General features: G+C 37.7%; 7 protein-coding genes, 2 long non-coding RNA genes and 1 pseudogene across 29 annotated transcripts; 5 read left to right on the top strand and 5 right to left on the bottom strand.

Moving 5' to 3' along the window:
* The first annotated feature begins 4,886 nt into the window (after positions 1-4,886).
* Positions 4,887-268,980, top strand: ATP8B4 (ATPase phospholipid transporting 8B4 (putative)). 7 transcript variants are annotated; one of them, XM_045449777.1, is made up of 28 exons: positions 4,887-4,950; positions 25,547-25,615; positions 56,225-56,283; positions 83,612-83,725; positions 86,916-87,014; positions 91,115-91,176; positions 140,869-140,941; positions 152,018-152,088; positions 155,518-155,600; positions 165,131-165,289; positions 172,077-172,165; positions 174,742-174,938; positions 180,983-181,191; positions 184,905-184,948; positions 190,587-190,752; positions 197,450-197,638; positions 203,291-203,406; positions 206,396-206,560; positions 207,527-207,638; positions 209,858-209,963; positions 225,420-225,564; positions 228,380-228,563; positions 229,158-229,381; positions 249,570-249,653; positions 252,382-252,627; positions 263,255-263,393; positions 266,501-266,631; positions 268,251-268,980. In XM_045449777.1, exons 2-28 carry the CDS (start codon positions 25,588-25,590, stop codon positions 268,530-268,532), a joined length of 3,576 nt encoding a protein of 1,191 aa, XP_045305733.1. In that variant the 5' UTR covers positions 4,887-4,950; positions 25,547-25,587; the 3' UTR covers positions 268,533-268,980. The 7 variants fall into 7 exon arrangements, with proteins under 7 accessions (XP_045305733.1, XP_045305736.1, XP_045305735.1 ...); XM_045449780.1 differs by lacking the exons at positions 4,887-4,950; positions 266,501-266,631; positions 268,251-268,980 and adding exons at positions 12,700-13,729; positions 257,286-257,313; positions 263,034-263,088 and having other exon boundaries at positions 263,255-263,367; XM_045449775.1 differs by lacking the exon at positions 4,887-4,950 and adding an exon at positions 13,143-13,729.
* A 399-nt stretch (positions 268,981-269,379) lies between these two features.
* Positions 269,380-295,027, bottom strand: LOC123583041. Its single transcript, XR_006704713.1, has 5 exons — positions 293,883-295,027; positions 293,097-293,165; positions 291,981-292,169; positions 287,980-288,243; positions 269,380-269,657 (listed from the first exon to the last, which is right to left on the bottom strand). It is a non-coding gene; the product is annotated as an uncharacterized LOC123583041 (long non-coding RNA).
* Positions 295,028-365,614: 70,587 nt separating this feature from the next.
* On the bottom strand, positions 365,615-433,012 carry LOC123583050. Its single transcript, XR_006704719.1, has 6 exons — positions 432,673-433,012; positions 431,775-431,845; positions 373,115-373,337; positions 372,414-372,505; positions 368,406-368,553; positions 365,615-365,753 (listed from the first exon to the last, which is right to left on the bottom strand). It is a non-coding gene; the product is annotated as an uncharacterized LOC123583050 (long non-coding RNA).
* A 13,328-nt stretch (positions 433,013-446,340) lies between these two features.
* Positions 446,341-465,646, bottom strand: DTWD1 (DTW domain containing 1). Of its 2 annotated transcripts, none has more exons than XM_045449793.1 (5): positions 465,533-465,646; positions 461,500-461,818; positions 456,950-457,093; positions 455,755-456,001; positions 446,341-446,657 (listed from the first exon to the last, which is right to left on the bottom strand). In XM_045449793.1, exons 2-5 carry the CDS (start codon positions 461,761-461,763, stop codon positions 446,410-446,412), a joined length of 903 nt encoding a protein of 300 aa, XP_045305749.1. In that variant the 5' UTR covers positions 461,764-461,818; positions 465,533-465,646; the 3' UTR covers positions 446,341-446,409. The 2 variants fall into 2 exon arrangements, with proteins under 2 accessions (XP_045305749.1, XP_045305750.1); XM_045449794.1 differs by having other exon boundaries at positions 465,416-465,629.
* A 90-nt stretch (positions 465,647-465,736) lies between these two features.
* On the top strand, positions 465,737-661,492 carry FAM227B (family with sequence similarity 227 member B). 8 transcript variants are annotated; one of them, XM_045449782.1, is made up of 17 exons: positions 465,740-465,929; positions 469,654-469,791; positions 472,865-472,918; positions 481,203-481,434; positions 482,785-482,852; positions 488,609-488,644; positions 489,340-489,444; positions 493,343-493,441; positions 499,668-499,769; positions 504,535-504,661; positions 518,862-518,999; positions 627,648-627,745; positions 631,717-631,877; positions 654,039-654,116; positions 654,951-655,025; positions 658,488-658,557; positions 661,355-661,492. In XM_045449782.1, the coding sequence occupies exons 2-17, from the start codon at positions 469,744-469,746 to the stop codon at positions 661,472-661,474; spliced, it is 1,611 nt and encodes a 536-aa protein (XP_045305738.1). In that variant the 5' UTR covers positions 465,740-465,929; positions 469,654-469,743; the 3' UTR covers positions 661,475-661,492. The 8 variants fall into 8 exon arrangements, 6 of the variants coding, with proteins under 6 accessions (XP_045305742.1, XP_045305743.1, XP_045305738.1 ...); XM_045449783.1 differs by having other exon boundaries at positions 465,740-465,920; XM_045449784.1 differs by lacking the exon at positions 489,340-489,444.
* FGF7 (fibroblast growth factor 7) lies at positions 537,425-594,974 on the bottom strand. Of its 2 annotated transcripts, none has more exons than XM_045449795.1 (4): positions 594,666-594,974; positions 593,527-593,903; positions 539,644-539,747; positions 537,425-538,552 (listed from the first exon to the last, which is right to left on the bottom strand). In XM_045449795.1, exons 2-4 carry the CDS (start codon positions 593,810-593,812, stop codon positions 538,358-538,360), a joined length of 585 nt encoding a protein of 194 aa, XP_045305751.1. In that variant the 5' UTR covers positions 593,813-593,903; positions 594,666-594,974; the 3' UTR covers positions 537,425-538,357. The 2 variants fall into 2 exon arrangements, with proteins under 2 accessions (XP_045305751.1, XP_045305752.1); XM_045449796.1 differs by having other exon boundaries at positions 593,527-593,765; positions 594,666-594,949.
* GALK2 (galactokinase 2) lies at positions 656,077-802,100 on the bottom strand. 3 transcript variants are annotated; one of them, XM_045449790.1, is made up of 10 exons: positions 792,406-792,605; positions 775,599-775,687; positions 770,536-770,659; positions 760,681-760,771; positions 757,529-757,675; positions 712,448-712,546; positions 710,829-710,981; positions 701,448-701,658; positions 672,043-672,244; positions 656,077-656,711 (listed from the first exon to the last, which is right to left on the bottom strand). In XM_045449790.1, the coding sequence occupies exons 1-10, from the start codon at positions 792,456-792,458 to the stop codon at positions 656,591-656,593; spliced, it is 1,290 nt and encodes a 429-aa protein (XP_045305746.1). In that variant the 5' UTR covers positions 792,459-792,605; the 3' UTR covers positions 656,077-656,590. The 3 variants fall into 3 exon arrangements, with proteins under 3 accessions (XP_045305746.1, XP_045305745.1, XP_045305744.1); XM_045449789.1 differs by lacking the exons at positions 656,077-656,711; positions 792,406-792,605 and adding exons at positions 661,331-662,055; positions 801,878-802,100; XM_045449788.1 differs by lacking the exon at positions 656,077-656,711 and adding an exon at positions 661,331-662,055 and having other exon boundaries at positions 792,406-792,624.
* Positions 800,780-800,927, top strand: LOC123584746 (annotated as a pseudogene).
* Positions 802,101-802,241: 141 nt separating the features above from the next.
* On the top strand, positions 802,242-833,610 carry COPS2 (COP9 signalosome subunit 2). Of its 3 annotated transcripts, none has more exons than XM_045449792.1 (13): positions 802,242-802,382; positions 814,136-814,249; positions 814,915-814,992; positions 819,582-819,707; positions 822,189-822,278; positions 822,411-822,488; positions 824,704-824,878; positions 825,563-825,741; positions 825,851-825,903; positions 828,500-828,597; positions 829,945-830,027; positions 830,552-830,610; positions 831,492-833,610. In XM_045449792.1, the coding sequence occupies exons 1-13, from the start codon at positions 802,329-802,331 to the stop codon at positions 831,634-831,636; spliced, it is 1,332 nt and encodes a 443-aa protein (XP_045305748.1). In that variant the 5' UTR covers positions 802,242-802,328; the 3' UTR covers positions 831,637-833,610. The 3 variants fall into 3 exon arrangements, 2 of the variants coding, with proteins under 2 accessions (XP_045305748.1, XP_045305747.1); XM_045449791.1 differs by having other exon boundaries at positions 802,252-802,382; positions 822,168-822,278; XR_006704717.1 differs by lacking the exons at positions 830,552-830,610; positions 831,492-833,610 and adding an exon at positions 829,117-829,228 and having other exon boundaries at positions 802,252-802,382; positions 822,168-822,278.
* A 62,367-nt stretch (positions 833,611-895,977) lies between these two features.
* SECISBP2L (SECIS binding protein 2 like) lies at positions 895,978-962,136 on the top strand. 2 transcript variants are annotated; one of them, XM_045449797.1, is made up of 18 exons: positions 895,978-896,220; positions 904,887-905,065; positions 907,121-907,445; positions 909,070-909,205; positions 914,036-914,265; positions 914,545-914,569; positions 914,977-915,092; positions 921,261-921,395; positions 923,074-923,154; positions 923,660-923,827; positions 923,955-924,096; positions 931,771-931,940; positions 932,863-932,995; positions 934,592-934,754; positions 947,199-947,419; positions 948,494-948,648; positions 950,391-950,610; positions 957,813-962,136. In XM_045449797.1, the coding sequence occupies exons 1-18, from the start codon at positions 896,197-896,199 to the stop codon at positions 958,496-958,498; spliced, it is 3,309 nt and encodes a 1,102-aa protein (XP_045305753.1). In that variant the 5' UTR covers positions 895,978-896,196; the 3' UTR covers positions 958,499-962,136. The 2 variants fall into 2 exon arrangements, with proteins under 2 accessions (XP_045305753.1, XP_045305754.1); XM_045449798.1 differs by lacking the exon at positions 921,261-921,395 and having other exon boundaries at positions 896,025-896,220.
* Positions 962,137-967,883: the final 5,747 nt, after the last annotated feature.

The raw sequence follows: 967,883 nt of genomic DNA on the forward strand, positions 1-967,883 counted from the left end.
GTTAGTCACATAGAGTCAAGAATCAGACTGCCAGGGTTCAAATTCCAGTTCGGACACCTAGTTCTACAACTTTATGGAATTTGCTTAACATTGGTTTCTCCAATTTTTTATTTACAAAAGGGCTTCTCAGAAAGAACTGAGTTGCTCTATGTAAAGCACTTAGAACATAGTGATGTTTGGCTATTAGGAGTTCTTGACTATCATTATTATTTTGGAATGTTAGACATTGTTAGTCTGGCTCTTACAGATGAAGAAGCCAAGACCCAAAGAGGTTGAGCAACTTGTAAGATTATCTAGATGTTCCTCAGAGCCTGGGTAACCTCATCATGGGGGTTGCATGCTCCTACATTCTGTGCTCTGCCCAGTGTGGGGCATTGAGTTGCCACCTTCAGGTATTAGAGGCCCAGACAAGCAGACAGGTGGAGATTACAGTAAGGTAAGTAATGTGCCATGATGCAGAAATGCAGCATCTTTTAGGAGCTCGGAGGAGTTCCAGATTTCTTAGATAATCTCCAAAGGGGGTTCCAAGGGAAATGATCATGCAGCTAAGACCTTAAAGATGCTGTCTTAGTCTATTTGGGCTGCTGTTATAAACTACCGTAGCCTGGGTAGTTTATAAACAACAGAACTTTATTTGTCAACAGTTCTGGAGGCCACAAGTCTGAGATCGGGTGCCAGCATGGTTGAATTCTGGGGGGGCCCTCTTCCAGGTTATAGACTGCTGTCATTTAATTATGTCCTTACATAGTAGAAAGCAGAAGGGGAAGGAAGCTCTGCAGTGAGTCTTTTAAGGGCACTAATCCTGTCAATAAGGGCCTTACCCTTATGATCTCTTTTAATGCTAATTACCTCCTGAAGCCCCACCTCCTAATACCATCACCTGGAGAGGCTGTGTGTGTGTGTGGGGGGGGGGGGGCGCGGAGGGGTTGTGGTGTGTTGGGGGGAGGTAAGGGTTTTAGCATATGAATTTTAGAGAGATGCATTGAGTCCATAACAGATGTAGAAGATTTAGCCATGTAAAAGGAGGTGGGGGAAAAGTGTTTGGGTAGTGGGTACAAAGGCCCCAATGTGCACATAATGTATGTAGAGAAACAAAAAATGTCCAGTCTTGCCAAAGAGTGGCAACCTCTAACTTACTTTGTAGCAAATGAAAATTTTCCTGTACTGTATGTACCCTGTAATTTCAATACTGGCTGTTTATTAAAACCTCCTATTATATTTGTACTGGGTTTAATAGTGTGCCCCCAAATTCATGTTTACCCAGAATCTTAGAATGTGGACTTACATGTAAACAGAATCTTTTCAGGTGTGATTAATTAAATTAAAATGAGATACTGAAATGGGTGGGGGGTGCAAAATTCAGTGACTGGTATCCTTATAAGGAAGCTATGTGAAGATACAAAGATATAGAGGAGACACAACAACATGTGACATGGAGGCAGACTGGAATGATGCATTGGTAAACCAAGGATTGTCAAGGATTGTCAGCAACTATCAGAAGCTAGAGGGAGGTATGAAACAGATTCTCCCTCAGTAAGTCCAGGACCCAATATTGCCAATACCTGGATTTCAGACTTTTAGCATCCAGAACCGTGAGGGGGAAAACTTTTCTATTGTTTTAAGCCACCTAGTTTGTAATAATTTGTTGTTGCAGTCCGAGCAAAGAAATATAGCATTCGTGTTATGAATTTGACTTTTCCAGGTGACAAGAAAAAGGCATACATAGATTGTCTTCAGTGATGGAAATGAGTATAGTAGGCCACAGTTTACTCACTCTATTACATGCATGAAAAAATGTGGCTGTTTAATTTTTTACAAAGGATCTGTTCTTTCTCACTAACCCACATGGCATGATGGGTGAGTCGGGAAAAATAATCTCTAACAAACATTGAAATAGCTAAATAATATACTGTAATATTTCCCAGTTCAAATAAGCTCTTTTTGAATATTTAGTCTTTTTAGGACCTTTGCGTATCCTTCTCCTCCCCCTGATTCTCCCCAAGGCATCTGGGTAAATGGAGGATTCATTTGGCTCTGTGACAGTGAGGGATGTTGGAGCCTTGTGTCTATGCTGGGTTTTTCTGGTTTTTCTTTGCTCAGAGTGCTCTCTTCATCTTGACCTGGGCCTTGTTCTTTGTCAGCCACAAGGAAGCAAGAACACAGCCTCAAGTGTCTGTAGTTACCTTCTTCCTCCACTGCTCTCCTCTTGATTACAGCCTTGCTAGATTTCATGCCATGGTAGACAAGGGAACCCTTTAGAGCTAGAGGAAACAGGCCACTAACCCAGAATTCCTAGGTGCCTTCCATCTTTCTGAATGCTTCTATAGTCAGCACCCTCTGAAGCTTAGGTCCCAAGCTAGGAAAAACCAGGATTCTGGTGTCTATCTCCATTGTTCCCCTTTTCTCCCTGTTTCTGGCATCACTTAACCCCATGTCTCATCCTCCTTTTCTGGGAAGATATTTATGCCCCATCCCCTTGACAGACTGTATACAAGATGAAACACTAGCTTACCAATAAGGGAAGAGCTGAAAAACCTCTTCCTTACCCAATGATGCATAAGAACATGGCAATGCACCAGACATAGTTTTATTATCCACTCAGCCACTGTAGATCCCAAGCCTTGAGGTTGGAGCATGTTCTACCTAAAGGTGGCTCAGCATGAGTGGGGATGTGTCCAGAACTGGAATGATGCACACTTTGTCATTGTTCATCTGGAATTAATATTTACTCAAAGCCTTTAATGGTATCTATTACTTTCCATTAGTTATAGGATACCTCTAGAGGGCAGGATGACTCTGAAGCTACCTCAGACAGTTTTGCCTCCCTCTCACCATCTTGTGCTTTCACCCCCTGTACCATGTCCCAGTGTAGTTTTCCAGTTTCATAGTAGGGAGGATTTTCTTCCAACCTACAGTACAGTACAGCTGCAGCACCTTATGCAGTAAAGAATGCATTCAGGTTGCTTTTCTCACAGGTGGTGTGCCCAAGGCAGCACTTAAGGCATTCAGAACTCATTTCCTTCCTAAACTTTGCCTGGTCTCTGATTTGCTATAAACTCATAAACTTCACTGATGTACTGACGTGATGATGAACTCACTTTTGCTCTCTACATTCATGAATGCTGCAGGATGTGTGTTTGTGACTCACTCCTGCTATTTGGAATGGAAACTCGGGTCATAGTAAAGGGCCCCCACTCTCTTAGGTGGTATAGAGTAGTTGCCAAGGGGAGGAGATAAAAATTAGCAGTGGTATTTTTTCTCATGGACTGTTAGATTGTGGAACTAACCAGATCCTTCGTATTCAACTGTTAGGATTCAGCTTCAAATCCTGAGGTTTTCCTCTGATACTCCACAACCATATAGAAATGAGTATGTCTTCTCCTGTAGTTCCAAGGCATATTTAGACAGGGGGTACCTCTATTAGAGGTTTTACCACACTGTATTGTAGAATTCATTTCCCTTCCACTAGAAAAGTTCTTGCTAGGGCAGAGACCAGATCTTGGTTATCTTGGGATCCCAATGCCTTGCAGAGGGATTGCTACAGAACTGGGGCTTGGAAAATGGTGATGAATGTATGAAATGTCCCTGAAATAGTACTGATTAAGAGCCTGAACTCCTGCACTTTCCAGAAGACACATAGGGGTAGGGAGTTTTCACACTTATTGATGCACAGGACAGACTAACGGGTAAAGAGATAAAGGTAAGAGCTTCTTTAAAGCCATGTGGCCCTGCTCCTTCCTTCTGGGATGACAGTCTGTTAAGGAGAAAGTGGGGTTGGAGTAAGTGTTAGAAGATCCTAAGTGTTTGGCTACTCCTGTGTCTTGAAGGTTCTAAGATGGCAAGAGCCACTGGAGACCTGAAACTGATGCAGATCAACTCCTTTCTGGTAAATGCCTCTTTTTTGTCATAAAGACTTCTTAAGATAACAGTCTTTAAAAAAAAAAAAAAAAAAAAGTAGAGCCCCCAAATATTTCCTGGGCACTTGTTATATGCAAAGAAGACACTGTGCTTTCTTGATAGCAAGAGAAATATCATTTAGGGGAGTGTTGCTTTCACTGGTGGCAACAGCCAGTGCCAGGATCCATTTTTGGCTGTGGCGCATTCGTCATTTGGAAGTGAACTGTTAGAATGACTTTTATAACCAGGGATACCAGTTGTCTGGCTTGGAGTTAGGCTGTCTGGTTTAGAGCTGGGTCATCTAGTTCTGGAACACATGGTTCAGAATGCATTTGAAAGGGCAAGTTAAACGCAAATCACCTGGTTTGGGTGTGGTGGCTTGGATAACAAACTTTCTGGATCCTACTGTTCTGCTTTGTGTTTGAATGTCAGGACTGAAAGTGCTGTTCAGGAGAGCCCTTGTGGAATAGTCCAAATTGCTGGGAGGAGCTGTTCCCCAGAGGTGACTTTTAGCACCTAGGATTTTAGATATCTTTTTTTTTTTTTTAATTTTTGAAATCCTACTTGCTTAATTTTAATGTAGTGGTAAGTTTATATTATTTTTAATTTACTTTTAATTTTTGAAATTTTAACAGAGCAGGAAACTGCTCTATTCCTAAATCTACATCCTTATCCAGGGCTTAACTTCTAAAGAAATGTCTGTCTTCTTGCATTTTCTGATTTTCTTTCTGTTCTTTTTGTGAGATAGTTGAGTAATAACTAAAACTCAGTGGTGAGTCTTTTCATCTAGGATGGAAAGTCCCACATAGGAAATGGTACCACTAGCAATGGGTCAGTCGTTTATGTTGGCCAATGTAAGGAAACCTACTTTCTTACACAAAAGGTTAACTAACCAAGAGGAAGTAATTGTTGGGGAGGATGGGGGGAGGAGGAGTTGAGTTACCTTTTCCTGATGAAATTCAGCCCAACACACTATGGGAAGTGCCATAGAGTACATAAAACCATAAGAGGTTGAAAATTCTACTTTGTTTTTAGATACTAAGGACCAAGAAGGTATGTATGATTTCAAGGTTTGGTGAAACTGTTTCTGAATGGAAAGTGAGTAGGTTTCAGTTACTGAAGAGGGGAGGGTATGGTGGGCAGGAACATTTTTAATGTCTTCTGTCACTGGGTGAAACTTGCCTGGAACAGTGGTTTTTAAATAATCCTCTGGGCTGGAGGAAGGAAATACTAAAACTGCCACTTATCCTTATTGATTTCATCCTTTAAAACTGTCTATTTCTTGTGCTGCTTTATGGTGTATAGAAAGGATATTCCTGGGGACCACTGTCCCAGAGACAAGAGGAGAAGGCAGATGGTTGTATCAGGATGGAAAGAACTGGAGAGGTGGAATAGCTCAGAATGTGGAGGTCTTCCTTCTTTTCTGATAAAAGAAATGTGGTAGTCATTTGGGAAGATTCTGGAGAAAGGACATTGACCTTTGTTGACCAATGACTGTACGACAGGCATTGGGTTATGTATTATTTATTGTTGTTAAATCACTGCACATGTAACTTACATATACATGCATTCTTTTATTAATTTATTATTCATTTAGTGAATATCTCATTTAATCCTCACAAATAGCTTGAGAAGCAGATTTTAATTTTTCCAGTTTTACAACCAGGAAGCTAAAGTTGTGGGTTTTTTTTATTGAAATGTAGTTGACATATAATACTATTAGTTTTGGATGTATAGCATAGTGATTCTCCATTTATTATATTAAATGATTACCACAGTAAGTCAAGTTATCATCTGTTACCATATAATGTGTAGTAACATCTGTTACTACAGATGTGTAGTATCATCTGTTACCATATAATAGTGTAGTAACACTATTATTGACTGTATTCTGTCTCTTATAAATAAATCACATTTCCGTGATTTATTTATTATCTATCTGGAAGAGTGTACTTCTTAATCCCCTTTGCTTTTTTTGTGCATACTCCCAGCTTATTTTTTGCATTTATGAATCTGTGTTTTGTTTTGCCTGTTCATTTTTGTTTTTTAGATTCCACATATAATTGAAATCATACAGTATTTGTATTTCTCCAACTTATAATAACCTCTAGGTCTATCCATGTTGTTGCAAATGGAAAGATTTCATTCCTTTTTATGGCTGAGTAGTAATCCACTGTGTGCAGGTGTGCACGCACACACACACGTTTATACATTCAACTATTGATGGATACTTAGGTTGCTCAGGAAGCTAAAGTTTAAAGCAATTAAGTAACTTTTACATCATATGATTTATACCCCTGCAATTCTCATGCCTTATGGCATAGGTTTATAATATACACTCCAGGGCTTCTATCAAAGAGATGCTCCTTCAGTATGTTCAAGTTGGTTTCTAGTCTGCTAGTAGCAGTTGGATTGCTCAAGAAAGTATTTACAGAATCAGGGAATACTTGGTTGTAGTTTTCTTTTCTTTTTTTTTTTTAATTTTTTTTTTCAACGTTTATTTATTTTTGGGACAGAGAGAGACAGAGCATGAACGGGGGAGGGGCAGAGAGAGAGGGAGACACAGAATCGGAAACAGGCTCCAGGCTCTGAGCCATCGGCCCAGAGCCCGACGCGGGGCTCGAACTCACGGACCGCGAGATCGTGACCTGGCTGAAGTCGGACGCTTAACCGACTGCGCCACCCAGGCGCCCCTATTTTCTTTTTTATTGTATATGTCCAAATCATAATTTTAGGCCAGAGATACTTCTCTGCCATTCAGGTTGACACCAAGCCTTGGTTTGACATTTCAGTTAGCTCAACCTTCCTTTCCTGGCATTAAAAGCAAGCAAGCAAGCAAACAAACCTGAGACTCTTGGAATGGCTATATTTCAGGGAATTGATTAAATCTTAACTAGTTCATTTCATTGGGATTAGATTGAATTGACACAAAGTGGTTCAATCTACTTCCTGGTGGTCCCATTCTCAGTAGCAGAGACCTGTTGTTCTCCCCTTTGATTGGAGAATCCCCTCATCTCCATGTCTGACTCCTGCTGGCACGTAAGTGTCTCCTGATTAGGAACCACATTTTGTTTATCCTTCTGTGTCCCACAAAGTGCCTAGCAAAGTATCTGCACTTGTCGAATGAAAATATTGGATGCCCTGATCCCAGTTGCTATGGGTGGTTTATCTGTTGACGTAAAATGGTGACTTGTTGGCTTTCTTAGCTATCTTGGCAGTAGAGCTAGATGTTTTGACAGACATACGATGCTATTTATTCTGTTAAGAGAAGATAGCATGACTATTTGCATGGCTTCGTATTCTTAAGTATAAAAATTTCCATCTCTTAATTTTGATGAAAGGTGTGCAAAGTTGGAGGACAAGGTAAGAGGGTGAATAAATTAGGAAAAATTTTTCTCTTGAGTGCTCAGATATTTAATCAAAATTCCTTTAACATAATTCATTGGATTGTTGTGAGGACAAATTGAGGTGATCATTGAGAAAAATCTTTGGAGACTCTAGATTATAGACAGGGACATTTCTAAAAGGTAAGATTTTAAAGCAAAATAAGGTTTTTAAAAAACAACTTCTGGTGTTTTGACAATGTATATGCTGTGTAATGAAGATTAAAAATTAAGTTCTAGTCCTCTAATATTATCTAGTGGTAATATATAACATTTACCATTTTAACCATGTTTAAGTTTACAGTTCAGTGATATTAAGTACATTCACAATGCTGTGTAACCATCACCACCATCCATCTCTGGAATTTTTTTATGATCCCAATCTGAAACTCTACCTAGTAAATGTCTTCCCATTTACCCTCCTCCCAGCCCTAGTAACCTCTATTCTTTGCCTATGCTAGGTACCTCCTACAAGTGGAGTTATTACAATATTTTCCTTTTATGTCTGGCTTATTTCACTTAGCATAATGTTTTCAAAGTTTATTTATGTTGCAACATGAATGAGAATTGGATTCCTTTTTAAGACTGTAGTATTCCATACCATATTTTGTTTATTCCTTTACCCATCGATGGACACTTGGGTTGTTTTTCACTTTTGGGTATTGTGGATAATGCTGCTATGAATGTTGGTGTACAAGTATCTGTTTGAGTCTCTGGCTTCTTTTCTTTTGGGTATGTATCTAGGAGTGGAAAACAGATCTTTTAAACTTCATTTCTCCTGACACTTTTGAGATTATCCAGAGCAAGTCTCTCTCCTCTGTTCATGCCCTAAAGAGTGAGCAATTGCTTCTTCATCTTCAGTGTGCTTCAGGCCTCCATGTTTTCCCCTAGGCTCCTCTTCCTCCTCTGAAATTGATACTTCTAGATGTAGCTACAAAGGAGTCTGAAATCTGATGCTAACCACTGTAACAAGCTCTATTCAAATTAGGCCCACCAACTGGCACTACTTTGGGGACTGACAAATTAAGGTGAGCTAAGAAAAATTAAACTGTAAGTTCCATTATAAATGGAAATCTAGTAGAAATAAAAAGTGTCATACCGAAAACTATACTTGAGACTTGAGATTCAGTTCATTTGATAAATTACTATCTGCTGAGCACTGTTGATAGACAACAGGGAATGAGTTCAGAGCTCTGTTATCAAGCAGCTCAAATTCTAGAGGAGGATGCATACATATTTAGGAAGCTACAGAAACTAAACAACAATGCTACTACTATTCATTTGTTTATTCAACATTGCTCAAGCACCTGCTATGCGCTGTTCTAGGCCCTGGGTATACATCAAGTCAAAGACAAAGTCTCTGTTCTCCTACAGCTGACTTTCTGGTTGGGGAAACCGGACAGTAAACAAGGAAATACACAGTATAATAGCTATGTGTTTTTCCTATGGAGAAAAATAAAGCACGATAAGGGATCGAGAGTGACTGGCGTGTGTGGGTGGTTTTACGTAGGCTGACCAAGGCAGGCCTTTCAGAATTTGTGACTTTGAGCCCAGATCTGAATGAAGTGAGGGAGACAGTCAAGGGGATGTGTAGGTGATAAGGCAGCCTGGCAGGGGAGTAGCAGCATCTGCTATAATGTTAGATTTCAGAGATGATAAAGAGCTTTGGGACTTAAAAGTTTTTTTTTTTAATTTTGAGAGAGAGAGAGCGAGAAGGCAGATACAGCGAGAAGGCAGAGAGAGAGAGCGAGAAGGCAGAGAGAGAGAGCGAGAAGGCAGAGAGAGAGCAAGAAGGCAGAGAGAGCGAGAGAGAGCGAGCGAGAGGGCCCAGAGAGAGAGCGAGAGCAAGAGGGCCGAGAGAGCGAGCGAGAGCGAGAAGGCAGAGAGAGCGAGAGAGAACGAGAAGGCAGAAATAGAGCGAGCGAGAGGGCAGAGAGAGTGAGCGAGAGCGAGAAGGCAGAGAGAGCGAGAGAACGAGAAGGCAGAAATAGAGCAAGTGAGAGCGAGAAGGCAGAGAGAGAGAGTGAGAAGGCAGAGAGAGAGTGAGAAGGCAGAGAGAGTGCGAGAGAGAGCGAGAAGGCAGAGCGAGCGAGAGCGAGAGGGCAGAGAGAGAGCGAACGAGAGGGCAGAGCGAGAGCGAGAAGGCAGAGAGAGAGCGAGAGCGAGAAGGCAGAGCGAGCGAGCGAGAAGGCAGAGAGTGAGAGAGAGAAGGCAGAGAGTGAGAGAAAGAGAAGGCAGAGAGAGCGAGAAGGCAGAGCGAGCGAGAGCGAGAGGGCAGAGCGAGCGAGAGGGCAGAGCGAGCGAGAGGGCAGAGCGAGCGAGAGGGCAGAGCGAGAGCAAGAAGGCAGAGAGAGAGCGAGAGCGAGAAGGCAGAGAGAGCGAGAAGGCAGAGAGTGAGAGAGAGAAGGCAGAGAGCGAGAAGTCAGAGAACAAGAGCAAGCGAGAAGGAAGAGCAAGAGTGAGAAGGCAGAGATCGAGCGAGAGCGAGAAGGTAGAGAGAGCGAGAGCGAGAAGGCAGATAGAGCGAGCGAGAAGGCAGAGAGCCAGAGAGAAAGAGCGAGAGTGAATCCCAAGCAGGCTCTGCACCATCAGCACAGAACCTGACACAGGGCTCAGACCCACAAACCATGATGTTGTGACCTGAGCTGAAATCAAGAGTGGGATGTTTGACTGAGCCACCCAGGCACCCCAGAGCGTTGGGACTTAAAGTAATGGGACAAATAAATCTGATGTTCTGTGATTTTAGGCACATAATTTTGTGACACCGTAAAATCAGTTTTAAAGCACCCAAAGATTGTTCTGCAAGGGAGTATTTAATGGCAAGATACTTGTGTTTTAAAATAAATGAATGAATGAACATTTCAAAATGATATGAAATCATTGCTGGGGATCCCCCTGCCTCTGTTCATGCTGTATGCATCATGAGAATCTCTGTGTATGAGATGAGCATGAAGTAGTCATTCTTTGGCCTTACTGTGAGTATGGTAAGCCCTTTTTCTATCCCAACTTTGTTCTCCCATTAGGATTCCTCATTCATTAAGGGTTGTTAATTAGGAAAAAATTTGATCAAATAAATTCTGACTAGTTAGTACATGAAGAACTAGAGAATTTTAAGCCAATTTAGAGCTTTTAGAAGCATTTAACAAGAATATACCAAGGAAGCTAAAGAGATCCTTAGTCTCGAAATTTCAGGGACAATGACAGGGCACATGAATTTTTTTTTTTTTTTTTTTTTTTTTTGCTGGTGTCAGAAACTTGGGCAAATGGAACAAAATCACAACACATAGCTCCTTAATGTGGCAGTCTCTTTTTTATAATGCAGGTTTGTGTGCCTGTGTGCATGTTCATATGTGTGAATGATGGGAGGGGAAGGGTGAGAGAGGGGTTGCAAAACTGAAGACGCAGTCCTTATACTCCTCACCTCAAGGTGGTAGACGAGATAGCACATTGCATAATAAGTGCCAGTGTATGATATCCAACCTAGTCTCTAGTAGTGTCCAAGAGGGAGGGACCAGAGATGCTAGGAAAGTCAGAAAATGCTCTGGGGAGGGCTGTGGAGCATGTGATATGGTCCTTGAAGGACAGGTTTAGAAGTGAGAAGATGAAGGGAAAGGTTTCCCAGGAGGAGAGAGTGGTCTGGGCAGAGATGCCATGGTGGGGATGTGCAGTTGATGTTTAGGTAAAGGAGAGGGGTCCTGATACATTAGGACAGAGGATCTGGTTTGGAGATTGTAGGGTTAAATTTGGAAAGATAAACAGAAAGCCAAGAAGAAAAGGAGAGCTCTGTGCTTTCCTTCTTTTATAAGTTGCTTTTGACTCATTAACTTATCAGGTGATAGGGAGGATCATCCCTTGCTCCTTCATTGGTCTGCTGTTAGGGGAACAACCATATATCTTAAGATGCTCCCTGTAAACAAAAACACTGTCTTCTAAGAGCTCCATTTTTATTGGTGGGCATACAAGCTCCTTGTAAAAAAATGTAAGCAGTACTTTTGGGGTACCTGGGTGGCTCATTCAGTTAAGCATTCAACTCTTGATTTTGGCTCAGGCCATCATCTCACAGTTCATGGGATCGAGCCCCACGTTGGGCTCCATGCTGATAGCACTGAGCCTGCTCAGAGGTCTCTCCCTCTCTCTCTGTCCTTCCCCTGCTTGTGTGCACACACACTCTCTCTCAAGGTAAATAAATGAACTTTAAAAGAATTAAAAAAAATGTAAGCAGTACTTTTGTAAGAAACAATGACATAGTTCCACCAGGACCCACCAGCCCCTCCACCCCCATGCCATTTTTCGGAAGTAACTACCATTAAATGCTTCTTCTTGTTTATCCTTCCTGATTTATTAGGTCAACAAATATTTATTGAATTCCTATTATGGGCATAGGGTATACAACAGTGAATGGAAGTCCCTGCTCTCAAGGAGCTTCTATTTTATTGGGAAGAAACAGGCAGTAAACAGCAAGCACATTTAAAATATTTTAGCAAATATTTTTCTCCTGTGCATACTCTTGCAACTTGCTCTTTCCGCTTGACTGTGTCTCTTGGACATCTTTCCATGTCAGTGTAAAGAGGCCTATCTCTTTAACTGGTACTCACTAATATTTATTGAGCATCTGCTGTGCCTCAGGCACTGTCTTGGTCACAGCAATTCCCTACAGTAAGTACTATAATTTTCACCTTACTACAGGTGAGGGACCAAGGCCAAGAGAGGTTTGGGAACTTGCTCAAAGTCACCTGGCTAGTCGCTGGTGGAGGCAGACCTGAGCCCAGACCATCTGATGGTTCACTCCAGTTCTTCTCCCCCTTGATGGCTGCATAGTACTCCATTGTATGGATGTTCCTTCACTTATTTGGCCAGTCCTCTATTTTTAAGCCATTTTTAGTTTTTTCCTATCACAGATAGTGCTATAATGAACATTTTACACTCTTGTTTACATGTGTTTATGATCATCTGTAAGTTTAATTCCTAAGAGATGGAAAAATACACATTTCTGTATTTGATAGACACTACTTAGTTTCCCTTTAAAATTATTTTACCAACTTCTCCACCAACATTGTAGGAGAAGGTGCTGATTTCTTTATAGCTTATTGAACAAAGGGAGTTGCCAAGGGTATAGGAGTTGCTAATACAGTAGGTTAAAAAAAATGGTATAGAAATTACACTTAAAAACCTTTTTTATTTTTTATTTATTTTTTAAATGTTTGTTTATTTTTCAGACAGTGGTGGGGGAAGGGCAGAGAGACAGGAGGGGTCAGAGGATCCAAAGTGGGCTCTGTGCTGTCATCAGAGAGCCCAAGGTGGGGCTTGAACCCACAAACCATGAGATCATGACCTGAGCTGAAGTTGGACGCTCAACTGACTGAGCCACCCAGGTGTCCCAAAACATTTTTTAAAAAGTCTTTCATTTTAAATATCTTGAAGAAATGATTACTTCCTCTTATAGGCTGTTCTTGGTTCTTTTTATCATGCAAGGGAGAAAGCCACCACTCTTGTTTCAAGAAATCTGCAGTTTCTTGTGACTAGGGGTGGGAGGAGGGCTTGGCAGGGAACAGTCAGTCCTTCCTTTTTCTCTGATCTGGCTCTCTCTGGAGGCCTGAGGGCTCAGTACCAGGATTGGCCAGGAGAGTGGATTGATATGTACAGGGAATCAACTTGCTCTGGTTATAGAGACATTAAAATATATTTGGTTTCAGTATTTAACTGAAAATCTGATGCAACTTCTAGAGAACCCATAAATGGCTTGAGACACACTTAAGACATAATCCTTTCTTTTAAAAATAGACCAAAATATTTTGTTTTCATCTAATCCCATCTTAAAAACAGGAGCCCCCTTAAAGTGATTCTAAACTAAAAAGTTTGACTCCATTTCGTATGTGCATTTGTTCTTTGGCATCCTCAGGGTTAATTGTTTGCTTTACTCAGAGTTGAAATTGAGGATGTTTGGAAAGAAATGTCTTCATTCTTTGTATTAAATGTTGGTTGAGTGTGCTTAGCTTTCATCCATGTGAGAGTGAAACTCCCCTTGCAATGATTTTTTAAAAAATGCTAATTCCTTCATCTCTGGGAAAAACAGGTAGGAGCTCTAAAGATGTTTGCTAATTTCCTTCACTTGAGGGCTCATAGAAGTTTGGTAAGCAGAAGTGATAACTGTGACTTCTTCCGTTGTCCGCTTCCATCCTACTGAACACTTGGTTCCCACAGAGGAAGCCATCCTGCTGAAGTCAGCCTCTAGGGAGCTTCCTTTTGTTTCTTCAAGATTAACCAGTTCTGCCCTGGCAGCAGTATCAGGCAACTCTGGAAGGAGAGGCTCTTCTGGGCTTTTGGTATTTTTCCAAGGAGTGTTTTTTCTCCCCCAATTCCTCACTGGTAGTGAAGCTGCTTTCCTACAACTCTGCCTTCTTCAGATGAGATGCTGATTCTGATCTGCCATCTAGCAGCTTCCGGTAGCGGTAAGTGGTCAAGAGTGTTTTTCCGGGAGTTGATCTCAGGTTCTCAAGAATGTCCTCTAGAGACCCAGTTTGTTTTCTGTGTAATTGCTAGAGCCTTCAGAATAGTTTTGCTTTTCTCACTGTTCTCATTGCATGGTCATGGAATGGGTACCTGTTTGATCTCCCTGCACCCTCCCTTTTGGGAGAGAGGGTTAGGTCCAGGCTGAGGTGAGTTTGTGGGGAGCATTCAAGGGTTGGTGAAGCCAAGAGGAGAGTTAGCTCAGGGCTGACTAGGGCTTTCTGTTTCTGTTTTCTAGGTTGCTCTTTTGATCTTTTCATCTTCTGGTGTGGTTGAGGTTTAGCAAAAGTCTTCATTTTTCTCTAACTAAAAATACTTTAGAAACTAGTTGGGTGTGAGAAATAGGACATCTGCTTTATTTCCCTTTTCAAATTTTTATTCAGTTAGCATCACCTATTAAATGGCTAATGGGAGTAGCATTAGTGTCCATTTCTTCTTGGCTTATGGGTGTTTGTCACTTCCTTTGGGAGTAGTTGGTTTCATTTTTTTCAAGGGGTTTGTATCTAGTTCTCCTATTCAAGGTATTGTTTATTCTATGACCAATTCATGCTTTAAACATGAACAGTTTACTAAAATACTCTCTGAGGCTGGAGTGGTATGTTTTTAGTGCTGAGATTTGTCTGAACTGAGAAATCGATACTTCTAGCTGTTTGGCTGACAGATGTGAGAGTTTCTCAGGTCCCTGGTTAATAATTTGCTGTTTTGAAAATAAAGGAAACTGGTGAGAAACAATAGTTGGGGGGCTGAAGGCTTATTAGAAAGGAAATGAAGAAATATAGGATCATATGTGGAATTAACAACATCTCTCTTCATGAATGGCTACCTTTGTTCAGGTGTTGTTCTGTGCTAGTCTTTGCATTTACTGAAATGTAAATTCAGAGTGATTTTTAAAAACCTATATTTATCTGTCTTGTGCTTTTATATTGTTCCATCATGCATGCATCTTCAAAAATGAGGGATCAAGTAATTTTTGTGCCCCTGGGGGATTTTTTGTGCACAGGAGGATTTTATTTTGTTTTTACATGGTAAATTGGAAATTTCCATTTAGTAGGAAAAGACTTCACTTTTTGTTTCAAGGTAAATTATAATTGTAGCTTTCCTAGAAATAAAACTTCTTAATGGGTGCATTCTAGATGCTTGCATTGCATGTACAAGAATTAGATGCTGGTATTTGTTTTCAGGATTTCTTACAAAAAGGTGTCAAAGAGGGGCCCTGGGTCGCTCAGTCGATTGAGCGTCCGACTTCAGCTCAGGTCATGATCTCACAGCTCGTGAGTTCGAGCCCCGTGTCAGGCTCTGTGCTGACAGCTCAGAGCCTGGAGCCTGCTTCAAATTCTGACTTCCTCTCTGCCCCAACCCACTTGCATCCTGTCTGTCTCTCTCAAAAATAAACATTAAAAAAAAAAGGTGTCAAAGAAAATAGTAACCTGCAAGTGTTCCACATACCTATATATAGACTTACTTGACTTTTTAGCAATATTAAATATTTTTCAAATAGTAATTTCTGATTAAATAGTAAATGCAAATACTAAATATATTGGTCATTGCATTTTTGGAGATTTTTTTCCCCTTTCTTTCCTTTCTCCTTTTCTTTAGTCAGCTCGAGCTTGTCGAGCACCTGCTCTATGTCAGGCTCTGTGCTGGATGTCTAGAGAAGATGCCACAGTAGGAAAGGCTGAGCATTTTATTTTGATATACCCTTCTCTGACTCTTCTTTTCAAGTTGAGTGTTCCCTAGGACCTGTCCTTGTCCTTGTATTGACTCATCCTCATCCTCTGTCCTCTCCTCACTTCTTTTTATTCTTGTTTTGAGTGAGATCATTCATTTCCCATGACTTCAATGCTTTCATGTATGTTGATGATTCCATGTCTACAAATCTGTCTTTTGTCTTTAATGCTGAGGATGTTTTCAAAGATAAAGAGGAATTTCAAGCCTAATGTGTTCAAACTGAATGTATTTTTCTCCCATCCCAATTCCTGCTCCTTTGTTTTCTCTTCCTTCTCTTTTCCCTGCTGTACTAATGGCACCTCTGTCCCCTCATTGTCCTGAGCCAAAAACCCTAGAAGTCATCTGAGGTTCTTCTTTGTCCTGTATGCCAACATAGGGGCCATTTATAAACTCTGTCAATTCAATTGCAGAAACATTTCTAGAATCTGGCTCCACTTGCCTATTGTTACTGCTTCTCCACCTCTCTCCATGCCAGGCCATGCTGTGAGCATAACCTTCCTAAAAGTGCCAACAGCATGCACTTGCATAGGGAGAACCAAGAGAGTAATGACAGTGGACAAGGGAGTCCGAATTATAACCATGTCATTCTCTAAAAATCTCTTCTTCCTCCCCATTACCTGCAGGATTAACCATGGGTCTTGAACATAGCCCTGTTCTGTGTCACCTGACCTATCAAATGGGGATGATGATAGTCCCCACCTATACAATTTTGGCGAGGACAAAATGAGATGATACATGGCAAGTACTTAGCACAAGATCAAGTACCCAGTGAATAGTAATGATGATGGCAATGATGAAGGTGATCACTTCTTTCAGAATCCATCTCTAATCTACCTTTCCAGCTCCATCACCCTAAAATCTCATTGCCATGACTGTCACCACTTCCCCAACCTTCTCTTCCCTTTCACAGTACTGGATCTTTTCACATGCTATTCCTTTGCCCTCTTTACCTCATTTTGCTGAGCAAACTCTTTCCTTTTCAAAAAGATTCAACTCAGAATTACTCTCTGTGAGGTCTTAGCTGACTGCACAAAACAGGCTTGGTGGCTCCCTTTCCTCTGCCTCCATGGTGCTCAGTCCTTCCTTCCATCACAGCCCAGAACTTGCCATTCTAATGGTCTGTGTATCTGTTTTCATCTTCCCCAGACTACAGGCTTTGGAAGGGATAGAGGTAGGAACTAATGATCCTTACCTCCATCTACTGAGCCCCGGTTTGACATAGAATAGGCACCCATAAGTGTTTGGTGATTGAATACCCATAGGGATGACTCTCAAATTTGATAGGAGGTTTTCTACTTGTGGAGAGTTAAACATACAGTTAAGAAAAAAAAAAGCTTTCCCTCTCTTGAGTACTAACTTTGTAGCAGGAGGCACTGTGCTAAATTCTTTACCGGCATGCCTAGTGATCCAGTGAGTTACTCTAACTGTCCCTGTTTACAGATGAGAACACCAGGCTTAGAAGAGAGGGAACTTGCTGGAGGCTTTGAAGCTGGCAGGACCAGGCTCTGGCTGTCTGACTTGCAAACTGGTGGAAGGAAAGAGAAGTGAGAGGGGAAGGAAGATGACTAAGCCAAAGCAGGCATGTTTGTTAGAGAAAGGCAGCATGAGAAGGGCAGAAATGCACTAGAGAAGGCAGCAAGAGCAGGCTAGGAAAGGAGAAAGGAAAGTGAAAAAGAAACAAGGAGAGCAAGGGAAAAAATGAACAGGGGATAAACAAGAGGAGGAAGGGAAGCAGGATTCCCACTGCTTCAGAATTTTGTGGCCAGGGAACAGCTGCATGCCTAATGGAACATAAACAGACTGCAGTGTTGACATGACAACTCACAACAAAATGTAATCTACATTATACAAGAAATAGAATAATTTATTGTTAGGCCATGGTAATTAGATGTAATTGCTAAGCAGTTTAGAAATTTGGCTGTACAGCCATCACTTACACACACACACACACACACACACACACACACAGAGGCATGCACACACACTCACTGGCTTAAATTGTGTTCACTTTTGTCCAGTGTGGACACTTGGCAAGTGACTGTGGCTGTTGGCAGCTGTCACTGACACTAAATATGATCAAAACATTATCTACACCTCCCACCCACTATCACACTCAAAGCTGTACCCATGTAGGAAAGAAGCACAGTCTTACTCCTTATCCTTCGCTGATGTCCCCTCCCAAGGCTGGGATTTCCCTGTTGCACCAAGATTTCCCTTTCCTGAGTCTTCTCCCTGTGCTTCTGCCTCACCTCCCTTATCCCTCAGGGGCCTGGTCCCAGGGGATATTCCTGGGCTGGTAGGCAGGGTTGCCAGCAGATATGACCCCAAGGTCACCTTGTCCAGGGGTGGGAGAATTCACTGCGGCTTTGCTTTTTTGCCTTTGGGGACCTGGAGGCAGAGAAAGGAAAGGGAAAATGGTAGGACCAGAGAAGATGGAGGGCAGCAGGAGGAGGGAAAGGGCTAGTGCCCTAATTCTGCCCTCCTAGCTTCCCATCCTCAGATGCCACTATTGTTCAGGCAAGAGGGCTTTTCAAGGTTTTCCTGTGCCCACCCTGGTGCTGGTCAGTCCCCCTCCCTTCCACTCTTGGTTGGGTTAGTCCTCAGAGACCAGGTGAATTGGGTTGGGAAATAAGTGACTGAGTGAAAAACCTGAACGAAAGTTAGGGAAACAGGAAAGGGAAGCTGGGAGACTGAAAGAGGGAAAAAGGGAGGTAGTAGTAGAAGAACAGACAAATGGGAGGAGGGGAGGGAACATGTTTTATGGAGTGAACCGTATATGCGTATAGATTTAACCTCACAACAGCTCTAGGAGGAAGGCATTATTGTCTCTATTTTACAGATTCAAAGGTTTAGTCTTAGGAAGGGTAAGTGACTTGGTCAAAGTAACACTAGATACAAAGTAGCTGAGCTGGGATTGGAATCCTATTATCCTAAAAGTCTCTTCCATATAGTACAGTGTTTCCAAAGAAGACGAGAAAGTGGAGTTGGGGAGGGCAGAAGGAAAGCTCACCAGAAGACAATGGAGAATAGAGGGAGAAGAGGACAGGAGGTCCTCACAAGGGGTGAGGTCTGGGATTGGGCTTGTTGAAGCCGTATGGGTCCTTTCTCCCTTGGCTCCGTGTCCTGAGAACTGGAGAGAACCCACTGTGCTCAAAGGAGGTAGAGGATTCCCCTGGGGGGCACTCTGGTTCCTCTCAAGACCCTGAGATGAAGACAGGCAGGGATGGGCTCATCTGGGCAGTGCTCTGGGTAAGGAAGGAGAAGCTGCGAGGAATCTGCCCCATCTTGTTCTCCTGGTTTCCAGTGCTCCTGTCTTTTCCTCAACTGCCTTGGCTCCTTTCTTTTCCCTTTATTTTTCTATCTCCTCCAATTCCTTTGCATTTCTGTCATTCTACCTTGTATTCTCTGTTCTTTCTTTCTTTCTTTCTTTCTTTCTTTCTTTCTTTCTTTCTTTCTTTTTCTTGAAAGAGAGGGGGAGCGGGGGGGGGGGGGGGTGGAGAAGGGCAGAGAGAGAGAACCCTAAGCAGGCTTTGTGCTGTCAGCACGGAGCCTGATGGCGGGCTCCATCTCACATGACCTGAGCCAAAGTTGGATGTTTAACCGACTGAGCCACCCAGGTACCCCTCTGTCTCGAGTTTTCAATCTTTCTCTTCCCACTGTTTTCCCTCTCCTCAGTTTATTCACAGGGCTGTTCCCTCCCACCACAAACACATCTTTTCTTTAAAGATTTCTTATCCATTCACACTTATCTGCTTTGTTTTATTGTAGAATGTCCTGAAAGAAGTTAGACTCACTGTGCTCATTTAATCCTAATGTTTATGTAGATACTTTGACAGAGAAAGTTCAGAGGGTGCCTTCAAGATAACTAATATCTAATGAGCCTTTTCATCATGTGCCCCCTTCCCAACAGTCCAACCAGTAGGTTCTGAGGCTTACAGAGTATATTTGCCCTGCATTCTGTAATGAGTTAGTGGAAAAAGCAGGGATCCAAGGTTAGCCTGTTTGACTCCAAAGGACAAGCTTCCAACCACCACATCCTGCTGCCCCTTAAGCAGGTCAGTGGTCTGGCTATTCCCTTGGAGGCCTCTTGATGAGTTTATTGCATTCAGAACGGGTTGTTTGTCCTGTAGGTTTTTGACCACAACTGAACAGCATACCAAAACCAGATTTATCTTTCTGAGTTACACTAATACTAGCTCAGGAGACTGGTAATATAAAATAAGAATGACAATTGAGAACGTGTAGTATAACTGTCAGGAGGACCAGAATGTTCATTTCAGCATGCATGACTAGTGTACTCTTTCCCTGTAGGCAGACTTCTGTGGGAAAGCAAGTTATTATCAGCAGGTGGCTTGGTGATCATGGAATTGGAGCATGGGGAATTAACTGTAATAACTTGATTGTTGAATGACCTCATATCATTAAAGGGAATCTCCATTTGAATCCTTTGTTTAAAATGTTGAGTCACCTGCACTCAAGTGTACCCATTTTCACTATAAGTAGAGACCTTGTGGAATCATATTATGGACAGGATGCTCTCCTTTGCATACAGCTGTTGAAGTAGCATTCCTAACTTGGATGTCTTGTTATTGCCCTCAGTCTCAAGGTGTTTGAAACCAACTCTTTATTTTCCCTGAACAAACTAGAGTCGTCTTTGGACTTTGTTATGTTTCCATTAGAAGAGTTATTTTCTGTAACCAAGATTCAAAACCTGAACTGGAAATGTAAAAAAAAAAATCCTTTATGCAAGTATAACTTTAAATGTTTTCAAAAAAAAAAGAGTAGGCATTGCCTTTTAAAATTAATTAATATAAATAAAAACCCTTGGCTATTACTTAGCTGTTAGCTACTCCTTCCTCTGTCTTCCTCTTTTCCCATCTCTCTTTTTTGTAACCCCCTCCCCCCCATCACTTTCACACAAGGAAACCACCATTTTAATTACTTGCATAAGATGAAACCAAGAATTAAATAAGACCTACCAGCAGCTTTCCTTTTTCCATTTCCTCTATTTTGGGGTGACATCAAAAGCAAGGAATGTATGCATGTAAATGAATACTATTTGCTTCAGTACTTGGAAATGGTTGAATTTCAGAATCCTGAGTTCCTACTTCTAGAGCTAGATTTCACATTAGCAAACCTTTTCTCCCACCTGTTTGGTTTATTTCCTTAGACCTTAATTGCTCCAAAAGTTCAACAAAGATGACTTTCTTTCCTCTGACATCTTTTAGAACTGGAGTGTCAGCTGGGTATTTTGGTGAGTTGATAAATGTCCAAGAATGACAGCACTAAATTTCACTTCCTGAAAGTTAAACTAGCATCTGGTGTATTAGTGTGAATCCTCCATTAAGTGTGCCTGGAATTGGTGCTGTTAGAAGGAAAATATTGGATTGGAGGCAATATGGGCCTGAAGGTCAGTTCTTAACTTTTCATTATAACTTTATGTCTTAGGGAGTGAGAACACTTGAAGAAGGTCATTAATAAGAAATAACTTTCACAAATCATATGGAAATATTAATTCATACAGTAGTGATCATATTATCATTGTGGATGAATTATTCAGTAGAGAATATTTTCTACGAGAGCCAAAACAGCTAAAATTTACAAAATAAATTTATTCAGTACCTTTACAATAAAAGGTTTTGAAGACATTTTGGAAGGTGATATTAGAGAAGTTAAAAATGAAATAGCTGGGGCGCCTGGGTGGCGCAGTCGGTTAAGCGTCCGACTTCAGCCAGGTCACGATCTCGCGGTCCGTGAGTTCGAGCCCCGCATCGGGCTCTGGGCTGATGGCTCAGAGCCTGGAGCCTGTTTCTGATTCTGTGTCTCCCTCTCTCTCTGCCCCTCCCCTGTTCATGCTCTGTCTCTCTCTGTCCCAAAAATAAATAAACGTTGAAAAAAAAAAATGAAAAAAAAAAAAAAGAAATAGCTTCCATTTGCAACTACGTGGATAGAACTAGAGGGTATTATGCTAAGTGAAATTAGTCAGAGAAAGACAAATACTGTATGACTTCGCTCAAATGAGGACTTTAAGACACAGAACAGATGAACACAAGGGAAGTGAAGCAAAAATGATATAAAAACAGGGAGGGGGACAAAACATAAGAGACTCAAATATGGAAAACAAACAGAGGGTTACTAGAGGGGTTGTGGGAGGGTAGATGGGCTAAATAGGTATGGTGCATCAAGGAATCTACCCCCAAAATCATTGTTGCACTATCTGCTAACTAACTTGGATGTAAATTAAAAAAATAATAATAAAAAAATAAAGTAACGGAAGAAAAACAAAATCAGACAAAAAAAATGAAATATCTGTATGGCTTAGAGGTACTTTTAGGAAGAATATGGTATTGCTTTATGTTTGCTTGATTAGGAGCTTTTAAAATGAGAAGTATGTACAGAAGGTTCTAAAAGAAGAGAGGGGAGGGGTGATATCACATATATATATTTTTTAGTTACCTTTATATTATATATTCATCTTTTGAAATGGGTATCTGTTAGTATTAATCCCTCAAAGCACTGTAGCAAATCATTAAGAAGAAAAAATAAGCTGGCCAGTGGCCAGTACTCTTATTAACTTCCTGAGAGATTGAATTTCTTTCTTCTGCTTGCATTCTAATTGCCACCTGTCAGGGTGTAGAGTCCCTTTTGCCATCTAGCTTAAAGAATCATTATTCCTTTCACCTGCTCCAGGGACTCTGAGCCCATGAAACACAACACATTTGATGTAGTCCCTAGAGAGAATTTTAAAGCCCTAACAAGTTAGCTTAGAACTTGCAGATGAGCCTTAACCAGCTGGCCAGATGGGGCCACCAGATCCAGATATCATTGTCACAGAATCCATGAGTTCAAGACATGAGCTGAGATCAAGACTCAGACACTTGGGGCGCCTGGGTGGCGCAGTCGGTTAGGCGTCCGACTTCAGCCAGGTCACGATCTCGCCGTCCGTGGGTTCGAGCCCTGCATCAGGCTCTGGGCTGATGGCTCAGAGCCTGGAGCCTGTTTCCGATTCTGTGTCTCCCTCTCTCTCTGCCCCTCCCCCGTTCATGCTCTGTCTCTCTCTGTCCCAAAAATGAATAAACGTTGGAAAAAAAAAAAAAATTAAAAAAAAAAAAAAAGACTCAGACACTTAACTCACTGAGCTATCCAGGCACCCCTGTTGTGACTATTTTTTAGAACAAAGATATTCATTCTTCAATGAAAACCCACTTTTTCATTCTTCAGTGAAAACCTATTATTTCTTGTAGGAAGGCCCTACCTCAAAACGTCCTTTCAGTGCCTTTCTTTCTCTCTCTCTCTCTCTCTCTCTCTCTCTCTCTTTCGAGTGCTTCCTTTTGTTCTCTTCCCTAAGCTTTGCTAATTTCTCTTCTTTCTTGTGTTCTTCAGTTTGCCTGCAACACTATTCCTATTGCTAAGCAAATATTGTTCATCCGTTGACAATTTTCCTAGGCTGGAGATGGGGGTATAAAAGAGGATGGGGGTCTGGCCAGAAAGAAGAAGTTGATGACAAGAAAGGCATGGTGGCCCCCAGCTTGGGTAGGCCTAAGACATTCTAGAACATGGGGCTGGGTCCTGGGAAGGGATAGTTGCTAAAAGGGAAGTGTCTTTGAACATTGAGTAATGTATAGAATTGTGAAATCACTATGTGGTATACTTGAAACTAATATAATGTATGTTAATTATACTTGAATAAAAAAATTAGACAAGGGAAGCGCCTTCTTGTGTCTGAAAGCCCTTGGTCCATTCCTAATAGAAATTGAAGACATCATTCATTCTTTCATTTATCAAATATTTATTAAGCATTACTATATGCCAGTCAAGCATTAGAGGCTAGAAATAGAACTGTGGACCTGACAGATGAAGTCCCTGCCCTACTGGAGTTTGTGGACTGAGGATATAGCCAATAAAATGTAATAGGAGATTATGTTCTAGAGTGATAGGGGCTCTGAAATGGGAACTTTTAGATTACATGAGAGCACATAGAGGTGCTTCTATCTCTGATTTGGGGGATCAGAGAGGCCTCATAGAGGAAGTGATGTATGAATTGATATTGGAAATATAAGTAGGAGTTAGTCTGGTTAAGAGATTGGATGGAGTTAGGTGGCTATAGGCAAAGGGAAGAGCATGTGCTGGGCTCCTAGCTGGAAATAAGCTGAACTGGGTATTTCTGGAGTATAAACATGAGGGGATGCAAGGAGGAGAGGGGGCTATGAGGAGAAATCAGGCTAGAAAAATGAACAGGGACATCCATGGATGTGGAACATCCAAGGAGTCATGTTAGAATTTGGCCTTTCTTTTCTTTTTTTTAAATGTGTATTTATTTTGAGAGAGAAAGAGCGAGCACACGAGTGAGCATGTGCACACTAGTGAGTGGGGGAGGGGCAGAGATAGAGGGAGAGAATCCCAAGCAGGGTCTGCACTGTCAGCATGGAGCCCTATGTGGTACTCTATCACATGAACTGTGAGATCATTTCCTGAGCCGAAACCAAGAGTCAGATGCTTAACCCACTGAGCCACCCAGGCTCCCCTTGGTCTTTTTTTTCCCCCTAAGGCCATCGGGAAGTGATTGGGGGTTTTTGTCAGGGCTGTCACAGGTGTCATTTATCTTTTATATCAATGATTGTGCTTCCTTGTGGACCCTGGCCTGTAGGTGGCTAAGGCTGGAGCAGGGAAACCTGTTCTGAGCAATGCAGGGAAAAGCAATCACTGGTCAGCAGTCTTTCCTAGAGGCAACCAGATGCCTGAGGCTGTGGTGGGGTATGTGGCAAGGAGGTAGCAGAGGGCTCATCTAGGGCAGCACAGTTGGTAGAAGGTCTGGGGGGAGAAACAGAAGAGTTAGTGATTTACATTTAATATTTAAGGACTTATCCCTGCTAGCAGCACCTGGCAGCAGTTGCCCTATTTTCTTAGTAGATTCACCATTTTAGTATCTAGTCCCTAGAAAAGCAGTAGGTCTCACAAAATGCCAGTGGTCCTATTTGTCAGGCACATTCAAGACTAGGTGTGCCCTCAGCAGGCTGCTGCTTTTCCTGGAGGGGGGTAGATGGGAACTTGTGGATCTGGGGGCATGACAGGAAGAAATATTGATGGTTTCAGGCTTTTTAGACTCTGAGAGATATGTATTAGAGCAATAGGCATTGATGAATTTCTTCTGCATCCCCCTGTCTTGTAACTGCTAAGCCATAAGCATTATTGTTCCTCTCCTCTGATCTCTATATGACTGACCAACTTCTTCATGTGTGTTTATTGCATCCTGCCACACTACTTCATTGAGCAGGAATCAAGGAAGTTGTTTCTCTTTGAAACCGAAAGAACATATATTCAGTACCTCTGCCTACCTGGTCATGTCTTTGAAATGTTTCCTTGGGTTCATTTTCATTTCCACAGTCTACTGGGTTCTAAATGTTTGAAATCCTTTTTTTTCCCCTTTCTATATTCATTCTAAATATTTAATAGAGTTTGCCATATGAAGGAAATTAGAACACATGTAGGGAAAAATTGAAAGATGATAACGACATTATTCTGGCTTTTTTTAGGTAACTACCTGGGGAAGACTATGCACAGAATAAATTGAGGAACATTTTTGAATTGCATTTTGTTTCCCTTGAGCCTGGCCAATAATTTAGGTTCCTATGTAGCTCCCACAATTTAGCAGTGATTCCCAGTGCTAGCTGTGGGAAGGAGTCATCTAATGACATTTGAATAAAAAGTAGATGCTGTAGCTTTACCCCTGTTATGTTCTGATTCATAGGGTTTGAGATAAATTAGAAAATTTGGCTTAATTTTAATGCCCAATTGAATGGCACATTTGGGCTTACCTTATGTTGTTTCATATAGTGTCTATGATACGAGTAGATTATTTTTGTGTAGAATTATTATCTACATAAGATAAATGGAATCTGTTATTCGTGATTTTGTCAGTGATTCCTAGTCATCTATATTTGACAAGGAAGAAAGTTAAAAAGTGTGAACTTATGGTTAATGGGCATTTTTACAAATACTAATGTTGTGTACTTTTCTTGTTTTCTACATAGATCAACTGTTGAACCCTGGTGAAAAATAATCAGCTGCAATAATGTTCTGCAGTAAAAAGAAATCACTTGGTAAGTGTTGAGCTCTTCAGATGACACAAAGTGAATCTGACTTTTAATTTTAATTTTATTATTTTACTTTTTAAACTCATTTCATTTTGTTTTGTAGAGGTGTAATTTATATAAAAAAATAGACAAATCTTAAGTATTCAGTTTGATGAGTTTTGACGATTGTGTATACACCTGTCTGTACTACCCTAAAACTAGATACAGAAAATTTCTATCACCCCATAAAGTTCCCTTGTGTTCTTAAAAAATATTTATTTATTTATTTTAAAGTTTATTTATTCATTTTGAGACAGAGTGATAGAGTGAGTGGGGGAGGGGCAGAAAGAGAGGGCTGGAGAGAGATTCCCCCGCAGGCTTCATACTGTCAGCCAGTGCAGAGCCCGATGCAAGGCTCGAAACCAAGAACCATGAGATCATGTCTTGAGCCAAACTCAAGAGCTGGATGCTTAACTGACTGAGTCACCCAGGTGCCCCCAAATTATTTATTTATTGATCGATTAAAAAAATTTTTTTAAATGTTTATGTATTATTGAGAGACAGAGAGAGACAGAGCATGAATGTGGGAGGGGCAGAGAGAGGAGGAGACACAGAATCCGAAGCAGGCTCCAGGCTCTGAGCTGTCAGCACAGACAGAGCCCGATGCGGGGCTCAAACTCAAACTGCGAGATCATGACCTGAGCTGAAGTTGAATGCTCAATCAACTGAGCCCCCCAGGTGCCCCCCAAATTATTTATTTTTAACTGAAATATAGTTGGCATACAATATTATATTAGTTTCAGGTGTGCAGCATAGTAATTTGACATTTATATATATTACAAAATATTCATTGTGGTAAGTGTAATTACCATCTGTCACCATGCAAAATTATTATGATATTACTTACCATTTTCCCTATGTAACAATTTATATTTCTGTGACTTATTTTATAATTGGAAGTTTGTACTTTTTTTTTTTTATATATATATATTTTTTCAACGTTTATTTATTTTTGGGACAGAGAGAGACAGAGCATGAACGGGGGAGGGGCAGAGAGAGAGGGAGACACAGAATCAGAAACAGGCTCCAGGCTCTGAGCCATCAGCCCAGAGCCTGACGCGGGGCTCGAACTCACGGACCGCGAGATCGTGACCTGACTGAAGTCGGACGCTTAACCGAGGCGCCACCCAGGTGCCCCTCTATTTTTTTTTTAATGTTTATTTTTGAGAGAGAGAGAGAGAGCATGGGGGGGGGGGCGGTACAGAGAGAAATCCAAAGTGGGCTCCGCCCTGATGCAGAGAGCCCAATGCAGAGCTCAAACCCATGAACTGTGAAATCATGATCTGAGCCAAAGTCAGATGCTCAACCAACTGAGCCATCCAGGCACCCCTGGTATTTCTATTTTTAATCTTTTGAGGAAACTCTATATTGTTTTTCATAGTGGTTGTACCAATTGACCTTTCCACAAATAGTACATGAGGGTTCTCTGTTCTCCACATCCTCACCACCACTTCTTATTTCTTGTCTGTTTGATTCTACTATTCTGACAGATGTGAAGTGCTATCTCATTGTGGTTTTGATTTGCATTTCCCTGATGCTTAGTGATATTGAGCATCTTTTCATGTGTCTGTTGGCCATCTGTATGTCTTTAGAAAAATGTCTGTTCAAGTCCTCTTCCCATTTTTACTTGGATTTTTTTTTATCTCAAGTTGTATGAATTCTTTAAATATTTTGGATGTTAACCCCTTACCAATATATCATTGACAAATATCTTCTCCCACTCAGTAGGTTGCCTTTTTGTTTTGTTGATGGTTTTCTTCACTGTGCAAAAGCCTTTTAGTTTGATATAGTCCCAATTGTTTATTGTCAGCTGCAAATAGTGACAATTTTACTTCTTCTTTACCAATTTGAGTGCCTTTAATTTATTTTTCTTATTTGATTGCTGTGGCTAGGACTTCCAGTACTGTGTTGAATAAAAGTGGCAAGATTGGACATCCTTGTCTTGCTCCTGGTCTTAGAGGAAACATTTTTAGCTTTTCACCACTGAGGATGATGTTAGCTGTGGGTTTGTCGTACATGGCCCTTATTATGTTGAGATATGTGCCCTCTATATCCACTTTGCTGAAGTTTTTTTTTTATCATGAATGTTAAATTTTGTTGAATGCTTTTTCTGTAACTGTTGAGATGATCATTTGATTTTATCCTTCATTTTTGTTGATGTGGTGTATCACACTGATTGATTTGTGGCTACTGAATCATCCTTGCATCCCTGGAAAATCTTCTAACAACAAGGACATTCTTGTCTACAAGATTGTCACAACACCCAAAAAGTATAACTTTAATTAATGACATAGATTCTGTTTTTCAATTTCTCCATTTGTCCCTAAAACATATTATCTTTCAGAGCTGGTTTTTATTTTTGGTATAGTATCTAATGGATGTTCACACATTGTGTTTGGCTTTTAGTCCCTTTGTTTTCTTCTAAATTTAGAACAGTTTTTCATTGTATAGAATTTTGGAAAAGTCCAGTCCAACTCCTAAACATATTTGGTTTGTACATTTTTGGCACAAATACCATATAGATAATTTGTTTTTTAGTGGACAACTAGTGTTTTTTATGAGGAATGCAACTTTCTGATCATCCTCACATAGAATTTCATTTTACCGACCAATAGTCATTTGTGTGTAATGAGGCTAAATGTTTTGGCCACACATCTGGGTCTGTATCTTCTCTGGCGCAGATTTTTGGAGAAAGCTGACACCATCCTTTGCATCATCATGATTGGGAATGATGCATCTTTGGGTTATATCATTTCGTATAGATTTGGTCATAGGTTGGAGAGCTATTATAACCTAAAGTATTCATTTGCTATGTAGTCAGTTAAGAAACATTTTTGAGCCCCTATGATAGGCTAGGAAGTGCCACTCTTTCTTGACTTTAAGTTGGTTTTTTACAATTCAGTAAAATACATGTATCTTTACACAGTTGTTTACAGTAGCAATGATAACTTAAGAATTGTTAAACATTACTACAAGTAGTAAATTTGCCAGAGGATCACAGACTAGAGACCTTCTAATCAGCCCGGGGTGGTCAGAGGAAAAAAATCATACAGAAGTGGTATTTTACCTCAATGATATATTTAATGTCTGCAACATTTAGTAAAAATGTATTTGCATTTATGTAAATTTTCACAACATCATCAGGAAGCTTGGGCCATTGGTGATGTATATGAAAATATAACAAGCCCAAACATGGTATTGTGGGGAAACAAAAATTTTGTCATGTATGCTTTATTGTTTATTATCATCATATTCATATAAATCTCATATTCTTTAAGATGTAAAGAATTCCAGCTAATTGAGTCTATTTTCTGTTCTTTTTTTCCTTTTTTTCGTGTTTGTTTATTTTTGAGAGAGAGAGAGAGAGAGTGTGACTGGGGAAGAGGTAGAGAGAGAGAGATAGGGAGACATAGAATCTGAAGATCTGAAGCAGGGTCCAGGGTCTGAGCTGTCAGCACAGAGCCTGATGCAGGGCTCGAACTCAGAGACTGTGAGATCACGACCCAAGCTGAAGTCGGACGCTTAAGCGACTGAGCTACCCAGGTGCCCCTATTTTCTGTTCTTTTTAAAAATTTTAATTCCAGTATAGTTAACATATAGTTTTATATTTGTTTCATGTATACAGTATAGTGATTCAACAATTGGATACATTACTCAGTGCTCATCCTAAGTGTACTCTATCTCCTTCGTCTCTTTCACCCATTCTTCCCCCCTCCCCTCAGGTAACCTTCAGTTCTGTCTAGTTAAAGTCTGTTTTTGGTTTGTCTTTTTCTTTGTTCATTTAAATTTGTTTCTTAAATTCCACATATGAGTGAAATTACCAGGTGTTTATCTTTCTCTGGTTTATTTTACTTAGGATTATACTTTCTGGTTCTACCCACGTCACTGCAAATGGCAGGATACCATTCTTTTTTATGGCTGAATAATATTCACACACACACACACACACACACACACACACACACACACACGCCATTTCTTCTTTATCCATTCATCTACCAAAGAACACTTGGGCTGCTTCCATAATTTGCCTATTGTAAATATTGCTGCAATAAACAAAGGGGTGCATATATCCCTTCAAATTAGTGTTTTTGTATTCTTTAGTTAAATACCCAATAGTGTAGTTACTGGGTCATAGGGTAATTCTATTTTTAATATTTTGAAGAACCTCCATATTGTTTTCCTCAGTGGCTACACAAGTTTGCATTCCCACCAAACCCACATGAGGTTTCCTTTTCTCCACCCTTGTTGTTTCTTGTGTTTTTGATGTTAGTCATTCTGACAGGTGTGAGGCGCTATCTAATTGTGGTTTTGATTTGGATTTCCCTGATGATGAGTGATGTTGAGCATCTTTTCATGTGTCTGTTGGCCATCTGTATGTCTTCTTTGGAGAAATGTCTGTTCATGTCTTCTGACCATTTTTTAATTGGATTATTTTCATGTTGAGTTGCATAAATTCTTTATATATTTTGGATACTAACCCTTTATCAGATATGTCATTTGTGAATCTCTTCCTCCATTCAGTTGGTTGTCACTTAGTTTTGTTGATTGTTTCCTTTGCTATGCAGAAGGTTTCTATTTTGATGTAGTCCCAATAGTTAATTTTTGCTTTTGTCTCCCTTGCTTCAGGAGACATATCTAGAAAAATATTGCTACAGCTAATGTCCAGGAAATTACTGCCTGTGCTCTCTTCTTGGATTTTTATGGTTTCAGGCCTCACATTTAGGTCCTTGCTCCATTTTGAGTTTATTTTGTGTATGGTGTGAGAAAGCGGTTCCAGTTTCTTTTTTTTTTTTTTGCATGTAGTGTCCAGTTTTCCTAACACCATTTATCGAACATTTTGCCATTTATATTCTTGCCTCCTTTGTTGAAAATTGATTGACCATATAATTGTGCATAGATCTGTTCCATTGATCTATGTGTCTATGTTTTTTTAAAATAAAGTTTATTTGTTTGAGAGAGACAGAGAGAGTGCAAATGGGGGAGGGGCAGACAGAGAGGGAGAATCCCAAGCAGGCTCTGCACTGTCGGAGCAGAACAAGAAATGCGGCTTGAACTCCTGAAACTGAGATCATGGCCTGAGCCAAAATCAAGAGTTAGATGCTTAACTGACTGAGCCACTCTATGTGTCTATTTTTTGTGCCAGTACCATACTGTTTTGAGTATTATAGCCTTGTGGTATATATTGAAATCTGGGATTGTGATACCTCCAGTTTTTTTCTTTTTCAAGACTGCTTTGGCCACTTAGGGACATTCCATACAAATTTTAGGATTGGGTGTTCTAGTTCTGGGAAAAATGCTGTTGGTATTTTGATAGAAATTGTATTAAATGTATAGATTTCTTTGGGTGCTATGGACATTTTAACAATATTTGTTCCTCCAAAACATGAGCTTAGAAAATTTTTTCATTTGTTTGTGTTGTCTTTAATTTCTTTCATCAACTTTTTATAGTTTTCAGAGTACAGATATTTCACCTCCTTGCTTAAGTTTATTCTTAGGTATTTTATTGTATTTGGTGCAATTATAAATGGGACTGTTTTCTTCATTTTTCTATATGCTACTTCATTTGTAGTGTATGGAAATGCTACAGATTTCTGCATGTTGATTTTGTATCCTACAATTTTACTGAATTCATTTATTTATGAATTCTAGTAGTTCTTTCTGGTAGTTTTTTGGTAGAGCCTTTAAAGGTTTTCTACATACAGTATCATGTCATCTACAAATCGTGGAAGTTTTACTTCTTTACCAATTTGGATAGTTTTGTTTCATGTCTTACTGTTGTGACTAGGACTTGTAGTACTATGTTGAATAAAAGTGAAGACAGCGGACCTCCTTGTCTTCTTCCTGATCTTGGACAAAAGCTCTCAGTTTTTCACCATCAAGTATGATGTTAGCTGTGGGTTTTTATTACATTGAGGTATGTTTCCTCTAAACCTAACTTGTTGAGAGGTTTTTTATTTGATTTATTAATCATGAATGGATGCTATACTTTGTCAAATGCTTTTTCTGCATCTATTATAATGATTGTATAATGATTGTTTCTATCCTTTCTTTTACTAATGTGATGTATCACAGTGATTGCTTTGTGGATATTGAACCACCTTTGCATTCTGGGAATAAATCTACTTTATCATGGTGTACAATTTTTCAAATGTATTGTTAAATTTGGTTTGCTAGTATTTTGTTGAGGATTTTTGCATCTATGTTCATCAGAGATGAACTTGTAGTTCATGTACAAGCCATGTAGATGGCTTGTAGTTCTCTTTTTTTGTGGTGTCTTTATCTGGTTTTGGTATCAGGGTAATGCTGGCCTCATAGAATGAATTTGGAAACTTTCCTTCCTCTTCTATTTTATGGAATAGTTTGAGAAGAATAGGTACTAACTCCTCTTTAAATGTTAGGTAGAATTCACCTGTGAAACTGTCTGATCCTAGACTTTTGTTTTTTGGGAATTTTTTGACAACTGATTCAATTGTGTTATTGGTAATTGGTCTATTCAAATTTTCTGTTTCTTCGTGATTCAGTTTCGGGAGGTTATATGTTTCTAGGAATGTATCCATTTCTTCTAAGTTGTCCAATTTGTTGGACTCTAATTTTTTCATAATATTCTCTGATAATCTTTTGTATTTCTGTGGTGTCAGTTTTATCGATCTTTTCGAAGAACCAACTCCTGGTTTTGATGTGTTCTGTTGTTTTTTTTTTTTTTTAGTTTCTATTTTGTTTTTCTTCTTTAATCTTTACTATTTCTTTCTTTCTACTTCTTTCTATTTTTAGCTCCTTTAGGTGTGAGGTTAGGTTGTTTAGTTGAGATTTCTTGCTCCTTAAGCAGACCTGTATTGCTGTAAGCATCCCTCTGAGAACAGATTTGCTGCATCCCAAAGATTTTGGACCATTGTGTTTTCATTTACATTTGTTTCCCTGTATTTTTTGATATCCTCTTTGATTGTTGACTCATTCATTGTTCAGTAGCATGTTATTTACCTCCAGGTATTCTCTTATCAGATTTTTTTTTTCTGGTTAAGTTCTAGTTTCATAGTGTTGTGGTTGGAAAAGATGCATGGTTTGATTGCAATCTTTTTGAATTTCTTGAATCTTTTTTTAAAAAAATAAACGTTTATTCATTTTTGAGAGAGTGACAGTGAGAGCAGGGAAGGAACAGAGATGGGAGGTGGGGGCAGAGGTTCTGAAGTGGGCTCTGCTCTGGCAGCAGCAAACCTGATGCAGGGCTTGAACTCGTGAACCATGAGATCATGACCTGAGCTGAAGTTGGATGCTCAACTGACTTAGCCACCCAGGTGCCCTGAGTCTTGATTTGTGCCTAATATGTGATCTATCTGGAGAATGTTCTATGTGGACTTGACAAGAATGTATATTGTACTGTTTTAGGATGGAATGTTCTGAATATATGTTAGATACATGTGGTCCAGTGTATCATTCAAAGCCATTCTTTCCTTGTTGATTTTCTGCTTGCATCATCTGTCCATTGGTGTAAGTGGGGTGTTAAAATCCCCTAATATTGTTGTATTACTGTTGATTAGTTCCTTTATGTTTGTTATTAGCTGCTTTATGTATTTGGGTACACCTGTGTCAGGTACATAAATATTTACAATTGTTATATCTTCTTGTTGGATTGTTTTATGATTGTATAGTGTCCTCCTTTGTCTCTTATTACAGTCTTTGTTTTAAAGTTTATTTTGTCTGATATAAGTATTGCTACCTTTGCTTTCTTTTCACTTCATCTGCATGATAAATGCTTCTCCATTCCTTCACTTTGAATCTACAGGTGCCTTTAGGTCTGAAATGAGTCTCTTGTAGGTGGCATATAGATGGGGCTTGCTTTTTTTTTTTTTTTTAAATTCATTCTGTCATCCTGTTTCTTTTGATTAGAACATTTAGTCTACCTAAATTCAAAGTAGTCATTGATATGTATGTGCTTATTTGCCATTTTGTTAGTATGGTGGTTTTTGTAGTTTTTCTCTGTTCCTTTCTTGTCTTGCTGTCTTCTCTCATGGTTTACTAGCTTTCTTTAGTGATACACTTGGATTCCTTTCTCTTATTGTTTGCATATATATTATCAGTATTTTATTTGTGGTTACTGTTAGGTTATATGTGACATTTTAGGCATATAGTGGTCTATATTAAGTTGATGTTCACTTCAGTTTGAATCCATTCGTTAGTGTTCTCCCTCCCCAGGTTTCAGGTATATGGTGTCATACTTTATATCCTTTTATTTTGTGATCTCTTGACTGATTTTTAAAAATACAGGGGCGCCTGGGTGGCGCAGTCGGTTAAGCGTCTGACTTCAGCCAGGTCACGATCTCGCGGTCCGTGAGTTCGAGTCCCGCGTCGGGCTCTGGGCTGATGGCTCAGAGCCTGGAGCCTGTTTCCGATTCTGTGTCTCCCTCTCTCTCTGCCCCTCCCCCGTTCATGCTCTGTCTCTCTCTGTCCCAAAAATAAATAAACGTTGAAAAAAAAAATTAAAAAAAAAAATACACCTATTTTTTATTTCTTTTGGGCTTCCTACTTTTCTTATTCGTACTTATGGTTTTTCCTTTCCACTCAAGCAAAGGGCTGGTTTAGTGGTCATGAACTCCTTTAATTTTTGTTTGTCTGAGAAACTCTTTATCTCTCCTTCTATTCTGAATGATAGCCTTGTTGGATAGAGTATTTTTAGCTGCAGTTTTTTCTTCCATCACTTTGAATATATCATTTCACTCCCTTCTGGCCTGCAAAGTTACTGCCAAAAAATCATCTGATAGTCTTATGGGGTTTCCCTTGTAAGTAATTTTACTTTTCTCTTGCTGCTTTTCAAATTTTTTCATTGTCACTACTTGTTGCCATTTTAATTTCTATGAGTTTTGGTGTGCATCTTCTTGGGTCGATTTTTGTTGGTGGCTCTCTGTGCTTCCTGCATCTGGAATTCTGTTTCCTCCCCAAGATTTGAGAACTTTCCAGGTATTATTTCTTGAAATGAATTTTCTGCCCCCTTGCCTCTTTTCTCCTTCTGGGGTCCCTATAATGCAAATGTTATTATGCTTGATGGTGTTGCTGAGTTCCCTAAGTCTATTTTCATTTTTTTTTAAGTTATTTTTCTTCTTGGGGGCACCTAGGTGGCTAGCTGTTTGAGCATCTGACTCTTGATTTCAGCTCAGGTTATGATTCCAGGGTTGTGGGATTGAGACCTGTGTTGGGCTCCATGCTGAGCATGGAAACTGCTTAAGATTCTCTCTCTCTCCCTCTATCCTTCTCCCTCACTTGTGCTCTCTCTCTAAAATAAAGAAAAATGAATTTTTCTCTCTCCTATTCAGCTGGATTATTTTCCATTACTCTGTCTTCCAGGTCATGATCCAGTCTTCTGTTTCCTGTAGTCTACTGTTCATTCCCCATCTAGTGTATTTTTGGTTTGATTTACTGTATTTTTAATTTCAGTTATTGAGTTCTGTATCTCTGGTTCCTTTTAATGTTCTTTATATCTTTGTTGGAGGTCTCACTGAGGTCTTTCAGTCTTTCTTGGGTCTAGTGAGTATCTTTCTGACCACTACTTTAAATTCTCTATCAGGCATTTTACTTACCTTCATTTTGTTTAGGTCTCTTGCTGTGATTCTGTCCTCTTGTTTCATTTGGAGCATATCCTCTATCTCCTCATTTTGTGTAATTGTGTCTGTTTCTGTGTGTTTCTATGTATAGAGGCATCATGAAGAAGAGGTCTGTAGTGCCCTGCAATGCAGTGTCCCTTCTTCACCAGCAGCTGGTGCTTCAGAGGTATCTCCTATGTGTGTTGTGTGCACCATGCTGTTGTAGCCTAGCTACATTTGCTTCCATTCCGGTTGGGCTTGAGTCAGATCAGGCATTTTCTACAGATACAGTAGCACCGAACTGCAGGGTGCTTTTCCTGTGTTGTCCCCTTAGAAGCTTTTGTTGGTAGACAGGGCCTGCAGTCAGACCTCATGTCTTTGCCCAGCCCACTGCTGGGGCCACAGTTGGATGGGGGTGTGTGGTTATCTTCCCCTCTCCCTGGGGCAGGAGTCCCTTTGGAGTGGTGCTGGCCGCTGTTGGGGATGCTTGCATACTGCCAGGTTTGTGGCACCATTTTGGGTAGGCTCTGGCCAAGGGCATATTGGAGGGGGTGGATCCACATAAGTACTGGGGGCGGGCACTGATGTTAACAAAGTTTGTGCCTGCGTCGTGTTTGAGAGAGAACCTGGAAGTGAGGTCTGGACCCTGGAGAATGCTGGGGAAGGGCACAGCTATTAGCAAGCTAGATAGCCAGTGTTGGTGCTGTGCTGGTTCCTGTAGGTCTCTGTCTAGACTGAGGGGCAGGGGAGGGAAATGGTGCCCACTGTCTTCTTTATTCCTTGAGGCATCTCCCAAGGACCCCTGTTTCTCCAGTATATGCTCTGAGATTATAAATAAGTAGCCCTCCTGTAAACTCCAGGCATTTTTCAAACAGGTGCTTCTGTGCTTCATGCATGTCCTCGGGAATGTTTGTTGCGCTGTTTTAGGGTAGGGACTCAGTTCCATATTGTCCTCCCTCCTGACTCTCCCAGAGTAGAACAGGCTGACTTTTCAAGTTCCAGGTGTTAAATTCTGATGGTTAAAATAATTTGCAAAATTACACCCCTCTGGTTTTCATTGCCAAATGTTATGGGGATTCTCTGGGCCTGGGGTGCCCGTTGTGAGGGTCTGTTCCATTCCAATCTCAGCACCTGTGGAGTCACTCCTTCCATGGAAAGGCCCATGGGTCTGTTGAGATCCTGACTCTGTCTCCCCACTTCTACCCTCTTTGATGTGTCCTCTTTATATTTAGCTGTGGAGAGTTTGTTGTGCCAGACTTCTGGTGGTTTCTGGGTTATTTAAACTGATGTGGCTGTTATCTAGTTTGTATCCCTGAGACAAGATGAGCTTAGGGTTCTCCTCCTGAACCGTCTTCCCTGGAAGTTCTCTGTTCTTGATAATTCACCCTTTCCATATAGCTTATATGGGAGGCCCAAGACAAATCATTTTAAAGCCTATGAAGAGCATTATTCTTGTGTAAAATTCTTAATTGAGATTTCATGTAGTTTGGTAACATAGGAAGGAAAAGAAGTAGGTAATAAAGGCTTTCTTTAAACTAGCTAAAGCTTTTCTTGTTTCCAAAGAACCAAGGAGGTTGTGGAGCCAGCACGCATTAGTCCACAGGGAAGCCCTTGCTAAGTATGTTTATGGGGTGTGACAAGTCACATTCTTTCTTTCTTTTTTTTTTTTTTTAATTTTTTTTAACGTTTATTTATTTTTGAGACAGAGAGAAACAGAGCATGAACGGGGGAGGGTCAGAGAGAGAGAGGGAGACACAGAATCGGAAACAGGCTCCAGGCTCTGAGCTGTCAGCACAGAGCCCGACGCGGGGCTTGAACTCACCAACCGTGAGATCATAACCTGAGCCGAAGTCGGACGCTTAACCGACTGAGCCACCCAGGCGCCCCCACGTTATTTCTTTCATTGACATTTTGTTGGCCCATTCCTCCACAAAATATTAAAAACTGTAGTTTACAATTGTGTGTGTATAAAGACAAGTATAATGTATTACTGCTATATTCATTTTTTTCTTCTAATTTTAAAATAAATTAAAATTTAAACATTTTTATGTGTCCCTAAAAGTATTGTGGGCCCTAGGCAATGCATCTCTTGTGCTTACAAAGGAGGTATTTTTTTTTTTTTTTGGTTGAAATTTATCCTCCTGCTTCTCAGGCATTATTGTGATCATATACTATTTATCAGGTAGTGGGTTGGTCCTGCGGTAGAGGATTGATTATAAAGATAAAGAAGACATGGAAACTACCTGGTGGCACCGTATCAATGCATATAGAAGTACATGTATATATTTTAATATATGTGTTTAAAGAGTGTTATTTCTGCTTGCGTTTATCCCTTATGGAACAATGATAAATCCAAAAGTTCTTTCTTAAGTACTTTTGCAGTTATACTTGTGAAGGTAATAGTTGTTGTTTGAGCTTGGTTTTTGTTTAATATAATAATTTGAAGAAAATGAAATTTTTTTCAAAATCATCTATTTTCTTAGTTTAACTGAAAATGAGGCCATTAGAATGAAGTGATAATCAGTACTAACCAATGATACACTAAGAACAGTGCTGGTTTTGCAAAAACTCTCATAACTTTGGGGTTAGGATTTTCTAATGAATTTTCCTGTATGTTTTAATAACATTTTGGTGTCCAGAGGAAACAGGACATGGGAAATTTTATTTGGTACCACTAGAGATGAGGGGGAAATTCCCAATTCCTTCCATTTCACTTTAGTAAAATTCTATGCAAAAGATGATAGAATTAATCCAGAGACTAAATCTTTGCTGCTCATCCTAAGTATTTCAGGGCATAAGCTTTCCATTCATAGGTTCATCAGTTTTTTAACTGGAAGAGAAGGAGGAGCAGCGTTAGTGTTCCTAGTCCTATTTACATTCTAGATTTTTATGTCTTGCTTAATTTTCTTTGAAATAGAAGTCTTTTTTTCTCCATAGAGAGTACACTATGTACTTAAAATTTTGCCTTTATAGTCACTGTGCACAGTTGCAAATAGAAAGTGTAGAAAAGAAATGTCTTCTGGCTCTCATACACTTTGCAAAATTGTGTGCTGCTCTAAGTTTTTTCAATTGTGGTATTGTGTAGGCTTTGAGCAATCTGATGTTTTATTACTCAGGATGTGGACTAGCTTGGGCTGCTGTTAAAGAACCACTAGTCACTGGAGACTATCTAAAGAGGGCTGATCCTCAACAACATCCTTTATCACTTCTCAGTGGGTTTGGGGGGTGGTGGCTATTTTCTCCTTGAATGCTCTTTTTTCCTGGTCTTCATGATTCTTGTGGAAATTCTTGCTTCTCAGCGTGCTATGACCCTGTCTCCTTCACTGGACCTCAGTGGTGGAAATTTCCCCTGGTTCAGTCTTCTATACTTTTCTCTATGTATAATGTGTTCCTCAGAGTACTCCTCTTCTTCTGCTTATTTCTTTGGAGATGACTCTTAAATCTACAGTGCCTATCATGACATCTTGCCTAATGTTATACTTTATTCCCAATTGCTACTGTCTTTGATCTAATAATTCTATTGATATAGCTTTAAGTTGTACAGAATGATAAAACTTGGGAATTAAAAGGATCTTCAGTCATCTTGTCCACATTGTCTTCTAACCTGACAATCTATTCCTATAGTGTTGCTGATTTTTTTTTTCCCCTTGAATATTTACTCTAATAGTAGTTCAGGCATGTAATTTAGAAGATACATCATTCTCTGGGCAGTAAATTCTACATGTTAACTAGAATTTCACATCCTTGTTAAGTGTACTTTCTGTTCTGTAGTTTGGAATAACAGAATATTTATTCTGCCGTTTACATTAAAGATCATCAAATGTTTAAAGGTCTTTTTCATATCAGTGCCCTCACAGACACATGGAGAATGATGTTTCACCAAATATCCAGGCATCCCATTGCCCAGTCAAGTTGACATATTAAAATTAACCAGCACACGGGACGCCTAGGTGGCGCAGTTGGTTAAGCGTCCGACTTCAGCCAGGTCATGATCTCGCGGTCCGTGAGTTCGAGCCCCGCGTCGGGCTCTGGGCTGATGGCTCAGAGCCTGGAGCCTGTTTCCAATTCGGTGTCTCCCTCTCTCTGTCCCTCCCCCGTTCATGCTCTGTCTCTCTCTGTCCCAAAAATAAATAAACGTTGAAAAAAAAATAAAAAAAATAAAATTAACCAGCACAAATCGCTTCTTGGCCTTTTGGCTAAGATCAAGTGTAAAATTAACCAGCACAGCCATATTTTAGTGTATCGTTATTCTTAAATTTGTCTCGTTCTCCTTTTAGTTTGGTCAGTTTTTGCTCTATATATTTCTAGGTTACATTATTAGATGTATACAAATTTAGAGTTACATATTCCTGGAAGAATAATCTATTATTATGGAATGTCCCTATTTATCTTCAGTAATTCTTAGTGTATTAAAGTCCACTTTATCTGAGATTAATGTAGTGATACCAGATTTCCTCTGATTAATGTTTACATGTTATATATTTTTTCTTTTCACTTTCAGTGCTTTAATGTTCTTAAATTTAAGACGCAGCATATAGTGTTTTTAAAAAATAGTTTGACAGAGGTATCTGGGTGGCTCAGTTGGTTAAGCATCCAACTCTTTTTTTTTTTTTAATGTCTTATTTATTTTTGAGAGAGACAGACAGAGTGCGAGTGGGGGAGGGGCAGAGAGAGAGGCAGTCACAGAATCTGAAGCAAGCTCCAAGCTGTCAACACAGAGCCCAATGTGGGGCTCAAACTCATGAACCACAAGATCATGACCTGAGCTGAAGTAGGACACTTAACCCACTGAGCCACCCAGGCGCCTCAGCATCCAACTGGTTTCTGGTTCAGGTCATGATCTCATGGTTTGTGAATTAGATAGAGCCCTGCACAGAGCTCAGTGTTGACAGCATGGAGCCTGCTTGGGATTCTCTTTGCTTGTCCCCTGCTCGTTCTCATTCTCTTTCTCTCTCAAAAAAAATAAACATTAAAAAAAAATAGTTTGACAAATTTTGACTTTTAAATTAAGTATTTAGTTCATTTGTGGTTAATATAATTACTGATATATTTGTTTAAATCAATTATCTTACTATTTTGTTATTCTACATTTCTTTTCTCTTTTTTGTTGCCTGCCTTTGCATTTGCAATATTTCTATTATTCCATTTCCAAGCATCTATTAGCTTGTTACTTATCATTCCTGTAATATTCTTTTTGTGGTTATTCTTAAGATTGCAACATATCTATTTAATTAACTTATAGTACTTTTATCATTTTGTGAGCCATTTAAGAATTTAGAACATTTTACCTCTTTACCTACTTTTTGTGTTACTGATATCATGTATTTAATTCTTTGTATATTTTAAAATCAACAAGACAGCAGTAACAAATAACGTCTGTTGTTGTCAATATGGTCATTTTTTGCTTAGGTTTACTTACAATTTTTCAGTTTTTTTTTCATTTTCCTGCGTTTCTGTGATTCTGTCCAGAATAATTTTCCTTTCGCCTAAAGAATTCCTTTTGTTTATTTATTTTTTAAATGTGGAACTACTGGTAGTGAATTCAGTCACTTTTTATTAGGAAAAAAATCCTTATTTTGCATTTATATTTGGATGAATATTTCTACTGGGCATAGAACTCTAGGTTGGTAGTCTTTTCTTCTGGCACTTTAAAGGTATTGCTCCATTACATTCAAACCTCCACTCATTCTTTTAAAAAGTAAGCTGATATTCTTATGACTCTTTTGTTGGGATGATAGGTCTTTTCTTCTGGCTACTTCAAAAATTGTCTTTTTGTCTTTCAGTATTTTTATTATTCTGTGCCTAGGTATGGTTTGCTTTGTGTTTATCTAGTTTGGAATTCACAGAGATTCTCAGATTTTCAGCTTGATTTCTTTTGGAGTTTTGGAAAATTCTCATCTGAGTATCAAAAATTGTTATTACTGGGGCGCCTGGGTGGCGCAGTCGGTTAAGCGTCCGACTTCAGCCAGGTCACGATCTCGCGGTCCGTGAGTTCGAGCCCCGCGTCGGGCTCTGGGCTGATGGCTCAGAGCCTGGAGCCTGTTTCCGATTCTGTGTCTCCCTCTCTCTCTGCCCCTCCCCTGTTCATGCTCTGTCTCTCTCTGTCCCAAAAATAAATAAAAACGTTGAAAAAAAAAATTAAAAAAAAAATTGTTATTACTCCCTATTCTCTCAATTCTTGTTTGTGAAAGTCCAGTTATACATATGGTAGACCTTTTGCCAGATATCTTATGTGTTTATGCTTTTGCTGATATTTTCAACTTTTTTCTCCCTTCCATGTTTAGTTTTTATATTTTTAATGACTAGTTTACAATTATTCCTCGCTGCTGCTGTGTCTAATTTGCTGTTAAACTCACACTGAATGCTTAATTTACATTGTTATATTTTTAAATTCTTGAGTTTTTGTTTCTTTTATTGTACCATTTCGTTTTCTAGGGAAATTATTCATTTTATCATCCACTTTAATGTACATGTTAACCACAATTATTTTAAAGTCGACCTCTGATAGTTCTAATATCTAGATCGCCTGTCGGTTGGTTTCTATTTTCTACTTTTTTCTCTGTTTCCAATAGTTTGCTATTGTCCCCTGCCATGCTTCGTAATTTATTATTAAAGTATAGGCCTTACATATGAAAAAATTATAGAGGATCTGGATAATGTTATCTTCCTCAAGGAGAATTTATTTTTGTTTTCACACACACTTAGAGAAGGAACAGATTATCTAGTCATGAACTGAAATACTTTGAGGCTGTATTTCAATATTTATAAGGTCTAGTCTATTTTTGTTCTTACTCCTAGAATGCAGTCCTTCAGAAGTCAACTGGAGACCTAGAGTGTTACCAAGGCTTCTCCCAGCTAGATTCTGAGCTTTAATTATTGTTTTATCTCACCTCTGGGAAGCTGAGGAATTAGCAATCCCTTAAGGGGAAAGGTACAGAATATCAGGTTTACATCAATACATTGTTCTTTTCTGCTGGTTCTTGGCCCTTCAAGTTTTGTCTGATTTTGTTGTTCTATATTTTCCAACATTTTGTATATTTCATCAAGCTGTTATAGTTGTTCTTAACAGATGGGTTGATCCTGACACAAGTTACTCCGTTATAGTGGGAAGCTGAAAAACACATTTTTAATAATGTCTTATAAGTTTACCAGAAGACTACATTAAATATTACTATTCTATAGTAGTTATATGCATATTTGAATATATCAGGAAGATCTATGAGTAAGGAATAAGCAAATGAATAGTGAGGTTGGATAAGGAAACAATGGTTAATGAATATGTTAATCAGTATCCTCTGTTAGAATAGGGTTAAGCTTTAGCCATGACACGTACACAAAAGTAAGTCTACTGTGAACTACCTCATTACAGGAGTAATAAAATTATAAATACTACTTAGAATCATATGTCATACATACTTAGTGGGTTTAGAACATATTTATAAATGCATTTGCTCCACTTCTCCATTTCTTTATTACTTAGCATTCCCAAGTGTGTAATATTCTAATTGTTATACTTTGGTTTTGTAAAAGAAAAATCCTTAATTTTATCCTTAGAATTATAATAATTTATTTTAAAGAATGCTTTTTTAGCCCTTCCATAGACCCACACGTTAGATACTTATTCGGTTCAGTGTTTGAGTCAATGTTTGGCATATGGTAAGCCCTTAATGAATGGTAGCTATCATAGTTATTATTTTGAGTAGTTTTTGTAAGTGCTATTTGAATTATAGTCTCCTGGTGGACCTCATTCTTATGTAATATTGTGTTTGCTATTAATTCAAACAGAATTTCCTAATTTAAAGGAAATTATAATTTTTATTTCTGGGCTTAACTTTGAAATCTGGACTCTTTTGATGGTGAAATAAAATCTTAAAGCTTATGAAGTAATTCCCAACATAGTGTTTTCTGTAAAGAAAAGTACCCTTATTACCTGAAATTGTGTACTGTGAATTGTAAATTTATCTTCATATGAATAAGCTAATTAAAACATCATGTTTCAGGGCTTTTGGCTGAAATGATCTTGGTTGACTATGTTGGTGGTTGTTGTCTTATGATAATCAGAACTTTGGTAGTTCTTTGACTTAGTTATCCGTCCATCTATCCAGCCTTTTCACAAGTATTTATTGAACATCCATTATGTGCCAGACGTTATTTCAGGAGTTTCAGATACAGCTGTGAACAAAACAGGTTTTAAAAAGGAAAAAAACCTTCGGTCTGTGTGGAGCTTACATTTCTGTGGGGGGAGAGGAAGAAAGCTGGTCAGCAAAATCAGTGACAAAGTAAATTATCTTGTACATTTGAGGGGCTTCAATTTTATGAGACTGACATGCTGCCTCTTGCACTAAGGAGGCAGGTAGGGGGATGCAGTTTTAAAAGGGGTAATCAGGGAAGGCTGAATTGAGGAAGACCTATTTGAGCAAAGATTTGAAGGAAGTGAGAGAGGAGCCATGTAGATATCTGGAAGAAGCATTCTAGGTAGAAGGAATAGCAAGTGCAAAGGCTTTGAGATGGGTGTGTTCCTAGTTGTGTTCAAGGAATAACAAAGACCACTGTGGCTGGAGTTGAATGAACAATGGGGAGGGTTGTCAGGGCTAGACCCAGGTTTTTTGTTTTTTTGTTTTGTTTTTTTAGGCCTAAATGAATACAAAATACAAAATTAGGTATAATAGAGAATATTTATTTACAGTAACAATAAATCCCTATAAATTACAATTTTCAATTTTGAAAATTTGAAAATCCCACGCATACCACAAAATCCAGAAAAGTAACCTAATGTCTTCATTAATTCACTGTCCAATGCAACTTTATAGTACTTTTTTCCTATATTTTTGTCCCCCTATTTTTGATTGCCTCTTGTAGGACCATTATTAATTACATAATTTTCTATAGAAACATTAGAAAGATAATTCAGTTTTTCCTCTAGTTAAAGTTATGATGGTTTAGAATAGCTTTTCAGCTTGATGGCTTCATATATGAGCTGCTACAAATGTACTTGCCATGTGTAGTCCTGCTACATATGGGCTTGTGTTCTATAAGCACAGAAATTGTAATAAATTTTAATTTATTTTATTCCATCCCATAGAAAAAAATACATGGTATGCTTATTATATATGGTGTCAAAAATACTAGATACTTGAAAATTCCTAATACTACTACTAGGAGATAAATTCTCTTTTGATTAGGAGTTGATGAAAATGAAATCTTTCACATACAATTTTACATGTGTGATAGCTGCAAGAATTCTGCACAGGCTGACTTCTGGGTCTGTATTGCAAACCTGTCTCCTCCATGATCCACATAATTCTGCTGCTAGGTACTGTAGGACACGGTCATATTGCTGTGTGACCTTGGGCCCTGCATCTTCATGTTAGACACTGGGTGAGTCCCCACGGAAGCAGGAATATTCCTGAGCACCATTCCTACCCTGGGGGACCACCACTGACTTAACTCTGTACAGAATTGACGGTGAATCACATCAATATACTCCAGTAAACACAAACTCAATGCATTTCCAACTTGACAGCCTCTTATCTGGATCCTACTGCCATCTGACATAAGGCAAAGTATGATGGGGGAAATTAGACTGGAAGAGACAATGATCATAGCCTTTGTGGCTAAAATATTTTATTTTTGCAAATCAAAATAAAAAACCGCACCTTTATTTTTATTTATTTTTTAATTTAAAAATTACTTTTGGGGTGCCTGGGTGGCTCAGTGGATTGAGTGTCCGACTTTGGCTCAGGTCATGATCTCATGGCTTGTGAGTTTGAGCCCCGTGTCGAGCTCTGTGCTGACAGCTCAGAGCCTGAAGCCTGCTTCAGATTCTGTGTCTCCCTCTCTCTCTGCCCCTCCCCTGCTCATGCTCTGTCTCTCTCTCTCAAAAATAAACAAACATTCAAAAAAAATTAAAAATTAATTTTATTCCAGTTTTATTAGGAAATAATTGACTTACACCACTGTGTAAGTTTAAGACATACAGCATGATGGTTTGAGTTACATGTATTGTGAAAGGATTACCACAGTAGGCTTGGCTAACATCCATCTTGTCATGTAGAGACAATAAAAAGAAAGAAGAAAAGAAGAAAGGGAGAAAATTTTTCTTGTGATAAGAGCTCTCAGGATCTACTCTCTTAACAGCTTTACTGTATATCATCCAGCAGTGTTAGTTACAGTCATCATGTCGTACATTACATCCTTAGTACTTACTTATAACCAAAAGTGCCTCCCCACCACCCTGCCCCACCCTATAACCACAAATATTCTGATGTTTTTCTATGAGTTTGTTTAGGTTCCACATATAAATGAGATGATACAGTATTTGTCTTTCTCAGTCTGAGTTATTTCACTCAGCATAATGCCTTCAAGGCCCATCCACATTGTGGGAAATGGTAAGATTTTCTGAGCAAACACGTTTCTAGAATTACTCCCAGGGTCTGAGAATGGAAAGTGCAGGTGAGGTGAGCTGTAGCTCAAGCTTCTTTAGTTTCATGGTTATTGGCCTTTGGTGGTGGTAACGGGATGGTCATGTGAAGACCAAGCAGGGCTCTGAAGGCCATTGTAAGAACTTACTTTTCTCTTGCATTGGATGTTGGACGTTTTGAGCAGAAGAAGATGATTCTTGTGCCAGGCATATTAATGCTGCCAAAGATGTCCATGTCTTAATCCTTGGAACCTGTGAATAGGTTACCTTACATGGTAAAAGAAACTTTGCAGATGTGATTAAGGATCTTGAGATGGGATGATTGTCTTGGTTTATACCCACTGTAGGCCCACTGTTATCACAAGGGTCCTTGTAAGAGGGAGGCAGGAGAGTCAGAGAAAGAGATGTGACAGTGGAAGTTATAGGTCAGAGTAACGTGGCCCCAAGCCAAGAAATGTGAGCATCTTCTAGAAGCTGTAAAAGGCAAGGAGCAGCTTCTCCCCAGAGCTTTTAGAAGGAGCTCAGTCCTTATGAAACACCTTGATTTTAGCCCTGTAAGCTCCATCTTCAGACTTCTGGCCTACAGAATAATGAGCTAATAAGCTAACGTGTTGTTTTAAGCAACTGAGTTTGTGGTGATTACTCAGAACAACAATAGGAAAGTAATACAATTGTAAAAGGATTACTGTGGTTGCCCTATTGAAAATAGATTATAGGGGCAGGGTTAGAAGTAGGGAGGGCCTAGGGGAGGCTATTACAGGAGTAGAAGAAGAGAGGAGGAGTGACTTGGACCAGAGTGTGGATGGGGGCGGGGTGGGGGTGGGGTTTGGGGAGGAGTGTGAGAAGTGGGCAGATTTCTTTTTTGCCCAAAGTTCTGGTCCCATTGTATCTCTTTTATAATATGTGTATCTGAATGCTTCACTCATAGGTAAATAAAGCAAAGTTCCTAATTTTTCTTTTGGCCTTGTCACATGTGGTCCATTATTCTGTTAGAAGGGACAGTGGGCAGGAACTGGGGATGTCCTCTTGAAAAGTCCATATTTTATCTTTTTTTTTTTTAAATTTTTTTTTTTTCAACGTTTATTTATTTTTGGGACAGAGAGAGACAGAGCATGAACAGGGGAGGGGCAGAGAGAGAGGGAGACACAGAATCGGAAACAGGCTCCAGGCTCTGGGCCATCAGCCCAGAGCCCGACGCGGGGCTCGAACTCACGGACCGCGAGATCGTGACCTGGCTGAAGTCGGACGCTTAACCGACTGCGCCACCCAGGCGCCCCAGTCCATATTTTATCTTACGTGGCAGACTGCCTCTACCAAATTTCTTCTCTTTCCAGTAAATGACTACAGCTCAGTTTGGATAAGGTGCTTGGCTAAACAACCTGCCATACTCCACAGTGTGTATCTAGCTGCATAAGTTCTCTTCAGACCTGCTTGGGACAGGTGGTGATGCCTTTTCACTATGCATCTGGCCTTGACTTTCTTTTTTTTTCTGGTTTCCATGGTTCCTTGGGCCTCTCCTGTGCTTCCTTGCTGTGTGGGTATTCATGGGCATGTTCACCCTTTGAAAGCTGTTGCTGTCTTACTTGCTTTTCCTTCACTGTATACAGTAGAACCTTGCTCAAAGGACCTCAATAAATATTTCTGGAAGAAATCACTGTTTTGGCTCCAGCAGATTTTAATTGCCACATGGATTCAGGGATCTGAGGCACAGAAACCAGTAAGTACTAAAGAAGTCCAATTTATAAGCCCCATGCATCTCAAAGTAACAAACATAAGCCTTGCAAAACACGGCTTCCTGTTTAACCCCTCAGATACCAAACAGATAAGAGACATCTTTACATTTTCTTCTTGTGTGTCTTTCTTTTCTACCTGGGGTTCTTTCCTCTCACTTGGTGACAGGTGGCTTGCTTTCCTTGGATGGCCAGAATGTGTCTCACAGGGGAAAACTAAATGTCCTTCAGCTTCATTTAGGCTCCTCTGATTCTTGGGATAGATCCTGATTTGTGTGTGTGTGTGTGTGTGTGTGTGTGTGTGTGTGTGTAAGGGGATGCTGTAGGAAGATACAGCTCTTTTTCATCTTTATAGAAAACATTTTGATCATGGCCCAGTCCATAAAAATGCATTTGTTTCATTTGCTATACATAATAAAATTGTAAAAGAGTGGAAATAAAAACTAACAGTTTAGCACTGGGCCCATATGGGACAGGTTGCACAGAAAGCAGTAAGTTTCAAACAGCGGTTTGGGAGCATATTCTCAGCAAGGACTGCCCAAAGGCTCCAAGGAGAAGGCAGGTAGGTTCTTGAGGTTGGCCTCCACCAGGAAGCAGAGAGAAGCCTAGAAGCAGTGGAATGGAGGAGGTCACAGGGCTGCAAGGTTAATTGGGAGGGAGTGTGTGTTTGAAGTATACTCTGCAGCAAGGCATTCACTGAGAGAGTTCTCGTCTTCCTCTCCTTGACCTCTGGGTGTAGTCACATGGCCATTTGTGGTTTCCCAGCCAGCTCTGAACAGTATCATCTGCCATCTTCTTATACTCAGAATCTCTTCCAAACAGCTTTGACAAGAAAGGCAGCTCAGTGTTTGAATACTGACTGTACTGCCTACTCTTGCTGGGCCTTTGTTTACCTCACTTGTAAAGTGGAATTAATAATAGCATGTACCTAGTAACATTGTTTTGAGGAATAATGAAATAATGCATGCAAAATAGTTCATAAAGTATCTAGCTTTTACCAGTGCTCAATATGTTAGCTGTTATGTTGTAATAATTGCTAAATCTCCAGTTGTGAATCTGTACTTACAGAAAGCAATGTACCATGGGCTCACATGAAGATGTATCAATTTTTACTTGTAACTTGTGTAATACAATTCATGTAATGGTGGAAGAAGAATGAATTGGTTAAAATTTTTTATATTTTTTTGTGAAGCTATAAGTAAGCCATGGGAGGAATAGAGCTTCCAATAAATCAAATTTTCCAAATATCTGGACCTGATGAGCAAGTTGGCTCAGCCAAGAGGAAAACAAACCCAAGGCCTTTTAGTATTTGTTTGAATCCCCTAACTCTGTTTCCAAGCTCTTTTGTGAGGACAAGAATAAAAAAAAAATTGTGGGAAGATTTTTCTTTTTTTGCCTCAATTCTCTTCAGTTTGCTGTTCAAATGTCAATAAGTCCCAGCAGCCACAGGTCACCACTGGGTTTCAATAGGAAACCCCAATTTAGGGCACATATTTTTCAATTGTATCAGAATGTGCTTTTGGAGTCAAATCAGGAAATCTTGGAGGGTGGGGAACTCTTTTCTTTAATGCTCTCCCCACTTATTGTTCTTTCCTCATGTCTTTAATGAATTGCTTTGGCTCCCAACCACACAGACCAGATTGTTAAGAATGAAAGAAAATTCAGAAAGGAAAAGCTTAAGTTATTGATTTAGCTTGAGGGCATTTTTCTGAGACTTCTGGCCCAACACAAAAAACCAACAACAACCCCAAGCACCAAACGACACTCCATGTTTGGAGACATTCTTCAGCTTTTGGATTGGGACCAACCTTGTTGAGGAGGTATCAGTTCCTGTCATCAGGGTTTTGTACAGAGACCCCAATTTTTTTGTGGTGCTTCATCATTTCATATTTTTGGGGATCTAAAGCCAATTGCCTGAAGATTGTTTCCCAAACCACATTTGGTGAAGGACAAAATGCTCTGGAGTTAATTGAAGAAAGACCATTGTGTTCACTAATTAGGAATTTGTAGTTGCTGTGATCGCTTATGGGTCAAATGGAAGCATTCTAAATCTTCCCCCTTACTCTTGGTCTTTTAACAGAGCTACTGCTTTCACTAACTAGTCTTAAATACTAATATATTAGGCATTGTTCATAGACAAACTAAGGGGGAGAAAAAGGCTTAAATGAATGTCTTCTCCTGCCGGCTAGAAGTGGAAGTTGAATCTCTCTGTTTTTGTGTGTGTGTGTGTGTGTGTTTTTTAATGTTTACTTATTTTTGAAGGAGAGAGAGAGCGTGAGTGGGGAAGGGCAGAGAGAGGGAGACACAGAATCTGAAGCAGGCTTCAGGCTCTGAGCTGTCAGCACAGTCTGATGTGGGGCTCGAACCCACAAGCTGTGAGATCATGACCTGAGCCAAAGTCAGACGCTTAACTGACTGAGCCACCCAGGCACCCCAGAAGTTGAATCCTTTATAACTTAATCGAATATGAGGGAAAAGAGCCTAGATTAGGAGTTGGGTGTTGCCTCCAACAACCTAGGGAAGAATCAACAGGCATTTGCCAGTTTTCATTAAGAATATCTGGACGTTACTTCAGATCCTCTTAAGAAATAATAATATAAGCAACTTTAAGACTGACTAGCCAAGCTTGGATGATTTCTTTTTCTCACCTATTCGCTTTTTTTTTTTTTTTTTTTTTTAGAAAGAAAGCAACACAAAGTGGCATTATTTTTCTGAGGAACCACAGATAAGGAGAAGTCATGACTTAAAACATGCTCACACACACAGTTGGAGGAAGATCTCAGGCCTCTGGCTTAAAGATCCAAGGCACTGTTAGGAAATTCATTTTTATGCATCCCCACAGTCTTGGTGACAAAGAACAATTTCCAGCGGGGTTAAAAATTTCCAGCAGGGTTGTGTTATGTCCTTCTCATCTTTTAAGCTTGTGTTTTAGTGATCAGATAACTGGTGCATCTTTTCCTTCCAAATGGAAAGACAAGCCTATGCACATACATAAGTGGGTATAGTTTTACTATCTGAAACCTATAATCTGCCCAATCAGATAATTATTTCAGGGAGGCATGGGGTAGACTGCAGGGCAATTATTTTGAAATTGAGGTAATTGGTAAAACATTTTTGGTAAATGTTTCCTAACATTTAACTGATTTATAAATGAGCACTTCACAAAGTAAATGCTGTATCCTTATTTAGTTCTCTTGGATAAGGTAACAGGAAGCAATGGCTCAAAGATAAGCATTCTATGACTGCTTCATTGATTCTTTATTTGAATGAGACAGGCATTAGATTATACTGGCCTTTATGAGTTTTGGAGAATGAAGGCTATTTCCATTATCATATGAAGTAGGACTTCACAGGTTTAATTACCTTTTTTTTTTTTTTCTATACCTATGCTTCTGTATTCTGAAGCAGATTCAAAACCGGTGTCTAAGATAATTCTGCCTCTGCTAATGGATTTTCTCTTTGCTTGCTGAAATGATGAAGGATAGCTTCCTATCTAGGCAAACGTCTTTGTTAGGATCCTCAGCTGTCACAAAAGGATGCTACACTTTTACCAGCTTGATTTTGGGTCTTAAGAATCTGTACTCAGCTAGTAACAGCACAGTAGTTCTTCAGGTATTTTTCAAGAATTTCAGTCTGAAACTCATAGTCATTTAGCATGTAGCTAAGTGCAGTGGAGAGAAATATGTTTAGGATGATTTCTGGAGGGACATGTAGTTTATCTATTCATATAAATATCCTAAAATACATTCCTGAATTTGATCAGCTCAGCAGAGACTGAGTACAGAGACCCTAGTATTTGGCCCTCTGAATTGTGTTTGGAAGGACATGCCTGCAATTGTTACAAAATACAGCTCTAAAAAACTCATTTTATGTTCTTTGTATCAAACAATGACTTCTTTATGAGGATTTGTTAGAGATATTATTGTTTGAGCCAAGAACTAATATATAATTGTACTTTTCCTGAATAACTGGTTTATTTTTACCATACAGGCAGTGAAATAAATGGAAATAGACCAGCTTTTCCTTTTTCTGTAGAATTTGTTGCCCACTTAGAACAGGTATGTAGGTGATCATGTCAGGTAGTTTTATTTTCCTTCTTCACTATAGTTGATTATCATCTTTGCTTCTATATCTTCTCTCACTTGACTTTATTTTTAATACTTAAACTATTTTCCTTTTGTACATTCTTGAGTTATTTTGGAGATGTATTTGTACATAAACACTTGTATGTCAGAAAGTGTTCTTATTGCCCCTTCACACTTGATTATTTGGCTGGGTGTAGAATTCTAAGCTCAAACATATTTTTCCTTAAAGCTAGAAGGCATCACTCTAATGTCTTCTATCATCCTTGTTATTGATGAGAAATTTCATGTTAGTCTGATTCTTGTGTCTATAAGGCCTAGCTATTTTTTTTCCTCTTCTGAAATTTTAAAATATTTTCTATTTGTCTTTGGAGCTCAAAATTTTTTGCATATCTGTCCCTCCATTTTCATTCATCCTCTTTGAAGAGTTATATCTTAGACTGGTGCAGGGAAATTTTCTTCTGCTTAGTTGATTATTTCTACTTATCCATTGTTTATGTTCTCGTCTCCTAAGTGTTCTTTGCACATCTTCCTCCTCTTTGTCATTTTACTATATATTTGAAGAGTTTTCTTCAATTTATTTTTCATTCTGTCTATCCTACTATACAGTTTCCCATTAAATAATTTTTAATTTCCGGGAACTCTTTCTTATTTTCTGCTATCTTTATTCCTATCAGCTTGTTTTTGCTTCATGGGTGCTATGTCTTCTTGAATATTTTCAAGCTACTAATTAGCATAAAAAACATTTTCCCCACCTGTTTTTAGCATTATCTCTTCCTCTTGCGTCCTTCCCTTTTGTGCTATTGATTTTTTCTCAGATGTCTGGTGACTTACGGTTGCTGGTTTGTGTTTACAAATGAAGGACTAACTAGATACATGAGGGCAGTTGTAAAACCCTTTCTCCCTGCCAGCCCTCTTCTCTAAATTGGAGGGTTGGTGATGTAGCCAGCTCACAGGGAGGTTTTTCTGCATGTCTCAGTTTGTTCTGGCTACGATAGTAGAATACCATAGACTGGGTTGTTTACAAACAACAGAAATTTATTTATTATGGTCTAGAGGCTTGGGAAGTCCAAGATCAAGGTGCCCGTGGTTTTGGTGTCTGGTGAGAACCTGCTTCCTGGTTCACAGATGGCTGTGTTCTTGCCATGTCCTCATAGGATGCAAGGGGCAAGGGACTCTCTGGGGCCTCGTTTATAAAATCACTAATCCCATTCATGAGGGCTCTACCCTCATAATCTAACCACCTCCCAAAGGCCCTCAAATACCATCACATTAGGAATGTTTAACATGTGAATTTTCTGGGGTCACAGGCATTCAGTCCATAGTCTGGCAAATCCCACAGCTGCCTTTGTAAGGCAGGGTTTACTAGGACCTGAGTCTCCTGTAGCTGATGTGGAGGTTCAGAGCTGCTTCTCTTAGGTCTGAACACCCACTCTTGGTTTCCTTCCCAGGCATGTTGCCTACTCTCGTTAGTGGGCAAAGTTGGAGGGTGTGAGTGAGGGGCCCACCTAGCTCAATTTTTCTTTAATGTTCTGGTGATGCTCAAAAACTAGACTGAACAGATAATTTATCTTCCAAACTAGGACACTTTTGAGAGTGAAAGGTGATCCTATTAGTTACTTTGCCAAGACAATGGGCATAAACTGGGACTGTCACCCTATGTATAACACATTTTCGACCTTTGTATTTATTGACTGAATTTGGAACTTCTCTGGGGCTTCACTGGGAATTTTTAAAATTTTGAACCCCTTCTAGCCTCCACTTGTTTTCCAAAACTGTTACATTTTTATTCTTCAAAAAAGAAAAAAAAAGAAAAAAAAAGAAGACCTATTGCTGCTATTTCAGTGAGGCCTGAGTGGGAAGAGTGGTAGAAGGACATATTTAGTTTGCTATCTTTACCTGGAAGCTCTTTGAACTGCAGTTTAACATAAGCTGGCTCACTATATTTTATACATCCTTCTGTATCACTTTACACCTTTTTGGAACCACAAAAGTTCAGTGATAATGGTTATGTAGCAGTGAGCTTATCCTAGTAAATCATTCATCTCCTAGTGGGTACTTTTCTTTCAGTATTCTCACAGCTGGAAGATTCCTGAAATGCCTATGGAATATTGGGCATTAAGTCATTGAACCTCTGAACAATGATTGGGAGTTGCTTATTGAGGATTAATTTTCAGCTTCCTCTTCTTACATGATGTGACATATTGCCAAAAGAGGTTTACATCCCCTCACCCACGGTCATAGCACATGAAAGAATGTCAGTTCTTGGCCTAGCAGAGTTAGGTTAAAGGCACAAAGCTATAGGGATGTAGAACCAAAGTCGGGATTTTGTAGAGCTTAGTGAAGGGATGGAAAATAGTATGCCAGAGTTTATTCATAAAGACTCAGTTCAGAAAGATAGTACTTAGTAGAAGTACAGAAGCAAAGATAAAGATTTAATAATAATGATTTAGAAGCCAAAAGAAGACTTCCTGGCTCTAACAAAATCTCACGGGACAAGAGCAAGAGCAAGTCCAAGTTCTCGTGGACACGGAGAAGAACATTCAAACTTTCCTAGCTCAGAAATTACTCTTCTGGCCCCTTGGGGAAAGGGCTATTCTCAGTCCTTGGGGAGGGTGGTTACAGGGAGACACTGGACAGGAGTCAAGATTCTGGTGTTTGGAGTGACTAAAATTAGGTGCATAACTATAGAATTCTATCCCTGGATGTGCTCCTTATAGTGTGAAATTTAAAAATGATGACCATCTGAATGTGTGTGAGGTCAACTAAAGGCAATTAATGTACAAATTAGCATATCTAATTTTTGACTTACAGCTAAAGTTAATATTAACTTACAAGCAGGATGCCAGGTGGGCCAGGTTAACTTTCATCCTCCTAATAACATCCATTGTTTTCCTGTCAGCAGTTTTACCATGCCTGGGTGAAGGTAGGGATGTTTAAACAAATCATCCAGCTTTTTAAGCTTTAAGTCCCTCACCCTCCAAAATCCCATTTTGGGCTTTGATCTTTTTGCTCTTTGTTAGGGAAGCAATAAGAAGGGTAGGATGATGCTTTGATAGCCAGGGTTTGAAATGTTTCCTGCAGGGGATGATTGGTTAAGAGGTTGCCTCCTGGTGAATTCAGGATTTCAGAGTTACATATGTTAGGGACAAGCCCACTCAGGTGTCATCAGCTGTGGACATCAGTCCAATATTGTTATTATCAGAAACTAGGTGAGCTAGCCTTGAAAACAGGAATAGTCACAGGGAACTGACTTAATTACATAGGTAAGAAGAAAGCCATGTAGGTGGATGTCAAACAGACCTTTCACAAAAGGTAGAGAATCAACCATAACCAAAGACAGGGTGTCATTTGTCAGAAGCAGTCTTCAGATATAAACGTAGCATCATATTTTGAGACTTGAGACAATGGGGCTGTAGAGACAGATTCCTCTTGGACTTTGGGGAAAAAGTTGTCAGTTCTTACAAATCGTGGTACCTGGCCTAGGGAGGGTAGTGGTGATAAAATAGGTTCCTTTCTTCCTCCCCGCTTCTCTTCATTTCCCTCATCTTTGTCACCTTAATTCTACTTTCAGCTCTTCCTCTCTTTGCTTTCCCCTTGCTCTTCCTTCCCCCATCCCTAATATATGCCTCTAAGTTACTTTCCACCCTCCAGTCTCCTTTATCTCTGTGGTTAACTACCTTCTCCAAACTCAGACTCTTATTACTGTCCCTGTAGTTTTTACCACCTGTCACTTACCCAGGTGGAGAGCTGTGGGATTAAGAGGGTCCCAGGTGAAATGGTGAAGTCACTTATCTTGAATGTTCTGCATTGACATCTGGTGTTCATTTTGCTGGTCTCCATTCCATAGCTTTCATTAGTCCATCATCACCCTTTTGTCAACTCTGAATTTAGTAAAATGGAGCAAGAACTTGCTACTTTTACTACAAAAACATGCTCTACTGGTGTTTCAGGGGCACTGTTTTTCCTTTGCCAGTGCAAATTTTAATTTCTGCACCATCATAATCTTTGAGTTTGTCGTTTTATTTTATTTTATTTTTTTAATTGTACTGGTGTTTGCATTTTTTTCCCAGAAGATATTTTGGCTACTTCCAGCAAAGGGCAAGTTTCAGTCTCCTGGTGATGTGCAGTTCCTCTGAATATGCCTGGGTGGTTCAGTCAGTTAAGCACCCAACTCTCATGGTTCGTGGGTCTGAGCCCTGCGTTGGGCTCTGTGCTCACAACATGGAGCCTGTTTGGGATTCTCTGTCTCTCTCCCCTGATCATGCACTCTCTTGATCTCAAAAAAAAAAAAAAAAAAAAAAATCATTTTTTGCTCAGTGACCAGAAGGTCAGTGACCTCCATGGCCACTTCAGTATGGTTTTGTTTGGCTATACAGTATTTTGTGACTTGGTAGCAAAAAAAAAGAAAAAAAAATCTCAGTGTGGCATTTGACTTTCAACAGCATTCTCCTTTAGGAACTACTCGGAGTTAAGAGAAAGGGTCTTTGTGGAGCTAAAGGGATGTAGAAATTGGAGACACATAATGTTTTGTTTTATGGCTGGCATCAGAATTACAATGAGACAAATTTCAGCTTTCCATTTTGGGACTTTCCAACACATGTTCCAACATTTAGGCTGGAAAAAACCAATGCCCTTCAAATTTCAAAGGAAAGAATTCTTGCAACCTTGACTACAATCAAAGTAACCTAAGTGATGTTAGTTTAATGAGTTATATGTTTCTTTGGGTCAAAAATTTGATTTCATACCTGATTTCTCCTTCTCTTTAGAAGTAGAACGGATAGTGAAAGCCAATGACCGTGAACATAATGAAAAGTTCCAGTACGCAGTGAGTAAAACATTCATGGCACATGCATGCTGGGATGAGTTTTACCTTAAGGAGAGTTGGATTTATGCCTTCTCGAACTTTACGACTTCACCAAAAACTTTCTTTGTTTTGGCCCATTTTAGTTTCAAGGTGCTATATGTTTCCATGAATACAGGTTTTAGTAATGTTTATACACTTATTTTTGTCATGCCGTAAGAGTGGTTGGTATGTTCTTTGGTATAGGAAGAAGACAAAATTTCTTTCTCACGAATTGATAGTTAATTTTGGTGTCTATTTGGCCACAAGAATACATAGGGCCACTAGAATAAATAGGCCTCTGTGGTAATAGTGATAGAAGTGATGGTATTGGCTGATGGGTGATGAATGGCTTTTGGGGGATTTTCTCTAGCTCAGGCTCAGTGTGGAAAAGTATGTGTAGGACAAAGTTCTGAAGTCTGGAATGATTGTGTTTATCAAACGAGAAGTGGAAATGATTAGTTAAAATGTGCAGGCTTTAAGCTTGTACTGAACTACTTGAAAAAAATGTTTTTCAAGAGGATTTTTTTCACTTATGTTAGAAATATTTGTCTGTTAAGTCACTAGCACTGCTCTAGGAACTTTGGATACACTGATGAACAACTTCATGCATTACAAGATAGGACCTCATAAAGATCTTCTCATCTATCTATGATTCAACCTAAGTTGTTACATGGAGTCTTTTATAAGCTCTAAGAAAGATAATTGGTAGAAGTGATTTTGTAGGTGACATTTGGCCTATAAGATTGAGTGCAGCAACACCTTTCATGAAGGAAGGTCTCAATTCAAAGAGGGTTTTGATAACTATGAAGGCAGGGCGATATTTGGCATTGCTTATTTAGGCACTAGCCAGAAGACAGAGTTTTGCACAATGGATAATTTTTAGCATTTTGTTCTTATTGGTAGGTTTTTCCCATACATGGAGATGGATGCGTTGGGCTAAGCTTGGTACTATTAAATATTCAACAAGGGTAGCTAACAACTCCACTTTTCTCATGCTGTGCGAATTGTGTAATTATATTTTGTTGTTCAGTGGCAGTTGTTCTACACGGAATCAGTACCCTGGCTCTATGACAGAGTTCTCATTGTAAAATAATATATTTGCACCCTGATTTTATTCATCAGTCTTGTAAGTTTGGTTAACATAAGTCTGCCTTTTAGAGAAGGAATCCTTCTCAGGAGGCTGATGAACATGTTGCTTAGCCTGAGAGAATGAGGCTTTAATTCCTATTGGTGATTTAAAAAATTTTTTTTAATGTTTATTTATTTATTATTATTATTTTTTAATACGAAATTTATTGTCAAATTGGTTTCCATACAATACCCAGTGCTCATCCCAACAGGTGCCCTCCTCACTGCCCATCATCCACTTTCCCTCCTATTGGTGATTTATGTCACTCTCTCTGGCTTCTTGACATCTAGTTATTTGGCACCTCTGGTCATCACCAAACTTGGCTCTATACCTTTACATCCATTCTATAGCTAGTCCTTTAACTGTAGAGGATGACTCCTGAAAGCCTTAACCATCAAACCTCAAATCAGAAGAGTAGACATGTGTATGTTTTAAGACCTTGTGGACACACCTGGGTGGCTCAGTTGGTTAAGCTCTGACTTTGGCTCAGGTCATGGTCTTGTGGTTCATGAGTTTGAGCCCCATGTTGGGCTCTGTGCTGATAGCTCATAGCCTGGAGCTGGCTTCAGATTCTCTGTCTCCCTCTCTCTACCCGTCTTCTGCTTGTGCTCTCTATCTCTCTCTCTGTCTCTGTCTCAAAAATAAATAAAAAAATAAAAAAAAACCCTTGGGGAAAACAGTAATAAGTAATCCACTGTGAAGTAATTATGCATTTCAGTATTTACTTGTTTTCCAGTGTGTAGCAAGTATTTTCATTCTGTGAGTAGTAACTCTATTAGGAAAGCCATATTTTATTTGCCTTTTGTGAGATGATAGTTTTTTCTACTTACAGTTATTTTTACTTAATTTATGAAATATTTCAAACTTATGGAACAGTATAGGAAACAATGACACCTGTGTGCCCACCACCTAGATTAAATAGATGTTAACAATTTTTGCCATGATTGTTTCAGATCTTTTAAGAGTAATATCACACTAATGACACAGAGATGGTTTTCTCTTGAGCTTACATGATAATGAAAAAAAGCACTTAGATGTGTGGCTACAGCTCTGTGTTCTCTTGGGCTTCCTAACAACAACAAAACAGTAGAACAATATTCTATGACTGTAGCATATCAAATAAGGCAGCTCAGTCTCTGAGTTAAAACTTTCCAAGGAAAGAACAAAACTCATTAGGAGCTGGAGAAACCAAGAAGGACAAGAGTCGAGAGAGGGAAGCTGCAGAGGAGAGATGAGCACAGGTATCCCTAGTCTATCAATCACTACTGTGGCTCAGAGAGGATGAGGCAGGCCCACCTAAAATGGGCGTGGGTCCCCACTGTACACGGCTTGATTTGGGAACTCCGAACAGGATGGCTGACCATACAGTGAACTGTGGGACCATTCTGAGCCCATCTATTCAGGTACAAATTGGGGATGATACAAGTACTTATTTCAGTTAATGTAAGGATTGAAGTAGAGTAACACACAATGACCCTATGAGCTAGTCTGTGTAGAGATGGGATCTGAATCTGATTCAGCCTGATATTCAGATTCACACAGATTCAGCCTGATATTAAGGCTTTTAAACTACTTACTATATGGAATATGTTTGTAAGAACGATGAAAGCCTGGGGCTTTTTGCTCAACCTCGCTTTGAAGGATATTGCCCCAAATGGAAAAGGATTTGAAGAGACCTCTGTAGATCTTAGGGAGGAGAATGCTTATAATTGGAAAAGCAGTATTCCCACTTAAAGGCTGAAAAGGAGATGGGAATAAATTGAAACTATTTCTGAAAAAGAAAAAGGGAGAACTGGTGAAGTCCCACCCAAATGTAGTGTAAAGAGTGTTTTTAGGATAAGATAGGCCATGGTTTGAATGCTTTCTCTCATTTGCTAACTTGTGATCTCAATTCGTTTATTTCTCTGAAAATCAGTTATTTCATATGTGAAATAAGGAATTTTCCTCATAAGACTATTGTTTTTAATTAGAGTGCAAGCAGGGGAGAGGGGCAGAGAGGGGAGAGAGAAAGAGAGAATCTTAAACAGGTACCATGCTCAGTGTGGAGCCAGATATAGGGCTCCATCCCATGACCCTGGGATCATGACCTGAGCTGAAATCAAGACTAGGATGCTCAATCCACTGAGCCACCCAGGTGCCCCTCATAGGATTATTTATTAAAGATTTAATTAGATAATTTATATAAAATATTTGACAATAGTAAGACTAGCATACATGTATACATACATACATATCTCATAGTTGCCATGTACCAGGACCTGCACTAAATATTTTATATGGATTTTGTCTCAAATCTAACTTGGTGGTGGGCAAGTATTCACAATAAATTACAGATTTCCTATAAGCATTAAATAAAGTAAGATATCGATAATAACAGTGTTAGGAAGATACTGAAAAATGGGCTAAAGTCGTAAAACTTTGGTAGCAAGTATCACCCCCCAAATTAGCAAATCTGTGATACTAAAGGTATAGAAGTTGCTGCTGATGCAGTAGTAGAGAAACAAATGCAGCGACAGCAAGAAGACTACAGTATAAAGACTGTGGTGGTAGAGACCCCCACCCTGTCCCACCAAATAAGCTCTGTGTAAATGATAATAATTCAATGAGATATTTATTGATTACCTACTCTGTGCAAAGCATTTGGTGACTTAAGGAAATTTTCCTGACACTCTCAGCATGGATATTGACAGGTAGATACATGACCAACTGTGATAGTAATAGCAATAAAGATAGTGACAATAGTAATAGCTCACACACACATAGTGCTTACCATGTGAAAAGTGTGGCTCTAAGCACTCTACTATACTAAACTTACTGATCTTAGCCACAGTTCAATGAATAAGAGCATATTTATTATCTTTTATCACCTCACTTTTGTGTGTAAAAACATTGAGGGATGGAGATCTCACTCAAGTGACTTGCTCAAGGTTGCACAGCTAGGTAGTGGCTCCTATTCTTATAGCTTGGTGTCCAGGGGCTTTGTACATTGCTGATCATCTACAAAACCCAGCCAGATGAAGTGGATCTCCATTTCCAGAGCTAATAGGTGGCACAGCTGGAATTCTAATTCAGATTGGCCAGATTCCAAAGCCTGTTTTTCCCATGATACCTACCATACTGCTCTTCTGACCAACCTGAAAAACAAACAGCACCAACAAAGGGACAAAATCTTCCAAATCCTCTCTCCTTTCCTCATATACCTATTTGTAAAATATTTATACTCTGGGGACAAAGACAGTTAAAGGAGATACAAAATTTTACAAATGTGAGTCTAAGAATGACCTTAAATCTTACTCTTAGCATTTGTAAATGAGCACTTAGGAGAAAAATTTACACAAAGCTCAGATAAATGGTGTGATTTCCATAAACACTAAGCCTGGCTGAGCAAATATTTCTCTTTGAAGGCTGAAGGAAGATATTTCAATACCTAGAGAACCTTAATTTGTCAACAAAGCCTAAAGCTTCAAACCACATTATAGGACAAAACACAGGCTTAAAAAATGATCAAAAGTGCTTTTAAGAGCTAAAGGGTTTAGAACATTAACAAAAGACAAGGTTAATGATTCTAGGTGAAATTAATTGGTAAATTAGACATGAGATTGTGGAAACTGGAAGGTAGAAAACATAAAATTACAAGAGGGATTTTGGACTGCCAAGATGTGTACAGCAAAGTAGGATTGGAGACTCTAGGGAGAGCCAGCCAAGTGCTAGAATTATTATTCTCATTAGAAAGGAGTTCAAAGTTTTCCTGGTTAATAATAGAAAAGAATAATGCAAGTAAGGAAAACAGTTGTTGTATTAAAATATGTTAATGTTAAAAATGTTAGAAAACTTGGTAAAGCCAGCCACACATCCAGACTCATTATCCCTATTAAAAGAAGCTCAAAGTGAATAGTAGAAGTTGTGAAAACAGTTGTAGTCGTATTAATATGTGTTGATGTCAAGAAATGTCAGAAAAAGCGTTAGATTAATTATGGTTATTTTCTGATTTTGTTTAAAACTAAATGATGTTGGAAAACGTTGGTATTCCTACTGGTTCTTATTCTCTCCCTTTTCCATGTAGGCATACACCATCCTCATTCAATTCTCTGGAACTTTAACAGAATTGAGAAGGGGTATGAACTCATTTGAGTGATGCAACTGTCTTGCCTCAAACTCAGAAACTTCAGTAAAGCTGCACGTTTAATATCCAAATGCCTTTTATGCACAAATGTAGACGCGAAGTTTCTAAAGGATTTTTTTTTCTTGAGCTAAAATATCCTGTTTAGGAAGTGTACACAGGCTTATATAGGTTGGTGAAAATGTAACCAAATCATTTTGCCTGCTTATAAAGAAAGTCTTACATCCAAAAATTGCAATTCTGATATCTTGATTTATTCCTAAAATCTTAAAATGTCTTGTTGATATCATGGTTGTTGGATGGAATTTGCTGTTGGTCTTGTGATTTTTGTGCTTAGAACAATGACATTTGGGGTTTTCCAAAGAGTGTGGCAATTTGGCTGACTCAGCAGTTAGTACTACAGTGACATCACGACGTCACCAAGACTCCCTTCAAAACAGCTTCTAATTTCTTCATCCATTTATACAGGGTTTTATATGTTTGTACTTCTCTTTTCTCTTAGAATAGGTGGTTGAGAGTGGAGTAGAAAAATGTGGTTGGTTCACCATTATTCTGGGTATGTGAGCTTGAATGAGGTTACTGGACCTCTGTAGACCTCAGTAAAACTTCATGTTCCTGTGTGTATGGGTGAATTGAACGTCCACTGTCCCCTTTTTTATAGAAATAAAAATGATATTCAAAATTCAATATATACACAATTTGCCCACTCTAAGTCTAAAAACATGTGTGTTTGTTGAGTTATTTACTTTTCAAAGATTTGAGGCAGTGTGCAAAAAGAATGTAAAGCTCAAAGGGATATAGGGCACCTGCGTGGCTCAGTCAGTTAAGTGTCTGACTTCAGCTCAGTTATGATCTCAGAGTTAATGAGTTCGAGCCCTGCGTCGGGCTCTGTGCTGACAGCTCAGAACCTGGAGCCTGCTTCAGATTCTGTGTCTCCCTCTCTGCCCCTCCTGACTCACACTATGTCTGTCTGTCTCTCTCTCAAAAATAAATAAAGATTAAAACAAATTAAAAAAACTTGAAGGGATAAACATACACAAGGAAACTAGTATGAAATAAATAAGTCATAGAGATAAAAAGTATTGCCTAGGGAATTTGGTCAATGGCATTGTAATAGCATTGTATGGTGACAGATGGGAGCTTCACTGTGGTAAGCATCGCATAATGTACAGACTTGCCAAATCACTGTGCTGTACTCCTGAAGCTAATGTAACATGGTGTGTCAACTATACTTCAATTTAAAAAAATGAGGAAAAAGACGAGCAGGCTATTTTTAGTGGGCCCCAAAGTGCATGCTACAAGGCCTTATCTGTTTAGAATGTGTTGCCTGCTACGGGGTTTGCTAAAACAGGGGCTATATATTCTGCTTTCTACCTGAGCATAAATGATCTACTCAAGAAGGGAAGACTAACCCATGAGAACAAACTTGATAATAGGTAATAAGGAAAAGGTAATGCTAAATCCTAATTGTGTGATATGGCTTGTGAGTTTTTGAGGAAGTCTTGTCAGAGGAAATGGGAAGTGATATGAGCCTTGTTTGTCTGTTGTTTTACCACCTACATTAAGAAGGGGGGGAAATGGGCAAAGTCCTGTAGTTAGACCCAATTGGGCATGAGGGGTGTGTCATAGGAAATTATCATTCAGGTAGGTGAGATAAGATTGTTTAAGAAAACTTGAATATGAGGTAACAGGCTCCCAGGAGCTAAGGAGTCACAAAGTGAAAAGGGATTTTCTTTGCCTTCCAGATAAAATAGAGTAGGTATCCAAATGGAGATGCCCAGGTGATACAGAATGTAACTGGGTGAGCTTATAACTGTAGAGTAGGGATATTAGTTGGAAGAAGATGCTTCGAGCTAGGAGAAAAAATAGAACTTGTTGAGGAGTGATGGCTGACTTGTGGGGTGTGGAGGGAGAAACCCACATTTAGTTAGAAAAGGGAAAGGAGGGAGCCCAAGAAGGAGTAGGAGCAGCAAAGATTGAGGAGAACAAAGAGAGGACAGTGAGATGAAAGCCAGGGGAAAGGAGCCTCTCAGGAAAGGGGGGAGTGGGGTTGCGTAATCATTCTAATGCTAGGTGCTCATCAGGTTAAGAGCTAATGAAAAACATCTTTATTTTATTTTTAAAAAGATCTTTAATTTGAGTGTAGTTGCCACACAATGTTAAATTAGTTTCAGGCATACAACATAGTGATTTGACAGATCTATATGCTATACTATGTTGACCACAACATATCTGTTCACCATACAGTGTTCATCACAATACTACTGACTATATTCCCTGTGCTGTACCTTTTATTCCTGTGACTTAATCATTCCATAACTGGAAGCCTGTACTTCACTCCCCTTCATCCATTTTGCCCATCTTCCCCCTACCTTCCCTGCAACCATCACTTTGTTCTCCATAGGTCTAATTCTGCTTTGGGTTTGTTCATTTATTTCATTTGTTTTGTTTTTTAGATTATGTATATGAGTGAGATCATATGGTATTTGTCTTTCTCCGTTGAACTTACTTAGCATGATACCTTCTAGGTCCCTCCATGTTGTAAATGGCAAGATCCTTTTTATGCCTGTGTGATATTCAATTGTATATATATCACATCTTCCTTATCTGTGTGTCCATAAACAGGCTGCTTCCATACCTTAGCTATTGTAAATAATGCTGCAGTAAACATAGGGGCACATACAGATTTTTGGATTTGTATTTTCATATTCTTTGGGTAAATACCTAGTAGTGAAATTATTGGGTCATATGGCATTTCTGTTTTTAATTTTTTGAGGAACCACCATATGGTAAGAAAAACATCTTTAAATCAGAAGGGAGCAATTGGAGGACCTGAAGAAAATACCTTTATTATTATTTTTTTAAAGATAGTATTTGAGAGTCAGAGGCAGGAAAAAAATGCAAAAGTAGGGAGCATGGTATAGCCCACCATTAAGAACTTGCAACAAAAAGGAAGGAAATCGTATATAAGCTTTCAGGCTTAGTGAAATTAAGTACATTTTTGAATCAATCTCACATATTTTGGCTATCCAAATGCATGGGAAGGTAAAACTCTAAATATTTTTTTAGGGAGAGGGGAGACTCTTAAAATATAAATATGTTGAGACACATCTGAGTCCTGCTTTAATCTTCAGCCTGATGAGAAATTTGGGTTTCTCTTTCTTTTCTTCATGAGCAGCATAGCAGCAGCACCGGTATGTTGTAGATCGTCACCAATAGGCCTGATTATCAGAGCAATTTATGCACCAACCGAAGAGTACAGATGATGACAAGCAGTGTGACAAGTTGGAATTAGTTGTGGAAAGTGCCAGTAACTTGCATGTGTTATGGATTTCTGGTTGTTGGTTGTTGTGTTTTGTATTAGGGCATTCCCATAGCAACAGTGGATTTTTAACAAACATTGCAAATGTCTTCTATTTTGTGTGCTGTTAATACATGTAAATTATTCTATGTTCTATATGACAGAAGTGTTTCCTTTATAAATAATTTACGTGGAGGAAAAAAGGTAATGTTTGGGCTTTACTTCATTTTCTTTCTGGATTTAAGAGTTTAAAAGTAGAAACATTTTATCTCTTTCACATCTGATTTATTTAAATAGTCTTATTCTTTGGCTAAGCATTTGTCTGATTCCTTGTTTCTTTTATTTGGTTGGTCTGTTTTAATCTTTTGTTTTAGACTCTGAATTCATACTTCTAAATGTTCTAAAATGGCGCATTAAGGTAGTTAAAGAATCCAGTTAAACTCTACAACTCTGAAGTGTTTGTTACGTACCTGTTGCATGTTTGAGATAATTTTAGTGTCTTCATAAACTTGTTCCGTTTCATCTGTGTGTGAAGTAAACTTCAAGGAAAGCCACACAGATTTTATTTAAATTTTAATTTCTTCATTGCAGTGACATGAAATTGAAAAGGTTCCAAGCAATGTGTAATTGCAGTTAGAAGAATTAAAATAAGCTAATTTTGGTGTTAGAATCTTAGAGCTCCATTATTGCCTGGCTATTGCCAGGCAAAGAAATGAAAAGATGGAGCAGGAAGAGAAGTAACTTCCTGTGTGGAGTGAGCAACACAAATGCAGTTTCCTTTGTTGGCAAATGGTTTATGAAAGTAATCCATAAATCAATCATGTGGATAAAATTTGGCAAGAGTAGTAACAGTTGAGAAGTTAACGGAAAAACCACCAACGCTAACGGTTTCAAAGTGATTTTTATCTTGTTTTGTAGTTTTCTTTACTGGACCAAATAGTTTGGTTCTGTGAATCATACTATGAAAAGATGGCAATTACCATATTTTACATTTTATAGTCGGAAAATTAATCATTTGTGTTAATGTTTCAAATTCATGTCCACAATTATGAAACCAGTGGTCAGATTACTATTGTATTTTGAATCTGGCTTTTTCTGCAGTTTCTTACAAAGGTAAGCTATTTAAGCATGAATGTCAGACTTGAAAATATATTAAATATGATGCTAGGAGTTGGTTAGGAGCTATATATGTATGTGTGTAAATGTATGTGTGTTGCATGAATGTGTGCATGTAAGTAAGGTTTTAGTTGTAACTATGTGTGTGCATCTTTGTAAGAATGTTCTGGCTTGACTAGAGAAAGCCTGTTCTTTAAGGAATTGAGCAGAGGACAGCAATCAGATTCCTATATACAGATCAGTAGTATAAACCTCTGGCTGTTGGTATACCTGTCTTGACTTCTCTAGAAGCCCTAAGTGTTCTGGGTTTCATTCATGCTCCTGGGTTGTCCAGCTTGCTGTGAAACAAGGTCATGTCATTATGGCTGTGGCTATCCAGGTGCATTTTGGATAGGTTGAGGGTGGTGACATCCAGGGAAGAAAAGTTGTTTTATACAAATGATAAAACATGACTCACTTTTCAGGTACTGTAAGGAAGTTAGCTTAAGTGCATTAGAGAGTCTCAATTGTGGAGTTATCCTTTAAAGTTTTCCCATTCACTTCTCTTTCTAGAATTCTCACTGACTGCATATCTAGTCTTTATATCACTCTACAAGAGGGGAACTCACCACCTCTCTTCAGTGGGGAAGGGTGTGGAGTGTGGGGGGCCCACCTGGCTTAATTTTTCTTTAATTATTCTGATAATGCTCCAAAACTAGGGAGAATAGATAATTTCTGTTCCAAACTAGGGCACTTGTGAGAATGAAAGGGGATCCTATTAGTTATTTTGCCAAGACAGTGGGCATAAACTGGGACTGTCACTCTATCTATAACACATTTTCAACCTTTGTATTTAATGACTGAATTTGGAACTTCTCTGGTGCTCTGTTTTTGGATAGTTTTGATCATTAAACAGTTTTTCCTTCACTTGAGCCAAATTGATTTTCTCTTGCTTTATTATCTATTGGTTTATCTTCTGAGGCCAAAACAGAGCCAACATGTCTTCTGGTTCACATGACAAACCTGATAATGTTTTTAAAATTCTAAACCTGGGTTCATTGAGTAGACTTATCTCCAGGACAGTCATCTGCAGTTTCCTCTTTTTTTTTCTCCCAAAGATCTTCAGCTTTTCTATAATCCCTTAAAGTGGGTTGTTCCAAAGTCAAACACCATATTCTAGAAGTTATTTGAGTAGCTCGAAGTAGGAGAAGAATTATTAATGCAATCTAAGATTGCACTGGCTTTTTGGTGATGATTAACTTATCTTAATCTCATACTGATCTCATTTTCATCATTAATTACAAAGACTGTCACATTTCTCTCTTTATCTTGCTTGTCATAGAATTTGGCAAACAACAGATAGGATTTCCTCTGTCATAAACTATTCCTTTCATTATTGTGTCATATGAAGACTTAGGAGCATGTCTTCTACATCTTCACTGATGTCTAATTGAATGGGCCAATTGAATCAGGAGCTCTGGAAGTAGAGTCCAAGCATTAGTATATTTTTTTAAGCTTTCCAGGTAATTCTAATGAGCCAACAGGATTGAGAATCACTGTTATAAGTAAGTAATAAAAATATTGAGTATAACACATTTGAGACAGAACCATGTACCTTATCACTGGACACTTCCCTGTAGTTGCCATTGGACCATTAAACATTATGAATTGCTGACTTAACGAGTTTCCAGTTTCTATAATTAACTGTCCTTACCACCAACCTAATTTCTAGGCAGATTATTGCTTTCTATCTTAATAAGCAGAAAACTTTTTTTTTTTTTTTTAAAGCTGTTACAGTGCTGGCTTAAATGGCTTCTATATGGAAGCAGAAGGATGGAATAAATAATTGAACTTTAAAGATTCCTTTCCAAGTCGTGTTTCTATGATTCTTGCAAACCACTTAGTTCCATGTTGTGATATTTTAAATACTCTTGTAGACCAAATGCCACAAAAACGCCATTGTTCTGGGCAAGACATTTTTGAGGTTAGAAGCACAAATGGGATGAACTTCATAATGTTTTGCAGAGACAGCATTGTTCAGACAATTCTAGGCGAGAAAATAAGCTCAAGAAATATTGGATTTTTTTTCCTTCTCCTTTGCTCTCTGATATGGGAAAGTTAATAAACTGTTTGAAGATGTTGTGCTAAAAATGTGAAAAGTCTCTATGCTAGTGCCTATCTTATTTTGCAAAAGTAGTTCTCTAGGTTTTGTACTGGAAATTACTGTATCATTTTGTGTTTTTTCCAGTTGGGCTTATCAGCCTTGTGTTGAGTAATTAGTAGGTGTTTGTCACTTTGTTAAGTACTTTAGAGACTTAAAAAAGTATAAAATAAGTCTTAGTCCTTTAAGAGTTTGCTATCCCCTTGGGATTTTATATACGCGAATGAAATAACAGTATAAGGCATTGTAATACTAAGTATGAAAATATGTGGTGTTAGACTTACAATTAGCATTTTTACTATATCTGGGTAAGGAAGACAATTTTCTAAGAGATGAATATTTTCTTGAAGTTCATATTGTTAATAATGTCTTTTTAAAAAAATTACAAAAGAATGGTAAAGTACAGTGTTGCATTTATATAAAAAAAAGGTCTGACCTGATTTGGAAACCTACTAATTTGCATTGTACTTCAGACCCTGTCTAGATTTGGGGAACCATTTGGCCACTCAAAAAGTCAAGTGTCAGTCACCTTTAAGCCCATCTCAGCCTAAACTGACTGAAGAAAATGATCAACTCATTCAAAAGTACTCCTGGGGTATATTGAAATTAAATTTTTTTGAGTATGAAAGGTAGTTGATTTTTTGTTTAATTCAAATGTGAATTATATATTTAATATATAATAAATGAAATATTGATTTTAAGTGTACTTAAGATACTTCAAGTATATATACAGGTCATATATATACATATATGACGTGTATATATGTCTATATATGACGTATATATATATATATATCATAATTAACTGTCCTTACTATATATATACATATATGATTACTTAAAATCAATACTTCGGGGCGCCTGGGTGGCGCAGTCGGTTAAGCGTCCGACTTCAGCCAGGTCACGATCTCGCGGTCCGTGAGTTCGAGCCCCGCGTCGGGCTCTGGGCTGATGGCTCAGAGCCTGGAGCCTGTTTCCGATTCTGTGTCTCCCTCTCTCTCTGCCCCTCCCCCGTTCATGCTCTGTCTCTCTCTGTCCCAAAAATAAATAAACGTTGAAAAAAAAAAATCAAAAAAAAATCAATACTTCAAATATTTTAACATAGGGAGTAATTCTGAATTTGTTTTATGAACAAATAATTACAGATAATTTCCTGAAGCCATAAAGGCCTATATGCTATTGTCTGTGCAAATGATCAGTATTTTGCACTTCAGCATTAAAAAAAAAAAAAAAAGGGTTTCTTGCACCTGCATTTCTTCTCCTCACTCTGCCATGCTCCCCCTTGCTTTCATATACCTATGGAATTTCTTCCACGGTCCCATGTTTTCCAACTTAATGCTTGGTCTGATCTTTTATTTGCAAGAGCTTAAATTGAAAGTGTGTCCTGAGAAACTTAACAGAAGATCATGGGGGAGGGGAAGGAAAAAAAAAAAAGAGAGGGAGGGAGCCAAACCATAAGAGATTCTTAAAAACTGAGAATAAACTGAGGGTTGATGGTTGATGCGGGGGGGGGGGGGGGGGGAAGTGGGAGGGTAGGGATGGGAGGGTGCGTAATGGGTATTGCGTAATGAGTATTGAGCACCTGTTGGGATGAGCACTGGGTGTTGTATGGAAACCAATTTGACAATAAATTTCATATTAAAAGAAAAAAAGGAAAGTGTGAAAAATCTCCATTTTTTTCCCCGATGATTTTTTTTTCATTCAATGTATTTTTCTTGAAGGATTGAAGGAGAAGTCCAGAAGAATATTTTCAGCTCAGTCAAAAGGACGCTTTGTCTTTATAGTCTAAGTCCTGGTGTAAGGCATTTATCTGTGATGATGCAGCTGCATGGTCTGCTGGTGAAATCAAGTATCTCTGAAGGTTCATAATCTATAGTGCACAAATGGGACTGTTTTGGATTTGTACTAATGTAAATTATTTACATAGCCTTTTGAAAAAAGTGCATGCAACCTATCTTATATCTCAGAAATTTGTCTTTATCAGTATTCTGAGAGGTTATTTAATACTTTGCTTCTTGAAGTGTGTTCCACAGACCTCAGACCAGGAGCTTATTAGATATGCAGAACTTCCCCGCCCCCCAACAAACTATTGAGTCAGAATCTGTATTTTAACCAAATTCCCAAAGGATTCATATACACATTTGGGTTTCAGAAGGACTGGACCAATCCTCTATTTTTATCTTAGGAGTGCCCTGAAGATTTTGAAAAAAGCAAACAGGTGAGGAGGGAAAAGACATTTAATTATCAAGCATAATGCTAATGCTTTAAATGTGTTTTCTTAATCTTCATAACTCTGCGTGGTAGGTATTATTACCCATATTTTATAGATGGGGACACTGAAGATTGGAGGGACTAGGAAATAATGTTCCAAGGTTACTTAGTTGGTAAAACGTTTCAGTTCACAGAATCCAAGCCCTCACTTTTTCCTAATAGTCAATTATTTCTTAAGACAGTTGGCATTCACCAAGTACTTATTAACTGGATTAATATTCTTTATGGCAAATATGACTTAGATTTTTTGGGAAAGTGTTTTCAAGAAGCTCTTGAGGCTTTCCTGAAATAAGACTTACAAGGAGAGTCATCTTAATCGATAAATTTTAAGTTGGAGGTTTGATTTATTTTCTTCCATATGTAACTCCTTTCTTTAAGGCACGCCTGCCTCCTTAACTGTATCCCTTCCCTTTTCCGTTCCCTCCTCCCTTCCTTGTTCTCTGCCTCCTCTTTCTCCTTTGCAATAGCTCCTGTCAAAATAGCTGCCTCTGTCATGAGTAAGAAGGCACACACTGAAAAGTATTTGATATCATGATTTTGCTGCAGAAACCTGGCATTTTTCAATAGCATTTTCAGGGAAACAGTGGGGCTTGTTCATAAATGCAAAACCCAGTTTGAATTCACGGTGTGGATAGTGTACAATGTTGGTGATACAGGCTGTGATAAGTCCCTTCCTCAAGATTATGCTCATGGTAAGTGAAGTGCTTTCAGGAGCAGCTATTTATGGATGGACTATCCCATTCCTTCTACTTTCCAGCTTCCCTCCCCATATCTGACTTCCCATCTCTACCTAGTTGCCTGGCACTTTGCTATTTCCAAGATATTTCCTATCAGTAAGGAGATCTTCTTCACATTGAAGAATTAGAAATTAATGTGTCTTACCTTGGGTATCAAGTCAAAATGGAAGGCAACAGCCAGAGAACATGTTTGACACAAAGATTTGGCCTATAATACATGGTCATATAATAGGTGTGTACAGTTTTTTGGTAGAGGGGTTCTCTGAATCATTGCTATAGTTGGCCCCTTATTTGTTCATTTATTTATATATTTATTTAACAACCATAGTTATTAAAAATTAAAAGTATTATTTGTTTCTATAATTTATTTTTTACAATTCACATCCAAGTTAGTTAGCATTTGGTGCAACAATAATCTCAGGAGTAGATTGCTTAAGCCCCTTACCCATTTAGCCCATCCCCCCTCCCACAACTCCTCCAGCAACCCTCTGTTTGTTCTCCATATTTAAGAGTCTCTTATGTTTTGTCTCCCTCCCTGTTCTTATATTATTTTTGCTTCCCTTCCCTTATGTTCATCTGTTTTGTATTTTAAAGTCCTCATATGAGTGAAGTCATATGATATTTGTCTTTCTCTGACTACTAATTTTGCTTAGCCTAATACCCTCTAGTTCTACCCACATAGTTGCAATGGCAACATTTCATTCTTTTTTTTTTTTTTTCCAACGTTTATTTATTTTTTTGGGGACAGAGAGAGACAGAGCATGAACGGGGGAGGGGCAGAGAGAGAGGGAGACACAGAATCAGAAACAGGCTCCAGGCTCTGAGCCATCAGCCCAGAGCCTGACGCGGGGCTCGAACTCACGGACCGCGAGATCGTGACCTGGCTGAAGTCGGATGCTTAACCGACTGCGCCACCCAGGCGCCCCAGCATTTCATTCTTTTTGATTTCCGAGTAATACTCCATTGTGTGTATGTGTGTGTGGGGTGTACACACACACCACATCTTCTTTATCCATTCATCCATTGATAGGACACTCGGGTTCTTTCCATACTTTTGCTATTGTTGGTAGTGCTGCTATAAACATTGGGGTGCATGTGTCCCTTCAAAACAGCATACCTGTATCCCTTGGATAAATACCTAGTAGTACAATTGCTGGGTCATAGAGTAGTTCTATTTTTAATTTTTAGAGGAACCTCCATACTGTTCTCAAGAGTTGCTGTGCCAGTTTGCTTTCCCACCAGCAGTGCAAAAGAGATCCTCTTTCTCTGCATCCTTGCCAGCATCTGTTGTTGCCTGAGTTGTTAATGTTAGCCATTCTGACAGGTGTGAGGTGGTATCTCATTGTGGTTTTGATTTGTATTTCCCTGATGATGAGTGATGTTGAGCGTTTTTTCATGTGTCGGTTGGCCATCGGATGTCTTCCTTGGAGAAGTGTCTATTCATGTCTTTTGCCCATTTCTTCACTGGATGATTTGTTTTTTTGGGTATTGAGTTTGATAAGTTCTTTATGGATTTTGGATACTACCCCTTTATGTAATATGTCATTTGCAAATATCTTCTCCCATCCCGTCGGTTCCCTTTTAGTTTTGCTGATTGTTTCCTGCATTGTGCCGAAGCTTTATATTTTGATGAGGTCCCAATAGTTCATTTTTAAAAATTAAAAGTATTATTAAAAACTAAATTATAAAGGGCAACGATTACTGAGGAACTGCTGTGTGCCTGGCATGGGGGTGAGAACCATAGAAGTCAACAAGACTCAGTAGTATTTTTCCTCAAGGAGCTCACAGTCCAGTTGGGGCTCTTCTTCAGGTCTGGGATCAGTTAATTTCCTAGGAGCCCAGGGAGGGGGTGCTGTGGGCCATGACTGGCTTGGCCTAAGCAGGTGTTTTTAGCCTTCCTGAGTGTCAATTTCCTTACTGAGGATATAGGCAAAATCCCCCTGGAAAGGACTATTGTGGGAAGAGAATGTCTAAAATGGTTTGACATCCTTTGTTGTTATAAATAAGATAATAACCATTTGAGAAAACCAGTTTCTCATAAAATCCTCAGGCCACATGTCAGGCCCCTCGGTTTCCCCTCCTCCACACTCTTCAAATCCTTTGTCTTATTTATATCACCACAGGTGACCCTGAGTGGAGGGACACAGAGCACAGGCTTCTCTTCCCATGAAATACCTCCTGATACTATTCTGCAAAATGCAACAATCTCTCTGGCTTTTTTCTCCCCCAAACTGATATACTTACATAGGAGTCAGGATGAACTTTGTTTTTGAACCCTTACCCCAGATGGAGTGAATCAGGAGGAGGAATGTATCAGAGGAATGCACTGGGGAAAAGGAATGAGAAGGAAGTAGAATGAGATGGTGGAGAAGGTGTAGGTGATGCAACCAGGAGCTCCTCATTCACTCACTCACTCACTCGTTCACTCACTCACTCACTCACTCACTCATTCACTCATTCATTCCTTTATTCAGGAAACAGGGGAGAGGATCTGGTCTGCTTTGGCCACTCACTGTTATTCCTAGCTGGCCTCACTAGGATGGGGTGGATCATTAACTATTAAATAAACAAATCCCCACTATAACTCACCCTGGATCCTAATACTTAGAATTGTTCTTGTGAGAAGCAGCTCAGCAACTTAGACCATCTGTCTTAGTGAGTTTTGATTGGAGACTCACATTTGAAGCCACTGTGTATTTTCTCTGCCCACATCATGGTAGCTCTTGCTCTGCTAGGCACTCACATGAGCTTCTTATTGAATCTCTGTGTCAGATCCTGCAGAAGACAACTGCCTATGTTTATGTATGTCTCTAGGGAGCCCTGTTTCCAGTTCCCTGAAGCAAATTTAGTCTTTGTTTAACTCAGACCATTCTAAGTGAAACTTCCAAATTTGGTGAAAATTCACTAAACTCTTTGTAGATGATGTCATCACAAAAAATAAAAGATCAACACTTCAATTTATTTATAAATTACTATTGTTGTTACTGTGTTTTAATGACAGAAGATGCTTTTGAAGCCTCTTTCTTTTTCCCATTCCATGTAGAGAATTTTCTTTTTCTGTGTCCCAACCAGTTCTTGATCCTTCCCTTTCAAAACCTCTACTCTCAATTAAAAACTACTCAACAAACAAAAATCACAAAGGCAGGTGATGTGGTTTTTCTAAACTTAGATTTATTGCCCAGCACCCTGAAGAGGGTGGGAATTCAGAGATGCACTTACTTACTCATTTGATCCCCAGGGGTTCAGGAGAAGATTGCATGGTGTTATTTGTGTAGCAACCTATTGTAAGAGGTAGAGTCCTAGAAAGGATTAGACTACTTGTAGTGTGTTATTAAAACCCCTCAGCCCTTTGGGAAATTCATTATGGGTGTCTCCTCATTAACTGGACTTTTCCATTGTGCTTTTGTTATTATCATAAATGCTGAGGTCTTGCCTGAAATTTGGCCTAGTTCCCAGACGGCATAGCAGTGTGAACATGGTCTAATTTTTAGTCCTCATAAACAAAGCAGCTCATATACACTACGTTGTCCAAAGACACTCTGGTGGTTCAGGAAATGGACCTGAGCAAGCCAGCTTCATTTCAGCGCAAATAAATGCCCACTCTGGTCCTCCAAGGCCTCTACAGCCCTAGAATGAGATGGGCCAATAGGTCAAAGCTGAGGACCTACTCCCTGTAGATGTTAGATCTATATGGAGGAGGCACAGAAGAGCTTTGGTAAGCAGAAACAGGCAAACAAATCATTAGGGATGCCCAGTGAACGTCCCACTGAAATACAACTTTTGATTTCTTTCCTCTTGTTTATGGCTTCCTTTTGTTTTATATCTTAGCTCTCTGGAGAAGGCATATACTAGGTCTCTCTCTGTCTCTATATAATTCTAATAGTATTTTTGCTTTTTTTCAGATGTCACAAAAGAAAAGTTTTATTTGGACCTAGTTAAAAGCCTTTATATGTTCTATGCATCTAAACACCCTGGAGGAAAAAAAAATTAGTGTGATTAAATTAATCTCAGAGGGAAATTTAATTTGTTCCCCTGGTAATGGTCCAAAATTAGTTCTTTGTAGACAAATTACTATTCATAGGCCATTTACTAGTTCTACAACAGTCTTGCAGAAGCTGGAACACTACATTAAATTCTGAGGGTAGAAAAGAAAACAAGGTTTATGATACTGCCAGGCAGATTTGCTCTGGGGGGAGACTGAGGCCTGAAAGCTTGCCTAGCCACTGTCTATGTTTGTGAAGTCTAGAGGGGAAATGGAGCTCCCTAGACAAGCCTGATGATGCTGTCCCTGAGTTGAAGGGACTGAGAGTGACTGCTCTAGGTGGTTGAGTTCATGTGCACCTTCCACTGTCTCAGTTTTGAGAGGTTCTTTGCTTTACCAAAGAATATTATAGGAAGGTTAGTGGATTTATTAATCAAGAGGGAGTCCAGATATTGCTTGTTTCTGACTAATTTCCCAGGAAAAACATACCATTTGGGAGAACACATGACTCTACCAAAGAGCTTTTATGGGCAGCCCTTGTAATTGCTCTAGGCCTCAGTTTCTTCTTCTGTAAAATGGTGCTGAAGTCGCAACAGCTCATTAAATTTTTTGGAGATTATCTGAGATGATGTATGTACAGTGCTTGGCACAGTGCTTAGCCTGTGTAGGGAGACACTACATGTTAGCTGGTGTCATTGCATGAAACGGAGACATCATTACACACAAAGTCATACTTTCTTCATTTTGCATCCACTTCTTGGTGACACATGGGCCACACTCATTTTCCCTGATTATAACAGTGTTTAGTCTAACAGTTTTCAAACTTTTTGAGCATGTTCCCTACTTATAAAAATAAGACTGTCCTGTGCCTATTGATAGATGAATGGATAAAGATGATGAAATACTAGTCAGCCTTCAAAAAGAATGAGGTCTTGCCATTTGCAACAACATGGATGGACCTAGAAGGTATTATTATATTAAGTCAGATAAGTCAGAGGAAGACAAATAAAACTTAGATGTGGAAGGTAAAAAACAAAACAAATGAACAAACAAAAACCAGCACCAGACTTCTAAATACAGAGAACAAGCTGGTGGTTGCCAGATGGGAGGGTAATGGTAGGATGGTGGAAATAGGCAAAGAGGATTAAGAAGTACAAACTTTAAGTTATAAAATAAGTAAGTTGCAGAGATACAGCATTTGGGAATATAGGTAATAATACTGTAATAATGTATGATTACACTTACTCATGGCGAACATTGAGTAATGTATGGGATTGTCAAATCACTATGTTGTACACCTGAGACTAATTTAACATTGTGTGTCAACTATACTTTATTAAAAAAAAGTAGATCCAAATATGTTGCCCAGATCAAATACCTAGCTAGAAAAAAAGAAAACCTTCCCAATATACGTATATTTACCTTGTGTTTGTATGTATATATCCATATATACTTACATTACATATATATATATATATATATATATATATACACAGACATATATATACACATTACATTATATATATATATAAATGTAAGTATGTATGCTTGTGTATATAAAGAGTTAAGACGATCTGTACATTAAACATTAATAACCGCAACTTTAAATTTCTTTGTTAAAACATACACAGAAGTTACTATTTTTTTTAATAGCCTGAAGGACTGTTGGGTGTCCCTTGGAGGACAGATGCCACAGTGGTCTCATCAGACAGGATAATCCTGAAGTTGCCTTAACCTGAAATGTCAAATGTGCAGGCTTCCTAAGGGAGTCTTGGTAGGCAAGGTGTTCCTGTATTGTTACTCACTTGATAGCATTGATCATTTTCTTTAACCGTGTCATCAGTGTACAAGTTTGTCTGTGTATTCCTGCCTCTCTTCCCATGACTAGAATGCAAACTTCCTCCGGGAAGGTTGGGACTTTGTCTATTCATATCTGCAGTCCTGGCTCAATGACAGTGCCTGTCACATGAAAGGCCCTTGGTCGTATGAATGAAGGAATGCTGGGGACAATGTGCCCTCCCCACCAATGCCTTATTCCTATTGGGGATCCCAGGCTCAGAGGAACATTATGAAGATGGTGGTGGTGGTGATGACAGTGCGGTTTATTGATGGCTGTCTGTAAGGCCTCTTCTGTGGCTTGAGCCGCAGTCAGCAGTGTTCACAGAGGAGCACTATCATCTTGCCCTGCCTCCCAAACTTGAGGGCTATACACTCCTCGATGGGCACCGTTTGACTAACACTGAGGAGTTGTGGTTCTGCCTGGGGTCGGTGAGGCGCCACACACCCCATCTCCAGGCTTATGTGCCCCATGTGTGAGTTCTTTTGGGACCTTTGCATAACCAAGGGTGTGTCACGTATTTCCTGAGTGGTGCAAATGTGTTTAGGCCACTTCCTTTTTTATGCAAGTGTCCTGTGTACGCCATCACATTTTGGGTTTTATTTTATGGTTTAGAGATAATTTCTCTTTAAGAGTCAGGACTGTTTCTCCTTCTGAAGTGAATATTGTACCATCTTTCTCTGCCTCCTCTTATGGCAAGAATGTTAGGCTCTTTCCCCCCCTCAAGCTCCCTGACTGTTACTTTTTACAGCTGTCACGACATAACAATGTTTCATCAAATGTGGGAAGATCTGAGAGGGCTGAAACTGTGGTGCTCGTTGCGAAAGCTCCTGGGGTTTGGCCTGTGGGATCACAGACGCAGGCAACGTCCTGGGACAACCACCAGATGCATTTTGGCTTGGCCTTCTGTGACTCATTCCTTAAGGCAAATATAGAGATGAAAGTACACTATTATATAAAAATGTAAACTGATCTTGTATATATTATTAATGTTCTTAACTGGTATTTGGTTGATTGGGCGTAAAAGAGAAATTAAGTCAAAGTGACTTAGGTAATAAAATAAGTGAATAGATAAAAAACTGAGAAGTCCTGAAATAGGGCAAGCTAGCCTCAGGAGAGGCTTGGTCTAGTTTCTTTCTCTGCATTTCTTGGCCCTGAATCTTCAGTGTAGATTTTATTTCTGGCAGCCTCCCCACTCAGGGTCCCAAGATGCTGTCAGTGATTCTTAGGGCTCTTTGCTTCCAGGTTGGAATTCAGTAGGAAAGAGAAAGCCAACAATTCTAGCAAATTCCCAGAATTGACATGGTTCACGTGCTAATCCCTGAACTCAAGATTGTAATTAGGAAGATGGGCCATGTATTTGGTTTAAGCTATTCTGGGTTATCGATGAGAATTGAATCTATCCTGACCACAAGACTAAGAAATTTGCAGCACTGTTAGCTCAGGGGAAGGGAAAAATAGTCAAATGTCTGTTACACCTAGCATTAAAATAAGACTGGATTTGTAGCACTAAGTTTGTTTTTTGATATTTGATTTTTATGACTGATGTGTCCCACATTCCCCAAATATTAGGCTTAGTTTCCATTTTTGGTTGTGGTGTCCATAAGTGTTTCTGGCTTTCTGCCTTTTGGGCATATGGTGACTTGTTCTGATCAATGAGTTTGAGCCTTTGGGATGAAGCATACATTTATAGGTAAGAAACCCTTCAGAGCATTCTCTTTTCCTCTGGAACTGTAATTGCAAGTGTCTGAGATGGTGGCTGGTCCATTGTGAGTAACTATGATGAAACGGTCTCCCTGCTGGCTCATGTTGAATAATTAGCACGAGCAAGAAATAAACCTTTATTATTTTAAGCCATGAAGACTCTGGAGTTGTTTGTTACTATGGCATTGACTTTCCTAAAACCATTTGGATTATTTGGGGACCTTTCACAGAAATCTTATATTTGTATAATTCTTTCAAAGTAAAACTCAAAAATGCTTTCACATCTATGATCTCATTTAATCTCCACAATAGTCCTACAAATATGTAGGTGAGAAATCTTATTAGCTTCATATTTCCAGTGGAAGAATTTAAGTAAACTCCCCAAATGCTCTGTTTACTAATTTAGCAGTGTTTGTTATTTTCTATTTGCTTTGTTTTCTTAAGCAATATGATTACACAATAAAATCTCATTATAAAAAATAATGCCTCTCATTTTGCTAATATTGAGTTTGATGTTCCACCTCTGAAGAATTTATCATTTTTACTTTACTTTTTCCTGTACCAAATAGTTAATGTGAAAATGTAAAGGACTTTGGCTAGTGCTGCTTCTGTCAGAAAGCTAAACAAAAAGAGTGGTTATTTATACTATTTACTTGCATTGAACTTTGTCAGGGACCAAGAGGATCACTCTTGAGGGGGTCTGAAAGAGAACACGGGAAACTGTAATCATACATCAGGCAATAGATAACCAGAGCTCCTACAGCAGGGGTTGACTCAAGAGGAAAAGGTACATATACAGTGTTATTTTCCTTGGTAAGAAAGTGGCAGCAGACCAGAAATTCAGAGTGGAGGCGAGAGCAGGGGATGATTGATCTGAAAGCAGAAGAGAGATCTGCTTTGCCCTGAATTGGGGAAGTACACTGCTGAGGAGTGGGCTCTAGAAGCAGAGTACCTGGGTTCAAATCCTGGTTCCATCACTTGTCTGTTATATAACCTTGCTTATACATATTACTTAATCTCTCCAAGCCTGGGATTCCTCTTCTATAGAGTAAGGATAATAGTGCCTATTGCATAAAGGTTTTGTGAAGATAAAATAAGCTGTAAAATTTAAAGTTTTTAGAATAGTATACATAGGAAGAGCTTGATAAATACCAGCTGCTCTTTTATATTATTATTATTATTATTATTATTATTATTATTATTATTCATTGTCAACCTTTTTTGTCACCCTCTGTTTTAAGCCACCCATCATCTCTCACCTGGACTAATTAAAAAACCTTCTCATGGTCTTCTCTCATCTATTCTTGTGTCATTTCCAACTTGTGCTCCAGTCTAGCTACTGTGATCTTTTAAAATTAGAAGTTTCAGGTTACTCCTTTGTTTAAAGCCATTCAGTAGTTCCCTCTTCACTTAAAATTTTAGTCTTTATGATAAACACCAAACTTTTAGTATGTATTTCATGGAACTTCTCTCTCTAGCCTCAGTTTGTGCTGACCTCTTTAAATTTTTTTTTTCCAACGTTTTTATTTATTTTTGGGACAGAGAGAGACAGAGCATGAACGGGGGAGGGGCAGAGAGAGAGGGAGACACAGAATCAGAAACAGGCTCCAGGCTCTGAGCCATCAGCCCAGAGCCTGACGCGGGGCTCGAACTCACGGACCGCGAGATCGTGACCTGGCTGAAGTCGGACGTTTAACCGACTGCACCACCCAGGCGCCCCATGTGCTGACCTCTTTAGTACAGCCTCATAGCCCCCTTTTTAGACCCCCAAGTGAGCCATCTTTTGCCTACTTCAGGGCCCTTGTGTTAATATATTTTAGAGGAGCGATGTTTTTTCCCCCCCTCATCCTGATGTTGTCTTCCTGGTGGAGGGATCTCTACTGTGGCAACACTTTTCTCTCCACCCCTTTACTCACTCTATGGTGGAGTTACTTATTCAATGTGGCAATCTTGCAGGGTTCTCTGGGCCTTCCCAGCTCAGCTCTGTCCTCTTCCTCTTGGAAGCAAGCTTCCTATAGAGAACTGATGTTCTCTGATATTCCTCTAGGAGTAGAACCTTTCCCACTACATGGGAGGCCTCCTGTGGTCCAGGATTGCCTATGACATCTTGGGGTCAGTTAACTAGCCCACCTGGTTAACAAACTAAACCCATGACTTCAATCCTGGTTTCAACCAGCACTAAAGATTCTATATGGATTCTCCAGATGTATTCCCTTTTTTCTTGTTTTCCTCTTCTTCCTCCTTGCTTCTGTATTGGGATGTTTCTAGTGGTCCATGTTGGAAAAGTCGTGCTAAGAGGATAGAGGTAAAGATCTTCTGTGCTATATAATGGCATGAATTGTAGTAAAATTTGACTGTAAGCCAATAGGTTGATCAGTGAAGTGACTGAATATTTAAGGTCTTATCAATACCTACATCCTTGGACAAGCAGTAGAAATAGAACCACTTTTTTTTTCCCTTTTGATTGAAAAAGAAAGGTAAATGTGTCCAGAGATCTTCCAGGAGGGGGAGCACTCGTTCTTTGTTCCCAATCGTAGCTCTGAGGGTTTGCATCATCTGTGACTAAGTCACAACAGAGCCAGAAGAACAACACAATCATTGCTATATGTCAAGTTAAACAAATAGAAGAAAATCGTCACAGTCCCCATTTGGCATTATCACTTTATCCCACACAATTGTCTTTTTACCTATGTGGAATTCAGTTTTGTAGAATATTTTCTTTATAATTCCTGTCATGGTTTTGAGCTTCCCAGCAGATGTTCCATCTGTCCTTTTACAAGATACAGACTTAACCTCATTTTAGTTTCAACTTAGAAGAAAATATAAAACAGTTAAGTATATGTGATTTTTTTTTTGTTAACTGCTTTTTCTCCTTAGCTTTCCTCCTCCCTATTCTTTTCTCCAAGTCCCTTCCTCAGAAACCTGTTACATGATTAGCAGCTCTCACAGCCTTTCTTCCAGCCCACACCTTGAGTTGATAGCTCACTGCAAAATAGTCATCATCAGCTTACAGAAGAGTTTGCAGGACATGACTGTGCATCAGACCAACTAAGCTGGGAATTCTCCGCTTGGCACCTCTCTTACTCTCCCACAGCTTCTTGCACAGAGCTAGACACACTGATTCCTGGTAAATTTGAAAAATGGCTATTTAACAGGGGACCATATTTTCTTTAAACAGGTAGCAGTGATTACTAGGAGCCAGTGTAGTTTGACTTAAAACCAGTCACACAGGCTGAGTTTTAAAATACAAGCGGATGAAAAAGCTTATTTTTTTTAATTAAAAATGTTTTTCTGTGTCTGTGGGTTTTTTTTGTTTTTTTGGGGGGAGTCTTTAGTCTTGTCCTTTATAATGTGTTAGTCTAGGGGTATCTGGGTGGCTCAGTCAGTTGAGCCTCTGACTTTGGATCAGGTCATGATCTCATGGTTCATGGGTTCGAGCCCCGTGTTGGACTCTGTGCTGACAGGTCAGAGCCTGGAGCCTGCTTCCGATTCTGTGTTTCCTCCTCTCTTTGCCCCTTCCATGCTCATTTTCTGTCTGTGTCTCTTAATAATAAATAAATGTTAAAAAAATTATAGTGTATTAGTCCATACAGCTTTGGAAGAATAGCTAAAAATTGAAATTGTTTTAATTCTTTTTAATGTTTATTTATTTTTGAGAGAGAGATGGAGACAGACTGTAAAGTGGGGGAGGAGCAGAGAGAGAGAGAGAGAGGGAGACACAGAATCCAAAGCAGGCCTTAGTCTCTAAGCTGTCAGCACAGAGCCCGATGTGGGGTTTGAACTCACGAAGAGCAAGATCATGACCTGAGCAAAGTTGGCTGCTTAACTGACTGAGCCACCCAGGTGCCCCTGAAATTTTTTGATGACACAAAGCTAGGAGGAATATTTAATAGTTTGATAGTATATTTAAAATTATTTTTTTCATTAGATTAGTATAATAGGAATATATCAAAGATGTCAATATTTGAGAAAATCAATGGTAAATGTTTAGGAAGGGAGTATCTGATTTCATAGTGATTTATGAAGAAATGATCTACATATTTTAGCTCATCAAAACTCAATGAATAAACAGTGAGCTACAACTGCCAAAATGCTGATGAAATTTTAAGGCATGTTAATACGATATTCCAGAACACAGAACATCAAAGTTTCTACTGTACTTGGATTGGTTGTGTTTGGTTTTGGGCGACATGTTTTAAGAGAGATGCAGAGAGGCTGGGATAGATCTAGAAGAAACTGATCAGGAAGAGATGCCGATAAAATAAGTCATGGAATGGCTGAGGGGTTTGAGAATGTCTGGATCAGAGTAAAGATGATTTGGGGGAATCCTAGGAGTGGTCTTCAAATATTTGAAGGTTTCCAACATTTAAAGGGCTTAGACTTTGTCTGGGGGACCTGGGGGATGGAATTTGGCACCTGGTAAAAAGTTACGGAGAGGCAGATTTGGGTTTCTCATAATAAAGACCTTTCTATCAATTCCAGTTCTGAAATAGACTGCTTTGTGAGGTGGTCAGTTTTCCATCACAGAAGACTTTTAAAGACCTGACTAGGATTCCCCTTGTCAGAATTATGTAAAGAATGGGAAGGTGGACCAGATGATCTCTCAAGTTTATTCAGACTTCACGGCTCTAAGTACAAGCTCAGTGTTGCATACAGTAGGTGCTCAAGCAATATTTGCCAAATGAATGAATACATAAGAGTAAAAAATTTCAAAGGCAGACTCGTACTTGATACATTTTTAAGTCATGGTTTATTTTATGGCATTGGACAGTAATTTCAACTATATCAGGAGAGTGTCATTTTCGGAAAAATGAACACCTTGGGCCACATAGAACTTAAAATTTTCTCGGTGATTAGTTTATGTGTCTCATTCTGGGATAATTCATGTTCATCCTTGTAAGTTTTAGAGCTATTTCTGATAAATGAGCAATGCCTTGCCCCTATCTAACATGATGCTATTTTTTTTTTTTCAGGATAATTGTATCCACACATCCAAGTACAACATTCTTACCTTTTTGCCAATTAATTTATTTGAACAGTTCCAAAGAGTGGCAAATGCCTATTTCCTTTTCCTTCTGATTTTACAGGTAATGTTTAGGTTGTATTTCTTAATCATCAGTTTGTTAGAAGTATTCATATAATTTGAAAAAGTTAATTCACTTAGCTAAATGTTCATGATTAGGTAAAACCCTTCTTATCAGATTTTGAATGTTATTATTGCTGTTTCTCTTTACAAGTGTGGGAGGGTCAGGAATGGGTAAAAACTAGTACATTCATCATGTTAAACACTGAGGTCATTTTAGAATGCAGCCTTGCACTTTATTTGAACCACACCAGAGCCTAATAATTACTGTTCATAGCCTTCCTCCTTTCTTTATCTCCCTCTTGTGTTGACAGTATGGGTGTTATCAGAGTTGAGGCAGCCTAGCTGAGTAGTAGTCAGTGGAAGCTAACTGGGACAATTTCATTTGCATCTAAGAACAATAACCTATTTGTGTGTGTGTGTGTGTGTGTGTGTAAAATATGTTATATCTTGTCTCACTGTAGAGTGACTATTTTTTGCAATTTTGAGAGGTTAATTGGTAGTTAATAAACTTTCTTTTTCCTCTCAGCTGACTAAAACTTGGGCTTAAAGAAAATTTTAGCTTTTACTGATATTTTAGCAAAGAAAAGAAGGCATAAATCAAACAATACACATACATATAAACAGTTCATGATAGCCAGTTATTTACCTAGTATTTATTTTAGAGTAATTTAATCAGACCAAAGTGGTACATTCAGAATGTGCTGGGCTCTGTGTTAATTTTAGGAGGTAAAAAGATGGGTTAGGTGTGTGCAGTCAAGATTAATAACTTTGAGTACTATTTTTACTTAATCGAATAACTATATTAAGGACCTTTGGCTGTAAGTGGCAGAAACCTAAATTCGTTTAAGCAAAATAGGAATATATTTAGGAATATTTCTCATTTTGTGTACGACTGGATACATGGGCAGACTATTTCAATAGGATGTGACTGTTCTTAAAAAAATTTTTTTTTAATGTTTATTTAATTTTGAGAGAGAGAGATTGAAAGAGCCCGAGCACACAAGTTGGGGAGTAGAGAGAGAGGGAGACACAAAATCCAAAGCAGGTTCCAGGTTCTGGGCTGTCAGCACAGAACCCAATGCAGGCTCCAACTCACAAACTGAGAGATCATGACCTGAGCCTGAGGTCAGCTGCTTAACTGACTGAGCCACCCAGGTGCCCCAAGATGTGACTTTTCTTTCCTCCATGTTGGCTTTACTTTCAGGCAGGCCCTCTCTACCAGGTGGTCTCTGAAAGCTTTAGACTTTTATTCTCCCGGCTCCAACTCCAACGTGAAAGAGAGATAGGGAGACGGAGAGAGAAAGAGAATGAATCATTTTTTTTGGTTGTTTCAGCAAATCTTGGGATTAGCTCTCACTGGACTATGCTGAGTTACATCGCTAGCCATAAATAAATCATGGTGGCTTAAGAATTTGTAGCAATGGTTGACTTGCTCTAGATCACATGCCAAAATGTGGAGCCAGAATGGAATGAGTCTGCCAACATTGTATGGACTGAAAGTGGAAGAGGGGGAGTGAGATAGTTCCCTAAGGTGTACTTGAGAAGAACTGAATGCTGAATAGGTACAACAAAACAAAACAACAACAACAACTCCAGAGTGAATGTATACCTTACAGTTTACTGAAAAGACTTTGGAATCCAAGATTTATTTTGTTGCCCCCTATGAATTTGCTTTTGGTTTCTTTATATAACTCTTTACATCATTCCAGACTTTTGAGCTCATTGCTCTAATGGCTTTCTTATGTATAGTCAAAGGCTCTTGCTCACAGAATTTTATGTCTGGAAGGAGCCTTTGGGATGATTTAGTCCAGCCTTCTTTTTTTTTTTTTTGATCAAGAAATGAGACCCAGAAAGGTTAAGTGATATGTAAAGCTTTTACAATGAGTCAGTGATAGAATTAGGACTACAATCTAGCTTTTCTGCCACTCAGGCTGATGTTTTTATTGGTATCACAGAGGCTTTTGAGTTTTTTTTTTTCCTTTTTAAAAAATTTTATGTGGAAGCTATTGTATAAAATTGATTTAATTTAGAGCTGTTTTTGTTAGGGCCTGATCTCCATACACTGACCATATCCACTCTTTTCCTATCTTATGACTCTTAAGCACTTCCATACTGAACCCCATTTGAAAACTCTCTTTCTAAGAGAGTCATGTGAACTGTCACTATGTCACTATGTCTCTGTCATGTGGGTGGCTTTGGAAGTATAGGTACAAGGCTTTGGAGGCCAATAGATGAAAGTTCAAATTTTAGCAGTGTATGTTCCTGACCCAGTTGGGTGACCTCTCAGATACTTATTTATAAGATGGGAAAATGATACTTAGGACTGCTGCATTTCCTGACTCTAGGGAATTATTCACAATGTATTCTATGTTGTACCCTGGAGGTGCTATTTACATGGAATACAAATTCTGTGGGTATCTGCAAAACAACTTTCGTACATAATCTAATTCAATGAACTTTTCTGAATGTCAAATGACATAATTTATGAAAAGTACTTGCTTGGTGCAGGGTAGATGGCTCAAAGAATCTCTTTTGGAATTGGTGAGAAGTTAGTAAAAACTTGTTAAAAGTTGAGATGAGAAGCTGAGAATAGAGAAGTGACATTTGTCATACTGGGGAAAGATCATTATCTGAAGGATTTCAAGAAGCTTACTTCTCAACTTGCTATAAAAATTTTATTTTTTGTCAAGTAGTCTGAAAATTCATTCAGTGATACTTCCGTGTGTCTTATAAGTTAATGAAAGTACTTAAATTATTGTAAGTTATTCTACATTTGTACAAATAACTGAGTACAATCTTACTACTTTCTGTGTGTCAGATATAATGACAAAATTTGGAAGATGTATTTTCTTTTTTTTTTTTTTTTTTTTAAAGAGAAGTCTCATTAACATGCATGGAGTCATGGTAACTTTCTTTTTTTTTTTTTTTTTTTTTTTTTTTTTCGTTTATTTATTTTTGGGACAGAGAGAGACAGATCATGAACGGGGGAGGGGCAGAGAGAGAGGGAGACACAGAATCGGAAACAGGCTCCAGGCTCTGAGCCATCAGCCCAGAGCCCGACGCGGGGCTCGAACTCACGGACCGCGAGATCGTGACCTGGCTGAAGTCGGACGCTTAACCGACTGCGCCACCCAGGCGCCCCTGTATTTTCTAACTTAAAAGCCCTAAACTATTTGAAATGTTTGTTTCAGCTGATTCCAGAAATCTCTTCCTTGACCTGGTTTACCACCATGGTGCCTTTGGTCCTGGTGATAAGTATGACAGCTGTCAAAGATGCCACAGATGACTATGTGAGTATTTACTTTTGAGCATTCTTGAGTTCTCAATTTCAATTGTGACCTCTCAGAAATAAAAAATAGAGATCTATTTGAAATTTTTGAATGGAGCTCTTCTGCTTAATATTACATAAAACTCTTTTGCTATTTGTTCAGTGACTAATACAGATGTCATAGAACCAGAGCCTGTTTAAGTTAAAAGCAAGAGGACTTGAAAAATTAGACTTACTCCCTCATTTTACAGATGAGGAAACCAAGGTTTCTAAAGAACCAGTGATATGTTAATGATCAGACAGGCAATTAATGGTAAGATCAGAATTAGAACACAAACCTCCTTCTACCCAGTGAAGTATTATTTATCTTATATGTCTTTCTCTAAGTTTTGAGAATTGGTAGATATTTGGTGCTCTCACATCCTCTGCTCATTATACCAGGAGTTGCAAAGTCAAATCACTTCAAAAGTCAGGCAACTAATGTAAATAGTGAAATATAAAGCAGTAGAGACTTTTGAAGTCTGCATAAGCCAAGGGAGGTCATTCAAATTCAAAGATTTAAAAACAGTCTCAAGGAAGCCAAATGTTCTAAATTTAGAGAAGTTATATTCTCACCCTCGGTGATTGTATGTGTGCTAGCCTTAATAACTGTCTATATGCCAATGACTTACATATTTTTATTCCTAGTCTAGGCCTCTCCTGTGAACTCATACCCATATTTCCTGTTGTCTATTTTTAACTTATATATGTCTTTAAAGTGAGTGTCTTGTAGATAGCATATAGTTAGGTAATGATTTTTTATGCAATCTGAAAATCTCTTAATTGGAATGTTTAACCCATTTATATTTAATGTGATTAGACTTAAATCTATTATCTTGCTACTGTTTTCTGTATGCCTCATTGATTCTTTGTTCCATTTTTCCTCTTTTAGATTATTTTTGTGATTTTTTCTTATCTTTATTATTAGCTTTATAGGCTTATATGGTGGTTGTTCTAGGGTTTAACTTATAGTCTACCTGGGGCAGTGTGGCTTTTGAACCCTTATTCATACCACTCTGTGCTAAGGGGTGTGTCTTTGTATACCATGTATCTGTACGATATATAAGATATGACTCTCTCTCTTTTTTTTTTAAGAATTATTTATTTGTTTTTGAGAGAGAGAGAGAAAGGGCATGAGCAGGGGAGGGGCAGAGAGAGGGAGAGAGAGAGAATCCCAAGCAGGTTCTGCATGTGCTTGATTGACTGAGCCACCCAGGCAACCCTGACTCTCTTCATTTTTAGTGAAGTGCCTCATGTATTTCATGGTTAACATTGTGACTGTAACCTTTGAGGCAGGATTTTTAACTAACACACAGGACCTGTTCATACTAATGAATCATGTCACTTAAAAGTGGTCAGCTTGGAATTTATTCATTCCTATAAGGTTGCCATTGTTCAAAGTACTTTGAAGCTCACTGTAAAGAATTGTCTTCATGGCCAGTGTACAAGGTACAGAAGAAAGCCAATCTCATGATTTTGTGTTCACCCAGCTTTGGAAACAAATGCTATCTCTCAAGCCCCTAAAAAACGTATTCACCCTACCTGCTTTCTAAGAGAAGCTTTTATATATTTCCAAACATAAAGCATCCCTTCATGTCTTTAAATAGCTCCATCTTCAAAGAATAGAGGACATTCTAAAGAATGGACTGTAATCTCCAAGAAATTCTAGGAGAGGAAATTTTAACCATGATTTGAGTAATGGCAACTTTGGAGTAAATGTGTGTCTTCTCCACAATAGCTGATCTTTCTGGGAAATAATATTTATTTATATGCTTAAGTGTCTACATGTTGGGGTAAATGTCTTATTCATTATAGTCACATTTCATAGAAGAATAAAACGGTAGAGTAGAAAGAACATGGGCTTTAAAGAAAGACTCCTTAACCTGTTACTTACTGTAACTGTAACTTACTGTTCTAACAGTATGAAATGAGGGAAACCACTTCTCTGGACCCTTCCTTGTCTGTATAATGTTGTTAATGATACCAGAACTGTTGGAAGGACAATGTGAGATGCTATGTATAAAGCATGTGGCACAGAGCCTGTCTTGCAGTGGGGATACAATCAGTGCTAGTACTCTGCTCCCTTCCTGTCCTGGGAAATTCCCCTTTAAGCCTTTCTACTACCATTTCTAGTCCTACCAGACTCCAATACCAAGACTTCTTGGCAAAACCTGAGCTGAAGTGAGAGTGACTTATTTTAAGGCCCAGGGAATAGGCTCCTCAGCTTGCAGGGGGGTGAACTGTTTGGCCCTTTTCTGTGATTCCCAACTAGTCAATTTTGGGGATTGTTTTCAGGTTTGATACAGATGTGACTAAATTCTAAGTCTCCTTTTGTCTTTATTGCAGTTAATGCTTGCATATGCTTTTATTTTTGTGATGATATGTCTGGGTCCAATAACCAGATATATTTATCAGTCAGGGTCTTGACAGAAAAGAGACGTCACCCTGAAATGAGAAAGATTGGAGAAAGATTAATAATGAAGGCACTATTTACAAAAGGGCAGGGGCGCCTGGGTGGCGCAGTCGGTTAAGCGTCCGACTTCAGCCAGGTCACGATCTCGCGGTCCGTGAGTTCGAGCCCCGCGTCGGGCTCTGGGCTGATGGCTCAGAGCCTGGAGCCTGTTTCCGATTCTGTGTCTCCCTCTCTCTCTGCCCCTCCCCCGTTCATGCTCTGTCTCTCTCTGTCCCAAAAATAAATAAAAAAAACTTTGAAAAAAAAAATTTAAAAAAAAAAAAAAAGGGCAAAAGAAAAGTGGTCAAAGAAAAGCACATAGTGTAGCAGTATGGATGGCAATACTACTTCTTGGTCTGAAGGGGCAATGGGAGGAAGCAATTACCTGTATCTGAGGGCTGCTCATGGCACCTGGGGCTCTCTGTAACTCAGCTTGAATGAGGCCAGGCAGAAAAATACCCATTTCACTCTCCTCTGGCTACTCTGATCTTCTGCCACCTTTGGCCAAACCCAACCAGGAGCCAGAGGGTAAGGATCTTATGGGTCAGCTTCCCATGACAGAGGGCAGAGTGGAGAAGGATGGGGTGTGAATACAGAGGAGCAAACAGAATATCCAGCACCCACATCAAATGATATACTCAGAAAAAATAATATTTCTGCTGGTGATAAATTTGCATGCCAATGATGGGTTGATTTAATTTGCTCTTCTATTGATTTTGTAAATTTTTTCATGTTAACAAATGTTAAATATCTTGTTTTTCCTGATAATATACATTAACTTACACCTGGAAATCAGTGTAATTGCATGCACTGGGCATGGCAGAATAGATTGGGATGGGTTTGGGAAAGATATTGAAAAAGAGAAGGGATGGTTGGAGCATTTTAGATGTTGTGATATTGGTACAATGTTTTGAATTTTTTAAATGAAAACACTAATTTTGATGATAGTCTTATCTGAATGACTGCTAATTTATGAGTTTAGTAGAGGGTTCATAATATTTGGACTCTTCTAAGCAATGTAAGATGTTTACATTACTAGAATATACAATAAGAAATAGTATCACTTGGGCATAAAAAACAAATCCATACCAAATGTTGTTCAGTATTGTATTTTGAGTTTTGTTTTAAATGCTCAGTATTTCATAATATTACTGTTAGCAATTAGAATTTCTGGAGAATAAGAATACATGTTATTACAAGTAATTTCTTGGCTTCAAAGAAATCCATAAAACAGAATGACTGATGTTCCAATAAAGTATTGAGCACATATGTAAGAAAAATGGAAGCCTCTATTCCTTACTGAGGACTTCAAAATGTATAGTTTTCTAGAACCATGTGGCAGAGTAAAGGGAATACTGTCTTCTTAGAAGCACCTAAAAATGTGTGGGAATTAGAAGAGCATGTGGCTACACTTGTTGCATTGGTAGCATCCAGAGTAAGGGTTAGTGAGAAGGGTATTGATTAAGATTTAGAACACATGGAGCTGGGTTCATGGTAAGTATAAACTGGATAATTTTGGATCGATGGTGAAATTGTCCAAACAGATGAACTCAAAAGTATTTTCACTGTTCCTATTTGTGCTGACAAAGCATGATTTAATATATTTTTTTCACAAATATTTTGACTTTCAGTTTCGCCATAAGAGTGATAATCAAGTGAATAATCGGCTATCTGAAGTGCTCATCGACAGCAAGTAAGAAAGACATTTTTGGGTTATTTTTAAGATTTTGGGGACCATAAAATGATCTTGACAATTGGTGGTTTTCTCTCTTAATTAAGTATCTGTTACTTTTCCCTTTCAATTTGTTAAAAACTGCAGTGTAAGTCCATTTTATCTTCATGGCTTATTTTAATGTTCAGCTGGTGCTTGTGCTACCTACTCAACATCAAATCCCTATGGAGTTTGTTTTGTGGACACAGGCAAATCATTAACACTTTTCATCTCTGGATCTAATACTGCTTAGACTTGACACTTCTGTAATGTCTTGTATGTCATAGACGTTTTATAAGGATTTGAATGATTTAATCTGGTAATTTCTGGGGAATATTGCTAGAAAGACTTTGACTCATTACTGTATTAAATGAATCTTGAATTTACTTGATAGTTAAATTTATAATGGACTATTCACCATAACGGATTTTTTATTCCTTTTAAATTGATAAATACTTATGGGAATGGTTCTTGGATTTGAAATGCTTTAAAACATGTATTTACACACTAATAACAGCAAAAACACCTCCATAAAACTTAGCAAAATTTCAAACCTTCATTGCATGGTTTCTTAGTCTTTGTCCCTTTTTTTTGCTAATAATAACATGTGACAAAGGAAACTGGCTATGATATACTTCGTTCTGGTAGTCAGTCACATCTGCCAGTGCTTTTGAATCATTTGGATACTGTGAGGACAGTTTTTTTAAAGGAATATCATAAAATGAAGTAATCATATGAGATGGGAAATTCCAAGAAATGATAAAGATACCAAGAGGGACTAGGTATAATCTAGACAATAATTGGTAGGATTGAAGTAATTAATCTCCATAACTAAATTATTGACTGATCACTAATAACATAATGAATACATATAGTTTTTTCTGTATTTGCTTGTTTTAGAAAATAGTGTTAATGTACAATGAAGGAAAAGGATCTTAATATAAAATTATAGTGGTTAGAGACTGAGCCTCTGAAGGGGTGATTCTGGTGGGACACAGTTAAGCCATAAAGATGCCTGGAACCATGTGGTTCATTTCCAATGTTAGCAGGTTTTGGATTGTTGCCACTGGAGCATGGTGTTTAAAAGCATGAGTTTTGCACTCTGAGAGACATTAAATATGAGTTTAGTACTGACCCTAAACAATTCTGTGGTCTACAGCAAATTCTTAAGAGGTGGTGAATCTTTTTTTTTTTTTTTTAATATATGAAATTTATTGTCAAGAGGTGGTGAATCTTTGTAAGCTAATGCAATATGTGGCTTTTAGCCACTGTTGCATATTTTGACTTTCTCAAGCCTTGCAGTTCTGACTGGATATTTGATCTGACAATATGATATAACTAATTCCCCAAGGAACATTTGATAACAAATCTTACTCCTTTGAAGTATCACCTCATATAAAGTATGTTTAAAATGTACAATTACATAATGAATTTGAAATAATGGCCCTACCATATCTTTAATGTCCCCCCAAATTACCAGTTAAATCTTGTGGCAGTACCTTGGGGCATTAATTAGAGGCCAAGGGATTTATCTAGGAACTTAGATATTCAGAAACTCGATGATTGTATGTCTCCCACACATGCTATCTATCATTATCATTATTGTTAGAAGTAGTATTAGTGTTACTTTCTTGTGGTTTCATTTAGCTTTCTGTTGATTCCTCATGAAGTAACATCTCTTTGTAGTTCAATATGGTGTGATGTTTTAGTATGTATTGTTGCTGATCATGTAAAATTGACAGGAGAAGCATATATCATTGAGTATGGAGTGTTCCTTAAGATTCAGTAAAAAATCAGGACAGATTTTCCATTTAGAAGATGGCCCTTTACCGTGAAATCCTCTAGGGCAGGGGTCATCTCTTGATCACATCTGTGTCCCTTGAACCTAGCACAATGTATATTGAATTTTCAAACTGAGCGGTAACAAGTATTCTTGCTGAGAGAGCAATATGCCAGAGTAGCTTGATCTATCTAATGTTGCTCAGTTGCATCACTGGCCAATTCCAGTGGCTGGGGTGGTGGTTTTTGTACAATATGCTCACGCTACAGAAACTGGCTTTCCATTTTTTGGATTTTGAAAAATTGGAAAGATCAAATGGGCTCAGATCTGAGACAGTCAAGCTTCAAGTCCTCCTTTGAAGCTGGTGGTTGTAGAGGATACTGTTGGGGCTCTGCACAGACCCTCACTGTCTTCTGTACTCATCCCCAGCTTCTATTTGCATTGCTTGTAAGCACTTGCACCTGCTGTTTTCTTCCAGAGCACTGCCCTTGAACTGCTGGAGTCAGTGACTGGTGGGTGAAGGAGTGTGAAAGAGCAGCACCCCTGGCTCAATTAGACAAGCTCTGAGGTTAATTTGTACTCTCAACCACTCCTTTAGATCAGACAGAGGATGGGACTTGGCATGCAGTCACACCCTGTGTGTTTTTTTTCCCTTTCCCTGTGTTGTGTCTCATGTCCCTTACCAGTTTCTCCTGGAAGTACTTTGCTAATGAGACACTTGCATGTGAATCCTTATCTCAGGATCTGCTTCCAGGGAACCTGATGTGAGACAGTAGTTAATGCATACTAGATCCCATTGCAGTGTTAATGGAAAATGTTAAGAAAGTGCTTTTGGGTCTATTCTTGGCACCTGTGGGTTGTGATCCCGTAATAAAGTAAGATTCCTGGAGGGGAACAGGGGAGTACAAGTGTTGCTGGAGGTGAGTGTCAGAGTGGGGTGTATGCCAGGTCCATGTGGCTACCTTTGTGTGCTGCTGGCAGAAGGTCTGGAACTACTGTACCGTTTGCTGATGGCATGTATGAATACCAATAGCTATCTTCGTGTTTCTCCAGAGAAGGTTTCAAGCAGTGCTAAAATCTTTAACCACTATAGAAGCAAATGGGCAGGTGAGGGGCAATGATAGGTCTTGGACTTGTGGTCTTTGCACTAGGGCAGGAGCCATCATTGGCTTGTCTTGGAAAGAGGGGAGGCATGGTTAGCCTCAGGCTGGAGATTTTTAAGGGGAAGGAGGTGGGAAGAAAGCCCTAGTCAGGAAACCTGGATTCATGTGTGAGTTTGAGCAATTAATTTTTCTTCTGGGCTTCTTCCTGCTATGCTCAGAAGTGAGGAAGTTGGACAGGTACATTCAGATTCAGTATGTATTTATTGAGCAACTACCCTGTGTGAGCTCCAGTTCTTCCAAGTTTAACTTTCATAAAAAAACCCAAAGTGTGTGTAACAGTGCTCCATTTTAGAGATGAAGTGATTAACCCTGAGAGGGAGTGACTTGTCCAGGGTCCCATGGCAAGTAAGAGCCTAAATTAGACTTCTACTCATTCATGAAGAGGTATGTAAGTGTGGACTTTGTGGTATAATCCTGTCTTCACTATTGATTTTGTATTTGAAGGGCTTTGTATACAATTACAGGAATATAACATAGTTACATAATATATATGTAGTTTATCTGTATGTAATATACATTTGTATTATATACATTACTCCTCTAACATTGTTAGGATTGTGTGAGCTGTAATGCTAAGCACTGTAAACCTGGGTCAAAAAATAAATAGAGCAATAAAACCCTTTCTTTTATAAACTTCTTTTTCAATTTCACTTTTTTTATGTTGTTACTCATATTCTTTTTAAATCAGGACCAATCTTCTTCTTTTTTTTTTTTTTTTCTGATTTGAGGGTGCTTTATTCTATACCATGTGCTTTCTTCTTTTTTTTTCAATATATGAAATTTATTGTCAAATTGGTTTCCATACAACAGCCAGTGCTCATCCCAAAAGGTGCCCTCCTCAATACCCATCACCCACCCTCCCCTCCCTCCCACCCCCATCAACCCTCAGTTTGTTCTCAGTTTTTAACAGTCTCTTATGCTTTGGCTCTCTCCCACTCTAACCTCTTTTTTTTTTTTTTTCCTTCCCCTCCCCCATGGGTTTCTGTTAAGTTTCTCAGGATCCACATAAAAGTGAAAACATATGGTATCTATCTTTGTGTGGATTATTTCACTTCGCATCACACTCTCCAGTTCCATCCACATTGCTACAAAGGGCCATATTTCATTCTTTCTCATTGCCCTGTAGTACTCCGTTGTGTATATAAACCACAATTTCTTTATCCATTCATCAGTTGATGGACATTTAGGCTCTATCCACAATTTGGCTATTGTTGAGAGTGCTGCTATAAACATTGGGGTACAAGTGCCCCTATGCATCAGTACTCCTGTATCCCTTGGATAAAATCCTAGCAGTGCTATTGCTGGGTCTATTTTTAATTTTTTGAGGAACCTCCACACTGTTTTCCAGAGTGGCTGCACCAATTTGCATTCCCACCAGCAGTGCAAGAGGGTTCCTGTTTCTCCACATCCTCTCCAGCATCTATCATCTCCTGATTTGTTCATTTTGGCCACTCTGACTGGCGTGAGGTGATATCTGAGTGTGGTTTTGATTTGTATTTCCCTGATGAGGAGTGACGTTGAGCATCTTTTCATGTGCCTGTTGTCCATCTGGATGTCTTCTTTAGAGAAGTGTCTATTCATGTTTTCTGCCCATTTCTTCACTGGGTTATTTGTTTTTCAGGTGTGGAGTTTGGTGAGCTCTTTATAGATTTTGGATACTAGCCCTTTGTCCGATATGTCATTTGCAAATATCTTTTCCCATTCCGTTGGTTGCCTTTTAGTTTTGTTGGTTGTTTCTTTTGCTGTGCAGAAGCTTTTTATCTTCATAAGGTCCCAGTTATTCATTTTTGTTTTTAATTCCCTTGCCTTTGGGGATGTGTCAAGTAAGAGATTGCTACGGCTGAGGTCAGAGAGGTCTTTTCCTGCTTTCTCCTCTAGGGTTTTGATGGTTTCCTGTCTCACATTCAGGTCCTTTATCCATTTTGAGTTTATTTTTGTGAATGGTGTGAGAAAGTGGTCTAGTTTCAACCTTCTGCATGTTGCTGTCCAGTTCTCCCAGCACCATTTGTTAAAGAGACTGTCTTTTTTCCATTGGGTGTTCTTTCCTGCTTTGTCAAAGATGAGTTGGCCATATGTTTGTGGATCTAGTTCTGGGGTTTCTATTCTATTCCATTGGTCTATGTGTCTGTTTTTGTGAATATACCATGCTGTCTTGATGATGACAGCTTTGTAGTAGAGGCTAACATCTGTGATTGTGATGCCTCCTGCTTTGGTCTTCTCTTCAAAATTACTTTGGCTATTCGGGGCCTTTTGTGGTTCCATATGAATTTTCGGATTGCTTGTTCTAGTTTCGAGAAGAATGCTGGTGCAATTTTGATTGGAATTGCATTGAATGTGTAGATAGCTGTGGGTAGTATTGACATTTTGACAATATTTATTCTTCCAATCCATGAGCAGGAAATGTCTTTCCATTTCTTTATATCTTCTTCAGTTACCTTCATAAGCTTTCTATAGTTTTCAGCATACAGATCTTTTACATCTTTGGTTAGATTTATTCCTAGGTATTTTATGTTTCTTGGTGCAATTGTGAATGCGATCAGTTTTTTATTTGTCTTTCTGTTGCTTCATTGTTAGTGTATAAGAATGCAACTGATTTCTGTACATTGATTTTGTATCCTGCGACTTTGCTGAATTCATGTATCAGTTCTGGCAGACTTTTGTCTGCTAGACATAAAGCAGACTTTATGTCTACTAGACATAGTATCATGTCATCTGCAAAAAGCAAAAGCTTGACTTCATCTTTGCCAATTTTGATGCCTTTGATTTCCTTTTGTTGTCTGATTGCTGATGCTAGAACTTCTAACATTATGTTAAACAACAGCGGTAAGAGTGGGCATCCCTGTCATGTTCCTGATCTCAGGGAAAAAGCTCTCAGTTTTTCCCCGTTGAGGATGATGTTAGCTGTGGGCTTTTCATAAATGGCTTTTATGATCTTTAAGTATGTTCCTTCTATCCCGACTTTCTCAAGGGTTTTTATTAAGAAAGGGTGCTGAATTTTGTTAAAGGCCTTTTCTGCATCGATTGACAGGATCATATGGTTCTTATCTTTTCTTTTATTAATGTGATATATCACATTGATTGATTTGCGAATGTTGAACCAGCCCTGCATCCCAGGAATGAATCCCACTTGATCATGGTGAATAATTCTTTTTATATGCTGTTGAATTCGATTTGCTAGTATCTTATTGAGAATTTTTGCATCCATATTTATCAGGGATATTGGCCTGTAGTTCTCTTTTTTTAATGGGTCTCTGTCTGGTTTAGGAATCCAAGTAATGCTGGCTTCATAGAATGAGTCTGGAAGTTTTCCTTCCCTTTCTATTTCTTGGAATAGCTTGAGAAGGATAGGTATTATCTCTGCTTTAAACGTCTGGTAGAACTCCCCTGGGAAGCCATCTGGTCCTGGACTCTTATTTGTTGGGAGATTTTTGATAACATGTTCAATTTCTTCGCTGGTTATGGGTCTGTTCAAGCTTTCTATTTCCTTCTGATTGAGTTTTGGAAGAGTGTGGGTGTTTAGGAATTTGTCCATTTCTTCGAAGTTGCCCAGTTTGTTAGCATATAATTTTTCATAGTATTCCCTGATAATTGTTTGTATCTCTGAGGGATTGGTTGTCATAATTCCATTTTCATTCATGATGTTATCTATTTGGGTCATCTCCCTTTTCTTTTTGAGAAGCCTGGCTAGAGGTTTATCAATTTTGTTTATTTTTTCAAAAAACCAACTCTTGGTTTCGTTGATCTGCTCTACAGTTTTTTTAGATTCTATATTGTTTATTTCTGCTCTGATCTTTATTATTTCTCTTATTCTACTGGGTTTAGGCTGCCTTTGCTGTTCTGCTTCTATTTCCTTTAGGGTGCTGTTAGATTTTGTATTTGGGATTTTTCTTGTTTCTTGAGATAGGCCTGAATTGCAATGTATTTTCCTCTCATGACTGCCTTCGCTGCATCCCAAAGCGTTTGGATTGTTGTATTTTCATTTTCGTTTGTTTCCATATATTTTTTGATTTATTTTCTAATTGCCTGGTTGACCCACTCATTCTTTAGTAGGGTGTTCTTTAACCTCCATGCTTTTGGAGGTTTTCCAGACTTTTTCCTATGGTTGATTTCAAGCTTCATAGCATTGTGGTCTGAAAGTATGCATGGTATAATTTCAATTCTTGTATACTTAGGAAGGGCTGTTTTGTGACCCAGTATATGATCTATCTTGGAGAATGTTCCATGTGCACTCGAGAAGAAAGTATATTCTGTTGCTTTGGGATGCAGAGTTCTAAATATATCTGTCAAGTCCATCTGATGCAATGTATCATTCAGGGCCCTTGTTTCTTTATTGACCGTGTGTCTAGATGATCTATCCATTATTGTAAGTGGAGTATTAAAGTCCCCTGCAATTACCACGTTCTTATCAATAAGGTTGCTTATGTTTATGAGTAATTGTTTTATACATTTGGGGGCTCCCGTATTCGGCGCATAGACATTTATAACTGTTAGCTCTTCCTGATGGATAGAGCCTGTAATTATTATATAATGCCCTTCTTCATCTCTTGTTACAGCCTTTAATTTAAAGTCTAGTTTGTCTGATATAAGTATGGCTACTCCAGCTTTCTTTTGGCTTCCAGTAGCTTGATAAATAGTTCTCCATCCCCTCACTCTCAATCTAAAGGTGTTCTCAGGTCTAAAATGAGTCTCTTGTAGACAGCAAATAGATGTGTCTTGTTTTTTTATCCATTCTGATACCCTATGTCTTTTGGTTGGCGCATTTAGTCCATTTGCTTTTAGTGTTATTATAGAAAGATACGGGTTTAGAGTCATTGTGATGTCTGTATGTTTTATCCTTGTAGTGATGTCTCTGGTACTTTGTCTCACAGGATTCCCCTTAGGATCTCTTGTAGGGCTGGTTTAGTGGTGACGAATTCCTTCAGTTTTTGTTTGTTTGGGAAGACCTTTATCTCTCCTTCTATTTTAAATGACAGACTTGCTGGATAAAGGATTCTCAGCTGCATATTTTTTCTGTTCATCACGTTGAAGATCTCGTGCCAATCCTTTCTGGTCTGCCAAGTTTCAAAAGAGAGATTAGTCACGAGTCTTATAGGTCTCCCTTTATGTGTTAGGGCACGTTTATCCCTTGCTGCTTTCAGAATTTTCTCTTTATCCTTGTATTTTTCCAGTTTCACTATGATATGTCGTGCAGAAGATCAATTCAAGTTATGTCTGAAGGGAGTTCTCTGTGCCTCTTGGATTTCAATGCCTTTTTCCTTCCCCAGTTCAGGGAAGTTCTCAGTTATTATTTCTTCAAGTACACCTTCAGCACCTTTCCCTCTCTCTTCCTCCTCTGGGATACCAATTATGCGTATATTATTTCTTTTTAGTGTATCACTTAGTTCTCTCTAATTTTCTCCTCATACTCCTGGGTTTTTTTATCTCTCTTTTTCTCAGCTTCCTCTTTTTCCATAATTTTATCTTCTAGTTCACCTATTCTCTCCTCTGCCTCTTCAATCCAAGCCGTGGTCATTTCCATTTTATTTTGCATGTTGTTTAAAGCGTTTTTCAGCTCCTCCTGACTGTTCCTTAGTCCCTTGATCTCTGTTGCAAGAGATTCTCTGCTGTCCTCTATACTGTTTTCAAGCCCAGGGATTAATTTTATGACTATTATTTTAAATTCACTTTCTGTCACATTATTTAAATCCTTTTTGATCAGTTCATTAGCTGTTGTTATTTCCTGGAGATTCTTTTGAGGGGAATTCTTCCGTTTGGTCATTTTGGATAGCCCCTGGAGTGGTGCAGACCTGCAGGGCACTTCCCCTGTCCTGAGGTGTATAACTGGAGTTGGTGGGCGGGGCCGCAGTCAGACCTGATGTCTGCCCTCAGCCCACTGCTGGGGCCACAGTCAGACTGGTGTGTGCCTTCTCTTCCCCTCTCCTAGGGGTGGGATTCACTGTGAGGTGGTGTGGTCCATCTGGGCTACTTGCACACTGCCAGGCTTGTGGTGCTGGGGATCTGGTGTATTAGTTGGGGTGGGTAGGCAAGGTGCACGGGGGCAGGAGGGGCAGGCTTAGCTCGCTTCTCCTTAGGTGATCCACTTCAGGAGGGGCCCTGTGGCAGTGGGAGGGAGTCAGACCCACTGCCGGAGGGGTGGCTCCGCAGAAGCACAGTTTTGGGTGTTTGCGCGGGGCAAGCAAGTTCCCTAGCAGGAACTGGTTCCCTTTGGGATTTTTGTCTGGGGGATGGGCGAGGGAGATGGCGCTGGCGAGCGCCTTTGTTCCGAGCCAAACTGAGCTCTGTCTTCCAGGGGCTCAGCAACTCTCCCTCCCTTTGTCCTCCAGCCTTCCCGCTTTCCGAGCAGAGCTGTTGACTTATGACCTCCCAGATCCTAAGTCCTGCTTGCTGTCAGAACACACTCTGTCCGGCCCCTCCGCTTTTGCAAGCCAGACTCGGGGGCTCTGCTTGGCCAGTGGGGTGGGCCACCCCTCCACCCTGGCTCCCTCCTGCCAGTCCATGCAGCGCGCACCGCCTCTCCACCCTTCCTATTCTCTTCCGTGGGCCTCTCGTCTGCGCTTGGCTCCAGAGACTCCGTTCTGCTAATCCTCTGGTGGTTTTCTGGGTTATTTAGGCAGGTGTAGGTGGAATCTAAGTGATCAGCAGGATGCGAGGTGAGCCCAGCGTCCTCCTACGCCGCCATCTTCCGACGATCCTAGGACCAATCTTCTATATCTGCAATCTCTTATAATATGTAAAATGCTTAAGAAATTCATGTTGTATTAGCCTTTGACAAAATTTGCTGACTTTGGTTTTAAAACTAAGTAGGGGTGGCATGATTCCATATTGTAGAAATGATTGTGATTGCTAAATATAAGTGCATATTTTTGCCCCAAGCCATGAAATACAGTAGCCCTCCTTTCTCTGCACTTGCACTTTCCATGGTTTTGGTTACCCATGCTCAACCATGGTCTGGAAGCAGGTGACCTAATTTCTGACATATCACTAGAAGGTCAGTAGTAGCCTAGTGCTACATTACAGTGCCTGCATTATTCACCTCACTTCATCTCATCTTGTGGGCATTTTGTCATCTCACATCATCACAAGAAGAAGGGTGAGTGTGGTATAATAGGATATTTTGAGAGAGAGAGATCACATTCACATAACTTTATATTGTTAGAATTGTTCTATTTTATTACTAGTTAATGCTATTAATCTCTTACTGTGTCTAATTTGGAAATTAAACTTTATCATAGGTTTGTGTGTATAGGAAAAAATATAGTATAGGGTTCGGTACTATCTGCAGTTTGAAGCATCCACTAGGGTTCTTGGAATGTGTCCCCTGCAGATAAGGGGGGACTCCTGTACCATTTGCTGATGGCATGTATGAATACCAATAGCTATCTTCGTGTTTCTTGAGATGGTGCCTCAAATTATGCTAATATCCTCGACTACTGTGGGAGCAACTGGCAAGTGAGGGGCAGTGAGAGGGAGTGTGATAGTCCCTGCAGAGGTCATCCTACTTGATGCCCCTCAACCTGGGCTGCACATTGCATCAGTGCCCCAGCAACTCCAGAGTAATTAAATAAGGGTCTTGGAGATGATACCCTGGTGTTTTTTAAGTTTCCATGATGATTCTATGCAGATAGAGTTGAGAACTTCTAATCAAATCCATTGCTAGTCCATATATGAATCTCTATGTCTGTATTTGTCTAATTTGAAAAGACATCCAAGGAAGGGAATTCCATTAATTTTGAAAATGGTAAGCATGGTTTTTCCACATAATAAATATCCTTACAAAGAAATATTGTAAATGATTCTTGACAGAATATAAAATTCTGTAATGCTTATTTATGTGTGTTTTGTCCTCTCTGTGGAATCATTGTATTACTTTCACATATTTATGCAACTTCCAATTTTTATAGTTCTGTCCCATCAGTGTTTCTAGTCATAGGGATTTTGGACAAGGTGAAGAGTATACAGATTGACTGCTACTCAGTTAGGCAGCCACTAGCCACATGTGGCTACTGAACACTGGCAATGTGGCAGGTGCAAATAAGATGTGCTGTTAAGTATAAAGTATATACCAGATTTTGCAGACTTAGTACCAAAAAGGGAATGTAAGATGCATCATTAATAATTTTTTTACATCGGGGGGGGGGGTACCTGAGGGGGCTCAGTTGCTTAAGTGTCCGACTTCAACTCAGGTCATGATCTCACAGTTCGTGAGTGTGAGCTCTGCACTGGGCTCTGCACTGACAGTGTGGCGTCTGCTTGGGATTCTCTCTCTCTCTCTCTCTGCCACTCCCCCACTCGCTCATCCACTTTTTTTTCTCTCTGAAAAGTAAATAAATAAACTTAAAAAATAATGTTTATATTGGTTCCATTTTGAAATATTTTCTATATATTGGTTAAATAAAATATATTATTAAAATGAAATTTACCTGTTTTTTAAATGTCATTTTTCTTTCATTTTTTATTTTAATTCCAATGTAGTTAACAGTGTTATATTAATTTCAGGTGTATAATACACTGATTCAACACTGCCATACAACAACCAGTGTTCATCAAGATGAGGGTACTCTTAATCTCCTTCATCTATTTTACCTATCCTGTCATTGACCTCCCCACTGGTAACCATCTGTTTGTTCTCTGCAGTTAAGAGTCTATTTTCCTTTTTTCTTTTTTTCTTTTTGTTGGTTCCTTTGTCTCTTTCTTGGTTCGTTTGTTTTGTTGCTTAAATTCCACATATGAGTGAAGTAATATGGTATTTGTCTTTCTCTTATGGCTCATTTCAGTTCGCAGTATACTCTAGATCCATCTATGGTGTTGCAAGTGGCAAGATTTCATTCTTTTTTTATGGCTGTGTAATATTCCATTGTATATATCTACATATATATATATTCTTCTTTATCCATTCATGTATTGATGAACACTTGGGCTCTTCCATAATTTAGCTATTGTAAATAATGCTACAGTAAACATATGGGTACATATACCCCTTTGAATTAACTGTTTTTGTATTCTTTGGGTAAATACTCAATAGTGTGATTACTGGATTATAGGGTAGTTCTATTTTTAATTTAAAAAAATTTTTAACTGTTTACTTATTTTTGAGAGTGTCAGCAGGGGAGGGGCAGAGAGAGAGAAGGAGGCACAGAATCTGAAGCAGGCTCCAGGCTCTGAGCCTTTAGCCCAGTGCCCAACACAGGGCTTGAACCCACAAATCACAAGATCATAACCTGAGCCGAAGTCAGACGCTTAACTGACTGAGCCATCTAGGCACCCCTATTTTTAATTTTTTGAGGAACCTCTGTATTGTCTTCCTCAGTGGTTACACCAGTTTGCGTTCTCACCAACAGTGCAGGATGGTTCCTTTTCCTCCACATCCTCTCCAACACTTGTTGTTTCTTGTGTTTTTGATTTTAGCCATTAAGACAGGTATGAGGTGATATTTCATTGTGGTTTTGATTAGCATTTCACTGATGATGAGTGATGTTGAACATCTTTTCATGTGTCTGTTGGCCATCTTAATGTCTTCTTTGGAGAAATGTCTGCTTGTGTCTTCTGCCCGTTTTTGATTGGATTATTTGTGTTTGTGTGTGTGTGTGTGTGTGTGTGTGTGTGTGTGTGTGTGTAGTTGTATAAGTTCTTCATATATTTTGGATAGTAACCTTTTATCTGACATATCATTTGCAAATATTTTCTCTCATTCAGTAGGCTGTCTTTCAGTTTTGTTGATTCTTTGCTTTGCTGTGCAGAAGCTGTTTATTTTGATGTACTCCAAATAGTTAAATTTTGCTTTTGTTTCCCTTGCTTCAGGATACATATGTAGAAAAATGTTTTTATGCTGATGGCGGAGAAATTACTGCTTGTGCTCTCTTCTAGGATTTTTATGATTTCAGGCCTCGCTTTTTGGTACTTCATCCATTTTGAGTTTATTTTGGTGAATGGCATCAGAAAATGGGTCAGTTTCATTCTTTTGCATGTAGCTGTCCAGTTTTCCCATTACCATTTGTTGAAGAGACTTGTCTTTTTCCCATTGCATACTCTGGCCTCCTTTGTTAATTAATTGAACATAAAATTGGGGGTTTGGGCCTCTGTTCTGTTCCATTGATCTATATGTCTATTTTTGTGCCAATACCATACTATTTTGATTACAAGAGCTTTGTAAGATGACTTGAAATCTGGGATTGTGATACCTCCAGTTTTATTTTTCTTTTTCAAGATTGCTTTGGCTATTGGGGGTCTTTTGTGGTTCCATACAAAGTTTTGGATTGTTTGTTCTAGTTCTGTGGAAAATGCTGTTGGTATTTTGATATGGATTGCATTAAATCTGTAGATTGTTTGGGGTAGTATAGACATTTTAACATTATTTGTTCTTCCAGCCCATGAGAATATAATGTCTTTCCATTTGTTTGTGTCCTCTTCAATTTCTTTCATCAGTGTTTTATACTTTTCAGAGTACAGGTCTTTCACTTCCTAGATATTTTATTATTTTGGTGTCATTTTAAATGGGGCTGTTTTCTTAATTTCTCTTTATGCTGCTTCATTATTAGTGTATTAAAAAGCAACAGATTTCTGTAAAGTGATTTTGTATCCTGTGACTCTACTGAATTCATTTATCGGTTCTACTAGTTTTCTGGTGGAATCTTTAGGGTTTTCTACCTAAGGTATCAGATACCTGTAAATATCAAGTACCTGCAAATAGTGGAAGTTGTATTTCTCTGCTACCATTTCAGATTCCTTTTATTCATTTTTTTGTTGTCAGACTGCTATGGCTAGGGTTTGCAGTACTATGTGGAATAAAAATGGTGAGAATGGACATCCTTGTCTTGTTCCTGACTTAGGAGGAAAGCTCTCAGTTTAAACATTTTTTGAATGTGGCTACTAGAAATTTAAAATTACTTACATGGCTCACATTTTTGGCTGGTATTCTATTTCTACTGGATGACATTGCTCTATATAACACGTTTAGGTATGTGTGAGAGAACTGAGCAGAGAAGAAAATGAAGTCTGTGCTACAAGCCTAGTCTCCTGATTCTCAGGCCCAGATTTTCTGTGCAATCTTCCAGGCTGCCAGCATTGTTGTTTGTGTCACTATAAACAAATAGGGTCAATGTCATTTTTGTTAATATTTAATTTCCCTGACATCTTCTGAACTTACACTTGTGCATTAGAGCAATGTGAGTTCAGGTGCTGCAATGCAATTACCTTTGAGTCTGGATGTTTCCTTGACACCACTAGATTTTAAATGGCTTCTGACTATAAACTTTCTGTATAACACGTTTCATTTATACTTTCCTGAGCATCAATAAATATTGCTTAAATCTATCAAGCTCTTTTATGGAACCATTCCCATCAACCTTATTCATCTTTTTTCTTATTTTTGGAAACTTTTTTGAATTGATCCCTTTTCCATAAGACTGAGTTTTTGCAATATATTTATAAAACTCACAAAAGATGATTATATGAACACATTATTTCCTATGTGAGGTAATGAGAACTTGAAGCACTCTTACTCAGTTCACTGATGACAACCTTTATCAGAGAATCCTGGATTTAAGTGTGAGTAAGACTAGGTTGAGCATACTGACTGAACCCTGGGAGGTTTCAGTTCCATCAAACATGATGGTTTCCTGAGTCAAACCATCACCACCTAAGTTCCAAGTTTATTTCTTATTAATCACAGCACAGCATGAAAAAACCCCACAAAATATTCTGCTTTAAAAAATGTATTAGTGACATATGTAAATCCGCAAACAGCAATAATTTAAAACAGTTTAAGTTTTATATTACAATTGCTAGCTATATAGCACTCATATATTATATGTATGCATCAGTTCTGAACTACAGAGCTCCTAGAGGGAAATTTGGGCAGTGATTCAGAAGTGTGGCTAGTAGATCCTTCAGGAAGCTCTGAAGGAACTCTTCCCATCTTCCTTGTCCTGCCAGATTAAACGTATATGGACATATGGTCAAAAAAATCTATCATTTGCTGCTGAATTCTTGGGAAAAAACTTAGGAGAGGGAGACTTCGTGTATGGTATTCCCCTCTGCTAGATTTGATTCCAAATGTCAGTCTTGGGTAAAAGTGGATTATTGTTCTTAGTAAATATGCTTTCTTTCTCTCCTTGAGCACCTGCAACAAAAAATACCAAAGGTCATTGAATTTAATGAGCCTGAAGCTGACACATACTTAGCTTGTCTGTGTGTTTCTTGTAAGTGGGGGAGTAGGAGTACTTGAGGGCCTGGGGTTCTGTTGATCACGTGGAAGCACCAGTACCTGCACTGAGTTACCTCCTCTTTATCTGGATTTGTAGGCTTACAATCAGAGTGGAGACTTTTGTGGTTAAATGCAGGCAGAATACAAACTCTGAGTTTATCTCCACCTCATCCAGATAATTTATATGTTATGATGGTACCATTGGGTCTATGGGACAGCTATTTAGGGTGTATATGAAGAGACCCACATATTTAAGAGGAAAATTTGAGGTGAAAATCTTGATTCTTTTTTCTTTTTATTATTTTTTTAATATGAAATTTATTGTCAAATTGGTTTCCATACAACACCCAGTGCTCATCCCAACAGGTCCCCTCCTCAATACCTATCACCCACTCTCCCCTCCCTCCCACCACCCATCAACCCTTAGTTTATTCTCAGTTTTTAAGAGTTTCTCATGTTTTGGCTCCCTCCCTCTCTAACCTTTTTTTTTTCCTTCTCCTCTCCCATGGTCTTCTGCTAAGTTTCTCAGGATCCATATATGAGTGAAAACATACGGTATGTGTCTTTCTCTGTGTGACTTATTTCACTTAGCATCACACTCTCCAGTTCCATCCACGTTGCTACAAAAGGCCAAATTTCATTCTTTCTCATTGCCATGTAGTATTCCATTGTGTATATAAGCCACAGTTTCTTTACCCACTCATCAGTTGATGGACATTTAGGCTCTATCCATAATTTGGCTATTGTTGAAAGTGTTGCTATAAACATTGGGGTACAAGTGCCCCTATGCATCAGAACTCCTGTATCCCTTGGGTGAATTCCTAGCAGTGCTATTGCTGGGTCATAGGGTAGATCTTTTAATTTTTTGAGGAACCTCCACACTGTTTTCCAGAGTGGCTGCACCAGTTTGCATTCCCACCAACAGTGCAAGAGGGTTCCTGTTTCTCCACAACTTCTCCAGCATCTATCATCTCCTGATTGTTCATTTTAGCCATTCTGACTGGTGTGAGGTGGTATCTGAGTGTGGTTTGATTTGTATTTCCTTGATAAGGAGTGACGTTGAGCATCTTTTCATGTGCCTGTTGTCCATCTGGTTGTCTTCTTTAGAGAAGTGTCTATTCATGTTTTTTGCCCATTTCTTCACTGGGTGAAGAAATTTATTCACTGGTATTTGTTTTTTGGGTGTGGAGTTTGGTGAGTTCTTTATAGATTTTGGATACTAGCCCTTTGTCTGATATGTCATTTACAAATATCTTTTCCCATTCCGTTGGTTGCCTTTTAGTTTTGTTGGTTGTTTCCTTTGCTGTGCAGAAGCTTTTTATCTTCATAAGGTCCCAGTAGTTCATTTTTGCTTTTAATTCCCTTGCCTTTGGGGATGTGTCAAGTAAGAAATTGCTACGGCTGAGGTCAGAGAGGTCTTTTCCTGCTTTCTCCTCTAGGGTTTTGTTGGTTTCCTGTATCACATTCAGGTCCTTTATCCACTTTGAGTTTATTTTTGTGAATGGTGTGAGAAAGTGGTCTAGTTTCATCCTTCTGCATGTTGCTGTCCAGTTCCCCCAGCACGATTTGTTAAAGAGACTGTCTTTTTTCCATTGGATATTCTTTCCTGCTTTGTCAAAGATGAGTTGGCCATATGTTTGTGGATCTAGTTCTGGGGTTTCTATTCTATTCCATTGGTCTATGTGTCTGTTTTTGTGAATATACCATGCTGTCTTGATGATGACAGCTTTGTAGTAGAGACTAACATCTGGGATTGTGATGCCTCCTGCTTTGGTCTTTTTCTTCAAAATTACTTTGGCTATTTGGGGCCTTTTGGGTTCCATACAAATTTTAGGATTGCTTGTTCTAGCTTTGAGAAGAATGCTGGTGAAATTTTGTTTGGGATTTCATTGAATGTGTAGATTGCTTTGAGCAGTATTGATATTTTAAAACTATTTATTCTTCCAATCCATGAGCACGGAATGTTGTTCTATTTCTTTATATCTTCTTTAATTTCTTTCATAAGTTTTCTATAATTTTCAGCATACAGATCTTTTACATCTTTGGTTAGGTTTATTCCTAGGTATTTTATGCTTCTTAGTGCAATTGTGAATGGGAACAGTTTCTTTATTTGTCTTTCTGTTGCTTCATTGTTAGTGTATAAGAATGCAACTGATTTCTGTACATTGATTTTGTATTCTGTGACTTTGCTGAATTCATGTATCAGTTCTAGCAGACTTTGGTGGAGTCTCTCGGGTTTTCCATGTATGATATCATGTCATCTGCAAAAAGCAAAAGCTTGACTTCATCTTTGCCAATTTTGATGCCTTTGATTTCCTTTTGTTGTCTCATTGCTGATGCTAGAACTTCCAACACTATGTTAAACAACAGCGGTGAGAGTGGACATCCCTGTTGTGTTCCTGATCTCGGGGGGAAAGCTCTCAGTTTTTCCCCATTGAGGGTGATATTAGCTTTGGGCTTTTCATAAATGGCTTTTATGATGTTTAAGTATGTTTTTTCTATCCCGACTTTCTCGAGGGTTTTTATCAAGAAAGGGTGCTGAATTTTGTAAAATGCTTTTTCTGCATCTATTGACAGGATCTTTATGGTTCTTTTCTTTTATTAATGTGATGTATCACATTGATTGATTTGCGAATGTTGAACCAGTCTTGCATCCCAGGAATGAATCCCACCTGATCATGGTGAATAATTCTTTTCATATGCTGTTGAATTCGATTTGCTAGTGTCTTACTGAGAATTTTTGCATACATATTCATTAGGGATATTGGCCCGTAGTTCTCTTTTTTTGCCTGGTCTCTGTCTGGCTTAGGAATCCAAGGAATGCTGGCTTCATAGAATGAGTCTGGAAGTTTTCATTCCCTTTCTTTTTTTTGGAACAGCTTGAGAGGTATAGGTGTTATCTCTGCTTTAAATATCTGGTAGAATCCCCCTGGGAAGCCATCTGGTCCTGGACTCTTATTTGTTGGGAGATTTTTGATAACATGTTCAATTTCTTCGCTGGTTATGGGTCTGTTCAAGTTTTCTATTTCTTCCTGTTTGAGTTTTGGAAGTGTGTGGGTGCTTAGGAATTTGTCCATTTCTTCGAAGTTGTCCAGTTTGTTGGCATATAATTTTTCATAGTATTCCCTGATAATTTTTTGTATTTCTGAGGGATTGGTTGTAATAATTCCATTTTCATTCATGATGTTATCTGTTTGGGTCATCTCCATTTTCTTTTTGAGAAGCCTGGCTAGAGGTTTATCAATTTTGTTTATGTTTTCAAAAAACCAACTGTTGGTGTCATTGATCTGCTCTACAGTTTTTTTTTAGATTCTATATTGTTTATTTCTCCTCTGATTTTTATTATTTCTCTTCTTCTGCTGGGTTTGGGGTGTATTTGCTGCTCTACTTCTATTTCCTTTAGGTGTGCTGTTAGATTTTGTATTTGGGGTTTTTCTTGTTTCTTGAGATAGGCCTGGATTGCAATGTATTTTCCTCTCAGGACTGCCTTCGCTGCGTCCCAAAGCGTTTGGATTGTTGTATTTTCATTTTCGTTTGTTTCCATATATTTTTTGATTTCTTCTCTAATTGCCTGGTTGACCTATTCATTGTTTAGTAGGGTGTTCTTTAACCTCCCTGCTTTTGGAGGTTTTCCAGACTTTTTCCTGTGGTTGATTTCAAGCTTCATAGCATTGTGGTCTGAAAGTATGCATGGTATAATTTCAATTCTTGTATACTTAGGAAGGGCTGTTTTGTGACCCAGTATGTGATCTATCTTGGAGAATGTTCCATGTGCAGTCGAGAAGAAAGTATATTCTGTTGCTTTGGGATGCAGAGTTCTAAATATATCTGTCAAGTCCATCTGATGCAATGTATCATTCAGGGCCCTTGTTTCTTTATTGACCGTGTGTCTAGATGATGTATCCATTATTGTAAGTGGAGTGTTAAAGTCCCCTGCAATTACCACATTCTTATCAATAAGGTTGCTTATGTTTGTGAGTAATTGTTTTATATATTTGGGGGCTCCCGTATTCGGCGCATAGGCATTTATAATTGTTAGCTCTTCATGATGGATAGAGCCTGTAATTATTATATAATGCCCTTCTTCATCTCTTGTTACAGCCTGTAATTTAAAGTCTAGTTTGTGTAAGTATGGCTACCCCAGCTTTCTTTTGACTTCCAGTAGCGTGATAGATAGTTCTCCATCCCCTCACTTTCAATCTGAAGGTGTCCTCAGGTCTAAAATGAGTCTCTTGTAGATAGCAAATAGACTGGTCTTGTTTTTTTATCCATTCTGACACCCTGTGTCTTTTGGTTGGAGCATTTAGTCCCTTTACATTCAATGTTATTATAGAAAGATATGGGTTTAGAGTCATTGTGATGTCTGTAGGTTTCATGCATGTATTGACGTCTCTGGTACTTTGTGGTCTTTGCAACATTTCACTCACAGAGTCCCCCTTAGGATCTCTTGTAGGGCTGGTTTAGTGGTGACGAATTCCTTCAGTTTTTGTTTGTTTGGGAAGACCTTTATCTCTCCTTCTATTCTAAATGACAGACTTGCTGGATAAAGGATTCTCAGCTGCATATTTTTTCTGTTCATCACATTGTAGGTCTCCTGCCATTCCTTTCTGGCCTGCCAAGTTTCAGTAGATAGGTCTGCCACTAGTCTTATGGGTCTCCCTTTGTAGGTGAGAGCCTGTTTATCCCTAGCTGCTTTCAGAATTTTCTCTTTATCCTTGTATTTTCCTGTTTCACTATGATAGGTCATGCAGATCTAGTGCAGATAGATAGTGAGGATAGATAGATCATGCAGATAGTGCAGAAGATCGATTCAAGTTACGTCTGAAGGGAGTTCTCTGTGCCTCTTGGATTTCAATGCCTGTTTCCTTCCCCAGATCAGGGAAGTTCTCAAGTATAATTTGTTCAAGTACACCTTCAGCCCCTTTCTCGCTCTCTTCCTCTTCTGGAATTTCTATTATACAGATATTGTTCCATTTGATTGCATCACTTAGTTCTAATTCTCCCCTCATACTCCTGGATTTTTTTATCTTTCTTTTTCTCAGACTCCTCTGTTTCCATAATTTTATCTTTTAACTCACCTATTCTCTCCTCTGCCTCTTCAATCCGAGCTGTGGCTGCCTCCATTTTATTTTGCACCTCATTTATAGCATTTTTTTTTTAGCTCCTCATGACTGTTTCTTAGTTCCCTGATCTCTGTAGCAATGGATTCTCTGCTGTCCTCTATACTTTTTTCAAGCCCAGCGATTAATTTTATGACTATTATTCTAAATTCTTGTTCCGTTATATTGCTTAAAACGTTTTTGATCAATTCGTTAGGTGTCGCTACTTCCTGGAGTTTCTTTTGAGGAGAATTCTTCCATTTCGTCCTTTTGTGTAGACCCTGGGGTGGCTCTAAACTTCAGGGCACTTCGCCTGTGCTGTCCAGAGTAACTTGTGTTGGTGGGCAGAACCACAGTCAGACCCGATGTCTGCCCCCAGCCCACCGCTAGATCCACAATCAGACGAATGTGTACTTTATCTTCCCCTCTCCCAGGGGCACGACTCACTGTGGAGTGGTGTGGCCCCTATCTAGGCTACTTGCACACTGCCAGGCTTGTGGTGCTGCTTCTATGGGATCTGGCGTATTAGCCGGGGTGGATCCACAAGGTGCACAGGAGTGGGAAGGGCAGGCTCAGCTCACTTTGCTGTTGGTGGGAAGGGCAGGCTCAGCTCACTTTGCTGTTGGTGGTCCCCTGCGGGAGGGGCCCTGCAGCACCGAGAGGGAGGCAGGCAGATTCGTCAGAGGGATGGATCCACAGAAGCACAGCATTGGGTGTTTGCGCGGTGCAAGCAAGTTCGGTGATGGGAACTGGTTCCGTTTGGGATTTCAGCTGGGGGTGAGAGAGGGAGATGGCGCTGGCCAGCGCCTTTTTCCCCGCCAAGCTCTGAGCTTTGTTCCCTGCTGAGCTCTGTCTTCCGGGGCTCAACACCTCTCCCTCCCGTTGTCCTCTAGCCCTCCTTCTCTCTGAGCAGAGCTGTGGACTTATAATATTCCAGATGTTAAGTCCTGCTGGCTGTCAGAACACACTCCGTCTGGCCCCTCCGCTTTTGCAAGCCAGACTCGGGGGCTCTGCCTTGCTGGGCGGGCTGCCCCTCCACTGCCCCGGCTCCCTCCCGCCAGTCCATGTAGGGTGCACCGCCTTTCCGCCCTTCCCTCTTCCGTGGGCCTCTTGTCTACGCTTGGCTCCAGAGAATCCGTTCTGCTAGTCTTCTGGCAGTTTTCTGGGTTATTTAGGCAGATGTGGGTGGAATCTAAGTGATCGGCAGGATGCGGTGAGCCCAGTGTCCTCCTATGCCACCATCTTCCCTATGTTCCTCGATTCTTCTTTTTTTAAACAATGTTAATAAAGTACACCATTGTGGGATTAAATAACAATGAGTTCAAAAGCAAGGTAATAGGAGTAGTCTTGGTAATTTTTGGACTCTGTGGAAATGAATAAAAAAATTAACTTAATTTTTAGCTCATGCTACTAATTCTAAGTACAAGTGTTTCAAAAATAGTTTCACCCTCAATAAATTTCAGTTTCTTAAGTCTTGGATTGATAATTTTTTGGGTAGTTTCTGCATGTCAGCTTTGCAGATGGAAGGATCCATTTACCAAAGGGCTGGTTTCTGTATGTGAGCTGTGACATTGTTATAGTTCTTATAAATGATCTTCCATCGTAATCAATTATTATATTGCATGAATATAATTTTTTAAAGTGGTGGATTTCTAATTGGTGACCATTTCCCTAAATGAGGATCATCTTGAAATAATAGGAAATTATAACACTTTCAAAACTCTGCACATGGGCTTTTCAGTGGCATCTCCTAATTTCTTTTTTAAAGTTGATATAACCCAGATGTTAGCTGCTCCCTTTTCCTTCTCTTAAAGCTCCCTCAAAGACACCCCTCCCCCATAAAGCATTAGAGAACAAGGTAGAGTTGACTGAAGATTTGAGTCGGGGTGGGGGTGGTGGTGGTGATATAAATTAGCAGGTTTATTTTATATACCCCACAGCAAACAACGTGAAATCCTATTTTAACATTTTCTTCACCAAGTTCTCTTTCTCTCCTGCTGGCCTTTGTTATGTCTACTCCCCCCCCACCTCCCAATTCAGCGTTCAGTGTAGTTGGCTCCAGTCTTTTCTCTCAGTGTCCGGGCCCCTCATATCTATCTTCTTTTTATTACTCAGAATAGTTTGGTTCTTCCTTGGCTCTTCTGAACTCAAACCTGTTACAGCTGCTTACCAAAACAGCAGGCTCTTCTTGTAACTAGGACCCACTTACCTTAGATAATAATGGAAGTAAAAAATACACCAAACTCTATGTAACACGTGATTCTCTCTCTTTTTAAAAATAGGTTTATGCATCTCTTCTCGGTTGTCATAGGATTTCTTTTGAAAAAACAAATGCAAACCTAAGCCACACAGGCCTTTGAATTGTTAAAACATTAACTTCAATAAAATAAAGCTTTCTTAAGATCTTAAAATCTTAGGGGCATCTGGGTGGCTCATTCGGTTAAGCGTCTGAGTTTGGCTCAGGTCATGATCTCACGGTTTGTGGGTTTGAGCCCCACGTCTGGCTCTGTGCTGATAGCCTGGAGCCTGCTTTGGATTCTGTGTCTGTCTCTCTCTCTGCCCCTCCCACACTCGTGCTCTATCTCTGTCTCTCAAAAATAAATAAATATTAAAAAATTAGAAAAAAATCTTAAAAATATGAAAGCTAAATGAAATCATAGTGTTATAGTGAATAAATCTGGTTTCCAACAGAGCACACAGGTTGTCTATACCAAGCCAAATGAATATATTGAATAACACTGTTGGTTGACTACTTATCATTTATTAGCTATAATAAGGGTATAAATAAAATATAGAAACTATTCTTGATTCCATCATCCATATTAGAGCAAACTATAGTGTGCTTGGGAAGGCACTTTATCGCCACCCTTTCCTTCCCCATCTTTGCTTTTTCCTCTCTATTCCTATATACAACATTCATTTTAAAAATAATTGAGATTATATTATATCCTATTGTTGTGGTTTGAATGGTGCCCCCTCCCCAGTATGTCCATTGGAACCTGTGAACATGATCTATTTAGAAAAAGGGTCTTTGCAAATATAATTAAGTTAATGATCTTGAGATGAGATCATGCTGGTAATCCAGTCACAAATGTCTTCCTAAGGGAAGAGAAGGGCAAAAGATAAACAGAAAAGAAGATAATGTGAAGATGGAGGCAGAGATGGGAGTTTTACAGCCCCAAGTCAAAGAATGTGCAAAGCTGCCAGGAGCTGGGACAGAGGCTGGAACAGCTCCTTTCCTAGAGCCTCCAGAAGGAGCACTGCCCGGCTGGCACTGTGATTTGGGACTTGTAGTCTGTAGAACTGTGAGAGAATAAAGTTTTTCTACTTAAAGCCATCTAGCTTGTGGTAGTTAGTCTGTTATAGGTAATCCTCCTAGGAGAATAATGGTCAGTTGTTTTTAGCTTTTAGTTGAGACGTTCAATATTTGATCATTTGTACATTCTTCCACTCAGTACATATTTATTAAATGCCTATTATGTGTCAGGCAGAATGCTATACGCTGGGCATGCAGAGTTAAATAAGACATAATTTCTGCTTCAAGTATGATGTCATCATCCATACATAGTTGCAATAATTTTATCTCTACAATTGCCATGATGCTCTCATATTTCATTGTTTATACTGATGGGTATGATGGGTGGAAAAATGACTCATTAGGATGTCCAGCTCTCAGAAATTTTCATCAGTACACAAGTTCTGTAGACAAACCAATGCCAGGTGGTAGAAAACCTTAGTAGGATTTGGGAAGCTGGTTGGAAATGTTGCCTTGAAGCTGTAACTCAAGGGAATGTTGGGCCACCTTTAAACTTGAGTAGCATTCTCAAAAACTAAGATCTATTTCCTTATTTAATATCAGGAATTTAAAAAATTCTCTCTACTTGTTGATCTTTGGTAAAAATTAGATGTGCGATAAAGAAGAAAAAATAAAAGAGGGGCAAAGAGCATAGAAAGGAAAAGTAGTGATATCTAAGATTCAAAGACTCAAAAGAATCTGTGATATTTGTGGGCTGAAAGAATGATATTGTCAGCAACATAGGGAAAGAAAACTGTCGCAGTGGCTTTGTGTACCAGTTAGAGATAAGGAAGAAAGAGAAAGTGTAATTGAGATTGTGATGGTGAACAGAAGGAAGGAAATGGACTCTAATGATGGGGAAAGAGTAGATTTTGAAGATGTGAAGAAAGTTGATAGTATTTTTTAATGGGAAATACATGGTATAATGAATATGCTTTCTGTAAGCTTTGGAAAAGAAGTAGCATTCTTGCACAGTAAATACCTATTGGATTCTTTTTTTACAGAAGTATAATTAACATACAGTGTTATATTAGTTTATATTATTCATCATTAATAATGATTAACAATTCTATACATTACTCAGTGTTCATCATGATAAGGGTACTCTTAATCCCTTTCATCTATTTCACCTAATCCCTACCTTCCCTGTGGCAACCACCAGTTTATTCTCCATATTTAAGGGTTTGTCCCTTTTTTTCTTCAGTTGTTTTGTTTCTTAAATTCCATATATGAGTGAAATCATATCATGTTTGTCTTTGATTTATTTCACTTAGCATAATTGCCTCTAGGTCCATCCATGTTGTTGCAAATGGCAAGATCTCATTCTTTTTTATGACTGAGTAATACTCCATGGTACATAAGTACTGCATCTTTTTTGGATTTTAAATGTGCCTAGAAATCCACTGTTAAAACCATCGTGGGGGAGTTCTAGGGGAAAAGAAGAAAAGTGCAGCATTGAGAAATGGAATTGAGGGTAGAGTGGGCTTCCTGGAGAACACATGAACATTAGTGAAGATTGAAGGAGCTATGTTGGCAACAGGGGATGCATTTTATTCAGATAACCTGGTTTGATCTGTGTCAATCAGCATGTGCTGGGGCTTCATCAGGGACATGAAGTAGAAGTTTTATAGTGGCAGTAAGAGTAGTGGCAGGGATCCATGTTCAACACTCATCTGTTCATTCACCCATATTTATGTAACACTTCTCTGTACCAGCCACTGTGCTGGATACTAGGGTACAGGGATTATGAGGACTCATGTTCCTTCCGTCAAGGAGTCTGAAGTCCAGGGGCAGGGGTGGACAAATAAAAAGACAACTTTTACAGAAATAGGTGCCATGGTAAAATGAAGTATGAGATGCTTTGGGAGCACACACAAGTCTTATGAGGCTGATAGGAGGGACATCATTATCTCAGAAGTCAGAGAAGAATGGGCCCATAGGAAGTATAAGTTATTGAAAAGTGAATTGAATGGTGGAGTGAGAAGGAGGAAAGTAGAGGAGAATTAGGGAAAGGTGCTATTTTTAATTAATAGTTCATGGAATTCTTATACTTAATGAAGTTTGAGTACCATTGGGCCAGGTATTTCAAGGTCCCTCCCAGCTCCCAAACACTATGACTCTGTGATTCTTTCAGTGTTGTCATGATAGCTAGGAGCCAAAGAAGAGAAGTCAGTGAGCGGCTCTACAGGATAACAAGATCTAACAAAATGCAAGGTTGGAAGTGTATGGGTGGATATCATGGTAATAATAATGATGATGATGATGGTGGTAGTGGTGATGATAGAACCGAGGAGTCAGATAGAAGAGAGTAAGTTACAGAATGGATTGGGGAAAGAAGAGAGAAACTTTATAGGATCTTCCAGCAATGAGGATATTGTATGCTGGATGGAAGAAATTGTAAAGAAATTAACAAAAGCGTCAGGAGATAATTCAGAGCATGAGGCTGCATAGTTAATGCCCTGACCATATATTCCCACAAATCATGTGCACATGTCTGTCGCATATAGTGTCATAATGGTCTCCTTACCTTTCACTTACTTGTCTACATTTGTTGATGCTTATTATATACCAGGTACTGTGTTAGGTGCTGGAAATGCAGTGAATCCAAACAGACATGATCTCTGCAATCATGGAGCTTAGTGTCTGGGAGAGGGGAGGTAGACTTAATAAAATAATCATGCTAAGTAGAATATAATTACATACTGAGGCAAATGCTGATAAGGAAAAGATTATGGTTCTGAAAAAAGGATTGTGGGGGAAGGAGTGGGCAGAGGCGAGGCAGTTTAGGAATGGGTTCCTTCAGGAAATAGTAAATTTGAGCTAGGAACTTAATGATGATTAGCATTTCATCAACTATTAGTCAGGCAAGGGGAGTGATGGGATGGGAGAGAGAACTATAAACAGAGGGGACAGCATGTGCAAAGGCCCTGGGGAGGGAAGGAGGATGGTAATTATCAGGGACTGAAGCACAGAGAGTATGGCTGAGAGAAGAGCAGGGTGAGGCTGGAAAAACAGTCAGAGGCCAGACCCTGCAGGACTTGAAGACCATGTTAAGAGTTTGGGTCTTTTCCCTAAGAACAAAGGGAATACATGGAAGAGTTTAACTCTGGCAAAAATCATGCCTATTTCATGGAGGAAAGCCAGTGGAGAAGGGCCAGGAAAGATAGGGAGGAGGGTGGTTGCCTATCATTATACTTGTTTATCTATTCTTATACTCCTGTGAATTACCGGAGCCTGAGACCATCTCTGTGTTCCCATCAACTAACTTAACAATGTCCTGCTGGTATTCAATGCTCAATAATTATATGATGTATAAGCCAGATGCATTTATGTTAGTTAAATGAATCATTTCAAAGATCAGATTTTCTTTTAGTTATTTCCCTCTTCTTCTCCCACTCTTTCTTCCCTCCAACTAATATGGTGCAAGGGGAAGTATCCACATATTGCATGTTCTCTGTACATCATTGTCTGCTGTCATTGCCACTTAACAATGCTGTCTGCTATGGGATCATCGAATACCAAACCTTTCTTTAATCTAGGTGCTCGGTGTTACTAGGAGTCTCCCAGACATCACTGTACCTAACATGCAGGAGACTGTGCCTGACATTAAAGAAAGAGGATTAAATTTCATCTGGGGCTCATTTCTGAATTAGTAGAGTTCATTGAAGCAGTGCTTACTGTTTTTGTTTGTTTGTTTTGTTTTGTTTTGTTTTGTTTGCAGCCTTCCCCAGGTGTAGCATGTCAGAAAAGCAAAAATGTGGTAACCTGGGTGCCCAAGACTCTTGGATCTTGGACAGAGAAGCAGAGATGAGTTTCTTTGTGTCTGCTTCAGATGCTTCCCTCCAGCAGGACTTTCTGAATTGCCTGGCTAATGAATACTGTTAACCCAGCTTGCTTCATCTGGTTACCTTGTCCCTTTCCAGGCATTTGTGTTCAGACATACTTTCCCTCTTCACACTGCTAAATTTAAGGCTTAATTTTCAAGTCAAATGCTCATATGGCTGACTGCCTGAGAAGTCACATGTGGAGAGCTCATAGACCCAGGCAGGGAGTTGTGCCTTCACTTCTGGGGAGTGAGTCTGGAAACCATATGAACTGTAAATAGTTTTAAAATGTAAAAAAGTAAAGCTTTATGCCAAAAGAGGAGAGCTGAGGGTTTTTTGTTTTTTTCTCTGTAGACCCAGTTATTAGATATCTGTTGGAAATTACTGACCTCTATCATACAGTCTGTTGACTGTCTTTATCAGCTGGGGCTGGACCAGCCAGATTTAACCCCCTTGGGGACTCAGCTCTGCCAACACTTACTTTATTAGAAGTAGATTTTGAGGTCATAACAATGTACCATAAGTTAAGTTGTCAGGTATATAATTTTAATGGAAATTGTGTTATTTCACTTAATATTTCCTTATAAAACTTGGGTGATAGAAATAGGTTAATTTTTTTTTAATTTTAAAAAATTTAATTTTCTAGTGAGGGCAAAAAAAAGAATAAATAAGAAAAGGGTCATGCTTCCTTTATTTGCTCCCCATCAGGTGACATCACCTCCCACTTTGAGAAATATTGCCTATCATATGTCCTGTTTGTTGGGCTTTCTCTCTCTTCTTCACCTCATCCTTCATTATATAAAGTAGTTCTGTAAGACTTTTTTCTTCCTTTTTTTTTTTGCCTTTGTCCTCATTTCTTGGGGGTGCCAAAGCACAGAGATGTTGTCAATCTTTCTTATGTGTAGGTTACCTAGACACCCTTTCATTTGGAATTGGCAAATCTCTTTAGATTCTCCTTTTTATCCCCTCTGTATTCCAAATTTAATTTTTTCTCTGTATCTCTTTATCATTCTTTCTCTAGGGGTAAAGAATAAAGAACAATGAAGTTGAGATACAAAGTGGTAGGAAAAGAATATTCAATATAGGCCCTTTTAAGTAGAGGACATTTTAGAATATTAGATGTCTTCTAGAAATTATAGCAGGGTTTATACAAATAAATGTGCAGAGGACCACAGCACACATGCTTAGAATTGTCATGAAGATTTGCTGATGTTCAGTGTCAAATCTGGTACTGAAAATGATGAACTAATGTAAGTTTTATTTAAATGGTACCTGATTATTGGTCACCATCTCTGACATGAGATCTCCCAATTAACCAAGTCAAAATATAATTTCCGGCAGTGGCTCTTATGATTAGGAAAGAAGTTCAGAAGAGAGAAGACTGCTTACACACATATTTAAATAAGTTTTTGCAGATAACAAATAAAAACATAAGGCCTGAAATCTCTTGATAGCTGGGAAGCATAGAGGACTTGGCAGGGAGTGAGGCCAGCCTGTCATTGCTCTGAAGGAGAAAAACTTTATCCTGAGTGCATTGGAGTACACAATGGAATACACTGGAGTCTGCTCCAGGCGAAAAGGCATCATCTAGCCATATGCAGGAATCAGAAAATTCTAGAGACTTTGGTACTTATGTAATGGTAGAGAGAAATAAAGGGCTTGTATTAGAAGGACCTTCTCATCTTCCCTTACCTCTAAAATGTGAGAAGTGGAGACACCATTTGGTACATCAATCCTCAACCCAAAGCTCTCAGCTGTTCCAGGGACTTAGAAAATTATGGTCCATAGAGCATGGGGTAGTGGATGTGTAAGGGCCTTCACCAAAAGCCAAATTTACCTTAGGCCTTCAGGGTCCAGAAATAGTGGATTCATTTGGAAGCCCTAGCTCATGTGTCAGGTTGGGGCAGAGAAGAGTGTTGCAGTTCTGTTTATGCTCAAAACCTAATGGCTTGAATTGGAAACACTTATGGGGCTCAACAATCTTGTTGAAGGCAGCTGAATTATTATTCTGGTACTCTTAAAGCCAGACACATGGCTGTTGTGAACCAAAGAAGAATGCATAGGTTTGCCTTAGTTCCCCAAATACTGAGTACCTTCAATGTACCAAAGATAATTAACATGCCATTGCTTGTTGTATGGATTCACAATTTGTGGAGGAGGGACATTAATAAGTGAATGGTTTCAATATGATATGTATGATGATGGGGGTGTTATGGACTGCCATGGAAGTACTGAAGACAGGTACTTAGCCTAGTCTAGGGGTCAGAGGAGACTTCCTTTGAAAAGCTGAGTATTTAACTAAAATTAATTAAAAATGTATAGAATCTAGGGTGACTGGGTGGCTCAGTTGGTTAAGTGTCTGACTTCAGCTCAGGTCATGATCTTGTGGTTCATGAGTTTGAGCCCTGCTTTGGGCTGTGTGCTGACAGCTCAGAGCCTGGAGCCTACTTCGGATTCTGTGTCTTCCACTCTGTCTCTGCCCCTTCCCCGATTTGCACTCCATCTCTCTCTCTCTCTCTCTCTCTCTCTCTCTCTCTCTCTCTCTCTCAAAAATAAACATTAAAAAATGTAAGAAATCTAAAATAGGGGTGCCTGGGTGGCTTGGTCGGTTAAGCGTCCGACTTCGGCTCAGGTCATGATCTCATGGTCCGTGAGTTTGAGCCCCGCGTCGGGCTCTGTGCTGACAGCTCAGAGCCTGGAGCCGGTTTCAGATTCTGTGTCTCCCTCTCTCTCTGCCCCTCCCCTGTTCATGCTATGTCTCTCTCTCTCTCAAAAATAAATAAACGTTAAAGATTAAAAAAAAAAAAGAAATCTAAAATAGTAAAAATTTCTATTTTTTAGAGAAAAGTATTATCCCTTACTGTTGTATTTGTTTGGTGTTTGCAAATATGCACATATACAAAAACCCATGCAACATATACAATTTGTATTCTACTCTTATTGGCATGACAACTCCTATATGGCATTAAAAGTTTTTTTAAAAAACATTTTTAATAGCTGAATAATAGATGCATTGATTATTCCCCTGTTGTTAGTTTCTAATTTTCTTGGTTTAATAACTCAGAGAAACATCTTTGAACATAAATTTCATATGCATTTCTATTTCTTTAGTCTATATTTCTAGGGAACTACATTGCCTTTTTAAAAAGATGCTTAATGCATATTGTTAAATTACCTCCAAGGAAGTTTGAGCCCATTTATCCTCCATTTGAACAAATGAGTGTTTTTTCCACAATATCATCGCAACTTTGAGTATTATTTTTTAGAAAATCTAGGCCAACTGGATAAGAATAAACAGGTATCTTGCTGTTTTAAAAATTCATTGGTTTCTACGGAAGGTGATTATTTTTTTAATATTTAGTAACTGTATTTTTCCTTTCAGTGACTTACCTATTTATATTTATTGCCTATTTTTGGTATATAGTATTATTTTGTGTTTTCTGTTTGAGAATATAGTTTATTTTTTAAATATTTATTTATTTTTAAATATAATTTATTGTCAAATTGGTTTCCATACAACACCCAGTGCTCATCCCAAAAAGTGTCCTCCCTAATGCCGCTAACCCATTGAGCTTATCCCACCACCACAGCCACTCCAGCAACCCTCAGTTTGTATTTAAGAGTCTCTTATGTTTTGTCCCCTTCCTTGTTTTTATATTATTTTTGCTTCCCTTCGCTTATGTTCATTTGTTTTGTATCTTAAATTCTCCATATGAGTGAAGTCGTATGGTATTTGTCTTTCTCTACTGGCTAATTTCACTTAGCATAATAAACTCTAGTTGCATCCACGTAGTTGCAAATGGCAAGGTTTTATTCTTTTTGATTGCTGAGTAATACTCCATTGTATGTATATATATGTGTGTGTGTGTGTGTGTATACACACACACACACACACACAACGCACACACAACACACACAAACACCAAGTCTTCTTTATCCACTTGTCCATCAATGGACATTTGGACTTTTCCATACTTTGGCTATTGTCAATAGTGCAGCTGTAAACCTTGGGGTGCATGTGCCCCTTTGAAACAGCACACCTGTATCCCTTGCATAAATATGTAGTAGTACAATTGCTGGGTTGTAGGGTAGTTCTATTTTTAATTTTTAGAAGAACCTCCATACTGTTTTGCAGAGTGGCTGCACCAGTTTGCATTCCCACTAGCAGTGCGAAAGAGATCTTTCTCCACAGCCTTGCCAACATCTGTTCTTGCCTGAGTTGTTTATTTTAGCCATTCTGATAGGTGTGAGGTGGTATCTCATTGTGGTGTTGATTTGTATTTCTCTGATGATGAGTGATGTTGAGCATTTTTTATGTGTCAGTTGGCCATCTGGATGTTTTCATTGGAGAGGTGTCTATTCATGTCTTTGTCCATTTCTTCACTGGATGATTTGTTTTTTGGGTGTTGAGTTTGATAAGTTCTTCATAGATTTTGGATACTAACCCTTTATCTGATATGTCGTTTGCAAATATCTTCTCCCATTCTGTCGGTTGCCTTTTAGTTTTGCTGATTGTTTCCTTCACTGTGCAGAAGCTTTTTATTTTGATGAGGTCCCAATAATTCATGTTTGCTTTTGTTTCCCTTGCCTTCAGAGACATGTCGAGTAAGGAGTTGCTGAAGCCACGGTCAAAGAGGTTTTTGCCTGCTTTCTCCTCGAGGATTTTGATGGCTTCCTGTCTTAAGTTTAGGTTTTTCATCCATTTTGAGTTTATTTTTGTGTATGGTGTAAGAAAATGGTGCAGGTTCATTCTTCTGCATGTTGCTGTCCAGTTTTCCCAGCACCACTTGCTGGAGAGACTGTCTTTATTCCATTGGATATTCTTTGCTGCTTTGTCAAAGATTAGTTGGCCATACGTTTGTGGGTCCATTTCTGGGTTCTCTATTCTGTTCCATTGATCTGAGTGTCTATTTTTGTGCCAGTACCATACTGTCTTGATGATTACAGCTTTGTAATAACAGCTTGAAGTCCGGGATTGTGACGACTTCTGCTTCGGTTTTCTTTTTCAAGATTGCTTTGGCTATTCAGGGTCTTTTCTGGTTCCATACAAGTTGTAGGATTGTTTGCTCTAGCTCTGTGAAGAATGCTGGTGTTATTTTGATAGGGATTGCATTGAATATGTAGATTGCTTTGGGTAGTATTGACATTTTACAATATTTGTTCTTCCTATCCAGGAGCGTGGAATATTTTTCCATTTTGTGTGTGGGTCTTCTTCAGTTTCTTTCATAAGCTCTCTATAGTTTTCAGTGTATAGATTTTTCATCTCTTTGGTTAGATTTATTCCTAGGTATTTTATGGCTTTTGGTGCAGTTGTAAATGGGATCGATTCCTTGATTTCTCTTTCTGTTTCATTATTGGTGTATAGGAATGCAGCCGATTTCTATGCATTGATTTTATATCCTGTGACTTTGCTGAGTTCATGGATCAGTTCTAGCCATTTTTTAGTGGAATCTTTTGGGTTTTCCATATAGAGTATCATGTCTTCTGCGAAGAGTAAAAGTTTGACCTCCTCCTGGCTGATTTGGATGCATTTTATTTCTTTGTGTTGTCTGTTTGCCGAGGCTAAGATTTCCAATACTTTGTTAAATAGTAATTGTGAGATTGCACATCCTTGTCTTGTTCCTGACTGTAGGGGAAAGGCTCTCAATTTTTCTCCATTGAGGATGATATTAGCTGTAGGCCTTTCATATATGGCCTCATGATGTTGGTGTATGTTCTATCTATCCCTACTTTGTTGAGGGTTTGTTTTTTTTTTTATGAAGAAAGGATGCTGTATTTTGTCAAATGCTTTCTCTGCATCTGTTGAAAGGATCATGTGGTTCTTGTCTTTTATTGATGTGATGAATCACATTGATTGTTTTATGGATATTGAACCAGCCCTGCATCCCAGGTATAAATCTCACTTGGTCGTGGTGAATATTTGTTTTAATGTATTGTTGGATCTGGTTGGCTAATACCTTGTTGAGGATTTTTGCGTCCATGTTCATCGGGGAAATTGGTCTATAGTTCTCCTTTTTAGTGGGATCTCTGGTTTTGGAATCGAGGTAATGCTGGCTTCATAGAAAGAGTTTGGAAGTTTTCCTTCCATTTCAAGTTTTTTGGAACAGCTTCAAGAGAATAGGTGTAACTCTTCCTTAAATGTTTGTTAGAATTCCCCTGGAAAGCTGTCTGGCCCTGGACTCTCGTTTTTCGGCAGATTTTTTATTAATAATTCAATTTCCTTACTGGTTATGGGTGTGTTAAAATTTTCTATTTCTTCCTGTTTCAGTTTTGTTTGTTTATATGTTTCTAGGAATTTGTCCATTTTTTCCAGATTGCCCATTTTATTGGCATATACTTGCTCATAATATTCTCTTATTATTGTTTGTATTTCTGCTGTGTTGGTTGTGATCTCTCCTCTTTCATTCTTGATTTTATTTATTTGGGTCCTTTACTTTTTGTTTTTGATCAAACTGGCTAGTGGTTTATCAATTTTGCTAATTCTTTGAAAGAACTAGCTTCTGGTTTCACTGATTTGTTTTTTGGTTTTTTTTTTTTTTTTTTTTTTTTTTGGTTTTGTTAGCATTGATTTCTGCTCTAATCTTCATTATTTCCTGTCTTCTGATGGGTTTGGGTTTTACTTGTTGTTCTTTTTCCAGATCTTTAAGGCGTAAAGTTAGGTTGTGTATCTGAGACCTTTCTTCCTTCTTTAGGAAGGCCTGAGTTATTATATACTTTCCTGTTATGACTGCCTTTGCTGCATCCCAGAGTTTTTGGGCTGTGGTGTTGTCATTTTCATTGGCTTCCATATACTTTTTAATTTCCTCTTTAATTTTTTGATTAGCCCATTCATTCTTTAGTAGGATGTTCTTTAGTCTCCAAGTATCTGTTATCTTTCAAAAGATATTCTTGTTAAAAACTCCTTAGTAACTCTCCTACCCATTTCTTACCATGAAAGCACCTATTGCCATCATGTTTTTTTTTTTCCAATTTGCCTCTCTACCATTGCCTATAATCACACAAAACTACTTGCCTTTCTTAAATCTGCATTTTGCTTTTTCTCTTCTTTTTTTTTTTTTTAATTCAACGGGGTTTAGCTCCTGTGTTAATCATTTCTGGAAATCTCTCCAATATCCATGTCAGGCAGGTAGGCAATGAGTATTCCTTTTGTCCTCCAACAGGCTAGAGTTAACCAAGAATTTTAATACTTAGTTCACTTTAGGCTTCCCATTGGCTGTGAGCCTCTTCAGACCAGGAACTACACAGTGTTTATGCCCACTGCCTGATGTATAGTAGCTGCTCAGTATTTGTTAAAGTCAGAGATCCATTTATTCTTCCAACCAGCAACATACATTCATGACATAGATAATGATAAGGAATTGGAAATTCAAAGATGTGAAAAAAGTTGGCATCCCTTTGGGATGCACATATTGCTGTATAGCCATCTGAAATACAAGTCGAAAGTTAACATTTTGAGGAAAATGAATAAGGCTATTATTCTCTAAGCTGTTATCGTTTGCCTGAAATGATTCATCCTTTCCTTGCCCTCTTTCTATATCTTGCAGTTACCTCTGCTAGGGCTACTTTCTTAGGGCCTCCCCAACAGGTGTAGCCATCTGGAACTATTACTCACTTCAGCCCCAGAGCTACATATGCTAAGTATGCAGCATGAATGGCCATGTAAAAAGCTAGTCCATTCAAGTATTCATTCAATAAATATATATGGAGCCAGCACTGTCCTAAATATTGGGGATACAGAAATGAGCAAGACAGAAAAATCCCTGCCCTAAGGGGCCTACTATAAGTGGAGAAGACAAATGATAAAATATCAGCAAATAATATGATTTCAGGTGGTTGTAACAAAGAAAATAAAAAGGATAATATAATAGAGATTAAAAATGAGGAAGTGATTTCAAATAAGGTGGCCTGAGAAGACCTCTTGGGTAGATGAGATTTGAGAGTGAGAAAGCCATGCCAAAATCTTCGGTAAAAGGAACAAATATAAAAGCTTCAAAGTGAAATGAACTTGATACTAAGATATACACCGTGGCTAAAGTTTTGCGATAAAGGTAAGTTCTGAGGGGTTTGCAAGAGCCAATTCTTGGATGTCATGTTGGGGAATTCTAATCTTATACTCAATGTAATGAGAAGCTATTGGAGGGTTTTAGGCGAGAATAGCATGAATGACAAAAAGATTTTCCTGGCTGCTGTGTGGACAGTGGACTGCAGAAAGGGGCAAGAACAAAATTAGGATAACAAATTAGGAGTTTCTTACTGTTGTCCAGGTGAGATGATTCCACAGACGTGGTGGTAGCAATGCAGGATATAAAAAATAGAAATCTTAGGGATTTTCAAACACATGAAAATAGTACAGTATAATGAATTATTATCTATGTATTAATCAGCTGCAGTTACCAACTTTCTTCTATTTTTGTATCCATTCTCACCTTTTATTTTCTGGGATATTTTAAAAGCAAATCCTGTTATGTCACATCACATTACCAGTAAATACTTTAGCATTTGTCTTGAAAAGATAGGGCCTAAAACATATTTAACCATGATACTCTCTTAATATCATCTAATATCCAAAGGTTGGAAACCAATTTGACAATAAATTTCATATTAAAAAAAAAAAACAAAACAAAGGTTGAAGTGTATTTTGAGGGTAGAGCCAATAAAGTGCTGCCGTTTTGGGTGTGTGTGAAGAGAGAAATCAGAAGTCCATGGTTCTTGGCTGAGGTTCCAGGATGAGGAAGACTGGGAAGGAACATGCTATTGTGATAATGTTTTGTTTTGTTTTTTGACTGGACTGGGAGACTAGAATCCTATTGAGATTTTAGTCATTCTGAAGAGGTATAGAATGGGTAGTTGAAACTTAGTGGAGAGGTCTGAAAATCTATGTGAAAGTCATCTGGCCACTTAGGGTGAGAGTCCAGATACTAGATAGTAAAGGGAGAAGTTCTGGGATGCTTTAAGAATTGAAAATGTAGGGGCGCCTGGGTGGCGCAGTCGGTTAAGCGTCCGACTTCAGCCAGGTCACGATCTCGCGGTCCGTGAGTTCGAGCCCCGCGTCAGGCTCTGGGCTGATGGCTCAGAGCCTGGAGCCTGTTTCCGATTCTGTGTCTCCCTCTCTCTCTGCCCCTCCCCCGTTCATGCTCTGTCTCTCTCTGTCCCAAGAATAAATAAACGTTGAAAAAAAAAAAAAAAGAATTGAAAATGTAATAAGGGTGGAAAAGGCTGGGTGAAGATTTGAGAAAAAATGTCTGAAGAAGTAAGAGCACAATCAAGGAAATGTGGTGCTCTGGATTTAAAACAAATAAAGTGTTTGAAGCTGGAGGGTGTAGCTAATGCTGAGTAAAGTAAGGCTGAGAACTGATCCTTGGATTTAGCAGTATGAAGAGAAGCTGAAGTTGGAGGGATGGAGACAGAATCCTAATTGGAGAAAGCATGGGCAGTCACAAAGTGGAGGTATTGAATATAGATTGCTCTTTTGAAGACTTGAAGTAAAAATCAGATTGTACCATCCTTATAAGGAGATACTTCATAATAATAAAAAGTAGTCACAGTACTTTATATATAATTTTATAGTTTACAAAATGCTTTCATAAATGTGTCTTACATGACATTCATAGATATCTTGATAGGTGTTGAAATGTCAGATGAGTTTATCCTATTTTAAAGACCTTAGTCTTAGGAATAAGAAGCATTCTGAGGGTTGGCTGAACTAATTAATGTAGATCATAGTGGGGAATTGGAATTTGGGTCAACCTCTTGGCCAAGTCACATGGCTGATGCGTGGGGAACTTGGACCCAAGTCCATGTCTTCTGATTCTTTTTTTTTTTTCAATATATGAAATTTATTGTCAAATTGGTTTCCATACAACACCCAGTGCTCATCCCAAAAGGTGCCCTCCTCAATACCCATCACCCACCCTCCATCAACCCTCAGTTTGTTCTCAGTTTTTAACAGTTTCTTATGCTTTGGCTCTCTCCCACTCTAACCTCTTTTTTTTTTTCCTTCCCCTCCCCCATGGGTTTCGGTTAAGTTTCTCAGAATCCATATAAGAGTGAAACCATATGGTATCTGTCTTTCTCTGAATGGCTTATTTCACTTAGCGTAACACTCTCCAGTTGCATCCACGTTGCTACAAAGGGCCATATTTCATTCTTTCTCATTGCCACGTAGTACTCCATTGTGTATATAAACCACAATTTCTTTATCCATTCATCAGTTGATGGACATTTAGGCTCTTTCCATAATTTGGCTATTGTTGAGAGTGCTGCTATAAACATTGGGGTACAAGTGCCCCTATGCATCAGTACTCCTGTGTCCCTTGGATAAATTCCTAGCAGTGCTATTGCTGGGTCTATTTTTAATTTTTTGAGGAACCTCCACACTGTTTTCCAGAGTGGCTGCACCAATTTGCATTCCCACCAACAGTGCAAGAGGGTTCCCGTTTCTCCACATCCTCTCTAGCACCTGTAGTCTCCTGATTTGTTCATTTTGGCCACTCTGACTGGCGTGAGGTGATATCTGAGTGTGGTTTTGATTTGTATTTCCCTGATGAGGAGCGACGTTGAACATCTTTTCATGTGCCTGTTGGCCATCCAGATGTCTTCTTTAGAGAAGTGTCTATTCATGTTTTCTGCCCATTTCTTCACTAGGTTATTTGTTTTTTGGGTGTGGAGTTTGGTGAGCTCTTTATAGATTTTGGATACTAGCCCTTTGTCCGATATGTCATTTGCAAATACCTTTTCCTATTCCGTTGGTTGCCTTTTAGTTTTGTTGGTTGTTTCCTTTGCTGTGCAGAAGCTTTTTATCTTCATAAGGTCCCAGTAATTCATTTTTGCTTTTAATTCCCTTGCCTTTGGGGATGTGTCAAGTAAGAAATTGCTACGGCTGAGGTCAGAGAGGTCTTTTCCTGCTTTCTCCTCTAGGGTTTTGATGGTTTCCTGTCTCACATTCAGGTCCTTTATCCACTTTGAGTTTATTTTTGTGAATGGTGTGAGAAAGTGGTCTAGTTTCAACCTTCTGCATGTTGCTGTCCAGTTCTCCCAGCACCATTTGTTAAAGAGACTGTCTTTTTTCCATTGGGTGTTCTTTCCTGCTTTGTCAAAGATGAGTTGGCCATATGTTTGTGGATCTAGTTCTGGGGTTTCTATTCTATTCCATTGGTCTATGTGTCTGTTTTTGTGAATATACCATGCTGTCTTGATGATGACAGCTTTGTAGTAGAGGCTAACATCTGTGATTGTGATGCCTCCTGCTTTGGTCTTCTTCTTCAAAATTACTTTGGCTATTCGGGGCCTTTTGTGGTTCCATATGAATTTTCGGATTGCTTGTTCTAGTTTCGAGAAGAATGCTGGTGCAATTTTGATTGGGATTGCATTGAATGTGTAGATAGCTTTGGGTAGTATTGACATGAGCACGGAATCCATGAGCACGGAATGTTTTTCCATTTCTTTATATCTTCTTCAGTTACCTTCATAAGCTTTCTATAATTTTCAGCATACAGATCTTTTACATCTTTGGTTAGATTTATTCCTAGGTATTTTATGCTTCTTGGTGCAATTGTGAATGGGATCAGTTCTCCATGTCTTCTGATTCTAATGACACAGACTTTCTACTGTGTTACATTGTTCCTTTCATAAATAGGAGGTCATGATTCTCCCTTTTAAGAATGTCATCTTCAAAGGATAGGGTCTTTACTATAAAGTGCCCAAGTGTTTGTTTAAACAATTCTTTAGGATTTGTCATTCATGAATTTGAAACATTACCTTGAATTTGTCTCTCTTCCTAATGGTCTGGGGTACAAAACTGATGACCTAATGAAAAGAAGTATTCTAGTAATTGGGAGCAATAAAATTTATCCTGATCTTGACAGGAATATGAATGACATAATGGTTGAATCCTCAAAAAGTAGAGATATTTTACTCATGACCATGAGTAAATCCTGACTGAAATCTGTTGGCATGATGTTAAGTCATGAAAAGTCAAGTCTAGAGGGACCAGAATAATACAGTCCAGGCATATAGTTTTCTGATGAGCTCACTATATAAGGGGACAAATCTGGGAATATCTTGAGGAATGAAAGTTGATATATACTTTATTAGACAATTTCTCTGGTCTGTCAGTTTTCTTGCTGGGCTTTGATGACAGCTGTATGGCAAACAGTCTCCTACTGAGATCATTGTTCTGGAGTACAGGTATTCTTCATTCCTGACTAAAACAATATCCACATGCTCCAGGTATCAGAAGGCAAAGATAATTTAACTAGTGTTATTTAAGGGCTAGAGTTATATTTCCCACTAGTCTGTAGATTCCTTGATAACCATGGTTTGTATCTAGTTCCACTTGTAGCTCTGACACTCAGCCCCTGACTCAGAGTATTCATTTTGCAGATATGGGGCAGTTTTGAATTCATTAATGAAGGGAGATGATACTTCACATGCTACTGAGTGGTGATCTAATTAAGAATTTTACCTACATCCATCCTATTGCTGAGAAACTCAAAATGATAAACATTACTAACTACTTAAAAACTTTCTTAAAAAGTGTATAGGACTTACTGTGACTATAATTCTAGTAAGTAAATAAACTCATGATCTTCCACTAATATCCATAGTAGTGCTTTGTGCCACAAAATCAGGATTACTATTTCCAGAAATACTAGGTTCTCTGACAAGAGCAAATAAAATCACACTAGAGACACCACTGCTTTATCCTCGTTGGTATGGCATGTGTTATTTCTTGGCATGTTAACCAGCTAATATTTCTTTTCTGGCTTAATAGACATTTGGTTCTTTCTTAACCTTTCTCTATATAGGAAAATTGATTAAGAATAGCAATGAGGGGGGCACTTGAGTGGCTTAGTTGGTTGAACATCTGACTCTTGGTTTCAGCTCAGGTCATGATCTCATGTTAGTGAGTTTGAGCCCTGTGTCAGGCTCCATGCTGACAGTGCAGAGCCTTCTTGGGTTTCTCTTGCTGTTTCTCTGTGCTTACACACACTCTCTCTAAAATAAACAAACTTTAAAAAAATAGCAACGTGAGGGGTGCCTGGGTGGCTCAGTCAGTTAAGTGTCTGACTCTTGATCTCGGCTCAGGTCATGATCTCATGTTTCGTGAGACTGAGTTCCACATCGGGCTCTGTGCTGACAGCACAGAGCTTGCTTGGGATTCTCTCTTTCCCCCCTCTCTGCCCCTCCTTTGCTCACGTGCATGCTCTCTTTCTCTCTAAATAAATAAACATTAAAGTTTTTTTTTTTTTTTTTAATAATAGCAATGGAAAGCATAATACAGGCTTTTAATCCTGGAACCAAGATATTCAGGCATCATTCTCCTCCATTGGGAACTGTCTTTTTTTGGGGGTGTTTTCAAAAAGAGTTGCTGTTATTCACTACTGATCTGGGTCGGAGCACATTCTCTGATTTCTCAAAATAAGGTGTGGCAATTTAGATGAAGAGAATGGTTGATCTACTCAGACTAAGGTAATAGCTTGTTTTTTTTTTTTTTTTTTTTTCCACCAAAATGTGTTCTTCATATGAGGAATATTTTAGGAATGGTGATTTTTTTTCCCTATAGACACTCTAAGATATTTGGGTAGTAAGTGGTTATCAGTACAGTATTTTTTAATAGCAAACTACTAAAAATTTATCTTTCAACTTCATTTACTAATCATTGCAGTGAATTGGGCAACCCAAAGTTTTACAGACTTTTCCTCCAAAAGTTATAAGATGGAGTAGGGAACACAAAGACTCATGGCAGTTGCTCATATTGACTTTACAGAATTGAAATTGGAATTGTTAGAAATTGAAATAGTTTAGAATGGAAAAGTAATATAATTGCAAGAGCATGTCAATAGTAAAATTGGGAAGTGGGCTCTCAGTTTGCTCTGCTGTGCCACCAATAGCCCCCTTCCAGACCGCAGAGCACATTTCCCCAGCTATCAGGAGTGCTGCCTACATACAACTCTCAACTGTCAGGCCCCTCTGGGAATTCCCATTGGCTGAGGAGAACTGTTTTGTTCAAGGTCACCCCTTCTTGCTGAAGTCACACTTCATCCATTGAGTGAACAATGCCAAGGTATAATCTGGCCCCCTTGATCCAGCTCTGAAGCTCCAGAGCTCCCCATGAAGTTGGCTAAACCTTTGTTGTGACTGTATCAATAGTCCAACTCCTCCCTCTGCCCAACTGTCTCCCTCACTCTCTCCCAGGTGTCAGTGCCAAGAGAACTTGCTTATAAACTTCTTGCACACAGATCTCCTTCTGAAGCTGCTGCCCAGAAATCAGACTAGACCTAAACAGCTCTGTTTTCTCCATGGCCAATCTAAGGCATTTCCTTCAGCATTCATATGTGAGAGAAGATTGTAATCATCTTCCTTGAAACAGTTTTCGTCTGACTTTCTTGTGGTCTCATCATCTCTTAGGCATCTGTTAATAGAATCCTACTAAGAATTTACAGAAGACAGGATCTTAGGAGGCTGATTCAGGACAAGTTTCAGTTTAGGGAAATGATCAAAGAGAATACACTTTCTGTACAACTCTCAGTAGGCTTATTGTTCAGGTGAAACTTAGTGAATTGATTATTTTCTTTTGAGAATAGGAAGGCTAAATTGTGTGTCTGTTTCTGCATCCACATAATGCACAATAGAAGCTGCAAAGATTTATATAAATTAGGCAGAACATCTATAAAATTGATCACTTTTTCTCAGCAAATCACTGAACTGATTTATCCATGCTGAAGGACTATATCTTTTATCATCTCTCCTTCCTCCCACCCTTCCCCCTGGGCAAATTGGTATGCAAGCCTCTTCAGCAGCTGATCTCAGACCTCCCTGTGTGGCTCTGCCTCAGCATAAGCACTGTGTGAATAAGAGGAAAAGAAGGGAAACATCTGCATTTTTCAAAATAAATAGATTCCAAAGATACAAATATTAGGCTTCTTCTCAATGTAATGAGATCCTGTTCACCAGTCTGTTATAGGATCAGGGCCAAGCTTTATGTCTTACTCTCCTGTGGCTCTGACAGCAGTGTGAGCAGGGGAGTGGCAGAGAGAGAGAGGGAGACACAGAATCTGAAGCAGACTCCAGGCCATGAGCTGTCAGCACAGAGCCTGACGCAGGGCTCGAACCCACGAACCATGAGATCATGACCTGACCCCAAGTCGGACACTCAACCGACTGAGCCACCCAGGCACCCCTGTACTATTGTTCTTGATCAACTCTCTTCTGCTCTTTAGGGTCCATCCTCTTTCTAAATAGGCAAGATGTAGTAATCATTGAAAATGAGGTAAAAAAGAATAATAAATATAGATATATTAGGAACATGGGCTTTGTAGTTAGATAGACTCAGGTTCCAGTCCTGGCTCTGCCACTTACATATGGCCTTGGAAGAGTTTTCTTATAATTTTTTCCTCCCCAATTGACCTTTAAAATACCAATCTATGTAATGCCAAAAATTCAAATTGTACACAAAAGTATACCATAAAGTGAAGTCTCCCTTCATTCCAATTTTCCTCTTCATTTTCTTTCTCTAGTGGCAATCACTGAATGATTTCTTGCATTTCTTTTAAGAAATTTTCCATGGGGGCGCCTGGGTGGCGCAGTCGGTTAAGCGTCCGACTTCAGCCAGGTCACGATCTCGCGGTCCGTGAGTTCGAGCCCCGCGTCGGGCTCTGGGCTGATGGCTCAGAGCCTGGAGCCTGTTTCCGATTCTGTGTCTCCCTCTCTCTCTGCCCCTCCCCCGTTCATGCTCTGTCTCTCTCTGTCCCAAAAATAAATAAACGTTGAAAAAAAATTTAAAAAAAAAAAAAAAAAGAAATTTTCCATGTATTTAAGAATAGAGGTTATGTAGGTATATCCTTGCTTCAAACCAGTTAGAATCTTACCATGCATATGTAGTGTCCTGAACGTGCTTATTTTTAACCTAATAATGTAACTTAGAGGATATTTTATATTACACATGCAACCTGTCTTCTCAGTGGCTGAATTGTATTCCTTCCACTGAGTAGATGGGCCATAATTAAATACATGTACCGTGGCACATCTGTCTAATCCTTATTGATGGGCATTGATAGTTTATAACATAATACTGCAGTAAACATCATTGTACCTCCATCTTTGAACACCTGTATGATCAGTTGCTTAAAGTGAAATGCCTACTTCTAAGTGTGTGGGCATTACAATGTTTGATGTTACAAAATAAGGCAAATGTCTCTATTTCTCTGACCCTCAGTTTTGTATTCTATAAAATGGGAGTAGCAATAGTACCTATCTCATAGGGTTGTTGTCAGGATTAAATGAGGGAAGAAGATACACAAGTAGTGTTTCCAGATGTAATACATTAAAATACAGGATGTCCAGTTAAATTTGAAGTTCAGATAAACAATGATAATATTTTAGTATACATATGTTCCAAATATTGTAGGAGGTATACTTATATGAAAAAATTACTTGTTTATCTGAAATTCAAATTTAGTTGGGTGTCATTTATTTTTATTTGGAAGCCTTGTATATGAAGGCATCAGCACAGTCCTTGGAATACAGTAAGCACTAAATAAATACTGGTTGCTATAATTCTAATTAGACATTTAGGGAAATGCTATCATTCAGCAAATGTTGTATTTTTTAAATGTTTATTTGTCTTGAGAAGAGAGAGAAAATTCTGTCAGGGGCCCATGTCCGCAAGCTATTTTGGGATCAGCTGTTTTTATACACAGTGGTATATACTATTGCTCTTGATTAAATCCTTTCAGCTCTTGAGGGTCCATCCTCTTTCTAAATAGGCAAGATGTAGTAATCATTTAAAATGAAGTAAAAAAGAATAATAAATATAGATATATTAGGAACATGGGCTTTGTAGTTAGATAGACTCAGTTTCCAGTCCTGGTTGGATTGTGCGTGTGCGCATGTGTGCATGAGTGGGGGAAGGGCAGAGAGCGGGGCAGAGAGAGAATCCTAAGCAGGGTCTTTACTGTCAGTGCAGAGACCCAAGCAGGGCTCAATCTTACCAACTGTGAGGTCATGACTTGAGTTGAAATCAAAAGTTGAACCGACTCACCCCCCCCCCCCCCCCCCCCCAGGTATCTCAGTCAACAAATATTTCTTGAGTTCCTGCTGTGAGTTAGGCATTATGCTGGGTCCTGGGCATACACTGGTGAATAAAACAAGGTCTGTGTGGGTAGAAGAATGTTTTTGTGTGTTACAGGTCTGATGTGGGCTTGAGGTTAAAGAAGGAACCAAAATCATTGATGTGGATTGACTGGTTAATTAGGGGAGGTCAATTATATTGACCTTCTTAATTATCTTATCTCTCTGGTACCCCAACATGTCTTCTGTAACTTTGAGGAAATTCTCTTTTCGGGCTCTAATGGGCAATCAGAAATATTAAAGTATGGAGAAGATGACAGGAACATTGAGGAGCCTGTTGAAGATCTCCTTATGTCCCTTAAGCTTCAGCAGTCAGCTTAAGATATTTTGCTCAAAGCAAATGCTTGATTTCTAGCCTCTAGAGCCGATAGTTCAACAACAGGGAATATGGTAGGTACTGTCTCACTCTTGGAATTGTGTTTTCTCAAGAAGTTTCTCAGCATAGCCTAGCTAGTAGCTCTGTATGTCACATTAGGAGGAAGCAGATTCAGAACCGTTTATTAGTTACTAAATACAGTTGCTATCTCACTATCTTTTCTCAGAGCTCAGATTATCTGATGTTCTGAGAATAGGTATATAGTTAGTGGGTGTATTTAAAAAAAATTCCTTCCTCAAAGTAATTCTAGTTGCCATTCAGTGGCAGTTTAACTTCATATGTTTTGTGGTGACTTTGGAATTGAAATTTTATGAATTTTTTTCTTTAATTTTGGCTTATATTTAGCAATCAGCTTGTGAGTTTACTAAGGTAAAGTCTATACCATTATCACATCTATTTTACAAAAGCCTGATTCAAAGATGCATTAATTAGATTATGTCATTTCAAAATGTGAGATAATTATGTAATGATATGGAAAATGGAAGCTTATTTAAAAATCTTGGAATTTCTGGATTCAGTGCAATTAAATGAATTAACTTGCTCTCAGAATATTCATATATTTTAATTCCTTTATGAGAGCAGAAGGGCTTTCCCTGACAAAGGTAATGGCCAAGTCTGTGGACCCACATATCTTCCTTGCAGCCCATGAGGCCATCCTGTGTCCCCCTCACAGAGCTGTGATGCAAGCTTGCTCCAAACACGAGCCCCAAGAACAGCTGCACCACACATGGAGAGCCAGGAGAGTGTCTGTTTTCATTGTTTCAGGGTGATGACGAAATGCAATCACTATACAAGCTAACATCTTAGAAGAAGTTTAGAAATATTTTGAAGATGAGCTTTAAATTAAATCTTCCGGTCTGCCCCTCTGGTCTTGTTGGTATGTCTTTGATGTGTCATCAGTGGTGGTTGTAGTAGGTAGGACAAGAAAAATGGTGGGATTTAACATATAGATAATTTAAATTTATTTTCAGGTCTTTATAAGTTTATACTTGGCCAGTAAGTTTGGATACTGTAAGTTTCAGTAAGTTTGGATAGCTAAGACCCTGAGTGTTCACTGAAACATATCTCTGATATCCTAGTTAATTGTAGTTATAATTATCTGCCAAGATAGAATAGGAAATAATATTAAAAATAATATTAAACCCCTCCCTCCTTGATTGTACTATACACTTACCAGATTTTTCGACATATACATTCAAATAAAGGGTTTAACCAAGATACCACACATAGCCTGTTGTTTAATATCCCATGCCCTTTTCTCACAAAACTCTAATTGGATCTGTAGAGTATTACTTTTCCTCCCTAAAATAATCCATTTTCTTCTTCTTCCTTTTATTCTTCACTTACTTTCTGTTAACTGTTTTAAGTCATAAGATGACTTTCTGTCATAAGCTCACTTGGTAAGGATTATGCTGTCTTCTTGGCAGGGTGCTGTCCACAAATCTGACACATAGGTCTGTGTGTCTGTTGTTGGGGTTATTGATGAAATAAGCATCGGACACTGCTTGTTGTTTCTTGCCAGGTTGCTAATTAGTTTGGGATAATATTTCTTTCAAGGAAATTTCTCCCATGATTATGTACCTTGCCAACAATATTTTGCTTCAAGTTCAGAAAAATTTTGTGTCAACCTGCATTTTTGCCTGGTGAAGGTTTTTTATAGCCCATGGCCTGCAGAAATGATACTGTGTCCTGTGGAATTTGCACATATACATACCAGAAAGTTTTTAAGGTCTCAAATACTGTTAAATATAGACTTTGGAAGCAAAATATTTGGAATGCTCCTTTTTAGGGGAGAACTTTCCATTGGGGTAAGTAGAGAAAGGTAGGTGGTCAAGGTAGAGCAGGTGTTGGAAGATATCTGGAATAACAAAGGGGACTTCTGGGAAGAGGAGCTCAGAGAGACTGATAGATATATGTTTTGGGCACAGGGCACCCAGGGCACACAGGTGGCAAGAGAGAAAAAGAGGACTTGGGTGAGATAAAGGATGCTGGGTTCATATGTGGTGTTCAGGTTTTTTCTGCTTTCTTTGCCTGTCAGATGACATTGGTAGATTAATATTCAGATCTTAGCAAGATATTAGTAAATACTTAATCTGAGTGTTTTTCTACTTTTGGGACTATTTAGTATGTGAGAAAGTAGAGGTTAAAATATAGGTAGGGGTGCAGGTAGGTGTGAGGGGGAAAGGCATAAGCACCTGACATGAGGGAAGATATTTTGCTCTGCTTTATCTTTCTCCATATGGTTTTGGTAAAGTTTCATGTTTATCATATCAGTGATTCTTTGCATACTCTGGGGTTCTGCAAATTTGTTTTTTAACTTTTTAATAAAATTTTTTTAACATTTACTTTTGAGAGAGGCAGAGCATGAGCGGGGGAGGGGGGGAGAGAGAGAGAGAGAGAGAGAGAGATACAGATACACAGAATCCGAAGCAGGCTCCAGGTTCTGAGCTGCTTATTAGCACAGAGCTGGACGTGGGCCTTGAACTCATGAACTATGAAACCATGACCTGAGATGAAGTTGGACGTTCAACCAACTGAGCCACTCAGGTGCCCCTTAATAAAAAAAAAATTTTGAATGTTTATTCATTTTTCAGAGACAGAGTGAAGTGTGGGGTTGGGACAGAGAGAGAGGAAGACACAGAATCTGAAGCAGGCTCCAGGCTCTGAGCTGTCAGCACACAGCCTGATGTGGGGCTCGAACTCACAAACACTGAGATCATGGCCTGAGACAAAGTCAGATGCTCAATCAACTGAGCCACCCAGATGCCTCTGCAAATTTTTTTCTTAGAGAGATTTTGTTCTAGTATTTTTCCAAGTGTCGCAGTTAATTCAAGTAATTCCCATAGATACCACCACACTTATAATAATTTCTTTCTAATTGCTTTAGTTCTATAGAGAGAACTAAATAAATGTAAGATACTATAATATTTAATACCTGAATATAAGGTACTTCTATAAATATAAGAACTAAATGTAATAAGATACTGAACTTGAGAAAAGCAAGTTAGAATTAAAAAAAAAAAAAAAAAAAACAACTCAGGTTTTGGTTTGTTCTCCCAAATAGTGGCTTTTGCTATCTATCTGTTCATACTTAACTATCAAAGATGCATTTTGAAATGTGTAAGATATCCTATAGAGCTCCCTTTTTACTTTGGTTGATTATCTATTTGGGTGGAAGAGTTAGGGTACAGTCCTTCCTAGAGCTTTAGTAGATAGGACGGAGGAATAAGAGTTTGGAAATGAAACTTCATAGCATCTGAGCTTCCCCTCAAAGCAGATGCACTTTCAGTAGACACTTCAGGGCAATTCAGTAGCAGTGCATTTTCCATAAATAAAGACGTGGTCTCCATCTCAGTCCATTCACATAAGCTTTTATCTGAGATACTGTCCCCTGAGAAATGCCACTCATGCTCCAAAGGAGGTAGTATCCAGGAGAAATAAATCAGCACATAATCCATACCTGTAAAAATAAATAAAATGAGATTTAGAAGGACTTCGTGTGTTCTCCATTGTTCTTGAAGTAGATAAAGTGCAGAAAAGTATGGTATTGGAAAAACGATTGAATTCTGGCTAGAGATGAAAATGCTCCAATTGAAAACTTTCCAGAACAACATGTACTTGGATCCGTATTAAAGAAAAATTCTTTGAGTGTTTAAGCCAAATGACCCAGCAGGGTTGATAGTGTGAGGCATATTTCACAGTTGTATAAATATTTAAAACTGTTTTCCAGCCTATAAAACAAGTAAATTAGGTTGTTTTTTAAAATACCACACAATGAAATTAACCTGCCCAGCTTAACTTGTTGGGGAACCTGCCCTTCTCATCCCAGCCTTCTCTCTTAAAAGGGGATTGCTGGGAAAGAAGTGTGGAGAAGGCTTTCAACTTGGAAAACAAAGCTGGTTTATGTTTCAGAGAATTTCAGATGGAGTGATTAGCATCATGGTATACTGCCACAGGTGTTCTGTTTCCAGATGGCCTGTCTTCCTAATGTGTCACAAGGGGCCAAACCAACTAGATTCAATAGCTTTTTATCATAAGTCCTTTTGAACGTGGTGAAGGGTAGATTAGGGGCTCCATTATATACATAAGCCTAAAAGAAAGCAGTGCAGCCTCTTGGCTAGGTGGTTCTCAATTCTGAGCTATTGCTCCTGGCTATGAAAGTGCCACCAAGCCTGTTCTTCAGCCACAGGCTTATGGATGATGGGTAGGTGTTCTTTCTCATTCAGTCTCACAAGGCTGCTTTGATCCCCCATTGTTGTTCATGCCCTTTCCAAAATTTTTATTCTTTTCCTCTTACTTGCATTGTAGCTATTGCCTTGGACCACTTTTTTTTTTGCCTCCAGTTAAACAGAATTCTGAGACAATGGCAGTGATGTTTTATTTCTATATTTATTAATGTAGAGTCTGAGAAGAATGCTAATGACTAAATTTATTGCTACCCGCTCTTCACCCCTGCCCCCAGCCCAACCAGCTGATGTTTTGGCCAAGGAAATGCAAGCAAGAGTTAATAGCTGGTATACAAAGCTGGCACCATGGGGGTGGTGACACCATGGAGCACACAGCCAAGGGTTAGGCATCTTGCGTTTAATCCTAGGGATACCCCCAACTCACTGGGTATCCTTGAGCAAATCACTTGACCTCTCTGGGCTTTAGTTCCCACATCACTCAGGTAAAAGACTTAGTTATATAAGGTCCTTTGAATTTTGCATTGTAGAAAAGTCTTCTGTTATATGATGTTTCATTGTAAATACATTTCCTTGATTCTTCTTTGTTAATTAAAAAATTTGTTTTGTTTTTGTTCTTAGACTGCAGAATGAAAAATGGATGAATGTCAAAGTGGGAGACATCGTTAAATTAGAAAATAACCAGTTTGTTGCTGTGAGTATTTAGTACAATTTAAAGAATTTATCTCCGGTTAAAATAGCATATGTACTGAAGTATTTACATTGGAAAATTTGGTAAATCTGTACTAATTAATAATAATAAAAGAATACCAGAATGTATTACTAAAAAGTCTCAATTATAAAATGTTGAAAAAGACATATTAATTAATTACTTTGATAGCCTGAGTGATTATCTCTTTGTCTATTTCCTTTGTGATCTTTTTTCTTTTTTTGAGAGAGAGAGAGAGAGAGGAGAGGAGTGGCAGAGGGAGAGGGTAAGGGAGAGAGGGAATCTTCAAGCAGGCTCTATGCCCAACGTGGAGCCCAACACAGGGCTTGATCCTAGGAACTCTGAGATCATGACCTGAGCCGAAATCAAGAGTCGTATGCTTAACCAACTGAGCCACCCAGACGCCCTCCTTTGTGATATTTTAAATCAATAGACATAGAAGATTTTAAACGAAGCTACCATTTCAAAAAGATTTAATTATAATCAAAAAGATTTTAAAATGCTCCAGTACTTTAAGAAGTTTTTTCTCACATATTTTGAATACTATCCCTTAATAATAGGATTATTACTGTTAATTTGCTATATAGTTGAAGAAGATAACCAGAGGACAAAAAAATGTATGCTTTTTCCTGAATAATCACAATAAAAAATTTCTATTGGTCTGAACTAATAAAATGCTATTTATGACATTTTTCTTTGCCTATCAAATGTACTATAATTTATATTCTCAAGCTTCCTGTGTTACAATTTCCTTTATAAAATTCAAGGGGTCACTTCAATGACTAAAATATGTGTGATGAACTGTAGCTCACATTAAATGAAGGGCAAGAAAACTAATCAGATGAGAGATTGAAAGTTCAAGTTATTGTAGTCTTTATGTCAAATACATATTAGTTATGAAAATTTGTGTTCAGTACAGTTTTATGTATCAAGTTGTGTCCTTCATTAAATCTGAGGCATTTTCCCATAGGAAAAAAGAGTGACCCCAAGATCTCTTTATAAGAATAACTCAGTTGTGGGGCACTTGGGTGGCTCAGTCAGTTGAACATCAAACTCCAGCGCAGGTCATGATCTCGCCTTTCCTGAGTTTGAGCCCTGCATCAGGCTGTCTGCTGTCAGCGCAGAGCCCCTTAGGATCCTCTGTCCCTCTCTCTCTCTCTGCCACTCCCTTTCTTAACCCCCCCCCCCCCCCCCCGCTCAAAAATAAATGTTAAAAAAAAATAAGAATAACTCAGTTGAGACTCCTAAAGATTCACTTTCAGAAATAGTCTTCTTTCATTAATGCACTGTCTGCGTATACTGATCCTCTGGAACAGCCTATGTTAAGAAGACTACTCAGTGGTCAGACCATTTACAAAAGAGCTCACCCGCTAAATGGAGAAGTGTTTATGTCCCTGACAACATCGATTCTTTGGAAAATAGCCGAGAACCAAAAATAAGTACAAAGGGGTTGGCACAGCCAAAAGAGAGGTTTCAAAGTCCACATACTGTGGCCTAGGCTCCTTATACGTAGGACGGTATGCCAGGTTCTCACAGTTTACAATTGACACTTGATCAACATGGGTTTGAACTGCGTGGGTCACCCCCCTGTCCCTGCCCTTACTGGTAGGTTTTTTCTGTGTGTGTATGTGTGTGTGTGTGTGTGTGTGTGTGTGTGTACATATATACATATATATATATATGTATATATGTACACACACATACATATATATATATATGCACTATATTTATATTTTTCCCTATATATACACACTATACAGTACTACAAATGTATTTTCTCCTCATGATTTTCTTAACATTTTCTTTTCTCTAGCTTACTTTATGGTAAGCATATAGTGTATAATACATATAACTACCAAAATATGTATTAATTGACTGTTAATGTTATCATTAAGGCTTTTGGTTGATAGGGTATTAATAGTTAAGTTTTTTGGGAGTCAAAAGTTACACTGCATGGATTTTTGACTGAATGGGGGTTGGCACCCCTAGCCCCATGTTGTTAGATTAGACGCAACTCAAATTAGCTTATCCAGCTTATTTTCCAGCTCATTAAAGATTAGCAGCAATACACTAGGGAGTGGCATCTGCTGGTTCTAACCTGTGGGAAAGATGCAGACAGATACAGGTATCTCTTGTTATCTGAAAGTAGAGCGGTCCTGTGAAACCTTCAATAAGCCAATATAGCACAAATCAAAGACTCTTACCCTTAATTCATATGGAAAACTTTCTTGAGTATTCCCAGGCCCCCAAAATAATCTCTCTTAGGCCTTTCTGATACCTTAGGACACATCTTGCTAATGATGCACAAAATAAGTCAAGATAAAGCACAAATGCTCACAGACAGTTCAAAGCTTTGGAGGCTAGACACCGAGATGCTGGGGATAGTTCTGGGAGAAGGAGCTTGGTGGGGACTCTCTTGCTCTCAGGTGCACACTACTTCTGTAAGGGTTCACTACAAACTTGTATGCTACTTTTGCTTTTCCTTCTTTTCATAAAGGTAAAAATCCTTTTCATATTTCTTTTGGTTAGTGAAAACAAGTACTGATATAGTTCTTTCATGAAGTGGTGTAATGAAAACTTTCAAAAAGTTGGGGATACCTGTGTAGTGTAAGGGCACTGAAAGGAATTGGGTTAGAACTGAGTCTGCTCCATTCCTTCAGTGACAGCACTATATCTTCTCTGCCTAGGGTTTCTTCATGTGTCAATCAAGGTGCCAGGCCACTATATCATCCCAAAGATCCCTTCCAGTCCTGTGTGCTGATTCTCTGTCTGAACCGAGATGACTACAGGATTCTTGAAGGCAAAGAGCACATTGGTCTGGCTGGTCTCTCACACCTAGTGCCATGTTGGGTCATGGTGGGCAGACAGCAAGTGATGGCTGAATGAATAAATGTCAGTCTTTTGTAAGAGAGAAGACAGAGGGGAAAATGGATATAAACTTTGGAAATTCAGAGTGTTCTGGCTCAATGGGATACTAATATACATCTGTGTGCTCTAAGAAAAGGTCACATATATTCAGGATTCTTTGCTTAAGAAGAAAAGTCTTCATGTAATTTAATTTAGTTCTGAGTTCAATTAAAATGATTACAGTGAAAAAGTTTTGGTGCAACTAGATGGTTAACCTTCACTTTTTAAAAACACTGGCATATGTGGAATTCTAAGATGTGTGCATTCAAAAAAATGTTTGGCAACTACTTTGTCCCAGGAATGGCACTAGATTATAATGGAATTAGAAAAAATTAAAGTGTGCTACACATGTAACTATTATTTTATTTACAATTGAATATTTCAGTGGCAATGCTAGACATATTTCCACTTCATGTATTCATAAAAACAGTGTATTTAAAGAGCCCCCTGTATGTGCTCTAACAAGGATAAATATTAGACTGAAATCACTTGTTCACTAATCTATATTCTAGTGTGTTCATTTATCACATTCTTTGGGGTGAATCCAAGAAAGGCAGAAATCAAACATATGTCCCAAATCTCCTAACTCTATAGGACCTCCTGGGTAACTTATCTGTGCTCCAACTTGCCCTCTGGCCTTGATATTCTAATTTGTATTTCCCCTCATCTTTATTCTTCATTTAGTTATATTTTCTACGTTATGGTACATGTGCTTGCTTTGCTTCTGCAAAACTGTCTATGGAATGATGCATGGAAGGCAAGTGTAAGTGCACACATCAGGTGAAAGAAGACCAGTTCAATAGGTGTTTCATTAGCCTTGGTTTAAAATGAATCACACATTTAGACAAATTTCCGTGAAGTCAGTGATCCATGTGTCCCAGCACTGTCCAGTAGAACTTCCTGCAGTGAGAGGTGCCTGGGTGGCTCCGTTGATTAAGCATTTGAGTCTTGATTTCAGCTCAGGTCGTGATCTTGAAGTTTGTGGGTTTCAGCCCCTCAGCAGGCTCTGTGCTGACAATGCAGAGCCTGCTTGGGATTCTCCCTCTCTCTCCCCTCCCCCACTCCCTCTCTCTCTCCCTTTCTCTCTGTCTCAAAATAAATAAACTTTAAAAAAAAAAAAAAAAGAACTTTCTGCAGTGACGGAAGTGTATATTTGTGCTGTCCAGTGTGACAGCCAACAGCCCCATGTGGACACTGAGTGCATAAAATGTGACTAGTGCAACTGAGGAACTGAATTTAAAATTTTATTTAATTTCAATTAAAAAAATTTTTAAATGTTTGTTTGAGAGAGCTTGAGTGGGGGAGGGGCAGAGAGAGAGAGGGAGACACAGAATCTGAAGCAGGCTCTGGGCTCGAACTTGTGGACCATGAGATCATGACCTGAGCCAAAGTTGGACGCCCAACCAACTGAGCCACCCAGGTGCCCCTAAAATTTTATTAAATTTTAATTAATTTTGATTTTTAAAAACATTTAGATTTAGATAGCTATATGTGACTTGGGGCTGCTTGATTGGATGGCACAGATGTGGCCTTTTTATTGTGGCTACATGATGGGATGGGAATGCTTATTCTCCACTCTTCTCTACATCCAGTTCTTTACATTTTCACTTGGAGGGGCAGCACCAGAATAATCTTTTGAGCTTTTTGTACTACCTTGCCCACATCCCTCTCCCAGGAGTGACTTCTGTGATTTCTGGGTTTGAGGGCAGGGAGTGGTGCCCATGACCCAGAGCCTCCTTCCTTCCCCTTCTCTTTGGTCTCTGCCTGTGTTCACAGTACATTCAGCCCTGCTCTTTCATTCCAACAATTTTACAAAAGCAAATCCTTGTGGTGGAGGTGCTTGGAAGGTCCAGGTAGTTTAGAGCTCCCTTTATCTACAGCTAGGTGAACCTAACAGGGATCAAGTATTAGCAAGCCCATTTGGCCCACAGACCTATAGCCTGGTCTCCAGCAGCTTTATTAATAACAAGGATGATGTGTTTATCTCCATTGATCTTGGTCTGATTCCTATAATTATAGTTCTATTGGTTTAATCTTTGGATAAGTGAAGAAAGGAGTTCTTCAAATGCCAAAACTCTGTAGTGTCTGTTGATTATCTCACTTTGTTTCAGAATTTTTCTATGTCTGTCTAGCTACTTGGCATCTACAAAACTTTTTCTAAGGGCCAATGTTTTTATGGGTGAACTGCTGTAATAATTTAGAAGTATGAATATACCTCCTGCTCCCTGAGGATTAGCTCATTTAATCTTTACATTAGCTCAAGGAAGGCAGGTTGTTCTATAATTGTTCCCATTTTACAGATGAGAAAACAGTGCCATCAAATAGCTTGCCAATAGGAGAGCTAGAGTTAAACACAGGCCATCTGGACTTTAACTCCACTCCTAATTGCTACCATATGCTGGCTCCTTACCCCATTAAAAGTCATCCCAACTGCCTTGAACCTGGGTTTCCTAAGTTAGGGTCTTCAGGCTTGGGTGCTGGAAGTGAAGTGACCACAGAATGTTGTACCTAATTCTGATGCATAACCTCTAGTTGTTCATACTTAGAATTCTAAATTAATTTATGTCAGCTTATTCTATTTTAAGCAAGGAAAGGAGCTTGCCTGTGATGGCTAATTAGCTGGCATATTCAGAAGCTACCTTTGTTTTCCAGACAAGGAACCCTCACTACTCACTTAAAAAGAAATTTTAAAACATGTTTGGGCTGAACTTCCAGAGCTCCTAGTTTAATTTTGGGACCAGGAGGGGAAAATGTAGAGTGTGATTCACTTACTGCAATGAGATTGGCTTGCATGAGAAGAACCAAGTAAATGGTCAGACAAACACACTGCAAAGGTCTTTATTAGTGCCGGAACTTGGACCCTGGGAGCCAGGCACACCTTCCTCCTTTACTTGACAGCAGTAACCTTGTTTTTTTTTCATTTTCCTACCTGGTGGTAGAAATAAACCCCTTACTGGACATGACCATATTTGAACATTTGAACGAGTGTCCTCTCTTCCTCTACTGTCCCCATCCCCCCAGAAGAAGGGCATTCATTTTTTAGGTGTTTACAACAGTAAAGGTTTTGTTTTAAAACAAAAGCATTCGTCTGCTACCTGAATTGGAAATATCACCTTTAGAAATTAACTAGAAAGATGAATCTGACCTCAACTCCAGTACTGACCAAGGGTGGGCTTTGGCTCTCTCACCCATCAGGGCATCTCATATCATTTTTTGCAGCACCTTAGTCCCTTCCAGAGAGGCCATGTGGTGGTCTCATTGCCCTCTTTGTTATTTAAAATTTTATAGCTTCAAGCCAGAATTACTTGCTTCACACTAATTGTTGTAAATAAGCCCTCTTTCACTTTTAAAAATATGTGAGACAGTAGAAAGTTGAAAATTTCCAGAGGAAGATTTTTTAAAACATTTGTGTAAGCTGCACTGAAAAAGAAGCTTCTTGCTAAAGTATAGAGAGGTAGCATGCCATTTTCTACATTAGAAAAAAATACATGATCAGTGTTCTGTTTATAAGCAATTATTCATTTGTGGGGGGGGAGGTGAAATATACAAGGTAAGGATTTTTTTTGACTAAAGAAAGTAAAAATTAGTAAAGTAAGTAAAAGCTATGATCATTATTATTCTCCTTTCCTCCTTTCTTCCATCCTTTTCTTATTCTTCTCAAATAGTTAATTATTAAAAACATGTTTTAGATGTATCTAATACATGTTAGTAGACACTCAACATGCATTTGTTTGATCTGAAATTTAAACTTTAAATAAAAATATCACCTACAATCTTACACATTTTCATTTTTACAACTCCATCCTGATTCTTGTCTGTATCAAACCTATTTTCCTATAAGTATACTCATACTGCATGAGCCATGTTGGATTTTTATTTTGGGACTACAAAAGTAAAAGATAATATTGTAGATAGTAAAGAAGATAAAGAGCTCCATGTACCAGAATGACTTAATAGGGAGATTCAGATAGGACATTCCAATTAATTCTACAAATTTATCTTTTCATCAGGTTATGGGGTTAATATCCCACTATTCTTAACCATTGTGGTTTTGGTTTTTAAACACCAACAAAACAAAACAAAACACTTTCTGTTTGTCCTGGTCCAGTGATTTTGTAGCCACCCAGAGGAAAGAGTATACATCTGGGAACAGAGTTATAAATTCTAGTTCTAGCTCTGCCCTTTAAACTGTGGCATGAGCAGGGCATTAAATCCCTTAGGGCCTTTTAGAAGTGACAAAGCTCTCACCATGACTTGGTAAAGGCTATGGATGTTACATGAATTAATTTAGTTCATCTACTGCTTGTGGGGCCAGAGATAAATTTCCCAGATTTCTTATTCACACAACAGGAACATTATTATCTTCTCACAGGATTGTTGAAAGAATAAAGTGACAGAATTGTGGAGAGTGTTTTATAAACTCTTAAAGAATTGTACAGCTTTTAGGTGTTCTCATTGCTTGAGATTTTGCTTTATTCTGAATTCTTCAATTCAGCAAACATTAATTATGCCTAATCAATCTATGAGGACAGTGTTGTTGGTTATGAGAACTCAAAGGTGTTCAGTGGATTCTTAAGTTTCCTCTGATTGAAGTATTTGTTTAAGGTTTCTATGAAGCAATTGCTTGGGCTTTTTGTTGTATGTGGAAGGTGGAGGAAAGGGCATTGTGTTGGAAAACACTGCTTCATCCTTGGGGGACATAGTTGAACTTCTCTTGGCAGGACATGGGGAAAAGTCACCAATAATTGAGAGTAGAAAGTACAAATGCTATCTGAGGAAGATGTTTTTGGTAGGAATTAACGACTATTTTCCTGGCACATTTGTGAGTTCCAATAAATGTGCTTTTGTTTCCTTGTTGTTGTTGTTTTTTTCTTTTTAATGTCTATTTATTTTTGAGAGAGAGAGAGAGAGAGAGAGACAGAATATGAGTGGGGGAGGGGTAGAGAGAGAAGGAGACACAGAATGTGAAGCAGGCCTCAGGCTCCAAGCTGTCAGTACAGAGCCTGACATGGGGCTTGAACTCACAAACTGGGAGATCATGACCTGAGTGGAAGTCAGATGCTCAGCTGACTGAGCCATGCAGACGCCCCTCTTTCTCTGTTCTTAACTCCTGCTCATGTCTCTGCCTGGGGAGACCTCCCATTATTCCATCCAGAATCTTCCATAAAGCCATTCGTTGGCTACCAACCTGATGTACTCTACCTCATTTGCACTCCCCCCATAGCACTTTGGTAATAAGACCTTTAGAACCTGTATTGTATTCTGCCTTTACTAAACTATAAAATCCTTGAAGGAAAGAGGTTTTTATTCATTTTAGTATTCTAACCTTAAATTGCCCAGATTCATGTGTCACTTGTGGCCTCAAACAAGTTACTGAACCTCTCTGGGCCTCACTTTGCTCATCTGTGAAGTGGGAATAACAACAGGACCTACACTACAGGATTTCTGTGGGAGTTAGCTCTCACTGAACACTGGTGTTACAAACCCCTGCAACTCAAGCACAAGTTTCTGGATCCACTAAGAATTGGGTACCCTGGCAGATAATGAACAGGTCAGCTTCAGGAGGCCTGGTCTGGGACTCAGAGTCATGGCCTGGTTGGGCTCTAAGACCTCCCTTATGTTCCTCCACATCTGGCCCAGAACCTCTGACAAAAGCATGATGACCAGGGACTGACAGGGCTGTTATTGCATCTCTCTTCTCCTTTTCTTTTCAGAATTCTTACTGAGTGCACCTGGAAATAGTGCTGCATGATTGTGAGTGGGCAGACCACTTATTTCTCTGCATGCCCCCTCTTGGTCCTGCCCCTTCACATTTCCTTCTCAACTATAATGAATTTAAAAACTTCAAGGGAGCAAAAAGGAACGCCAAAGCTCAGTCAGTGGGGCAGGGAGAATAGGGATGAATGAAGGGCATGCAGAGATCAGGGAATAGGGAAGCAGGAGCAAGGTTCAGAAGTCATCAAAGAAAAAGATGACAACAGAAGGGACAGGAAGAGTGGGGAAGGTTGAAGGTAGGAAGGTAATTGTCCCAGCTTCCCAGGAGGTAGTCAGGGCAGGTGTTTGCTTAGAACCTGTGGGCTTTCTAATTCTCAGTCACAGCCTTTAGGAAGTTGAGTTACTGTTCAGGAGAGAATCCACTTGCCAAATGGTGGTGCCTCAGTCACATGTTCTGAGCCAGCTGTGGATGACTCCTCCCTTTGTCTAACAAAAATATAAGTATTAAGCTGCTAAACTCAATATTAAATAGGAATGTTGAATCAGACTTACTGTACAGTTTAGAAGAGAAGTTGCTCTAGATATAAATCAAGATCTTTCTCTGTACTTCATAACTATTTTCAGTCATAGATGATGATCGAGAATTCTGGATTTTGTATAAAATGATTCTATTAAGCTCAAGGGAGGAGAGGCATAGGCCCAAAGAACATGAAGTTATACTGCTATCATATTCACTAATATTTAAATTGTGAGAAGTAAGACCAAGGTAAATTTTCAAAAACATTTTTTTCTCTTTAAAAACATAGTGGGTAATTTTGGCTCAAGAATGGTGTACAACTCTTTACATATTCTCTCTATGGTGGGTTTGCTGTAGAAACGTTGTGATTAGTCAGAAAATAATTTTTGCCTCCTCAGGCCTCTGTGACTCTTGTATTAGAGCTGAAGAGGAGTCTTGATAATATAAACCCATTTATAGGTTTAGGGGCTTGTCACTGAGTTGTTTCTTAATTCTGTTTTGTCACAATTGAAACAAAACTGAACATGCACATGTATACTCACACACAGACATCCCTTGCCTATATTTGAGTTGGAAATCTAAAAGCTTGAGGCAATGAAATGAGTGGGTGGATTATAAATTTAATCTCCAGGACTTGGGGTGCTTGGGTGGCTCAGTACGTTAAACATCTGACTCTTGATTTTCTCTCAGGTCATGATCCCATAGTTTGTGGGATCGAGTCCCATTTTGGCTCCAAGCTGATAGTGTGGAGCCTGGTTGGGATTCTCTTTCTCTTTCTTTCTTTCTTTCTTTCTTTCTTTCTTTCTTTCTTTCTTTCTTTCTTTGTGCCCTTCCCCTCCCTTCCCTTCCCTCCCCTCCCTTCCCTTCCCTCCCCTCCCTTCCTTTCCCTCCCCTCCCCTCCCCTCCCCTCCCCTCCCCTCCCCTCCCCTCCCTCCAAACAAACATTAAAAAACCCAAACCTCCAGGACTTGAGAATGAGACAATTCTAATAATTGAAAAAACAAAGGTAAGAAAATTGCACAGATTTGGAATGCCAATTGTACATTCAAACAGTGCAACACGCTTGTTAGGCTAATGTGTCAAAGTAATTGTTAGAATTTTAGTGAATTCATTTTAGATCTTCAATTCTTTCAGAATTTCATAAAAACCCTTATTTTAAAAATGAAATTTGAAATGAACGATTCCCCAGTATAGGAAGCAGCCAGAATTCTAAAACCGAATTGTGAAAGGTCATTTTTAAAGCTCAAATGGACAGCTGAACAGAATGATTTATTTCTGTGAAAGACCAACTACTTAGTTTCTGAATGTTGTCTGCTGTCACTTAGAGCATTTTCTATTCTGTCTTGCCTCTTGCTTAGCCCCTGTTTTATATTATCTTTTCCCTTCTTTATACCCATCATCTTTTTCTTTTTTTTATGTTTTTATTTTTTTTCTTTTTTAAAAATTTCCGTGCCTGCCTTATTTTTTCTGTGATTTTCAATTTCTTCCTACTTTACTTCTGTCTTTTCCCCATCAGCTTTGCCTACCCCCTACTCTTAAAGGATAATACTAGGGAATTAAAATGATCTTACTTATTGGGGAAAATTGTATATTTTCCATTAGTAATTATCAAGACAAGAAAGTAGAATTTTATATATATTTTTGCAAACAAAAAAGGAAATGAAGTGGCTATAAATTTATATGATACCCCCTAGCCCTTGCTTATATTCTGATATTCAATGGGTATGCTCAACAGGAACAGAGAAGTAGAGGGAAGGTTGTATTTGAGGCATGTAGCAGAAAAGTGGAACAGGATTTTACCTCTCTCATTTTTTTTCCTAAGGCACTCCTGGCTCATTAGTAAGTAGTGGAGGGATGATCCAACATAGAAGCCTTTCAACCACTCTTCCCTTCTCAAGTGTTCTTGATTTTTTTTAAAATAGGCTGATCTGCTTCTCCTATCAAGTAGTGAACCACATGGCCTCTGTTATATTGAAACTGCTGAGCTTGATGGGTAAGTTATTAAAGAATAATGAATTAGATTGATTTTTAATTTAACAGTAATAACTTTAGGAACAGGACTTAACCTAAATCTTATTTTTCATTTAATTTTCTTGGAACAACTAGGAATATAACTTGCAAATTCTATTTGTTAATTACTTTGTGGATCTGTAGAAAGCTCTTTTCTCTTGAATTTATTTTCTTTGAGAAACAGTGAGTTAAATAGATCTATGTCTATTTGGCCTGGGTGGTCCTACCCTTGATTTAGGCAGTAGCTAAAATAGTGCTGAGAGGGAAATTTATGGCACTAGATGCATACACTTGAAAAGAAAAATAGAATCTCAAATCAATAATGCAATATCCCATCCCAAGAACCTCTAAAATAACAGTATAAACCCAAAGCAAACAGAAGGAAGCAGATGAAGACAAGAGCAGAAATCAGTGAACTTGAAAGCAGAAAACAAAAAGAAAAATCAATGAAACAAAGACAGAGCTGATTCTTTGAATACATCAATAAATTTGATAAACCTTAGGAACACTGAAAAAGAAAAAAAAAAAGACACAAAATAGCAATATCATGAATGAACCAGGGGATATTATGACAGATCATGAAGATGCCAGAAGGTTGAGAAAATCCTCCAAGCAGTTTTATACATACATATTTAACAACTTAGATGAAAAAGACTGCTTCATCACAACCCAAAGTACCACAACAAACTCAATGTGAAATAGACAATTTGAGTAGCCCTGTAACTTTTAAGGAAATTGAATTCAAATGTAAAACATAAAGCTATAAAACTTTTAGAGAATACCATAGGAGAAAATCTTCAAGATCTAGAGCTAGTCAAAGAGGTCTTAGACTTGACACAAAAAACATATAATTCATAAAAGGAAAATTGGATAAATCAGACTTCCTCAAATTAAAAATTGTAACTGTGCAAAAGGCCTTGTTACCAGGATGAAAAAAACAAACTACGGACTAGGACAAAATATTTGCAAACTGTCTGTCTGACAAAATATTTTTATCTTGAATATTTGAAAAATGCTGAAAACTCAATATTAAGAAAACAATCTAATTAGTAAATTAGCAAATGATATGAAGGGACATTTCACCAGAGATGACATACAGATGGCCAATAAGCACATAAAAAGATGTTCAACATCATTAGTCCTTTGGGACATTAAAATTAAAACCACAATGAGATGTCAGTACATACCTATCAGAATGGCTAAAATTAAAAATAGTGACAGCTCCAAATGCTGGCAAGGATTTAGAGAAACATGATCACTCACATATTGCTGATGGGAATGTAAAATACTATAATCACTCTGGAAAATAGTTTGGCAGTTTCTTAAAAAGCTAAACATGCAACTACCAGACAACCCAGTAATTTCACTCCTGTACATTTATACCATGGAAATAAAGACTTAAGGTACACAAAAACTTGTACACAAATGTTTATGGCAGCTTTATGTGTAACATCCAAAAATTAGAAACAACGTAGATATCCTTCAACAGGTTGAACAAACTGTGGTATATCCATACCGTAGAACACTATTGAGCAATAAAAAGGAATGCTATTGATGCATTCAACAACATGGATAAATCTTCAGAGACTTATGATGAGTAAAAAAGCCAATCCCGAAAGGTCACATCCCAAAGGCCCATTTATGTAGCATTCTTGAATTGGCAAAATGATAGAAAGGGACCACTGATTAGTGGTTGCAGGTGTTAAAAATGGGTTAGAGGAGGCAGGGAAGTGTGTGTGGCTACACATGATGTCAGTGTTCCCCATCTTGACTGTATCGGTGTCCATTGTGATATTGTGACATCGTGATATAGTTTTGCAAAATGTTTCTGTTGGGGAAACTAAGGAAAGGGTATACAGGATCTTTGTGTATTATTTCTTATGCTGAAAGTCATTTTGAAGTTTGAAGCCAAGATACTGAGGCATAGGAAGAAGACTATGGCATGACACAACACTATTAATTAGGAGTCTTGGGGATTACTTTTCCCTTTTAGTTTACACATCTGAAGATGGACGTGAGATGCTGGAGAGAATTCTGAGGAAGTAGCTTAAAAAGATGAGAAACCTTGATGAATGACACGTTGTGTAGAGCTAGGTTAAGGAACGATGGCTGTCTTGCTTAACTGGTGCCACTGCCTAATATAAGTTTGCTTAAACGATGGGCACATTGGCCCTTTAGCCTCAATGCCACTATCTCACTCTTGTTCTTCAAGCCTAGCTCAATTTCTACCTCATTTTGAAGTTCTTCTTGAGTATCTCAACCCCTACTCATTTCTGCCTCTTAGGAGTTGATAGATTTGGCAAAGACTGTGCCATGAGATTAGTTTTAAACAAGGTAACTGCAATTATATATCCAACTTAGTGTCTCCTACAGAAAGCTATTTCACCAAGGAGGTACTCCTTGAATTGGTTTCATGCTGTCATATCATTGTGAAACTCCTTTATGGGAATTTTAGATTAAATGCCCTCTCAAGTACCTACTTCTTGATTCTCTGAATTCAGTTATTTCATGGTTTGTCATTCCAAATGGTGATATTTGCTCTTTACCTACCACTTCTTTCCCAAAAGAGAACAGTAACCCTTGTGGGGCAGCACTGAATCTCATGGGTGACTATGGTATGTATTCAATCAGTATTTGCGGACTGAGTGAACTCACTACTAAACATTTCCACAAAAGAACTCTGACCGATGATGTTAAGCTACAGGAGAAGAAAACTAGGTTGAACTCAGTGAGAAAACCAGCATGTCAAGCCCTTACATGCGAGATGTGAGTAATGGCCATACAATCTTCACAACTGGTCATTTCATGAGGACCACAGGGCCATCTGTCCAATGTATCTGTGGTTCCGCCTGAAAGAAGATGACCAGCTCACTACGACCTGCTGAGTTCCTGTCTGGTTGTATGATTCCAGACTTCTGGGATTTTGGGCTTGATTCTCCACAGGGCAGAAAGCTATATTCCCCTTCCCATTTAAATTGCAGCTACTGTGAAATTAGCCATGACCATCTTTTACAAGTAAAATTCTCATGTAGATAGTAGACTCCAGAGTGATACTGGCCTCCTTTATTTGGCAACTGTGTTCCCATTCCTAATGTGTTTTGTAACTCATGCATGATGTCTGAGTAGGTTCGAATGAAACCATATTTATTATGTACTCTGTTCTTTCAAATAACAAAACAGATTACTGTGTTGTTATGCAGATGTGCCATGGGTGGAATGCCAACTCTCGGGAGCATGCAAAGCCCTGTCCACTTTACTGAGACATTGTGAGAGGTGTGAATGACATTTGAAGGGAATTTCTTGAATCTCTTATGTTGGGTTTTGCATGTGCTGCACCCGCCTGATTACTTTATGTAAGATGCTATTGGGCTGTTCCATGTAAAAATTCATGTTGTGTCAATTAATTTCATAGGGAAACGAACCTGAAAGTCCGCCATGCGCTATCAGTTACCTCAGAACTTGGAGCAGATATTAGCAGACTTGCAAAGTTTGATGGTAAGTGTTTAAAACAGACAAACAAAAATCACAAAACCAAAAAGTAATGTAATGAAATAATTATCTGAAATTTAATTCATGTTTCTTTTTACTTGGTGGAAGGACATAAAATTCTGCAGGTATCAAAGCCTGTAATCTCATGCAAAAGAGTAAAAATGTTTACCAAGGGGAGAATGGCTTTATTAGTTCATTGTTCATTTCATCCTTGTTTCCTCTTCTGTAGACCTCATTTCCTCTAGTCCCACAATACCCTTCCCTTGCCTGACCTTGGCCTCCCTGGGGCCCTGTGCAGATTTGCTGTGGATGAACACAAGCCATACTTGTACTTCTAGCTCTAGGTCTAACCATTCATCTATTCTTTGGCTCCATGACAAAGACCAAATACTAGACTGCAAAGTTTGCCAAGAAAATAATCCAGCCTCATATATTTCTGTATCTTGCATAGTGCCTGGCGTAATGTCTTAAAGGTAGTAGGTGTTCAGGAAGAAAATTCTGATTTATTAGTAAGTCAGTCAGCTGTTGCTCTTTGAGACCATGGTTTCCTTATCACAACTTTCACACCACTCAACCCAGTCCCTTCTTCTCAGCATGGGAAAACATCTCCTCTGCCTGTTCTGTTCCACCTATGTCTTGTTATTTTCTGTTAAAGTTGTCACAGGGAAACAAAATCCTTCAAGAGTAAAAAGAAAGAACCATTAACAGTAGGGCTGTAGGCACCAGAATAGGCTATGGGAGAATCTTTGGGTTCAGTGGTCTCTTGCTTTACACATTTGTATGTCTGTCCTTGAACACAAATATTTCCATATAGATTGGTTTTATTTATTAATGAATCTTTGAGTTTGAGACTGTCTTCCAAATATTTTCTTTGGAGTCTGTTTAAAGGAAAATGTGGTCAGGCGTCCTAGCATGATCCTATGAGGTAAAGCACTGGTGAATTTTAAATTGTCAAATTTCCCCAGTGCACCGCTTAGAGTTTATATTGCCTGTACTTTGCATTTGCTTATAAACTCTGTCTAGAGGCTGTTAATATTTTCATCTCTATTAAATGTGTGCTGTTATAATAAATGTTTGTAGAAAAAAATATTCCTCCAGTTTGAGATTTAAGTCAGGGGAATAGCCAGGAAACTTCAAATGGCCCAAGAAATATTTTGATTGGAGTAAAACAAATTATACATTTTCTACTAAGTAATTTTTTCAATGAAAATTTACTGTTCTTTGAATCCAAGGAAAGTAAATTCTTTTCATGAATCAAAATACTTGCTTAAAATATTTCATAGAATATTTATGGAGTCCTAAAAGGGCAACCTAAATATAATTTACCATTACTCATTTCTTTCCTGGCAGAATTGTACCTTTATTCCTCTATCAATCTATGAGGAGGCAAAAATTCATGCCTTTTAGTCTTCTTTACCATAAAAAAGCAGAAAATTAATGTTATAATTTCCCAGTTCACTTTTTTCATATTGTGATTCAGTTCAGACACTAAGAAATCTTAGTGGTGTAAACAGTAAAAGTTTATTTCTTGCGCATGTCACATTCTGATGTAGGTCAGGCAGCCTTTTCCATCTTATAGCCATGGTGCCTAGACTAATGGCCTCTAAGGTCACCACACTAAAGCAAGGACACACTGACTTTTAACTTCTTCTTCCTTTCACATTTTATTGACCAGTGTGAGTCACCTGGATCTGGCCCAAATGCAAGGGAGGCTGGGAAATAACAAGCAGATAGATACATTGGTTGAGTGCTGACTGTCTTTACCATACCTCCAAGAACTCTGATCATAGGTCAAGGCCAGGATAGTGCATCAAGGGCCAGGCTGGATTAGGTTGATTTCTTATATGCAACTGTAGGAATGGGGCCAAGAGTCCTCCTTCTCAGTCAAAGTATGACTCCTCTTACTCTCTATCTCTTCTACCCTGTTTGGCTTTTTCTTTTTCTCATAGCACATATCACCATCTGGCATACTCTATAACTTATTTATTTTCTGTTTATTATTTATCGTTCATTTCTACTTGCTGCAGTGTAAGCCACATGGGGTCTTTGTTTTGCTCACTGTTATATGCCGAGTTCCTAGAACAATGCCTTGCACATAATAGGTGCTAGATAAACACTTGTTCAGTGCATGAATAAATGGTTGCAAATGCCAGAAATGGGGGGCAGGATCAACATGAGGCCCCAGAAAGACAGGGGAAGGCAAAGGAAGGGCCTAAGGTCAAGTGATTGGGAATGGTGAGTGGAAGAATGGGGTGAGGTAGGGGGCGCCTGGGTGTCGCAGTCGGTTAAGTGTCCGACTTCAGCCAGGTCACGATCTCGCGGTCCGTGAGTTCGAGCCCCGCGTCAGGCTCTGGGCTGATGGCTCAGAGCCTGGAGCCTGTTTCCGATTCTGTGTCTCCCTCTCTCTCTGCCCCTCCCCCGTTCATGCTCTGTCTCTCTCTGTCCCAAAAATAAATAAACGTTGAAAAAAAAAATAAATTAAAAAAAAAAGAATGGGGTGAGGTAGAAACTTCCTGATGGCAACTTGAAGGATGAAGCAAGAGTGCTGGGTATCCTGCTCCTGGAGGGCAGGTGGCTGAGAGAGGGCTTATCTGGTGTGGTGATTTTATAAGGTCTTCATCTCAGAATATTTTTTCAAACAAAATTTAACACATAGGCACCACATTTAAGTCAATACAAGTGGTGCTGCTCAGGCTGAAGCCAGAAGACATTTCCTCACCTAAAATAGTATCTTTCATATAGCTGGGGTATCCTGAAAGGTTAAGGGACTTGCCTCTTTATGAAAACAGTTTTTAAAAATATTTCATACAATTTGTTTTTAAAGTACATTAATAATTATTACATACTAGATGTGGCTTGAATTTGCTTCATGGAGATAAGTAACTCACCAAATCTTTAACACAATTGTTTTCTCAAAGGCAACACAGACCTCTCTCTCTATTTAGAAATCATTTATACTTAAACTGTGGTCACTTTTCAGTTTAGAACTGAACTAAGGACCAGATTTCTGTTGAGTTTACTCTTTTGTTCTTAAACTTTGTGTTGAACTTCAATCTACCTTAAAGTTTAAGGCGATATTTTGAATTGAACTTTATTAAAATATGATTTACTATTTCCAAGAAAACATCTTGGAATAACTAGAGGGATTAAGGAGAAATAAACTAGACACAATATACAAATTATATTTTCCCTGTTAGCAGCCAAATTTAAAGACCAGAAAGGTGATGCAAGATGTGGTATGGAAAGTCTTTGAAAGTGTTGGGATAGTTAATAAACACGAAATCCTTCCCATTAAAGCTCTTGCTTTCTTAAAGCCTTCAACTTTTCCTCCACTACATTCTTTCCAAACCCTAGTTTAGACATGTTCATTTCAGTCTCTCCCTGCCTCTGACACACACATTCGAACCCTCTATACTATAAGCACACATTTCTCTACCCATTTCTCTCTTCCCTTCCTTCCATTTCTTACTAATCTGTTTCCATCTTCCTCTTCCACCCTTTGTGTTAGCTTACATGTGCTATCTCCCAGCATACATTATCTCATTTTCTGTAATTCTTCACCTCTTATGTTTTCATTGCTCTCTCCATATTAATTAAGTAATGAAATCCATTTATTAAGCATCTCCTAGGCACAAGATGCAGTAGGAAGTGTGTAGGATTAGAAGATATCTCCACATGTATTATCTAGTTTCCTTTGGTACCTTTTCTCCTTCATTCCTTTCTTAGCCCCTCCCCTTTTTTTGTCTTTATTCACCGTTGTCATAATGGTTATCACTAGATTTCAGGTTTTCCTCTGATGACTAGAAAAACCTTCCTTGAGTCGTGGGAATTGAAACCACATATTGCATCCTTTAGTTTAAGCTAAAAGCATGATATCAACATAGTGTACATTTGGAAGTGCCCTGCCTAGCTGTGGCATGGTCTAATAGATGACACAGACATGTGAGGCACGCCCTTTCCCATGCTCTCTGTCTGTGCTAAGTATATCTTTTAGCTTGTGACTTCTGGGCAAATCTGGGTATGGTGTTATTTTTGCTTCTAGTTACTGTGTGGTTTTTCTTCTGAGACTTTGCCAAAATACTTTCTCTAGCACCAAACTACAGTTCTTTTGTTTTTGAATCGTAAGTGCACATCTTCCAAGTATTTGAAGACCTGAGTTTCCCACTCATATTCCTAGAGAAGTCCTCATGGGGGACACCAAGACTCAAAACTGAGATGGCTAGGGCCTTAGGATATCCCTCATAAGTCTTTCTGCCTCCTCACTTTTGCACCTAAACCCGAGGACAGTGTCTTGCTAGTAACCTCCTTAGGCATGGCATGAAACTTTATTCATTCTTTCATTCATTCACTCAGTCATCTGTCCATTTACTCAGTAAAAATATATTTAACACAATGATCAGGGGCTTGCTAAGCCTGCAGATACAGTGGTTAATAAATCAGACCTAGGCCTTGCTTTCACAGAGCTGATAGCCCGGCAGGGAAGACAGACTTTTGAACAAGTGCTCATTCCCAAAGAATGAGCCAAATTTAGTTGGCAAAGGTCCTACAGTTCTCAGGCCTTAAGCATATTGTTGACACATGAACACACTCACTATATACCAGGCATTGTGCTAAGTAACTGTACACATTATCTTATTAAATCCTTATAGCCTTGAGAGGAAGAGATTATTACTGCCTCCAATTTATGGGCAAGGAATTTGAGATTCAGAAAAATTGAATAATTTTCCCAATGGCACATGGTTACTAAGTGGAGGAGCCAGAATATGAGCCCAAGACTGCTGGCAAAGCCTATTTTATGGAAGGCCAGAAGAGGCTGTGAACTACAAGCAGAAAGTCAGCATTGGAGAAGTTGGGGAATTAGCATGACAACCTAGCTCCTGATCAGGATAAGAAATAAATTTTAAGGGGCGCCTGGGTGGCGCAGTCGGTTAAGCGTCCGACTTCAGCCAGGTCACGATCTCGCGGTGAGTTCGAGCCCTGCGTCGGGCTCTGGGCTGATGGCTCAGAGCCTGAAGCCTGTTTCCGATTCTGTGTCTCCCTCTCTCTCTGCCCCTCCCCCATTCATGCTCTGTCTCTCTCTGTCCCAAAAATAAATAAATGTTGAAAAAAAAATTAAAAAAAAAAAATAAATAAATTTTAAGAATACTCTAAATTGAAAGGCACAAAATTAATTACCAGAGATCAAGTATACCTAGGACTCAGATGACATCATAATATTTTTAAAAAGCAGCAATGTTCTCAATGATCTTGAATGTCAGGATCCCTGACAAGAGTTTATAGAAGAGTTGGCTAAATATAGAGACCAGTACATGCAAGACAGTGTTTTGGGTTTTGGTAGGTAAATCTATTTATTTAAAAAATTTTTATATAAATGTTTTTATACATTTCTAACATCAGAAAATAATTGATAAATAGTCTGTTGAATTTTGTAAGGAAAAATAAATAAGTTGATCTAATATAACAAGTCTAAAAATAGAGCAGGCCTTGATTTTTCATGTTAAAGTTTTACGGGAATTGAAAAGCTTTTTATAAGTAAGTAGCTGGAGATAGTTTTCAGTTATACATTTATAAACTGGACATTTTAATGCCTTGGGGAAAGTGCTGGATATAAATTGTGCAAATGTGTTTAAGAATTTGTTGCATATCGTTACTGACTGGACTGAGATCTGTTTTTTTTGCAGTTTATGACAAGTTTACATATTTTGTATGACTGTTAATACTGAGTTCTGAACCAGGGAAAGGTTGACTCTTTATTTCAGGAATCTTGGTGTATTTTATGGTCCTTTATAGAGAATAGCATGTGTGTAATTAAAATACACAAAAACAAGCATCTCTTTTTGGTTAAAAAAAGGCTTGGTTAGCATCTTATGACTTTTTACTTACCAGATAGTTTCCCATTCACCTGGACAGATGCACAGCCAAAAAGCATAGCTGATATGATTGTAGGAGACATATATTCCATCTAAAGGCAAGAAGAATAGCTTCCCTTTTTACTGCTGGTATTGATATGACTATTATGGTAGTGATGATGGGTGGCTGAGGCTTGAAGGTTGAAGAATGAAGAGGCTTTAGAAAATAGGAAGGTGACACTCTTCTTTCTAAGAAAAAAAATATTTATCACATCATCAGGGCAACAATTAATGGTCAGTCTCCTAAACTCTGAGAAACTCTTGGCTGGAGAAACTCTTTAACAGCAATGATGATGTCTTAGTAGATAATTTGTCTTATTTAAGAGTTGCAGTGCAGATAATCAAGAAATAATGCTAATAATAATATACATCATGAAAGCCAACTTCTCTGGAGAATCATGGAATATTGGGTATTGACTTCCATTTTCATGATAAACTATAGATTTCCACTTGGAGGTAAATGCTTTAGGTAAAGAAAGTTATTAGGTTGGTTATTAACCAATAACCCAGATGACTAAATTTAGAGTCCTGAGGAAGGGTGAGAATAAAATCTTGTGGATTTTGTCTAGGATGGACCTAGAACATTTCTGTGTGACTGTGTACTGGGTGAATTGCTCTCTGCTTTCATATCTGTTCTCCTCAGAGGGGAAAACATAAAACTAGCTAGTCTGATTATATTTCTATCTCCTCATTGACATGATCTTTGTCCCAGTTGTTTCATTGCGCATTAAAGATGACTTTGTGCCCTAAACATGCTTATAGTGAATAACTATCTGAGAAAAAAATACTATTTTTCCTAAATTGTTTTCTCATTCATTGTCTGACTGTTTACTGCCTCCAACTCTTTTCCAGTACTATTAGCAAAAGGAAGAAGGGTCCTAAAGTTTTTCCTTAGTCTTTATTATGCTTTATGGCTAGGGTACCTATTTGTTTGCTTCTGATGTGCTTTAAGGTTCCCCCTTTCCCCCCCTAGAGTTCTCAGATATGTTTGTATCTTGTTAGAGTTAGGTCAACCTAAGCCCATGATGGTGGCTAGCCTCCTAGGTCTTCCACTCCCCTTTTATCATTATCACCATGGAAATAAATCCACTTCTTTCATTCATCTTAAATCTACTCTAGCACCCATCTCAATTCCCACCTTCTCTTTGGAAACCATAGGAATTTTTTTTCCATCTCTACAACAAATATGCACTAAGATCTTATTATGTAGGCAGTATGGTAGGCTATGGGGATACGACGTGAATACAGTGCTCTCTTCAGAGGAAACTATTTACCCTTTTTTGGAAAAGGGAAGAAAAAGTTTGGAAGCTTTTGTTTTATGCTTACAAGGCTAAGAAAGGAGAAGCTGAGTACTTCTGAAGACAAAAAAAAAAAAAGAAAAAAAGAAAATGTACTTTGGCTTTGTTCCCACCACTTTGTTTTGACCAGGCTCTGTATTTAGTACTTAAATCAGTAGGACCACACTCTTTGAGAAAGGCTGAATTGGGGGTTGGCCTCCAAGAACCAAGGCAGAACCCCTTGGCCTTACTGCCTGTTCCTGTCTAGAACCACACCCTTGGTGTCAGGCCAGAAGTTGGAAGAGCCTTGGGGCCAGGGAGGAGTGAGCCAACATGTTCAAGGCTGTATTTGTCTCCATGTCAGTCTTTGCTTGCGACAATAAAAATGATCAAATGAGCCTGTTTTTTATATTTCTATTGGCAGGGACTGTGTATCATGTTGTTTTTGCCCAAAACACATTTTTATTTATTTATGTTTTTTTGGTGGCCAACTTTGAAGACTTGAGAAATTGAGTCTTGGGTCAAGAAACTGGAATAAGCTTTAAGGGTTGCTATCAACCCAATATTTTATGCAAGTTTTGCTGGCGATACTCAATTCAAAGTTCTACAAAATTTAGGAATGAAAATTATTGGTCAAGAGGAAAAGACTTTGAATTCTTAGAATTTAGAAAAAGTCCCCTCTTCCACAACATAATTGTCCAAACAACTTGGGCCAGTTGAAATCAACTTTAATTTACTTTTTAATATCAGTGATAGGCCATAATGGGAGCAACCAGAATTTAGCCACTTCCCTTTGTATAAAAAATGACTTTGTGCAGGTTATTTAACCTCACCCACATCATCCTGCCAGTACTCTCGATAAGTGGTGGATGTCCAGGAAGCCGCCAGCGAATGCCCAAGTGGGGGCTATTTAGGTAGCACTTTTGTTATAACTGGGGAAAGGAAAAAGGAGTTTGGAAAAAGCAGTCCTTAGGCCCCGAGGCCCTCTCTCCTTTCTGTTTTTTGTTTATTTTTTTTCTTTTTCATGCAAGATCCAATGTTAGTAATCTGGTTGGTCAGGAGTCATCAGGCCATGTGAAAACTGGCTGCTGTCACCTCTAAGAGTTTTAAAAGCAAAAGCTATCATCATAGGAAGGAAGGGTGTCTGTGTAAGAAGCCTCTAGGTTCAGGTGCTGGGTGAGTGGTGTGACAGAGAACTACAGAGGCTCTGTAGGCTGGGCTGGTCTCCTTTCTCTCCAGTCAGTGCTGAAGACTTCCTTTTGTATTTTCCAAATGCCACTTTGTATGTTCCCTTTGGCTTTGATTAAACACGTGTATTTTTATTGTTCTCAAGAGGTGCTAATCTCACTGCCGACTTGGGTTTGAGCCCTGTTTGGATCTCCCCACCACCTCTCTTTTTAATTCCTTCCCCCTTTTTGCCTTCTCTCCCTCTGTCTTTCAAGTCTTGGTACTCATTACTTATTGAAGTTTAACCCCAGCAGTTTGCAGTGCAAATGCATTTAATCTAATAGTTGTATTTTGTGAAAAGGTCCATACAAGATTATTTCTGGTTTCTTTTTCTGTCAAAAGAACCCCCACCCTGAAAGTGTATTTTCTTACTGAAATAATGGAACGAATTGATTTATTGATTTGGAATGGGCATACCCTTGGTTTGGAATAGGCGTGGAAGTAAAAAAAAAAAAAAAAAACTGGAAACATATTCTGGTCAGGTTGGGACAAGTTATATGGTGGCTTTAAGAGGCCTCAGAACTCTGCATCTAGTCAAGATAAGAAGCCTAGAACAGCTGAAAAGAATCAGATGCATTCTCAGGCACATGTGGCAAACAAGGCCCAGGTTTCTTGGTGAGGGGATATAGTAGGACCCCCGAAATTCTGAGCCTAGAAAGGCCTGATTGACTTTGGTTGTGAAACTGGAAGTATGCCATCTTAACCTCTGTAAAAGTTCACAGTAAAAAGAGTGTAAGAAAGACTTTTAGGACAGTCCCTGCTTTATCTTTTCAGAAATCATTGTTAAAAACTACAAGTACAGGTAAATGATTTTTATTTAAGGAAAAAAAAAACCCATGGATCTCAAGGTTTCTATTGTTATTTGAACAATGCGGAAAGCTGTGTTAAAAACACTTAGTAGATTTCCATCTTTGTATTCATCGCCCCCCCCCCACCTCGCCCCCTGCCCCCGTCAAGCTTGTTTTTTCTAGTACAATCTTGTGTACATAACATTGCACTGTCTAAAAAAAGGAAAAATATCCTGTGTATTAGAAGCAGGGTGGTAACACAGTACTGTGGACTTCCAAACAGAGTTTGAGGTGAGTCATAAACAAGTTTTGTTTTTGTTTTTGTTTTTTTACAGGGACTGTTGTCTGTGAGGCGCCTAACAACAAATTAGATAAATTCACAGGAGTTCTCTCTTGGAAGGACAGCAAGCACTCCCTCAACAATGAGAAGATAATCCTTAGGGGCTGCATCCTGAGAAACACCAGCTGGTGTTTCGGAATGGTTATATTTGCAGGTACAGATGACTGCCCGGAGTTGGCTATGGGGGAGTCCTTCCTGAGGTATGCATGGGCAGTCTGCATCTCTCCAGGTTGGATGAGCATGGTGCATCTGTTCCACACAAGGTGCTGCTCTGGGTTGACGGCAGAGGACAGCATCACTGCTCTGGAAATAGTCTGGGTGGCCCCCCTGTGTGAGCAGCCACTGACATCATGATCTTATTCTTAAGGGGTGCTTGGGCCCTCATTGCTTGGTGGGTGCTAGATCCCCAATGTTTAATTTCTCTTTCTTTATCTTCACCTCAGTCATGCCCATCCTTGTGTGTATTAATCAACTTTAAAGTGGGGGAAGTAGATGAAACAAATCCCCCCACCCCTCTCTGCTGTTAATTTTGTAGTTTGCAAAGGTCAGGTAATCCTTTTGGAAAAGGTTTCTTGGAGATACTACAATCATTTCTGTTTATACTCTGTAGCTTCTTCTATTATTTGTCAGCAGGCAGTGGGTCCTGGAAAGACTACATGATGGAGGCAGTGAGGGAGGGAAAGTGCCTCTTACTCTTCCTGCTGGCCACTTTCTGCATCTCTACTTTATCTCTACAGGCCCAAGGTGGCATTCTCCTGCTAAGGGAGCTTACAGTAGCTCCACTACATAAAGCCACTCAAATTGTACTCATGGCATCAATTGCCAGCCCTGGATTTTTAAAGATCCTGTTTATTATGACACCGAAATAAGACGTGTTTTTGGGCCTGTTGACTATGTGCAATCAAAATTGGAATGTTTTTCTTAACTGACTTTCCTCAACAACAACAAATGTTTATTAAAGACTCAAAAGTGTTCCAAACCTGGAAAAGGCCTCCCAATTCCTCCTAAATACTTTCAGCTGTGGGTTTTAGTAAGGCTCTTGCTGCTTGGGGTATTGCCATTGTACGGACTTGAGAAATCCCTAGAAATATGGCAGTATATGTTCTTTTATCTGGGGATGAATCTGCTTTCATAATTCTCTCATCAGATGCTTTCATTCATTAGTCAGGGGAATAAACCTGTGACCACATATTTTCTTATTTGCATCTCTCTTGCATTGAAAAAAGAGGCTTATATATCAACCTTCCTTTATCTTCCCACACAATGAAGGGGAGACTTCTTGAAGGTCCTTTCATGGGAAGGACCCTTCTGGTCTGCTTCCTGTCATAATAGAAATTGAGGAGCTTTAACCTAGGAATGGGCTATAGCCCAACATTTTGTTTGCATTTTTGTGAAGTTGTTTGGAATGACTGAGCTATGGTTCAGCTACAGCGTGTTATGCTAGGACAGCTGCTGTGAGCCACTCAGAAGCCAAGTTTTCCTCCATAAGGTTTGCTCTGTGGGAAAATGTGCATACCTAGGAGAAAGAGGGGTAGTAAGTTGAACAGGTCTCCCTCCAAGCAGGTATAATAAAGAGCTCACAGAATTTGGACTGGACAGAGCTGGGTTCAGATTTGTTTACCAGCTGTAGGATGTTAAGCCTTGGTTACTTAAACTTCCTAAGCTTTAGTTCCTTCAGCTGTAACATGGGGATAGTGAATACATTAGAGTCACTCTAAAGGCTCAGCGAGACAATGCATATGGAAGAGGATGCTTGATAAATGTTAGTTTTCTTCCTTCCCTGCTTCTTCCTTCTAGCTTCAATTCCAAATGCACTGCCTGCTCCATAGACTGAGACTTGGGAGTGGGTACTGCCCTTTGGATCTTGGCAGGCAGAAGTAGGGAATATCCTCTTCTTTTGTGATATGGACTGGATGTTCACTGGACCTTCATGAGGCAGATATTTGTAAAGCAGAGAATGCCTGCATTGACTTGAGTCTGGGTGCAAATGTTAAGAGGAAGCTTAACTAGAATAGTGACAGGCTGGGAATGGTTGGTTTCATCAATGTCAGATTTGAACAGATGAGTCTTTCATAACCCTGAATCTTAAGATATCTAATTTGGGGAATGAGTTCCAGCTGAACACTTAGATCTTATGAAAGTTATCCAAAGTGAATTATTAACTATTCTTTCTTTATTACCCTGGTTGCACCTATCACTAGGGATCGTGTAAGGAATATAGTTGATGCAGACGTGGTTTGCTTTACAAGTCTATAATTTATGAGGGTTTAATATGCATTAACAGCTAGGTCATGCCTTTCTGTTAATAGTTTTTCTTTCACTCAAGAGAGGAGGAAGTCTTGTTTCTGAGTTGTAGGAGTCTTAGTCATTTAAGGAATCCATAGGAGTCAGCACCATTTGGTGCATAGTAGATTTTTGCATTGGATGTCTTCCATTTGCTCCTCCAGATCTACTCTCACCTTTCCCACTCTTCTTTCTGCCTTGGGAGGCTGACTTGTATGGTTTCCCCTAATAGGTTTCCTTGAATTTTGGCTTCTAGTTAAGGAAGGATCTCTGGGAAGAGATCAAAGGGAGAAAGAACACTGAGGTCAAGGTATTTATTTCCCCAAACTTCCTCCCTGTGTAGTCACTTCAGCCTGACTGGGACCCTCAGCATAAAGTTTCTCTTTCTTAAGGCTGCAAACTCTATATTGTCCTTTAGGGTCCAGTTACCACTCCCTCCCCTCACTCACCCTTCCCCCCTGGCTTAGAGGAACCTCTTCATTGTTACTAAGTCTTTGGTTACTGCATTAACCTTTTGCTTACTCTATACCCCTTCCCACGCTTTTGTAAAGAGTCCCTTTATAAAAAAATTTTTCCCCAATTATCCTTGTTCAGTGCGTCATCTATTTCCTGTTTGGAATCTGAATGAGTCAGTCTTAAATACAACATTGATTGAATGAGTCAGTGAATTAACAAATTAATGGAGTATTTCATATAGTTTTAAAAATAGTGGTTAAGATCAAGAGCTTCTAAGTTAGATATATCTGGTTTTGAACTCTGGTTCTGATCCTTACTAGACAAGAAATGTGAGGCAAGTTACTTAAATACTTCATTATTAGTGAAATAAGGATAATAATACCTCATTCATTAGATTGTTTTGTTTTGTTTTGGTTATTTATTTATTTATTTAACTTCTTTCTTTCTTTCTTTCTTTCTTTCTTTCTTTCTTTCGTGAGTGAATGGCAGAGGGGCAGAGAGGGAAAGAGAGAGAGAGAGAGAGAGAGAGAGAGAGAGAGAGAGAGAGAATATTCCAAGGCTCAGTCTCACGAACCTGAGATCAAGGCCTGAGCTGAAATCAAGAGCCAGATGGTTAACCTACTGAGTCATCTAGGTGCCCCATTGGATTGTTTTAAGCATTAGCTGAGATAATAGATGAAAAGCACATATACATATTGCCTAAAACATAGCAGGTACTTAAAAATTAATTAATTAAATAGTTATTCATTGAGTGCCTACTATGTGGCAGGCACTGTACTTTTTCGTTTATGATTGAGAATGTAAGGGACCCCTGGGTGGCTCAGCAGTTAAGTGTCTGACTCTTGATTTTGGCTCAGGACATAATCTCACAGTTCATGAGGTTGAGCCCCTCATCAGGCTCTGCGCTGACAGTGCCCAGAGCCTGCTTGAGTTTCTCTCTCCCTCTCTGCCCCTCCCCTGCTTGTATGTGTGTGTGCATGCATGTGCTCTCTCAAAATAAATAACTAAACATTTAAAAAAAGAGTGTGAACAAAAACAAATGCAGTCCATTCACTTGTGGTTTTGACTCTGGTAGAAGAAAGAGACCTTAATCTCAGATAATTGTAGTAATGAATATATAATCTCAAACTGAGATAAGTGCTCTGAAAGAAAAGAACATAGAGTCATAACAGTATATAATGGAGGAATATGAAGAAGAAAGAGCAAGCTAGCTAAAAGTCACATTGTGGACAAAGGCCCCGTGGTAGGACTAAGGATGGTGAGGTAAAACTAACAAACAAACAAACAAAAAAGAAAAAACAAAATTTAAGAAGGCCAGTGTGGAGTATGGAGAACATGGAGGATAAAGATAGACATGTGACTGGAGATATGGATAGGAGCTGGACCAGACAGGACCTTGTGATCTGTATCTAGAATTTTGGTCTTTATCCTAAGAGGATTGGGAAGCCATTGCAAGTTTTTCAAAGAGATGGCGTGTGTGTGTGTGTGTGTGTGTGTGTGTGTGTGTGTGTGTGTTAAATTTGAAAAGCTAATTATTGCCTACAGTATTTGTAAAGTTGGTAAATAGCAAGTCCTTATAAGAGTGTATGATTGGGGTTGGGGAGGAAAAAAATATTAGAATTGGGGGAAGAGTGGATGCAGGGTGACACAGTTACTAGGCTTTTACTATAGTCCATTTGAGAGATGATGGTACTCTGGGCTAGAGTGGAAGTCATGGGCATAGACTAGACTCCTAGGCTTCCCTCAGCTTTCACAACTGGATGGATAGCAGTGCCATTCACTGATATAAGGAACTCTGAGGGATATCACAAGCTGGGCTGGACCAGGGCTGCCCGAGGGGCCTTAGAAGAATCTAGTGAAGATGCCATATAGACAAATATATGGGTTTACAGCTCAGAGGAGCAGTGTGAGCTGGAAATTTACATTTGGTCTGCAAATGATCATTGGAGCTGTGGTCTTAGATGAGATGGCTCAGGGAAAGTAGATTGAGAAAGAAGATGGGCTCTGTCTGAGTCTTAAAGAATCCCAAGGTTTGGTGGCTGTATAGAAAAGAGTGAGCATCACGGAAGACAAAGGAGTGAACAAAGAGGTAGGAGGAAAAACAGGACAGCACTGTGACACAGAGGTTAAGAGAAGAGTGTGTTTCAAAAGGTTGGAATAGTCAACAATGTCAAGGGCTGCTGACAGGTACAGAAAAGGCACGGAGGATATTGAAAACACTAGATCTGAAACTAGGTTGAGTAATTAGTAGGAGATGAGGAAACAGGGGCTGTTGAGTACAGAAAATTCTTTCAAGATCTGTGACTATGAGGGAAGAAGAGATGTGTAAATCAGCATCTGTAGATATATTTCAATAAGTGCTTAAAAACCCATTAGGTATAGTCTCTGCTATTCTGTGTGTGTGCCCAAGAAATGTAAATTTTTAGCACAAAACTGGCTCTGTCAGCATTTCATCTTTTACTAATCACAAATTTTATTTGCTCATTGTGATCTTTACTGTACAAGAAATACTTCCCACCCTCAGTGTCCATATGATTTCAATAAACTATTCTGAGAAAGTGTGGGTGGTCTCCTTTACACAACAGTAGTTGGGAATAGGACACTGGGGTACGATTTCAAATTCAAAACTGAATTTTATGGGACCCCAATCTTTGCTGCCATTTGTCTTTTAAGTAAAAGAAAGTCTTCTAAGGATGTGCCCATTCTTCCCTGACTTCTAGGATGGCATAATATTTTATGTGTGCCTCTGTTTGTTCTTTCAGTTCCACTTTTCTGCTATATTAAATGGCTACATGGATTGATGATAATAATGAGAAGAACACGTGAAGAGGAACACTAGAGAAATCAATATAATTAAAGCTTCTTTACTTCCATTTAGGATCTTCTTTTTATGCAAGGAATGCCCTTAGCAATATATTCTAATATGTTCCTTTGTTAATCATCTAGTTATCTACTTCTAAAGCAGTTAGTAAGATTCTTAGAATTACTTAAGAAGGCACTTAGTAAATATATCATGAGATAGTGTATTTACCTGAAATAAATATAACATAAGATTTAAGACTATTCTTGCCCTTACAAAAAGTGTGTATCATATGCACAGTGTGCAATATATAATAATAGTTTAACTTGATGATGTATTATTTGGAGTTATTCTCGTTTCTCCAAAAGGCACCACAAATCTTTTTGGGAAACAGATCCTGAACTTGATTTCACTCTCTTTTTTTTAAGTCTATTTGTTTATTTTGAGAGAGAGTGGGGGAAAAGCGAGGGAGGGGCAGAGAGAGAGAGGGAGACAGAGAATCACAAGCAGGCTCCATGCTCTCAGCATGGAGCCTGAAGTGGGGCTTGAACTCAGGAACTGTGAGATCATGACCTGAGCTGAAATCAAGAGTCAGATGCTCAACGCACTGAGTCACCAGGTGCCCCTATAATTTGATTTCTTATTTTAACTTTCCATTTTTGATCTCAGTGTTCTGAATTGTGTTTATTACTGCATTCTTTTTAACATTCCAAATCATTCCTTACTTGGATTGACTTTGTTATGTTTCATTGCTTCAACTACATGCACATCCATACACAGCTTTTTGAAAAATAGCATTTCTCAAACTTTTTATCCACAAGTTCTGTCTGGATTTATCCTATTTGAGGGAGACCAGTTATCTTGCAGTCTCCACGGTTGTTGTTAAGCAACCAGTTGAGAATTATACAAAGCTTAATTGGCCTCTGTTCTTTTTTCTTTCCAAATTAAAATTTTGTATTTATTCATATTAATTAAATTTGCAAATAAAAATTTAACCTTATATTGACTAAAATTATGGGCTAGGTGTGTAAGAGACCTAAAGATGATTCAGACCTAGATCCTGTTATAAGAAAAGGAGATGCATAGCTTGATTGCAAGGTGGGAAGCAAAACTTACTCTCTCCATCCACATAACCATCACTTCCCCGTTCATACCTCTTAGGAGACTCACTCATTAACCTAAAGATCAGGCAGAAAAGTTGATGGTAGCCAGTAGTGTTCTACCATCAGCCATCAAGATCAGAGTTCTCAATGTTTTTTGGTCCCTGTTCTTAATAAAAGTTAAATTATTTTGAAAAAAATACTGTTCTCCTTTCAGGAACATTTGACATGATAAATAATAATAATAATAATAATAAATCATCAAATCATTTTAAAGTTTTTATTTAATTTTGTTTTTGCAGGTCCTGACACTAAATTAATGCAGAACAGTGGTAAGACAAAGTTTAAGAGGACAAGCATTGATAGACTGATGAATACTCTAGTACTATGGGTAAGGCACTAAAACAAAATTAGGCAAATCACTATCATTGGTATCTTAATATATTTGTTACATTTGGTTGGGAATTCTTTCAGAAATACTTATTTTTTTTTGTGGAATTTTATTTGGATATTTTGCATTTGGGGCCCAGTTACATTGCCTTATACTTTCTAGATTATGATATCTCAACCATCAGTAGAGTTTCTCATGAGAAGTAGATCAGTGCTTATGGAGGTCTTCATGGTCTTGCAAGTTCTCCATATTCCAAGTACCTGCATTTGTTTTTAAAAAATAAAACATAATTTTTAAGTTACTTGGGTCTTTTTGTTGTCTTACCTTTGCTCATGTCCTCTCCACATAGCTTATGGATGGAGCTGGCTTCATGGGTGTGCGATCTTTGTAGTTCTACAGGTTCCCCACTCAGAAGGGCCTCATACTTGGATGATTGATCTGCTGTTGCCACGTGGAAATTACCAACAATCCAAAGGTTATCAATAACCTTTGAACAAGGGGTCCTGCCTTTTCATTTTGCACTGAACTCCCCAATTTGTGTAGCTCGTTCTGCTTATGAATCTTCTAAGGCCCAGGTCATAGTTCTCCTCCTCCATGAAAGCTTCTAAACCTCCTTAGCCCAGGATTATCTCTTTCCTCTGAATTTTTTTCTCTTCTGTGCTTTTGAAATGATTTTCTTTTTCATCCATTTACCAAAAACAGTCTAGTATTCTTTGCATTTTACCCTTTTGTCAGTAGATCTTGTGTGCTACCTGATGCTAGGCACCTGATTGTTCTCTGACTTTTTGTGTAATATTGTTTTGCATCGTTGTATTGGAATTAAGTTGAAGGACATTGACTTTAAATATGAAGACAGTGGCTTTGAACTACGCCCCCCTCCATAGACTCACAAACAATTACAAAGAATTTGAGTTCAATAAATATTTGCATAACTGATATGTGATAGTGGGACTCTGAATAAGGAAAGAAGGAAGTGAATTCTTTTTGGGCACAAAATATTGACCTTGCTTTGGTATCATCCTCAGACTTGGGCTTTCTTCCTATTAAACTCATCCCCTTGGGGCAGAGTCTCAGGGGCCAAGGGAACATGTTTAGCTTGTGCCCCCTCCTAGAATTGTCTATTTAAATGGCCTTGAGCCCACTTCTAGGGCTTGCGTGGGGATTGTATATGTATCTACCACACATACACAAATATGTATTTACAGAGTAAAATTACTGATTGTGAAGGAGAGACTGTTCCAACTTTTCATATTAGAACATTGAATGCCTCATTAGATTATTAGAAGCTGATTCCATCCTAAGAGCATTTAATGCCAAATAGTACCAATTTTAATGCCCTTAAAGTAATTTACTTCAATTAATTGGTAGTATTATTGAAAGAAAAGAGGATACCATGATACAGGTATCAGGTAGGGTTTCAGGAATTCACAACTCTACTTTTCTCTAATACATGGCTTTCTAATGCACTTTAAATCGGGTTTTCCCCATACTCTTTCTACATAAATGTCTTATATGTCTATCTTGTTCATGAATAAAGAAGAAAGCAGTCCTAGAATGCCTGAATATTCCTTTTTTAGAGGAAGAAGGAAATAGCAGGTTAAATACATTCCTGTTCCCTAGCTTCACACTCCCCTCCCATCAGTGGCTGATCTCTGCTCCTAACACCGAATGAACTTGGTAGAGCAAAGTTCTCAAAGCCCCATATTCAGCTCAGATCTTACGTATTCATTTATTCATTGATTTGGTGTCTTTCCTTTCCAAGGCTGGCATTTGGGCTCATAAGGAACTGACCTTGCTCTCTTTCTGAAAGTTGCTATACCTCCAAAATGTCTGCTCTACCTAATACTGATACTAATCACAATGTAAGAGTTTAACAGTTTTCAGGTTGATTCTCACTTTTTTTTTTAATCTCCAAAGGAAAACATATATGGCATGCAGTATTTTAATTAATCTTTCTTTTCCTTGTTAGCCTTAAGTAAGGATTGTGCAGCTAGATCTGTAGCCAAGAGAGTTGACTGGCTTCAGGTTGTTCTTTAGCACTGACGTTTTCTTCCTTTTGCTTTTATGCCTTAGGCGACTGTATAACTTATCATTCAAACAGGACACTTTTGCAAGTGAAAGGAGGGAACGCAATTAATATTCTGCCTGGATAACAGATACAAACTGGGGCTGACCAGGGCAAATCAGGACATACTGCCTTCCTAAGCCATCTAAATATATGCCCTTGTCACAAATCAAGGTTGTGAAGTTACTGGCTTTTGACCATGGACAAGTTATATAATCTTTCAGTGCTTCTGTTTTACTTTGTTCTGGTTTTGACCAGCAAAGTGTGACTAAAGATTGTCCCTATCTCAGAAAATCACTGGAAGAATTAAGTGAGAAAATGCATGTAAAATATTTAGTCAAGTAAAACATAAAAATATTAAACTTGTACGATTATTGATAAGTATAAAGAGCTTCGCATGACCTGCTTTTCAAATGACAATTTCTTGGAGTTAGGAGTGTAACTGGATTGTGTTGATGTGACTAGTTTTGTGTTCAAATTAACCTTAACCAGACTTCCATTCTCATTTCAGATTTTTGGGTTTCTGGTATGCATGGGAGTTATTCTCGCAATTGGAAATTCAATCTGGGAGAATCAAGTTGGGGACCAATTCAGAACTTTCCTCTTTTGGAATGAAGGAGAGAAGAACTCTGTGTTCTCGGGATTCTTAACATTCTGGTCATATATTATTATTCTCAATACAGTTGTGCCCATTTCATTATATGTGAGGTAAGACGAGAGTTTATACTTTAGAAAAGCCACTTTGTCAAAAGACTTTGTTCTGCATCATCATGTTGTGCCTAATCATTTTTGTTTGTTTTAAAATTACCACAGTGAGGTAGATGTCTTGCTCTAACTGCTTATGATCTGCTACAGCTGTTACAAATGAGGCAACTAAGCTGTTTAATCTGCTTCACTTTTGTATTTTCAAATTATAAATGCATTTCATTTTCTTCTTGATTTGATCTGGTTTCTTAGGAATGTTTTTCTTTGGAATAAATGGACTACAATATAATCTCATGCAACCTGATCAGTTAGAATTGAGTTGATATTGGGTAAGAAATGGAAGACTATTTGATGAGATCTGTTGAGATGATGCTTCCCTGCTACTAGTCTGGCTCCAGATACCTGGATTCAGATTCTGTTCCACCACTCACTAGCTCCATAACCTTGGGCAAGTTATTTCACCTTCCAGTGTCTTGGTTTCCTCATTTTAAAAGTAAAGAAGACAATATTCTACTTAATAGGATTGTATAAAGAGTAAACAAACTGTAAAGCTCTTAAAAGAATGTCTGACACATTGTAAAAGCTTAATGAATGTTAATTTTTCCTATTATTAGTAACTATAGTATAAAGAAGTTGAAATATAGTGGGTGGTACTTGTCCATTGTTAAATAAGAAGTCTGACTCCTAGCTCTCACTGCAACAGGATCTATCATTTCTAGATTTGGACCCACGAATTAGAACTAAAATGATCTCTCTCCCCATACACACACACACACACACACACACACACACACACACACACCTCTATATGTATGTATATATGTACATTTTTGTGTGTGTGTATGTGTGTGTATTTGATAAGGCTTAGGAGTTGGCCCTAGAGTGTATAACTGAGATTTTTTAAAAAATGTTTATTCATTTATTTTGAGAGTTAGAGAGGGGCATGTGCAGAGAGAGAGAATCCCAAGCAGACTTTGTGCTTTCAGTGCAGAGCCCGATGCGGGGCTCAAACTCAAGAATCATGAGATCATGACCTGAGCCGAAATCAAGAGTTAGACACTTAACTGACTGAGCCACCCAGGCGCCCCAATCCTAATCCTACCAAGACTGAGACAGATAATCCTAAAGACACTGGAGCCAAGATGAGACTTGGTTGTTTGACATTCCTCATCACCAGTATTTTAACAATACAAGAAATTACCAGCTCTAAATCCCCACTAATTTTTACAAGCTTCTTTTTCTCTCTTTCCAAAATCCTAACTATGATGAAGCAAGGGAAGTTCAATGCACAAAATCCACCCTTGTTTTGGATAGCAGTCAGGAAACTGAAATGTCAACTTGTGGGAAATTGACTTGAAGTAGTGGCATGTGGCCACAACACCACAAATTGCTCTGGGCCTTCTGGAGCTGTGGTCAGAGCAGGCTCTATTTAAACTGTATCCTACTGGCTCATCTTTGATTCTGAGGACCTCTTATGCTTGTATCCAATTATAAAGTCTGTAGTAAATCCTGCTTTTTGCCAGAAGAGCTATGGTCAGCTTTTATAGCTTTCCTTTTATGTCCTAAATGAACAATAAATGCTCATAGTGGCTTACCATCTGCACATGTGCAGTTTCATATGTCCTCATGAAGGAAGTATATTCTGTGTATGCTCTTTCTTTGAAGTGTGTTGGCATTTTTCATTTAATAATTTGAAATATTGGTGTTTTAGAGGTCAAGGCTAAATTCCCAGGTTAGCGTTGCTTTTTCTTTCTAATGTGTCCCCTGCAGTGGTGGAAAGGAAACCCAGTTGGAATAGTCCAAACCCAGGTTATCGTCTTGGCATGTGTGACCTTGAAGAAAGCTCTTGGCTTCTCTGTGCCTTAGTTTGCCAATGAACTGCTCAGGAAAATGGCGGGACTAAAATAATTGGTTTCTTACTTCCTTTCTGCTCCAAATAATACTGCCTTATCCTAGATAACATTTTGTATTTTATGTAAAGTGTCTCCATATACTTTATTTTATTTATGTCTCCCAACAACCTTATGAAGTAGTTATTGCCCAACTTCTTTCATAAATGAGATGATTTGCTTGGGATCATGGGGCTGGTTAAGGACAGAACCAAGATCCAAACCCAAGTCTTGTGACACTTGGTACACTGGTTTTCTTCTCTCCCTAAGCTGTGTCTGGTTTATTACTCAGCAAAGACCCCAAGAGAAAGTAAAAAGAGCCTAGAGTTCTGTACCTGTTGGTAAGGCATAATAATTGTGAAGGTAAATGTGAGCTTGCCTCTCATCATACAAGAGCAGTGATTCTGATCTCAATGTGGAGGGAGAAAGCATTCGAAAGAATGTCAGGATGCTCAATCCTAAAGACTGAGATCTACAAAAACAGCATATTTCTGTTTGGAGAGAAGGCCTTCTATAAAAGCTTTCCTTAGGCTTTTGAATGGATATGAAGAATAAATTAGTGCCATAGGTCACTTGAGGATGAAAGTGCTGAATTTACTTTGATCGGTTAACAATTCCACGTGAGCAAAGGATGTTGATGTTGGTAGGCTATTTCTGTGCTGTCAGTTTGTTTATCTGTAGTGTTAAAACATACCCAGCTACAGTTTTTTAAATACATCATCCTAAGAAATGCAGCCACATACTCCCAAGGAATTAAATTTTGGAAGTTATTCCCAAAGCAGTAGGAATTCATTTCTATGTTGCCTGTTTTGCCACAGAATGGGTGGAATCTTAAGCCCTGCTCTTTGAGCATTCAGGCAGAAAACACTAAGCGCTTGATTATGCTAATTCTGAACATTTGTCTCCTTTTTTCTGCTATTATAAGACAAAGAGCTGAATGTTCCACTATGACTGTCCTGAATCCTCTTTCCCAAACAAAAAAGACACCCTTCCTCTCTACAGACTATTTTAAGATCCAAGAATTCAAATTAATTTACAATACTTCCATTGGTTTGTATTATAATACAGAAGGATCACATGTTGTTTCATTCATATTGCTTTGAATTTTCAGGAAGCTATCTTACTTTTAGAAAGATCAAAGCTTCAAATTGTTTGTACAGTTACTTGCATAATGCCATTTTTAGAGTCAGGTCTACATTGGCTTTACCAATGTCTGAAGTCTAGTCTTGGCTCTGTGGTTAGTTATTTGTGTGACCTTGGGTTAGTCACTTGACTTCTAGGTCTTAATGCCCTTACTAGTGAAATTAGGGAATAGAAGATCAGGATTCATTCATTCATCTGCTTATGACAGATAAAGCACTGTTCCTGGTCCACTCTAAGTGCTAATGCTTTTTGAGTGAATGGAATAAAGAAAACAAAGGTAAAGTAGAAAAGCTAGCAGAGAATTTACAGGGAAGTATGTGTGTGCGGTGGTGGATATGTATGGGTCAGCTATAACAGTAAGTTACATAAACGAATACAGAAAATGCCTTATTTATTTTTCTTTTGTATGGTTCTACAGAATCATAGAGTAATTTTTAGTTTAAGTGAAAAAAAGTGTTGCCATTTAAATAGTTAGGAAATGAACTAACACCATACCACTTTCAGAGAGGGAAATGTTAGAAGCATAGAATTTAATGCCTAGAAAGGATTTTTCTATCATCTTTTGTCTTCAAGGAGACAAATGTTAGGAGTTAGTGTAATCAGTCACTGTTAATTTTCTCACTTGACAGATGAGAACACCAAGGCTCAATTCCCATTAAGTTCAGAAATAAGCCATGGGTCACTGCTATTGTCATTACTCTGTGATACTGGTCTGGATGTCCTTGCTAATGTTCTAAGCCATGGAGCTGAAATATCAAGGAACAAAGGAAGACATGAACCTGAAACTGAAATAACCCTATTAGAAGGGACGAGCATAGACAATGTGATTATAAACCTAGAAAATCCAAAAGAATAATTCTGCGAAGATCTTAGTAAGATAATTCAGCTCAATGTCTGATTTTTGTGGCATAAGCAAAGTTTTTTAACATTAGGTAAAGCTTTTAACATTAAAAAAAAAAACCTTTTCATTAGGCTAACAATAATTTAAACAGATAGATGTAATGTCCAGTAGCAAATCTATCCAGCTGTAATGTGGACCTATGTGAAAGACAAAGCAAATGAAAACTAAAACTCCTTATCAATAGAGGTACTTTTCAAAATTCAATTACTGGAAAGACTTACCCTTCTCTTTGAAGTTGCGCTTGTATATTACAATGAGTTATTTCCAAGTAATTAAAAGTTTAACATAGACTTAATACAAATCTTAAAGAAGTTTTATGAGAAGGTGGGGGTGTGGATGCTAAAATGTGTTGAACATATCAGCAAGAATAAATGAGTGGTTCCAGCCAAGAACTTTTTGAAAAGAGAAGTATTCTCTTACACCCTCTCAGGTATCGCCAATGTTTATAAAGCTGTAATTATGAAAATAAGAGATGTATTAAGTGACATATTAAGGAATAAAATTGAAATCCCTAAAGTAGATTCTAGTGAGAAAAATAATTTATATGTGACATGGAAGCACATTGGAAGCATCCTAATGCAATAAGGGAAAAGGACTTGTTTTTTTTAATAAATGGTGATAAAAAAGCTTTATGTTTGTAAAAATTGAAATTAGCACATCATATGTACATCATCTTTATAAAAATTCCAATTGTGATAAAGAATTAGATGTGGAAAATTCGGCAAAGAACTACTAGAAAAATATAGATGTCTGTATATATAATCTTGGCATAGGGAGAACATATCCAACAAAACTCCCAAAACAGAAACTGAACTGATAAATTTGATGAGTTAAAAAGACAACTTCTTTGTGTCAAAAATAGTGGAAACAAAATACAAATGATAAGTTGGTAACATTTGTATCATGTATATATGTCATGCATAGTAAATGCTAATTTTCAGTAATCTTATTGTAGAAACTTACATTGCTAACCTTTTTGGAAATTGATTTAACCTTACATATGACAGAGATTTTAAAAGACATACCTTTGGCTATAGAAATAACATTTGTAGAGTTGGAAAGTCATAAATTGCCGCTAGATCATGAGACAATGCTCTTTTCCTGGTAAATAGGCAAACTAATATAATAACAATGATAATATTGAGATTTACTCAGTATCTATTATGGTTTGCTTAGTGCTTTACAGAGATACTGCCACCTTTTTTAGCAAATTGAAGCCACATCAAACGATATATTAGAAAGTCCTCAACAATACATTTCTTTAGATCAGATATCTGACAAATATCTTTTAAAAAATTTTTTTAATGTTTATTTTTGAGAGAGAGAGAGAGGAAGAAAAAGAGGAAGGGAATGAGTGGGGGAGGAGCAGAGAACGAGGGAGACACAGAATCTGAAGCAGGCTCCAGGCTCTGAGCTGTCAGTACAGAGCCCGATGTGGGGCCCAAACCCATGAACCGTGAGATCATGACCTGAGCCGAAGTCAGATGCTTAACCAACTGAGCCACCCAGATGGCTGGACAAACATCTTTAATAATAGTTTGTACGAAGATATAAAAGAAATGCTAACTTAACAGGCTATACAAGAAATCTCCACTAGGCCTGTTTAATATAAATGGTGAACCATGGAATATTCCCCAAGACTTTATGCAAAGTCTATATTTTCGTGGTGCTGCAAGAAAATGACTTAGGAAATTTTATGAACAGACTCTGCTGAGATTCTTCTGAAGGTCACTAGGACCTGGAGACAGAGCATCCACATTTTTTTTCTTAATTCTGAAGACTTTGACAGACTTATTTTTTTATTTTTCAAAATTTTTAAGTTTGTTTACTTAATTTGAGAGAGAGCCAGAGAGAGTGAGCTGGGGAGGGGCAGAGAGAGAGGGAGAGAGAGAATCCCATGCAGGCTCTGTGCTGTCAGTGTATAGCCACATGCGAGGCTTCAACCCTGAGCTGTGAAATCAGGACCTGAGCCGAAATCCAGAGTCAGCAGCTTAACTGACTGAGCCACCCAGGTGCTCCTTGACAGACTTCTTACTTTGGCAACATTTTGCATGTTCTGAAACTGATGGAGCTTTTCTTTCTTTTTCTTTTTTCCCCATTTTAATGGATGAAAGTATGGAAGTCATTCGTCTGGGACACAGTTATTTTATAAACTGGGATCGGAAGATGTATTACCCTGAAAAAGCAACACCTGCTGAAGCTCGGACGACCACTCTCAATGAGGAACTGGGCCAGATTGAATACATTTTCTCTGACAAAACAGGCACCCTCACTGAAAACATCATGACTTTTAAAAAATGTTCTATTAATGGGAAAATCTATGGTAAGGGAAGCAGTTCTTCGTACTGATATTGTTTTTTTTTTTTAATGTTTACTTATTTTTGAGAGAGAGAGAGCAGGGGAGAGGCAGAGAGAGAGGGAGACAGAGGATCTGAAGTGGGCTGTGTGCTGACAGCAGAGAGCCCAGCGCAGGGCTTGAACTCACAAACTGTGAGATCATGACATGAGCTGATAGATGCTTAACCAACTGATCCACCCAGGCACCCCTTAAAACATAATTTTTTTTAATTTCCCTTAAAAACATAAGCAGCCCTATTTTAAAAACCAAACCATTTATCGCTGACTTTATCATTAATATGGGCACCACCAGCATCTAACATAGTGCTTGGCATATAATAAACAGTCACTAAATATTTGTTCAATGAATGTTGAATAATTTAGATGAAACTTTGGATTTGTTACCTTTCTTGGGTATAGATGGGGGTTAGATGTGATACCGTCTGAGGTTCCTTTTTGTGCTCCCACTGTGTGATTGTGCTTTGTGCTGCTTAATAGGCCAATATCCCCGAGAGGGCAAGTTCTCGGTAACTTGATTTATCTCTGTAAAAGGAGTATTTCATATTTGCTTCCTCACAGCTCTGGAATTGATGTTAGGGCCTGTGTTTGGGAGAACTTAAAATTCATTCCTAAGAATTCACACTGCACAGGGCTACTTTTGAGTGGGCAGATAAACTATTTCATCAACATCCAGTTCCTATTTTGTATACATCTGTCAGGATACCTGCTCTGTACCAGGATTTTCAGGCATTCTATTTGTATGTGATTTGAGCCAGTTAGCAGACAGTTTCCTCTGCTGAAAGCATGAGGTGCAGCAGAAGCCTTTTGTTGGGTGCCTCTGGATTCCTAATCTCATTTCACTGGACTCTGAGTGTCCAGTTTTTCAGTCCAGAAATCTCAAGAAGAAAAATCCAAGAAAGAGAGGGAAAACTTCCCTTTATCTCCTGATGAGCAACTTCACACATTGCCAAACACTTTAAAGTAAGATTTGAACTTGAACAAAATTAAGAAATACAAGAAGTTGATTTTTATGCTGTCCTACCTATTGACCTCCCTTTGCTACCCCTACCCCTCTAATCCCCTCTCCTCTGCTCCACCTCCCCCTTTTCTGAGAGAGAACCAGATGATTTTCAACCTGGACTTCCATAAGCCCTCAGTTACATTATACATTTCTCATATCACTGTTATAATAAATGGTAAGTAGGGGCGCCCAGGTGGCTCAGTCAGTTAAGTGACCTACTTTGGCTCAGGTCATGATCTCTCAGTTTGTGAATTCAAACCCCACGTCAGGCTCTGTGCTGACAGCTCAGAGCCTGGAGCCTGCTTCGGATTCTGTGTCTCCCTCTCCTCTTCATGCTCTGTCTCTGTCTCTCTCTCAAAAATAAATAAACGTTAAAAATTTTTTTTTTTTTTTAATTTTTTTTTTTTCAACGTTTATTTATTTTTGGGACAGAGAGAGACAGAGCATGAACGGGGGAGGGGCAGAGAGAGAGGGAGACACAGAATCGGAAACAGGCTCCAGGCTCTGAGCCATCAGCCCAGAGCCTGACGCGGGGCTCGAACTCCCGGACCGCGAGATCGTGACCTGGCTGAAGTCGGACGCTTAACCGACTGCGCCACCCAGGCGCCCCTAAAAAATTTTTTTTAAATGATAAGTAAAATAGAAACTTTCCCTAAAAATTTTCTTTTGACATTATTTTCAGAGGCTTTCTAAGAATAATGACTTAACCCAAAGAGTAGTTTAAATGGGAAAATTTTAGAGTATTGGAGATATTTTTAATTTGGAGGACGTTTGGGATTCTTTTGGTATGGTATATATTGATAATAACATAATAATGATAATATCACTTCCAGGAAATGATCCTAAGAAAATCAGATATGTGGACCAAGATTTATTTGTATAGATACAAATATTGCCTCAGGGTTATTTTTAGGGAAGGCCCTTGATTTTCACAAAGTATATATATCCCAAGATCTTGCAAGTCTTGAAATTTACAAATCCCATGATAGCTTGTAGTTTCCCTTATAAAATGCAGGAAAGTAACCGAAATATTAACTAACCCCTTTAGACCCTTAATTTATATCCCATTATCATTTATAATGCATTTATGATGCCACTAAGATATATTCTTACTAAAGCACTCACAAAATGTTTAAGAATCATGTCCTCTTGTTTCCTATGAGCTTGTGTTATTTATATTCTAGATCCAGGCCTTGGGAAAACTTGGTATTCCATTCAGGTTTATCTAAATCTTCTATTTTCTAGCTCAGAACTTTTATTTTCTTCAATTTCTTTAACTTTTCTTCACTTCCATTACCATCTTTATAAGCATGCTTCCTTTTGGAGGACAATTTTACACAAAGGCCCAGCTTTGTTTTGTCTTTATCTTTTATGAGTTACTGCCTATGGTATACTGACTGGAACATAACCACAGTGCATTTGAGATTTAAATTCCAGGAGCTTGGTGAGGTTCATTCACTAGCTCAGGGGCTCCGCCCACACAGCAGTCACAACATGGTCTGAATTTAGACACTGTGCTCCAGATAAACAGCAAATAACAGTTCATCAAGGGCTTTTTTTGTTCATAGCATTGTGTAGTGAAAAGAGAGAGACTTGGGTTCAAAATCACACTATAGTGACTTTTTCACCCCAGTTTAGTAATGTCAGGTGGATTTCTGTTCTTCAGTTCCTTCACCAATAAATGGTGCAAGTTTGTGATGATACAAATGCCTGGCGAAGGATTGATGCAAGGAACTCTTGTTATCATTACAAGAAATACAGTCTTGGCAAATACCATTACATCTTCAAATGCCAAGCAGAAATTAGAAAAATCTTAAAAGCTTCCACATAGGGGAAAGCTAAAGTAAATTATACTCCGTAGCTAGTATACAACCATTCAAAATTAGGTTCACAAAGAACTTTTAATGACCAGAGAAATTCTGACACTTGGGTTAAAAACAGCAGGAACAAGATATTTTTCAACAATCTGAGAAATATATGTATACACACACACATAATCAACATGAAAAAAGTTCTATAAATACTGATTATCTTTATGGGATAGAACTATTAGTGATTTTTATTTCCTACTATAAACATCTTGAGTTTTTCCAATATATCTATAATAGGCATATATTGGCTTTATACTAAAAAGTTATTTTTTCAATATTTGGTACATAGGTGGCTATGTTTTACTGCAGAAGGCATTGACATTGTTTAACTCTTACATGCCAATTTGACCTTGATATTACACAAATGTATCTGGCCCAAACCAAGACAGACAAAGATGTACTCACTAAGCTCAAGCGTTGATGAGAATTGGTCTGTCTAGGATATCATTTTGGATTCCCCAATAGTGAGGATGAAGTAGAAAACAAAAATTTGCCTCTTGCAAACATCAGAGATAAAATGTAGCAACAGAAGGATAAAAATACAGAAGAATATGATTTATGAGCTTCATATTTTGTTTTTAATGCATACTCTATTTTAGTTCTATCTTGGGCAAATATGAGTATTTCTCTGGGTTAATCACCATGTCTAGGATTACAGTTTGAAAAAATTCCTAAAAAGTCTACGTTTGAGCTCATAATGCCATCTGGTAATGGTGCTTTAATAAATAAGTGTATTTTTTAAAACCAATGTGTAAATCTAGTTTCTATTTCATTTATTTTTAATTCTCAAGGTTTTTTTTTTGGCAGGTGAAGCTGATGATGACATGGGTCAGAAGACAGACATGACTAAGGTGTGGAGGTGATAAATTTCATTCTTTTAATTTCAAATTGTAGATACTTTTTTTAAAAACATGAGTCCCTGGAGGACTGATTTTCACTATGACAAGTTGATATATTTAATACATAACACTAAAAAAAATAGCTTCATATGGTTTAGAATTCCTTCTATTGAGGTACCTCAACCACAGAGTTCTCTGTTTTTTGATTGTTAGAGATATTTATGTATATATGAGGAAGTATTTTCTCTATTTTTTACATAGGTTGTAGCTTACTATCTGTACCATTCTTAATTTTCTTTCTCAGCAGTGTATTTGAGATCTTACTAGATCAGTGGGGGAAAAAAAAGTACTGTCTTATTTTTTCCAATGGCTAAATAGTATTCTGTTATATTGTTCCATGTCTCATGGTAAGGAGACACCAATGGAAATTCAGGATATTTCCAATATTCTGCTAGTAAAAAAATTGCAACAGAAATAACAGTGTGTGCTTATGTTACTTTGCATGGATTGTATGCTAACAAGTTACATTTCTAGAAATGGAATTGTTAAATCCAAAGTATGTCCATTCATAATTGATAAATATTGCCATTGTCTTCTTTAAAATTTTTTACCAGTTTATCCTGCTACAAGCAATGTACAAGAGTGCTCTCCCCCACCCTTACCAATACAGTGTTTTGTCATTTTTTGATGTTTGCAAGACATGTAAAATGATATATCAATATGATTCTAGCTTTAATTTCTCTTATGAGTGAGGTTGGATATCTTTTTTATATTTTTAATAGTTTACTGTATTTAATTTTTACCCATTTTTCTTTTTTTTTAAATGCTTATTTTTCAGAGAGAGAGAGCACAAGCAGGGGAGGGGCAGAGAGAGGGAAACACAAAATCCAAAGCAGGCTTCAAGCTCAGAGCTGTCAGCATACAGCCTGATGCAGGGCTCGAACCCATGAACTGTGTGAGATCATGACCTGAGCCAAAGGCAGATGCTTTCTTTCTTTCTTTTTAATTTTTTAATGTTTATTTAATTTTGAGGTGGGGGCAGAGAGAGAGGCGGGGGGTGGGTAGGGTGGGGGGAGGTACAGAATTTGAAGCACGTTCCAGGCTCTGAGCTATCAGCACAGAGTCTGACTGGGGGCTCGAACCCTGAGATCTCAGGATCGAACCCTGAGATCATGACCTGAGTTGAAGTCAAATGCTTAACCAACTGAGCTACCAGGCACCCCTTACCCATTTTTCTACTGGATTATCATCCATCCCTGGTTTTTGTAAATAAATGTCACTTGTCATGTTAAATTGTTTTTTTCAGTGTGCTTCTAGATTCTGTTTGCTAATGCTTTATTTAGGTACATGCCTTGGATTTGTAAGACACATCAGTCCTCAAGGTTTTGGGGACGTAATGTTTGAGTTGCTATCAATGTTAAATTTACTTTAGAAAAAGAATAATTTTTAAAAATTTTTCCTTAGTTTTTTATTCTGTGGGACAGTTTATATAACATAAAAATGATCTGTGTCTTACAGATGAGCAAGGAGTCTCTTAGGATCCTTTTAATTTTTTCTTTGTGGCTATTTTCTTTTATTTTTTAATTTCTTTAATGTTTATTTATTTTTGAGAGTGAGAGAGATAGAGTGTGAGCAGGGAGGGGCAGGGAGAGAGAGAGGGAGACGTAGAATCTGAAGTAGGCTCCAGGCTCTGAGCTCTCAGCACAGAGCTTGTCCTGGGGCTCCAATCCATGAGCTGTGAGATCATGACCTGAACTGTAGTCAGACACTTAATCGACTGAGTCACCCAGATGCCCCTCTCTGTGGCTATTTTAAAAAAATCATCTTTTATTTTTGATTGTCTTTTTCCTTTCCTATCTTGATTACATTGGAAAGTTGCCCCTTCTCCCTCCCCCCCCCACCCAAAAGTATAGCCTTTGGTTTTATTTATTATTTGTATATATTTTCCTGTGTTTTAATCAGTAAGCTCTGCTTTTATCTTTATTAATACCACCTTTCTTCATTCTTAAAGTTTCTTTTGTTCTTTTTCCAACTTCATACTTGGATGCTTAGCTTATTTTTTCCTTTTTTTATACAAATGTCTATGGTTCTTAATTTTTCTCTGAATACTTCTTCAATTTTATCACATAGATTTGGCCTGTAGTTTATTAAACTTTTTATTTTTGTCCTATCAATTTGAATATCCACATTGAAACGTTTTTAAGCAAGAGTTTTAAAATTCCCAAGTGATAGAGGCCTTCCCCCTAACCTCATTGTACTTTTAATAAAGAATAGATTTGTATTGATTCTGCTTTTTGGAATTTATTGGGGTTGTCTTTGTGGCTCAATAAAGTAAATTGTCAATGTTCCAGGCTTCTTAAAAGGAAAGCATATGTATATTCTGCTTTCAAGGTATATAAACTTACCTATGTGTCATTCAGTTCTACCTTGTAAATTACATTATTTAACTCTTGTTACATTATTTATCTTTTATCTGTTAGCATGAAAGAGGTTAATTAGATATTTTGAAAATCTCTTTCTATATATAGCTCTTACATAGCTTGAAATCTTTTCTTTTCTTTTTTAATGTTTATTTTATTTTTTAGAGACAAAGCGTGAGCCAGGGGAGGGGCAGAGAGAGAGGGAGACAGATAATCCGAAGTAGGCTCCAGGCTCTGAGCTGTCAGCACAGAGCCTGATGCGGGGCTCGAACCCACAAACTGTGAGATCATGACCTGAGCCCAAGTCGAACACCTAACTGACTTAGCCACCCAGGCTCCCCTTGAAATCTTTGCTTTAGAAGTATTGATGCTACTTGGGGGTGAATTGATATTTATATTGGTTATTTATTTATTTTTTTTATGAATTACACAACTTAACATCAAAACTGCTTTTCTTTGACTCATTTAATTCTTCTTGGCCTGAATTCAACCTTATTTGATATTAATGTCTTGACTCCTGGTTTGTTTTCATTTGCATTTTCCCACCTTTTATTTTCTGTGTTTCTGAATAACTTTATATGTGTCTCTTGTGTACAGCATAGGATTGGAGTTTGTTTTGCACTCCAATCTTTTAATAATGGAGTTTGGCCCATCTACATTGGGCTATATACTGTCTTAGTTATAACATTTTAGGTTCTGTACTTTGTGTCTAACAATAATATACCTTGTGTTTAATAACTCTTTATATGGATTCTTTATTCTGTATGTGTGCATTTCTTTTAATGTTTAGAAACATTAGGAAAGCATTTCATTGTTTTTCTACTTCATACCTTCAAGAGTTTATATAATACTCTTTTTTTTTCATAATACTCTTAATACTTTTTTTAAGGCAGTGTCTGTTAATTTCCTAATATGAACAACAGTGAAGTTATATTTCTGCCTCTTTCCCTCGTATTTTTCTACTATTTTTATAGAAACTTATTAATCTTAAATATATATAGATTTTTATAAGTTGATTTGAATCTTTAAATGATAGATATCATCTGACCTTCAAATAATAAAATGAGGAAATTTGAATCTTACCATTTTTTAGCTGTCTTTTTGTCTTGCATAGTCAAGGTACACAATATAAACATTTTGTTTTAGCATCTTAATCTCTCTATTTCTTCTTTATTTAGTCCCTTAAAGGGATTAGGCACTCACCCCTAACTAGGCCTTTACTAATGATTTTTTCCAGTTATCTCTTACTGGGATGAGGTTCATCCTTTAGTTTCAAGAAGGGTTCATAACAAATATGTGTGCCAATTTTATACTTGAATGACAGCTTGATTGACTCTAATTTCTTTGAGTCACAGTTTCTTCCCTGGGAGTTTCAGGGAAGTCTAAGGTCAGTGTGTATTTTACTCCTTACCAGTGAGTTGATAATTTTTTCCACTAATGCAGTTCTTAAAATTTATCACATGAACAAAACAATCTGTGATTAAGTAAGTCTATGATTCTGGGATAAACACAACTGAGTGTCCTGTATGCAGGACTTGGTATACATATACTTGGGTGTAATATAAAACATTCTATAGTCTCTAAGAAAAGGATATATTAAAAGTATTTCCCCATCAACTATTTTTAGCAAAAACATTATCACAGGACTAGTGTCTTGAGTAATAAACTTTTATTTATTTATTTTTTTATTTTTATTTTTTTTTTTTTCAACGTTTATTTATTTTTTGGGACAGAGAGACAGAGCATGAACGGGGGAGGGGCAGAGAGAGAGGGAGACACAGAATCGGAAACAGGCTCCAGGCTCTGAGCCATCAGCCCAGAGCGTGATGCGGGGCTCGAACTCACGGACCGCGAGATCGTGACCTGGCTGAAGTCGGATGCTTAACCGACTGCGCCACCCAGGCGCCCCGAGTAATAAACTTTTAGAAGTACATTGTGTGTTTTCCGGAAGTCAGTGAATTAACAGGGATATTAGTTACCATTGAATCATCGTCCACTGTTTTGTTGTACCCTATTTCTTTTATCATGTTTTTCTTTTTTTACTCAACATACTTTTAAGTGTATACTAAACTGTGATTAACAATACTCATGATGTTGCAAGGGAGATCTCTAGAACTTTTTCATCTTGAGTGACTGAAACCTGTACTCATTCAACAGCAATTTCCCATTTCCACATACCTTCAGCTCCTGGAAACAGCCATTCTACTTTCTGTTTCTGTGGGTTTTACTATTTTGATACCTCATATGAGCGGAATCATGCAGGAATTGTCCTTCTGTGACTGACCTATTTCACTTCACGTTGTGCCTTCAAGGTTCACTCATGTTGTGCATAAAGACAGGATCATGGCTGGATGATAATCCATTGTATGTGTATACCACATATTATTTATTCATTCATTTTTTTTTTTTTCAACGTTTATTTATTTTTGGGACAGAGAGAGACAGAGCATGAACGGGGGAGGGGCAGAGAGAGAGGGAGACACAGAATCGGAAACAGGCTCCAGGCTCTGAGCCATCAGCCCAGAGCCTGACGCGGGGCTCGAACTCACGGACCGTGAGATCGTGACCTGGCTGAAGTCGGACGCTTAACCGACTGCGCCACCCAGGCGCCCCTCATTCATTTTTTGATGGATGTTTATGTTGTTTCTACCTCTTGGCTATGGTAAATAATGCTGCAGTGAACATGGGAGTGCAAATATCTCTTCAAGATCCCAGTTTTAATCCTATCATTATATTATGCAAGTACTTCCAGAGGGGTCTCAGAAAGCACTCTGTAATGAAATACATTAATATTTTTGTGTTGGAAAATATTAATTCATACTAAGTGGACTAAAAAAGTCTATAATTAGACACATACCTTTCTAGGTTAGATTTTGCTGCCAAAATGAGTTCAAGTCAGGTCAGGTTTTGCCACTGAGTAGGTTTTGAAAAAACAGCATTTTCAGGGCTTCTTTGTATTTTGGAATTGCAATAAGTATTTTGAGGATCTGTACACCCATTGGATATTTTTTCCTTATCCTTTTGGAAGGTTTACTGCTTTGGTGCTTGGCTCTGAAATGAGAAGATAATATTTAACAGTAATGAGGAAACAGAAAGCCATTGTAGTGCCAGATGTTTGAGGCTGAAAAATCATACAAGCACTAAAAATATATAGAGGAAGCGTTTTTGAATTTTAAAAGCTTATTATTGAAAAGAGGTATATAGTTTTTTTTTCTATTGTTCTTCTACAGAAAAATGAACCTGTGGATTTCGCAGTCAATCCCCAAGCAGATAGAACATGTCAGTTCTCTGACCACCGTCTGATGGAATCCATTAAACTGGGGGATTCCAAAGTGTATGAATTTCTTAGGGTACTTGCTCTTTGCCACACCGTCATGTCGGAGGAAAATAGTGCAGGTAAGTACAAAGTGTGTTTCAGTGGTGAACCTTGTTTACAAGTTTGATTTCTTTCTGCTGCCAGTGATTGAGTAAAAATTACCACCCAAGTAATTTCAGTTTAAAAGTGAAATATATAAAGACTGTCGACTGTATATATGTATGTCATATATATGTGTGTATACATGTTTTCTCTCTCTATTCTTTATTTTTGTTTTCTTTGTTGGGATTACGTTCAAGCCTTAGTTGCGTCCTTGGTATGCTGGGCTAACCCATTCCCCCAGTTTTAATTGCTGTGAGGATTCATATTGTTACATTTATGACTTAAACTGATCTTTATAATTCTGAAGGCAGTAATTAATTACATTTTTATCTGAGGATATCACGGTGCCTTTAAGTACGTTTATTTTACCTTTGCCTTTGAGTTTATTTCATGTCCTGGACTATTTTAATAGCAATCTGCTTTTATTTTAATGTTACATACTTTCTTAGATCTCTTTAAGGATCTTAATTATTCTTGATTTGAAATTTTCTTTTGTTTCCTTTATGAGGTTTCATATTATAGAATGTTGTTTTTTGAATTCTGTGTCTACCTTTAATGTTCTCAAACATTTGATAACTTTTGGTTGCCTGTTGGTGAATGTAGGTTCTGATTACTGTGGCCAGTCTCCCAATACCGTGTGGAAGACGTAGAATGTATGGCTGGCCTTCTGGGTGTGGACTTCCTCCTTCCAGGAATTTATATGGCATCTGGGGTTAGCTGTCTTACTTTTTCAGATCTAGTGCTAGGAATCTGCTAATATGCTCACTTGAGAGAGAGTTGTACTTAAGGTCTGGCCTGGAAGAAAACATCACTCATCCGGGTTCTTTTCTTTCATTTTCTTTCTCTTATCCTTGTGGACTTCTGGAGTGATTCGGGCTCTTCTTAGTTTTGGTCTCCAGTTGCAGAACTCAAATCTTTGAGGTTTCCAGAAACGGATTATGCACTTTGTGTAGCGTAACATGGGAAGGTTTTATTCTGGAGGCAATGGTCACTGAAGCCTGTTCACAGTAAGCTGGGAGATGGAGGAGCTCAATGGGCTGGAGTGCTGAGTACACTTCCTCAACTAACTTTACTAATGATGCCCCTAAGAGCACTTCTCTTTTCATTTGTTAACTCTGACTTTGGAAACTCTTTTGGGGATTTCTCTTATTCTGTATTCATTTCCTTTTGCAAATGCTTTGTGCTGCATTTTTCTCTTCTTCATTGATCAAATCTACTTTTTATCTTGCAGACATTCCTCAAATTTCTAGTTTACTAATAGTATTCATTCTTCTTTTCTAGTATGATTTACATTTTTTTTCACAAGGTGATATAATTAAATGCAGTAAAACACACGGATCTTAAGTGTTTTGTCTGATGAGTTTTGACAATTATATGTACCCATGTAACCTCTACCCCCAACAGGGTATAAATCTTTTCTACCACTCTAGAGAGATTACTCATATCACCCCAACAGGGTAAAAATATTTTCTATTACTCTAGAAAGATTACTCATATCCCTTTCCAGTCCATATTCCCAACCCCCTTGCTCAGCCAACCACTGCTGTGATTCCTATTATCAAAGATGAATTTTGCCTGTTTTTGTACTTCATAAAAATGGAATCATACAATTTGTATTCTTTTGTGTCTGACTTCTTTCATGCCATGTAATGATTTTGTTATTCATCCATGTTGATGTATCAGTAAATAGTTCATTCTTTTTTTTTTTAAGTTTATTTATTTATTTTTGAGAGAGAGACAGAGAGACAGAGAGAGTGAGTGTGGGAGTGGGGGAGGTACAGAGAGAGGGAGACAAAGGATCCAAAGCAGGTTCCTTGCTGACAGCAGAGTCTGTTGTGGGGCTCAGACTCACACACTGTGAGATCATGACCTCAGTTGAAGTCAGACACTTAACTGACTAAGCCATCCAAGCGCCCCAATAGTTCATTCTTTTATTGCTGAGTAATATTACATTATGTGAGTGTACCATAATTTTCTTTTCTAGTCCTCTGTTCATGGACATTTGGGTTGTTTCCAGCTTTGGGCTATTATGAATAAAGCTGCCATAAACATTTTTATGTCTTAAAAAAAAACATTTAATTTGTATTTGGTAAACACTTAGGTATGAAAATTGCCAGATCATAGTATAAGTATATGTTTAACTTTATAAGAACTGCCCAAACATTTTTCTTCAAATGGTTGCATTATTTTACATTCCCACCATCAGTGTATGAGAGCTGTAGTACCTTTACATTCGAACCAACATTTAGTGTGGTCTTTCTTAAATTTTACCCATTCTTGTGGATATTGGCTAACATCCTGCCATATAAAGGTATTTTGAAGTAAAGAGAGGAAGATGTATATATCTTTAAATTACTTCTATCTCTTGCTTTACGATATCAAATTCTAAGTGCAGGCTTATGTCACTGAGTAAGGGGGGATTATTTTGCTCTCCTTTTAAAGATTTATTTACAGTATAGATAGCTTAAATCCATGTATGTTAAAGTACCTTGGAAAACAAACTTTTTTTTATATAAACATTAATTATGGAAAAGAATAGAACCAAATCTAACGAACTTAAAGTTTATAATTGTATAATTTATAGTTGAAGCTATTGCTTTTATTTCAAAGGTGTACTGTTTCATGATGAAGTCATTTGGAGAAGTTGACATTCTCATTCCCTTCTCCAGGATGAAAATGCAGAGGCAGGAAAAGTGGAAAATACAAGTGTTTTAATAGGATTTTTCTTCTATTTTAGTGTATGGCAATTCAAAAGATAAAAGTTTTAGAATTTTTTTTCTTACTGCCTCATTATATCAATCCTTTAAAATTTATTGAGGTTTGCTTTATGGTCTGGTATATGTTCAGTTTCAGTAAATGTTTCATGTGTGCTTGAAATGAATGTGTATTCTGTGGTTATTAGGCACTGAGTTCTAAATATATCCATTAGATAATGTTTGTTAATTGTATTGTTCAATTTTCTACCTCTCTTTGGATTATTTTGACTACTCAATTACACAATTTTCACATATTTGCCTTAAAGTTTATTTTGGCTTATATGAATGTAGTTATAGGTATTTTGCTTTTGTTAGTATTTGCATTATTTATCTTTTTTCCACTGTTTCCTGCCAATCTATCTTTTTCTTTGTGTTTTAGGCACATCTTTCATGAATGAGATAATTTTTGACATTTAAAAAGAATAGTTTGATAGAACTAAAGGTTAAGCAGAACATTTAGTCCATTATCTTTCTTGAGTATTGATATATGTAGATTTTAAGTATTTAATATATAATTATTGATACATTTAGTTTATTTCTACCATCTTATTTTGTACTTTACATTTGCCCCAACTTTTGTCTTAGTCTCTCTCTCTCTTTTTTTTTTTCCCCTCTTATGGATTTAGTCCATTTTTACTTCTGCTTTGGAATCCTTATTTGTATTTTAGTGGTTAGCCTAGAAATTTTAGCATAATGAACTTATCAAAGCCTAAGCCTTCTTTTAAACCAAAGACTTTAGAACCCTTCAATACTAATCAACCCTGTCCTGACTTATACAGTATTCTTGTCATGTATTTTCTTTCTTAATCCCCCAAGAGGTTACTTTTATTGTTTTTATAGTCAGTGTTTGCTTAGATCTATCCTACATACTTACTCACTTCTGTGCTCTTTAATGCTTGTCCCAACTCTGATCTTCTGTTGACATAAAGTGTATTCTTGAGAATTTCTTTTAGGAGAGAACCTCCTGCTAATAAACTCTCAAAAACTTAGGAAAAACAACTTCATCTGTTCTTATTCTTGAACATTTTGCTATGTGCAGAAATTTAAGGTGACAGTTTTCTTTTAACACCTTGAAGGTATTCCACTGTGTCCTGCTGCTATTTCCATTACTGTATAGTTAGTTCCTAGTCCAATTGTGGAGTGAAGGTCATCAGTCTTATCTCCCTGGCTACTTTTAAGATTTCTTCTTCCATATTATCACTATAGGTGTGGATTGAAAAATATATTACTTGGAACTCATTGAGATTCTTGAATCTGTAGAATGTCATTTTTTACCATGACATGGTATTTGCTTGGCCATGTATTTCTTCCAGCTTTGCCTCTGACTCATTTTCCCTCTCAGTTAGATCTTCAGTGTCAGATATTTTCATTCTCTTCTCTATGTGTTTTAATACGTCTCTCATTTCTTCTCTTTCCCTATCTCTTGGGGATATATTATCATAGTTCCTCCATTTTTTTTTCACAGTACACTGCTTCTTTCCCTAGCAATATCTAATATGCAGTTTTTAATTTTTAATTTCTACAAGGTCTTTGATTCTTTTTCAAATCTGCCTAATTTTATGCCTTTTTAAAAATTTTTTGAAATCTATCAAGTATTTGAGTGTGCTATTTCTAATACCTCCAACATCTGAAGTTTTTGAAGATCTTAGATTATTTCTGTTAGTTCTGATTATGTCTTATTTATTGTGATTTAATGATTTTTCACTGTGAGATGATCATTTTACTTGGAACTTTATTTGTAGAAATTCTTTGGGTCCTGAGATGAAGGCTAGTTCTTCCATAAAGGACTTGTAGTGTTCTAATGTAGGAACATACTAAACTAAATTTCCAGTTTGATTTTTTTCAAGTCACTCAAGTATTATGAATTTAGGATGCAAATATGTGTGAAAGTCAGTCTTTGGTCTTAAAGTTTCAGCAGAAAAAATTTTTCTTTCCACTTATAGGTAGATAATTTTTCCTTACAGGCACTCTTGAAGGAGGCACTGATTTCCAATTCTCCTCTATACCAGGAGAGTAGTCTTTTGAAGGCCCAGGCATTTTTTTTTTAAGTTTATTTATCTATTTTGAAAGAGACAGTGCAAGTGGTGGGTGGGGGGGGAGGGGGGGCGGCAGAAAGAGAGAGGGAGAAAGAGAGAATCCTAAGCAGGCTCCATGCTGCCAATGCAGAGCCTGAGGCAGGGCTCAAACTCACAAAACCACAAGGTCATGACCAGAGCCAAAACCAAGAGTCAGATGCTTAACTGACTGACCCGTTCAGGCACCCTTGGAGGCCCGGTTTTAAGAGGTGGTCTCCCATTAAACTTCTTACCTGGGCTACGTCTTCTCTAACTCAAGCTCTCAGAGGCTAGAAACCAATGATCAATGATCAGAAAAAGTCTTCAAGGAAAAAGCTGGCTACAGTAATACCTTTATTCCATCTGTATTTTTTCTCTTCATCTTTGGCCTAAATAGTTCTTATTTTCTTGCCAGTACATCTTTTATGGATGTATTTAAAATTATTAAAATGTTTTATACAGAATCTGTAGTTGTTTGTAGCAGGGAAGTTGGTCCTGGCACCCAGTTTACTATGTTGAAGAAGTGAAAGTTAAATAGTTTCATAGGTAGATAAAGTAACTGCTATAATTTTTTCCCTTTTGAATTTCAAAATTAATTTATGCCTACTGTATCAAGTGAAACCACACTACAAAATTTATAAAGGCAGAGGTAATAATTTCATCCATGAAGTATTCTAATCTCACCCCTACAGGAGTAACCAATTGGTAACATTTGGTGTCATCATTTCACCCATATATATATATATATGTATATATATATATATAAATATATATAAATTAATATTAATAAATATTTATTTATAAATATAAATTAGTATAAAATATAAATATAATATAAATATAAATTAATTTATTAATAAATTATATTAATATATATAGATTAATATATGCAGTAGATGGGTAGTTATTTGTTTTACATGAAAAGGAATCACAGTATATAAATATGCAACTCATTTTCTTAACAATTGATCTTGTACATCGCCTGAAGTCAGTAGATAGGGATATAGCTTTGCCTATTTTTTCAAATGTATTTTTATAAACAAAGACAATATAATTTTATATAGAATGTCTTTGTATATGCTCTATTTTTATAGTTTATTGTTTTTGTTTTGGTTTGGTTTGATTTTTTTTTTTTTTTTTTTTTTTTTTTTTTTTCATTTCATTCTTTTTCTCTCTTTTCCCCTCTTCCTCCCAGCCTGATACATACACATCAGGCGCCAAGAATGAGCACAGTGGTTTGATTTCTTACATTTCAAGCGGTTTCTTGTATGCATTATAATAAACTGGTCATTAGTAGCAGACTGAAGTGGAACTTGGAATACCTGCTTTATCACTCTTTGGCTGTGTGATCTTGCAAAAAATCATATAAACTCTTCAGTCATAGGTCATTGGTATAAAATGGAAATAATAATTTTTTAATAATCCCTACCTCAAAGGCTTATCATGAGGATTTTGAGCATTAATACATATTAAGTGTTTTAGTTTGTGAAACTTTCACTACACACGTCTAGTCACTGAAAATACAAAACCATGGCCTCTGACCTGAGGAACTTTCAGCATCGTGGAGGGTCAGACACATAGATGGATATTTTTGTATAAGATGGCAGGGGCTCTGATGGTATGTGTGGTGTCCTGTAGTATCTCACAGTATAGGCACTTGGTCTGGCTGGTTGGCATGTAGAAAAGTTCTGACTTCTGGAGCTAACACTTGAGTTGGGTGTTATAGGATGAGTTGGAGTTAGCACTGGCATTCTGTGAATATTAGCGATTATTCTCAATATCAATACATTTGTTTCTTTTACTTTTTTTGTTTAATACAATCTATTTTGGCTGTAGTTTAATACGATAGTTTCTTTTCCTTTTAGGGCAGCTGATTTACCAAGTTCAGTCACCTGATGAAGGGGCTTTGGTGACTGCTGCAAGAAATTTGGGGTTCATTTTTAAGTCTCGAACCTCAGAGACAATAACAATAGAAGAATTGGGAACACTGGTTACTTACCAACTTCTTGCCTTCTTGGACTTCAACAATATCAGAAAAAGGATGTCTGTCATAGGTATGACTGGTAGCTGAGATTATGTTTGATGTTTTGATAGTACTCATCACATTGATGCTTCTTAAGCATTATTTCATTCCTAGTTACATACTGAGAATTGTGGTATTTTTGTAACTTGATAAACTTTCATTTTCAACTGAGCCTCAACAGTGCACTAGTAAGTATAACTAATGGGTAGCAAGTGCTTATTGAATCCAGCACTATTGTAGATTGTCTACATGAATTAACTGATTTAATTATTTCAGCAACCGTGTAAGGTAGGTACTATTATTTTAATGCCCATTTTAAAGATAACAAAACTCAGACACACAGAACTAATAGATCCTCAATTACTACTCATTGTGTTTTCTAGAGATGTTTCCCAGGCTTTTACCACTACTTGCCTGTATTATTGCAATATCTTTAAAACTATTTCCCCTTAAAATAATGCTCTGTGCTGATACCAAGGTATTCTTTCCAAAATATTGACCTGATTTTGCCATCACCTACATAAAAAACCTTGGTAGCTTTCTAGAATTTAGAGGGTAACATTCTTGCATGGCATTCAAGATTATTTGCAATCTGATTTCAGTCTATTTATCTTCTACTTCCTCAAACTTCCCCAGCCTTACTAGATCTTGCATTCCAGGCGTGCGTTGTACGCTTTCACCCTTTGTGTGTGCTGTTTCCCCTACCTAAGACTCTTTTTCCCTAATTCTTTTCTTGGAAACTTCTACTCACCTGGAAATGTCCAATTTAAATGCCACCTGTTGTTTTAATTCTTCTACTCTCCAAATAACTGCATTCTCCTCTGTTCTTCAGAGCACCTTGTTCATAACACCAGTGTGATACCAGCACCATGATACCCATGACCTTCCCAGTTGTTAGAGTATGTGCTAGAGGGCAGTGCTGTGTTTTAGCCATCTTACCCAGCCCAAGGGCCAGCATAGAGCTTGGTACATAGTAGGTTTTCTATAAATGTTTGTTAAGTAAAATTTAAGCCAATACTTGGTAACTTATGAATATCCTGGTCATATTAAATCAATTTCTACTGTGGAAAACGTGCGTGTACATGGTTGGGTTTTTGGCCTCTAACTACTGGAAAGTAGCTGTGGTAGAATGCTCTCAGCAGGTAAAAACCAAACATCATCTGGGGATGTTTATGTTTATTTTTTTGACAACAGGCTGTAGGCAGTCATCGTCAGTGCTGCCAATGAGCACATACGCTGCTCTAGGCGTTGGCCTAACCATATATCAGCAGAAACTCTCTTCTATTTACAGCTTCAGGGGAGGTGTTACTAATGTTGGGTTGGCCTAGAACTGGCTTCTCTTTGCTATGAGGGTGTTGACAAAAATGTAAAATTGCTACACAGGGAAATTCTTGGCTTTTGCCCAGCATCAGTCACCACTATGGGCTGAGGAGAAATCACAGCCTAACCACAAACTTCAGATGTTTGACTTAATGGATCCCATATGAAGCAAGGTAATGTTCCACCACCGAATGCATGGAGGCTTATGGGCTTTATTTAGGTTCTGTTTGGTTTTTAATCAGAAGGAATTTGAAAGAGGGGCTCCACTAGGGTAGAAAAGTCTCTGATAACAAGGCAAAGAATAAAACAGTGCTAGTCTCATGATTGTCACATGGTTTGGTCTGTGGGGACAACACCCTGATGTGAAGACTCAGATATTTGCTGCTGCTGCTGCTGCTGCTGCTGCTGCTGCTTTCTCTTCTCCTTCTCCTCCTCCTTCTCTTTCTCCTTCTCCTCCTCTTCCCCCTCTTCCCCCTCTTCCTCTTTCTTCCTCTTCCTCCTCTGCTTCCTCTTCCTCTTCTTCTGTTTCCTCTTTCTCCTCCTTCCTTTTTTTGGAGGAGGGGTGCTATCATTCATTGAATCATGAATGTATAGTTTCAATACTAGTACTACTTTCACTCTGGGGCAAGAGCCCTGGTTTAATTCAGTTACTTAAATAAAAATAGATTTCTGTATAGAATTTTGTCAGAGGATATAGAATCTACTATACTGATAAACATATAAATCTTACTGTACAATTTTGGAAGGACCAATTCTAATAAAAACACAGAGATAAAATTCAAAGATATTAATAGAGGCAAGTGGCACGTAAACATTAAAGAAAAATAAATTAGTCTAGCTCCTTGAAAAGGTCTTGCAAGATCTTTAGTAAGACCTGTTCAACTGTAAACTTTTTAGAGATGATCAAAGTATAAATCACACTGCCATATGACAGGCATTTTTCTATATGTATATATGAATAGGCATCCAACTGAGATATGGCAAAGTAGAATTATTCATCATCATTCACAAAGTTGCTATTACATTTACTCTTATAGCATAAACCTGGAAACCATTTGTGACTTTTTTCTTTTTATGTCACAAAGGCATAGCTGCTTTCAATGAATTTTGCATAACTATAATTCAACTCAATTAAGCAAATATTTAGTAAGTGCCTACCATGTCCCAGGGACTTGAAGCTAAGGGAGAATGTGAAACTGAAAAGTGTTCTGTGTGATTACACCCAGGAGAAGATGGTGAAGCAGGGTACGAAATAGGCTGAAAAAGGAAAGGTCTTGATGATTCCAGTTTCTGCCATGTTTAAGAGTCCATACTTGATCCAAAGGCAGAGGGAAGCTATTGCAGGGTTGTATGCAGTTGTGTGAAGATAATTCCAGATAGATTACAGAGGAGTTTGAAGAAAAGCGGGATTGCAATAAGTGGAACATTTAGGTTAATGTGATAATATAAGCAAGAGATAAGGTGATGAAGAGAAATCCATGGCTGCAATTGGATGTATGGGTGGTAGAAGAGAAGGAGTTTGAATGATGGCTGGATATCTGGTTTGGGAGACTTAGTGAAGGGTGAAACTGGTTATTGGGGCAGAGACATAGGAGAGATACCTAGTTGTTGGAGGAAGATAATGTGTGCAGTTTGAATTTAGTGTGGCTGAGCATATCCAAAAGGAGGTATCTAGCTGGTGGTTGGATGTACATATTCAAAGGGAGTGCTGGAGATGGATTTGGGCAGGATATACACATTTAAAATCAATCATCCTGTCAATGTACCCTGAAGCCTTAGAAATGAATGTGACTGCATGAAGAGTGGGAGGGAATTAGATCCTGGGAAAGTCTTTGAGGCACAACAATGTATAAAGGACCGGTAAGAGGAGAAGAATCTATAACTAAAAATCTATGACTTTTGTCCAGACTCTGCCCATATGTTATCTCGACCACTTAAAACTGTTGTGTTCTTTAAATAGATTTTAAAAAGGCTAACTTCTGAATTGAGTGAGATATGATTAGCCTTGGGATTTCCTAGCAGAGATGACTAGGAGCCTTGAATGAAGAGAAAAAACTTGTTGATCTGCAAAAGGAAAGGTTTAGTGAGTAAAATTAAGCAGGATTCCATGAAATTGGATTCACACAGATTCTAAGGGGTTAATGCTTGATTAAGAAACATGAAGGAAGTGTGAACTGTTTACTGAATGAGAAGAATATAGCTTGGAAAGGACCTCAGGAGTTAGATTGTTTAAATGTCTCCTTTTCACGTGTAGAAACTGAGACAAAGAGATGGTAAGAGATTTGAACAAATCATAATTGGTTTGTGATTTCCTAGACCAGTGGTTCTCCATGTGTGGTCTGGGGAACCCTAAGAAACTTTGGGAGGTTTTCAGAGGATGCACAAGGACAAAAACATTTTCATAATAATACTAATGGTATTTGTCTTTTTTATTCTTTTTCTCATGAGTATACTGTGGAGTTTTACAAAAGCCTCATGATGTGTGATATCACAACAGATTGAACTACAGAAGCGGATATGGGAATCTAACCATTTTTTAAACCAGACCTGTAATCATGTAAAACAATGCCATTCCCAAAACTAATTTTTTTTGTTATGGAAAATATAATTATTTTTCATAGAAATGTTACCTATGTTAATGTCATATGCTTATTATCATAATTATTATAATAGTCATATTATTATTATGGTAATATAATTAGTGTTCTAAGACCATTGCTATAATAAAATTTCTCAACTTTAATTTATAATATGGTAAATATTATTGGATCTAACCCGCTTAAAAAGGCCTAGAGTTCTCACAAAGTTTTAAGAGTGCATAGGGCTTCTGAGACCAAAAAGCTTGAGAACTGATGTCCTAGCCTAGACTATAAAAAACAGTCATAGGGAAGTCATACTGGTAAAAGTTGAAGGCACATAATTTGCCTTTATAGCTCTGGTGATGGAAGGGAGAAAATATGGGAGAAATTATTAAATTGGATTGCTGTAGAAGAAAAGCAAGAGAGGCTTCCGTAGAATTAAATGTTTTTCCCCCACTTGAACAATTAGATAAATTATATATGCTTTCCACCACCCTCCAACTCTTTCCACAATGGGGGCAATTAGAGCCAGGGCACAAGAAAAACTGCATGAGTTCTGGCATCTAGGAGAGCTGATCAACAGTCTTAGGAGAGAAGACGAGTCCTCGATAAGTCAACACAAAAGAGTTCCCAAGGTGCATTATACATATTCAAACCCAGGAGGAAACTAGACTAGATTAAGTCTTAGCTAAGAGTAGTAAAAGGTTAGAAGGGAAATTGATTCACTGTACTTTGTTATTTATATTTCTTTAAATCAAGTTCTAAATTTTATATTCTATTCATAGTCAATATTCATGTTCATCTGTTTTGAGGCATTCTGTTTTTAGAGAAAAGGTGTAATCGAATGGAAAGCATGCAGTAGTCTTTGACTTGATGAAACTTGTGATGGTCAGTGTTCAGACCATGGAACTGTGATCCAGAAAGTTGTTTCAAACTGTAGGTGGTTACTTGGGAGAAATATATTGTCATGTCATGTCATTCATTCAACAAGTAATTAAGTATATAGTATGTGCCAAGCTGTAAAACCATGCCTACAAATGTAGGCCAAGTATTCTGTGGTTTCAAAAAAGATTTTTCTGAAGCAACATGAGGCACAGCCAGGGGAAGGCTTAAGGACTGGAGATGAGGGGATCCTCATCAGGGCTGTCATTCTCAAACCTGGAGCGGGGCAGACTTCCACTTAAAAGAAGGTAGAAAATAATTTTGAAAGCCCCCTGTGAGGCATGCTTGCAGCCTGGATTGTGACCCCAAAATCAACCACCAAGAATGAAAGGGCATTCCCAGGGAGTAAAGAGGATAAAGAAAAACATCAGCAAAGACTGAGAACTAATGCATAAACCATGGCTTTGAATGACTAGAATTCCATGTGGATATCATTTGGTATAATACTAAAAACTGATTCCTATGGTAGGTCTTGAGTTTTTGCAACAGGAGACAGGCAAGCAAAGCTCTCAATTCTGTTCAATCCAGAAGGCTTAATTTGAATTTATCAACTCTTCGAAACAGTAGGTAAGAAAAATATTAAGGTTGTATACATCAGAATAAAAACACTTGTTTCTGAGTTTGGGAAATCAAAGGATTCCAGTAGATGGAATATTTCTAAGTTAATAGAGCAGGAATAAAGCCAATTGACTTAGATAGTGACCTTCTAATTAAAGACACTGAGTATTTTACTACTAGCTAAAACGTTATGCCCATTTCCAAATTTCGTGGCTGGAGTCCTAGGAAAGTCTAGTTTTGACGGATTTCATTGATTATCTACTATGCAAAATTTTTCTTTTCAGTTAGAAACCCAGAAGGACAGATAAAGCTTTATTCCAAAGGAGCAGACACTATTCTGTTTGAAAAACTTCATCCATCCAATGAAGACCTTCTGACTTTGACGACAGACCATCTCAGTGTAAGTGCCTCTGTCTCAAGGTTAGCACAATGGCCCTTTGGCCATTTCCTGTGATTAGGTCTTATTTTAAAAATATAAGCTAAATGATGTGACTTTTGAAATAGAAAGCACAGGAAAATGTGCCAGTGAATATCTGGAAACTGGCACATGTACCCCTGTCCTGCTGAAAGTCTGATCAGTCTTACCACAGACAGGTTAACACACAGCAGCTGTGAAGTAGCTGCTGCATGTAGCCTCCTGAACTCTGGCCAGGCAAAGGCTCAGGACACACCTGCTCTAACTCCCCTGCAGTTTGAGGCTTTTTCCCTGGAGACTGGACGGGTTCTGGGAAGAGGAGCAGGACAGTTGCTTTCCCTTGGGTTCTAATGTGTCTGACACCAAAGGAATCCTTTATGATTACCCCTAGCGAATAGTTTAGGATTGTGCTTAGATGCTTGAGGGGAAAATCGTAGCCAGCTTTCTCCTCCAGGGGTCCTTCTGATTAGGTCATAAATTATATTGAGTCACCTATGTTCTCTAGGTTGAAGCTACCAAATGCATACATTCTGAGACTATGCATAGTATCTTTATAAAAGCTTTCTGAAGGGAGCAGGAGTAATCTTTGGCGCATATATATATATATATATATATGCAAAAGAGTAAGAGTCTGATTTAATGTGAACATTAACCTGGTTTAAACCTGAGATTCAGGTGTCTTTCTGATATTTGTTTGAGGTTCCATTTAACCGAATATGAACTTTAAGGGCAGCTGGTCAAAACTCTCATATCCTCTCCTTTAAAAAATTATTGAGGATTCATGTTCTTTGTCAAGCCCTGTATTTAATACAGAACATTCCCTGGATCTTTAAAAAACAAACAAACAAACAAACAAACAAACAAAGCAAAACAAAAATTACTTTGCCTGACTTTAAGTTTAAAGAATGATGGTTTAGTAATATTGGTTACAAACATAGCTATTGTTTTTGTCTTTTGAATAGAGCATTCTTGATTTTCTTTTAATCTCTTCCAGAAGGCTGACATGGTCTTTTTAAATTTTTTTTTTTTCTGAAAACAACATTGGAATCATAAGTATCTGATTTTTGCCATTGCTCAAACACCACAGGCCTTGGATTTCATACATTCTCCTTTCATACTGAAGTATAGGAAGCCTAATTTGGTCTTTTTACATTTCGATGCACAAGAGTTTTTTTCCAGGTAGCATCGATTTGACTTGCTCTTTGCTTCATTTACTTTATTTGTTTTGGCTTTAAATTCTGAGGTTTTCAGTTTATATTTAATAATTGATTTTGAATTGTTTAATGGTAGGAAACGACCTTGCTCAAATGCTCATTTAGGATTAAACTTGTGATTCATGCACTAATTAAATAACTTAAATCATCTGTCCCCTTTTGTAATGCCGTCTTAGAGTTAATTCACTGTTGTGCAGAACAGAGAGGAGAGCACTGGTAATGCTCAGTGCGGTTGCAAGTTAAAGGCAAAGAAGCGTTTCTGTGAATTAAGAGGACAAAAGATTGTTACAAGGAAGTAACTAGATTTTCAGATCAGTAGGGGACCCAGTGGTGGTCTTGCAAAATGTGACTGCAATGTCCAGAGTGCTACCAATTGCCTACAAGATAAATTTGGATAATTTTTTTCTCATGGTCTCTGTGGACGAAACCACATCGTTGTCATATGCACTGAATTTTCTTTTCATTTACCTAATTAGGGTGTGTCATGGTTTAACTTGTGCCTGATCACAGACCTACGTCTTTTCTATAAGCCAGAACACAGCAGAGAAGATATGCTCGGTGGCACTGTCCAAAGGAGCAGAAATGCTATAAAAACACTTGCAGTGTGGAGGCCCATAAAATGACCACTGGAGGCCTAGACAAAGTGGGAGGTTTCCAGCATTTCCACAAAGCAATCTACATATGTTTCTAGCTATTGTGACTATGTGAGACACGTAAGCAACTACCAGTCTCCTGTTTTTATTTATTTATTTTTCCTATTAGAAGGATAAAACATCAGAGGTATCACTTGAGATTGTCAGTTTACTGAGACACTAAACGAAAAGTATGGTTCTTCAATTAATTGACCAATTATTACACACTAACTCCATAGAAATCAGCGTCTCAAAAATAATGATTTTTAAAAATAACATGACTTGATGTTGTTTTTACAATTTCTAAGAATTTTCATTATTAAAATAAAACTTTCATATAGCAGAAAATGAGAAAATTTATAGACGATCTGGAATGATGAGTAAAAGTTAGCCTCCACTTCTAGTCCTACTTCCCAGAAGTAAACATTTGTATTAACTTTTGGTCTTACTCTCCCATTTTCCCCTAGAGGTTATTATTACAGCCTAATAAGCTTTGACTTCTGTTGCCTGACCAGCATTTATTTATTCATCTGTACTTTTTCTTATGGAAGACTTCAAGCATAAACAGAAGTAGAACTCAGTTAATTTTAGACACAGCTGTATTGTTAAGGGGAACATGACAAGAGTATTGAGATGTCATGCTGCCATATTTTGAGAGAGCTCCTACTTTTGATTTAAGACCTATGGTTCCTCTGAGAAGCCTTTCCTCTCCACCAGAAGTCGACTGCCATGAGCCATGAAACAGGCTAGGTCTCTTATTGCCAAGAGTGCTTCTTCATGTAGGGGATAGGTTGGAACCAATATATGTTGCTTCAAATGGATATCTCAAGTAATGGGTGTGGTTGATCACTTCTCAGCTAGGACACTTAAACAGGTATTTAAGCTGTCTTTAGGGAGAAGACATCTCCCCTGAGTGTTTTAACCACATAGAAATAAAATATAATATATAAACATTCTATCCCATTTCCAAGGAGATTAAAAAGTTGGAGGTCAGCGTGGCCAAATAATGCTCTTGGGACAAAATTAATTTAAGTGAAAGACTTCTTACCCATTATTGTTGTTGTTCTTGTTGTTATTGCCATGATTATTATTCTGTGATGGTTACTAAATTTGTTTCTGCTCCGGCAGGAATTTGCAGGGGAAGGTCTTCGAACTTTGGCTATCGCATACAGAGATCTGGATGACAAGTACTTTAAAGAATGGCATAAGATGCTTGAAGATGCAAATACTCTTATAGATGAGAGAGATGAACGGGTAGCTGGGCTATATGAAGAAATTGAAAGGGATTTGATGGTATGCATTTAGAAGCATGATGGTTTGTGTTTACAGAAGGGATAGTATATGTTTAGAGATCTAGCATGGGAGTAATTCATTGCTAAATCATCTTGCACACAGCTGATGTCCCCCTTTCAAACACTGAGTCATACTATATATATTGGCTTCAAGTTTTCCATGTATGGCCCTAGATAGCCTAGAGGATTAATTCTATTAGCAGTAGGTTATACAATTGTCCCCTCAAAGTAGAAGATAGTAGCATCTTTATTCTTTGTCAGCCTCTGGTATGTACTTGATAATATGTTGGGGTTTTTTTTCTCCCTGCTTTATGATCTACCTTTTTAGAGCAGGAAAACTTGCCATGAAGAGTGGCTATAGCTCTAAACCATCCTAGGCCATGAGGTTCTGATGATATCTGTGCTTCCCAGAGTATGAGCTTTAGAAACTGCTCCTCCCTGAGGCCCCAGTTGGCCATTATGCTCATCTATCATGAGTTACTAAGGAGCATGTTATGTTCATCTCTGGGTAAAATATTCTACAAGAATCTTCACTTTTTAGTTTATGGCATCTGTTGGTTTGTTAATTTAGGACAATGACTCTACTTTTTGGTGATCCTTACTATGAGATTAGGGCTCTCCTTTGGACCTTTCCATGTTGACATAAGTGGGGAAGCATCTGGGGAGTTCTTCAGTTCTTAGAAGCCCAAATGGCTTCTGATGGTTTACGCTAATATGTTATCTGAGCAGATCAGATCTCTCATGTGAATTCTAACTTCCAGGATCCCTGCCATTAATTGGTGTGCCTCCTTTTGAGGTCCTTCCCAACCCATCTCTGCACATAATAAGATGCTTACTGTGTCAGTGCATCATAACTTCCATTTTCAGTTCATGTTCCCTGACCTCTAAACTCTGTGATTAAAAGCCATACATATTGTGGATGTTGTTTGCCTGCATTAACATATGGTATTCTCTATTTTTAATAAAGCTACTAGGTGCTACTGCTGTAGAAGATAAGTTACAAGAGGGTGTTATTGAAACGATTACAAATTTATCGCTAGCCAATATTAAGATCTGGGTCCTAACAGGAGACAAACAAGGTAATTTGAAAATGGATGATGATGATGATGTCTTGAAAAGAGGGGGGATTAATTTCTTTTTTTCAATGTTTATTTATTTTTGAGACAGAATGAGAGTGTGAGTGAACAGGGGAGGGACAGAGAGAAAGAGAGAGAGAGAGAGAGAGAGAGAGAGAGAGAGGATCCAAAGTGATCTCTGAGCTGACAGCAGAGAGCCCGGATCTCACGAACTGGGAGATCATGACTTGAGCCAAAGTTGGATGCTTAACCAACTGAGCCATCCAGGCGCCCTGGATGGTGGAAGGGAGGGTGGGGGAGAGCAATAATTTCTATGGTAAAATTTAAACCAGAAAGCCTAATGAATTAGATATTTTTCCAGTCCTTCAAATAGTAAGGAGTAGAAATACAAAAAGGAAAGCTAATACATTACAAAAATTTATTATTTAAAAACAAAAGAAAACAAACTAACAAATTATCTTCTGTAGTATACCCTGGGGTCATTTGAGTTTCAGTACAATTGCTTCTTAAATATAATAGTTTCACCTGTAGGCAACAATGGCATTAAATAATGTTTAGCTATTGTTTCACATGGGTACTTCCTCCCCCAGTTAGGACAGAGAGTGGCGCAGCACTGGAGCAGCACATTGGATACCTCAGGGCTGCTTGGTTAGTTTCTTGATGTTTGGGAGGTTTGGGGAGACTCGGGGAAACAGCTGTTTGTCAACTCGTGTGGAAATATTTTGACATTTTAACAATCAACACAGGTGTACCAGTGCAAGCTGGCTAAATTCCAGGACTGCCCACGTAGTGGTACAATGAGAGCTGACCCACTTTCAGACATGACAAAACACCAAGTCAACAGAGAAAGAGTCATTATGTTCAGAGTACTCTGTTTCCTAAGAATGAAAAGGGATCAATACGTTTTAGATCTATTGCTAGCAGTAATGGTTAAAACAAAAGTCATTTTATGCTTGGTCATCTGTAAATCAGAAATATTTAGTTACTTGGCACACATATGTTTTCAAGATTTTCTCTACTTGTTACATATTTTTTTAGGACATTGGAGGATTTGTAGATAGGATAAATCAGTTCTCTATATGTTCATCCAAATCACTGATTATAAAAAACAAACATTAGAGAATTGAGCTCTGTGGTGTGTTAATAGAGACTTCTTAGAGTTTGGTGTTGATCAGTAGGTACATTCATAACTATTCACTTATGAATATCCACAGGTTTACTCTCATTGAGCTTTCATTTCTATGGCTTATACAAAGAATATGCTAAGATTTTATCAATTGCCTTGAGACTTAAGAAAAATGTAATTGTTCTACAGAATTAACTAGAGCTGGGGCGCCTGGGTGGCTCAGTCAGTTAAGCATCTGACTTTGGTTCAGGTCATGATCTCACTGCTTGTGAGTTCATGCCCTGCATTGGGCTCTGTGCTGACAGCTCAGAGCCTGGACCCTGCTTCTGGTTCTGTGTCTCCCTCTCTCTGCCCCTTCCCCACTTGTACTCTGTCTCTGTCTGTCTCAAAAATAAATAAACATAAAAAAAAAGAAAAGAACTAGAGCCTAATGACTCAATAGAATTAGAAACAAATGACCCTATCGAAGATGGAAGGGTTACCTAATTATCCTAGGGTCCAGTTCTGCGGAAGGAGAGGAAGGACTGCTCAACATTATGTAGTTCTCCAGTTACCTAGTAGCAGCATTCCTGGGTGGTCTTTGAGGTGATCTCACATTCCAAAGTTTTATTTACTTAATGGGGAAATGGCAATATTGCGTGTGGGAGAACTATAAAGCTATCATAAGAGCATTTTTGCTGTTCAAATGAACATTTTGTGAGTTTTTTTCAATGTGTCTACCCCATCAGATTGAATAATTGCTAAAGTAAGTATGTCAGCTCTTTCAGAGGCAGTATTTGGGACTTTAGGGAAAAAAAATATTTCGCTGTATCACAGGATCTTAGGGTATTTTCTTAAGTACTAATTTTGGGAATCAAGAAGTTTTTTCAAAAACTAGATGAGAAGGCTGAGAATTTATAGATGTTGCTACTTCTCCATGGATTTAGCAAGTGGTGAATTTGGTCATGGAACCTGGGTCTTTGAATTTAGCTCTGGGTTTCTTGTGTTTTATTACTCATTGTGGTGTCTCTGACATTAAGGGCAATGCCGCAAAACTGTTATGGAAAAGTACTTAGGTTATTAATTAATATTCTAACTGAACATTATTTTGTATTAGAAACTGCCATCAATATTGGTTATGCCTGCAACATGCTGACTGATGATATGAATGATGTGTTCATTATATCAGGGAACACGGCAGTGGAAGTCAGAGAAGAACTCAGGTAAGCGTTGAAGGAAGGAGGAAAGGAAGACAGGGAGTGAGGGAGGGAGAAAGGGAAGGTCAGATAGTTGAGAAAGTAGAAAGGTCTTTTATAGTTTCTGCGGCCTTAGTTCAGTATAGAGCTCTTTCTGCATGTTTCCTAAACTCCTATTCATTTTGATGACAAACTGAGATAAGTTTGACATCAGTAGTGAAATGTCATCTTAAGGCCTCCAACATTTTCCACATATTTTTAGAAAAGGATTTCAAATCATTTACTTTGGGTTGTCCTTTAGAAATAGCTCTTGTATGATGAGTGATCAGATTCAATGAGGGCATTTGTTAAAAATAGCAATTCACTAGCTTCTTCATTCTGGCTCCCAAATTAAGAACCTCCAGGGGATGGAGTATGGGGATTTGTATTTTCATAAGGACCTAGATGAAATTATGATTGGATAAATTTGGAAAACACCACTGTAGGAGATGGTATGTAAAGTTGGAATAGAGTCTTTCAGCATTAAAGAAAGTAGATATTTCGACATAGTTACTATTAAACCCAAATATATAATGCTTATGAGATATAGAATACTGTGAAATTTTTAGAAGAACATTTTAAGAAGAACATTTTAAAAGTGTGCATAATTATTTTCTAAGAACTTTAAAAAATGCTGTCCTATAACAATTTTTGCTTGTTAATGCTTGAAGTAGCATCTTTAAGCTCAGCGCATCCTGGGTCTGGCCAAGCAGACTATTGAATTAGAGACAAACTGCTTGTATCTTGCTGCATTCTAGAAGGGGATAACCTTCCCTCAACACAACAGTGGAGCACTATGGTTTCCTTAATGTGTCTCCATCGTTACACTTTTGTTCATGAACCTTGGGGAAAAAAAGGAAGTCTTTTTTTTTTTCTTTTTAATTCGAGTTAGTTAACATATAGTGTAGTATTGGTTTCCAGAGTAGAATTTAGTGATTTATCACTTACATATATAACACCCAATGTTCAGCACAAGTGTCCTACTTAAATCCCATCACCCATTTAGCCCATTCTCTGCACCCACCTCACCTTTAGCAACCCATGGTTTGTTCTCTATATTTAAGTCTCTTATGGTTTGCCTCCCTCTCTGTTTTTATCTGATTTTATTTTTCCTTCCCTTCCTCTATGTTCTTTTTTGTTTCCTAAATTCCATGAAATCATATGATACTGTCTTTCTCCAACTGACTTATTTTGCTTAGCATAATGCACTCTAGTTCCATCCACATTGTTGCAAATGGCAAGATTCCATTATTTTAATCACCAAGTAATACTCCAGTGCATGTGTGTGTGTGTGTGTGTGTGTGTGTATACCACATCTTCTTTACCCATTCATCAGTGAATGGACATTTTGGCTCATTCCATAGTTTGGCTATTGTTGATAATGCTGTCAACATTGGGGTGCATGTGCCCCTTCAAATCAACATTTTTGTATCCTTTGGATAAATACCTACTAGTGAAATTGCTGGGCTGTAGGGTAGTTCTATCTCTATCTTTTTGGGGAACCTTCACACTGTTTTCAGAGTGGCTGCACCAGTTTGCATTCCACAAACAGTGCAAGAGGTTTCCCCTTTCCCCACAACCTTGCCAACATCTGTTATTTCCTGAGTTGTTAATTTTAGCCATTCTGACAGGTATGAGGTGGTATCTCAATGTGGTTTTGATTTGTATTTCCCTGATGATGAGTGACTTTGAACATCTTTTCATGTGCCTGTTAGCCATCTGGATGTCTTCTTTGGAGAAGTGTCTGTTCATGTCTTCTGCCCATTTCTTCCCTGGATGATTTGTTTTTTGGGTGTTGAGTTTGATAAGTTCTTTATAGATTTTGGATACTAACCCTTTATCCAATATGTCATGTGCAAATATCTTCTCCCATTCTGTCAGTTGCCTTTTATTTATATTGATTCCTTTACTGTGCAGAAACTTTTTATCTTGATAAGATCCCAAAAGTTCATGTTTGTTTTTATTTCCCTTGCCTTTGCAGACATGTCAAGTAAGAAGTTGTTGTGGCTGAGGTCAAAGAGGTTGTTGCCTGTGTTCTCGTCTAGGATTTTGATGGTTTCCTGTTTCACATATAGGTGTTTCATCCATTTTGAATTAATTTTTGTGTATAGTGTAAGAAAGTGGTCCAGTTTCATTCTTCTGCATGTTGCTGTCCAGTTCTCCCAGCACCATTTGCTAAAGAGACTGTCTTTTTTCCACTGGATATTCTTTCCTACTTTGTTGAAGATTAGTTGGCCATATATTTGTGGGTTCATTTCTGGGTTCTCTGTTTTATTCCATGGGTCTATGTGTCTGTTTAGTACCAATACCATATTGTCTTGATGGTTACAGCTTTGTAATACAGGCTAAAGTTCGAGATTGTGATGCCTCCAGCTTTGGTTTCTTTTTTCAACATTACTTTGGCTATTTGGGGTCTTTTGTGGTTCATACAAATTTTAGAATTTTGTGAAGAATGCTGGTACCATTTTGGTTGGGATTGCATTGAATGTGTGGATTGCTTTGGGTATTATTGATATTTTAATAATATTTGTTCTTCCAATCCATGAGCATGGAATGTGTTTCCATTTCTTTGTGTCTTCAATTTCTTTCATAAGCTTTATATAGTTTTCAGTGAATGGATCTTTGACCTGTTTGATTAGGTTTATTCCTAGGTATTTATGGTTCTTGGTACAATTGTAAATGGTATCTATTCCTTGATATCTCTTTCTGTTGCTTCATTATTGGTGTGTAGAAATGCAGTTGATTTCTGTACATTGGTTTTATATCCTACAACTTTGCTGAATTCATGTATCAGCTGTAGTCATTTTTTTGGTGGAATCTCCCAGGTTTTCCATGTAGAGTATCATGTCAAATGCAAAGAATGAAAGTTTGACTTCTTCCTTGCCAATTTGGATGCCTTTTATTCTTTTTGTTGTCTGATTGCTGAGGCTAGGACTTTGAGTACTATGTTGAACAACAGTGGTGAGAATGGACATCCCTGTCATGTTCCTGAGCTCAGGGGGAAAGCTCTCAGTTTTTCCCCATTGAGGATGATATTAGCTCTGGGCCTTTCATATATGGCTTTTATGATGTTAAGGTATGTTCCTTCTATCCTCACTCTCTTGAGGGTTTAAAAGAAAGGATGCTGTATTTTTGTCAAATGCTTTTTCTGCATCTATTGACAGGATCATATGGTTCTTATCCTTTCTTCCATTAATGTATCATGTTTATTGATTTGCAAATATTGGACCAGCCCTACAGCCCACGAATGAATCCCACTTGATCCTGGTGAATAATTCTTTTAATATACTGTTGAATTTTATTTGCTAGCATCTTGCTGAGACTTTTTGCATCCATGTTCATCAGGGATATTGGCCTGTAGTTCTTCTTTTTAGTTGGGCCTTTGTCTGGTTTTGGAATCAAGGTAATGCTGGCTTCATAGAATGAGTCTGGAAGCTTTCCTTCCATTTCTATTTTTTGAACAGCTTGAGAAGAATAGGTATTAACTCTGCTTTAAATGTCTGGTAGAATTTCCCTGGGAAGCCATTTGGCCCAGGACTCTTATTTTTTGGGAGATTTTTGTTAAGTGATTCAATTTCTTCACTGCTTATGGGCCTGTTCAAACTTTCTGTTTCTTTCCATTTGAGTTTTGGTAGAGTGTGAGTGTCTAGGAATTTGTCCATTTCTTCCATGTTGTCCAGTTTGTTGGCATATAATTTTTCATAGTATCCTCTAATAATTGTTTGTATTTCTGTGGTATTGGTTGTGATCTTTCTTCTTTCATTCATTATTTCATCTATTTGGGTCCTCTCTCTTTTCTTTTTGAGAAGTCTTGCTAGAGGTTTGTCAATTTTGTTTATTCTTTCAAAAAACCAGCTCTTAGATTCATTGATCTGTTCTACTGTTTCTTTGGATTCTATATTGTTTATTTCTTCTCTGGTCTTTATTATTTCTCTTCTGCTACTGGCCTTGGGTTTTCTTTGCTGCTGCCTTTCTAGTTCCTTTAGGTGTGAGGTTAGTTTCTGTATTTGGGAAACTTTCTTGCTTCTTGAGATAGTCCTGAATTGCAATGTATTTTCCTCTTAGGTCTTCCTTCACTGCATCCCAAAGGGTTTGGACTTGTCATGGTTTCATTTTCATTTGCTTCCATATATTTTTCAATTTCTTTTTTAATTTCCTGGTTGAACCATTCTTTATTTAGTATGATGTTCTTTAACCTCCGTGTATTTGGGGGCTTTCCATTTTTTTTCTTGTGGTTAATTTCAAATTTCATAGCATTGAGATCTGAAAACATGCATGATATGATCTCAACCCTTTTATATTTGTTGAGAGATGTTTTGTGACCCAGTATGTGATCTATTTTGGAGAATGGTCCATGAGAAGAATGTGTGTTCTGCTGCTTTTGGATGAAAAGTTCTGAATGTATCTGATAAGTCCATCTGGTCCAATTTATCATTCAGAGTCATGGTTTCCTTATTAATTTTCTGCCTATATGATCTGTCCATTGTTGTAAGTGGAGTATTAAAGTACCCTACTATCATGATATTATTATCTATACATTTATTTATGTTTGTGATTGATTTGTATATTTGGGTTCTTTCACATTGGGGGCATAAACATTTGCAATTGTTAGATCTTCTTGATGGATAGACCCCTTAATTATGATATAATGGCCTTCTTCATCTCTTGTTACAGTTTGTAACTGCAAAGTCCAGTTTGTAAAATCCAGTTTGTCTAAGTATGACTACTCCGACTTTCTTTTGCTGTCTGGCAGCATGATAGATGGTTTTCCATTCCTTCACTTTCAAACTGCAGGTGATCTCAGGTCTAAAATGAGTTTCTTGTAGGCAGCATATAGATGGATCATGTTTTTTTGTCCATTCTGATACCCTGTGTCTTTTGATTGGGGCATTTAATCCATTTACATACAGAGTGACTATTGAAAGATATGGATTTGGGGCACCTGGGTGTCTCATTTGGTTAAGTGTCTGACTTCATTCAGCTCAGGTCATGATCTCATGGTTTGTGAGTTTGAGCCCCGCGTCGGGCTCTGTGCTGACAGCTCAGAGCCTGGAGCCTGCTTCAGATTCTGTGTCTCCCTCTTTCTCTCTCTGCCCCTGCTCATGCTCTATCTCTCTCTGTCTCAAAAATAAATAATAAAAACATTAAAAAAATTAAAAAAAAAAAGATATGGATTTAGGGTCATTGTGTTACTGTATGTGTTGTGCTTGTGGTGATGTCTCTGGTCTTTTGTAGTCTTTACTGCTTTCCACTCAGAGTCCCCCTTAGCATCTCCTACAGGGCTGGTTTAGTGGTCATGAACTCCTTTAGTTTTTGTTTGTCTGGTAAAGCCTTTATCTCTCCTTCTATTCTGAATGACAGCCTTGCTGGATAAAGGATTCTTGGTTGCATATTTTTCTTATTCAGTACATTGAATATTTCCTGCCACTCCCTTCTGGCCTGCCAACTCTCAGTGGACAGGTCTGCTACTACTTTTATGTGTCTCTTGTTGTAGGTTAAGGCCCATTTGTCCCTAGCTGCTTTGAGAAATATCTTTGTATTCTGCAAGTTTCACTGTGATATGTCATGGTATTGACTTGTTTTTGTTTTGAAGGGAGTTCTCTGTGCCTCTTGGACTTGGATGCCTATTTCCTTCCCCAGATTTGGAAAGTTCTCACCTGTAATTTGTTCAAATAAACCTTCTGCCCCTTTCTGTCTCTTCTTCTGGAGCTCCTATAATATTGATATTATTTTGTTTCATTGAATCACTTAGGTCTCTAATTCTCCCCTCATGGTCTAGTAATTTCTTTTCCCTCTTTTTTTCAGCGTCATCATTTCCCATAATTTTATCTTCTATTTCACCTATTCTCCCCTGTGTTTCTCCTGTCCTCACTGTCACTGCACCTAGTTTATTTTGCATGTCATTTACAACATTTCTTAATTCATCATGACTGTTTCTTAGGTCTTTGATCTCTGCAGCAATAGATTCTCTGCTGTCTTCTATGCTTGTTTCAGACCCAACTATTAGTCTTATGACTTATTTTAAATTCTTCTTCAGATATATTGTTGGTATCTATTTTGAACAATTCTCTGGCTGTCATTTCTTCCTGGAATTTCTTTTGGGGAGAATTCTTCTGTATCATCATTTTGACTAGGCTTCTGTCTTTAATATGTTTTAATGGCTTGTTATGTGTCCTACACCTGTATTAAAAAGTGGTCATATGCTGTCCATGGCCTGGCACTTCAGGGAGTGTTTTTGGAGAGTGTTGAACGCGCTTCATTGTTATGTGTTTGGCTGCTGTATCCCACTGGTCAGTCTTCTACAAAGCTCCTCCTAATTCATTGTTTAGCCCTTCCATCAGGTGTGCTTTGATTTGTTCATTGACATAACCCTGGAAAAAAAGAAAGGGCCGGGAATCTGATCCCATTCAAAGAGAAAAATGAAAGGGTGTGGGGGGGGGGGGAAGCAGAGAATCAAAGAAATTATAAGGCTTAATCCAAAGAGAGAGAAAGAAAAATAAAGGAGATCTAGAAAAGGTGTAAAAATAGTAGAGTAAAAATACCTGATTAAACCGACAAAACAGAGAAAGAAAGAAAAAAACGTATATATATAATAAGAAATGACTAAAAATCATATCAGAAAGGATGAGCCTGTTTCCAAAGGAAAAAGAAGATGGTAGAAAGAATAAGAAAAGAGAAGAAAAGAAATGAAAAGAGAGGGAAAAAAAAAAAAAAGAAACAGACTAACATTCAAAACAGCAGGACAGTTGTCTGTTGGTGCCTGGGACCGGTGGCTGTACTGGTCTGGAGGAGAGGCCTTCTGGTTGGCACAGTGTCAGTCTTCCTCTAGTAGATGAGCAATTTCCAGGCACAGAGGGTTGGGGTTTGGTGTGAACAGGTCCCGCCTCCATTGGGGGCCTGTTTTCCTATTCTCTGAAACCCCACTGTGTTGGTGATGGGGAGAAAAATTGGCGACATCCCAATCTCTCCTCCCCAGACAGGTGTCTGAAACCATGTTGTTCAGGTTGTCCTCCCAGAGCAGTGTGGGCGGCTGGCTTGTCCTGCTCTACAGTTTCCTGTGTCTCCTAGGCACTCAGCTGGGATTTAAAACCCGATATCTTAGGGGATCCTGAGCCATGCAGACCTGGTTCTGGGGTAGTGCCGCTCCGCCTTGCCGATATGGCTGGTGCCTGTACTGTCTTTTGTACTTTGGGGATCAATATACCCTCTTCCCACAGTACTTAAGGGAGGAGACGGTTCTCTCCCAGGGCACCCCTGAGATCACTACCACACCCTGGGGCTGGCTCCCCTCCCCTCAAGCTCACACACATAGTGGTGGCTTTGGTTGGGAAAAAGTCACACACTTTTGAAAACTGTGATCTTTAGCTTCTAAAGCTGTTTGCAAAGGAGAAACTGGCTCTGTCTGTATTCCTTCTTCCCCAGTCTGTGGTCTAGAGGGGTTTTTCTCTTGTCCTAACACAATATTGCATCCACAGCTTCTCTTTCTCTCCCTTTTGTCTCTCCATAGAAGGGGATCCCTCCCCTCTGTGCCCAGGCTTTTTATCTCCCTTAATTTGCAGACATGCACCTCTGTCCTGCCAAGCTGTTTCCCTCCACCTGTGGAGATTTTTCTGTCACTCCACAGATAGATTTCCTGGGTGTTCAAAGTATTCTAACCTCAACATCACTGTCTTTGAGGGATGAGGGAGATCCCGGTCCCCCTAATTCTCTGCTGCCTTAACTCCTCCCATGTTCTAGTTTTCAGTGTACAAATTTTTACCTCTTTGGTTAGGTTTATTGCTAGGTGCCTTACGGTTCTTGGTGCAATTGTGTAGATGGGATCAATTCCTTGATTTCTCTTTCTGATGCTTCATTATTGGTGTATAGAAATGCAACAGATTTGTGTACATTGATTTTATATCCTACAACTTTGCTGAATTCATGTATCAACTCTAGCCATTTTTTGGTGAAGTCTTTCAGGTTTTCCATGTAGACTATCATGTCATCTGTGAAGAGTGAAAGATTGACTTATTCCTTGCCAATTTGGATGCCTTTCATTTCTTTTTGTTGTCTGATTGCTGAGGCTAGGACTTCCAGTATTCTGTTAAACAACAGTGGTAAGAGTGGACATCCCTGTCATGTTCCTAACCTTAGCGGAAAAGCTCTCACTTTTTCCCTATTGAGGATGATACTAACTGTAGGTCTTTCGTATATGGCTGTTATGATGTTGAAATATATTCCTCCTCTCCCTACTTTGAAAAGAAAGGAAATCTTAACTGTTAGCACCACCAATTGCTACTTGTAGATTAAATTTTCTGACTTCTATACTGTTTTACCCATGGTAGGAAACTGCTGTACATGCTGGTAGAAGCTATGACTGAAGACTGCATGTCTTTGCCAAATAAATTGGTAAATCTAATTATTATGGACATAATGTTATTATTGGTATTTTTATATAACTTTAATGATAGATTCTATGGAGTTTTTTGGGGGAAATATTAATAATTTGTTTAATAATTAATAACTAAGTTTTTTATTTTAAGAAAATCTTTCTCTTTAAATGACCTTTTGTTTGGGGACTTTAACTTTTGCTGAAGGAAGATGTATATGAGCAGATCTAGATTCTGATGAGCCTAGTGCTAAATGCTTTAAGAAAGTGCCTGAGGCACTATTATAAGCTGGATACATGTATTACATTTCATTCCCAAAGCAACCCAGTGGTAGGAATTATAATTATCCTTACTTTACAGATCAGAAAGTTGAAGCATAGATAAGCTCAATACATGCCTGAAGTTTCACACGTGGCCAGTGGTTCAGCTGGTATTTGAATCTAGCGTGGTCCCAGATCCTGTGCACTGAATCACTTGCCATGTGTCTCCCTAAACTTTTACCTTGGATGTGTTCTTACTCCCTTTAAATGACTGATATAAAAAATGTAGCTGTTGAGGCATCTTACTGCTTCATTTAAGGTCATACACCAGTGTGAATAAATTCCAGAGAGTGACAGCAGGTGTAAGAGGAAGGATATGGGCTTTGTGTTAGAGGGACCCAAGTTTGAATCTCAGATTTGTACTCAACTGGCAGACTGATTGATTTTCAGGATGCTGTTCAACCTCTCTTTGATTGGTTTCCTCATTTGTAAATGGTAAAATATGCAAATATCTACTCTGTAGATTATTTTATTTGGGAGATTCAAAGAGATAAGAATGTAAAGATTTATGGCCATTCAGTGAAAATGCTTCTTGCCTTCCCCCCCCCCCCAAACTTGGTCCCTTCCCTTTTTTCTCTTTTCTTCAGCTGTTGTTCCACAACAGGGACTCCCTTTATTAACATTTCCCCAATAGACTCTGTGGAGTCTCTATTAAAATTATATAAAAAATACTATCAGTGTTTGTCCATGTTAAATAGAATAACACAAAACTTAAAAAAAAAAAAAGTGGTGAGTCTAGGTGCACTTGAGTGCCTCAGTTGGTTAAGCAACCAACCTCGGCTCAGGTCATGATCTCGTGGTTTGTGAGTTTGAGCCCCGCATCAGGCTCTCTGCTGTAAGCACAGAGCCTGCTTCAGATCCTCTGTCTCCCGCTCTCTCTGCCCCTCCCCAGATCTCTCTCTCTCTCTCTCTCCTAAAAATAACTAAACATTAAAAAAAAAAACTTACAGGTGGAGAGTCCATACATTCTTATCATAGAGCAATCTGTATTTTTTATTAACCTTCTTAATATATTGAAGACCACACATTGCTCCCTTACAACCTTTATGGATGTCCTTCTTTGATTGGTTACATTGGATAAAGATATTGTAGGTTGATAGAACAGCACACACAAAGGCATAGAAACATGAAAGAAATTATGTTCTATTCTAGAGAAAATATTCCAAGTTGTAGCTAGAGAGTATGATAGAACTTAGAGGTGGGGACCATTTTTTCAGAGACAGATTGATGATAGATTGACAAGTGAAAGTGGCTATCCTTTATCCTGAAGTTATTGGGTGAATGTGGGTGGCTTCTAAGCAGATGAGTGACAAGCCCAATTCTACGTTTTAGAAATAACATTCTAGTGACTGGATAGATGGAGTATGTTTGATGGGAAAATGAATGTTATGGGGAGATGCATCGGGAGGCTGTTGGAACACCCAAGTTTAGAGATGATGAGGGTTGAACTTAAGGCAGTGAGGCTGTTAACAGTAGATGAGGAGAGTGTGAAGTCAAACTGACAGCTCTTTTTGGAGGTAGAATGGTTAGGACTCAATTTCTAGCTTGTCTGACTTTCATAGCCCAGAATACACTCAACTGTGCAAGAACAGAAACTCTTTAAATTTTATAAAACTGAACTTGAACTCCTTTTCTGCCTGGTGACAGAATTAAACTAGGTACTTTTGGGTAAGGTGTAAGATGCACAGTTGCCTTACCTGTTACTGATCCTCAGCATCTACCCTACTGGCATCTAGCACTTCCCACTTCTGTGTCTGTCTGGTCTCCAGACTCTCTGGGTTGATGGCTGTCCCTCTTGGCTGACTTCCACATGCTTCTGGGGAAACAGGGCAAGTGTGGCTACTCTTCATCTCTGTATCCAAGAAGACTTGTGCTTTCACATGGCTACCTCTGTTCCTGAAATCCCTTTACTCTTGTATCTTCTTTGTTACCATACTTCAGCAGCAACTATTCCATACTCAGTTTCCCAAAAACTCATTAGAGGATTCCATTACCCACACACTCCTCCATCCACCAACAATCCAGGTTATGAGTTTTCTTTCTTTTAGTGACTCTCACCAGCATCTAAGCTCCTCTTCATAGTCTATTTCCTCTAGACTTGGATGGGCTTTCTACTCTATTGCTTATGGCAACATTTTATGCCCTGATTCCTTTAAGGATTAGTCTTAAGATACATGGAGAACTTTTTTTCTTCCCTCTCAAAACCCCATAGTGAAATTCAAGATCAATGCTGCTATCAGTTTCAAGAGTCTATTTTGGTACCTAAAAAGCAAGGTCATGACTCTTTTTTGTTCCCTCTGTATTTGACTGAGATCTCCTGAGGCAAGGTATGTTTCTGAGTAAATAGTATCATCTATGGTAGTGGTGGTGATTACAGAAGGGGTAGGGAACCAAAGTTAATATCTCAAGATTTTATCAAAGTACCTATGACTGACTAAGTAGATGGGATAACTGTCATTATATGGAAGGAATGTGCAGAAATATTAATTCTCATAAACTGTTGTTGGGAGTGTACGTTGGTAGAAACTTACCAGAGGGCAAACTCGCAACATATTTCAAAATTACATATATACACTTTTCATCCAATGATCACTACTTCTAGGAATTGTCCTTAAACAAGTGTAAAAATGTTTGAATATGTATATAAAGAAATATTGGTTGCTTTACCAATTATAATAGAAAATTAGAAAATGCTCAAGTACCCAGCCACAAGGGATTTTGTTAATTACTATGACATATTTAAGCAATGGAATACTATGCAGTTAACAAAAGTGATTATGTGTCTACTGACATTGAAAAATGTCCATAATAAACTTAAGTGAAAAATGAGATAACAAAGTATCATATATATGATTCCTTTTTTCCAAAGAATGTATTTGTATATATGTATGTGAGTTCAGTGAGAGTTGATGTAAAAACACCCCAAAAAGGTATGTCAAAAGAACAGGATCTAAATGATAGTAGCTATTAGAAGGAAATGAACTAAGTGATTATATTTAAACCTATTAAATGTGTTGAGATTATTTCATAAACATGGATATATAATTTTTATGCATATCATGCATGTAGCTTGTTTCAAATTTAGTGTTATGAAACTGTCTTAGACACTTTGGCTTCTGTGTTAATTTTGCCACCATAACTGTTTTACTATTAAAGGTATGCCCAGAAATCTACAATTAAATGCTGCTATGGCTCCTCAGAAGATTACTGCATTGATTATATTTTGCCAATACATAGATATGTCTTCTGGCCAAAGGAAGACAGACTAAGAATGTAATTTTGCTTGGGCTGACAGGCCAACTCACTCCATGTTTCATTTTTGTTGTATTGATCACGTCTTGTTGGAAAAATTCATGTCCTATAACTAATTAAACCATAACATGTCTCCACTGCTTCTGAAGAATACCCCAGTGATGTATCTAGGAACTGACATTTTTTCTTTAATCAGCAAAATATGCGTTACACGTTTTTGGGCACTACCTGGTAGAAAGTTATCTGTATGAGTGAGCAGAGTTCTCAAATGCAAATGGCTCCAGAACCAGACAGATAATATTAGTTGCGTGATCTGGGCTGTATATAAGACATTAGGGAGTGGTGGAGCCTTGGGTGAATGTGAAGTCAGGTTGTCCATAAACTCATACAGAATTTTAGAAACACTGTGCAAGCCAAACAAAATGCATTTTGTTCCTCATTTCAAACTTCTCGTCACCCAGGCAAAATATTTTAGTAGGTTAAGTTTCTATCATAAATTTTAGAGTACTAACAGATCTTGGTGATGTTCTAGTACACACTGGTGCAGTTGCCCCTGTTTTCGTAGCTGGTGACAACCAGTCTGATTGGCTGTCCCGTTCCCCTGATTGCTAATAAATATGGGTTTAGGGGTTGGGTGTCTTAGAGATCACATGGGTAGTAAGGGATGGAACTGGGGCTTGAAATCAAAATTTCATGTACTTCCTCCCTTTGTCTACTCTTGGCAGCGTGGTCCCATCTCTTAACTGCTCCTCTGGCACTGTTTTTGTCCCATCCTAGAGGAAGCCTGTGGCCTACTCTGTATGTAAATCAGCTTAGTGTGGGAGACTGAGAACTGAGAGCTAGGAATTTGAAGACTTAGGTTCTTGACTGGGTCTGTAACTGACTTGTCAAGTAGTTGGAGGTCAGATCACCCAACTGTGGGCACATGAGATGTCAGAGGGTGACCCTGGGCCTGAACCCAGCTCTCCAGGCTCCAAGATCAGTGCTCTTCTATCAAAGTCAGGGTTGTCTTCTTTTAAACATGGTGCCATGTTTCCTTAACAGGTCCAGGTAATGTTTGAAAACAGAGTGCCTTACAAGCACTAACAAATGATCCTTTTCCCTACCATCTCTTTTTATAGAGTGCAGAGTGCATGGAAGCCAACATGGGCCTAACTGTGCTCTGCTATGTTTACGGTGGCACAGGGCTGTGAATGCCACATTTGCCTCAGCTGTTAATGCGTGTCTTCATGCCAGGATTATAATAGACTGCCCTTCCTTACAAAGCTTGGGGAAAAACAGGCACTCTTTTGTTTTAGCATTTGTTATTTGTGCTCTGTGGTTAAACATTGTGTGTTATGCCCACAAAAACCTATAGTTCCTGTTCAAGGAAAGGAGTCATGAGTAGTTTTCCCCCTCCTCCTAATTTATTTATTTTATTTATTTTTTTTGAGAACCAGCTGGTATTTTAAGAGCTAGGTTCCGGGAAGAAAAAGAAATGATAGCTATAGAGCATGGGCAAAAGTCTGAAAATGCGTGAGCCCAGTCTGGTGAGGAGGGTTGTTGGCCCATGTGGAGGGAACACAGTGGGAATTTAAACTGAACTGAAAAAACTGTCCCTTTTCTGCCTGGAGATGTTAAGACAGTTTAGGGGGGGAAAAATCCTAAGTAAATAGAATTTCAGCCAATACTTTCATGAACTTCACCCTTCTTTGGAATGTTTTTATTCTCCGGGGGGGAAACAGAGATTGAGTCATTTATACAGCGAGTGAGAACTTTACTAAAAAGGAAACCTCAGGAGATGTTTGCCCTTTGGTGCTTTCTTAAGACCCAATTTATGAGCTCTGCAACATTGTCAGAAAAATGCTCGCTTCTGAGCTTGTTTTTCTAGCTTTCCTTCATTATATGGGACAGTAAATTTTCATGACTGTTTAGGAGGATTCCCTGACATGGTCATCTGATGTAAAGTCTGATTTTCCCACTTAACAACATTGTTTTTTCATGTCTGTTCTCCACCCCACCCCCTCACCTTAACTCTCTAAATTTCACACTTAGCACTATTACTTTATAAATATTTTTCTTTGATTCTACAGACTGATTGCTAAATGCATGATATCATTCTTAGAGCCAGAGACATGTAATCTCTGGGTTCCTTGGGTTCCTAAATGCAGGCTGTGATTTTGGTGTTGGACAGCAGAAGGAGATGTTGAGCCAGAAGATAAGGGTGTTTTTGTATGTGTTGTGTTGTGTGTGTGTTTTTTTTTTTTTTAACTTCGCATATAAACAATTAGTGTTGAATTTTCAAATAATTAGAAAGCTAAGGGCTAAAACAGTTGTTTTTGTGCAGTCAACATTGCCTTCTTTTTACAACATAAAGATATTTTAATAAATGTTTTCTACCTACGATGAGCCTTTGGGGAACCATTTCATTGTGCTGTAAGCCAAAACATCCATTTTTTTTGCCTCTCCCCATTTTCTCCAGGGGCCTCATTTTGTATATACAAGTGGTGGCCCAGTGTATTCATAGCTGGCTTTGGCACTCATCTTGAGGGAGCATCTGCCACATGGCTCTCTGGTTATGGCTGAAAGTTCTGGAGTCATGTCAGCTTGCCCTATGTTACTTCAAAACCTGTCATCCAAATATCCTTGGAGAGGAAATTTCCCTTCCATTAAAGGCATTCCCTTCCCTGTCCATTTTGAAGAGAAGAGTAAAATGCATCTTCTAAGTATGTTAAGTGACCATACAATCTTTTTCTTAAATAGCAGAGATGGATGAGTGTGAGCAGGATTAATCTACTGCTAATTAGATCTAGGGCACTGGGGTGAGTTTCCATTTAGAACAACCCTCTATCCTTGCTGTCTATATTTTCTTTCTCAGAGATTTATTCTATTGTTTGAATCAATGAATCAATTCATTGAAACAATCAATTCATTGTTGAATCAATGAATCAATTTTCACTTAAAACAGTCCATTATATTCTAATAACATTTAGTTTTATTGTCACATTTTTTTTAAAAATGTGCTTCTTGAAAGACTTGTTTTAAGCCAGATTATATGACAATTTTCTGCAAATTAATGAATTTATTTTATATATTAATGCCCTAGAATTGCTATAAGATCTCTGCAGGAGATCTTTAGTCTTTCCCTTTATATTATTTAACAATATTTCATGCCAGACCAGTGGTTTTTAAGTCTTTGAAGCACAGACAACCTTATATACCAAATGTATCCAGATTATCTAGTTGAAGCACAGCTCAAGATGGTAATTTAGATTTTAGGTAATTTTAAATGTTCAAAATGATTCTGTTTTCATTGTGTTTACACTCCTACTTCCTGGAATTTGCAAATTTGCGATGGCCTTCCAATCACAAAGAACTATCCAACTTGCTTCCTGTAATGGAATCTTATGCCATAGTCTATCTAACTGGTGATGAGCTGAATTTACCTGCAGGCCAGTCTCTTGTCAGAGTAATAGGTATGCTCCGTATACTTGTTATGATTTGTTTCCCCCTTCTCCTTCAAGAAAAGCAAAGGAAAATTTGTTTGAACAAAACAGAAGTTTTTCCAACGGCCATGTAGTTTTTGAAAAACAGCAGCTGGAGTTGGACTCAGTTGTAGAAGAAACCATAACAGGAGATTATGCCTTAATCATCAATGGCCACAGTTTGGTGAGTTTGCTTAAGGCTCTTGTTCTTTCTTTTCCTTTATTCCAATAATTGTCTCTTTTGTGCTGTCGTAATGAGATCTCCTTTTGTGTTTTCCAAACAAATGACACTACTAGAAACGAGGGTATACACGATGATTTCCTGTTTGCAAGGGGAAAGGAAGTTTCTGATACATATTTCATACATTATTGCTTGAACCACCACAGTGAAAGGGAGGTTCCAAAGAAATACTGTATTCACAGAATATCCATCTTATGTGAGTGACTGTAAACCATTAGCAGTATTGTTTAAGTGCTTTTCTATGGAGAGTGTCACAGCTCACTGTTATTTAATTAAAATAACGCAACTGTTGGATGTATTGCAATTACTGTTTTGCTGATGTTTGTGATTTGGCAGAGCACAACCTGATCTTCATATAATTACCACACCAAATTACTGCCATTAAGATACCTCTGGTGGTTTTTCTAAATAGCAGTATTTTACAGCAATGCCAAACAATTTGCTTTGATTAGGAAATCTGGTTCTTGTCGTAATAGAATAAACTTGCATTGTGCTTTTAATGTAGTTCAGGTTCCAAATCTTGAACAAATATCAAAACACTCCTCTGAGTTTCTAATTTAGAAGACAAAAGCTCTGATTGCACTCCAGTGAAATTATCATTTATATGCCCAAAGAGCTAATCTCACATCTTTCCCCAGCTTTGATGATCATTTTTCACTTTTGGAGTTTGGAAAATAAATGTATCTTCTTGTAGACAGTTTCTTAGAGGACAAAAGAAGTTGGATATGGCTATATTTTATTTTCCCCCTTGTGATCAGCTGTCTGTTAGCTTTTAGTGCTTAGAGCATTATCCAGCTGGATTCCAGACGTAATGATGTGTTGCCTTCTACACCATGGAAAGTTACAGAGCTCAGCTGCAGGCCAAGCTCAGTTGAAAGTTTGTCCAGATGACACGAACTTCTCCCTTGCACAAATGAGCAGCAACTGAAAATTATAAGCCTGTCAACTGGGGCTTGGAGCTGGTGGCCTCCAGGCTGAACTTCCCAAGGACTACACTATGGAAAGGTCCCTAATGAGTGGTGCTTTGACTTTCCCTCAGGCTCAAAGAAGCCAGTGTGTGGTGGGTTAGACTACCCAGGTGATAAAATATACTGTTCTTCCTTTGTCTCTAAATCTGTTGAAAGGAAGAGCTAAGATAGATGCTCTTCAAGAACCGTTTCAGCTTCAAAGCTTGAAGCTTATGAAACCATGAAATGTCATTTTTCATTTAAGGAGAATTGACCACATTTCTGCTGGTATGGTCAGAAGCTTTTTTCTTTTTCTTTTTTTTTTTTTTTTTTTTTTTTTTTTTTAAGTAAATCATGATTCTAGTTTGCTTAAATCTTGATGCTTTGTGGAATGTAATTGGGTTCTTCCTTCTCAGAGTCTGACTCTAGGTTTTCACTTGTTGATAGTAAAGAAGAAAAAGAAAGAGAAAAGGAGACCATTCTGGGCAAGAAAACCAGTTACATGCTTTCTCTTTCAGAAAAAGAAAGCTAACTCACAGATTCCCTTAGGAGTCATAGGCCTTGACGTAAGAATTTTCTACATCAGAGTCATGTTTTATATTTATTCACCCATCCTTTCATTGATATCATGAACATTTATTAAGCATGCTCAAGTCAAGATGCTAGAGCTTGAGGATAAGGATGTGAATAGAACTCGGTTCTTGTTTTAGGGATTGCCATCTAGCAGGAGAGCTAATCTCAAGTGGTATGACAAATACTATATAGAGAAATGAACACAAAGCTGTGAGAGCATAGAGACAGACACATTTAGTTCCTTGTGTGAAAGTCAGGGAAGACTTCCTGGAGGAAGTGATGCTTTCAGGCACAGGAGCAACAAGTACAAAGGCACAGAGGCAAGAAAGACGCTGTCATGTTACGGAAACAAGCACTTTGGCATGATGGGAGTACAGAGTAAACTTAAAGATGGTGGTAGAAGCCAGAACTCAAAAGAAACATAGAGGCCAGATTGTGACAGGCTGTGAATATCTTGCTAGAGATTCATTCAGAGATACTGATGACTCAAAGTTGAGGTGGATTCCTGTTTCCTCTCAATGTGTTTACTAAATAACGTACAATGAGATGTTTTCTAGAAAACAAATCACACAGTTAACTGCAAAGGATTATGCTCTCCTTTCCAGTCATTTCTTGGCATACATAAAGGCTGTGGTTATTTGGAGAAGAGCAAGGCTGGAGTTGGTTGGGAACCCTGCCTGAGACACAGGTTGCATGCCACCCTTTTGCACAGGCTTCTCTTGGTTTCAATCACTTTGTTTTTCAAGGACTAATCTCCAGGTCATCTGCTTTTCATTTGCCCAACCATTAATAACCACAACAACAAACACTAAATATACAAAACAACAATGCAAAGGAAACAAAACTTCCATCACTTAGAACAAAGAAGTCATCATCGTTATGTAGTTCTTTCTAAACCTGGTGAGATGGTGGGTAGGCTCAGTCTTTTGCTTTTCTCTCTTTTAGTGGATTCTGGAGATTTTCTGGCATTTGATTATATCTCACCAATGTAGCGTGATAATGTGTTAAGGAGGACACACCAGGGCATTGTGTCTTTTTTTTTTTTTCATTATAAAATTCCTTGGCACTTAGTAGGAGTTTTGTATTCATCTTTAGTTAGTTGTTCATGTGATTCTGGGTCAACAATGACTTGTTGAAACTTAGTTAAACTGTTTAGAAAATATATCAGTTGAGAAACAAGACATCTCTCATTAATTATTTCTTGTTCTAATCTGGATTTTTTTTTTTTAATAACATAGGCCCATGCCCTAGAAAGTGGTATCAAGGGTGATCTCCTAGAACTTGCCTGCATGTGTAAGACTGTGGTTTGCTGCCGAGTCACCCCACTCCAGAAAGCCCAAGTAGTAGAGCTGGTGAAGAAGTACAGAAATGCTGTCACTTTGGCCATAGGTGATGGAGCCAATGATGTCAGCATGATCAAAAGTAAGGGTATTATTCAGTATGGTCTGCTGTATAGTGGGAGTCCTTGGGTTCAGCATTTGGCAAGATTTTATGGAGGTTGCACTGTAATTTAATTTTCCCACTAGTTCTAAAATGAATACTTTATGGATCCAATGCATTCAGCATTACTAGCATTCATTAAAAACAACAACAACAACTTTGTCTTTAATTAAAAGAAAAAGGCTAAAACAGGATATTAATCACCTTATATTGTGTGTTTTTACACTAGAAAAGGATATTGATTTAGGCTAGAAAAGGATATTGATCACCTTATATTGTATAATAACTAGCTATGGTGTAAGGAATGAACACTGGATCCACAGTCCCAACACTTGGGTTTAATCCCAGTTTAGCCACTTACAAACTGTAAAACTTCATGCAAATGACTGAACTTTTTGTGCCACTTTCCTCTTTTGCAACATTAAGATAAATACCTAACTAATGAGTGTTTCATGAGATAATATAGGTGAAAAAAATATAAGTGCTATATCTGTAAGATTTTTGTAGGTAAATAATGACATAAAAGAGATTGTATCTTTGTTCAGGGAATGAAAATGTTCCTCTTTTCCTTTGTAGGTGCTCACATTGGTGTTGGCATCAGCGGTCAGGAAGGAATGCAGGCAGTCTTAGCCAGTGACTATTCATTCGCACAATTTAGATACCTCCAAAGGCTTCTCCTTGTTCATGGAAGGTGGTCCTATTTCCGAATGTGCAAATTCTTATGCTATTTTTTCTATAAGAATTTTGCATTCACACTTGTGCATTTCTGGTTTGGTTTCTTCTGCGGCTTCTCAGCCCAGGTTGGTAAAAAAAAAAAAAAAAAAAAAGCACTTTTCTTTCTTTTATTAGATCCCTCTGAATTGCAAATGACTGTTCTTCATGGCTCTTTATTGATAGAGAGCATTTTTGTATATGTCTAATACAAATCACAATATGACACATAGGTAATATAGTTGACTTGAGGTTTAAACACAAAACAATATACATTTATCTGGAATTTTATTTATTTGTTATATATATGTATATGTAACCAATGAGTACTCCTTCTTGAGCATTTTAATTTTTATTGAAATATTTTGGTATGATCGCTGATAAACTTGATGTGGAGCTTTAATTCAGAACAGAAGACTAAGAAACACTAACAAGAAATGTTGATGTATCTCTTTTGGGAAGATGGTCACTCACCCAACACATTGACTGTATGTGGGCTGAGAGCAAATAAGTTTTATATTAGGGAGAAATAATTGATACCTTGACATCAAGGCTGTTTGACAGCACTTCATCAGATAAAAATTGATAAAATAGATACTGTTTGTAACAAAGAAGAAAAATTAGCAATTGATAAATTAGGAATTAGGATTCTATTTTTCTATCTGTTCATATCCATTTTATATTTTTATTATTTTTTAATGGTTATTTATGTATTTTGAGAGAGACAAAGAGAGAACACAAGCAAGGGAGGGGCCAAGATAAGGAGAGAGAATCCTAAGCAGGGTTTGGGTTGCCCATGCAGAGACCGATGCAGGGCTCCATCTTACGAACCATGTGATCATGACCCGAGCCAAAATCAAGAGTTGGGTGCTTAACCGACTGAGGCACCCTTGTGCCTCTACTCATATCCATTTTAAAAGATAGTTATTTAGGGGTGCCAAACAGGTGCCTATATAAATAGTGGTTTCATACATTTTTCCCTTTATCTGTGAGGTTGAGATTTCTTAAAATGAGGCACACCTATACCCATTCCTAATGTTCTCTTTTAAGGATAATATACCCAGAACTAAAAGCAGACTATGTTAATATTTTTGTTGATATTTTTTGTAATCTCCAGACATTGAAGTAAAGCAAAATCTTGATTTTAGTTTTTCAAAAATTTAGTGCTCAGTTTTCTTAGCCTTAGTTCAGAGAAGGCTGGAGAGGGACTTACTTGCTCATAATCTCACCTTGTCCAACAAAAACAAATGTGAGAATGTGGCCTGTGCCTTCCTAGGCTGGGGACTTCTCCTCCACATAAAAATGAAGCAAGACTATTTGCTAAGCCGTGCTTCCAAGAGATCCAGCTTTCATAGTGCAAAGGTTTGGGGGCTTTTGAAAAATCACTGAACTATGGAGGGACGCCTGTACTCTCATTTAGGCCTCTTAGGATACAGAAGAGTGGTCAGTGATTTGTGTTTATAGACACATGGAGCTTGGATAGCAAGTTTACTTGCCAGAGTTTTCTTTGTTAAACTGTGAAGTTGGAAACTAATGTTCAGTGACTTTTAACCTCTACATTTAGGTGATTTTCTGCTCTGCTTTCAAGATCTGATAAAACTTGTCAGAGTCAGACGTTAAGCAACTAGATTTTCAATCCTGTCACCAGTATTTACCTTTTGAAAGAGAACAGCAAGAGAGAACAATGATTGTTCTAAAAACCTGAGTATCTGATGATTAAAGCCAGTTGTAAGACACCCCGCTGGTCTATGATTAGGTTTCTTAAATGTTTGGTTCAACTTAGCATATTTCTTGTCTGTCTTCCTTCCTTCCCTCCTTCCTTCCCTTCCTTCCCTCCCTCCCCTTCTTTCCCTCCCTCCCTTCCTCCTTTCCTTTCCTTTCCTTTCCTTTCCTTTCCTTTCCTTTCTTTCTTTTTTCTTTTTCTTTCTTTCTTTCTTTCTTTCTTTCTTTCTTTCTTTCTTTCTTTCTTTCTTTCTTTCTTTCTTTCCTTCCTTCCTTCCTTCCTTCCTTCCTTCCTTCCTTCCTTCCTTCCACCAAAATCTCTAGTTAATTGCACAATCTTTACTTGACCATGGTCAGTTCTGACTGACCCTCTGTGTGCTTTCCTGTGCTGGTTAGTTGGGCTGGACCAGGAGCTATCAAACTTGAACATGCATGGGAATCACTTGAAGGGCTTTTAAAGCACAGCTCCTTGGGCCCCACCCAAGTTTCTGATTCAGTAGGTCTGAGGTAAAGCCCAAGAATTTGCATTTCTGACAGTTTCACTGGGAGATGCTGATGTTGCAGGTGGGGGACCATATTTTGAGAACCACAAGACTGGCCAATATAGAAGAAAGTCCAAAGGTATGTTTCCTTGAACTCAGAGCCCGGAATGAACTCCAGTCTGCTGAATTTTTGTTTAGTCTATGTTAGACTCCATTCACCTTTCCTGAGGAGGAGGGGCCAGTTTAGCAAACAACTTATCACCAAAATAGAATTTTTCCAGAGGGCTTATAATCTCTTTACCCATCCTACAAAAGCCTTCGCCCCTGAGGTTATACATGCACTAATACAGGGTCAGGAAAAAAGGGGGGGGGGGTCTGTTTCAGGTCAGAGAGTTGCTTTTCTCAGTTTACCTAAGCTATTGTGTTTTATCCAGCTTACCATAAGTTTCATGAGGAAAGGAAGCACGTCTGAATCATCTGTACCATCCATAATCTTGAATGGAACCTGGCATATAGAAGCATCTGGCCATTTCATGTTGTTGGGTGTTTCTAGAACCTTTTGTGTGCTTGAGGTAGATGCAGCAAGGAGAGTCATTCAGATATGCCTCCAGTCACTCCTTCAGGTTGCTGCTTCCTCTCCCTGAACCCAGGGCTGCCTCTGCAGGCTCTACGTCTGGTCCATGTAAATGTATACAGTCTGACCAGCATGGTGGGAGAGGGGCTTGTGTCTTAAGATCTCAGTGTGATTATGGCATTGATTTCAGAATGCAGAATGATGTGTGTGTGTGTGTGTTGTACTGGGTTAATATGAAGTTAATTGGGCCACAAATGATGTATTTCTTAATTATTTGTATATTGCTTCATTATAGGAAAAGCAGTGGATTTCCAGGTTTATTTTGTTTTGCGTAGGTTTTGGTTGATTTAAATAGAGCAGGGAAAATCCTCTTTAGGCAGAGGAGCAATCACCTCATAAAACCACTTGAGCTGCTGAGGAAGAATCCTGGACAGCTATCTATTTTGCCCTCATTTTTGTGATGATTTGATCAAATTGGGACCCAGGCTTAGACTTATTGAATAAGATCCATTGGTCCCACTATTTCAAACTTTCATTCATTGGATGACTATTTACTAAGTCACTGGTATGTGTCAGACTGTGGTTGTCTGCTGGTGCTTGTATCCCAGGCATGGTGAAGGATGTCTAAGAGGTGCATTCTTAGTGGACATGGCAAAGTGTGATCTCACAAATTTTATTAATTGTCCACACAGTGGAGAATTCAAGGTTCTATTTTCAGACTTGTCAGAGAAGTAGATAGGCTTGTCATGAGAGTGGCAAGTAGTAATTTGTAACCTTCTGTTGGAGAGGAAAAGGCAGCAAGTCAGTGACAATGCTCGTATAATGGCGTCAACACTATGGTGTCATCTTCTAGGTGGAATCATATTGTCGACACTAACAAGTAGAGATAAAAGCAAATTGCAATTATAGTTAACACTTAAGTAGCACTTAGTATGTACCAGGCATTGTTTAAATTTTTTGCCTGTATTAGCTCAATATTTGCAATAACCCTATGAAGTAGGTTATATAATCATGGTCTATATCAGTTATTTTTAAAATACTTTAAAAAAGTTTAATTGTGATTAAAAACACATAACATAAAATTTAAAACACATCTTAACCATTTTTAAGTATAGAATTCAATGGTGTTAAGTACATTCACAACAGTACATTGTGCAACAGATCTCCTGAAATTTTTCATCTTGTAAAACTGACACTCTATACCCATTGAAAAACAACTGCCCATTTTTCCCTCCCTCCAGCCACTGGAAACCTCTATTATACTTTGTGTTTCTATGAGTTTGACTGGAAAATGTGAAATGATCCATGTTTTGGTTCACTGATTCTTTCTTCTGCTTGGTTGAGTCTGTTATTGATGTCCTCCATTAAATTCTTCAGGTCAGTCTATATTCTTCAGGCTAGGATTTCTGTTTGTTTGATTATTTCTCTTTCTTTGTTGAACTTCTCATTTTATTCATGCATTGTTTTCTTAATTTCATTTAATTGTGTGTTCTTATAGTTCGCTGACCATCTTTAAGAGGATCATTCTGAATTTTTTTTAGTTCATAGATCTCCATTTCTTTACATTCAGTTATTGGAGCTTTATTAGTTTCCTTTGGTAGTGTTATTTACCTAATTTTCATGACCTTGATTCTTTGAGTTGGTATCTGCACATTTGAGCAGGTAGTCTCCATTTCCATACTTTACAGGTTTGCTTTAGCAAGGAAAGACAGCTCAGCTCCATTGGGGTACCAGATGGGTCAACTGGCAGCATCTGTGGGCAGGTGGGGCTTCCTCCAAGTCTCTAGTCACTTCTGTGCTCTGAGGTCAGAGGGACTGTCCCTTGCTGGGCTCTTTGATTGGGCAGCGCTACAGGCTAGGATCTGGAATTGTTCATGTTTGAATGAGGTCTCAGGCTATGCTCCCTGACCAGATGGTACTATTGGCTAGATCCTGTGTTCATGCAACATTGTAGGCAAGGCTTTGTGATTGGGTGGGGCCTCGGCCTATGCCTTGTGATTCGGTGGGCCCACAGAGTGTGCTCCCAAATTGGGCTGGGTAACTGTTTGGTCTCCCTGATCAGATAGGACTGCAGGCTGTGCCCAGGATTGGGTGGGGTCACTGGCTCGGCTCCCTGGCAGGATAGGGCTGAAGGCTGTGTTCAGAAGTTGAGCAGTTCTGCAGGCTGAACTCTGCTAAGGGTGGGCTTGTAGGCTGGGTTCCCTGGCTGGGTGATACCAAGGACTGGGCTTTGAGGCTTCCTAGGGTCACTATTCAGGGTCCCTGGTTATATGGGGCCATGGTGAACTGTCAGGGGGAAAGGCTGCTGGCTTGGGTTCCTGCATAAACAGGGCTGTAGGATGGGCCTCAGGGATATCTGGGGTCTCTGGTTGGGTGGGGCTGGGGGCTGTACTCAGCAGTTGGGTGGAGCTGTGAATTTTCTTCCCTGCCTAGGTGGGATCATAGACTGGGCTCCATGGCAAATACAGCTCATTGGCTGGGTATTCAAATCAGACAGAACTGCCAACCAAGCTCCTCGACTAGACATAGCCACAGACTTGGCTCTGCCCTTGGCAGAATCCCCAGCAGGGATCTCTGCTCCAGTGCTGCTGCAAGTAGGAATGAGGTCCATTAATATCTGAGTGCTGGTTATCATAAGCCTCACCTCCCATCTCCATCTCCATCTGATCCATTACTGATTCCCCCAGTAATCCCCACGAGGCAAGACCTGAGTGGGACTATTAGGAAGTGTCGTGCAATGCTGGGGGAGCTGGATGTCCTCCTTAGGTTGTCTTTTTCCCACTGGAGAAACCATAGGCCCAAGGGGCTGTCTTGGTAAGGCACTGTGCTAGCCTTGTGGAGGGGGGTGTGGTCACTGTGGAGTTGCTCCTCTTGCCCATCTAATGTGGTGTGCTTTCGCTTCAGGTCCTGGTTCTGGGATTTTCACAATGGTGTCTTGTCTGTATGTAGGTGATTGTTGGTATTCTTGTCAGGGAGATTGAAGGTGGGGAGGATTTGCATTGCCATCTTGATGACATCACTCCTGAAATCCCTTTTTTTTCCAGAGAGCATTTTTGTGGCTTCTGCCAGTTCTCTGGGGATACTGCATACCTGAGACCTTTTTCTCTGTTCCAGGACTTTTTGAATTTGAATTGCAAACTCTGATGAATATCATTTGTGGTTCAAATTTTCAGAAGAAACTTTTTGTCTCTTCCTTTAGCTAGTGCCAAGGTTGACATAGGCAGCCCCTTTTAGTGTGAAGATTTGTTCTTCCTTCACTTTCACACTAAAGATTCAGGCCTTTGCTGCCTTTGTTTTATAAGAATGTTAATTCCCCATGTGGTCTAATCTTGGCATCAGTAATGATGCCACAATAAATAGTATGTTAAGAGTCAGATTTTGGGGCGCCTGGGTGGCTCAGTCAGTTGAGCATCTGACTTTGGCTCAGGTCATGATCTCACAGCTCGTGAGTTCAAGCCCTGCGTCGGGCTCTGTGCTGACAGCTCGGAGCCTGAAGCCTGCTTCGGATTCTGTGCCTCCCTCTCTCTGCCCCAACCCACTCGCATTCTGTCTCTGTCTCTCCCCAAAATAAATAAACATTAAATATATATATATAAGAGTCACTGAGATTTGGTATTATTACCCAAACTCATTTGGCATGGAACCCCATTTTTCCAAGCAATTTGCATATTGTCCTCAGAACAGATGCCATACAGAATCCACTTTGGGAAATTCTGGAATATATATCTCTATGGCAATGGTTGCAAAACCAGACATCACCCTGCTACTTATCCTGGTTCCATTGTTTTGGAGTCAGGAAGATGTATGGAGGACAAAATGATTCTAAGAATATTATCCCCATTGGAATAAACTATTTATATGTTTCTCCCTTTTAAAAACTTCCATTTTTTAAATTAACTCTAGTCTACTGGACAAAACAGCCTTCTTTTGTATGCTAAAATGGGGTGTTTACATTTAAACTTCTGTAGTCTTTTCCAGTATTCTTGGTTTTTTTCTGATTATAAAAATCATTACATGTGAATATATATCAACTTTTATATATTGGAGACCATACTCTTTGTATCTTTCTCATTCAAAAAAGAAACAAAAACAAAACAAAAAACCAAAACCTGGGGCACCTGGGTGGTTTAGTTGGTTGAGCATCTGGCTCTTGGTTTCAGCTTAGGTCATGATCTCATGGTTTCATGGGTTCAAGCCCAGCATTGGGCTCTGCTCACAGCATGGAGCTTGCTTAAGATTACTTCTCTCCCTCTGTCTCTGCCCCTCCCTCACTCATGCTGTCTCTCAAAATAAATAAACTTCAAAAAACAAACAAGAAGACTTATCACATTTTGAGAAACACTTCTGGTTTTACATTCTTTAAAAAAAATGTTATTTTTGTTAATGGCATTCTGAAACATGGACTTACTATAAATCATTTGACAATTCTGATTTATGAACATTTAAGTTGTTTCTATTTTAAGTTCAATAATTCACTCCTTCCCCATAGCTGTGAGTCACACAACAATGTCAAATTGCTAATAGGAGTATTTGTTTACCATCTTGGAAGAGAAAACATAATGATGAATAGGACAAGTATCCTACCCACCTGGAACTCATTTTCTCATCCAGGGAATAAAGAAATGGATGAATAGGTCCAACAGAAAACTATAATGGAAGTTAACATGAGAACATGGGAAAAGGAGAAATGTGTGAGGATCTGGCTTGGTAAATCTCAAGTGAGCCTATGAATATTTTCAAAATTCAGTGGAGGTCTGAAGGTGTTAAGTCTTGCTACCTGCGGGGATTTAGGGACTAGCTTGTATAAAGGTGTGAGTCAGTAGAGGAATAGGAGAAAAGCCCTTCCCTCATAACTGAACGCTTTCCAACTGACCTGAAGAGTAGTTGAATTTGAAATCTCTTTTCAATTTCTAAAATTCCATTTAAAACCAACTCATTTAGAAACACTTTAAAAACCACATGGCATTGGTGTGTGTGGGCATCTTAACAGTAGTATGTATAGCAAGACATGTCTTGTAGAAAAGGTGTCATGCCACTATGACGATGAGGCCTGTGCTGTTTCCCAGCCCCACCCGCATGTGTGTGCCCTGGTGTGCTAGCAATCTGGGGACTGGCTGTGAGGGTGACATGGATATGGAACTGGGAACGGTAGGGACTGTTGTCTTTACCATTCCCTGTCTTTCTCTAGAAGGTCCTGATTAGCAACAGTCTTAACTGAAAAATCTTTTGGCTTTTTTTCTTTGCCCTGTTTTCCCAAAGACAATATGCTGCAAATGAGGCAACTGAAAATAAAACAACATATTTGGGAGAGACACTAGTCTACAGAAAATGAGAATTTTTAAATAGGGGACATTTTTGCAATGATGCTTCTTTCCCCCAGTTGAAATCATGTAGTTGGCTCCAGGCTTCAAAGCCATGCATTGGGTGATACAGCTTTAGTAGCCCCTACACCTATTAGATAAACACTTCCAGTCTGTCAGTGAAAGCCATCTGAGATCTTCCCACCTCTGCCATCTCTCTCTTATGTGGCTTCAGTGGAATTGAAAGATCCACGGTGAAATGGAGCCAATAGTAATAAAAATTCAGGAGCCTGCCAGATTTCAGAATAGCAGGCATGAGTTTAGAGGCCCTTTCTTGGGAGGCCCGACCCCCAGTCGCTTGTCTGTCCAGTCCTGACAGGAGTGAGGCTCACACACACATCCTCTGACACACCAGTCTAGAGTCTTTGAATTTTCATTCATTTAACAAGAATAAACTGAGGGCCAGTTGAGGGCCAAGTGCTCTCCAAGGATACCAGAATGAACCAGAGGGATGCAGTTCCTACCCTTAGGGAACTTACAGTTTGGAAATGATTTTATTTTCATAAATGTGAAACTGATGTTGAATAACTCCATAGTCACTTTTGATGGAAAATTAGAATTTTTCTACAAGACTTTTTTTGAATTAAATTTGTCATGGATGAGCCACATCTTTGGGGCCAACCCTGTCTAATCCCAATATGATTCATAAGCACTTCAGTACTCCTTTCCCGCACCTCTCAATAGATTGCTTTGAAGTAAGCCACTCTGCAGCTGAAAACATCGATCAAATGTAAACAGATTGTGCTTTCTTAGACACAGTGTTGACTTCTAAAAACACCAGTTTAATTTCTTAATGAAGTGACATGTGCTCTTTCTTGACTACGTTGGCCTGTCTCTGGGGGCCTGGTGAATTTTATCCAAGATCTTATTCTCTGAAGATAGCTCCAAGAGATTCCCATCAATGTCCCATCCTGGTAGGTGGGCTGGGGCAGATGTGTAAGCCAATCCAGCTGTGGTGTGCAAAGCTCCAAGGGGCTGGGGGTGGGACCATTGATTGCCTGTTGGATGGTGGTAGCCTTAGGACATCTCAGATGGATGTTGATGTGATACAGGCTGGTTTGTACTTGGTTTGTGGACTTTCCCCTGGTTAATTTCAGTGCCTGCCTCTGTTGTGGTTGCTTTGGGACACATGGGGAAAGAATCTGCTTGGGAAGGACTACACTCCTTTCACTTGCCTTGCTGGGTGGACTTTCTTTGGGGAAACAGCTGGGACACAGAACAAAAAGTGTCTGTTTTGTTGAAATCTAGAATCTTTACTCTGTCAGGGAATGTTACAGATATTGAGTCCAGCCCCTCCTTTTACAGAGGAGGAGCCTGAGCCCTGCAAGATCTGAGGATCAGTGGTGTGTAAGGCTGGGACTGGACTCCACATCTTCTGACTCTCTCTTCAGTGTTCTCTCTACTCTGTTTGATAAGTGGGCTAATTGTCATAGACTTGGAAGAGAGAATGGCCATAAACTCTTTCCTTCAAAAAATGTTTTCACCGAACCCCTAGTCAGGCAAATTGTTTGCTTTATTTGATATCTAAAGGAGAAATATCTAACAACACTCAGTACAATGTGACTATGAAGAGAAAATCCGCTCTTATTGAGAGAGAGAGCTAATGTCTTGAGTGGTGTCTCCCAGAGCTTAGGCCCTTAGAAAGGGCTGACTGCCTTCTGGAATCATCTAGAAGCTTGAGGTAATTTTTTTTTTTTCTTTTGCCAGCAAACACTTCTACCAAACTGCCTCTGAGAGAGAATTTAAATATAATCTATCCTGGTGAGATTTCCAACAAAGTGTCTGGATCAGAGGAGTTTGGATAAAGGTCAGAGAAAACTCTAAACTGAATCACGGACCCTTTTTTAACAACATGCATTATCCCAATCTGTTATCAAAGCCTGTGTGGCTTTCATGGAATCCACTGTGGGCCTGTCTACACCACTTATATGAGTAACTTATTTTAAAAGCACCCTATACCTCAGGATTTTTAAGAAAGATGAACCATCCCCCACCAGGGACAGAACAAAAAATAAAAACCACCCCACCATTGGTTGAAGTCCTATTTAGGAAATTCACGTCTGCAACTATGCAACTACTGGCACCGGTACTCAAGGGGTGATATTATCTGATGATGATTTATCATTGTCAGTGAGATACAGAGCTGTGTATGTTTTTTTTTATTCTGCTGTGATATGGAAACAATTATCTTGTCAAATCAAGAAAAACTTTCGTTCTGTCAAACAATATAAGAAAACTCAAAAAATTTGAAAGTGAAATTTTAGAGTGCGACTAATCTCCAGGCTTTGATGACTTCATGGTTGTGGTTACCTGTGAGTCCATCTCAACCTGGCATGGTGGTTCCTTTCCCCTTTGCCTTCCAGATGTGCTCTGTGGAAAACCTGGGGAGGGGTGGGTGCTTAGGCTGGGGCCATTCTTCCTGGCTTCTGCTAGTGGGTTTCTGTTAATTACACAAATCAGTAACAGATGTGCTGAGACTGAGCACCTCATACTTATTCCTCAATGTGTTTTCTTTAAATGAAAAATATTTTTTAAGGCCAAAAAGAAAAATATCATTATATAGTTTTCCTCTACAACACACAGCAAAAGGCAGAGGGGAGGTACATGGTAGTCTATCCTGTCATTTGAACAAGGAGCTAAGCCAATGGTCTCAGAGTAGAAAGCCCTTGGTAGGTGTTTAAGAGCCTTATTAAGGTATATTTAAATGTGGTTTTCTATAAATTACAGATTGTGTATTCCTCAAGCTGTTAGATTGTAATTTGTAGCTGGAGTATTTTTACTCTATATAAAATGGTTGATAAGGTTGATAAATTGCTTCCACAAAGAAGGGAGCAAGGAGAAGCTTTCCTTAAGGAAAACAGGAAAGTTGGAAAAATGGAGAACTCTTATCTCCCCTTTTTTTTTTCTGATCTGTGAAGAGATACATGTTTCCAAACAGACTAGTGGTATCTCACAGAAGCATGGCTTTTATCTCTTATTCAGAGTATTGGACATGGGAAAAGAAAATTTGGAAGTAGAGGGCGGGTATGGCTGCCTCTAGGAGTCCAAGAGCCCTAGGACAGATACTTTTACACAGAACTTTTGTTTATAATTTGAGTCACCCAAAATCAGAGTGCTGCCGCCATTTGACTGGTCTAGTCTCAGACCAGAATGCTTCCCACATCAGAGGCTCCAAAGTAGCCATTTTCCCTCCTTTCTCTACTTCCTCCATCTCTTGGGGGCATCTGGGCAACCTACGTGTGTGAGCATGTGTGTTTGAGATGGAAGTGGTGGAGATAGGTGGTAGAGGGCTTGAGCATGTCTTGAAGGGGAGAAGCCCGGATGAGTTCCATGTGGGTTGTCATCTGGGCTAGTGTGTCCCACCCAGCTAGTCCTAGTCACCAGAGGGGGACTTAAAAACTTTCTGAGGTTATCTAAGGACCTTAAGGAGAAGAGGAACGTATTTACTAGGATAACTATTTAAGTAGTTAGAGATCTGTTACAAGAAGCGAAGAAGTCTATTGTAGAAGAAATACTGCTTGTGACTTTAATTTTTGTGGCAGCCCCTAAAGCCTAAACTGTGTTAAGCCAGTGCACATCACCCAGGAAGGTGTTGTTTTGTTTTGTTTTGTTTTAGTTTTTTTTTAATGTTTGTTTATTTTTGAGACAGAGTGTGAGCAGGGAAGGGGAAGAGAGAGAGGGAGACACAGAATCTGAAGTAGGCTCCAGGCTCCAAATCTGTCAGAATGGAGCCTGATGCAGGGTCAAACACATGAACCGTGAGATCATGACCTGAGCTGAAGTCACATGCCCAACCAACTGAGCCACCCAGGTACCCCTGGAAGGTGTTTTTATTTTTTTTTTAGGTGAATGACTCAGGTTAACACATTTTGGTAGAGCCTGAGGCAAAACTAGAGCTGAAGAGTGATTGATATAATTAAGTTTTCATAAGGAAGATGCTTATCAAGATAATTCATTTCCTTTAAATCTTGTCCTAATTTTCTATTGATTTCATTAATATAGTAGTTTATTATAAAAATAAATGTGGCTGTAGCAATAAAGAATTGTATTTTCATAATTATAATTAGTGGAGAAACATACCTTTTTCTTTATTCATTAAACCTACCACTCAAAGCTTGGAACCTTGAATGCTCCTCCCTCCTTCCCTTCTCCTTTCCTCCTCTTCCTCCCTTTCTCCTCCCCTCCCTCCTTTCCATATATGATAAAGGTGTTCACTAACTGAGCACTCTCTGTCAGGTGCTGCTGTACTGGCATTTGTTCATTTGGTTGAATATTAAAGGCCTCCCTCAAATCCCCACTTTATAACTTAGGAACCTAAGACTCAGAGAGACTGAGTATGTTACTGAAGGACACACAGTTCTGTTGTCTGATTCCAATGCCCTTACACTTAACACACCAGCATCCTTGTGTTGCATATTTGCCACGTGCCAGGCACTGATGTAGGTTCTTGGGCCCCCACAGATGAATAAATCCTATAACATGATCCCAAGGAGCTTTCAGCCTAGTAGGATGGGACTAGAAATCAGTGCATAGGGCCTCCTGTGTGGCTCAGTTGGTTGAGCATCAAACTCTTGATTTTGGCTCAGGTCATAATCCCAAGGTCGTGGGATCAAGCCCCACATCACTCAGTGTGGAGCCTGCTTGGGATTCTCTCTCTCTCTCTCTCTCTCTCTCTCTCTCTCTCTCCCTCCCTCTCTCCCCCTCTGCCCCTCTCCCCCACTTATACATGCCCTCTATCTCACATAAATAATTGCAAGTTGAATTATGAAGCAGTGAGATGTGTGTCATGGGACCACCAAGGAGTGGCCTGGAACCCAAGCCTAGAGGGTAGGAGTGGGCAGGGCTCAGAAAGGCTCCCTGGAAGATGTGTTCCTGGGCCAACCCTTCCAGATCAATCATAGTGAAGCAGTTGAGGAATAAGAAGATGGGCATCCTAGGAGGGAGGACATCAGGAGGAAAGTCACAGAGGTAAAGGGCTGGGCAGAAACACAAGCTGTGTGTAATGGTTAAGTCAGTGGGATTTGGGGCTTAAATTGATGTGCGGTGTTGGAGAGAAGGAGAAATAGCAGATTTTTGGCTGGGGCTCTGGGACGAATGTAGCAGTGTCAGAAACAGATACAGGGAACATAGGAAGAGGGCCTGGTTAAGGTGGTGTGAGAATGAGTTCAGGTCTGGACATACTGAGTTTGAGGAGCTGTGCCACATCCTTGGGTCAACATTTAGTGGCAAGTTAAATATGTAACGTTTCAAAAAGTTGTAATTAACTCAGCAAATATTTATAGAGACCTACCATTGACAATATTCTAGGCACTGGCGTTACAGATGTAAATAAGTCTCTGTTGCATGGAGATTATATCCTAGTGGGATAAAGACAGATAATAAAGAAGTAAATCAGTAAGAAAATTTCAGAATTGTCATTGAAAAAAGAATGGGGTCATGTAAAAAGTCTCATGGAGTTCAACCTGAGCGTTCAGAGGAAACTTTCATATGGATACTCTGGGGTTAAAGTATTCCAGGCAAAGGGCATAGCAAGTGCAAATCTCCTGAGGTAGGCAGGAATGAACCCAGTCCTAGAGAAAGGTAATCAGTGAAGCTGAGGCTGAGGGAGGGGAGGGGGTGTGGTGAGTGAGGCTGAAGAGGAAGGCAGCCATGGGATCAGGAAATGCTTTAGGCATCTGGGAAGAGTCTGGATTCCATCTCATGTGAAATGGGAAGCCATTGGAGGGTTTGGGCCTGGGTAAATGCTAACGTTATCATTTGAGATGACAAAAACCAGCATACGAATTGTATTTCTTGTATACTCTCAACCAAATAAAGCAGTGTGAGGAACCGGCCTTTAAGGAAACTTGCCAAAGGATACCATGGATAGAGAGAAGTGGCTTCATGTGGTGGTCAGTGTTGTGAAGGCTGAAGTCAGAGTCCCAGGGTAGGAACATGGTCCTGGCACTTGCTCTGCCAGCAGTTCTCAAACCTTTGTGATCTGAGGACTGGATCTATCAATATTCATCATATTAGAAATTAAAAAGGAGAAAACATTTAAACATTCCTTTTAATTCATTAAAAAAATGAACCTATGACATGTTTACCTAAATGACATATTTTAATGAAAAAAAAAAAAGATTGTATTTTCCAAAACAAAAAACAAGTTAGTGAGAAGAGTCATTTTTTATACTTCATTTCTTACTATTGGCACTGCAGGAGGCAGCTGGGTTCTCATATCTGCTTCTGTGTTCAGTTGGTTATGATATCACAAGTCATGTACACTCATGGGAGAATGACAGTGAAAATGAAATATACATAACTGCTTAGTATCATTGTGAAAATAGTCCTGACATGTGGATCTCCTAAAAGTTCCCTAGGCTACACTTTGAAAATCTTTGTGTTGGGGGATGACGTTGGACAGTCTCCTAACCTTGATGAGCCTTAGTTTCCCCATCTTTAAATTGAGGTCTGCTAATAGTACCAATCCCATAGGGTCATTGTGAGGACTTAACGAGTCAGTATATGTTGAACGCTTAAAATAGTGCCTGGTACATAGCAGGTGCTCAGTAAGTATCAGCTAATTTTATTTTTGTTACTGTGATTCTGAGTGGCAGTAAAAAATCTTCCAAGAAATTGCAAAAACTCATTTAAATTTTATTTTTACTGACCCTTCCCTTCCTGTCCTCTCTTGTTCCAATTATTAAATGAGGTTTCAAATCTGATTACCAGCTTGCAAATGCCACTGCCAAATAACTATAGGTTTTAATGCTAACCTGTTTGCAGTAATGATGGCACTTTGTGCCATAATTTCCCAGATTCTTTCTTTCTTCCTAATACCTGAAATCATCTCCTCTCAGCTAGTGGAAGCTGAATGGTGGAGGAGGTGGAGGAAGAGGTGATTTTACAGCATCAGTTTCTGCCTGGGGCTATAAGACTTCAGTTTGACTGCTTCTCCCCTCTTACATTTTCCACTGTAATCATAACATGAATTGATATATCGGGGAATGAAATTCAGATGTCATCATCAAATAGTTGATTTGTGTCAGGGTTTTTGTTTTGTTGTTGTTGTTGTTTGTTTGTTTCTTGATAGGGGCAAGCAAAATTGTCAATCTTGGTTTCACAATGGAATTACCTGGGAAATTTTTTTAAAACTACCAATGCCTAGATCATCCCACCCCTCAAAGACAGTGAATGAACTGGCCTGGGGTGTGATATGGGCATCAGGATTTTTAAAATCCTCCCAGTGTCCAAAGTATCACCAGGTAATGACTAAAACAAAAGGCCACATATTTCCTTTTTTATGGTAAAATATAATGAATCCGCAGAGTGTGTAATACTCAAATGACAGCTTAACAAATTGTTGTAGGATGAACACCCATGTAGCCATCATCCATTTCAAGAAACAGAACTTTGCCAAACCTCCAAGGCTCCCCTTGCTTTTTCTCAGTTATACTCTTTTTTCAACTCTTTAGAGATAACCATTACCTTGACATTTTATCATCACTTTGTTGCTTTGTTTTAAAATTTTCCCATATGAGCATGAATCCTTAAACAATACAGAGTAGACTGACACATTTTTGAATTTTATTAATATGGAACCATACTTTGGCTGGCTTCTTTTGCTCAACCTTCTGTATTTTTAAAATTCATTTGTATTTTTTTAAGCTTATTTATTTATTTTGAGAGAGAGTGCGCGTGCGCACCAGAGAGATTCCTAAGCAGGCTCCACATTGTCAGCATGGAGCCTGACATAGGGCTCAAACCCACAAACTGTGAGATTATGACCTGAGCTGAAACCTGAGCTGACGCTTAACCAACTGAGCCATCCAGGTGCCCCTTGTGGTGTGTGTGTGTGTGTGTGTGTGTGTGTGTGTGTGTGAGAGAGAGAGAGAGAGAGAGAGATAGGTGTAGTTCCTTGCTTTTCACTATTCTATAGTATTCCATTATATCAACATACCACGATGTCTTTCTCCATTCCACTCCTGATGAATGTTTTGGTTGTTTCTGGTTTGGGGCTATTATGACCCGCGCTGCTATGAGCATTTTCTTGTCTCTCCTGGTACACGAAGACAGATATTCTGAACGTGTATCTAGAAGTAGAATTGTTGCTCATCCGAAGAAAGCGAAGAGAGGCCAAGCAACAGTTCTGGTGGACTTTCAGGGTAGATAGGAGTTGGTGTGTGGGACCCTGTTAACATTCCCGCTCTGGGCTGGGTGCCTGGAAGTGTGTACTGCTCTGAGCCACAGGCCCTGGGAGTGTTGATGGTCTGTCTATAGGAGGCAGCTGAGAAGCTCATCATCATTTGTTTCTGGTTGTTGCCTAGGACTAGAAGGACAAGTTTCATGCCCATCAAGGGTAGAGATCTTCATGAAACACATTGCACTCTGGTCTGGGACCCAAGAGAAGCCTCTTGACAATAGGGTCACAGGCTGCCCTATGACAGGACAGCTGGCTGGTCCCCCAAACATCAAGCCTTCTATCCTCAGCATCTGCTAGAAGGAAACAAACAGTCTCTGGAGAAAGAGAACATTTTCCTAGACCTTAAAGTAGTTCTTAAGTTCTGATTCTCTCCCTGATCTTAACAGGCAGTTTCCTTCTGTATTGTTAGTTCATTGATGCTTTGATAGAGATGTGCTTTGCTTTCTTTTTTCTCAACTTTTTTTCATTATCTTCAGTGGGCAGTTTGTTATAAATCAATTGTATGGCACATGCCCTCATCCTATACGAACACTGAACACCGTAAACCCAGGCTTGTTTCGGAGACCTCTGCTAAAATACCCTGAGGGTTAGGGTATTGATGATGAGCTAGCTCTTCCATTTTTTTCTCCAGGGAATGATGATGAGCTAGCTCTTCCATTCTTTTCTCATGGTTGTCTGAAGCTCTGGGCTACTGCCCTGCCATTCTGCAGGTTTTCTTTTGCCACATTGAGTCTGCGATCCTCCAGATGGCTGTTGGTGTTCTGTGTTACTTTGCTCCAAGCGTGGACATAGGCTGGGGTATGCTAGAACTGGTCCATATTGGTTCATAAAGATAATTGTTTAGTTTTGAGAAATTATGTGAGCCAGTGTTTAAACACAGCTATTACTAAAAATTGAATTATATAAACTTAACAGAGGACCATGGGGGAAGGGAAGGGGAAAAAAAGAGTTTCAGAGAGGGAGCTAAACCTAAGAGACTCTTGAATGCAGAGAACAAACTGAGGGTTGATGGGAGGAGTGGGAGAGGTGGGAAATGGGTTATGGGCGTTGAGGAGGGCACTGTTGGGATGAGCACTGGGTGTTATAAGCCGCAAATCACAGGAATCTACCCTCCAAACCAAGAGCAAACTATACACTGTATGTTAGCTAACTTGATGGTAAATTTTAAAAATAAATAAATAAATAATATTGAAACAAAGCTTATCAATCCTCAAAACTCATCACTTTCTAATCATTTTACCATGTTTTACTATTTATGCAGCTGAGGTTATTTATGTCTATCGGATATATATGATGGAAGTGATATCACTGCATAAAGAGCCATGGGAGAAATATTTACACCATGGAAATTGGCAAATGCTCCACATTGGGCCTTTTTTTTTTTTTTTTTTTAAGAGCCTGTTGTTAAATACTTAATATATTTACTAGACATAGGACACCTTTTCAAATCCTTACAGCAGAGTTCAGACAGACTCAAAGAATACAGTTTAACAGGACTCAAAGGATTATGAAAGTAAATGATCGATTAGAGAACTTAATAACTGGTAATTAGAAGTGGCCATTCTGAGTCATAACCCTATTCTTGTTGATAGCAGTCCCCAGTGATGCTGTCTCATCTAAATCCTGTATTGGCTATTTATTGGTGGTAGAATTCAACTTTTCTGCCTATTTTTGACCTAACCTCAAAAAGAATGATGTTGAACAGATCTTTCCTACATGGATTCCAGGCCTCAACTCTGAGACACACAAAGAATAAAACAGTTTCTTTCCTCTCTCATCTACCCCACTCCTCGTTTTCTCTTTTCTGTTCTCATTTTTCTTCCTGCCCTGACATTGAACTCTCTCCATGATGATTGACAGCAGGAATGTCCATGTTCCTTACATCTTCCCACAGGGCTAACCTTGCTCAGAAAACAGTAATCAATATATTTCAGTGTCTGGTTTATTCAGTGTTGAATAAAGCCACCTGTGGAACTTCAGCAAAATAGTCCAGGTTGAGATTTGGCCTTTGAAAATTGGCCTTCATTTCTCCTTCTCTTGAATAAATATACACCCATCTCAAGAATAAACAATGACGCTAAGATAGGGTAGTCCAAATCCATATTTAGCAGTAAAGAAACCAAAATATTCTCTCTTTGGTATAATCTACACACACAGGACATAACTTAATGGATTGCCTTATTTACATAACTATATGGAAACTACCTTTAGGTCCTCTGTCCAGAACATTGCATTTAAGATTCCTCATTGCTTTCTGAACTCCCCTAAGAAGAACATGTACTTTAGAATATATTCAAAACTCAGTACTTCTCCCTGCTGGTCACCTGACTTCCCTCTTTCATCTGGCTTCTGCAGTAGTCTCCTAACTGGTTTCTCAGCTTCTACCACTGCCCCTCTTCAGTCTGTTCTCAGCTCAGCATCCAGAGTGATTCTGTTAAAATATAAATTAGATCAGGTTGTCCCTTTGCTCAAAATTCTCTAATGTCTTCCCATTTCACTTAGGGAATAAGCCATAGTTACCTACATAGGATCCAATTCCTTCTTTCTTTGACATCCATTATTCTCCCTATAGGTCACTCACTCTTCTCTATCCAATTGGACTGCCTTGCTGTCCTCTGAACAGATGCTATCTTTCCTTGGGGATTTCTCCTGGGATCTACTTGTAGTATGGAATGCTCCTGTCCCAGAAAGCTGCATAATTCGATCCCTTATTTCATTCAGATCTTTTCTCAGTGTCACTTCTTAGTGACATTTTTTTGCCAGTCACCTTATTACAATTACAACCCTCCCTATCTACCTTTCCTATCTGCCTTTCTTCTCTAGTATTTATCACTTGTATATATGTATATGTAGCTTGTTTATTGCTTGTTTTCTGCCACCCTTAGAATGCAAATTTTATGAAGAATTTGTGTCTGATTATAGCATGTTGAATTACCATTGCCTAAAACCTAGCACCTGGAACAAAATAGATTTTTGATAAATATTGAGTGAATGGATGGATGAATGTATGATAGAGTGGTAGAACAGACATTGGTTAGGAGCTGGAGACCTAGGTTTCGGTTTTGCCTTTTCCAGTGATAAGCTCTACAATACTTACTACATTTTGTTTCTACATGTCTGTGTAGTTCTCAACAAAATGGGAATACAACAACAGTTTCACATGCCTCACCAATTTTCAGTGAGGCACATGCAAGGAAGTACTCTGTACAAGTGTATGGGGTATTTTATTTGTCTAACTCGTTTATACCCAGTATACTGAGCAGCTAGCTCCATGCCCACTTTATTTTAAACCACTCCCAAGAAAAAACTCTCCATTTGAACACAGGGTAGGGCTGACACATTCATTTCTGCATCTCCCTCTGAATATTTTAGTGGGTCCTTTACTTATCACTTAGATCAGATCATTAGATTTACTCTAAAAGCCACTGAGGGGGCACCTGGGTGGCTCAGTCGGGTGAGTGTCTGACTTCAGCTCAGGTCATGATCTCACGGTTCATGAGTTTGAGCCCCGTGTCCAGCTCTGTGCTCATAGCTCAGAGCCTGTTTCAGATTCTGTGTCTCCCTCTCACACTCTGTGTCTTTCTCTCAAAAATAAATAAACGTTAAAAAAAATTTTTTTTAAATAAAAGCCATTGAGAACCTGAAGAATTCAATAGCTCCCCACAGGGCCAGGGCCTTCTATGTGTCTAGTGGTGTCTTGTGTGTTCTGCATATGTGATCTCCTTTCGTCTCCATGGTAGCTGTGCAAGGAGAGCGTGGCTTTATTTTAAAGATGAAGAAGTTGAAGTTTAGAGGGATCTAGTATCCTACTGAGACAGCAGGGGAGAACTCATGTCTGTCTGTTGCTAATATCTAACTCTCATGCATCTCAGGAGATTGAGATATTTAATCCAAGAGCCTAAAAGTGAATATTCTTCTGTGAATGGTGTTTCTCACTGACATGTTATTTCTTTTTAGACCGTTTACGACCAGTGGTTCATTACCCTTTTTAACATTGTTTACACATCACTTCCTGTTTTAGCCATGGGGATTTTTGACCAGGTATGTATTTTTTTCTGTCTTTATAACTTATTTTACTCTTTTGATGCTTTTTAGTTGTTTCTAGATTCTAAGTAGAAAACACAAGTCATGGAAAGTCCTAGAATTTCAGTTGTTTGAACACATGTTGCGTGGATCAGAAACCCTTCCAGATCCCCCACATCTCCCAAACGGTCCTGTGATCAAAGTTTGGCTACTCTTTTCTTTGAGACTCACACCCCACATTATTGCTTTAAAGGCTCTGAGACATCCTACATGAAATGGCCTCTAATTTTATGTTGGTCCAGCATTTCCCAGGTTTATAGGACTTTACTTCTATTTATTTATTTTTCATATAGCACCTATTAATATGCCTCAGAACTAGTGCCTTGTGGTTCACATGCTGGGAAATGCTACATTAGCCTCCGAATGCAGAGAACCACATAGTGATAGAAAATCATGGAACCTGCTGGATTGCAGACGGCCAGCATCTGTGGTGAGATTTCCTTGGCCAGCACAGCCCAGAACAGGAACTAGAGGTCAGTGGAATACCCTGCCAATGGGAGAGGAAGACATGAAGCCCCACAGCCATGGAAAGAAGGGACATAGTCTTTTTTTCTAGCTCAAATTGCTTGAGAGGAGAGGGAATCAATTACAAAAATGGTGGATCCTTGTCATACTCATTGCCTTGGAAGGTACTTCCTGGAAGGGAGAAGTCTGGCTGCCTATGAGGAAGTGGAAGGCTAGCCAGAGGAGTTTCCATGGCACAATTAGAATGTATTATTTAAAAAAAAAAATTATTTTGGAAGTATATTTGAAGAGACCAGATTTTCTCCAGGCTGCTGTTAGACCCGTTTGCTAGGCCTCATTTTTCTGGCTCAAAGCTGTCTATTTCAAAATATAAATTGTCACATTGTGAGCTCACTCCACCCTCCCATTCTGTGCCTTTGTAGTTAGTTGTCTCACTTCTTGTATGTAAAAAGGGCAGTTTGTGAACAACATATTTTGTGGAATTCTATAAAAACATAACGAACTCCTAAAGACCTTAGATGTAAAGGATTAAGCACATTCATTTCCAAGTGCCTGTGTTTACAAGCGTTTCTTTTCCCAGTGCTTTGTAGCTGCCCAGAATGTGGAATAAAATAATAAAAATAAAGCAGTTTCTGGGAAAAGATGGTTATTGTGCAATTCTAAAAAAAATATAATAAGGCCCCTTATTGCCATCAAGTTAAGTGTCTGCCCCTCTCCTTTCTTACTTTGTCAACTTTGGCCCCTACATAGATCACAGGATCATGAAATGTTATGCTGTAAGGCCTCCGTGATCACCTATGATCTGCTCATTTTATAAGGAGGAAACCAAGGCTCAAGTCGCTGCCCTAAAGCCAGACAGCCGGTGTGTGACAGAACTCAGCCTAGTGCCAGGCCACCTGAGTCTGAGATTGCTATGCTATTATTATCGTATAACATTATTTTATTTGTTATTATTTATAGAAGCATCTGTTTTTTGTTTTCGTTTTTTTTTTTTATTACTTATGGTGTGGCAGTAACAGTGCTGAATACATGAATTTAATCATGACAGTGGTCCTGTGAGGGAGGTGCTATTGTTTGCATGTCTGGAGATCAGGAAACTGAGGCTCAGACAGGTTAATAATGGGTGTAAGATTATATACCTGCTAAGCAGCAGAACTAGGGTTTGAACTCAGGGTTTTCTGGTTTCAAAGCCTCTGAATGTCATTTCACCAGTCACTGGACTAGAGAAGGAAGTACCAGCAGCATTTCAAAATGGGACCTCCTAAAGAGAATATGTCAGTATTCATCATAGAACCCCATTCAACAAGGCTGGGGCTATCCCACAAGCAGGGAGGGGAACCTGGTCTGCCCCCAGAGTTCATGCCTATGTTGCTCCCATTTTGGGTGCTTCTCCTCTACTCATGGTCCTCTGATGGCCCCGGTGGTCAGGCCTTGCCATCCTTTTTGGTTTGGGCATTTGGCTTTAGTGCTCACTGGTCATCAGCATTACTTTGGAGCTGGTTGGAAATGCTGTCTCAGGCCCTACCCCCAACCTATTGAATCATCATTTGCTCCCCAGATGATTTATGTGCATATTAAGTTTGAGAAGCACTGTTTTAATTTCTCCCAAGATACTTTTGGGGCCACACATACCTTCTCATTCTGTCTACATTATTTCTGTCAAATAGCTGGTGTTGGAATCCTCACTGTGTAGAACACTCAGCTCTTCAGGCTCAGTTTCCTCCCCACTCCCCCACCTTCCCCCAATCCCCCTTTCCCTGTTTCCCTTCTGCTCTTCCTCCTGTCACACAGTTGGGGACTCAGATTGGCCAGGTCCTACTCTGCGGCTCTCTGCTGCCATCTCCTGGTCACTACCACTCACTGACTTGGCAATTAACCCCTGAGCCCCATTGGCTGCAAGAGCATTCTGGGAGTGAGTGTGGCTGTAGGAAAGCAGAGAAAAGAAACTTTAGTCTGAAGCTAAGGATCTAGGTGCAAGTCAAGTTCTGGCTGTGCAATAAGAGCTATATGATCTCTCATGACTCTCGGAGACTCAAATTCCTCTTGTGTAAAATAGGGATCATTTTATTATCTTCTGCATTATTGTGGGAATGAAAGCAAGCTAATTAATAGTGTTTATTAGGGTATGCTTAGACTTGCACTTGCCATTTCCTGAGATGGCAAATTCAGGGCCTCCCTGGCTTCTCAAGCCTCCTCCACTGAAGTAACACTTTATTGACAGGATGTGGATGACCAGAACAGCATGGACTATCCCCAGCTCTATGAACCTGGACAGCTCAATCTGCTGTTTAACAAGCGTAAATTTTTTATCTGCATGGCACATGGCATCTACACCTCATTGGCCCTTTTCTTCATACCCTATGGAGCCTTTTACAATGTGGCCGGAGATGATGGGCAGCACGTTGCTGACTACCAGTCTTTTGCAGTTACCATGGCTACATCGTTGGTCATTGTGGTCAGTGTGCAGGTAACCCTGTTGCTGAAAATAACTTGATGGCTTTACAACTTTTAAAATCCATTTTCATTATTGACTCATTTTGTCTACTTGTTGGGGGGGAAAAATAATCCTAAAGGAATCCCGGAGTTTCTTTTTAACTATGCATCTTGAGATGAAAACAGAAAGCTGTAACATAAATAACCAGATGTGGGAGATTAGCATTAGGTGTCTATAATCTCTCTGTTAGTAAAGACCTCACAATTAATCACTTCTTAGGGCTGAGCATTGTATGTATGCATACATGATTATACTACTGCTTCCTTCTTGTGTTTGAAAAAGGAAAGTTTTCCAACAATAACAGAGAGAAACTTTCCCATGATTTCTATAAGCTTAATAACTTCCAGGTTTTAAAGTGAAACTTAAAATTTATTTGGCAATACATATCTATGAAATTATTTGAGAGGTTCAGTGTTATATTTTGGCATATCTGAACCTAAACTCAGAGAAGCTCTTCGGGTAGGGATGATTTTTAATAATCCATTAACTTTCACTGGGCATCTTGAGTTTGTGTCTATTTCCTTTTTAATGCAAATGGTGGACAATACCATTCACTACTGAGTTAGAGTTCACAGAAGTTCATTCCTATTCATTAAAATCTGTACCTCTGGGTGGATACAGCAAGCAATGTGACCTGTTGTATTTTTTGTTTGTTTGTTTTCTTTTTTTAAGGAGCAAATATCAGTCAAGGACTTGGTTTTTAGAGTTTAAATTGCCTTTGGGCAGTCCTTTGTCTATCCTATAAACAATCTTTTTTTTTTTTTTTTTACAAATCTTAGCTGCTCATTTTCAACAAAGAATCTCATTAAACCCCAGACTTTCTCTTCACAACTTAAAAATAAACATTTATTGTGTTAAATGAACCAAATGCAAACATATTGCTTTTAAAGGATGTCTCTGCCATTCCTTGGTCCAAGTGAGTATCATGAAATCTATACCAAAGCGATCTAACACTTGACATCTTGAGAGTTCAAAATTCAGAGACAGGCAGTATCCAAAAGCAGAACCAGATTTCTCCACTCAAAAGGAGTTCTGTTTGTCTGTCTCACAACTAAATAAAGCATGCTGTTGCTTTGCAAATCTTCCGTGTCTAGGTCAGTTCTGTGGTAGAGAGGGAAATAATGGAGTGATTTGGAAGCATCTGACGTAGTTAAGACATTGATCATGACAGTCCATTACTGGGGCAAGGTGTATATCACCTCACAAGGAGCTGTTGCTCCATTGTTTCTTATAGCTCTTGCTACCGTACTGGACACTCCAACCTGTTCTGTTGCATTTTGATCATTGAGCAGGCTCTATGTATACTTTTATGTTTCCAGCCTAGAGACATAGGTGATCTACTCCTTGCCGTGAGGGCACATTTCCAGTTCTCTGGATTCTCCTTCTGATGGGGAGGACAGTTGTGGAACATCTTTTTAGTGGTAACAGCTTATTCACCAGGTCAGGCTTGTTACTTGGTGCTCCAAAAGATGATTTTAAAGGTAGTAACTGAGATAAAAGGCCAGTATCTAAAGTAAAAAGCAAATGAGAAATATTCTTCAAACTGTCATTAACATTATCTGCTATGTAAGTAAGGATAAAAAAAATTACCTGGAAAATTCACTGTAGATATGATAGGCATTTCATGTTTAGTGAAGTTGTTTTTCATAATGAATTCTACAATTTTTGGTTAATGTTATCTTTTTAATTAAATAAAGCCTTTTGATAGTTGTACATATCTTTTTCTTTTTCCTTTTGCCCCTCCATAATTTTTTTTCTTATATGCTATTATAGCAATGTGTTTTTGTTTTTTTTTTTAATTTTTTTTTCAACGTTTATTTATTTTTTGGGGGACAGAGAGAGACAGAGCATGAACGGGGGAGGGGCAGAGAGAGAGGGAGACACAGAATCGGAAACAGGCTCCAGGCTCTGAGCCATCAGCCCAGAGCCCGACGCGGGGCTCGAACTCACGGACCGCGAGATCCTGACCTGGCTGAAGTCGGACGCTTAACCGACTGCACCACCCAGGCGCCCCATAGCAATGTGTTTTTATATTAACTTTAGATTTAGAAGCTCTTTTCCCTGTAAAATTCATAGTTTCTGTTGGGTATCACAGTTACCTTTCTCCTTTTTCACAAATTTGGAGGCCACGGAAACAATTATATTTTAAAAACTTTTTTTTATTCACAAAAAAGAATTTTATGTTCCATCTTTTGGAGTTTTAAAAATAAATTATTCAAAATTACTTAGCTTTGATATCAGGGCTTTATAAAAATGATACCCTTGCTTCCTCAGAGGGGCTTCTTCCTTAGGACTCAAAGTAACCACTGGTCCCTCATTCAAGATGTTATGGGTGGGGCTATCCAGGTCTTTTTGATTCAGGCCTATGGGCCAATTGTCTCTCCAAGATTGATTTTCTGCCTTCTGGCTCCTGAAGGGTAACCATGGCCTAACCCACCTAGCCTTTAATGTTAACATTGCCATCTTATATAACCATTTGTGCAATTGTTAAAACTATGAAATTAGCGTTGGTACTACTAACTGAACTACAGACTTGATTCAGATTTCTTCAGTTTTTCCATTAACAACCTTTTTCTGTTTCAGTATCCTACACTGCATTTAGTTGTAATGTCTCCTTAGTCTCCTATAACCTCTGACTTTATACAGTCTTTCTTCGTCTTTCATGGCCTTGATACTTTTTTTTTAACATTTAATTATTTTTGAGAGAGAGAGACAGAGCTTGGGTTGGGGGGGCAGGGGGTGCGGATAGAGAGAGAGAGGGAGACACAGGATCCAAAGCAGGCTCCAGGCTTTGAGCTGTCGGCACAGAGCCTGACTTGGGGCTTGAACTCACTAACCGTGGGATCATGACCTGAGCCGAAGTCAGACATTTAACTGACTGAGTCACCCAGGTGTCCCTCATGGCCTTGATACTTCTGGATACTAGTGATCAGGTATTTTGTAGAATTTTTCTGGATTTGTCCAATCCTTTCTTAGGGATAGATGGAGATTGTGGATTTGGGGTAAGATTCACAAAGAGGTGCTGTGCCCTTCTTGTCATATCCTATCAGGGAGCATGTGATATCAGCATGATTTATTACCGGTGATGGTGACCTCATTTACTTATATGGATGATGTTCTTCAGGTTTCTCCATTCTAAACTATGTTTCCCTTTTCATACTCTGTTCATTAGAAGTGAGTCACTAAATCTAGCCCAATATGTTCAAGTGGAGGAGAATTAAGCTCCATTTCTTAGCAGAGTTTCAAATAATTGGTGGTCATATGTCAAAACCATAACAGTATAATTTAAGGCAAAATTGATACAAAAAACTGGGGCCCATGATTTGCCCAGGATACACAATGACTGCATTGCAGGTTTAGGACTAGGATCCACTAGACTTATTTCCTGAATCAACTATTTATTTATTTTACTTTCAATAAAGGCATTTGTGAATGTACCATGAAAAACATGGGGCAAGCATTTCCTACAACACAATTATTACTGGGCTTATAGGGTAGTTAGGCACACTTGGGAAACACACCCAGAGTTGTACTTCTAAAGATGAGGTGCTGGATTTCACCACTTGGTGGCTGTGCCTCTTCGCCACTTACAAGTTGAAGTCCTCTAGATCTTATCCGCATACTCCTATCCCATAGGTTTCTCCTGTACCTGATTTCTTCCTGCCCTCACCCATACCCCCTGCTGAGTGCTGGAAGGTCCTGAAACAGCCAGGAGACTGAGGACAGACAAGAGAAGAATGTAGGAGATATCCAGGCTGGAGGTGGAGGTTTGGAAGCAGAGTAGGTATGAGTGAGAATGGGTACCAGTTTCCAATTTCTGGCATGCTTTGTTTACTGTTGTAATGCCAGACAAAAATAAGTATTTGTGGAATGGATATAAGGGCAGATAGATTAGAAGAGAAAGAAAGAATAAAGTTGAGTAAAGGAAGTGAGAATAATTTGGTTGGAGTATCCAACTGTCCCTCCTGTCTTAGTTACATACATGCCCTTCTTACCCCAGATGGCCAAAGCAGGCCTGTCCTTGGTGGAAGCCTTTCAAAACCCGTGTCATCATCACACAGTGATAGGAGTGATATCATGCGTTATACTTAATCCTCTCAGTGCCACTATGCAGGAGGTATTATTTATTGTCCCCTTTTACAAATGGAGCTCAGAGAAGTTAAGCAACTTTCCTGAAGTCACAAAGTGAGTCCTAGATCCAGGATTGGAAACCAGACCTCTCTGACTCCAGTGTTGTCTGGAGCAAAGTCTTTTATTCTACAGTAAGACTGGTTAAAATGCAAATTTTAATTTTCAGGAAGTATAAGAACAAAGATTAGAGTGAGTATAAGGACGATGTCAAATACTTTGTTGTCTATATAGGAGGAGGAGAAGAAGGAGGGAAGGAAGGAAGAGAAAGAAAATAAAAGAAAGGCAAGCAAGCAGTCCTAAAGCTAGAAGCATTGGGATTTGGTGAAAAGATAATATCTGGAAGAACAGAGAGGAGAGGCTAGAGTTACTGAAAGCAAACTTGGTCCACCTGCCTGTGTCAGGGCTTCTGATTTTCAGAGTAACAACTCCTATTAATTGAGCATTTATTATGCAAATGATTTCTCAGATAATCCCATTATCTCATCTAATCCTCTTTTCAGGTCTCTGAAATGGATACAATTTCTATAGGTAAGAAAATAGACTTGCTGGTGTGCCTGGGTGTCTCAGTTGGTTAAGTGTCTGACTTAATTTTGGTTCAGGTCATGATCTCGCATCAGGCTCTGCACCGACAATGTGGAACCTGCTTAGGATTCTCTCTCTCTCTCTCTCTCTCTCTCTCTCTCTCTCTTTTTAAAAAGTTATATATAAAAAAATATATAGACTTGCCACAGTTCAAGTCACACGGAGAGTGGCAGGCCAAGATTTGAACACAGATCTTCTGATCTCAGGGCCCCAGCTCCAAATCCAAGTGGACCTCCCTTCTTTATAGGGATAAGTAGAAGCTGTGGGCCTCCCCAAAGGCATAGTAGCTACAGGGAACTCACTGTCCACCCTATCCTCCATGAGGAGATACCTAGGACCACCAGTATCACCCTTGAATAAAGTGGGAGAGAGACTCAATAGATGATAAACACACAGATCCTCTTTCAACATCAAAATTTCAACTTGAGGAATGGGTAGATTCTCAATTACTGTCATTTTAGTCTTCCACTCATTTTTTTTTTTTAATTCAAGTTAATTAACATACAGTATAGTCTTGACTTCAGGAATAGATCCCAGTGATTCATCTCTTACATATGACACCCAGTGCTCCTCCCAAAAAGTGCCCTCCTTAATGCCCATCACTCATGCAATACACTCACTTTTATTTCTCAGAAGCCTTGAAAATGCCTGTTTTACCATAGAATTCTCAGACCTGGGTGCATAAATGTTTATAACCATGAAACCTCTGCAATTTTGGCTTCAATCAGAAACTGCTGTCTCTGATATATAGAATAATAAGTTTCAGGAGTTTTGTGAATAAGCTCACTTTGACAGCAGCATTAATATCCTTTCCTTGCTGTCTAAGCTTAACTTGTCATTGGCGTAACAACCCTCATGAAATATCCATGGTCTATAATTATAGTTATAAATCTTATGTGTCCTGCTGATGCTATCGGCCAAACTTTAGGAGACATTTTTTTTTTTTAAATATCAGGGTTGTGTTTTGTGGGTTTCTTTTTTTTTTTTTTTTTTTTTTTTGGTTATTTGAATTATAAAATACTTCTTTTAACATTTGAAACACTATAGAAGTGTTTAAAATAAAATGAACCACCTTCTCCTTCTTCCCCATATTCCCCCGTTAACTACTATTATGATTACCATAGCTTAATTCCGTCCATATTTTTTTCTTTGCTTTGGGACACACACATATGTATTCAAGACAAAAGGAGCATAGCTATGCATATTATTCTGTAATATGCTTTTCTTTTTTTTTTTTTTAAATTTTTTTTTTCCAACGTTTATTTATTTTTGGGGCAGAGAGAGACAGAGCATGAACGGGGGAGGGGCAGAGAGAGAGGGAGACACAGAATCGGAAACAGGCTCCAGGCTCTGAGCCATCAGCCCAGAGCCCGACGCGGGGCTCGAACTCACGGACCGCGAGATCGTGACCTGGCTGAAGTCGGACGCTTAACCGACTGCGCCACCCAGGCGCCCCTTAATATGCTTTTCTTAATAAGACATTCTGAACAGCTTTCCAACCCAACATATTCAGATCTACGTTACTCTTTTTCAGAGCTGCATAGAATTTCACAATATATATATAACATATATAATAATATATATAATTATCTATAATCATTATCAATCCTCTATTGATAGACATTCAGGATGTTTCTTTTGTTGTTGCTGTTATTAAAGCAATGCTACAATGCATATACTAGTATATACATTTTATGTACTGACAGATAAATTTCTAGAAATGAAATTTCTGGAGTCAGAACTCCTAACAACCTAATCAGATGAAGAATGGTCTTTTGTTGTTTGCATTGATAGATCAGAGAGTATGTACATTTTAAATTTCATTAATATTGTTATATTAATTTCCAAAAAGAATGATAGTTGCAGACAACAGACACTTTTTCAGTTTAACTAAAAAAGAGTTATTAAAAGCAGTTAGGTAGCTCCAGACTCTTCAAGAGGGTAAGGGAACCAGGGAGAGCCACAGCTAGGACTGTCACCTTTGGGAGCAGTACGCAACCATATGACTGCACTATTGTAGTGTAAATTCCATAACTACCTCTTAACAGCTTGGCCCTTATCACACTGGGGACTGGATGCCAGGTCAGCCACAGATTTCCAGAGAACCACCTTGCTTATCAAATAGTGAGACAAGTGTATTAAAGTTTTCCCTTGTGGTTATGATTCTTATCAGGTTCTTGTGTTTCAAGGAGATTTAACCTTATATAATTTGAGACTATATTATTTGCCATATAATGGCTCTTGATTGTTATTTGTTCTTTGTAGCTTTTATCTTTTATGATAAAATGTTCTTATTTAAATTTCATTTTTTATATTAGTTTTACTTCTATTGCTTTTTTTAGTCCTGATATGTAATGTAGGCCCATCCCTTCCTTTTCAACATTTTCTTCTCTCATTCTGTTGTTTTTCTCCTTTGATAAGGGAGTTAAACTACTCATTTTTATTGTTACTACCCTATATTTTATCTTGCTCCTTTCATGTTATTTTATGATTACTTTTAATACTTTTCTATTTCCACTTTTTCCTTTTCATGCTCAGATGCATTGTGATCTTTAAATATCTTATTTGTCATAAACAATTTATAAGTGTTACTATTGTATTCCCATCTTACTCGTGAGTTCTCCCTATTTTTGTAGTCGTTTAAGTCTCTATTTCCATACTGAGATACCAAAATTAAATGACTAAATCCTTCACCAAACGTTTCACTGTCCTGTCTACACCTTCCCTCATCTGCTTCCAAATTAAACAATTTTGGAAATGTATTATTATTTCTCTCTCCCTGCTCCTATTCCCCTCCCCAACTCTTGTGTTTGTTAATATTCTAGAGTTGCAGTTTCATGGTGTTATTAAATGCTCCTTTAACATATGTTTTGACTGTTGTAATTTTTTTCTTTATAGAGCCAACTATAAATGTACAAAAATCATTGCTCATCACCATTTTTATGCTCTTTGTCTTCCACTCTTTTGAAGTCTTTGTTCTCATTGAATTTTTATTTGCAGCAATTTCCTTGAGTAATTTCTTCAGAAAGTGTACAGAGATGTTATACTTTTGAGCTCAAAGCTTTCTTTTTTGGGATGCCTGGGTGGATCAGTCAGTTAAGCGTCCGACTTCGGCTCAGGTAGGTCATGATATTGCGGTTCGTGAGTTCGAGCCCCACATCTGGCTCTGTGCTGACAGCTCAGAGCCTGGAGCCTGCTTCAGATTCTGTGTCTTCCTCTCTCTCTGCCCCTTCCCCGCTCACACTCATGTATGTGTCTCTCTCTCAAAAATAAACATTAAAAATTTTTAAAAAGAACTTTCTTTTTTTGTCCTTAAATTTTTTTTTTAATTTTTTTTAATGTTTTTTATTTATTTTTGAGACAGAGAGAGACAGAGCGTGAACGGGGGAGAGTCAGAGAGAGAGGGAGACACAGAATCTGAAACAGGCTCCAGGCGGTCAGCACAGAGCCTGACGCGGGGCTCGAACTCACGGACCGCGAGATCATGACCTGAGCCGAAGTCGGACCCTCAACCGACTGAGCCACCCAGGCGCCCCTGTCCTTACATTTAGATAATATATTGGACAGGTGTGAGATTCTTGAGTCAGAGACTTTTGCTTTAGGAACTTTGTAAATGTTGTTCCACTATACCCAGTTTCAGATATTAGGTCGATTCTCTTTCCTTTGTAAGTAATCTGGTCTCTATCTGCAAGTCTCTGTTCTTGTCTTTTGGCTTCACAAATGCCACTGGAATGTGACTTTTTTCATTAATCTTCCTAGGATTTAGAGTGCCCTCTCAATCTGAAAATCTTGTTTGTTCACAATACCAGAGCAATTTTCTTCTGTCATTTCTTTGATTGTTACTTCTCTCTCTCATACTTTTTTCTCTAAGATGCCATTATTTGTGTATTGGGCCCATAAGTCTCTCATCTATGGATTTTGCCATCCACGTCTCATATCTTTTTGCATATGGTTTCCATTTCTTCAAGTTTTTGCTCTCTGTTGTGAGATATTATTTCCATTTGTTTTTTCCAGAATATTAATTCAGTTCTCATCAGTGACTATTCTTATTTGGTTTCTCTATTTAATTTTTAAATTCAGGAATAGTGCTTTTTTTCTTCCAGAATTCATTTTTTTCCCTGTGATCTAATTGCATCCCCTTAAGAGTTCTCATTACATTTTTTTTATTATTATTATTATAGTGCTTGTCTGTCTTTTCCATGAGTTCTGCCTGAATAGGAGCCACCTGGTCTTTTTTTTTTTTTTTTTCTTTTCAGTTGAGTCCTCTTTAATTGGTTGTGATTTTTCTACTCATACCCACACAGGCCAGGCTATTAGTATCTCTTGATGGTGATGAATTGACAGCTGGTGGAAGGTACAGTTGAGGATTTTGACCTAATGTGTTGGCAGCCAAATGAACTGGAAAACCATCATCTCTTTGCTAAGGATGAATGGCAAAGCTTTCTGTTCTTAGGCCTCTTACAGAAAGAAAAAGCTGTCCTTTTAAAACTCCTGCAGTTTATATCCAATGCTGCCAACATCTTTTTAATGGGGCAAGATAAAAAACAGTAACCTTCAAGTGAGGGGAGGAAGTGTGTCTTCCTTTGCAGATGCAGAGAAGGATCTGTTTACTGTGTAAGTAGGGCCCCCTCAGGAAAGTGAGAAGTTAGTTGTTTTGCACCAGACTCTGCTAGAAATGCAAACCTTGGACTACTTGGGGCCTCTGAGATGCAAATAATGTTGCCAGAACCTATTTGTCTCTCTCTGAATCCTTGCTTCTGAATTTTATTATGTCAAAAGAGAATTAAAGATTTTCTTTCTTGGGGCGCCTGGGTGGCTCCGTCGGTTAAGCGGCCGACTTCGGCTCAGGTCACGATCTCACGGACGTGAGTTTGAGCCCTGCGTCAGGCTCTGTGCTGACTGCTCAGAGCCTGGAGCCTGTTTCAGATTCTGTGTCTCCCTCTCTCTCTCACCCTCCCCCATTCATGCTCTGTCTCTCTCATGTGTCTGACCCTCCCCCGTTCATGCTCTGTCTCTCTCATGTGTCTGACCCTCCCCCGTTCATGCTCTGTCTCTCTCTGTCTCAAAAATAAATAAATGTTAAAAAAATTTCTTTTCTTTCTTATTATTTAAATAATTTAAGAAAAAGGACTATGAAAATGATTAAGAATATTGATATATAACAGATTATACCCATGTAAAATAGTCGTGAAAAAAATTTTTCAGTGTTTATTTATTTTGAGAGAGCACAAGCGGGGACTAGGCAGAAAGAGAGAAAGAGAGAGAGAGAAGGGCAGGGAGAGAGAGAGAAGGGCAGGGAGAGAGAGAGAGAGAAAGAGAGAGAGAGAGAGAGAGAGAGAGAGAGAGAATCCCAAGCAGGCTCCATGTTGTCAGCACAGAGGCTGATGTGGGGCTGGAACTCACAAACGTGATATCATGATCTGAGTCGAAATCAAGAGTTGGACACTCAACTAACTGAGCCACCCTGGCACCGCAGTCTTGTGAAAATCTATGTATGGATTATAAAATGTTGCACTTGGTCACTACTGCAAAAAATTTTTTTCCCAACAGAAACGCTTTAAGAGCAATTTGGAAAGTAACTTTGAAATTAGAAATCATTGTTTTCTTATTTCACACTTAAAAGAAGTTTAACATTTTATCTCCTGATTCTGATTCACCCTTGACAGATATAATGGCTTGCAGATATAAGTTCTGAAGTCAGTTGCCTACCAGAAATGTCAGGTCAGTTCCCAGTGTTATGCAGAAAAGTAGGAGTGCCTGTGGTTGGCTGGTAGCTAGACAGGTGCAACTGTGTCTTCACAGAGCAGTCCTGGGGAACCATCACTCAGTAAAATGATACTCTTGTAATCCTCAAAGACCTCCCCTTTGCATTCGACTTCATTTACAGATAGCATTGGATACCAGTTACTGGACTGTCATTAATCATGTCTTCATCTGGGGAAGCGTTGCCACTTATTTCTCCATTTTATTTACAATGCACAGTAATGGCATCTTTGGCATCTTCCCAAACCAGTTTCCATTTGTTGGTAAGTGAGTCCTGCTATCTGTGGGGGCTAGTGTCATGCTGTCATTTATTTTTCTTTGTAATTTGTTTTCTGTGTTGGGTGGGTGGGATGACGGATGACCAATAATCTTTTCTCTAGGAATGGATTGAGCCAGGCATCTAAAGGTTTTCAGGCTTGAGAAGAGCTCCAAGAGATTAGTTTCTGCTCTCCCTGCCAGACTGAGAAGAGTCACTACAATAGCTGCATATAGGTTTCCAACAGCCTAGATGCAACAGACTGTCCCTTTGCAAACAAGAAGCATAACACATATTTCAAGGTTATCTGAGGGTCTGTAAAAAGGTCATGTATAATACAAAGAAGAGAAAGAAGTGTTAGGCTCTCCCTTTTATCTCACGTGATCACCAATTACACTGCCAAAGTTCATCTGTAGAACTCACTTGCATTTATTTAAGACAGAAATGAGGTATAATTTAGAGCCATCTAAAAAAAAAGCTGAATGTTCGTCTATAAGTGGCACGTAGAGTGGGCTCTGTAGTTAGATATCCAGGGTTCAGTTGTCAGCTCCACTACTTGAATGCTGGATGACCTTGGGCAGATGCCTTTTCATGCCTTGATGTTTTAAATTCTAAACCAGAGATATTAATAGTTTATATGTTCATAGGAAACGTGAGGGATACATGAGATACTGCATGTAAAATGTTACCATGTGGCTTGGTACATAGTACTTTTTTAGTAAATGCTAACCATAATGATGGTGATGATGATGATTCAAGCAACTGTGTCTTGATTATTAGTTGGGAACACTGCAGAGTGATTTGAGCAGCAGATGGGTAGCCAAAGAACTCCAAAAATACCTTAACACCCTGTTCTATAATACTACAATGGTGTAAGCCACCATTGTATTCCACATTTCTTTTTTTTTTTTTTTTAATTTTTTTAACGTTTTATTTATTTTTGAGACAGAGAGAGACAGAGCATGAACAGGGAAGGGTCAGCGAGAGGGAGACACAGAATCTGAAACAGGCTCCAGGCTCTGAGCTGTCAGCACAGAGCCCAACGCAGGGCTTGAACTCACGGACAGTGAGATCGTGACCTGAGCCAAAGTTGGACGCTTAACCGACTGAGCCACCCAGGCGCCCCTGTATTCCACATTTCAAAATGATTCCCAGAGGGCCACTGAGCTTTATTCCACAATGAGGCTATTAATATACTTTCTCAGAAGTTTTGAAATCTCTAGTATGTGTAAGATAAGTTGGTAACAGTGATGTTTCTCAGTTCATCCCAGCAAACTGTGGAAAAGAGAGATGCATAGTGTCAGCCTTCTTGAGCTTTATCAGGCAGGACTGAGATTTTCATCCACCAGTTGAGGAATTCAGTCTAAGGAATCCAGAAAAACAATTCTTAGAAAATTTATTTATGTAGAAAGCAAAATAAGAGCAACTATAGGGCTATGTATTTCCACTGATGCAAAGGCACCTGAAATTATAATTCCAATTAAATGCGCACATACACTCAAGAACCTTCTTTTTCATCTTCTGCCTCACTTTGCATGTCTATGGAAATCTTTAAATTGCACCACTCTTACTTAGCATGAAACATTAATACTTTGTTTACCAAAAGATTACAACCATGTAGAAACATGACGGTTATGAATAAGAATAAGCATGTTACGAAAGACAGACATTTAACTATTTTTAGTTTTTTTTTCTTTTTATTCCTTCCTTCCTTTTCTTTTTTTTTTCTTTTTTGGTTGCCAAATCTGAAAGTTCAGCGCATTGATGAGAAGACTTCTAGTCCTAAGAGAGCATTTTAGCACGCATAATGAGACTGGAATGCCTCAACTGGAGAAAGTAGTCTGTGTGGGGACCACTCTCTCCAGCTAAACACATGCCATTCCAGGAATTAATTACTGAGCTCCAATGAGACTTCTCAAAAGTTAGATCAACATTGGGGTTTAAGAAAAAAAAAATTTTTTTCCTTAGTAGCCAGCAGCAAGCAGGAGTGTGGTTTTAAAGTGAAGCTTGTTTTTCCAACTGTGCCTGGGGGTACTGAGCTTCAAGGAGCTCAAAGAGTCATGTAATTTATTGAGTCAAGTTTGTTTCTGCCTAGGCAACTGTAATCGACTGCTCTTTGGTGGGCAAATTCTATCCTCCAAAGCCAGAAAGTGCAGACATACCAGTCAGTAGCCAAGCCCTCATACCCCGAACACATTCAAATGGGGTTAACACTTTAACTTTGAGAGAGGGGACCTGGCTAATTGGAGGTATTGTGGCAAATCCCTAGAAAACCAACAGGGACAGATGTTTATTTTGGTCATTTAAGTAGGGTTGACATGGTTCTGTAGGATTTGTCTGTCTGCTTAATTGACCCTTATTGCTTTCTTTAAACAAACACCCCAGAATATGAGGTGTGAGTATAAAGTAAGGAAACCAGCTTCAGGCTTGGTGATGATTTTCACCACAGTATTGCACTAGCATGTTGGATGGCTGCATCAGAAGCCTCCTAGTGAGAGGAATGCTCCTTTCACAAACCCAGGAACATCCTTGATCTCCTTGGAACCTTGAATTATTCATAACCAAGTAAATGTTAGAGAGATCAGCAAGTCCCTTTGAGGCAGGTTTTCTGAGGTTGCTGCCTGAATTGTAAAGGTAGCAGCTAAAGCTCTCCTTTTATGGCATAGCCAGTCACCAAGACTATTGAGATTGTACCTGCATCCCAGACATATATTGTATAGTTTTGATATGACAGTTTTATTCAAGAGTCTTTAAGAGCAAATGTGCCTTTTAAAAATAATGGCTGCTTTGTAGTCAAGGGGTCTTGAGGCTGGATGAGAGAATTCTGCTTCTTGAGTGAGCTGGACTGAGTCTGGATCAGAGAATACTTGGCTCTGATTGGCTGTCTCCAAGTGATCAGGCCATGAAGCAGTTCCCAAGGATGATGATCCTACCACTCTTGCCTTACCATCACCTCTGAGCATACTATATACTGGAGAAGACACCTAGTGGTCCTCCCTAGTAGTCCAAACCTCACCATTTCAAAAAAGGCCTTATGGCAATAGACAGACACTATTAATTCAATAATTCAGTCCTATTTATAACCACAGTGTGTATTTTTGTCCTTAATAATAGGAAATGCACGACATTCTTTGGCCCAGAAGTGCATCTGGCTGGTTATTCTCTTAACGACAGTGGCTTCTGTTATGCCTGTGGTGGCATTCAGATTTTTGAAAGTGGATTTATGCCCAGCCCTGAGTGACCAGGTATGTTGCAGCGCTGATGAGCATTTGAAGGGCTCGTTCTTGGCTCTTGGAATCATGTCCTTCTCTGCCTGATTGGAAACCTAGGAAAGGGATAATGAACATCTCGCCAGAAATACCCATAGGTATATGGCATCACATCACAGTAGATGGAACTGCCCACATCTGAATGGACCAGCTTTGTGAATGCCAATGAAGATAAATGTCTAGACTAAATATGAGTGTAAAACTGTTCTAAGGCAAAGGCAAACCATAGGGAAAGTTATTGACAATGGGGGCAAGTAAAGGATGCAGTAAAAGAGAAACAAGTAATGTATCAGGTGAAGGAATTCTAAATTTTTGTAGAAATGTGGTAGTAGATTCAGAAACATGGGGGAGATGTTACCTTTTGAACAGATTAAGAAAGGGAACAGCAACATGATGACTGGATTGGAAAATACAAAGTTGAAAATAGAACAGATTATGGAAATTCTTAAACTAAGGGATTAACAGTATATATTTCAATGTTTTATGAGAAGAGTAGTATAAGCAAGACTATGTCAAGTTAGGTCAGGAACCAGATAAAAAACAGAAAAGGAGAAATAAGGGGGAGACACACTTTTGTAGTTGCATCGTGAGGAGGGGGCAAACACTTATGGAGTGAGTGACCAGGCCAATGATGCTGAGAGGAACTGAGGCAAGGATATCCTCCACATTCTGGGGCCAAAGCATGAGAAGATTCTCTCTGAAATGATTCACATATTCCCCTGTTAGGTCTGTCCTTTCCCTTTGGCTCCATGAGCTCATTCTGATATAAACCCAGAAAATGATGGATGAGCTGAAGGAAGGAAGATGATGTTCATTTCTTCCAGTATGTAGTCAGATCATGATTTTGTGCTTTTAATGGTTTTCTCCTGACATGAAAGTCAGACTCCAAGAGATCAGTTGAATCAGAGAACAATGCAGCTTACACCAAACCTTGGATCTTTTTCTCCTCAGCTTTACAGGGAAATCAAAGAAATGTTGGAAACCTACCCAAATGATGTTGAGCTCTTCTAAAGGCTGCAAAACAAACAAACACACAAAAAAACTAAAAGAAATCAAAACTCTGAAAATCTCATGATATACTGACCTACCACAAGAGTATTTTCTCTCATTTTCTAAATTTTCTAAATTTACACTCTCATTTTCTAAATTTTCTCTTAGTCCAGTTACTAATGACTATTGGATCTTGAGAGTCTTTAAGAGAAAGGGGGAAAGGCCTGTGTTTGGAGCCTGGGATTATAGATCAGTATTCTGACTGTGTTTGGATACTGCATGTTAGAAAATCATTCTGTATAAAAGTATGTTCCTATTCATTTAAGATGGACCTGTAAGATGGAGACAGTAATGAAATTTGTCTTAATACTTCTTGCTTACTTAATAGTCTCTTGGTAGGAGTAAAACTTGACCAGTGCCCACTACAGTCTTTGGGGTGGAAAATTTCTTGGTTTTGTGGTGAAACACTTCTTTTTGCAATGAAGGTGAGTATTTTGTTATGGTTGATGTTTCTCATGAAAAGGCTTTCTCTTCATAAAGTGGCCCAGGGCCTAGAGTCTGTCATTTGGATGCATCATCTCACTCTGGGTCTCCTTCCTCTCTAGATCCGTCGGAGGCAAAAAGCTCAAAAGAAGGCAAAGCCCTCACGAAGCCGAAGGCCTCAGACTCGCAGGTCAAGCTCAAGAAGATCTGGATATGCTTTTGCTCACCAAGAGGGCTATGGAGAGCTTATCACATCTGGAAAAAATATGCGAGCTAAAAATCCACCCCCAACACCAGGGCTGGAAAAGACACTGTATAATAGCACTAGCTGGATTGAAAATTTATGTAAGAAAACCACAGACACAGTGAGCAGCTTTAGCCTGGATAAAACAGTGAAACTGTGAGTCAAGATGAATTTAAACCACATAGCTACTTTTCACTTCAGCCGAAGCTGAAATTCAGCTGGCTCCAGAGTTTGCAATCAGGGGCTGAGGTGGGCAGATTGCCTCAGTTCAAATCTCTGGCAAACAACTGCCAGGGCCCACCAAATAGGGGTGCACTCTCTGGGAAACCAGGCCAGATGGTCACTGTCTAATTTGTGATTTGCTGGGCAAAGGCCTCACAATACAAACAGAGGTTTCTCTTACCAACCTAGATACCAACTAAACTGAACTTTAGAATCTTAATAATGGAGAAAAATTTGTAACTCTGCATATACATTGAATGGATCTTCAAGTAGATAAAACGAGTGCAATCAAAAGGTATACATCTGAGCTGTGAAAAGCATGCTTGTTGACAGATAAGCATGTATATGTGAGATCAGCCTTTCCCCAAATACATTTTTAAGATGTACAATGTGTACTATGGTGCTTTCAGATTAACAGCTGTTTGTGACTCTCAGGTCTGGATATCTACATACCATGTGTGTTTAGCCAGGACAAACACATCACCTTCATGCCCGTAGAATAGAAAAACATATTGATATTCCTCCTTTTGTTTTTTTTTTTTTGTTTGTTTTTTTGTTTGTTTTTTTTTTTACCGGTCTGAAGACAGAGTAGATTGGAGCATCTTTATAGTGGGATAAAAACTGCGAATTTGGTCAAATGTATTCACAAACCCTCAGGGACATGTTCATGAAATGTCCAAGAGGGGCTCTCTAGTAAGTATTCTGGACACTCTTCTATGACTTTTATACCATCCTCAGTAGTAACTTGCCCTGCATCATCCGGTGCCATTAATGAAACCAGCATAGCATTGGAATTTCACACTTTAATGAGAATATTCCAAATAGTGTATAGGCAAATACTTTCAACACTTCCAATTTTAAAAAGTTCAGATTTGAAACCAAACAAATTAATAAACAGTCTCTTCAATTACTATTTACTCAGGTTTAGGTCATTCAGCGTTAGTCACTTTCGATATTCAGCTCTTGTGTTTATAATTGAAGCGTATATGTAAAGTTCGTTTTACATATATGGAGATGTTCCAGTCCAGATTTTGAATCCATATGTGAGTTACCACTGTAGTTCCTGTAAAAGAATTCAGGCATATTTGTGTTCAGACTCCAGCTTTATTACTTCTTACCTCTATAACCTTGGGCAGGAAATGTGCCTCCTCTGAGACTCACTTTCTTCCTCTGTAAATGAGGATATACTACCTACCTCATGTGGTTGTTTGGGGATTATCAAAGCACAAATTCTTAAATCATTGAAAACATAATTTTCATATGAATAGACTTCCACTTAACTCATCATCAGAATAGCAGCAATTTGAAGAGAATGTGAAATTGGAATTTAGTCAGTAGGAAAAGCCTTGGAATGAGATTGCAAAATAAGATATAAAACTGGTTAGTGTGCTACAGAGAAATAGAACTATCGCCCTGGAGGTAAATTTCTCTGTCAGAAAGTACAAATAAAACATTATCATGCTTTACCAATTTTCTACAAGTCCATCTCCAACTTTACCAGGTCCCTAATCTGGTCTCTGTTGAATTATTATTCAAAGTTGTCTTTCCCAAGAGAGTCAGATGGCCCTTGGCTGGGTTTGATGGATAATGGGCTAGCACACAAGATGACACAATCTCCCCCCCCCCCTTTTTGTTGTTGTTGTTCATAGTTTCCTAGTCCAGGATAATTTTTCCTGAATAGGATAAAATAAGATAATGTGTAAAAGACCCTAATCCAGTATTTTGATCATAGTAAATACTCATAGATATTCCCTTTTCCCGACATGCCTGCATGGACTTACCCAGATACTAGCTTTTGATGTCAAACTTGTGATTAGTTTCACTGTTTGCTCACTTTTTGTAACATTTTTGAAAGATTTGAAAACCTCCAGTAAATGGTTTGGCGCTATTGGTGTTTGATGTTGTGTGTCTTCTTTATTGTGAACTCACCAGGGAGAGTTTTTGTCACATTGGTTAACTGAGTTTTTTCTCCTCCTGAGTTTCCCTCTCCTTTACATGGCTGGGGAAAATGTATACCATTCTTAGGATCAGAGTCAAGAATCAAATGAACCGATGGGACCTAAGTGTAAGGAGTGGGAAAGATTAGGAATCATCCAAGTTTGCAAATTCAGTTCAAATTAAATAAGGCTGTTTTAAAACAGATAATGTGGATGATTGTGAGAGGAACACATTATCAACTCCCTTTGGCCCCACGAGATCCAAAATAGCTGCCACACCCATTGCGAGGTCATGCAATTCCTAGTGCCAGGGATTATTTTGAACCTGAAGATACAGAGCCTGAGGAGTGGGTGATGATGGTGGTGCTCTGGGGAATAATGAAATTTTAATTTTGCATAAATGTTATCAGATTACTTGGGGGAGGGCACCCTTTTTTCTAGATTCAGGACTGAAATTGGTAAATTGTGTTTTAAATTCTCAATCGTAAATTTTGAGCTGTTTTAGGCCATTGCAAATTGTACTCCCTTGACTTAGATCTGCTATCTTTGTCTCTCTCCTATGCCTACAGGTATACATACCTATGAAGGAAAGAAGGAAAGAAGGAAAGAGAGAGGGTTGAAGAAAACAATAGCCATAGAGCAAGAGGAAAAAGGGAATGAAGGGAAGAAGGGAGAAAGGGAGAAAAGAGTTTCCAGGTGATAGGACTTTCAGAAAAATAAATTTAATTCCTCAAGGAAAAAATCGATTGTAATTGAGAAGTAAATACTAAAACCTCCTTCATAGTTGGTGTGAGACCAAGAAATTTTTGTTTGCAAGGGGGCCAGGAACTCTGGTTTCTCCTCACAGTAAGGCTGCTGATTTCTTTGAGGGTATGCCACCTGACTTGCCCAGGCCTTAGTATCTCAGTCCATCAATGGAGACACTGGGCGGTCTGGTCACAAAGACCCTTTCTCATTCACTCATTCTGTGAACTGTTCTTGCCAATATTGCCCACAGTGTATTTGTAGTTGTTTTTGATTGGACAGAGAGAAAGAGATTGAAAGAGAGAGGGAGAGATAGATTAAGCTGGATGCTCTCTTGAGTGCAAAGCTTGGGTCCTGTACTGGTTTGTTTCTCTAGAACAGCCCCTGGTGCCCCGTTGTCTCAAGGCTTCTCTCATGTTACCACAGAGGTGCTAAATCCTATAGTCATGCTTCACCTAGGTCAGTTGAACACTTGCAGTTTCTTGCTAATAATTCACTGAGATCTTATACCCACACTCTCTCTCCCTCTCTGCCACTTTAAATATCAATGGTATACAGATACAAGGTAAAATAGCCCAGTAAGAAGAGGGCCATTTTTAAGTCATCTCTACCTGGTCTCTGGGCTTAGAGGGGATTCTTTGGGCCTTTGCTTCCTTAGGATTCAAGGCAAAACAACAGAGCTTGAGTAATTTCCTTCATAGTTATATAGAACTTTTCAGTTATGCATCATCTGAAACTTTTCACTTTATGTAGCAAGTCGCCGTATTTATTTTTTTTTCAACGTTTTTTTTTTTTTTTTTTATTTTTGGGACAGAGAGAGACACAGCATGAACGGGGGAGGGGCAGAGAGAGAGGGAGACACAGAATCGGAAACCGGCTCCAGGCTCTGAGCCATCAGCCCAGAGCCTGACGCGGGGCTCGAACTCACGGACCGCGAGATCGTGACCTGGCTGAAGTCGGACGCTTAACCGACTGCGCCACCCAGGCGCCCCTTAAGTCGCCGTATTTAAACAAATTGGATTCTTTGAGCCTTTACAACCCTGTGAGGTGGTCAAGATGTTTATGGTTCTTTGGGGTTTGTTTTTTTTAGCCCTATTATTATTTTAATTGCAGTATAGTTAACAGTGTTATATTAGTTTAAGGTATACAATATAGTGATTCAACAATCCTATATATAATTCATTGCTCCTAATAAGTGTACTCTTACCCCTTTACCTATTTAACCCATCCACCTCCCCCTCCCTTCTGTTAACCATCAGATTGTTCTCTATAGTTAAGAGTCTATTTCTTCATTTGTCTCTCATTTTTCCCCTTTGCTACTTGTTTTGTTTCTTAATTCCACATACAAGTGTAATTATGGTATTTGTCTTTCTCTGACTTATTTTACTTAGCATTTTATTCTCTAGCTCCATCCGTGTTGTTGCAAATGACAAGATTTCATTCTTTTTATGGCTGAGTAATATTCCAGTGTGTGTGTGTGTGCGCGCACACACGCACGCAAACATACCACACATCTTTATCCATTCATGTAATAATGGACACTCGGGCTGCTTCTTTAATTTGGCTATTGTAAATAATGCTGGTATAAACACAGGGGTTCATGTATCCCTTTCATTTAGTGTTTTTATATTTTTCAGGTAAATACCCAATAGTGCAATTATTGGGTTGTAGGGTAGTTCTATTTTTAACTTTTTGAAGAAGCTCCATACTGTTTTCCACAGTGGCTACACCAGTTCGCCTTCCGGCAAACATTGAATAAGGGTTCCTTTTTCTCCACATCCTTGCCAACACTTCTTGTTTCTTGTATTTTTGATTTTAGCCACTCTGACAGGTGTGAGGAAATATCTCATTGTAGTTTTGATTTGCATTTCCCTGATGGTGAGTGATGCTGAGCATCTTTTCATGTTTCTGTTAGCCATCTGTAAGCTATCTGTATGTCTTCTTTGGAGAAATACCTGTTTGTGTCTTCTGCCCATTTTTTAATTGGATTATTTGTTTTTTGGGTGTTGAGTTGTATAAGCTCTTTATATATTTTGGATACTAACCTTTTATCCCATATGCCATTTGCAGATACCTTCTCCCATTCAGTAGGCTTTTAGTTTTGTTGGTTGTTTCCTTCATTGTTCAGAAGCTTTTTATTTTGATGTAGTTCCAATAATTTATTTTTGCTTTTGTTTCTCTTGCTTCAGTTGATCTATCTAAAAAAATATTGCTGCAGGTAATGTCTGAGAAATTGTTGCCTGTGATCCTTCTAGAATTTCTATGGTTTCAGGGCTCACATTTAGGCCCTTGATCCATTTTGAGTTTTTGTGTATGGTGTGAGAAAGTGGTCCAATCTCATTTTTTGCATGTAGCTGTCCCATTTTCTCAACACTGTTGAAGAGACTGTAGTTCCCCCATTGCATAACCTTGCCTCCTTTGTCAGTTAATTGACCATATAATCATGGGTTTATTTCTGGGCTATCTATTCTGCTCCATCGACTAATGTGTCTATTTTTGTTTCAGGACCATACTGTTTTGATTACTATAGCTTTGTATTATATTTTGAAATCTGGGATTGTGATATCTCCCATTTTGTTTTTCTTTATCAAGATTGCTTTGCCTATTCAGTGCCTTTTGTAGTTCCATACAAATTTTAAGGGATTACATAGGGATTATATAAAATCTGTAGATGGCTTTGTATCATATGGACATTTTAACAATATTCCTTCAATCCATGAGCATGTAATGTCTTTCCATTTCTTTGGGTTTTCTTCAAATTCTTTCATCAGTGTTTTATACTTTTCAGAGTACAGGTATTTCACCTCTTTGGTTAAGTTGATTCCTAGGTATTTTATTATTGTTGGTACAATTATAAATGGGACTGTTTCTTAATTTCTCTTTCTGTTGCTTCATTTTTAGTACGTACCAGTACAACAGATTTCTGTACATTGATTTTGTATCCTCTGAGCTTACTGAATTAATTTATCAGTTCTAATAGTTTTTTGGTGGAATCTTTAGGGTTTTCTGTATATAATATCATGTTATCTGCAAATAGTGAAAGTTTTCCTTCCTTCTTACCAGTATGGATGCCTTTTATTTCTTTTTGTTGTCAGACTGCTGCAGATAGGACTTGCAGTACTATGTTGAATAAATGTGGTGAGAGTGGACATCCTTGTTCCTGACCTTAAGGGAAAAGCTCTCAGTTTTTCATGATTGAGTATGCTGTTAGCTGTGAATTTTTCATTGATGGCCTTTATTATGTTGAGGTATGTTCTCTCTAAATCTATTTTGTAGAGCATGCATGTTGTACTTTGTCAAATGCTTTTTCTGTTATCTATTAAAATGATTATGTGGTGTTTATCTTTTCTCTTATTGAAGAAATGCATCACACTGATTGATTTGTGAATACTGAACCACACTTGCATCCCAGGAATAAATCCCACTTGATCATGGTGAATTATTTTTATAATGTATTGTTGGATTTGGTTTGCTCATATTTTGTTGAGGATTTTTGCATCTATGTTCATCAGAAATACTGTTCTGTAGTTCCTTTTTTTTTTTTTTTTTTGTAGTGTCCTTATCTGGTTTTGGTATCAGGGTCATGCTGGTCTCATAGAATAAATTTGGGAGCTTGCTTTATTATCCCACTTTTTGGAATAGTTTGAGAACAGGTATTAATGCTTCTTTAAATGTTTGGTAGAATTCACTTGTGAGGCTGTCTGGTCCTGTCTTCTGTTTTTTGAGAGTTTTTTGGTTACTGATTTAATTTCATTGCTGGTAATTGGTCTGTTCAATTTTTCTATTTCTTCCTGATTCAGGTTTGGGAGGTTATATGTTTCTAGGAATTATCCATTTCTTGTAGGCTGCTTAATTTGTTGGCATATAATTTTTCATAATATTCTCTGATGATCCTTACTATTTCTGTGGTGTCAGTTGTTATTTCTCCTCTTTCACTTCCAATTTTGTTTATTTAAGTTCTGCCCCCTCCCCCTCTTTCTCTGAGTCTGGTGAAATGTTTATCGATTCTGGCAGTCTTTACAAAGAACCACCTCCTGATTTCACTGATCTATTGTTTTGTTGTTTTAGTTTCTATTTCATGTATTTCTGCTCTAATGTTTATTATTTCCTTCCTTCTTTTAGTTTTGGGTTTTGTTTGTTCTTTTACTAGCTCCCTTAGGTATAAGGTTAGGTTAGTTGAGGTTTTTCTTGCTTCTTGAAGTAGGCCTATATTGCTGCTATAAACTTCCCTGTTAGAACAACTTTTGCTGCATCCCAAAGATTTTGGACCATTGTGTTTTCATTTTCATCTTTCTCCATGTGTTTTTTATTTCCACTTTCATTTCTTGATTGGCCTGTTCATTGTTTAATAGCATGTTATTTAGCCTCTATCTATTTATATTTTTCCAGACTTCTTATCGTGGTTGATTTCTAGTTTCTTAGTGTGCAGTCAGAAAAGATGTATGGCATGACTTTTTTTTTTTTTTTTAGTTTGCTGACACTTGTTTTGTGGCCTAATATGTGATCTACTTTGGAGAATGTTCCATGTGTACTTGAGAAGATTGTGTATTCTGCTGTTTTAGGATGGCATGTTTTGAATATGTCATTCAAAGCCACTGTTTCCTTGTTGATTTTGTTTGGATGATCTATCCTCCTAAGTGGAGAGTTAAAGTTCCCTAATATTATGATATTACTATTGATTACTTCCTTTATGTTTGTTATTAGCTGCTTTATGTATTTGGGTGCTTTCATGTTAGGTGCATAGATATTTACACTTGTTAATTTTTGTTGGATTGTTCCCTTTATGATTATATAGTGTCCTTTGTCTCTTCTCACAGTCTTTGTTTTTTAAAGTCTATTTTGTCTGATATAAGCATTTTATACTGGCTTTCTTTTCACTTCCTTTCCGCATGTGTCTAGGTCTGAAATGAGTCTCTTGTAGGCAGCATATAGGTGGATCTTTATTTTAATCCATTACCCCATGTCTTTTGATTGGAGCACTTAGTCCCTTTACGTTCAAAGTACATATTGATAGGTATGTACTTATTGCCATTTTTTTTACTCGTTTTATAGTTTTTTTTTTTTTTTTGTAGTTCTTCATTTCTTTCTTACTGTCTTCTCTCACACTGGTTGGTTTTCTTTAGTGATATAACTGGATTTCTATTTTTTGTGTATTACTGGTTTTTGGTTTGTGGTTACCATTTGGTTTATATATGGCATCTTATACTTTAGCAGTTATTAGGTTGATAATTGCTGAAGTTTCAATCCATTATTTACTCCTCCACCCCACCCCCACATTTTAGGTATATGATGCCATATTTTACATCCATTTAATTTATAAATCACTTGACTCAACTTTGTAGATATAATTAAATTTACTGCTTTTGTGTTGCTTTCTTACTCCTATTTATGATTTTTCTTTTCCACTCAGTGTTCCCTTTAATAGTTTTTTATATGTCTGGTTTAGTGGTGATGAATTCCTTTAATCTGTTTGTGTGGGGAAACTCCTCCTCTCTCCTTCTATTCTTGGTTCTAAGTGTTTTTCTTTCAGCATTTTGAGCAGATCATTATGCTCCCTTCTAGCCTTCAAAGTTTCTACTGAAAAATTAGCAGAAAGCCTTATGAAGTTTCCCTTGTTTGTAATCGTTTTCATTTGCTGCTTTTAAAATTCTTTTTGCCATTTTAATTACTATGTGGCTTGTCTAGACATCCTTGGATTGATGTTGGCAGTTGTCTGTCCCTCCTGGATCCATATCTCTATTTTCTTCCTCAGACTCAGAAATTTTCAACAGTTCTTTCTTCAAATGAATTTTCTTTCTTTTTTCTCTCTTCTCCTAGGATCCCTATACTGTGAATGTTACTATGCTTGATAGTGTTGTGAGTTACCGAAGTCTATTTTATATTATTATTTTTCCCCTCTCTTATTCAGCTTGATTGCTTTTAATTACTCTGTCCTCCAGGTTGTGATCTGTCCTGCTTCCTGCAGTCTACTGTTCATTCCATCTAGTACATTTTTCATTCCATTTATTGAGTTATTTCTGATTGGTTCTTTTTATATTTTCTCTTAGTTAAATGTCTCACTAAGGTCTTCTACTCTTTTCTCAAGTCTCATGAGTATCCTTATGATCATTAATTTAAATTCTCTACTAGGCATATTATCTCCATTTTGCTTAAGACTCTTGCTTCTGATTTTGTATTGTTCTTTCATTTGGGACATAGTCCTCTGTCTCATTTTGTATGTCTGTTCTTATGTGTTAGGAAAGTCAGCTACATCTCCTGCCCTTGAAAGTAGTGGCTTTATGAAGAAGAGTGCCATGCAGTGCAATGTCCCCTCTTCACCAGAACTGGCACTCCAGGGGTTTTGGCTATATGTACTATTGTGTGTACCTTAACATTATGGCTGAGCCACATTTGCCTTCCGTTCAGTCATCTGCCTGTTGTGGTCATAGTTTGTTCCCTGTGTTGTTATTGGGCCAACCTGGGGCTGCCTTGGCTTGAGTTGAGCCAAACAGGTGTTTGCCAAATATGCAGTAGCACTGAACTACAGGGCACTTACCCTGTGTTGTCCCCTGAGAAGCTGTCATTGGGGAGGCCTGAAATCAAAGAAGATATTTGCCCCTAGCCCACCCTGGGGCCATAGTTGGATGGGTGTGTTTTATCTTCTCCTCTCCCTGGAGGCAGGAGTCCACCTTGGAATGGTGCTGGTCCCTTCCAGGGCTGCTTGCACACTGCCAGGCTTGTGGGACTGCTTTGGATTGGCTCTACTTAAGGTCATATTTGAGGGGGAAAGTCCACAGGAGAACACCAGGGTGGAGCATGCACTTATTAGGAAGGTTTGTGAAGGTCTGCTGGGGGAGGGGACCTGGAGACAAGGGCAGGATGGAGGCAGCATGTCTGCAGTCTAATATGGGGTAGGGCATGCTGCTGGCAAGTGAGTGTGGGTGCAGCTTTGGTTTCTGCAGGTGTCTGTGTGTCTAAGCTGGGGGGCAGGGGATGTAAATGGTGCTTGCCAGCCCCTTTGTTCCTGGAGAAGTCTCCCAAGGGTCCCTGTGCCATAAACAAATCTCATTCCCTGTTTCCCAGGGCCGTTGTGCTCTTTCAGGTTGGGGACTCATTTTCCTCTTGCCCTCAGGCTCTTCTGAACTGAACCTGCTGATTTTTAAAGGTTTGGGTGTTAAGCCCCATTGGTTATAAGAACTGGTGAAATTTGGTTCCTCTGGTTTCCATAGCCAAATGCTACGGGGATTCATCTTCCCTGTGTGGGTTCCCTGTGCCTGGGGTGTCTGATGTGAGGGTCTTTTTCTTTACCTTTTCTGTGCCCACTGGGTCCTTCCCTCCCACAGACAGTCCTGTGGGTCAGTTTCATTCCTAACTGCATCTCCACCTTTCCTACCATCTTCCATGTGTTCTCTATATTTATCTGTGGAGAATCTTGTTCTGTTAGCATTTAGGTTGTTCTCTGGGCTATTTACATTGGTGTGGGTGTAATCTAGTCCTATCCATGGGACAAGGTAAGCTTGGGATCCTCCTATTTCACCATCTTCCCCAGAAATCCTCCAGAATGTTCATGTTAAACCCTTTTTAGGAAGAGGATATTGACGCACAGAGAGATTAAGTGCTTTGTCCAATATCCCACAGAAAATAAAAAAGCTAGAACCCACTCAGATCGGCCACCAAATCCAGAGCTTCTTAGCTATAACTACTCATTTCACACCAGGATCTCCTCATAGACATGGGATTTGTAAACAAATAGTCCAGCTTCCTTCTAAAGCAGTAATCCAATTTTTCAAGTGTTCAGATTTAGGGAAGAAGAGCAAACAAAGGTCAACATGTTTTGAAAGGTATATTTCAGGAGTTCTCTTTTCTCTCAATGCAAATAAGCAAGATTTCCTCCATTGCTTCCTTTGTCTTATGCATTTCATGAACTTATATAGGCATAGAGTGCAAACAAGGGAAATATTCATGCTTCAAACTATTTTTAAAATTTCTAGAAAGTACCACAAATCAGAAAGGTTGTAATTCTGAATTTTATGGTAAGGAGTTGCATTATTCTGTTAGTGTGTGCACAAAATGCCTTGATATTGATGTGATCTAATTACGTCAGTTAAACCCTCAAAATTATTATTTCACATTTTAAAAATTAGATACGAAGTTTATTAGTGGAAGAAGCTAGCAATAATGATGGCTTTCAGACTGTGATGGGCTTTTGTGGGTCAGGGGTCAGAAAATCATGTGGGGCCACAATTTTCCAATTTTTACATTAACATCTGGTGTTAAACGTCTGAAGTTTGCTTTACTGCGTCACATTTCATTCCTCAGTGAAAAATCATAAACTTTTGCAATTCTCTAGACTAAGCATTTCGCCGAACTGCCTGGAAGCCAGAACTAAATGACCCATGTGTTTCAAAATGCTCATTGCAAAAGATTTGGAGGCCCTCACTGGGCTAATCTGTACATGTGGAGCTATGACTTAACCAAGAAAGGGGCCTATCTGTTCTAGAGTTTCAAAACTTCCTGGCAGATCTATTCCTGTAACTGGTGCAGAATGCAAATCAGTTTAAAGCTGCGTAAGTAAATGTCCAGAGTTCAAGAAATAATAATGATGAGTTGGCCAGAATCTCTGGCTATCTCCATTCAGATTCCCGTAAGGTTTATAAGGGCAAGTTTAAATTTTTAATAAACTGCAGCCCTGGGCTTATACAAAAATATTTTATTGAACCAGGATACATGGAGAAATTATGGCTAACTTAATTTAGAAATAATGATTGAGAAATCTAGTCATTTCATTCTTGTCACCATTTTTTCTGTACTCCCTGCTTTCTTCTATGTAAATATGAGCAGTGAGTAGGATACCTTATTTAATGGTTGGTAGTTCTACCTCTAGTGCATTTTCTTTCTCCTCAGTGTGCAAACGCTGTATAAATAAATATATAAATACAGCTGATGCACAGAGATTGGAGAGCAGTCACTCTGACTCCAGAACACCCTCAGAAAAAGTTTTGAATAAAACTCCTGTTATTTTCTTGAGATGTTGTCACTTCCATTAAATGATGTTTGAAAAAAATTTGGGATGATAATTAGATGATTAGGAGAGATAATAAGAATGGACAGAGGCTATTAATAACTTGCTGCCCCATTGCTAATGGTAGCTGGCCCTCATTCTTACTCTGACCATATTCTAAGTCACATATGGAAACAATTCTTATTTTTCTTTATCATATAGTTACTTGGTCTGAAACAGAAGAAAGATTTTCTAAGCCAAGAAATTTATAGATACTATAGGGAAGGTCAAAATATTTTCTTGGTATTTCTTTATACAAATAAGGTAATAATTTATATTTCTAACAGCTGTAAGATGGGTATTAACAGAAATAGCTTCTAACTGTACATTAATGTAAAGTATCCTTAAGTATTGTAAATGGTTTCTTACCTATACAAATTGCTATTATTGATCAAATAGTTTTATAAATTAAAAAAACCTATAAATAATTACGGTTCAGGAGTTTGGGAGTTTAGTTACATTTTTTGGCGATAGAAAAGATCATTGGAAATATCTTTTTGATTGGCAGGGTTTTATTTTATGGCTCTGTTTCTTCCTTACAGTTCTCAGCATAAGGTAAGGTTTATACTTTCCTTACTTCCAGTAATTTTGTCATCTCAGATGAAATGTGCTAAAACACTTGGCACTACCAGGCTAAGCACAGGGTTTGGGAAGGAGAGTGGATAGATTACATAAGAAGCAGAAAGTTTCTCTTTCTGCCCTTGGGGAGGTTCTAATCTAGAATCTTTCTACAGTGCCTTACACATATCATAGTTCATTGAATTCATTTCAAAGATGCACCATTTATATATTATTTTAAAAATAAAAAATATTGCCAATTATTGTAAATATAAAATATGGTCATTTCTGGATTGTGGGAGATTGAGAAATGGCTGGTGGAAAACTACAGTGTATGGTGACTACTGTTCTAAGATGTTTGAAGATATTAGTTTCACTTGTTGTTTGGGGATAGGAAATAGGATCTCTTTTACAGCCGAGGGAAAGGGAGAGAGCCTGGAGGGACAGGAGCAAGAGGGTACTTTCCCAAGGGAACATATCAGAGGGCCTCTTCACAGAGCACTGGTGATACCTAGAACAAGGAGAGCACTGCAGCAACTATCCCCCAGCATATGCACTCCCCTAGTACCCCACAGGATAAATACCTTTGTGGCATTTTCCCAGGACCTACAGGTTTTTCCCAGTGCTGAGAGAGCATCATTTCCTTCTTAGAACTCTGCTGTGTAGCCTATGGAGTCCTTGGGATTCCATCGGTTATCATTTTGGCAACTTAATCTGATTAATTTACTTGTATCTTATTTTCTGCTGCAGCATCCCCACAGAGAAAAAAATGAGATTCACTTATTAATTTTAGAGAGGAAGGCAGATGGTGTGGTGAATGAGAGTCGGGGCTCTGGAGTCGGTAGCCTGGGTTTTGCTCCAGCCAAGGCAAGTGCCTTAACTATCACTTCAAACTTTATTCCAGTCTGATGTGTAAGAAAAGTAATCTTACCTACCCATATGGCTCCTGTGAGGATCAGATGAGACAATGCTTATTGCAAAACACTTGTCATAGTGCCTAGCACAAAAGGCTAAATAAACACAAATAACTACAAGCTGTGTAGTTTACCAGAAAGAGCAACTGCAGGTCTGTACTGCAGAGGGCTGCATTTCACTTGCCCAGAGGAGATTTAACAGGACTTTGTTTTAAAAGTTTTGGCCTATAGAGGCTAGATAGAACTGGATTGTTGGAAAGAAGGAGGGACTCTAGGGGTGGAAGAGAAGTCTCAGTGACTGAATGCTGGAAGGATCTACATTTCTTAAGCCTGGGAAATGAAGGGATAGTGCATTCTTTAGAGAAGCAGGGATCCTAATTCCACTGCCTTGAAAAGCCCCAAGAGATGGCAAGTGGTATAACACCTAAATGGCTGGGGATGTGGTCAGCAAATACCAAGCCTTCAGAGCAATGACCCCTGTCTCTGTAGCTTAGTCTGTGCCCAATAGGGAGCTAATGTCTGGCTCTACACATCTGGGCAATAACAGTGGTGACACATGGGCCTTTGAAATGAAGACTAGGCCCTTCCCTAGTTCCTGGGACAAGGTAAGATCTGAGATTCTTAGACAAAGGGATAGAGTGGGGAGACTGGGGATTCAATCTAGTCCAATTGGATATAGAAAGGTAAAAGTATGTGTCACTTTTACATCATAATTCTATAGAGCAAACCCATACCCACTAAATAATTCTTTGACTTGCTATTTTGTGTAACAGTTATCATTATCATCTTATTCTGAGAAGAAGTCGAATGAGAATGTGTGTCTATACAAGCTGCTTGTAGGGCTTTTGTGCTCTCCCTATCCCCCGACACCATGGTGGTGTTCCTTAATCCATCCACTAGACCTAAGTCAAAGATATCAGACCTAAGCTCTCAAAGTCTATTCAATACTCATTCTTATCAACTACCATTTACCCTTGACGTGGACTTTCTACCTGATCCTCCAGCAGGTGGCCTGAAAACTTTCTCTAAAACAGCATCATATAAGATTTACAGGGAAGATGGTGGATTAGGAGGATCCTAAGGTCCCCTCCTCCCAGGGATCCAACAATATAACACCAGTATGAGTGTAAATAACCCAAAGAATGGTGGAACAGTCTCTCCACAGCTAAATGTAGAGAAAAGGCCATGTTGAAGAGGGTAGGAAGGGCTGAAATGCTGTTGGGAGGTAAATGGACCCATGGAACTGTCTTCAATAAGGAGGGATTTAGCAAGCATTGAGAGAGGAGACAACCAGACCCTCACACTAGAAACCCCACGCACAGGGAAAATGAATTTTTGTAACATTGGCCTTGAAAACCAGAAGGGCATAATTTCACCAGTTCTTACAATGAACTGGGCTTAACACCTGGAACGTAAAACCAGTGGGCTCAGCTGTGGGAGAGTCTGGAAGGCAATAAGAAACAGCCCCTGCCCTTAAAGAGAGAACACAGTGAACAGCCCTGTGGAGATACAGCAGTTTGAAAAATACCTGGGATTTACTGGAGGGGCAGGGATCCTTGGGAGACTTCTCTAGGAACAAAGGAGTTGGCGGGTACTGTTTCCCTCCCCACCCAGAGCCGAGACACATGGACACCTGTGGAAACCAGCACAGCACCAACACTTGCTAACTTGCTAACAGTGCACCCTGTCACTGCATTCTCCTACAGACATGCCCCTACCAGCTAGGCTTTGGTTCCTGGTCTCCCACAGCAGACCAGCCCAAACCTTGCTAATGCTTCTGTCCTGCCCCCATGTTCTACTGTGGACATAGTCCCTTCCCACATCAGTCCTGCATAAACCTTGTGAGCAAGTGCTCCTTCACCCTGAATTCTCTTTTGTACCTGCCCCCTCAAATATTCCTTGCCTGGAGCCCACCCAAACCATTTCCATAAGTCTGGCAGTGTACAGGCAGCCCCTACAGGGACCAGTACCACTCCAAAGTGCTTCCTGCCCCAAGGAGAGGGGAAGATAATCACATATACACACCAGTCCAACTGCAGCCCCGACAGTAGGCTAGGGGCAGACATCTGGTCTTATTACAGGCCTGCATACCAACAGAAGTTTCGATGGGGCAAAGCAGGGAAAGCACCCTGCAGTTCAGTGCTACTGAATCTTTGGCAAACAGCTGGTTGTCTCAACTCAAGCCCAAGGCAGCCCTAGACTGGCACAATAACACAGGGACTAAACCCTGCCTACAACAGGCAAAGAACCATTGCAGATGACTGGATTGAAGGCAAACACAGCTCAGTCACAATAGTAGGGCATATACAGCATACATATAAGACGCCACTGAAGCACCAGTCTCTGGTGAACAGGGGGCATTGCACTGCAGGGCACTACAGGACTTCTTCATAATGCCACTTCTTGCAAGAGCAGGAGGTATAGCTGACTTTCCAAACACATAGAAATAGACAGACAAAATGAGACAGAGGAATATATCCCCAATGAAACAACATGACAAAATCACAGCAAGAGTGCTAAATGAAACAGAGCTAAGTAATGTGCCTGATAGAGAATTTAAAGTAATGGTCATAAAGATACTCACTGGACTTAAGAGTGGAAGACCTTAGTGAGACCCTTAATGAAAAGAAAATGTAAAAAGAACCAGTCAGAGATGAAGAACTCAGTAAGTGAGGTTAAAAATATACCAGAGGGAATGAATAGAAGATGAGAGTAAGCAGAAGAATGATCAGTGACCTGGAGGACAGAGTAATGGAAATCAATCAAGTTGAACAGGAGAGAGAGAAAAAAATAAATAGAATAAATAAAAGAATAGGCTAAGTTAACTCAGCAACACCATTAAGCATAATAACATTTGCATTATAGGGATCTCGGAAGAAAAAGAGAAAAGGGAGCAGAAAATTTATTTAAAGAAATAATAGCTGAAAACTTACTTAATTTGGGGAAGGAAACATCTAGTAAATTCAGATCTAGGAGGTACTGACAGCCCAACAAAATCAGCCTGAGAGAGACAGTGATTAAAATGGCAGAAGTAGTGATAGAAAATTATAAAAGCACAAGGTGAAAAGAAAAATAAGTTATATATACAATGGAAAGTCCATAAGGCTATCTGCTGATTTTTCAGCAAAAATTTTGTAGACTAGAAGGGAGTAGTATGAAAAATCCAAAGCCCTGAAAGAAAAAACCTACAACCAAGAATACTCTATCCAGTAAGGCTATTACTGAGAGTGGAAGGAGAGTAAAGAGTATCCTAGACAAAAGTTAAAGGAATTTACCACCACTCAACCATCTATACAAAAAATGTTAAAGGGGATACTTCAGTTAAAAGGAAAGACCATAAGTAGGAGTAAGAAAAGGAATCACAAAAGCAGTAAAACTGTATCTATAAAAATCAGTCAAGGGATTCACAAAATAAAAGGATGTAAAGTGTGACACCATATACCTAAAACTTGGGGGAAGAGGAGTAAAGAATGGGTTCAAACTTATAGAGAGCTTTAGACATAAGATATCCTATATAAACCTAATGGTAATCACAAATCAAAAACTAGTAATAGATACGCAAAAAATAAAGACAAAGGATTCCAAGTATATCACTAAAGAAAGCTAGCCCACTGTGAGAGAAGATAGTAAGAAAAGAAACAGAGAAGAACTACAAAAACCCATAAAACAAGTAGCAAAATGGCAATAAGTACATACCTATCAATAGTTATCAATATCAACAGTTATTTTGAATGTAAAGGGACTAAATGCTCTAATCAAAAGCCACAGGGTTACAAAATGGATTAAAAAAGCAAGACCCATCCATACACTGCCTACAAGAGACTCTTCAGACCTAAAGATGCCTGCAGATTGAAAGTGAAGGGATGGAAAAGCAATTATCATGCAAATGGAAGTGAAAAGAAAGCTGGAGTAGGAGTACTTCTATCAAACAAAATAGACTTTTTCTTTTTTCCTTCCTTCCTTCCTTCCTTCCTTCCTTCCTTCCTTCCTTCCTTCCTTCCTTCCTTCTGAAAGAGACCATGAGTAGTGGCAAGGGGCAGAGGGAGAGAGAGAAAACCTTAAACAGGCCCCATGCTCAGTGGGGAGCCTGACATGGGGCTTGATCCCATGACCCTTGGATCATGACTTGAGCCAACATTAAGATTCAGATGCTCAACCATCTGAGTCACCCAGGAGCCCCCAAAATAGACTTTAAAACAAAGACTTTAAGAAGATATAAAGGACATTACATAATCATGAGAGGACCAATCCAAGAAGAATATATAATAATTGTAAATAATTATGCATCCAGCATGAGAGTACCCAAATACATAAAGCAGTTAATAACAAACATAAAGGAAGTAATCAATAATATAATAATAGCAGGGGATTTTAACACCCCACTTACATCAAGGGATAGATCATCCCCACACAAAATCAAAAAGAAAACAGTGACTTTAAATGACACATTGGATCACATAGGTTTTAACAGATATATTCAGAACATTCATCCTAAAATAGAATATATAATCTTCTCAAGTGCACATGGAACAAAAGATCGCATACTAGGCCACAAAACAAGTCTCAGCAAATCAAAAAATATCTAAATCACACCATACATCTTTTTCCGGGCAAAACTCTATGAAACTAGAAATCAACCACAATAAAATGTCTGGAAAAAAACACAAATACATGGAGGCTAAATAACATGCTACTAAACAATGAATGAGTCAATGAAGAAATCAAAGAGGAAATTTAAAAAAAAATACATGGTGGTCCAAAATCTTTGGGATGCAGCAAAAATGGTTCTAACAGGGAAGTTTAGAACAGTACAGGCCTACCTCAAGATGCAATAAAAATTTCAACCAACCTAACCTTATACCCAAGGGATAATAAAAGAACAAACAAAACCCAAAACCAGTAAAAGGAAGGAAAAAATAAACATTAGGGCAAAAATAAATGAAATAGAACCTATAAACAAACATAGAAACCCTGATAGAATGGATCAATGAAACCAAGAGCTGCTAGTTCTTTTAAAAGATCAACAGAATTGATAAACCTCTGGCCAGAGTCCTCAAAAACAGAGGAGAGGAGAGAGGAGAGAGAGAGAGAGAGAGAGAGAGAGAACTTAAACAAAGCTGGAAATCATAAAGGAGAAATAACTGACACCACAGCAATAGAAAGGATTTTAAGGGAATGTTATGAAAAACTATATGCCAGTGAATTGGACAACTAAGAAGAAATGGATAAATTCTTAGAAACATAACCTCCCAAACCTGCATTAGTAAGAAACAGAAAAGTTGAACAGATCAATTACCAGCAATGAAATTGAATCAGTAATCAAGACTCCTGTGCTTGCTTCTGCCCTTGGAGAAAAGACTTAATAAATCTCTCATCACAGAACCTCAAATGTTAGAAAACAGAAGTTCTTCCCTCTGTACTCCTTTCTTCCCTATCACATCACAGCCTCCACTGACTGAAGTGGCCTGCAGTCTGACGTGGAAGTTGGAATCATCCCTGACCTCTAAAATATTTTCATCTTCACAGGGCACCTTGTCCATATCTGGGAGGGAGTACCTTGAGGCCGACAAAATATGGAAAAAGTAGAAACTGAGGGAAAGGTGATATTTGGAGAAGTTTCCAGAGATTGGCAAGCTGATGTCCAAATGGTTGGGGTTTTCCCAATACCACTGCTTAGTGTGGGGTAGTTTTGTGTCCATGGCATATGATAGCTGAGGAAAAAAAGCCAGCAACAAAACAGACAATGTTCCCATGGTAAAAAGAGCTGTGGGGATCCTGGGGAACTAGGAAGGGGGAGTTGCTGGAGAGAAAGCCATGGGACATGATGGGTTTAAGAAAGACATGAAGGACCATCTATACTGTGTGCAGTCTATCTTCCTGGGAAAGGGAGAGAAGGAAGAAGTCAGGGCATGGCTCTGACTTAGAAGGTCAACTGTGGGACTGTTTAGCAAAGACACTTACCATCTCCATGCCCATGTCCCCACCAGGAAAATGAGGATCATTGGACATTCCTTGAATGGTTGAGAGGATTACACCAGAGAATGATTATAATATAGCAGCTAACATGTTTTTCGCCTTTATTAAGTGCTGGGGGTTGGGCTAAGCCTCACATGAATTATATCCACTTCTCACAACAACCCTGTTTTCAAGTGAGAAGACTTAACTGAACCCCAGAGAGTTTGGGTAACTCACTCAGAGTCATGGAATCACCGGAGGAGCTGGGAGTCAACTCTGGGAGTTTCGTTCACTCATGGCCTGTGTGTTCTTAATCCAATGCCATCTTTCACATACATTTAGACTTTGGGTTCAGTCCTTGTAGTTCCTGGTGGCTTAGCTTTGTGTCACAAGTGTGCACACTTCTCATGAAGGTTCTCTACTTTATCTAATCCCTTGACATATCCAGCTTTGGCATTTCTTAGCATTTTCTTTTTAAGTTTTTTTTCCTCAACTTCCAATCTGTGAGTAAATATAAAGAAGAAAAGAGGAAGTTATTTTCTTTAAAAGTTTCTTTATCTGCTTTTGTTTATACAGTAGAAACTTGCCTTGAGATAACATCAGGCATATGTCGATTTGCTATGGAGCCCTGCTTTGGGGGTTCTCCAGACACACATACTGGAATCAATCACAATAAATTCTATATGTGGGTTGCTTTCCTCCATATAGCATGGTAAATTCTTCAGCACTCATACTAAATTTTTTATGGCCATGAAACTGTTCTCCAGCCAGGTCAGCCAGAAGTGGTAGCTCCAAATTTTTGAGTCAGCACTAGAGTTCGGAAGGGTTAAAATTCTTAGATCACTTTTGGCTACTGTTAGAAAAACACCGCCAATTTTCCTCTCTCTCAAGATGCTAGATTTTTTGTTTTAAATATGATTGTAGGTGTTTTTAATGGATGCATAATCTGCTAAAAAGTTGTCTTTTTTTTAATCCTGAAGATGCTTTTTACTATATGGAGGATTGCCAAGGACAAAATGCCTATGCCATGCCAAAAAATTATTCTCACTAACCTGTTTGTTATAAAAGATTTGCTATAGCATTTCTTCACATTTCTCCATTCTGTTCCTCTTGGCCACTGTTTTTAAGCTGGACACTGCATTTTCCCTGCCTTATTTCTCCACACAATCAAATCAGAAATGTGGAGATAATTAGCAGGACACAAAGGTAAATCATTTATTCTATGATCCCCCCAGGTTCACTTGGTTAAGGATGGCACCAGAACCCTGATGTCCTTGTAACTGGATGAGTATTGGTTAGAAGATAAGATACACCAGCCAACCTCAGTGAAGTGGTTGACCCCGTCTCTGCTTTTATACCCACTATACACATCTGTATAATCACACTTATTTTGGTTGTGCTGATTATATATTTTAAGTCTGTTTCTCTAGACAGAGAAGTCCTATAGGAAAGGTTCCATGTCATATTTGCCTTTGAATTTCCAGTGTACTGCACCGTTCCTGGCAGATAATTTATTGTCATAATATTTGCTAAATGAATGAATAGTCATGATTCAGACTTATTTTTGAAATAAAAATCCTGTTCTGCACAAAGCATTGACGTGGTCTTTTTGGCAACATTAGACTTGGAAAACACATCTCCTATTTAACCACGGATGTATGAATACTGCGTATTGACCACATCCTGGAGATAAACTCTATAGTTTCACTGCTTTAATCATTCTTAGTCAATATCTGGCATGAAGTGAAACCCCACAGGAGTTACTAAAACCTTAAAAATACATCATCAACTGAACCCCACACATGGAATATGTATTTTAAGTGCATTGCAGTATTTTGGGCTCTAAGGCAACGTTTCCTCTGTGATTAATATTTTCCCCTTGAATTTACTTTTTATATTTTCATTTTACCCAGCCTTGGTTATCTTTACTTGTTTACATTTTACCATTATTTATTTTATCTATTCATATTCCAAGCCACTTTGAGTCCTTTGGATAATGATATGGGACAGGACTAACTAATTTTAAAAACACTGCCAACTCCTAGGTAGGGATTCAAATCAGAGACTTTTGGGAGAGGTGGATGGAAGTTCTTTCTCTCTTCCATGGTCCACTCCACGATCACGGGTAGATCACTTAGTTCACATTACCCTTTGATTCTGTTATTTGTTCAGATAGTTGAAAATAATACCTTCAAAAATATGTGGAAGTGACTGGAAGGCTCTAAAAAACAAAAAACAGAAAACAATGACTTAAGGCACTAAAAAGAATCAGTTATGCCTCCTCATCAATTCTTTCCAACCCCCAAAGAACTGTGTTTTGTTTTTCAGGTCCTTAGGGACAGAATGCCTCATGAAGTCTTTCTTGCTACTTCTTGGAAAATCAAGTAATAAAGCAATAGACTGCCTATGTAAAACACAGTATAGATCCTTAAGGGACTTTAGATCAAAAGAAATAGAGCTTGGCACATGGCACAGGAGAGCAGTGAAAATAGCCCTGTACTTGGAGTCAGAATACCTGGGTTCATGGTTATGCCATGGAATCTTGAGCCTTTTACCTAAGTTTTTCAAATTCTATGCCCTTGCTTGTCAAGGATAGTGGTGCTATAGTCAGGATTAAATAAGAGAATGAACATCAAAGAAGCTTATAGCTTGTAAAATCATATCAGGAGTATATGTTATAATAGATAGTGTTTATATTTGATGCAAAATGAGGCATTGGAAAGAACTTTGGAGCATACAGACCTGGATTTACTTGCCCTTCCTAGCTATCTCATTTCAGGCAACATACTTGACACCTATGAATCTCAGATTCTTAATCTGTATAGTGAGTACAGATGGAGTGTGGTAGAGTTCCTAGGAATATTGGTGGCAAAGCATGGAAAGCATGAAGCAGAGTGGCTGGCACATAGTATGAACTGAATAAGTGAAAGCCTTCATTTCATGATTAATATAGCTTAACAATAGAAATTGTATATAATTTAGTGCTAAATTGTTTGCTTATAGCCTGTGGATAGTGTCAGAGTTTAGAGAAGAGGTATGCCAACTATATTTGTGGTCTTGTTAAAAAGGATTTATGGAAGAGGAGTAATTTTAGATAGTCCTGGAAAGGTGAGTAAGCTTTGCTTAGGTGAAATAAACAGTAGTGATTACTCCAATTAGTCCTTTAGACATAGATAGCTCAGTCATGATCACACTTGAATTTTTCTTGGACCTTGTGTAGGCCTGGGTATAATGGTGTTTTTGTAAACTTCCAAAGCATTTATTACATAAATCCAAGTTGAGAACCATTTCCTTAAAGCCACACATGAATAGATATATGTTTAATTGTTGAGATGGTCCTATGGAATGGAATATTCCAGAAAGCACACTGGACTGGGATTAGGAGTTGCAGGTTCTTTCTATAGCTCTACCCTGACTGCTGGTGGAGGTCTTTGGCCTCCCTCCTCATCTGCCAAACAGGGAGGCTGGACTCTGTGTCTTCAAGCCCTTATGGTCTATGATGTAGCCAAGCAGGTACCACCCCCACCCCTCTAATTTGGGAAGGCAGGATCAGTGGTTGAATTGTGGGGGTGCTCCTCTTGCTTTCCCCATAAATATACTTCTCTCCTCCCCATACCAGCCTCACCCACAAGCACATGAGAGAAGCTCAATAAGGACATCTGAAAACTGTTTTCCTCTTTTCCTGAGAAATGCCATAACATCATCAATCTGTATTTGTTTTATTTCTAATGAAGGAAATGTGCCCCTCTTATTGGAAACACCTTGCAGAAAGAGGCAAGAGTCTCTCCCTGCAGTCTGGCAGCTGAGAGCAGAGCTGCCAGCTGCACCCCACCTGTCCCAACAGCCAAGACTGACACAGCCTCAAATGCTTTCCATACGAAAACCTTTGTGAAGTTTCCTGTGCACACAGTGTAGACTGGGACCCAGTTGCTGTCTCTGGCCAAGGTAATGCAAACCACATGCTTGGAGAGGTTCCCCCAGAGGCCAAACATAAGTGGCACCTTCTTATCTTAGTCATGAACCCCTCTTCCATGGACCAGGCATTGGTCAAAAGTGTAGAATAATTGCAAACACCAGTCCTGAAAATCACTGTGCACTGGTTAGGCCACCTAATGCTCCTTAGAAGGCAGCTGTCCATTTTTACTCTTCGTAAACAGCAGAGGGGGCTGGAAATTAGAAGGAAGGTAGTACATGTGGGGGATTTCATTTGGCATCCTAACTTCTTAGTCGGAACTTACCAGGTAGGACAGACAGCCTGTGGCCTGGTCCTCGAGCTCTTTCCTAGGTCCTGAAGTGAGTTTCAAAGAGACATGTTGGGTATAGCTGGGAGCCAGGCTGGCTTGCTTCCCCTACTTGTCAGAGTTTTGAGAAGGGGCCTTTGGCTTGTCGCTGGGTGGTGGCATCTGCCATTCTGTGAATAGGACATCCTGCAAGGACAAAATTAGCAGTCCTAGAATCATCTAGAGAACAATCCCTGCCTTTCTGGTGATAATATTTCCTGTTACAGACTCCATTTGAGCTTCAGTTAAGCATAATGCCACAGGAGCTCAGCCTCTGGACGCAGAATGAAGTCACTTCCTATGTCAGTTCGTTGCTTCTATATCTAACTCCATCATTTAACATCCTCAGAACCTCAGCTTCCTCATCTGTAAAATGAGAAGAATGATAGCCACTGCAGAGGGATTTTTCAAGGATTAGCTTATATAATACGCTCTGACGCCAGACTGCCAGGGTTTGAACCCCTCTCTACCACATTCCAGCTGTCAGGCAAGTTGGTTCTTCTCTCTCTGCTTCAGTTTTCTTATGTGTAAAATGATAAGACTAGTGGGGTCTACCTCATGGGGCTGTTGTGAGGATTAAATGAGTTAATACTTATAAAGCTCCTGGAATAGTGGCTGGTACAGAATGTCGATTTGCTATGGAGCCCTGCTTTGGGGGTTCTCCAGACACACATACTGGAATCAATCACAAATTCTATATGTGGGTTGCTTTCCTCCATATAGCATGGTAAATTCTTCAGCATTCATACTAAATTTTTTATGGCCATGAAACTGTTCTCCAGCCAGGTCAGCCAGAAGTGGTAGCTCCAAATTTTTGAGTCAGCACTAGAGTTTGGAAGGGTTAAAATTCTTAGATCACTTTTGGCTACTGTTAGAAAAACACCGCCAATTTTCCTCTCTCTCGAGATGCTAGATTTTTTGTTTCAAATATGATTGTAGGTGTTTTTAATGGATGCATAATCTGCTAGAAAGTTGTCTTTTTTTTTTTTTTACCCTGAAGATCCTGAAGTGACTGCCAGTTATTATGATTACTAGGACTATGCACTCAGCCAGGGAAGGAACATGTATTCTCACCTCTCATTTCCTCCCTCTAGACTTCCTGGGATGATTCAGATGTGAGTCCACTGAGGTGTCATCCTGGCCCTGAGGAAAGAGAAGAAGAAGTTGTGGGACCAAGTGAATAGATCAGGGACATAAGGCTAGCAGCCCAGTCCCCATGGGAGAGCCCAGGATCAGCTGATCTTTCCACAGGAAGAGGAGAAACCACAGCAGCCCTCACTTTCCCTGGGCTCTCACTGAGTTTTGCTAAGTCATTCCTAGGTCTTGCCTCATGGAGAAAGATGTTACTACAGAAGCCAGAGAATGCATGCCTAGGGTCCCAGGCTCTGTGCTCAGACCAGGATGCTCTGTGATGGAGGCCTGCAGGAGGGGTAGGGTGGGGTAGAGAGGTTCTTGCTTCCCTCTGGCAGGTATGGAAGACGTTGAGTATCCACTTCAAAAAATAATTTCTCTTCTGGGGTCAGAAGAGGAGGACAGTAAGCAGTTTCTGGTTGCTCCTTAGCATAATTGTTACTCTTTTCTCTAAAATTAGTCCATACCTTATTCCTAGAGAGATGGCCTTACTGCACACTTATTTATTCTAGAAGTAATGAAGGGCCCACTATATGCCAGACACAGTGCTAGGGAGTGCCCTCAAAGAGAATTTCATAAAATCTTAAATAATCACTACATAGTATTTTCAGCTTATAATATAAATGGGTTCAAAGTCCAATGTGGGCATAGTGAATGAAGAGATCACACAAGGCTTCAAGGAGGAAACAATGTTGGTGTTGAGCTATTGGTTCCCAGAAACAGACCCACCTGAGTCTGCTACTTGTGATCTTGGAGAAGTTATCTTAATCTCTGGCTCTTGGTTTCTCCATCTGTAAAATGAAGATAATGGCACCATCTTTAAAGATTTTGTGTGTGGACTGAGATAAAATATATAGTGTGCCAGGAACACTGTAATTAACAAATGGTGGCCATTTTTAATCAGTGAAGATCTGCATATGTCTAAAAATTCCATGGGAGGATTTTTTTTGAAAAATTGTGGCACATTTGGAACTTAATGTTCATGTTTTTGTTTCATGGATGGTTGCATCTGAGTTTACAACCATGCAGTCAGGATCACTGAAGACTATTCCAAGATCCAATTAAATTTCAAGTATTCAGGAGTCAGTTCAGGAGGTGAGTCCTTGTACACATATGGCCAGAGTTCATGAACAAAGCTTTCATGGATGGGTTCACACACCACCTCTTCTGCCCATGGCAGAGGGCTGCTGCAGTAGTCTACCCTTACAGGGATTATCCACACAGGCCGGATGCATCTTGAAGTTGGAGGAAGAGGAGAAGGAGATAGAATATCTCAGCAAGGCTCCAGGACATTCCATTCATAATCCATGTGGTTCTTTCTGTGGAAAACTCTGACTCCATAGTGGGTGAACGGTCTCCTATATAATGGCCCTTCCCCAAACTGTTCAACTAGTATCTATGCAGCATGATATGTATCTATGTGAGTCACATGTGCTTGCCATCTCTATCATTTCTGTATAAAATGAGAAGAGCAGTAGGATCCCTGAGAGAATGGTGGCGCTAAGCTATTCAGGACAGAATTCCTTATAAGTATTCTTGGTTCCTTCTGCTTCTGCCATCTTTCATGAGTTTCATGGGACCCTGTCTCCATTTTTATTTTTTTGAGTTTTCTCCCTCTCCTTTTGTGATCCAGACTGTACAACATCTTTAAGAGCCTGATACTCACTTAGCCAAAAAGGGTCTTGACAGTAGTCTTGGGTGTAGCCAAGACTAAGTGGGGTTCATGCCTCACTCATCTCCCCTTCCCCCCTTAGGGTTTAATTGTGAGTTAGGGATTTATTATTTTACGTGCACTATATTGTTGTGACTTAGAGACTGTTGTGTTCTCAATGATAAGTCTCCAACTAGAATACACACTCTTTGTGGTCAAAGGGCCATATCTTTTCATTCCTTCATGGTCCTGATTTTTTAATGTTTTTTTTTAATTTATTTTGAGAGAGAGGTGGGGGGATAGAGAGCATAGGGACAGAGAGAGAGAATGCCAAGCAGGCTCCATGCTGTCAGCACAGATCCCAACATGGGGCTCAGTCCCACAAACTGGAGGTGGATGCCTAACTGACTGAGCCACCGAAGCGCCCCAGTCCTGACTTAAGGGTGTCATCAAAGCAAGTCTCAAAAAACAACTCCCTAAAATAGGGCCCAAGAATATTTGACACCTGTTTGGCTGTAATGCTACCCAAAGAGTGCAGTTGTTGCAGGAAATTTCTGGATATTCCTGAAAATTGGCCTAGAATAGGATAGGATAAGGTCTGGCCCTCACCTACCTCTCTATTCATCTCACATCACACCCCACCTCTGTCTTTAATCTTGAGATTTACTTGCTCTCTTTGAGCACTTCAAAGATGCTAGTTTGCACACACTGTTCCCTTTGTCTGGAATGCTTCACCTTCTCCCTCCATCCCCCACTCCCTCCTCACTTTTGCTAAGTTAACTCCCACTAACCCTTGAGAATTTGCCTCAGTTACCACTTTTTCAGAGAGTGTCTCCTCATTTCCCTCACTCAGTAAAATCCCTTTATTTCTAATATTCTTGCAGCACATTTACCTTTCCTTTAGGGAACTTAATACCTAATAGGTTTGCTATGTAATTGACCGGTGTCAATATCAAACTTCCTCTCTAGATGGTAAGCTCCATGAGAGCAGGGCTTGTGTCTATTATTTATTCATTGCTTTATCCTTGGTACCTAGCATGTAATAGGTACTCAATAAATCTTTCAAGTGAATTACTTAAAATGAATGTTGACATTTAAATCATCTGCAATTATTTAAAAAAATAAATCATCTGCACTTATTTAATGAACATCTACAATTGGAGAATGTGCTGAGGCTAATTGGTGATAAGGAAAAATAAAAATGTTATGAGCTATACAGGTGCTACCAGAAGAAATGATATTGAGTAATGACAGAGTGGACTAAGAGCAGGCCAAGAGAATATGGAAACTGAACAATGCTATAAAGCAATGTACACAGAATGGAAGAGGCTTAACTCATGAGGGTGAAGGAAGGCAGGTAGGGCTGGTGATGGAACTAATGTGTTGCAATGTCAACTTAGTGGCCTAATTGAGTTAAAGCCTGTGTGTTACTTCTCAACTGCTGCATAACAAATTACTCTAAAACTTAGTGGCTTAAAACAACACTTATGATTTTACAGTTTCTGTGGTCATGGCTTAGTTGCGTTCTCTGCTCTTGGTCTCTCACAAGGCTGGAGTTACAGTCTCATCTGAAGACTTGACTGGAGAAGTTTCCATTTCCATATCCATGTAACCTCACTTAAATGGTTGTTGGTGGTATTCAGTTCCTTGTGAGTCATTGGACTGAGGGCCTTGGTTCCCCACTGGCTGGTGGCCAGAGGCCTCCTTTAGTTCCTTAGCTTACAGAACTACCTAATGGGTAGTTCACAAGGCAGCTGGCTTCATGAAAGTGAGCAAGTAAGAGGGCAAAGAGAGTACAACTGAGGGACTAAGAGCAAGACAGGAATCATAGCCTTTTGTAACCTAATCTTAGAAGTAACATATTTTTTGGCATATTCCATGATTTAGAAGTCACTAGATTCAGACCACACTCAAAGTGAGGGGTTTACAAAGAAGGCAGAGATCAGTGGGGAGGGCAGTGCATTTTAGATATTGCCTAGCTCAGTCTATGATGACTGGTGCCAATTAGAACTAGAAAGAACAAAATTATTATGCTTATGTTTCAAGGGTTATAAATTGTGTTAAGGCTAATTAGCAGGCATAAGAGACAAGGTCAACTAGGAGAACATGGCTCAAAGTCTTGCACATGGTAGAAATTCAAGTGGAAATGCTATGATGAAGCATTACTTTCTGCTTGGGTCCTGTCTTAGGAAGTCTCTCCTAGGCATAGAGCAAATGTGAAAAACACAGGAACAGATGCAGAGGAGACAAGTAGAATTTTGAGATAGGTACACTTATCAAACTCATGCTATGAGAGCAGACATAAGCAACATGTCTGTTGTTCTTGGACCTCACAAGATTCCTGCCACATTCCAACACTTACCTCCTTTGTAGTCCTTCTCCAGCCACTTTTGAGAGTCAAGAGTTCAAGTCATGTGAGGGAATGTAAAAGTATTTTGTTGCCCCCCCAAGATGGTATTCCTACTGTCATTAGGGACTGTGTTTATTTTGTTAACTCTCTCCTGAAAATGAATGGCTAATAAAACCATGACCAAAAAGGGTGAAGACTGAGTAAGTCACCTCACACAGACAGCAGAAAGCTTTAGGAAAGAAGCACCAGTGTTTTGATGACAATATTTTCTACTGTGATTTCTTCTTACTGTGGAAAAGAATTGTGTGTATAAATCTTTCTGCCCAAGCAGTGTCGTGGCTTCCCAGGGTTATCGGAGCTGGATTTGATTCAGATGAGATCGTATGCACTGCAGCATGCAGAGAGAATTGTAACTGGACATCAAAGGAGGAATTCAGAATGGTTATAGGAAAATTGTGCTTCTTCCCGTTGTCTGCCAATTAATACATTGGCCCCATCAAAAGGACACGGATTAAAGTCTGGAAGATGAGCTTGGAGACGGGAGGCTGCACTCTGGCTTCTGTGACAAGTGGGTAGCCTGCAGGTTTTGAGAAGAAGTGAAGTGAAACCAAATTTATGGTTCACTTTGCAAGTAGTAGAGGATCACCTAGATCAAAGAGAAACAATCTGGAGGAGTATGCCTCCTAGTTTTGGAGCCATAAGAATTCCATTTATATTTTTACAAGGATTGAAACATTCAGAACCTGAATGCTGGTCCCTGCCATGGGGTGGGCCTTTGGGTCTCTTTCTGGATAGAACATACCAAATGTCTGCATTCTTTAGGTGCCCTGGATTCATTTAGATCTCATGCCCTTCAGTCTCCTTACTACAGTTCCTAAGGAGAAGGGTGTAGTGTTGGAGAAGGGGCTGTGAGCTCTGGGATCTGATTTCAGCTCTGCATTGATTCATATGGCAGTCTGGGGCAAGTGATTTAACTACCTCTGTGAACCTGGGATTTCTCACTCTGTAAAATGAGGAAAATAATATCCACACTTTTCACTCCTTACAGAGTTACCATGGAGATTAAATAGGACATTATAGGTAAAAGCTACTTTATAAAATATATGAGCCAACTCTTTCCGCATGGTCATCTTCACTTCACTGATTTCTTATTCACCCACTTATTTGTCTAGCCATTTATTCATATGATCTCCCTTTCTCTGTAATTGACTTAAAAATATTTTTTATTTCCTCTTTCTCTCACATTTATCCTTACTTTTGCACTTTTACTCTGTTCCTTAAGTATTCCCTTACTCGTTAACCTTTCATCCTCTTTACTTCTTAGTCTCTCCCATTGTCTGTCTTGACTTACTGGTCAGTCCCTGCCCTCCATTCCCTGACTCTTTCCTGTGTCCATTTTACTCCTTCCCAATGCCATATTCCATCCCAAGTTACTCCAACCTCCCATCTCACTTTTGGGCTAACCTTTGTACTGGGAAGCATCTTCGAAGAGCCCTGCCCCAGCATCATGACTATTAGCTGTATGTTGGTTTCCTTATCTGAGAAATGAGTATACTCACGAACAGATTATGGTACTATGACTATATATCCCCCTTTTGCTGATGAAAAAGACCTACTTTAACTATATTTGTTAAAATTATGAGCTTAGCATATAATAATAGATAAAAACTATGGAGCATTTATAGTATGTAAAAACTATTTAATTCATTTAGTTATACAAAATAAGCCCTGTAAGATAGATCTTATTTGAGGCTCAAATGCAATAAATAACATTTCCAGGATTCTGTGGCCAGAATTAAAAGCCAGGTCTGTGCTGTATGTACTCTATCTTGAAAGAGCAGATGCACAGATCAAACAATGACATTAAGACAACTATGGAATGCAAGAGGACTAAGTCATCAGGATTGATCTATTTCTAAGAACCTAAATGGTCAACAGAGGATATGCCAAGATTAGGGATTTATCTTTCCTCAGGATTAGGGCTGCCAGATTTATAAAAATACATATCACCCAGTAAATTCGAATTTCAACTCAAACAGCAAATATTTTTAGTATAAGTATGTCCCATGTGATATTTAGGACATACTTATACTAAAAAAAAAAAAAAATCATTCATCTGAAATTCAAGTTTAACTAGGCAACCTGTATTTTATCTATATGTTAACTAATTTGGATGTAACTTAAAAAAATTTAAAATAAAAACCCAAATAATCCAATTTAAAAATGGACAGAAGACATTAATAGGCATTTCTCCAAAAAAGACAGCCAGATAGATGCCAACAAACACATGAAAAAGATGCTCAACATCACTCATTATCAGGGAGATGCAAATCAAAACTATAATGAGATATTACCTCACACCTGTGAGAATGCCTAAATAATAAACACAAGAAACAACAAGTGTTGGTGAGGATGTGGAGAGAAGGGAACCCTCTTGTGCTATTGGTGGGAATGAAAATTGGTGCAGCCATTGTTGCAAACAGTATGTGGGTTCCTCAAAAATTAAAAATAGAACTACCCTATTACCCAGAAATCACGCTATTTGGTATTTACCCCCAAAATACAAAAACACTAATTCAAAGGGATACATACACCCTTATGTTTATTGCAGCATTACTTACAATAGCCAAACTATGGAAGCAGCTGACATGTCCAATTGATAGATGAATGGATAAAGATGTAGTACACACACACACACACACACACACACACACACACTGGAATATTTCTCAGTCATAAAAAAGAATGAAATCTTTCCCTTTTCAACGACATGGATAGAGCTAGAGAGTATAATGCTGAGTGAAATAAGTTAGCTATAGAAAGACAAATACCATATGATCTCACTCATATGTGGAATTTAAGAAACAAAACAAATGGACAAAGGAAACAAGAGAGACAAACCAAGAAACAGACTCTTAATTATAGAGAACAAACTAATGGTTACCACAGGGGAGGTGAATAGAGGGAATGGGGGAAACAGGGGATGGGGATTAAAGATTACACTTATCATAATGAAAAACAATAACATAAAATGATTTAAAAAATAAAGAACCTTTAAAAATTGAGGAAAAATACAAAATATTATAGTAAATAGGCAAAATATATAGATGATTCACAAAAGGAAATAAAATGACCCTTACATGCAAAAAGATGTTCAGTCTCATAATAAGTAAAATCCAAATTAAAATTATACTGATAATCTCACCTAGAAGATTGGCAAAAATTCAATATCTTAGAAATTCACTGTTTCGGTGAGGCTGTGTGGAAACAGGCTCTCTCGTACATTGCTGGTAGAATGCAAAATGGTATATTTTCCCATGAGGAGGAATTTCAAAACATGTAATAAAACTTCATTATGCATTTACCCTTCAACCAGTAATACTAATTCTAGTAATTTACTCTGAACATATATATCCAACAGTACCAAAATACATATACACAAAGTTATTCAATGCAGCATCATTTATAATTACAAAGTATAAAGAACTACCTAAATATCTAAGTGTAGGAGTTTAGTTGAAAGATCCATTTACATTATGTAGTAGTATATAGCTATAAACAAGAGTTAGGATATCTCTATGAACAAATATGATATAATTTCCAGGAGATAACATTAAGTAAAAAAAGTAAAGAACATACAAAGTATGTTAATATCTGTGTGAAAAAAAAAAGAAAAAAAGTTTGACTTTGTAAAGCATGTAAATGTTCTACATATTCAAAAATTAAAATGAAATCAGTAAGAAGAGGAAGGAAAGAGCTAACTGAAAGTAGAAAGAAACAAATTGTATTTCAAATAAATATGATAATCACACTGTAGGGAGAAGGAAAGAAGGAAGGAAGGAAGTTATATACATCTAACCATTTTATGCTCTGTTCAAAGGACCAAGAATTAAAGATGCCCCAGTAGCAAAGATCATATCTGAAACCCAAATCTTGATCTCTAACACCATTATCCACTAAAAGTAATCAAGACTCTCTGGATAAATGACTGACTCCAGGAATGGGGCAGAATAGGCAAAAGATGAGCCTGGAACATCTTGTTATTCTAGAAAATAAAAAGGTATTTTTTAAAAATTAGGAGGTCATGACACAAGAACTAATGTGCTAGCTGGAAAGAATTACAGCTAGCCAAATCTGGGATAATTTGAGCATCATTAAGTACAATGATGAATTATAAATCACTGATAAAAATTAAAATTCATGAGTCCATACTGATAATACATATATAAATAAATGTAAGTAAATTTATGAACACAAATATTTTACTATATACCCACAGTCTTGGACAAGGTTGAGTAGAGAGGTGAGGCAGGAAGAATTGCAAACAAATTCTGAACCCTTTTTAATACTATTTCAGCAATCATTTAGGGACATCGAATGCTTACTAGGTCCCAAGTTTTGTGTTAAATATTAACCTGATCTACGTGATTCTCACAATGACATATTTTACAGATGAGATAAACTAGCCTCAGAGATATTAGAAAAACTTGCCCAGTATCATAATAAATGGAGGAGGCATGATTTTACACTTTTCCCACTAAGTCATGTCACATCCCAAAAGAACAGAACGATTTCTGAATAAAAGCATTTTATAAATGGGGTTTCTTTTTTCTCGCCTTTCTTTCTCAGGGATGCACTAAAGGGCTAAGGGTGATGTTAAATTTCCATGGTCAAGAACAAGAAAATTAAAATAATGATCTAAGAATCAATTTATTTGGTTCTCTTGGGTTTACAAACCATGGTCCACCAACTTCTTAAAATCTCTAGGTGGAATTTCCTAACTTTCCCCAGGAGGTGGTAATTGTACAAAAGAGAAATCCCTAAAGCCAAAAGGCTGGGTTCCATCCCTGATGGTGCAGTTTACTGTCTGTAAAAGGGTACCTCATTGGATTGTTGCAGGGGTTAAATGAGATAATGTACACATAAGCACATGTTGGTGTAAGTATTGCTGCTTCCCTCAGGTCTCTGTGCTTCCCAACTCATCCCAACCCTTTCCTTTTCTTAACTCATTAAGAACAAAACAAACTTTAAAAACGAAGTCTATGAAAGCAAAGACCTCAGTGAGTGAAATCCAGTGACACCCACTGTGTCCTCCAACAGAATGTGCAGAATGTTCTTTTCTCAGCAAGGAGTCAATCAACTGCAATTAGGTCAAGAATTCTAAGGTTCTAGAAAGAATAAAGGGGCAGAGGCTTGACAGCAATTTTCTCCAAAGCCTAAAGTCTTGAACCAGATGTGGTTAGTCTGCTTCGAGGACTGAAGTCCTCATCTTGGTTCTGTCACTAACCACTACATGTCATAACCTCCCCTTTCTTGACCTCAGTCTCATCATCTGTAACTGAAGGCAGGTGCTATACTTCTTGAGACCATGTTAATCATAGTCTTGTTCTCAGATCACCTCTAGCTGAATCAGTTGGTCTACTCATTAAAACACATATATTCCTCACATCCCACCTTGTGGCTCCCAAATTAAAAACTCCTTGGCAAAGGATCTGGATTCTGCATTTTTATCCCCTTCCACCAAGATAAATTCTAATGCACACAGATTTGAGAATTACTGACTTAAGTGCCTTTGCAGATAAAGAATTACATGGTGTAGGTCAGTGATTTTTAAACTTTAATGAATCCCTAAAATGCAGGGGGCTTGCCCTGCATTACTGCTAATCTCCCAACTGCTGTTGCTGGTTGTTCCTAGATCACACTCTAAGTAGCAAAGCTTTATGTGATATTACGCAGTCCTGTAGTAGGTTGATTTCCTCTTTGGGATGAAAAGAATATAGATAAGAGTAAAGGGTGGAAGAAGGAGATAAGCATGGATAGTAACCCCAAAGATTTTATTGGCTTGAGTATAGACTTAGCTGATTGATGGATCACCTTTAGTCCTTATGACAGAGAAGTCACAAATTTGGAGACAGACAACTTGGTTATGTCCCCCACTCTGTCACTTCCTAGTTATGCAGCCTGCAGAGAGTGATTTAAGTTTTTAGAACCTTAAGTTATGAATCTATAAAGCAGAGATCACAAAATACCCTCCTTACAGAGTTGTTATGAGCACTAAATGTGATCACATATATAAAATTCCCAGCCCAGTGCAACAATATCTGTCCCTCTCGGTTTTCTGGGGACCCTCCCTAAGCCTTTACTTAGCCCATGTATGGGACTGCTCACAGGAGCCTGCTCTCTCTCATAGATACCACTACCTGGAGGGCAGCCACCTCTCCACCATGAAAAAACTTGACTTTCCCAGGCCGCTGAGTGATTAATCGCACAGCTGCTTTCCCAGACTTGGAAGGCTGATGGCAATGCTGCCAGAGGCAGATGGGAGAGCTAGAGTCCAGTCACTCATCAGTGATGTTCAGCGGACACATTTATAAGGCTTTTTACACTTTTCTGGCATCCTCCATGATCAGCCAGACACCAAAGGCTGCCTACTGCACACCACATGCTGGCAAAGAAAGCTGTGTGCACACATGCTGGCCAGGTCCCAGCACAGCTTATTCTTTCTCTTCTGCTTCCTTTCATTACTTTCTATGTGGTTGTGATCAACATAGGACTTGTTAATTCCTAAGACAGTGATCCTCAATCTTGGCTGTTTTTAAAATTCCCAATGTCCAAGTAGCATCCAGATCAATTAAGTCAGAATCTCTGGTATTAATTAATTAATTAATTAAACAAAGGACTTTTCATGCCAAGTCCTTTAAATTTTTTTGACAGGCACTGCTGTCCCTTTCTCCCCGAATAACTCACTAAACAAGAGTTGCAATAATATGAACTTAATGTGAAGCATTTTCATCTCTCTTCATCATCATTTAAAGGGGTTATCAACAGAATATTTCTTTAGCAATTGCAATTTGCTTACCAGCATCCCAGGTCCCCGAGGGAACCTGTAACCAAATCATCTTGGTAAGTTGCTTGGTCAGGCTACAGGAAGCAAACCATGAAAGTGGCTTTCTTTTTCCGTTTTCTTTTTTTCTTTCTTGTGTTGTCCTTAAGTTTGACTGTGTATTGGAATCACCTGGAGAGCTTTTAAAGCAATACTGATCTCTGAATCCAATACCAGAGATTCTGACTTAATTGATCTGGATGCTACTTGGACATTGGGAATTTTAAAAACAGCCAAGATTGAGGATCACTGTCTTAGGAATTAATAAAACTACACAGATTTTTCCTGTATTGTCTCAGTTTTTTATCACCATTTGTTTCCAAGAGCACCCTTTAAAAATTTTTTCACCAAAATAATCTGTCAAACCTCAAAACAACCACTTGAAACAGTCTGAATGTGTATATTAGTTTATTTGCACATTTGTATGTTATCTTCAGTTTGAATATTTTTTAAAAATGGAGCTCTCAGAGAGGTTAAGTAACTTGTCCTGAGATAGCTGATAAGGGCAGAAATAATTCTTTTTTATTTTTTTAAATTTTATTTATTTTTTATTTTTTTTTTAACTTATATCCAAATTAGTTGGATATAGCATATAGTGAAACAATGATTTCAGGAGTAGATTCCTTAATGCCCCTTACCCATTTAGCCCATCCCCCCTCCCATGACCCCTCCAGTAACCCTCAGTTTGTTCTCCATATTTATGAGTCTCTTCTGTTTTGTCCCCCTCCCTGTTTTTATATTATTTTTGTTTCCCTTCCCTTATGTTCATCTGTTTTGTCTCTTAAAGTCCTCATATGAGTGAAGTCATAGGATTTTTGTCTTTCTCTAATTTCACTTAGCATAATACCCTCCAGTTCCATCCAAATTGCAAATAGTTGCAAATGGCAGGGTAGGGTAAGTTCAAATAGGGTAGTTCTATTTTTAGTTTTTTGAGGAACATCCATACTGTTTTCCAGAGTGGCTGCACCAGCTTGCATTGCCACCAACAATGCAAAAGAGATCCTCTTTCACCGCATCCTCACCAACATCTGTCGTTGCCTGAGTTGTAAATGCTAACCATTCTGACAGGTGTCAGGTGGTATCTCATTGTGGTGTTGATTTGTATTTCCCTGATGATGAGTGATGTGAAGCATTTTTTCATGTGTTGGTTGGCCATCTGGATGTCTTCCTTGGGGGAAGTGTCTATTCATGTCTTTTGCCCATTTCTTCACTGGATTATTTCTTTTTTGGGTGTTGAGTTTGATAAGTTCTTTATAGATTTTGGATACTAACCCTTTATCTGATATGTCATTTGCAAATATCTTCTCCCATTCTGTCAGTTGCCTTTTAGTTTTGCTGATTGTTTCCTCCACTGTGCAGAAGCTTTTTATTTTGATGAAGTCCCAGTAGTTTATTTTTGCTTTTGCTTCCCTTGCCTCCAGAGACATGTTGAGTAAGAGTTGCTGCAGGCAAGATCAAAGAGGTTTTTGCCTGCTTTCTCCTCGAGGATTTTGATGGCTTCCTGTCTTACCTTGAGGTCTTTCATCCATTTTGAGTTTATTCTTGTGTATGGTCTAAGAAAGTGGTCTAGGTTCATTCTTCTGCATGTCACTCTCCAGTTTTCCCAGCACCACTTGCTGAAGAGACTGTCTTTATTCCATTGGATATTCTTTCCTGCTTTGTCAAAGATTAGTTGGCCATACTTTTGTGGGTCCATTTCTGGGTTCTCTAGGGCAGAAATAATTCTTAAATCCATGAGTCCTGGCTCCCATTATTCTTTCCATTACTTTGTAACTCCCTTAATTCAGTTTGTCATTGAATATCATTCATTGGACCATAATACATCTCTACTCTAGACTGTATAAACATTCAAAACAAAAACTCTCTGATTTCCTTATTAGCAGATTTAATATTAATAAAGAACAGCAGCGTGAATGGGAAGACAGGGCCTTCCTGGTTTGGTGGTTGATACATGCACCTGACATATGTAATGTGTTAAGTGTCAAAAGACATTCAGCATGGGACTATTTATTGGGGAAGTCAATGTATGCCAGTCAAAGGCTGGGGACCCAAACTTATCCCAATAAATCATCTTGGGAAATAGATCACAGCATTCTTTCCTCTGTGATGAAATACATTCCAAGTTCTCTGGAAGGTTGTACAGATCTTCATCTGAAGACAGAATCATCTGTTGATTCTCATAAATGTAGAGGTAAATTGAAGAGTGGCTTCTCTTCCAAACTGGCAGAATACTACATTGATCTAGATCCTCTGTGCCTGAGTTATTTTTTACTTGACAGGAAATAACACAAATATTTTTTAAAGCTATAACTCTTTGGAGATGTGTTACCATTTTTTCCTGTAACTCCTTGAGTGTTTTATTATCCTTACCAGGATGGCATGGAACAGGACTGGCTAATAAAACGGATTCTTGACAATCTCTCTGAACCTTATCAGGGAGCCCAAAGTTTAGGTGTCATGCTTCTGTCTCAGGCCAATGCCGCAGCTAATGGGAAGCTTATGGTCAAAGGGTACCTACTGATCCATGAATAATTACGGGACAGAAACTTAATTGGCTTAGGGTTGTTCATGGCTTTGGTCCAGTTAGGCTTCAACAGACATTTGGGCTGCAGAAAGACACTATCCAATTAAACCACTGGACATTCTTTTTTTTTTTTTTTTTAATGTTTATTTATTTTGAGAGACACAGCATGAGTGAGGGAGGAGCTGAGAGAGAGGGATACACAGAATCTGAAGCAGGCTCCAGGCTCTGAGCTGTCAGCACAGAGACCAACATGGGGCTTGAAGCCACAAACCGTGAGTTCATGACCTGAGCTGAAGTCGGCGCTTAACTGACTGAGCCACCCAGGCACCCCAAACCAATGGACATTCTAAAAAAAAATTTTTTTTAATTTTTATTTATTTTGTGTGTGTGTGTGTGTGTGTGTGTGTATGAGAGAGAGAGAGAGAGAGAGAGAGAGAGAGAGCAGAGGAGGGCAGAGAGAGAGGGAGACACAGAATCTGAAAAAGGCTCCAGGCTCTGAGCTGTCAGCACAGAGCCCAATGAGGGGCTCGAACCCACGAACCGTGAAATCATGACCTGAGCCAAAGTCAAACACTTAACCCACTGAGCCACTCAGGTGCCCCTAAACCACTGGCTATTCTAAAAACAGTTGTTTGAATTAATTCCAACATATAGTTTTCAACCATTCTATTACTCTAATCAGTTTGTATATGTGGGACTACAAACATAAATGAAAGTATGGATATAGCCACAGATGAAGAATAGAGTATGCACATTAAGTTCACAAATGAAACTGTTAGAATTCTCAAATCACTCTAAAAGACTAAGAGTTTTGGACCTAAAAAAAAATAAAAGGACCCTAGAAGGTACCAAACCTAACAAATTTATCTATAATTGACAATACCATCGTAATCTGGTATCTCTTCATAGTTTCTCAGTCTCAGAAACCTTGGACGGTCTCCAAATGCAGACATGGCAAATTCCCTTTTGAAATGATAACCATTTGACAGAACCAGCTACAAAATTTGTGGGGCTCACTGCGAAATGAAAGTACAGACCCTTTGTTAAAAACTCATTGAGAATTTAAAGACAGGACTTTCAAGGAAGATGATGGAATAGGAAAATCCTAAGCTTACCTTGTCCCACAGATACAACTAGATAACATTTCATCAGTGTAAATAACCCAGAAAATGACCTGAAGACTGGCAGAACACACTCTCCATAGCTAAATGTAGAGAAGAGGCTACATCAAAGAGGGTAGAAAGGGCAGAGACACCATTGGGAGCCAAACAGAGGGAGGGATGCCATGGGCCTGAGAAGTAAAGAGGACTAAACCTCCACACCAGGTACCACAGGCATGGAAGACCTGCATGGAGAAGACAAATCCCCATAATATTTGGCTTTGAAAGCCAGAGGGACCTAACAGTCAGTGGGGCTTAACACCTGGAACATTAAAAATCAGTGGGAGCAGCTCTGGGAAAGCCAGAAGGGCAGAGTCCCTACTTTTAAAGAGACAGCACAACAAACAGTCCCACAGGATATAGGATAGAAGCAGCAGTTTGAAAATGCCTGGGGAATATTGGAAGGAGATTTATTTACTAATCTCAGAGCATGTGCTATAGGGGCAGGGATTTGGGGGATCTCCAAGAACAAAGAATTGGTGGGCACTATTTCCCTCTCTCATACCCCGGCTACATACACATACACTTTTGGGAACCAGTGCAAATCCAACACTCTACTGAACTTGCTAACAACTTGCCCATCCCTGTGCTCCTTCTGTAGATCCACCCTCTCCAACTGGGCATGCCTCGGCACAATTTTTCCTGGGTAACTGTAGATCCCCTTGACAACAGACCAGAGTGGGTCTTGTTGGCATTGTGCACCCCATCCCTGCATACTCCTATGACCTATCCCTTTTAATCCCCTTGGCTAGAGCCCACCCAAAGTGGTGCCATACGACTGGCAGTGTAAAAGCAGCCCCAGCAGGGGCCAACACGTCTCCAAAGTGACTCCCACCCCCAGGAGGAGGGGAAAATAACCACCCACACCAGGCCAACTATGGCCCCAGCAGTTGGCTTGGGGCAGACAGCTGTTCTGAATGCAGACGATACCCATTAACAATAGTTTCTAGGGAGACAACACAGTGAGAGTGCCCCACAGCTCAGTGCTACTGCATCTTTGGAAAATGTCTAGCCCAACTCAACTCAAGTCCAGGGGGCCTTCAACAGGCCCAATAACAATACAGGGACCAAACATTGCCAATAGGCAAAGAGGGTCATTACAGATGACTGGACTGAAGGCAAAAGTGGCTTAGCCACAACAGTAGGGTGCAAACAACACATATAGGAGATATCTCTGAAGCACCAGGGTCTGGTGAACAGGAAACGTGGCACTACAAGTCCCTAAAGGACCTCTTCCTCATAACGCCACTACTTTCAAGAGCAGGGAACACAGCTGACTTTTGAAACACATAGAAACAGAGAGTTAGCAAAATGAGGAGACAGAGAAATATACCCAAAATGAAAGAACATGACAAAATCACAGCAAGGGAGCAAAATGAAACAGAGATAAAAATGCCTGACAGACAACTTAAGAAGTGGTCATAAGGATACTCACTGGACTTTAGAAGAGTGGAGGACCTCAGTGAGACCCTCAACAAAGACATAGAAAACATAAAAAAGAATCAATCACAGGTAAAGAGCTCAATAACTGAAATTAAAAATACACCAGATGGAATAAATAGTATATTAGAGGAAGCAGAAGAATGGATCAGTGACCTGGAGGAAATAGTAAGGGAAAGCAATCAAGCTGAACAAGGAAAAAAAATAAAAAATGAGAACAGGCTAAGTGAACTCAGCAACACCATCAGGTGTATTAACATTTGCATTATAGGGACCACAGAAGAAGAAGAGAGAAAAGGAGGCTGGAAATTCATTTGAAGAAATAAAGCTGAAAACCAATGGAATCTTGGCAATGAAACAGAAATCCAGACCCAGAAAGCACAGAGAGACCACAACAAAATCAACTGAAAGAGGTCCACACCAAAACACATAGTAATTAAAATGGCAAAAAGTAGTGGTAAAGAATGTTAAACTCAGAGAGAGAAAAAAAACCGGTTACATACAAGAGAGACCCCATAAGGCCACCAGCTGATTTCTCAGCAGAAATTCTGCAGACCAGAAGGGAGTGGCACAATATATTCAAAGCACTGAAAGAAAAATACCCTGTAGCCAAGAATACCCTATCCAGTAAGGCTATCATTTAGAAGAGAGGAGAGATAAAGAGATTCCCAGACAAACAAAAGTTAAAAAGATTCATGACTAGCCCTATAAAAAATGTAAAAGAGTACTCTTTGAGTGGAAAGGAAAGGCCATAAGTAGGAGTAAGAAAAGTAGGAAGCACAATAGCAGTAAAAATAAGTATATCTAAAAAAAAAAAGTCTCTTGACTGCAAGGGATTCACAAAATAAAAGGATATAAAGTATGAAATCATATGCCTAAAACACAGGGAGGAAGAAGAGTAAAGAATGGGTTCAAACTTAAGTGACCATCAACTTAATATAGACTGTTATATGCATAAGACATTTTATATAAACTTAATGATAACCACAAATCAAAAACTGGTAATAGATATGCAAAAAACAAAGAGAACAGATTCCAAGTATATCACTAAATAAAGCGAACAAAGTGTGAAAGAACAGAGCATGGGAAGAAAGGAACAGAGAACTACAAAAACCACCATAAAACAAGTAAAATGGCAACGAGTTCATACCCATCTATAGTTACTTTGAATGTAAAGAGATTAAATACTCTGATCAAAAGACACAGGGTGATGGAGGGGCACCTGGATGGTTCAGTTGGTTAAGTATCCTACTCTTGGTTTTGGCGCAGGTCATGATCTTATGGTGTGTGAGTTGAAGCCCCATATAGGGCTTTGCAAGGACAGTGCAGAGCATGCTTGGGGTTCTCTCTCCCTCTCTCTCTGCCCCTCCCCGACTCTCACTCTTTCTCTCTCTTACTCTCTTACTTGCTCTCTCTCTCTCAAATTAAATAAATAAACTTAAAAAAAAATCAAAAGATATATAGGGTGATGGAATGGATAAAAAGGCAAGGCCCATCCATACACTGCCTATAAGAGACTCATTTCAGACCCAAAGATGCCTACAGATTGATAGTGAAAGGATAGAAAAGCAATTATCATGCAAATGGAAGTGAAAAGAAAGTAGGAGTACTTCTATTGGGCAAAATAGACTTTAAAACAAAGACTGTAACAAGAGACAAAAAAGACACTACACAGCCAACAGGAAGATATAACAATTATAAATATTTATGCACCCAACATGCAAGCACCCAAATACACAAAACAGCTAATAACAAACATAAAGGAAGTAATCAGTAGTAATACCACAATAGTAGGGGACTTTAACACCCCACTTACATCAGAGGGTGGACCATTCAAACAGAAAATCAACAAGGAAATAGTGGCTTTAAATGACACATTGGATCACATAGATCTGATATATTCAGAACATTCCATCCTAAAACAGCAGATTACACAATTTTCAAGTGCACATAGAACATTCTCCAAAGCAGATCACATAGTAGGCCACAAAAGAAGTCTCAACAATTTCAAAAGATTGAAATCATGGGGCACCTGGGTGGCTCAGTTGGTTAAGCATCCGACTTCGGCCCAGGTCATGATCTCGCAGTTTGTGAGTTCCAGCCCCACATCGGGCTCTGTGCTGACAGCTCAGAGCCTGGAACCTGTTTTGGATTCTGTGTCTCCCTCTCTCTCTGCCCCTCCCCAACTTGTGCTCTGTCTCTCTTGCTTGAAAAGATAAATAAAATATTAAAAAAAAATCTCTTAAAGATTGAAGTCATGCCATGCCTCTTTTCTGACTGCATACTATGAACTAGAAATCAACCACAATAAAAAGTCTGGAAAAAAAACACAAATACATGAAAGCTAAATAACATTATACTAAACAATGAACCAGTCAATCAAGAAATCAAAGAAGAAATTAAAAAATTCATGGAGATAAGTGAAAATAAAACACATTGATCCAAAATCTTTGGGATGCAGCAAAAGCTTTCTAACAGGCAAGTTTATAGCAGCAATATAGGCCTATCTCAAGAAGCAAGAAAAATCTCAAATAACCAACCTAACCTTACAATCAAGAGACCTAGTAAGGAACAAAACCCAAAACCAGAAGAAGGAAGGAAGTAATAAACATTAGAGCAGAAATAAATGAAATAGAAACTAAAAACAAACAAACAAAAATCACCATAGAACAGATCAATGAAACCAGGATTCTGGTTTCTTTGAAAAGCTAACAAAATTAATAAGCCTTTAGCCAGATTCATCAACCAAAAAGGGGCGGGGGAGAAAGAGAGAGTACTCAAAGAAATAAAATAAGAAATGAAAGGAAGAAGTAAAAACCAACACCACAGAAATACAAAGGATGACAAGAGAATATCATGATAAATTATAGGTCAACAAATTGGACAACTTAGAAGAATGGATATAAATTCCTAGAAACATATAATCTCCCAAAACTGAAACAGGAAGAAATAGAAAATTTGAACAGACCAATTACCAACAATAACATTAAATTATTCATCAAAAAAAACCCCACAACAAACAAAATCTCAGGATCAGACGGCTTCACGGATGAATACTACCAAACACTTAAAAGAAGAGTTATTACCTATTCTTCTCAAACTATTCCCAAAAATGAAGAAAAGACAAGTTTCAAAATTCTTTCTATGAGGCCAGAATTACCCTGATACCAAAACCAGATAAAGACACTACAAATAAAAAGAAGTGAAGGCCAATATCTCTGATTAACTTTGGCAGGAAAATACTCAACAAAATATTAGCAAACAAAATCCAACAATACAATGAAGAAAAATCATTCACCATGATCAAGTGGGATTTATTCCTGAAATGCAAGGCTGGTTCAATATTTGTAATTTAATCAACATGATAGATCATACCAACAAGAGAAAGGTTAAAAACCATACGATAATTTCAATAGATGCAGGAAAATCAATTGACAAAGTACAACATCTATTCATGATAAAAACCTTCAACAAAGTAGGTTTAGCGGGAACATACCTGAACATAATAAGGCCATATTTGAAAACTCTACAGGTAACATCATACTTAATGGTGAAAAATTGAGAACTTTTGTCCTAAGATCAGGAACAAGACAAAGATGTCCAGCCTCACCACTTCTATTCAACATAGCACTGGAAGTCCTAGCCATAGCAATCAGATAAGAAAAATAAATAAAAAGCATCCAAATTGGTAAGGGAGAAGTAAACTTTCACTATTTTCAGATGACATGATAACTATATACAGAAAACCCTAAATACTCCACCAAGAAAGTACTAAAACCAATAAATGAATTCAATAAGGTTTTGGGTTATAAAATCAATGTACAGGAATCCGTTGCATTTCTATACACTAATAATGAAGTAGTAGGAAGAGAAATTAAGAAAATAGTATCCAGATGAGCGCCCAGGGTCCTACAGCTACTGGTGGACTGAGCCAGGATGAGAATCCGAGTCTGGGTCCCACATCCACACCCCACGTTCTCACATGCCAGATTTGGGAGGCTAGCTCCTTCCCCAGTGCTAGCTTTTATCCCAAAACTGCATCACCAGGTTTGGGGAAACATTTGTGGGGCTTGGTTGTTACAAGAGAAGGGGATTGTTTTGTGTGCCTCCCCCCACCCCCTGGCCCTCCCCTTGCTGGGTAAAAACTTGGTGACTGTGTCTTAGAATGTTCCTGTATGTAATGTTATTCTTTCTTAAAATGTAACTTCCCCAGCTTTCTCCAGATTGGGTGACCCTTTCCTAAAGGTGGTGGGAGTCTATTGGGATGGCATGGGCCTTGGATGGGTCAAGTGGGAGTGAAGGGTCGTGGGGGAGGTAGGCATCGAGACGGAAATTGTCATACTGCCACATTGTCTTTTGTACCTGAAATAAAGCATATTTTGCACTTGCTACTGTACCATTTTGCAGATGAGAAATCTGTCTGTGGGATCTGTGCTGGGTCAGAATGCAAATAAAACTCATTTGTAAGAAAAAAAAAAAGAAAACAGTATCATTTATAACTGCACCAAAATAATAAAATATGTAGAAATAAACTTAATTAAGGAGGTGAAAGACCTGTATTCAGAAAGAAATTGAAGGTAACACAAATAAATGGAAAGATATTACACACTCATGGGTGGGAAGAAAGGATATTGTTAAAATATCCATACTACCCAAAGCAATCTACAGATTTAATTTATCCCTACCAAAACTCCACTAGCATTTTCCACAGAACTAGAACAAATAATCCTAAAATCTGTATGGAACCACAAAATACCCCAAGTAGCCAAAACAATCGAAAAAGAAAAGCAAAACTGGTGGTGTTGCAACTCCAGATTTCAAGATATACTACAAAGCTGTAGTAATCAAAACAGTATGGCACTGGCACTTAGATCAGCGGAACAGAACAGAGAACCCAGAAATAAACCCACAATTACATGGTTAATTAATCTTTCACAAAGCAGGAAAGAATATGCAATTGGAGAAAGACAGTCTTTTCAACAAATGGTGCTTGGAAAACTGGTTAGCCACATGCAAGGGACCACTTTACCATACACAAAATACACAAAATAAACTCAATACCATACACACCATACACAATACACAAAGATAAACTCAAAATGGATCAAGGACCTAAATATGTGACCTGTAACCATAAATATCCTAGAAGAGAGCACAGGCAGTAATTTTTCTGACATCATCCATAGCAACATTTTTCTAGATTTGTCTACTGAGGCAAGGGAAACAAAAGCAAGAGGAAACTATTGGGACTACATCAAAATAAAAAGCACCTGCATGGTAAAGGAAACAATCAACAAAATGAAAAGACAGCCTAATGAATGGTAAAAGCTATTTGGAAATGACATATACATATGCACAGGTTTAGTATCTAAAATATGTGAAAAATTTATACAACTTAACACCAAAAAACCCAGATAATCTAATTAAAACTGGGAAGAATACACGAACAGATATTTCTCCAAAGAAGACATACAGATGGCCAACAGCTACACGAAGAGTCTCAACATCACTCATCATCTGGGAAATGCAAATGGAAACCACAATGAGATATCACCTCACACCTGTCAGATTGGCTAAAATAAAAAACACAAGAAACGACAATTGTGGACTAGGATATGGAGAAAAAGGAACCCTTGTTCAATGTTTATGAAAAAGCAAACTGGTACAGCCACTGTGGAAAACAGTATGGAAGTAATAGCATATGATCTATTAATTCCACTGTTATTTACCCACAGATTATGAAAACACTAATTTGAAAAGACATACGCATCCTACATTTATTTCAACATTGTTTATAATAGCCAAAATATGGAAGCAACCCACATGTCCGTCAACAGATGAATGGATAAACAAGAAGGGGAACTTGGCTGGCTCAGTCAGTAGAACAAGTGACTCTTGATCTTGGGGTTATAAGTTTGAGTCCCATATTGGGTATAGAGATTACTTAAAAATAAAACCTTTAAAAAATAAGTAACTGTCATCCATCCATCTATCTATCTAGCCATTTCTAACATTGATGGATCCGGAGAGTATAATGCTAAGTGAAATAAGTCAGTCAGAAAAAGACAAATACCATATGATTTCACTCAGGTGTGGAATATAAGAAACAAATAAACAAAGGAAAAAAGAGACAAACAACAACAACAACAATAAAACACACACACACACACACACACACACACACACACACACACACACACATCAAATTTCCAACTATAAAGAACTGATGGTTACCAGAGGGGAGGTTGGTAGGGGCATAGGTGAAAGAGGTGAAGGGGATTAAGAGTACACTTGATCATGATGAGCACTGACTAATGTATAGAAGTATTGAGTCACTATATTGTACACCTGAAATTAATATTATACACCTGAAACTAATATATATATATAACTAATATGACATATAGAACTAATACATATAACATTGTGTGTTATCTATACTGGAATTAAAATTTTTTTAAGAAAAATAAGGATGATGATGGAAGTGCTTTAAGCTAAATGTGGTGTCCTATGTTACTGTACATGCATGTCCATGAAGTTGGCTCTATCCTCAGGGCAGCAAGACCCCAATAGTGCTATTCCAGTTACCCTTCAGTTGAGTCATTGGGAGCAAATGAGACTTACCTACACATCAGCAATAGTTATGTAGGCAGATGGCCCTGGCTGTCCATGGGATATCTGGAGGGAAAGCAACAGAATGAAAATGTGATGGAGAATGAATACACTATGTCTCTCAGAGTAACCAGAGAAGGACAGAGGGTTTCTATAAGTATATAGAACTCATAAAAAAAATTATAGTGGCTAGTATAGACCCAACTGAGTACCAACATTGTACAGGAAAGAGAGATCCTTGGATATTCTCATCCCTAAATAAGATTATGTGCCAGTGTACCTTGAGATATTATTCATATCTATCTACCTATTTAATCTGCATAGATCTGTACTTAATTTTTAGTATATTTAGCTTTCTATCCCAATCCCAAGACAACAGTTATCTCTGTGTTCACTATGTCAAGGGAGAGGTACGCCAGCACAAAAGCAAGAAACTGTTCTAACAGTCATCTTGGATTTGGATACACAGCCCAGAGATGGCCAGAACCATAAAGGCAGGATTTTCCACAGCCTAGAAGAGCAATTCTCTTGGTTTTGGAAGGGAGAGTGAGAAGGCATACCTAGGAATGGCTGCATGGGAAATGAGGATAATGGGACGACAGGCAGCCTTGGCCCTGAGTGGGGTTTGAGGGCAGTTAAAAGCTTCTTGCACATCAGGAATGGCACAGAAGCAGCAGACAGCCTGCTGAAAGAGACAGAGGATATCTCACTGGCAACTTTGGTGGCCTGGTGATGGAGGATCACATGATGTGAAGTGTGACCCTCCCCCACCCCCATGCATAAGATTCCAGAAATCACTGAGAGGAGATGGAAACAAGAAAATGACTGGAATTAGATTTCCTGGTAGCTTGGTGGGAGGAAGAAGAGAAATTAGATTATAAAAAGGGGTCATTGTTCTTGTACACCTGTGTTGGTGGACTGGGATTCATTCTAACTACTCTGTGATGACATTACTTCCCAAGCTTATTCAATTACCATTGCTTTGCCTCTGCTTTCACTGGATAACTTTTTAATCTTTAATTTGGTTTCCAGTTTAGACTTTTCCAGCAAGAAGAACATGTTTGGACTACCATGAATGTTGTATTTCTCTTGGCAATGAAAACTCTCAGTATAAGTGAACAAAATTGACATAGGTCTAATTTATAAATTAGTCAATCTCTTGTGAATTTCGTTAACATGGCTCAGTTCCCTGGGTCCTTGCCACATGGATGTACCAAGATGGAGTTTATGAATTTGCCAAAAAGAGGGCATGATGACTCTCCTAAGGTGCAGATACCCTGACTGAAAATATCCATGACTAAAAAGGCCCCCCCAACCTCTCTCTACTGCTATTTTCTATTGTAAAAATAATATCATGAAATGGTAAAGAAATGTTTTTTTAAAAAGTTATTCAGACTATATTGCAAGTCTGTTCCATCTAGTAAACTGAAAATCATTCCTTAATCAAAAAAGAAGTTACATTAGTGTAATGTAGTGGCTAAGAATACAGTTTCTGGAGGGATGCCTGGGTGGCTCATCGGTTAAGCATCAGACTTTGGCTCAGGTCATGATCTCACACGGTTTGTGGGCCAGAGCCCCACATCAGGCTCTGTGCTGACAGCTCAGAGTCTGGAGCCTGCTTTGGAGCCTGTCTCCCTCTCTCTCTGGCTCCATCCCCACTCACACTCTGTTTCTCTCTCATTCTCAAAAATAAATAAAACATTTAAAAAAATTTAAAGAAAAGAGTACAGTTTCTAGAATCAGACTTCCCAGATTTATCAACTAAATCTTGGCTTTGCCATTTAAGCAAATTGTGATTTTTAGCAAGTTCAAAGAAATCTAGTAGGGATTGTTGTAAGGAATAAGGATATTAATGTATGTAAAACTTTCTTATCAGTGCTTAGCATCTGCTAAGTGTTCTATAAACGTTAACAATGATTTCTGGTTTTATGGTTATTATTTTAAGTGTTCCCTGCCAGCATGTGTCCAAATGTGTGGATGTCATTTCATGTTGCACATAATTTATATTTGTCCTTCAGTCTAATGCTATGTCATAAATACTGTATGTATTTCTATGAAGGCTTTAATTATAATTTTTAACAGTATAATTTAATTCACTTAATAGTTGAGCACTTATCTTAAAAATGACTGTGCTATACATGACAAGGATATCAAAATGATGATAAATTAGAAAAACTGGCAAAGGTGATGAACAGGAAACACACCAAAGAAGAAATATAAATGGCCAAAAGAGGGACTTACCCTAAGAAAAAGTCAAGAAATACAAATTAAAGCAACAGTTAACTATTTTTGCCTAGCAACTTGACCACATTAAAAAGTTTGCTAATATCCACTTTTAGAGTAAGATGTAGGACAATGAATATTCATTCCCCTTTCCTGCTGGTCAAGTGTAAGCTAGTGCAGCCATTTAACTATTCATATTTAAAATGCACAAACCTCTACGCCTAGCCATTTCACTCTTCCATATCTGCTCTCATGAAACAGTTGCTATGTTTCTTGTTTTCAGGAGACAAAAACAAGGATGTTGTTCACTATAACAACATTTGTAATCATGCAAATTGAAGATCACGTAACTGCTCCTCAGTATTTGGAATAGTTAAATAAACTGTGATATATTTATTCTTAGCAAGAATGTGTTTTTGGGGCGCCTGGGTGGCTCAGTTGGTTAAAGCATATGACTCTTGATCTTGGCTCAGGTCACAATCTCATGGTTCAGTCTGAGCCTTGCATTTGGCTCAGCGCTGACAGTGCAGAGCTTGCTTGGGATTCTCTCTCTTTCCCTCCCCCGCTCTCTCTCTCTCTTAAAATAAATAGACATTTTAAAAAAAGAAAAGAAAGAATGTGTTCTATAGATCAATACTGACCTGGAAAACTTCCAAGGCTTGTTGCTAAGTAAACAAGAAAGCAAACAAAAAAAGTTGCAGAAAAATAAGTGCACCAAGATAGCATTTTCTTAACACACACGCTAACCAAAATATATAGCTGTACAGATACATGAATGTTAAGTATATATGTGTATATGCACGTATATGTTGTAAGTATGTTTGTATGTAAATATGTTGAAAATTGTGTGGGAGAGTTCACACCCAACTGTTAACAGTAGCCATGTTTAGATAGGAAACTAAGATTGGTCAAGGGGACTTTAGCTTTTCCTCTATTTTTAAATGTTTTTAGGTATTCTTTGTATAATTAAGGATGAACTTTTAAAAATTTAAAGATGAATCAGACAAGGTTCCTGAATCCCAAAGTTACTATTCCACTGAGCTGACCTGTAACAATTTATTTAGTCATTGACCTATATTTGGCAGTTTAGGTTGTTTCCATTCTTTTATATTATAGATCTTTATACACTGTAGCTCCTTTTTCTTCTGTTGATTTATTTCTCTAGGATAAATTCCAAGAGTGGGATTACTGGATAAGATGGTATAAACATCTTTCTGGCTTGTGATATATTTTTCCACATTGCTTTCCAAAAATGTTGTGCTTCTCTTTCCCCATTATTACTACAAAAAAGCAAGTGAGCTCTCCTACCACCTGGCACCAATCTACTTTTCTATTGCCATCTCCTCCTTCTCAGGAATGTGCACTTTTCACTTCAGTTTTCAACCTGTTTTAGAATCGACATCTCCTAGAAAACTGTCAGCTTATAATCTTTTTTCCTATGCCCAGTGTGCACGTATGTTATTGATGGAGAGATACGATTAACATTCATTCCCATTTTATAAATGAGAGCACTGAAGCTCACAGAGGTCACATAACTTGCCTATGTTCCCATAGTTAAGGAGTGGTAGAGTGTCTACTTGTAATCAAACCTCTGTACTCTCTCTGCATCTGGATGTGGTTCTCTCTCTGTTTGGAGTAAGCAGAGTTGGTTTGAACCCAAGTACCTGTTGCTTACCCATGTTCTCTTGGCACCAGCCCACACTTGTGTCCTCCTGCCTTTCTGCCTGTGTCCCCTGTTCTTGGCCTGCTTCTCAGATTGCAAATTCGTTATTTCATACTCAAACTCCATTCCTTCTCTCTTTCATCCACTTTAACCAAAAGCGGCTTTCATCCTTGGGGATCTTAAACCAAAATAAACCAAACAAACTCAGGCCTGGACTCCACCCCCAGAAATCCAGATTCATTGAGGGGGGGTATAGTGTGGTCCTGGGACTGAGATTTTTTTTTTTTTTAAGTTCCCTGAAAACTTTGAAGTGAGAACTTCTGTATTAGATGCTATTCTTGGTTTCCCCCTCTGAGTTTAGGTGGCAACATGGCTGCTTTTTGTTTATCTAGTAATCACTGCCCTGTCTCTCTTAGCTGCCACCATCACTTGTATTCACTTGTCTTCCCTGCTGCCATTCTGCCTGTTCTGTTCTGTCTCTTTGAGCTCTCCCTTAGCAAAAGAACCTTGCTGTTTCTACCTTCAAACCTTTCCCCTTGCTAGTACTGCTGCCTGCAACCACTCCTCTCCTCTGTCCTAATCCTGTTGAGCCAAAGTTTTGCCTCATCCACACAGTTCTCTTACATCACAGCCCACACAGGTGGCTACATCTTCTGAACTCCTTTTTCAATTCTCATCTGCTTCATTCTGTAGGCTTTTTGTTTAGTGATGGAAGCTGGTACATGATTTTCATGTGTGGACAGGAGGAAGCACTCTCAATGGTTTTTAAGAGCACAGGATTGAGAAGAAGAATCATGTTTCAAATTCTAGGCTGCCAGTTACTTAACCATTCTAAGCCTCTGTTTTCTCATTGATAAATTAAAGATAAGAGCAATATACGTATATCTCACAAAACATAACACAGTACCAGCTACATGATGAAAATATGATGCATGTTAATTATAAGAAATAGGATATATGGTAATAAGACTGATTTCTTTCAACTAAAGTAGTGGGGATTAAGAATTTATGCATCCAAATGAGCAATTTCCCTTATCAACTGCCCCTTAACTATTTGTTATATGAATGAGAAGACATTCATATAACACTTATTTTGATGATGTTACAATTGCCCAGATCTTTTCCAGAAATCCTCTTTTGGAGTTGCCTACAGAGCAAGTTTATGAGTCAGAAAGAGAAAGTGTACTATTAGTTTTCTCTGCTTTTTTTTTTTTTTTTTTTTTTTTTTTACCAAAAAAGGTAATATCCAACTTCCTTGTCCACTTTATCAACTTTGGTGCCAAATGACCTTTAGCTTTTTTTCTTATAAATTGAATTTAACCCAAGAGGAGATAGATGTGACTACTAAGATCAAGAACAAAAAGTGTTATGGATTTTTAAGGGAGTTTCAGAATAGAAGTTACCAAAAAAGTTCCCCCAAGGAGATTGCAAATGCCTAGACAATAGGGGCTTTATCTATCTTTGGGTAGGGTTCTTAACCTGGAGTTAACTGAAGTTGGGTGCAGATTTTTGTCTTATATTTTCTTTCCAGTTAGAGGGTATATTACTTTCTTATTTTCAGAATTATTTATGACAGATAGGGGATAAGAATCCTTAAGAAAATATTTTACAGGTGCCAAGGTTCCTAGGAGAATGTTATAATGTTAACAATAAATTTAAATATTTAAGAGATAAAAAAATTGCTTTCATATGCTAAGAGATACTATTCATCTATTTTTATAGCTCATATTATTATCTTAATGGTGGGGGGTGGGTTTGAATGGAACTACAGACATTCCCTCAACCTCTCCTCCTGGAATTCCTTTGTACAAGTGTTCCTGAAACAAACAGCTGCCTGTGTTCTAATGTGTGGACTGTCATCTTGGAAAAAGGGTTTTTCTCTTGGAAAAAAGAAAATGGGACTGTCGGGATGCATACAGTGACTTTTCTGTTTTGTTAGTGACACATTCTAACACAATGAGTTAACTAAAACAAATGACACTAGAGTTATTACTTGACAGAACTGAGAGGTTAGCCTTCCATTGCTTATCTTCCAGTTCCCAATGCTATTTATTTTTAGAAGCACTTATTTTAAATGGAGGGTCCGAGGGAGAACAGTTTTCAGGTTTAAAAAAAAAAACAAAAACACCCAAATCCGAACATGAGAATTGGGAGGAGGATTCTTTTATCATTGTGTTTTTTGTCCAGTAGTGTGCTGGTAAACTGGCTCTCTAGGGGGAGAAAAACAAGTCCTGATAATGTGGGAAATGAAGGCAAAAGAAAAAAATTAAATTTCCCAGCTACTTACAGACCATGAACAAGTCCTTGAGACAGGCAGAGTGACCCTCTAGGAATTCAACTGCCTTGATGTTGATACTTTGCTAAGGGCAAAAGGCAATCTTAGCTTAACATCATCCCAATCTCCAGGATCCTGTAAGTCTCCTTTAACATATAAAGATTCCTTTGGAAAATTTATCTCTACCCTCCAAGACACAGGCTGGCAATTATCTTCCAAGCATATGGCCCACTGATATACATCTGAAGGGTCTCATGACTAAGGTTTTATTAGACAGTAATAAATGACCTTTTCTGAACAATAGCTAGCCCCCTCAAGGTCCTGGAAATCTTGCTTCCAAAATTCCTTAGAGACTTACACTATCCCTAACTCTCTTCCAACTGGAAAGTATATGATAAGTCATCCCTCATAACCTCAATGCAGCTCTTTCTGCCCACCGGTCCTGTTCCCGTACTTTAATAAAACCACCTTTTTGCACCAAAGACATCTCAAGAATTCTTTCTTGGCCCTCAGGTCCAAACCCCAACATTTTCTACATCACTGATTTGTGATGTTTGTCAGTTTCTGTGGTGTGTATATAGCAGGATTATCTCACAGAGAGATGGAACACCAAGGCTTTCTTTGTCCAGGGAGCAACTTTATTCGATGTGCTAGCACAGGCTCAGTGAGTTTGTAACTGAAAAACAGCCCTGAGTGCAGCGGGGTGTAGCCTTTTAAACAATTTCTACTTTTTTGTCTCCCATACATGTTAACATACAGACATACAGTCTGATTGGGCGGTCTATGTTACAGTCATGAGGAATGTCACATAAGTGCACATAAGCCAGGTTGCCTTTCCTTGTCTTGAGGATTTCACCACATTCCTTAGGGAGGGGCTTCACATAAATACTCCTACTCTGGCGAATTTCACTACCAATGTGAGGCCACTAAATGCAATTGGGAAGAAATGCGCTGAATTTGTTCTTTTGAGCAAATACAAGTTGGCTTCAGTAAACCACTGTTTATAACCTCATAAACCTGCAGAAGGGCTTCTAGGGAGGTTTAGTTTTATAGCAGTGCTCTTTGGAACAAGCACAGTTTAAGAACAAAAAGTAGTTAGAAATATTAGAGGAGATTGAAATACATAATTTAAAACATATTACTCCAACTCCCTGATAAAATTTGTCCTCTTCTACCTCAAACCACTGTTAAAAAGAAAATCACAGGCCCAAAATGAAGTCTCTGATGCTAGGCCAGAGAGCAAGGCTCAATATCTAACCTAACTGCAGTTTCAACCTTCCCCAGGAATGTAATCTTCACCAGTCAGTCTGGAATTTCTTAGTCAGCACAGGTAGGGTAATACACCTAATAAGACCCTTTAGTCCCCAAAAGGAAGGTGATCTTACCTGAAATTTTTTGTTTGTTTATGACTTCCTTTCCTGCCTTTTAAAGTCTTTCCCTTTCTGTAGCTCTTTGGAGCTCCTTTCTACTTGCTAGATGGAATGTTGCCTTATTCATGGGTCCTTAAATAAAGCCAGTTAGATCTTCAAATTTACTCAGTTGAATTTTGTTTTTAACATCACTAAGAATTTTTCTCCCTTTTCTTCCTCTCTACTTACACTCAAAAATTTTTTTCTCCAAATTTACTACTCTCCTGGAGGAAAGATTCCTTTTTTTTTTTAGAAGCTGATTGGAGGTAGGGTGGGAGGGGTGAGCTACTCTTTGACAGACAGGGGTGGAGGGGACATCTGGACATTAATAATCTGTATTCTATCATGTTATCTTTCCATATTTAAAGAAAAACTGAGCAGTAAAAAGCAAAACCAGCTTCTCAAAGTTTATGGCTTGACAATAACAAGTCTTTATAAACATTATCCTTTAGAGAAGAAAAAGCAGTATAAATATAGGCCAAGTCTTTTTATTTTCTTTCCATTTACTTATAGGCACTTCTTAATCTGTATCTACATTTCTAAACCAATGTAACTGATCAAGTCTGAGTTAACAAAAAGTTAAAAGCCAAGCCAATTGTTTGTCTGTCCTAGCTGATTTTATTTTGGCTATCTGGTTAAAATTGCAACATGACCATGAGCAAGTCATTTGGCCTTTCTGAACCTGAGTTACATCATCTGACAAACAATAGGAATGAACCAAATGGTCTTTAAATTGCTCTCTAGCCATAAGAGTTTGTGACACTTGTATTGAATTGACACTGTTTATTAAAACAGCTTCATAATTTTCCATTATGAAACAGACTAATAATCTCTACTTTTAAAATGTCATAAACCTGTTAGCTTGAGTAAGTAGATGTATTTTATCTGACTTGACCAGTTTAACCAGAACTCTTCTGCCAAAAGGAAGAACTTATTCTTTAGACTACAGTTTTCTCTGGTGCTCCCCCCAGACTTTGAGATTCATCAAACACATCTGGAGGAAGAAACCTCTCCGGAATTGGAGGAAGGTTCTCAGTATACATTAAGAATCTGATGGTCATCAGCAATTCTAGCCCTTGAGGATTCATATTCTTTTAACACACTTATTGTTCTCTATGTTTCCCTCTCTTCCCATCTGTTTCTTCCCCCCTGCTCCAGCCTGCCCCTATCTCAGGGATCCCAGTGGGTCTAGGAAAAGAATTGGGTGAGTGGGCAATAGGCATGTCTTTCTATCATCTTTGGTATTATATCATTTGGCTCTTACCTATCAAATACCTAATGATTCACTTTGTTTAGGAGACTCTTGGAAAATAATCATGACAATAACAATAGCTAATATTTACTGAACATTTATTATTTGCTTAGGACTCTACTGACATTTTGTTTAATTTCTAATGAACACATCAATCCTAGCCCCATTCTATCCATAAAGAAACTGAAGCTTAATGAGGTTAACCCAAGGCCCAAACGCGTGACAGAAGCAATCCCAGGGCTGCTTGACCTGTGTTCCTAACTGATTCTTGTGTGGTTATAACCAAATTTCCTAAAATAAAACTAGGCATGAAAAGCATAAGGCCAAATAAAAGCTCTAAGATGGGAATTGCACTTTACAAATTTTTCTAGCTAAAGAGAGGACATGGGCTCTCAGAGGAAGGAGGACACACACAGCTCTAAGGATTTGCCTCTTTCACTTGCTTCTCTTCCCCATCCCTAGAGCACCTTACTCAGTGGGTTTCAGGCTCAACCCTGGGATCAGGCATATCTGATTGTCAAACTCAGTTAGTAGTAATGGGTCATGACTCCCTGTCCCCAGTATTCTTGTTTCCTTGCCTGGTATCACTTATTCAGGTGTGTGAAGACTCACCCAGTGAATAAACATCACAAGTCATCACAAAACTATGGACTTAGGGCCTTTTCTACTGGACAGAGAGACTGACCCTGGGATCATGACCTCATTTTCATTCCCAAAGACTATGAAACCCCAGTTCTAAGGAAAGGAAAAGGAAATAATACATTGCAGAAAAGTCTCTAGTCCGTTGGGAGGTACAAAGGCATATATCTTCTTTTTTTAATTAAAAAAATTTTTTTAATCATTTTACCAAGGCATACATCTTAAAGGACCCCTCCTTGCATTTTTCCATTTGGAGACTGGAGATGTCCTAAGTCATGATGGAAAGCTAAGAGCTGTCTCCCAGTTTGACTTAATTCTCTACCTTGAAGATAATCAACTGATAGGGAGAAGCCAAAAGTTTTTAGTTTAAAGCTAGAATTTTTTCAGTTGATAAAAAAAACATGATGATGTGCAAATATGGGAAGAACTCAGGAAGAAAAAGATACTTTTCAAAAGAAAGCTTTGATGAATTGTCTGTTTGATGGAGAAATTCAAAGAGAAAGCAATTTTGGTGCTTATTTTATTGTATTTTGATTTTAAATGGATTAATAGGCAAGACAGAATTCAGGAGTGAGAAGACACCAGGGGCATATATGGGCTTTGTGGAACCTGAATCTTAAATGATTTACAAGAGTGCTTTTGAGAAAAATAATATGAATATGAAATTAAGTATAGAGCCTTGGAAAAGGACATGTAAGTGAGAAATCTTGAGATGAAGCTTCATTATCTTTATAGAATATTCCTCTCTGGTTGGGATAGTTAAAAATTTTTTTTTCCATCTAACTAGAAAATAGACATATAACTCTGAGGGATTCTTTGCTAAGTGACTACAGGGTTAGTGAGAGAGATGCAAAAGGGAGAATGTGAAGAAACCAATAAAACACTGAGAAATTACAGGGAGTTTACTAGATGGTATTGTGCAATATTCAATGAGAAGGTCATATGTGTACATGGTCTCAAACACCAGGATCTTCTTTAAGAAAAGAATGCCTGGGGGCACCTGGGTGGCTCAGTCGGTTAAGCAGCCGACTTCGGCTCAGGTCATGATCTCGCAGTCCGTGAGTTTGAGCCCCGCGTCAGGCTCTGTGCTGACAGCTCAGAGCCTGGAGCCTGTTTCAGATTCTGTGTCTCCCTCTCTCTGACCCTCCCCTGTTCATGCTCTGTCTCTTCCTGTCTCAAAATAAATAAATAAATAAATAAACGTTAAAAAAAATTAAAAAAAAAAAAAAAAAAGAAAAGAAAAAGAAAAGAATGCCTGGAGGTGCCCAGGGCCACATGGACCACCTATGTAGTTTTCTTACCCAGAATCTGAAAGAAGAGATAAAGATTAATAGCATCCTGGCTATTAGTCTCCCTTCTAGTTTCTACTAATTATGTTTTGTTTTATACGCATCTTCATCATGGGCAATACAAATAGCCTGCACAATTCAAACACTACCCACCTCCTCTCTTCTTTTTTTTAATTTTCTACTTATATCAACTGATGCTTAACTGTCAAAATATTATGAGATGTCTCAACCTGGAAATTAAGTAATATTTATGAGACACATAGACCATTTTAAACTTTGAAAACATTTTAATCTTTATCAGATTTTTTACAGCTAGTTTTAGGTACCTCAAAATGTAGGGTTAAACTAAACTGCAATGTCTCTTTTAAACTCTGGGGCAATAGAAGGAAAAAAAAAAAAAGGCCTGAGATGGTGCCAGCTCAGCACTGTGGAGAATCCTAATTTCATGGAGTGGGGTTGATTTGGACAGTCTTATTACTAGTCAAAAGAATCTTAAATCCATTCAGCAGCTGACAGCCTGCATTTAAATTGGAAAAGAAAGATTGTCAGAATCTTTAGTGGTGACAGCACAATCCAGCAGCAAATTCCATGAGTTAAAGTAATAGAAAAGATGGTACCTTTAGATGAGGAATTAATGGAACGCATATAAGAGCCACTAAAAAACAAATACCTAAGCTTTAAAATATTTTACCAGGAAACAAGCAACAAAATATATTGCAGATCAAATACAGATGGGCAAAAGAGGAGGTTTCAACAACAGCAGATTGGCAGAAGAGCTTAGGAGACATGGTAATAGGTTCTCTCTGTCCTGAAGGGAAGCCAGCAGTCAGCAGGAGGGCCAATTTCCCCGCAGACTGGCACTCAACTTCTCATAATAATCAATAAAAAAATGTTGGACGCCTAGTCTCTAGTTCTTGTGAGATTGTCCAAAGTGCCTTGGGCCAAGATACTAATGTATCAGGAAAGAAGCATGAGAAAGGGAAGAAAGACTCTCACTATGCCTCCATTCGTCCCCCTTTCCACATGGCCAAGAGTGGAGCCCAGGGAGGAGAAGAGCATTTTCCAACATAATAGAGATAAGTAGCACACTCAGCAGGAGAGCCTGGAGCAGCGTTTGTAATTTTAGTCCAGGAGGAGGTTCAGTGACCCTACATTAGTGTGCTTTGTGCTTTTGTGGGGGTGAAAAGAGAGAGTATCTTACTTTTCTTTTTTCTTTCTTTCTCTTTTCCCCTTGTATTCCAGGGAATTGCTCAACTTACATACTCTGGAAGCATGGTTTTAAAGAATATGAGGCTTATCCAATTATCTTCTCATCTAATAGTATATAGACAGTAGTTTGTCCCAAGTCATAGGAGGCAGCCTGATTGTCCATCTGTCCGTCGATCCATCCATCCACCCTTCCAGTAAATCGTTAAGGATAGTCTTCCAAGTAACAGGCAGTATTTTAAAAATATTGCAAATACAATTCCTATTGTCAAGGAAAGTATGGTCCAGTTCAGGGCTAAGATAGCTCTATGATAAATGTGATTGACAAATCAGTGATATTGACAATAGAGAAGGTCACAAAAGGCTTAGAGAGGCGAGGAAAGGCTTAAGAGGGGGAAACAGACTTGATCTAGAATCTGAGTGGGTGGGAATATTTTTAGTACTTTACACAAGGTATGGAAAAGCCCTCTGGGTGAGGCAACAACATAGAGGCCTATATGTATGCTACAGAATGAATGTTTGTGTTCCTCCAAAATTTATATGCTGAAGCCCTAATCCCTAATATGATGGGGTTTGGAAGTGTGGCCTTTGAAAGGTAATTAGTTCATGAAGGTGGAATTCTCATGAATGGGATTACTGCCCTTAGGAGAGGCATGAGAGATGATCTCTCTTGGCCATGTGAGGATACACTGAAAACGCCACTGTCTACAAGCCAGAAAGTAGATCCTCACCACACATTAGACCTGCTAGAGCCTTGATTTTGGATTTACATGACTCTAGAACTGGGAGAAACACATGTTTGTTATTTAAGCTACCCAATCTATGATGTTTTTTGTTAAAGCAGCCTGAACTAAGACAATATATATAGATTTTGGAAACCCATGTAAGAAGGAAAGTGGGAACGTCAATACTGAGGGAGACTGTGTGCAAAAATGGTCATAATTTTCTGTTCCTCCCCATATTCATACCATTTGCAATGTGACTTTGTAGCCCTTCTCATCAAGAAATAAAATCTATTTCCCTACCCCTTAAATCTGGGCTGGCCTTATAACTGCACTGACCAATGAAATAGCAGAAGTAATCATGTGCCAATTTTGAGCCTAGGGCTTGACAGACCTTGCACCCCTTTTCACTCTCCTGGAACCCTGGCCAGTTGCCACATAAACAAGTCCAGCTACTAGGCTGGAGGATGAGAGACCACGTGAAAGAGAGCCCAGTTGTCCCAGCCAGAGCCATCCTAGTCTAGCCAAGAACCAGCAATTTCCACACATGTGAGAGAATATTGTCTATAATTAGGAGAGCTGCCTACTTGAACCATACGAATGGGCCCTAATAAGATAAGAAGCACCCAGCTGACCTGTAAACTCATGAGAAATGCTTATTATTGTAAGCCACTATGTTTAAGTGTGATTTGTTACCCTGCAATAGCAATAGCTAAGAAGCTTGAGCTTTATTCTATAAATAATGTAAATTATTATTAGTAGGTATTATAATAAGGAAGGTCCATTAGCAAGTTTCCTGTCAACATTATAGAGGAATGTAGTGATAATTTTAGTTGATTTAAAATTAATTTTATTTTTATTAAAATAATAAACGTACATTGTTTAAGAAGTGAAATACTACTATAAGGCTTATAAAAGAAAAAAATTAGTCCCAAGCTATGTACCTACCTATGCCCCAGTAAGTACTGTTTCTTAGCTTTCTCTTCTGTAATTTATCTTCATACTTATAAATATTGTTTATTTTTTTTTATTTACCTACTTTAAAAATTATCTGTTGACTTCATGTTATAGAAGATAAGAATTTTCTTGTCTCCCTATTTCTCTTTTCTATCCCATTTCCCTTTATCCTAATCTATCAATTTAATAATTGACATTATTAATTTAATCACTATTTTTAATTGAGTATTCAATGTTATATTATTATATTTATATAAATATTGTTCACTATTAAGCATATATGATAATTTCTTTCTATAAAAATTTGGTTTTCTTCCTTCCTGCCTCACTCTTTTATTTGCTTAGTTTTCTAGGTACCTATTACTAATTTTCCCCAAATATAATAATAGAAAAAATTTATTTCAATTCTACTTTTCACATAATCAAAAGCATGTTTATTTATTTATAATTGATGAACTAAATAATTTTTTGAGGTCTCCATTGTAGAGTTCTTTTGCTCTATTTTGGACTGGTTTTCTGTAGGTATAACCATCACTCTACCATTTCTTATGCCAGACAGCCTGTTTCCTGGTTCGTGTCTTCTTCCCTTTTGATTCAACCTCTTCCTGTGGGGGAGCATATCCTTCAGCAGCTTCTGGAGAATGAGAGCTTGCACACCTAAAATATCTTTATTCTAACTCATGCCTAATTACTTAGCGAATAGAAAATAACTTTCTCTCAGAATTTCTAATGCATTGCTTCACTCTTTCTTTTTTTATTTATTTTTTTTTCAACGTTTATTTATTTTTGGGACAGAGAGAGACAGAGCATGAACAGGGGAGGGGCAGAGAGAGAGGCAGACACAGAATCGGAAACAGGCTCCAGGCTCTGAGCCATCAGCCCAGAGCCTGATGTGGGGCTCGAACTCATGGACCGTGAGATCGTGACCTGGCTGAAGTCGGACGCTTAACCGACTGTGCCACCCAGGCGCCCCTCACTCTGACTTTCAAAGTTACTCTTGACAAGTTCCTTGAAAGGCACAAATTATCAAAGTTTACTCAAGAAGAAATCAATAACCTAAATAGATTTATATTTATTAAAGAAATTCAACTTTTAGTTTAAAAAATGTTCTGACAAAGAAAATACCAGGCCCAGATGACTTTGCTGATCAATTTACTAAGCATTTAGTGGAGAAATATTACAAAATCTACACAAAGTCTTATAAAAAATTGAATTGATGGGGAAATTATTTCCCAATTCATTCTATGAGTCCGGCATTATCCTGATACCAAAGCCATGCAAACATAAGAAAATTATAGACCAATAGCCTTCCTGAGCATAGATGAAATAATCCTGAACAAAATTTTAGCAAATGAAATCCAGTTATTTATAAAAATTGATAACACATTACATCAAGTGTTATTTGGCTTGTGGAGGAAATGGTACTCTCATACACTGCTGGAAGGAGTGTAAAATGGTATAACCATTCTGGAACACAGTTTGATAGTTTCTTAAAAAGAAATACATACACCTAACATATAATCCAGCTATTCTAGTCCTAGGTATTTACCCTACAAAAATGAGAACATGTCCATAGTAAAGACCTATCATAAATATGTACAGCAGCTTTATTTGTTATAGTCAAAAACTGGGAACCAACCAAATGTTCCTCATCTGGTGAATAAACTGGTATATCCATACAATAGAATATGACTTAGCAAACAAAAGAAATAAACTATTGATATAATAAGAATATAGATTAATATAAAATTAATTATGCTTAGTGAAAGACACCAGACAGAAGAGAGAATATTCAGTGATTCCAACAACAAAAATTCTAGACAATTAAAACTAAACTGATAGAAGATTTATTGTCATCTAGGGACAAGAAAGGGAAACAGGGAAAGATGGAAGAATGGGATTTCAAGTAAAATTTGGAAAGCAACAGATATGATCATTATATTGATTGTGTGGATGATTTTAAAGATATATACTTATATCAAAACTCAAAGAACTGTACACTTTCTATATATGCCCTTGTTTGTAAGTCAATTACATTTCAATGAACTGTTAAAAATGTTCACTTTCATTTTCTTTGGCTTGGCAATCATCTGTATTCATCTTTATCATGCCTGTGTGGTATCTCCAGTCTGACTCCAGCCTCTTTCCTTTCTACCACATAAGGAGATAGGAATGCAACACTGTCTAAACTCAGAGAGACATCTTAAAGGAATGAAAGCAGTCTGCTCAAAGGTATTCTTGCTGGTTTCAGCTGGGCAAACAAAAGTGTATATTGCCTGTATCTATACCGGCAGTGACGTTTTCTGACATTAATTTCCTAACAACTGGAGACCTATAATTCAAATTGAGCCAGTCAGCCAGACTTGAATGACCATGCAAATTAATTTTTGATCTTAAAAAAAGGGGGGGGCGGTTCCTCAGCACCCATTCCTAGAGATTCTTATTTAGTAAGTCTGAGGTGGAACACAGGGAATTTGCATATAAATTAAGATTAGAAACAATAGCATTAGACAAAATTAACATTTTCACCCTTGCCACCACTAGAACCTTCCATCATCATCAAGCTGTTGTTCTCTTCCCCTCTTACATCATATTAAATCCTCTCCCACTTGCCTAATTTTCACCTATGCAAATCATGGTGACCCACAATGGCAAATTCTACCTCTTCTTTTGTGACTAACCATCTCTCCCTATTTCATTTCTTCTCACCTGTCTCCAACCCCTTTTGTTTGCGTCAAAACAATCCAAAGATCCCAGGCTAATCATAAAGGTATTCCTTTCTCTGGGTTCCAAGTCACTATGTAGGATGAAATATCCAGGGTTTCAAAACAAAGGTTTATTTACAGAAAATTAGCTCTTTTGCATCACACAAGTCACTGTAACATCTTCTTATGCAGCACCAGTATTTCTTTACTTGCTCACTACATTGGACTCTGTCTATGGACAACTAGTATTAAAGCCTAGAGCAAAGTTGTTTATTTTTGCCATCCAAATTTCTGAGAAGAAGATATTTTAGATAAGCAATTCACCACTGTCTTTGATCTTGAGCTATCAGCTTCAAAGTATAACATTTAAAAATAATTTTATGTGGTTTCTATTAGTTTGCCTGCCTTGCATGCATTGAAGCTTGTTTTAAGATGTCTCTTCTGTTTTTGAGCATTTTTGTAAGATGGTCAAGTTAGATGTTTGTCCTTTGTGATAAAACTCAACAATGTCTTTGAGTTTCCCAGACTTAATTGATTACTGTATTAAACAGTGGTAACATGAATGCATTGCTTTTCCTTATATGACATTTTCTGAGAGTATAGGGTTGATGCCCACTCTTAATCTCTCTGAAAGAGCATTGGCTTCTATTTTCTCTCTTGTCTTTGTAGCTTTTCTTGAAGAAGAAAAAAAAAATTACACTTTGTATATCTAATATGTTTGGTGGCAGGGAGGGCAGTTAACAATACTTCTACTGCACAGTGGTGATAAACTTTTCTCTTTGTCAGGTCCAAGAAAAAAAATGTGTTAAAGTAGAATATTTGGACAATACATTGCAGAAGCGATATAAATATACTTCAGAGGTCTGGTCAAGGGATATAGTTGATTTTATTTTTTTCTGGTTTAAGGTCTTAGAGACAGTAGAATGAAGTGGGCATAGTCAAAAAGCAGTAGTAACACTAATTATCTAGGACTGGGAAAACAGGTTCCCAAATTCTATTCTTCCACCTATGTGATCTTGGGCAAGGTTGTGCATTCTTTTGTTTATTCATTCATTCATTGTTCAAGTATGTCCTTGGCACAAAAACAGACACTCAGATCAATGAAACAGAATAGAGAACCCAGAAATGGACCCACAAATGTATGGCCAACTAATCTTTGACAAAGCAGGAAAGAATATCCAATGGAATAAAGACAGTCTCTTCAGCAAGTGGTACTGGGAAAACTGGACAGTGACATGCAGAAGAATGAACCTGGACCACTTCCTTATACCATACACAAAAATAAACTCAAAATGGATGAAAGACCTAAATGTAAGACAGGAAGCCATCAAAATCCTCAAGGAGAAGGCAAGCAAAAACCTCTTTGATCTTGGCCACAGCAGGTTCTTACACAACATGTCTCTGGAGGCAAGGGAAACAAAAGCAAAAATGAACTATTGGGACTTCATCAAAATAAAAAGCTTCTGCACAGTGGAGGAAACAATCAGCAAAACTAAAAGGCAACTGACAGAATGGGAGAAGATATTTGCAAATGACATATCAGATAAAGGGTTAGTATCCAAAATCTATAAAGAACTTATCAAACTCAACACCCAAAAAAGAAATAATCCTGTGAAGAAATAGGCATTGTCCAAGTATGTCTTGAGCATCATCTGTGCATCAGACATTGTGGAAATCTCTGGTAATGGAGGGGGAGAACACAGCCCTTGCTCTTATAGAGTGTGTCAGGCATGAGAATATGCCTCAAAGGTCTCCAGCTACAGTAGCACAATGGCCTCAGATTCTGTCCTCTGAAATCCACTGTACCATTTGTACAAGACCACATTTCCCATAGGCTGTTTTCCCTAGTGACTGACAGTGACAGGCAATGTACTAAGGCAAGTATATTTCTGGGAGACATGGTACTCATAAAATGGTTGATTATGACTTGAGAACTCAGTGATGGTCTTGCTGAACATCCTTAGACTACACAGTGGTCTAGTTTCTTCCCATTCTGCCTTATTTCCTTCACTCAGGGTCAGACTTTCATCAAGTTCTGATGGCTCTCTCAAACTTGTGTTCCCTCCCCATTTTCTCTCTCTGGCATTTCTCATACTAAAAATCCTTGCATACTTAATATAATCTTGGTGTTTGCTTCTTAGGGAACCTAGACAAACATATGGAACACATATCCTATTGGAGAATACAAGAAAATAAACATGTAAATAATAAGGTAATTTCAGATAGTGAAGATTGTTTAGGATAATAAAATGGCAGTCTATAACAGATTGATCACCAGGGATGGGGTTTGGGGAGGAAGCACTTTATTCTTTAGCTTATATGGGCAGGGAGGATGTCTCTGGGCATGTTATATTCTAGCTGAAAGTCAAATGATGAGATATAAATAGGCTGGTGAGGAGGAAGTGGGCAATGTGAAGGGCTGGAGCCCAGAAAGAGCAGCATGTTTGGGGAATGTAAAGACAGGAATCTTAGTAGCATCCTCCAGGGCAGTGTGGCAGGAGGTAAGATCAGAAGGACAGATAAAAGCTTGGTTCCAAAGGGCCTCAAAGGCCATGATAAGGAATCTACATTTTATTCTAAATGCAATAAAAAACCATTGGAGAGTTTGAGCAGAAGTGTGGCACAATTTGATTTATATTTTTGAAAGATTACTCTGGCTGCTGAGAGAGAATGGACTGGGGGGGTGGGTGGGTGGGTGAGTAGGACAAGAAGTAGAGAAGTTATATTACAAGAATCTAGGTGAGAGCTGGCATAGGTTGGGACTATGATAGTGATAGTGCTGGTGAGAAAAATAAAAGGATTGAGATATGCTTTTCAGGCATATCTGTTAAATGGCTTAGTTTTCTCTGTCTTAATTTCATCATTTTAAAAATTGGGATAGTAATAGTACCTACCTTATAGTAGGTTATAGTAAAGATAAAATTATATGTGATATATAAAATGCTCCCTACACCAAATAAATTTTAGCCCCTTTTCTTATGGAAGTAATACTGGGTGGAAGAGAGTAAATTCATGCTGTATTCTAGTTCTGCCACGAACTTAGACCCCAGTTCCCTATCAGTATAAAGTTGGGAGGGGATGGTGATTATAAAATCAGAGACTATTAGAGCTGTATGGGACCTTTGAGGTTATCAATATCATCCTACTAGTGAAGGAAGAACAGGCAACACAGGAGTATAAAACCACGTCCTGACACTGAACTCTGTGGCTTTATGAGACCCTTTCCATTATGAAATTCCAGTGACTCTCAGTACTCCACAATTTTACTAACAATCCTTCTATAAGGGCTCTCTGGGGTCTTTGTCAGACTTTTTCTCAGTTCTTGGATCATTGTATTTCTCTTCTCATCTGACCTGAGTTTGCAGGTTTCTCAGAAGCAATGCAGAAAATCATATGTCAAGTCAAAGTTTGTTTTCTTTCCTGTGGCTCCACACCTGAGCACGCAATGATTCATCTCATTGAGAGATGTTATGCTTTCAACACCCCCTTGAGATCTTGATTTCTGCCTAGGTTTCTTGAAAACTTCCAACTAGGTAGAGTAGTCTTAATATTATTAAAAGTTAAACAACAAAATATCATGCTCCTTTTACCAAATAATAGGAAATATAAAGTACCACTCATGAAGTAATCTTTTCATTTTAAAATTTCTATTAAGGTAAAAATTCAGACATTTTCAGAAGAATAGAGAATGCTACAAATGATTTCATCCATCTTCAACTCATATCTGATTTCTTCAGTGACTAAATAGCTGCGGGGAAGGTGGAGCTATTTTAGGTTAACAGACACTTGCCAGGGTGTTGTACCTTCAGAAATAGTGGAGAATTTTGGTTGGACTAGCTTTCCTTCAGATGGTAATTATAAAATATGGACAATATATATTTTTGTAATTATTAAATTGGGAAGTGACCAAAATAAAAACTAGAAGAATCCTTGAAAGAAAAATTTCCATGAATGAGATCTGAAGGTTTGCAGGCTCTTTCTAGCAGAAAGCCACCATATTACTGGTTTGAGGTATCAAACACAGTCCGAGGCAAGCAGAGCAGAAAGTTAGAGGGATAATCCTGGAAGGAGGGAGCTGCACAAGAGGAGAGCCCCAAACATACATAAAATCTGCCTAAAACCTTGGATGACTGTTTTACATGGTCTAAAGAATTCCCTAGGGGGTCTTGAAAAATAACAGTAGCTGAAAGCTGAATGAACTGTATGGAGAACACAGAGTTGGGAGTTTGAGTTCATCCAAATTAATTCCTTCTAAAATAAGAATTACTCTTCAAAGAACATAACAGAATCTAGAGACCCTACACTGTATAATTCATAATGTCCCATTGCCATTCAAAAATCATTGGATGTACAAAGAAATCATAAAAGATACTCAAGGAAAAAAAAGCATTAAATAGAAACCTACCCTGAGAGGATCCAGGTGATGGGAACTGCACACAAGGACTTTAAAGCAGCCATAGTAAATATGTCCAAAAACTTCAGGGAAAAAAAATATGTATGCGTGTGTATGTGTACACACACACACACACACACACACACACACACACACACACACACACAATGAATAGAAAAGAAGGAGAAATTTCAGTAGAATTTAAGGCAGAAAAGAGAAGCTTTCCCAATGCTAGTATCCTTCCTACTTGTCTAGGCTTTGGTATTTTTTCTAAGCACGAGGCTCTAATTTACTCACTCAGCCTTATGAAGACACACTTGATAATTATTCAGCATCATCTATCCCAGTTGAAGTAGGTCTGATCTCAATGGCAAAGAGGGTAGACGGTGGTATTAGTGATGCTGGTGGTAGCAGTGGTGGCAGACAGAAACGAAATTCTAATTGAATACAAGGATATACAAAGAAAGTATTGTAAATCCTCGCTCTAATTAAAGGAGATTATACATCTATGGTATTTCCCATGAACTTTGGCATTAGATCCTGACCTAATTTATGTTTATTCCAATGTTTCTTGAGAAAGAACTAGTAATATCAACTAGTAATATCTGAGAGTAAGAATACTTAGTTCTAGTAATACTAGTAAATACAACTAGTAATATCTGAGAGTAAGAATACTTAGTACTAGAATACTTAGTATTCTTAGAATTAATTCTTAGAATTCTTAGTATTCTTAGAATTAATACTTAGAATACTAAGTAATACTAGTAAATACAACTAGTAATATCTGAGAGTAAGAATACTTAGTTCTAGTCTCTAATACTCCAATCAATTTGGAGACACTAGTTGTTGGTTAAAATCCCAGGAAATCCAAATTTTTTCTTCTCCAAAACTTGTATGAAATTATCTCTTTATAGCTATGACATTTAACATCATTTAATGAATTCCAGACCTGGATTGGGTCTTATCCAACCTCTTATCTTGGTAGTAATAACACTGTCCTGCTTACTATATGGAATAGTTTGAACAAAAAATTAGATGATGACAAAATAACAGTAACTTACATTTTTTGAGGAATTACCATTTTCCAGGCATTGTTCTAAGTGCTTTCTTTTCACGTATTAACTCATCTGACACTAACAACAGTGATGTAGTTACTATTTTTATTAGCCTCATTTCACAGATAAACAGAGGTAAAATAGTGTGCCAAGGTCTCCCACTTAAGATGTAGGGGTGGGATTCCACTCTGGTAGACTATAGTGAATATGTAGGAATAAAGCATTCTCAGCTTGTTAAGAATATTAAGAATGTGAACTAGTACAACCACTATGGGCAGCAATTTGGCAACAGTCCTACAATTAAATAATGTTCACTCCTATGAACTGGAAATTCCACCCATGGTATTCACTAAAACAAACTCATACATATGCAGCAGGTTACACAGAAGCAAATGTTCAGTGAACATTATTTGCAGTAGGGAAAACCTAACTGTCCATCAATAAGTGAATAAGTAAATCAATTGTGGTATGTGTGCATATACCTATATATATATATATCAATATACATACATATATTATACACATATATGTATATATGTATACATGTATATTGATATACATATTGATATATATACCACATATATATTTAGTGAGATACTATACAATTCAGTGAGTATGTATCAATATTATGTAGATCTAGAATTTTGCTCTCCAATGTGGCAATCACTAGCTACATAAAGCCACTGAGCACTTGAAATGTGGCTAAAGATATATGTTAGAATAATAATATTTTGTATATATTGGGTTAACTAAATATATACTAAATTTAATTTTTATCTGTTTCTTCTTGCTTTTTAATTGATATTGCCATGAGAAAAATGTAAACTACATATATAGCTCATATTATATTTTTGTTGGAGAGCACTGATCTAGAAAATATAATTTGAGTTAAAATAAGAAAGCTTCAAAATGATAGATACAATATAAAAGAATCTGTAAACACTACACTACAAAGCATGTAAAACAATACTATCTACTGTTCATAAAGCATATACATAAAATTAAAATACAAAAATATGGACTGAAATGGCACCCTACAAAGTCATAATAATGCCCCCCTAGAGAGAACAGATAAGGAGATGGAATCTGGAGAGAGAAACAAAGGGAACTTGAATTTTGTTTAAAATATTCTATTTTATCTATATAAACAAAGTATCTGAAGCAAAAAGGACTAAATAGTAATGTCTGATAATTTTTGAAAGTGGGTTATTTTTATGTTTTGGTGTTTTATTTTAATGTTGCAAAGATGAAATAGAGCAAAAAATTGAAATCAGACTAATATAACATGCAGTCATCCATTCATGCACATATATATATAACCATACATTCACACTTTATCAACCCTCCAGTCTTAGGCACCATGTGTAACCAAAGAATCCAGCAAAGAGCACCTTGAGGATATTCAAGTAAATCTGAGACATTGAGGAGAGAGGCGAAGTCCATGCACGATCATCTGATAATTGTGTATATCTATTAAAAAAGGTAATGATTTTTTCTGACTATATAAAAGTACCATATGCTCACTGTAGAAGACTTTAAGTTTTTAAAGTGTTAAAAGAAAAAATAATTTCTCATAGGCCTGTCACTAAGAAAAAAATCACTGGATATCTTGGGTTATTTTTTTTTCAGTCCCTGAGTATTTGGATTTTACTTTTGCTAATATCTGACAGATACTTTGAAATGAACCCCTTAGTGAAATATGATTGTTTTGTCTTTGATCAAAGTAATCTTTGCCTTAGGGCTCTAGCTTGGGCTTGTGATATCTTTCTTTCTTACTTTTAAAAAATCAAAACAAAAATAAAGGCAATAGCTAATATTTACTAAAGGGAAGAACTTGTATGCTTTTCAGTGTAGGAACTATTATAGTTCCCATTTTACACAGAAAAGATGAGGACTGGAAAGGAGGTTTCTATTATAATTCCCATTTTATTGTAAAGAAACTGAAATTTAGAAAGGTTAAGGAGCTTGCTCAGATCACAGATAGAGATAATAATGATGGAGATGTCCACACCTCCAAACTGAGGTCTTACAGACCCCACAGTCCATATTATTCCTCTATCCTCTACCACGCTCCAGCATATGAGCTTACTTATTTCCTTTTGCTAGCCAGTATAATGTGTCAATGTTTGAGACCAGTAGAAGGAACATATTTGATATAGAATCTGTTAGGCACTGGTACAGCCAATCAAATGACTCTTATCTTTTATAAAGACATCTCTTCCTTCCGTTTCTCTCACTAGGCCTATCAGGTTTGGGTTGGGTGCCTATTGCCAACTCCTGGTTCCACCTAGCTGGTACTCAGAAATTGTCCATAATGCTAAGGAGCAGACTAAATGGCTTATTTTTGCATTTCATGTTGCAGCCCTAGGAGGAAACTTGTATGGTTACCAGCTTACAAACAAAAATAAATAAGGAAATGAGAACCATGTTCAATATGAAAATGGCCTGCCAGTGACTGGGGCCAGGGATGAGCCTTTCAAAATATGATAGAAGATAGAGGTGTGGCAGGAGACGAGTGGCAGAGGGATAAATCAAAGTGTGGAGACAACTTTAGCCAAAAGACTGACACCAACAGACTCTGGGCAGTTAACAAACTCTAGTAACTCTATAACAGATAGAGAGGAAGAGATCCTTAAGCTAATTTTCATTCAATTCTTGTCCATTGGAGGGTGAGGAGCAATCATCACTGGGGGTCTTGGCAGTTGAGATAACATGCTGACTGAGGTGGGCCAGAGGAGAGATGAAGATTATGTACCTGTTGCTGGGACCTAGCCACTCCTTTAGCCTTAAACCAGAATTCTACCCCAATACCCCTCCCACTGAATTGTTGGTATGGGTTCCAATAAATACTGTTTGTGCATTCCATAACTATTCTATGTTCTATCAAAGGCTTGGGTTTCATAATATTGCATACACATGATGAGTATTAATTAGCAAAAGAACACTCTTGTCCATGATGAGATGTAGAACACAGTCCCTGAGGTCAGGGAATAGTGAATTAGTGAGTGGAAAGAAACTCCAAGCATGTATCTGAGATCTTGATTATTAATGTCGAATGACATGAACACAGGAAAAAAAAAGTAACATAAAAAGTGAAGAGAACAACCTCCTAATTTTCCCACTCTTTAACTTAGATCAAAACATGGAAATTAAGTATAGTCAAAAAAAATTTTTGCTTCAGCTGCATGTGTCTATATCAATTCTCTCTCCTGCCAAGGGGTAAGTATGGCAGGAAGAATTGTTTATTTTCTGAGAAAGGAAGCCAATGCACCAATTTTTAACTGAAAGAAGAAAAAAGTGACAAAGCAAGGGGGGAAAAATCATTGGACAGCATTGTCTTTGAAATTGCTTTGCATACGTTTTCCCAGGCTCTAAGAGGAACATTTGTCTGGAAGGCAGACCTGTCCTTATATTCCACATACAAGCTTAAAATGAGTTTTCATAGTCATTCAAACATCATAAAAAGCTGCCACTATTCCCACCCTTCCCAAATGAGCCCGTAGGAGTGGGATGGAATAGTTGATCCGAGCTCTCCCAGTTACTCTAATCTCTTTCTTGACAGGAGCTGTTGAGACTTGCTCTGGTTCCTCCTTTCACAGATGGAAAAGCAACACTGTACCTATATCTCAGGGCAATGCTATTATTGGCAAGGCCTCTAAGAATAGAAAACAAAACAACTAATGACACAAGAGGGGTATAAAACCTCATAACATGGGACTGTAGGCCAAAATCAGAACTGACTCAGTATAGTAGCATCCCTGCCCCCCTCTGCCTCAGTGACAACACAAACCTCCAAGCGATTAGACTAAAGGGGGATGTATATTTCTGGGCTACCTAAGGCACCTCTGACTCTACATTTCTAAAGAATTCATGGACCCACTTCAGACATCAGAATACATGGCAACAAGGATGAGAAGGGTGGTGACTTTCTGTGGCAGTGTAAGGCTGGGCCCTACACAGTGTTTTCTTGTGGAGAACAATCTGCACTTTTAAATCAATTGGACTTCCCAACCATGGTCTGCTGCTCAGTAAAGCAGTTTTGTGACCCTTCTTTCTGCTTATGGGCTTGGCATTGCCACTCCTCCCAAATCTCTTTAAGCAATCACTCCCAGGTTCCCGCAATGTCGTCCCTTTGCCTTCATCAGTAAGATACATCCTTTGAATTCAGTGCATTTGCTTGTTTACTTATTGGTTAAAAATAAGTAGAGAGAGAGAGAGATCTTTTTATTAGACACGTGGTTCCTATGTTCATCAGTTCTACAGACATACTATTATAAATATGTTCTACTGGGCACTTGCACCAAAGGGCTTTCTCTGAAGGGAAATTGGTTAAGATGGACAATGCGGATAAGAACTAGGCTCTGGAGTCAGACCAGCTGGGGCTCACTCTTTGCTCTGTCACTTAAATAGCTGTGGATTTGGGTGAAGTTACCTCACTTTTCTAAGAGTTTTTCCATATCTATAAAATAAGCATGACACCAATATCTGTAATGAGGTTTGTTGTGAGGCTTATGTTATGTGCCTGGCACATAATGAGAGCCCAATATTATTAAAAAAATAAACATAGTCTCCAATTTGTGGAGTTCATAGTATAAAGGGGAAGGTAATTATTTAAAGAGATGGATAATTATATCAAGACAAAAGTGTTATAATCAACATACACACAAAAAAGTACAGTAAAGCACAGATGAAAATAGCTATTCATCTTGTCAGAAAGGGTCATGTACTATTTCATTGCAAATGGCTGAGAAATGAAGAGGGCTCTAGGCAGAGGAAACAGCAAGAGAAGAGGGAGAGATCCATGAAGCAAAAGAAGATGCAGCCATAAGGAGTTGACAACCCAGCCACATGAAGGGATGGTGGCTTTCTGAACTCTGTGAAGTATTAACCCCTATTAATCCTAAGAGATCTGTTGAATAATCTAGTAGAGTCAGGGCATACATGTTTCTTTAGCCTGATGACCAATCTACTACAAAAGATAAACTGGCCAGGAAGGGAAGGGTGGAACACACTGTGGAAGGACTAAGGCCATGGGTACCTACCCAATCTGCTGGTTACAGTGGTTGAGTCAGTCAAAATCCAGTCAGTTTTGGTTTTTGACTCATTGATTCCTCATTCAAGAAGGCTGCATCCCAATTATGTATTGTCATTCATGAAGTCAGATAGGGCACAAACCAAGAAAAGAGATTTCCTGGTCATAGTTATCTTGAATTTGTTCATTAACTAGTTCATTTGTTCATAGAACATTTTATTTGTCACACTAAACCTCTCAATTTGGTCAGACTTATTCTCCAGAAGGCTAGAGACTGATTTGTCCATTATAGCAATTGAACATATGCTGGTTTAATTTTGTTTCCAATGTCCAGATGACCTTTTTTCTTTGCATTTATGTGCAAATGAACAAAAAACTTACAAATACAAAACTTTAGGTAGAAATTCACAAAAATGGGGAGACTTGCGGTAAAAGTCAGAAGAGCTTTTTCTCTCTCCAGTGCAAGAGAGCACTCAACCTTTGACGGGAGGGGAGAATCAAGCTTGATAGATGCATTAGTTGAAGTATACAGACAAGTCAAAAAGAAGTTTCAAATGAAAAGAGGGTGACTAAGCCAAGGATTTGCATGTTATTCCATTGTTATTAAAGAATATATTCTAGTCTATTTATTGCTAAATGCCCTTCTTAAACATTATTTTCTAGTTATTTTAGGAAGAATCTATTTATACGTTACTAGTTTATTTCCACTGTGGTCAGGAAAAATATGATTTCAATTATTTATCATTTATTGGAAATTGTTTTCTTGTCTAGCATATGCTCAATTTTGGTAAATTTCCATGTACATTTGAAAATATTGTGCATTCTGTAGTTATTAATGTATGATTGTGAATCTGTTTATTTCTCCACTTAATTCTGTTACATTACGTCTTTCGTTAACACTATATTATTAAGTGTATATATATTATATGAATCTTCCTTTTGATAATTTTATCACTATAAAATATTCCTCTTAATTGCTATCAATACAAAATAATAAAATAATTATCTCTAATAACATTAAACACTAAAATATTTAGAAGTATTAAAACTTCCTATTGAATTTGTCAAAAACAACTCAATATCTAGAATTATTGCATATGACAGTTTTACTTTATCTCTAGTAATACTAAATACTAAAGTATTTTTAATTATTCAGTTTTCCCTTCTATTAATATTTTAATACTTTTTAATTTTGCATCCTGATTATTACAACATGCATCTTTGATTTACTAGAATTTACTTTAAATTAATATTTTATCAACTTTCCAGGCAATGGAAGAACTGTGTAACACTTTTTAAATATATTTTTTCCAATTTCACTGAGATATAAGTGAAATATAATATTGTATTAGTTTAAGGTGTTCAACATAATGATTTTGATATATGTATATAGTGTGAAATGATTACCACAATATGTTTAGTTAACATCCATTAACTCATACAGCTATAATTTTTTTCTTGTGATAAGAACTTTTAAGATCTAGTCTTGTAGCAACTTTCAAATGTACAATACAGTATTGTTAACTATAGTTCCCATGCCATATATTATATCACTAGCATTTATTTATCTTAGAACTGGAAGTTTTTACCTTTTGATCACCTTCACCTATTTCCTTCACTTCCTACCTTCCACCTTTGACATCATCAATCTGTTCTCTGTTTTATGAGTTTGGCTTTTTTAGATTCCACATATAAATGAGATCATACAGTATTTGCCTTTCTCTGACTTATTGCACTTATCACAATGCCCCTCAAGGACTCAACTATCTACTCTTTGTGCTTTTCTTTTTATATATTTCAATTGTACAGATATTAAAAAACCCACAGACATTATTTTTTAAACAATTAATATTTTTTTATATTTCCCACTATAGTTTTTTCTGTTTTTCCTTTTTGATTATGCTTTTTTTTTTTTTTTTGAGTGAGAGCAAGACCGAGCATATGTGAATGGGGGAAGGGCAGAGGAAGAAGGAAAGAGAATCCCAAGCAGGCTCCATGCCCAGTGCAGAGTCCAACACAGGGCTTGATCTCAGGACTGTGAGATCATGACCAGAGCCAAAATTAAGAGTCCAATGTTTAACCATTTGCACCATCCAGGTGCCCCTGATTTTGCTTCTAAGATCATTTTCCTTCTGGCAAAAGAACTCCTTTTGTTATTTCTTTTAGGGTCAGTATAACAGTGATGAATTCTAGTTTTTTGTTAGTCTGAAAAAATATATATTATGCCTTCATTTTTGAAGTATATGTTTTTGAAGTATGGAATTCTCAATTCACATTGTCTTTAATTATTTCAAAGATGTGATTCCACTATTTCATAGCTTCTGTTGCTTTTATTGAGAAGTCAGCTATCAGTCTTGCTGCCTCTTTGAGGCTAATTTGTGGGTTTCCTTGCTTCTTTTAAGAGTTTTCTCTTTTTCTTTGCTTTTAAGCAGTTTTACTATGATGCACCTAGGTATGGTTTGCTTTGAGTTTATTCTGTTTGAGGTTTGCAGATCTTTTTGCACTTATGAGTTGACATCTCTTGTCAGTTTTAAGAAATTATCAAGCAGTAGCTCTTCAAGTACTGTTTCTTCTCCAGTCTTTCTGATTACACATGTTAGATCTTGACATGGTGTTCCACATATCACTTATGATCTTTTAAAGATATTCTTATTTTTTCTATGCCTGGACTTTATTCTGGATACTTTCTACTGACCTATCTTTCAATTCACTAATTCTCTTTTCCACTGTGTCTAATATGCTATTAAATGCATTCTTTTAATTCTAAATTCAATTATTGCATTTTTTGTGCTAAAATTTCCCTTCCTTTTTCACATATTGCAGTTTAGTGAAATTCTCCATCTTTTAATTTGTTTTGTTGAACATACTAATCATGATTATTTCAGTCTATATTTGATAATTCCAATATCTAAGTCATCTTTTGGTTTGTTTCTATTATCTTTCAGTCACTTCTCTTTTTTTTTTTTTTTCTTATATGCCTAGTGAAGTTTAATTGTATGTTAGTTCTAATATTGAATATTGTAAGGGTTCTGAATGATTTATCATCTTCATGGAACATTTAATTTTCTTCTGGTGGGCAGATAATATATGGACAGAACATCTTGATTTATTCAAGGTTGGTCTGTTTTAGTATTCCCTTATTTTTAGGGTACAGCCCTTTTAGAAATCTTAGTTGAAAGCCTGGGGTATTTCATCCATTTCCTACTTAAAGGGTTCTGAACTCCAGCTTTTATATCCTTACCACTACAGACTACCAAAAATCTGTTAGTATTTTAGCCTCTTGGTAGCTGCTTTCTGCTTTGATTCTTGGTTTCTTACATCACACACATCCAGCTTAGAAGCCATAAAATGCACCAAAACAAAATCTCATGCAGAAAGTTAGACTTGCTTTTCTTTGGTTCCCTTTTTTCTGGGAACTTGCCCCCTCAAGACCTGGATGTTTTATCTTTCCAACTCAGTGAGATTATCACAACACTAGGCCACCACTTTCTTTAGGGATTTCATGCTCTATGATTTATATTGGAAAATGTCTTGAGAGGAAAATCAGTGGCAAATATGAGACTTTTTTCAATGCATGCACCTACTTTCTGGGATATTGGCTCCTCAAGTTTTAGCTGCCTTAGTTGCTCTCTTACAAGTTACTGTCTTATGGTAGTTTATTCAGCTTTTATAATTATTCTTAATTACTCTGTCGTAGTTAGGAGTAGAAGTGCATATTCTTTCTTGAAGTACTGATTTGGAATATTTGCATTCTGTTTACAAAGAAAGTCCAACGATTTCTATATAAAACCTGGTCCCAGTGTCTGGTCTGACCTCTACCTGGATGGCAATATAAATGATTCCCTGAATTATTTTTTATTTAAACTTTACAAATAGGACGTTTCTTTTATCCTATCATCTTTGAAGCTTTGAGAAAGCTTTCTGTATGAAATATATCAAAGAATTATCTATGTAAACCTTTCTACCACAACCCTATTGTGCCTTCAAATATGTTTGTATATCTTTCTGCATATAAAGAAGGGTATGGCTCTCATACTTCTCATCCTTACTCCTTTTTATCTAGCTTTAGATAACTGAAAAACAACTAGCCCAGCATCTGGCACAAAATAAACATAAAATAATTGTTGATGAAATGACAAATAAGTGAAATTGCTTCATTATGTGAAAAATAGTTGAGCTAGTTCTTTGATTCTTTCCTTTCATTGTTAATCCATCCCTTATTTGAATAAAAAGTCATCTAAAGCATACAAAAACTTGAGACTAGTCTTGAGTCTATATTTAGTGAGATTCAAGGGACTGAATTTCACACATTTTTAGTCCATATAAAGGTATGCCAAAGACTTCATTTATTTACTCTGAATCATTTTTTTGCTTGTCATGTAGGGGGTCACCCAGAAGTGATTTTTGACAAAAACCTCACTGTATACATGTAGCTAATCTTGACTGGTATAAACAGTTCTTGTAACGTGAATTTCTATTTGGGGACATGACATAGCTGATGAGACATAGCTACATTGTTCATTGCCTGGTCTCATTTTTAAAAGTGTCTCTCTTAGAGTAAACTCAGAAATAGAAAGTCACTGTGTTATGTACTGAATTTCTGTCAGAGCCTTCTCTGTCATGTCTCTAGATTTTTGAACATTTTTTTCCCCTATGCCTTGAATATACTTCTCCCTTTTGCCTTTCTGGTGAACTGCTTTAGTACTCAAAGATGTTAACTCCTTTTTGAGTTTTTTTGTTTGGTTTGTTTGTTTGTTTGTCTTAATATTCCAGGAACATCTTCTGGTTTCCCTTTGTTTCCTGGTAATCTATAATACTGCTTTTCATTGTAGTATATTATTTGTGACTTTCTTCCTCATTACACTTTCACTGCATTACTCTTCTTCAGTGCCTCAAATAGCAACTTGTCAGATCCTCAGTACAATTTTTTAAAGATAAAATGTACACAATATCAAATTCATCCTTTCAAAGTATACAATTCAGTGGTTTTTCACAAAGCTGTACTACATTACCGCCATATAACCCAATAATATTTTCATCACCTGCAAAAAGAAACCCCATATTCAATAGCAGTCACTCCCAATTTTACCCTCCCTCCAGTCCTTGGCAGCCACTAATCCATTTTCTTTCCTATAAGTTTGCCTATTTTGGATATTTCAAATAAATGGAATCATACAATATGTGGCCTTTTGTGTCTGATTTCTTTCACTTATTACAAAACTTTTAAGACTCTTCCATGTTGTAGCATGAATCGGTACTCTATTGCTTTCATGAGTGAATAATATTCCATTAATGGATATAGCGCATAGTTGATGGAAATTAGGGTTATTTCCACTTGGGGGCTATTATGAATAATATCACTATGAACATTTATGTAAAAGTTTTTGTATGGATGTATGTTTTCACTTTTCTTGGATATATAGGAGTATAATCTCTGGTAATTTTGTTTAACTGTTTAAGGAACTACCAAACTGTTTTCCATAGTTGCTGCACCATTTTACATTCTTATATGCAGTGTATGAGGATTCCAATTTCTCAAAATCCTCTCCAGGACTTGTTATTATCTCTTTTATTTATTATAGCTATCTTAGTGGATATAAAGGGGGTCTTGTGGTTTTTAAAAATTGAGATATAATTGACATAATAATATTATATTAGTTTCAGGTGTACAACATAATGATTTGATATTTGTATATATTGTGAAACGACCACAATAAATCATTAACATCTGTCATCATACAAGTTATAAAAAATTTTTCTTGTAATGAGAACTTTTAAGATCTACTGTCTTAACTTTCAAATATGCAACACATTATTATTCACTGTAGTCACCATATTTAAAAAAAAAAATTTTTTTTTTCAACGTTTATTTATTTTTGGGACAGAGAGAGACAGAGCATGACCGGGGGAGGGGCAGAGAGAGAGGGAGACACAGAATTGGAAACAGGCTCCAGGCTCTGAGCCATCAGCCCAGAGCCCGACGCGGGGCTCAAACTCACGGACCGCGAGATCGTGACCTGGCTGAAGTCGGACGCTTAACCGACTGCGCCACCCAGGCGCCCCTGTAGTCACCATATTATACATGACTTATTTATTTTATAACTAGAAAATTTTACATTTTAACCCTGCGTCCATTTTGCCTACCTCCACCTCCTTCACTGTGGCTTTGATCTGCATTTACCTAATAAATAATTATATTGAGCATCTTTTTATGTGCTTATTGGCCATTCATACATCTTCTTTGGAGAGAAGTATATTCAAATTATTTGCCTGTTTTAAAATTTGGTTGTCCTTTTATTGTTGAGTTGTGAAAGTTCTTTATATGTTATAGATATCAGATATGAGCTCTGTAAATAGCCTAGTGTTTGCTATAAATGCTACCCACTGCCTCAGGCAGCCACTACTGTCTGTGACTGTTTTTGACAAATCTCCTCTAGAAAAGGCTGTTTTCACTGGGCAAGCTCTGTGTCAGTTCAAATAAAGACAGCCTTAAAATGGAGTCTTCCATGGAACCACCAGATAGGCCAAATAATGACTCTTCTTTGGGAAAGTGGCTTTGTAGAAGTTCCAATTTCGTTTGGTCTCTTCCACTAGCTACCAGACTGCTGGTTTTCACCATGATTGTAGGCTGTTGGATTTTAAGGCTAACACAAAGCTAGGAGCAGTGGGAAGGTCAAGGTGAGAATAGGACAAATAAAATCACCACAAAGTTTGCTTTTTCTTTTCAGGAGTCAGCTACTTTTCTTTAATAAATGCTCTTCAGATTGCACTAAGCCTTTGATTAATTTCCAGATTTCTAAAAAAGTTGATTCTGATAAATTTGTTGTGTTGTTGCCAATGTTCTTTTAACTTTCAAAAAAAAAGGATTTTTAGATGTCCTTCCTCCATTTTTATTGACATTCTTAGTACATGTTTTTGAATGGGTGAATGAATAAATGAACTAAGTATGCATGCCCACTGATTTGTCCTCATACTCCCAATTTCAGCCAAGATACTAATTTTGAGTTGATTCATCTGCCTCAACCTTCAGACTCTGAATTCTTTAAGCCCTAAAACTGACTGCTGTAGTAGGAAGTGAGATGGGATAGAAGTTGTTAGTGCTTTATATTAATATATATAAAGTTGTTAGTGCTTTATATTTATATATATAAAGTGCTTTATATTGGCAGTCCAGATTTTTTTGCTCAAGCATGGAGAGCACCACCTGCTGCATTTGATGTGGTGTAATTATTTCTTGTGTTCTTCTTTTAGGGCTTTCAACTATGGTCTTTGATCCTGTGTTTGGAATCATATACTTTTGTTCTTATCTTTTTGCCTAGTTTGAGCAGCTATCTTGCCTTGAGTTCACTCAGACTCTGTAAAGCCCTTGCCTCATTAATCACTTTTTGTATTTACTATGTTTTTCCAGTGCAGATATCTTTTTTTAATATAATTTATTGTCAAACTGGTTTCCATACAACACCCACTGCTCATCCAAACAGGTTCCCTCCTCAGTGCCTATCACCCACATATCCCTGTCTCCCACCCCCCACCAACCTTCAGTTTGTTCTCAGTATTTAAGAGTCTCTTATGGTATGCCTCCTTCCTTCTCTGTAACTTTTTTTCCCCCTTCCCCTCCCCCATGGTCTTCTGTTAAGTTTCTCAGGATCCATGAGTGAAAACATTTGGTATCTGTCTTTCTCTGCCTGACTTATTTCACTCAGCATAATACTCTCCAGTTCCATCCACGTTGCTGCAAATGGCCAGATTTCATTCTTTCTCATTGCCAAGTAGTATTCCATTGTATATATAAACCACATCATCTTTATCCATTCATCAGTTGATGGACATTTAGACTCTTTCCATAATTTGGCTATTATTGAAAGTGCTCGAGTGTAGATATCTTAATGAACTTTTAACTTGAATCACCACTTTATTTTAGTCTTCCTGATTCTTCTTGACCATCAATATTTGGGTGTATTTATCTGTCTGATCACTACTTTATTTTTGCCTTGCATATGATGCTAAACCTCATACTCGCTTCTAGTGATCCTTTGTTACTAATGCACGCTGCAATGATACTTCCTTAGCAGTATCTTAAACCTCTAAATGCTTAAGTCCTTTGGTCTACCCCATGAAAGATTATGTGACTAGCTTTTTGAAGATATACTAACTCTGGCCACCAGCATCCAACAAACCTTTTGAATGAGTACCTTTTAAACATGTTGTTTCTAAAGCAAATATTTGTACATCAGATTGTGTTTACCGACTGAAATATATTCTATTTCTAGATCAGTTCCCATCAGGGAAAAAATAATCTTCTTTGTAAAAGACAAACTGCACTACACTAAAATTTTGAAGAATTTGTTTGAGCAAACATTGATTTGAATTGGGCAGTGCCAAGCCAAAAATGTGTAGGAGCTCTTCAGCAGTAGGAAGGAAGGGAAAGGTTTTTATAGAGCAGACGCAGAAGCAAAGCAAGGAAGTTATTTGATTGGCTATAGCTTAAGCCATTGCCTTATTTGGGAAAACTTAGTTGGCTGTGATTGGTTGTTCTTAAGTTTTGATTTCTTAACCCTGAGGCATTTACAGGAATCGATTCTGGCTTAGGTTTCAGTTTGCTTACTTACACTGCCCTGAGCCTAATGGACTCTTTGTTTACTTATTCTAACACTTGCATACATGTAAAATCACTAAAATTCCCTACTTTGGAAAGATTTTTGGTTCTTGTTATTTCATTATGTTAACTAAGACTGTATTCTTTCTTCTTCTCTTTCTCCTCTCCAAACTTAGAGCCTATGTGTAATGAAAAACTGTATTCCATCTAGTTAAATAAAAATGATTGCTTTAGAGTTTTTATTTTAATTGACTAATTGCTTTGTTTTTCAATAGCTGTGAAGGCATAAGTAAACGTAGTCTATTGCCTTTAACTCATCTATGCAATCAAAAGCTGTATGGACTACTATCTATATAATCTTCAGAGTCACATTAAGAGTTCACATAGATTATCTCCCTGTTTCTTTATTTGATACTTAATTCTTATCTCACAGTCTCTTTGTTCTTCCTGTATTGGTTTCAATATTCAAACAGCTAGATAGGCAATATTGTTTTCTGCTTTGAAACACACCAAATTTTGAGAGAAAGGATGGAAGCCTATATGAAGACGTTTTTATTATATTTGACTCAAACATTCATTACTGAATGTCTAGAACTTAAAAACACTGCTACCATCTTGTTGAGGAAACTATTCTTGATTTTTTTTCCAGTCATTGCCCAGATTTACTTCAATTAAGTGCATATTCTTTGTCATTTTAGAAATTTCTTATAGATACTAACATATTACAAATACTTTAAAAGGAGATGCTGAGACCTCCAGATCTGCTTCTCTATGGATTTATTTTTATTCTAGTCAAAGAGCTAAGCCCAGGAGACCTGACAAAAATCTATGGAACAAATTACTACCATCATATCTTAAATTTGTATAAAGTACAAACTGTGCTAAATAAATGAAGTGTAAAGCTGGACTGGTTTGTAGTGAAGATTCCTCACACTGTTCATAAGTGAACAATTCCCTTCTTTCATTTATTTTTTTAATGCATATACACACCCAGTAACCTTAGGGGATACATAACCCATATTTTCCAGATGTTGATACTGAGGCATGAAAAATTGGGCCAATCTCATTTTTACAAGATAAATTCAGCAGGATAGAAAGGAACAGATGAGACAAGCATCTTGTCTATCTGTTCTCCAAAGTTCTCACTCAAGTACAACTTAAGATTTACCACAGTTCATAATTGTAATAATTCAAGAATTCCTTTAAATAAACTTGTTGCTGCAGGTGGTGAGCAGCAAAGTGACTTTTGAAAAATCAAAAGTCATTTTATCCACTGTGGTTCTTATTTGAGTATTGCCAGCCAAATTAAGTAAATGTCAAGTCCCTCTCAGGACTCTAGTGATAAGAAGGAATTTAAAAGCCCCAGGTGTTATCTCAAGTATTGAAACCTGTTTAGTTTGGATGTTAGCAATTGCAATATGGAGCATGGAAACTCTCCCAGCAAAGTCCTTCTCTAACAACTTCATAATGAATTAGAACATGATGAAGAGATAATCAGAATTAGCTCTCTTATCTTTATGCTTTTATAAATTCAGACTTAAATGCTGGGTAGGACTTTCCTGTGATCTGAGATTTAGATTAATATTTTTTTAATAGAATGAAGAAAAGATGCCAGTAATTTGCCTTCAATTTTTGTGAAGATGCCTACAACATAGTCAGGGACCAGCAATAAAACCTACCAGATTTGAGGGCTATCATCTAAAGAACCTAAACATATCATGATAGCTTTTCCCTTGGTCCAAGTAGTTTACTGACTAATGGAAAATATGAGTTTATAATTTAATTTGACCAATACCCTTAGAAATTTTCAACTAGTGCCAAGAAAAGTTTAAAGAAGTTTAAACAAAATAGTATACTTATCAGAGAAAACGTTTCCTACACAAATCATTAAAGCTGTATACTTCTATCTTGTCTTTTATTGAAAATGAATTGAACAGGAAGAACTAAAGAGTGTTAATATATTAGCTAAGTACATTAAGTCAGTGTTGCTGGTACACTTTTGGCCTTCACTCAGGGTCATAATTTTAATGAAAAACAAGATTATTTGATCATGATCCTAGAGTTCTAATTAGAATCCTACCAAATATGCACTATACCTCTCTTTTCAGCTATTCTCACAAAGACAAAGAAAGATAAAGCAACACATGACACCCATTTCATTCTCTTGGCTTAAGGAGTTCATACAATTCACTATGATATTGCTCATAAGCTAAAGATGGCCACTATTATTTTTACATTTTTTGATGTCTTATTGAGTCATTAAATGGCTCACAACCTAGCTATGAGAATGGGAGCTTCATCTTCTGATATGGAAACTCATATTCACACAAAAGTTATATCTACATATCTGGCATATGTCCAAGTTGCCTATAATCTCAGGATTCCAAATAATCATGTATCTCCTCCAAAGTTGTTTCTGTTGTCATTGAGAGTTAATTATTTCTGTAGAAAACAACCTGTTTTATAGGGTCAAAGTCATTAGTTGAATTATTTGAGCAACACTGATTATTAACAGCCTGTGATACCTTACTTGTTCTGAGCCCTTCTGAATGTATAATCCAGATTTATAGGATTCTCACTCATGCAAATGTAACCCCAGGCCTGGACGTGATTTCTCCCTACAGATGAAAAACGTAACAGGAGTTCTGGACACAAACTGGTCTTACTTTCTCTTATGGGCGGGGGAGTGTGGAGTGTCAGGATATTTTACTATGAGTCACAAGGGGACAAGTGATAGTTCTGTGCTCTCTGGCTCAGGGGCACTGGATTGTCCAGCTACAGAACCCTTCAACTGCTGAGAGTTGGATGTGTAAAGATCCCACGGCTGCTCCTATCCTAGCCCTCCCACATAGCTCCACAGGGCATCATGAAATAACCACCCAACCTAACATCATTCAGAAATAGTCACAGTTTGAATCAATTCAAGCTTGGAAATGATTCCAGAGTCATTTGGATCTGGATAAGGAATTCATTAAATGAAAATCCAAACTGGTTCAAATATTGGACCAATTAGAGCCTGATACAAACTACATGCTGAAATGTTTTCAGATTTGAATCCTTTCAGACACTGAGCAGATTCAACTCAGTAAAATATTAAGTATCATCAAAGTATTTGAGGAATAAGAGATGTCCCTTACAAATCTTCCCTGTTAACCCCCTCCCATTCCTATCACTCACAGGCTTTCAACATGGTTGTGTTGTCTCAAGGACACTCAAGAGCTGTCCCTGTTTGACTAATCAGACCCACCCCCCAGGCTACCAGCCACACTCTGCCACTAACAAAGCACAAAGAGCTTCCATCATTCATTGGCTTTCACCAGCATCTCTTACTAGAAGGTAGCAGCTTCAAATTTATCTTCCCTTGGATATGTGTTTACATACTTTCAGAGACTGACAGAATTCCAAGTCTTAAAGGACTATAAGGGTCAAGAAAAGTCAGGGTCTCAACCACTGGAAACTGAGCCACTTCGAGAAATCCTGCTCCCCTTTTAGGTTCAGGCCTGGGAGAGGGATTGACATATTTACCTCCCATTTGGAAGGTCTTTCTTATTTGAGTCTGCTATTACTGCTCTATTCTGTTCTCAGCTGAGAAGACCAATGAGGGAGAACAGATTATTCTTCCAAGTGAAAAGTGTTTGTAAGAAAAAGCCATTAAGGTAGCTGACCTTGTGAAAAATTGTGAGGTAGATGAAGGGCACCTAAGGTGGTGGTTCTTCAATTTAGTTGGTCCAACCCCAGACTCACTGAGCCACAGGATCTTTGGATAGAGTCCTACTGTTTGCGTTTTCTAGAAGTTCTGCAAATGATTGAGTTGGTCATATGAACATTTGGGATATGCTGATGTAAGGCACACTCTCTCCTCCTTCCTTAGCTTTTTATCCTAATGGCTCTTCACCTACCACCAGGTCCCCAGTGCTGTCTCTGGTTCTATAGATTCCCACACTGGAATCACAGTCTTGAAAATTTCCCCTATCACCTTCCCCAGCCCCTCATACATAAGCACAAACTCAATATTCTTAGCCCTGTGGAATAGGTTAAGCATAAACCAATGAAATTATACTAAATTATAATTGAATTCTCAATAAACTTAATGTGCTAAATCTTCCAGGAGTAATTGCATTTTGGAAGAGGATACAAAGTTTAGGGAAGACAATAGAGGTGAGGTATTATTGGTGAGGGCAGCCTTCTTTAAGACTTATTCCTAACTGTGCAGCAAACACTTATCCTATCCTAGGCAGGACTGACTAGCAGTATTGGTTCACGGTGATTATGAGAATTTTTACACTGTCAAGGTTAATATCCTACAAGAATGGCTCCCATATATCATTATGCTGAAAGAATGTGTGTCTCCTCCAATGGATAGAGAAGATGTGGTTTATGTATACGATGGAATACTACTTGGCAATGAGAAAGAATGAAATCTGGCCATTCACAGCAACATGTCTGGAACTGGAGTTTATTATGCTAAGTGAAATAAATCAGTTAGAGAAAGACAGATAGCATATGTTTTCACTCATGTGTGGATCTTGAGAAGCTTAACAGAAGACCATAGGGGAGGGAAAGGGGAAAAAAAGTTACAAAGAGGGAGAGAGGCAAACCATAGGAGACCCTTGGATACTGAGAACAAACTGAGGGTTGGCGGGGCTGGGGGAGAGGGGAAATTGGGTGATGGGCATTGAGGAGGGCACCTGTTGGGATGAGCACTGGGTATTGTATGGAAACCAATTTGACAATAAATTATATTTAAAAAAATAAAAATCACCTTTGTGCGCACACACACACACACACACAGACACACACACAAATGCGTGTCTTCTTTTGTCATCCTAGCTTAGAACCTCCCAAGCCCCAGAAAGGTTGTGGGATGGTGGGGACTGGAGGAGAATGCAGAGAAATAAATCTGAATTATCACATTCAAATTTTTCAAAAGCTTCAAAAGTGAACACGTTGGAGAATTAGATTTGATGATAACTAATAGGATCTAGCGCCCTTCTCTCACTCCCACCTTCTTATAGATAAGGAACTTGAAGCCTATGAGATTTAAGTGACTTAGGTAGGCAAGGTAATGTAGCAAGTTTAGTGGCAAGTCAAGGGTTAGGAGTCAGGAGATCCAATTCTCAGTCTGGAACAGGAGAAAGATGAATGTAATCTAGTGGTAGTAGAGTACTAGGGCTAACTTGTAGTCACCTAGGACACTGCCCTAATATCTGGCCCCACCACAGAGATTTTGATACAGTAGCATGGAATGGGGCCTAGGAATTACAAAACATTTCTGATGCTCAGCCAGGTCCAGGGGACTAAGACTTACAGGGATCAGTTGCAGTCAATCTTCAGAGCTTAGAAGCCTCCAGGTGGCATTTCCTAGAAAAAATTCCCCATAAACTGAAAGTGAAATCAGTGTAAAAAGGGACTGAGGGGTATGAAGGGACAATGAGCAGAGCATAGGCAATGGAAGAGAATACCAGATTTGACCCAACTTTTCAAGCTTAGTCTCATCTTGAAGCTTGGCTGAAGACCTTTGGATTCTATTGGCTATCTCTGTCTGGGAAACATCAAGTGAAACTGCATGGCAGAAACGAGATGACTCCAGAGGACAGTGAAAGGACACAGAACCTTTGGCTTCTTGAATCTCTGTCTTGCATCTAGCTCAGGCTGGCAGGCACCACAAGTCATTAGCATGAATTGAATTTCCTCTGGTCATAGTGAGCTCAGCCCTGGACTCTCTCCAGTTCCTGGGAGACCAGCATCTCACTAGCACTAAGGGCCTTGGAAGGCTTAGCTGGAAGGGCAAATCAAGAGGGGACAGTACTGGACTTCCTGCTCCTGATCTGGAAAAGAAGTATCCCTGGAAGCAATAAAGAGTGACGACCCCTCAACACAGGGTCTCTGCTTTGCCTATCACTTTCCACAGATTATGCAGCTGCCTTTTCAATTTTGTTCCAAAGAGCAAGAGGGGATTTAATATGGCTACTAACATAAATACCTGTTCTTAGGATCCCAAGAAACTATTTTCTTTTTAGTTAAGTAAATTACTGGGCCCTCAACTACTGACATGGTGGCTAAATAAAGGTTGTTTGCATAACCTTTGTGTGGGGATAATTGAAAATTTTAACCTACACAAACCAGTGGGACCCCAAGACAAGGCTTTAGTGTGTTGTCAGAGGCAGCTAGCAAGCAAAGCAAGAAAGATAAGCCTGTCCTTTGGGATGCCACCCCAGCAGTGAGACCAACTCAGGTGGATATGCCACAGCCACTGGCCAAACACCATTAGGCAGTTGTAGCAGATGAAATTTTCTCCCAATGCTATCTGGAGCTAATTAGGAGCAACATCACAGCTCTCTCTGTATTTTCCATGTTGCTATAGTGAGCCAGTCCTGGCTTTCCTGAATGTGATTGATTGGGGCCCACCTTGTCCATTTGGGGGCTTGGCACATTCTAACTTAGGATGACAAAAGGAGACACACATTCTTTCAGAATAATATATGGGAGCTATTCTTGTAGGAGGTTAACCTTGACAACCAAAAGGTCTCATAGCCTCTTAGATAATTACCATGAAGTTAGGCTAGAGAAAGAATGCTTCAGAGCTTACTTTTTGTCTCTACTCTTCTCACAGAATCCAGACCCATCCCAGCTCAACTGGAAATAACTAGATTTTCATGGGAAGTGAAGGGAGGTTTGGCAAGGTATATAATCTGAAGAGCCTTGGGAGAGGGAAAGGGAAAAAGAAGGTGGAAAAGAAAGAGGTTTTCTGCTGATCACAAGGGGCTGGCATATGAGGGTCACCAGAGTGAAGACCCTGAATATATTGGAGGGGACAGGAGGAGGGATATCCAGAATAGAGTGAGAAAATCCATTCCAGACTCTCCACTGCTCTGTGCTGTTGCATGGGTTGAAAATCCTACTCAAATTCAAAGAGCCACAGTCTTCTGGATACCATTTCAGTGTGAAAAGACCTTTTTTAAAAAAATTTTTTTTTCAATGTTTATTTTTGAGAGACAGAGAGAGACAGAGAGAGAGGGAGACACAGAATCTGAAATAGGCAGCAGGCTCTGAGCTGTCAGCAAAGAACCCTATACAGGGTTCAAACCCAGAAACCATGAGATCATGACCTGAGCTGAAAGGGCTGGACATTTAACAGACGGGGCCACCCAGGTGCCCCAGATCTCTCTCCCTCTTTAAGTTTATTTATTTATTTTGAGAGAGAGAGAGAGAACAAGCACACAAGCAGGGGAGGGGTAGGGAGAGAGAGGAGATAGAGAATCCCAAGCGGGCTCTGTCAGCACAGAGCCCAAAGGGGGGTTCGACCCCACAAAACAAGGAATCATGACCTGAGCCGAAATCAAGAGTTGCACATTTAACCAATGGGGCCGGCCACCCAGGCCCCACACCCTTCAGTGTGAAGAGATCTTAATGTCTTTGATGTTGGAATGTACAGTCTACCTGTAAGTGCTAGGGTGCACAGGTGATCATTCTTGGAGATTCTGATTTAATAGGTCTGGAGTGGTGCCTAGGCATCTGTACATTTTTAAATATCCACAAGAGATTTTGATACACAGCCAAAGCTCAGATTTACTGTATTTGGCATGATTCGGCATGGCTTCTTATCACTCTCCTTACCACTGCCCAAGTCTCTTTGCGGTTGTTGAAACAGATACCCTTTCTATCAGATTCCCTCCCCTCCTCCAGGGCATTGGCTTGGCAAGCAGAGCACAGGCTAGATTTCAGTCCCTAATTGTCCCCTTGGCTAGGTGACTTGTGTAGGGCATGACTTGCACAACTGTGACCAGAGGAGGAAAAAGATTATTGGCTTCCAAGACGGCAGATTTGTGTTTCAGCCACAATTCTCACTTTCTAGCTGTCTAAACTTGGGTAAGTTGCTTAAATCTTTAATTTTTAAGATTTGATTTTTAAGTCATCTGTACACCCAATGTGGGACTCAAACTCTGCACACTCTAATGACTGAGCCAGCCAAGCACCCCCTTAAATCTCTTTGAACCCCAATTTGATTATATATCAAAGAGGGATAAGGATGGCTGCCTACTAAAATGACCAAATCCAACAGTACAATTAATTCTAGCGAATCACTTCTGAGGCTTCATTTGACCTATGAGCAGCATTTGACCCTTGTGACCACTTCCATCTTCATGAGCCCTAGCTTCTGCTTAGCTTCTGGGACATTCCTCCTTCTTCATTCCTTTCTTGCTCTCTGGCCATTCTTTCCCAGATTCATTTGCTGAATTCTTTTTACCTTACCAACTTTGAATTGTTGGAGTGCCCAGGACTCAGTTCTCAGACCTCTTTTCTCACCTGTTTACCTTGATTTCCTAGATAATTTCATCCACTTGATTGACTTCAAGTATCACTTGTACGCTGAGACTCTCAAAAAGCCATAAACTCTCCCCCAAATCCTAAACTCTGGAATCAAATAGCCTACTCAACAAATCCACTTGATATATAATAGGCATCTCAAACTTCGTATGTCCGAACCGAACTCATTTTCTTCCTCAAACTTAATCTTTTCACAACCTTCCCAACCTCACTATGTAGCCTCTTCACTTGCCCAATTTCTCTGTCCTAAAGCCTCTTTTTCTCACTGCACACTTCTAATCCATCAGTCAATTTACTGGCCCTAACTTAAACTGTATCCAGTGCCATCACTGCTGTCATCTGCTATCGCCTCTGTCCTTGGCTATTGCAATAAAGGAGTAAGTGCCCTTCCCCACTCCAGCTACCTTGCTCTCCCATAGTCTATATTCCCCACAGCATCCAAGAGATCACTTCTCTGGTCAGAATCTTCCCATGCTTTCCCCTCTCATGGAGAATAAAATTATGAAGCCTTCTCATGGTCTCCCCATGAGAATTTACATGACATGCTTCTCTTCTATTATTTCTATGACTTTACAGATCATTCAGTTCTTTGATCACTCCTCTTCAGATTATTGGCCTTCATGTTGGCCCTCAAACACACCATATGTGCTCCTGCCTCAGGGCCTTTGCACTGCCTTTCCCTCTCTGGGGAACATTCTCTTTACAGATACCTGTAACTCATTCACTTACTTCATTCAGTCTTTGTTCAAAAGTCACCTGATCACAAACTGCCTCCTTGGTCCTTAATCTAATAGAAAACTATCCCAACTCCTATAACCCTATTTTTTATCCAGTTTTATTTTTCTTCATAGAATATATCGCCACTTGACATTTGCATGTTTTGCTAATTTGTTTGTTTGCTGTCTGTTTCCCCTCACTTGGATCTAAGCATGTAAGAGTAGCTATATTCCCAACATCTAGAACAGTGACTGGGACATAGTATAGGGGTCAGTAAATACTCGTTGAATGAATACAAAAAAAGGATGTCAGTGATATAAGAATTAAATAAGATACTGTATGAGAAGGGTTTTGTACGTGCCTGAAACTTAGTAATTTGTCATTTCCTCTCTACTTTAGCTTTTGTCTTTCCCCCAAAACATTTACTGGGCCTCTTCTCTAAGTTACTTACTCTGCTAGATGATAGTGATTAAAAAAAAAATGTCTCTACTGTAAGCAGCTCATGTTCTAGTTGCTCTATGATACTGGGAGACAGAGTCATAAAGAAATAACCACCAGACAATGTAACAAGAACTGCAAAAGAAACAGTATACTAGGAAGAACACAGATAAGAGTATAGTTAAGGAAGTGCTCAAAGAGCAGTGAATTTTAAAATGAACCTTGAGGGATAAATAGGGCTTCTGTACCATAAGAGAAACGGGTATTCCATTTAGAAGGGTCTTTGGTAGGGTTAGGCACAGAGACATGAAAATTCCCCCCTCCTAGAGCACACAGCTTCTTAGTTCCTTAGTTTAAGAGAAAGAATAGTGAAGTGAAATGAACAAGTATAGAAACTAAAACATAATTGTTTCTGTCTCCTCCCCGTCATAGAATGCCATATTTCTCAGAGTTCTTACTATACCTTCTAAATTTCTTTTGGCTCTGACAACATCAGTAGGTAGTGATCCCCTTATCATACAGGCAAAGAAATATTCTGGTCCAAGTTCCATTAATGGAGGATCTTGGGTTAGAACTTGACTCCTATCTGGTTGACAGTTCGTGCAACGTGAAGTGAAAAGCAACTGATTGCCTTCTTCAACCAGTTAAGAATATTTCCACAATGGCTTTCTAGATCTAAGTTTTTCATATTGTTTTTTTTTTTTTCTTAATTGGCCATATCCACCTGCCATTTATTGAGAACCTATCCTACTACACACTCTACTGAGTTGACCACATCTATAATTTCACCAGTTTTTACAACAACTCTGTGGTAGGCGATGTTGTTGTTATTGCTATTATGTTATAAATGAGGAAACAATTGCCTAATTTGTCCAAAGATATTCAATAAAAAAGAGGCAGTGCTAGAATTTAGAATCTGGTTTACATGATGTCAGTGCCCATGTTCTTTCAGCTCTGTTGTATTTCTGAAATGAAATCTAAACAAATGTGCAAGTCCATCTTCTAATTGTGCTTCCTCTGAGTTATCTATATAGCAGGGACACGTTATGCAGAATTGTTTACTCACTGGAAATTTCATCTTCCTTTGTAATTTTATATTTATACATTTCTCTAGCCAAATTATACCACATGTACTCATGTACTCTTTTTCTGCTTTTGCTGTCATGTAAGTGTGGTCATATGAATCACTCTCATGTATCCAATTATAACACTGCTAAATAGGAAAAAATGACCACCAATGGTAAAGCTAGCCTAGTCAATATGGTTATTTTTTGTAAAACCATAAACAAAATCAGGAAGAAAAAATTTTCAAGCATTTTGCTGACAGCTCTTGTATAACCTAGTAATCACAAGGGAATAGGAAACATTTTCTTAACCTACACATATCCTTTTTGAGATGAATATGAAAACCCTATTAACCATAGATTTGCCTCCAAACAAATCCATCTCAGGGGTTGAAGCCAAATTATGTCTCCATTCTTTAAGATGCCTATTTTGTTAACTTTGGAGATGTGGTAGCAACTTGTTTTTCTCCTGACCCCAAAGACACTACTACTGATCAACAGATTTGTTGATAGTATCTTCAGAAAGCAATCTAAGGCACTATCCTTCTGTGAGGGAGATATATCATCCAGATACCGATGCAGATCATCTTTTGATCCCTTGCTGTAGGTGAAGAGAAAATTAGCACACTTCAACATTATTCCAACTTGCCTTTTCTCTAGTTTCCGACTTTTGTTATGTTATTCTGATAATGTAAAGATTTGTAATAGCCATAGTTTTACTATAACCATATTTTTTATAATTGTTTAGTCTTAATTTTATATTTAAATTTGTTTACTACATGTCACAGTTGTTTTTTTAACCATAGATTCTTTATTCCCAAGTTTTAAATTTTGATTTATTGCTTAGTTAGCCTGCTTTTGTTTTCCAGAAGTTTTTCTTTTTCTGATAAACAAATTATGGATGCTATAGTCTGTGGGTTTTTGCATGTTTGAGAATGCCTGTTGCCTTTACATCTGAAAAACAACTTATCTGGGCATACTTCCCTTCAATTTTGTACAGACTGTTCCATTATTTTCTGGTAGTAAGAGTTATTGCTATGGACAAGTTTGAGGAAGACCCAATTTCCCTCTTTAACACTAACACTGTGCTTCTTTTTTTCTGCTTGGATGCCTGTATTATTTCTTTATCCTTAAAGTTAAGTAATTTCACCAGGATGTGCCACAGTAGTTTTTTGTATTGATTTTTCTTGGCAGTAGGCAGTTTTTTTTTTTTTTCTGTCTACAGACTCAAATATTTGAAAAAAAATGTCTTCTAGTAGATTTTTGAATACTTTTGCTTTTTTTCCCCCTATATTCTTTAGGAAGATGGAGTATTCTATATATTTTACACATAATTGTCTTTTCTATAAATTATATACCTTTGTGATTTTTTTGCATTTTCTCTGTATACTTTTCTATAGGCTTAATTTCAAATTGTACTTATTCTATTTTTATTATTTAATTATGATATCCCTGTATGTAATATGTTCTTTTCTAACTTGCTATATGAATTTGTTTATCATCTTCCTTTGTTTTATAATTCCTTTTTATATCTTATTAGGCCTTTTAAGTTTTAAATTTCTTTGAAGCTGTAACTATTTGTTTAAATTATTTAACTTTTATTTAGAAAAAGATAAATTTATCTTTATCTTCCTTTTGTTTGTCTTCCCTTCCTTTCTCTCCACCCCCTGTCTGCTGTCTCTCTGGGTTGTGTTTTATGTTGGTTCTTTTCTGATTATTACATCTCTCTGATTGGGGCCTGGTGTCCTTAAAGAACAGAATGGGAAGGGGTGGGGGATGAATTTGGGAATCCCACTGCTTCAGTTTAGTTGATTCTACTGGAACTCCTCCCTAGATCTCCTCTTCCTTTTGCTCAATCTTAGCTTGACATCAAGACGTTGAACCAGCTCAAGGGAGAGCCCCTTCCTTATATACTCTTCCTCATCTCCTGATTTCTATGACTCAGAAGGAGAGGATGTAGAAAAAAACAGAAGGCCAGACCAACTTTGCCTTCAGCTCTGCCTCCCTACCATCTTGAGCCAAGCAGGATCTGTATGGTAACATTACCCATTTCTCTTGGGGCTGGCACATGCCTGTGTGGACTTGACTACTCTAAGTGAAGGAACACTGAATGGAACATTTGAAACTTTGATGCTCACTTATAGGGAAATCTGTTCTAGATGTAAGCATTTCATGGGTTTCATTGAGTGTCAATGACTTCCCTCATTGCACTTTGAGTTGTAAGCTGGACTTGCCACTTTTTTCATGAAATAAGGACTGACAAATTAGGTCACTTTGGGTTTTCAGACTTGGATATTTGGCAGCACTTTTTTTTTTTCTCTCAAAAATGAATGAAATGAGCTGTCACATCAAGCAAAATAACTGACAATATTTGTTGACAACAATAAAATTTAAGCTTTCAAGAGAAAATTAGAACTTTTGAAATCTTGTATTCACCACTATGAACTCGACAGCTTCTCAATACATAAATACTTTTCTGATGAGACTGGTGGTGATTTTAATAAACACAATTTTTTGATATTGCATAATAAATTGTGTCAACACTTGTAAGATTTGCATAACTGAATAAACCAGCATTTTCCAAATGACCAACCATGCATGCTATAAAATCATGGATGGGGAAAAACTCCTTTCAAAGTGCAAGGGAAACCAGTGGATTCTAATATAAGGGTATTAACTGATATAGTTTGTCATTCTACAATGCAATTAACCTTTAAGAAACTACTACTACTACTTACTGAGTTTTGGTGTAATATCAAAGAAGAGTATCTAGAATTATCTGGAAATGCATTTAAAATAATCTTCCTTTTACAATTGCAATTAGTTTGATGCCAAATTTTCCTCAGATATTTTAACCAAAATGATATATAGCAATAGATGGAACATAGATGGAGTATCTAGCTGTTTTCTACTAAGCCAGACAACAAAGAGATTTGCAAAACCATGAAACAGTGCCACAATTCTCATTAAACTTTCTTATTTGGGGAAACACAGCTTTCTTTACTAAAATATGTTATTTGAGCATGAAATGGCATTATCGTTATTTTAAAATAAATTAATAATTGTTTTAAAATTTTATTTAGTTCCTAATACTATCAATATTACAAGTATACCTCACTTACACAAAAGATCTTTGAAGTTCTTAATTATTCTTAAGAATGTAAAGAAATCCTTAGACCAACAAGTTTGAGAATCTCTGTGCTACATGTACCGTGCAGTGAAGCAGTAAGTGTGCAGGAGTGCAAAATTAGAGAATTATGGGTTGGATTTGGCGTTGTACCAGAATAGCATGCAAACCACAGGCTGCTAAGATTCAAATGGGAGAAGCAGAGGAGGAACAGTGTGAGAAAAGGTGTAGTAGTAGGAACAGTCAGGATAGGTTTGGAGGACTTTGAGTAAAGCAGTAAAAGTCCCTTTCATGTTTCAAATCTCTCCTTCCACTTCAACTCTCTGACTTTTTTTTTTTTTTTTTACTTTTTTTAATGTTTATTTATTTTTCAGAGAGAGAGACAGACAGAGCATGAGTGGGGGAGGGGCAGAGAGACAAGAGGACAGAACATCAGAAGCAGGCTCCATGCTCTGAGCCATCTGACCCTGCTGTTACATTTTCTTCTCTTTCTGGCATTTCTCTGACCACAGCTGGGAAAAGTTATCTGCTTTTAAGGACTCATGTAAATATATTGGATCCACCTGGATAATTGACATTAATCTCCCGTCACAAGGTCCATCACCTCAATCACATCTACAAAGGCCTTTCTGCCATGTAAGGCGACATCTTCTCAGGTTCTGGAGATTAGAACATGAACATCTTTTAGGGACCATTATTCTGCCTAACTCTCTTGTTCTGTTGGGGCTACTGTCACAAAATACCATAGATGAGTGGTTTATAAACAACAGAAATTCATTTCTCACAGTTCTGGAGGCTGGGAGGTCCAAGATCAGGGTGCTGGCACAATGGTGTTGTAGTGAGGGCCCACTTCCTCATTCTTGGCTGGTGCTTTCTTGCTGTGTTCTCACCTGATGGGAGAGGCAAGGGAGCTCTCTCAGTCCTCTTCTATAAGGGCACTAATCCTATCCATGAGGACGCTTCTCTAATCACCTCACAAAAGCTCCACCTCCTAATACCATCACGGTGGGGGTTCGGATTTAACATAAATTTGGGAAGTATGCAAATATTCAGACAATAGCAGTACCACACCATGGGATATTTTTGATCAAGGAAGTGGCATAATTACAGTGGTATTGAAGGAAAAAACTTTCCCAGTAATTACCCAGTATGGAACTCATCTAGTGCCAAATTTGGGGCAGAGTTTTGCCTCTGTGGAAAACAACTTCCATGTGTTTTTAGTGCAATACAGATGAGGCATCCAGGAGGACATCTGCTGATATTCTGGCAGGCAGATCACTTTCCCATTGCCTGTCCTACCCAGATTTGTCATTCAGGTCACCAAAGGGACAAATATCCATGGCTTCTAGAAGGAGCTTCTTCTCTGCATTTTTTTATCTCTCAAGTGTCCTTTCTAGATCTTAGAAACTAACTTGTCAGCAGAGTGGGAAATTTCTCCCTCTCAGGAATTGATATCTTAAGGGTGACCTTTTACATGAAGCATTTCATTAAATAGTGTGGTGAGGTTACCAAACCTTGAAGTCAGAGGCAACGTCTGAATGCTTGTTGGGTTACCACCAGTACTCTGAAGAAAGAACAATAAGCTTAAATGCTTTTGAGTAATAATTTATCAGGAAAACTAAATTATGAAAGAATGCTTGAATTAGACCAAAGAAACCCACAAGATGGATGTAGCTCAAATATTTTCCAACATAAGCTTCCTTTTGAAAATAATTTAAATGTTTGCCTTCTCATTGCATTTATGTGTGATATGTTGGATAATTAACTAAGGAGGACAGAAAGGGAATCCCTGTGGTATAAATTCCAGGAACAACTGCAGACTCATCCAAATGTCACTTATAAATCAGAACAAGCCCAAATTCATAAGCTAGTCTCAAAGTACCCTATAAAAACAAGACAAAATAACAAAAGCTATTATTTCTACCCCCTCAAAATATTTATAAAAAACAGGATGCTGTTTCTTCAGTCAGGCAAACAACTTACCAAGGGCATTCTTAACTATTGATGCTAAATATTACAGCATAAGAATGAACTTTGGTATTTTGCAATGTACATTGTGCAACGTATATGATCTATTCAATTCTCATGGGTGTGTGCAGTTTACTATTTTTGCTTACACATGTATTCTTGGGGAAAAGATGTCATAAAGTTAGGATTGTTCTTAAGCAGAATAGGCAATATTTGCTCTAACAGCTTCTCCCTTCTCTTTTGCAAGATATTCTTTTCCTAAGGAAGTTACCACCGCCCTTTTTCCTGCAACCTACTCTGGGCAGCCAGGGATGTTGTTACCTAGAGATCTCTACTTTCCTATTCCTATTCCATTGACAATTCTCTGAGTTACTGCCTCCTTTTGGACCCAGCTAATTGGTGTTATGCAGTTAATTGTAGGCAGATGTAACCTAATGGACTAGGTTCTCTTCCAGGCAATATAACATGCATAACCTGGTAGACACTCCCACGCTTACCTTAGTTGTTTTTTTTTAGCTCATAATTTGGGTAGTTTTCTTCTTTTTAATATGTGAATAAAAGATGAGGTAGGCAGTGACACTTAAAAAGGAGGGCCAGTGAAAAGTGCTAAATTTGGGGACCCTGGGCATCTAGCTAAGAGAATACATGTACTGAGGCTCCAGAGAGTAAGTATGAGAAGGGTGGAGAATGTTTCTAAAAGTAAAATTTTAATATATTAAAGAAAAATTATGTCTACATAATAGATTTGCCTGTGCTTCTGGCCTGCCATTTGTGTGAGCCTTTTTAGTGTCCATCAGTTGTGCTTGAGGAGGCAGTTAGGGTCAGCCATGTGTCTCAATAGTTTGTGTCCTACCATGGGAATCACTAGTATTTGGTGATTTAATTTGCGATTTCAAGAGGTACAAACAAGGAGCCTTGGGAGGTGAGAGTTTGTAGCATTCCACATCCAGATCAACCAAGGGAAACCTCTTATTAAAACCCTCAGAATACTCTTCAACCTTGGAATCCTGCAATGGCAAATAAAGCCTCAAGTACAAACTGTGTAATAAACTGGACACTGGGTTTGTTTCTCCATTGTTTCACACACTCATGCTTTGCAGGTGCCCCTTCTTTTTTTGAAGTTTATTTATTTAGAGAGAGAAAGACAGAGAGAGAGAGAGTGAAGGAGGGGCAAAGAGAGAGGGAGAGAGAATCCCAAGCAGGCTCCATGGTGTCAGTGCAGAGACTGATGCAGTGTTCGATTCCACAAACCATGAGATCATGACTGGAGCCAAGATCAAAAGTTGGACACTGAATTGACTGCCACCCAGGTGCCCCAAAAGGTGCTGCTTCTTAATACCAATTTATTTTGACTCCTCATGTATTCTTTTTAATGACTTAGAATGTGAATTTTGTATTTATTAAGGTTAAAATTGGGGCATTACCAAATTATTTCATGTGGGTTTGTGATTTGAAGAGAACAGAACTGAACTAGGATTGAGGATACTTGGATTCTAGTTTATATTAATTGAGATAATGCTATCTGTCATAACAATCCCCAAATCTATAAAGGCTTAAATACAATGGAAGCTTACTTCTCTTTCAGGAAAATCCAAATGTGCGTTAGTGATTTGTGTGCTGCTTTCTTCCAAGTGGTGATATAGGGCCCAGGATCCTGTTACCTTATGGCTCTGTCATCTTTAAGATGCCGCTTCCAAGATTTCTATGTTTGTCAGTAACAAGCTGAGAGAAAAAGAAAGAGCAGAAAAGGATTTTTTAAAGTGAGTTTTTATAGGCCAGACCTGAAAGAAGTATATATAAGTTTGGCTCTCCATTTCTTTGACTAGAACTCGGTAATCTGGCCACAGCTAACCACATGGGAGGTTGGGAAATTTAATCATACACCATAACAAGGAATTAAAGGAGATGGGTTGGGTGACCAGCTAGCCAGCCCTTGCCATAATCCTAGTTCTACCACTATTTATTTGATCTCCCCTTTTTGATTATTATTTTAAGAACCATTTCTTACCCATTTTTAAAACCCCCAGAATGTCTTATATATAGTGTATATCTATATATAGAAGTGTCTTATATATAGTACATGCTCACTACTGCATGCTTTCCTGACAGACAATAAATGAGTAAATAGTGCTGAATGTTCATAATTCTGCCCTACAGCCCAGGGCATTGAGTGTTACTCTAGAAGACTGAGAAATACTTTCCCTCAATAAGTCACAATATATCCCAGGATCATTTTGACTGTGGAGGAGACTAATACTGCTACAGCCAGGACCAGGCATGTCAAGAGGAGAAACTGATATCAAGAGCTGAACATGAAAGAAAGTCTGGTGAAAGAACCAGTTAACTAATTGGGACAGGAGGGTAGACTCTTCAGCACTCTGCTTGCTATCCAGGTTCCCTGGAAGAATACCAACTACTCTGGATGGGTTGGAGAGTCTCTGACTAGGCTGGGAGCTTCATTGACAAAGGAGAACAAGCATGATCATCATGAAAAACAACAGACCCATAAGGATGTCACAGCTTAAAGAAGAACTTGCAGAACACTTCATGGGAATAATTAATCAGGGATAGGACACAGAACAAAAAAATGTCTTCCTTCAAAAATTATAGGTGATGTGGGATGTTGTAGGGGACTGTGCTGGAATCCTGTTATGTCTACACCCAGTACCTCTGTTTTGTGAGTAGTTTATAGCCAGTATGCTTAGCAGGGTATATTAATTTAGGAGTCAGAAAGATCTGGGTTATATTTACCGACCTGTGATTAACTAGCAGTGTGACTTTGGGCAAGTCAGTCTACCTCACTGGACCCCATCTGTATCATCTAAATAAGGAAGAGTTGGATTAAATGTGTGATGATCAATACATGGTCACACCCCACCCAGTGTCCATAGCAGACATTGAAAATCGAACATAATTCTTTTTTTTTTTTTTTTTGAGCCCATATATGATCCCAGGATCCTTATCAACATCCCATCTAGGTTATCCTATCAATTAGAAATGACACATGTATGTTAACTATGTCTTTTATTTTCTGTGTTCTGACATTTTGATATTTGGGCCTTGCTGGCCCTAGAGGGACTGCCCCTCCAAGAGTTAGTCAAGTCCTAGAGATAGAAAATAATTTGTCCAGGTGCACACTTCTCAAATGCAAACTGGCGAAGATAGAGCCCACATCACAATTACCTCTTTTATCAGGCTGCCACACTCTGAGCCATTATCCACCTGTCCTAATCACCCCCAGGGCCAGGTACCAGAAAACTAGGTGTAGTGCCTAAATCCTAGACTCTGCTGAAGTTATTCGAGCTAGTCAATCCTAAACCTGCTTACCCGGCCTTGCCCATTTCTTCCCCCCAGCTCTTGTCCAGAATTCTTCCCTCTCCCTCTGCCTCTGCCTGATGTCTGTACTTTCTCCATATGCCTCTCCCTCATGGCATCACACGCCCTGTTATCTTGGGATCTGTGAATAGTACATACTGCCTTTTCAATGGCAGCTGTTTCCTGACCTGTTGGCCCTACTATACCTAAGTAACAATAAAAACTATATTAAAACAATATAGGATGGGAACTACCTGCCTGAAGCAGATGATCTCTGGAGTCCTTTCTAGATCTAGCAATCTTTTATCCTTTTAAGTAGGAGAGTATTGTACTATCTATAAAATACATATTTCAGTTATAATATCTTAATCTTCTGAAGTTACCTAGTCTTTCATAGCAAGGATTTTCTTTTCTTTTTTTTTTTTTTAATTTTTTTTTTCAACGTTTATTTATTTTTGGGACAGAGAGAGACAGAGCATGAACGGGGGAGGGGCAGAGAGAGAGGGAGACACAGAATCGGAAACAGGCTCCAGGCTCTGAGCCATCAGCCCAGAGCCCGACGCGGGGCTCGAACTCACGGACCGCAAGATCGTGACCTGGCTGAAGTCGGACGCTTAACCGACTGCGCCACCCAGGCGCCCCAAGGATTTTCTGAATCAGGAGTTACACCAAGATAAATTGCACAGAAGCTCTTCTGTAAAAGTCACTGCTAATTGGGGGTAGGGAAAAATCTTGGTTCTGTTTTGGGAAACTTTTCATTTTTCTCTATTACAGCTGAAGGATAAAAATCATTCTAGTGTGCCTTCTTGGACTTCTGTTAATTTTTCTATTTTTCTTCCCTCTTCTCCTTTTTTTCTTTTTGGATTCAGAGTAGCAAACAGTCCCTCCTGATAATGTGATTGTGTACATTCAGAATGTATGTTAGGAAGAATTAGGAAAATATTGGGATAGGATTATTCCTATAAAGGGCACATGGGCATAATGCTTCACATGTAGTGGATGCTTAAATACTTTTAAATCAATAATAAACGTGTTTTTGCTATTATATTACACGGTTTTGTTTTGTTTTGTTTTTGGATTTTTCTCCCCACCTTCCTCAAAAACTCATATATTGAAGTCCTAACCCTGGTACATCAGAATATAATCTTATTTTGAGATAGTTTTTACAGAGGTAACCAAGGTAAAATGAGGTCATTAGGGTGGGCCTTAATCCAATATGACTGATGTTCTTAAAAAAGGGGAAATTTGGACACAGATACTCATATAGGGAGAATGCCATGAGAACAAGGCAGAGATAAGGATGATGCTTCTACAAGTCAAATGATGCCAAAGATTGCCAGCAAACCACCAGAAGTGAGAGTAGAAACCTGTAACCATCTTACAACTCTCAGATGGAACCAACTCTACCAACATCTTGATCTCAGACTTCTATCCTCTAGAACTGTGAGACAATAAAATTGTTTTTTGTTTAAAAAAAAAAAAAAGAAGGGGCGCCTGGGTGGCTCAGTCGGTTGAGCGTCCGACTTCAGCTCAGGTCACAATCTCACGGTTCGTGAGTTCGAGCCCCGCGTCAGGCTCTGGGCTGATGGCTCGGAGCCTGGAGCCTGCTTCCGATTCTGAGTCTCCCTCTCTCTCTGCCCCTCCCCCATTCATGCTCTGTCCCTCTCTGTCTCAAAAATAAACATTAAAAAAAAAAAGAAGTTATATTTATAAAGGGAACATTACTGAACATTTACTGAATGAACTAAATTCTGCTGTAGTACAGACCGTAATTCATTGGGTAGTCTTAATCTATTGCCTCTTTCTTCTTTGCCCTTACTCTTATTTGACAACAATTATTCCAATCTCGTTCCAAATACTTATCACAGAAATATTGTGAGGAATAATTTGGCTTTCAAAATAATTCTGGAAATTGCTTTCAGTTACTCTAAAAATTGCAGGGAGAGATTACGTGCAAGGCAAAATTACACAAGCATTTGTGTAAGAGAATAAACAAGGAAGTGCATTTCAGTTCAAGAATTAATACTTTGGTTCAAGTTGTAATAAAAGAGTACCATAGTTGCTGAAATTGAGAAAGCAGTCTTTTTTTTCCCCCAGTAAGTTCTGTGTGAATGTTTTACTTTTGTTAATATGTTTGGTTCTGAAAATGCACCCATTCACAAAACCTCTGGGCAGTTGGACAAAACGGATTTACAATCCTCTGAAATGGGCCAGGACTCAAGTTGAAGTACAGTTGGCTAGACATTTAAAATGAGGAAATGGCTCACCTTTCTTCTCCACCTGAAGTTGCCAAGTGAAACCTTCCAAATTCTGAAGAGAAAGAAGATGCCTCTGATTCATATTCCATTTGCCTTTAAGTCTTGCTCAAAGTATTTTTTCAAGTGGAAAAAGAATGAAGGAAACATTAAAACGCAGAGACCTAATTTTGTGTGGAAGGAAAACACAGCTGTGGAATCTCTTGGCTACAACCGTATAAAAATTAAAAAGAAAACAACCTAATTTATTCAGTGCCTTAATTTGAAGATGAAGCTAAGGTGTTAAAGAATGGCAGGTCTGTGGTGCTTCTCCAGAAAGAGGGCTTTTTCTCCGTGTCTCAAAGACATTTGAAAGATTGCAAAACTTTCTTCTAGAACCACTTCAAAGGTTGGAGAAACTACCACCTTTGAATACTTCAAATCTCTCTGTCAAATAGAAACTTAATGCCTCCCCCCACCCCCTGCCCAAAAAAAAAAAAAAAATGCTAGCTCTAGATATATAAGATAAAAATATTCACAGAACTCTTTTGGAGTATATGAGTTTGGCTGGCTTTGCCTTGCTTTAGGATCAACACAATTCTGAAAATCTTCCCTCGATAATAGATCCAGGTGAGTAGCATTCTCTCTTGCCAGGAGAACTAAATTGATATCATCTGTAGGGCCAAGAATACCGGAACATGAAAAATAGATAAAAATTAAAATACCAGGTATACCATTTAGCTTGTCTCTTTCATTTTTCAGGACCAGGCATCCAAGGGTCAGAGATGGAAGTGCACAATTAAACTAATCCTGAGGTCTCTTCTGCAGGTAGCAGGAAAACAGCCTCACACCCAGGTCTCACTCCAGGTCTTGCCCATCCTCTTGCTGCAGTGATGAGGGAAGTGTGAATGTCTCACTCTAGAAGTTTCACTGGAATCCTCGCCTGGTTGAATGAGTCTGAGAAGAAGAGTTGGGGTATCCTTAATGCCACCCTCTTCCATCCACAACCCTCTGCCCTTACAGACTCTAAAACATCAGGGGATTCTGGGTAAGGCCTTTGAGCAAACTGTGGGGATGGTAACTAAAAATGCAAGGTGAGGAAGCAAGGTCTGGCATTCCCAAAGGCAACACTATATGGCATTTGCATTTCCCCCCTTCCTTCATTTTGTCTTTCCTTTTGAGCAAGACTTAAACATGACAGGAGTCAGAGTTATCTTCTTTCTCTTGAGAATTTGAAAGGTTTCACTTAGCATCTTCAGGTGGAGATGAAAGGTAAACCTTTTCCTCATTACATTCTGATATGTCTAGCCAATTGTTCCTTAACCTGAGTCCTGGCCCATTTCAGATCCCTGGCTATACATCCATTTTCCCTAACTGCCCAGAGGTTTTATGAGTAGATGTGTTTTCAAAACTGTAATTCTAGAGAAGCACACGAATTTTAGTGTGCATAGAAATCATCAGGAGGGCTTGTTAAAATAGATTGCTAGGCTCCATGCCTAGTTTCTAATTCAAGAGGTCTGGGGTGGAACAAGTTCTAGCAAGTTCCCAGGTGATACTTCTGTCAATCCCAGGGTTCCAGGCTAATGAGAGCAATGGGAGCCAGACTTAGGTGTGCTCTTATTCACCTCACCTGCTATTACATCTCTGCTAAACCCCTTTCTTCTGAGCCTCAAAGAGCAAGAGAGATGGTGACTATGATAGGAATTGTCATCTTCTCATAGGAAACCTTGTTGCTTTTATTCCTAACTCTTTAGCAATTATTCTAGACTTTGTTTTAAGCTCCTTATTTATCCTCACACATAACTGACCACAAAATTCTATACGTTCTGTATCTACAGAGGCCCTTCCCTTCCCCTCCAGCCCTTTCTGGACTTGATTCAGGTCAACATTATCTCTCACTTGTAGCAGCTTCCTATTTGGTCTTTCACTCCACTATCAGAGCAAATTTTATGAAACAGAAATCTGATCCTAAAACTGTGCTGCCCAGAATTGCTCCAGGGTGTTACTTTGCCTTCAGGAGCACATTTACAGTTACCTACTGTTTGCAATGCTTTGTTCTTTTCACTAATGCTCACAAAAAGCAGGTGGGAGGGGCGCCTGGGTGGCGCAGTCGGTTAAGCGCCCGACTTCAGCCAGGTCACTATCTCGCGGTCCGTGAGTTCGAGCCCCGCGTCAGGCTCTGGGCTGATGGCTCAGAGCCCGGGGCCTGTTTCCGATTCTGTGTCTCCCTCTCTCTCTGCCCCTCCCCCGTTCATGCTCTGTCTCTCTCTGTCCCAAAAATAAATAAACGTTGAAAAAAAAATTAAAAAAAAAAAAAAAAGCAGGTGGGGAAGAAAGAATGAGGCACAGAGTTAGGGAGCTACCTAAGGTTATATACCCAGATAGTTAGGATGACAGATTTGGAAGAGAAAACAGGTCTTTGGTTGTCTGTCCAGGTTTCTTACCATTGACCCTCACAACAGTCTTCAGTTGTTTTTCAAATATATGATGTAGGGCATAGACATTAAATGAATAAGCCCTAACTTCAGGCAATCCTAATTAGAGACTTGGTTCTGCCATGAGATAACCACGAGTAAGCTTCTGACCCTTTTGAGCCTTCACTTCCTTATCTTGAATTAACCTCAGTTAGCTTTTATTCTTCTTCTAAGAACCTCTCTCTGGTAGCAGCATCCTAAGATGATCCCAGGGCTCACTGCCTCCCAGTATCCATGCTTTCATGAAACCTTCTTCCTCACAGTGTGGGCAGAACCTGCTTCTGGCTTCTAACTAGTAGATTTTGCTAGCTCTCCCGTGATTCCGTTGGGTTATAAAAGGATTTTACAGGTGAAAGTAAGGTTTCTAATCAGCTTGACTTTGAGTTAATCAAAAGGAGATTATCCTAGATGGGCATACTCTAATCAGGTAGCCTTTTAAAAGAGAGATTCTTCTTTCCCTAAGCTCACAGACTCCAGACAGCAAGGATTCTCTTTCTCTTGTTGGCCCTGAAAAAGCAAGTTGTCACGAGATCCACAGATATAAGGAAATAAATTCTTCCAACATCCACATGAACTTAGAAGATGACCTCTGAGTCTCAGATGAGGCTGCAGTCAGCCTTGAATGCTGTCTTGTGAGACCCTAAACAGAAGAACCAGCTAAGCTTTTCCTGGACTTCTAACCCATGCAAGCTGTGAGATAATGCATGTTGCTTTAAGCTGCTAAATTTGCATTAATTTGTTACACACCAATAGCTTACTAATATATCCCCTTTTGTCTGTAATTTCGCCACCAAATCCCCCCATTAAAAAAAGGGGAGGTAGGGTGAAAGGAGTGAAGAGCAGATTCTACAGACCAGATGGATCAGCTTTAGAAGCAACCACGTCTTCTACTTTTTTCATAGTTCTGCATTTTTCTACAACTCCAGGAGGGAAGCACTGTGCCAAATGAAGAGGGCAGAGCTGGCTCTACTTCTCAGGCTCTGGGCAGCCAGGAGAGGGCAGCTGCAATCATTCAAGTACTAAGGGCTTCCTAAATACCTAGGGGGTATAGTACCCTGGGCTGGGCTATGTGGGGCTTAGAGACACAAAGGGTGCCATGCTGTGCTCTGTTCTTCATTTAAGGCCTGTAAGAACTCGTGGAGGAAATCATATTAATATATGGGGGAAGTTAAGTAACAAAGAATGCCATATCAAGTGATTGGCATAGGCAATAAGGCATGGGGTAGAGAAATGGAGCTGGGTTTGAAGACACAACACCCACGGTCATAGTTTGATTCTGTCACTAATTGTTACAGGACTATAGCTCCTCAAAGCACCTCTTTGGATTCTGGTTTCCTTGACTCTAACATGAAGGACTGGGATATTCAGTAGTTTTTAATTTCTTCAGAAGTATACTGCCTTTCTTAAGTGAAATACAGAAAATGGATGAAAAGCAGAGCTGTTGTGGTTAAAGCAGAGGACCCAGCATAAAAAAAGCACTGCAGGGGTGAGCCCCTTCTGCCTCAAGTATCCTGTGTGCTACCAGGTATCCTGCATGCTAGCAGAGGCTAGCAGGCATATGGATTGGGAGGATGCATGCGGGTTTGAGCACCTTGTCACTTTCACAAGTGTGGTAGGGCTGGTGGGGAAAGGATGCCGCATGAGAGTGTGAATCCTCTATTCCTGCAAGGTCTCTGGAGCACACATCAAGACACACATTTGTCTCATTTCTATCCATCTTCTACTTACAGCTGGTCAGCTGGAACTTTCTCTGATGCTTCAAAGACTGCTCTATTCTGAATCCCAGCTAGAAATATGGAACTATTTCCATATTTCCATATAAGTTTCATTCTCATTAAATGAACAGTTCCAGGAAAATCAGTTTGTCACTTTGGAGGCAGTGCATCAGATAGAAACTCCCACCCCACCCACACTCCCGTCCCCAATACTCAGTTTCACAATTTGTTCATATATTACAAATATCCTCACCCCCTTCAGCCCTCTCCAGCATTATAAACACAGACAATAGGAAAAAAATAAAAATAAAAACTCTCTCCAGACCTTGTAATTTGGGCCCTGGCCAATTCCTTGTATAAGAGCTTTTGCACTTGTACTTGTGTGTCTTTAAGTTGTCTCAGATAACTTTTTTTAAAGTTTATTTATTTTTGAGAGAGAAAGAAAGCGAGAGCATACACATGTTGGGGGGAGTGAGAGTGGGAAGGCAGGACAGGGAGAGAGAGAGAGAGACTGGCATTGTGGAGCTTGATGAGGAGCTTGAAGCCAAGAACTCTGAGATCATGACCTGAGCTAAAACCAAGAGTCAGGTACTTAACTGACTGAGCAACCGAGACACCCCTCAGATAGCTTCTAATTGTGTGTAGAGACAAGACTGATAGAAAGGATGTTCGTTTTTTTATCCAGTACATTAACTGAACACCTACCATGTGCCTGGTGCTGTTCCAACTACTATGAATTCAGCAGTGAACTGGATAGACATCATTTCTACCTTCACAGAGCTTATATTCTTTAGGGGAAGAGAAGAAATGAAAAATAGTTGTGTGTAGTAGACATAAACAAGCAAGATAATTTAGAGTAAGACCACTGAAAGAAATAAGCTCAATGGGAGGAGGAGATGAGCTCAATGGGAATTGAGTGAGGTGGGAGAAATGCCTTTGGTAGAGTCATTCCAGAAAGGCTTCCCTGAGGATACAGCACTAAGCTGAAACCTTGAGGCTGACAAAAAGCCAAGATTGCAGGAAATGATTACTAAGAAAGAAGTGATAGCAAAATCAAAGGCCCTGAATCAGGAGAAGGCTCAGCATGTTGGAAGAACTGAAAGTCCAGTCTGGCTGGAATGTGGGGAAGCCTAGGAGGATGGCATGCCATTCCAATGGGTCCAGCTCTCTTCTGAAAGAGTTAGCTGGAAAGGGAGGGTGGGGATTAAGCCCTGGCTCTGCGACTCACTACTCATTAGCAGTCTGTAAGAGTCAGTACATTTTCCCAAGTTCCTGAATCAGCCACAGTGGCAATAACTTGACCCCCAAACAGTGCAGGCTGGTTCTTTTGGCCACTGTAATGATTAGATTGAATTGCTTCAGTGTTGTAGGTTGGGTACCCTGGGAAACAGACTCTGAGATTGAGATTTGAATGCAGGAAGTTAAGTGGGAGGCACACTTAGGCACATAACTTCCTGTGAGGGAGTGAGGAAAGCAAGGTTTGGTGAATCAGTTGAAAGAAGGGCCACAGCCAGTCATAAGGTGCTCTGAAGCTGGGAAAGCCATTAGAATTATCGCAAACTGAAGTATAGTCATCAAGCCTTTTATCTCCAAATTGACTAGTCATCAGATGTGGGCTGTCCCCAGGTAGGGAATATAACTGTGGGTGAGATAGCTCCCTTCCACTAAGGGGAAGACCGAGAGAAGGACTTGGCTGTGAACCATCACAGGCAACTCTCCCACCACTGGGAGAATTCAGATGTCTTTCCTACAGCAGGCACTGGTTGGCAAACCATAGTCTTCACTATCCTCAGAGATGTTCTGGGTGACATGATAGCAACCAGCTATCATTGAGACTTAATTACCATTGAGATTTTTCTGCAGCTGAGATCATGGCTCTTGAGAAGAGACCATTTTGCAATTTTCCTTGGGAAAAATTTATTTTAAATTTTTTTTCTGAAATTTCTTAGAAGTGTTTATATATTTAAAGGTATTGTGTTAGGTAGTGCTCTAGGCAAATAGCTTCTGTAATGTAAAGGTGAAATAAATGCATTGCAAAAGATATGTGTTTTTGGTCATTTGTGTGCTATCTAGGGTTTCTCACAACTTGCTATGCCTCTGGCCTCTATTTTGCTGGATGGGTTTCAGAGAAGACACCTCTGAAGTCCATGAAACCTAGTTCCTGGCATTCCAAGAGCAGATTATAACAACTCAAAGGGAGAGCTTCAGATTCTTCTGTGTGAGGCAGTTCATACTCCTGTGAGGTGGTTATATATCTCAGTGCAAATCCAATGGCATGTTGTCATTGGGCAGTGTTGGTCAAGTATAGGACCAACATCAGGGGACAGGGGATGATGGGGTACATGGTGCTATCTTCAATAGCGTGGTTCAGAAAGGCCTCTGGGATGAAGAAAGTGATATTGGAGTTTAGACCTGAATAAACTGAGGGAGTGAGTTGTGTAGATTCCTGGAAGTAGAAAGTTCCAGAGGAAGGGAAGGAAAGTTACAATGTCCTGAGGCTGGAGAATGTTCAAGTTACATTAAGAAGGTCAGTACAGCTGGGGCACAGTGGGTAAAAGGAGGAGAGTCAGAGGGTTGGTGGGAGCTAGATCACGTAAGGTCAGGAAAGCAGACCATGGAAAGGATTTGGGATTGTTACTATTGTTTTGTGACATGGGAAGTCATTAGAGTTCTGGGCAAGCAGTGATATGACCTGACTATGTTTTAAAAGACACACTCAGAGAACAGACTGTAGGAGGGAAGGGTAGGCAGAGCAGAAATGGGTAGTTACTGTGGGGAATAAGATATGAGAAGAAGGTAGTGTAGTGGGGAATAAGACATGAGAAGAAGAAGAAAGCACCAGATATCTGTAGAGGTGGTGAGAACTGATTGAATCCTGGAAAAATCTTGGCAGTAGAATTGACTGATGACTTGGCTATTGGTGTGAAAGGGGAATCAAGGATGGCTCCAACTCCAAATGTTGTTTCAGTGCACAGTCCCTTCTCTCCCCCACCCTCCTCCTCCTCCTCCTCCTCCTCCTCCTCCTCCTCCTCCTCCTCCTCCTCCTCCTTCTTCTTCTTCTTCTTCTCCTTCTCCTTCTCCTTCTTCTCATACACCCCTTGAAAGGTGGTGTTTACCATTTCCTGACAAGAGCTTGGGACCTGCTTACATCTATCTCACCACTTGTAATGTCACTGTACTACATTAGGTCTATTCTGAGTCTCCTTATCTTTTACCTCCGTCTACAGGCTCAGGGAAAGAATAAACTGTTAATAACCGACCTGTCAATTTGATAGACCATGTCAACTTCTCTATTTGGACCTGTAAGCAGAAAATGAGATCTGTGGTTTCCTGCTGCCCATCTGGATTTCCAAACTGGCTTTCAGCCATGAAATTTATTCTTCCTGATTAGAAACAGACACATTTTGGGGAAGGGGGTGGGAAGAGAGGAAGGAAATAGTAATAAATCTTATCAAGGTAACTTGCAACCCTGGGATTGTGTCATTCAATTACAGTATGTTTATATAGGTAAGCATAACAGTTGGTATTTGTTTCCTTTCCTTGGAATAATCTTTTGTGTCACAGCTACTTTTCATATAATATTATATAATACTATAATTTACTCATTAGCCTAGATTAGTAGTCATTTACCTCTTAGGAAAAGCACCACTACAGATCTATATTAAATTTTTTAGATATTTAAAAGATAATCTTATGTTTAGTAAAAGTAACTTCGAAGTTTATGTATTCTGCTATGAAACTTCAGAGAGCAGTCAAGCAGCCATACAGGAATAGTAGCTGTAGATTGCTTAGGGGCTCTTAGCACTCAAATTAATTCATTTTTAAAAATAGTAATAAATTTAAAAGTATTACATCATATTCTAAAAATCACAAATGAAATATCAATATTTATGTTTTGTTTACCCTGGCTACTTTTTAAAAATCATGCATGGGTGGGGCATGTGGATGACTCAGTTGGTTGAATATCCAACTTCATCTCAGGTCATGATCTCGTGATTGGTGGGTTCGAACCCTGTGACAGGCTCTGTGCTGACAGCTCAAAGCCTGGAGCCTGCTTCAGATTCTGTGTCTCCCTCTCTCCCTGCTCCTCTCTCACTAATGCTCTGTCTCTGTCTCTCTCTCTCTTTCTCAAAATAAATAAACATTAACAAATATTTATAAAAAAATAATGCATGGGCATATAATGAGTTTTGCTAACAAGTAGAATAATGGTCTAGCAAAAGGGAATTACCATGTATTCAACCATACCATCTGTTGGTACTATTTATAACAAGATTGATTGATGTGCTAGGTACTTTACATATGTTGTCCTGTTTAAATATCTGAATGATTAAGTCCAATGTCCAATAAAATCAATATTATATGTGGACTGGATGGTAGAGAGTGCAACAGTTAAATTTTGAGGTTTATTTTGCTCGATTTCAAAATTAGTTTGCATGGCACAAAAACAGACACATAGACCAATGGAATAGAATAGAAACTCCAGAACTAGACCCACAAACATATGGCCAACTAATCTTTGACAAAGTAGGAAAGAACATCCAATGGAAAAAAGACCGTCTCTTTAACAAATGGTGCTGGGAGAACTGGACAGCAACATGCAGAAGGTTGAAACTAGACCACTTTCTCACACCATTCACAAAAATAAACTCAAAATGGATAAAGGACCTGAATGTGAGACAGGAAACCATCAAAACCTTAGAGGAGAAAGCAGGAAAAGACCTCTCTGACCTCAGCCGTAGCAATCTCTTACTCGACACATCCCCAAAGGCAAGGGAATTAAAAGCAAAAGTGAATTACTGGGACCTTATGAAGATAAAAAGCTTCTGCACAGCAAAGGAAACAACCAACAAAACTAAAAGGCAACCAATGGAATGGGAAAAGATATTTGCAAATGACATATCGGACAAAGGGCTAGTATTCAAAATCTATAAAGAGCTCACCAAACTCCACACCTGAAAAACAAATAACCCAGTGAAGAAATGGGCAGAAAACATGAAAACTTCTCTAAAGAAGACATCCGGATGGCCGACAGGCACATGAAAAGATGCTCAATGTCGCTCCTTATCAGGGAAATACAAATCAAAACCACACTCAGATATCACCTCACGCCAGTCAGAGTGGCCAAAACGAACAAATCAGGAGACTATAGATGCTGGAGAGGATGTGGAGAAACGGGAACCCTCTTGCACTGTTGGTGGGAATGCAAATTGGTGCAGCCGCTCTGGAAAGCAGTGTGGAGGTTCCTCAAAAAATTAAAAATAGACCTACCCTATGACCCAGCAATAGCACTGCTAGGAATTTACCCAAGGGATACAGGAGTACTGACGCATAGGGGCACTTGTACCCCAATGTTTATAGCAGCACTCTCAACAATAGCCAAATTATGGAAAGAGCCTAAATGTCCATCAACTGATGAATGGATAAAGAAATTGTGGTTTATATACACAATGGAGTACTACGTGGCAATGAGAAAGAATGAAATATGGCCCTTTGTAGCAACGTGGATGGAACTGGAGAGTGTGATGCTAAGTGAAATAAGCTATACAGAGAAAGACAGATACCATATGTTTTCACTCTTATGTGGATCCTGAGAAACTTAACAGAAACCCATGGGCGAGGGGAAGGAAAAAAAAAAAGAGGTTAGAGTGGGAGAGAGCCAAAGCATAAGAGACTCAAAAACTGAGAACAAACTGAGGTTGATGGGGGGTGGGAGGGAGGGGAGGGTGGGTGATGCGTATTGAGGAGGGTACCTTTTGGGATGAGCACTGGGTGTTGTATGGAAACCAATTTGACAATAAATTTCATATAATGAAAAAAAATAAAATAAAATTAGTTTGCAATTCTGAGCATAGTTAAAACTTATAATGGGCACATTGTCCTGAAGCTTAGAATTGTCATCTTGCTTTTTGTTTTTCGTCAATAAAAGTGTTTATTGAGCAATTATGATGTAATGAAGTCTGGGGTGAATCAGATACAAATTGAATTCTAATAAAATTATAGTCAAAGTGCAATTTAAATCAAAACACTTTGTGGAATAAGCTCTTTCATGGAACTTTCATATGGTGATTTAAAATTTTGATGGAAAAGCAAATAGCCAATAATTGTCAGGGCTGTTTTGCAAAAAGAGAACAAAGTAAGAAGTCTCCACTTACCATATACCAGACTTATAATAGAGATAAATAGTAAATGAATAGATCATGACAGACCCCAGAAACAGACTTACACACACACACACACACACACACACACACACACACACACATATCATCTTTAAAGCCCTTTGAAGTGGATAAAACACTCAAGTCTGACACAGCCATATGACTGAGTTCTGACCAACGGAATGTGTAAAGATGGCTCCTCCAGACCTGGCCCATGAAATCTCCCTTGTAATACTCTATGTTCTTTTTTCCATGGCCTGCTAGATACATGCAGAAAATCTAGTGGAGCTCTCTGGGGACCAAAAAGATGTCACAGCCACTAGATGGAAGGAGCCTGAATGGGCTGCATAGGGCAGAAACACCACCTCACCCTCTCTGCATACCCACAGTGATGGCAACATAACCAAAACATAAACCCTTGTTGTGTTAAATCATTGAGAATTAACATTGTTTGTTATAGCAATCAGCCTATTTTGACTAATATACTATACAATTGCATTCATATCCCTGTCTCTCTTCCTATTAAACAATGAACTTTATAAGAGCAAAAACATACAGTTCTTTATCCAATGTCACTTAGCAAAAAGATGATCAGTAAATATTTATTAAATTGATAAATTTTCAACTAACTCAGGAGAAAGGACTAATATATTTTATAATGTTTTCCTTCTACCCACCTCTCCTAAAGTGATTGTTCAAACAACCATGCACAGAAAATGTCCTTACACAGCAGAAAAATAAAATAAAGAGTTAACCAGATTTCACCATTTCTCAAGTATTCTGGGTATCTGACATTTTGCTGCAAGGGAAAATAAGAGACTGAATCTGGAGGTCTCCAAAAGACACAATAATACATCCTTCAAAGCAATGAAGGAAAGAAAACTTTCCATCCATCGTTCTCATAATGAAAACAAAAGTCTCCACATTCTATAAGTCCAATTTAATTTCTATCCCTAAGACTTCAGATGAAACAAGAAAACTTTAGGGAGTCATGTTCTAAAGGCTCTTTTGACTAGATAGGTTATTTAACACATTTAATGAGGCAGCCATTTGGCACAACTGAGTCAAAATACATTAAAATGGCATTTATTAATGTACAACCTTCCCCACTCTTTTTTAATTACCAAGAAATAGTAAGAACACATTAACTCCAGGATATCTTAGGAGACTTTCATTTTAAGGATATTAATATATGTGTTTTATTGAGTACTGAATGATCAAGTGTATAATGAAGAATTCCCTATCGAGATCAAAGCTAATATTTATTAGTGGATCAAATTACTGCCCCAGTATCCTCCCTTTCCCAAATTCTATATGCATCAGGAAAGCAACAAAAAGCATACATGCCTATCTTCATTTTCAAATTTTAAAAACCAGCTCTCATGATTAAGCAGGAGTTCTGTGTGTTGATTTGAAGTAAATTAGTATGTCTATTATAGCTTAAAAAAGAAATCAGAATCTGACACTTGGACCATTCATGTAAATTCTTAGATAATAGATAGTTTTGTTAGTTAAGAATGACTGATGGCCTTTTTTGAAATGAGTTTAGTCAGTACATGCCTCTTGATTATCTGTAGTTTGTCTGTAGATTATCTGTAGTTTCTATGATGTCTGGGTGTCTCCTCATCCTTACCTTCCTCTCTGTGCCCCTCATATCTCATGCCGTACTAGTTTCTTTGCCAGGGAATGGAGTGAGGATGATCATGTCACACATTTCTCAACATTAAAAGGAGTTGAAAATTTAATATATTAAATTTATATAAATTTATATATAAAATTTATATACAAAATTATATAATTTGTATAAATTAAAGTTTGTTTTGGGATTGTGAGAAAAAATCCACACATCAAAATGGCTGCCTTTAAGAAGCAACTGCAGAATGCCATTTATCCTCTTTATTCTTCTCCTGTCCAACTCCTACCATTTTGTCAACCTTTGTTTTGCCTGAATGGCTTCATGCCAAAGCAACTTCTGGAGCTCAGTTTGGTAATTTGTATTCCTATTGTTGAGCATCTATCTCAGCACATGAATAAAAGTACATACATTTTCTTAACATATTGCCATATATGATACTCATTGTGAATGTTGTTTATGATTTTATTTTTTATTTTTTTAATTAATTAATTATTTTTGGGGGGAGCAGGGGAGGGGCAAAGAGAGGAAGAAGAGAGAGAATCTTAAATAGGATCCATGCTCAGTGTGGAGCCCCACATGGAGATCCATCTCGACTGTCAGGTAAGATTATGACCTAAGTCAAAATCAAGAGTTGAATGCTTAACTGACTGAGCCACCCAGACACCCCATGAATGTTGTTTATGATTTTAATCTTGGTCAAAAAACAATCCCTGTTTCAATTAAAACAAAAGTTATAAGTAAGTTTCTTGGAGAAAAACATAAGAAAATCTCTTAAAGCACTAAGAGGAAATTGAATAGTGAGACACATCTACGATTCTGTTCACTGACATGTATAAATTAATGTTAAACGCCCCAATATATTTTCTTTTTTTTTTTTAATTTTTTTTTTCAACGTTTATTCATTTTTGGGACAGAGAGAGACAGAGCATGAACGGGGGAGGGGCAGAGAGAGAGGGAGACACAGAATCGGAAACAGGCTCCAGGCTCTGAGCCATCAGCCCAGAGCCTGACGCGGGGCTCGAACTCACGGACCGCGAGATCGTGACCTGGCTGAAGTCGGACGCCTAACCGACTGTGCCACCCAGGCGCCCCGCCCCAATATATTTTCTAATAATTGAAGACAAAGACAAGATTTTTAAAATATTCTTTCCTAATAATTTAAGATTTTCAAATAATTAAAGACTACGTCAAAAGTTTTAATTTTTTTTTCAGGGCAATTTCATTATGCAAATGCATCTGGTTTGCAAGATGCTGTGCTGTAGATTTCATGCACACAGACAAAAAGATACCAGTCCTGACCACAAAGGAGGTAATGAAAGCAGGAAAAGATGGTTTTATAATTAGGAACTTGAATTATAGCGCAAGATGCAGTTATTGTGTTGAATTTAAAATATCTCTGGAGGGGCGCCTGGGTGGCATAGTCGGTTAAGCGTCCGACTTCAGCTCAGGTCATGATCTCACGGTTGGTGAGTTTGAGCCCTGCATGGGGCTCTATGTTGACAGCTTGGAACCTGGAACCTGCTTTGGATTCTGTGTCTCCCTCTGTCTCTGTCCCTCCCCCGCTTGCTCTCTGTCTCTGTCTCTCTCTCTCTAAAATAAATAAACATTAAAAAAATTAAAAAGTCAGATTCTACAGATATTTTATTTAAAATTTTTTTCAATGTTTATTTATTTTTGAAAGAGAGACAGAGCGCAAACTGGGGAGGGACAAAGAGAGACGGAGACACAGAATCTGAAGCAGGCTCCAGGCATACAGCTGTCAGCAGAGAGCCTGATGGGAGGCTCAAACCCATGAACCGCGAGATCATGACCCAAGCTGAAGTCAGATGTTTAACTGACTGAGCCAACCGGGCACCCCTAGAATCTGACTTCTAAAAGAAATAGCTTCAGCATAAAAAGTCCAAATAGTGTCACTATGTCCAAGCAGTGTTTCAATCAAGAAGAAAGTAGTAAGTCTCATAGAAGAAAAGTAGCAGTCTTTTCAGAGCCATTTCATGTTGGTTGTTAAAATGCTTACAAATGGAAATGAAGAACCTTATGGTTCAGAAGAAATGAGACAATAATGAAATATTATCTAGACATATTCCATTTCTTGAAGGCTTTATACTGTTATTTTTATGAAAAGGATTACTTTGTTCTGTATATCTCTATCCAGAAATGTCCCCAAGAAAATACTTCAGGCTTTAAAAGAATAGTGGAACAACCAGAATCCAAAAATAGTTGGACAGGGGGCAGGAGTGGAAGAGACTTCTTGGCATATTCCATTGATGAGATGTGAACACTGATGATGGATTGCATTTACTATTTTCTCTCATGATTTAGTTTTATAATTATGTAATAAAAATGGCATTTTATTAGAAAAGCAATGCCGTAATATTGATTAAGCATAGTTATGAAAGAGAAGGAAGCCCCCTGAAACACTTTAATAGTGATCATTCAATTCTTCTTTCATTCTCTGCAATCTCTCTTCTATGACCCCCATCTACACCAAAGTTATCTCATAATGGCTCAAACTCTTAACTTTATTTATTCAAAATAGACTTCTCTCTTGTTCTACAAACCCATACATTCATATATCCCTTTCTACCTAACATTTCCTCCTAAACATCTTCTAGGTACTTCAAATGCCGCTGAACAGAAACTCATTATCCTCACTGCAGTTTTCGGTCATTCTGCTCATGGGAGTTTTAGTATGTGTTTCTCAAAGTGGTTCTTGTTTTTGCAGCGAAGCATGGTAAAATCTTCTATAGCCTCCACAGATATTAAAGAATAAAATGTTTATGGATTTTTCTGATCTTGTTGGCAAAAACTCTACCTATGTGTTAAGGCTATCTTCTATTAAAGCAGCATTTCTTTTGTAAATAGGTAGGTAGGTAGAGGATGGTATAGATAGGCAAAGAGAAGGACAAAGAAACAGAGAAACAGGGAACTATAAATAACAGTGTTTTACAAAATGAAGGATTAAGTGGATGAACGAGTCACTGATTCTCAGTGGGGTAGAAAGACATCCAGAATGGGGTGAGCCATTATCTCTGCTGATGGGTCTTTCCTGGTCTATTGTAAACATGGCTTGAGTTTTAGAGAACAATCATATTTTCAAATACATTGCTCCATTAAAACACTATCTTATCAATCTTGGTGTTTGGGAAATTTGGTCACCAAATTTACAGTGGAAATTAATAAATGTTTGTGTCTCACATGTTGTTTTAAAGGTCCTTTAAATTTCTCTTTGAGACAAAAGATTAAATATTCAACTGAGGTAAACTTCAATTTTTCAACTTTCTACCATGGTTAATTCTTAGTCTTCATCTTTCTTGACCTCATAGCAGTTTTTTTTTTAAATATATGAAGTTTATTGTCAAGTTGGTTTCCATACAACAACCAGTGCTCATCCCAAAAGGTGCCCTCCTCAATACCCATCACCCACCCTCCCCTCCCTCCCACCCCCCATTAACCTCAGTTTGTTCTCAGTTTTTAAGAGTCTCTTATGCTTTGGCTCTCTCCCACTCTAACCTCTTTTTTTTTTTCTTTCCCCTCCCCCATGGGTTTCTGTTAAGTTTCTCAGGATCCACATAAGGGTGAAACCATATGGTATGGTATGGTATGGTTCTCTGTATGGCTTATTTCACTTAGCATCACACTCTCCAGTTCCATCCACGTTGCTACAAAGGGCCATATTTCATTCTTTCTCATTGCCACGTAGTACTCCATTGTGTATATAAACCACAATTTCTTTATCCATTCATCAGTTGATGGACATTTAGGCTCTTTCCATAATTTGGCTATTGTTGAGAGTGCTGCTATAAACATTGGGGTACAAGTGCCCCTATGCGTCAGTACTCCTGTATCCCTTGGGTAAATTCCTAGCAGTGCTATTGCTAGGTCATAGGGTAGGTCTATTTTTAATTTTTTGAGGAACCTCCATACTGCTTTCCAGAGCGGCTGCACCAATTTGCATTCCCACCAACAGTGCAAGAGGGTTCCCGTTTCTCCACATCCTCTCCAGCGTCTATAGTCTCCTGATTTGTTCGTTTTGGCCACTCTGACTGGCGTGAGGTGGTATCTGAGTGTGGTTTTGATTTGTATTTCCCTGATAAGGAGCGACATTGAGCATCTTTTCATGTGCCTGTAGGCCATCCAGATGTCTTCTTTAGAGAAGTGTCTATTCATGTTTTCTGCCCATTTCTTCACTGGGTTATTTGTTTTTCGGGTGTGGAGTTTGGTGAGCTCTTTATAGATTTTGGATACTAGCCCTTTGTCCGATATGTCGTTTGCAAATATCTTTTCCCATTTCGTTGGTTGCCTTTTAGTTTTGTTGGTTGTTTCCTTTGCTGTGCAGAAGCTTTTTATCTTCATAAGGTCCCAGTAATTCATTTTTGCTTTTAATTCCATTGCCTTTGGGGATGTGTCGAGTAAGAGATTGCTACGGCTGAGGTCAGAGAGGTCTTTTCCTGCTTTCTCCTCTAGGGTTTTGATGGTTTCCTGTCTCACATTCAGGTCCTTTATCCATTTTGAGTTTATTTTTGTGAATGGTGTGAGAAAGTGGTCTAGTTTCAACCTTCTGCATGTTGCTGTCCAGTTCTCCCAGCACCATTTGTTAAAGAGACGGTCTTTTTTCCATTGGATATTCTTTCCTGCTTTGTCAAAGATTAGTTGGCCATACGTTTGTGGGTCTAGTTCTGGGGTTTCTATTCTATTCCATTGATCTCTGTGTCTGTTTTTGTGCCAATACCATGCTGTCTTGATGATTACAGCTTTGTAGTAGAGGCTAAAGTCTGGGATTGTGATGCCTCCATAGCAGTTTTTAATAAAATTGGAAATTTCCTCCTTCCTCAATATTTTCTTTAGTTGACTTGGGCACATCACTCTCTTTTAGCTGTCCCCTTGCATCACTGGCTGCTCCTTCTCAGTCATCTCTAGTGACTCCTCCACATCTACTTGACCTCTTTAAACATTGTTCTGCCTATCTACAATTTCATATGATATCATGGCTTTAAATATCTATATGACAATGATGCTCAAAGCAAAATTTCAGCCTCAACCTCTCATATAAAATTCTTTCTGCTAATTCAAAATCTCTACAGAGATGTTCAATACAAATTTAAAGTCAATGTGTCCAAAACAGAACTCCTGATTTTCCCCTTGACTTTAATTTAACTGCAGCAGTCTCTTCTCTACCAATAACAAGTGATCTATCAAGTTGTTTGAGCCAAAAATCTTGTATTTTTTTAAATTCTTATCTTTCCTCATAACTTACCAGTAATTTTTTAGGAAATCTTGTTGGCTCCACCTTAAAAATATATCTACAAAACTACCAATTCTCAGCGTCTCTTTCTGTTCCAATTTTCTCACTCATATCCACATGCTATAACCTTGGTTAAGGTATTAACATTTCTCATCTGGAGTATTGCAATAATTTACTAACTGGTTTTCTTTCTTCCTTTCCTGTGATCCTTTTAAAACTAAAGTGGGTGCACCTGGATGGCTCAGTTGGTTGAGTGTCCAGCTCTTGATTTCAGCTCAGGTCATGATCTCAAGGTCATGGGATTGAGCCATGTTGGGCTCTGCACTGAGCGTGGAGCCTGCTGGACATTCTGTCTCTCTCCCTTTGCCTCTCTCCCCTGCTTGCTCTCTCTCTCTCTCTAAAATAAAACAAAACTTAAGTCAGATCATGTCTTTCTTTTGCTCAAAACTCTCCAGTGGCTTCCTATCTTCTCAGAGAAAAAGCCTATAAAACTTTAAGTGATCTGTTTCCCCAATAGTCTATAACCTCTCTTTTGTCATTCTCATTTGTTGTGCTCCAGCCACACTGACTTTCTTGCTTTTCCTTGAATACATGCTTCCAATCTGCCATCTCAGAACCTTTGCATTAGCTGTTCCTTCTGCCTAGAATAATCTTTCTCAAATACTTCCAAGTCCCACCCCTTATTTTATTCAATTATCTATTCACCTTACTACCTTCTCTGATTACACTACTATAAAATAGGAACACCTCATTTTCTATCTCACTAATCATGGTTAACTTTCCTCTAAGGCACTTTGAAATAATTTGATGTACTATGTTTTTTGTTAAAAGGGAATCCCTGAACTATGTTACTGGATGTAGGGAAAAATCTTTTGAAATATTTAACAAAGAGGGAGCAAGATGTTGACAGGAATAAGGAGGACTCAGCAGAAGCACTGGGCAAAATTGCGTTTGTGGAAAAGAGCTTTCTCTTTAGGGACAGAACTTAGTGCTGCCAGACACCAGCTTTCATGGCCCCCAAAACTGCTTTAATGACTTTGAAAGGGGTTAGTAGAAAGGTGGGGAGAGATTTATAGGCTTATATTTTTTGCATATGAGATGCCAGAGGTGGAAAGAAATTTCAATCATTGTCAGTACAGGTTTCCTCCAGTCTTTACCATGTTGAATTAAAACAATGCTCAAACTGCAGGGTTTCCCACAACAGAGCAGGTATCCCAATGACCTAGGGTAATTCCATGATTAAGATGGCTCTTCACAAGGCCACACTCTTTTCTTATCCTCTCATCTGAGGCAGTGGTTTCAATGGAGAGTGGTGAGTTGTAAATGCCATAAAACATCAGAAATCTGGGAGCTGGCCCTAGGCCTACCGTGGCTTACCTCCAAATCCCTGGCTTCCCTAAAGCTGAATGCCTGGTTCTAGTCTTATAAAAGCAACACTCTGGCAGAGACTACTTTGAAAATTTGCACCCAAACTGCAATTTTAGGGATTTGAGAAACCACAGAAATAGCTTTTCCTTTCCATTTCCAAAAGTAAAGAAATGGAGGATATCTTTAAGGGTAAAGAGATTTTCTGATTAAGTGGCTCCTTGACTAAGCCCTACTAATTGTCACTGATGCCAGTATTAACTGTCACAATTCCCAGAGAGCATCATAGAGCAGGGGAAGTGTGCTCTATACATCTTCTCCCTCAACACCCCCGCAAACTCTTTCTGCAACTCTGCCTTTTCACCTGTGACCAAGAGGCAGTGATTTTTTGCACTATTCTCTTCACTTGTCATCCCCTTCCATCATCAAAAGCTACTCTCAGAAAGCAATCTAATGTTGGTTACTTATTCCTTAAACTCAAGGCTATTTACTTTGTTTCCTCTCTGTGTTTGTTTTCCTCTCCAACAGTGTGAAGCTCACCATGAGCCATCAGGAGGATGGAAGTCGAAAACAGAAGCAAACTTAAATCATATGCTAAGAGAGCAAGACTCACATGCCAAAACCTTGTCAGTGAAGCAAAACCAGGACAGGGGCTGCACTGTAGTTAGAGCAAAAAGCATTCGTTTGGGGAAGAGGCATACACAAAAATGATTCACAGGCAAATCCAAGATCAAAGTGAGCAAAGGGTTTAGCAGATTATGTTTTGGGAGAAGACATAGGAAATAGGGCATGTTGGTTTGGATGAATTCCCTGACTTATACATGTGTGTGTGTGTGTCGGGGAAGGGGGGGCTCCCCTTTGGACAAGTAATGACTCCTGGGTATTAGGTGCACTTCTACTGTTCTTATAGAAAAAATTAACATTTACCAAGCATTTTCTTGGTGATAGGCACTGTGCTAAGTGCTTTACTTGCATCACTTTATTGAATTCTTACAACTATCATATGGTGTAAGCTCCATGTTTATCCTCATCACTGGTTTAAGCTTATAGAGTAATATGTGTAGAATCCAGGGTTTGAATCCAATTCCAGTTGATTCTAGATATATTGCCCACTGTACAGCTGGATGGCCTCCATTGGGTTGAGTGTTGGATTAACGTACAGCCTGTATTTGATATACAGCAACACTCCTCAGTGTGTAAATAAATAGAGTGGGACCTTTTTAAAAGCCTCCCTCCTGTAAATCTATTCCCCTGAGGCTTTCAATGATCCCTATAGTTCTTTGGGTTCTGTAGTGGTAATGTATCTGTTTTGATATCTTAGATTTAAAAAAATTTTTTTAATGTGTATTTATTTTTGAGAGATAGAGCATGAGCAAAGGAGGGGCAGAGAGAGAGGGAGACACAGAATCCAAAGCAGGCTCCAGGCTCTGAGCTGTCAGCACAGAGCCCAATGTGGGGCTTGAACTCATGAACCATGAAATCATGACCTGAGCCGAAGCTGGACACTCAACCAACTGAGCCACCCAAGTGCCCCAATATCTTAGAATTTAATAAACTACCTTGGTCTGCAGGGATCTACTCTCTACAATATTAGCTCTGGTATAAATTTAATATACCTTTTAATGCAATCCAGATGTGCCTATCAGAGTCAGCCTGAAATGGATAACACATAAAGAAAATTATTATGAAGGCATGGGTAGTGACAATTACATTATAAATTTTATCATCTCCTAATAACATACCAGGTTGACTAAATTCTCCACTAGGATTCCTAAGTCCCCCATTATTGTGGCCCAGGGGATACAACGCCCAAAGTCCCTGAAGAGATTTCTCCTAATAATTGGAGTACAATGCCTAACTCTGTTTCTAATTCCCTAAATGCTATTCTGGAATACATCAATATTGAATGAATGTTTGCCTTGGGTCTCTTCAGCCCAGGGACTCATGCACTATCACACCATTTATTGGCATTCATTCACTCTTCATGGAACCACTAAGCAGCATGGGGCTGAACAGTGAACAGGACAGGCACTGACCCTTGGGAAGCTTATGGTCCAAAGTGGTAGCCAACCCACACTGTAGTATAGACAGTACAAACCATAGAACCATCCCATTCTACTTCCTAATGGGCTGAAGTTCCCAGCCCTATTTTTAAAATTTTTTTTAACATTTATTTATTTTTAAGAGTGAGAGAGACAGGGCATGGGTCGGGGGAGGGGCAGAGGGAGAGGGAGACGCAGAATCAGAAGCAGGCTCCAGGCTCCGAGCTGTCAGCACAGAGTCCCACGTGGGCTCGAACTCACAGACTTGAGAGATCATGACCTGAACTGAAGTTGGATGCTCAACCGTCTGAGCCATGGAGGTGCCCCTCCCAGCCCTGTTTTTAATATTAATAATAAATGCTATAGGGTCCTTCACTCAGGTTTAGACAGCTCTAGGGGTTCATTTAGAAGAAGACTATTCTCGATACTCTTGAGCTTCCTAATCGTAATACAAGCCACTTCAATATGGAATAAACTTATTCATGCTCCTGTTTATTCCTGATATATATGTAATTTTCTCTTCCTGGAAAACTTTTTCCTTCCCCTTTTTAAAATGTTTATTTTTTTTATTTTATTATTTCTGAGACAGAGAGAGAGGCAGAGTGTGAGCAGGAGAGGGGCAGAGAGAGAGGGAGACACAGACTCCAAAGTAGCTCCAGGCTCTGAGCTGTCAGGACAGAGCCCGACGTGGGGCTGACGCTGGGCTCGAACTCACGAACCATGAGATCATGACCTGAGCTGAAGTCGAACACTTAACCGACTGAGCCACCCTGGCAACCCCCTCCACTTTTTAAAAAAAAATGTAGTTTTGGCCTTCCTTCAAAGCTGAGCTCAGGTTCCCTTCTTCTCTGAAACACTCCCTGAACACAGGGAGTTCTTCACCTAAACTCCTGGAACGTTCATTATTTGCGTCACTTCTCATGACTCCTTAGATTATTTATCTTTCCTTATATACTCTCCAGGAATTTGTTTTCTTTTATCTTTTCATCGTTGTGTTCTGATTTTTATAACAGTGCCTAACACATCATAGTACCCCAAAAATGTTTATTGATAATAAAAACACATATTTCTCTATGAACTTGATAATTATCAGGCTCTAACCTTATCCAAAATAAATACTTTGTAATAATTAGCTTTTGGCTAGGAAGATTCACTTTCAGACTGAAGATGTGCATATTTCCTTTTAGGTATCTCTTCAGGCCATGGGTCAAAAGGTCAGCTTTTTCAACACTGTTTCCAAGTGTGGTTGTTTATTATAGAGAGGAAGCAGGGAGCAAGAAAGAAAAAAGACAGAAGGCTTATGATTTGCACTATGGCTACAGTAGCTAGCTGATACTCTGTAGAAGTAGCTGGTTATTTGGTGCCAAGGGTTGTATAGGCACTATAAATGATACTGAATAAAGAACTGCGTGAAAATCCCAGACAGGCTGCTAGGAATTAGGAAAACAAGATAAGACAATGAGTTCAAATACTCATCATCAGAAAATGTTTAGAACAAAACAGAGAACAGGATGACTCATTTGATCAAAGACCAGGGAAGTTAAAAGTATCCAGACCATAATGTGTTTGTAGTAAGTGGTACTCAATAAATATTTGTTGAATGAATGAATGAATGAACAAAAAGGACATACTAAGACCTGACTGTAATCTAAAAAAATCAATGTGGCCTCAGATGTATTCCTTGCTCTTGAGCCACTCAACTCTGTATCACAGGAGGGTTGACCTGTGTAAGCTGTGTTTTCTTTCTTTCTTTCTTTTTTTAAATATAATTTAGTGCCAAATTGGTTTCCATACAACACCCAGTGCTCATCTCAACAAGCGCCCTCCTCAATGTCCGTCACCCACTTTCCTCTCTCCCCCACCCCCATCAACCCTCAGTTTGTTCTCAGTATTTAAGAGTCTCTTATGGTTTGCCTCCCTCCCTTTTTCTTCCCCTTCACCTCCCCCATGGTCTGCTGTTAAGTTTTTCAAGACCCACATATGAGTGAAAACATAAGTAAGCTACATTTTCCAGGTGACTACCTTCTAGGCAGCAGCACTGATAGGAGATTGGGGTGACAGGGTGTATCCAGGGCACTCTTCCCCTCCCTTTTGGCTCCAGCTTGCATTTCAAGCAACAGCTGTGTTTCCTTCGTGCCTCTAGTTCTTGTTGGGGCAGCCCATCAAGTTTCCAGGGACTCTGAGCTTTAGTAACATCACCTCTCACATTTGTCTCTCTAGCCCAGCCCCATCAAACAAAAATAGAATGTCAACCATGTATGTAAATTTTAATTTTCTAGTAGCCACATTTAAAAAGTCAAAGGAAAAAGGAAAAATGAACCTGAATACTAAACTTTGATTAACCCAATATATTCAATATCTTATTCCTTATCATCTCAGTTCAGACCGACCATATTTCAAGTTCTCAACAACCAGATGTTGCTGGCTACCATAATGGACAGCCCACTGGTGTTTTAGCCTACTGGTGAGAATCATTTCCTACTACTGCTAGTTTTTAGGTTGCTTCACCATCACTCTGTGTTTTGTTTTTTAGCCACAACATCACTTGCATAAGTAATTCGCTGACATAAAACCTCTCCATTGTAAATACTTAAAGCAGTTTCTGGGGTTTTATTTTGTTTTGTTTTGTTTTGTTTTAGAGTCTGCTTAAAACATATTTATTAACAGTACTGAAGAAGGAGTATCAGAGGGTGAGGTATGGAGGAGAGAAAAAGTGTCAAAAAAAAAAACAGTACTAAAATTTGTATAGAACTACAAGACTTTGAATAACTAAAGCAGTCTTGATCAGGAGGAACAAAACTGGATGAATCATACTTCCTATTTCAAATTATATCACAAAGCTAAAGTAATCAAAACGGTATGGTACTAGCATAAAAACAGGCCCATAAACCAATGGAACAGAGTTGAGAGCCCAGAAATAAACATATATACAGTCAAATAATATTTACAAGGGAGCCAAGAAGACTCAAAGGGGAAAGGAAATCCTGCTATTTCCCACAAGACAGGTGAACATAGAGGACATTGTGTTCAGTGAAATAAGCCAGACAGAGAAAAAGATTGCATGTCTCACTTATATGTGGAATCCTTTAAAAAAAAAAAAAAAAAAGTAAAATTCTTAGTAACAGAGTAGTATGATGGTTACCATGAGCTACCAGTGGTGGCAGGGGAAATAGGGAGGTATTGATCAGAAGGGATAAACTTTCACTTATAAGGTGAATAAAGCAAACTAGCTATGATAACCAAAGCACTGTCCAAAAAGAGCAATTCTGGGGGTCAGCCTTTTAGAATTATGACTAACAACATTACCAGTCATGAAAGGGATATTGTCTCAAATTCTTTCAGCAGACACACTTTATCATTCAACTCCTCCTCCTTTTATTTCTTAAAGTTTATTTATTTTTGAGAGAGAGAGAGAGAGAGAGAGAGAGAGAGAGTGAGAGAGAATCCCAAGCAGGCTCCACTCTTAGCACAGAACCCAGCAGAGCTGACAGAGGGCTTGATATTACTACTGTGAGATCATGACCTGAGCTGATATCAAGAGTTGGATGCTTAACCAACTGAGCCACCCAAGTGCCCCTCAAGTCCTCCTCCTTTTCTTTCCCTGTTCCATTGCTGTAATTCCAACGCACACTAAGCAATCCTTTTTATAATGTGGTTTCCCATGTAGGTCTGCCTATTAAATAGAAAGCACTAGGTATACAGATTCAAAAAACCTGCTCTTTCTCTTTGTGACTTCACTGGACTCTTGAATTAAGAGCACCTTGCTGCACATGGCAGACCCCGGAAAAAATCTGCTGTAGTGCTTCCAATCAGAAACTTGACCTGGCAGGTCTTAACTCTTTGTGCTTGAGCCCCTATTACCTCCTTTTCTGTAAAATAAGAGATAGAAATCTTATTTAATGATTCAATGAAAACACCATTGATGAGACAGTAATTGTTATGTATAATGGTATTGGGTAAACAATGAATGTTTTCAAAGCTTGCACATACTTTGTTCCTTTTCCAAACGCTATGGGAATTTACATATTCAATCCTTGACTACATTCCGAAATTTCTTCCTACTGCCTTATTGATAAGTGTTCTGTTTTTTAATATATTCCACAATGAGAATTAGTTTCACGACTGAATGCCAAGCTTGTTAAACTAAGCATGTGAATTACTGGTCTCCAGCAACTCGCAACTCCTGATTGTTCTGTATCAAGTACATTACATGTCAGTCCCCACTGCACATAAATAGACCATAATAATATCTAGCAATATAAAATGAGAAGAGTGACCATTCCCATCCCTCACTCCTTTTCTCATGAGGGTGTGGTGTTCATTGTTTATTGCTTGGAGGAATTTGCCAAGAACAATGGCTGCTCCAGCCAGTAGCATTTATTCCAGCTGCATCTTGAATTGATTAAAAATGATTTCTCCATGCAAAGATTATTTTTACCTTGAGCCAAAGGATGACTTGGATTAAGGGATTTAATTGGATCATCAGAGAAACATTGATATGGAAATTGAAAATGAAAGGACAATTGTGCTTGTTTTCTCAGTTACAACATGAATCATAACAATTCAGGTTTGACTGATCCAAATATTCAATTTCTGACTGAAACATATAGATATTACTTTTTCATTCATTGGATTTAAAACTAAAAAAATATGAATAAATAAATTGATGATAAAAATTGGGCTATCTACTCAGTAAAGGTCAGACTCTATGCTTTGTTTTCAGTTCCTAACTGGTACCAAGGAAGAAATGTTCCATGTGGGTACAATTCGTAATACTCTGAAATATTTCAGAAAAATTATCAACAGACAAAAAAAAAGTCCTAATTCTGAGGAGTTGGGGTGGGAGAGTGAGTTAGCATCTTTGAAATTGTTTATTGGAGGAAACGGGCAAGGATTGGAGCTCAAGTTCCAAAGAAATAAAAACATCCCAAGTGAAGTGGTTGAGGAATACATATGCTTTGACAATATTTATATGTAGGAAAACAGATACTTTAACTTAATATTTTCATGACCAGTCAGAAGCCTTCCTTACCAGTGCCTGGCAAGTAGATGAATTTAGGTGCCAATGAATGGATGAACTGGCAGAACACAGAAAAAACTCAAAGTAGGTATATTGGCAATCATATGCTTTCACCTACAAAAGAAAACTAGGAATTTTCTAATTCCTAATGAGCACTTTTCACCAAGAACATCCTTTCCTGAAAAGTCTAGTTTAACCTGAGGGACTCTGCAAGGAAGGCAGAGAGATTTTGTCCAAAGGACAGGTAATTTGGAGAAAATATGAAATTGCAATTGATTATTGAATATCAGTGGGCTAGAGCTACAACAAGGAGGAGGTAAGCTGTTAATGAAACATTTTAAAATTTAGCTTATATAATACTCAATGAATCTTACATGTTTCTAAATGTACATCACCACTTAATGCATACTCACTAGTGTTACAAGTGTGGCTTTACTTTCACTAATGTCATGTGGCAAGAAGGCAGTTTTGATAGATTATGTATTATCCACTCTAACTTTATTCTTTGGGGGCAGAGGGACAGGCCATTCTGACACCCCGGGAACAGTGTGTTGAGCCAGAGAAGAACAGAGTCAGTTTAAACAATATGTGGCACTTTTTTTTTCCTATTTTAAATAATACTTTCATCACTGCCTCACAATATATATGAGTATTTCCTTGAGGAGCTTCAGGTGTAGATTCACTCTTCATAATTAATATTATCCCGATCATTATATTTTATAGGAATATCTACATGAGTTTTCATAAAAATTAATGTGAAGTTCTTAATACATTCTAGGTACAGTTTAAGAATGGAATAAGCTTTAGCAAGCTACGGTTTACATATTTCATAAAGATAGCTATTAAGATCTTTCTTTGCAGGGCACCTGCGTGGCTCATTAAGTTAAGTCAGTTATGGCTGACTCTTGATTTCAGCTCAGGTCATGATCTCATGGTTCGTGAGTTCCAGCCCCTCATCTGGCTCAGCACTCTCCCTCTCTCTCTGCCACTTCCCCGCTTGTGTGTGCTTTCTCTTTCTCTCTCAAAATAAATAAATAAACTTTAAAAATATTTGTATATTTATTTGTTAATCAGGAAGTGACAACTTAATCATTGAAAAATTAAATATTTGTCAAAAAATTAAGTATTTGTCAATTTTGTGATAATGCTGCTACTAATTTCATTTTGTTCCTAGTTGATCATAGTCAGGTCTGTACTTAACCAGCTCATCTCAATTTCATGAAGAGTTTTGACTTTAGCCTTAGGTGTGAAATAAATTCCTGCAGGTTTTCATCATGTATTGTACATACTATTTTGCCCTTTTATCTCCAAATGTACAACCATACAACAGTAGACTCCTAGACACCCTGAAGAGAAATACGTAAAATTTTGTGGGCTTTATCCACCGTGTTTTAACTCCAAATATGTGACAAACTCTGAATCTGGTATTGGAGATGTCCATGGAAGCTCTAGTCTGGTCAAGGAGATAAACACAGATGGATATTTGCATCTGCTGATAGAATGTGTGCCGAATGCTATGAGAGCACAGAGAAGGAATATCTAATTAAACCTGGGTCAGATGAGGGGATTGGTTTAGTGTGAAGCAATATTTGAACTTAGAATTAAAAACTGAATAGAAATCGGAAAGTAGACAATGGCTGGAGCACCCTCCAGAAAAATGGAAAAATGATGTGAAATTATGTCAGGTCATGAGATAATGTGAGGAGGAGTAAGAAGAGATAAGGCTGACCTGGGACTTTATCCTTTAGCTTACTGAAAGAGACTCATTGAAAGGTTTCATGCTGCAGTATAAAGGACAAGTTGTGAGGAAGAATGGAAATGGAGGAACTAGTTAGAAGCCTGTTATACAGAGTCCAGTGATTGATAAGGTCCCAAGGATAACATATATTTGAATTTATTTAACAAATATTTACATAGTACTTATGTGTCAAGCCCCTGTCAAAGTCCTTTATAAATATTAACTCATCCTCTATAATTACAACATCCCTATGAGGTAAAGACTATTATTTATCACCTCACTATTTTTTTAAGTTTTTATTTAAATTCTACATATAATAGAATATTTTCCCTTTGCTAATTTGTTCTGTTTCTTAGATTCCACATATGAGTGAAATCATATGGTATTTGTCTTTCTCTGACTGATTTTGCATAGCATAATCCTCTCTAGCTCCTTCCCTGTTCTTGCAAATAGGAAGATTTCATTCTTTTTTCGTGGCTGAGTAATATTCCTGTGTGTGTGTGTGTGTGTGTGTGTGTCTGTGTGTGTGTGTGTGTGTGTGTGTGTGTACCACATCTTCTTTATCCATTCATCAGTCAATGGACACTTGAGCTGTTTCCATAATTTGGCTATTGTAGATAATCTTGCTATATACATCAGGATACATGTATCCTTTTGAATTACTATTTTTGTATTTTTATTGTACCACGTTCTTGACTGAGGAGGCCAAGGCATTAAAAGGCTAAGAATTTTGCTCAAGGTCACACAGCTAATAAATGATAAAACCAAGGTTTGAACCTGGTCAGTCTGGCACCAGCATTCTTACTCTTAAGCATTATACCACATTGCCTTTTTATATTCTGGAGTTTATTCCATGACTTAGGTAACAACGTGGATGATAGCTTCATTTATGGAGACCAAAGACACAGAAGGAGGAAAAGATTTTTTCAGACAAAGAGTAGAGTTAATGAATTCAATTTTATATATGTTGAGTTTGAGATTCTTCTCTCCAACACTTTCCTCAGGCTTAAACCACAACAGATAATTGTTGACTCCAGCCAATTATTTCTAGAGCCCTAATAAGTGTCAATGTCAATGCTAATCTGAGAGCTTCTTGGAGACTTGGTTTCTCTGTAAAATAAAAGTAGTGGCACACCATGGAAGCTGGTGGGATATCAACACTCTCACTTCTGCTGCCTACTACCCTACTCCTAAATCAGACCCAATTGGAGGCAAATCACTAAGAGCTGTATTACTGTGTATTTTTATAAAAAGTTATTTCTTCTTCCTCTCCTCAAATCCCATTGCAAAGATAAAAGACCTTTCACATTTATTGAGCACATTTTGAGCAACAGTCACAACCCAAAGGTCATAGAATTAGAGCCATTGTGTCATAACAAAAATTTCAAATGAACATTTTGCTTTAATTCATTTAAGACAAGGCAGTGAAAATAATGTCTGCCTAAGAGAACTAAACTCAAACAAAATTCTGCCCAAACCCTCACATCAACTTTCATTGCTGTCAACTGGAATTATCCTGAAATATTTAGAAAAGGTAAGACAGGTCTATTATACATTATCGTGCCAGGACTTTTTGTCTGTTGCTTATTGTTAGTTTTATTTTTTCCATTTGCGAAGGTTTAAAAATCGGTACAAGATAAAACAAATTTTTGAAGTAGATTTCAAATCTTTGGTGGTTGTTGAATTCCATTCCTTAATATTCTTGCCTCAGGAGGGGAGGGAAATAAAAGATTTCTCAACAAATAGGTAAGACTTGACATACTGTCCTGTCATGCAACTAGCAAATGGGACAGGGAAAGACAAGTTGTTTTATATTTGAACAAGCATTCTTTCATGTGTAGTGGGTCCTTTAGGAATGTCTCTGAATTCATTCTCTGACTCCTAACTCTTCAAGATGCATACAATTTTCTCTAATTAAATTTCCATGATGTAAGGGCTCATTCAATAGTTTATCCATTGTCCTAGAGCACGGTGAGTTCTCCCTTAATTTCTCCCAGAAGTTCACAAGTCAGGAAGTCAGAAAAACCACTGCAGACAAACACTCCTAAAAATTTGGCTGAGTTTGTAGATTAAATTAGGGGTATCTCTCTCCAAGTACAGGCTGTACCCATAACAGAATGATAGGCATGCCAAGCTACTCAAAATAGTCCTTCCAATACCAACACATGGGTTTGTGTTAAAATACTATATTATTATCCTTGGAGAGAGTGAAGTGACTTTTCCTTTTAGATATTGCTTATAAAAGTAATGAATAGAATAAAATTCATAGAATTTTAAAAAATAGCCTATAAATCCAATTTCATCTTTTTCTTTGGATTCATGACCAATAAATCAAACCGCACACAAGGCATATTCACTGGGATGTCAAGATTCTTCAATCTCAACATGCCCAACATCTTCTCTGTAAGATATATTCTTCCTATTGGAGTTTCTACTTTAGTTAGTGGCATCAAAATGTACCCAAAATAATAAATCCAAAAGGACCTTTCAATTCCTTTGTTTTTCTAGTTCTCTACACCAATCAATAGCCCTAGTTTCATGTATGATCTAAAAATCTCTCAAGTACATTCTTCTCCATCACCACTGCCACACCTATTGCTTTATTTGCCTATGTTTATGGCCTGACTTATCTAAACATATTCTCATCTGTCTTTATCCTCCAGTAAAGAGGTTTCTGAACACTCCAAGATTTTTCATGCCTCTGTCACTTCAGTTCCAGAATGGGTCAGTTCCTTCAATGGCTACTATTTGGCTAACATCCAAAACCTCTATACAGGGCGCCTGGGTGGCTCAGTCAGTTGAGCGTCCGACTTCAGCTCAGGTCATGATCTCACACTCTGTGAGTTTGAGCCCCACGTCGGGCTCTGTGCTGACAGCTCAGAGCCTGGAGCCCACTTCAGATTCTGTATCTCCCCCTCTCTCTGCCCCTCCCCTGCTCAGGCTCTGTCTCTCTCTGTCTCAAAAATAAATAAAAACATTAAAAAAAATTTAAAGAAAAACCTCTACAAAGATCTCTCACAGCTACTTCTTTAGCTCAGAAAATTGCCCAGATTTGCCTCTTATTCATGTTCTTTGTTTGCCATCATGTTTTACTCATATTTTCCCTCTATGATTTATTTTTTTACTCAGCTTCTCCTTAGCTTTTTCATCTGTTTTTCTCCCCTGTGTTGCCAAGCACGAAAGCTCTCAGGCAAGTGACACTCCATCCCTACCTCCTACCCCAAGCCCTTCATACCAAATGCCAACAAGGGTCCATCTGGAGTGTGGATGAGTGTCTACCTGTGTGTAAAAACACCCTCTCTTTCCTCTACTGATTACAAATGCCATTGTCTTTCAAAACCCATCTTGAATATCCCCAAGTCTGAGAGGCCTTCCCTGTTCTATCCAGATTAAGCTAATTGTTCCCTTCTATTTTCAGTCCTATACCTTGTACAATTTTCTATTTCATTTATCACTTTCTATTGTGATCTTGGGTAATATCTTTAAGTTTGCTGTGACTGATCTGTAAAAATGGGCTAAATTAACTGTCAGGGTTTCCACCACATAATACTCAATAAGTACCAAGACCTGATAGAAAGGATGCATCTAATAATAATAACAATAATAATACATATAAATAATAAACAGAAAGCCATATAAAGTGTGTGGATACATCCATGTCATGACTATTTAGGGGATTAAATGTAGCACTTTTGTAATTTTAAGTTATTGTTATGTACATTTAAAAACTTTTGGTCCTAGACATGGTAAAATTGATATAACCAGGTCCTCAATTTCACAAAATATCTTTAGAGAACTTCAGCAAAATTATACAAAGAATATTAATACCCGTGCACACAGATTACTATGTGTATCATCAGGAATAGAAAGCATATTTATTCACATACTAGACTGCTTAAAATGAAGTTGTTCAACGAGTTTATGAGTGGCCTCCATTTGGTTAAGTGGTCTCTGATCCATGGTAAAGTGATGACCTTAGATATAGCATGCCTAACATATCCCAATACCAGGATTTCCTATGTAACTGAAATCTCTGGGAGTCATATGAAGATTTCCCCAAGGGTGGTTCTATTCTCCAAATGGAACAAAATCTATTTGTTATCTTCATTAGATCATTTGATAGTCATTCAATGGTCACCAACTGTGCTTCATCTTTTTCTTCAGTCCTTTTTCTTCTTGCCTTCTTTGTACTATTTGGCACTTTTCTGAAACCCACTTATTCTTTAAAAACATTTTTTATTGGCTCTACAATATTCAGCTATTCTGATCTTTTTCAAACTTTGCCTCTCCTGATTTTTATTTCTTCAGCCTAATACCATGCATGTTTTACATGTTTTGATTCTGGGAATTCTGGTCTTCCTTTTATCTATTCTCTCTCTGTTCCTCTTGGATGAAAGGATGATACCAAAGCAATTTCTCAAGTGCTGCATCTATTCTAAGACCCGGTTTTAAATTTCTGTCTGTTACATATTTCTGCAAAGATTACATTACTTTAAACACAATGTTCTATGTCCACAGCTGATAATTGCATCCCTCTCAAGAAGGGATTCTTCTTTCTCAGCTAATGATGCCATGTTTCAGATGTTCAGATATTTGATTAATGCACAAAAGTTAGAGAAGCATCTTAAGGATATTTTTTTCCTACAGTCACTTGGAAGGCAGACAGAGACAGAGTCTGAACTGTTTTATAATTTTTACTTTACTTTTCAAAAGTTCTGTAATCAAGGGGGTTAGGCTTCTCCAGAATATTCAACCTAAGAAATAGCTGTAAAAACTATTTTTAAGAAAATATATCTAGAAAAATGGGAAATCCAAAGAAATAATGTAAAAATGTTGTACTCTTAAGTTTGCAATAGTATGTTTCCTTCTTCTTCTTCTTTTTTTTTTTTTACACGCAATTTTCATTATCAGTTAGGAATTCTGAGTTTAGTATTCCATTCTTAAGTAATAGTTTTAGCTTCCAATATCTTTAATCAATGTTAATTTATAGATCAAAGTTGTCTAATACAAGGATCTTGAGTGTTCAGGCTTATAAAAATTTTAAATAACACATTTCCCTTGGATCTGTACTCACTCAAACAAATTCTCCCATCACTTTCTCAATGGTACCTAACAATATCCTACAAAGCTGCTGAAAGGAGAAGCTCCATTGTTGCCCCTCCTGGTGACAGGTTAAGTGCTCAGTTCTCCCAATGCTCTCTAGATCCACAAATATTATATAATAGAGAAAACTGACAATTGACTGAAATTTCTCATCTCACGGTTTAAACCTTACCCACAAGATGTTTCAGATTTGTTTATTCAATGGTATTTTCTGAACTCAACATAGAAAATCAGTCAGACCAGTTCTTGGGCTGCAAGAAGATAAGATAGTCACCAGAAGACTACAGAGAGCAGATAGGAAACAGCAAGTTCTTTCCAGGATCTCAAAGACTTTTGTCTTTAGCTAGTTCCATGGAATAAAGCATAGATTAAGCAAATAGCTTTAGCATTACAAACATACAGGATTTTAAAAGGTTAAGCAAAATGCCAGGGTAATTGTAGAAGGTGACTATAAGCCTAATACAAAAAAAAAAATCAATTTTTCTTCCTTAAATTTTTTTTTCTTCCTGTTTTTCCCCAATAATAAAAACAAAGGGGTCAAAAACATGACAGAGAGTGATGAACAAAAGGAAACAATACCATTTAGGGATCACTTAATGTTTGTGTGGTCTTTCTGCTTTAATAATATTCAGATGCTTAAGTACTTTTTTTTTCTCCAGATGTTTAAAAAATACAGCAGTAAAAGATGTGAGAGGCCAATAGGAAATCTATCTAATGGTCAAAATTTAAGACAACTACATTTGTTTTATTTTCTCTTCCCCTCTTTTATTTAGTCTTAGGATTCTTTTGAAACTTATATAAAACAAGTATTTTGTAGTTCATAAAAAATTTCTGTACAGTTTTCCTGTGCAAATTGACAGAAATCCTTGGTAGGTAAACTGCTCAACCAAGTGTAGCACCATGCAGAATGTTGGTCACCATGAGAAAAGTTCATCCACGTTAAGTCCATGGTTCTGAATTCAGCCTAAAGCAGAGTTTGGGTTTGTTTATTTGTTTTTGCAATTCCGGGTCCATACTTTATTTTTAGTCTAGGAAGGCACTCAGGGTTGGGAATTTTCTTGCTTTTACCCAAATAACACTCATGCCCATTGTACTAAGAAACATAGCTATTGGACCATCTAAAACATGCTATAGTCCACCTATAGTTAGTGCCCATTTCAGGTACCAACATAGCTTCTGACAAAGATTCCCTGTATGTTATGAAACCTCTGCTTCTCATTAGAAGCAAAAGTACCACCAAAGTATAAATTAAAAAATCTATACTTCGAATGAATATAGATTCAATGAGTATAGATTTTTCTACTCATTAGAAGCAAGAGTACCATTGAAGTATAGATTCAAAAATCCAACCCACCTGGTGCAGGGCACCTGGGTGGCTCAGTTGGTTAAGTGTTCAACTCTTGATTTGGGCTCAGGTCATGATGTCACAGAGAGCCTGCTTGGGGTTCTCTCTCTCCCCCTCGTTTCCCCTCCCCCGCTCGAGCTTTCTCTATCTAAATAAATAAATAAACCTAACAGAAAAAAAAAAAAAAGCTGCATGAGAGGTCATTTTTGCATTACCTATTTGGACACAGAGTTAGCCACATAATGCTTAAATCACCAGATTATTTGCTTTTAATCCTTCATGGTATTCATTCATTTTGATTATTTTGTGGATAAGCCCACTATGTCTTCAACAGGCATTTGAAACTCATTAAAGATTCAGGTTTTTGTTTTTTTTTTTTAAGTAAAATGCCTTAAAAGAGGCAATGTGTACAAATGTGCTCTAACCAGATAAATATCAGTTGACAGAACTGAGCTAGCAAACCATATCCAAAAACAATGAATATCTGTTACACCATTCAAATATCTTTTATTCTAATGTACTGAGTTGCACAATGAAATATATAGCTAACTAAATCACTAACATAAAGCAATTTCTCTGTGTATTTGTTCTTTCAGTAGATAAAAGTGCTTTGGACCATTAGTATATAGCATGTGAGAGTGCGGCATATATGAAGTGGAAACTTCCAGGGTCACAGAAATTATATCATTGGGTTTTTTTTATTGTCTATTTATTTTTTTGTGTGGTGTTTGCTGTTGTTATTATTTTGTTTATACATTACCATCTTCTAAATAGAAACTTCAGTAGGTTTGGAAAGCAGCAGGGCAGAAATTGGGAGATGGTGACCTCAATAAACCTCAAAAACTCAGAGTTTGGGGCAATCAATTTTCTTGTACAATTTTTGTTTTCCTGGAGTTAATAACAGTTTAAATTTATCAATGCTTACTTTTTTATGCACTAAACTCAAATTTTTCCCCAAAATTCTCCTAGAGAATTATAAAACCTTTTTCAACATGTCAAACACAGCTGAACATTTTTAAGTTCCATATTATTTTTTCCTTAAAGGTAGCCTTTCTGAAGCCTTGTGTCCTCTGATTTTAATCTCAACAAGTTACTGTGTAGTCTTGCTACCCAGATATTATCCTAGGATTTTTGTTTACTGTCATCATGGTATGATAAGAAAAGATAGGATAAAATAGGCAGAGAAGGAAAAGATAGGACCTGAGGTCCCTGGGTGGGGAAAAACGCATATAAAACAAGGACTCTTGCCTATTGTTGGTGGGCATTCACTTTTGAATGCCCCCTCTCTGTAAAGAGAGCTTTCCTACTATTCTTCCTTTCTGATCTTATACTCTAATAAACTTTTTCCTGCTGCTCATTTTGTTTTCACCTCTTCTTTTTTCAAAGTGGTGAGACAAAGAACCCCAAGTATTGAGGTAAAAAAAGTCCTGCAACATTCCTTTGGGGGCTCATCTAGGATATAAATGTCTTCTAACCTCCAACCATAAGTAAAGAGCAGCTGGCACCTTTTCTTTTCTCTTATTTCCTTTTTTTTTTTTTTTTTAATGTTTTTATTTATTTTTGAGACAGAGAGAGGCAGAGAATGAGCACGGGGAGGGGCAGAGAGAGAGGGAGACACAGAATCCGAAGCAGGCTCCAGGCTCTGAGCTGTCAGCACAGAGCCTGACGCGGGGCTCAAACTCACGGACTGTGAGATCATGAGCTGAAGCCAGATGCTTAACCGACTGAGCCACCCAAGCGCCCCTTCTCTTATTTCCTAAATAAAACTCTCAAACCAAACAATGGGCACCCTCCAGCCAGTTAAGAGCAAATAACACAGCTGCCATTCTCAAGTCTCAGCTGATATGTTCCTTGGGTCTCCTCCTATCCGATCCACCAACAGAATGTCCCAATCTCCTTTCAAGAAAAATCTCCAGATGCACGGGACTCAGGGGAGGCCAAACAGCAACTGATGGGTCCTGATCAAGGCTTTGGTGGATGCATGAAGGCTGTTGACAGAACCTGATCTCTGACCACCTGTTTAGGTCTCCAGTGGAATTCTCCTCTTTCTGTCTTGGTCAGCCTCTTCCTTCAGGGAATGAGGGGAAAAGCCCAGGACTGATAACTCAGATATTCTCCTAGGAATTATCTGGGTGACTTCCAAGGGCTCCTACTCACAGGTTTCCCAATTACAGTGGAAGGTGGCCCTCTACTTGCTTCCATTTCTGACACTCTGGCATGGCTCACTTCTCAGGTCCCCATTTTTCAATCATCTCTTGTGGAGCAGAGAGCAGGACTTACTTCAATGCCTTCTGGGCTCATCCTCCTCCTGCCCCTGATGCCCATGGTGGGGATGGGAGAGAAGACATTTGGCAGGCTCTTACATGATGCAGATGATAAGTAGAGCCAACTGTCTCTGGTTAGTCTACCTTGGGATGGGGACTTTAAGGAATATTCCCAAGCAGCCGTCAAAACTCCTTTTGTTTCCAGGAATTTCCCTGTCTTCTCTGGCCCGACACAGACTGCCTATTTCCACTTGCTGGTGGGTAAAAAAAAAATCTGCATCTGCCTATCTGTCCAAGCTGACTGGCTTTAAGACAAGGAGACCTCTTTCTCTGCCCTCTGGGCCTTTATCTGCCTCCAGGCTTCTTGGCTGAAACTTAACTCTTCAGGCTTCTCCTCCCTCCTCCTGTTTCTGCACCACCTTGGGCTCAGCCTACAAACTGGTTCCTATACCGTCCTCAGTGCCTCAGGCACCACTGGTTCCTCCACCCATCCTTAAGTCTGGTAGTGGAGAGCACCCCAGTTGAACTGCCTACTTCAGATTTCCCCACTGGTGCCACAGGTAAAAATTGACAATAGGGGATAAATTGATTGACTTTTAAATGGACACAGTCGGAACATAGTATTTAAAGGAATTCAAAGTTTGTTGGTTTAATTAAGATAAAGTTATTAGCGTTAAATAGATAAAACTTTTTCTACCTAGGTTAACTGAAGGTCAAATAAGCTCATGTCATCTCCATTGCAGTTTGTCAGCAAAAAGGTGACCTAAAATGATGGTTAATTTTGTTTGTCTCAAAGTTTTCATGGATAATTGTTAAGACAGTTTTCAGGGCCTTTGATAACCTAAAACTTTAAAGTTCTGCTTGGATGATAAACTGGATTAAATTTGTTGGACATCTAGACCTTTGTCAAATCAGATGGAATGCTGAAGCATTACTTACTTAACATAGGTTTGCACTTTTGACTTACTGCAGAAAAACAAGGATATTGGGTCTATTGGGAAACATGCTTTGTGCTTGATTGATTCGTAAATTTTCCACCTGAAAATTCTGGTGTAACAGTTTAAAATTGGTTACTATAGGTTTCTCTGAAGACCAAAGTGTCTAAGAATTAAAATTCTGCTAAATGTAGTTAAGACTGATGGAAATAAGGAAAACAACTCTGTATGTAGAAAAGTAAATGTGTAAGTAAGAAAGATATAAGGAATGGAAATACATTTTGTTGAAGGTTAAAGAAAGTAATTTTTTCCTAAGTGAGACTGGTTTCTTGGAGAGAAATGGCTTGGGACAAAATCTGAATGCAAAGGAATGTTGTAAATGGTTCGTGAAGGGAAATCTTTGAAAAGGAATTTTATGTGTGGTCAGGACAGACTAAGGTTAAAATGAATAGATTTAAAAAGTACACTGGTATAAGATTAGAATTGCCCCTCTTTTGATCCAAAAGCTGGGAAATGGTGACTATACCTTTGCTGCTGTCCTCCAAATGCTCCACATTTATGTATCTGCAAGGTATATGAGGGATGATGACTATGATATATGAAGGGCATTTACTGGGATACATGGGAACCATTTTACTACACTTAGCCCAGTGTATGCCAACTTGTACCAATCTAGTGACTTTAAAATGAATACCCACAGGACTGGGACATATTTATGTGGGCAATGCTAAAGAAGGCAGAGGAATAGACCTTGACTTTGGCCCTTTTAACTCTCCCCTCAATGGGCAATGATCCATATGCCAATTACTGTTGGGCCAAAATAAAATTAGTACATCCTTCTACAACCAGGGGAATCTTTCTAGATCACAGTCCATACCCCCAAGGTTCCCCAAGTCGGGAAACGGAAGGGTCGGAGAAATCAGGGAAGATGGGTCAGCTCTCAGAGGTAGGGTGAAGCCTGGGTAAGAGTGGCTACTTCCAGCACCCTGCAACACTGACAGGGCTTTTGGCTGCCAGTAACATAGCCAGCCAAAATGCGGGGCCAGGAGATGAGGAAATCCTGGCCAGCTATAGGAAATTGAGATGAGGGACACCTTTTCTTCCTTTTTCTATAGATGGGTAATTCCCCAACCAAGGTTAATCCTCCTTTGTAATGCATTGCGAAAAACTGGGATAATTCTGATCCACAAACCCTAAAGAAAAAGTGACCCATTTTCTTTCGCACAAAGGCTTGGACCCAATACAAATTGGAGGAGGAAACCTGGCCACCAGAGGGAAATATCAATTATAATACTATCCTACAATTGGACTTGTTTTGCAAACGTGAGGGGAAATGGGAGAAGTCCCCTATATTCAGTGTTTTGGGAACTTAAGAAAGATATGTGTAAGCAATAAAAGGTTGATCCTGACTTAATGGCAACCCTTTTAAAAGTCTAGCAATCGGGAGAGGAAACAATTAAGGGCCCCTTGCCTATACCCAAAGCAGACCTAGAGAAGGAGGAAGGGAAGTCTGCCACCTCAACCTGCTCCTCCTCAGGTCCTCAATCTAAATATCCAGACTTAAAAAACATACACTTCTGCTCCCTGCTGCCCTCCTTATCCAGGCCCCCACATGATGTAACAGGTGTGTTTCCCCTACAAGAAGCTGGAATGCCAGAAGGAGAATGGTAGGGAGGCACCACTCTAATAAGATTGCAAGTACCTTTTTCATTATAAGATTTAAGACAGATAAAAGGAGATCTAGGTAAATTTTCTAATCTTGATAAGTATATAGAGGCTTTTCAGAATATTAGGTATGTTTTTTAATTGACCTGAAAAGATATAATGTTTTTGTTGAATCAAGACTCTTAATGAGATAGAGAAACGTGGGGGTTCTGGCAGCAGCTGAGAGATGCAGAGGAGCAACTCATTATCATGGGACTGGATGTCCTATAGGGAACTTCCAGTTCCCTACTGGAGCTCAGGCAGTTATGCCCCAAGATCCTAACTGGGACTATGAAAATCCCATTGGGGAATGGCATCACTGCCACTTCCAAGCTTGTGTTTTAGAGGGATTAAGGAGGTCTAAAGTGAAATTTAAATTTGCCACTATCTTACAGATACAGGATGAAAACCTGGTGGCCTTCCTAGAAAGGTTACAGGAGGCACTTATTAAATACATGCTATGTCCCCTAACACCTCTGAAGCTGAGACGATTCTGAAGGACAGATTTGTCACTCAATCGGCTTCAGATATTCTGGAGAAAACTGCAAAAATTGGCTGTTGGCTCAGAAGGAACCCTGGAGGAGTTCTCACAAGCTGACAATTGGGTATATTACAACTGAGATCAAGAGGAAAATAAGGAACAGAAAAGGAGGCTTAAGAAAATATCTGAGACCTTACTTGCAGCCTTCTGTAGTATTTCAGACCAGAATTCCCGAGGTCCTGGAACCAAGTACCATTTATGTGGCTATTCAGGGCACTGGAGATGAGAATGTCCTCAGAGGGGACAACTAAAGTCAAAACCCTGTAAGCCATGCCCCTTGTGTGAAGACAGTCATTAGAGATCTGAATGCCCTCACGGATCTCAGTCTGTGAGGGCTCAGACAACCAATGTCCTTGAAAGGTACTGATGGGGCCCAGGGCTCTTTAGGCAGCTCTTCCAAAACAACTACCCATCGGAAATCCAGAGCTTTGGGTAACTCTGGAAATAGAAGGAAAACCGGTTTATTTCCTTCTTGACACCAGAACCACCTTTTCGCCCTCCTTTCCACTCCCGGCCAACCGTCCGAACTTAGCATAATGTTTAGAGGTGTGTTTGGAAAACTTATGACTAAACTGTTCCCTCAGCTGCTGGGGTGTACATGGGGAAATTTGATTTTTTCACATTCTTTTTTGATAATGCCAGACAGCCACACTCCCTTGCTAGGAAGGGATATCATGATTAAATTAGGGACTATAGTATTACTAGCTCCAGCACAGATAAACAAATTCCATTGAATTTGGAATGGTCTAATACTCTTTGTATGTCATTTGTAGAAGCCAACGCATATGCGAGAGAAATAAGACATCCAAGGAAAATTCTGCTAGCCCAGATGTTCCAAATACCGTCCCATTATATCAGACCTCTGGATGACCTCTGAACCTGCCCTGACCTCCATTCCCCTGTCATCACCTCCCTTCGGCAGGAAGCAGTTTCCTAATGGCAGTTAGGAATCATGTGTTCAGAGGGAGGAATATGATAGGAAAAGATAGGATAAAATAATCAGAGACTGAAAGGATAGGACCTGAGGTCCTTGGCGGAGGGGGGGGGGGGCGGGAAACACATATAAAACAAGGACTCTTGCCTGTAGTGAGCCGGCATTCACTTTGGAACGCCCCCTCTCTGTAAAGAGAGATTTCTTACTATTCTTCCTTTCTGATCTTATACTCTAATAAACTTTTGCCTGCTGCTCATTTTATGTCCATCTCTTCTTTCTTTGAAGCAGTGAGACCACGAAGCCGGGTATTGAGGTAAAAAAAAAAAAAAAAAAATCCTGCAACAATGGGACTTCCTTCATGTCTCCTGTATTGACTTCTCTAGATCCTAGATTCAACGTCTTTCTCTTTTTTTATTTAATCTCTTAAATTGGAAGAGCACATTTTTAGGACTTTGGGAGGAAGAGTGCATGGGTGATATATACAGACCCCTGAATATCACAGGGTCACACCATTCACCAAAAAAAATCTGCATTGAACATAACATTTTTAGAGCTAGAAGAAAATTTTAAACTACCCTTCATTTTAAAAATGAGGAAAGTGAAATTGCAATAGGTAAAGAAACTATCACTAAGGTTATGCTGTTATGAAACCTACAAGACTATTCTTATGAAGAATAAAGAAAAATTCTTCTTTGTTTAACTTTGGAAGGAAGCTTGTGATACTCTGAACTACCAGGATAAGAATGGGCAAAGGTGAAAAGGAGAGCAAGCATTAGTTGTATCCAGACAAAAAGAACTCTTCCTTTTATTGGTAAAGGGCACTGCCTTATTAATAATGACACTGAAATGAATATATTTACTATTTATTGCTGTAGTTCACTGACCTCTGTTGACTAATAACCAAAGACAGAAAGAGTTTAAGAGCAATGGTGCTTCTATCAATCTCTTTAAAATCAATTAGAAAAGATAAAAAATAAAAATAAATACTATATTCTTTTGAGGATTCACATTCCCAAGTTCAAAGGAATCTCAAAGTTGTTCTCCTTTAAGTAATAAAAGACCTTTTTACCCCTAATGACTCTGAAGTAAAACCAAGGTGTCCTAGAATGTCTCCCAATATCAGGAACCTTTTAGTAAAACTGGGGACCAGTCATCTCTGAGAATTCCTTAATCTTTAAGAAGGAACGCCCTGCCATCCACAGCAATGAAAAGAACCTCTATTCCATGTAAGGAGCTTAGAATAAGAATATTGTCTCAGTTGAGTCTAATAAAAATAATTTTGGACAGGACAGTGCCTTTGTAATCCTTCAAATTACACCATGGACTGGGCCTGGGTATGAAAGCAGAGGTGTTTTTTTTTTTTTTTTTTTTTTTTTTTTTACCATATGGTAACAAAAGGCCTTTCACTGTTAAGCAATAACATCAAATTTAAACATCAAAGAATTCTCAAAGCTGTCTAGAACAACAGTCACAACTGATCCAGAAGGCTGTGCTATGGTTTGCACCTAATTAATTAAAATAGAACCTGCGTTAGCAATGTTAATTTTGGCCTGCACTCTTATGGAAACTTTTCATCAATTCTTGAAGTTTTCCTGCATCCATGGAATTTTCCCAGCTTCTGAAATCATGTGTCAAATTGTTTGTAATCTGTTGAAAGCTATTTGTGACCTTTCTTTATGCTTTAAAAGAAATAACTCCATCTGTTGGCTATATCACCAGAGAATTCTGGACAGGGAGGAAGCTCAAAAAGTAAAGAGAAAAGAAAGGCAGTTTTTTTCTCCTGACCTTTGAAATTGTAATGTCATGTTAATTGAATCTGAATTTCTTGTTAACAGCTATTCTCATTGAACATTTCTGGGAAGTGTATTAAGTCAGATGTTTATAGGAAAGCAGGTGTTTTCTCTCACTTTTGTGTGTCTTCCTGTTTTCTACACAAACTCCATTTTCCCTTTTTTCTCTCTGAGTAATTCATTCTTACAATGAGCTCCTGACTTTTCACCCTGTAAACTCCTTTAATGAGTAGGTAGGTCCTGTTTCACAGGTATTTGTTTTCTTCGATATTTGTGATTAGTAATCACAAATCATTACCCCCAAGTGAATACTATTTGTAGCTTTATCAGTAACCAATTGAGTCAAAGGATAAGTAATGCTTTTTTGAGGGATCCCATATAAATATGGCTTTTCTTTTACACTTTATTTTATTATATAATATATTAAGTCAGACAAAGTCTGTGCCTATATTCTTCAAAACCAGGAAAAATGCCTTCTGTATTTACCCTGTTTTAATCATTTCTTGGTATCTTCATTCTTTGTGTAGACTGGAAGGGAGGTAAGAAATGACAGAGAGAGAGGGACTGAGACAGAGAGGGAGACACAGAGAAAAGAATGTCAGGTGCCCTGTGCCTTCCTATGATATCTTCTCAGCTGCCCTTGACTGTCTACTGGTGAATATTTTAACTCCTCTGTAAGGTTTCCATTCCTCTGCCCTCTGTGAGGAAGCACTGACAACCATAGTCCCAGTGAACAAGCAAACCAGTTCTGAGCTTCTGGGAATAAGATAGTATGGTATTAGGGAAGAGAAGAGCAATACCATGAAGCTTCTCAGAAAGACTGTGGTTTTCTTAAGTCTATCAGATACGTTAGCCATGCACAAGAGCTAGCTGGAGGCCTTCAAAAGCCAAACCAACAAGCTTGTCTTAGCAATGCCAGAAGCCCAGTTGCAGAAGTTGAAACAACACTATGTGGGCAAGAAGCTAGTTTACCAAAAGGTAAACTGGGTATGATTGCTGAATAGCAAACGGTGAGTGGGATCAATCTTCAGGGTCACTGATGACTTGGTAACCATGAAGAAATCCCACAAGGAAACTGGGGGCAGTGCCTCAGGGCTCCATAAGTGAAATACTCCTCTGGAATATATTTGCTGTGATTAACTGGGATACTACAGGATAATCCAAGTTCAAATTTTCCTATAACTTTTCCTTCAGCCTCTCCTGGAGAATCTCAGTCTCAAGAAGCTCAAGTAGAATCACTGTATTTCTTCAGAAGTCAGCCCTTGGGAATTCACTGACCTCTAATATGAGTGAGTGGACATAAAACCTAGCAGCTAGTAAAGTCCCAAGGAAGTCGATCTCATCACCATTATCGATATTTCAGTGATCCTCAATATCCATAATAACTTTGCCACTCACCTCCATTTTTATTTCTACCACCTCCACTGAGGAATAAATGATAATGACATATACTCTAGGAGGTTGTTGATGCACTGTTTCTGGAATTTTCTTGTGGACTAAATTTTCTTAGGTTGCAGTGTCATCTTGAAAAAACAAATAGGATGTGATTACACCTGGCATTTTTACAAAGCCAAGGGCTGGACCTACTGCTGCACCATTTTGTTTGATTTTAGTCTCAGCCTCTAATGTCAGAAAACCCTGTCACAGATATAAAACATGCTCTCACTTACTATGTACTACTTTGTACCTCAATTCCAAAATTTTTAATAATACAGAACATATTTTCTGCTGTTTGGGATGGTGCCCAAGCACGCTGACTTGGTGTAGATATGTCTAGATCAGGCCTCTTTCAGGAAATATCTTTCTAATCAGCCATCTTGTTCTGGGCTAAGATCAAGGGAGCATGAAAGCTATTAGTAGAAAAAGTAAGGAGGGGCGCCTGGGTGGCGCAGTCGGTTAAGCGTCCGACTTCAGCCAGGTCACGATCTCGCGGTCCGTGAGTTCGAGCCCCGCGTCGGGCTCTGGGCTGATGGCTCAGAGCCTGGAGCCTGTTTCCGATTCTGTGTCTCCCTCTCTCTCTGCCCCTCCCCCGTTCATGCTCTGTCACTCTCTGTCTCAAAAATAAATAAAATAAAAACGTTAAAAAATAAAAAAAAAAAAAAGTAAGGAATAACAGGCTGATCAAATATTCTCTTCATTTTAAAAAACAGCACTTGAGAAACTAAAGTTCAGTTCAAGTCACAGAGGATCAATGTCAGCCAGCTTCAAGTCTTTTCAACATTATCATAAGTCAAAACACTAGAATTAAATACACATTATTTAATTAAATTACTAGAATTAAATACACATTATTTCAAAGACTGACTCTCCATTTTCCTTCATCCACAGTTGAGTATAACAAGACAGAGTTTTGTTTTTTGTTTGCTTTTCCATTCCCTGTATTCTTTTCCTGGTGCATGTTATATGCTAATCCATTCCCACCCACCTTCCCCACCAACCCCTGCACCCTAACTACCTTCTTGGGGCCAGGCATTCACCAAACTGTTATTATAGAAATGGGACTTAAAAATATATTTTTTTTAATGTTTATTTATTTTTGAGAGAGACAGACAGAATATGAGTGGGGGGAGGGGCAGAGACAGAGGGAGACACAGAATCTGAAGCAGGTTCCAGGCTCTGACCTATCAGCACAGAGCCTGACACGGGGCTCAAACTCATGATCTGTGAGATCATGACCTGAGCCAAAGTCAGATGCTTAACCAACTGAGCCACCCATGTGCCCCCAGAAATGGGTCTTTTAAAAGGTAATTCAAAGAAGAAAAATGAAGTATGAGCGTAATTGCACCTAATAATCATGCTCTCCTTGATGTGGGTCACTTTTGGTAATGTGAAAAGTCTAATAGGTTTGAAGACTGTTTTGAAGATGCTTGGTCTTTATGATGGAATCTATGGGGAAAGGAAAGAATATGAGACAGCCTAATCAATTTTTTCTCTTTTAGCTCACTCAGTTTCATCCAGAGGAAAACTCTGATGGATGTAAATAACAAAGAATCCAGGCCAAAGGCTGAGGAAAATACACAACATTCATGAAGTAGAAGAAACTGAGAAATCTCAATAGGAAAGTGAGAAGAGAGAAATTCTTCATAGGAGAGGGGATTCCAGGTAGGCAGAAGAGGGGAGACCATGTAGGCAGCCCCAAGAGATGAGAATGGAGACCCATTACCCCAGATGAATTCCTGGAGGCAATGAAGAGAGAGGATGAGTCACTCACCATTCCACACACAAAGCGTACTGTAGGTTAATGGTAAACTATGACGTGAGACGTGAGAATGAAGTTAAGATCTGTTTCTTGTCTGGACTCTCTGGAAAAGTTTTAATTTATTTGGTTGTGTTTTTTATAATGGAGTACACTATCCTGGCTTCTCATGTTAAGCAGCTACATAGGAACTGAAAGGAAAATAAAATAAGAAATTGAGAAAGAATAGTGAGCGCATTGGAGTTAAAAATCCAAAAGCAGAGGGTTTTGTTTCAGCTTACTAAACCCACATCTTGCCACACGGCCTGGCTATTTGTGTCAAGCAAGTCTGTTTGCTGAAAACACTGATCAAATGAATTACTTAACAGTCAATTCACTTTCAACAGCCAATTTATAATCCTTATATTCACAAAAAATACAGGGAGCCATCTTCCTTGTAAAGGAGAAAAAAGAAGATAACAAAGGAAATGAAGGAAGATGGAAGTTTTTCACGGTTAGCACTGGAGGGGAAAACTGTCACTCCTGAATCCTTGTAGCTGAGTCAGGTGAAAATGCCAAGGCTTTAGCTTTTCTTACACAGTTACTTCAAAATAAATGTTTCAAGAGTAATTGTGTAAGGCCTAGTGAGGAAGAAATATTATTATTATCATTATTATTAATTTATCTGGAATATCAAGTCAGTTTGGCAGGGGTTGATTAACACTGTTTCCCAGCTTCCTGGTCAATGAAATCATTTTCCATTGCCCATTCTAATCTCAGATTAGGACAATTAGCCCAATTCTGTTTTATAATCATAAACTTCCACCTAACAGTTGTTCTATAAATTCATGTTCTATGCCACAAAGTGGAACTCTTCTCCAAACAGAGAGGGGACAATAGTAAGGATAAAGCCATCCCCATAATTTAAAAAGGCAACTGTAATGTGCCTTACTGATGTTTGGTCAGGGCCATCTTCATTCCATTTTGATAAACATAGATTGCTTGCTGTGTGCTGAGCATTGTGCCCAATTCTATGAGGGACACAATGTTTTGCCCCCTTAAGGAGCTCAAAACTATATGACAGGGATAGGGAAAGCATAATGAAAAATAATCACAAATTATTACATGATGTGATAAACACTATTAAAGTGACACATAAAGACATATGTAAAAAATAATGTATTATTTTTACTTTAAATTTTTTTTAATGTTTATTTATTTATTTTGAGAGAGTGAGAGACAGAGCAGAAGAAGGGAAGGGACAGAGAGAAAGGAGAGAGATAATCCCAAGCAGGCTCTGCAGTGACACGGAGCTCGATCTCACGAACTGTGAGATCATGACCTGAGCTGAAATCAAAAGCCATATGCTTAATTGACTGAGCCACTCAGGAACCCCAAAGATAATGTATTATTTTTATTTTTATTTTTTTAAATTTAATGTTTTTTTAAATTTACATCCAAATTAGTTAGCATATAGTGCAACAATGATTTCAGGAGTAGATTCCTTAGTGCCCCTTACCTATTTAGCCAGTCCCCCCCCCACAACCCCTCCAGCAACCCTCAGTTTATTCTCCATATTTATGAGTCTCTTCTGTTTTGTCCCCCTCCGTGTTTTGATATTATTTTTGTTTCCCTTCCCTTATTTTCATCTGTTTTGTCTCTTAAAGCCCTTATATGAGTGAAGTCATATGATGTTTGTCTTTCTCTGACTGACTAATTTCACGTAGCATAATATCCTCCAGTTCCATCCACATAGTTGCAAATGGCAAGATTTCATTCTTTTTGATTGCCAAGTAATACTCCATTGTATATATATATACCACATCTTCTTTATCCATTCATCCATTGAAGGACATTTGGGCTCTTTCCATACTTTGGCTATTGCTGATAGTGCTGCTATAAACATGGGGGTGCAAACTTTCCTTTATCTTTATACTTGCTCTTTGATATGCAAGAAAATAAATTATTTTAATTGGTCACAAAGCTTTCCCTTAGACTCCATTTCCATGCAGAGAAACCTTAGATATAAAGAACAAATTCATAAGGTTTGATTTTCCCAGTCATAGCTCCCTTCTTTTTTTTTTTCTTAGTGACCTATCATCCTCACCTTCTGTTCTCTTTGTTTTCATTCCAAATGTCTCCATTATAAAGAGATAGATTATGTGTCATGTTGCATTATAATTTCAACCTCTGCCAACAGAATTCCACCCACCTTATTCCTAAGGAATGGATCCAACATGAAACTATCCTGACCCATAGCAGTTGGTGCTTTGAGGATCTTATAAGAACTGACCCTAAATGGTTCAGGAAATATTGAAATGTTAAATTGTCTGTCAGTGACCATATTAGAGAATAAGTAAGAGCACTCTCTACCCCACAACAAAATGTGAGGATACTTCTAATGATTGTTTTTGGCTTCCCCATTAGCACCTCAAATTCTAAATTATAGTGAGTGTGTTTGGGGACTTGTATGCATTTAAAAGCTAATGTTGTATTTTCAGTCAAGTTCCCTAGAAGCAGAGCGTGAGACAGGGATTATTGATCAACTGATTTATTGGAGGAGTGCCTCAAAGGAAGGAACGTGAGGGAAGACATATAGTGCAGAGGAACTAAGTAAAGGGAGAGTAGGTTCCTGGGTGAGATGGCTTTTGTTTGGCTGAGAGAAATTTTCTGAAGAACCAAGAAAAAGGAGGAGTGAGTTATTATTATCTAGGGGATAGCTATCCTGGCTAGTGAAGGGCATCTACATAGGGTACCAGCAGTGTCACCCCTCCATGACTCTGTTTCTAAAGGACTGTCACTTTTTGGGAAGAGAAAATTCATTTCAGGAAGCAGATGTCTTTAAAAGCTGGTAGAAGTTGTTAAGCTATGATTCAAATATACAATGAATGATCTTTAAAAGGTAGTTGTCTATTAAAAATTTTGCTTGAGGGGTGCCTGGGTGGCTCAGTCAGTTAAGCGTCTGGCTTTGGCTCTGATCATGATTTTGCGGTTCATGAGTTCCAGCCCCATGTCGGGCTCTGTGCTGACGGCTCAGAGTCTGGAGCCTGCTTCAGATTCTGTGTCCCCCTCTCTCTCTCCCCCTCCCCTGCTTGCGCTCTGTCTTTCTCTATCTTTCAAGAATAAACTTAAAAAAAATTTTTTTTTAATTTTGCTTGAAAATTAATTGGTTGGCATTGTGTATCCTCAGAAAGTCTAATTTGGCCTATAGGCACTATTCAGTTAACAAATACTCAACTTATCAACATTTCATATATAAAAATAGGATGTCTGATGCTTTAAAGAGGAGAGCATAGAAGCTTCCTGGAATTTGCTCACCAATGTGATACAGATTATATAACTACTTGATTATTGAGTATTACTTATGATAATAATCTAGAATACTTTGTAAACAGTATATTGCTTTAAAATTTAAAGTGTTATGGTGATGATGGTGATTAATGGGTAAATAAATTACAGATAATTGGTTATAGGGAGAGGAATAGAGAAGAAATGTTTCTCTATGTTTATATTTATGTTTATGTTATTTATGTGGTATATTATAACCACTTCATCTCAACAATTTATTTTGTTTTGTTTGTTTGTTTGTTTGTTTTGGCTAAACACAGTTAAGATAATCAGGGCTAGCTTTGTTTTAAAAAAAAAAAAGTCTAATATAAGACTTCAGCATCAATGATGGGCCAGTATCTGGAGCCAAAAACCTTGTCATTATCCTTGACTCCTCTCATTTTCTCACATTCCTAAATCCAATTTGTCAGAAAATTCTGTTGGCCCAATGTATAAAAATATATACAGAATCTAACCACTTCTCACCAACTACCTCAGTGTTAATATCCTACTCCAAGACATTGTCATCTCTCACCTAGATTTTTGCAACAGCCTCTTCCCTGCTTCCACCCTTGCCCACTACAGTGTGTTCTCCACAGGATAGCCACATAAAAGGAAAGTAATCCTTTTAAAACCTGTCAAGTCATTCCATTTCTCTTGCTGAAAAACTCTAAATGGCACTGCATTCCATCTGAGTGTAAGCCAAGTCCCTTACAACAACCTTTAATGTCTTATTTGACTTCTCTGACGGCATCTTCCCCTGGTTCCCTCCACTTCTTACCCTTCCCCAGATATGTCCACACCATGATTACAATGGGCAGCTGTGCAAGCTGTATATGTGGTGTACTACCCAATTGGAGATATCACCATTTATAGCTTAAGTCATTATAGATATACCTATTACTATCACACATTTGTGTCAAGTGATTACGAAGTGTTTTGGGGAAGGAAGGCTATTTAGATAAGCAATAAATCTGGTTCCATTTTAGGGCTTTGCAAAATTGTTTCTTCAGTCTTGAAATCCTCCCTCCCCCCTAGTTACACATTTGGGAAACTCTTCACCTTCTTTATGTATCTCTTCAAATGATACCTTCTCAACGTACTACCCTGACCACTCTATTTAATATGCAACCTGTATTATCTCCCAACATACATACATATTCCTGAAACCCCTGAGCTTGCTCTATTTTTCTTAGAGCATTTGTCCCTATACTATTTACTTATTTATTATGTTCACAATCTATTTTCTCTCTTCTCCACTAGAACATAAGCTCCACAAGGGCACAGATTTTAGCCTGTTTTATCATGTATATATCTTTCTCTGGGTCTCTGCTCATCTTTAAGTGTTGAAGTGAGGATTCAGTGCTATCATAATGGTAAAGTACTATCTGGACACATAGAAAAAGCTCTTTTTATACTCTTTCTCAGTGTGTGTTCCCAGAAATGAAAGCAAGTGATGGCATCCAGAAAATAAAGTACCTGGAGTGCTCAGAGTCACATCTTCAAGACCAAGAAAGCATATTTGTTTTAAGGTCAAAGGTGGAACATTGGGAACTCCAGACCTGAAGCCATTCTTGGGGCAAGGTGCTCATGTATGTACGCACTCTCTTTTCTCCCTCTTTCTTTGTCTCTTGGCAAAAATCCTCTGTGTTGATTTCATCCCTAGGCAACAAAGAGGTTTCCAGGCGTATGTGTCCTTACAATTTAGAATCTTACAAAAAGAGAGACTGTTTTTCCTGGCACCCATTTGAATCCCCAAGAAGACTTTTGGGGTCCTATCTGTGTCAAATACCCAAGCCTGAATAAATCACTGTATCCAAAAGAATTGCCCAGTCTGGGTAACTACTAACTCTTGATGTAGGAAATCAGGGCTATGTGATTGAAACCTTGGTAATGGAAGGAATATCAATTCCAAAAAGGAAAGATGCTGAACAAGCAAAAAATTTAACAAATAGCCCAGCATTAGTACAATACTCAGACTGTTGTGGCACTCAATAAATTGACATTTGCATTATATTCTCATTTTTCCTCGTCATGCCCCTCTGTAGCTTATTGGTAGTTTCAGGGAGCTATGTTTTATTTATCATCCACTTTTAAAACTTCTGCCTTAGTCATTAATTTCAGATATTATCTTTATAAATTCCTTCCTTCTTTTTTCTTCCAGTTTTATTTTGTTGTTTTCTTTTTCAGATTTTCAGCTGAATCTTAGTCCACTTATTTTCCATCCTTTTTGTTTTTTAATAAATATATGTATTGGTACCATTCTATATGTTTCGATGTATTATGCATTCATTGTTGTATTTCTAAATAGATTTATAAACAATTTGGTTTCTTTTTTTGCTCACAAAAATTATTTGTTATTGAAATTTCTATGAGATTAAACATTCTGGGATTTTTATTATGATTTCTAATTTAATTGCATTTTGGTCAGAGAATTGATTTACCTTATGACCTATATAATCAAATTTTTTCAATTTTGCAAGAGTATTGGAACAGTCTATTATTCTCTGTTTTATGTATCTATCATTGTTTATTTTTTTCATTTTCACTTTCAATATCTTTATTTTTTTTTTCTGTGTGCCTGACCCATCAGTTTCTGAAAAGAATACATTAAAGGCTACTATGAAGATTGAGTTTTTTACAAATTTCTTTGTGTTTCCAATTATTCTTTTCAGTCCATATTTATGTGGTTGTATCATTTGATACATAAACCCATGTGGAAACTTCTTTGTTATATTTAAGGATTTCTTAAAGTTCTACGTTGTCTGATATTAACTTCATAATTTTTGCTTTAAGTTAACATTTGCTTAGTTCAGTTTGGTTCATCCTTTATTTTTCAAACTTTTGGAACTGCATTTGGAGCCAGTTACTAAGGCATAAGTTTGGCAAAGGGCACAATGGTAGCAGGCAACCTCAATACAAATTCTGATTAAAATTCTGATTAAAAGGAGATACCTTTCCCTCCATTCCCTTCCTCTTCTTCAGTTACTGACCAGGCATACTTACAAGCTAGCATTTGTTTTGGAACTTTTAACTCATTTCTACAGTGCAAAGGTGGAGAGTAGGAGAGATAAGAGTGGGCTTAGCCGAGTAGGTGATAAAAACAGAGATGTCTTTGCAGGGGAGAGGAAAGTTATTCAGTTGTTCAAAGTAGTAGGCAACATGTTGGAAAGACTGTGGTCTTGAGAGGTGAGAGAAGCAAGAGTACTTCCTTTGCAGTGGTCTCTGAGCCAAAGTCTGTACATGTTCTCAGTCATCTGTTCAAATACTGGGGCCTCCAGTTCTGAAGAAGTGTCAGAATGTGGCCACAAGACAGGTTCAGACCCAGAATGAGCTAGAATGGCTACCAACAACAACTCCTACAAACAATTCTTTCATCCCTTTGGCCCTACAGACCGAGCATGCTTGCTGGTGCACTGACAATTATGGCGTGTTTTATAACTACAAGAGCTGTTTTTCTAATATTTAAGTTAGTTAACATACAGTGCAGTCTTGGCTTCAGGAGTAGAACCCAGTGATTCATGTCTTACATATGACAACCAGTGCTCATCCCGAAAAGTGCACTTCTTAATGCCTGTCACCCATTTAATCCATCCCCCCTTCCAGCAACCCTCAATTTGTTCTCTGTATTTAAGAGTTTGTTATGGTTTGCATCCCTCTCTGCTGTTATCCTATTTTTCCTTCCCTTCCCCTATGTTCATCTGTTGAGTTTCTCATTTTAATGTCAAAATGAGGCACAGGAGGGAAGCGTCAGTTGCACTCCTCACCACTGCTCTCTGGTCTGGTGAATGTCTCCAGGGAGAGCTCCTAAGGATTTTCAGGCACATGGTGATAATAAAAAGCAGGCTAAAAACTTTCAGTTGGCTTTCCTGTTTTTAAAAATTCTCTACATAAAATGTACCCTCTTATTTCCTGCACCCAGGGCAGACTGCTTCCACAGCCCACCACCTATGCCTCTTGGGGAGCCACTGCTGGGTTCTTATAGAGATCTTAGAAACTTACTTACTTATTTTTAAATGTTTATTTATTTTCGAGACAGAGACAGAGCACAAGTGGGGGAGGAGAAGAGAGAGAGGGAGACACAGAATCTGAAGCAGGCTCCAAGCTCTGAGCTGTCAGCACAGAGCCTGACGCTGGGCTCAAACCCACAAACCGTGATATCATGACCTCAACCAAAGTCCAACGCCTAATTGACTGAGCCACCCAGGAGCCCCAAATCTCAGAAACTCATGATGGGTGTATCCCACATAACACCAGCATCCTCTTTCACCAAAAATTCCTCTCACAGACTTGCCACTCTTGTCTACTATTTGAAGAAAGCTGAGAAATCTCAGGTCTTCCCTTGGCAGGAGATTCCAGAGTGGGGTGGGTACTGTTTCCTTAGATGGAAGTTTGAGCAGGATAAGTCACCGGAAAGAGTTTAACCACGAAGGCTTTGATCAAGGTCAACAGAGAGGGAACTGGACACAATGATTGTTGACTTCAATGTATCATATTGACTTGTATGACATGGAAATTCTATACTGGGAACCAACAGACCTAAGTCCAGACCATGGCATCACCACTGACTTTATTATCTTAAAGAAATTATGAAATTAATATGTATCTAGACTCCTCCTTCTAGGATAGGTTGATAATATCTGCCCTGTCTTTCCCAAAGGGCTGTTCTGTAACAATATGAAGACAAGTGAAGAAGGGCTGAGCAGTGTGGCAACAAGAGCTAAAGAGAACCTTTCCCGTCTTACTACTTACTGACAAAAGGCTAGGCTTCTGGATCCTATTCCCAAAGTAAACAAATGGCCTCTTACTAAAAGGCATATTCTACATGTTCCTACCAGGTATACTCATTGTATATCATTTTATCATATTATATACTTATTGCCTATTATCATATAGACATAGATCTACTGGTCTTTATTTTCTTTGTGCTAAATGGAATTTTGACTCAACATGGGTCTAATACCATGATTATCATTATTTATTTTTATTGAAGTAAAACATACATACAGAAAATATATAAATCATAAGGGGATAAAGGTCAATTATTTGTCAAAAGTTAAGCTCATCCATGTAACCAGTACCAGATCAAGAAATAGAGTGCAAGACCCCAGAAGTCTCCCTCATGTCTTTCTTATGCCTCCTTCTAGTTACTACCAACCTTTCCTCCCAGGGGTAACTGCCACTCTGACTAACATAGCCATATATTAGTTTTCCTGGAGGCTCTTTTGTTTTAAGTTTTAATTTTATTTTAGAGAGACAGAACATATGAGCTGGGGAGAGGGGTAGAGAAAGAAAATCTTAGGCAGACTCCACACTAAGTATGAAGCCCAATGAAAAGCTTGAACCCATGACCCTGGGATCATGACCTGAGCTGAAATCAAGAGTCAGATGCCCAAATGACTGAGCCACCCAGGTGCCCCGCTGGTAGCTCTTTAACAGAATAGAAATGCCACTTCCATATAGTTGCTAATAGCGCTCTCATCTTTTGCTGTGTGAGCTTTTGATTATATAATAAAGCAGGAGAGGTGGGAAGAGTACAAGCAGACACAGAAGATAGGACTGGAAATTATCTTCTCTATAAAATATTATTGGTTAAGACCAGTGTGTCATTTCCAGCAGGCATTTGATCTTATAATATTTTGGAGGGAAAAAAAGCTTAATGATGTTGGAATTACTGTGTTTCTTTTGTCTAAGATAAATTGCAAAATACCATTTATAGAAAATTTTTAAAAGAAGGAAACATTTCTCTGTGGCTTAACTTGGTACTTGTCCATACTTGGAGAGAGTTAGAGATGTACAGTATAATGTTGTCATCTTAGCACAATATTCCCAAGAGTGCAAACAAAATCCAAATGCCAGATCTTACCCCAATCACCAATATATTTCCTAGGTGATGAAGAGAGGATTGGGGTCTGGAGATGGGGGGAGGATAGGGACCTGGAACTATGTGCCAACTGCCTCAGGACAGGAAACCAAGTTCCCTCTCCTTCCCCCCCCCCCCCCATATCAAATCCCCAACTGCATTCCATTGTCTGACTGGGTTGGCCACAGCTGTGGCTGTTTCCAAAAGGAAGATGGAATCTAGCCACACTTGGATTTAGTATTCTCTAGAACTGCTATTCCTCTGGGCATTATTTTTAGAAGTATCACATTGCAGAGGGGCCCAATTTTTCTAACCAGCTTTGGAAAAAATTGCAATCCTTTTTCCCCCTAAATATAAAAGATTGGTGTAAAACGCTTCTGTTCATATTTTCCCTTATCCCAGTGGAATATCCTTATCCCATGGAAAAAGAGAACATGATTGCTTAAACCAGCTATCTGCCTAAAATAACATTGTTGAGGTTTTTTTCCTAAGTCAGATAAAGTATATATCATAATAGTACAACACAGCTGCATGTTTGAGCTTAAGAGTCTACAAAGTGAAAGTCTGTATGGTGACTTGTTATTACAGCTCTATTTGACTTAGAACAACCAAAATTCTCTAAGAATTTATGGTATACTAGGTACGGTGTTAGATACAGATGACAAAAGACAAATCAGACTTTGTTCTTCCCCACAAAAAGTTCACAGATCAATGGCACAACAAACACAAAACCAATAATTAGCATATAATAAGCAATGCTATAATGAAAGTAACTATGTGCAATGTTTTACATCAGACAAAATTAACTCTGATAGAATGTATGGCCTGGGAAGAAGTCACAGAGGAAGTATCACAGGATAACTGGCCAACTAAGACAAGGACCAGACATGCCAGGGACAAGGAATAACGCAAAGGCAAAGAGGAATGGCATAGGCCAGTGTCTTCAGAAACTGAAAGGAAATGACAATAGTCTAAGCCCAAAGTAAAGGATGGCAGTTGGTGAGACTAAAGAAGAGGACTAGGGTCAGATCATGAAGGGACTTCATCCTCTAAAAAGTTTTAAGCAAAGGACCAACACAGATTTGCAGTGTAAGAACTGACTCTGGCATAGAAGAGGGCTCAATTAGAGGAGGATGAAAATAGGTGCAAGAAGATCAATTAAGAAACAATGTTGATTTCAGACTTAAAATATACCAGGTCTTTAGTCTCATGCACACTCTTATTCTCACTCTGGTCTGTTTTCTTGCTCGCTCCCTCCCTTCTGTTTTCAATGCTGTCTTTCTTTCTCCATACCTCTGTAGCCTTGCTCATATTTTATATAACATGGTAGGGATTCTAGGAAAATTCTTCAAAATATCCTGTATCATCCCACAGCCAATATACCCAAGATCCAAAAACAACTTAGAGAAAAAAGAAAGGGGTTAATATGACTCACTGAAATAATGTCATGTTACTTTTCCCCATTATTTTAAGTATGTTGGGAAGATACCTGACAAAGAATAGATTTGTCTGGTAGTCTCTCTGCTGACTCTGTTTAAATGATGGCAGCAGAGTTAATATGGTTTCACTTATATAACAAACAGGAAAGAAGAAAGTTTGTCATTACTAGCGACCTGCTGGTAATGCCTACCCTGCCCCAAGAGTTTGTTGGACTTTAGCCCTTGACCAGTCATCTCTAACCTATCACTGGTTGTCCTCATGAGCTGTGACACAGGTGATTCCTTTGTATAAACACTTTTGTATAAACTAGCTGCCTTCTTTGTGTCTCTTCCTGTCCAGAAGGCATGGGTTTGGAAAAGGAGGAGACTACCTATAGTAGTTGAACTTGCTCTATTTCTGGATGTACAGATGAGCCACAGTCTGACCATTTAGGGTGAACAAGACTTTAAAGAAGACTGACAAAGGATCCCCAGATGGATGTACAGATGAATCTGGTAAGAAGAAATGATTTGCACATCCAGCATAAGGTGTCTCACCCTTAGGGAATGTATTTGAACCTTAGGAGAGGGGAACATGAGGAATTTGAGGGAAAAAAACCCTAAGTTACTAAAAATTTTCTTTAAGTCAAAAATTTTCATATGTTTAGAAAATTCAAATGTAAAATAAAAAGAGTATAGGACACGTGTATTTGTGAAAATGGAACATGTATTTTTGTTGTTTTTTTCTTTATCTTTTCTTGTTTAGGTTACTGCTCTAACCTGCCTCTCTAACTCATGAATGGAAGAAAGCATGGGAGAGTAGTCCGCCAGAAGGGAATAGAAGCTCAGATTCTGTACTTGATGCAGTAGTTTAATAGATTTCTTTCCTTCAGTTTGCCCTCTATAATCAAGGAGAAGTAAACTTTTGACCCCAAAAGGAAATGAATGCATTACCTATGATAGCCAAATTATGGAAACAGCCCAAGATTCCATTAACTCATCAACTGATGAATGTATAAAGAAGACGTGGGATATATATATATATATATATATATATATATATATATATATGTGTGTGTGTGTGTGTGTGTGTGTGTGTGTGTGTGTGTGTGATGGGGATTAAGGTGTGCACTTACTTTTATTTTTAATTTTTTTAATGTTTATTTATTTTTGACAGAGAGAGAGAGTGTGTATGTAAGCAGAGGAGGAGCAGAGAGACAAGGAGACACAGAATATGAAGCAGGCTCAAACTCACAAACCACAAGATCATGACCTGAGCCAATGTCAGACGCTTAACTGACTGAGCCACCCAAGCATCCAAGGAGTGAACTTGTTGTGATAAGCACTGGGTGATGTATGGAAGTGCTGAATCGCTATATTGTACACCTGAAACTAATATACATTGTATGTTAACTAACTGGGATTTAAGTAAAAACTTAAAAAAAATTAGAGTCAGAAGGGCATACCTTTAAAATTTGGATATACTAGGAAACATTATGTAAAGCCTGTTTGCAATGAGCAATCGATGATATAAAATGTTTTAAGTCTGTTTTCAAAAAAAGAAAGAAAGAAAGAAAGAAAGAAAGAAAGAGAGAGAGAGAAAACCTTGTACATATCCTAAGTAGATTTTGACTTTTCCCTTTTAGGCAAAAATAAAACTTTCTCACAGTATAAAGATGAATTTAAAATCAAGAAGTATTTTGCACAATACATAAGGGATTTTTGGAGCTTTTAGAAAGTTAATGCTTCATTATGGAATAATAAAAATAATAATTTAACAGAAAATCTGGGCTCAAATTCCACTGCTAGCCAAGATTAAGTAAGCCAACTGCAATCTATGCCTCCCAGTGATTACAGACCACTTGAACAATATCATCAACCAACTTGACACTTAAAGGAAACTCCGACAACAGAACATACATTTTTTTTTCAAGTATTCCTGGAAATTCATGATGATAGATCATATCCTGGGCCATAATGCAGATCATAACAACTTAAAATAATTGAACAATAATAATTTGTTCTCTGATCAAAAGGAATTAGAAATCAGTAACTTTATGGAAAATCCCAAACATTTGAAAATTAAATGGCATACTTCTAAATAATCCATGGGCCTAAAAGGAAGTCTTCCTCAAAAGGAAATTGTAAATTATTTTGAACTGATTGAAAATGAAAATGAAACATATTAAAATTTGTGGGATATAACTACAGTAGTGCTTAGAAGAAAATTTATAGAATTAAATGCTTATGTTAGAAAATAACAAGGGTCTCAAATCAAAAATCTAAGTTTTCATATTAAAATACTAGGAAGAAAAGAAAATTAAACTCAAAGCAAGCTAAAAAGTAAATGATAAATGTGATAAATAAAAAATAGTTAAAATCAAGGTAATAAAAAGTTTACTCTTTGAAAAATCAATAAAATTGATAAACCTCTACCTAGATTAATCAAGAAAAAATAGAAGACGATAGACCATGTAGACACTAAACGGGTAATAAGAGAATCCTATGAACAACTCAAATACCCGTAAATTCCACAAGTCAGATGAATTGGACTAATTCTTTAAAGAAATAAACTGCCAAAACTCACTCAAAAAAGAACAAAAAGGTTAACCTAAATTTTCCTGTATCTATGAAGGAATTTAATTTTACTCATAAACTTTCCCAAAATGGAATATTCTAGACCCAAATAGTTCCATTGGTCATTCCTACCGAACACTTAATAAAGAATACAGGGGTGCCTGGGTGATTCAGTCTGTTAAGTGTTCAACTCTTGGTTTTGGCTCAGGTCATGATCTCACAGTTCATGAGTTCCAGCCCCCAAGTTGGACTCTGTGCTAAGTATCCTTGACCCAAGAACCTGCTTGGAATTCTCTCTCTCTCTCCCTCTCTCTGCACCTGTCCCCCAATAAATAAACATTTTTTTAAAGAATGATAGAAAGAATACAAATTTACACAAACTCTCCTATAAAACACAAAAGGGGGGAATACTTCCCAATTCATTTTAGAAGGCCAGTATTACTCTGATACCAAAACAAGACAAAGTCATAATGAAAAAACTATGGCACAATATACCCCACAAACAGAGATGTAAAAATCTTCAACAAAATCTAGCAATATATCAAATGTATTCAATATACCAGATATGTTTGATCAAAATATATATCAAATCTAACAATACATAAATAGGATAAAACATTACAACCAAGTAGAATCTAGGGAATGCAAGGCTAGTCCAAAATTAGAATTAGAAAACTATATTTCACGGTTTAAATAGGTTAAAGAAGAAAAAATTCATAGATGCAAGAAGAAAAAAAGCATTTGATAAATTCAAATTCCATTCATTACTTATATATAAACTCAACAAACTATAAATGGAAGAGAACTTCCTTAACCTCATAATGGGCAACATGTGTAAACATGCACATGAATATACACATATAACTTAAGGCTAACATCATTCTTAATGGTGAAGGTTTAAATTTTTTCCCCCTAATACTGGGAACAAGTAAAGGATGTCTGCTCCCACGTTTCTATCCAACGTTATATTGGAAGTCTCGGCCAACTCACGTGGGCAAGAAAAAAATAAAAGGCATACTTACTGGAAAGGAAGAAACAAAACTGTCTCTGTTCATAGATGATGTGGTTGTCTATGCAGAAAATTCCAAGGAATCTAAAACAAAAACAAAATAAAACTCACATAATAAGTGAGTTTAGCAAATTCATATTCCAGGCCAACATACAAAATAAATCACATTTCTCAATACTAGTAATGAACATTTGGAAATCAAAATTAAAAAAAAATAGTCACAGGCATGGTGGATATATCTGGCATATAGAGGGTAGTCAATAGGTACTTGGATAAATGTACAATTTGGATTTCAAATGTTTTCTATTTTTGTTTTTCAATAAATTTACATTTCAAAATGTGTTCTTCTGGGTGGTGTTAACATGGTCTGATATCCTCAAAAGTATAATTACCCATTGACAGTAGCAGCTGAGAACAAGCTAGATAGTTGGAAGCAGCCAGACAGATTTAAAACATATTAAACAATCCACCCTAAGAATGATAGAATTCCCTTTAACTGTGGTATTTAAATGAGCATTGCATTCTTGGCAGGTAAGTTTCTAGTAAGTTTCTAGCTTCTGTAACGCTGTTATATGCAGTATTCTCTGTACACTTGGGTCAATTAACATGCATCAGAAAAATTAAAAATTATTTTGGCAGAATCTTAGTGATCTAAATTATATTGAATTATTAATCATTCAACACAAATGAGGGGGAATAATTCTCAAGATTAACATTGCTGATAACAGCAGGAGATCGGGTCCCCAAATGTTAACACTACACATCCATTCCAACTCTCATTTTAGAATGTGAAACCACAGTATTTCTAGTCATAAAGGACTACATCTTTGGTAGAGTGAATACATATTTATTGGTTATTATTAATTTTACTTTTTTGTAGTATTATATTCATAGAGCTATAGTTCTAATACCCGTAGCACATGTCCTATTTTAGTGGGTGAAGCCAGGAAAGTTTGGCAATCTTAAGGTCTTTCTTTGAGGTACCAGAGAGAAACGTCCATTTTAAAGCACTCAGTAATAAAACTATTTGTATCCAACTGTTCAAGCAGATAAATGGGCTCTAAATCTATAAAAGGAAAAAAACTAAAAGAAGTTAAAAAAAAAAATCTAAGTACATAAGCAGCTCACTTCCTGACATAGAGCAAACCACTACTTTATGTATAAAAATTATAGTTGGAACAAAATTTCTTGTTATATCAACACAAATACTCAGCCAATGGTCTACAATAGAAGAACAGTTGTACATATACCTAGATTTGAATAAAACATTGTATGCCTGGGCGCCTGGGTGGCTCAGTCGGTTACGCATCCGACTTCGGCTCAGGTCACGATCTCAAGGTCCGTGAGTTCGAGCCCCGCATCGGGCTCTGGGCTGATGGCTCAGAGCCTGGAGCCTGCTTCGGAATCTGTGTCTCCCTCTCTCTCTGCCCCTCCCCCGTTCATGCTCTGTCTCTCTCTGTCTCAAAAATAAATAAACGTTAAAAAAAAATTAAAAAAACAAACATTGTATGCCATTTCTTTTGCTGATTGGAAAATTTCAACTAGAAATAAGGAAAATAGTCCATGACTCATAGAAAGGCCTTAATTACTTAGAAATTTGTGGGGTTTATCTCCTTTCTTTATCAAACATGAAATATTTTATGTGGTTGCTTCTGTTTGTATAAGTTTTAAACGGCTTTGAATTAACATTGCCATTGTTCCATAGAACAAAACTGCTGCTATAGTGATAAATTATTTGGAGGCATTTGAGCACTGGAGAGGTAGATTAATGTAGTCAATAAACTTGAGCTTCTTTAAATCACAAAGACCTAAGTTTAAATCCAAGTTCTCTTACTTATTTGCTGTGTCACTTTCACCTACTATGACCTATGAGTTTCACATAGTCATAGACTATGACTATGACTTTCACTTACTAACCTATGAGCCTTGTTTGGCTGTTTTTTTGTCATTTTAGGATGAGAATAATACATAATCTTGGGATGCTGAGAAAATTAAGAGATTGTATATAAAACCCCATGTGTATAATTTCTCTTTTTATTATCTAGTTTGTTTTTAAACAATTATATATGTCCACATATTTTAGATAGTTCATGTACTTTAGATAATTTTCACTCTTGGGTCTCTTTTGCCTGGTAAGCCTCATTATATCTTGTAAGGAAGAATCAGATCAAATACTCCCTTAACTAATTTTCAGAAGACCAATAGGGACTGTCTAAGCACACACAGCTGGTTGTCTACCCAAGGGACTTTTAAACTCTTTGACTTTGATCTACACGAAGAAATTCCTCTTACATCATAACAATATACACATGCATAACTGAAATATAAGTTTCACAAAGCATGTTAGCACCTATTAAATATGGTGAAGTTATCATTTCTGTTTTGTCTTACTTCATTTCATTTCATTTTGTAAGATGTTGACTATACCCCATGATCCTCTAATGGGTTGCTACTGGAAGTTTGAAAAATATTAATCAACCCAATAATCCTCCTCTTCCACTTTCCCTTTATTTAAGTCACAAAATGTGACTTCATTCAGATAGGTACCACTTCAAGGAAGTCAATCTAGTTTATTTATTTTTCAAATGCTTATTTATTTTTGAGAGAGACAGATGGAGTACAAGTGGGGAGGGGCAGAGATAGAAGGAGACACAGAATCTGAAGCCAGTTCCAGGCAAGCTAACAGCACAGAGCCAACACGGGGCTTGAACTCACCAGCTGTGAGATCATGACCTGAAGTCATAACCAACTGAGCCACCCAGGTGCCCCTAAGTGAACCTAGTTTAAAGGCAAATAGTGATTGAGCATCCCTTGTCAATGATTACTTCAGGGTGTGCATACAGTATAATTCTGACCAATATAAGAAGAGATTATTTCTCTAGTTTCTTTTCTTATAAAGGTACTAGTTCCATCCATGAGGGTTCCACTCATGACCTAATCACCTCCCAGAGGCCCTACTTCTAATAATATCGCACTGGGCATTAGGTTTTCAACATATGAATTTGAGGAGGAGGACAGGAACATTCACCTTGAAAATCCATTGTACCTTGAAAAGATCTTAATACAAGTAGATTGAGAAGGGAGCAGCTTTTTATTCAAATTCACTGTCTCTATTATCATGAAGAGCACTGAGTAATGTGTAGAACTGTTGAATCACTATTTGTACACCTGAAACTAATATAACACTGTATGTTAATTATACTGGAATTAAAATTAAAAACTTAATAAAAAATTCACTGCCCCAAAAGAGTCTGATTGGTTAGCATTAAATTGCAATCAGTTTTTCACCAACCCATAATCAAAATCATTTATATAGAATGATACACATGATATGTCTTGCTTTCTAGATACACATGGTATGTCTTGCTTTCTAGAAAACTGAAACTTGAAATATCAAGTCTTTATTATTACTAATAGATGAATATAAAAAGGTGACTTTCAACAATTTGCAAACCAACTTCAATGAGCAATATGCTACTCACCAGTTTTAATGTGCACATTATATTTAAAGACCTAATGTTGGCAATCTTGGGGAGAAAAAGCAATGCCTGGCAAACCTTCAGTTCTCCTGTATACAGTAAAAGCTATCAAGTATGCTTACTTTCATATTACAACAGAGTCACTGACTAATGAAAAATATTCAGTCAACTACCTGGCTGCTTAATATAAAGTTTATGTGGTATACAGTTTAAATATCTTTATAGCTGCTTCAAGTGATGTTAAATGGGTTTGCTTTGTGGTTACATTCAGGTGGTGGCTAAGCTGAGCTAGAAAGTTCGAGAGGATCTCTCTAACTTGTCTGGAGCTTTGGTGCTATTCATTGAGGTACTTCAGTTATTCCTTATGTAGCCTCTCTTCTCATGTAGTGCCTCTAAGGACCTACCACATGTCCAGAAGGATAGATTGGGTTTCTAAAGATACCATGTTCCAGCTTTAAATGTTTCTGTACATTGATTTCATCTGAAAAGTAAAATCAATTTAATTTTGGAATAGCTTCTCAACTCCCATTGTTAAAACAAATTGAGGTGTCCAGACTTAAATTTGGAAAACATTTTTAACTTTACAAAAGTATTTTCCAATAGTAACAAAGGCTTCTATTTTTTAAATACAAAAAACATGTTTTCAGGGAAATATGTCTTGGAAAGAAAAAAAGGATTTTTTCCCCTTAAGATTATAAAACATTAGGCCACTTGGTTCAGCAGTGTATTTTGGCTCCCCTTCCTCCATCCCTCCCCTCCTTCCTGCTTTTCTTCCTTCCTTCTTTCCTTCCTTCTGGACAAAGTGCTTTAAAATCAGAACTTATTATGTGTTAAAGTACTGAAAGTTTCTCTAGGGTTTCCTGAAGTGTTCATGAAATATTTACTTGAGAAATTGGAGGAGAAGAAGAGGTTACAATAGCAAACATTTAATAATATATCATTGTGGGAAAAAAAATCCCCTAAGATAAATGATAAAAAGAAAATTAGGTAATCTTCTTTGAGAATGTAAGAAATCTACACCTGGGTGGCTCAGTTGGTTAACCTTCTGACTTTTGGTTTCGGCTCATATCATGATCTCACAGTTCATGGGTTCAAGCCCCGCATGGACAGTGTGGAGCCTGCTTGGGATTCTCTCTCTCTTCCTCTCATCTCTGCCCCACTCCCACTTGCTCTCTATCCCTCTCTTTCAAAATAAATAAATAAACATTAAAAAAAAGAATAAATCTACAATTGTTTTTATTCCATTATACTTACAATCCATTATGTTTAGACTTAAAAAAAAAAAACCTGAAGGTAACAAAACAATATATTTCTCAGAATCATGGTAGCTATAAAATTCCAAAATGTATAATCAATTAAAAAAGAAAAAGCAGTCATCAACTCAGAAAATTTGTTTCAGTAATTAAAAAAAATTTTTAATGTTTATTTATTTTTGAGAGAGAGAGAGAGCATGAGTGAGGGAGGGGCAGAGAGGGAGGGAGACATAGAATCTGAAGTAGGCTCCAGGCTCTGAGCTGTCAGAACAAAACCCAATGTGAGGCTCAAACTCACGAACCATGAGATCATGACTTGAGTCAAAGTCAGATGCCTGACCAACTGAGCCACCCAGCCAGCCCACTGTGTCTCTGATTCAGCAATTTAGATTCTATCTGTAGCACTGCCAAGGATATATATTTGCTAAATGAAACCATTTCTCTTGATAATAAGATTGTAAACATTAAGTTATTAAATAATGTTCAGGAATAAATAAGACAATTACTATTTTGTAAGTATTTGAATTGTTTTTTTCAATTCCCAGCAGAGAACCAGATGCAATTGACACTTTCACATAAGACAATCAAACATAAAGTATTTTTATGCTAATAAGTGATGAGCTTCCACTTTAAAAATCTAACCAGAACTTTTACTCATGTTCCTTTCTGCTTTAGAGATTAATAGTTGTTTATCAAATGTTCATGATGCTTGTTATGATTATACTGCATTTCATTACCATGATGTTTATAATACACTTAATCACAAAATAGATATTCCAAGTTTAACTTCTATTTGTTTTAAAATGTATTATTTTCAAAGTTTTCTATGATGACTTTAGAGAGGAAAGTAAAATATATGGACATCATATCCTCCTATAAACTCAGAGTACATCCAGAACAGTCTCTGAAGTATTCTGTACCATTTTTATTCTCCACTTTACCAGCTAGAAATATTATTTTCAATGTTATAACTAGTCTCAGGGCAAAGAAAAATAGCCCAAGGTGCCAAAAATAAGAAATAAAGCATGGTCTCAGGGTTATGATAAATCAGAGGCTGTAAGACCCTTCAGAATGGGGGTGCCTGGGTGGCTCAGTCAGTTAAGTATCTGACTCTCGATTTCGGCTTAAGTCATGATTTTGCGGTTCGTGGGATCGAACCCCATGTGCGACTTTGTGCAGACAGAGTGGAGCCTGCTTGGGATTCTATATCTCTCCCTCTCTCTCTGCCCTTCGCTCACATTCTCTCTTTCTCTTTCAAAAATAAATAAACATTTAAAAAAATTTTAGAATGATGTCAAGCAATGCCTCATAGGCCCTGCGAGCATTTTCCACAGCATCCTGATTTTCAGCCTGTGGTAGAAGAGGCCTGTCTAAAAGAGATGTATAGAAGTGACTTTTATCTAGTGGGGTAGACTAATTTGCTATAGAAGGCTTACAGAGTTTTTAAGAAAATTGTATTGATGAAGATACCACCAACCAACTAAAGGAGGCAGGAGCAGTTCAAAAAGAAAAGCAATGTCTAGGCCCCCAGCTCTCTATAGGTCTTTTCTTCATAAATTTCTTTTTCTTAACTCCTCCTTTACAAACAAAAAGATTACTGTATTAATTACCTACCGTTATGTAACAAACCATCCCCAAACTTAATGGCTGAAACAATGATTTTTAAATTTCTCATGTTTCTGTGGATTGAATGGTGGTTCTTCTGCCCTAAAATCGTGGCAGCTAGAATGACTTAGATGGCTTGCATTCAGATGGTGGCTAAGCTGATGAACTAGAAGGTTCGAGAAGACCTTCCCCACTTGTCTGGGGCCTTGATGCTATTGACTGGGGTATCTCAGTTCTTCCCTATGTGGACTTTCTCTCCCTGTGGTATCTAGGGACTTGCTATGTGCTCCCTCTCTCCATCAGGATAGGCTAGAATTCTAACATGATAGCTCAGGAAACCAAGACCATGAAAGCAGAAACTGTCAGGCCTTACTTTCACCACATTTTATTGGTCAAGTTATACTACAAAGCCAACCCAGCTTGAAGAGGAAGGAAAATGGATTTCACCCCTTGAAGAGAGGAATGGTATGCTTGTAGAGGAAGAGGAGGAATTATTTGGGGGCCATCTTTGAAGACTGTCTCTCACAGTCCATCCTCTGGCCACAATTCTTGCCCAACTCATATGCAAAAATATACTACTTGTCCTGACTCTAAAAGTCATATTATCCCATATGGAATAAGTTTAAATAATTATCTTATTGTCTAAATCAGGATAGAAGTCCTGGGTATTGTTCCCCAGGTGTAGCCGCTTGGGAGTGGCCTCTCAGTCCAGGTTTTCTAGGATGGAAAAACCACACAGACACTCCCAGTCAAAAGGTGGGGGACAGGAAAACAAGAGACATAAGGCTAAAATAGTCAAAGCTCCCACACTAGGGGCAAGAGTAGTTCTTCACTGTGGTTCAGTTCATCCCTCTGGCAGTGATTTCCTAATCCATCACTTGCCTTGCTTCTTAGGTCCTCCCTTCAGTCTGCTCCACCATTCAGTCATGCATGCTTCCTTTTCCATTAGAAATGACAAGTGCTGGGTTGGAAATGTTTCCTGTAAATTCTTCTTTAAAATTGAACAGTTCCTTCTTTAGCTCATTTCTTTCCTCTTGTACATTATCATCAGTAGTTATAAAACATTAATTGGTACTTTCACCATTCTTCCTGGAAATCCCATTAAGAGATTTGTAAGCTCATAAGGTTCATTTTCTATCATCTAGCATGGGCAAAAGTATTGCTAAGCATTCTTGCACTGCAAAACTCAGGTACTATGTTTTTTCAGCATTTGACAATTTCTTTACTGCCTTTCTACCTTCTACCACCTGTCCACTATTCTTCAAGCCTTTGCTAATAACCTCCTAACCTGTATTCTTGTACTCGTTCTCTTGTTTCTGTAGCAAGTCATCACAAATTTAGCAGACTTAAGCAACATAAATTTATGATTATTTAGTTCTATAGGTTAGAAGTCCAACATGGATCTCAACAGGAATAAAATCAAGATGTTGCCTGAACTGTATTCGTTTCTGGAGGCTCCAGGGCGGAGTCTTTGCCTTTTCCAGCTTCTAGAGGCTGCCTGCATTCGTTGGCTTGTGGTTCCCTTCAACCGTCTGTAAAGCCAGCAACAGTGAGTTGATTTTTCATTTTGCATCACACTAGCTATGTATCCCTTTTCCACTTTAAGGATCCCCATGCTTATACTGGGCCCACCTGGATAATCCAGGATACTCTCCTCATCTCAAGATCCTTAATCACATCTGCAAAATCCTTCTTACTGCTGGTGGTAACATATTCATAGGTTCTGGGGATTAGAATGCGATCATCTTTGCTGGGGAGGGGCATTATTCTGCCTGCCACGCTGCCTTTTCAGCTTCCAACTAACAGTATTTTTCCAATCTCCACCTATCACCTAAAGCCAATACCACTTGTTTCACCTTTTTTTTTTTAATAATAAAAGATACCAGATACCAACTTCTATATCTGTTGTTAAATAACAAACCACCCTAAAATGTAGTGTTTTAAAATGATTATTTCTCACAATTATTTGCTTAGGTTTTTTTGGTCCCCATGTGTGCTACGATCATTTCTGCAGCTGCACTCAGTTGACTTCACTGTCAGCAGATGCGGCAAGGGCATGACCAGTAGCAAAATAGCTCTCTATAGCTAAGGCAGACTCTGAAGAATCTGACAGCTGGAGGTTGCTGACCTCCTACCTTGCAGCTAGGCAGAAAGCCCTTTCTTGAAGGTGAATTGGGCAGCATATCTCTTTGCTTAACACAATCCACCCCTCATTCTACATAGGTCTAATTTTCTATATATGATTAGGGAATTGCTCCTATAGGATTGAAGGCATCACTTTTCCTGAAGGAAATATGGAGGTTAGTGGGACAAACTATAATCCCCATTGCTGCAGTCAAGCTGGAGCATACAATCAGTACTCATCATCTCCCCCCCCCCAACCCCCGCCACCACCACTATTTATTCTAGATTTCCCTTACTGTCCAATACTACCTATGCTGCCCTTGGTGGTTTCACTGGTGTTGCAACTCAACCTTCATTCCCTGAGGGGCCTGAATTTGTCATCATGCATTTTTCAGGGTGAGGTTGGTAGACCTATTCATTACAGTCACAATTTGGTAAGTGTATCATGCGGTCTCCACACTTACTCCTTCCTGCTCTGATTGTGTAAAAGGATCCCTACTTCCTCCTGATGATCAGTGTCAACTATCCTTGGCAAGACGGTGATGCTTTTTCTTGTCTACTGGTGGCTGGACACAAGCAGCCCAGAGTACCAAGGAGGCAACTGAAGCTTATATTTCAATGTGATTTCTGCTATATTTCTTAACAAAAGTGTGTCCCTTTAAGGACTAAGACCCCTAACTATGCAGACTTCAGAGTTGTGAATATAGGAAGCACAAAGTACCCTTCATTAGAGGCAATCCCTCATTAGAGGCAATTGTAGGGGGAGGCACTTGTGCTACCACCCTTTAGTTCCTACACCCATATTTTCTGTATTGGGGCACAGTGCCATATAATAATCTTTGATCCAATGCATATAATACATATTTAGCATGGCGTCCTTGCACAGTCTTGTCACAGAACTGTTGTTCAGCTGTACCATCAGCAGGTTGTTCCAATGCTCTGTCAGGCTGGCAGCTTCTGGGTGGTGTGATATGTGATATTGTCAATGACAATGTCAATGTCCTGTGGATATGGGACCACTCTTGTACTTCCTTTTCTGTAAAACACGTTCCCTGGTTTGATGTGATATTATGTGAAATCCCATGCTAGTGAATCTAGTATTATATGAGCATTCAGATGGTGGTATTGGATGAGGTTCTGTGGGCAGAAAAAGCAAACCCATACCTGTAATATGTGTCTATTTCTGTGACAGGGAACTTCTGGTCTCTCCAGAATAGAAGGGACCTAATGTGGCCAACTTGGCATTTGGTCATGAGGAATGTTACATTGGCAACTCAGTCTTGTTCTCTATTGCTGGTAGGTTGGGCATTCAGCAGCAACAAGAGCTAAATCAGCCTTGATCAGAGGAAATTCATGCTGTTGAACCCATGGTCAGTCTTCATCCCTTCCACAGCAGACACTCCATTCATGTGCCCATTGTGCTAGCATTGGGTGACTAACAGCCAAGGAAGGATGGATGATGTCAACTGGGCAACTTGTTCAGTCTTCTTTACTGTTAGTGACTCTTCAGTAGTGGATGCTCTCTGGTGGGTGTTATGTGTAATTTTCTTCTTTACAACAAAGAGTAATGGCTAATATTACCTCTATTGTCGGTAAATAACTACCCCCCCCACCCGCAAGTTTTTTTTTAAATACAATGTTAACATGTAGCTTATGGTTTCAAGTACAACTTTCAACTAAGGTTGGACTTTACCGGACTTAACAATTTTCCACTCTTATGCCGAATTTTATCTTCCAGCTGTTATACTGAATTTTGATTTCAGCAATCATATTTTCCAATTTATAGATCCCATTTTTGTTTACTGTTATACAATCACATTCTTGTTTTGTGTTATACTATCACACAGCTGTACAATATAATCTCTTTTTTAAGATATGTAGTGTTTTTTCATTTGTTCTCAGCTTGTCTGTTTCCTTTGGATTTTTTCCCCTCCTTGTTAACTGGGCCCCTCTTTGCTATTTGGAGGCTTTCACCAGGTGTCTAGTGGTACCTGGCTCTTATTTATGGGTGTTGATTTTCGGTCTGGTGGTCTTCATTGTGGGCTCATTAAGTGTTTTAGCCATACTTTTCACTAGAGTATTTTAATTGTCCGTATTTGGAGGCAAAATTTTGGTAAAATTATTGCCTGCAATAACATGAGACACAGAAAATATACCTAATGCACTCATGGCATTGGGTGAGATTTTAAGGCAGAATTAAAAAAAAAAAAAAAAGCTGGCTGCTATTAGCTGCAATTGACAAGGTACTTACTCAGAGACAGCTGAAAAATAAAGAGGTGGGTACACAGATTTGAAAGGGAATACAGAGCCTAAGATGGGCAGGGCTGCAAAATGAAATGTTTTTCACCAAATCAAATGTGTGAAAGTTAAATGTAGCCTTAGGACAAAGATCAAATCCAGGGTCCTGCCTATTACCATGGCCTCAAGAAAAAGACCCAATAAAGGGTATAACAATACACTCATTTTTCTAAGACCTCTGAAGGGATGAAGGGGATGCCTTTCCCCTGAACTAAAGAACTACCAGAATGATTAAGGGATTAATAGAAGATTTATGTGCTCAAGACATAGAGGTCTACGAACAGTCATGAGTACTTGGAGAATCTCTGGGTGAACTGGTTAATGACTGTTTCTCTAATACTCTTGTGCTGCAGTCTTCGAGACCTTTACTCCTACAGCAACTCCCATATTTGGGTGAACCCTAATTCCTTTATTAAACCTCTTTATTCATGTAATACTTGTTATGAATCTGCTTTCCTCACCAAATCTGGACTAAAATATGTGGCTGTCCTAGAAGAGAGACTAAAAATTTAATCTATCACTTTATTAGAAGAGGCAATCCATGCCAGTGAAACCAAGGAAGAAAGGCTAGCAAGGATGAGAAGCAAATGCACATTGATGTTACTGTATAGCACTTGGTTTCTGTTTCATCAAAAGCCATGAAGACATTGCCACTCACTTGGCAAATAAACTTGCCCAGCTACATGGTATATTTCTAGGCAGGGGGGTTAAACGCTGTGCCTCAAAGCAGTCTTTCAGAAGAAAGAGAGAAATTTATCTGACAGCCTTTTTTAGTTCATTGATCCAAATTTTCCGAACAGATGGTTCACTGCTCTTCCACATGCATCCCCTGGCCCTCTTGACAGTCACTGGGGAGACTCTGTGATATGGTGCTTCCTAGAGTGCAGAAGTGTTGAGATAGGCCAGGGATTCTGAGAATGTAGCTAGCTGACCTCAGGCAGAGGTCACACAAGCCTGCTGGCAGTCTGTCAGTCTATGTAGGGTGGTAGTTATGGCAAAGCAAGTGGTTAGTGGCCTGGGAAACAGTGGGGCCAAGAATCTGAGAAGGCACTTGAGGAAGATGTGTCTGATACTGTACCCAAAGATAAAGTATTTATTGGCACAATAATGCTATCTAATAAACAGCTTGAAAACGTCAATGGCATAACAATGGACATCCCTTGCTCATACCTCTGGAATCAGAAAAGTGTCAGGTGATTCTCTTGATCCTGGTGAAGATCGTTCACATATCTGGGGGTTGACTGGCCATCAGCTAATCTAGACAGGATTCAGCTGGGGTAACCAACAACTTGGCTCTGCTCCATGAGTGCCTAATTTTCCAGCAGACTAACCCAGGCACAAATGTGCTTATGGCAATAGCAGAAAAGTAAAAATACACTAGACCTTTGGAAATAAATATGGCCCAGAATCAGAGTGAAAGGGTACTTCAAAGAAGAATGAAAAAGGACCATGAATACAGGGAAAAGTAAAGAATTAGGGACATTTTTACATCTTAACATACCAAAAAAAACAAAACAATTCATTGTTCTAAAAGGTATTATTGTTTTCCTGGGAAAAAAACTTGAGATTTTATCTGGCCTTAATTATAAATCAGGCTTTTATAAAGTATGCGGGTCATCTTTCTTATGCCAGCTGTGAGATGGGGGTAAATCCCCTCCCTCTTACCTGTTATGTTCAGTTGGTTTGTAGAGCCTATTAAGTGGCAATAGATTTTGGCTCAAGGAAGTCCAAATCTAGCCCAGAGAAATCCAACTTTGGCCCTGCTTAAATCAATTCAGGGCTTCCTCTGTTCCCAGGACCAAATTCTAAACATGAAGAAATCCATTTTAATTCCATTCTTATAAAATAAATGCTAAATAGGCAAGCCAGTTGATGTGTTTGGCTCAGACTATAGGACTAAAAATGTTCAAACCATATATAATCCACATTACTTTTTATAAATAGCATAATAAAATGGTGACTTCAATAAACCCAATCAGAAGTCCCAGGTTCTACCACTAACTGTGTGACATACGGGCAACTCACTTAGTCTCTTTAGGTCACAGCTGCCTATATAAACAGGAATTGCTCTAAATTATAATGTTGCAAATATCCTGTATCCACAGGATGTGAGTAGGCATTACTCACTCAAATAAGTTTAAGAAATACTAACTTAAATAAACTCAAAATGTTTACTTCAAGACTTTTCAGCACTTTTGAGCTGTACCTTTTGCTCTAAGAGGGGAATATAATGTGCAGCAAACAATTTTAACCAATGACTCATTTTTTCATAAAACATGTTATATGTCACAATGAATATACTTTGATAAACATACAGTTATTGCTAGCATCCACATGGTTCAATTTATCAGTCAAGATCCCAGAAAGAAAGAGAGGGCAACTTCATATAGGGGCATGGGAGAAGAATATAATAAAATGACAATTTACAAATGTGTAGGTAGGGTTTAGGGAGACCAAAAAGGAGTAATGAACTACTCTGGGGCTAGTTACAACTGGGAGCCATTACTTCCCTAACGGAACAGGGACCTGAAATTAGAGAGGGTAACTTGAATAACTGCCTGGAAAGAGATGCCTGATAGGATGGTCTTCTGTAGAGGGACACAGCCAATCCATGGTGACCTGGCAGGTAAGGAGCCAGGGAAATAAATTAACACAGCTTCATTTTCCTTTCAACCTCCAGTCTCTTGCTAGTGCTTTCATCTGTTGAACCTAACCGAAAGCCAGAGGGCAAGGGGACCTACCTCAGAGAAGAGAGCAGAATGGAAAAGGGTGGTGGATGAATCTAAAGGGGCAAATAAAGGCTATTCAGCACAGTAGGGATCCTTTCACAAGCAGCTAGATTAGGTGATTAAATGATGTCCTCAGGACTCAGTCTTATCTCTCCACTCCATTTTCCTCCACTGGCTTCATTCTAAGGCGAGTTCCCACCATCTGCAGCACAGATGCCATCAGCAGCTCTAGGGTTATAGCATGGTTAGCTCACAATTTCAAATAAAACAATAAAAAGAATAGACACATATATAGCACTGAGTATAGCCAGGTGCTGTTGAAAGCTCCTTAGATACATTGACTCAGTTAATCCTCACGATAATGCCCTAAGGTGGCAACTGTACTATCATCTCTTTAGAAATGAAGCAACTGACATATGACTGGTAAGAGGAAGAAGAAAAGCTAAGATTTAAATTCAAGTAGCTAGCTCTAGAATCTGTGCACCATATTGCTTTTTGAAAAATAAACCCTATCTCCTACAGCACTCACATCACTTGTCAGAAAGGATGCTGGGTCATGTGCTCATCCTTGGCTCAACCACCAGGCACTTCGTTTGCTAAACTGGGTCATATGTCCTTACCTATGGTAGGACATGACTGCCAGTAATTTCTGCCTAAAAAAGATGTCAGGCAAATGTAAAAAGCAACAAATGTCCATCACAGGCAGTGTGGACTTACAGAAACAGCCCTAGCCACTAAAGTTGCAAGTCTAGTTCTGCCTATGTTTGCCACAAACCTCAAGCCAAGTATTTATGACTTCATTTTCAGTGAGGAGATTCTGATCCCATCTACCTCCAAATGTGGTAGTGGGTATAGACAGAAAAATATGAAGATCCCTAAACAACTATTATATCTAATTACATAAATATAACATATATTATATTAAAATGTAGTAATGAACTGAGATATACCCAACTTCAGCAAATAACTTCTGAAATGAGTGTTTCAGTCAATACTATCTCTAAAAATTCCCTTAGAAAATGAGGTAAATGAATGAAACCTTATTTTCTCAAGTGATCTAACAGACATTATATATTAATATTTCCTAAGAATAAACAAAGCACAAGTAAAGGTTTATTGATTTTTAGCAAAATAAAATGACACAAGTAGCTTTTTAAAAACTAATGGATAAGTTTTCTCATTTCCTTGTCTCCAGAACATTTGGCATTCTTTATCAGCTGGTACATAAAAGAGTAGAAAAATAAGAGATTGTCATATTGTCCTTGGTATTTCTCTTTTAATATATCAGTATGGTAGTCTACTAGAAAGTAGTAAATAGCTTCAATTGTGGAAAGGAAGGTGTCTGGCTTTCCTTTTTGATGGCGCCAAAAGCAAGTTTTTCTTGTTTTCAACTCAACTTGTAACAGTCCTGCCAAAAACAAATAAGTATAAATATTTTTTATTAACCACAGGATCTGGCACAATAATGATAATTTCTCTTAATTATTTTAAGAAATTTTTTTAAGAGAATACACAAGTTCCTTCAACCCCAACCAAATAGGGTATTTTCTTAAATGCATTAAGGTAAATAGAGAAGCAATATAAAACACAGAACAAAATCTTATACATAAATCTTAGAACTTGCAACCATGAGTTAAAAGTAATCAAGATGCTATTTTCTATCTACCAGTGTCTTTTTACATTTTAACCAGTGACAGGACTAAATTCACCAATATTCAGAAGGTTTCATTTCCTTGATAAACTGACATTTCAAACATCATTCTAAAACTCACTGGGAGAGATAGGCAAGTTAATAGTCCTTAATATAGTTAAAGTTGACTTCTGGATTATCACTTTTTGGCTATATATTCATGAACAGAGTACCTAATGTTGTTTCTTTGGCTCTGCCACATCTGTACATGAGGCCTCAATGACACAGTCAGCTAGAATGTCTTACTCCTGTGCATTTAAAGAGGAAATAATTCATGAAATCACAGAACAGTTCTTTGACCTCTTAAAACTCAGATGTGAACATACAAACCCAAAATGCTTTTAGCACCTTAGACCACTACTTAGATTCACATTATATTTATTTTGCTATACTTTTTATAAAGCATATTTATTTCAAAGTGAGAAAGTAGTATTAAAGGGAGAAGGGAGTATTAAAATGAGCCTCCCTACCCAGATAAGGAACTTTTGAGTTACCGATGATTCCCTACTATCACACCTCTCTTTAACCTAAAAGCTACTTCAGAAATGCAGCAAAGAATGACAAGAAATAAAATACTGTAAAATATTAAGATTTTTAAGAGATAAGGAGGATCAAATGTCTACATAGGACTTGCAGGAGGAGAGAACAGAGAATGGAGGAGAGATAGTATTTAAAGAGATAATGTCCATGACTTTTCCATAGACTATTTTTAAAAATGCAAAGCCACAGATCCATGAAATAATGTATCTCAAGCAGAATAAATCTACAGAAATCAAGGCCTAGATCCATCACACAATAGTATAACTGCAAAAGAGCAAAGTTAAAGAGATTTTTAAAGCAGGGATTAAGAAGTGGCAGATCATATACAAAAGAATGGTAACGGGAATGATAGGAGACTTTTTATCAGCAATAGTAAAGTACTGAAGACTCCAGAATAAAACCTTCAAAGTGTCAAGAGAAAAAACTAACAACATCAAATTGTGTACTCAGCAGAACTATATATTAATAACAGGAATGAAAACATTAGTAAAGTAACAAAAACTGAACATATGCCAACAGGAAACCAAATGAAAGTAATTGCTAAGGAATGTATTTCAGCAAAGACAGTTTGGGTTAAAGGAAAGGTGAGCAAAGAAAACAATAAACATCTATGCAAATCCAAATAAATGCTACCTGAATGAAACAAAAACAATAACCATATATAATTTGCAGGCTGAAGATAAAGGACAGAACAAAAATAATGAAGAAAATAACAGTAACTTAGTGAACAAGGAGGAGGTTGAATCAAACATTGTCTGCTAAGTGCTTAGCGTGTTCAAAAGGGAAGATTAAAATCTTGTTTAAAATACTGTTTGACTTAAAATAAGTCGCATGTGCAGAGTACAATTTTCTAAAAGAACCAAAATAGGAATATTACAGAATGGAAAAAGATAAAAACTTGAAAAAAAGTCAACAACAAAAAAAGTAAACAACAGGACAAATAAAATTAAGATGGTAGAAATACATCCCAAAATATCAATACTCATAGCAAACATGAATAGATGAAATCCTCCATGTAAAAGATTCTGAGACTGAAACACAGGATGACCTCTACAGTCTGTCTACAGGGCTTCCCTCAACATTGGAGGGTCAACCCGGAGGTCTGAGCTGACACAGTAAAAAAACAATAAATTAATTAGATGTGTAAGAACTGGAAAGGAAGAAACACAATTGACATTACTTACAGAGAAAATACTTTTAAAATCAATAAACAAATTACTAGAAATATAGTATCTTAGGGTAGAGAGGATTTATACAAGACATAGCAAGTGCTCAACATGAAAGATTGAATTCTACATCAAGAATTTCTATTCCTCAAAAGATACCATAAAGAAATTTAAAAGATGAGTCATAAGCTACAAGGAGATATTTCAAAACATTATTATCTACATTCTAGTAGATCTAAAGAATTCCTACAAGTCAATTTTAAAAAATTAGAAAGATGCACATAATTGTTTCACAGAACGGGATGCGTGTGGCCAAATAAATGAACAAAAGGATGCTCAATCCAATTATTAACTAAAGGAAAGGCAAATTATGATCACAATGAGATGCCACTTTATACCTGCTAGACTGGCAAAAATCAAACATCTGACAATACCAAGATAGGAGGCATCATGGATCAATGGGGACTCTTATACATTAATGACGGGTGTATAAATCTGTATACCCACACTTTGGAAAACAGTTGGCATTACCTTGTAGAAGTGGCCATTCTCATATGCAACAACCCAACGATTCCACTTCAAGGTATGTTTCCTTAAGGAACCTTGTACATGCATAAGAGTATTCGCAGATGCATAATTTGTAAGAGCAGAAACTAGAATTAACTCAAGTGTTTCATTAATAGGAGACTAGATAAACTGTAGTATATTCACACAGATAATACACAGCAGTGAAAATGAATAAACTATAGTTAATCATGTAACAACAGGGGTAAACCTTAGAAACAAAATGGTGACTTTAGATTGCAGGTCCCCGGGAATACAACATGCAGGTCAAAATAAAAAACTAAATAACAAAGATTATGAAAGCTGATGCATATAAATAAAACACAAAGGAATGATGAAAACATAATTCAGGAGAAAAGTTACCTCTGATCAGGGGAGAAGTGGAGTCACGCAGGGAAGAACATAGGTAGATAAGTTATTGATACAATTCTGGTGCCTGGGTTCTTAATTATTCATTATATCACCATGTGCTATAACATTATATTATATATATATATGTTCTTTCACATGTGTTATAACTTAGTTTAAAAAGTAATATAAATAACACCTTTGCCTATTTAGTGGCATAATGAGAGCCAGAAGTCAGGTCCCAGCCCTGTTCTTCCCATTAGGCTTACAATACAAATCTAATCATGTCAATGTCTGGCATTAAATTCTCTACAAGTGTCATAGCACCTGTGGAAAAAAAGATCGAATTCCCAGGCATGATATTCAAGGGCATTCACAGTTTGTATTTCTTCACAGTTATTTCTCCTACCCTTCTTATATACGTACACATTCTACACCATATTCAACTTTTTCAGTGTCCTGAACGTAAAATGATGTTTTTATATCTTTGTGTATATGCCATTCCCTTTGACTGAACTGCCCAGGCCTCAGCCCTTTATCCATCAAGATTTCAACAGAAACAGTTAATCCTTCAGGGAATCCACGAAGAACAGGATTGTGTCTCCTCAATACTACCCCTGCATCTAAAATTTATTGAATTTTCTTACCTGCTTACTTGTCTGCCTCCTGTAATAGATTACATGGCAGACAATGTCCACTATCTTCTCAATATTCATGTTCTCCTTCTCTCAATATTAACAAATCTCAATCCTGTTCAGTATGGCAAGTGTCCAGCTAAAAATAAAAACTATGTCCCAGCTCTACTCATAGCCAGAGTGGTCATGTGAACCATTCTGGCCAAAGAAGGAAAAATGAAAACTCCTAGGAGGAAATTCCAAGAAAGCTATTATTATATTATATATTTATTTTTTAATGAAAGAGCCAGACTCAGTGGGCATATAACAACTGGAATATATATGGTTTGTCTTGGGACCTAGCACCTATCTTACAAGGATTAAAGTGATGGAGGAATAAAATGGAATGAGTATGAATCTTTACAGGCATTGTAAAGTCCTTATAATAGCTTGGACTACCTATTTCTGGACTTTTACCCATGAAAAGTAAACTCACTACTTGTTTTAAGATTCCATCTGGGTTTCTGTTTCATATGGGGAGACACAACCCTAACTAATAGCCACTGTGATCAACTAGAGAGTAGAGAGATTGCTCTATTCTCCTTTCTATCCCCCAATCTAGGACATCACCTATCCAGGAGCAGGTGTTCAACAAATATTACTGAATGAATGGACAAATCACAACCTTTAAAGTATTCTATCTGGGTATTTTGAAAATATTCCAATTTGATTTTTTTTAATGTTTTATTTATTTTTGAGAGAGATAGAGAGACAGAGTATGAGCAAGGGAAGGGCAGAAGAGAGGGAGACACAGAATCCAAAGCAGGCTCTAGGCTCCGAGCTGTCAGCATAGAGCCTGATGCCAGGCTCAAACCCACAAACTGTGAGATCATGACCTGATCAATGGATCCACCCAGGCGCCCTGAAAATATTTCAGTGTGAATCATTTTGATTCAAAGATACACAAAAGTTGTAACAACCCAAACCAAACTCTTTTGACTATTTGTATTAATGTTAACTATATCTAAGAAGTAAAGGCAAACATTTGAAAATGTCCTAATTAGTACAATTAAAATGTTAACATAGGATGTGATATCACAATGCAATTTCTAAAAAAACAAACCAAAAGTAACTATTAAATAATGCTGGTTTCTAATACACCTAATATGTTCTAAAATGTTAAGTATAAAAATCAAAAGTTAGTGATTATTACCATTAATCCATCCTTTTTTAAAGATTTTCTTAGAAGTATATAGAACCTTTGAAAACACACTGAAAAACACAGGCATGGGATTATATAGAAAATATTTATTTTTAAAAGCTCAACACATATATTAAAAAATTCTTTTGCTGGCATTTTTTGACAATCAATAATTTTATGATGAAATCAGCAAATCTTTTTTAGCAGAATTTTAAAGCAGATAATTATAAATGGCTTTTCCCTTCAAAATTATTGCCTGAATTTCTTCAACTGAAAAGTAAGAGTAAAAATCTTGAGCTATCCTCATACTGTCATTGTGAGGACTGAATGAGGCAGTATATGATACAGCACTCACTTACACACTGATTACAGTTCAGGCAATGCTTTTAATCTAAAAAAAAAAGCAGTCACTTTATTTATTTATTTTTTTTCAACGTTTATTTATTTTTGGGACAGAGAGAGACAGAGCATGAACGGGGGAGGGGCAGAGAGAGAGGGAGACACAGAATCGGAAACAGGCTCCAGGCTCTGAGTCATCAGCCCAGAGCCTGACGCGGGGCTCGAACTCACGGACCGCGAGATCGTGACCTGGCTGAAGTTGGACGCTTAACCGACTGCGCCCCAGGCGCCCCAAAACAGCAGTCACTTTAAACATTATATCAATACAGTCAAAATGAAGGGAGATGGCTGGCTAATTTAAAAAAAATGTTTTTAAATGTTTATTTATTTTTGAGAGAGAGAGACAGAGACAGAGACAGAGCATGAATGGGGAGCAGCAGAGAAAGAAGGAGACACAGAATCTAAAGCAGACTCCAGGCTCTGAGCTGTCAGCACAGAACCTGACACCGGGCTCAAACTCACGAGCAATGAAATCATGACCTGAGCTGAAGTTGGATGCTTAATTGACTGAGCCACCCAGGTACCCATAAAACAAATTATAATATAATCCCAGTTTTTATAATTTGGACTGCCTCTCCAACAAAAGTAACCATCCTTCCTCACCACCTTCTTCTAAGGCTTCCTATGGTGAATCTTCAAGAATGTTATATCACTCTTCACGTGTAAGTTCACATTTTATGATTAAATTATGCGCTCAACCTTCAAATGTTTTATTTTGCCAAGAGTAAAACATTCAGAGCTATTTCTCTGTAAAATGTGGTAAAACAGTATGTTTCTACATTGTTAAAGAGATTCTTAACCTCTGCATTCATAAGATAACTGAAACAATTTCCAGTACATTACATTTGAGGGTTTTATCTGAGGTTTAAAGCTGGTGTGTTCATGATGAATGGATAAAGAAATTGTGGTTTATATACACAATGGAGTACTACATGGCAATGAGAAAGAATGAAATATGGCCCTTTGTAGCAACGTGGATGGAACTGGAGAGTGTAATGCTAAGCGTAATAAGCCATACAGAGAAAGACAGATACCATATGTTTTCACTCTTATGTGGATCCTGAGAAACTTAAAAGAAACCCATGGAGGAGGGGAAGGAAAAAAAAAAAAGAGGTTAGAATGGGAGACAGACAAAGCTTAAGAGACTCTTAAAAACTGAGAACAAACTGAGGGTTGATGGGGGGTGGGAGGGAGGGGGGGTGGGTGATGGGTATTGAGGACGGCACCTTTTGGGATGAGCACTGGGTGTTGTATGGAAACCAATTTGACAATAAATTTCATATATTGAGAAAAAAAAGCTGTTTTGTTCAGTTTAATCCCATCAAATGATAAAATGTTTTAAAATCCAAAGGCAATGATTTATAGCAAACATGGGTTGTGTCTTGAGGAAGTAATTTGGTTTTTCTGGAAACTGTTTTTTCACATATACAGAGATTGTTAAGTATGTGCAAAGCCTGAAGTAGTCCCTGGGGTGCAATAAGGCACTAGAAGGGAGAGGGGTTGAAGTAGGACATGCAGATTTCATGGTTTTGAAGGGATTAAGAAATCCCCTTTTAAAAATACAGGATACCTACTATGTGATCTGGAAAGGAATAACAGAAATTTTGGTACAAATCTGATTTGAAGCCTTAATTTCAAATATGAACACTCTGAAAACAGATTTTTGAATTGTGCCTCAATAATTCCTTTTATAGTTTTTTTAACTGCTTTCACGCATGTTCTTTCATTTGATCCTTTCAATTACCATATAAGATAATTGTAAAGAAAGTAGTTCAGAAAAATCTTCAAACTGAGGAATAAGGTGCTGCTGTAACCATCCAATGCAGTGTGGCAGGGAGTGCTCCAAAGAGTCGGGCCTTAGGGCTCCATCCCTCTATTAAATATCAGCAAAAAGATTCTTCTAGGTCTTATACTCTGTAGTTTCTCTGTCTCTCTCCTTCCCACTCCCCCCCCCCTTTCCCTCTCTCTCTCTCTCTCACACACACACACACACACACACAATTTCTCTGTCTCTATCTTTCTGGTTATCATTCTCACCAACAAACACACAGGTATGCACACAATTAGAATGACAAAGCAATCTTACCAACATGTATGTTAACCTCAGAGGTATGAACTATGTAAATTAAAATTAGTATTGTCACTCACGTTAGTTTGAGATTAGTTAACACAAGTTAAACTCCAAAGAAGTGTCATAAACCTTCTTTTCTAGGTGATGTGCATTTTTAACAATAGCCTGAGAAAGGTTCTCCCAGGTTTAAACTGTTTGGCAACTGTCTAAAACCAACTGGGTAGCTCTCTTGCCTTCTAATCAAACATGGTACACAAACAAAGCTATCAAGAGCTGGAAATAAATCTAAAGTATTTAGAGAAGCTACTGAAAAACCCTGAAGAACTAAGTAAGGTGCAAGTAAACAAGAGAGGTAACATGAGTTCCTGTTCTTCAAATTACTAGCTGTGCTAGTTGGGCAAGTGAAGAAACTCTTTTAAACCATTTTATTAGGAACTAAACTTTTCACTCTAAGAGACAGAGACATACAAAGGTAAAACAAAAGAAAGAAAATCCCTGGGAAGTTAAATCTTGTAATTGGAACTATCCATGTGAACTCATGATATATGTGCATTTTCCTTGGCTCTATCCACTGTAGCAATGGCATCCAAGTTGTAATAAATTTACCAGCTCTTGATTTCTAATATTAGTCCCCACTAAAAAGAACCACAGCTCCTTTGTATAATCAATCATTGGTTCTAGATCTGGGGCAGGAAAAAAGTACAAGTGAACTTGGGACATCCTGTTGTACCAGAAAAGACTAATGAGGCCATGACACAGAGAGGGCTTGAAGGCCTCCACTAGCAAAAGTTGAGACAATGTGGGCATCAAAAAAGATACAATCACAACATATTAAGTATGATGAACTAACAGGAAATCTAAAAATGTACAGTGACCTCAAAACGGGGCAGGGGGAGAGTGAAAAAAAAGAAGGGGGGTGTGGAGAAGAGTTCTTTACATAAGAAAGCCAGCTAACAAATGTAAAAGAAATATCATCATTTTGCAATCCTTGATGTAAGTACTGATTTAGGCAAGTCATCAATGAATACTAAAACCACTCAGTGAACAGCAGTTGGGAAATAGACAGTTTATAGTCTCGAAACGTCACCCCACAGGTTACTACTACTAGTTTCAAAGAAGACAACAAACCTTCATAATGGAGAGACCTGGCAATCACCACTTTAATTAATTAAAGTTGTTACCAATAACGGAACTTACATTATATGCCTCTTGATTTGGTGCAATAAGTATATAACTTTACCTATGAATAGGGTAATCATATAATTAGTAAGTTAAAGAGCTTCATTTCTGAGAATGAAAGGGAATGCTATTAATAATCATATCAGAACAAGTATAAACTGGAATTGTCATGGACAACCCTAGATTTATCCTTATCATGAAGTATCCTTGCAAAAATACTGAAGTGAATCTAATAATGATGGAGCATTCAGACAACTGCCCGGTCCTCCTCACGCCAGCCAAAGTCATAGAAAACAAAAACAGGAGAAGCTCTATGTTAAATCAGACTGAGGAGGCCTAATAACTACATGGGATATGAAGGAAAAAAGAGCTACAAAAGATACTTTGGGTCGATTAGGGAAATGTGAATATGGACTATGTTCTGTATTACAGATTAGAGAACTTTTGTTAATTTGCTTAGAGTGATAATGGTATTGTGACTTTGCAATTATTCTTAGAAGATGTACAGTTAGGTATTTAATGGTGAAGTGTTGCCAAGCCTGCAACTTACTTTCAAGCAGTTCAACCAAAAATGAATGATATATCTAAGTATAAACACACATGTAATAGAGAATAAAACAAATGCGGCAAAATGTATGGGTATTCAGTGCAATTCTTCCAATCTGCAGGTTTGAAGTTTTTTTAAATGAAAGTTGGGAGACAGAGCAATCCACAAAAAATTTGTTTTCCTTACCTTGAAGTCTCTCATCAGTGAATATTTTGTTTGTTTGGTTCCAGGTGCTATCGATAAATATAATTTTTTTCAGTGTTGTGTCTTGGCCCTTGCTATCATTTAAATCCTGTTCTTCAGTTTTCTTGCGTTTAACAGATGGCTTCTCAGGGTCATTTTTGTCTCTAACATTATTTTGAATCCTTTTTTGCAGATGAAAAGAAAGATCTTTTATTGAAATAGACTTAGGTCCAGGAAAAACCAGTGCAACCTAAAGCAAAGAAACTTAAGTCAGCAGTGTGCTATTATGATCTTTGAAATGAATAAATTCTGACTTAAAACCTGACAAGAAACAAACATGTTGAATATGTTCCCATTATGTTCATAATATGGTTTCTTAGTTCGTATCAAATTAGATCTGTATGTACTATAGGCAGGAAAATGGAGAGGGAAGAAAGTAAAAGCAGGCACAGTAATATTGGCAGTAAGTAAAAACCTGAAGAAATAATGCATAAAAACTATATAAAGTGGAAAGATGAGATTCAAAAAAGCCTTAACAATCTAAAATCATTTGATCTTTGAAGATACCAATGAAGTAAATAATTTGTATGTTTATTGCTATAAAAAATAACTCTAGGTCATTAAGAAAAATATTAAATTATGTTCAAGTAAGCTTATAAAGGTAATGGAATTTAAAATTCATTTTTAGAGACACCTGGGTGGCTCAGTTAAGCATCCGACTTCCACTCAGGTCATAATCTCACTGTTCTTGAGTTTGAGCCCTACATCAGGCTCTGTGCTGACAGCTCAGAGCCTGGGGCCTGCTTCAGTTTCTGTGTCTCCCTCTTTCTCTGCCCCTCCCCCACTCACACTCTGACTCTGACTCTCTCTCTCTCTCAAAAAAATAAATAAACATTAAAAAAATTCATTTTTAGGGGCGCCTGGGTGGCGCAGTCGGTTAAGCGTCCGACTTCAGCCAGGTCACGATCTCGCGGTCCGTGAGTTCGAGCCCCGCATCAGGCTCTGGGCTGATGGCTCAGAGCCTGGAGCCTGGAGCCTGTTTCCGATTCTGTGTCTCCCTCTCTCTCTGCCCCTCCCCCGTTCATACTCTGTCTCTCTCTGTCCCAAAAATAAATAAACGTTGAAAAAAAAAAATAAAAAAAAAAAAATTCATTTTTAGACTTAATGTGAAGAGTTGTAAAAAAAATAAGCTGCCTACTTCATGGTCCTTTTCTTCATATTCTGGAATACAAGGATACGTGTAAATATTTACAAATTCAGGTGCTAATAGTTTTGCATGTACAGCAGTACTTTTGCCATCTGTTTCATTTGGATGTTTAATGATGTCAATCTTCAGTGGAAGCTAAAATTAAAAAAAAAGAGAAATCAACACAACAAACATAAAAATTCTAATTTTTATGTTAATAAAAATAATCTTTAAGGCTAAAATAATAAGTTCACACTAAGCTCCTACAAATATAATTTGAAAATCATACATTTCTAAACTAGAATATTAAGAATTCTAAGAGCCATAAAGCAAACCCAAATTTCTTCCTGGATATTGTTGATCACATACTAAACAACTATTTCCAACTCCTTTAACATAGAATCTACTCTTAAAGCAAAGTTTCAAGGTCATTTTCATTTACGTTACACAGGCAGGGAGTCCAATTCCTTGCATTTCAGTATCTGTGCCAAGAACATTTTTTATAATTTCTATAAACTCTAGGTTTGTTAATTTTATGACACAATAAAAGGAAATATAAGTTTGGGCAAAGGCTTCACATCTAACTTCAAGTCAAATTTTATTCCCTACATGTCCTTCGAGATCAAAGGTATTACCCTTTGTTGTGAACATCATGATTCTCATCAGTGGCCTTTCACAGCAAAAATGAAATAATCATCAATTGGAAAAAGTAACAGGTCCAAGAGGTGCACACTTTATATAAAAATTAACTCTCTTCAAAATAATTTTGTCTATTTTCCTTAAAGTTTCTTTGTTATGGATTATGTCCTGCCTCTTTGTAAAAATAATATTCTCTTGCATTTCTTGAGTGAGATTTTACTATCATTTCACTGACTTGTTTGATTTAGTTTTCTGTATAATGCGTATACAGGTGCTACAGTCAAGAGTATGAAAATGAAAGCCAAGTCATATCCCCCCCATAACATATAAGAAACTCCAAGTTGGATTCTTCACTGATTATAAATGATTTATTTGTTATGATAAACACTCTTCCAGCTTCCGCTTTACCCAAAACAGGATTTTAGGTAGGATTCTAGGTATTTACCCTGGGGCAAGTTATTTTACCCTGGAGTACAAAACTATTTTTGTTTTTTAAAACAGCTTTAATAAAGGGATAAAATAGGTATAATAAATGCCACATATTTAAGGTATACAATATAATGAATTTTAACACCCTTGAGTTCATCACCACAATCAAGATCACAAATTTATCTGTCGCCCCCAAAAGCCTTCTTGTGCCTCCCTCCTTCCCCTTTCCCCATCAACTACCACTCACAGTCCCTAGGCAATGATGATTGCTCTGCTATCACTATAGGTTTGCATTTTCTAAGGTTTTATATAAATGAAATCATATGGTATATGCTCTTTTCTTTTTCTGTTGGGGTTTTTTTTGGTTCTTAAATATGTATTTTTTACTGAAATAATCATTCATAAATTAATATACAAATATGGTATGTACTCTTTTCATCTGACTTCTTTCACTCAGAATAATTGTTCTGAGAGTCATCCATATTGTTGTATGTATCATTAATTCTAGAGCTGGTTTTTAAAGGAGCAGTTGCCGCACGCTACTAGATGGTCCCAACTGCACATACTTTACTTTTCTGGGTGACTGTGTGGAAAAGGAGGGTATATATCCCATAAGGGCCATAAATATGTACCCCAAGTAGTTTTCAATTTAGGGTTTCAAACGCCAAATCTCCTTCCCTCCCCACTTGGGCCTAGTGACCAATTAGGGCCAATTGCTTCAAATCACCAAACCAACTTCTAGTTATAGAAAATTTACCATTTAAGTAGGCAGTTCACAAATGATTTTACATCAGTCTACTTCTGGCTGAACTCTACGTCAGAATTTCCTCATGATGCTCAGTCTCAGTTGACACTACATTCCCTTTCCCCAGGGTCTCTCAGTCCCAGGTCAGCATTATCTTAGCCCAGGGCAGACAGAAAGAGGAAAGAAGAAAAAGAAAGCACATTGTGACAAAGTATTCTATTACTAGTAAAACTGACTTTCTTCTATGGCTGATGAATAGAGATGAAATTCCAAAGGTGACATTTCTGATTAGCTGGCTATGTCTGAAGGGTACCATTTACATCAAGGACACAGAGTGTTACTCATATATTTAAAAGTCATGTACCTAGCCTATCATGGACTAAATTCTACAAGTATAAGACAATTATGCAAACTTTGTGCTCAAGAAGTATCCTGGGACCCAGTATAGGTCCCTGAAGTTTCTGATACTATGAAACAAAAACACAGATCAAATTGTGGAAATAATACTGTTTGTACTCTAGTTCACACATTTTAAAGGAAGATACTTCTTAAATAATGACAGGGTACAGAGTAACACCAGCAGTGTTTACCACAGTTCAAGTAGAGATGTTCTGTTTTCAAATACATAAAGAACATCTGTTCTCTAACACCTATAATTCCTATAAAAGATTTACCAAATCTTTCTGCCCCAATTTATTAAAATGCCATTAGCAGGTACCCTAAGCCTTTTCCAGTGTGATTATCAACTTTCCCAAAAAAGAGTCTTTTAAATTCTAGGGTTCTAGGGGCACCTGGGTGGTTCAGTCGGTTAAGCCTCCTACTTCAGCTCAGGTCATGATCTTGCGGTCTGTGAGTTCGAGCCCTGTGTCGGGTTCTGTGTTGACAGCTCAGAGCCTGGAGCCTGCTTTGGATTCTGTGTCTCCCTCTCTCTTTCTGCTCCAACCCCACTCACACTCTGTCTCTGAAACATGAATGAACCTTAAAAAAAAAATTAAATTCTAGGACTCTACTAAAGATGAAGATTTCTTTTACCTCATGATTTTTTTTTGGGGGGGGGGGAAGACTCCTTTTTTAAAAAATACCCAAGAGCATCTTTTACTTATGCATTTCTCATGACATTAAAAAAAAATCATATTCTGCATGAAAAGCATCAGTATTTATGAATTTATTCCATAGACTAAACTTTAAAGCTTGGGAGGCACTTACTCATCATGTAGTCGTCTTTCCTTCCCAAGCAGGCTATCTAAAAGCAAACACTGAATGATTTGTAAAAATAAAGTAAACATTAGAAAGAAAACTTTACAGAGTTTTTATTACTATTAATATATGATAACATACTGAGTTTTATATATGGCCATTAACATATAAACACTTTTAAAAACTCTGCATGATCCGGTAGGCTATTTAGAGTTGATCAAACCCTTGGCATGGTGTTTTGAGTCACTGATTTGGAAAATAATCCTCTATTCTTAAATTTCTATGAAAAGTCAGTATGTTAATGACTTTTATTATTCTGATCTTCAATCCTTTGGAACACAATACATCTTAAAACTTCTAAAAGGATACTCTCTTTATGTGGCTATGATATGAACAGAAGATAGAAAAATTCTGTGTATACTTTAAAAGCTACACTTTGAAATGTAACATTCTTGCAAGATAATAGGAAACTTAAAAAAAATTATTTTCCTCAAGCTTTCAGTTTTTTTAAGGTAACTATGAAGCTGATTAGATTCCATGCCTATTTCTTCTTGACCAATAAACTTTCCAATAGCCTGTAAGTGTGATTTTAGACCTCTCAGGAGACCATGAACTTGACAAGACAGCATACAAGCCAAAATGAAATTCAAGTAACAAAATATAAGTATTAAAGTATTCTACTTCAAATTTAAATGAATCTTAAAGTCACCATATTAAATATTTTCGAATATAGTTTCAACTTATTTTCTTACCAACAAATTCTAATGAGCCCATGTGTAGAGTTTAGTCTCTCTAAAGCCCTAATAGGCAGCAAATTTTACACATTATTTGATTTACTACCCAAGTTCATGTAAATGTTAGACAAGTTGACATATATGTAATAAACTCTTTGATTACAAAGATATCATGGTCTATACACCTTTCACCTACACAAGAGTATCTTGGTAAGCAAGAAAAAGTATAGTGTAAGCAATCAATTCAAATCAATTTTTTAAAATCTGACTTAAATAACCACAATTATAATATGGCCCAATGAATACGTAGCCTTTTCAAGTTTACTTAGTTTAGGTCACTGACATGAGCTCTATCTCCTAGTGTAGGATGGGGGTAATAAGCTTGTTCTACAAAAACCTAAACAAACATCAATCCTAGTTCCTTTAGGATATGTTTTTTTAAAAAGAAGTCCAAGGCCTTGAAGTAGTTTTTGAAGTTCCTTCAGGCAAGCTATATACTTGTCTCTTGTACTATTCATGTTTATCCCATATTTTTTCCTATGTTTTAGATGAATTATAATCATGAATGAAAAAGTAATTGATTTCATTCAAAACAATACTACTCAGGCTCAAGTATTTTAGCAATGTGAATCTCTTATTCCAGAGACAAGAAAAAGAAATAGATTTACCACTCTGTAAGTTTAAATTTTCTATTAATAGTATTCATTTCCACAATGACGCTATTTATCAAGCTTATCAATTATTTTAGAGCAGGTATTTATGCGATGTCTTTTTAAAACCTCTTTTCCTACTTTCAAATAATTAAATTTCTTACCAACCTTCACAAGTGGCATCTGCTCAATAGGTACATTTTCAACTGGGACATAACATGTATAGCAATAGAACATTCTTGAACCACCACATTTGAGACATTTTGATCTTCCACTTTGCTGAGCTTTTTGAAGAACTTCTTGAGATGCTAGGCATAAGTTTTGAAGAGGATCTTCTGCAGCTATGGAAGTAGTTTGTGACTGTTGTATTTCCACAAATTTTGAATTATTTTCTTCTTTGTCTTTGAGAAATATAGGTGGATTGACAGACATTTTTCATTCGAACCAAAGTTTAACATCTATTTCTAAAACATACATCATAGGTGTGCTGCAAAAAACAAAAAGTGGGGGCAAAATAAAGATAGGAAATATTTTATACTTGTCTCCACAAAGAAAATCACTCAATTAATTTAAAACTGTGTGCTGCTATATTTATTTAAAAATGTTAATAAGCTTTTTAAGCCACTAAATTAGCATGATTTAAAATACAAAATTAAAAAGCAATAATCTCAATATATTACCCTTCTGGGCCAGTCCCTCCATAAAAATAAAAAGATGCTATCTTAGAAAAGTTATTTAAATATAAAACTTAGGTACCAACAATCCATTTTTTAGTGACTCTTGTTTTATTTAGGAATGTAATGGTTAATGTTAGTATCAGCCAGGAATGTATTCAACCCTGTAGGCTCTGACTTTAAACTGATGTTACATGATATCAAATATCAACCTAAATCCTAATGAAAATACAAGGTTCCAGTGAAATCAGTAAAATTTAGTTGGTTATGCTCTAAGAGATATATTCCTCTTCAACTTAAATTAAAACACACACACAAACATAACTAAACATCCACTAAAATAGGATAGGCATCTACTACCAATTATAATTTGTAAACTATCCCAAAAGGTGAAATATATACCCAGAAAAATAAAATGTGATCTTATAAACTTAAAAATTTTACAAAGTAACACTAATGTCCTCTCGCTTGAAGATTTCATACTGCTTTTTAAAAATATAAATCATTCAGATGCTTCACTTCTAGAGATAAAATAGTAAAATTACTTTCCCATTTAAATATTTCTTTCAAAGAATAATGGCTGTCCAAACTGTTACTCAAATATTCTGTAAGCACAGTTATCTTTTTAGGGAGAAAGGAGACTGGGGACCTTTTGATTTGATATGCATTCCAAAGCTGTAAAATGAGTCTTTCATTATAAAGCCTTATGGCATTGTGGTGTTTAACTATGAGGCCCCAGGCACTTTGAGTACAAACACTAAGAGAAGAAATGCTGTGACTGCAGCAGGAAACTTTTCTGTGGTATCCCAAATAGAAAGTGAACAAAATGTCCAGTGGAACATAATATTCAACATAATTTACCAACAAGAAGTTAGTAAAACTAATTTAATTACTCATCAGGAGTTTTTTTTATAGATTGTAAATACCAGTAAGCTTGAGACCCAAAGAAAAAAGACGCTTGTCATTGAAGAAAAATACATTAAAATATACTGGGAAAATAAAATATATTGGCCAAATTTACTCAAAGTAAATTTACCAAGCTGCCTCCTTTTCTTGAGTCTCAGATCCATTTAAGATCATGTGAGAGAGTCTTAGACCTCTCACATGGATGCATACACAGACACAATATTTTGCACACAATTTCATGCGGTTTACAGATCTCTAAAAGTCCATCTACAGACTCAGGTAAAGAAATCTTGACTAAAATTAAAAAAAAAATCATTCTAAGGACAGGAGCAGCCTTAAAAGTCTGGGAAGAGATACTATTAGTCTCCAGAAATCGGAGCTACAAATCCCTTATTGGGCAACCAAAGGTCAACTGTCATAAGCCAAAAGAGGTCCCATTACTGCACTTAGGAAGCTAGTTAAGTTTCACCCAAATCTTGGTTTGGGTTTGCTCTGGTGTTGCCGGAGGTCCTTATGAAAAAACGCTTTTAGATTGTAATAGTCTTGAATTACTTCATCATGGGACTCATTCTATAAAAGGAACTGGACTGGACTAATTCAATCTGACTCCATTTTCCTGGGTGTTCCAGTAACTATTTAGAAGGTTTGCATATGACACCAGAGAACGCAAGCAATATGGGGCTGACGTACACAGTTACTGGGGATGTCAATAAGGTCAATGTGGTTGCCTGACATTCAGTGGAAAACTACTTGTGAGTTTTTCTAGGGCCCTCTAAGTGCATTCTGCCTCAGAAATATTCCCCTATATTCCGCTTGGCCTTCCAAACAGCCAAATGCATATTAGTGAAGCCTTATATAAATGTCCTTCCTCTACAAAATCAAACAACATAAATACCTATGAGACAGTGAAAAGGAAATGTTTATGGCTCCCCCCTCCCGTTTCACCTATACGCTCACTTATGGCTGTGGTGGCCACACAAAAGACGCCAAAAGTGGTTAGTTATGGACAGTTCCCTCCAAAGGTCTCCAAAACCACATGACAAGGGCATCGGTCCTGACCTAGCCAATAGCCTGCCTCAAATGTGTACAAATAGTTTGTTGCAAATGTAACGATTCACAACCTTCAAACATGCTTATGAACATCAAATTCTTTTGAGGTTTATTGATGAAAGTTTTGAGGGTTACTTAGAAAACATAAAAAGAATTTACTCCTAAAAAAGTAATAAATGCCTTGATGGTACACTCATCATTCTGCAAATTAGGGTGAAAACAAATTTTTTACTCCCCCTCTAACCTCTTTTCCCCCAAATCTAATCACTCACCAAGTTCCATCAATTCTACCTTGCATATAATCCTCTATTTTAGTCTCAAAGTCAGGACTCTAGATGTTCTATGGCAACCTCTTAACATCTCTTTAACTTTGCCCATTTATTACTGGTTTCACTTATTTAGCATGGAAAAATCTGCTTTTTGTAGTTAGTTGCCTTTTAGCAAAGCTGTCCCTCCTAGTAGTCAACTCTGCAAGAGCAGAATTCTTTACTGATCTCACGTATCTATCTCCTTGCGCAAAGGGAGGAATTCCACAATTCCTTATCACATCAAAACCATTCTAAAAAAGAAATCATGTGTATCAATCTCCCTACTGAAGAACCTAACAAACCATCTTTATGGGCCATCTGCAACCTGGCACAAGTGGCAGCATGGCAACTTTTATATATTATATATATACACATATATGTTTTTTGCAAAACAATACTGTTAAAAGTTCCTAGCTACCAGTCACTTCCCAATGGAATACTATATAAAACACCCCAACCATATATTGTAGATCAAGTCACTACTAGATAAAGCATTTTTCCTTAATTTTTTTTCCTTAAGTATTTTGAAGAACCTGGTCACATAATATACACAGGTCCAGCATTCATTTTTGAAAAACCCAAGGTGCCACCCTCTTCATGCAGGACCAGTGGCCTCTCCCACATCATCCATCATGTGGTAGGCAGACTATCTTGCCTTAGTTTTTCTTGGTACACTACGGTTTCGGGCAGAAGTAATACTTAAATGCTGTGGGTTTAAGCAGCGATTTTATCATCCAACTCCATGAACTGGCATCTTAAAAGTATTAATATACTTCTTTACATGTTCCCAAGAAGTAATGCAGACATAAGAAACAGACTCCTTGGCTTATTATGTAACCACTACTTATTATGTTAAATACACTGCAAGGCACACTGTCTGTGCTTAGCTTCTCCTTCCCTGATTACCAATCCCTCGCAAACCACTCCAAACACTAAAAAATAAATACTTCCTTGGGGACTGCCTGCCAGAACAGACTTTCCTTGGCGCGGAAACCAATGAAAAATAATTGTTGGGGGAAAACATTTTTTGTTTTGTTTTGAGGTAAAATTTAGAAGCCTTTTTCCCAAGGGGCCCGCAGGATCCTAAAAAATGCAAGCGCTCGCGCAGGGACCAGGGCCCCGCTCACAGGCGACACTCTGCACAACCTCCACTAAGGCCCGGCCAAGAAGCGTCCACTCCCTGCGGACGCACGGCTCAGGCCAGACCACTGGTCCGCAGAGGGGCGAGGAGACCGGCACCAAGGATCGGAGTGGGACTCAGACCTGCACCGCCCGCGGGTCCTCGCACAGCTCCACGCGTCTTCGGCTCCCCCAGAGCCCGAGGCGCGCTCCCGGCTGAGGCCGCGCGCGGGCGCGGCGGAGCGCTTTCCGGGAGACACCGGAGGGAGGAGTCCGGCCGTTGCTAGGGCCGTTGCTAGAGCCCGGCGCCTCGCAGGTCCCGCGCCGAAAGTAACGGCTGGGGAGGGACGCGGGGCGGGGTTAGAGGGGGAAGTCCCGCCTTAGCCTCTCGGGCTGCGGGCGGTGTAGCCTCTCTGCTAGAGAGACAGGATCCCAGGGCAGTGAGGCCCGCTCGGTGAGGCTGAGCTTCACACCCTGCCAGCCGAGTTTCCTGCTTAAGTGGCACGCGGTTCTGGAAGTGTACTCTCAAGGTGTAGTTGCAGTGAGTTGTGAAAAATGCTGATCCCACGGAACACTTTTCCATTTTTCCAATTCCAAAAATATTTTAGTCGTGAGAGAACTTGGTTCTGTTACGTTTTTATGGCTATGTCAAGATGAGTACTTCGTGCGGTGCGTAGTAATGAAAGCTCTTAGAAACATTGTGTGTACCTTGATGGTTTGGCTCTCTTGAAAACTACACACCACTCTTTGTGTACTCTTCCATTTTGGAATTAATCATAATACGTGGGTGGATTATTAAACCACGTTTCCTTACCCCACCCCAAAGAAAATCCCAACCAATTGTGAGATTCAGAAACACTATGGCCAGATATTAAGCATTGTATTTATTGAGTACTTTGAATTTAGCATGTGAGAGGTAAAGGACAGAACCTTGCGCTAGACGAGTTTAGGACATCAAGTTAAAACCTGGGTAGTACAGAAAACACAACGTGACTAGTAAATTGTAGTAATTTTACAAGAGCTCAGAATGGAGTGGTCAACAAAGGCTCATTGGTTGGACTTGAGTAAGGCCTTGAAGAATGATTATGGCTTAAGAGCAGTGCTTTTCAAGGGGAATGTGTGGGACCCATTGGTGGAAGTCCCATTTGTAAGCAAGGAAATGTAGTGAGTCACAGCTACATGTTTTTAAAATTTTTATTAATTTTTTAAGTAAGTTCTAGGCCCAGTGTGGGACTTGAACTCATGACCCTGAGAGCTGTAGTTGCAGGCTCCCCTGACACAGCCAGCCAGGCACCCCAAAACTACACATTTAAAAAAATGAAATAGTATACTGTGGAAATGTCAGCACATGGCACTTGGTGAAGTATTATTTCATGGAGTTTTAAATTGCAGACAGTCCCTGGTTTAACTTGGGATTTTTCGACCTTATAATGGTGTGAATTCAGTATGCATTCGGTAGAAACCAAACTTTGAGTTTTAACTTGATATTTTCCTGAGCTACCCATATGTCATATGAAATTCTCTTGTGAGCAGCCACATCAGCCAGGCCATCACAAGGGTAAACAATCAGTACACTTACAACCATTGTGTTGGTCACTTTCAGTACAGTATTCAATTACATGGGATATTCGATACTTCATTATGAAATAGGCTTAGTGTTAGATGAGTTTGCCCAGCTTTAGGCTAATGTAAGTATTCTAAGCACATTTATGGTAGCTAGTCTATGATGTTTGGTAGGTTGGGTGTATTAAATACATTTTCAACTTAACCATGGGTTTATCGAAACTTAACCCCATCATAAGAAAGATCTCTGTGTGGGTGCGTGCATTTATAAAATGTATGTCTTCTTGTGCATTTCTCTTTAAAAAGTTTGAAAGCCACTGCTTTAGGAGGAAAGATGAACTTCCTGGGTGAAAAAAGTTAACAATAGCAAAGTCTCCAAGCCAAGAATAAATAATTCATGCCTTTTTCTTCTTTAACTGCTTTAGTTCAGGTGCTCAGGTTAAAAAAAGCAAATGATACTGTTTATTCATTGAAGTGATGTCAGTATTGGGTTACTTGTGCTCTGTAATACATTAGTCCAAAACATGACTTAAAACAACTTTTTTATTGTGTTCATGGATTGTGTGTTCAGCACGGCACAGAGAGTCAGCTTTTCTCTGATAACTCAGCTCGGAAGTCTATGAATGCTAGCAGAAATCCTGTGTGCAAGACTCTCCATGTGGCCTGAACTTCCTCACAGTATGGCAGCTGCGTAATCAGACTTCTGAGTGCTCCACAGTCCAGCATTGCCATGAACAAGGCAGAAACTACATGTTCTTTTCTGACCCAGTATCAAAGAGTAACACACTGTCACTTCTCACACATTATTTATTATTTTGGTTATAAGTGTGTCTTAAAACCTGTCCAGATTATAGGAAAGGGGACATAGATAGATACCACTTCTCAAAAGATTGTCAAGGAAATTGTGGCCATTTTTTTTTAAACCACCATGATGAATTTACTACTGTCACAGAAAACCCCAACATTTCAGGAGTTTGATACAATAAATTTTTATTTCTCACAGGAAATTCAGATGTTACTAGTCAGATGAAACATTAGACTCAAGGATGCAGGTTGTTTCTTGTGTTCTTTTGTTTAATTTTTACTGGTTCTACTATCTCCTAAGACTTGAGTCCACAGCTCATCTGACAAGAAAGAAAGCATGTTGAATCATACCAAAAGTTTTAGAGGTCATCCCTAAAAAGTGGCGTATATCACTTTGCCCACATATCAAAGATCCCTCCCCCTCCCACTTTACTGCATGTGAGCTTGGGAACTGTAGAGAAACATGCACATGTTGGTAAGCACTAACAGTTGACATATTCTAGGATTTTTACCAAAGCCTGGTAGTTCCCAACCCCTCCATTCTATTCTCAGTTCTCTCAAAAGAAAAATTCTTTCAAGACTTTTTAATAATTCTTTTGTTATTTACTGCATATGTCATAATATATTACAGTGTTTTGATTTTTTCAATTTCAGACATTTTCCATTGACTTTCTTCTAAGGAAGTCAATGATAAAGCTCTTTTATAACACCACCCTCAGGTACAAGAACATTCCTTCTCTCTCTACCTGTACACGTTCTTATCCCCTCATCTCTCAATGTAGTAATATCTCAATTTTTGTTTAAATTCACATTTGTAAATATCATTCAACCCTGAGCCACATATGATCACGTTAACTTTTAATACAACCTTTTACTTTCTTTTGTTTAATAATAGCCAAATTGTTGTGTAGTTATTAGTAATCTGTCCTCAGACATTCTGCCAAAGTGGTAAAGCGTTATAATCAAATATAGCAATTAAAATATTTCAATCTAGCAGATAATTTTTTCCTCCCATATACATTTTCCTTTCATTTTTTAAATTCATTTCTACTAAGGGTTTGTTTTTTTCATCTTTTAAAAGACAAACTTTTGGTTTGTTGATTTCTCTGTTTTCATATTTTTATTTCATTGGTTTCTGCTCATACCTTTCATACCTTTTTCTATTTATTTAAAAAATTTTTTAATGTTTATTTATTTTTGAGAGGGAGAGAGACAAAGTGTGAGGAGGGAAGGGGCAGAGAGAGACACAGAATGTGAAGCAGGCTCGAGGCTCTGAGCTGTCAGAACAGAGGTCGAAGCGGGGGCTCAAACCCATAGACCATGAGATTATGACCTGAGCCAAAGTTGGATGCTTAGCCAACTGAGCCACCCAGATGCCCCATCGACTGTGTTTTCTTTTGATTATAGGTCCCATTTTACTTCTTGTTTGTACATCTTCAATTGTTTTATTGTGTATTAGACATTATGTGGGAAAAATTATAGAGGATGAAGTATAATTTAGCATAAGCCTTTTTATCTCCTTGACATTCAAAATGAGATACTGATCTTTTGATTCCTCCTAGACTTGAGTTGAACTTTACTTTTGCTTTAATTGGATTGAAATTCACCTGTGTCTAAGCCAACTTCCAACTTCCCTCTTCATAGCCAACTCTTATATCTTGTCAATATTCAATTGGGAGAAGTTGGAACTGATTTTTTTTTTTTACATTTTTGCTTCACCTTTGAAGTCAACTCTGTCAGGGCCCTGAAGCCCAAGTAATGTTAAGAATGTGTTGGCCTCTTTAAGTCCTCTATCTTTCCAGCCCCTCCTGGACTGCTGCTTTTTTGATAAAACTCAGAAGGGAGTCATAGGGTCTGGGCAGGGATTGTTTGTCTGAGTCATTTGTTTTTGTATTTAGGTGTCTTTCAGACTCCAGTTTGTTCCTCCAGCTAATGCAGATGCTTAAGGTCCAGCTGATTTCTCTTCATCTCTGCAAAGTTCCTGCACCATGGCAGACCAACAGTTCCCTCAATGGATGGTTAAAGATCATTGCCGGGTAAGGAAACTGACACAGCTTTATGCTCACTTATAAAGGGGATTTTTTTTTTTTTAAATTTCTGGTCATCCAGGCTTCCAGGTAGAAAGGCTTCATGGGCTTGCAATTGCACAGGCCCTTATGATTAGATGGACCCTACACTTGGTTTAATGGTCTGATATTACCATCTTAAAATTCTTAATAATTGTTGAACAAGGGGCTCTGCATTTTCCAAATTATGTAGCCCATACTGCTTACTAGCACCCACTACTCTTCACTAACCTCATAGAAAAGTGAGATCTTTATTTTGTCTGGGTTTCCCTTGTTGTTACCAGGGAAGCATAGGTGTTTTGCATACTTCTACATTCTACTTAGAGCAGAAGTCCATTTACTTTATTCCTACCTCTTTTTAACACTAACCTTAGAGAACTTTGGAATTTTATATTGAAATTAGCTGGAACTTGTGTGAGTTTTACTTCCTTAACTTATTTTTCTAATTTTCTTTAATTGGAATGTATTATTTTCCAATACAAGTAGGTAAAGAGGTTATGTATATATGTATGTATACACACACACACACACACACACACAACATGCACGCACAATGGAATATTATGCAGCCATAAAAAGGATGAGATATTGCCATTTACAACAATGCGGATGGACCTAAAGTGTAATAAAGTGAAATAAATTAGAGAAATACAAATACCATATAATTTCAGTTATATGTGGAATCTAAAAAGCGAAACAAATGATTAAACAAAAGCAGAAACAGAACTTTAAATACAGAGAACAAACTGATGGTTGCTAGAGTTAAAGGGATGTGCAAAATGGGTGAAGAAGAATGGGAGATACAGGCTTCCAGTTGTAGAATGAATAAGCTGCAGGAATAAAACGTACAGCATAGAGAATATAGTCAATGATGTTATAATAGTGTTGTATGGTGACAAATGGTAGCTGTACTTCAGGCGAGCACAGTGTAGAGTTGTTGAATCACCATGTTGTACACCTGAAACTAATATAATGTGTGTCAACTCTTCTCAAGAAAAGGAAATAAAGAAATGAAGGAAGAAAGAAAAGAAAAGAGGAAAGAAAAGAAAAGGGGCGCCTGGGCGACTCAGTCGGTTAAGCGTCTGACTCTACTTCAGCTCAGGTCATGATCTCACAGTTTTTGAGTTCAAACCCCACATGAGGCTCTGTGCTAACAGTGCGGAGCCTGCTTGCGATTCTGCCTCCCTCTCTCTCTGCCCCTCCCCTGCTTGCTCTCTATGTCTCTCTCAAAATAAATTAAAAAAAAGAAAGAATTTTTAAAACAGAAATATGGGGATTTTTTTAGTGCTTTGTACTAGAAGTGGTTTGATAGCCATTATAAGAAAAAGGCAACATTTAAGTTGTTCTAATTAGCTTCTTTATATTTCATACATTTCAAAATAATACTGATAGCTTTCTTCTAGATGACTACTACATTCACTCTCTCTGAAGATATTGTATCCCTAACATTTTTTTTTGTCTCTAAGCATTCTGTGCGTACCATCTCTCTTATTTCTTACCCTTCTCAATCTAGAGTCCCATGTTTTCCATTAAATTTTTTTGACAGCTCAATGCAGCTTTGCTTCTGAACGCTTCTTTTTGTAACGATTGTCACATATACCTTTTATTTTGTTATTTATTATCTGTTATATATTTGTTTATATTCACCATATTTCAAACAGTATTAAAGAATGAAATATTCCCTTCAACCTCAAAAGTGTAGCTATTTTTACAAAACTATGGTGATTTTGTAATCTGTATCATTTTATATATGTGGAATATATGTTATGGTAAATTAAAATGTGCTGCAATCTTTTCAGACATGCCATCATCAGACCATTAGGATATTGTATTAGGATATTCTGAATTCCTCTTATTTTTGCCTTCTTCTAATGGGGTTTTCATTCTCTAGAAATGGTCATATTATTGTTCTGAATAAATACCCATTTTTCTGTTATCTATTTACTCATTTATTCATTAATTTATACACATTGCAAGTACTTATTGTGTACTAATCCTGAGTGAATCATCGTATGAAATTTTGACAATTCAGCAGTGACTTATACCATAGTTTCTATCCTCATATAGATACAAATCTATGTGTTACTGAAGAGAATCTTTTGGGGAACAAGGAGGACTTCCTAGAACAAGTGACTTTTAATTTGATATTTAAAATAAGATCAAGAAGGGATTGGACAGAGAAGGTTTGGAACAGGGAGGCTTCCAAGCAGAAGTAAGAATGTGTACAGTCTCTAAGGCAAAGAAGAACAAGATGTGGTCCTGATTAAAATTAATTTGTCTAATGAAAGAATATGTTTTCAACTTATGAGGAAACTACTAATAAAATCGGGCTATTACTTATTACATGGAAATATCCAAACATTTAAGTTACTTTCACCATGTCACTAGTGTGGCCTTTTCTTAAATACTTCATCAGCAAGAGAGGCAAGTTAATATATTTTTGGCTTTGGATTTATTGTAGACACCATCCAACATAGCCCAAAATATCTTGGAACTCTTGTAGGAATTTGAAATTAGGACATTCAAGAGGATTAATGTGGAGTTTTTTCCCTAGAAGCAATATATAAGAAGGAAGCCTTTGAGAATTTGGTTTGGAGGCTCAGAATTTAAACATTGATCTCTGTGCCTTTTAAAAGTGCAGGGACTTGGGGCGCCTGGGTGGCGCAGTCGGTTAAGCCAGGTCACGATCTCGCGGTCCATGAGTTCGAGCCCCGCATCGGGCTCTGGGCTGATGGCTCAGAGCCTGGAGCCTGTTTCCGATTCTGTGTCTCCCTCTCTCTCTGCCCCTACCCCGTTCATGCTCTGTCTCTCTCTGTCCCAAAAATAAATAAACGTTGAAAAAAAAATTAAAAAAAAAAAGTGCAGGGACTTTACAAAGTGAATATTTTACAATGCCTTATGGCTCTGAAAATTATAACTTAAGTCCAGGAGCACCATTTATTTAAACAAATTATGTGTAAACATCATAAACAGTGTTAATTTATGTTGAGTTTGTTAGTTAGCAATATTTATATTAATTAGCAATGTTGATTTACTTCATTAGAAAATGCATAAACCTCCAATGAACATTGAAGAATTCTTAAAGTTTCAAAATTGGGTAAGTAGTACATCTATTTTATGTCCCATTACATCTTTTAAAACATCAGTTGTGAAGATATGGAAGGCTTAAGAAAAGGCTGAGAATAGAAATTCAAAAAAACTACATTTCAATGTGGGAAATGCTTATAAATATTTATCTCCTTTCAGTAGGCTCTATCTTGTAGCCTTGTCAATATTCTATTCTCTTTTTGACTTTGAGAAAATTTTAGATCTGTATCCCATCAGAAGGATGATACAAACGTTTCTATATAATTTTGCTAATATGTTTGTTTTGAACATTTACACCTTAAAGAATATCTGATAATTATTTGTACTTCCCTCATTTATCCATGTACCACAGTTTAGACTCACAGGTAATTTGCAGGGGTGGTGTATCAGTTTCTTTGATTGTTGGATCAGGGTGAAATATTCAAAACTGTGTTTTCATGTTGAAAGCTCCTGTTTCCGTTGTTAACATTTAAGTACTGACTTCTGGAGTTATTGGGCTTGCTACAAGTTTTCCCTTGGGTCTGTTTACTCATGAATCTGAAGATCAGGTTTGTTTTGCATCGGAGAGTGTCAAGGACTAGGATAAAGATGTTAGTGTGGAAAACAGAGAGAAAGGAGACTTTTTAAAAATGAGGTGTGTACAGGGGTGCCTGGGTGGCTCAGTCGGTTGAGCATCCGACTTCAGCTCAGGTCACAATCTCACGGTTGGTGAGTTCGAGCCCCGCGTCAGGCTCTGGGCTGATGGCTCAGAGCCTGGAGCCTGCTTCCGATTCTGTGTCTCCCTCTCTCTCTGCCCCTCCCCCATTCATGCTCTGTCTCTCTCTGTCTCAAAAATAAATAAACATTTAAAAAAATTAAAAAAAATTAAAAAAAAAAATGAGGTGTGTACATACTTTGAGTAATTTGGACTGAATAATTTGTACCTATTTATAAACAGAATTTGCTATACTAAATTTGCAACTAAACTGTTGAGAATAGAATTGCAAAAATACCTATATTTTTAACATCTATTTTCAATTCTTTGTTTAAATAAGTTTCTTTTTAAATGTTTTAGAAAAGCACTGAATTCCCTTTAGGAGCAAATAGAATATGAAGATATTCCTAGTTTCCAAGAGTTTATTTCAGTCACTGTAGCAGAGCGAAATATTTTAAACTATTATTAGCACAAACTTTTTGCAACTACAGTAAAACCTTGGTTTGCAAGCATAATTCACTCTGAAAACATGCTTATAATCCAAAGCACTTGTATATCAGAGCAAATTTTGCCATAAGAAATAATGGAAACTCAGATGATTCTTTCCACAACCTGAAATACTCATATAAAAATGATGACAATACTGTAATATAATATAAGATAATAAAACATACAAAGTATAAAGAAAAATAAGCAAATTAACCTGCACTTACCTTAGAAAACCTTTGTGGCTACTGTAAGGGAGACAAGAGAGGAGGGTTATTGTGTAGGACAGCCTTCACTATCATTAACGGAATCACTGCTATCTATTGGCTCAATGGCATCTTTTTCTTTTTGTGCAACTTTAACAAGGAACCTATCCAACAACACTTGATTTTGTCTCCTTTTGAGGATTTTGCAGAAATGTGACATTGCATTGTCATTAAACAGATTCATCACTTGCACTGCTACAGCCTTATTTGGCTGGTGCTTTTCTACAAAATTTTGCACTGTTTCCCACATTTTACACATCTCCCTAATCTCATTTGAAGTGAGGGATTCCTCCACCTGTTTCTCCTCTTCCTCTGCAGCCGAGATGCAGATGTAGACTTCTAAAATTGTGCAACTTCAGCTACTCACGTACCTTGTTCATACTTCTCCATGATTTCCTTAATTTATACTGGAATCATCTCCTTCTTACCACCTTTCTTTTCAACCTTTTTCTGTACAAGGGCCATTGTATACACTTGCACGGGTGTTGACTATAGTACAGTATTGAATTCTTCTCATATACTGAATTCAATGTAAGAGGCAATAAGGCAGAGGAAAGGATCTATATCTGCAGGCAGCCTGACCTAGAAAGAAGCAAAGCATTCCTAAGCTTACTTTTGTATGGAAAAGCAAAGGACTGTCCAAAGGTACTTTGAAGTGACAAAAATATACTAGTGCCAGTTGTGGGCACCTTCCAACATTCTGAAAAATCACTGATTTCTGCCAGACACCACAACCTGAGACTGAGCAATCCAAGCATGGGAGACAATCACCCACAATTCCACAGTGAGAGAGAGAGAGAGAGAAAGAGAGAGAGAGAGATGGAAGAACCATAGGCTCAGTTGTGATCATGTGACGTTCGGGGTCATGTACTACTCATATTGGAAGACATCGCTCATTTATCAAGTTAAGATTTATTAGAAATGTTTGCTCATCTTGTGGAACACTCACAGAACAAGTTACTCACAAGCCAAGGTTTTACTGTATTTTGATTTAAATAATGATGGAAACGTGCTATAGCCTAATCACAATGTTTGGGGTCTTTTTAATGCCAAGGGGAAAGGATTATAGTTAAACCAAAATCAGCAAATAATTATGGAGATATTTGGACTATACTATCATATATGCTTAAAGATCTATGATTTCAGATGAAAATTTCTAATTATTTGAGTTGGGAAATGCATAATCACTCTGCTTAAATTAAGAATAATGCTAATCAGAGGTGCCTGGGTGGCTCAGTCGGTTAAGCGTCCGACTTCGGCTCAGGTCATGATCTCACAGTTTGTGAGTTCAAGCCCCGCATTGGACTCTGTGCTGACAGTTCAGAGCCTGGAGCCTGCTTTGGATTTTTTGTCTCCTTCTATCTCTGGCCTTCCCCCACTTGTGCTCTGTCTCTCTCTATCTCTCAAAAATAAATAAATGTAAAAAAAAAAAAAAAGAATACTAATCAAATCAAGATGACAGGTTTATGCCAGCCCTTTACCAAAGATAGAATAAAATAAAAATCAAAGCAAATGTTTTATTAATGGCATGTAAGAAGCACTGTCCTTGTATCCAAAGGCCAGCGTTTATATTGATAGCTTTCAATTTTTATCATATGGCATTTGATAAAGTAACGTATATCTATTTGTACTGTTTTATCACTTATGGATTTATCTGTAAAGTTGTTCTTGTTGTCTCGATTTCCCAACCAAATACTTGTAATCTGTAGTTACTTTTTTTCAAGACATGACTATGTCTATGCATTGCCATACTGTTGAATATTTGAAAGCATCCAGGAATAAAATGACTGGATATTTAATTTCTTATTTGCTGGACAAAACTTTTGTCTTATAGGCAATCATAAGAAAGTAATAACTTCCTCAAATTCATTTAAGAAATATTTTTGAGTGCCTATTACAATTAGAATATACTAGTGAATAAAAAGAGGCAAAGATCCCTGCCTTCATGGAACTGCTTTTTTTTTTTTTTTTTAGAATTGAAGCATATGATAAACAAGCAAATGAATAAAACAAAACAGAAATTAAAATATATTCTAAACTGCTTATGGCCTCCTGGAAAGCCTATCTATTAATTTCCCTCTAAAATATAAAAGCAAAGGTGTGTATCTGCATAGTGGTGTAGTGGTTAAGGACAGAGGCTCTGGTGTCAGATTGCCTATGTTCAGATCCCAGCTCCACTCCTAGCTAGCAGTAGACCAGTACCTGGAACCTACATGTTAGCTGTTAGTTTCTCACGTCTTATCACTTATCTTTCATCACATCATCTAAAGATGTCTCATTTTGGCCGATTCCTACCATTTTTATTTTTCTTTTGTAATTTTAATATTTTGTACCTTCTACTCCTGTCTTTCCCCTCTTCCTATTTCTTGTTCTAGTTCTGTGTACTTTTTTTTACCTTCGATCATTTCTCATTTATCTATTTGATCAATTCCCACATTCTCTTCCTGCTTCTTTCCCTTTTACTCCATCACCATTCTGTTTCTATTTTTATTTTTATAAAAATATTTTTGTATTCTGTTTTTATAACAGCCTCTTGTTCCACTAATGTTGCATTACTATCAATTCTTTGACTTATCCTGTTCATTCATTCATTAATGATTTTTATCCACTACCTACCAGATGCCAGGTATTGTTCTGGACCCTGGAAATACAACAATGAACAAAAAACAGAGAATACTCCTTGCCATCATGGAATTTACATCCCCCTCCTTCTGCACTGTTTCCCTTTAGTGTTACACTTTTTTAGTCCTTTTCAGTTCTTTAGGTACTCAAGAGTCGGTTTGAATTCTTTCCTTATTTACACATCACATTTGATCTTCGCTGATGTTTATTTCTTACTCTGCGTCCTGTTTTTCTGCTTTCATGTGACTTTTATTTAGGAGTACTTTATGTCCGTATCAATTTTCATTAACAAGTCTGCTACACTTATAATCCATACCTAGAGGGTACTCAGATCCCTACTGTGATTTTTCTCAGAAGATCAAAGGTACTTTATGATGGAATAATTATTTCAATCCCATTGTCTTTCTTTAGGGAACAACCTATTTATTTATCTGTTTGTCTGTTTATTTATCCATCCATCCATTCATTCTTTAAAACCCTCCTTTTTTTAAAGCTTAAGGAAAGAAGAGTTAAAAGTCAATTCTTCTAACCCTGGTCATTCTTCATATTTTTTACTCATTTTTGGAAACCTCAGCACTTTTTTTTAGGGCTTAGGACATGGATGAAGGCCTAATCATATGTTCAGTAAACAAAATCTCTTTTCAAACTTCAAGAGAGCCCTTCTGTCTAGCTACTAGGCTCCATCTCTAGTTGTGTACCAGTATGTCATATTCTGTGCCTCTGCCACTGCCAAAGTTTAATTGCAGTAATTAAACATAACAAGCACATAGCCGATTCTTGCTTCACTGACCTTTTAAATAAGATAAATGTCTTCCTGAAGTTATCACTGAAGACTATAGTGCTCTAATGGAGAATTTAACTCTTTAGGGAACAGAAATTTCCAGTCCAATTCTTTTGTCTCTTTGGAATTGGAATACATTTGTTTTTAAATTAATATAATCACTGTGGACTCTGGATGCTTAAACCCTAGTAGTGTTGATTTTCTCTCTGCCAGTAACGACATCATTTTTGCCTGGCTGCTCTTCTGCCTGTTGGCTGCTAGTTGACTCCAGTTTACCTTCCCTAGGACTGGCCACAAAATTTACCTTCAGATGATACTCTATTCAAGGAGCAGGTGGTTGAAGGAAAAATAGAAAGGAATAATAAATGAAAGTAAATAGAGAAATGAGGGGGAAAGGCAAGTATGATCTGCCACAAGATCACCGTCTGGTATCCATTTAATCATGCAGCCACGAAGAAGCCAGTGAAAAAACCGAGCTTAGTTATGCATCACCTTATTCATGTTAATGTCTTTGGGACACCAGTCAATCCCCTGATTACCTTGGGAAAGTACAAAAGACAGAATCTTATATCAGGCTTATAGGATTACAGAATACTTTATTCACCTCATAATATACTTCAATATCTTGGGAACAAGGATTGTGATATCTCAAGTCTGGCATAAGGATACATTTTTCATTAAGGTTTGTGTATATTGTAAAATCTTGCAAATGCATTTCCATTTGAGTCTCTCTCCTCTCTCCCAAATCTCCTCTAACAATAGCAACACATGACCCCTAGGGACTGTGTTTTCAAATGTGGCTGTCATTCTGACTTGACAATGTTTGTTTCCAAGAATTGCATCCTGTGATTATATCTTATTCTTCCAAAGTCTTTGTACTTTTTGATACATAAGACCCAAATTTTAATGCAGGAAACTTCTCCAGGTGGTTGTGTCTTGTTTAAGATACAATATGTAGGAGTTGAGAGATGGCACTTAGGTATCTAAGTGTATTCTTTTTTCTAAAATGGTAGAGGGACATAGATACCTGTAGGAAAGTTTTCTAGAGTTAGAAGCTAGATATTATTCAGGTACCTGCTATTATTAGAGAGCGTAATTTATAAATAAGACATGTATGATGGGTTCAGAAAGTCTTTAAAGGAAGAAAAAGGCAAGTGGATTAGACCAAAGCTATTTAAAATTTTAAATAATTCCTGATCTGCAGACTTCATATTTATTCCCATTTAGCTAAATTCCCAGAATATCTCACCCAAATTTCATTCAAGAGTTTATTCTCTGCAGATTTTCTACCATTGCAAAAAACATTCTTTTACTCATACACCTTTCTTAATGTAGGCCAACTTTTTTTGTTTTGCTATTAGTTGATTATAATTAAAAGATAATCTTGTATTTAGATTTGCAAATATTGTTATGAAATTCCTTCCTTTCCCTTCATTTCCCTTTCTCTTCTTCCCTTACTCTCTTTCCTTTCCTGAGCAATTTAGTCCTGAAGCCACTTTGGGACCCAAACAAGGCAGGTGTCCATATTGGCACTGGGGAAGAGGATGTACTGTGATGGCCCTGGGAAAGCTATCTGAATTCAGCCATGGTGAGGAGGGTATACATGTGATGCCTAAGGTCCAAGGGAGTGAGATGATATCCACCTGTGGCTGGGGATGAGGAGTTTTTCCAGGGATGTATGGAAGTAGGCTGCGGCTTGGTATGAGAAGTCAGAGCTCAGGTAGGGGTAAGGAAGGTATCCCTGAAGAATTGGCAGCCTGGCATTGGATGTCAGAGTCTAAGCAGGATGAAAAGGACATCTACATGGAAAAGAAGCTCCCAGTGAGAGGAGAGATTGGTTACCTGAAAAGATTGATCAAATAAGTACATATACTAAAGATAATGGCAACTAGATTTTTCACTGTTGGAGGTGGTAATTGTACTATGTAAAGAAAGAAAACTAGAATGTTTGGAATTGGAATTCCAGGTTTCACTGTGAACTCATGGTTTTAAATACAGTAAAACCTTAGTTTGTGAGCATAATTCATTCCAGAAACATGCTTGTAATCCAAAGCACTTGTATATCAAAGCAAATTTCCCCATAAGAAATAATAGAAACTCAGATGATTCATTCCACAACACAAACATATTTATATAAAAGTGATTACAATACTGTAATATAATACAAAATAATAAAGAAAATACAAATGTAAAGAAAAATAAATGAATTAACCTGCACTTAACTTTGAAAACCTTCCTGGCTGGTGTCAGGGAGAGAGAGGAGGGTTATTGTGTAGGACAACTTTCTCTATCACTGATGGAATCACTGCTACCTACTGGCTCAATGGAATCTTTTTCTGCATGGGGGCCATTGTGTATGCTCGCACAAATGTTGACTGCAGTACAATATTAATAAACTCTTATTATATACTATATTTAATGTAACTGGTAGTAAGGCAGCAGAGGAAAGGGTCTATATTCTATATGTGCAGGCAGCCTGACCTAGAAAGAAGCAAAGAATTCCTAAGCTTACTCTTGTATGGAAAAGCAAAGGACTGTCCATAGGTGCTTTGAAGTGACAAAAAATACATGAGTGCCAGTTGTGGGCACCTTCCAACATTCTGAAAAATCAATGATTTTTGCCAAACACCACAGCTTGGGACCGAGCATCAAAGCTCAGGAGACGATCACCTACAATCAGTGAGACAGAGAGAGAGAGAGAGAGAGAAGAACCATTGGCTCAGTTGTGACCATGTGACTTTCAGGGTCATGCACTACTCGTGTTGTAAGGCATCACTTGTTTATCAAGTTAAAATTTATTAGAAATTTTTGCTCATCTTGTGGAACACTCACAAAATAAGCTACTCGTAATCCAAGGTTTTATGGTACAAAGAGATCAAAAAAAGACTGGGGAATTTGTAGACTGAAGGAGACTAAAGACTTATGAAGCCTAAATGTGATACATGACACTGAACTAGATCCTTTTGCTATAAACAGCATTATTGGTTCAGTTGATAAGACTTGCACAGAGTCTGAGAATTAGGTAGGAATAATGTATGACTGCCAATTTCCTGAACTGATGGTTATATTTGATTATGTAGGAGAATGTTTTTGTTTTTAGTAAATACACACTAATGTATTCGAGGAAGATGGGGCATCAGTCAAGTAAGCAACTTATTTTCAAATGATTCAGGAAATAAATTTTTTTGGTAAAACATTTGAAACTTCTAATCTTTATGATTGTTTCACAGTTTCAAAAAAATGCATTTAATAAAAAATTATGCTGTGTTGTGCAATATTTTGAACACCTGAAACTAACATAACATTGTATGTTAATTATATTTCAGTAATATAAAAAAAGATAATGCAATGGAATTAAGTCTCAATTTTAGCTCATTGATTTTGAATTCTATTATTTAAATTCATCAAAAATGATTTAGGTCGTATTCACTCCCATTTTTTGCAGGATTATTGGCCAAGGGAAATCTATTTTGGAGACAATGATAAATGGTTACACACTGTAAAGAAAATGAAAGAAGATAGTTCATTTACGTCAATTTATACACATCTGTGGGGAACTGTCCCTCGAATACATGATGCAATCATTACCATGGAGTCAAGATTAGGGGAATGTTCAATTCTTTTGAAAAACCATGCCTCTAAAATACTTGATTGGAACAGCATAATTTCTGAGACAAGTAAACTTTATTTCTTTATAATGGTAAAGTAATGGTCACTTTTGTGTGTCTGCATGCCTGTCTCTGTGTGTGCATTCTCATAAAGAATGAAATCCTAAGGTGTAAAATATCTAAAAACATAAAATTTATTTTAAAACTTCTTCATTTCAACATAGTTCAGTCAAGATTTTTAGTTGAACATGAACATGTGGATTTAATGGAAGTGTTGTTAGAACAAAGCCTAAAATAGTTGTGAACTTTGTTAAGCTAGAGTGGAGGTAGCAGAATAACAAGAAAACAGGGTTGCATCAACTCTCTGTTGGTACCAGAGACAAGCAAGGCAGCAAGGGTCAAAACATAAGAACAGAAACACCTAAAACCCAAAGTAAGGTGAGCTACATGAGCTGTGTTAGCCTGTAGGAAGTGTTCAGCATTCAGTAGTGAAAAACTACAGACTGAATAAGAGCATATCTGCTAGTAATGATTGTTTTTACCTTTTTTCAGTATTTATATAATATTTTTCTTATCTAGTTGTATTTCTTAATGCTTAGAGAGTAGCTTTAGGTACTAATGGTGATTCTTGTATTATTCTTTATTTAGTGGGCAAACTTTTCATAATACAATCCTTAAAAATGATAATATTGGTTTACTTACAAAGTCTTTTCTGTGTGTTAAATATATTTAATTAGTTATATTAGATATCTGACCTCCTTTTTTACATCTTGATTTGTCAAATTCTGACAATGTGTTTAATATACTATTAAATTCACTACTGTTTTAGTTTAAATTTTCTTACTGAATTTTTCATCATTTTTAGTGTTAAAAGTGTTTTTAAATTATATAAGCTATATATATAGCTTGTATGTGTGTCTGTAATAGAGGGAGGTATAGAGAGAGAGTGAGCACAGGTGTACATTTTCAAAAAATATTTTATATTTTATATATATTTTATATATACTCATTGTCCTCAATATGTAAATGTCTGAGCTTCAACTCAGGTCTAGGTTACCTGACTTCAAAGTAGTCCCCCATAATCTTTCACTGGGCCTTGCTCCACAGTACTGTACTTTATTGAATTTAAGGTGACCATGAAATAACCAAATGTAAGTAGCTAAGCTATTTGAAAAACATGGGCTTATTCAGTGGGAAAGAACTGAGATAAAACTTTAGATTTAGGAGGAAGTACCAAAGACAAATTAGTTAGAACATGACATTTCTAAAAAAAGGAAACCTAATACAGTATTTGTACATTCAACTAAGGGTATGCGTGTCTAGCATTATACTTATCAAAATAGCTAGTTGATCTCATTAAATAGTTTAATATGTAATTTCTTTAAAGTATTTAAATTTTATCTAATCATTCTTTTAAAGGTTCTAAAAGAAAATTGGAAAGATACAAGGCATTTCTAAGGAAGCACCATAAGAGAAAGAAGATAATGGTATGGATGTGTGTTCGTCTTCCTTGAAAAATTATATTTTCACAGAAAATATAATTACTATAATTTCCTAGATAAGCACCGATAGCATTTTTAACATTTCCCTTTAGTCTTTTATTGCCTGTGTATCTGTTTATGGGTTTTTAAAAAGGTGGACTCGGGGCGCCTGGGTGGCGCAGTCGGTTAAGCGACCAACTTCAGCCAGGTCACGATCTCGCGGTCCGCGAGTTCGAGCCCCGCGTCAGGCTCTGGGCTGATGGCTCAGAGCCTGGAGCCTGTTTCCGATTCTGTGTCTCCCTCTCTCTCTGCCCCTCCCCCGTTCATGCTCTGTCTCTCTCTGTCCCAAAAATAAATAAGTGTTGAAAAAAAAATTTAAAAAAAAATTAAATTAAATTAAAAAAAAAATAAAAAGGTGGACTCATATTCTTCTTTACACTCAGTATTAGAGTGTTGGCATTTTTCACATTACTATGTTACTTGAAGACTTAATGTATACAATACAACCTCCATCTATTTAATAATTTATAATAACCTACTTCACTATTATAATAGTGCAGATTCCATGTCAGTCCTCTGCCTTTAGAAAATATTAGCAATTATTTTTTATTACCTTTAGAATTGCTTTGTCAATTTTTGTTAAATCTCTTTGAGTGTCTGATTAGAATTATAATAGACTTCAAATGAACTTTTAGAAACCTAGTCCTTTTCAAAAATACATTATAAAATTATATAATGTTACAGTCATGAAGACTTTAAGTGCCACCACTAGCCTACCCACCTCATTAAATTTTGTTTTTTAAATTTCAAAATTACTTTGTTTATTCCTGATTATGATTAAGGTAGTCATTTTAGAGAATCAGAAGAAATAGATAAGCAATAGGAAGGATAAGCGCTGTAATTCTATCATTTATCAGCAAATCACATGTATCTCACTATCTAGTTGTCACTTTCACCTTTATTTTATTTTAAAAATAATTCAGAAAATTTGGATTAAATTATACATTTCTTGGGGCTCCTGGATGGCTCAGTTGGTTGAGCAACCGACTTCGGCTCAGGTCATGATCTCATGGTTTGTGAGTTTGAGCCCCGCGTCAGGCTCTGTGCCGACATCTCAGAGCCTGGAGCCTGCTTCTGATTCTCTGTCTCCTTCTCTCTCTGCCCCTCCCCCACTCATGTTCTGTCTCTCTCCGTCTCAGAAATAAATAAACATAAATTTTTTTTTTAAATTATATATTTCTAATTCATTAAATGTATTATGAAATTTTCGTCAATAAATATTTTTCTTCACCATATTAAGCGTAAACTAATGTAATAGCTCTTTGGTTAGACTCTTAAGTTAGTTTTCATTATTCAGTATTATTTACAAAGCTGCTCTGAACTTATTTGGAGCTAAAGATTGTGCTCATCCAGGATTATTTTCTTAAGATAAATTTCCAGAAGTGGAACCGCATGGGAAAAGAAATGTGAAAACCTAAGTGTCTTGATATGTATTGCCAAATTGTTCTCTACAAAAGTAGTACCAATTTATATTTGTAACAATAGAGTTTGTGATTGATCCCTTACCCATTTCCTTGTCCACATTTAATACTGTATCTTTGAATGTTTGCACAGTTGATTGGCATAAATGTTATGAATTGCATATGTTTTACTAATGAAGTTGATACTTCAGGTTTTTCTTAGCCTTTGTGTTTCTATTACTGTGAGTTGCCTATTTATGAACTTCGGCCATTTGGGGGGCTGTTCTCTTTTCATTTTTACAGCTGTTTGTGCTTTAAAAATGTTAACACTTTCAGTAATATGTGTTATACATATTTATACCACTTTCTTTGTAGCTTTTTAGCCCAAAGAAGGTTTTTTTTTTGGTTATATAGAATTCTATATTTTTATGGATCTATAATTTTCTATTGAAGCTTTCTGTCTTTAGTGCCATAATATTTAAGAAGTCTTCCTTCATCAAAAGATCATACATACCTTCACCTGTGTTCTGTTGTATCATTCTTACAGATAATTGTGTGTGTGTATGCGTAATTCTTTAATTCATCTCATGTTTATTTTTGTGTAAGGGAGTAAAACATAAGAATTTTGTTTTAGGTCATCAGTAAATTTGTGTGATTTTCTTCATATAAGGTCTAAACATCCCTGTTAGATTTATTCTTAGGTATCTTAAGTTTTAATTACTAGTGTTACTGAGATTTTTTTCCATTAGTTATTAAATGGGTTATTGTTGGTATATAGGAAATTATTTTTGGTATATGCATACTAGTCAATAGCGTTAGTGGTTTCTCATCTTGTCTTCAATTTAGAAAGAATGATAGTACTTTGCTATTAGGCATCATTTTAAGTGTTTAGATAGCAATTTTTTTTTACACAATAAAATTTATTTTTATTCCTAGTTTATTAAAGATATGTGTATGTGATGTTGATAGAGATCAGCTATAGCTATAGATATCTCCTTGCTCAAATACTTGAAAAAGAATCTCCATGGTTTGAAAAGAGAGGAAGATAATCCACAGTGATGATAGCAGAAGCTACTTTCAACTTTTAATCTATGAATGTGTCAGATTGCATTAGTAGCTTTTCAGAAGTTGAGCCATTCTTATATTCTAATATTCTCTTCTTATATTCTTATATTCTTAGGGTATACTTTTTTATTACATTACTGGATTGGATTCGCTATTGTTTTGTGTGGATGTTTTCATGTGTGTTTGATAAGATATGATTTTCTTTTGGTTTTCATATGAAAATTACACTAATCTCAGAAAATGAGTTACTTAGCTATATTTCTCTTTCTAGTTTGTAAACTATAGAATATAGTATCTATATTGGGATATCATTTGTTTTATAGATACATAGATATAGATTTAGATATAGATAGAGATACAGGTTTAGATATAGATTTAGATATCATTTGTCTTTTGGATGTTTGGCAAAAGTTGACTATGAACTTCTGTTTATTTAATTATTGTTTATATTTTGCAGGGGGATTAGGTAGGTTGACAGAAATGCTGTGTGGAAGTTAACAGATTTCATAAATATCAACTTGGGTAGATTGTCAAAACATAATATTGAGTGAAAAAAAACAAATTACCCATTCATCAGTCAATGGACATATGGGGTCTCTCCATAATTTGACTACTGTTGATAATGCTGCTGTAAACATTGGGGTGCATGTGCCCCTTCATATAAGTATTTTTGTATCCTTTGGATAAATTCCTAATAGTGCAGTTGCTAGTTCATAGGGTAGTTCTATTTTTAATTTTTGAGGAACCTCCATACTGTTTTCCAGAGTGGCTGCACCAGTTTGCATTCCCAACAGTGCAAAAGTGTTCCCCTTTCACCACATCCTTGCCAACATCTGTTGTTCATGAGTAGTTTGTTTTAGAGGAGATGTGGTATATATATGTACAATGAAATACTACTTGGCGATGAAAAAGAATGAAATCTTGCCATTTGCAACAACGTGGATGGAACTAGAGAGTATTATACTAAGTGAAATAAGTCAGAGAAAAACAGGTAACATATGATTTCACTCATATGTGGAATTTAAGAAAGTTAACAGATGAACATAGAGGAAAGTAAGGAAAAATAAGATTAAAACAGAGAGGGAGGTAAACCATAAGAAATTCTTAAATATAGAGAAAAAACTGAGGGTTCCTCGAGGGGAGGTGGTTAGAGGGATGGTTTTAAATGGGTAATGGGCATTAAAGAGGGAACCTTTTGGGATGAGCCCTGGGTGTTATGTGTAAGAGATGAATCACTGAGTCTACTTGTGAAGCCAAGACTATACTGTTAGTGAATTTGAATTTAAATTAAAAAAAAAAAAGCAAATTACCAAATAGTATGTACAGTTGATATGATTCCTTTAAATTTTAAAAACACACAAGAAGTGTTCATATTCTTCATGTATAGGTACACACATAGGTAAAAATCTGTTAATGGAATGGAAGGAATGCAAACCCAACAAAAATAATAGTGACTATCTGAAGGAAGGGAAACACTGAATAGAACCATAGAGATCATGGTAAAAAGGGAATCTGAACTTTATACTTTATTATATAAATTTCACATTTTATTTTAAAAATTAGTGTTAAGCAGGGGTGCCTGGGTAACTCACTTGGTTAAGCATCTGACTTTAGCTCAGGTCATGATCTCACAGTTCATGAGTTTGAGCCCTACATCGGGCTCTGCGCTGACAGCTCAGAGCCTGGAGCCTGCTTCAGATTCTCTGTCTCCCTCTCTCTCTGCCTCTCCCCTGCTCACGCTCTGTCTATCTCTCTCTCTCTCTCTCTCTCTCTCTCAAAAATAAACATTAAAAAGAAAAGTCTTAGGCAAATACTAAAATGTCAACAGTAATCCATTCTAGGTTGTGGGAACATGAAAACACTGGTAATTTCTTTTTTTTTTTTTAATTTTTAAAGGAATTTCAAAAATTCTGACTTTTGAATTTTATCAGATAACTTCTGAGGATCTATTGCAATGACCTTTAGATGAATTATACTAACAAAAGTTTAAATTATTTTTATTGCTAAATGTGTTTTATTGGATTTTTTTATCTGGATTTTAACATGTGTTATTTATATTTTTGTGATATCTTTTCTAGGTTGTATAATCAAACACTAGTTCTGTATTACCGTTACTGTGCTCTTTGAAAACTTCTAGTATATCTTTGCTTCCCACAGAATAAAGCCAGGACTTTGAGATTAACATTAACATCTTTCTAAATCTGACCCCATCCTCATTGACTAATTATATCTGTAGCTCTCAAGCACACAGCTGTCTGTTTTTATTATAATTGATTTTATTTTCCCTAAATAATCTTTTTTTTACTCCTTTGCATACTTTTTTAAATGTCAATAATGTCATCTTCCTTCAGTTAGTAATCTTCTCTCGTTCTTTCAAATTTGTTTCCTTTGTCATTTCCTTTATGACATACGTATTGTATAATGTGTGTGTTTATGTGTGTGATTTGCCTGTAAGTTTAGTTATTCCTGGGGGAAGTAGGGATGTGGAAATGATCAAAAACTAATGTATACAGGCTACTTATTCTCTGTGTAAAGTAGAATGGGGGACATAGAGATACACCACCTAAACTGCCTGTCAAGGATCTGTTGCCCTAGCTGCTAAGAGTGCTTTAGGGGACACCCTTTAGCTGTCAGCCCCTTTTGGGGTTTGCTTCACCTACAGAGAACTTCCTCTTCTAAAGACATACTCTTCCAGGAACCACCTAAATCCAGTGACTGATCAAGTTGGAGGTGGAAAGGCCTAGCTATTTCAACCCAGTGCAGGATAACTGTGATGGGCCCTTTCAGCTCTAAAGCCCTTTTTAGAGTGCTTTGAGGTTGTTAGGCATATATTACAGCTGACTTCTCTAACTTCCCAATTATGCCTCTCTCTTTGCCTTCCATAGATATTGATCCCAAAGGCACTCCCAGTAGATATTCTGCACACTATGTTTCACCTCAGAGTCTATTTCCCAGTGAACCAAACGGCAATAAGTAGTTTTATATTTCTGTTATAGCCCTTTATCCCTCTGTGTTTTGTGTGTATACATATCTGATTCCCTTATTGAACTATGACTAGCTTGAGGGCAAGGACCATCTTTGTATTCCTAGCATCTAGCACAGCAACAGCATTCTAGGCTTCGGTAGCAGATATACACACACGCATGCACACACACACACACACAAGTTATCTGAACAAATTTACAAAATATAAAAATTTAAAAGATTTTTAAAGATTTTGTTTTAAATGTTTTCCAGCTTTCAGATGAAATGGAGACGAAGAAGACTGTAGAGGTATTTAAAATTTCTGTTCTATGAGATTATGTATCAAAAGTATTATGTAGAAGGGCGCCTGGGTGGCTCAGTCAGTTAAGCATCTGACTCTTGGTTTCAGCTCAGGTCAGAATCTCACAGTTCGTGGGTTCAAGCCCCTCATCAGGCTTTGAACTGACAGCTGTGGAGTCTGCTTGAGATTCTGTCTCCCTGTCTTTCTCTGCCCTTCCCCCACTCTCTCTCTCTCTCTCTCTCTCTCTCTCTCTCTCTCTCTCTCAGAATAAATAAACATTTTTTAAAAAGTATTATGTGGAAATGAAAAATGTTTATAATAACATAGATGTAGCTATAAATATAGATGGAGCCCTGAGGGAAGAGGTGGGTACAGGTATAGAAGCTTTCTCCTGCCTTTCTTTATCGGTAGTTTAGCTAAAATTCTTGATCATTTGGGTTATGTCAAAGTTGGTTCTTAAATACGATTTTGTTTTGCTTTTGTATTTGGCATATGAATATGCCAGGGCTCTTAATTTCATGGAATCAGAAAATATGAAGATTTTTTTAAGGTAGGGTAAATATTTTTCACTTATTTTAATAGGAGAAAGTGAAATAATTATGTTAATGAATTATAGTTAAATATTTATCTGTCTTCTGTAGTCCTGTGAGACTACCGAAAAGGGTGAAGTAATTAGTGTTCTGTGATACTTCCCTCTTTCTAGGGTTGCAGCTTCTCAGGATTCAAAACAAATGAGCTTACTCAACTACCCAGACATTTGGATGCTGAACAAATTTATCTTTTTATATTAAAAACCCAGAAGTTTGATGTACGTAAACATTGTTATTGTATGATACATTTTGAGAATATGATTTAATGAATCAGACCTTTATTTAAAGCTATGACAAATTAGGTATTAAGCATAAGCATGATTGAATTTTGAAGGCATTAAGTCTGGCAGGAAAAGACCAGTGATATTTAATACCCTGATCACTAGAAAAAAATGTATTGAGGACTCTGTGTTACTGCCTCAGGAGTCTGAGGTTGCTACTGTGCATTGCCTTGGCATGTGACTGTAACAAGTGTTTTCCCCTCCCTCTCCTGCTTTATCAGCTCAAGATATTTTAGTCTGCTTATTTTGACCCCAAAATAACTTATGGGAGCCCTTCCCCACAATCCCATCTTTTGTGCCTCCAAGTGTCTGGGGAATTTTTGAGTAGTATCTCCACAGGGTGGCCAGTTGAAAAACTGTAAACATAGGAAGGTAACTAGATCATCGCCCGTTGGTTGCCAAAGGTGGGATGAGAGTTGTGTGGTTACTAATACTGATTTCCCACTTAAATATTAGGTGGTCACCTAACAAGGTTTCCATTTCCTGAAGGCTTAAACAACGCTCCCTTACCCCCAAGCAGATTCCTTTCAGACAGTTCTCTGAGGTGAAGTTGGCTCCTGGTAGGCCCTCTTGCCCATCTTTCACCTCCAGCTTTCCTGTGCCTCTTTGTTTCTCAACCCAAAATCCCTGTTTGTTTCCTCTCCTACAATAGTCCATCAGAAGGAACATAATCAACCATTAAGCCCCTCCTAATGGTTGCAGTGTTACAAGAAGTAGAGTCTGATTGACCTGGTTTGGATCTTCTGCTTACCTTCAGGCAACTACAGAGCACCTCTATTAACAATTATATCTAGATTCAGTAATGACACTCTCTCTTATTTTCCATGCTAATACAAATGTTTTTCAATTCTCTTTTACATTTTGTGGGATTTTGGTGACAGTGAAGGCTTAGTGTGACCCCTTTATACAATCACCTGATCCCATTTTTGGAGAGAAATACTATAGGTGCTAATTATAGTTATGCCTGGATCATGAGCATATTTACTTCTTTTCTCTGACTATATTTTCCACACTTTCCTCAGGAAAAATATTTTATTGTTATAAAAAAATTGTGATTCAAATCAGTTTATGAATGTTGTTCTAGATAATCTATAATATTTTTTCTAACTCTAAAATTCCATGTTCTAAGATGGTACTACTATATTTTAAATATGGATCCATGGGGCACCTGGGTGGCTCAGTCAGTTGAGTGTCCGACTTCGGCTCAGGTCACGATCTCGCGGTCCGTGAGTTCGAGCCCCGCGTCGGGCTCTGTGCTGACTGCTCAGAGCCTGGAGCCTGTTTCAGATTCTGTGTCTCCCTCTCTCTCTGACCCTCCCCCATTCATGCTCTGTCTCTCTCTGTCTCAAAAATAAATAAACGTTAAAAAAAATTAAAAAAAAAATATGGATCCAGTACATCTAACACAAATCAGAAGATAATCACATAAACAAGACATAAAAGTGCAGCTATGAGGAATTTTTAATATGGTTAATTTGGAGGATACTTGCATTTTTGAAAGAAATAGTAAAGTGAAGAGTGGAAGTAGATATGGGTAGAGGGTGGATGGAGTATGACAAGCATCTGGGTATATCTTGGCATAGATACCCAGTGTTTTATTTGGTAATATCCCTAGCTGATTTCAAAAAAGAATTTAAATTGGTTTACTATAGCATGTACAATACAATAGCATTAAAATAAATTATGAGGTTATAGTAAAGAGAGTAAGTGTAGGAAAATAAAAATAATCAGAGAAGATTATTTCATAGAAATGCTTATGATAACAGACCAAGGGATTGAATTTATGGATCTGAAACTTGCAAAGAGGAGGTTATAGGGCTTCTGTTACACGAATGGAAGTATGGGGATCCATGGAATTAACGAATTTACCTAACCCCATCCAAACATGTTCCTTTACATACAGTCATTAATTTAGTTCCTTGATGAGAGAAAGTGTACATTATTCCCTCTACCTCCCAGAACAGAACCATGGTTACAGATGATGCTTACTAAACACTTTATTGAATTAAAGTGAGTGAAAAATGACCTATATTCTGAATAAGAGTAGAAAGCTAAGCCACAGGCATAATGATATACATGAATAGAAATTCAAAAGAAAATTAGAAGTCATTTTGTCTAACCTAGACTCAATGTTAGGAAAAAAATAAAGTTCCAAGTTAGATAATCTAGGTTTTAAGATATGTTTACATTTACTTAAATCAAAAAAAAAAAAAAAAGTATCACAGAGTGGTGAGAGGAGAAGAGAGAACCTGTTAACTTTTTCAGCTGTGCTTGGGGTTTTGGGGCAATTTCCAATTTTTGATTGTTTTGACTAAATATTGATATACTTTAAAGAATTTGAAATTTTACTGAAAAAGGAAGTTAGTGATACTAGACATAGCCAAAACAGAATAGAAGCAATCATGCACTTACTGTACACTGAAAAGAATCTTTGCTTGAAATTTGCAAATAATTTAAACAAAACTATTCAGCTTTTGTATTTCAATCTTCTACTTTTTTTCTTTATGTACTTTACATATTTCCTTATAATTAAGAAGTACTAAATCTAAGCTGTTAAGTACTAAGTACTAAATTGAAGCTGTTACCAATGGACTCCATACTATAATTAGTGTCCTATGAAAGAGAAGTGCCCCCACAGAATCATGACGAGGAATCTTTTTTGGCATAAAAGTAAGCATGATACCCTTTTGTAGACTTGTTCTTGAGGAACAGTAATTCATACCTATAGATTTCATTAAAGTAAGTCTTGAACTGTAATGAATCTGGCATTTTAAAACTTTTAGTAAATCAATAAGATAAAATCATCTATTGAATGTGCCTATTTAAAGCAAGATTTCTGGTCAACATAAATAGATTTAACTTTATGTGACAATTTTTATCAATTGCCTAAAGAGTACACTCTATTTAGATAGGGTCTAGACTTACAATGGGGCTTGTTGGGATAGAATTCTAATATTGTTGGTATCTGTCTTTAGTATAAAAAGGAAATTGTAGCATGTGTTGTGGAATTTTTGCTGTTCTTAATCTAGCCTACAATGTCATTTCAATAGCTACTATGCAAATCTGATTGTTGAGCATATGAAATGTGGTTAGTGTGACTAAGATGAATTTTTTATTTCATTTCTTTTAATTAACTTGTATATGAATTTTAAAAGTAATAGCTGATTCAGTTATTGAAAGCTCTCAATTATGGTTGGAGCAAAATCACAACTCTGTATTTTATGAAGTCTAAATACTGACCTAGTATTTATGATAAAAATGAATTGTTCAAATTGAGATGTGCTATAAATATAAAATATATACAGTATTTCAAACACCTGCTCCCACAAAAGAATGTAAAATATTTCATTAAGAATTTTTTACAACAGGAGCACCTGGGTGGCTCAGTCGTTTAAGCGTCCGACTTCCGCTCAGGTCATGATTTCACAGTTCATGAGTTTGAGCCCTGTATCGGGCTCTGTGCTGACAGCTTAGAGCCTGGAACCTGCTTCTGATTCTTTCTCTGCCCCTCACACACTCACACACTCACACACACACACTCTCTCTCTCTCTCAAAAATAAACATTAAAAAAAGAATTTTTTACAATTATATGTTGAAATGATAATATTTTAAATATATTTTATTAAATAAAATATGTCATCAAAATTAATTTCACTTTTTACTTTTTTAAATTGGCTACTAGAAAATTTAATATTATCTACATGGCTCAACTAAATTTTTATTGAACAGTGCTAGTCTATAACCATTGAATACATACTCTATATACAGCCTATTTACATTAACATGTTTTATAATGTATTTTAATTTGATCTCCATGTGTCTTTTGTTCCACAGGAAAAAGTTTTTAAAATCTGGAAGACCCATTTTCTCTCAGAAGCTTCTATTGCTCTTTTACATGATTCATTTTGGTGGTGGTTTCTGCATAAATTTAAGGTATGATGTTATTTTTTAAAGTTCTTTTTTTAAGTTGATTTGTAGTACAGTGAATTGTTTAGTAGAGATAGCAGTGGTACAAAAAAGTGTTTTTTGGATCCTTTCACAGAAATTGGGTTTTTAGTATTCTTCACATGTTAGAAATCCTGTTTAAAATCTAGAGTTCTTTCTGGAGCACCTGGATGATTCAGTTGGTTAAGCATCTGACTTCGGCTCAGGTCATGATTTCATGGTTTTTGAGTTTGAGGCCTGCATCCAGCTCTACACTGGCAGCAAAGAGCCTGCATGGGATTCTCTCTCTCCCTCTCTCTCTCTCTGTCCCTCCCCTGCTTGCCTGTGTGTGTGTGTGTGTGTGTGTGTGTGTGTGTGTGTGTGTGTTCTCTCTCAATAAATAAATAAAGTTTAAAAAAAATCTAGAGTTCTTTCAGAGGAGTTAAAACTTTAATATGGATTTCAAAGATCCTGAATCTTCATTAATCAGAAAAAAAATTGGTGAAATCAGTGTAGTGAATAATACAGTTTTAGCTTAACTCAGTGCTACAATGTGCTGACAAACAGGTAAACAGAAAGCCCACTGTAAATCATTGCAGGAATTTTCATCTGGAAAATAGTCCATACCTCTGATGGATACAGGGTCTTTATTTGATTCAGAAAAGTAAAAAACTCTGATTGGGTTTAAGAAGAGAAAGACATCTGGATATCTGGGAAAGATATCTGGGAAACAGTAAGAGAATGGAAATAAGAAGCACATGAGTCTTATAGGTAGAGAATATGGGAGCCTGGGAAAAGTGGTGAATACCAATGACTGTTGTATGTCCTCTGGGTCTGGGAGAGTAGCAGAATGAGGAACCCTGGGATCACAGCCCAAGCACTAAGAAGATGTGCCATTACATCAAAGAAGTTTACAAATAGACTTCACTCTCTACCTTTCCCCAGCTCAAATTACTTGCACATAGCTACTTATGGATTGTCACAGGAATTTTGTACCATGAAGAAATGGGTGTTAACCAGTTTTACATACAAACCATTCAGTTAGTGCTATATGTTAGAATAATTAGTGTAATTCTAGATTAAGGTTATCTGTTCTGTATTTCTGATATTGTTAGGAGCTCTGGATATAGCATTATCTAGGGAAAATCATGAAATCAGGAGAATTTCATCACCTTAAATTTCTTTCTCTAGATCTGGATGCTGAATGTATGTTTTTCCTTGAAACAGAGAAACATTACATTCTGGCTTTAATCTGTTAAGATTATACATAACAAGTTTTTGAAGGAAACATAATCTAAGAGTGTTTCTAGTAATTGTTTTGTCAGGCAATAATAGTATTTTATTGCTTTGAACAAACACAGATTTGATACCAAAATATTAATGACCCACCGCATTTATATTGTTTTTGGAATAATAAGGAATTAGATTTTTTTTTATCTTTAACCAAGCTATTCTCTAGAAACTAGTGGCTTTCTGAAATTAAAATGTAATAATTTAGTAATAACTTTAAAATATTATAACTTAATAAGATTTCTGGTGTCATTATATTTGACTTGTTTTGAGAAGGAATATGTAAGTTAGTTGTATCAGTCTTCTGCTAGTGTTCTAGGGAACTGAAAGGGGCAGTTTAGGGATCCAGATCAAATTGAAGCAAACTTTCCATGATTTAATGAGAACAATTCCTCTTTCATCTGTTTTGTTCATTGCATTTTATCTATGACTTTATTTCTAAGAGGGTTTATTATAATATATATACATATTATGTTGAAGCTAGTGAACTATATAAAGTGGGAATAGAGCTATTCCTTGAATATTTGTTTTGTTAGGTAAGCTCCTCTTTTAAGCTTTACTATCGTTTTAGATGGATGCAAAACACATAAATTCTATCTATATTTGAGTACACTTTATGAAGAATAAATAGTACTGATTTTATACCTAGAATATGGTAAAACCACAAACCACTTGTTCAATTACCAATAGTTTATATGACAAAATACATAATCATATTCTAGAATGTAGCATGCTTCAGCATGGTAGCTTTAAAACATATTTCAGTAATTGTTATAGATTAATATAAAAGCGTATTTCCTTTATTGCCTATGTTTAGTGATAACTTGGTCTAGTAGAATTTTAAATCTGGTTTTCCCAAATAATTATTGTGAAACTTTGGGCTAGTCAAAAAACCTCTCTGCACTTCACTGATCTCATCTCTAAAAAACAAAACAGGTAGAAAAGTACATATACCCTGCTTTTTTCCCCTAAAGTTGTTGTATTAAAAGTGACATGAATAAGAAGACACCTAGTAAACTTTGAAATACTATATAAATATAATATGGGATTCAACACAATAGAATTAAGAGATCTGACTTCCAAAACAAGTTTATCCACTTAGTAAATAATGTGTCCTAGAATAGTTACTTACCTCTCTAAATCTTTCATAAAATAACAAAATCACATACTTTGCATGTTTCTTGGGTTAAATGAGAAAGTACATGTAAACTTGTTTACATGGAGCTATGTATATAGTGTTTAATGGATATATCGATCATTATTATTATTATTATTATTATATTAATTGAGAGAACACAGTATTCCAAAAATTGGGGGCCAATGTATAGGCTAATTAACAAAAGTTTCCCTGATCATGTTTGACTAGAAGAACTTCAGTAATGATATGGCAATATACTTAATATTTTTAAAAATTGCCCTTGGGACTTGGGCTTCCCCAAAGATTCAGAAATCTGGAAAGCACATTATTCCCACCCATATAACAACAAAGGAAACCCATATAACCTATAACATTACAACTTTTTAAAATTTATCATGTAGAGTAAATTTCAAAGCAAAGAATGTTAGCAGGGAAAAAGAGAGTAATTGTATGATGGTAAATTGGTTAATTCATCATTATTACTAATAGGAAAAGTCATAAATATACTTAGATGTTCTAACACCTCATTCTCAATAATTAGTAAAATATACAAAACAAATCAGTAATTATATAGAAGACTTGAGCAACACTGTCAACCAGATTGATCAATCTAATTGACATTTACTAAATGTTTCTCCTGACACAATATAATATAAATTTTTCTCAAGTACACATTAGACATTTACCAACGACTTTCTGAGCTAGGAAAACATCCTAACAAATTTAAAATAATAAAGTCATACAGAGTATGTTTTCTGACCAAAATGGAATTTATGAATGAATAACATAAAGCTGACACTAAAGCCAAAGATATTATAAGAAACAAAATAATCTATAGACCAAAATTCTCTTTGATGAATATTGATGCAAAAATCCTCAACAAAACGCTAGCAAACTCAGTTCAGCATATTAAAGGATTATACACTCTGACCAATGGGATTTATTCCCAGAATGCAAGTATGATTTTTTTAAATGTTTATTTATTTTGAGAGAGGGTGCATGCAAGCAAAGGGAGGGGCAGAGAGAGAGAGAATCCCAAGCAGGCTCCATGCTATCAGCACAGAGCCCAATGTGGGGCTTAAACCCATGAACCATGAGATCATGACCTGACCCAAAAATCAAGAGTCAGATGCTCAACTGACTGAACAACCCAGGTAGGTATGCCAGTAAATGATTTTTTAATGTATTGTTGAATTTAGCCTACTAGTATTTTATTGAGGATTTTTGCATCCGTGTTCATCAGAGATATCGGCCTATAGTTCTCTTTTTTAATGGTGTCTTTATCTGGTTTTAGTATTGGGATAATGCTGGCTTCATAGAATGAATTTGGAAGTTTTCCTTCCTTTTCTATTTTTTAGAATAGTTTGAGGAGAATAGGTATTAACTCTTCTTTAAATGTTTGGTAGAATTTGCCTGTGAAGCCATCTGGTCCTGGACTTTTATTTGTTGGGAGGTTCTGTTTTTTGTTTTTTGTTGTTTTTTTTAATCCAATGTCTCTGCTGGTTATCCATCTATTCAAATTTTGTATTTCTTCCTTTTTAAGTTTTGGTAGTTTACATGTTTCTAAGAATTTATCCATGTCTTTTATGTTGTCCAATTTGTTGGCCTATAGTTTTTCATAATATTCACTGATAATTGTTTGTATTTCTGTAGTGTTTGGTTGATATTTCCCCTCTGTCTTTTATGATTTTACTTATTTTAGTCCTTTTTCTTTCCTTTTTGATAAGTCTGGCTAGAAGGTTATCAATTATTGATTTTTTTCAAAGAATCAGCTCCTGGTGTCATTGATCTGTTCTGTTGTTTTTATAGTTTCTGTATCATTTATTTCTGCTCTGATCTTTATTATTTCCTTCCTTCTGCTGGTTTCAGATTTCTAGTTCCTGTAGGTATAAGGTTTGGTTGTTTGAGGTTTTTCTTGCTTCCTGATATAGGCCTGTATTGCTATAAACTTCCATCTTAGAACCGTGTTTTCTGCATTCCAAAGGTTTTGGACCACTGTATTTTCATTTTCATTTGCTTCGATGTACTTTTTAATTTATTCTCGTATTTCCTGGTTGACCCATTCATTGTTTAGTAGCATATTATTTAAACCCCATGTATCTATGGACTTTTTAGATTTTTGTCTTGTGGTTGACTTCTAGCTTCATAGTGTTGTGGTCAGAAAAGATGTATAGTGTGACTTCAGTCGTCTTGAATTTGTTGCGGCCAGTTTTGTGGGCTAATTTGTGATCTAACATGGAGAATGTTCCATGTGCATTTGAAAAGAATGTGAATTCTGCTGTTTTAGGATGGGACAATCTGAATATATCTGTTAAGTCCATCTGTTCCAGAGTGTCATTCAAAGCTATTTGTTCCTGATTATTTTCTGTTTAGAGATCTGTCTGTTGATTTAAGTGGGGTGTTAAAGTTTTCTCTACTACTATTGTATTATTTATTAGTTCCTTTATGTTTGTTACTCACTCTTTTATGCATTTGGGTGCTCTTATGTTGAGTACATAAAGATATACAATTGTTATATTGTTGGATTGTCCCCTTTATTATGATACAGTATCCTTCTTTGTCTCTTGTTATAGTCTTTGTTTTAAAGCCTGTTTGTCCCATACTTAATTATGGGTACTCTTTCTTTTGACATCCGTTTGCATGATGTTTCTCTGTCCCTTCACTTTCAATCTGAAGGTGTTTTTAGGTCTAAAATGAGTCTCTTGTAAGCACCATAAACTACTTGCATAAACTACCATTTTTATGTTGCCTGTCTACACAGACTGCTGTCTCTTTAAGGGGGGGCGACCCAGCTATCACTTGCCCTCCTGGCTCACCCAGTGCCGAGTCAGCTGACTTTTAAAGCTCCAGGCTCCAAGTACCACTGGTTTTATAAATTCACCGAATTCAGCCCCTCTAGTTTCTAGTCAAATGCTATGGAGATTAGTCTTCCCTATGTGAGCTCCCTGGTGTAAAGGCCCATTTCTTTGCCCTCTCCAGACATGCAGCTCCCTCCCTCCTACAGGCAGCCTCCCTCTACCTTTCTGACTTTCCTAACCTTTTAGATGCAGATTCTTCTCTAAATTTAGTTGTGGAGTTTGTTCTGCCAGTCTTTGGATTGCTCTCTGGTCTATTGACTTGGATGCTGATGATATCTAGTTGTAAATGTGGATGGGGTGAGCTCAGGGCCCCCCTGCTCCGTCATCTTCCCAAGCTAATCCTATCAGGACTTCACTATAATATTGAAATTATTTTGTGTATACATTTCTTCCTTCTTACAACATACTGTGTCTTTAGTATCACGTCACAATTGTACTACTTCTGGCTGTGGCTGTCTCATCCTAGTAACTGCTTTAATTTTATGCTGAGTTACTACTGATAAAAATAGAGTTAAAGTGGTTATAGAACAAGAGAATTTAAAACTCATTGATTGCCTCTGCATGCCAGCTTTAATGCAGGAACCTTTATTAACCTGTCAAATGTTTGTGTGCTCTCTGTGTGCCAGGCACTGTGCTGAGGCCTTGAAAAACAAAGTCAAACAAAACATGATCCTTGTCTTTATTTTACTATGCTACTTTAAGATATGTATTGTCAGATACATTTGGTAGATGAGGAAACTAGGACTAATTAGCCCAGGGTAAGGCAGCTAATGAATAACAGAGCCAGTATTCAAATTCAGGTCTGCATGATACCAAACCCATGCTTATTCCACTATAGCAACTGATCTGCCTTTTAAGAATAAATAAAATTATTGATATTATGCATACAAATCCAATTTTTAATTGTAGTATTAATACTTTTAATTCCATACATTTTTTATTTTTTAAGCCTGACAGAGAAAATCAAGATTCCTTGTTTGATAGAATTTCAGAAAGTTATGTGGTGCTTTTCATGAGCATCCCTGCAAGTCGAAAGGATACATTCCTTCAGGTAAACATAGAAATTAACTGGTTATGCTAAGCATTTTTAGAGCAAATGAAATAAAAAAAAAATAGTTACTTTATTCAAACATTTATTAGAAGTTATTTTGTTACTTTGAAAGGAAATTGCCTGAAGTAGAGTAAGTAATGGTCAAATATGAAAAGTTATGCTTCCCCCTCAGAATATTGTATTCCCTTGCCTAAAAGTCTTACAGAATCTCCTTAGTGTGGTACAGGTATTTTGTTTGCATATTGATAATGTGAAAACTGTTGACTTATCCTATATATATTTTTGATTTTTTTTCTGTGTATCTATAAAATTAATCATTTTTCTTTTCCCTTATAATATATCTTTTGATCTGTTTAAGAGGACTTGAGAAGTTTATGTTATGTGTAAGGGCTAAGCACCCGTTAAAAGTAAACAAAAATGGACGTAGTTATGAAGTTTTTGTTTTACTTTTCTGTCGTTATAATAACTATTGAAAAGGATTGATTAAAAGGCTTTGTGTTCTTTGTGTTCTTTTAATGTGAAATGAAAATGTGTAGGAATTTCATTAGATATTTTTAAATTTATTTTTTTTAATTTTTAAATGTTTATTTTTGAGAGAAAGACAGAGACAGAGCGTGAGCTGGGGACCGGCAGAGAGAGAGGGAGACACAGAATCCAAAACAGGCTCCGGGCTCCAAGCTGTCAGCACAGAGCCTGATACTGGGCTCGAACTCCCGAACTGTGAGATCATGACCTGGAGCCGACGTCAGACTCTTAACTGACTGAGCCATCCAGGCACGCCTGATATTTTTAAATTTAAACATCTAGCATTTCAAAGCAGAAGCCACATTCAAATACTTTTGTGTTGACATCTGTAAATCAGAAATACATTCATATTTTGAGTTGATAACTGTTTTTCTGGGTAAAGGAAACTTAAAAACAGTAAAATGTCTTTCACAATGGAAGTATAAACAAACTTAAACTGCCAAATATTTATGTTCAGTCTTGACCTATCTTACTTACTCGCAGTCATATACACGTAGTGTCATAAAAGGAAACCAGTAGTGCACTGGGAATAGGGAGACTTGGCTTCATGTCCAGAATCTGCTACTAATTACCTGGATGATCTTGGCAAAACATTTAGTCTCTCACTTCCACAGCTGAAAGAGGTTGATTAGAACCGTGATTCATAAATTGTTGTTTTGTGGAACAATGGTGTTCTGAAAGATGGACTAGGATTTTTCTCTCCTAATACTAAAATATTTTGTTCTTATTTGCATTTAAACGTTAGTTAATGGTTAGGATTCTTGGTAAATTGCCTAGAAATGACAAAAACAGCTCTTTCTCCTATCCATAATTTTCCACTTAGTCTATCTTTTGTGGTGAGTGAGCCTAGCCTACGTAACATGGTTTGATGAAATCAAGCCTGCTTTAACACCATGCTTTTGAGAAAAGGATAACCGGCCTATTTAATATGGACAAAGATAGTAGTGGCACCATTGCATATCCCCCATTCTCCAATGTCTAGACCTACAATTTTGGTCCAAATGTTCTCCCCTGGGGTTGATATGCCTTCTGATAGATCCTATATTTATAACCTTTCTCAAATCATGACTTGAGTTTTTTCTGGGTCCCTATTTTCAGTAGCTTTTTCCAAGGAGAAATTAGAAGTTGTTTATTCAAAATTCAGAGCCTCATTTGAGAACTAACAAGATGTACATCTTGGTGATTTGACTCCTTGACCTGGATTTGATCTTCTTTTAATGCTCCCTTTCTGTTTCTATGCTTGAGGCCACCTCCCTATATATCTATCTCCTCCAGAGCTGTTTAAGTAGAAGTAAAGCCTCAGCTCTTATTGACCAATTTCCATTATTTTTAACTCACTCAGATAAGTTAGAGTTTTGTTACTGCTTGCTCATCTGATTTATTTTACCTAACAGAGAGAAATTTATTAATATTTAAGAATCAAAAAGTCGGGGCGCCTGGGTGGCGCAGTTGGTTAAGCGTCCGACTTCAGCCAGGTCACGATCTCGCGGTCCGTGAGTTCGAGCCCCGCGTCAGGCTCTGGGCTGATGGCTCAGAGCCTGGAGCCTGTTTCCGATTCTGTGTCTCCCTCTCTCTCTGCCCCTCCCCCGTTCATGCTCTGTCTCTCTCTGTCCCAAAAATAAATAAACGTTGAAAAAAAAAAAAGAATCAAAAAGTCATCTTCATATTCCACTATTCAGTACAAATTAGCTTAATCTAAACATATTTTTTTTTTAATTTTTTTTCAACGTTTATTTATTTTTGGGACAGAGAGAGACAGAGCATGAACGGGGGAGGGGCAGAGAGAGAGGGAGACACAGAATCGGAAACAGGCTCCAGGCTCTGAGCCATCAGCCCAGAGCCTGACGCGGGGCTCGAACTCACGGACCGCGAGATCGTGACCTGGCTGAAGTCGGAGGCTTAACCAACTGCGCCACCCAGGCGCCCCAATCTAAACATATTTAATGTGGCTTTTACTTCTCTTTCTTCCAGGGTTATACAATGATAGACCTTCAGAAATTTTCCCAACACAATTTGACATTTGATCCTTAATCTCATGAAGATGAGATATTCACATAAAACTTTTAGTTCACCTTGTTCAACCTTTTAATTTTAATAGTCAGTATTACTTCTTATACCAAAATATAACATGTGATTATTTCTGATAGTAAAAAAAATGGTCGTGATTCACTCAATAAAATTAAATATACCAATATATTAAAGCATTCCCCCCAACCACCAAACAAAAATCATGGAATTCTTCAAAGAATATCATCATTTACCAGAAAGTTTCAGCACTCCTGGATTAGGTAACTGTGTTAGTTGCCTATTGTTACTCTAACAAATTATCAAAAATTTAGTGACTTTTCAAACAACAGAAATTCCTTGTCTGAGACTTATAGAGTCCAGAAGTCCAAACTGAATCTCATAGGGCTAAAATTGAGGTATCAACAGGGCCAATTTCTTTCAGAGGCCCCAGAGGAGAATCCATTCCTTGTCTCTTCTAGCTTCTGCTGGCTGCCAGCAATCTTTGGCTTCTGGTCGCATCACTCTAACTTCTGTTTCTGCCATCACGTTGCCTTCTTCTCTTTTATAGTAAAATTTCCAGAGCCTCCCTCTTATAAGGACACTTGTGATTACACTTAAGGCACACTGGATAATCCAGTATGATCTCCCCACTTAAGATCTTTAGCCTCATGAAATCTGCAAAGCCCTTTTGTTGAATAAATTAACATTCCCATGTTTCAGAGATTAAGACAGTGACCTCCAAGGGACACTTAGATTCCAAAAGTTTACATTTAACATTAAGGGCTAAATGTGATTTTAAATCCTTATTTGACTGCTGAATACAAGAATAATAAATTAAAATATTTTAATTTTTAAATATAAAACTATAGTAACTTTTATGTTTAGTCACTTCCTAAGAGAAATTTAGTAGTTTAGGGGTTTTAAGTCTAATAGAATAATACAGTACCATATATTTGTTGATATCATAGTTTTACTGTGTAAACAATATATAGTTATTACAATGTATTAACTCACCTAAACAGATTTCAGTTATTTAAAAAAAGTTTGTTATTCTAGCCACACACACACACACACACACACACAAAATGGTAATTATGTGACATGATGTAGGTATTAACTAATATTATGGTGGTGATCATATTGCAGTTTATAAGCGTATCAAATCAACATGCTGTATACCTTAAACTTACACTGTGTTATATATAAATCATATTTTAATTAAAAAATACATAAATAGGGGCACCTGGGTGGTAAGATTGCATGCTTGCTCAGAGAAGCAGTAACCACTTTATTCATCCTATTAACATCTATGTTCTAAAACCACATCTTGTTAGCATTCTGTTATTGATATGGAAGTTTATGGGGGAGAGAGAAGATGACAAATTTAAAATACATGTATATGGGGGCATCTGGGTGTCTCAGTTGGTTAAGCATCTGGCTCCAGCTCAGGTCATAATCTCACACTTCTTGGGTTCAAGCCCTCCATCGGGTTCTGTGCGGACAGCTCAGAGCCTGGAGCCTGCTTTGGATTCTATGTCTCCCTCTCTCTCTCTTCCCCTCCCCAACTCATGCTCTGTCTCTCTCAAAAATAAGTAAACATTAAAAAAATAAAATAAAATAAAATTTAAAATATGTAAATATACATTTTATTATAATGATCTACACATGTCACTTTCTAAAAGAGGATAACAATACCAAGGTTAAATGAAATAATAATCATCAAACTTTATCTTAAAATATGATAATTAAACCTTATCTTGTTAACTTCATCCTTTATTCAAATTAAATTTTCTAAAATGCTAACAAATAGCCAAATTGACTTTATTTTCAACTCTTCTTTGCTCATGTCCCTCAGTTAGAGGTACAAAGAAGTGAGGAGTGGCCAAAAGCAAGCTATGAGAAAAAAGGGACATAGGGTGCCTGGGTGGCTCAGTCAGTTAAGAGTCTACCTTTTTATTTCAGCTCAGGTCATGATCTCATGGTTCATGGGTTCAAGCCCTGTGTCATGCTTTGTGTTGACAGCGTGTAGCCTGCTTGGAATTCTCTCTTTCTGCCCTTCCCCCCGGGTACACACTCTCTCTCTCAAAATAAATTTTTTTAATTAAAAGAATTAAATTTAAAAAAAAAAGATAAAAAGGACATACATATTTCACAAACTTAATAATCATTTCTTTGGTAGCTGAGATAGGCTATATAAAATATGAAATTATTCTAATATGACTCTTTTTGATAGGTGTATCCTGATTGTTTGGCACAAGCTATCTATGCAACATTCCAGGAAGCATTTCCAGAATCCAGTAATATTTTTAATGATGAATTTAAAGAAGATCTAGGAAATAATATTTTTCTTTGGCTGTCAGGTATGAGTATATCATTTACATATCGATCATTATTTTGATACCTAAAACTTTTAGATTACAGTATCTTGTCAAAAAATTAGTAGTTCTTTGCTTTACAAAACATGTCATATTAATGCCTATATTTTAAAAAAGAATGATTATTTTCTCTGAAAGTTTTGCTATATCAAAACCTGTTATTAACGTTAGAAGCCAAATCATTTTATTGACAATGGGATTGTTATAGAAAATTGAATTTCCATAGAAATAAAGCTATATATATTTTATATTTAGAAAGTAAATATTTTAGGCTGCTTTGGAACATTGTAGACATTTTTATGGCAAATAGTATTGGGTAAATTCTAGAGCTAACTTAGTTCCTTGCGGAAATATAATCAATGATTAATCAAGAAAAAGGTTTCTTTTTGAATCATGGTATATGTGTAAGTGGGAGTAATAGGACTGAAAGGCTGAAGGAAATTAAAATCTATCCTAGAGCATTTTGCTAGAGATTTAGGCAACTGAGTGTAAAACTAAGGTATAATTTCATGTTCCGGGAGTGACCTCCTCAGTATTTTTTTTATAATACTGCTTCACTCTTATGGACTACCAGAAGCTATTGACTATTTTTAAATTGTTCTTATAAATCTTTTGATACAAATTTTGACAGATTTTTTTAAAACTGTTTTGCACCAATTCTTAGTAACCAAACCATTTCTGAAAGAAAATGTTATTGGGGTACCTGGGTGGCTCAGTCAGTTAAGTGTCTGACTTTGGCTCAGGTTATGATCTCATGTTTCATGAGTTCAAGCCCCATGTCTGTCTTCAGACTTAGGTCATGATCTTGCTGGTCAGAGTTCGAGCCCCATGTTGGGCTCTGTGTTGACAGCTCGGAACCTGGAGCCTGTTTCAGATTCCGTATCTCCCTCTCTCTCTCAAAAATAAATAAAACATTAAAAAAAAGAAAATGTTATATATTTTAAGGAGGACACCCTTGAGAGGTAAAGACTAGAAAGCAGCACTTAGAAACCACCCTCCCCTTCAATCAACACACACAGACCAGAGAGCCTCCCAATTATAGAGATAAATACAATGAATTCTAATATAAGAAATTAAAAGGGAATGGACACAGCATTCATACCAACATTCTATAAGAAAAAAATGTGATTGGGGCGCCTGGGTGACGCAGTCGGTTAAGCGTCCGACTTCAGCCAGGTCACGATCTCACCGTCCGTGAGTTCGAGCCCCGCGTCGGGCTCTGGGCTGATGGCTCAGAGCCTGGAGCCTGTTTCCGATTCTGTGTCTCCCTCTCTCTCTGCCCCTCCCCGTTCATGCTCTGTCTCTCTCTGTTCCAAAAATAAATAAACGTTGAAAAAAAAATTAAAAAAAAAAAAGAAAGAAAAAAATGTGATGAAGAACAGCTTTCTTGCTAACCTATTCTACTATATTGTGTCCCCCCAAAATTCATACATTGAAGTCCTAACCCCCAGTACACCTCAGAATGTGGTTGTATTTCAGTATAGGACCTTTAAAGAGGTAATTAGGTTAAATGAAATAATTTCAGTGAGCTCTAATCCAACAAGACTGGTGTCCTTTGAGTAGGGAGACACCAGGGATGTGGATTCACAGAGAAAAGGCCATGTGAGGACACAACAAGAAGTTAGCCATCTGTAAGCCAAGGGAAGAGACCTAATGAGAAATCAGACCTGCTTGCACCCTGATCGTGGACATCCAGCCTCCAGAACTGTGATACATTTATGTTGTTTAAGTCCTCTGGTCTTTAGCATTTTTGTTATGGCAGCACTAGCAAACTAATACAGATTTTTAAAATTAAGTAGAAAAAAGTTGACAAAAACAGATGAAAATTTTTACCCAGCAATTAAAAACTGGAACAGATGAAATCAAAGGCATCAAAATTGGCGAAGATGAAGTCAGGCTGTCACTTTTTACAGATGACATGATACTCTACGTGCAAAACTCCACAGACTCCACCAAAAAGTCTGCTAGAACTGATACATGAATTCAGCAAAGTCGCAGGATACAAAATCAATGTACAGAAATCAGTTGCATTCTTATACACTAATAATGAAGCAACAAAAAGACAAATAAAGAAACTGATCCCATTCACAATTGCACCAAGAAGCATAAAACACCTAGGAATAAACCTAACCAAAGATGTAAAAGATCTGTATGCTGAAAACTATAGAAAGCCCATGAAGGAAATTGAAGACGACACAAAGAAATGGAAAAACATTCCGTGCTCATGGATTGGAAGAATAAATATTGTTAAAATGTCAATACTACCCAAAGCAATCTACACATTCAATGCAATCCCAATCAAAATCACACCAGCATTCTTCTCGAAGCTAGAACAAGCAATCCTGAAATTTGTATGGAACCACAAAAGACTCTGAATAGCCAAAGTAATATTGAAGAAGAAAACCAAAGTGGGAGGCATCACAATCTCAGACTTTAGCCTCTACTACAAAGCTGTAATTATCAAGACAGTATGGTATTGGCACAAAAACAGACACAGACCAATGGAATAGAATAGAGACTCCAGAATTGGACCCACAAAAGGATAGCCAACTAATCTTTGACAAAGCAGGAAAGAATATCCAATGGAAAAAAGACAGTCTCTTTAACAAATGGTGCTGGGAGAACTGGACAGCAACATGCAGAAGGATGAAACTAGACCACTTTCTTACACCATTCACAAAAACAAACTCAAAATGGATAAAGGACCTGAATGTGAGACAGGAAACCATCAAAACCCTAGAGAAGAAAGCAGGAAAAAGCCTCTCTGACTTCAACCGCAGCAATTTCTTACTCGACACATCTCCAAAGGCAAGGGAATTAAAAGCAAAAATAAACTATTGGGACCTCATGAAGATAAAAAGCTTCTGCACTGCAAAGGAAACAATCAACAAAACTAAAAGGCAACCGACAGAATGGGAAAAGATATTTGCAAATGACATATTGGACAAAGGGCTAGTATCCAAAATCTATAAAGAGTTCACCAAACTCCACACCTGAAAAACAAATAATCCAGTGAAGAAACGGGCAGAAGACATGAATAGATACTTTTCTAAAGAAGGCATCCAGATGGCCAACAGGCACATGAAAAGATGCTCAACGTTGCTCCTCATCTGGGAAATACAAATCAAAACCACACTGAGATACTACCTCACACTGTTAAGAGTGACTAAAATGAACAATTCAGGAGTATATAGATGCTGGAGAGGATGTGGAGATACGGGAACCCTCTTGCACTGTTGGTGGGAGTGCAAACTGGTGCAGTTGCTCTGGAAAACAGTGTGGAGGTTCCTTGAAATATTGGAAATAGATCTACCCTATGACCCAGCAGTAGCACTGCTAGGAATTTACCCAAGGGATACAGGAGTGCTGATGCATAGGGGTACTTGTGCCCCAATGTTTATAGCAGCACTTTCAACAATAGCCAAATTATGGAAAGAGCCTAAATGTCTATCAACTGACAAATGGATAAAGAAGATGTGGTTTATATATACAATGGAATACTACTTGGCAATGAGAAAGAATTAAATCTGGTCATTTGCAACGTGGACGGAACTGGAGAGTATTATGCTAAGTGAAATAAGTCAGGCAGAGAAAGACAGATACGATATGTTTTCACTCATATGTGGATCCTGAGAAACTTAACAGAAGACCAGGGTGGAGGGGAAGGGGGAAAATAAGTTACAGAGAGGGAAGGAGGCAAACCACAAGAGATTCTTAAATACTGAGAACAAACTGAGGGTTGGTGGGGGTGGGAAAGAGGGGAAAGTGGGTGATGGGCATTGAGGAGGGCACCTGTTGGGATGAACACAGGATGTTGTATGGGAACCAATTTGACAATAAATTATATATATACACATACATATATTATATATATGTATATATGTATATAATATATACATTATATATAATATATTATATATAATATGCATAATATTATATATATTATATATTATATATAATATATTATATATAGTATGTAATATATATAATATATATATAAAAAGAAAAAAGAAATATTATTATAAACAAAAATAATTAAAAAATTAAAAATGGAACAGAGCAGATAAAAGTTATAATCCTAACATTCTAACAAAAATTTCTAAGAAATAATGAAAGAATCATAGTTGTAAGGGGAGAATACAAATTGGAAACGTAAGTCCATGGAACACACATATGTATACATGGAATTACCATGTTAATCAAAATACAGAATATGGGTGTCTGGGTGGCTCAGTTGGTTATGATTCTTGATTTCAGCTCAGATCGTGATCTCACGGGTTTGTGAGCTTGAGTTCCACATTGGGTTCTGTGCTGACAGCAGGGAGCCTGCTTGGTATTCTCTCCCTCCCTCTCTCTCTCCCCTCCCCCACTAGCATGCATGCTCTCTCTCTCTCAAAGTAAATAAATAAACTTAAAAAAAATATAGAACATATCCAGCATGTTGCAATTTTGCAAATTGCAGTTGCAATTTTGATTTTTTTTCACCCAAGAGTCTTTTAAAATAGTGCCTTTTAGGGGCGCCTCGTGGCGCAGTCGGTTAAGCGTCCGACTTCAGCCAGGTCACGATCTCGCGGTCCGGGAGTTCGAGCCCCGCGTCGGGCTCTGGGCTGATGGCTCAGAGCCTGGAGCCTGTTTCCGACTCTGTGTCTCCCTCTCTCTCTGCCCCTCCCCCGTTCATGCTCTGTCTCTCTCTGTCCCCAAAATAAATAAACGTTGAAAAAAAAAAAATTAAAAAAAAAAAAAATAGTGTTTTAATGGCAAAGTCTTTTGTGTTTATACTTAGTTATTAATGTTTACTTTTTTGCTTTAAGTAAAATACTACAGCTTATATCATACTTAGAGTTTGGAATTTATTGAGCTGTTCTTGTTACATAATAATACATGGCAAAATATTATAAATGGTACCTACTGGCTTAATAACAAATATATGTTCTCTATTTGTTGGAAATGATATTCTATATGTTCATGTGTGGTTGCCTTGACTAGTATACACGTGTGTTTCTATAGGATTTATTTGTATTTACAATAGTTTTAATAGGTGTTATATCTTTACTCAATTAAAAATCCCTTTTCTCCTATAAAAATATATGAGTTCACAAAAGAAAAAACTTATTTTTGTCTAACATAAATCTTCACCTGATATAGTTTAGATACATCTTTTACTCTTAAGTTTACAGTGCATAATTTTTAGGTATTTTAGCTACCAGTAACCTAACACTGAATCAATTTTATAGACATATAAAATTAGATTTGTTCTAGTCTTTAATGATAGTTCTCTTATAGAGGCAAACATATTGATTTGACTTCCACCCAGTATTATCTAAAAAAATTAATATTATGGAAAGAATCCTTTTACTCCTGCCATGACCATGCAAGATTCTGTAGATAAAGTTTTAGGATCATTGTCATCTTAACTTTCTTGAATCATCCAAGTCATGAACAAGGCATATTTCCCTATTTGTTTAGGAGTTTGTTAATTTACCTCAGTATATTTTCTGTTTTCAGCATGTAGATCTTATATGTATTATTTTTCCTAGGCATATGGTGTTTACTGAGTGTTATTAAAAATACTTTAAATTTCACTTTCCAATTGTTGCTAATGTATTATAATTTGCTTTTTAATTTGTATTCACTAATTAGCAAAATTCAAATAGCTTATCTGTACATACTTTAGGGTTTTCTACATACAAAATCTTATCCTCTGCAAAAAAAAAATTATATTTCTTCCAATGATTTTATTTCATTTTTTTGTATTATGCTGAATACAACTTTATAAATTCCAAAGGTACTTCACACCTGTCAGAATGACTAAAATCAACAACAGGTGTTGGCAAGGATGTGGAGAAAGTGGAACCCTTTTGCACCGTTGGTGAGAATGAAAACTGGTGCAGCCACTGTGGAAAACAGAATGGACATTCTTCAAAAAGTTACAAATAGAACTATCCTATAATCCAGCAACTGCCCAACTAGGTATTTGCCCAAAGAATACAAAAATACTAATTCAAAAGGATACGTGCACATACAATAGCCAAATTATGAAATAGCCCAAGTATCCATTGATGGATGAATGGATAAGGAAGAAGTAGAAGAATGCAAATGGGTAGAGCCACTCTGGAAAACAATATGGAGGTTCCTTAAAAAAATTAAAAATATAACTACCCTATGACCCAGCAATTACTACTGGGAATACTAGGAATTCCCTACTGCACTACTAGGAATTTATTCAAAGGATACAGGAGTGCTGATTCATAGGGGCACATGTACCCCAATGTTTACAGCAATGCTATCAACAATAGCCAAACTATGGAAAGAGCCCAAATGTCCATCAACTGATGAATAGATAAAGAAGATGTGGTTTATGTATACAATGGAAAACTACTCGGCAATGAGAAAGAATTAAATCTTGCCATTTGCAACAACGTGGATGGAACTGGAGGGTATTATACTAAGTGAAATAAGTTAGTCAGAGAAAGATATCATATGTTTTCACTCATATGTGGACTTTGAGAAACTTGACAGAAGATCATGGGGGAAGGGAAAGGGGAAAAAATAGTTTCAAACAGAGAGGGAGGGAGACAAACCATAATAGACTCTTAAATACAGAGAAAAAACTGAGGGTTAATGGGTAGGGGGCAGGGGAAGGTGGGGAAAATGGGTGATGGGCATTGAGGAGGGCACTTGTTGGGATGAGCACTGGGTGTTGTATGTAAGTGATGAGTCATGAGAATATACTCCCAAAGCCAAGAGCACACTGTATACACTGTATGTTAGCTAACTTGACAATATATTTAAAACAAAAATAAGGAAAAAGTGGTAAATACATACAATGGAATACTACTCAGCCATAAAAAAGAAAGAAATCTTGCCATTTCCAGCAATATGGGTAGAGCTAGAGAGTATAATGCTAAGTAAAAGAAGTCAGTCAGAGACAGATACCATATTATTTCACTCATATGTGGAACTTAGGAAACAAAACAAATGAGAAAAGGGAAAAAAAGAGAGAGGGAGAGGGGCAAACCAAAAAACAGACTCTTAACTATGAGAACTAACTGATAGTTACCAGGAGGGAGGTGGATGGAGGGATGGGTGAAATAGGTAATGGGAATTAAGGAGTGCACTTGTTGTGGTGAACACTGGGTAATGTATGGAAGTGTTAAATCTCTCTATTGTACACCTGAAATTAATATTATGCTATATGTTAACTAACTGGAATTAAAATAAAAACTTAAAAGAAAATCAAACCTACATTTTCTTAACATAAAAGGCTGACATGCTGGTGGGAATTTAAGTTAGTACAACTATCTTGTATAGCTGCCAATATCCACTAAAACTGAACACATACAGACCTTTAACCTGGCATATCTATTATTCCCAGGTACATTCCTTACAGAAATTTTCATGTTTCTACACACCAGAAGTACAAAATGTTTATAACAGCACTGTTTATATGATAATCAAAACAAACTGTTCAAATTCCCACCAATAATATAAAGTTTAAATAAATTATGGAATATTCGTATAATGAATACTACCAGCAATGAGAATGAACAAACTACAATTATATGCAACAGTGTGAACAAATCATACAAACATGTTTGAGAGGGAAAGAAGCCAGACACAAAAGAGTAGATCCTGTATGAGTCTACTGAGATAAAATTCAACATTTGGCAAAACTAATCTATACTGTTAAGAGTTAATATAATAGTTGTCCTTGGAAATGAAAGACTAGAAAGGAGAGCTCCTGGAGTACTGAATATTCGCTTTCTGGCTGTTGATGACATGAGTACCATGTAGTAAATTCTGAAAATTCATTGAGCTGATTTGTTCTTTTTTTGAATGTTTATATACATTGGTAAAAAGTTATATTGAAAACAAATAGTAGTAGTTGCACAAGAGTCTCTATGATTTATTTAATCATGAATATGTTTTTTACGGATTTGTCTCACATTGCTTTTTCTCACATTGAATATCCATCAGGAGTCCATTCAACTTTTACTAAGTTTTTAATCTCTCATTTGTGACTATTTTCCATTGCCTAGAGCACTTGTTGAAAGAATTTTATAAGACATGTTTTTCTTATTTCTTTATTGAAGAAAGGTTTATACCATAGATCTAAAATGCCAAATTCAGTATTCTCCTCCTTAATGTATCAAAAATTCCTGAAGTAATCACTTTTTTGTAATAAAGTAATTACCTCTATTAGGTAATAACTTTATTTACCTATCTTTACCTTATATAATCAATTCCATTACTTACATTATAAGTTGGCTTTCATTTTGGTTGGCTTTCATTTTCACAAACAAAATTTTTATTACCAGAGTTCCTTATACACAATAAGAAAACAGAGCACCAGGAACTGTATTAGTTTCCTATTGCTGCTGTAACAAAATTACCACTTAGCAATTTAAAACAACACACTGTATTATCTTACAGTTCTGGAAGTCAGAAATCCAAAGTGAGTCTCACGAGGCTAAAATCAAGATGTTGGCAGAGCTGTGTTTCTTCTACAGGTTTTGTTGAATAATTTATTTTTTTGCAGCTTTTAGAAGCTGTGTACATTCTTTGCCTTGAGTCCCTCTTCCATCTTAAAAGCAAGCAATGTCTACTCAGTTTAAGATAGTGCTAAAAGAAAACAAACAGACAAACAAACAAAAAACTACCCAGCAAAGGTGTCCATCAAAAGTGAGGGTGAGATAAAGATTTTCTCTAACAAACAAAAGCTAATGGAGTTCATCAGAACTGCCTTACAAGAAACACTGAAGGGGGTTCTTCAAGCTGAAATGAAAGGACACTAATTGATAACAAAAAAAAATCATGTAAAAATATACAACCCACAGGCAAAGGTAATCATACAGTTAGATTCAGAATATTCTAATACTGTAATATGGTGATGTGTTAACCACTTAATTCTAGTATAAAAGTTAAAAGACGAAAATATTGGGGTGCCTGGGTGGCACAGTTGGCTAAGTGTCCAACTCTTGATTTTGGCTCAGGTCATGATCTCACAGTTTTTGAGTTCAAGTTCCACATTAGGCTCTGTGCTGACAGTGTGGAGCCTGCTTGGGATTCTCTGTCTCCCTCTCACTCTCTCTGCCCCTCTCCCACTTGCTCTCTATCTCTCTCTGTCAAAATAAATAAATAAACATTTAAAAAAAGACAAAAATATTAAAAATAGTTATAGCTACAATAATTTCTTCATGGATACACAGTATAAAAGGATGTAAACAGTCACACCAGAAAACATAAAAGAGGGGTAGTAAAAGAGTAGTTTTTGAATGTGATTGAAGTGAAATTATTAGCATAAAATAGACTGTTATATGTTTTATGTAAGCCTCACAGTAAAAACAAAACAACACCCACAGCAAATTCACAAAAGATAAAGAGAAGGCAATCAAAGTAAGACATTATGGAAAATCATCAATTCACAAAAGAAGGCAGCAAGAGAGGAAGAAAGGAACAAAGGAGCCACAAAACTACCATAAAACAATTAATAAGATGTCATCAGTAAGTCCTTACCTATCTATAATTACTATAGCTATAAATGGATTGGATTCGCCAATCAACACACATAGAGTAGATGGGTGGATACAAAACAACAACCAACATTATGCTGCCTACAAGAGACTCACTTCAGCTTTAAGGACACACATTGACTCAAAGTGAAGGAATGGAAAAGATATTTCATGCAAGTGGAAATAAATGAGAGCAGGGATAGCTATAATTGTATCACACAAAATATACTGTAAGTCAAAATGATAACAAGAGACAAAGAAGGTCATTATGTAATAAAGGGGCAATTCAAGGTATAACATCAGAACATCTAAATATATTAGGCAGATATTAACACATCTGAAGTGAGGAGACAATGATTCAAAATAGTAGGGGACTTCAATATGCCACTTTCAACAATGGATAAATCACTCAGACAGAAAATGAAGGGCACTTTGAACTTGAACCATATTTTAGACCAAATGGACCTAACAGACATTTATCACCAGCAGAGTCACCATGAAGCATCACCAGCAGAATACACATGGAACATTTTCCACGTTAGATCATATGTTAGGGCTCAAAACTAGTACTAATAAATTTAATAAGATTAAAATCATACCAAATATCTTTCTTAACCACATGTAGTATAAAACTAGAAATAAATAACAGGAGGAAAGTTGGAAATCACAGATATGCACAAATTAAACAACATACTCCTGAACAACCAGTGGGTCAAAGAATAAATCAAAAGAAAATTAAAAATATCTTGAAAAAAATGAAAATGGAAATACAACATATCCAAATCTATAGGATGCTGGCAAAGCAGTCTTAAGAAGGAAGTTTATAGTAATAACTACCTGCATTAAGAAAAAAGATTTCAAATAGACAACCTAACTTTACACCTCAAGGAACTGGAAAAAAGAAGGACAACCTAACCCCCAAGTTAGCAGAAGGAAGGAAAAAAGAAAGATTAGAGCATAAGTAAATGAAATAGAGACCAGAAAGACAATGGAAAAAAATCAATGAAACTAAGAGCTGGTTTTTTGGAAAACATAAAATTGACAAACCTTTAGCTACACTAAGAAAAAAAAGATTCAAATAAATAAACATGAAAGAGGAAATATCACAACTGATACCATAGAAATATAAAGCATCCTAAGAGACCACTATGAACAATTATATAGCAAAAATTTTGGACAACCTAGAAAAAATAGATAAATTTGTAGAAACATAAAATTTATCAAGACTGAATCATAAGAAAAAGAAAAATCTGAACAGACCAGTAATGTATTTAAAAACTTCCCAAGAAAATATAGTCCAGGACCATATGGTTCCATTGGTGATTGTACCAAACATTTAAATAAAAATGAATGCTAATCCTTCTTAAACTCTTCCAAAAAACTGAAGAGGAGGGAACACTCCCAAACTCATTGTATGAGGCCATCATTACCCTGATACTAAAGGTGGATAAGGGCATTACAAGAAAACTACAGACCAGTATCCCTAATGAATATAGATGCAAAAATTCTCAATAAAATATTAGAAATCCAATTCAACAGCACATTAAAAGGATCATTATACCATGATCAAGCAGGATTTATCTCTGGGATGCAGGATGATTCAACATATGCAAATCAAATGTTATGCACCACGTTAATAAAATGAAGGAGTAAAACCATATGATCATCTTAATAGATACAGAAAAAGCATTTGACAAATTATATCTTTTCATAATAAGAACACTGAACACATTGGGTGTAGAAGGAACATACATCAACACAGTAAAATCCATGTATGACAAACCTAGAGCTAACATATTTAATGGTGAAAGACTGAAAAGCTTTTCCTCTAAGATCAGGAACAAGAGAAAGGTACCCATTCTTACCACTCCTATTTGACATAGTATTGGAAGTCCTAGCGAAAGCAATCAGGCAAAAAGGAAAAGCCATGTAAAAGGCATCCAAAAGGAAAAGATAGAAGTAAATTCTATTCTTTGTAGATGACATACTCCTATGTACTTCATTTTACTGTGCTTCACAGATACTGTATTTTTTACCAATTGAAGTTCTGTGGCAACCCTGCATCAAGAAAGTCTATCAGTGCCATTTTCCCATTAGCATTTGCTCACTTCATGTCTCTGAGAATTTGGTAATTCTCACAATATTTCAAACTTTCTCATTATTACTATATTTGGCATGGTGACCTCTGATTAGTGATTACAACTTGCTGAAAGTTCAGATGACAGCATTTTTTAATCAAAGTATGTACATTATTTTAGACATAATGCTATTAGCACACTTAATAGACTACAATGTAGTATAAACATAATGTTTATATGCACTGGGAAACCAAAACATTCATTTGACTTTATTGTGATATTCGCTTTGTTGCAGTGGTCTGGACATGAGCCTTCAGTAGTTCTGAGTTACACCTGTATATAGAAAACCGTCAAGACTCCACAAAAACAAACAAAAACAAAAAAACAAAACACACACTCACAAAAAAAAGACAAAAAACAAAAACCAAAAAACTGTTAGAACCTAATCAGTGAATTCAGCAAAGTTGCAGGGTACAAAACACTATACAAAATCAGTTGCATTCCTCTCTACTAACAACAAAATATCTGACAAAGTAATAAAACAATCTCATTTGCAATAGCATTAATAACAATAAAATACTTACAAATGAATTTAATCAAGAAGATCAAATATCTGTATACTGAATACTACAAGATTTTGATGAAAGAAAAGACACAAATGGAAAGATATCCTTTATACATGGATTGAAAGAATTAATTTTGTTAAAACGTGCATGCTACCCAAAAACGTCTATAGATTCAGTGTTATCAAGTTCTTATCAAGATTCCAATGGCATTCTTTGCAGAAATAGAAAAAAGAATCTTAAAATTTGTATCCAGAACCTGGATAGCCAAAGCTACCTTGAGAAAGAACAAAGCTAGAGGCATCATACTTCCTGATTTCAAATTATACTACAAAGCTCCAGTAATCAAAATGATACTGGCATAAAAATAGACACATACGCCCATAGAATAGAATTAAGAGCCCAGAAATAAACCCTCACAAATACAGTCAACTAATACTCAATATTTACTCTCTTCCGTAAATGATGATAAACTGGATAACCACATGTAAAAGAATGAAATTGGACTTCTATTTTATACCACTCACAAAAATTAACTCAAAGTGGGTTAAAGATTTAAAATAAGAACTAAACTATAAAACTTCTATAAGAAAACATGGGGGGAGAGGCACTTGTGTGGCTTAGTCGGTTGAGCATCTAGCTATTGATTTCAGTTCATATCATAGTATCATGGGATAGAGCCCCGTGTTGTGTTCCACACTAAGCATGGAGCCTGCTTAAGAGTCTCTCTCTCTCTCTCTCTCTCTCTCTCTCTCTCTCCCCCCCTCCCCATCTGCCCCTCTCCCCTGCTCATGCACTCTCTCTCTCTCTCAAATAAATAAACATTAAAAAAAAAAGAATTAAAAGAAGACTTAAAAATAGTCTTCTATTTTTATTCATATATTTATCATTCCTGGAACCCTTATTACTCTGTGTCTGGACTGGCCCCAGTGTTTCCATGTGTGGCCCCCATGACATGGCATGCCCCCTCCTCTTGGGAACTATGAGTAATAAACTATCTTTTCAATGCCAATCATTTCCTGATCTGTTAGCCTTACTGCACCTCCAATTAATACACTATATTTTAAAACATAGACAATCTATCAGGAAGCATCTAAGTGAATTAAACTGAAGTCTTCTGCATATTTTGTCTAGGGGCAACTAATGTGAAATAAGTGATAATTGAATCTAAAACACCTAGAAAATTTAAATTTGACAGCCAAATATAGCAAGTAATACTCATTGCACATCACTACTGAAAAAATATTGGCTATATTTAGAAGTATATCAATGTATAATAATATTGATAATAGTATTAGCTGATTGGAACTGAGTATTAACTCTTCAAACAACCATATGAAGTACACCAAGGAATTTATATTGTTCTCATTTTTATTGCTGGGCATTTTAGTGTTCAGTGTGACTAAATGAATTATTCAACCATACACAGCTTTTGGAACAAAAGTAGAACTTTTAAAACTTATTTTTCTTACTTTTTAGATATTACAATTTATTCATAAATATTATTTTAAAATATTCAGGAGATACAGATAAGGCATAATAATAATAGTCACCTATACTCAGAAGCACTAATGTTAACTTTTAAGCTACAGACACACATCCTAAGAGGTAAAATTGTTCTTCACAAAAAACATATTAATTATAAATGCCTTTGTATGTTAACAAATATTTAAAGATAACTTTTAGCAGATACCTCATAATCCATTGTATGGATGTATTCTTGTTGTATATTTAGGTCCTTTCCAACTTTTTGCAATAATTAACTTCCTCTTATGTCCATCATTGAATTTAGCTTATGTATGTCTATTAATCAGAAGATGATACTGAGTTTTACCTCTTTTCTAATTCACTATTTTATGTAATAAGACATTAATATTTCTCTTAAAGTTTCCCTTATATGAAACTTGAGACTGACAGTTTTCACAGGATTGTTATGAGGATGAAATGTGTAATACATGAAAATGCTTTGACAAATTGAAAGATATTTTCAAATGCTAATTTCCTTGACTAAATGTACATTTTATAATAACAGGTTTAAAACCTCCAAAAGGCTTTTGGACCCACTGGAAACTCAAAGAACTCTCCACAACAACCATACATGGTACTAAGAAAGCACCTTCAAAATCTTTAAAGGACAGAATTGAAAGGAGTCAAGAACGCATAACGACTGGTAAGTAAACTTACTGCCAACTGTAGGATAAATAGCCAAAATCCAGTATATTAAGTTATTTATTTATAATAACTTCCTTATGATTTATTCTTTGGTGAGGGTTTCAAATTAACATTCGCTTTGTAGATTAGTGTTACAGTAGTTTGAATATTGCTTTATGTTTTAGTTTTTCATTGTAAAAGTGGTATGTGCTTAAGTTCTCCCATTTGCCTGTTACTGTATTCTTCTATTGATCTTCTATCTTACAATCTCGTTACTTCTAGTAACCTTTTTATAGACTTCTTAGGATTTTCTTTATGGAAAATCATGTTATCTGAGAATAAAGAGCATTTTACTTCTTCATTTCCAACCTATATGCCTTTATTTATTTTACTTGCCCAGGTCTGGGACCTCTAAGAAAATGTTAACTAAAAGTGGTGAGAGTGGACATCCTTGCCTCACTCCTGATTTTAGAGGAGGAATGTTAGGTTATTTGCCTTTAAATAAATTTTGGCTGCCAGTTTTTATAGAAGGCTTTATCAGGTGGAGGTAGTTTCATAGATGTAAGATCTTGATGAATGCTTTTTAGCATCTACTGAGATGAGCCTATTTTTTTTTCTATTTTAGTCTTTTAATATAGTGAATTACATGGATTGATTTTCAAATGTTAACCCAACCCCTAATCCCTGGGGTAAAACCCATTTGGCCATTGTGTATTAACTTATTCATGTACTACTGGATTTAATTTGCTAAAATTTTGTTTTATTTTCCTATACTATCCTGTCTCATTTTAGTAATAAGTATAATGTTCCCTCCTCTTCTCTTTTCTAAAAGAGTTAGTATAAAACTGATATTTATTCTTCTTTCAGTATTTGGTAGAATTCTCCAGTGAAGCCACCCAAGCCTAGAATTTTTTTGTGTGGGAAAGTTTTTTTTTTTTCAACGTTTATTTATTTTTTTGGGACAGAGAGAGACAGAGCATGAACGGGGGAGGGGCAGAGAGAGAGGGAGACACAGAATCAGAAACAGGCTCCAGGCTCTGAGCCATCAGGCCAGAGCCCGACGCGGGGCTCGAACTCACGGACCGCGAGATCGTGACCTGGCTGAAGTCGGACGCTTAACTGACTGCGCCACCCAGGCGCCCCATGTGTGGGAAAGTTTTTGACAACAAATTCAGTCTCCAATAGATGTAGGGCTATTCAATTTACCAGTTCATTCTTAAATAAACTTAGTTGTTTTGTGTGAAATTTTATTTTAAATATTTTTGAGGTTTTTTTTTTTCTTGGATGTAATCCAGTTACTTAGAAATATTTTGATCCATTTGAGCTTTGCTTTTAAGCTTCATTAGGTGGAACCAGAGAAGTCTTTTGTCTAGGACTAACTTGCTTCCCCTGCTGAAGCAATACCCTTCTAAGTATTCTACCCTTGGTCTGTGTGTAGGAGGTTTACCATCTGACTGTCTAGAACATGAGCTGTGTGTGAGCCCCAAGAATGTTCTGCCTGCTCTTTCCCAAGAATGTTCTGCCAACCTCAGGCAAAGATTCAAGGGTAATCCTCTGAAGATCTTCAGAATGCTCTCTGTGTGAATCTGTCTCCTCCAAATTATGCTGACCTATGAACTTTAGCTTGCCTTGGCCTTCCAGAATGCTAAATTTTATTTTCTCAACTCAGTGAGACTAGCGGATTCTGTTTGGATTCTAACTCCTTACAGTGTCGGGAGGAGACAGTTGAAGGGCTCCCTTGTTTGTTTCTCTTTTCTTGAGGATTACTGGCCTGTGCTATCTATTGTCTAACACACGAAAACCATTGTTTCATAGACTTTGTCCAAATTTTTAGTTGTTTAAGAAAGAAGAGTAAATCCAGTGCTTGTTATTCTATAATAGTTAGAAGTGGAAGAAATTATATATTTTTTTAAAGAATTAAAAGAAGACTGGGGTCCCTGGGTGGCTCAGTCAGTTCAGTGTTAGACTTCAGCTCAGGTCATGATCTTGTTTGAGCCCTTCGTTGGACTTCATGCTGACAGCTCAGAGCTAAGAGTCTGCTTTGGATTCTATGTCTCCCTCTCTCTCTCTGCCCCTCCCCCACTCACACTCTGTCTCTCTCTCTCTCTCTCAAAATTAAATAAACATTTAAAAAATTAAAACAAACCAACCAACCAACAAACAGAAACTGACAGCACAGAGCCTACTTTTGGATTCTGTGTCTCTTTCTCTGTACTTACCCTACTCACTGTCTCTCTCTCTCTCAAAATAAATAAACATTAAAAAAAAAGAATTAAAAGAAGACTTAAAAATAGTCTTCTATTTTTATTCATATATTTATCATTCCTGGAACTTCATTCCTTGCCTTAAATTTGAGGTTTACTCATGGTGTTATCTCTCATAGTTCAATTCTGCTAACAATGAATTTCCTTGTTTATTTATCTTAAAATAATGTTCATTTTGCCTTTATTTTTAAAGGATATTTTTGCAGGGTATAGAATTCTGAGTTCATTTTTTGTTTTTTGTCTGTTAGTAAGATATTGTTCCATTGTGTCCTCATTTGTATTATTTCCCTTTGTGTTCATCCTGCTTGGGCTCATTAAGTTTCTTAAACTCATGGTTTGATGTTTTTCACCAAATTTGGGAAATTTTTGCCATTATGTTTTCAAATTTGTTCTATTTCTTTCCTCTGGGATTCCCAATTTAGCATGTACTATATTACTTAATGTTATCCACAGTTTATTGGGACTTTGTTGTGGGTTTTTTTCAATCTTGTTTTATAGATTTCATAATTTCTAAATTTTTCATTTTACATTCACATGCTTTTTCCTGTGGTATATGATCTCTTATCCCAATAAATGAATATTTCATTTCCTATATCGTACTTCTCACTTAAGAATTTCCATTTTGCCCTTTTTAAAATAGTTTCCATTTCTATTCTGAGATTCTCTTCCTTTATTATGACGATATTTTCTTTTACATCCTCAAACATATTAAAAATAGTTGCTTTAAGTTCTTATCTGGTAATTCAAACTTTTGGATAACTTTGAAATTGATTTCTCTCACTATCTTTTTCTTGACTATGAGTCATAATTTCTTGTTTCACTTCATGTCTAGTAACTTTTTATGTAATCTTGGAATTTTAAATGTGCTTTGAGGATTTTCTGAATTCTGTTAATTTCCACCAACCAATGTTAATTTTTGTTCAAGTAAGTTACTGTGGCTGTATTCAAAGTCCAAATGTTATGTGTTCTGTGATGGTCGGCCAGTAAAATCCCCACCTAGAACTTTAAATCATCCACCTATTCCTTTCCACCCATCCATCTAGAGCTCCCTCTTCCCACCGTATGTGTGAGTAATTCAGACACCAGCTAAAGGTTTGGAGAAAACTTACAATATTCAGATTTTGGGTTTCCTCTTCTGCAGCCCCTTTCTTTGTAGGATTTCTAAAACTCCTTCATTTTTCAATCTTCTGGCTGTCCCAAACACTATCCTCTGACTCCTTAAACCAATAATATTTCTACTTTATATGTGAATTCCATCCACTCACATGTCATGATGACTAAGTAGTACCATCAGACAAAAAGTTGTTTAAGCAACTGCATGAACACAAATTTCATCCACTTAGCAGCTCCCTCTTATAGGGTTCAACTCCCCTCCAATTTCTACCTGCTGTTGTTGGTCATTTTCTGGTACCTACAAATGGCTGTGTTTTTAAAAAATATGTTTAAGAATTTGTAATTTTTATCTTTGGGAAAGTCAGACTGATATAAATTATTTTATTTAAATACTATTTTACAACTTAAATATCAAATTTTCAAGTCACATTTTCCCTTAAAACTTTATATGTTGCTTTATTGTCTTCTATTATTTAGTCTAGTAGAAAAGTCTAAAGTCAACTATTTTTTTTCTTTACAATTAATTTATGAAATTTTGTTTTACATTTCTGTTTAGATGTTTCCAAAATTTTTACATTTGTCTTTAAAATTGAAAAATGTCAGTGGAATGTGTCTTGATATGAAAGTTTTCATAGATTTTTCCTAATGATAAATTTTTTTTTTTTTTTTTTAATTTTTTTTTCAACGTTTATTTATTTTTGGGACAGAGAGAGACAGAGCATGAACGGGGGAGGGGCAGAGAGAGAGGGAGACACAGAATCGGAAACAGGCTCCAGGCTCTTAGCCATCAGCCCAGAGCCTGACGCGGGGCTCGAACTCACGGACCGCGAGATCGTGACCTGGCTGAAGTCGGACGCCCAACCGACTGCGCCACCCAGGCGCCCCTCCTAATGATAAATTTAATTATAATTCTTGGATTTCCCAAAGCTCCATCACAGACCTAGTAAAGGTCCTAGCCAAATATTTCAAGTGAGACAGAAACGTATATGGCCAGACTGAAGAGGGAGGGAAAGTGCTTCTGTTTCAGATATTTATTTTTTTTAATTTTTTTTTAACATTTATTTATTTTTGAGACAGAGAGAGACAGAGCATGAACGGGGGAGGGGCAGAGAGAGAGGGAGACACAGAATTCGAAGCAGGCTCCAGGCTCTGAGCCATCAGCCCAGAGCCCCACGTGGGACTCGAACTCACGGACCGTGAGATCGTGACCTGAGCTGAAGTCGGACGCTTAACCGACTGAGCCACCAGGCGCCCCCTGTTTCAGATATTTAACCAAAAATCTTCAGTCTACCATTGGAGAGTATCCCCTTAACACTGAAGAAATAAAATATCTAGAGAAAGGCTTTCACATGGTATGCTATAAAAGACTAACTGCTGCAGTATAAAAACCAATTACATATAAGGATCAATGGAAAAAAAAAAGAAAGAAAGAAAAAGTCTACTAGAAGTTGTTCATTTGGTAAATGTGGTATAAGCCAAGAACAGTTTTCTGTTAGGCAGCAAAAACTGACAGGGCCCTGGAAGTTAGGCTGGAAGCAAAAAATCAAGTCCCTGGGAAAGACCACTGTTTTTTACATTATGTCTTAGCCCTTTCAGGAGCTTACCGGGCCACCAGGTATTCCTGAACTGTAGAGGTAGAAGTGACTACGTAAGTCTTCTCATTAGTTTCCCACCAAAACATCTCATTTCAATGCAGCTTGTGCTTTTCTAAGTAAGTTTTTGACACTGGGAATGTAGATCTGTCAAGACCTCCTCCTGTGTACTTTCGCATTGTGTGATAAAGTATATTAATTATCAAAGACTTTTAAAATTTTGGTCCTATTTCATAGGCTTCAGATATAAAACCAATTTATCTAACTATGTTCTGGTGATGATGGATGCAGACTTTCCTATTTATGCTTCATGGTTCTTTAACTTAAGGGTTGGGAGAAAGACTGAAGTAGCTGTGTTTATCCCACCACCTTATGTAGAAGTCTCCTTTTAGATGTGTTTTTATTATTACATTTTATTCAAGCATGCAGAAAAGTAAAAAATATTTCCCACATGTAATAAATATTTATATTTTTTCCATGTTTGCTTTACAAGCCTTTTATTTATGGGTTTTTTTTGTACTATTTCTAAATTTGTCTTCCCCTCTCTAAATGTAACCGCTTACTTAAATTTGTGGGCATCCGTTCTTTCTATAATATATATTATTTTTTTATGTTCTTTAGTTCAATAAAATAGATGAAATTCTTTTACATTTCAAAATCTAGCAATAATCAACATTCAATAGTTTAAAATAATCAATAGGTATTAATATTTTTTACCAATATATTGGTAAATTTTTTTATTTAGTTAATTTTTTTAATTTACATCCAAGTTAGTTACCGTATAGTGCAACAATGATTTCAGGAGTAGATTCCTTAATGCCCCTTACCCGTTTACCCCATCCCCCTCTCCCACAACCCCTCCACTAACCCTCTGTTTGTTCTCCATATTTAAGAGTCTCTTATGTCCCCCTCCCTGTTTTTATATTATTTTTGCTTCCCTTCCCTTATGTTCATCTGTTTTGTCTCTTAAAGCCCTCATATGAGTGAAGTCATATATTTGTCTTTTTCTGACTAATTTCACTTAGCATAATACCCTCCAGTTCCATCCATGTAGTTGCAAATGGCAAGATTTCATTCTTCTTGATTGCCGAGTAATACTCCATCGTATATATATACCACATCTTTATCCATTCATCCATCGATGGACATTTGGGCTCTTTACATACTTTGGCTATTGTTGATAGTGCTGCTATAAACATGGGGGTGCATGTGTCCCTTCAAAACAGCACACCTATATCCTGTGGATAAATGCCTGGTAGTGCAATTGCTGGGTCATAGGGTAGTTCCATTTTTAGTTTTTTGAGGAACCTCCATACTGTTTTCCAGAGTGGCTGCACCAGCTTGCATTCACACCAGCAGTGCAAAAGAGATCATCATCTTTCTCTGCATCCTCGCCAACATCTGTTGTTGCCTGAGTTGTTAATGTTAGCCATTCTGACAGGTGTGAGGTGGAATCTCATTGTGGTTTTGATTTGTATTTCCCTGATGATGAGTGATGTGGAGCATTTTTTCATGTGTCGGTCGGCCATCTGGATGTCTTCTTTGGAGACGTGTCTATTCATGTCTTTTGCCCATTTCTTCACTGGATGATTTGGTTTTTGGGTGTTGAGTTTGATAAGTTCTTTATAGATTTTGGATACTAACCCTTTATCTGATATGTCATTTGCAAATATTTTCTCCCATTCCGTTGGTTGCCTTTTAGTTTTGCTGATTGCTTCTCTGTGCAGAAGCTTTTTTTACCAGTACTTTTGACCATGTTGAGCTCTGAGCTGACAGCTCGGAGAGCCTGGAGCCTGCTTCAGATTTGTCTCTGTCTCTCTCTCCCCAAAATAAATAAACATTAAAAAAAATTTTAATGAAGATTCTAGGTGGTGAATTACAATGCTTGAAAGAGCTTGTTTACTGTATTTCTAATAATTATTTTCATTTGAAATACAAATAAATATTTATTTCAAACACGCTTGATTTTAATAATAGGAAATCTTGATAAAATGTATCATATATTTTACCAGCCCCTAAATATTTAAAAAATACTTGTTATATTTGACTCTAAAACATGACTTGATTTTTCTGTTTCTGGATGAGACCTAAGTCTGGTAGGGTAGGTTAGAGACTTAATGAGTGTTTCCTTTCATATACTGCTCAAAATTAAAATTTAATACTTTATCTTAAACTTGTGTAAATCTTCCATTTGAAGTATTTACTTGATAACATGTGTTAACTTTGTAGAGCCTTATTAGTAATATTCTTATGTGGCTGGTCACTTTTATTATCACCTATAAAGTGAGAAAACTAAAACATAAGAAATTAAGTAATAACTTATGCAAGGTCACAAAACTAATAAGTAATGGAATATGAATTCATTTCCAGGAAATTCTTGCCTAGACTCTGAACTCTTAGCCACCTCACATGCTTCCTCTCAGCCATTTAATTTTACAAGCTTATGAGTACATTAAGGCTTAAAATTGTCATCATAAGATAAGGGTTGTAACTTATAAGAGTTGCCATAGCCTTAATCCTTCATGACTAATATGAATGAGTTTTTAGATCCTTTCCTGGGATCAAATTTTAATAGGTAAGAAGAAAGCAGGGAGATATGATAGTAGAAGGGGCAGAAAGAGAGAAAAAGACTGGGGGAGGGTGCGGAATTCACTTGTTTCCACATTTTGTATATGGATTTCTCTAGAAATAGCAAGCAATGGTTTGGGGAATCAGAAAGCCACATTCTGGGGCCAAAGTGGTCCAGAAATACAATGACAGCAAAGGGTTGGAACTTCTAATACTCTTGTTATGCACCAATGTTTTTGGCAGGGGAACTAAAAGGCAGTTGTATTTTCAAAAAGTCAAGACTTTCTTAAAAGGGGTTTATTTTGTTCTTTTTTTTTACAAAGTATTTTTTTTCTGTAAACTTCTGCTTAGATTGTGACTATCAGGAAATATGTTTAAGGTAGAACTTTGTTCAAATCTATGTGTTTATTTGAACTTTGAGGCTCTTATATTTTCCTAGGGCCCTCGCCTGCTTTTAAAGCTATCTTCTTGAATTTTTATATCAGTTAGTGGTCAATGAGTACCTCTCTTCCACATAGAGAGGAAGATCTCAGAGATCCAGGCCACTTTCATCTTCTGGGGTCACCAGCCTATACAGCTGCACAGTCATTAGAATTAATCTGCATCAGGAGAATATAGGAGGAGTAGGCACACAATTTTAAAAGTCTCGACTAAAGTTATATAAATTTCCAGTTATAAAATGAATATGTTGGGGTGCCTGGGTGGCTGAGTCAGTTAAGCATCCGACTTTGGCGCAGGTCATGATCTCAGTTTGTGAGTTCGAGCCCCACGTTGGGCTCTGTGCTGACAGCTCAGAGCCTGGAGCCTGCTTCGGATTCTGTATCTCACTCTCTCTCTGCCCCTCCCCCACTCACACTCTGTCTGTCTCTCTCTCTCTCTGTCTCTTAAAAATTAATAAACGTCAAACAAATTTTTTTAAATGAATATGTCATGGGAATGTAATGTGCAACATGGCAATTTGGTTAATAATGCTGTATTACATATTTGAAACTAGGTAGAAGAATGGCTCTTGAAAGTTCTCATTGCAAGAAAAAAAATGTGACATATGTGGTGATGGATATTAACCAGACTTATTGTGGTGATCATTTTGCAATATATAAAAATATCAAATCATTACATTGTACACTTGAAACTAATATGTAATATCACTTATACCTCAATTTTAAAAAGTTTTGGCTCGGAAGTCACCCACATCACTTCCAATCAGATACTATTGGTGAGAATAAGCCATGGCTATATATAGATGTAATGAGGGTTGGCAAATTAAAACAAAACAAAACCAAACCAAAACAAAACAAAACAAAAACACTCTGACTAGGAAGCTGCTACATAGTAACAGCATTGTACTATAGAAGGTGGATCTATGCATTTTGAAGGACAGATAAGTGTCTCTACTACAGGAATTAAGTTAAATAATAGTGTAGTAATCCTTATGTATGGAATGCTTATGCTGTGGCCTATAATACAATTGTAGATAATACAATTTGAGTATCAAAGAAAAATTTGGGAGAATTTGCATATATCAATCACCATGATCTTGACAGTTTTCCGAAGCTTAAAGACTGCCTAATGAGTCAGTGGTGTTAACAAATGTGATTTTTTTTATATCATATAAAGAAATGTGTCAACATCTAGAATATCTGCATAACTCACTGAATCAATATTTTTCAAATGACCAATGCATGGATTTTTAAAATGTGGTTTTAGGGGCACCTGGCTGGCTCAGTCAGTTAAGCGTCCAACTTCGTTTCAGGTCATGATCACTTGGTTCATGAGTTCGAGCCCCATATCGGGTGATGTATAGAAGTGTTGAATCACCATATTTTATACACCTGAAACTAATGTTACACTGTATGTTAACAATTGAAATTTAAGTAAAAACTTAAAAAATAAAAGTTATCTTTTCTAAAAAGATGCTATTTATATTAATGTGAAATGGGTTTATTAATGAACTAGTGTTCAAGATTTCTCAGTTTTAATATCTGTTGTAAGAAATGCTGATAGATACAAAATCCTTATAAACAAAAGTTCTTTGGTGTCTTCAATTATTCTTAAGAGTATAAAAGCACCCTGAGACCAAAAAGTTTGATGGCGACTGCCCTACAGGACATCACTGCAAAGGGGCTTGCCCCATGGCATTTGAGAGCTACTGTATCCTGGTTGCAGTTTTATAGTTTCTGTATTGCTTCTCTCCAAGCTGGACTTAGTAATCACTGTGCAGAACCCCGTAAACAAAAGACTCGGATAATTTATTTACTAGGTCATAAGCATGTTTTGTTTGGAGATTTCTACAGTTACTAATGGTTCTTCAGCTCTCATGTATTTACTTTTCACATAAAAGACTTGAATTTCTTGATTATGTAATGTAACTTTTCTGGACCTTACGTTTCCACCTGAAAAAAAAAAATGATGTGATTGGAATATATGATTTCTCTATTCCCCTTCTCTAACATTTTATTACTCTATTACTTATATCTTTAGGTGCTGAATAATCTTCCAAAACGATTGTTTACTATTGAGGTAGAATTAGCAATAGAGACTGGTGGCTTACATATATTATTTTAGAGCTCTTCCCCCTTTATAGTCGTGTGTGTGTGTGTGTGTGTATCTTGTGTATGTGTGTCTTGTGTGTATAAATATGTTAATCTGTGTGCTGGAGGAATGCTAAGGCGGGTGAAGGGCAGAAATGGGGTAAAACAGGAGTGTATATATACCCATGTATGCATATATATGACTTTTAATAAATACAATAACCTATGCTTTATGTATAATGCTATCTCAGAATTGCTGCTTCTAATCCAAAACATATTTATTTAGCTTTTTAAAAATGTATTTATCTTGAGAGGGCAGAAGGGGCAGAGAGAGAGGGAGAGAGAGAGAATCCCAAGCAGGGCCCAGGCTGACCTGATGTGGGGCTCAGTCCCACAAAACCGTGAGATCATGACCTCAGATGAAATCAAGAGTCAGATGCTTAACTGACCGAGCCACCCAGATGCCCCTCCAAAACATATTTAAACCATAATTTCCTCTTGAGCATTTGAGATGCTTATTGTCATGTAGGCTTAACTTTTCTTCAAAGTTTTAAACTAACAAAATGTTCTGTTTTTGTTTTTAATGAAATAGACAACAGATAGTTAAAATTTGCCTTCCAAACAGAAAAGCATTATCTCCCTTTTTAGGACTGGAATGTAAGCAGTTATAGAATTTCAGTATCTGGAATGACTCGGTATTTACAAGCCAGCTGCCCTTAACCAGTGTATTGTTAGATTATTTACAAGACTAAAGTTTTAATGTTCACCTCTCTTATTGTGGTAGAACACCATATAACCTTTTATACTCAGATGAAGATCATTTTTGAAATGCTATTTTTATACCTCTCTCATAGTTTTTAAGCCCAATTTTTCTCTTATCTGGACTTCACAGTTAAAAAACTAACATATTCATGAATTTTTATAAACTGTAGTTTAAACTATATGCACCAAAAAATCCTTATATTCAGTCAACATGTAACTTTTAAGTAATTATGTGTGCATCATTGTACTTAGTGCTTGGGAAGATAAAAAAAAGAAAAGAAACATAGTAGTTCCTCTATAGACAAGTAATAGTTGATATTTAGCAAATGCCATGTCCCTTGACATGTTACAGAAATAGTAATAGCCCAATGGATTAGCTACTTGAACTTTAATTTGTACCTCTGTCAATTTGCTACCTCTTTACTCTCAGAATGCCTATGGACAATAAAAAAAAAAAAAACAAAAAAAAAAAACAAAACTTGGAAATAAAATAGTTTCCTGAGAATTAAGCCAGTAAAATCTTGGCATTATGTTTTTCATTATACAATATTGAAAGAAAACCAAGAAATTTTCATGGCTGAAGAGAGAGGAAGCCCCAAAACACTAATAAGATGGCCAGAGATATAAGCTCCCAATATGGTAGTAATTTAATAAATTGTATTATTGTATTGTTATTGGTTGCATTTCATACTGTGTGGAGAAAGACTATATGAACAAAAGTGAGGAAAACAACATGTGGCACAAAATAGACGCAGCCTAAAGATTTGGAAACTGGCTGTGTTTTTACAGAAGTATTCAGATTTGATCATTGTGAATTAGATTTTATGATAATTTGGATAATGTATCTTTCAAAACCATTTTACCTTCCTTTGCTTTGATGCCATGCTTGCCAAGCAATTTTCTAATTACTAATTTAGCTTTTAAGATAATCTTCCATGGTCTGCCATAGGGTGACTGGCAAATGCCTCCCCTAGATATGTTGGTTTGCTGTTTGGTGGTAGTGGTCAAAGGTGCTGGAGAGCATAAAAAAACAGTGGGTCCTCATTGTATTATGAAGCACATTAACATACTTTATTGAGTGACATGGAAATGCCAAGCTAAGGTGAAGTGAATAACAAGAATTTGAATACAACTGAGGGATTTAGTCACTGGCGTGAATAAAACATGGTTTTGAAAGAGGTGAATCTAAAGATGTTGAAAAATAAGTTAGTTGGGTTTTGGTGATAGGTTAAAGGGAAGTAGAGACAAGAATAAAAGCTGACTATATTTTGAGTGTAAATATTAAAGAGAACATTTATCTCCTCTCATGCACTGTTGGTCAGAATATATATTTGGAAAAAGCTTTCTGAAAATGTTTTTCAATTTGTATTTTATTTTTTTAATGTTTATTTATATTTGAGAGAGACATAGAGTGCGAGTGGGGAAGGGGCAGAGAGAGAAGGAGACACAGAATCTGAAACAGGCTCCAGGCTTTGAGCTGTCAGCACAGAGCCCTACACGGGGCTCGAACCCACGGACCTTGAGATCATGACCTGAGCCAAACTGACTAAGCCACCCAGGTGTCTCTCAATTTGCATTTTTAAAGGATTTTTTAATATAATAATTTTATTTCCTATAATCATATTAAGAAAATAATCAGAATTATAAAGAAGTATATACCAAGAAATTCATATTTACGTTAGTGAAAAGTTTGAAACAACCAAAATAACCAACAATAGATCAGTTAAATAAGGAAGAGTAAAAGTAGATGGCCTGTGAGATCCATGAACTGGTTGATTAATAGGAAAATTTTGTTAAATTGATATATGCACACCTTCAATATTTTATTTACTTCAAACATAACAATGTGCATTCATTTATCAGTTTTTATGTGAGGCTATGGGCTTTCCTCTGAGCATGATTCTAATAATTATAATACCCATTAAATACTGTCAACAGTGTCCAGTTTGAGTTTCTTTAAAATGGACTGAGAATTCAACGATATTTGCTGAGCAGTCTGAGTGCATAATTGTAGATTGTTATTATTTTTTCCTGTTGTCTTGCCCATACCTAATTTAACATCTTAAGTTTTCAATCACTCACTTTTTCCATTGCCACTCCATAGGCAACTCTAAGAACTTTGATTTCTATCCTGAATAATATGGAAAACAATTGCAGTTTTTAACAGAGGAATTGCATGATCTAAAATATAAGTTAACAGAATCACTGTGGCTGCTCTGTTTGAAAAAGGACTATGGTGTATGTTGGGGTGCCCTTTGTGTGCTTTGTACTCCATAATCGGTCGAAAGCAAAAACAGTTGTAGCTGTCTTTCTAGTGTTTGCATTTCCTTTTAGCTTCGGTGTGAATAGCAAAAATATAGAGGCATCTAGGGAAACCAGGGATCCAAGAAGCACTGCAGACTTTGAAATCATTTTGAAAAATAGAGAATTAGATGGGAAGCAACATAAGCCTTTTCAGAGTGTTTCAGGAAGCAGCAAAGATAAAGATCCAGTATAGTTCCTGAAGGGGTTTCCTTCCCCACCCCCACCCTCACCCCCACCACCCCATTTAGCTAATTGGTTCTCAAATGCATAGGTATATTAGAATCTTCTGAGGAGCTTTAAAAATACCCTTGCCTTGGGGCGCCTGGGTGGCGCAGTCGGTTAAGCGTCCGACTTCAGCCAGGTCACGATCTCGCGGTCCGTGAGTTCGAGCCCCGCGTCGGGCTCTGGGCTGATGGCTCAGAGCCTGGAGCCTGTTTCCGATTCTGTGTCTCCCTCTCTCTCTGCCCCTCCCCCGTTCATGCTCTGTCTCTCTCTGTCCCAAAAATAAATAAACGTTGAAAAAAAAAAAATTAAAAAAAAAAAAAAATACCCTTGCCTGTGCCCCAACCCAGAAATACTGGTGCAATTGGCCTGGGCTGGGCCTAGGCCTCATTATTTAAAAAAAAAAAAAAAAAAAAAAAAAAAAAAAAATCCCAGGTGATTCCAATATGCATTTAGCATTAAAATCGATTGTTTTTCAAGTATTTTTAGGTCTTATCCTCACAGGCAGCTTGTGACTGATTGCCTCCACCTTCTACGATAAAACTCACTGTGGCTCAAGAAATTTCAACCACGTATATGATCTTACTCTCTTGAGGTAGAGAAGTAGAGGGGAGGATTACCTTCAGGTTGAGTCTGAGGGCTTAGTCATTTCCTTCATATAGAGGTAAAGTGATATTGTTAGTTTTCGAGCTATATTAGGAATTCTAAGGAGGTGCAACTCAAATTAATTATGTGGTTCCAACCTTTTCTCAATTATCCTTGTACGAATGGACCATACAATATCCCTCACGGAAGTATCAAAAGTGTTGCCTCAGAGAATATACCTGCTTCATCTCTCTCTGCTGAATAGCTCACCAAGGAAAGCCATGAAATACTCTTATTAGGCCCTAACGAATCCTGTCTTGTGGCAGCAACCTTAAAAACATCCCATTTATTATTTGTGTTAGGCAGCCTTTAAGATGGCCTCCAATGGTGGGGCGCCTGGGTAGCTCAGTCGGTTAAGCCTCCGACTTCGGCTCAGGTCATGATCTCACGGTCCGTGAGTTCGAGCCCCGCGTCGGACTCTGTGCTGACAGCTCAGAGCCTGGAGCCTGTTTCAGATTCTGTGTCTCCCTCTCTCGCTGGCCCTCCCCCGTTCATGCTCTGTCTCTCTCTGTCCCAAAAATAAATAAACGTTAAAAAAGAAAAGAAAAAAGATGGCCTCCAATGATCCCTGCTTTTTGGTACTTATGCCTTTGTGTAATTCCTTTCCCTTACATAGGTAGAAAATCTTGAAATCATTTTCAAGATTAGGTTATATATAAAAATACTGTGGCTTCCATTTTGGGCACTCACTCACTCTCTGATTCCTTTGTGGGAAACAAACTGCCATGTTTTAGATAGTGCTGTGAAAAGGCTTATGTGGTGAGGAAGTGATGTTTTGAGCCAACAACCAGTGAGGACCTAAGGTCCTCTTCAAGGACCTAAGGTGGATCCTTCTCCAAACTGAGCTTTGAGATACTTCCACAGTTCTGGTGAACACCTTGATTGTAGCTTTCTGAGAGACTCTACCTAGAGACACCTAGCTAAACCATGTCCAGGTTCCTGACCTCATAACTTATGAGATAATAAATATTTGCTGTTTTAAGCCACTAAGTTTTATGATAATTTGTTATATAACAATATATAACTAACATGTGGCTGTATTTTTCAAGAGAAAGTCCTGCCATCTTCAAGCTAAATGTTGCTATTCATCTCATATTTCAATTGTTCTGATGATATTTCAAAATTGTTCTGATGATATTTCAAAAGTTCTGATGATGTTAAAGAAAATAAATTTGCATAGGTTCTCATAAGTTCAATGATGATGATTTGGAAACTGGAACCACATAATTATCAGGAAGTAAAAGGAAAATATGAGAGGCATCTTCTCAGGGGAGAGTAAATACAGGGATTTGGGTAAGAGACCAGGACTTTATTATTTCTTGCTTCTTGTCATGTCTCCTCCACTGGAGAGAAAGTGAATTTTCTTAACAAACTATTCAAAGTTAGAGGATGAGTGGGAACACATGTGGGCCTGAAGGAACACCAGCCTCATTGGAAGCAGCAGCTTTGTTGAATAAATATAGAAGTAGGATAAAGAGTAGCCTGACAACAATGCTGAAACAGTTATAAGTTTTAATGAACTATTTCATAGTAAGATGCACATGAATAACTCGAACCATAGACACCAATTAATAGATATTCTCTGAAAACTGTTTTAGAGTGAGCATAGAAATGATCATGGCTGATAATCATCTGGTACCCACAAGTCAGTCACAGTGGCCTGTGTCTATTCTGATAGATCAGTGACATATTCTAATTGACCAGTAACCACTCATACTGGTCGTTAGTATTTTTAATACCACTCTTATTCATAGTGAACGTTGGATGAAGTTTTGGTTTCCTGTAGCCATGTGCCATCTGTGCATAAAGTTGGATAATGAAAGGTACGGGATCTCTTGTGTCTTACTCATGCCCAAGCATATGGCATTAAGGTAGTGGTGTAAATGAAGCTGCATGATAAACCTTGTACATCTTTCTGATGCATCACTTTTGCTTACTCGTGTGAATTTTATATTAGAGCAAACACAAAAGTATTATGGATTAAAATGCAAAAGCACATGAGTTTTAAGAGAAAAAAGATTTTCAAGAAACTTTGTGTGCTACCTTTGCATTATTCCTACTACTTCTACTACTATTGATATTTCAGTAGAAAATTTTGAGACACATGGATTTTGTTTATTTGTGGTTATAGAATCGCTTTACTACAGCTGGTCGTGTGGCTCATCTGTATGTTTTTTGTCACTCTAGATAACCAGAGGAGCAAACTCTAAGAGATAGAAACTAAGAATTTATCTCCAGTATCTCTTCTCTTTTATCATTAGGTCAATTTATAGTCAACTTAAAGGCTGATAATTTATAGTATGGCTTTTTTTTTACATAAAATATTTTAGTTTATTAATTGCATTGAAAGTATCTTTTTATTATTTCTTTTGTTAACATTTCATATTCTTTCATTTAATTTTTTTCCTTTCTTGTTCTTGGAAACCTATGTATTTAACCAATTTTCTCCTTCAAAGAACATTTTTTAAAAGGTTACTCTGTTTATAACTGCTCTCCATTTGTAAATAAATACATGTAAGAGTAGAATAGGAAACAGGATTGGAAATTTCATCATTTCTTTCCTCCTTTTGAGTTACATCATCACAGCATGGACTAATTATTCTGTATGAAGTGAATTGCCAAAACATAAGTTGCATTTGCATGCAAACATAAAGATAACATCTCAATAGAAATTTTTTAAAGAAGGAGACCACTAGCTAATAATCTAAGACTGGGAAGCATATGCTAAGTGACCTGGACTTTTGTGACAGCTCTGTACCTAACCAGCTACTTTGGATGTATCACAATCTCAGTTTCCTGGTCTGCAAGTGAATACAAGGGACTAAGGCCTCTTGCAGTTTTAAGCTTCTAGAATTCTAAATGTATATAATTAGTACAGATTTTATTTTCTAAAATTTGCACGATAAAAAAAAGGAGAGTATAAACAATGAATTAAAAGTGTTTCTAAAGAGGGAGGAAGGCAAACCATAAGAGATTCTTAAATACAGAGAACAGACTGAGGGTTTATTGGGGGGGTAGGGGAGAGGGGAAAGTGGGTGATGGACATTGAGGAGGGCACTTGTTGGGATGAGCCCTGGATGTTGTATGGAAGCCAATTTGACAATAAATTATATTTTTTTAAAAAGTGTTTCTAAAAACACTACCAGATTGGCTTTACCACTAAATTTGGTTTAATTCAGCATTGCTGTGTGATTTAATTATAACTATAAATCCATAGACAAAGAGTATTTGGTCCTAACATAGTTCATGTCTTGTATGTATATACACTATTTCTGTTCAGATTTCTATATCATCATGTTTGCCCTAATTTTAAAAATCAAGTAAGATTAGTCCCATTCTGAATTTTCTTTAATATTAAAACATTGAATGAATGCATATAAAAAACTGATTATGGATAGACGCTCTGTTAAGCACTAAGGAAACGAATATGAGAAACATAGATTTTCCTCTGCCCTTGGTATTTTCACAAGACTCCAGCCACAGAAGGCTGATCTAGGGGAGGAATCTAGGCTAGCAAGCCCCTTGAATCAGATAACAGTTCAGAATATCATTCATAAATGTCCCCTAGCTGAGGAAAGACAATTCTTTCTAGTTTCCTGTCACCTGGTCATATAGATGAGCCATAAGAAGATCAAATGAGTCTGTTCCTGTCGGCTTTAGCCTTTTTGTGTAACTTTTGCCTATTAATGTAGTAGTAGATAATATTTATATAAAATAAAGGAATTTGATGACAAATATTTTGAAATTAAAATCACAATGATTAAAATTCCAATAGTTTAATTTAGATAAATGTTGACCTCCTATTGGTGAACACATACAATGCTACCCAGATCTGCCAATTGAAGAAGTATGAAGTAGAATTTATCTTTCTGATAAGCCTATTCTCTGTAGCCTGACCTCAAGCCTTCATGATATTCAGGTCCTCAAATCCCTAACTATATATTCTATTTTGTGCTCTTGCCATCTAAAAGGAAAACAACTTCCAATGTGGCAATATTTTGAATGGCAGAAATTTCTAGATTAGAAAAATTACTAACTCTAATATGCATATTTTAAAAATATGGCACTTTTTTACTCATGAACTCAAATATATTCTAACTTTAACAATTTTAAGTCCTTTTATCTGCAGTGATTTTACTTATATCATCCAATGTAATTGACAACAGTATGTGGCAAAACATATTTTACATTTTTGTATTGTTCCCTGTGAGACATCTATTGTAAGACTTGCTGCAGGCTGTCATTTTTGTCTGCCATCCAGGATTTGCTGGCCCAAGTACTGTGTACTAAACTTGATATTGGTCATGGGGGGAGGGAGGGGAACCTTGTAGTTGAGCCAGATGGTTTTGTTATTGCTTTAGAATTAAAAGCATATGAAACAGATACAGCTTATTAAGGTTTTTTTTTATAAATAACATAAACTTAAATAACAAAACAATAAAGTTCAAATACAACTTAAAATAGAGTTTAATGCTGTAACCACAGAGAAAAAGCATGATTATTGGTGGGAAGAACATTATTAAAAGTCATATTCCCAAATATGAATTATACAAAAGATAGATTATATTACTTGAAACAAAACTTAAAGGTTTTTCAGTTTTACTTTTAGGGATTATAAAATGTTATTTTTGTGGCAAGTGAGATGAAATACAGTATTATCATCATTATTGCTATTTTATATACAAGATTTTTGAAAACATCCTTTTAGCAATACCCTTTCCATATGAGCAGCATTAGGAATTTTCTTCTTGTTAATAGGTACAAGCATATTCTAATACTATACTTTTGTAAAACTACTTATTTGACTCCATTCCATAATAGAATTTTTAAGAATATTCTTTCTTTTCTTATTAGAATTTAAGTGGCTTACAACTGCCACTAAAAAGTCTTTCAGATACTGCTCATCTTCCATAGTTAGTGTTGGCTTGATTATCTGACAAATCATTGCAGCAGCCTTAGGTCTGACATATCTTATATAACATCATCTGCATTATTATTATTATAGCAGCCATTTTATAAGCAGATAGGAATATTTAAATAATCATTATCAGATAATCAAATCTAACATACTCTTAAGGGTAAATTAATTTAAGAAAAAACATTACTATTACTAACATCATGATTGTACAACCAGCTTTACAATTTTTTACAACTTTTAGTTACTAAATCTGATTTTGTGTATATTTTTCAAATCTTTCTTTAATGCAGTCTCTTAAAATAAACATACATGCGCAAGTCCAGCTTGATCAGTTTTTCAGTAGTTTTCCAGCCTTTCTTGGTTACTTAAAAAAAAAAAGAAAAGAAAAGAAAAGAAAGAAAACAGTCCACTTAAAGAAATCTCCCTGCTGGAACTGGTTTCTTTTATACCATATATGATTATGTTATTGCCATAGGAAGAAAGTGGGCTGTTTTTTGTTCTTTCTTTGTTTTCTTCCCCCTTACAGGAACCCCTTTTTGATTTAAAGCAACAAACATTTCTCCTCCGCTGTGTGTCCATTTAGCTGATGCATATGTATTGTAATGGTTTTCCAGAATTAATTCTTTGAAGTTGCAATCTTCATTGCATTCTTTCTGTTAAAATAATAAACAACATTATCCAAATGATTTTTAGAGGTGCTCAATTAAACAAAGAGTAAGCAGTAATCTTTAGTAGAATTAAATCATATATAACTTTTTTTTTGAGCTGGCCTAATGCAGTTTGTTAGATATAAATTAGCATATTTGCAAAAAAAATAGGCATCTTAAAATTTTTTTAAAAGATAAAATGATACATATTTAGTTATCCAACACATTTTCAAATATCTAACTTTTTTTGGCAGTCAGTTTTTACAATTCTTTAGTATGAGGAGCTGTTTCCCCCTAATGAGCAGCTCTGATATTACCAAATATCATTCCCAAATCACTTATTCCCTAACTGCTGAGAATTTGATATAATTAGCAAAGCGTCTCCCTCCCTCAGCTGAAGGACATATTTCACAACTCTTCTTCATTTGTTACTACGCTGCCTGCAATGGTGATGGAATTTAAGTTAATTTGTTCATCCATCCAACCATTCATTCATTCATTCATTCAATTAAACCTAGATTATTATGTAATTAGCCTGTGCCAGGTATTGTGCTGGACTATGGGAATACAAAGGAAACTCAATTATATTTTATTATGGTGGGATGAACTGTTACATGTTTCATATTGTAATAAAGTAGGAACAATGTGAATGCTCACAGTTCAAAGGCCACGATTGTGAGACTGATGTTGATAAACAAACTTCTGAATTTTTTTTCCCAAGAATTTTCATGTCAGCAATGTGCAGATTGGGTGAACCTTAACAAAAAGAGCTTTAATACTACTGACAGATGGAAATTTTAGGTTTTAAGTATCTAAAGCACACATGGAATTTCAGAGCTGGCAGTATCCTGAGAGGTTGGTTAACGTAACTCATTTTACAAATGAAGACACCAAAGCCCAGAGAGCTTAAGCAATTTGTCCAAGGTCCTGCAGAAAATGTTTTTTTTCCTCAATGCTTGAATATGAAGTATTTTAATGAAATCATTAAATTATATGACTGAAGAAAAATTAGTTCCATTTTTCCTTTCCAGAAAGGCAAGATGTTTTTGACAAAAATAAGTTTGAAAAATTAAGTCTAAGCTATCAATTATCAATACCTTTGCATAGAGTTTTCCTTCCTTATTCATTGCAAGATAGTATTCACTTTCCACTCCTTTGATTGCCACAATTCCAACTGCCACTGTCCTGATTTCCATGATATCTGCAAGGAATCACAGAAAGATAAGTCAGTTATTCACTCAGCTTTGCAGATCATCCAAGAATGACAATTTGTTCTTATTTCTTTTTCAATTGGAAGTTATTAAAATCATTAATGTGCGTGTTTACTCAGCCTGAGACCACCTACCCATATTACACATACAAATACAAGGATAGTCCTTATTAAACATGGGAAGTTTAAACTATTTATTTTTTATTTTGTAGAAAAAGATATCTGGATTCAAAGGATTTAGCTTTTTCTTCCCCAGAATTACATCTCTAACTTACTATCATAATAATCATCATGATATCAGCTAATGTTTATTGATCTCCTACCACATAAAGCATTATTCCAAGGCTCCTATGCACTAACTCATCTACTTGTCACCAAGGCTATGAGGCAAGTACTGTAGTTATTCCCATTTTACAGATCGAGAAGCCCAAGCACAGAGAAGTTGTATAATTTGCCCAGATTCTCTCAGCTAATAAGTGGCAGAAGGGAAATTTGAACCCAGACAGTGGCTTTCAATCATTACATACCATGAAAATGTATAATAAACTAATAATCTTTACTTTTCTCTTAAACTTTATCTTATAAATTATTGCTAACAGAAAATCTCTGGAATGTACTGAAATTTAACAAAAATCAATGAAAGCAATTGTAAATGATGGTAACAGAACTACTGCCCTAAAAAAGATTAAATATTTTAAAGAGATAGTGAGTTTTTTGATACATGAAAGACTATTTAAAACCCAATTATGAATCTTGCTTATATGATATTTTATAACACTATACCTTTCTGATTTTTAATCTTTGTTGAAATTGTTTCTACAACACATACAGTTACCACAGAATGTTAACCTACTATTTTCTTTTATTACACATCTTTTCCTCCAATGCTATATTTTAATGACTCATATAAATGCAGTAAAATCTCAAGAAAATTTTTAAAACAATGTAGGAATTAAAAGTTTAGCAGACCTCTTTAAATAACTGCTGTTAATTATACTTTGAACATGAAGGTGTAACCATGAGACATTCGCTTCCCTGTGCCTAATAATATGCAAAGAAGGTTACAAGTGAAAACTATATGCGTTATGTCAAGTCTCTAAAAGCTGTTTTCCAAAATATTCACTCAGTTAAAGGAAAATCTGATTTCTTATTCCATGCCTTTGCTTCATCCTCTTCTTTATTCTTTTCACTTCAATTTTCCTATCTGGAGAATAAAATCAATACCCACTTCGTCAGGATTAATGCAGCCTAGCTAATATTTGTTATCTGTGTCACATGTATGCTGCATACAGGCCTTTTTCCCAGCATGCTATGCTTAGCGCTGACAAGAGGTTATCCAGTTGAGAGTTCTTGGGCTGTTCATATAAACTCAGGTCTATGAAGAAAGTGCAAAGGAATGGATATTAATCTTTTAAAGTATTTATGAAGCATTGTCAGAATGTATAAATCCTAGAGTAATTTGAGGACACAAATTAAGGAAAACAGCCCTGATTTCATAACTCCAAAAGTTAAAATTGAATAATTTATTTCATTCTAAAATGTCAGATGAACAAATCATTTGGTTTTTAATAGCATAATTTTTATTTTCTTTCTTAGAGTCAGGATAGGAAAAATAGCTTTCTGTCTGTAGATGTAAACAATGACTTGTGAATTGAATTGTTTGGTGTTATTAAAAATTCAATAAACTATTTCATTATATACCCCGATTTTACTAAAAGGCAGATGGAGAGTAGTCAAAGACCTCATTTATAACAACTACTGGCATCAACAAATGAAATAATTATCAAGATTTTGGTCACAATTAAGCTATGCTTTCATAAGTAGTTGATAATAATACGATTGAAAAGCTACTGGATAAAATACATTGCCATTATCTTTCATTATTTCATGAATCTAGGAAGTCATAATAATAAGCAAATTCAAAATGAAAAACAATGATAAGGAAAGAGAACTGAGGAACTCTCTATCCACATCAAACCAAAGAATTCTCATTTCCACAATACATTCATAGAGTTCAGTGATTCCACTTTATCAATAGAGGAAGACACTAAGTGTAAATAATAATTATGCTTCAATGCATGTTTTATAATATCATTGCCACTAGTAAAACTTAAGACCTGCTTATGATTTGCTACATCTTTTGAAGACCTCAGTGTTCTGATGAGAGCATAGAAAATGATTAAATTCTAGCATGTGGTTGTAGACTATAGATTAAAGAAGGAAGCAGTAATAAGGGAGCACATGTGAGGATACTTCAAGTGACACCTACAGATCTTCCTCTTTATCACTGGGAACACTGTGTAAATATTAAACACTAAAGAAAGTGAAAACACATTTTCACCACATTTTTAAACACCTCATGTTTTCTGAAATACTGTAATGCTATGCAAAATTATTTTCTATTGTTAACAAACAATTCTGTTAATCCTACACATCTAGCACAACTAGAATTTCATTGTGGATTTAGATCACATGTGATTTATGCATGCTGAATTTAGGAACAAGATGTGGAAAACTGCCGTCACTTTAAACTCAGTATCGGGGCGCCTGGGTGGCGCAGTCGGTTAAGCGTCTGACTTCAGCCAGGTCACGATCTCGCGGTCCGTGAGTTCGAGCCCCGCGTCGGCCTCTGGGCTGATGGCTCAGAGCCTGGAGCCTGTTTCCGATTCTGTGTCTCCCTCTCTCTCTGCCCCTCCCCCGTTCATGCTCTGTCTCTCTCTGTCCCAAAAATAAATAAACGTTGAAAAAAAAAATTTTTAAACTCAGTATCATTGTAAAACTCAACCACATTATCAGTCCCACCCCAGGAGACATAGCATCTCCCTAACTCTTCTCCTTGTACTCATTCTCAAAATTAGCCAGATTTGAAATGATCTTTGTCTTCTCCAACTCCTATCCTTATGTCTTAGCCTCAACATCCATTGGGCCTAGAAGTTGAGGAAATGGGCATAGCAAGAGGAATGAGTAAATGGGATAGAAATAATTTTAAGCATTGCTACCAAGTATGTGTTGAGTATTTGTGTTCTATCATATTTGCGGAGAAGAGCTATGTTTGGCATCGAGGTGGTTCATTCCAGTAATGTTCCACTTCCTAACTGGTCCTCTTCACTACAAGGGGATCAGCCAGAAGGAATCAAAAAAAATGCTTCCCGGAACTCGGCAGCTTGCTGGGAAAAATTCCAGGATGTAAGGACACCAAGGGAACTATTTGGAGTGGCTTGGGACACATTTGTTGTTTTTGTCCTTCTGTCTGAATAGTCCCCAATTAAGTGTAATATAAATATAAGTTGCTTTTCTTGGCTAGATGTGAAAGTGAAAAGGCTTAAGATTTTTTTTTTCTAATTTTTTTCCAAGCTACAGCTTATTAGAGAAGATAAGCATTTTTAGAGGGGATTAAAAAAACAAAACAAAACAAAACAAAACAAAAACAAAACAAACAACAACAACAACAAAACCTAATTCAGAGGGGAAACCAGAAAGAAAAAAATCTAAAGAGTCTAAGGAATCCAAGCTATCATTAAGAATATAGCAAAAGGAACAAATTGAGGTAGAAGAGAAAGAAAACATACATGCAGAATGCTGAGCATAGTTAAGTGCCCAATAAACTGTTTTCTTTAGAAATGAATAGTTTTGCTGTTCTAACCAACAATGGTGAGTCTGGTCTTTCAGAGAAGCATTGGCAACAGCATCTCATGCTTTTTGTAACAATAAGGAGAAAAGCTAGTGGAAATTAAGTCATTCCCCGACTAGAAAGCAGTGGAACACAGGTTGGAGACAGCTTCCTGGGGGAAGTGGGGGGGGGGGGGGGTATTCCTCACATGTGTATCAAGACATAAAGAAACACTGGTGAAGACTCATTGCGCTAAATGAATGCTGACACAGGTGGGAATGAATGACAGCACCAGAAGGAAGATCCCTAGTGACACTGAAGTTCTGAATAGGAACATGAAAGACATGAGAGCACAGGTGTTGTTTTTTTCATTTCTTCTGCTGCTTTAATCTCATGACTTTAGAAGTGAAAAAAAAAAAAAAAAAAAAGCTATGAAAGTAAACACCTGGCTGTTAACGATAGTGTTGAAAGTAGGACTTGCCTTTCTGCCTGGGACTTTAGAATAACTGAAAAAATAGGCTCCTGGAGTTTTCTGTGCATTTTATAAAGAATGCATTAGTTAAGATTAGGTTTGGTTGGAACAAACCATTTATTTCCACATGCAATAAACATTGGGAGAGGTGACAACTCTGCTCCACAAAACATTTGGGAGTTTCCAGGCTCCATTCAGCTCACTGTTCCACAACCACTTTGTTCTCATAATATAAGGTAGAACACACATTCCAGGTGGAGTGTGAAATAAAGGAAGAAAATGTGGGTGCAAAGGGATTCTGCTAGCTGCCCTTCATGGAAGATTTCTGAGGGTTGCCCTGGGACACCACTTAATAACATCAGCTAGACCTTGGTCACAAGCAGGAATGTCCTGAGAATGTACAATAGTTGCAGAAAATTTATAGCTAATCCTAAACTAAATGAGTTACTTTAGGCCAAATAATTTCAAAAGAAAATGTATACAAAATTTTTAAATACTCATAAAATATTGTATCTAATAAGAAATGTGGATATATTTTAATGTTTTGTCTATATATGGTAGTTTCAGGAAGTAATTATATATTATATAATAGCATGTATATAAATAGAATAATATATAATACATATATATGTATACCATTACGTGTGTGTGTGTGTGTGTGTGTGTGTGTGTAATGGTTAAGGTTTCTCATTCAACAATAAAGCCTTGACAGAAAATCATAAAAATAATTTAACATTTAAAAAAAGTTATTAGGGGCACCTTAGTGGCTCAGTCAGTTAAATGTCTGACTCTTGATTTTGGCTCAGGTCATGGTCTCACAGTCTGTGAGATTGAGCCCCATGATGGGTTCAGTGCTAATAGTGTGGAGCCCACTTGGGATTCTCTCTCTCTCTCTCTCTCTCTCTCTCTCTCTCTCTGTTTCTCTCTCTAAATAAGTAAACTACAACAGAAAGAACTTTTTTAAAAGTTATTCTTTGATTATTTGCTGATACCAGTTCTTAGTTTTAATGTGCACAGAACAGTATATTTGGTCAAGGACATAATTAAATGTTCTGATTGGTCTAATAATCATTGAACTATTGTCTCCCTCATCTTCAACTTTAAAATTATTTTTAGTTGTCATACTAGCTCACCTATGTTAATATATATATAATTTTATATATACTTTATATATTTATATATTTTAATTATATTTAAAATATAATTTAATTATATAATTTATTTATATAAATTTAAATATTAAATTTATATAATTTAATTATATAAAAATAAAAATATATTTTAAATATTAAATAAATTTAAATATTAAATATATTAAAATTATATAATTATATAAAATATATTTTGTATATTTATATATAATATATATTATATATATATATAATTTTACATTATATATATATCTTCTCAATCTTTAAAATATAAAGTTTAAAAGGTTCAGGGAAAAGAAATACCAAGGGACTGGGATAGGGGGATTTTTGTGTGATGAAACAACTAAATATTTTTATCCTTATCAACTCATGAAAAGACACGGAGGAACCCTAAGTGCATATTACCAAGTGAAAAAGGCCAATCTGAAAAGGCTGCGCCACATGCTGTATGACATTCCAACTCTATGACATTCTGGAAAAGGCAAAACTGTGGAGATAGTAAAAAGGCTACTGGTTGCCAGGGGTTGCAGGTAAGTGAGAGGAGTAAATAGGCAAAGAACAGAGGGTTTTTAAAGTGGTAAAAATACTCTGTATGAAAACATAATGGATACATGTCCAAACCCATAGTGTGCAACACCAAGAGTAAACCCTGAAGTAAACTATGGACTTTGGGTGATTACAATGTGTCAATGCAGGCTCATTAATTGTAACAAATGTACCATTCTGGTGGGGGATGTTGACAATGGGGGAGGCCTGTGAACCTAAAGCTGCTTTAAAATATATGTGTGTGTGTGTGTGTGTGTGTGTGTGTATAAATATATATATTAACATATATATTAATATACAAATATACATTAATATATATAAATACATATATATATTAATGTTTATTTATCTTTGTGAGAGGAAGAGAGACAGAGCTGAAGTCCAGGAGGCACAGAGAGAGAGGGAGACACGGAATCCAAACCAGGCTCCAGGCTCTGAGCTGTCAGCACAGAGCCCGACATGGAGCTTGAACCCATGGACGGGGGGATCATGACTGGAGCCAAAGTCAGAAGTTTCACCCACTGAGCCGCTCAGGTGCCCCTAAAAATAAGTTCTTAATAAAAAATTTTAAAAGGTAAAGTTAGGGAAACAGCTAAAATGCTGGAATTAGATGGTGGAGAATTTTTTTTAAAGTAATAGCAATTTATGCCAAGGTTCCTCTATTTATTGTAAGCATGAAACAGGTTTAAATAATAAATAGGCAAAAATATTTAGATCAACTTATGAATGATTAAGCCACGGGAAAAAAAAAACAGGTAAGTCATTTGGGGCATGTTCTTTAGTTTGTAAGGGTGACACCCTAGGTAATTAATTGATTCTATTGTTGACCATGTTGTTGACAAAAATATTAACAAGGCTAAATGGCTACTTTACTTGACATTGTTTCATTTCTCATGTTCTATTATTTTTTAAGTTTTTATTTAAGTTCCAGTTAATAACATATAGTGTAATATTAGTTTTAGTAGTAGAATTTTGTGATTCATCACTTACATCAACACCTAGTACTAATCACAAATGTCCTCCTTAATACCTACTATCACCCATTTAACCCATTCCCCCACCTACCTCCCCTCCAGCAGCCCTGTTCATTCTCTGTAGTTCAGAGTCTTTTTTATGGTTTGACTGTCTCTTTTTTTATTGTATGATCTGACCTCTCATGTTTTTTTTTAACTCTATCATTAGGCTACCACAATCATTAACAATCTGATGTGTCCATGTAGTATGTTTTACATCTTAGGAAGCAAATTTATTTTTACTTATACACATAAACTTCTCTTAAACATAAATTCAGGTCCACAAAAAAGGCAAATTCTTATATTTGTCTTATATGTGATAATAGGTATACTGTAGACCAAAAAACCATGTACAGTAAGTTTGGTGGCTAACTTAATGTCATACTATATGTATTTTCTGAGTAACTCCCTGGTTTTTGATTTGGAGGGGAGGATTTCATAAGCTTACATAGTTCATTCTTCTACAGATCTTTGTGGATCTGTAAAAACATCTCTTCCCACTCTGCAGTTGAAAAAAAAGAGTGGTAAATTTAGTTTCTTCATTCTTGTATTTTCTGGAATAAGAGGACATAGCACATGGGACAAAACAGATTAGAAGGTCAGAGTTGATAGGATACTGATTCTGCCAACATTACTTAATACTTTTCTAAGCAACCTACTTTTAGATCTCTTAATTTCCCTGTGAAAGATTTTTAAAGTACATTAAACAAGAATATTACTCATAGGGGCACCTGGGTGGCTCAGTCAGTTAAGCATCTGACTTCAGCTCAGGTCATGATCTCACAGTTCGGGAGTTCAAGCCCCACATCAGGCTCCATGCCCACAGCTCAGAGCCTGGAGCCTGCTTCAGATTCTGTGTCTTCCTCTCTCTCTGTTCCTCCCCTGCTTGGCTTGTACTCTCTCTCTCTCTCTCTCTCTCTCTCTCTCTCTCTCTGTCTCTCTCAAAAATAAATAAACATTAAAAAAAAAAAGAATATTATTCATTCAGGAACCTTGCCATTTTCAAGTCTATCTTCATCCCAGTTAAAGCTAGAATCTTTAAAGATAGAGCATCTTTTCATATGCTTATTTTCTATCTGTGTATCTCCTTTGGTAATAAATCTGTTCAGATATTTTGCCCACTTTTAATTGGGTTGTTGAAATTCAAAAGATTTTTTTAATATCCCTAACCCCAATGTGTGGAGGGATAAGATTAACTATATTCTTCACTGACTGTCAGAGTGCAACAAAAATCTGGCGGGCAACAGACAGGCAGGGGCTAGAGGAAAAGGGTTTGGAGATGAGACAATATGAACATACTGTCATAACTGGACCTGAAAGGGAAGGTGTCCACATATAATTAACAATACCCCTACCATTCAACAGTTCTATTTTGTGGACAGTTGGTCCATAAAAGAAAGCCAGCAAACATTACAGGTTCTATTCCCTAATTACAACTGAGCCTGAAAGATACCCTAAGCCTGTGCATCAATATTCTTCATTCCAGGAACAGAAAATATAATACGAATAAAGGCACGAATAGCAGGAGTAAGAGGGACTTGAAGGAAGGGAAAAAACACTGACTTCATAAAATTTTACAGTGATAAGATCTTTGGAGACCAACTACTCTGTATGTCTTTAGAAAGATGCATTTACTCAATTTTGATGGTATTGCCAATATGTTGAATCAATGAATTTCTTCAGTATGCTGCATAGTAAATTATTTCCCTCAGCTCTTTCTTTAATGAACATGAAGAAGAGTTAGTTACCAAGTACAGCTCTCCAAGGGGAGAGGTTTTGTCTCTCAATTGAGCCTAGCACAGAATTGGCTCGCAGTGATTTGTTGAATGTTGCATGAATGTATCAACTTCACACCATTCTTATGCTTGTAAGCAACTGTTAAAATCTCCCTCAGCCTCCTCTTCAAGAGTATCTCTGGAAGAAGTAGCAGTTTTGTGTATAGATAGATAGATAGATAGATAGATAGATAGATAGATAGACAGACAGTACTCAATGAAATGTATTTACCTTTAACTGAGAAAGAATTCTTTGAAGCAAATATGTTTGAAAGCAGAATAATGTAAGTTTCGCATTGACTGATGTAGATAAATTGCTTATGAGAAAATGAATGCTCGTGTACAATTTTTTTTTTTTCAACGTTTATTTATTTTTTTGGGACAGAGAGAGACAGAGCATGAACGGGGGAGGGGCAGAGAGAGAGGGAGACACAGAATCGGAAACAGGCTCCAGGCTCTGAGCCATCAGCCCAGAGCCCGACGCGGGGCTCGAACTCACGGACCGCGAGATCGTGACCTGGCTGAAGTCGGACGCTTAACCGACTGCGCCACCCAGGCGCCCGCTCGTGTACAATTTTAAATGTATTTCGGTCCTAAATTTATTGTTAAGATAGTTTATTGGGCCTACATTTTCTGATACACAGCTTCTATAATGAACTAAGTTTTATCAGAATGTCAAAAGTATATAAGATACGTGTACTTAACATCATGTAGCTGCCAGTATTTTGTCTTCAAATGTCCACCTAGACCAAAAGGAGGTGACCTTTAGCAACATATACATATTATTTAAAATTGACTTCTTCAAAAGTTATAGGAAAACAGACAGACAAACACCAAATTATCTTAGGCTGAAATAAATTTGTTCCAGAAGGTAAGCAGAGTGACTGCTTAACATGGAAGACAGATCTCTTTTTTTCGGGCTAGTGTTTGGATTAGGACTATTAGGTGGATATTCTGTGCACATGCCGACTTCGTTGCCTGGAGGCAATGATTCAGTGTTTGAATTTGGGAAAGAAGTGAGTTCACTTTCTTTTGAATTTGGTGTTTGAATTTGGGAAAGGAGTTCATGTTTCTTTATTATCTTTCAGTCAGAGTAGGTGACACAAAGGGCTTTGTGGAGATGGCGACCCCCAGCAGGCTCTAGATTCTTTTACTTCTCCTGTGAACCCTAGAATCCACTATTATAAGATAACACAATTAATATATTTGGTTAATAATACTAATCTTATCTTTGGATCACTTTAACCCCAAAAAGCATGCCCCATAACTGTTAAGTAACAGATCTAAGACAGAACCTTGGAAAGTACTAAAAGAAATTAGAAAACTAATCAAATCAAAGCCAGCAAGAAAGAAATACAAGTACATAAATTATTACCGAAACCGAGGAAGTGTAATTCCCATCAAACCGGCATGAAACTCAAATTAGTTACAAATGATTGCATAATTTCTGGAATCAAATATAACTGAAATGTCTTGTTTAAGAGTATTGATGCCACACCATCATTTCATTGGGTGTGGGTGGTGGGAGGGGTACATCAGTTACAGTTATTATCAATCCTATATCAATTCTATAATGATGTAAAAAAACACTTAAATGACTTTTCAGGTGAAGTAAAAAGAATCATGTCATTCTTTTAGAGATTTATTCAGAAAACAAAGCATTAGAAAATCTTTAGAAAGTACATTGGTGTGTGGTACAGTGATGGCAGTGTTTCCTTTTTAAAGAATTTAAGTTGCAACAGCTGATTTCAGCAGGGTTAGAACTATGCCAGAATTAGAAACAAACTATTCAGTTGTTTAACAAATAGGATGATTCCAGTGGCATATTACTATAGTATGTCATGGGAATATCCTTGAACTGTATTGCACAGAATTATATTTCTATGCCAATTTACTGACCTTTTTCTTCTCATTTATTGCCTCTCTGGAACACAAGGCGGGCAGTTTTCTCCCTGAATCAGACAGGAAGAAATTCTCTTTGTTTGCTCTGCATTCCCTGTACCTTCTAAACTTTTATTCAGAAACTATTTTTTATCTGATCATGTAAAGCATTTACAACACTTTACTACATTCTAAAAATGGCTCCAAAATTATCACAAGAGATGCAGATGATATAATCCCAGAATATGTGAGAAAAATATCTCTCCTCACCACCTAGAAAATCTCTCCTGTTTTCTGGCTTTTCCCAAAATCTAAAGTATCTTCAATAGGAAACCAAAATTTTCATTACATAGGATTTGAGATAAGGTTCAGAAATCCCGGAAATACTTGGGAGAGGTAACATAGAGACACAAATATACTCATACTGTGGTATAAGTGACTATATCTTCTCTGAAAGCAGAATTTGATTTTGCTTGAGGGGAATAAGTACAAGTCTACCAAGAATGAATCTGAAAGGGGAAAATGATCGTGAAAGAAAGAAGCTATGGAAAGTTGCATTAACATTTTACTTACAGGTACCTCTAGAAGTTAAGACATCTTAGGCTTCATCTAATCTATAAAGACAACGGTTTAGAAGATAAACCACACATCCACTTCATCCCTCTATTGTAACTATTAATGTGTCCTGTGAAATTTTGCTGTGTGGTAGACATTTGATGTAATCTTTCCTCTCTCCCTCTTTAACTTGTATTTAAATGTTTTGTCACCCAGACCATAAGGGAATTCTAAACAATGTGGTTTCAGATCTTGCTGGTAATCAGCATTAAAGCATGATTTAATGCCATTTTGGCTATTGATTTTCTTAAGAATTTTTAAGCACACATTCTTTGCTACCAGTTTAAACAGTGATGTTCTAATGCAGAGTAGTTACATTTCTCACAGAAATTCAAGTGAAAGGAAAAAGAGGAAGAAATAAATCATCAGAGTTTACAGAAGATACTTACAATACTAAAAAGGAGATCCAGACCCCCTACCTCTTACTAGAAACTCACATTGGCCCACTCTATGTTGCCAAATATGTATCTAGCACTTCTGTTCCCATCGCCATCATGTCAGTCCAGAACTTATTATTTGTACCTCAACTATTATTTCAGTTTCCTGCCTAGATGCCTGCCTCCAGGGAGCATGTTATAAAAGTTACTGTTCTGCTGTATAACTTTCAATGGTACACTCTATTGAAAAGCAAAACAAATTCAAACTTCTTATACTTGGCATTCAAAGCCTTCCAAAATCTAATCCAGTCTACTTTTACAATTTTCACCTATTATTCCTTTACAACTTACATGAGCTGTTGGCCCCAAACAAACTGATTTACTCGTCTTCCTCTCGCATACAAGTTGCCAGGTACTTTGTCTGCTTCTGCCCACCATATGCATAACTACAGAGAATCTCCATTTCTGTATTTCCCAAACATTTCCTCATGGATTGGCTGAATGGAATCATGTGATGAATTCTTTTAAAAATGTCAAATGCCCAGTTCTTACTTCTCAGAAAGTCTGATCCAGTAGGTCTGAGGTGAGGCTTTGGGATCAGTATTTTAACAGCTTACACTAACTTGAGTGTCACTTTTCTTTCAAAGCCAAACGAAATTCAAGTGTCTGCATAATGTTTTACATAGTTTTCTGATCTGTTATCTCTTTTACTTTAAGAACAACACATTGCTGTACCTTTAGTTACACTCACCTCTATTCTTCTGTTATTGATAATTTTAGCACTTTTTTAATCATCTGAATTTTAAGCCATTTGTGGAGACTATCTTATACTTCTGGCAATCCCTAGTACTTGGAAGGCTCTCATTAAATGCTGAAGTAGATAGAATGATACATAAACCCCTTGTAACTAGTGTGTCATAAATCAGCAAATGAAAGTTAGTAATTATTCCAGGCTTAAGGAATTAATGAGTTTCCTAATCATACTAAGCAGCAGAAGAGCTAAGATTAAAAGATTAAACTGGAAGTATTTGTTAAGTTTCCTTATAATTTTGATTATGCTTTTGGAGTTTATCTAATTAGATAAGAAAGCACAAAATTCCATGGTTCATTCAAACAATAGTTCATCTCAGATTATGTTTCATGATGCCAACTCAAAAAAGTAGAGACAAGCTCCAAAATTTCTACTTTTTTAACCAGTTGTAGGTTTTTCCTTTTTAGTTTTGGCAAAACCTCGCTTTACCTTATTTATATTTTGAGTGTTCAACACTTCCATGCATAAAAACTTTCTCGTGTTTTCTGTTTGCTGTGTAATGTAGCACATCTCTTTCTCTGCCTTGCTTCTAGCATATTAAGGCTTTAAGAAATGCACGCTAGTCCTACAATTTCATGAGATGGCTAATAAGTCTGTGTTCTTCTTATCCATATTATTATGATTTCATAAACATTGAATATGGTTCATCTTAAATATTTATTATTATAGATCATATCCCAAATTTTTTTAGCGTCATATATGTCTTATATCACTCATTCATTCTAATTCTAGGATATTTCCATTGTACTGTGTAGCCTTTATTAACGCTAAGCAAAGAAGACAACATCTGTATTCCAGATGTAGATATATCATGTTTACGCAGAACTATTATAATATGTTCTGTTTTGTGTCTTACTTTCTTCCTGATGATGCCCGTTACTTTATTGGTCTTTTGGCTACAATTGCACACTAAGATATTATCTTTAGGAAAACATCCAAAGTGATTTCTTAGTGCCTTTTTTGTGAGGAAGTTATTATTCAGAGCCTTTTATCTTATACATATAATTTAAATTTTATTATAAAATATATTACATTCAAACTCATCTGCCAATTTTCTGCTTACCTATATACATATGTTCTGTCTGACTGCATTTTATTATCATTCACTTATTTCACTAATTTAAAGATGTTAGCATAATCTGCAAACTTGGAATTTTTGCTGTATATTTTCACTGTGAGGAAATGTTGATTCATTTTATTGATCCCTGAGGAATATCACTGTTACATATTTTCATTCAAAATATTCATTCAAATTAATTCCTTATTTTGAAATTTTCCTTTTTCTTCAACCAGTGATTCTCAGAATAAGCTGGGAGTGGGAGTGAGGGCATGCTTTGTTGGACAAAGAACATCTTTCAGGGGAAAAGCTTTTGGGATCACTGGCACTTTTTAAAACTATACATGCTACATAGAGATTCTTAACTCCAACCTATCCTTGGATAGTCACACCCTGCCCAACCCATTCCATGTCGGTAATGAGCCACCAAAGTGGCTCAAAGTGATCTGTATACAACAGGTATTTGGGGGTGGAAGAAGTTCAGAAGCTATTCAAAGCCAGGTTTTAATAAGTATCTAATTCCCCCAGCAAAAAGCATCAGCTTTGTCCCACAATCAGAATATAGTGACTTAAACAAACAAACAAAAAAACCAATCTTGTTTCTTGAACCACATCAAATAATTTTGAAGATGAAGAATGAGGTCTACATGCTTAATTCCTTAAAGAGCACTAAATAAATAGGTTTAATTTTCTTCTCACAGAAATAATTGCCTCTCCTCAACATCTATTCTACAAACATTGTTAGTATTTTGTAGACACATAGCCGTGAGTCAAGGAAAATTAGGCAGAAGAAAGTCTATGAGAAAGGCAAGGAAGCATAGGAGACAGTGGCATTTTGGCATTAGTTTGCTGTGGTTGAGGCATACACAAGAGAGATGGCCAAGAGAAAAAACAGGAAACATAGGCAGGGGCCAAATCCTGAAGAACCTTATGTGGTTAGTTGAGTTTGGATTTTTATCCTGTAGCTGCTGGGGAACCACTGAAAGGTTTAGAAAGGTGCTTCTACTAGCAGTGTGGGGGGGTGGCTTGGTGAGAGGTGAGAAGAAAGAAGACATCGTAACACTGTCTAGGCAAGAACTGTCGAAGCTGCATGGCAAGGGTGATGGGAATCTGGGTGATGAGGTGAGGGTACTTGATTCCTGAAATAAATTTATAGGCTATATTTGCATAAATGGTTAATACAGACCCTCAGCCCTGTTTTGGGTGATTTAAAACACAGCCCTCTCAAAAGTCTTCCAAGTATTGTTGATACTTAGAGGAACTGATAATGTTGTATATACTACAGCACAGTTCCAGCATGCCAAAATTGAATGGATAAATGCCTAAATTAGGACCTAGAGAAGAAAATGTTATGATTTATTTTGAGTGTAAAATCAAGTTTATGATTGATCAATAATCTTCCAGATAGTCAACCCCTTTGTGCATTTTGGAATGCTCTCTACTAGCCTAAGCTCCTTTCATATTCTGATATCTTAGTTGTTTATCTTTTAAAGATGTGTTTTAACTTAATTGAAAGGAAAATAAACAGGAGAAGGAGGAAAAGAGAACAGTCATGGAATCTGTGAGCAAAAGTAAGTTAGTTTTCTCCCTACTGGTAAAAGTCACCATGACCTGCCTTACCTTCCTTCCTATGTTTTCCAATTCTGTGCCATTGCGAGTGGATCATGTACAAGGAATCAGGAGACACAATGTTAAAATAGAATGATGAGAGAGTCCTAAGCCATATTTGCCCATGTTGAAAAAGAGAACTGTGGGACTAGATTAAAAATATTTCTCTACAAAGGCTCAATTTCTAGTCAGTATGAGGAAAGAAAGGATTACAGAACAGCCTAATATTAAGAAACCTCATCTGAGAACATCTAAATGTTGTAGACGTATTTTAGTGGCTTACTATTCACCTGCAAAATGCATTTGTTTTGGAAAGGATTTTCAACAAGATATTTTAAATAATGGGATCCTTCTTTTGTGCATTTGTTTGTGATTAAGGTACAAGAAAAGCAGCAATCAGTTTCCCAAAGCTATACTTAGTACATAAATCAGGGTGTCCTGATAACCATATACAGATAACAAGTTCTCAAATGTTTGATTTCAAATTAAATAAATACAATAATTAGCATAAGGAAATTCAGCTTGAATTTTCCATGATGTCTCTTATGTTTCAATCGAGTATCAAAATTTTTTCTAAAAAAAAAAAAGAAATTCAGGATTGACTTTACTTTTTAATGCCTTGAGAGAGTGCATACTGTACCTAGCTTACAAACTATTCTAGCCAGTGTATCTGCAGAGATCATTCTCATATGAACAAGTTAAACTGGAGTATAGACAAGACAGCTAGCAGTAAGTGCAGAGAAGTGCCAGGGCATGAAATATGCAGTTTCTCAGATCAGCTGAAGTCTGCATTGAAAAACAAACATGGTGTCTGGGGCGCCTGGGTGGCTCAGTCGGTTGAGCATCCGACTTTGGCTCAGGTCATGATCTCTCAATTCGTGGGTTTGAGCCCCGCATCAGGCTCTGTGCTGACCGCTTCCTTGGAGCCTAGAGCCTGCTTCAGATTCTGTGTCTCCTTCTCTCTCTGCCCCTCCCCGCTCATGCTTTGTCTCACTCTGTTTCTCAAAAATAAATAAATGTAAAATGAAAAACAAACAAACATGGTGTCAGATTTGCCACTGATCTTTTTATAACTTTAATAATGACCAAGGAGTAGGTCTCTCTAATAGTTTTTAAATCTAAATAAAATGAATCCATTAAAGTTTTGACTGTGTACCTGCCCTGTGTCTAGTGTTATACATGTTGTTATGTAGTATGTGAAGAACACAGAAAACAAGTTGCTAGGTCTCTGTCTTGAGAAATGAATTGTTTGGGGGGAAATAAAGAGACCTACAATTAGCCCACATGACAGGGAAGACTCTAAATGGCAAAGTAGGAAGGAAGAGAAAAGATCAGTGTCACTAGTCCAGTCAGAGAGGACTTCTGAAGACTGGGTGGCCTTGAATGGCAATATCTGAGTCTGGGAGAAACAGATTAGAAGAAAATATACCTTAAAAATGGCTGAAGTAGGGGGAAGAGCAGTGTGTACAGGGGAAACCTGGCCTCACTGGATTAAACAGCATCCCTCCTTTGTGGTCTACATGGATAACAGCTATCAACACTGGATTTTGACATAGTAGAATTTGGTTTGGTTAGTAGCCTTTTAAAAAAGAAAAGCCAAGAACAAAACCAAACAAATTATGAAAAAGCAAACACACAAACAACTCTCTTTTTTGATATTTGCTTTGCATACAAAGACTATACAGCTTTCACCTCTAATATGTCTCCTCTCAGGGCAGAAAAATCGTATTGCCAAGACAGAGAAGCTCTACAATTTTTACAAGTACAAGAGGGATTTTAGAGTTGTTTAATCATTAGTATACATGACGGGTATCAAGAGTTCCTCCCCGCCCGCCCCCCCCCCCCCGCCCGGAATATAATGAATACAATGTGTGTGGGTTAAAATATTTGTTTTATGACTTGGCTGTTGCTAGAACATTTTTGGAATTCACTAATACTCCCACCTCGAATATTTGGTAATGACTGCTTGGACTATGAAGAAATGTCAAAATGTAAGTAGTAAAAACAAAGGAATCCTGGTATTACAGATTTAGAATTTGAGCTAATTTGAGTACATGCATTCCAGACTTTGCAGTGCAGTCAGAGATTATATTTGAACACCAAACATACACCTGAAACAAGTAAATTATATTTCATTCCACTAAAACTCAAATTTCACCTTCCCTAAGCATGACTATATGTGTGTCCCAGCGTATCATTATCTGTGTGTGGATCAGTTATTATGCATGATATAATTAAGTGCACAGTTTGTTTCTAGGGCATTGAGGTTTTAAGACCTTTTGTTTTCCTTCCTGGAAGCATCAGAAATAAGTTGAGTAGGTACCAGGGAAATGATTCCACTTTTCTTCCTCTCTTCAGAGTCCAGGGCCTGCCTCTCCCATGGTACGTGATGTTCTAGCCTGACTTTCCTTGCACAGGTTGCCACAGCACTAACAAAGACATGAAGGCTGTTCTTGGTAGAGACAAACTAGGCAGTGGTGAGGCGTGGTGCCAAGGGAGGAGGGTGATAGCTGTGGAAATTTAGCCTACGTGCGAAGGGTGTGCTGGTACATATTTAACAACTGATTCTCCAGAAGAAAAGAAAAACTCTGATGTATAGTATTTGCCAATTTCCATGGTGTAAATACTCCCACATGTCCAGTTTCATACCCTTATCAAGCTACCAACATGGTTTAAGAGATAAATGTGGAGCTGGAAAATGATGCATACTGTTGGCTCTCAGGAGCCAAGATGAACGGGCTCCAGCACACCATTGCCTATAGGCCTCAAGCACTGTGAACCATAGCCTGGCCTTGGACCCTGGAAATGTGTGAGATCACTTTTCAAAAGCATAAAATAATAACGTACAACACTATACAAATATTAGTTATAATCATGCCCCAAACTCTCTGAATTTACTTAAGATCAAAATTTGCAAAACAAAGAGTTGTAAAAGAAAACCAGAAGACTTTAAGATACACTAAGATAAAGATATAGGAAACTATAGCCCCTTTATCAGGAAAGGCAAAGCATTTTACCATGATGCTGAAACGCAGGTTCATTTTTTAAATCGCTTGTCACTCTTTAAGCAACAACAACAACAAAAAGAACACGACAAGAATGTTTAGCATGTGGATAAGGAGGTTCAGAAAATGCATTGAATAGATTTACTAATCATAGGTGTTATAATTCTAAGAGAGCTTTTGATTTTGCCGCAGGCTCAAGTGGTTGTGCTCCAGAGAGCATTAACACAGACATGTACAATGTGCATACCTCTCCTCTAGGACAGCTTACACCTACAGGCCAACTGTAGTGTGGTAGGAGAAACAGGTACACACCCACAGTGTCTCTCCTGGACCAAGACTGAGAGCATTTTGAAATTTCCCAGGAAACCCATTAGATATTTTGTAATGTTTGTGTTCATATCACCAAAGAAGGAGAGGATATAGTCAAGTAATAATTACATAAGAGTAGCCTTTCAAAAATAAGACAGAAAATAAGAATAATCACAGTAATTGTCTTATTAATATGGATAGCAGATGAATATTTTTTGCAATCAGTGGTAATTTTTCTCAAATAGCCTAATAAACATTAATTAAAATATTAATTAATAATTTAAAATACAGTAAAACCTTGGATTGCGAATAACATATTCTGCGAGTGTTTCAAAAGACAAGCAAACATTTCTAATAAATTTTAACTTGATAAATGAGTGATGCCTTGAAATATGAGTAGTATGTGACACCGAATGTCACATGATCACAACTGAGTCAATAGTTCTTGAAATTCACCTTGATTTACGAGTGCTTTGGATTACAAGCATGTTTCTGGAATGAATTATGCTTACAAACGAAGGTTTTACTATAATTAATAATAATAAATAATTAAAATAATTGATTATTTATAATTGAAGATGTTGGGTAACCTAGTGAGAAAATAGACAAAATACTTGAGCAGGAGAAACCTTGGAATTTATCTGCAAGAATTATTTTTTTTTGTCTATAAATTGAATTTGTAGAATAAATTTCTAAAAGACAAGATTTTAGGAACTTCAAAAGTATCCACAACTGTAACTAATCCCATTGCTATTATGAAGCATTATCATAAAGTTGATTTTGAGCTTTGTTGTCTGATGTATTACATTTTCACTTAGTCTGAAAGTCAGAAAATATGGGAACATAAAGTTCACTCTGATTTCTATAAAGACAAGAGCTTGGCAATGGTAAAAAGCAATTTCTGGTCATTGCTTTCTTAAAGAGTTTCTTATAGTGAATATTATCTTAAAATGCATGCAATGTTGAATCCTAAATTGAGAAAGATGGAACAGGAAAATCTTGGATGAAATATAATCCAAATAAAACTGAAACCTCTAAATGATAATTAATTAGAAACACAAGTTAACTAGGCTGGAAGTGCATGTTTATGAGTTTAAATGACCTTTAAAGATGACTCAAAGCCAAATAATAGCTTATTTGTGGACTATGACTATTTAAATGTACTATTTTTTTGGTTCTTTTTCCTCAGGGAACCAATTGTTTATGTTGGTTGTTATGAATACCTTGATTTATCCATGTTATCTAGCTGAAGCACTATCTTAGCTTTCACTAAGTTTTCAGAGAATTTGTATGTATTTTATCTCATTTGATTTCCCCAACAACACTTTTGCTCTGGAGTGAATATGGTGATGGAAAAAAATCACTAAAGAAAGTATTACCCACCCAAGGAAAAATAACGTCAGTAATAGGTTTAATACATTTTATATGCACATTAATTCAATTATTTTAATTGTTAACGTTTGTTTTTGTTTTTGTTTTTGTTTTTTTGCTATTATAAACCCTTTCCAAAAATACATCATTTAATTGAGGACTATGGAAACTCCTAGGTTTCTTTAACATAATACATTTATGAACTCTCTTAGTTTTAAATAATATAATAAATAACACCCTCAACATTCGCCTTCTATTTTCTAAATGCTGAATCAATAATTCATTGGACATATACTGTCACTGGCACCTTGGGGCCACTTCAAAGACTCTGACGATCGCACTCAGTTAATAAACTCATTTTCCAAGTCTGTGCTCGGTGGTTTCTCTCCTCTTAAAAAGCAGAAGTGGAAAAGTTTCTGTTGTTTAAGGAATTTGACAGTCCATTCATTCTTTAAGAAACTGTTACTACAGATTTTTAAGAACTGACATAAGTATATTTTACCAAATTTCAAGTTTAGTCCTCTTGATTTTCCTGTTTTAATGGCATCACAGTTTCCCCAGCCATTCAGCTTTTAAATTTAAGTGCTTTTTAAAAAAATTCTTATTTCTTGGGGCACCTGGGTGGTTCAGTCAGTTAAATGTCCAGCTCTCAATTTCAGCTCAGGTCATGATCTCATGGTGGTGAGATCAGGGCCCATGTCAGGCTCTGCGCTGGGCATCTGGGCATGGAGCCAACTTAGGATTCTCTCTCTCTCTCTCTCTCTCTCCCTCTCTCCCTCTCTCCCTCTCTCCCTCTCTCCCTCTCCCTCTGCCCCTCCCCTGTTCCATGTGCACTCTCTCTCTCTCGATCTCTCTCTCTCAAAATAAATAAATTTTTAAAAAATCCTATTTCTCATCTACCACATCTAATTTCCATTCTCCATGAATTCCATCTATGGGAAAGTTTGCCCATTTTTTTCCATTTCTATTACTAACACCATTGCTACCATTTTGGGAATGTTACAGTATTAATTAAGTATTAATTAATTAATTAACATTTGGGAATGTTACAGTATTAATTAAGAACTCTCTCTTCTATCCTACTCTCTCCCATTCCAATCCATCCAATAAACAGCTTTCTGCTTTCCTAAAGAAACAACATGTTCCATAAGCTTTTCATAATTACCACTGTCCATGAAATGAAATGCAAAGTCCTTGCCTTACGTTGTAGAGTATTCATCTTAGCACCATGGTGTAATAGTAAAACCAATATTGGCTTTGAGACATGGCTTTAAATCTAGATTCCTCTACTCCTCCAGCCCTGTACTTTTAGGCAAGGTAAGTAACTTTTCTGAGTTTCCTTCTCTGTAATATGATCACAATCCTATTGATTTTTTAAGAAATTTAAATAGATTAGATTAGATGTGTAATACACTTGACCCAGCACCAAACACATTATAGGAATGGTTACCTATCCTTCTCCATCTTAATGATCACTCATTAAGAAAGTTAAACTGTCACTGATTCTCACAACTCTAAAGCTTTTGTTCACTCAGCCTGCAGGTCACACTTGACCTTCAACCCTACACTCACTCATCTGTCAACATCCTGTTCATCTTTCAAAGCTAAGCTCAAGTGCCTGATCCTCCCGTGTTTTGCTCTTTTCAGAATTCCCAAACTATATCTCTCACTCTTTTGAGAAAGAACAGTCATCTTGTCCTGCCTTATTTTACAGTTACTTGTGTAGTTAACACCATCTTTCCTTTTAGAATCTTAACTTCTTGAGGAAGACAAAGCCAAAAAACATCCCATGAGTATTCGATAGAGAGAGTGAGAAAGAGAGATCTGGGTGCTTGCCCATGGTAGAAATGCTACATTTGTTGAATAAATGGAAATACAATTTTTAAGGAATTTTACTTCAAATATGTTACCTACATCGCATGACATTTTACATTAACCTTTCTTAACCCTGTCAAGTAATTTTAATTGGCAGATACAATTTCTCATACAAGACACTTTCCAGCTGCTTTCTCTTTCCATTATTTCAACTTCTAAATGTAATTCTCCACTTCTTACTTCTTTCACAAAAGATGCTGTTATGATCATCAAACACATTATGGGAATTTGAGTAATCAGGTCTCAAGGTGAAATAGGGTACAAAAATGAAACGCTGAAAATATATAGTGTATTGAACTCTAAAATATAATGGATTTGGAATAATGGCTAAAAAAAAATCTCTGTAAAATGTGCTTAACAAAAATCGAATCCCGTAATAGAGTGTAGAATTACTTTAAAATTTTAGAATGTCTCTTAAGAGTAGTCATAAAAGGCAGAAACACACTAAAGCACATAACAGCATGTTGAGCTGTTAGTTATTTATGTTAATGGAAAGCTTTTGAGCTGTTATTGATGTTAATGGAAACCTCTTCCAGAATTTTCCTGATATTCCCCTCCACAATATAGTTTCCATTCTGAAGCAATTTCCAACACATTTTAAGCTGTGCAGTGAAAATTAGAAGGATCATGTGTGGGTACCAAAAGTAAAAAAAAAAAAAAAAGAAAAAAAGAATAAAGCCATGGTTCAATAATACCCAACAATGAAAAGATGGCATATTTGACACATACTGAAAGTTTTCTCCTATTGGCTATACCAAAAGTAGAGCAGTTTTCCTAAGATTTTATTTTCTTATTTCTCCTACTTTGAGCAAGTAACATGCACATCTACTTAAAACACCAAAAGCATTTGTTTTAAACACTACCATTTAAAACTATGTGTGTCTAAAAGTATGAGATGTTTGATAAATTAAATTGTTAAAAAATATTTCTTAAAAGACTTTTCTATATATTCTTTTTTATAACTGGTGATAGATCTAACCACGAATTCAGTTTAAAAACTATTTTTCTTATATTGCTCAGAGTGCTGCATTTAAGCACTTATATAGTATAGCACTTGCTACTTCAACATGCCCTTACTAAACTTGCATTACTTAAGAGAACATACAAATTATTTTGAAAAATACTGGCTTTTGATCCACTTTTTTAAAAAGTACCTGGTGTTTATCAAAAAAATAGATATTTTAAAAATTAAATTAATGTAGAGATACAGGTTGACTTTGCCTTTCATGCTAGATGAATTCATCACAACTCTAATCTCTACATTAGGGATACCATGTTTGCCTGTAAGCCTGTGTATTCAGTATCTGGCACAGTGATGACACATGCATGAACAGGAATATCCCCCGAGACTTCAGGTACCTAATCTTTAGCATGCATACAAATCATCTGAGAAACCTAATAACAAGATTTTGATTCAGTGGGTGAGGATTGATAGTTAGGGAGTGTGCTTTTAACAGTAAAATTAATGATCCTAATGCGGGTGGTCTCCAAACAATACTTTAAATTATACTGCTCTATAGGGACAGGGTCCTTGTTTTCTCTCCCAGCTCACTAAAATTCCTGGAATTGGCTGATAGAGGATGGTGAGACTAAAAGCATATCTGGAGTAGTTTAGGAGTATTCGTTGTGGGGAATATTTAGATCTTGAGATATTATCTAGATTAAAATCACAGATAAGTTGCATGGAACTAATACCTTCTCATTAATAGGGAATTTCACAAAAGAACTAAAATTACTTAAGGATACACAAATAGGTAAATATCTTTCTTTTTTTTAAGTTTACTCATTTTTGAGAGACAGAGACAGAGCGTGAATGGGGAAGGGGCAGAGAGAGAGGGAGACACAAGAATCCAAAGCAGTGTCCAGGCTCTGAGCTGTCAGCACAAGAGCCCAAAGCGGGGCTCAGACTCATGAACCGTGAGATCATGATCTGAGCTGAAGTTGGGTGCTTAACTGACTAAGCCACCCAGGAGCCCCATTAAATAGATATCTTCTATATACAGAGCAGGGACTCGATAAATATTGGCTATCATTGTTTTTACCAGGACAGGGTTTCTTCTCCCATTCTCTCTGTATATGCTGCTTCTCTGGGATTAGACTGGAAATGTGGAAGAGGAAGAACTATCACCTAGAAGAGACCTCCTAAGAGCTCCTCCTTCCGTAAATCTCTGGGTGATTGATATGTTTCATGGATTCCAAGGCAATTTATTTAGCATGTGATGTAATTTAGTTAGCATGTGATGATAACATGCTAACTGTACTTCAATATGACATGTGCTCTTTTTTTGTAAAAGCGTGTCCTATTTATGTTTTGTGTCCTTACTCAACAAAGAAAGGGAGGAACATTAGCCAATGGAAATATAGAGAAGCGTGGAAAAGCCTAGTATATTTGAGGCACAGCAAGCAGTAATGTATAGATAGAACAAGAGGAAGAGGGGAATAGCAAGTGATGTTGGAGCTACGTGTTTAAATTTGACCCTATAGACATTGGAAAACCATGAAATTCTGAGCAATATAAGTAAGAGTACAATAATCAGATTTTGGTTTTGGAAAGACACATAGTGACAATCTGAAGGATGGATTGGAAGCTGAAAAATAGAGAAATTTAGATTATGTAAAAGATTAGTGCAGTGACCCAAGAGGGAGCTGATGTGACGAAAACCTTAACTAAAGCAGGTTCAATGGGAATATCTTGGTATAGAAGAGAGGAAAGGGAAAGGAATTAGCCTTTAGTGATAAACACCTTGAATATACATTACACAGTTTAACCTTTATACAACCCATTTTATAAGTGAAGAAATTAAGGCTCAAGGATATTACATTTCTAGCTATAAATTATATGTACACTAGGGATGAAGCAGAATTTCAAATTCAGGTCTATTTGACTCGTCTTTTCTATTATACCATACTACCTCTCTAGCCACATCGATTTCCCCGAAGATATTAGGATCCAATTTGAGAGATACTGAAGCAATCGAACAGTAGGATTCAGTGGCCACAAAGGAGAGTTAAATGAGATGGAGGAATGCAGGGCTTCCAGCCGGGTCAACTGGGTGGATGACTGCGTAACTTATACATGAGTACAAGACAAGAGCAGTTTTAAGGAGGAAGGCTCTGAATTCATTTGGGAACTTACTGAACTTGCAATGCCTGGAGGCTATCAGAATTGTCTAGTAACCATTTGATATGTGGACCAAGAGGGGTGCCTGGATGGCTCAGTCAGTTAAGCATCCAACTCTTGATTTAGCTCAGTTCTTGCTCTCAAGGTTGTGAGTAGAGTCTCATGTAGAGTCCCACATCCAGCTCCACAAGGAGCATAGAACCTGTTCAAGATTTTCTCTCTCTGTTCCTCCCCTAGTCGCTCAGATGCACACACACACACTCTCTCTCTCTGTGTTTCTCCTTCTCTAAATAATAACAATAATAATGAAACAGCTTTGGGGGCACCTGGGTGACTCAGATGATTAAACGTCAGACTCTTGATTTTGGCTCAGGTCGTGATCTCATGGTTGAGCCCTGGGTTAGGCTCTGTGCTGACAGCTTGGAGCCTGCTTGGGATTCTCTCTTTCTCTCTCCCTCTCTCTCTCTCTCTCCTTCTCTCTCTCTCTGCCCCTCCCACACACACACATGGTCTCTTTCTTTCTCTCAAAAATAAATGTAGAGTAAGAGAGAGAGAAGGAGAGAGAGAGAGAGAGAGAGGGAGAGGAAGAGAGACCAGACCTCAAGAAGAGAAATGGAATTTCAGAGTTCAGAATAATCAATATGTGGGTAATAATCAAAGTCATGGGTATAGATTCAATTATCCAAGACTATAATAGTAGAAAAAGACAATTACTATAATAAAGAGTATAAAATGGGAACCAAAAATGCTATAACTTCTCATCAACCTCGATGCAGTGTTTTAGGATTATGATTAATTTATAAAAACCACACTTCCACAGTTTTAAGAGAGAGGAAAAAGGTCTGTATCAGCAACATGATTTTTAAGTAGAGCAACATTTTATAAATCTGGGCCCTCTAGAGGGGAAAACCAGTTTAAAATGTTAAAAATCCAGACTTTGGAATATTTAAAATATTTAAAGAAATTTAGTTTTGTGATCTTTTCATTCATACCACAGTAAGTAAGGCATATAACAGCCAACATTTATAAGGTACTTATATGTAGTCTACCCTACGCTGTGCTTCACATATATTCATTATTTTAATAATTTCATAATCCTATAAGTTAGATATTATTATTCCTGTTGATCTAGTAAAGAAACTAAGATTCAGAGAGCTTAAGTAATTTGTCCAACTTTAATAATGTTTGTGTTTATTCTTGGATTTGAACCCAAACTACGCTGTCTTTATTATACTTCCTAGAAGATCATTTCCAAGAGAGCGCTTGAAGGCAGTTGCTTAAATTGAAAACTAACACTTAGAATTGTATAACAATTCTACATGGAATTTTCCCTCAAGTGTCAGAAAGTAGTATTTCGGCTGAGCTCTAGTAGCTTATTTTTACTTATTAGTTTGTTTACCAAACATCTTTTTTTCACAGATAGGATAGAAATAAATGTCAACTGGGGTTTGTTTTAATTTTCATATATCTAAATTAGTAAGGTTGCTCATGCTTAAAATTCTGACTAGTATAACTAAATCAAATTTTGAATCCATGTCATGTAGTGAAGTAGGCTATCATATTGACAGAAAGTTTTCCCAAATACCTTTTTTTCTCTGCTGATTAAACACAGCCTCAAATTCTGAAAGAATCCTGGTTCCTGGATTCTTGTAACCGTAAGTTGCAATTGGAAGAACCACATATAAAATAAGTCATTGCCTAAGAGATTGCAAAATTTGTTTTAGTTTATTCTCCTAGGCAAAGGGTTTACTTAACTTCTACTGATCAACATATAAGTATGGCTTGAAAAAACGTTACTTAGCAAATAATTGTAAGTATATACATTTTTGGCATAAACTGTGATGATGGATTCACAGATGTACACTTATCCCGAAACTTATCAGGTTGTATACATATTTACATCTCCATACATCTATGTCAATCATAACTCAATAAAATGATCTTTTAAAATTATCAATCCTCAGGGTTCCTGGGTGCCCAGTCAGTTAAGTGTCCAACTCTTGATTTCAGCTCAGGTCATGATCCCAGGGTTGTGGGATCAAGCCCCAGGTTAGGCCTGTGCTGAGCATGGAGGCTGTTTGGGATTTTCTCTCTTCCTCGCCCTCCGCCCCTCTCCCACATGCATGCACTTGCACTCTCTGTCTCTCAAAATAAAATAGTAAGATTATCATTCCTCAAGAAAGCCTTCAAAGTTAGAATATATGTTTCGTGATTTGTGATATACTTAAAAATTAAGATGAGTTTAGGCTTATGATTATGTTTTACTTCAAGTTTACTTAAAATATCAATGTAAATGAATCTGTTGGATAGTAAATACAGATAAAGGTGAGTTGTGGAAGAATTGTAACAGGATTTGGAAAAAAATTACAATATAAAGACTAAAATTTCAATACAATTAAGATTTCAGAATTTAATCTTGTTATTGTTATTATGGCCTGATGTATATAGTTTAGTTATTGTAATGGTGATGCTTACAGTTATGGTTATGATGATGGTTATAGTTGTGTAATGGTTCAGCCTTTGGAAATTTTATTACACTTAACTATTTCCAGCAATGAATAGATTTCTTTCTAATATGAGTGTTGAATAAATAAAAAATATTTATTATATACTTGTTTCAACACTTCACAGGAAAAAAAATCTTCATCACTGTAATACTAATTTCATTCCTCATAAAACGTTTTTATTTTTTATAACTTCTTCTCCTAAAAAATATTAAGTGCTATGATACATAACTATATTAAGAAATTATTATTTTTAATGTTAGAATTATTATAGTTATCAAAATTTTGTAGAAATTGGCAAGCACTAAATTGGTTATAATTCCATAACAGCATAGGGCACCTGGGTAGCTCAGTCAGTTAAGCATCCATCTCTTGGTTACCACTCAGGTTTCCACTGGGTTCCTCTTAGGATCTCATGGTTTGTGGGATCAAACCCTGAGTTTGGCTTGGGATCCTCTTTCTCTCTCTTTATCTCTCTCTCTCTCTCTCTCTCTCTCTCTCTCTCTGCCCCTCCCCTGCTCGTGTGCATGCACATTCTCTCTCTCTCTCTCTCTCTCAAAATAAATAATAAAATAAACATTAAAAAATAAAAAGAGTTCCATGACAGTATTATTCAATTCACATATAAGCAGCCACACTCTTGGTTAATATTTTGGAAGCAAATACATATATGTAAATTCTACAGAAAATTATCTTCTGATATACTTTTTCTAAGCCATGGGATTAATATCTGACTCCTAAAATTTTGGTAGGATTAAACTATCTCTTAAAAACAGTTTTGTAAAAATTAGATATTTGTCCCCACATGCAGATGGCACTGACTTGGGCAATACATTTTCTTGGTCTATTCAAAGAACTTGATTAGCTATAAATATGCTAACTGCATCTTTAGACCGGTTGTATTTTCCAAACATAGTCAGCCCACATGTGAAAAAGAATAACTAGATAGCTCTTGAGAACCTAGGCTATCCTATTGCCTATAACAGATTTTACAGAAAAATAAGATGAGCTTTATTTTTAAATGCATTATCATAACAAGTTCCATTTAATTAATTTTTGGCTGAATTGAATTTAAAGATCAAGAAAGTAATTGAAAACCTGTGGTATGGGATTCAAGAGGCATAAAGAAAGTTTTTGTTCTCCAAAATACATATTTTATCCATAGTCTTGCCTGCTACATCTCTGAAATTGTACCATTGGAAAGTAATTGCTCTACACTAAGCATCATATCTCCAGGGGCACAGAACTAAAGTGCAAATATTCCTGAGAAAGTTTACACATTGAGCTATTAACCATTATTACATCAGTTTATAACATTGATTTCTAATGGTGTGGTTGGCTGAGAGGAGGATCCTGAAAAAAATGGCATTCAGTAAAGTCTTGAAGGATTAGAGAAAGAAACAAATATGTAACAACATAATTTGAGACAAAGGCCCAGAGCATAGAGCTCTGGACAGTCAGGAGCCCAATAAAAGTTCCAAAACTTGGAGTAAGGAATGGCCTATAATGACAAAAATTGCCAAAGGTGACAAGGAGAGCAATGAACACACAATTTATCAGTTTTTCACTTAATGTCATCTCTCAGCTGTGAGTCTTGACATACATACTAAATTCACTTTTTGCCATTCTAATTTCATTATGGTGACTTGTCTTCTGAGAGGGCATGTTTATCCTACAACTTTATGTTTTTCATTTATTTCTGAGTCCTACGGACTTACACAACTTTGGCACATGCATTGCTGATCCATTCCTTATGAGTCCATGCAACTGCATCTGTAGAATGTGCAGTGTCACAGTCTAGTTTGTGATTGAGCATGACATTGTCCTCTTCTCATAAGTCTTTGGAGTGTTCTCTCCATATATTTCTAAAAGCCTGTTTCCCAACTCAAGAATTATGTTAGAAATTCACAGGATGACAATATCTCTGAAGTTAAGTCATCTCTAGGAATATCTGACCTCTTTACATTCAACTGTGTGTGTGTGTGTGTGTGTGTGTGTGTGTGTGTGTGTGTGTTTAAAATTGATCAGAGTGTTGAAATGAAGCTAACAAGATAAAATTTAAGAAAGATAATGTTAGGGTGCTATAAATACAGGTTTGAAACAGTGATTGCACAAGTACCTGACTTGGTAACAAGTCATTTGAAAGTGACCTGGAACTTTTAGTAGACAAGCTTAAGATGAACCAACAGTATAGCACATTTGCTCCGAAATGACAAGCTAGGCTGCCTTAATAGGAGTGTAGTGTTGCTGAGGAAGCAGTATTCCTGCTGCTCTTGGCCTCATCTTGCTCATTTTAGAGCTTTGTGTTGTAGGTATCTCATTTTAGGTGGTGTCCAGAGAGGACTGGTGGATGGTGAGAAGCTAGAAAATCATATTTAAGGGTAATGGTTGAGGGAATTTACGTTGTTTTGCTGAGAATAGAAAAGCTTAAACAGAAATGTGCATGTCTTTATATACCAAAATTACTGTCCTATAGTGGATAATTTATAGGGATAGGAGTAAAAAACACTCACTAATCCATGGTCTTATTTTAGATTATTGGATAGATTGACTTTATCATAGTTATGTTCCATACAAAAATGAGTAACATTAAGTATTAGAAGCTCAGTATAAGCCTGTATAGATGAAATTACTTCTAGTAGCAAGAAAAACTCGGACTTGGTAATACAGTCTGAGGTAGTGCTAGAAAGAGTAATAAACAATTCTCTGCACTCTGGAAATATCATTCAAGTATCTGTTCAAGTCCCTAACTATTAGCTAACTCAGTATTTTAAATAGCCAAAACCACTGAAAATTTGCATGGGAACTCTTAAGATTTTAAAGCTAAGGGTGATGATAACGTGGTTTAACCCTTTTATAAAGAACGGAGACTGAGAAAAATTAAATGATTTGTATAGGTCATAATACAAACCACCAGTAGATCAGGAACCAAAATTCTGGCCTACTGATTCCTAGTTCAAGTGTCAGGTTTGTTCATTACACTGGTTAATTATTGAAGTGATATTAGGGGCATTGTTTTCTCTTTGTTGTATAAAATATTACTTATAGAAATTCCTCATTTATTTTGAAGTCCCTTAACAAATCATACCTCCACCTCAATTACAGGGAGTATCACCAGAAAGTAATGCATAAATGCTTCTAAAACACAAAAATAGAACTCCTAAAAACTTAGCTAGACTTATTAACTCTATGCATATTGGAAGCTCACTCAAGTCATTCATTCAGATATTATGTCTATTCAGAGTTACCTAATCCTTCTGAGCCTTTATTTCTTTATTTGTAAAAGAAAAATAATAATGCCTGTATCTTTCAGTTATTTTGAAGATGCAATTAGGTATCAAATACAAATGGCTTAGCTTTGTGCTTTACACTAAGGAAAGTTACATAAATGTCAGACATTATTACAATTCACTACTCACGTACTGGAGACGTGACATGGTGCTTCTGACTTCTGCAGGAGTACAGGGATGGACCTTTCCTAAAAGGTCCAGAACCAAGTGAGGGTCTATAACTACTTCATGGCCAGCTATCACCCCATCCATATAGTGGACAGTGATCCTTACTCCCATAAGCCAGAAGTGGAAGTTCCTTCTAACCCCAACATTACTCAGCCTGTACAAAACAAATATCTAGTCACAGAAGAAGGGAAAGAAAGAATCTGAGTGTAACCTCATCCTCACACCACCCTGTCACTTGTTTTCTGAAGTAGCCTTTTCATGTTTACCAAATGTCCTTCGTCCCAAATATATACACATTCATAAACCTAAAAATGCTTCATACAAACTCTGTGCCCTCATATTGCTATGGCACTATACCATATATTAATTTGGGAACGAAACTTGTGCATAATGCATAGGCTATATGTCTTATTGATTTAACCACAACTAAGGCTATAATCTTCTTATGGTGAAATTATGGGGGAATATATGTATCGGTCATGGTTCAAGTGAGTTAAGTCACAGGACATAAAACTTGTGCAAATGTAACAATAATATTTTGTAAAGTTAGAGCTGTGTTTTGTATCTTCTAAACTACTCTTCCAAGCGTATCTTTTGATTATTTCCAAAAGCCTGTTCTCCATATTACTTTCTCAGAAAGTGTTACTCTCTACATGGTTATAATGGTAACAAGTCCCGCCTTGGAATGCCAGAGCGATGGGGGGATTCTGGTCTTGGCTCTGCCACCAATGACCTTAAGCAAGATGCAGCATTCCATGTCCTGCATCTGAGCTAAACTATAATATGTCCCTCTACGTCTGACGCGGACTTCTCAATTGTTCACATTCTTACTGTTTCCTTAGACATAGAAGCCATGCTTTTCCTCAACACCGTAATATTAGTCAAATAGTATACCTTCTAAGGGAGGCACAGTCACTTCGCATATCGCATCCCTGCTTGACAGACTGTTGTACTGCCAGCACTGGTTTGGTTTAATCTCTGGTATCAGGCAACTTGAATTTGAACCCTGGTCTTGCCGGCTACTGCTTCTGTGACCTCAGGTACATCTGTTAATGACTTTGTGTCTCTGTTTCCTCATCTGTAATGTGAAGATAATAATGCCTACCTCATGATAATTGTGAGGATTAAGTTAATAACTGTGCCTGTGAAGCACTTAGCAGAATTCTTGGCACATAACAAAAAGATCTGTAAATATTATCTCCTATTTTTATTACTGTTCTTAGAAATCAATGTGTTTTATTCATTTAGTCATCCAGCCATTCAGCTATTTAATTAATCTTGATTAAATATCTGTAATCATTCTCCCAAGAATATGCATTTGTAGAAAAAGTACTGTAGTTTGTTTGTTGTAATTCTGACAGTCTAGAGGAGAATACAAATTCATGTGTTTAAGTTTCAGATCTTAAATCTCTCAAACCCCATCTTAAGATTTGAAAACCACTTTTGTATTACCATCTTTTCATTCTAGTGATTTCTCTAAAATGAAAAACTGGGGGGGGGTTCTGGGTGGCTCAGTCGGTTAAGCATCCAACTTCGGTTCAGGTCATGATCTCGCTGTTTGTGAGTTCAAGCTCCGTTGGGCTCTGCGCTGTCAGTTCAGAGCCTGAAGCCTGTTTCAAATTCTGTGTCTCCCTCTCTCTCTGCCCCTCCCCCACTCATGCTCTGTCTCTCAAAAAATGAGTAAATGTTAAAAAAGAATTTAATGAAAAATAGGGAAACATTTTTGCAATCATTTTAATGTTTCCATAACAATTAAACATAGGTTATTCAAGAACTCTTATAAGCCAAAATGATTCTGATATTACTTACAGATCAGAGTGACTTGAATATGCTAAGATCTTAAAGACCAACTGATATCCTAAGTCGTGTAACATCCCTAAATACAGGTACACACACACACACACACACACACACACACACCTAACCTCAATGCTTAAAATTGAACTTAATATTGAGCCATTTTCAGTTAATCTATTTATAATTCCTCTTTCTTATGTTCAAGTTGTCCCTGACAAGTTTCTGCATTTATATATTTATTTTTGTCTTCCCCTAAAGTAATCAAAGAGGGGTAACATTTTTATTGTTCTCTTTGCTATCCCTGGTACTTGACCCAGTGCCTAACAATATGTAGTCCGTAAATATTTGTGGAATTCATTCATTCATCCCCTCAACAAATATTAATTGAGCACCTACTGTGTTCCAGGCACTATTCTAGGTTCTGGATATATAACAGTGAACAAAACACCTTCTTCCAGTCAGGGAAACAATTTACACACAAGATCAATAAAAATGATAATAGAGTATGTTAGAGAGTGATAAATGCTAAGGGGAAAAATAAAGGAGGAGAGAGGATAAGAAGTATGCATGTTGGGAAGGGGTACGGAAAAGGTCTCAGCGAAAAGGTGACATTTTAGTAAAGACTAGGAAGGAGTGAGAGAGTGAGCCACCCACATATCGAGGGAAGGAAATACTTGGGACAGAGAAACAGAATATGCAAAGGCCAATGCAGGATCTTGCCTGACTTTGTCCTAAAAGCAGCAAAGAGGTCAATGTGAATCAGGCATCATGTGCAAGGGAGATGGTGTTATTGAGAGTTGTGAGGGTTGCAGATCTTCTAGGGCTCTGTGAGTCATCGTGAACACCTTTGATTTTACCTCGAGTAAAGTAGGAAAACATTGGAGAGTCTTCTGAGCAGAAAGTGACATGATCTGATTTATATTTTGAAAGAATCACTTGATTCTGAATTAGGAGTGCAAGGGTGGAAGCAGGGAGACCAGGGGCTAGTGGCTTAGACTAAGGTGGCAGCAGTGGAGGTGGCGAGAAGCAGTCAGGTGTGGATGTGTTTGGGAGATAAAGACAATAAGATTTAATAGTAGTGTAGAATGAGTGTAGAATGTGAAAAAAAGAAATATGTCAAGGATGATTTCAGAGTCCAGAGCCCAATCAACAGAAAGACTGGCATTGTCATTACCATTTTCAAGAAGCATTGAGGGGGAAAATACTGAGTTCTGTTTCAGACATGTTAAGTTTGGGATTCATCCAGGTAGAGATGAATATTTGAGTCTGGAGTTTAGAGGAGAGATCTAGGCTAGAGACATTAATTTGGTGGTCGTTAGCCATGAGACTAGATGAAATCGTCAGCAGATGAGTGTAGACAGAAAAGAGACATATATGAAAGTATTTTATTACATCAGTTTTTTTTTTAAGTTTATTTATTTTGAGAGAGAGAGAGCATATGCATGTGAGCCAGGGAAAGGGGCAGAGAGAGAAAGAAGAGAGAATTCCAAGCAGGCTTTGCGTCAGCACAGATGCCGATGCAGGGCTCAGTCCCACAAACTGTGAGATAATGACCAGAGCCAAAATCAAGCGTTGGACCCTAACCAACTGAGCCACCCAGGTGCCCGGGTCATGTCAATTTTTATAAAGAAAAAGAAGAACATAATAAAAAGGGCTTAAATCAAAGCAGGGATAATTTCCTTAAATATGAGAAAGTGTTCCAACTGTTAGGCTAATATAAAACTGGGATGGGCTGCAAGAGGTTCCATTTTGGAGAGCTTTAAGAAAAGGTTTGACAATTGTAGGTCATAGCTGTCTTAGACTACTGCTGGTTGGAGGAGCCTTGCTTACCCTGTCAGAGTGTGACTGAAAGAGGAAAATGAGAGGCACATGTGTAAAAAGCAACATAGTTTATTATAATTAAGTGTCTATCCATAAATATATACATATATCTTCATGATCACCAAAAAAAATTAGTATATGCTCATCAAAAACTATTTGGAAATCACTAAAAAAAAAGGTAAAGAGATTCACCTTGAACATATCACTTATAAAATCTAGTATATTTATATTTATCTTCAATCATTTTTCCTGTGCACTTTTATAAAGTGGTTTTGTAAGTAGTTTTTTTAATGTGATAAATATAAATTATTCTTTTTAAATTCAAGTACAGGTAATTTACTCGGTGGCTTTAATGAATATTTAATATGTACTTCAGTTCTATATTGTGTCTAGTTAAAGCAAATAAACAGAAAAGGAGCGAAAAGAGAAAGGAGAGAGAAAAAAGAAGAGGGAAGAAAAAAAGAGGAGGAAGGAGAAGTGGGGGAAGCAGAAGAGTTGGGGAGAGCATCAGTGGTGAGATGCCAGGGAGAAGGTTGAAAAGAAAGTTGTAGTAATTTATGAGAGAGCTCCTGAATTAATCTGCATTCGTCTTGCCCTCCAACACTGCAGCTGTAGACAGGGGCAAAATGTGTCATATTCCTCCTGCCCTTTTAACTTCAGGTTAGTTTGTTAGTCAATAGGATGGCTAGAGCCGCCTGTGAGTGAGGAAGTCTTAACCGATTGCAGAAGCTATATCTAGATCCCTACAGGACAACGGCCTGAGGGTTCTACCTCTGCCACAGATATGAATCTGTATGAAAAGCAAAAGCCAAGCCAGCTGTTTAGTCAATTTATTCCTGTTCTGTGAATCTTTGATTTTATGTTTTCTTCATCACATTGGTGATAAGTTAGCTGAATTAGTTTAGGGTCATTAGTAATAGGGACAAAATCATTCTAACATAAAAATTTTCTCATGCGTTAGTAATTTTCCATGGATGGACTATAGGTTTACTGAAATCAGCTTTTTAAAAAACATATGTGATTGTTTGGAAATATTATAGCATAGAAGATCATTTCTCTTCACACACCCAAAATTCAGTATTTCTCTCTTTCTCTACCATTAACTAGTTTTGTGACCTTGGCTTACTTCTTAGGGAAACTCAAAGCAGATTTAGCCCTACGTATTTTCAACGTGAGGAGACTGTATTTTGACAGCAGTGTACGAAAGTAATTTCTCAGTTAATATTCTCAAGATTTCACACTTATCAAAAGAAATAACAATAAAATGCAAGATTATTTATAATTATTTACCATGGACCTGTTGGGCTGTCTCCATAAATTATTACAAGGATGGGTTTGTGGAAGTCTTACGTCAAGAGTGGGAAACCACAGGCTTGTATATCTGACCTTTAGCATGATTTCATTCAGTGACTTGGGTAATATCAGTCGGTTCACAGTCGAATCTCCTATACTCCCTAATTATTTTGGGCTCTCTGATTATACCTGCCATACTCTCTGTAGTCCAGAGAGTATGGCAGGTATACTCTCTGTAGCCCAGAGAGTATGGCAGGTATAATCCTCTGGACTACAGAACTTCCAGAACATCCCTCTGCCTTTTTGTCTCTCCCACTTCGTCATGTGTCTGTGTATCCCTTTTCTTTCTCATTTGTGTTCACTCTTCCTAGTGCTTCCCCTGCTTATGTCTTTCTTTGTTTACTTCCTCACATCCTTCCTTTAATTCTGTCTCCACCCTTTCACTCTCTTTTTGCTCTGTCTTCTTCTTTCGTGCTATGAAGTTAAAATGTGTTTTGAAACATTTCATTTGTTTACTAGCTCTGAGTTACCACTTCTTTGCACCATATTCTTTCTCCAGGACTTACCATTCTTCACAGTTGCCCTACTGCATCCATGCCTTTTTGCCCACCTTCAGTCTACTTGACAGCTCTTCACCCTCTATCAAAATCCTCCAACCAATCCCCCCTTTGTTCAAATGCACTTTTTCCATGAAAGTCTCTTCTCCTAATTCTTCCACTTGGCCATTTTCACCTCTTTGGATGTGCCCAGAAGTATTCACTTCCATGCTGATCTCTCCCTTGCTCATATGAAACATATTAATAACTTTTGGAACTTAGCAAATTATTTCTTATAAAAGCATATTAAAGGCAAAAGTTATATTATTTATCTTCATAGCTTTTATTATACAATGTCACCTTGTACATTAGTGACTTGCATTTACATGATTAATTTAAATCCTAGTGAACTAGATCAAATTTTAACTCCATGAGACAGTTAAAATTTTCCATGAATAATGACTTCTGACTTTAAAAGTGTTTCCACTTTTATCAGAAGTCTTCTTTAGGAAAATTGTTGTCCATATACTCCCAACCATAATATATATCCTCTTTCTTTTAAAAATAATATGATAATATAATATTACATCTTTATTCATCTATATTTTAAAAATAGTAAACAAAGTAAATTAATAAAGCATTGTAGTTAGAAACATACCATAGTTTTAGTATATAAAAAAGTTAAATCAAAAACAACATCATTATTCCAGTAAGCAAAAATTCAAGAATTCATGTAAAATTATAATGTCCATGGGGAAATCTGCACCATATTATTGTATTGTCCCTAGACTTTAGGACCAGGAATTTAAAGTGTTGTACTTCTTTACATCTATTATATCAACTCTTCCCCAACATCCTTCTCACCACCTCCTCTTTCTTTTCCTTTACCTCTCATCTCAGCTAATAGGTTAATACTTTGCGTGGAGTAGTTACTCAGTAATTACCTTATTCATAGCCCTGTATAATTGCCTACTGGTATAAAGCCACATGCAGTGGCAACCCACTCTCATAGTTATTTAAGAATTGAACAGAGAAAAAAGCTCAGTTCTAGGATGTTGCTATTTATACCAGACACTTCAGATCCCCTACCATTTGCTTTCCTTCTTTCCAAAATGATACTCTGTTTGGGCTTCTACATGACACCTAAATATCTACTCAGTTATTACCATCTACCAGTTATGTGCTGCCCACACCACTCAACAGGTTTGTTAGGAAGGAAAGATTGGAAATGGAAGAGGCAGATAGGGTAAGACTCCTAGAAACTGTGAAGACAGAAAGTTCCTATCTTGAAGCCTGCTGTATTGCATCCCCAAGAACCAGCACAACTCCTGGCCCGTGTTAAGGGTTTAAAAATATCTGTCAAGGGAATGAATATGTAAGATCAGTATTTGGGTTTGTGTTATAAATGACCAATTATAATCCATTTGCTGATCTCTTCACCCTGTATAAACACTGGGGTTTCACTTTATAAACGCTTCAGAACAGTGTTCTCCTCTCTCTGATGACTCTCTTATTTATCAAAAACATACCCACCTTTTAACACCTGGTGGAGAATAAAAGGGAAATGATCCTAGTAGTAAGAGTGTTTAATTAAATAGAGGAGAGTCAGCTAAGCTTTTCTTTTACAAATCACAATAACAATGTATATTGCTTATACAATGGATGTATTATTTTAATTACAGAATTAAAAACCAGAAGACTTCTGATTCTAATCCAAATAAGACTAGATTTGTTGTGTCTCAGGTCTCTCATCAATAAGATGAGCACAGTGAACTAGATCAATACTTTGTATACTTTTTTGGGAAACACAGTACTTTTGGGAACCTGACGAAAGCTTTGAATCCACTCCCGAGTATTTGGTATACAATTTTTTCTTACCAGTGTTTCTAAGGGCCACAGGCAAAACTCCATGTCAAGGTCCCTGGACTAGATGATGTCAAGGGTTCTTTTGAGCCTTATTAACTCCAGAATGGAGTTGTTTTTATCTCATTCAGCCCCACTCTGTAGCATTGTGAAAGAAATCAGATGTTTTGCTTTCAAGTATTAACACACACTATATGGTTTGCTCTCGAAGTTTGCGGTAAGAAAAGAGAGCCGCATGCCTCCTAATGAGATCTTAAGCCAAATTAGCAGCTTCTACAAGGACAGCTGTCTATTAGCTATCTATTCTTCAGGCTGATTTCACAAATGTGTTGCTCTATTATTGCTTTAACTTACTCTTTATTTATACTTTGATTCCCAACTTGACTGAAAGGTTTTCTGATGCAGAAACCGTATGTGGTAGCCAGCCTTTGGTTTGGCCTATAATGATCACCACCACTGGGCATTCACATCCTTGTGTAGTTCCTTCCCACATTTTACTGTATGGTCCATATGACAAAGAAAATGAGGCAAACGTGATGGTATGTCACATGTCGCTTCCATCTTGAAGGTGTCCTCTCTTGCTTCCTCTCTTTCTCTCTCCCTCTCTCTCATCTCTCAGTCTGAGGGAGGCCAGCTACCATGTCACCAGGACACTGAGGAAGCCTATAGAAAGGCCCTCATAGTGAGGAGGAAGTTCCTGGCCCACAGCGTGCTGTGAACCTGAGGCCTTCCGACTGCCATGGGAGAGAGCTTGCAGCAGAGCCTTCAGCCCTAGTCAAGCCTTGAGAAGATTGCTGCCCCAGCTCACAGCTTAACTGGACCCCCAAGAGAGACCCTAAGCTAGAACCACTCAGCTCAGCTGCATTCAGATTCATGACATTCTGACACTGTGAGATAAATAAATATTGTACTTTGGCTAACATTTTATGATTAAAACCTATTCAAGCAATCTGCTCTAACCCCTTTAAAACAACAACAACTGGGGCCCAGTATAGTTAGGAACTTGCCTAAGGTCATTTAATTAATTAATTCCTGGAAGGAAAAGGATTAAAGCCCAGGTTCCATAATACCTAATACAGTATTATTTCCATGTCCCCATACTGCCACTTACTTTCTATTCAACCCAGTCTACTCCTAGGTGGTAAATAATATGTATTAATGTTTATACTAAAACAAAATTATTGGTATGATAAACTAAGACTGATAAGTCATAGATGAATTGTTCAAGCCTACTTTTCTGCCCTTTCTCTTCTCCAATGGACAATCTAGTTCATTCATAAACTCCTATCACAAAAAGTTGATAGAGAAAAGTAATGGATATTAATTAACATGTGCTAACTTTGCTGCTTGTGGGTGGTTGTGGTGAGATTTTTTGGTAAGAATAGAAGTTAAATTTTCTGATAAAAATTTTCAGTTAACAATAGATATTAAACATCCAGGTCATTTTTGTGAATAATGAAAATAGCTATTTTTTTAGTTAATGCTTCTACATCCTTCTTCAATGACTCCTTATTACCTGTAGCATAAAGTTCATGTTCCCTAAAATGGAAAATAACTTCCCAAGAATGAGACTTCACTACATGCCCATCTCTCCCTGCTTCCTACCTTGAAGGGTATACTTCAGAAACACTAATTCCCATACGTACGTACCTCCTGATACGCCACTCAGCTTTTCCTCATTGCTATTTTCCAGGAGGGGATGCTCTTGCTGGATTCCCTCGCCCATTCCCTACCCACTTCTCTAGCCTGGTTCACTACCACTAGCTCTTTAAGATCAAGGTCAAACATCATGTCCTTTAAGATTCTTGCTCTGGGGGCGCCTGGGTGGCGCAGTCGGTTAAGCGTCCGACTTCAGCCAGGTCACGATCTCGCGGTCCGTGAGTTCGAGCCCCGCGTCGGGCCCTGGGCTGATGGCTCAGAGCCTGGAGCCTGTTTCCGATTCTGTGTCTCCCTCTCTCTCTGCCCCTCCCCCGTTCATGCTCTGTCTCTCTGTCCCAAAAATAAATAAACGTTGAAAAAAAAAATTTAAAAAGATTCTTGCTCTGTCTCTCCCAGGTTATGTTACCTGCCCTCCACCATGGTCCCTCCTTGAACATATTTTTATCACGTACTTACCATATTCCATTAAAATTGAGTTTTTGGTGTTGATCTCCCAAATAGGCTGAAATTTTTCAAATAGTAGGTCTCCACCTATACATCTATGTATCCACACAGCATACAATACATGGTCAGTCAATATTGCAATAAATAGTATTCTAGATGCTGAAAACAGCCACTGCAACTTTGAGGATAAAAACATTGTAAGATATTTTTAAGATATTGAAAAAAAAAAAAACCTAAGTTTAGTCGGGTCACAAATAATGTATATGTCTAGTTTTCAAAGATACTCTGATTTTTCAAAGAAAAAACCCAAATATTAAAAAGATAGAATTCCAGATATACTGTCTTTGCAACAACTCATCATTTTTATCCCTCCTCCTTTTTTTTTTTTTTACCTTTTTTTTTATTGGGCTAAGTCCTAAAAGGATTAGAAATAAATTGAGAACATAGCAATCATGGACAAAAGAAAGAACCAATTTGCTAGTAAGCTATTTCTCTTTCAACCTATCCTGCAGAAGTGCTTGTTAGAACAAAGTCTCTGCTGTTTCTTTTATTTATTTTTCTATTTGTTCTGTTTGGATTTAGTGGCCTTTAGAGAGGGAAACTATCTGGCCATACTCCTAAAATTCTCTGACTTATTCTCTGAAATGTAATTGTATATATGTATCTATTCTATAATAATTATGCAGACACTAAGGAACAGAAGCATAAATATTTTAATAAATGTCAGAAATGTGTTTAAAATGCAACCAAATTAAATTTTGTAGCATCTTTAGTAATTTGTATGCAAAATAAACTGAAAGTTTCTATGCCAACTCAGGGGAAGACATGTGGAGATGTTTTGTACAAGGAACGTTGGAATAGAGTTTTTATTTAATAATAGGAAAATAATGCCAAGTACTCATTAGGTCATTTTATAGAGAAGAAAATTTCAGCTGTTTATAGTTCTTCATATGCAAATTATCCCACTGCACGGTTCAAATTCATATGTGAGGTTTTGCTAACAATAGTGACTGTATAGTGATACATGTAATGAAAACCGAAACTATGCTTTGTAGTTAAGCCTCCTTGGTCCATATTTCAACTCCAACAGTTACTAACCATGGAACCTAGAGTAAGTTACCCAACTTTGTGACCTGAAGTTGCCCCATCTGCAAAATGAACACAACTCTGCCAGCTTTATAAGTCTTCCATGAAGCTTAAATTAGGTACTATGCAAAAAGTGTTTAGCACAGAGCCAGGCACATGGTAACCCCTCAGTAGGTTTCTTTCTTTCATTGCAGGAAAAAAAAAAATGTTATTGAAAAACGCCTTGCTTTTTCCCCTTTAAAGTTTCTTAGTAACTTGTGTTGGCTCTAAGGAGACTGGAAGGTTTGAATCAGTATTTTGAACATGAACTTTTTGCTCTTTAATATTTAGTGATCTTAGTCACAGAGTGAACTTACCAAGCCTGCTATTTAATATCTGCTCTCTGTGAGTTAACTGACTACCCAAGATCTTCCAGAAAACAATCCAGTCATTGCACATAGAGGATTTGGTATGATCATTTCAATCACCAGCTAATTTTTTAACACCAATCTTTCTTAATTAAAATGAACAAAACCCGGGGCACCTGGGTGGCTGTCTTCAGCTCAGGTCACGATCTTGTGGTTTGTGAGTTCGAGCCCCGAGCCCCGAGCTCGTGTCAGCACGTCGGGTTCTGTGCTGACAGCTCGGAGCCTAGAGCCTGCTTTGGATTCTGTGTCTCCCTCTCTCTCTGCCCCTCCCCCACTCACACTCTATCTCTCTCTGTCTCTCAGAAATAAATAAATGTAAAAAAAAATTTTTTTAGTGAACAAAACCTAAACAGGCCTATGTATAATTTTAAAACGAGAACTTGTATACTAGCAAGCTTATCGGCAGGCCAATTTTCTGAAGGTCTTTTCCTTTCTTCCTGTGAAGTGGGTAGTAGTGTAACTGCAAGCTTACAGCAAAGAGGTATTTTGAGAATTAATTAAGATGGAATGAAATGCTCTGCATCAATTTCAATATTGACATGCATATTTTAAAAAATTAACATTATTTTAGTTATCTACTTATGTTTAGTCACTCAATGAAAATGTTCCTAGTTGTACATTGTGTAATTTTATATAGACTAAATTAGAAGATTTACTAAAATAACAAAATGTATTTCTGCATAGTAAAGTAATTTTAATAGTGATGTTAATGTAAACTGTAAAACCATTAAATAGTACTTTAAAACATCATGAATGTCCATCAACTGATGAATGGATAAATAAATTGTGGTTTATATACACAATGGAGTACTACATGGCAATGAGAAAGAATGAAATATGGCCCTTTGTAGCAATGTGGATGGAACTGGAGAGTGTGATGCTAAGTGAAATAAGCCATACAGAGAAAGACATACCATATGTTTTCACTCTTATGTGGATCCTGAGAAACTTAACAGAAAGCCATGGGGGAGGGGAAGGGAAAAAAAAAAAAAGAGGTTAAAATGGGAGAGAGCCAAAGCATAAGAGACTCTTAAAAACTGAGAACAAGTGGAGGGTTGATGGGGGGTGGAAGGGAGGGGAGGGTAAGTGATGGGTATTGAAGAGGGCATCTTTTGGGATGAGCACTGGGTGTTGTATGGAAACCAATTTGACAATAAATTTCATATATAAAAAAAACAGAAAAAAAATAAAACATCATGAATATTAAGTCTAAGTACAACTTAATCACCATAATATGGATTTATTCTCATCTCCCTTATGGATGAATTATTATTCAATATCCGATCTGCTTCAAGCTAGTTACAAGAAAATTTCAAGACCAAGTTTGGTCAGAATCTTTTCAAAGTCGACAGCACCGCCTTATGTCTATTAAGCATCCAACATTATTTTGTAATGCATTATTGGTACAGGGAGTTGAGCACAATTTCTCAGAAATAGAGACCCCTCAATAGACTTATCTAAGTGGGAAAATAACTCGCTTCACTGCCTACTTCATGATTCAGAGGAGATAAAGCTGTGCACAGCTGCTGACTACTGAGTGCACCTGCTTAAATAGTTATAACAGGGGATGCATCTATAGTAAAATTTGGCTTATCTTAAAGAATGCAGCAGATAACTCCCATAATTTTGTCCTTAAAAGATAAATATATGCCTCAAAACTGTTGTTTCTCTCACTTTTTAGGAACTTCTTTGGGAAGAATATCCTTCATAATGATAATACAGTTTTTAGGGTGAATATTTATGAACACCTGACCTAAATAGGTTACAATTATGATCAAAGATTGAAAAGACATTAAAAAGTATGCATTTATCCAGACAAACACTATCATTCCAATTAGCAGAACTTAAATTATGCCTGCAGAAAACAGTTACCCTTTAAAAAATAATTATCCTGTAAAGGAAATAGTCATTTTTAGTAAATAGAGTGGTCAATGGCTAAAAACTGAAAAAGAGCAAATGTTATTCTCATATTTTTAATTGGGAAAAAAAGGGGGTGTACTTTTATGAGCTTAACATTGATACCTGGCAAGATATTAAGTCATTTTCCATTTCCCAGCCTCTCAGCACTGTCTTACTACCAGGCATCTACAAAAGTATTTCCTCTGAAGGTAATTATTTGTCCTCTCTCTTTCATACTGCTCCTCATCTTTTAGGTCATTTTCTCGCAGAAAAGACTTCCATGCCCATTTCCTCAAGTGGAGTTAGGCAACCCCCCCCAAGTTGCTCTGAACCTGCCCCCTCTGACTTGTTGTAGTTTACCCTCCACCCTCAACTAAACTGTTAATTCTCTGAAAACATGGACTGTGTGGAATGTTTACTATTGTAGCCCGAGTCTGGGGTAGGGAAGGTATCAAGAATATTTGTGACATTAGTAAAAGAATGAAAAAAGTGAAGACCTCAATCTTTCATAGTTTTGTATGATGTCTTCACTATTCATGCAAACAAGGGAGAAAACTGTCCACTGCCTAGAGATGCCTCAATATGAACCAGACTGACCAGGCTCTTATCAGAAGTACAGTTTGAGACACTATAAAACACCAGAAGACTATCCGAGGATCAGGCTACTGGCACTAAAACAAAGAGAGAGTGTATTCACCAACTTTCCACTTCTCCCTACATCTCTCTCCCTATGCATTTGTCCTGTCCTCCCTTCAACACTAGTCACTGAGTCCAGGATCAATCTTAGATGTGCTACTAAGTAAGTAGATTCCCTATCCAAAAATTATCAGCCCACTGCTTGTTTTTACTAGTACAGCTCATTTAATTCTTAAAGACTTTCCTGTCTGTATCTCCTTTGCATGCAGATATTCCTTAAACCAATATCAACTAATTATCATTGTTTTCTGCATATAGTTTTTGATATGCAGGAATTAGTTGACAGATAAAAATAATTAGATGCTTTGAGCATGCCTCGCCAATCATCCTTCCAGTATTACCAGCTACCTGGGCCTGCTTAGATCATCGGCCTCTACAATAAAATTTTTCCACCCATCCCTTGAAATTACCTAGAAAAACATGAAGTCAAATAGGTTCTAGAGGCCAATACTTTTTTTTTTTTTTAATATTAGAGAATACGAGAGAAGAGGGAAATGAGGTGTACTGGTCTTATTTCAGCAAAACTTTTCATTCTTGCCTGCATTAAATTTTCATGATCATTTAGTAATCAATTTCTTATCCATAATTAATTTTAGATGTGTGACAGCTTAAGATAAAATATATCTTCCTCTACCACTGGGAGACAAAAGGAAGAGTAAGACATGATGCTTATCTTTCCAGAACTTACATTTTTTAGTGGCATTGCCAAATGCAAAGAGACAGAAATGTAAGACAAGGCAAATGTGCTACATATGGCTGGAAAAGGCAATTCTATTTAACGTCTCCAATAAGTGACCTCTTCAAAGGGTATTGAAATTAATTCATTAAATTAGCACTTCTTCAGGTTATGCTAAATTTAAAATTTCTAAATAGTTTTTGGTCAGTAAATAAAACTTGTTCTTTATTGGTGCAATTGAAATAACTTCAAACTTTGGCTCTAGCTACTAAAAGTCAATGTTTATTGTTTTTAGGTACATAAGTAAGAATTCTTCAATCACATTAAAATCCTAAAACATTTTTAGGTTAATGGTTGGGAAATGTTTTGGTCAGTTTCTAGTTGCAAATAATAGGTACTGGACATCACTTCACATTATGAAAATGGTCCTTTAAGCTGCCCAGAACTCAGAAAAGAGCTTCAAGCTAAACTTAAATCTCACTGCAAATCTTTGGATTTCAGCCCAGCTTACATCTATACCCAAAATGCTACCCTGCTTATCCAAAATCATATGCAGCCTCCTGACTTTGGCACAAATTCTTGGTTCAAGGTCATTCTTAAAATATTGCCTCAGGTCCATTTTGTAGCCTTTTTATTTGGAACAAACAGCTGAGTGGAAGCTTGATTTAGTTCTTCACTACACCATAGAGAGATCCCTAGGCAATAACTCTCAAATTGAAATTTAATGAAATTTAAATGTTTTACCTAAATCGGAGGGGAGAGTTGGGGGGCAGGAGCAGTGTATTCTGTTGTCGAATAAGTTTGAGAAACCATACAGAATCTCCTGGAGTTTTGCAATTTATATTAGTATAAATTAGGCTCAGAGAATTTCTACTGTGAAAACTTGCTCAACTTTGTGTAACCTAATATTTCCCAATGAATTAGCCATAGAAACTATGCTGCACACAACACCATAGTATCTCGAGGGACACTAGTGTTCTAAGAAACAAAGTTTGGAATTGCTGCTTTAAGAAAAATCTGCATCCTGAGTTGATTCTGAATTTGATCCCAAAGCATTTTCTCAACATTATCTACAATTACATCTAAATTTCAAATAGGCAGATAAATATAAAATATTACATGATAATTTTAGCATAAGTATAGTATTTAAGGATATTGAAATATACCTAATTTGTCTTATATTAATCATAAATATAAACTGAGTTTGAGTATAGTCCTGATAAATAAACAAAAATTATTACAATTTTAGGCACAAATTTAATGGATTCAAACCTGCTATTTGAGTGTCATCTGCAATAATCTGTTATTTCAACCCCTCTGTACACTATTTAGTTTTGTTTTGATCTCAGAAATTCTCTCACTATTGTCTTATCCATTATTGCATCCCATTGCCCTTATTCCTTAAGTGCATCAAAAAAAAAATAATAATAACAGAGCCATGTTTTACGAGGATCCTTTGTGTTATAATCCACCCTAAGCTTAAAATGCAGAATCTAGGGCACCTGGAGGGCTCAGCTGGTGAAAAGTACAAGTCGATCTCAGGGTTGTGAGTTCAAGCTCCATGTTGGGTGTAGAGATTACCTAAAAATAAAATCTTCAAAAAAATAAAATGCAAAATCCATTTATTTTTATATAAAGTCCTTTGTTCCTTTCCTCTCTTGCCTATTTCTTCTCCTGTTTGCAAAGATGTTGTCAATCTACTTATTCTCAGAAGGACACTAGCTAATGGTTATAGCAAGTACTCATGCCCACTCCAGGAGAAGTGATTACGTTCTTCTGCAGGGAAGTCGACTGGAACAGAGAATCTCTAGAGCCAATTCTCCCCAGTATGCATCACATCTTTTACCTCTGAGAATGATGTTCTAAAGGCAAATTTTACCTGGACATGAATATTAGATAATTCATTTATCTGCTTCCTCATCCGAATCCCTTTGTCTTTATATTTTACTACACAAACCCTTTTGTGCAGCTAAGGTAAATAGCTTTAATGACATTTGCTTTGTTAGCAAATTAGGTATAGCTTCTCCACCTAAGTCAGGGGCAGATATAATCTCAAATGTAGATATAAGTCTTGGTCAAGAAATGGTTAAGTGTTCAGTGACTCTTTAATGTGGCTTTCTGAACCATGTGAAGGGCAGAGGATTTTCATTTTCCAACCTATTTTGTGTGTAGAAAGACTGGATATGAACCTGGAGTACATTATACTGAGTGAAATAAGCCAGACACAGATGGACAAATACTACATAATGCTTCTTACAGAAGGAATCTAAAATAGTCAAACTCATAGAAGTGGAGGGTAGACAGGTGGTTGCCAGGGGTTTGGGGGAGGGAGAAATAGAGAGATATTAGTTAAAGGGTCCTAACTTTCAACTGTGCATGGTGAATAAGTCCTAGAGATACACTATGTAGTGTAGTGCCTATGGTTTATACTGTTGTATTGCATATTTAAATATTTACTAAAAAGATGGATCTTATGTTAAGTGCTCTTATCACAAAATAATAATAAATTAAAAGGCAGGAGGGAACTTCTGGAAGTGATGGATATGTTTATGGCATAGATTGTGATCATAGTTTCACAGATGTACAGATTCATCAAGTTGTGTACATTAAATAAGTACAGATTTTTGTATGTCAAAATACCTCAATAAAGTGTTTTTAAAAAAAGAAAGTTTGGAGATGGTTCAGAAAAGTAAGGAATTTGTATGGAAGCCCATTTCATTTAATGAATTCTTTTTTTCTCCATATTACTTAGATATGCACAATCTCTGCCTTTTCTTCCGTGTGCCATATGTGAAATTAAAATATAGAAAAGTATTATATTCCAACAGTCATGTAAAAGAAGCTACTATGCAACCAGAAGTTTTGATACAGAAAAAGAAAGCTAGGATCCTTAGAAATAAAAGAAAGCTTACTTTAATCCCAAACTTACACAGAAAACAAACCTCTAGTTTCATATCCTTTTCAGTAATCTGGATAGACCCTCTAGGATTCTGGCTTCTTCCTGCCCTGGGTTTTCTAGACTTGAGGTTGTCTCTTTAAATCACTGCCTTGAACTCTGTGGGGTGGCCATAGGAGGTGAGAGCCTAATTTGGGGACATCTGAGTCCATGGTCATAAGTGGCTCATTTAAGTGCCAAGTAAGCTGGCTTTGATGTCTGTACTCCAGGTCCCATACTGCATCACCACTTGAAAGTGTCAGAAGAGATTCAGATCTGCCTGTCATTCTGAGACTGTGGCACAGGACCTATTCTTCCCTGCGATGAACTCATTCACCAAAGAAGCCTTTTTACATAGTAGCTACAGAGCTGTCATCACATGCATTTCCAGGCCAGTTCACCAAATATTGGAGCCACAGAGATTTGTCAGAGAGGTCAAACGGACCCGGAAGAACTTCCTCAATGCATAATTCAGACAGCCATTCCTGTTAGGCCCATTTTGAAATCCTCCGGGGTGTAAATTAACTATGGAGCCATCCCGGGGTTCCAAAATAATCCTGGGACACCTGAGGGGATCCAAGCTGAATTAGAACCCTTGGTCCCATTAACTAGTGGTTTTTTAACTTCATCAGCACAGTAAAATCACTAGAACACTTTAACAGTCTTTCCCACCATTCTGACTTAATTGAACTGTGGTCTCCCAGTAATCTAACATGAACCTTCGCTGTGATCCAGGGCTTCTCAGGTTTGGCAGCATGTCACAATTATCTGGGGAGCTTTTAAAATTCCTGGTGCCCAGGCTGCGCCCCGAATGAATTAAATAAGAGTCCTTATGGGTGGAACCTGGCATCAGTATTTTTTTTTAAGTTCCCTAGCTGATTATAATATTTAGCCAAGGCTGAGAGGTAGGGAAACTTGGAAAAGGGAATTTTTTTATATATCTGAAAGCAGACTTCTTGCATTCTCTCCAATTCACTTGGGTCTCTGAATGCTCTAAAACTGTAGGCTAAAGAGTTGTAATACAGCTGAGTCACAGAGGAAAATACATGTTCATATGCTCTGGGTTGGTATATAAATGAAAATGATGGTCAGTTCAAATAAGGATTTACAAATTAAATAAGAGATACACCTGTGGCAATAAATTATTTGAATTTTGCAAGTGCCAGACACTTGTATTAGCCACCCCCCCTCAAAAAAAAGAGGAAAACTATACAATGAAAAATAATCTTTATTATTAGAATTCTCAAATGGGTAGCTAATATTTCCAAATCTGCTCCACAGCAGTTTATCCATCTTCCCCTAATTTAAGGCCTTCACAACTTAACTTACTCAAGGGAATGCAAGCCACCAGTTCTACAGGGTACCATTTTGTCAGTAATTCTCAGATTGTGGGTCAAATCCATAGATATGTTCCTCATTGTCTATTTTTTTAAGGTGGTTGCCCTGGTTTTCTTATTTTGTTTTGATAATTTGAATTATTGTTCTTTTAGATAAATGGCTAAGAGCTGTTTGGAGCATAAGCAAGTTTACTGTCTCCATATTTAGAGGTGGTATGTATATTCGCTAGCTATTAGCAGAGATTTGTGCTGAGTAGGATCTTATCCAAAGAATTGTTGACAACTGGATTGCTGAAGATTCTGTGGCCAAAGTCAAATCCCACAACACTGTGTTTATTTGCTTTTTGCCAATTGTTAGGCCATATCCCGTCACAGTCTAACAATCCAAAAGAGAATGTTGCCAAATCATTGGCTAGCTTTCAGAATGGCTAACTCTTTGCTTGCTATGGAACTTACAATGCTTAATTCTACTAAGTGAAGCATACTTTTTCTTGAATCAGTGGTTTAGCACAATTAAGGATTTCTTCTTAAAAGGAATGGGTGATATTGACCATTGTTGAGAAGAGTAACTGAATACCAAAAGCAAGAAAATCATCTTGAGGGACTGAGTTCTTTGTTCCGCATCTGCCTTGCAGGGCGGTTGACAGTTGCCCAGTGCACTGCTGCCATCTCTCATTTGGCACCTCGAGTCCCAGCTTAAACAGCAGTGTTATTTCTGTCAGGTGTGGACTGATTGACTCTGTCTGTTGATGGAGTGCCTGGTCCAAAAATTATCTAAATTTACCCTTTCACCTTGTCTCCAAGAGGAGAGCTCTAACGACAGCAGTAGAAGTGTTGACCATCCATTACAAATCCCTTTAAGATGTTATTACTGGGCATTTTATGCTTTTATTACCCTTATTATTAGTTCAGGTTAGGTTCCAGTTGCATTGCTTAGAAACATGCTGCAAGGCTAAATGTGGAATCATCAGAGAAGACAGACTTTTCTTGCCTCCTGGGTGAGACTAGTATGCAATCTGAGGACCAGTTCTCCAGTGACAACTCCTCTTTCCTCAGTGTCAGAAATGTGGTCCGGCATCTCCTGGCCTCTCATGAATTCCTACATTTATATAGTTGGGTCTTACTTATCTGTCTACTAATACAAGGCTTATTTTTATTGGGTTGCTTGGTGTGCTTTTCCTGCAATTTAGTCCTTCTAATCTAAATTTAAAATACTTCACAAGACAACCCTATAAATTAAGACTGAAGTGAGATCCTCACAACCCAAAATAGCTTCAGTAATTTTTAAAATTTCCTAAAAAATGAGACATGAGCTGTCATATCTGGCTCCATACCACTCCCCTTGTCTTCCTCTAGGCCTTCCATCTACCTACCCAACCCAATCTTTTGGAAACAAAATTATATACCCATATATATTTTTTTTACCTCTTCTACTCACCCCAGTCCATTTTCTTAGCAATATCACATTTTTATGAAGAGGTTATCCTTCTGCTAGTGAAGTAAGCAGTCCTTCAAAACCTATTAATATCATCAGGTAATTTTCCTCTTCATCCAAAGCAAAGCCACGAGAAAAGAGTGGGGACCTCATAGTAACTCAAAGAACAGTTATGTTTCACACAGCTGACATCTAACTTTTCATGCAAAATTTTATCATCTAAGACATTTAAATCTATACCATTTTAAAAGACCTCCACAGAAGGCGTTTAACAACCAGCTAACAAATTTATGGGATCAGAACAGTGAAAATGAAATTCAAAGTGCTATTCTGATGTATCACACTTTCTGAACTCTGCTGCATTTTACTCCAGTAGACAATCCAATCACCTTTTACTCTCATTGTAAATAGGAAGGAAATATCTCTTGTTCATTTGTTCATTCATTCAATTAATGATTGAGGAATGTTAATAGTTTTCATATTTATAATTTCAAGTTTTTTGTTCTTCTTTGACTTCTTAAACAAATTTTATTGAGCACTTCCTTTGTACCTGGATACAGTAGCTTCAACTTCACATGTGTCAATTTGCATGTTTTATGTAGGGGATATTCACACTTAAAATTAGTAAGGCTGCCCCTTAAATAACAGGAAATGAATATCAGAATTCTCTTCTAATAAGTTATGCTCCATATTTTTCAATGAAGTAATTACTTTTGTATCTTAGGATTTCCTGTTGACAATTGTGGATTAACTTCTTTTTAACTATGGTGAAGCCTGACTGACCCCTTCTTCAAGAGGATAGCAACACAACCTGACAACAGTTTTAGGGTTTACTTAAAGGATCCCATTGAAAGCTTCCCTTTCCAGGAGAATTCACCCTATCAAGAAAGTATGTTTATATATACAGCCTATGAAAAGCTTATAGATGTGAAGACTATATAATATATACCATGTCTTTATGAACATTAGTATTGTGGCATTCTATTTATGATACAGAAAGAGTTTCTCTCTCTCTCTCTCTCTCTCTCTCTCTCTCTCTCTCTCTTTCATTTTCACTGTAGAATTAGAATAGAGGAGAAATGGTGTGCCAAATTGGCCTTATGGTTACTCAAGGTTAATGCTAAATTGTGTTTCAGATATAAAATAACTTTGGCATTTTGTGTATGCCTACAAATGCCGGAGTTTAGTGGTTTTTAAGAAACTTTAACACAAAATAAAACACATATATGAATGCATCCCAGTTGTAGATATTTTTCATCCCAAATAATTACGTATACTATTCATTTTCAATGGATTTTACTTCTAATTTTTCACTTTTTCATTATTTGACAAAAGCATTCAAAAGGAATTAGTGGCCATGTAGAAGAATTCTACACAGTGTTTAGATTTGATAACCATATTGGTACAATTTCAAATTAGTTCCGATGGCTCATCTTATAATGGAGATAATATTCATTTATCTCACTCAAAGTATATAATAATTACATAATGAGTACTTAGATCTGTTCATACTTATGTTATGGTTTAGAATAGAATAGACTGTAAGAACTAGTGAGTGTATTAGAGATCATCTGTATATACCCCATATCTTAGAGATGAAAAAACTGAAAATTGGAAAGAATTAAAAATTTTTCCGAAATTACTCACAGACAGGGAATAGACCTATGCATCATAACTTCCACTTGGGCTCTGTCCTCTTGTCTCTTCTACCAGGTTCCATTATTCATGATAAATCTCATAACTTTTAAATAAATTGATTATAATCCAAATTCTGTTGCTCATATAGAAGTGGCTATCCACAGAACTTTTCTCCAAATAGTCATTTCTTTAGCTAAAGTTTAGTATAATCAGAACAATCTTCCAAGACTAACATGATAATTTTACTAATACCAGTAATAATTAAACTATAACTATTAATAATCCATTAAAAAGGCCTTAGTGTTCTATATCGATTATATTTAAAAAGAAGATCCTCTCATTTTCATATTGGAAATATAATTCCCCAATTTCCCACTTATTGGCTCGTTAGTTAAGAATCCTAAAAACCAAGGCACCTGGGTGGCTCAATCGGTTGCGTCCAACTCGTGATTTCAGCTTAGGTCATGATCTCATGGTTCCTGCATTAGGCTCTGTGCTGGTAGAAAGGAGCCTGCTTGGATTCTCTCTCTCCCTCTATCTCTGCCCCTCCCCTGCTCGCTCTTGCTCTCTTTCTAAAATAAACTTTTTAAAAAATCCCTAAAAACCATTCATTAAACAAGCAACAAAAGTTTCAAGTACTCACTGCAAGCCTTAAGCAAAATGCACTGCAAGTGCTTAAGCAAATGTTTACACCATCATCCCCAGGCATTCTTTTTCAATTGACTTTAATATGCATAATATTATAAGATGATAAGATAATAACATTGTTCAAGTGCTAGTAATACAAACCATTTATTTTCATTCAGGGACTTTAAATTCTTACTATTTATATCCAATATTCTACCTTATTAAATTTAATACTATTGAAATTGTTTGTTCATCATAACTTCTAAATGACAAATCCAACCCTGATATTTCAATAGGACAAAAATAACTAATTCTTGGAGAAAATGTAAGGTACACTAACAGAAAATCATGGACTTAACATCTCTTGCAACTCACTTTTATTTCTTCCTTCACATTTACATTTCTCTTAAGGTAACACAAAATTATGGCATGGAAGATTTAAAGAAAATGTTAGGAGGAACCTATTTTCTTGCTTAGGTAATTAAACAAACAACCTAATACAAACTCATTCTGACATGAACAGATGGACAGATTCCCTTCTGTTTTATAACTGTATACAATTGCACAAGTCCCTGAAAGCATTTTTGAGCACAGATTATGTATTTTACACCACAGAAATATTCTTTCAAAGAAAATCTAATTGTTTTTTTAAAATGAATTTTCTGTGCCTCACACTAATAAGTTTTTGTTGAGCATTTACTGAGGACTCTTTTAGAGTTCCTAATGAGTTTTGCTTGAGGACAGTGATTTCCATCTCAGTGTGAATAATATCATTTATATTTTGCGTAACTTACAAGCATTTTGACCGTAGGACATAGGGATTATATTTTCAAATTGGCTTGGGTTATCAGCTCCAACCATAATATCAGTAGATTTGACCTGTTCCCAGAAGATGTTATTGGAAACATAGTTCAACGATCCCAATTTAGAGAAATTAGAAGATGATAGGGTTTTTTTTTCAAAAAATCGAAAAAGAAAAGTAAGAAAGCATGTCACTTGAAAAATGGTTCTTTCACAGATTAAGGTTCATAACCCGTGCTATAAATAAAAGACATTACTTACTATAGTTGTTCTTCATCTCTTGGGTCCCTTTGACTTTGCCTCGTTTATCAATCCTCAGATACCACTGTGTTCGACAGAAGAGTCTTCTCACTCTTATATCCCCTCCTTCCATGTAATCATAACTTCTAGTATGTCGCTCAGGGCTGGAACAGTTCACATTTGTAGCCATTTGCTCTGGAGTCATGTCATTGCAAGCTAAAGATATAGTGCCCACTAGACAGATAATGTGAAAGCATGATCTGTAGAGCAAAGTTGGCAGGATCCATGTCAGTATCCATTTGCGCATTATAGTGTAGTGCTCCGGGTGTTCATGAATAACATAATGAAAATTAAATCTTGAGTTGATTGTTGCTCCTAGGTCATTGACCTCTTCCTATCTGTGAATTGTAGATTGATTTAAGAAAGAGTAGTTGTTTTTTTCCAAATTGTTATCCTTATCCTTTTAGTTCCTGATAACAATACAGGATTCCTCCTTAAATAACTCTCAGTTGGTATTTCCTTATAAAAACAGGTTGCACTAAGTTCAGTTGCTGCGACACTGTTTACTACTGGACTTCAGTTTGCCATGAGACATTAGGAATAGGGAGGGGAGGCAGGGCAAGATGAAACATTGTATGTATAAATGTTAGTGGGTAAATAGTATTATAACATGCAGTGTAGTTGGTACTGTGAAGGCACATTTAAAACAACTTTCACAGAGGATGTCAACATCTTTATCTCTCTATATGTAGATTTAGAAAAGTTATACATTACTAGAGACAAATCAGAATATGATTGTACCATTTATTCTGATTGCTGTTTGGTAAGAAACATCCTGCAATTAGAGCTATTGATTTAAATTAAGTCCTAAAATTACTACTAACAAAGTATAAACGCTTTCCCTAGATTTGTTTATAGTATGCTTTTATGTTTGTGGTTAATCAATTATTTTCTCTTGAACTACCCACATTTCTCAAGTTAAATGCCAGTATTGTCTGGAGAACTTTATGTAAAGTTCTACAGCGTAATTACTATAAATAATTACAAGGCTCAAAAATCTGGTAACTTTACTTTTCCCCTCAGCACTAAAACAAGAGAAAGAAGTAAACTACTAGAAATCCACTCTGCATTATTTTTAAAAACAAATAGCAGTAACTTACTTGTTCTGTTGATAACAGCTGGATGCACAAGAATTCCATGTCTGTTGTCTGCCTTGTGCAACTTGAGCCTCTCTACTGTAGCTACAAACTATTTCTTAGCTGAGAAATTCTCCAGCAGAATCATAATTGTTTCCATAAATCAACAGGCAAAAGGATTTTCTCTCTGTGTGAGAGCGTGTATGCTTGTGTGTGTGTGTGTGGAGCCTTTTTATTCAGGGCTTTTCGATAAATACCTTTGCTGACCTCATTGGAAGCAATTAAAACTTAACCAGTGAGCTGTTAGTTGAATACAACAGCAAGAATAAAAGAGGCTTATATAGTATTCATTCAATGGTCATGAGAGGGAGCTATGAACATAGTTTATGACTAAATCTACCAATGGGTACCTACTCTGTAGAAACAGATCTCTGATTCTGAAACAGTTAAAAGGGGAAAAGGAACTTTTTACACCATCTTTACAATGTAGCAGTTGTATATAAGTTGAAAAATATTCCTTTGAACATATATATAAAAGGGATTTTTGCTAGTTAGAAAATCTTTTCCATAGCTTTATGATACATGCATTTCTCCTATTACTTCTTTGTACTCAGAATTTTAGAATAAAACTAATATGTGTTTATTAACTCACATCTTAGTGCTCTGAAGCACTGTGTAGCTGAGTCAAGGGTATATCTTTTCATGCAGAGGTATTTGACCATTGTATATGAGTATATTTTTTTATGTTTTATATTCCTAGACTGAAACTTAGAACATCTAGTTTCTTCTTTGAGCTGAGCCACTAATTACCAGTATGACCTTGGGCAAGTCACTTGGCATTTCTGAGTCTCAGCTACTACATTACTGCATTTGTAAAAATAGTGCATTATTCTGTGGTGCCCTGTAGTTTTAAAATTCTATGACTTGGACTTATACTAACTACTAATATAAGGAAGAAGATGCATACTTTCAACAATTGTAATTCTTAAAAATTAAAAATAAATAAAATGGTTTTACAATGGTTATCAATGTTTGACTTTTGCCTCAGTAAGAACATTAGCACAATAAATAAGTGTTACTCTAGGGATGAATTATAAGAGCTATAGTTAATGTAAGTTAAGAGAAAGCTATTTTACTTTTCAGCATGAGTTTTCCTCCCCTTTATTTCCTGTTCTGGCCTATAAATATAGTAGTGGCCCAGTATTTTATTAGTTATTTGCTGCAAAATGATTGCATTGTTAATCTAAATCAGTATTTAAGAATGTATATTGAAATTCTCTTTCCCATGTTCATACTCCCAACACACACACACACACACACACACACACACACACACACACACACCACTTGAAATGCACTACTTTACCACCAGGTGGTGCATGTAGACCAAATAGGAAAAGAAAATTAAGTCCTTTCAGATTATAGTGTATGTGATCTCCTTGCTTTTGGGCAACAAAATCCAGAGCATGGAATAGGTTAAATATACCAAGTTACTCTTTAGGCATCAGATATTGAAATTTGTAAGTTTATTAGAGCAGAGGAGCATGGAACCTTTTCTAATTGCATCTATTGAAAAAGCTAGATAAAAATTCTATCATGTACTTCTCCAAATGGAGGAGGAAGAGAAGGAAAGAAAGTATGATGTTGCTGTGTTCTGAACCATCCCTCCATAGGCAACAATAAAGAGCAGTGTCAGAACTCCTGGAACTTGGATATTCCTTCTAAAGTGAAAATTGTTAACAGTCAGTTCACATGTAAGGATTTTCAGAAGCTACTAAATCCATCTGTTCCACACTGACCCTACATATTTTAAACTAAGAAATCAACAGATTAGAAGTCAAAATTTGCTAATTCAATGCTCAAGACTTAAATAAAAGAGATGGACAGTTTGTTGATAAAGAGTGCTAGGGCCTCCTGAAAATCTGCCAGATAGAGTTAACTGTAAAATTGGAAACAAAGTATAAAATTGTGATCTCTTCACTTTACCTTCATTAGATGTTATTGTACTCTGTGATTTGAAAATATAATCCCGGTAGTATTAATGAGTGGCTTAATCTCAACAAGGGAACTGTATTTAAGTCTTTTAAGAAACAGTGCCTGATACTTGCCTAGTTTGATATGGGGATAGAATATGTAAAAAGAATACAGAGGATCTATTTCAACAAAGATCATGAAAACATTAACAGCTGTTTAAGTATGATTACTCACCATCTAGTTTTGCTTAAGCAACCTGTTATATCCCTATTTCACAAAGAGGTAAATGATAGAAAATAGCTTTTGTTTAATGAATTTTGCATTTCAATAATTTTAAACCCATGCCACATTCATAAGTATGTATAATGTAATCAATAGAAGGGAACATCAATCATTAAATATTTTCATTATTTTACCTTTTTATGTCCTATCCTGTTCCACATCCTCTTAGCTCCCATTCTTTATCAAAAAGTATAGACAATCATTGTTATTGGTTTCTTGTGTATCTTGTCAGAGTTTTCTATGCATATACAGGCAAGTTGAATACATATGTGTGAATATATATATATATATATATACACATATATATATATACATATATATATTTTTTACTTTTCCCCCTTTTATACAAAAGTACATGCCATAGACAATATGCTGCATGTTGCATTTTTTACTTAATAAAAATAGAAAGTCTTCCCATTAGTATTTAGTAAATTTCCTCATTTTGTTTTACAGCTACATAGTACTTCATTAATGGGTATATCACAATGTATTTGTCTAGCCTTCTATTGATAAACATTTAATTTTTTTCCAGTCATTTTCTATTACAAAAGAAAGCTACAATGAATAAAGTTATAAATGTGTCATTTTTTTTACTGTGCAAATATATTTGTAGCATCAATATCCAGAATTTGTCCATATATATAAAATTTAGATAGATATTGCCAACTTAACCCTCCACAGAAGTTGTACTAATTTTGTAATTCCACTAGCAGTACAGAAGTATGATTCTTGTTCAATATAGTATATTATCAATATAGTATATTAATATGGTATAGTATATTACTAATCTGACAGGTAAAATGGCATTCATTATAGTTATCCCTTGGGTTTCTCATCTTATTAAAGGAAATGACTATCATGGACAAGTACTGTAAAGAAAAGCTACAAACACCAGTATGGTTTTATTACAGAGAATGAGAAGGACTGTGGTGCATGAAGAGGCTGCAGAGGTAGCCACGGTCCTGTTGGGCTATATCAGGGAGTTTGATCTTCATCCTAAAAGCAATAGGAAACCACTATAGTATGTTAAGAAGAGTGACATGAACAGAACCACTCTCCCTGCTCTATTTTGTTTTAACTCCAAATTTGTTTAACTCCTACTAGCATAATAAGCTTATGTAATATTGAATTATGTTCATTTATCCTATTTTTCTATTCTCCATATTGTCAGAAAGATAGCCAAACTTTGTAAATGGAAAGGAAAGATGTGGGAGAAAAAAGTCATATACACTTCCTGACTTGGTTAAAGTCTGAATCCACTTCACAGGGTTCTGCTGAGTGCCTTGAAAGGAAGGGAAGCATCAGAGTGCCTTTGGGAAGCAATCTGGGAAAGTTAGAGTCCTTAGACTGGGGAGATAAAAGTCTATTTGGGGACCAAGCTCCTATATATCTAGAAACACCATAGCACACGGCAGAAGCAGCAAAGCTCCAGGGAGTAAGGAGAGCAAGGACTGCCTCATGTGTCTAAATAGATGGAGCCATAAGTACCCCTCATAAAGATTTCCCATGTTTCAAAAAGAAATCTGGAAGCAGCAGGAAGCCCATACTTGAAGGAACTGTGTGAACAGAGTCAGTGAACACCCAGAGGTAACTAGAGTAGACAAATGACTCGAAAATCAGAATCCCTTGCCTTGTCCTTGAATCCAACACCATCTTGAGGCAGAAGAGGGGAACCCAGGAACAATAGAGGTTAAGTTTTTTACCTCTATTATTTACTTGGGGGGGGATAACGTTCTCAAAGTTAATGCAAGGTTGAATTATAAACATAAATTTATATGTTATTTCTTACATATTTGAGATTATGGTCCAAGATTTGTTTCCATTGCATTCCTCTACAGCTATCATCACACTGTGGATAAACCTTCATCTTTTCTCCTGTCAGTCCCATTCCATATATTTTTTTTCCATTCCATTAATTTAGGCCCAACTTTGGATGATGCTGTGTACAACCAACATTACTTACTTCCTTGACCCACTCACTAAACAAATATTTATCAAATAGCTACTTGGTGCCAGATGTTGAGATACAATGGTGAATATTCTGGAAGTGATCTCTGACCTTACAGAGTATGCATTCCAGTGAGGGAACAAACATAAACATGTATATCTGTCATGTGAGTAAATGGGAGGTGGACATTAGGATGCAACGAAGATATTCAAGGAGATGGAGGTAAATGGGTAGAGGCTCCTACTTTAAGTAGGAAAGGCCTGTCTAAAGAGATAAATTTTAAGCTTCCTTGAACAGGAATGGCTTCAGGTATGAGCAATGGGGAAAATAGTGATAGATAAATGAAACAAAAAGTAGGCAGGGACCAGATCATGAAGAACTTTGAAGGTCATGGTAGTAGGGGTTTGGGTTTATTCTAAGTGCAATAGGAAGCTGGAGTATAGGTGTGTCTGCTCCAAATCTGATGGACCTGGTCAAAGATAGTGGCTTAAACTCAGGAGTAAAATCTCAGAAGTAATTGAGCAAGCCTGGGGTCCCTATAAATCCTCAGCTTTGTAAACTTTGTGGTTACTCTTGGCATAATGCCCTAACATTTTAAAACTAATTGTACATAAGGGTACAAAGTCTGAGTCATATGTTCAAAATTGTGGTGTGCCTCTGACTCAGCTGTATAAATATCTCAGTTTACAAATGTAACTTGACTCTTTGTGTCTCTAAGTCTATAAAAATGTATGTTTTATTTAATTCTATATTTATAAAAAGTTCTCTGAAATGCTAATCTAAAGCTAAAGTTCTCAAAAATGTATTATTAATTTTCCAAATTACTACGCAACTTTAGACCTAGAGAAAGATATCTAGAGTTATTATGAGTTCTTTTTTTTTAATTTGGAAATTTCTATATAATGAAGTTATATAATTCACTCTTAATTGGCTTGACTCCACTTAAATTAATGCTTAACTTTAGCAAAGAATCAGTCTCCTTGATTCAGTGCTATATATTAGTGCCTAATTTTGACAGCCTAGTGCCATTCTAACAGTTGAAAAGCTGTAAAGCTTTATAATGGGTAGGGAGAGAATTTTTCTTCACCCCTAGGAGAATATCATGAAAGACAACAAGGACCCTGTGCAATTAGGGTTATTACATTCTTTGCTTTAAGTCGTCATTCTTTGGTTCCATATTCTCTGTCTACATAGCAAAACAGGAAAATAAGGGGGAAAACTAGCAACAAAAAATGTTTTTAAATCTTTAATAAATGTTACTGGGTTGCTAACAAAAAATTTTTTTTAATTCATTAGCTTTAAAACCATGGCTTTTTAGCACCACATGAACTTTTCAGAAGTAGCAGAAGGAAGCAGAATAAAGATAGTTATGATAGCAAAGAAGGAGAAGAAAGTTATGGAGTTAAACATTTTTAGTATAAAGATGCATCCATGAAAAGCCAGGTATCCATTAAATTACAGGTTCTTATAAATCTGGTGGCTAACAAGATAACTCATACTTAAGAGAAGAGGTTAATATTTCTCCTTAGGCTTCTCTTCAAGCTAAACATTCTTGCCATCTTTAAATATTTCTCAAAATTTTCCCTCAATGGTATTTAATATTAACTTAATCATATGTAGTCCAATCCTTATTCATCTAATCACTTCCAAAAGTTATCATTTCTACCACCACAACTTCTTCCAAAACTGTTTCTTCTTATGAATTATCATCTTCATATACTAAGCCAATTAATTGTTTTTTCTAGTCTTCTTTTCTAATATGAAAACCACTATTCCCAATATCCTCAGTAGTCCTCAATAGTCTTCAAACTCTAGACCCTCTCACTTGATTTAGGGTGAAGGGAGGTATACCTGCTCCCCACTTGTTTTCTTGGTAGGGAAAGGACTAATAGAGAAGAAATCCTCCTTACAAATTTTCTCTCTCTCTTTGTCTCTCTTCCTTCTTATGTCTTCAGTCTTCATGAGGGACCCAAGAATCGTGTAAGCAATAATCAGATATTTCCTTTGAAATTTTCCGTATTGAGTTTTTAATGATACAATAAAATCCTTGATCCTATTTATTCTGTTAACTCAGCTAATTCAAATCATCACTTACCGTGTATTTACATAGTATGCAAATATAATAGAGATACACTGTTCAATAAGATAAGCAAAGTCCCTGACTTCATGAAACTCAAATTATGGAGGAAGGGACAGATAATAAGTACATAAAAAGAATTCTGATGATAGTAGAGGAAGAAATAAATAGGTTACTATGGTGGCAAATAACACAAATGAAAAGGGAAGAAAGGACTTGTTGAAATCTGGGCACAAAAGGCTTTTCTGACAAGGTAACATTTAAGCTGAGATCTGATGGATAAGACAAAATCAGAAGTGGCAGCCCATTCCTGGCAAAGGTAACAGGGAAAACAAGAGTTCTGAGGTGAAAATGAGCTTGGTGTATACTAGAAATTGAAAGGTGACAGTATAACTGGAGCACAGTGAACAAAGGGAAAGTTGGGTGATATGAGACCAACCAATGTATGTGGGCTTTTGATACCAACAACAGGAATTTTGGGTTCAATTCTAAATATAATGGGTTATAATCAATGAGTCCTGTGATCATTCTGAAAACATGGAGGATGATTTGGAGAATGTCAAAAGTTGAAGTAAGGAGGCCAGTTAGGAGGAGGCTATGGCTGTACTCCAGGTTGGAGGTGATGATATAATTTAGACTAGGATGGTGGAGAAGAGAGTGAAGGAAGTGAGCAAATAAATGTTGGAGACAAAGCTCAATGATAGATTATGTGAAAGACAAGGAGCTGTCAACGTTCAATTCCAGATATCTGACATTTGCAACAGGATAAATAGTGTTTCCATTTTGTGGAACCAAAGAAACCTGGGAGAGTAGTGGATGGGAAAATCAGGCAGTTAGAAATTTTAGCTACGAGGAATGCTCTAACCCAAAACTCAGTCTGGATCAGAGGGAACTGGACCTCTTACTCCCTTGAAATGAGAACCGGTAAGCATCTTATAAATCAATTACCACAAAAATGTGGAAGTAGAAACAGAATCTCTTTTTAAGGAACTCTGGTGCAAAAGGAAAGCTTTTCTCATGGCAGGCAGTATTAAGTCTGTATTTTGATGAAAATGTTAAGGGTCATCCTCCCTCTTTTTTCCAATAAGAATGTCTCTGACACTCAAACTATTGTAGGCCCCATGCAATCAAAACTTGAGTTATGTTATTGTAAAAGCCTAAAACAGTTTTATGGTTTGATTTCAGCCATAAATGGGTTTTAAAGTTGTCAAAATTTAGGTTAAGGTACTGAGGAAGAAGATTCTTAATAATAACGTTGGCATTTTTATGGGAATGCAAGCTGGTGTAGCCACTCTGGAAAACAGTATGGAGGTTCCTCAAAAAACTAAAAATAGAACTACCCTACAACTGACCCAGCCATTGCACTACTAAGTATTTACCCAAGGGATACAGGTGTGCTGTTTCGAAGGGACACATGCACCCCCATGTTTATAGCAGCACTATCATCAATAGCCAAAGTATGGAAAGAGCCCAAATGCCCATCGATGGATGAATGGATAAAGAAGATGTGGTATATATATACAATGGAGTATTACTCAGCAATCAAAAAGAATGAAATCTTGCCATTTGAAACGAATATATTAAAAACTAAACTTTCACCAAATGCCAGGAAAAATAGGTTAATTGGGGGAGAAAAAAGGAAAACCATATCATTCATTTGATAGTGCCAGAAGAACAATAAGAACAATAAAACAAAGACTAATTTCTTTGTAATAGAATTTTTGGCTACGCATGATTATAATTTTGATTTCCTAGCCTAAGTAACTTGGAAGTCAGAAACATTATATCATGAATTTATAAAGGTGCTGAATTAGTGAAAACCCAAAATTATAGTGTATTTTAAAAGAAATGCCAAGTGGTATATTTGTAATAAATCAAACTGTTACCTGGCTTAGTTGAATCAATACCAAAAATATGGTGTTTATCAGCTTATCTGCACATGTGAATAGAAAAGTACTAAAAGATATTTGAAAACTGCTTTTTGTCTTAAATATTTTTAAATGTCCCATGATAACTGATTTATCTTATTAATTTGCACTATCTTGGAAATTTCTGCAAGGCAAAAAGATGAATTTCAATCCACATTCAATATGAATGGTAACAAATTTTGAATTAAGGGACTCCAAATGAATGAAGTTTTACCATATTTAAAAGTATTCTAAGATAGGATTTTTTTTAAAGATAACAATCATTTTATTATTTTTCCCTTCAATAAATAAAATTAAAGGAAATAATTCTAGTTCTTAGTACAACTAAGGGGGAATTATAGACTAATTCATAAGTGGTAATGAAATTATTTTTAACATACTCCTCCCTTGCTTTGACTGCCTTTTTCGTGCCTTCCATTTCATTTTATTCCATTTAAGACGTTGACATAATTGTGGTAATAAGTATACTTTATTTCTAATATAATCAAATGTAAAACCAAGAAGCAAAATCAAAAGCATCAGAAGTGTTGTTCTTTTTACCCCTTGAAAAGCAAGAGAAGGGATGAAAAATAGAAAATTTCTGGATTATTTTGCTATACCCAGAACATGTCGTATTTTAAGTTTAAAGGGGGACTTTTTTCTTTTCAAAAAGTGCTTATCTTAGTGCTTGATTTGTTCCCTTTAGACCTAAAAGACAATCTTGTCCTGTTTTTAACTTTCTTAGTTTACAGGTAAATTTAAATTATGCTATTTGTTGGTGAGACCAAATATTTACAGAGATTTAGAAATTTTTGTACTGTTCGGAATTCTGAAACTGTTCCTTATCCTGTTCATCCTCCTTCCATTTCTGTCTTCACTCTTCTCCTCCACATTTTTTATTCTTTCTTCCCCTCTCTCTTTCTTGCTCATACATTCACACATGCACGCTTTTTCTATCATACTTATGCTTCAAGTTTCTGGAAAACTCCTTAGGTCATCCTCATATTAAATTTCTACTTATTTATACTTTTTTTCAATAAAGTTTTGAAAAATACATCTGGTTTATATTCTAATCATACCCCTCTGAGGATAACTTCATATTATAGAAGACAATTCTCAAATAATAAACCATAATGATGCCACCATCTGGTGATTTTTTTTTTCATTTTATTTATTTCAGACAGAGAGAGAAAGGGAGAGAGTGCAGGGAGGGGCAGAGAGAGAGAGAGAGAGAGAGAGAGAGAGAATCCCAATCAGGCTCTGCACTCAATGCAGAGCCCAATGCAGGGCTTGATCCCAAGACCCTAGCATCATGACCTGAGCGGATATCAAGAGTCAGAAGCTCAACTGATTGAGCCACCCAGGCGCCCCAACCTCTGGTGATTTAAAACTTTTATCCAATGATTTTGAAAGAGCTGTTCATCTAGTCTTACTTGGCAGGCTTTTTTTTTTTTTTTTAAGATAAAGTTTATGGAGGTAGGGTTTGTATGGGCAATCATTTAAAGCAAATTAATATTTGGAAACCTATTCTTTCAAATGTGAAATCTTGAAAACTAAATATAGAAAATGAGTCCATCTTCTCATTAGCAGTTCATTTTTGAGAGCCCACAAGCTAAAGGACACATACAAAGCATTGTGGGAGTGAGAAGATAGCAAAGCCTATGTACCAAGTACCAGCGTTATGAACCATGCTCTCTGCTCTTCATTCCATGCTCCTATCTTGCCTGGCACTTTGCAGTTTCACTTACCCCTCCAGTGACCCTGTGACAGTGGTGTTCATGGCCCACTTTACAGCTGAGGACACAGGCTCACTGTCAGAGAGGCACCGCTGCAGGTCTGTGTTAGTTATCCCCTTATTACTCAAAAGACAGTTCCACAGGCTAGTATTGTCACCAAAACTGTGATATTAGGCCTGACAAATAAAGTCAAAAGCTGCATTTTAAAAAGATTCCCAGGTATTTCTTATGTCCTTTGATGTTTGAAGAACACTGCTGTGTTTGCCATTTTGTTCTTTCCTATGCACTTTCCACTGTAATATAGTGGTACAAATTATTTTAAAAGTAAAATTGATTCTTAGAGCATGTTGTAGTAGCAGTCAGTCTTTCTCCCTGAGGAAGTGTCATTAAAAAGAACAGGTCTTCCCAAGGTACTAATTCAAACCTTCCATAAATTATATTAGTGTCCTGTGGTCTTACAAATGAAACTGTTGGTGGTGTTCCTTTACTTGGTATGATTGATTTGATTAAGTTTGGATTCAGTTAGTCCCAGCAGTCAGGGTAGGAGCTTAATGGTAGCTAGATCAAAGAATTTGGGATTACCAGCCTTAGAAGAGACAATTCTTATTCTAATCATTCATTTTAACTATTAATTTCTCACTCACTTAGAAAGAGTTTGGTTTAATTAAAAACAGAACCAAATTTTGCAAATTTGATCTTGGAATATGGACTTATTTTAAGGCATATTGTTAGTGGTGAATATTGAGAACCCACCCATAGAAGAGGTTTCAGAGCCTATAATTTATTTTTTTTTTTAATAATGGAATAAAATGCTACTTTCTTTGTTCAGTACAGAAGTCTTACTTATAGTAAGTGTTCTGATGGAAAGATTTGGGAGAAAGGGTGGGGAACTGACACTGCGTCACTAAGACTCTGCTAGCATTTTTCCCATTAGAACACAATGGCTCCAAACAAAGAGGAAATGATATGGGTGAACCACAGCACCCTCCATTTAACATTTACACTAAGGAAAACAGAATGAGCTCTTGCAAAAGTTTTCTCCCCACTACATTTGACTCCTCCACTCACATTTTGAAAGAAACATATGTATTTCATATAAATCGTACATAACACTGACGTCACCAAAATGTGAATTCTTTACACTCTGATTTCGTTATTACAAGATTTTGAATTTTTTCATTAACAGTACTCCACTTTATTCCTCTATACTAACAGGTAATTCTGCATGCCTTGGCTTCTCTTTTCTCCATCATTTTCATAGCAGTCGGGTTGGTTCGTTCTTGTTTCTATTACAAAGGACTATACTCAGCTACCAAAAAGTTTGAAGCCCTTGGCAAACATTTTTAAATTATTGGATGAAAATAAATAAAAGAGATGTAATTGCTTTCAACTTCTGATAGGGTATCATGTTACCTTTCTCCTCTACAAACAGTGGGGAAATGAAATTTATGATAATTTGAAATAATTAGGCTCATTAGCAACTTTATGACTTAAAGGGTAAAACCACATCACTCACATTATTTGTTAAGCAACTATAGTATTTAAATGAACTCATAATTACCCACCAATTATTTCAATCATCCTCAAAGATTTGTGTTGAATACATTATTTCCTGACAGACACATAGTAAAAATCTGTTTACACTAGGACAAGCACTCCATCTTAATCTCCTTTGCTCTTTTTCTTTTTCATATTCTTTGAACATACCCCAAGGTAACCCTTTGCTGCAACTAGGGTGGTCTTCTCAAGGTCCTGCCTAAATGCCTCGTTACCCAGCCTCACCCCTGTGCACACTCCATTGTCCTGCATTCTTTTTTCCACATCTGAAGTCCTGCAAATCTGATCCGTTTTTAAGAGCACCTTCTCTGACAACATGGTCCCACAAACAGTCTCTGTCTCATCCTTAAAAGTTTTATTTCTGATACAGTCTATTTGCCTCTTTATCTCATATTAACTTTGTAATAGATGTTGACTTTTTCACAAGTATTCCCTGCCTATGTTGTATCAGCCTGATTATAATTGACTGCTGAGGCCAGGAATTGGATCCATTGCTTCTCTGTAACTTTGTAATATCTTTCACATAGCCCTACAAGAAATACTTCTTTTTTTTTTTTTTTTTTAATTTTTTTTCAACGTTTATTTATTTTTGGGACAGAGAGAGACAGAGCATGAACGGGGGAGGGGCAGAGAGAGAGGGAGACACAGAATCGGAAACAGGCTCCAGGCTCTGAGCCATCAGCCCAGAGCCCGACGCGGGGCTCGAACTCACGGATCGCGAGATCGTGACCTGGCTGAAGTCGGACGCTTAACCGACTGCGCCACCCAGGCGCCCCAAGAAATACTTCTTGAAGGAATGCATGAATAAATGGAAAATAGCGAGTTTAGTCTCAAGAAACCACATTGTGGTTTTTTTTCCCATTTAAGAGAGGTAGATTAATCTATCCCCTCATGCCTTTTTTCATGTAATTTAAATTAAAGAGCATAATTTGAACATAAATTAAAAATTTTTTAAAGACCTCAATTTTACAAATGAGGAAACAGACTCAAGTGGAAAGTGGGTTGCTGGAGATTACATATATAGTTTGTGGCAAAATAAAACTAGAATTTAGATTCCTGAATCCTATTCTTGTGTCCTTCTGAAGGGCAATCAGTGCTCCCCAGTAGAGACACCAGGCTAACAGTGGAGTCTGAGCCTTTAGGCCACTTCAAGAAAGGCATAAATGAAAGATAAAGGTGAAGCACTCGGGTAGGTTCATCTTGCATATCACATGTTTAAACCCTTTGTACTAAAACAGGCATTATACTTATATATATATATTTAATTATATATATATGGTCATCTTTTTCCTATAAGCATTTAGGTAGCTTTACATCAATACAAAAGCATAAAATAACATGCTAAATAAACAGATAAGAAAAAGAAGGTTTGAGAAACACGAGATAGAAAAAGAAAAGTCTGAGATGAGATTAGAATATAAAATCCTACTAAGAGATCCTTTACTTTTGCTAGACTTGACTCACAAATAAGATTGGCTCTAAGCTTACTATCTGCCAGGAAGGGAAATGACAACATTACTTATGTAATTGGGCAGTATCCATAAAATAAAAACAAACCATTTGTGCACACAAAATGTATATGTTGCTTATACTAAGACTAAGTCATATTTTTTTTCCTGTGAATCCCTGTATCAATTTGTATAGGCTATATTACAATGCAGTAACAACATCAGTAAAATTTTAAGTGGCTTATGCTGACAAAGGTTTATTTTTCACTCACATTGTTTATCCATTGCACATAGGCTAGAGTCTCCATTAGTATAGTAACTCAAACATCCAAGCCGAAGAAGACTTTATCTCATTCACCGTAATCACTGAAGTAGGGAGAACTCAATGAACTGTAAATTGGCTCTTAAATCTTTCTCTCAAAAACAAAAACAAACAAACAAACAAACAAACACATCATTTTGCCTCAGATTTCATTACTTCATTCCCAGGAGCATGGCCATGCTTATACAGTAGAACCTTGGATTGCGAGTAACTTGTTCTGTGAGTGTTCCACAAGACGACCAAACATCTCTAATAAATTTCGACTTGATACACGAGCAATGTCTTGCAATACGAGTAGCTTGTGAAGCCAAATGCCACATGACCACAACTGAGCCAATGGTTCTCTCTTTCTTGCTGCAGAGGAGGAGGAGAAATAGGTAGAGGAATCCCTCACTTTTACACACATGTAAGTGTGTAAAATGGGAAACAGTGAAAATTTTGCAGAAGAGCACCACCGGAATAAGGCTATAGCAGTATGAGCCATGATTCTAAGGACAATGCAATGTCACATTTCCATGGAATCCTCAAAAGGAGGCATAAGCAAGTGTTGTTGGTTCCTTGTTAAATTTGTATGAAAAGAAAAAGATTCCATTGAGGCAATAGATAGCAGGGATTGTGTCAGTGATAGTGAAAGTCATCCTACACAATAACCCTCCTCTCTCTTGTCTCCCTCACACCAGCCATGAAGGTTTTCAAAGTTAAGTGCTGGTTACTTTGTTAATTTTTCTTTATATTTTGTATTTTCTTTATTATTTTGTATTACAGTATTGTAATCATTTTTATATGAATATTTTTGCTTTGTGGAACAAATCAACTGAGTTTCCATTATTTCTTATGGGGAAATTCACTTTGATATACAAGTGCTTTGGATTACAAGCACGTTTCCAGAACAAATTATGCTCGCAAACCAAAGTTTAACTGAAAGTGTAAAGAGGGAAGAAGCGGGATGCCTGGGGGGCTCAGTCGGTTAAGCCTCCGACTTCAGCTCCTGATCTCAGGTCATGATCTCACAGTCCGTGAGTTCGAGCCCTGCGCTGGGCTCTGTGCTGACAGCTCAGAGCCTGGAGCCTGCTTCAGATTCTGTGTCTCCCTCTCTCTGCTCCTCCCCTGCTCATGCTCTGTCTCTCTCTGTCTCAAACATAAATAAAAACATTTAAAAAATACATATAAAGTGGTAAGAAGTTACCATGTGCCTTGGAAGGCTAAAAAGGTGAATATTTATTCTGAACACCCCAGTCGATTACTGCACTTTCCCTAGACAAGCTCTGTGTTTAATATAATGTAAAAAAAAAAAAAACTGTGTTTACGTAGTGAATATAGCCAGAGTTGAGTCTATAACATTGTACTGTGTTGACCAAGGAAACAAAGACAATGCAAAATCTGGGGCACATGGGTGTCTCAGTCAGTTGAGCATCCGAATCTTGATTTCGACTTAGGTCGTGATCTCTTGGTTCATGGGATCAAACCCTGTGTCGGGCTCTGCAATGCTTGGGATTCTCTCTCTCCCTCTCTCTCTACTCCCCCCGCCCCCCACTCATGTGCACACATGCTGTCTCTCTTTCTCTCTAAAAATAAATAAATAAACATTAAAAAAATTCAATGCACAATCTGGTAAAATGGATCTATAGATGGTGGGAAAATTCCATTTCAATACCTAGCTTTTTGCAGTCTACCTTAATTGGAAAATGTCTCCATTCTCCAATGCAGAAATAAACAAAACTCAGTCACACCTCAATATTTTCAGTATTTTCTCTCAACAAAGCTTTTATAAGTATGAAGTAAAAGTGAGTTTGAATTTATACTCCTTAAGAAATAATCTTAATAACAACATTTACCAACATTTATATAACCCTTACAACATGCTAGGTACTGTGACTTGCATATATTATTTCAATTTTAACCAGTTAATATGTCTGTAAAGTAATTATTATCCAATTATATTTGAAGTAACAGAAGCTTAACAAAATTAACATGTCCAGGGTCACTTAGTCTACAAATGGCAGAGCTGACATTTAAATCTGTGTCCATCTGACTCTAAGGCCTATGTGCTTAACTACCACACTAGTCTCCTTTGGGAATGCAGGTTAGGTTCACATGTATGTACTTTAAACTACTGGTCAAGTGGGTCAGATCACCTATCCCCTGGGAGAGAAGAAGACCTGGCCTGCATGATAAGCCTCCCAAACTCTGAATGAAATTGTCTTGGAGCATATGCCTGCAGAGAGGGTTTATATCCTTTTAAGGTCATTTTAAAGGAGGATCAAGCTCTCAAAATTCTCTGCCATTTGTGGAACGTTCACAGATAGCTGTGATATTTTTCAAAGAAAATAGGAGCGATGGTTTGAAAAAAAGTATTTATAAAATAATACACGTAAAATATTGTCCCAAGAAACAAGTGTTCCAATAAATAAAAAACACCATACAGGATGCATAAAATACAGCAAGAAAAGAAACTAAGAAAGATTTAAGGAAAATATTAACACTTCAATACATAGTATTGTCTTATTTTTTTAAATCTTAGATCCAAAACCTAAACTATTATTACTCATAGCAAAACAACTTAAAAGGCATCTTTATACCATAGTTTCTTTATACTAGTTTCCTTATCCTTTGAATGGTAAAGTGAACACAAGGCCAATCTGGTATAGTGTGACTGAGTAATTCAGAAGGTGAAAAACAAAATTCTTTTTTCCCGATTCTTTTGCAATTCTCAATTAATCTGCAACTGCAAGAATTCCTGTGTTCTTGTGACACTTTCATGTTTTCTTTCACTGTAGCTGTATCATACTGCATTGCAATTATATGAGAACATGTCACAGACTTGTCCTCCCCCACACAGACAATGAGCCTTGTTGTCTTCATCTTTGTATCCCAGGCCTTGAACATGTAGTTGAAATTCAGTAGACGTTTGTGAAATGAGTGAGTATGGGTAACATGACTGATAATTTTAATACATAGCAGTTTTTAATGTATAGTACCCAATCAGAGTAAACTACCCTGGAGAAACTGAGGAGTTAATCCAAGCATCTTAGTCAAAGCTCTTTCGGTTGTAACAGAAATCCACTTAAACCGGGTAATGGAATGTTAAAATGAGGCTGTTTCTGTCTTCGTTTCTTGTGAGATCATAAAGACTGATGACATCAACAGATAATATCCTAAAGACCTTCTTGCAGGCCATTAGCCTACTGCCTCCAGACTATAAAAGATGGTGATGAAGGAATATTGAAGAATCAAAAGAATTCCTTAAGAGGAAAGTATTAGAGTACTTCTCCCCTCCAGCCCAGAGAGAAAGAGCTTGGGAAGTTAAAAAGACAAAGAAACAGGTTTCTGCCAACTTCATTCAAACCCAAGTGTCGTGTACTTGGAGTAGTATGACAACTGATATGGCCCATCATTAGCACATGAGACTACATATGAGTCCACATTGCACATTATCATTCTTTTTCAATTAAAAAGGGGCATATTAGTGGTATTTTCATTTCTTTAAATACTGATGAAGTTGAACTTTTTTTCAAAAGATTACCTACCAGTTTTATGACTTTTATGTCCTTCATACAGTTTTTGACTAAGATTTTTGTTTCATCTGTCATTTTATTAGAAATTGTTTTCCCAGGAATAAGAAAGGGGTCCACTTTCTTTCTTTTCCATGTGTATATCTAGTTTTTCCAACACCATTTATTGAGGAAACTATCTCTTCCCCACTGTGTATTTGGCATGCTTGTAAAAACTTAGTTAATTGTGTATGTATGAGCAGTATATGATTAGGTTTGTATCTGGGTTGCCTATTCTGCAGTGTGATGCCTCCAACTTTGCTCATTTTTGTCAAGATTGCTTTGGCTATTGGGGATATTTTGTAGTTCCATACAAATATTTAAGACTGTTTTTTTCTTATTCTGTGAAAAATGCCATTGGAATTTGGATAGGAATCACATTGACTGTGCATATTGCTTCTTTAGTATGGACATTTTGACAATATTAGTTCTTTGAATCCATGAAAATATGTCTCCAGTTATTTGCATCTTCTTCAATTTCTGTATCATCCTTTTATAGTTTTTAGTGAACAGATCTTTCACAGTCTTGGTTAAATTTAATCCTAAGTATTTTATTCTTTCCAGTGCAGTCATAAGTAGGACTGTTTTCTTCATTTCCTTTTCAAGTAGATTATTGTTGGTGTGAAAAAATGTAACTGGTTGTTTATGTTTATTTTGCTGCATCTTTACTGAACTTCTTTATTAGTTCTAATAGGAATTTTTTAATTGCATCCGTAGGGTTTTCTACATATAAAATCCACATCACTTGCAAAAAGAATCTTACGTCTTCTGTTACAGTTTTGATGTTTTATTTTATTTCTTTTTCTCATATGATTACTCTTGCTAGTATTCCTAGCACTGTGTTGAATAGAAGTGGCAACATTGCCTGTGACCGATATCAGAGAAAAAGTTTTCGGTGTTTCCCCATTGATTCTAATGTTAGCTATGGGTTTTTCATAAACAGCCTTTATTGTGTTGAGGACATTGTCTTCTATATCTATTTTACTAAGAGTTTTTATCATGAATGAATGTTATTAAACTTTGTGAAATGCTTTTTCTGCATCTGTTGAGAAGATCATGTGGTTTTTATCTTTCATTCTGCTGATGTGGTGTATCACATTGATTGATTTGCATATATTAAGCCAACCTTGTATCCCAGGGGTAAATATTATTTGGTAATGGTATATAATTTTTTTGATGCGTTGTTGAATTTGATTTGTTAGAATTTTATTGAGGAGTTTTGCATCTGTGTTCATCAGAGATATTGGTTTATGGTTTTCCTTACGTTTGGTGTCTTTGTCTGACTTTGGTGTCGGGTGATACTGGCCTCATAAGATGAGTTTGGAAGTATTACCTCTGTTTCTATTTTTTGGAAGTTTTAAAGGATTGATATTAATATATCACTGAATGTTTGGTAGAATTCAGTCATCCTGCCATCTGGTCCTGTGCTTTCCGTTATTGGTAGATTTTTTTATTACCACTCCAGTCTTCTTATTTGTCATAGGTCTGTTCAGGCTATCTGTTTCTTCCTGATTCAGTTTTGGTAGATTATAAGTTTCCGAGAATGTATCCACTTCTTCTAGGTTATTCATTCAGTTTATTGGCATATAATTGTTCGTAATAGTCTCTTATGATCCTTTGTTTTTCTGTGGTTTCAGTTGTAATGTCTCCTTTATTTCTGATTTTATTTGAGTCCTCTTTTTTTTCTTGATGAGTTCTAAAGGTTTGTCTATTTTATCTTTTTAAAAAACAGTTCTTAGTTTCACTATTCTTTTCTATTATCTTATAATCTTTATTTCACTTATTTCTGTTCTGATCTTTATTATTTCCTTCCTTCTATTAACTTTGGGCTTAGTTTATTATTCTTTTTCTAGTTGCCTGAGGTATAAAATTAGGTTGTTTAATTGAGATCTTTCTTATTGCTTAACCTAGGCATTTATCATTATGAACTTCCCTCTTAGAACTGCTTTTGAAACAGCCCTTACATTTTGGTATTTTTCATTTTCTTTGTGTCAAGATATTCTTTTTATTTCTCTTTTGATTTCTTGTTTGATCCATTAGTTGTTCAGTGGCATGTTGTTTCATCTCCATGTATTTGTGAAATTCCAATTTTCTTCTTGTAATTGATTTCTATTTTCATACCACTGTGGTCATAAAAGTTTCTTGATATGATTTCAGTGTTCTTAAATTTATTAAGACTTGTTTTGGAGGATCCTGGGAAGATGGCAGTGTAGGAGGACGCTGGGCTCGCCGCGCGTCCTGCTGATCACTTAGATTCCACCTACACCTGCCTAAATAACCCAGAAACCTGCCAGAAGACTAGAAGAATGGATTCTCTGGAGCCAAGCGCAGACGAGAGGCCCATGGAAGAGGGTAGGAAGGGCAGCGAGGTGGTGCGCGCTACACGGACTGGCGGGAGGGAGCCTGGGGAGAGGGGTGGCCCGAGGCCAAGCAGAGCTCCCGAGTCTGGATTCCAAAAGCGGAGAGGCCGGATGGAGTGTGTTTGGACAGCGAGCAGGATTTGACATCTGGAAGGTTATAAGCTAACAGCTCTGCTCAGAGAACGGGTGGGCTGGAGGACGACATGAGGGAGAGTTGTTGAGCCCTGGATGACAGAGCTCAGCTTGGTGGGGAACATAGGCGCTCGCCAGCGCCATCTCCCTCGCTCATCCCCCAGCCAAAATCCCAAAGGGAACCGGTTCCTGCCAGGGAACATGCTTGCACCGCACAAACATCCAACACTGTGCTTCTGCGGATCCATCCCTCCGGCGGGTCTGACTCCCTCCCGGTGATGAGAGGCTCCTCCCGAAGCAGAACTCCAAAGGAAAAGCGAGCTGAGCCTGCCCCTCCTGCCCCCATGCACCTTGCCGATCCACCCCAGCTAATACGCCAGATCCCCAGCACCACAAGTCTGGCAGTGTGCAAGTAGCCCAGACAGGCCATGCCACCCCACAGTGAATCCCGCCCCTAGGAGAGGGGAAGAGAAGGCACACACCAGTCTGACTGTGGTGCCAGCAGTGGGCTGTGGGCAGACATCAGGTCTGACTGCGGCCCCGCCCACCAACACAAGTTATTCAAGACAGCACAGGGGAAGTGCCCTGCAGTCCCACACCACTCCAGGGACTATCCAAGATGATGAATCAGAAGAAGTCCCCTCGGAAAAATGTCCAGAAAATAACAACAGCTAACGAATTGATCAAAAACGATTTAAACAATATAACAGAAAGTGAATTTAGAATAATAGTCATAAAATTAATCACTGGTCTTGAAAACAGTATAAAGGACAGCAGAGAATCTGTTGCTACAGAGATCAAGGGACTAAGGAACAGCCAGGAGGAGCTAAAAAATGCTATCAATGAGCTGCAAAATAAAATGGAGACAACCACGGCTCGGATTGAAGAGGCAGAGGAGAGAATAGGTGAACTAGAAGATAAAACTATGGAAAAAGAAGAAGCTGAGAAAAAGAGAGATAAAAAAATCCAGGAGTATGAGGGGAAAATTAGAGAACTAAGTGATGCACTAAAGAGAAATAATCTACGCATAATTGGTATTCCAGAGGAGGAGGAGAGAGGGAAAGGTGCTGAAGGGGTACTTGAAGAAATTATAGCTGAGAACTTCCCTGATCTGGGGAAGGAAAAAGGCATTGAAATCCAAGAGGCACAGAGAACTCCCTTCAGACGTGACTTGAATCGATCTTCTGCACGACATGTCATAGTGAAACTGGCAAAATACAAGGATAAAGAGAAAATTCTGAAAGCAGCTAGAGATAAACGTGCTCTAACATATAAAGGGAGACCTATAAGACTCGTGACCGATCTCTCTACTGAAACTTGGCAGGCCAGAAAGGAATGGCAGGAGATCTTCAATGTGATGAACAGAAAACACATGCAGCCAAGAATCCTTTATCCAGCAAGTCTGTCATTTAGGATAGAAGGAGAGATAAAGGTCTTCCCAAACAAACAAAAACTGAAGGAATTCGTCACCACTAAACCAGCCCTACAGGATATCCTAAAGGGGATCCTGTGAGACAAAGTACCGGAGACGTCGCTACAAGCATGAAACCTACGGACATCACAATGACTCTAAACCCGTATCTTTCTATAATAACACTGAATGCAAATGGACTAAATATGCCAATCAAAAGACATAGGGTATCAGAATGTATAAAAAAACAAGACCCATCTATTTGCTGTCTACAAGAGACTCATTTTAGACCTGAGGATACCTTCAGATTGAGAGTGAGGGCATGGAGAACTATTTATCATGTCACTGGAAGTCAAAAGAAAGCTGGAGTAGCCATACTTATGTCAGACAAACTAGACTTTATTTTTTTTTATTTTTTTTTTTTAAATTTTTTTTTCAACGTTTATTTATTTTTGGGACAGAGAGAGACAGAGCATGAACGGGGGAGGAGCAGAGAGAGAGGGAGACACAGAATCGGAAACAGGCTCCAGGCTCTGAGCCATCAGCCCAGAGCCCGATGCGGGGCTCGAACTCACGGACCGCGAGATCGTGACCTGGCTGAAGTTGGACGCTCAACCGACTGCGCCACCCAGGCGCCCCAAAGACAAACTAGACTTTAAATTAAAGGCTGTAACAAGAGATGAAGAAGGGCATTATATAATAATCACGGGGTCTATCCATCAGGAAGAGCTAACAATTATAAATGTCTATGTGCCACATAAAGAAGCCCCCAAATATATAAAACAATTACTCACAAACATAAGCAACCTTATTGATAAGAACGTGGTAATTGCAGGGGACTTTAACACTCCACTTACAGAAATGGATAGATCATCTAGACACACGGCCAATAAAGAAACATGGGCCCTGAATGACACATTGGATCAGATGGACTTGACAGATATATTTAGAAGTCTACATCCCAAAGCAACAAAATATACTTTCTTCTCGAATGCACATGGAACATTCTCCAAGATAGATCACATACTGGGTCACAAAACAGCCCTTCATAAGTACACAAGAATTGAAATCATACCATGCATACTTTCAGACCACAATGCTATGAAGCTTGAAATCAACCACAGGAAAAAGTCTGGAAAACGTCCAAAAGCATGGTGGTTAAAAACACCCTACTAAAGAATGAGTGGGTCAACCAGGCAATTAGAGAAGAGATTAAAAAATATATGGAAACAAACGAAAATGAAAATACAACAATCCAAACACTTTGGGATGCAGCGAAGGCAGTCCTGAGAGGAAAATACATTGCAATCCAGGCCTATCTCAAGAAACAAGAAAAATCCCAAATACACAATCTAACAGCACACCTAAAGGAAATAGAAGCAGAACAGCAAAGACAGCCTAAACCCAGCAGAAGAAGAGAAATAATAAAGATCAGAGCAGAAATAAACAATATAGAATCTAAAAAAACTGTAGAGCAGATCAATGAAACCAAGAGTTGGTTTTTTGAAAACATACACAAAATTGATAAACCTCTAGCCAGGCTTCTCAAAAAGAAAAGGGAGATGACCCAAATAGATAACATCATGAATGAAAATGGAATTATTACAACCAATACCTCAGAGATACAAGCAATTATCAGGGAATACTATGAAAAATTATATGCCAACAAACTGGACAACCTGGAAGAAGAGGACAAATTCCTAAACACCCACACGCTTCCAAAACTCAATCAGGAGGAAATAGAAAGCTTGAACAGACCCATAACCAGTGAAGAAATTCAATCAGTCATCAAAAAACTCCCAACAAATAAGAGTCCAGGACCAGATGGCTTCCCAGGGGAGTTCTACCAGACGTTGAAAGCAGAGATAATACCTATCCTTCTCAAGCTATTCCAAAAAATAGAAAGGGAAGGAAAACTTCCAGACTTATTCTATGAAGCCAGTATTACTTTGATTCCTAAACCAGACAGAGACCCAGTAAAAAAAGAGAACGACAGGCCAATATCCCTGATGAACATGGATGCAAAAATTCTCAATAAGATACTAGCAAATTGAATTCTACAGCATATAAAAAGAATTATTCACCATGATCAAGTAGGATTCATTCCTGGGCTGCAGGGCTGGTTCAGCATTCGCAAATCAATCAACGTGATACATCACATTAATAAAAGAAAAGATAAGAACCATATCCTGTCAATCGATGCAGAAAAGGCCTTTGACAAAATTCAGCAACGTTTCTTAATAAAAACCCTCAAGAAAGTCGGGATAGAAGGAACATACTTAAAGATCATAAAAGCCATTTATGAAAAGTCCACAGCTAACATCATCCTGAATGGGGAAAAACTGAGAGCTTTTTCCCTGAGATCAGGAACACGACAGGGATGTCCATTCTCACCGCTGTTGTTTAACATAGTGTTGGAAATTCTAGCATCAGCAATCAGACAACAAAAGGAAAGCAAAGCCATCAAAATTGGCAAAGATGAAGTTAAGCTTTCACTTTTTGCAGATGACATGATATTATACATGGAAAATCCGATAGACTCCACCAGAAGTCTGCTAGAACTGATACATGAATTTAGCAAAGTTGCAGGATACAAAATCAATGTACAGAAATCAGTTGCATTCTTATACACTAATAATGAAGCAACAGAAAGACAAATAAAGAAACTGATCCCATTCACAATTGCACCAAGAAGCATAAAATACCTAGGGATAAATCTAACCAAAGATGTAAAAGATCTGTATTCTGAAAACTATAGAAAGCTTATGAAGGAAATTGAAGAAGATATAAAGAAATGGAAAAACATTCTGTGCTCATGGATTGGAAGAATAAATATTGTTGAAATGTCAATACTACTCAAAGCTATCTACACATTCAATGCAATCCCAATCAAAATTGCACCAGCATTCTTCTTGAAACTAGAACAAGCAATCCTAAAATTCATATGGAACCACAAAAGGCCCCGAATAGCCAAAGTAATTTTGAAGAAGAAGACCAAAGCAGGAGGCACCATAATCCCAGACTTTAGCTTCTACTACAAAGCTGTAATCATCAAGACAGCATGGTATTGGTACAAAAACAGACATATAGACCAATGGAATAGAATAGAAACCCCAGAACTAGACCCACAAATGTATGGCCAACTCATCTTTCACAAAGCAGGAAAGAACATCCAATGGAAAAAAGACAGTCTCTTTAACAAATGGTGCTGGGAGAACTGGACAGCAACATGCAGAAGATTGAAACTAGACCACTTTCTCACACCATTCACAAAAGTAAACTCAAAATGGATAAAGGACCTGAATGTGAGACAGGAAACCATCAAAACCCTGGAGGAGAAAGCAGGAAAAGACCTCTCTGACCTCAGCCGTAGCAATTTCTTACTTGACACATCCCCAAAGGCAAGGGAATTAAAAGCAAAAATGAACTACTGGGACCTTATGAAGATGAAAAGCTTCTGCACAGCAAAGGAAGCAACCAACAAAACTAAAAGGCAACCAATGGAATGGGAAAAGATATTTGCAAATGACATATCGGACAAAGGGCTAGTATCCAAAATCTATAAAGAGCTCACCAAACTCCACACCTGAAAAACAAATAACCCAGTGAAGAAATGGGCAGAAAACATGAATAGACACTTCTCTAAAGAAGACATCCGGATGGCCGACAGGCACATGAAAAGATGCTCAACGTCACTCCTCATCAGCTAAATACAAATCAAAACCACACTCAGGGGCGCCTGGGTGGCTCAGTCGGTTGGGTGTCCGACTTCAGCTCAGGTCATCATCTCACAATCCGTGATTTCGAGCCCCATATCATGCTCTGTGCTGCCAGCTCAGAGCCTGGAATCATCTTCGGATTCTGTGTCTCCCTCTCTCTCTCTGCCCCTCCCCTGCTCATGCTCTGTATCTCTCTGTCTCAAAAATAAATAAAAGCAGTTTAAAAAAAAAAAAACCACACTCAGATATCACCTCACGCCAGTCAGAGTGGCCAAAATGAACAAATCAGGAGACTATAGACGCTGGAGACGATGTGGAGAAACGGGAACTCTCTTGCACTGTTGGTGGGAATGCAATTGGTGCAGCTGCTCTGGAAAACGGTGTGGAGGTTCCTCAAAAAATTAAAAATAGACCTACCCTGTGACCCAGCAATAGCACTGCTAGGAATTTATCCAAGGGATACAGGAGTACTGATGCATAGGGGCACTTGTACCCCAATGTTTATAGCAGCACTCTCAACAATAGCCAAATTATGGAAAGAGCCTAAATGTCCATCAATGATGAATGGATAAAGAAATTGTGGTTTATATACACAATGGAGTACTACGTGGCAATGAGAAAGAATGAAATATGGCCCTTTGTAGCAACATGGATGGAACTGGAGAGTGTGATGCTAAGTGAAATAAGCCATACAGAGAAAGACAGATACCATATGTTTTCACTCTTATGTGGATCCTGAGAAACTTAACAGAAACCCATGGGGGAGGGGAAGGAAAAAAAAAAAGGGAGGTTAGAGTGGGAGAGAGCCAAAGCATAAGAGACTCTTAAAAACTGAGAACAAACTGAGGGTTGATGGGGGGGGGGGGGGTGGGAGGGAGGGGAGGGTAGGTGATGGGTATTGAAGAGGGCACCTTTTGGGATGAGCACTGGGTGTTGTATGGAAACCAATTTGACAGTAAACTTCATATATTGAAAAAAAAAAAAAGACTTGTTTTGTGACCTAACATATGATATATCCTGGAGACTGCTCCACATGCATTTAAAAAGAATGTGTAATCTGTTGCTTTTGGATGGAATATTCTAGAGATGTCTGTTAAGTCCATCTAATCTAATGTGTCATTTAAAGTCAATGATTTGTATTGATTTTCTGTTTGAATGATGTATCCATTGATGCAAGTTGGGTATTAAAGTCCCCTCTGTTATTGTATTGTTGTCCATTTTCCCCTTTAGGTCTGTTACTATTTGCTTTGTATATTGGGTGCTCCTATATTAAGTACATAAATATTTACAAATGTTATATCCTCTTGTTGAAACGACCCCTTTATCATTATAGAATGACCTTTGTCTCTTTGTTACATTCTTTGTCTTAAAGTCTATGTTGTCTGATATAAATAAAGCTACCCTAGCTTTTTTTTCATTTTTATTTACATGGAATATCTTTTTCTATCCCTTCATTTTCAGTCTGTGTGTGTCCTTACATGTGAAGTGAGTCTCTTGTAGGCAATATATAGATAGATCTTATTTGTTTGTTTATCCACTTAGCCACTCTGTCTTTTGATTGGAGAATTTTATTACACTTACATTTATAGGTAATTATTGAAACTTATGTGCTTATTGCCATTTTTAAAATTGTTAGCTGGCTGTTGTGTAATTTCTTTTTTCCTTTCTTCTTCTCTTGTGATACGATGATTTTTTTTGTAGTGATATGCCTAGATATTTCTTTATATCTATTGTTTACTATAAGTTTTTGCTATGTTATTAGTTTGAGGCTTACATAAAAAAACTTACATTTATAACAGCCTGTTTTAGCTTGAAAACAACTTAAGTTCAAACACATTTTAAAATGTTATGTGATTATTCCTCCTCCATGTTTTATGTTTTTGATGTCACAGTTTCTTTTTACCTTATGTATTCCATTAACAAATTCTTGATTATAGTTTTTAATACTTTTGTCTTTTAACCTACATACCAGATTTGTAAGTCATTAAGTCACCACTCTACAACATCAGAATATTCTGAATTCTGCTGTATATTTACCTTTACTAGTGAGATATATACTTTCATATGTTTTCCTATTACTAATTAACATCCTTTGGTTTCAGTTTAAAGAAGTCCCTTTAGGGGCACCTGGATGGCTCATTCAGTTGAGCATCCAACTCTTGATTTCAGCTCAGGTCATGATCCACGGGTTGTGGGATCGAGCCCCATATCTGACTCCACGCCAAGTGTAAAGTCTGTTTAAAATTCTCTCTCTCCCTCTTCTCTCCCCCACTCATGCTCTCTCTCTCTCTCAAAAAAAAGTTCCCTTTAACATTCTTTGTAAGCCAGTGATGAACTCCTTTTGCTTTTCCTTGTCTGGAAAACTCTATCTCTTTTACAATTCTAAAGGACAACTTTAGAGTGGTCTTGTTTGGCAGAGGTTTTTTTCTTTCAGCATTTGAAATATATCATTCCACTTCCTTCTGACTTTCAAAGTTTCTGCTGAAAAATCTGCTAACAATCTTATGGGGGTTCCCTTGTGCATAATAACTTGTTTTTCTCTTGCTGCTTTAAGAACCTCTCTTTGTCTTTAACTTTTGACAATTTAATTATAATATGTCTTGATATGTGTCTCTTTGGAGTTATTTTATTTGGAACTCTCTGGGCTTCCTTGATCTAGATGACTGTTTTCTTCCCCAAGTTAGGGAAGTTTTTAGCTATTATTTCTTCAAGTAAGTTTTCTGATCCTTTGTCATTTCTCCTTCAGGGTCCCCTATAATGCAAATATATGATCTGCTTGAGGTTGCCTCATAAGTCTTTTAAGCTATCTTTATTCTTTTTGTTTCTTCCTCTTTTTCTTCTCCTCTTCTCCCCTCTTCTCCTTCTTTCCCTCCTCCTCTGTGTTCTTCATCTTTCTCTTCTTTACTGCTCTTATTGGATGATTCCACTGTCTTGTTTTCACATTTGCTGATCCTTTCCTCCATGTCCTATAGTGCTTCTATTGAACCCTTCTTTTTTTTTTTAATATATGAAATTTATTGTCAAATTGGTTTCCATACAACACCCAGTGCTCATCCCAAAAGGTGCCCTCCTCAATACCCATCACCCACCCTCCCCTCCCTCCCACCCCCCATCAACCCTCAGTTTGTTCTCAGTTTTTAACAGTCTCTTATGTTTTGGCTCTCTCCCACTCTAACCTCTTTTTTTTTTTTTCCTTCCCTTCCCCCATGGGTTTCTGTTAAGTTTCTCAGGATCCACATAAGAGTGAAAACATACGGTATCTGTCTTTCTCTGTATGGCTTATTTCACTTAGCATCACACTCTCCAGTTCCATCCATGTTGCTACAAAGGGCCATATTTCATTCTTTCTCATTGCCACGTAGTACTCCATTGTGTATATAAACCACAATTTCTTTATCCATTCATCAGTTGATGGACATTTAGGCTCTTTCCATAATTTGGCTATTGTTGAGAGTGCTGCTATAAACATTGGGGTACAAGTGCCCCTATGCATCAGTACTCCTGTATCCCTTGGATAAATTCCTAGCAGTGCTATTGCTGGGTCATAGGGTAGGTCTATTTTTAATTTTCTGAGGAACCTCCACACTGCTTTCCAGAGCGGCTGCATCAATTTGCATTCCCACCAACAGTGCAAGAGGGTTCCCGTTTCTCCACATCCTCTCCAGCATCTATAGTCTCCTGATTTGTTCGTTTTGGCCACTCTGACTGGCGTGAGGTGATATCTGAGTGTGGTTTTGATTTGTATTTCCCTGATAAGGAGCGACGTTGAACATCTTTTCATGTGCCTGTTGGCCATCCGGATGTCTTCTTTAGATAAGTGTCTTTTCATGTTTTCTGCCCATTTCTTCACTGTGAACCCTTCTTTTTTTAAGAATTTGTTTTAATGTTTAGTTTTGAGAGAGAGAGAGAGAGAGAGAGAGAGAGAGAGAATGAGGGAGGAGCAGAAAGAGGGAGACACAGAATTGGAAGCAGGCCCCAGGCTCTGTCTGAGCTGTCAGCACAGAGCCTGATGTGGGGCTCGAACTTATGAACTGTGAGACCATGACCTGAGCCAAAGTTGGATGCTTAACCAACTAAGCCACCCAGGTGCCCTTTTATTGAACCCTTCTATTGTATTTTTCAGTTCCATTATTATATTCTTTGCTCTGTAATTTTTGTTTTGTACTTTCTTATATTTTCTATCTCTGTTGAAATTCTCACTTTGTTCTTGCATTGTTCTCCTGACCTCAGTGAACACCTTTATGACTTACTTTGAATTCTTTATCAAGTAAACCACTTACTTCTATTTTGCTAAAAAAAATTTCTGAGGTTTTAACTTGTTCTGTAATTTGGAACATATTCTTATGTTGTTTTCATTTTCTTGGACTCTGTGTTGGTTTCAATGCATTCAATAAAACAGCCACTTTCCCAGTCTTGAAGGAGTGGCCTTTCCTGGCCCTACCTCTTGGTTTCTCTCAAACCTTTGTGATTTGTTAAAATAGGCTACTTTGTTTAAGAACAAAGTGGTTTCCAGTAGTTGAGGGTATGTCAAGAACTGTCCGTTTCCCAAAGGGAAGGATCTCAGTCAATATTTAGATTCAAGCTGAGTGGAAGCAAGACCCTCAGACAGCAACTTTGAAAATATGCAAATAAATCTCTTTCAGGAGAAAATTAGGAGATGGAAATTTCTGTCTGTTCTCTCTGCCTTGATCCCTGGGGCAATAGTCTATTAAGAACTATTTCTTTGTTTGCTACTGTCCTACTGAACCCATGAACACAAGCCCTGCTAGCTACCAGAACCATGCTATCAAGGGATGTGTCCTCTGGATAGTGGCCACAAAAGTCTGTGCTCTGGCCTTCTCTTTTGTAGAACATTTTTAGATATGGGAACATGGTTTCAACATAGAACCCATCAGTGATAAGTTCATGTAATCACTAATCTCAAGAATGTAAAGAATTTATATGACACCAGGCAAGACTGTCAAGGCTTGGTTATAAAATAAAAGTAATCCAAATTCCTTTTAATTTTATTATTTTCAACAATTATAGTTTGTATTACTGTGTTCAATGAAATTAGTCTTAATTTTTGTTTCATTTTTATTGTTCTTATGTAGATAAATTTACATATGATATAGGAAAAAGGAATTTCCCAGACAGTATGTCCTAATTTTTGCTTCAGAACTCATTTAGTTGTTAGTTTTTTTAATGTTTTCTATTCTACAGGAAAGACTTAAAATGGATCGAATTTCCTTCAACAACATCTTTGATCAAGTCAAGCTTAAAAGCTATTTTGTTTTACATTTGTAATGTGTGGCTCCACAGAGCCTTAGTTCATAAATACACTAGTTCTTTATTTCAGATATTTGCCACTTAGCTCTTTACACAAAAACTGTAGAAATATTTAAAAACTAATCACTTGTGTTTTGCACCTATAACTTGTGTAAGTAATAATATGAGATTTAGTTCTTAAAGACACAGATATAACACCTAGTAAGCAGTAATATAAAGAAATAATTTCCCAAGCCAAAATAAAGGAATAATACTGTTTTTTCCTTGGGAAACAAATGTGATATGGATCACTATTATATATTACACATAAAATCTTGATGTTCTTGGATATACTAAATTTAGTTCAAACTTGGTGAAACCCAAGGATGCTAGAGGTAGCCTACTTACATGCATATAGCACTTCATAATTAACAAAGTGCATTTATAGGCATTTGAACTCTCTAACCTCTCTGTGAGATTATTTATAATTATGTATGTTATATTAACATCACTAGGAGAAGAAAGTTAATTGTACTTTAGAACATTGTGAAGAAGTCCTTAATGCTTCATTTTGCCAATTTAAAACAAATCACATATAGAGAAGGGGGAAGATGATTTTGTATGTAGCTAAGTAGACAGATGTAACTTGTTTGACATCTAATATGTAAACAAACCAATGACTGGCCCTGCAAATGGTAGGACTGAAGGGACTTGGAGAAGTATATGTATAGGATCTGAAAAAAATCTGGGAAGCATGATAAGAAAACATATGCAATAAAGCAGTAAGGACATACTCATGGGTGTGCAGTACTTGGTTTGAAATAACTGTATCATTTTCCTATATTACTGAAACAAAATTGTATTTGTTTTATTTCTTATTTGCTCAGATCACATGTATTTTGCATGGCTACTTGTGTTTTCTCTTTCCTTTGTTTCCCCTTACACTTCAACACTAGATGAAACTCTCCAAGAGCAATTCTAGTTTAACTTAGATATAAATGGATCTCTGAGTAATGCTTTTTTTGTGTGTTTCTCTAGTTTATTAACTAATTGTATTAATATATGCATGAAGTTTAATTTTGCCAAATTATGGGGATTATTTGCATCTCAGAAAGACTACTAATACTAAAGTAAAAACTACAAAGGTGGATAAAGATAACCATACTTACTTGCATAAGTGTCTCCCTTTTAAACATTCCTAAAATAAATAGGGGATAGTTGTGGAATTGAATTTTTTTCCAATGTAAGTGGAGTAAGACTGGAATATTTTGTCACTAGTGAAATTTCTGAAGACTAGTAAGAATAGATGAGACATTTTCTTATGGTTTTATCAAATAGGATTATTTTTGGCTTTTCAAATGATCTTCTCAAGCTTTTAGGGATATGAGAACAGAGGATATATGAAAACTATAATCAGGGAAAATTAATATTTTCACCTAAAATAAATACGGATTAGGGGACTATAGGAGAAAAAAGCTAATAAATATAGTCATTTTAAGATTACTTATCATATCCTGGTGGAATTTTTCATTTTTGTAGAATTTTCTGCAATTTCTTTTGACTCTGTCACTCCTAAAATTTCCTTGCTTTGTGTTTTTTATTTAGTTCTTACTTTTTTGTCTTTTGCTATTATTCCCAGCTTAAGATTTTTGCCTGATATTAATGTATATGACCTTCTATTGATTAATTTTACAACCAAAGTTAAGTATTCTCAAAAGTAAGGTTTTTATTGTAGGTACAATAGACATGAAGTAGAGATCGTTGTATTATTAATATTATATCTGTTCATACAGACTAGGAATTATGTATTATATAAATATGTATTTAAGGATGATTCAAAATGGAGCAAGTTTTATTTTTTTAATTATCCCTCTCAGGGAATATTTGTATTGTTTTTTTATTTATCTTGTTTCTTTATACAAATGAAGGCAAATACAATATACTTTTACATTCTCCCTTTTATACTAAAGGTATATATCAGTCAAATAATATACTCTGCTCTACACATTGCCTTCATCACTTAATGATATGACCTATAGATCTCTTCTTATCAGTATAGGGATCTTCCTCATTTCTTCTTACAACTGCATAGTATTCCATCAAATCGGGTGCCTTAGTTTATTTAACTAGTACTTGACTGCTATTAAATACATGGGCTATTTATAATCCCTAAATTTTATAAATTACACCACAATCAATAAACTTGTACATGTGTTCTTTCATAGTGTGGAGGAGACTGTGTACGACATAGTCTCAGAAGAGTGATTGCTGGGTCAAAGAGAAAATATTTCTGTATTTTTGTAGATATTGCCAGATGTCCCTCCATAAGGGGTTGTTTGCTTTTGAGCAGGTTTTAAAGGAAATAAATTATATGCTTTATTACCTTTCTTGCCCATTCTAACTCCAACTTAATCTAAACCTGGTTCCACTCAAAATTCTAAAATGCTAGTTCCTTCTTAACTCATTCTTTACTCTGCCAGAGATAAATGCCCACTTGCCTCTAGCATTTCAGGCTGATATTAATATCTTTTAACGTCTAATGTAAAAAATCAATCCAGGTGACTTTCCTTAACTCTTCAGAGCTGTATCATCAACATTACAATCTGTAGATCCAATTAGTCTACCTGGTAATTGATAATAACAATCAGGCCAGAATCTAGTACAAACCTCAGATTACTTGTTTTCTCTGTTCTGTGTTAAGATATCCTTAATAACTAGCTTGTTCTTTTAGGCTGATTGAACTGCTGATTAAAATACAATTCTCCTTTTCTTTAAAACATGGAAAGATTTCCTTGTTATCTTCATGTATCTTCATGCTGGTTGCAGGGGAAACTTACCAAATCTTTCCTTATTTGGATTTGTTGGCAATAGATGGAAAAGGTGGACCCTGACATGCAGAAGCCCACGCCTCCTATTGCATTAAACTAGAGGGTCATGGACAGCCCCAGACCCTAAAGCAAAAGACCTAGGCCTGTGTCTTAAATGATAGCTTAGAGCTATAGCTTAGAGTCATACAACTTCCTGCACTTAATTATCCCATCTGTAAATTGTGGAAAATCTTACTTATCTCACAGAATGGTTTGTGACAGTGAAATGAAAGAGATAATGTAAGTGAATGAGTTTTATCAATTCTAAAGCCCTGTTAAGTAAAAATGAGATGGTATATTTATTTCCTCTAACTGAGGCAAGCTATAACAATATCCTAACCTCTTCTCTCTCATCCATCCATCCATGGCTCTTTCCATGTTTAGGGCACATTGCTAGAAGAAAATTATGTTTTTTTTTAAAGAAACAAAAACAGAATATTTAGGAAAATATTTTATTTTCTCTTTTAGCCATAGACTTCAATATGATGAAAATTTTAAAGAACCCAAGAGCATACACAATGCCCACATTCAAGGAAGAATCAAGTGTATCAAGACTAACAACAAAGGTTTGGAGCATAATAATTATAAAAAATGTTCTTACTTTTTTTTTAATGTTTATTTTTGAAAGAGAGACAGAGAGAGAAAGAGAGCACAAGCAGGGAAGGGGCAGAGAGTGTGGGAGACACAGAATCCGAAGCAGGCTTCAGCCTCCGAGCTGTCAGCACAGAGCCCGACATGGAGATGGAACTCACAAACCATGAGATCATGACCTGAGCTGAAGTCAGACGCCCAGCCTACTGAACCACCCAGGCACCCCCCCAAAATGTTCTGACGTCTTTAATTTGCTTAGTTTAACAGCTTCATATAGACAGTGTTCATTGTTACACTCCTGATATATATTTTACAAAAATTTAATGATCAAAGTGATTTACCAGAGAAGTTAATCTTAATGTTAAAATGTTTTATTGTTTTTTAAAAATATCCTCTGTGTGCCTGGGTGGCTCAGTTGGTTAAGCATCTGACTCTTGATTTCAGCTCAGATCATGATCTTACAGTTTATGGATTGAGCCCTGTGTTTGGCTCTGTGCTGACAGGGCGGAACCTGCTTGGGATTTTCTCTCTCCCTCTCTCTCTGCGCCTCCCCTGCCTCTCTCTCCCTTTCTCTCAAAATAAATAAATAAACTTTAAAAATTTTTTAAAATAAAATATCCTCATCTCTAATGAACAAAAAACCACATAAAATTCATCTTTTCCCACACTTCTGGCACTGCTTTTCTTTGGGTTGATATACAAACATTGATCTCAACTATGATCTCAGTAAGTTCTAGTCAAAATTGCAGGGAAAACGTCACAAGAGTTTTCATCAAACTCCTCTGAAGCCATGGCTCTGGAATAACTGGCCATATGTGTGTAGTGTTACTGGTAAGTTGTGGGTACTTAGTTTTTGCACATTTCTGGTGGTTCCTCCCTAATAGAGACCCTCAGGGACTTGGCCACCTTGTGTTGCTTTAGCCAAGATTTGATGAGGTTACAGGCTTGAAATTCTGAATTTGATCTCTTATTAGACAAATAGGTTTTAAATTGATTGCAGTCTTTATTGCTAAAATTTTGTCTGGATTGTCTAGTCAAGTCTGACCATAAATTTTAAATTATGCCTATATACAAACCGCTTTCTGAAGTCAATACTTAATATATTTCCCTATCTCTAATAACCCAGATAACTAAAATGTTTTCTAACCTTTACAGTGCTGCCAAGGGTGGTTTGTAAGTACTTAGAATAGAAACTGGTGATCTCTAGGAGTCAATTTAGGATCAATGACAATATCACACCATTAGGGTTGGGTGGGGACACGTACAATATTGCTGGATTTATAAATCAGGAAATGTAATAGAGGCTGTATATCTGATCTTCAGTAATCACTATAAATGGCCTTTTACACCTTATTTACAAGTTGAAGAAATATGGACAGGTGGATTTCTAACTGACTGAACAAACTTTTTCAGATGACACTGTTAAAAGATGGAAAGCAAACTGCAGATCCATCTCTGGTAATACACCCCATTGCTGCATCATTGGCCCTGTCCTCTGCAGACTATTTTATCAACAACTTGGATAAAAACATGGTTGCCATTTTTATTAGATATTTTGAAGTCATAAACCTTGGAAGAACGATGAATACATTGGATGACTAAAAGTTTACAACAGTTGAGTAGTAGGCCTAATCTTAGAAGATAAATTTTTATTATGAAAAAAGTATAAAGGTCCAAAATTACAGCTGCATAAGTATAGGATAATAAAGCCTTGGGTTAGAGGCATCTGAAAAGATTTGGAAATTATTTTTTACAGTAATCTCTGTATGTATCAACACACTGTTGACTCCCAAATCTTACTGCATTCTTGAACTTTTTAAACAGACATATGGGATCTACTCTATGTTGATTACACAATTATTGTGTATTATGTTCATTTGGGAGTCCTGCATTATAAAAGGGTGTAGACAAACAAAAGAGTTCTGAATAGAAAATAATCAGGATAATTAAGGGCTATAATTATATAATTAATGGTATATTTGAGCAATGACCAAAATATTTAAAGGCATTTCCATTAGAAAAGAAAAGACTCTGGTGGTTGTAATAACTGTTTTCAAATATGTAGACAGCTACTGTAGGAAAGCAGGATTAGGCTTTTTCTGTGTGGCTCAAAATAATTGTTTTACCAATACAAACCACAAAGTTCTTACATTTACTGGTAAGTGAAAGCTATAGGGAGACAGTTTTCAGTGCAACATAAAGAATTTTCTAAGCACCAGGGTTGTCCAGATGCCGAGTGGGTGCCTGTGGCTTCCGAATGCCCATATGAGCATCGGCAGAATGCACATTCAAACCTCAAAAGTCAAAGTTTACCTTTCTAGTCATTGACAGCAATTATCCTTTAATAACTTAAAACAATGAAGCACCAAAATCCTCCTTCTAGCTCATCTCCTGTGACTCTTTCAAAGTTTATGGGATTGCTTGGTTCTAAGATTTAGTACTAAGTTGACTCTTGACTATATAGGTCTTGTTTTATGGGACCTTAAAGTTTTCTGATAATTTTCTACCATTATCTTTTGTGGGGCAGATGGAAGTAGTGAGGCTCCTGCTAATTGTTTTGGCTATTTGGAATATCTCTAGGAGTTCTTTGCACCACTTCAAACCTTCTGCTTTAGAGTATCTAAGAAAATGGCTAAGGATCCACAAAACACTGGATATACACTTAATGCCTAGTTCTGCTATTATCGAGTTGAACTGCCCTTAAAAATCAGTGGTCCTTCTATGGAAGAAGTAGGTATTAACTGTGGTTTTCCTATGTAAAAAAAGGAGAACTGTGGAAAAAATAACAAATGTCTATGTCTTGAATTCCAGTAAGATCAAGTTTCTGTCTTACAGTATCCAAGGCAGAATCTGGGGAAAAGGTCATGAAACATCTTTCTTTCTAGACAGGTAGTATTTCCTTTTAATCTAGACAAAGCTTGTCCTGGTTTTGTATGCAATTTAAAGATCAGGCTAGATATAACCTTATGTGAATTTCCATGGGAGATTGAGACGAAGTAAATGATTTACATCATAGAAAACATGTCTGATTTTGACACTGAGTTTTCACCATCAGAGAATTGCTTTTGATTATGAGAGTCCCGCTATTCAAAATAATTCTGGAGCACCTCTGAAGGAAAGCAATGAAAAAGTGACCATAAGCAAAAGAAACACAAGAGAACTGTATGTATCAGTAAAAGCAAATGAGCATAAAATCTTATTTCCTCACAGGAAGTGGAATCAATAATAAATCTCACATCTAGACATTACAAAAAGGGAGGAAAGACTTAATGTATGAATTGTTGCTATACTGACCTTATATCCCACAAGAAGTCAGTAATAAAATCTTGGAGCAATTATATTTATGACAGAGAATTCATGGACAGTTTTTTTCCATTAGCACTTCGATTATGTTATCCACATGCCTTCTGGCCTCCTTTGTTCTGATAAAAATTCAGCTTTAAACCTTATTGGGATTCCCTTATATGTTGTTTTTCTCTTGCTGCTTTTGAAATTTCTTTTTGTCTTGGTCTTTCAGCACTTTGAGTATGATGTGTCTAGGTGAGTATTTTTCCTACTTGGAGTTAAGCTTCTTGGATATGTTTTTCACAAAAGTTTGGAGGTTTTGGTCATTTTTGTCTTCATATTTGTTCCTGTCCCTTTTTCTGGAGCTCTGTTCATTTTCCTCTTTCATTTTTCTTTCTGTTCTTCAGACAAAATAATGTCTATTGACCTATTTATCAAGCTGATAAATAAAAAAGCTAGAAGAGCCTTACTGCACAAACTCATAGACTCATACTGTAATAAATTTCTTTCATTAAGAAGGTGCTTTGCGGAATTTCTTTTGATTTATTTTAATATACCAGATAATAACTATATTCATAGTTATAATACAGTTATATTTATTTATAGCTCTTTAAAAATACATAAAAGTAATAATTAACTTGATTTTTTTTCTCCTTTACAGTCCCATTATAGTAGCACTTGTCCAGAGTTTAACCGTGTACTGTTCAATTTTGGAGGTCAGAGTCCACTGATTTTATATTATCTTAAGATGCATGAGTTAGCTGGTATTTCCAAGGCCCCTAAACAAACCAAGATTAAATTCACTGAAATACTGCAAGAACCATATCCTTTTTTAAGCTTTGCTTTAATGTGATCTGTTGAAAGCTTTTTACTTAATATCTCAATCAAGGAAAGAGGTGAATGCATTTTTTAACCAATGTTTTTTACTTAGCATTTAATTGTATTCAAAATGTTTGTACCATGTTTGGTTAAAGTATTTTCTCTTTTAGATCTAAGGCTGTGATTTTGCATGTAAGAAAGATTTTAAGAAACAGAAAACCGGGGAACTTTTTTTTTTTTTTTCAATATATGAAATTTATTGTCAAATTGGTTTCCATACAACACCCAGTGCTCATCCCAAAAGGTGCCGTCCTCAATACCCATCACATATACATATTTTTAAAGACTCTTATTTATATCTATTTTTATCTTTAATAATAAGCTTAAACTTTGCTAATATTCAGTAAGTAGGTACTTTAGTCAGCTGACATTTCAGTCTGAACTCTACTGTTTTGAAGGATAATGATGACATCTTTGCTCTTGTGTTTTCTGAGTATCACAACATGTTGCTGTTTTCTTTGGTGGGAAGTAGATTTGTAGACTATATCATCTAGTTTAATAATCACTAGTGGACCAATAGCTTTAAAAGATTCTTGGAAAGAAACTTTGGATTGATGACAATATTTATAAGGCAAGAATAATTTTTTTAAAAATAAAGAAAATGCCATAATGATTTTTCTCCTACTCCTCAAAGGAGAGCCTTTTCAGCCATACTAAGAAAATAAATTAATGCTGAGCCAATCAATTCTGCCAAGATGTAGGCTAAAAAAAAAAAAAAAAAAACAGAAATAAAAATTTTCAAGATGACTATTTGAAATGTAGATATACATAATTATTATAACTAATGAATCTAGCCCTAAGTGTATGTTATACTTTTCAATATTAGCAAATGATTCTATAATGCCAGGTTAATTTACAAGGCATTTATAAACAACTATGTAGACATCAAATCTCTATAATTTGAGGGGAAAAAAAGGTTTGACATACCATTAATAAAGGTAAAGTTAAATTTTATTTTCACAATATTTTATCTGGCTTTTATTTGCAGACTACATATATTCTATAATATATGTAATGTATTAATACAGATTAATATTACCTAATTCATAAATTGAAAATTATACCTGTGTGGGAGTGTGCTCACATAGCTGTTACTCATGGGACATATGATCAAAATGTGCTCTAGCAGAGTCTCAGGACTCTTCCTAGGACACTTCTCCTCCCACATTTTAATCAGGACACCCCCCAGAGCCTAACTGACCACATGTACATGGAATTAACTTGGGTAGTTCTGGAACAAAAGGAGAGATACAAACTACAGGGCTAAATCAGCCTGTTGAGGGATATGTAAATTAAGTAATGATCCAAGGATTACCACCAACTTTGGATTAGTCTGAAAGAATTTTTTTAAATGTTTAGAAGTGAAATTTGAAAGATATATAAAACCCTTCATAATAAATTGCTTTTATCTTTAACTAATCTTAATTGTAATTATAAAAATGTTAGTCTTTGTCTTTACATTTCTGATGGGCATGAATTTGTCTAATGGCTATGCCAGGACAGATTGTACAACCAATTTACTGAGAATGTAGGGGGAGTGTAAGTAAGTGTGGGGGTGAGGAGAGGAGAAAATGGAGATCTAAAGCATGAAATCTTTTATGGAATGAGTATCTCATTCCATAATTATGTGAAAGAAAACACCTTTGGAAAGAAATGCGGCTTTCTGTGATGCTTTCTGAGCTTGTAAAATGTTAATAACCCCAATAAGAAAAAATGTCTCTAGACCTAGTGATAAACAAAATGATGATGATGTCTCATCTTCATCAGCACTTGGCAATTTTTCAAAGCATATAATGAATCCCGCTATGTATTAGCACAAAAATGACAAGAGTCTTGTGACAGTGGGCATATCACACCACTTTATGGATAAGGAAATCAAAGCATAAAGAGGGTAAATGGTTTGCCCAGGGGATTCATGCAGTAGAGCTAGCACCAGAGTCTTCTACCGTTTCCTGGGCCATACTTATTTTCCTGACATGGTGATCTAGGCTATAATTCTGAGTGTGATACTGATGGTTGGCGGCGGTCCAGTAATGTTTTCCCCAAGATAATGATAGCTGCTAATGAAATTTCTGTATGGATTTCCCATAATTATTTGTGATGACTGTATGGTCATTGAATATTTCTGTCTCACTCAAATTTTACTTTGAAGCTATTCAAAATATAAAATATTTTTAATAGTTTTCTCTGAGCTTGCTTATTGGAATCTTGTGGCTTTCCTGAAGTGGAGAGACGATACTTTGCAGTGAGTACATCTATGCATGGTGAGGGAGTAGGAGAAAGTAGAGAAGGCAGAGAAGGAGATAAAAAATAACAAAAAAGATAAATATAATTCATTCTATTTAAGGTAGGCAGACTGTAAGATGGGCCCCAGTGATCCCCACCTTCTGGTATTCATACCTCAATTCCCTTCCATTGATTGTGGGCTGAACCTATGACTTGATTCTAATTGGATATGGTTAACATAATGGTGTATCACTTCTGACATTCAGTTGCAAAAAGACTGACATCAGTCCTGCTAGCATTTCTTGCTCACTCTCTCAGAGCCCTCGGGGTGGGGGTGGGGGAGAACCAGCTATCATGTTGTGAGCTGTTTTGTGGAGAAGGCCACATGGTAGGCAAGTGAAGCTTCCAGCCAACAGCCAGTAAGAAATTGACACGTTTAGTTTAACAATCCTTGAAGAAATAAGTCTTGCCAACAACCACGTGAGTGACTGACCTATCAAGTAAATCCTCCTTTGGTCTCTGCTCACACTTTTATTGGAGCTTCTGAGGGACCCTGAGCCAGAAGTATCCACTGACCTGTGCCCAGATTCCTGACCCACAGAAGCTACACAATAACAAGCATTTGTTGTTTTAAGCTGCCCAGTTTTGGGGTAATTTATTAAGTATCAGTAGGTAACTCAACAATGTTTGAGCAAAAGTCTAGATTCAGATGAATCTCTTCAGTAAATCCAGATATTTATCACATTGTAGTGTAAAGTTCACCTGTTTTTCTCACCCAATAGAAAACAAAGAATTATTTGCCTCTATGTCCCTGACATGGGAAAAAAGTATCTAGCATACGATATATGTTAAATAAATATCTGATAAGTGAGTATAGCCTGGTTTTATTTAAAGATAAGGCCAGATTTCACTTTATTTAAAAAAAATTGATATTATTAAAATGAAGAAAACTGGAGGATAGGGATAGAAATTTGAGAGTTATTGGTATAAAGTTCATCTTTGAAGTCATCATTATCAAAATGTTTTTCAAATTTTATTGAACAGTTACTATGTACCAAGCGTTCTTTTGAGTACTTTACATTTATTAAATCATTTCATCCTCATGTCAGCTTCTGAGTTAGATACTATTATTGTCTCTATTTTAAGATAAGTAAACTGAGGCACAGGAAAGGTAACTTGCTAAGTGATTACACTTGGCTTCTATCCTTGGTAGTCTGGTTTCATAGCCAATACACTCTGATACTTAATTGTTTACTCAGAGAGAATGTGTAGCTCCAGAAGAAGATAAAAGTGTAATCTCATCTTTTAAGGATAATCACAAGTATGGTTTGGGGCAAGTGTGATAAGAGACAGGAAAGTCAACAGAGGACAAAAAAAAAGGGATGCCATGATAATGTTCCTCATATTTCAGAATAGTTATTTGAAATTTCTGCAGTTGCTTCTGCATTAAATCATTTTGGAAGTTTTTCTCCAGACTTTTAAGATTGCATGATCATGCACATTCTGTTTCAAAATCCTTTTATTTATTTAATGAGAGATTTTAATGATATGCTTTCTTAAGCTCAATACAGAGCAATATTATATTTGATCACTATGCAGTTTTTAAATCAGAGTCTCGTGGGACAGATACATTTAAAAATAAATTTAAACATTATAGGTAATATTTCTTTTGATTTGGAGTGGCTTGCCAAAGTCCTAAGAGGGAAGATTGTTTTATTATCAATGTTTTAGATTTTGTATCTAAATACTGAGGAGACTGGAAATGTTGGTGGAGAGGAGGAGGCAGGGAACAAATGTAATTGTACTTCACAGGGGTGCTCATGATTCTGACAGGATTTTTAATGTACCTTCATAAGGAAAATAGTAAATTTTTAATGTTAATATAAAATTTATTGGTAGAAAATTTGAACATTTTTATGAATGACCTTTGAGTATTTTTTTAAACTTGATTACTTAGTAATAGAGTTATGAGTAAAACAGGAAAAAGTGTTTACTTCTAGGACCCAGAGCTGAATATATAATGTATCTTTAAACTGTGTAGAATTGTGTGCAAAATGTATTTGGAGCTCCTAATTTTCCCATCTCACATCGAGAAGGGATGTGATTTTGCAAATCACCTCAAGTTTTTAATGTGTTGAAAGTAGACTAACAACAACCACAAAAAATACCCAAAAGTCTGATGATTTCTTTTACATGTGAAACACAAGTTACTTTTTTAAAAAAAGATAAAGAAAACTCAGGAACAAAATGTTGGTGTAGTTTGTGTGGGTCCTATTAAAAAAGAATGTTTATCAGCTGCATCTATATTTCTAACATGAATTTAGAAGATCCACATTTGTTGTAGCTTAGAAAAAAAATCTGAACTCAGTGCAGTGTGATTCAGAGTGTTTGGTATTACTACAAAGACATGCTCCCACCATCACACACGCATATACAGACTTACTAACATGTAAAAACTGTCCGGGGGTGGATTATTACGCCCTACAATTGAAAATAATGGGTAATAACAAGAACTAAACCAGCATAAAAATAAAAGCTATACAAAGGAATCATCTGTTGTGAATCATCTGTGATGTGGGAGAAGCAAGTAGCCAACAGTGGGGAAAAAACGAAAAGGAAGAAATCCTCAAACTCATGAAAGGTCACCAGTTCTGTATAACACTTGGTCTTCACACAGTAAGAGCCCAGTGGGAAACTCTTTGGAGCCATGTGCAACTTCTTTTCACTCTTATGTATAAAAATATTTTCAATGATCTTTGTCACATGTGCACACATAGATTTTTTTCCCCCTCACCAATATGTGAATAGCAACCTGTGAGTTGTTTCTAAACAATATATCAAATATATTTTTTATTTCAAGTCAATGACATCTCAAGCTAATTGACATATACTAAGGATCTGGTAATCACATTTTTAAAAGGATAAATTAGCCAAAAGACAAATGTTCAAAAAAAACCTCTAATCCAGAACCCTCCCATCTAGTTATTTTTCTAGTAAAGACAAGATAAAATACTTTTTTTCCCTCAGTTCTTCTAGAATTCTCAGAGTGCAGCAGATCTGAAGGCCTACACTACTAGAAAGCCTGTTCCATTGTTTATGAGATTGAACTCCCAAAATTTAACCGTCAGTTTCCTTCAGCTTCAAAAATACGGGTGCATATATGACAATATTTATCTTTTAATGAGGCCTTTCAGATAATAGAAACCAGATTTTAGCTTCCTGGAATGGGAGGTATTTTAAAAATACATTTTTGTTGGAAACACCCAGCACCAAGCCCTGTGGCAACACAGACACCCTCCACCAAAACACAATGGAGGCCTGATCTTTTCTCTAGCTGTCTGCAAAGAGGAAAACCAGGGACAAGGTGTCCTAAGGCTGGGGAAAAGAAGAGATTGAAAAGGGAAGATAAGAGAGTAGAGAGGAATCCCAAAACTCTTTGTTGTACTGAAGGAGTCTCTAAAATTTACTCTAATTTGAGCTCAAATTTGAGCTTCTTCTCCATCTGTACCAAGCAGATGGATTGGACTAGATAAATTTCAAGCCTTTTTGAATCCCAAGATTTATGATTCTGTTGGAGGAATTTGACTTTCCATGCTGTCAGTGGCTAAACTAGTAAAGAGCTCAATTTTTTTCCTGGAATGACAACATTCTCATTTTGTCAACTCACTGTAGAACCAGGTTCTTCAGAGGGTACACTGTCTCATTCTCAGGTGTCAGCTTCCCTAAAAGGCCACCAGAGTAACCAGTTGGCCAAGTAAAGCCAAGGAAGAATACCAATTTAGCAGAGCTTTAGTAGTGTCTCAAAATGGGTAAATTCGGGAATGATATTTATTAGTGTTTTAGGGCCTGAGTTGGATGATTTTTGAGTCTGGAGAGGTAAGGCAAGGAATTACTTGGGATCAGGCAGTGTTTAATTGGATTGGTGGGCCCAGTGAAGCAAGGGTCTTGAAGTGAGTTTTGATGAGCAAGCTACTTTTGCTGGTTCAGAGTCTTTTCTTTCAGGAGAAGGCATTTCCTGGAGTAAGCAGCTAAGTTATTTTTATTCTTATTCTCAGCATTGTTAAATATAGGGATAAAAAAAAAAAAAAGTATGCATGGTCCCTAAACTTTTTTAACACAGGGACAGCTTAATAAGACATTCCTCATTCATATTTCTATCTCCTCCTAACGACAACAATTAGGCATCCATCCACAGACAAGAGTGCCTTTGTGGGGAACTGTGCAAACGGCACAATTCACTAAGGGACCTGAGGGAGTCTCACCCACCTGTGGGTCAGGTAATAGGCATACAGACTTCAGTTCCAGTTGTGGGTCCTGTAGTGGCCTGTAAACCACTCCAGCCCCTCATGGCTACAGTCTGGGAATCCCTGGAAAACACCTCATAGACCATGATCTATGGACAGGAAGGCCTTTGTGGAAGTCCAAGTTTCCAGTGGAGGGAAGTTGCAGCACTACTAGAGGAAAAAAAAAGAAAAGAAAAGAAAAGAAAAGAAAAGAAAAGAAAAGAAACATATATATATATGAGTGTGGACACACTGGAGAGGGTAAGAACGGTTAACAGTTTGACTTCACCCCTTCCCCAAGGTGAAACAGCATAAGGTCAAGAAAGATCTTCTTGGCCGTGATTTCTTACATGGGAGAAAGTGAGAGCATGTGAATGAGCATTCAGCTTTCCTAACTGTGTGGAAAGACCCATTTCTCAGCCACAAGAAATAAGGATATCTTACCATTTACAACAACATGGATGTGATGAAATTATGAAATTTGGAAGTTTTGGGTTTAGAGCGAATGGCTAAGAAAGAATTCTTGTGATGTTTTGGTGCAAAAAGGTGATTTTATTATAGCACAGGGACAGGACCCGAGGGCAGGAAGAGCTGGATTGTGAGGAGTGACTGGTTATATACTTTTTAATTAGTGGGCATTAGGGATAGCATAAGTCTCTAAGGAATTTGGAAGCAAGGCTTTCAGGACCTTGAGGGGCTAGCTGCTGTTAAGGTTACTTTAGTCTTTAAAAAAACATAAACGTTAAGGCAGCCATGAGTTCCCTGAGGAAGGTCACACTCTGCATGTTTCTGGTATCTGTTGGGCTGCAAGCTGTAAGGAAATTTAATTTAAGCTACATTTCTCTTGCCTTTGCTCTCCTCATCAGATGGATCTTGAGGACATCATGCTAAGTGAAAGAAATCAGATAAAAACAAATAGTGTATAATTCTACTCATCTATGGAATCTAAAAGAGCCAAACTCATAGAAACAGAAAGTAGAATAGTGGTTGCCAGGGGCTTGGGAGTGGGAGAAATAGGGAGATGCTGTGGTGATTATAGTTAACATCTGCATTACATACTTGCAAGTTGCTAAGAGAATAAATCTTAAATTTTCCTACCGTAAAAAAAAAAAAAAAAAAGAAATGGTAATTATGTGAGGCGATATAGTTGTTAACTAATGCTACTATGGTAATCATTTTGCAGCATGTTAAGTGTATCAAATCAACATAGTTGTCTGCTATAAACTTACACAATGTTACATGTTAATTACATCTCAATAAAGCTGTAAAAGGAAAAAAAATGCTGGGGCAGCAAAGTATGGATGCTCTAAATGCCCAGATTTGCTTCCAGAATAAGAGACTGATTTTTCAGCTGCTGAAAAACTACTATGGCAGAGAGCCTTCAGTTGCTAACACCTTACAAGGATTACATCATTTAATGATAGCAGTCTCACTCAAAGTCATGCCCTATGGCAGATTATATTTTTCAAAAGTGGCCACAACAGTATCTTCCTTCCTACATGCTCTAGTTACAATATGACCTTGCCACTTGTCCCATCAGGAGATAGCATCTATGTCCACTCCCCTTGAATTTGGGTGGACTTTTCTATCTTCCTCAACCAATGGAGTGTGACTTCTGAAGCCAGGTTATAAATGGCTTTAAAGCTTCTACTGGAATGCTTCTGCTTTTGCTCTTGGAATGCTCTTAGAAACATCTTCTCTGTGAGGAGGAAGTCAGACCACATAGAAAGTCCATGCTCCAGCGAGCAGCCAGAGCTGAGGTTGAGCCACAGGCATCATCAAAAACCACACATGTGAGGAAGCCTTTGAGATGTCTCCAGCTCCAGCCACAACCTGACCCCAACTAAAAGCCACCAAACTGAGCCCAGTCAACATCCAAAACTATTGAGATAATAGTAACAAATGACAGTTGTTGTTTTATGCCACTAAGTCTGGGGTTGTTTGTTATGCAGCAGTAGATAACTGTACTATGCCCCCTTCAAAGGCAGCCCACATCCATTTACTAGTGTGATATATAAAGTCTCTGAGGTTGGGGCCTGTTCTACCTCAACTCAGAACAATTCTGAAGGGTCATCCCAGCTTTGGAACTCCCTATAGGTCAGCTTATACTTTTCCTTGAGACTGTTATCACAGTTCAAGTTCTTTCTCTGCCCAATTTTACTTCCTTCCTTTGCAAACCAGAGATGTTAATCCCAAGAGCACTCCGTAATAAACCTTCTGCACGCTGATCTCCATTTCGTATTCTGCTTCCAAAAAAGCCACCTGGGTTAGTATATTCCTAGTATTATTTAACACGGGGGAAATGGTGTTGGTTTCAGTTCTCACCATTACAGAGAAAACAATCCATTGATTGCTCACTGTTTTTCTTCTGGATCCCCAATAATCAATTAAATGCAAGCAGAGGAAAAAAAAACATACAGAAACTACATTTTTAAAAAAATTTAGCATTGTACAATGGATCTCATCTGCTACCATGAAATGGGGTTACCTGCTCCAAGAGTTTGGGCAGAATTGGTCAGGGGATTTCCAACATTTTCTAGAGTTATTTCTTGCTAAGGAAAGACCTTACCATTATCTAGAAGCAGGACCAGTTAAGTGCTGAATTAGGCTAACAATCCCATATCTGTTAAGTCACTTTTGCATTGTTTAGAAGACACTTACAACTCAAAATCCTGTGATCTAGTAAGATTTGTATAGCATGTAAGTGTCTACTAGTTCATAATGGCCTTGACAACATGCTTTTAAGGGGAAACATGATGCATGTGGACAAACTGTCAGCTATGTGCTGCAGAGATGACTCTTATCTCTGCTGTCAGGGAACTTGTTGTCTAATAGATGACCTTGTCTACAAACTTGTCATCTGCACCCTAGGTACAGCCTTTTTCTGGCATTCTTCCTATGCTTACCTGAACAATTTCTGTTCTTCCCCATCCTGAGTGTTGAAAAGCTGCAGCACAGTGGCCTTCAAGAAAGATGAAGCCTTTAAACATCTAAGGAAGCACACTTCTTTTGCCTGGAAAAGTATGCAGTCGTCAGAGAAATGGGTAATTTTTTGCTTATTCTGGAAGCAGAGCAACAATTGAAACATAAGAGCTTAAGTATTAATCAATGGTATCTTAAACAGAGGCTTAGTCTGTAAGAAAATGGAAAGAAGTTCACCAGGTTGCTTTTTTCCATGAAATGAGCACCAAACGTGAGTCTGCTTCCTTTCTACAATCCCATGTATTTGTCTGCATAATCCAGTAGTAAGTCTTGGGGAAATCCCACCAGCAGGGTGAAAGAAAGAAGAGGGAGTAGAAGTGGGGAAACCGGAGTCAAAGAATCAAGCCAAGGGGCGCCTGGGTGGTTCAGACGGTTCAGCATCTGACTTCGGCTTAGGTCATGATCTCAAGGTTTGTGAGTTCGAGCCCCGCATCAGGCTTTCTGCTGTTAGTGTGGAGCCCACTTCGGATCCTCTGTCCCCCTCTCTCTTTGTCCCTCCCCGCTCTCTCCCTCTCTCTTCCTCGCTCTCTTTCTCAAGAATAAATAAATATTAAAAAAAAAAAAATCAAGCCGGAGCATAGGAAAGCACTGAAGCAAAAGAGGCACCTGTCAATGTCAATCTTGACAGCCATCAAGGGTTACAGTAAGGGGTCAGCTCACTGTGCCTTTGACTCCCATATCCTAGAGAGTATTGTTAGGAAAGGAAAGGACCTACTCACCCTGAGGCAATTAAGAGAGAAGTTGCCTGGTCTTAGGCATTATATAAGGCAAAAGGTGCAAGAACTATCAAGGTGAAATAAATGGACTCCGAAAAAGGCAAGACTCACAATGTCCTCAGGGAGATTCTGAAAATAATTTAAGAGATGGACCTTTCATTGGTTCTTACTGTGTACACTCAGTTTTGTGGAAAAGGTGGTTTTCTTTTTCTCACTGTTCTGATACCTTGATAGCTTCTCCAAGTAAGAGTTAACAAACTTAATAGTTTTGACTAGATAAACATATAGTGAGAAAACCAAGGTTAGTATGTGATCTATTCAATGATATTTTACAATATTAAATAAAGTGATAATATATACTATTTTGAGCAAGATTTAAAGAAATAGAGGGGCGCCTGGTTGGCTTGGTCAGTTAAATGTGCAACTTTGGCTCAGGTTCACAGCTTGAGAGTTCTGAACCCCGCGGGCTCTGTGCTGACAGCTCAGAGCCTGGAGCCTGCTTCGGATTCTGTGTCTCCCTCTCTCTCTCTGCTCCTCCCCAGCTCGCACTCTATCTGTCTGTCTCTCTCTCTCAAAAATAAGTAAACATTCAAAAAAGAAAAAAGAAATAAAGTAATAGAAATGTTCATAGAATTAGGTATTTATTATGTTTTTTATAATTTTGAAAATGCACTGTCCCATATGTTAGCCACTAGCCATGTGTGGCTATTTAAACTTATATTTAAATTAATAAAATTAACTATAAGTAAAAATAAAGGTCTTCAGTTATACTGTCACATTTCCAGTGCTCACTATCTGTGTGTGACTGTTGGATAGTGGATAGTGCAGATATTAAACATTTCCATCATCATAAAAATGTTCTATGGACCTCACTGTCTTGGGTAAGAAGGAAAGTTTAATCTATTCACAGAACATGAGATGTCACTTGGGATATCAGACAGCCAGTATGTACAGAACTTTGTTTTGCCTTGCTACTTGCAGACTTCTAATTTTAGAAGTTGAGTGGCTTAAGAGGCACCTGCATGACTCAGTCGGTTAAGCGTCCGACTTCGCCTCAGGTCATGATCTCACTGCTCATGGGTTCAAGCCCTGCGTCGGGCTCTGTGCTGACAGCTCAGAGCCTGGAGTCTGCTTCAGATTCTGTGTCTCCCTCTCTGCCCTTCCCCTGCTTGTGCTCTGTTTCTCTCTCAAAAATAAATAAACATTGAAAAGAAATTTTAAAAAAAGTTGAGTGACTCAAGATTACCTATTATCTTATTCATCATTATTCACCCATACAACAACATTATCAACAAATTTAATTCTCTCTCATATTTTACTTATTTTGGTTGGATTTTGTCCCTTGTATCCTAGTTTTAATTTTTTTTTTTTTTTTTTTTTTTTTTTTGCTCAGGGGCATCTACTTTTAGCATCATGCAGAATTTTGCACTATATCGCATGGCTTCAATCCATACAAGAAAGCTTACCACTCTTTACAAGCCCCCTGGGTCAATAACTTTATAAGTACCCTAGATCTGTATAAAATTCTGTGATTGCCTTTTGATAGTCAGATATTTGATCTGTGGATTCCTTTTATTTAATTCCCACTGATGATAATTTAGATCAGTTACCAGAATAACCTTGTTAACTCTCCTGCTAGGCTCTCAAGGACTCCTTAAAAGAGATTTTGGTGGAGTCTAAAAGAGATTTTAAATTTAAAAAATATATCTGACTTATTTAATAGAGCACTTTATAGGCAGACAAACATCATAGAAGCATGGTAGCATAAGTGACACCCAAGTATTTAAATTTGCTCTTAGAAAAGAAAAGGAGGTTTTATTTTTATTTTTAGATGACTTTTAATTGAAGCTATTCTAAACTTTGTCGAGTAGGTTGCTAAGTTTCCTCCGTTTGCAAACTGCCAGTTAAGAGTGTAAGCCAAGTTAAAAAAAAAAAAAAGGGGGGGGGGTGTAGCAAATGAACATCACACCTTTTTTTTAAGAACTTGAGGAACAAAGGGTTTTGTCTTACATGAGTTAAGTAGGCACATGTGTATTGTAAGCATTTTGCAGCCACCTTGAGTCAAAGACAATTACAAAATTGCTTGTTAAGATCCAGCCTTTATTTCTTATAGACCCAGTGTAAGTTCTCTTTAGCATTTTTTTCTTTAAGTTTCTTTTAATAAAATACACAAGACACAAACCACAATTCGGCAAACTAGTTAGTAAACTAACTAATGGAATGAATAGACTTTTGTGCTTTAGGTAATCAGGTTCCAGGGTACGAGTTATATCAATTTTTTAGCTGCAATTGGGATTTTAGATTATAAACATGGCCCAGTGGGGAGAAAAGGGGGGAGGGGGAAGCAGGAGGGATTTGCATCTTGGAGAGTTAGTTAGAGTTAAGATTTTTTGTTTGTTTTTTTAAAAAGATTTTTAATGTTTATTTATTTTTGAGAGAGACAGAGACAGAGTGTAAGGTGGAGAGGGGCAGAGAGAAAGGGAGACAGAATCTGGAGCAGGCTCTAGGCTCTGAGCAAGCAGTCAGCACAGAGCCTGACGCGGGGCTCACACCCACAAACCGCGAGATCATGACCTGAGCCCAACTTGGACGCTTAACCAACTGAGCCACCCAGGCACCCTGAGTTTTTTTTTTTTTTTTTTTTTTTACTATACATGTGGTAAAGCCCAATTTATATCAAATAACAGAAGGAAATTTCATTTTCAAATAGTTTAAATGATTTCAACCATTGGGGAAAAAATGGATATTCTTACTATACATGCTACTAGTCAATAAAAAAAAAAAAATCAAGTGGAAAAGCCATAGCTTTATGAATGCTTAGGATTTAGGACTGAAAAGCAGTATCTCAATTAAATACAAAAATTGACTATAATTTTGTGTTCACATAAACTATTTCTCTTCCTTGAAGGTGGGCAGGCAAAGGAGAAACTAAATGAAATCTGCACTGTTACTTTGCATTCACCCCATAAAAATCACTGCCAGTTTATGGCTCCAAGTGATTCAGTGAGATGCTCCAAGATTTCCCAACGTAGAAACCCTATCCTAGTTTACAGCTGAAGTCCTGTGTACTTAAGAGCAAACAAATGGCCTCCTTTGGGGGTTATCTCACATCCATTTGTTTCTATTTTGTTAGTAGTAATCCAATTTGGCCCATCTCAGGGGAGTAGGGGCTCTAGAATTTCTGTTTTTATAGGAGAGGCTTAGGTATTTAATACAGTTACAAACAAGGTGCTAAATTTGCAAAACAAACCCAAAATTTGTTTGTTTATTTGGAGTAGCTTTGTGAGTGGAGGAGGGTTGATGGAAAGAATGGGGATGGTTAATTTCCGTCCAAACAACCCTTGCGCTGTATCTATGCAAGGGTATAAACTATAAACGTTGTGGAATCAATAAATCAACAACTTGTTTATCCAGTCGTATCAGAGAGCCAACTGTTGCCCATAACTAAATATTCCACATAACTACGGCCAACCGTCTAAAGCACCAAAATTTGTTTTAACCGTTTTAATGAAAATTTTCTTCAAAGATATATTATACTTCCCGGATTTCTTAAACAATATAGCAAACACAGTTAACTTTCTGATGATGACCAGGCTTCTCAAGATGAAATCTATGATTCAGCTACCCCGAAATCTCAGTAAGAATGCTTGTTGAGTAGGCCAAGAACACTAAACACCTCCTGAATACCTCTTCCATAACCAGCACTGGTACCTGTGTGAAGGTGCCAAGCACTTCAACAGTGAAGGTAGGAAATACTGTCATTGGCGACAGAATACTACCTAAGTTGCTGTAGCAGCATATCCAATCTGACACAGCCCTGCACTAAAGCCGAACCGACTGCTAGACTTTTAGAGTCTTGTGCTTGTTTTTCATAGTTCTTCTATCTTCCACTTGAAAAACTGCCTGTTGTTATCTCTCATTCCTATTGATTCCCATAATTCAGACACCACATCTTTCTCATCTTTGTGTCTCCATGCCTAGTAAATGCTCTGGCAAGTTTGTTGAATGCTTTTAGTTAAGCCTGTGTTAATATTTCTGGTAACCCCATTCCCTCAATTTTCTGAACTCTGCTATAAACCCACTGCTAATAATGTATTAAATAATGAGACTTACTAAAACCCCTATTTCACAGGTAATACCAGAGTGAGATTCCAACAGTGGCACTGTCTCCCATAGAATAAGGCACATGGGGTTGGTAATCACTGGTTAAAAAATTCCTGGATACATGGTTGTGTTGTGGATGTTTGACACTCTTGTAAAATCTAACATTAAAATATTTGAAGTGTACGCAAAGGTAAACAGTAAGCAGAAGAGAACTATTCTAAGATCAGTTTGGGCCCCAGGCTAAGTTATTTTAAGAATTCAGTGTTTAGGATTAGGAATTAAATGAGTTCTCATATATAAAGGACAAGACTGTGGCCACCGTTTTCTGCCTCAGCTCCTTTTATAACTTACACAATAGCATTATGTGTAGAACGGATACTTTGGCCTGAAACCTGATAATCTCATTAGCAATCTAAAGATACTCCAAGAAATATATCTAAGGGATGTGGGGTAGCCAGCACAGCCTCCTGTAGCTTCATTCTAGAACAGTACTTCCGGCAGACAGAAGCAAAATTTGCCCCTGGGACATTCTTTTCCTGAGTTTCACACATGCCCAACTTCTCAAAGACAGAGTACTTCCTTCCTAGAAGCTTTAGGTTCTTCATCTATATTATAATCAAAACGGACCCTACAATTTCTAAGTCCCCTTGTTTCATTTATACTCTGTGTTTCAACTTCATTTTTTTAATTTTTATTTGTGTGTGTGTGTGTGTGTGTGTGTGTGAGAGAGAGAGAGAGAGAGAGAGAATCTTAAGCAGGCCCCATGCTCATCATAGAACCCAATGAGGGACTGAATCCCATGACCCTGGGAACATGACCTGAACGGAAATCAAGAGTTGGACACTCAACCAACTAAGCCATGCAGGTGCTCCAAATACTGTGTGTTTCTAAAGGGAGGTCAAATAACCCAGAGTCTGAAGTGAGGTCTTTAGGATGCCTCCAGGCTTTAGTGTGTCATATCCCAACCACAGCTGCTGTGAAGTCCTAGAACAGGACCATTTTATTTGTACTCAGATGGCTCCTTGTCCATTTAGTGGCTGGCCATACAAACTCCATGCAGCATTACATGAGGAAACCCAGTGTGAGGTCAATTCAGACAGTGGAATTGGAAAACATGTTGCCACAGTCATCCCCAAGGAATAAAATAGAGCCGTTCTTCATAGTTTATAAGCTGTAAGTGCTCTAATTTTCTACACAGTTGGGGGAAATTGATGACTTTGTGTATCCAACGAGGATAAAAATTAGGCTATTCATTAACAGACATTAACAGAAGTCTACTAAAATCCATCACCACTGAATAGTGCAAGAAAGTGCTGATGTTTTAGTCAGTATCAACATCATGCAGCCCAGAACTCATTTCACAGCACAAGTATATAACTCTGACCAAATTCTGTGGGCAATGAGAATGACCTTATAAAGAACGTATACCTAGTTCATTTTAATAATGACATATGTTCAGAATTAATAATTTATAAGAAAAAACATAGTTCTGTGTCTTAATACCAGTAGTACATAACGAATGTTCAAGGAAGAAAATCCAATTAGGTCAGAGTGACAAGCCTGGTCTCACTCATAAATACTTCATCGTGGGAACCATGCTCAAGAGCACAATATGACTTTGGAGAAGGATAAAATCTGTGAAATTCTAACAGGCAATCTGAGAGAGAAATTAAATATTACCAGGAAATGGCAGCATGCAAATTAAATTTCAGCAGCTCAAGACCCTATACACTTTAGGAAAAATACATCATTAGTTGTGTTCATCATTCTACAAAAAGAATGATATGCAGCTTTCTTTGATTTTTACTCAGGAGAAGATCTTAAGAGTTTCAATCACTAAATGTAGCCAGAAGAGTAAAGACAGATATTAAAAAGTAAAAGTAAAGACAGATATTAACCTGGTATCTTCAGGTATTGCTTGTTTCAGGAAGATTGCTAAGCCTTTTCTTCTAAAGCTGCTTGACTTAGGGGTGCCTGGGTGGCTCAGTCAGTTGAGCATCCGACTCTTGACTTCGGCTCAGGTCATGATCTCACAACTTGTTGGTTTGAGCCCCACATCAGGCTCTGCACTGGCAGTGTGGAGCCTGCTTGGGATTCTCTCTCCTTCTCTCTCTGCCCCTCCCCCTTCCCCATCTCTCTCAAAGTAAATAAATAAAAACCTAAAAAAAAATAAAATTAAAAAATAGGGGCACCTGGGTGGCTCAGTCAGTTAAACATCTGAGTCTTAGTTTCGTTTCAGGTCATGATCTCACAGTTTGTGAGTTCGAGCCCCACGTTGGGCTCTGTAGCTGGCAGCATAGAGCCTGCTTGGCTCTTTCCCTCTCTCTCTCTCTCTCTCTCAAAATAAATAAACTTAAAAAAAAATTAAAAAACAATAAAGCTGCCAGACTTCTTCACAGTCTGTGACAGGTAAAGGGGGAAAAAAACGAAAGGTGGAAATCTGGCATAACTGGCAGGCTTCTTGCTGATGCAATGAACTGGACCACAGCCTCTTTTTTTCAATCATGAGCATCACACCAGGCCCAAGCTAAGCAAGAACACAGCTGTCTTTCCCCAGAACTCAAAAGGACTTGAGTTTAGAGAGACACAGGCCTCCTTTGCTGGATTTGGAGGTGGGGAGGGAGAGAGGGGATGTCATACTGGAAAACACAATTGGGGAAGAGGGGAGAAATTGGTTATTTCATATAAGAAGACCCAGCACAATTTTTCTATCAGGGCAGTAGAGCCCCTCTGGTACAAACACTCTGAAATCTTTTGCAAACATTAAAATAAGGACTACAAAATTTGGATGCATGGGGAAATTATGATAGTGGCATAAAGAAAGCAACGATGCCATTATAACAATAATGTAAAATATATATTTGTATATGACAGATGGAAAGGCACATAGAAAATGAAAATAGTTTTATTTTTTGGAAAGTGGGATCCTGGGATAATTTTTTCTTGGCTTTTGATTACACTGATGCTGCTATAATAATTCTTTGTACAGTAATATATTTTTTTACTTTTATTGAGATATAATTGACATGGCATTGTGTAACTTTCAAGTGTACAGCATGATGATTTCACTCACCTATATTGAGAAATGATTACCACAGTAATATTTTTAAGTCTTGCTGAAACATTTGTCAAAATGAGTAGATTTTGTGAAGTTTAGTTTTTGTCCACTATAATTACTTAAAATGAGGCTTTCACTACTTCTCTTTTAAATTTGAGGAAACTAATGTATCCCTTAAGTTGTCATTCATTGAATAGTCAAAAATGTTACTTACGCAGAATGAAATCTTAAAGCCAAAGTTTGAAAGTAACTTGGATCCAGCCTAAGAAAGTTTTAGTTTGGAATTTTACCATTCAGACTTGATTCATATCAAGAGAAAACTGAAGTTCACATGGACACTTATTCCAGTAGGTTCATTTAGAAGGTCCCTGAAGACAAGGTAATTTGTACAGTGTGATCAGAACTTGTGGATGTAACTTCTGAAGACAATGCTGTGTTTCTGACCATAGGTTGCCAGAACAATTGGTTGAAAACAGGAAATTCCAGGTGATAAGCTGGCTGTTCAATAATAGCTACTATTCAAATATAACCTACATCACTACGAAATGTCTCTCCCAGAGTAAAATGAACTGCCCTCAGAAGCACACTGAAAACAGAAACCCAGTCCAAAATGAGGCTCTGACCAGGAAGAGGCTTCCTGGGATGCCTTCTGTCAGGCAACAAACAAGACTGTGTGGGGTAGAGCTATATTCATGTAAGTAAAGCTGCCAGTCACCCTTTTATTTTGTCAAGAATCTCAAGCAGAATTCTAGAGATACGGTAAAGATCCCATCACAGTGCATGTTGGATATCCAACAAATGTTAACTCTTTGTATTTCCACTCCATTTCCAACTATTGCCCCACCCCCTTACCACCACCTAAAATATAGTGTCTTTGAGGATTTTTAGTTAACTCTAGCCACCTCCAATGTTTGGTATACTAATCAAGAAGCAGACTAACTTAAGTTGGTACCACGCTTTCCTGGGCCCAGGTGTTAAACTGTTAGGAGAAGTGCAATGTCAGCCTTCTGCACAGGTATTGATTAGACCTGAGATCATTTAAGAGCTGGCCAACAGGCCAGACCCCCTGCCCCAAACTGTCATCTGTACCACCAGGTTTGGTGCCCCAAATATTTTGTTAGAAATTCCAATGTCAAAAAAAAAGGAAGGAAAGAAAGAAACAAAGAGAAAGAGGAAGGAAGAAAAAGAGAGGGAGAAAGGAAGGGAGAAAGAAAGAAAAGAAAGAAAGAAAGAAAGAAAGAAAGAAAGAAAGAAAGAAAGAAAGAAAGAAAGAGAAAGAAAGGGAATATAATATTATATTCTATGTCTACAATATTATTTCATCTTTAGGCTGTAGGACACCTATTTTAAAATAGCCTTGTATTCTATCATCTCCACCTTTAAAGCATATGTTGAAACTATCCAGTTTCCACTGTTACCACCCTAGTCCAAGCACGGCTACCACTTTCGCCTCAACTATGGAGAAAGCCCCCTTTAGAGCCTCCCTTTTTCTCCACTTTCCACAAGCCTTTCATCACATAGCCAAGGGATAATTCAAATAAGTCCCTTGCTTAAAAGCTTCCAACAGCTTCCTCTTGCACTTTGCCATCGGCTACGAAGTCCCTTAGAAGACCCAGCCCCACCTATCTGATTTCATCTCCTACCTCTCTGCCCTCACTCACTCTGCTCCAGCTACACTGCCCTTTCTCCTACTCAAATGTTACTGCCAGCCCCATTTCTTCTGATACTCAGGCCTTCTCTAGCTAATGTTGTGCACCCCCAAACACATTCCCAGCCATTCTCTTCTCATGCACTGTTTTACTGCCCTTATAGTACTTACCACTATTTAATCAGTTTATTTGCTTGTTATGCCCCCCTTTAAACAGGGGACTTAATTTGAGTATACGTTGACTTCTCTGTGGTGAATGGCTTATGGAAAGTGTACATGCTCTAGAATATGAGCTATATGAGAGTGGAAACCTTTATGTCTTATTCACTGCTCAACCTCCAGGGTCCAGAAGAGTGCCTGGCACACAACAGATGCTCAAAAAGTAATTGTTGAATGAGTAATGGTATCACCCAATTAGGTTTATTGGTTTTCAAATCAACCTTTATGACTGACTTACTTGTCACTCCTCCTTCTTAAAGAGATTCTCTCCTTTGGTATATGCTACTGTGTTAGTTATACCAGTTCCTGGCTCCTCCCCTTCTTCTACTCCTAATCCCTAAAATCTCTCTTCATCAAGATTCTTTCTTTTCCCACTTCATTCTTCCCCAGGGTCTCATTAATTCTCACTGTTTCAACCATCACCTCTGAAGAGAGTCTCCATTTTCATATCTACTCCCATTGATCTCTATCTGCGTTTATTGAGAGTTTCTAATTGAACATGCCCATTATTAAAATACCTTCTCATCCCCTGTAGTACATCGTCCAAAATGACAGACTTCCCCATCTCTATAAAATAATTCCATCATTATCCTAGTCACATTTGATCTCTCCCCCTCCTTATCTCTCATCCAGCCCCCATACCCAATTAATAAACAAATTCTCCTTCATTCCTTTACAGAATCTCGAATTCCATCCCACATCTCTCTTAGCCTTTTGCCCTTACCTTAGTGATGGGTCTGAACTTCTGAAGTTAAATAGGCTCATATTCTATTTCATGGAAAATCAGATCAGGAAGAGAGCCACAAGACCACCTAACTAAACCCCCATCCCTTACAGACAAGGAAAAAGAGGGCCAGCCTGGCTAACTACCTTGGCTGCCATGTCTTAAATGGTAGGTTCTGACCACAGTGCCAGAACCAGAGCTCAGTCTCCAGGATAGCACTCCCTCTACAATCTTTGGGTAATGGCCCATCAGTGCCAGCCAAGGAGAGAGGAAGAGCTAAGAGGGTCCTGAAATAAGAGCATCAAGAGAGAAGATGAGTAAAGGATACTGAAGAAACACACTTTGTTGACTTCCCAATTTTGCTTCATGGTGCCTTGAAAAGGGCTGTATCTTGAATGAGTCTTTGAAGCCAATAATGATGATTCGTCCTGTGCACATGCAGTTGCTGGTCTGCCTCCTGGGGATGCCAGATGCTATCAGAGTACTGATTTAATTTCCACCTACACAGTACAAATGAACTTTTCATCAGGAACCATAAGTTCAGGAACCATATGCCATTGTGACATTAACCAGTGAAGTCAGGCTCCTCTCTTTCTTGAAGGAAAATCTTATTCTAAAACCTAGATATAATTAAGGGGGAAAGAAAACTTGGAACGCATCAATGAATAGTCTTCTCTAAAGCCTATTTCAGAGACTTTTGATCCATTTTAGGGTAACATAATCACCCAGCACCTCTCAAACTCTGTGCTTGGTAGGATGGAGTGTGTTCTGCTGTCAACACTGCTTCCCTCTATGGTCAGTGATGCTGTTAAGAAGCCTGCTTAGGGATGAGCACTGAGTGTTGTATGGAAACCAATTTGACGATCAATTTCATATTAAAAAAAAAAAAAGCCTGCTTAAACAGGTTCTGTGACCAACCGAGAGAACTTACCGCTTCTAGCATTGCTGAGAAAGTAGTCTTGAGTGCAAAGAAAACCAGGTGACCTTTTCCTTGATTCTAAGACCTTGATTTTCCCATTATAAGTGATTGAAGATAATTCCTGAGTAGTTTAGAGCTTCATAGGAAAGACATGAATTTTATGTAAGTTCATTTTGAGAATCTTTCTTGTGGAGCCATTCATCTTTTTCCTTCTAGATACCTCAGCTGAGAGGCAATGCTCAGGAAGTTAAGGTCATAAAGTTAAGTACCTATGTGGTCCTGCCTCCGGAGACCAAATCCACTGGACTGCTCCTAACATTCTCATACCAGATAAATAAGATTAAAATGAGCATCAAGGACAGCCTTGAAAGAGACCATAAATAATGCAGTCAGAGAAAGAGGTAATACTGAAGTGTGCTTCAGGAGGAGGAGCGGAGGCCATACAAGGACAGTCTCATGCCCTGTGTCTTGGCAATCACAGAGGTTTAAAGAGCTCCTGGTTTATCAGTGAGGCTAAGGTCTTCTCTTAACACAAGCTGAGAGCTGCCTCCTGAAGTCATTCGCCAATTGCTGTTTCAGAAGGGAAGTGCCTGCTTTGTTAGGCACGAATGTGGGTTTAAGACCAGGGTTAGGAGCACAACCACAGGCTGTACCAGAAACAGGTGGGACAAGAGCCCTGGGCTTTTTAACAGCACACTTACACCTTCTACTTACCAACTTTCTTCTCTGTAATAACTAAGGCAACCAACATATACTGCCATGCACCTCCGGAGCCTTTCAGAAGTCAAGAAACCTTGAGGTTCTTGGTATATGTAGAAATGAAGAAATGCTTAAATAGGTTAAAAATTTTTGATACATTTTAAATATTTAATTTAACAAATTGCTGCTTTTAATGTACATACACATGCATGTGTGCATGCACAGGCACACACACAAAACACCACAAAAAAAGGTAATTACAGAATTTAAGAAACTATTAAGTCTGAGTGCACTGTGGGTGGTGTAGTTCAGATTATGGGACACAGTTTAACGTGGTCTAATGGATCCTCCTTCTTTCTGTCTTCTCAGTTTAAATCTGGACGTAATATTCATGTCCACACTTGAGACCCTTCATGAATGGGAAGCCCGGGCGAGATGGCCCTCTTGGTCCCCCCGGTAACGGATACTGTCCTACTCTCCCAAATGTTCCTAATTACAAATCTTTCCTTAACCATAAGCCAATCACACCACCTGCTCCAACTTACCGTGATATCATAAAAGAAGCAAAAAGACAGTTTGCAAAGAATCAAAAGGATTTTAGGATGTAAGTTGATGCCAAACTGTTGTTAAATGTAAAATCGTAAGTGCTGTGAGCTGGAAGTAATCATAGAAATCATCTGCATTAAGCTCCTTATTTTACCAGTGAGGAGAGTCACTTCTGCGTGTCTTAAGAAATTTGGAGATTCTTTTCTAGTAAGTGTCAAGGGTGTACATTAGAGCTGTGGAGCCATGGCAAGTATCAGGGGGTTGAAGGAAGGAAGGAAGCTTTGCTGTACTGTGGTTGGAGGGATGCACCCCAGCATGGAGAGACCAGGAGAGAGCTCCAGGGAACAGAGACTGGAGTACTGTTGATTTACAAAGATGAGCCCTGGGAGCACAGAAAGGTTGTTTGCAGGATGAGCTCCCTGGAGCAGGGGTGGCAGTTGGAGCAGTATTGAGGAATCGAATACAACAAAGAGAGATAAATGGAAGAGCAGCCAGGTAGGTCTTATCCAGCGAGCAGGACAAAAGTTTGTAGAAAATCTGCTTTCTGAGGGGCGCCATTTCCCTCCCACCTCCCCCAGCCCTCCAACCCCCACCACATATGCACACGCGCACACAGGCATCGACACTTTGTAAGAGGGCCCCTGCTGAAGCAGCAAGGTGGAGTCCAGACCTTACTCAGGTGTCATGGGTTATGCGTTTGGTATGTATATATAGGAGGGGCTGGGCTGGGGGTGTCCTCCCACCACGTAGTGCGTAGGGAGCGGGTGTTGAAGAATTGGTCTGTGAAGGGCTTTTGCTCACATGTAGAAGTCAGCAAATTGCTGATTTTTTCTTTCCCAAGTAGAAATGCCTGCTTTACTTTAAAATTTAACTCGAAATTTTGATTTTATAGAGAGAAGCACAGAATTAATGAAGAAATAAAACTCCTAAGACAGCGGCAGGAAAGAATTGACAAGGAGCTTGATAGGTTTGTTCCTTACTCAACTTTCTAGTGCTTAAAAACATTTTAATTGAACAAGTGTATTGCATAAAGCTACGATAGGTTTATTTAAAAATACATCAACTCAGGTATCTTCAAAGAGATTTTCTACTTAACTGTCCATCTGAATAAGTTTCTTTGTCTACAGAATCAACTACTCTACTAATTCATTGCTAAACATTATCTCCTTTTACTCCTCCACCTTTAGGGCTTAAGCTCAAGGCCAAAGCATAAGAGACTCTTAAAAACTGAACAAACTGAGGGTTGATGGGGGGTGGGAGGGTGGGGAGGGTGGGTGATGGGTATTGAAAAGGGCATCTTTTGGGATGAGCACTGGGTGTTGTATGGAAGCCAATTTGACAGTAAATTTCGTATATTAAAAAACCCATAAACATGCCCTGCCCTCCGGAAGACATAAACTAGAAAAACAGGCTATTTAGCTGATCTCTCTTGGGCTAGTTCTTTGTTCCTCTTCTGCTATAGATACATACATTTTGGAAGGCACATTTATTTTATAAATAGAGTAGAAAAAGGAAAACTATAGAGACTAACCGACTTTTAGCATACTCACGTGCTCAAAAATTGACAGGTGAGTGCAGCCCTGCAGACAAGCCACAGCTGTGTGCCATTCATCTTCTAATTCCTATTTTGGAACTTAAATTGTGAGTCTCCTACAGAGCTGTTGAATCACTGTGTTAAACACCCAAAACTTACATTGTGTGTACTCTATACTTAAATTGAAAAAAAACACAAAAACTAGTTTCTCGCGAGGGGTGCCTGGGTAGCTCAATCGGTTGGGTGTCTGTCTTCAGCTAAGGTCATGATCTCACTGCTCATGAGTTTGAGCCCTGTCAGGCTCTGCTGATAGCTCGGAGCATGGAGCCTGTTTGGGATTCTGTGTCTGCCTCTCTCTGCCCTTCCCCCCACTCACATTTTCTGTCTCTCTCTCTCAAATATTAAATAATAAAAAACATTTTAAAATTAAAAAAGAAAAAAAAGCCAGTTTTAGGGCACCTGGCTGCCTGTTAATGGAGCTTGCAACTCTTGATCTCAGGGTTGTGAGTTTGAGCCCCATGTCAGGTGCAGCGATTACTTAAAACCTTAAATAAATAAAATCAAAGTTAAAAGCCAGTTTCCCAGTCACATGAGAAAATCTAGCCTATTACTTTAGAATCTTATCTCACTTTTCACGAAAAATCTTATCACTCAAATTTCCCCTTCACAATACCTAAATTATAAGATCTGATCCCAGGTGACGTTTACAAGTTCCCCCAAATCAAATCTGTATGGGATGGGATTTCTCATCACTGAGAATATACAGAAGAATGTAGAACAGTCACAGCAATTTGCAAGAAGCGCTCAGATATGTTTTATGCAATGGGACATTGTTGTGATAGGGAAAAATCTGTTATAAGATGGCCGACAGGACTGCTAGGGAAATTCCCCTTCCAGGTTCTTCTTCCTATCCCACTTGCCCAGCGCACCAAATTACTACTAATGGGGAATGCGGAAGTAACAAACTATAAATTGTTCCCTCTGCTTAAGCTTGGGACTCAGACCTCAGAAGAGTGATCTCCTCTGAGCCCACTGGTGTAAAATAAACCACCTGCCTTCCAAGATCGCCATGTGCCGGTTGGTTCTTCTGCCGGGTGATCCAACGAGGTTCCATAACAGTTGGAGAAATTAAAGGGGAAATATTCAGTTGTGTATATAAATCTCATATGCCTATTAAATCTGTAGGCACAGCATACAAGTCTATCTGTAATCTTCAAAAGAGATACTCATGGAGAAGAAAGGAAAGGCAAACAGAAAAATTGAGGTTAGGTAGTGGGGATGATGCAAAATTGTGAGTGTCTTAAAAAAGCACTGAATTGTACACTTAAAAATTTTTTTAACGTTTTTATTTATTTTTGAGAGACTGGGAGAGACAGAGTACAAGTGGGGTAGGGGCAGAGAGAGGGAGAGACACAATCTGAAGCAGGCTCCAGGCTCTGAGCTGTCAGCACAGAGCCCGACGCAGGGCTCGAACTCACAAACCACAAGACGCTTCAGACCAGTCAGATGCTTACCCGACTGAGCCACCCAGTCGCCCCTGAATTACACATTTTAAAATGGTGAATTTAATGGTATGAGACATATGTCAATAAAAGTTATTTTTAAAAAAGGAACAGGGCACTGCAAATTAAAAGGGTGAGTTGGAAGATGGCTTGATTTTAACAAAGTGAGGTGAACCAGAATTGAGTATGACTGGCACCTGAGGGAGATTCTAAGAGTGTTACTGAGAAAGGGCAGTAGGGATATTCTGGAGTGTGGTTAGGACTGTGAGAAAGAGACCCAAGCTGTGAGAGCCAGATTTGAGGAAAGCAGGAGAGAACAGACCCAGAGGGGAATAATAAGTGAAGAGAAAAGCCAGTTGGGGAGATAAGATGGACGGAGATAAAGCAGAGAATACTTGAGGAGGCATTTGTTGGTCGCGTGGCTCTAATGCAGGAGACCCTAAGAGCTAGCTAGCCCTCTGTGCCGTCTCAGGTGCCCTATGCCAAGTGCTAAAAAAAAAACCTAGAGGCAGCCTTGCGGGGGGTGGGCTAACCCAAACTTTATGCTTTAGCAAAGTATATTGGAATTTTCAGAAATGTTTTCTTCCTACAAATTCCATGGAGGAAAAAAATCATTTAGAATGTCTCCCTTGAAAATTGCTGTGAAATTAATAGCCATCTATCCCTTTTCATTTTCCTTTCTGTCTGCTGTGTTTCTCTTGCTAATGTTGCTCCCTTGTCCCAAGTTCTTATGCATCCTGGCCTAGCCTAGCTCAGCTCTGCCTCTCCCCTCATCCATAGATGTTTGGAAAGGTTTCTGCAGCCTCCTAAATTCAGCTATTCAACTCCTTCATAAGTATTTCTTAAATGAGTACTTAGCGACAAAAATCATGATAGATTCTTGGATTCCTGCCTCCATGGGCTTCCAGTCCAGTGAGCACCCTCACACTTTAGCCTTTTCCACCGCTCTTTCCCCCCAGATCTCTCCCTGCCAGTCCCTCCTATTCTTCCCTCCCCACTGACGCCCCCTAAAGTCTGCACTGGAGACGGGAGAGTGAAGTCAGTTCAGCAAATACTGTGTAAACCATCTCATGAAGAGAATGCTTCACTCCTGGGGAGCAGTGGCACACAGTGGTTGAACTGAAGGCTCAAGTCACACTGCTTGGGTTTACATCCTGTATGACATGCTAGCTGGAGGACTGGGGGGACAGGTTACTGAACCTGTCTGAGCCTTTTTCATCATTTATAATACTGGGTGACAGTAGTGCCTACTTCATAAGAGTAACTGAATGAATATATGTAAAATGCCAGCAGATGCCCAGAATATTAAATTTTGTGTAAATGTTGGCTCTTAGTTGGTGTCAGTATAAAACAATTAGTTTGGCTACTGATTTTTAAAAAATTTTTTGATTAGACTCCAGGTGAAGGCTACCAAGAAACCCTACGAAGCTAAGAATGACTTTGACAAGTTCCTACATAAACTGGTATGTTTCCTTTTTGAAAATAGTTGAGAATTCTCTCTCTACCTTGTCTTAATTGGACTGGACAATATTCAATAGCACTGCATGGTTTCACATCCAAGTTACAGTGAGTGACAAGGTAGAATATGCTATTTTAATTTAATCATCTGCATGCACGTTTAAGATCATCTCTGTTTTACATATTAGTGACAACCTCATGCCCACTTATCCTCATGCCTTGCTTCTGACCATGGACAGTTCATGCAACTGAAGACCTCCAAATGCAGTCAAAACTTCAAACTAATAGAAAAGTTATCAGTGTTTGAAGTCATATTTTATTTCCCATTAATAATTCAACAATAATACATTGGATTCCAATGAATGCGTTAGATGAATGGTCCCTGCCCTCAACATAAGACAGAAATTATAAGGTTCTAAACAGGACTCAAGTGTGAGAAAGAAAGAAAATAAAGGAGCCTGCTCTGTCTTTCCAGTTTTCTTTGTTCCCCCTTCTTTGGCTCCTTCTTAAATTATGGGCACTTCTGTTAAATCTGAAGGTTCCTCTTCCCTTCCAACAGGCAAGGACATGTAGAGAAAGGGGTGCAATAAATCTGAAGGTTGAGCCAGCTGAGGTCAGGAATAGGAGCGAGCTTTTTATTTTTAGCATGTCTTTGAGAACAGTCCTCACTGGCCACCAGTGTAACGTCAAAAACAGAGAGTAGATCATCTAATCAAATTTCTGTATGAGCCAGAAAGGTGAGAGAAGGGAGTAGAACACCTGCATGTTTAATATTAAACAAATAGGACTATTCTTTACTTCCAAAAAAAATTCTTTCTCCCATTTTTCTTGGTCTCCCCTAACTACTACGGCTAGAGACATGGGTACAGAGAATTATTTAGTGTAAGAAAGCCACTGTGCCAGTGTGCTGGTGAAGGTCAGGTGACCTCGGCTGGTAAATGGTACATGGGCTGAGTATCAGGGAAACTACAAGTTTTGGAAACTGTAGCACACTGAAGAGTCCAACATCATCTAAACAAAGCAGCTATACCTCAGCTTAAGTTCACTGTCTGCCCCCCACCCCCAGGAATGGAGGGGAGGGGATAATCAGATTTTTCAACATCCATAATCCAGCTTCTCCTATAAAATTTCTGATGAGAACCCCAAGTTTTTAAATACTTGGGGGCCAAACTAAATGTATCTGCAAACCAGATGTGGCCTGTGGGCTACTGGTTGGCAACCCCTCATCTAAATGCTAGACTTAGAGCTCTTCAAAAGCTACCTCCAGCCAGTGTAACCTATCTTATCCTCCACTGTATCCCAGGGCAAACAAACCGAGGTGTCCAGACACACCATGTTTATTCGCCCATACTCATACATTCACTCATCTGCAGTGCCTGCTCCCCAGCTTTCATATTCGACTCATTCTTTAGGGCCCTGCTCAAATTCCATCTTCTTCATAAAGCTTTTTTCCAGTTGCCCTAGCCCCATCCTCTCCAGAAAAGGTTGAAATCTCTCATAATTTCTAGAATGACACTTGGTGATGGTTTGATTGAAAACTAGTTCTTTTCTTCAAGCCAGACACCAAGACAAGAGTAGATCCCTGGCTTAGAACAACTGTGTCTTCCAAAGCAGAGGGCACAATGGAAGTTTTTAGTCACCTACTGCAAGAAGGAATCTCATGATGAAAAGTTTAAATAGAATAGCAAAGCAACGGAAAGTACCACTTTTTTTTTTTTATATTAATCCAGGTATCTTTAAGTAATTATGTACCAACCACAGATCTTCTGTGGAAAATGGAATAGTATTAAAAAACAAAGAATTCTAATTTTAAATCATTTCAGATTTTGGACTATTGGGTGTTTAAAAACTCAAAATTCATTCAACATATTTGACTTAAGCTTTCTCAAGCGTTTACCTTTCTTTCAAGATGAAAATGCACCTGCAGTTTATTTTAGAATAGAATGGATTTCCGAGTCCTTTAAATAGGACTGTTGTCCTTTGAGAAATATTGAAACTAGCTTTGCCTCAGACTCTCCAAAACTGAGATTCAAGATGATGATGTCTAGTGTTTAAGATGTACATTAATGAGCAAAACAGTCATCGAATAATACGAAAGTGTGATAATTTTCTGGATAATTTATGCCATAAGACTCCTTCTATCTCAATTATCTGGTTATAGCAGCAAATTACTTTCTGGGTTAAATCTTCATATAATTCAGGAAGACCTTCTTGTGGGAAAGCCATTCACTTACCATCACCACATGGCTAAACATTTCTGCCCACTTTTGATGAACACATAAGGACTCACCAACACCCCTACTCAACCCCAGAACCCACTCTTACCCACATACCTGCATAACTGTCCTACACTGTTCCACACATACAAATGAGACCTGCTAGACACACCCCAAAGGGTTGTGAGGCATGAATGGGGTTTCCCAGAGCAAGTAAGCGTGCCCTGTGGATCAGAGAGGCATTTGAGAAGAGGTAGCATGAAGTGGGAAGAAAGTAAATTCTATGAACAAATTGAATTATCTGAATTATCATCCAGATAACTACTTTAGTGTGAATAGAGGTAAGGTGTAGAGTGTCTTTTATCTAAGTTTCTCTATTTTAAGTGACAGAGACAGCTGAGGGCTGAAAGAATTGAAAGTGATTGTTTATGTGATATCACATAGCTTTTAAAAAGTAAATGAGCCTAAATCCATCTTGGCCAAAAAAAGGTAATTCTTCTCATCCTGATAATTAGTGAGTGTAGTAACCTCACATTCAAGTATCCAGGAAAATTTGTGAGTCTTTCATTATGTATTATTTTAATAGCGTTCTGAAGCTCGAACTGAGAGAGAGTTTCTGGCATCACTCTCATCATCAACATCATCAACAGAAGACTACAACTGTGAAGAAGAGTGTCAAGAGAAACCAGAAATGGACTGTATTTAAGAATATACAATTCAATTATATCCCTTTAATTGTAGCAGCATGTTTAACTCAAGTCTAATCCATGAGGTCAGTATAAATGTCTTTTACCAATTCATCTTTAAAAATCTTGAAACCAATAAATGTCAGTAAATCATCCTTAAAAGATCTGCCCAAGCATAATTTTGGCTCTTATTGGTAGAAAACATAGTTTAAGATGGAAAAATAATCATTATGAAGCATAGAGAGCTTTCAACCGTTTCTTTGGAAATACATCTTGATAATAGCAACCGTTCATCATAATACAAAACAGAAAGAGGATTAATTTACTGTGGCATAAGAAGTTCTGCCAGTTCCTAAATGCCCTAAATAGTTTCTCTGAGATTTTTTACATTGTTTAGGCCTCAAGGAAAACCAAAGCCCCACCCCCAGGTTTGGTAGCAAACAAACTCTGCTTCTCGAATGTTAAGTTTCGGTCGCTCCTCTGGTAATAAGCTTCGTGCACATTTGCTAGGAAGCTGGACAGCTTGTCAGCAGGTACAATTGATACTGTACAGCCTCCCCATCCTGCTCCAGTGAGTCGTGACCCTTGAGCCCCAAACTTCCTAAAACAATGAGAAAAAAAAAATTAGAACCTGTAAAAGAAAGTAAGAGTGGTTTGCCTGGTGCTTCTAGAACACACAGCCTGAGGAGAAAATATGTGTGGGGTTTTTTTGGGGATCAAGGGGTAGTTAAGTGTTGCCAAACATTTTAGGACATGAAGGAATGTACACTGTTTCAGAGGTGATTTGAAATTTAATTTTATCTAAAACTAGCCCATGGTTTTTTCTCTAGGTAGTAAAAGTTAGCATTACTCCTGTTTGGTGAAAGCTGGCAATAATCCACTATAAAGTCTTGATTCTATAAAGTCACCAATTGAAGAGTTGTATGTGGCAAGCTTACAGGTGATGAAGAGGAGGGAGTAAAAGGAAAAGAGACAGCAGACATGATCAACAGTATGAATCAGAAGGTGGCTCCAAATGAAGTCAAATCAAAATGTAAATTGCAAGTCTTATACAAGTGAGGGCTTTCTCTAGTAGTCATTTAAGGTGTGTTTGTAAGACTTGGCTGTTCCCCATAAAAGTATCCGTCCCCTAGAACAGACAGCCTGGGTTTGCATTGAATAAATTTATCAAGAAGGAACATGTTATTAAACCCTAGACCAGTCTGTCTATTTAAACCCTAATGGGAAGCTATACACAGACGTTTCCACAAAAATGGAAGGTGGCCTCTACAAGTCCAAACGCATCTTCCTTGAACCTCTGGGAACTACTCTGACAGCTGAACTCAGAATTTACCATCAGCCAAAATGTGTGACCCGGATGGAAACCACTGTTTAAACCACCACACAAAAAGAGGTCATTTTAGTCGCCATCACCCAGGCCAGCTTCCAACCAAAGATTTATACCCAAGTGAAAGGCCCTACACAAAGCACAAGAGTCCCTCATTTCTAAAAGATGTAATTTATCCTGATAATAAAGGTTAACATGTACTTCCAATTCTTCCTAATAAAATTTGCTCCAAATTCATAGCAGATTAAAAACTCCATAATTAATTTAGCACAATTTTGTCTCTCTTTTTCCATCTAAATGAGCTACTTTACTTCCTGGAAAATATCAATAGAATATTAACCCTCCTCTAGGACATCGGATTTATTGCACACCAGTAATTCATTTTCCCCTCAATGATTTTCTCAATTGGTTCCTTTTTATTATCTGTTGTATTCATTAAAATATGTTTTTCAAATGAAAATAGATGTTTAAGGAAGAAAACAAAATGCTTGCAAATAAAGATTACTCATCTCCTGCTGTCCCCCAGACATTCAGCTTACAGCCCAGCAGCTGCACAGAGCCCAGACTCCTATCATCCAGGCTGAAAGTTTCTCTGACTGGGAGATTCTAGGATAATTCTGAGTTCCCAGACTGGCAAAGGGCCATTTTTCAATCACAAAGAAAAAACAAAAAAAGTTGTGATACGCAGTGACATCAAACTATTGCTACCCATGGAAGATGCTGAAAAAACCGAGGTGTCACCGAAGCATTTCTGGAAGACCCTAAAATCAGGACACAGAAGCCAAAGATCCAGACTATGCCACTGTGCTGGACTTAAATCAACCAGGTCTTTTATGGTCTTCAATGGACTTCAGACATGTTTTCTTACATCTTTTCATCTAAAAAGTTTTTGAAAGCTGTTGTTTCAAAACTGAATCTAAAGCAAACTGAGTATTGTTTCTAACTGGTTACAAAACCAATAGGAATTGTGCCAAAGGGTGTATTTTCCTCAGTATCCTGCCACTTTCCAGAAAGCAGAAACTAGAAGTATTTCTAGGCAAATATATTCACTTTTGAGTCCCCAGAGCTGCTCTGTCACCACCCTGCCTGCTGCAGATGAAAATGGACTGGGTTGCATCAGCCACATGATATGAAGTCATCAGGGCTCAAATTTCCCAAACAGAAAATGATAAATGCTATTATTATAAATAGCCTTCTGCCCTTGAGTCAATGGCACTTGTGATCACAAATCAGGGGGCCACCCGAGTACCTGGTCTGCAGCCTGTCCAGCTATATATACTCACAGAGGCAGAGGTCCTGTCTGCAGTGTTCTAAACTGGTGCTTAATATGCCCTTTGGCATATGCCATAGAAATTCAGGGAAAAATCCAAAAGTTAGGAGACCAATATAAGCTTTATATTAGGAAAGAAAAAGAAGGCAAGCCTTGTTCTTCCTAAGAGAACACTAAGACATTAAAAATATAGATTCTGAGCTATTGCACATCAGAGAGCAATACAAGAGTTATGAACACCAAAACCCTAGAATCCCCCAAATACCACTCCTTTGTGGTGACCAGATTGGGGAATAATGTGGAAGGGTTGGTCAAAACAACCAAAGCAGCCTTTGCCTTTATTAGTATGATCTACGAAACAAAGGCGAGAGGAGTTAGGCAGATTATAGAATGCTCCCTTTGATCCTTTTATCGCTGAAAAGTAATCATATAACTAACTTTCCAGGCATCCAATATAGCCTGGCTAAAATTTCCTACTTTAAATGAGCTGATTGGACCATAAAGCACCTACTAAGATACAAGGCACAGAAAAAAGCAGGGCGTGGTGGGGGTGGGGGTGGGGGGAGGGTGGAGGGAGATCCAGTAAACATAGCCTTGCTACAAAGAAGGAAAGAAGGGATTGTGCCTCGTATTTCAATTCAATTTTATTTATTTCAAAATACTTGTATATTATACAAATGGGTATTAAATTAATTCAGAATATTTTGAATTAAGGGAGAGGTTATATCTCTCCAGGCCCAGCCCAGCACAATTCTAGACATTTGGTAGGTTGTAATAAATAGCTGTTGGGATTATTACACTTGTTTTAAAATATCAAAATATATACCCAGTCTGTTTTTTTTTATTAAATCAATGTTAGAAAACTTCAATTATGTGAAACAGAGTACAATAATGAAGAGATAATGTCCACCCAATTATAAAATATCATTTTGAATGAACAAAATGCATTTTTTAAGAGATGGCTAAATTTTATTTATTTTTATCTTTAAAGTTTATTTATTTATTTATTTTTGAGAGAGAGAGCACAAGCAGGGAAGGGGCAGAGACAGAGGAAGACACAGAATCCGAAGCAGGCTTCAGGCTCCAAGCTGTCAGCACAGAACCCAACATGGGGCTTGAACTCACTAACCATGAGATCATGACCTGAGCCAAAGTTGGACGCTTAACTGACTGAGCTACCCAGGTGCCCCTCGAAATGGCTAAATTTTAAAAAAGCATTTCTTGAAGTATGTAAAACAACTTTTAATTATATGTGAGACAGCTCACATATATATATTATATATAAATATAACCTGTCAGTAATATATCTTATATCTGGAAAGCCTTCTAGCTTCTGCTCTAAAGCCTAGAATCTTCCGGCTAGAATCTCAGGAAAACAGAACTTCCAGAAGAATTTCTATGACTTTTGCAGCCAAGTTAGAAACACTCAGATTGCTTTAGATTCAAGAAACCACAGACTTCAAATACTGTTCAAATGAGAAAGTATAAGAAAATGTAACTACAAGTCTGTTTGAGAAACGTAAGCTACTAAAGGCCCTGAAAGATGAGCTGGTTTCTGCAAAGGGTATATATATATATATATATATATATATATATATATATATATATATATACAGGGTTAGGGGGGTGGAGAGGACAGTAAGCGGAAGACAGGGGCCCAAAGAGAAGTGAGCCCCTAAGCGCAGTGGAAAGGGCCTTGTCCCTTTATTTGGTAGAGTGTAAAGATTAGCCTCAAGATCACGGGGAAGGAAACATACAAATAGGAGTTTACACTTCATTCTCCCCTGACCTGCTCAGGAGAATGGGTGCAAAAGGTTGAGCAGCATAGCCATGGAGTAAAGTTTGAAAAGATTTCTGAGGAAGACAGCAAATTAACTTTTGTAATCTTTGTTAGCCTATTAACATTTGTCATTCATTTCCCTTAATAGCTTTGGCAATGATGCAGCAATGAGGTCTCTAATTTCAGCAAGTGTCTAAATAGAAATAAAAGACATTAACTATTTTTTCTTAAGTATAACCAGGAAAATTGATAACAAATGAGCTATCTCATATATAACTGATTTGGTTTGAAAATTGCTTTGTGTTTCTCAACGAATCCTACTTTAAAATTTAGCTGTTTCTTAAAATTTACATTTTGTTCATTTAGAAGAATTATTTTATAATTGGGCAAGTTTCATCTTATTCTCTCACTATTATACTTTGTTTCACATAATTGAGGTTTTCTAACATTAGTTTAATAAAAATAATAAACAGCTTAACAGCATAAATGTAGTTTCCTTCTCCCTCCCTGGCCCTTTCTTTGAATGCTAAACTGATTTTCTCTTAAAGAGCACTGAAAAAGCTCAATTGACAAACAGAGCAAGTGTCAGTGATCTCTTCTATCCTTTCTTTTCCCCCTCTTTTCTCTGCTTGGGTCATATAGCAGCTTCTTACGCATTTTCCTATAGGCTAGCTACCTAGAGATGCCTTTTGAATATAGTCTAGCTCAGATCACAATAAGATTTCAGTTTGTATGACAGGTGCTGGAGGGGATGCAGAGAAAGGGGAACCCTCTTGCACTGTTGGTGGGAATGCAAAGTGGTGTAGCCACTCTGGAAAACAGTATGGAGGTTCCTCAAAAGTTAAAAATAGAACTACCCTACGATCCAGCAATCTACTAGGTATTTACCTACAGAATGCAAAGACACTAATTCAAAGTTATACATGCATTATCTATAATAGCCAAGTTCTGGAAGCAGTCCAAGTGTCCATCCATTGATGAATGTATAAAGAAGACGTGGTATGTATGTACACACACACACTGGAATATTACCCATAAAAAAGAATGAAATCCTTCCATTTGCAATGACATGGATAGAGCTAGAGAGTATAAGTCTAAGCGAAATAAGTCAGAGAAAGACAAATACTGTATAGTCTCACTCATATGTGGAATTTAAGAAACAACAAATGAGCAAAGGGGAACAAAGAGAGAGACAGAGAGGCAAACAAAGAAACAGACTGTTAACAAGAGAGAGCAAACTGATGGTTACCAGAGGGGAGGGGAGTGGGGGAAAGAGTTAAATAGGTGATGTGGAATAAGGAGGGCACTTGCTGTAATGAGCACTGGCTGTTGTATATAAATGATGAATCCCTGAATTATACTCCTGAAACTAATATTATACCATATGTTGACTAACTGGACATTAAATAAAAAGTTTTAAAAATTAAACTAAAAAAAAAATTTTAGCTTGTATGTAAGTGCCCTAAGTATCTAGGCATTAAAATCCTTCATTCACTCAATCAATTAGTTGTGTTTTCATGCAAATAGTTTCCAAGCAGGCCTTCAGGAAAACTAAAGGAATTTTAAAGTGTCACAAGTAGACCTGGAAGTAAAGACTGTCTTTGGCCTTGTTGCTCCTTGAACCCATTTAAGCTTCCCTCCTCCCTCGTTTGGTCTCGGGAAGGCAACCAACCTTCTAAGGCTGCCCAGTCTTAGTCATGCCTTCTCCACTGGTGTTAACACTTTTAAAGGGGACAGGGAAGTGTAGAGATGATCGTGACTCTTAAAAGAATACTCTACCAGAGGTTGACTTTATGGTACCAGTGGCCCAGGCCTTGCCAGGGCCCTTCCCAGCACATCCAGCACCTCCCCTACCTAGCCCAGTGCTACAGTCATGAAGCTTCAGGAGGAACTAGGGCTTAAGGGCATCTCATTTTGTGTTTGAACCTTTCTACTCATTTACCCTCCACGACTATTATCCGTCTTTCTCTCTCACTTTTAACCACCCCATCTCACCACTATCTTTTTAATTCTTCTGCATTCCTTCCTCTTTCCCCTTACACACACACACACACACACACACACACACACACACGCAAGTGTCAAGAGCTTTTGAAAGTGGAGTTTAGACTTCAGTGCCACATAGGACACAAATACCCTGGGGCAAAGCATTTGCTGGCTGTAGGGAGGAATGGCATCAATGACTGCATCTACTTAGTTCCCCCAGTCTGTCCTCCTAGGAGGTTGCTCTGCCACGTAGGGCCTTTTAGTAACTGGCAACCAGTTGGAACATTTGGAGACTATCTGCTGGTCACAGTGACAACAAAGAAAAAATTAATTAAATCAGAAGTTTAGGGACCAGACAACTATTCTGGCCAATATTTACAACACAACAAAAGGTAATCTTTCAATATGGGAAACTCGATCCCTATATGATTCTCGAATAAGTAGAAACTAATTTTGATGGTTTGCAATTGACTTTCCAAATAAAAAAGCCCATAAAAAAGAGAATGAGCTCCTTATACTAGACACAACTGAATTTTCCTCAGAAAAGCAATATAGCAGGGGCGCCTGGATGGCTTAGTCCGTTAGGTGTGCAACTCTTAGTTTTGGCTCAGATCATGATCTCAAGGTTCATGGGATTGAGCCCTGCATCAGGCTCTGTGTTGACAGAGCAGAGCCTTCTTAGGACTCTCTCTCTCTCTCTCTCTCTCTGTGGCCCGCCCCCATGCACACACACGTATACTCTCTCTCTCTCTCTCTCTCTCTCTCTTGCAAAATAAACATAAAAAAAAAAAAGAAATGCAGCTGATGGAAATGAGCTAGACAGAAATACTTTGAGAAATTAAGTGTTTAGGGATGCCTGGGTGATGCAGTCAGTTAAGTGTCTGTCGGACTCTTGATCTTGGCTCAGGTCATGATCTTGCCTGTTTGTGAGATCGAGCCCTGCCTCGGGCTCTGTGCGGACCATGGGAGCTTGGGATTCTCTCTCTCCCTCTCTCTCTGTCTCTCATGCTCTCTCTCTCTCTCAAAATGAATAAATTAAAAAAAAATAAGTAAGTGTTAATTTAAGTGTTAAATTTGAGTGTCAAGGCATTAAGAAAGGACTTTCCAAAAACAAATAAAAATAATAATAAAAGGTGCTCTTCTAAACTCTTTTAAGACCCAGCTATTAGATCCCTCACTGGAACCACATTAAAAAAAAAAAAAAAAAAAAAAAAGAGAGAGAGAGACCTATAGATGGTTAGAACAGAAAAAGACACAGGAGATCATAAAACAAGACAACAATGCAAAATCACAGAGCTCAGAAGGAAAAGTGGCAGAGCTGGAACTCAACCTTCTTAACTTCAACTCAGTTGTCCTCCTACTCCACACACTGCCTCCCCCGCTCAACATGGCTTTGTCCAGTGTTCACATGCTGCACACTAGGACAACACAAACCTCCATTATTAAAGTTTTAAAGCCGGAAAGGAAAATGACCTACATTCCAACATAATCATATCTCAGTAAACTCAGGGGAGAGAGAGAGGCATGGCAAAAGCACTGGATGAGGAACCAGACCTTTCACACCAACTCAATACATTTACTTGTTCAAATCACTTCACCTCCTAGTGCCTGCTCAGGTCTTGAAGGACCCCTCCTGCTTTCTTACCTTATGGCACTATGAGAGAATTCTGCCCCCCAAAATGTGAAATACCGCTTCCCAAAATGTGGCTTTGACAGAAACAAGCAAACTTTCTCAGGCCAAACACCCAGGAGTCATCTTGATTCCTGTCTTTCACCCACACAACAATTATCTTGAATCTTCCTTCAAGGCACGCCTTGCATGGGATCACTTAGCACTTCCACTGCCACCTTTCCACACCCAAAGCCAAAGTCCTTCCAGTGGCCTAGGAGGGCCCTGTGCTGTGCCTCCCCACTCCCCCCCCCAACTTCATCACCTACTACTCTCTCCTTTACTGCCCTCCAGCCTATGAGTTGTCCATAGAGGGTAGTGGGGTAGTTTGACTCCCCCCTGAAAAGTGGTGAAGGGGCATTGGTCAGCCTCCTGACCTCACATGTGACAGCCACATCCCCACCTCTGGGCCTATGCACTTGCTATTCTCATTTCTTCATGTGACCTCTTCCTCACATGTGACAGCCACATCCCCACCTCTGGGCCTATGCACTTGCTATTCTCATTTCTTCATGTCCTCAGGTCTCCGCTCAAACATCATCATCTCAGAGAAGCCTTCCTCAACCTTACTATAAAGGTCACCCATCCAAACTGGAGAGTGTTATGCTAAGTGAAATAAGCCATACAGAGAAAGACAGATACCATGTGTTTTCACTCTTACGTGGATTCTGAGAAACTTAACAGAAACCCATGGGGGAGGGGAAGGAAAAAAAAAAAAAAAGAGGTTAGAGTGGGAGAGAGCCAAAGCATAAGAGACTCTTAAAAACTGAGAACAGGGGCGCCTGGGTGGCGCAGTCGGTTAAGCGTCCGACTTCAGCCAGGTCACCATCTCGCGGTCTGTGAGTTTGAGCCCCGTGTCAGGCTCTGGGCTGATGGCTCAGAGCCTGGAGCCTGTTTCCGATTCTGTGTCTCCCTCTCTCTCTGCCCCTCCCCCGTTCATGCTCTGTCTCTCTTTGTCCCAAAAATAAATAAACGTTGAAAAAAAAAATTTTTTTTTTAAAAAAACTGAGAACAAACTTAGGGTTGATGGGGGGTGGGAGGGAGGGGAGGGTGGGTGATGGGTATTGAGGAGGGCACCTTTTGGGATGAGCACTGGGTGTTGTATGGAAACCAATTTGACAATAAATTTCATATATTGGAAAAAAATAAAAAAATAAAATGCATGTAGAGCCCATAAAAAAAAAAATAAAGGTCACCCATCCAACCGTGATACTCTCTATCCCTTCTTTTTTTTTTTCATAGCACTATTTTTTTTATACCACTACCACTCAATTTATTTTTAACTGTCACTCCCCTCTTTCCCCATGAGAGGCTCCATGAGAGTGAGAGCTGGTTGACAGTCCCAGGAAGAGAAGGTTCACTAGGGGATTCCAGGAGGCTGACCAATGCCCCTTCACCACTTTTCAGGGGGGAGTCAAACTACCCCACTACCCTCCAGGCAAAGACACTTCTGCCTGATTTCTGCACAAATCATTCCACTTCTTTTAATTTCCAGAACTGAATAATATTCATCCCTTCCATTTACTGGGCCCTTGATATTTTCAGAAAAGAGCACTTATAGTGGAACAAGCTCTGGAAGGCATTTTGGCAATTAGTGAGCAAACTCTGACGTCAGCAGAGTGATTCTCATCAATGTTATGTTCAAGTCTCTCTACAAGTTGGGTTACACATGCCATCTGTGATCAGTGGAGCTAGGTGATTTAAACTTTTCAGGCTGGAAGTGTGGTAATGAATGAGGCAAGCCATAGGCGCCAAGTGGTTAATTTTGTTTTCATTACTAATTGCAGGCAGTTCTGCATTATCTTCTCACAGTGGAAATAACATCTAGCCATTTGAGAGTTCTCCCAATTTCCCTTTCAGTCCTCCCAAGGTCAATGAAATCCCTTCTGGGTAAAGTGACCATTCTACTCTATTATCCCCATTCTCTAACAATTACAAGGAAGCTGTTCTCAGGCTTTGTGAAAGAGTTTTCCCCTTTACATTTCTGTCTCAACCAACCATTTATAAGCCAGGCTTTCATCAAGTCCTCATTTCTCCAAATTGCTTAACCTAAATCTGGAAAGCTTTCTGAGTAATTCCTTCAGCAACCTCCCCTGCCCCCAAATACACTATCAGGTCTGAGGGCCTTTTTCTGTTTTCTCCCTTCCTTTGAAAAAATCTACTACACTTAGGACACCAAACAGGAGATGCTGGCAGGGCCCCCATTGTAGTGGATATACCATTGATTAAAATATGATGAGAAAGTAACAGCAGGGCCATGGCTAAGAAAAGCTCCCTGAAATACCTAATCATCCGAAGATGGAAAGGCATTGTGAAGAACTGATTCCAAAGAACTGATTCATAAAGCTATTGGAGTCAGGTCTCCAATATTTCTCCTACAGATATTTAGGAGGGAACGAGTTCAGTTCTGTATCATAGACAACACCTCAGATAGGAAGTGGGGAAGGATCCTCTTTCATTTAGAAGGTTATGAAAATATTGCATTTTTTTTCATTCATTTCAACAGTTTCCGTGGCCGTGTCCCACAGCCCCCCCATGCTGCTGTCCCAGGCTCACCGACAGATGTCCACCAGCTGGTCCAGTTCAGGGCAGCTGCACTCGTACATGTCCCGGCAGCTCACGTGGCTCTGGTTCATTAAGTCCCCCAGCAGCTGGACCGTGTTGTCAGGTGCTTCTTCACATATCTTCTTAAACTGGAGCACCCGAGCAGCCTCGCTGTACACGTGCTTTGCCCGCTGGTAGAGTTTGAAGATGAGCACTTAGGAAGGAAGAGGACAGGGAACAAGGTTAGAAGTGTTTACTGGACAGCCCAGTGCAAAGAAAAATAGTCATTGAGGACTTCTGTTTCTATCTTCATTATCAATACCATCAAGACCATGAAAGAAATCTTCATGGTCTAAATTTGTCTCTTTTCAAGTCAATTTTACTTTTTTCTTTATAGTGACTACAGTCTTCTATTTTCTTCCCTTCATTCTACACACCCAGCCATGTGCACACACATGCGTGCAAACTAATTCATCCCATAGGAACAGGGAGCTAACATGTACTGAGCACTCCCTATGTTTCAGCCACTTTAAAGGCATGGTCTTCATGTAGTTCTCCTCACAGCACTGGGGAGGGAGGGGGGTGTGGGTGGTAGTATGATCCCTGGTTAACAGGTAAGAGAATGAGGCCGAGCAGACTGAGCCCAAGGTCACATATCCGGAAACTGGAGAAGCAGAATATTGATCAGGATGTCTGATCCCAGGGCCATATTCTTTCTACTGTGACCCACCAGAAAGGACCACTGAAAATGCTTATGCTGGCAATTCTATTTATGAAAATGTATCCTAGAGATAAGTACAAGTATTTATATATGTATATATGTGTACATGTGTATGTGTACCCACACACACACACACACACACACACACACGTATAGCAACAGAAAATATAGAAACAACTTAAATGTCCAATAATAGGAAACATTTAAAAAACTATGTTATATCCATTAAAAAATATTATTGCCATTAAAACTTAGAATCTAGGGGTGCCTGGGTGGCTCAGTCACTTAAGTGTCCAACTCTCAATTCCAGCTCAGGTCATGATCTCACAGTTCGTGGGATCAAGTGCCACACCAGACTCTGCACTTACAGCATGGGGCCTGCTTGAGATTCTCTCTCTCTCCCTCTGCCTCTCCCGCACACCCTCTCTCTCTCTCAAAATGAAATCTTTAAAAAAAAAACAAAACAACAACTCAGATCCTAAGACAATTTACTATCTGAGAAATTATTCACTATCAAGTGAAAAAACAAGATACAAAAATATATGTACAATTGATACTAATTTTGCATTCACACATACATGTATTTATATAAATTTTAATTTTTAAAAACTTTAAGAAAGCACCAAAACATTAACAGTTATTATCCCTGTGGTAGATGATGGGTGATTTTATTTTCTCCTTAAAACATTTCTATACTTTCTAGATTATCCACAATGACTCTTAACTTCAGTTACAGGAACATGTCCTACTGCAGTGGTTTTCTCTATAATGTTTACACGTTCCCTTGAATAATGACTGAGACCCCCTTAACATTCTCACCCTTGCAGAGTGGCTGAGCTTGTGCCATGGACCTGAAGAACTTGTGATTATATGGAAGCCACCTAGCCAACTGGAAAGATCCAGGGCTGCACATCAAAAGGTCTGTCCTTTCTTTTCAGCTCTGCGACAATTAACTGTACCCAGTTGCTACCCCTATAGGGTTCTATTTCCCCATCTCTAAAATGACGTTGAGAATTACTTCTCAGGATCCTTCCAGGTCTAACATTTTATGATTCTATGAAGATCTTCTTCCAAGCATCCCCCCCCCATATTGTTATATGTTGTAAAGAGTGTGCTGTGACTGTTCCCTTTTGTCTGCACCCCCAGTTCTACTCTATCCTCTTCTCTACCCCACTTCTCTGCCTCAGGAGGCTGACCTGTATGATTACACCAATGGGTTCCCTTGCCATCTAGACTGGAGAAAGGGAGATCAAGAAATGGGAGGGAGGAGAGTAGGACAGAAGATTTATTCCCCAGCTCCCTCCTTGCAGGGGGCTCTGCTACTCCACTGAAAGACACTGAACATCCTCTCAAGGGAGCCTTTTCTACATGACTTGATCCTCCAGCATTGACCTCCAGGTTCCTCCCCCTAGACTATTACCACTTTTTCGGAGGTGCTTTCATATTTCATTTATGAACCAACATATTTTAGTAAAGTTTCAGGTTACATTTCCTCCCTCTCCACAGCACCGTCCTCCTAATTCTTAGGGATGGGTAAAAAGGCAGCCAAGGCTGGAGGAAGTAAACAGCCCTTCTTAGGATTGTGTAAAGTTTAATAATTACAAGGGTGGGGCTACCTTTCTATAAATAAGCAAAAAATGAAAAGTTTTCTTTCAAACATTCTCAATTGAGTCATATGAAGTATGACTCAACTTACAGTTAACAGCTTGCATTTTCCTGTTCTCTTTCAAAGAGGACTTAAATTCATTCATCAGATCTAGTCAGTTCTTTTGCAACATGTCTGGTAATCATGCCTCCTTTCTATTTCTGCTGTTATTACCCAAATGTACATTTTTACTCCTTTTCCCACTTGAACTATTCTGCAGTGGTTTCCAAATTGATTTCCCTGTCTTGATGTCCCCTTCCTGCAACCTATCTTGCGGCCAACACAGCCAGATGGAGCTCCTAACACACAACCTTACTCATGTTACTGCCCCAAACCTTTACTGCCTGGCCAGTGCTTCCTATAATCCAGATTCCTGCCCTCAGCATGCTGGGTCCCAATAGGAGGTCCTCCGTCCAGCCAAACTCTCTTACTTACAGTTACCCAAAGACTCCTGGCTCCTGAGGATACTCATTTACCACACAGAAATAGTTTCCTTCCCTTTCTCTCTCTGCCAAAATTTAACCTGTTTCTGAAGGTTCAGATTAAATTTTTTATGCTCAGGAAGCCATGCTGGCCCCAGCTGGAAAGAGTCTCTTGACTCTATACCACTCTTGCAGTCCATGGCATTCGCTTGTGCTTGCCAAACCCTTTTCACAGTAACTGTTTCTCCTATGTCCACAAAGTTCATGCACTGCTGAAGACAGAAAGCAGGTCTTCTAGTCCCATGCATTCCACCAGTGCAACATTTCATCCCAGAGCACTTTCAATAATGCGTTATAGGACAGGAGCTCAGTGGGTGTTCACTGTTACAATTAGGACTTTATTTTTAACACTAATTCTAAGTTAAAATATCTCCACATAGGCATTGTTGCTTAATAATCCTAATCATAATAAATGAGGTGCCAATACTCACAGCTTACTAGAGTGTTGAGGCTGAAGAAAGGGGACAGCAAGATACCCTTTGCTACAGAATCTACAACTGACACCAAGTGGATGAAAAATAAGGAAAAAGAGAACTTACAAGTTAAATGTAGGTGGGAATAAAAACACAACATGTTTTGTTCCACCAGTAGTCCACACTGCAATGTGAAGTTATTATATCCATCAATAAGTTCAACTTATTTCATGGTCTAGATATCAAAATATCCCAAGATAAGAAAATCTTACCAATATCCAGTACTGGAACATACTGTCAGCAAAAACACACTGTCTGAAGAAACAGCACAGGTAGATTTAATAGTAACAGCTGCTCAAAATCTCTGAACAGAGAGGGAAGAAGACAGGCCATTGATTGGCAAGCATGTGCCTGAGACAGTGCCAATATTTTATATATGTTAATATAATCTAGGTTGTTGAATTTACATTTTGAATATTTATTTATTTTTTAATTTATTTTTGGGAGAGAGACAGAGAATGAGCAGGGGAAGGGCAGAGAGAGGGGGAGACACAGAATCTGAAGCAGGCTCCAGGCTCTGAGCTTTCAGCACAGAGCCTGATGCGGGGCTTGAACTGACGAACTGTGAGATCATGACCTGAGCCGAAGTTGGAGGCTTAACCGACTGAGCCGCCACCCAGGCGCCCCTGAATTTACATTTTGATAGGAAGGAAATGACTTTAGCAACTGCAGCTTAAGATTGTTCTTTTTTAAAACTAAGGTTGAAACAAAATGTTTAAAATACTAGCTTTAGGATTCTGTATGTTTCAGTTTTTGCCTCTGAGCTACTTCACCTCCTATAATCATAGACCAAGTTTAAAATCAGAGTATGGGGGGCAGGGCTGGTTAAGGATTTGAATATTGATTTATTCAATATTAGAATATTGATTTATTTTTACTATAATGTCCCACTTATGAAGAAATCATCTAGTTTCCAGGTGCACTGCTATGTATCGCTGAATGTGACAAAAGGCACAGTAAAGCAGCATCCACTGTGATCATAAAATAGTGCTACTTAGCTGAAAAATCACTGTCCTGTCTGTGATCCAATGTGCGAAGATCTTTTAAACTTTGAATTATAAAAATTTTCAAATATGCAGGACAGTGGAGAAAATACTATAGTAAACTCACAAGCCCATCACTGAGACTGAACAATTATTAACATTTTGCCATATATGCTTCAGTTGATTCTTGCTGAAGTGTTTTAAAATAAATTATAGATGTGATTTTTCATCTCTGTATTTGAGTATGTGCCTCCATAAAATAAGGACATCTCCTTACATAATCTCCATATCATTATCACACCTAACAAAATTACCAATGACTACTTAATATTGTCACATATTCAGTACATATTAAATTTTCCCAATTGTTGTTTAATTTTCAGTTGATTTACACCAGGATCTGAACAAAGCCCACATATTATATTTCATTGTTATATCTAATAAGTTTCTTTCAAGCAAGAATTTATAGTGATTTTTGATACTATAGCTTCTCAATGTCACGTATATAAAATGCAGGCATATTTTAGGGTCAGATCCTGTGATAAAAATATAGTCCATTAGGGACAGTATGCTTTAGCTTTTCTTAGGATTACGTAGTCCTTTAGGCCTAAATATTTTCCATTAGGTTTAAATATTGTAAAATAGAAACTGTCAAGTTGCTGAAGGCAAGGGAAACAAAAGCAAACATGAACTATTGGGACTTCATCAAGATAAAACCTTCTGCACAGCCAAGGAAACAATCAGCAAAACTAAAAGTCAGCCTACAGAATGAGACAATATATTTGCAAATGACATTTCTGATAAAGGGTTAGTACCCCAAATCTATAAAGAACTTATGAAACTCAACACCCAAAAAAACAGACAACCCAGTTCAGAAATGGGCAGAAGACATGAATAGACACTTTTCCAAAGAAGACATTCAGATGGCTAACAGACACATGAAATGATGCTCAACATCACTCATCATCAGGGAAATACAAATCAAAACCATGATGAGATACCACCTTATACCTGTAAGAATGGCTAAAATTAACAACACAAGAAACAACAGGTATTGGCAAGGATGTGGAGAAAGGGAAACCCTCTTGCTCTGTTTGTTGGTGGGAATGCAAACTGGTACAGCCATTCTGGAGAACAGTATGGAAGTTCCTCAAAAAACTAAAAATAGAACTACCCTATGATCCAGCAATTACGCTAGTAGGTATTTAGTGAAAGGATACAAAAATACAGATTCAAACTCTTTATAGCAGCATTATCAGTAATAGCCAAACTATGGAGAGAGACCAAATGTTCATCACTGATGAATGGATAAAGAAAATGTGGGATAAAAGAAAATGTAGGACACACACACACACACACACACACACACACACACAGGAATATTACTCAGCAATCAAAAAGAAGGAAATCTTGCCATTTGCAACAACATAGATGGAGCTAGAATGTATTACGCTAAGCAAAATAAGTCAATCAAAGAAAGACAAATACCATATGAAATTACTCATATGTGGAATTTAAGAAACAAAACAGATGAACATATGGGAAGAGGGTGAAAGAGAAGAGAGGGAGGGCTACATGGGTGATGGGTGTTAAGAAGGGCACTTGTTATGATGAGCACTAGGTGTTGTATGTAAGTGATGAAATACTGAATTCTCTTCCTGAAACCAATATTGCACTGTACATTAACTACAATTTAAATTAAACAAACAAATAACAAAATAGAAACTGCATGAAGAGATGTTTTATATTAAACCTTAGGACTAGTGTTTTGATTTGTGACAAGGAACATTCAGAATGCACCAAGCAGATTACTAGAACCTCATAAATCTGGCACCTTCTCACGTCTATTCTCTATGTTTCACAGCAAGACTTCTGCTAGGAATGTCTAATGAGGATTCTTGCAGGGCGTTCTGAAGGTGCATGAGAGACTGCCATGGCTCACACCCTCTGAATGGTAGTAACTCAGACAACAAGGGAGAGGGCAGAAAGGGCATCTGTTTTCAATTGTGATATAAAAATCTTGCCAAAGGCTACAACAGATTTGGAGACCACCCTTTGGGGGAGAAAGCAGTTCTGTGTTGGCTGGACATCACAAACGTTCTCTGGATCCAGGGTTCTGGCTTATTATGTGCTGGCAATTCATCAGGTCTCTTGTTGTGCAGATACCAAAAAATCCAAGAAAATCTGAAACGTTATCCACGATAGCTTTCTTCCCTGTCCAGCTAGCTTTAAAACCGGATGCTCCATTTGTCTATAAGCTCTTATAATCCTTGAGAGCAATTATTATGTTAAAAGATGAAGCAAGTTGTTCTTACCATGCAGGCAAGATTATTTCCAAGGAAACTTTAATTTAAGAATATAACACCAGATGCCATTTTCCTAAAATACTACTAGTGTCCTATCCTATCATGGGAAATTTCAGGCTTCAGGGCAGGATATACCACATAGACTTTGAAACACTGGCTTCATCCAGTGTGAACCTTAGATAATTAGTCTAATCCTAAGAACTAAATGAGCATGGCCATAAACATTTAAACTACAAAAGTTGCTGAATAAAATCACTTGTGTACTAATTCTATTTGCTAACTCTAAAATCCCCTTTCCCTCTGACTTCCTGACTGTGCCTTCAGTACACCCACCATATGGGCTCCTGCCTGCGGCCTCCTGCAGAAACTGTTTTGTTGGCTGGAATGCTCTTCCCCCTGATCTTGACGTGGCCGGTCCTCACTTGTCAAGTCTCAGCTGTGACAGTTTCAAGGAGAGCTTCCCTCAACTCCAAACTAGAGTAACTCCCTCACGTATGTATTTTCTCCATCCTATTTTATTCTGCCAACACTTAACTACCATCCCAAATATCTTGTGTATATATTTGTTTATCAGTTTGCGGTTATCTCTCACCACTTGAAGTTCAGCTTCAGGAAAGCAAGGGCCTTGTCTAATTTCACTTCTGTATCTTCAACAACTAAAATAGGGTCTGGCATACCATAGAAGCTCAGTAAATGTTCACTGAAGAAATGGTCAGTTCCCTGTCTTTGTAGCAAAACTGCACTGAAACTCGGTGAAATAAATAATTCCGGGACAAATGAAATAGAGAAGACCTACTATTCTGGCAATTTATGCTTACTAGAACCTTGACCAAAATGGGGCGCCTGGGTGGCGCAGTCGGTTAAGCGTCTGACTTCAGCCAGGTCACGATCTCGCGGTCCGTAAGTTCGAGCCCCGCGTCGGGCTCTGGGCTGATGGCTCAGAGCCTGGAGCCTGTTTCCGATTCTGTGTCTCCCTCTCTCTCTGCCCCTCCCCCATTCATGCTCTGTCTCTCTCTGTCCCAAAAATAAATAAATGTTGAAAAAAAAATTAAAAAAAAAAAGAACCTTGACCAAAAAAAAGGGGGAAAAGTTTACTAAAAGAAGTCTTAAAGACAATTAGTAAGCTCCAGTGTCCAAAGTGTACCTAATACCATTATCATGGATGACAGAATTATTTTTACTGTGTTTTGCTTCACAGATGTAGAAGAAAGGAGATTTCTAAAACAAACAAAATGTGCTTCAAATGAAAGGGAAGGAAGAGAAATAGATCATCATAACCAGTTAAAATAATTTTTTCTTTTAGTCAATTTTTGTAACACCAAAGTGTCTGCTCACTTTTACCTTAAAAGAATGGCTACACTGCTTATGATCAGACCCTATCTCTAACCAATGAATCTAAAATGGGAACAAATAATTGGTTATTTTTCTGTCTCTTTAGTGAAAAACGATGCAAAAGAGCCGGTGACAGAAGTAACACACTGGGCACCATTTTCCTCATAAAAGCTCTAACAGCAGTAGGTCAACAGTAGATGGGGAACATGCCTAGAGCCCCACTGATTTATTTATTTACTTACTTACTTATTTATTAATTTATTTACTTACTTACTTACTTACTTAGGAGCCTTTTTATTACTTTACCTTCTACTAAGAGTGATGACAAAAGCCCTGAGTAAGATGGCCATCCACCATCAATAGTTCTTTTGAGCACCTGCTATGTGCCCCACACCATGCTCCAAATGATAGGAAAGGCATATGAAATAGAAGCTCCAGATTTGAGGAACTTAACACCTCAATTAAAGAGATAAAACAGAGGCACCTGGTGACTCAGTCGGTTAAGTGTCCGACTCTTGGTTTCAGCTCAGGTAATGACCTCACGGTTCATGAGTTCAAGCCCCACATTAGGCTCTGTGCTGACAGCGTGGCGCCTGCTTGGGATTCTCTCTCCCCCGTTCGCTCTGCCCCTCCCCCGCTTGTGTGTGCTCTCTCTCTCTCTTTCTCTCAAAATAAGTAAACATTTAAAAAAACATAAAACAAAACTATGAGACCATTGAATGGTGATGATCTGCAGCAGAAATCCAAGAGCTGGAAATGTGGAAGTTGCACTAAGATGACAGGTTTGGTGGAGGAAGAACAGTAGTGGGAAGTAGCAAAGAGCCCGAGCCACAGAGCTTCCTTGCTGTAGAGAAGGCCTGTGCTGGGAACAGGCAGAGTCCGTTTATACACCCAATGAGAGCAAACTGACCAGACCTTAGGGCTGCCTTTCGAGGAGGCTGCCCACACATCTGAAGTTTTAACATCCTTTGCTACACATGCTGCACAAAGGTTGCAAACTAACAACACGTGGTCCCTGCCCAGCCCCGTGAAGCCTTCTTGACTAGCGTATTGTTTGTTCAACTGCGAATTTTTATATAAGGATCTGGGTTTCTGCTTTACCTTGAAAAGCTGAAGTCTGGCAGCACCTAACCTATATTCTTGCACAATGATAGTTGACTGGAGCTGAGGAGGAGCTACCCCTTTCAGACAGAATACACATACTTTATTTCCACAGTTTCCTCCCTTACCAATTATCTGATGCTCAGCCTCACTAGTTTACATGCCTGCCTGGCCCCTGTAGGCATCTGCATGTGGGACTATTTTTCCACAAAACTCTCAATTATAAGAATTCTTGTCTGGAGAGTGAAGAGTGGGTAAACCAAGAGGGTCACTATGCCATAATGAACCACTGTTACTGTTACTAATAAGTCCCACTTCCCTTAGGGGCACTGATACTTCTACATTGAACTAAACTCTGTCTTCTGGTAAGTTCTGCTGTTTGGTCTTAGTTCTGCTCCCCAGACACATGCAAACACAAGACAGCCCATGAGAAATAAGAAAAAAGCTCTCATGTTTTGTGTTTTTTCACACATTGATGAGGATCCAGTTTTCTCTTTTAATAAAGGGAATAATATAAGCTCTTCACTCTCAAGAGGTAATAGTTTAACAAAAGAGAAGTGCTGGCAAGGACATGGAGAAATTGGAACCCTTGCACCCTGCTGGTAGAAATGCAAAATGTTCAGCCACTACAGAAAAAAGTACAGAGGTTCCTCAAAAAAATAAAAATAGAACTACCATATGAATCAGTAATCCTACTTCTGGGTATACATCCAGAAAAAATTGAAATCAGGATCTCAAAGAGACACAAGCACTCACTCTCATGTTCATTGCAGCCCTATTCACAATAGCTAAGATGTGGAAGCAAATTAAATGTTCATCAGTAGATGAATGGGTAAAAAAAAATGTATATATACATGTACAAGAATATCATTCAGCCTTAAAATGAAGGAAATTCTGTAACATACAACAACATGAATGGACTTTCAGGATATTACGCTAAATGAAAGAAGCCAAACACAGAAAGATAAGTACTACATGATTGTACTTATAGGAAGTAGTCCTTAAATTCATAAAATAAAAGTCTGGAATGGTAGTTCCCAAGGGCTGAAAGAAGGGGAAATGAGGAGTTACTAATCAACAGGCATAAAATTTCAGCTAAATGGATAAATAACAAGTAAGATGTACAACACTGTACCTATAGTCCACAAAATGTACACTTAAAATTCGTTACGTGGATAGATCTTACATTAACTGTTCTTACCACAATGAAAAATAAATTTTAAAAATTTTAAACAAAAAATAAATAACAGTCTACTAGAGAGAAATCCGTAAATAAGGACAACAAAGGCAACAGATGCTAAGGCAGCTCCTGGGACCCAGTTGCTCAGAGACCTCTCTGAAGACACATAAAGAAGGTGCCTCAGAATTGGCCCACCAGCAGATGGGAACCCTGGGGCATTTACCCACAGACATTTCCACTGTTGCCCCCAGAGGGATTAACTTCTCCATAAAGATGTGCCTGGGCAATGAGTTACCTTCAGTGACTTTGGAGAATGTCCCAAGCCAACAAAGAAGACACACTCAAACCAGCTGCCAGCCTGACGTGGGCTGCTGTCAAAGCTGAAATCAGGTGAGCCAAGGGGATGGGAGCACAGAGATTATGGCCTTCACAGAAGAGGTGAAACCAGATGAATTTAAAAGATGAGTAGGTGCCCAGAAAACCAATTAAAAGGTGGAGTAAAGAACAAAGAAAAGGATTGGGAACTTAAGGCAGAAAGAACATCCTGAGCTGATGTGCCTGGGTGGCTCAGTTGGTTAAGCATCCGACTTCAACTCAGATCATGATCTCACAGCTCGCAGGTTCGAGCCTGGTGTCAGGCTCTGTGCTGTTAGCTCAGAACCCGGAGCCTGCTTCAGAGTCTGTGTCTCCGTCTCTCTCTTCCCCTCTCCCTGCTCATGCTCTGACTTTCTCTCCTCAAAAAATAAACATAAAAAAATTTTTTAAAGGAACATCATGAGCAAAGACATGGAGGTTAAAAAACATGAGGTGCTTTTAGAGAACCTGTAGTACTTAGATGTGACTTGCATGCAATGATGACGAAAAGCAGAAGCAACAGGAAACACAATGAGAGAGAAAACTGAAGCAGTAGACAGAGGTCAGATCATAAAGGTTTTGTAAATTATCCTAAGTAAGGTATTTAAATTGTATCCTGTAGATAAGTGGTTCTTGGCCTTTTTAGAATTACAGAAACTTTTGAGAATCAAATAAAAGCTATAGACCCTCTCCCCCATCAGAATATCCAAATATCCAAAATTCTGCATATAGTACAACACACACACAGATACTGTAATGCTATCCTTGGATCCAGGTTAAAAATTCCAGCTAGAAATAAACCATTACAGGTTTTTAGCAATTATGTCAGTACGATTCTTATTGTAAACAACAGAAAACAATATGGTTTCTTAATCAAAAAAGGAATCTATTTTAAACATATGAGAGAGCTCACAAAACCTATTAGAATTACATATTCCTATTCTGTATTAGAACGCAAGAAAACCGGATAGGGGAAGATGGCAGCGTAGGAGGACACTGGGCTCACCGCGCGTCCTGTTAATCACTTAGATTCCACCTACACCTGCCTAAATAACCCAGAAAACTGCCAGAAGACTAGCAGAACGGAGTCTCTGGAGCCAAGCGCAGACTAGAGGCCCACGGAAGAGGGTAGAAAGGGCTGCGAGGCGGTGCGCCGCTACATGGACTAGCGAGAGGGAGCCTGGGCGGAGGGGTGGCCCGCCGGCCAAGCAGAGCCCCTGAGTCTGGCTTGCAAAAGCGGAGGGGCTGGACAGAGTGTGTTCTGACAGCAAGCAGGACTTGACATCTGGAAGGTTATAAGCTAACAGCTCTGCTCGGAGAACGGGAGGGCTGGAGGACGATGGGAGGGAGAGTTGTTGAGCCCCGGATGACAGAGCTCAGCTTGGCGGGAACAAAGGCGCTCGCCAGCGCCATCGCCCTCACCCATCCCCCAGCCAAAATCCCAAAGGGAACCAGTTCCTGCCAGGGAACTTGCTTGCACAGCGCAAACACCCAACACTGTGATTCTGTGGATCCATCCCGCTGGCGGGTCTGACTCCCTCCCAGTGCCGCAGGGCCCCTCCCGAAGCTGATATCTGAAGGAAAAAGGAGCTGAGCCTACCCCTCCCGCCCCTGTACACCTTGCCAATCCACCCCAGCTAATACGCCAGATCCCCAGCACCACAAGTGTGGCAGTGTGCAAGTAGCCCAGACGGGCCACGCCACCCCACAGTGAATCCCGCCCCTAGGGGAGGGGAAGAGAAGGCACACACCAGTCTGACTGCGGCCCCAGCGGTGGGCTGGGGGCAGACATCAGGTCTGACTGCGGCCCCGCCCACCAACACAAGTTATTCAAGACAGCACAGGGGAAGTGCCCTGCAGTCCTGCACCACTCCAGGGACTATCCAAAATGACGAAACGGAAGAATTCCCCTCAGAAAAATGTCCAGAAAATAACAACAGCTAACGAACTGATCAAAAACGATTTAAACAATATAACAGAAAGTGAATTTAGAATAATAGTCATAAAATTAATCGCTGGTCTTGAAAACAGTATAAAGGACAGCAGAGAATCTGTTGCTACAGAGATCAAGGGACTCAGGAACAGCCAGGAGGAGCTAAAAAATGCTATCAATGAGCTGCAAAATAAAATGGAGACAACCACAGCTCAGATTGAAGAGGCAGAAGAGAGAATAGGTAAACTAGAAGATAAAATTATGGAAAAAGAAGAAGCTCAGAAAAAGAGAGATAAAAAAATCCAGGAGTATGAGGGGAAAATTAGAGAACTAAGTGATGCACTAAAGAGAAATAATCTACGCATAATTGGTATTCCAGAGGAGGAAGAGAGACGGAAAGGTGCTGAAGGGGTACTTGAAGAAATTATAGCTGAGAACTTCCCTGATCTGGGGAAGGAAAAAGGCATGGAAATCCAAGAGGCACAGAGAACTCCCTTCAGACATAACTTGAATCGATCTTCTGCACAACATGTCATAGTGAAACTGGCAAAATGTAAGGATAAAGACAAAATTCTGAAAGCAGCTAGAGATAAACATGCTCTAACATATAAAGGGAGACCTATAAGACTCGTGACCGATCTCTCTACTGAAACTTGGCAGGCCAGAAAGGAATGGCAGGAGATCTTCAATGTGATGAACAGAAAACACATGCAGCCGAGAATCCTTTATCCAGCAAGTCTGTCATTTAGAATAGAAGGAGAGATAAAGGTCTTCCCAAACAAACAAAAACTGAAGGAATTCGTCACCACTAAACCAGCCCTACAAGAGATCCTAAGGGGGACCTGTGAGACAAAGTACCGGAGACGTCGCTACAAGCATGAAACCTACGGACATCACAATGACTTTAAACCCGTATCTTTCTATAATAACACTGAATGTAAATGGACTAAATGTACCAACCAAAAGACATAGGGTATCAGAATGTATAAAAAAACAAGACCCATCTATTTGCTGTCTACAAGAGACTCATTTTAGACCTGAGGATACCTTCAGATTGACAGTGAGGGCATGGAGAACTATTTATCATGCCACTGGAAGTCAAAAGAAAGCTGGAGTAGCCATACTTATATCAGACAAACTAGACTTTAAATTAAAGGCTGTAACAAGAGATGAAGAAGGGCATTATATAATAATCACAGGGTCTATCCATCAGGAAGAGCTAACAATTATAAATGTCTATGCGCCACATACAGGAGCCCCCAAATATATAAAACAATTACTCACAAACATAAGCAACCTTATTGATAAGAACGTGGTAATTGCAGGGGACTTTAACACTCCACTTACAGAAATGGATAGATCATCTAGACACACGGCCAATAAAGAAACAAGGGCCCTGAATGACACATTGGATCAGATGGACTTGACAGGTATGTTTAGAACTCTACATCCCAAAGCAACAGAATATACTTTCTTCTCGAGTGCACATGGAACATTCTCCAAGATAGAGCACATACTGGGTCACAAAACAGCCCTTCATAAGAATACAAGAATTGAGATCATACCATGCATACTTTCGGACCACAATGCTATGAAGCTTGAAATCAACCACAGGAAAAAGTCTGGAAAACCTCCAAAAGCATGGAGGTTAAAGAACACCCTCCTACAGAATGAATGGGTCAACCAGGCAATTAGAGAAGAGATTAAAAAATATATGGAAACAAACGAAAATGAAAATACAACAATCCAAACACTTTGGGATGCAGCGAAGGCAGTCCTGAGAGGAAAATACATTGCAATCCAGGCCTATCTCAAGAAACAAGAAAAATCCCAAATACAAAATCTAACAGCACACCTAAAGGAAATAGAAGCAGAACAGCAAAGACACCCCAAACCCAGCAGAAGAAGAGAAATAATAAAGATCAGAGAGGAAGTAAACAATATAGAATCTAAAAAAAATGTAGAGCAGATCAACGAAACCAAGAGTTGGTTTTTTGAAAACATACACAAAATTGATAAACCTCTCGCCAGGCTTCTCAAAAAGAAAAGGGAGATGACCCAAATAGATAACATCATGAATGAAAATGGAATTATTACAACCAATACCTCAGAGATACAAACAATTATCAGGGAATACTATGAAAAATTATATGCTAACAAACTGGACAACCTGGAAGAAATGGACAAATTCCTAAACACCCACACGCTTCCAAAACTCAATCAGAAGGAAATAGAAAGCTTGAACGGACCCATAACCAGTGAAGAAATTGAATCAGTCATCAAAAATCTCCCTACAAATAAGAGTCCAGGACCAGATGGCTTCCCAGGGGAGTTCTACCTGACGTTTAAAGCAGAGGTACTACCTATCCTTCTCAAGCTATTCCAAAAAATAGAAAGGGAAGGAAAACTTCCAGACTTATTCTATGAAGCCAGTATTACTTTGATTCCTAAACCAGACAGAGACCCAGTAAAAAAAGAGAACTACAGGCCAATATCCCTGATGAACATGGATGCAAAAAATCTCAATAAGACACTAGTAAATCGAATTCAACAGCATATAAAAAGAATTATTCACCATGATCAAGTGGGATTCATTCCTGGGCTGCAGGGCTGGTTCAGCATTCGCAAATCAATCAACGTGATACATCACATTAATAAAAGAAAAGATAAGAACCATATGATCCTGTCAATCGATGCAGAAAAGGCCTTTGACAAAATTCAGCAACGTTTCTTAATAAAAACCCTCAAGAAAGTCGGGATAGAAGGAACATACGTAAAGATCATAAAAGCCATTTATGAAAAGCCCACAGCTAACATCATCCTCAATGGGGAAAAACTGAGAGCTTTTTCCCTGAGATCAGGAACATGACAGGGATGTCCACTCTCACCGCTGTTGTTTAACATAGTGTTGGAAATTCTAGCATCAGCAATCAGACAACAAAAGGAAAGCAAAGCCATCAAAATTGGCAAAGATGAAGTTAAGCTTTCACTTTTTGCAGATGACATGATATTATACATTGAAAATCCGATAGACTCCACCAAAAGTCTGCTAGAACTGATACATGAATTTAGCAAAGTTGCAGGATACAAAATCAACGTACAGAAATCAGTTGCATTCTTATACACTAATAATGAAGCAACAGAAAGACAAATAAAGAAACTGATCCCATTCATAATTGCACCAAGAAGCATAAAATACCTAGGGATAAATCTAACCAAAGATGTAAAAGATCTGTATGCTGAAAACTATAGAAAGCTTATGAATGAAATTGAAGAAGATATAAAGAAATGGAAAAACATTCTGTGCTCATGGATTGGAAGAATAAATATTGTCAAAATGTAAATACTACCCAAAGCTATCTACACATTCAATGCAATCCCAATCAAAATTGCACCAGCATTCTTCTCGAAACTAGAACAAGCAATCCTAAAATTCATATGGAACCACAAAAGGCTCCGAATAGCCAAAGTAATTTTGAAGAAGAAGACCAAAGCAGGAGGCACCACAATCCCAGACTTTAGCTTCTACTACAAAGCTGTAATCATCAAGACAGCATGGTATTGGTACAAAAACAGACATATAGACCAATGGAATAGAATAGAAACCCCAGAACTAGACCCACAAACGTATGGCCAACTCATCTTTGACAAAGCAGGAAAGAACATCCAATGGAAAAAAGACAGCCTCTTTAACAAATGGTGCTGGGAGAACTGGACAGCAACATGCAGAAGATTGAAACTAGACCACTTTCTCACACCATTCACAAAAATAAACTCAAAGTGGATAAAGGACCTGAATGTGAGACAGGAAACCATCAAAACCCTAGAGGAGAAAGCAGGAAAAGACCTCTCTGACCTCAGCCGTAGCAATTTCTTACTTGACACATCCCCAAAGGCAAGGGAATTAAAAGCAAAAATGAACTACTGGGACCTTATGAAGACAAAAAGCTTCTTCACAGCAAAGGAAACAACCAACAAAACTCAAAGGCAACCAACGGAATGGGAAAAGATATTTGCAAATGACATATCGGACAAAGGGCTAGTATCCAAAATCTATAAAGAGCTCACCAAACTCCACACCTGAAAAACAAATAACCCAGTGAAGAAATGGGCAGAAAACATGAATAGACGCTTCTCTAAAGAAGACATCCGGATGGCCAACAGGCCCATGAAAAGATGCTCAACGTCGCTCCTCATCAGGAAAATACAAATCAAAACCACACTCAGATATCACCTCACGCCAGTCAGAGTGGCCAAAATGAACAAATCAGGAGACTGTAGATGCTGGAGAGGATGTGGAGAAACAGGAACCCTCTTGCACTGTTGGTGGAAATGCAAATTGGTGCATTCACTCTGGAAAACAGTGTGGAGGTTCCTCAAAAAATTAAAAATAGACCTACCCTATGACCCAGCAATAGCACTGCTAGGAATTTACCCAAGAGATACGGAGTACTGATGCATAGGGGCACTTGTACCCCAATGTTTATAGCAGCACTCTCAACAATAGCCAAATTATGGAAAGAGCCTAAATGTCCATCAACTGATGAATGGATAAAGAAATTGTGGTTTATATACACAATGGAGTACTACGTGGCAATGAGAAAGAATGAAATATGGCCTTTTGTAGCAACATGGATGGAACTGGAGAGTGTGATGCTAAGTGAAATAAGCCATACAGAGAAAGACAGATACCATATGGTTTCACTCTTATGTGGATCCTGAGAAACTTAACAGAAACCCATGGGGGAGGGGAAGGAAAAAAAAAAAAGAGGATAGAGTGGAAGAGAGCCAAAGCATAAGAGACTCTTAAAATCTGAGAACAAACTGAGGGTTGATGGGGGGTGGGAGGGAGGGGAGGGTGGGTGATGGGTATCGAGGAGGGCACCTTTTGGGATGAGCACTGGTTGTTGTATGGAAACCAATTTGACAATAAACTTCATATATTGAAAAAATAAATAAAAAATAAATAACACCTCAATCATATTTGTAATGACCAAAAAAAAAAAAAAGAAAAAGAATGCAAGAAAACCAGGTACAAACGAGTCAGAAGCCAAGGGAAGCAGGCAGTGAAGAACAATGTCTAGATATGACATTGGACTTGAGATACTTTATCAACAGATCCTGTGCCTATTAGATGCAAAGCACCAGACTTAAGCACATGCCAGGACACCAGGAGGAACCTAAGACCCTTGCTTACACCCAGGTGACAAGCAATCCGTGAGGGGCAAATCTCACCCCTCACCTTCCACCATAGGAAGCAAGACCTACCCTCTCACCAAGATGCACACACACCACAGATTTCCCTAGGAAAGGGGCGTGGATGTCAGGTAGCCAAAACTATGGCACTTGCCCCCAGCAGCAGTGAAATACCGTGACTCTATTAGCAGTGAAGTCTTTTCCTCTCCAGACCAACCACTCTGCTTCCCTCACATAATTGGATTTCAAGTCTCCTTCTCTGATCATTCCTTCTAAAAGGGTAGTTCCCCCAGTCTGTCCTCTAAGTCAGTCTGAGGGGTGCAAAGTACGGCTGGGCTATCACCTTCCTCATTTTCAAAACACACAGTTTCCCCATGTAGCCTCCTATTATGCAACTGCATGAGGGTTGTTTGGATATGGAAGAATGCAAAGCATTGGTTTTCAGCTAACAAGCTAAAAGTGATAAATATTTGGGGAATCAGTAAAAACTTCATCTCAGGATAATTAATCAAAACAAAATAAATAAATATGCCGGCCTGAGAGAATTGGAAATCTTTATCATGTATGTGTATAATCAATATTTCTGAGACTCTCATCCCCCAAAATACTTTCACAGTGTTTGGGTGAGGGGCTAAAAGCAGTCGTGTCTTTAGCTGCCTTTTGCACAACACTGTAGCTGCACACTAGCCACCAATTTCTCTTTAAAACCAAAGGCTCCACTGGGCTAACCCAATAGTTGTTTTCCAAGAAAAGCAGTCCAGAGGTAGACGGGAAAAACCACTTCAGAATCGACTCTGGAGTCCTCTGTTTTCCTGTGCAGCAAAGTTATAATAAGTCCCTGCTCTGAGGCATAGAATCTTTGGAGTATTTAAGCAGTAGGATGGAAAAACACCATATATTCCTCATTGAAGTTGGACTGTGGTTTCAAATTTATTTTCCTAATAATCATATTTTTCAGAAATGTGAAGTTTCTGAAATGGTCAAACCCACAAAAAATGAACTGCTGTTTTCAGGCACATTAGTATCCCATTCCCATGCTGCAAACACTAAATTAAATTAGCATATTACATTTAAGAGGGAAAAAATCTTTACCTGCTCTTAATAGCAAAACCATGGGTGAAAAAAAATACACACACACACACACACACACACACACACACACACACTTTCAACACAAACCACATTGATCCATGGAAAAGTACATTCCAAGAGTCATTTGTGAATATTTTCAAATCTACAGCATAATGCCATCTTGTCTGTGGAAAGGAAGGGCACCCCACATGTTTATAACACCCCTTGCTCAGATTTCCAGGAGCAGCAAGAGCCGGGATTGTCTATGTCATAATAAACTCTACTCCTCTGATCTTGAAACCTTTGCCTCACTTCTGCTATTGTCACCCTCACCTGTATTTTATACTCTGGCAACACACGAAGCTCCTGTTAACTCCAGGGACGTTCAGAAGACGAGAGAGCCCAGTGCTCCCTAATTACCATGTTCTCTTCTAATTATAGTTATCAAACACTGCTTAAGGAGAGCAAGGTGCTCTCTTCAGATGTGCTGTCTTCATCTGGGTAGACCCCTCCCCCCCCCCAAAAAAAACCTAATAGAGAATCTTGAATGTAACAACAAATTCTCAATAATTATCAATTAATTCTCAGTAAATGTCGACTTCCTGCTCCCATCTCATCAGCAAAGGAAGACTCTAAAGCTGCTTCCTGGATGAGCCACATTTTTGTTTCCCTCTCTTTCTTGAGGAAACGACTTTCCCATTAACTTCCCAGAACTTCCCTAAAGCTTTGTTCTTGGAAAAAGTGAAAGGCTCAAACAATTTCAAGATATTTGAAAAGAAGCCTAGGGAGTTGGGAAGGGGTCTTGGTCAGTGCAGAGCTGAATGAAGGACTATGGAAAACAAAGGTCACACTTGCCTAGAGCTGGCCTGTCCTAATATTTTAACATAAAAGGGAATAAGCTAGGGGCGCCTGGGTGGCTCAGTCGGTTAAGCGCCTGACTTTGGCCCAGGTCATGATCCCACACTTCATGGGTTCAAGCCTCACTTCAGGCTCTGTGCTGACAGCTCAGAGCCTGGAGTCTGTTTCAGATTCTGTGTCTCCCTGTTTCTCTGCCCCTCCCTCACTCTGTCTCACTGTCTCCCCAAAATAAATAAACATTAAAAAAATTTTTTTAAGAAAAGGGAATGAGCTCTGGTCTTTGCTGTCTTCTACGAATTGAATTACAGGGGGGAAAATGGAAGGGAGCAAAAAGAATGAAGACAGGCAAAGGAAAACTCAATGCTTACCTGAGAAAGAAGTAGCACACTTTAGCATTTGTTTTATTGTTGTCTTCCCACAAAATGCTAAATAAAGGAGACAAGGATTATGCTGGCCTTACTGATTGCTAATGCACAATCCCTACCACAGTGCTTGACTAGTTGCCCTTCAATTGAGTACTTGTTGAATAAAGGAAAAAAACTTACTCCTATTTACTTATATTAGTCATTCATTTGCCGTTATGATCAAAAAGTAGGACTTCACCAAATTACGACAATAGATTACGCAAGTGAGAAGCTACATCATCTGCCATGCTAAAAGACCCTACTAGCCCGCATAGGCTGTTGCCCAGAGTTTGCTTTTGAAAGGTATGCACTAGCATAGACCAGGAAGGTGGGCCGACACTGCACAAGAGGGGAGGGTTGAGGGAGCTCTGACACGCGCCAGATGTGGCCCTCCTCTTAATTTCCTCATGCTAAGTATTAAAGACAAAAGACCTCCACTACGCCTGGATTTTCCCAAACACAGCGTGGTATTAGGGAAGATAAAAATGGTGCACTTTGACAAACATCTAATGAGATGTTCCTATTCTCAAGGTGCTTACAACATAACTGGTAATGTCCTGCAAAGATAAGTAAGGATGCTGTATTTTACAGAGGCTGTGATTACGAATGAGTTTATGTAGCTCTCCGGGGACCAGGGTGGGAGGTGAATGCACACAGGCATAAGTTTGTCTGGGACCTCTCTGTGTTTGTGTTTAAGTGATTCTCCATAAAAAAGCTCTGAGTGCAGATGAGTCTCTCTTCCTTTACAGATACTTTTTCCCTTTTTCTTTGTCTGTCTGACTCTTCCCTTTTGATTTTCATCCTCTCTGCCATCTTTTCCCTATTGAACTAAAATACAGAAATGAAGTATATACCTTGCCTCTTTGTTAATCGAGTAGAATTTTATATTCCTTGTTCTTAGAACATTCTATGGTTTCTCACTAAGACTGAATGTTATACTGCTATTCCTACGGAGATGGCCTCTGGTCTTTTTTGCTGCATCAATAACCCTTGATAGAATTAAGGCTTCCCAGTGGTACTAATGGACTGAGGGTGTTCATTCTTGTGGTCTCTCCCACCCCATTCCCACCTAAGACAATATGAAGAACTATCTTCCTCAAGCTTTTTTTTTAAAAAAAAAAAACTATGCAATTTCTCTGCCCCTGAATGTAAAGTGGTGCCATGTCATGTTTCCATCAGGAAACCTGCAGCAGGAATGAAGATCAACTGAGATCTCATGTGGTTAAACCTGTCAATGCCTATACAGATACAATGGATCATTGTTTTGTTGCTCATTACTATTAAAATGTGTCAATAACCTGGTAAAAGTCACTAGATCAATATCTAGTGGAAACAAATTGGACACAAACTCATGTGGTTAGGAAAAAATATGCATTTTCTAATTTAGAAATTCTTAGTAGGAAATTTCCTTCCACCTGAAGCTAGGTACTTTGAAAAGTAACAAAAGTAAGAGGTGAACTAATATCAAATAAGAGATGTTTTTCTGGACCATGCCCTAAGATTCAAGAATAACACTCTCCTGAAAAGAGACTGTGTGAACTCCACAAGACAAGGGAAAAAGTGACAAGCCCAGAGCCAGGAAGGACTTCACCAAAGTGTAGATAAAATGCCAGTATGAGAGAAATGTGCAACATAAAAGGACATCACAGTATGTCTAATATTTAAGTGAAGATACTTGGAATTTGGTCAAGAGCAATATCCATTGCCCCAGATGTCTGGAAAGAAATGCCAATTTCATAATTGTACATGAGACAGTAAATTGGTTCTCATCACTAAGATTTGACAGGATGAAACTCCTAGCCACACAGCACAGGGAAGTGTGGTTGTCATTAGGGCCGTTTCTGAAATGTTCCCGGTGCTCCTTACACATGTTAAGACAGACCGCACTTCCCCACCCCCTTTGAAGTTCCTCAGATTCAAATGACTTGCTCAAGCCAATGAAACAAGGATAGAAGTGATGGTGTCAGTCTCTGGAGGATGTTAAAAGCCAGTGAGCAATTATCAACATTCCCTTCCTCTGGCCACAGGGATTATGGACAAATATTGAGATAGAACACCCCCCCCCCCCCAAGCCTGAGTCCCTGTATGTCTCAGATAAACGGACCCTTCTGCTGCCTTGTGTTGGATATGCAGAGTACACATATTTAGGTGCGGGGGGGGGGGGGGGGAACGGAGGCGGGGGGAGGAGTCAAGCCACTGAGACTTTGGACTTGTTACTGAAGCATAATCACCTCGAACACATCAATATAGGAGATAATCACTTTGACCAAACTGAACATATTTAACTATAGAAAAGCAGCTTTGTATATGAATAAAATATTTACTTACATGGAAACCTAAAACTGTGAAAATGAAAGCAAAAATAGCAAAAAAGTAAAACTAGGAGGGGCAAGATTCTGTCCTGTTAGGTAGATGAAGACCATAGGTTTTTTTCCTAATCTAAACCAGCAGAGAGGCAACATGGTACCCAATGAGACGTCAGCTGTCCTCATATCTACAGAAGCCTCACTCTACTCAAAGCAGTGTCTAATAAATTCATGGCCGACTCTTTGATAATTTCATCTCTCAGAAGGTAGAGAAACATTCGTGATAAATTCAAACAAAGGAACACTGTCAAGATATATGTGTCAAGTCACATATCCTAGCCTTAAGAAAAACACATATTTAAAAATTTAGAAATTGTCTTTTACCTTTCCTTCCTTTCCTTTCCTTTCCTTTCCTTTCCTTTCCTTGAGGCAGCCATGAATGGCATGGCCAGCAAAACCAGAGTAAAAAAGGCAGTTTGGCCTGAGAAAGTAGATAGGAACGACAAGATCAGGGCCAGGGAGGCTGGCAGGGTTGGGATCAAGGTAGTGGTCAGGGCTGAGCAGCCCAGGGGGACCAGCAATGCCAAAGCCAAGGCGGCAGCTTGGATGAGGAAGGTAGCTGGCAGGGCCAGGAAACCAGGTAGTTATAGGGGAAACAAGCAAATAAAAAAATATATTAGGAAAGATGAGGGACATTTTTTTAATGCTTCAATGGTCTAAGCAGGGGTAACACATGCCATTGCAGCTCATGTACATTGTCATTTATCTGCCCACTCACTTCACTGTCACAGAGTAGCAGCTAGGTCTGCAGTGGGCTCCCTCATCCCACTGGCCCTTCCCTTTAGCTTCTCTGACTCTTTGGGCCAGGTACATGTTTAGCTCCCCCGCAGGACACCAGCATCATCAAACTTGCAGGCCTCGAGGTGGTGAGAGTTTGACTCCCATTTCTGTCCATCCTCATGGGTTCCTACTGTCCTTAACACCCTCACTTCACATCATCACTGCCTGACTGTCTTTCCTGTTGACGTCAGTCTCCAGCACTGGATGCGAAGATAGAGTCTTATGTACTATTTAAACAGCTTACGCAATTGCGTGTGGTCAAATCTATATAATAAATCCCTTTCAGGGAGCCTTGGTGGCTCAATTGGTTAAGCGTCCGACTTCAGCTCAGGTAACGATCTCACAGTTCATGAGTTTGAGCCCCACGTCAGGCTCTGTGCTGACAGCTTAGAGCCTGGAGCCTGCTTCACATTCCATGTCTCTTTCTCTCTGTGCCCCTCCCCTGCTCACACTTTGTCTCTCTCTCTCTCAAAAATAAGTAAACATTAAAAAAAAAATTTGTTTAAATCCTTTTCTCGGATAAAAGCCTAATACAGCCCCACATCAGTGGTTAAGACAGCAGAATGAGGGCTCTGGAATTACTGCGTGGGTTTGAATCTTAATCATTCTGTACCTCAGTTTCCTCACCTGTAAAATATCAAAATATTGGAACCTACCTTATGGGATGTTCTTAGCAACAAAATCATCTGAAGCCAATCTTTTACCCTTTATGCTTCCCTAAACTAAATCTATGCAGCCTGTGCTATATTTCACTTATATAGATTTGAAATGTTTAAAGTCCATGTGTGAATTCAAAGACCACTGTCAAAAACATTCAGATGCAAGACAGAATGTTCTGTTGGCTGAAAAACCTTGGTATTATTCTTTGTTTCTAGAATGAAAAAGGAAAAGTCAGCATTATTAACAGTTTTGTCAATGCACCAGCCTATTTGATATTGTAATGGAAAATGCACTTGCCTTTCTCTTTTAAACAGAATTTCAAACAAAAACATCTACCAAAAATTATTCCCTAGGAGCTGCCTAATTTGGGGAGTTTGTCATATCTCAATAGTATGAATAGATTAGGAGGGTGGAGAGGGAGGTGGTATAAAGGAACAGTGAATGCATGAGTATTTGAATGTGTGTGTCCAAATGTGTTCATGCCAATTTATACCCTGGAAAGGACTATTTCATGCATGTACTCTAAACATGAGTACAAGTATAGCAAATGTCTTAAAAGGACTTAAAATAGTGTAAGTGTTTATAACATAGTAAGTACTCAATGCTAGATGTTGTTAATATATTATTATTAATGTAGAATGAACAGATTTTTTTCAAGGCTAGGCATAACCACCCTTTTGTTAGACTTTGAGTGCCTTCTTAAATTGGCCTCCTCCCCATTAGTACTCCATATGGATAGAAGAAAATTAATTCAACTCATTTATTCATTCAGCAAATATTTTCTAGGCCCTGCGGGAATACAGAGGTGCACAAAACAGGGATGCTTTTGCAAGGATACAAATCCTGGGAGAAGATGGTGCCTCGTGGCTCACATTTAGTTGTCATGACTCTTTTAGGGTTTATTTCTGGGAAATGCCATTATAGTAACTACTGTATGCAAGTTTCATATGAGGCTGGAAAAGTTGTTTCCAGCTTGCTTTCATGGGTGTAGGTCACCAGAGTCTATGGGGCTGCTTTGTCAGGAAGGTTGACATGCCCTTCCTCCTTCCCTGAACCGTGTACGATCTTCCTGAAGCTGAACACTCAATATACAAGGATGACCTTCCCAGAGAGAGGAAAACACTTGTCTTTGACAAAGAGGATCAGTGTTGGAAAGAGGTAAATGTTTAGTCTCACTGGTCTAATTCTTTCCCACACTATATCCTCTCCTGCCAGCCATGCCAAATCACATGAATTCGAGAAAGTTGGCGAACTCAAGGGTTTGAAGGTACAGAGTATGAAGAGGTGGTCAAGGTCACCGGTTCATTCTGGGCCTGTCTCAGTTCAAGATGGCCAAATGTATTTCAGACTACTGCAGGGGTCAACTCCTCCTCAAAATAGCCTTTCAGAATTTCATTTTAGCTCTGTTAAAACACTCACACATGGGGAAGAACATTCCAGAATTCTCTTGCTTTTGTGGCTCCGGAATGGCCTCAGGAGCCAGAAACGAGGCTGCTATTTTAAGCCTTGTAGGATAAGGAGAAGATTCTGAGCTCTAGCCTACGCATCAGTGGCAGGGGCACTGACAAGGGTATAGCACAGATCACTGGCAAGATTCCAGTATGCTGATACTGGGTTGTTCCTACAGAAGTTGAGAGTTTTAAGATGCCATGTCTTTAAATTCATACTTAATAAGGTATGACCACATTCATGTTTAGCTCCTTAAATATTTGAAAAGGGAAGGTAAACCAATGAAAAGGGGTATATAATGTGCACAGCTGAAAGAGGAAGAGGAAAACCCAGCAAGGAAGCATTATCTTCAAGTGATCTAAGATAAAAGATACAACCATTTTTTCCTAGAAAATAAAAAGCCTTTACTCCTGGCATGATCCTGCCCTTTGTGGCCAGATAGCTGAGAAGTCAACAGGAGTGAGGAAAAAAACAGAGACACTACAGAGAGAAGGAGAGGAAAAAGGATGAAGTGAAAGCTAATTATTCCCGCACTTGACCTTCCAAAACAACTTAAGCAACTTGAAGCATATGTTTTGTGTATAACAAAAATAGTTACTTGATTTATCCTTTTATACTTTGTTTCATAAGAATCTATTATCTTGCAAAAATGAAAACAACAGACAAAACTGAAGGATTCATCATATTTGGCATTAGAATTCCATCACCTAGATTTTAAGGATTTCTGCCCAACCAGTATCTGTAAACACTAGGAAGGTCTATATTTTCCTTTGGAGTTTCTTCTAGGCTCTTTATAGAAAACTTTTCTTCCAAAATTCTTATAAGAACGATTACATTGTGTTGAGATCATAGAATTTAGTGCCTGACATCTTACAAGGTATTTTTAAATTGATTTCTTTGATATCTGATATCTTTCCAACACTTAATTGGAAATTGAAATTACTGACCAACTGACTCTATTTTATAAGTACCTTTATATTTTTCCATCACATAAAAACAAACTACTTTTCTTAGACCTAACTGAGATAATCTATGAGAATCACAATTTATCAAATGAGAAAATTCCCCAGTACTTCTCTCAGTTCTTCTAAACACAGCAGCTCGGGCACATTCTGGCCAAGTTGAGTCTGCTCCCTGAATTAAGCGAGCTACTGAATGCCACATGATTTTACACTTCTAAAGCCAAAGCACCAGAATGGAAATGGCCAAAAGGGAACTCTAACCACAAAGTAACCTATCTTCATCACCTCTCTTCAGTTTCAAGAAAAAATCAGAGCCAAGCAAAGTCCAAATTCAATATTATCTCACTTGGTGCAGGATTGCTAAGGCCAGCTTATAATATGCTGGGGTAAAAAAATGAACAGCAGAAAGAGAATTGGATTAATCAGAAGACTAGGATTTGGGATCTGGCTTTAGCACTTACTTCCTATAAATCTTGACAAATCATGTAACTCTCTGAGTTCTTCACTTATGAAATGAGGAGAACCAGGTGACCCAGAGTTGTTGTGAGATTCAAATTATATGATGTGGGTAAAGAGTAATATGTAAACCATAGAGTAAATAACAAGCTTTTTGAGGTGTTTTACTCTAGATGTCTTCCTAAAGAGCAGCCCATGCCAGTGCCCTGTGCTTGCTGAAAAGCCTGATTACTGCTCGTGACTTTGGAAATCACAGGATCTAAACAAATTAGTCAGCAACCAGCCAGCACTTTGTCAGCATATGGTCACAGGCAGTTACTAATATAAGCAATGAGATTCATGTCCAGCCCAGCACAGTACACCGAAGCTGCAAGGCCACCCAAGGCTAACTATATGTGCCCACCTCTCCTGACTCTGACCACAGCTTCATCTCTTCCTCTGGGTTCACACCTTAGGAAACACCTCCCATTGAAATCAGCCTGGCCCCTGAGCCTCTAGAAACCCACACATCACACCACACCCTTAGACTATTCCTACCTGTGGGCAAGACCTGACAAATAATCCTTCAAATATTTCTAGCCAGTCCCTAGTCATGGACTGTAGCCATTCTAAACGACATCTAAAGGATTTGAGGATTTTTCCTTTGTGTGTTTAATTTTAATGGCCTCTGAGCATTTCCAAATCTAATTATTAGAAATTTGGAAAGAGAAAACAACAATTGTACATGGGGCTTTGGAAGTCTGGCTGGTTTAGCAAAGGCTGCAAGCTACAGTTTGATTGTAAACATCTCTCTCTGTGCTGTAACCTCACAGTCAACATCTCCCAACTCACACTCATATCCAGGTAAAGGAAGCAATTTTGGCAGAAAGCAAACATTGGAGTCCACGTGCCTTTGGGAAGGCATGGATCTCCATGATGAGAAAAGTTAGTTCTAGTCAAAACTAAGCACGTTATTAAAGTGAATGTCCTGGAATAAAAGGCAGAGGCACCCTCCAGAGTTCTCTACGGCGCCAACTCATACGATCTAATGCAGCCCAACATTTAGTAAGAATCTTATTTTCTAAAGGGTTAAGAGAAGCATTGGCTTAAGGTCTTAGACCAACCAAAGCACAAACTCAGAAGAAACAAGGCAAAGATACAAAAGGATCTTGATCCCTAAAGTTAAAGCTAAGTGTGCCAAGAGAATTCGGCTGGAAATCTGACTGAAGTTAGATGGCTGGATTCAGAAAGTAACTCAAGTGACATTAATCTAGGAGATTCTAGAACCCCACAGACTAATTTATGTTCATATTTTTGTTTTGTTTTGTTTTGTTTTGTTTTTTGACTTACTTATTCCAATAGCAAAAGAGAAAGAAATCCTTTGAGGGTGATAGAATTACAAAATGGATTCATTCATTCAACATAGATTTACTGAGTACAAACAAAACATAAGTAAATTATTGAAAGCATTGCAGGCATGCCAGTAGGGAAGTTATTTTAGATGAAGGGGTAAGATTAAGCATGCATCATTTTTATAAAAACAATCAAATCCTTATTCTTTGGGGGGAAATTTTTAAATACATATACATAAATAGAAAGGCACATACTCTGATTAGGAAATTATCTTTTGTGTTTTCCAAGGTTTTCTGGGAAATTAACTTATTCTTTAAATGCTGAGATAGAGAGAGGTTGGAAAGACAGGCAGATATAGAGAAAAAGGAACATAGATACAGAGAAAGAGAACAAGCTGTGGATTGAGAAGGATCCAGAAGAGATAAGAATTATATTGAACTTTTTAGATAGGAACCGCATTTCAGAAAAAAGGAAAGCTCTAGTCAGAAAAGGGCAGTGATGTTTAGGATTAAAGGTCCAGAGGCAAGACCAAGATGCAATTAGTAAGTGGAATGGTCCAGCCAAGACAACACTATACAAGTGTACGTGTATGGGCTCGAAAGGGAGACAGGACAGAACACAGGCCAAATTGAGGAGAAATTTAACATCCATGTTAAGCAGCTTAGGTACTGAACTGAACTGAAATGGGGCTCTGAGGCTGATCTTTACAAGCTCCCAACCCAACTCTACCTCCAGAAATGGTTGGATCTTAGCTAGATGTCCCTGCCCCACCTGCACCACTGGTATTGACTTTCCACAGATAGATAACCTTTGCTTCTAGGAAGAGAAGCCGCCCCAGTGCACCTCCAACCTTTACCTGGCCTTCATCTCAGGGATCTGATATTATCAGCGTGAAAACAAGATCTCTTGAAAGCAGCAGGCAAACAGAAAAAACTTTCACACTAAAGTGGGCAACAAATTTCAACCTAAGCAGGGAAGACTTTCTGGTGTCCCAGGGCGTGTCTCAGCAGTTATAAGCACTGTTCTAACCTAGACCTTTTTATGTAAATAATATAATAACCAAGAAAATGGACAGAAGAAAAAAAGAAAAGCTTACTGAAATAGGAACTTCTCAAGGGCAGGAACCTTGTTTTATTCACCTTTGCCTCACCAGAATACCTGGCATATAGCAGATCAGGAGACATTTGTTGATGAATGAATGAATGGATTTAATGGAGCCAAGCATCTAGATAGTTAAGTTTGACAAAACATACACATTCTCCAAGTACCCTCAGGCATGCTTCTAAATCAGTCAAATCCATGGGAAAATTGTAATCTTTCCAGCTGTGAGTATGGGAACAATCCATGTTCTTAACTTTCTTCAGCAGACTCACCGTCTTGAGTGTTTGGACTCAGAACTTGGGTTCGAAGCTCCTGCAGGCTAATTCCCAAACACCTGCAGACCTCCTCAGGGCTATAGGGTTCAGGGTGAAGGGCGTCTTCCACGATCCCGAGCATTTCTTCCAGACTGACCCCTAGTTTGGCCTGCACCTCCTCTAGCCGCAGTATTTTATCCCATTGCAAGCCTTTGTACTTTGCCAGGAGCTGTAAGTTCAAACCAAGATAATGGTTATCTTTCATTTCAGAAACTGATAGGTGCTATTTTAATTAGCCAAATTCAACTTTAAGCTGTTGGGTTTTTGTTTTTGATTTTTTTTTTCCTATTCAACCTATCCACATTTCCCATCATTGCTTGAAAATGCACACTGGATTCATATGTTTGGAATTAAACATGCTTGTGTGACACTCGCAGGCTAGTTAAATATTTTTCCTTAAAATTCCTAATATCCCACTGATTTTTTTTTGTTTTTTTGTTTTTTGTTTTTTGTTTTTTTGTGTTTTTTTTTTTTTGCCTGCTACCACTTTCCCTCAGGGCTATTTCTTGGAATGATTTTTTTCTTTTATCCCTATTCAGTTCATCCCTAATACACCACTCTCTATAAAGTTTACAGAAAGCTACTCAATTCTCATGTGACCTGGGTCCTGAGGTGGACACTGTATGCCCGATTTCATTAGAGCACTTCCTGTTTACCACATGCCTCTTTGAAAATGGCTAATGAATTTAAGTATCTGGGCATTTGGAGTAAAGTCCCAGATTTTAAATGAAAACCTCATTGGTGACCTTATGAAAAACCACTTCATTAGATCGCTGGTAGAACTAGTGCTGTATGCTTCTCCACCCTCAAGGGAAGAGTGTGGCTTCCAACTGCACCCTGAGGCATCCCTTAGTCTGATGGAGAGGGTTAAGTACAAACCAAATCGTTGTAACCAGGTCCACTTATGGGCACCTCAATCCAGAATGTGTTTCATTCTCCCCAGACCACTCGCAGCCCTTCAGAGCAGGAGACAATCAAAAGAGTGAAGATATCTCTCATCCTAAGGTCTATAAAATTCATTCCTTTAGTGTGAGGCAGGTGCAGACAATACAAACAGCAAAAAGAAGCAAGTAAAAGAAGGGGAAACTAGTCTTCAGGAAAATGTGCATCTGATTTACTCTTCTATTATGCTGATAATTTGATTTGCTTTCTTTTAGACAGGAAGCAGGGTTTACCAAAAGACCATTGAACTTTGGTTAGGGCCACTCACTTCTGAAGAATGTTAATAACAGAAGTTCTTATATTCATTAGTCCTCTTTTTAAAACTCTGGCTAATACATTTGAAAGGAGTTAATGATTTTAAGGCAGAACTGGGAAAAGAGAAAAAGAATTCTATTTTTCTGTTCAATTATTTCACAGAACATGGTACCATTTGTAAAGCAAGGACTAAAGCTAAGACCTTTCCTTCTGACTTTGTTTGCTTAGAACATTTAGTTAGCATTTGAGCAGTGCTAGATTTGATACCTCCATGGATTTGCTCTTTTATTTAATTCATTCATCCATGGTCTATATTCCAATGTATTGCCAAATTTGTTTGAGAAAACTTACAAAGACATACATAGAACAATATATTTATATTATACAGAAAAAGAGCTTAAGTTGATAATCTCCTAGAATGATACTTTCTTGAAACACAGATCCAAATCCAGCCAAAATAAGCAATGAAGCAAACAGAAGTAATTATACCTGTATATGATTTAAAATGTGCTTTTTATTTCTTTTAATCTTCAACAGCCTTATGAGATGGGTGTTATTACTCTATTTAAGAGGTGAGACTAAGTGACTTGTCCAAAGTCATCTAACTAGTAAGAAACAGAGCTAGAAATTAAACCCTGATCCTCTAACTCTTTCTTGCTTTCTCAAGGCCACATTCTCAGTGAGTCACGGCCAACATCTACACGGTGTTGCTTACACTAGTTCAAATTGCCATTCAAGCCCTATGAATGCATTTCTAAGCACAAACTAAGATTTATGCTAGAAATGAACATTCCAGTGATTTAAAAACACTTTGATAGATGTGTTCCATAAAAAAAAAAAAAAAAAAAAAGGAAGGAAAAGGAAACATAAAAAAAGATGGCCCCCGAGTGATGACTGTGGGCTCTTCCTAAGGACCTTTTAGTAAACAACAGTCTTCAAGTTTCCATCCCTGGGCTCACTTGGACAAGTCACATTGCCTCAGGCACTTGAACCAAGGAAACTGGGCCAGGGATGTGTGAAGAGAAAGTCTGGGAGGGATGCCTGCTGCTGCCTACAAGGTTGTTTTTTTAAGGCAGCCTCCATGTGTGCTTTTCTTCCATAGACATAGGCACTAGCATACAAAAGTTAGCATTCACTCCAAGAATATCCCAGTTTGCTGTTGGGTCCACATGGCCAATTTGATACGTATTTGAATTAACAACAGCAGCATGGCCATGAGCCACTGAACAGCGTGCTGTGTCGTAGGAGTAAAATAGGAAAGCTGCTTAAGCCCTTTGGAATCTGGCTCAGGAAACAGAAAGATGTGACTTGCAGATGAAGGAAGGGGATGGGTAAGATCACTGTTGCTCAAAGACAGAACTTCATGAAGGAATTTGCCACTTGAGGCCCTGGTGATTGGCCTACTTCACAGTTGTGAGTCAGGGCTATGAGTCAGGGCTATGGGTCATTTCGTCACAAGTTCCTCACTTGCAGCAGGGTGGGGAAATAGGAGAAAGCAGTTCTTTGTCAACATCTAGCACTTTCTTTGCACCGCTGCAAGTACTAAGTCTTCGTATCAGATACCACTTGTGGGAGGCTCCTGAGCTTGTTCCATGCTCGGTGGGCAAGAAAGCAGGCAACAAGTGTTTTGTCCACAGTCATGGAAAGAAGCAGATAAAGGGTGCTAGGATCCTGTCTCAGGTTGGTGTCTCTCAGAAGCAGGCCCTAAGGCAAGTATTTAGCAGAAAGGATGATTGCAAGATGCTGGTAGAGGAGTAGAAAGTGAGACAGGAACAGAAGCCAGTGCAAGGTGTACTGATACAGACAGGTGAGGCCGGGCCCAGCAGGCCCTCTGGAGCCTGTATGTAAAAACCTCAGATGTGCCCTGCCTGTGGGCAAGAAAGCTGGGATATTTACCCACTAACTCTCATCCATCATCCTGTGAGGGCTACTTGCAAGCTACTTCCCTAGCACTTCCAGGTTGTGTCAGGTGCATACTCAGAGCTCTGCTACAGACAGAAAAAGCCCTCAGTCCTGGAGAGTTGCTGGAGCTTGCTGTCAGAGAGTGTGCTGGGAGAGTGGTAAGATATGGGTTCTATTTCAGGAGCCTGACTGTCAGAATCCACCTCTCCTTGACTTTCCCATTGCATTCAGCAGTACTAACAAATCAGTGGGAAAGGTACCAAGTCTCCTCTTCACCTGGTCAGCAAAAGGCTAGAATTTCTAATCCCTTCCCTTAGTTACCTCTAAAAACACTCCATTCAACAAGCTATCTTCCATACAACAAAAGCAGCTGTGTTGTTTTGTTTCGGGTTACATAAATCACACATGCTTATTTTTAAAATTTCAAAGAACACAAACAGTTCAAAGTACAAAAAAAAAAAAAAAAAAAGCAAAGTACAATAAATCATCTGTAGTTATCCCAACGAGACAACTACCAACCACCATTTTCATAATCATCCTATCATATATTTCTCCAAATGTTATGGATACCTGCACACATATAGCTCAACATAAGTGGGATCGTACACAGATGTTTTATTGTGAATCCTTTTCATTTTTTGCGTATCTCTCCCTTACCCGCTTCCAACTACACAGAGCTGTTCTCCAGTATTCCGTGGCAGGTGGTGACTTCCGTGTGCACATTGCACTCATAACCACCACCAACACAGAACCACAATGACCCTGCGCAGTGTTAGTGATCCGCACTGCCTGCGCTCCATAGCAGGTTTCAGGCCACAGGAGAAAGCCGAAGAAACCTGCACAACTGTGCAGACGTATCTACCACAGTTCTCACCACACCCTCAACACATCCTGCCTTTTTTTTTTTTTTAGAAAAAAGGCATCCCCAAACATCACGCTCTGGATCCCACTCACACCTAATTCATAGGGGGCACAATGGAAAGAGCTGAGATGAGGACAGAACTGGACTCCTGTGCTTACTTAAAACAGGTCACAAGCTACCTTGGCCCAAAACTCCCAGTATGTAACATGGCTCACTTGATGTCTACTTCACAAGCTACCATGAAGATTAAGTAAGATAACACTAAAAACACCTAGCACCTTGGAGGTGCCCAAGAGGGCACTATGGTTTTCCTTCCCTCCCCATGTTCCCCTGCCTCTCTAGTAGTTCTCACCTACCTGACACCTTCTCCCATGCCTTCAAACATACACAGATGTTTCCTGTCTTAAAATCTTTATTCCTAAAGCTACCACTCTTCATTTCTCCCACTCTTCCCATACCAAACTCCAGTTAAGGAATATGGCCTCCCAAAGGTTTTTCTTACCTCCCAAGCCACTCCCAAAGCCCCTGGAGTTTTCTCAGTCCCTTTAAAAAGTCCTAATAAGTCAGTGGTTTCTGGCACTCGTCAGTCCCTACCTTCTTCAAATTTCCTGTTTCATTGGCTTCTATAGCACTGAGTTTTCCTGGTTTCTCACCTCTCTGGTCCCTGCCTCATTTCCTTCCATGACTCATTTTTCCCCTTTCATTATCTCATTGAAGTCACCTTCCAAGTTTAACCCCCGACCTTCTGATCTTTTCTTGCCACACTCTTTCCTTCAGCAAACTGAACTTAGCTCTTGGTTTCAACTGTTATCTCCAAACAAATAGATCTGAAGGTTCTCCCCCTAACCAAAAGTTATATTCCATGCTCAAATTTCTAACCACTTACAAGAAAATTCCATGGGAAATTTCACTGCCTCTCACTTTCCAGCCACCTTCCACCCAACCTTCCCTAAACCCACCCACCAGTGGCAGAGCTAGGCTTTCCACCCATCATTTCGGCTTAAAACTGCAGTCCTTATCAACTCAACACGTTTCCTTTATTCACGCTTGCCTGCATGCAAGGAGCACTTGCTGAGTGCTCACTACTCCCCAGGCCCTAGGCAGACAACAGTGTTTATTCACAGGCACACACGGTGCCTGACCACAGGGAGGTCTCAGTCTACCAGAGAAGAGAGGTGTTAAACAAGAATTACACAGTGAAGCACTTCATCTAATTGCCATAAACTGCGATAATGGACAAATGCAGGATGTGGAAAGAAGGCATTTAACACATAAAAGGACATTTGACATAACAGGAGTGGGGAGGGTGGTCAGGGAAAATACCATGCCAAAAGAAAGACAGAAACCCAATCACAGAGAGCTTTATGCCCAACCTTTACCAGGTTCAGGCACAGCCTCTTTCATACCCCTCCCTTTTTATCCCATCCCCGCTTCTCTTCAACCTGCTGCCAGGTTCGTACTTCTAAAACCTTGCTAACAGCAATGACTCCCCATGCTTCCATGACCAAGCCTAGTTGATCTTTAGCGTGGCACTGAAGTCCCTGCCACAACCTGATTCCACTGAACACATTGCCCCTGTTCCCCAATATGAGCGTCCTCTACCCTGCAGTGTGGTCCGACCATTCCGGGAATGCTCCACACTAGAGTCTTGGCAGAGTGTGTTCTACTGAATCAACAGTGCTGAGCGAGACCGGCCACGTTCTTGGGTATTTGGTTTTTCTCCACTGAAATTCAAGAAAACTGTCAGAGCCCTGAGATGATGCCCACCTCTCACATTCTATCACTAGACAGAGAATAAGTTCCATATTGACCATTAAGTGGTAGGAGCTAAAACACCGGGCGAGTGATGGCCCCTGACCAGACAGGCTCTGTAAAGAGTCACGTTGTAAAATTTCCTTCAAGTGCCAAAGGACCACATGAAACTCTCTCCTTCATTGCTTCACATGTTGCCACAAGGAGCTCGGGGTATGCAAAAGCAATGGAATAATTTCTCTTCCCTTTCTGACTTCCCATAATGCTTATTATCAGCATCACACATTTTATCCCCCAATATAATTAAGGGATGCTCTCTTTTATAGACATAAAACATTTCTGGAAAGGTTTAAGCCACTGAATGTGTGTAAAATCTGAAAAATTTTGTGCTCATGAAAGATTTCTGGCCACTTTGTTAATTTAAGAACATAAAAATGTGCTTCACTTAAAAGTATCCCTTACGCAAGTAGTAATTATAAATCTCTACTGAGTTTGCTTTGAAATGTTTTTAATTTTAGTTCAAATGGCTCTACCAGACTCTGACTTTCAGTGAATCTGCATCATTTAGTTTTTGGAAGCTACTAGAGGAGCTAGTAAGGAGAGGGGGAGGGAGAAAGAGAAAGAGAGACAGAAAGGAGACTTGAGGATAGAAGAAACTATCGATGTTAAAGCCAAACAAAGAAAAACCATCTTTGTTGGTTCAGTGTACTTCCCCGTGTTAATTCCCCGTGTTAAGCAGATACAAAAGGCACTCATTTTCCGAAGAGGAGCTTGGAGAGCTGCGAGCAGTGGGAAAATGAGTGTCATTCATTACAGTTTTGCTGCAGAGAGCTCTGTCTGATCAGTCTCATTTTTGAAGCTATTCTGATTAGTCATTAGTCATTCAGACACTTTTACCGTCTGAAAACAGAAAGTTTACCCAAATTAAGACAACTTTCTTTACCTTTTCACGTGGGAGGTTTCTTTCCTAATCTAATGAGACCATTTCCAAACAAATATTATATTCATCCACATGTGAATAAGAGAATGGAACCATGTTAGAAGGAAAATGTGCTTAGTAAAATCTCAGCCTAGATTCCCAGGCAAAAGTGTATTCTTAACATCAAGATCATATTAGCAGTTTTATCTTTACTTCCCTTTTGTACAGAATCTCAGATTCTACTGATCTGCAGCAACATGATTCAGGAAACATTTTTCATCTTGATAAAGTCTTTCACTTGTCTTTCTTCCATATTTTAAAAGAGAGACAAATTCAGAGCATATACCAATTGGGAGGAGTAGGGGACAAAAAGCAAAATTCAGATGCCAGTTTCCCTGACCAGAGTACCTCTAAGACGCATGTGGAGCTATCAACTCAGAAGATATCCTCAAGAACAAGAGGTTTTGCAGTGGAGTAAGGTTTTTCAGCCACTGCTGCTTCCAAGAGAGATGGCTTTTTTTCCAGTTAACTCTCAGACATTTCCCCATTCTGACAACTTCCACTGGAGACTCAGCCCCATGCCTGCGCTCCTCTCTCCCCTTGCATCTTGGGAAGGGAGGAGTCACAACAGGAACCCATTTCACATCTCATACTCGTTGTAGCTGTAGATCTCGTAGAGGACACCTCATTTCACGATGAAACTTTGAAAACAAAGTTGTGTGTGCATGAAGTCTCCTCAGGAAGACTACACTTACTCATCAATCTCAAAGTAAAGTCAGCAAGAATAAACCCTCAAATAAATAAGACACGAATTTCTTCCACCTCCTGAAAGAGGAAGCTTGTTGTCCTAAAGGAAAAAAAAACTTCACTGTCATTGACGCTTTGATATTGAAAAGTTTACTGCACTACTTCTCATATATGCACGGATCAGATACTGTGAAGTTTGATATTAAAACATTGCTTTTACACAAATTTTAGAAATTATCTGAATGAGTAAATTCCAAATTTAAAACATTTAAACCATGATTTTTAAAAAAATATTAATGCTAAAATTTTCCAGAAAAAAAGCACCTTTTATTTTTCTGGCTCATTGTATCTCAACTTCCCCTAACTTCACAACTTCAGGTGGTGGGAGGAGGGTGAAGTGGCGAGTCAGTCACAGGGATAACTGAACCTTACACAGTAGCTGTAAGGTACTTTCTCCACAGTAGCTCGTCCAATATGCACTGGTAAAATATTGTGAAATTGACCAAAATACATATGACAGGGCAGGTAACACAGGGAGTTATTCATTTATTCGGCAAATGTTTATCCTGTGCCTATTTTGGCCTAAGCACAATGCCAGGCATTAGAGAGATACATGAGTTAGCAAGATGGATGCAGTCCTGGCTCCCGATAAAATTGTATCAAAAGGAGGAGACAGACATTAAACAATGGTGATAAATTCCATAACTGAGAAGTGTACGTACAATGAAATTTGAAGGGAGACTTAACCTTAGTCTGGGAGTAAGAAAGTCAAGGAAAGCTTCCCTGGGGGACATTTAGGCTGAGACTTCAAAGAAGGCAAGGGGAAGAGCATTCTGGGCATGTGCAAAGTCCCTGGGGTGGGAAGGAGCATTATAACCGGAGTGTAATGGGAGTGGGGGATGCTAAGACAGGAAGAGGATGAAGTGCACAGGCATCAGATCCTGGGCAAGGCTCTCCAGGACTTTTTACTTTATTCCAATGAAATAAAAAAATTTGAAAGGTGTTAAGCAGGGGAATTATCTGATCAAACTTAAATTTCTAAGCCCTCATTCTAACTAGGAGAAAGCACAGTACACCTCCTAAGCCAGAACCCACTCCCCAGCTCCAGGCCTTAATTCTCTCCACGTTTCTGGTCATACCATGTACCTTTCTGGATCCTCCATAACATTTCATTTCTGCGTCATTTTTGGAGCACCTGCTTACATACCATACCTGATCACATACTAACCATTTCCTCTACTTTTAACTCTAATTTCACATCCCTCTAATTTTAACTCTCCACTCTACTCTCTCTATTCTTATGTCTTATATCTCTCTGTGTATCTTCATGCTCCTAGGCATACAACAGGTATTCAATAAATACTTCCTAAGTAGATTTAAGGCTTGACTGGCAAGATTCTTCTAAACTATGGAACAGAGAACTCCCAAAACTCCCTGCTGGTTTGTGTTTCCTTTGCAGACATGTAAAAGTCTTTTGGGCACAGGAGCATTACAGCGAGTCTGTTTTTTTAGAGTGACCAGTGATGGCCCGCTGCCACAAAAATGGTGCATCTGACAGCAGCAGGTGTTGGGGTTACCATCACATTTGTTGAGGAAACAAGATCAGTTATGGTCACTTCCCATCAGTCACCTCCAACTACCTTTCTCCACCCATACCTAACCCACAGCCTGTGCTTCACAGATATAAACTCTCTTCTTCTCCCCATGCCACCCTAGAAGACTCAACTGTGAAGTTCACATAGCTTCCAAATGCCTAGAGGTTGCAGGGCACACCTATAGGTTTATTTATCTCCTGAGTTTGGAATCAGATTGCTCTCTACCCAAAGATTATCATTTAAAATATTGCTGCACTAAGAATGTTGCCCTAAACTTTAGGGAAAGAGACAAAGTAGCAGGGAAAAAGGAAAAAAAGGACAAGGGAAAGCCTACTCCAGGTTCCACTAGTGTGCCAAGTTCATACCTTTGCAGCCAGCCGACACTCCATCACTCTGATATTGAAGTGTGAAGTTGCTGCCTTATTCATTTCCACACAACTGTTGGCAATCACAAACACTGCTCCACTTGGGAGTTTCACATCAGTTGCCCTCAGAGGACTAAATTCTATCAACTTGGCCTATTGAAAGAAAAATGACAGGTGAGATATAATGTATTAGAATTCAGAAAATGTTAAATAATTTATGTATTTATTTACCTTAGCAAACATTTTTCCTAAAAATGCACTCATTCGATTCAAATATTATTTATTGACTTCCAGGCACTGTATGAGGCACTGGAGATACAACAGTGAACAAGACAGACATTGTCTCTGCCTTCGTAAGAGCTCACAATCTAGCAGGAAAGACAATCAAGTAGACGAATACATTTCTAGGTTGTGTTACAGTGGTAGCAAAGTGCAGGGAGCTTTATAGACACATAGTTGAAGCATCTGATCACCTAGTGTAGGCTCCTTTGAAAAAAGGGAAATCTAAACTGAGTCTTAAAGGATGAGCAAAACTAGGGCAGACAGAGGATTTCTTGACCCAAATGGGATATCAAAGAGAGGGAAGAGCATATGCAAGTTCAGAGGCAAAAAACATGAGGTGTTAATAGGGATTTGTGTATTGAAATTTGGCTGGAGCTCAAAGTTGGAGGGTTGAAGATTGGTGACAGGGTAGGCTGGAGAGGTAAAGCAAGGGCCAGGTCATGAAGTGTTTTGTAAGCTCAAAGACACTGGACTTTGTTCAGACTCTATAGCTAACTTACATTAACATCAGGACTCTTGCCATCATCTATGCTTGTCAGGTCTCATCCCAAACACCCAGAGTATGTTCTCAACATAAACCACATTTTCTCATGCTTCATGTCTTTGGCTTAGAGAAATCAATAATAAATATTCTTAGTAAGAAGAAATCCAGGTATTCTTGGAAAATAGCCAAGCCTGTAGGAATCTGATGAAAAACTAAGAAAAGGTTTTAAAGAAATGTCTGCTTCTACTTTGGAAATGGGTTTATGGGCAACAACCAAAACCTCTACTCTGCCTAAGGGAGTTGATAGCCAAGGGGAAGTGGTATGCAGCTAAGGAATTCATCTCTGGCTTACCATCAACATTCTTTTCCCCGCCACTGAAGCCCCAAAAATGTTGACAGAGAAAAATGATACCAAAGTGTAAATTATAAAAAGAGGGGTTGTGAATATATGTGGTAAGAGAAGTTAACATTTGGGTTTAAAACCAACAAGAGATTATGAAAATGCCATGAGATGAAGTGATTTGGGACGAGAGCGGGAAAGGAGGTCTCAACAACCAAGGAGTTGAGAAATCTCATTTAACAATGAAAAGAAATAGAAGGGAGAAAAAAGTAGACACAAGAGAAAAACAGACTTGAAGTATGGTTCTGGAAGCCTAAGAAAGAGGTGATCAACATGAACCATAATAGGTGAACTGATAGCAGCCTTGAATTACAAAGCAATTGAGAAATACCATTTACAATAGAACCTGATAGAATTGGTGGCCCAGAACCAAGGATGTGGAAGATCTCAGGGCCTTCCTCTCCATTGGAACTTTGCCTAGTTGATATTTCCAAATAGCTTAACGTCACCTACAGTTCCTTCTTCTGCAAGAAATGATATGGACTGGTCCATCCCTCCTCCTTCAGTGCCAATATAACGCTCGCTCTTGGCACAGATTTCCGCAAGTTCCACCTGGAAAAGTAAGAATTGATTTGTACTGTGAGTATAGCCATAATCTATTTCTCATTCATTTCTTACTCCAGACATGACAGATAGGTTTGAATTCCAGTGCCAACTCTGATAAATTGATAAAAGCTGCCTGAAACATTGTGTTAACAAGGACTCTAAGACTACCATTGAGCTCAATAGGAAAACATACCAAGATCAATTAACATTTGCAGTGGGATCGAATTAGAAATAGACTGTGCATGCCATGTATTTGCTATCCATAAGAGATTCCACAAAGGCACCTGGGTCGCTCAGTCGGTTGAGCGTCTGACTCTTGATTTCAGCTCAGGTCATGATTTCACAGTTTGTGAGTTCAAGCCCTGCATTGAACTGCTCTCGGCACAGAGCCTGCTTGGGATTCTCATTCTCTCTCTCTCTTTCTCTCTGCCCCTCCCCCCAGCGTGCGTGCACATACTGTCTCTCTCAAAATAAATAAATAAACTTTAAAAACACCCACTATCTCTTATAAAAACAAAAAACAAATAGGGAAAGCAGTTTCTTCCATGTTTCTATTTGCTCCATCCCTCTCTAGACTAGTATCACCAAAAATCTCATATGGGTACTCATTCATGTCTCCCTTCGTCTTCCTTTGTCTCCCCCACAGTGGACTAGTCTAGTCTCCACACAGCCAAAGTGGTGTCATCCAACTTTATCTTCCAGTCCAAAAGAAATGCTGTCTCTGTGGCATTTCCATTAAATGTAAAAATCAGAACTAGCATCGTCTAACCAGACACATCTTCCTCCAACCATGATGAAGAGGCCCAATACACAAACACAGTTCTAACCAAAATTGAATATGTCAAAATATGTGTTTAAGAATGTCCAATGGCTTCCTATTGGAATAATGAAATAAGTTCATTATTTCCTTAATGAAATAAGTTCAAGCTCCTCAATCTGGCATTTCAAAGCCTTCTAAAATGTGCAACCAATTTGCATATGAAATCATATGGTCTACCACTCTTTTCCAATTAGATTTGTCTCCATGACCATCTCACACATTTGTGCAAACTGATATTACTTCCTGTCTTCTCTCATATAAATCCTATTTCCAGTCAATACCCAGCTTGCCGATTACCTGATATGGCCAAGTCACTGGGCTGACCACTTAAATCTTCCTCCATCATAGTCTTCCTCAAATATTATTCCCACTATGGCATCCCCTTTCTCTGAGCTCCCCACTGTGACCCTTGGCCAGTGTGAAAAGTCACCTCCCCAATAACAGCCATATTTACCTGCTAAGTACCTGGCATTATCTCTTTGGTGAACAGTATCTCCTTTAAGCCTCCACACAGTCCTCTGCTTATCCTCCTTATAGATGAGGAAAATGGGACTTGGAGACATAGCAGAAAATGAAACAGCCATTTGAACCTCATCTGCCTGACTTCATAGCCTGTGTTCTTTTCACACTGGACTTCATTACCCTTCTCCTGGCCCCACCCCCCTGGAGATAATTTAACCTATTTTTCACTACCTCAAAGGGATGTGAATGACAAATGAGATCACTAAATTTAAGTATTCTTGCTCTTAAGAAGAAAGAAACTGAAGCATGGAGAAATATATGCTTATTGATTGTTTTCTAAAATATTTGCTGTGTGGCAACAATAGGATACTTTTACTTTAAGTAGGATGTTAATTTTTCCAGGCTATCTATCTGGACAGAATTCAGAGGGACCCCAGACATCTCCAGCAGCTCTGTGTCAAGGAGAGTCCACCTGCAGGGATGTGGACATCCCTACACCTTGCTGAATTCTGACAGATGGATCCCATGACTGGACAGATGATGCCCAAGAGTTCTAAAGGTGAGTAAACAAAAGAAAATGAAGATAAGGAAGCTGAAAGATGAAAGAAAAGATGATTCACTTTATAGTCCCCTCAGAACACATGAGGAAATCAGTAGTAAATATGGAGGAAAGAAGCCAGTACCAGACATTTCTCAATCTTGATTAAAGCCCCAACGCTCCTGCCAACTAGCTGTTGTGACTTTAGATTTCACAACTTTTTCAAGTTTCCATTTTTTCATGTGCTATTAATAATAACAATAATATTTTTAGCAGTTAACATTTATTGAGCACTTGCTATATGCCAGGCATGGTTCTAATTACTTTGTATGAATTAATTATTTACTTCTTATAATGACCCTACAAGATAGATAGTATATACCCATTCGACAGTTGAGGAAACTGTGTACATTTATTAGCTGAGACTATGCTAGTAATTACAAAAGGTGAAATTCAAACTCAAATTGTCTAACTCCAAAGCCTGTACTCTTAATCACTATGCTATATAACCTCCCATCCATAATATGGAGAAAAATACCCACCTCTCTAGCCATGGGATTATTGTGATGATCCAATAAATTAAATAAAAATGCCTCGTAAGCTCTAAAGAACCATACAATTGTTAATTTTGTTATTTGTACAGGACGACTAAGGAATCATTTGATTTACACAAGTAGCTCAGTCCCAAGTCAAAAGTAAAGACAGGTATAATTATTATGGAACACAGAACTATTTTTTAAAGTGTCTAGGAAAGATGGAGTGCCTTGGTGGCTCAGTCAGTTAAGTTTCCAACTTCAACTCAGGTCATGATCTCATGGTTCGTGAGTTCGAGCCCTGCATCAGTCTTCTCTCTGGTATCAGCACAGACCCTGCTTGGGATTCTCTACCCTCCTCTTTCTCTGTCCCCTCCTCTGCTCATTCTCTCTCTCTCTCTCTCTCTCTCTCTCTCTCTCTCTCTCTCTCTCTCTCAAAAATAAATAAATAAAGTTTTTTTAAAAAAATGTTTGGGAAAAGAGAGAACATAAAAGTTTCTGGATATGCCTAGAATGAATTCAGCAATAGGGAGTAATGTGGCCTGAGGCAAACAGGAGAGTGTGTGCTCCATTTGAAGCAGTTCAGTCTAATGGTGGCAGGCGAAGGGGTAGAGTGAAGGGCCCTGCCTTCCTGCCAAACAAAACATGCCTATAGTGGAAACTCCAACTGCAGGCCTACAGGCAGCTTTTCCAGTGGCTCTAGTCCTTCACCCCCATACAAAAAGCAAAAAGGTCAAATCCAAAATGGTTATGACATGTGAAGAAACTAGAAACAAAAGTTATTTTTAAATCTCAAATCCTGATTAAGGAAAAAAATTGCATGCTTCTGTAGGTCCATAGCCTTAGCCAGAGATGGCATGACCCAAACTCAGAAACCCATTAATGGAGGGACCTTAACAGCAGGGGGTTTAATGGGAGCAGAGAATGCCTGTCACTCTGGGTGATGTGAGGGGTTCATGTGAGCCAGCCATGCCTTTTCTGTCTTTGGGGACCCGGAAGCAGAACTATAAAAAAGTCCTCCAAGAGTTATGATCCTTGCAGAGAATTAAATCAACAATCCATTCAGATTTGAAATACATAAAATATCAATAGATTTCATGAGAATAAGAAGGATCTGTCAAAAACTCATTAACAAAAGTGTATGGAAAGAAACCCATCAGAATTTCAAAGAACGATCATATGGAATTTGAGGACCCAATTCTATTTAGCAAAGGATAAAGTCATCTTTTTCATGGATGTCTAAGGGATTCTGAGGCTCCCCCACTTCTTATATCTCCCCACACCACACACACACACACACACACACACACGCACACACACGCACACACATGCACGCACACCCTGAGAACCCTTAGACAAGAATAGTAAAGCACTAAGTGAAAAGGGACTCATTCCTCTCCCTAACAATGTGTTCTCTTCTGCTCTTACACCTGAGTACTTCAGGAACCCCAGGTACCTCCAAACTAGTCACTTGTGGCATTTAGCTCTATCCCTTCCTGCAAAATACTAATGTCTGAGAATCTTTAGGGATGACAATTTGACTGCATGAGGAAGTTTTCTAAAGTTTGTAGCCAATAAATTCATTTCTATTTTGACTCCTGCTCTATGGACAGTTAAAAGAAAACTGGCATTACCCAGAGACCTTCTTTTAAAGCTACTGCAGATAGTTAATGAAGTTAATTTATTCCTTTTTGTGTTCTTCTCTTGAAGCAGCCTGGGAAAGAATCAAAAGTCACATGGGTTCCCAAATTAAACAGTTTACCCATCTGTGGGCCAGTGGGGCACTGGTGAGAGGAGAAATAACAGGGTTAGATTTAATATTCACTGAGATGAGCTAAAGATTCATGAATGCATTGCCTAGCTAAATCTGGATACTTGTAAAAACAATGTTAATACAAAAAGACTCAAGATATTAATGCAGTAAACTCTACCTTCATTTAACAGTTTTACTAATGATATTGTTAAAAGTAAAATAATCACATAGACAGGAAGTGTTAATCTCTTTGAGTCAGTTAGCTGTGACTATGAGAAGCCTCTCTATTCAGAACACAAGACCCTAACCAAGACAGCATCATCCAGCTATTGTTGGCCACCCCAAGTGCAAGTCAAGAGAAAGGAAAGAGGGACACCTGGGTGGCTCAGTCAGTTAAGCATCGGACTCTTGGTTTCGGCTCAGGTCATGATCTCACAGTTCATGAGTTTGAGCCCCACATCAGGCTCTACACTGATAGTGCAGAGCCTACTTGGGATTCTCACTCTTTCCTTCTCTCTCTGCCCCTCCCCTGCTCTTGTTGTTCTCTCTATCTCTATCTCTATCTCTATCTCAAAATGGATAAACTTAAAAGAGAGAGAGAGAAAGGAAGGAAATGAACAGCCCCATTCATTCACTCAACGATCCCTTAAACAGTATCCCACAGATAAATGGGAAGGCCAGTGTCTTCCCTCTAGGACCTCACAATATTGATACTGCCTTCAGGTGAACAAGTCCTTCAAAAGAAAGTGTAAGAGTTGTTTACTTCTGTTTGACCCTATAGGTCATCTGTCCACCCACCTCCACCCTGCTATCTGCTCCAGGAGGCTGCCCAGAATAAACTATAACAAGATACTCTTATGCACTCTGCTTCCCATTGGGTTCTTCCAACAGAGAGCTCTGGCAAGAAATGGGAAATTGAAAGTGTGGAAGAAGAATAGTGAGGTTGGATCCCTCCCTGCCAAGGTCACTTTCAGGCTCAAGGGCAGTAACAACTCACCACTAGTCCTAGGTTTCCCCTACACCTATACCTTTGTAAATTGTCCTTAATTATGGACTGTGCCATCTGTTTTCTATTATGACCCTGACTGATATATCTAGATAAGATGGAAATATTAATGGCCCCACTGACTTTTCTTTACATCAAATATGTTCCCTATTTTTCCGCCTGCAATACTTCTCCATCTTAACTTTCAAAATGCCTGGCTTCTTAGCTGGGGCTATTTTCAAAGTGTTCCCCAAACTGGCAAACCTATTAGGCAGAGCTGAGCCAAGTAGGAGAAACTCTTCATGAAATAGCACCAAGGTAAGCCTAAAAGACTGATGTAGCCTTGGTTCGTTTTGTAATGTGGCCGATGACCAAGCTCTAAGTTGGACACTTTGTAGTGTTCTTAAATTTAAAAAAAAAAGGAAAGAAAAGAAAAAATAGTCTTGTTTTAATTAAAAAAAAAAAAAGGAGGCTATTATTATTTCTTCTTCACATCTCTAACTCAAAGGTTTGTAACTCAAGGAGATTAGTCACTTTTGCATTTTTTTACTTCAAGCAAAGTTGCCTGAGGACAATGAGGGCCAGTTCCCAAAATGCGCACAGCAGATGCATCTGATCCTGGTAGTTCGGAGTAAAGAAGTTCCAGTAAATAATGCAGGGAAGAAAAAAGAAGGAGGTCAAATATTTAAAAGCTCTGATACTACAAAGAAACAACAGTGAGGAGGGTTCTCAAAAGTAAATCTGAAAAACCTGCTAAAATCTCTAGAATCAGTCAAAGAATATGCACCAAGCACTCACAAGTGTGTATCACACACAAAAAATAAAAAAGAGCCAAAGTAGTCTCCTCCATCTGTGTACATTGGAGAGAACATAACCTATCGAACCTGGAGAAGGCTAGTAGTTGGAGTGCATGGCTCTAAAAATATCTGAGGTGCTCAGTGAGGGCAAAAGCAGTCTTTAAGTCAACTCCCTCCCTGCCATCTACATTATGGAGGGACCCAGATTCAGAAAGGAGACTGTCAACAGACAGGAACCCAGTATTTTATGTAAAACAGTTTGGGATCCCAGGTCCATGGGGATCCTGATAAAATGCCTATGCTAGGTTTCTTCTGGACCTCAACCATTGCTGCCTGTGCTGGATGAGGGAAAACACTCTGAGGTGCACGGTAACATGCAACCTTTGCTATTTCTCCAAATGATGATCCTAGATAAGCATATGTGTGTGGTAAGACTATTAAAATACTAACACGAATCTAAAAGATAATAATGAGATGCAAAGGGAGGAATTAGAGAGCTGTGCTACTATGGGGGCCTGAGACACAAGATTGGTGTCACCCGGGGACTGATTAGATGCACAGACTCAGGCCCTACTACTCCAGACCTGCTGAATCAGCATATGTAGCTTAACAAGAATCCCCTCCATCCCACATTAAATTTGAAAGCACTCCTCTAAATTACTTCCTACACTGAGGCTTTCTTAATAAAGTTAGCTGACAGGGAAGAATGAGAAGAAGAAAGGGAAGGAAGCCAACAAATCAAATGTCTTTTAAGGCCAGACACTATGCAGGGTATTTTACAAGTGTCATGTTATTTAGTCTCCAAAACTACCTTGAAATGTCGGAATTATAATTGCTATTTTATAGAGAAAGAAACTGAGACTCAAAAAAGGTCAATAAGCTAACCTAAGATTCAGAGCCTGAGCACTCCGGTTCAAAGTCTATGAGGCTACCTTGTTCCCCTGCTTCAGGCAACAGAGGTTCTGCCTGGATGCTGGGCCCTGGTAAGCAGATGGAGCAAAATTTATGCATACCTGGACTGATCATTCCTTCTGTTGGAATGAACAATGAAGTGGGCCATGAGCCCTAGGATGCAGACACTTCTGAGTCATCATAATTTCACTCCATTTTATCCTCAAGAAAAAAAAATCCATCTTGCTGGATGGTCTGGGTCTTGAGGGGTTTAGGTACTTTCCCATTATCCATCTCCAAATACAATCCCAAGTACCTCCCTCCCAAACAGCCTCAACCTACAGTGATCTCAGTATAAGGCTGACACCTTGGTATGATTTCTGCAGCCTAATAATAATAGCAGCTAACACATTGAGACAGACACTGCTCCAAGCACTTTTCATGTACTATCAAATTTCAAATCCATGAGGGAGGTTTTTATTACTAAATCCATTTTATAATGAGGAAACTGAAACATAGAGAAGTTAAGTAAATTGCCCAAGATTATTCAGCTAGTAAGTGGCAGAGTCAGGATTTGAACTCAGAGTTTTGGCTCCACACTTTTGACCACAATACTATTCTTTATCCCCAGGGGGAGCAGAATTTCAGAGATGGACCAGAACCCAAAATTCAGGAGCCCCCAAAAGCCCTCCCTGCATATTTTATCACTCACTAGCACAATTAATTCAATCCCTTTGTTTAATTCTAAAAAAGAAAGAAAGAAAGAAAGAAAGAAAGAAAGAAAGAAAGAGCAGCAAACACATACCAAGTAACTATTACTGGGCTGGGCTGGCGGGGGCATGGATGGGGGTGGGGAGAACTGCCAAAAAAAAAAAAAAAAAAAAAAGTTGTGGCAAGACAGCAGAAGGCAGAAACCCAGCCAGTCTGATGGAATCAGACAAGAATATGACCCAAGTCACTGCTACTAAATACCAAAAGGGCCTCCAATGCCTGTGGTAAAGGCTGGTGTCGCTCACTTGGCTGACAGACCATTTATTTTGGCTCTGACCTTTGAAAGATGTTAAATAATGATGATAATAATGGATGGGCAGTAGGCCTGCAATCTCTGTGGTTTGGCAAGTGTTTCCTGGAACTGCACGTCCCTTCCCGTGGTCAAAGGGACGCTCCCATTCCCACCCCGGGGGAAGGTTCTTCATAGAGTTTTGAGCAGCACAGTCCTGTCCCACCCTCAAGGTCCAAACTGCAGGAATTCTGACTGTAAACCAATCTGGACTCTTGGGAGGAAGGTAAAGAAGAGACTGGGGCATTAAGTATGATTTACTACCCAGCATAATCATAATTGTTAAAAGTAACACTTGTTAGCTTTCTTAGTATGACTCCAATGGTACAGAAATCAACCCAAACCAAAGACAAAAAAATAAGTGCCATGGACCATAATCAAAATCAACCAAATCCATAACTCAGTGTATACATTTGCCTTGGAGAAAGCGTCCTATGTGTACAATATTCAATTCACAAAGACTATGACATGGAGTATGAAGAATCTTTAGCATCAGGAAATGGTAGAGAGTGTTAAAAGCGTTTTTACAAGGGAATTAAATTGATTTTACTGAGTTGTGCTCAAATGTTATGCCAAAAGCATCTACCAAAGGTCAGAATAAGAAGCAGTCATGTAGTCATATGAATATCACTGTTGCATTTGAGATTGATGGAGAGGTCATTTTCATTATATTTTGTGTGCTATAAAGAATCCACATAAGAAACACTTTTTGGAATTTAATACCCCCAGGGAAAACATAGCCTCTTTTGAAGAACTGATATGATTTCTCTGTTCTGGTCACAAGACCTGTATAACTTCCTATGTTTCCTTGTTTACTTTGGCTTCCAGGAATCTCAGTAAATATTATTAAACAAAACACAATTACACATCAAGTAACAGTTTTGACAATTACATGAAGTAATGAGCAGTCATTAACAGGTATATTTTCACTCTTCTTTCCTTTGCCCTAGTTTTCTATTCCTAATTTAATACCCTTATTGAATAAAGATTCTTGGTCACATAATTCTTAAGATTTTTTTCAAAATGAAGTAAATAGGCACTTGGAACAAATAAAAGAAAAACTTGAGACATAACAGGCATCAGGTGGAATAGTCATGTCACGAGGGGCAATGAAAACAATAGTACATTCTAAGAAGGGGAAGTAAAAATAGCAATGAGGTCCAGTAACCACATTCTTGAAGGAATAGTTAAAAGAATAGTCGATATGTCACCCAAAGAAAGAGTAAGAGAAACCAGGAGAACTGCCTTCAAACTTTGAAAGACTCTAATAGCAAAAGGAGAAATAGACCTATGAGTACAGAGAACAAACTGATAGTTGCCAGAGGGAAGGGAGTGGGGGATGGGAAAATTGGTGAAGGGGAGTGGGAGATACAGTTATGGAATGAATACGTCATGGAGACGAAAGGTACATGATAGGGAATACAGTTAACAGTGTTCTTAGAGTCTTGTACAATGACAAATGGTAGCTACGCTTGTGAGCACAGCATAATGTACAGAGTTGTTAATCACTATGTTGTACACCTGAAACTAATATGACATTGTATATCAACTATACGTCACTAAAAAAGAAAAGGAAAAAAGAAGACACTTGTCTTCTCCCGGGCCATTAAAAAGAAGGAGGGGCACCTGGGTGGCTCAGTTGGTTGAGCATTCGATTCTTGATTTCAGCTCAGATCATGATCTCACGATTCATGGGTTCAAGCCCTACAAAAAATACTATAAATATTGTGTTCAACAAGATGCAGATAAAAACAGAAGCCCCGGGGACTCTGCTGCGACTCCTTGTGAAGCAAGGAACTCCTGCTTGCTTCACAAAATATTGCCAAGGGAAGATCACCAGTCCAAGGACAGCCTGATCCAAAGGGCAGAAAAACTGACTAAAAAAAAACTTGTCCATTGTGAGAATGCAAGCTGGTGCTGCCACTCTGGAAAACAGTATGGAGGTTCCTCAAAAAACTAAAAATAGAACTACCCTACAACCCAGCAATTGCACTACTAGGTATTTATCCAAGGGATACAGGCGTGCTATTTTGAAGGGACACATGCCCCCCCGTGTTTATAGCAGCACTATCAACAATAGCCAAAGTATGGAAACAGCCCAAATGCCCATCGATGGATGAATGGATAAAGAAGATGTGGTATATATATGTGTATACATACACACACACACACACACACACACACACACATATAATGGAGTATTACTTGGCAATCAAAAAGAATGAAATCTTGCCATTTGCAACTACATGGATGGAACTGGAGGGTATGTATTATGCTAAGTGAAATTAGTTAGTCAGAGAAAGACAACATCATATGACTTCACTCACATGAGGACTTTAAGAGACAAAACAGATGAACATAGGGGAAGGGAAACAAAAGTAATATAAAAACAGGGAGGGGGACAAAGCATAAGAGACTCATAAATATGGAGAACAGAGGGTTACTAGAAGGGGTGTGGGAGGGGGATGGGCTAAATGGATAAGGGGCATTAAGGAATCTACTCCTGAAATCATTGTTGCACTATATGCTAACTAATTTGGATGTAAATTAAAAAAAATAAAATGTAAAAAATAAATAAATAAAAATATATAATATGATGTAATGTAATAATTAATAACATAATTATATTAGATAATATATAATTAATAAGTCAACCATAATAGAGTATGTAAAATATTATATAAAACATAAAATAATTTAAAAAAACATAAAATATATAAAATATATACTATTTTTGATTTGGCTTTTTATTATTTTATGATTATAAAGTCTTTGCTCTTGGAAAGTAAAAAGGCTATAGAAAAATTTGATACATTTTCCCCAGTTAAAAAGACACAACATATTTCTCAGCAATTAAACCTAATAATGACTACAGATACAATTTCAGCTGTTAATTGATTAAATTGTAATAAAGGGAAAAAAAAACAAACAAACAAAAACAAAAACCTTGTCCATTGGAAAATAAATGTCTGATTGCAATCTCTTTCTCTAGATTTTCACTCCTTGTTGGGTCCCTACATGTAGTCATTTCTGACACTCCCTTAAATTATAAATGTTATAAACACTGTGTTCAACAAAAGACTAAGATGAAAATAGAAACAATATGGAAATGATATTGCATATAAGCATTCTGCTGAATGTAAGTATAGAAATGTCAAACAATGGTTTAGCAAGCTCTTGGCCTAAGGTTTCAGAGGAACGGCAAATAATTTCTTTTTTTTTAAGTTTATTTATTTATTTTGAGAAAGAGAGAGCATGTGAGAGAACGCACGCATTGAAGAGAGAATTCCAAGCAGACTCCACACCATCAGCGCAGAGCCTGATGGGAGGCTCAAACTCATCAACTGTGATATCATGATCTGGACCAAAATCAAGAGTCAGACACATAACAGACTGAGCCACCCAGGCACTACAGGGCAAATAATTTCTAATGGAAGAGGAACCAACCTAGCCCAGGAGATGTTTCCAATTAGTAAGGTAACTTTTTACAAAATACATCCACTTTACACCCTGCCAACACATGGAACAAGAGACACTAATGTTGTCTATGGGGTGGTGAGGGGGGTGGCGGGTAGAGAGAACAGGAGAAAAATACAGATAGTTTCCAAGAGATACTGGTAAGGATAGGCCCTGGCTGCTTTGCAAGGTGGGAAATCGACTCTCTGCCGTTGGACCAAACAGCAACTTGCAACATCAATCACTGTCCTGACCACCTGTGCCTTAGATGACAGCTCTGCTCACTTTCCCTTTTCACCTCACGAGTCTTTCCTTCCACTTCTTTTAGGAGGATTTGTATATTACTTATATTTTTTTTATTTTTTTAATGCTTATTAATTCTTTTGAGAGAGAGAGAGAGAGAGAGTGAGGGGCAGAGAAAGGAGAGAGAGAGTTAGAGAGAGAAAGAATCCCAAGCAGCCTCCATGCTATCAGTGCAGAGCCCGATGTGGGGCTTGAGCTCATGAACCGTGATCCTCATCTGAGCTGAAATCAAGAGTTGGATTCTTAACTGACTGGGCCACCCAGGAGCCCCTGTATATTACTTATATCTATTGCTGAAGTTTTAGCTTTTCAAAACATGGTGGAATATTCTGGGTTTTTTGTTAATATGTGGCATATACTATTCAAACCAGGTCATTTTTGGGGCGCCTGGGTGGCTCAGTCGGTTAAGCGTCTGACTTCAACTCAGGTCATGATCTCACAGTTCATGGGTTCGAGCGCTGCATCAGGCTCTGTACTGACAGCTCAGGGCCTAGAGCCTGCTTCACATTCTGTGTCTCCCTCTCTCCCTGCCCCTCCACTGCTTGTTCACTGTTTCTCTCTGTCTCTCAAAAATAAATAAATGTTAAAAAAAAAATTAAACCAGGTCATTTTTGCCTGCCACCTCCTGCTCAGCTTCCACATCTTGACTTACTCCACAAGGCCTTTCCTAAAACTACCACTCCCCATATAAATTGAGTCCTTCCTGGTTTTCTTTCTCATAGTCTGTTCCTGTCATAGTATTTACCACAATCTGTGTAAAGATACGTTTGTTTAATGTTGGTCTCCCCTCCAAAAATAGTTTCAAACAGAGAGGGAGGCAAATCATAAGAGACTCAAATACAGAGAACAAACTGAGGGTTGACGGGGGGGGGGGGGGGTAGGGGAGAGGGGAAAATGGGTGACGGGCATTGAGGAGGGCACTTGTTGGGATGAGCACTGGGTGTTGTATGCAAGCAATGAATCATGGGAATCTACTCCCAAAGCCATGAACACACTGTATGCAATGTATGTTAGATAACTTGACAATAAATTATATTTTAAAATAATAATAATAACAATACTGATCTCCCCCATTTGTCTCAGCTCCATGAGGTGAGGGACAATGTTTCTGTTCACTCCTGCATCTCTAATACCTAAACTATTCGTTGATAAATGAATATTGAATGAATGCATAAACAAATGAATATATGATGTCAACGTCTCATTCCCCTACTAATCCACCATATTTAGAAACAAAAATATGCCCCTAATAAATGAATATGTATGAAATAAAAACTCTGGAACTGCTCACTACTCAGCCATTGCATGACATTAGAACATCTTGGAGATTGAAGTACTACTTTCTCTCTTTTGCTTCATTTAGAGTTTGTTTTTCCTTACACTTCCATATGCTGATATACAGAAAACAAAAATCCAGAAAACTCATTATTATGAGTAATTTCCAAACTCCACCTGTGATAATGACATAAAAGAGAGAAGGATTTCACTTCTTTCATTTTTCTCCTTTATTTCATGGAACATGTGCCAGTGATTATCAAAATACCTACAATGTCAACAACATGAAAAGGAAGAAATAAAGGACCCAGAAAATTCTCCCGAATAAAAACAATTTGTCATCAAATAAATGACACTATGTGTAGAAGTAAAAGGAGTTGAGTGATAAAACCACTCAAGACACTCCCAAAAGAAGATTTCTCAGTATGTTACTGGGAACTCCTGCTGCTCCATCTTGGATGGAGTCCTTGAGACAGAAGAGCTTTAGCCCTTTACTTTGCTCCTATCTCCTTTCTTCAAACTGGTCTTAGGCCCATGAAAATTTTAGTAAACCTCTTAGAGCAATGCTTTCCGACAATTGGTAGCAACCAATTAGCTGATCATGAAATCAATTTAGTCAGTCAAAGTAAGCTTTTAAATAGAAGGAAATGGAATAGAGTAGAAATCATTGCACTTAGAAAGGGTCTGTATTGTTTGGTGGACCTGCTCGGAGTATGTTTGACCATGTGCCTTATACATGCAAGGAAAAACATGTTTTACTGTGAGTCATGGTTTAAAAGTTTGAGAAATTGAGGTGCCTGGATGGCTCAGTCAGTCTAGCATCCAACTTTAGCTCAGGTCATGTTCTCAGAGTTCATGAGTTTGAGCCCTACATAAGGCTCTGTGCTGACAGCTCAGAGCCTGTAGCCCGCTTCAGATTCTCTGTCTCTCTCTCTCTGCCCCTCCCCAGCTCTCTCTCTCTCAAAAAGAAATAAACATTAAAAAAAACCTTTTTTTTATTTTTTTTTTATTTTTTTTATTTTTTTATTTTATTTTTTTTCAATGTTTATTTATTTCTGGGACAGAGAGAGACACAGCATGAACGGGGGAGGGGCAGAGAGAGAGGGAGACACAGAATCGGAAACAGGCTCCAGGCTCTGAGCCATCAGCCCAGAGCCCGACGCGGGGCTCGAACTCCCGGACCGCGAGATCGTGACCTGGCTGAAGTCGGACGCTTAACCGACTGCGCCACCCAGGCGCCCCAAAAAACCTTTTTTTTAATAAAATAAAATAAAAGCTTGAGAAACTTTGACTTAGAGTAATTAACTAACAGGAGGGGAAATCTCAGATAGCAAGCTACAGATAGGTAATTTATAGGTCAATGCTGATTTATGAATCCTGCTTTCTTCCTTTCATTAAATGTTAACAAATGCCTACAGTCTGCACAGAAAATCTGATTCCTAATACTTTCAACTTTAAACTATGTTGGGATTCTCTGGTCCTTTCTAGTGAGGCTAAAAATCTAACCCCTCAGAGTCAGGCCACTGCAGCCTTATCTTCAGTTACAGGAATGCGTGAAGGCCTCTTAGAGATTCTGCCCAGCTCCTCCTTAATCTGTCCTTGCCAGAGTAAAGCCTTTCTGAATTTGCCCCTATCTGGTAAGTGGATATTTTCTTTTTCCTAGTCACCCTTTGCAGCCCCTCCAACTACAATTGAATCCTAATTCTTTCTTTCCTCATTCAGGTCCCCCAATTTACCCTTTGTGATGTAATAAAAAAATAAATGATTTTTGTCCTGGTTCCTGGCACATAGCTACTAAAGTCTTGGAATCTCTGGAGTGTTTTTTGTATAATAATGAGAATGGTGGCTGAGGGCTCTCAGATAGCTTCAGGATGGGGGCTGGCCTCAAGAAAGACCAAGGTATGGGTTAGGGGGTTGGAACTATCAGCCCACCCACCCCCTTTGGGGAAGGAAGAGAGGCTAGAAATTGAGTTAATCACCAATGGACAATGATTTAATCAATCATACCTCTGTAATGAAATCTCCATTTAAAAACCCCTAAATAACAGGGTTTAGAAAGCTTTGGGTTGGTAAACACATGAGGTGCTGACAGGTTGGCACACCCAAAAAAAGGCATAAAAGTTCTGTACAACCCCTTTGTCCCATATTTCTTCTATGCATCTCTTCCATTTGTTTCTGAGTTGTATTGTTTATAATAAACCAGTAACAGTAAGGAAAGAGCTTTCCTGAGTTCTGTGAGTCATTATAGAAAATTACTGAAACTGAGGGGAGGGTTAGTGGAACCCCTAATTTAAAGCTGGTTGGTCAGAAGTACAGGTGACAGTCTGGGAATTGTAGCTGGCATCTGAAATGGGAAAGCAGTCTTGTAAGACTGAGTCCTTACCTGGTGGAATCTGATGCTAACTCCAGGTATGTTGAGTTCAATTGGATTGGATTGGATTGAAGGACACCCAGTTGGTGTCTGCAGAGTTGGAGAATTGGTTGGTGTCAGGAAAAAAACCCCATACATTTGATGTCAAAAATGTTGTAGGTAAAAATAGTTCTTACCACTCTTCCTCCAAGGGCTTAGCCACTACTTTCAGTCCCCTGAATTTTCTATATTATTTATAAAACTCAGTGTGATGTACCACTGTGAAATGTTTGTGTAGGTACCCACTCCAAATATCTACTGTTTTACGGGGAGCACCATTCCCTTTCTTCTTCTTCTCATTCCCCCAACCCAACTGTCGTGAGGTTATAGCAATATAACTCTTGAATGCTAGATTCACACACTGTAAACCCCCATCTCCCACCCACCCATACAAACACCCAACCCACTCACCCCACCATAGTTCACAGATTAAGTTTGCTGAAGGCAAACTAAACCACATTCCCTTCTAGAATTTAGAAGGCAAATTAACCATATTCCCTTCTAGATTCTAGATCCCCTTCTCCAAGGGAATCTTCCCAATGGAGAAAGAAAGAGTCAGTTAAGGGGTATCTGTATTTGTTTTATATGATCTTAGAGGCTGTCAGCAGTCTTTTTTTTTTTTTTTTAACCATTGGAACCATTTGAAGTAGAGGAAGCTGGTCTGAAGATACAGAAGAATGACAGATAGGCAACAAGAGAGCAAGACAGACCTAACAACATTTAGGTTTCCGTCCATTCCTGAAACCCAGCTATAATCCATTATCTTAGACTACAAAATGGCCACAAATCCTTCCCCTCTGTATTTCCAGTCCCTTGCAATGTGACTTTGCAGCTCCTCCCATGGAAAGGTAGAATCTATTTCTCTACTTTTTGAATCTAGGATGTAACTTATTTTGACCAATGGGATATGTGGCAAATGTGACACAAACAACTTTGAAAAGCACTCATACATGGGGCTTGCCCTCTTGCTGTCCTCGGAAGCCTGAGATCTCCACTTGAACAAGCCTGGGCTAGCCTGGTAGATGATGAGAGACATGTGGCCCAGAGGTCCCCATCATCCCAGCTGACAAGCAGCCAACCCAGAAGCAGCACTGCCTAGCTGTCCAGCAGCTGAATGCAGATGTGTGAATGAGCCCAGCCAAGACAAGCATAAGCACTGTCAAGCTGAATCCAGCCCAAGTGGTTGTTTTTTTAAGCCACTAAGTTTGGGGGGAGGGGGTTATTACCCAAGGAAGGTTAACTAATAAACCCACCTTTGCATTCCAGGACACATCCCTTGAATGGGCTTTTTAGAGTTTTAATATTTCACATTTGCATTCAAAAGTATTTTATCTTCACAGAAGTCCAAAGAATATTCAAACATTCAAACCATTTTCTTTCTTAATGTTTATTTATTTATTTATTTATTTAGAGAGAGACAGAGTAGGGGAGGGGCAGAGAGAGAGACAGGGGGAGAGAGAATCCCAAGGAGGTTCCACATTGTCAGTGCAGAGCCTGACGCAGAGCTCAAACCCACGAACTGTGAGATCATGATCTGACCCCAAGTCGAACACTTAAACAACTCAACCACTCAGGCACCCCTCAATTTTAAACATTTTGTTCCACTGAGTTAGAAAATATATATCTGGAACTATTTACACAATTGCATTTTATCCCTTCCCAGGATCCAAATCACCTCCTTTATAGCTTAACAATTTTTATTATATATGGGCTACCAAAATAAGTACCCTATTGCAATTTCATAACAGTAAATTCATGGTCTGACCCTTATTTCTTCTACCTAAGCTCCTGCTGCTTTTTTTTTTTATTAAAAAAAATTTTTTTTTAAGTTTATTTTTCACAGAGAGAGAGAGAGAGAAAACGCATGAGAGTCAGAGGGTCAGAGAGAGGGAGACACAGAATCCGAAGCAGGCTCCAGGCTCTGAGCCCTCAGCACAGAGCCCAACATGGGGCTCGAACTCACAGACTGAGAGATCATGACCTGAGCCGAAGTCAGACGCTCAACCAACTGAGCCACCCAGGTGCCCCAAGCTCCTGCTGCTTTTATCACATAGCCCATGCTCCTGTCAAAGTAAACTATCAGTTTTCTAAACATGCTCTCTCTTCATCTATGTCATTGTAAATGTTGTTCCACCTACATCCATTCAACGGATATTTAGTGAGTGCCTACTGTGGGCAAGGCACTATTGCAGGTTCTAAAGATAAAGCAGGGGAAGAAATGAGACCAGAATTCTATGGTCTTCTCATCTTCATAACTATGGCTAGTTGCTCTTTCACTGAGACTAAATTCAAGCAGTAAATTCAGTAAATTCAGACTAAATTCAACTCCTCTGGGAAATTTTCATGGCCTCCCAGAATTAAGTTGCATCCTCTAACTCTCTGCTGTATCATAGTACTTATCAGTATAATATAGTGTTTACAGCATAGAAGCTTCTTCATTTGCAACATGGAAATTATAATAATTACGCAGTCGATTGGGTCTCTGCAAGGATTTTAAAAGCCTAGCATATAGTTAGTGCACAACAAATATTGGCCATTTGTTTTTAGTTTCCCAGAGTTCTATAATGAGAATATAAACATTGCTTTCATAATAAGAAAAATAACTCTCAAGGAATCTATAATCATTCCTGATGAAACCAGGAAAAACCTGAGGTTATTAAAAATATATCTGCACCCATTTAAGATGGTGTGCTGTGTTCCCTACACCTATGCCTGGCTCTAGGAACCCATAGCCCACAAACAGTCCTCAACACTAAAACTCACACTGGAAAACTGTTTGTATTCCCACTGCCATTACTTTCAGTCAATACTTAAAATTTTTAACTATAACACTTCAATTAAAAATTATTTCATTGATCTTGGGTGCCTGGGTGGCTTAGTCGGTTTCAACATCAGGTCATGATCTCGTAGTTCGTGAGTTTGAGCCCTGCATTGGGTTCTGTGCTGACAGCTCAGAGCCTGGAGCCTGCTTCGGATTCTGTGTCTCCCTCACTCTCTGCCCCTCCCCTGCTCATGCTCTGGCTCTCTCTCTATCTCTCTCAAAAATAAATAAACACTAAAAAAAAAAAACACAAACAAAACAAAACAAATAAAAACAAAAACAAACAAACAAAAACTTAAAAAAATGTTTCATTCATCTTGAATTCCTGGCCAACAAGCAAAAACTCACTTTACTTCTTTACAACAGCTTTCTTTCTCCAGTGTAAAGAAAATTAGGAAGTAGAAAATAAAACAAAGAGAGCATGAGATTTATACAAGTACAAAGAGCACAATTAGAGATAAAAGAGATGTTTTCACATCCATCAAAGGAGACTTGCACTCTTAGAAACACCACCATTTTTGAATAGCTAATTATGTGTTATAGGAGTGTGTCAATTTCATTACCACTTTTGCTCCTTGAACTCCTCCCTATGTAATAACTCCTTCACCTGAAAACGTAAGAGGCAGGGGACAAAATTCAGAAAGTGCAAGTTGGAATTCCAGGGGGACAGTGTTTACTAGTACCATTAGTGTGATAATTCTACTAATTTACATGCTTGGATTTGTGGGACATGCTTTCATATATGTATATGACAGACAAAGCCTATTAGCAGGTAGGAGGAATCCAGCACCTGGCACAAATGCCTGAAACTAGGGATTATATTTACATTTTTAACAACAGTATGGCACAGACTCCAACTACTCAAAATGGACATTATATATAGGAGAGGAAAGAGAAATGGTGGATCTGTCCTACCTGGATCTAATAACTCTTAAATAAATGTGGATAAATAAATAAATCCTCTGGATTAAGCCTAATTGTCAAATTAATACAATCTCAAGTGTTTATCCTACAGAAAAGCCCAAATAATTATTTACATTATCACCAGCAAATTATGTTGCAAAATGAGAGCACTTTTTTTTTTCTTCTTAATTCAGTTAGGCACCAGACTACACACTGGGAATCCAGAAATTTAAAAAAGGGACAGTCTCTGTGCTTGAAGACCTCAAGATGATCTAAGGGGAACACCTTTGCAATACAAAGTGAGAAGCACTATAGTGGAATTAGAGGTTATATTGTGGTCACATTGACAAGCGAGTTTTAATCAACAGGGGAATCCATTAAACGGTTTCACAGATTTAACCCGCAGTTCCAGTTGGTCATCTCACCAAAGCAAAAGCATGCCACCAATATGGATGGTCCTTAGTGGGCAAATACATGTGAATGGGTCTATAGCCAACAAAACAATTACTTATCTACCCAACTACCAATCTCACAAGCCAAGGACGGCACTGTTTATCTTTTCTTCCCTATAATGTACCAACTGGATGACTACAAAAACCTAAAAGAGCATATGATCACCCTGACTTCTATCAACACTACCCCTCTGGAAAGAAAAAACAGTTAATACACATAAGAAAGCATGCACATGACAGGCTGTTGTCTGCTCATGTCAGGCCACTCTTAAATCCACCTGTTCCCTGCAGAAGCTCTGACTTAAATCCAACATGTATCTAAACAGGCTGCAGTATCATTTTTACATATACTACCAATCAACCCCTTTTAATCTAACAGAAAGCGTTAAAGAATGAAGCCTGTGTATCATAAACCCCTTAAAAGACTACAATAATTAGAGCTACAGAGTCATGTAAATACTTGTTAGTCAAACCAAATTCGTGTTGCCTGGTATTTTCTTTGGAGCCTGCCCGTGTCATTACACTGAAATGTGATATATATAAACCCTGAGTGACTGCAAGTGAAATAATGTGACCCTATACACAGAGTGACAGTTTAAAATTACATTTGCTTGGGTTATTTTTATTTTAGATATTTCAAACCATTTATTCCAAGCTTAGTACATTTTGTTTCCTAAACAAAATAATGAAGGAAAACATAAGAATAGTTAAATAGCAGTGGAACAATAGTGGATTTTAATTCCTTGACAAAGCTGAGGATTTGTGATTTTTAAGTCATCAGTATATTCATTCATTCAACAACTATACATTGTATTTACTAAAACACATAATAGACGGCTAGATATGTTACAGTATATTTTTCTACTTTTGAAGGACTTTTTCATCTATGTTTAAACTATTATTAACAAAGAGCTCACCTTTATCAAAAGAGAATTTGTATTACATACCTAAACTAAGGCATTCATTCTTTTGGATAGGTAACAGATCTCTACCTATATCTATGTATTAAACAATTAAGAATAATGGGATAGACAGAAATTATGTGATATGGTTCACTGAGAATGACATCACCTATGCAGTAATGTTGGGGGGGAAAGGTTCACCTCAATCTAATAAGACAACTAACTACCCTGACAAATTCAAATGGAGGAAATTTGACCCCCAAAAAATACAGGTCTAGACTCTTCAAAAATGTTAATGTCAAGAAAAGACAAAAAAAAAAAAAAAAAAAAAAGCTGGGGAACAGTTCTAGAATAAAAGAAACTAAAGAAACATGACAATTAAATACAATGATTGGGTCAGAAAAAAATTTAAAGGAAAGAAAATGAAACAAGAGAAAAGCTGTAAAGGACGTTATCATTGGGGCAGTTGGGAAATTTTAATATGGACTGCATACTAGATGATTATATTTATATCAATGTGATAATTTATTCAGTTATGCTGAACAATGCTTTGTTCTTAGGAGACAAATGCTGAAGTATTTAGGGGTGATGTCTGCAATTAACTCTCAATAGTTGGGGGAAAAAAGTGGAGAAAAAAGAGCAAATGTGGCAAAATATTTATGAGGACCTACATAAAAGACATATGCATGTTCATTACCTATTCTTGCACTTTTTCTATACATTTGAAATTTCCCCACAATAAAAACTTGAGAAAAAAGTTTTAAGTGCTACATTAACAATTTAATTATATATGTGTGATATTTAACACTGTTGCCAACAAGTAATAGTGTATCATACTTTACAATGTTATTGAAAAAAACTGAAGCAAATCAATGAAAACTTCTAAATATTAAGGCATCCTGCATTAAAACAAGCTTCTGTGAATTATTCCTAAAAGAAACTTACATTTTTAATTTTTTTTCTGACATTTTTTTGTTTTATCACCAAATTTATCACCAATTTGAGGAATTACAATATTTGTAAAATCTAACAGAACATTTTGTCATGAAAATAAACATAAATACAACTTAAATTATAACAATAAATAGGACTACTTTCACCTCTTTACTGGGTAGAGGTCTTTATAGCACATAAAATAAATTTACATTAAAATTTTTATTTAATTTCAAATTTTACTGATTGCTGCAATTTTTGTATATATTTTACCAAAAAAAAGAAACACGATTTTATCAAAAGAAGAAACATTAATCACATATTCTCTGGATGTTTTCTTGTAACCACAAGAGTCATGACCAATTTTACCTTCCCCGAACTTACTTAAATTATAGGAGATTATGAGCTTTGATGACCACACATAAAGTTCCCCAGGGCCCTGCTTGCACTGGATTTAAATAAACACAGTCAAAATTAACAACTGTTTAATAGCCTAGAATGTCTTCTTATGTGGGATGTTACCCAAGATCTTTGAAACAATTATATTTTATTTGCATGCTTAAAATAATTACATCAACATATTGGTCAAAGAGTAACCTGGGTGGCACTCATTAAAATCTATCATTTGAAAGTGATACCCCCCAAAAAAGCCAACCCTCTCTTGTATTGTCCTTAGTAAGAGCATATTGGTGTTGATACAAAGCAGGCACCCAAGTGTTAACAGTGCAACCTGGGTTTCTATAAGATGAATTTGAAGAACTTCCCCAGTTCGTATAAGAAACAAAACAGAATGGGATTCACCACTCCTGCTCCCACTATTGCTTCAAAGAAGTTATGATGTTGCGTGGGAAATAATTTAATTATGGGATAAATTACTTTAAAATGTCAAGTTGCCAATCTGACAGTTGAATAGTCTGCATATGTGAAATGAAACTTTAGCAAATGTTACCTCTGCTGTTCAGACACCCAAAAAGAAAAATCCTTCCTTTATTGAAAACTTTGAATTATTTGTTTTTGAAGACATTTAAAAAGAAAAACAATAGGAACTCTAGCTTACATTATTCATTTTAGTAATTTACCGTGGGATCTCTTCACCCAACAGTGAAATGATAACTACAGGGGTACAGTGACAGTGTGAAATAAAGGTAAGAAGCATAAATTATACCACACCGGACAACAGAATAGGATTTGACGATAAAAATTAGGTAACCTAAGGCAACTGGCAGATTTTACAACACCTAACTCTAACCAGTGTCAAAGATCTGAGACGTTCTTAGGCCCGCTCCAGAAGGGAGCTTCACAATCCAGTGCTTTATAGCAAGGTAGGATCTTTAAAATACCAAGCAATAAAAAATAAATAAATTAATAATAATAATAATAATAATAATAATAAAATACCAAGCAATGATTTGATTGGAAAACTCAATAGTTTTGCCTCTTTAATTTTGTTTTTTCCCTGTATGTTAAATCTATAGTCTAATACTGACCACCCCCGATTCCCGTGACAGAGTGAGACAAATGGTACTCTTATTCCCTGTGTTCAGCTCCGACTGGAAGGAACTCCCATGAAAAATGGGTAAGGAGACATACAAAGCAAAGTTTAGAAACCCACCAGAAGATCCTAATCCAGAAACACAGAAGGCTGCCCTTGAGGGGTGCCTGCTGACTCTATTTTTACCTAACTGTACACATCCGACAAAAAAGAAAGAAGCCCAAACAGCCAGGGCCCCGAAGCACCCGCTCTCCCATGGCTCTCTGCACCTACAAATGGTTCCTTATGGCAGAATCAGCAAGGTTGCATCCAAAGAGAATTACAAGTCAGTTCCCTTCAGAGGAAAATTTTGCAAACCAGCAAGGTGAGATTCGGAATAGCTAACAGTTACATGTTTAATAATATATTTCAGCTCAAATGTCGAGCCTTACAGCCTCGTGAGTTTGCTGCCCACAATAATACTCAGTTTTACCAACAATGGGTAATTGTTTTAATTAGTGATTTCTTTTCTCTTCCTCACCTCTCTTACTTTATTAATTCTTAGTACTAATCACATAACCGAAAGTAGGCTTTCTCCACAAGTCATTCTGCATCATTGTCAGACTTCATTCTCCTTATAGAAATTAACCCTGTGAAAGTATCTTGCCCATTTACTTCTTTCCCATATCTGTCTCTCCCTTCTAGAATATAATCTCCTTGTCTACTTTATTTCCTCAGCCCCAATTCTAGAACAGTGCCTGGTTCAATAAACACTGGTAAGTAAAAGAATGAAAAGGAGGTTCTTTTTACGGTCCTAACCCATTTGGGGTTCATGGGGTCCCTGAAACTCAGTTAAAAGGAAAATAAAAAGGCTTCCATTAAACTAGTCTAATCATTTTCCAAACATTCTCATTTGTAGAGAAAGTCTATATTTTGTTCATCTAAATGAGAATTATAGATTATAACTATCATCATCATCATCATCATCATCACCATTATAACGTGAGGACAATAATGATCCTATTATGAGTTAGGTGCTGTACTTTATATACATGGCTGTAATCTTCACAATGACTTCACTGGGTAAATATTATGATCCTAATTTTACAGACAAGTAAACAGAGTCAGAGAGATTAAGTAATGTGCCAAGTCACACAGCTCTTGAGGGTATGAGCTAGGAGTCCAAGGTCTTGTTGACTTTAGAGGACACGCTCTTCCTACCATAACATCCTGTTGGATGCTGAGCTAAACTCATCTTTTAATTCCATCCTTCAGTCTTTATGATCAGGCTAAGTGGCTTTTCTATCTTCTGCTCCCTTACCAATTCAGATACTATTAAAATTAAGAGATTTTATCCATTCACCCAAATTCTGAATAATCTCCAATAGCATTTCTTAAAGTATCTGGTATACTCAGTAACCAAGGAAAATTTAATTTGTAAAATACCCTTTTCCTTGATCATTCATTTTGTGCAAACCTGGATAAGTATCATTAGATTATTTTTATATGCCTATATGATTCACTGCCTACTCATTTCACTAAAATGTTCTATAAATATATTAGTTTCCTAGTCTCACTCCTAGCATTCTCACCTAGGATTTGACCCCAGCTGCTTGCTTTTATGATCATCAAAGGCCTTAGGATAATTGTGTTAGAAAAAGTACATAATATACTTACTAAAATGCATCCCAACTCTGAAGAAGTAATACTTACAAATTGCTCAATATGCTTTTAAGAGTGAGCTACTAAAAATTTAATAGGGAAAAAATAACTCAAAAGAGAAAAATTTAAATTATGTCTATAAATACTAAATCTAGAGATTAAATTTGAGAAACAGGAAAACTTGATAAATGAAACTTTCATATGAGTTTTTATTAGATTTTTAATAGATAGTAAATTAAACACAACCATTTCAAGGGGTGTGGGTAGTTACAAATTAGATCAATGCACTTAGTTTTAATGGCAGGAAGTATGTAATACAGCTTTGAAATGCTTCACAATGATTTATGGTGTATCTGGATCTCTCCCTGGAGTCATGGAAAGCTGAATTTCACTCTCAATTCTCACCCTCGCTTTTTTTGTTCTTTTTCTTTTTCTTTTTCACTATTTCACTTATTTTAATTAAAACAAAGAGCAAACCACCCAGAAGTAAAAATATATGTGGTCAGTTCAAGAGCTTGGCTACCTCAGTATCCCCATCTAGTGGACATTGAAATTATTTATAAAAGTTTATTTTATTCAATAAATTCCTGATTGCCAAGTTTACTAAGCAAAGCAATTATGAGAAACAAACTTTAAAAAAAAAAAAAAGTAAGAAAGAAAGGCAGCAGTTTTTTTTCACCTGGTGATAGAACTGTCAATCAGCAATACAAGCAGAGTCAGGTTACATTATTACACTAATAACAAGTACCTAAAACGGCAATATTCCTAATTTGGATATAGCTTTCCAGAAGTTTGGGGGTGTTTTCCAATAATGATTTTCTTGTCACTAAGGATCTAGAATCTTGAAAAATCCATTAGAAGATTTCGATATCAATAAATCAAGAATTTAATTACTATTAGGCAACTCTTCAAAAACTGATCGTCTTGGGGCACCTGGGTGGCTCAGTCAGTTAAGCGTCCCAGTTTGATTTCAGCTCAGGTTGCGATCATGTAGTTTGTACGATAGAGCCCAGTATAGGGCTCTGCACTGACAGCTCGGAGCCGGCTTGGGATTCTCTTTCTCCCTGTCTCTCTCTGCCCCTCCCTCTCTCTCTCAAAATAAATAAATAAACATTAAAAAAACTGATCTTCTTAAGAATTGCTTTACCTCTTAGATCACATAATCTTAGTGCTAGAAGGCATCTCAAAGATTTAGTAGTCTAAATTCACTTATTTTACTAATGAAGAAACTGAGAACCAGAGACAGATGTCCCCTCAGCTATAAAGCTTGGGAGTGGCAGCACCAGAATTCAGACCAGGGTCTATTTTTCAGTTCCATACTTTCAGAGAAAAAAATAAATGTATTCTCCTAGGAGAAGACACTGCTTTCTTTGAAACAAATTATTCATTTTATGTTTTTCTTTAACTCATCCAGATTTAACACTAATAACAGGGAAAAATGGCTATTATGCAGATGGTGGTGGTGATGATAACTCACTAACTTAATCCAACCCCATTAATTGTCTCCTTTATGCCTGGCAGTGTAAAGATGTTTATAAGAACTTGATACAATCATCTCTTTCTTCACAGAGAGAGGTTTTTAAAGTTATCTATCATTTGCCAGAATGACTGTGCTTCTTTTATTCTTAATGGATTATATGTCCCTGAAGATTAAAATGGAATCTCCATTGTCAATTACCAGTGCCTCGCCCAAGCCCTAAAAGGGTTGAATGAACGTGGGCCCATCCACATGGCTATACCCTCCAGTTTTGTGTTGTTGCTGTTGTTGTTGTTATTTAATGTGTTTAGACCTTAAGGGGAAGTAGAAGTAACATTTACATGTTGTAAAAGTAAAATCTGCCATATCTCTTTGATATAACATAAAGTACAAGTACATTACCTGTAGCAAGGCTCAAGTCTCTGAGAGGCACGACTGTGTTCCATGAAGCTGGCAGTTGGACCTTTCATTACAAAGTTAAGTGACCAGACAAATGGATGTTTATAAAATTCTTTAAATTTCTCCAAGTGCTAAACAGATGCTAAACAGCATCATTCATAATTCAAAAGTATATATCGTACTGCACCAATGCTATTCATAAAATATTCCTGCTTACAATACAAATAGGTCACAATTTTAGTTCCTCTGAGTAAGTTTTTAAAGATACTATGTCAAACATGTCATAGACCAGAGAGCCCTGGTGTCTGTTTAATGAAGTGGATGGCTTATTCCTGAGAAATCCTTGAAAAAAAAAAAAAAAAAATTCCTGAGTCTGTCAGGCTACTTTGTGTTCAAGTACTTTACTTCAAAATGAAATGGAAGGGTGGACAGTATTCTCAACTCAAGGAAGACAAAATTGAATGTATATACAATGATCCCATGATCCCATCCTATGTGTTTGCTTAAATATGACTAAAGTGACTTTTGCTTCAGAATTATTAGTTTAGGGACACCTGGCTGGCTCAGCCAGTTGATTGTGTGACTTTTGATCTTGGGTCATGAGCTCAAGTTCCACATTAGGCATAGACTTGCTTTAAAAAAAAAAAATTATTTTTTTTAACATTTCTTCATTTTTGAGGTACAGAGCATGACCGGGGAGGGGCAGAGAAAGAGGAAGACACAGAATCTGAAGCAGGATCCAGCCTCTGAGCTCTCAGCACAGAGCCCTATGGGGGGCTCAAACCCACGAACTGGGAGATCACTACCTGAGCTGAAGTCGGATGCTTCATTGACTGAGCCACCCAGGTGCCCCAAGAATCATTAGTTTAAAAGAAGTCAAACAGAAAATTGGTTAGCAAAGGGGTGGGTATTTGCAACATATAAGAATACTTAACATAGAGAGTTCTTATGGAGTAATAAGATGATTAATGAATACTCCAGGAGAAAATGAACTGAGTAGATATATGACAAAATCAAAAAAAATGCAAATGACTGATAAAAAACATGGAAAAGATCTTTAAACTCTCTAATCATCAAGATATGTCCATGACAGCATCTATCAGTTTGGAAATGATTTTAAAGATTGATAAAGTGTTAGTAAGGCTGTGGGGAAATGGACTGTCACGTAATGTTGCTGCATACTAATTGATAAAATCTTTCTAGATGACAATTTGTTTTGGGGTGGGGTTTTTTTGAGGTATTCCTGTAAAAGTTTATTTTTGTAAATTCTTATTTAAATTCTAATTAGTTAGAATCCAGCATAATATTGGTTTTAGGAGTAGAATTCAGTGATTCATCACTTATATACAATACCCAGTGCCCATTATAACAAGGGCCCTCCTTAATACCCATCACCCATCTAGCCCATTCCCTACCCACCTCCCTCCATCAACCCTCAGTTTGTTGTCTATCATTAAGAGTCTCTATGGGTGCCTGGGTGGCTCAGTCAGTTGAGCGTCTGACTTCTGCTCAGGTCATGATCTCCCAGCTCTTGAGTTCAAGCCCTGTGTCAGGTTCTGTGCTGACAGCTCAGAGCCTGGAGCCTGCTTCAGATTCTGTGTCTCCCTCTCTCTCTCTGCCCCTCCCCTGCTTGCATTGTCTCGCTCTCTCTCGCTCTCTCTCAAAATAAGTAAACATTTAAAAAAAATTTAAAGAGTTGCTTATAGTTTGTTTCCATCTCTCTCTTTTTTCCTCCCCTTCCCATATGTTCATCTGTTTTATTTCTTAAATTCCACATGAGTGAAATCATACGGTATTTGTCCTTTTCTGACTGACTTATTTCACTTAGTATAATATACTCTAGCTCCATCCACATCATTGCAAATGGCAAGAATTCATTCTTATTGATGGCTGAGTAATATTCCATTGTGCATGCGCACACATACACACACACGCACACACACACACACACACACACACACACACACAAACACACACACACACACACCCCACATCATCTTTATCCATTCATCAGTCAATGGACACTTGGGACAATTTGACAATGAATTTCAAAAGGTAAAATGATCAGGAATAAGGCAAGAATTTCCCCCATCATCAATGCTTTTCCACATCATACTAGAAGTCCTAGTTAGTGCAGTAAGACAAGAGAAGGAAATGAAAGGTATCCAGAGAGAGAAGAAGAAATAAAACCATGTTTGTTTGCAGATAACATGACTGTCTATATAGAAAATCCAAAGGAGGGGCGCCTGGGTGGCGCAGTCGGTTAAGCGTCCGACTTCAGCCAGGTCACGATCTCGCGGTCCGTGGGTTCGAGCCCCGCGTCAGGCTCTGGGCTGATGGCTCAGAACCTGGAGCCTGTTTCTGATTCTGTGTCTCCCTCTCTCTCTGCCCCTCCCCCGTTCATGCTCTGTCTCTCTCTGTCCCAAAAATAAAAAAAATAAACGTTGAAAAAAAAAAAAAAAAAAGAAAATCCAAAGGAATCAACCAAAAAAACTGGAACTAGCAAGCAATTATAACAAGGTTGTAACATACTAGATTAATACACAAAGTCAATCACTTTCCTATATACTAGCAATGAACAAGTGGAATTTGAAATTTAAAATGCAATATCATTTATATTAACATCTGAAAAATATGAAATACTTAAGTATAAATAAACTATGTACAAGATTTATACAAGGATAATATAAAACTCGAATGAAATCAAAGAACTAAATAAATGGGGAGAACATATTCCGTGTTTGTGGATAGGAGGTCTCAATACTGTTAAAGATGTTATTTTTTCCTAGCTTGATCTATAGATTCAATGTAATCCCAACCAAAATCCCAGAAAGTTATTTTGTGGTTATCAACAAATTCTAAAGTTCACATGGAGAGGCAAAACACCCAGAACAGTAACACAATGTTAAAGGAGAGGAATAAAGTTGGAGGACTGACACTATCCAACTTCAAGACTTACTATAAGGCTACAGCAATCAAGAGACTTTGGTATTGACAAAAGGGCAGACAATTCGATGAATGGGACAGAATAGAGAGCCTAGAAATAGACCCACATAAATATAGCGTGATCTTTGACAAAGGGGCAAAAGCAATACAACAGAGCAAAGACAGTCTTTTCAAGAAATAGTACCAGAACAGCTGAGCATCCATATGCAAAGAAAAGAAACTAAACACAGACCTGACACCTTTACAACAATAAACTCAAAATGGATCACAGACTTAAATGTAAAACAAAACTATAAAACTCCTAGAAGATGACCTAGGAGAAAGCCTAGATGACCGAGGATTTAGTGATGAATTCTGAAATACAACACCAAAGGCACAGTCCAGAGGCACCTGGGTGGCTCAGTCAGTTGAGCATCAGACTCTTGATTTTGGCTCAGGTCATGATCTCACAGTTCATGAATTTGAGCCCCACATCAGGCTCTGTCTGCACTGACAGAGCAGAGCCTGCTTGGGATTCTCTCTCTCCCTCTCTCTCTGCCCTTTCCCTGCTTTCTCTCTCTCTCTCTCTCTCTCTCTCAAAAATAAATAAACATTTTTTTAAAGGAACAATCCATAAAAGAAAGAATTAATCATCTGGATTTCATCAAAATTAAACCTTTCTGCACTGCAAAAGATGATGTCAAGAGAATGAAAAGGGAAGTCACTGACTGGGAGAAAATATTTGCAAAAGACACATCTGATAAAGGACTATTATCCAAAATATACAAAGAACTCTTAAATCTTAACAATATGAAATAAACAACCTGATTAAAAAATGGGCCAAAGACCTTAAGAAACACCTCACCAAAGAAGATATACAAATAGCAAATAAGCATATGAAAAGATACTCCACATCATGTGTCATTGGGAAAATGAAAATTAAAACAACAATGAGATGTCTTTACACACCTATTTAATTTTTTTTTCAACGTTTTTATTTATTTTTGGGACAGAGAGAGACAGAGCATGAACGGGGGAGGGGCAGAGAGAGAGGGAGACACAGAATCAGAAACAGGCTCCAGGCTCTGAGCCATCAGCCCAGAGCCTGACGCAGGGCTCGAATTCACGGACCGCGAGATCGTGACCTGGCTGAAGTCGGACGCTTAACCGACTGCACCACCCAGGCGCCCCTACACACCTATTTAAATGACCAAAATCCAGAACTCCAAAAGCTGGTGAGAATGAGGCTCAACAGGAAGTCTCATTCATTGTTGGTGGGAATGCAACTGTCTTTGAAAGACAGTTTGACAGTTTTTCTCAAAATTAAACGTATTCTTTTCATACATTCTAGCAACTGCACTCCTTGTAATTTACCTGAAGGAGCTAAAAACATGTCCACACCAAAACCTGCATACAGATGTTTACAGAGGCTTTATTCATAACTGATAAAACTTGAAAGCAACCAAGATGTGTCAGTAGGTGAATGGATAAACTGTGTAACCTCCACACAATGAAATATTATTCAGTGTTAAAAAGAAATGAGCTATATCCAGCCATGAAACGATGTGGAGGAAACTTAAGTGCATATTACTGTGTGGAAGAAGCCAGTCTGAAAAGTCTGCATACTGTATGGTTTCAACTACATGACATTCTGTAAAAGGCAAAACTATGGAGACATTAAAAAAAATCAGGGGTTTGGAGGAGAGAGAGAAACAGGCAGAACTAGAGGATTTTTAGCATAGTGAAACCATTTCGTATGATACAATTATGGAGGATACATGTCATTATAAATTTATCAAAACCCACAGAGTGTATGACGCCAAAAGTGAACTCTAATGTAAAAGGTGATAATGATGTGTTGGTTTCATCAGTTGTAACTAATATACCCTCTCATAGAGAAGGTTGATAGAAGTGCATTGAGCATTTTCTATGCATTGTAGAGGCAAGGGGTATATAGGAAATCTCTGTATCTTCTACTCCATTTTACTGTGAACCTAAAAAATAAAGTTTATTAAAATAAAAAAAATTTAAACGTTGAAATGAGAATATATTTAATCCAATAATTTTATGTCCTAGAATTTATGCTAAGGGAAGAACTGATCAACTATGAAAAAGATTGTGTAAATGAATATTCATCAAAGCCCTTTTTATAATAGCAGAATATTAGAAACAATCTAAATTTCCACCATAGAAATCCAGTTAAATAAATTACAGTATTTCATTATAATGAAATATTATTAAGTATTAAAACTGGTATTATGCAAAACCCTAGAAACAATGGAAATGCCCAATTATAGGGCCAAATTAATTATAGTATGACTATGTAATATTAAACAGGTAGCCATTAAAAAGAATCCAGTAACTGTATGTATGCTGATATGAATGATTCTCAATTTATATTCTGAAGTGAAAAAGCAAAGCAGTAGGGGGAATGAATACATATACGTATTTATATTTATATAATGTTCTTATGTGTATCACAAAAAGGGAAAACATATGTATACATTATAGTGGATAGAGTATTTCTTAATGATTCATTAAAAATCTTTATCAGGGGGGACCTGGGTGGCTCAGTCAGTTAAGCATCCAACTTCAGCTCAGGTCATGATCTCACAGTTTGTGAGACTGAGCCCCGCATCAGGCTCTGTGCTGATGGCACGAAGCCTGCTTGGGATTCTCTCTCTCTCTCTCTCTCTCTCTCTCTCTCTCTTTCTGTCCCTCCCCCACTCACACTCTCTCTCAATATCTCAATATAAACTTAAAAAACTTTTTTAACTCTTTATCAGTGATTGGTTGTCTTGAATACAGTCTTACTTTTTTTCTATTATTGAAGTATAAGATGCACAGAAAAAAGTGTATAAAGCATAAAATAAAGCTCAATAATTTTTCACAAAGAGAACACCCAAGAAACCACCATCAAAGTCAAGAAAGAAGGACTGCCATCACTTTAGAAAAGTTCCTTCATATCCCCATCTAATCATTTCCCTTTCATACATCCCAAAGGTTGTCATATGCTAAACTTATTTCTAATTTGCTCAGTTTTTTAATCATAAATGAATATTAAATTTTATCAAATACTTTCCTTTAGCTATGATTAACATGTGTTTTATTCTGTTAATGTGATAAATTACTTGATTTTAATTAATAAACCAATCTTTAATTCTTGGAATACACTCAACTTGACCATAACATATTATCCTATTAAATTAATGGATTAAATTTGCTAATAATATTGTTTAGAATTTTTTGCCTTTAAGTTCATATGAAACAGTAACCTATAACTTTCTACCTGTAACTTTCTTTTCTTATAACGTCCTTGTCAGATTTGGTATCAAGATATCACATTTGGTTTGGTAACAAGGTTATACTGACCTCATAAAAAACATCAGAAAATATTCTCTCTTTTCATATTCTTTGGAAGAATTTGTATATGCTGCTTTTATGTGACATTTCTAATTTATGTTAGTCTAATCTCATCAACTAAACTGTAAACTCCTTAACCACAAGGACTATACCTAGAGTTTTCTGTACCCTAACCATCTAATAATTTGCTTCTGATATATCAGGGCTTGAAAAATAATCATTATCTTGACAAAGAGTATCAAGTCAGTCTACCTATTAAAAAATGTTCAGTTCACACAATTGAGCACATACATGAAAAATTATAATTCACTTTCATTATTTTAGGACATCAGAAAGATCACAGAATGTTAAGGCTGGACTCCTCTCCAACGTGCTCCCTATGTCTGCAATACTAGTTATATTACATCATAGATGACAGCATGGCTGAGCGAAGAAAGTATCTACTGTATTTTGAATCAAATCTATCCGAGCTGGAATCCAGACAACACCGTTCACAAGCAGTTTATCTTTGGTCATGTTATATGAATCCTCTGAGCCTCAGTATTTTCCTCTGCAATACTGAGATAATAGAAAAGAAAGGCATCTTTTACTCTCACATAAATTCTAACACAACTTGAAGTTCCTAATTTTTCAGTAGTGACCTCCAAATCTTTGTGTCTCCAGAACTGCAATGCATGCCTTAGTCTCCATCAGTTAACCTTCCTTTTCCCTTCAGAGTCACTTTCTTCCCTACGCAATGTAGTCTGATCTTTACTGTTCATTCCCATGACCACCAATACACCTAAAACTTTTCACACAGGTACAAAAACTTCTGTGATTACAAATTTATTTTCCTACATTACCTAATTTTTTGCCAAACTCTTCCCCTAAACTTTGCCAAAGTCCCCTATCAGGAAGGTCAGAGAACTGGAAGTATTTGGCAAATCTAACTGATTTGGAATTAAAGGAACAGCTACTCTTACTCTTGCTTAGGAATTGAGACATAAGGAATTTATACAAGTTACAGAGCAAATTGGTCACAAAGGGGGACAAAGCCTAGAGAGCTTTTCACTGCCCTGCTCACTCCATCAAATATTAGTCTGGGGGTCAGCATAGAGTGACTCTTGACCAAGATGGCTACCATCCCCTCTGTGAAACATAAATGAATGGAAATAGATGACACACCGCTCTGAATTTGTAGGGGGTGGGTATTTATCCTGGTATGTTCATCTTTTAGTTATTTTCCCTGCATACAGCAAGTGTAGTAGGCAAGGGCTATGCACATATGTGGTGTCCTTAATTTCACAGGGATTGTCTCAGTCTTTAAATACTAGATAACATTTAACTAATTGTTGGGTGCAAGTCAAATTTTGGAGGCCTTGAAACACAGTGACCTAATAATGATAAAGATCTAAAGATCACAACAAAAGTTCAAAACACAACCAAGGCATAGGTATGAATTTTCAGCAAGAGTGGTTTCATTTGAAACCACTTGGAAACAGTGAACCATATTCCTCCAATCTGCTGCTCCCTAATTTGTCTTGTTTGCCTTAGTTTATGCAAAAGGTAAACACACATTTAGCCTAGGAAAGGAAATGGAAAAAAGAAAAATTTAAAAAAAAAAAAAAAAAAAAAAAAGAGGTGACCTAAACAACCCCTGCAAAGCAAGCCTTCTAATCTGCAAATAACTTAGTCACATCATCCAAGTGAGTCCAAATTACTCAAAATCATTAAATAAATGACTCAATCTCCAGTCTTACTCCTAAAATAGAATACAACAAGAGATACAAACGCGATTCCGCATAACTGAAAGAAAATTGTTTTTTTTTATTGATAAAACTAGGTGAATGGTTTTATATTAACAATACTAACTTAAAATTTCAAACATTTTTTAACACAGGCCACCCAGGGCTAACACTAAGCCCTCCTGGGTCTTGCACCAGTAAGTACATGGCTTCAGTCCATGTTCAACACTTAATGAAGAGATTCTCTTCAAAGATTGTATTCTGGATTTAGCATCTTCTTAGAGGCTGTGCTGCTGCAGTTCATTAGCAGTCAACATCTGTCTGGAATGTTTTAAACTACTATTTTCCTTAACCATTGTATGGATGGGGCTCTTGTTATTTTAAGCAAACTGAAACAATGTCCTTCTAGATGGATTTCTAAACATAATAATTAGTGACAGTGCAAATTGTTTTCTGATTTTTCTTACATCTTTCTTTCATGTAGCAAACTGCTCCTGAAACATTCTAATCATAGTTCAAACTTCTGTGTTACTGTGAGATTCTTTTCATTTTCATGTAGACCTTAGTCTTTACTTTTTAAGCACAGGATCTCATTCTGAAGGCCAAGAAATACCTAACTTAAACGTAGCTATACGCAGAGAAAAATATGTCCTTAAACTGTCTCAAGGAATCAGCCCTTATAAACTCAAGAAATGAAAGCTTGGACATACTCGGCACCCAAGTTCAAACACTCCACTTGCTCTGCCTCTGAACCTCAAAGATTCCCTGCACAGCATGAATTCCAAACACCAAAACACTGCTTTGAAAGAGTATTAATCCATGTCTATACAACTAACTTGCCCCAGAAATTAAGTCACTGAAACCTGTTGAGGGACTCAAGCAACTAGAAAACGTTCCTACCATCAAATAAAGTTTTGAAAAAAATTTTTTTCATGAGGCAACATAAGAATTTCTAGGCCTCAGCTGATACATATTGATCAGTCTGGCTCAGAGAACTGTAATAATACACTTATGGGTTCACTCTGCCTGAAATGTCTCTGGGCCCCTCCCAGGATTGGGGACACAGCATCCCCTTCCTTTTTTTAGAACTTCCCACTTATTTGAAAACTTCCCCCACTTAACTTCACCAAGTAGCCCTTCTTACAACCCTATTCTCCATTTACCTATAAAATACTTCACACCTCGTATGAGATAGATGCTCAGTTAATGAGTCTTCTGTTAATATTCCACTTGCATTTAAGTTCCATAAGGGCATTGACCATTCCTTTTCTTTTCTTTTTGTTTGTTTTTTAGATTGTTTTCTCCCTGGACAGTATGGGGTACAGTACAGGACTTCCAGCTTCAAGAAACTCAAAGCAGCATAGGTCACATTTTCACACCTCAGATCCAGCCCTCCAAAGGCTTTCCATTATACTTGGAATGGAATCCAAAGCAGACTGTACACAATGTGACCTCTGATCGCCAGTCTCAGCTCACCTGCCACCACCCTGCCCTCTCCCCGTTCCCCATACCTCCCCACACCAGCTTCTGCTATTCCTGGGACATGACAAACATGCTTTAGCTTTAGGGCTGTCCCTTCTGCTTCCCTTCTGTGCTCACTCCTCAGGCCTTTGTTAAAATGGGTCCTCCCCTAAAGAGGACTTCTCCTGACTTCTTATCTAAAATAGCAACTTCCCCTCCCTACAACCTATTTTCCTACAACCTGGCTGATATCATATTATATATTTGTTTGTATAGCTGTCCCTCATCTCACACCATCATCACATCTACCAGCATATAAGTTCCGTGAAAGCTGGGGGTTCTATTCTTATATTTGATCAATTCATTTATTCTAAGCTAGAATTCACTTATATTTTGAAGATTATACTCAAAAGATTGTAATTCACTATATTACTTTGTTGTCTTCTATTTTCCAAAACTATTTTTTTAAGTTTATTTGTTTATTGTCAGAGAGAAAGCATGAGTGGAGGAGGGGCAGAGAGAGAAGAGAGAGAGAATCCCAAGCAGGCTCTGTGCTGTCAGCCCAGAGCCCTATATGGGGCATTCAATCCCATGAACCATGAGACCATGACCTGAGCCAAAATCAAGAGTCAGACATTTAACTGACTGAGGCATCCAAGTGCCCCCAGAAACTATTTTTGATAAATTCCTTTTCATTCCTTTCTTTTCTCTCAATCAGTTTTCAGTGTGTTTTTTATTAGCCTCAAGTTTAAAAATTCCTAGAATTTGTGGAGGTTTTCTTTTTTTGAAATTAAAAAAAAATTGTAGATGTATAATTTATTTTCATTTATTACGCTAGACACCCAATGAGCACCTTTCAATTTGAGAACTCATGTTTTTACTCTTGAGAAATATTATTTTTACAAATATAGTTTTCTAAAATTTTTTTTAATGTTTATTTTTGAGAGAGAGAGAGAGAGAGAGAGCGAGTGGGGGAGGAACAGAGAGATGGAGACACAGAATCTGAAGCAGGCTCCAGGTTCCAAGGTGTCAGCACAGAGCCCGACGTGGGGCTTGAAATCATGAACCGCGAAATCAAGACCTGAGCCAAAGTCAGATGCTTAACCAACTGAGCCACCCAGGCGACCCTACAAATATAGTTTTTTAATGACTCTTTTCTCTTTTTCTCCTTACTAGTTGGATATTGAATTTCTGGAATTGATCGATAAATTTTCCTATCTTTCTCTCTCTTACTGTCCACCTCCTTTTTTCCCTACTTTATCAGAGTTCTTCCAGTCCTCTCACTGAAACTTTTGTTTTACCTATCAATTTTTGTTAAATGGTTTCTTTATTTTGAGAGAGAGAAAGAATGCGAGCAGAGGAGGGGCAGAGAGGGAGAGAGAGAAAATCCCAAACAGGCTCCGCACTGTCAATGCAGAGCCTAACTTGGGGCTTGATCCTGTGAATCATGAAATCATGACCTGAGCCAAAATTAAGAGTCAGACACTTAACTGACTGAGCCACCCAGGTGCCCCCCATCATATTTTTAATATTCAAAAGCTCTTTCTTATTTTTTAGTCCTTTTAAAAAAAATAACACTCTGTTCTTTTTTTCAACATTTTCTTCTACCTCTCTGCTACCTCTCTGAGGATATCATGGCTTCTTTGAAGCATTCTCCTCCTGTCAGCATTGTCTGTTTCCTCTGAGTTCCTTTTTTAATTCTTGTTTCTTTGGTTGTCTGTCTGCTTTGTGTTGGAGGCTTTCTTCCAAAGTCTGATTATCTTTTGATGCCCTATCATATTTAAGACTGAGTCACTAAAAAGATGAATAGAAGCTTTGTAAGTGGGCCTCTAATAGGGTCATAGAGTAGCTGGAGAATTTTTGTGGAAGGAGGTGACCAAACGTCAGTATCTATAGGTCTCTTCTCCAGGATGACTGCATTCCCTGTGAGAAGGAGCTTCCAATATTCCGGGTGGGGTGTGGAGTGGTGAGGCCGCCAGTGTGCTAGAGCTGAGAATAGGAGGGGAATTGGGAATTTCACTGTGCAGATGCAGAATGTCCGTTAGGCACCCCCCCCCCCCAGTTTTCAATTCTATTCTCATCCTGCCTTTTTCAGTGCTCAGTGTCCCCAAGTCTAGCCTATCTCTGACTGTTTCTCCAGAAATTCCTGCAAAGATGGGAGGAAATGGTCTCCTTACTTAGGGAGTTAAGAGTAAGCTCTGAAGGTCTATCTTCTTCTCATAAAAACTTTCAAATAGGGGCGCCTGGGTGGCTCAGGCGGTTAAGCACCCAACTTCAGCTCAGGTCATAATCTCACGGTTCATAAGTCCGAGCCCCACATCTGGCTCTGTGCTGACAGCTGAGAGCCTGAAGCCTGCTTTGGATTCTGTGTCTCCCTCTCTCTCTGCCCCTCCCCTGCTCATACTTTCTCTCTCTTTCAAAAATAAGCAAACATTTAAAAAATAAAATAAAATAAAATAAAATAGACCTTTCAAATGGATTCCCACCCACCATGTCACCTTTCCATGGTGCTGGGTGCCTCTGATTCCTAAGCCTTTCCAAAGAACTGTGAGTCAGCCTGCCTTCCATCTGCACCTCCCTGCACAGGCACTTGCCTCGGACTTTTTTCCACTCTGCTAAGTCATGCACCATCCTTCCACCCACTTTCCATCTTTGTCTCTTCTGGTTTAGGGTTATTTATGTCTCCTTGATTCATCAAAGGTGAATGTGCCTCCTTTTTTCTTGCTTTCCCTATTATTTTGGATTTTTTTTTTTTAAGAAGAAAAAATGAGAGCTGGAGAAAGAAACAGTAGATATGTTCTTTATTCTGGCATCTTGAAACCAGAAGTCTCTAGTCTTTTCTATTTCATAGATCTTGTATTGCACCATATTCTCTTTTATCAGTTTCCTTCTCATTCATATTTTCAGTCTTTCAGACTTTCTGGGTGATTAGCTGCTTGTTTTTCTTGTTTTCAGACATAAAACATTTCATTTGTTAATGAGTTAACAAATTCCATATCTACGTATCAAACCCCATGTGTTGTAGTTGTTTGGCTACAATATAATAGGGAACACCGGATGTACATCTTAATTGGGAGGGAATTATTCATCAATTGGGAGAGATTACTCACCAGTTTCTCATGGGACTTATTTTTCTTATCAGATAGGCTGGTTGTTCTCCGTTTGCCTTCCTGCCCCTCCATTCTGACACTTCTCTGTATCGCGGAAGAGACACAGAGGCCACTATGGACAACTCCCCTCACCCACTGCCACTAACTGACACTTCCACCTGCTTCACTCTCTCCATGCCTCATTGCATCTCTAGCAACATTACTCTATAGCCATCGCTCCTAAAGCATCACAGCTTCTTCTGGATTCACAAAAGAACTCTTCCTAGTTGGTTCCCTTGAACTTGCCCACATCTCTGTAAACAGTCTTTTTATTAAATTCTCTTCAGCTATACGCTGTGTGCCATTCGTTTCTTATTGGACACTGATACATCAGTTTAAATTTTTTTTTGAACTAGGTCATCTCTAAAGTCCATGGAGTTCTTATGCTTTATGATTTTTACAAGAGTCAAGTATACAACTGGCACTTAACTATAAAGACTCTGAGCAAATTCTGCTTCCTTTCAGTTAAGATTCTATCTCATTACAGCAAAGAAATTGTCCAAATAATGATGCTCAACCCCTATAAAATATAAGCATTGCCAGTGCAATTTAGACTAACAGGGAAATCTAGGATATATATTTTGTTCCCTTTAGGCAATGGAGTTAGTCCTGATAAAAGTATATTTGCTATTTTTTATTCAGTTTTTTTAATGTTTATTTAGTTTTGAAAGAAACAGAGGGGCGCCTGGGTGGCGCAGTCGGTTAAGCGTCCGACTTCAGCCAGGTCACGATCTCGCGGTCCGTGAGTTCGAGCCCCACGTCAGGCTCTGGGCTGATGGCTCAGAGCCTGGAGCCTGTTTCCGATTCTGTGTCTCCCTCTCTCGCTGCCCCTCCCCCGTTCATGCTCTGTCTCTCTCTGTCCCAAAAATAAATAAACGTTGAAAAAAAAATTTTTTTTTAAATAAAAAAAAAAAAAAGAAAGAAAAGAAACAGAGACAGAGCACGAGTGGGAGAGGGGCAGAGAGAGAGGGAGTCACAGAACCCAAAGCAGGCTCCAGGCTCTGAGCTGTCAGCACAGAGCCTGACACGGGGCTCGGACTCACAAACAGTGAGATCATGACCTGAGCTGAAGTCGGACGCTTAATCAACTGAGCCACCCAGGCACCCCTTTATTCAGTGTTTTTAATTGAGGCATAACTGACATACTTATGTTAGTTTCAGTTATACAATATAATGATTTGATATCTGTATATATTGTGAAATGATCACCACAATTAGTCTAGTTAACAACCATCACCATACATAGTTACAGAACTTTATTTTCTTATGATGAGAACTTCTAAGATTTACCCTCTTAGCAACTTTCAAATATGCAACGCAGTATTGTTAACTATAGTCACCATTCTGTACATTCCATCCCCTTGACTTATTTATTTTATAACTGGAAGTTTGTACCTTTTGACTCCCTTTACCCATTTCACCCATCCCCTACTCACCATCTCTGGCAACAACTGGTTTGTTCTCTGTAACTATGAACTTAGGTGTTTAAAATTTTTAGATTGCATCCATCAGTGAAATCATACATATCTGTCTTTTCCTGTCTGACTTAGTTCACTTAGTACAATGCTCTCAAGTTCCCTCCATGTTGTCACAATTGGCAAGATTTCATTCTTTTTTATGGCTGACTAATATTTCATTGTACAGATATATATTCTTTTTATCCACTCATCCACCAACAGAGACTTTACTATTGTAAATAAGGTTTCAATGTACACAGGGGTATATATATCTTTTCAAGTTAGTGTTTTCTATTTCTTCGGGTAAATACCGAAAAATGCAGTTGCTGGAGCATATGGTGGTTCTATTTTTAATTTTTTGAGAAACCCCCATGCTATTTTCCACAGTAGCTGTACCAGTTTACATTCCCACCAACAGTGTATGAGGTGATATCTCATTGTAGTTCTGATTTGTATTTCTCTGATGATAAGTGGTGTTAAGCATTTTTCATGTGTCTGTTGACCCTCTGTATGTCTTCTCTGGAAAAATGTCTATTCAGACACTCTGCCCATTTTTTTTTTTTTAATTTTTTTTTTTCAACGTTTATTTATTTTTGGGACAGAGAGAGAGCATGAACGGGGGAGGGGCAGAGAGAGAGGGAGACACAGAATCGGAAGCAGGCTCCAGGCTCTGAGCCATCAGCCCAGAGCCTGACGTGGGGCTCGAACTCGCGGACCGCGAGATCGTGACCTGGCTGAAGTCGGACGCTTAACCGACTGCGCCACCCAGGCGCCCCTGCCCATTTTTTATCATATTGTTTGGGGTTTTTTGCTATTGAGTTGTATGATTTCTTTATGTATTTTGGATATTAGCCCCTTATCAGATAAATAATTTGCAAGTATTTTCTCCCATTCGGTAGGTTGACTTTTTCTTTTGTTGATGGTTTCCTTTGTTGTGTAAAAGCTTTTAAAATTTTTTTTTTTCAACGTTTATTTATTTTTGGGACAGAGAGAGACAGAGCATGAACGGGGGAGGGGCAGCGAGAGAGGGAGACACAGAATCGGAAACAGGCTCCAGGCTCTGAGCCATCAGCCCAGAGCCCTACGTGGGGCTCGAACTCACGGACCGCGAGATCGTGACCTGGCTGAAGTCGGACACTTAACCGACTGCGCCACCCAGGCGCCCCTGTTGTGTAAAAGCTTTTTATTTTGAGGTAGTCCCACCTGTTTATTTTTGCTTTGGTTACTTTTGCTTTTGGTGACAAATTAAAAAAAAAAAATCATTACCAAGACCAATGTCAAGGAGCTTAAGGCTTGTTTCTTCTAGTTTATGGGTCCAGGTCTTATGTTCAAGTCTTTAATCCATTTTGAGTTAATTTTTGTGTATGGTGCAAGACAGTGGTCCAGTTTATTCTTCTGCATGTGGCTGTCCAGCTTTCCCCAAATTCATTTACTGAAGAGATTATCCTCTCCCCGTTGTATATTCTTGGCTCCTTTGTCATAAATTAATTGACTATATATGCATGGGCTTATTTCTGGGCACTTTAGTCTCTTCCATTGATCTCTGTGTCTCTTTTTATGCTAATACATTTGCTGTTTTTCACTTTGAAAACACAGAAACAACTTAATTCCAAAGAATTAAGAAATCAATTCCAAAGTTTCAAATGATTCTTTTTCTTCATCATTTTTTTCTTCCTTTCCCTTAGATATTTATACCATTAAAAACCTCCAAAATGCAAAAAAAAAAAAAAATAATAACAGTAATAATAAGTTTCACCAATCCTCTTATTAATAAATAAATGAATTTGAGGTGCCTGGGTGGCTCAGTTGGTTGAGTGTCCAGCTCTTGATTTTGGCTCAGGTTATGATCTCATGGTTTGTGAGATAGAGCCCTGCACCGGGCTCCGTGCTGACAGCATGGAGCCTTTTTGGTATTCTCTCTGTTCCTCTCTCTCTCTTTGCCTCTTCCCCACATTCTCATTCTCTCTCTCTCTCTGTCTCTTTCTCTCTCTCTCCCTCAAAATAAATGAATAACTTTAAAATAAAAAAATAAATAAATAAATTCCTGGAACTTACCCCATCACACACATCTGATTATCTCTTTCACCAAGTATAGCCAGATTTTTTGTATCTGCTGAACATTTCTACTTTCTTGCCTCTCACAGAGACTTTAACTCATTCATATTTTAATTTTTTTTGTTGTTTATCTTTTTGAGAGAGAGAGAGCTAGAGTGCAAGTCGGGGAGGGGCAGAGAGAGAGGGATCCGAAGCAGGCTCCAGGCTCTGAGTTGTCAGCACAGAGCCCAACACAGGCCTCGAACTCACAAACAGTGAGTTCATGATGACCTGAGCCAAAGTCGGATGTTTAACCAACTGAGCCACCCAAGTGCCCCCAACTCATTCCTATTTTAAACTGTTCTTGCCAAGATTTTAACTTCTCTGATGTTAGATCCAATGGATGCTTCTTAGTCCTTGTCTTACTTGACATCTCAGTAGCATATGACACCACTGTTTTTGTGAAATATTCTCTTCCTTGTCTTTGTTGTTGCCTTACCTTTTTGATTTTAATCCTATCTGTATGACTACTTATCAGTCTTCAGTAGACCTCTCTTCCTCAGCCCATTCCTCAAATGTTCATGCTTGCCAGATCCTTGTCTTAGTCTCCCTTATCTTTCTACCTATGCTCTTCCCCTGGAAGTTCTTCTCCACTCTTATGGCTTCAGATCCCAGCTATGCACTAAATGACTCTCAAATGGGCCATCTCAAGTCCAGATCTCCCTGCTGACCTTCAGGGATATTGTCTGTGACTAAATATTAGATAATTCCATCAGCTTGCCCACAGATTTCCCCTACTCAATATTTTACCTTCATCTATATTCCTTATTCCAATGAGTCACACCAAGCCAGAAACCTAGGTAAAAATCTTTGACTTTTTTCTGTCCCTCATCTCCATACCCAATCAATTATCAAGTCTTATTGATTCCAAGATATACTTTCAGTTTATGATTCAGATCTCTCCATTCTCACTGCCATTTCCCTAGACCAAATAATTTCCCTACTATTGATATTGTTACTACTTTCCTACCAATTTTAATAATAGAGCCAGAGTGATCTTTCTAAAATATAGGTATGATCATGTTACCTTCTTCCTAAAAGCCTGAAATGTTTTTACAATGCTATCAAGATAAAGCCCAAATTCCCCGTCATCCAAATTACTCCAGCCAAATTAAGCCCTTTCTAATTCCTTCAACAATCCATGATCATTCTTACTCTAGATATTTCCACATAAGATTCCCTTCACCTGATACATGCCTACCTGATGTTATCAGTGTTATCATGCTATCACTATTTCTTAACTAACATCTACAAATCCTTGTGTCTCAGCTTAGATGCCTCATGCTCTCTAAATCTGCATTTAGTATACTCCCTTAGCACACTACTTATCCACTTACCACACTCTATTATAGTCGCCTGTTAAATGTCTCTATCCCCCTTTTAGATCATAAGTACTGTGAGGGTTAAAACTGTACCTATTATAGCTTCAATGCTATGAACATTACCTGGCACAAAGCAGCCACTAAATAAATAATGGTTGGATAATGAACAAACGAATAAACAAATAAGCCATCAGATTAAACATAGTACCAGTGGAAGCACATTTACATCTGGACTTGCTTTCCTTTGCTTTCTTACCTCTCAATGAACAAAAAACAAGTAAGTTACCCTTCCCACCAAATAAGCCATAGCTTACAAAGTGCTAACTAACATATAGTACACATGACAGCCAAAGAGAATTCTACCTGAACCTTTGTTTTCTCCTTTACTTGTCTTTCCTCTTATGTATGACATTTTCAAACTGAAAGGTTAAACAGGCTGAAGAAAGACTAAGCATGTGGCTGACTTTCTCTTGATCTGCCTGATGCCCTCCCCAAACCATCTATAAACGTGGTAATATAGGTACACGGGATAAAAAGAACCTATGGTAACATTTTGTTTGAACCAGAACTCCAAAGCATTAATTAAAGCTGAGCACACCTGCTCTGAACTGCAAAGTCAGAGATTTATGTGAACTTGTAAAGTTGAGGCTTTCTGACCTTTTGTAGGATTTATGTTTCCTTGAAATAAGCATTTCCTCTTTGTAATGCAATATTTTGTTTTAAAGTTTATTTCAGTGACTAACCTGCTGGTATAAACAGATATGCTGTTCGGTTCCTTTATTGCCTGGTCTTTACCCTTTTTACCCAGTGCTTGTCAAATATTTAATTTAAGGTTTTGGTTGAAAATAAGCAGGTCTAACTATGAAGCCTACAATTTCTAGCTCTAAAGTGAACTTGTTAATGAGGTGATCCAAAAAGATATCCATGCATTCAAACTCCACACGTCATCTAAGAGCATTTAATCCCAGCTCTTCACAGATCTGCTCAGTTTGCAAAGTATCAGATACCTCACAGTGGTTTATCACAAGCGGGACTTAATTTATTAGGGTGATGTGCATGTCCATGTGTGGAGTCCTTTCAGGTAAGACAAAGTTGTTTAACCAAAGGAAGATATTCCAGTTTTGAGCTTCACACACTAATGCCTTTAGAAAGAGAGAGTTCTGTGAAGCGAACACATTCAAGTTAGTTACCTTGGATAGGTTCATTCCCAGCACCGTGACAGTCACCAAGCCAGCACAACACACCAAAGCACTGGAGCTAGAGAGGCCAGAACTCGGTGGGATGTTTCCATCCACCAAACAATTCATCCCAGTCAGGTTGCTAAGACCAAAGTGCTCCTGAGAATAGAAGGGAAAACAGCACTTGTAACTTTGGTGTTGGAATCAAGGAGTAGCAAAAGATTCTTTCATTCCCCAGAGAGCCAACGGTTATCAATGGACTTATTGTGCTATTGATAGAAACTGCTTGTGCAATTCGCTTTAGTGGAGTCTATACATGGCATTTTATTAAATCGTTCTTGGCCACAGGGTTTGGTAATCTGAAGATAATTTTTTCCTTTTTCAACAAAAAGCTATTGATCCATTTCCTAAAATTGCCTTGAATGATCTTTTTCTGTCCTTTTTTTTTAGAATATTTTTTTTATTTTAAATATGAAATTTATTGTCAAATTGGTTTCCACACAACACCCAAGTGCTCATCCCAACAGGTGCCCTCCTCAGTACCCATCACCCACCCTCCTCTCCCTCCCACCCCCCATCAACCCTCAGTTTGTTCTCAGTTTTTAAGAGGAATGATCTTTTTCTTGAGCATTAATTGATTTGAACAGATATAGAAAAAGTATTAAACAATTATAATTCAATTTCAGAAGGTCCTCTGAAGAAAAAATGTTCTAAGCTTCTTTGGTTCCCTTTTACTGATGGAAAAACCTAGTCACCAAAAGATTAAAAGTTTTTTTCCAACACACAGGGAGCTGGGAGTAGAACCCAGGTCCCTGATTTCTGGTTGAGAACTTCTCCACTGCAGTCAAAAACATGGGCCAGGATACTGTCACTGTGATTTAATGTAAGTCAGCTATATGAGGAAATCCAGATTTTTCCTAGAGTTTATAGATACAGTTTAGCCATATGGTAGCTTTCAAGACAGCCAAATTAGAATTCAGCCACAGATGAGAACACAGACTCTAAACGAAGCAGGGAAACTATTTCTGCAACTAGGAAAGCCCAAAGAAATAATGAGACTCTGATCTAAAGATGGACATCTCTAGGATACTTAGGTGAATATCTAGGATGGTACTTAAGATGATATTATAACATAACCTTTGTGGTTTAGGATTAAAAATAAATTCAAGGCTACCTCCTCCTCAAGAAAAAGTACTATTGTGCTTGCAAATTACTCAAACAGCTCAAGACCAAAGTACAAAATGCTATTATATTACATAATTATGCATTTCATCAAACATATTATTCTAGGAAGAAATTTCAATCAACTAGTTAGAATAACCAAAGTAACAACGAAACTCTGCAAATTAAAGGCTGTTTTCTTCCTTAATTCTTTTTGTCCTTTTTTCCTATGTTGGCAAAACTCACACACCACAAAAAAAGAGATTCTGCTGGATGTATTTCTCTTCTTGATTTCAAGTCATCTAAAAATTTCCTTTCCAGAAATACAAATTATAAACTGAAACACTGCTGCTGCCAATGCCCTTTCATACAGAACATCAGGCAGCTTGTTTAAAAAAAAAGAAAAGAAAAGAAAAAAGAAACTTGGAGAATGCTATATATTTAACCATAAACTGATCCACAGTGTATCTTGAATGTGAATCATACTTACAAACTTATCACGCAATGTTTTAAATTAAAACGTACAACAGATTCAAAAACGTAAATGGATTATGCCAAATTCTGTCATAGCTCTATCCCAAAAGGGTAACATGTTCAATTTAATATAAACAGATTATCCTCTAAAATTTTCTAGTATTTGAATTTGAAGGTTTCTAAACAAACTAACATTTAAATTACTTCTCTGCCAAAAATTCTCTGTACAAACCTATTTTGCACATAAGTGTCAAACCAGAAAAGAAAACTTTTAGACCTCAAATTCTCAAAAACAACACAAAGCAACATTCAGTATATTTAGGTCACTTTATCCATATGCTATAAAAAGCATGTGGCTATAAGGAAGATCAAATTGCATTTGCCAGGGAAATGCTTCCAAATACTGTAATTCCCACTAGTGCATATGATAAGCCAAATAACTTGAAGATTTAAAAGCTGCCAATACCTTTTCCCATAGCTATTACCATGTGTCTGGAGAAAGAAAGAAAGAAAGAAAGAAAGAAAGAAAGAAAGAAAGAAGAAAGAAAGAAGAAAGGAAGGAAGGAGAGAAGAGAAGAAAAGAGAAGAGACGAGACGAGAAGAGAAGAGAAGAGAAGAGAAAGAAGAAATGAATGCAGGAACTCTAAAACCAGAACCACCATAATTAGAGTATAGAACTACACATCAGAAATAAATGTGATGCTTTTCTATGATGGCTATATCACTGAGTCCTAGGCTACTCATGACAAAATTTCAGAAAGGACCACCAGGCAGTAAGGGACACAAGCTGTCTAAAACATGGATTTTTAACAAACAAACAAAATTGATTTATCAAATCAATTTTCTTTTTGTCCTTCATACACTTTTAATTTGGAGAAAAAGTAGAAATATTTCATTTTCTTGCTCTTGTACATGACATTAGAGATAGTCATGGTAATTATTCAATATTTCTAAGGAAAATACTTACACTAAAAAGTTTCACTACATCTTTTTTTAACTCCATCTGAAGTAGTAATAGCAGCACTGGTTACCATTTATTGAATGCCTACTATGTGTTGAGCACTGTGTAATCCTTGTAACAACTCTTTGCTGAACAGTAATAACATCATTATACAGAAAACCAATCTGAGACTTAAAGAGGTTGAATTCACACAGCTGAGTAATGCTCAGATTCAAACCTAGGGCTGTCTAACTTGAAATCCTATTACAGTATATACATACATATTGTTAGAAAAAAATGTATTATAGATTATATCCTTCAAAAGAAAATTTATACAAAGATTTAAAAAAGAGAAAGGTTTGTGTTGGCTGCAACTGATTTATGAACAGACATCACTGCCCCCTGTGGACATCACCCAGGAATAGTCATATCTACCCCATCCTCTGAAATACATAAATTAGCAAAATAGAACAGAAACATCAGTTAGCATTAAAAGGAGGCAAAAAATACATAGTAAGTAAAATAAATCTTGACATATAATATACATTATAAGCTCAACTGCTAGTAGTTGCCTTATAAACCGATTTACCTGAATTCCTTTAAATCCACATAGGAAATAGTTGTGCCACAGAGGCTTGGTTTTGTCAATCTGAATATTATTAGCATTAGTACTGAAGTCCCTGCAAAAACAAAGACACATTAATTTAAGTCTAGAGGCTGCAAAAATCCATAGCTGCAAAATCAATGGCTGACTGCTGCCATCTTGTGCCAAGAGGGTGATACTGAAATTTTATTTTCTATTTGTTTTCACATATGTGCTTCGCAGTCTACTCAAAAACAACAAACATCTCCACATACTAAAAGGTAAGAGAAGTTTTAGTGACCTTAACAATTAAAATAGTTCCAATTGACCTTTTTTATTTCCTGAAACAGAGAGGAACTGATATATTTCAGCATAATCTACACATTTTATTTCATGATCGTCCTTGTTAGGTTGATATAAACCACAAACTTTTATCCTTTGAGCTTGCTGTTTGGCATACCTCTAACTGTAACAGCACTCACAGCCTTCTTTCCCCACACTCTCTGCCACCCATCCAACTTTACTGTCTGTACAATTTAAGAAGAAGAAGAAAAAAAACAAATAATGATGATTCTAATGAATCATAACTCGTTCAATAAGCCTCCATGAATCTATACTGATATAAATGAACAAATGAATAAACAGCTAAATGAAGGAGAAAGAAAACCTCTTCCTTAGAGTAAAATGCCAAATAGCTGAAGTAGAAATTAAAAAATCATTATTTAGCAAACTCTATGATAGATTTTTTTCACGAAAGAATCATTAATGGATGCTAAAGTCAGGGAGTAAAAATTTGATAAGAAATAAAATATTTACATAGATTCAAAAGTATTTCCCCAGCAGATACTTCTTGCAAAGGACAAAAAATAGTAATTTTATGGCAAAGAAATCTGGCAGACATCACCTTAACCAAATGATCAAAGTTAACAACACCGGGGCACCTGGGTGGCTCAGTCAGTTAAGCGTCCAACTCTTGATTTCCGCTCAGATCATGATCTCAGTTTGTGAGATTGAGTGCCTTGTTGGGGTCTGTGCTGACAGTGTGGAGCCTGCGTCAGGTTCCCTCTCTCTCTCTCTGCCCCTCCCCTGCTCGCTCTCTTTCTCTTTATCTCTCTCAAAAATAAATAAACATTAAAAAGATTAATAACACTGATAAAGAGACATCGTGTGCCTCCTTGGTATGATACACTGAGAGCATACCATTTGATGTGTGGGAATTCTTTGTACTATTTTTGTGAGTCCTTTATAAGTCAAAAATGCTCTCAAAATGAAAAATAGATAAAGAGGTTTCTTTTTTTTTTAATTTTTTTTGTTTTTATTTTAGAGAGAGAGAGACAGAGACAGACTGTGAGTGGGGGAGGGGCAGAGAGAGAGGGAGACACAGAATCTGAAGCAGGCTCTAGGCTCCAAGCTGTCAGCACAGAGCCTGACGTGAGGCTTGAACCCACAAACCCTGAGATCATGACCTGAGCTGAAGTTGGACACTTAACTCAACCACCCAGGCGCCCCTGATAAATAGGTTTCCAAATCAGCCAAAGGACAAACTATATGAAGGAAGCGGGGGGTGGGGGGGGAGGTTGTTAATTAAAAAGTGAGGAAATAAGCAAATTTCCCCATATTGACTGAATACTTTTCATATAATTTGCTAAATACCTACTATTTGCCAATCACTGTAGTAGGTGCCCTCCATGCATTATCTTAACTAGATAACAGGGACACATCATCGCCTAAGAAAAATATTTAAATATGCAAGGCATTCATAGGAGTATAAAGGTAAAAAGTAAAAGGTTTATCTTTTAAACATTTGTAATCTAGCTGAGACAACATGAATACAAATCATGATCACGCACTACTGTCACATGACGGTGTATAATGTGGAATGGGAAATGAGACCAAGAGGGCATCATCTCTATAATCAGCATATTAGAGTGGAGAAGGGAGGCCTTCCTGGAGGCTCAGAGAGGTTTAGTGGCTCTCCAAGGACATACACAGTATGACTCCAGCTCACAAGCTCTTTACTATCATCCACAGGAGTTAAAATATATTGCTCACAGTCAATAAGAGGTCACACAATTTGGAAAGCAGATAAAATTATGTTAGCAAAACTAATCAAGTTCTGTTCCTAGCTAAGCAGAGATCTTGAAAGTCACCACAAAGAAAAAGAAAACTAAGTAGTGGGAGTCATGGGTGGGGGTATATAGAAAAAAAGTAGAGGAGGGAATTTGGACAGATATAGGAGGCTACATGAGAAATGTCAAGAAAACAGCTGAAAAGTGCCAGTTTTTGCAGAAAGAGGAACATAGTTTAAATCTGTCATAGAAAAAAACCTTCTCTTTGGTTAGATATGTCCTGTTTTTTCTTTCCAGCATCCTTGTCTGTCTCCCTGCCCAGCCATTTCCTAACATTCAAAAGCAGGCACACATTTTCCCAATTCCTGCATTGTATCACCCATCTGCTTTCTCTACTCTTGTACCCATGTTGCAGAATGCTAGGGAAAAACTCCTGAAAATGAGCAGTTATGACTTACTACACTGGTAATTTCCACTTACACGTTTTATGCATTGATTCACTTGTTCTTCCAACAAACATTTGCCCAGTGTCTACCCTGGGTATGTCAGGCACTGGGCTAGACCATTTACAATAACAATATCATCAAAAAATAAATACTTAGAGAAAAGTTTGAGAAAAAAATGTACAAGACATACACTCTTACAACAACAAAATATTTCTGAGAAAAATTGAAGAAGACCTAAATAAGTGGAGAGATATACCATGTTCATGGATTGAAGGAGTAAATACTGTTAAGATGTCAGTTCTTCCCAAATTGATCTCTATATTAAGTACAACCCCAATAAAAATTCAGCATGCTCTTTCATAGAAGTTGAATAGCTGATTCTAAAATTAATAGGGAAATGCAAAAGATCTAGGATAGCCAAAACAAATTTGAAAAAGACAAACAATATTAGAGGACTTAAGCTACCTGATTCCAGGACTTCTTACAAAGCTACAGTTTTCAATTAGCAAACCACATTCACCAATATATTAAAAGGATCATTCACCACAATCAACTGGGATTTACTTTGGGGATGCAGGATGGTTCAATATGTGCAAATCAACATCATACACCACATCAACAAAATGAAGGATAAAAATCATGATCATCTCAATAAATGCAGAAAAAGCATTTGACATAATTCAACATCCGTTCGTGATAAAAACTCTAAGTGGGTTTAGAGAGAACATACCTCAACATAATAAAGGCTGTAAATAAAAACCCACAGCTAACACCCTACTCAGTGATGAAAACCTGAGAGCTATTCCTCTAAGATGAGGAACAAGACAAGGAGGTCCGTTGTTTCCACTTTTATTCAACATAGTCCTGGAGGTTCAAGCCACGGCAATCAGACAAGAAAAAGAAATAAAACACATCTATATTAATAAAGAAGTTAAACTGTCACTATTTGCAGATGACATGATGCTATATACATAAAATCCTAAAGGCTCCATCAAAAAATTATTAGAAGTAATAAATGAATTCAGTAAAGTTTTCAGGATACAAAGTTGATACCCATAAATTGGTAAAATTTCTATATATTAATAACTAAGTACCAGAAAGAGAAAGTAGGAAAAAAATTCCATTCACAATTGCACTGAAAAGAATAAAAGACCTAGGAATAAATGTAACCAGGGAGGTCAAAGACCTCTGCTCTGAAAACTATAAACCACTGATGAAAGGAACTGAAGACAACACAAAAAAATGGAAAGATATCCCATGCTCATGGTTTGGAAGAATTAATAATGGTAAAATTTCCATAGTACCCAAAGCAATCTACAAGTTCAATGCAAACCCTATCAAGCATTTTTCACAGAACTGGAACAAACAATCCTAAAATTTGTATGGAACCATAAAAGATCCCAAACACCCAAAGCAATCTTGAGAAAGAATAAAGCTGGAGGTATCACAATTCCAGATTTCAAGGTACACTGCAAAGCTGTAGTAATCAAAACAGTATGGTACTGCCACAAAAACAGATACATGGATCAATGTAACAGAGTACAGAGCCCAGAATATACCCAAGCATATAGGGTCTATTAATCTATGACAAAGGAGGCAAGAATATACAATGGGGAAAAGATAGTCTCATCAATGAATGGTGCTGGGAAAACTGGACAGCTATATGCAAAAGAATGAAACCTGACCACTTCTAACACCATGCAGAAAAATAAACTCACTGGCACAAAAACAGACACATAGACCAATGGAATAGAATAGAAACCCCAGAACTAGACCCACAAACGTATGGCCAACTAATCTTTGACAAAGCAGGAAAGAACATCCAATGGAAAAAAGACAGCCTCTTTAACAAATGGTGCTGGGAGAACTGGACAGCAACATGCAGAAGGTTGAAACTAGACCACTTTCTCACACCATTCACAAAAATAAACTCAAAATGGATAAAGGACCTGAATGTGAGACAGGAAACCATCAAAACCTTAGAGGAGAAAGCAGGAAAAGACCTCTCTGACCTCAGCCGTAGCAATCTCTTACTTGACACATCCCCAAAGGCAAGGGAATTAAAAGCAAACGTGAATTACTGGGACCTTATGAAGATAAAAAGCTTCTGCACAGCAAAGGAAACAACCAACAAAACTAAAAGGCAACCAACGGAATGGGAAAAGATATTTGCAAATGACATATCAGACAAAGGGTTAGTATCCAAAATCTATAAAGAACTCACCAAACTCCACACCCGAAAAACAAATAACCCAGTGAAGAAATGGGCAGAAAACATGAATAGACACTTCTCTAAAGAAGACATCCGGATGGCCAACAGGCACATGAAAAGATGTTCAGCGTCACTCCTTATCAGGGAAATACAAATCAAAACCACACTCAGGTATCACCTCACGCCAGTCAGAGTGGCCAAAATGAACAAATCAGGAGACTATAGATGCTGGAGAGGATGTGGAGAAACGGGAACCCTCTTGCACTGTTGGTGGGAATGCAAATTGATGCAGCCGCTCTGGAAAGCAGTGTGGAGGTTCCTCAGAAAATTAAAAATAGACCTACCCTATGACCCAGCAATAGCACTGCTAGGAATTTATCCAAGGGATACAGGAGTACTGATGCATAGGGGCACTTGTACCCCAATGTTCATAGCAGCACTCTCAACAATAGCCAAATTATGGAAAGAGCCTAAATGTCCATCAACTGATGAATGGATAAAGAAATTGTGGTTTATATACACAATGGAATACTACGTGGCAATGAGAAAAAATGAAATATGGCCTTTTGTAGCAACGTGGATGGAACTGGAGAGTGTGATGCTAAGTGAAATAAGCCATACAGAGAAAGACAGATACCAAATGGTTTCACTCTTATGTGGAGCCTGAGAAACTTAACAGGAACCCATGGGGGAGGGGGAGGAAAAAAGAAAAAAAAAAAAAAAGAGGTTAGAGTGGGAGAGAGCCAAAGCATAAGAGACTGTTAAAAACTGAGAACAAACTGAGGGTTGATGGGGGGTGGGAGGGAGGAGAGGGTGGGTGATGGGTATTGAGGAGGGCACCTTTTGGGATGAGCACTGGGTGTTGTATGGAAACCAATTTGACAATAAATTTCATATATAAAAAAAAAAAGAAAAGAAAAAAAGAAACCAATTTGACAATAAATTTCATATAATAAAAAAATAAATAAAAAAATAAAGAAAGTGAGTTCTCCTACTGAAAAAAAAAAAAAGAAAAATAAACTCAAAATGGATTAAAAACCTAAATGTGAGACATTAAACCATAAAATCCAGAAGAGAACATAGGCACTAATTTCTCTGACATCAGTAGTAGCAACATTTTTCTAGAAATGCCTCCTAAGGCAAGGGAAACAAAGAAACAAACTATATATATATATATATATATATATGCATTAAACAAAAGCATATATATATATATATATATATATATATATATATGAGAGTGAGGGAGGGAGAGAGAGACTATATCAAAATAAAAATCTTCTGAACAACAGAGGAAATCATCAACAAAACAAAAAGGCAATCTACTGAATAGGAGAAGATATTTGCAAATGATATATCTGATAAAGGGTTAATATCTAAAACATATAAAGAAATTATACAACACCCAAAAAAAATAAACAATCCAATTAAAAAATGGGGAGATGATCTGAATAGGCATACAGATAGCCAACAGATACACGAATAGATGCTCAACATCACTAATCATCATGGAAATGCAAGTCAAAACCACAATGAAATATCACCTCACACCTGTCAGAATGGCTAGAGTCAAAAGGACAGGATGTGGAGAAAACAAAACCTTCATGCATTGTTGAGGGGAATGAAATTGGTATAGCCACCAAGGAAAACAGTATGGAGGTTCCTCAAAAAATTAAAAATAGGAATACCGTATGATTCAGTAATTCCACTACTAGGTATTTACCCAAAGAAGATGAAAACACTAATTCAAAGGGATATATGCCCCTCTGTGTTTGTTGCAGCACTATTTATAATAGTCAAGCTATGGAAGCAATCGGTGTCCAAAAATCAATCAATGGATAAGGAAAATGTAGTGTGTACACACACACACACACACACACACACACACACACACACGGAATATTAGTCAGTCATAAAAAAGGATGAGAACTTGCCATTTGTGATAGCATAAATGGACATAAAAGGTATTATGATATGTGAAATAAGTCAGACTGAGAAAGACAAATACCATATGATTTCATTCATATGTGAGATCTAAAAAGGAAAACAAATGAATAAACAAACAAACAAAAATCAGAATCAGGGGCACCTGGATGGCTCAGTCGGTTAAGTGTCCGAATTCCACTCAGGTCATGATCTCGTGGTTTGTGAGTTTGAGCCCCGTATCGGGCTCTGTGCTGACAGCTCAGAACCTGGAAACTGCTTCAGATTCTGTGTCTCCCTCTCTCTCTGCCCCTCCCCCACTTACACTCTGTCTCTCTCTCTCTCAAAAATAAACATTAAAAATTTTTTTAGAAAATCAGAATCAGAGAACAAACTGATTTGTTCTCAAATCAAATAAATACAGAGAACAAACTATTAGTTGCCAGAAGGAAGGGAGTAGGGGGATGGGCAAAAGGATGAAGGAGAGTGGGAGATACACGTTTCCAGTTATGGAATGCATAAGTTACCTGAATAAAAGACACAGAATCAGGAATGTAGTCTATGATACTGCAATAGTTTTGTATGGTGACATATGGTGACTACACTTGTGGTGAGCACAACATAAGGTATAGAGAAGTTGAATCACTGTGTTGTACACCCGAAACTAATGTAAAATTGTACATCAATCATACTCAAAAAATTAAAAATTTTTTAAAAGCTATGGTTTTCAGATAGTATGGTATTGGCATAAAGATAGACAAATACATCAATAAAACAGAATAGAGTCCAGAAATAGATCCATACATTTATTGGCAACTGCTTTTCAACATAGGCTGTCAAGGTAATTCAATAGGAAAGTATCATCTTTTCAACAAATGGTGGTAAACAATTGTATAGCCATATACAAAAAATTATAAACTTCAACACTTATCTCATGCTACATACAAAAACTAATTCAAACTGGATCATAGGCCTAAATGCAAGAGCTAAAATTATAAAATTTCCAGAAGAAAACACTGGGGAAAGCTTTAGTGCCTTGGGTTTGGCAAAGGTTTCTTAAAAACAGTCAAAAACTACAAACTGTGAAAGAAAAAAAATCAATAAATTGGACTTGATCAAAATTAAAAATTCTTCTTCAAAAGACATAGTAAAGAAAATGAAAATCCAAGCCACGGACTGGAAGAAAATATTTGCAAAACATTAATCTAACAAAGGACTGGTATCTACAATATAAAAGAAAATCTCGCAGGTGAATAGTAGAAGATGAAAATCCTCCTTAAAATTGGGCACAAGATTTGAACAGATGACAAGTAAGTACATGAAAAGATGTTCAACATCATTGGTTAGTGAAATTAAAATTAAAACCACTACACATTTATGAGAGTAGATAAGATTTAAAAAGACATGTTAGCAAAAATGTAGAACAAACTGAACTCTCATACACTGGTGATAGGAATGAAAAATGGTACAACCACTTTGGAAGACAGGCAAGCTCTTAAAAAGGTAAATCAAACAGTCCTAGATATTTACCCCCAAAGATGAAATACATGTCCAGACATAAATTTGTACACAAATAACACTAACAGCATTATTCATAATAGCCAAAAGCTAGGACTGATCTAAATGCCCGTCAATGGTGAATAGATAAATTATGGTATCTCCACTCAATGAATGTTACACAACTTGTGGATAATTCTGGGAGACACGCTGCATTCTTCCTAGGAGTCCTGGGAGAATGGAGATTCTTACCTATAGCAGGGACTACCTGCCTTAGTAATTCATCTCTGCTTCCCTAAGTCATTCTCTATGTTGTCCCATACCACTCCTGGGATCATATCCCAAATACTCTACCTTCATTCAAGTTTGTCTTCAGGCTCTGCTTTTGTCAAAAAATGCAACTGAATCCATATATTCATCATAAATGGAAATGTTGAAGTGAATTTGGGTAAATCAACATGAGAAATTATTATGCACCAAGTTTTAAATGTTTACAAATAATGACACAAATTGTGTTTGAGACCATGTAAAGTTTTCTTTAAAGGATTCAACATAGAAGTCAGAAATGTCTGTATCTTGCATAACCCGGTATTGTGCCTTATTAAAGGCACACATAAAATATTTACTGAATGAATGAACATTACTACAGGCAAACTGGCCAATGAACAATAGCCAAAAATAAAATCTACCAGTCATATGCCCAAATCTCTTTGTAATTAGCAAATCAAATCCATCATACCATACTATAAGTAAGTAGGATTCATCCTAGGAATGCAAAGATACTTCAAAATTAGAAAATTCATCATAGTTAATTCATAGTATTTTTTAATTGCTCTTCTTTTTTTTAATTTTTTTTAATATTTATTTATTTTTGACAGAGAGACAGAGCATGAGCGGGGGAGGGGCAGAGAGAGAGGGAGACACAGAATCTGAAGCAGGCTCCAGGCTCTGAGCCGTCAGCACAGAGCCTGACGCGGGGCTTGAACTCACAGACCGCGAGATCATGACTTGAGCCGAAGTCGGATGCTCAACCGACTGAGCCACCCAGGCGCCCCTTAACTGCTCTTCTATATTGAATAGATATTTAATAAAATTCAATACCCATTAACAAATTTTTTAATACTGGCAAACTAAGAATTTAAAAAAAACTGCAAACAAAAAAGTATGTCCTTAACTTGATAAAGCATATGTACTAGAAACTTAGGTCTATTATGCACCAGACTCTAAGTTTGTCACTGAGCCTACAGCATTGGAGAGGCAACAGTACCTAAAGTCACAGAGTTTATAATCTACTGGGGGAATACAGGCAAGTAAGCAGGTAATTGTAATACAGCGTGGTAAGATGTTACAAGAGAATTAGAAGGTGCCCTAGTAACATAAGAAAGGCAGCACCTCCAACTTTGCTGAAGACAGCTGCCTAAATAGATGATAAATACCTTCTGGGCAAGGACAGAGTTATTTTCATTTCTGTATGGCCCAGTATCGAAAACAATGTCAAGACACATGGTAAGTCTTCAGTAAACGTGTTTTAAATGAATGAGCAAATGAATAAAAAGGAACAAATATTAAAGAGCAGCCTCAGATTCCTTTGGAAGTCAGATACAGATTTTCAATAAATTAAATGATTTATTATAAATTTGATTTCTTCTAAAGAGTTCATTTGGCTATGAATGCACACGCACCATTACTCACAGTAGCAATCCTAAATACTCACGGGTACAAGGGATTTGTATTGGCTAGTTGAAGAGTTTGTGTTTCCACAGGTTCCACCGCTATTAACATATCTTGTTCTACAGCCATAGGAAGAACAGAATACCCACAATAATCTATATGTTCTCCTAGAAAAAAAGAGAAAGAGTGTTTAACGTTGCTAGCAAATGGAACAAGAGAAATTCAAGTAGGTTGACATACAAGAAAAACTTGACCACGAGCCAGGTTTTAACAGAAAATAAAAATACTATGGACAGAAAATGAAAGTTTTCTTTCTCTCCCAGACACCTGAGCCAGAAACTTCTGCTAGCATAAGTATATTAGTTATTAGTTTCTGTTAATTTTTAGACTTCTTTAAATCTTCACAAGTTTTTTTTCTACTTTCTAATTCATAGTGATCATCTTCAAATATTTTGTTTTGTGACTAGTTATATGGAGTATCAAGAACAGTAATCTCTCCTTTTCCTGTTGCTCTTTCATATTACCTTTTAAAATATGAACGGCTGAAGCCTTTAACACACCCTGCCTTGTATTAACATTATGTGAATCTCACTCTCCTCCTTGTTAGCCAACGTACTCACTAAAGTTGAGGACTTTGCTTTATTTATATTTTTAGCCTAAATAAATGCCTAACAAATTAGACTGGCATTGATAAGTTGTACTGAATGTGCTAGACATAGCTAGGATTAAAAAAAAAAAAGAAGCTGGGGCGCCTGGGTGGCGCAGTCGGTTAAGCGTCCGACTTCAGCCAGGTCACGATCTCGCGGTCCGTGAGTTCGAGCCCCGCGTCGGGCTCTGGGCTGATGGCTCAGAGCCTGGAGCCTGTTTCCGATTCTGTGTCTCCCTCTCTCTCTGCCCCTCTCCCGTTCATGCTCTGTCTCTCTCTGTCCCAAAAATAAATAAACGTTGAAAAAAAAATTAAAAAAATAAATAAATAAAAAAAAAAGAAGCAAGAATCAGCAAAACTAAAAGGCAACTGACAGAGTGGGAGAAGATATTTGCAAATGACATATCAGATAAAGGGTTAGTATCCAAAATCTATAAAGAACTTGTCAAACTCAACACCCAGAAAACAAATCATCCAGTGAAGAAATGGGCAAAAGACATGAATAGACACTTCTCCAAGGAAGACATCCAGATGGCCAACCGACACATGAAAAAATGCTCAACATCACTCATCATCAGGGAAATACAAATCAAAACCACAATGAGATACCACTTTACACCTGTCAGAATGGCAATCATTAACAACTCAGGTAACAACAGACGTTGGCGAGGATGCGGAGAAAGAGGATTTCTTTTGCATTATTGGTGGGAATGCAAGCTGGTGCAGCCACTCTGGAAAACAGTATGGAGGTTCCTCAAAAAACTAAAAATAGAACTACCTACAACCCAGCAATTGCACTACTAGGCATTTATCCAAGGATAGCAGTACTATCAACAGTAGCCAAAGTATGGAAAGAGCCCAAATGTCCATCGGTGGAGGAATGGATAAAGAAGATGTGGTATATATCTACAATGGAGTATTACTCGGCAATCAAAAAGAATGAAATCTTGCCATTTGCAACTCTGTGGATGGAATTGGAGGGTATTATGCTAAGTGAAATTAGAGAAAGACAAAAATCATATGACTTCACTCATATGAGGACTTTAAGAGAAAAACAGATGAACATAAGGGAAGGGAAACAAAAATAATATAAAAACAGGGAGGGGGACAAAACAAAAGAGACTCATAAATATGGAGAACAAACTGAGGGTTGCTGGAGGGGTTGTGGGAGGGGGAGATGGGCTAAATGGGTAAGGGGCATTAAGGAATCTACTCCTGAAATCATTGCTTCACTATATACTAACTAATTTGGATGTAAATTTTAAAAATAAAAAAAATAAAGTAAAAAAAAAAAACAACAGTGAGGGAGACAAAACAGAAGGACTCATAAATGTGGAGAACAAACTGAGGGTTACTGGAGGGGTAACCAGGGAGGGGAGGGGGGATGGGCTAAATGGGTAAGGGGCACTAAGAAATCTACTCCCGAAATCATTGTTTCACTATATGCTAACTAATTTGGATGTAAATTTTAAAAAATAAAAAATAAAATTAAAAAAAAAGAAGAAAAAGAATTTTTAATCTGCACTATTTTATATATAATAAGAAAATATAGGAAACAAACTATTCTATGCATTCTAATTCCTCTATGAATCATCTGTAGGAATTTTATTTCCTATTACACCATAATATTTTCTCCAGATTGCTATTTAAACTCAAGGTTGTTCTTCATGAGATTGAAATACAAAATAACAATCCAAGAAAGAAATAAGCAAAATAAGCAAGCTCATTTATATTTCCCCAAGATAGGTTTTCATATCTGACTGTTCCTATGGCAAACACTAACCAACTAAGAAACACAAAATGAATGGAAGACAATTCAACTGCACAACTGCATTTTTTAATACTTATTATTAATATACAAGGTAGCAAATCTTTTCCATATTGATGTAGCCTTTAAAATGAAATGATAAAGGTTTTTTTTTTTATGGATTGATAGTTTCACATGGAGAAGTGGTTTTCAAAGCTGCCTTTCTCACCAACTTCCTTCAAAGAAGACAATAATATAAAACAGTGGTTCACAAATAGAAAACGCATATTTAAATAGGCAGAACTCAGGGGAGGCACCAGGTTTTTTGTAAAAGCCACAGTGTGGATGACAGCCTTCTGGAAATGACAGATTCCTGCCCCTGTCAAAATGATGGAATATCCCCACTCCCTACTCCACCCTACCCCACATCCCTGTGACAGGCAGGAAGGGAGCAGGAACTGCTCGCAGGTGAGAACAAGATGATTACATTTTGAATATTTTAATGGTAAGTATAATAATGCTTTAATAACTACAGAAATTCATTTCATCCCAAGCACTAAGTAAATTAACTATATGGGAACATAATCCTCCCCCTTTTTTTAAATCAGAAGATAGTCACTAAATTTACTAGAGTAAGAATTATTCGTCAGGGAAATTCTTAGTTTGGTACCCTCACCCCCACAACTAGATAAAATGGCTCTCCTCCGAGAAAACTGCTTCTTTGCAGGCCTCCTGCAACACTGAAGAGTTGCTGATGTCCTCCTCCACTCTGCTATTACCAGGCCTTTTTCCCATCCTCCAGTTCTTGAAAGGCTCATGCCACATTCTCTCCTCTCCTTTCATCTCTCTCTTAGACACACTGCTCCTCCCTGAATACCTTAGCTATCTCGTTCCAGCCCCTCTCCATCCCAATCCTGGTAAACAATCTAGTCCAAAGCCCCAGCTGCCTAATCTCTTGACCTCCAGAGAACTTGACCTCCTCTCTGCTTTGGCCATCTAGCACCTTGACAAATCCAGTAATGACTATAGACCTTATCACCTGGAAATTTTTCACTTATGAAATTTTAGTTTCAAATAGCATATTCTTTACTAACACTTCCCATCCTGCCATTTCTCTTACTGTTCCTCCCACTAACTTGTTTGTCAGACTGCTTTTTGCCCTCTCTACCTTATAAGCTCCCTCCTGCCTTTCTTCCTTTTTCTACCCAGCATAGATTCCAGGATTCATAACTTCACCTGCTCTCCTATTAGTATCACCAACTTCCTGCTGCCATTGTCATTCTCTTGCAACCTCAATTCAAAACAACCTTAGATCAAACATTGGCACCTTGGACTAGCTCAGGGGGAGAAGAAAGAACAACTCTGCAGGTTGGTACTTTTCCAATTCTACAGTCTCCAGCTCTAGCCAGATTTCAATGCTACCCAGAAAACCTTTTGTTCCTCCAGTCATCTCCCTCTCCCGCCTTTCACAAGGTTATTTCAAATGTCCCTTCTACTTAAACCCCACCTCCTTCATCTAACCTCCACAAGAACTCCCTCAACCTCTCTACCTAAGTTATACATTTATCTACATCAACCTGCATTCTGTTAAAAGAATCAAAGTAGCCCTCTTCTGATGCCCCTCTTGCCTTCTCAGGAAATCTGCTCCATCAATTCCTCCCTTCTCAGTTATCTATAATCTCTCTCTCTCCACTGGCTTTACTCTATTCCTCCTCCCTCCCTCATTTAACCATACTCAAACATCCCTTTTTTTAAAAAAAAAAAAATCCTCCATTATTTGCTTCAAAATAAAATAAGATCACCTGAGTTGATAATCATAATTGTTGGGGGCAACTGGGTCACTCAGTTAAGTGTCTGACTTCAGCTCAGGTCGTAATCTCACGGTTTGTGAGTTCAAGTCCCCCATCAGGCTCTGCGCTGACAGTGTGGAGCTGCTTTGGATTCTGTGTCTCGCGCTTTCTCTCTGTCCCTCCCCCGTTTGTGCTCTCTCTCTCAAGTAAATAAACATTTTTTTAAATATAATAATAATTGTTGGATACATGGGAGTTTTTTGTATGTTTACATTTTCCATTATAGGAAGTTCTCTTTTTAATCCTCCTTTGACTCCTGTTTTATTCTCAGTTCCTCATCCTGTTTTCCCTTGATAGAACCTACTCATTCTTCAGGTCGCCACCCTTTAAAAACTTTTTTATGTTTATTTATTTTTGACAGAGAGAGGGAGAGAGAGAGAGAGAGAGAGAAAGAGCATGAGCGGGGGAGGGGTAGAGAGAGAGAGAGGAGAGACAGAATCTGAAGCAGGCTCCAGGCTCTGAGCTGTCAACACAGAGCCTGAAGTTACCCCACCCTTTTAAAAAGGCTTCTCAGTATTCTTCTAACCCAATGAGTAAATGTAAAATCATGAAAATTATTAACCAAAATTTAAAAATTTATCCTGCGGCACAGAAAAGTCTTTTCATATCTCACGAAAATAATATTAACAACAAAATTTCAACAAATTTTCAAAATAAATGGACAAAGTTAACACTAACAACATGGATTGGGAAAGATGCAATTTCCAGATGCAAAAGCTTTACTTGCAGATACAAGTAAAGATACGTAGGAAATACTCTATTTTTTCAGTTTTCTTGGGGAAAATTAATGCAAAAAATGTATTAACAGCAATTTAGATCTTACCAAAGGAAGAAACAATTAAGAGAAAGAAATTTTGAAATACCTATTATGTTGACTCTTCCTGGTGCTCGAACATAAAACTTGGGAATGGATCCAAACTTAGAGTTAAACATTTCCTTTAGCTTCATCAATCTGAGTGGACAAGAGCAGAATATTTCAGAATATCTATATAATAGAAAAACCCATAACACACACACAAATTAATTATTCCTAAAAAGAAAAGCAAAATTTTTTACCGACATACTTCTTTGAAAATCCTAGGATAAGACAATACAGTGACTCCCTCAGTGACACAAGAGTATAGCTAAGCACATAGAAAAGTAAAGAAAAAAAAAATGGATATACTCAACAGGAAAAACGATTAACTTCAGTTGTAAAGAATATAACTTTCTGTACAATTCTCAATGATATTCAGAGAAAAATCTCTTTATCTTAAAAGAAGTAGTATGGGAAAGTATTTCAATTTCCTAGAGCTACCATAATAAAATATTACAAACTGATTGGCTTAAAATAATAGAAATTTATTGCCTCACTATTCTGGAAGCTAGAAGTATAAAATCAGAGTGTTTGCAGGGCCATGCACCTCTGAAAAAAAACCTGTACAGGTGAATGAAGCCTTCTTTCCCTCTTTTTAGTTTCTGGTGGTAGCCATTGATCCTTGACATTCTGTGGATACAGTTGCATCACTCCAAACTGCCTCTGTCACCACATAGAATTCTCCCTATGTGTCTCTATCTGTATCTCAGCTTTTCGTTCTTATAAGGACACCAGTCTTATTAGATTAGAGCCCACCTTAATTCACTATGACCTCATCTTAACTTGATTACAGAAGTATATAAAGATGCTAGCACAAATAAGGTCATATTCAGAGGTTCTAGGTGGACATGAATGAGGGTTGGGGGGCACTATTCAACCCAGTACAATACAAGTAGTCAAATGAAAACTAGACTGGATATCAGGAGACCACAGTTCTAATTTCAGTGGGGCAAATCCTTTTCCCTTGTTCTCTCTTCTTTGAAATTAGAACTAGATATTCCTTACAGGCCTCTTCTAGATCCAAAATCCTTAAAATAGACTTAATTTTATATTAAGTCATCTCAATGCACTTCTATGAATATCCGTCCACTGTTTATAGTTCCACATCATAGTGTATCTGAATAATAACACCAGGACAATAAATATCTGTTAAAGCCTATCATATTCAAGACACCCATTAATTAACTGATCTTAAAGATTAATTAGTTGTAAGAAACAGAAAATCACACCAAGGACAGATCAAGGAAAAAGGAAATCTATTATAATGATAGAAAGATATGGAAGGTATTCAAGATGGCCTCCTTGGAATTGGATAGCCATCAGAAACTGTTTATATTCGTGTCTTTGGTTCTCTTTTCACGTCTCATTCTATCATCTCTCCAAGACACCATCACTACTCTGCTCCATGCTGTTCACATTTCAGTTGCCTCTGTGAGCCTCTTAGTTTCTATTCCTCCATACCTTCAGTTTCATGACACTGTGGCCTCAACTCTATAAGATTTAACAGCTCCAATGTCCTAAACTATCTGATTAAGTCTCTGTGTCCATTAATTCAAATTCTCAAAAAAGATAATCTGGTTGGCAGTTTCGGTCCCGTATCCATTCTGGTCTATTTTTCAACAAGAGGGTGAGTTTACTGATATAAATAGGTCAGTTGTCTTAGTTACAAATACAATTACTTGGATCTACTCCCTCAGCCGAGGCTGTGGATGACAATAGAAGATGTGGGCAGGGAAACAACAACAATAACAATTAACAGGGATATCAGTAGCACATCATTCAAGACACATTTACTGGATTCCCAGGTAGGTATGGATAATGGTGTCTGCCTAAATCTGAGTTGCCTCATATATCCTCCAAAACGATTTAGCACAAGAACAAGCAAACGATATAAAACCTTATCTTTATTATAACTAGAAACAGAGAATCCACAAACTTCAAGTTACCTATAAGTAAGTAAGAAAGAAAGAAAGAGAACCACTCTGACCACTAGAAACTCAGTGAAAAAGAAAAGAGGAGAGTCAACAAAACTAAGATTAATCTAAAACCACAGGAAAGAAAAAATTCCACCCATTTAAAAATGGGAGGTATCGGGGCGCCTAGGTGGCGCAGTCGGTTAAGCATCCGACTTCAGCCAGGTCACGATCTCGCGGTCCGTGAGTTCGAGCCCCGCGTCAGGCTCTGGGCTGATGGCTCAGAGCCTGGAGCCTGTTTCCGATTCTGTGTCTCCCTCTCTCTCTGCCCCTCCCCCGTTCATACTCTGTCTCTCTCTGTCCCAAAAATAAATAAACGTTGAAAGAAAAGAATTTAAAAATGGAAGGTATGGGAGAAGAAAAAATAAAAATAAAATAAACTCATTGATTGCTATATAGGCAACAGGTAAAAGTTAAAAGATATCAGTAACCATGATAAAGCAACATTTTTTTAATGTTATCATACAGGTATATGCAAGGATATTATTAAACCACTAAAAAAAATTTTTTTTAGGGGCGCCTGGGTAGTTCAGCTGTTTAAGTTGACCTTGATCTCAGCTCTGGTCATGATCTCACAGTGAGTTCGAGCCCTATGCCAGGCTCTGTGCTAATGGCATGGAGCCTGCTTGGGATTCTGTCTCTCCCTCTCCCTGCCCCACTTTCCCTCTCTCACTCTCTCTCAAAATATATAAACTTAAAACAATTTCTTAGAGAGACCATGGCCTGTGCAGTCAGGTGGACCTAGGTTCAAAACCCTTCTTTACCACATGATGAAATTCTTTAAGCTCATTTTCTTTATATGGAGTGTAAATATGTATCCCACAGAACTATTTAGGAGATTAAATAAGGGAGTGTGGAAAGGGTCTAGCTTCAGGCTGGCATGAAGGATTTGTTTAAGAAATGCTAGATTCTTGGGTTCCTTACTGTTTCTATTCTAGAGCATGTGAATAAGAACCCACTAAAAGCAATGAGAGATGGTAGGTAATTAAATATTTAGTCTCTTTAGCTGATATCAGGACTGGAAGCACTATTGGAGCACTGGGGTGATCTTAATGATGCTGCTAAACGCTGGTACTCTCTGCCCTGCATCTTCCATTTTATAGAGAGGGTTGAAAAAACTTAGGTTATGTGTCTGTCAAATTCTAGATAGAATTATTTAAAATGTTCACATTTTTCAATGAAAGAAAATGGACATAGAAAATAGTAAAAGGCTAAATAAGAAAAGTCCTCTGCTTTCTCAGAGCATTAAAAAAGATACATAAGTATAAAGATAACCAATAGAACAAGAATATAAATCTTCCTAAACACCAAAGAAATTTCAAAAAATATAGGGGCAAAGAAAGCAGACAGATAAATATAAATTGGTAAATAAGGAAACACAGAAACTATTCAGAAACTATATTATAAATAGGGGCGACTGGGTGGCTCAGTCGGTAAAGCGTCCAACTTCAGCTCAGGTCATGATCTCGCAGTCCGTGAGTTCAAGCCCCGCATCGGGCCCTGTGCTGACAGCTCAGAGCCTGGAGCCTGCTTTGGATTCTGTGTCTCCCTCTCTCTCTGCCCCTCCCCCACTCATGCTCTGTCTCTCTCACTCTCAAAAATGAATAAATGTTAAAAAAAATTTTTTTAAATAAAAAGAGACTGTATTATAATACATAATTATAAAATAAAACGAGTTAAAAAGCAAACATGTTAGTTACATCAATAAATGTGAATGGGCCTACCTCACCTATTAAAACAAAAAGACTTGTAATTAGCTCCAAAAACAGGACCAAACTATATGTTATATACAGACAGCACTAAAACAAAGTCATTCAGAAAGACCAAATATTGAGGAACAGGCAAAGGTATTCCAGGCAAATAGACACAATAAGAAAACAGAGGTAGTAATCCTGATATCAGACATCATAGAATGTAAGCCAAAGAACATACAAGGAAAATTCTTAATGCTAAGGGCTGCAATTCAAAATGAAGGTAACTGTTTAAGAAATGCCCTCAAAGGAAACTGCAACCACTTTTATAAGGCAAAAACTATAGACAATGTAAGAAAATATAGATAGAAATACACCAACAATAAGAGACTATAAGATACCTTCCTCAGTATAAACACAGATCAGGTTGGAGCGTATGGGTGGCTCAGTCAGCTAAGCCATCCAACTCTTTGGCTCAGGTTATGATCTTGTGGGTTCGTGGGTTTGAGCCCTGCATCAGACTCTGCACTGACAGCATGGAGCCTGCTTGGAATTCTCTCTTTCCCACTCTCTCTCTGCTCCTCCCCACAGGCATGTGTTCTCTCTCAGTCTCTCTCTCTCTCTCTCTCTCTCTCTCTCTCTCTCTCAAAGTAAATAAATAAAATCTTAAAAAAAAAAAAAAAAATACCAGGGGCACCTGGGTGGCTCAGTCAGTTAAGCACCCAACTCTTGGTTTTGGCTCAGGTCATGATCTCATGGGTTCGAACCCCCTCTCAGGCTCCACAGTGGCAGTGCAGAGCCTGCTTGAGATTCTCTCTCTCTTCCTCTCTCTGGCCCTCTCCCTCTCTTTCAAAATAAATAAACTTAAAAAAAAAAAAAAAACAGATCAGGTGGACAAAAGGAAGAAAAGAAAGACCCAAACAACAAAATTGATAAAGTAGATTATGGATGTATACATATATTTAACATTATACTCTGATAATGGGGAATGTAACTTAAGGACACATGGAATATTCACAAATATTGATCACATATAAGATCATAAAGAACATATCAGTAAATTCCATGAAGTAAAAATACTAAAAACAACACTCTAAACTCAATACAGTAAAACTAGAAATTATTAAGATCAAACCACAAAAAGGTCCTCCAACCTACTAATGTTTAAAGTGCCTTTTTAACTCTTGGGTGAAAGAGGAAATGAACTAAAAAAACAGTTCAAAATGAATTTAAAAAAACACTTCAGAGAGGGAGGAAATGAACAGAAAGTATAGAATTTCTAATAATAATAATGGCACTATATATCAAAATCTATGGGATACATTTAAAGCAATCAAGAAAGCCTATAGCCCTAACACTTTTGTCAATACAAATGAAAGAATGATAATAAGTGAACTAAATTCTCAGCTCAATAAGCTAGAAAAATAAGAACAAAATGAACACAAAGAAATCATAAGAAAGGAGACAAGAAAGAAAAAAGTAGAAAGCAATTATTCGGGGAATACAAAAACAGTAGACCTAATTAAATTAAAATTCTTACTTTTTTTAAAAAAACTTTTACAAAATAGACAAACCACTAGCTAATTAATTAATAAAATGGTGGCTGATAAAACACAAATACGCAAAATAAGAAATGACAATGGGGAAATAATATTAAGCAGAAGAAAACTAGACAGTACCTAATAAAACTATATTGGCATTCATTTCTACCCAGAAACCCTATGTCTAAGAATTTACCCTGAAGGATTACCCCCAACAGTATGAAAAAACATATGCATGAGATTATTTATTAAAGAATTGGTTATAATTGCAAAATACTGGAAACCTAAATATTCTTTTACAAAAGAGTTTTGAATAAAGTATGGCCTATTTACAAAATGAAGTACTATGAAATTATAAGAAAAGAACAGTTTTCTAGAAACTTTTCTAGAAGCAGTTTCCAGAAATTTTTATCAAGTGACTTCTAGAATAATTTGTTATAAGAAAAAAGCAAGTGAGGGGGGCCTTAGTGGCTCAGTTGGTTAAGCATCTGACTTCAGCTCAGGTCATGATCCAGTAGTTCGTGAGTTCAAGCCCCGCACCAGGCTCTCTGCTGTCAGCACAGAGCCTACTTCAGATCTTCTCTTTTGCTCTCTCTGCCCCTCCCCTGCTCCACCCCCTTTCTTTCAAAAACAAATAAACATTAAAGGAAAAAGAAAAGAAAAGAGCAAATGATATGCTGAGATGGCCTAGAATCATTAACAACCCAGTAGCAATGAGCATTCCCAGTGTTCAGATCTTGGTTTCAAAAGAAACCAGAGCTCATTAAAGAAATTATTCCAGCACCAGGGCAGAAAAAGTACCGTAGAAACCTGAAACATCTTGCTGTGCCAGAAAGTTGGGAAGTGCTTAAATAATGATAGTGACATGTCAAGTCACAAGAGCTCACATAAGGAAACTCCCACTGCCCAAATATTGAAAATTTTGAGCATCAAAATAGCAATAAGGGTAACATATTATAACCCACAGAATAAAATAGAAACCAATGAGTCCACACTGACATAAATAAATGGAAGAAAAGGGAAACACTTCATTGTACTAGAATGCCAAATAATAAATGTTAAAAAAAAAAAAAATTAAACACTAGAAAATCACCATTTGGTGACCATGATAGTATAATTGATACTGGCAAGGGTAGTCAATGGATGCTAAAACCAGTAAATTAAAGTTTGATAAGAACAGAATATTAACATATTCTTATAGTATTTCACCAAAATATCCTTAGTAATTATGGAAGAAAAGGATAGTAACTTTGCAGTGGAAAAATCAGGCAGGTGTCTCCTTAACCAAGTGATCCAAATGAACAGCATTGATAATGGGACAAATAGGCCTCATGTGTCTCCTGATAATGATGTACTAAGAAAACAAAATTAATTTTTTAAGTATTCCTACCAAAAATGGATGAAGTGAATCTAATTGTAAATATTAGATAAACTCAGTATAATCATGACTCTTACACAGATTTTAAATGAAAATGTTAAATATTTTACTTCTCTCATTAATGACAGAACCAGTATGATATTATAACCAGTTGAAGTAGAATCCAAAGTACCACTCATGTACAGTCAACTAAGGAATGCTGAAATGAATTTACAAACAGATGCAAACCGGCAAAACTGGTTAATAGCTAGGAGGTACAGTGAATCGCACTCCACCAGGCACAGTTTGCAATTTCTATGGACAAGATTCATTTGCATTGCTTTCAGTTTTCTATGACCTACAGACCTGTAAACAAGCTTGAATATAACAAAAGGCTCCCAGCCACACAGAAATCAGATAACCTAGAAGGGTATTTCGGGCAACTTCTGGTTCTCTTGGGATGTACCCAGTAATCTTCTGGTCTTTTTCAAAGTTTTTTACAATTTTTCCTACAACCCAAATTGAGAGATATTCTATAAAATAACCAATCATGAAATACAAAAGACACAGCAACTGTACCACAATAAAAAAAAAAAAAAAAAAAAAAGATTTAGGGGTGCCTGGGTGGCTCAATCAGTTAAGCTTCTGATTTCGGCTCAGGTCATGATCTTGCAGTTGGTGAGTTCAAGCCCTGCATTGGGCTCTGTGCTGACAGCTGAAAGCTTGGAGCCTGCTTCGGATTCTGTGTTTCCCTCTCTCTCTGCCCCTCCCCTGCTCACACACACTCTCTTTCTCTCAAAAATAAATAAACATTAAACAAAAAAATTTTTTTTTTAAGATTTAAAAGACAACAACTAAATGCAACATGTGTCCTAGATTGGATTCTGGCCAAGAAAAAAAAAAAAAAAAGGTCTTTTTCTATAAAGGACATTAGTGGGATAATTGGTGGTGCTTTGAGGCCTGTCAATTAGATAATGCTGTATCAGTATTAATTTCCTGATTTTGATCATTGTATTCTGGTTATGTTGGAAAACATCCTTGTTTCTAGGAAACACACTCAAAATTTTAATATCAAAGAGGCATCCATCATGTCTTCAACTTAATCTCAAACTATTCAGGAAAAAAATGTAACAGAAAAACTGATAATGCAAATATGGTAAAATGCTACCATTTGAGGAATCTGGGATAAGAGTAGACAGTAATTTTTATACTATATTTTGACTTTTATGGAAGTGTGAAATTATTTCAGAGTAAAAAGTTTTTTTTAAACAAAAGAAGCATTTACTGATGCTTTACTAAGCACTCTACTTAGAAAGAAAATTAATAATAGCTCTCTAGGGATTATAAAAATCTGGCAGAAAAGATAGTTAAGCTAAAAAGTACAATACAGAGAGACAATAGAATGATAAGCCAGACAAATACAGTCCTTTGGGAGCACAGAGAAAAGATATTTCTCCCTACCATGGGGGGATGTGGATGGTAAAATAAACCTAGAAGGGAGAGCATAAATTCGAGAAGCCTCCTCAAAGAGATAATAGTTAAAATGAATTTTAAAAGATGATGTTAAACAAATGGGATGGGGTGATGCATTCTAGGTAAATGAAAAGGCCCAGCATGCTGCATTCAGAAAATTATATTTAGGGTTTTTAATACATCAGAGGAAGAGGCTGGTGGTAATCAAGCCCCAGATCTTAAAAGACTTGGTATACCATATTGAGGAACCTGGCTTTTAACCCATAGACAATGGATGTAAATACACATTTAAGGATGGAGTGATATTAATCAATTTCACACTTGAAAAACTCACGTTTTCAAGTATTTGAGAGATGGGTTATAGGAAGGCAAAGCAAAAACAAAGAAATCCAACAGGCAGCCATTTGTAGTAAACTAAGAGGAAGGGCTGATGGGGACAGAGAAGGGTGAAAATTAAATTAGGTGATATTAAGAAAGTCAAATCCATAGGAATTGGTGACCAATTAGAAGTGGGAGAAAGTGAGGGGGTGCCTGGGTGGCTCAGTCAGTAAAGCATCTGACTTTGGCTCAGGTCATGATCTCACAGCTTGTGGGTTCGAGCCCCATGTTGGGCTCTGTGCTGACAGTTCAGAGCCTGGAGCCTGCTTCAGATTCAGTGTCTCCCTCTCTCCCTGCCCCTCCCCTACTCACACTCTGTCTCTGTCTCTGTCTCTCTCTCTCAAGAATAAATAAAACAGGGGTGCCTGGCTGGCTCAGTCGGTTAAGCGTCCGACTTCGGCTCAGGTCATGATCTCACAGTCTGTAGGTTCGAGCCCCGCGTCGGGCTCTGTGCTGACAGCTCAGAGCCAGGAGCCTGTTTCAGATTCTGTGTCTCCCTCTTTCTCTGACCCTCCCCTGTTCATGCTCTCTCTGTCTCAAAAATACATAAATGTTAAAAATTAAAAAAAAAAAAAAGAATAAATAAAACATATAAAAAAATGTTTAAAAATAAGAGGGAAAAAGTGAGAAATAGGGAGAAGCATATGGTAAGTCCTAGCTTTCTTGCTTCCTTAACTACACTAGCCTCAACAGAGGTTCAAGTTGTTTCGCTTGTGAAAATCATATGCAGACAAACTTCAAGTTCTGCTGAACACAAACAAGGTGGAGTGCTAACAGCGGAGTTAGAACAAGACTCCTAAAATGTGTTTTAATAAAATAATTTTGAGGTACCACATGTGTCATTTTCCCAGACTACCTCAGGAAGGCAGCCTGTCCATGCCTTCTTGTAACTGCTCAGCACTGGAGGCTTACCATTCAACATTCCTCCCTTTGAAATTCAAATGTATGGAGGCTATAGAAGGAAACAAGAAAAGTATATCTAAGAATAGAAAGAAGTGAAGTCTACAGTGTTTTTCCAAGCTTCATACTTAATCCTCTAATAATGAAGGAGTATGGCTGTAATTGGGGAAGTAGCTGTATTTTCCGCTCTGGGTTAGTCACCAGCGAGACTCCATCTCTTAAAATGTAGTCACTTAAAGTATTGCCCACCTCTGGCCCCCAGAAGAGTACAATGAATATTTTCAATGTGAAAATAACAGCTCCTACAAAGATTACACTGTTAAAGGCAGAATTGGCCAAAACATTACCACACAAATTGCTGAATCTGGTGCTCTGAAGGCTTTTGACTTAAAATCCTTGTTTGTTTGTTTGTTTGTTTGTTTGTTTGTTTGTTTTAACAGCAGTTTTAGTAACAGAACTTGAGAAAAAAATATGACTGCAGTAAATGAAGTGGATTTTACTCTATGGATTGATTCTCAGAGGACACTAGGGTGACCATTAAGGCTAGACCATATGCAGAGATGAAAGAATTAAAATTTCAGGAGAGAAATGGGGTGCCTGATTGGCTCAGTCAGTAGAGTGTGTGACTCCTGATCTTAGGGTCATGAATTCAAGCCCCACATTGGGTGTGGTACCTACTTAAAATAAGCTTTAAAAAAAATTTTTTTTTCAGGAGACATGTATCTTTAGTTTACCATTGTGACCTTAGGCAAGTCTCCTATCCTGTCTGTGCTTCTGTTTTCTCTTCAATATCAGGATGCCTAGTCATGGCATTACAAAAAATATTAATTTTTACAGCTAATTTAAGAATAATTGGTTAAGGGGCGCCTGGGTGGCGCAGTCGGTTAAGCGTCCAACTTCAGCCAGGTCACGATCTCGCGGTCCGTGAGTTCGAGCCCCGCGTCGGGCTCTGGGCTGATGGCTCAGAGCCTGGAGCCTATTTCCGATTCTGTGTCTCCCTCTCTCTCTGCCCCTCCGCCGTTCATGCTCTGTCTCTCTCTGTCCCAAAAATAAATAAACGTCGAGATAAAAAAAATTAAAAAAAAAAAAAAAAGAATAATTGGTTAATATGTATTCTTATGGTGAAGGGGATCAGAATAATGCCACTCCAAAATATGCCATTTGACATAGGATTACTTTGAGCTGAAAGCAATCAAGAAACAGCAGACACCAGAGGAGCTCCTACCCTCCCTCCATCTGCTTAAAAGCAGGGCATAATTTCTCCCTTGTCTTTGTGAGGTTGTCTCTCCTCCCCTCTCCCACACCAAGAGAGGACTCATTACTGAAGACCTCACTGACTGGGGTGTACATGAACAAAACTTACTATAATAACCCTTACCTTCGTAAGGTTTCCCCCATACAGTCCCACAACTCACCACCCCTAAAAGCCCAAACCGCTTTCCTTTGTCTAGTCACTTCTCACAATCTATCATCCTTTGTTAAAATGGTATATAAGCTCCTAGAACCAATAACTTCTTAGGATTTCACTTTTTTTCTTAAGTTTATTTATTTTGAGAGAGAGAGCACCAGCAGAGCAGGAGTAGAGAGAGAGGGAAAGAGAGGATCCCAAGCTGACTCCACACTAAAGTGGGGCTCAAATTCATGAATCATGAGATCATGACCTAAACTGAGATTAAGAGTTGGATGCTTGACAGATGAGCCACCAGCTGCCCCAGGATTTCACTTCTTTTCTGTGAAGCCCCCTGTGTGTGTGAAATAAACCTTTTCTCCTGTTAATCCATCTCTTGTCAGTTTAACCCTCAGGGCCCAAGCTACTAAACCTAAAAGGGTAGAGAAAAAGTCTTTCCTCCCTTATAATGGTAATTTATGTGAGCTCTCTGCCTCACTTTCCTCAAATACAAACTGAGAATAACAGAACTCACAGCAAAGGTTTGTTTTGAGGGTTTTAGAAGCATGAAATAATTATTAGTTATTATTATAACTGTTATTTTGAAAATTTAATAAACATTAAAAATGGCATTTCAAAGTATAGATAATTGTTATTAAAGGGGGGGTGGCTAATCCTACTTCAATCCTTCAATCCACAATAAATTCCTCCCGATCAGAAATTCAAATGTAAAAATGAAACAATAATTATATTAGAGATCTTGGAAAACAAAATCATGATGGTGACAATAAAAATAGTAGATGGTAAAGTGCCTGGGTGACACAGTGGGTTAAGCCTCTGACTTTGGCTCAGGCCACGATTTCATGGTTGGTGAGTTCGAGCCCAGCGTTGGGCTCTCTGCTATCAGCACAGAGCTCGCTTCAGACCTTCTGTCTCTGTCTCTCTCTGCCCCTCCCCAGCTTGTGTGCATGTACACGCTCTTTCTCTCTCTCTCTCTCTCTCAAATAAAAAATAAAAACATAAAGAAGGAAAAATTGTTTTAAATTGTAGATGAGCTGAATAGTAGAATAAAGAGCTGACGAACAAATTAGTGAGCAAGATAAAGCTGAGGGAAAGTAGATATTAAAACCAAGTTTACAATTATTTAGAATATAACAAAAATTAGGGATTTATATACCAAAACTTGTAAGATGCAACCATAATGGTACTGGCCTTCAGTGAATATAAGAAAATAAGAAATAATGTGAATAAATGAAGTATGCATATAGCACAAGAAACTAGCAATACAGAAATGAAAAGAAATGACTTGAAAGATAAACGTAGAATTTACTGAACTAGGGGGAAAATAGCAGACATGGTAAAAAAAATTACAAACTGTTTCTTTGACAAAAACAATAATGTAGAAAAAAGTTTTGAGTCTCACTATATAAAATCAATATGGGGCACCTGGGTGGCTCAGTCGGTTGGGCGTCCGACTTCAGCTCAGGTCATGATCTCACAGCTCGTGAGTTCGAGCCCCGCATCAGGCTCTGTGCCAACAACTCAGAGCCTGGAGCCTGCTTCAGATTCTGTGTCTCCCTCTCTCTCTGCCCCTCCCCTGCTCATGCTCTGTCTCTCTGTCTCAAAAATAAATTAAATAAATAAATAAATAAATAAATAAATAAAATTTTTTTTTAAATAAAATCAATATGAGAAATAAGATGGGGCGCCTGGGTGGCGCAGTCGGTTAAGCGTCCGACTTCAGCCAGGTCACGATCTCGCGGTCCGTGAGTTCGAGCCCCGCGTCGGGCTCTGGGCTGATGGCTCAGAGCCTGGAGCCTGTTTCCCTCTCTCTGTGTCTCCCTCTCTCTCTGCCCCTCCCCTGTTCATGCTCTGTCTCTCTCTGTCCCAAAAATAAATAAACGTTGAAAAAAAAAAAACTTTAAAAAAAAAAAAAGAAATAAGAGACAACTATAGATTCAAAAGAGATTTTAAAAAATTTTAATCTAGACAAAGGGGTGATTTTTTTCTTCTTAGTACAAATTTCTAAAAATTGACAGAAGAGAAACAGAAAAAGTAGTCAGAAACAATCCCCTTAATAAGGCCCAGAAAATGTTACGAGTTAGTTCAGCCAGACCTTAAAAGAAAGACAATTCTTTGTTTTTATAAATGGTTCTAACGGTAGAAGCTGTGGAAAGCCTTCCCATCTCATTTTAGGAGGCCAGAATAACCCACTTGCCAAAACAGCCCCCAAAAGCAAAATATAGGCTACTATCACTTGTGGAAACAGAGAAAAAGTAAATAAAATATTGGTAACGTTAATCCAACACACATTATTTTATAATATTTGTAACCAAACAGGAGTTTTTTCCAGGAATATAAAGATAACACCAGGAAATCTATTGATGAAATACACTATTCTAACAGCATAAAAGGGAAAAACTATAATTCCATGATCCTCTCAAAAATATGCAAAAAAAAAAAAAAAGATTCAATAATCATTACTAATAATTTTTAAATAAAATTTAAAATAAGAAAAAAGGCCATGGACATGTTAGAAAAGAAAAAAAAAATGTCCTAAATTTAATAAAGGCTATTTACGAGAAATAGTAAACATTTTATTTGATGACAAAATATTAGAAGCTTCCCCTCTGAAATCAGAATCAGGACAAAAGTGCTATCATTCAACACTGTACTAGAATACATAAAGTACAAAATGTCTACACAACAAAAGATATCATCAAGATAAAGGAAGAGTGCTAGACTGGGAACAATATATATATTACATACAAAACAACAAATGGTTTATATCCAAAACTACATACATTCATTAAAAAAAAATCCTCACATACATAAAGAGTTCCTTAAAACCAACAAGAAATAGATAATCTAATAGATTCTCTTTTTTGCAGGGCCATTTGGCAGGAATTATCAAAATTTTAAATATTTATTAACTTTGACCCTGATTCCATTTCCATAATTGAGCTTCAAGAAGTATCCACAAAAATGTTCAAAGATGTTTACTGCAGCATTGTTTATAAGAGTGAAAAATTTGAAACTTTAATGTACATTCTAATAGTTGAGTGGTTAAATAAATAATGGTATTCATAGTATGAAATCTTCTCAGCTGTAAAAACAGTGAAATAAGTCTGTATGGACTGATATGCCAAGATCTCTGAGAAATATTGTTAAGTGGAGAAAAGTAACAGGAAAAACAAATATGATTTCACTTTTATGAATATAATGATACCACTTTTTTTTTAATTTTTTAATCTTTATTTTTGAGAGACAGAGAGAGACAGAGTGCAAGTGGGGGTGCAAGAACAGAAAGAGAGGGAGACACAGAATCTGAAACAGGCTCCAGGCAACGAGCTGTCAGCACGTAGCCTGACACAGGGCTCAAACTCACAGATCATGAGATATAATGTTACCATTTTTGTAAAAAATGGTAATAATGATATAAAGATACAGTGATACTATAAGGATAAAATGATATTACAAGAATATAAACCAAATGGATAACTTCTAAGAAGGGAGTAAGAATTGGCAGCACAGGATAGGAATCAGAGACTATGTTGAAGAAAGGAACTGTAGGATTTTCAAGCTTTAATGAATATATATATATATATATATAATGAATATATATATAATGAATATATATATATATATATATATATATATATATATATACCTGAGAGAGGAGGGCAGAGGGAGAGAGAAAGAGAGAGAATCCGCACTCAGAGCAGAGCCCGACAGGGGGCTCAATCCCATGACCCTGGATGCCCAGCTGACGGAGCCACCCAGGTGTCCCAAGCTTTAATGAATATATTTTTAAATAATACAAATCTTTCATATTAAGAATGCATTCATGCAGCATCATTATTCATGGAGCCAAAAAGTACAAACAACTGAAATGTCCATCAACCAATGAATAAACAAAATATGGTGCATCATACAATGGAATACTATTCAATCATAAAAAGGATTAACATATTGATAACATGTTACAACATGGATGAACCTTGAAAACATTATGTTAAGTGAAAGAAGCCAGTTCACAAAACCCCACATATTACATGATTCCATTTATTTGAGATGTCCAGAATAAGCAAATCTATAGAGACAGAAATTATATTAGTGGTTGCTTTGGGCAGGGAGCTGGGGGTGATAGTTTAAAGGATACAGAGTTCTTTGGGGGATGATGAAAACATTCTAACTTTGATTATGGAAAGGGCTGTACAATCCTGTGAATATACTAGAAACCATTTAATTATAAACTTTAAATAGGTGAACTGTATGGTATGTGAATTATATATCAATATATATCAAAGCTGTTACAAAAAAAGAATAATAATCCAAGAAACCAAAAATTAATTCTAAAAAGAAGAAAAAGAGAAGACACACCACTGCTAAAAATGCAAAGCTAGAATGTGAAGCAGTCTTACGGTACAGGGAACATGCAAGATTAGAAGGTAGAAAAAAAGAGCTTCTATTTCTATTTGATATTTATATAAAAAGAATAAAAAAGAAATTAAGATTCCTGAAGTGTTTAATGTGGTTGACTAGTGCCTTTACTCAGATGGTCCTGTGCCCTGTGAAACTGAAGAGTCATTCTAAAGAAACAGCAGGAATTCCCAAGAAGACAGTCTGGCCTTGGGGGCCTTATGCATTTTTTCCCCCTTTAGCATATTGCAATATATGACCAGTTAGGCATATCTATCTAGATTTAACTGAACTCATCCTGCTAAAATGAGTAAGTGACTGAAACACTGCTTGAAGCTTATAACTGTATTTCATGCACAAGTGAAAAGAAAATGGCAGAGCACAATTATCTGTTACTATCTCTTCAGCAGCTTGCACAGAATGATAAACATTAATATATACCTGTTGCATGAATGAGTATTATGGAAGTCATAAAAAGGCAAGAAACAACTCTAAGGAAACCTAGGAAACAATTCTTCACTTTTAGTGAAGTACATGTTACCACCATTCCCCTTACCCCACAGGGTAACTATGGAAGAAGTATCAAGCATTATGATTAAATCATATCAAATGGAAACACAGAAGAAATTTATACATGGATATGTTTTATGTAAAAAACTAAACTTGACAAGGGTCAAGATTGTGTCTATATGACAAATTCCTTATGAATCTTATTTCACAACGTGTCCTAATTCATTCAAGTATGTAAGGGCAATAGTACCTCGCAAGGCCAGAGACATACGTAGTCTAAAGCCCTGCTGGTCTCCGTAACCAAAAATTATGTTTCTTTTAGCTAACTAAAGACCCAATGTTTGCTTTCTTAAGGGTGAAAAAAGCATCTACAAGTTTTAGGAAGTTACAATATTATCAACTGTCACAGGACAGTGAGAAACCAGGAAGTAGGGAGAGCTTGAAGGACTTAACGTCAGAGAAAAAAGTTAACCGGGAAAAACGTAAAAATTATAAATAGCAAAGGGAGACAGAAACCAAACTTAGAAAAGCCTACAGGCTAATATGTAGCAGGTTAGAGACTTCACTCTGAGATTTCTGGCCTAGGTCGGAAGTAGTAAGTATTTCTACAAAGTATCTGCAAGATGCCCTCAAATGAAACGATCCTCCATTAGGTATCATTAAGCAAAGTTATGCTGTAGCTAGGTAGTGGCGGCAGATTAAGTCCTTAAGTGACAATTCATAGATTTTATGGTTTATTTAAAAGGCTGCAGAAACCAAGGTAGGGGAGGGTTGTTTGGAGGGTTTGGTTTGGGGCTTTTTGCATGTTTGTTTTCAATGAGTATTTTAGAAAGGAGACTTTAAAAACCACTATCCGCCGGCAGGCAAGAAAAAGAAAGAAGGGGTTCAAAGTTAATTTGGGCACGTCTGCTAAAGCCCAGCACAAAGGGTGTACCACCTTCAGCAAGAAAGAAAAGAAGGATCTGCATGGATGAAGAAAAACGTTCAACCCTTGGTAGGAATCAGGGTGGAAAGTGTTTGCGGCGTGGTCTTTCTCTCAAGCCCAGCCGCGCGGCCTCAGAAAATCCCAGGGATTCTGTCCACTCCCGGGAGCAAAAGAAGCCCCCAGCGAAGAGCCAGAAGTCCTGGACACTGTCTCGCCTACCCGGGCGATCCCAAAACGCGTCATCTCCTCTCCCCCACCTGGGATGTTCTGCCACTCGGACTCGACGCGTGGCAGGGCCCTCCGTAGCCATATTTCGCTAGATCCTTCTTTCTTCCAGTGTCAACTGGCGAAACCGAGCTCCCGAGGTAATCACGAGGCATCTGCTGCAGGCGTCTTTTCTTCCGGGCGACAGCAGCCCTCACCCTGCGGAAATCCTGCAGCTCTGCTGAGGTGGCCGCTTCCAGGCGGCCCCGCCTACGGCTCCTCCTCCCTGGGCTCCAGGGCTTGGTGCCCGCGCAGCAGCTGTCAGGTACAGCCGCCGTGCTGCTCAGCTCCTGGGGACCCGGGACTCGCGGGGGCCCCTGTGCCCAGCGCTTAGGAAGAAGCTAAGGAGGTTTATTTTCTGCGCCCTGGGGCTTAAGTCTGAGAATACAATCATAACCTATTGCCCCAGGTTGCTTTTTCCGTTCCTTTTTTTTTTTTTTTCTTCTTTTTAAGGGTTTTTTCTTTCATGACCAGCAGCTACACCCCTAAATAACACTAAATTGTTCAGTTATTACCTTTTGTGTGGATTATTTCAAAATCGGGCGGTATAAAATTGATGCAGCATTTGATTTAAACACTTTTGCTTATTGAGGCAATAAGAATGGAGGCATCAGTGGAACTTCCCAGAACACAATAGTGAAAAGAAGAAAATGCATGTCTTTTGGGGTGCCTGGGTGGCTCAGTAGGCTAAGCGTCTGGCTCTTGACTTTGGGCTCAGATCAGTATCACCGTGGGTGAAATGGAGCCCCGGGTCCTCTGTGCTTTCATTGCAGAGCCTGCTTGGGATTCTCTCTTTCCCTCTCTCTCTCTCTGCCCCTCCCCCCACTTGCATGGGTTCTCTCTCTCTCTCTCAAAAAAAAAAAAAAACTTTTTAAAAAAGAAAGAAAATACATGTCTTTTAAACTGCAAGAGCCTTTGCATCTGGTTCAACCCTTCATTTTTTCAGTTACCTAGAGAAATCCCAAATGCCCTACTCAAAAAGCATATCATTCCCACCCCATCATCCTACTGTATTTTTCTTTCCTTCAGATTTCTCATAAGTTCCGTATATTTATTTTCTTTTGTACTATTATCTGTATCACCATCTCCACCATCACTACCACTACGAAAAAGTAAGCAAGTTGAGGGTAGGAACTGTATATCTAGGTAGCACCTGTCAAGATGAACTGAATGAACAACTGAAGTGAAGTGACTTCCTAAGGCTACACTCTTAACTGGTAGCAAAGCTTGAATTGTCAATTGAGCACTGTCATTGCTGCTTTAGTTCACAGGGGAATCATGCGAGGGTTGATGCAAAACATAAAGAACTTAAAGATTTCTGAAAGGAAAGAAACAAAGACAAATTTGGAATTACAGTATAATTGTGCCTGCTCCCTGCTTTGCCTCCACACCACACACCATTCTGAAAAGTAGGTGGTTCATTTCATAAACCTAGGATGTATGGTCACCATTTTGGGTGGGAATAAAAACAAATGGGCATTAGAGATGCCAAAATGGCAAACAACAGGGGCGCCTGGGTGGCGCAGTCGGTTAAGCGTCCGACTTCAGCCAGGTCACGATCTCACGGTCCGTGAGTTCGAGCCCCGCGTCAGGCTCTGGGCTGATGGCTCAGAGCCTGGAGCCTGTTTCCGATTCTGTGTCTCCCTCTCTCTCTGCCCCTACCCCGTTCATGCTCTGTCTCTCTCTGTCCCAAAAATAAATAAAAACGTTGAAAAAAAATTTTAAAAAAAATTAAAAAAAAAAACAAAATGGCAAACAACAATAACATTGCTAAAAGTGTGTAATTGTATTTTTACAAGAGACATTTTTTACAAGGTCAATGTCAGTGTAAGGAATGAAAACTAACATGCCTCACATCCTCTTTCTGCACATTCCTCCCATGGCAATTTTAGAGATAAAAGATGCAACTGCAGTATAAAGCATTCTGAAGGGTTAATATGAGTAGTTGATTGAGTTAAAGATAAAACATTTATTAAGTTGTCTGTAAGCACCATGCATTTACAACACATCATTTTTTTCCAACTGAAGAGACTGATGTAGATTAAAAGGGGCACTAACTAAGCAAGGCCATCAGTCTATTAGATGGGAATGTAATGAGATCATGCAAACTATTTAACAGAACTCCTCTCAGGAAAGAGTGGGTATTAAATGTAGGTAGAAATAACATTTTGATAAGCCACTTAGGTTGATTCGTAAGATCAAGGGAGGGGTACCTGGGTGGCTCAGTTGTTTAAACATCAGAGTCTTGATCTCAGGGTCCTGAATTCAAGCCCACATTGGGCACTATGCTGGGTATGAAGCCTACTTAAAAAATAAAATAAAATCAAGGGATATGCTCCAACAACAACAGATAGTCACCAATTTAAATGCCTTTGAAAGAGAAAATTCCTTCCTAAGTGAAGTATATAATTCATGCTACAGCCAAAGTTAAGGTATTTATCACCACCCTCCTACACCCATGCCCAAAACCACACCTTTGCTATAGCTATGGCAGTAGCTGTGTTTCTCTACAACCACAGCTGCTGTTGGAAGGTCAATTTTACAGGGTTCCTGCTCTTGCTGAGCTCTAGTAGAACCATTTCTTCCCTCTGCCCCTTCAAGCCTTCAAGAGGTGGTAAAGAGCCTGATGCTTGCTATTCCCTGGGTGTTTCACCATCATTGTTGGTTCCCTCAACCCTGACCTCATCTCTGTCTCCATCTCTGTAAATAGTCCCTTCGTTAATTTTTTTTTTTTTTAGAAATAACATCAATTTTTTTTAAGTTTTATTAAATCCAGTTGATTTTTTTAAGCTTTATGCCCAACATGGGGCTTGAACTCATGACCCTGAGATCAAGAGTCTGATGCTCTATCAACTGAGCCAGGCAAGTGCCCCAGTGCCTTCATTAAAATTTTAATTAACCCCCCTGAGTATATTATGAGTTTCCTGTCCAGATCTTAATTAATACAAAAGGAGTCCTCTTTTTTTGCCTTCTAGCATATGGTGTTCAGTCTCTCTAAATAAATGCATAAAAAAAAAAATTTAAGATGATCAGTCTGGGGGCGCCTGCGTGGCTCAGTTGGTAAACCTCTGACTTTGGGTTAGGTTATGATCTCATAGTTTGTGGGTTTGAGCCCCACATCAGGCTCTGTGCTGACAGCCCAGAGCCTGGAGTCTACTTCAAATTCTGTGACTCCCTCTCTCTCTGCCCTTCCCCTGCTCATGCTCTCTTTTTCTCTGTCTCTCAAAAATAAATAAACATTTTTTTTTTAAGTATCAGTCTGAAAGGATGCCAAATTATGAGCCTATTTGGGGCAACTATATGTCTCAACCTAAAGAGGTGAGGGATCATGAATGCTAGGGTTTACTTAAACATATCACATTTTTATTGAGCATTTTCTTTTTTTTAATGTTTTTTTATTTTGAAAGAGAAAGAGAGAGAGCACAAGTGGGGGAGGCGCAGTGAGAGAAGGCAAGAAAGAGAATCCCAAGCAGGCTCCATGCTGTCAGCACAGAGCCCAACAGGGCTCGATCTCAAGACCATGAGATCCTGACCTGAGACAAAATCAAGAGTGGGACGCTTAACTGACTCAGGCATCCATGCACCCCTGTTGAGCACTTTCTATAGGCAAGGCACATGCTTAGTTTCAGGGGATTCAGAGGTAAGATAGTTGTGTCCTCAAAGAGTTTTCAGCTTAATAAAGAATATAAAATAATCATAATACAGAGTAACATAAAGTTATCAAAAATATACTTTAAAGGGCTCAAATTATGTTGGGAATTAAATGTCAATTATTTTCAACAAAGATGCCAAGACAATTCAACACAGAACAAAGCATCTTTTCAACAAATAATGCTGGAACAATTTGATATCCATTTATAGAAAAAAAAAAAAAAAGCCTCCACATTTACCTCATAGTATATACAAAAATTAAACTTGACATGGGGTCATAGTCCTAATGTAAGAGTTGAAACTATATAAAATTTCCATAAGAAAACATAAAAAAAAAATCCTGGTGCACTTAGTTTTGGCAAATATTCCTCAATATATCATAAAAAGCATAAAAAGCTCTTACAACTCAATGGTAATAACGAATAATCCAATTTAAAAATGGGCAACAGAACTGAAGACATACTTCACCAGAGAAGATACATGGATGACAAATAAGCACATGGAGAGATGTTCAAAATTAGTCAGTAAGGGCACGCAATTTAAAACCACAATAATACACCACTACACTCCTGCTAGAGTGGCTAAAATTAAAACAACTGACCACACCGTGTGTTGACTAGGACGTGGTGCAGGTAGAACTCTTATATACTGCTGGTAGATATGCAAAATGGCAAAATCACTTAAACAATTTAAGAGTTCTACAGTTAAGCATACACCTACCATATAATCCAACCATTCCATTGCTAGGTATTTATCCATATTCATTATCTATTACTACATAAGATTACCACAAACCTAGCAGTATAATTACCTCATAATGTCTATGGCTCAGGAGTCAGGGTATGGCTTAGCGTCTCACAAAGTCTTATCTGAGGTTCAACTGGGGACAGATTCATTTGTAAGATCACCTGTTAGCAATTCAGTAAAACCTTGGATTGCAAGTAACTTGTTTTGTGAGTGTTCCGCAAGGCAAGCAAACATTTCTAATAAATTTTCACTTGATAAACAAGCAATGTCTTGCAATACGAGTAGTACATGATGCTGAATGTCACATGATCACAACTGAGCCAATGGTTCTCTCTCTCTCTCTCTCTCTCTCGCTCTTGCTCTCACTCTCTCTGAGGGATTGTGGGTGACTGTGCCCCATGCTCAGATGCTCAGTCTCAGGCCACGGTGTTTGGCAGAAATCAGTGATTTTTCAGAATGTTGGAAGGTGCCCACAACTGGCACTAGTATATTTTTGTCACTTCAAAACACCTTTTGGACAGTCCTTTGCTTTTCCATACAACAGTAAGCTTAGGAATGCTTTGCTTCATTCTAGGTCAGGCTGCCTGCAGATATAGACCCTTTCCTCAGCTGCCTTATTGCCAGTTACATTAAATACAGTATATGACAAGAGATTATTAATACTGTACTATAGTCAACATCCATGCGAGCAATGGCCCCCATACAGAAAGAGGTTGAAAAGAACGGCAGTAAGAAGGAGATGATTACTGTGAAAGTTAAGAAGAAAACCATAGAGAAATACGAATGATGTATGTGAGTGGCTGAAATTGCAAGATTTTATAAGAAGTCTACATCTGCGTCTCGTCTGTAGAGGAGGAGGGGAAAAAGGCAGAGGAATCCCTCACTTCAAATGAAATTAGGGAGATGTGTAAAATGTGGGAAACAGTGCAAAATTTTGTAGAAAAGCACCACCCAAAAAGCAAGGCCGAATAAGGCTGTAGCAGTGCTAACAATGAATCTGTTTAATGACAATGCAATGTCACATTTCTATGAAATCCTCAAAAGGAGGCAAAAGCAAGTGCTATTGGATAGGTTCCTTGTTAAAGCTGTATGAAAAGAAAAAGATTCCATTGAGCCAATAGATAGCAGTGATTCTGTTAGTGTGCTAGTGATAATGAAAGTCGTCCTACATAATAACCCTCCTCTCTTGTCTCCCTCACAACCAGCCACAAAGGTTTTCAAAGGTAAGTGCAGGTTAATTTATTTTTCTTCATATTTTGTGTTTTCTTTATTATTTTACATTACAGAATCGTAATCATTTTTATATGAATATTTTTCAGTTGTGGAATGAATCATCTATGTTTCCATTATTTTTTATGGGGAAATTTGCTTTGATACAAGTGCTTTGGGTCACAAGCATTATGGAACAAATTATGTTCGCAAACCAAGGTTTTACTGTATTTCGTTCTTGTGCATTGCCAGAGTGAAGGCCACAGCTTCTTGCTGGCTGTTGGTCAGGTGGTGCCTTCAGCTCATTGACACATGATCCTTCATAACATTGCCTCTTACTTTCTCAAAGCAACAAGGGGGATAGAGTCTCTCCAGCAAGATGAGTTTACAATCTTGTATAACATAATTATATACACATAATCACATACATCACCTTTGCTGTATCTTATTGGTTAGAAGCAAGTCACAGATCCCACCCACATTCAATGGGAAAGGATTATCCAAGAGCATGGGTAATAAGAAGACCACCTTCAGTCTGTCCACCCCATTGCTCGTAAGAAATGAAACATATGTCCACACAAAAACTTGTACACATATGTTCCTAGCTGCTTTATTTGTATAAGCTAAATACTGAAAAAACTCAAATATCCATTAACAAGTTAACAAAGAACTTGTAAGATATCCATACAATGGAACACTCAGCAATAAAAAGAAACAATCAATTGAAGCCAATCGAAACAATATGGATGAATCTCAAAGTAATTATACTGAGTGAAAGAAGCCAGGCAAAAGAGAATGCATAATGTATGATTCATTTATATAAAATTTCACAAAATGAAAAATAATCTATATGACAAAAAGTAGATCAGTGGTTGCCTGAGAAAAGTGAAGAGGGTTGAAAAAGGATTACCAAGAAGTAATGAGGAAACTTCTGCAGTAATAAATATCCTCACTACCTTGGTTGTGGTAATGGTTCCACAGGTGTATACATATGTCAAAATTCATCAAAGTGTACACTTTAAGGATGTGCAGCTATTGTATCTCAATGAAGCTGATAAGATTATACCTTAATAAAGTGTTTAATATATATCTTTATATTATTTTATCTTTATTCGAGAGAGAGAGAGAGTGAGAGCAGGGGAGAGGGGCAGAGGGAGAGAGAGAGAATCTTAAGCAGGCTCCATGCCCAGCATGGAGTCCAAAGCGGGGCTCAATCCCACAACCCTGGGATTATGACCTGAGCTGAAATCAAAAGTTGGATGCTCAATCGACTGAGCTACCCAGGCGCCCTTAATATATATTTTTAAAACTTAGGATCCACTTTCTACAAAGGCATCATATCACATCAATGCTCTCTGTTAACATTTTTAAAAAATGTATTATTTACCATTGAATAAAATTGATGTCAAGAAAAAAAGACTATCATAATTGCACAAAGTATTCAGGATAGGTTGAGTGAGGTGACACTTAAATGGATCTTTAAGGACAGAAAATATTTTGATGCATAGAGATAGCTATAAGGGCACTCCCTACACAGAAAAAATTAACATTTAGGGGCACTCAGTCAGTTGAGCGTCTGACTTTAGCTCAGGTCATGATCTCATTGTTTGTGGCTTTGCATCTGGCTCTGTACGGGTAGTTCAGAGCCTGAAGCCTACTTCGGATTCTGTGTCTCCCTCTCTCTCTGCCCTCCCCTGCTCATGCTCTCTCTCTCTCTCAAAAAATAAATAAGCATGGGGCACCTGGGTGACTCAGTTGGTAAAGCATCTGACTTCAGCTCATGTCATGATCTCAAGGTTTGCGGGTTCAAGCCCCATGTTCACCTCTGTGTTAACAGCTCAGAGCCTGGACCCTGCTTCAGATCTGTGTCTCCTTCTCTCTATGCCCTGTCCCCTGCTCGTGTTCTGTCTCTCAAAAACAAATAAATGTTAAAATAAATAAATATATAAAGATTTAAAATTTTTTAAAGAAAAATTAACATTTATTCATTCAACAAACATTTCTTTAGGACTTGTGTCCCCAAGCACTGTGAAAACCTTTTTCTCTGTCTTAGAAAATTTCCAGACTGGGTTGGTTAAATTTGTAAATGACTAAGAATATTATGCTCAAAATTTAGCTGCAGTTTTTCTAGTGCTCCTAGTCACTAACTTAAGTGGAATAATTATTTTTCCATTGTAAAAGTAAAGAATTACATTAAAAAGCAGAAAATTATACCAATAAATTCAATGTAAATCAACATGCAGTTTTATTCATGTGATCACTATGTACATGGTTAACAGATAATTGCAAAATTGCTATACAAATAGAAAGCACAACTATGTAGTTCTGATTACTCTGAGCAAATAAACCTCTTAGCCACCTTGGAATTCTATTTTCTCTTTTGAAGAATTATGGATTTCAGGTCCATGTGACTTACGGTTCAAACTTCTGAGAGTGATGGATGACAATTATTATTCTGGGACAGCAGTACTAAATCAGGGCTGTCTCAGAAAACTAGGATGTAAAGTCACCTCAGTTATAGGGAGATTTTTTTTTTTTTTGGTTTGTTTTAAGGTTTACAAGTATAGATCCTAAGCTCTACCCCAGACCTACTGAATCAGAATCTCTGGTATGGGATTTGGGAAGTTATAATCTAATGAACTGCCATGATTGGAAAGCCTTAGACCCTAAAGTGATATCATTAAAGGCTCTTCCAATTCAAAAATCCTATGTCTTACAGGGGAATTTTGAATATGGACTTGGTATTAGAAGACATTGGGGATCGCTTCTCAGCCTTTTGGCTAAGATCAAGTGTAGAAGACATTGGGGAAATATTAATTTTCTTGATGTAATAATCTGAAAACATAAGAAAATGTCCTTGGTTTTAGGACATATACATAGATGCACTTAAGAGTGATGTATCATGATATCTGCATTTTATTTTCCATTGATTCAGGGAATATATACACAAACACAAAGCTGATAGTGGGTACACACATATTCACTGGACTATTCTTTCAGTTTTTCTGTATGTTTGAAATTCTCACAATAAAACGGTGCGAGGAAAAGACTATTAGGGAAAAACTTTGTTTATAGGTAGGCAGTATCATTGTTATAAATATAACTTTTAAGAACTATAACCAAAAAGATCACAATTCAATGGATTACTAAAAAATCCAGACTGTAATTCCTCTTCTTGGGCTTTTTCCTAAGAAAAAAATAAACTGACAAATATATTAGCAGCAAAATTGTTTAAAATAATACTGGTTTTGCAATATTCTAAATGTGTTACAATAATGGCATGCTTAAGTAAATCATTATGAGTTGGTACATTCAACGAAGGGATTATTACCCAACTATTAAAATGATCATTGCCAAGAATATACGGTCCCATGTAATGGGACCCCCAATATATTGTCCCATGTTGTTACATAACTTGGTGTAAAAATAATCCGAAATTATATCTGTGCTATAACTATATAAAATTTGTGGATTCAAGTGAACAGAACTGGAAGTTTATATTCAAAGTGCTGTTTGAAACGCAGTTTTCCCCTTGTATTTCGTGTTTTTCATTCTGAATTCTGCTAATGATTTTGTGCAACAATAATGCATATTTTAAAAACCAGTCGTTTACTGTTACCTTAATTTCGGGTAAGGGCAGTAAAGGTCAGTTTATAACCTGTTGAACAACTGAATAAGACTTTAGGCGCCTCCATTGATTGATGCTTAACGGTGTGGGACAGCCACAGTATCGTTTTGCCGACTACAAACACGCATTAGGTGTAAACCGTGCCGCTAAAAAGGTCTCCAAACATCACAGGAATACCCACCACAATATGTGGGTAAAATGGCAAATAGATGAAGCAGAAATACTACTACCTGTCAAATAGGACGGGCATGTCAGCCTTTTCTCCGCGAAAGGCTTCTGGTCCTACGGTGCCTCTTACTTTCACCAGAATGAAATGGTTCCAGTGTCCCAGGCAAGGGAAGAGACTGTTCCCTTGCCCAGGAGGCTGGAAACTGCTCAGTGTGAGCTCAAGGTTTCCAAGGCCCTTCAGCGGAGATCCTCAGCACTAGACGATTCCCCAGTTGCTAGGTTTAGTTGCTAAGGCACCAACCGCCTCGCAGGAAGAAGGGGCAGTGCACTCCCTTTTGGCGTCGTAGTGAATCCTCCCCATACCGAGCGCATTTGTTCCGGGAGGAAACATTCTGCTCCTCTAAGAGCGACGGGAAGGCGAGGAGAAGCTGCGAGTGACGCCTCTGAGCCGTGGAGCATTGTGGGAGGAGGTTGTCTCCAATTTCTCCTCCCTCTCCCCCCCTCCCGGCCAAGATGTCTGACATGGAGGATGATTTCATGTGCGATGATGAGGAGGACTACGACTTGGTGAGGCGGAGAGGACGGAACTGTGGGGTTAGAGGTGGTGTCTGGCTTTAGAGGTTGGGGCAGGCGCCACCGCGGCCTCTCCCCGTAAAACATGTGCTTCTTCCCGTCTCTCGGTGCAGTGACAGGACGAGTTTACCTCCTCCCCCTTCCCGCACCGGGCCTGGGCCCTGCTTCTCCAGCATGGGGGAGGGGAGGGTAAAGGAGGCAGCAAAGGGGGTCCCGAGCTTTGCGCTCCAAGTCCGAGTGCCTCCTCGTTTATGTGGACACTCCTGGCCTCCAGGGTCCGGTTTTCGGGTGCCTCCTACCTCCTCCCCACCTCCGGAGCCGCCTCGGGGATCGTGCAGCGGTCTAGGCCCTGGCTCTGCCCTCTCAGGCCCAGTTTTCTGGGCTCCTCTTCTTAACCCTAGAACTGAGACAGTACGAAATGCTGAGACAAGGGTCTGAAAACTGGGGGGGGCCTTACTGCTCCCGGTCCTGACCGCGAAACGCCACTTGTGAGTCTCCTGGAAACAGAGCTTAATAATAAGTCTTGTATGGGGTCCGTTTTGGTTTAAGGTAAAGGTGCAGCGGAGAATTCAGAGCAAGGATAACTGAAAAAGAAGTAGTTAAATTACTTGTTTTGTTTAAAGAAAAAAGCTGGGGAGGAGGTTTTGGGGGTTTTTCTGTTTGTTTTGGTGTGTGGGGGAGGTAGGGATAAGGGGATTGACCCAATGGATTTTTTTCTTGACTGAGAGGTTTCCTAGTATTCAAAGTTAAAAATATCAACCGTATAACAATGAACGAATTTATGTAGCTGAACGGTGGTCTGTGAAGATTCATGGTTTAACTTATCAACGGATTTACAGGTTTTCAAAAATAATTCACTACCATTACAGGTTGCTATTCAGAAACAGTATCTGTGTGTGAACTAAGGAAAATTATCCGGACCAAGAATTAGCACCAATTTTTTTGTTGTTGTTGCATGGTTCCTGCATATGATAGTGATGCTGCATTATCCTAAAGTTATGAAGTAGATGTTTAGGGAAATCTGACTTATTTTATATTTTAAGTGCCAGATATTCGTGAGTAGACATTAATATATTGTTTTGAATTCGTGTAAAACTTCTTTGTATAGTAATTTACAATTAATTTTTCTATTTTAAATGAAAGCACCTTTGCAAAAGGTAGAGGGAAATGCTTGCTGTCACCTGAAAATCATAGTAGAGGTTTTAATCATTCTTAAACTTGAATGGAGAGTTTTGCTAATAGTTTTGATTTCTGCCTTATGTTTCAGTTTGTGTAAACCAAGTCAGTTGTAGGCAGCACATTAAGTGCATTAAGAATGTATTAGTTGTGATATCATGTGCATTTTTATTTGTACATTTATTTATATTACAGGTATTTTAATAACTGTAGAAGTGTCTCTTTTAAATATGTCTGTTTTTTATTTTTGTTTTTAAATGTTTCTGCTTATCTTTCCTAAACAATAGTTTATTGAGTACATGACTTATTAGCACTGTGATAAACTTGAAGATCATCATTGAAATTGCGGTGTAGGAATGGCCTACACTGAGGCATAAAATGAGAATTTTACTGTCCCATGTAGTGCTCAGTTTTCACAAGAATTCTATTGTTAAACATATATTGTTTAACTTGGCTAGGTTTTGCCAGCTTTTTAGAGCCTACACTATAATGCAGTACAATACAAAGCCAAATACATAGTTGTTTTGACTTACATTTTCTTAACCAAAAAAAGTAAGATTTTACACTGGTACATAATTAAATGAATTCTTCCCCCACAGCATTCTGTTAAATAGTCCTCCCTCCCCCCCATATCTCTTACATAGGTATCATTCCTGCCTTCTCAATCCTGTATCAAGTAGTGAAAGCTTTTATGCTTTGTTTACTATGAGTTAGTCTTTTGATGGCATAAAATTTATTTAGTAATTTATTTTATGCTTTCTTAATTAATTTCCTTAAACCACTGTATGTTAAAAAAAAAAAAAATTAGGAGTGCCTATGTGGCTCAGTCGGTTAAGCATGAACTCTTGATCTCAGCTCAGGTTTTGATCTCAGGGTTGTGAGTTCAAGCCCCGTGTGTGTTGGGGTATTGGGCTCCACACTGGGCATGGTGCCTACTTAAAAGAAAGATTAAGGTGGGGCGGGGGAGCACATAGCTGGCTCAATTAGTAGGGCATGGGACTGTCGATTTCAGGATTGTAAACTGAAGCCGCACATTGGGTATAGAGATTACTTAAAAATAAAATATTTTAAAAAAAGATTGAGGGAAGCTGGTTGCCATTTCATGCTTACATGTTGTCAGAAGAGAAGTTATTGGGGGTTTTTTCGTAGTTATTTGCCTGAGTCTTGTTGTTTCTTGCGATTTAAAGAGTCCAAAGAATTGACTTGCTCTTTTAGGGAAATTTCTCTTTTATTAAAAGAAATGTATGATTTGTGGGAAAATTTGCCATCACTTCATTTTAGTCAAAATGTTAACTAAAGCCATGAGTATTTCTGACCACAGATATGTTCAGCATATCTTTTGTAGGTTGTCTATTGATAAATTTTAATACCCTAAATCATTTTTTGTACTTGTCCCATCTAGTGGAAATAGGTAGTTAGGATACCACCAGGCAAAGTAAAAATCTGTTTCTAAAACTATACTGTTTTTATCTAAGGAAGTAAATAATGGTTTATGCCCAAGATCTAGAAGAAAAGAGAACCAACTTCGTTTAAAAAAAAAAGAAGCAAGCGTGAAAGAAATTAATTTGCTTGAGCTCTTATTTCTAAGACCTATTTTATTTTTTTTTTATTAGAGGCAGATGCAGGCATTATCTAAGCATAGGAATTTATGTAGCATTAAATGGAGAAGTAGGAGATGATACTGGTAAATGTCTTGATTATTTTCTGGTCTAATAATACTAAATAATAACTCTACTGCCATTCGTTAAGTAAATAAGGTTATTGGTAAGTTAACTATTGCAATTCCACCATCCAGCCATTCTAGCATGAAGTTGCTTTGTATTTCTAGTAATCTTTTTAGAAAGGAGTTAGGACAGACTGACTTCATTCCAACAATCTATCCTTGAGTAGATCCTGTGATAGGGCACGGTATATTTGAGTTTAATGTATTGCAAGCAAAAAAAATTGTCAAAAAGGTAGAGTAATTCCACTTGGTTAAATGTATTACCAATCTGTGAGTCTTATATTACCCTAGTCAAGCTCATAGCTGTGATCAGTGAATGAATGTTTAATAGTGTTGTGGTTTTTTTGGTCTTAGTATATATAGTATACTTATACTATATACTAATACTTAGTATATTTTAATGCCCTGAATATTTACTTGTTCTTTGCTTTTTGGGAAGGAGAGGTGTCAGTCTTAACTATAGGATATCTTTATGGAATCTCTTACTTCATTACCATTTTAACAAGATCAGCAAATGATGGCTTGAACTTTATTTTCTCATGTTATAAAAAAACCCTAGAACATAGTTTAACAAATTAAAAACTAACACTACTATTTTTTAAAAAATAATTTTGAATTACTACAAAAAATATGTAATCTCCTTTGAAAAAGAAGTGGCAATATAAGAACAAGGGCAAAAGAATGATTCTGGGAATTTGTGTGTTTGGTATAAGGACTATCACTTATCATTGTGCAATATGAGGAGCTTTGATGTTAAAGGTTATTTCACTCTGAGACTCTTGTCCCCGTAAGTTAATATTTGACAAAATGTACAGATTTTCAAACAATATACTATTTATGGTCTAGGCCAGTGTTTTCTATGTTGCACACACATTTGGAGTTGCATGTAGACTTCAGGAAGATGAAATTTGATTGTACAGCTGAGGCTTTTAAAAGAAACTTAACATGTTTAATTGTAAATAATTGGAAACAACTCCAAGTTATCAATAGGAGGGAAATACTATTGATATTAATAAGGTTATAGATGAATTATCATATATCCATGGGGCGGAATGCTATGTTGGCACTTCAAACCATGCTACTAAACAATATTCCATGATATGAAAAACTTTTGATCAATTGTATTTGTCAGGACTCTTGGGCATAAGAGGAATATATGTCAAACAAGCTTAAACTAAAAAGAGCATGTGTTGGTTTACATCACCAGGAAGTAGAAATATGGCCGGATTCATGGCTCAGATGATGGTAGTGGGTCTTTTTTCTGTTTCTGTCTCTCTTCCTGGTCTGCTTTCCTCACTGTGTTGGCATAATTGCCTTCACAAGATGTAATGCAGCATCTTCCTAGCATTATAACCCAAAGCCAAAAAGGTGTTCCTTGCTAGAGCTAACAGCAAAGCCCTAGGAAGGACTTTTAGTGACCCAGCTGATGTCTGTGTAGCCTTCTGTGAACCACTGGCTCACTGTAGAGAGGGAGATGGGTTGCTTGCCCTCCTCTGTGGATGACGCACTGTAATTGAGAGCCCTCACCTGGGAGAGAAAGGGTTGATCACCAATGCTCTGAACACAGTGAACATATATCCACTATAAATATGTAATCTGTATTACAATTTTATTGGGTAGGAATAAAATTTATTTTATTGAGTGGGAAAATATAGAAAAAAATTCTACAAGATCTGAAAAGTGTCAGGAAAACTAAAATTTATTTCTTACAAACCTTTCACAGTGAACCTGTATTACTTTTATTACTGAAGTGAGAAGGGGACAGGTTCCAGGGTACAAATTATGAACAAAAATCTTAACTTTGATCATGAGAGGTCACACAGTAATTATGTCATTGCTCAAAATTTTTTAGAGTTCTTAAAAATTGTCGGGGCGCCTGGGTGGCGCAGTCGGTTAAGCGTCCGACTTCAGCCAGGTCACGATCTCGCGGTCCGTGAGTTCGAGCCCCGCGTCAGGCTCTGGGCTGATGGCTCGGAGCCTGGAGCCTGTTTCTGATTCTGTGTCTCCCTCTCTCTCTGCCCCTCCCCCGTTCGTGCTCTGTCTCTGTCTGTCCCAAAAATAAATAAAAGTTGAGAAAAAAAAAATTTAAAAAAAAAAAAAATAAAATAAAAAAAAAAAATTGTCTTCAGAACCTGAACCATGTAGCTTTTTATAATGGGTAATATATGCACATGGTTAAAAAAATATAAAAAGATTCCTTTCTATTTTTGTTCCCAATTTGTCCAGTTCCCATTCCTCCCCATAGGTAACCAAATACACATTTTTCCCCCCTCTCTTTGTTTTTTAATTTATCTTAGAGATTATTCCATGTAAAGTATACAAAAGTTTACTTATTCTTTTTACAGCTGCTTTGATTGTGTGGATGTGCCATCCTCTATGTAACCAGTTCTCTCTTATTAAGCATTTGGCCTGTTTTCTTTTGCTGTTATAAACAATGTGCAGCTTTTTTTCTTTTTTAAACTTCAGTGATAATCAGGCTTTATCCTTTTTTATAGATGTCGAAAACTGTATTCTGAGTCATATTTGATAAATAAGTTGGGCCATCAAACTGGATGATAGTGTTTTAGGTCAGAAATATTTAGTGTTTTTGAACTGTTTCAAAAGTGTTGAACAAAACTGTTCAAAAGTGTTTCTGAAGTGTTTCTTCAGAGTTTCAGAAGCATTACTTCATAATATGCATTAGTATCATGATTGGAATAATTTTACTACCTCTTAAAATTACTACTTCAGGACGCCTGGGTGGCTCAGTCAAGCAACTGACTCTTGATTTCAGCTCAGGTCATGGGGTCGAGCCCCACATAGGGCTCCATCAGGCTCCATGCTCAGCATGTATTCTCTCTCTCCCTCTGTTGCTCTCCCCCACTCACGCGCTTTCTCTAAAATAAAATGAAACACTTTTTAAAAAAATTACTGCTTCAAGGATAAGTATTGGTTTGGAATATAAGTTTTGATGCATTTCCAAAAAGTCCTGTTGCATTACCTCATAGGTATACTTTGTATAATGAGATTGGAGAGGTTCAAACAAAAATAGCTAAAATGATAAGTTAACAGGAGACAGCTCTTACATGCTAAGAATAAGATAAATTTAAGACTTTTTACCCCTAACTGAAATCTGTTAACTGTGAATATTCAACAGCGTGAATTTGTACTTGTATATTATATCTCAAAATAAACACATGGACCTCAGCGGGAATTAGAAAGCTCCAAGGGTTCGACCTACCCCCCCCCCCCCATTTGATAAGAGAAACTAAAGCAGCATGTCTGAGTGACTTACTTAAATTTACAGGACAAATTAGTGGGAGAGTCAAAACTGTAGCCCAGGTCTAATGACATTTATGACTTTCTTTGGAAAATTTAATTTGAAGTCTAACAGTTTGGAATAAATAAAATAATGTTCTGATTTACACTGTAGATAAATTAGGACCCATTAACTTAAGTGAAATTTTAAATACTTTGAGCAACTTTATGAATGTCTAAACCGCAAATGGCTACTTAGGACTTCTATCATATCTAGTCCTTAAGGATAGTGAGACCTTGCCCTTTGCCTCTCTGTGCCTGGCATCTAGTATAGCTGTCACGACATGGTCAGGACTTGAGGAACATTGTTAATAGTGAGTCTTGTTTTCCTAGAGCACATTTCACAGACTTTTATTGACAAGGTACAGGAGAATAAGTAGGAACTGTGGGACTGACCCTGTTCAGCAGTAGGTCCATTCCAGCTTAGAGTGAAAATTGCCCCTGGCAAGTTTTGTATGTTACTTTCGAACATTCATCCACTTTTCATTTCAATTAAACAAACACTTACTGAGCATTTTGTATTGTACCAGACTCAGGGGATACCAAGATGAGGAAGAGAAAGTTCTGCTTTTTGAGAAGCTCATGGTAGTGAGATGAGGGGAGGTGGGAACAAAACACACTCACGAGGCTCCATGTTAGAGAGATTCATGTCATGTAGAAGCTGACTAAGGAGAAAATTTATTTTCCTAAGTAGGGTTGAAGAAACTATCACAAGGCAAACCTTGATGAATATGTTTTCCAGCAGTGTTAGGGCTAGGAACCATCATAGGAGAAAAGTGGGAAGTGTGCTAATAGGGGAGGCAGTTTAGAATTCCTAGCAGAGAGAACAGTTTATGTCAAAGCAGAGATTTTGAATTGTGTGGCACATTTGGGGAAGGAAGAATAGGTTTAGATGGTGTGCATGGATCACAGATTGCTTTGGGGAGATGGCAGGACATGAGGTATTATATAAGTAGGTGGTACTTAATGAAATTTAGTGAGTTTTTCAATCCCTTCAACAACGTTCAAGTGTTTTCATATATTGCTTAAGTTTTTTGTTTCTTAAAAAATTTTGTTTTTTATTGTTTGAATTATCAGATTCTCTTTTAAAAAGTATTTTGTTTAAACTTTTACAGATTATAGTTAATACCCTTCTCATCTGACAGGGAAATTGTGTTTAGCAATATTTGTTTAATACTTTTCTTATAGTCTCTGTTCTGATCAGTAACACTGTGTGTGACCAAGTCATTGATAGGCACAAAGATAACTTTATTTCCCTTTATCCTGTACCCATGTGGTGGGTCCTTTTTATTTTACATCCTTAATATCATTTGACATCTTCTATACTTAGACTTGTTTCCTCCCTTTTCTCCTATTTGAAATCAGACCTCCATCATCTTTTAACCAGACTGTTGTTTATAGAGTATCCAGTGGGCTACTTGGTTACTACCAGAGTACCTTCCTAAAACACAAGCGATTATTTCCCTGTAAAATCTTTTAGTGAGTGGCTCCACTTGATGTAAACTCCTTGCTAGACTTCTGTTGTCCTGTTCCTCTGATACCAGTTTATCTTTCATCAGTTGTTTTTTTTTTTTTTTTTTTTTCAACGTTTATTTATTTTTGGGACAGAGAGAGACAGAGCATGAACGGGGGAGGGGCAGAGAGAGAGGGAGACACAGAATCAGAAACAGGCTCCAGGCTCTGAGCCATCAGCCCAGAGCCCGACGCGGGGCTCGAACTCACGGACCGCGAGATCGTGACCTGGCTGAAGTCGGACGCTTAACCGACTGCACCACCCAGGCGCCCCTCGTCAGTTTTTTATACACATCCTGTGCTTCAGCCCAGTCTGACTATTCATGCTTCTTTCAAATATGCGATACCATTTCAAGCTTCCATACCTTTACACATATTAACTGCTTTGTTTCAGATGCCCTTCCTTATCCCCACGCAACTCCTATTCATACTTTTAGACCTGGTTCAGGTCATTTTTCCTTCCTGTAACTTTTTTTTTTTTGAGCTGCTACTGTACCTAGTATGTGTCTCTTAATTGCTTTTATCATGTTATAGCATTGCTATTTGCATATCTGTCTCTGACCATGAATCGCTTGAGGGGAAAGATTTGGTTTGCATTTGTGTGAGCAACACTTAACTACTGGTCTATGCTAAAGATCATTGTCAAGTATCTAAATAGATATCTAACAAAAGGTATCCAAAAACGGAATTATTCTAGACTTCTCAAAATATCAGTGTAATAACTAAGGAATAGTTTACTGTATGTGGTACATAGCTTGTACTGATTCATTAAACTGCCTATGAGAGGTTAGTGATATCACAGAGATTGGTTCAAACCCATTTGAACATGCTATTGCAGATCATAACAAGGGACTGCCTGATTATAAGAATGCCAGTCAGGGACGTCTATGTGGCTTAGTTGATTAAGGATCCAACTTTGACTCAGGTCATGATCTCATGGTTTAGTTTGTGAGGTCAGGCCCCACACTGGGCTCTCTGCTGTCAGCGTGGAGACCGCTTCGGATCCTCTGTTCCCCTCTCTCTGCCCCTCCTTCACACACACGCTTTCTCTCTCTCAAAAATAAATAAACATTAAAAAAAAAAAAAAAAGAATGCCAGTCAGTAACATATCAGTTGTACCAATTCTTGTGTATTTATACATTTTGCCAGTAACTCTTAGAATTGAATTGCAGTTATGCAAAAGATATTATATGTTCCACTTCATCCATACACAGTTGACCCTTGAAAATCCATGTATAGCTTTTTATTCTCCCCAAACTTCATAGCCTACTGTTGTTGGTCAGAAGACTTACTGATACCAAAACAATTAACACATAATTTATATGTTACATGTATTATATTCTGTATTCTTACAATAACGTAAGCAAAGAAAAGAATATTATTAAGAAAATCATAATAAGAAAATACATTTACAGTACTATAGCATGTTTATCAGGAAAAAAGTCCCCATGTAAGTGGACCCATGCATTTCAAACTCATGTTGTTTAAGGGTCAGCTGTAATATGAAAAACCAAAAGAATATATATATTTACAAAATGTTGAGGGCTAGATTAAGTCTTATCTTAATCATTGTGATTTGGGAGTGTTTTAACACCTAAAGTTTAGAAATATTAGTTGGGAGTCAATCAGGTATCAGAAGTTGTATATAGCCAGGCTTGTACTATTAAGAAATATTCAGTGACTGAATGATAAGGCATTGTGTTAGACATGGTACGAAATGTAAGGGTTCTTGTCTTCAACAATGTTATAATCAGGTCAGTAATTTCCAGGTAATTGAAGTTTTAAAATTTTATTATTTTAAAATAGTATTTTCTCTTCCCTTTTCTCACTCATATCCTGGCATAGTTGTTTTATTCTAACCTGTTGTGGGCCAAGAAACGAAAAACAAATGGACTTTGAGTGAGATTCCAATTCTTAGACTTTATGATAGATACAAATAAAAACAAATTATTTCCAAGTTGAAGGATGTATTCTAAAGATTTGGATTGCAGAAAAATCATTTTCTGGTTTAGCTGGCTATTTATGTTATTGAACAGTTATCTAGAGAACTGATTTCCAAAGGTGTAGAGTAGGTTTTATAGCTATGATTTTTACTCCCACATCTTCCCTGAGTAGGTGACACTATGCAGTAGTTAACCAGAGGAAGAGTGGGGGAACGAATTTTGGCCATTTATGTGGTGGCCACAGTGGCTGCAGTAAAATGAATCAGGGAGAGCTTAATTAATAGATATGATTGGATGCGTAGTCAGGAGTAAGATTTTGATAATTTTTGAAATTAATTTTAAGAGCAATATGAAACCATTTTGAGAAGAGGAATGTACGTGCTAATTTACATTTTATGAAAGTTATTCTGGCTGCTTACCATGAGAAGGTTGGAATTTGAAGGTGTAAAAGGAAGGGTCTGGAGAGATGAAAGTGACTTAGGCTAGGCTGGTAGCAGGAGATAGAGGAAAGTGCATGAATTTGAATTGGAGACATATGTTGAAAGTAGAATCAATAAAGACTTTTTTATGTTCCAACAATGTGACTGCCTTTGGTTCTTTAGTTACCTTCCATAATGCTGTTTTGTGTCTACTGTTTTCTTTCCCCTCTCCTCTTATGTCTAGGATGCAGACTCCCATTTATCTTTCAAAACCTATCTCAGAATCCTTCACTATCATAGCATTATTTAGGCTTATTTATTTATTAAGTTTTTATTAATTGCTTTTCTAGTTTAATCAGTTGTAATCAAACTTAGATTACAGGGTCAAGAAGTGAATGATTGATTATGAAATTGAAGTGTTGCAAAGGATTTTCATGTTAAACATAACTGAACTCCCAATCAAATCTGTGAGACTGCGTCCCTGCCTCATGTCCTTACACAAGAAAATAGTTGTCCTCTAGAGGGTGCACATTACAAAGCCTCTGTGGTCAGATAAAACTGGTTTTGTACTAACATCAGACATACCCCTCCATCTGCTGGTCACAGGAAAAATTCATCTTGTGTTCATATATTTTTGATCTTTCTAGCACTATGCTCACTATAACTTTTTTCATTCTTTGGCCTTTATGAAATACTACAGATTTTTTGTGAGTATCTTTAAAAAAATTTACTCAGTATTTGGATTTAGAAACAACTCTGTAATACTGTGTGTCTTTTTGTGTTTACTTCCATGTACTATTAATATAACAGTCAACTTACCTTTTGGAATAACTTGCAACTGATGGAAATACTTTTGTGTCTTAAAACAATGATTTTCATTATACTAATCTTTATGTTTTATAATCCTCATCATTAAATTGAATATCTTAGAACTATTTTAAACTCTTTGTTGACACAACTCCACAAAATAGCTGCTTTATTCCAATTTTCCTTTCTACTTTATTGTTTCAGTACTTAGAAGTGAATTTATGTGATAAAAGTCATATGAAGTTATACAAATTCATTTTCTTCTGATTTGTACTAAATAGCTATTGAGTAAGTGGAGTGCACAAAAAGCAAATATTCTTATTAATATACAATATTCTTATTAATATACAATTATATTTAACTATGTATATATGTAGCCATATATATATATATATAGCTATGTATATATGCTATATGCATATTATCATCCCAGGTAGTTAGGCCATATTAGAATAATGAAATTTAGACTTAAGGAGTAGAGAAAATAACATTACAGAACTTAAGATGAATAATTAGCATTTATGTAATAATTAGCATTTACAGTGATTTTTCTTGGGTTCCATGACCAACAAAAGGTTAACCACAACAGAATTGGGGCTCATAACCCATTATTTCTTTGCATTTTGCTTTTCTGTTAATTCTGTGGAAAGTGTCATTTTGATCTGAAAGTAAGTGATTCTATTCTCTCCACTTGATTTTGACTTTTTTACTTTTTTTTTTAAATAAGGATTAAGTATCAGTTACATTTTACCTATGTTTGCAAGGTTGTTTTGTGCAAATGGGTATGGTTTTCCATCTGAACAGTATTCACTTTTTACAGGGCAGTGTGTGGGTTTCTTTTTCATTGTAGTGTCTCTTTCTAACAAACAGGAATACTCTGAAGATAGTAACTCCGAGCCAAATGTGGATTTGGAAAATCAGTACTATAATTCCAAAGCATTAAAAGAAGATGACCCAAAAGCAGCATTAAGCAGTTTTCAAAAGGTTCATATTTTTTCTGATTGATTCTGTGTCTTAAAGTTTATTTTTTTTAAATGATGTCTTAGATCAAATAAGTTCCAAGTGATTTTATCTCAGAAATGTGTTTTGGATACTGAGTGGTAATCCTATAAATAAGTTTGCATTATGCAGCACAAGCAAATATTTCAAAATGGATATCCTGTTTTTTCTAATCAAGCTGTCTATAGAGCAGGGCCATTGTCCTGAAAAGCTAGTGTGGTTCTGGACAAAGGAAATCAACATGAATGATCGATAGGTATTACCCCTGCAATTTTATTCCTTCTTCGGGGACAGATCACACAGGTGTGGTTTCAGTGTTAAGTAAGGTGATTTCTTGACTATTGATACACTTTTGGATTATTCTTATCAATGGATTATTCAGATGGGAAAAAAAAGGATTTATGGGACTATATAATAGTCAAGTAGTAGTTCTTAATATTTGATGAAGAAACTTAAAAATTAGCTCACTTATCCTTAAGCGTTTTAAGACTCGTTTCCTTTTTAAAGCCTTTAAAAAATGGCATTGAGAAATGTAATTCTTGGGGAAACCTTCTTAATTCGTATGATGGAAAACTAATTCAAAACAGACGTTGTCATTAGAAAATAACATTAACATTTTTGTTAGGCTAAAAATGTCTTCTATTTTTTAGGTTTTGGAACTTGAAGGTGAAAAAGGAGAATGGGGATTTAAAGCACTGAAGCAAATGATTAAGATTAACTTCAAGTTGGTAAGATTTGTTTTGAGGGGAATTAAACTAATAATGAAATGAATTCTGTAGGTAAAAGCACATGGCAGCAAAATGACATTATATCTACCTCTTTAAAATAATTCTGTTGATACATTTTCGTATTTAGCCTAGCTTTCATTTGTGACTACCACAATACTAAGTAAAAAACATTCTGCAAAGAAATCAAACTTTTTTGAAAGCTTATCCTTTAGATACTCAGACAGTGTTTGGCTTCCTTATTAACAGGACTTTTCCAAAAACTATTGTTTATTTTGGAATTTTAAAATTTTACTTTGTATTACAAGGAGTTCCTCTTCCACTGATAAGGACAAAAACCTTAGCATTATTCTTGACTCCGCTCTTTGTCTCTCACCCCTCAAATAATCCATTGGTAATTCCAGGTGTCTTTATATCTTTTAAAAATATATCCAGTATCTGACTGCTGCTTAACCATTTTTATCTCTATTACTCTGGTTCAAACCAACATCATCTCTCACCTGGATTATTTCAGTAGCTTCTTCTATCCTTGCCTTATTAACAGTCTATTCTCCACAAGCAGCAGGGTGATCCTTTTTGTTTTTGTTTTTGTTTTTAGAGTGATCCTTTTAAAATGTAAGTGAGACTGTGTCATTCCTTTGCTCTAAATCTTCTAATGGTTCCCACTCTCCTTAATAAAATCCAAATCCTGGGGTATCTGGCTGGCTCAGTCAGTTAAGTGTATGACTCCTGATTTTGGCTCAGGTCCTGATCTCACAGTTCGTGAGATCGGTTTGTGAGTTCAAGCACTGCATCAGGTTCTGCACGGAGAGTGTTGAGCCTGCTTCATATTCTCTCTTTCCCTCTCTGCCCCTCCCCTACTCATGCACCCTCTCTCAAAATAAATAAATAAAACTTTAAAAAAATAATAATAATAATAAAATAAAATCAAAATCCTTACCATGACCTATAACACCCTACATCATCTTACCCTTTCTGATCTTATTTTCTCTGTACGGCTTCCTTGCTGTTCCTCCTGTCATCCTAAGGATGCGCCTACTCATAAACACTTGTATTTGCTATTTCCTCTGCCCCAAATGCTCCTCTGTAATAGTCGTATGGCTCTTTTCTTCATTTGATCAGATCTCTATTCAGTGTCACCATATATCAGGATGGCCTCCCTCTGGACCACCTTATGTAAAATAGCATCCTTCTCACCATCACTTACATTCATCTTACCCTGCTGGTTTTTTTTCTTTGAATATATCACCGCTTAATTGCCTTTCTGCTGCCCTCATCCCCATGGGTGGTAAGGTCCATGAGAGCAGGACTTTGTTTTATTCACTGTTATATTCCTACCACCTGTAGTAGTGGCTGGCATTCAGTGGGTACTCATATATGTTGTAGAAGTTGTAAATAATCTGGAACTGTCATGACATTGTACCCTCATAGAATTGGTAGTCTTCAGGAGTGCAGGGTAGAGGTGGAGGGGAAAAAAGTGGTTAGACAAGAGGACTAGTGACAGGCGTAAACCTTAAAATCACTAAGGGTAGAGGAACTTTTGAGAAGCTTAGAGAGCAGAGGTAAACACTTGCTTCTGTGGCAGATGAAAGGATAGCTGGTAATCTGTTACCACTTTCTTTTTCTCCTGTCTCTAATTTCTCATATGTCTCCTCCCTGTCACCATTAACTTCTCTGTCCCTTCTGTTTGAAATTGAACTCCCTGAATTGACTGTTACTTTTGTCCAGGTAACTTCTGCTAATCTTGCATCCTGTTCTTCTTGCCATATTCTCACTTTGGCATCCTCACCTACCTTTAGTAGTAGAAGCCCTCCATGACATTTACAAAAACTATTCACAAAATATTTTAGCTGATTCTTCACCCCCCAAAATATCAAGACTATTCAAAACATTTTAAACAGTGATAAGTATGTTGTCAATTGCTTTTAAATATCATTAAAAAAGGAAAATGTCTGTCTTGCGTTTACCCAAAGAATATGTTGCACAAAGCCCTTGTGCTTTCTTTCCATTTATTATTTGTGAAAATATTAAACACAAATACATACTATATTTAAATCAATAGCTTAGATATGGGAAAAGTATCAGGTGTCTCAAGGGATAGAGATTTTGATTAAGTAATTTTAGTGACGTTAGAACCTCATTGTTCAACTCTTAAGATTCTACGATTTGAGGGGCCCCCGGGTGGCTCAGTTGGATAAGTGTCTGACTTTGGCTCAGGTCATGATCTCACAGCTCGTGAGGTTGAGCTCCACATTGGGCTCTCTGCTGACAGCTCAGAGCCTGGAGCCTGCTTCAGATTTTGTGTCTCCCTCTCTCTCTCTGCCCCTTCCCTGCTTTCACTCACTCTCTCTCTCTCAATCAAAAATAAACATTAAAAAAAATTTTTTTTAAAGATTCTATGATTTGAAATAATACAATAGACCCTATAGAAATCAACTTTCTTAACATACTAGCAGTAGTTTAGTGTTTGAGCCCATTTAAATATATGCTACCCATAAAACTTGATCTTACCATTTTACCTTGAGCCAAGATGGTAAGCAAGTAAGGGAAAGGATTATTTGTATTTTGTGTTATTTTTCCCTGCCTTCCTTCTCTATCTTTTATTTGCTCAAACAACATCTGTGAATAAGTTGTGTTTTATAAGAGTAGTTTGAGCTTCCACCCCTCAGTTTCTAGTTGGATTCAGAATAGGACCCATGTTGCCGTGTGAAGGTTTTGAGCAATAAAAAGTTAGAAGGGTTTTGTTATCAACTGCTCTGTGTTAACTGCTGCAATTTACCTGATCTTCCTGTAGTCTTTAATTACAGTAACAGAATTATTGAAAAATGAGCTTTAAAGTTATTAGAGTATAAAGAAATGAATTAAAAACGAACTTTCTGCTAAAATCCTATTTCTAATTTGCCTTTCGCCGTAAGATATGTTCTGTAACTTGGGTTTTTGTTTTGTTTTTTGTTTTTTTTTTTTAATTTTTTTTTTTTCAACGTTTATTTATTTTTGGGACAGAGAGAGACAGAGCATGAACAGGGGAGGGGCAGAGAGAGAGGGAGACACAGAATCGGAAACAGGCTCCAGGCCCTGAGCCATCAGCCCAGAGCCTGACGCGGGGCTCGAACTCACGGACCGCGAGATCGTGACCTGGCTGAAGTCGGACGCTTAACCGACTGCGCCACCCAGGCGCCCTGTAACTTGGATTTTAACACTACTAGGATGTTACCTATTATTTACCCTCACATGGTACTGACATATTTGGAAATACAAGTGGTTTGATTTACATATATATATATATATATATATATATATATAACTACATGTATATATAACTAAGGTTTTTCCCTGTTCTGTCCATTTTTTCCCCCCACCCCAACTACTGTTTTCTTTTTTGTAATTCTTACATTCTTGCTTAGGTTTCAGGGAGTCTTCTCTTGTTTTTTTTTTGTTCCTCATGCTGTATCTCAGGGCAGGACATAGTCATAAGCAGGAAAATTACATTATCATTTTTCATCCTAATAAACACATGTGGTCGTTAATCAAGAAAAACACTGTATCTGCCAGTGTCCTACCTCCCTGATTAAAAGTGGAGTAGAACCCAGTAAAAAGAGGGATTAATAGCAGTTGGAGATTGTCGGGATTGTGGATTCAGGTTATCAGATTAGACTCATAAATGGACTTCCATGGTATACTTTTTTTTTTAATGTTTATTTATTTTTGAGAGATAGAGTGAGCAGGGGAGGTGCAGAGAGAGGGAGACACAGAATCCAAAGCAGGCTCCAGGGTCCGAGCTGTCAGTACAGAGCCCGATGCGGGGCTCGAACTCGCTGAGTGTGAGATCATGACCTGAGCCAAAGTCAGATGCCCAACCAACTGAGCCACCCAGGCGCCCCTTCCACGGTATACTTTGAGGGATGATGGGTCATTCGCCAAAATACTTAAGTGATTGAAATTTCAGGGGTAGTTCCTTATTTCCTCTGATCTCTCATGTTTTCTTGGAATAACCACAGTAGTGCAAATAGTCCTGCAAGGAATAGCAACATTAGCTATATCTGCTATTGAGTAGAGCCTTGGGTGGGAGGACTTTTCTCAATAGTGGGATGAGTACCTGGGCTTGAAAAGTTTCCTTCACCTCACATTTCACCATTGAGCCAACCAATAATGAATGGAGAAAAGAAACATACCGCTATTGTTGGAGAACTTTCTCATCAAGGGGTAAATCTTCAGAAGAGGATATAGCTGATATCTGTGTAGTTGAGACCCAAGGCATTTGAAAAGTTGGATTTATTTATATTTTTTGGTTTGTGAATATTGTAGTAGTTCTTATGATTTCAATAAATGTACAATGAGAACATATCTGAAATTTTGAAAATTTGTAAATTGTAGTCTTTCATAGGCTAACTTCATAAATTTGGTTCATGTGTCCCAGTGATTTAGAAATTTCAAATTTAAGCTAAAATGTTTATAGCGTTTCTGTCATACATACTTTCTCTATCATAAAACCTTATTTTTCAATTATGTAGTAATATGTACTATAATCTTAATTGTATAGAAATTTTCGTGCATAAATACATATCTAATAATGCATTTTTCTTCCCTCATAGACAAACTTTCCAGAAATGATGAACAGATATAAACAACTATTGACCTATATTCGGAGTGCAGTCACAAGAAATTATTCTGAAAAATCCATTAATTCTATTCTTGATTATATCTCTACTTCTAAACAGGTTAGATTCTGGTTGTTCCTTTTAGTACTTATCAACGTGTTGTTATTTATACTAAAGTCTTTGTTCTTCTTTTTTTTTTTTAATAAGATCTAGAGGTTCTAGTTAAGCAGTTATGCCAGTCAGTAAAGTGCTTTAGAAATAATGTACTCTATATTGTTTTCTTATAGTACTAATTATGCAATATTAAAAGGTAATAAGTAGCTTAATCTCTTCAAATAATATCTTGAGATACCAACATAATCTGCACACAACTTTTGTAGACTTAAACTCCCATACAGTTACTATTATAGTTTGTTTCAACAAACTCCATCACCACCTCAGTTAGATTTGTGTAGATTTGATTAACTACAGAGCCTTGAAGGGATACCCTGTACTCATATTAGTACTTGGCATTGCCATTAGGTGTTTAGTAAATTCTTTTATAAAGAATGGGTGGATGATGGATGACGAAAGGAACAGTTAATGATGAAGAAACTACAGTGGACCTTGGGAATGATAGTGCTTTTGCTATTCTAGATTTTGGTTATTAAGAAAAGCAATGATGATGTTATTGTATTGCTAAGGGAATTTTTAATTGGATTGTTTGTTCATATTCTTTTAAGCAACATAGTCCTAAGTTTCAGCTTTCTTAAACCATGGTATTTTAGCACAAGAAGTTTTCTCTGTCATTTAGGATTTCTTAAAACATTTGATATTTTTTGTGTTCATAATAAAAAATGTTCATCTCAGAATCTCTTTGATTCTTTTCTACTCGATGTCATTTTTATTTCTTGAGGTAGTTTATTACTTTTATGCTTTATATCTAAAATATATGTAATGGAAATAGAGAAAAATAAACTTAAAATTGACCCTTGAACAACATGGGGGCTAGGATGCCAACCCCTTGTCCCTCCTATCTCACAGTTCAAAATCTACGTATAACTTACTCCTCAAAAACTTAACTACTGGGGTGGCTCAGTTGGTTGGGCATCTGACTTCATCTCAGGTCCTGATCCCATACTTCGTGGGTTTGAGCCCCGTGTGTGTGCTCATAGCTCTGAGCCTAGAGTCTGCTTCAGATTCTGTGTCTCCTTCTCTCTCTGCCCCTCCCCTGCTTGCACTCTGTCTCCCCAAAATAAATAAATACTAAAAAAAAAAAAAAAACAAAAAACAAAAAACTTAACTACTAATAGCCTGCTGTTGACCAGAAGCTTTACCTGTAACATAAACAGTTGATTAACATACTTTGTATGTTATGTATATAGTATATTCTTACAATAAAGTAAACTAGAGGAAAAAAATGTTTTGGAGAAAATTATAAGGAAGAGAAGATAGATTTATGGTACTGTACATTTATGGGTACTGTATCAAAAAAATCCGCATATAAGTGGACTCGTGCAGTTCAAACCCATGTTGTTCAAGGGTCAACTGTATATGTTTTATTAAAACATTAGCACTTAATGGCACTAATTCTAGAGTTGTTACATATCAAAGGGATTTTCTTAAGTGAGAAAATATTTTCTGGGTTTTAAAACCAAGTCTCCTCAAAACATTTTTGGTACACTATAAATGTTATGCCAGATGTTAGTGGGAGGGATTAATTTTAAAACTTTAAGATTGTGTGTTGCCTCATGCTACTATATGTAAGCTTTTTGTCTTTTGAAAGTAAGAATAGGTATTGGGTGAGGGATACTCAGCTTATTCAGTATGCCATCAGCAGTCGTGAATAAATAGGCAGCCTTTTCTGAAAGTATTAAATTTTCCTGTCCTCATGGCCCTCTTACCTCTTGATCCTATGAAGTAGAGATCTAGAGAATCTAGATATTCAAACAAAGGCAGAGCCCAGTGTGTGGAGAGGAGGGTGGGTAGAGGAGCTTATTGTAATGCAAAACAAAGGGTAAGTTCCATCAAAAAATGTCACACTCAGACTTGTGAATTGATGGTGTTTAGACATAGCTCAAATTGTGCTAGATTTTTCCCTCTACTCAACCCCAGCACTTTACCAGTAACCTAAGAGTTGTGTAGTTGAGTTACTTGATAGGTTACATTTATAGAATTTTTGAAGGGATCTTACTTTTCTTTGTTTCTTTAGCTACTTGCCTAATGTTTGCCATGTGGTAGGTACCAAATGAGAGTTTGGTGAATAAGATACACACTATTAACAATAGTAAAAGTAGTTCAGTGTGCATGCCATTCACTTCCATCAATATAAAATGAGTTATTAGATTGGAAAGGACAAACCTACACTATTAGAGCATTAGATATTTTCTGGGTTTTATTTTTCAAAAACATTAAAAACAGATCTTGGCACTTTTTACAAATTTGGTCTCTATTTTGCTAAGGTTTTATTAAATAGTAGGATGTCACAGACATTCGGAAACAGATAGTGTATCTTATGTATTATTAAAGTTCAAAGATGCACTTTTAGTTTGCTCAAATTAACTTTATTAACAGGTACAAATTTGCTGTTTACAATTATAGAATTCTGATTTTTTATGTCAGATGGATTTACTGCAGGAATTCTATGAAACAACACTGGAAGCTTTGAAAGATGCTAAGAATGATAGACTGTGGTTTAAGACAAACACAAAGGTAACAATTACAGTTACTTACATTTTTTTTTTTTTTTTGAAGAGTGGGAGGGTATCCTTAATAAACTCTCCTAAAGATTCATACCTTTTTCTTTTGAAATCTTTTAATTTCAATAAGTATGTTCTTTTACAGCTTGGGAAATTATATTTAGAACGAGAAGAATATGGAAAGCTTCAAAAAATTTTACGCCAATTACATCAGTCCTGCCAGGTAGCATTCTCTTACTTTTTCTTAATATTTCTTCATAATAAAAAAGCATTAAAAAATTGTATTTGAAACATTGGTTTAGGGATGTTTTTGTTCAGACATCATCCCAAAAATAAAATTTGGCAAATAAGATACGAAAAGGCTCATTAAAAAAAGAATTTCTTATTTATTTTGAGAGAGAGAGAGCGTGTGTGCATGAGCTGGGGAGGGGCAGAAGAAGGGGGAGAAAGAGAAAGAGAGAGAGAGAGAAAGAGAGAGGGAATCCCAAGCTGGCTCCACACTCAGCATGGAGCCCAACAAGGGACTCAGTCTCACAGCCATGAGATCATGACCTGAGCCAAAATAAAGAATTGGATGCTCAGCTGACCAAGCTAGCCAGATGCCCCTAAAAAGCTCATTTTTTCTGAATATTAAATTTCTTCCTGTTTTAATCCTAATTTCAGCCATTATTTTTGTGGACTGAGACAACAGATATCAATAAAAAAATACTCTAGTCATTAATATTTACTAAGAATAAGATAGACCCTGTGAAAATTAGAAAAGAATATTAAAGACATATATAATAAAGATATTTCATATTCAAGTTTATAACATATGAATCTTTTGTAACAACTGTCCTTTAGAACTTCCTATGATGCTAGAAGCATTCTGTTTCTGTACTGTCCAATATAATAGCGTCAGCTACATGTCATCAGGCAGTTAAATGTGGCTGAGTTTTTGATTTTGCTCAATTTAAATTTGAATAGCCACATGATCTGAACAGGGCACTTCTATAACTTTTTAACTATAGTTATAATTTGTGTTTTCTTTTTTGTCTTGATCAAAAGCTATTTGATAATTAGTTTAAAGTTTGTGTGAAAATACTGTTTTAAATATTTTTAAGCTCTTCCAGTGCCTTGTACTATTATTTTAATTATGTACGTTATTTCTGTGCATGGGAGCAAAGTTGGTCAGGAAAGTGTTCTAAATTAATCACCTGCATGTATTTTCATTAATATTTTTAGGTTATTTTAAAAAAGAAAGTGTTTTTATTTCATAGTAGTTTTGCTTCATAAAACAGATTAGTTATTTATGATTGGTTTCTTATGTACACATTCTTGAGAAAGTTTAGTCTGATGCGTAAACTGTGAGTTCAATTCCATGTGAAGTGGAAATGATAGAGAAGCCGTTTCTGAATGGAAGAGGATCTTCTATCTGATTGTAAATAACATTATAATATAGCAGAGATGTATGCTAATCTGTGGGGTTTTTTTTTTTTTTTTTCCCACTTATTTTGAGAGAGCATGCAAGCAGGGGAGGGGCAGAGAGACATGGAGAGAGAGAATCCCATGCAGGCTCTATGCTGACAGCACGATGTGGGGTTCGATCCCACAAACTGTGAGACCTGAGCCAAAATCAGGAGTGTACACTTGACTGACTAACTTAGCCATGCAGGTGCCCCTATGATAACCTAGATGTACAAATTGTGTCTTACATATCATGTATTTTACTCTGGCTGTGATTCATTAGTGAATAAACAATTAAGTTGGAAGACCAAATAAATAATAAATTTTGGCTTTGTGTATGTCAGTGCTTGATATTTATGATTATCTGACTATTGCCCATATGCTATTTTTCATGGCCTGCATTTTGTGGGCTTTTGGTCATTTTTCAAAGTTGAACCTTTGTATTCCTCTGACATCCCTCAGCAGAGTTAGTGCTTTTCTCTTCCATTCTTCTGGGCACTTGGCTCATGCTTCAACTAGAATCATTTATATTGTAATTTATCTGTTGACAGAGTAATCTTCTAGCCTGTAAACTTTGGGGGGCTAGGAACTCTGGCTTATGTAACTTTACATTTCTCCAAGGCAGACCCAGTGCCTGATACCAGGAAGGCACTTGAAAGTGCTTTGTGATAAAATCAGTGAATATAAAATTGTGACGATTTGGGGAAGACCATAAAGAACCTCCTAGATAGAAACAAACATTATAACATTTTATACATTAAAAAATTACTTCTGGTTACTTACTCCTTATTGAATGACTAGAAAATCCAAAAGATGTGTGCTTTCCTTTTTGGCTATTCAAGTTAGTGTTCTCAGTGTTCTAGATCTCAAACGTTGTAGTGCATTTTCACACAAAATTCATATTATAAATGTAAGGATCCCAGGCTAACTCAAATAAAAATGTCTAGATTGTGAATTCTATTTTGACTAAATTTCATTATTTGCTTTCCTAGACTGATGATGGAGAAGATGACCTGAAAAAAGGTACACAGTTATTAGAAATATACGCTTTGGAAATTCAAATGTACACGGCACAGAAGAATAACAAAAAACTGAAAGCACTCTATGAACAGTCACTTCACATCAAGTCTGCCATCCCTCATCCACTGATCATGGGAGTCATCAGAGGCAAGTTTTGTTTGGAGAAGGGTGGGCAGTGTCCCAGGAAGTTGTCATTGTATATGACTGAATGACTAGGAAGGTTGTTCGTGTTATAGTGAAAATAAATGGCGAAGTAGTAAAATCATTGAAATGATCTAGTCTTAGAAAGAAATTAGGATGAAATTTTGTCTTTTAAGATTTTACATTAGTGAAATATTACTAACAGAAAATTTACCATTAGAAGTCCTATTCTTGATGGGCACCTAGGTGGCTCAGTCAGTTGGGCATCTGACTTTGGCTCAGGTCATGATCTCACAGTTTGTGAGTTCGAGCCCCGTGTCGGGCTCTGTGCTGTCGGTTCAGAGCCTGGAGCCTGCTTCAGATTCTGTGTCTCCTCTCTCCGCCCCTCCCCCGCACATGCTCTGTCTCTCAAAAAAATGAATAAATATTAAAAAAAAAAAAATTTAAAGAAGTCCTATTCTTGAATTGTAATAATGTATATAAAATTACCTTCTGCCTCAGCTGAGAATAAAGATTTGCAAATGCTTGTTTGATGTTTAATGAAGAGCTTGCTTTTTAGAAAGCATCCTGGGGCCAGTATAGAATTAAAAGACTGGAAAGCCACTATCACAGTTTTCATGTGATTTTTATCAAGTATTCAGTCTTACTACAGAACTGAAAATGCCCTCTTTTATCCTATTTTATTTGCAGAATGTGGTGGTAAAATGCACTTGAGAGAAGGTGAATTTGAAAAGGCACACACTGATTTTTTTGAAGCCTTTAAGAATTATGATGAATCGGGAAGTCCAAGACGAACCACTTGCTTAAAATATTTGGTGTTAGCAAATATGCTAATGAAGTCAGGAATAAATCCATTTGACTCACAGGAGGTATGCGTGTGCTCTAAATATTCATTTCTGTCAGCTATCTTTTGTGGAAGTAAATGTTAATCTTTCTTTGTGTTAATTGTTTTCTGTTTTGTTTTTTTTAACTGCTTAGGCCAAACCGTACAAAAATGATCCAGAAATTCTAGCAATGACAAATTTAGTAAGGTAAGATTATATCTCTCAGTTAAGGTAAATTTCCTTAAATCGGTGATTAGAGGGGAAAGTGGAAGAGATATTTTGAGAATTCAGTTAATATTCCAAAGTTTGTGAAATTTTTATCTCTTAAAGTCATTTATTCAGTTTCTGTTAATCATAAGATTTTATGAAGTATAGTATTGGCTGCTTTTTCCCCCCTGTTATCTACATGCTTTGTGTGTATGCTGTTTTCAGTACAAAACCGATTATAGCTATTTTAAAACAATTTCAGTGTTTGCTGTTTCAGCCTGCCTTAAACCAAAATGAAATTATGAATTGGTCCACATAAGTCAGAAATTTTCAGCAAGACCGTGTCTTTACTCACATATTTTCTCAATTGACAAGGTAAAAAAAAAATCATCTAAAAAGTTTACCTCAGGTAATTTTCTGAGATGAGGAGCAGAGGGTTATATTGATAAGAAATCCAAGGATTTTTTGACGACTTCTATGGTGGGTAGCAACTGAAAAACCTGCTATGATCAATTAATATTAAATAAAATTATAAAAGATGAAACAAAGCAAAAAGCCTAGAAAAGAAGGCCTACTTTTGCAAAAGAAATCAGTGAACAAGAAAAATTTTCCTCTGGGCTGGGAATACATGGAGCCTAGGTTTCATCAAGTCTTTTGTTTAGATTGTGCAACTGAGTTTATCAAAGCAGGAAGATTATGATTGGGATGTAGGGTAGGGTGGGCTTTTTTGCATATGTATGTGGATAACTTAAGTGATCAGATACTCTTTCAATAGTCTTTTTTGATTTAAAAGTACTGTTAGACTATAAATTATGAGTCACCCATATATAAATTTTATATACTTGGAGAAAATAGCTTATTACCTGATACTGTCTAAGTTCCTATGTAAAATGTCCTCATTTACTTTGTTTGGCTATGAGTTTTATAAATTACCAGGTTTATTTAAATAAACTTTAATTTTAACGATAAAAAATAAGAATGATTTTATTTTTCTTTTAAGGGGACTAGGAATAGTTAGGAGATAAGAACTCTAAATTGCAACATCAAAAAATCAATCTTTCTTATTGTTTATTTAGTCTGTTTTAATACATATTTGTTGAATTAAGTTGATTTTAGTTATGAAAGGAGATTTCTCCATCTTTATTTCAGATGGTTTATTCCATCAACATGATTTGGTTAGAGATTCACTTCATAATGCTTCAGAAAAATGTTTTTAAGTTAAGTTGCTAAACAACAGTTTTAAGCTTTTAAAGCCCTTAAAGAAATATTGAGGAAGAGTTTTGCCCTAGACATTAATATTTCATCTAAATTAAATTGATTAAATACATTAAAATGGATTAAAGGACTTAATTATCAGACCTTTAAAAAATAAGCAATATTTATGTTTACTATATCATACAACATATTCCTCTGTATTAATATAACCTCTATATTGGAACTCAAAAACTTATTTTAATGGAAAATTTTGACCCAAACAAGTGGCCTGTGGTGTGTCCCACACTTTGTATAAGATTTTTTTTTAAGTCACTTAAACAATGGAACAGTGTCTCTTGGTTTAAATATGCACATGTGCAAGTGTTTCACAACTTGAATATATCCTCCTATAGCATATTACAATAATGTATTTGGGGTAGGTGAGAAAGTAATGCTTCCTAATTTTATCTTCCTAGTCAGTTGCCAGCAGACTAGAGGAAAATAATTCCTGTTGAAGCACTTGAGTCACCTGCCCCTTACATGAAGTTACATTGCGACCCACCAGATGGAAGCACAGCAGAGGGCGTGCAGAATGGCTGATGATATGTCTTACATATAAAGCAGACAGTGGTGCCATATCCAGAAGGTTGGCTTCTTCCTTCTCAGCACCTTTAGCAATTCCCGTAGTGCCCTACAGAATTAATTTAAGAGTAGATGGCTAGACACCTCAGAGAATTATGAACATAAATCAGCCTTTGGCCTTCTGCAGCAGGGTCCACACTCTTCTTTAGTGTGCGTGTCCCATTTGGTGCTAATTACCTGCCGCTGACGTTTCTGCTGTATAACTCAGTGGAACTTTAAGGCTAGAGAAAATTAAGAATCAGATGTTCCCTTTGTGAAGTTTTAGCAGTTGCTGGTAGCTTTCTAGAAGATAAAAATTAGGAAGCTGCATTTCTGAATAATCTTCAGAGAGGATATACTGTCTTATTTCAAAGACAAGATCGGACTCCTCCATACCGTTGTATGCTGACCTGGTTTCTTAGGGATTAAATGCTAAATGCACAACTTAATTTGAAAGTATCAAGCATTAAACAATTATTAAACTTGTCGGTTTCTAACAGTGCTAAGATTTTGAGAAGACTTTAATGAACTATATATAAATATAGTATATGACCCTAAAAGGTTTATTTAACCTTTCTTTTATAAAACCAAAAGCATTAAAAAAGAAATTCATTTTGTTTGCAGAAGGATGTGTGTGTGTTTAACTCTGATTTCTATGGCAGAAACTAACGTAATTTAGATTTTTGCATATAAAAATCAAGAAGCAGGCTCTTTGGATAATATGATTTAATACATGACTTCCTCATGTTTGACAAGATTTATACCTTTCTTTTTCTGTTAGTGCCTATCAGAATAATGACATCACTGAATTTGAGAAGATCCTGAAAACAAATCACAGCAACATTATGGATGATCCTTTCATTAGGGAACACATTGAAGGTATATTCTTTCTGCTAAGTGAATTCAGTTACCTTCTGTGCCACTGTCAAACAGGACTTCTTAATGGAAAGGCATGGAATCAAACCAGTTTTCTTCTATGTATTGTCAAGTATAGAAATGCTTCTAAATGCTGTCATAGAATAGGATATTATTTAAAATTATAAAGCTATTTAAAAGAAATCATTCACCAGTTTCATGCTATTGAATAACATAATCAAGTTCTCATGTGATGTCCATTTCACTTACGGTGGCTGTCCCTTTTATCTTTTTATTCTAATTTAGATATTATTGCATGTTTATTACTGATACTTAGTATCAGTATCAAAATTAATTCTTAGGATTTGTTTTCAACAAGTAACAAAAGCTTTTAAACATAGTCCTCTATGGTTGATGGCCTTGATGCATTTACTTTGAAGGGTAGGCTAATATTGTACAAGTAAGTGTGTGAGATTTTTTTTTCTGTTGGATTAACAAAGACAAAAATCATTCCTTGTTCTGGGGCCTCTTTTGTACCTCCAGTGTTTCCACCTGTTTTGGAGCTATTTGAGGGTTTTTAAATGACCATTTGGAACAACTCATTCAAATACTTAAATTCCAGATGCATCAGGAAAATCCGAAGAATACTTTGGAAGTAATGTTCTCTTTTCCCCACCTTCCTTTCTCTTTCATTCGGACAGAATTTTAAAAGTTCTTGTGTGAAGCTAGAATGATACTACACTCGGTGGATATAGAAAAGTTTGGAAGCCTTGTGCATGAACTCCAGTCTTTTTGTTTGTTTTTTAAAGACACTTGTCTGTGAAGAAACTGGAGAAGATCATTTTATAAAATATAATACCGTAGATTTTGAGAGAGCATAAAATAAAGGACTTGGCTGGCATGAATCAGAGCTTCTTGAAAAATATGTTAACTATAGAGAAAATGATGAGCAGTGTGGAGTATTAGAAGGCAAGAGAATATTTTAGATAGCATCATAACATAAAATCGGGGAGGTGGGAATGAGAAAAAACGGGGAAAGTAGTCTCTAATCTTATTGTGCATTTATTGGATCCAAATATTTTTAGATCCAAATACCTTATGTCTGGTGTGCCTGGCTGGCTCATTCGGTAGAGCATGTTGCTCTTGATCTCAGGGTGATGAGTTTGAGCCCGGTATTGGGCATAGAACTTACTTAAAAGAAAACAAAAAAACCCAAATACCTTATGTTCTTGTCAGGCAGAAAGATGTATTTTGAGAAGATAAATGATATAGTTAATTAATGTGATTTAGAAGTGCATAATGTTTCATGAAGATATACATACAGACTATTAAATACAAGTTTATTATTTTCATTTTTGTCTTTTCTTTCAGAGCTTTTGCGAAACATCAGAACACAAGTGCTCATAAAATTAATTAAGCCTTACACAAGAATACATATTCCTTTTATTTCTAAGGTACTTATATTCATGAATCTTAATATTTATAATTTTTAGTTTATAAATGCAGTGTACGTATCTTCCGTTTAAAAAATGATTCTTAGTAACATTTTGTAATAGTACATTTTTAAAATACAGCATAACTTAAGGGCTTTCCTTTTAATATAAATTTTTCTGTATTGGCATAAATTGAGTTAACAGTAAAGAGAAATAAGGAATCATTACAGTTCTTTTTAAAGATTTCTTCAGCCTCAGAGAACATTGTAGAAGACAGAGTAGTGGCTAAAGTATATGACTGATGTAGTGTTAACCCAACCACAATAAAATTGTGGTAGGAATATACTTGAAAAATTACAGAGTTAAATTTTATCAGACCTATTTTCTCAGAAATATTTTGAAGTGATAATGGAATTTGTTTTACATTTTCTTTTCACTAAATCTCCTTTTTAAGTGGTGGGAGTTCATTTAAAATCAAAATAATTATTATCATGAAGTCTCTAAAGAAGTTAATTAGTAGAATTATAATGAGTCTTTTTTCTTAGGAGTTAAACATAGATGTAGCTGATGTGGAGAGCTTGCTGGTGCAGTGCATACTGGATAAGTAAGTACTTGGCTGTTTCTTGTCACAAAATGTTTAGGACCATAACATTTGAATAATGGGAGCAAAGGTAGCAATGAAATTCTTGAGTTTTCATGAAAAGCACCCTCTGGCTATTATTTTCTGTTAAAACAGATACATAGGTATGCATGGTGGTTTTTTGTAAATGAATGAGCATATTAAGCCCTTGATCTCTGAAAAAGCTATAAATGTTTTCAGAAAGATTTTTCAGGTGCGCCTGGGTGGCTCAGTCAGTTGAGCATCTGACTTTTGATTTCGGCCACACTCATGCTCACAGTTTGTGAGTTCAAGCCCTGCATTGGGCTCTGCACTGACAGCACCAAGCCTGCTTATGTTTCTTTCTCCCTCTATCCCTGCCCCTCCCCTGCACATGTGCACACACTCGTGCGCACGCGCACGCTCTCTCTCTCTCTCTCTCAAAATAAACATCTAAAAGAAAAGAAAAAGATTTCTTATTCAGCACATGATCCATATACAGCTAGAGCATTTTTTAATGAATAGTATTTTTTTACGTTTTTAAAGTAGAAGGTGTGGTATGTAATTGTTTTGAAATTATATTTTTCTTAAAAGCAGTATGGTAATTTAAAGCTTTACAAGTTACATTTGCTATTGATTAATCAGTAAGTCTCTGCCTATTCGTTTTTTTAATGTAACTGATGAAAGGTAGCTGAAATCTACTTTCTGTCTAGAATTTTAATAAGGTAACAAATAGTATAACTAATCCTGAATTCAATCATTTAATGCAGGCAGCAGTTTTTTCTTTTACGTTTATTGATATTATAAATACTTTATGAAACAGTCCAAAAGATACACTTAGTGAAAATGGTTTGTAGACATGTCTTCTTTTATGTATTTATTTCTAGCACTATTCATGGCCGAATTGATCAAGTCAACCAACTCCTTGAATTGGATCATCAGAAGAGGGGCGGTGCCCGGTATACTGCACTAGATAAATGGACCAACCAGCTAAATTCTCTCAACCAGGCTGTAGTCAGTAAACTGGCTTAACAGAGAACAAGCTTTTAACAGACGTACTTAATGCAACAGTGCAGAGATGTAATCCTTAAGAGAACTGGGAATGGCAAAACTACTGTCGGTTGATGTGTCCTGAAAATTATTGGAGTTATGGCAGAAGTGCTTTTTTTGATCAACTGGTTTGTGTTTTGCTGCTGCATTTATCCCAAGAAAAACAGCTTTAATCTCCAGAAGAAAACCAAAATGCCATGGGATTTATGCTGTATTGACATCTTGCCCTAAACATACAACATCATAGTAATTTGTCATGGGCAACATGACCAGAGAGAAGATTTTTGTCATGATTTTAAATACACTGACATGTTACTGTTGGTTAAATTTAAACATGTTTTACCTGCAGAAATTCTCTCACAAATAACCTGCAATAACTTGAAATGCATACCCTTTTGAACACTTCCTTTTCTCATGTATAAATTAAAATGTTTGCTGCATTTTGCAAAATGTCAATTCTCCAAAAATGTGTCCGTATATTTCTGTACCTGCAGTGTAGTAAAGGTTTAGATGAAACCCCATAATTATGGTGGCATACTGTCACTTAGGTTTCAAGCAGCAAAATAAACAGTGCAGCTCAGAAATTGTAGTTTGGTTCTTGACGTGTTTTTATTACATTTGGGGTTTTTGTTTTGCTTTTTAGTACCTTAGAAATTTCAAATTATTTAATCTTCAGTTAATGATTTTTAAAAGCCTGGGAGCAAGTAAGTCGGTTATTTGCTTTCAAGCTTTTTAAAGTAGTCTTTATTGATAAAGTAAGGAGAACTAGTTTCTAACAAAACACTTGCATAGTACTTACTTTGACAGTGATGCTTTAAAGAAATAAAATTCTTTTTTTTTTCTAAGAATGATATTCCTTTTTAAAAATAAATTCTAACTCTCAGAATGTTCACTTTAAACAAATATGCCAGAACATAGACAGCTAAATGAATGTTACCCTGTATAGTGATCATGCTGGAAAATTATTTCCTAATTCCAGCAGTCTACCATTGCTCAAAACCTCATGGGTTTTGCTCTTTTAGAATTGTATTCAGAGCTAATTTAAGTCATACACACTGTTGACTTTGTGATGCACAGTGTTTAAGAAAACAAAAAGTATTAAGCTTGATTTTTTTTTTTTTTATTTTGTTTTTTTTTATAGTTACCATCATTTGGCACCAAATGACTTTGGACAGTTTCCAAAAATTAATCTGTCTTTGAGGAAATAGTAGAAAGTATGTAACTGGCTTTGAAGGCGATCCCAAAAGAGTTTTAAAGGTATTTTGAGCAGTGGTAGCATAGTTAGGATAATGAACTGTGGCCTTCCAAGGTGACCACCTTAAAGGAGACGCAGCTCATTTGAATGTATTGAGTTTTGGATGTATTTGTTTCATTTAAAAAAAAAAAATCACATTATTTTATAGTGTCAAAAGGAAGAACTAAGATTAAGATAATTTCTTTGGTTTTTCTATTGCTTGTTATTATGTAAAAAGAAGTGAGTGGCAGTTCAGAAGGAAGACTGTTGTAACTGAGGAATGACAACCAAGAATTTTTGATCATTAAATCAGATTTTATAAACAGTGGAAAGAGCATGGACTTAAAACAAGGCATGCTTATTCGGTTTTGTCAAAATTTTACGAAAATATGTGATATATATTTATACTAAAACTATATAATCCTTAGATATAGGAAAGCAATCAGTTAATGTCTTTAGCAGATAAAAGCAGTATTAAATACAGGTGCAACTTGGAAATTGTAGAAAATTGAAAGAAAACGAAAGACAAATGTCTCTGGTAGGGAATAAAAAAGTTTAAGATATTATAAAATTATGTGTATTTTCTTCTCTTTTACATAAATCATTTGTGAAAAATGTGCTACATTTTTTTTACAGGAGTGATAATAATTAGGACTTATTTTTCAATATAATTTGGAGACCCTTTGTTACCCAAATAAAAATGACAAGTTTCTGTGCCTGTATTCAAATATGTATGCATGTGATAACTGTGGGAAAAGGCCCTGCTTAACTCTGAGTTGATGGAATTAGAATTTAAAGGATTGAATGATACGATTTAACCTTTATGCCAACTTTCACAATGCCCGGTTTTCCTGTGATATCTTTGCCCCATGGCAGTAGTGCATCTTCCAGTTTCTAGAGAGAAAGCATGCACTTATTTTTTGGGGGGAAACTGGGCTAAGCTATAAAACAAATTATATAATGTAATTGTATGTATCACATAGGCTTTGTTTAATATTCCTGAAATACTAGTTCTTTTTTTAAAGTTATTTGCCACATTTGTTTCAGAACACAGGTTTTTGATACCCCTTAACAGTCTAACTTAAAACGTTTTATTTTTTCCCATTAAACATGTTCTGTGTTCTTGTGCATCTTAAAGAGTTGAAATCTTTTTTTGAGATTGCTTATCAAAATATAACTAAATTTAAGGGAACTAACAAATAAATTGGCATATTTTTAGCATTTTAAATTACTGGTTAAATCTGTCCCTCTGTGAAAATTATAGTAACAAATAGTTTACATCATATTGTAATGTGTTTATCTCCTTTTTCTTTTACCCCTAAATCTGGAAAAACTCACTCCACAGCAAACTTTTGACTGCTATTTGAGGGGAATAGATAACTGCTATAAGAACTGTATTTCCACTGCTATAGCTCTTAAATTAATTTTTTTTAAGTAATCTCTATGCCTAACGTGAGGTTCGAACTCATGACCCTTGAGATCAAGATTTGCATGGTCTACCAACTGAGTCAGCCAGGCACCCCTAACATAACTTTTTTTTTTTTTTAAGGTGAGATGAGTTTATATGTACTAAGTATTTCATTTTCTTTCTTAATCACTAATCTTTATAATTCCTCAATAAACACAGGTAAGTAAACTTTTCTTTTGGAATGGGGATGGGGGTGAGGGTATCTAATCAGCATACAAAGCAGATTTTGTTGCTAAGAACCACTTGTTAGTTTAGTGCATAGGATAAAATATATTTGCCCAGTAGATTCCTTCTTAACTTTTTTAAGGGACTCAGAGACACTCAAAAACCAATTATTTACCAAGGCTGCTTTTTAAAAATAATTTGTTTTAAAATATTTTAGTTATTATTGTTTTAAATAAACCCAAAGTTTTCATTTGATTCCATCTTTAAAGTGAAACTTGTGCTTAAAAAACTAGTAAAGCTAAGAGTTTCATTCTTTATGTGGGATTGATTCTTTATATAGGATTTATAAAATATGATTTTGAACTGAGATATTTTAACAAAATACAGAAGGAATTGACTTTTAGCTGTTTAGTTTCATAGTGTTGAAGAATACTATCTAGGTACATAGAATAAGATTCTGGGTGTTAGGTTTCAGAACTTGAAGCTCAAGGACTTTGGTCTTCATTTGTGTGACCAAAATCAAAAACTTTTTATGGAGGTTCTAATTGTGTCTGTATTAGGTTCTCCCCCCACGCCCCGCCAAGAGCATTCTCTATTTTGATAGAATTATAAATGCGGTTCATTTGTAAGAACTTCTTTAATGTGGACATTAGAGATTCTTAACTTTTTCAATGCAAATATATCAAGTTCTGTTGATTCAAGATTATTAAATTTTACTGTGTATCTTTTAGCAAATGTGTGCCCTTAATAGTATGGATTAGTCAATGAGATTGGAAAAGGTTTCACTTTTGGAATTTTGAGGCAAGTTAGAATAATAATGTCATTTGGAGAATTTTAAGTTTTATGATGATAAGCACATAAAACAACTATAAATGACTAAATCACTGATTCTGAATATTCTCAAAAATTCAGTATCCATTTGCTTTTGAATCTTGAAAAGATTTAACATAGATAATGTCCCAAAGGAAACCAGTGTGTGGTTCTCTAAAAAACCAATGTGTGTTTTGCTTCTTTAGTGTCATGTTGTTTTAAAACCTGCTGGAATAATTAAAAATCCTGTGTCATCAAACCATATGGCATCAGAGGTAGATGCCAGCTGTACTTTAAAACCCTGTAATAGGCAAAAAAATAATTTATTAGATATTTATCCTACTATATAGAGCAAACTTTGTTTCCTCTTGGCTAGGATATTTAAACCTTGGTCAGGATTTCCACCTTAACGGCTGGCCAGTACTAGTGTGTGTGTGTTTACACTTATACATGTGAGAGTACATACAGGTGGAAATACAGTATCTCATTCCCCAATCCATCACAGTAAAAATTTTTTTCTGCAGTTTCCATTACTTTATCACTTATTTCTGACTCGTATATGCCATGAAAAGAATTTCCAGTGTACCGGGAACTTCTTTGTCATGACGAAGTTTCTCAGGGAAGTCAGTGTCCAAAGTTACAAAATGATCTAGAGGAATCAGGTTTTGCTTTTTAATTTTTGAAATAGGGTATTTTAAAACAAGTTGATAAAAGTTGTTTTATTGGACATTATTCATCTTATGTGAATTTAGAGATTATAAAAGTAATCTAGAAGTTTTAATCATCCCATGAAGTCAGAAGTTTTTGAGTGCTTAATTATAGTATTAATGGCATATTAATGCTGCTGAATAATTTTTGTTAAAATGTTTGCCAATCTGTTTACTACAGTACTAAGTTTTTATGCATCTATTATAAATAACACTTTGGGCATATTAATTTTCAATTAGATGTCAACTAAGAAATAGAGCAATGATAGGGAAAGTGCAAAATCATTTGGTTTTGCCACGTGTTACATAGTTGGTTGTATTATGAGTCTTCTCAGTGTTCTTTTTAAAACTAGCATTAAAAATGACATAAATTCCTTGAGCTTGTACTAACTGGCGGTAGAAAACAGGTTACTAGAAGCATGGCAGAAGATGTCTACCTGTAATTAGGATTCCCACACTGAGAATCGACTATTATGTGCAGGATGAGTCAAGATGCTTTATGACTTATGTATCAAGGAGTTTTGACTGGAAGTACACATTATTGGCAATACAAGTTACATACTCTACCTCTTAATATTTACTGTGTAAATATTAGTCTTGCCATCAGACCACAGTGGTTTCAAACAGTACACTTTATATTTGGTTGAGTAATTCAATACTGTAAACTTCTGTGAAATAGCTTTTAAATGTTTTAAGAATATTTCTCAGAAAATAGTGTTGAAAATCTTGTTCATTTGGCTTGAAATTCAGGGTTTAAATATTTTCCACTTTTAAGATTACCTTCTTGTTCTGCTTTGAAGCATTCATGGAGGAGTTGGCCTCTCCTGAACCCTGTTTAATGATCTATCCTGGAACAATTCATGTTGCAAACAAATGTCTCAGGAATTACTCCTTCAGTATAAAATTAAACATTTCTAAGCAGGAATTATGCCAAGAAGGGAAGTGGAGGATGAAATGTACTCTTCCAAATCCTTGTTATGGTGCTTTAAAATGAACCCTTTAAGAACTGCAGCGTCTAAGAAAGCACTTGTGAATTTATTATGTATCCAAAAATAATGGTCTCCAGTATAACTTTCAATCTAGTGGGATGGGCCAACCCTAATCTCAAAGTATGAAAATGCAATCAGACAGCTTTTGAAAGTCAAAAGAACTTCTAGGCTAAGCCTGCAGACAAGGTACCAAAGTAAAGGTAAAAAACCAATGTCCCTTTGCACACTGCAGATCCTTTGGTCCTCCAAGTTGTGGGACTAGAAGGAAAGGAGTGAGGCAGATCAACTACTTCCTATTTCAGTTACATTTAAAACAGCAGTGGTAATTGGTATGTTGATAGAATTGGCCCAGGAAGGAACTACACAAGCAATATATGCATTGATTATCTTGAGTTGTGTTTTTGTTCTACTTAATAGCTTTATGGTCCCAACTCAATGTTTGTAGTAATGGATGGAAGCTGATAGTTTTCTTTCTAGAACCCTATTTTAAGTTTTGTTGTATTATGAGTGATCCTCTATAGGTTAGTGGCCTTCAACCAAAGAAGAGTTACCTATCTTGGACCTGTCAAAAGTGAGTTGTATTGTAAACAAATGTAGACTGCAAACAGATGTACCTTATTGGGAGAGTAGGATCGATATTTAAAACTTGGGTTTTTTCCCCCTTCTCCTTATTGTCTTTATCACTAAGAGGCAGTTAGGAAAGAAATCTGAAAGTGCTAGAATACTAAAAGGAACATACACTTTCTCTAACCCCTTCACCATCACTTAACAGATATTTATTGTGTGCCTAATAAGTGCTAAGGACTATTTGCTATGTCCTAAAGTTGAAGAATACCATAAGGAACAAATTACCCCTGTGCTAAGCTTAGTGCTACAGGGAGAGGCAGAGAAACAAGACAATTTTAGATAGAGAAAAATTCTATCAGACAATAAATGAAGGTAGGGGAGGCATCTCTGAATATGTGAAAGTTGACTTCACACATGAATGAGGCAAAGGAGCTGGCCAGATCTAGGGAAAGACTAATCTGGGCAGAGGTTAAGCCCATCAGAGGTGAAATGGGTATATCAATTTCAAATTCACGCAAGGTAGAGTATGATGTTCCCAAGGGACAGGTGGTCAGGGACCAGTTTATGGGTAGTTTTATGTTTTGCAATAATGCGTTGAGATTTTATTCTGAAGACAATGAGAAACCATTGGAAATTTAAATACCGATATAGCATTTTAAATGATTATTCTGGTGGGGCGCATGGGTGGCTCACTCAGTTGAGCATTCAATTCGTGATTTCAGCTCAGGTTATGATCTCATGGTTCTTGGGTTCGAGCCTTGCATCAGATTCCGTGCTAACGGTGGTGCGGAACCTGCTTGGGATTCTCTCCCTCTCTGCCCCTCCTCGACTGTGTATGGATGTGTGTGTGTGCGTGTGTGTGTGCATGCACATGTGCACACTACTCTCTCTCTCTCTCTGCTCTCTCTAAATAAACTTAAAAAAAAAAAAAGATAATTCTGGCTATTGTGTGGAGAAATTATTGTATGAGGCATTAGTGTGGCCAGGGAGACCAGGGAGAGCCATTGAAGATAGGTAATAGAGGCTTTTAGATTAGGATTTGGAAAGAAGTGCACAGAATCAGGACAGACCAACAAGATTTGCTTATGATTTGGAATTGAGGGTTGTAAAGGAAAGAGAGCAAAGTTCCCAGGTTTCTTACCAAGCAACTGGTAGATAGTTATATCATTAAATAAAATGGGAAGACTGGGAAAGCCTAATTTGGCAAAAGAGACCTAATTTGGCAAAAGAGACAGAGTGCCAAAGAAACAAGAGTAGACTAGGAATTTGGAAATAAACAGTAGTATCACAGAAGCTAGATTTTTTTTTAATTTTAATTTTAATTGAGAGGGAGAGAGAGAGAGAGAGAGAGAGAGAGAATCCCAAGCAGGCTCCATGCTCAGCATGTAGCCCAACTCGAGGCTCAACCCCACCACCCTTAGACCATGACCTGAGCCGAAATCAAGAGTCAGAAGGTCAACCCGTGTTCCTCAGAAGCTAGGTATTTTAAAACTGTGATCCACTGTGAATGTTGCTGAGAAATTAAATAAGATAAGGGCTGAGAGGGCCTTAGGATTTAGCAGGACAGTCTTTGGAGATGTTAATTAGTGAGGGGTTTGTTCAGCTCTTCTGTGGAATAGTGAGGAACGTCTTTAAACAGTCACTGTCTTTTATTTCTTAGGAATTGAAGGTAAAAAAAAAAAATATTCTTTTTTATATCTGAATGTTAAGCAGGGTAACAGGAAATTTTGAAAAGAAAAAGCAGACTTCTTACAAAATGTCTCTTCCTTATAAAATATTTAAAACCCACTTTCCCCTTTCCCACACTGTGTATAAGCATTTAATTTAAATTTTCTCCTTCACACCTATCAACTATGAAATTGTATGAAGTCCATGGCTTTATTTAACATTTTAAGTCCCTCCAAAAGCTGTCAAAACCTTTCTAGTGTTTATGAAGAATGGATTCATTATATATGTAAACAAAGCTCTTTCAGCATATCAACTTTCATTATATCTTGGGATATCAGTATCGCTGCATGTTAATCTCACCCAAATCATGAATTCTTAAAATGTTAGGATTTGTCTCCAAGGAACTTGTTCAAATATAAACAACACTGTGACAATTAAGGATTGGTATTTTGAGTAATCTCAAAGTGTGGAACAAAAATATGCATTATCCAGAAATTATTGTTTTATCTGAAAGTACACATTTGCTTATATACTTGAATATTCATAAAGCAAAGTAGAATAATTAAATTTACAGATTATCATACCTCAGAATTATAGTAGCCTTTTTCTACAATTAAAAATCAGTGGGGCACCTGATTGGCTCAGTTGGTAGAACATGTGACTCTTGATCTCAGGACCCTGAGTTCAAGCCCCATGTTGGGCATGGAGCCTACTTAAAAAAATAAAAATAAGCTTTTTTGCAGTAAAACAAATTTTAACAAAATTAAACAAAAATCAGGAAACAATTGACAAGTGGGATTGTACTTCTGAGGACAAAATACCTGAACCCTAGGACAGGTTGCCATCTTAAAGATAGCTTTTGCAGCTTCCTAGGAGAGAGGAGTATGGTAAAGTAGAAAGATCTGAAGAACAGGAGACCTGCATTCTTCATTTGGCCTTGAATTGAGACCTTCTCACTTAACCTCTATGAACTCCCAATTATTTAGTTCAGTGATTCTTCTTAACCTTAAGTATTCAGAATTGAGAAAATCCTAATCTTTGACATATGGTATACTATCATGTCTTTTCAGTTTACTTTCCATGTGTTTATTTAGATCTGCATATTTAAAAAAATAATTTGTGTGTCTTTTTAATTTCCATAAATAGTATAAATTTCATTCTCTTTTATCCATGTTATTTTCAAATCTAGTTCATTAGTCCTGTTTTGTTTTTTCAATCTCTTACATATACCATAATTTACGTATTCATTTCTCCAGTGATAGATCTCTGTATTTCTCCCAAATCCTTACTACATAAATAATTCCATGATGAACATTTGTACCTATCTTGTATGGACTTGTGCAAAAATTACACTGGGTCGTATTTCTGGAAATATTGGGTCATCGGGCTTAATACACTTAATTTTGCCAAGTACTGCTGGATTATTCATCAAAATGGCTGCACCATGTATCTTCCACCTCCGTAGTGCATGAGAGTTCTGGTTTTCTTCTCTCCTTGACAGCCTTTAACAATACCTGACTTTCTACAATGACATTTTACTCTTGATTTTAAATTACATTTTTGTAATTGCTAATAAGATTGAACATTTCTTCATATACTATGGACTACACTCATCATAGTCTTGTTATTGGCTTCCTATTTTTTACTGATTTGTGGAAGTCATTCTATATTGTTAGATATTAACTCCTTATCTTTTATTTTAGGTTTGCAGATATACTCTGAAGCATTGTCACTGGTTTCCTTCATTGGCTTTCATTTTGATGTTACATCTATACATTTCCCCCCCTCATTGACCATACTTTTTTGGATCTTAAGTCCTTTCTTATACTAGTATCACAAAAATGTTCTTTTATAAAGTTTTACAGTTTCCTCCTTTACATCTAGGTCTTTTTTTTGGAATTTATTTTGGTATATGATTTAAGATAGTCATCAAGCTTTATTTTTTTCTGTATAATGAGCTAATTTTCCCAGTACCATCTACTAAATCATTCCTAATTGATTTGTGATGCCATCTTTTTCAACTGCCAGGTTTCTACATATGCAAGGGTATATTTCTGAATTTCCCAGTCTGCTAACTGTTCTGCTAACCAGTGTCACCTTGTATATTTATCACTGAGCTGAGTAATGTCTTAAGTACGGGAGATTCCCTACCCTATTTGCTGCTCATTTTGAAATTAGTCTTTGTAGACCTTCATTTTTCTATATCAATTTTGGAATAACCTTGTCCAGTCCCCCAAAGTCCTGTAGAGTTTTAATTGGAATTGCTTGAATTGAATAGGTCCCTTTTTATGTCATTTAAGAGTGTCTTTAGTTTTTCTATATAAAGATCTTGAGCATTCTTTGCTATGTCAACTTCTGAATCTTTATAGTTTACACTACTTTATTTCCTAAAATATTTTCTAGTTGGTTATTGTTGGGGTAGAAGAATGATATTGATATTTGCATACAGATTTTCTTTAATCTATCAGCCTTGATGAACCTTATTCTATCAATAGGTGGTCTGTTCATTCATCTGTGTTTTTTATGTAATTATATTATCAAGAAAATAATTATATTTTTATGCATTTCTTTACGTCCCTAGATCTCTTATTTCTTTATCTTATCTTACTGCATTGCTCAGGATCTCCCAAAACATATTGAACAGAAGGGATGACAGCTAGCATTCTCATCTCAAAGAAAAAGCATCTTGAGTTTCTCCATCAGGTATGAGATTTATGATCACCTTTGGGGAGTCAGCTTTCATTAACTAAAGTTTCCTTCTATTTCTAGTGTCTTAAGAGGTATGCGTATTTTTTTTATCATAAATAAGTTTTGAGATTTATTAAATGTTTTTGTACCTAGTAAGATGAACATGTGATTTTTCTCTTTTAGTCCATTCACATAGAGAATTACACTCATTGGTTTTCTAACGTTAACTTATCCCTACGTTCTAGGATAGATGCAAACTGTACATTGTATATTCTTTTTCAATACAATGTTGGATTTACTAGCCAACATATTATTTAGAAGTTTTCCATCTATATTCTTAAGTGAAATTAGCCTATAATTTTCTCTACTTAGATGATCTTTAATCAGTTTAGTTCTCAAGGTTACTTTGCATCATAAAATGAATAGGCACCTTTCATTCTATTTCTGTTTTTTAGAACAATATGATATGGGGACAATCTGTTCTTTGGAAGAACTCACTTCTAATGCTGTTTGGACTGAGACTCTAGAACTAGTAAAATGTTTAAATTACTTTTTCAGTTCCTTTAATGATTATTCATCCTTTCAAATATGATTATTTATCTGTTCAAGTGTTCTGCTTCCTCTTATACTATTTTAGCTTTTTATTTGTTTTCAGAAATATATCTATTTTGTCTGCATCTTCACATTTATTAGGATATACAGTTGACCCTTTGAACAATGTGGGTTTGAACTGCATGGGTCCACCTATGTGCAGATTTTTTATTTATAAATCCAGTATAATACTGTAAATATATCTTTTCTTCCTTATGATTTTCCTAATAACATTCTTTTCTCTAGCTTATTTTATTGCAAGAATATAGTATATAATACATATAACAAAACGGGATATGTGTTAATAGACTGTTTATGTTATTAATAAGGCTTCCAGTTGAGAGTAGGCTTTTAGTAATTAAGTTTTTAGGAAGTCAAAAGATATATGCAGATTTTTTACTGCATTGGGACGGACTTGTTGAAAGGTCAACTATAGTTTGTAATTTTCTTTTTAAATATTCATTATATTTAGCTAATTTCCTCCTTTTTAATTCTATATGTGTTTATCTATCTTATTAGCCTTTCCAGCTTTTGGTTCATCTTTATTATTGTTTTTATTGTTCTCACTTTGATTTCTGCCCCAGGTATGTATTATTTCCTTTATTTTCATTTCTTTGAATATCTGTTATGATTCTCTTTCTAGCTCTTAAGTTGAATCATTTTCAAAGTTTGTTAAAATTTGCTCAAAACTATTAATTTAACATATAAAGTTTTAGTCAATATTCATTTCCTTTTTAAACCAAGAAATTTTAAGCCACACTCCATTCATCAGTGTGGGATTTGCTTGTTTTTAGTTTCCAAATATGGAATATTTCCAACTACCCTTTTACTGATTTGTCATTTGGACACATCCTGTTTAGAGGTGCCTAGATGGCTCAGTCAACTGAGCATCCAACTCTTGATTTCAGCTCAGGTAGTGATCCCAGGATTGTGGGATCAATCCTGTGTCAGGCTCTGTGCTAAGTATTCTGCTTAAGATTCTCTATCCCTCTATCCCTCTCTCTCTCTCTCTCTCTCTTTCTCTCTCTCTCTGTCTCTCTCCTTCTGCCCCTCCCACCCTAATAAATAAGTAAATAAATAAATGAATAAATCTGTTTAGAGAATATAATCTGTGTGACATTGTTTTTCTGAACATAATGAAATTTGCTTTGTAGCTTAGTAAAGACAATATTTGTGATTTTTCTATTTATGATTTAAAATAATGTATATTCTAGGAATGTTCTTCTCCAAACTATTCGGTCAAGTGTGTTGTTATTTAATTTATATGTATATAAAATTAAATATATATATATATATATACAGATAATATATATTAAATATATATATATTTCTTGTTTGATGTATCCATTTCATAGAGGAATTTATTAAAATCTTCAATAATAACTGTTGCTTTATTTGTTTCTCCCTGTAATACTGTCACTTGTTGCTTTATATATTTTAAGGCATAATTGTCAGCTGTATATATGTTCATATAGTTCTATCTTGTTGCTTTTATCAGTAAATATTTTTCTCTTCATCACTTAAGATTTTTTTCCTTATGGTCTGTTTTGTCTCATATTAAAATCATTCCTTTAGCTTTTGCTATTGTTGCCTATATTTGCCTGGTATATTTTTCTCTCTTTCCTCTTCAACCTTCTCATATTCTTTTCCCCCTCCCCCGTTTGCACAGATGTGTTTGTAGACAACATATTAACATATGATTGGATTTTAATATTTTAAAATTCAATTTGAGAGTCTCTGTCTTTTGATGTTTATTTAAAAGTTTTTAAATTATAGTTATTTTAGGCTTGTTTCTATCATCTATTGTTTTGTATTTTTTCTTCAGTAGTCTTATGAAATGATTTTAGATTTATAGAAGAGTTAAAAATGTAATATAGGAGTTCCTATGTACTCTTCACCCAACTTCTAAAATATTTTTTGTTAATGTTTATTGATTTTTGAGAGAGCACAAGCGAGGTAGGGGCAGAGAGAGAAGGGAGCACAGAGGGTCTGAAGCAGGCTCTGTTCTGACAGCAGAGAGCCCAATGTGGGACTTGAGCCGACAAACTATGAGATCATGACCTGAGCTAAAGTCAGATGCTCAACTGACTGAGCCACCCAGATGCCCCCAACTTCTTCTTGTATTAACACCTTATATTATCATGGTACATTTATCAATTTTTAAAACTTATCTCAGTGTCTGTTTCTTTAATGTCTTTTCATCAACAAAACAAAGTACCCTCACATTTTCTCCCACCTTCCTCTGGTTTATCCCCTTACCCCCAACCATCATGTTGGAATCCTTTAGAATTTTAATTTCAGAATACATTTGAACACATTGATCATTGCATTTAGACAACAACAACAACAACAAAAAGTCTTTTATTCATTTCTCTTCTTGCTAAGTGCATTCATAGAGAATCTTGTGTGGTAATTATTCTGCATCCTTGATACCTTGACTCATTTTTATATATAAATGATGATTTCACTTTAATATTTTTTATGAGGGGTTTTTGCCCGGTGTTTAGTTATCCATTTTGTTTGGAATTCTTTCAATATAAAGACTTATATCTATATTAAATTCTAGAAAATTATGTTATTCTTGAAAGATTTCTCTTATATTGACTCTTTTCTTTCATTCCTGGAAACCTATTAAATGCATGTTGACACTTATACTCTTGTCTTTCGTGTATTTAACTTTTTTCTCATTCTTTCCAACTTTTTTTCCCTTTCTGATCTATCTACCTTTATGACCTAATATTCTAGTTCTCTAACTTGTTCTTCAGGTATGTTTATTCTATTATGCAACCCATTCACTTAATGTTTTTATATTTATTATCTCTACTTTTTTTTCCATATAACTGCTTCTTCCAGATATAGGAATATTTGACCTGAAATATGAGAATATTTATCATGCTCTTTTGAAATTCTTACTTTGGTCCAGTGGGGCACCTGGGTAGCTCAGTCATCGTACAACTCTTGATTTCTGCTTAGTCATGAGACTTTCTGCATAGTCATGAGATCAAGCCCCACATCAGGTTCGACGCTGGGCATGGAGCCTGCTTGAGATTCCCTCCCTCTCCTTCTGTCCTTCCCCCACTTGCATGTGCTCGCACACGCTCTCAAAAAAATCTTATGTTTGTCTAATCCATTGATTTTCCTTATCCTGGTGTAGGTTTTTAACTCTTTGTTTCTATTTTTGCCTTATTTATTTTAAGGCTATGCTTTTAGATATATACAAACTTTGAATATTGATCTTCCTGATGAATTAAATCTTTTATCATAATAAAGTATCTCTCTTTACCTTTGGTAGTTCCTTAAAGTCTGTACATCTATCTTATTTTATTAGTGTTTGCAGAGTATATGGTTTTTCATTCTTTTACTTTCAACCTTTCACATTTTCATGTTTTAGATGTGTCTCTTATAAACAGCATATAATGGGTTTGGTTGTTTTTAACTGGTCTGACAATTTTGTTTAATTGGAGTATTTAGTCCATTTATATTTAACGTAATTACTAATATATTTGAATTGCAGTCTACCATTTTACAATATAGTTTCTATTTCTTCCACTTGATCTATAGTCCTTTTCATGTGTTGCCTACTTTTGGACTTATTATTTCTGATTAATGTATTATTTTCCTTTTATCACTTTGGAAGTTATACACACTTTTACCATTCTTCTAGTGGTTACTCTAGAAATTAAAACATGGGTTCTTGATTTATCAAGTTATAATGCTTCTACACATTATGAAGAATTTTATTACCCCTTCCCATAACTTATTTGCTATGGTCATGTTTTTATAGCCTCTCCTTCCCTTCTCTAATTTACATGTAAGTGTGTATATTTATATTACATATTTGTGTGTACATATGTAGCCCCATTGGACATTATTGTTGTCATTTTATAGTGTCAGTATTTATTTTGATTTACCTGCATATTTACCAATAGTCTTGGTCTTTATTCCTTTTTGCATTTCTGAATTTCCATTTAGGATAATTTTTCCTTCAGCCTGCACAGCACTCTTTGATATTTTCTTTAGCATAGACCTGCTGATGATGAATTCTCCTGGGTTTTGTTTCTCTGAAAATATCTTTTTTTCATGTTCCTTTTTGAAGGATATTTTCACTGGGTGTAGAAATCTAAATTTGCTGTTATTTTCGTATTTTCCTTTCAGCAATTGAGCATACTTCAGTATTCTCGTGCTTTTTTTTAATTTCTTTTCCAAGTTTTATGAGATAAAATTGACATATAACATTGTATACAATGTTTAAGGTATACAACATAATTATTTGACAGACAAGTATATATTGCAAAATGATTACCACCATAAGTTTAGTTAACATCCATCACCTCACTTAGTTACAATTTTTTTTTGTGATGAGAACTATTAAGATCCGCTCTCTTAGCAACTTTCAAAATACAATATAGTGTAATTAACTATAGTCACTATGCTGTACATTAATCCCCAGAATTTAGTCATCTTATAATTGGAAGACTGACAACCTTCACCCATTTTTAGTGTTTCTATTGAGAAGTCAACTGTCAATTTAATTGTTTTACCTTTGAAGATTATCAGTCATTTTTCCTTTGGCTGCTTTCATAATGTTCTCTTTGTCTTTGATTTTCTATAGTTTAATTATGATGTTTCTAAATGTAGACTTCCAAAAATTTATTATGCTTGGCTTTTATCAATTCTCTTGTGTCTGCACAGTGACATCTTTCACCAGTTTTAGCAGAATATCAACCAGTGATTTTCCAAGTATTTCTTTTGCCCTGTTTTCCCTCTCCTTTCCTTCTCAGACTCAGACAAAAACAAAAACAAAAACGAAACCCCCATATGTTAGATCTTCTCATATATATCTCTTACCCTAATTTTGATTTTTTTCCTTTTATTTTTTTTTGCCTTCCTACACTTTATTTTGGATATTCTTTTGCCCATTCTCCAAGGTTTTTATTCTCTCTTCAATTGTATATAATCTATTATTAAACCTAATGTAGTGAGCTGAATAGTTTTCTAAAACTGATATAAACTGATATACACACAGGTTGCAATATGTGACCTATTTGGAAGCAGTGTGTTTACAGATGTAATTAGTTAAAGATCTTAACATGAAAACATCCTGGGTTTAGGATGGGCCCTAAATCCAATAACTGGGTCTTTTTTTTTTTTTTTTAATGTTTTTATTTATTTTTGAGAGAGAGCATGCATGAGTGGGGAAGGGGCAGAGAGAGAAGGAGACACAAAATCTGAAGCAGGCTCCATGCTCCAAGCTGTAGCACAGAGCCTGATGTGGGGCTCAAATTCACAAACCACGAGATCGTGACCTGAGCCAAAGTCGGATGCTCAGCCAACTGAGCCACCCAGGCGCCCCTATAACTGGGGTCTTTATAAGAGAAAGGAGAGGGTTATTTGGACACAGACACACAAAGAAGAAGGTAATGTGAAGACAGAGGCAGACATTGGAATTATGCTGCCACATACCAAGGAATGCCAAGAGCCACCCAAAGCTAGGAGAAAGGCAAGTAAGAGTTTTCCCGTAAAGACTTTGGAAAAAGTATAGCCCTGCCAATACTTTGATTTTGGACTTCTGGCTCCAGAACTGTTATTGTAAGCCTCCAAGTTTGTGATAATTTGTTATAGCAGTCCTAGGAAACTAATAAACCCATCCATTAAGTTATTCTCTAAGAATAACTTGAAAGACATATAGGGCTAGGTTCCTGTGAGCCAATTAATTAAGTAATGAATACATACTGTTGTTTTATGTGTGTTTTGCCTAAAGACAACTTATTTAATTCATATTACTGCTTCGTTAGCATGGCACTCATGACCAACAACACTAATTCATGCCTGAACAAAGCTTATTTAGCAGATATATCTCTTTGCAAGGCACGTCACTGCCTTCTTGCACTTTGGGACACAAGAGAGTACTTCAGCACAGTGCTTGGGGACCATTTTAAATGGGGAAGTCACCAATCAAAAGCACAAAAATATGAAAAACTTAGTAGACTTAGTAGACCTCAAAAAAGGCACTTGTGATCAGTATGAGAGCTGAAACAAGAAGGCAGAGTGTCACTTTGTTCAACCTCAGCTGGAAATGTGTATCTCATGACTCAAATTTTTCATCTCTCTGTGCACATGCATGTCCACAAATGACCGTGAAGGCACCAGGAGTACTGATTTTCAAGCTAAATTTTAGCAAGTGGGTGAATTCACAAATATGAACCCTGTAAACAATGAGAATCAACTTTAGAACTAAATCCATGCATGCTTAACCTTCCATTAGGGAACTCAAGGTGAGGAGGGATTTTATATAACTTCAAACATGATGCTATAGTATTATACAGGGTTTGAATACTAGTCATTGCAGATAATGGTCTAACATTTTCATCAAATTGACTAAACCTTCTGTGCTTCCTCATAGCCAGCTGGTCCCAGCTGCCTAGAGCTCCCACTGTAATGCACCTTACACCTTATGCTGTCCAGACCCCAAGTAAAAGGACATGTCATTTTTCCTGTTTCTCTCCTTTCCCCAGTAGGTTATTCCCTTACCTCACTCCCTTTTCTTTAGCAGGGTCACCTGCTCTTCCTAGCGTGCTGACTATCCAGTGGCATACACTTGGGGCCTGCCATGCCCACTACCAGTTTTGCTTGTCTGCTTATAATATGGGGAAAAAGGAAAAAAGCTGAGTGGATAAGCTGGCTTAGACTAAAGCTGAAACACCTATTATCAGAATGGTCAAAAATGGAAACAAAGCCAAACAGTTCAACCACTTTACTGTGAGTCTTCTCTCTTGTTTTTTTTCTCCAGGTACTTACTGATAATGTATACTTTGTACTTGTGCCATGGACAAAATCCAGCCAGTTTCCTCTGTTTTGTTGACTTTGAATTAATATATTTAAGGATTTGGTTTTTATAGTGCTCTTATTCTAGGAAATCAGGCATAGAGGAATAGACTATCAGATGGTTCTGTAAAATACAGAGAGGGTCAGATGAATACCTATAGGTTCACAATGACAGAAGAGAGGCTTTTTTGCTATTTTCTTTTGAATCTCTTTTACAGAAAGCCTTGTCCTCATTCATCCCAAACCATCCTTATAGGAGAGGGTTTAACAGACTCTGCCCTGTTAAGTGAAAGCAGGGATTGGCCATGTGGTATTTTTCTGTTAATCTGAACAAAGTGAGGCTTTCTGCTCCATAAACTCTTCTCATGCTACCCATATATAGGCTCACTATCCATAGAGCAGTTAAAAATGATTACTGCGTGGGTAGAGGAGCTACAAGTTTCTGCATCATTGTATTTTGTATATTTACTGAAGATGTTTACAGGAAGATCATATATATCTGCCTACCTTAGAAGGACTCTATCAAAAACTAGCATTTTGTCATGTTTTCCCTAAGAATTCTGCTTTTTGGAAGGTTTTTTCCTGAGCTTTAGAATGCTTATTGTGATTTTAATTTGGACTTTGTTTGCCATACAGTTTGGGAACTTTCAGGAGGATGCTTATGACTTCATTCTCTGGTTTAGGTTACAGATTACTATACCCCTCTCCCCCATATGAAGAAATTTCTTACCAAGAAATTTAAATTTTTTATTAGTTTAACTAAATGTCCATCTTTGTATAAGAATGCAGGGAAATTTGGTTATAAGAAGTTGTTTGGCTTTTCTATCATGATGTCTAAGATATTGGGTGTGGGTGCAGGATAAAAAGCAAAATACCTAGGCAATGTAGGGACAGGAATCCATTCCCCTTATGATACAGCTACAGCTCGTAGAATCATTATTCTGACTCAATGAAGGAAAAGTGCTGAGCAGAACTGAGTGAGGCAGCCAAGATATATCCAGATGGACAATTAGGTTGATGTAACCAGATGGTGATCCCTGTCTCCAGGAAGTGTGGCTGGAACCTGTGTCAGGAGAGTCTCTTCTGAGTTGAACTCCATTGGGTTGTCTCATTTTAGTGAAAATACTGCTGGCCAACCTCCCACATTTACAAAGTAATCATGGGAGTGCTTGCGGTAATTCTTAATGGGAACTGCTTGTTCCCAGCATAAATTATGCTGTAAGCAGTTGCCATGATATAATAGTTATGTGTTTGCGCTTGCACATACACACACACACACACACACACACACACACACGTTTATTTATCTTTATGTTTGTCTTTTATCTTGGAAGACAATTTCAGATGACAATATTTTATCCCTTCTCTCTAAACTATACGTAGAACATTGAAATCTACTCTTAATCTGGCAGTGTAAAGTTTTTTTCTGTATGCATTTTCATATGGCTTAGAAAATTACTCTGCAAGTGCTATTATGTTCATTTAAAAATTAAACTCAGGGGACGCCTGGGTGGCTCAGTTGGTTGAGCAACCAACTCTTGATCTCAGCTCAGGTCTTGATCTCAGTTCTGAGTTCTCTACCCAGTGTGGAGCCTACTTAAAAATAAATTAATTAATTAGTTAATTAAAATTAAAATTAAACTCAGAAGTACATAGGGGTACTCCCTTCTAGAGAGGCCTGTCCCCATTCAACCCAGACTATTCTACTGGCACAGGGGCCAGCAGACATTGTCCACCAAAGTAAAAGTGAGGAGTTCCCCTTGGCCAGGTGGCTTCTTCATGTAAGACTGAACAAATTAAAATTAAACTCAGAAGTACATAGGGGTATGATGAAAAATAAGAGAATCCTGATCTTAGATATAATTGCTATCAACACATTATGTTCTGTCCTTCCAGAAATTATCTATGCATATAAAGGCATACAATTTTTGCATATGTGGGGTCCAAATAATGTTCTTTCACTTGTTTTGTTCCTAATATGTATATTTTAAGCCAATATATAAAAGGCACAGTTGGGGTGCCTGGGTCGCTCAGTTGGTTAAGCTCCCAACTCTTGTTTTTGGCTCAGGTTTGTGAGTTTGAGCCCCACATCGGGCTCTCTGTGTCAGCACAGAGCCTGCTTTGGATCCTCTGTCCCTTTCTCTCTCTGCCCCTCCCCTGCTCTCTCTCTCTCACACAAATAAATAAAGTTTAAAAAAAAAAAAAAAAAAAGCACAGCAAGGGGCCCCTGGCTGGCTCAGTTGGCTCTTGATCTCAGGGTTGTGAGTTTGAGCCCTACGATGGGTGTAGAGGTTACTTAAAAAAATAAAAATCTTTTAAAAAAACAAAAAAAGGCACAGCAAGACAGCATCCAACATGCTACAGTATGACATTTCACAGCATTATATTATTTTCTTTTGTTCTTGACTATAACATAAAGTGCCTGTAAAGTGACCTTTTGTTTTGGTATGTGTGGCAGGAGCACAGGAGTTTTACAATAAACAATATCTCACAATAATAACTCATTATTTGCAGGAAAAAAAACAGCAAATAAATATCTTGGGAAAATGTCATCATGCATCTGGTGGTCAGCAAACTTGGAGCAGGATTCCTGTCTAGTTCTACTGCATTCCATATTCAGTCTCACAAAGAATGGAATTGTGAGAAAACTCATTTTACCAGTGGGATGTTTGATGAAAATTTTTTTGACCAAGATACTCCCACCATTCTAAAGACCTGTAAGCTGGTTAGATTTTTTAAAAATATGCTCCACAGAAAGCTTAAGGCTTATTATTCTTAGCACTGTGGTGGTTTTCTATCTTGGATATTAAGGAAAAACTTGCACCACTTAATTATGTTAATGCCTATTATGTGCCAAGCTATACTGAATGCTTTATATACATTATTACATTTAATCTTCACAGCAACCTATAAGTACTATTCTTTTCCATGTTAATTCCACTTAACAAAACATGGCACACGAAGGCTAAATAACGTGTTCAAAGTCACTGGCAACTGGAGATTAAAACCTACTTCAATCTGACTCCAGAGGCCATAATCTAACCTTTATACTTACCTAACTTCTACTCCTATGTAAGACCTGTCATTTCTCTTCCCACACATTGCCCTTGAACTATTGGGCCACCCCAGTCGGCATATCTGTGGAACAGTGTATTGCCTGTTTTACCTTTTATTTGTTTCTTTTGAATCTCCCTTCTAGAGAGGACTGTCCCCATTCAACCCAGACTGTTCTAGTGGCACAGGGGCCGGCAGACATTGTCCACCAAAGTAAAAGCGAGGAGTTCCCCTTGGCCAGGTGGCTTCTTCAAGTAAGACTGAACAAAGATGATACCTCAATTCTGTATGCCACATACGCCTGTTTATGAAACACTGGTTTTTAGTATGATACATGTCCACCGAGTAGTGGAAAATGCATGTAACTTGGTTCCCACAATGGTTGAAGAGAAATTCATTGCATATAGTTTGTGAACCTTCTTCAGGCTTCAGAAATCTCAATGTTAACCTATCTCTTAATTGTCACACTCTTGATTCTCCCTCCTACCCCCTCAGTCTTTTCTCTCACAAACTGGTGTCGTGAACCCATTCTTTCTTTTCTTCATTTGTATCCTTGAATTACTGTTTCATAGATGAGTTCAGATATGTACAAGTGGGTGTGAGTGAGTGAAAGTACATTCAGTTGAGTGTCTGGCTGTGTGTGTATGGATGGGTAAAGGGACTACCTATACGCCTAGTATATTTTCTGATACGTGTTCTGGTATGTATATTCAATAATATAACAAATGGGAATAAAGATGCAAAATTCCTTTTCTTATACAAATGTGGTGGGAGAGCTAGGCAATTTCACTCAGTCTCTCTCCTGCTGGCTAGCTAACCTTAGTCCTTAACTAACCTTACTAACTTTACTCCTTAGTCAAGTCTTGCAACATTCATTTTCTTGATCCTCACAATATAGCTTCTAGATTAGTCCCCTAGACCTTTCTCTTGCAATTCATCCTAGTAGCCCATATCAGATTCATCTCCCTAAAACTCTCTACTTGAGAACCACATTGCTAAGAGACCCTTAAAAACTGAGAACAAACTGAGGGTTGATGGGAGGTGGGAGGGAGGGGAGGGTGGGTGATGGATATTGAAGAGGGCATCTTTTGGGATGAGCACTGGGTGTTGTATGGAAACCAACTTGACAATAAGTTTCATATATTAAAAAATAAAAATAAAATAAAAAAATAAAAAATAAATTAATTAAAAAGTGAGGGGAAAAAAAAAAAAAAAGAGAACCACATTGCTATAGACTGAACAGTGTCCCTTGCAAATTCACATGTTCAAGTCCTAATCCCTGATGGGATTGAATTTGGAGATAGGGTCTTTAAGGAGGTAATTAAAGGATAATGAGATTATAAGGGTAGAACTCCAATCCAATAGTATTGGTGCTCTAATAAAAAGACAAAGAGAGACCTGAGCTTCTTCCTTCCAGCCAGCACAGAGCAAAGGCCATGTGAGGCCTTAGTCAGAAGGTGACTGCGTACAAACCAGGGAGGGTCACTAGGAACCCAACTGGCCAGCACCTTGATACTGCACTTCTATTCTCCAGAACTATGAGAACATAAATTTCTGTTGTTTAAGCCACCTGGTCTATGGTATTTAGTTATGGCAGCCTGAGAAGACTATCACACTAAGGTCAGTCCCTATTTTTCTGACTCCAGTCTCCCTTACACGCCCTACCGAATTAAAGCCTACCGTAATTACTCAGCCTCATCTCCAACCCCTCCCCATTTAGTATTTGCTGAACTAGTCAAATAAGGTTCTTCAATGTTCCCTGAACACCTCTGTCTTCTGTTCATGGTAGTTCCCTGCTTCAAAATACCACCATGCCAGGGGCATCTGGCAGTTGGCAGTTCAGTTGGCAGAGCATGTGACTCTTGATCTCAGAGTCATGAGTTTAAACCCCATGTTGGGCACAGAACTTACTTTAAACAAAAACTTTTTTTTAACTAAAATAAAACTAGAGAATATCCACTTATGGTCCAATAAGATATATTTCTTTAAAAGTACCGCCATGCCAACCACAGCTCAACCACCTCTACTCCAACCATCCTGGTTCAAACCCCCATTGTCTCCTAAGAGACTATCTTACCTGCCTTCTAACTGGTCTCCATGCTTTCACCCTTCAGTTTATCCTCAGTCTACTCCTAGCACACTGCCACAGTGATTCTGTTAAAGCATGTCCATTATCTCATTCCTCTGCTTAACACCATCCATTGGATTCCCAGCTCACTCAGGACAGAAGACACGTTCTTAAAATGGTCCACCAGGCCCTGTCTCCATTGCCTTTCTGACCTGATCACCTGTCATTCACCTCCTTGTTCACTTCACCGACACTGGTCTCTTTGCAGTTTCTCAAACTTACCAGGCACTTTCCTCCTCAGGCCACTATGCTTGCTGTGTCTGGTGCCTGAAACACTATTTCCCCTGGATAGTCACATGACTTGATGCCTTCATTTCCTCACGTGTTTTCTCATATAGACAGGTTTCTCCTGCCATCAGAATGTAGAGTGTTCCTATGAAACTTTCCACACATGAAATGTCATAATGTGAAAAGCATCCTCACTTTCCAAAACTTTGTGTTATGCCACTTTACTTTCATGAAAGACCATTAGTACAGTAATGGCTTTTTTTTTTTTTTTTTTTGTAAAAGCAAAAATTCTCTTCAGATTTCTTTTGGTTAGTGAAAACGGGTACTAACATAGGTCTTTTGTAAAAGCAAAGTGGTGTGATGCAAACTTTTAGAAAGTGGAAGTACTTGTATATATCACCTTCTAAACTTTTGGTCCCCGAGCACCCTATTTTAATTTCTGCACATATACCCAACTCCCTATCCAATTTTTTGTCATGTCCTCCCAGAATGTAAGCTCTCTACAGTGTAGGAATTTTGTCTACTTTATTCATTGCTACATATCCAGGAACTAGAAGAGTGCCTGACACATAGTAAGTCCCCAACAAAAAAATAAATCCCAGAGCCTCTGCCTTCCTTTTCTTGTATGATTTACTTTTTCTGGTTCATTATCCCAAACCACACCACTCTCATCCCCAATCTGTTGAGTCCTCAATTGTTCTCTCACATGTGCTTAGTTTTTTTTTTTTCAGTTTCTATTTAAATTCCAGTTAGTTAACATACAGTGTAATATTAATTTCAAATATACAATATGGTGATTCAATACTTCTTCTATACATCACCGGTGCTCATCATGACAAGTGTACTACTTAATCCCCATCATTTGTTTCACCCATTCCCCCCTTCCATCTTCCCTCTGGTAACCATCAGATTGTTCTCTATAAGTAAGAGTCTGTTTCTTGGTTTCTCTTTCTCTCTCTCTCTCTCTGTCTCTCTCTCTCTCCCTTTCCCTTTGCTCATTTGTTTTGTTTCTTAAATTCCATGTATGAGTGAAATCATATGTTATTTGTCTTTCTCTGATTTATTTCACTTGGCATAATACTCTGTAACTGCATCCATATTGTTGCAAATGGCAAGATTTCATTCTTTTTTATGGCTGAGTAATATTTCAGTGTGTATGTGTGTGTGTGTGTGTGTATACCATATCATCTTTATCTATTCATCACTCGATGGACTCGGGCTGTTTCCATAACTTGGCTATTGTTGATAATGCTGCTATAAATATTGGGGTGCATGTATACCTTTAAATTACTATTTTTGTTTCTTTGGGTAAATGCCTAATAATATGATTGCTGGGTCATATGGTAGTCCTATTTTTAACTCCGTATTGCTTTCCAGAAAGGCTGTACCAGTTTGCATTCCCCCAAAACAGTGTGAGAGGATTCCCCTTTCTCCAATATGTGTTTAGTTTTGTCCTCACAGCCAAGTTGTAAGCTTTTTGAAGAGAAAGACAACCTAAGGTTTCTTTTTTATAGTCCAGGGAACCTATCAGAGTATTGGGTATATATCAACATTTACTACATTCTTTTTTTTTTAATTTTTTTTTTTACATTTATTTATTTTTGAGAGAGAGAAAGAAACACAGAGCGTGAGCAGGGGAGGGGCAGAGAGAGAGGGAGCCACAGAATCAGAAGCAGGCTCCAGGCTCCTAGCTGTCAGCACAGAACCTGACACAGGGCTTGAACCCACAAACCGTGAGATCATGACCTGAGCTGAAGTCAGACGCTTAACCGACTGAGCCACCAAGGTGCTCTAACATTTGCTACATTCTTCATGATTGGATTGTATCTAGAGTGAGCCAGAGTCTTCAAGGTAAGGCTGCCTATTGGATAACCATAAAAAAATTTCCAAAGTGGCCATGCAACCAGGCAAAAGGTATATTTCCATCTTGAATACACAAATTCTTTATGCTAGAAATTTCCACAGTTCAGAAAAGCCAAGTATAGAGAGTTCATTGTTTATTGCAAGCTTAAGGAAATATGGAGGCTATAAGGGAATCTTTAATAATTTCTAAAATGATGTCATGGGGCAATACAAGTATGGTTATAACTTTTATAATACTATTCCATGAAGTTACCAGCTAGATCTGCTGAGGAGAGGATATAAGAACCAGATTCAGGTACACATCTCAGTACTGAGATGTGGACTTTAAATCCTGGGGTGGAGTTTATAAAAGTTAATGTAGCCACTTGGGAAAATGCTTTGGTAGTTTCTCAAAAAATTAAGCATAAAGCTACCATGAGATGCAACACTTCACTTGTAGGTATCTTGGAGAAATGAAAACATATGCCCACATAAAGACTTGTACATGAATACTCATAGCAGCATTGTTCATAATAGCCTCAAACTGGAAACAAACAAATGTCCATTAGTTGATGAATAAATAGACAAAATATAGTATATTTAATAATAAAATACTGAATAATAAAAGGGAACAAACTGATACATGCTACAATGATGAGCCTCTGAAACATTCTGCTAAGTGAAAGAAGCCAGATGTGAGAAATAGCATATTGTATGATTCTATTTACATGAAAAGTCCAGGAAAGGCAAATTTATAGAGACAAAAGGTAGATTAGTGGTTGCTTGGGGCAGAGGGTGGAAATGAGAATTAACTTTAATGGGCATGAAGGATCTTATTGGATCTAAAACTGATTTATGGTGATGATTGCATCACTTGGTAAAGTCAGTAAAAATCATTGAATCATACACTTGCAATGAGTAAATTTTATGATATGTAAAATACACTTTAGTAAAATTGTTTAAAAAGTTAATGTACCCTTTTTCTGATTATAAAAGGAAGGCATACTCATTTTACAAAGTACGGAAAAGCATACCAAATTATCAGTATCTATCAAGAGATAACATTTTGCTTATTTCCTTATGTGCGTTTTACATAATTGAGATTGTTCTTTATATGTAATTTTAAATCCTGATTTTCAACCAAATATAAGCATTAACCTCATCATTAAAGGCTTTTTAATAACTATCAATATCAGTAGGTGAATAATATTTCATCATGGAGATATTTCTTAATTGATTCAACTACCCACCATTGCCGGATATTTCAATTTTATAAATAACACATGCTAAACATCTCTGTATCAAAAAAAAAAAAAATCACTAAGGCTTATTTTTCAATCTGGTTTATCCCTGGTTCTTAGTATATTTTACAAGTCTTGAATTTAGAAGCATGACCTTTGAAATATGGACTTCTTTATCTTCAGTTGAAGAGAGAGCCCTGCTGAAGTACAGATAATCACTCATGATTTCAAAACAGGGTGTGGGTGGCAACAGATGAGACTGATCAGCTGGGTCTGTGGCACTGGGCAGAGGGCCAAGAGGTGTCAGAGGCTGGGATCTGCACCTGGAGGGTGAGGACTCCAGTGCAGCTAGAGGTCAGGAGCAAGTCCAAGAACCCCGACTGGGAGGGCAAGGCAGTAAGCAGACACCTGAGTGCCAGTGGGTTACCTAGAGTCAGGAGTAAACGGAGGTCTGGAAGCCAACAGAGACCCAAATAGAAAGAAGTCATCAGTTCTCCTGATTCCTGACAGAATTGAAGGTAGATCAAAACAACACCAGCAATGGGAGCCCAGAAGTAGGCCTGGCCCTAGGGCAAAGACTATTTGCTATCTGCTCTCTCACACTGGCCAAAAGGGAGTTGTGTGTGCCAGCACAGTGGAACCTGTTAACCCTCCTACCTGTCCAGATGTAGAGGCACTAGACTTTCAGGGTATTACTAACCTACTGTCTTGGTTTAAGAAACATCATTTTACTTTATATATTTTTTAAATGTTTATTTATTTATTTTGAGAGAGAGAGGGCCAGTGGGGAAGGAGCAGAGAGAGAGGGAGGGAGAGAGAATCCAAAGCAGGCTCCTCACTGCTAGTGCTGAGCCCAATGCAGGGCTCGATCCCATGAACCACGAATCCTGATCTGAGCTGAAAAAAAGAGTCTGACACTCAACCAACTGAGCCACCCAGGCGCCCCACATCATTTTAAATAAGTAACTATAAAACTAATAACAAATGGAAACTGATTTCAAATGCCATGTGAAATAAAGGTATTCACTTTCTCATCCTTCATAAAAATTGACCATAAATGTTCTCAAATTCTCTGTGGTATGGTTACACAAACTCTGAATATCTACCGAATTAGACATTTTAAATAGGTAAATTTGATGGCATGTAAATTACATCAATGTGTGAAATTAAAAAAAGAAAAAGGGGGCGCCTGGGTGGCGCAGTCGGTTAAGCGTCCGACTTCAGCCAGGTCACGATCTCACGGTCCGTCAGTTCGAGCCCTGCGTCAGGCTCTGGGCTGATGGCTCATGATGGCTCAGAGCCTGGAGCCTGTTTCCGATTCTGTGTCTCCCTCTCTCTCTCTCTCTGACCCTCCCCCGTTCATGCTCTGTCTCTCTCTGTCCCAAAAATAAATAAATGTTGAAAAAAAAATTAAAAAAAAAATAAATAAAAGAAAAAAAGAAAAAGAAATTCATTATGATAGCCTCCCCTTTAACATCTAGAAGATGGGGCCCATGAACTTCTACCCATATTCAAAATTTATACCTCATGTGCTTCCCAGTGCATGTAAGGTCTTGCCACTGAGCATTCATCCCTTTGTGACGCATTGCTATATCTAGTTCTCAAAGTACCTGGGAGACTCAACTTGGAAGAATGGGTATTAAGGAAACTGGGTCACTAGCTCCTGGCAGATTAGCACACCACCGTTAAAGGCTATGGCAAAACAGTATGTGGAATCCATATACAACCACATAGGAAATCATTACAACCACATAGGAAAGACCTATGCAAAGAAAAAAACATTGAGAAGAAATTAAAATGCTAACAGCAGTATGAAAGGAAGGTGAGAATAAAAGTGATTTTTCTCTGGTGATTTGCTGTTTCCTTGCCTGTCAAGAGATAACATTCTATGCCTTTTAATAATGAATTGCTCTGGGAAAGACAACACCACCTCTAGTTCCATTCAAAGAACTTGCTCTATGAGTCCTGCTCTTTTTTTTTCTGTGACAAAAGGAGTCCAGGGAAATATGAAAACTCAGAGTTTTGGGTTAAGGCTAAAAGAGGAGAAAAGATGTAACAGAGGGAAGGGGAGGGAAAGGGAGAATGCAAGGTTACCCTTTTTTTGTTCTTATTTGGAGTTTTTGTTTGTTTTAACCATGTGCCAAAAAAAAATCAATTTGAGACTATAAACTACACAGGACAACATGATTTATCTTTTCTCATCTTGGCCTCTTCTACTTCAAAATATTTTCTTTGTGAAGATACCAAATACAGACTGCATCTCTTTCCTCTTAAAGAGACATTTTGTACAAGGTGAGCTGGTATGAATTCAACTGTGACTTAACTGTAATGAGAATAGCAAAGTAATGCAAATACAAATAATATAATGGCGATAGGGTGGCTCAGTCGCTTAAGCATCCGACTGTTGATTTTGGCTCAGATCAGGATCTCACACAGTTTGTGCGAGCGAGCCCTGCATTGGGCTCCACACAGGACATGGAGCCTGCTTAAGATTCATATTTTCTTTCTCTGTCTCTTCCTCTGCCTCTGCCCAAGTTGTGCTCTCTCTCACAAAAATAATAATAAAAATTAGAAATTAAAAATATATATATATGTGTATATATATATATATATATATATATATATATATATTATAAACAAAAGCAAAAGCCTTTCTTCTGGCACCATAACTAATTTGATGTGAAGACTAGTGTCACCTTATGCTCCAGTTTGTCAGCTATCTGATCCACATTGGGAAATGTATGGTATGGTGCAAGGTAGTTTATTTGGTTCTCAGGCTGGCAGGTGATTTCAGGTCTACTTAAAATGAGCAGGTGGTACAATGGAAGGAGTCTAGAAAATTATCTAGTTGACCTGTTATTTCGCAAATGAGAAAACTAATGCCCAGAGAAACAATAACCTATCCAAGGGCAAATGAGTAGAGATCTGGAATTAGATGCCACATCTCCTACCTTGTGGCCCAGTGTCAGGCCTTTCTAGACAAGGCCTAGAAGTGCCCTGTCTTCATCTCCCCTTCATGATTCCTTTGAAAAGAATCTGGTCCAAATCTGGATTTCTCTTCCCAGGGCTGCCTGGATTCAGAGGAGAGATAGATCTAGGCCTGCTCTTCTGGAACCAGGTCAGATCTGAGCAGTTGGGGTTGGAGGCCCTGGTGGATTCAGTGCTCAGGTAGATCTGGCTAGGTAAGTTATCACTGGTTCACTCTTCATCATTTCAAACTTCAGGGGACAGCAACACCAATTCTCCCCAAAAGTAGCAAACGTGAGGGGCACCTGGGTGGCTCAGCTGGTTAAGGGTCTGACTTTGCCTCGGGTCATGATCTCTCGGTTCTGTGCTGACAGCTTAGACCCTGAAGCCTGCTTTGGATTCTCTCTGCCCTTCCCCCACTCACACACTGTCTCTCTCTTCTCTCTCTCTCAAAAATAAATAAACATTAAAAAAATATATTAAAAAAAAAAAAAAAGTAAAAAACATGAAACGCTAGGTGGTAAGCATAACACTAGATGTCCCAAGGATCGTTGTCGGGTTTAGTAATACAAACAGACTATCCATTTCAAAGGCAAGGCTGGGGAAGACCCTGGCCCACTCACTGTCTGACAGCTTTGTGTCAGGGTGTGATCCAAAGAAGGAAGCATTAGTTCAGGGAAGTGTGGAAGTAGTTGGAAGTAAGGTGGCCATAGGCCTGAGGAAGGCCTCACTGGCTTCTCCTGAGAGCCAGGCTGGAAGGTGTGGCCCCGGGGTATATAGTAGTGGAAGAACCTTCAAAAGAGAAGGTGGCTGGTGCCTTAGGATTCTCCTTGCTCTACTGCCTGTATTCATCAAGCTCACAGCTGCCAAGTGTTGCACAGCTTCAGCAGTATTTTTCCCAGCACATTTGAGGTGTGTCTTACAGGACAAAGTCAAAATCAAAATCAAACAATAGCAACAACATAAAAGCAGTTTTCATTCTGAGACTCAGAAAGTTTGTATTACTCCACTGAAGAGCTCTAGCAGATTCTTCTGATCTTTTGATAAAGTTGAAATATTCATAGATAAATGCTGAATTATCCAAGTCTAAACAGAAACTGAAAATAGAAGAGTAATCATTTAGAAGTATTTTTTAAATGGGATACACTAAATCTCTACTGAACGTATAGTCCAAGGGATAAGAGAATCTTTTTCTAGTGGACTAAAAAATAAACAAACTAGAAGTAACCTTAGAGTTTACTTAACCTAATCCCCTTATTTTATTTTTTAGTGATCTCTACATCCAACATGGGGCTCAAACTACCACCCTGAGATCACATGCCCCACCAATAGCCAGGTGCCCCTAAATCTTCCTATTTTAAAAAAAGCATTTTTTTAATATTTATTTTTATTTTTGAGAGAGAGAGAGAGAGAGAGAGAGAGAGAGACAGAGCACCAGTGGGGGAAGGGCAGAGAGAGAGAGAGAGAGAGAGAGAATCTGAAACAGACTCCAGGCTCTGAGCTGCCAGCACAGAGCCCAACACAGGGCTCGAACTCGGGAACAGAGAGATCACGACCTAGGCCAAAGTTGGACACTCAACTGACTGAGCCACCCAGGCAGCCCAAAAGCATTTTTAAATAAAGGGGTTAGTGTAACTGGCTAGCTGAGTTGGTGGAGCATGTGACTCTTGATCTAGGGGTGGTGAATTTGAGTCCCATATTTGGTGTAGACATTACTTAAAAATAAAATCTTAAAAAAATAAATATAAAATAGGAAGATTTAGCCTGAACTATTTCTGCAAAAAGTATATTAATATTATTTGCTAAAACCCTAAAGCATACTCTTCATAACTTAAAAGTAGAGGAAGCTCTTATTTTAAAGCCTGACTATTTAAAATTGAATTTGTATCACTGGAAAATTGAATTTCATTATTCCAACCAACCAGAGTAGTGTTTATAACATTTCAAGAAAAGAAATCATCTCTAATTCATGAGCTTAATCTGATTATTCAAAAATATTTTTGCACAGTATAACATCTGTCACTGTTTAAATTATCTTATTAGAATGAAAAAATGTGTCTCAGGTATTTTGAAAACATGTATATGTGAATATATATGACTATTTTATGTAACATTTAAAAATGAAAGTTAAATACCTTTTCTAGGTCCACAAGAGAAATTTTAAAGATGGATTCAATAATTTCATCTTTACCATCCTCTTTTGATTATTCATAAACTGGAAAATAAAGATGACTCCTGCCTGTATAATTCTTAAATGCATTCTCAGTGTAATTCAAAGGTGAGAAGACATAAACTTGGGACAGGTATCTCATGTACAAGATCCGAGAATAAATATTTGGATATCCTCACAGAATAAACTAATTGATGAAAGTAATAGAGTGAAATTAAGCAGGGATTGACATAAAAACCTTACGTTGGAATTAAAAAAAAGTTACATCACTTGGAATTCTTAGCTTAGAAAAGAGGAGACTTAGGGAGGAAGAAATAGCTATTTTCAAATAATTTAACGCGTATTCAGAGAAAGAGGAATTGGCCTTGTTCCAAAAGTTAGAGTAGACCAGTGGGAGGTAGACATGGGGCTATAATGAGAAATAATTTCTTTCAATTGCAACTGAAGGCTGAGTAATGGCTGCCTCAAAATATTTTTGAGTAAGTAAACTGCATATGGGCCTAAGGCCTATTGCAAACATATCACTAAAATATAACAAACTAAAATCAAAGTATATAGTTAATCTTATAAAGGTATAGCAAGAAACTGGTCAAGCATTTATAATCCTTTCTAATGTTTTAAGCGTTTCTTTTAATACTGAAAAAAATTGACTTCTGTTTATCCACACTGCTTTGAACTTTAGGCTGTGTGGATTCTAAAATAAAAGCCTACATACAGGGAGTGCCTGTGGGACCGCAAGAGATTATTTGTTTCACAACAAAGCCATATTCAGTTTTATGAATCCAAGAAACCCATCTATGAAACCACTCAACTCAGAGCAGCACATGACATAGTTTAAAATATTTTGTACTAGGGATGGTATTTTTACTACTGGAAAAGCATAACCATGGACATTATCTGTGTGAAATCGTTAAAAACAATGCTCTTCCTTGCAAACATACAGGAGGAAAAAAGTAGTACAGTCTTCCTAATACATCCATCCATCATGTATACAGGTGTACATAATTAATTAATTAATTAAAATAAGAAAAAATTACAAAAAGTGAAGTTCTGGAATCTTTCCATCTAGAGCATTCAGAGGTCAGGTCATCACCATAAATTTATATATTCAAAACAAGCAAACAGTAAGGAAATTCTGTTGTACACTCAATTATGTTAGATATATATATATATATATATATATATATATATATATATATATACATATATATATAAAATGATTATACATAATTTTTATACATACATAATGTTATATTCTGGTTAGTTCTTTGACATTTTGTAAAAAAAAAAAAAAAAATTCTTTCCTGTTCCTTTGGTTCTTTACCCCATGATATTAGGGTGTTTCTGACTAAATTCCCATAAGCCACCACTTTAAACGAAAAACCTTAATAGCATGCGTCCATCCTACTTGAAGGGATTGTTTAAAATTACAGATTGAGGATTTTGCAAATTCCTTAAAGTGGAATTTAAGAAAATCTTCAACATTTCATAAGTCATATCCTATTCAATGTCCTATTTTCAGCCTTTTTTCCCAGAGCAGACAAATTCCCCAGAGTTGTGCTGCGTTCCAGAGCATCCTCCTTTTTATTTAATTATTTTGGAGGAAGAAAAGCTTTTTCATAGCACCCCCACAAAATCTGTTATACCAAGCACCGCGCAGTCACAGAGCATTGAGCCCAACACAATGCCTATGATTGTAACTCTCCTCAGTTTCTTGTCTCTCCATTCTTCAGGCCTGCAATTTGTACATGTTATCTCTTCCGAAGGCAGGTTTAACACTAACATACCCAGTACCCATACATCATCCTATACCCATTTCAGAGTGTTGGAGAGTTGTTCCTTCAGTACCCAACTATGGAAAACACAAGATTAAGTCTTCCCTAATCCCATATGAACTGATTCTGCATGACATGAACTAAGAGGGGCCATGGAGCAGATAACTGCCAACTATTTTGAGGCCAAAGCCATCCATGTTGGTAACTAACTCTCAAGACGTAACTGACTTGACTACATTCAGCGAGTGATTTCACTCAGATACCTATCCAGGTGTATCTTTGGTAAAAAACTTAAAACTGAAGGGACTGCTCAAAGTTAGTCTTTCTATGGGTATTGATGGAGAGATGTTTTTTTGTGTGTTTGCTTGTGTGGTTTTGTTGAAACATGCTTTAAAAATGTTCCCCATGTGAGGCACCTGGGTGGCTCAGTAGGTTAAGCCTCTGACTTCGGCTCAGGTCATCATCTTGCGGTTCGTGAGTTCAAGCCCCATGTCAGGTTCTGTGCTGACAGCTCAGAGCCTGGAGCCTGCTTCAGATTCTGTGTCTCCCTCTCTCTCTGCCCCTCCCCCATTTGTGTTCTCTTTACACACCCCCCCCCTCAAAAATAAATAAACATTAAAAAAAATGTTTTCCCTGGATGTGCTACCATGGCATCATGCTCCACAGCATGTTTAACTGTGCTGCCATGGTCTAGAATGTTAGGCCTTGGACCATCAACTTGTTCCACTGTTGTCTGAGTGTGATCCCCTCAGTCAACCTCTCACATCTGTCTGAAGTGAGGCAGGTCATAGTGGCTGTGCTTCACCTAAATGAAAGACCAGTTTCTCGCTCACAGATTCTGTGAATCATTTTACTGACCTGACCATGCCTGTTCACTGCCAGAAAGATCAGACCCATGTTTGGGGCCCCCCTCTAGCAAGTCTGTAGAACTTCAAGGCATGTGGACTAATCTCATGGATAGCCTCATCTTATTTATTTATTTTTTTTACTCTATGTCTTTGTTACAGTGCTGTCATGAGTATTTTATATATCTTTGTAAATTGCCTAAAATTCTTTCTGGAGGTATAAGTCAATAAATAATTTTAAATCAATTTGTCATTATATACAAAATAGAAAGAGTTCTGACTGATCTCTCAAAGAAGCATTCCTATTCATGGGTATTCATTCATTCATTCATTTAAAATTTTTTTTTATTTATTTCAAGTTGGCTCTGTGGTACTTAAATGGGATGTCTCTTGATCAGATGGGGGCCCCCAAATGTGGGCAATGATGCATGGGAGGTGAAAGAATTCACGTGAGGCAGAACAAAGAAGATAGAAGTTTATTGAATGTACCACAAAGGAGCAGGGGGAAGGACAGCAGAGGAGAGACTGAGAGACTGTCTGCCATGAAGTAGTGGGAAGGGGCTGCTTTTAAGGTATGACAATGTATGGAATTCCCCCCCCCTTTTTTTTAATGTTTATTTTTGAGAAAGAGAGAGAGAGAGAGAGAGAGAACGAGCAGGGGAGGGACAGAGAGAGAGGGAGACGCAGAATCTGAAGCAGACTCCAGGCTCTGAGCTGTCAGCACAGAACCGCGAGATCATGACCTGAGCCAAAGTCAGACACTCAACTGACTGAGCCACCCAGGTGCCCCAGAATTTTTTGGTACCCTTTTTTTGGTACCCTTTTTTGGTAACTGTGCCTAGTTGTAAGTGGCCCATTAGTCAGTTAAGGCCTATTGATATTTTGGGGTGGGTTACCTGATGGGCCTGTCTGTATTCATCCTGATGGTCACTGTGGCCCTTTCTGCATCCCATTGCTCAAGCCTGTTTGCCTAAAAGCAGCCTCCACAGGCTCCATGCCCAACATGGGGCTTGAACTTATGACCCCAAGGTCAAGAGTTGCATGCTTTACCAACTAAGCCAGCCAGACACCCCATTAATTTTTAAAAAATGTATAGATTGCTGCTTTCTGGGAGCTGACAGTCTTTATGGTCCATCATGAATGATCTCCCCCTGCTACTCCTTCTGTGTTTTTTTGAGAAGTAGAATTGTCCATAGAAAAGGCAATTGGGAGAGGCTGCATTAAAAGGAAAGAAAAGAGAACCTTAGACATACAAACTTAAATTCATTTAATTTATTGATAAGTATAAGCCATGTATATTTAAAAGAATATATACATTGTTTTATTAAACTAGGATTCTATTATTCTGGCTGAATTGCTAGAATTCTTAAGTTGATGGGAACTAGAGGCTAAACAGACTTGACCCACGATCTAGTAAATAAATTAAAAGTATTAAAATATCTTAAATGCACAGAGGAAAGTAGGCTATGTCCTATGTACAAATTAATCTCAAGCAATTTTCTTTTAATTGTCTGGACTTCCTTTAATTGTTGGGACTTTTAGAATATTATTTAGTTTGGTGAGTGGCTTAAGCGTTTAGATTTGCTTTTTGTTAGGAGGTGACTGAGATATTTAGTGGACAAAAGGGAAGAGTAACCAGGCATTGCTATCTTAATGGTGAAGAGTTCATCAAAATCAGACATTTTTATTATAGAAAAAGAATGCTTTTTTAAGATAATTTACTACCAAAAATATCATTGAAGAGAATGTTTTGTAACCAACCAGATCAACAGAATAACATTATTAAATATCATCTATAATATTATTTATAATATATATAATATTTCTATGCACACAAATATATCCTTAGCCTGTCCTTTCTTACATTGAAAAGTGGGTGGCAAATTAAATAACTAAGATGATAGTTTTGTGGAGAATAAAAACTCAAGGTGAATCTCAATCTCTCCCCACCTCAGACCCTAGCTCTCTGCTCGCACCTTCCAACTTTCTTGCTAGTCACCTTACATGAGGAGGCGTGATGGGTTTGAATTTAGAATGAGTTAAATGTTGATTCTAACCAGCTGCTTTAGGTCTTATTAAAATCTTCTAACTCTTCTGAGTAGCTGGCATCTGGACCTCATTGGGCAGACATAGCAGAGCCCAGACTAGAATTTTACTAATCTAGGAGGTTTGATTGCTTTCTGTTATTATAGCGGATTATTCTTCTAAAGAAAGCAAATCTTGATTTCGCACATTACTGTTTGTTGACAGATCTTAGCTCTGGTTTTCTATGATTTCTCCGATCCAATTACGTTAGCTCTTTCCTTCATTTCTTGCTTAAAATCGAAAGCCTTAAATCATTGTGTAAATTAACGTTGTGCAATTTTTTTCTATTTCACAAAATTAATTCTCTACAGTCTTACCTTGTTATCTATTACAAACCTTGTTAAAGGTAAAACAAACATCTCAACAAAGTGCTTGAAATGCAATGCTTTGTCTCCTTCATGCATTTGGTACAATCTAATTTTATTACCAACTGTATTTCACACAAAATCTCAACTGCTATTTCTTTCTCAAGAACCTCCAGTTTTTCTTTCATCTACAGACCCAGAGTTTACTTTTGATAAAAAGGCAGTATTTTGTTGGCTCTAATTACTTTGGCTCAGCCCATTAGCTGCACTAACAATAGCCTGATTGTCAGTGAAATTAGCCTTTTATCTGTCACCCTTTCCCCTCCTCCACTTTATAGCTAAGTGCAGTGGCAGGGACAGGGTCTGCTGACTTGAAACAAATTATTTCATCTCTCTGAGCCTCAGTTTTCTCCTTTGCAAAAAAGAGCACTGCGACACACACGTTTTTGGGGTCATTGGACAAAATGGGTCCAATTCCTCCTACGGAGTCAGCGCTCAATAAATTTGAATTTCCTTGCTCTCAGAGAAGGAGCGTGTCTAAAACTACAAACGTGTATTGGCACGCAACATACGTTTTAGGTCACTTTTCCAAACAACTCTCAAAATTTTCAAGCAAAGAAGGAAGTCCAAGTGGAAGCTTGGGAAAAAAAAAAGGTTTAAATTTGTCCCCTCCTTTAAGATTAACCTCAATTTAACATTCATGTTATGATAAATTTATTCTCAAAGCTTTTTGCATTTCTCCTTTGTGGTATCCATCTCGATTGTAATTAAATGCCTTGGGCCCCGGTTGCTTTGGAACTCTGTCCTGAAGTGAGGAATTGTACCTGTCTTGGCTACCTCTTTAACCCCAGGTGTCACATTGTAGGTGATCTCAATAAATATTTTAGGAGCCAGTGAGGGAGCATCAGAGTCTGAGTTACTTTTAAACCAGTGCTTCTGAAAGGCTTTGGTGAATCCATTTTGAATACACTTTTTTCTTTTTGTGAAGATTTAATGATGGAATTATCATTAATGCTTTCTCCCCATTTCAGGCTACTCAGCACTTGGCACTATCTCATTAAAAGAATCCATTTTTCATTGTTATTCCTTCTGCTCTATAAACACATGCTTTAATAGTTGGAAGAAATGAGCTAAAAGGCAAAGGCTTCTATTTGAAGAAATGCTATTGTAGAATCGTTTTATTAGAGTAAGGATTTTTTGACATGTGAAAAATTGGCCCTTATATTGTTGTGTAGTAATGTTAGATTTTCACCTGTTACAATTCCATAAAAAATGTGCACTGATACTTCCTCAGGATGCTCAGTGTTCTTAAAACATTTTCCTGAAAGAACAAAAACCATATTTTAGATAGACTCTATTTTAGTTTCTGTCTTATTCTAAGAATAAAATCTACATTTGCTACAACTGTACTTGACACTTTCTGTTCATTATTTAACTAAAAATTCATTGGAAAACCTATCAGTTGAAAAAAGGAAAGAACTTAATATTTCAGTAAAGCTGGGGACAGAGAATGGAAAGAATGTATAATGGGTCTCAGTTCTTCAACTGCTTTTTTCCTGGAGGTGGGGGGTTGAGGAGTGGGAGGCCTTTCTCTAAGAGTTATTGTGATGGGATCTTTTGACAAAGGCAGCTCTTTTTATTGTTTTTCCGGCCCTTTACAGGCTTGGGATGAGGACCTGAGGGGATGGAACTGCACAGACTAAACACAGGAGCTGGGACTTTTTAGATTTCAAAGAAATTTCTAGAGATCTGTGAAACAGTTTGGAAAACATTCTTCTAAATCTGCCTATGAGCAGTTCCTATTTTACCCCAGTCCTTAAAGTAAGATTCTCCGTGTACTTAAGAATTACCTTGGAGTTTGTGAAGGAAACACACTTGGTAGGGGCAGGGCTGAGTTCCGGCACTGCATATTCACTAGCAGGCTTTGGGATTCTTATAAAGATGATCGATAAAGTATGCTTCGAGAAACAGTGTTTTAAGATAGAAGTGGGCACCTGGGTTTCAACTGAGCTCTCCACTATCCCTGTGTTTCCTTCCCCATTTCCAATCAGTGTCTCTGATTACCTTCCCAGACATTCTCCACCTGCTTTGCATCAGGATCAGCCTGTCCAAGGAAGGACCTTGCAAGGATGTTGTCCCCCAATCCCATCCATATCCTCACCTCTCAGTCCCATCCTGCATTTCCTTTTGAGACCCACTTGCTTCTGACGTTTTTCAGAATGGTTTTCTATCCCATTCCTTTCTGTCCACAGGCTCACCATCAGTATTTCTCTAGCCATCTTGTCCTGGATCTCTATGAACTCCAATCACTGTCTAAGAGTGAGGTCACCATTGAAAACATATCCATGAAGAACAATGATAGGAAATAAGATGTTGAGATCAGAGAGGATTTAGATATGATGTGATCGTTATCACTAAGGGGACGGATGTTATAGGGAAGTTAGCTTAGACTCATTGTGAGGAGTTCTGTGAGTCTAATTTTTTTTTTCAACGTTTATTTATTTTTGGGACAGAGAGAGACAGAGCATGAACGGGGGAGGGGCAGAGAGAGAGGGAGACACAGAATCGGAAACAGGCTCCAGGCTCTGAGCCATCAGCCCACAGCCCGACGCGGGGCTCGAACTCACGGACCGCGAGATCATGACCTGAGCCAAAGTTGGATGCTTAACCGACTGCGCCACCCAGGCGCCCCTGTGAGTCTAAATGAGAACCATTGAGTAAAAGTTACACAAAAGTAGACGTGGGCTAACAATAAAGAAAAATTTCCTAATAAAGCTGTAGCCTTGCAAAGCTATAAAAATCCAGTTGCTAGGAGTGTTTAAACAGGGAATGGATAGTTTCCTGCCAGGATTTGGTAAAGAAAAATATTTTATTAGTGAGGATCAGAATTCATTCATTTGTTCGTTTTTCAATAAACTTTTATGGAGCACCCACCATACGGATGACACCCCAAAATGAGTGATATAAAGATAAGTAGACATGTTTTGTGTTTTGGAGGAGCTCAAAGTCTAGCAGAGAATCTGACATGTGAGAGAAGACACTGCAATATAGCACGTCAGGTGCAACCACAGAAGAGTAGACACGGAATGTGTATACACAGCTGGCAGCCACCACGGGCATGGGAGTGAGCAAGCTTCCAGAGATTCTGGCGCTCAGGCTGAGCTGTCCCAGTAGACACCAAGTAGTGTCGCAACAAGCTTCCCCTAACCCCCAAGCCGTGCCCAATCTGCAGATTTGGGAGAAAATATATGTTGTAGTGGCTTTAAGCACTATGTTTTAGGGTGATTTGTTATGAAGTAACAGATAACTAGAAAAAAGATGAAATGAATACATTAATTAATGTATTATTGAATGTATTGTTAATTAATGCATTAATGAATAATAATAATTAATGAATAATTAATTCTGTGGAAAGCACAGAACAGTTGCCTAGCACATAGTAATTACTCAATAAGTACTAGCCCCTGGTCATTATTTTGGTATTATCATTGTTATGAAAACAATATTATTTAAAAGCATTATATTTTATGATCTATGTTGATTTATTCGGCTTTATCATTCCATGAACTGTCTGTTTATATTTCCTTCCTTTTCCACATGCTGTCTTCCCCTACTGTCCATGTTACTCATGGCCACATGGAGCAGATCTATAAGGAGCTAAGAATATCACATTTGCTATAGGCTCATCCTCACCAGGACTCTGACAGGACTCTCCTTTCTGGTCTAGTCATGTTTAGGTTGTACTTTCTGACCCATTCTCTTACACAGAAGCTAGAGAGATTTTTTTATTTTTTTTAATTCAAATCTGACCATATCACTCTCCTACTTAAAATCTTTGATGGCTTCCCATTGTTCTTAGGACACAGTTCCTAATAATATAATATAATTATCCTAATAATTATTATCCTAATAATATTTTAAATATTTATTTATTTATTTATTTGTAATTTAACTTTATTTTTTATTTTTTAAAATGTACATCCAAATTAGTTAGTATATAGTGAAGCAATGATTTCAGTAGATTCCTTCATGCCCCTTACCCATTTAGCCCAACCCCCCTCCCTCAACCCCTCCCAGCAACCCTCAGTTTGTTCTCCATATTTAAGAGTCTCTTTTGTTTTGTCCCCCTCCCTGTTTTTATATTATTTTTGTTTCCCTTCCTTTATGTTCATCTGTTTTGTCTCTTAAAGTCCTCATATGAGTGAAGTCATATGATTTTTGTCATTCTCTGACTAATTTCACTTAGCATAATACCCTCCAGTTCCATCCACGTAGTTGCAAATGGCAAGATTTCATTCTTTTTGATTGCCGAGTAATACTCCATTGTATATATATACCATATCTTCTTTATCAGTTCATCTGTCGATGGACATTTGGGCTCTTTCCATACTTTGGCTATTGTCGATAGCACTGCCATAAACATTGGGGTGCATGTGCCCCTTTGAAACAGCACACCCGTATCCCTTGGGTAAATGCTTAGTAGTGCAATTGCTGGGTTGTAGGGTAGTTCTGTTTTTAGTTTTTTGAGAAACCTCCATACTGTTTTCCAGAGTGGCTGCTCCAGCTTGCATTCCCACCAGTAATGCAAAAGAAATCCTCTTTCTCTGCATCCTCGCCAACATCTGTTGTTGCCTGAGTTGTGAATGTTAGCCATTCTGACAGGTGTGAGGTGGTATCTCATTGTGGTTTTGATTTGTATTTCCCTGATGATGAGTGATGTTGAGAATTTTTTATGTGTCGGTTGGCCATCTGGATGTCTTCTTTGGAGAAGTGTCCATTCATGTCTTTTGCCCATTTCTTCACTGGATTATTTGTTTTTTGGGTGTTGAGTTTGATAAGTTCTTTGTAGATTTTGGATACTAACCCTTTATCTGATATGTCATTTGCAAATATCTTCTCTCATTCTGTCGGTTGCCTTTTAGTTTTGCTGATTGTTTCCTTTGCTGTGCAGAGCTTTTAATTTTTTTTTTTTTTAATTTTTTTTTTTCAACGTTTATTTATTTTTGGGACAGAGAGAGACACAGCATGAACGGGGGAGGGGCAGAGAGAGAGGGAGACACAGAATCTGAAACAGGCTCCAGGCTCTGAGCCATCAGCCCAGAGCCCGACGCGGGGCTCGAACTCATGGACCGCGAGATCGTGACCTGGCTGAAGTCGGACGCTTAACCGACTGCGCCACCCAGGCGCCCCGAGAGCTTTTAATTTTGATGAGGTCCCAGTAGTTCATTTTTGCTTTTGTTTCCCTTGCCTCCAGAGAAGTGTTGAGTAGAAATTGCTGCGGGCAAGATCAAAGAGGTTTTGCCTGCTTTCTCCTCGAGGATTTTGATGGCTTCCTGTCTTACATTGAGGTCTTTCATCCACTTTGAGTTTATTTTTGTGTATGGTGTAAGAAAGTGGTCCAGGTTCATTCTTCTGGAATGACACTGTCCAGTTTTCCCGTGTAAGAAAGTGGTCCAGGTTCATTCTTCTGGAATGTCGCTGTCTAGTTTTCCCAGCACCACTTGCTGAAGAGACTGTCTTTATTCCATTGGATATTCTTTCCTGCTTTGTCAAAGATTAGTTTCCCATATGTTTGTGGGTCCATTTCTGGGTTCTCTATCCTGTTCCATTGATCTGAGTGTCTGTTCTTGTGCCAGTACCATACTGCCTTGATGATTACAGCTTTGTAGTATAGCTTGAAGTCTGAGATTGTGATGCCTCCTGCTTTGGTTTTCTTTTTCAAGATTGCTTTGGCTATTCGGGGCCTTTTTTGGTTCCATACAAATTTTAGGATTATTTGTTCTAGCTCTGTGAAGAATGCTGGTGTTACTTTGATAGGGATCACATTGAATATGTAGATTGCTTGGGGTAGTATTGACATTTTAACAATATTTGTTCTTCCTATCCAGGAGCATGGAATCTTTTTCCATTTCTTTGTGTCTTCTTCAATTTCTTTCATAAGCTTTCTATAGTTTTCAGTGTGTAGATTATTCACCTCTTTGTTTAGATTCATTCCTAGGTATTTTATGGTTTTTGGTGCAACTGTAAATGGGATCAATTCCTTGATTTCTTTTTCTGTCGCTTCATTGTTGGTGTATAGGAATGCAACCGATTTCTGTGCATTGATTATATATCCTGCAACTTTGCTGAATTCATGAATCAGTTCTAGCAGTTTTTGGTGGCATATTTTGGGTTTTCCATATAGAGTATCGTGTCATCTGTGAGGAGTGAAAGTTTAACCTCCTCCTGGCCAATTTGGATGCCTTTTATTTCTTTGTGTTGTCTGACTGCAGAGGCTAAGACTTCCAATACTATGTTGAATAACAGTAGTGAGAGTGGACATCCCTGTCTTGTTCCTGACCTTAGGGGGAAAGTTTTTCCCTATTGAGGATGATATTAGCATTGGGTTGCTCGTATATGGCTTTTATCATCTCGAGGTATGGTCCTTCTATCCCTACTTTCTTGAGGGTTTTTATCAAGAAAGGATGCTGTATTTTGTCAAATGCTTTCTCTGCATCTATTGAGAGGGTCATATGGTTCTTGTCCTTTCTTTTATTGATGTGATGAATCATGTTAATTGTTTTGCAGATATTGAACCAGCCCTGCATCCCAGGTATAAATCCCACTTGGTCATGGTGAATAATTTTTTTGATGTATTGTTGGCTCCAGTTGGCTAATATCTTGTTGAGGATTTTTGCATCCATGTTCATCAGGGAAATTGGTCCATAGTTCTTCTTTTTAGTGGGGTCTCTGTTTGGTTTTGGAATCAGGGTAATGCTGGCTTCATAGAAAGAGTTTGGAAGTTTTCCTTCCATTTCTATTTTCTGGAACAGTTTCAAGAGAATAGGTGTTAACTCTTCCTTAAATGTTTGGTAGAATTCCCCTGGAAAGCCATCTGGCCCTGGACTCTTGTTTTTTGGCAGATTTTTGATTACTAATTCGATTCCCTTACTGGTTATGGGTGTGTTCAAATTTTCTATTTCTTCCTGTTTCAGTTTTGGTAGTGTATATGTTTCTAGGAATTTGTCCATTTCTTCCAGATTGCCCATTTTATTGGCATATAATTGCTCATAATACTCTCTTATTATTATTTTTATTTCTGCTGTGTTGGTTGTGATTTCTCCTCTTTCATTCTTGATTTTACTTATTTGGGTCCTTTCCTTTTTCTTCTTGATCGAACTGCTAGTGGTTTATCAATTTTGTTAATTCTTTCAAAGAACCAGCTTCTGTTTTCATTGATCCGTTCTACTGTTTTTTTTGTTTTGTTTTGTTTTGGTTTGGTTTTGAGAGCATTAATTTCTACTCTAATCTTTATTATTTCCTGTCTTCTGCTGGTTTTGGGTTTTATTTGCTGTTCTTTTTCCAGCTCCTTAAGGCATAAGGTTAGGTTGTATATCTGAGGTCTTTCTTCCTTCTTTAGGAAGGCCTGGATTGCTACATACTTTCCTCTTATGACTGCCTTTGCTGCGTCTCAGAGGTTTTGGATTGTGGTGCTATCATTTTCATTGACTTCCATATACTTTTTAATTTCTACTTTAACTGCTTGGCTAGTCCATTCATTCTTTAGTAAGATGTTCTTCAGTCCCCAAGTATTTGTTACCTTTCCAAATTTTTTCTTGTGGTTGATTTCGAGTTTCATAGCATTGTGGTCTGAAAATATGCACGGTATATGTACTTTTTTTTAAAGAGCAGTTTTAGATTCAGCAAAATTGAGTAGTAAGTACAGAGAGTTCCCATGTAATCTTCTGCTCAAACACATGATATCCTCTCCAACTATCAACATCCTGTACCAGAGTGGTACATTTGTTTATAACCTACATTGATACATCATTATCACCCAAAGTCCATAGTTTGCATTAATGTCATTCTTGGTGTTGTACATTCTATGGTTTTTCACAAATGTATAATGACATGCATCCATCATACGCTATGCCCTAGGGTAGTTTCACTGCCCTAAAAATCCCCTGCCTCCTCATCCCTTCATCCTCTCAAACCACTGGCAACTACTGATCATTTTCCTGTTTCCATGGTTTTGTCTTTTCCAGAATGTCATTGTCATTGGAAGCATACAGTATGTCAAGCTCCTAGTTTTAACTAATGCTTATCTCCTCCTGGTACTTCATAGCCACAAACTTTTGTTTTAAATATTGGGCCACTTTTCTTTTCTCTCTCTCTCTTTTTTTAAGTTTATTTATTTTTGAGAGAGAGAGACAGAGAGATCACAAGCAGGGGAGGGGCAGAGAGAAAGGGAGAGAGGATCCCAAGCAGGGTCTGCACTATCAATGCAGAGCCTGTTGCAGGCATTGAACTCGTGAATCATGAGATCATGACCTGAGCTGAAATCAAGAGTGGGACACTTAACTGACTGAGCCATCCAGGTGACCCAGCAAACTTTTTTCAATGCTAAAGATATCATCCCTGCCTTCAAAGAGTTCATTGTTAACTAGCATGGATTCAGAAGCATAGTAATAATAATACTAATATTATAGCCATAAATGTGATAAACACCACGTTAGAGTGCTTCAGCAAGGTAAAGGAGCTGTTCTCTATCAGGGAAAGTAAAAGAGTAGGTGAATCAGGACGACTGGGTGGCTCAGTCATTTGAGTGGTCTGACTCTTGATTTCAGCTCAGGACATGATCTCACAATTCATGATATCAAGCCCCATGTCGGACTCTGCACCGAGCATGGAGCCTGCTTGGGACTCTCTCTCTCTTTCTGTCTCTCTCCTTCTCCCTCTGCCCCTCCTTTCCTCACATGTGTGTGCGCACAAGTGCACATTCTCTCTCTCTCTCCCAAAAATAAAAGTTTAAAAAAGAATGTAAGAAGGACCAAGATTCAGAGTGTGCTCTGATGTACCAAAGGAAACAAGATACATGTATCCAGGACTCAGTGTATAGATGGGACAACCAGGGTGTAGTCATTGGGACAGTACCTGCTGATTACTTGAAGAACTTCTTTAAAAAGAGAGAATGATATAATCATTACACTATTCTTTATAAATATATGTTTTCAATATATTCATTATGAGTCCCAATGTACTTATCATCCGTCTTCAACAATTATCAGCTGATGGCCCATCCTCTGTACCCCTACTCTTCAACTCTCTCATCCTGACAATTCTGATATATATTTATTTGACATATATAAATTTGATACATGTTTTTAAGAATATATATACAGTTTACCCTTGAACAACATGGGTTTGAATTGCATGGGTCCACTATGTGGATTTTTTCTGATACAGTACTGTAAATGTATTTTCTTCTCCTTATGATTTTCTTAATAACATTTTCATTTTTCCAGCTTACTTCATTGTAAGAACACAGAGTATAATAAACATAACAAACAAAATATGTGTTAATTACCTTTGTTATTGGTAAGGCTTTTTTTGGTCAACAGTAGGCTATTAATAAGGACTATTAAAGAGACTCAAAACTTATACACAGAAATTTGACTGTGCTGGGGGTTGGCCCCCCTAACTCCCCATATTCTTCAAGGGTCACCTGTAATTACTATACCATTATATAAAATTAAAAAAAATAATAAGTCAAAATAGTTCTTTAATATCTTCCAGTATTCAATTGGTATAGAACCAGCCTGCTGAGCCTGCCTACTGATGGGTCATAGGTAAGGTCTTTTAGAAGAAAGGAACTAACAAAGATTTGTGCTGAAATGCATACTTGGCTTCTCACTACAGTACTGTCATGAGCATCTCCCTGAAGTAGATAAGCCCTGGGGCACAAAGTAGGGCCTCAGTTACAGTCCTGCATGGTCCAAAAGTTCAAGTCCCAGAGTTTGACGTGTGGCAAGTCCAGACTCAGCAGCACTTACTTGATCCTTTCATTCAGTAACTACTAACTCAGCACCTACTCTGTGTCAGACCCTGTTCAAGGCACTGGGCATATGAAAGGAAGCAAATCAGACATAGTCGCTAGCCTCATGGAGCTTCTCGCCTGCTGCAGTGTGCTCCCTGTGTTCTCCCTTCTTGGAGAACATTGTTCTCTCTCTCAATTTGTATCTCTTGTTAAACAATATTCTAACTTGAAGGAATTTAAAAAATTTTCCATCTAAAATAGCTAGGTCTTCTCATAATTGTTTTAATTTTTTCGTGTATTCTAGTGCATGTTCACGTATTAAAATTGGAAGCAGCCTAAATGTCAATTAGTATGGAATCATTAAATCCATACAACCATTAAATATGAAGATTTGTTTATGTGTGCATATTATAAATACATAGTCAAAGTTTGCTTAAGCCAAGGCTTCTCAAAGTTTAGCATGCATCAGAATGAACTGGGGAGCTCTGCCTAATAATAGACAATCTGAATGCTGAGGGAAATTAGGGGAGAGGAAAAAAAGGTGGGGGAAAAATAGCTAGAAAGAAATAGTCAAAGTGTCTTTGGAATCAACTGAAATATTCAATTTTAAGTTATTTGCTCTCCCATCCTGTATTAGGACCTTTTCAGTTGTCTCTAAATATTTGGACATTGCTTTGAGCAGCAGCATTTTGGGGAATGGAGAGACCAGATGTGTCCAATATGGGATGATGTGGTGCAGAAAAGGTTCAGTACATACAGAGGGTGAGACCCAGGACAAGGATTGAGAATTCAGCAGAAGGTGGGCATCAGAATCAGAAGTGACTAGGAAAAATGGAAGGTTAATGTTTCTGGGGAGAAGGAGAGATGAGGATGGTATGCAAGAGCTATTTTTATTTGAATACTATGAAAATGGGTGTTCCCAAAGTTCTACAGACTTGGTGATACCATGAGCTGATATCCAGCCTGAGATTGCTATTGAACAAAGACAACAAGGCCATGTGTGATAACACATAGGTTGCAAATAATGGGGGTAGAGTTAAGATTGTAGCAGAGGGCTGGAACAGAACATAATTAAGAGAATACACTTATTCTTAGAACAGAGTCCCCCCAAAACCTGTGATGAGTTTAAACTGCTAAATAGTTTGAGAGGACAATAATTCCCTCAATACCAGAGAGGATTTCCTAGGCAATAAACGTCTGGTTCCATACAATAAGGAATGGTATCCTTCAGTTACAATCTGTACCTTAATGCCACATGACGTCAATGGCTAAACAGAACACCAGTAATAATGTAAGGAGAAACACCAGTGGTAACAGCATTCTTTATGATAGTAAATTAACACAGTCTCCAAAGCCAGCAAGCACTTAACATTCTGAAAAGTATTACAATGACTCAGCCTTTTGTGGAAGAAAGATGGAGTATGAGGAGTACTCTCACACCTCTTATGGGGGTAGTACTTTCACATGGGATCCCATGGTACGCTTAATTCAGTCAGAGCACTTACTATATTGTATTTTAATGTCTGATCATTTGTCTTTTTTTTTTTTTTTTTTTCCTCTACTGGGTGATGAGATGCTTGAAGTCAGGAAATGTGCCTTTCATTAGGCCCTTGCACATTATACACTCTCCTTAGAGGAATTGTTTTTTTAGTAAGTGCATCAAGGATTGTATGTATCTTATAGTAGCCAAAGAAAACAACAGTCCTTCTCTATAAAATGACAGCGTTGAACTGCATCATTTTGCCAAAGTCTCCAGATGTCGAGGGCATCATTTGTCTCAGATACTTGATATGTTAAAATGATTTGGAACTTCCCGAAGTTTTCCCAAGAATCCATCCACTGCTAATTCAAGATTTTTTTTTTTTTTTTTTTTAGCAGAAGACAGACTCTGTCCTTAAAGGGTCTCCATTAAGCATCAGAAAATTCCAAAGATATCAGAGATGCTGGGATGATGGGATGGTGATTCTTTGGGGATTTGCAGTTTCATCTTCAATAATAAGTCACTCCACGTGAAAGAAGCCAGACACAAAAGGTCACATATTATACAATCCCATTTATATGAAAGATTCAGAATAGGGAAATCCACAGAGACTGAAAGCAGTTTAGAGTTTGCCAGGGGCTGGGGGGAAGGCGGGTTATGGGGAATGACTGCTTCACGGGGAGGTGTCTCCTTTGGAGGTGATGAAAATGTTTGAAACTAAATAGGAGCGATTGTTGTACCGTATTGTGAATGTACTAAATGCCACTGAATTGTACACTTTAATATGGTTAATTTTATGTTATGTACATTTACCTTCAAATTAAAAAATACAAGTCACTGGCAACCTTGAGCTAGGTCAAGTATATCAAACTTCATTCTCTGAAGTTACAAACAAGATGGTGTTAACTAGCTGCAGAAAACTTAGGGTCTACCTAAATGTCTTATTTGTACTGGATCTATATTTCCAAAAAGAAAAAAAAATCTCTTTGCAAATAGGCTTTAAAGATAATGACGCTAATAGTAATGATATTGTGTGCTTACTATGTTCTAGGTACTCTTCTAATCTCTTAAAGGGCTTTAACTCATCTGATCCTCACAGTTACCCTATGAAGTGAGTACTGTCATTATCTTGATCTGACACTTGTGCAAGTTCGCCCACCTGAGCAGTAAAGGGAAAATCTGCATTCAAAACTCTGACCTTGAAGTTCCTGGGTGGCTCAGTCGGTTGAGAGTCCGACTTCAGCTCAGGTCATGATCTCACAGCTTGTGAATTCAAGCCCTGTGTCGGGCTCTGTGCTGGCAGCTCGGAGCCTGGAGCCTGCTTCTGCTTCTGTGTCTCCCTCTCTCTCTGCCCCTCACCCACTTGCATTCTGTCTCTGGTTCTCTCAAAAATAAAGAAACATTAAAAAACAAACAACTCTGACCTTGCCCATTCAAAGGTTAAGCCCATTTAATGACTCTGGCTCTACAACTGATATTGCCCATGGTGGTACGTGCAACTGATTTGAAGAGACCTTGTTTGATAAGATAACCAAGCTCTTTACATGTTTTTCTAAGAGCAAAAATACACCTGCCTAGCTTTCAAGGGAATGAGTGTAATAATGGGATCTAGTTGGTTAGCAACTCCTTTGAAGGAGGAGATGCCAAACAGACTTGACCCAATTAAAGGGGACAAAGCCAGAATGAACTTTGTAAGCTCCTAGTCTCTTGTGAAGTACTTTGGGAATTCTGCTGATACCTTTAAAATCAGACTCTCTAAGGACACAGATGCTTTGCCCCCAGGTCTCTATGTTCCTTCCCAGGAGGCTTTAACTCTAGAAAGGACAAGTGATACTTTCTCCACAAAGAAGTCCTTGGCAAGATCAGCTGTGTGAACATTGCATCGTTAAAGAAGTCCGGGCTTATTTGGTAATTCTGGAAAAACACCTCATGAGAAAATATTGTGGCAAAGGTCTTTATTGATTCTCAAAATGTCATGGCTGAGAGAAATCTTCCCGTTTTGTGTGCATGGCTCTGTACTAATCCTGTTAAATACTCTGAAGTATCCTGAGGCATTATTCTCAACCTTGTCAATATGACACAATCCTTGGCCCCTAGTGTTCTGTGAATAATCCAGATCATCTGATGCCAGGTAATATGACTCTATGGCATAAGTTTTGGGCTTCCATCCAGCATCATTTGAATAGTATGCTCTTTCAAGGTGCCGTTTCCTCATCCAGAATCCATGCTCCATAGCTTTAAATCCATTTCTCACCACATCTTCCAAAAGTGGTTACTATGCCTGAAAACGATCTGCAGATATTATGGAACATGCATTCGTTGTGCTCAGCGGCCAGAGTTTCTGCCCAGGTTATGGACAATATTTAAAGGAGCTCATGATCTCTATAGTTGAGGCTCTTTTGAAATGTCAAATATTCATTGCTCAAGAGGCAATCTTGGAGATTTGATTGTGAACTACATAAGCCAGGTGATTCCTTAATATCTCATTAAATATTTGCCCACATGCAACATTGCAACAGAGAGAAGGCCTCTGCAAGATGGACTGCAGTGGTCTCGATAGGAGGTGACTTCCTTTTTGGAAACTCAAATCTGTATTGTCTGATAGTGGTGGTAAGAAGTGTATTTTAGTCAACATCACAGCAAACATTACCTCTCAGTTTCCTCCAGACTTGCCTTACAACTGCCTATTTGGCACCTCCACTTGGATGTCTTAGGCAATCTCAAACTTCATCTCAAACTTAATAAAACTGAACACTGGATTTTATTACCTTCCTTTCAAACTTTTCCCATCTCAGGAAATGGTTCTGTCGTTTACCCATTGCCCAGGCTAAACACCTAGAGGCCATCTTGAATCTTCTCTTTCTCTCGCAACCCACTTCCAAATCATCAAGTCCATGTCTCTCTACGAAATATATCCCAAACCTGAAAGCCCCATCCTCTCTTACTTGGGCTACCCTGATAGCCTTCTAACTTGCTTTCCTGATTCCATCTGTGTTCTCTGATACTGTTCAACCAGAAGCCAGAGTGATCTTTCTGAAGCAAATTCCTCTTCACATTTATAATCTAGTTGAGATGATTTTTTTATAGCCTAGCAGGCTCTTTGTACTGCTGTGACCATGCTGCTTTCCCTGTAAGTCTTATTTGGCCGGCCTTCTAGCTGTTCTTTAAGCTCGTCAAGCTCATTTCCATCTCAGGCCCCTTGCACTTGCTGTCCTTTCTATCTGAAACATTCTTTCCCCGATGTTTGCATGGTTCACTCCGCTCCTTCTTTCAGTGAGCTGCTTAAATGTCACTTTTTCAGTGAGGTCTTCATTGACCAACCTATCTCACATAACCCTCCTATAGATATTATCCCTTTACCAAGCTTTTATTTTATTTATAGCAGACATCACCACTGACATATTTAAATATGTGTTGAATGAATGAATGAATGGTCTAACACTCTTACCAGCAGCACTAGAGAATGAATTTTACCACTTTAGGTCTAACTTTCTGTATAGTAGCATTGCATCTTTTCCCTCTCAATATAGCATATTTCCCTCAGAACATACTTTCTGCTGGCAGGAAAACAAATATTTTAATGCTCTGAAACTAAGTCCAAACCTAACCACACTAACATATAATTTCAAGAATACAAAGGGACAATCACATCAAACTAGATCTCAGAAGGAATAAGACTTACTAGCACAGGGTCACAGATTCCCATAGCAAGCACATATCTTTTCTCTGCAGCAGTGGAATTGCAAGATGTTACACAATACTTACTTCAAAGGTGCCACGGGCTCCTGGGTGGAATAGGCAGACTCAGAACTGAGTGACACCTTTGAAAGTGTTCTCAACTGCTAACCCTCCGGACCTGACCTCAGTGAGCACAGGGACACTGAATGCCTTGGACTTAAATGCCCCACTCCTCTCATTTCCCAGTATAACAACACAGTAATGAGTCATGCTCCAGAGCCAGGGCTAGGAGCTCTTTTAGCACTGCATGCTTCTGAGTAGAGCATTTGCAGAATGAGAAAATAGGCAGAGGGAAAGAAAATCAAGGATGGAGAGATAGAAAAGGGGAAGGAACATCAGGATGGGGGAGGAAGAACAGCAGAGAAAGAAAGGGAGACTTTGAGGAGGTGGGCTGGAGATGGGGGCGGGGCGGGTTTGTGTGGGATTCAGTCAGAACTCCTTTCCACCTCCTACTCCCCCACCTGCCTCCAGGCCTGTTGACAGCCTTGGGCTGGCTCTGCAGTCAGGCTTTGGTAATGGGCACGTTGAGAAACAGAAAGACTGCATACCATGCCCATCGTGCATCTTGAGACCTCTTCTGTCCCTGCTTTAGTTATTGCTCTGATTTCTCCTCTCCTTTCCTTTTCCCTCGCTGCACATGTCTCGCCCCCCTCCTTTCCTTCTCACAAACGCACCGTTTTCCCATCTTTTGGAAGGGATACATTTCCTGCCTGCAAAGGAGACAATAGATTTTCTTGTGCCCTGGGAAAATGTATTAACAGACGTATGGACATGTGAGTCTCCGGAGCAGTTTGCTGCAACACCTGTTGCTCTTCTTTGATCCTGGTTGATTGGGTCATCCAAAACCACTTCCGTGTGATTGATGCACGAATCTGCCAGAAGGACCTTTCCCCTGAAGCCTTCATTCCTCTTTCTGTCCCAGTATGATTGTTCAGTAGGTTTGAGGTTGTTTTCTACTCCAGGACATTTTCAGGCCAGAATCAGGAGCAAACAGTATGACTCAAGTCATGGTCAGGGTCAGAGCACACGTGATGAGACGCAGCATTAGCAAGCCTGGCCCAGCTCAGCACCTAGCAGGCCTGAGTTTCAAGGCCAACTGGTAGTGTCCCCTATATTCACTTTATCAGAAGGATAGAGTGGTCTCTTTAGTGGTCTCTTGCTTGCTGTATTCAAGTTCTAGTTTTGCCACTTCCTTTTCTTTTTTCTCTTTCTTTTCTTCCTTTTTCTTTTTCTTTTTTCTTTTTTTTTTTTTTTTTTTGTTTATTTATTTTTGAGAAAGAGAGAAAGAGAGAGAGCACAGGAGGGGCAGAGAGAGAGGGAGAGAGAGAATCCCAAGCCGGCTCCGTGCTGCCAGTGTAGAGCCAGATGGGGGCTCAAACCCACAAAACCGTGAGATCATGACCTGAGCCGAAAACAAGAGTCAGATGCTTAACCGACTGAGTCACCCAGGCACCCCCAGTTCTACCACTTTCTAACAATACTGGATCTTATGTAACTAACTAAGATATATAAATCTCGGGGCACCTGGGTGGTTCAGTCAGCCCTGCATTGGGCTTTGAGCTTCTGGTGCAGAGCCTGTTTGGGATTCTCTCTCTCTCTCCCTCTCTCTGCCCCTCCCCCACTCGTGCTGTCTCAGTCTCTCTCAAAATAAGTAAATAAACTTTATTTTTTTAATATGAAATTTATTGTCAAATTGGTTTCCATATAACACCCAGCGCTCATCCCAACAGGTGCCCACCTCAATACCCATCACCCACCTTCCCCTCCCTCCCACCCCCCCATCAACCCTCAGATTGTTCTCAGTTTTTAAGAGTCTCTTATGGTTTGGCTCCCTCCCTCTCTCTCTCTCTTTTTTTTCTCCTTCCCCTACCCCATGGTCTTCTGTTAAGTTTCTCAGGATCCACGTAAGAGTGAAAACATATGGTATCTGTCTCTGTATGACTTATTTCACTTAGCATAACACTCTCCAGTTCCATCCACGTTGCTACAAAGGGCCATATTTCATTCTTTCTCATTGCCAAGTAGTATTCCATAGTATATATAAACCACAACTTCTTTATCCATTCATCAGTTGATGGACATTTAGGCTCTTTCCATAATTTGGCTATTGTTGAGAGTGCTGCTATAAACATTGGGGTACAAGTGCCCCTATGCATCAGTACTCCTGTATCCCTTGGGTAAATTCCTAGCAGTGCTATTGCTGGGTCATAGGGGAGATCTATTTTTAATTTTTTGAGGAACCTCCACACTGTTTTCCAGAGCAGCTGCACCAATTTGCATTCCCACCAACAGTGCAAGAGGGTTCCCGTTTCTCCACATCCTCACCAGCATCTATAGTCTCCTGATTTGTTCATTTTAGCCACTCTGACTGGCATGAGGTGATATCTCAGTGTGGTAAATAAACTTAAAAAATATATAAAATCAGTTTCCCTTTCTGGAAAAGAAAAGATAATAATTCCTACCTCATGTATTATTGTAAAGATTGAATGAGATACTTTCTGTAAAGGACTCAGCACTGTTGTTGGCACAAACAATGTTAAGTGTATAGTTACTATTATTACCCTGTAAGGGGTCATGTGGACAACATTAATGGATCACCATTATTTTTGACTCCTGGGGGCTATAGTTCCTATCATTTCTCCTTCAGAGACCTCGACCAGTTCAAAGCCTGTGAAATGTAACCTGTTAGGGCTCAGCACAGCTGGGAAGCTAGAGACTCCAAGGTCTACTGGCAGGTGAAGTGTTGGTTGGTTACAAGTACAGGTGAAGAAACAGCAGGTCACCCAAAAGCAACAAACAGAGGATTGCTAGTTTTCTTCCTTATGAGTTCTGCCAGCTTGGATTGTGGAAGGACTAGAGAAGAGGCTAGGGTTTTATAAGTGAGTAAGACATTAAAAACATTTTGTCTGTGTAGGTTCTTTTTTTTTTTTTTTTTAATTTATTTATTTTGAGAGAGAAGGTGAGCAGAGGAGGGGCAGAGGGAGAGGAAGAGAGAGAGTCCCAAGCAGGCTCTGCACTCTCAGTGCAGAGCCCAATTTGGGGTTCAGTCTCACAAACCATGAGATCATGACCTGAACCGAAATCAAGAGTTGGATGCTCAACTGACTGAGCCATCCAGGAGCCCCATCTGTGTAGTTTCTTGTTGACTTTGATGTTGATGGGTCTGGGGATGACATCACTACAGAGATATATTGATGCCTTCTCTGTATCTCCAATACAATTTTAGGATTTTATATTATTACCTTTATTTCTATCAATATTTACCTCATACTACTTTCTATATACAGGCTGAGATAATGCAGGGCCTATATAGTTTAGCAAGAGAGTGTGGATTTCATATAATCACTAACATGAAGATTCCAGCTATTGTTGAAAGGGATGGAAATGATATTTGAGGTCTTATGGAGAAACCCTGTTGTGTTTTAGGGTCAGTGATGGGTCTCTGGACCTCCTGGGTCATGCATCAGGATGAGTGAAACATACCTGGGGATCTGTCATGGGCCTCATCTCTCAGATTCCCCCAGTCTACTTCAGGGTCTTCCCAAGCTCCAACATCTCATTTATTCAGGCCCAGAGTGGGGGGGCAGTGATTTCTTCCTACCTCATTTCTGGAGAGTGGGCTGATACTTGAATGTGCAATAGGTTTGAGAGTCTCTAGGTTATGTAAATTTTAAAACCTGTCATATAGATATTTAGGCACATAGATAAGTAGCAACTAGAAAAAACTGTTCGTTTGTTAGAAAGATGAGTTGGTGGGTGATTTTCTTTGTTTTTTATTCTGCTCTTATTTCTATGATGTAATTTATGTAAAAATATTTAAAACTCAAGTAAAGGAAAGAAAAATAAAATTCTTTCATCTACAACAAATGCTTTTTTTGATAGTATTCTTCAGAACAGGGATTTTTTTCAGAGGCTTCATCTCTGCCAGCTTTAGTTCTTAACTATCACTTCTTATTTTCCCTTCTGAGGCTGATGATACATGTCTTGCTCAGTCACACTGGTTGGATGCCTTAAGGAAAATTGGTAACATATCAAGGTGAAAAAGAGTTATACATTCATGGGTTTAGCTTCATAAACTCTTGGCCCCCAAAAGCAGGCCATGCTGATGAAGTAAGTTCTTGTTGGTTCAGAAAGGACATTCCAGAAAGAACCTAGGTTTGGGGAACTGAGGATACAAGTCACTGGCCTGAAAAATCTAGGTAGTTCGTTAACAGAAGTTTTTAATTTTTTTTTAAGTTTTATTTATTTATTTTGAGAGAGGGAGAGAGAGAGAGAGATCATGAGCAGGGGAAGGGCAGAGAGAACCTGAATAAGGCTCTGCACTGTCAGAGCTGAAATCAAGATTGGATGCCCAACCAACTGAGCCACCCAGGTGCCCCATTAACAGAAGTTTTTAAAGGCAAGGCAAAATAATAATAATAACAACAACAACAACAACAACAACAACAACAGCATTGAGTTGAAAGAGATTTTTCAACTTCAGATAACATAGTACTTCCAAATGAAGGGCAAGCATCAGATTTATTGTTTTCACTATCATAAGATAGTATCCTCCAATAAAGATTGAGATTTGGAATAGTTCATGAAAATAATTAGAAGGACATCATAATAAATCTGGGAAGTTATTTCCTGTTTTAACTGGCTGAGTCTGAAGACTTGACTGCCATAAAAATGAATGTCATGTCTAACTTTTTATCTAGCTCTCAGAGTCCATTTATGCAATAAAATCATTCCTCTCTAAATCACTCTTACCTAAACTTGATTATCCATAAAGCAATTGATAGTTGTTGATCTTTGGTGTTATTAGTCTCATCATCCATGAATTAATTTTGGATGTTATCATCTATTTTTATCTTACATGCAACCTGTATTCTCATTGGAGCTAGGGGATTTGCCATTTAAATCTACCATTTAATTGCCTCTCTTCTCTGATAAATGTCTGAGTCAGCTACAAAGGCAAGCCTAGTCATTCATTCAACAAACATTGTTGAGTAAAACTATTCTCAAGGAATCTATGCTCCGAGAAAGGAAATAATTATATAAATAATTATACATAGTACGTAAATAATTTAAGGCAGGGTGTGGCACAATAAGCTAGAGGAATTTTGAGGAGGATCATTTTCATCCAGGAAATGGAGGAAATGAGTTTCAAGATGAGAAGGGCATACTAAATAGGAAGAACCACATGAGCAAAGTCTGAGAGGTATGAAGGCACAGAATATATTTGGAGTAGGTGGTGAGCTATCATTGAAGTTTTTAGACTATGTAAGATGCATGCTCAGAGCATCCATTTGGGATAGCAACAATAATTATCTGTTGTGGGCTTGTCATGTGTTAGGCAGTGTTCTAAGCACTGGGACTACCCAGCAGTGGAAAAAAACAATCAAACAGAATCCCTGCCCTCATGGAGTGGAAAACAATAGTCAATAAACAAATAAAACAAATAAAGTATATAATGTTTCAGATGGTGATAAGTACCACGGACAAAAAAGTTGAAGGGATTACATGCATGCATGACATGTTAAAGTGGGTGGTCAGGGAAGGCTTCACCCAGAGGTTATATATTTCAGCAAAAGCCTGAAGAGGGGGCTTGAGCAGTATGGGATAACTTGGAGAAGAATTATCCAGGCAGTGGCAGCAGCAAGGACAAAGGCTCCCAGATAGGAACACATTTTAATGTTAGGAGAAAGGAGGCCATTATGGCTAGAACAGAATGAGTAAGGTGAAGAGTAGGAAATGAGGTCAGAAGTGGGGGCCTGATCATGGGGTCTCCTTTGCTATTCTAAGGATTTTAGCTTTTACTCTAAGATGGGAAGCTCCATTGGAGGGGTTGAAGAGAGAAGGGACACGATCTGACTTCAATTTTATGACTACTCCAGCTGAGATTTCTCGTTCCAGAGACTCTAAGAAGGGGCCTGAGCATCTTAGTTTAAAAGGTGCCCTAGAATGAGAACCACTAGTCTAGAGCCTGCAATGTGTTCACACATGCATCACCTTAATTTGAATCTCTCAACAACCCTATGCAACGTGTAGCTGAGGAAACGGAGGCTCAGAGAGGCTTAAGTGACTTTCGAGGACACATGGCTTCTAAGGTGTAGAGTTAAGGTTTATTTTTTTTTATTTATTAAAAAAATTTATTTGTTACGTTTATGTATTTATTTGGAGAGAAAGAGAGCACAAGTAGGGAGGGGCAGAGAGAGAGAGAGAGACAATCCCAAGCAGGCTCTCCACCATCAGTGCAGAGCCTGATGTGACGCTCAAACTCAGAAGCTGTAAGGTCATGACCTGGGCCTAGGTCAAGAGTTAGACACTTAACCGGCTGCACCACCCAGGCACCCGTGTAGAGTTAAGGCTTAAACTCAAGGTGTTGATTCTTAGTCCAGTAGTGATCATTCCATCACACCACTGATATTATCAATGAGACTTTTTCTTCCTATCATTTGGCCACTATTATATAAGAATTTGGGTGGATTTATCTTCCATGCTGAAAACATACAGGTATTACCTTTAGTAATTTTGGCTAATACTATCTTTATGCAACTTTCATCTTATGATCTGTCACCTTAATCACCCTCTTGCCATTAAATCATATTACTTTCCTGCAAAAAAAGTGAGATGTGTACTCAACTTCAGCTGTGTTCTGACCTTGCTATTTGGCCAAAGTCTGCTTTTCAGCTCCAGTGTCAGCCTTGGTTTGGAAGGCTGAATGTCACGTTGCCATTGGTGTAGCCACTATGGAACACAGTATGGAGGTTCCTCAAAAAATAAAAAATAGAACTACCATATGATCCAGCAATTTCATTTCTGGATATTTATCCAAAAGAAATGAAATCACTGGGATGCCTGGGTGGCTCAGTCAGTTTGAGTGTCTGACTTCAGCTCAGGTCATAATCTCACATCTTGTGAGTTTGAGCCCCACATCAGGCTCTGCGCTGACCAATCTGGAGCCTGTTTCAGATTCTGTCTCCCTCTTTCTTTGCCTCTCCCCCACTCACACTCTGTGTGTGTGTTAAAATAAATGTTAACAACAACATAAAAAGAAATGAAATCATTATTGAGGTTCCTGGGGTGGCTTAGTCAGTTAAGCATCCAACTTTGGCTGAGGCATGATCTCACAGTTCATGAGTTTGAGGCCTGTGTCGGGCTCTCACAATAAATATTGTGGTAATTATTTCACAATATATATCAAATCATTATGCTGTACACCTGAAACTACTACAATGTTATATATCAATGATCAATTATATCTCAATTTAAAAAAATTATCAAATTCCTATTTCACTTTCTGGCAACCCTAAAGTTGATGTGGCTGCCCTTCAAGCGATCTCATAGGTAAGTATCCTCTCTAATCAGAATAACATATAAGTTATAAGAACAAGGTAATGCATACAAATAGGGGAGAGGCAAAGAGAGAGGGTGACAGAAGCTTAAGCAGGCTCCACATCCAGAGTGGAGCCCCACTCAGGGCTCAGTCACGTGATTGTCAGCTGAAATCAAGAGACAGACGCTTAAACTGACTGACTGAGCCACCCAGGCGCCTCATGACTGTAACATTTTTAATAATAAAATTGTAATAATTCAATTCTTAAATAAACATTCAGAGTTGTTCTTATATCCCAGAAATAAAGTATTGATTTTAACATTTGACTCTTTAGCATTCAGCCAAAATATGAATTTTGTGTGCCTCTTCAAAATCTTCCAAGCTGCTTTTGAAATTAAAATTACCTTAGCCTTTGTGTTCCTACATGATCTGGCTTGGCTGTCGTCTCCTGTTCAGTCCATTGTTCATACTACTCTTCTCCTCCCACGATTCTCTACTCACACCTGTCTCCTCCATTCTTTTATTCTAGTGACAAGATTTTCCCCTTCAAGTTCCTTTGTTTTCCTTACCTTTTTGTATTCTTCAAATCTCAGGTCAGATATCTCCATCTCAGAGGGCAGCCTGTGAAAGTAGTCTACCTCCCTCTCCTTCTGCACTAATCACATTAGTACATTTTATTGCCCTCATATCATTCATCTCTACACAAAATTATCTTTTTTATAGGCTTATTGTCTATCACCCAGACTAAATTGTAAATTCCATGAGAGCAGTGACCTTGTTCACTGTTGCATTCTCACTACCCAGACCAGTGCTTTGCCTAGAACAGGTGCTCAAAGAATATTTGTTACATAAATGAACATGTAACATGACCTTTAATAAGGATGCTATCTGTTTTGACAGGTCCCCAAAGGGCAATAGATTAGGTGCCAAGTACCCCTACATCCTAAAGCCAGATGTTAGTCTGCCATGCAAAATATGTTAGGAAATTGTGGCCCAGTATTATTCTTCACTCATCCCCAGACCAGAGAGCATGGGGGTAGGCTGGGGGCCTGATGGCTCAGGAAGAGTGTTGCTTTGGAGACACTTGATACTTCCCCACTCCTCCCACAGGGAAAAAAAGAGATGCTCCCCCTAACCTCAAGCTATGTGAGAGGAGCTTTCAGGGAAACATTTGGAGAACTTGATACACATTGCCTGGAGTCTGGGGAAATACAGGGACCTGGGATCTGATACTTTCCTAAGAAAAGCAGAGGCAGACTAGAGACAGACATACTGGAAACAAGCTGCACTTTCACCAACTGCAGAAACATGAATTTTCCCAAGGGAATGTATACTGATGTCAGCAATTTACTTTGTCATATACCAAAAATAAGATGAATTAATGGGCTTATAGAGGGATGGCTGAGTAGATAGGTAAGTGATAAAGCAAGTGTAGCTGGGACACCTGGGTGGCTCAGTCGGTAAGCGTCCGACTTGGATTCAGGTCGTGATTTCTCAGTTCGTGGGTTCGAGCCCTGCATCGGGCTCTGTGCTGACAGCTTGGAGCCTTGAGCCTGCTTCAGATTCTGTGTCTCCCTCTCTCTTTGCCCCTCCCCTGCTTGTACTCTGTTTCTCTCTCTCTGAAAAATAAATAAACATTAAAAAACAAAACAAAACAACGGTAGCAACACTGTTCCCAGGGATGGTAGTTTAAAAGGGAGTCCAGCTAAGAAGACTGCTTTGCTGAGCACCAAAGAGATCAAGCAGAGGGCTGAACCCTAAGAAGTCCCAAGGGCTAAGGATAGGCTTATAAATGGTTGCCCAGAAGTGATTCTGTGCATGTCATATATCTGAGGCATCTGAGAAGCTCTTCACGATACAAACCAGGAGGAATTTGAAAGCTTAATCAGTGAGTAGTTAAAATAGGGAAAGTGGAGATATAAAAGGTGAAAAACCAAAGTGGCCCATGCCACATAACCCCCTGAAGGATTCTAGCATGAGCTTGGGAAAAGGAAAAGCTTTAACTTGGAATAAAGTTTGTATGTCCTTCATGACATATCATCCAAGGCAGAAGGAAGAACAGCCATCAGAGAATTTGAAGACTTAGTGGAACAAAAAATAAAAAGAAATCTGTGTTTGTATCCTTCAGAATCATACTCCTTCAACAAAAGGCACATGCCTGACAAAACCCAACCCCAAATGAAAAAATCCTGGTTTAATATCATATCACATATTCATTTATCCAACAAATGTCTGTTGAACGCCTGCTATGTGGCAGGGATTGGTATAGGTGCTGAGGATGCAACAGTGAATAAGACAAACATATGATAGAAATAGAGAAGTTTTAAAAGCCACTGGGGTTCATGGTAACATTCCATATCTTGATAGAGATTTGGGTTCCATTGATACGTGAATTTGTTCAAGCTGGAGTTCAATATTTATAGTTTTTTCTCTTGATGTAAAATTTATATGTGATGACACGTGCAAATCTTAGATACATGTTTGCTGAGTTTTGACAAGGGCATGATCGTCACAACTCTGCTTCCCTCCATGGTCAGCAGATAGTCTTGCTCCCTACTTCCCTGAGGAAATAGAAGCCATAGGCAGGAATTCCTTGAACTTATATATGTATAGGCAGTCATATCTATCCTTTTTTCTCTTCTTTCCATTATCATGGACAACATGTGCCTACCCCCATCTAAGGCCAATTTCATCCCTTGGTTTTACTGTCTCAGAAGCCTTGCTCTATAGGATTATCTCTCTTATTCTCAACTTTCATTTCAAGGAATGAGCTTGTTTAAGTACTAATGCTCGATTCTTTTACCCCAGGGTCCTCACGTTTGCCATTTTCTTTCCTTAGCACACTTTCTTATTCCTTTTCTTTCACTTATCATAACTCCTACTCACCCTTCAGGTCTTTGCTTAGATTCTTAGATAGATAGGACTTAGATATTTACTTAGATATGACTCCCTTGACCTTCCGTCACTATAGAAGACACTATGGTAGAATCTATTGAAGTTCCTTTTTCATGACACTAAGCTTACCTGTAATTATTTATTCTATGTAGATCTTGCCCACAAGACAAACATGATTTCTGCTCTCACAGTTTGTTGTTAAGTGCTACACCTCCAGTACGTTACATAGCACCTGGCAATTAAATATATGTTGCTTAATGAAATAATTTAAATTCAATTATATCATCAAAGTAGTATTTTTATTTAAAAAAATTTAATGTTTATTTACTTTTACTTTTAATGTTTGCTTAATGTTTATTTTACTTTATTTAATGTTTATTTACTTGAGAGAAAGGCAAAGTGTGATCAGGGGAGGGGTGAAGAGAGAGGCAGACACAGAATCTGAAGCAGGCTCCAGGCTCTGAGCTGTCAGCACAGAGCCTAACGCGGGGCTTGAACTCACAAACCATGAGATCATGACCTGAGCTGAAGTTGGATGCTCAACCAACTGAGCCACCCAGGCACCCCAAAAGTAGTATTTTTAAGTGTCTTTTTTTCTTCATATATATATTTTTTATTCTATTAAAATAAATACAATAAGCTATTGTAATCTTTTCTCGGATTGTATTAAATAAGAATGGCATAGTGACATTTTTGTTCATATAATTTCTTGTAATTCTGTTCTTAAAATTTCAATGAATGTCTTCCACATAGAAGATTCTCAACAAGAACTATTTCATAGTCATAAAAATCCTATAATATGGAAAGATCCTTAGCCTCTATTTCAATTTTCTCAGCTTACTTCTTAGAAGCAGGAAGGAAACGAAGTACTGTGGTATTTTTATGACTACATTAGTATTGCATTATTATCTTTTTACTTAGATCCCGGTGTCTTATGGCTAGAGACCACCAGTGGAGAGACATGCTGAAAATTCAGAATTCTTATCTTTAAATTGTGAAGGAGGATGATCATCTGTTAGTTTACATAACTACATTGTATAAATAGCTTAGCTTTTCTATGCAAACTTAAATTTATTCTGCATTCATTGATGGATACTAGGGGCTATATCACATGAGTTCTTCATGTATGTAACATTCATACATACATGTATAATTTAAACAAACGAATACACACAAACATAAAATTTGAGAATAAAAATATTAATAAAATTAAAGATCTCTGTGTACAAACATAAATATTTCTTCTTATAAGCAGGTTCTACTGCCAGCCTTAAGTCGTGTTGACCCAACATAGCTCCTGTATCAATGTAAGTATAGCTAGAGGCTTCACAGCCCAGCCTCTTCTTGGAATCCTATTCAGACAAAACCAGAATAACAAACTAAACTAACTGAAAAGGCAATTCAAGTCTTTACTTATGTTCCCTGAAGCATGACAAAGCAAACTTCTTAAAATTCTCTTTCCCAGGGGTGCCTGGGTGGCTCAGTGGGTTGACCACCTGACTTCAGCTCAGGTCATGATCTCATGGTTGGTGGGTTCAAATTCCACATCAGGCTTTGAGCCGACATCCCAGAGCCTCCTTCCAATTCTCTGTCTCCCTCTTCTGCCCTTCCCCCTCCCTCTCCCTCTCCCCAAAATAAACATTAAAAGAAAAAATTTTGGGGCACCTGGGTGGCTCAGTCAGTTAAGTTTCCCACTCTTCATTTTGGCTCAGGTCATGATTGCATGGTTTGTGGGTTCGAGTCTGCATCAGGCTTTGGGCTGACAATGGGGAGCCTGATTTGGATGCTCTCTCTCCCTCTTTTTCTGACCCTCCCGCATTCTCTCTCTCTACTGGATAAATAAACTTTAGGGAAAAAAAAAAATCTCTTTCCCAGCTGTATTTCACCACTCCAGTCCCTCAAACAGGAGCCACCTCCACTCTCTTCCTTCTTGTAAGTATAATTTAGCTTGTATGACTTTTTATTTTTCTTCTTCACCCTGGAGTTGAGGTATGTGTTTGAGGGTATGTCTGAGATGCCCAGAGGGGATCGGCCATGCTTAGCAAGTATCCGAATAGTCTCTTTTTTCAAGGAGCTAATGGACTGGAAATAAAAGGAACAATCAATAAGCACAGGGAGGAAAGCAACATAGCAGGTTACATAGTTACCTGCTGGCTGGTGTGATACAGACTGAGTAAAATTAGGGATTCCGAGATAGGCACGATCAGCATGGAGGGGAGTATAGAGGTGAGCCTGGCCTGGACAATGAATTACCTAATCAATAAGCATTTGTGGAGCCTCCTGACTAGGTTTCTTTATGGTGGCCCTTCTATGGTGTTTTCCTTTATAGTCGTGATTCCCTTTGGCTGGATAACATAGGGAAGGATCATAAAGTACAGTGGGCAGCTAAAAGCTTTTACAACGTTATTAAGAGGTGGTTTGGGATAATGAAGTAGTCGTTGAGGTTCCTTTAGACTGGAACCCGGGTGGCCTAGGTCCCAAGTGGCCCGACACTCCTCCAGTTTAACAGTCCAGAGGTGAAGTCTGGCTCAAAGCGCAGAGTAGTCTGGGGCACCTGCTCTCAGGAATCTCCACTTGGCCTCAGCCTGCGGGTCAGTCAGCCCAGGCTCCGGCCATCACCAGCTCAGGCCTTTGGCAGTCGCTCCGCCCACGCCCCGTCGCGGCCCCTCCCCCTCCTGGCCCTTCCGCGTGCCGCCATTTTCAACTACTCCTCCGCCTATTTATGCCCTCCTCGGCTTCCGTCCCAGATGATCCCTCCCCGAAGCTGCCACCGCCTCCTCCATCTCCTGGAGCTGGAGCCACCTCCTCGGCCAGTGGCGTAGCCGGACTCTGCGTCGGGGCCAGCCAGATAGGGGCGGAGGTCCTGAACCCGGTCTCCAGTCGAGCGGGGGGCCATGGAGAAAGCGGCCCGAGGCGCTCTCCACACCGACTAACGCGGGCCCGTTGCGGCTGCAGGCGCCATGGACCGAGCCCCCGCTGACCAGGTACGAGGGCTCGGGCGGCAGGCCCGGCCGGGTGCTGGGGGTCGCCGCTTCCTCCCCGGCGGGCCCTGGTCTCTGAGCCTGGGCCCGGACGGCTGGAGCCCTCGAGTTCCTGCGGGTGCAGACTCCCCTCGCCTGAGAGCCTGGCGGCGCCCCACTCCAGCATTGTTCCAGATGCTGCCTCGGGCTCGGGGGCTTTTTCAGCCCTGGTTACCCCCTTCGTCAGGGCTGGGGATTCGTTTTTGCCCCTCCTCCGTGGTTTGGTGGAAAGGGCCTGAAGACTCCCAAGTTGTCAGGGCTCTCCTGAGAGGAAGGTTTATAACTTCCAAGGAGTAATTCTCCCCCCACCCTTCAGTTCTGGAATGTATTTTCAAGGTGGAAAAGCTTTCGAAGGCTTCTCACCCGGAAAGACTTGTCAGAGAATGTGTGATAACTACAGATGCAGGGGAGTTACGGGCTTTTTAGAGCTACGTTCCATTGAGCAAAACATTGTTTCTCGTCGTGGTCTTAGGGAGGTGTTTCCTTTAAGATATGAAATATTATGGTTTTTCCCTGTCTTTCTGTCCATTTATCTTGCAAACATTAGTATTTTTTAAAAATTGAGCTTATATTTTAAGAATGTTTGATCCGAAGTGTGAATTCATTTCCGAGCCCGTTTTCATATTCACGGAGTTGTTCAATTAGTATTCTATTTTGTTTTTAAATGCGTTAAATTCTTGATTGTCCGTGCGAGTAGTTGCTGGAAGGCAGGGATGATGACAGTGTAAATAATCCAAAATAATAATTTTCCCCCCAAGGATGCTAGTATTTTCCATCCTTGAGACCTTTATGAAACGACTTAATTTGATGAAATCGAAGTTTATTCACTATGCATTCTCATCAGTTGAGGGCTTTGCCCAGTGATGAGCTAGGCACATAGATGAAGGAAAAAGAGATTAGTGATTTGCATAATTATTTTACAAATAGATAATTAGTATCTGAATAAATGAGACAAGATTTCACAAATTGCTGTATATGTATATCTGTAGCTAGTCAAAGGCAATTTTGATTTTGAAATCGGTCTCTTTTTGCAGGCAGATTCCTAGTTGTGTATATTTGTTTTTACAAAAGCTTAAATTAAAGCTTTATGAAAATATGACTTTGAAAACACAAATGATTTTTATGAAATAATACCTGGACTTACCAAAGCAAAATTGATGGGAACTTCTTGGCTTTGCTGTGACCCAGAGTATTCTATGTATAGCCTATATCCAATTTAATGAAAAATATTTTTTTTAAGGCATCTATCAGAAATGCCTTTGATTTCAAAGCCTGACAATTGAATAGGAAATTTTCTTGAATGCTTTTCTTGAATGTGTGTCACTAATGAAAAGGTTAAACTCTTGGTCCTTCATCATGATGCCAGAACTGTAACCAGTAATGCTGCCATATGTATACTTATGGTTCCTTTCATCTTAGAGGAAATGTAATTAACTATTTAGCAAAACTGTTTGTGTGTGATTATCTTAACAGCAAGTGCTATGAGCAAATTATTTAAACTAGAGAACCTATTCCTCTTTCATCCTACATCTTTCCAAAGTCCACAACCTTTAAAACCTTGTAGAAATCTAAGGATTATAAAGAAATCGTGAACGTAGGTTTTCCGTTGAAGAATTCCTTTTTTACCTCGGGTACCTCCTGCCTCGTCCCCAGCCTAAACTTGAAGTAAGAGAATAATTCTAACCACTCTGTATTCCCGCGTGCTACGTACTCACAGGAAACAGACACAGAAAAGTGATGCTACTTTGCTTTGTTCAGGCTGTAAGCAGTTAATTCAGGGGTCCATGGATGACCTGGAAGGAGTGTGCTTCATTTTATATTAGCATTTTTCTGGGGCAAGTCTCCATTATTTTCATCATATTCTCAAAGGAATCAATCACTGAAAAAAGGCTAACAACCATTAACTTAATGGTAGATTAGGGGCTAGAACTGAGACTTCTCAGCTTTGTGAAGTTTTCTTTTTTTTTTTTTTTTCCAAGTTTCAGATATTTATTTTATTTTACTTTGTTCAGGTTTCAGATATTTATTTCCCCAAGTTTCAGTTAGTTATTTATAGCTTTGTGGAGTTCTTGATTGTTTTCACTATACCATGAAGTAATGTAATGACTTTTTCAGGTTATGTGGAATATACTTTTATATTTTTACTAAAGAAGTGAATTTAGATAGGTAAAAGTCACTAAAAATATATGTGATGGGTGAATTTACATTTTCCCCTCACAAAATGTTTGTTTGCTTTTTCATTTGAAACCAGTGTTAGTTTATATTTTGAATTTTTGGGAATGCCTACAGCGTTAAGACTTATTATAATACTGTAGAAGTTAGCGATTCATAGAAATTTGGTTTTTAAAAAACAGTACTTTGTGTAAACTGAGCATTTCATATTAACCTAATTGAAGTCCTTGGAGTATTGCACAAGTATAGTTTTAATTTTTTTTTTAATGTTTATTTTTGAGAGAGACAGCCTGCGTGCGCAAGAACCTGTGTGTGTGTGAGCAGGGGAGGGGCAGAAAGCGAAGGAGACACAGAATCCAAAGCAGGATTTAGGCTCTGAGTGGTCAGCCCAGAGCCCGACGTGGGGCTCAAACTCACAAACTGTGAGATCATGACCTGAGCTGAAGTCGGATGCTTAACCCACTGAGCTACCCAGGCACCCCTACAAGTGTAACTGAAAAAAAAAAAAAAAAAAAAGTATGTTTTGCCTGAGGCCATTCACGTTGCTGTACTTGAATTACTGTTTTTAAAAATTTATTTTTATTTATTTATTTTTTTTATGTTTATTTATTTTGAGAGAGAGAGCATGAGCAAGGGAGACGCAGAGAGAGAGGGAGAGGGAAAGAATCCCAGGCAGGCTCCATGCTGTCAGCACAGAGCCCAACACAGGGCTCTATCTCATGAGCAGTGATATCATGACCTGAGCCAAAATCAAGGTGGACGATTAGCCAACTGAGCCACCCAGGCATCTTAAATTACCTCTTTTAAAAAAAAAAATAAATAAATAAAATCTTGATATAAAAGAATAAATTGTATCTATATTGATCAAAATTATAATAAGTTACTGGGAATGCATGCTAGATAATAGTCTTAATTGCAAAAGTGACTATTTGAAAGAATGTTATAATCAGAAGAGGATATTAGAAGTACTGTTTTATAAAAAGACTGTGTTAAATCAAAACTAGTAGCTTAATTTTAACTGCCAGAGTTAGGTGTTCTAAGAACAGATACTAGTTGGTATAATGCATTATTATGGTTGGTATAATAATATTATGGTTGGCATAATGCATTATTAGTTGGCATAATGCATTGTATGTTATAATAGGCACATATTATACCAAAAAATAATTTTTTTGGTCCTTAAAAAAAAGTTGGTGTAAAGGGATGTGAGGAATAAATGATGGAGTTCATTTGTTTATAAAGGCTTAATGTTTTTGTTTTTAGGAAACATTTAGGAAACATTCCTCTGGGCTTAAAAGAGACAGAACATTTGAAGTTTGCAGTTTCTTTTGTATTATCAAATAATTCAAACATTGGCTTAATTTTTAGTACATTAACATTAGATGAGTTCTTTTATAAGAATTTACAAAACTATTGATCACCAATGTCTTTAACTCTTAGAAAAGCAAACATGTAGCAAATATATATGACTTCATGCAAAATGCTGTTCATGGATAAAGATACAAAATCATCTGGCTTGTAATTCTTTCCTTTAAATAATAAACTTCAAATAGTATCTGCATTGTAAACTAGATGTATTCTAAATAAGTTACTATAAAACATTATTCAGTAATACTTGTAGTTGGCCTTTATGAATATCAGTAAATGATATGTCTTAACAGATTTTAAAAATAATACTTTTGTAGTCAGAAAGAAAGTTAATAATGCTCGTTTAGTGAAAATGACCTTTAGAAATTTAAAAAGACATTTTTCCTTAAGCCCTTAAATCAAAGAGGAAATAAAAAAGTAGAATTATGGATTATTGAAAAAGTAGTAAAATACTACATATAAAAACCTATGGGATATGGCTGAAGCTATACTCTGAGGCAAATGCATAGTCATAAATGCTTTCATTATTAAACATTTTAAAAGGTAAATAAAAATTAAGCATTCAGGACTAGATGTAGCGAGAAAACCCTATCAAAGCAAGAGAGAAGAAGAAATATAAAACCAGAAATTAATAAGTTAGATAATCAAAAACCAGTATTAAATTTGGAAAGCTGGTTTTTTGGAAAGTACTGTCATGTTTTAATAGGATTAGGTGTGGTCTATTGTAAGAAAAGATGAAAAGGTATGAATAGTAAATCAAGTGAGCCATCTAAGTTAAATATTTTGATTTTTTTCTCAATATTTTCTTGAGTCTTGCAAAACTTTTGTTTATAACTACTGCAATTAATTTGGCAAGTGTTTACTTTCCATATAAGCCATTCCAATCAGAAACAATACAGCCAGCAGGTATCTCTTAAGCATTAGTCATTTTTTCCTTTAGAAGATGTTTTTCTTTAGCCATGAGATGTAAAATATCTTAATGTTTGCTATGTCATGTTTTTACCTTAACATAGAAAGGATGCAGAGGGTTTCCATGGTCATATTTTTTCTGTAGGTGTAAAATTCTGAAAGTTCACTGTGGGAGAGTGCCTTATTGTGTTCTACTTCAGTTTTGATTCTAAGTGGGTGTTTTTTTCTATTGCTTAATCTTGGAAAAATATATGCTCTCTTCTGGAGGTTCTCAGAGGAGTTTAGTGTGCATTTCCTGCTGTTGTGTGCTTCATAGTAATGTTTGCCCCTTTCCCCTAAACCAGTCTACTACAGTGCTCTTTCCAGAACATGTACCCCATGCATATTTGTTGAATTTATATACGCTGTCAGTGATTTGAATGTGTTTGCTTAATATACTCTTTTAAAGAAGGTTTTTATAGTTTCATGTTCTGATAAATTCTTGAGTTTTCTAGATTATTCACATCAAAGAAGTTTTATTATTGACATTTGTTTTAATATATGCTAAATTTAAAAGGAATGTGAAACTGCCTAAGTTTCCCCTCCCCGCCCCCCCGTACAGTTTTCTGGGATTATTATGATTTTTCATTAATTTGGAAAATTCTGAAATAACTTCTGAAATATAAAGATAATTTTACTTATGTAGATATTTTTTTAAAGCAAATAGTAGTACAGGAATAGACTTTGTGTGGTTTAAACTTATTTTATATTTATATTTACTTTAAGGAGACAACTCCCTGTTATAAAATTTCTGATTTCTAAAAGATAGATCTTTGAAAAATAAAGACTAAAAAACAAATTCAAACTGAGGAATATCATTATATGAAGTAGTTTCGTTTTTTTTTTTTTCATTTTTTCATAATGTTTTGTTGTCCACCATGTAGGACATTTTTCTTTGATTTCTATACTAACATAATTGAAATACTGCCAGAATTTGTTGCTTACTTAATATATTGCCTATATGGACGTTATTATGTGGAATTTAAGAGTAGTTCGGGATCATAACATTACTTTTTAGGACTGAGAATAGCAGATGCTTCATTTTAGTGTATGATACTGAAGTCCCCAAAGTCACAACAAACAATTTTTAAGACCATACAGAGTTGTAACTATAGGAGAAAGTTTGCCAGTCTGTTCCTACTAGTGACATCTTCTGTTTGTGCAGCTGTTGACTACAGCAGCTTTTCTTTTTTGCTAAAAACAAAGGATCACTTCAGTGTTTGTGAGTTTTATTGTTGAACTCTGATATTAGAATTGGACTGAGAATAGAAATCATTGCAAACTTTAATATTTAAGGGTATATGCGGTGTATATGTACAGATACCAGTTATAAGTTATACATGCCACATTTTGGAAAGCGGGTTGATAAGTTGATAAAACTCTTATAAAGTAAAATGACACTAAGTATAAAAACTTGTTGCAACTTTTGACAAGCAAGAATTTGAATTTGTTATTACCAGTGTACTTTATGAGTTGGTCTTTGGCAGGAGGTGTCAGGAAACTTGGCAATCTTTAATTATCTTACTTCTTTCTATTAGTATTTTGTCTTTTTCATATAGAAATTTTATGTAATCATGTTCCTTGTTTTTAAAAAGAGTCTTAATGCCTTCTAATACAGATTTATAAAATTGTTCAGAGTTATATGTTCAAAGGACTTTTTGATTTTTCAAAGAAATCCTAAAAATTACATTTTTAGTGTCCTTAAAATGTGACTTAAGTTTTCCCTCTCTTTATGCCTATGCATGAACTATATAAAGCAGGTTTCCATTATCTGTGCCTTATTATTGAAAATCAGCTCCCCCCCCCCATTTTCGGCCCATTTATTACATTGATATTTTATACCTTACATGAATAATTTTTGAATTCTGATGATTATCGCAGTGAAAATTAGTGACTTAGGCTATTTAAGCATTTGAAGGAGTTTTTGTTTCCAATGTTGAAATTCAAGAAACCAGCTTCAGCTCATAGATACTGTATTTTTAGTGCAAGTTCTGTCTCTATTTAGGATTTGGTTAATACTATAAAAGTAGATTTTAAAGTTAAATCAGGTAGGAAGGTTATTGAGTTAATACTGCTGTAAATAATTCAGATTGCTTCTTCCTCTCCACCATTTTTTACAAACATTCTGAATATTTCTAGGGGATTCTTTTTAGAGAATATTTTTTTTAAAGCAAAGTTGCTTATCTATGGAGCATATCAAGTCTTCAGATTTTGTCTTCAGATTTTCTTGGATTTGTTACTGACTTCTTTTGTGAGAAACATGCCTGAAATTTATTCTAGGAGCTCTGCCTTGCTCAGAGCTTCCAATAAATTCCACCCTAGTGGGTTTGTTGGGAAAAAGTTCTAGTTAGGACTGTTGCTTTGTAATTGATTTCAGTGCTTGAAACATTGGATTGCATTTCACTTACTGGTTTCTTAAAGATTTAGTATCTTTTTAGATTGTAATATTTTTGTGGTTTTTAACACTCTACTTTTGCAGAATGTGCTTATAGATTTTTTCTTTCTATAATTAAAAAATTGTTAAACAAATACAGAAGGAAAACTGCATAAAAACAATGTACAGCTTAATGAATTATATATAAAGTGAATGCCTGGTAATTATCACCCAAGTGAGGATATAGAGCTTTGCCAGGCACTCAGAAGCTCTCTAGTGCCTCCTGTGATCACAACTCCCTTTCATAGGAGTAATTTCATATGAGTAATTCCTAACTTCACCTTAGTGGATCTTATTTATTTGTCTTTATAGTTTTGTCACCCACATGTTCCTCCTAAAATACTTGAGTTTTTAAAATATATCTTATAAGTTTCTGTAGATTTTTTTATAAGAAACGTTACATGGGAATGCAAGCTGGTGCAGCCACTCTGGAAAACAGTATGGAGGTTCTCAAAAAATTAAAATTAGAACTACCCTACGGCCCAGCAATTGCACTACTACGTATTTATCCAAGGGATACAGGTGTGTTCTTTCGAAGGGACATATGTATCCCAATGTTTATAGCAGCACCATCAACAATAGCCAAAGTATGGAAAGAGCCCAGATGTCCACCAGTGGATGAATGGATAAAGAAGATGTGGTGTGTATATATATATATATATATATATATATACACACACACACACACAGTGGAGTATTACTTGGCAATCAGAAAGAATGAAATCTGGCCATTTGCAACTATGTGGATAGAACTGGAGGGTATTATGCTAAGTGAGATTAGTCAGAGAAGGACCTGTATCATATGACTTCACTCATATGAGGACTTTAAGAGACAAAACAGATGAACATAAGGGAAGGAAAACAAAAATAATGTAAAAACAGGGAGGGGGACAAAACAGAAGAGACTCTTAAATATGGAGAACAGACAGAGGGTTACTGGAGGGGTTGTGGGAGGGGGGATGGGCTAAATGGGTAAGGGGCATTAAGGAATCTACTCCTGAAATCATTGTTGCACTATATGTGAACTAAGTTGGATATAAATTAAAAAAAATTAAAAAAAAAATATATTAGATAAGCTAAAATGGGAGTTCTGGATTCCTTCAGTTTACTCAAGTTATCTACTGGAAAACTGAAATACTCATTCTTTTTCTCTCAGTTTAACTGTGAAAAGTTTTTTGCACTTATGTTAAGTGTTTTTTCATTAATTGTAGACACTTTCCTTCTTTTTTAATTAAACCATACTAATCTAATTTCCTAAAATGGACAGAAATAGTCTATTTTTTAGACTATTCAAACAAGTATAAAGTGATTATCTTCAGAACTCTGTTTAATGATTTTTTCCCCTCAACAAAATTAGTTAAAAGCATGTTGTTTTGTCTGAAGAGCTAGTTTTCTTACTGTCAGCCTTATTTTTGGACTCAAGTCTGACTGCCTTACACTCTTTATTGTTTTAACAGCTTTGGTTATGTAAGAAATGATTTCATTAAAATGCAGCAACTTTTGATATGTTTTCTCCTGTTTTATTTGGTATCTTTGCCTACCATATTTGGTTATTTTAATTTGACATCGCTGTTCCTTTGGATGTTTTGTAAATACTGAGGAGATCTAATTACTGTTTGTAAACACTGAGTCTTCTATTGTTAAATCGTGAATTAGTATTAAGTTTTTTGCTCATGTATTAATAGTGTGTTTTACTTTCTTTTTGAAGAATGTCAAGCTGTCAGCTGAGGTAGAGCCATTTATTCCTCAGAAGAAAAATCCTGATACATTTATGATCCCTATGGCACTTCCAAATGATAATGGAAATGTTTCTGGTGTAGAACCAACTCCAATTCCAAGCTACCTGATTACTTGTTATCCATTTGTGCAGGAAAACCAGTCCAATAGGTAATTTGTTTATTATTATTTTCTTTTTCATGGGGGTGGGTAGGGAAATACAGCAGTTGGAGAGGCATACTTTTTAATTTTTCCCTTTTCTATTATTTTTTTTTTTTTTAGGTTTAGTATTATTATTTTTTAGTAATCTTTACACCCATCCTGGGGCTCAAATTTACAAGGCCAAGGTTAAGACTTCCATGCCTCACCAACTGGAGCCAGCCAGGCACCCCATCTTTGGTGCCTTTTAAACATTATCCGTTTCTCTTTTTTAAGAGAAGTAAATAAAACCAAATGATGTAGAAATTTGAAAATTATTAACATAGATTGTTTTCTCAGTCTTTCTAAGAGGGAATGGAGTTTTTTGGGCGTATCTTCAATAATAAGTCATTAAAGTTAGTTTGAAATAAATTGGTACAAAGGGAGGAAGAATTTTTCAGAAAGAGATGAGCAGAAACCCTTTTTTTAAGATTAGATATCTAATCACAATTTCCAGGACAGTCTGGCATGAGAAGAAAATACCAAGGGATAGTCCTTAACGTTGAAGCTTTTATGGTTAACATATATTTCTAGGCTCTGATTCTAGTTTAAATTTAGCTTCTGTGCTATAGTCACAGGGTGATTTAGCAGAATGCTTGCAATTCAGATAATGTGTGACCTAGTGGTTAGGGTGTAACTTGTTATAGTCATGATAGCCTTTTTAACCTTGTTTAGACTGAGTGATTAGTACTTCATTGGTGTAGTTCATTTTGTTGCTGTCTAAAAGTACTTTCAGCCTCTTTCGAGTAATATCACACATAGAAAATTAGGCATCTCTAGCATTCTGGGATCAATGGATGATGGGGTAGCTGGGCTCTAGCCTCTGTCCCACCACCCTGAAGGCAAAGGCAATCTAGACCTCTTTAAGCCATCATGTGGCACACTAGTGTGTCAGGGCACATTCTTTCAGATATTCCGAATGTGAGAGATATGAGACCAAGAACTATTGTATCAGATATTATTAAATATTCCAGTTAATAATCTCTAAAATTATAGTATTGGGGATTGGACAAAGAGTAGGGGATCCTTTTCAATTGAAGCTAGCATTATATCACAAAATTTTGACCTATATTGGGCTGTGTTCGAAGTGACTTATAAGCCAAATGTAATAGTGCTATTTTTGCATTTGATAAAATGGCCAAATGTAAAGTATGATTAATTTTTCTTAGTGTACCAAATAATCTTTGAGAATTCATGAGTAAATAAGCCAGCAGATTATTTAAAAATATTTTTTAAATTATGGCAGTGAACATTTATCCATTGCACTTTGTTGTGGGAGTAGTGAGGAAAAGCTCAATGCGCCACCTCCCCCATGACCCCTCATTCTTCAGCAATCTTCTGTAAGAACTGCTGAGAAATGAAGAATCTTGCTGATGCTTTGTAGGAATTGCACTAGAGAAAGCTCTAATGTTAGGGATAAGATGGCAGTGGACAGGCTTGCCTCTTCTTTTCTTTCTCTTGGACCTGAAACCTGCTTCCATTGCCACTGGGGGAAGCCTGGAGAAGAGCTTGACTTGGCCAAATGGTTGGGGCAGTATGGAAGAGGAGTAGGAGGCCAGGGACTGAGCTGAAGAATGAGAGGTGGAAGAATCAGATCACTCACTGTAATGATCACCTTACACAGTGATCACCTTACTCTGCTTTTTGCAGAAGGCTGTCATAGTTAGCATTGGATGGGAAATTTGGACCGCCTTTGTTGGCAGATACAGTGGCTAGGTATTTAACTTCTAGGCAGAAATACCTTTAGGGGGTTGACTTATAAATAAGAACGGTATGTAGTTTTAAAATTTTGGAATGCAATAACACTATCAGGTTGAATTCCTTTATACTGTCATTTAAGTTGTTATTACACATACTTAAAAATCTGTAATTAGAGCAAAGAAATTTATAAGATGATAATTTTATCTTTTTTATTATGAGGCCACTGTTCTATACCTTTTTTTTTTAAAGCAAATTCAATAGATTGTGCTTTAGTATTACTTTTAGACTTGTCAATAGATGTGTTCTGTTTTCATTTGATTTTAACAGACAGTTTCCATTGTATAACAATGATATGCGATGGCAACAGCCCAATCCAAATCCTGCTGGACCATACCTTGCCTACCCCATTATATCTGCTCAGCCACCTGTTTCTACAGAGTATACATATTATCAGCTGATGCCAGCACCATGTGCCCAAGTTATGGGATTCTATCATCCTTTTCCTACACCTTACTCCAACACCTTTCAGGCTGCAAATACTGTAAATACCATAACCACAGAATGCCCTGAGCGTCCAAATCAGCTTGGACAAGTCTTCCCATTGTCCACTCATCGAAGCAGAAATGGTAACAGAGGACCAGTTGTACCAAAAGTAAGTGACTTCTTTTGATTGGCTTTTATGTTTGATATTTCTGTTGTTAATAATAATGTAAGTAATTGCTACTTGTATTGATTAACCTTTAATGCCGAATTTACTCTAAAACATTTCATTCACTAATATAAAATAGTCAAGGGTAGAGCATTTATAATTTTTCCTGTTTTTTATTGTGCCTTATTCTTAATTGATACGATTTACAGTTATCTTCAGGTTCCTTCAGAGAGTTGTAAATAATTATAATACACAAATATTTCCAAATTATTTTAATTTAGTGATAAAATTGCATAGTGCCACCGGTGTTTCTAAGTGGTTAGTTTGGATCCTATGCTAGTGGTATTGAATGACTAATGCACTTCATATATTTCAGTCTTCAGAAATCAGCAGATGATACTGTCTGGTTATCAGATACTATTAAATCCCTTCAACTTCATTGTTTCTATTCTGTGAATTTTTAGTAGCAATAGCACTTTGTTATTCAAGTGTTGCTTTGCTATGTTATTGAACACAGGGTCTCCTAGGGCTGAAGAAAATGATAGATAAATGTGTGAAGCCACTCTTAGTCAAGATCATCCTTTTGACTAAATTAAAAACAAAAAAATGAGGGAGACATGAAGATCTTGAAAACACAGGAGATTTAAGGTTTATTGTAGGTAACTGTTTCTTAACTAAAAGGTTACTTTTATATTGAGGCCTTAATATCAAAGCAAATAAGAAAAACCTTGTTTCTTCTCAGCACTTTTTAGCTAATTGAAGGCAGAGTGATTTCTTAGATGCATCTTACGACTGTTTCATTAAGGAGTTGATGCTTTCCTAGATTCCATTAGACCAGCTTCTTCAGTGAAAAGTCTTTGCTGTCCTCTGCCATACTTTTCACACATTAAAATACAAACATGCAGCAGAGGTTGCTTTAAAAAGCTTTTAGTCTTTGTTCATGGAAATACTGGGTCAAGGGAAATACTTTTGGGACTTCTGAAGAATGTAAAATAAAATAGTATATAACTTTTAGATGTTGAAGAAACATAATTTCTCAAATTACATTTCTAGCACTTGAATTTAGGAAGTTAAATTCAGAGTTCTATTATATAAATCACACCTAAGTGATGAATAGTCAGATTAAAAAAGTGAAGGAAAGGATCAGCCTTTTTATATTTTCTTTTTAAGCTCTAAAGCAGAAATTATTTTTGTACTTTTTTGCTATCATGAAAGTAAAATTTATCCCTTGGATAAGCTACTACCCTTTCTGTTACCCTTCTAAATAAAAACTTACAGCCCCTTATATGATATTATATTCCTATTATTTATTACTGATTGAGAAAATATAAAGTGCAAGTAACAGTTAAAAATGAATTAATAATTTATTAGTCATAGTGTTAATGATTATTTGAAAAACAGTATTAAATTGTGTGTACAATACCTTATTTAATATATTATGATTAGCTACAGATAATTTCATGAATTCCTAACACGGTAACCCTCTTTTTCCCCATGGGTTGGGAGCCACTAATTTAGAACATACATTTAGGTGTGTTATATAGTGGGTATGTATTTTTTACTGTTTATTTAGTACATTGAGTAGGATTTTAAATTATTATTTTTATTTTTTTGGTGCTTAAATCAGCAACAGCTTTTACAACAGCACATAAAAAGCAAAAGGCCACTGGTGAAAAACGTAGCTACTCAGAAAGAGACAAATGCAGCAGGTCCTGATAATCGATCAAAAATTGTGCTTCTGGTAGATGCTTCACAGCAAACTGGTAAGGCAAGGGTTCTTACATATACATCACTGATTTTTATCTGTTGTCATGTATTGACTTTATAATTATGGACTGTACCACTTCTCAGGATTCTAGACTTTCATCCATTTATCCTGCCACTTTGTGAAATTCTCTAGCAAGGATAAAAGCAGTCCATCTTTGTAATGTTCTGTCAACTTGCTTCCTGGCTAATGTGCAATTTTGAGTAGGGTTTGAGGTGTCCTTATTCCCTTAGAGTAGTGGAGCATTTCAGAAATCAGAGATAGAATTTTGCACACATTGTAGGAATTTGAGGACTCATTTTGGCAGAGGTCAAAATTGTATGTTTTTTTTATAACTAGGTTAAAACCCTTTATACAATATTCTAATATTGTATAGTATCTTTATAGGAAGAACTTGGCAAGTTTTCTATGCCATATTTTAGCATAGATCTGAACCAAACCTGTGAGTGGCACCTGTATCCTGTCAAGCAAATAAAAATTTTGAGCTAGTTGGAAATCATTTTGTCCAGGGTTTTCTAGAGGACTATATAAACGTTAAGAAAGCTTTATCCTGGTAAGAGATAAAAGTAATAGTCTTATAATATTCTAGCTATTTTCTAGTTTATATCATTAAATTCCAATTTGTATCTTTGATCTTAGCTTAATAGCTATAGAGTAGATAACTATCTCTTCTCACCCATTGTCTTTGACACTAGTAAAAATTCTTGTTAATGATCCAAGACCAAGAATTAGATCTATTCAAAGGCACATTTACTTTTTATGCCTCTATAATCTCCACATCTGTGCAATTTGGTCTGGCTTAAAATAAATTTATATGCAAATTTATGTATGTTTGTATGCAGGGAAAGGGCAGAGAGAGAAGGAGAGAGAGAGAGAGAGAGAGAGAGAGAGACAGAGAGAGAAAATGAATGAGAGAATCCCAAGCAGGTTCTGCTCTGTCAGCACAGAGCCCAACTCGGGGCTCAAACTCATGAACTAACTGTGGGATTATGACCTGAGCCATAATCAAGAGTTGGTCGCTTAACTGTCTGAGCCACCCAGGCACCTTGTGCATACTTTCTTTCATTTGGGCTGTACCTTTTCTTTAGACATGAGTTCAGTTATTTTTTTACAATTGCTTAGATCTCTTAGGAGTCAGAAAGGATCTGGGAATCCGTTAAAAAGCAGTCTTATTGGTAGTACAGTCATTGTATGTAGTTTGTAGCTCATAAAGCAGTGAGATTATAACAGACTAACAAATGCTTGGAGTGGCTTTAGAAAAGGAACACAATGTAACATATTACACAGCTTTCTATGTTGCAGTTGTTCCTAGTCAGAAGGACTTCTACCTGCTTTTAGCACTGGGACTGCTTTAAAAGTCCTTACTTCTTTAGTTTGCTCATTAAGTGACCACAAAGACAGTATTCTGAAGCATAAGAACTAGAAAATGGAAAGATGACCCATTAGCAAAACAAAAAGCAATCTACTGAATGGGAGAAGATATTCGCAAATGATATATCCGGTAGGGACTAATATCCCAAATATTTGCTCAATACCAAAACAAAATAAAACAAAACCCCAGATAATTGACTTAAGTGGACCAGAAGACCTGAATGGACATTTTTCCAAAGAAGATATAGGGGTGCCTGGGTGTCTTAGTTGAGCATGCGATCCTTGATTTTGGCTGAGGTCACGATCTCAGGGTTATGGGATCAAGCCCCACATTGGGCTCCTTGCTGAATGTGGAGCCTGCTTAAGATTCTCTCTCCTCTCTCCTCTCTCTCTCTCTCCCTCCCTCCCTCCCTCCCTCCCTCTCTCCCTCCTTTTCCCCTCTCCCCTGCTTGCCCCTCTCTCTCTAAAATAAAAAAACAAAACAAAAAACCTCATAACCCCCCAAAACCACAAACCAACCCCCCAAAAAAACCCAAACCAAAATAAAGAACAAAACAAAAAGCAAAAACAAAGATATACAAATGGCCCATAGACACATGAAAAGATGCTCAGCATCACTAATCATCAGGGAAATGCAAATCAAAACCACAGCAAGATATCACCTTACACCTGTCAGAGTGGCTAGAATCAAAAAGACAAATAACTAGTGCACCTGAAGATGTGAAGAAAAAAGAATTCTTATATACTGTTAGTGGGAATGTGAATTTATGCAGAAAATTATAACTTTATAATAGGACATTAAAAAAAAGCAACCTGTTCATATAGGATGATTTGACACTGCAAATGTCATTTTTGCCTAAGTCAGATTCTGTGTAGTTCTTTTTTTTTTTAATTTTCTTTTTTCATCCTGTTTATTATTTGTGTCCCATTGCCAGATCACTCTAGAGTACTGATAGAATATAAACTCCAAGAAAGCAATAATTTTAGTTTGTGTTATTCACTTAAATCCCAGGACAGTGGTCAACACATAATTGCTAAGTGAGTGAAAGAATTAATAAGTATAAAGGAATAAATGAATGAATGACAACTCATGAGCTGAGGCTGGAGAGTTAGAGAGAGGCCAGATGATTTAGGGCTCATAAGTCAGGTTATGTGATTTCGATCTTGTTGTGAATGCAATAAGAAGTCATCAAAGGTTTTTAAGTGGGGAATGATATGGAGACAATAACCCGACTTTCTCCGTGGCTCCAGTCAGGATGATGGTTGTGAAGCTAGCAGTATAGTTCTAATCAAAATCTCAATAGGAAATTTTGGGAAATTTGACAGACTAATTCTAAAAGGATCATCTGAGAAGAAAAGAACTTTTCTTCTAAATATCAAGACCTATTACATTATCTTAAATCGTTATACAAAAAATACAGTATGCAAAATGCAGCATATGAAAATTAGAACAGGGGACCCAGAAACAGAGTCATATGTATGTGGAAACACATATGGAAAATGACAGAGATAGCATTACACATAACGTACAGCCCATGCAAATCTACTTCAGGTGGATTAATGACAAATGGGAAACCACAGTAGAAGAAAATACAGGCAGATATCTTTATGACAGCAGGAAGGGAACTAATTCTGAAATAAATTCTGTCAAAAGTGAGTGAAAGAATAAGCCACAAAACTGGAAAAGATTTTTACCATGCCTGTAAGTGACAGAGTATTAGTATGAAGACATAAAAAATTCGTTTGAACAATAAGAAAATGATCCCACATTACTCTCAGGACCCTTGGGACACAGTACCAGGGGGATGAAACAATTTGGCAGGACTGTAGGAATTTTTCTTCTGACCCAATTGTCCCTCTCCTATGGATGTATCCAAAATGGATGTATTTCCCTAAAAAGAAAAGGGACTGTTTGATGAAAGATCCAAATTGCAGTAGCACACTGAAAGCTTCCTAATGTTTAGTAACAGGCAACAAGTCCAGAGAAGTGCAGGACATCCACTCTGGAATAATATGGAGCCTTCTTACATTATAATTATGAAGAACATATGTGTAATATTAAATAGCACAACTCATAATTGTATTGATGCTTTGTAAAAATTATAGGCAGAAATGTGGAAAAAGGAAAATTGTTATTTGTTGGGTTGGGAGGAAATTGTAAAAGGTTTTTTTTAATAATGTCTTTTGATTACAATTTGTGAAATACAAAATAAGAGACAACTCACTAGAAAAATTGGTAGAAGTCAAACAGTTCAAAAGTAAAATTAGGTATTTCACAGAAGGGAAACAATTAGTGGCTAAAAGCATGAGAAAAGATATCAAACCTCATTATTAGGCAAAAAAATACGAATGAAAAACCCACAGTGAGCTATCTCTTTATATCTAACAGCAAAAATTATGGCCTAGAAGATAGTATCAAGTATTTGTGAATATGTGAATCATTGTGGATATTTATATCCTGCTGTTGGGCTGTAAACTGTTTCAACAGTGTGACTGAAAATGATTTGGCATTACAAAGTAAAGTTGAATATGTGTATCCCATAAGGCCTGGCAGTATTTACCATAAAAAAACTTCCATATTCACACAAACACATTCAAATGTATGTATAAAAATGGTTACAGCACAGGGCACCTGGGTGGCTCAGTAGGTTGAGCATCTTGATTTTGGCTCAGATCATCATCTCACAGGTTCGTGAGTTGGAATTCCACATCAGGCTCTGCACTGACAGTGTGGAGCCTCTCTAACCACCCCGCCCCTAAAAAATAAATAAACATTAAAAAAAAAGAATGGTTACAGCAGTATTACTCAATAATGCAAAACCCCAGAACAGCCCAAGTATCCCATCAGTGGTACAAAGAATAAGTAATATATGGTATGGTATATTCATACACGGGCATCCTAGATTTTAATGATATTAATGAATTACAGCCACATGCATCGGAATGTCTAAACTAATGTTGGGGAATGGGGCAGACTGGGAAGCAAATCGCAAAAGAAAATGGACAGTATAATTTCATTTTTATAAAGCTGAAAGTGCAAAATCACATGATTTATGTTGTAGGAGTGTAAAAATCCATGAAAAAGCTATATTAAAAAGTGAGGAAGTGGTAAATCCGGAATTCCAAATAAATGTAACCCTGGGGGAGAAAGAAGATGCAGTGTTGGTGGGGGCATGCAGTGGACTTCAAAAGGGTTGGTGATGTTATTTTTAAGTGGGTACTGATGGTTTGTTTTAATATTTCTGCAACTACTTTATTCTCTTTTCATAATATATGCATGTCATAAACCAACTTGTCTGGAACATTGTATCTTTTGAGCTTTTCAAAAAAGGTTTTGCTTTTTTCCTCCATTTACCAAGTTAGATACCTTCATTTTCTTATGACCTTAATGGTAATTTAACAAGAATTTATCAACTTGATCCTCACAAAGAGATGTCACACCTTCCTTGCTTTATAGATTTCCCGTCAGATATTGCTAACAAATCTCTCTCGGAGAGCTCTGCCACAATGCTCTGGAAGTCCAAAGGCAGGAGGAGAAGAGCATCCCATCCCACTGCCGAATCCTCTAGTGAGCAGGGGGCTAGTGAAGCCGACATTGACAGTGATAGTGGCTACTGCAGTCCCAAACACAGTAACAACCAGCCTGCTGCAGGGGCTTTGAGAAATCCGGATTCTAGCACCATGAATGTATGTAACACTGCTTTGGTTTCTTTATCAGTCGTCTATGTCAATATCTTTCTATCCTCGCTAAAGATTAAGTATCTATTTTCATTAACAATTCCTATAGTAATAGAATGGATCAAAATGTATTCTATATATTAATATGAATAATATTTATGGATAAATATTTTTTCCAAGATTATGATAAGCATGCTTTACACTAGACTAAGTTATGAAACATTTTGCAAGGCATATGGTGTTGACTCTTAAGCAGAAAATAATTGTCTTTTTTGTTTTTATTTTTAGCATGTGGAATCATCTATATGTACAGGTACTTATTTTTTGCATAGTGTTTTTGCTATACTTTCTTCTTTATCCATGTCAAAGTTTTGCTTCTAAGCATGAAGCTTGCTGATGCTACAAAAATATTAGAAATCTTCCAGAGAGATTCACATAACTTTGAAAGTACAGATGCTGGAAAAAAAAAAAAAATTAGTAATCTTCCAGAGAGATTCACATTCCTTTGAAAGTACAGATGAAAATTGAGAAAATGTCAGCCGGAGGTATTCTGCGAGATGGCAATTGTATTACTAAGAACTGGAATACCACTTAAAGTTCGTAGAGAAATTTCCAGTATTAGTTTATAGTGACTGAATTTCAATACATGAAGTTAAGGGATAATTTACGTTTTGGCATTTTTCATAAATAAATACTTTTTTTAAATCTTATTGGTTACAGGTGGTGTAAATTGGTCCAATGTAACTTGCCAGGCAACTCAGAAAAAACCTTGGATGGAAAAAAATCAGACATTTTCTAGAGGTGGAAGGCAGACTGAACAAAGAAATAATTCACAGGTAATTTCAGTTAGGTTGGAGAAATTTGATTAGTGTGAGATGAATTATTGTAAATGGTATAGTGGTCTTGAAGAGCAGTGTCCTTAATTTTTGGAGTTGTGTGTTGAATTATAGTAATAGTAAAATATCATGATATCTAACTTTAAAATGGCCTAGCTAATAAAATTAATACTTAAGTAATGAAACAAAATGGCAAAATGTTGACTCTAAGTGGCATGTATATAGTTATATGTTCCGTTTTGTACTTAACTGTATTTAAGAAATATATTTGTATATTTCATATTTTTAAAGAAGAATGAATATCTTCTAGGCATGCTTCATCTGCCATGACTTTTCTTATCCATATAAAATATTTAAAAGCATTTAATGCCATAAATATTGATTATTTGAACTTTAGAACTGTGGTCTTGTTCATACGGCTTTACTTGACCATGAACACCACAAGCTACACGCTCTGTGCTTGTTCTAGTGCCATAGAGATAGCCGCCTCATGCTGTGATGTGGGAGAACAATATCTACCTGGAGTACAGCAGAGCACGTTACATACTCCACGGATTTTCAGGAACTGTCTTCCTGCATTGGTTGTATGTGAAATCAGGGAGTTGTTTGTTGGTCAGCATTTTTCTTTTTCAATTTGTAGATAGACTTCCTGGATTCCTTAAATCTGGTTAAGGCATTATGAGTATCCTATGAATAGATCTGTGGATGAACTGAAATAAGAGTGAGTTACTAACGGATTAAGTAGACCAAATACTTGCCTGCTCATTTGCTGAAACGAAGTGCTTCTTATGCACCCTAATGTCAGGAAAACAAGCAGAATAATACTCTTTTCTCTGTGGTTAGGAGTCACTGTTGTTTGTGGCAGGCATGTGAGGCAGTCTAGCTTTATTTGATTAGAAACAAAAGAGCTAAAACAAGAATTGTTTATGTAGATGAGATAAAATCTATAAAATGGTTAGTTAAGTGCTGACATTTTATGTTCAAATTGTAACTTACTAGACTATTACTTTTGGTATCCATAGCCCACTGGAGGGGAGGTAATAATATCAGTGTGGTGAAGAATAGTAAAAGAACAATAAAAAAATAATGCAAATACATATATGCAGTCTGTTAGGTTTTGTTTATTTTGCATTTCTCTTCATTCCAGAAGAACTGAAGCCAGATGTTGAGCAATGTGTTTCCTACTTCTGATAGGTTATTAGACCTATTCTTACGTATGTATCTGTGGGACACCTGTGTGGCTCAGCCAGTTAAGTGTCCAACTTTGACTCAGGTTGTGATCTTGCGGTTCGTGAGTTCCAGCCCCACATTGGGCTTTGTGCTGGAGCCTGGAGCCTGCTTTGGATTCTGTGTCTGCCTCTCTCTGCCCCTCCCTTGCTCCCGCTCTGTCTCTTTTTCTCTCAAAAATAGATAACCATTTAAAAGAAAATTTTTTTTAAGTTTGTATTTGTTTTGTAATGTTCTGAATAATTTTTTTCTGTTAAAATATATTCCCCTTTTGTGATTTCTGATTGTTTACAGGCTTAAAAAGTCGCTTAGAAGTGAAATAAATAATTCACTTATATTTTCTGCTATTTTTTTTTGTAGCATAATGTTGCAAGACCTTTTTATCTGAGATTTATTTGGATGCATGATATAATAATGGTGTCAATTTTCAGAGTAGTTAACCAGTTGTAAAATTTTAATCTATTCTTTTCTCTGATTTGTTCTATGCTTTTACTCATTTGCTAATTTCTTATGTGTTAGGTGCTGTTTCTGGGTTGTTTGTTACATTTATCAGATTTTGGTACCTGTACCATGCTGTTTTAACTTTTTTAATATTTTTACCAGTGTTTTAACATTTGAACAGATTCTTTCTGTATTCTGATGTAACCTTACTTTAATAATTTGACTTAAAAGTTGTTTTTAATATTTATTTTTGAGAGAGAGAGAGAGAGAGCATGTCCGCCTGCACAGGAATGGGGGAGGGGCAGGGAGAGAGGGAGACACAGAATCCATAGCAGGCTCCAGGCTCTGAGCTGTCAGCACAGAGCCCGACGTGGGGTTTGAACTCACGAACCACGAGATCATGACCTGAGCTGAAGTCAGACGCTTAACTGACTGAGTCGCCCAAGGACCTCAGTGTAATCTTAATTTTAAACAATGGATAGAATCTAAAAATTAAAAAAAAAAAAAAAAAAAGTTTTATTTTGTGAGTTGGTTGAAAAATAGAAGACATGAAAAAGATTATACAGTGAAAAAAAACTCCTTTTCACCCTGTCTTCCCTTATCCTCTCTTCCCTATAATTTCCCTTCAATTAGGTTTTTTTTTGTATATTTTCATGTCATTCTATGTAAATATAATTATGTATCTCATGTTTTTCCCACTCTGTTCTGTGCTGTTTTTATCACTGAACAATGTATCTTGGAGACATTTCCATATTATTACATAGAGGACTTCCACACTTCTAAAAAACTCCTGTTTGAAGTATGGGTATATCCTTGTTAGTTTCTGTAGTCTTCCTATTAATGGACACTTGAGTTGTTTGTAAATTATTGCTGGTATAGACATGCTGCAGTATCGTTTAGAAATGTGTGTGTATAGCAGCAAAATAAATTCCTGGATTAGGGACCGATGGGTGAAAAGGTTAAATCACTTCTGTTATTTGATACCATTTAAGCCTTGACAATAATGTAGAGAGTGCCTTTTTCCATATAGCTTTAGAGATTGTATGTTTTCAGGATTTTGGATTTATGCCAGTTAGTTGAGAATGGTATATTAATATTGAGCATCTTTCCATATGTTTATCAGCTCTTTGTATTTTTTTTGTGAACTTGTTTGGTCATATATTTTGTCTCCCCCCCCCCCCCCCTTTTTTCTTTTTTGTATCTTGATCTGTTTTTTTTCCTTTTGGTACATTTTTAAAATCAATTTGATCAGGGGCACCTGGGTGGCTCAGTAGGTTGAGCGACCGACTTTGGCTCAGGTCATGATCTCATGGTTTGTGAGTTCAAGCCCCACGTCAGGCTCTGTCCTGAGAGCTCAGAGCCTAGAGCCTGCTTCAGATTCTGTGTCTCCCTCTCTCTCTGCCCCTCCCCCATTCATGCTCTGTTTCTCTCTGCCTTGGAAATAAATAAACATTAAAAAAATTTTTTTTAAATCTATTTGATCAAGCTCTTACCAAATTTAAAAAATTTTAGGAGCCTTCAGTTCGTAATGTGAGTTGCAAATATTTTGCTAGGTTTTCATTTTCATTGTTGACTTTGCTCATTATTATTGCCATACACAAGTTTATGTTTTATTTTATTTATTTATTTATTTATTTATTTATTTATTTATTTATTTTAACATTTATTCATTTTTGAGACAGAGAGAGACAGAGCATGAACGGGGGAAGGTCAGAGAGAGAGGGAGACACAGAATCTGAAACAGGCTCCAGGCTCTGAGCTGCCAGCACAGAGCCTGATGTGGGGCTCGAACTTATGGACCTCAAGATCATGACCTGAGCCGAAGTCGGACGCCCAACCAACTGAGCCACCCAGGCGCCCCCACAAGTTTATGTTTTAAATAGCATTAAGAAGTTCATCTTTAGGGCCTTCTGGGTGGCTCAGTCAGTTGAGTATCCAACTCTTGATTTTGGCTTAGGTCATGATCCCAGCATCATGGGATCGAGCCCTGTGTCAGGCTCTGCACAGAGTGTGGAGCCTGCTTAAGATTCTCTTTCTCTCTCCCTCTCTCCCACTTGCATGTTCTTGCTCTCTAAAATTAAAAAAAAAAAATTGTTTCAGTGTTTGCAGCAACATTAATGCATATATACTTGGCTGCTTTACAATAGGGCTTATTTCTGATACAATTTTAATGCCTTTGGAGGGCAGGTTTGCGTTTACTTTTTTGTGATAGTGACTGTCCAGAGAAAGAAAAGTTGTGCTCCAGAATTAATCTCTTGCGTTTTAGTCATCCCTGTTTTGGGGCTTGAGTCTTAGTACTTACTTACATGCTAATAACTTTTGAATTAAGTTGTTTCTTTTTTACCTATACATTATAAATTGCATTTGTTTTACTAGTCTTGTATGAGCTGCTTTTCGTGAACCAATTTTTAAAGTATTTTCTGAAAATTTCTAAATAGTAAAGTTGAAGTAATTTTACAGAAAACATTCATGTAGCGACCAGCTTATATGCTAGCTAAGATTTTACTGAGATTTGTTTCATTGCTTATGTATGCCTCTGTCCATTTCTCTGTCCATGTTTATGAGCCTGTTTTAAAATGGGGTGAATATTTAAAATTGAGAAACTTTTGGGGCACCTGGGTGGCGCAGTCGGTTAAGCGTCCGACTTCAGCCAGGTCACGATCTCGCGGTCCGTGAGTTCGAGCCCCGCGTCAGGCTCTGGGCTGATGGCTCGGAACCTGGAGCCTGTTGCCGATTCTGTGTCTCCCTCTCTCTCTGACCCTCCCCTGTTCATGCTCTGGCTCTCTCTGTCCCAAAAATAAATAAACGTTGAAAAAAAAAATAAAATTGAGAAACTTTTGGGTATCTGGAAAATTATCCAGTTTCTTAAGAGATGTTTATAGGATGTAGTTGAATAGAAGAATTAAATTTGCAGTATGACTGTCTTCTGGCTTATTCTGTCATGCAGCCTACCTCGCAGAAGAGTATAAAAATTTCTCCTTTCTTTCTTTCTTTCTCTTTCTTTCTTTCTTTCTTTCTTTCTTTCTTTCTTTCTTTCCTTCCTTCTTTCCTTCCTTCCTTCCTTCCTTCTTTTCTTTTCTTTTCTTTTCTTTTCTTTTCTTTTCTTTTCTTTTCTTTTCTTTCATTCAGAGAGCATGCATGCATGCAAGAGAGAGTGGGAAGGGGCAGAGAGAGAGGGAGAGAGAGAATTCCATGGAGGCTCAGTTCTGTCAGCCTGGAGTCTGACATGGGCTCGATCTTATCAACCGTGAGATCATGACCTGAGCTGAAAGCAAGAGTTGGGCGCTTAACCAACTGAACCACCCAGCTGCCTTTAAAAATTCTGTTTCTTAAAAAAAAAAAAAAAAAAAAAAAAATCCATTTCTTATCAGCAAGTCTTTTTAAGACCAGTTGCATAGCATGGGAATTGCTAGGTGGTTCCAGGTCTTTGTGTGCATACTTTGATTTCATCATCCAAAGCCTGTATATTAGTACCTTCTGGTCCAGATCTGCTTCATTTTCTGTTTATTGTTAGAATTTTTGGTAACTGGTAAGATACTTCTCACATCTTCTAAGTGTCCTGGTTAAGAGATGCATTTCATGTTGGCTGCATTGGCATAAGGCGGGGTGGGGGGGGGGGCTTGAAATGTCTTAAGATTCTTAATCTTGCTTTTATGACAGTTGAACATTTCACAGATTTGTTAATGGGATGATGATTTATGCATTGAAGGAAAATTTTATTCTCCTAAATCTATTTTCTTCTAAATGAGGGTTTTAATTTTTAACCTTTCCTAGGAATTGTTTCTTTCTTTTTTAATAAAACCGCAGATATTAGAAGACTTATCATAGTTTAATAAAAAGGTAATGTGCACTTTGTCCCTGTGATAACATCTTGCAAAACTGTAGTCCATTCTCACAACCTGGATATTGATATTGATATAGTCAAGATACAGAACAGATCTGTTACTGCAAGGTTCCCTCATGTTTTTCCTTTTTGTAGCCACACTCCTGTTACCTTCCCTACCAGCCTCTCGTTAACCCCTAGAATCCACTGATCTGTTTCCCACTTCCTATAATTTGTCATTTCAAGAATGTTTATAAGTGAACTCATATAGTCCTTTTAGGATTGGATTTTTCACTTGTGTGATTCTCTGGAGATTCATCCAGATTATTGAGTATGTCAATCGTTTGTTCCTTTTGGTGGCTGAGTTTTGCTTTGTAGTGTGAATGTACCACAGTGAGTTTAACTGTTCTCCCAATCAAGGACATCTGGGTTTTTCCAGTGTTTAGCTATTATAAATAAAGCTGATCAGCATTCACGTATGGGGGGGGGGGGGATCTAACTTGCATTATCACATTTTAATATTTTGTCAAAATAAATTATATAAATTTTGTAATAAATTATGCACTTTATGAAAATTCATTGAGTTACTTTTGGGTACTTTTCTGTATGTTATATTTCAGGTAAATGTTCACTTAAAATAATAAGACATATATTTTTTCCTTCTGGGGCTTACTTAGGTTGGATTCAGATGCCGAGGACATAGTACTTCCTCAGAAAGAAGACAGAATTTGCAAAAGAGACAAGATAATAAGCAGTTAAACGCCAGTCAATCTCATAGAGGCGACTCAAATTCTGAGTCTTTATATTTTGAGGTATTTTTTTAGGCTCTATTTATAAACTGTCATAGCAAATGTTTCCATTAAGAAATTAATTTTCTTACATTATGATAAGTACTTATTATATCTTAACACATGATTCTGATATTAGATTATAATTACTTAGAAGTACTGATTCATTTTTGTCTTGGATATGTATATATAGTATAATGTTAACTTCGTTAATGTTTATTTTTATAAATTTCGTTATGAGTATTTTGAGGTAACATGTAGAGGTAAAACTTGTTTTTACGTGGGTTAAACCTACTATGAAACTTTCTCCCTAATTTTTCTTATTATTGTTTAGTCTCTTTGTCAAGTTTTTTAGATTTGGATGGTTTAGTCTAGCTAATTTGTGCTGCTAGGTGGGAGAATCTTGGAGAAGAACAAAGCTATTTTAGTTGCTCTACTAGGCAGAAAGTCTGTGCCATATTTTTATTGTTTATTTGTCTATATGGCTGTTATTGGAGGCCTGTTATATGTGTAAAATAAGGTGCTATGAGTGATACGTTGAATAAACATAGTAGCCTTAGGGAGGTTGCTGTACAGCAGAGAAACGTAGATGCCTGCATACCTAATGCTTGGGTGTGGTCGGAATTGAAGGGAAGGACAAATCCCTTTGAGTTTGTAGTAGGGTGGAGATAACCGTTGGAACAGATTTTAAAGAATGGGTAGAATTTGGTTGTGTCAACATGGTGAACAGCATCCCCCGTATCTCATTTGCATAAGTCATTTTTTTTTTGGATCATAGTTTCTATAAAATGGGTCAATAGATGGAAATTAAACTGGAAAATATGCTTGAGGCCAGAGGCTCGAGATGAATAATATGTTAGATAAACTTATTAATTGACCTAAAGGACTTGGGAGTTATGTTATTCAGTTATGAAGAACAGTACATGTGACAGATTTATTATTTGCACTTAACCATGTAATTGGTTCCATCCTTATATTTAGTTAAAGGTATTAGGTATAATTTTCACTGTAAAGGAGGAGATTGGTGAAGAAATTACTTTGAATAGGGTTTTAAAAAAAAATTCTTAGCTTTTAACTTTATTGACAGGTGTGTGTAGTATTGCAGGACAGGGAATATATTTACGAAATTCCTACTAAGCCATCTGTTGAAAATATTTTCCAAATTATCTGACATATGATAAAATCCTTTTTGAATTTCTTTCCAATTACCTACCCATTTTAAGAGTAGAATTAATTAGAGGCACCTGGATGGCTCAGTCAGTTAAGTGCCCTACTCTTGATTTGGGATCAGGTCATGATCTCACAGTTTGTGAGATCGAGTCCGACAGTGCGGAGCCTGCTCGGGATTCTCTCTCTCTCGGCCTCTGCCCTTCCCCTGCTCACACACGCGTGTGCGCGCTCTCTCTCTCAACACATTAATAAACTTTTTGTTTTTTAAGTAGAACTAGTAAAAATAGTATGGTAGATACAGAAATCCAAAGGGTGGACGTGTGCAGATATGCCCCCATTGTTGAATAATGAAATTAGCTGTATTGTAACATGAGAGATGAGATTTCCTTTTTAAGACTGACTTTAAATAGTTTACTTTTAGAATTTAAAAAATTACTTGCCCATTTTTTATTACTCTTCAGCATTGTAAAATGTTTTTCTTAAGAGTTTATTGCTTTGAACTGCTTTTACTTAACATGTGGAACTGTTTCAGGATGAAGATGGATTTCGAGAGCTAAACGAGAATGGAAATGCTAAAGACGATACTATTCAACAGAAACTTTCTTCAAAAGTAGTAAGTGGCCCTTTTTAAAAAGATAAGCAAAATACTTGAACATCTTTTGAACTACGGTTATGTTGAAAAGAAGTATTATAGTTTAGTATAAAGACATGGGGGGCAGCATGGTGGACAAGAAACCATGTATTTAGTACTTCATATTTATTTTCAGCATTGCCAGAACAAAGACACTTTCCTATAAAATCCATAGTTCTATTACAGACAAGACAACGCCATTAATTAAATGATCATACAGCGTACTTGTTGGAAAACTTGACTTACTTGGGAGTTATTTTGTTTTCAGGCCAGGATCCAGACAAGCATCACCAATTGCAGTAAGCTGTTTTATCTCTATTATTTTCCAGTCTGGAATGATCACATCATCTTACTCTGTTCTTTATAACATTGAATTCTCAAAGAGTCCAGTCCAGTTATACTGGAGGACACCCCATATTCTGGATTGTCTTTCCTTAAGGTAGTCTTTTGTGGAATCAGTAACAGTGTTTTTGTCTGGTTATCTTAGTTGGATGATTTACCTGAAAACTCACCAATCAATATAGTGCAGACTCCAATTCCCATTACAACTTCCGTTCCTAAACGTGCAAAAAGTCAGAAGAAGAAAGCTTTAGCAGCAGCCCTTGCCACGGCTCAAGAATATTCAGAAATAAGTATGGAGCAAAAAAAACTACAGGTATTTATTCATTTTTGTGAACAAATATAATTGGTAGATTTGGGGACAGAAAGACAAATATAATCATCATAAATTGCCACACTTTCATACTATCACAAAAAATAAATGTTTTCATATTACCTTGCAGGAAGCTTTATCAAAGGCAGCTGGAAAAAAGAATAAAACACCTGTGCAGCTAGATTTGGGGGACATGTTAGCAGCTCTGGAAAAACAACAACAAGCGATGAAAGCACGGCAGATTACTAATACCAGACCTCTGTCATATACAGGTGATGTCATTATTTGAGGAATTTGCTGTTTGCTTTTGGTAATATATTTTGAATATTGTTAATTTAAATTATATATATCTAAAAAATCCAGAGTCTTCTCACCAGCTCTTCTGTTACCCTCGTCGCCCCATCATTGTACTGCATCATAGTAGCCTCCTGTTACTTACCTTTCCCTCCTGCTATAACTGCACTCTATCTTGAAAGGAGTGATCTTTTAAAAATATGAATAGGATTATATCACTCCACTACTCAGAACCCTCCAGTAGCTCTTGATCTCACTTGGAGTACAGCTGGAGTCCTGACTAAAGCCACGTCTTAGCTGATCCTGTGACCTTTTTGCCCCCATCACCATTCTCTCTGGCACACACTGCTGTAGCCAGTCAGCCCCCTTGCTGTTCCACAGACACACCCAACATGCTCCTAGCTCAGTATCTTTGTGCTTACTATTTCCTTTCCCCGGAATTCTCCTTCCTCATATATCAATGTGTGGTTTGTTCTTTCAGGTCCTTCGGGTCTCTGTACAAATGTCAGTTGGTGTAATTGTGAACCAGCTAATGTTTTTCTTCCTCAGAGATTGAAATAAGAATCACAACTAATTTGGCTTTATAACTTTTAAATTGGATAATGGGAAACATAGGAATTTTGATCAAGGTGTGTGTATGTGTGAGAGAGAGAGAGAATATGAATGATTTGGCTTTCTACTGAAATAGTAATGTATATTTTAGCAAACCTTATCAGATTTAAAATTCAGCAGTTCTTATGTGTTCCCTTATTTCTTTTCATATCCTTAGTTATAGAGGAAGAGAAGTAAAATAAAGGAAGGGGAAAGGCACCAACAAAAAGCAGATGTTAAGATGCAGAATTGAATATTCTGTTTCTTCTGTTCCTATGTAAAGGGTCTGTCTTTAGACAAGAAGATAATTAACAGAATATAACTTTAGTTCTATGTGCAGAATGTTTATACCTACAGCTAGTTACCTGTCCAGTATAAACCTTAACTTTGAGTAACTGTTAGTAAAAATAGTATTGAATATGTACTGAGCTTTTGAGTTGCATGTTGTTGAGTTGGAGAGAGAGGCAATTACATCTCATTGAAAGAGTAAAGGACTATAGCAGTGGAACTGACAGTTAGCAGTATTCTGGAGGCAGTATGGCCTCATGGCAACAAGCAGGGGCTTTGGAATTGAGTTGCCTAGGTTTGAAATCTGTTCTTCTGTGTATTTCCTTGGCACGTTATTTCCTGACATTAAGATGGAGGTAATGATAGTACCTACTTCAGGGTTGTTTTGAAGAATAAATGAGATGGTACATGTAATGTGGTCAGAAGAGTATCTGGGTTATAATCACTCAATAAATGTTAACTAATTACTGTGGAGAAGAGATTGTTAACCTGTGATGGCTTTATTATAACTTTGATTTATTTAGCAAATGTTAATTTATACAACTGTAAATATTTACATGGAAAGCATGTCAAGGACTGTGGAATTACAGATTAAAAAGTTAATAATCTAGTTGGGGAGAAAGACATACATAAATAACTAATAAAGAGCAGTGCCTTAGGAAGGATACCAGCAAAGTTTTATGAACTTGCAGAAGAGAAGAGTGATTTATAATAGTCAATGGAGAGGTATGGGGAGGATGTTACAAATCACTTCATATATGATAACATTTGGATTGGGCTTTGAAGGGAGAGTATAATTCTTGTCAGATGGAAATGAGATTAACCTCTAACCTGTCACCAGTGTTTAAATTAGAAAGTATTGATTGCAAAAAAATGGACTTTCTTGGGAAGTCCAAGAAAAGAGTGAGACTATTGTAGGTATATCAAAAGATTATGAGGAATTGATAGGGTTTTGTTTGTTTGTTTTTTAACTGATGGAATGTGGAAACAGATCAAAGAGGACTCCAAACTCTCCTCGTTGGAGGATTGTGGTGATTATAATGTCAAACAGGGATCATGGAAGAAGAATTTTTGTTGGGAAGAACAGACTCCAGCCCTATTGTGTTTAAAATGCTAGTTAGGGATATCCTGATGGTGCCTATTTAACTTGTAGTTATGTGCAGTTTAGGTTAGAAGTCAGTGAGTTTCGGGGCGCCTGGGTGGCGCAGTCGGTTAAGCGTCCGACTTCAGCCAGGTCACGATCTCGCGGTCCGTGAGTTCGAGCCCCGCGTCGGGCTCTGGGCTGATGGCTCAGAGCCTGGAGCCTGTTTCCGATTCTGTGTCTCCCTCTCTCTCTGCCCCTCGCCCGTTCATGCTCTGTCTCTCACTGTCCCAAAAATAAATAAACGTTGAAAAAAAAAAATTAAAAAAAAAGAAGTCAGTGAGTTTCAAAGAGAGATTGAAGTGTAGCTCTGGAAATACATAAGGTTGTTAGGGGAAAGAAAAGTTAGGAAAATATATTCAAGGATAAAGTCTTGTGGTGTGCTTAGATTTAAAGGACAGCAAGAAGAATTAGATTTAGTGATTGCAAGCTTGTATGTGATCTTGACCATAGCATTTGTGAGCACATGGGTAGGACAGAGACCAGAAAGCAGACTCTTCAGGACCTCTGGGGAAAACGGCCACATAGAAGGATCCTAAGCTCGCCTCGTCACTCAGCTACAATTAGATAGCATCCACATCAGTGGAAATAACTGGTAAAGCAGACTATTGAGAACTTTAGTAAGGGAGGAAAGGGGAGTGATAGTACTTTAGTGTGAGGGGAAGCCAGTCAGGGGAATGGTTTTGTTGGTTTGTTTGTTTTTGGTTTTGTTGGTTGGTTTGTTTGGGAAATGCGTAGAGCAAGATCCTTGGGAAATTAATCCTGAGATGGGATTTCTTTTTTAAAGATTTTTATTTATTATTTATTTTTGAGAAACAGTATGAGCAAGGGAGTGTCAGACAGAGAGGGAAAATCTCAAGCAGGCCCCACGCTGTCAGTGCAGAGCCTGGTGTGGGGCTCGAACTCATGAAACTGTGAGATCATGACCTGAGCTGAAATCAAGAGTCGGAAGCTTGACCAACTGAGCCACCCAGGCACCCCCTGAGATGGGATTAAGAGGAGAGGTAGTGATACACAGTGAACAGGAATTAGGATGCCTTCTGCCTCCTCTCAGGTGGCATGTACATTTAATTTATTTATATATATATATATATAGAGATAGATAGATAGATATAATTTATATATATATATTTAACATATATATATATTTAACATATATATATATATTTAACATATATATATATATATATATATATATATATATATATATATATATATATATATGATTTTGGCTAACATACAGTGTGTAAAGTGTGCTCTTGGTTTTTGGGTAGATTCCTGTGGTTCATCGCTTACATACAACATCCAGTGCTCATCCCAACAAGTGCCCTCCTCAGTGCCCATCACCCCATATTCCCCTCTTCCCCACCCCGATCAACTCTCAGATTGTTCTCTAGATTTAAGAGTCTCTTATGGTTTGCTTCTCTCCCTCCTTGTTTGTAACTATTTTTTCTCCTTTCCTTCCCCCATGGTCTTCTGTTAGGTTTCTCAAGATCCACATATGAGTGAAAACATATGATACCTGTCTTTCTCTGACAGACTTATTTCACTCAACATAACACCATCCAATTCCATCCGTGTTGCTGCAAATGGCATGATTTCATTCTTTCTCAGTGCCAAGTAGTATTCCATTGTATACATAAACCACATCTTCTTTATCCATTCAACAGTTGATGGACATTTAGGCTCTTTCCATAATTTGGCTATTGTTGAAAATGCTATTATAAACATTTTTGGAAAACCTCCAAATGCATGGAGGTTAAAGAACATCCTACTAAAGAATGAAGGGGTGAACCAGGCAGTTAAAGAAGAAATTAAAAAAATATATGGAAACAAATGAAAGTGAAAACACAAGAATCCAAACCCTTTGGGATGCAGCAAAGGCAGTCCTGAGAGGAAAATACCTTGCAATCCAGGCCTGTTTCAAGAAACAAGAAAAATCCCAAATACAAAGTCTAACAGCACACTGAAAGAAACTAGAAGCAGAATAACAAAGAAGCCCCAAGGCCAGCAGAAGGAGAGAAATAATAATGATCAGAGCAGAAATAAACAATATAGAATCCAAAAACAGAAAAACAAAAAAGCCCCCAGTAGAACAGATCAATGAAACTAAGAGCTGTTGTTTTGAAAAAATAAACAAAATTAATAAACCCCTAGCCAGACTTCTCAAAAAGAAAAGAGAGAGGACCCCAATAGATAAAATCACGAATGAAAATGGATTTATCACAATCCCTCAGAAATACAAGCAATTATTGGAGAATTCTATGAAAAATTATATGCCAACAAACTGGACAACCTGGAAGAAGTGGACAAATTCCTAGACACTCACACTGTACCAAAACTCAAATGGGAAGAAATAGAAAGTTTGAACAGACCCATAAGCAGTGAAGAAATTGAATCAGCTATCAAAAATCTGCCAACAAATAAGAGTCCTGGACCAGATGGCTTCCCTAGGAATTCTACCAGACATTTAAAGCAGAGTTGATACCTGTCCTTCTCAGGCTGTTCCAAAAAATAGAAATGGAAGGAAAACTTCCAGACTCATTCTATGAAGCCAGCATTACTTTGATTCTCTAACCAGAGACCCCACAAAAAAGGAGAATTACAGGCCAATATCCCTGATGAACATGGATGCAAAAATTCTCAACAAGATACTAGCAGATCGAATTCAATAGCATATAAAAAGAATTACTTACTATGATCAAGTGGGATTCATTCCTGGACTGCAGGGCTGGTTCAATATTTGCAAATCAGTCAGTGTGATACATCACATTAATAAAAGAAAGGATAAGAACCATATGATTGTGTCAATAGATGCAGAAAAAACATTTTGACAAATACAGCATCCTTTCTTAGTAAAAACCCTCGAGAAAGTCAGGATAGAAGGAACATACCTAAACATCATAAAAGCCCTATGTTAAAAGCCCACAGCTAATATCATCCTCAATGGGGAAAAACTGAGAGCTTTCCCCCTGAGATCAGCAGCACAACAGGGATGTCTACTCTCACCATTGTTGTTTAATATAGTGTTGGAAGTCCTAGCATCAGCAGTCACAACAAAATGAAATAAAAGGCATCAAAATTGGCAAAGAAGAAATCAAACTTTCACTTTTCGCAGACAACGTGATACTCTACATGGGAAACCCGAAAGACTCAACCAAAAGGCTGCTAGAATTGATACATGAATTCAGCAAAGTTGCTGGGTACAAAATCAGTGTACAGAAATCGGTTGCATTTGTATACACCAATAATGAAGCAACAGAGAAATCAAGAAATTGATCCCATTTACAATTGCACCAAGAACCATAAAATACCTAGGAATAAACCTAACCAAAGATATAAAAGATCTGTATGCTGAAAACTCTAGAAAGCTTATGAAGGGAATTGAAGAAGACACAAAGAAAAGGAAAAAATTCCATGCTCATGGATTGGAAGAATAAATATTGTTGAAAAGTCAATACTACCCAAAGCAATCTACACATTTAATGGAATCCCAATCAAAATTGCCCCAGCATTCTTCTCAAAGCTAGAACAAACAATCCTAAAATTTGTATAGAACCACAAAAGACCCCGAATATCCAAAATAATATTGAAAAAGGAAACCAGAGTGGGAAGCATGACAATCCCAGACTCTACTACAAAGTTGTAATCATCAAGACAGTATGTGTGGTATTGGCACAAAAACAGACATATAGACCAATGGAATAGAATAGAGAACCCAGAATTGGACCCACAAATGTATGGCCAGCTAATCTTTGACAAAGCAGGAAAGAGTATCCAATGGAAAAAAAGACAGTCTCTTTAGCAAATGGTGCTGGGACAGTGACATGCAGAAGAATGAAACTAGACCACTTTCTTACACCATACGCAAAAATAAACTCAAAATGGATGAAAGACCTAAATGTGAGACAAGACGCCATCAAAACCCTAGAGGAGAAAGCAGGCAACAACCTCTGACCTCAGCCACAGCAATTTCTTGCTTGACACATCTCCAAAGGCAAGGGAATTAAAAGCAAAAATGAATTATTGGGACCTCCTCAGGGTAAAAAGCTTTTACACTGCAAAGGAAACAATCAACAGAACTAAAAGGCAACTGATGGAATGGGAGAAGATACTTGCAAATGACCTATCAGATAAAGGGTTAGTATCCAAAAATCTATAAAGAACTTACCATACTCAACACCTGAAAAACAAATAATCCAGTGAAGGAATGGGGAGAAGACATGAATAGACACTTTTCCAGAAAAGACATCCAGATGGCCAACAAACACATGAAAAGATGGTCAACATTACTCATCATCAGAGAAATACAGATCAAAACCACAATGAAATACCACCTCACACCGGTCAGAGTGGCTAAAATTAACAACTCCGGAAACAGCAGATGCTGGTGAGGATGTGGAAAAAAGTGAACCCTCTTGCACTGTTGGTGGGAATGCAAACTGGTGCAGCCGCTGTGGAAAACCTTGTGGAGGTTCCTCAAAAAAATTAAAAATAGAACTATCCTACGGCCCAGCAATAGCACTACTAGGAATTTATCCAAAGGATACAGGAGTGCTGATTCCTTTAATGTTTTTTTATGTTTATTTTTGAGACAGAGGGGAAGCGCAGGCAGGGGAGGGGCAGAGAGAGAGAGGGGACACGGACTCTGAAGCAGGTTCCAGGCCCTAAGCTGTCAGCACAGAGCCTGACATGGGGCTCGAACTCATGGACTGCGAGATCATGACCTGAGCCAAAGTTGGATGCTAAACCGACTGAACAACCCAGGTGCCTGGCATATCCATTTATATTGGACAGCAGCTTCTCAGGGGAGTAATAGGAGAGCTTTGCTGCTAGAGCACAAGGATTGAGGATAAGGTCCTCGGACTGCTAAAGGACTGGGTCACCACTACTGGGTGAGGGGATCAATCAGGTGTAAAAGAACTGCTGAATAGTACTGAGAGTGCAGCCAAAGGGAAGATCACTCTTCACTGGTGGATGGAAATGAGGAGTGATAGACTATTTCATATAAAAGGGTGATGGTTTTTTTATAATTTTTTTTAATGTTTATTTTTGAGAGAGAGAGAGAGAGAGAGAGAACACCCGCATGGGGGAATGGCAGGGAGATGGAGACAGAGGATCTGAAGCGGGCTCTGTGCTGACAGCAGAAAGCCTAATGCCAGGCTTGAACTCATGAACCATGAGATCGTGTCCTGAGCTTAAGTCAGCTTAACAGACTGAGCCACCTAGGTGCCCTATATAAGGGTGATTCTTATGTAACATTCCGTAGGAATAAGGAGAGGTGCAGAGTTTTGAAATTGCAGAGGTAGAGTGGTTCTGCCTGGAGACCAGTTGCAAAGAATTACCAGGCTTGAGGCTTGCTGCTGTGGAGTAGAACTAATAATTTATTTGTCCCTGCTTTGGATTGCTAAATTAGTTACCTGCATTGGCTTTGTCATCTTTATCTTATGGAGGTTAAACAGATGCATAAAAGCTGTACCTGAGAGATACTGCATGGCCCTGTATTACTACTACTATTATGATGTGTATTCTCCCACAAGAAGAGGATGTTCTTGTAGATTTATCATTAGAAATGTTCATTGTATGCAGCGCTGGCTGTAATAGTAAAACTAATGTTCTTGTTTGTTTTTAGTGGTTACTGCAGCTTCTTTTCACACTAAAGACTCTACTAACAGAAAACCCTTAACCAAAAGTCAGCCATGTTTGACATCCTTTAATTCTTTGGACATTACTTCCTCTAAAGCAAAGAAAGGAAAAGAGAAGGAAATTGCTAAGCTAAAACGACCCACAGCACTTAAAAAGGTAAACCGAAACCTGGAGATGTTTATTTTACAAGTTAAATTTAAGGATTTAAAATGTTTTGCAAAAGTAGTTGTGGCATTTTAGCCAACAGATTGTTATGAGATATTTATAGGTGTATATCTTTATGATGAACAGTTAATTGAAAGTTGGGGATATCATCAGCATCATGATTATCTTTCTATATTGAACAAAACCCTGGAGGATGAATTCTTTCTGTAAGGTTAAAAAAAAGCAAAAGAAGTTAAACATTTAACATCCAAAACATTGGACTGTAGGAATCAGAAGCCCTTGATTCTGGTACTAAATTATATAGTTTTAGGCAAACCTTTCTTACCCTTATCTTCTTCATCTACAAGTTGGGATAATATCTGCTCTATTTAACTCAGTATTTTATTTTTGTGGGTGTTATCTCTGCACCCAGCATGGAGCTTGAACTCAACAACCCCAAGATCCAGAGTCGCATGCTGTACCAACTAAGCCTGCCAGGTGCCCCTAACTCAGTATTGTTAGGAGCAGAATGAGATAATCCAGGTCCAAATAATTGAAAACTGCAAAATGTAAATTTAATGTTAAACTGTATGACCTGGTTTCCACACTTGTTATTTTATCCATTTTTGTGGAAACTCTAGTTTGTCAGTCAGGAGTTAAAGCGTGAAGCAGATGTGGTTTGATAGCTATAGCATTATACAGCATAATTGCCTTCCTTTATTTTGGATATGGTACCTTTTTCAACTACAGGGCCTAAAATTACATTTTTTTTTTTTTTTATTGCCAGTTTGTTTGTAGCCAACTAAACATGTAGCCATCCAAACTCCTCATGTCCATTTTTAAGTGAACTGTATCTGTGTAATAGTGAACATTTCAATCATTCTATACATTCTTAAAGAGTGATCAGTAATTAAAGATTGGTAATGACTTTTAGGTTATTTTGAAAGAAAGAGAGGAAAAGAAGGGCCGTTTAACTGTGGACCACAACCTTTTGGGATCTGAGGAACCAATAGAAATGCACTTAGATTTTATTGATGATTTGCCACAGGAGATTGTTTCCCAGGAAGGTAAGATTGTCCCTTTCTCCCTTCTCGTGGAATGGTTCAGAGTATTTTAATTAATAAGCCATCACTAGTTATTATCCTAATTGGAGGATATGTTCCATATTTTATGTAAATTTCTTTATTTTTGAGAGTGGTTTGTTTTGAAGATGCCTCTACAGGGAGATATTTAACAGGGGGAAGGGGCAGGTGTTATATAGCAGAACTGTGGCATTTTTGAGGCTTAAGTCCTGAATTTGTTGTATACACTAATAATTATGATCTCACCAATGTATCTTATGTAACTCATAGTTCTTTCATTTTGTCTTCTTTCGTATCTAGAACAGTACTGGCTATTTTCTTCACAGGACTATTTTTCATTGAATTGTTTTTGTTGATTTTCTTTCTTGCTTTTATGAATTAATACATATACCACAATGAGTAAAGAATTACAAAGCCTTTTGTAGTACAGAATTCAGTTGATCAATAAGATATAGTCCCATACAGTAGCCAGCACATATCATTTTGAATGGGACTTCAGCAAAACTGCACATTCTTTCTGATATTTTTACTGCTGTGGAAGAAAGATTTAAAGAGATCCCTGGCTAGGTCCCCTTTTCTGCTGGTATATGTGTATTCCTTTCTGCAACACATTCAAGTCTGATTTGCACATATTAACTGGTAGTGTTCCATTGTGTAGAAAAATGAGTGTTTCTAAAGATTGTTCAGCCAGGACATATTTGGCTAGCATTCCCCTTTTCTCTCAATTAAATATCCTTGCCTTTGTATTTAGGTTTATCCATTCATTCAAAAATGGATGAATTCAACATTCATTCAAGTGTTTATTGAACACTTACCATGTGTACTTCAGTAACTGGGTTGGGGGTAGAAGGTCAGGAAATGTAATAAAGAATGGATTGTCCTGCTCCAAAAAGCTTATCATTGGTAGGGAGATAAGATACATGTGTGACTTTGCTAATTAGTGTACTGGCGTACAAAAAATAACTCATTTCTTGAATTTAGCTGTTTAAGAAAGAAGCAGTAAATGAAGGGGGCAGTGAAATCAAGAGATGGTATATCTAAAGAATGAGGCTGCCTGAGCACAGAAGCAAAGACCAAATGAGAGAGAAACTGGGGTGGTGTCTGAAGAAATGAGGAGTGGTGTGGAGAGAATGAGTGAGGTAGAATTCATCACTGCCAGCAGCAATGGGAATTTGTAGACAGTTAAAAAATGTATTTCTAAGAAATAGGTGAAAAAATTGAGACGAAGGAGATGGGTAATATGATCTGGAAAGAGGTTCAAAAGTTATTACCTTTGTTCTTCAATTTAAATCCTCTAAGAATACATGTTTTAGATCATTTGGCTTTCTCTCCTCTCTTCTGTAGAGACTTACAGGCTCGGCTGTACTTGGTTTTTAAGAGTATGTTTTAAGAGATAATAGGAAGACTTCATTTTTGTAGTATATGAGAAATGTTTGTGATATAAACAATGCCCAACTCGTTAGCTTCTGGGGAATTTGGAAGTTATACAAAAGACAGCTGCCATTCTAAGCATTGATCAGTAGATAGCTTTTCAGCATTTAAAGTTTCTAAATTCTTTCCCTTCACCCCACATCTCCACAGATACTGGACTGAGCATGCCCAGTGATACTTCGCTCTCTCCAGCAAGTCAGAATTCTCCATACTGTATGACACCTGTGTCACAAGGCTCTCCGGCTAGTTCTGGGATAGGCAGTCCGATGGCATCTTCTACAATAACCAAAATCCACAGCAAAAGATTTAGAGAGTAAGTTTTAGCCTCATTATTGAGGTTGAATAGTTTAAGTATCTTGATTGTAGTTCTGAATACAGTATTGTCATTACTTGATGGGTGGAGCATGCAGCACTTCAAAGATATTTAAGTTCTTCCTTCAAATTATGTTTAGCAGCTAGTTTTATTGTATTTAAAGCATTTGATTTCTATCAGCTATCAGTGTTCATATGAAAGTGATTTCATAGTAAATATTCTTTTTATATCAAATAGTGTTTATAAATAAACCTGGAAATTTGACTTCTTATATCTTACATATACAGTGCCTTAATAGGAAGTTTTTCCTCCTCAAATGCTTTTGCTTTTTTGTTTATATTATTGGCCTTTCAGAAAAAAACCCTGTGTAACGAATAAATTACAAGTTTCTAAGACCCCGTTCCATGAAGTAAACATATTACATGAAGCTGTTTGTTTTTAAGCAAATATTTCTGTTTTAAAATGCCCATCGGTGAGTAATCTTGAACTAGAAGTTACTCCTATGAAGGATTTTAGGATTTTAACATTTGTATAGATGGATTTATTTTACATTTAAAAATGACATATGAAAGAATCCCAGGGTGAATGAAAAATCAGTATGAATCCAGACCATATTGGTTTGTTCTATTCCTTTGTTTTTTTTAATTGAAGTGTAGTTGATACACAATATGATAATTAGTTTTAGGTGTACTATATAGTGATTTGACATCATATACATTATGAAATGATCACCATGAGAAGTCTTAGTTACCATCTGTCACCCAAGTTATTACAATAATATTGACTATATTCTGTATGATGTGTTTTATATCCTCGTGATGTACTCACTTTATAACTGGAAGTTCGTGTTTCACCTATTTCAGCTGTATCTCCACTCCCTTCCCATCTGGCAACCATAATTTTATTCTCTATTTATGAATCTATTTCTGTTTTGGTCACTTGTTTTGTGTTTTAGATTCTATATATAAGTAAAATCATATGATATTTGTTTTTCTCTGATTTATTTCACTTAGCATAATATTCCCTGGGTCCATCCACGTTGTTGCAGATGGCAAGATTTCATTATTTTTTATGGCTAAATAATATGCCACACACAGGGGCGCCTGGGTGGCGCAGTCGGTTAAGCGTCTGACTTCAGCCAGGTCACAATCTCGCGGTCCGGGAGTTCGAGCCCCGCGTCGGGCTCTGGGCTGATGGCTCAGAGCCTGGAGCCTGTTTCCGATTCTGTGTCTCCCTCTCTCTCTGCCCCTCCCCCGTTCATGCTTTGTCTCTCTCTGTCCCAAAAATAAATAAACGTTGGAAAAAAAAAAAATTAAAAAAAAAAAAAATGCCACACACAGTGTACAATATTCCACACATAGCCACACCCCCATTTTCTTTATTCATTCATTTATCAGTGGACGCTTAGGTTCCTTCCATGTCTTGGTTTATTGTGAGTAATACTGCAGTGAACATAGGGGTGAGTATATCTTTTTGAATTCATGTTTTTGTTTTCTTCAGGTAAATACCAGGAAATGGAATTGCTACATTGTATGGTAGTTCTGTTCCCCCCAGTAGTACATGAGAGTTCCCTTTCCTTCACATCCTCACCAATGCTTCTTGCCTTTATTTATTTATTTAAATTGTTTTTAATTTACATCTAAGTTAGTTTGCATATAGTGAACAATGATTTCAGAAGTAGATTCCTTAGTGTCCCTTACCCGTTAGCCCATTCCCCCCTCCCACATCCCCTCCAGTAACCCTCTGTTTGTTCTCCATATTTAAGAGTCTCTTATGTTGTGTCCCCCCTGCCCCCATTTTTATATTATTTTTGCTTCCTTTCCCTTATGTTCATCTGTTTTTTTCATCTTAAATTCCTCATATGAGTAAAGTCATATGATATTTGTCTTTCTCTGACTAATTTCACTTAGCATAATACCCTCCAGTTCCATCCACATAGTTGCAAATGGCAAGATTTCATTCTTTTTGATTGCTGAGTAATGCTCCATTGTATATATATACCACATCTTCTTTATCCTTTCATCCATCGATGGACATTTGGGCTCTTTCCGTACTTTGGCTGTTGTCGATAACACTGCTATAAACATTGGGGTGCATGTGCCCCTTCGAAACAGCACACCTGTATCCCTTGGGTAAATACCTAGTACTGCAATTGCTGGGTCATAGGGTAGTTCTGTTTTTAGTTTTTTGAGGAACCTCCAAACTGTTTTCCAGAGTGACTGCACCAGTTTGCATTCCCAGCAGCAGTGCAAAAGAGATCCCCTTTCTCTGCATCCTTGCCAACATCTATCATTGCCTGAGGTGTTAATGTTAGCCATTCTGACAGTTGTGAGGTGGTATCTCATCGTGGTGTTGATTTGTATTTCCCTGATGATGAGTGATGTTGAGCATTTTTTCATGTGTCTGTTAGCCATCTGGATGTCTTCTTTGGAGAAGTGTCTATCCATGTCTTTTGCTCATTTCTTCACTGGATTATTTGTTTTTTTGGGTGGCAAGTTTGATAAGTTCTTTATAGATTTTGGATACTAGCCCTTTATCTGATATGTGGTTTGCAAATATCTTCTCCCATTCCGTCAGTTGCCTTTTAGTTTTGCTGATTGTTTCCTTCACTGTGCAGAAGCTTTTAATTTTGATGAGGTCCCAATAGTTCGTTTTTGCTTTTGTTTCCCTTGCCTCCAGAGACGTGTTGAGTAACAAGTTGCTATGGGTGAGGTCAAAGAGGTTTTTGCCTGCTTTCTCCTTGAGAATTTTGATGGCTTTCTGTCTTACATTGAGGTCTTTCATCCATTTTGAGTTTGTTTTTGTGCATGGTGTAAGAAAGTGGTCCAGGTTCATTCTTCTGCATGTCGCTGTCCAGTTTTCCCAGCGCCATTTGCTGAAGAGACCGTCTTTATTCCGCTGAATAGTCTTTCCTGCTTTGTCAAAGATTAGTTGGCCATACGTGTGTGGATCCATTTCTGGGTTTTCTATTCTGTTCCATTGGTCTTTCTGTTCTTGTGCCAGTACCATACTGTCTTGATGATTACAGCTTTGTAATACAGCTTGAAGTCTGGGATTGTGATGCCTCCAGCTTTGGTTTTCTTTTTCAAGATTGCTTTGGCTATTTGGGGTCTTGTCTGGTTCCATACAGATTTTAGGATTGTTTGTTCTAGCTCTGTGAAGAATGCTGGTATTATTTTGATAGGGATTGCCACTTCTTCTCTTTTTGATTCTAACTATTCTGATAGGCATGAGGTGATGCCTCATTGTGGTTTTGATTTGTATTTACCTGAAGATTAGCGATGTTGAGCATTTTTTCATGTGTCTGTTGGCCATCTGTATGTCTTTTCTGGAATGTCTATTCAGGTCTTCTGCCCATTTCTTATCAGATTATTTGGGTTTTTTTGATGTTGAGTTGTAGGAGTCCTTATATGTAATCTGGGTATTAATTTTTTTTTTTGGATATTAATCTCTTATATATCATTTGCAAATATCTTCTCCCATTCAATAGGTTGCTGTTTTGTTTTGTTGATGGTTTCCTGTGTTGTGTAAAAGATTTTTAGTTTGATACAGTCTCATCAGAAAACAAACAAAAAAAATGCTTATTTTTGCTTTTGTTGCCCTTGCCTGAGGACACAGATCCAAAAAACCCAAAAAACTGCTAAGACTGATGTTCAAGAATTTACTGATGTTGTTTTCCTGTAGGAGTTCCATGGTTTCAGGTCTTACATTTAGGTCTTTAATCCATTGTGAGATTATTTTTGTATATCGTGTATGAAAGCAGTTCTGGTTTCATTGTTTTGCATGTAGCTGTCCGTTTTTCTGCACACCATTTGTTGAAGAGACAGTCTTTTCCCCATTTGTTATATTCTTGGATTTTTTGGTCATAGAATGACCATTTAAGTGTAGGTTTATTTCTGGACTCTTTGTTTTGTTGACCTGTTTTTATGCCAGTTCCATACTGTTTTGATTACTATAGCTTTGCAGTTTAGTTTGAAATCTGAGAGCATACCTCCGGCTTTGTTCTTTCTCAAGATTTGCTTTGGCTTTTTGGGTCCTTTGTGATTCCATACAAATTTTAGGGTTATTTGTTCTAATTCTGTGAAAAATGCCATTGGTATTTTGATAGGGATTGCATTATATCTATAAATTGCTTTGGATAGTGTGGACATTTGACTGCATTGGTTCTTCCAGTCCGTGAGCACAGTTTGTCTTCAATTTATGTCATCTTCAGTTTCTTTCATCAATGTCTTAACACTTTTCAGAGTACAGGTTTTATACCTCTATGGTTAAATTTATTCCTAGGTAATGCTAGGATTTTTTTTCTTTTTGATGCAGTTGTAATTGGGATTGTTTTCTTAATTTTTCTCTCTGCTAGTTTGTTTTTACTGTGTAGAGATGGAACAGATTTTTGTATATTACTTTTGTATCCTCCAGCTTTACTGAATTAATTTATTCTAATTGTTTTATGGTGTGGTCTTTAGTGTTTTCTAACAAATAGAAATTTCTAACAAATTTCTAACTATTTGCACATCTGCAAATAGTGACAATTTCATGTCTTCCTTGCCAATTGGGATGCCTTTTATTTACTTTTCTTCTCTGATTGCTGTGACTAAGATTCCCAGTACTGTGTTGAATAAAAGTGGCAAGCCTGGGCATCTTTGTCTTGTTTTCCTGATCTTAGAGGAGAAGCTTTCGTTTTTTTCAGTGTGGAATGTGATATTAACTGGGAGTTTGTCATCTCTGGTCTTTATTGTGTTGTGGTATGTTCTCTCTGTACCTGCTTTGTTGAGAATTTTTATCATAAATGGATATTGAATTTTTGTCAAATGTTTTTTTCTGCATCTGTTGAGAAGATTGTATGATTTTTATCCTTCATTTTGTTAATGTGTATGACAGTTGATTTGTGGATATTGAATTATCTCTGCATCTCTGGAATAAATGCCATTTGATCATGGTGTGTGATTCTTTTAATATATTACCGAATTTGGTTTGCTAATATTTTGTTGAGGATTTTTGCATCTATATTCATCAGGTGTATTAACCTGTCATTTTCTTTTTTTGTAATGTCTTTGGTTTTGGTATCGCATAGAATTAATTTGCAAGTGTTCCTACACTGTTGTTTTTGGAATAGTTTCAGAAGGATAGGTATTAACTCTTCTTTAAGTGTGTGGTAGAATTTACCTGTGAAGCTGTCTGGTCCTGGACGTTTTGCTGGGATTTTTATTTTTTTATTTTTTTATTTATTTTTTATTTTTTTTGATTATTGATAGTATTTCATTACTGGTAAACAGTGTTAAGATTTTCTTTTTCTTGATGATTCAGTTTTGGAAGATTTTATGTTTCTAGGAATTTATCCATTTCTTCTTGGTTGTGCAATTTATTGATGTATAATTTTTCATAATGATCTTTTGTAATTCTTTGTATTTCTGTGGTGTCAGTTGTAACTTCTCTTTTATTTCTGATTTTGTTTATTGGGCCCCCTCTTTTTTTCTTGAGGAGTCCTTCTAGGTAAAGGTTTATCATTGTCCTTGTTTTAAATCTTTTTCTTTTTTTTTTAATTGAAGTATAATTGACACACATTATTACATTAGTTTCAAGTGTACAAGATAATGATTTGACAAGTTTACATTGTTACACCCACCACAGGTATAGCTACCACGTGTCATCATATAATGTTGACTATATTCCCTATGTTGTACCTTTTATCCCTATGACTTACCATTCCATTATACCTTAAAGCAGGTATCTCCCCTTCTCTTCATCCATTTTGCCCATCTTCCCACCTGCCACCCCTTGGCATCTGTCAGTTCATTCTCTGTATTTATGGTTCTGTTTCTGTTTTTTATTTGTTCACTGGTTTTTAGATTCTACATATAAATGAAATTATATGGTAGTTTTTCTCTGATTTATTTCACTTACATAATCCCATGTCGGTCTATATAAATAATGTTTATCTTTTCAGAGTACTGGCTCTTGGTTTCATTGATCTTTTCTATTGTTTCTTTTTCAGTCTCTATTTCATTTAGTTCCTCTTTGATCTTTATTATTTACTTTCTTTTGCTAACTTTGGGCTTTGTTGTTATTTTTTTAGTTTCTTTATATGTAAGGTTAGATTGTTTATTGGAAATTTTTCTTGTTTCTTAGAATAGGCCTATATAACATTATAAACTTCCTTCTTAGAATTATTTTTGCTCTGTCCCCATAGATTTTGGAAGTTGTATTTCCATTTCCATTTGACTCAAGATATTTTTTTATTTCCTCTTTGATTTCTTTGACCTCTTGGTTATTTGTTTGCATGTTATTTGGTCTCCTCATATTTTCCTCACACTTGTGTTTTTCCTAGGTTTTTTTTTTTTCCTTGTAATTGATTTCTAATTCTATCCCATTGTAGTTGAAAAGATGCTTGATATGATTTCAGTCTTGTTAAATGTATTGAGACTCATTTTGTGGCCAAACAGGTGATCCATCCTGAAGAGGGTTCCATATGCATTTAAGAATGTATATTTTGCTGTTTTGGATAGAATGTTCTTTATGTATCTCTTAAGTCTGTCTGGTCTAATCTGTTGTTTAAGGCCATGGTTTCCTTATTGATTTTCTCTTTGGATGATCTCTCTATTGATGTAAGTGGAGTGTTAAAGTTCCCTACTATTCTTGTGTTACTATCGATTTTTACCTTTGTGTCTGAAAATATCTGATTTATGTATGTGGGTGCTTCTATGTTGCATACATAGATATTTACAATGTTATATCCCCTTGTTAGATTGATCCATCTATTATTTAATGTCCTTCTTTGTTTCTTGTATAGTCTTTGTTTTAAAAAGTCTGTTTTGTCTGATGTAACTATTGCTAACCCAGCTTTCTTTTCATTTCTGTGTGCATACAATATCTTTTTCCATCTCTTCACTTCCAGTCCATATGTATCTTTGGTCTGAATTGAGTCTGTTACAAGCAGCATATGGATGGGTCTTGCTTTTTTATCCATTCAACCACCTGAGTCTTTGATTGTAATATTTCTTCCATTTACGCTTAAAGTAACTATCAATAGGTATGTACTTACTGGTGATTTTTTTTTGTTTGTTTGTTTTCTGGTTGTCTTTATAATTCTTGTAGTTTTTTTGTTTGTTTTGATCTCTTCCCTTGTGATTTGACAACTTTTTTCGTGTTATGTTTAGATTCCTTTATTTCCTGTATATCTATTACAGGCTTTAACATGAAGTTCATATATAATATCTTATGTATGTAAATTTATTTAAGTTGATGATTGCTTAAGTTCAAACACATTCTGGGGCACCTGGATGGCTCAGTCAGCTGTGCGTCTGACTTTTTTTTTTTTTTTTTAATGTTTATTAATTTTGAGAGAGAATGCAAGCAGGTGTGGGGCAGAGAAGGAGATAATCCCAAGCAGGCTCCGTGCTTTCAGTGCAGAGCCCAGTGTGGGGTTTGATCTCATGATTCCTGAGATCACAACCTGAACCGAAATCAAGAGTTGGACTTGATTTCAGTTCAGGTAATGATTCCAGGGTCAGTCCCATGCTCAGCATGCAGCCTTCTGGAGATTCTGTTTCTCATCTCTCTCTCTCTGCCTCCCTCACCCCCACTTGTGCATGTTCTCTCTCTCTAAAATTAAAAAAAAAAAAAAAAAACCAGTACATTCTAAAAGTACTACATTTTTCCCTACCCTGCAGTATTTTGTTTTTGACATACTTTATTTACATGTTTAGTTTTGTATCCCTTAACTAAATATTGTAGATATCATTGATTTTACTACTTTTGGTTTTTAACCTTCACACTGACTTTATAAGTAATTGATTCACTACCTTTACAATAGATTTGCTTTTAATAGTGAGATTTTTTTTTCTTTTAAAATTTTCTTATTTCTAGTTGTGGCTTTTTCTCTTCCACTTAAAGAAGTCCCTTTAACATTTCTTATAAGGGCAGTATAGTGTTGATGAGCTCCCTTAACTTTTGTCTTTAAATCTTCATTCCTTCTTCAATTCTGAATGGTAATCTTGCCAAGTAAATTTCTTGGGTTGTAGGTTTTTCCTTCTGCCACTTTGAATATATGGTGCCATTCCCTTCTTCCTGCAAAGTTTCTGTTGAAAAACCAACTGATAGGGGCGCCTGGGTGGCGCAGTCGGTTGAGCGTCCAACTTCAGCCAGGTCACAATCTCGCGGTCCGTGAGTTCGAGCCCCGCGTCAGGCTCTGGGCTGATGGCTCAGAGCCTGGAGCCTGTTTCCGATTCTGTGTCTCCCTCTCTCTCTGCCCCTCCCCCGTTCATGCTCTGTCTCTCTCTGTCCCAAAAATAAATAAATGTTGAAAAAAAAAATTAAAAAAATTAAAAAAAAAAAGAAAAATCAACTGATAATCTTATGTATGTTCTCTTGTATGTAACTAGTTGGTTTTTTTCTTGTGACTTCTAAGATTATCTCCTGATCTTTAATTTTTGACATCTTAGTTATTATGTGTCTTTAGTGTGGATCTCTTTGGATTCATACTATTTTTGGTTCTCTGTGCTTCCTGGACCTGGATGTCTGTTTTCTTTCCCAGGTTAGGTAAGTTTTCTGCCCTAATTTCCCTCAAATAAGCTTTCTACTCCTTTCTCTCCCTTTTCTTGTTATGGGACCCCTATAATGTAAATGTTGGTGTGCCTCATGTTGTCTCAGAAGTCTCTTAAACTATCATTAAAAAAAAAAAAAAAAAGTTTATTTTGGTGCGGGGGTGGGGTGGTGAGCAGAGAGAGAGAGAGAGAGAATCACCAGCAGACTCTGTACTGTCAGCACAGAGTTCACTATGGGTGCTCGAACTCACAAACCATGAGATCATGACCTGAGCTGAAATCAAGGGTCGAACATTTAACCAACTGAGCCACTCAGATGCCCCTTTCCTCATTTTTAAAAATTGTTTTTTCTTCTTGCTCTTCAGCGTGGGTGAATCTCACTACCCTGTCTTTCAGATCACTGATCATTCTTCTGCATCGTCTAATGTGCTTTTGATTTCCTCTAGTGTATTTCTCATTTTATCTTCTGCTCTGATTAGTCCTTTTTTATATTTTGTATCTGTTGTTGAAATCCTCACTATGTTCATCCATTCTTCTTGAGTTCGGTGAACATCTTTACGACCATTACTTTGAATTCTTTCATTCTTTTCTGAGGTTTTATCTTGTTCTTTCATTGGAAACATATTTCTCTGTCTTCTCATTTTGCCTGGCTGTTTGTTTTGATGTATTAGGTATATTAGCTATGTCTCAGGGTTTTGATGGAGTGGCCTAATGTAGGAGGCATCCTGTGGGGCCTTGAAGCACAGCGTCCCCTGGTCCCCAGAACCAGGTACTTCAAAGGCGTCCCTTATGTGGACTGCATGTACCCTCTTGTTATGGTTGGGCTGTGACTGCTGGGTTCGCACTGGTATGTGGATTTGGCCTCAGATGCACCTGGCTGAAAGGCCCTGCTGTAATGGTTGCAGGCATTTTGGTGGTTGGGGCTGTAGCTGGTTTGGGAGGCACCATTCTGAAGATGCCTACTGTGTGGCAAGGCAGTAGCTGCTTTGTGGGGGTGCCCATCTCAGTCAAGGCCACTTGGCTGAGTGTTGTGGCATGAGAGTTGTTTTAGAGGGAGCCTTGAAACTGGCCTAGGCTAGCCACCGAGTCTGGTGGAATGGGATCTGATTAAGGCTACCTGGTAGATGTAGTGGGGTGGGAGCCACTTTGAGGGGGATGCCTATTGGGGCCAGTATGTTGGGTGAGGTGGGTCCACAGGGAAATGCTGAGGCAGGGCAAGCGGTGTTAGCAAAGTATCAGAAAAGTGACAGAAATAGCTCCTGCCGGTGCTTCTGTTCCAGGAAAAGGTTCCCACAGATCCCTGCTCCTCCTGCACATGCCCTAAAGTTAGCAAATCTTCATGTGTGGCCCAGGCACTTCTCAAACTGCTGCCTCTGTGCTAGGTCACATAGCCAGTGAGTTTGTGCCTGTGCCCTTTAAGAGAGGAATCTCCATTTCCTTTAGCCTTCTAGCTCTCTTGGAGTTAAGCCCCACTCATTTTCAAAGCCAGATGTTATGGGGCCTCATCTTCCTGGTGCAGGAAGAGTGGGCATGCTTGATATATGATTTGAACCCTTTGCTCCTTAGGGAGGATAGCCTCTGTGTTGGTGATATCCCTCCTGCTTGGGGTCACTGAGCAGGGGATGTGGGTCCTGACTCAACCCCTTTTCTGCCTTTCCTACCTGCCTGGTGTGGCTTTTTCACTTTAGTTGTAGAAGAGCTATTCTGCTGTTCTTCAGTCATTCTCAGAGAGAGTTGTATATGATGTTGTAATTTAGTGTGTCTGTGGCAGGAGATGGTTTGGGATCTTCCTGTTCTGCTATCTTGATCCTCCTATTCTGTTGCCATTCTTTATACTGTTGATTTTGAGTTAATACTTTTTGCCTGAATTTGGAAAGTTGCTTAAATGTCAAATAATAGATGTGGGGCAAAGGAAACACTTGAGGATAAAATGTTACATGTGTATGAAATAGCTTGAAAGTTAAACAGAATGAAGAAAACCACATTTTTGATGCATTTTAAGTGCATTCTTTAATTTTGCAAATTTTGATAGTTATTCTTTCCTCAGTCTGTCCACCTGTATGTATCTTCTCTTCCAAAGTAGTGTCACATTTATTTACTTATTTAAACATTTCTCACATAAAGAAAAAAAAATGGAGAATTTTTTTTTCCCCCACTAAAGAAGGGCAGGCCTAGATTTTTCTACTATGTAATATAATTCAGAAGTGGAAATTTACTTACATGGTTAGTCTTAGGTTATAAATTATACCAGTTCTCCTTGTTGTTAAGTACTGGCTTATAGTAGAGGTTAAGGATGAGAACTTGAAAAAAATAGGAGTAAGTAAGCTTGGATGACTTCCTTATCCCTGAAATTAAGTACTATAGTGGCCTCACTCACTGCCTGTCTGTTTCTCACATTATAGCCATACATGATCTCACAAAGAGCCCTGTTCAGTTGCTTTGCTTACTGTAAAGGCATGTGACTTTACCTCAAGACCTCTTTGGTTTTGGTTTCAATTTAATTACTGAGTTCATCTGCCACATCCATAGATTTTCAGAGTTAGAGGAATCATTGAGGCCAGCTTACCTAATTGCTTATTTTTATGGTCAAGGAAGCCAATTCCCAGAGATTGTGACTTATCTGAATGTGGAGGATGACTTCGTTGGTATGAGGCCATTCAGTTAGCTTCTAGGAAATTATTCTTTCCTACTAAATGCATCATTAGTATTCCCTGGAGTGAAATAACTTTACATCTTCTTACCAGCAACATTATGTCTCTTTTTATCAAATAACAGGTTAACATTGGATTTATATCCTTAATAATTGGCAGTTTGGGTAGTACTTATTTGAGGATAATCCACTCTTTCCTTAAAAGCTGATCTATTATAATCCAGAAAAACTCTTCTTTTTTCTAATTTGCTATAGGAATTAATTAAGATATATTTTTTTAAATATGAAATTTACTGTCAAATTGGTTTCCATACAACACCCAGTGCTCATCCCAAAAGGTGTCCTCCTCAATACCCATCACCCACCCTCCTCTCCCTTCCACCCCCCATCAACCCTCAGTTTGTTCTCAGTTTTTAAGAGTCTCTTATGGTTTGGCTCTCTCCCTCTCTAACCTCTTTTTTTTTTTTTTCTTTCTTCCCCTCCCCCACAGACTTCTGTTAAGTTTCTTAGGATCCACATAAGAGTGAAACCATATGGTATCTGTCTTTCTCTGTATGACTTATTTCACTTAGCATAACACTCTCCAGTTCTATCCACTTTGCTACAAAAGGCCATATTTCATTCTTTCTCATTGCAGCGTAGTATTCCATTGTGTATATAAACCACAATTTCTTTGTTCATTTGTCAGTTGATGGACATTTAGGCTCTTTCCATAATTTGGCTATTGTTGAGAGTGCTGCTATAAACATTAGGGTACAAGTGCCCCTGTGCATCAGTACTCCTGTATCCCTTGGGTAAATTCCTAGCAGTGCTACTGCTGGGTCATAGGGTAATCTATTTTTAATTTTTTGAGGAACCTCCACACTGTTTTCCAGAGCGGCTGCACCAGTTTGCATTCCCACCAACAGTGCAAGAGGGTTCCCGTTTCTCCACATTCTGTCCAGCATCTATAGTCTCCTGATTTGTTCATTTTAGCCACTCTGACTGGCGTGAGGTGATATCTGAGTGTGGTTTTGATTTGTATTTCCCTGATGAGGAGCGATATTGAGCATCTTTTCATGTGCCTGTTGGCCATCTGGATGTCTTCTTTAGAGAAGTGTCTCTTCGTGTTTTCTGCCCATTTAATTAAGAGAGTTTAAGGAGTTGATTTTTTTAATGAAAACCTCTTATTGGATATTTTTTTTCCTAACATAATTTTATAATTTCAGAAAAATAAATTAGGATGGACTTACCTGTTTTTGGTTTCCTTTACAGGTACTGCAATCAGGTTCTTTGTAAAGAGATTGATGAATGTGTGACTCTTCTTCTTCAAGAGCTTGTCAGTTTTCAGGAACGCATCTACCAAAAAGATCCTGTAAGAGCAAAAGCAAGGAGACGGCTGGTTATGGGTCTAAGGGAGGTTACTAAGCATATGAAGTTAAATAAGATCAAGTGTGTTATAATTTCTCCAAACTGTGAAAAAATCCAGTCAAAAGGTATGAACATTTTACTTTTGAAGTGTTTTGATATTTATTTAGTATAACTGTAGGATATACAATGAATTGTAAAATGGAAGCCATATGTCTTTCTTTGCAGAGATTAGATATGAAACATAATGATGAACATGAAAGAAAGTGAAATCTTTCATTACCTCAAATTAAGTAATAAAATTGAGATCAGACTATAAAGTCTTAATCTGTGAACACTAGTTAAGAATTTTATTCCCCAGGTGTCCCCTCTGTTGTAATCAGAGTGAGGACTTATTTATAAGAGTACCTTTCTTTATTTCTGCAAATGTATTCTGCTTTTAAAATTCTTGGATTACCTTCCTTTGATAAAAGTTAAAGTTCTCTGCTCTTGCTTATGGTGATTTGCCTCAGAAATGAGCAGTTACATGTAAAGGCTCTTATGGGAACCCACACACAATACTTTTTTACTGTTTCATGCACCCTGATTTGTCTGTTTTCATGGAGGAGCCACTTTGGGTAATTGGAGAAGACAGATGCAGAAGTAACAGTAGTAGGAATAGTCTCCACGGGGGAAAAATGCCAATAAAAATAGTAGTATATGTCTGTCTCATTGCTACTTGAGCTTAGAGAATAAAGACATCAGTCATTATTAACAATTTTAATTTCTGTTTTAATAAATGTTTATTGTATCGAAGTTTGACTCCCTCTATACTAATCCCTATGGAGAGACAAAAATTGCTATTGAAGAATTGGAAAATTTATTGGAAAGAAAGAAAATATGTATATATATTCATATATAAATTCCAATAAGAAAATGTGTGGAACAGCAGAAGTGCCACAAGTATTGATAGAATCCTTTGCTGCTGTGTTTTATGCTTTAGCTGTTGGGTGCTAAAATACCTCCATTTAAGAAATAAGTAAATTAGAGGCACCTGGGTGGCTCAGTCAGTTAAGCCTCCAACTCTTTATCTCAGCTCAGGTCTTGATCTCAGGGTAGTGAGTTCAGGTCCTACGTTGGGCTCCATGCTGGGTGTGAAGCCTACTTAATGGGGGAAAAAATAATAAGTAAATTAAAATCTCAGCTTGTGTTGACTTTCTCAGGTGGATTGGATGAGGCTCTCTATAATGTTATAGCCATGGCACGGGAACAAGAAATTCCTTTTGTGTTTGCGCTTGGAAGAAAAGCTCTAGGACGCTGTGTGAACAAGCTGGTTCCTGTTAGTGTAGTGGGAATCTTCAACTACTTTGGTGCTGAGGTAAGACTTCGAGGATGCACTCCCTCACTCCCTCCTGTTCCCCCCATACATTTTCTGTTGACACACGCCAGTGTTATGCTTAAACATTTAAAGAAGTGAGATGATTCTCCCAGGGATGAGTGGAAAATTCTTGAGTCCACATTTCCTTTTTAGTGTTGAAACCATTTATACAGATTAATCCTACAATATTTTGGCTATAAACATATTAGCTCCTATTTTTCCCACAGTGTTTTTTTTCTTCTGGGTTTAATTTTGTAGTATCTGAGAATTTATTTAACTACTGGGTAAAGATATCCAATATTATACAATATAAAATAATTTTCTTCAGTTTATATAAGGCTATATTTTGTGCTACTTGGAGTCAAGAGAGAGAAGAATGCTTTAATTGGAGAGGATTTTCTTTCAGAAAATGGAGTTCCTAACCAATTGTCAGAATAATTCTGCACTCACGATACTTTTATCTCCTCTCCTAGTCTGCCAATAAAGCTTTGCCCATAGGAGCTGATAATAAATAATAATAATAATAATAATAATAGGTTGATAACTAATAATTAGAATAGTTATTTATCTTCCCTAATACTTATTAACTGATAACATTTGAAGACCTTTTTATGAAGTTGATTTTGAAGTGTTTTGTAACACCATTCATGGACCATTTTCCTTCTTCCCATCATACTATTTTTATATATTTAAATGTTTAATATTTAGTGTTTAGATTTAATGTTTAGATTTTATATATTTTTTATGTATATTACACTTATATATTTAATGTTGATATTTAAATGTTTAATGCTCAGCAGTTAGATTTGATGTTTCTTCCAAAAGCCAAAATACTTTGTACATCTCAAGGCATTTAAGATAAGGTACCTTGCTTGAATCATTGGTATCTCCCATCTTCAGCCATATGGAAGTTTCCTTGAGAGCAGAATGGTGTTCCAGTGATCTTTGTACTCACTGTAGTGCCAGATACTAAAGGGTGCAGTTGTTGAATTGATAAACTTGCAAGAACTTTTAGTATATCACAATTAGTGACTAATATTGAATCAAGAAATTTCCTCAGAGGGGTGCCTGGGTGGCTCAGTCAGTTGGGCATCTGACTTCTACTCAGGTCATGATCTCACAGTCGTGGGTTTGAGCCCTGCGTCAGGCTCTGTGCTGACAGCTAGGAGCCTGGATCCTGCTTTGGAGTCTGTGTCTCCCTCTCTCTCTGTCCCTCCCCCTCCTCTTTGTCCCTCCCCCTGCTTGCACTGTGTCTCTCTCTCTCAAAAATAAATAAACATTAAAAAAGAAATTAAAAAAAAAAGACATTTTCTCAGACTTATGAGAATTATATAAACAATATCTGAAAGTTACAGAGTATTTTATAAAGTTCTGCAGTGTGCATACCATTTGTGCTCATTGAAAGTGTGTCTGATCCTGAAACAGTAGAGATACTATTTATTGTTTTGTTTTAAAGTTTTTATTTATTTACTTTGAGAGAGAAAGAGTATGAGAGGGGCAGAGAGAGATGGAGTGAGAGAGAATCCAGAGAGGAGATGGAGTAAGAGAATCCCAAGCAGGCTCTGCACTGACAGTGCCGAAGCCAGTGTGGGGCTTGAATTCATGAACCATGAGATCATGACCTGAGCTGAAATCAAGAGTTGGATGCTTAACTGACTGAGCCACCCAGGCGCCCCTATTTATTGTTAATTATAGGAATAAAAAGCATAGCAAAAAATGGACTAATCAAAATCCCTTTTTAGAGCCTGTTTAATAAGTTAGTGGAACTTACTGAGGAAGCCAGGAAAGCATACAAAGATATGGTTGCCGCAATGGAACAAGAGCAAGCTGAGGAGGCCTTAAAGAATGTGAAGAAGGTGCCACACCACATGGGGCACTCTCGGAACCCCTCTGCAGCCAGCGCCATTTCTTTCTGCAGTGTTATTTCTGAACCCATCTCTGAAGTAAATGAAAAGGAATATGGTAAGTTGTTATATATCATTTCAGATGATTGAAATTTTGAAATAAATGCTACTTTTTGTTTTTATCTTACTGATTATTCATATTTTGGTCAGAATTTTGGTTTAAGAAATTGCATTAAACATGTCCATTAAACATTAGGAGACAGTTTGGGACTGAGACTTTCTGTGAGATCCTATAATTCAGTCACATTTCCAGAATCTCCAAAGGGATTTGAAAGTCAAAATGTGTCATACTTTGTGACCTATAACTAAGTAAATTCTAGGAGGTTTCATGCTGATATTCTATTATTGAAGTTTTGTATTTACTAAGTAAACAAAAGACCTGAATATTATTGATTGTAAGCTTATAAAATCTAGACATATGACATTTGTTTTGAGTTAAATTTGATGCTAGTTGAAATATAGACGAAAACCCAGCATTTGTGTGTGTTAAAGAACAAAAATTCAGCTGAGTAAGTTTAAAGATCTAATTGGCTTTCATAAGTGATTTGTGCATTGGGCAGCATCCCATCTAGCCAGTAGGGGAGAGCTCTGAGGAACCTTACAAAATGGAAGGTTTTTATTAGGAAGGTGGGTGGTGCAAGGAAGTTATTAGCAAAAGAAGAGAAAGGATCCTTCCTGCCAAGGTCTGGCAAGGTCACCTTCCTTGAGGGGGATAGGCAAGGGGTCTTATTTAGATGGATTGTCTCATCTTCCTGTTGGGGGTGGAGAGGGCCCTTGTGACAGATTACCTCACTGGTGCTGACCAGAAAACTCTTCAGACTTCTATTTCTAGGAGAGGTCGAAACTGGGATTAGGTTAGATATTAAGCTCTGGTTTGGTGATTTGGCCTCAGTGATGCCATTTTTGGCCTGTGTGTTTTTTTTTAACATACAGTGTTTAAAATAACATTATTTATTGCACTATATGTTTTAGTAGTTTCCTTGCCTTGTTTCTATATAATACTTTGAACTCTTTAAGTTCCCCACTTTTCATGATCTAGTTTCTAATTCATTTCCCAATTTTTTTCTTTTTAAAAATAGTATAGCCACCTCCTTTAACGTGGCTCCTGGTTCTTCCTTCCTTCTTTTCTTTTTCTTGTCTTTTCGTTTCTTTTTTCTTTTCTTTTCTTTTCCTTTCTCTTTTTTTTTCCTTTTCTTTCTCTCTCTTTCTTTCTTTCTTTCTTTCTTTCTTTCTTTCTTTCTTTCTTCCTCTAAAGGTTTATTGAATAGCATGTTACCACCTAAAATTTAACATTAAAAAAAACGGACCCTCATTTTTCCCCCTTTTTTCTCACACTCCCTTTGCTAGTCTTCTGTCTGTAATTGTAGTTAAATGTTTGGAATGCTTTTGACAATTCTAGGCCAGAGGCAGTGAACAAGTTACTGTGGGACTTTAGGAAACCTCAGACCAAGGTTAAGTGTTACTGGCTTAGAGGCAGACGTGTATCTTTGTCTGAAGTTGACACCAGTTGAAAATAAAGAAGATAAAGTGCCAGCTTTGTAAATGAGTTTGCTTCTGTCTGTATAACGATCTGCAGATCTCAAATGCAAACTACAAGGTAAATTCATAAAACTGGATTTGAGGAATTGATTGTGATCTTCATTTGGGCACATGAAAAGAAAAGTTCTAAAAAGAACCTCTCTCCTCAGAGACTTAGGAGATGTTTTCAAAAAGCACCAAATTTAAAGTGTTCAAAGATGGAAGCCTTGGCTTTTTCACATTCTGCCTAGGGGAGTGAGAAATAATTGATTAATTTCTGGGACTCAGATTTCTCTTTAGTGAAATGAGGAGGGTTCGTCTAGGTCATCTATAAGGTTCCATTCAAAGCTAAAATTCTATGAGCTGTTAAAAAACAAAATTCAACCAATGTGTTTGGAGATCGAATTAGCTTTATTAAATGATTCATGAATTGGGCAGCCACCATCTAGCAGGTAGAGAGGCACTCTGAAGAGTTGTACAAAATGGAAAGTTTTTATAGATGGGGGAGGCAAGAAAGTCATGGAGAAAAAGATTTTTCTAGAGGCGACTGTTTGCTGGGGGAACACGGGAGGGGTCTTATGCAGATTACCTCATCTTTCTTTGGGGGATGGAGAGGACCCAGGTGATGGACTCATTGGTGCTGATGGAAAAATTTCCTGACTTACTGGTTAAGGCCACATTTGTACAGGAAGTTGAAACTGCAATTTGGGAATTAAACTTCAGTTTGGGAACTCAGTCTAAGTGACACCATTTTGGTCCTGTAGTTGTCATTTGTTTGTTTGTTTGTTTGTTTTAGTAGAGCTAATGGTTGATCCTAAGGAGAGATTTAGACAGAATCTTGAAGATGAGCTGATTTATCAGGACACCAACAAAATGAGTGGAAGGTAACCACAGATAACATTGAGAAGAAAGTATGAAGTTATTCTTTTTGTATCAGATGTATTCAGCAACAAATAGCGCACTAATGTGGCCTAAGAAGTTAGTATATTTAAGTATTTCACAGTGTCATCAAAGTCGTTAGCTCTTTCTTTTTTTCTGTTCTTCCATTCTCAGTCTGTAGCTTTTTCTCTTGTGCTTATCATTTCATGTTCATAAGTAGCTGCTGTGGCTCTCGGCATTAGTAGTCAAAAGCAGGAAGTTCAGGCATTGAGTTCCTTTTATCAGTGAAGAAACCATTTTCAGAAGACTTCTTTTGTTTCATTTGGCTAGAACCAATCTTGTGACTACTTTTAGCTGCAAGGGAGACTAGGGCAAGGGAGTATTTGGCATAGGAGGGATAGGATAACCATGATAGTCTGAGTGCTATTTTAATTCATCCTCTGGGACTAGGCTCAAGTTCATCCCAAGTTTGGGGGTTCTGTTATCCAGGAAGAAAACGGGGAATGACTGTTGGGTAGACAGCAAGTAGCGTTTTCCATTTCTGGAAGATGCTGGATTTCTAAAATGTTCCTCCCCCGCCCCACCGAGTGTAAAGAAAACCAAAGCTTGGAAAAGGATGCTAATCGTTGGTAGACTAGAAAACCTCCTGTGATAGTACAGTCTTACTGTCCTTTGTGTACCCTTGTTTTCTTTGCTTATGTTTTCCTTCCACCTGTGCTGAGTCTCAATTCTATCATATTTATTACCTGAAACAAATAGTTTTGAACATAAATCCCAATTAAGTTGTAAGTTCTTTGATATAGGAACTTGGCACATAATAGCCACTTGATACATAATAATATCTCACTGAATTCTTACTATGTGCTAGGCACTTTTCCAAGCATTTCACGCTAATATGTTCAGTTGTCTGAGCAACCCTATGAAATAAGAAATAGTGTACTGCATTGTACAGATGGGGCTAAGATGAAGAGAGGTAAATAACTTGCCAGTTCCATGCAGTGGGTGAATCCGTCTCTAGAATCTGCATTCTTAGCCAGTGTGATTGTATTCCCTGTCTGTTGTATGAGTTCATAATAGGATAATATAATAGGTTTTTGGTAACCACTTATGAGGGGGACAGCCTTGATGTGTAGTCCTTCTATCCTGAATTTCCTGCTCATTCTCTACTATCACCCCTTCTTCTGTAGTTTCTTGAACTCATTTGCTTATTCTTCCATATATAACTATCTAAAGATGGATAGCTTCCCTGTGAGTACTGACTGAAAGGAGAAATACACACATCTCATCCTCTGATAAATCACTACTGATTTGAAAGTTTAAAAAACAAATAACAAGGACCCAGTAAACAAAACAGGAAAGCATAGAGGGATTAATAAGCAAAGAAGAGCTCTACTGAGTAAGTTCTGCTACAATAAACAATTCAGAAGCAGGATAGGTTTGGATCAGTGCCGTTTCCAGGTTTGTTGAGATCTTTGGTTCTGCCTTTAACTTGCTTCCTGTTCCCTTCATCATAAGTGGACTTCTAGAGGTTCTGTTCTGGATTTAGACTGTCCCCTTCCATTCCAATCAGATTTCTCCTATCCCATAGAGAATGATGGCACTTTCTTATTCTTCTGTTTCTCCATGTTGTATTCATGTGTTTGTGGCACTCCTCAACTGTTGATCAAGCTTCACCTATTACTTTAAGGTGGGATCATAGGCCTTCCCTCCCCAGGGGATGTGTGATCTAGGTGGCTTTTTGATTGTTGTGACAAGTCTCTTGATGGCTAAATAGCAGAATCCTTTGTCTCTGCTTCTAAGGTCATATCTCCTTTTCCTTTCCCAAGGAACCGTGTGGGCTTTCAGCTCACCTGTCCAAGTAGATGAAAGCCCAAAGTTGATCCTGGAGAGAGATCAGCCTAACCTAGTATCCTAACCTTCCTTTTTCCTGTTCTTTGACTCATGGCCAAGGGAGAGGTGGAACTTTTTCCAAGACCCCAAGTGAATTCTTAAACTTTTGAAGGAGGAAAAAAAACTGTTAGAAGGAATGTAAAAGTGCATCTAAAACTTCAAAAAAATGTATGCCTTTTTAAAGTTTTCAGGGGGGGCATAATTAAATATACGTGTGGCATTTTTCATTTAATAGGCTTTTTTGTCTCCAACACTTATTATATGCCAACCATAGGGACACAGAGATGAGTGGGAGTGGGAAGGAGAAGGGAGGGGGGGCGGCACAGCAAACACAAAACAAGTGCTTTGGAACTGTATGCAAAAAGTTCTGTGGGAATTTAGGTTAGTGGAAAGTCAGGAAAGACTTCAGAAAAGAATTGACATTTAAGGATGGTTTTCAAGGATGAGTGGGAGTCTGAAGGGTAAAGGAGGAAAACATCTGTGAAAAGAACAGCTTATGCAAAGCAAGAAATTGTAAACAGAAGTTATGACTTTGGGAGGAATGAGAATTCAGAGAGACACCAAGCATAGAATGCGTGACCAAGGGTTATAATGAATGGGACCAGAAAGACAGGTAAGGGTCAGATCATGGAGGGCTTTGATTATGCCAAGCTAAGGTGTTTGGATTGTCTCCTAGGGTAATAGAAAGCCAGTTAGACAGTGACGTGACCAATTCACAAAACCAATTATGTTTATATGTAGATGTATAGCAAGATAAAGAAGGCTTGAGCTAAGGCAGTAGTGACCAAATTTAGTAGTTTTTGAGATAGAAGTGAGATGGTGTAATTATGAGTTCAATGGAATAAAGAGATATAGTCAGGGCAAAAGATAGGGTTTCAAGGATTACTGTGTGTTCTTTTGCTTTGAGACTATGAAAATGATAATGTTATTAACTAAGAATGAGAATATAAGAGGAGGAATAGGTTTGGTTTTTATTGTGTTTTTTTTTTGTTTTTTTTTTTTTTCATGAGGTGGAAGAGTGGACAGGACCTATTCCAAATTTGAATTAACTATAGAAAAGAAAGTTTTTTTTCCCAAAGCATGTGCCCTGATTTCAGGTGTTCAAAATATGGTCTTTATCAGTATATAGTTGGTAGGTGACAGTCAAATTCACTATATTAATATGAATAAACTTGCTTTATCACTACAGCTTGACCATTATACCTAAACTGCAAATAGCAGCTATAATGCAAATAGAAGGGGGGCTGTTTTTTTTTAAAGGCAAAAATAAATAAGTGGGACTACATCAAAAAACTAAAAACTTTGCACACAGCAGAGGGAATCAACAAAAAGGCAACCTACTGAGTGGGAGAGAATGCTTTCAAATCACGTATCTGATAGGGGGTTAATATCCAAAATATACACAGACCTCATACAACGCAATAATAAAAAGCGAACAATCCAATTAAAATGTGAGCAGAGGATCTGAATAGACATTTTTCCAAAGAAGACATACATATGGCCAACATAAAAAGGTGTTCAGTGTCACTAATTACCAGGGAAATGCAAATTGAAACTACAACAAGATACATATATATACACCACCTGACAACTGTTAAAATGGCTATTATCAGAAAGACAAAAAATATCAGATAAGGATGTAGAGAAAAGAGAATCCTTGTACAGTGTGAGAATGTAAATTGATGCAGCCACTACAGAAAATAGTATGGAGGTAACTTAAAAAAGTAAAAATAGAAATATCATATGATTTTTAGTCTATATTCTGCATATATACCCAAGGAAATGAAATCATTATCCCAAAGAGATATATCTATACTCCCTTGTTCATTTCATCACTATTCACAGTAGCTTAGAACTTGAGTGCCCCTCAGTGGATGAATGGATAAAGAAGATGGAGTGTGTGTCTTGTACGTGTATGTGGGTGCCAGAGTCGTAGGGAGTGGGTGAAGTGCGTGAAGGGTGTCAAAAGGTACAGACTTCCTGTTATAAAATATATAAGTCATGGGATATAACCTACAACATGGAGACATAATTGATAATACTGGGTTGCGTATTTGAAAATTGTTATAAAGTAGATTTAAAAATCCTCATCCCAAGAAAAAAGCATTTTTTTGGTAACTATGTGGTAACAGATGTTGACTTGTTAAGGCAGTCATTTTCCAATATGTATAAATACCAAACCATTATGTTGTACAACTAAAATTAATATAATATGTCCATTATACCTAAATAATGAAAAATGAAAGAAAAATAAACACAGGAAAAAAAGGGATAGAAGAGCTGTCTTTTGTCTCCTCATTCTTTGTATGTTTTTTTCCTTTAAATTGACTTCCTGTCATTAAAAATAACTTAGGTTATTACCACTTGTATTATGTAATAACATTTCTTTTTTTAGCTACCAAATTCACTTGGTAAGCCCAGCTACATAAATTCTAAAACAAATTTTCACAAATGTTAAAAATACATGGATGGCTTCTTTGCTTATCAATGGAAACATAAGTCCCATTGCAGGTTAAGACAACTCTCCCATAACTTGGTGTGGGAGCATGACACAAACATGCCAAATTAGAACTATTTCTGCTGGATATCTTGGCTCTGCTATCTGTGACTTGAGGATCATTGGGCTCAGTACACCTCTGGGCCAAAAAAGAAAAAAAGAATAAAAAGGCAATTCATTGATTTTCATGAAGAAACGGATTTTATATCTAAATACCAGTGAGCTACTGTTGGTATAAGATCTTGTGCATCTGAGGCATTAATACACTTACTTTTGCCTCCTTGTTTCTTTATCTTAAGTGTACATTTTTGAGAATTGTTTTCCTTTTATAACATTTAAACCAGTACTAGAATAAACTAAGATTTTAGTTTTTCCAACCAGTTGGTGAGCCAACAAATTTTGTTCTTCCCTCTTTTAAGAGTTGCATGATTCTGAAACCGTGTTCTGGTTTTTAAAAATCTGTTTGGTATCTGCAGAAACAAATTGGAGAAACATGGTGGAAACGTCAGATGGACTAGAAACATCAGAAAATGAGAGAGAGGTTTCCTCTAAGCATAGCACATCCGAAAAACCCAGTAAACTTCAGTTTGACACAGCCCCTGTGGGTCAGCAGCCGTCATCACTGGCTGCAGGTGGTACTACCTCAGCTACAAACCCTGGGAAACCGACAGTGAGCGATAAAGAGGAAGTGAAGCCAGATGACCTGGAGTGGGCCTCCCAGCAGAGTACAGAGACCGGTTCTTTGGATGGCAGTTGCCGAGATCTTTTGAATTCCTCCATCACCAGCACCACCAGCACCCTTGTACCTGGCATGCTCGAAGAAGAGGATGATGAAGAGGAGGAGGAGGAGGAGGATTATACTCATGAACCCATATCTGTAGAAGTACAGCTCAATAGTAGAATTGAGTCTTGGGTCTCTGAGACCCAGAGAACAATGGAGACTCTTCAGCTTGGAAAAACCCTTAATGGTTCTGAGGAAGACAATGCAGAGCAAAGTGGAGAAGAGGAGGCAGAGGCGCCTGAAGTGCCGGAACCAGGGATAGATGGTGAGGCCTGGACTACTGACCACCAGGCAGGTCAGGAGCAGCAGAAGAAGCCCAGCAGCTGCAGCTCACGGAACAACGAGCCCTCTGATCTTAATTATACGCCCCCAAGTCTATAACTCAGGAAATGTCAGCTGTCTGTCTCCAACTGTGTAAGGGTTGCAGCCAGTATCTTTTATGCTTCATCTCAACATTTTGCACTGTCCAGTATTTAATATATGTATTTAATTTCTGACAAATATTTTTGTAGCTGTCTTTTACTTGTTTTATTATAATCTGTAGCTTAGCTTTTAATTAGCATCTAAGTGTCTTTCTAAGCGCTGTGTGGAAATTCAGAATTGTTAGAGCTTATTTTGTTATGGAAAATAATGATTAAAAATAGAAGACAACTAGGTTTTAAAAAAGAAAGTAAATTTGAAATGCCTCTTTAGAGTCATTTTGAAAGTTAAAGATCCAGATTCTAAGGCTAAGAGCAGTTACCAGTGTTTGCTTCAGGACTGCCTCCTTCACTCTAATTTGATCAGAAGTTGTTTGGGCTTCTTTAAAAAAGAATCGGAGGTAGATTTGGAAAATTGAAAAAAAAAGCGGAGGGTAACTAAGTTCACAAATGTTTTGTGTTAAAAATTGATGTAACTTTTCTTTGGTCCACAGATGCTTATTTCAGAAGCCATTGATCATTGTGATTAAAGTTGCAGTGGGCTAAAACAGACCCTCCAATACTTAGGTTAGCAAAGGAACCACCACGATACATTGGAGCTGGCCTTACTTGTGGGAAGTGATAGATGTTGTCTTTAATAGTGAAAAGTCACCCACGATAGGACCTTCTAGGTTCTGTCTCCTATTTACTTCTTACTTACCTCAGGAATGCTCTTGTACATACTCGTATTTACATCAAGTTAGGCAGATTGTGGCAGATGAAAACTGTAACCGATTCTATGACTGTAGCACTTACGTGTAAACTATTACAAAACAAAGTCTTATATTGGTGTGTTCTCTTGCATGCTTCTGATTTGGGACCCTCTAGATTTGCTATCTGGATTTGATTAGGTATCCAAACTTGTCCTGAGTGAAAAATCATTTCACCTTAAAAAAAAAAAAATACATATTTTGTCCCTAGCCCTGAGCACCTGCCATGTAACACCCACCATAGTTACTGATAGGAGGTCAGGGAAAGGAACTTCACACAACTTATAACATATATCCTGATAATCAAGGCTTGGAAAAGCAAGTATTGAAGAAGAGAGAAAGTTGTTCTAATTGTGCTGAAACTATAAGATAATTTAGAGGACACAGATCTAGGCAGGTATTAATTCTTGATCACTCTTACTTATCTCTGCCCTTCTCAAGGAATGTGTATATCTGCTTGGGAGAATTTAAACATACTGAGCTAAATGTTTTATTTGCTGGTCAGTCACCTGGTAGTGACCTCTACAAGTTTATGTAATGTTGGGAGAATTATAGATTACCTATTTTTCTCTCTTCCCTCCAACCTCTTCCCCCATCCCTAGCTTCCAGCTGACCACACACACACACACACACACACACAAGCACACAGGCGCCAGCAAGAACTCCCACAAGCAGTTACAGAACTGAGGAGGGAGGGGTATTTTCCCTGCTCTGATTTCATGGGGTAGGGCTTTGCCTCACAGAGGCAGGAGAGAAGAATTGGGCAGGTTTTCTACTGAACTCATTGAGACTACTGCACTAGTTTTGATGTTTTATAATGCTGGCATTAATACTAGAGAGATCAGATTCTTGGGTGATTATTTAGTATCTGTGCATTGTGAAAGTTTAGGAGCATTGCTGTATAGAAAATGCCAGTGTGTCAACTTTATTAGTGTGCTAAAAAGGGACATTATTGTACTGCCCTGTCTAAACTGTTCTCCAGTGTAGACTTCTTAGGCACAAAGTATTTAGCACTTAAAGGAACACAGCATGTAAGGAATGAAGCCTCTGAAATAGTAATCATGGATATGGATGTGGCAGATCTTACTGTGTCTTCACATTTGGGAAGTGTTAGTTGGTTAAAAGAAATGATAGAGATTTTGAACTACTGACAATCTTAAAAGTGAATTTAAAAACTTCTCATACTTTTTATGGTGTAAATTTCCTTTGCTCGGTGTCAGTGATTCAGATGACTCTTGATCTTGAGGTATTGGCTTTTCAAAGGTTTCTTACATTTTATATCTCTTCTGAATGAGAACTGTCGTTTTACATTTTTGACATTTGTATCAAAAGAGAAGTTGAGGAAATCTCCAGAACACCAGTAACTTTTAAGTTTACTGTAGACTTCAGAAGTGTTCAATTCTGTGTTCGATAAATGCTCTTGCACGTGCAGGATCTTCTGCCGGCAAACCCAAGGGACCACAGCCTTTTTTATACGAGACAGGTCACCTCTAGAGGACTACCCAAAATTTATTAAAGGAGATGCTACTGTGTCGATAGTATGCTTAAATAAGTATTAATAATGTCTTTATAATTTGTTTCCTTTAGATAAATTCTGGAATTTGTGTATTCTATACAGGAGGAGGTGTGAAAATAGGAAAGTGGGGTTTTTTTGTTTTTCTTTTTTTTGTTTGGAACTGGGAGTGGGTGCCTCTTCGGAGACCTAATGATAAGAGTAGGGGTTCATTATCACAAGAAATGAAAACCATAGTAATTTTTTTTCTTAGTGTGTAGAGGTTGTTTTATGGCAATAATTAATATTAGATTTCTATTTCAGTACATAAGTATATGAATTATAATATGGATTGCACTCCCAGAACTAGATTTCTGCTTCAGTAGGATTGTTTGCTGTGAAGATTACTTCTCAAAAGACAAATGTTCACACTAGCTTAATTTTGGTTTAAATATGTTTGTAAATGATGTAATATATTTCTTTTGACTAAACATGGGAAAAATAATGTGTGTTATACATTGAAAAGTTTTTAAAGGCTTTGATTGGAGGTCATTTTTGCAGAGAGGGTATTTTATATGCTTCCAGTATTTGGAAAAGAATTAGTCAAAAGGAATTCACATAGTTTAAGTATTGAAAAATTAATATTCAAATAATGTACTTGTCTGATTTCTTAATAAGCTGGGGGAGGTGGGTGGGGTGGGTATCGTAATGTACAAATGAGTAGTGAACTCTACATTCATTTTTCAACTCTTCAACATAAAACTGTTAAATCTTAACACATTGTTACTTTAATATATGTATAAAGAAGTATTACTGTTTGTAAAGCTGCTGTTTGCTTTAAAAAAACAACAAACCTGTCATTTAAGTATTTCCTGTACGTTGTGCCAACAGGTTAGAACATTAACTTATTCCATTTAAAAACGTAATCATTTTTTTGCTTTAAAATTTTTTCTGTGACATAATTTATTTAAAGACATCTTCCTCTTCCTTTGCCCCTTCCAGCCTTTATAAACATCAAAGAATCAGCCAAATGGTTTACCTAAGCTGAAATCTGAATCTTAATTAATGATAAAAATTTAAACTTCGTTGGCACAACACACCTTAAAAGTATTTGTGTTATTTTGTAATTTAATTTCTAAATATACCACATGAGTTTATAATTTAATGTCTTAATTGTAATGCTCTAATAAAAAAAAAGCAAAATTAGTGAATTATAACATGAAAAGATTTTCATCTTGTTCTTCTGTTGTTTGAAGGATAATTGTTATATCACATTTTAGGGGTAATAACAGCTTTTTTGCACTATGTAAATACTAGTTGAGATTCTTCTGTAACTAATAAAATGATTATTGAAATGTAGTCTATCATTTCAGAATAAGTACTTAAGGAATTCATGATTTGCCCAACATATGGTATAGAGAAAAAAAGACTCCTAGCATTGCTTAGTGCCCTCATGGGTTTGCCAGAGGAGGTTGTAAAATCTGCAGGAGGAAGTTACTAGTAAAAATTTCCATTTGGGGGTTGGTGTAGGCTGTGGCAAGGGCCAAGGCATCTGTGGAGACCATCCTGGTGTCAGGAGAAATCCTACAGATTTCTTCTCCTTTTTATGCAAATTAGTCTGTACCAGGCACTCTTCTAAGCCATTTCCCAGTATTAACTAATTTAATCTTCACTACAGCCTTATGAGGAAATGCTATTTTTCACTTTTTAAATGATGAAACCGTCAGGGAGATGATGAGTAACTTGTCCGAGGTCCCACAGCTGGTAAACGGCAGAACTGGGATTCAGACTCCTTCCACGTTGAAGGCCATGCTTTTTTACTCACTATGCTCTGTTGTTCCTTAGCACAAAATGCTCACAGTTGCAAACGAGTGTTTTTCTCACCTTTGTCAGGCGTCTTCTGGAATTTGAAATATACCAGGACTGAACTGATTTTCTTAGAGACTAGATTTATTGAGTCTCACCTGATCACTTAATGAGAGTGGTCCCTTGTCACCATGTCACCATGAAATGTATGGAATCCGAAGAGTAGACTCACCTGTTAGAAAATAGGATCACTGATTTTCATAATGAAATGGATTTTTGCTGATCACAAAGAGAAAGGAGGGAAACCTCATCATTTGTATCGGAATATTTCCTTTTTTGGACCACCATTTGTATGATTCCCATTTGTTCTTTTCCTAACAGCGATCAGTTTTTCTTTAACTGAACAGAAGAGGGTGTGCACAGCACCTGAAAAGTCAAAGTCTACCCAGTAAAACCAATAATTGTTTAAAATGGGGAGAGACGGGAGAGAAGTATCCGGAACAGTAGTCCTTGCCATGAAAAGTGCTTAGTTCTAAGGCTAAACTCAGAACTCTAGAATCCTACATTTCATTTTAGAAAGAGAACATGATCCAGACATTTAGCTCTTGGGATCAGCTGTTAGGTCTTTTGACATTTCTAAATTATCTTGGCAATTCAATATTTTAGTTTAACGTGGGTTCTTTTGATGTCACATGTATGAACTAAGGCATGTGGCTAATTGCATAATCATTATAAATGGCAGCCTCATGGAATGTAGGGCCAAAGCATGCTCTGCTTTCACAGTGCAGGGTTTGGAAAGATGGGAGATGTTTCAGTTCTGGAGCAAGTCTCAGTCCCTGTATTTCTCCTCACTCCACTCCCCATTACACTGAGTAATTAGTTGGCAACCCAGTGGCAGACAGAGAGACATTTACTCTTGCAAAAATGGATTGGATAACTGGCTACAAGTCAACTAACTGTCTGGATCCAAGGTTTCAGTCTGGAAGCAGGGTTGGAGCAAGGAAGATACTGCATTGCATGAAATTTGGAGCTCCTACCTGAGCCTCGTGTTCTTTATGTTAGTACTGAGGAACCAAAGACAGGGTGGAATTGTATGTTGGTGAGCTATGGGTTGGAGCCTGGAGTGGTATAGGTTGTTTGGGCTTTTTTGGGTTTTTTTGAGGAATGAGTGCTTCCTTCCCTTGGAGGTGTCAAAGCTTGGCCATGGCCTTGAATTACCCAGAGGGAACAGGTAATAACCACAGCCTTACAGTGGGACTCTGATTTCAGGCGGTGTTAATTGCACCCTTACTTACTCTGGGAACAGAGATGGGAAGAAAAGTGGTACCGGCTTAGGCATGTACAGACTCCCTAGGTTATCTTTGCTTGTCTTTCTTCTCTGTTTACCTCGTTGGAGCACTTGCATTGCGTTGCAAACAATCAGTTTGAGTATAGGTTAATGAATTGATACTTAAGCAGTTTTGTTACCTCTGGTTAAATATAAATGAGTGAAAAGTTTGAAAATCTTTGGTTTCTCAATTACAGGAGAAATGTCAGAAGTCATCATCCCTGTCTTTGTTCTTCCTTGCTTTCTCTTTTCTAGAACCAGTGTTGTAAGGCAGATGGTGAGCTTCTGACAAATGCACCTTCATAGTGAAGCCTCAGGGGAGTCAGGGACTACCCTATCCAAAATTGTAACCTCTTCATCACTTTCTTCCTCAAACCCACTTTTTTTTTCCATTTACATTTGCTGCATTTCAACATCCTATAGATTTTATTCATCTTGTCTCTCTCCCCTACTACGCTCTGTGTGGGCAGGGTCTTTGGCTTATTGTCCTGCTTTATTTTCTGCCTAGTACAATGCCTGGCACAAAACAGGCACTCAGTAAATCTCTGTTGAATGAATAAATGAAGGCTGAAGTAAGTAAATCAGCATTGGCAATGCAGTCATATTCTGAAGCATTTACACTCCTACATACTGACTTCTGACTACTCCTATTTTTTTTTTTTTTTACATTGGTTTAGAGTTTGGGGTTGGAGGAAAAAATAACCCAAATCCCAAATAGAAGAGCCTCATCCTAGAATAGTGGGCTCCCTCGAGTTACTCTGTATTTCATGTCCCTATATTGCTTGTAGCTGAAAACGTAAATTTAATGACTACAGTTTGCATATAGAGGGAGATGACAGGTATATAAGACATTTCTATGAGATTAGCCAGGAAGGGGGCAAAAATGCACCTGCAACTTCCAGTGTATCTATAATGTTTTATTTTTAAGCTCCGTGATCAGTATATGAGAATGTGGTATATCATTCTTTATACTCTTATATGCTTGAAATACAGGAATAACCAAAAGGAACAGGCCAACTAAAATGCAACCATTTTCTGTTCTGTAAATGACTTCCAAACTTGGCACCAAATCTCACTTTGGTATCTTAACAAAGAACATTAGTTGTAGAAATGCAACTAGAAGTCAGGCTTAAACCTGTATCTTGATTGATGTAGCAAAGAGTTAAGATTTGTTAAATAACTGGTAGCTGCAAATTTTATCTTCTTTCCATGAACTAGAAACTGTCTCCCTTCATCCTTCACCTGGCTTAACCCTTCCCCCAGTAATAAGAAGTATGTCTCGCACCTGTGCCTCCCCCATCTGCTCTCTAGTTGGAGCAAGGTGCTTTAATCTTCATAGGAAGATTGAAGATTGTGTTGGCAACCCACTTATCTGGTTTCCTTAGCAACCAGAACACAGTGTTTAAAGTGATAGCATCCCTTGCTCAGAATAGAAATTGAGTAAGCCTGATCATGATGCCCTGGTCTGCTTTGTGTCTTCAAAGACTCTTCTTCATCTGGCTATTCATGGTAGCCAACCTTTAAAGGGGTAACTACCTGGGACATGATCAGTATAAAGCTCTGGACCTATATATATATAGCTGACTTCACCTTGCCAGTTACAGTGACCCTTATCTCTAACCTGGAAATATTGAGCAACCTGTCCCTTTCAATCCAAGAATTTAAGACATTTTTTCATGTCTTTATAACTTTTGCAGCAATTTAGGAATGTTGCCACCAATTTCCATGAAATCTGAACAGGAATCAAGATGATAAAGTTGCCTAGGCATCTAAGAAAAGCACAAAGAAAAAAGAAAGGAACTTTTAAAGAAAATTGCTATTAAGGAACTATGCTAGGGATCTATTGCTGTGTCTGCTTAGTACGTCCCTTCATTAGGGAATGGCTCCATACACACCCTATTCCACCCTCACCAGGGATATAATCTCTTATTGCAACAGTAGCTGACAGTTAACTAATGCTGAGACCATTGACTGGGCTGGGGATCTTAAAATAGTTAATCTATGCTAAGCAAATGGGTCTCTTCCTTGGGATTTGGGATTTGGGATTAAGAGTGGCTCAATGGGTTGGGGTGCTTGGATTTTAAGATTGGAATCTCCAATTTGCCATTGGTGGCCATGAAAAAGCAAAGTCTGGGTCAAACAGTGTTGAATGAGTTTCCTTGCTGTTAGACATTTTAGAAACTCCAATATCATAATGCATTTTGACTCTCCATGAGGGAAAAGATTTATTATATATCAGGCAACATTTCCCCAAAGTGTTGTACCATGGAACATGGAGTTCTCCAAAACGTGGCCCCACAGTACTTTCTCTGCAAAAATGATGAACATCCTGAGGATCTAGTTTTTTATGTAACATGCATCAAAATCTGTTGTTTAGACTGTGAAGTTTCCCTGAGATTGGAAAACACAAGGGATGTCTGGACTGCTCTAACTTAGAGGTTCTCAACCCCGGGTGATTTTCTCCCCAGGGAACATTAGGCAGTGTGTGGAAACACTTTTGTTTGTCACAACTGGAGAGAGTGATCCTGGCATCTAGTAGGTCAAGACCACAGATGCTGGTGAGCATCTTATGATGCACAGGGCAGCACCCCACAGCAACCCCACAGCAAAGAATTATGTGGCCAAAAATGTCAATAAGGCAGAGATTGAGAAACTGTACTAACTCGATGTCAGGATGCTGGATTAGTCCTGTATGGGTTCAGGGCCCCAAATCAGTGGGCATGTACTCACTGCATTCAAATGTTCTTGACCTCTGTTTCTGGCACCTGTTTAGACATTCTCTAATGTTCCAGAGTAGACTTAGCCAGACTCATCCAGATCTTCTGGATAAAACAGGCCTTCCCCACCCCTCTCACTTCCTGGGGAAGAGGATAAGGAGAATTCACCCACAGCTTCTGATCACATGCCAGTGCCTCCTCCCACATATCCCACTTATGTTCTCCCATCACATGAGGAGGCTATGTGAGGAGCAAAAGGGCAGGGAGGTACCTCTGGCAAGGGCTGCTGAGTGACTGTTCCAAGAAAAGCATGAGTCAAGTGCTAACAGAAGGCCTGCAGAATAGGCTGGTCTGGTCCTGACCACATGATTGACTCAGGCAAGACTGGCAAAGATGATGTTTTACACAACACTGAGAAGTGGGATCCAGCTCCCTGTCCTGGTGAGCCATATCTCCGAGGCAGACACGTTGAAACCTCTGCCTCTTACTCCAGCCGCTTCTCAGGGAACAGCTGCCCAGAACCATGGCCCTCGGAAGGATCACTGGACACAGGCTTGGAAATGCCCAAGTATCCTTTATGTTCCTTGGAGGGAGAATGGAGCACAAAGTCCCTACCTACAAAGGATTCCCTCTCTTCTTAAAGACATCATCAAATCCTTGTTTGCCTGAGGAGCGAGAGGTTCCCCAGGTGTGGGACTTAATTTTAAAAACCAATGTCAGTCCCAGGTAACCTGGGGAGAGTTGGTCACCGTACTGTTCAAACACCTAGGGTGACTTGCTAAGTCATGAAATGGGGACCTTTATTATATGTTAATTGAATTAATTGATCATTGCTGGTTATGTGCCCATTGAGTTTGGTACCATGGCAGAGGTGTAAGGAGTTTACGCTGTTCCAATTCACACATGGTTGTGTGCTGAGAACATATAAACTGTTTGCTTGGGACTCAGAACGTTTTCCCAAAGGAACCATGTTAAGTGCTGATAATACTTCCACACTAAACCCCAGAGCCCTTAAATATCACTCATGTGGGATTTGAAATGATAGAAACATCTCCACAACTCTGTTGCAAACATAGTGTTTCAGCTACATGGGTTGGACACCGCTGTTGTGACCTCCCCTTGTTTCTAGGAGAAAGTGTATATAACTCAGCATGATAGGTGTATGGTCACAATTTCCTGGCCCCTCCTACTAACACATAGAGATGAACATATACGTGTGTGTGTGAGAACACACACGTGTGTTCAAGCATGATCTG

Source organism: Leopardus geoffroyi, chromosome B3 (assembly GCF_018350155.1).
Source record: "Leopardus geoffroyi isolate Oge1 chromosome B3, O.geoffroyi_Oge1_pat1.0, whole genome shotgun sequence".
Classification (NCBI taxonomy): domain Eukaryota; kingdom Metazoa; phylum Chordata; class Mammalia; order Carnivora; family Felidae; genus Leopardus; species Leopardus geoffroyi.

Coding starts and splice junctions, on each gene's coding strand:
- ATP8B4 (XM_045449777.1), top strand. CDS start 25,588: ATGTTCTGCAGTAAAAAGAAATCACTTG. Junction 174,939..180,982: donor CCCATTTCATTATATGTGAG/GTAAGACGAGAG, acceptor AATGGATGAAAG/TATGGAAGTCATTCGTCTGG. Junction 184,949..190,586: donor AGAAGACAGACATGACTAAG/GTGTGGAGGTGA, acceptor GTTCTTCTACAG/AAAAATGAACCTGTGGATTT.
- DTWD1 (XM_045449793.1), bottom strand. CDS start 461,763: ATGTCTGTCAATCCACCTATATTTCTCAAAGACAAAGAAGAAAATAAT. Junction 457,094..461,499: donor AGCAGATGCCACTTGTGAAG/GTTGGTAAGAAA, acceptor TTTTAATTTTAG/CTTCCACTGAAGATTGACAT. Junction 446,658..455,754: donor CACTGATGAGAGACTTCAAG/GTAAGGAAAACA, acceptor TGTTTTTGGCAG/GACTGTTACAAGTTGAGTTG.
- FAM227B (XM_045449782.1), top strand. CDS start 469,744: ATGGCAGACCAACAGTTCCCTCAATGGATGGTTAAAGATCATTGCCGG. Junction 472,919..481,202: donor TCTTAAAGTTTCAAAATTGG/GTAAGTAGTACA, acceptor CATTTTTTGCAG/GATTATTGGCCAAGGGAAAT. Junction 489,445..493,342: donor TAAAAACCCAGAAGTTTGAT/GTACGTAAACAT, acceptor TTTGTTCCACAG/GAAAAAGTTTTTAAAATCTG.
- FGF7 (XM_045449795.1), bottom strand. CDS start 593,812: ATGCGCAAATGGATACTGACATGGATCCTGCCAACTTTGCTCTACAGA. Junction 539,748..593,526: donor AGAGATGAAGAACAACTATA/GTAAGTAATGTC, acceptor GATTCCTTGCAG/ATATCATGGAAATCAGGACA. Junction 538,553..539,643: donor AAGGAAAACTCTATGCAAAG/GTATTGATAATT, acceptor TTATTTTAACAG/AAAGAATGCAATGAAGATTG.
- GALK2 (XM_045449788.1), bottom strand. CDS start 792,458: ATGGCTACGGAGGGCCCTGCCACGCGTCGAGTCCGAGTGGCAGAACAT. Junction 775,688..792,405: donor CGAGTGGCAGAACATCCCAG/GTGGGGGAGAGG, acceptor TTGTCCACTCAG/ATTGATGAAGCTAAAGGAAA. Junction 760,772..770,535: donor AATACAAATCCCTTGTACCC/GTGAGTATTTAG, acceptor TTGTTTTTGCAG/GGACTTCAGTACTAATGCTA.
- COPS2 (XM_045449791.1), top strand. CDS start 802,329: ATGTCTGACATGGAGGATGATTTCATGTGCGATGATGAGGAGGACTAC. Junction 819,708..822,167: donor ATATCTCTACTTCTAAACAG/GTTAGATTCTGG, acceptor TTACAATTATAG/AATTCTGATTTTTTATGTCA. Junction 828,598..829,944: donor CATTAGGGAACACATTGAAG/GTATATTCTTTC, acceptor CTTTTCTTTCAG/AGCTTTTGCGAAACATCAGA.
- SECISBP2L (XM_045449797.1), top strand. CDS start 896,197: ATGGACCGAGCCCCCGCTGACCAG. Junction 907,446..909,069: donor GAGGACCAGTTGTACCAAAA/GTAAGTGACTTC, acceptor TGCTTAAATCAG/CAACAGCTTTTACAACAGCA. Junction 914,570..914,976: donor GGAATCATCTATATGTACAG/GTACTTATTTTT, acceptor TATTGGTTACAG/GTGGTGTAAATTGGTCCAAT.